A 1,153,433-nucleotide genomic window follows, 5' to 3' on the forward strand; every position below is an offset into this window, starting at 1 on the left:
AGTAGGAGGGCATAATTACCTGCACTGAGGATAGGAAAGATTTGAGCTCATGTTGCCGACATGCAGGTCTAGAGAGAGCAGACCTCCCTCTTCGTGTGCTCTACCTGCGCCCAGAGGTACCCGTCATACAGCATGAGGGGTTTCTGAAATCCCATTACAGTGCCCAAACAACGCCACGCTGTTTATCCAAAGACCATTAGCAGAGTAATTACACCGCACATATAAAGGTCTCCGAGCGCATTCGCATTGAAGGATGCGCAGCACCTGTCTAAGAGGGGAGCAGCGAGTTGCTGGCCGGATGTGTGCCGTGGGCCCCGCTGCACTCCCTGCGATGCTATGGGGACCCAAGCCAGCCTGGCTGAGGATTTGCCCCGCTGATCCTCATACAGAGAGGCAAATGGGGTGAGGAGGTCATGGATGAAGCTGCTGAAGGATAGGGTGAAAACAAAAAAAGCTACGGTGAAGCCTCAACACCCAGAATTTATTTCATGTTCAAGGCACGCTTCTTGTCAAGGGAAAAGAAAGCAGCTGGAAAGCTGTGTTTTAAATGAAGACAGGTGCAAATTTCCAGCTTTTCTCTTTTTGGGGATTTTGTTTGGATCTAGCACTAAGTTTGAAAGGTAGTTCTTAAAGCCCTCCCTTTAAATCCCTAAGCCAGCTATTTGCAGTGTTTCATTCCTCTGAAACCCTGGGAATCCTATTTTCTGCAGTGTTTCCACCAAGCTGTTATCCCTTCAGCAGGTGTACACAGGTTGTTTGGGGCACAGAGGGATCTGGTTTAGTCCTACGATTAGGTCTTTCCATGTAAGTTCATTAAATTCAGTCTGTCAAGAAGCTGTTTTGCTCACTCAGTAAACCCTAAGAGGGAGCAGGAAGGACTTGCACGTACACAGCATATTGCAGCTCTGAGAGCTGGTCTTCGGATAAAGAAATCCAATCAAAGGACTCTTTGCTGAACAAGTTAGTTTAAGACACGTTTTCACTTCCTAATGATCCTTCAATTACCGACTTCCCAACCAATAATGAGAACTGCCGAAGCAAACCAATTTGCAGTGGCACTACTTTTTTGTAATTTTGCTTTATAACCGATACTCTCACACAGAAATAACAGCGGTGATACTACAGCACAGCTCTCATCACTGTTAGTCTATACATGTATATAAGTCTTTTAAAATAATTTGTCAAAGCATTTAGTTGAAGTAAGGGTAACTTCAAACCTTTCTTTAGTCTCTGGTATTCCACTGGCTTTACTACTGCTAATATTTGTTCCAGTATTTTATTCCTGAGATGAAAATATCTATAGCAATCGGCCGGCAAACAACTTCTTCCTTGAGCATTAGCACATCTTTTGCTTCTTTTTTTTTCTCCTGCAGTGAAGATCTTTCAGAAGTGTTATAGAAAATCGGCAAATTCCCTTAATGCTCTGCAACAGATGTTCTTTGGGCCTGCCTAGCTCTGCTTTTTAAGAATTCTTTTTTTTTTTTTTTTTTTTTAATCTGTATTAACAACCTGTTTTTTACAGGGATTCCCTTGTTAATTGCTCATACTCTGTCATCATGTTGTTCAAGTTAAATTCAGGTTTCTCTCCTGTCATTCTGATCACGTTTCCTAGAGAATGTAAATTCCCTTTTGTTCTACTTGGAAGCAGACAAAAATGCATTTGAAAACTAGAAACGAGTTCAAGCAGAAAAATTCAGATCCAGGTACAAACTTTGTCGAAGTCCAGGTATGGTCCAGTTAGGGGTGATGGAGGCTCATTCCAGCAGCTTGGATGGCAGAGATATTATATTGAGCAGATGCTGCCTGAGAATTACAATGCAGCTGCAATCAGCCAGTTGGGATTTCACCAGCATTGAGGCGACGGGGAAGAGCATATGACCCTCATGGTCTTATGGCCACTTTTTATCATCCAGCTTCTTCAATCTGAGAGCTGGAGCCCTGCAGGCAATAGGGCAGGTAAAGACCTGCTGGTTAAGTTCAGAGGAAGGATGGGGTCTCTCTTGTAGCAAGGAGCCACCCCCGTCTCTCTCTTTCTGTACAGCCAAGCCCCACTAAGCCAAGTCCCCGACTCGTGCAGCCCTTCATCAAAGCAAAGGCGCAAACAAGTTTTCACGGCTGTTGACCAAAGCACAGCATTTGCCTCCGCCGGGAGCCAAGGCTCACCAGGAGCTCCAGCTCCGTTTGCAGTGAAAGAAGGGCTTTCACAATAGAAAGGCTCAATAGAAGCAGTTGCTACGTGGGAGGATATTGAAAACAGTGATTGGCACCACACTCTTTCTTCTGTCACCTCTATTGTTTGAACCCCAAGAATTGCAGGAACTTGGCTGTGGCTAAGTGTATCAGACTCTTCTCTTTCTCTTATTTCCCCACTCCAGTCATTAGTGTTTGAAGAATAACTTGAAGAAATCACACCCATGGCAGAAGGTTTGTATTTCCTAGCCCTTTACGCTATAGCAAATGTACGCCCACGTCTCGTGGGTATAAAACCTACAGCTGCGCGTATCGCATCCAGCGCTGAGGGTTGTGCACCCACTCCACTTCTGGGACAGGATGGAGGAAGGTGAGCTGTTCCTGTGCTGGGGGTGCGTGGCTGGCAGCGTGGCTACCTGAGCATGGTGCTGAGCCCTCACAACGTCCCCTGTGGGGCCACTGCCAGCCCTCCCGGGCTGGGGCTGTGCCTTTTCCAGCTGATCATACAGATGCACTCAGACATTGCCCTGTCCATAAAAGCTAGTCAATACAGTTGAGCTGGCGAAGAGGGGAAGCAAATCGTGCTTGTTATCTGAGTGGTACAGGATGGGCACCCCATTTATTTTCTAGAGGAGCTTGGGGCCGTGACCCCTCTGTCATGCCTCGGTCAAATTTTGGTTGACCCAAAACCTCCGAAGTCCTTACTTGGAGTTTAAGGCAAAGCCACAGATATTGCTCTTAGAGGCTTCCCAGGCTGAGACGTGCTCCTGTTTTATTTCACCATTATGAAAACAGAATTAGAGCCCTCGTTACAACCAACCCCTTCTGCTGGCACTTGCTGAAAGATTTGTCTAAAACTTGGCAGTGGTTAAATCTAGTTACGGCGATCGCAAGAGAAAGTACAGCTGCAAAGCTGAGAGTAATACAGTGCCTCTCTCCTCTGCCAAAGGGAGACCTGGGAATTTATTTGTGATCAACATCGTGTAGAGAATAACGTTTTCTCATGCCTTTGCAAGGGAAAGAGTTGCTAATGGATCTTGTGCTTCAGCAGCATCTCTCTCCCTGCAATGTTGCCCAAGTGTGTAGGTAGAGCAGCAAGCCTATGGAAACCTTTTGTCCTTTTGTAAATTGAAAGAGAACAACTCCTGTCTGCTCACAAAGACGAGAGCCAGAAAGTTATGAGAAAAGTACTATTAACCACTGACTTCTGAAACCCTGAAGAAAGAAATTCAATAACGAAAGCCACAGTAATCAAGGAGACAATGATACAAAGACGCTGAAGGTAGGATTTTTCTAAGCCAGGAAACTGCACTGGGTAGGACATACCTCTTGACGTATTTCTGCATGTCTGCATGTATTTACTGAGGTGAGAAGGACTTGGGATTGTGCATTGCTCTTTATTATAATTGCCAGTGCTGCAGCAGTGCCTAGCAACTCTAATGAAGTATCAGGGTCTTACTGCAGAAGTCATTGTGTGAAGGAGATATGAAAAAAAAGTGACTTACTGTTTTAGACATTTCAGGCTGAAAATCGTATGAAACAAGCGCCCAGATTGGCACTGTGTCAGCAGGTTTTAAAATATAAGTCCTGTGAGAAAGAAAGTAGGTGAAAACCAAAGGTCACCTTCCATATATTTAACCAATAAAGGGAGTCATGGGGAGATCCTAAGCACAGGGAAAGAAATGAGAGGAAACGTTAGACCAGCAGCAAGGGAAATGTCTGAGTCTATTTTAAAAAGCCTTGAAGACACCTTTCAGAAGAAATAAGGCCAGTTTTACTGGAGGGGGGGAAATTCCAGTATCAAGCTCTCAAAATATTATTTCCACCTCCATTCCTCGTGCTCATATATTTCTAGCAATCTGGTTGTGGTGTTTCCATACCATTCTCCTTCTACTTAATATCTAATTGTCACTGTAGTATTGATCTCCTGCCCAGCTGTGAGTGGTTTCTAAGCACAGCATACAAATCATCTAGGGGACTTTGCACTCTCTGCTTAGCAGTGTGGCTTCATTGTGTGTCATATTTCCTAATTTCCTGTTTTTTTCCCCAGTACTCTCACTGGTTCACCATCACTCCCCTCTCTGACTTATTTTTCCCATCTTATCGAAGAGAAGCTTCTGCTGTGAGCTGAAGCCGTTGTTGTTTTTTTTCGTGACTCTGCTGTTCCCCAGCCAGGGACAATGTTTCTGGAGATCAATACTTTTTATTTTCTGTGGCAGTATTTTCAGCCTTGTTGCTTTACAGTGTAGTTCCTTCCCCATTCAGTGCTTTGCTGAAACCTTTGTCACAAGACTAACGCCCTGATTAATCAATAAGTAGTAAGACTGAGCTAATTCCAGAGCTAAAGGGGAAATCCCAAGGGAAATACTCTGTGTGCTCCCTTTTAAAAGTCTGTAAGGCCCGCAGCCTCGTAAAAGTTCACAGGGCTAATTAAAGGGCTTTACAGAGACCAGGTATCAGAGGACTGCATTTTTGCTCTTCATCTTGACCGAAAGTAACAGACATTACTCAGTTCACAGCCCAACATGAAAATCCATTCCCTGCAGACATGGCTATGAGGTAGAGGATGTCAGTTCCAGCAACCAAATAACTGTGTGGATGAAGCACAACTTTTGCAGAAATCAAGCCCACGAAAAGGAGGAAATTCAGTTGAGTGGTGCTGTGCTCCTTTGGACAAGACATGGTAGAGAGGGAGGTGACTTAGCTGAGACCTGGAAACCAGAATTATTCATGAACCCTACTTCTCATACCAGAGGAGACCGAACAGTTATTCAACCCCTGTATGTCTGCTCTGCAAGGCCCGTGATTTTGCAGCCCTCTATTTTAGGATAACTACCAAAGCCATCTGCCTCCCATGCTGCAGATCTCCTGCCTGTCTGTAGGCCAGCTTGCGCCCATTTCCCTTGTGCCCTTGGCAGCCTTATTGAATCTTAATGCACAGGTCCCACCGTTTAATACAGATATTGCTGTCTTCGTCTGTCAGCCTAGTTGGTCTAGGTTGCAGCCCCTAGAAGAGGGGACGGTCCAAAGCCGTAGGTGGCCGTAGGTGGTGCTTTCAGTTCACGTGGTTCATTGGCTTGTCTGCTTCTAATCCTTGGCAAGGAAGAACCCACAACTGTGAAAAGCTATGCAATCATGAAGTAATCCAACACCTCATAACTGTTAAAAAGTTCAGCCCTTGCTGAACTCAAGAGACGAGCAAAAGTTTTGCTGAGTGTGTTGTGAAAGTGCCTCTCCTCACCCACCCCCACATCTGAGGCAGAAGAGCTCAGGCCGAGCTAACAACGCTGCTGTTCTCCAGTGCTGCACAGAGATTCCGTGAGCTATTTCACCGTGCCCCATGATGCAAAAGCACACGTACACAGTTGACATCCAAACACTTACTGCCTCTGTATGCAGCGCACTCCCCATAGCTCAATTCTGTACTGAACCTTCACTTTTTAAAAAGTTCATTATGTGGGAGAGAATAAAGCAGGGACAGCACAACCTTATTCAACAGCATAAATGGGTTTCTCTGGCAACCATCTTCAAGCTGCATTACATAGTAGCTAAGTGTAGAAGCAGCTATATTTAGGTTCTGGGTCTGCTATTGCCCTGTCTTTTCCACTGCAGAAAATTAACGTGTATCTGTGCATCTAGGGTTTGGATTGGGGTTTTTTGTTGTTGTTGTTTTTTGGTTGCTTTTGTTTTGGAGGGGGGGGGCAGAAATTCAGTAATGAGGTGGGGATGTGTCTTTGAAATTTGAAAAGGTCTGCCTGACCAACTTCATGTTCCTTTCCTTTTTATGTTCAGTTTTTAGTGCATTTCCATTTCTTCATAAGTTTTTAGCCTGCTCCAGACTTACCAATTCGTTTTGTTCAGCTGTGTCTGCACTGGGCAACAGATGCTATGTGTGGTGCTCCCTTGAATCCTAAATCCCAGGTGAGACCCCTAGCCACATCCCAGTTGCGTGCTGAGTCAAGAGGTGGCTGAGGGACACTCCCCCACGCACCCTGCGCTGGATTGAAGGAAGGTGCAGGTGGGCAAGCAGAGATGCAGTGTGCCGCACTGGTCTTTCCAACCTGAGCAGTTTTGGGACCTCAACCATGTGGCCTTTTGCAGGGCACAGTAAGCCTTAGAGGACCTGTGAGTCCTGGTGGACAAGAAGCTCTCCATGAGCCAGCAATGTGCCCTTGTGGCCAAGAAGGCCAATGGTATCCAGGGGGGCATTCAGAAGAATGTGGCCAGCAGGTCAAAGGAGATTATCCTCCCCTTCTGCTCTGCCCTGGTGAGGCCACATCTGGAGTTCTGTGTCCAGTTCTGGGCTCCCCAGTTCGAGAAAGACAGGGAACTAATGGAGAGAGTCCAGTGGAGGGCTACAAAGATGATGAGGGGACTGGAGCATCTCTCACAGGAGGAAAGGCTGAGAGAGCTGGGTCTGTTTAGCCTGGAGAAGAGAAGACTGAGAGGGGATCTTATCAATTTCTAAAGGGTAGATGTCTAGAGGAAGGGGCCAGGCTGTTCTCAATGGTGCCCAGTGACAGGACAAAGGACAACGGGTACAAACTGGAACACAGGAAGTTCCATCTGCATATGAGGAAAAACTTCTTCATTGTGAGGGTGACTGAGCACTGGAGCAGGCTGCCCAGAGAGGTTGTGGAGTCTCTTTCTCTGGAGATATTAAAAAATCCGCCTGGACGCCATCCTGTGCAACCTGCTCTAAGTGATCCTGCTATAGCAGGGGGGTTGGACTAGATGATCTCCAGAGGACCCTTCCAACCCCTACCAATCTGTGATTCTGTGACCCAGAACTGTTCATCCTACTCATAGAGCAGAAAGCCCAAGCACCTGAAGGCAGGCTCCTGATTCCCATTTAAATCACTCTAAATGTCTTTGAAGTTCAGAGCCTGGCTTTTTCAGTGCCTGGCAACATTTCAGCCAAAGAGAAAAGTCAGATGTGTGTTTACAGAACACCCCCAGCACCACTGTAGGGGCTTAATGCATGGAGATAGGCTAATGGACCCACTTCTGATCTCAGTAGCTGGTACTTCACCAACCAAAAGGGATATGTAACCACTATTTTCAAAACGTCCATGGAATCTGGGGGTGCAAATAGTTGCTAGAAAGTGAGAAGTATCACCTTTTGATGACCAGCTCCCAGTAAAATGTCTCAGTTTGAGCACCCAAAGCAGTGACGTTTAAAATCACGAGTCCCTTTTCTGAAAGTGGTTTTTCTGTATATAATACAAAGACATCATCAAGAGTAACATCCAAGGGAGTTAAAAATAATTGTGAAATATTCTGGAAGAAATTAGTTACGAGGAAATTTTCTTGATGGTTTTGTAATTTTTATATCTTTCCTTAGCATCACTTGATTTCTGTGGTCATCCTTTCTCCCAGCTTAACACAGAGAGATAATTACAGCAGCTACTCTTAGAAGAGGAACAGTTAAACTAATTACTACAAATGAAATCAATGGAAAAAGATCTTATGATTCCAAGAATTAAGGAATAATGCACATACACTGAAGGGACTTACCTACAAATGGTTACTGAAAACAATAACAATACTATTTATTTATTTGGCAGGTATATCTCAAATAAATAGTGATAGTTTGACATCCAGGAATTAGCTCATGGACTCATTATCTTTTGAATGACCTTAATGGTTTTTTATATTACTAGATCAAGCCTCAGTCTGACATAGGTATTATGTAAGTTTCCTTCCAATAACCAGCCTATATGAAGTGCTCTCCTTCTCACAATGTCCTTGATTTTCTGCTGGTTCTTTGACAGACCTCTGGGCAAACCATCAGCAATTTCACAATCCACAAAACAAGTTTTTGGCATAAGTTGCCACCACAATTTATGTATTTACTTATTGCTTAAGCTGATGTAAATGTTTTGTTCAGGACCCAAATGGTTATTTTTAGGTCCTAACTTATTCCATACCTTCTTCTGGAAATTGAATTTATAAAGAAATTAGTGAGACGTGGACTGAATGAGAGAACAAAAAGCTGGGTAGAAAATTATCTGAACCATCAGGCTCCAAGGGTGGTGATCATGGGTACAAAGCCCAAATGGCAGCCACTTACCTGCAGAGTCCCTCAGAGATCCATACAGGGGCCAGTGTTGTTTAGTGCATTTACTAAGGGACTGGACGAGGGGAATAAGTGTGCTTTCTGCAAGTTTTCAGATGATGTCAAAACAGGAAAGCAGTCAATACGCTAGAGAGCAGGCCAGAGAAGTGGGCCAAGATGAACCTCATGAAGTTCAACAAAGTAAAACACCAAGCCCTGCTCTGGTGAGAAATGACCCCACGCACAGGACAGGCTGCGGTCTGAGTGGCTGGAAAGCAGCTTTGCAGATAGGGCCTGGAGGTCCTGGTGGGCACCAAGTTGATCAGGAGCCAGCAATGCACCCTTGCGTCAAGGAAGGCCAACGACATCCTGGGCTGCATTGGCACAAAGAAGTGATTATTTCTCTCTACTCTGCAGTTGTGAAACCACAACTGGGATGTTATATCCAGTTTTGGCCTCTGTAGTACAAGAATGTTGACACTCCGGAGCCAGTGTAGCAGAAGGTCACCAAGAGGCTGGAGGACATGACATATTAGAAGAAGCTGACAGAGCTGGATATATTCAGCCAAAAGAAGAGGACATGAAGGCCAGACCTGCTGTCTGCAAACACTGAACCAGACTCTTCTTGGAAATGCATGCTGGAAGGGCAAAAGGCAACAGAAATTGAAACATGAGAAATTTTGACTCAATGTAAGAAGACCATTTTGTGACTCTGCAAACTATCCCTTCTGCTAGGCATCAGCCAGCTTTAATAACATGAATTGTACTTACCAGATATCTGGATTCAGAAAAAAAAGTGAAACCTCAGCACTAATCAAACAGTCATGACAAGAGCAAAATTCCTTCCCAAAGGGCTACCAGTATATTGGCCAAAAGAAAGGCATCAAACCTAAGGGCGAGAGCTCTTCATCCTATTGCAAAATGGCACCAAAAAAACAGTTTAAAATTCCAGGATTCTTTCAGAGGAAGACAGTGGCTCCTTCCAAGCCATGTTCCTTCTCTCCTGATGGTGTGGTCCAAAAGGCTTATGATACCACCATGTGTCCAACCCCGCTGCAGCCACCAAAGGCTGAACTTGCAAAGGAGGCAAGGGAACTGCTTGACAAAACCCAAAATATTCTTTTCTACTCTTTGTCCTGACAAAAATGAATCCTGATCTTTAGAGTTCTGTACCTCAAAAGACAAAGTCAAGAGTAAAAAGTAAACTTTTGGTTCCTTTAATATGACATTAACTAAATTGGAACTTTCTACCTCCAAAAAAATGCATGCAGGAAACTGATGGTTTTTTGGCTGAAAGTTCAAAATCAAACTGAAAAAAATCAGCCAGTTATGTGTTTTCCAGTTTAGGACTAGTCTGCATGACAAGCACTTAGGGATCTGATGCTAGTGGGTTAGGGATTGCTGTTACTACTGCTTACAGCAGTGGGGGTTTGTAACTCATGAGAGACCAACAAGATAACAAGCAGATGAAATGTGTGGACTGTTGCTTACACAGCACCAAAATCTTTATAAAAGATACATATCTTTTTTAGGCTTTACATAAATTCTGTCACAGACTCCAAGAATAAATAGTCCCTCCCCCTGCCTTGCTTACATCAGCCCAAGCAGCAAGATGTAGCCTTATCTCATTTAAAAATGCTGATTCCAAGTCTTATCAGTTTACCAAAACAAATATTAACAAAGAGATTAAATGAGAGGATATGTGTGCATACTTTTCAAGAACATATGCGTCTAATATTTGCCTTCATTTGGAGAGCAAAAAATAAGTCAAGAACATCTTCCCTGATTACTCTCCAAAAGCAGCCAGGTGAGGGCTAGCTAACATATCTTCTTACCTGAATCAAACCAGCCATCACACCTTTAAAAAGAATGTGCACAATGAATTACAGTGAAAAGACTAATACATGCCCTTTTCCATATCATCCCACAAATACGCTGTGAGAGACTTATATAAGACGTGGGGTTTTTTTTAATTCTGTGTAGCTTTTTTTTCTCTTTTTTTTTTTCTTTTCTTTGTCTGAGATGGATGGGTGAACCTGGCAGTGGTGCAGAGAAATTAACTACATGTTTTAAATTATCACTGTCTCTTAATCAAAGTATGGAATTTTAATAGGGTTTTAATCAAGATCTAGTCAAGAAAAGTAAGGACGTGGGAAATGCTAGTGTTAGACTTAGCTATTTTAGCAGAGAAATCACTGGAACCATTTTGCTGTTGTACCTTGCAGACCGCTGGATCAAGATCATTCAGCAATTAATACCACAATCATCATCATAAGGGGCTTAAGGTGTTAAGCCCTTTGATGCTGAGCTTACAGGGTGATTACTATGAGGAAACAGGGAGCAAAAGAATCTCCTCGTGGAAAAATTGTGGTTTGATAGCAGATAGGTAGGAATCATCCAGAGCTTTGAAGTGAAAGCAGAGAAAAGATGCAAGGCTCTTTTCTGGGCTGAGCTGAACCTACATGACTGGGATGTAACGTATTCCTGAGGAGGACTGCGGAAAGGTTTTATGCTGTCTTGTTAAGACAGGTGTACAAAAGTGCCTGGAGGGTTTTTTTCAAAGCCTGAATAACTTCTCTTAGATAGTAAACTGCTGCTTTTGATAAGTTCCAAATTCTTAAAAACGAAGCGAGAGAGGTAAAATGAAACCAGCGTGCGGTCGTGGCACCTGTCGCGGAGAGGCTGCGCCCTCGGCTTCCCCGCACGCTGCTGCACCCAGAACAGAGAGAAGGCAAAGTCGAGTCAGCCTGACTGCTCCTTGGAAAACCAGCCCAGTAAAAACCATGGCATACCCACCGTACCTACTGCTTTCCCAGGATAGAAAGGGCAGGAGTCTATGTTTTTTATTAACCCATTAACAGTAAGAAATTAATCCCCTTTTATGTTTGAACCTGCTCTGCAGCCTGCTTGTCATCCTGCATCGCTCCCCAGTCGTTTTCTGTTGTTCTTCCCTCCCTCCCAGCTGCCTTGGGGGAAACGCCGAGGAGGAGGCAAAGCCCTGGCCATTCCTGCAGGCAGGGGAGGTTATGCATGCTGTGCTAAATGACTCTTACCAGGACTGAGATTAACCACAATTAGATTCACCTCATGCATAGTTTGACTGTGCAAGGATTATTGGGTAGCTGAGAGAAGCTGTTTTCCTCAACTCTTGCCTCATCTTTAAAAAAATGCCAGGTAGGATGAGGACTGCTCAATGGTCTATACGTAATGTACTAGCAGACAGTGTGCAAACATTTTTTAAGTGGCTTGATGAAAAAAAAAAGCTGCTGTCTCTGTGCCCAGCTGCACCTTCTTTCCCCCAGGACATCTCCAGCCTAACGCAGGAGTAGCTAGCAGGGACCGGGGGCGGGTGCCAGGGGATGGGGATGCAGGGAAGGGCTGTGGGAGAGAGAGCGGGGACCCGGCGAGAGTGCAAAGACCTGGGACACCAGGCTGGGCTCTGCCTCCATGGCACACCACCACGGTAGGGCTTGCTTTGGTTGCAGCTGCCTCTAGAGGGCTCATTGCCTTGTTGGAGAGGCAGCAGCCTTTGTTCTCGCCTTACGCAGCATCGCTGCGTGAAAAATACTTCAATCTTCCCTTTATTTCCACTCAAATCTCCAGTGGCTTGACCTCAAAACCAAAGATGCGGAGTGTGAGGGGTCTGTATGCCCTCACTCTGGCGTCACTGGGGTACAGTACGCGCTCCCCGTCAGGGAGGCAATGGGGATTTGCCGCCTGCCCGCCTCCTGTGCCACTGCATCCTCTTTGCATCCTTCAACCCTCTGAAAATTTAAGGCCTTAAATGCTGCACTCCATTGCACTTAAACCCTGCTACACATCTGCTCCTACTAGCACTTCCACTACAGAGCTTTGCAAGATGGGCTGCCAGAGGCATAGAAATCTGAGACCAGTGCCACAGTCAGGTTTTGTATCTGAACAAAATTTCTGATCAGAAAAAGGTGAAACCCAGACAGAAGTTGTACTTATTAATCTTGTGCTTTCTGATGGCTTCATCAGTTAGATGGACCTATATCTCCAAACACTTCCAAAGCCTTGGAAGATATTAAAGACTGCCTTGCTTCTCCAGGACTAGTTGCTAAGTATGTACAGCATATTTTAAAGCTCTTTTTTGTGGGCAGTAGCTACACCTGTAATGAAAATTGTGAATATGCAGCTTTAACACTGTTAGCACTGTTTAGGCATGCTTGTGACTTTCCCTGTGAACTACACCATATTTGTCAGTATTAGATTTCAACTGCAGTTGTGTTGGCCATTTGTTTAGCTTTATCCTAATGCAGGATAACCAGCCAGGATTGCTTTGCAAAGCAAACAAAAGCTGAACTAGTCATTCTCTCTTGATTTTATAAGCTTCAAAAACCTCTGGAGTTCATCTGCCTTTGGTTTATGCTAGTTAAACAGGATGAGATCATCTCGCTTGCTGTACGGCACCTCCTTACCCAGACAGTTCAGCCTAGCAAGTTTACTCTTGCAGCTTTTGCCATCTCCCACCAAAGTCAATAGAAAGGCTCTTGTTGGGAAGGTTGAAACGAGGACAGACCATCAGTCCCCCAAAAGGCACACGTGATTTAGCAGTGGTGCAAGACTCCCCAGCAAGTCCAGGCCATGAGTGTCAAAAGCTAAGTCTGATAGCACGAGATTGCTAGCAAGTTCTCAGGGCAAACCGACCTTCTCCTCCTCTGAAGAGGGATCTCCACCTGCCTTCCTCCACTGCAGTAGTATGTACAGCCCTCTCCTTTGGAGACATGGCTGGTTGGGTTCATTCATCTGCCCAGGGAATGAAAAGAGCTTCTGGCAGGGAACAGCCCCTGCAGTAAGGAATGAAGCTGAGACTGGCTACCGGAGTTCAATCCTCTGGCATAAATCAGTGAACACTGTACACGACAGTATAACAAGTCTTTATTGAAGCAAGAGTGTGAGTCAAAGCAACAGGCAAAACACAAACACCAAGCATCAGAAAGGGAACAAACATCCAACTCGGCAGTGCTGTGTGCCAAATGCCCCGGCACACGACAAGAGACTGTCATGTTGTTGATGGTATTTTATCATAATTATGTGCAATTTGCTTACACATGTTGTTCAGCACAGATAAAATAATGATCAGCTTCTACTTGGCTTCTCACTGTGGAGTGACTATTTCAGTCCTGAAACAGCCCTTTTAATCTGCATTCCTTAGCGCCTCCACGGTGAGAGGGTGAATATTTGTACGGACGTAGGCAACTGGACTTCATATTTCACAGGCTGCCAGATTGATTTCATGCACTCTCGGAGGACTCAGTCTCTGGGGACTGCTCACAATTGCTTCAGTGCCCTTGATTGATAAACTTGGTCTTGTGGCTTCATGCTTTGGAAATCCAATTTGCATGTATATTGCCAATGATTATTCACTCATTATTTTTATTAGGGAATCACACAGAGGCCTTTTCTGACAAGCTGTCCTATAGGTGCTATGAAGATAAAACTTTATGACAGTTCTGCCACAAAGGTTTTCTGATGTCCAACAGGCAAACAAGAGCTTGATCACTCTCAGCATTTACAGCTGCTGCAGAGCTAAAAAGAGAAAGATCCTTTCTGCAAACAGTGCTCTTTTTTTGCACAGAGCTCACAGGCAGCCACATCTCTTGAGGGAATAGAGGGCAACATGATAAAGTCCTCATAAGCTAGACCGTGTTCCTCCTTTGGGAGCATTTGAGATCGGTCTAGATATTTATCAGATAATCTATGCTCCTCTGCATCATTACTTCTCAGCATCTGGAGACGCCGCTAATTTGTCAGGTGTTTGATATTCACTGTGATTTCAGAACAGTGTGTTGCCCTTCACTACTTAAAAAGCAAGCTCTGTTCAGTCATGCTGAGTTTACTTGTATGGTCTTTACTGATTAAAAAAAAATAAATCGAAAGAACAGAATTATTTGGAGAAAAAAAGCCTGTTTTGGCTTCCATAGACTCTTCACTATGTCCTAGGACCACTCACAGTACCTGCCTGGCACGAGGAAGGTACAAGGCCAGCTGAAGTCCTCCTGATAAAACTCCTCTGCATGTTTTGCTCTCCATTGCATTCTGCCCGCAGGCTACGAGCAGAGGTCGGGCCAGAGCGTGGCTTTCACTCTGTGATTTGGGGTCAGCCGGGACCCCGCAGAGTTCCAGCACTTTTCCAGTGGTGCGTGGAGGACCAGGAGGCGGGCTGCTCCCTTCAGCCACCCCAGGAGTTGCCTTACTCTGCACTGGTAGCCAAATGCAACAGACAAGAGGAGAGAGGGCCCTGAACTGAGAAAGTGTGTGCATCCCAGGCTGCCAAATGTGCCCAGCCAGCAGCCCATCAGCATACCTTCACCGAGGTTAAGGTTCCCTGGAGCTAGGTGCTGCAGAATCTGTCCCAGCATCTGAACCCCCCTACCAGTCTGGCTAGGGTTCCCTGAACACCCCAGTGCTTATTGACAGTCACTTCCACTTTGAATTGCTCTAAGATTCAAACGCTGGGACCACATGCCATGGGTTTTGGTGGATTTGACTGGCCTCAGTCTTCCCACCGGGCTCAGGATGAAATTTTTAACAAAGTCTTAGCAGAACTAGCCAATCCTTGAGAAACGGTTTATTGCACAACTGGCTGCTTCATTTTAAAATGAATTATGGAGCCATGAAGATAATTCATATGAGCATATTAAAATAGTCAGATGTTTCTTTGCTGTGTTTTTGATCTTAAAATTAATTGAGCATTCATCACTCTTTCCCCTTTAAATGATGTAAGGTAACTACTGTATAGCTCAAAAGAATTCCAAATGGCAATGAGACTTGTACTCTGTAACATTCCCAGTTACTAGTATGCTTTGAGACTATAACCATTAACTTCATAACCTGATAACCTTCTACTTTTTTATTGCTCTGTTTCATGATGAAAGACTTACGTATAACAATTTATTTTGTTTCATATCCTTTATCACCAGAATACATGAATCCATGAAGGATCAAAGTTTCCTATGAAGAAATGTATACTGTCTTACCCCGTACATTTCAGTCTCCTGAAATACAAGGTCTAAAAGCTTATAATCAACTACAACATGTCACTTCTTTTTATTAGCCTATCAAACCAAGTGGCAGAAGAGTGGCTTTCACAGAAACAGGTCAGTTTACATGCTTTCAGTATAATGGACTCCTTTATTAAAATATTACAGTAGTGATTGCATTCCCTCAGCCTCTGTAATTCATTGGATTAAATTTTTAAGACAATATTAAAGTCATCACTAAAACAGTGTCCTAGCTATTAACATAGCTAAAACACTTGTCCAAAACCTGTCTTTGCTAGTGCCCGATGAGTAAGCTCTATTTTATAGCCTATCTAGATAAACCTCATTTCTGTGAATATAAACTCAGAAACTAATTTAGTTTCCAAGTGGAATATAAGCCACATTGTCAGTACAATTCATAAAATGAATAGCTTCCAGTAATATACCAAAACCTCCTCCCTTCTGTTGGTCACTGAAACGTTAGAACAGTAACAGTGAGCATTTGAGAGGTTCCCTTCTGGCTCCACACTCGTTCAGGGTGATGGAGCTGAGCTTTGTTTAGTGGGCCCCGTTTCCTTTCCATGCTGGAGAGGTTGTGCTCGCGTGCAGAAAGCCCGCTTCCCTCCACTTGCAAAAGAGCTTTGGGTAATTTCATCTCAGCAACTCAATGAGACTAAGTTGGGACAAACATAATGCTGTCACAAATTCACTGATTTTTCATAGAAATATCTCAGGGCTAAACATATTCTATTGGTACCTAGGGTGACTGTGGCCAGAATTGGTTACATGTAAGTTTTGTGTGTGTGTGTATATGTTCATACTATATATATAAAAATACAATATAAATACATTTATTTCCTAGATGTTCCTTTATCACATGCTCAGCTACCACTTCTGTAGGATAAAAATGCTAGTTAATACTATACAGTAAAGAAACCAATATTCACTTGAAATTCTAGACGTCATCCTAAAGCTTATGGATATGCTATATGCAGAATGCAAAGAAGTGTTCTGCTTACATCTCGGAGACCAAAGCTTTAATTTTTAATGTTGCAGAGATGCTCTTTATCACTGTCTTCCACATCTTCAAGCATATCAGCATTTCACAAATGTTGCTAAAACAGTTGCCCAAGGTGCAGCCGAACATCTGGATCACTCTCTTTTTCCATTAGTCTGAGTATCCAGTATGGCAGGATTACGTGTGCTTATCCCCAAAACTGTTCGGTTTGATGCCAAAGTGGGAGTGAAAGTTTCCTAAATACTTCAAACCTTTGCTTTGAATTTGTATAAGAGGGCAGAAATTCAAATTGTTTCAGGCGGGGAGGCTGCTGCTCCCTCCTAAAAGCTGCTAGGTGGACTGTCTTCAGAGACCACCACATTTCTCACTGCCAAAGCAAAGTGTGAGCACCTAGGATGCAATAAATTTAACTGCTGCAAGTGGGACATTTTTAGAGAAAAGTTATTTAATTTACCTCAGGGAAGAAATATTTCATGCAAGCTCTCTGCTTAGGACAAGATTTTGTCACTGGTATTGTGTAAATCCTTCAGTGAGTCAAAGACCCGAGAATGGGTGAGAGGATCCAGATGACTTAAAGAAATGCATGAAATCACTTAAGCAAAAAAAGACCAGTAAGTGGACTGGGCTGTGTGCGCCTATTCACACAAGTATACTTTCATTAACACCATCATAAATGAAACAGTATGATCAAAAGTGTTCAACAGCTTCACTCACAGTTTGGCCTTAGCTCTGGATTTGAGAAGGTCCTGGCACCTGAAATTTCTTTTCCAAAAATGTAGCTTGCGAAAAGTATCTTCCCACTTCCCTGAGTTTCCCCATGCCTGAAAAAACAACCCTGTGTCCAGTGCACACATAAGTTATATTTAGCTCTGCATCAAAAACATGAAGCTCCTTGAAAAGAGTACGAGCAGGATACAAACCACTCTCTTCCAAGTGTCAGACCTAAGCCATCTCTATTTATGTATACAAAAGCTATCACAGACCATCTGCAAGGGTGGTTTTTTTTTTTCTAGTCTCCATAAGATTTCAAATATTATTCAGGACTGACTTGCTAAAATTTCACTTTTCCACTAATTCTTGCTGCAGACAGAAGCCAGCTGTGTCAGAGGCAAAGCCTTCTGCACGCCGGGAAGCTCCATCCACACGTTCTGCGTGGCCCGGCCCACTGGTGGCAGGCGGCGTGGCTTACCCGTAGGAGCAGGACAAAACTGCAGCGATGAGATCCATCAGGCTGAGGTGGCAGCCAAACTCTGCAGACTTCTGTCTTCGTGTTTTGTTCTCCAGCCTTTTCAGTACATCACCTAACAGTAATAACCCGCGTGTAGAATGCCTGTGGTGCAGGAGAACAGGCTTCCTTGCACAGGGAACCTTTTTATAGCACTTTAATACTTCCATCAGAAATTATTTGACTCAACACGTCAAGATGATTAACTCAGTCTTTGTAAATGATTTGACCGACAAATACTGACTAATGAAAAATGCCTGGTTTTCTCTGCATACTCTCACCCTGACCCCTGACACATATCAACAGGTAATAAATTATTTTATTCCTGTTTTCACTTCAACAAATGTCCCTTAGAGCATCAATTTAGCTCATTCATAGGAACCACTTGGAGTAGATATCTGAAAATAAATTTCTGTATGGCTATAAAAGCTTCATTAACTAAGACTGGATTGATATCAACATTTCAAAAGGGAGTCCCTTTTCACTTTCAAACGATCCTCCAGTCTATCAACCTTTACATCACTCTTAAGGGCTGGCTCTAAGTCAACAGCTTAATTTCCCAAGTCAAGTAGCAGCACACTTACTTACTTATGCTGCTGTATGTGGGCAGTTTGCCCTGGAAAGCCCTATAATTGGAGGATTTTAGACAAGAACTCGGCAATAGATTGTCCCTGAATACTGAATGTACGTACATAGAGACAGAGGAAGAAAGCACTTTGCAAATAATAGGATTGAAAGCAATAAACACTCACAGCGTTCATGCCCATTTAAATGGACAGATGGAGCTGTTTGGGCCTATCAGGTCAATAATCCACAAACTAAGAAGGATTTATGTGATAGATCGTAATGGCTTAAATCCACTTTCAAAAGGAGGGTTATAATAACTTGGAACAATGCTTGGTATATTCAGGGGGCTGATGTGGTAAATAACCTTTTTGAATTAGCAGAGTTATTTAAAAATCAAAGGTACAGGTGAAATAACAGGGTTTTCAAATGCCTCTATTCCACCGATCTTCAAACTAGCTAAGCTTTAATACCGAATGTCACAACAGTGAGTCAGAGGCAGGCTGGCAGAGCAGCCTTTCCCCGGGGAGCGGTGCAGGGCCAAACCTCCCTTCTCTCCCCGACTTGAGGAAACCAAATGTGCAACCTTGGGACGTAGTGGGAAGCTGCTTACTGCGGGTGCGGCACACCTTGATTTTTCTCTTTCCCTTAGCTGACCTCTAAGCAATCCCTAAGCTTTCAGAGGCTCCCACCTGCCCTGAAGCAGGGCAAGCCCAACCTGAATGAGGTTACCCAGGTGCGGTCAGAGCCCTATGGATTCCCCACAGGAAGGGGTAGTGGTGTCCAACTGGTCAGAGTGGGTTGCCCTGAGCTGGTTTGTTACAGGAGCAGGGCAGGTAGGGTTTCTGAAAATTTTTCTTCTTCTCTTTGCTAATCAATTTAGCAGCTTGATCTTGGGTTAGGAAAACCTGTGACAGAGATTTCATGCGTCCCTTTTCAGGAGAAGAATTTCTTGAGTGTGTCATGAAGCCGATTTAATGAGGTAGGTAACTGCTTATTTTATTGCAACACCTGGGAGTGAGCCTACAAACAGTATCAAATGTGAGTTAAAGCCCCCTTCTGCCTTGCTGGGTAGTAGTCTATTTCTGTATTGTCTTCTCCTCTAAAGAGCCTTTCCTATTTCCAGATTCTTGGCTCTGGCCTCCTTAGAGTTTCCTACACCTTCCCTCAAATTTCCTTCCTTCTCCAAATTAATTTTTTTTTCTTCCTTTTAACTATCTAAAATACTGGAAAACTTCTCTACTGCAGTCATAGCAACAGTAGTTTCCTTTCTTTTTCTGGCCATGCAATAGCTTGGAAATATTTCATTATGACTGTGTCTGTCAATATTGTTACAAGGCATTAGACCAGCTTTTCACTAGCTGTGGAAGACACGGCCTCACAACAAGTTAACAAGAGAGGTGTATTGAATGGTGTTTAGAAGCTAGGCTGGCTATGAGGAATACAGCCTGAACCTCTTACAGGGAGGCAGTTCCCTTCATGCAGAGGGGTGGGCAAACTCTCCAGTATCCCTCTGGTTGCACCAACTCATCTCAACTTTCAACCCAGAGAGCGAAGCTCATGGTACCTCTCTTCCTCCTGCTGGTGAGGAAAGTCAAATGAGTGATGTTTGGGGCACTCAGATACTCTGGATACAAGTGTCCCATTGAAACTGATAAATAAATACAGAATAAACAGAGGAGCCCCAGGGAATGCTGTGAGCTGCTCACCAGCACGTCCCTGGATGTGTGCCTATTACTCCTCTTCAAGTCACGAGCTGTTCTGCCTGCAGCCCGGGAAAGTATACGGTTAAACACATTGATCTACATTTTTTCTCTTTGTTGCTTTCAAGAAGTTCAAAAGACTTACACCCACCAGCAGCAGAAATTTGTGGGAGCTGAACAAAGGAAGGGTGCTAGGAGTTTGTTAACTTAATCGCTTGTGGTTGGTTCTGCATGCTTGTTCCCCTGATGTGTGAAATATATGTGTATGTATAAAATATAAGCAGCTTGAAATGTGTTCTTTTTTAATATATGTATATACAAATGGAGCCTAGTCTGTTCCAAAATGTGTTTGAACTACAGAAAAATGAAGAACTGGACTTCAGTGTGAATTTGGTTGCTTATTGTATTTGCACAGAGTAAGGCTGGAGGGGGAAGGGGAAATAATGGCAACTTAATTGGTCAGATGCTTTCTGTAAGAATGATATCTCTTCTCTTAAATGTTCTTTCTGTTGTTTTTTACTCAGTCTTTGTTTCTGTGTCTTTACATCAATCAATAATACCTGTTTGGGAAGATGGGAGGGGAAGAACCCTTCAGGTGCCTGAGAGAACTCTTGTTATTTCCAAACACAAGAGCTTTGTAGATCTTGCTTTATTTGCTCTCTCTGATGATCAAAAGGTCAGGAACAGCATCTTTGGAATGTATGAAGCTGCTTCTCAATTTCTAAAACACTGTCATTCTTTTTTTCCACTGAGCAATGAAGAAAAATCCTATTTAGAAAATCTGAAGAGGAAAAAGGGTTGTGGAGGCCTTGCTAATCTTAGCAATTCAGCATACCTGGCATTCATAGTCATTCAGTGAGAACCTGAACAGACACTTAACTTAGTCTCAGAATTAAGGACATGTTTAAATATTCTTTTAATTTGGGTCCAGGATTACAGCTGAATGCCAAGAGGGGTTTCATGATTTGCTGACAGCCACAGGAAAATAAGGAAGTAATTTTGATTTGAGACAATGAATATTTAAACAAAAATTCACAGAATTAAGAACTAAAAAGAATCACTTGCAGTGAAGAATTGTCTTGATTGGTCTGGAATGGAGTGGTGTTTTCAATTTGAGCTTTCTGAATAATTTTAAAATACATTTTGAAAGTCATTTCAAATGGAAGAGTTGTTTTGCGCTTGAAAAGCAAAATACATAACTATCAAAAATGTCAAAGTACAATATTTTTACTTTTTCAAGTTTGTTTGTCATGCACCACCAGCCCAATGACAGAACAAACACTTTGGTAAAAATTGACCCACATTCAAAAAAGATATTTCTCTAACTCTGTATAGAATTTTCCTAACTTGATGTTTCGGACAAAAATTGTGTCCGGCTATGATCTGGATGCTGCAGGAAACATTAATAACAATTTACCTCTAAAACCTACTGCCCTGCATAATCCTTCAAAGGTGAAGGTATATACCGGCTGAGGGAGGTTATCCCCAGCAAATGGATAACTCACAAGTGAGCAGAGCAGCAAGACAGGCAGTGTGTCAGTGTCAGCAGTAAGACAACAGTCTGTGATGGCAGAGCAAGAAAATTTTTAAATGGAGCTATTTGTCATGTACGAATGCAGTGATGAACACAGAAGTCTGGATAAAGCTGAAGGTTGAATTTCTGATATGTAGAAAGGGTACATGTTCACTGACAGCGGGAGACTGAATGTCACTATGCAGGCAAAAGTATCTTGTGACGAGGCCAGCTAGAAGCAGCAATAGCAGAAATACCAAGAGCTCCCAGGGGAAACCCTGACCCCATTGAACTGGCTGGGAACTTTGCCCTGTGATGTACTCTGCTGCCTTCCTCTTCGTTATGGGACCCAGGGTATTTCTGCGTTTGTGATTCTGAGTGTGCCTCCCAGTTGCATACCAAATAGGAACTTACCTGGGCACGTATTTAATTTTCTTCTTTGGCTGTGTCCACTCCCCCGCCCCATGCAGAGGCTGTTTCACATAGAAGACCAGCTATGACAGATGTCAAACCTCATTGTGTTCTAACAGGTCCTTTTCTGGGTGACCAGGAGGTGAAAATGTTATGATATGCCATAGTAGAACGTCATGTCCCAGAGGAATGAGGAGTCCCTCCTTCCTGCCCCTAAGCACATTTTCCCCAGGTGATCTATAGGTAAGTCTTGTATAACAATAGATCAACAGCAAGGAAATCGACTCATATTGATTATTTCAAATTGTATGAATGCATTTAAAGTTTTCATATGTGAGGTGCAGATTATTATAATCATGAAACTTTAAGCTGCTATTTATAACTAGAGCTAGCCACATCTGTTGCCTCTGAGTTCAGCCCCTTTGTGCAAGGGTTAGGGTCTTTACTCGTTGCAGAATAGTATGATCTCCACACCCTCAGAGCCAAGGGCCGTGATACCTTTGAATCCCTCATGCTTAGATTGTGGGCACCTACAATTTATCCTGAGCATGCAAAGGTCTTAAAACAATATGAGCAACAGAGAGGAAAACAAGTGGAGGAAAATTACTTTAGGTGTTTTATCTTACCAGAAGATTTTTTTTTTTTTTTAAACATGTCTTGAGTGCAGGATGATTGAAGTTCCCTTCAGCCTTTGTCAGTTGAACCTCTGTGACAACCTACTTGGCTTTTTAGCATGTTGCTTGTGGACCCTTTGCACAGTCACTGGAGCCTCCAAACAGACCAAAGAAATTCTAGCAGCTTGGTTGGAGCCCAGAAACAGCCTTTCCATAGTTGAGAACTCAGGTTTTATTGCAAACTGATCTGAGGGTGTTTATCAGTGGGTAGCTTGTATTTACCAAGCATTTCAGACTTTGCCCCTGTCTTCTGATTAAATCAAACCAACATAGTCATACAATCAACATCATAAAAAAACCAGGTCAGCATATACTACTCATAAATTATCACAAAGCATCTGTCACACGCTTAATCTGCTTTTTAAAGTGGGGGGCCGTCTTTGCTTAAGCCTGTGTCTTAAGCTACTGCTTTAGCCCCCTGTGGTTGGACAGTGCATGATTGGAGGCCAAGATTACGTGTGCTTATTGTACAACAGGCGGTGTAGAAGCAGCTGACTCGTTATCAAGCAGCATCTTTGAACAGGTTGTTTAAAGCTTTTAACGTTGGTCCTGAAAAGCTAGGATCCCTGCTAGCAGCCCTTCACATTGAATTTTTCTTCCTAAAATTGAGAGGGGGTAGAATTGTTTACTTGTTTTGAGACTGGGAAAAAGATACTTTGAGGTATGTGGAGAGAGTTAAATGAAAAAATTAAAGGTTTAAAGATAAAGCAGAGATGGGAATTAAGGAATTGCTCACTCTTTGGTCTGCAATTGTCACGTAACATTTTAGGGCATGGAATTCTGTGTGTTTACTGGATTTGGCACATCTCCCTCTACCTCTCAAAGTAAATTGCAGAATTTCCTTCTTCACTCTGTCTGCTGCAATCATGGTAAATATGAGAGGCAGGGAAAGAACTCATGCTTTATGCTGTGTGTACTGTGAAGGAGAAGAAGATGTAGTAAAAACTATGTGTCTGTTGACGTTCTACCCCCCAATCATGCCACTGTACCTGTGTGAGCTACCAAAACCTTGGAGGTAGAGAGCTGAAGAATATAGCACTCCAGTTCTTTGTCCTCCTATGTCAAGTGAGGGAATGGGATAACAAAGCAAGCTTTCACTCCAGCCTCAAACTCACCTGTTAACGTGCGTGGCTCCTGCCACGGCTGCAGAGAGGGCGTGATACCCGAGAAGGTCAGTGTTGAAAAGAATACCCTCAGTATTGCCTCTTGTTCTAAACAGTCTAGCTCAGGCTGATCAGACAGTAGAGAGTATTGCATTTCATTTTAAGGAGAAGCATGATATCTGCCTCAGGACGATCCTGGTTGGGCCTTCATCATGAGCATCTGACCAGCACCACTAACAAGTAGCCAAGAGAACATCAGTTTGACCACACCGATTTGTCTTTTGCACGTCTTCCTAAGTATAAATGGAGAATTGATTTTAATAAAGGTGTCTTTACAGGATTCTTCTATGGTGTCCTGAACAGTGTCTATCTATAGAGGATCTGTCCTTTCTGGTAAATGGCAGTATTGCTTTCACTTCTTATCACCTTAATTGCCCAGGCCTGATTCCCTTGTGGACATATGTTCTGCAGTGAAACAGGATCAAGCAAAATGCTACCAGAATTGGGAATTGCTGTGCTCGCTGTAATGCTTCTTGTACTCAAATAATATTGCACTTTATCAGTGGAAAAAGCAGGCAACTGGCTTCCATAAAGGCTGTGACAATGGACCTGTCAGTCACCTCAAAATTTAACTCTGCAAAAAGCAAATGGGTTTGTTCAAATCTTCTAGGGACTTCTTTCACTGCGATTGCATATATTTGCATAATGATTCACAGATAAGTGCATGCCAATAGCCACTTCTGTGAACAGATGTTGACAGAAGCATCAACAGAACTATCAGAGTTACGTGAAGAAGTATGTCTTTTTGCATGCACAGAGAAATGCATAATCTAGTAGTATGCTGGAAATTTCAGTTAGTTCTGCCTTTCAACATGTGTATCAAGTCACTTCATGCTAATCAGCCTTTCCACAAGTATTGATGCTTCTCAGTAATATCAAGCAAGAATTTAGAGTAAGAAGGGGAGAACCAGAAGAGTTGTGCTGCAGAGATATTGGTAATAGAGACGCTGCCTGCATATTTTATGACATCTTATTAAAAAAAAAAAAAAAGTAACATTCAATTTAAAATGGTCTGTTTGTCAAGCAGTGCAGTGATTTAATATGTTTTCAGTCATTATCATAACAATAACATAACAAATATTGAAATAATTACCTAAAACCTCTAACATTTGGTATGGGCTGTTTTAATAACAGGTTTGAAGGAATCCACCTGGCTATGTATCTCCCTTGCATGTTGGTGTTATCAAGATGAATCCTATGAAACAAGGACATCAAGTAGAGAGCTGTCACAGACCAGCATGATATAGTGGAAAAGAGAACAAATTTTGAAACAAGTCTCAGCATCCTTTATGCAGTAAAAATACTTGTAAGCTCAAGAGATAACCTACTTTGCTAGTGGCAGAAGCAAAGGAGGCTTTTATAAATGGTAATATGTTTCCAGACACTAATATATTTTTCAGACCAAAATGCAATTAAGCAGTATGTCAGGGAAGTGAAATGCATATAATTCTCTCTGGTTCTGTTCCTCCTCTGTTATTCTGAAGCAAGCCAACAGTGATACTCCAGCAACATATCAGTTTCTATAACTAAATACAAAATCTGAGATGCTCTTAGACCACGGATTTTTTTTTTTTTTTTTGAGGTTTCTATTGTGATTAACATGGACTCTATCCTCTTTTATTTTTATGTTCTCATTGCTGTTTTCTTTGAGATTGTACATAACTAGCATTCTCTGAACTTTTTGTTTCATGGGAGTACAAGATACTGGAAATCTTGTTTCTCCTTTTTAATAGTCTTCATCATGCTTTTGCTTATGATTAGTGCCCAAGAAATCAATTTTTCTGTTACTAGAAACAGTCTAGTAACACTTTCTTCTTCTCTGTAACATGGCAAATCATCTGAAGCAGACCCTTACCCATCTGGAGGTTTGCTTTTATCACAGAAAGGAAGCGAGTGGCTTGATGAGAGCATGCTAAAAATGAAGCAGAAGGGCAGAAAGAAAAACAGGGTGGGGGGAAGATACTAAATTATTGAAGATTTGTACTTAAAAAGTCAGGTTCGGAAGTCCTGTCCTGAAGGTTAATTTAACTACTCTAAATGTGTACTGAGGGTTACCAGCAAGGGCAAGCTTTTGGTAATTTTGTTAGGTATACTCTTCTTTTACTGCCAAAATGGGTTCCCACAGGACACACTGAATACTTGTCTCAAGTTTTGTCCCAATTTGCCAGTCTTGGTATTTTGGGGGTAGGAAGGAAGGAGGCATACACAGTCACATAAAATTCTCAGGTTTAAAGTCCCAGTAAGGTTTTTTTTCTCCCCTGTTACTAAAAATGGTAGGGCCCATTTACAAACGCACATGGTGCAGATGAACGACAAACTTCCCCACATGTCATAGCTAAAGCCAAGAAGTGGAGCGAATTGCTGCTTCACCAGAGTCCTCGTATGGATCTGCCTAAACAGGGGGACCAGCTCACGTGAAGGAAAATGCTGCCTACGTTCACGTAGATAATTATGTATCTGCGAGAGCCTGTATCTGAAAGGGCATGTGAATTCCCTTGCAGTTCTACTAGCTTGGGGGATCTCTTGTGTTTCCTACTTGCAGACAGAAGAATAGGGCTAAAGGTCTTCTCTCTGGTCCTTTATTATGGGCATTTTTTATGATACGGGCACATTTTGTTTTCTCCAAATCTTACTACAAACCATACTTCACATAAAGTTGATCAGCCTAATTGTTTCAAAGTGTCCTTTCCATTTCAGAAAATTTCAGCAGGAATAATTTCTGTCACTTTTTGTGCAAGAATTTCTCGCAGGTTGACATTTTTATCTTGATGACTTTGACCTGTTTCAGAGATGCAAGCTTCCCTTGACATTGCTGTTGAAATGTAACTACTAACATTAGATTCCAGCCCATGTTCTTTTTCTTAGTTACTTGGTGTTTCAATCTCTTGCCTGTATCTGAAAAGAATACAAATGAAATTAGGCACAGAGATTTTGCAAAATCCCCCTATCATCATGACGGTTCATATTGGTGAGGCTATTTTACCACCATTTAGTGCAACATGTGAACAAACCTTGAGTACCTTCATTTTCTTTGGTTGTCTCTGTGGATTACCTCCTCAGTAAGACGCTGACAGGCTTTCATACCATTCACATGCTTGCAGTTGGCACAGTCACACACACAAAAAAAAAGAAAAAAAAGAGAGGTTTCATAATTATATAGGTGCTACCTCATTATTTCCTAGGAATGTTATAGAGTGAAATGTCTTGTTCGTGAGATGCTCGGGGTGACTGTGGCATAGGCTTAAAGCAGAATCCCCCAAATTAGTGATCATCTGTGCTGCTGCCATTAGATTACTAAACCACAGTGATTCTGTTCTATAATACAATGTTTGTTCTACCAAGCTGTATAGGACTGACTATCGTACATATCGCCAAGCGCAGCGATGGAGAGAGATGCTAGGTCGATTAGTAAAATCATCGGCCAGTGCTCAGCAAATCACATTTAGACTGGTGATGAAAGCTTTTATATCTTACGTTTACAGAACTGCAATACCTGCCTTTGCCAGGGCTCTCATAGGTATTCTGTATTTTAGTGTATTCAAACTGCAGCAGCCTGCATCCTTACAGGCATTCAACTAGCTTTACTATCTCTATTTCATTTACATGTACCGAGTGCTGATTCAGTTTGGTCACTGTTCCAGTCTTTATAGTAGAGATTTGGGCAGTAGAATTGTATCTAGAGACAGAGGGCTATTTCTCTGACCCATCCACATATTAGACGAAGCGAGTTGCATTAAGAGACAGCAAAATAAGTGCCTGAGTCTCCATAATATAAGAAATAGCTAGAAGGAAAACACGACAGACCATAGAGGAAAACCTGCTTGAAGGAGAGCTTGAGCCTTCTACCATAAGCGTAGTCCTGACTTTAACAAGGATTTCTGGGAAGCACAGGGACAACTTACCTGTAGATTTCTCATCTCTGTTGTTTCTGGTTACCTTCTTTAGCAATTATCTTCTGCTGAGCAGAGGACTAAATGGTAAAGTATAGAGCAAAAGTCATGTTCAGACTTGGTGAAGATGCTAAAATCTGAAATGGATACTTTGGAGTGAGTCTGAGCTGGCTGATGTCAAGAAGTGATATTTAATAGATTCTACTAAAAATAAGTGTGTGTGCAGCTATTTAGTATTTTTAACTGATAAAAGTGCAAGTTTTTCAAAAGTCTAATCTCTGGAACTGTTTCACTAATGAACCTCCTTTCCTTTATAATAAAAATAAAATCACTTTTTGGCAGGGTTCTCTATAACTAATTCACAAGTCTATTTAAGTCTGCTTTCCAAAGTTTTATTTTTGTATCCTATTTTTCAGCAGCTAATGAGCAGTGCAAAGTATCAGTTGCTGAAGCATGTGGTTTGAGCAGCACTGGACTCGCTGGGCACTGATTACTAAACCAGAAGTTAGTTGGTAAAGCTCTGAGGAGCAGCTGAAACTTGTTTCTAAGCTTTGTTAGGATCACTTCCATGTGTTAGCCTACGAATCAAATGAGGTATCATTATTATCTCGTCAGTTGTGTTTTGAAAAAAATGTCCTCAGCCCTTTACCATTTGCTTAATGACAGCAAGAAATTAACAAGCTGATTTAAACTCTAATATTTTACGCTCTATTTATTCTGTTTTTATCAGAGCATCTACAAGCTCCAGGTATGGTTATAGGGCTGTACACACACAGGAAAAAAGGGATCCTGCCACAAAGAGTTGATAATTAAAGATAAGAAAAAAAAAAGGTGAAGATGAGAAAGCAGGAAGCACTGACAGCATCACTTAGAGGGTTTTGGTTTGTTAAGACTACTGCTAAGGTATCCAAGTTGGGTTTTTTCTTAAGAAAGCAAAAGAAAGCTTTGCAAGGATGGATGAAAAACAGGACAATGAGGTAATTGAAGATTTTTGATGGGCAGACTGGTGAAAGCAGAAAACTCCTTGCCTGATAATCTTACAGTGCAATAATGGTAGAAGTAATATGTTTGAAGGAAATAAAGTCATCAAGCATCTGTTATTCTAAGTACCTTAGTACAGTCTTAAATTCATCCTTGTTCTGCAGAGCAGTGGAAGTAGGCATGACTTTATCCTTGAGTGAGTGCTGTACTGAGTAAGAGTTACACTGAAGTTTGGAAAAGTCTGTCATCGGATTGCCACTCCACCCTATGCAGTCCTCCTGCTCAAGCCTGGGACTATTAAAGAACTCCCTTTAACGAAAAGGAATAGCTTTTTGCCTATTACAATGCAAGTAGTGCTTTAGGCTAGGTAAATACTTCCTAGTTCTTAACGTGATATTTAAGACTGTAATTCCCATTTCACACTCTATAATTTAGGTATTAATCCTTGACTCATCCTTGACATTCTACTTTACACCTACAAGTACTTTGGTGCACAGTGTGTTTTGGAATTTAACAAAATTAGATATACTGCACTTTGCCAGAGAATGACTAGAGGAAAAAAAAAAAAGTCCTTTTTCCCTAAGCTAGCTGAGTAAAAAGCACACTTCTGCAGCTTTAGCAAGTCCGTGTGTGTGTCAGGGCAGCTATTTCAGCATTTCATAGGGGGTCTCCATCCACTAGAGATGAACAAACTGTGCAGAAAGGAGAAACAGTTTTAACCTATCACCTAAATTTTACACACTTTTCTGTATGTGTGTGCATCTCTGTGTATGAATGTACTCCCTATAGAAGCTTTCTGCTACAAATATTTCAGATGGGAACAGTTCTGCTTTCTCTATTTCATGGATGATCTCTCCATCTTATCCTGTTCCTAGGGGCCACATGTTTGCAATTATTTACTCGAATCTGTATTTCAGAATCTCTCCCAATATTTCCTAGCCTTATTTAGTGACTTCTAAGACATAAATTAGACAGAATGGTCCAGTTTCTATTTTTCTTTTCCAAGTTAAATTGCATATGTGCTAGCGGAAACCTCTGAGACTTAAATGCTGTGCAGGACATCAATGGCATGTGGTTTGGGAGCCAGAAGCTGCTGATGGCTGCCTCCCAGCGATGCCTCTCAGTGCCACTGCTCCCTTTGTAGCTTCTTTTTAGATACCCTGTCTGGCACCCATGTTATAGCTGCCAACCCCTGCTCTAAAGCAGAGGGTTGATGTGTTGCAAAGATCAAGGCTTGAAAGATGTTGTCCTGCTTGTAATTAGGGTGCTGGTTTGTGTGCTGGAGCCAGAACGCTTATGTCCTGGAGGAAATAGCACACTCTGCTGTTTAGGCTACTTGCCTTTAGCTTGATTTTTTTTTTTTTTTTTTTTTTGCTCCTTGTTATCATCAAAAGTTAGTGTCCCAAATCTCATGTGGTTGGGTCTTTGTGCGTGGAAACTGAAAAATTGCAGAAAGGATGAAATGTAAAAAAAAAAAAAAAAAAAAAAAAGTAATCCCAGAAGAGCAGCAGGAACGTGCGAAGTCTTGGGGGTGGGGGGAGAATGGCACGTGGTCATCTAAGGAGGAGATACGGCATGATTAAACCTTACAGAAACGTAGGGAGCGCTTGTGTATTGTGCCTGTGAGTTAAAACAAAGGCGAGACACAGTAGGCCTGCCCTGGTGTCCCACTAATGGTAACGATCTGTCCTTTCCTCATGCTCTTTTTGTTGTTCCCCTGTTTTATTTCATTGAGCAAATAGGCCCTTCTCCCAGCAGCTTTTACTACTGATTTCAATGAGAAAATATTTAGATGGTAAATTCTTTCAGGCAGGAATTATTTCTTCATCACCTGCCACAGTGGGATTTTTGAGCTATGACTATGGGCATTAGGGACTCAGAAAGGCAAATTATGAAGAAGAATAGTAGTGGAATAACATAAATTGTAAATGATTTGTTTCCTGGAGATTGTTCAAAGCAGACATACACAGTGCTCAGCTAAATCTCTTGGCAAAATCCAGAACTGCAATGAATTGAGGAATAAAATGCAGCTGGGATGGAGCTGTCCCTTCCAATCACAGCAGAAGGAATCCATTCAGTTAATTATGTCTTGGATATATAATCTTCTCTACCCAGGTGAAAGCTGGAGTCCTTCTCGCAGCTGGCTCTAGGTTTAGGCAAGGCAGAGTTTCACAGCGAAGCGGGCTGCGGGGCAGGCAGGGAGCCTGGGTAACAGCAGTGGCTACAGAGCTCTTTGCCAGGTTGTTTGCTTTGCCAAGCAGCTATTGCTGGGGAGTTTCGGTGCCTCCCAGGAGCAGCAGTTGCTGCCCCAACCCCGCCAATTCCCCCAGTGGCAGCAGAGGTGACCAAGCCCAGCGCCCACGGGGCTCGTGGCTGCCGCCCTCAGGAGCAGCAGCATTTGCTCTTGCCTTGCAAGGGAGAGGCGGCTCAAGCCACTCATTTTTTCATTTTCCAAGTTTTAGCTTTATCCTGCTCAGAGATTTTATTTGCCAACCAATCTGAATATACATTGTGGTGGTTACTCTTGAATAAATTATCTTTTTTTTGGGGGGGTGGGGTGGGTCTTTCCACTGTGATTGCCTGTCATCTCCGAGCCCTTCTATCTTATTGCTTTGGAGTTCACTGCTGAATCTCGGATTCGTCGTTGCCCTAGCCCAGCTTCAGTTGGTGAATCTGATTTAATGGAACAAATGAAAGTGGTGGCGATAGACATAGCTCAGAGAGAGAAGATGGTGAGAAGTCTGTGACTAGATGAGAGGAATTTATTTATCACAGAAACATATATATGTTGTAAGAGTAAAGAAGTCAAGGATGTAAAAATGGAAGGACATCTTAATGGAATAGCAATGACAAATAGGTGCTTTTTTACCAATAATGACAATACCTGGCTTTGTCACAATTCTCCAGATGATTGGGAAGTCCAATGGATTATTAAATAAATTAACTAAACAGCATCCTTTTCTGAGGTGACAAAACTTAGTAAAAAAAACTTTGGAGAAGACAAAGAGGGCTTGAAGAGCAGACTGCTTGAGGGGCTAAACAAATTTATTTTAAACATCTCAAACACATTTCTTCATTAAGAAGAAAATGGTCAACTGTGTTCTTCAAAGGTTCTCACATTTCAGAATATCATGGTGGATTTCTAGTGACCTACAGAGGGCTATAATTCCCCCTTCAGCAAAGTAACTGAATACATTATTTCTACGTGAGATGTTCTAGTTACACCATCTTGCTCCGTTATTCACAATACACACCAGAGGGAAATGGGAAAAAAAAGTTCAATTTGCAGCAGAGAAATCAGGAGATTTTAAGAAAAGAAATTATAACCCTAAGGGTATTATAACACTAGAAAGGCCTACCAGGGAGGTTGTGCTGTCTTTCAAGGGAGGTTTTAAAGTGTAGGTTAGAGAAACATCAGTGAAGAATGAGCTTGGTGAGGTTAATTTTGCCTTGGTGCACAGGGATTAGGTAATTTCTTGAGGTCCCCTTCTGTCCTGTATTTTTGTGGATCTGTGCTTTTGTTGTTGGTTTGCTGTCCTTTTATTGATCTATCCCACTATGCTGTTTGTCATTTAGATTGCAACTCTTCATTAAATACTGCCTTCAAAGACTTTTTCCTTCTCCAGTAATCCTTTTCCTGGAGAGCACGCTGCATCTCTCTCTTATTAAACACACACTATTTGTGTGTTCCAGTCCTCACCTCCTCAGGCTTTTACAATTGTTTCCAGCAAATTGCATTTTCTCATAGGCTCCAGGCATTGAGAGGAAAATTACAGTCTACTAGTGAAAGTTCACGTAGCTAAAAAACGTTAATGTCTCCCAGTGTGTACTATTCACATGGGGTCAAACAGTGGGCTTGCAGAAGACGGGTGTAAAACACAGATTGATTTCAGTAGTGCCGGCAGTTGGCTAAAGGAGCCTGTCGTATACAATAGAGAGCTGCTATAGATACTGTCCAGCTAGTCCCTTTGGTCAGGGACACTTTAATTTAGTCACACACCATATCCCATTTTCAAGCTAAAGCAAGTACAGCGTGTTCTCCCTTATTTCTACAGACAACTCATTCTCATCTGTTAATGAGGCCCTTGGAAGCCTCCCTGTGAGCCGTGGATGTTGAGCCACCACAGGAACAAACGAAGAGCCCCTTTGGGCCTGAAGGGGGAAAAGGAGAATTCTCGCTGAGAGCTCATTTCTGTGAGCTCTTTATAAAAGCAGTGAGGAAAGTGAGCCAGGATTACTCCGAAATAACCTCTGGGGTAATTGGTTTTTGTTGGCTGCTGACTACGTACAGAGCCCAGGGAGAATAGCTTCCCAGCTGAAGTACCTCCTCAGGTGTGAGAACGTGGAGCAGGAGGAGGGGTGGTGGCTCAGTTCAAGCTCCAGTTGTCCCTCTGGTGCAGTCCTGATGAGAAATTTGTTGTTGGATGATTTTGTGGGAAGTTGTTTGTGGACTTCTGTGACAAAGTGTGTTTCTTACATGGCTTGCTGACAGAAGCCCTTGTTATCCTAATACTAAACCATCTTGAATACCAAATCCTTGCCACAGTCAGTGAATTTCAGTTTAGGACCTGATTTAAATAGAGACTGGTTTTATCAGAGTGCATTACACAGCTTGGATTGAGCTGCTTATGTTCCTGTACCTACACCAGCCAAAAATACAAGCCAAATAAGAAATACGTGAAATACCCCATATCACAGGGTTACAGCCAGCTGTTTTACAGCATGCTGCATTATTTACTCCATACAGCATTTGCCTCCTCCTTCCTCTAGACTCCATCCTACTCTTTTTTGGCATGTTGCTGTTTCCATCTACCCACTGCGTGTAGTTCCAGATAGACAATATTTCAGGGACAGACCTTGCAAAGGCATGGTCAGTTCATCTTGACTTTAATTTTCTGTGTGGATCCTTTGCTGGGAAGGTACCCGGTTAGACTGTCATCTCATTGAACCACATTAGGAGGCTATAGGTATGTGCCAGTGGTCTATGCCTGCTAGAGGATGAGCACAAGGAAGGTGCAAGAAAGATGATTTAGAGGAAGCAGCTGGCACTGTTTGGCTTCAGTCACCATTGTAACGGTGCTGAGCGCACTTACCTCCACTGCGGAAGCTGGGTCTCCTTTGTAAAGCCCAAATGAAACACTGTAAAAAACATTCTCCTAAGTTAGTTGGTACTTCTCCTTCTTGCCTCTGCTGGGCATCTCTAAGAGGCACAAAGTTCTGCGTAAATTTTCATGTTTTCTCTAAGCCTACTATAAAGCTGCTCAGCCTAGTTTGTAGGTGATACCTGTCCTTGCTGACTGGTGATTGTTACAAAACCTCTTGTTTGCAGAGCACCATACTCTAATAAAGAATATAAGAATTCAGGCAATAGCAGAGCTACTCTGTCTCTTGTGTTTAATGAAGTGGACCCCTTTCACGCTTAAATCCCTACTCAAGGTACCTGGGAGACATTCTGATAACCTGGGAGTTTCCGTCATTGTTGTAACAATGACAAAGGTGGTGTATTACCACACAACAAGTGTCTTCTCGCTTGTCCTATTTGTTTTTATATATATAAAAATAAAAAATATGTGGATTTATATGTTTGCATACTATAAAAATATCTTTATATGTTTCTTTAAATCTGGCCTACTTGAAACTGAGGCGTTTGACCACTTCCAAGGGGGGAACAGAAAGAAGAAGTTATTTCCTAGTATGCTTGTATTTAATAATGCTTTTTATTATATGGTACTAAGCTCTGTTTGAAACAGGTATAGATAAAAGATGTAAGGAATAGGGAACAGCAAGGCAGATGATCTGAACAGCTAAATAATAAGTGTGTGTTCTCTGATTCTGAAGCTTCATAACTGTAAGCAATGAATACTCTACATCTCTCACTTTTGAAAAGGAGGTTAAAAAAATCCATATTACTTTTATCTTTCAATTATTTTTATTTTAATATTTAAGCCCCGAGTTCAAGCTGACTTTAAGTAACTTCTACAGCTACAAGGGGCTAGGCAGAGGAAGGATTTCCAGAGACTGCTTTGTAGCTTTTAAAGTTCTTTCTATGACAGGGACCGCTAATGGCAGCCTGCAAAGATATTAAACACTGTCACTTCTATTGGTTTGATCATCAGTGCCTGATTTCTCCTCTCCACGCTTGTTTTCTGAAGACATTATTAGTTTTAATACTGGGCATTCCAAGACTACAAATATGACCGTTCAGACAAGATATTTTTGGCCTTTGCTAATTTCCTCAACTGCTTTTTCAAAATCAGTATTTTTTAATTGGTCACTTGAGCTTTTTTCGGTGACGTTGAACCTCTGATGCATGTCACTTCAGCAGCATTTTCCAAACATTGTAGGCGTCACAGAACAATTTTAGCATAAAAAGAAGAGTATAACTAGAGATGGCGGGGGAGCAAATTACATTTTGTATATATAGTATTAAATGCTTCCATTAGTTGCCATAGGGATGGGCAGAAGTTGGTCTGAAATGACAGCTTTTCTGATGCTCGATGTGTTTAAAAAGAAAACATTGGGGGGAGGGGTTTTTATTGTTATTATTACCCTGGGAATCTTTTATAGGGGAGGGGGAGATATTAAAGTCATATTTCTCAAAAAAAATGCAGTGAGGCTACGTTAACAGACCCGGCATCACCTTCACCTCTCTGCGGAGACACTGACCTCTACAAAACACGCATCTTTGTAGCTTCAGGGCTGTAATCCCACAGCTGCTCTGAGCTTCACATTTCCTTCTGCTGTGCAACACGGGGGGTATCACCGCAACCCTGAGCAGTACCTGTAAATCTGCTGTAGCAGTAACCCAAGGAAAAGCATGTCCTGCAATTACTGTTGTGCGTACCCCAATTACAACAGAACTGGTGAGACCTCATTGTCAGACCGGGCTTTTTTATTTGCTCACTTTAACGTTCACTTAGCTTGAATATTGGAAATCAACAGAAAGCAAGCCTGGGATTTACAATGACACTATGAGCTCCCACGTGATCACGTCAAAAAGCGAAGAGGTGCGAGTTGCGTATCTCAGCATGTGATCTAAGCCTGCAGCCATCCGATGTTAAAACTATCATTCGTGTCAGGTGTGACCAGGAGTAGGATGCCAGCTGTGTGGCTGGCTGGCATTCAGGTCCCTGTGGATGGTATGTGTGCTGCACAAGGGACACTTGCTGATTTTGCTAACTAAAAAATGTAAATGGTTCAGAAATGACTACTACACAATATGCAAATGAGAGTTAATCAGGAGGCTTAACAACTTTCAGTGTTTCTGAAGGTAGTCCATAAAAGAAGGATCTGCACTGTAAGGAATGAAACTGAAGCACTGTACTTACTGAGTCTAATCTAAATTCACTGGACTTTCCATTGATTTTTAGTAAGTTTTTACACAAGCACCTGTGAAATGAAATTTTTTTAAAAACATCTAATTTCTAGGCTGTGCCACAAGTGCCTTTTTTCTTCATTCTCCCAAAGACAATGTTTTATTAAAATTACTTACCAGGCTGGGAGACACTGAGCAAGCATTGAATGTTACTTTGAGAAGACCACCCATAGACTGTGAAATGTCATTTCTCAGGGCAATTATTTGCAGTCTGCCTGTACATGCTGTTCTGACAGTTCATGGGGATACACCTTGCTAATGTGACTGTAGTGTCTCTAATAATTAGTGAAACTTGGGCAACAGAATAAATGCGTTCTTTTCCTTCTCAAAGGGGTTGACTGAAAATAAGTGCAACCCACATAAAACACTGGACCTGGCCTCGACTGATGTTGCTTTTTAGAAACCACCTCCAGTCTGGTGTTCTGTTAAAAGACCTGATCTTCTGTCAAGCTGAAGAAACTGGAAAACAGGATCTGCATTAGCTGTTCCATGGTGGAATGCAAATTTGGTGTTAGTCCTGCAAATTCCTACTCAAGGTGCAAAGAGGTTTTGCTCAAAGGCAAGCAGAGATTCTTTGAAATCACGAGCAATACGAAGAGTTTGAAGTACTCTCCCGAGTCTGCAGTGTCTGGTGAAAAAGGAGGAGGACATGGGCAGAAAGCAGGCAGGTCTGAGGAGACGGGAGAACTAGTGTAGCCCCCATCATACTAATGGAAGACGTAGCTGCAATACCTATTCCTCTTTTAGGCCATATTTTGCTACCAGGCAAAAGTAGCTTGACAGCTCTACAGTCTCACTATCATTAAGAAAGAATTAGGTGGTTCTGGCTTGTTATCTTGCTCGGCATTTTTGACATTGCATAGCCCTGCGTTATCAAATCCTTTGATAAAGTACAGAAAGCGCTGCAATATGTAGTTGCATATACTTACATATTTGAAATGCACAAAAATATCCAACTTGTGCACATAAAAGAAACTGTGTCCAAATGAAGTTAAAGGTACATGCAGTGGAATAACTCCAGTAGTGAGGTACAGTAATATGTGCCCAGGAATACTCAAGGTATCTGGATGATTTTGTCAATTACAGTCAACTGTCTCATTACAAGTCCTATAAATATTCCCACTGCAAAAGATGTGGCTCCTCAGTAGCTCCAGAGCAACACAGGGTAGGAAACATAAGACAGGTGGATGGTTTTTCTCGTTGTTGATCCGTCTTCCTAGGGAACTTAATCATAAAAACCATAGGCCAAACACTTTTGAAAACTGCATCAGAGGCTGATGGAGGATAGCAGCACAGTGTAGGAACAGGAAAGAAGATTGATTTTTAATGTAAATTACTCAGAGACTGGCATTCATATGCATTATTTATCTATGCGTGCACAGTGCCCTATGAATATTAAATCTCATCATGTTATTTGAGGACTACACCTTGTAACTTCATTAATACTCCATAGTTATATCTTTGCCTTACATAAAACCAGGTGGCAAGAAGTCATTTGATTTTGTTCTAACCAGATTGCAGTTCCTAGATTTTATCAAATGTAATCGTGTTACTGTATTTATGTCCAGCTGCTCAGTTACTTCAGAATTGTTTATCCCATTTAAACCAGCAACCCACTGAAACCAGATTTAGGAATGATCCGCTATCAGTGCAACTTCTCAAAGGCCATCAGGAGACTGCAAGCTCCAGTTGCCCTGTGCTGGTTTTCCCCTTCTTCCAATGAAGGTTAAGGCTGAGATCGTTGTTACCCATGTTAAAGCAAATTTAAGGCATTGCCTATTACATCTTTGGCCAGTCGCACTGTCCTTTGCACGGGCGATAGCTCAAGCTCTGATGACTGCTCATTCCCAGGAAGGCATGGATGATTTTGCTGTCTGTCTGTCATTGTTTCCAGCTACCCCTTTAAATCCTTTTAAAGTTCCTTTGCCAGAAGTCCTTGAAAAGTGAGTAGAAAGCTGAAAGGGATGCCTCCACGTCCACGACGGCTGTGTGCTGGTGGGGCAATGGAGGAAGGCTTACCCAAGAGATCTGTTTTACTAGTTTCATCCACTTCCCCTGCCACAGATAGCTCTGTATTTCTCTGCTTCCAGTAAGTCACTTGTGGGAATGAATTGGGGAAAGTTGCTCTTTTGCATTCCTGCGTAGTTTGTTATAGAAAAAAAAATAAATCTGGTCATGTAATTGAGGAGGATGACAAAGGTCTATTTAATGCAGAAGAATTTCTGCCTGTATAAGGACTGACGGATTAGGCTTTAACATACGTGCTCTCCCAAAATCTCTCTTCTCTAATATGTTTATCATATAATTATGACTTCAACCTCTCCTCCCTCAAACGAAGGCGTATCAAACTGCCATATATCATCTTAGAATAGACTTGTTCTATGCAGGATAGCTAACCTTTGTTCTCCATGACAGTACTTTTAAGACTTTCTCAACTAGCAACTTCCCAAACTTCTTGTTCATGACACAGGATGCTGGAGCCGCTTCTCAAGATCATCTCTTCTGCATTGGAATCCATGCAGTTCTTGCTTCAGAGCTCAACAGCAAGAATGATGCTATGAAAACTCAAACCAAACCTTCCACTGATTTCAAGAGCCGGGGCTACCTTTATGCTTTCTTCAGTGTTTCTGGACATTGATAATTTTTATGGCAGAAGCATTAAAAATAAATACCTCTACACTGGGACTGCCTCTTCTTCTAGACAACTCTCTTAAAGATCCTGTTGGTTTCAGCCTGAGGACCGCAAGATGGAGTTGTACAAAATTTATAGAAACTTCTGAAGGCATTGATGTTAGTCTCTATCACTGTAAAGCATTTGTAACCCTCATTTGAGTATTTTTTGTGTTTTATTGTATGTTGTGTGCATCATAATATTTGTCTTGTATTACATATAAGAAATAGAGAACATATTTGTGTCCTAATTTTGCAAGCAATCCTCTCTTTTTAATATTTCTAAGTACAAGACTGATAATTATAATTTCAAAAAACCCCATTCTTCATAGCTTAGGGGCTTAAACTTTTATATTCTTCCTTTGTTCTGAATGTATCCCTCAGGAAACAACTCTCTGTAATAATCACCTTGCCTACACTTCTTCAGTCACACATTATATTCTCTCTCCCACTTTCTTTCAGGTTAATATTAGTGTTTGTCAGCAGCAGACTTTTTTTTTTTCCAAGGCTCTGAGTCATTACAGTAACAGTTACGTTCTCAATAGAGAGTTCAGGGTAGGAAAAAAACCCAGCCCTATGCCTACATGTATCTGACTGTTAGAAACCCAGAAGGCTACTCACTCCTTTTAAATGCCAAGTGTTCAATTACTTTCCTGTTGAGGGTTTTCTTTTGATTGGTTTTCTTTTTTTAATTTGGGAAAAAGTCAAATGTGATGCAGTAGGTTACTTAAGCTCACGATGAGGAATGCCAGCTTCAGATTTTTCCAAAGCGTGACAGGTTTTTTTCCAAGTATTTAGCAGAGGTTGGTTGGTTGGTTTTATGGTCTACACAGAGTTCAGTTTCAGTCTAGTCCTATGTTACAAAACCATCAGACCCATTATCCTGAACAGGGATCTGTGCTGATAAGAGGTCCAGTCAGAATCAGAGGTTTTGCAAGTTTGGCTTCAGGGCTTGGTAGAGCGCAGAGAAGCGTTCAGAGAGCTGGAGAGTACAGTTTCTGGTTCTGGCTACTGCTGCCGTTCCCTGTCCTGCCCCCTGAGCTGCACTGCTCTTCTTTGGAAACGATGGCACAGTACACATCTCAACGCACCGTGCATTAGCTCAAAAGCTGTGCAAAACATTCAGAGTGAGCCTAAAGAATATGTGAAGCCTGATCTGGGGATCATACTTGACTCAGAACTGTTTCACCTGAACATTTTTCGAGATATGTAGGCTTTTCAACTGAACTGGAGGTAATGGATTTCCCTTTCTGAAGGTAGAGCTCTCTCTGGACTGTGGGTCAAATCTGAGCCCCCCATTACCATCCTAAGGACTCTGTAACCAGGCAAGCAAGGATTTCCCTCATGGTGATGAATGCCACAGGCGCATATAAATATAAAGGCACTGTTATCTTTCTTGTTGCTAAGTACCCCCTAGTCAGAGAGAGCTCTTAGCAGCTGTCAGAACTGCTGCACTATAATTTAAAGTGAACTGTAAATCCCTGAGATGGATTAAGGTATCAAGATGGATGATCTTGCAATGGTCAGTAGAGAGGCTGCTGGTGATTTCAATGACTACGCTTGTCAGTCAGGGTGGGAGATGACAATGCAGATTGAAAGGGTGATGGCAAAGAGGATCAGAAGGACACACCAAAGGCTAAGGGACAAATGCTATAAAACATTTTCCAGCATTCAAGGTTGTATTTTTCTCAGCCTCCTGGGACATCCAGTTCCTGTAGAAAAAATTAGAAAAAAGTATTCCATATAGCTTGCAAACAAGCAGATATGATCCTTGGAGCGAGTGAGGTATAGTGTTCTCCTGTTTCCTACTTTTCCTTCTGCATCTCTATGTTGCCAGCTTTTCTTCTTTTTTTCTGGTTTTCTGTTGAAGAAAGTCACCTGGGCTAAACAGGCAACTGGTCCCTGGTCCATAAGATAATAGATCCAATAATTATCAGAGGACACCTTGGAAGGACCTATTGTTCAGTAGTCATCATGGCAAATACAAACTGTCCAAAATGCAAAGAAGCTGCTAGCAACTCTCCAAAATGCAAAGAAGGCAGCTTGCAATGTTCTTGCTGTTTGTTTTCACTTTAATTTGTGTTTAGGAATGAAAATGTTTGTCTTTGAAAACAGGAACACAGTTTGCATAAGCCAGATCTACCACTAAGGTGGTACTGTGAGACGCCTACTCAATCCAACCATATTTGGTGGGGTGTCAGTGTAGGAACAGCCATATCGGATTGTATCTGGAGTTCATGTAGCTCACCCTTATCTCTGATATTGTCTGGGTACTTTGAAGAAGCATGTAAGAAATCTTAGGAGTGGAAACCCACGGAGTAATCTGCTCACAGAGATTCTTGCTTTCTAACCTGCACCAAAAAAACCCTGTACTGTGAGGGTGTATTTGTCTTTGCGGTTTTTCTCTTAAAGGCCAAAAAAACCCCTATGCTACTTGATATAGAGCTTTCTGATACTGAAAGGAAAATTTAACCTTTCAGAACCTCCAGATTTGAGCACCAGTAATTTTTGGTGGCAATGGATTTCAGACGGCATTTATACCTGATCTTTCGAGCAGAATATCTGCAAATATGGGAAGATTAAACTTGCTGATTGCTTCCTGACACGTCTCTTGACCCGAACTTCTGAGTCTAAATTTATCAAAGGATCACTTTATCACTGCCTTCTTCAATAGCTGATCCACTTCCAAAATCAGACTTTGGGGAACTACACTAAGACCTGCTGGAAGAAGCAAGGTCCTGGCCCTCTTATGAGGGGTGCTCTATGCAACTTAATAGCATGGCCCTTGTTAGCCCCTAGTGCCTGGCTTCATCAGGATTGCTAACAATGTGCAGCTCCAGTAACACTAAACCAGATTAACTGGAAGCCACCAAGAGATAACTGTGCTGTATTTCAGTTTATTAACCATCCGAGCCCACTTTCAAACTCAGGAAAGGTAAATTATAATTGAAAAGATCTCGGTAGAAACGTATTCTGCTTTCACGGTCTATGGATATGCATGTTTAAACTATCATGTCATGACACTGTGCTATCTGATTTATGTTTTTACTGATGCTTTGACTGAGTAGTTTGTTGCAATGTACTGCTAAATGGAGGAAAAATCAGAAACTGCATCAGACAACCACTCTGTATTTCATTCTAGAAAATAGCTGGCAATTATAATTACTCACCATGTTTCTGGCTCAGAATAAAAGTGGCATTGCACAAAAACCACACTGAACATTCATCGTGATTAGAAAATGCTCCATACCTTGGAGTGCAGTGGAGACATAAGAATAATTTTAAATGCAAATTGAATTGTGGGGGTAGCAAAGAGAACAGATAAAAGACAGTAAAACAAAGCCTTTCACTTTCCTCAAATTAGCAGGCTAATGTAGTATAAAAAAAAAGCAGTTCTACTCAGATCTGTGCTAAGAGCTTTCATTTCATCATATAAAACAGCACATCCGTCACCTTTCTCTATTCAGTACTCTTGATTTCGAGGTTGAAGTGAAAATTAGAAGCTGTTCATTCTGGCTCACAGACTGGGTTGCATTTGCTTAGTCTTATTCCATGACAGTAGGATGGAAAGAGGTCAGTAACACTGGTAAGTACTTATCTCCTGCATCTGATTTTATTTATTTATTTTTAAAATATTTCGCAGTGCTTTGGCTTTTGATCAATGTGTATTTCCTGAAAAAAGCTACATTGTGTATTTTGTGCAAAGCTGTATCTTATGCAGAAACGCAATGATTCCTCGAGAATGCTTGTATCAGATGTTAGAGCTCCTTCAAGAAGGAATGAATAACTTAAAGTAGGAATTTTGCCATAGGAAAGGCTTCTGGATAATCTATATATTTCATAGCATCACTGGAACATTTTGTGTGTTGCTTTTTTTGTCTGCCTTGTCCAACAAGCAGTACCAGATAAGAAATGAATCTTTTCAAGATGTTATCTGCATTATATTCATAGCAAAATATTTAACAATCTCATTACCCTTGTGGTAAATGATGGAGAAAGTAGGTATTTTACTTACTGAAAGCAAATTATTAGACAAACCACAATGTTACAGTTAATCATTATGAAACACTTAAAAATATCTCAGAATATGAGATGCGATGAGGAAGATCGGAGTGAAAAACAAATTCTTAAGGAAACTTGATGTAGATTTTTTTTTTTCTTTTCCTTGGGAAAGTTTTTATCAAATCAAAACCAAGGGCTTAATTTTTCAGTATGAGGGGTGAGGGGGAGTGGGGGAGATGATCGTAGTGTCACCTCCTGTTGCTAAGTAACAACATCTCCTGGCCATTTTTATCTGATAAAGGAAGTCCAGTTGACGTTATGCATTATTCATCAGAGTTCCAATCAAACAATCAAAATTGTTTGCTTACACTGGGGACATTTAGTAAGATCAAAGAAACCCTCCTTGAAACTACTGGAGCTTACACCACTGCCAGGCAGCTCTTGATACTCTACAGTAAGTATCGTTTCTGTTTTGGGACTGCTACAGTAAAGTGAATTGCTGAGGAATTTTAAAAGTTTTCTCATTGGGATAGGCTTCTGAATTTTAGAAAGGACTGCGTGTTGATCGATGAAAATCGAATTGAAGGAAAAAGGGAAAACTTTGGAACCCTGTTTTCCTGATTTTTGCCAATATAGTTAAAGGAATTGCTTGAAGCAAGCGTCAGACTCCATGCCCTAAACCTTTCTGTTAGGTTTGCATGGAAAAGGACTGGAGGTATTTTTGTCTGTCTTAAAATAAATGTTGTGGAGAGCTGTTTGTATGCTTACGATTATCTGCCGCAGCTAACTGAGGTGTGGAGGAGAGAACTGGATTGTGTGTTTTTTGCAGATCCTGTTCTTTTATGTGAGTTGTTCAGAATAGAAGAAAATACAGAAGGTAGCAGGAACGCTGGAGGAGGGTCACGGTAATGCGCATATTCCTGGGAACTCTGTCCGGCAGAGGCAAACCTGATTCAGTGTACATCTTGAACAGCTGCAATCTAGGATCTAGACAGATCTGAGGTCCGGAGAAATGCTAAAAATATAAACCTTAGCTAAGAAGCAGTGCTAGGAGTAGCGTACCATTTCTTAATGATTGCTTTTATCACATCTTCTAAAACTGATAGTGGGATGTTCTGCTGCTACTTCTGGTCAGTAAGAGGGGAGAGGGAAGGCAAGGTTGGCTTCTGGTCATTTAGGTGGAATGAGATATCCAGAATATTGTGTCTTCCTTTCTAGTACAGAGTTTTGGCATAAGTAGCACGAATGCTATCTTTAACATAGTCTGTTACAGTAGTGCCTACTCAGAGGTGCTGGCCACGGATCTGACTAAAGGAGGTCTCTGCCCCAAGCTTTTCTGATCTTCTTTTTAAGAGCAAATGTAACAGGCAGGTGACTCTAAGTATGCAATGTAAGAAATGGAGACTGTTGCTAGAATAAAGGTGATTGTACTAGGAATCTTGCTAATACTGCAGTAGCGCTTTTCTTTTATGTCTTTAGACAAGGATTTAAACCAAACATCCTAAAATAGAAGTTCTATGAATAGTGATTTGAAAATGCTTTGACCCTAATATGCCAAATGAAGTACTTTAGTGACTGCCTACACAATTCTTTCCACAAAGAAACTCCCAGCTTTTTTCTGTCTGACATCTCTGTAATTTTTCACAGGAATCTGACTGATCATCCGTACCGGAGTATTGTACACAAACATAAAGTTCCTTCAAAATGGACTACTTTTTGGATGTCGAGTCTGCTCACAGACTGTTTTACAGTCAAGGAGCTCAAGGTAAGAAACTCTGGTACCGTCTCAGAAAATGACTGTTTTAACTGTACAGTTAAGACGTCAACAAGGGCGAGCCCTTGTGACTGACCTGCTGAAGTGTACAGAGGCCATAGGGAAAGGTCTTCAAAATGCATGGGGTGTAAAAGGGGTTACAAGAAGTGTAATGATAAGGTTGGGTCTGCCCTCTAAGACGATAAGGGAAAGTTATGAAAGCTGTGGGGTGCGTGGCCGGAGCAAAAGGAACTGCTAAGATCCAGACTCTGGTGTTGCAGAACCCAAATGGGCAAGTCAGAGGGGACAGCAATGGCTTGCTGCTTGCTATGCAAACCTGTAGTGTCCCTTCCCTTCCTCCTCACTTATTGATGCTGTCAGGATCGTAACCTGGTGTTATTCAGTGCTGCAGGAATAACTGGTTTGGGAAAGCCCTGAGGCAGTCCAGCATGCTGTATGCAAACAGCAGGCTCTCACTGGTCTGCATCCTTCCCTGCGAAATGCTGGCCTCCCTCCTGCCCCCTGAGCAGCAGCAGTGGGAGAGAGCGAAAGAGGAATGAAGCTTCTTTGCTTGAATGTAGTTGAGACTTGTTCACGACATAGACGATATTTTTGGTAAAGTCAGTTCACATTTTTCTCACCGGCTCTATTTTTGGAGAAAACTTGCAATTTCAGAGAGGAGGGGTTTTTTGTTCCTTAAACACCGTATTAAATTGAAGAAAACCATTAAAAACCAAGTAGGTCTGTCGGCCTTTTCTATTTTTACATACTGCCCGTTTTCTAAAAACACAGTCCAGTTTTTTTCCCATCATTAATTTCATCAGTTGCTAGTCAAATTCAAAGTCCAGCAGAGTTCAGAGGCCATTCCCCCAGAGCAAGACCTAATCCACCCGGGGGATGTCACCAGCCCAGGATACATGGGGGTCAGTACCACCTTTAACCTTTGGCTCAGCTGAGGTCCTGCTGCCTAACATGTGCTGTGTTGCCCAGCTGCTGCCCCAGTCATCGTGATACATTTTCATCTGTGCAAGTCACAGAAAACCTTTCTTGTCACAGCACAGCCTCCTGCATTGAACAACAGAAGCAAATGCTAAACACCTCAAAATCCGGGAAAAAATCAGCTGAGGGCAATGACTGATTTTGCCGGCTTTTTCTCCATCTCTAAAATGCAATGGACACCTAAGCACTGCTAGAGAAGTAATATTAAAACAAGTTCTTCGATATCTCTGTGAGAACAAACCCCTTTCCATTCCATAGAACTAAAATTCAGCAACTTACCGCTTTATAAGCTATACCAATTTATGACCAGCATCCCTGTGCACCGCAAGATACAGAGGGGACTATGGAAGCAGTAATATGTATTCGTGCAATGAAAGTCTATTACAGTAATGTGCACAAGGTGACTAATAAGGGTTGCACAGGCAACCTTCACTGTAAGTATTTCCAAGAAGGCAAGGGAAAAAAACCCCAGTATTTTACCCATACTTGGAGAGAACATGTTGTTAGCACATATAGAAATGCTTGTACTGATCGGTTAGATGCATAATTTTGAAATTTTAACCTTAGCACCTAGTTGATTCTTTGTTTTAATGCAATTATTTTGGTTTTTTTAAATGCAAACTGAGGAAAAAAATCCGTCATGCAGAAATGTATCCCTTGATACACAAGTCATCAGCAGGGGGTTGACCTTTGGGTCTGTCATGCAGGCTTCTAGCCCTTGGCTGAAACAAGTAGGAACCAGCACTGAGACTTGGGGGATTTTTTGTCCCCCTGCTTGTGAACATTTTATGAAAGACACCACTGGCATACTTCCACTGTGCACCACAGCATGGTACAGAGGCTTCCAACCCTAATTACCTCCACAACTGGAAACAGTACATTGATATGAGCCATGCTGCACTTACGCTCTATCCCCTTCAACTTTTCACCTTTCTCATTGTTCCTTTTACAGCATTTTTCCCCAGCTTCTGTCCTTCACATCTCTTCCTCACATGCGTGTGAGACCTCTTCCCCAAACTCTGGAATTGTCCCCTCTCTTCATCTCTTTGTGTCTGAGGTCAGCTGCCTTCCAACAGGCTGGGTGCCAGCAGGGAAATCGCTGTGAGCACAGAAGTGACAACGCTTCTGCTCTAAGTTCTCAAATGCTGCAACACAGCAGCCCCTGGCAACAGAAGAGGTGCTTGAGGAGAAGGATGGATGGACAACCCCACTAGCAACAGGTGTGAGAGATGAAATGTGGCCTGTGCAGAGAGAAGTTTCAAGAGGCTTTCACTGTTCTGAGGTAGCTCTGAGTATCTCTGAGGTGACAGGGATGGCTTCAGGGGGCCGATCGATAAACCTCTGGAAGAGTTTCATCATCAAGGTTTCCTGCAGCAAATGCCTTTATCACCATCCTTAGCCCCAAAGTCCTTGATGGCAGCATCCTCTTCCTCTGAGTTATCTTACCCCTTGTACACAACAAGGAACTCAACGCTATCGAGCGTGCATTGATGCTGCTGTACAGCTCTGATAACTCCTGTCATCCTTGTGCCAAATTCTAAGGCTGTCTTCCACAAACCAGGCATTTCTATATGAGATAATGGCATGATTTCTCCACACATGGGCAAAAAACCATATTTCTTTCCCTATCTGCCTTCTGAGAAACAGTTAAACTGTGTCAGCTATAACTGTCTGAAAAAAAAAAACCCAAAAAATACACTGACTGTGAGGCACTCACTAGCCATAAATAGCATAGCTCAAGTAGCTAGTTTGGAACTGAATAAAAGGTCTGCAAGAAAGCACTGCCACCAGATCCACCTAATGGGATTGCAAGTAACTATTTGATGTTAATATAATAACATGATGCTATTAGCAAATCATGCTATCAAAGAGCATGTGTATATGCATTAAAGCTGCATCATGACAGAATTGAGTAAAAGAAGACTACAGTATTCTGCCATTTAATTAGAATCAACATCAGAACACATTATATGTATTATTATTATTACTATAGTTATATTATTAGTTATTGCATTACAAAATGCTCTGTTTACAGACTGTAGATTGGGGGCTTATGACCCACTTACTCTTTCTGTGAGATTTGAAGATTTCTGCCTTTTAATCCTTTGATCCTCCAGATAAGCAAAAAACTCCTTTCCAATGTTTTCGTGTTAATGACACGAGAAAGTTACAAATGGCAGCTGTAAAGCACTAATTCTCATCTGTACCCACTCCTTGTGGGTGGAAGAGAAGGGAAGGAATAGGGCTGCAAAATGTTGGGAAGGACCTCAAAGAGCTACGATGGCATTACTAGCAGATGATATCAAATCCCAGCTGACCTCAGGTCTTTTGTAGTCGAATGAAGGATGCTCTGACCTCAGCGAACAGACCGAAAGAGGGTTTTAGCCCCCAGCAACTACTCGTTTCTCTATCCCATGCTGCCTGCACTAATGCCCACACCTCGTCCCTACCCCTGCAGAAAGCTGCAGAACTGCCTTTGCTGCTGTAGGGTAGGAGGAGAGAGGTGTTGTTACCTTATCAGCTGCCTTCTCTCCCGTCCCCTCCTGCAGAAGCAGCCATCACCTCGCTCCCGTGGGCTGGGCGCAGAACAGAGGATGTTTGGCCATTCGGGCTGCATCTGCTGTTCAAACAGCTGTTCCCTGTTTCCTCCAAGGAAAGTGAAGCAGGAGGGATGGAAAAAGTCACAAAAGCTGGATCTGGCAGTAGGATAATCTAGATTTAGAAAACTTGGTAAATGAAGCCAGCTGGCTGTAGTCTTCAGATACCAGCCAGAAATATCCTAAGCTCCGCAACCCTCCCTGACTGTCTCTTCTGTGTCCATATGTTGGGATCTAGGAGATGGGGGGTGTCCTTGCCAAGTGCGTAATGCCTGGTGACGCATCTGTGAATCAGAAGCAAGAAAGAAGGGACTGTGACCCCTGCATCTAGCCCCTTGCCCTAGGAAAGTCCAAATCTGAAATCTAAACATGGAGCTGGACTTTAATTTTCAAAAAAGTCTTTTCCCTTTAAAGCGTGTGGAAGATACTAGTCATTCTTGGATGTAAATGTATTCTAAATACAACTCTACCATGGCTTGTAGCCATGAGGGCTGAAAGTATATAATGGGGCCCGGAATAAGATTCAGCTCACTTGTCCTTTAGGTGTCCTCAGTGAAGATGTTTCCATCTAAGACTTCTGACTAGCCTGGCACGTATCAGTGGAGAGAAACACTCATTTTAAGAGCAGGGTTCACCTAATCTCAGACATTTTCCTTGGGATACCATAAATCATGCCTTATTCTCTCTACTGATTATGACAGCCTAGATTGCTAACTTGGGTCAAAGATGCCTCTGCTATTGGCATTTGCTTGCATAGAGGAATTGCATATCGACAGCCAAGATGATAGGACTTAATTCAGGAAAGGGAGTAACTTCCCCCAAACAGGTCAAGTTGTAATCCAAGGCTATAAATGTGCACATCCCGTCTTGGCTGTAGCCTACTTTGGAGAGACATCAGCTTTGATCTTGAAGTTCTACTTAAAAGAAGTTATTCTTTGGGGCATACAAAGAAAGACCTCATATTTGACAGAGCTGAGCAGGCTGGCGCTGAGGAGCAGCAGAAGCAGGCTGCTCCACAGGGAAAAGCGAGACGAGAAGCAGCAAGATGGGCAGAGACAGTGATCTCGCCTATGAGATGTAAAGTAGTCCAGCATACGAGTAGGGCAGGTCCCGTGACAGTCACTAGTCTCAGCCAAGAGTCCAGGTCATCAGACAAGACCGTGGCGATGAGGCAGGTATGAGGCCAAGCAGAACATCAAGTCAGCAGTTTGCATGTCGATCAGCGAGGAACATAGCCAGCCATAGACACAGTCGCAGCCTTGCTCAGCAAGTGGGCAATGGCCTCAGTGTCAACGCAGCTCCCAAAAGAAGGGAGGGAGCAGCTGTTGGGGCTTCTTGCCGCTTTCTCAAACAGCTCCAAAGCTGGTCAGGGTGTCTCAAGCTGCTCTCTCCAACAGCTGTGCCGTGTCATACAGCCTGCCTTAAGCATAGCCAACTAAACTGTGTGCAGGGGGTGCACGCAGGGCCCTGGCCATTGGTACCTAGCTCTCACCTAGGCTTGTTCAGCATTAAGAAATGAGGAAACCTTCCCTTCTCTTGTATGCAAGGGGATGGACCCCCTTGGATGAACTCTGTGAGAAGAATAACTTCTGCCCGGTACATTATAAATGAAGGCTTTAGGTTCCGTCATAAAATGAGAGTTGCCCACTGCAGACTGTGCGTAGCACTTTCCTGCAGCCATGAGTCCAATGGAAGGGGTTCTAAGACTCACCTCCTCTCTTGGTGCCTCTGGCAACCCCACACCACAACCTGATGGGACAGGCTGGGGATTGTACAGTCAGGATGCCATTCTGGGCTGGATGAGTCCACCTTTGTGCTACAGTTGGACCCTCTGGTCCCCGCTGGGAGCCCAGGTTCTGCTCTCAGGTGGCTTCTGACTCAAGGATAAAATCATTCCTAATTTCCTGGAGACCTGTGCATCCAGTCTTCCAGTCTCATCTCCTTTTGTACCAGCAGGGGGCTTAAAATTAACCGCATTAACGGAGTATTTCCAAGATGATCCTACATACCTTCAAGTTGCTTTCCAGTCCATTTGGCAGGATACACTGTGCGTATTTAAATAACTGAACAAAACTCGCTCAAAGGCTTATCTTAAACTATCATTTGTATCTAAAAATAATGTATAGATCCACTTACGTTAGGTGTGCTTTTACTGGTTGCAGCATTCCCACAATCTACTTGATGAATGTAAAGAGTCAATAAAAAATGTCAAGTAGAAAAAATATGGAAATATAGTACACAGGGCCAAGGAATAACAGATGCACAAGATTGCATAGACACATAGGGGATGATTGCTCAAAAGATTTCAGGAAATCATTCTTTTTGATCAGTTTTCCAGGTTTAATAAAATACTCCCATTTTAAATTACACATTTTCTCCTTGCACTCTGTTTCCAAAATTTATTTATTTCACTGTGCTTTGCTTTTGCTCATTTATTCTAATTCATACAGTGCTGACTCATTCTAGATGTTTGACTTTAATCACTGCTGACTACTCAGTGCTACTTCCCTTCTGCTTTTGCATATTAAATTGTCCAGTATGTTACAAAAACGTAAATGCTGCAATATCCCCAGTTCCTAATCCAGAATGGTTCCACGGTAGATGCTCCTTGTGTAAAGTAACATTGGGATAGTCCATCCACCAAAGTTCTATGGTTAATCCATCCTACAGATTAACATCTTTTCAAAGTTATGTTATTTTGCAGGTCTTTTTTTTATTCATGTGATGTCACTAGTTCTCAGACTAACAACATTAATAACAGAAGAATTACTAATAGCAAATGTGCATTCCTGATATAATTTCCCTCCCTTTAAATCCAAGGAAGTAACAGATCAACATCAACGTTTCCCTCATTCTTTTTAAACTTTTTTTTTTCCCCTCTCCCAAGTCCTGTTCTGGCCTGTCCCCATTATTGAGATTTTAGGAACAGGGAACTGAGTGCCACGATCAGAGTCTCCGGCTTGCAGAGTCAGGTAGCCTAGCTTCACCAGTTGTATAAAAATAGCTCATGATGAGTTGCAGTACCTGTACTGCAGCTACTTTTTGTTCATTTATTTCAATATCCAGTCAGTCAAATTAAAGTCAGAAGAAATAAGGATCTTCTAATTCTCAGCAGCGTATCTGAATAAAAGTAGGATGTTTGAGATTCAGTTCTCTATACCCTAAATACAGAAAACTTTAGAAAACCTATGCAAGGATCACACTTGAAAAAGAAATCTAATTTTTTTTCCTACTGAAAATTAATTTTAAATAACCAAGCCTCTATTTGCCACTATTTCATAATCATTTCATAGAATCATAGAATGGTTTGGGTTGGAAGGGACCTCAAAGATCATCTAGTTTCAACCCCCCTGCCACAGGCAGGGACACCCTCCACTAGACCAGGTTGCCCAAAGCCCCATCCAACCTGGCCTTGAACACTTCCAGGGAGGGGGCATCCACAGCCTCTCTGGGCAACCTGTTCCAGTGTCTCACCACCCTCACAGTAAAGAATTTCTTCCTAACATCTAATCTAAATCTGCTCTCTTTGAGTTTAAACCCATTACCCCTTGTCCTATCCTTACACTCCCTGATAAACAGTCCGTCTCCAGTTCAGCTGCTTTATTTATTTATAATAGTCTGTTTTCTGAAGCCTATGCCTTTGGCTGCAATGGCAGAGGAACAAGCAGATTTCCTCTAAAATGTACAAAAGTGTTAGTTAGGCATATTGTGCATGCATTTACCCAACTATCCCAAACCAGCATAATGAGCATGTGCATAGAAGTGGATGTCCTTTTGATTGTGTACTATTGTTTGCAACACTCAGGCCTGTACTCTCTTTCAGATTACTGATGTCCATCAAACCGGTGTCAAAGATCTCAACAGCTTTGCTTTAGAGTCACACAGCAATCCATATGCATGTGCTGCTGTGTTATGCAGCAGATGCAAGCCTATAAATCATTCCTTATAAATGACAAACTGTGTCCTCTCCAGTGCGTGCACACATCTTCTCTCTTCTCCTGCCAGTCATACGCCATTTTCCATCTCTAAACTTTCAAATGTTGTTTTTTTATCAGTTGCATTTAATACAAGACAAAAGCGAAGTCGCATTAGAGCAGACCAAAAGGATTTTTTCTTGGTAAACATCCATTTGAACCCATTACTTGGTCTGTCTTTAAAGAAGAATATTCACAATCTAATTTTTTTTTTTAGCACAGATGGAATATCATGTTCTAGATGCATCAAAATGTACCTGAACTAATGTTTTTAAAGCTTACAGTTAGCCAAAACCATGTTTCTGCATGCATTATCTACATGGTATGCCATGGTGAGCTGCCTTCCACAGAAACAAGAAAGAGGAGAACTGAATAAGAAGCTCATATGCTTCTCTAACAAAAAAAAAAAAAAAAAAGTAGCAAGAAAGAATCCTACTTCAGCAGCAGCAGCAGCAGCACTCCAATTAAAATATTTTCACAGGTATTCTACAAAGTTGTTCAAAATTTGCCCTGATAAAATCAGGTTTTCCTCAAAAAAGATGAAAATCTTCCTTAAAGATTTCTGATGTAAACCAGTATGCCTTTATAGCTATTACGATGTCATCTGAAGTTGCTTGTGATTATATGCATCAGAAATATACCCTTTCCTATGCACCTACATCTAGACATCTCCAGCAGAAACATTTTAGCACTTCACTTGAACTAAGATTAAAATCATCAGGTCTTAAGAATTTTTGCCATTTCGATGCAAGAATTTGCTATGCGAATTAGAGTTTCTAGATGAAGACCTTACTGAGCCAAAAATGACCAGGGTATTTGTGTCACCAATGAGATATTTTAAAAACATCTTAATAAAAGTTGATTGATAAAAGTAGATGGAAAAATCTAGATGAATATTTCACATTTTCTCTGACTAATTTTTAGGAGGATGGCTTTTCACCTCTGAAAGTTTAACAATGAAAAATGTCCAAAATTCTTCTAAAAACCACAAGTCTTAAATCGATGTTATATCTCTTCAAAACATAAAGCTAGTTCTTGGCAAACAAAAATTAGTACTATCTTTTTATTAAAATATATATTATGTTGAGACAAAAAAGGTGAGATTATATATAATCAGTTCTAAGATGTCATTACATACATTACAGCATTTCTATTTTTAAGGTATTTTCCTCCATAAACAATCTTTTCCCTTTCTAACAAGATGTTGGCGTACTGTGCCAATCATGGCATAACCCTATGAGGAACAACACAAACAGAATGAGAGAATTTAACCAAAATGACTGATTTGCCTTCCATGTGCTGTTAGAGTGGCTGCTTAAAATGAGTTTTTGGACACTTGTCTCAAATCCATTTGCAGCATAATCGGGCCCCTTAATGTGTATCATGATGTCATTTCTTTACTCCAAGACCTTTGAGAAGATGCTTTCTAATTTTCCTGAAAAAACATCTCCTAAAAATGTGTCCCAGAGACTGACCTGATTTGTGGAGAGCAGCTGAAAGTAGAGATACTGGTGGGTTATCTGTGATGGACTCAAAAGTTGCATTGGGCAAATGTTGACAGCTTTACTAAAAATATATATGGCAAGTCATTCTCGTAATAAGGAGTGTTATGGATTACAGTTTGGAAAAGAGTGTGTACAGGTATATTCATGGCATGCATACAATATTCAGCATCACTGTATGGATATCAGAATATGATCAGCTATACTTTCCAGTTCGGTTGCTGTGTAAGAATTGATCTTAGGTTTTTATTGCAAAATGTTTTAATATTTATTGGCTTCCTCTGAAAATTTTCCAATGTTTACTTAAAATTTCCAGTCATTCTTGAAAACTCCTTTTGGTAACATACACAGAGGGAAGATAATCATGGTTGTCAAAGTAATATATAATGATTACTCCAGGAAATATATTCCAGCATCCACCTACCTCTACTCGAATACAAGCCAGATCCCAATATTTTGACCCAAAAGGTAAAAATGAATTATAAACAATTACATAGAAAAGCTTACTTTTATTTTATGTTTACCATAAAGGTATATGCAATTTGGTGTTGGGTTTTTTTTGTATTTTTTTTTTTTCAAATAGATTCTTTGACCCAGCCAACCCTGAAATGCATGGGTGCCCTTTCACGGGCTTTAACTACAGCTAGATCATGCCAGTTTTAAAAGACAAATCTTTTACACAGTTGTTTTATGAGAAGATTTTTACAATGCTGACTTCATACACAGATAAATCTTCCTTAAGTGTAAATTTGATGATGTAGTACACAAAATTTTCGTAGCAGAAATTTTCCATTCTCTTTTATCTTCATTACTATACGTCCCTATTACAAAGGAGTAATAGTTTACAGTCTAGTTGCAGTGTTTACTTTAGCTTAATCTAAATAGTTGACCCCATTAAATTAATTTCAACTCTTGCCCTTTGCTTTTACTTCAAATTCAAATGCTAGGTTAGAAACGAGCAAAAACTTAAAAGAAATGTATTTAACAGCAGAATACAAGTAAGTTAGTCCAGAAATAACCGCTACCTCCAGCAGCGCAGCTTTGCTTGTTTAGTAAACTACATAATGTTGCTAATTGAAAAATAGTGTGACAGCTTTTGTTAACTCATACTAATTATATGCTATCATACCTAACACCTAAGTCAGGTTTTAGGCATCAGAAGACTTCTGATTGACAGGTATTATTTGGAACGCTCAAAAACTTTTAAAAGAAAGAATCACAGTTGGCAGGCTGCAGAGTATGCTCTTAGTCACTATCAGTCATGCTCTCCAGTCCCAGCAGGAAAATATAGTTCATTATTAGTTATTTGAAGAGTGGTGGATTACAAAAGCCCTAAGATAAAGTCTGTTATGCCAGATAATGCCCAAACAGCAAGATACATCCAGGATTTAGGCTCCTAGGCTCTTACAGGGTCCCACATGAAAGTTAATGTTAACAGTCCCATGCTATTCAAGCTGCAATTCTCTTTCCAGCTATATATGAGGGGGAGGGGAAAGAAACCCACGGAGAAGGTACTTGTGCATGGTGCTCACGCTTTCAGTGATCAGCCAGATCCCATCTAGCATTTGTGATAATCCTTATCTACTTAGAGAGAGAATTGAGGTGGATATATTTATAGAGGCTCTTCTGTTTGTGATTTGTAATTTATAGGCTCAGCATCCAAAGCATTCAACAGCCACTCATAATTACATTTCACATAAAAACTACCTACATTAAAGGGGCATTATCAAAGCTGTAAGGTCATGCGTTAAATACTTAGGCAATGCCAGAACGAAGGTTGCCTCTGCGACATTAATTCAGTCTCCTTATACATATGTATTATAGTACAGTTTCTAATTGCATGATGACAGTAATTTTTTACTATCCTACCATTTGCTTCATCAGTGCATGGAGTGGGCAGTGCTCACTTAATGAGCCAGTATTAAATATTTTGCTTTCTCCTCCTTGAAGGCATGGCCCCAAGCCATTTAAAACCTGTTCAGAAGATAGAAATCTTAATTTCCTCATGAGCTTTTCATCGGTGCTTCACTAAAGTATATGAATGCTTTACAAATATTAATGAATTTATATCTTCACAAAGTCCCTACTGAAAGAAAATAATGATTCTCCCTGTTTCACAACTAAGAAACTAAGATGTAAAGTGATCAAGAGCAAAAAGTAGCTGTTAATTTTGAGTGCCCAAATCAAGAGAACAAGAAACTGAGTTTTGGAATAGTTGCTGTAGGCGTCATGCCATGTCATGTATCCCAAGCACAGCTTCCACTGATTTCTGCAAATGTGAGGGAACGCTCAAATACTTCCATTACTCAGGCATCACAGCCTCAAAAACAGTACTCAGAAAAAGAGAGACTGCAGCTATTGAGAAGTTGTGAAAAGAGTGGTTTAAGCGGCCAAACTCGGAACTTTGAAGAAGCAATCTGTGGCAGGAACAGAGCTATAACCTGTGTCTTTGGGGCACACAACACAGCAATATTTTCTCTTCTTGGCATCGTTCGGTGCAGCCCTTAAAGTCTGCAGCAAGTGAGGCAGGGACCTTATAGCAAACAGCCTCTTCTGCCACCTGCTACAGATCCTCTTTTTGGTGGTTTGGAAAGAGTGATTTTCTTTCTCTTTTCTTCTCTCTTTTTTCTTTTTTTCCATCTTTTTCCCCCTTTCCATTTCTCCTTTCTCCTGATATTCACCTCTTCATTTGTTCTTTCTTACCAGCTCGTCGGGCAACTCTTCTCACCGTGCCCACTCTGATGACAGCGTCTTCTGAGGATGACATAGACCGGAGACCCATCAGAAGACTCCGGTCTAAGAGTGACACCCCTTACTTGGAAGAAGCTAGGATCTGCTTCAACCTTGATAATGGTAAGACCAACCCTTCCCCAAACAGCATATGATGTTAATTAAAGACTTTTTTTTGAGATGCAGATGGACCAGATGGTACCTCCTTGTTCACAAATGGTACGGTGGTTCACCAGACATCCAGGGATGTCATGGCTGTCTAACTACAAGCACCTGCATATGTATGAACAGGGATCCTTTTCAAAATTCTCCTTCAAGTGCTAACTAAAGACTTTCCCCTGTTTTAGCTAGGGTGAGCCAAGTGAGATCAGAGCGAAAGAGAATGGCTTTGCAAACAAGATATAAATATATCTTATCCACTCCAGGCATCCAGAGACATGAAAGTTCTTGTGAACTTTTATGAAGTGATTAGAGCTAACAGCAAACTTCAGCTAAACCCCACATTACAACCATGGAAGAACATACAGCATGCCTCAAAACCTCCATAGGTTTAATTGGCAAAGTGTAACAGAAAACTCTTGACTCTGCAGGAATAAGAGAGCTGTCCCCCAAAATTCAGATCAGCTAATGTAACTATTGCTGCCTTCGGTTATTGAGCCCTGGCTTTCCCTGGTCCTTTTTCTCATTGAGGTTGATCAAAAGATTTTGGAAGTACTGACAACTTATTGACTTTAAGCAGACTGGGTTTTCTTTAAAAAATCTGAATTAAATGTCATGGACTAGTACACTCCCTAGCACATATTTTAACTGTTTAACTCTCACTTTATGTAGTACTTTTGTGCTACTCAGATATTTTTTTAAAATACCATTTTTAATTATTTGTATGACACTAGCATTTAGAGGTCCCAACCAAAATTGGAGCCCTAATGCTGCGGGCAGCCTACAACCACAGGGTAAGAAATAATACCTACATCAAGAACTGATTACTAAATACGGAAGACAGAATAGGGGAGAAGCAGTGAAACGTTGTCCCCGGTTTGCAGCTGGAGTATGGAGTCACAGATTTTTGCCTACGGTCACATTTTTTTCACATTTTTGCCGAAATTACTTATGGGTCCCAAGCTTTAGGTGATGGTCAGTCTTCACCATTGAGCATAGGTTCCTCGGTCCCCTTGGCATTTTAAAGCGCTTGGCCAGGTGCACTGTTCTGGTTTACTTAATGGGTTTGCCCAAGGAAAGAGGAGAAGGAGGTGAAGGGATGAGCCCTTAAGACTCCCAATCAAGTTTTGATCCAGCCGTGCTTTGAGTTTTGGGACCCTTAGGCTAGCAGAGAGCAGCTCAGGGTGCCCAAGCCTGGGGCGGGAGGTGCCAGGCCCGCTGCGGGGTAGCACCTCGGCCAGCCAGGCCCACGGCAGCATGCCATGCCGAGGTGCTTGGGGGGAGAAGGGCGTCACCTCAGCCGGGACCCTCCCCGGAGGGCGGGAAACCACCTGAGCCAGGACCCTGCCCTGGGTGGGGGGCGGCCCGCTGGCCCAGGTCTCCCCTGGGCACGGGTGCAGGCAGGGCCGGGGGGTGTCACCGCTCCGTCTCCCCCGGGGCGAGGCGGGCGCGACCGGCGGGCGGAGGCGCTGCCGGCGGGCAGGGGCAGCGGACAGGGCCGCCGCGGCCGCTCCCGTCCGCAGATCCTTGACGGGTTTTCCCTGTCTCTCTCCCTCCCTCCCTCCCTCCGCTCCTTTCTCCCTTTCCCTCTCTCCTTCCCCGTCCTCCCCTCCCCCTCCCCGCGCCTCTCTCCCTCCCTCCCCGCCCGCCCCCTCCGCCCCCTCCTCGCCCGGCCGCCCCGCGCCGTGCCGCCGCTCGCCCTCGCCAGCTCGCCGGGCCACGCTGCTCACTGTGCCCACATTAATGGCGGCATCTTCCGAGGAGGACATCGACCGCAGACCCATCCGCCGCGTCCGCTCCAAGAGCGACACCCCCTACCTCGCCGAGGCCCGCATCTCCTTCAACCTCGAGACAGGTGAGAGGCGGCGCGGCACGGCCCGGCACGGCGCAGGGGGCCGGCCCGCCTCGCTCACGGCCTCCCGTGGACCGCCGGCGGCTGCCCCGGCGGCGGGGGAGGCAGGGAGGGAAGGGGCCGCCCCCGGCGCCGCGGCCTCCTCCCCCGCCAGCGCCGGCGGGTTCCCCGGGCGCCGCCGCCCGGCCCTGCCCTGGTCCCGCTTCTTCGCACCTCCCGGCCTCCTGGGGCCCTGGCCCGCTGACGGGCTCCCCTTACCCCCGCAACTCTTAACCGCCCCGCCGTGCGCCGGCTTCCCTTCTCTGTTCAGCCTCTCAAAGCCTGCCCTCTCCCAACACACCATCCTCTCACTCCACAGAGCGTGGTACCGCTTCCCCAGCCCACAAGACTTCTGGGCTGTCCCTCCCTGCCAGGTTCTTCTGGCATCCCTCCTGGAGACGCTGCCCTTGGTCTCTTGCAAGTCTCTCCCCCTCTCACTCTACCTTCTTCCCCAATGGGTTTGTGCCTCACAAGTGCAAAGAAACTTGTGCCTGCGTTGTCTACTTTTTCTCAGTCTCATGAGGTCCCCTGTTGTGTCAGCATTGCTTTTTGTGACTCCTGATGGGTGTACAGCCTGGCCCTTTCTACCAGCACACCTCCAGCTCCCTACATTCACCTCCTCCTGTCCATTACTGGATGAGCCTCCTTCAAGTCTCTACCTGACCTTTCCGTCCCCCTTCTCCACTGCTGCTCCTTCCTCTCTGCCACCTTTTCCTCATGGCTCCCTTGGTATTTCAGCTGTCCCCTTCAGTTCATCCTGCACATGGTGACTATCCTGTTCCTTTCCTACTAGGCCTCTGGTTTTCCCTCCTTCCCTGACCTTTTCTTTCCTTATGGGCTCTGTCAACAGTAAACTACACCAGAGGAATTTTTTTGCTCTCAAAAACAAAGGAAAAGAAAGTTCTTTCTGTTGGTTCTCTGCTCCAAACCAGACTTCCTCTCTTCAGGGAGGGAGGGGGTGAGGCGTGAGGAAGGATCTGTAGCCAGGAAGCTCTACTGCAGCCTCCCTCATGTCCCAGCAGCAGCGCAGAAGATGACCCAACTGTGTAACAGTCTTTGATGCTGAGCCAGTCAGCTCACTGCCAGCTGTAAAGGGAAAAGAGCTGCCTCAGAGTTGCTGCTTGCCATGCTGCGATCTCCCTCATCCCTCCTCCCCCCTTTCAGCTGGCAGAAAGTTGGAGATGGTGGAGATGTGTTTTCTCCTCCATTTGGGGATGGAACAGATTCCCCTCCCCCTTCTGTTATCCCAGCTGTAATTACACCTTGGTAATGGCTAATACGCAGTTTGGTTTTACCGTTGACAGAGCAGTTGGTTACATCATATGGCGGGTCATTATTTCTTTCTGATCATGACTTCTTAAAAATTACCCTGCTGTAGGTAAGTTGGGTGGAATTTCAGGGCACAGGCTGCAAGGCAGTGCCAGATGCCAGGTTTCAGCTTCTAAAGAACTGGGACTGAAAATGGAAAGAGGATTGCTGTGTGGAAGGTGTAAATAAAAAGAGGCTGTGTATGGTTACTTGACTGCTGAAATAACTCTGTGTTGACTTGTGCTGTCACAGGTAATGTTATGTCATGTAGTTATAAATAGATAAACCAGTTAAGAACAAGACACCTTCAGGTCACCTGGTGCCTCACATCTCTATGCTGAGCTAGACATGCTGTCTTTGCTACAAGTCCCAGAGGATGTGGAAGTCTCTAGGTACCTCTTTCTTGCAATCCACTGAAAAAATTGATAATTACACTTAGCTTCTTTCTGTTCCTCCCCTCTCCCCTGCGCTCTTTAATTTATGTCCTTACTTTGGAACCTGGGAATGGAATTCCTTTAAAAGAAATAGTACTGGTGTATCAAGAAATATAAATGAAAAATGTTGTAAGTAGTGCAAGTGTATGTTTTCATTAATCCATCTGGCAGTGAGTAGTTTTGAGCTTTAAAAAAATAAATTGCTTAGCAACCAGTATTGAGTGAGTGAGCCAAAAAGCAAGTAAAACGTGCCACCGGTACCCACTTCATTTCTGAGCTGTTGGCTTTACTCTTCTGTTTGCTCAGAAAGCACAAACCAAGCAGCCTGGGTCTGAGAACTCTCTATTCCAAGGAAACAGCTGCTAGAAAATTTGTTTAGCCACTTTCACTCGTGCTTGATAACGCTGCGTGGCGTGGGGTTTGCTTTTGAAACTTATTATTTATGAGGTGCAATGTTCTTGAATTTATTTTTTGGGGTATGTGTAGGGAAAAAAAACCCCCAAACCAACACCAAACCACCCTGTTTCTAAACTTACCTGTTTTTCACGTGCAGTTTTGTTGCTGGCGATGTTACTGGTGTGCCATGGGGGGTGCCAGGTGGCTCTGGGTGTCCCAGGGGGGGCTGCCCGCCCTGCGGGCAGAGGGGCTCGCCCGCCCGCCTCGCCGCCCCGCGGGGGGGGCCGGGCCCCGGGAGCCCGCGGGCGCTGTCCGCCGCCTCTGGTGCTGAAGCGCCGGCCGGGGGCTGGCAGCGGTAACTGACCGCTCCGCCGGGGCGGGGAAACGGCATGTCCCGCCTGGTCTCGTCCTTGTACACGCGTGTGCGCAAGGGTGTGTGTATTTCTTCGCCTGTGCAGGGGCAACGCGGTAGAAAGGAGGTAATGATGCTTCCTCAATCCATTGACGCAGTCGAAACTTAAAGTGACTCTTGGGGCGCAGAAAATGACCTCTTCCTTATGTGCTTATCGCTCGCTTTCCATTTAGCGCTTTCCATATCTACAGCTGCTGCTCAACCACTGCTTACAGAGCTATTTTTCCTACAGCTGCTGCAAGTTGAGCTGCGATCCCCAGTCATTGTCTTGTGTCAGGACATGGTCAGGGCTTGGATGCAGCGTGCAGCTGCTTTGCTGTATTGGAACTTAAAATCCACATTTATTAATGAAACGTAAGCAGATGCAGTGAATACTGCTCTTCTCTACTCTTAATTACAACCACTAGTTAAGAACTAGCAGGTTTTTATCTACTTCAGCTGTAAGTTATAATTATACCATTACTGCTGTTATCTGTATTGTTGAACAACTGAGAGATTGCATACACAGAGTCAATTATACCATTTGGGTATAGCATAGATTTGGTCTGGATTGTAAAAACCCCTCAATTTATAAGTGATTAACAGTGCAACTTCTACCTGCCCTTCTCTATCGATTATATTAACAGTTCTGCTTTGTTTGATTTTCTAAAATGTACTTGTTTATTATGTTTGTTTCTGAATATTGATCAATTAACTCACAATTATTACCTAGCATGAGTTAACAAATGCTGTTCAATTAGTTGTCCCTGGTATGGGTTTTTTGCTGGTGTTCCCAAACTGATTAAAATACAAAGCTGTTTTCCAAACTCAGGGTTATTCTCCATACTGTGATACATATGCAAATCCTATTAATCTGAGTTATGTGCTCATATCAAGAGGATAATGTTTCCCAAAGGGTTTAAATTACCTCTTCTGCCAAAATTAATGTAGCTACATAACATCATAAAACTATAGACAAATATTAATTTCTTTTGCATATTTGATACTGAATCAGTCTGCGTACAGAAATTAATTTTTTAATTTTCTGAAAGAATTCCTCCAATGCAACACTAGAGGAATATGGAATATGCTCTTTCAGGTGGTGATTTTTGTTTTCTTTCGTATGATTAACAATCTGTCATGGCTCCATCTCTTAACAGCTATCTTTGGCTTTTCATACATTTCTTAAAAGCACTTTTCAAATTGTCTTTCTAACTTTCTTATTCAGGCACCTAAAAGGTAATCCCAAATTGCTTCTGAAAACTTGGGTCTTCATCTGTGACAACTGTCAATAGCATAACCTCTCTCCTGGTCCTGTGCCAGCTGACAAGTTCCTGTGTTTTTTCACAGGTTTTGACCTATTTATATTCGTGTTGCAAAATATTATGCTTTTAAAATGGCAATGTATGGTAGGTAGCTTTCAAGTTTGATAAATTAGCAGAGGTGATGATTGATGAGGAAACAGACCACTTAAAAATCTCACTAAATAATCCAGGATGTGTGAGCTTTTCTTCTGCCTTCATGCGTCTGCTTGGGGAATCCCTGTCAGAATCTTTTCAATGTTTGTTAGGGGAAGGGGGAGTACCATGCTGAATTGATCTGATCAGGTTCTCTTTTAGCCCTTCAAGCGTCAGTCACTATTGAAGGTTACTACTATATACAGACAGATACTCTTACTCCTTCCTAGCCGAAAAAGAGTAAGCTTTGTACTGCAATCCTTTGCAAAGTTGATTCTAGCAGGCTGCCTTCTTTTTAAGTAGCACAAGAAGTCGTCTTTATCTCAGCTGCCATGGGACCTTCCTGCGATCGTTCAGGGAGGTCACCAAATGTAATCTTTGAACAAGGCTGATTGTCTACTTAGAATTTAACCTGGGAGCGGAGACTTGGGGAGAAAGCAAGCCAATGCCTTGGAGAAGTTATAAGGCCAGAATGACTGCAATAGCTGTACCAGGGGTGAGCAAAGAGGGGGTGTTCCTTCAGAAAGAATGTATTTAGCTTCCGTGCTGTGAAATGAGGGGAGGGCAGCTTTTGAATGTGAATATATCCCCTTCACCCCGACTTAAGAGCGTGCACTAGTGGTGCAACTGAACAGAAGCCTGTGGCCAGAGGGGTGCAGGAGCTGGGCTCTGAAGGTGGGGAGAGAAGCAGCGACAGAGCTGACCCGATAGGGATGGTGCAGCCTGTGCTAGCTATGGAGCCCAGCTGGCTCACTCGGCCCTGAAGCGCAGCACAGATTTTAAGCGTACTGAAGTCACTCAGTAATCTCACTGAAGTGGCTGGATCCTCAAGTGATGTAAATGTAAGTCATTTGTTGACTTCAGCCAGGGATCTGAGCCAGACTGTAGAAATATACGTCTCTGCTTCCCTTCGACGATGAAAGATCTGTTTTATCTCTTTGTGGTATGGAGCCACATGTTCCCCTGGGAAAACGTGCGAAAGCAAAGCTGAGAGGGAGAGGACTGAGTGGCTCTGCACAATTTTGCCATGTGTACAGAAGAAAGGTCCTTGTGTCTAGAAAGGCAAGTGAACTCAGTTTTTAAGCAGTGACAAATAACTCACATTGGGGAGGGGAAAAAAAACTCATGGCAGCCTATGTTAGTGCTGCTACAAGCAGAATTAATTCACAGGGTGTAAAGAGGGAGGGGGATCCTGGCAGAAACTGCTGAATGGCTGAGGCAAATGTTCATGAGCTGGGAAATGTTCATAGTCGGCTGTTTCTCTGATGCAGAGCTGGTAGGGGGAAAGCTAGGACACAAAGGGTGACTGTTGGTTTTATATGCGGGAACTTTCCCGGTCTGAACTGGACACAAAGTTGAAATCAAAAGCTTCTTCCATTTTCACTGTCCTGGCACCTTCCACACTCTTTTTGAGCTTTAGTGCTTCTTACAACCTTCATGACCTTACTGTTTTTATTTGTATCGCTGTATCCATTCCATTATATAGCTTTAGAGCTGTGCTGAATACTTTTCAGAAAGTCAAATGATGTATGATTTTCATTTCTAATGGAATGATAATGCTATGTGTCATAGCCTAATACATGTCGATTTGTCTAGAAGGATATGATACATTTTTCTGCAGCGATCAAGGAGGAGGTTGTGCATTTTGTTTTGTCACTGTGTAAAATAAGAGAGAATATTTATACAGCTCGCTGAGGTGAGTAAATTGCAAATAGGTGAAAATAAAGTGAAATGACTTGACTGGATTTTCTGCAGGAGATCTCATCCCATCCATTTTTAATTTTCTCTAAACCCCACCATTTGATTTAGAAATCTGTTTTGAAGTTTCTGAGTTTGCCCCTGGTCATCCTTATATAGTACACTAACCCAATTAATCATCTCTGCAGTCATTTGAAATGTTATCACATTTTGGAGTTGTGTTTTTTCTTTCCTATTTATCCAGCATATGTTTGCGTATATCCATAATAAAATATTCTGCATGGTTTCATGATTGGAATAAATAATCCCTAAAATGATATAGGAATTTAAACTACTTTGGATTTATGGAGCTCATAGATTAGAAATTTTGTTGAAGGGGTAGTCTGAAGAGCAAATTTCTATTTTAAAAAATACTTTCAAATTATGGTGCCTTTAAGATTTCAGGTAGAAAAGATTGGGCTCAGGAGAATGGAGGAGAGAGAAATATGCAGTAGTAGGCTTTCTAATATGTGTGGGAGGTTTTATTTCTTTCTGGAGAAAGATTAGTAAAAATGCATGCTTGGAAAAATTCCACTTTCTCTCTCTGCTCTAATCACTCCCTCAGATTATTGTCATGGAGATCCTCCTGTACTTAGGGAAGCCAGATCACTGGTTTTGGCAAAAAATTTCTAAATACCTGTATAAAAGGTCCTGAAGAACTGGCCTCCTTTGCCATCAGGCTTTGCGTTACCAAAACTTGTGCCTGCACTTTAATCAAATAATGTAGTCTTAATGCTGCTTGATTTGGAGTATAGCTAGAGATTGGATGCGTGCCCGTCACTCGTTTCATGGCTGCGTTCCAGCCCCAGGAGCACGAGCACACGCTCCAGGAAAACCAAGCCTCCAAACTGAACGTCACCCACCGTATGGCAAGAACACGCCATTTGAGATAACCAGCCCTTGCCAGGGCTAAGTGGAGTGGCTGAAAGTGCCTCTGTATCAACATCGTACGTGGCAGGTAAGCGTTCTGTTTTGAAGGAAGAGGTCTTAACAGCAACTGAGGTTTTAACTCTTGTACTTGGCTTTGGAGACCTTTGATTTAAGACCTTCAGTGAGGCCCAGATGGGAATAAGTTTCTAGGTTCTCCAAGTCCTGTAAAGGGGAGAGATGCCCATGTTTCACCAGCTGTTATCCAAACAGGAATTATTGATGCAGGCTTTAGTTAACAAATACAACTGCGGACAATTTGAAGGGAAAGGCATAGTTAGTCAAAATGATGGAACTGACAAGAGGAAAATGATACAAGAGCCACTTCTCTGAATGCTGAATGTGTTAGTGGTATTGGCTAAAAAAATAAAAAAGCTTTGCTATTTTAACTATTCTGGCACTGCGCATGTTCATCACCTTTCTGTGTTGGGGTGGGGGGGGCAGCTGACCTGTGCAGTCAATGGCACCGACATTGCTGGGGAAGAACCATGACAAGAGGTAGAAGGAAGGAAGGTACATGTTTGCTTTGGGATCAGGTTATGCAGACCTGATGCCTCTTACAGCTCTTTGCATTATATGTGATTTTAAGGATGCTGTAGTGCTTTGTTGCTAATCTGGTTCTTCAAGAAAACTGATGTGGAGGAATTTGCCTGAGTAAGAAGTTACCTCTATATTTGTCCTTTGCCAATCAGCTTGTTGGGTTAACACAGCCAAGTTTATTCCTGCAAGCAGGGACACTGCGAAATCCTTTTAATTTTCTTGTTTCATCAAGAACCACAGTTTTCTTCTTGGAGCCAGGCCTTAAAGGAAAACACATTTTTCCAAAACTTCAGATAAAATTGTCAGAACTGGCAACCCTGTTCAGAATTATTAGCTGTAAAATTTAGTAAAAAGAAAGGGCCTAATTCTCAGTAACAGGTATAATTAGCTTTAATGCTTAATTACTCTGAGTCAACTAATTGGTTTCATCGGGACTGCTCACAGTAATACTCACAGCTAGGCTTGTAAGTGCCTTCAGAATCAGTCTTAAAGTTTGTAAGTAAGTTTTTGCAGTATGACAAAAGTCATTAATGCAGAAAGAATGTCCTGGGCTGTCTGCTTTCAGATAACATAAAATGTCAATGCTAATGAAATATTGTTTTATTAGCAGTTGCTTCTTGCTCTTAGACTTTAGACCGTAGAATCAGTGTGGAATATTTTATTTCTGTAGCAAATAAAACTTGGCTGCACTCACGCTTTCTTGGTGACGAATATTCATGACAATATATCTCTTGTGGATAAGGTGCAAAAAAGTGTCAGTTCAAATACTTCAATTACATTAATTTAATGTACTTTACATGGTAATAAAATTTGTTGATATAGTCAACTAAAAATGTTTTCTTCATTCAGAATACTTTTAGGGTAAAATAATTTATAATCATGCAATAACCATTTATAATCATGCGATTCTGTTGCTTTCATTTAGATAGCATTGGTGGTCTTGTTTTATATTGATATGCCGAGGCTATCGGTACATGGCTGCCTTCCCTAGGTTTCGTTGGGGAACCAATGTTTCTGAATATTTGAAAGAAGGTAAGTATTGCCTTTACTGCAGACTTCATATAGGGGCATCATAATAATTTTCGTATCTTGAAATTGCAATTCACTATATAACAAACAAAATGAAGATGATGTCCGAAGAAGAACTGTAGTGAGTAGCAAATTCAGCAAGGAAATGGGGAGGCAGAGTTGAAAAGTGAAATGCCTGTGTTTCTCCTGCACTCCAGACTTGCCATGGTTTCATTCTGGTTATGAAGTAGATAAGAGAGGGGAAGTATGGCACAAGTGTTTGCATGCTGATATACTGTATGGACACATGCCATTTTAACTACGATGGATAACAACTACCGCACGTATTTCAGTTAATCAGAAAATCCTTGCTCTGCATAATTTATAGTGCAATATCATTTTTACGGTTAGTGCTTACAGTACTTGGACAGACAGACATCTGTTTAATAGTTTATAAGCAAATTAAGTACTCGATGCATTATTAAAATGGAAGAGAAATTTCATCAAGGCTTAATCTAATTCTTTGCTAGAGTGTTGGAAATAGTTAAAGCCTGCCGCAAGCTTGATGCCCCAAATTGGGGAGGACCCGTTTTGGGTGTGGCACTTGTCTGCCTGTATGTCCTTATTTCTGTTCTGTGTCTAATAGGGTAAGGAGTCTACTGATGGTTAGATTTGAGAACTGACTGGGGTCCATGTCCTTGGGAAAAATGTTCCTCTGTTCCTTCAGTCAGTCAAAACCTAAGTCAGTCAAGTGTTAGAACAGTGTTAAGCCATCAGGAACAGTCTTAAGTTAAAAGTGTACGTCTCAAGCTAGTCTCAGGTTTGCCTAAACCGCAGGAATCTCTTTCAGAACAGAAAACATGCCCCCAATTAGGATGAAATGAGAAATTAATAGTTATATTGCAGTATTCCTTGAGAAGATTTAACGGTCTTTTGTTTTCCTTACTGAGCTCATGATAGTACAGTTTTCATACGTAATTTTTTTTCTTCTGCTTAATTCTCTGTTTTCTTGCACCAGAGAAGTGCTAGAAACAAATGCAAAGACCTTGATGTGGCTATGTTTGATGCATGAGGCATCTGTAACATTTGGAAGAGAATGGCTCTTCCCCATGCTCAGCCTCAGTTGCGGGAGCACGTGGGCGTAAAGGTCATGTTGTGCAGACTGCTGGTGAAGAGGGCTGTAGTTGAATATCTCATGCGACGCCCTCGGCTTCTGCTTTCTGTGGGGTTTTGTTGTTGGCATCTCTCTTTTCCTGCCGCCTTTTCCATTCTCCCGTGTTTATCAGGGCTATGTATGCCGGCAGCAGCAATGTGTTGGCCTGCAGTGTCTTGAAGGCTGTCCCTGCTGGGTTGAGAGAGTTGCCATATATGCATGCATTTAAAGCTGTAAGTTAGGAACTAGGGCTTTGCATGATCACCCTGTACCCTTAGGACCTCTGATAAAGAGCAGTGTAATCTACACGCCCAGTTAAGGCGATCATTCCCCAGATTGATGATCGCTCCTGCTCTCTGCTTAGTGAGTGCTCTTTGGGTAGTTGTGGGTAAAGGTGGTTTATTTGAAAATACGGACGTGGAGAGTTAGGAATAAACTGCATTAAGCTGCTAATGAGTAGTCATTGTTTATATTTGAAGCAATTTGGCATGTTCATCCATTCATGAACAATTAAATTTTGTCTTATCACCTTCTTTCTTCATCATTCCTCATGACTTACACTACATGTGAAGGCTCTGTTTAGATTTCACTAATGTGATGAATGTTTTCCAGAAAACTTCGAAAGTTTGTTTTAGAATTATCACAATTACTTCCTAGGTTGAAATAGCAAAAAATAAAAGGAAAGCAATTGATCATTTTAATTTTCTCTGCGTGGAAGCACAGCAAAATCTTGAAGCATTTCAAACCTAATAATAAAAAATTAACTGGGATTAACTAAAAACCTGCAAAATAATAGCCTATAATTAAAAGGCAAAAAGAAATCAATAAGGCTTGATATATAACTTAGTCTTATCTCAAGGGTCAGAAGAAGAAACCGTTCTGTGAGATGAATTTGATAAGAGTGCTTGAAATAATAATTTTTGGGACAAATTAATCTACAAATAATGTGTATTTTTTAAAGAAAACAAGATAGGCATCACCGAATAACCTTGGGGTGTAACCTTGCAAGCCTTCCCCTCTGCAAGCAGTGAGCGTAACAGCTCTGTCAGTGTTGAAGGAGCCCCAAGGGGAGAGTGGCAAAAATATTTGGTTGGGAAGTATCATTAAACAGATGGAATACAGTTTTTTGTTAATGGGCTTCATGACCTAATAATAGGAAACCAGGGGAAAGAGTCACCAAGATTAAGGCAACGTAGGGCACGTGATGTCATTAAAAAATGGCAGGGCTTTCTAAACATAGCTGCTCACAGTTAATGCTGCCCTAGGCAGCAGCAACATGATCTTAGCAGGTACCCACCTAAGTGGCTGTATATATACCTAGAGATATGTGTCAGCAGCCTTAGGAGCGTGCAGGGACCATCTGTTAACCAGCATGAGCTTAAAAGGCTTAAAGTGGGCAGCAGAGAGATGCCTCCAAAAGATGTGCACTTGTTCTTTCAATTGCCCGAGTCAGCGGCAGGTAGACAGGTCAGGAGCAGTGATAGGTGTTCCTTCCTTCATCATAGCTGTTTCAGGTTACGTTTCTCTCCGTGGCTTTTGGCAATGCTTACATAAAGTAGTGTCTGATGTTGAGAAGGAGCAAAATGTAGGACCTGCTCGTTTATCTCTTTTCAGAGATACATCCTGCTTTTAAACTTCTTTCCCTCTGTCTGCTAAGATAAAACACCATATCAGCTATATATCAATGTGGTGAATAAGGAGTCAGCTTTCATTAAAGCTCGTAACAGAAAGAAAAAGATTACTGTCAGCAAGGGATAGTGGGATGTACTGAGGAAGTGGACAGTGAGATAGTGAAACTCTGGGATTAGGTTTATGTGTGCAATAGAGCTTTAGTGTACCATAGCCACTGGTGCATATCCGACTTCCCTTGTTGAATGGTATGTTGTGGGTGGTTTGCCTTTGGGAACAGAATGTTTTACCCCTTTTAGAATTTTACACTGAATTTAAGGCAGAGTTTTAAAGTGGATTAAGCAAGGAAATGTAGGTTGGATCTTGAAGAAGGTATTCTCAGTAGCTTAGATCAATTTTCATATTTTGGTTTAGCTAGTGTTCCTATCTTAGGAAAAGATCCAGGACTGTATATAAAGGTCCCTCTCATCTATTTGTTTTATTGGGCGGGGGGTATTATTGCTGCCACTCACAGTGTGGCCCCTTAACTAATATGTCATTCAGCGAACACAAGAACACATCTGTTGTCCTTCGTTTTCAAGCTTGCCTGAAGACTCCATGATAAGTCATCTCCAACCTCCATGTATGTCCTTTCCATGAGGAGGAAGCTCAGAAGACCTAGAAATCATACAGAAAGACAGGATTATAGTGGTGGAGAGAGGACCTGTATTGTGTCTTTCTCCAATCACAGTGGCCTTAATAAGTGAGCTTAATAATTGTATTTGCTAACAGTTTTCCCTTTGCAAATTTTGGGAGGGATCAAGACATTTTCTGGGAAGAACTGGTCAGTGTGGACTAAGGGGGAGAATGGCAAAAGTGGATTCAATGATTAAGAAACATATTTCTTTCCCTGGAAAGGTGATTGTTGGAATGAAGAAAGATGTTCCTCTGTGCTAGAATTGAATGTACTGGGATTTTTTTTCTGCTTATTGGGTTTTAGAGGACTGTATTTTTTTAACTTAATATATCTCACATTACTTCCTGTAAAATATTACCAAAACAGTTTCTATAAATCTCTATGCACAGAGTATTTTATGTGAGCCAAAGATACTTTTTCTTGCTAGATCTTTTGTACCTTGTGGCACAACTGCACAGGTATTTATGTATATCCTTAAAAGTTTATATTCTCATCTGTAAACTAAAACCTTGAGAGCAAACTTCTTTCTTCTGACAAAGTCCTCTGATGCTTTTCCCTAAGGAATCCCCTTCCTTAATTCTGTGCCATTCTGTGTGGTGAGGGGGATGCTCTCTCTGAAGGATTTGTCCTCCCTTCTGAAGTCTTCATCACAGTTACCATTATTTTGAGATAGGAGAACTAGCAGTTGTTTGTAACAGAGCTTCTCTGTATAGTTTTTCATATTGGCTAAAGAAGTGACTATAAAAGCCAAGAAAGGTTCTTTTTCAACCCTTTGTCTACTGACTCAACAGTACCCTCAAACCAGTTGGCCTCAGAGCAAAGGATTAAGCGTACATCTTGTGCAGAGAAGCTTCTTATGTCATTGCTCCTTAATCTTGTTGCTGCACTTGCATGATTTATCCTGTGAGGGTTATGGTGATGTGTTCGCTGTAACGTGCACCTCACCTTAGAAACCTTTTTTGGTAGCTTCAAAATTAAGTAAAAATGATGCCTTTGTAAATTTTTTCAGGCTTCTTTGTCCTCCCTCTCCCCTCAGAAAAAGGATACATATGAGCAAATATAAGCAAAATATGAGCGAATAAGTTTCCTTTTAATGCAGTTTTAGAGTAGTTCAGAGTGGCTTGAAAACAAATGAAAAACATTCAGATTCATTTAAATTATGTGTCTATCCAAAGGTGGTCTTATATAATATGATTTTTAGTCCCCAATGGGTAGGCAATAGTTATCTGAAGCTCTGCTTACTTTTTACGCTTTACCAGAATGAGTATCCCAAAACAACCTTTAAAGGGTTGCAGGGTAATTAAGATTCAACTGGTACAACAGTAACTAGATGGCTATATTTAATTAGTCTCTCTGTAGGGTAGAATTGCTGCATCATATTTGAAATGCCCTTTGAGGAAGACAGTGAAATGCATCTTACAGGAGCTTTAGCATCATGATCAGTGTGGTTAGTATTTAAATTTGCTGCGAAGTGAACTTCTGTTACACAGATAATGCAGCTTCTGATAGATCACCATTACAGCATCCTTCTCCAAACAAATAAATAAATACATTTTCTGTTACAGTTCTGGAATTAGCCATGGAAAAAAAAATGCTGTCTCACTGATTTCCGTAGCCATCTCCTGCTTTGGCTTGTTATGACTGTGGAAGTACCCTGTTCAGGAAAGCACTAATGCACCTAGGTTCATCATTAACAGACATCAGAAATCTGTTCCTGAATTGGTCTCTAAGTTGCAAATGAAAATCTGCTCTATGGAGATCATTATCTTCTCAGCACCTTTTTTTTTTTTTTTTTGGTGTGTGTGTGTGTTTGTTTCAGAAAAGAACTAGTAAACTAGCATCAGTCCCAAATAAAAGTGTTGGTGGGAGGCAGGGCAGATGGGATTCTTCTCATATATTCCCATTAGGACTCTTGCATTGTCTCAGGAGGCACAGGACAGACCCTGAGGTGCTGGCACACCTCTTGATAACTGTTTGCAATTCTGTGAAGTACCATGTCCAAAACCAGACTGTGCCCATGCACAGACGAGTGCAGGGAAGAGACGTTGGAGTGAAAGGGGAAGACTTCACTACATGAACTGAAATAGTGGTTCCTGCTGCTCTCACTCATAACTGTTTTTTACAGCCTTGTGCTTTCCCTGGTTGGGCACTCAGTTTCACTTGGGCCAAGTTGGGTTTGCTCGACCAGCCTCTTGGAAATCAGGACCACAGATGCATGTATCTGATGTTCGCCATAGTACGTAGCTGCTTGGGCTCCTGGTGCACAGCCTCAACGTCTCTTGTGTTGGACAGATTTATAGTTGCCATATGTGCTGGGCTGCTTGTGGTTTCTGCCCAAACACAGTTTCTGTGTGGGGAAAAAAATCCAAGTCTGCCAAACATTTGCCAGAGATTTCCAGACCTGAAGTAACCCAATCAGAGCAGTAGTATAATCCTGTCTCTGGATACTTGTAAACCTGTGTACCTTTCTCTACATTCAAAGAGCATCTCCACAGAGCACGCATGGTCAATCTGACACATCCTAGAAATGTGTGGAAAAACTATATCCCAGGGGAAGCCACCCACCCCAGCCTTACTACTGTCCTCAGGATGCCCTCTGCAAAGTAATCTGCAGCTGACCTCATGGTGCCTGCATGAGAAGGAGACTTGTCTGGGCTGATGAGTACACTGATGTGCTATATACTTCATTGTATTAGTGCAGTAGTGCACCAGCAAGGTGAAAAAACCCCAACTTTCCTGTGTTTCTCATCCTAGAGGTGCTAGCAGGTAAGTATTAATTTACTATATTGAAATGCACTGAATCAGTTCTGAGGTCTTGTTCTGAATGCCTTGAGCTCTTGTTCTCTATAGTGTCTAAAGGACAGACCGTTCAGGGGTTTGTCACTGTGGCAGTTCTTTAATTGTTGCAGAAAACACTGGTCATGCTCATCAGAAGGTAGAGAAATAATATACTTAGATGAACATAATTTCTGTTCATGGAAGTCACCGAACCCAGGCTATGAAATATGGAATATCTTCTTTCTTAAGTCTCTTCACTGTTCAAACTGTACTTTCAAAGCTTTTAGGCTCCAACTATTAATGCACTTCCAAAGCAATATTTTTTATAAAAAAAATAAAATAGAATAGTGGAAGTCAGGATTGCAGCAGGTTTCCTTTAAAATAGTAATGATTGTCAGATGATGCATTGTCTGGCGGTTAATGGAGTAGCAGAGGGCCTAGTATTAGAGTCTTAAATGCCAAGAAATGAAAAAGCCAAAAATTGTCAAAAATACTCTGCACTCTGGAAAAAAGATGAATGTGAAACTGGAGGGCCAGAAGCTTTGCCTTCCTACTCAGGAACTCCTTTTCCACAGGCAGGGAGCCTACAGTTAGCAGTGGGATGTGAAGGCTAAGGTGATATTCCATCTAAAGAAGTATGACAGATTCTAAACTTAAGTAATTATCAGTAATTAATAAATTACAAGCTTGTTTTTATTCTTTGTTTCTTTTTTGTCTACCTTTTGAAGTTTTAATGTGGTCCTGCTGTGGTGTTCATAAAACAACTTAGTTTCTAAAGATCCAATACAGTAACAAAAAGAAGAAAAAAAATCACCTTGTTATGATTAGATTTATAATATACAGTTACCTTGGTTTAATGTAACTAAAAACTTTTAAAAAAGCTAGTGGGGAGGAAGGGAGGGGAGAAAGCTCTCACCTTGAGTTGAGAACATACACTGAGGGCTTTTTGCTTGCTTCATTGCTGCATTCCCCAAAAAAAAAAAAAAGGAAAAAAGGAGGAATTTTTGTATCGCCACTGCACAGACTGGTTTGTTACATGAATCATCGCAAAAGTGGTAATCCTTAAAGTTCAAAGCTTTATGTTGAGTCCAAAGGGGACAGGTTCCGAGTAACTGCTACTTCCTTGAGCAGCCCTGTTTATTTCAGTGGGACTGCACAGGTGAGAAGGGGCTGCATCACCAAACTCCACCTTGAAACCCAACTCTGAGGTACTGCTGTCCAGGCATCAGGCAGGTGGAAGGGAAAGGCACTCAGCAACGTGCTTCCCAGAGCAGAAGGCCACCGTTTCACCTCTCTGCTTCACGGCTTGGGAAGATGTGTTTTCCCTGTGCAGTCAGTCTGGACCCCGCTGAGCAGCTGTCCTCCTGCTGGGTTGTGTCCAGCCAGGGTAGATGCGTAGCCCAAGGAGGGTTAAGGTCACTTACGTGTCTCAGCGCCAGCCGTGCTTTACTCATGTGTCAGGGAAGAAATCTGCCCTTCAGGGCTTCCCTGCTGTGATGCCGTTCTGTGCTGCTGCCAATGTGGAGTTATCCCTTGAAGACACAAGAATATTTGTCCCTCAATATTTGTCTGAAAAGCACCAATACTTCCTTTCTTGTTTAGATCTGTGTCAATGAAAAGAAACGCCTGTGAGCTAAGCTATTGTAAACCCAGTGAGAAGGAGATGTAAATAATGTAAGCTTTCTTGTTAAAATTACCTGGTTTTTTCCACCCTCTGCCTTGCTGGTCTGTAGGTAAGATTTGTTAGTGGGTGAGACGGTTGATAGATCTGGTTGGGCTTTTAGTGAGTAATCCAGAATGGGGGATAGCAATGCGTCAGTTGTACTTGAAGCTGAACGAGGATGAAGGTCATGCTTTCTGCAGCCTGGTGTAAATACTGTCCAATGCGTATCAGTGGCCTTTCTGAGCCTCACAGACTTTGGCATCAGCAAGGTCCTTCTCTGGCTTTCTTCTAAGTGCAGTTATTAACTAGTCTCCAGGGAGTTGTTTTTCCTCTTGGCAAGTAGAGTGACTGAAAATCCAGTAAGTGATCTTTATGAACATCATTTAAATTCTCTGTGTTGCATTTGAATACTAATCCCTGGCCAGCCCTGTGCTGTTCTTTCTACTTGCTAGTTCTCAGCTAGTGCATACATAGTTTCATGTTGCTCTGCCACCTTTCAGCTCCTTTGCCTGGAGGCTAAGGCATGAAAGCTGAAGCGGTGAAGACCCCAGTCGCAGCCATTTCAGGTGCCGCTCTGCTGGAAGAGGTCAGTGTGACAACAGGATCACAACAACACGTTGATTCTTCTTACTGCAGAAATCGGTGACCTTCTAGGAGATCCCCAGTGTGCATACATAGATTTAGGTTTTGATGATTTGGTCAAGGGTAATCTGAAGTGAGGAGTGAAAAACGAGAGGTTCAAACCAGTCATAGTTCATCATCTCTCAGGCCAGTAGGGTTGCCAGTTAAGAGTCCTACCTTTATCTATGTTTCAGCAGCCTTGTGAATGAAATATGAGCATTTGCCCTAAGGAGCAGCTTAAAAAAACCTTGAAGGGTTAGGGGTACGTGGCATTCATTTGTAGGTAAGGGAGTGTTGGCTTTTGGCGTTTCTTTTGGTTTTGGTGGTGTGTGGTTCAGCTAAACCAGAAACACTGTGCTGTTTCCTATGTGTCTTTATCACTTGGTAAAGTATCACCTAACCATCCTTGTACTTTATTAATTTCATGCTTTTCTTTTGATGCTGCTTCATAAGATATCTAATGTTGGATTCCACTCCATTGTCATGGGACAGTGACAAAAGAAACACAGAAATAATCTCTTAAAACTGAGATTTAATCTGCTGTTTTGCTGTACAAGTGTATTCTGAGTATATGAAGAACGATGCCCTTGTTCATATGTTCACCCCCCTAATTTATGACCCTATACTTCAAATGTCTTTTCTAGCCTTAACTGTAGTTCTTGAGAGATGCAGTCGTTCAGATATTGCTCTGGCTGGTCAGGGTTTCTTTGGAAGGGCCCTTGCTAGACAGGGGTGACTTGCAGCTCAGTGCAATGTTTCAGCCTTGAATCGTGGCAGGAGCTTGAGTTACCTGGGTGGAGTGTGGAGGGGTTTCCTCCCTTTTTCTTATTCTGGGGTTTGGTTTGTTTTACTTAGAGCACTATAAGGACATGAGCTTTCAGGAAATTCCTTTTCTTTCTGAGGGCTGGATTCTGGAAATCAGTACTAAAGCCAAGTGCCCTCTATTTCGTCATTTTGATTGTGTGGAATTAATCAGAGCTGATTGTGTCTGCAACGGAAAAGCGCGTCATTTTTGGAGAACTATTACAGAGATCTGAAGGGGAAACCTACTTTCCTTTACAAAACCTCTTTTTATAAAAGAAATACTTTCCTAAGTTACCAAATGCAAACAATTTAGGTACCACCATCTGTTGTAGGTGTAGCAAATCCAGTGTTAAGGAACGCCTGTGTGGCCATTCAAATAAGAAATTAGTCATATATTTAATGTAATTGAACATTTTGCGGTAATGTGTATTGCTGATAATTTGTACTGACAGTAAGCTCTGAAAATATCAACCTGAATATTTTCTGACAAAACTTTCCATGTGGCAAAACATAAATTTGCCTGTAGTCATTTAAAAATTGATGTGATGTCCTTGTGTGGCTTCCTGAAGCATAGTGCTATTTTATGAGCCAGTCATCTAAAGAAAAAACAGATGCATCTCTTGTGAAATGAGTGTTGAGTGCCTCAGATATACTTATATTTCTTTATATTTATTTTTTAATGCTTGTTGGACCTCCAAGGATATCTTTGAATCTATCCCTTTATTTTTTTTCCTTAATCTAAAAGAATATAGAATACAGCTGGCTTCTAAGAATCCCTCACTTTTCTCCTTTCAGGTAGTTTTTAGAGTTCAGTTTTCAAGGTAATTCAGTTTATAGGTAATCCTGAGGTAGACTACAGGTTAGATAGATAGAAGGAAAGGGGGTGATAAAGTAAATGTTCCTTAGGTATCCTGTGCCCCTTCTGCCAAAACCGTACTGTGCCATCTAAGTCATCAGCAGCGCTGCGTCTAGCTGTAGGTCACCTATGGTGAATGTCAGCTGTGATGCTGTTTCCTCACCATAGATGAGTGTGAGTTTATTGTTGTCCTTTTTTTAAGATACATGTCAGAGTTGTTTCACATGGGCCATCTGTATCACGTTTGCTCTCATTGGCGCAGTTCTCACTGAAGCTTGAAGTGGTTTTGTGCTTTTTTGAGTAACTTTGCTGTTCTTTTCCCATTTTCCTTTAACATTTCCAGTTGCTGGGTAGTGATGAATGTAGTTACGTGTTTTATACGTTTTCAGTAAAGCAACTTGTCATATTTCCTAGATGCTTCCCTGTTTGGTTACTGGAAATCTCAAAAAAAATGAACAAATTAACCCATAAACCAAAAAAAGCCCACCACCACCAAAAAAATCCCCAGCAAAAACTCACCACCCTTTCAATTCAAATTCTTTCCATGTGAAAGCTCAAGTAAAAAGCACTCAAATGCTGATAGAGCTTACATTTTGTCTGTTATTTTAATTGCTATAAATCAGTTGTGCTTTATTCATACTTGAGCCTCTTCCAATCAGATGGGTTCCTTCTTGCCTAAGAGAATACACTTAAATTGGTTTGTTCCTTCCTTCCTGAAACAATACATTTTAAAAGTATTTCATATACTATGCTGAAGATTTTAATTTAACCAGTTGGGGTTTTTTTAAATCAAGATTTTATCTTCTGAATAAACCAAGGAGGTTGGTTTGCATTTGCAAGCAAACGCAGCACACAGCTGTAATTTCAGTGCATTTCCAAGCATAAGCCAGAGAAGCAACCTTTTGGCAGATTTAATAGGATGGGCAGACATGCTATTGGCAGAAGATTTGAACTGATTCATAAACTGCTCATGGGGTTTTTTTTTCATTTTTTATTCGCACAAATTTAGGTCTAGCACTATGTGCGTTTATGTGGAATCTGTCAGGATGCAGGTTCTGGAGGGGGGGAAATGTCCCCAGGTATTGATTTCCCCCAATGTGTTCTTCAAGAAGCTTTTCTCAGTGTATGTATTTCTCCTACGGCTGCCAGCACTGTAAACACAAATCTAGATACAAATTCTTTTTTAAATGGGTAACTGTGAATAAAGTAGTGTTCCTGGTGTCTAAGGAAAAAATCCAGCAATGGAAGCTGAAAAATAATGCTGAGGCTGCCTCCATGGTCAGTGGAGAGGTCACCGTATCCCAAACGGTTCGTTGGATTTCTTCCTGCAGAGTCCCAGCCTCTGTGCAGAGAAACTCCTTAATCTCCTGTTGAAGTGGCAGGGATTTTGTGCTTTGGAAATGTACTTAATCAAAGAAATTTGCTTAGATGGTTAAAGCTGTTAAATCTCTTCAGACAACTTCTGTTTTGCAGACCTTGAGCAGCTCTGGATTCATCAAAACATCACGCTTTGCAGTCCAATGTTATCAGTTTCTGGACTTGATCTCTTCTCCCTCTGCCGACTGTCTGTCTTTCCTATTTTGAAAGCTTCTTGGTGATGCAAGCGGCTACTTTTGCAGTGTCTTTTTTCATTATGGTGTTAGACGAGTACTTTGCTGCACTCCCTCACTGGGTGTGAGACGTCTATATTTTTAGCTGACACGGAAGGCTCAAAGTTGGCTAGCTTTAAAAATTATGTTTCTATACTTTCAGAAAATTAACTTCTGTGAAGCTGGGTTCCCCATACTGCTTCTAAATCTGGGAAAACACTGCTCTGCTCTTTCACAGCCTGATTAAAATTTATGAAAATTTTAGAACCATAAGACCTTCCATTACTACATGGGGGACAAAGCAGAATAGCCAAAACAGGACGAGGCTGTAATGAAAAGCCTTTGACTTAGAGTGCCGATTAACTGAAAATGAAAGCTGTTTGTGGTTTAAGATGTACTCTGACCAAAAGCTCGTATCTGATAAAGGCTGTTACTTGAGAGAGAGCAATGGCTGTGGAATAAAGCCTTGCAGATTGTGGAAGGAAGGTTTCAGAAACACAATTGCCTTCTGTGGTCAAACACCATTTAATTGTTTCGTGCATGAAAACCTGGGAGTTAGTCTTATGTGTAAGGAAGTAGTCTCATGGCAGTTCAGGCTAATATGTGTGCCAACTGCCGTTATCTGTCCCATGCTTGGCCATGGCCACCTATTTCCTTATTTCAGCTGGAGCTAGTGCTTGTCCAGAAAACCATCTAGTGAAAGAATAGGCACCCACAAAAAAGGGTTTTGGCCAAATCAGCTGTCTGGACCAGCTCTCCACACAAGAGAGCCTCAAGGAAGGGCACAGGCATTTACAGCTAGGAGGGAAAAATCCCATATCAGCTGGGATTTAAATTGGATTGCCTTACTGTGAAACCACACCTAAAGCCACAGCAAGGGCAGCAGGGAGAAGCAGAACTGCCCTAGTCTGTCTTCATAGTGTTAGTTGTTTGTTGTTAATGTACCTTCCTATAGGAAGAAAAAGAGACAAGATTCTGGCTTTTGGGGTAGGGTGATGGTGTAGAATGATTAAAACGAAATCGGTTGAACATAATACACTTTTACGTTGGTGCAACTAATGACAGAATCAGGCCTAGAATATATGGGAAGGATGGAAAATTAACTGCTTCCTCCATAAGCTATTGTTGGCACCAGAAGTATTTAGAAATATTTATTGCTTTAATTTAACTAGGTCATATACGGAATCTTCTTCTCTTTGTCTGGCAGAATTGGATGTAGGAGCTGTATTAGGCATGTGTGGTAATTTGAATGTGTTGCAACATTACTGATTTTTTTTTTTCCTAGCTGTGTTTTACCCGATTGCCTGATGAGGATTGGGCAATAGTAGTCAAATGTGTCCTTTATGCAACAGTATTGTTTTCAAGAGAATTATGCCAAAAGGATGCAATTTGAATATACTCAACTGAGTCATGCAGGTTTAAAGTAAAACTGGAACATTAAGAAGACAGACTTAAATAAAAGTCATACCTTTAACTAATCTTAAGGGTAGTAATATAGTGGAGCAGATGAAAATAAAAGATTTCTAACGACAATGGTAAGCCACAGAGCCATGCTGTATAACTTGCACTACTAATTGTAGCCTTTGTCAATTATTGCTGATCTATGTCTTATGTCTAATAACAGAAATAGTACTCAGTGTACTGGTTTCAAATACTTGCTCTATGTTGTGGGTTTTACTCAATGAGTCTCCATCTTGTACTCTGCAAAAGAGATCTCAAACTTACTCAAGGGCCTTCTGTTTAGTTAAGCCTGTGCTTAAGATTAAACTTCGCAGTTGAGTCCAGGATGGAGTAAGCAGTTGTTGTAGTGTGGAAGCAGAAGAGGGATTGTTAAGTCTCTCATTGCTTTCTTAACGTAGTTCCTTGAGGAATGACGCAACATCTCGTACTTTCCTAGATTAAGTTACTGCCTTCTCCCCTTAATTCTCTGTGATTTTTTTGGTTATGATGACTTGCTTATTGTTAAACAGGTGAGGGAAGAAGGCAAATGCTCTTGCCCAGTCTCCCTTCCTACCATTCCAGAAGGAGGATTAACAACCTGAGGATGGCTGCTCTGACATCTGATTTCAAAAGAGTTGTCAGCATCAACAAAGTTCATGCTTGTGTGCATCAATAAAAAATTATTAAACAAGACTAGGAAGAGCTTGGAAGAAATCATTGTGTCCAACTCTCTGGTCATGTAGCTTGACTGAGGGTTGGCCTCTGCATTCTCTGCCTGGTGGAAGAGCTTTGAGCTCTTCTATACTTCAGAAGTGCTACTAGCATCATTACATTGGATAAAGGTGTATGTTTTCCTTTGTTTGTATGCATTTGTTTTGCTAAACATATGTAAAAGCATGAATCATATGGTGGGACACCGTTATTGCTGTAAAAACATTGGTTCCCAAAACTGAAACAAGCTGTACTTACAGCTTTTATGCCAGTACAGCCATATTCTCACTCAGAGAAGTTTGCTGCTTTTAACCATTGACTCTGTCTGTCCTGGTTAAAGCAACAAAACTCTTAAATGTGAGCTTAAAAACTTGTATGTACTTAAGTATTTCAGTGAACTGAGACCCAAGGAGTGCTCTTGAAATAGTCCTTCAGTTAATTGTGGCTGTTCTGTCCTGTAAAAGCAACTTGGTTAAGGATTTCAGCAGCAAGATTTCAACCATCATAACAATTTCTCCTGTGCAAGCACAAGTTAAAACAATAAGCATGCAATGGAAATCCTGAAAATTGGTGCTTAAGGCATTCATCATTTCATTTGCTCACTAAACTGTTACTTCCATATGTTTTACAGTATCCATCCAACCATAACTTTGGCTTCTGGGTATTTTTTATTATAGCAATGTGCTGTTGAATGTATACCATTACTTTTTTATATTACTTAAGGGATGGGTTTTCATATTCATGGTTTTCAATGGTAGGCATGAGCCTGCCATACAAAACTTCTATTGACTTCAGTAGTGTCAGCTAGGTCAATGATTAGTGCTTTAGAAAATCTTCAAAAGAAGATGTAATAGGAACTATTCCTCAGTAAGTCAGAGTTGTAAGGTTAGAGGATTAAAAAAAGATAAAATTCAAATTGGGGTTTTATATAAGTGGTCTAAAGTGTAGGTAAATGAGATTTTTATTCATATGCATTTGGATTTGTATAATTGGCAAGGTTGACTTGATGTTGTTTAGAAAATGTGCTGCAGACATGCTGTCCAGAATAGGAGTAATTGATCAACCTAGCTCCTCAACCAGCCAGACAAGGTATCTCCTGAAGGCAGGTCACTTACTTGCCCGAGTGAACTTTAAAGTTGTCCTGGTCTCTGTATGCATTCTCTGGTCTGCAAAGTGATTTAAGTTGAAATCCTGTAGAAAATAGCATAGTATAAACTTTTCTACCACATTTTTAATAATTACTAGCAACCTAGATATTACGCAGCTTTTTTCCCCCCAACCTTCAGGACGCTGAAGAAAAAGGGCATTTGCTATTCTGTCTTCCCAGGTGACTCGGCATGGAGAATGTAACTGGTGGTAAAGCTTCAGTACTTAAAAGATGTTGTGGGGCTTTTGTGGCTATCATGGTGTGGAGACTCAGCAGAAGACAAAAGCTTGTGCTTGTGTGTGCAGGGGGGCCTCCTACAACTCTGTGTATCTCTTCCTCTCCTCTGTTGAGGGTAAAAAGGGAAAGGATAAGAAACATCCATTCCCTTTGCTGTTGGCAGAGGTCCCTAAACTCGGTTTGCCCGGATACCGCCAGTGATGGGAGTAATGGCCTCTCGCTACACACACAGTATTCTGCAGTTTTAGAGCCACTGAAGTAGTCCTGTGAATTAATCAGTGCTCTGCTAATGATACAGGGGAACTACCAGTTTGAAAACTGCAGCTATAAACTATCCCTCTCTCCTCCTTCCTCACCTCTTGATTTTTCTTTCTCTTTCTCTGGGCACGTCTCTTCCTTCTTACACATGCACACGGATATGTTCTGACCCAGGCTTGCTAGCGTTTGAAAGTCATAATCTCCCCCCAAGTCTGTTTTTAGGTCATAAAGCCAAGCAAATGTCTGATAGTGTGTTTTTCATTGCTTGTACATGCAAGTGTTAGCCTTGCACCATTGCCCATGTTGCACTTTGTCAAATTTGTCTTTTAACACCATAGTGAAAAAAAACCCCACGAGATGATTATGGGATACTTTTCAAAGTTCTCATTGGGTAATAGGGTTAATAAATTAAAAATAGGAACCATTAGCTCCCCAGTTCCCCAAACATCACCATTGCTATTTAGATTTGAGCAGCAAGAGAAAGGAAAGATTTAGGATTACTGTGTTCTTATGACAATCTTAGCTAAGGGAAAAATCCTTGGAAAGGATAAACTGTCCATTGAAATCAATGATTGTTCATTTTTGCCTAAGAGAAGGACCGCAGGACCAAAGACAGGCACATCCTCCATCTACCCAAAGTCTCACCTTGCCAGTCTGTTTTGAAATACATCACAAAATATGCCTGATAGCATTGAAATACAGTCTGCAGTGCCAGCTCATGACCAAAACCAAACGATTCCTCAATGTTTCATTTAAATATTTGTGTGTTTGTTTTTGGAATTAGAGAAATCCTGAGTCAAGCCGTGAGATTGTAAAAGCTGAAAATTATGATTTAGTGGGGGCTGCCCAACTGGGAGTGACACCGGCTATTTGTCAGGATCTGGAAGACTCCTGCTGAGGAGCTGACAGTGGTTACTGATATCTTTGACAGATAAGCACCACTTCTGAAGATGTTGTAATGCGCTTGTATGACATATTCTCCAGGCATTGGTATGCAAGGGACAATGATCTACTTCTGTGCACTAAATAAGTTATTCACACAGAATAGTTGAGGTGGGAAGGGTCCTCTGGAGATCATCTAGCCTTGCTGAAAGGAGGATCAACTACAGCAGGTTGCTCAGGGCTGTGTCCAGTTGGGTTTTGAGTATCTCTGTGGATGGAGACTCCACAACCTCTCTGGGCAACTCATTCCAGCATTTGACTGCTCTCACTGTAAAAGAGTTTTTTCTTATGTTTAAGTGGAATTTATTTATTTCAGTTTGTTCCCATTCCCTCTTGTCTGTTCACTGAATGCTGCTGAGAAGAACTAGCTCCACCTTCTCTACACCCTGCCATAAGATATTTATATTCATTGATGAGATTCCCTCAAGCCTTCTTTGCTCCAGGCTGAATGGTCCCAGCTATGTCAACCTCTCTTTGAATTAAAGATGCTCAAAGCCGTTTTCTTTTCTGGTCTCACTTTAGCATATCCATGTCTGTCTTTAGGGTTTCCAAGCTCTGTACTCCCAGAACTGGACACACCACTTCAGATACGGTCCCTTACCTTCACCATCTGTGTGCTGACTCGAGGTCTTTGGTTTGACTGCTGTGATAATGCATGGGGTGCAGGTCACTGCCATGTCAATACTGGTTCAAGCATGCCACATTCCCTCATAACTATCTTTTCATATTGCAACCATGAGGAATCCCAGTCCCTCATGCTTCCCTTCCCCTTAAATGTAACTCCCATCATCTCCTAGAACCCCATAAGCAGACAGTTGTCATCCACTCATGTCCAGTTTCCTCTGTCACCTCTTGGTATGGTAACAGAGAAAGGTGTCCATTCCCAGGAGTCATGTACCAGGATTCAAAATTACCCTCAGAGGGAAACCAACATTAGGCCATAAATCTCTGTGCTGGAATACAGCAAGGAATAAAATGGAGTTACGATTAAGCATATGTGGGGTTGCCAAGTGCACGAATATTGGCCAGTGACCACAAAGACGCATGGAAATAGGTTTCAGGTTACTAACAGCACAAGCATCTCCTGAATGTGCATAGCTGCCCCTCCACCTAGTTCATTCACTGCTTGTTTCTGGGTGGCCACCTTGAGCCTGGCAGCCGGCTGCTCTAGCCAGCCCATCTGGGTTGATCTAAGCACCCACTCCTGCCGTTACACCGGGCACGCGTAAGAATTGCAATGCCTTGCGCTAGTGCCTTCCTCATACAGGGGTGGACGGAGGCAGAAGGATGCCTGGCTCTACCTCCCAGCTACTTTGATGCATCTTTCAGCCTCTGCTGATTAAAGCACACCTCTGCCGTCAGGGGGAGGAGTACTTAATTTGCTTATCTTGGTCTCAGGTAGGAGAAAAGACAAACCTTTGGTACATGCTGAAAGTTGGGAAGGGACTACCCTCTCCCTGATGTGGAAGCAAAGGAGCTTATTTACTCCACATATTTACTTCTTTCCCTGTTTCACTCTGAAGATATCAAACAAGAAGGCAGTACGATTTGTGAGTGGAGAGCTTACAGTGCTCCTCTGCAATATTTAAAAGTGCCCCTGCAGGGCTTAGGTTGTTGTCGGTCTCTGAAAATTGATCTCAAGCATCAGCTTTAGATTCCTTATGATGACAATGAGAAGTTTTTTGTGAGCATTTATTCAGTACTTTGACACCATCAGGTAGAAAGACTTTTTTTTTGTATGCATCCAAAGTATCTGTATTTTTCTGTAATGTTAATAGAAATTACTTTTTTTAATTACATTTTTCTCATGATGAAAACGTGTGAGCGCTAAGAAGTGCTAAGAAGAGAGATGTAATGATGCAGAAGCCAGAAAATCACAGGACTGCTGCTGGCTGTCACTCAGATGATTTTGTGTGACTTACTTAAAATTAAAGAGATGTATATCAAGTGGCAGGAGTGAGTCACCAGAATGGGGATGACTCAAGTTGTTGCTATGAATTTTGCGAGGAATGTTAAATGATGGGCTCCCACAGCGGCAGTGCTGCAAGTCTCTAGGTGACAAGAAGGGAGCTTATTAAATATTAGCAGTAAGATGAAGTGAAATTTAAGATTACATTGGGATACACTGGGAACAATAAGACTTTTGCCAGTTGTCCAGTTTCACAGCCTTGGAACATTGTATAGGAATATGTTACCAAATCTTCTCATGTAATTCTGTCAGTAAGGATAAGAGTAAGGAGGGTGATGTTTAACATAGTACTTCTGGTTTTACTCAGTTGTTTATATAAATCATTTAACTATCTTTAAACATAGGGCCAAGTATCAGCCTTGCTACGATGAAGACTAATGAATATACTTGAGAATTAGCCTGGAAGCCAGAGCCTGAAATGAGAGCAGCTCTGCAGAGTGTCATGGTTCCTGCACCCCATGGTCATTTTATGTTTTGGGAGCAGAAGGTCTGAGTGGTATCAGTGATCCCATCGTGCTTCCAAGCAACAACAGTTCAGAGCAAAAGTACAGCTGGAAAGTCTACAGGCCTATTGAGTTCTTGCAATATTTTGTTTCTTGTGGACAGGGGAATCAGTTGTTTAAATAAAGGAAAGGTGAGGACATGAAAGGGAAAGAAAACAGCCCTTGTGACTGGGCATTTTCACTAGAGCACCAGAAGGTAATTTGGACTCATGCATGAATGGAAGGCTGTAGAAAGCTGTAAACTAGTGACCCAGACAGAATGAAAAGAAAGTGAAATCCCCCCCTACTCCAGCTTTTGTCGATGCTGCCAATCTAAAATAATAATGCCCACAAAATTACTTTTCTTGTGTTCTGCTGAAATCTCTGAACAGGTGAGCAGGGTCTGTTCAGCAGTCAGCTGTATGCTATGTAGGGTCTGGGTCCCTCAATGTGATTCTTTATTCCTGGATTGTGTGAAACAGGATAACATAGAAGATGCACTTGCTTGCCTTCATGGAGGACAGATGTTGCTGTGTGACAGTCCTAAAGTGATGAAGCTTCACAAAGGTCTTCAAAGAGTAGCCATAGTATTATAACATATTTAGCTTCAAGTGCAAATTTCAGCCACAGAAAAGGACATAAGAGGAGTATAATCATTCCAGATGGAAAATTGCTGGTGTTCAAAGTTAGGGTACTGCTTTTAAAATAACACAATTTTATGGCTTTTCTAATATTATTGACTATCAAGTGATCACTCCCACTGACCTGAGAGCTATTCAAGACCACAGTCTTAATACAGGTATGTAAACTGCCCTTGCAAGCTTATTTTTTGCAGCCCTTGTACATACAAATGCCTGTTTCTTACAAAGAACAAGTGATTTCTTGGTATTTTTACTTATGCAATCGTAGTGGTCCTTATATCAAGCCTATTTGTTTGTTTGTTTTCCCCCCAAGCCCCCTGTCACCGTGGAATCCCAGCTGCCTTCAATACATCCAAAAACAAGTCTTATGCACAGGTCAGGTATCAAATGTGCTTCAAAAGAGGGTGAGGCACTAGACTGTAGTGTGACAGTCCTAGTGCCCATAGTCTTCGTGTTGGCTTGTCTTTAAAAATGCTGAGAGTACGAAGCTCTGATGTAGTTCTTTCTGGCCTACATAAATTCTTAGGGCCAGTTCTGAGATTTGCTCGCTTCAGAGTTTCATGAACAAGTTTATTGGTGGCTTTCTCATGTCAAGGATTTGGCTGGCTATGTTAATTCAGTTTCTGGAATAATGTGTATATTCCTCTGGAGAAGAGAGATTAAGGTTGAGCTGTGCCACAAGAGGTTTTGACTCTTCCCTACCATCCTTTTTTCACCTGCTTAGTAAAGGTTGAGTTTTTGGGTCTTTTGTTTGTTTTTTAATCCTTCTGTTATGCACCTCTCTAACTGTGCGTTGCTATACATGGGGAGAGAGACGCTTCCTAGGTGTCTTTTGGGCTTGGCTCTAACATGTCACTATGTCCTTTTGTTAACTTAGTTGCTCTAGCCAGAGCAATTCTCTGTCAACAAATCTAAGACAAACACTGTTCTTACTGATGTTTTGGCTATTCCACTGAATGGTGTGCAAACCAAAAATAGACATTTCCCAACTGCTTTTCAAGGCATTGAAGCTCCACTAAATATTTAACCTTCTCACATGACAGGTAGCCTGAATAAGAGCTTGTATGAAGAAATTGGCAATCAAAGCACTTCAGAAACTTTTCAGCCTTGACTACTCCTACTCGTTTGCTATTCTTAGTGCACTCTCTATTGCCGTCAAGAATCTAGCTCAAAGCTCTGAGATTCTTCTCACTTCATCAGTATCGTAAGACTCCTTTTTTGCGTCTTTTATTTTTAGGCATACAGTTTCTGGCAATTAGTGTGCAACCTCCTTTCCTGGGGAAAAGTGTGATTGTTAAGTACTGCAAAAACAGGCTGTGTTTCCCGAATGTTTGAGGGTAGAGAATGAACTTTTTCCTATTTCATTCTGCATGGGGGGCAGATGTTGCTAGTGCAATTGATTATGGTTCAGTTCTCTTGGTAGGGTTATCCATGCTCCTAAAATTCTGTCCTGCACTTGCTTAGGTGTTTTACTGGGCTAGAGCTTAGTCTGAAACAATGACTAGGAAGCCTGTTCTGAAGTAATGAAATATGCATCAATGAACAAGTGAATAAACACAGCAGATGATTGCAGATTAAGAGACACCCTGTTTAAGGAAATGAACTTTGTTCATTTAATAAATGCTGTTTGTTTTGGGTTTTTTTTATAACTCATGATTATACCCATGTAAGATACTAGCACAGAGTGATCCTGCGTAGGACAGAAAAAGGGCGGCATATATGAGCAGAAGATGGAAGAAGCAGCGAGTCGGACAAGGGAACCTCAGGGAACTTGATCCTGCCTGAATGAAAGCAGTGCTGCTGGCTGCCAAGTTCCCTTTCCTTAGCATCCGGAGCATGTCTGAAGAGGGTACAATGACATTTATTATTGGTTAGTGTACAGTTGCAAGATATAAAGAGCTTGTGATTTGAATAGTAGCCACAGAATACCACAGACCCTGAGGAAAGAATCTCTTAATATGCTTGTATATTACTTTTTGCAGCAGTGGAATGTTTGAACTCTTGAGAAGAAGTAATGGTTACTCAGGAGGACAAATCAGAGGGGAATTTTTGTATGGGGACAGAAATGGTAGTAGTACAATGCATCATGTATGGCAAGGAGCTGATTATTTCCAGAAGACATATAGTCTCTCCCTCTCTTTTTTTTTCTTCCTCCCTCCCCCTAGCAAACAGTGGTATAACTATTATGTATCAAAGAATCAGTTTATAAATACATGCTGACCTCTATGTCACTGGGTTAGTGCAGAGAAGCAGCCAATCTTTGATTGCAGTTGCTCAGTTAAAGCTTTCACCTACAGAAAACATAGTTTTGCTGTGCCGAGTCCCAGTTCGTGCATATTTTTGAAGGTATTTATGCTGATTCCCTCCCTGCAAGAGCAGAGCGGAGCTTGCTAAAATGACTTCCAGATGGAGGGTGCACCCCTGATCATATATGACTGCATACAGACCAAGTCAGGGCAGTCCTGAGGCTGCTCTTGCTTGAACCAAGTGAGGAACCATCATCTTGGAACTCAGAGTGGAGAGGAATTGGTGTCCGATTGTCAAGGAGAAAGTAAAGTGACAGTCGCCTACTTTAATTAAAAAGTAATTAGGCAACAATACCAGCAGATTGCATTGATAATTGAGAAGCCATAGAACAAGTTGTTGCCATGAATTTTGACTTTTTGCAAAGCATTACACAGAACACACCAGGTACAAGATTAATATCTGCTGTTCTTCTGACAGTCTAAGTGTTTCCTCCTGGATTGCTGTTTTACCTTAAAGTGGCAGTAAATATGATTAAAAATAGGAATGAGGAAATGTGGGTGTCATACATCTGATGCTACAGAGTAAACACAGTCTGTGAAAATGAGCTGACTGGTAGGACAATACCCCAGTTGATGCTAAAAATCTTCGGTTGTGTGGGGAGCAGAGGCCATTTGACTGGATAATCATAATCTGAGACTGTCAGTAGGAAATGAGGGAAATGCAGTGGTGGGAAGAGAGTGGATTCATCCTTTGGATTTATTCATCATACTGCTTTAGTTTGGAGGGATTATTGAAAGTTTGGGATAAGGCTCCATTCTTTTTAAAGTGGTCAAAATTGAAGACCATTGTCAAGAGCCATGGACTGTATTCTGCATGTAGGACAACCCATTTGAAAAGCATCTTTGCATCTGTCTTTAACTGATGTGCTGGGAAGCCATGCAGAAAACCATAGACTGATTAAAAAAACACTAGAATTAAGCTGAGCAGAGAAAAGCCAGACCTAACCTGCTGGAGTCCTTTGAAGATCTTACTACAAAGATACAGTGGGTGTTAATATGTTTAGTGATTTGTCTCCAGCTGCTAAAATCAAAGCGCCCAGTGCTTCGGTATAGAAACCAAATGATTACATCTGTACTGCACAAAAATTTAGCATATTCAGAGCTCAAGCCTCTATGACTACAGCCAGGCATAAAAACCTATGGGTCAGCCCATCTTCTTTTTGTTGCTATTGCAGTTATTATTATCATCATACTTTTGGCCCTTCTCACAGGGGATATGACAGTGATAGTTTACTTAAAAACACATCTGACAGCCTTCCCCCTCCATGTGTGACTCAACAAACAGACGTTGTTGAGAGAATCAGGAATACTTTTGTTGTCTGCTCTTACAGTCACCTCTGCTAGAAAATGTGTGTATAATTGTTACTTAAAATGAATATTCCAGTCATATTCTTCCCAGAAGATTTTAACATACTTAAAATGACTGCATCAGATCCCACTGGACTGCTTTTATGCCTGGAAGAAATCAGGAAGTAGCATACAGCGTGTGCTTTATTTAAAACAACAACAAAACCCCCAAAACAAAACCAGAGTGGTTGTTCAAAAACACAGACCTAGAAAAGGAAACTTTCTTTCTCAGTAGACCAGGGAAGTGGCGGTGTAATTCCTTACTGGGATGCCTCAGTTCTGACCTGAAGAAATTGCCTGTAGGGTTGTTTCATTCCTTTGCTTGTTCAGTTTCTGGCATCTCTCTTGTGATTGGTATGGATTTCATGACACAGCCATCCCTCGGGCTTGCAGGTAGGCTGTGGCCACCAACACCTTTCACGCAGGCTACTGATGAGCTGTTGCAGTCACCCTTTAATCACCACCGCCAAAGTGGCCTGTATCTGAATTGGACTCCCAGAGCTCAAAGGCTCCATACGGTGTTTCCAGGCCATTGAACAAGCTGCTTATCTCTTCCATGGAGAACCCAACTAAAGAATGCAGCTAGATTATCACTTTTAAAACAGTGAACAATGTCCTGGCTTTCTGCTCTGGGCTGGTCAGGCTTTGAGAAGACATTGAGTTTTCTCACTGCACTGAGAAAGCAGGAAGAGCTTTAGTAGGTTGGCCACATGTGTCTTGGGTTGCATTTTACCTGTGTATGTATGTACACATGTCATATATTTGTGTGTAAAATGGCACCTGTCTTAGAAATGACATCTAAGACATCAAGTGTGTGCAGGCACCTTAATGATCTAACAGTCAGAGTGCTGCCGAATCTAAATATTTGTCCTGCTTTGCTTGATGACAAGTAGAATAAGGGTACAGAATAATTCAACTCCCACTAGAAAGCATAGAGCTGCCCCAGCAACATTATTTTTGGGTTGATGATAGCTGTGTTCTCGCTGGTTTTCCAGTGCCACAGCAGCTACTGACCTACCTGTACTCCAGTCCTGCCTAAGCCGCAGGAGCTATTTCATGCAAAATTACTCTCTAATTAAGTTGCACAGTGGTAGAGCTAGCACAGGCTGTACTGAAAAGGGGATGCCACTTTCCAGTAGGTACCAGAAGCTCAGCATGACGTTAAGCAAATGGAATAAATGCCTCTTCACAACCCAGTACTCTCTATATTTGACCTTGCACTGCCAGCTATGGTATGTTGGCTAACAGTACCCTGGCTATACTATACACAGGACCACGACAGTGGCCTCAGTTACAGTAGAGTTATGCCCCAGCCATATTACAAGGTGGGTTTTGATTCAAAATGTAGATTGGGATGTACAATTGTTTCATAACCTGGTGCTGCTCTGTCAGGGTATTATTATTACCTGAGGCACCCTGAGGAGCTAGAAAGAAAATCAAGAAATAAGAAGTCCATAGGTATATGTGTTCTGTTGCCTCCACTGTTACTAGCAGGTGTTACGTGAGTAATTTCCATACAGAAAACGTACTCTTTTGCTGCTGTTCTTGACATTCTGAAATACAGATTATTCTATGTAAATTGAAAGAACATTTTATAGGAAATTGTAGATGGAGAATACATCTACATTAACATATTAAATGTTGTGTTAAATGAAGGAAAAATTATACTAGGGAGAGAGATCATCCAACTACAGAAACTACTCACCTCAAAGTGTGAAGAGATGGGAAAGTGAAAGCCATTAATCTGCTAGCATTAGAAGACTACATGAATTATCTGGGCTGGTTACTACCCAAAATGTAATTGGGTATGGCTGGTTGCCTGAGGTTACTTTAGACATCCAAGATGGGGGAAGCAGGGAGGACAGTGTTTCCTGAAGTAGGTGTGGGGAATAGCTCTATCGGAGCCAGTGCCTACGTGACCTGTGGCCTTGGCATTCTGTGACCTGTGCTGCCGGCTGCTCTATTACTTACATACGTCCATAAAAAGTCATTCCCAGCCATTTTCTGTGCACCTGGGAGCCATTTTCTCTAATGCAAACTAAAAATTTTTGAGGTCTTTCACTTTAAAAAAAAAAAGCGAGACACTCACAGAAGATGTGGAAGTAGATCCAAAAAGATTCATGCAAGTACAGAATGTGTACTTGTGGACAGTAATGGATGGCTTGGCATTTTTCTGTGGGAGGAGCTGTAGTGTTCATGAAGCTGCTGTACAACCATCCCTGGAGAATGATACCCACTTTGCTTATACAGCTCGATGCAACAAAAAAAAGAGCATCCCAGGAAAACTCTTGTTTGTTTTTTACAGCTGTGTTTCACATTTCTTTCTTAGTGGAACACTACTCGCTTGCACTGCTTCCATGAATACAGCATTGCTGCTTAGTCCTTACCCAGATGACTCTTTCTGGCAGGGTAACCCTTTTGCTATGGCCTTAGGTACTCCTCTCTTGTCTTTGCGTTTTTCACTGTAAGCTCCTTGCTAAAGCAAAATAAGTTGTTTTGAAGGCTTCACCTGCTGTAATAATTTTTGTTCCTTATTTTAACTGTTTAGGGAACTCAGTCTCCCTTAAGCAATAAAGTAGAAAATATGACCGGTGACACTAGTTTGGTCTCTGAAAATTAAGTGGCACGGCAACTTCTCACACTGCTTCAACCAAGGACAGCATCCTGCTGTGCTACATCAGGAGCAGAGTAAACTCCTCCGACCATTGTTTCACATCCTCTGCCATTTGTTCAGGGACGGGATTAAATGATGTTTGTCACATTTCATGGGAATGGCACAAAGGGTGTTACTTTAGTCAGCCAACATGGACGTGGAGTTAGGACACTGCAGTCTTCTCTTACACGTTCCTCCTCACCTGTGTACCCGTCCCTTGGGACATAGAAGGAGGGCAATGAATGCTCGCAGTTTTCCCATTCCTCTCTCATCCTATTGCCAGAGTCAGAATGTAAAAAGGGATGGGGAGGCCAGCTCCTTCATAGGATTGCCTTGTTCTAGATGGAAAATGATTTGTGCTAAGACAGTTGCAACTTTATTATAAAGATGGACCTCTTTCTTTAAAGGCCACAAGTCACAGCCCGCTATCCCTCATAGCTTTCTTGCAGGGAAGCAGAGGAATTGATAAGCTTGGTGTTCTTGCCTAGCAAAATCCATAGAGCTTGCTCAGTCTCAGGGTTTCTCTTTTTTTCTCCTTCAAACTTGAAGAGGGAGAAAGCGAGAGGGAATGTACCTGCAGCAGGTGCTCAGAGATCGGATCAAGATACAGTCTGTCATCATTGTGTTTAGGCTGCCAAATAAAATAATGATTGAAAATGAAGATTAAAAATAGAAATCTTCTTTCATATCTAATGAAAATCAGTAATCTTGGCATAACATATGGCGCTGTGTTCGACTCTTAGTGCTGTAGGAGTAGTTTGCAGCTGACAGCACATATGTCTGTACAGTATGCTTCAGGATCCCCAAATTTAGATATTTGATTGAATCAGTAATTTTTAAGCTCGAAACGTAAGCATATTCCTCTTCCCGTTTCTTCTCCTGGTCTGCCCCCCACATGCCCAAAAAACAAACCTTGAAAAACTGAGCATTTCCTAATGCTTTGGAATTGTCTCCTGTAGTAATTCAGAGTAATCCTTTTCTCTCATGCTTCCAGTATGCCTTTAAAAAAAACAAACCAAAAAACCCCAAACTTGCATTTCTGTTCAGGGGAACAAAGAACCCCAAGGAACCTCAGGTGGCATCTTAGAGCTCATATAATACCTGCCAGGAAAGCCTACTGAGTTGCTAATTTCCAATTCTAGAAAAAATTTGCTGCAACTGCCAATATGGGTTTTAGCAAAAAGGGTGTGAATTATATGTACAGTGTGATATTGTGCTTCTTCCCTGACTGACACGGTAAAACTTTCAGGATGTCTGAGCTTTCCCTTTGCAAAGGATTTATTAATCCAGTTTCCAGACTCATCTCCATACCTTCACCATGCATAAACTCTCACTAATTCATCAAAGTGTGCGGAGAATTGGATTCTCCAGGAAGAAAGAATACAGAGTTCTCCTATTAAGATCTTGGTTTGCTTGGATCCCTTCAAGGTAGAATGTCAGACATTTTTTTCTTAAGGCATTAGATTTTGTTTGTGTTACATTACCAGTAGCATTTGTATCAAAATTTTGACACAATTTATATTCTGGCATTTGGATTCCAAAGCAGAAGACCATGTGTACGTTAATTAAAATTTTTATATATATAAATATATATATAAGAAGTGGTTTAACGAACACAGAAGTAACACCTCCTTAGTCTGAATCAGAAGTTGGGGATAGCATGCCTTTGCAAATTCATGTATATTAGCCCACTCTCCTGAAGGCAAAAATCTAGTGAGTAATGGAGAAAATATAAGTGTTCAGCATGAAGTCAAGCTTAGGGATGAGCTTTCATGACTGCTAAGGTGAATTAGATACGGGGAAATATTTGAAGAAGAAATATTTGGCTGTAAATATCTGCAAGTTGAGAGAGCCTGTATCAAGATATCTGAGTGCAAACTTGAATATATTGCAAAGGCACAGCACTAGGTGCACTTTCCAACTTACTCATTTTGATACTGTAAAATTGTGTTTTTCTCTTTGAATATGCAATAAGACTTCAGGAGGTTGGGATTCATTTGCTGTATTCATTTGCCAGCATCCATCCTTTGCAGAGCGGTGGCACGGAGGCTATGGACAGTTGTGTACCAGCATGTAAGATGGCCACCTTTCAACCTGCTTTATCCTTCCTGAGGGCTCTCTTGCTCCCATCACCCTGCCCTGGGTACTTAACTCCCCTTTACCTCTAGTCTCTCACTGAACTGCAAGCTGGTTTTGCTGTCCCCACATGTACCTAGCTTAAAACCCTCTGCACCCGATTGGCAAGCCTTTTGGCAAAGGTGCTTTTACACTACTTCGTCAAACGGATCCCATCTCTCAGCTCTTCTTCCTCAGAGAGGAATCCTTGGCCATGAAAGCCAAAGCACTGCCTGCAACACCGGCTACAAAGCCAGTTGTTAATTCTGAATGTGCCTCCACTCCTATCCAGGCCTTCCCCTCCACCTGAAGGATCAAGGAGGTCATTGCCTGGGACCTCACGTCCTTCACCTTTGCTCTCCAAGCTCTGTAGTCATTCTTGAAGTGGCACCTGTCCATCTTGTTTTAGTTATTCACACTAGTCCCATCCTGTCCACCCCCCCAAAAAAAAGAGATACAAAATTATTTCAGAAGCTGTGTTTTCTTGATATTTTACAATTTCACAATGTCTGTTCTGTGAATCCTTGAAAAAGACCAAACAGACTATACCAATAATTCTACTTAATTCAAATATGTGAACAGTGTTACTGCATAAAATGTGGAGAATTCATTATTGCCTTGAATAACCCAGACATTCTGGAAATATAAGATTTGTTTCCCATCAGAGTTGGCTCTATTCATATTCACTTTTTTTTGGTGAAAAAAATAATATATGTAGAACTGTATGGACCTCTAGCAGTCAGAAAAGATTTGGGGAAACAGGGTTGAATCTAGAACAGAACATGTACAAAATCATCTTGAAAACAGGAGCCAGAACACTTTGCTGGTATTCATGAACCCTTTCATTCATTTTTCATGAGCAGTGACAGAAATGACGTTTTATCTGCAAGAATGTCTGCATAACTCCACCTCACTAGCAATTCTTTAATGAGTCTTTTCAATATGATAATAATTTATAATATAAATAAATCTTTAGATCTTCCTGCTGATTTTATAGAAAGTTTCAGCAAGGGAGCAGAGAAGTGCTACAAAAAACCAAATCACATAGCTAAGCAGCTCTCAGACAATTGATATGCTGAAAGTTGTTTGGTCAGGATATTTGAGGTACTTAAGCAAATTAGGAAAACTCAAAGTGTTTTGTAAAGTGAAAAACAAGCTAGATACTTCTTGGCAATATCTCTTCAGTTTATTTCATGCTGGGTTTATTTTTGGGGCTTAATATTTTCATCTTCTGTTCCTCTACCCCTGAGAGTTAATGTTTTTGCTACCTGCGACAAAAATTGCTTGCTCTTCATAGTGTCATGTTCTGAGAGAGCTGCCTGCTATAATCTGTCTTCCTTTCAGTGCTCATCTGCTCATCTTAGATTCTCATACCGTATCCACCATATCACGGTCTTAGTACAGTCCAGCAATATAATGGCATATTAATGAAGAAACAGTTTATATTCCTGGTGCAATCTCCAGCAAAGGTGATTAAAAACTAAATCAAGCTCAGATGATTTTTAATAACCAAGTTTTACCTTTCCCATGGCATTTTCTTGCCTGCTTTTAGGAGGATGGGTATGTGCTGCCCTCTAGCAGGATATCCTATAGCATAGCTATTGTTTCTAATTGCTTAGATGCATAGGGACACTGCTTTTTGCTACACAGAAACTGCCCCAAAAACGTGGACTTATACTTTGGAGCCCAATTGGAAAGAGGAACTATCAGTCACAGTTTCTCTACGTGTCCCCAGTATCAGTTTAGAAATACTGGTGGTCTCCACCTCTTCATTAGCGTGATGTTCTTAGATGGGTGTTGCATACAGATGAGTAGTTGAGAGGGAATTTGCATGCACCCCTTGTCCATCAGTTGGGCAATTTTCTCTGCATGCCATGACAAATATTTGCACTGCCTTTTCTGAAGAGCTCAAGAGCAGCCCCAAGGGGCTCTTGTAGTGGGAGGTTGAGCTCTTTTAAAAATACAAGCCAACCACTTTGGCCAGCAGTATATCTCTGCTGGGACCAGTCCTTTACTACCTTGAGGTCTGCTACAAGTGTGGAAGGAATCATCTACAGTATGAGAATTATCAAAAGGTAAATGATCATTTGAAGCAAAATACTGGAGTAGAAACACCATCCTGGATCTCCTCAGAGACTGAAGGATCCTCTGCATGTCTTACTGTGGTGGGCTGACCCTGGCTGGAGGCCAGGTGCCCACCAAAACCGCCCTATCACTTCCCTCCTCAGCTGGACAACAGAAAAAAAATATAACAAAAAGCTCATGGGTCTAGATAAGGACAGGGAGAGATCGCTCACCAGTTACCACCACAGGTAAAACAGACTCAACTTGGGGAAATCAGTTTAATTTTATTACCAGTCAAATCAGAGTAGTGTAATGAGAAATAAAACCTAAATCATAAAACCCCTTCTCCCCCACCCCTCCCCTCTTCCTGGGCTTAACTTTACTCCCGATCTCTCTACCTCCTCCCCTTCCCCAGCGGTGCAGGGACACAGGGAATGGGGGTTGTGGTCAGTTCATCACACGTTGTCTCTGCCGCTCCTTCCTCCTCAGGGGATCAGGGGAGGACTCCTCACACTCCTCCCTGCTCCAGCATGGAGTCCCTCTCATGGGAGACAGTCCTCCACAAACTTCTCCAACATGATTCCTTCCCATGGCTGCAGTTCTTCATGAACTGCTCAAGCGTGGGTCTCTTCCATGGGGTGCAGTCCTTCAGGAACAGACTGCTCCAGCGTGGGTCCCCCACGGGGTCACAAGTCCTGCCAGCAAACCTGCTCCGGCGTGGGCTCCTCTGTCCACGGATCCACAGGTCCTGCCAGGAGCTTGCTCCAGCATGGGCTTTCCACGGGGTCACAGTCTCCTTCAGGTGCCTCCACCTGCTCTGACATGGGGTCCTGCATGGGGTCCTCCATGGGCTGCAGGTGGATATCTGCTCCACCATCAACATCCATGGCCTGCCTCACCATGGTCTTCTCCACAGGCTGCAGGGGAATCTCTGCTCCAGCGCCTGAAGCACCTCCTCCTTCACTGACCTGAGTGTCTGCAGAGTTGTTCCTCTCACATATTCTCACTCCTCTCTCTGGCTGCAATTGCTCCTGCTTTATTTCCCCCCCACCCCTTCTTAACTATGTTATGCCAGAGGCGCTACTACTGTTGCTGATGGGCTCGGTCTTGGCCAGTGGCAGGTCCATCTTGGAGCTGGCTGGCATTGGCTCTATTGGACATGGGGAAAGCTTCTAGCAGCTTCTCATAGTAGCTCCCCCCTCCCCCCTAACCTTGCCACACAAACCCAATACACTTACATAATATGGGAGAAGTGAAAATATCATGTGAATGATGTTAAAAGTGCCAGGGAAATACATGATTGTCTGTGTCTAGATTTAAAGATGATGTAATACAGCTTTCATTAGGGAAAAGTTGGAGGCTCAAACACTTTCATATTTTTTTTTCCCATGGAAATTTGTAATTTCATGCCAAATTTTAATTTATTTCTCTCTGGCATATGAAAAAAATTGCTGTTTAATTACATCTAAATTTGATAGGGTACATCTTTGAAAATGAACCTTGACTTGCAAAAACTTGTAATTTATGCCATTTATAATTACACAGATTGAAAACTTTGTTTAAAGTATCATAGAGAGGAACCAATCACTGACTTTTTTTTTCTTTTTCTGAATTGATATTTGATTTTTAAGAGTGCTTTCAAGTAAAAGTAAAAAATCAGCCTCAAGCTGTTAGCATGAGTACCCCTCCCCTCAAATTAACATTCTTTTCAAACAGAGATGTGATAACTTTTGAAAACTAAATATTTCTCCCCTGTAATATTTTTTGTACAGTGAAACCATCTCTTATTTTCTTTGTTTTGTCTAATACCATGCAGATGGTACAGATGTTGGGAGGAAAGAGGTGAAGAGGCTAAGATGGTTCAGCCAAGAGAGATGCCAAATGACAGGTCACTCAAGTTTGTAGGCAGACGTAGGAGGACAGAAAAATCCCTTTTTCTCTTAACTGCATCTGCTGAGGAAGCTACCATCATCAGGTGCAGGGTATATAGCTAATGCTACCAGCCATCATGGGAGCAGGGGACCTTAAATGCCCTCTCTCCTAGCAGTATTTCTCTTTAGCACCAGCTGGGCCTGTTGCTGTGGATTTGGGTTTATCCCCCTATGGTATTTAGGGAGGGGGAAGAGAGAGCTTCAATCTCTGCAGTGACTGCTCTGGCACTGTCAGCATCTACAGAGGCATAATGGCTCACTAAGCCTTCAAAGGTATTGTGAAACCACTGTAAAGCATAACTGCAGTCTTTTGACAGACTCTGTTGCTGGTGGGTTGTCTTCATTTATTCCTATTACTGTGTCAGTTATTTTGGGGTTTCTTCTTGTCTTGAAGTGCTGGTTTTTGGGGTTTCTTTTTCATTCCTTTCTTCTATCTCTCATGACTTTCTGTATGAAAGGGAGGGTAAGATGCCTGTTTACCAGGTGATGCTTTTAGGATGTGATACTGGGGGGCCCTACCCAGGAAGAGTGGTGTATTCCCAGTGTCATTACTCTGTATGTATTTAGTAAGATTTGGGGAGCCAAATGAGATAAGTGCCAACTCTTTATAAAACAAGCAAAATAAAATGGGAATGTTGAATGCTGTGAAGATAGTTGGTTTGAGTAATCTTTTTTTCTTGAGAGGTAGGGGCTTAAAGGTGTATTTAGAGTGAACTTTTAGGCGAATTGCCCTGCGGCAGGACTTAATAATATTTTTCCAAGTGTCTTTCAACATACTCAGAAAAAGTTCTTTAGGAATTGTATTGCTAACATGAGTGTATCCTGTATCAGCAAGAGTCAACAGATTCATCTTTGATCCTTCTTTCTCCTCTTCATCTTAAATATCTTGCCACTGCCTTAGAGCATGGGGCAGGAGGGACAACTAGCTCAAGCTCTGGAGCAGTTCACGAGTTTAAACTCCCATGATAACCATGTATAGAGATAGAATTCAGAGTGAAACAGAGAGCATCTCGTTCAGATCTCGCAAGACTTAAAACGTGCTCCTAGATAAACTTTGGGGCCTTTAGTACAAAAGACAAAAAGTTTTATAGGTTTTGACAATGCACTGGGGGGAAGTTCATAGAAGTAAAAGAGTACAAATATGTATTAATAAAGCCAATTAGTACTGCATAGATATTGGACCTCTTGCTGATAGCTTTGCAAAGGGACGTTTCATGCAATCTGCTTTGAACAGGAGTACTAATACCTGAATCCTGATGCATGGACTCATTGTATAGTTGAGCACCCAAGAACAGGATTCACACAGAGCCACAAACTGGTTTGTAGGCAGCCTAAGCAAGGCTGCAGGAGTGCTGAGGAAAGGCTCGGGACCTCATGGTTAAATGGTTTTCTCTGCTGTCATAGTTTACAATATTTCTCCTCCGCAGTAACTGTAAAAAAAGAGCAATTCCCACTGGGAACAATACAAATGTGCATGAAATAGTAATCAGAATAATAATTTGAATAATTTTAGTCATTAATTTGATTCCAGTAGCATCTGAATTCAGTGTAGATCTCTTTAGTTCCAGATTTCAGCAGTTTCTATTCAAGTCTGAATTTTCATAGGTGACCATATTTAAACCCTAGTTTAAATCTTACATAATTCTTCCACTAAATTAGAAAAGTTGTAAGCGTCCTTATCATAAAATCCATTCATGAACAATTTGAGGAACTGTCAGTTTCTTGATAGCAATGGTGTTATCTTTGCTGGTGATCGAGACGTGTGATTGTCAGTTGCATAGTAGAGTTTGTGTGCTATTGCTATTGTTGCACACAGACCTGACTGAACTGAAGCTGAGATCAGTGGTCTCAGTTGAAATAACCGATGCTGACTTTGGCACAAAACGTTTTCCTGAAACACCATATGTACTTTAAGATTTTAGTATGTCTACATACCTTTTCCAAGATTATACTGTGAATTTACCACAGTCTCTGAGTAAGGCAATAGGAGGTGATTTGACACTAGAGTTTATTTCAGTGCTAATGCCTGAGGTGATGCACAGCAAGGAGCAAATTATCTTGCACTCAAGGTCATGTGTCAGAAGCATCCTTAGGTGTGCTGCAGTGGAAAAGGAGATGTAATTCCTCTGTTTCCTAAAAATGCATCTTCTGCCAGGAAGACCCATCATGGTGGTGCTCTTGTTCCTTTTGCTGGAGGATCCCTATGCCATGTGTAGTCAAAGTCAGAGAAAACTGTGAAGATGCAGTGTGTGGGATACAGCCAAAGGCCATCTGAAGGAAGTGTCATGCTCTCAGCATACGGTATATTTTATGCTCCAAAAAGTATGTGTCCCCTGTTCTGTCTGATATGTTAAGAAGGGAGAGAGGAAACAGTCTTCTGAGCTTCTCCCTGTGCTCCTGCCTAGCTATCCAGTAAGGTATGCTGGCCTCCTAATTTTCCCGCCAAAATAAGAAAATGGGGCATCATTTAGATCTGTAAGTCCATGTTGCAGCAATTGAATTATTCCTTTTTCGCCAAGTAGTAACTCGTATATTAGTAGTTTTATCTCTTTCCTAGGAATCTTCTACAAATGTCTTCTAGCTCAGCCTAGCAACGTCACCTGCCTGTGGTCATCAGATAGGCAGGTTCAGAAGATACAATTTGATATCTGATAGCTGCTTTTATTAATTTTTTTCCTTGTCAATGCAATAGGCTTTTTTCTTTATTTTTTATAGGAAAAAATAGAAATTAACATATTTTAGTTTGAGGAAGGTTTTATGGGTTTTTTTCTGATGTTTGGGCTCTTCCAGCTTTTTTGTGAGGAGCTACTGCTTGGGTTTCATTCTCAGCCTGCCCAAGGGAGCTGTGATGAACACTATTTTTAAATAAAAAAAGCTTGTTTCCCTTCTTTGGGAACATGTACTGTGTGTTCGGTTTTGGTTTGCTTGATGGTTTGGGGTTTTTTTGCCAATATGGATAACCAAAAAAGTGCTAAACTTAATTTATAGTGGGGAGGAAACTGGTGGGATTAGGTGTAGGACATGGCTTGGAATGGGGTTGGGTTTGTGTTACATACGTGCAAAGGTTGAGTCCTCTGCACTTTCACTTCTGAAAGCCTGGTTTTGCTCTATGAAAGTAGCTTTCTTGTTTGCTTCTAATGAGTAATTATCAACACTCTTGTACTTTAATTCCACCCCCCCACAACTCTCCAACTCATGAGTAACCTTAAATGTGCAAAATCTGAGCACACAGAGTTGTACGCCTGTTTTCTGGTGTTCATTCACAGATGCTTTTTGATTAACGCGACACCATTGCAAAAGTACTTGTTGCAGTGCTGTCACAGTGAGCGTGGCCAGGGACAGGGGCTTGGGAGGCAAGAGCAAAGCAGTTATTCTGTAGTACAAAAATTAGCGATTAGCTGTAAACCAGCTGTTACTGTTTTGAGCAAATAAAATACCATATTAGCTTCTCTTTCACAGTTTTTTTTTTCACTGCTACTTGATACTCTGTAGATGAAACTGAAGTGTGAGAGTTATATACTGAGGACCTTACCCGCCGATGACTGTATGTGTGCTGAGACCTGAGTGTGTTGGCCCAGGTTGCAGCTAGCTGTTGATGCTCTGCCTGGTTGCTCTTCTGCAGAAATGAGATCTAGTAGAGGATACAACTGAAACGTGACTGGAGTAAAGGGCCTCCACATCTGCATGGCTGTATAGTCTGACCAGAAGCAAGTAAACTGTGTTTAGATTTTTTGTGATAAGCTGCACCTGCTCTGCCCCTGACATGTTTGTGGTAGTATCAGGAATCGAATTGGATGCATTTCCCAGAGTGTTACTGATTCAAACATGCACATATATTTTATTAAATAAGGAGAAAGTATGGCAAAACTAAGCACAAAAAGAAAAAGGAGGGGGAAAAAAAGCTGCCTGATTCTTAGATATCATTGTAAAAGATGTCATAGAAATTAGATACGGATGTTGAATTTAATGTAATATAGTCCTTTGTAATCTAATTATCTAAGTATTGCTATGGGGTTTTTTGTAAATAGAACTGTGGGGGGACTTAGATACTTTAAATCAGCATAAGATATAAAAGCAATTTCCTTTTAACTGGCAAAACAAGAAACCACAGAACTGTGCATTCAGTCCACACAATAAATCATATCATATTGAATGCTCAAAGTCTGAGAGGTGACACTGAGTACTGGAGACTTTCCAGGAATCAGTGGTAGCTAAATGGTGCAAATGGGCAAGATATCAGTCTTTTGTTTCTTGTCCAGTTTAAGGGTAGTCCCTTGGAAATAAGAAAATAACAGGATTTCCCTGGCCTGTATTTGGATCTCCAGTATTCAACTAAACACAAAGGAAACAGATTTTTTCCTTTTTTCTTTTTTTTCCTTTTTTTTTTTTAGTTAAACCTCTCAAAAGGGAAAGAAAAATAGTATCTGGAAACTGTATTGCTCAAATTTTGTCGATTTTCAGTTGTAGAAGGCGGCCTGTTTTGAAGTGGTACAATGTGAATCAAAGGAATGAGCTCAGTGAACATAAGGGTATTGAGTCTGTGGTCTTTGAAGCATGTGGGTCATACTGGTGTATTCCACCTTCTAACTGGTGCTGCCTGTCCAGTTTGAATTTTGTACCTTTTATAAATGGATTGCTGTCCTGTATTCCTTTCTCCAGTGAATGAGTATGGTCCATGTGAAGCAGATGACTGCTTCTTCTTGAAGACTCACTGGAGCAAGCTCTTACCCAGGTTTGCACTGATGACTGTGTTCTTGCAAGCACAAGAGGGATGGAGTTTTGTATGGTTTTTTTACTACACTCTAGGCTGAGGTCACTGTGAGAATGTTTGGCTGATGGGAAAGTCAGCTTTCTTTGGTTTGTGTTTAAGAGTTCTTGAAGTACATCTTCGATGACATTGTCAGCACCCGGAGACAATGTTGGGCACTAAGAAGTTCATGTAATGTCAACGTGCTTTCTTTTCTTGCTTTGGTTTAGTTGTTAAATTTACATCTAAGTCATTACTTGAATGTTTAGTCATATGGACTGATTTATTTCAAAGTTTTATGTATTTTGTTAACAAACTAGATTGCTTTGATCTGGTGTAGTACAGGAGTATTTGTCTGAAGATAAAGACAAAGACACAAGCTAGTACACATATGCTACAACTGTGCACAGATGACATACTTCTATGAAATGAAAGTGAAATCAGTAATGTCATTCTAGATAATTTTGTAGTCTTTTAATGTCAGCATTAATATATGTTCAAGGACTATCTCAATTTAAAACACTACAATATCCACATAAAAGGGAGCCCCTTTGATTCAACTGTTGGTGTTTAAGGCAGAAGAGAGAAGAAAGCCTGTAGAATTTTGCAAGCTTTTCATTGAATCAAATGAGTTTAAAATAAACTTCAAATTATGTGTTTTATTTCAATATCATTGCAATGTGAATCTTTTACATAACATTAACAGGCACTTGAACTTGTTCTACAAGATAGCAGAGCAGTTGTTTACATAAAACATGAAGATAAAACAAAGGGACTTCTCTTACATTTGCTATCCTATTTTAAATTATTTCCATTTTAAGAACAAAAGCAAAATATATGTTGAGAATTGCTGTAAGTGAGAGGGGAAAAAACCTTTTTTAACACACACACACACAATCAGTTTCTCCCCTGTTAAGACTATTGATGAGAAACTATTTGGAATATGCATGAGTATTGCTGAGGAACTGCAGCAGAGACAGATTTAATAATTAATGCATGGAAAGTATTTATTTCCCCAATATATTGTAAAGCTTTGTCATTTCAGTAATGAAAAACAGTCTTGATGGTGCTGGAGCATTGAAAACACAAAGGAGGATGAAAACAGTCATTGAGACTTGTTTATCACTCGAATATGTGGTTTTAATATTTTTCAATTAAATGCTGAAGCTTTTTTAATATATATTCATACTTACATATTGTTTATTAGATTTCAGTGGGATCTTACAGAAGTATTGATCAAAATGAGATTTTTTTCTTTCATCAGGAGGTGATTCCTTTCATAAAAAGTATGTTAGAAAATACTGTCTCTGATTCAGCATGCGCTATTGTCTGTCTCGTGCTCACACATATATAAGTTTGAAATACCATTTCAAATGTCTATTGGATAGTTATTTTTCACATTTAGCCAGTTACTTCAATGTTCATGTTCTGCTTATAGTTTTCTTTCTGTAGTGTAGTAGTTTTGCTTGTCTTCACTTTGTGTTATTGATATGGGGCTGTTTCATAAATTTGTCAAGCTTATTTCTAATTCTAATCTCGTTCTCTAAACTGCTTGCTGCTCCTCCAATCCAAAGCCATCCACAAATTTTAGATGCCTTCTCTAATTCCACCAGAGTAACTGCTGAAAATACCGAATGCACCCAAGCCCTGCAAAGACTTCTCCACAGAGATCCTACTTAAAACACATTCTTGGTTTGTGCTGCATGATTAATAGCTATTTTTTTAGATAGATGTTCTCAACCAATTGATCAATCCAACAGTGATTTAAGGGAACAATGTCAACAGGCTTAATAAAACACAACACTTGACGTCACCTCTTCTGCTCCCATTCTCCTTTCTTTCTGCCCATCCCTCTAACTCATGAGGTCAAGAAGGAAATTAAATTGATTAGTCTTAACCTTGTTCTTGACAAGTCTGTGACACTTGGATGTTGGGGTGGAGGAAAGGTGGCATACAGCTATTTAATAATTTAGTATTATTCCAAGTAATCAAGTTGACTTGTCTGTAAGTATTTTTCTTCCCCCTTTTTAAAGACTAGGTGCTATTTGGTTTTTCCCCGGAAATAAGACTTGCTGTTTTTTCCAGCTTGTTTCTAAACAATACTGGAGTAAATACTATCATCCTGTTGATGTGAATAAAGCTAACTTAACTAAATGTTTCTTGACCTGTTCTTTCTGTATTTTGACCTGTATTCCTCCTCCATTGTTTGGAAATGATTAAGGGACTGGAGCACTTCTCCTATGAGGAAGGGCTGAGAGGGCTGGATCTCTTCAGCCTGGAGAAGAGAGGGCTTGGGGGGGAGATCTCATCAATGTGTTTAAATATGTGAACAGAGGGCATAAAGAGGATGAAGCCTAGCTGTTTTCAGTGGTGCCCAGTGACAAGAGGCAACAGGCATAAACTGAAACACAAAGGGTTCCCTCTGAACATCAGGAAACATTTTTTTCACTTCGCAGGTGACCAGAAGGGTTCTGGCATCTCCCTATCCTTGGAGATACTCAAAACCCAGCTTAGATATGGTCCTAGGCAACTGGCTGTAGGTGGCCCTACTTGAGAAGGGGGGTTGGACCAGATAACCTCCAGAGGTTCTTTCTAACATCAACCCTTCTGTGATGGCTTGACACTTCAAGATTTTGGCATGTTCTTATGCTCTTAAGGCAATGAGTGACAATCATAGCAAACGCTTCTGAAGTACTATGGTTTAGTATAAATAATACTTCAGAGACTAATATGTCATGAAACTACAGTGGTTTTGGAGATTAATGGGTATGTTTGGGGTAGAGATAATATGACAGGGAACACTGCTACTGTTATATGAATGGTTTTATCTGGGTTTTCTTTCATTAGACAATTTTGTTGGTGGTGGTTTGGGGTTTGGTTTTTGGGGGTTTTTTTTTGGTTATTGTTAACAAAAAAAACCTGTGTGGCTTGAGTCTGAGCTCAGCGGACCTGGTGAGACTCCTTTCAGGAACACAGGCCTGAGAGGACACTTTTGGACATTAGGTCCAACCACTATCAGACATCAAATCAAAGATCTATCCTCATAAGCAGTCATCTTCCCTCCATACCACTTCAGTTCAAGAGAGAAGCAGCAGACAACTGTTTCATTGACAACTCTTAGTGACAAAGACAGTGTCCCTGTCTTAACTGAAGTTTGGGTATTTATAGAAGATTGGAATTAGTCATTTGGAGTGGCATCAAATGTGACAGTATTGTTAGTGAGCGTTTTTGTGTAGCACCATTCCAGGACCTATTTTCTCTCCTCTTCTGCTTGCTATATATGGCGTACCAATATGTAATGATGCTTCTTGCTGATATCACTTCTAAATGTAGCATGTTGTCAAGTAAACATCCATCTTCTATCTTAGGAATCCTGGGATTCATTTGGTTTATCTTCTTTGGTTCATCCAATTGACAGTCAGTCAAAGCAACATCATTCTGAGTCCCAGAAAGCTCTTACTTGTCAGGACTTCAAGCTACCATTGCTCAGGGAACAGGTTTTTTCTGTTTTCTGATGAACTGGCACCAAATTCACTTGGAGGGGTGACGTTAGATCAGCAGTTTCCTGAATTCAGCTTCAGTTGAACGGATTTTAAGATTGATCGTGTACACTTCAGACATGGGCTTTTGTATGTAGCTTAGATGGCCTGTTGTGGTTTTGAGAGCACCACTCTAACATACAGAACTTTATAATTCTGCTCATGTGTTTGCAGAAATGAAGCTCATCTAGAACATACAAATTGTATTTAACTTTCTTTAAACCTACAAATGTTCTCTTACACAGTCCATGATGTTCTTGAAAACTTACGATGTAGGCCATCATGATGATGGAAGCTGTGCCCTATGGCACTGCAAGAACCACAGTGGTATTTATCATTAGCTTTAGTTTGGTTTGGATGAAGCAGTACAATTGCTTCCCAGCTAGAACAGCTGTATTAGACCTATGCTGCCTATAACCTGGCAGATTGACTTTTGAACTGACACTGCTTTTAAAGCATTTATTGCTGTAGGTAGCAGGCCCTGACTTTGAGACCTCCTTGGGCAATATCCTAAAGGATATGTATGTTCACATGCTATCTTCCTCCTTGGGACTGTACTGTAGTGCCTTGGGTGAGCAAGCGAGAAGGTTTTCGCTGTCATGGCCTCAGTATATCTGTGCTCTTCTCCACTCTTTCAACTGTAATTTTTGCTTGGTTTGGGTTTTTTTTAGTATGAACACCAAAGCCCACGCTTGCTACCTCTTCTATTCTGTCATCAACTGTTGTCTTTCTGTATCCAGACTTTAAATTTTTATTTTTTTGTTCAAGGTGTGAAGAAGTTGTAAGGAGAGGGTGAGAAATATCTCCTTAATGTGATGTTAAGGTAACCTGACATAAAACATAAGTTAGGAAATGGAAATGCTTCCCACTATAAAGTTGTTTCGGCAACATTAGACATGAATGTATTTAACTTTTGTCATTTCTTAGGTAAAAATCATTCAATCCTTAGGGCAGATCATGCCCTTTACTGGAAAAAATGTTGATATATTTCTATTGTGTGTATGTAAACTTCACACTGTTCACTATAGAAGAATTATTTTTTTAACAAAGTAAATAATAATACATCTGCTGTGGGGAGGGGGAATCTGCATATGTCAAGCTCTTCAAAGATCTCAGAATAGACCTGGGAGACTACATTTGATTTAGAGGACAACACTGAGGAAACACCCTCTTGCTGCTGTGTATTGCTCAGTAGTAGCATAGTAGAAAGATTTAAAAATGGATAGAGAAAGAAAGATGGCACAGGCTTGTACAGATTTTACTCAACTTAATAGCTTGAACAGTGCATGTGTTTTTGTGCTCAGTATTACCTGTGTGCATGTGCTGCTGTTGTATTATTTGCCCAAGATGTTCAAATATCAGTAGCTATGGTTGGAGGACCACGCTACAGGCCCCACCTCACCACCTTCCCAGGGTGAGCAGTTTCCTCTTACGCCCTGAAGCAGCAACTAGTTTCTTCTGTCTTCTCTTTTCATCAGTGCATTAGCTGCTGAAAGGGCTTGTTGCAGTCCTACACACAGAGCTGGGCAGATCCTGCTGGCTCTGTGGACAGGGGATGGACATCTCATCTGCTGCAGCCTGGGACAAGATCCAGGTTTCTGCAGCAGAGGGTTGAGGAATAAACTCCTTTCCTAGCATAGAGACAGGAGCACTTTCAGCTCAGCTGCACATGCTCAAAGCCAGCTCAGAAAGGAACTGGGCTGTGTTTCCTTTTCAGACATGATTGCCTGCTCCTGGTGCAAAGACAGTATGGACTGCGATGGAAGTAAGCTGCCTGCCAGATCCAGCTCCAGGGCTGTCCACTGGACTACACTAATATACAAACTTGTTGGCTTATTTTAGAAGTAAATTTGCGTATTTGGAGTTCATGCATTGTATGCATGTGTGAGTGACTTTCTTTTCTACCATAGGATACTTGAGTCACTTCTGCAGGTGGTTCCAAGCATGTAGAACATATTAGCCTGGCTAGGACCTTAGGGAACTATATTGCAATAAAGTTTTAGGTCATCCTTCTTGCTCAGAAATACCTTATTTTGGGTTTTAATCTGTATTTAAAGATTTTTCTTGTTTTCAAAGTATAAGTAACAAGGTCTACTCCTTTAGTTGTTGCATGGATGAACAGCCCACACCACATGCCACGGTAGGCGTTCTAGGCCAACAGCATATCACGTTAGCCTAAGCTGCATGGTACTGCTTGAGGATTGATTGAATTGTAAGGAAGCCTAACAAAGTCATATTTCTCAGCAATCTATCCTGAGAAAGTTTACTCTGCTATTCCTTAATAATTTTCAGACAAATAACAGGATATTTACAATTTTTTAATCTATTTGTTAAGCTTTCTACCTCTCAGTCAAAAACATGGAAGTGTCTATTCTGGAGCAGATTTTTTAAATGGCTTTAACATTTGCGAGTTGATGATTCAAGAACCAATTGATTGAATCATACTAGATGACCTCAATAACACCCTGTTATCTCTCCCATTTTTTTCTCCTTCAGGAATTTATATGTAATAGTCATTAGGGTGGTGTCTTGCCTTGTGTAGTGGCCAAATGATATTGTTCCCACTGTAGAGGGACACTGAAACAAAATTTGCTCTTAAATGAGTGAAGCCTCCCTCTAAGCTATTAGGAGAGATCCCTACTGTAAGAAAAGGATTGACTTTTTATCTAAATATTTAATGATAAAAATATCACTCACCTAGTTTCAGTGGTGAGGTAACTAAGGTCTAGAGAAGCAACATGGCTTGCCATGATGACACAGTGGGTTAATGGCACAGTGAGAAGTAAAACCAAGTCTCTGACTCACATCCTGGTTATTTGATACTTTGAACCCTATTGTCTTGAGTGACTTCTTGGAGGCCATTGAGGAAGTATTTTGCAGAGCAAGAAATAGCTTCCATTTATGCATATTCTTAAGATCATTTCCTTAGGAGTGTTTTCTTATCATCTCTTATTCTGTGGTCTCATTTGTTTTTCCACTGGTTCTAATGAGCTTAATCTTTTCCTTAAATCATGTGCTTGACTGCTGTCCTGGTCAGCTAAGATTTTTGACAACAGATTTCTTTTCTTTTTTTCCTCCTTTACCTGAAAAAGTATTGGGAGTAAAAGTTGCCTTATTTTTCTTGCTTATTAAAACTGTAAAATTGGTGAGGCTGCAAGTTACTTTCCTAGATCTATTAGCAAGTTACAATTTGTGTAATTGAAGAGGATTTCTTCAGGCTTATAATGAAAGATTTCTTCAGCCTTAAGCTTGATATAGAGAACAGAATGTGTTTTTGTCGACCCAGAGGGAAATGTATGTATCCTCTGGTGGAGTTGTAGCATTAAAAAAAAAGGGGGGGGGAACCCCTCCAAACAACACCAAGTGGAGATTGGTTTTCTGAATCTTTGTTTTTCTTATAGTAGGAAAATACTCTTATTTCCTGCAGTTTCATTTTTGAAAACTAAATGTAGGTCCAGTTCTGTAGCCCTTAATTACAAAATGCCTAGTTAACCTCAAGGAGGGGAATACACTGGTTCAATCTCTCTGAAATAGCAAAACTAATGCTCTGTTTTCACTTGGCTCCTTGACAGTGTTCAAATTCTTATCTGTTATTGATATGAGCAGAATTAACTCTGTTCTGTGGTTCGTCAGGCTTATGGTATGAGTAAAAATTTTTTTTCATGTGTCAGGCTTAGTGTTGTAGCTATTAGTATCTGATCATTCATGTTATGCAAGTAATGAGATGTTAAAAAGGTTACTTCTATGTTAAATACATCTATTTGCACCCTCCTTGGCTCTGTAACAGAAAGTGTTATCCTGTTTCTCTGTGAGGTACTTCATATTTAGTCTGTGATGAAAACAAGGTTAAGACAGCCACTAAGGTTTTCTTGGCAAATAAGTGCTTCATATAAAGGTATGAAAAATGTGCTTCATTGCTATCTGAGTTCTTAGTATTCCTAATGCTTTATTATCAGTGTCTCTGTAACTTTCTGCTTTTTTTATTTTTTTTAATAAAGTGGAAAAACTAAAATGCTCCAAGGAAAGACAGTTTGTAATGCATCCAGCTTAATCTGGGGGGCTCAAACTTGCTTCTGGATCAGAATTATGGGTTAAGTAAAGTGTTTAAGCCACTTCAGGAAAGTCTCATGCCTAAGCACAAACAGTGAACTAAGCTTTTTACCTTTAAAATGTGAAATATAGGTGGCCACTTTGAGTTTTATCTGTGTTTCTATCCATGTCTGTCACTTGTTTTAGGAAATTTTGGAAGGGGCAGAAGGGAATCTCCTGTATACAAAACAGATGCTTTCAAGTGACTTTTATCCTGTATGGAGGAGAACCTAGACTTTTACTTTTTGAGGCATTGAAGGAAACTTGCAAAGCTCTGACACCTGTCCAGTGTCAGAGTTATTTAATCTGATAAATGATTAGTACAATCAGAAAAAGGAGCTTTTGCTATTCACAAAGCTTCAAGAAAGGAAATCAAACAACTGCAGGGAAGACACCCAATTAAAACTATCTGCCAGCTGTTCCTTTTTTCTAATTTAAAAATAGCTGCATGTAAAATATAACAAGAAGTAATTCTGAGTCTGAGCACATGCAGTCCGACTGATTATTGGATTATTATCCATCAGATTTTAGTATCTTGTATAACAGTGGGTGGGAACTGCTTAACAGCTCCTTAATGGGCCAATATCTTGTTCTTGCTTATTTCTACAGTTGTCACGTACTTTCCATATTTTGTTATGGGTCTATCTGCAAGTGGCTTTCCCAGGTCAGAGAGATGTAAAACATGTATTCCTAAACAGAAGAATGAAGTTTCTCTCTTCCAATTTGTTACTTAGACCAAAACTCTCTCTTGGAGGAAGTAATGAGCAGGAGGTGATTTGGCAGTGCAAATTGTGAAACAGAGAATGTGAGTGCTAAGCTTAGTCTGTGGGGTTTTTTTTCCAAGTTCCTTTTTCAGAACAGTAAAATGATTTGTTTGATCAGAAACACAGAGAAGGGAGAAAGCACAAACAGTTTCATAGGGTGTAGAAAAATTATCTTGAACTTAAAATGTATCTATGGATTTACCACATAACCCTGCATACATGTGTATACATAATATACAAGTAAGTATTTGCACTTTTTTGTTAGCTCAGAAATAATTTTAAAAGTTGCAGTGATTAGCAGAATATACAGAAGCTCCCTGGAGCCTTCTCAGAATGTTATTGCAGTAAGAGCTATTCACTGCCAGCAAAAGGTGCACAGTGCGTACACCCACAAAAAGCCATGTCTACTCTGGCCAAGTAGTTAATCACAAATAATGATGTGAACAAGCTCAGTTAATGCATAAGCTTGTTATCCATATTCATATTTTCATCTTCTGATGGTTCTTCAGCACTGTATATTGCAATCTATTTTGGGAGATGCTGAAGATCCTTTTTGGAAAGGAAGAACACAACGATTCTACAGTGAGTGTCTCAGCTGGCAGTGTATGGGCTCATCCATAAAGGAAAAAGCCATAGAAGTGTTCTAGATCAGTGAAAATGTGGTTTGAGCTTGCAATGTTGGTGAACTCAAGGCATGTTTTCATTGTACCCCAAACTATACTAGATTCTTGGAAAAAGCAGGGCTGTGCTGCTATTGGGATGTAGTTGAAATTGGTGCTGCCTGTGATGGTGTAAGAGGCGTATTACATTGATTCCCTAAACCTGTGATTAGGGATCAAAAGAATGCTAGCTTGTATATGGATTCAAAGAAATAACGAACAAAGTCTCTAGAAGTTTATAAATCCTCACCTGATAATGTTTCTGCTGGATTTAGTGGACTCAGTAGTGATTTCATAACAAGATATTTTACACCTTTGGTTTGCATACTTGTCAACTGCTTTTGTTGTTTGCCACAAACAAGTGTTGGCCCTCCTCGAGAGGAAGGAGCCACATTACACAGCACAGAGAACAACGGAAACATAACCAACTTGTTGTCTATCGCATTAATAAATTTAGCTTGTTCATCTGGTTTCCTTATTAGTAGTTTAATCATGTCATGTAGGCTTGTTTCTGTGTCTTTGCCTACCTGTTGAAGAATGACACTAGTACCACACTTTGCAGATGAAACAACTAACTGTAGTCTCAAAACACTTTACAGACACTAATTTTCTCACATGTCCAATCCTACCTTATTACAAAGAATCAAATAGAATATATCCCTTTAAATAGATGAGACTTCTGAAATTTCAAAAAAAATCTTGGAAAAAAAGAAGTGGGGACTAAGGTCAGTGAAAATGAACCTGTCTCTAAGCATGACGCAATATAGAGGAGAGATACGTGAGCAAGCATCATGCTGCAGAGGACCAAGGTACACCAACCTGGACTGAGCTACCCAAGATCATTGGCCTTTAGTGCATCACTAGCTTATTTAGAGGTAACACTAGTATTGTTGCAATGCACTGTGTGTACTTGGGGTAGAGATACCTCAAGGATCTGGGCTTCAAACATAAGGCTGCACTTCTCCACTGTATTTATGTCACTTAGTCTACTCAGTTCCTTTGCAACATCTTTTACCTTATATTACTCTGTATCACTTATTGGAGGGGGGAAAAGAGTGTATCTGAGTACAGAGAGATCTGGTGTCTTAATCTTGGTCTGGCAGAGCAGAAATAGGTAAGGCTTTGGTATGCCACACTGTACCCTCTTTCCTGTCTTTTTTCTTTCCACTACAAAAATGCTCTTTCTTTCCCTTCCACTCCTTTCAGAACTAATAGTCCGTCTCCTTATTTATAGAAATATTTTAGCTAAATTACTGTACTTTCATAGGTTTATACAAACCCTTTTTAGATATTTGCCGTTCTCAGATGTCATTCTGTTATGCTTCTGTGGCTGTGCTGAAGTCCAGCTATTGAACTCAGCAGGACGGGATGAGCACAACATGGGCAGCTATTATAGCCTCCTGCAGGACTCTGACTGACATTGAGCATCAGTCAAGAGGAAACAGAAAAAGAGTACGACAGGGCAGCCCTGGAGATCCCTGACTGCTCTTATTAGTGTATGCAGCAATAACCTGGGAAAAAATAATTTCACACTAAGGTCAAAACTCGAAGATTTCTGTTTGCATCTAGGCTTGTTAGCAGTAACTTGGACTTTGGAAAGCATCATTAGGACAAAACTAAGCTTGATGAATTGGCAGCAAAATTGTAGATGAAGTACAAGCTGAAATACTTTTAGACTTGACAGCTAAGTATAAATCTAGCTCTGTTCACTCAGGAAAGACAGAAGACACACTGGAGAACTAGTGACAAGCAACTCTTGCTTGGTTAAACAATCTGTTTTACTGTGGCTTAGTAGGATTACTCACCTGATTGTCACCAACCAGCCTCAGGAGATGTTTCCGCTGCTATGGTAAGGTCAAGCTTAGAAACAACCAATTTTGTGGAAAACGCTGCAGGGGCACCAAGAATTTGAGCTGGCTTCCTGGAGGAACCCTGTAATCCAGCTGAAACACTGATGCCTGAGAGGATCTCTCTGCCATGGAGGGAGCCTCCTCTTGCTCATCCCTCCTCCCTTTTGCCAGTGGTGTCAAGCTGACTGACTGTGTGTGGCCTCTCTGAAGGGTGGAAATCACTTAAGGAGGAAAGAACAGGTTGAATGATGGGAAAAGAAAGTGTACTAAAAATGCAAACTTGTCTTTTAAAAATGACAACATTAATAACCCTAAATGATGAAGAAAAACATTAGCTATGACATTAACCAGGAACACTTGTCTCTTACCTCTTCTGCTAAGAAATTTGAAGGCCTATGGAAGGGTCTCCTATTACTCCAGAGGATGTAGTACTTCTCCCCAGTGATGTTAGAGACCTCCGACCAAATCTGGCTTTGACCTGAGTCTGTAACAGATCCTGAGACTACCTTTCCTAATTTCACTAACTATCATTAAGAAAATGATATCTTAACACAATGAAATTATATTTTAACACAATGACTATTTAATACCATCTTGGTAGTTAACAAACACTGCTACCCCATCACCTTTTTATTTTCTGAATGTTCACTATGCTTTTGCACCCATTACAATTAAGACCTTGAATTTTGTTTTTATTATCCCTATGGACTGCAAACTTGCATCCTACACTTAGAATTGAAGTTTTAAAATAAAATAGGATAGAATTAGCAATGTAATGTAAATCCTGCACTCTGTCCTGATGGATCCCAGCCTATATCCTGGTCATATTAGTCACTCCTATTGCTAACTATATTGCCTACCTGACTACTCTTCACATTAATATTAAACAGTCCCTTTCCCTTCTTCAAGGGATGTAACTTCTGCCTACCCTGTATTGCCACATTCTCACTTAATTGGGTCTCCTTTGTCTAGGTGATAAAAGATTCATTTATCTTGATGCTTTTTTCCCTTTTCTTTTCTCCTTCTGTCTTCTCAGCTCAAACATCTTCATTGTGAAGCTACACTAAGTCCCATACTACCAAAACAAAAAAATCATTATCTGGGTTTTTACTAACCTGAAAATTGGTCTTTGGGTTTGGTCTATATACAGCTTTGTTCAAGCCAGATATATGTAATTGTTCCATTTAGAAAAAATTGTGAATGGTAGAACAAATGGAAATTATTGTCTTATGTAACGTTTGTGGCAATGGCCTAGAACTGGCATTAGTCTAAATTTAATGATGGTGCTGTACTAGCCTGAAAAAAAAGCAATTACTATGGAGGAAATTGAAGAGGCAGGGGGAAAAAATTGCTAGCTAGTAACTTGTCTGTTGGGTTCTCAGCGCAGAAGATGAATTTCCTTAGATTAATATTTCTGTTGGGAAGAGTGAATATTCAAGTCTGCATTTTTTCAAAATCAGATGTCACTTTGTATAATAGAACTTTTGTGACAGGCATGTTTCTTAATAACATGTTTTTAGGTAACCACAATGAAACTGATACCTCTCCAAGTGCTATGTAATTTGAAGTTGTGTAATAAAAGCAATATATTTTAAACTAAATCCAGGAATCTAAACATGGCAAGGATATCTTTCCTTTTTTAATTCACAACCATGTCGAGTACGAACATGTTTTTATATCTCATGAGCATTTAAATGCTATGTTCCCATTTCCCCAAACACTACCTAGTTTCTTTAAGAGCTATTTAGCACTAGCCTGTCTTTAAGGATGATAATACGATAATATAATATAGAAATTGTTCTCACTGTTTATCCAAGGCCTCTAAGCTTTCCTGAAAGAACTGGGTTTCCCAGTGCAGTTAGGGGATGTTTTAGCCTCTTGGGGACATAAAATGAGGTATTGGAAAGCTGAGTGGGTTGCCTGGATTGGGGCACGTGTCAGTGGGGGTGGAAGTCTTCCTCTCCTGGATGGACTGTTTCAATGCACCTAATCCCCCATGTGGAAGCTGTAAATGCAAATCCAGCTCTAGACTTAAACACGTTAAATTGAGAATTAATATTGAAGAAGAAAGGATGTAAGGGGATTTTTTTTATTCATGTGAAATAAATCCTCCATGCAGTGGCTGATCCAGCTTGATACCCTTAGCAGAAGGGCTGCTGAACAAGCACACTCACTGCTGAGACATTTCTAAAGCTGTTTAATATTTTCACGGGGCCCATGAAATTAGAAGCTGGGAGACAACTGTCAGCAGCTGCTAGTCTGAGCAGGAGCATTGTCAAGAACTATATCCCACCGCAGCCTGTCTGAGCTCTAAAGATATGTCAGCTTACAGGTGAAAATAATTTTAGCCCAAACTGTATGTGTGTGTGATGATGTGGGGTCTGGGGATTTATTATTTTTTTGGTAATGCTTCAGGACTGGGAAGGGAAGAAGGACCGCTTCTTGACGGCATCAGGGCATTGACAAGCCATCACGACCAGGAACAATAGTTAGTACCTTTGCAACACTTGTCAGCGTTCAAGTGCTTTACGCACAACAGTTACTGTTATTCACTTCTCTTGATTCAGCAGCCATTAATTTTCCCCTCCTTAAGAAAGGGGAACAATTGCCTGGCATGACTGACAGTTTATTCAGAGCTAGAATTATCTGTACAAAGAGGGAGCTGTGGGTTGGGGTTACTTAACTAAACCTCTCCAATCGCGGTGGACTGAGTGGGCTGGCAGTGCCAGGGCGGCTGGCTGGCAGCTGCAACTCGCCGTGACGGTATTGCGGCAAAGGCTCAGGCAGAAGCTTATTTCTTCAAGTCTGTGCTTGCTGAAGAGAGGCTTTAATGCTTTGCCTGACTTGCAGGGTTCAAATAGAAATTGTCACTGTTTTCTTTTCTTTCTCTCATTTAGCCAATGCAATTATATTTCAAGTAGGTAATATGGGCCGGCCATGTGTCTTTACATATGGAGTTCAACTATGGGTGTGAACTCATTTTGGGCATGGCATTCCTGAAGATAATTGTGAGCTGTTGGGATTTAACTGCTGTCTGGAGGCCAAGTGTGCATACACTAATCTGTATGAGCAGTGAAAGGGGAAACTGCATGGGAGTGGAAATGTCTGATGTTCTTTGTTAGCAAAAGTCCAGGAAAATTCAGGAGAGTGAGAACATTTCCATAGGGTTGTGTTGTGCTGTCCTGGTTTTTGTTGTTTAAACCATCCAAGTGCAGAATGGTAGTCCTGCTAACAAATGGGGGAGGTTCAGAGCTGAATAAGTCTTTTTGCATTAAACTGTATGAATAAATATCTGGTTGGTTTGTTGGATTGGTTTTTTTTGGGGGGGAGGGGGTGGTTTTTTTTTTTTTAAAAGCATAAGCTGAATTTATATGAATAAATAGCAGCTATGCTATTTGACCATCTCTTAACGTTCAAGCCAGTGAATTTTTAGAGTAATTTCTGTCAATCTTCTACAGTAACTTCACCCTATTCCTCTCTTAATTTTTCCCCCATGGATCTTATCCATAAAGGTACCTGCAGGAAAAATGATCAACAGTGTGGCTACAATGTTTCTTGGCAGGATTCTTCCCCCCAAGTTTTGCAAGAGGCAGTATTTTGCTACCATGTCGTGAAGATTCAGGTCACCTGATTGATTGCATCTCTTAAAGAACTTGAACTCTGCTCGATCAGCCTGAGGAAGAAAAGATGGTGTGGCAGAACATTTACTTGTGCACGTTCAAAGCTCCTAACAGAAACAGAAGTTAACTTGATTTGACACAATTCTTTGCTTTAGTGGAAGTTTTCCTGCCTGAAGGTTTGGCTTGGCACAAAGATGGGGCTTGACTCTTGACTTTTATGGGGCCAGAGAGGAGAGAAAGGAATTCCTGTAGTATAAGGAAATATGTGTAGCAGCTATGTAACCATGCAAAATCAAATTTGCTCTCAATATTTAATATATAATTGGAAAGAAGCCTGCCTCAGACTTTGGTTCCCAAGTGGGTAAACTGAAACAATGAAGACTAATCAGTTTATTCCACTAAGAAAATCAAGGTATTTTGCAGACCCAGATGGAACATGCTTCCTGATATAGTGATAATTAATTAATATTTCACACTCTGTTTTCCCTTCACTTTAAATTTATTGCTTAGTTCCATTCATTAAAATGACTAGATACCTATCTGAACCACATAACTCACCCAGTGGGATAACTAACCTCATTTTGCAATGAGATAATTGAGGTTCTCAGGAACAGTCAGTGGCTAAGCAAAATCACAGTAACAACTCTGGTCACCCAAATGGCAACACTGTTATTTTCCTAGTTTGCTTCTTTTTCAGCCTCTTTAAACCCACTCAGTAGTGTCCTGAAAAGCAAGCAGATGTGAGTTCATTCTTTCAACAGTGTGCTGAACCTGTGAGTTTATTTGCTTTTTAAAATTTTTGCACTTAAACCGACTCATCAGAAAGCTTTTTATCAAAAGACAAAACGTCTTGCATTCCACCACTTCTGTCTCCGTTTTGAAACTAGTTTATAAAATTGTGTGCTGCTTTCCTCTGTTAATAGCAGTACGCTTGGTTCAGTTTATCTTTGTGCTTCATCATGGAGCATCTCAGAATAAAGCCAGTGAATAGTGTGCCACTAAATTAGCCATAGTGCCCATTAGTTTCAAACCCTTTATTGACAGGAGCTCCTTGAAAATGAGGGAGAGAGGAGCTTTCTCATTTCTGCTAAATGTTCTGTTTTCCAATAAGATTTAACTGCTAGGCTGAGGTTTCTCATCCCTGTGACCTCTGAAGTCTAAAGCAAGTCCTGCCCAACTCCAGCTGATGTCCCCTGTCTCCCCTCTGTCAGAACATCTGCTGACTTAGTGTCGCTTGCTCTGGCTTGTTTCCAATCTCCTTCAGCATCCCTCCTTCTCCTGGGAGCTGTCAGTCTGTGCCTGGCATCTGTCCCCTTTTCATTTCTGGAGTGTCAAAGCAAAATAAGTTGGTTTTTTTTAAATTACAATTTTGTTTTATCAGTGTCTGCCTCTTGTCAATAAATGGTCCTTACTGAATTTTAAAGACATTGCAGCCTTGAAATCATACAGTCCCCTTTTCCGAAGGAAGGGAATATTTGCTTTACAGGTCTTAGTACTGTTCAGTACAATTCACCCTACTATTCAGCAGTTGTACATCTGGGCAGGAGTGATTTTTCTCACTCTAGGAAGTGTGCCATTGCTTTCAGCAGTTGTTCATTATTGCTGTATCTCGCTGCTCTTCCTCTGTGAGCTAAATGGGAATCTTAACTTACAACCACAAACCAGAAGTGACCCTAATATGCTAATACTTAAGACAGCAGTCTGGCTTTGCCAAAAAAGTCACCTTCTGATCAGTCCAGAATTAGGGTAGAGAGAAAAAGCCTAGCAGAGAGGCCTCTTATGTTTCTTTTCATTACTACTTTGAACTCTTTGCTTAACTGGTTTTGACCTTGCAACTGTAATGCATGGCTTCCTCTCACAATGCTTGAACCTTGCCTTTCTGTTTTAATGTTTTCTTGACTCCTCATCATTTTGTAGGTTGTTCTTAACACAGTGACTTAGTTGCTTGCTGGCATGAGCATTCTCTTCTTTACGTTGCCTGTTTGCAAAATTGAAGACTGACTTTGCTCTAGTATGGCTGCTTTCCAAAGCTAGGTTCTGGTACTGCTCTGTTCCTCTCCTCCATCCCCCTGAGTCTTCTCCTGAAGACTTCCTGCAGCCAAGACCTCCCATTGTTTTATAGATGCTGAAGACATCAGTGTGCCAATGGATAAATGCATATTGCACCTGCCTTGGGAATGCTCTTTGTGGTTCTATCTGTCCTGTATCAGAAAAAATACAGTAGAATGGAAAAGGCACAGGAGTGGTGGGGATAATCAGAGGTATGGAAATAATTCTGTAGCAACAACTACTTAGGTTAGGAGTCTTCAGCCTACAAACCATACAGCTGAGAGGAGGTATGATACAGTTATATAAAAGCAGAAATGGGGTGGAAAGGTGAACTAGAGATCAGCTGTCCTGCACCCCTTCCAATACAAGGGCTAGGGGGAGTCAGTGAAGTTCAAGTGGCGAAGGTTTAAAGCGAACAAAGGGAGATAGTTCTTCATATGTTGTGCTGTTAAGCTGTGAAATTCCTCAACACAGGATGTTGATGCTAAAAATGTATATGTTTTTAAGGGAAGACTGGGGTTGTTCATGAAAGAATTCTATCAAAGGCTATAAACCACAAAAACACTTCCTTTTGGGTCAGGTAGTCCCTGAGCCACCATGTATTCAAGCCTGGGAGAACAGTCTGAGAAAGGATTGTTTCTTGCTTGCTCTATTCTTGAGCTGTCCTGTAGGCCTCTATTATTGACTACTGTCAAAGCCAGGGTAATGGGCAAGATTACTGTTTGTTCTGACCTGGTATCGTCGTTTTTATGTTCTTAAGCATGGCTGCAGTGACCCTCAGGAATTATAAAACTGAGAAAATGAGTGTGGCAGCTTCCTACAGGATAATGGCAAATGCACAGCCAGTGTGGTTAAGTTTACTGTATTATGAACCAGAGGCTGTTTCAGTATTTCAAATAAAAGTCCACTGGGTCAAATGTTGTCCTGATAGACAGGAGTTATGAGGCTAAAATCATTCAGGCTGACAAGGGGCGAAAGCCCAAATCTCTCAATGCTCTTCCCACTTCTGTGCTATGTGGAAGGTGAGCAGCACTACCCCCCCCCCCCTTTTTTTTTCCTCCAAGGGGTCCAATATTACAGGATTTGAGTAGCCTGTTCAGCAAGAACCTACCAGATGGGAGACTTCGGCACGAAGATGCTTATAATCAAGTTTTGGGTCAGTGAGAGTGGAGAACAGTGGTTTGCCTGGGTGTGCGGTTCTAACACACCAGAAAGTTAAGGTTCAAAACCAAATATAAGGTCTTGTATAGTTTAGGTGGCAGCTGTAGACTCTACTCACACTTCTTGTTTTCTTCATATCTTTCTATTTATATACTTAGTCCCTGTCTTTACTTAACTTACAGCATTTAGTTTTATTTTTTCTGGCTGTTAATTTCTCCTAACCCTGTTTTACTTATACTCTCATACATCTATCACACAATCATTTTAGCATAGTAGCAGTTCTGCAATATTTGTAAAACTGCTTTGAAATCTGATGGAACCGGTAGAAGTTTTTTTACTTATATTCAGACTATAATTTTCCTGTTAGTTTTATGTTTTGATGTTATTTCTGAATATCAAACACTGTCCTGCAAGCCTAAGAGGTCAATGTGAACTAAATATGGAAGAAAAAAAAGCAAGAAGTAATTGCCCCACAAGACAAATCTGAACCATTGAGTATTAAAAAAAACTTTGGTGTAGATGGAATCCACTTAAAATCAATTTCTGGTGATGGAAATAATGTTAGCATAGTCCTACTCATTTTACAGTGTTCTTTATGACAAGTTAAAGAAACCATTGGAGTAGTCTGAAATTATTATTTTATTGTTAGCTATTCTACTGTTCATTAATAATCTGGAACTTCCTGCCATGAAGAAATACTTTAATTTTAGAAAATGTCAAAGGAGTGAAATTTGAAGCAATTCTTCTACAGGAGTTGGCTTTCTACATGGCAGTTGACAAATGATACTTTAGGATAATTTTTCTTTTTTAATACATTGAAGTTAAAACCATTCATGAGTATCTCAGGAGACTGTTCTCATTTAAGGCATTTAATTTCTTCAGTCAAATTCAGAGCACTCTTTAAAACTGATAACTTGCTCCATAATCCAGCTGAGGTTTTAAATAGCATATGCATTTATGCACGTTATATGCACACGCTCTTCTGTGCCTTAGCATTTAAAAACTGCAGGTACAGAATGGGATTGCAAAGGTCATTTGTGTTTAATCTTGTCATAATATACCTTGCAACATGTCAGTCTGGAATCCTGCCTCCACAATTTCAGCTGACACAGTTATAAGAAGTCATTTGCCTGCCACTGTGTCGTAGGTGCTAAATTAAATTGCAGCATGATTGTGTTTGCTTCCAGTTAAGCCTAGATAATAGGAAATGAGCTCTGTCTCAAAAAAAACCCTGAAACAACCAAACTCAAACAAAAAAAATCTAACTATTATTATCATCTAAATGACCTAAGAAGCTTGTGGCTATACTAGGATAAAATCAAGACTTCTTGAATCCCCTTTTTCTCCCCTCTTTCCTCTCTGAGGTCTTTAAAGCTACCTGGTTTTGCAGAATCTCCTTTGCTGATACTGCCCTTTGGCTGCTAAATGGGATTATAGACTAGTCTGCAGTTTCTGGAGTCAGCTGCTTTCCAACAGCAATCAGTATGTTTTTTAAACAGATGAAGAGGGCGTTTTAAGATGGAAAATATGTTGGCTTAAAACAAAAGATTAAAAATGGCTTCTTTTGATGCTAATGGCAAAGCATATATTGATTTAAGTGGAGCCTTTACCAGAGATGGTTTGCAGGGTTTTTTGGTGGTGTTTAGGTTTTTCTGGTTTCTTTTAAATGGAGCTGATCAGAAGACAGCAGTTATGTTCTATGACTGTTGTAAGGCTTAAGAATTTCACTTTTTTTCTGCAACGAGAAATCCATTTGAAGTGTTCCTGCCTGTTTTGAAAATGTCAGTCACTATCCCTTCTTCCAGAAAATGTAGCTGGAGAGCTTGAACTATCCAGTATTAACATTGCTGTATCTTCACTACATGATCCAATGGCAGAATCATTTCACCTAAAGTTTCTGATGGTCTCTAGTGTCTAATTCTAAAATGCTTGCATATGAAGAAAAGGATATAATTATTACCCATTAAAAGTAATGGAAAGAGTGGCAATTTTGCTACCTGATTTTAGTATGACACTGCTAAGGTGGGCCCTTTTTTCTTCTTATAGTGTGTATTTCATTAAATTAACTCATTGCCTTCAATCACTGTAATTCATTGCTGATGGCACTGGGAAGTCTGAATGTAGGCTTTTTTTAAGCATTCTTAAGATGAGTACATAATTACTCTTGAAAATAAAGCTATGCATCTACAGAAAAGATGCAGCAGCACAGCTGTAGTTTCATACTAAAATCTTCAAGCTCTGGAACTGCACTAAAATGAAAAATAGTTAAGAATCTGTTGCACAGAATTCTAGTCATTTAGATAATTTCTGAAGATTGCTATCAATAAATCTGTTCCAGTCTTACTAAAGCTGGGTGCACAAATGTTTATTATATAAGTAGGGGATTTTTATTCTTTTTACTCAATGGATGTGTGTGAAGTTGAACGATAATGATGATGAATCATGAATTCCTTTATTTCTGCAGTACTATCCAAAATAGCCATATCTTTAATTGCCTAAGAGTGTCACTGCAGATTGTAGTTTAGGTATTTTGAAACATGAGTTGCAGGTGTCATTCTGAAAATAATTGACCTCTTTTCTACTGCTCTCTTAAACCAAAATTTACTGACACCTTCCTTTCTTTCTGCCTTGTATTGTTAAAATAAAAACTAGCAGAGTGGAGGATGAAATAGAAATCTTTTGCTGAGCAAAACACATGCATGTATTATTTTTTGTGTTCAAAGCCAAATAATGTTAGTTGGAAAATCTAAAATGTGTAGTCTCTTTATATTTGAACTAATTCCAAATAGTACATTTACAAAATGCCCGTAACTTATTTTCTGAGTTCATGTTCACAACAAAACCAAGACGTAGCAGAAGAAATCAGCTATCACATTGGTAAGAGTAGCAAACTTATACCATACTTACTCAACTAGCCAGCGCTTAATTTATCATTCTATCAGAAATTTCTCCAAGAGTATTAGTGCAGATAGCCATACAACATGAGTAGATTATTTGGGACACAGTCAAGATTTATACCAAACTGTTTCATATTTATTCTATGCCTCTAACCCATATTGATGATAACAGCTAGGACATAAAAGAGGAGTTTAGGTTTCACTGGAGGAAATAGTTGCATAATCACACAGTAGAACAGAGTTAATGCATTGTCTTTGCCATGATGGTCATTGTGCGATTTCATCGTATCAGTGCAATGAAAACAATTTACCAATTTAGTGGATAGCCCTTAAAAATGCAAAGGTTGAAACATGTTTCATGTGTTGCATTATTGTCTTTGCTCTTATAGATCAAAACTTTGTTGAAAGTTAAATTTTGACATGGGAATGAGAGAAGATGCATAGTCTTCATAGAGTTAAAGATTAATGGGGTTTCAGCTAAACACTGGAGAGTATCATGTAGGGCTAATAGTTGCCTAGCATCACTGAAGACAGCTCTGTCTGAAACAGTAGAGGAATTGCAATAACTGCAGTATTTTTTCTGAGCTTCAAGCCAAGGTAGGCTTCTATTTTACCTGTTGCTTGCCATGAGCAGAAGTGAGTATTATGCTTTCTCTTGGTTTGAAGTGCTTATGAGCAATAAGCTGGGTTACAAGCAAGATAGTCAACATCCTGGCTTAGTTCCCTTGTTTGTTTACTGCCACTGCAAAGAAATACCATAACCATGATGTCATGTCCTCTTGTGTTGTTTACAGTGAAGGTTGGTGCAATTTTTTTTGAATATTGAAAAGCAGTGTTTCTTTTGCACTTATGTTTTCATAATAAAGCATTTGAAAATAATACTGTTCTAGTTTTAAGATGTTTTAAAACATGCCAGTCTTGAAGTATGACCATCTCAAAGGGAATATATTGCTGCTGTTTATCTGGTCCAATGTGTACCAGAGCATATTCTGTCCATTCCTCATATATTTCTAAGGAGCTTTCTTCACTCACACAATTATTGTATGCTACTCATTGAGAAAGTTGCTAGGAGATCTTAAGTTTCATTTTCAAGTCTGGACAGAGAATATCTAGATGTGAGCTTGGACTTATTAATGTAGGACTGGGAAGTGAAACCTTCCCCAGTTACAGGTTGCCTTTGAAATGCTGAGGAGAAGCTGAGTGGTAGTTTACTCTTTCCTCCACCTCTTCAAAAGGTATTTGCCTGGGGAGGGGTGGGGAGGTTGGGTGGAAACTAGATACCTACGGTTTTTTTCGGGAATGAGATGGACAAAAGTTTCCTAAGCATGTGTGGTAAGCATGCTGTCTGCATTGCAGTGGTTCTGCAGAAACTCATCTTAAATATTTTTTTTTTTAAAAAAAAAAGACAATAAAAGAGTGGGGACGTATCAGTGAGACCAAAAGAAGAAAACAGCATGACAAATTGGCTTAAGTTTAATGAGTTATCGAGAAACTCCTGTGGTAGTTATCACAGAGCTTCAAAATTGCTGAAATATAAATCCTATACTGTTATTAATATTTCAGCATTCTCACAGGGAACAGGTCTTAATTTTTCAGTGGTGCATCAGTGAAATAGCAAAATCTATTAAATCCTCACTCTTGTCAAATCCTGCCTAAGAAAACCCAAAACACTTTGGAGAAATTGGCCTCTTAAATTTATAGCAAAAACCAATCACAGGAAATTGGCCTCTCTAGTGCCATACACACTAAATGTGTTATGAATCAAAGTCACTAGTAGTTTCTTTTTGAAACGTGAAAAATGCTGCTATAATATTGTGCTTAGAAAAAAAAAGTTGTAAAAATTCCTCTGTATGGGGAAGTGGTATTGGGGTGAGTCCTTTGCTGAGACAGGTTATACCAATTCTCACCAGGGCAGTAATGGGTTGGAATGAACTTCTGAGGACTCCTGGGAGTTCCTCATAAACTGCCATCAAATTTTAAAATAAATATTGGGAGTACTTCTTTCCCTGAGGTGGGTGGACTTCACTTTCCTAGCTGGAGACTGCTGGAGCATCCTCAGCAGAGGTTACATCCCTGAACTTCAGTCTTTGCAGAATGGCTGTTTGGCTTCAGTGACTTGTGCTCGGATACCGTGCGTTGCAGTGAACACCACCAGCCCAGGCAATGCATCTTCCAGCCTCGTGTCTATTGAGAGTACGCAGAGAAAGCATGATAGTCTAAGCCACTGCTTGTGCTGTGGTACTAACCCTAAAGGCTCAACCCAATTAAAAACACAAAACAAAAAGAGAAAACAGTCCCAGCCTTCTCTTTCTCCCAAAAAGTACACATTTATGCAGTCCTTCACATGCCTGGCACTTGGCCACCATCTTTGGGTGGGGTTTTTTTGTGGGTGTTTTTCCTGTGTGTGGATTTTTTGACTGCATAAACTTGGGAGGGAGAAAAGAGGGTTGCAGCAACAGGGAGGCAGAGATGAGGAGAGGTGCAATAGCATTCTCATTTCTGCTTCTATTATGAATAAGGTAGGGTATTTTTGAGACAGCCCATCAGCACTGAGGATACCTGGTTGTCTTTCTGCTGCAGGTATTAGGCAAAGAAAGTTAATAAGAAATATTTGTTTCCTGCTTGGCAATTCCTTGGCAATTACTGCAGTCCCTTACTGATGCAACCCCCTTGTTCTTAAAATATCTTTTTAGTGATGAGAACCATTTTCCAACTCCTGTTTCTCCACAATATTGTATCCCTGCATAACTTGTCCTCAAAGCAGAAATCCACAAGTGACGTAGCTTACCACCTCACTGGTGACCCATGGAGGGCCTTTTGCACACTGGGAAGGAACGGGCTGGTTCTCCCCTTCAGGGTGCCCTGTACTGCAGGTGGAGAACCTGTGCTGCAAGGACTGAAACCAAACAGGCTTGTGGGGGCTAACCATAAGGGCCAAACATTCATGCATCTAAAAGTACCTGACAAAATGTGGGGAGGCTTTCTCCTTGCTGAGAACAGCTTGAAAAGGCTTTTCCTCCTCTCAAACCAACAGACAGAAAAATCAAGTCCAGATGACATAAACCAGCATTGTTTTACCTCAAATTCTTTTTCCTTTACAGCCTGAATGTTTTCCCCCCCTTTTCTTTCTTTAACACACTGTGTTTGCAGCCCCAGGAGTTACTCCTGATTAATATTTCTGTTACAGGGAATAGGATTAAATCCTCAGGATTAAATATTTCCATTAACTAGCCTAGCAGAGATGCAGAGCTGTTGCTTCTGTTTATTAGGATTTGCATTCGATTTGCAGCAGCTCCTGGGATAACAGGGAAGGCCAGCAGAGCTAGATGCATAACAAAAGGACAATTTGGGTAGGATTCATGTCCCCTAACAAGGGGCATGTTCAAGGGAGGTATCTAAATCTCAGCTAATCCTCTTAGGCCCCATTTACAGACAAAAGAATTTAAGAGACGCTTTAAGGCTTTAAAGGAGCATTCGTTTTCCATATTGTGATGGATACTTTAGGGGGAGATGAGCTGCTGTCATATTTTTCTCCACTGACTTTAAAGGGAACTTAGAGTGACTACCTCAGATGGAAATGTTTATACTACAGTGTGTTCATGTTGTGATATAAACACATGCAAAAGAATTTATGTTGTTTTTTTAATCTTGGTAACTCTGCTTTACAACTGCTACTGCGTTGTTTGGGATTCATAGCACTTCAAGTGAGAGTGTAATGTGGTCTAGTTAAAACTCATAGTTTGAGAATGCTCTGTCCTTACTGCACATATCAAACCCAGTCTGAACCTGTGAGCCTCTGCTCCTTCAGTGGTCTAACAGTGATAACAAATAACCTTCCAAAAATCTGTCTGTGGCATATCTTCAATGTTTATTTTATTTTTTGAAATGAACAAAACCATTAAGTATTTTTTTAAATAATGCTTAAAATAGGAGACTGCAAAATTAGAGGGCTTCCTCATGTTTTAAGTTCAAACTCCTTCCAAGGAATTCTCTCTTGGATTTTCTTAGCCGTTTGTTTTGAATCAAGTGATAACATTTTATTTTAAAAGTAATAGAGTAAAAAGGTGAAAGTGTGGCTGTCAGACTTCCGGCTGCTATGAAGAGCTTGATTGAAGTATGACGTTTTCTTCAATCTGACACCCACACAGCTGCATATGTCCCTGTGATGAAAAGAGAGACTATCAGCCCTCAGCTGGATTGTGTAGGGTGCTTCTCCACCTCAGAACCTTCCCAAATCAGAAGATGGAAAACGAAAAATAAAGTTTTTCTCATGGCTTTGTTTTTCTTCTGCACTTTGGAGTGGGTCTTCAGTGAGTGTAATGATGGAAAGAATAACTAAGCTCTATGTTTCTCTTCTGTTCTTCAGTGAATGCTGCCTATGTTGCAGGCTTTATTTAACTAAAAAGTGTGTATGTTTATTTGATACCATGTTTTAAAACAATTGGCTGTTTCAAGGTAGGAAATAGTACATTGTTTAATTACATTCTTTAAAATGGGTTTCCAGAATGAAGTGTCATTTTGCTCTGACGGTCGCTAAGACTCACATTTCAGATCCTCCAGGATGGGAGCCAATGAAACACCACTGCAGTTCTTCCAAGTTGAAGCTTTCCTGAGTAAATATGTAAACAATTTTAAGATCTCTAATGGTTGTTGCAGGGATGGAGGAAGATCCAGGTTCTGAATGGCTAAACATACTATGTGGCAACATATTTTGTTCTACTAGTTGAAGAATGGTGTAGTTCACAACCTGGAGACATCTTTAGTCTCTTTAAATACCTGAAAGGCACCTTCTCATTTGAGTATTTCACTAAAGTTTGAGCACACAGAAGCAGCGGATGCTAAAGTGCAGACCTGCAGCTATTGTGTATGGATGAAGAGGTGATTTTTCTGGGTGCAAACGGAGAGTGAGAATTAAATGTATGCTGAGTTGTGCGTGTTAGAGACAAAGATGTACATCGACGATCAGCTTTAGTTAGAAATTGGTGTACCTGCTGTTTCCAGTAGAAGCTTATTTCACTTGCTTGCAGATCATGCTGGGTAGGGGTTTGTTTCGGGGCGCTATATATGCATATTTAGCCCAGAGTCTTAGCGAAGTGAGCAGATGATGATACTTGTAGGTAGATGAACATTGTTCCAATATATAATCATCTTTAAGCTATGTGGGCTAGCATAGAAGAGGTGTTGCAGTCACCTGGTAATCAATGGATTCAGTTACGGGTAGGTAGGTCCTTGCAGCCGTGTGTGCATTGGGTGCGTGCACAGCGGTTTCAGGAGAGACTCTTCAGTGTAGCTACCTTGGCACTTAAGCTGTGGATTTATTCATGTTACTATAGTGTAGCATTAAAGTCAGGCACTGTAAATGATAATTATGCCTCCCCTGCATCTCCTCCTCCTGCTCTATTTTCCACTTCATCAATACATTCCAGTAATGAAATCTCAAGTAATCATTTCTTCAGCATCTCCACCTGTTCAGTATGTCTAGGTTCAATGTCCTGCATACAAAAATTTGGTGAGAGAATCTATTGCATCTTCATCTAAAGTGTTTTATCTGCATTATTAAATGACAAGGTGCCTGCAAACTATAATTCACTGCAATGAAACTTTTAGTTATGTACTGTTCTTATAAGCAAACTACTGTCTTGGAAGATTATTTTAAACTATCTGGTTTTATTCCTGCAAAAATCTGCTTGACCTTTACTTGGAGATGTTCCTCACCATGTGACCTGATGCGGGGGTGGAGGAGTCCTTCGAGAAGTCACGCTCCTTAGAGTGTGCATCTGTGGTGATCAAATAATTCACACCCTCTTCTCAGCAACATATCAGTTGATGTTGAATGTGCCAGACCTATCCGGAGATTTTGGGTGAATTCCTAGACATATTGAAATCAAGGGCTAAGCTTCTTCCACTAACTTCTGTAGGACCAGATTTTTATCCTTGGGTGTTCTTGACAGAACACTTTTTTTAGGTACGTGACAACAGTGACATTTAAACACCCGATCTTAAGATTTCCTTGTGAGTTCTTTAGCCCAAGCAACTCCTTTTCCCAGCCAAAAAAAACCTGTCATAGAAGTTAATAAAATAAAGAATAAATGACTAGAGCAACTTATTTGTGAAGTTGTGAAGTAAGTTTCAGAGAGATGATGAATCCTAATTCATAATCTGGAATGGTGCTGTTATTTCTGATTTTTAAATGGAAGACTATTAGCTTCTGTGGTTCTTGACAGCAAGACTGAGAAATTCTGAAGTGTTTGAATGAATGAATGATGAAGAGACTAGTGAAGTATTACATGGTATTCATTACTCAGCTGTAACTCAAAAGCAACTTGATTATTTATTTTCCTACTTTCCTCAAGGAAGGGAGAATATGAAATTATTGCTTATACCTTGGAAGCCAGAAGTGGGTGGGTGATCTTGCCTTATCAGAAGATATAGACCTTCTGAGGTTCAGCTGTGCTGTTTACAGCAGGTGAACTTTTTTTGCTTCTCCTAAAATGTAGATAGAGAATAAGTGGGAAGAGGTTCTTTTAGCTGGGGGTTGGGTTGGTCTTATGATATATTGAATTTCTAATGCACCATGACATTCACATTTTTTTTCCTTGACAATAAAAAGGCTTTTGTTTTTCCTCATGATAACTACTCCTAATTTAAAATAACAAACAAAATCAATGACTGCAACATACTCCGCTCTTTTTTTTTTCCTCCTGAAATTCAAATGAAAGAATATGCAGTTGACTAAAAGGCATACTGAGCTGCAGTTTTAAGCAGTATTAAAATTATCACTCGTATTTGTGTACTTAAGCTGACATCAAACCTGGGATAACAGGAAGAGTCAGTAAGAAACCTTCCAATTATAAAGTAACCTTTGACTGTTCAGCTCAGTGAGAAATCTTACACCAGTGTAAGGCACAATCTTTCGGAAAGACTCCAATAAAAGAATCAATTCTGCTAAGAAGTTTATCTGTACTAATCAGCAAAGGCAATTTAGGATTTTTTTGTGACACACTGCTATTTACATATACATTATATGATGATTCATCGTATCCAACAAGAAGAGTTCTGCTGTTGCTGTCTAATGTAAGGTTGGTTCATTGTGATCTGAAGATAAAAGGTCAGATACATTGCTAGTTTAGATCAGTACAGCTATATTCAGCCTGATCTGCTAAACCTGAAGGTACAACTGAAGTATTTACTTGCCAAGTGATGCTTCTTTCATCAAAACCCAAATAAGTTTCTTTCAAATACTTTTCAGTTATGAATGCACAGAGTAAAATAACCATTACATGTTCTTCTGTATTCTATCTTAACTAACACTAAAAGTGACTAGAATGGTCCTGAACGGTAAATCCAAACAACACTAATGACCAAGGTGGAGACGTGAGTAGGCATTACTCAAGAGCTGATCATCTGCTGAGGAACTCTAGTCATGGGATGCCTTGGTCTGGAGTCCTCCTGATGCCAGGAGTACATAGCTTGTCCTGCAGGAACTGCTGTGATGGTAGCAGGCACGATTTATGCCAGTCTGACAGCTTGCTTTATATATCAATTAAATGTGCAGTTACTGATTTACTAACAAGGCTTGATGTCCTCCCCCTCACCCCCAGCACTCTGCCTCCATAAGCTTTGTAGATCTCATCAGAAATCATTATTTGCCAGCACAGGGGAGAGTCGGAAGGGCTAGATATAAAATCAGGAAACTTGGATCATGCTAGTTTGGGATTTTTGACATTCTTATGTTGACATTTCAATGGAGAATCTAGGGATGAAAGACATGCTGAAGACTGTTTATTGCCACTAGTGCTGCTTACTATCAAGTTGGTGAGAAGCAGGTTTTCATCTTTCTCATCTGACTTTTTGCTGTGATCAGATACAGTTAATTTCAGTGGTTTTAAATAGCTCAAATAGACTTGCTCAGGGCATTGTATTGACTGGATTTTGAAAGGTTGATTGGCACCCTACTGAGAATAAAAGGCAGCATAAATGACTGACGTGACTGCGATGTAGCCAGCTGAAATAAACTTTCAGAGGCCTGCCCATAAACTATCCTTCTGTTGCTCAAGCAAAGAAGTCACCAAAGGAGAGCACAGCTCTGTTCCTAGTAATAGAGGGGTGCTGGGCAGTTGTGGGAGCAAAAGGAGAACAGCAGCTTGAGGGAACAATCTCCATGCTGCTGCAAACTGGCATGCTTGCACTGAAGCAGCCAGGGCTGTAGTGATAGCCCATCAACGTAAGAGGGCAAGTGCACCAAAACCCATCAGGTGCTTTTTGCTGTGGCTTACTACTAAATGGTCTGTTCAAAACCTGTTGGCACGTGTCCTTGATAGCACAGAGGAGTCTCCTTCCTTAAAATGTAGTTTTCTGCAGAGCTGCTGAGGAAATAGATATGTTCTTGGAGAGCTTTTGTCTCCTGGGCCACTTTTGACCAAATGTTTAGCTTGGTTCTCTAAAGTACTGAAAAAAAAGCAACGATTCATCTCTATTTTAGTATTCTGTCTGGATACTTTGGCACTTAGTGTTCAAGAAAATAGATCATCACACTTACATGTCCCTTTCTCCTTTCCACATCATATTATTTAACACCTGGCTAACACCACTCTCAACTCTCTTCCTCACATCTCCTTCTGATTGGAAAAACTCTCACAGTGGAAGAAGAGTAATTTTTTTTCCCCCCTTTGGTTCTTGGTTGGTTGGGAGGTTCTTTTTGACTTTGAAATCTTTTTGACTGTATTTATGCTTGCTTAGCTGTGCTCTTACTTTGTGCAAATGTTGCTGCCTCCCTGTTTGTGCCCAGTGATTAGTGCAATCCTGAAATGGATTTCTTCATGCTGATGGGAAGTCACGTACATGCAGAGTGCTAGTTTGAAATACTGAAGTTAACAGCACGCATGGGAAAAAACGGTGGCACACTTGACTCTGTTTTAGTGATCATGTGCAGATGCTGTTCTAAATAATGGTAATGACTGGAAATATAAGGCTAGCAGCTTGCGTGCTCCCCAGAGTAACACTCTTCACAAACACTGTTAGTCTCATTTCTATACTGTCCCTTGAAAGAGGCAGCTTCGTGCCCCTTTGCCACAAGAAAGCCCCAGTGGTTTGTCATTGATTTTTCATCTAGCAAGCGTGCCGGCTATATTTGCCTATTTTCTTCAGCAAATGCTCTCCAGAGAGGAATGTGCTACTGTCTGCGTTGGGGTGGAGGGGCTTGGTAGCTAATGGCTGGGTCACGGTCTCAAGTGAGATTTAGGTTCTCAGCTCTTACTGAGATTTAGGTGCTCAGCTCTCATCAGAGGGTGCTGAGCACCCAGCTGGCTCTTTTGTCCTTTGCAAATATTCTCTCTTGCTAAATGATCTCCTCTCTATAGTTTTCAGTAGATCATCCTTTTTTCTGGATTTTGCTGCAGGTGATAAGCAACTGAGCAGGACAGGAGACAGGGGCAGAATTGATCCAAAGTTAATCGTCACATGTGGTCCTACAGCAGAAAAAGGGTGAAGTCAGATTTTCTGTAGACTTGCTCGCTGTCACTGAAGTCTTTGCTATTGAAGGAGGGCACAATATAAAGTGGAAACTTTCCCTGCAGCTCTTGTGCTCCTTGTGCTCTCTCTGGCTGTATCTGTATTAGTAAGTTAAATAGGACATGTTTCTGGTCCTTGGAGGGATTCCCTTGTGTGTTTTTTTTTTTTTTTTTTTGACCGTGGCCGACAAAAGCGCTCTCAATCTCTGGACCTTATTCAGGAGTTAGTGCAGAACAGGAATCATTCCCACTGGGCAATTTGCTGTGGGCACACCTTTATAAGGATAAGGGAGCTGGATAGTATAATTAGAGACTGTCCCATGCCTGCGGTCTGCCGTGCCAGAGAAGACCCAGGCATGTCTTGTGAGTGGTGCCTGTGGAGACCACTGTCTTGCCCTGGGGAGCTCGTTCATGGTGTCTCTGTACCAGAGCCAAGGCCTTGCTGGTTTCACTGGCATTGCAGGAAGTGTTCTGGCTGGGTTGGGTGAACCTCAGACACTTGGATCCGTGTTGTCCAGTAGCACAGGCGTGACAGCTGCTCATTGTGATGCCTCAAGGCCCACCAGAAGCTAAGACCAAACAAATCATCCAAATATTTTTCCTCCCCTGTAGAAGTGCTAACGCTACTAAGATTGCTACCCAGTGACAACTTTGCCCACCAGATTTTTAAGTTACTGGGAAGAACAAGGAGAAGGAAACACATACAGAGCACGTCAAGGTAAACTTAATTTCCTGAGGCCGCTGATAAAACCAGCAAAGTTGATACTGCTGATTTATCTTTTAAAAACTCCAATAACAGTTGCTGGAGAAAATGTGCTGACAACTCATGGTTTTTTTGTCTAGAATTAATTAGTGCCTAAGAACACTGTATTATTTTTGACAGTCCACTCAAGTTCTTCAATTGATATTTCTTGCAAATAGCTTCTAAACAGAAAGAATGTATTTACAGTCAGAGTTAATGGATTTGAAATTGTGATTAAAATAGATTATTTAATCAGCCAGCAGGAATCTTTTACATAAATCATTCATTTTTGTTTTCTGTTTCATTTGTACTTGCTAGTTATTTTCCCCAAAGAAGCATGCATTCTTAAGGTGCACGTGACCATGCAAAGCATGTTGATTTACAACTCAGTAAAGCTTTTGAACTGAAAGCTAGGGTTACTTCACTAAACTGGAAAATGCATGCTATATAATTGTCTACATAATTTCATTCCAAATGAATGCATACTAAGTGTTCTTAATTTTTTAGTAATTTTTTAATTGGGGTTTACTGGATGTTTTTAACCTCTGTCTTGTGTCAGACAGTCTGTGAATGGGAACTAATGAAAGCACAATTGAGATTCATGTCAGCATTTTGAATTGTTTTTATGTGAGAAACTTAATAACAGGCATACTGCCACAGACAGAAAGTCCATTTAGCTTCGTCTCTTTTTAAGACCACCTAATAGCTCATGCCTAGGAAGGAATATAATAATGAGGAAAGCGCATAGTAATACTTCCCCAGTGCACTATACTGGTCTCTGGAGATTTGTAGCTTATGGACTATATGAGCCACATAAGCTTTTCTATGTTTAATAGTCCCTGATAGATATATTTTTTTCCCTTCCATTTATTTGTCTGAATGCTTTATGAACTTGGTAAGATTTTTAGCATCTCTTCCCATAGCAAGTAGTTCCACTGCTGAACTGTGCATTGCATGAAAAAAGCCTCCTTTTGCAGTTTTTAGCCTGGCACATGCTGGTCTTACTGATTTCATTTTATTTCTATTGGAAGCAACAGTGAATAGTAATTTCCTAGTCACTTTCTGCAAGCTAATGAGGATTTTATGGATGCCTGTCATCTTTCCTGCACTCATCTCTCTAGATCCTGACGAGTCTTGATGCATTTAATTGTGCTTTATGTGGAATCTGCTCTGTGACTTCAATTGTCCTTTTGTCTTTTTCTGTACCTTTTATGATCTTGCTGCATTTGTTACCATGCAGAGGGAACCAGTTTGGCCACTGTTAAAGATGTGAATGTACTGTACGTTTATATCAAAAACATTTTCTCTTGTTCTCGACTCTTCTTTAAAGATAACTTTAATATTAGAGTGCTAGGAATTATTACAGTATTTTACAGACAAAGGGGGGAATATAAGTTTACCAAAACACATTTTGTGTTCAAAATAACTGATCCATTCAAGAAGTGTATAACTATAGTTCATGAATTGAACTAGCAGTTTCTAGTTATGTACTGCACATATTTTTAAAACGTAAAGTTCTGGAAAAGAAACTTCTGCTGTGTTCTTTTTATATGGGATTTTTTATTTCCTCAAATCCTGGTTGATTTTGTTCAAAGCATAATGAGTTAGCCTGACACCATTAAAGATGCGTATGACTTTATTATGGGGATTTGTGTCAGGATGAACTTTTTTCACCTGATCTTTCTGGGCAAACAAATGATGCCAAGTACCCTTGGAGAGAAGATGCCAGAGTAGTAAGAATCATACTATAAAATAAAATGACAGTTTTCTTACTCCTAATTTCTTACAGGCCTGTTTGCATGCATTTTTCATATAAAGGTTAATGGTACAAGAATTTATTCTAGCTCAACCCTGATGGGTCTCTATAGTCTTATTTAACAGAGCAGCATTAACATAACTTTATTAATTTTCCTCCTTTTAATTTATTCTTCATACTGTTAAAATTTGATACACATGTCTATTCATAGAATGTTACGTGTAACTATTTTTGGCTTTTTACTATTACAAAAGTCGTCACTGCCTGGACACAGTTTGAATATATTATAACAGTAGACATGTGGCATAATCTGATGCTCCCCTTGGCAATGAAGTTTGATTCATTTGTATTGCCGTAATATATTTTGCAAAGGCTTTTAGTAGGTTCAACTGTCTTGTTTTCTTAACTTTTTTTGACAATCAGTGAAATCTTGGCAATGCCATTAGTTTTGATAGGACTTCAGATTGACCGAGCTGTAGTCAATGTATGATCTGTCACTAATAACACCTGGTCTCTTGTGTGCTGAGACATCCAGTACTTACGGTTCTGGTTTGGTTCCTTAAGGCACCCTTTGCTCAAAGGGCAGTTATCAGTGATGATGTGATTGCCTCTACATCTAATGAAAGGAGAGTGCCAGCTGTATTTTTTGAAGCATTTTTTTGTGTAGCATTCCATCATATGCAGCAAACTATCCAAATCCCTGGTTTCTTAGGAGTACACTCGTTCCTCTAAACACAACACTGCAAATATGAATTTGCTACAATCAGACAGTAGAAAGCATAAAATCAACAGTCAATTTTGTTTGACTATAAGCAAGGTAAGATTTGCACAGAGAGAAAATATTTTTATTGGATGAACAAAAATAGTTGGAAGAAACAGGAAAGCTTTCAGGCCCACAAGCCTTCTCTTCTCCTTTAGCAATATAAGAACCCATTGCTCCAAAATTCTCACCCAGAAAGACATATCACAATCTATGTTACCAACAGGCATGTATAAAATTAAAAACAAACAATCAAACAGGTATTTTGTCATCTTAAAGAAAATTTTAGTGATGCATTTCTTTTCTAAGGCAAAAACTTTGTAACATCTGACTGTGAATTTTTATCCCTGGGGCAAACCTGGGCTGTACTGTATTTAACTAACAGTTTCTCTTTTAATGCTTGCCTTTCTTCCTATTTAGGCTGTGTTGTGCGTGTTAGCCTCAGCTGGGGATTTGAGCTTTGATTGTAACTGTGGAGTGAACTGGGATCTACATTTCATCAGTTCTAGGTCACCCTGTGTAATGAGGGCATTTAGCTGGAGGGTGAATAGACAAGAGAAACAATGGAAAGCGACTTCACTAACCTATTGAATCAGACCACAAATAAATATCAAATGTTTTGCGATTGTTTTCTTAAGAACTGTGATTATAAGAACATATAGCGTTTTATATCCTGATGAAAAGGTTTTAAGGACAAAGGCTGCTGCTACACGATATAACAGATGAAATATGTGATTTGGTTTCAGTCCCTTCCCATTGCTGGTCTTTGTAATTAGATCCCTGGGCATTGTGTAGAGAAGCTGCCCATATTCAAAACAAGCTGATGCATCTTTTTAAGCATATTAGAGAAGCTTGGTGTGGCATGAGAGCTAGGTATTAATAATAATATGAGCTAGATATTATTATTAATAGTTTGCTTGTTTACAGTTGTCAAGAATGACTGGCAGGCAAAGGTAAGTGAAGAAAGCTCTAACCACTTGCTGCTGAAATCTGTAGACACCTGCTTTGAAGTACCTTGCAGGAGCATCTCAGATTTGTCAGACTTGCTGTCTAAGTAATGAACCATACTTCAAGAAGACTCTGTTGAAATAAGGGTCTGATCAATAAGGAGAGTGACAGGAATCCTAGTGGCCTGCATGAAGTTAGCTTATGATATTCCCAGAGCTACCTGAAACACACATCTCTCTCTTCTCTAAATCTGTCCTTCCACCTTAGTTTTTCCCCCCATTGTCGTTCTGCTCTAGCCTTGGGACCATAAGCAGCAGGATGCTAGAGTATGGCTATATCTTTAAGATTCGAGTTAGGCTCTTTTAGTTCATGGGATCCTGCCCCATAATCAGGGTGTTGCTCTTGCCCAAGAGGTTAATCTATGTGTTATACAGTATGTGAAAAGGGGAGTGACGTGCTCCAAGCTACTCAGTAGGCCAGATTTATCCCTGCTATTCATCTGGGTTTGGAGGGAATGAATTCAGCCCCTTGCATGTAAAGTCATCAGCTGTTGCACAGGGGCTGCCAATATCTCTACTCTGAGCCATTTCAGTGGTATTTTCTTCTCCTTGCATCAGTCAAAGAATCATTGGCAAGTACTGAAGAGACAGTTGCCCACACAAAGGATGTCAATAATTAACAAGTTTGTGCCTCAAAAGTGAAAAGAGAAATGAGGGGGATGAAACACATTAATTAACTACCTGAACGATCACTGTTATTAGAAAGCTGGATACTAAGGATTTATGATTTTGGCTAGCACCTTCAAGACTTTCAAAACACAATGATGATGATAGATGAGAGGGACTGTCACAAGGTACAATTAAAGGGATGTAAAAGAATTGCATTAAGTTTGTAAGTGCAGAATATAAATTAAGAGTTGTGGTGCTGTAACAGGTCTCAGTGTGGATGTGGGTCTTTGCAGACGGAGCTCCATCTCAGTCAAGCTCTAAAGGAAAAATCTGTAACAGGAGTCCGGGCTTGCTACTGCAGTTTGCGTGTGCCATGCTGCCAGGCAGAAATCACAGCCCTGACTTAGGTGTCTTTTTTCCATCTGCTCTGCATAAGGAGCTTTTGGCACCTGAAAATGAGATGCACCAGAGTTCTTGTTTTACTAAATCTTTCACATAAAACGCTTAAAGGTTAGTTGACGAAGTCAGTGCTGTGGCTGCTGGGTGATATGCTTATTCTTCCATTTTCACAACAGGTGTCTAATGAGGCCATTGAAGTGGAACAGTTTCAACTGCAGTTCAGTAATGCTATTGTAGAATACCCTACAGTGTACTCTTTCTCCGAGACAGATCATGTGCTGTTATTTCCTGCCCATGTTTCTATCTGCCATAGGTTCATTTGAACCATTTCTTTACCTTCATTGCCATCTTCAAAAAAATTCAATTTAGTACTCTACACAATTTAATTGATAGGTGCTTTCAGTCCACTTTCCAGGCTATTATGAAAGTGATAACATGTTCCAGGTGACTTCATGCAGATGGTATCAATTGGCTAGGAAAACTGTTAGTCTGCTCATCTCAATGCAGATATATTAAATTTGGTATATAAAACCTGTAATTCCTGTTGCACAAGGTACCCTACTTAAGTCTAAATTTTGCTTTTTTCTTTTTTGTCCAGCTGAGCAGTATTAATCTACAGCAGGCAGTAAGTGATGCCAGGTTGCTGGTGCCCACTGCAAATGGGCTTCAATTAAATTGTATTTTCAGGCGTGTATGTGAAGAAAAGGAGCCACCAGAGGCCTGAATCTAAGGATACAGGTTACCAGATAACAACCTGTTGCCTGCAAGAGGGAGAATTAGTGAAATAATTGCAAGGTTATGTATACACATTTACTTACTGCAGCTTCAGTTGAGACTACAGCCTTTCTGGACCTTTCATATACTCTTGAAAAAGCAATACCACAAAGATGTAATAAACTTGCAGACTGAAGTGAAAAGATATGTACAACTTCCCACATCCTGAAAAGAACTACAAAGCTTAACATTCATGGGTTTGTGTTTTTTCCCCGAGGCATGCATTTCTCATACAGGCAAGGAGGAAAAATAGGCCACCATAAAACTTGAGAAAGTATGGGTGTAGCAGAACCAGACAAATCAAGCAAATTGCAGAGAGAAAGAATTCACCTAAGAAACCCCATCACCAGCAACTGACAGTGCCGTAGCTTAAAACTCACTCTCCGCTGACTGTAATGTTAGTTACTGAGGACAGTAGTTGTTGCTATTTGATGATCTGTCAGAAGGCCACTCTCAAAGTTAATTTATGGTCCTATGCAAGAGACCCGTGTTGTCTCCTTACAGTTTAGCATTTAATTGTCACTCTTGCTGGAAGCTTTACCGGAGAAGCTAAAAACTAAGTGAACATAGAGAGTGACTCTCCTCTCCTTCTGGGAACATTTACTCATGTTTTGGACATATGACAGCTTTAAACTTGGGGTTAAGATGTGAGCACAAGCTGGACAGATGTTTGCTTGTGAAGGATATGGCATATACAGCACATGCAATACTTGTGCATAGGTGATGCATGTTTTACCATGACTCCTTAAGCTATTGTGAGCCACACCAGATGTTGCATCAGTCACATTTCACTTGCTGTCTCTGCTTTCTGCATGGCCTCTGTGCCATGGTTAATAGTGCAAAGTCACTTTTCTGTTGGCCATATGATGAGAAGTCTAGGCTCTCCACCAACCACTGTTTGGCGAAGTTCTCTAAGTACTTAACTTCCTCCCTTTCCTTTCAAGTTTCTGAGCTACAGTGCAAATGCATGAACGTCACAAGAAAAACCCCTATTTTTGCATTACTTCACACCAAAATAAAACTAGGAAGAACTAGCAAATCTTGCTCGCACGCACACGCCCACATCCACACTTTTCCCTCTCCTCCCTGTGCGCACACTCCTCCTTCCTTCTTGCATAATGCTCTTGCACTAAGAAGAGTGGGTGAGCTGAAATAAATTGCTTGATGCTCATCTGGCCTAAAGAGCTAAGACACTCAAGATTGCCCATCCTCACTGCTTAATTCTTCCACTGTTGTCTGTACCACAGTTGATAATTGTGTATGCGTCTGTCTTTGCCAAACTGCCTGTTTCTGAATGGGTACATCAAATGACCAAGCCTTATCTGTTAAAAGAATGTCAATAATCTATTGTTCTGTTTTCTTTGTATTATGAAGCCTTTCAAATTCCTCTTAAAACTGCTGAGGTGTGGAGATTTTCTCTCTGGTTAATTTGTTTGCTCTCAGGCAATGCAGGGTGAGCAGCTGTATTAAAATTTGGCGATACAGGAAGATAAGAGGAAGTTATGAAAAGTTTTCAGAACACTTAAGAATAAGGGCTTATTTAAGACCATCAGCATAGGGCATGACCTCAAGGCTTAAGACTTTGCGAGCACTATTGTCTCTTTAGTGCTGTCATGAGGAACTAGAGCAACTATGAAACATCAAAACCTATATTCTGCAGAACAGCTGCTTTTGCAGAACTTATTCAAATAACTTATCCTTAAGTGATGGATCCCCAGATCCACCTCCTAACTACCTTCCTTCATCCCCAACCGTCCCTTACTACATGTAATCCAGTGCTGGGCTGTGGCCAGCATTGACAGGTTGTGAGGATGTGCACAGAGCACTTCAGGGTGTGTTATCAGAGATTTCACAGAATCACAGATTGGTAGGGGTTGGAAGGGTCCTCTGGAGATCATCTAGTCCAACCCCCCTGCTATAGCAGGATCACCTAGAGCAGGTTGCACAGGATGGCGTCCAGGTGGGTTTTTGAATATCTCCAGAGAAGGAGACTCCACAACCTCTCTGGGCAGCCTGCTCCAGTGCTCAGTCACCCTCACAGTGAAGAAGTTTTTTTTTTTCCCGTATTGAGATGGAACTTCCTGTGTTCCAGTTTGTGCCCATTGCCCCTTGTCCTGTCACTGGGCACCACTGAGAAGAGTCTGACCCCTTCCTCCAGACATCCACCCTTTAGATATTTATAAGCATTGATCAGATCCCCTCTCAGTCTTCTCTTCTCCAGACTAAACAGACCCATCTCTCTCAGCCTTTCCTCCTACGAGAGATGCTCCAGTCCCCTCATCATCTTTGTAGCCCTTTATTCTTCTTGTGATCATTCTTTGAGCAAGAGGAAGAAACACCACCTTGCTGTAGACTCCTAACAGAGAAGCTGCTGTGTCCTTCCGCAGTGTGTAAGTCTCCATCATACTGACTGTCACAGCAGGAACTCACTGCTTACCCTCAGCATGTTTGCCTGGCAATCTCAGGCACTTCCTATAAATATTGGTATCCAGCTGCTAGAGAATGAAATCAACTTATATATTTGTTGTATATATTTGTTGTATATATCAACTTATATGTCAAGTTGTGCTGACCAACGGAAGATATGAATGAGCAGTGCGCACATACATAAACAGCTTAGAAGGTAATATTTTCACAGAAAACATAATTTTCAGTAATTGTGTGACTTCTGTGGCCTCCTAGCTCTAAAAACCACTGTAGTGTTTCTGTTTTTTCCTCCTACTCACTCCTGGTTTTCAGTTGGAAGTCTAATTTGCATGATACCTGTAACTTCTCAGGGCTCATTTCATCTTCCTTATTACGCCCACTCTTCATCATTTATGGGGGGCTTCAATTATTCTGTTCTGTAGCTTACTACCAAATATAGTGCAAATTTAAGGATACCTAGTTAAATAAAAATAGGAAATGTAGCAGGTTTGCAGTGAGCCTTGACAAGGAAAATAGATGTGTTTCTAATAAAAAAATAAATACATATAGCCTGTACAGCACCATCAGAATGTATGGAAGGCTGTGGAACTTTCTCCTGCGTTAATGAAGGAAGATGTTTTTATCAAAAGCGTTAACCATTTTTGAGTGAACATAACATATGGAAAAGCTAGTGGCTTCCCAGCCCTGAAAATCAAAAGCCTCCCATGGAAACAGCAACACAAAATTTGGCTGTTTTTGGAGGTGCTCTAATGAAGGATTTCCTGAAGTTAAAGATGTATTCTTCCTGCTTGTTCCGAGTTTTAACTTCCCTCCAGAAACTGCTACCAAAATGTGGTAAAAATGCCTGTTGTGATGGTAGTTTGGGGGTTTTGACCCTTATGAAGAGCAGAGAGGAGTGGGAGAGACTCTGGCACTTCTACAGCAGGTACGTGAGTGATTTAGTAAGTGCATATTTGTATTTAGAAAAAAGGATGATCTGCAACCCAGAACTGAAATACTAGTAGAGAGTAAATAGGGAGTTCAGGATTACAGGCAAGGATAGAGATAAAAAAGGCGTAGTTAAGCTGATGTTGAAACCCATGACTACACATTGTCCATGCTCCTATGGTTCACAGCATGGTCACCTTGCAAGATGGTAGTATTTTATAAACTTTCCTGTTAAAACAATGTCTTTTCAACTGTGGTCTTCCTCAGTTTTGCATCTAACAAGATTATCTGGGGTTTTGTGTGTGTGAAAAACTTGATCATAAAGTTGAAAAATGTAATGATTGGATCTTGGGCATTTGAAGCCTGTTTGGTTTTCACCCCTCCCATGCCGAGTAGGGTCATTGGCCTCAGAGGAGGGCTGGGACATTCTGGGTACAGGCGTAAGTTTTTTTGGACTTACACACAAGAGTCATTCGGTTTGTTTGTTTGTTTTCTTTAAACATTACAGGGTTTTAGGAACACCAGTTTATGGAAGAAGTTGAAGTACAGTGTCTGGTTTAAGGCCAGGGACAATTGCAGAAGTCCGTCGTACCAATTCATTTTTACCACCACCACCACTCAACTTGTCTGCCGTGGTCTCCCTCCATAATGCAATAATCATGGCTCAGAAGATAGACTAACCACTGCTCTTTCTGGTTAATTGAATCAGATGTTGTCCCCCAGTTGTTGTTTTGTGGTTGTTTTTAAAGTACTTTTAATTCATTAGACCCCAGAGAACATGTTTAGTAGAGGTAGGTCCAGCTCAGACCAAATTGATATAGTCATACAGAAATTCTGCAATGTCACTGAACTGCCCATCTTAAAAAAGGTATTTTAAAGGATTAAGTTAGCTCGTGCCAGATGTAATGGTCTCTTGTGGGCTGGGACAGCCTGCCAAGCGCTGGCCGCAACAAATACCCTGGCAGGTCAACACAGTTTCATGCCACAAGTTTCAAATGCCTCAAACTTGTCTGCACTCAAGTCTCTGATTTATTCTTCTCTCTCTATTATTTTCTCTCCAATCTGGAAATGGGGAACAAACCAGCAATTTTTTATATAATTCAGTTAGTATACAGAGAGATTGCATTTTCTTGAAGGAGAAGAGAAAATATAAAAATTTCTCTATTAAAAAAAAATTCATCCCAGAGATTCTTTTTTTACAGAAGTGCAGAGAAATAATTTAATTATAAATTTCTTTGTCTGCATCATGATGCATATGACCCAAGAGTACTTCTGGGAGGCTTTTCATTTTTGCAGCAATAAAACTCTATCCTGTCTTCTCTCGTATCTTGACTACTGCATCTTCATCTTTTAAAATGCTGTCTCGCTGATTATCAAGATCACTTGTTTGGGGGCGCACGTGTACATTGGAGGAACAGGGTTTCTTCTTGGCATGAAATTTATAGTGTTTATTTTGGGCATGTTATCTGCAATTGCTTTCTGTACCTGCATGTTGCATCTCAGCTTTACAGTTGTCCTGTGAACATTTGCATGCTCAGACAGTGTTATAATGCACCTCTGCAGCGCTCGTGTCTCTAGGCACCAACATACTGTTGTACCTCTAAGAGCTAAAAATTAATACATTTTTTTCTCCCCAATAAAACAACTAGGAAAGATCTGCCATGCTTTCGTAGTCCTGTTATATTATGCAGCATAGCTAATCCCTGTGTGGTGTGGGTTGAGTTCCTTATTTGTTCTCTGCAGAGGCGAATAATTCCTCATTTTCCTGTTTTTACTACACAGCTTTTTCTTTCATTCTCCTTATTTTCTCTCTTATTTCTCCCATTTCATTCTTTGATCCTCTTTTCCCTCACTGTAGCCACCTGGGTTTGAGAGAGACACTTTCTTAGAGTAGTTGGGAAGCTCCTCTGAGATAAATTGGGGTTTGTTTATCATTTTAACTCTTCCATTCACACCAGCCCGCTGCCTGCAGGTTCACAAGTCTCCATCATCGCATTTTGGTGGTCCCTCTGTATCATCAATGGAATGGTGTCAGACTATCTATATGCTGCTCACTTCTGCCTGCACTCATTGAAGTTCTAATGGTGCTCGGCCACGCCATCACTTACATCCAGAGAAGGAGGATAACAGATTAAGCTGTTCATCCCTCACTAGCAAGGCCTTTCAAGTGTGTGTGTGTGTGGGTTGGGTTTTAAAGGCTTTATGCAAGAATTCCCCTATGTGGTTTTTTTTCCCTATCTATGAAAATCTCTTTCAAATCCCTCAATTGCTAATGAATGTATTTGCTTAGGCCATCATTCCATGCTGTTTTCGTTTTTACTAGATGCCTTCCTCAGAGTTAGTCCATGTATGTCTTTGTGATAAAAGAAACTGCTTTATATGGAATTTTGCTATTAAATCACATTTTTTGCATTTGAAACTTGATTCTATAAATGTCTTCTCTTTGTGACATCTTACAAAGATTAAGTATACGAGTCCTTCATACTTTTTTTGACAAGAGGCAGGAAAGTCCGTGATTACTCACAAATTCCTCTGGTGCAGGGTCTTTCCTAATTTCATCCCCGTTGAGTGGTGGCATCATCCGTGACTGAAGAGCTCTGCAGTCTTCAGTGTGTTGTGCTCCTCAGCTTCATCTGGTCTATAAAGTCCTGTAGTTTGCTTCTGCAATTGCAGTGCAAGAATCAGAGGCTGCTTTTTATAACTATATGGCAATATGCAATGCTAGAGATTGAGTTATCTTGCTCACAGAATACTCTAATGAAGTCTTTTTCAGAAACACCAATAGCATGAAGGACTAGATGTCAGCCTTAAAAAGTGGTTTAGTTTAAATCTTGAATGCAAATTGCCACCAGCAAGCATGATTAGGCTAAACAAAGAAGGGGCAAAATATGAATACTTTGGGGAAAAAGCATGCAATCCAGGAACACTTGCTTCAGATCACACACATGTTTATATGGCTTGACAGTGGAAGTTCACAAAGTATGTGGGCAGTAGGTATTGCAAGCCTTTTTGTATGATTGAGGTCTCTATTCTTCATTTCTCTGTATAAAAGCAATCAGTTCTTAAAGTAGATGAAATCTTGGGGGTTTGGGCTTTTCCCTAAAATCCCCCACAAAGCCAGATTTTCTCCCTCGTGCAATTTTATACCACCATAATTCTAGTGCTTTCACAGGATTTGACCCATTTTGTGGGAGAAGGGGATAAATAATAACTACATTAATTAGAATGTGTTCTTAACCAAGTGAATCTAACAAGGAATTTCAGGTGATCGAGTGAGTCTATTCTTACTGCTTAAATCCTCCTCAGCTTGCTAATATTTAATATTGGCTTTAAGGACAGCTTTATTTTTATTTTGAATGCAGTGTACAGCAATTGCCAGCATTGTTTTTTACTGGGAAATAAAACTAGGTAAAACAGGTAAAAGATTCTGTCAAAACAGGCAGATTCAGGGTTGAAGCTTCCCTCTACAAATTCTAGCTTCAGATATCCTCACAAAAGAAAAATATGAGCCCTTCCTGACACAAGGTCTTATACCAGGACTGAAATTGCAGCTTCAGGGGTAGGCAACCTATTGACAAATAGACCCAGGGCACTAGCTTAAATATAATGAGCTATGACATCTGTATCTAATAAGCACTCTGTATTTGTTATATATTGGAAGAAATAGAAAGCGAGACGGTAAAGTCTAAATAGTCAAGACTTGTTTTAGGTGCATTTCATTAGTACTAATATGTAGTCAGTGAGAGGTCACATCAAGTCACACTGTTCATCCTGTTATTGAGCTATGATAAATATTTCTGGGAGATTACAATAAATAAAAGGAGCGTTAACTTACACTACATACAAATTTGATTTGCGTATTTAAAAGTATACAGTACATCTTTATCCGATTAACTTTGAATTAAGTATTTTTCCATTAAACGATGTTGGGTTTTTTCTTGCAATGATCTGTCCTGTGAAATTAAAGCAGTATTTCTAAGAATCAAAAGCAGAAGCCAGACTTGAAAATTCTTGAAATTTGAAGACATTCAATGCTGAATGGGCACTTTCTAGCTCAGGCTCCTTACCCACCAAATTAGATTTCATGTTAATTTTGCAGCTATACAGTACTTTTTAATATTGAGAAACTTGTATACTTTTATGTTGTTTGTAAAACCTGGGCTACTGTATTTACAGTATCTGACACCCTGACGTGACTTGTAAAAATAAATTTTAAAAAAAAATCTACAAAATTATTGATGCTAACATAACTTTATAAATTGGACATAGGCATGGCTTACCCAAATGATGGCTGTTGCTGACGTGCTTTTTTTTCTGTAGTCTTTCAGTTCAGTAATGGCTCAATTCCACATCCCTTTCATCCATAACAAAATCTCTGTTGCATGAGTGTGAGCTGCTGGCCTCATCTCTCAGAGAAACACCACTTCATGCAAAATGTGAGCTGTGCCCTGGCAGGGAGATAAGCTGAATGCAAACAGACATCTCATGATTTTTAATTCTCCAGAAAACTTTTAGATTAAATGCAGCATGATTTTCATAGTCATACTTTTGGTTAAAAAAAGTTAAATTTCTCTTCTGCTTCCCTCCTCTCCTCCGCCCCCATCTTCCCTCCCCCCCTCGCCTTTTGTCTGTCTTAGCACCTGGCTCTTAAATGCAGTCAGTACATCAAACATCTTTTGAAGGGCTCAGAGATTAAAGATTGTAAGTTACAATTAGAACAGCTATAATGATGATCAACTCTTAGTTCCTGCATAATGAATAGGAAAATGAGTTCTAGAAGACTCAACTCAAAGCTTTAGCCAAGATTTAAACTGAATCTTTTAAGAATTGCTTTTATATTGTGATCTTGTTTAAAAAAGATAAAAGGGAGCGGGACAGAAAACAGCCCATGGTCCTTCTTTTTGCACAGTAGAGGTTCAGATGACGTGCAGAGTAGGCTCAGATTTTCGGGTGCTTACTCAACATGGAGGATTTTAGAGTTTTGCACTTTCTTACATGAGACTCCTTCAGACTTAAAGCCTTCTGTCAAGGCATAGCTGTGTTTTCAAGTGACTGAAATGCATTAATTAGGCATTAGATTGGGGCGGGGAGGGGGAATGTACTTTTCTTTTTCTCCCACTGAGTGATGGCTGATTCAGGCATGTCAAGTAAGGTGGTTATTGTGAAGTTTGATTGATGTGTCTCGGTCTGTGTTATTATCTGCAGCTATATGCAAAAACAGGTATTTTGCTTTAAATAGCAAAGGAGAGCCTGCATTGTCACAGTAAACACAATTTTAACAGGATGATGCAGCTGCATGAGCTTTTAAAGTCATTTTCTTCCTGAAAAAGTGAGCATGCATTGGTGTTTTAGATGTTTTCATGCAGCAGCCAACAGACTCCTTTAGTGAGAACTTCAGCTGGTGGCTGTGCTATGGTGTACCTCTTCTCACAAGGAAAGCCATAAGACAAACTTGCAAACAATTTGAGTGTAGCTCTGCGTGGCTGGTGGCAGGGCGCAGTGCTTGCCAAAGGCTTGCAGAGGGGCAGTGTCCCTGCCTGGAGGTGAGGCAGCACAGAGTGCTGAGGGAGCATCCCAGGGCCAGTTGATCTGAGTTCAAAATTGATCCTCAAAACTGAGCCAAGGCACATCCCTAATGGAAATAACCAGGGAGCTGTTGTCATCTCTCACCAGAAAAGAACGAGCACCCTTTGCTCTCCGAGGTACCATAGTGTGTATGTGTCTGAGCCACCCGAGGGTTTGGTATCTGGTTTCCAATTTGGGGAGTACTGTTTCTTTTCTAGAACTACTCAGGACTTGCGTACTTGAGCAGTGGTGCCGTAAAATGACACCCCCTCTCTGCCCCCAGGAGCTAAAATTATTTCAGAGCACTCTGAATATGCTATGTTTCTTGTGCTAGTACCTAACTCAACCCATGTTTATTGGGGAAAAAAATGCAGACTAAGTATTTAATATCAGAAACGATTGTCCTCCTTTACGACGTGCCAGCTATTTGCTCTTTATGGTTTTTTTCACCTATAGCAGGAATGAAATTATGTGAGGAAATGACTTACCAGCTTTCTGCTAGCATCTATATCGCCTGCCAGCTTAGAGAAATATTTAGAATTACAACTCAGCTGTCCCGAGAGGAAATACTGTGCGTGTCCAAAAGCAACTTTACCTGATTGTTGTGCCACTCAGTTTCACCTACAATGAGGAAAACAATTCTCTGCCCAGTTTCCAAAGCATATTGCAATTGTGGTCTGAGTTTTGATAAATGTAAGCAGGTTATTGCATGTGGAGATTTTGAAGCATGAGCAGCAGGCTTCTTATGGATCCCTGCCCTGTATTGTGTCCAACCTTCTATATTTATACATAGTAAACCAGAATAATCTTGGACTTAAAAGGTGATTGTGAACGTGTACTAGTGAAAGGCACCCTTTATGTATTGTGCGGGGGCAGTTTCCTACATCTCTGTGCTAGAAAAGGACTTTTCCTGTCCTCATGAAATTTCCTGGTCTACAGGAATCATCCACTTGGTTTCAGACCGTTCTCCGTTACTGAGACCACATTTCCACTCATGCATCCAAGTTCTTGTACATCTGAATGATGGTTAGCAGGAAGGTAAACACGTTAACATGTAAATGTAAAATATGAAGGATATCTCTGAAAAGCAGCTTGGGCTCACCTGTCAGGCAATGGATAGGTATGTGGTCCTGCATCTGCAAAAAATTGCAAACTAGATTGTTATTCTGTCTGAACATCCCATAAACAGCTTAGGGCAGTTTATGCCCATGTTATCTGGTGTGATTGTGTCCTGCGTAGCTTCAGTCTTCACTGCATATAATGCATATGATTCAGCCTGACCTCTGGGCTGAATGTAATGGGGTACTGTTAGTAACAAACAGAGATTTTTCAGATTCAGGATACTGCATTAGTACTTGTAATTGCCGAGTGCTCAAAGAGTAGGTCAGTGCCTAGGAAAGGCCTGGAAATCGTCACTTCTCAGTTCTTCATCTGTGCCAGTGGCACTAAACTGCATGGCAGGATCCTGTCACGCACAGCGTGTACCAGACTCCTGGTTCTTCCGTGCAGGATGTGGCTGGGTATTACCAGAGCCTGCGTGCCTGGATTTCCCTGTCATGGAAATACAGGGAACCAGAGCATGTCTCATCCCACCACAGAATTAGGATATGTGCAGGTGCAAACCTGACCCCAAGGAAGCACTCACAGGTTGTGTGGTTTTAGACACAGCCTTGGGAAATCACCCCACTGCATTAGAGGACCTGGGTTTTAATCTTTCTATACCTCAGTTTGCCTACCTCTTCAGTATGTGCACTAACACCTCTTTCCTACTTGTGAGGGAACCTCACAATTTAGATTGTGGGGTCCCTAGATCTCCATCTAAGAGGAAAATCTTACAATGTTTCTGAAAGAACTAAGCCACAGCACTGTGGACTGCCCCCGCTCTAACATTAAGTTTTCATCTTGTGCAAAAAGGGTACAAAAAAGGGGAAACCTATTCCCCTGCAGATCCTTTCTGTTTGTTAAAGATGCATCAGCATTCACAGCTCTGCGAGGTTGTGCATGATCGTAATCTTCATTGTGTTCAACTCCAATGCTGTGCGGGGCAGCTTGTTGACTGAATTACTCCTGAACTAGTTTGACGTTTCTAGTGCACAGATTTAAAACATTCATGAATAAGGATATATTTGCTTTTCTTGTCTACCAATTAATTATTTCAAGAATAATCATCCCCCAGAGCCAGGATGGGAGAAATGTAACTGATCACAGCTTGTTGTGTTGTATCGGTCCAGAATCCAAGGCAAGAATCAAAGGCTGCTCCTGACACAGCACTGTAGTCCTTTATTCCACCCCAAATGAAATCCCACTGCGAGATGTCAGTACAATATTTACTTTGTACTGATTGCATCCCAGGCTGCTGAGCGGGGAGCAAGGAGCTAAGAAATCCCCATGCTGATAATAACCCTTGCTTGTCAATTAGATGGTATTAGCAATGACTGCACATTGGTACAATTCTGCTCTGGTCAGATTTTAGTTTAATTTGTAAACTTCACCTCCATCTTGTGGTCAGGCTAGACATTGCATGCAAGATGGTTTGCTCACTGTCTTGGCCACTCTTAAGCCCCAATTTTTCAGGCCTTCTCACCTTACAGCTTGTATCATGGTGTAACTGTATCTATGTGTATTGTTGGGTTTGGGGTTTTTCTTCTTTTTTTTTAGGGGTGGGGTTTTGGTTTTTTTTTTTTAATCCAAAAACGTGTCCCAGTGTGATAGTGTCCTGCAGCAAAGCTGTTCTTTTCTGCAGATAAAGTGAGGCAGACCATCACAGAGAAGAGGGAGGTTTTGTGGTGCAGCAGAGCTAACCTAATGACTCTTTCCCACCCAAGCAGCATTCCTACTCTTCCTTATTGCCAGCTCTAAGACCTGAGGCCCTGCCTGCTTCCTTTGTGATACCTTGGCTATTTGTAAGCTATTCATTTTTGTTATTGCAGCACTAATTTTTGACAGATTAATGAGGCACGCAAGGGAAGCAGCACGGGTGAGCTTCCCGTGGGGAGAAGAAGGAAGAGGAGGAGGAGGGAGATGGATGCCTTGTGGCAGCAGAAAGCCATTGTATTAGTTCACCTGTTAAATGAGGTCTCTATTATCATAGCATCTCTCCTTGGGTCACCTCTGTCCCGTGTTTGTCTTCCTCCAGCACAGCTCTCCACTTGCCTACAAGCCAGTGAGCCCTCTGAGGGTTTCTGAAGGCAGAGATAAACTCACTTTTCATCACTTGGGAACATCTAGCCCTGTTCTTCAATATTTCATGACTGATGTATGGGTTAGGAAATTGCTTTTCAATAATGCGGGGGCAGTGGGGGGAAGTTAAAAATTAAATATGTCTTATGACTAGCGAGCCTTCATTTTAAAGAATTACCTACGTGGCAGCCATGAAAAGCTACAAAGAGGTATGTTTTTTCCAGTAGCAGATGAGTTAATGGGAATCTCATTTCTGCTACCATTCTATTTGGATAAAATAAAAGTGTGCCTCTCCCTATGGTAAGATGGTGTAGTCAGTAATTTGTGACTGAAGTTCAAAAAATAATTTTTTTTCTCATCAGAAGGCTTGATAATGTAGGAAAAGAAAGGATCAATTATTTTCCTGATGTTTTAATGATCCAGAAAAAAAGATTTAATCAGGTCAATTTATCTTGTCCATGGGCTCTGATCCTGCACCATTAAATTGAATGGCAGTTTTGTTACTGTCTTAAAGACGTGCAAGTTAAAACTTAATTGTGAAAGGTTGTCTTATAAAAGGATATTAGAATTGTGGACAACTCACTGAATTACTCATACCAAGTCTCATTAGTAAAATCACAATTATTGAACCTTTCTATTATGACAGTTTTCTTTCCTGCAAGATTGCAAGTCATAGCCCATTAACTCAGTTTATATCCTAGAAAATAAATTATCTTAAAGAAACAATCAGTGTGAAGATGCCTGTGAGAGGTTGTATTGAACTTGGATTTATCTCCTCAGAGTGATCTGTGAATTTATCCTTTTAGTACCATCTGCATGTGCCTTCTGCAGTACCTGTTCTGTTCTTCCACTTGTCATGGTTTTAAGTCCCTTTAGTTGTACCTTATTTTATCAAGAATTTGAGGTAATTGTCTCCCTTAAAAGAGGCAGCTGTATTTCTAAGACAACAAAGCATTTGGTTCATTCTTTGGATCTTTGTTAGTGCAAACCTGGCCTTTCTCTGTCAGCTTGGTAACATGGACAAAATAAAGGGAAAGAATCTGAAGTGGGTTGCTGAAAATTATGATGTGTAGCACACATGCCACCGGTAGTCACTTTACCAGTGCTGTTCTGCACATCATTTTGTCACAATATTTCTAACCGTCCTTAAGGAAGAAAACACTATTAAACTTAACATGCTCAGCTTTTGAATTTGGTCCGGCTTCTTCACCATATCTTACAAAAAGATTGCTCTAAAAGTGAGCTCCAGTGCCCACATTATCGTTTAATTATCCTGGAGTAACAGTTTTGTTACTAATTACATAAGAATACCATCCACCCTTTACTGCAATTAAATTTGCAGTGCCTGACTATTAGAAACTGTGTTGTCATAATAAGGGTAGTTTCCTTTATTTGCTTATGCTGAGTTGCAGAATCTCTAATTATATGCACGGATCATCAATTTTAGACTTGTTTGTATAATTATAAGTAATTGAACATGAAAGCAATTTTGGAATATAAGACTATAAAGTACTCTGTCTATTGTGGATTTGGAATAATTAGTAGATAAGAGGGATGATTATCAGTTAAGAAAGAGCTTCATAATTTTGTAGTAATTTAAATATAAACAAAAAACCCACTTCATGAGTTCAACAGTAGCTTGCCTTGCTTACAATCAGGGATAGTCAGATTTTCAAAGTTACTCAGCTATGTGTACATCCAGAATGATTTTGGGTTGGCCGAGCGTGTTGAACAATTAGCACAGTAATTTCTCCCAGTAATATATTTGTACTGTACTGTAATGTACTGTATTCATCCCTGTGAATACAGGCATTATTAATAGCATTATTAAACTTATTAACAATACATTTTATTGCTAAAAATTGAGAGCCCCATAAAATACAAAAGAAATATATATAATATCTCAATATTCATTGTGCATTGAAAAGAGCTTCTCCATGGAAGCAAACGCTTTATTTGGAAGAAATTGCTGAAAAGCTTGGTGCAGAGGAAAACAGCCATTCTTCCGCACAACAGGAACATATATCACAAAAATATAGGTGTGTGAAAGTACATATGCTTAAATGGTCTCAGATCAGACCAGTGGGCTAGATTTTCTGTCTCTCCAGAGAGGAGATGCTCTGAACTGTGAGCAGGGCCAGAAGGGCCGGAGCCAGGGTCTTGGCTGGGTGCGACAGAAAGCCGTGCCGGCGGGTCTTGCTCCCCATCAGCGCTGCCGCCCTGTCACCTCCGGGGTGCCGTGCCGCAAGCCAGCCAGGGCTAGTCCTGGCTGCAGAAGGGGGTTCACCCGGGCCTGGCTTCATCCTTCCCCAGCGCTGAAGGCAGGGGTGAGGGGGGGAGGCGGTGTCCTCTGCTGAGCTATGAAATGCAGGCAGCAGCTCTGCCAGTGTCACCCTGGGCAAATTGAGTGTTTGTTCAGATGTTTTTATGGATTTCCTTGCAAGGATGCTGCTGTTACAAGTCCTTCGGTCGTAGAGCGGTGGTTGGCTTGTTCCTCCTGATGGGGAGCAGGAAAGACACCTGCCTGCGTGCCTTGGGTGCAGGACAAAAAATAAGCTCAGCATTCAGGGACTCATATTTTTTTTTTTTTCCCTTTTCTCTTTTTATTGATATTTCTGTGGCTGGCAGTTGTGGTAGTTGGGTATTTAGACTGCTTCCCCACCAAAGGGCTGTGTTTGGAGTTTGCCAGTGCATTTGGAGTGTCCCTCATACTCAGTCAAGTTAGCTGGTTATTTTGGGCATCTCACAAATGGCTCTGATCACAGGAGACAGGTATTTGGGACCAAATTACAACACTGTATGAAGAAAGGATGGTTTCTGTAATTCCCACCTCCAGAGGGATTCCCACCTCCTTGGCTGGAAACCAAGTACTTCATAGAATTTTTTTTTCTCCTCCAAAAGGGAACCATTTTTTATAAGCTTTCATCAGCTTTATTTTGCCTATTTTTTATTTCTCTTACCTAAAATACATAAAAGCAAGAAGTGTTAAACAGATAAGCAAATTTCCATGGATCAATGTCATTTTATAGCAACGTTGAACTGAAACTTCAAAGGGGCAAAGTGAGCCAAACTCAGCAAAACCCATAAAACATGGGCAAACATAGCACCATCGCCGCAATACATGAAAGGAGATTTGCTTGCGGTGTGATCCGTGGCTATTTTTTGTGTTGATGGGGAGATTTAAAGCCTAGATAGGACATTGCCCAGCTCTGTGTGGTTTGGATCTGCCGCTATGTGCTGGTGTGCCATATAGTTTATGTAGCACTGACATCTGGTGGCAAAAGGCAATATGAACTCCAAATTGCAGTCCAGCAAACGGCTGCGACAATCCACACGCTCTTCTCATTCGTAGTGTTTTCATCTATTTTCCAGTAAACGAAGCGTATTGTAAAACTAAGCAATCACAGAGGATTTGGGACTCATTAATGCTACCACAGGATAAATATTCAGGAATAATTAAAAGCTGATAAAAACCAAGTAGCAACTGTTAGGTGGTAATTAAAGTTGAAGGGAGGGAAAAATGAAAATAAAGATGAAAATGCAAATTCAAAGCATTATATTCCTTTCACCTGTGTCATCTTTCCAAAGTAATTTTCAAGAAGAAAATGTTAGGTACGTCCTAATAATATTATTAAATGCTCACCAATACAACTTCTGGAAATGCTGCAAAGGAGAATTCTCTTCTGCTGCCTCCTTTTTCTAGTTAGGATTTAAAAATGTTAAAGGGTTGATCATCTTTCTTTCCTACTCCTCTTTTCTGCTACATTGCCTCCAGCGAGAGTCTCAGGCTTGCAGCTGGCTGTTGCCAGAGAGCTCAGATGTTTCCAGTAACAGTGCCAAAATCAAGAGCTTAAAATCATGGGACACCCCCCAAAAGACACTAAAACTTCATGAGGTATTTTTAAATTGTATTTGCAGTGCTTTCTATTTGCATTCTGGAGCTTGAGATGTGGGGGCTTACGTTTTCAGACTATCCACACAGTTCCAAGGGTTAAGAGTTTGTTTTCTGTACCTTTTTTTTTTTTTCTTCCCTTAATAAAATCTGGTCCTGCTGCGCTCACGTGGTTCCACAAGCTGGGATCTGCAGAGAGCTGCCAGCTCCTGGGAGAGTCGCAGGAGAGCTGTGGCTTGGCTGCACCAAGCGCCTGGACCTACCCCAGTCCCCGTACACCAAACCCTCTCCATGTCTGTACCGCGCATTTAACCAAAACCTCAGATTCCTCTGACAGAGTCGCGTCACGTATGGCCTTCACCTGAGATGTTAGTGACCCTTAATAGCATCTCCCTTTTCTTGAGCGTATGCATTAAGATCTTTGGAAAAAGTATTCACAGGGTAATGTTTCTTATTATTCTTCTCAGTAAGCAATAGCTTAAACTATCTGTGAACTTGCCAGATTTTTATAAGGCAAAAGCTATTTCCTAACAGGCAGAGCTTGTAATTCTTTGTTGTCTGCTAGGGGGCAACATCTGTTAAATAATGTCGTCCTTTTCTATGTGAATAATGCTAAGATCTGTAACAGTGATACAGTGAGGAGGAAAATGTAATAATTACATACAGAATTTCTGTGTTTGTAGGAGGTAAATAACACTGAGATTCTTAGAAAGTGAAAGGACAGCGATGGCCAGAGATCATCCTGGTTGTGTTTAGATGAGATGACGCTAGCTTATAGCTTCACATAGACGAGTAATTCATCTGGTAGATCTATGCACAGACAAGTGTTTAACTTCATCATACAGAGTGCAAATGGACCACGCACGTAAGTGAAATTCTGCACAAATGTAGTTTCCGTGCCACAGGCATTGCGGTAAACACCGCTGTACTGCTGCTGCTCGGCCAAGTCTGGTGACTAAATAGTAAAGCCTTTTGCAGAAATTTAGTCTCTTTGCGCTGAGTCTTGTAGTCATTTGAAGGCATAAAATCATTTGTTGTAAATGGTTCTAATGATTAAAGTAGGACACCAGAAAACACCTGCTTTGTGCAAGTAAAAAGTTGTTTCATGTTTATTGACAAAGCCATAGAGAAAAAGAGGATTTTGTGCGCAGGTTTAACACAAGTATAGGTCTGATCATAAATTCAAGATCAAAGAAATAAAAAAGACTGTAAGTCTCTTCACAATTCATAAGCTTTGTATAAAGTAGAGTGCAAAAGTATGTTAGGCAATGTACTTCGTTTTCTACCTTTGTTACTATCTTTGATCATTATGTTATGCCAAGCCTATTCTTATGTTCGGGTGATTGTAGCAACTACAATACGTCGTATTACTTTCCTACTCATGCTGAACTCCAGTGCATTCACTTAGGACAAACTTCTAGATAAAAAATTTGTTAGAAGTTGTTAGATAGCATTGCTTTTATAATATTTGATCATTTATGAAATTCAGGAACAAAGATTCATATATTTGTTCTAGGATGTGCTCACATGCTGGCAGATGGTTACTATACCCACTGGGAACGTATATTTTATGAGCACTAAACTGGGTTTGCAAGAAAGAAAGAAATTCGCCGTGGAAATAATTCAAGAGAGAAATGGTAGAAATAATTCCGTTTCTTTTATTAAAAAACATTTATCACCACCATATCCTTTTAAAACTAATATACAAGCGTGGGTGCATTTAGCAGAGTATGAATTTTATAAAAGGCAAAACAGGCACAGACATAAGCAAGTGAGTTCTTTTACTTACCCGAGTAGTCCAACTGAATTCTTTACAGCATATAGGCTCTGGGTACTGTGATGAGTGGTTTAATTAGTTTTAAACCATCATATTTGATCAAGCACTGTGCATTTTTAAACTGCTACATTCATTCTACTTCTAGGAAGGCTATTTCAGATCTCTTTATCATTAGTAGTTTATGAGACTTCGGAGCTCTAGATTCAGTGTGAAGCAAACCTCTTTGACATCACCATGCTCTAAAACTAAGTGATTATTCTCAAAGTCAAACCTTGGACTTAAACTCAGCTTACAAGAAGGAAGAGCCATTAGACATTTCTGAGCTAAAATTTTAATTGGGATATGGTTCATCTGGAAAGCAGCCAGAGTTCATTCCATTTATCCCTAGGATGAGAAGTCCAAAAGGCATACATGATAGGATGGGGGCAAAAAAAAGGGAAATATACCCATAACAATTAATTTCATTTTGCTGAACAAATTTTTGAATCAGACAGCTGAAATGTTTGGCTTACATTTTTGTAACTTCATTCACTGAGCAATTATCAAAGCAAAATAACTTAACTTCTTACTAAATAAACTTTGATCGATATAAAGGGAAGGAAAAAAAAAGGATAAGGGCTCTTGCTATGTTGTGATTTTTATTATTTTTTATTAGATGCAAAGGAAAATACATAAATTACTGCTTTCTTGACCTTTCTCACATGGAAGCAGCACACTTGCTACCAAAGACACCAGTGTGGGCCGTATTCTTTGCTGTGTTAAGCAGGTTCGGGCTGTGCTGATGCTGTAAAGCAACTGGGGCAAAGTCTGATTCTTATCTGGACACAGGGACTCTGCTAGAGGCTCCTCACCACACACCCCACAAGAGGCTAAGAGGATCCAGAGCAGGTTCTGTGTCCAAGGTTAGACTGCAAGTGTGTGGACAAATAGCTCAGACCTCCGGTAGACCTGCTAATTTCCTTCGTTAGGTGTCTTCAACCTTCCTGTGTGGCATCCCTTGGAGCAGCTCTGGAGTCCTGGAAATAACCTCTTATCGAAATGATCTAGACATGTCATACCTCTTAGTGCCACTCTTGTGCTGTTCACAGGTTCCAGAAAATGTATTGGACATTTGAGGTCGGTTTTGATATTATCCTCTGAAACTCCATTGGCAAAATGCATACTTCTTTAGCAAGCATGGAGTTGATCTTAAAAATCAACTTAATCTGGCCTTTTTCACAAAAGATTGTGTAGTGGATTTCAGGAAGACTCTTTCAGAGAAGTCTCTCCTTGTTAAACAATGACTGCCATGAAATTTTGAAGCATGAAATCTTACGGTTTTGAAAAGGTGGGGGGTTTTTATTTGATTTTATTTTATTTGATTCAGAGAGTCTGCGCTGTCTGTAAGAGAAAACAAGAGACAACTGTTTTTCATTACCTGATAGATGGCATCACCATGCCTAAGTACTTTGGAATGAGGTATGGTTATCAGCTTACAGTCTTTATTAATCACAGGGGTAATAATACGGTAAAACACAGAAGTTCTGGGAAACTGGAGCCTCTTTAAGTAGCCCTAGTGCAAGCACAGTCCTTGCCTTAAAAAAATTGCAATCTGAATAGACAAGATGGCCAAGGAGATGAAGGGAAGTGCTTGCTGAGGGAAAGGTGAAGTGACTTCCACAAAGTCACTCAACTCATTTATAATAGAGCTAAAAATGTACTTCTCGGTGCCCTCAGAACTAGGTGAAGGTTTTCTAGCTGGTGACAGATTTAAGGTTTGCTGTCTCACAGTCCTTCTGATCTAGTCTCAGGATTCACAACATCGCATTAAAATTTATAGTGATTGCTTCTACCCCTGGAAGGACTTAAGGTATCAGATCTGAAAACTGCAGGAGTCTTATATACGCGAAAGCTGTATTGGGTCACTTCTAGGTGCTCCTAAAATTGTATCAGACAATTTTCTACCTCGTACATAAAATAGGATGAGTAGTTTTTCCCCCTAAACTCTCAGGCCAGTTTGTTTTTTCTGTATATGAGAGATATCCAGCACATGATGGTATGCCTGTGGGCGAAATGGTTTACTGACTTTTGTTAAAAGAAATACAAAGTGAAAGTATCCCAGGTTCGTGACTTCACGAAAAGGTCTCCAGCAAAATTGTTTCTTTTTTCTACCTGCAAATGCAGATTCATCAGAATTACAATGTTGTTTGGAAAGAATTCAAAACCGACAAGGAAGCAAGCAGGCCTTTGCTGGAAATCTCTCTGGTTTCCTTTGCCTGGTTTCTCAGCATGCTGTGCTCTGCCTTTTAAAGGAGCTGAGAGTGCGGGGCACTGGCGGTGCTGGTTGCCCAGCTCCCAGGCAGGCACCTGCTCTGTTGGTACCACTCGCTCAGGCAACGGGTTATCCTCTCACCTTAGGGCAGGGATGAAGAGCACGCAGCAGGGGCAGAGTGGACCTCCTGGCCCGCCTGACTGGGGGAAGAAGGGTGTCGCTTGCCTATAAATGTGTCTGTAGACAAGGAAATGCAGATGTGTGCAGCAAAATTCTGGCCCATGATCCTTTTTTCTGAGTTGCCTATATTCACTAATGCAGAACACCTTTAATGCTTCTTTTTTTGTGGAGACTTGGGGTTTGGGAAAATGAAGTACTGTTTGGTTTTGCTTTTTTTTTTTTTCCTGCCATGGCACAACAAAAGCATACATAAGAAACCTCCACAAGTTGAAATTAACTTCCCCCCAACTCCATCCCCCCCGGGGCTCTGCTCAGGAATATATTTACACATTAGAAAGAGGAAGAGATGATACTCCAGTATTCTTCACTCAGATGCAATTCTGTTAAGTGTTGGCTGGTGGAAGACTTTCAGTGCAAAAGATGCTCAGCACTGGGAAGGTCTGGGACTTGCTGTCAACCACAGAGCAATGCAGACTTCCAAAAAACCCGAAGTCTCCAGGGTAAGGCCCAGATGTTTCACACTAGCTGTGGAAGGAGGCTTTCCTGAAATACTGGCGCTGTGGAGCATGGCTATAAAGCGTTATGTCCTAATAAGCCTGTCTGAAGTCCTGACCAAAAGACCACAAAAGGCTTGCTGAGACCAAGGCTACAGCCTGCAGTGCTGCAGAGATTTTAAGATAAAAGGAATCAGGTTGGTGCTGCCATGTTCTCTCCATCCCCTGCTATGGAGGTACTTTAACCTCCTTTCCTTTAACTATCCTTTAACTGGACAATCTATCCTATGCCTCTGTGAGGCACAGTGCAGAACCAGAAATCTTTTTACAGTGGTTTTCTTTGTAGTCTCTTAATTTTATTTCTCTCTGAATAAAAAGGTAGAGGCGTGTTTTTTCTTTATATATTTTTTCTCCCCCAGGTACTGTGGTATGATAATTTTCTATTTCACAGTTTTGGCAACCACCTTGGAATATGCATCACTTCTGCTGTTAAAAAAAACCAAATCTGTTTTATTAGTAACAAAGTGATCTTGTGACAATAAGAGGAGTACAGGAATTCAGAAGGCTGAAGTTTTGCTGTGAGGGAAGGGAGGTGACTCTTTGGGTTCACATGGCTGCAGAAGCGACCTCATCCAGTACAGAGCTTCAGATTCTCAGTAGTGAATATATAGAAGAGGATGGAAGTTGGGAGCTAGGGCCATAAATTGATTTGTGTTTTGCCAAAAGAACAAATATAACCCACTACTCTTTTTTGACATTTAAGTGTTCATGAGGGGCTTCTCTAAAGGATTTGAGAGTCCATTTTCCTATTGTGACTGGACATGTGAATGTGTGTCAAGGTTGTCAGGCAAGATCCTTCTCAAAGACAAGACCTCAAAGGCCAAAGTCCTTCTCTTCATGGTCAGACATGTTGCTGTTTCTTAACACAGGAATTCTTTACATCTCAAATTTTTATTGTGTTTGATTTGTCTGGTTGCTTGGTTTGCTTTGACTTCCCTCTTGCCCTTAATAATTGTGGCTTCTTTCTTTGGTCACAGGCTGGGATTTAACGTGGGAGGGTTGGTGCACAAGGAGCTTTGATCTGTTCTGTAGCACCTACTGGGGCATGACACAGTTCTGTATCGTGTGAAAACCCCCTTTAGAGCAGAATCAAATCCTGTGGAGATCCCTGCAAGGAGATTTCTACAGCATCTCCTTGCACCTCCTGTGGAGGTGTGACCTTTTCTCATTGACAATTTGGGAATTCTTCGTATGTGTTATCATTGATTTGTGGCACATTAGACATCAGCTCTGCAGCTGAATTTAGCTGAGTGGCTTTTTCAGTGTGAGTTCAATTTAGGTTTGGAATTTTTGTTTGATTTCTTTGGATAAATTTAAGAAACCAAAAACCTTAGTGTTGCCAATAAGAGAACACTTTCTTTTTTTGGAGTGTGAACATTATTTCTTTAAATTTGAGATTAGAGAAGCAAAAAGGCTCCTAATTGACAGGCTATAGAAGACAAGATGGTCTCATTGCATTGCAAAGGTAGCTTTATGGACAGATTGATGAAGTCTGAGTATTGGTCAAGTTAGTCAGCTTTGACATTTTCCCAAATGTTGTGGTAATCATGAGAGTGATCCTTGATGTGATGAGCACAGACTCGCTGATGCTGGAAGCAGTAAGTGCTTTTTGGCACAGTATTTCAAAAGAGTCACAGCACTAGGCTGTGGATTGTGCTCTGTGTGATTGTACATAGCAGATAAGGGAAGTTGTGTGGCTTTCAACACCTGAACAAGGGTCCATTGAATCATAGAATGGTTTGGGTTGGAAGGGACCTTTAAAGGTCATCTATTCCAAGCCCCTGCAATAAGCAAGGACATCTTCAACTAGATCAGGTTGCTCCGAGCCCCATCCAACCTGACCTTGAATGTTTCTGGGGATGAGGCATCTACAACCTCTCCGGGCAACTTGTTCCAGTGTTTCACCACAAAAAGTTTCTTCCTTATATCTAATCTGAATCTATCCTCTTTTAGTTTAAAACCATTACCCATTGTCACAACAGGCCCTAGTAAAAAGTATGTCCTCATCTTTCTTATAAGCCCCCTTTAAGGACTGAAAGGCTGCAATTAGATCTCCCTGGAGCCACCTTTTCTTCAGGCTGAACAATCCCAACCTGTCCTCATAGGAGAGGTGCTCCAGCCCTCTGATCAGCTTCGTGGCCCTCCTCTGGACTCGCTCCAACAGCTCTATGTCTCTCCTGTACTGGGGCCCCCAGAGCTGGATGCAGTACTCCAGGTGGGGTCTCACAAGAGCAGAGGGGCAGGATCACCTCCCTCGACCTGCTGGTCACACTTCTTTTGAGGCAGCCCAGGATATGGTTGGCTTTCTGGGGTGCAAGCGCACACTGATGGCTCATGTTGAACTTCTCAGCCACCAACACCCCCAAGTCCTTCTCTGCATGGCTGTTCTCAATCCCTTCATCCCCCAGCCTGTATCAATACCACAGGTTCGTGCAACTTAAGAGAGTGCTGCACATCTCAAAGGGCTACAGACCAAAGGAGAACATGTTAGAGCAGGACAAAAGAAGAACCTCGTCTCCCATTAGTTCAGTGGGGTTCCCGAAAACAGTACTCCTCTGTGTCCTCAGGATGGTCCACAAATACACGGAGAGAAGACATTTCTTTCTAAAGTTGATACCTCCGGCATGGATTGCATCATCTAGATTGCATTAATCTTAAGTGAGCTCTTGGTATTGTGTCAGGATTTTGTATTTACTGGGGGAAAAATTCTGTGCATTCTTTTGAACATTACTTTTGAAGTGTACAAATGGGTTTTTTCATTAACTCTGTGCAAGTACTGCAGTCTGTGCTCTCTCAAACGTTAAATAAGAGAATAAAAGCATTTATATGAAAAGTTAGAAAGCAGAGATGTATTAAAAATGCCGTAGTAGGAATTCAGTTTGGATCTTGGTTCTAAAAGATCAAAAGTTTCTTCTTCTCAGTACTGGCAGTTGCTGGTTCAGCCTCTTCTACATGTTGTCTCAAGGTTTACTCTCTTTTTAAATATTTTTTCTACCTTTTTCACAACCCATGGCACATAGCTGAACAGGAGTTTTTGAATGATTATTAGTTTTGATGTCCTTAAGGTTATTTAATGAAGTCTTAATAGTTTCCTACTCTTTCTTCTTTGCTCATATGTTAAATTATTGTGAATAGCAGTGTGATTTTTCATTACATAGATGAGTCTTTCAGGTGGCCCTTTGATGGGTGTTAGGATGAAAAGTGTCAGCTTGACGTTACACTGATATAGTGGAGATTACTTACGATCATTTTGTCGTGTTTTTGAAGCCAGCTGAGCAAGACAGCAGAGGAGCCTGCAGGCTTATTTCAGGACCCCACCTACATTCCTTCCCCTTCTGAGTACAGATTTGCACCTGGGCTTGGAATTAGTGTATATGAGTCAAACACACTTCCTGAAACTGGAGTTCAGATCCAGCCCTTTGGGTTTGTTTGTGACAAACTCAGCTAGGGCAGCACTCAATTGCATTTCCACTGGTTACATCTATTCCAAAGACACAACACTCCCACAAATTGGCTTTCCAAAATCTCCCTTTTGCAGTGCTCAGATGCCTGTTTTTCTGCAGTTAATGGTTGCTGCGTTTTGGTACCAGAAAAAAAGAAGCTTTTGTTTGTGACTCCTAGAAGGAAGAAAAAAAGATGTTTGCCCAAATATTTCTAGCCAACAATCTGGATATCCCTGGGTACTGCCCTTGTTTTAGAAGCTCAGGGTGGTTGGAGTGAGGCATCTTCTGACACTTAATCCTCTTAAACGGGGCAGAAAAGATTATTCCTTTGGTATCTTTCAGTCCTTAAAAAACCTAAAGGAATAATAATTTCTGTCATTTTACTGCTGCACCCAGCTGATTCCAGCTCTGTGAAACACTGACCCTCTCAATGCGCGCAGCTCTTTGTCAGGTCACTCAGGCCACAATTCACAAACACTTACTCTGTTGGGGGCATGAGATGTATGCAGGCACTGAATATTAAGCATTTGCCTGAGTGCCATACTGAGCACAGAACTTAAAACCTGGATTTGGAGGTGTATTTGTCTTGGCAGCTTCCTGAGCCATCAGGAACAAGCTCTTTCTCTTAACACACTAGGCTGTGTGCTTCACAGACGTGTGTTCTGTGCAGCTCTTCTCCCTGTTTTTACCTGGTATAGAAGTTGCCCTATTTGACTTCAGGGGAGCTGTGTTAGGCAAAATGTGCGCCATGCATACTTTCTGTACTCTGTATCAGCCATTTAATTTCCCATTCTCATCTGTTCCCAGAACTTTGTGTTCTGAAGTAGACCATTTTCACCTGGGTTGCCTTGCCACCATCCAAAAGTGTGAGCAGCTCTCTTCAGTTGCTTTGTTTTACCCTTGATCTTATTTAAAGCCTCCCTTGTTTAACATGCAAGTTCTAAAAAAATACACATATCTTGAAAGGATGCGAGAGATATGGCTGTTTGTGAAAGCCACCAGTACTGGCATTTGAGATGCTTCAGATGACCCCTGCATCCACCTCCACGTCAAAGCCAGATAACAGCTTTGTCGTAGTAATCCTGCTCTATCTCTTGCTCGGTCGCTACCTTGACAGCCCAAAATTCAGTGGAACTACTTTCAAGCTAAGTGAGAGAATTTAACCCAGTGTCCTGGTTTCAGCTGGGATAAAGTTAATTTTCTTACTAGCAGTGGGTATAGTGCTGTGTTTTGGATTTAGGATGAGAATAATGTTGATAGCACACAGATGGTTTAGTTGTTGCCAAGCAGTCAAGGACTTTTCAGCTTCTCATACTGCCCTGCCAACAAGAAGGCGGTGGGCGCCCAAGAAGCTGGGAGGGGACACAGCCAGGACAGCTGACCCAAACTGGCCACAGGGATATTCCATACCATATGACGTCATGTTCTGTATATAACTGAGGGAGTTAGCTGGGAGGCAGTGCAGCTCGGGAACTAGCTGAGCATTTGCTCCGGGTGGTGAGCAATTGTGCTGTGCATCACTTGTTTTGTATATTCTTTTTAAATTATATTATTAATAATAATAATTTTCTGTCCTATTAAACTGTCTTTATCTCAACCCACAAGTTTTACCTTTTTCTTTTTGATTCTCTCCCTCATCCCACTGTGTGGAGGAAGGGAGCGAGTGAACAGCTGTGTGGTTGTTTTAGCTGCCTGCTGCGTTAAACCACGACACCCAGGTTTCTGCATAGGCAGTTTCAAACTTTCAATGAAACAAGAACAAATTAGGCTGATCTATATTTAGATTCACTGTTAGGGTAATGTGGGTTTTCTTGAACTTCCTCTCATTACAAAGAGCTTTAGTAAGCAGCCCAGAGCTTTTTAACAAATTTATTCAGTAAAGACACCATCTAAGTCAGTAGATCTACAAAGGGTTACATTTGGCTCCTGTGTGCTGGACAGAATTCCTAGCCAAGGTATGGAGATACTCACAGAAAAATGAATTCTTCCCGTGGCTTGACCTGCTTTTAGATTTGACCTTGAAGCCAAGTCTCATGATGTTTGCTTCTTCCTCCTGTTCTTTCCGAATGTCGCTTGCTCAGCCTTGGTGAGTCTGCAGCCGACCTTCTTATAGCGGTCGACAGAGCTCTTGGTCACGTTTGATGCCCCTCTCTCAAAGGATACTGAGGACCAGGAATTTTCCTTCTGCTATGGCTCTGGCTACAGCATCCAGATTGATTGGACAGGGGAAACTCATAACATAGTCAAGCCAAGAAACTCTGCCTGTACTTTTGCCCTAGTAGAGCTGTCTGTATTAAAAAGGATGTCATGCGCACTTATGACTGAACCATGTATTTATCCCTCATATAGATGCATAGTTATTTCTCTTCTTCCCAAATCATGTGGCTTCATGATATAGACAGAGCTATTGCCCTCTTCATTGGGAAGGATTTGGACAAAGCTTGCATTTTTAAGAACTAGTGGAATAGGTGATAATGAAAGTATTCTGAAAATAAGACTGCTTGTGTAATGTGTGTGTGCTATACAGAATTTATGCTTCACGTGGTCAGATGCAGCACGACATCCAAATGCCTTCTGTACAGTATCACGTCTCTGAGCGGATAGCCGAAACCTTGTATGGTACAAGACTATGGAAAATTTCATTTGTCTTCATTTACACTACCCATTGCATGAAGGTCTTTGCTAAATTAGCTGTACCAAAGTACTGACAGCCAGGCGGGAATGGGGCTGCAGCATGGTAGGTGTTGCATGGAGAACCAGCGAGAAGGGACCACCACCAAAACCCATTCCCGTCACTAGACCTGTAATGGGACTTCAGTATGCACTTTTTTTAGATGGGTTATTCTTTAAGAATGATTTAAGATGTAGGTCTGGAAACACGTCAGCTGTTCAATATTCCCTTTGATATTTAGCTTTAGCTTTCTATACGGCCTAAGCCAAATAATTTTACTATCTTATCTCAGTGAGCATATCTGTACAAGGAGAATTAGTAATCTCTGAATTTCAAAGGAGTGTTGTAAGAATTAATTGCTTACTGTTTCTGCTGAATGCTTTGGAAAAAGAAAGAAGCTGTATAAGTATTACTATTGTTTCCAGCGCCTTTTTTTTTTTTTTTTTTTGTGAATTTTCTCAGAAACACAGTATTTTTATGCTAGGAATATTTATTTTAGGGGCTTTTTTTTTTTAAACATGCATTTAGGTTGCCTGTATAAAACAATACATAATATGAACTATATTAGTAAATTACTCAAAGTATTACAGACAAAAGACTGTATTCAAAAACTCTCTTGCTATCTTATAGTCCCCTGAAATGCCTCATTACTTAGTGATACTTAATCAAATTTAATCTGCAGTAAATCTGTCTGTGTCATTAAAATTCTGCTAGACATTACTTTCACATTATTTCTAGGGAGTCTGAAGTAGAAAAGATTGTGGATTTTTTTTTTTTTAATGTGCTATACTGAGGAAAGGAAAAATAATTCGATGGGCTTGTTTCACAGAAATACAGCATTAAAAATAAGTCTGTCTAGTAGAACTAGGATAATGTATTGCTGACTGTTTCACATATAACTTCTGCTTGGCACTACATTTTTTTTTGGCCATTTTCCACTTTGATCTGTCTTGAAGTTCTTTTACATTTTTGATGAAATGGGTTTTATTTTTTCATGTTTATCTGTACCATGCAAAAACAAATGACAGTTGGTTTGGACACACTGTACTGAGTTCAGTGAACCCAGTGGAGCTGCACCAAGGATGACGGCTGCCCAAGATGTTCAGCCTTTCTGTGTGGAGCACGACATGTGACATCACACTATGCTGAGGTTTTCCTTGGAACCCCAGCTTCTGGAGTCATGTGAACATGCCAGAATCACAGCTGTATGATAAGGGTTATTTTTAAAGCACAGGAAGTAAAAAAATAGACCAGCTACACATAGTGAATCAAAGTGCTGTTGCACAGAATACTCTTTTATATTTATTACTGGTTTTAAAATATTGAGATGGAAGATCTGGGTGGTGGGTTTGGGGGTTTTTTTTTTAGAGCATACGTGATGAAACTGGCAACAGGAAACATCTAACTCTTCAGTAAATGTTGATCCTCTTACTGTGAGTATGCCTCGCATTTCTAAGCAGTTGTTATAAGCAACTCGCCTGAGTCACAATGTAGATGAGGCTGGAGACTGGGCTGAGGGGAGAACTTCTCAGCTGTGAGGACCTTCTGTCCTCTTTGCTGGAGCAGACAAGCACAGGCCTCTCAAGATGAAACTGGGCAATGCTGTGTGTCAGGACACCAAAGATGTTCATGAGATGACTGTCAGGAGTTGCTTTCCTGACCGTTCAGAAAGTTCTTGGTAGCGCTAGTCCTTTGACTTGCTGCTTTGTGTTCAGCTAGTGATTTATAGGGGACAACTGTGGTACACAGTGCTGTCTTTTTCACAAGACAGGTAATAGATTTTGATTCAGATCCCCATTGTATGGACTTTACTCTGCTTCTAAGCTCCCCTTTTCTCTTCATTGTAAAGGTTTCAGTGCCAAAGCAAGATACGAAGTTAAACAAGTGCTTTGTATTCCTTCCAGAGGTCAATAATTTTAGGACAGTAAAATCACAGAAATCAGTATATTCTGTCAGCTTTCTGACTTAAGCCTTTTTATACATACCTGTTTTCATTTAAATTAGAGTCCAACACCAAATCCATTTCATCACTGATTCCCCCCCCGAGTTTGTGGACTCCCACACCCAAATTTCCAACAACCCAAGTGGATTTTCTTTTTCTTTTTTTTTTTCCTTCTTTTTCCCTTTTTTTTTTTCCAGTGGCAAGTTTTTCCATTTTTATTGTGAATGTTAATTTCCTGTATGTTTCCTTGGGTTTACTTTGCAAGGTCAAGTGGAATGGGTAAGGAAAGGGCAGCTTGCTGGAGAGACAAGAGTGTCAGGATGGTGTCATACGCAATGTGGAAAGGTTTTTGGAGAGGAAAAAGGTGAAGGAATCCCGAGAGACAGTGGGATCAGAAGGAAAGTTTCAGAGGGACAAACGGCACAGATCAGAGGAGGTGCAAGGTTCTGAGGAGCTGCCTGTTCCCGCTGTGGGTCTGTGCACCTCCATTAGCGCCTCCTCCAGCAAGATTCTGGTCTTTGGCTGGCTCTTGGATACATTTTGGCAGCATCAGTAATACCCCTGATCGTAAGGAGAATGATAAGCAAGAGCTGTGTTGTGCAGGGACTTGAATGCAGAGACAAGGCTGCTAGGAGCAGTATGTACTTGGTGTGCGGAACGGGGGAAGGGACATCCTGGGAAAAGAGAATGGACAACTACATGCAGTAATCTGTAAAGTCAGTGAATCAGTAAATACGAAACTGGCTGCCTCATTAAACAATTTAAATAGAAAACAACTAATAAGCAAAACTGTGATCAGGGAAGAAATATTATAAGGAATTTGTGAAAGAAGTTGAAAGTCAGCTAGAAATAGTCTATCAACGGAAGCAAACGTGGTCCTGGAGGGAGCAAGGGGAACCTAAGGAGTATGCCTTCACATGTGGACAGAAGGGCATGACAGCATCCACCACAGCAGCAGATCCTTTTATTGGGGCTCACATCCTAACACTACGCCTGGCCACACTGATGGGACATCCAACCCAGAGCTGCAGGAGTCCGTCATTACAGTCAGATGTGCCACAGCAATGAATCCAGATGCTCCTTAAGTTTGGGCAGGGAGGAGGAAGAAATGGCTTGCGTTAAATTTTAAACACAAACTACATGATCGATCCCACCATGACAAAGGCCAAGAGGTCTCTGTGCTATGCTTGCGTTTATAAACACCTCCAAGTTAATTTTATTGTGTCCTGCATGATAAAGACTTTACAGAGCATTATGATGGCGCTGGTCTAACCCGAAATCTCCAAGTATTTTTATCAGATTGCTTTGGACTTTATGATAACCTGAAATGTTCGCATAATTGTGAACAACTTTGAACCTAGGAGAAGGCTTGTATGGGACTTGAATTTGAATTAAAAAGTTTCAACTAATTGTATCCTATTGAAACTTCTCACCCCCCAAATCTGATAAACTCACATTCAAAGATATCCTCTTCTCCCCGGCAGCTATTCCCTTATTGGGGATGTGTTGCATCCTGTTTGCATGCTTATTTTCTACTTCATGTACTAAGGGGCTGCTTTCTAACTTAGGTGAGGTTTACGCTATGACATAACTGAGTTTTTCTGTGACAGCAAGCCCTGAGTGAGTGCAGACTGAGAGAGTTACAAGCTGCTAATTGCACAAAGATAGTGGTTCCTTATCATAATTTGGTTTTATTTCTCTCCCCATCCCATAAGATTTCCAGATCAAAACCCTGAAGACCCTTAGCAGGGTTTGAATCCTCTTAATTGTGCTGGTGCTGCCACGTGACTGCCTGGCTGAGTAATTCCCTGCAGAAGGAGACAAACTGCATGTTAAAAAGCTCAACAAATAGTGTTTAAAACACGAATGTGTGGCAGTAGTATATGATACCCATGCCACTTTGCCTGAAATCTCTCTACTAGTGTCACAGCCACCTGGAGACTTGATTTATGGTAGCGAGCTTAGTGATCTGAGGGGAAAACCATGGGTGGGGAGGGAAGGCTAGCTGGATGTTTGGCTTGTTTCCCTTCCCCGTTGACATCCCTCTGTCTCCAAAAGCAGTTTCATCTATCATTTATCAGAACAAATGGTTCCTCGGAGGTCTCAGTGAGGAGGTAGGAATCCCTGCCTCGTGGAGGTAAGGAGCAGTCGCCTTCCCCACCGCCTGGGAGCCTAAATCCATTCTTGCTGTTCTGTAAGAAAGCAGGAGAAAGAGAGAGCAGCTGGCATAAAATATGCAGGGATCTGCTAAAGACCTTCTTCATTTATAGGTAATACGTGGGAGGGGGGAAGGGGCAGATAAACCCCGATTGTTCCCATTTTACAAAAAGCCTCGCGCTGTTTTCAGGACGGTTAATTGCATTGATTGTTCTGACCTCTGTATCTTCCTTTCATACGGGAGCTGGCCATTGAATTGCAACTTGTTTTTCGGCTGGCTGAAGGCGGAGGAGAAGGGGCTGTCTGGCACCACGAGGCTGGATGGGTGTGTGTCGAGCGTGTGCGTTTTCAGAGCACAACACTTAGGAAGGCTGGTGCTCAGTTGCCGAAAGCACAGCTGTTGCAGAGCAAGGGAGGGAGCCTGGCAGCAGCCTTGTAATCTCTATCAGGTAGGCAAATGCACAAAACGTATGCTTATTCCTGCCTGATTTTATTTCTCAAAGTGGCAGTATTATTAGTGGGTAGCATTTGGGTTCACAAAGTCCCCTGTTCTGCTCGTGGCAGTCAGACAGGGTTGATGAGAGCAGCTGGGTGTGTTTGCCCAGAAGCTGGTATGTATGAATGAGGAGATCAATAGCTGTGCTAAAAATCACTGAGCCATCTGGGATTTACAGATAGAGGATTGACTTGCAATTGAGATCTGCAGTAACTGCTGAATGACAGCACATGCAATAGAGGTGGTGGTGTAGAAAGTTATCTAGAAGACCTGAAATGGCCTAGTGGCACTTTTCTCAGCCCTCAGTCGCAAAGCAGCTTAGAAAGGGTGAGAAAATGCTGAGGTAGGGGGAAATGATGTTCTGCTGCTGATTTTTTTTTTTTTTTAAAACCCTGTTGTTGACATGTGATTTTGAACGTACTGCAAGATGACAGAAAATGCAGCTGTATTTTCCCGGTACCTGGTGGCTACCAAACCCAGTCTCTTTACATCCACATGCAAACTGGGCAAGTCTGTATCCAGGAGCAGAAGGGGAGAACACAGACGGAGAGAGGAGAAAAGGCTCGTTTAGAAAGGCGGCAGAGGATGCACTTGGAAATGAAGTTTAGATTTTGAGTCAGTTTTATGCTTATTCTGTGCTGTGTGATTATGCAGAACTGTCAGGCTGCAAAGAGGAGCTAGGGACAAGCCCAGGTCTGAGCCTGGAAAGAAAAAATGCCAAAACAATCTTCTGCTGTATGTGAAGAAGGTAGTGCATTCGTAACAGAGACTGGCTGTCTCTGTAGGACCTTTCAGCATGGATAATAAGTATGGAATCAGTCTGCCGTTCTTTCTCAGTGTTAAGCGGTGATATTTGCCTGGTTTACTTCACATAAAGAAACTGAAAGTGTGCTGTGGGTTTCTGGTCAAGCTGTTCATGGCCAGGAATGGAGAGAGGGCTGGTTGCTGTCATAGGATGCCGTGGTTATAGATCTGTGTAGCAGTCAGGTAAACAGATTCATGATCGTGTTATGGAGCAAAATGGGTATTCTGATCTATGTACTTCTTGGCTGTATTTCATCATGGACAAAAACAGATGTTGAAACTCAACCATCCATAGTCACGCTGGACATCCAAGTAGGAAAATAGTTAAGATTTGAAGCCTAGAAAGACTAAGTAACTTAGCCAATGCTGAAGAAGAAGTTAGGAAAAGAACTTGAAATGCAAACCAAATCCTCCAGTGTTTTATCCACTAACCCATTCCAGTAAAGCAAAATAACAGCTTTTCTCTTGTAATTGTTTCTTTTTTTCCTGGCAGGGCATGACCCTGACCTTATGTTAGGTTGGATAGTTGCTTCTGTTCTATCCAAGCCTCTAGTTTTAAGAGGTGGTTCTAGTATTTATTTTGCAAAGTTGCTGTGTGTAAACCTACATCAGAGAGAAGATTTTGGTGGTGGGTGATGTTATCTTGGAACTATATATAAGCTAGTTTGTAAATAAATGTGGGAACACAAAATAAAATGTGGTACATGACTGTTAGTCCTCCCTAACAGTGGTATTGCTAACCGTGCTGCGTGTTCGGAGCTTTGTCAGTGTTAACAATATTTGCCAAATCTTTTCCCTGAATTTATTTCTCAGTGGCGATATTCACAGTAAAAAGGCTTCAGGTAAAACTTTGCTAAGTAGAAGGCATCCTTCATAACTGTAGTTGTCACTGCATCACACAACAGATGTACTGGTGGTGTGACCTAACTCCACTGCCCTTGCTGATGTGTTAGCTACACTTATTGCACTGGTGTTCATGAGAAGCAGAGCTGGACCTCTGTAAAGCTCATCTCTCTTATTGAGACTGCAACCCTGGTTCTTCTGCTCCCAAAATATAAACCATAGTGAGTTGAAACTGAGAAGCAGCTGGTCTTGTCTTTTGTTTTGTTTTCCTGGGGTGCAGCTACTGGAGAACACGTCTTCTCCTGTGACCTAGACCACTGAATGGCATCACTCTGCAGCGTAATCTCCCTAGGTAGACACGTAAGGTTATATTCATCACTTGTGTAATGCCATTGTTCAGTGAAATTACAGGGGGCATCTGTGCATTCAAATACGTTCACAGCTATCAAGGAAGCTCACTAGATAGTCCTATAGGTAGCTACCAGCATATCACTGTAGTATCTTTCAAAGATATTGAAGAAGAAAAAAAAATAAATTGACTATCTCCTTACAAAATCTTTCTCCGTGCTCCCCACTCCCAGGAGATCAGGAGGTGAATGATCTGAAACTTCTTTCAGCAAAGTCATGCTTACTTCCATACGTTACCTCTACTGAAGGCAGTAAGAATTAGGAGTAGATAGCTACGAAAGCACAGACCTGTTGGTTTTCGTAAGGGGTAGTCAGTCTAACTGAAGATTAGACTGTTAATCTCTGAAGGAGCCATCATGCTTTATTGGATAAATGACCTGCAAATGAGAACTTTTCCAAGAAAACTTGGATGTGATACATGAGAAGAGCAAAGAATGCTCCAACACAATCTTTCGTATGTTGATTAGAAGAAAAATTCTGGCACCATGGAGAAGTTAGGATCTGATAAATCAGATTGAGAAACAAACTAGAATTTACTCGGTTTTGCCTTGATCTTCAAGCAATAGACTGCAGTAGGTATGTGAGTAAAGTCTAGATTCCTCAAACTTTTAAATCCTACTATTATCAGATAGAGGACCAGAAGGTGTCTTCAGCGTTAACAGCCTATCAAGCTGGTAAAAGAGCAAATGTGCCTGTTAGAAAGTGTGTGGTTTAGTATTAACCTGAGAGGGGGGAAAAAAACCAACCACAAAAAACCCTAAAACAAAACAGAAAAATCTATGCAGGGTTGTATTTATGAAGTAGAACGAGTAGAGGAATCACAGAATCCAGAGGTGAAACACAGAGTAAACTGTAGCTGTAGCTGTGACTCTGACCAGCATTGCAGTATTTCTGCCTCTGAGTAATTCTTGCTTCACGCAGTCTTGGTCTGATAGAGTTACATAAAATGTCTGTGAGAAATGGCAAAATGTATCTGGTTTTCTCCAGAAAAAACCTCCGTTTGCAGGAAGAGAGGGCATTTTTTGAGACATGAGTGTTGTTAAATAGTTGTTTCCCCTCCCTCATGACAGATGCAAAGAACAAGAAAGATGAACGGAAGCCTAGGCTACAGAATAAGTAATATTCTTGCCTGAAAATAATTTTTGTCACACTTTGAGTTGTTTCAGAACAGTGAAATAGGGAAAAAAAGTCCCATGTGATTGCTCAGACTTTACTCAGTACCAGAACAAATTGGAGCATTACTCTCAATTTTTCATGCTGTTTTTCTAAACCTAGTTTTTTAGGGATCTTCAGTTTGAGTTAAACAACTTTTCCCCAAATTATTTTCCAACATACCAAAGTTCAGTGTTGAGTAAACCAACACTACTTAGCATCACAGAATAATTTAGGTCAGAAGGGACTTCAGGATGTCAGGTCACTCAGTTTAATGGTTAAATGTTAAAATGGTGCTCCATTCTGTAGCAATTCAGTGTAAAAGTAGGCAAGACTTAAGTCTTTGGAAAATTTAGATTGTGTGTCTTTAAGGCTGTAGAAGAGATTTGGGAGATTCCCTGTGAAGAGGGACTTCATACAAAAGCTTTGGGGTTTTTTCTTTTTAACTTACGCAGTGGGAAGCTCAGTTTTGTAGAGCACTGCAAGGCCAGGCGTTCCTACAGAAATGATGTATTTTCCAAAATACTCCAACTTTTCCAGGTATAATGGCAGGCTGGGCTGCACGCTGTACTTTCCATGGTGTGTTTTCCCCTCAGGCACTCAAGTCTGACTGTTCAAGTGTGAATCCAACCCAGAACGATTTGAAGCATGGAGCATTTGTCTTTTTCATTTTGATAGTTTATATACATTCAGAAATGTATTGGGAAAACACTTAAAAACCAAAGAGCAAACCCCCTTCTATGTCCCACTGGAAACTGATGATCAGGAGAAGCCCTCAGAGTCTGCATGGATTTGACATCAAGTCAGAGTCTTTCCAGGAATGAAAGGGATCCGCTTTTGGAGTCAGCACAATTACACAGGGGATGAATCCGTCTCCCCCTGTACCTTTCCCATCTTTTGCTTAATGTGGTGCAATGAACTAAAACTTGAAACTTGCAGAGCACCGTTCCCTCTAATAGAAATATCTGCAGATTAATCAGGCTATGGTACTTAACATTAAATCTTGCTTATTATAATTGACTGTTATGTCATGCTAATGAGATTTATTTCAGTTTTACTGCCTGCATGAAGCTGATCCATACAGCCAAGAGTTTTGGTATTATTTTATGCTCAACTGTGCCTTACTGGCTTTTCTGTTTTTTCTGTGTTTTTTGTTTGTTTTGGTTTGGGTTTGGGTGTTGGTTTTTGGGGTTTTTTTTGAGAGAGGAGGTACATGGGAAACAGTAGATGACTTCTCTGTTGAATATTTTATCTGCATCTGAAACAAGTGAATAGGAAAGAAAGATGTGTGTTTAAGCATATCAGGCTTCTGAGGCATCTTATTTTTAATTAACAAAACCCAAACAGCACCTGAAAGTAGTGTTGGATCTTTGTTAAATATCCAAAATAAAAAATGACCGAGAATAAGGATGGGGAGTGGAGGGGGGAAGGATCATATTTTTAGGGAAGAAAATAAAGCAGCAATGGCTATTCTCTTTTCCTTTCAGCTACCATAAGCAGTTATACAGAGTAGAGTGAAAAGATCCAAATGATGTAACTAGCCAAATGTACTTTCTCTATTTCCCAAAGGCCAAGCTAATCTACTCACTGGAGACCTGACCCAGATGAGAGTTACATCTCCTGGGGAAAACTTCAGGTCTTGAAATGAGTATTGAAGGAAGGTTGGTGGGATCATTAGCATTGAGAGGCCAGTCCACTCTCTGCTGCTGCGCCCAAGCCATGACCACCCATACTTTAAATATACTTGTTTTGCTCTAGTTTTCTGTGGACATAACTGCTCACCCCACAGCAAGAAAATGAGCAGGGGAGATTTCATCTGTACAGACACGTTTGTGCTTAGGATGAGCATAGTTCTTTCAGGGGAGCGACAGGCTTAGCATCCAGGTGACTATTATTTATTACTCCTATTTTTAAGACAGATCTCAAGTGAGAGTAAATGATTTAGCTGTGTTGAACTTGAAAGACTTATGCTATCTTACACTAGCAGTGTATTAAGCTAATTAGTATGGTGTTCTGCATATTTATCTCAGTGTGAAAGAAGCTTTGTCCCATTCGCAACCATGTAGATGCGGTAGCTCCAAGGCCTAAGCATATAGTCATGAGCAGCAGGAGTGACTAACCTCTGCTTAAGAAACCTCCTTTAGGCCTGAGGTGGTGGTTTTCCCCCTTCTGCCAAACAATAAGCCATCTGCAGACATAAATAAGTGCTGGTGTCCTTATCAGTTATTTACAGATGCCTTGAATAGCAGAAGCAATGAGAAGCGTTCAGTCCGGATGCCATGGCGTTGAATCGTGATTTGTTGGGGTTTTCAATTTAAAAAAAAAAAAAAAAAGAAGAAATTAAGACAATGAACCCACCACCACTAATCTAGAGTGGGCCCTGGAGAACTGGCAGGCTAAGGAAGGCAAGGAGAACCCATCTGACAAAAATCAAACCGGCAGTGGCAGCAGTTCTGGGGGCCGAACAGAGACATTTCTTGCAGGGACCAAACCAATTTGAAGGAGCCATGGTTGAATCTGTGCTAGCCTTTGTTGTAGGCATCGAAACTACTTGCCAAATCCACAGACTGACCCCGACTGCCCTAAGGGATGGACTGCAAACCAGGGGCAGCAAATTCACGTTTGGATGGGGCAGAGGCTGTGCTGTATGCCAGACTCTTTCCTTGTTAGATCAGGATTGTGTCCATCCCTCGTATAGGTTGCCCAGGAACTTGTTCTGTAGGAGACGTGATTAACTGGCAATCACCCCTGCATGCATTCATCTTTTTATTTCTGATGCATAAATTTTCAGGAGAACAGTGTTGTAGGTTGTGTTTTTTTTACAGCCATTAAAATTGACCTGTTGTTTTCAAGCCTTTGAGATGTCTGAGTCATTTTGGAGTGGTTTTGACCTGTTTTGTATCTGAGCTTACTTGCTTACAAGCTGCTTTTCCCTGAAGAAGTGCTGTTATAATTGCTGCACTTGCAACCCTGCTTCTGTTGCTTATGTGACTCTGTGTCTCCAGGAGTCATGCTCTGCTGAAACAGAGCTGTTTCTCTGCTGTCTGGTTGTAAAGTCCATGGTGTCGTTTCAGAAACTGTATTTAAAGATGGGATTAAAATTGGTGGGGTTTAGGCTTACTTTTTCCAAACAATTGGGGTTTGTTTGCTGATGTGGCCAGCTGGACACATCTTAAAGGGCACTGCCTTCTAGCAATTCTCACCCTTTGCTTTTAAAAATCTTTAGTGCACTTCAAGCTAGACCCCTATAGTCACTAGTCATATTTGAAAACTTGGACCTTCAGGTGACCTTTTTTATTTGTTTGCTTTTTTAAATCATCTTTGATACCTCAAGGGAGAGGCAAATAATCACAATCTGATGACATTCCATTAGGGAAACAAAATCCTTTTTTGAAGTCTGTATGCAGTTATTACAGGGAAACTTTCACTGTGTCAAAACCTCAGAGATTAAATGTGATAAGACAGTGAAAAACATGAAAAACATTTCAAGAAACGCAACAAAGTATTAAGTTTGTGCTGTGAATTGGTTTGCGATATACTTTCTTCTCCTTAAAAGAGATGAAAATGGTCTAGAATGGAGTATTGTGTCAGTAGACAAAAGGTGTGTGTCTGTTTCTGAGGCCAACTTTCTGCATTATGTGAATGTCCACGTTTGCCCAAGAACATAGCTATGGGGCCTTCCTTGTGCGCCCACCAGCTGTAGGGTGGAGAAGAATAACTCATTACAACTGAAGATGGACACCGAAACAGTAAGCTTAGGGGAGTGCGATATTGAGTTCAGGGGAGTGGGATGTCGAGTTCTGCGCTGAGTTTGGTGCTAACAGATGGCAGGGGTGTAGTGAGCACGGCTGGTGCTCAGAGTGTTTGAAGGGAGAGGACAGGTTGCTGCTGGCTTGCTTTCATCTCATTCCCCCGAGCAGGTAGTGGTACAGCTGACAGCCATCTCCAAAGGAGAGTGATAGCATGACATTACTCAGCCTTGTTTAGGGCTAGGGAGGGAGAAATGCTGTGTTTCTGACTTTCCTAATACACGCCTGTTCTTTTTCATATGCCAGCTTGTCTTTTGTTTTGAGAGACTGAGAGAATGAATATATATTCTCTGAGCAACGTGCTTGCCATTTGGGATGCCAAAATGGGGCGCTTACCTGCATCTGAATGGGGTGGCTGCTCCCTCGGTGAAGGCCTTTGCTCCAAGCAGCCTGGAAGTGGAGAGTCCAGAATGTGTGTACGCTGTTGCATTTTTATCAAAGCAGCAGTGGTTTTCTGACAGCTGTAGGCTGACCTTCTGTGTGCATCCCAGCAACGCAGATCTCTGCCTCTTGTCATGAAATGCCCGGTTGCCAGAGGAAGAAGGAACTGGGCACCAGTTGAAACTCCACAGGAGTATTTTCATTGGCTTTACTGGGCAGGATCTAGAAGTCTACAATCATTGCTTGAAACTGAAATTGCATTCTGGCAACATGTAATTGAATGCAGACCGGAGCGCTCTTGAGATGATAATGACCCATAAAGGCTCAAGTTACTAGATTATGATGCCAGCTCTTATGGTAGGCGTCAATTTATCAATTGTCTTGATATAAATGAGTATCTCGTACCATGCTAAAATTGTGTTTCTGCAGCAAATCAAAGCTAAACAGTAGAATTCATGTATAGATACATAAATTGTAGCTATGCTTAGCAGTGCTCCTCTCCATTTCTCCAAGTTTCACAGGGACAGTGAAGTCGTTAATCTTTGCTAGTAAGAAGCTTTAAATGAAGAGACAAAAAAGCTAAGGAAAGGATCAACAATCCAGTGTTCAAAGTGAAAAGTAGTTACTGATAGTAGTCGTGTCTTATTTTGAGCCACTTCAAAATGTGTTAGTTGGAGTAAGAGAGCGGTGGATGGCAGTTGTGTTGCTAGATTGCATGTGCTGTACCGCAGAGTGTGCTGTGTGGCTGCTTAGGTGAAGAGATGCACTTTGAGACTGATAAGGGCTCCAGGTCTCTTTTTGTGAGCAAAGTGTGTACCCACAAATGGGAAAGAGGCATTCTGCAGTGCCGAGCCTGCTCCGGGGGGGCTCGGCAGCCACCGGCACTGCGGGGAGGAGTGCTGCAGGGAAGTCGTGCAGGAGTCGAGCGTATGCTGCTTACCCTGGTATTGTTTCTGCTTGTCTTTTAAACGAAAGTACTGCTTTACAGTTTCTAATGTCCCCCACTACATAATGCATCCCCTGTGAAATGTAATGGAAAGTTACTGCTGTAATTAGCTCACTGATTGTTTAAAACAATTGCTAATTGTACCTGGCTGGAAAGCTGGGAGGATCTCACTGTCAGTAATGTGACTGGATAATTATAGATTTTTCTTTTCATATTTTTTTTCTGTAAAACATGTTTTCTTTGCAGGAGCTTTTCTTTCTGGCCAGCTAACTTTCAGTTCCTGTGAATGGCAGATGCAGGCTAGCCATCAGCCCTGGGGCAGCAAATGGGATGAAGATATTTCAGACCTCAATAAGTCTGCTCCTCTGGGGACACTCTAGGCAAACAATGTATTCATTTTTCTATGTAATGCATGAAGGCTACTACAAAGCTGTGAAAAACAAAGGTCTGTGAGATAGCAAAAAAGTCTGCTGGCAGCATCATCTTTGGGAGGCTTCTTCTCAGTGCTGGAATATGGTTCGGTTGTTCTTTTTTAGAAAAGGAAAGAAAGAAAGAAAACAAATATCCTGGAAAGCCACCTCTGAGATGCTGCTTCTGCATCTTGGCATAAGAGCCTGTACACAGCCTGCCACAACCTACGCACATTTGGTATTTCTTTTCAATAGGCAGTGCAGTTGCTAGCCATTACCACAAATCCCAGGGAAGCTGGCAAATGTCAGCTCTTTCATCTTCTGCTTCTCACAGCCAGTTAACGGTATGTCTGCATGGCATGACGTATTAGCACAGTACTTCTTCCAGATAATATGTTATGCTTCATGCATCCCTGTGCAGCAATGCATTGCTCTCTGTGGATATGTCTTTTAAAGCAAATGCAGGTCCTAGGCCTTGGAGTAATAGCGACTTGCAGCCACTTCTTGTGAAGATATTGGGAGACTTTTTAAGTGAATGTGTCCACAAGAACTGACTGGAGCCACCACAAAAAGCATGCTGCTCTCTTCTGATATCTATCTTGCAGCTCTATCTCGGACTCTTTCTGAGTCTTTACTGTAGCAACTAGCCCTTGTATCTTTTCTGAGGCTTCCAGGACATATTGTGGTGCAATGAAATTCAATATTCAAATTCAATCATATGAAATTGAGTAGGATCCTGCACCTAGGGAAGAACAACCCCAAGCACCAGTACAGCTTAGGGGTTGACCTGCTGGGAAGCAGCACTGTGGAGAAGGACCTGGGAGTCCTGGTGGACAACAAGCTCTCCATGAGCCCAGCAGTGTGCCCTCGTGGCCAAGAAGACCAACGGTATCCTAGGGTGCATTAAGAAGAGTGTGGCCAGCAGGTCAAGCGAGGGAGTTTATCCTCACCCTCTACTCTGCCCTGGTGAGGCCACATCTGGAATACTGTGTCTGGTTCTGGGCACCGCAGTACAAGAAAGGCAGGGAACTACTGGAGAGAGTCCAGCGGAGGGCTACAAAGATGATGAGGGACTGGAGCATCTCTCATAGGAGGAAAGGCTGAGAGAGATGGGTCTGTTTAGTCTGGAGAAGAGAAGACTGAGAGGGGATCTTTTCAATGCTTATAAATATCTAAAGGGTGGATGTCTAGGGGAGGGGCTAGGCTCTTCTCAATGGTGCCCAGTGACAGGACAAAGGGCAACTGGCACAAACTGGAAGACAGGAAGTTCCATCTGAACAGGAGGAAAACTGTCTTCACTTTGAGGGTGACCGAGCACTGGAGCAGGCTGCCCAGAGAGGTTGTGGAGTCTCCTTCTCTGGAGATATTCAAAAACCCACCTGGATGCCATCCTGTGCAACCTGCTCTAAGTGATCTTGCTATAGCAGGGGGGTTGGACTAGATGACCTCTAGAGGACCCTTCCAACCCCTACCAATCTGTGAATTATTAATAGTAATATTTTCTTCAGGAGCTCTGTGTTTGTTTATGCAGTTTAGCTACACTTTAGGAATTGGTGTATCTTGAGAGATTTTACCATTGCAGTGATGCCCTAATAATAATCACTGGAATGGGCTCATGCTACGTAAGGACTGAATTCGGCTATCCTGAGTAATGCACTTTCCTCAACCTGCATCCATAAAACAATACTAATGTCTAAAGCAAGACTTATAGGAGGCCTTCTTTACGTGATATAAACTTCAAGGGAATCAAGCATTCTTTTTGAATTGAACTTCCCATAGTGTGGCCAGAGAGGCTGCAAGTGGTTTTGTTTTTTTTTTTTTCTTTTTCTTTGAAAATTACATCTGTAGTCATGGTATCATTTGCCTCATACTGAGCAATGCAGAAGACATTATACAGCAATATTTGCATGTATTTGCATCCAGCTTAACATGTCAGGGGAGTTTAATTCCACATTACTCTGGGCATTAACTTTATAGTAGTTATTTCATAGCTTTATGGGGGAAGAGCTGACACAGATTCAGTAGGATGTTTTTCCCATGTGACAAGGGCAAAGTGAAATTTCAGTGTACACAGGAGGACAGTTATCAAGCAGAAATCAGTCTGGGACATCTGTTTTAGGAAAGGCCTCAAAGTATTGTGGTAAAGGAATACATTCTTGAGGAATGAAGTGTGCCTGGCTTGTTTGTTTGCTTTTCAGGGCGAATGGACTCAGGTCGTAGCCTCAGAGCCATTGACGTTCTCAAACCTTGAGGCTGAGAACGCAGCGGCAGACAGGGCCTGTTGGGCACAGGACAAATGTTCTTTGGCTGTGTTTTTTTCATGAGAGGAAGGGGCCAAGGGTTTGCTTGTATAATATCTTACGGCCAGAATTTGGTAATATTAGGTTTTTGCCAAGAAAGTGTATTCTCCAAAGATGCCCAGTTTGACTTAGTTGAATGCATCTATGTGTTGGGTTTGCGTGGCAAGGTTTTGGTAGCGGGGGGGCTACTGTGAGAAGCTGCTAGAAGCTTCCCCTGTGTCTGATGGAGCCAATGCCAGCTGGCTCTAAGATGGACCTGCCGCTGGCCAAGGCCAAGCCAATCAGTGCCTCTGTGATAACATATTTAAGAAGGAAAAACAGAGAGTGCTTTTGCAGCCAGAGAGAGGAGTGAGAAGATGTAAGAAACTCTGCAGACACCAAGGTCAGTGAAGAAGGAGGGGGAGGAGGTGCTCCAGGCGCCGGAGCAGAGATCCCCCTGCAGCCCATGGTGAAGACCATGGTGAAGCAGGCTGTCCCCCTGCAGCCCATGGAGGAAGGATGAGGGGGTGTAAAGATTCCACCTGCAGCCCGTGAAGGACCCCACGCTGGAGCAGGTGGAGGCACCTGAAGGAGGCTGTGGCCGGTGGGAAGCCCATGCTAGAGCAAGCTCCTGCCAGGACCTGTGGAGAGAGGAGCCCACGCCAGAGCAGGTTTGCTGGCAGGACTTGTGACCCCGTGGGGGACCCCACGCTGGAGCAGTTTGCTCCTGAAGGTCTGCACCCCGTGGGAGAGACCCACGCTGGAGCAGTTCATGAAGGACTGTAGCCTGTGGGAGAGACTCACGTTGGAGAAGGTCGTGAAGGACTGTCTCCCATGAGAGGGACCCCACGCTGGAGCGGGGGAACGATGAGTCCTCCCCCTGAGGATGAAGAAGCGGCAGAAACACCGCGTGAGGAACTGACCGTAACCCCCACTCCCCGTCCCCCTGTGCCGCTGGGGGGGGCGGAGGTTGAAGCCAGGAGTGAAGTTGAGCCCGGGAAGATGGGAGGGGTGGGGGGAGCTGTTTTAAGATTTGATTTTATTTCTCATTCCTCTACTCTGTTTTGCTTAGTAATAAATTAGACGAATTCCCTCTCTAAGTTCGGTCTGTTTTGCTCGTGACGATAATTAGTGAGTGATCTCTCCCTGTCCTTATCTCGACCCACAAGCTTTTCATTGTACCTTTTCTCCCCTGTCTAGTGAAGGAGGGGAGTGATAGAGCGGCTCTGGTGGGCACCTGGCTCCCAGCCAGGGTCAACCCACCACAAGACAAAATCTGTTGAATGCTTATTTAAATAATTCTTCACCAGCTTAGTGGGTTGGAAATACTCCTCCCATTTCCATTGCAATTCTGGTATCAGTGACTCCCTTTAAAAAGCCTGAGAAGCAATGAAGATACATTTCCTTAGCCTAGATCTGAATCTAGCCTTAAATACTGTCTTTCAATCCAGCTCTGAGTAGAAAAAAAGGAGAGGAAAGTATAAATAAATTCTAAAACGTATTGGCCATATACTAACATTTAAATTCTGTATTTTGATCAAAAAATCAGTGCTAGCGACCAGAAATTAAGATTTTAATGCTCTGCTCTGAGAAACTACCTTGAGTAGAATGAGAGAAAAAAATAATAATTTTTCTCCTGTAGTGCAGGAGATGGTTTTGCAAAATGTCATTGATCAGAACTGTAATTAAATGCCATCTTAAAGAAATGAAGAGAAGCTCAGCTTAGATTTAGTTTTTAAAGAAAGCTGGATTTACAGTGCTCCAGATGTTTTGCTTAGAATAAGCTTCATTGACCTGGAATATGAAAGTGTGCCAACGTACTCACTGGAGCATTGTTAATGCCTCTGGTTGGGTTTGTTTCAGGATCTTTGGTTTGAATTTCAATGTATTTCATTTTGTGAGCACAGTGATCTACAGAGAGTGTTTAATCTACAGAGATTAAAATTATAAAGGTATACCAAGCATCCAAACACAAAGCTTTGCATTGTGACTTTTCCCTGTTGTTTTGGTTTTAACTAAGTCATCCCAAGTGTGTAGAACCATTGTTTCCCAAAAACCTATTTTTGCAAGGCTTGCATTATCAAAAATCTCTGTTAGGACAACTGCTTGAAGAATGTTTTCACATTTTTAAAAGGCCTGTGTCTTATCTGACCTGTCATCCAGGCACATTTTGTAGTCAAAGATCAGAAGGCGATGCCTGAAACAATTGAAAAATTACCAGGAAAACTCTGTAATCATCATTAAAATGATAGTTAAACAATATTTTGTTTGTGTTCACCCTATGTACTTTTTTTACTACCCACCTTCCCAACCAGTAGACAATTGGAAGTTACTCATTTACAGGATGTTGGCAAACAGTTTTAGACCCTTAGGACTGAAAGATATTGATATTACAGTGTCTCTCATCTCAAACAGTGCTGTGCTTCTTGTCAAGAGAGGCAAATGAGTCAGGCTTGAAGAACCTCCTGTGTCTGCTGACACATGGAGGAACCACCCTAAACTTTACAAGTATGTATCATGCACAGGCAAGGTGTATTTCTGAGTTGCTTCTGTGAAGCAGTTGAGCTCTGTGTTCTAGATCTGAATGACCACACTCAACTTCAAAACTTGTAAACAAAAATAAAGGTCTTTCACATTGTCCTTCACCCTCAGGATCCTCTGGATCCTCAGGACCATGAATCTTCCTTGCTATTTGCCCAAAAGCTAGCATTCTCTTGGTAATTGTTTGTCCCTGGATGATACGTCATCTTGTCAAACCTAGCATCACCAGCTCTGAAACCGGACATCTGTAAGCCTTTGGATATCCTGAGGCTATGTATTAGAAATCTTGATGTTTGTAGAAGAAGGGTCCCAATGTCATCATTACTGTGCAGCAAAAATGCTGTGTTACATGCTCAGACTCAAATGTGTCAGGAGACAGAATGTAAAGATAATAGATTTATTCAATCCATTGGCTTTAAAAAATGGAACAAAACATCAGAAAGATAAGGTACAGAATGCAGGGGTGTATGTGAGAGTAAAGAAATTCCTTGACTGCTCTGGCATCTCGGCTAGCTCCTAATTTTTTCTCCTGAATCAAGCTGCAATCCTTCCCCCTTCCTTTGTTGTGCAACATGCCTGCTTCTCTCTGTTGCCCTGACAGGATGGGGAGAAGCAGCAGAAAGTACTGAAGGAAAAGAGATCACCTTCTACTGTGCTATCCAAAGCTAGACTCCCTTTGTGTCTCCCTACAAAACTGTGCTGCTTTCTTTCTAGCCTTGGGGACGTTTCCTTCCACCTCCTCCCTCAGATGCTTTGATTAATATTATTTGGTTGTACCTGAATTAGTCCATTGCTGCCGTGGCGACATTCACAAGTCCTGAGGACCTACTCCTAAACTCCATGCTTCAAACTTCTTATTATAATTGTAACTATTTTAACTTCGGGAGAGTTGTCACAATAAAAAAATCTGATTGTATGGACTGTGCAGCCTAGTATGGAGAACTTAAGACTGGCTAACCTCTCCCCCATTCCCCTCCACACTGTTGGTTTTGTGGTAGTCATTCTAGGGACCCAAGGAAACCCATGTTTAAAGAGTTCAAAAAGTCCAGTTATTCAGCGTGATTATACTGCTGCAAATGCTTAATGTGGTCCCATTGCATAGGCCTGAAGTGGAATGCGCAGCAGAGTAACATTGCTTTGTAGTGTGCCAGATGAAGCACTATGGTGTGTGGTATTTTAAATCCGTGCTAGGCTGGTGGCAATGACAATGGACTGCATCAGTATAACCACCCTGACAGGTCAGGTCAGTGTCTGTTGTCCTTGTTCTATTTCTTTTCTTTCTCCACGCTCAACATATTTTCCTAGCTTCCTCTTGTCCAACTTTCCTACCTCTCTTTGGCCCCTTAACTATGTCTCCATTCTCCACTACTTCTAACCTCTTCTCATGTACTTCATTTACTATTCCCAAAATGTAAAAAACTGGAGGATTCATAATTCTGAGTCATTGAAAATTTCTGGTAAGGAGCTGAACTACAAGTTGTGACTTGCAAATCCCAGTGCTTCTCTGACACTAACCCAGTAGAAGAGGCAGTTGTCCATTGTGCGAAATTAATGTTGTTTATAGCTCTTGCTAGCGAGCCAGAAGCTGACGCCATTCCTTGGTACTAACTAACTGTGGTGGGTTGACCCTGGCTGAGGGCCAGGTGCCCACCAGAGCCGCTCTATCACTCCCCTCTTTCATTAGACAGGGGAGAAAAGGTAAAACTTACGGGTCGAGATAAGGACAGGGAGAGATCATTCTCTAATTATCATCACGAGCAAAACAGACCGAACTTAGAGAGGGAATTCATCTTATTTATTACTAAGCAAAACAGAGTAGAGGAATGAGAAATAAAACCAAATCTTAAAAACACCTCCCCCCACCCCTCCCATCTTCCCGGGCCCAACTTCACTCCCGGCTTCAACCTCCGCCCCCCTCAGCGGCACAGGGGGACGGGGAGTGGGGGTTACGGTCAGTTCCTCACGCGGTGTTTCTGCCGCTTCTTCATCCTCAGGGGGAGGACTCATTGTTCCCCTGCTCCAGCGTGGGGTCCCTCTCACGGGAGACAGTCCTTCACGGCCTTCTCCAACGTGAGTCTCCTCCACGGGGTGCAGACCTTCAGGAGCAAACTGCTCCAGCGTGGGTCCCCCACGGGGTCACAAGTCCTGCCAGCAAACCTGCTCTGGCGTGGGCTCCTCTCTCCACGGATCCACAGGTCCTGCCAGGAGCTTGCTCCAGCACGGGCTTCCCACGGGGCCACAGCCTCCTTCAGGTGTCTCCACCTGCTCCGGCGTGGGGTCCTCCACGGGCTGCAGGTGGAATCTCTACACCCCCTCATCCTCCCTCCATGGGCTGCAGGGGGACAGCCTGCTTCACCATGGTCTTCACCACGGGCTGCAGGGGAATCTTGCTCCGGCGCCTGGAGCACCTCCTCCCCCTCCTTCTTCACTGACCTTGGTGTCTGCAGATGTTCTTACATCTTCTCACTCCTCTCTCTGGCTGCAAAAGCACTCTCTAACTGTTTTTGTCTTTCTTAAATATGTTATCACAGAGGCGCTGATTGGCTTGGCCTTGGCCAGCGGCGGGTCCGTCTTGGAGCCGGCTGGCATTGGCTCTGTCAGACACAGGGGAAGCTTCTAGCAGCTTCTCACAGAAGCCACCCCTGTAGCCCCCCCGCTACCAAAACCTTGCCACGCAAAACCAACACACTAACACGCCTTCTCTTTCTTACTGAGGGGATTTGTGAGAGCAGAAGCAGACTCTTGAAAGATGCTGATGAACGTGGTGGCCAGTAAAAGGGCACCTTCTGTTCTTTGCTTCTTTATATAGCCTGCAGTTGTGCCCAACATGCACTGTGCAATTTCTACATGCCCAGGCAGGAAGAACTGGCTTGTAATTGAACGTAGATTCAAATAGAGCTCTGGCACATACTTTCTATAAGGCATTGGACAAGCTATGCCGTCGTTCTGTCATATTTAAATGATACTTTTACAGTTGTATCTAGTTGAATCCTAACCTTTTCAAGGCTGGGCTGTTTGAACAGTACCTTGTATAAAGCACCTCCTCATGCAAGTTGAGGTGCTTATTACAGATAATTACTTATGAATAAGCCTTTGTCCCAAAGAGCTTACAAGAGACCAAGCTCATTCCACACAGCCTGATGAAATAAATCAGATGGCATTCACGTTCAGTTGGTACTGACTTGACCTGAATTCAACCTGTCTGATATAAAGATGAAAATCTTTCCGTATCATTATAAAACCCCTTCAACCATTCATCATCTCTAATTGCTAACTTCGTTATCCCCTAGCTAAGCACCAAGCCAACTATTCATAATAGTTTTATAATAAGCAGCTTCGTTCTCTACAACCCACGTTCTTTGTTTTGTCACCTTCTTTGCTTTTAAGTCCTGCTTTGGTCAGAAGAACAAGGAAAGAGCAAAGCAAAAGTTGATCCCCATTACTGGTCCCCGTGCTTCCTCTTGGAGGCCAGACTGGCCTCATAAAATTCCTGCTCCTCTCCCGCACGCAACCACAGCTAATGCCCTTATTGTCAGGGGCTGGAAGCCTTTCCATTTGCCTCTCTGTGTGTTTCTGTCCGGACATCAAGAGAGCAGTGCCTCAGATAGATAGCCAAAGAAACCCTTTGTGATACTTGTTGTGTTTCCCAGGATACTCGTCCTCTGGCAACCAGAGTGTGGAAGAGACACTCCTTCAGTTAGAGGCAGTTAGGAAGTGATGAAGGAACCTCTGTCAGGAAGGATTACAAGGCATAATTGCAAAATATGCATAGTTCAGGATTTCACAAAGTGGCTAGAAAAATGGCGAAATATAGCCGGGGAAAAAAAACAACCAAAAAACAGTGCCTTGATATGAAAAGTTTATTTGCAGCTGATATAGTACATGAGATCTCTCTAAAAGAGAAGCTGAAGGTCCCTTGAGGAAGAAAGCCAAAAGGCTTCCCTGGAGTAAAATGAAAAGCTGTATATATTTCCATGTGTGGAACTCACCAGCTTCTTACCAAAGGGCTGTAGCATGGTCACATCCCACTTAAATATTTGAGTGGTTGAAAGCTGTTACCCTGACAAGAAAGTGTGGTCACTTTGTAGTTGCAGAGGGCAGAAATACACTCGCAAACCCCAGTGAGCTAGTCTTTGGCCCTAGACTGCCTTTGGTTGTTAGCAGAAAGATGTACAAGTCAGAGGAAGATATTATTGATTGAATGTTTTAGAATCATAGAATAATTCAGTTTGGATGGGCTCTCCAGAGCTCAAAGCAGGTCTATTTAGATCGGATTGCTTGAGGGCTTATTAATTCCAGCTTTGAAAACCAACAGAGATGGAGATTTTACAACCTCTCTAGGCAACTTGGTCTTTTGTTTGGTTTTAAGTAATTAGTAGTCTCACCTTTAAGCCCTAACCTGTTGTGGGGAGGGGAAAATATCTTTTTATGCAGACACATCTGCTTCAGTGCAAGCATCACAAAAGAATGCTAACTATGTTCTGTCCTGAATCTTCTCTCAGTGTGGCCTTTAAATACTGCTTATGAACAGTAAGTTCTTCGATGGTGATGTAAGGAGCGTAGATGTGTTTCACCTCTTAGTATACGTTTTGTTGAAAGATGTCCAGTCATAAACCATAAAGCGATTGAAGGCTTCCATCTGCTATTGGCCTCATGATGCACTTTAGAGCCTTACCAAAGTGTTGAAGCACCAAAGTCTTGAAGCTGGCATGCTTTAAGCTCAGAGGATTACTGCACTAGAGAAAACTTGAAGGAAGATCATTAGGACAAAAAGTCTGTTAAAATGTTAGAGTGCATTGGATACTGCAGTCCTGAACTCTGCTGGGGCCCCTTTGAATTTCTGCAATACAAAGTAATAAAAAAGATCTGCAGTGGGGTTTACCACTATTTTGCTGTATTTCCTCCACTGTGAATGAATTGCACATTGTACCGCAGACTTGCTACTTCAGCCATCGGTCACATGTTCTTTAGTTCAAACCTTTGGTAAAAGCAAAATCTGGCTTTTTGTGCTACCTCCACCTTTGTCCTCTGGAGACTCTTAGCTTTTGGCAGATAGGCATTGTGGATCATGCAGGTGGAGCAGTTGGATCCATAAAACCTCGAAAGGTAACAAATGTTAAGAGTAAGTTCTTATTTCTTATGAATAATGTATACACATGATGGCTAAGATATCAGAGAGTATTATAGGTGTGTAGTTATACAGTATGACAAAGCATCATGGAGAAAGCTGAATTAGATTTTAGCTGTTAATATTTTCTTCTTTTATAAAAGGCCCTGAAAAATTACTAAAATCCAGTCTGGATCTTGAGGCTTTATAATTATCCAGTGGGCAGATGTTAAAGAGCTCAGCAAATTTCACATTAAAATATGTTCCAGGATTTCAGCAAAAACTGATTATACAGCTGTTTCTTCAGATCCTTTAGCACACTGCAGCTTCTTTTGTTGACTGCTATTCAGTGTTTTAAAGAAGCAAACAATTCTTCATATGGCCTTTTGTCAGCAAGATCTGTTGATGGCACGTGTATTGTCTGTTGGTGTTGTAGAGACTAGCCTGGTTTTGTTAAACTCTGGGGACGGAAGGGGAGCGATGACATAGGACTGATGCAAAGCCAAACTTTTCCCTCTGTGCTTTGTGCTTCATACCAGTCCACAGTGAAAAGTACAAGCAGCAACTAAGAGATAGGAGTCTGACGATGAAAAATGACTGGGCTGCAGTAAAGATAATAGGGGCTAAAAGGAGGAGAGGAAGAATCCTTTTTTGCTGCTTTTCTGTGGAGAAAGTGAAAGGCTCCTCATGCAGATTTCTGTGCTGTTCAGAGGAGCCTGTGTTTATGCTGGAGGAGGAAAAGACTGAAAAAGATGGTCATTATATTGTCAGAAGCTTCTTGTTTCATTTCAGTACTGCAAGCCTCTAGCTCACTGGGAGATATGTATAGAAACTGCATGCTTTTCCTAGGGATTTGTGTTGTCTTTTTTCTCTAATTTGAGAAAAATGTGAGTGCTTATTGAAGTGAGGAGATTGGCAGTGTGTGCTGCTGTCAGGCCCAGTGGAGGCAGATGCTTATGAAAGCTTCCCCCTAACAGCTTTGCCAGCGTAGGTACCTTAATCGTCCTTTGCAGCTGCCCTGGTACTCCTGGTTCCTGCACTGTTCATGTGTAATTACAAAGTGCTTTTCAGCGGTGGGGAAGCCCCTGAAGATTGGGAGGGTCTGTCAGTTCAAAGGCACCCTGAAAGTTTGAATGTCTATTCACAGCTCTCCTAATCTCTCTTTTCCTCCTCCTTCCCTTTATCTGCTTTCTCTTCCTACTGAATGTTACTTCCCTTCACCTGATGTTCTCTCCTGAATCTCTGCCTGCCTGCTCATTTAGACCTTGCAAACATTTAGCTTGCTCCTTCAGCTTAGCCTCTCATCCTCCATCTGAGCTTAGTCAGGGTTTGACTTGACTGGACTTGCCACCTGGTTTTCCCCACGTCTATCTTCCAAAGTTTTATGACTTTCTCAGATTGCCTCAAACACAACAGCACAGGAAACCCCAGGAACCACAGCAAGTCATTAAACTGAAATGAAAACTCGTTAGTCCTGTGTGACTGACCCTGTGGCCTACAAAAGACATGGCAAGTTCTGGGCCGTTGGCCTGGAAAGTTTGGCTAAGAGTGTAAAACCATGTTACTGCAAATAAGCTCTTTGGGGCTAAGTCTGCAAAACTTACTCTTCTTCATTTGCCTTTTTTTTTGTGTGTGTGAAAGTGTTCCCTAAATGAATGTGCTTCATGCAGAGTCATATCTCTGACCTTCAAGTAAACTGTTCTGAACTACAAGCAACAGACTTAATATGAGTCATTTGTAAAGGCAAAAAAATCCAGTCATCCCCATTGTGTGCTGATTGTAACTTTGTCCACTGTAGGCTGGTGATCTCAGTAGCCAGTAGAGAGTTTCTGAGGAAATAACTATCCATTTCATTGCTCTGAAATAAATCTTTTGGTCTGTCCAGCAATTTCAAGCCATGCTCTTACTTATTTTGGATGTACTATTTCAGCAAAGATTCCTGTAGTCAGATCCTTTCCCATAATTTCGTCTTGAGAAGCAATAATAAAAGTAAGGATTATCAGCAGGAAATGTTAGTCTGTGTATATTCTTAGGGAAGCTATGCTACTTGATATCATCAGGAATTAATTTGATTAGTCATGTAGACAGAAGTGCGGGGGCAATTTGTGCTGAGAGCAATGCTTGTGCAAGCTGATTGACTTCGTTGCAATTGCCTGTGATGGAAAGTTCAGTTTGACCTATTTTCTTAAATTTTCCTTAAAGCCAGATGACTCAGACCTTTCTGGAGACAGGGCAGACAGAGCACTGTCTATGGCTCAGTCCTTGACTGCCTGTGACAGGGAATGGAAAGTCTTAGACCTCTGGGATTTCGTGATATTCACATCTATCCCACACACTGTAAAAGGGATAGACTTTTAGGATATCCCAAGTGGCAGATCTAGAAAGAATGGGTTTTTCTCAGGTGTCTCAAGTTGATCACCGAAGGTTTTAAAGCACTAGCAATTACAAGCAGATTTTTTTCTAAGCAATGTTTCTTTTATTCCCATCTCGAGACATGTGCAATTCTTGAGAAAATAGCAAGAAAACCATAGTGGCATCCTGAAAGATGATGACCATGACCTGCTTCACTGAGCTTTCTTTGCATGCAAGAGTCTCCAGAAAAGGCTGTTCCAAGTCATCGGTTTGTCACACACAGAAAACGTGATCAGCTCCACAGAGTTTCAAGTTTCTCCATCGCGTGTTGCAAATTCAGGGCTTCTGCTGTGGTTTCCATGTTAAGTCAAACATTTGATTTTGTTTTCTTGTTATGAAACAGTTGCAATGCACATCTCTGGAACCCTCCACCTGCCGCCTTTGCTTTGCTTTTCAGATGTGTAGTTTTACTTGGAGCCAACAAAACCACAAGTGCCTAGTTTCTATATCCTTAGGAAGAGGTATAAAACTAACCCATGGTATGGGAGCAGTTCTGCCTGTTTGCCATCAGAGGTGGCTCGTACTTCTCTTTATTTACTCCAAGGCCTTGGACTGCTCCTCTGGACCTTCTCCTTCCCTTTTTCATGGCTAGGACCATTTCTGACAAGAATAAGTCACATTCAGTTTTTCCCCCAGGGGCTTGCTAGACGCACAGGCACGCACGCAGACACACTCTGCCTTCTCCCCTCACTGAGATTTTTTTAGCATGCTGTGGAGGAACATAACCTTGTGAGGAATTATAGATGCAGCCAGATACCTGACTGTGGGTTTGGTTTTGTGTTGAGGGTTTTTTTTAATATTTTTCTGCACCTGTATATAAGACAGCTCTGGTTTTGGTGGGAGGAAAGCAGACGGTACAGAGCTGTTTATGAGCAGAAAGAAAAAGATGTTTGGGAGGTGATGGGGTGTGAAAATCCACAACGTGTATCAGACCTTACTCTTTCAATGTCAAGCAGGGAGTAACTAGCCAGGAAGCTGCTGCATGTTGTGAGTCCCCAAGTCACCAGTGCTATTGTGTTTTGGTATATGTTATGATGTGCAGAACTTGATTCAGGTTCCTCCTTGATTTCAGTTTCATAATTGCACCAGGGCTTTTGGAACTGCTTTTTGTTAACTTCAAGGTTGCAACTATACCTAAACCAAGGGTGCAGGAGTGCTACTGAGTCTAAATGCATGCCTCTGCCCTAGCCTGTGTCTGTTATCAAGATAAAAATAATGTAGGCTTCCATTCCTCTGGAAAGCCAGTTAGGCAGGTTCTGCAAAGCACTCCAAACAGATCACTAAAACCCCAGGGCACGGCACATCTGAATTGAATTAAAAAATTCAGAGTGGATTTCCTAAGATGGGAGCTAATGACCTTGTTAGGACTGTAGTGGCTAGTGGCTCTGGTGCTAGGACTTGCAGTGACTTTGCTAGAGCTAAAACTTCACCTGTAATTTCAGCGTAAAGATTGTCTCTTCCTCTGAGCATCATCTAATGCTAATGGTTGCTTGTTCAGCTGTTTTACAAATCCGGAGTCCCCATTGGTTCATTGCTGGTGTTTACCCTTAGCTTCATCAGGCCTTTGTGTATTAATTACACATCATGTTTGGGCATTCAAATGGCAACTCAGAAACTTTCCGTCTGTCCTGCTGGGTAGGATGACATGTTCCTATTTATCCTTAGAAGTCCTTTACCGTCGGCTGTTCTTCACACTTCCAGCAAACAAGTGTTTCTAAGCTTATGTGTTTTTTGTGTGTAACCTTTTCTGTTCATTTTTATCACACCATATGGTATCACATTGAAATAAAGCAGGGCTTCTCCTAAATAAGGAGAGAACTCCACCATGGCAAAGCATGTGCATGGGATGTGGAGACCCCTGCAAGTAGAGCAAGAATAAGCCATGTGATGCTTCAGCAGCATTGCTGAATGTAGGAAGACCAGGAAAAGGCATTTTCTTTCCTTTCTTCAGCCTTCAGTTTGCATTTGTGTGGCAGTCATCACCTGGCTCTCTTGGGCTCGTGACTGCGAGGAGTAGCTGGGATTGTTGCTTAAGAATGTGTTTATAGCTGCAGAACTAAAAAGGTCATATTCTATTTTGGCCTGCAGTAGTCTCAGGCTGATTCTCCCTCCTCCTTGCCCTCCCAGTTTTGCTGATGTGCCGTGCAGTAAGCAGAAATACAGAGAAATACTGTCAGCCTAGCACCCTGGAGCCCCTGCCATGGACCAGAGTCCTGATGCACTAATTGCCTGGCAAACAGAAAATACTTGGGTATCCAGGTTTGAGTTGTGGTTTGCGAGTAGAAGGATTCTCCACCTGGCAACAAACTCCTTTGGCAAATGTCGGTGATCCTGAGGTGCCTTTTGGGGCATTTTTTGGCAGTGAACAGAAGATACTGCCGAAGGGGGTACTGCGTTAGTGGCTGATTCCTCTGTTGTAGTCAGTGGATCGAATCGTATCTATTTTCCTCTTCACTCCAAGTTGATCAGTTTGTTTCAGTATGTGTAATACAACATCAATGTATGCATTAATCACCAGAGCAGCTGGTAATTAGTTAATTTATTTTTTATCTCTTTTTTTATTCTCACTGGGATTCATAATACAGTGGGCAGAGGAAACAGGAAGAAGAGAAAAATATTTAGAAAAAATTGCCAAGTACAGGGGCATCCCTGCAAAAACATCACTGCCTAAATAGACTGTAGAACAAATGAATCATGGTGTTTTGGGTGGAAAGACTAAACTGCTGGGAAGTGATGCTGTCTTGTTAGACTTGCATTTGTCTAGGATTTTTACCCAGACAGGGCCATCCTGTTAGCCACAGCTTCTTCAGGGAAACACTACAGCTCTCCAAGACAACCTTTGTGTTGAAGAAACGTGGCTGAGAGGCTTCCACATGATTTCTGATGTCCACCTGTTTGTGCTGGAAGCAGGAGGGAACCTGTCCTGCCCGCACAGAAACCTCCATGTTGTTCAGCCGAGGGGCTTAGGGCAGACTTTAGGGGTGTTCTGTATGGCACTGCGCGTTTGCACAGTGCCACAGCTCAGAGAAAAAAGAGGAAATCATCTTTTCTGTGGTGTGGAGGATGCAGCCAAAAGCTCACCTGCTTTGTTCCAGCATAACTTTTTGCTTTCACAAGAGACTCTTTGAGGGCACAGTGTCCCAAAAAGACTCTCAGCCAGGTGATCTGTGACAGGGGGAGTCATGGTCTGGGGAAAAAAATGGAAAGACAGGATGGAGCCTTAAAGATTTTGATGCAGATATGAATCCATATCTCGGTAGTCATCTGTTTAAAGGGGATGCTGCTTTCTTCCCTTCTTTATGGACTATGGAAGTGGCACTGTCCTTAATGGCAAAGACTGCAGGGTGGCAGGGGGTGGAACCTGAAGGTACAAAAGGTTTCCCAAGCTTATATAAGAAGCAAATGTGGGCTGGGAATAAGATGCAAGTTTGTTGATTCACTGTCAAATAGCCAACTATCTGACATCCTCTTCCTTGATTTTGTTGTGCACTGTGCAACAAAATTATGCCAAGGTTTGTAGCCACATATTGAGGCAGTGAAAGAGTTGTTACGCTTTTTTTTTTTTCTTTTTACTTACCTTTAAAAACAAGGCAAAGCAAGTCCTTTTCTGCAAGAATACGGTAGTACGTTCATTTTACATTATTTGTCCTGGAACTGATTAGCAGCGGCAGCTTTCACCATAATTACACAGATCATAATTAAACATATTTTTGGTTTATGAGCTGTGGCAAATTCAGATCCTCTATAAGGCGGCTCTTAGGAATGAAGGCAATTTGCATGTTATAGCGAAGTGCATGTTACAAGAGACATACTAGCAGATGGCTTCAGGGCTTGTTTGCATTCAAAATACAGAGCACCTGCAAGCAAAAATGCGCTGGTCTTTCTCCATGATAAATTGGGGTTCTTATCCACATGGAATCAGTGTTACCCACTGGACCAGTTATTTAATTCCCAAATGTCCTCAAACATGTCAGAGCAGCTGGGCTTCCACAGCCTCCTGGGATCTGCTTGCAAAAACTCTGTCTGTTCCCATAATTTTTGTTGGTTCTTTCGTAATATGGAGTACACGTGAAGCTGGATGGAGTCACTAAGGAGCTTCTGACCTGACCTGACCTCTAGGAATAGTTACACAGATAGTCTCCTTCCAGCCTCTGACTGAGAAAAGGGTTACTCCTGTCCCTCTCTAAAAGTTGTTTGGGGTTGGGAGATAACAACAGAGCCACTAAAAATGCAGGGGTTTGGATACCAAGTCTATTTTCAGATCTGAGTTGAATTTCACAGTTTTAGAATAAAAAGAGTTGGAAGAAGAGGGATAAATACTGTTGAAACAAAATCCAGTGAAACAAAAAAGCTTAAGTTTGGAATGAGTGAACTGTTTGGACTAAGCCTGATGGAACATGTTTTTCCTGTTTCCCCTCTCATTTTTCTATAAATAGTAGATCTCTGTATTTGAACAGTCTGTGTAAGTGTTCCCTCTCTGTCATATACAAACACCTTCAGAGCACCTTGAAATATGGTTTCATAAAATTTGTCTGAAAAACAGAAACATCAACATCACTGTTCTTTAGCCAAGGAGCTGAGATATCAAGACATTGTAAGTAATTTATCCAAGGTCAGAGAAGGAGACTGCAAGAGACTGATGACCTGACCCAATTTTTCATGTCCAAAGTCCTACCTGATTCCTGAACTATGAGACCACTTGCCTTATAAGATGAGCTCTGCTGAATATATCACTCTAGTTTCCTTTCCTAAAACACCCCAATACTGCCCTGAGACACCAGATACAGTATTCCAGTTTTGAGCTCATTCTGCATTTCCCAAATAATGATCTCACTCATATTTCCCAAATTCGGGGAAGTTCACATTTTAACGTGCTTTGCTTTCCTGACCCATTTCTGTAATGCAGCAGCGCCAAGTACCAGGGACAGACAGCCGTGAACTCTAAGCAAGTTCAGAAGGTGAATTATGGTCATGTCTTCCACTTTCCTAATTATTTTCTGAATCACAACCAAACTGAAGGTGTTCTCAAAGGCAATGAATAAGTTAGAAGAAAATCCACTGCGAGTGTCTGAACCGCCATGGGACTGCTGGGGGATCAAACTCTTCTCAGCTTTCGCTTTCCAAATGTGTAAGGTAGCAAACAGTGTCTCAGCATCAGGCATTCAAAGGGATGGCTTTTCAGTGCATTAACTCGTAACTACACGAGACGCCTATTTGGGGAATTCACCTGCTTGTTCCCGAATAACTCTACATTCCCTGTTCTCCTACCGCTTATGTGAAATGGGTGAGAATTTTAGATGAGCAACACATGCAAAATCAAGTCCTTTGGGGCAATACTTAACCTGAGGTGACCGACTGTTCAACGTAAACCTATATACATAGCCCAGTGTGCAGGATGCTTTGCATGGCTTAGTGAGTGGCACAATTCTGCTGAGAGCATGCTTCAGCCCGTGTTTCCGTGAGATCTGATAGCACCTAGTCCGATTTGTGAACGCTGCTGAGGAAAGTAAAGCCTTGCAATTTTTGTCGTATGTGATATCTCAAGGTTTCAACTCCTGGGAGCGCCAGGTGAGAAGTCAGACCTGCATCAGAATGACGCAGAACAAGTAGGTCAGCAGTTTCATTGCGTGCATCTTCTGTGTGTCTGTGCGTGTGTGTGTGTGCGTGCATTTGAGAAAATGGAAAACCATGGCACTGAGTGCTTAAGTTTCTGCTCCGTCTTTCTTTAGGCAAAAGTCTCACTGGCTGTTTCATGTGCAGTTGAAGAGAATCAGGGTTATTTTGGCCTCTTGTTGCAGTAAAGCATGTGGCAACAATATGTGGAAGTGGTAAGGAATTGCAGAATGAGTGGATTTCTTCTAACAGCAAGCAAGGGCTTTGGCTAAAAATAAGAAGAATGGTGTTATTCTTTGCCATGTTTCGTCTGCCCCAATTGCACTCTCTCTGCTTAGTGCCTGCCAAACTGATAGCTTGCTGAAGATTTAAAGGACCAACACTCACATTCCTATAATAGCTACCAGAAGAGCTGAGGTTATCAGCTCTTCTTCAGGCTTTCCTTCTCAAAGCCTGCAAGAAGCGGGCGTCCTCACCCCTGCTCCCCCCTTTCTCTGTTTCACAGGCACTGTCCTGAACTGTTGCTTTGGCAGGTTGGGCAGCTTGGGCTGTTTACTGTGCCGTGAAAGCAGACAGCACATTTTGGGGGCAGCTGGGCAGCAAGGGATTGACAGAGCGTCTGGCCACAAATTATAATCCCCTTCAGGCTGGGGGAGCTTTGCAAGCGTGCTGCCTGGGCTGCAGGCACCCAGGGATGATAGGGCTGCTCTCTGCAGCAGCTGCATTTTGGGCAGGAGGCGAGGGAGACAAAGAAGGGGATATTCATCCCCTAGATAAGCAGTTGAAATGAATTCAGACTGTCTGCGCTTCTCCGGGAGCCTCTGGGCAGCCTTAGCCTAGGAGGAACGGTCCCGCTGCTGGGGGGCTTGGGCTGAAGTCACCGGTGCCACTGGCGATGGCTGTCCTTGTGAGCCCCGCACAGGCCAGGACGGGCACCTCCTCTGCCTTTTAAAAGAAGGAAATGGGGAGAAAAAACAAGAATGAAAAGCGCAAGGGGTTTGCAGGAGGAGAGTTAGTTTTCCTGGGGCACCCGAAGCAGAAGGGCCCTGCACCCCCAGAGCAGAAGCCGCCTGTGGAGGTAGGGGAGGAGAGAAGGGGGGCAGCCCACCGCCAGCCTGCTGGCGGACTGTCCTTTGCATATCAAATACTAATTGTGACGGGACAGGCTGCCATGCTGCCCGAGCATGAGGGTGAGGTTGCCATGTTCACCAGGCTAGAGGATTGCAGCATGTCTGGCCAGGGCATCGTGGCGCTGGCAGTGCTGGCAGCTGTGCCCGCCATCCCAGAGGGCTGCGGCCTGACACGGGGCTTCCGCGGGTGTGGGGGGCTTGCCAGAACAGAGGGGAGGCTTGGGAGAAGAGGAGGGTGCGAGAGGGGAAAGCAAAGGGAGGGAGGCTCTGTGCCTCTGGCACGCGTGCAGCCGGCAAGGTAGCCAAAACTGTACCGAGCTCCCCTTTGCCGCCAAACATGCCTAGCGCCCACGGCTGGGGGTGAGGCTCGTTGCTGGTATGGCCGGAGCGGGGACGTGCTGAGCATCCTCCAGGCGTGCCCAAGTGGATTGGTTAAGGATCGGGGTCGCGGAGGGCAGCAAGGCTCAGGCAGCGCTCCTGCCCGCTCTGCCTCCTGCCCCCCCCCTCCCCCAGCCCTCCCCTTCATCCCTGTTGTGTGTGTGGCAGCTAAACGCTGAGGCGAGAGGGAGCGGATGGCGGATTGCACGCACGCCAGGCAGCCTGGGATGCTTGCTTTTTCTTCTTCTGGCTGCGGGCAGGGCTCGGTTTCAGACATGAGTAGAGAGAAACCTAAAAAGAAAGCTTTCTATCTAGTGAGGATGAAGCCACTGAAGGAGCCCACCACCACCACCACTAACAACAATGTCTCTTTTGTGATACACTGTCACATAGGCAAGGAGATCAAACACATTTGCAGCAACTGCAGTCGCGGGGAGGAAGCCCGTGACGGTGAGTGCCGAGATCCTGTGGGTGTAGGAGAGAGGCAGGGGAGCGCGTTTGCTTGCATGGGGGGGTGCGTGTACATGTGTGCGCTCCCGTCGGAGCCTGGGATGCTCGGCTTGCTCCTTCACAGATCCCAGGGAAAGAGGAAAGGGAGCGCGGGAGGAATGCACTGGGCATCGATTCAGCCTGTCGATCAGAGAGGTGCCAAGAGGGACAAGTCCCCTCATTCGCCAGAGAAGCTTTGTGCTAACAGTTAAGGAACCAACTCTTTTTTTTTTCTTCCTCCTTTTTTCCCCTAGTTGCTATAGAAATTGCTGTGTGTATTGATTGTATTTTGTTACCATTCCCGTGAATTTTAGATCAGGGTTTTCTGCCTTCATACATCAACTTTTTCCTCATCGTGCTGCAGTAGAGTTTGCTTGACTCAACTCAGTATTTGGAAGGACTGGTTTACCTGGAATCCAGCTAGTATGATTTTCACTGTGCTGTCAAACACATGGGGGAAATTGTATTTTTATTGGAATTAGTATAGTGCTCTTCATCAGACAACTATTCTCATCCCTTCCCCCTCTCCTTTTGGGACTGAGCAAAACCTCCAGAGGGTATTCAGAGAGTGACGGTGTAATCACTTACAGGTGTTGCTACAGGTAAGTATATGCTTTTTATGTTTCTGGGAATGCAAATATTGGAAGGCAACAATGACAAATTATTTGGATTTTGCCAAAGTCAGCAATTAGGAGAAGCTGAGAACTAAAAGGAGCATAAAAGCATTCAGGCAAAAAACAGCCTCACAGATGTTACCCCGCATTCTTGTTCAATGTGGTATTACTTTGTTTTGCTGTGTGGTTTTACATGTTACTTAGGATTGAAGCCAGTTGACTTAGGGCTCTCTATTACCTAATGTAGTAGACAGATCTCATTTTCTGAAGGTCAGGAAAAGGCTTTTTTTGTGATAAATGTGAATATGAAATTGTTACCATTTTCTGAGCTGAGGTTCTCAGTAGTTGTTGGCACTTCATTTTTTAGCTTTTGTCACTGAGGCTGATGATGATGATGATTGTTGTTGTTATTATTATTGTTATTAACCAAAGCTGCCTTCATTTGCTCAATGCAAAAGAACAAAATATTATTTGGGATCTGATGGTCCTTTGTCAACCACAGGTCTGCAGTTTAATGAAGTAACTGTGGTTTTGCTAATGTCTTTTCAGAATTAGTATCCTGCTAGTGTGATTATAGTTTCCTTTGATTAAACTGCAGCTAAAGCTGAACAGAATTGCTTTCAGTGTAAAGGGGGAAGATAGCCTGAGAAGCCTGGAAGCCCACAGTGGGTTAAGCACTCTTACTGCTTATGCCACTACAGCAGAGGGAAGAATCTGATGAATGCTGTACAAAATATTGAGTGTTTTCTTTCCTCCTATGTGCTGCTGGTCAAAGCAAGCCCCACAGATATTAAATGTGTGCAGTAACAGCAGGTACTTTACACTATTAGTGTGCTTTACTTATCCTTAAAACCAAATGAAGCCATTTGTTAAAAATATGCTTTCCTAGATTAATTGAATTGACCTAAATCTCAATTGCACCAACATCTTTTTTTGGGTTTTTTTTCAACCTTGTACTTTAAATCTTAGCACAGTAGGAAAAGAACATTACTTTCCTCCCCTTTAATGCACATATGTGTATGCGTGGATGCTTATGAATGTATAACTCCAGTTACTTGTACCTCTTAACAGACTAATAGGTTAAGTACTTGGTTTCCTTTTTTATGTTTGATTATTTAGCTTCAAACCATTAGATACTCTGAGGGGAGGGTTTGCCTCTTGACAGGAGATAATCTAGTAACCCTAGAGAGGCAAAGAATAGAGCAGAGAGGCAGCAGGCTTCCAGAGCATCTCATCAGTTCATTTTCAATCCCTTGTTCTGTGGGGTAGGATTTCATTCCACCCTATGCAAATAACTGTTATGGTCATAATTTTAAAATTATTTAAACTGGTACAGCCTTAATCCTTTCTTTCTTACTAGTATGCACAGCTACAAGTTTGTTTCAGAAAGTAAAGAAACCATAGTCCCAGCTATGCTGGCTGAACACACTCACTGGCTTGACTCTGATACATTTTTCAGGACTGAACAATGCCAGTATTTCCCTGGTTAATACCAGTTCTAGACCTTTTGGGATTTGGAGGGAAAGGATGATATAATGAACTGAAACTATGATGTGAGCATAATATCAGCAGGACATCAAGTAAAAGCCTGTGACCAGCCCAGGTACAGAGAAACCTGTAGGGATCTCGAGATGTCTGTGCATCCTCATAGTTGCACAGCCTAAAGAGCAGAGAAAGTGGTCCAGAAAGGACACACCTCCCCCAGAAAGGGGACCACTTAGTACTTTTTATATGGGAAATGCACAAAACTTTGCAATGTGGACACCCCCACCCTCCTATTCAAACCTATATATAGTTTATACATGATCTTGCAGGCCTGAAACTGCACTAGTGGACCCAAAAGTACTGTGTGGGTCCTGTGACCTGAACAACTATTATATTTGTTGGAATTGTGTACAAAGACCAGGATTCAATGCTTATAGCATAGGCGAGCCAGACTTCATGCTGCAATATCCTCTAAGTCTAGTTATGAGTCCTACATTCTAGTCATCGTCTTACCCTGCGTTCTCATTGTGCTACTGCACTGGCAGAACTGGAGAAGGAAAATTCATGCTGAAACAGAGGGAAATCTTTCAAAGACCACTATCTAATCTAGCAAAGTCATGACTAGGAGAATAGCAGAACAGACAGATGTGAAACCAAAGGAAAAGATGGAGGCAGGTGCTGAGTCGTATGATATCTTGGAAGGGAGGTCATGTAATTTAGAGAGAAGTCGGTGAAGGAATTTGGACATGCAGACGGGCTCAGTGAAGTAAAGATAAAGGGAGTTGATGTGGATGCAGCATTCTGATGAGGTAAAAAAATAAGAAGTGAGAAGCTCAAAGAGAAGCAGGAGGTTACAGTAATGCAGATGGAAGTGGGAGATGCTTTAGCCCTTGGCCTGAAAGGAATGGATGTATTTAATGCTAATTTAGTTGGGAAATAGAAAACAGAGAGAGAGTGTATAAAGTACCAATACTGAGAGTCTGGGTGACAGAATAGCAGAAATAGTGTTAGAAATGGAGAGGTAGTGAAACTGTATGTGAGTGAAGAGTGAGGTGTGTGGTTTCACCCTGCGGAGTTTGAGTGGCCACGGGACATCCAGGACAGGATGCCAGAGAGGCAATCAGACATGGTAGACGGAACCGAGAGGGAGAGGTCAAGTGTAGAAAGAAATGAGTCACCTCCAGCTATAAAAGGGCTGAGCTGCCAGAGGAGTGCTGCGAGGTAGATGTTGCGAGAAGCGGGATGGTGAAGAGTTGCAAAATTCCCAAGAAAAGACAGACAAGAAGTGAGGAGACCACACAGATGGAGGGATTTTGAAAGTGCCAGAAGCATGAAGGAGAGTGAAAATACTTTCTGAACTTAAACATGGGAAAGTGACTGATAAGCTTGTAAAGCAGAACGAGCTAGAAGTACAAGAGATCCAGGTGCACTGGGTCTGTGCGATGCTAAACATCTCCTGGTATGTACAGAGCACTTCTCAATGTACTGATTTCAGTGGCCTCTGGGAGAGAGGGCTGTGGTGGTGCTGGGTCATAGCAGATGCCATGACTGATGAGCAAGGGAACTGTAGCTACAGGAACAAAAACAGGGAGAAGACATTTGGCTGGGTTTTATTTAACATGGTCATACACTTAAAACTGACTGCAAATCTCAGTCTCCTGCAGAAGTCTGAGCCTGAATCTGGAACGTGGTTTAGACGCATCTCTAGTGTGACTAGAAAAAACTGTAGAGGTTTCAAAGGTACCCAGAAATGACCCAACAGAAAGAACGAGTGAAGCAATTTAAGTGGGATACTTTTGATTTTTATGCAGAGGATCCGACAACAAAACTTAAGTGGAGAGCAGTTACCTACCAGTGCATTGGAAGAGAGGGACAGCACAGAAAAAAGCAGTTTGTATTGGAGTGACAGATGAGTTTATCAGTTCAGTTCCCACCTCTGCAGAGGATCTCTGGGTGGTTTTGGACATGTCCATCCATGTCACTCCATACCTAAGTTCCCTGTCTGTAAAACGGAGATAATAGGATTTCCTTTCACCTGCCTACTGGTCTGTAAACAGACTGAGTCCTTTAGTGGGGGGGAAAGGTCTATCTCTTGGTATTTGCATTCCTAGTGCCAAGGACTGTGGGGCTCCAGGTTTTTTGGTACAAGTGTAGTGTAAATATAAACAATACTAAGAATAATAGCCTCTAGGTACAAGTGTGGTGTAAAGATAAATAATATTAAGAATAAACATACCAAGAAAGGTTTCATTCAGAACTCAAATCCTGTCTGCTTATTGTATGCTCCTATACTTCAGGGTTTTGCTGTTTAAGCAGAAATGATTCATTATCTTATATATGCATGCAAATCAGCATGGACTGAGATACTGTTGCCGTAGGAATTCCAGCACTTGTTTTTCTGCTGCTGTCCTTTTCCTAGAGCTTCCAGATAAATATCTTTTCCGAATGGAAAGGGGGGTGAGGGGGATCCGTGTGTGTGTGTGATTCCCACCTGGAATTGAAGACTGTTATTTTTTTCAACCAGGAACTTGGAGAACGTTAACTTCATCGTCACTTAAGAAATTGTCTGTGAGGTGATTATTTTGCTTTGCACAAAAGTAATTATTAAATGAAACAGTTATCTTCTAGACAAGCCACAAGCCCTGCAAGAGCTGTGTATAAAAACAAGTTTTCCTCCACTAATTCTCACATTATTTCAAATGGTAGCTGCTCTTCCATTACCATCTCTAGAGTGAGCGCAGTATGTGGCTATGAGGCATTGCAGTCCTTTACAAGTGTACCTGTTGAAAAACCTAAAATATTTTGAAGGAAAAAAATTAGACTACACAGAATGGAAAAGTAGGCAAAAAAACAGCGTACCTGGTCCTGCTGTGAAGTTTGGGAAGCTGAAAAACATGTTTGAGATTTCAACAGCTGATACAATTGTTCAATGTGTGTCTTTAGTCTCTGAGCAATAGTTACCTTAGAGGGGTGTGAGGGGAAGGCATGGTCTTACATTGCAGAGTGAAATATGTCTCCTTGACAGCACAGATCATAAAATAATATTGGTTTATTTTTGCCAATTGAACTCTGTAGTGTTTGATTTGGGTGAATATGGTGCTATGCCAGAGACGGTTGATGAGGTCGAGCAAAGATACTCCACATCCCAACAGGCTGCTGGGGACCCTGGTGGGACACTTTGCTCCCACCAGCATCTCTTTCTGCTCGGGAAGATAAGAGCCCAGGCTGAGAATAAATGTGCCTTTTCAGGAGGAAAGTGTGACTCTTATTCATGGTATCTTACAGATGGCAAAATCCCAAGGCAGGCAGGACACAATCGTTTACCTTTCCTTTACCAGAGAGCGAGGAGGGCAGAGTCCCAGCGCCTGGCTTCCGTCAGTGTGTCTTGCACATTAGGGACTGACAGAAACTCATCAGTTACCCATGGTTTTGTCCTGAGATCAGAGAATAACAGATCTGTTCTATACTGGCGTGGCTGTGCATGGCCTGCAGGCAGGGAGGAGAGGGGCAAGGAATAGAAGAGGAAGGAGGACGTCACTTTGGGTAGGAGAGGGTGTACCTTTGACTTACATGCTAAGACCAGGAAATGCAAAAGGCTGACTGGTGACATGTGAGGCTTTCCTTACACACTAGAAATTATTTCACTTGGCTAGTCTGCAGGAAAAGGAAAGAAAAGGGATGGGGAAAGAGAGAAGAGATCACATCTACTTTTAAGTCCCAAAATAAAGCTAAAGGAAACCACCTAGCATGGGGTAAGTCATTAACTGTTCATGAGCATCTCCGTAGTGGCTAGCTGATACCCTCTTAAACTTCCTGTAGCAAAAACTGCTGGCCACAAAATAAGCCAGCTGTGTACCATTCCAGGCAAGGCTGTGCTGGCAATGGCAAGTTCACGGCCAGTCTTGCATGGGCTGTCACCCAGTAGAGCTCCGGGCTTAAAGAGCCCTGGAAGATGCCTTGTGCAAAATTGCAATATAATTTACTTTATTGACTGAAACTGTAGGAACAATATAAGTAGTATGTGAGGTCTTTACTTTGGTAAATGAGATAGTATGGGGGAAAAAGGTGTACACAAGATTGGGTCAAGCTTGTGCAAGCAGATGTCTAAATCCCTTGTTTTCCAGTGAAAACTCGTGTGTCCCTACCAGAGAAATGTTAGCCACCTTTTCCGGGAATTCTATACATCTGTCATTGATTTGAGGAGGTTTAGGAACAAAACCAACAAAAATGATGGCATTGGTCACAACGGCTCAGCACCCTCTCATTTTTTATTACGCAGTGTTGACATAAGGACACTAATAAGAGGACACACCAATTCTTTGGGTCTTTAGAGAGCAGACGATCAGCCTGTTTCAGTCCTGTCTCCTCTCATTGATTTCTCTCCTTTTCAATGATGTAACTCAATTGTCATCTTTTGATAGCATCTCACCATCCTGCTCTCTCTCTATTCTGAGAACCAAGTTTAAAGTGTTGGGATGTGTAAGCCTCAAATGCAAAGATTGGGGCAACACTGAACACGCGGTGAAAAATCAATTCCTTGTAAGGAGTTCAAAAAAGCAGAAAAAATGCCATCAAGTCTGATGAAAGCAATACAGCGTATTTCCTGTATTTAGCAATAATCCTCTGCTCTAAGTATTTGTTGTCTTCTTGAGTAGTATGCCTAGTTTTGATTCTTCTGTATTGAGCTGGATATGTCAGATATACAAAAGAGAACTATTTGATAAGCCATGAAAGGCCCCAAGTTTTCCATGTGTTAAGGGGGGAGGCAGTGCATAAAAAAAGGGACAAGATGCAGAAGATGGCATAGATCACGGAGGAGCAGGTTCTCTTCTCACTCTGCTGTCATGAGACCACTTCAAACCATCTGATATGGGCCTGACTGAACAAGCTTGGCTTTCCGTGCCTTTTTGCATCATCCCTGTGTCCTACTGTAAGCTTTGATCCCTGCCCACTTAGTTTCCATTTCTGTGTTTTGTTTTTTCTGAGTAGTTCCCTTAATTGCTTAGAGGTGTTTTTCTTAGAGGATGGTTGGCATAGTTGGCCTGTTTCTTTTTTTAAAACTTGAGATTCTTTAGAAGAAAATGAGATATATGGAAGTACTTCACTTTACATCAATTGTTGGAATTTTATTCATTAATATCATCACTGCCAGTCAGAGCTAAGCAGCAGAAAAATACTGAGTATGTAGGGAAGAAATCAGGAGAGATAATCTATTCAGTATTCTGCCACATGACATCTCTTCCTTTTGTCTCTTTTTGTTTCACTTTTTCTTTCTTTTAGTTTGTAACCCGTACTACTTATATCAGTTTGTGCTATTATAATACCTTTTGCCTCTGTTTAGAAACAAGAGTTAATATTGTACTGTTAAAAGCATCAGAGTTCATTTATGGGCTTCTTGACTGACGAGCAAAACTTGTCCTTTTGAGTATACTGTTATATATGTAACGTTATCAGTCATTGCTGGTACCTCAGCAACAGAGGTAGACATTCTATGTTAATTTTTGTATTGCGAGAGTTTATTTCAATGTCTGGTAGTAAATGTATAGCTATTCCTTTGTATCTCCTAATATTGTCTTGTGTATAATCAAACAATACTGAATTTGGCTTCCTATTGTTGTCACCTTATTCAGCCCCCGATTAGCCAGAACATAATTTCAGGAGCAACAGTGTAAGTGTATGTGGTACCACCTTGCTAACAGTCTGCCAGGGTGTCTAAGATTAATTGGAAATGTTTGTAGTCTGGTTAATCCATCATGCCAGGTCTCACGCATCTTCCCAAATCTGTTAGCCGAAACCCAGCATCAGGACACCGGGGCAGTTGAAGGGCAGCACCAGAGCGTATAGTGGTTAAGCCAGCCCTGGCTGGACATTGCAATCGCTTTCTTAGAAACTGGAGGGTACCGTGATGTTTGCCATTATCTTGATGGATGCAGCAAAGCTGCAAAGGGGTGAAGTTGGGACGTACTTGGAGGCTCCATTTTTCCTTTGTGACTTTGATTTGCACGCTTCTTGGAAAATAATGATGTTCTTGCCACCCCTATGAGCTGGAAAACTGTCGTCTTGCACTTTTTTGGCTCTTGTGAAGTGACATGAATCTTCACTGGTCTGTTGCTTTTAGTCTCCTCGTCTCAGGAAGGATTGAGCAGAGGGGAATAAAATAATGTCTGATCTTCTCCCTGTCATCTCTCCTTGACTTTCCTGGCTTTGGGTCCAGCTTACTGAAGATGAGGCAGGTCTAGTAGAGCCTCTGCCTTTGGATGAGACTCTTAGATTCAAAAGAAGATGAATTATTTCTGTTGCTCTGAAAAACAATGAACACACGGTATAATTTAAATCAAAAATAAAATCAGTCATTGTAAGACCACTTGCTGTAGCTTCTTGGAACTACTAGATGTATCATTCTGTCTTAGTTATGCCCAGGCCACCCTATCTAAAAGATACCCCCAAAATCATAGTGCCCAGCAGCCACCATGAAGATGTGCTGTTGAGAGAGATCTCATGGACAAGCAATGTTCCTTCCCAAAGGCAAGCTCCTGATCCCAAGTAGGAAAAACCACGAATAAGAGATGACCAGACCTGACTTGACAATCTCTGCAGATTTTCTCTGCACAGATAGTGGAAATTTTGAAGGTTTAAAAATATGACCCAGGAGTAAAAGCTAAACATTTCCCCAGCTTCCCCCCATGCAGGCTCTGAGACCGTGGTTTGTGTAACTGAGATTACTGTTGTACCCATTTCTTTTTGCCCATAACTGGGAGAGGTGTTCAGTCTCAGCTACTTATTGGACCTCCGAAGCCCAAGGGTTGCAATTTAAAATGTACAGCCTGTTGTGCAGGGAGGGCTCAGTATATCTTGCTTGGGACATTTTTTAAAGGATGTCAGATGTACTTCGAGTCTTCTCTTTCCTTCCTCCTGCCCTGCCCTGTGCAGCCCAAGACTAGGATGATGGGCTTAGCGCTGCCGTTCAGCAGATGCCCTCCCCTATCACCGCTTAAGAGAAGGGTCTTGCCCTCTGTCATCTTTTGTATGACATTTTTTGGGTCATTAGTCTAATGGCTTTGTGGAAGAGGAGTACAGGGAATAAAATTAAAATGGAACCAATTATTTAATTTATCTTGGGAGATTTTGGTAGCAGAGAATGATTTTTATTTCACCTTGCCTCCTAAGAGAAGTTGATTATCTGTTTGAAAAAACAGAGACTAATGGTCTTTTAAATCTTTCCTTGTAAAGGTCTGCAAGCACAGAAGTGTAATGATGGTAACACTGAGAATATCAGGTCATTTCAAGAAAGGCATGTCTAAGTTTTGTTAGAAAGAGTTGAGAACAATATTCTTCATCGGCAGCAGTGGGCTGAAGGACGTACAGTTGCAACACAAATACCGTTGTCCTGAATATTAGTTATCCTTTTAACACAGATTCAAGAATCAACAGATGGAAATGTTGGTAAGCAGAGTTGAGTGCATTGGGGATCTTGAGATAAATAATTAGAATAATCATTAACTACATCCTGACAAATGAGCCAGGCCTGGAAATGCCACTGTGGTCTACTGCATCCACAGTCCATGTATTAGCAAGCTTCTCTGAAGTATTGGTGAACCATATATTCACATCCACATGGACCATATCCACAGTCCCTCGTGTCAGCAGTCCATGTCATAAGGATTATGGCACTGGCTTTATCTCTCTTTACACATCCATTGGGTGCAGCTGCTTTGACGTTTCCAATATTAAGATACTATCTGATGCAGCGTGTGCACAGCTGCAATGGTTTTTTTTAACATGGAGAGTGTGTTGACCTTGCTTTTGGTAAAGTAAATAAATAAAATCAGTAGAAAAGTTATTTCTTCTACATCAGCTGAAATTGAATGATGTAAAGAGTATGTGTGTCATGCTGCTATTGAGCTTTATAGCATTTTATCTTTCTCATTTTACTTTCCAATCTACTTAAAATGTCAACACTGCTAAAAATTCAGCTGCTCAGACTGAAGAGTCAGCAGTGTAAATGCACAGACATGTGGATGGACGGATGGATGGACAGGGGAAACTCTCTGAACCAGAAGCTGAACCAGTATTGAAAGACCTCTTCCCTTTCCTCCTCCCATGCACCGACAAAACAAGATGCTTTCCTTACACTAGCACAGTGGTTTTATTGGATAAATATCTTTGAAATTTGGGTTCAGGCTGAAGGAAAAGCCAGGTGCAGAGAAGTGTGTGGAACTTTGGCTGTTTCAATCTGAATTGTACCCTGTTGAGCAATAGAAGAGTGAGATGACTAAAACTTTCGTTAATATTTACAGCCCCAAAGTAATTGTCAGCTGGTTTATAGCTGTAAGGGTGAGGGGTTGTCTTCTAGCGGTCTGCTGTGGCACTTAAGATGGGATTTGCTGTCTGCTCCAGCATCTGAATTGAGAAGAGCAATTTCTGTGTACTCTCGATAGCTGCCAGTCTTTGAGTCCTCTATCAGCCACCAGAATTAGACACGATACCTAAATGGGAAAGTAAGGAGGGACTCGTGAGCCTTGGTTTATGTAGCTTCCCTTCCTTCAAAGTCCCCTCCCTAAGTGGCGTGTGCAAACAAGCTAGAATTCAGGAGGTGTTTTCTTTTCTCTTTCTTATGTGTCACATTAAATTAAGGGCAGCATTTTGTCTGCAGTGTTTGACTCTAGGAAAGTACTGAAGTTTCTAATGTGGGATTGGCTTTCTATGCATTGCTGTCATCTGAATCAAACGCTGTTTTCCTTCTGAACTCAATATGCTTGTGCTGTGCGTGGAAACCCACGGGCCTAAAAGAAAATAGGGAGATCCTGTAGTTGCAGTGAACTGATCCTTCTTTCTCCAATTCATCTCCAGTTGGCAGAACAGCCAGTTCACTAAGCAGCAAGACAAGCATCAGTTCACTAATACATTTTCTGGCATTACACGGAGGCTCAAGAGAGACACTTTTTGACGATATTTTTCTTTGGGGTTGTTTTCATTAGTTTTTTCTTTTCCCTTAGCACTCTTTGGACATTGGGGCCCTGTGTGATAAATAAAAAAAAATTAAAAAAAATGTTGCAAGCCTATATGAAGATGGGTGGTAATTTTAAATATCAGCTGCTCTGAGCTAATACAGCTATTCGCTGTGTTTAGCAAACAAATGAAGGCATGTTCTTTACCTGCTATGATTCATTTATTTCAGATTTTTGTGTTGTTATTGCATTTTTTGTATAGCAGGCTCTATTTCTGTATGTTTGTTTGTAAGTACCTGCAAGCATATCTGTTTTGTTTCTTGTTTCCTCCTTTTGTAGCAAAATGCTTGAGAGATGTGTCATTCTGAGCACCATCACCAACTTTGTAAAGCTTGAGGTACTCAGCCAGATGTCGTAGTTCAGACCAGTCTCTGACTTGCAGGTTCAAACCAAATGGTGTTTAAGTAAAGAGATTTTTGAAAATTAGGTATGTGTGGCAAAGACTCCAGTTCTGTTGGAAGAGCATATGTGGAAGTTCGGCATGTGACTTGATGGAAGGGGATCCATGACACGTGTAGGATGTTGTACAAATACTTTGCCCAAAAGAGATCGGTACTTAAAATTGAGAACACTATTCCCCATAGGACAGAGGCAATTTATATTCTCAAAAATGCTCAGAAAGGCTTGTGTTGTAGTTGTTGTGTTTGGGAGTTTTTTTATGTGCTTGGTAGCAGAATCTTGACAACTTTGAGAGGAAAATTTCAGCATTTAGGGAATTCAGATTTCATCAGTTTGTTGCTTTGTCCAGTGCCAGCAGTGAACGGGTAAAAAAAGATAACTTTGTTTTAGTTGTAAGAAATGTCAGGCTTTGGTTGTATTTTATCCTACTTCTGTATTGAAATGAAATCTCATGCAGATGCCTATCACGGTTACCTTCACAATGTTGTGAAATGAACTTTACTGCCAATTTCATGGTCAAGTGGCTGTGTATAGGCACACTCCATCGCGCTGCCAGGGCGCTCTGCTCGCATTCGCAGCTCACAACGTGCCACTGGTTCCTCTCTCAAACACCGCAGAAAGGGGTCATTCCTATCAATACAGGGGAAAGCGCTCATTAAGACCACTTGCTCTAATGTCTTCTCAGGCAATTTCTTTTTCTGTAGGTGAATTTTAGCATGCTGGAAAGGTCCTGTTTACAGCTTTGGCCAATAAAGTCCTCTGACGTCTGAGGAGGCAGATTTTAGTATGCAACCAGCATATCTCAACCCCACGTGAGAAGGACCACATATAGTGGAGTTCATCTCCCCTCACTCCTCCTGCTCATCTCATTACTCATAAGCAAAGAGCAGAGGGCCATATTTTACTTTCATTTGCAAAGTGTTGATAGCCCCAAGGACAAAATACATCCCTAATTCCCAAGATGGTCATCCCATTGCTAGATGGCTTGGGTAGGGTAATCCTATTCCTTGTGACCTTTGCTGTTCACTTTGGTATGATCAGGATTTCATTTGTTTCTCTCTGCTAACGTTATTTCCATGCATAAAGCTGCTGAAACTATTTCAGTAGCTTTTTCAATGATTGTGTTTTCTTGGTTCCCTGTAGTATTTTTTTTTTCTTAGCTCTGATCTAAACACTTTCTCGTTTTCTGAGCTATTTCTGGTTGCTGAACATGGAATTATTCATGAACTTGAAGCTACGTGCATAGATCCTTCCTTTTTGACTGTAACATTTCTTAGGTAGATATAGCAATTTGATTACCTGATGGGCTCCATCTTTTTTTAAAGGCAACAGTTTTTAAAACCAGAGGCTTTGCTCTAAATCTACTGAGCAAGAGCAATATCCTGCAGAGCTCAGCATCCATAGGACACCCTAGAATGCTGAAAAAAAGTGAAACCATAGCTATGAAAAACCACACAGTAATACTCAGTGTATTTTAGCCATCAACCTGCCATGCTTTATTCATGACTTTAAAGGAGCCATGGGCATTTTTCTCCTTTCCAAATACTCAGCTCTGAAACTCAAGCCTCTACCATAAGAGCCTAAACAGAAATTTCACCACAGCCAAGGGTCTAAACTAACCATCATTTGAATCAACAAAAGAATTCCCATTGTAATGACAATCAGCAAAGACCATATGTAGCTGCACTTAGGTACTCAAAGGAGAACTATTTAGTCCTTATTTTAAATTCCTGAACATGGATACAGACTGTCTTTTTTCAGAGTCCAGTGAAACATATTTTTTTTGCTAGGCTGTTACTGATTTTTATTTTTTTTAAACTCAGATTTATGCTCATTATAAATGTGCCATTTGGTGTAATTACTCTTTTCCTCTTGGCCAACTTCCTATCAGCTTCTTTAAAGAACAGAAATAGAAGTTTCTTTTTCCCAAGAGAAGCAATATAGCGTTTACAAGGCAATGGTTTGCACTTTCTAGCTCTTAAATGAGGTACTTTGTTCCTTTTCTCTTGGCCATTAAAGTAATTAAAAACTTAATTTTTTATCTTTATCATGATAGTGGTGAGATGGTACCATTGTGTTTAGAAAATTTAATGTTTGTAATGCCATTTCATGAATGGGATTATTTTTAATAAGAGGACATGCCCCTCTTGGGTTTCGGAAAAGTCTAAAGATATGCCTTATAAAGTGCACGTTTTTAGTAAAATAAAGTAAAAATACTGGATATTCCTACTTGTGAGAACTTCAAAAGATAAAGATCAGAAATTGCTCACTCCATCAAAAGTCCCCTAAGAAATTAGAAGCATTTAAAATATTTTTTCTGGGCTTTCTCCAAATAAACAGCCAGCCTTTAGCACTAATGGTCTGGTTTTAGAAAGGCTGAATCCTTTACTTGGGGATAGCTTCCCCGATTCCCAGTGAGGGGCTGGCAGAGCAAGGTGCTCTTCAGTGTGACCGACTGTGTCTGCCTCTGTCCATATGGCAGTTAGGAAAATTGTCACCCAGTAGCAGAGGCCTATCAAAATGTGAGCAACAAGCCCATGGGCTTCCATGGACCAGATCCTTTTCTTGGGTTACTTCTATATTTTGCGGCTGAGTAGAATTTGCAATTCAGGCTGGTATGAGAGATAAATCCAGTCATGAAAATGTAATCATTACCATGTCCTTCAAGAAGACACTTTTAATTGGTAGCAAGTCCTTCACTGAAACAAAACATAGGAAAAAAGCGTTAGAAGCTATTTCTTCATCAGGTTAAATTTAGGAGTTGAAGGTACATGGGCTTCAGTTCTGTTTTTTCCTGTTGAATGGGTTAAAGACTCTCCTGGAGGAAGACAGCTTCTCTGTCATCCATAGCTTTGGCTTTCAGGAAGAACTTGAGCTGTGATGGATAAGCCTTAATGTATGACTTGATGAGTTTGCATATGACTCAAAGACATTTTGGCTTGCTTAACAACCCAAGCATCTGCACTGATACAGCCAGGACCCCTGAGCCATGGTGCTTAGTCCTATCCACATGTATTGGGGGTGTTAACTGGTGTTACCAGCGGTTGGTGCCCACTTGTAAGGCGATGGTCACAAACACCCCTGCAACTGTTTTGCCTGGTAGCATTTTGTTTGTTGGACCTAATGTTAGAGCCTTGAATTGCAAGGGGTCCTCTGGGTATAACTCGTTGCTCAGCTTTCTCCTCTGAATTTTTTGGTGGTGTGAGATTTAATCTCCTCTTGTAGGCTCTGCAAAATACCTTTTAGGGAGATTTAAAGAGTTGTATTTTTGTAATGCTGCCTGCTAGGGACACAGGTAGCTGTGAGTAGGCAGGTCAATTCCATCTTATCGACAGTTTGTTTTCAGTCTCAGAAGCTGAATGGATTGAATGTGGGTTCATCCAGCTCCCAACGTCTTTACGCTTAGAGGCTGCTCTGCTCCAGGTCGCACACAATGGGCTGGGGCTTTCCAAGAACCTGTTTCTGTCATGGTTACTTAGAAAGGGCCAGGTTTGTTCAGTAGATGAGTTTTTAGTACAGCAGTGTGATGACAGTAAGAGGAGGATGCCTTGGAGGCTATGCCCTAGATGGGAAATTCTGCTTGTAGCTGCTGTGTACCCCAGAATAGGAGAAAAATCTCTATGGCAGTCCTTCACAGGCTGAAACACGTCTCCCTCTTGCTGGGTGCCTGGCCAGCTCTGGTAATGGGGATCCATTTACCCATTTATCCTCTCCTACTTTCTGAGGAGAGGATCTAGGAGGCAGCACCTCACCTCTCTCCTCAGATAGAAGATCCCTTGCCTGAATTGAAAGAAAGGGACCATGAGAGCCAGTACCTTCACTCCCCTTTGTTCTCCTTCATGCACAACTGGACAGGATCAGGCTCTCAACAAATCACAGCTGTGACTAGCCATTTCTTTCTATCCATGAGTGAAGCGGAAGGAGGTTTGGGTTATTTAATCCAGGGTAAAGCCCAGGCGTGGCCTTTGAAAAGGGTCTTAATGCTGACAGATAAGTGCCCTAACTATCAGGAGCCATGCTTCCACTCATGCTTTTTTTAATGACCTACTACGTCTTCAATTCTTCTTTATAATAACAGTTTTTGTAGGAGAGATGGCGACTGCTCTCCCATCCATCATAGTATGAAGTGCAGTAATGTTCCCAAGGAAAATGGGAAATATGGGCTTGAAGTTTCTCAAGAAGAGGATGAAAGCAACACTGTGTCCGAAGCAAATGCTCTAGCTGATCTAGCAGAGAAGTCCTTGCATCTCATCCTACTTCCTCTGCTTAAAAGCACAGTGTGCATCTCCTCCCTCCTCGCCATTTAGGAAGGGTAAAATTTCCCTTCCTTTCAAGCTGAAGTTTCTTACCAGAGCAATTCCTGGTATGAATTGGAATTGCCTTCCTGTAGCACCAGGAAAGGTAGGATCTCTGGTTTGCTTCTGCTGGCCCCGTTTCTCTCTTGGTTAGCTTGTGTTTGTACTCCACTTGTAGTGGCTGCTCCGAGTCCTGTTTTGGAGCTGCTGAGTCTCCACAGAGTGTGTGTCACATCCAGGACAGACCTGTGGATTCTGCTCCAGTGTCCGGGCACCCAAAACTGAGGTGCTGCAGTACTGTTTATTGGATTTAGCCCCAAATCTACACGTGATAAACACTTAAGAGATGAAAAATCCAGTGAGGAGTAAGAGCAATAAGGGATAAACAACATAGCTGATCTCAGTGAAGTCTAACAATCTTTATTTTCTGTAATTGCAGTGTTCATAGGAAGAGATTATGTAGCTATTGATGCCATAACCTGATATAGTGCTTTTGTTGCAAGTAAAAATCTTGTGTACTATCTTAAAATAAAGAAAATACTTGGTGTTTTGAGATATTTCATGTCAATAAAGACATGTTGAGAGTGATGCATGTAGTGCAGTATAGTTTGCAGAGGTTAAAAAAATGGCTTTCAGATTGCAATCAGTATGAATAATTAACGTTTTACGTCAAAATGTGGGAAGTTGAAAGCAGGGTCCTAAAGGGATTGGACTTCCAAAGCTATTCTTTGCACTTCTGTTCCGACAAGAGAAATAAATACATTGAGAAAGAGAGATCCCAGCAGAGAGCAGAGCCATAACCACGGTCTGATACCCGTGCTGAAACGGGCAAGTGTGAAGGGTGAGAGATTCGGTTTACGGATACAATGCGAAGTGCTACACACCTGGGGAGCAGGAATAATTGCCAGGGGTTTGGAAAATGTGAGTGCTGCTTAGCATGCAGAGGAAAGCTACCGACAGCCTCTTCATGGCTCATAAACCCACTACGCCAACCCAGTCAGTGCCATCGCAAATGCATACATCCAGTGGGAGCTGTTGTCAACCGAAGAGGTAATCATCCCCGTTTGGCAAGACTGCGTTTAGACTGCTGCATGCCATGCCTTGTCTTTCATTGGAAAACAAACCTTTGAGAAGTTAGGAAAAGTTTAAATGGGCAATTCAAATAGTAAAGGGAGGGGCGATGAAAATTAATTCCAGGTGCAAAGGGAAATTAAAGGGAAATAACAGAACAGATGATAATAGAAGAACAGAAAATGAACCATTTTCCTGAAAGAAAAATAAGGTGCTTTTTTAATTGAAAGTATTCCCATTCAGGTAAAGAGAAGACGTAAGTGCTTGGCAATTAGAGTAGTTCTTCAGGTTTCCTGTCATTTCAAAAAGACAGACGATGTGTCTATGTCTTGTATTGAACCAAGCTGCTAGAATAAGGTCTGTGCAGTCTGAAGCGAAGGATATTCAGGGTGCAGAGTGCAAAAGAAACCTTGCAACAGGAGTTTGTTGGAAACTAATCTGCAGAATAAAGACTGATTGGATGTGGATTGGGACTAAAGAGTGTTATGTTGTTAATTTTTTTTATTTATACAAAGTTATTGTCATTAGATAAAATGCCACGTTTAGTCGATTGCATCTTTAGGGCCAAGATGATTTTCAGCCTGTTACTGCAGATTTGCACAAATGTAACAGAAAGCGCAATGTAGCCATTGGTGTTTCCTAGGAAGGCTTAAAATCTAACTTTGTGATGTAAACTGCCTGTTAAGATAATCATGTGTCTGATTATGAGCGACAAGTGTTAAGAAATGGTCTGAGAGAAAACCTAGTGTGGTTACCGGTGAGGAAGGTAGTATTAAAGATCATGGGTGGGATGGGTGGGCTTCAGCTATGAAATTGCTCTGTGTACCTAAATGCAGTAAGAGTGTTGTTTTTTTTCTCTAAAATGGCAGTTGTGTATATTATATGTCAGCAGCATTACTAGATGCTATGATTGCCAGACTGACCTGGGAATGACAGAACTGGTTGTCGTTCTCCAGGAAAACTTAGTAATACTGTCTTTGGGAGGGCCTTTGGTCTGCCTGCTACAATTCTCAAATCCAAAAAGTTGGTGACCCCTATGTTGTCTCTTACTGGACCTTCTGGAAATCCACACCCTGCTGAAAGATGCAGGAAACTAATAAGAACATACAGAACAGGTCTGAGATGGCCTGGCCTCTGTTTTCTTGGACTGGTAAATTGACTGTTTTGAAGAACTATTTTTTTAATTGCTTTTCCTCAACTTGCTGGTTTTGTCCATGTCTGGTGTCCATGCAGTACATTACAGCCCACAAACCTCAAACTGACTTTAACCAAAAAAAAATCCTCAAATCCAGGGTTAGCTTCAAAATGGAAAAAAAAAACAAAAAAGAGGGGTGGTGGAGGGGGTAAGAGAAGCAATCAGCTTCCAGACCTTCTAGTGTTTTAAGTCTTTGTAGCATATTTCAATCCTGTATGTAAAATTTCTTTTACATCACTTGGATGCAAAATATTTTGATTTGTGGGGCTTTTTCTTATTAAAACCGCAAGTCTTCCTTAAGCCCTTCAGTCTATATGAACTTCAAATGTCTTAAGGACTACAGTAAAAACTTGAGAGCTGTCTCACAGCCAACCAGCCTGTGAAAATCTTTCAGGTTTAGTTTTCCCGTTGCCATCCCAGGATGACAGCTCGGACAGAAGAAAGTCGGAGGGGAGTGCATCACTCTCTTGCCATAAGTGTAGTTCCCATTGTATCTCCCTGTCTTGGCAAGATCTCTCAGATCCTGGAAAAAAATCAGAACAAGTTCCCAAAAGCACTGTCTATCAGCAGCAACCATGACCCATAAACATCACATTTGTGGCACCAGCCTCAAGATGAGACCTCAGTGCTACAGGCACTAATGCATGTGGCAGTTCCCTCTCCCAGTTCAGCAAACTGATTGAGCTGGGACCACTGGGACTGCTTTCCTCTTGGAAGGCAAAAAAAAAAAAAAAAAAGTGCAAGGCCTGGGTTGGTTTCCATTCGTGCAAGTACCACCTTTTTTTGGGAACAGCAAGGGTGTGAAACCAGCCTACGGAGCCTGCTGTCAGCAGTGGGTGTCGCAGCCCACAGCCAGTCAATAGTCATTAGGAGCCAAAAAGGCAGAGAAACCCGGCCAACTCGAGCAAAAGATGCAGCAGCAAAAAAGAGTGCAGAAATCTGGCGTTTACTTCTCGCATCGTGGTCTGCTTTTATTCTTGCTGTATTAAAACTGTCATGGCTTTATGCTAATAGGGTTCGTTCCTAGCCAGTGATTATTATGCTTTGAATTAGCAGTGCTCTTGAGAGTATTTTTCATGAAAAAAAATGAGGTAGTCCTTCTGAGAAATAGCAGCAAGAGGGGAAAAAGAGCTGTTACTTGCATTAGCTCAGAGCCGTGTGTGTTTGGAGAGGATGAAGGAGAAGGGCCGCGTTCATGGCTCATGGAGAGCACAGCAGGACTGCTGGAGCACAGATCCGTGTGAGAGGCAATACTGAAATTCAGGCAAAAGCAGTCAAAATATGGAAATGGTTTTGACGCCGTGTTTGGCTTTTAGTGAACCCACACTTTGGGTAAATTCCTTTTGACTCCACTGTTAGTTTTGCCTGAGTGTGAATCCATACTTGTTTACCCAGAGTGGGAAAAGCTTCCTGGGGCAGTGAGAGCACAGCTGGTGTGGAAGGGAGGGGGTGTGCGTTACAAAAGGAGAGGATTTTTAAGGGATGGTGGTTCTCCGGGGAATGGCCTCAGCAGTGCCAGTTAGGACCAGCTCTCAAAGAAGAATTGTTGTAACTCTGAGATTTAGTAACTAAGGCACCTGGGTAACAGAAATGGTGGCTCAGTGATGGGGAAAAAAGAGAGAGGTTGAGCAGCAAGAGGAGTTTCATTATATTTCAGCTGTGGGTTTATGCAGCAGGAAGCCTAATTCAGGAGCAGTAGCGTGTCATTCCCAGTTTTCTCAGTGCTCCTACACCCAAGTAAGGTAACAAGGACAATACCAACCAATTACTTTTAGCAGCATCTCTAAAAACTCACAGCAGTGGAACACAGTGGGATCTTACATGCTTTAACTAGACACACCCTAAAAATGGAGGAGGGGGAAAAGGCATGGTGTCTCTGGACCTGCATGTAGAGTGGGGTGGTCTGGACCCATACTGGTCTTCAAAGCTCAGCGGGTTCCAGTGAAATCAGAAAGTGTAAGGAAATTTCTGATTTCCTCTTCTTTTTACCCTCACGGTTTGTTCAGCATAACCAGGCAGTTTCCAGCCTTGATGCAACATGTCCCAGCCCCTGTACAGGACAGAGCCGGGTTCTCTCAATAAGAAGGTATTTCTGTAGGCGGTCAGGCACAAAGAGCTGGAACAGAATGAAATGCTTTGGCCAGACTACCTTTTTTTTCCTCTGCTTTAAATGGAAAGAAGCTCTCAGAAATATCTGTCTCTACATTATCCCAAAGAATAGTTGTTTCTAACCATTTCCACTGGAAGAGTTGGGCTCTCTGTATCTTGCTGGCTAGCTTTTTTTTCCTCTGGAATGTTACAGGCAGCTGTATCTGGCAGTGATGTTTTACAGGAAAAAGGATTGTGTTGCCAATATTAACAAACAAACAAACAAAAACCAGCAATAACAAAATAACCAACCTTCTTGCAAAAATCTGTGGGGCTCAAATAGCATTTCAGTTTGGGGTTCTAATAATGGAACTTCCTTTGTGTTAGAGATGTATCTCTGGCTGTTCCCATGAAAACCCACCTAAATTTGGAAACACTTAGAGCCTCAGAAAAATTTCCATTGAGACACATAAGAATTTGCCAGCCAAAATCTCTGGTGATCCTGTCAGTGTGGAGTAGGTGTGCTCATCCCTTCAGAGCGATGTTCTTGCTGAGGTTCCCAAGCCTGTGCTTGCGGCCGAGGTTAATACTTAATACAGGTGAAATAGAAACCCTGGGCTGCTGTCTTCAGAGCGGGAGAGGTGACGATCTGTGTCCTGTCTTTGTGAATCCAGACTCTGTGTGTGCAAACCACTCAAATTGGTTTTACTGGCAGTGTCACATTACAACACAAGTCTGGGAAATTGTATCCCTTAAAAAACCAACAACTTAAAAAAACCCCAAACAACAAACCAAAAACAAAACCCCAAAACCCCTCCTGTATGCTGCCTGAATTGTGCAGATTTTGCTTTTTTTAGGGAGAGAGAATGCACGCTTCAGCCCAGGGCTGGCAGTGCTTATTGCAGCCCTGGCAGCCGTGACATGGAGAGCCCCTCTCTTCTGGGCTACTGGTACCTTCCCACTGCCGGTGATTTCCTTTCTGCTCCTGGCTCACCTTTCTCAGTGCCTCTGATCACAGGGATGTTATTTCTCAAAACTATCAGCACACATTTTCCCTGCAAATGGGGGTGGCGTGGGGGGGTGGACTATGCAATGTAAATGCACCACCCCCAGACTTCTCTTGCTCTCATCGGGGAGGAAGGGTAATTTAAATTCTTAGGAGTTTTTTTTAAGTATTGAGACTATCATGATGTATTATAGCGTAAAGGTTGCAGAAAGCTGAATTTTTTAACAACAGAAGCTCAGTGAAAATGTGTAACGCCCTCTAGGGAATTCAGCCCTAAGTGTGGACTCTATTAAAATTCTCCAAGTCCCTGTGTTAAAAGACAAGTATGAGAATAGGAGGGGAATGAGTGGGCAGAAAAGTGGGACTGGAAGGAACCTTCAGAATTTTTTAGCACCCTTTCTGTCACTAGGAAATTCCTAATGCAGCCCCTTTTGTAACCCAGGCAGTTTTAATGGACACGGTAATGATGCCAGAAGGTCATTATTTCTCAGGGTCCTTGCTCCTGATAAAGACTAGTTCATGGAAATTTCTCTTTCCATTGCAAAAAAGACTTGCAATATTTCTTTTAAGCAGTATTGCAGCATTTTTTTGGAGCTTTCTCTTTTCCAGTCTCTGTCATGCTTCCTCAGGAATGGCTGACGGATGGACTGCCAGCTGTCTAGAGTGATGCAGAACGATCTGTTAAAGATTATAACTTTGCTATTGTAATAATCCATATCGAATGGATATTCGACCAATCCTGTCGAACCTGATTGTTAATGCTGATCTTTACAGCAGACCGTGGATTCCACTGAAAGAAGAGAAAATAATGCTAAAATAATGAAGACTACATTTTTTTGCTTTTTTTTCTCTTTTCTGCAACCATAGAAAATTTTGACCATCTGTGTAGTTCTCTGATAATTTATTAAAACATTTATTTCACTCCCCCTCCCCCTTTTTTTTTTCTCCTTTTCTTGCTGAAACTACAGCTGAGGAAGTGGAAAGACTGGCTGCGATGCGTTCAGATTCTCTAGTACCTGGGACTCACACGCCTCCAATCAGAAGACGAAGCAAATTTGCCACTCTCGGAAGGCTTTTTAAGCCATGGAAATGGAGGAAGAAGAAGAGTGAAAAATTTAAGCACACTTCTGCAGGTAATAGTTGCCGTCGGGTTGATTTGTTAATCTGAAACTGTTTGCTCAACAAGGCTAAAAATTTGTAATGCGGCCCCAATTTATATGTTTTTAAGGTTGTTGAAGCATGGATGGGAGAGATTTCTCAGATTCTAAAAGATCTTTAAGTTTGTTACCAGCTTTTTCTTTAAAAAACCCACCCAAACATGTTGGGTACACTACGATTAAAGCAGCAGCTCGCCAAAGCTGCATATTCAGGTTCTGCTACTGGAGCTAGAGGGTAACCCAGAAGAAATCTTGTTACATTGATTTAGCAGATTATGGGTAAAGGAAATGGCAGTATGAAAAGACAATGCTAGTGGAGGATTTAGCCACATTCAAGCTCATGTAAGTGCTAATAGAGGAGCAAGAAAAATACATGACAAAGGAGTTGACATTGTGTTGAGCAACTTGCATAACCATAAACTATTAGATCCATTGGGTGGGAAAGATGTGTCACATGTTTTCTGAGAAAAACAAATCTCTCATCCTGCCACACCCTTCTTCTGCCATCACTTTCTAACATTCCTGGTTTAAGACTCTTTTTAATTAAAAAATAAGTATGGAAAACTGCAAAAATGTGTTTTGTAAATTGTAAACTGGTCTGAGCAAGAATCCCAGATCCTGGCACTGATGCACATGGGGGAAGATTGTACCTGGTGTGTTTGTTTTCTAGCTTCTGTTTAGAAGGTTTCTTTTCTTTATTCTTCTATGATGACTAATAATTACTACGTGTGGTTTTGCAAGTCTTGAGCCTGGATTATCTGTGAGAAAATTTGAATTTCTTTTCTGATTTCTTATTGTTCTCACTAGAACTAGAAAGCAAGCAGTGAGGATATTGCTCCCTTAAGTGCCAGAAGAGGCTTGAGTTACAGCCCAGTTGCTCTCTGACCTGTTTATTGCACAGTGGAAGCATTCAGGCAGGACTTGACTGTACCTTCTGGCACGCTGAAGCCTGTACTCCTGAAAATGGCCCATATTTGCACGAGAAGTCTCATTTAGCTAAGTGCGAATTCTTGCATGAGATTAAACACAGAATGAGAGTTTTCAGGGTTTGTACCTGAAGATGCTCTTTACTGGGTGGTGTTTAAGCTGCTCTCTGATTTGTCAGGCGAAGAGTAATGAACTGGAATAGATGGCTGTATTACTCTGAGTGATGATCGTATTTTTTTGACTTGACAGCTGAGAAGCTATTGTCACCAAAAATGACATGTTTATGCAAAACAAAAGGCTTGTCTTTCACGTTCTGTATCAGTCGTAACCATAGTGCAGTCTAACAGGAATTCCACGAAAACTGTATAGCATTTAGGAATACATGGATGCTGTGGTGACAACTACTTTGAAGCTAGTTCCAGCATGCTGGGTTAGTTGGTCACAACTAGGAGGATAACCACAGCAGTTCAGGACGTACCATGGGTTGCAAAAGCCTGACTACTATTTATTTGTATTGTTTATCCAGCTCTGGGAGCTGGGGCTGAGCTGCATACTGCTGTGGTTAGACTGATTAGTTTGAAGCTGGCTTGAATCCGCCTGCATAGTCTGCTCTGGGCATTACAAGAAGTGTTATATAGATTTGCCCCATTTACCAAAACATTTGGAAAGTACGCAGTGATTAAAACCAGAGCAAAACCATGTATTTCCTTTTCTCAGAGGAGAAGGAAGCTTTACAAGACATGCCAGCAGATCTCCTCCCCTGCTAAGAGGGACTTCAGAGTCTGAAGAACTAATTTAAAAGCTGAGTTTCCAGGTTGTGGGGAATGTTTGTCAATGCAGTACTGGGTTTGATCTCAGCTGAATCCAAAATTTTTTTTATTTTTTTTTTTTAAATTTCATTTCTAGTAAGCTAACAGTATCCTGCAGCTGCTCTGCCAAATTGGTATTCTCATCAGCTCCCCTGCTACTAACTGCAGCAAAATTCACAAGGATATCAAATTTGCTGAGCACCCTGCAGGAGGCACTGGGAGAGATTTACTTCTGGACTGTACCAGAGCTTGGGGACCCCACAGTTTCCATCATCCCCAATGCTGGGGAATGGGAATCCACCAGGACCCTACCAGTCCCTGCCATGCAATTCAGCAGTGTTGGTTGAACCTCGCATGTGTAATGCAAAAGATTTCGCACCGGAAAACTAACATTTTTCTGCCAACATTTTCATGACCTCTTGTCTAATACCTCTGATCTCACTGAGAAAATATATTTAATTTTTATAATAAATCAAAGGACAAGCTTATGAGATGGCATAATGAGAGCCAGCATGAAACTTCCTAATACAGGCTTGTTTTCTTCTAGTGCACTGATAAATGTGACGCCTGGAAGAAAAAATATTTCCCATTAGTGTCCTACAGGCATGCAACAAGCTTTCCCACCTGCATAGAACATCAGTAATTATCAAAAAATAAATACTAATACAAGTATTTTATTAGGCTCTTAACTTGCTGCAACAATAGATTCAATTATTTTAAATGTCGAAAGTGGTAAGGGTCAAAACACATGACCTTATCTGTTGAAACTGCCTTTGAAATTAATGGGAGTTTTTTTCTGGGAGAGGACTGGAAGAAAAAGAGAGTCAGGCTGATATTTAAGGGTGAAAGGTTGCCTTTTTTTGAGATTTCCAAGTGCTAACATTTCGTATCCATATCTGTATCAGAGTAAAAGCTCTGATTATTTATTCAGAGATTAATGCTTTAGTTCAGTGGTCAGTAGGCAATAAACCCTTTTAGGTAGTAGGAAAAGTTATTTTCTGACACCTGATAATTGCACAAGATGAGATAGAAAGTCCATAATTTGATTGATGGAGGACCTTCATGTTATGCTTATTGCCTTGCAGTTGGTCTGTCCGTGAGCAGCATCATGAGGTATTTTGTAGAGTGAACAGAGCAAGTAGAAAAAAAGACCATGCTGTGGGGTGGTGTGTTGTTGCAGATGGTAAGCGCCAGATGAGCCCTCATCTGGGGTTTGATTTGAGCGATCCCTTCTCCTTGAAGGTGGAGTATTAAAGAGGTTGTTCGGGACACGCACCATGAGTGACGGATGGGCTCCGTCTGTGGACAGGCTTGCTGTCAGAGCAAACGGGAAGGGAGGTTATACTGGGTGAGGGACACCAGTGTACCACAGCGGGGCGAGAAATGAGTTAATTCTCACTGCAGTCCTCCCCCTGGACGGAAGTGTAGTCTCTGCCCCCAGCACAGCTCATTTTTCAGTGTCAGGATTGCAAATCGTTTTAGCACAGAAGGTCCTAATGAAAGTTTTGATGGACACTGAGACTCCCACAGTACAATATAAACGTTCCTGACAGTGAAGTTATATACACAGGGAGATAGACAAAGAAATTAAACTCAGCCACAATGTTATTCATGCTATAGTCAAAAGTGTGGTGGTTGTTTTTTTTTTTAAACTCGCCTAAAATTTCATCTTGCACAGAAACTGTGGAAACTTTTATTACCATGGAGGGCTGAGGGCCTCTCACAGCAATGAGCAGTATGATAAAGCTGACAACTCTAGCTTTGGGAGCACAGGCAAACTTCTAAATGGCAAGATTATATCAGTTGATGGGACAGTTTCTTATAACTGATAAGGAGCAGTCTCATTTACGGCAGAAGAAGTCAGGAAGAAGCAGAGGATTTTCTTTGCCCGACCACATTTCCTCAGCTGGATGCAGCTGGGATGGCTCCAGCAGGATGCACAAGGTTTTTAAAGCCACACTGGGTGCTCTGGGAATCAGCAGAGCAGATAGCGAGAGGGAAAGCTGACTATCTTTTCAGCCAGACCTTTGCCATTAATACCTTGATCTTGTTCTGCTCACCTTGATGTGAATTTGAAAACAGTTCCTGGGTGTGCTGCTGTTTCATAACGCTGCCATACACGTGCTGGTGAAATGTCATTTCCTGGCAATGTTTTGGAGAAGGAAATGCTTCTGAAATAAAGCAGCCTGAGAGGAGATAGATTCTGGCCTTACTTGAAATATTATTGAAGTTTTTTATCGCTGTGTTCATCAAGAGCCAACTGCTTGCAGCTTTTCAGAAAGAAAAGTATTTCAACCACTTGCAGGAGCCTGAATAGGTTTGCCATTTCACATTTTTGGTGACCTTCATTTTAAAGAAATGGTGCATCCATCTTCCCCTTGCTCCCTGAGTTGCAGTGCTCAGGCAGAGGGAAGGAGGAAGCATATAGTTTATACCTGGAGAAAATGGTTAGACTGAGAAGAGGAAAGCAGGAGATGATGGGAAATTAAGGGGTCCAGAGAAAGTTCAGTAGTAAGTAGGAGAGGCAAGGGATTCAGCAGTGTCTGGTTTAGGTACATAGGCACCCTGTACAACAAGCAGAGAAAGTCCGGTGTCAGAAGAAAGCTCCGCAGCAGCGCTATTGCTGAGTAGAGGGTTGTCTGAGACAGTAATACTAAAGAGAGAAAAGCAAATCTGTTAAACTCAGCCTTCCTACTCCTCCTAGGTACTTTGAAACCTGCCTTCATTTGTATCCCAGATCTCCCTCCTAAAAATACTTACAACTTCTTCCACAGGGCAGTGAGGATGGATCAGTCCTCCGGTGCACCAGCTCCCATCCCCAAAACATGTGGTTGAGCTAGCAAGCTGAGTTCTGTTCTGTGGCCACAGACAGACATGGCAGTGACTTCCTAGCCTTGTGCTTTGGGGTGCCCTCCTGAGAAGAGGGAAGTCCTGCTTCTGCCTCATTTAAAGCTCTGTTTGCTTAGTGTAAAATTGTACGGGTTGGTGTTCAGGAACCTGTCTCAAGGTGTCGGACTGGGGAGTTTGAAGGGATAAAGCCTGGGGCTGAACAGAGTAGACCAGGTTATCAGAAGAGCCAAGCGGCAAATTGGTCTGAGCCAGGCATCTTCAATTGGGTTGGGGAAGGTTGGGGACTAGGACTTTCAGGGCAGGTTCATGGGTTGGTCTACTGCCCAAGGACTCTGGGACTCTTTTAAGATAGTTGTCTGTACAGAGGATGACAATTTTCTCTTGCTAGCAGTTACTCCATTAAACTGGAATAGCTGAGGTCTGTGCGCTGGATTTAAGGATTGCAGCCCAATACTATAGTCAGTGCCACAAAAGGGAGCATCTGAGTTTTTTCAGTTTGCTCTTTAGGGAAGGCATATGTGCTCTTCCATTTACTGTGACTCTCGCTCAAACCATTTAAAGAAAGTTAAGTGTGCCAAAACTAAATCCACTCATGCAACCTTTAGCTGCCCCACTTCCAGACTCTGCATTGAAACAGCCATTCATTTTATGCTCAAATGCTGGTTTTTTTCATTTGCGAAGCCTTGGTGCTTTGTTTTTCCAACCAGAGTTTTTAGAAAAGTGCTCTATAAAAATTCATATGTCAGTGTGTTTATATAAGTTAAGTCTCCCAGTCAGCAGAGGGATTGTTCAAATTTGGCAACACTTACAAGCAAGGACTTTCAATGTTTCTGATGAATAACAAGAAGAAAACAAAATGTGGTAAATCGTGCAATTAGAGGAGCTGCTATTCATAAACCATCCCCAGTTCATTTCATTCCTACTGCCGATTATTTCTAACTACAATAGGTAAATATTTTGAACTTTGCTTTCCAGAATATTCCAATGGGTAGAAATTCAATCATGTGTTGCCAGTGCTGCTCTTCAACCTTCCTACTCCCTTCCGCTTTGCCAACAATTGCCTCTCGTGTTTTCCTGTGTAAAACTCTAGGGCTGTTAAACTAGTCATGCTGTTTGGGTGAGACCTTTGCCTGGGGAAGCGAAGGAGAAGCACAGCCTGCAGACATGCCTGCCCTTGTCTCTGCCTGTACTTTTGGGGAGGTGGTCTAGGGGGAAGAGATTTTGGGAGGTTTTTCCAAGTGCCTACTAGGTTATTGAAATCTATCCGCAAAGGTCCTGTTTTCAGCCTGTACTTTGAAAGCAGTGGTTTTGTCTGGATCATTGGCTAACAAGGATAACTGTGTTTTAAAGCACTTTATGGTCCCATTCTGTTCTGCTGAATTTTATTTAATAACTACTGTGATCCCATGTGAAAGGTATTAATATTTCAGTTACAATTCCTCTTATACTTTCAGGCCAGACCATCTCTAGATTTAGGCACGGTACTGAGGTAATTATGGTTTTTTATTCATTTACTCTCTTATTCTGATGACATGGAAATGTAATTCTGAATCACCATTGAGAAGGAGAGTGGGGTCTCCCCTGCAGTGTAGCTGGGTCTGTAGTTACCCTGAAGTCTGAAATGCCCCAAAGTCCTGTTCTCCCCCTTGATGAAGCCTCTTAATAAGACTGCGTAAAACCCCCAATGGCCCTTTCGATGTGAGACAATGAGCAGGTGATACGGACACTGGTCCCAGCCAGGGATTTTTGCTGTGCTGGGGCAGCTCGTTGAGCATTAATGCCTTGATGAAAATCACTGATTGTTCCCAAGATTTTGGGAGAAGAGAAAGAAATGGCACTGATGTAAAAATTAGTCCAGACTTCCAAAAAGGAGCCCTGCTTTTGTGAAAACCCAGCAATATGACCACTTTTCAGAGTTACTTAGTACTACTTTGTTCATTGTTTTGTGGATTTTTTTGAGGGATGTGCAAATTGTCATTCTCTGAAGAAATGCACCATTTTGCAGGAACTTGGGCAGTTCATGAATGCACATTGACTTAAGCAAATCTTTTTATCTGGAGGAAATTCCAGAAAATAAGCACATTATATTTCAGTATATTCTAGATTAATTTTAGAAGATTTTTTTATACAAATATACCTTTCAATTTCAAAATTTAATTAGATATTAACAAGTATAGCTAAAAAAATTGAATTCCAAATATAAAATGACCTGACAGACAGGAAAACATTAAGTCTCCTGAAATATTACACTACTTGAGCTCAAGGACTGAATAAACAATTAAAATCCATTTTCCGTTTTACTTTTTGCATCAATGCAAATTTGTGCACTTTGATGTATTCTTAATTTTGGAAGTTAAAAAAATTGTATTCTAGGTCTAAATGCAGGTTTCCCATAGCTTCTCTTTGCATGCACTAACATTTTCTTAATGTCTTTTGAGAAGCTGGCCAGAAATTGCACCAGAATTCATGCAAAACTCTAGGCAACTTTTAAAAAACTCAACCTTTTGCCTTTCTATTGAGGGAGCAAAACTAGCCTGTGTGTCTGCCTACTGCTGTGGAATCAAAGATCCACAGAGATTTTTAAACCCAGCGGTCATTTGCAACCAAGGAATCAGATAAACAGCCCAAAGCTTATGGTGGCAGAAGGCACTTCATAGCAAGGGAAAGCAGTGGGCGATGTTTGCTTCTTTATTGCTGGAATTATAAATTACCGGTGGTTTTAAAAGAATTGAAACGTGTTCAGGCATTGCAGATCTGATTCGTACACAGAAGGCAGTTAAAGCAGTTGTCTATTTTTATACCTGACTTGCCAAATGGAAGCTCCTGGTTCAAACATGGGGGGTATAATCACTCCCCCGGGAACGTGTATTCCCCTGCAGAGCAGCATCGTTGTGTCTTCCTGAGATCTGCCGCAGAACATTTCCAGGGTTTAAGAAGTGGACTTTGCTTAGCTGGACTGAAAAATGCGTTTGGGATTGTTCCAGCCCCGTGCCAGCTCTAATGGAACATGTGAGACGAGGCAGTTAAATGTGTCCCTTCTTACAGGAAAGGGATGTTTAATGAGGCTGTTTGGTTTTTATGCTAATTACATTTCCAGCTGCTGTGAAGATTGTATGAGGCCGCCCAAACTGTAATACTGCGACATATTTCTACAAGAATGCATTCCTGTTAAAATAATAATACAATTAATGCGTTAGAGAATTTACAGCAAATTTTGAGGGTTGAAAAATAGATGCTGGCAATAGCATGAGCTTCTGCATGGTATATGGATTAGAGAATGACATTTGTTGGAGATGTTTTAAGAAGTGTTTTACCAACAAATCAGCAATAATGGAATATATGGTTGAATATATGGTTGAGGGGAGAGAGAACGAGCGTGTTTGGAAGACGCTTATTCTTGTGTAAAAAATTGTTGTATATCCTCAGCTGCTGTTGCCATGACTCATGAATGTACAGTCTTCATCAGACTGGGTCCTTACAGATTATTTTAGAATGCTTTCATTTAACAACAAAATGCGTTGAAGCTGCTTTTATTTTTAGGTTGCATTTGAAGCAGTGAAATTAGTTAGTATTTCTCAGACTGTTGGCTTTCATTCTTCAGTGTTTCGCTGCCCTTTTTAAAGATGCGGGGCAGAAAAAAACAACATTTCAGTGACACAGAGCCACGAGGCATCTGGTCTGTGATGTGAACAAAGCCTGAGCAATAGTGGGCAGCTGTAGCACCAGGTTATCCCAGTGACCCAAAAAAGCCACAGGACCTTTCTGACGGGATGCTGGCTGGTCACAGGATCCTGTTTTTAAGCAACTCATGAGCCCGGTTATTTTTGTTATTCCATCAAAGCAACAGCCATTGGATCTTGCCCTGCAAATTTGCCATTGGTTAGTAATCTACGTAGTGCAAGAGTCCATCGGTGGCACCACAGAGGCCGGGTGCTTCAGCTGGGGAAATCTGCTCGGTGACTTCACCAGTTCCCCCCGCGCTTTGGTCAGAGGTGAGTGTGGTCCTCTCAATCCCAGAGCAACGGAGAGGAAAACCTCCCCTGCTTTTCAGAGACTCCTGCTGGTAGAAAGGAAAATTTGTTAGATGCCTTCACTCTGAAACTCTGTTGAGGAAGTTTTATTCCTAGAATACCGTTTTGCTCTCGCTCGGTGTTTCCCACAGAGGTGAAATGAAGCAGGAATCCCCGAGGCCAGCGTGGCGGTACCTCGCGTGAGCCCGGCCGTATCTCTGATCTGACTGATGTCTGACCCGTGTGGTGATTGGGAAATGGGTTGGTACGCTAATGTGAACATGCAGCCCAATGACTCTAACATGATAGGAGTTTTTAATCACGGTAGCTGCCCTTTATTTCCCTGTCTGTGAGCTGCATTCAAAGGGCACATGCAGCTAGATGTATAGGGTACTGGTGGCAAGGGTGAGAATACCAGGTCCACAGGGATCTGAAACATGGATGGCAGTCGCCCAGGCAAAACGATTAGCTTTATGAGCTCTTCCCAGGCCTGCTGGGGCTAATATGTTGAGGAATAATAAATAGTTGCTAGAAAGAGAAACTTAATTGCCCTGTGTACAGAGGTTTATTAGGAAAAATCAGATTAGGAATTGGGAATCAAAGATTGTTTGGTGAAGAACAGTTTCTTAGAAATCTTGGTCTAAGTCTTGTTTATACTAGGGCTTGTTTATACAGTGTAACTTGAATTATTTAAACCATAAACATGAAACAAATTAGTTACATCACCATAAACCCTTGGGTGGATGTTTATTCAGTTCATAAACTCATTCATTTTATTTTAATTCATTAAGGCCATTTCAGTTCTGAATTAAAATGTCCACACAAGTGTTTAATGTGGCATTGGTGACCCTTCTTGAATTACTTAATTCAGATTGCTTTTCCTGAGTGCCCATGTAAGTAGCCACAGGAGCTAGTGCGCAGGAAAGAGTCGATCCAATAACTACCTGAGCTGCCACAAGAGATGGGATTTGGGGGCTCTGTACACCTGGTTACTTGGACTGACCCGAGGGACAAGGCAGAAGAAGCCCAAGGTGGTGATTAGAGCATTTAATGAAGAGAGAAAGCTGTTGTGCTCTCTTCCAAATTCTGCTGCTAACCCATCCCATGTTGCAAACGATGCCTATAGGTTATTACACTCCAAGTATTGCAGAACTTAATTGCAATTTCACCAGGTCTCCTCTTTTTTTTTTTTTTTTTTTGGTCAATCTATCCATGTGTAGGGTTTCTTCCTTCAGAACTGCAGCTCACTAAGTCAGGTCATTCAGAGAGAATCTTGGAGTCCAGTAATAAAAAGGATTATTAAAAAACCCATGTGACTGTAGAAGAAAGTCTTGGAAACCAAAAGCATTGGAAAAAAGTCTCAAGTTCTTGTTAGAAGTTAAACTCACTATTTTGAAGAAACTTAAGGATTTTCTGAATATTTATAATTTGCTTTATTGATACCAATTACACTTTCAGATTAATGTTTCAGTTCCTTAGTACGGTGTCTGTATAAAGAAGATTGGAGTAGTTAAAAATAAGACATATTTTGGTTTCCATTTATTTGTATAGGCTGAAGATATAATGCTATCTGTTGTTAACAGCATCTAAGATGTCCCACACTTTTAGATAAAGAGAACCATTAGATAAAAGTAATAGTAGAATAGATCCATGACACCAAACATCACTTGTTCTTTCTGTTCTTGCTGGAGTAGCAGGTATATGTTTCTAGGCTGAAAAAATTGAGTATTTCAGTCTCTTATTTTGCAGCTGAATGTGTACATGTAGATTTCTGAAGGAAGAGATCTTAGTTCCTCTTAAAAAGGTTTTAATTTGATAATTAACATTCTTGGTCCTTTATATCTTCAGAGCTCTATATGCATCTCTCCAAGTTAATCAGGCAATCACAAACAATTCTGTTTATGAAAACAGGCTGTAAAAATCATCCTTTTGCTGTGGTGAATCATACTTTTTCAACTTAACGAGCAGCATTATTTGCCTATTTTAAAAGAGAATGGAATTTATGTTTGCCACTAGCTACTGTTTGAGTCTGGAAACACCAATCCCTCACCTCCCTACGTTTTGCAGGAAGCTTGTGGTCTCCATGTGTTCATCATTAATTCCTTAGCTAAAAGTAGCATGGGGCTGACAGCTGAATGAGCACAGATAAGCAGTACTCTGAGGAAGGTCCAAAGAGTGCCCAGATACGCTTCTGCCTGAAGGCGATGACATGTCTTTGTGTTGAAAATGGTTGACAGTGGGTTTGATTTTCTTCCTGCTGAAGCTGATGAATTCTCCCCCTGTCTGCACTGGGGGCAGGGTGCCTGGCAGGCAGTTGCTGAATACCAAACCCTTTGCTCATACGGACAGGCCACAAAGGCTTCTGCCAGCTGCACAACCTCCTTTCTGAGGTGCTTTGTTCCCAAAAGATGACCATGGGACTTGGTGGGTGCTCAGCCCTTTGCAGTGGTAAGCAATGTGTCTGCAGGCCAAAACATTTCCAGGATGTGCACATGTACTCAAAATGCACCCTTGCAGCCTTTTGTATTTAAGTTCTGCCTCAAGACACTTTGAAGCCCATGAATTTTCTATCACCGTCATCAAGAATCAATACTGCATTTACACTTCTGTGCTGGCACTTACATTTTCAAAACTGTACACGTACCTCTCATAGCCTGTGTGCTTTATGGGCCTGATCGAAAGCCCCATAAAAATGATCGTTGGATTCTCTCTGGTTTTCATGGGCATAGGATCAAGCCTGTATTAAGTAGTCATAGTAGCATTCCTCCCAATTTCGTGTCTAATGAGAAAATATGCTATAGGTAGATTAAACATCGGTTTTAAAAAGGTGTAGTTGGCTGTGAGTGAAATATTCAGACAGCATTTGGACTAAAGTTTGCATATGCCTGAGTGGTGGTGCTTTTTACTGGCTTCTCATACATTATCTCTGTGGAGGATTTTAGTTTATAGTTGCGGGGAAGAACAACTCGATAATTCCATGAGCAACAAAACTTATGAAACCCAATTTTGTATGGGTTGCTCCTTCCTGGATCTTTTGCTGTTTAATCATGAGGCTAGGAATGGCAGTTTGGATCAATTTTCTCTAACCAGCCTCCCAGTTTATCTGAACTTCAGAAACAACAAATTTATGGTCTTTTGCCCTGCCACCAAAGTTGGCCAAAGTTGGAAACAGGTAGAGAAATTGTCAACTAGGGCAAAGAAAGACAAAAAAGCCACTACTGCTGCTAGAAATACGTGGAAAGGGATGGGAAAAAATGGGCATTGGCTGGCTGGTACGGAAAAGGGTACCTTGGCTTTTCTGGTTTTAGACTGGGCGATGAGTTTGGAAGAGTGGCAACACACCTGGCATCCGTTTGCAACCTCAATCTTGACTCCAAAAGATGTGGAACACCTCTCATCAAATGTACTTTTGAGAGGAAGGCAAGGATCAGGACAGGGAACTTCTGAGTAATTGTTTGTGGAAATAATTTGGGGTTTTGTAATCGGTGGAGAATCCTTGTGTGTCCTCACCCTTCCATTTGCTTTGAAAAGAGGGAAGTAGGAAGGAAAAGGTATTATTGACATGGCGTTATGTGAAGGACAGGAATTAGACATTAGTAAAATTTAACAAAGATTATATTTGCCTGTAACTAACTATATCATAGTTGCAGTCGTTTCATAAGGACAGCTGAGAACGCAAGAAGCTTTTCCTCCCTTTTTTAAAATTGGAAAACCTTTGTTAGCTGCACTCCAAAGAGAAGCCTGTGCTACAGTGGGTGTAGGGGAGGGCAACAAGTCAAAACAAGGAAGGAAAAGAAATGGCAGAGTCATGGCAGCCACTTCTGGAGGTGCAGTGGCAATCCCGAGTGCATTAGCACTGTCCTGTTGAGCTCTTTGGTGCTCCTTGCAGCGTGATGGAGCTCTGCACCACCTCTTTGCACCACTTGGGTCATAAATGAGATGGGACATGGCTTCCCAAGCCCTTTGGTGTTAGCAAGGGCATGAATGGTGCTCTGCAGACATTTCAGGTTTGGATCAGACCCCTGAGAGAAAGGAGGTTTCTCTGCAGACAGATGAATGCAGAACTGTTGCGGGAGTTTCATGTGTTCCCTGTGAAGCACGGCAAGAGGGCAGGTGCTGGGCAGGGTGGAACAGAGGCACGGCAACTTACTCATCTCTTCTGGTTTTCCAGTTGTTCTTGAGATTTGTACAGAGGCTGTGCAACAGCATCTGGAACTGTTTGTGTGATACCCCTTGCTTACTAATAAGTGAAAATGTGTTTCTTCAGTCTTCTCAGTAGCTTTCAAAAGGGGTCAGGCTTTGGCCGTGCTCATCCAGGTTACTTGGGACAATATCTCAGAAAATATTTTCTGATTTGGTTATATTTTTATGGCTCTATGGTTTATTTTCAAGAATTTATAGCCTGTCTCATTAGCTAGGAAGAGCACAAAATCAGTCAAGATCTAAGATTCTGAATTCTACAAATAGATGACATTTCACAATATTTGATCCTAGTAGGTCACGAACCTCAGTAATTACTTTTTGGATCATATCTCATTCAGCCCTTGAATTAATAGTATTGGAAATTTCATTTGGTGCCCTAATTAGCTTGGAATGAACAATGTCAAAGGCAAGGGGTATCTTGATTGTAGAATAAATAACTGGTCAGTAGACCATTTTTTTCACAAAACAGGTGAATGCCCACCATAAGCTCTGCCAGTTGTAAATCCCCTACTGCTGCACAGATGTTGTGTTCTCTGGTGATGGTCTGAAAATTGAAGGACTTTGTAAATCTTTTCTGGCTTTTATTTACTTATTAACTAGAGGATAATTATAATTATTTATCTCTATAATCTCATTCAGCTTTTGCTACAGCTGCATTTCTCCTCTGACTGGGAATAATTCATGTATGAAGAACTCTCAGACCACCACCATAGCCAGGAATAGGTGTAATGGCCTCAGTCCCTCCTAGAAGGAGAGCTCAATGCTATGGAGAGTGGTTTCCTTCCACCATATCAGGATAATTCACTGTAGTACGCACTGGCCTCTGCCAGGATCTAGTCCTCGTTGTGTCTATCTCTCTGCAGAGAGACAGGGTAGGATTAGAGCCTCTACTACATGTGCTTACAGTATTTCTTGGAGTACATGTGCACCAGTATACAGCATGTGTCTTGATGGTTCACAGAACATCACTGCAATTTCCTGTTCAGAGCAAAAGTGAAGATGATTACAGAAAATTCATGTATTTTGGTTTATAAAATAGGAGAATGCAATCAATGACAGCTTCTCCTCTTAATTAGCGATGGATCTAAACTGGCCCTACAGTCAGTCAGGCATCCATTGTTGATCTCCATAACATGGGAGTCTATCATGTTGGCAATACTGATGCAGGAGCTCTAGCACATATACCCATCTCTTGTAGTAACAAGGTCCATACACTATCTTTTATTTAGATGTGATGTTTACGCCCCAGAAAGCTTGTAGCTTGGAATGGCTACCTCTAAATATTGATGTTGACTTTTTGCATCTGAATCTGCAAAGGCATTGTGCTGAAAGGAGAGGCCAGTGACGCTGTGGTATTTCTGGCATTAATGTGCAGACAACATTCCTGCAGGCTAAAATGCACTGCAAACAGCTGACAAAACCAATCAAAACCCCCCCATTTGTTAGTCTAGCAGGTTAGCCCACTTTTTGTGATTTCACCGCAAGGGTCTTGAGACTGGCTTAACTCAACTGCCCTCGTTTGAGTGACTGCATGTGGATCAAGGCCAATCTCAGCTGTCATAGTGTCGTACCTTCTGAACTCACACAGCTGAGGTTTAATTGGTACCATTGAATTAACAAATTTAAAGCTATTTCACATTTTGGTCTAGATGTTTTAGTTAGGATCCTTGCATCTTTTGAGAGGGGGTTAGCTGAGCTCCTTTTGCAGAAGGTCATGAGCCAGCCACCCACCGCTACCTCCCACCAGTTGGGAACCGTTGACAGCATCCCATGGGCTATCCCATGTGCTGAGACCTGAACCTTGGTTTCCAGAGAACCAGAGTCCCTGCTGCCAGTGAAGAGGTAGCAATTTTACGATTTCTTCCTTGTCTTCTGGCCCTGGTTCATTTGCTGATTTGAGCTGGCTCTGAGCTCTTCAGCATAGTCATGACATCTTCCTCCTGGGGTCCTGATCATCAAAATTGGAAAAAGAAGTTGTGTTTGACCAGGATCTTCAGGATTTATCACTGGAATTATGCGCCCTAAGGGAGAGAATGGCTTTTGTGCATGGTATCTGTTGTCTTGGTAACATGGTTTCATCGAGCAAATACAGTGTGTATTTGAGCACCCTTGATACCCTGCGCTGCAATATGAGTTATATTGGTCTGTTTTCTTTCCTCACATCCCTAGAAGAGGGGACCATAGAAGTGAACACTGCAAATGCACACAGGATAGAAAAGCCACAGGGGAAGAGAGCTGAGACGCTCCCCTTCTGTGCTAATTGAAAATATGCCAAATCATAGTTCATTGCACAGATAAATGAGAGAAACAGAAGAAGGGCTTTGAGGATTGTGCTATCTAATAAAACCCAGCAGTATCTCCAGAAGAGCAGAGCTTTCTCTAAGCCAGTGTTAGAGCAAACATGGTACCGGTATGCATATTATGAATAAATTGGTGTGCATACTTGGTCTGAAACTCCCTGTAGATTAAGATGAACAAAGCGATAGCTATTGCAAGCACATGTGACAAGGTATGGGCTAAGCGAACTACTGCTGCTGGTGGTCTAATAATGTCTCTTGTGTTGCAGAGAAGCTGGATAAAAAGAGGGTTAATAGTCAGGAGCCCTAGATCCATATTATAGTTGATTTGTAGCAAGTAGGGTAAAGAGTCTCCCTATTCACGTAACACCTGCTGGTTCTGTACAACCTTTATGTATATATGCTTATGTCCTACTTTTTTCCCTAGAATCTATAAATGTGTTTGAGCGCTATCCCTCACTACATTGCTTCCCCACAGCGAATGATGTAGGGCACTTTGTTGTCTGTTAAACTCAGTGGTAGAATCGCATCGCCTTCAGTGACAACAGGCCTGACCCTATGTAACAATGCGGTGAAGGCAGGAGGCTTTCTTCTGCATATCTAGGGCACTCTAGTTAGTGAGAAGCACATTTTATATAATGCTCTCAAGGAAAGAACACCACAAAAAACACACGCACTTTTACTAGAGGAGATAACTGTGGAACAAAATTATGTTGTTGAATAACAAAGTGGAAATTGTTTACAAAATGCTGATTTCTGGGTCATCATTTGCTTAATTTTTCCTCTTTCGCTTTGCTTGAATAATGAAAATGCGTTGGTCCCATTAGTCTCTAGACGATCTTTAGTCATTTCCATTTGTTAGTTGCTCACGTGAGTATTTCCCAAAGTCTTTTGAAGTGGGACTACCTCTGTGTAGGAAGAGAGTCTCAAGAGCCACCTCTTATCCTGTTCCTGACTCCATGGCATCCCGGTGGTAATTGAACCAACTGCTTATGTGGAAAAGTAATATGAGGAAACCACTAAGGCAATTTGAGCTGTCTCTTAATGAAATGCAACAGCTGGAAATCAGGAAGAGCATGAGCATCATGGGACCAATCAGCCCTCTGTGGAGAAGCAGCAAGTGCTGTGTAAACCACAATCAGTATGTCTCTGATGAGAGCAGCGCTGTACCGAGTGGATAGCTAATACTATGGTGGAATGCTTAAATCCAAACACCGCTTTAATTAAATTTCACTAAGTATCAGGCCTAGGAAAAATAAATTAAGCAGTCGACAAGATTTTAAAAAATTGGAACCAATCCTGAACTGACTTGAGCACACTGACCTGCATCTTCTTGCCATCTGCCTGAGAACATTTTCATGCCTTAGGATATCCTTTCCAGCCAGTGGTCCACTGTATTTTACTAAAACCTGGGCTGTTTTCCATTCCTTCAGTACTGTCTGCTTTGAGATTTCTCAAAGTGTACCCCTGGAGGATGTTGTTTTGGTTTTTTCCATACTCCACATCATGGGAAAATCCTTAAGTCAGATAGCAGCTTCCTCAACACAATGCAAGTTGGGTCACCAGTTCTTCCTGCCAGAGATACCCCAGACAGATGTCCATAGTATTGTGTTCACTGCAGGAATAGACAGCAGGAGAAGACCTTACCTATGGCAGGAACAGAGCACGCACAAGAGACATGGGATGGTTCATCACTCACATTTCAGCCCTTTTACATCAGGAAAAATGCCTACAGAAGTCCTGGATCTGCCCAGAGAATAACTCCCATGGTGAAGAAACTGTAAGAGACAAGCAGCAGGGCCTCGTCCAAAGCTGTGCTTGCAAATGCTTGCCTTTGGGTATCTATCTCAGGCAGGCAGCCAGGCCAGGGCCTTGGCTCACAGCATTTTCTCAGCTTGTCTTCTGTCCTGCAGCCCAGTGGGCAGGCTAGGAGAGGATAAAGAAGGCACAGAGTGCCTTAAACTCATGCACAGAGCAGTGCTATGCTAAGATTTCACTTCACTTTGTTTTGCAACATCCTTTGTGAAAGCCATGTGTGATCTTTCCCATTTTTTTTAAATAATTAGCACCAGTACCATCTGGATAACACAAAGCAGCAAATAACAATTGACTTTTGCTTACGTAAGGTCAAGTTGTACTTTGCTTTACACCTTTATTCCAAATATCTCAGGTCAAATTTCGCTTGCAGTTATGTCTAGATATTTCCTGTTAAATCCATCAGAGTGGGTAACACTGGCATTGTAAATAAAAGCATAAATTTTGCCCCAAACTCTATTGTTCTTCCAGTCCATTTTAGTCCGTTCAGCCTGGGAAATGTGAATCCTGATAAAACTATTATAGTGCATCTCGGATGTTTTGTTGACGTATGTGTGTTTACGTGTCCCGCTTCTGCTGGCTGCTGTGTGCTGTTTACAGCAGTGGGCCGGTTTGAAGCAATTCTGTTTGTAGTGAAGTTGTGGCTATCTAAACCTGGTCCTGATGACTGCAAGGAGGGGAATGAATTAACTGTCTGCCATTGCTTCAGTAAGCACAAAGGTGGACAGGATTTGAGGAGCTGCCATCCCTTTGGCGATTTTAACATTTGGACTGCCCTCCTGTTTGAGAATAGCAGGTCTTTAAAAATATACCCCTAGGTGTGGTTTTGTGGCATTAGTTTCTAGAGGCATATAATATCAGTATAATTAATTAGATCACTTTGTTAATGAAGAGCTTTTGAAATTCTTGGAGAGGTTCTCCTCTGACAGTTGTGGTTAAAGTTATACATGTACCGGGTGTGCCTGAACCTCAGTCAAATGTATTAAGATAAGAATAGGTAAATTTGATGCTTCATCAAAAAATTCATTATGATTTTTCTGACTTGGGTTTATCACAGTGCTAGCAAAACACTTTCAGGGTTTCAAACGTTTTAACAGGGATCTTGTATTTGTCATGTCCTTTCCTTTCTCTGTTCCACTTAATTACAGAAGAGTGAAGTGGAAATACTGTCTTTGTTTATATCTCCGTGTCCCGCTTGAAAATAAAGGGATTGCTTTGGTGTACTGAGAGCAGTATCTGACCGACAATGGCTGTAATACTATCTGCTAATTAGAGGATTTGGGAAAATAATTGCAATTTTCTACTTGAATTAGAAAAGACCTCTTAGTAGAATCTGTGATGCTTCTTCAGCTTGGGGGATATACAGAAGGCTGCATCAGGCCAGGCAAAAACCATTTGTTAACAAAACAGGCTGGCTTCAGAAAGACAAGCTACAGCTCTTTGTAAGGAAAAAACTCAGCACCTTTCTCACCTGGGACACATGGTTCTCTCCACCTCTCTCTCTACACCTGTGTATACACACATGCCACAACTCTTGCCTCTTAACTGTGCTAGTTTAATATTAGTCAATAGTATTCCACAGGACAGCAGCAGTAGGGTTGTTTGAGAAAAGGACAAAATATAGTATTACAGCAGATTACAAACCACTTCAGTTTCCATGCTACAGAAATATGATTATGTATTTATAAAGATTAATCTTTAATAATGCTATTAGCTACAAATGTGCCTAGATCACATGTTTGGGTACAAATATTCCTTGAACTCTGGCGAAGTTCACATCTAAATTCAGAACAATGAAATATGTACAATATTTCAGCTAGGTCTGGAATGTACAAAAATGCTGGATGTTCACTTAGTGTGAAGTTTTCATACCTGATTGAATATTACTGGAACTTCTGGTGCTTGTGTTACAACTATGTCCATCGTTCATTTCTTTTGATGTATAATCAGGATAATGCTGATCTTGCAAAGAAAATTGCCGGCCTGTCATTTTCTTTAAGTGTGTAACTCATGACAGTGCACAAGCGGTATTGAACAAACCAGAAAAACAAATACTCATAAATTCATATATTGAGTATTATCCACCTAAGCATATTTTCAGATAAAAGCAGCATAATCTGGGGACTGAAAACATAGCAGCGGTACCAGGATTGGACTTTGTAATATCTTCATCTAAGCTTCTGGAAGCTGATGTGCATTTGCATATTAAAACTGCTCTGAATCTTATGTGGAGAAACCTCCATGAAATTCGGAGCCAGGAGCACCAGCCTTGCAGAACTTATTTTTCTCAAAGAATACATTAACTGGGAAAACTGTCACAATCCGTGGATACTGGTCCCTCTTGCTGTTAATTTTTAAGTGAAAGTCATCTGTGGGGACTTTTCATCAAAGGAGTCTTAGGCTTCAGATGTCTTTTCTCCACAGAAGTTTGTATTGGGTTTGCATGGCAAGGGGGTTACAGGAGTGACTTCTGCGAGAAGCTGCTAGAACCTTCCCCCATGTCCAATAGAGCCAATGCCAGCTGGCTCTAAGATGGACCTGCCGCTGGCCAAGGCCGAGCCCATCAGCATATTTAAGAAGGGAAGAAAAAACCCCAAGACCTGCAGCGCAATAGCAGTTGGGAGAGAGGAGTGAGAACATGTGAAAGGAACAACTCTGCAGACACACAGGTCAGTGAAGGAGGAGGGGGAGGAGGTGCTCCAGGCGCCGGAGCAGAGATTCCCCTGCAGCCCCTGGAGAAGACCATGGTGAGGCAGGCTGTCCCCCTGCAGCCCATGGAGGTTAGTGGTGAAGCAGATATCCACGTGCAGCCTGTGGAGGACCCCATGCCAGAACAGGTGGAGGCACCTGAAGGAGGCTGTGGCCCCGTGGGAAGCCCACATTGGAGCAGGCTCCTGGCAGGACCTGTAGCCCCATGGAGAGAGGAGCCCACGCCAGAGCAGGTTTGCTGGCAGGACTTGTGACCCCGTGGGGGACCCACGCTGGAGCAGTCTGCTCCTGAAGGTCTGCACCCCGTGGAAGAGACCCACGCTGGAGCAGTTCATGAAGAACTGCAGCCATGGGAAGGACTCACGTTGGAGAAGTTTATGGAGGACTGTCTCCCATGGGAGGGACCCCACACTGGAGCAGGGGAAGATTGTGAGGAGTCCTCCCCTGAGGAGGAAGGAGCGGCAGAGACAACGTGTGGTGAACTGACGGCAGCCCCAATTCCCCGTCCCCCTGTGCCGCTGTGGACAAGGAGGTAGAGAAATCAGGAGTGAAGTTGACCCCAGGAAGAAGGGAGGGGTGAGGAGAGGTGTTTTAAGATTTGGTTTTATTTCTCATTACCCTACTTTGATTTGATCGGTAATAAATTAAATTAATTTTCCCCAAGTTGAATCTGTTTCGCCCATGACAGTAATTGGTGAGTGATCTCTCCCTGTCCTTATCTAGACCCATGAGCTTTTTGTTATATTTTCTTGCCATTTTCCAGCTGAGGAGGGGGAGTGATAGAGCAGCTTTGGTGGGCACCTGGCCTCCAGCCAGGGTCAACCCACCACAAAATTGTTGGTTTGGGGTGGGCAGCCCAGCTCAAGTCACTGGGTTTTTTCAGAGACTCTTGGTGGGACCCTGGAAAAGCCACATTCAGTAGCAGCTGTCCCGCACACAGCTGCTATGGTTGAAGCCATGAAGATGGCTGTTAACATGTTCTCTGTTTGTATATGGGATATCTTTTTGTAGGTACAAAGGATATACTGTGTAATATTAGTCATTTCTCAACAAGATACTTCAGAGCAAAGTTACTAGGAGAGCTCCGAGGCATAAGTGGAGCAGAGATGGAGAGTGGGGGAGAAGCGTTTCTGCAGCAAGGAAAGACTTTTGATCCAGTCTTAGCAATGGGTTCTGACATTATTTTGGTGTTACAAATGGCATAGGAACTTACTTGACACTAAGTTATATGTGACTGACACAGACAGCGTAGGCTGTAACTTCAGAGAGAGGAGTTCTGCGCAGAACATGCTATCAGTTGGCTGCCATTTCCCAGACTATGTAGTAAGTTCTGTAAGATGGGCAGAACTAATACCAATATGAGGATAAAGAGGCTTGAGATGTTCTGATGTAAGATCCTCCCTGGTTTTGCCAGATTTGTATATGGTAGGTGCCTCAGTTGAGCAAACAATGTCAGTCTCTGTGTTATAAAGAGAGACTTGCTTTTAGTGTTTTATTTTAGCTTTAATAATCATACTGTGATTTATCAGAAATGATGTGGCTGGTCATATCAGAATATATAATTTCATATATATTTTTGGAATAAATTTGGTATCTGCAGTCATTTTGCTGGACACAGTAAATCCAGTAGCAGTAAGGTGAATTTAAAGTAAAGCGAGTACTTCAGAAAATGCTTACTGCTCTTTAGTGTTGTTTCCAAAACTTCTGCCTCTGCTCTGCCGCTTCCTTAGCACAGCTGGCTGGGTTCCCTGGCTCTGCCCACCTGTATCATTACGTTCTGCAATATAAAAGCACTGAAAAACTCAACTTCAGGTGCCTCCATTCTGATTCCTCGGAGCAAGCTGGAGTGTTGAACTGCTTATCGTGAGTACCATCCAAGCCTACCATGGTCAACTCCCCTGTATCTTTAAGTAATTTATAATGAGCAGAAAATAAAGAGCACCTCATGTCATAGACTGCCTATCCTTTAGCATATTTTTCATATTTTTCTACTAGTATATTTTTCCAAAGCAGAAGCATAGATATGTTACTTTAGCATTAAAACTTAGCATACCTAACTTACATAAATATTAGTCTGGAAAAACATCTCTGAATTTAATTTTGAATTTATGTCAGTTGCCTGTTGGCGTTTTCTTTTCATAAATATTTGCACAGTCAAGTTTCACTCACATGATTACCCATAAAAAGCATAGTCAACTGGCTGGCTGGCTGGATGTGTCCGTACTTTTATATGGGAAGAGATGTTTGAAGTAACATAAATGGAGAGGGTTAATCAAATCTTGTCACCAGAGCCTTAGCCTGTTTGAACAAAGATCTGATCTTCACCTGATATAATGCAGGCCATTTGAAACAAAATTAAGTCTCAACTGTATAGTACCAATATAATTCATAGCTCAGCCTCATTTTTGTAACAGCCCCTTTGCTAATGATTATGTGACTCAACAGCGTTTGGCTGGTGGGACCAGTCACAGCTGACTGCAGCAGCACAGACTGTCCAACACACGTGCGAGCTGCTCTGGGTCAGCTCTGCCGTGATTTGCCTGAATAGAGAATGAAAACAGTGGTGGAACGGGGAAGGTTGGTTGAGCTCCAGTCACACCAGTTCAAGAATGTTAGACTGCTTCTGTAAATTTATTTTTAAAAAAGTGTGCATATTATGTTTACTGTGTTTGAATATATAGGAAATATATGGAAGCTGTAGAAATAACTCTTAACAGTGACAATCAAGACTTCCTAAATCACTGGAGATACTGCATTGCCATTTTCCTGATACATTTTCTTCTGCAGATGTTAGCTAGGCAGTACATGATAAGTGTACAGCTTTCTGTATTTAACAAGTGCTCAGCACAGAATATAGCTCTTGAGAAACCATTTATCTTAACCAGATTTATTTCATGTAGGTGAGATTCAGCAAGGAAATCTCCCTCAGCTGGCTATGCTAGTCATTAACATTGCAAGTTCGTAAGGGAGCCCAGGAGAGCCGTAGATGAGAAGAGTGGTCAAAGCCAGAGCTTGGACCCCGCTAGTGGCAAACGGAGGGTGGTCAGGATACTGCATGCCTGCTCCTATGTTGTCTGAAAGCTTTCGTTCCTTTTAAGCTGAGCTCAGTTAACTCATGCATAAGAAAGGGGTGGTGGTGTAAAGAGTATTTGTTTGCTCCCAGGCAGGGCTCTGGTCAGCAGAGGCTCTCCACACCCACACCAAGCAGTGAGAGGGTTCTCTCACCTCTCTTTCTGCAGGGCTTTCACTGTCTACTCTAAAGGCTTTTTCTCACAGTTGCACAACTACTTAGATTTGTGGCTGAAGTTCAGTTTTGGCAGAAGTTGCAGCAAGGGATAGGACTTATTTCTAGATTTTTTGCACCATTGTACTTTGAAGTTGATTAAAATTGGAATGATGACTAAGCAGCTGGGCTGGGAATCAGAAAACTCCATTATGCTCTGAGCTATGCTGCCAATCTGCTGTGCAATGCAGAGGGCCCCTTCGTTTCTGCAGACATCCGCGTACGCGGCCTGCCTGGCTTAGGCAGCGGCTTTACCGTATTGATTATCAGTGGGTTATCATCCTGGGACTGCACGCTTACTGCTTCCAATGTCATGCGCTGTATCTTGTTGCAGATAGCTGTGCCTCTCTGCAAAGCAAGTTCCTCATGCCCAGCCTTCACCTTATCAGGCCTTTCAGAACTTGTTAAGTAAACTTTGCTCCTCGGCCTTCCTGCCCTGAACGTTACTGTAAGCCTTCACCCAGTGATTTCAACCTGCCCTACAACTGAAACCAGCTAGGTAACCTCTCCTGCCAAAACTGCAAAACCTGGTCAGGCTCTGGGGAAGCTCTCCCTGGTTAAGTTGCTCGGTCACTGAGCATCTCACTGAAGACCCAAGGGCTTCTCCGCGCTGGAACTACTATTGGTAAAGAAACCAGCTATCGGCAGCTGGCTATAAAAAATGTACAGAACATGCCCATTAAATCAAAAGTTATTCCTGCTTGGTCCCATTTGTAACTGATTTAAATAGAGATTTTTTGAACTGATAATTTATGTCAAAATATGAGTATAAAATTAGTTAAGACTAAAATATTTGGCATGACAATATTCAGCGCTTGAGCTCCAGACAGAAAGAGAGGAGAAACACACAGACTCTGGGAACCTTGTCAACAAAAACCTCAGTTAGCTTCCCCCATCCCAGTTTTATGAGGAAGGCATATGAAAGGTCAGGCAGATTTCTTGTAACAGCCTAGTTATGTTATTTATTCTAAGGGGTCCATTCTCTATCATTAAAGTAGCTTTAATGCAATTAAGTGCCGACAGTTATCTGCCGCCCACTTCTATCTTTTCATAAGCCTGCTAAGTCTTACAAAGAGAGGACCTTTATTTGCTATGATCCCATAACAGCAAAATAAACTGACAGAGTGTTCTCAGGTAGTCACAAAAGATAAATTAAAAACTGTGATAAAATAAAGCCCACTGTTCAATATGTTCATCACATAAAATAGACTTGACTTTCAAATTCAGATTTTCAGGCTCTATTCTTGTCTAGCATCTAACAAGAATCAGACTCCAATTTTGTTTCGACTTCAAATTCAAGCCAGGCAATTGCCTCCCCCATCTCGAGGTTGGCAACAAGAGATAGCCATAAAGAAAATGACCAGGTGGAAAAGTAAAAGCACAAAAAGAAATTGAAACTTTTTTTTAAAGTATTGATCTTAAATAGAGGAGTTATGTTATTGTAGCTTGAGACTTTCCTTTCTCTAAAAATAACATTAATATTATAGGCATTGGTTGTGACAGCAGGGACCAGAACACCTACAAGGATGTGACTTGTAGAAATACATGGTAAAAAAATATAATGTTTTGAAATGCCTTGCTTCTTCCACCGTAACGGCTGAGATTCCTTAGCTGCCTGACTGGAGAACCAGGAAGGCATGTGAGTGATTTTCCTGAGGCACCTCACCAATTTCCATTGCTTTATTCATTGCTTCTTCAGGAAATCCACAACATGGCAGAGATGTGTGCTCGTCATTAATGTAAAATGCAGGCATATTAGGAGTAGAAATTTATACACAAAAAAACCTGATCATGTTACTGAAACTAACCTGAGAAAGCCTTTTCTTCATTTCATACTTAACCTTGCTGGGCTTAAAACATTACATGAAAAGCCTGTGCAAGCTTAGAGGTTTCCTGTGGAGCCTTTGTCTGAGCTTAGAGCAGAATAGCGTGTTGGACAGGGTCTTGTGCCAGCGAGTGAGTTAACTGCACATTGCCTCACCATTTCAAACTGGGCCATGAATTTTCCTTTGGCTCTTGCTCTTGCTTGCTTTCTCCTCTCTTGTTTCCTCCCATGCACGCTTCCTCCTGCAGTTTCTCCCTTTCCTCCTTTGTCCACAAAAATCCCTGCAAACCCTCCCCTCTCCTGCGCCGTGGAAAGCATTAAACCAGCAGCAGCAGGGGATTGCCGGCATGGATCAGGGCGTGCAGCTGGGTCGTCCTGCTGTGCCTTTGCCTTGGGGGCACATCCCAAGTTGGTGAGTCTCACAGCTGAGCCCTGAGTGCCCACAAGCGTGGGTTAATACGAACATGATAACCTCCGTGTGAGTTTAGAGAGCGGGAAACTTGACTGCTTTGGACATGCTCTTAGCAGGTAGTTTTTGCCCTGCATCAGTAGAAGGGCAAAGTGAATTCAGGATGATGGGTTTGTGCTCATACAGCACTTTTTCCCCTTACATGCAGTAACTCTTATAGTTTGAATTCAAAGGGCTGGACACAGCCCCTGCAGCTACTTTTCTGGGCAGTAATGCACTCGCCAAAATGGACAATAAAAATAGGCAAATATCTCCCCCTTATCCCCTGCGGCAGCCTTTCTGAACCTCTTTTGATAGATCCGTATCTCCAACTGTGACTGTCATTCACAGGATAATAACATCCAGTTCAAGTTTCCTCTACATTTTTTTTTTTAAACTCATGTTTAGTTTATAATTTATAATTGGTATACCAAAAGAGAAATAATACATCTCCTGATTCAGTCTCACTGGTTCTCTTCTGGCCTTGGTCTTCTGACCACACCGTTGCAGCAGAAGAGCTGGGTCTTCCTGAGCTCCCTGAGACATCTGTAGTGGACTGAAGTGTTCCCTTGACAGTTACAGTAATTCTGTCACTCTTACCAAAATTACTGTCTCTGCAGCACCCCACTGGGAGATTGTCGTGTTGAGACTTGGCCTTGGATGTAATTCCATGACATTTTTCTTCACTTCCTAAAAATAAAACAGAAATGTATTTTCTCTGGAGTGTTATGAGTTAGGTTTTTTAAAAATAGTGATTTTGAGCACTCATATTTTGTGAGTTGGCTAATCAGAGACCTTTATAAGACTCTGTGTAGACATTTAGTACTTTTCTGAAAGTTAAAGACCTTTTAAGTTGAACACTAGAACCAAGAAGCACAGGATACGTGTTACATCGCTGTATTTTAATGTACTGAACAGCAGTGAAGTGAGCCTGGCTTTTAGGTGATAGCATTTAAAGTGCAAGCAGACAGTGACAGTACTACAATAGCAAATATTAAAATGAGAGATTTCTCTGAGGGAATGCTTAGTTGTAGCTTATATATGGAAAACTATTAGCTAAAAATAAACCTTAAAAATAATTCTTAAATAGACCCACAAGGACATTGTATATATTTTTCTCTCATTAAAATGAAACCTTTCCTGTTGTCTAGAATTATCTTTAATTAGGATTGCATAACCTAACAACAAAACTGCTGAGGATTAGAACCAGCAGACACATTCAGCTCATGGCTTTAATTAGATTAAGCTCTTCATTGCCAGAAGTAAGAGATGGAGCATTAGACCTCTTTAACATTTAATCTGGTGAATGCTTTATAATTGTATTTAATATTGTGAGGCAAAAGTTTACAGGTGGGGGGGAATAAGCAATCTGCCAACATCTTTTTACGTAATGCTTGCTTAGCTGTTTGTCACATTTTAACGACAGATTGTTTCTGGAAGGCATACCAAGATGGTGGGGGGGTCTCACGTGTATGCACAGTCTCGTAAAAGTCCAGATTGCCTCTAAAGTAGCTTTGTCAGTAGCTACCTCCCTTTCATCCCTATTTAATCCTGTTTTCCTCAAGACCCGTGGAAAACATTTGAAAAAGAGTAAGTGTAGTAATGTTTCTAGTAAGTCCTCAAATCCCTGATCAGTCAACCCAATGGATGGGATCACTAGTGCAGTGTGCTTTATGTTCAAATGCATTTCTACTCAGTATATGATGTTAGGTTGCTAATAAGCAAATTTATTAGCCTTGTCAGGGCCGCAAACTGCAAATTCTCAGTGCGTGCATTGGAGACTCAAAATTACAGCTCCTCTGTCTGCAGTGGGTACTACACCATCATGATCCAGTAACAGAGTCAAGAGTATTTTACTTGCTTTTGCTGTAACCGGCACTGTTGACCTTTCAACTACTTCTGTGAGACCCTTGAGAGCATGGGATGGAGCTCTTCTCCACTTTCATAACAGCAGATTCCTGATGTGAACCGTGGAGAAGATTATTAAGGTTTATTTGCTTCGCCAACACAACTGTGCAAGATTTAGCTACTTCTTTCCTCTCTGAGTCTGTATCACAACAAAGCCCTGGAGAGAAATCAGGTCTGTGACCCCCCTCCTGTGGATGGTGCACACACTGTTTCTTTTCTTTTCACCCATAAAGCATAAATGTCTAGAGGAGAGGATGCAGCTGAACAGATGTGCTTTAGCAGTCACCAGTTAGCAGGGAAAAGGCAAAAGAAGCATCTTCGTATAAAGGCGGTCTTCAAACTTTGCTGCTTAGGACAGGCTCGACCTGGCTGACAAACTTTCAAGTTCTTACTCTCTTCAGGGGCTTCTCCCCGTTTTCCAAAATTTAGTTCTGAGCTACACAGCTCAGTCCAGAAGATAAACGCTATGGTGTGTAACCAAAAGATGTCATGTATAATTAAAATGTGAAACCAAGCTCCTGAGCCTTTAAATTCCTCTGTCCCAAAGATGTTTTGTTAAGATTTTGGGAAATGTTCTCTCTGGAATTTCAAAACATTCTGTTTTCCTGAATTCCTTTATGTCAGCGGAATAGAGGGATTGCAACAATTGTGTTGATGTGAACTGTGTGACTCCACTCTATCAGGAAGGATAACAATAAAGTAATTCAAGATAGAATGGGGTTTAAGTTGAGAAGCTCAACGTGAGCCGGCAGCGTGCGCTTGCAGCCCAGAAAGCCAACCGTGTCCTGGGCTGCATCAAAAGAGGCGTGACCAACAGGTCGAGGGAGGTGATCCTGTCCCTCTACTCTGCTCTTGTGAGACCACACCTGGAGTACTGCGTCCAGCTCTGGGGGGCCCAGTACAGGAGAGACATCGAGCTGTTGGAGCGAGTCCAGAGGAGGGCCAGGAAGCTGATCAGAGGGCTGGAGCACCTCTCCTATGAGGACAGGTTGGGATTGTTCAGCCTGAAGAAAAGGCAGCTCTGGGGAGATCTAATTGCAGCTTAGCAGTACCTGAAGGGGGCCTACAGGAAAGATGGTGAGGGACTGTTTATGAGGGAGTGTAGTGACAGGACAAGGGGTAATGGGTTTAAGCTGAAGGAAGATCGATTTAGATTAGATGTTAGAAATTCTTTACTGTGAGAGTGGTGAGGCACTGGAAGAGGTTGCCCAGAGAGGTTGTAGAGGCCCCATCCCTGGAAGTGTTCAAGGCCAGGTTGGATGGGGCTTTGGGCAACGTGGTCTAGTGGAAGGTGTCCCTGCCTGCAGCAGGGGGGTTGGAACTAGATGATCTTTGAGGTCACTTCCAACCCAAACCATTCTATGATTCTATGAATAAGTTCAAGATATTTTTACTGATAGGTACTAAAGTAAGGCTAGGGACTACATCTAATAATCAGCAAGTTCTGCTGTTTCTAAGTGAACAAAATCTTAGGTGAAGTGAGCTGGAAGCTGGGCTTGGTTTTTTTTGTCTTGGTGTACTTGGATCCTGGTCTAGTTGAACTTGGTTGTAATGCCAAAGAGTATTTCAGTTAACAACCCTGGTAATACCCCTGCAGACAAGGAAATAATCAATGCTTTCTTCCCAGTGAAATGAGTTTGCCTTTAAGGAGTTTGACCTTCTACCACTTCACAAAATGTCCTTGATGAACAGAGTTCAGATAACTAAACCTGTCTAAAGGTTGTTCTGCTGGACTAATAAAATCTGTCGTTATTCAGTTCCTTAAATTCAGTAGTAAATTACACTGTGGGAGCATTTACCCTGAGCATTCATACTCAGAGATACGTGACATGGTCTTTTTAAATAAAGATGTTATATGAAGGCAGTGTGATCTTAAGGGAAAGCAATTCCTATTAAGACAATACTCTACCTTATCTCTTGTCTCATTTAAACTGGGTTCCTCTTAACTGAACCTCTCATTACAAACCTATCTGAGGGAATCACTATGATATGCGTCCTTATTTCCAGGCAGAAAGGTTAATATTTCTAATTAGGAAGAGGCTTGCTAAGATATTTTTAAATCAACTGGCTTTGATCATAAGGGCTTCTTAGACATTTTAAACTTTTTATTTATTTATGTTGAAACCATTCGTTCCTCATTTAAATTCTACTGGAGAAAGCAGAGGCATCACAAATGTTAGAGTATGTAGGAAAGATGGTAGTTTTCAGCTAGCTGAACCAGAACTTAGCTGAAACAGAACTTATTAGGGTTACTTGCTTATTTTCCTCCCTTAAATGAGTATTCATGTGAAAAACATGATGTTTTGGTTTTCCCAGCAAGCTTTGTGTTTTACTTGTACATTTAGAGATGGCACTTGTCATGTTTTCAGAGTGATCCTGATGTTTTTACTTACCAAAGTTGGATTAATTTCAAAGGAAACAATGCTTTCATTTCAAAAGAGTTAATCTTGCAATCCCTAAGTTTCTGGGATATGTGTGGAACTCATTTTGCTGGAGATGCAAGTGCTATTGCTTTTTTAATTATTGGCCAGCTTTATGGATACAACCAGCCAAGTGAACCAGATAATGATGGTAACCATTCAACCGATCAGTTCCTTCTTCCACAGGAAATTATGGGAGTCGCAACTAAAGTTAAATTATCAGCTGGGAGTAGCAGTAAAAATGTGAGTTGTGTTCCCACTTTCTAAGCGATGGAGTGCTTTCTGGGGAGCAAACGTATTGCACAGTGATCCTGTTGCATATTGCTACAGGCATGACAGGGCAGAAGGGCGCTGATGCTCCGTCCTAAAGGATCTATAGGCAGAAAGGCAGTCGTGCTTCATCCTCCAGCAGTAGCTGCCCAAGGGTGGTGAGGGAGCCTATCTGCGGATCGAGCACCAAGCACAGATGTGGAGTTTGCCTTAGATTTCCAACAGGAATAGTACCTGAGAGAGAGGATGTTAAGACACTACTCTAATATTTGAGCTCTTTGATCTTCTTTGACAGAAGCTGCTGTTGAAATGCAAATGATTTATTAATTACAGCACAGCACCTCATGGGGTAAGAGAATTAGGTTGTGCTGTGATTTATGAGTCCAGCAAAACAACCTCAGGAAACTTTACAAAAACGGGGCAGCCTGGGAAAAAAAAGTGAATACTCAAGCCCAGATTTAGCAAAGCAATTAAGCACGCACTTTATCAGCCTGGCAAAGCAATTGCCTCCCCTCTTCTCCAGTCGCCCTCTGTGTAGTTATTGCGTGTTTCCAGGGACTGAAGGAGAGGAAAAGAATCAAAGAATGAGAAAGGAAAATCATCCTGAAAAAAAGGTACAAGTTCAGCAAAGAGAGAAGAAACAATGATTCTTCTTGGGTATGGTTGTCTCTTCTGGTAGGAAGATGCTGGCTCACCTCAGATTTGATAATTTTGTTTGGATACAATTAGCCTTTGAGCCAGACTCATCCCCTTGTCAGGTTCCAAAGCTGCAGGATTTTACAGTTTAAAGGAAATATTTCATTGCATTCATAAAAACTGGCTTGAGGAAGTATTTTTTAGCAGTGAAAGAATTGTATTTTTTTTAAAAAGCCCACAAAACTATTGTGATTGGAAAACATCACCTCTCCACTCTAGGAAGCGTAGTTCAAAAGGCTGCCAGTGTTGGTGGTATAAGGAAGGCTGGCCCTACACCATACCTTTGTGGTTAAGTTAATGTGAAGTGAACAACTCTTTCATATTCTTTTTGCACCAGCTTGTCACTTCTGAGAAATAAGCAGACACCTGTTTCTCTTTTATAACAAAACTTGAGTTACCAGTAGTCCACAGTCAATGAACACCCCCCGATGAAGGTGCTCTTCATTCTTTACTTCTAATAAAGCTGCAGCACACAATTCCATGTGAATATTGGATATATTTAGGGGACTATAGCAGTGCCAAAAGCAAAATATTGCTATTAGCAAAATTGGCCAGAAGGAAAATTTCCATATTTATATATTTATTTATTCATAGTTTCTAGAAAGCTGAATTCTATCAAATTTTCCTACACATACTGGGAAATCAAGGAAAACTTTCTTACATTATCAAGCTATTTGCTTTGCAAACATGGTAAGCTAATGAATTCCATCAAGGGCAAAGTCATAAATAATCAAGATTTCACCAAGCAGGCTTAGCTTGTCTCTTTTCTCCCTGAAAATTCATACACAGCTTTTATTTTAGAAAGCTCTTAAAATATCTAAGCCAGAACTGGTCTTTTTTTCTCAAATTCAGGTATCTCTTCTGTGTACTTACCTTTACACGTCATGAGAGTTGCTATGAAAATTTCCCTTGCAGCTGCTGACAATGTACATGCCCAGTCCTAGAGCGGTTTTGTTCAGGGCCAAGCCGTAGGGAAGAGGAGCGTGATCACCTACTTAGGCGCAACGATATTATGATGCAGGGTCTGCGCTTCTCTGAAGGAACATCTGGGTTTTGCTATTATTGTGCAGTGAAGGTTAGGTTCTTCATATTTGTTTGTCCCTTTTGGTTTACATCCTTTCTAGGGAAACCAGCAGAGCTGTGGAAAGTACTACTAATTGGCTACAGAATCCACTGTATTCTTTAAACTATAGCTTTACTACATCGCTAAGTCAAGTCATACTGCTAAGGACTATGTTTCAGAGGAAGGCAGGCATTAACAACTACCTGCAGTCAGTGAAGATACCTTAGTAATTTTCACAAGAACAAGGACACTAACTTAGCCTTTGGATCAAGTTCCATCTTGGGCAATTATTTCAGCCTTCCCCTTTCATGCTTTGCCTGTGCAATTTCAACTGATGATGGTTTTTTTGCATTCCCTCAAGACTCACTGTGCTGTGTTGCCAGCACACCGCAATTGCTGCTTCCCACCCCAGTACTGACTGCACTTCAGGAGTGGTTGAGTAATCTATTTATGTAGGCTCAGGATGTATTACCATCATCCTGATGAAAGATGTAATACCAAAAGCAATTTTAATGTGACAATTGATTTTTTTTTAAGTTTGATTTGGTTGTCAGAGCTTGTACCTAATGCTGGTGTTACTGTGATTGCTCTTCTTACAGCACGCCAGGCCAAAATAAAGAGAGAGAGCAGAACACAATCAAAAAGACACTTGAAAAAAAAATTGCCTCTTCTTTATAAAGAATGTGAGAAATCAGATGCATCATAGATTTTCCTTTGAGCTCTGGTGTCTGATCTTTGGTAAAAGTAACCTACAAGGGGAGGAGGACTTCTATTTCCATTTTCTTCCATTTACAAGGAAGATGGAGATTATTGCGCATTTGTATTTGCATTTTCTCCTGTATTAAAAATGCAGATTTTATCTGCCCTGAAGACACTTATCCTGAGTAGTTCAACTTATGTCCTCTCAAGAACAGAGTGGCAAAAAATGTTTACCAAATCTGTTCAAAAGTTTGTTCTTTGTAGCATCAGTTAAACATGTATGATTAATTCTTTGGGGAAAGAGAAGTGTTTTACAAAATCCAATAGATTATGTAACAAATATAATTTCAGTCCCTCAAAAGTTCATGAACAAAACCAGAGACAGCCAAGCATTTCTTTACCTGGTATTTCTGGTATGATGAAATGAAGACAACAGTATGGAAATATTGATCACCTCTGTCTCTTTTCAGGCCTTTTAATGTACCAGTAAAAAAAAAAAAAAATCAGGTAGAGCAAGCAACAGTAACTGTTTTAAAAATAGATTCTCCCCCTTTAAATTATTTTTGAACTGTCAACTTACACCATTGTTTACAGTAATTTAAGTAATGCAAAAATATGTGCACTCTGCTGCATCAATTTGTATCTGCAATAAGCACATGAACTCTAATGAAATTTCATCTAAGATTTAAAAAGGTATAATGAGAGCAGGATTTGGTTCTGTGATTGTAGTAATTAGTTACCTAAATTGGACCTTTATTTTTACTCTTGAAAAAAAGTCAGAACTCACTATATTATGTTGATGTGGAGGGAAGCCAGCTGGCATGTCCATATCTATCCATTGACTAAATAAATACAGTGTCATTAAATAATTTTCTGCAAATATAAAATCATAATTATTTAATTATCTTCTGTTCTTTGCCAAGGCAGGAAGCCTGTTGTGAATATGCTTCATACCCCTCCATATATAATGCTGACTGAATGTTTTCCTACAGTGATACTTAACAGGCACACCTGCCTTACTCCCCCTTGATGTCTAAAAGACAAGATAAAAGGCTTTCTGAGGTCCAAAATATTCAACATAATGCTAAGCAGATTTTAAGTCCTGCAGGGTTTTACTTCTTAAGCATTACACCAGAGATGCTTGTAAGAAGAACCCACCCAGTAACTGCTCAGTGGTTTTCATACATTCGTCATCTCCACCATGTTTTGCCCTTGGCTTTTGCTCAGATACAACCTTCAAAACCCTAATATGTTGTCTGAATCCCAGGGGAAAAAAAAAAAAAAATCTTTTTTTTTTATTTTCTACTTTTCCCTGTATTTTAGTATTTTTTTTGGTAACTTCATTCTGCATTGCTTTATTTCTTGCCTTTGTGGATAATCACATATTTCTGAGGTTGGTGTCAGTCTACATAGTTATTATTAAACATATTATGCATAGTTATTATTATGTCAGATACCTCAAAGCACTCTGGAAATCCTGCCCATATTCATGGGCACACCGGGACTGTTTGACCAAGCTAGTACCTTTGAAGCTTAGAAATACTGCGGCATTGACATCTCATTTATTTTCAGCCAGTATCGATTAAGTCAAAGACAAAACAGGAAAAAGAAAGGCAACTACCTGCTGCTGTTCAGCAAATAAATCCCATCCCAAAGGCAAGAGACACTCCCTAAAAGTCTGATGCTCTTGAGCTTTTCTTAGTTTCTTAAAGTATTTCTTAAAGACAGCAATTATATCTGAAGGGGTTTGGGGAACAGAAAAAAGAGTTAGTTTACTCAGTCTCAGGAGCTGAACTTTCAGCTTTCTGGGCTTTCAAAGCTTCAATAGATGTCAATGGGAGAGGCGTCTGAAGAAGTATTTCAGGACTGAGAGCCAAGTTCATAGTCAGTTCCTGTTAATCCACATGGTTTACAATAGAACAGGTGTACTCATTCCAATAAAACACAGATTTCCTGAACCTTTCCTAAACTTAAAGCCCAACAAACCTTTGCATTTCATTTAAAGGAGGTAAAATAATATATGCTTTTGGTTGTTTTCTGTTCAGAAAGTCTCTGTGCTTCCTGGTCCCATTTCCTGGTGCCTAAAATCTTAGGAGGGACTGAAATCTTCTCCTTTTTAAGTTCTAACCTCAGTCAGTTATCAGCTGTGTTAATCACTGTATCTGTAATTGGGAGAGGAATTGCCTAAACTTCTGAGTTCATGACTTGCAAAATATGTGGTCATCTCCATTGACCTAGAAGTATCTAGACCATTGATTCTCAAGCAATTGGGCTTCAGATTGACAATGACGACCATTCTGAGCCTTAACATCAAAATGCAGCTGCACTCTACAGCCGCATAATGCAAATATGTTTTTATATGGTAGTGGCTGTGAGAATTGCTGGGGTAGATAATATCACAAATTAGTTAAAATGAGAAACTGAAGAAAGCATGTATTGATACACAAACGAAATCCAGTGGAAAACTGCAGGGCAAAGGAGAAGGCAGTGTGGGACAACTCGCTGCAGAGGTCCATACAGCTGTTAAAGGATGCATGTCTCTTATGACAAAGAAATAGCTCACATGTAAGAATAAGTGACATGATCCTAATTAACTATTTACAGTATCAGGCCTGTATAGATACTGAGATTTCAGTGCAGAAGGTGTTACTCCTTCATTGCTGCAGAAAGAAGTTCAGGTAACCGCTACCTGAGTCAATGAAAACTGTGCAGCTGTATCACCCCACAGATTAGATCAATGCGTCGTGACAGGGGTATCCATTTTCAGGAGCCAGTTGATAACTGCAGATAAAAGATCCTTAAAGGAGTTGTTTCCTATCCCAAGCCATACTAAGCATTTGTTGCTCACACCGTGCATTTGTCAGTGTTGGTCCTGAAAGCTTTCACTGATGATTTCATAACTCCCTTATCAAATTGCTTATTCTGCTGCATGACTTCATTTATTGTTAAAATAGTAGCTTGAATCTCATACTCGTGAACTGGGCTTAAACCTAGCTTAATTAAAATTTGCAGTGACTGGGGTTAAAGATGTTTTCATTTCTAAACATTATGTATATTCTGCTCTAATAGTTATTAACTTGGACTTTTTATAAAATGGAGTGCCACCGGATTGTCACTACGGTGTTCAACTGGGCTGCTGAAAGGACAGAAGTGCTGTGGTGTGGTGCCTTCAGGAGGCACACGGTATGCTGCAGTATCGCTACAGTGCAAGGAAAGGCTCAAACGTAACTTGAGTTGATTTCGGTTGGGATGAAGTAGTGCGCTTTTGTTTGTAAACAAAGAAACATAAGGTTAGCCGTGTGGCTTTTAAGGCTTTTGCTATTTCAGTGCAAGAGCAGTGGAACCTGTTGGCTGTCATAATATATACAACAGCAGTTAGTGGAATCGGCATGATCCATCGGTGCAGTGTGTCCCTGCATGCTCCAGCACTTTTGTTAAATAGAAATCATGGACTAATATAGACTGGAAGATATCTGGAGGATATCTGGTCCAACCTTTGCTCAAAGCAGGGCCGTCTCTGGAGAAACAGACTAGGTTTCCCAGTCAACTTTTAAATATTGCAAGGGACGGAGATGGAGACTCTGGGAAACCATTTCCAACACTTGACTATGTTCATCGTGAGGACTTTTTTGCTTGTATCTGATCAGAATTTCCCTTTCTGCAACTTGTCCATTGCCTCTCGTCCTTTTGCCATGGAGCTCCAGCGACAGACTGGCTCTGCCTCTGCTGTACGCACACATTGGTTAGTGACGGCTTACCATCAGATCCTTCCTCAGCCTTCGCTTCTCAAGGCTACATAAACCCAGCTCCCTTGGGCCCCTCGTGCGCATCATGTTCAGCCATGGTGATGGGTCACCGCTGCACTCGCTCCAGTTAGTCGGGGTCTTTATGGTACCAGGGAGCCCCAAACTGGACACAGAACTGTACTAGTATTTATCTATTGATATGTAACAGTAGGAGGCCTGCCATTTCTAATGGAATTGGAGGTATAAAAAGTTCTCAGTAAAACTTGATCTTTACTCAGTGTTATTAGAGCATCTCTCAGACCCGTATTCATGCATAGTGCTGCTGTTTGCAGCTGTGCCTCATGGTTTTATTTAGCATGCAGAAGTAAATGTCCTGCTGCATGTCCTGCTCAGCCTTTATGAGAGGTTGGGAGATGTGCAGCCTCTAGTTTGACCGACACAGAGAAGAAAATTTCCAAACCGGATGCATTTTCATTTTTATATGTATTTGTTTAATTGCCTGCTAAGCAAAGTGCTTTAATACATACAAACAAATCCGTTTAAAAGCAAGAGGGTTCAGATCAAATTAGCCTATTTATCAGGCTTTGAAAGGTACAGTAAGTGGATAAGACAGCAGGTGAGCATATTTTGCTTTTTGCCTTGTTAAGCGGCTGATGCGAACTCCTCTCTGAACATCGGGGTGGCTCAGAATGGGGTGTTCTAGTTCATCTTCACACAAACAAGAGATCTTTCCATTCCAGTGTTTTTGAACTCAGAAGGTTTGTTGATACTAAAAACACTCATGGTTGCTCAATCGGCATAAATCCATTGATATTCTGAGGCTCTACCATCCATAGGTCAGTCCACTGAAATTATCACCCTAATCAGATGCCAGGATGCTTGTTCAGTGTTTAAAAAGCTATCCAAATAACGGCATGAGATTCTTGGGAATGTAATTCTGATATCAGTCACTCAGCTACCCTCAGAGAGGGGAAGAAATCTTGTTTTACAAGCAGCTGCTTCTCACTTTCCCTTAATGCTTCTCACTTTCCCTTCACGTTTCAGAATACAGCAACTTAGCTCTAAACAGCAATACATAAGAGAGTATTTAACTCAGTATTTAGCTCAGTCAAGCTTTAAAAAGTTTGTTTCTTCATAAAAGCATAATTTGGGAAATCTTTCTTTTTTTTCTTTTTAATGCAGACCAGTTGCTTCATGCTACTGAGGCAGAAAAGGCAAAGATTGGCTAATGCTGTCATTTTGGAAGTGCACAGAGTGGCTGTATGAAGGCAGCGTCATTACACACAACCAGTTATGCAGTTCTCATGACACAGTTGAGGCGCAGATGGGGAGTGCCAGCCAGCCCTAAAGCAAAATACAACATAATGCAAAGGAGATCTCTTCTAAAATAATACATGAGGATTTTTATTTTTGTCTATTTTGTCCTTCCTCCCTCCGAGAGGTTCATTAGTCTCCAGTGAAAGATGCAGTTTGATTCTTGCCTTTCAAAGAACTATGTCAAGGGGATAATTCTAGCCACTTTTCATGCAGACACTTGAACACCTGTTTCTCCTTCATTTATCTGCCAAAGAATATTAGTTCAGAATAACACCTACTGATTTTATGTACTACTGCTGTGGCGTTTTTTACCTCAAAGTAATAAAAGTGAATACCATAAGTGGCTTTTCTACAGGCCTTAAGCAAAATTATATGTAACAAAATCATAAGATGCATAGGTTGTATGATAATTTTACTTTAACGTTAAGCTAAATTGAAGATGCCATCACGTAACTGTCGTGTTTCTTCACAGTGTATTCATCTGAAATGTACACCACCCCCGTATTCTGTGAGCCTGCTCTTTACTGTGGCAAATTCAAATATCTTGTACTTAACTAGTTTCAAGTAACCTTGCAATATTTGCAGATTATCAATGTCATCTTTTCCTGCTGCTTATTCTTCATTTGCAATTATAATCCATGATATTTCAGCCATCTCCACAGCAATTAATTATGATGGCAGAAATAGACTGACATCTATTGCTATCATGCAACAGAAATAAGTGAACTTTCACAAAAATAAATCATCCAAATCTTAATGATGTTAAAAAAGGCCAGGATAAAGTTGGAACAGAAGAATATTTGGGTAGACTTAATAATTAAATTGTATTATTTCTTCACTTAGATCTGAATTCTGAAGCTACTTCATGAATATTTTAATTAATGTATTTATAACAACATAATGACAGTTTGATCATCTTCAGAAAAGCATTTCAAGGTAGTATCAACTTTCATCAAACTTGTAATTGTACATGGAGCAGTGATTTGCAGCCTCTCTGTGAAGCATTAGTCAAAATCTGCATTCTCTTCGTTATATATATATTCTCTTCATTAAAAAAATGTCTACAGGCAGGTCATTACCTGACACCAAGCAGAATTTCAGATTTCAGGTTCACATTCCTTTGGCATTTCACATACTGCGCTGTCAGAAAGCAATCAATAATAATTAAGATTTGTCCAATGTGAAATATAGCACACACTCTTGTATTTTCTAGATCTGAAAGAAAAAAAAGTTTTTTTAAAATGTCTTAGCTTTCTCTGGAGTTAATGAATGAAAAATCCTGAAGCCCATGATGAAGAAGGGTTCTAAGCCTGGATGCCACACTAGCTAGTAAGCCACTTTTGCAAACAGCCCTACACAGGCAATGAAACCTCAACTCATTTTTGTAATTCTAGATGCCAATATGCTGAACTCTGTATTACTTAACAGGTCTGATTTAATCACGCAGGAAAAATCCCCTGATGTGCATGGTAAGGGGATAAAATTCAAGTTTCTTTCAAAGGCAAATTAGATTCCTTTGCATATTTCCCAAGAATTAGATAATTGAATACAGTGTATAGTTTTGTGTGCTGGGATCGAGGGTGTTTCCTCCTGATTCATTAAACACATCCTTTAAAGATAAATGCACTCAAGGACAGACATAGTAGATCAAACCAAAGTCTGTGTAGCCCAGTATCTTTTCTTGCAGTTATGCTTAGTAAAAGCATATGCAAGAGGCAGAGTAAGTATGGAGTTACCTGTCCCCTCACATAGCAAATCAGATTCCAGCACTCAGAAATTCATAAACCAAAATCTGCATCCAGATTAAGGAGTCATGTGTGGATTTATCCTCCCTTGCTTTGTGTCATTTGAACCCAATTGGTCCTGATGAATATCTCTTGCAGTCAATTCCACAATGATAAAAGACATTGTACACAAAAGCACCCATTTTTTCAGGCACACCCTGATCATTTTGTTGGGTACTCTTTATTTTTTGCATTTTATAGATGAGTGAATGACTATTCATGCTATTATAGACCTCTGTTGTATTCCCCGTTGGCTGCCCATTTCCCAGGGTGAAGACTTCTGTTCTGTGTTTGCTCTAGCATGGCCCGTGGTCCCGAGGACAGGTGATGCAGACTGACTCGCAGCTCGCTCTCTTGTTATGGCCCCAGATCTGGAGCAGTGGGTTATGACTGTGCTGCATGAGAGCAGGAGCTCACGCTGCTGCCAAAGGCCACCCCATGCATTCAGAAGGCAAAAGGCCTGCTGGCATGAGCTTCCTCTCATCACTAGGTCAGGAAGAGTGCAAGGGCTGTGGGAATGCGTTGAAAGGCTAAGGAAAGCCAAGGGAGCCCTGTCTGGTGCAGCTCCCACCAGAGGGTATGTGCAATATGTGTACTGATGTTGGCTATCCTGTTTTGTGACTTGATTTTTCTTCAAGGGAACTATCTTGTTCATGCAGAGCACAGCCTGGGTCACAGTTACCATGTATTCTTGTGAATATCAGGGGACCAGGAGCTTGGTATAAAAGAAACAATGACAAAAAAATTAGTTTTGCTATAACTCTTTGCTCCTGTACAAGATGCGTCGTTCCTTTAATCATTCTTTTTCCATTTTTCCATAACTTTTTGAGTTCTGCTATATCTTTTTGGAGGTGGATAACCAGACTTGCGTTAGCTGTAGACTAGTACACTAGCACAAAGGTACTGTATTTATTTCTGAATAACACCTAATTTCTCTTTCCTTTTTTACTGCCCCAAGCATTAAGACGATGTTTTCAGAGAATTCTCTGCAGAGTTTCCAAGCACTGTCTTCTGAGTGGGAATGACTAATTTAGCTGTTATTACGTGTGTATAGTTAGGGCTGCTGTTTCCCAAATGCCTCTTTTTGCTCTTATCAATGTTGAATTTTGTCACACGTCATTCAGTATCATAAGATCTTGTGTAGCCCTTTGCAGTCACCCTTAGTTTTGACTGCAGTCAGCAGTTTTTGTTGTCTCCCTATTGCTAGCCTTTCTAGAATATCTTTGTGAAGAAGAGAGCAGGTCCTACTTCATCCTTCTGTTTTATGTATGGGACATTCCTCCTCACTTTCTACATGTTATTAATCTACTAGAGGATGTTCACTCTTTTCTCATGCAATCTAATTGTTTCAATGGCCTTAACAAGGTGGTCAAACCCTGAAACAGGCTTCCTAGAGAGGTAGTTGATGCCCCATGCCTGTCAGTGTTTAAGAGGCATTTGGACAATGACCTCAATACCATGCTTTAACTTGGTCAGCCCTGAATTGGTCAGGCAGTTGGACTGCATGATCGTTGTAGGTGCCTTCCAACTGAAATAGTTCTGTTCTGTTCTATTCTATTCCATTCTATACTAAAACTCCAAGGGCACTAACATGGAACAGGGCATCTTCATTTGTTGACTTCTATGAACTTCCCACCTCAAACCCAGGATGATCCTTCTCCCATCTCTCTTCTGTTCTAGGTCTCCTATTTCTCTCTCTATTCTATATAGCTTTTCCTAGACTGGTGGTATGGAAACCAGGCTTACTGGTCTGTAATTCCAAGGCAACTTTCGGACTCTTAAAAATAGAAACCTTGTATTTGCCACTGTCGTGGTTTAGGCCCAGCCGGCAGCTGAGCGCCACGCGGCCGCTCACTCACTCCTTCCCCAGAATGGTGGGGAGGAGAAGTTAACAAAAGGCTCGGGTCGAGATAAGGACAGGGAGAGCTAATTATCATCACGAGCAAAACAAACTGAACTTAGAAAGAGGGATTCATCTAATTTATTACTAAACAGAATAGAGCAAAAAACAACAAAAACCAAGTAACATCAAGCCTTAAAACACCTCCCCCACCCCTCCCCCCTTCCCGGGCTCAACTTCACTCCCGGCTTCAACCTCCTCCCCCCCCTCAGTGGCGGGGGGGGGGGAAGGGAATGGGGGGAGGGGGATGGGGGTTGCAGTCAGTGCAGCGCACGTTGTTTCTGCCGCTTCGTTGTCCTCGGGGGGAGGACTCCTCTCATCCTTCCCCTGCTCCAAAATGGAGTCTCTCCCACGGGCTACAGTCCTTCCCGAACTGCTCCGGCGTGGTCTCTTCCATGGGGTGCAGACCTTTAGGAGAAAACTGTTCCAGCGTGGGTCTCCCACGGGGTCACAAGTCCTGCCACCAAAACCTGCCCTGGCGTGGGCTCCCCTCTTCACGGGTCTACCGGTCCGGCCAGGGACTTGCTTCAGCCCAGGCTTCCCACAGGCCACAGCCTCCCTCGGGTACCTCCACCTGCTCCAGCGTAGGGTCCTCCACGGGCTGCAGGTGGAATCCCTACACCCCCTCATCGGTCCTCCATGGGCTGCAGGGGAACAGCCTGCTTCCCCATGGTTTTCACCACGGGCTGCAGGGGGATCTCTGCTCCGGCGTCTGGAGCACCTCCACCTCCCCCCTCCCCCCTCCTCCTGCACTGACCTTGATGTTACATCCCCGCACTTCCCCCTCCGGATGTAAAAAAAAATTCCCACCTTCTTAAATATGTTATCACAGAGGCGCTGATTGGCTTGGCCTTGGCCAGGGGCGGGCCCATCTTGGGGCTGGCTGGCATTGGCTCTATCAGACACTGTGGAAGCTTCTAGAAGCTCCTCACAGGAGCCACCCCTATAGCCCATGCCCCCACCCACTACCAAAACCTTGCCACACAAACCCAACACAGCCACCTCCCACTTTTCTATCTTATCTAGGTTATATGCCACACTTAATAGTTCATATATGATTTCCTGAGGAACTCTGGGAAGAAAACTGCCTGATCTTGGCAGTTCACTACTCTTCATTTTATTGATTTCTTTTAGCAGTTCTCTAAGTGACAATTCACTTAGAAAGACCTCCACAGTTCCTCATAAAGAAGAGTTTCATTCTGTGATTCTGCTAAAGCTCTTCAGGATTAACACTGCTGTGAAAAATATTTGACTTGTTTTACCATCGCCCTTATCCTTCTGGACCGTTGCTTTTAACCTTAGATCATCTATGAATCTACCAGTTTTCTGTTTGGTTTTCGACACATTTAACTGATAAACTTCATTAAGTTCTGAACAGTAGAGACACTTACACTGGAATACTGAGGTATCAGACTGCCATTACAATTTTATTTTATACAATATTGTTAACATTTATAACATGATTACACTGTGAAAAATGTGTCAGGCTATTATATCTCCTTCACTTCACTGTCCTTCCTGCCTATCCTTTTCTGAATGTGCTTTTTATATCAGTACTTCAATTCAAAACAGTTATTGTCTGAAGGTGTTTGGTGTCTTCAACTCTGTCTCTCCATCCCAGATAAGAATCGTGACTATGTTTCTGCACACACAAAAAAAGCACTAGAATAATATATAATACTAAGGGTAAAAATGCCTTATTTTCTCAGATAACTTCAGCACCGTATTTCCTGGAGGGGAAGATAAAAACATTTTGTCATTGTTCAATTTAAAAAAAAAAATCTCCTGGTGAAATAATGGAACAATTCATACTATAAGGCAGGATGGTGCATGCCAAATTCTCATGAAGCTATTCTGCAGTCATGTTACTGTAACTGAGACCCCATTCTCATCCTTTTTTGGTCTTTTAATTCCAGAGGACTGCCACACATAGTGGAAAGTTTCCCTCCCTCTGGGAAATTTATCCTTTCAGCCAAAAAAAAAAGCAAAAAATCACACCAAGACTCTAAACACGTAAAACACACTGAAATTGCACACATGTGGCTTTACTGTAGCTGGAACTATTATCAGCTTCCAAACCAGAAAGTAGACTGCACTGTTTTGGGTGATGAGGCAATGGTGTTAAAGACACTTCGGGGTTTTTTTCAGCATTAAGTCTAATATGTACCAACCAGCTACTGCCATTGCACAAGCTGGAAATATCATCCAAAGATAATTGCTGGATGATGTGACAGCTGCAATTCAGGAATCGTCTTATTTTGAAGGAAGTGTCTGTTGCTTTGTGATTTAGTCATTTCTATAATCAAGTATTAAATGAATGATTTCCTGTTTGGCTCCTAACAGAGGTCTGTGTTGAAGGGTTGATGCCAGTTCATTCTGATAACAAATGCATTTTTAATTTGAGTGTGCTTATGTTGTGGATTAACCTGGCAGGCAGCTAAAACAACCACACAGCCGTTCATTCACTCCCCTCCCACCACCAGTGGGATGGGGGGAGAGAATCAAAAAGAAAAAAGGTAAAACTCGTAGGTTGAGATAAGGACAGTTTAATAGGACAGAAAAGGAATAATAGCAGTAGTAGTAGTAATAATTATAAAATAATTATAATAAAATAATGTAAATTTTTATTATTATTATTATTACTACTACTACTGCTTGTCTTACTGAGTACAGCTCTCTTTTCTATCAGCAAAGTGATCCTTCCAGCTGGCAAAGAAGGGGACCAAATACTGGCCAGTAGTTTGGTTGTCATCTCCTGGTGGTCTGTCCAAGCATTCCTCTTCCCTTATCATCAGCCTGCCATTGTTTTGGTTCTATCTTAGCATTTTTCCCCCTTTTTCTGTCTCAGGAAAACTGACTCCTTCACCCTTTAGAAGTTACACTGGAGAATCCAGTTTCCTGACATCTGCTAGACTTGTTTCTGTAAACCGTGCTCTGTATTTTGCCATCTGGATGCGTTGTCTGATGAGGAGCATATCCAAAAGCAGCAGCTTGCCCGGTTATTTATATCCCATGTGTAAACTCTGTTCTGGAGAGAATTCTGTTCAACTGCAGAGAGTCACAGGAGTCGTTATCTTATTCTAGCGATGCCCACCATGCAGATACTTTGGTTTTTGCTTTGAGGAAGGTCCTTTGAACTATTATGTAGCAGAACATTGCAAATAGACATTTCTGACATTACAGATGACACTGCAGATCCCTTCTGCAGTATCGCCTGTCTGTGTACCGTCTTCTTAGGGTAAGAGAAACACACTGAAGTTATCTAACCCAGCTCTTCAGTAATTTGTTTTTAGCATAGTTTTCGTTTGTTGTACAAACAGAAATCTGAGATGGCAAGGTGCCTAAAGCAAGTTGAGTCACTTGTAAAAAGCAACCATTCTTTGGGATATGCAGCTGCTGATGATGTTCCTACGTATTTCTTTCTTTATAGTAATTTCAGATGACATCACTTGTCTTGCCTGGTTGCAAAGGCTTGATGAGTAGAACACATATTCTTACCGTTTCTTTGACACTACAACTTCTGCACGTTGTAATGCAGAAGCCTGTAGGAGAAACCATCGTTTCATCAGCTATTGGTTCATGTGAAAACATGAATGGATCTCCTATCATGAGGATTGTGTCAGCTACCTTCTGCTGGTGCTTAGGACAATAGCTTCATTGCAGTAAGAACGGTGGTGGTAATAGCTATGCTCAATTTATCTTTAATCTAGCTACTTAGGGTGCTGGTAGCAGTATGGACTTCAGCATGGGCTGTTCAAGCCTGCCAGGTTTCTTACTTGGATGAAAGCCTTCATATAAGTCAGTGCCACCCACTCATTACTCTTTTTGATGCCTAAATTATATATATTCAGAATGCCCAGGGTATGGCTTTCTGTGCTGCAATCACACTGTAATTGCAGAGCAGATGTACTCTTAAGATATGCTATATTACCTTGTTGCAAATTTCTTTAATTAAGCTACAGAGCCTCATTTTTCATTAAGTTGTGGAAAGCAATACCTGTTGGTGGCTCAGCTTTCCAGTTCTTGACCTAGCATTACCTAGGAATTCATGAAAATGCTATGCTGCAGTTCAGAGGGGAGAACAGGAGGAATGTATTTTCTTCATTTTTTCAATGATCTGGTTAGCTTTCTGAATTTCTCCCTAACCTCTGTGCAATACTTCTTAAGTGTGGCAAGAAAAACAATTATGTAGAAAGGGAATGAAAGTGTGAGGCTTTCCAAAATACTATGGATAGACTCTCACAGTTCATTGACACAGTGGAGTTCCACTTTGCTGTTTATTAGCTGGGCAGTTGAGGGTGGTAACATTTTTCTTTAGGGTATCTACAGTCTCGTTTTCTTTTCACGTCCATTTTCTTAGGGTTTTTTCTGAACACACACCTTTTGTTGTATTTGTCAAGATTTCTTGTTTTATCTCTTGTTTCCATGTATTCACCTTTTGCCAGGCTTGCTCTGCTTGGCCTGTGAAATCCATTATGTTGGGTTTCTTTGGATCTAGTTTGAAATTTAGTTCTTTCCCTTGGAAGGCAGCTTCTTTGATTTTTTCAGTCCTTCTGTATGAAAAAATTACAGACCATCTGCTCTTGGATTAGATTTCTGATTTCCTTAGTTCAGTTCATTCTGTTAATTATGGTAGAGTTGTTCAGATTTTATTTCTATGCCTTTCCTTGTGAATTCTAAATTCTTGATTGTATGCTGTGTTTCTGCGTTGTGTTACTGTATTGTGATCTTCTTTGCTTAATGTGGTTTGCAGTATTTTGATTAGCTCCTGCAATTCTATGTTTGAAGATGTGACTTTGCATCCCTTTTCTTCCTGAGTCTGTCCTCTGGCAATTTGCATGTAGTAATGATCAGTGCAAATCTAGAGTTTTCTTAAGGCTGATTTCAGCTTCTTCTCCAGTTTTACTTTCTTTCACCATTGGTAAGGAAGAGAGAATTCAATTTTTGTCTGTAGTTAGCAGGCATGGCAACGGTTATACCTCATAAACTCTTTTCGTTAGTAATTAGGGATTTGAGGTTTGATCCTGAATTCCTAAAGGAATGCGTCTATTTTTACTGTGTGATGTCAAAGGCTTGCGTTCACAAATGAAGGTTTACCTTGTTCCTAGTCCAGTGCTTCTGACTGGAGATGGACCGGTGTCCTGAGTTGATCTGAATTTGTCTGGAAGCAAGATGCCCTAATAGCATCTTCTCTGTGTTTTGAGTAATCATAGTCTAAAATAAATCCAGTTGTACTTACAAGACTGGAAATAAAATAAAATTAATAGAGTTTGGCCTCTTTTGGCCTCTTTTTCCTATTATTTTATTTCTCTTAATTATGGATTAACAAATTTTAAGTCTAGAAGGATCATTTCTTAGCCTAGCGTGTTGGCCACTGGCCACAGAACAGCTACTGTTAATGCTTTACTACTGATGTAGGAGGTGACGAGCCAAGCTGCTTCAACTTGTCTGTACCTCACTTTTCCACCTCTGTAATGATACTGGTTTGCTTCTAGAGTGTTTTGAGTTACTCCTCCAGTGTGACATCAATGCTGCGTATTGATCTTGTTTTATTAGTTTGTCTTGTAGCACATGCCAGAGAAGTTTTCCAAATGATTCATATACTGAAAGGGATTTATTTGGTCAGCTACCGGAGTGGTACCTGATTTGGAGAGATATTGCAATATTTTTCTTTTAAATCAAGCTTAACTTTTAATACCCTCATATCTTTTCCCTGCTGATGTTCACTTATTTTGTAATCTCATAGAATAGAAAAGCTAGGCTACAGTCAGAACAAGAAATGTCATGTGTGAACATCACAGACAAAAAGGGGCTCCTAATCCATTCTAGGCAGTAATCTGAGTCGGATTTTGTAGATGCTACTGTCACAGGAAAACCCAGGCTGAGATTAGAGAGACCCAAAACTTCTTTAAGGAATTTTAAATCTCAAAGATTCAAAAAACCTTTTGGAGTATTTTTTCTTCCCTGAGGCTTCAAGAGACTTATCAGTGTTTGAAGCCAAGCAAAATTCATATTTAGCACTGAGCAAAGCAAACCAGTTATTTCAGCCAAGCTATGTTTTGGCATTGGTCAAACCCCAAGCTCACGGCAGCGATGCTGGGTGACATGCCACAGCTAGTGAAACAATCCCAAAATTAATGGAGCTCTGTGTGAGCTGACATACCTACGTTTTCCTCAGCTCTGAGATTTTCATCTACAGCAGCATTTCGTTTCTTGAAACTATCCTCTTCCATCAATTTTGACTTCAGGAGTGGATTCAGCCCTAATTTTGTGCATCTTTATCATAGCTACCAACCTTTCCCTTCCTTTACAGTCAGGAAAGACTAACAGGCACTTCCGAGGTGCAGTTCAGACTGCGTTAGATGCTTTCATTAGGCTGAGGTCAATCATGCCCAAGAATTGCTCTTAGTATATAAGGAGGCCAACTCAGAGGCAGAAGCCCACACTGTAAAAATTTGTATCAGATGAATCCTGCTCCGTTTGATTGTCAAGAAATTCTACATATTTGGAAGAATTTCAAGATGATGTAACATGTTTTGATGCATAATCCTTCACATCTGAAAATCTCTCCTTCCTTACAAGTCTAAAGGCAATGTTGATTGTTGTTTATCTTAACACTGTGCAAAGCAATTGGTTTACTTGTTTCTCATTATTCAGCTCCAAATTATTAGCAAAGCAAATATCTGCCTATTGAATCCAAATATATTTGATACACCAGAAACCTCCTGCTCTAAGCTCCACTCCTATAATGACCTTTGCTTCCTAAAATCATCATGAAAATTATAGTGGCCCTTGAAAGGAAGAATTCATGCAAAGCAGCCCCCAGTGCTTTTTAAGATGAAGAGTAAGGGCAACCTCAGAAGAAAATGAGGTTAAGATTCAACTGGCTAGCAGAGACTGGGGTTTAGTTTCGGTTGTCAGATGAGAAGAAAGGGCAGGACTTGTTTATTTAGTCCACCCCTTGGTTTAAGCAGCAACGTGACAAGTTATGCAAAGGGGACCAGTTTATTCTCATATAGATGCAGTTTGGAAGAGTTCCTCTGAGATGTTTTGGTGTTGGAAGGAAGGGTGGGAGGGGCAGAAAGGTCTCTCTACAGACTACGTCCTGACTACATAAACACCTCTTTGGCTGGTTAATGGAGCAGCAGAAGCGCTTGGCACAGCAGCAGTGGCGAGCTTCACCTTCTCAGCTGGAGGAGCAGCCCACAATCGCTGCCATCACAGAGCGCAATGGCTTATTAAAGGAATAAAGACAAAACTGTACTTGATTTCCAGAACGGAGGGGCAGGAAATCCTCCTGACCCTGTCAAGGCTTTACTGATCTTAATGGGTCTGCCATAGAGAAAAGCTCTGCTTGAACAGCGGAGGGGTGCTGCTCCAGAGGGATGAGTTCAAAAACACCAGCTCAGAAACATTAATAAAAACAGTTCCCACTGTTTCTTCATCAGAGCTTAAAAGAAACAGCGTACCGCGGAGCACGCTGGCAAAATCTGTACGCATATACCGTAAAATACACGTAGGCTCATTTCTATGAACTAGTAACTGACAGTTTCTTGGACAATGGGTGAATGTGTTAAGATAACCAGTTTCTGGCATAAGTAGACCCCATAAAGAGGGCTTAATGGTTATTTCTAATCTCCTGGAAGATTGTACAAATGAAAAAAATGAAGTTAATCACCAAGGAAAATCACCAATGAAGTAATACATCTTTTGTTAAATATTAATTATATTTAATTTTTCCCCATCACAGAATTTGCAAGGTTCTCATGAATCAAGGATTAATTCGGAGGTTTTTAGTTATCCTCTGCTGTGAATGGATCCCTTCTCAGTGGAGAGTGAATGAATTTATTTTGTATCAGCTCTCTGCTTGAAAAGAAAATCCTTCGTAAAAGAACTGGCAATCTTTGCCAAAGAAATCCAGACCGAGTGAAACATTTCATTGTTCAGGCTGTTACATCCTAATGAGTTCTGCATCTAAGCGCTTCTGATTTTTTTTCCATCCGATCCAGCAGTAGCATAGCAGTTTATGCACTTAAATGTATGAGACTTGTTTGGAAGGAAGATTTGTATTAAAGGCAGGCAGCATGTTCCACAGTTTTAGTATAACATCTGTTATTATCATTCAGTGCTGCTCTTAGCCCAGCATGCCCTTCCTTTAAATATCTTATTAATTAAACTGGCTTAGTAGGAAAATAATTAATACTTTAAGTCCTGTACCTACTTAGAAAGGATTTAGAAACTGAAAAAAAATAATTGTTTTAGTCTGAGCTTCAAAGTTGGGGGTTTTTTTCATTCTTGAGCAGAAGGAGATTATAACCAAAAGGGAGTATCTGAAAAGCCTGTGTATATATAATCTTCCAAAAATTTATAGCCTATCTTCGAAATTCTGCTAGAGTACAAAACCAGTCCATGGATTTGAGAAGTCTTGGTCAATACTTGAGTGTCTTCCCCAGCAACAGTTTTAGGAGAGGTGCTCCTGCACTTCCTCAAAATGTCCTACTAACCTTGTTTAGCACTTAATCCTGCAGAAGTCTTATCTCCAATCCACAAAATTACTGTGTTTCTTACCACTGCTTTAATAATGTGATGGGACTTCCTAGCCGTGAAGTCGGTAGTCACACTACTACCTTGTGTAGCCAGCTGTTGACTAGGCAGGAGGGTGAGATGGTGAACTCAGGTGAGTGCCAGTGATTTTGTATGTAATACGGGAATCTGTTACTTAGCTATATCTAAAGTAAAGTACAGAAATAGCAGTATTTGCCCCTGTCTTTGTTTTGTGGACAGTGCTGCTGTCTATATGCAAAAACTGCTGCTTTGCTGCTGTTTCACCCAATTTGATATCCCACTGAAGAACAAGCTCGGACAGACTGGGTGCTGTTCCCTGCTCACACTAAAAGAAAATTACACTTGGAAAAGGTGTTGGGTGCCGCCAAATTGCTCTTTAAAGTCAACCAGGGTTTTAACAATTTATTTGATGGGAGAAAGCTTGGGAGTTAGCTGTAGCTTGTTTTGGCCTTTTTTTTTTTTTTTTTTTTTGGAGGGAGTGGGGGCAGCTGTTAAGGAGGAAGGGGGGAAAGCTTTAAATACCCTACCAGAACAGGGCCCTTTCAGTGCAGGGAAAAGGCAGATTGGGAAGCAGTCTGCAATGTGACTCCAGAGTCTGATTGTTGGGTATTTCTTTTCAAAAGCCTATCAGAAACTTAGAAATTGAAGTTTCCTTGAAAGTCGGTGAGGTGCATAAAGCACTTCTTCAAATGGGGCTAAGGCACTCTGGAAAATGCTGTGGCTGTTATGTTAACAGCCTCAAAAATAAAACTATACTCTGTGGCTGGCTAACGGGTATGGGGTTTTGTGCCTCAGCAAAGGGACCTGCCATTAATTCTGGTCAATGCTGAAATTCAGAGAGTGTGTTTAGGGGAGACCAGGGGTTTTATTAGCTACTGACTGTACCTACTGATGATCTTTGTCCTCAAGAACACATGTTCAAAACTGATTTTAAAAATGGGGAAGCCTAAATTTATCTTATGGAAAAGAGTGAAGCAGGGCTGGCCTTGTTCGTACTAAGCTGTACATATCTCACAGCAAGTTAAGTTGCAATGAGTGCAGTATGTCTGCATAAGCATAGCTAATTCACCAAGTATACTGTGCCCCTGCGGGAGCTGCAGCATGCAGGTTACACCCACATGTTTTCAGGGATGAAGAGGGGGTTTTGAAGCCTCTTTTGCTTTAAATCCGCCTCGGGCAGACTGGAGATGCTAAGTCCCGGTTCATTTGTGTGTGCGTGCATCTGCGCTGGGTCTGATAGGGGAGCATATGGCAGAAGCGATTCGCCCTTGACTGTGCCTCTTTTTTGGCAGGCGCAGGCATGTTTCTTGCAGAGCGCACGCAGTCGCAGCCACTCCTGCACATCACTTCTTGCGCCCCTTGCTTGCTGGCTTTCAGCTCTTTGCCTGAATGCATGTCCTTTGTGGTGTTTTGGTTAATTGGACATTGTTTTAATTACTGCTGAACTAAACAAACATGAAATTTCTAGCTGTCTTTTTGCCGCCCCAGTGACCACGGTCTCCAAGCAGCCAGTACAGGACTCGAGCTGTTCAGACCTGGTGTAAATTATAGTGGCTCTCATGGAGTTTCCCGCATTTACACCTTTTTTGGGGAAAACACCCACTCTGCCAGGGAGGAGAAGGCTCCATTAAACAGGTCTTTTTCTGCACTGTCCTAAACGCCTTGCTCTGCCCTCACTGGAGTTAGTGGGAAACAAGCCTTGGCTTCAACGCAGCAGAGGTGCCAGTCCTCTACCGTGGCACTGGGGATCTTTCATTGGCGTGATCCTTCACGTTGCCTCCTTTCTTACTTTCCCTCTCCAGCTTCTGTGCTAATTGCCTTTTTCTCCCTTTGCCGTCTCTAATTCTCCACAACAAAGCTTGGGGCATGTGTCAAAATTAAGCAGTGGGAATGGAGAGATGCCCTCAGATAGGTCAGTCTATAGCCATTTCTGTCAGTAACGGCCGCACTGTAGCAGCAGGCAGATTCTCTGGACTGCCAGTAGCCTTTATTTTGAGATGCTAATTTGCCACTGACTTGAAGAGGAGAAAAAGCATTTTTAAATGCCTTAAAAGGCATAGAGCCTTTTAAAACAATCATTTTTCTTCTTTTCTATTTATATTGACGCTTCTCCTTTGCTTACAGCTTTGGAAAGAAAAATATCAATGAGACAAAGCAGAGAGGAGCTTATAAAACGAGGAGTGCTGAAAGAAATTTTTGATAAAGGTAAGTGTTCTTCTTTTCACAACATTAAATTGACATCCCATATAGTTTTATGGCCAGATATTATATTATTGTAACACTAGGAACGGGGAATACAGTCCTGAATTGCAGGACTGTGCAGAATAAGGTCTTCAACCATGTCTTGATTTCACCGTGGGCTGGCCCTCTCCGTTGGATACATGTGAGAGTTACCTAGCAAATAAAACTGAAAACTAATCAGAAATGTAAAGCAGTAGAAATATAAATCACAGCAATGTGCGGTAGTCACTTGCTGCAAAACAGCGAGGCATCCAGGCTGCGGGGAGATGGAGTGAGTCTGTGCCTGTATGCGTTATCATTGTCTGGTTGAGTCACTCTGGGATTAACTATTGTGGAAAAGGAAAACGTTTAAAGGTTTTGGATCCTGATGAGCACAGAACAGTGCACATTCCCTTGAAACAGCTTGGAAGACATAATAATAATAATTCCTTGTTCAGGATAATTAATTTGTTGAGTTAGTAATGTATTAATTATGCAAAATGCCATTGTTTGCCAAACACCATTGTTTTACACTGGTAATGCAACGCATATTTGACAACTATTACATATGTGTCAATCTTTAACCGCAGCTTTTATTTGTTTTGCTGCTTCCTTTGTCAATAACTAAGGCAATTAATTCAGCAAATTGTGTAAAGACATGCCAAAGTTGCCTCTTAATTTCAACAGAACTTATGCATGTACTTTAAAGCCTTGTTAATTCAAACTCCAAAAGTCTTTAACAATACCAGTGCAAAACCTGTTGGAAGTGAGTAGACGTTTTACATTTTCACAGATAGTAGAAGTAGGTTCTACTTCACAAAGGCTAGAGCATGTACATCTGCTACCTATTTTTTCAGTCTAGCTTACTGGGAATTTGAAAATTTACTAAGCCAAACTGTTCATTAAGTGAAAAAAATAAAAAACATTGCAAAACCAAAGAAATACGCTGCTAGTCATTACATTTTACAGTTTTTACCCGTTATCTATTTTAGCTGTTTCTAATCCTTTAGAACTAACACAGCCTGTGCTCTCAGTATGACCTGCTGGAAGTCATCCTAGATGTAACTTCAGGGTAGAAACAACTCCTAGTAGAAGGTTTGCCCTTCTCACTACTTTGGGCTGTCAACCTTTTGGAGTGTGACTCAGATGGGATGCACGGCCATGAGGCAGGCATCCCCGCAGCCAGCGAGGCACAGCCCAGGCTGTTACGCCAAGCGTGGCACAGCCCAGGGCGTAGCTCCGCGTTCAGCACCCTGGCCGGCTCAGAAGTCAGCCTTCGGTCACACCACCACCCAGGGTGTGTGCTCCTTCATCCCTGCCTCGCATCCCACACGTCATAGCTGGTTTCTGACCCATCCCTACACATACCTAAAGGCATCCCCAGGAAAAATCTTTCCTGTGCAGCCTGATCCTGCCCTCCATGTCGCTACCAAAGTGTTGCAGCTTTCTCCATTCATCATATAATGGTTTAGTTTGCAATCTTCTGTGTCATCTTGTGAAGCAGATGCTAAGCTGTCTGGAGGTCTTCATCTGAAAAAAAGAAATTAATTCCTCTCTATAGTCATTTTTCAGCTTTTCTTATCAGAAGAAGCCAGTATGAAACACATGCTGCTTCTTCCTATTTCCAGTGCAAAAAACAAAGGCATCAGACTTTTTCACTGCCAGGTGCCACTAAAAGGGAAACTACAATGCAAAACAGCTATCCTACATTATTTCCTGATGGAAATATTTCCTGACAGGAAGCTAAGAACTGGTATCCCTCCTTGAAAGAAAGAGGTAGGGCAGAGAAGAAAGTGGTAATACGCAAGAATAGTAGAAGTGATCAAGTAGCTTTGATGATACAAGGACATGGGTAAGGCTAGAAGTCTGGAGCAAAAGAGGTATTTCCTTCAGTGGCATATTAATCCAAGAGTGACTCTAATAAAGGATATTATATCTCACTGTGAACCTTAAGTGGAAGTAACATTTTCCTTGTAATTCCTGTTAGGAAACCTCTAGTTCTTCAAGAAAGCACAGCAGACTTTAGCATTTCATAGCAGAAGGCTTTATTTGATGATGGTAACACCTTCTGTGCCAAGAGGCATCTTGCACAGACAGTAGGTGTAGCCATAATGTTAAATCTCTTTGTCTCCCTTTCTGAAGAGGTGGCCAAAACAGACAGAATCAGCCTGTGAGTAATTTTGCCTTTTTCTTTCTTCAAAAAATCCATACAGATCAAAGGAAACTTAGTATGGACAGACTGACCCAAGAACAAAAATTCTGGAGCTTGCAATGTGCTTATTATTGGGTTTGTCCTATTTTCTATGTTGAAAAAACCGGAATTAGCTAGTTTGTTTGCCTGCTGTTTAAAATGACACTCTGACCTGTTTGCTTCAGGATTTGTTGGCTTTTCAGAGGACTTTGTGTCATCCAGCAGGTGAAAGTTAGCAGAGTGCAGTAAGACACAGTGTTCACACATGGGAAAGTCACTGCAGTCCAGCTGCTATATTTGGGAAACAAGAAATGCTTTTATCACTTCAGTGACCCCCATGCTTAAACTAGTCAAGTGAAACCACTCCAGACTGAGCTGCAGAGAGCTCTTTTCTTGGCAAGGGCCAGGCTCATGACTGAATCAGTTTCTGTCATCTTCCATTTCCAGGGTTCTGTGACTCGAGCCTTCTGAAAATGTAAGCAGAGGTTGTAATTTTTTCAAATAATTGTACTTCTGGAAAAACAGTAAGTTGAAGAAGTAGCTGATGAGGCACCTGCTGTTCTAATAGTTTGTGGGCAGGCTTTTTAACTGAGAGGTTAGAAATACACCTTCTACCCGCGACGCAGAACATACCACAGTATTTAGAACAACTCACATTTTTGCTATACTACTGTTGCTACAGATAGATAAACAGCTTTGATTTTCACATGAAGGTGTAACCATCTCAAAAGCTTCTGTCTTTAGAATTGCCCACTGATCCATGGTGACGGTCAAGGAATTAAATCTGCTTGTAGTATTTTGATACTTTTTCTTTTATCTGAACATAGATAAGGTTGCCTATAGTGAGAAATTTCTGAATATGAATGTGTACTTATTGCTTGCTTCAGAGGCAATGATTCTTCCGAGAAGCATGGGCAGTTTTCATCTTTTGTACTTTTATATTTTTATACTCTCTACCTAATCAAAATGATGGAACCTAAATTTCAGGTTACCTGAATCCTGGCAGGATTTGGACATGTTGCACTTACGTGCTCAGACAGGTTTTGTGGCAGTATGAGAGCAAAAGTTTGAAGAAGTGGCTTTGGTAATGCAGCAAGGAGGAAGGCATGGCAGCCACCGGAGAGCTGCAGTGAAATCATATGTTGAAAAGTTCTGAACTCCTCCAGAAGCAAGGAGGACATCCGTATGTCAACCTGTCTCAAACTCCATAGGATCCCACAAAATCAGGGATCTGCTTAGGGACTGAAGTTAAGGGGATCCTAGCCACTGTGCTAAGGTAGCCACCAAGGCTAGGAAACAGGCTCAGGGACAGATCTTGACCACATACAAGAACAAACACTCAGTTTTCCATCCCCTAGCCCATAGATGCCATGGAACAGAAGGACTTGAATTTTTCTCTGCCCTTGCTAGCCTTTGCCATCGAGAATGCTTGCCTGGATAGTCTTGCTTGAGAGCAGGCAAGTACTGAAGGAGACAACCCATAGTGGAAAATAACCCATTTCAAACTCTCCTCATCATTTTGACTTCCATAGCCATTTGTCGGTGGAAGGAGCGCAGGAGCGCAGGTGTTCAGAGTGGAAGGACACGGTGAGAGGGTAGGCAGAGCTCCAACATAAAGAACATCAAAAGGACTGGCCTGTGTCAGTCAGCATGATGCACTGTGGGCTGCTTCGCACCAGGCAATTTTTAAAAAGTACCTGAAAGTGCAAATAGCAGGTGAGTTCAGGAGTACAAACCATGCTTAGGGGCCACATGTTTTGAACATATCATCTATGCATTTCTGGGCCTTCACCCTATGCTGTTATTTTCACATGCTAAGGTGAATCAAAGTGTCTGGGTAGAGTCCTCTGCATCAGAGAGCTTCCTCTGAGGTCATGTTTCTTCAGTGACTTCAGGTATGGGGAGCCTCCGGAGTAACAGAAGAGCAGCCTTCAGGTGCCCCTGTTGCTGCAGAGGTCAAGCTATTCTCTCTGGTCCCGTGCAGATTCACACTCAGCCACCATTATCAAAGCCCATGCATTTAGAGGGAGTCATTCTCCACTAAGTAGCAGCAGGCTCTGGGAAGACACAGCAAAAGATATAACAAGTGTGAGAACAAAAGATTATATATGTTATCACTGTGCAAAATTAACTTTAAACTCATAGCCGGTTTCTGTAGACTAATCAATTCATCCATGTATATGTAATAATTGCATCACCAGCATTCTTTTCATTTGTGTGTCAACTAACCAGAGTAGCTTTTAGTACTTTAAAAATAATAACTAATTTGCCTTTTATATCTGGTTGTCAAGCATGTCTCTGATCCAGGATTAATTCACACTAAGATATTCTTCACTCTACAAATCACTTTATCCGCATCTTTAATCTGTTTGCTGTACTTGAGCTGCTCCCCAAGTAGCTCTCCTTTAAGCAAGATCAGATTTAGGGTGTATATTTCAGTCATGATTCTCTGTCATGTCTGGTGATTTCCGTCAAATCCAAGGACAAGTTTTAGAGTCTAAATGAAGACTGGAGGTATTCAGAGGGAAGATTAAAAGAGGTTATGCTGTCCATACAGAAAGCTGTCCTGCTTGTTGTTGTGACAAAAAGCAAAAGCCAAAATTTTATCTCACGTTCTACTTTTTTTGCAATCATAAACCTTCAGCAGGTCATTTGAATACTATCTTCTTAAATCATGCTGAATATACCTTGGGAAGTGCAAGGTGCACTTAAGACAGCAAGGTTTCAAGGTGGTCAGAATGTTACGATAGGCATCCCGCTTCATTAAAAATGTGCAGACATCCCTCCAAAACCTAAATGTTACTGGTTTTCCCATGCATACTTTTTGTCTGCTCACAGTTACGGTCAAATTTAGTCCTGCACTGAATTAATGAATATTGCTGGACACAATCACTGCCTTTCATTCAAGAAGGAGTTGCTCTGCATAAGAAACAGTTACACTCTTTCATGAAACCAGGTAACTGAGACAACAGCAGCCCCTATCCCAAACGTGTGTACAGGTGTGTGTTTATCAAAGGGAGACAGAGCAAGCTCAGAATACACAGCATTTCCACCCAAATAGCTAAGTCAAAAAACATTGAGCTTAAATACTGGCTGAACTGTTGTTTGATTTTTGCTGCCTAGGGAAATAAACGGGTTTGTATTCAATGACCACAGCAGTTAGGAGGAGACTGTGCTGCGAACAATTGGCCAAAACCTTCAGGTTTGATTAATGTTGCCACCTTTTATCCAGCTCAGTTGATTGCTCTGAAAGCCGTAGGTCGGGTTTCAGTCTAGTATGATGTGGCTGTGTACTATAATAGCTCTTGAGGTCTTCAGAAAGCCTCCAACAAAACCAAGAAAGTCAAGACCTTGGTATTTCTAATAATTCCAAAGTAAGCAGGAGACCATCTTTACTCACTGTAGAGAAGCTTTAAAAGGCAGAAGTATAATTCTGAATACTTAACAGTTAATGTACTTACAGACTTGTTAGTTGCTGTGTCCTGATGCTTAAGTGAGACTTTATTTTTTTTCTCTTCGGTATTGTTTTCAAAAGTGTTTTGCATATCTTAGCCCTGTGAGGGGAGAATGTGCACTGACTTGAACAATCTCTGCTCGGCTAATCAGAGGTGCCCAAAAATCAAGAACCAGATCCTGAAATCCTGAGTTTGACTTAAAAAAAAATAATTTAAATGCATAGTAAAATTAGGCTCTATTTATTTGCCTGCTGGTTTTTAACCTTACAGGTCACATTCCGGTTATATTTTCAGGCTTCCCCTCATAACTGTAGAGGCTGAACACTTTCCTTTATAAAATTGTAATTGAGATATCTATGTAGTCATTGCCTCCAGGTACCGGAGTGCTGTGCGTAACAAGTTCTGAGATAAAAATCATGCAGGTTGGCACCAGAGGGAATGATCTGATCCCTCACTTCTGTTCTTTATTATTTCTAATGTGAAGTCATGTTTGATAGGAAAGAAACTACCAGCTGCTGTTACAGAAATTTTGCTCAGATAGAGGCCATAGTATTAATAATTTTAAAAACAGGCTTTATAAATGGATTCTGTCATATCCCAGTATCAAGACCTTACACCAGGTGACTCTCAAAATTATTCCCTCCCTTACTTAAAACTTGATGCTGGGAGCTGTAACATTTTTATTTGTGTGTAAAATAGGGACATACTTCTGTGATTTGGCTTGTCTCCCTTATAGCATAAAAATTGGTGTATGGGAGGAGAATAATTCTTCTTATTAAAATATTATAAATTATATACTGTATGTTAGTATTCTTTAAGAAAATTCTGTATCTTCAGTTCCAGCCCATTCTCATTCCTGACTTCCTGGCTTTAACAGAGACAGGAGGAAAACAGATTTTGTGGCCCTGGATGGGGCTGCATGGCCCCATGGGTGGAGGATGGTCAGGAACCATCCATCTTAGACCAAGGATCACAGTGACCATCCTAGGGTAAGCAAAGGATCAACGCAGATATTTGACAGATCTTTTCCAAATCTTAATAACCCTGTAAGGCAAGTGGAATGCCGTCAGACTTCTGTGAAACTGTTGTGGACAGAACATCACAGTCAGACATCTCCAAAAGTTGCTCTACACAAGTTGTATTTTTGAGGTACAAACCATATTGTTTTGATCCTTATCCCTGTGTCTTCTGTGCACATACAAGATCTCAGTTCAGCTTCCTCATTTGCAAGCAAGCTAATGGAGATATCAGATTTCATTTTAAATTCTTTCTGTATCTTATTTATGTGTCTTCCGTTGTCATTCTGCTTTCCTCCAACTATGAACAGATGGGGAACTTTCCATACCAAATGAAGAAGGAGCTTTGGAGAATGGGCAGCCTCTGGGCTCCGGGCAAGTGCTGAGCTCCAGCCAGGTATCCCTGCCAGCCCTAGCAGAACTGGAGTCAGGTCCAGCATCTGGGGAACCCTGCTCATACGAGGTGCTCCCAACCACAGAGATCATGGACGGGACAGGTAACATCTTGTTTACATTACGATGTAGATACTCAAAGCTGTTTGAAACAAGTTTTTGACTTCTAACATTTGGTACCTATCCCTGAGAAATCCTTGTCGAAGACAAAGGTCTTCTGGTGGAGGTGGCAGCATACAGATAGTCACTGGATGCTCATGAGAAATTTTGACTGACTTGGCGTAGAAGTAACCTCTACTTCTACACAAGTAACCTCTTTGTGAGTAAGGCAAAGTCCTTGAACTTTGTGAACATTTAAGAGTAGTTTTCTGACTCTCTGGCTACATCTTAGCTGTGCCAATGAGCTCTAGAGCAGAGAGCTGACCACATTTTTAAACCCTAGGGTACAACGTCATGCCCTTTAGCTGCCGCGTGGTGTTGGGTGACGTTCACACCACGTAGCTCTCGGTAGCTGACACGGCCAGCTGCCCTACCGCAGGTGAGGCTCTCTGCACTTCTTCCCCAGCCCACGCAGGGAGACGGCAACGCTGTATGTCTGGGTTAGCTCCTCTTACTGCTTCACTTAATGCTGCGGGTTGTGGACAAAGGTCGAGTGAGGAAAAGTGACTGGTAGAAGTGTTCATCCGTGATCCTGCACAGCCTCTTTGAAATGGAGTAGGCCCCGTGAAGTGCTTTTACATTCATCGGACAAGTTTAGAGACCACCTGCTAACATTTCTGGTCCTGAGCAAGCTGTGGTGACAGACCGTCTGAGATGTGACATTTTAAGGCACTTGATTTGTGTTCAAGATGTGGGAATACGTCCCAGCCTGGCATAAGGGAGCTGGCTTCTGTCAGAGGTAATGGGAAATTCGGCTGTTGTGTAGATGTGTGTTACTCCTTCTCTTTCTCTTTTTCTCTCCTTTCTCTCCTCCTTTCTATGTTATATGATGTTTGAGTGAAATCTATTAGTCGTTCTTAATCTGCATTGCTGTGCTGCTTTTCTTGTCTTACTGCGGCTGTATCCGCTGCTGCTTTGCTCGTAACATTGTTGCGTCTATGATGTGGTTGTGTCCTCCAGTGTCTGAAGAGAGCCCCACATCCAATGAATCCGGCGTCCTCCTGTCCCAAGATCCTACAGCTAAGCCAGTCCTGCTACTTCCCCCCAAAAAATCTGCTGCTTTCCCTGGAGACCATGAGGACACCCCAGTGAAACAGTTGTCCCTCCTCAAACAGCCCCCTGCCCTGCCTCCTAAACCTATTGCCAGGATTGCCAGCCACTTAACTGGTAAGTAGGTGTTCCTGGACCCTCTCCACCACCGTTTCCCTTATAGGAAAAGCTTGCCCTGACAGCAGAGTTCTCAGTGTCCTTCCTCCTTGTGTAACGCTGTTTGCACGTGTTGTTGTGTGTACTGGTAATGTATCTGTGTTTTACCCAGGGCAGGGATCACGAATCATTTTCAGGCTGTAACTTCATCAAGGTTGCTTCAGGGCACTTCCCCTCTCAGCTGTAATTACCTAAGACCGCCGCTGCGTTTCCTAACCCTCCTCACTCTTACTCATCAAGACTTACCATCACCACAAAAATTGCAGGATGTGCTTTGATGGGAAAGGAAGTATTAGGAAAATACTAGGATATCTTTGAATGCCTTTAATGAGAAAAGGAGTGAGGTTTGAGGGGAGAGTTTTGCTTTCTCCTTTTGCTCTTTGTTGCTTTTCCCCTCAGCTGCCATCTGGGAAGGTCCCCCTACACACACCCTCTATCTTTCAATGTGTTTGTCTTGTCCCCACGATCCTTATACAGGCTGTTCTGTCCCATGGCTTCTTGCCATTTTGCTTCCCTGCTCACACTGCCTGCCTCACCACTCCCCCTTTCCACCCCTGCTCTGACGACTCCCCTCCCACTGGTGAGTCCTGCTCATGATGGGCAGCTCCCAGGATTTTGATGTCCTGCAGCTTATGCTGCTGTTTATCTCTCACTGCATGGCAGCTAGCAACAGTAGACAATGCAGGCTCCTTTTTTGTGTTCCAGATGTTTTCCAAGTGTCCAGGCTCTTTGGGATTCAAAACTCTAGGTACATGTGGAAGGAGGATTGGTGGGTCTCCCCGCCCCAGCCTCGCAAAGCAAAGGATGGCTTCATTTACACAGACGAAAAAAGGCTCCCTAAATCCTTGCCTGCACCTGTTGAACAGGCTGCTCATAATTGCAGCTGCTGCCCAGGAGGCAGCACCTCAAAATCCTGAGGTTAAGATGAGGTGTGGTGCATCTCTGTGCTGGGGCAGCTACCGGTCTTCTCACTGGGTCGATCTTCTTGTGTTAATGCTGCCCTGATCTTTTCAGGGCTGATGTGAGAAATGCTCGGCCCACGTTAATAGATTCTAGATGGGGTTTTTTTCCTGATAGTTAATACCTGGTTTATTCAGGTTAAGATATATATCAGGGAAGAGCTCATTAGGAAAGAGCACGTTCTGGTTTTCTCTCATCTCTCTACGTAGTCTCTTCATGTTTCTGTTTGGATGGCCACACATTTTTGTTCTGTATAGTTTTGTTCATTTTATGTGAAATCTCTTTACTTTCTTGCCTGCCAAAATCTAGACATAATGGTTAATATTTTACCTTATGCTACAAACTGAATGGGCAGTTCTGCAGCCTGCAAAGCCAGGCTGCAGTGTTAATGGCTTCAGGTGAGGACAAAACCAGCTTCCTATGATCTCCCATAATACTCTGTCCCAATTACAAGAAGCTGCTCAGAAAAGAGGCCAACATGGAAGAAATAAAAAGAAATAGGAATAGCATAGGAAAATACTCAGGTACTAAATGTCCTTCATTCATAAGCCTTTCTTTGTAAGAGATAGCAGAAGAATTAAAGGATGAGGGCTTCTGGTGTCATTTTTTTGCAGCTGGAAATTTTGTGTGAAGTAGAAGCAGACTCAAGCTGTCAGCATAAGACAATTGCTTGATGGTGATGACTTTCCAATGAAAGTGAAACAGAACTGTGATTTCTCTTACTTTGTGGTGGCCTTTAGTGGTCTCTCATCCAGTGCTAAATAAACTCTTGTATGTGCATATAGAAAGCCTCTTGTACATGCATATACAGAACCCTCAAGGAAAAGGAACAGGGATTCAGATCCCTCATGGGGCCCTAATTTAACTGACAGTTATTCCTAGTGGAACTGAAAGCCTCATTTATACATACCTTATAAATAAAAGTATTAAACTTATTCTTAAGGGTCTGTTTACTTTGGTGGTCTAAAAGATATACATGTTGTTGAGTGCCTTGTGTTCTCCACTGGTAATTATTTTAGCTGTGTATAATCTTTGGAAATGAGCAATCAATCCTAATGAAGCACCCTCATCAGTGAGAAGCAGAATTAATGCTATTCTTTTACTAATTACTCCAGAGACATCCTCAGCTTGTGTGTGAGAAAACAAGAAAAATCTGAATTCTGGTCTTTGAGGTGAAGACTTTTCTGCTCTTGTTGCATATCTATTTTTCTACTAAAGATTTTGTTAGAAGGTTGAAGGACAAATTAAAACACTGGGCTTGGCTAATGGAGAGTGACAGTGGGTTAATGGTCTGGTAGCTCTGTTCGAGAAGACTGTGAGGGAAGAAGTGATCTTGTGAAGGGTTCAGGTACACATCTGAAAATGCAGAAGTGCCTCAACTTCTGTCTTAAAATATATCTATATGTGTACGTGTACCTATGTATATGTATTTAATAGAAACATGTTTTATACAAACATATATTATAAAATCTCTACAGGCATGGTCAACAGCAAAAAAAAAAAAAAAAAAAGAGAAATATTTAAATACAAAACTTGAGGAAAGAAGAGCTTCCTTTGAGTCCGACCACCTTCTTGCTGTGAACTTATCCCAAAGTTCTTCAATAAAAGCATGAAGACTGACTTGCAGGTTTGGCAAAGGACTTAATACAGGTTTTAGAAATGGAAAAGAAACATTCCTCACCTCTGAAAGCATTTGTGAACCAGCTCAAACATCTATCTGCCTGTGCCAAGACAAAGATTGGCCTTCCCCTCGATAAGAAATGCACATGAAAGAGCAGGCCTAAAATAAACATGTAAGAGCACATTAAATTTGGGGGAGAATGAAAAGAAAAAATCCTTTTTAAAGGTGACAGGAAGAGAGAATTGCCTCTAGCAAATACAAATCACACAACCTTGGCATGCTTCTTCTCAAGGCTGAGGTACTGTGCGGCCGGGACAGAGCCAAGAGCAGACTGCAGAGCAGACACTGGGAGTGGTGCCACCGCCGCTGCAGAAGATGCTCCGTGCTTTGCCTCACGCCATCGCCCATGCTCTTGATGATGCTGCCTCCACAGGGAGCGTCCCTATCACAGCACTGGGTGTGGAAATGCCCGCACAGCCCTAGAAGATAGGCAACCCTAGGAGAAGAACATGATCCTTAACTCTTTTGATACCATTGTTTCACTGCTCTGCATTTGCTGTTGGCCTGTCACCTCCTGTTGAATCTCCTACTGGTTTTCAGATATGATTATTATTAGGCAACGTTCATGGACAGAATTTCTTTCATCATTTTAATTCTCCATTATCCGCATGCAGAACCCAGGCGTTTACGGACAACACTTGCAGCCCCCTTTGTTGAAAATGTAGGAGGAGCTGAAATAATCACCTGGGACCAAATTTAATTGGACTGCTGGGGTAAAGTCCCTGGATTATCATAAAATCTTTAATGGCCAAAAGTGACAAGAAGACTGGTCATAGCTAATTTGATAGACAACATACCCCAGTGGTGTAAAGCTCCTTTTGATCTTGATTCATTAAGCTGTTACTTCTCACCAGCATGGATAATGTTTTCTGAAATTAATTAGATATTTTCCATTCAAACAACTGAATCACCAGTAACAAATAAAGTCCCTTAAAACATCAGAGAACAAAATATATGCCACTAAGCTGGTATCTCAGCAACACCTGCGTGTATTTGAGCCCAAAGTTAGCCTAGTATTACAGTAGGGTGTAACCTTGGTTGTATCTGGCTGCTCAGCTATTGTATTTAAGCTTTGAAAAACCTTTTGCATTCTCTTGCTTTCTTCATTGAAGATTTGAGGAGAGGCATAGCATATTTTTAGTTCTGAGATTGTGCTTTCTAGTTATGTCTCAGTACAGTAAGAACTAATTCATAGTTAGAAGGAAACATGTAACAGGGTAGGAAATGTTACAAGTCCCCAAAAGTTACTTCGCATAATGCAGACAAGCCAAGGATGAGGTTTGAGAACACGGATGCCTGGTGTCCTGCTGCATGGCCACAACACAGCTGGTTGCTAGTTACGGCATTGTAAAAGTATTTACAACTACAATTTATCCAATAAATATTCTCTGCAGTATTTTGTAACACAACAGTCACATGTGTCTCAGAAGGCTCCTCTGTAGATGAGCCCAAGACGTTATCCATAAGCTTCCTTCTCTGTGACATTACCTCCTGCTGCCTGCTCTGGCAGGCTACATTCATGAAGACAGGCTACCTTCTCGTGGGGGCTATGGACAATTCTCTTTTCACTATGCGCTTGAGGGAGAAGCAGCAGAGCAAAAGCAGCTCTCCTTCACCAGCACTCCCAGGCTCTCCTGAGAAAGTGGACCTTGATGCAGTTGCTCTGTCCACACTTCCTCTGCCTGCCGCTACCTGGAGGGGAGTACCTAGCACGTATGGGCAGCAGGAAATCTTCTGGTCTTTTAAACCTTCTTCAGGGTGCTGCACGGGATTTCATGCAGAGCTGTACTTTTCAAACTTTAGACTAAGCATGCTTTGCTTGTGTTCTCCAAATTCAACTTGAACCTTGGATGCATACATAGCGCAGAAGAACAAAGCAAAGAATTTCAGTCTCAAATTTTCCCTGAAGACATGGCTGCAGATCTTGCTGTAGTCAGCAGGAGATGCATGGCAGATCTTTCAGAATAGTTTTTAACTTTTCTTTATGAATCTGCTCAAAAAACTCACTGAAAGAAGAAAAGAGACTCCCATGGTTCAGACTCAAGTGATTCCCAGAACGAAGACCTGAAAAAGTGAAAGCTCCTTGTCCAGATGCTACCAGCAAATATCAAGCACATCACCTCATTTCCACTATGGAGTTCCCTCAACAGGCCATGCTGGTTTTTTCACCTTTTTTTTTTTGTACATTACTTTAAAGAATTAATTACTTGGATGGAATTTAAAGAGTAACTTGTTTACTTTATGACGAGTTGTATTACTTCTAGTTGTATATAGTACAACAAAGGTCATGGTATAAGGTCATTCAGGTGGGAAGGAACCTCAGGAAGTCTCTAGTCCAACCTCCTGTTCAAAGCAGGGCCGGCTACGGGATCAGACCTCGTTGCTCAGGGCTTTGTCCAGCCAGGTCTTGAAAACCTCAAAGGATGCTAACTGCACAACCTGTCGGGGCAAACCTGTTCCACTGTTGGGCTCTTCTCATGGGGGAAAATGTTTTCCATATAGTCCAGTCCAGAACCTCTTTTGTCTCCTCCTCCCACCATGGAACAGCTATGAGGTGTGACTGCACCTTGTTAATAACCTCCTCACAGGTACTGGAGCGCTGCTGTTAGGTTCCCCCCTGCCCTGCAACCTATTTTTTCTCCAGGCTGAACAAGCCCCTGGTCCCTCAGATTCTCCTCACAGGTCAGGTGCTCCAGCCCTAAACCATCACAGTGGCCCTCTGCTCAACTCATTATAGGTTTTTGATGTCTTTTCCTGTCTTTGACACAGTAATGTAGATACAGTCCAAGAAGTGCTGAGTAGAAGCTGAATAATCCCTTGATCTCCTGGCTGTGCTTCTACTCATACAACCCAGGTGGCTGTTGGCCTTCCTTGCTGTCAGGGTACATTGCTGGCTCCTGTTTGGCATCACAAGGAGTCAAGAAAGAGCTTTTCCCCCACTGGCAGGATAGCAAACACAGCCAGCTCTGCCACAAGCCCAGGATTCCCAGGCATGCCCTCTTACTCTATGCAGTAGTTGTGCTGGGGGAGGATTTTAGTGAGCTTTTCTAGCAGCCATGCTGGAGCACTATTTGCTGCCATACATCCAGAACTTCCTAGCACTCCATGTGCAACAGGTGTATCTGCAACATGTGCTGACCAACACCAACTCTCCAGCCTTGTTCAGTAGCTGGGAAGCATCAGACTTGGTGTAGTTAGTGCACAGCTTCAGTGTACCACAAACACATCAGAAGAACCATACATGGACAGACCTTTTGGGCAGTGAATAAAAGTATATTCATCTCCTGAAAACCCCAAGAGGAAATGCAGCAACTACAGGTATTAGCAAAGTGATCTATATGGAAGGGGTAAGGGCCGACCTGTTTGTCATAGCTCTGATGTGCAACGAATATTGTGGCATTGACAACTGTCTTTGAAGTAATTTATTGTCATCAGCAGTGGGAAAGTTTCTATGTCTAACATCTCTTTCATTAATTCTGGCACAGTTATTACTTAACAATGCACAGTGCTGAGTGGTCACAACCCCGTTGGGAACCAACATCTTGCAAAATTGCTCATTATTCTCTTGAGCATGAAGAACCTGAGCCAAAAGAGATTAATCAGACTTGCACACCTGGCTTCACGCAGTTTGCTTCTCTTCTGTCACGTGAGTGCTTTGCGCAATGATTTAAGGCATTGGTAATGTTCCACTGAGAAGACACTTCTCACAGACTCCTTGTTCATATTATTTCCACTGTCAAGTTCCTTGTTCATCTACAGATGTCCACGTCTGATGGATATTCCATGCTGGAGACAATAACTGTTTCCACCCCTGGTTCATACATCACCTGCCTTGTGAAATTAAAACAAACAGAGGAATGAACTGTAAAATGCAGTCATCTCACTCTTATACGCAGGGACTCCAGTTCTCTCGTTTACTCCAGATGATGGTAGCGCAGCTTCCAACAGTGTGCCTGGAGCCCATGGATTTGAGCAAGGCCTCATTTGTTCAGCACACTCACTGATCTGACCACACAGTAAAACTTGCAGTACAAGGTCTCCGTTACTGATGTCGGTGAAGATATACTGCTAGGTTTCTGAGCAAATGGATTGAACTCTCCTCCCATTGCAGTCATTCTCCTTTTAGCCATTTTTTTTTTTTAACAGACAAGTAGAAGTCTCACAAAGGTGAAGGCCAGACAGGTAGATTTAATGCCTCTGGTTCATTTTCAAGGTTCTATTTAGGTATTATGGTCATATTGAGACAGGCTCAAGAACTTGGGTGAAACACAGGCAGTCTGAATAAAGCCTTATGTTAAAAATGATGGACAAGATTTTTGATATGTGTCCAGATACCACTGAAAACATGTTGATGTGAAGGATTTATTTAAATTTAAGTGGAAACTAAAGGTCCATACCTTTGTTGTGAAGAGTGGAAACCAGAGTATGCAGATCTGATTCATGATGGAGTATGTGGTTACTTGGGATAATGAAACTAGACTTGTTCTCTCATGCAACTCCAAAGTTGCAGTGCCTCTGTACAACTCTACAAGATGAATGCCTGCATGAGAAAGGAAAATAAATTTTCACTATATTTTAGAACAAAGATGGAAGGATTCCAGTTTGCTGTATACCTGAACCATTTGGCACTCACTCCCAACATACAATATTGCTCTAATCTTCAGGATCACAGAAGGCAGCAAATCCAATTGATACTTCCAGTTGTTCTTTTGTCGGAAGCAAGAGATGCCTGCATTTGGGATGTCTCTGAATTCACCATTAAGGATCATCGCATCATACACAGAGTGGTGGGGCACAGGCACTGCGAGATGAAGACATTAATTGAGATACAGCAGAAAAGGATCTAAAATCAATAATCAAGCCTGCACTTTTCAAAATGGAAGGCAGATCTCAGTGTAGTCTTTGTAATTCAGGACCAGGTCCAGAAGTGAAATTGCGTGGAGCCCAAATGTATGAAAACACTTTGTTACTACAAATCCCATAGGAACCTTATTGTCAGGGCTCTATATAATTTAGTCTTTACTCTTTATTATTTACCTTTTATTGAAGATGGTGTGTTCTTTTATGCAGGATACAAAGAAGAAATATATACAAATAACATGTATGTAAGAAAAACACAGTAACTTGGAGACCTTTGTGTGCTTGAATAGAAAATCCTAAAAGTATTTTTTTTTCTACTGTACAGAAGCCAGTCTACTTTAGAGGAGAGGACAGTGCCCTGTAGTTTGGCAATCCCATGAGTTAGATTTCAGCTTTGGTGGAGCCCTCAGAAAAATTTTTGCTTTCCAGAGACATGTCAAGTGGATATGATATTGCATTAAAAGCCAAAAGACTTGAGTTCTTCTCTCTCCATGCCTCTATTTCATCTTTGCGCACTCTTTGCCTCTCCTATGTCTTTAACCTATAAGCTCTTTGAAGAACGGGAAGACTTGCTGTCAGTGTGTTGTTCCTAGCATAGTAAAAAACACTAGTATCAAGTGGATACTGTGGATGCAATGAAGCTACGACTAGCACTAAAAAAAGCCTAATGTTATATCTGAGCTTGACCCAATGCATACTCTTTTTCCACATTACTGTCCTTAATCATTTTCAAGAAGTTTTAGTGCTTGGAAGTCCTAGTATCGACCTCGTGCACCCTGGCTAGTAGATATGGATACTAATACAGGCAATACCCAGAATAGGCCAGGAGGGAGGAGGGAATAAAGGGGGGCAAGGAGAAGGATAGTTAATGCTAAAAAGAACCATCTGGAAAAGGACTTCAGAAATCTGATATCGCTGAGGAGGGTGATGACCTTTGAAACCTGGAGGGCAACATCTCACTCCCAAGCTTTCTCAGGTCAAAAGAAGATTCTAAACCTTCAGTTCCTTTACCATGTTACAGCAAGAAGAGTGAGCTGAAGCAACAGAAGGTCAAAGAGCATGCAAGCCTTACCCACAGAGCTGCATTGCAGAGCCAAATGTCTGTTTTATTCCAGGCTGGAAAGGGCATGGCCTTCCTTCTGAACACAAACTCACAGTTGCAGCTCACAGCATATATATTTGCTTTCGTTTTTGCTCTTAGCATATGTGGTGGCCATTTCCTACACCCATCTTGGGAACTACAAGCCTTCCCATTAACTTCTTCTCCCTTCTGAAAACATTTCATGGTGCAACTCCAAAAATCTGCATCGTGCAGTTGAGTCCGGGCAGAGATTTGCTTGTGGACCTTTCATTGATTTCCCAGTCTTTGCCTGGCAGGTCAACTGTGTGATTCAAGGAACATGCCTAGAGTTAAAAAGGTTAAAATTCAGTGCATAAGCCCAGAGACAAGTGCCTGCCTAGTCTTCTGTAAAAGAATACATTAATCCTAACAATCTTCTGCCCTTTATCATTTTCTCCTCCCATACCCTTCGTTTTTCCAGACCACTCCTGTTTAGTATTCAAGCCCTATTTCTTTTCTCTCTTGCCCTGTAATGTAATTTTTAACACCAGATGTTTTGCACATTACAAAGCTGTAAGAAATGTGACTTGTAGTAATTGCACTGCAGTGGCTGAGAAGGATCAGGAGTCCCTGAGCTTTTGCTCCAGCAGTGATGGTGGTGAGTCATCTTGTAACTTCAGACACCGAATCGCTCTCCCCCTCTTTGCGTGCCTGTTGAGCGGGAGACATCGCGCTTACCTCACAGGGCTGTGTTGGAGGATTAAGGCTATTTAAAGCATCAAAATGCACCACAAGCCTTGTTAAGCGTTGCTTAACATGTTTATTAAGGGGCATGCACAGCCCTGGGATGTTTTTTTGTGACACTCGGAAATGCTGCAAAACAACAGTATTTTTTCTGAAGACAGTGCTGAGCGCACGCTATGCAGGATTGGCTGTCGCAGCAGGGAAGGGGTGCACACTCCCATGTTGACTAGCAACCTCAGTACCTGCTCGCTGCATGCAGATACTCTGAGCTCCATCTTACTGACATGAGAATTAACACTAGGGCCTCTCTTTCTTCTGTTTTAGATCCTGGCGCTCCTGTGAAACTGCCTTGTATGCCAGTTAAACTGTCACCTCCACTACCTCCAAAGAAAGTCATGATTTGCATGCCTTTAGGGGGGCCAGACCTCTCTCTCTCATCCTATTCCACGCAGAAGAGCTCCCAGCAGCCTTTGACCCAGCACCATCACACTGTCCTGCCATCCCAGTTAGCAGCTCACCAGCACCAGCTCCAGTACGGCAGCCACAGCCAGCACCTGCCTTCTGGGTCCAGCACGTTGCCCATTCACCCTTCAGGGTGCCGGATGATAGAGGAACTGAACAAAACGCTAGCCATGACCATGCAAAGGCTAGAAAGGTAATTAAAATTACATGTTGATGTGGATTGTTTCCTGCTAACCTCAGTATCCATATCACCACTTGAGTTATGTTGCTAGTACTTGAATGAGGTCTCCCCTCTGGGGGTTTGACAACTTCAGGGCAGTCACTGCTGGAGAAAGAGAGATGGGGAAAGAGCCTTTCCAGGCTTGTTTGACAAGTTTGTGGCAAAAAGGAGAAAAAGACCAAATTTCCTGAACCCTGTTGTCCTGTGCAAGGAGCTAAATAATACAGCCAGTGGAGAAGATGTTAATAGGACATGTCTGGATTGCAGTATATACTGCAGAGTGCATAACTCTAAAGCTCTGGTTATATGGAGGATTAAAAAAAAAAAAGAGAGGAAGTGGAAGATTAAAAAACGACCAATAAAAGCCAAATGTGCCACTCAGCCAGGACATCTGATTAGTATTACCAGTTAGCTCAAAATAACCAGAGGACATCCTAGAAGTCACTCAAAGGCATTTTAATAGAGTATTTCAAATAATTTAAATTAAATTATACATTTGATCTTAAAATAAGTATTTAACCCATTCCACAGCAGCTACCTTAGCCATTTGCATCTAGAGGAAGGTGGTACCATTGATCAGAAGAGTCTTACCAACCTTGGGGCTGTTTTTTATTACTGTCACTTGTGGCTATCTCTGAACGCTGCTTCAAATAGTCCAAGTGAAGCATGTTGTATAAATGCAAGCTGTCCTCATAGACTGCAAGATCAGCAAGCTTTGGAATATTTATTTCGTCTTGTAGAGGAAAATTGAGCAAGTCCCAGAATAGGGAAGGTAGTCCAAAAAATGACATGTTCTATTTAGTACCAAGGGCAGCTTTGCAGCCAGCTTGTTCTAGGAGCATCAGATCATCCTTCTCTTAGACAGGAAGTCAAAATATTTGGTCTAATAGACAAAATGCCTAATGATTTGCCCCAACACCTCTTTGTGATAATGTTACCTTCATTATAGTGCATAGTTAAAAATAATTTGATTAGGGATGGCAGATTCTCCTTACTGCATGGAAAACAGTCAGGCGACCAGAGGCTGTCCCACACTGCCTGCTTATTTTAGCACCAGGATAGCAAGACCTCTGTGATTATATCAGATGTTTCTGCAGCATAGGATAAATCTCTGCTGGGGGAAAACTGTTAGGGCTATGAGGGAGGTTCCTCTTCCCATCAGTAAAAGGGCTGTAGCAATAGCATTGGAAAAAACATCCACATTCTCCTTTGTGCCCAGTGACTACCCAGTTACCTCTCACACTGCCAGCAGAGCTGGTCAAATGCATCTGCACCACTCCAAAGGTTGGTGCACTGAGCGCGGAGGGCAGCTGGTGTCTCCCAAAGGCTCCTTTGGGGCTGCACTGCCCATGCTGTCCCCAGCAAAGGTCGGATGTCTTACTGTCTGGCTCACACTGCGTGCAGAAGGCGCTTTGTTATCCTGAGCCCGGTGACATCTCTCAGAGTGTGACCATTGTAGCATTTGTTGCCCCACAGCAACGAATGCTCCAATTTCTAGGCATCCATCGTGTTTATGTCTACAAATACGTTTAACTGATTTAAAGAAGGTGATGCTCTTTGGTTTTAACTATTAGTTTGAAGCTGAAGCTCTGCTGCTTGTTAAAAACTGAGTAAGCAAGGATTCCTTTCCCGATATGAAGCAAATGCTTTGTAGAAGAAAATAAGAAAAGGTCGTGGCCCTGATATTTCCTATTTTAAATTAAAATGAATCCTAGTTCATGATATTGCAGCCGGTTGATTTTTCATCACCTTTTTGTGTTGATTAACTATTATTTCAATGGTGACATAAAGTATTGAGTACTTCAGTTATTCTCCTCAACAAAACAAATCAATAACGGTTGTAATCACAAGAGAGAAAATAGGTGATGACTGGTTCCTCTGCAACAGCAATTATTATTTTCATTGTATTTATGGGTAAAAGGGTCTGTGGAGCTGACACTTGCTGTTAAGTTCTTAAAGTGCTTTTTCATGCCACATTGGGATCTTAGTAAATTTGCTAACTTTTCTTGAAAATTTGTGCAGATTTTTAAAGTATATGTTTTTAACTGAGGAGAGGATTATTTGCACCAAATATTGCTATTTTCTAGTATTTTCTGCAGTAATTCTTTTCCCATAATTGTATAAAACCTGGATTAAACCCAGCGGAAATCATACCGCAGCATTTGTCAGTGGACACTTCAGCCCAGAAGTCTTGAAGGCTTTTTCAGGCTGCACAGATCCTAGATCTGCTTTCCTCTATTTAAAATTTGGTAGTGTGCTCACATCCGTTGCACGCATAGGATATGCAGTGAGATCCTGAGCTTTACTGTCCCTTCCAGGATAACATGCTACTGCGTCACTGTTGTTGGGTCAATAATCTTGCAGAGATGAGAGAGCCTGACAAGTCTCTGAGGCACCTTCAGGGGAAGTTAATTGGCAGCATTTATTTTTGCTGATCTCAGTCTTTAGCTTGAAAGAATCCTACAACATTATAGAATAATTCCCAGGATGTTGCAGTAATGATGCTGCCAAGTCTGGTAATTTGGGGGATTAGTTAGAGTAGTATTTTGTTGTTAATAGGGGAGGATCACGTAGACAAGTGCAGATCAGTATTCTGCTCTAAATTTTGTCGTCTTTTTCCTTTAGGAGATTTTTTTTTCTTCCCTGTGTCTAGTTTCTTTGCCTCTAGTGCAGTGGAAGCTCCTCAGGTCTGTTAAACTCCATTGATACTCACTGAATCTGTAACCAGTTGGTATCAATTCCACATTTTGCCCAGTAAACTTTTCTTAGACCTCACAACTCTTCTCTCCACCAGGACTGTGAGTGTGGACAGGAACAAAGAATGAAAGACTAAAACATCCCCTTCCTCTAGCAATCTGGATTTTTTGCTTTCAGAGATGAGGTCTCTAGAGCGCAGATAGTCTAACAGTATCTGAAGACTGATACTCAAAATCAGTGCTTTGCCAGTGAGCCAGAAGCTTGCCAGAGAAAAATGAGCAGTCCCTCTGTACCAGCCTGAAAGCCAGAAGTTATTTTGCTGTCATTGACCTTGAGAAAGCTACAAAGCTGCTCCACCTCTATTTTCCCCTCTGCAGGAGTGGTTGCGAGTTACTGCCTCACCTAGACCTAGTGCATATTAATAAGTCGATGTCTTAAGGTACATTAAAAGCGTGTAATAGCTATTCAAGTCCCAGTTGTTCCTATGACTTAAAATGGCAGTTAATTCCTGGATTTTTTTTATTCAGTTTTATTACAGACATCATAGAACATTAAGTTCATTTGCACACTTAACGCTTTTGATTGCAAACATTTTCTGGTACTCGTAACATCTATTCATAACCTATTCTCAGAAGGGCAATCTGTCCCATGTCATAGTATGACTATTATGACATGTCATTTGTGCTGCCAGTTTGCCTCTATTTTCCCTGATAAATTACCAGCTTTATGATAGATTAAGTTGAAACAGAGAAGAGTGTAATTTCCATGTAACCTTTTTTCTGCAACCTCTGTTGCCATTTTGTGCCCTACTGCAAACAACTTTCCCCTTCAGCCCAAAGGGTATGTGTCAAGCATAAGTAAAACTCTAGATTCGGGCATCATTTGTTACCGTTTCAGAATGCATTTTAGGAGTTGGTGAAAATCTGATAACCCCTGCCACCAAAATCCACAGAAGGTTTCATCCTCCTGACTGAATTGAATTCAAAAGACCTTGCACAAAAAGCAGCGTGTCACGAACAGCAGCAAAGAAAGCTTTAGAAACCCGTCTGTGCCACTGGAGTGTATCTTTAATTTTGACTTAGAGAGGCAGCTTCTTGATCTGAAATGGCCTTATTTTCTGCCTTGCCCATATAGTTCTCGGTCTGTCTGGAAAGACGACAATTAATTTCAATTACTCTGTGGGCTCCTGTACACTTGCAACTGAATCAAGGCCTCAGTTTGTTCAACCTATGTACTAAAGAGCTGTTAAGTGGCAATATCTCACCCTGAGCTAGAATTGCATCTGTGGCAGAGCAGTGACAAATTGCTGTGTCCAAAAAGACAGTATGTGAGACCAGTTCCTCGGGGACACCCAGTTCAGCTTCAGACTGTAGATTTATGAAATGAAATGCATTCGGCATTCTTGCCAGTGTCTTGTAAATCTTAAAAAACATATTTGAGTCAGAAAACATTTATCTTCCATAAAACTTGTCAAGAGAATTGCTTTTTGTCTAAACTCTAGCATTGCCTAAGGATAGAACACTTAATATTTATAGCTCTGCCTTCTCTCTCTGTCTCTCACACATATGCCTGTATTGTAGAAATGTATATACAATGGTTTGAAGTTTTGGCAGGTTTTTGTTTTAACTGATAAGTACAGAAGAGTGTACTGTGGATCTGAAAACATGCTGATGAAAAAGTAACTCTTTATTCCAAAATCAAAGAGCCTGGGATGACAGATGAGAAGTGTGTGGTTTTTTTCCCCACCAGATTTTACAGGAGGGATTTCACTTTTTTTTTTTTTTTTTTTATTTTGTCTGTACCATGAGTCACTCATATGCTTATATTCTAATTTTTCATTAAAATATTTTATCACTAGAAACATGGTAGGCTATAATGGTGTAACTGTTTTGCTGTTTTGATTACGTAAAGATAATGCAACAGCAATTGCAAGTGCTTGTACTAGTCGGCTATGAATTATTCAAATCTATGTGTTAAGATACATTTATCTTCTTAAAACAAGTACTTGCTTAGCTGTAGCTTTGTTCTCTAATTTTGTTGCAAAACACGAAGCTGATTTAAAATGGACTGTTTGAAACAATAGTGTGCTTTTTGGTAAATAATGCTAAAAAATTTTGTGGTGTAGACCACCTGACCATTTGGGGGTTTTGCTAATGACCCAGAGGAATTTATACACAATGGAAATATCCAGTGACCTTGACTTGTCTTTCTTAAGTATACTGCAATACTGCATGTATTTCACAAGTGCTTTGCTGAGACAGCTGACTTAGTCAACACGCCGTGGAAAAGGCTGATTTTAATCAAGAAGAACACAAAACACCAAGATAAATGAGGGGCTTAAAATAGGAAGTAGTATTATCAAGAAAGTGGATGATTCAGAAAAACTACAATGAGATGAGAAGCCGCCTATTTCTAGATCAGTAGTTCAAGTAAAGGTCTGGCATGGTAATTTGTAAATCTTGTTGCCATCCGATACCTGCTTGGTAACCTAAACTGGTGAACCACTTCTTTGATATCTGCTACCCTATGGGCACGCCTGTGAGGATGCGTCTGTAACCTACATACATCCTTCACAGAGCAGGGAAGCATCAAATGGTCCTCGATGCTGAACTACTTTGTGCTCCTTTCATTTGTACTTCCAGAAGGGACTTAGTGAACTTGTACTTACTCTCGGAGTATGTATTGTTTTAAAATTAAATAATGGTCCAGTGACTGTGTTCACCATTGGAGGTTTTTTTTTTTTTTTTTTTTTTAAGCAATGTTAACAGAATTTCACAGCATTTTAGTTTCTCTTGGAAATTTAATTCCAGGTTTTTTAATTTCCTAGCTTTCCTCTTAAAAAGAGTTACACAAAAAACAGGTTACAGAGAAAACAGATTTTAAAAATGAACTTAATATAATTAAGATTATTAAAGCTTATCAAGAAATTAAAAGTTAGTTGAAAGTTTTTAAATACTGCAGTGCATTTATGTGTTATTAGGAGAATTCAGCTGGTGAATTCTAAAACTACTTCCAGGATAAAAAAAAATTTGCGTCAAACTCATTGAAGTCTAATACAAAAATTCACAAGCCAGTTCTTCATGAATCTTTCACACTTTGTGGTCCAAAACATAAACTACACTAAGGAAATGGAGTGCCTCTCTTCAAGGCATCTCATTGTTGGTTAGTCTGCAATAGTAAATGTTGCAATTAACAAAATTATTTCCTTGAAGAAGGAGAAATGTTTCAAGTTGACTGAGTAGAAAATCATTTAAAGAGAAGAATACAACATTTTTTCAAGATGGAGAATGCATCTGGTATTCTGAACAGGCTAAAATATTCAAGGGAATTGAGGTTACTCAGCACTCAGTAAGGTCAGACTCAAATTTGCGTGCATCAAGTACAACTTGGCCAGCACATCTGGTTTCACACTTATGTTCTTGTGGAAAGTAAAATGGGAGTTTGGCATAGAAAGAGTGTCGGACAGAAAAATGTTTCCCACCTTTTACTCAGCTGTTGCCTCTGCTGGACCTTAAGAGAGAGCGGGTGCTGCTGACTCAAAAATAAACCTAAGCAGCCATCATTTTTGCCTGCCAGTCTCTCATTTCATATTGGAAAAGCAACGTGAGCTATTAGATAAAAATGGGTTGAGAAACTTGGTTCTGTTCCTGACTTTTCCTTTCACCTTTTGTTTGACTTTGATCTTCACCTTCTGATGTTCCTGTTTCCCTATTTGTATTGGATATTACGTAAAATTTCTTCACCAAAAGGGTTGTGAAGCACTGGAACAGACTGCCCAGGGGAGTGGTTGAGTCACCATCCCTGGAGGTATTTAAAAGACCTGTAGACATGGTGCTTAGGGACATGGTTAAGGGTGGACTTGGCAGTGTTAGGTTAACGGTGGGACTCGATCTTAAAGGTCTTTTCCACCCTAAACGATTCTATGATTCTGCGGTTGATATGTTTCTTGGTAAAGGGCTTTGAAATCAACACATAAACAGAGCTAGATGGTAGCAGTACTGATGACAGGTCTGAACCTAGTGAGCTGCGGGAAATGTTCAATCATGATTTCTGTGACAAAAGAAATATGATGTTAGCTCCAATTCAGATTGATCTCCAGCACCTGGCTGGAGTGAGGACCCAGGCCAGGAGAAGAGATATTGTCACTGCAGCACCCACAACACATATCTGTGCCATTAACAAACAAACCACCTGGGCTTTAGCTCCCTCCCTCGTTACTCTCACCAGCTCCCAAAGTCTCTTTTCTCCAAGCCCAGCTTCACATGCTCAGTCTCCCGCGCTTCAGACAGTCGTGGCCTTCCTTCCCCTCAAGTCAATCAACACTTTGCCCTAGGAGTGCAAGTCATGGTTTCCCTCTGCCTTTCTACAATCCTCTTCGATCCATATCTTGCCTTCCACCCACTCTCTTACTCCACCTTTTGCATTCAGGTGACACATTTTCTCCGTACTGCCTGCACGCCACTGGAGAGGTGACACAGACACCGGGCTGAAGACATGCTTATCACTCTTGAGTAGCTGGTCCAATTCCCACTAAGCTTGAGACTGTATTTGCTTTCGTTCTCAGTCCTGGCTGCCAATATTTCTGCCTGTGTGCTGTCCTACCTCTCCTTAACAAGTGTTGTACCTTAAATCTAATGTATACTCAGTTTATAGCCATTAGATATCTTGCTGGTCACGAAGATCTTTCTGTCCTTGTTTCTTCTCAAAAAGGGATGAAAAACCGCTACTTCCCAAAGTACAGTGAGAGAAGCAAGTCAGTCTTCCATTGAGCTATTTCCTTTAGTTTATTTATTTGTTTTTCTTTCCCAACAGCTCTGGTTTACACACAGGTGACAGTGTTACAAAAACAGGACCTGTGGGCCTTCCAGACATGAGACAAGTGCCAACTGTTGTGATCGAATGCGATGACAATAAAGAAAATGTGCCTCATGAAACTGACTATGAAGATTCTTCCTGCCTCTACACAAGACAGGAAGAGGAGGAAGAGGAAGATGAAGATGAGGATAACTCATTATTTACAAGTAAGACTCATTCCATTTTTTTCCTTCTAGTTCATTTATTTTTCCCTCTGAACTCTCAGTACACAAGGGAAACACAAGGCCTGTGGATTTTCTTTCTTTTCCGTGGCTTTTGCATCTTTCAGGGCTTGCCTACATGGGGACGCTTGGTAAATTAATCCAAAGTAACAAGTAGTATAAATTTATAGAGATTTCCCTAGTCCACACAAAACCCTGTCTGGGTAGCTCTCAGCTAGAATTCAAATGACTGGGTTTTGGCTTATATTAGTTCACTTCCAAATTGACTTTTGGATTCACTTTCCCAAGTGTCTGAGGTGTAGAGAAGCCCTGTCTTTGGCTTAATTCAAGATCAGCTCAATAGAGTTACTTCAGGAGGATGAAATAAGTGCCACTGAGAGAGAATCAGAGCTTTTATATGTAGTAAGTATTAAATCATGTCAGAATCGTAAGTCTGCACATACTTTGAAAGGGGTCATGATCAGAGAATCGGGCTCAGATAAGAAAAGAAGAGGTTAATTGATAGCCATATTGCAATTACAGTCTGGAAAGGGACCTGTGGCCCCTTCCTGACCTGTCTGAGAAACCCATCTCCTGCCTCAGTGTGGCATCACCGGACTCTCCCATGAAGACAAGATACCTTACTTTGTGTATGACAACTGCTTGTCATCCTGCAACTCGAGCTGAAGTTCCAGGCCTTTGGATTTCTTTTCTTCAGAAAACTGGGAGCAGAACAAACAAATGACACCCTTTTTAAAATACACACAAAAAAAGATTCTAAACCAGGCGTAATTCATCTCCTCAGAATCCTCCCTTACCCTGCAAGTGAAATTAAGCAGTCTTCGCTCGTAAATTAAGAAACAGAGCAGAACTGCACTATCTTGCACTCCCCTGCCAAAGCCCAAAACCTCTCATGGGTTCGCGTCTCTCTGTCTGCTTGCGTTTGTCTTGCCTGCTGAAACTGCTTTGGATGCAAACCTGGGAAAGCAAGCTTGAGCCGTGAAAGGCCACTGGTTTTCACCGTGTCTTTGCCACTGTCAGTGCCTGAGAAGCGGTGTCAATTAATGTACATAGAGATCTGTGCTGCTTCTGATTGACTTTTGATTCCTTCTAGTGCTAGCTTGGATGTCTTGATATTACATTGCAAGAGAGAGAAATACCTCTCTCTTTCCACATGCTGTAGCTCTGCTGCCTGCCCAGATTCTGAGGTTGAATTATTCATTCCATTACGTGGTTCAGAAACACTGTGCTAGAGAAAGCTACAGATGCTACTAGCAATTCTGAAACAACCCCTACTTCTCCACTCCCCTCTATGGAGCAGAATTTTAATTTCTTTTTCCTGTATACCTACCAAATTCAGCTTTTCCTTATTATGATATGAATTGAAGTTAATTGAGCACATGAAGTTAATTGACACCCCTTTTCCCACAGTCCATACCGGTGTAAATGACACCCTAGTATCCTCTCTTGGCTAGTACTTCTTTGCCTGCTGCATGCTGTAATGAAATGATGACACCTCCTTTGGCAGAGCCTCTCCTCTCTCCCACAGGCTCCCTGGCAATGAAAGTCTGCAGGAAGGACTCTTTAGCAATCAAACTAAGCAACAGGCCTTCCAAGCGAGAACTGGAGGAAAAGAATATCCTCCCCATGCAGACTGATGAAGAGAGGCTCGAACTTAGGCAGCAGATTGGGACAAAGTTAACAAGGTAGGAGAGAAACATTTTTCTAACTCTTGCTTTCGGAAATATGTGGTGGGATGTAGGTTTTTATCCTTAGTCAGTAAACATTTGAGATCTGTTTGTTCACAATGGTCAAGAGGAAAAACCATGGGGGGGAAAAAAAAGACTAAACATTATTTCTGCTCCCATATAATTTCCCATACAATGCCCCATTTCATTTTCCTGGTGTATCCTATGGGATCTTTGGTTGTGTTAACTATCAGCATGAACTATGTGGATTTGGTGCTTTCAGTGCACCACTAGGAAAAGTTTAGCTTTGGTAACATTTTGAAATGTAGCTGCAGGTGCCATTCAGTAAGCTATTAGTTTGGCCAAAGGGCAGAGGCGTATCTTTCTCTTCTGACTGTCTCCCGTGAGTAGCCGAGTCTTTCCCTGATCAGAATACTCACGTCCTTCAGTATCTGCTTTTCCTGGGTCAGGTTGGACAGATTCACCCTGTCTAGACTCTTCCTTCTTCATAAGAGTGTTACTCACCAGCTGTTCTGGTTTTCTGTATTGCGTGGGGGTAGAGAGGGGTGGCCATTAAATGTGGAACATTTCTGTCAAGAATTAGTAAACTGAGGTCAGGTGGAAAGGTCTCCTATGCTCCAGCTATGATTTCTGTAATCAATTTAAGACCAGCCACTTGTTGAGAATTTTCTTGTGGGTTTTCTTGGTTTTTTTTTTTTTGTCAGGGAGGGATAAGGGGAAAATACAGCTACCATGTTGTGGGGACAGGCAAAATAGGAGCTCCTGGTAAACACCTCTTTCAGCATTTTATCTACTTTTTTTTTCATGGCCTCGTTTATCACATCTTTGGAATAAACTGACCACATCTTTCTAGTTTGTCTTTGAAAGTCTTTGGGCTGGGTCATGCTTAGACTACTCCAAGACTGGTCTAATTCTTCAGCATGCTTGTTGAAGGGCCTCATCAGTAATGCTCAAAGTATGCGAGCTGGCTGCAGTGTTGCTGGTGCTGTGATTTTTCAGTCCAGTCTTTATTCAGCCTAATACCTTGTTAGACTGCAGCCGCCCATGGTGCTCTAGGTCCCAAAGAGCCGTGCATGATAGCAGGATCCCAGAGCTTATATGATTTATTTTGAACCCTTTTGAAGCATGCAAACAGTTGAAATTTTTGCCTCTTAGAAGTATCTTGCTGTACGCTGCTTGACCTTGCAATGACACTGAACAGCTTTTCCACTGTGTTGCCCATTTGCCTAAATTACTTAGGTCTCTCAGAAGTTTTACAGCTCTGTCTGATTAAGGTAAATAGTGTCATTTGCAAACATTGACTCTGCACAGCTCACTGTGCCCCAGGTGTTTTTTGTTATAAATATTTTATATCTCACCTCTCCAAAACCTGCTTTTTTCCCCATTAAAGAATGTTTCTTCAGCATATCTCTTTTTAACAATGGAAACTAATTTTGGCAATACACAGAACCCTTCCTGTGTAAGCTCCATATTCTCACAATGACGGTTTTAGTTTGGTTTTTTTTGTTTCCCCAATTGTATCTCTGCTTATTCAGTCTGAGGTATAATGCTTGATCTTGTCTTCTAATATAGCTAGGACTTAGGGGCAATCACAAATAGTTCAAATAATTAAAATTGTGTATATATGAGCTCAAAAAATAGCTGAGCCACTGCTGTTCCAGTCCCGTTTTACACCAGTGCAACATCACTGGAACTGGTAGAACTTCACAAGCCTTATCTGGAATAATATAGTTGCCAGTCTGACCTTTTAATTACTAGTATTTACAACTTAGTATCTTATCCTTTTGAGTAGGTAAAAACAATCAAGAAATATGGGGAGAAAATAACTTTCTTCATCTCTAATATGCAAAAAGCCACAGACATTTCAGCAGCAAAAAGGAAGGTAGCTGTCTTACCAGTGCTTTGTATCTAAATGTCATGTATCTGTGTGCACAGACTGATGAATATTAGATTGAAACAGACAGAATATTTCAATTTGGACAGTATTTCTTTACTGTCCAGGCTTCATTACTGAATCCATCCTTTGCCATTGCTCAATAATTGTCACACAGTGATGCAAATGCCAAGCAAAATTAAAGTAGCAAAGCATTTATAGTCCTTAGAGAAAATGCTAGATGCAGACTATAATTGCAGCTGGCAATTTTGGACTTCAGAGGGATTTGTACTGTTCCACCAATGGTCCTCTATGGTTTAAAATAGCCAGCCAATGAAATCAGATCTGCTGCTTACACAAGTGAAAAATGCAGAATAAAAACTTCAGCAAATAGTTATTGTCTGTAATGGATCAATTAATTTTCACCAAGAGGCTGATTAGGATACTTCAGTATTTATGCATAATCCTCACAGTATTTAGTTTGGAAGAGCTCATTGGCTGCCACACTTGGCAGGTTAGAATTTAGTACTATAAAGAGAACATCCTTTTTAAAGATGCTTATAGCCAGGCATATTGAGAGATTGACCATTGACATATTGTGTGGGACCAAAATCATCCCAGGTGTAGTTCCTCCAGCCTTATTAGAGTTGCACGAGGAATCAATTTGGCTCAGAACTGTTTGTTCAGATCCTGTTTAAATGTAGCTTGGAACCTCTGAACCTCCAGTTAGTCCCAGAAAATTGTTATGACTTTATTATTGCATCCGCCAACTGGTAGAGAGCCTCCGGAGCAGACTTCACCATGTTGTCTGTTTCCCGCGCTGGGAGAGTAGCGCCTTGATTTACACCAGACCAGTCGTAAGGGTGAGACTGCGAAGACTCTATCTTATAGCAGGATCTGGCCCACTACATGCCTGAATATTAGCTCAGCCACCAGTCAAGTTAACACTTGTGCCTGTGATAGAAACACTTCACATGCATGTAGTGCTTCGCTGGTGCGTATCCTGTATCATGGCTCAGCACGTGTAGATCCAAGCAAAAATGGAGCTTTTTGCCCAAGATGGTAAAATAGATCCTAGCAAAGGCAGAAGAGCCCACATCTTGTGAATTCCAGCCACGTGAATAGGCCACTGCACCATAGGCTATTTCTAGGCAGTCTTTACTCAGCAGTTACAGCAACTAATTAGAAGACCTCCTCCTCTAACCAAACCAGAATGGACTACTCCAAAACATGATACCTACTATGAAGCAAGGATCAAAAATCATGGAATCATAGAATCATAGAATGGTTTGGGTTGGAAGGGACTTTAAATATCATCTAGTTCCAACCCCCCCTGCTGCGGGCAGGGACACCCTCCACTAGACCATGTTGCCCAAAGCCCCATCCAACCCGGTCTTAAACACTTCCAGGGAGGTGGCATCCACAACCTCTCTGGGCAATCTGTTCCAGTACCTCACCACTCTCACAGTAAAGAATTTCTTTGTGACATCTAACCTAAATCGACCCTCCTTCAGCTTGAACCCATTACCCCTTGTCCTGTCACTACGCTCCCTGATAAACAGTCCGTCACCATCTTTCCTGTAGGCCGCTTCAGGTACTGGTAAGCTGCAATTAGATCTCCCTGGAGCCTTCTTTTCTCCAGGCTGAACAGCCCCAACTCTCTCAGCCTGTCCTCATAGGAGAGGTGCTCCATCCCAAAATAATGAATTAAGATTCAGAACTTCCAGCTCATAACCACATGTGACTTGGGATTAGGAAATGGATGTTGGAGGCCATGTTCTTGGCTGCTACAACTCCATTAACTTCTACTCTGAAATGCAGACCTTCGTGCTAAGTAAATCTTTTAAGTGGGTATGGTTTGCTTTTTTTTTTCCCTGCCTGCTCAGCTTCTCCCAAACTCCTCCTCCATTTTATCACTCTGGTGCCTGCACAACTTCACAACTGCTCAAGAAGTGTGTATAAGTGACTATAAGAAAGAGAGAAGAAAACAGCAGGAAAAATAGGACTCTGAAAGTTAACAGGCAGAAGGAAAAGACAGACTTCTGCCTGTCTCTCTGGCTGTGTTGGACCTGCTGGGAAGCACTGGTCAGGTTATTAAGGTTACAACAGGGGGTGGGAGGACCTGGATTTAGCTTTCAGTGGCTATCAGGGTGAGAGGAGTGGGGCATATCTGGGCTATGACTGTGAAGCAAGGACTCCGACAGTCTCTGGATCTGAGCTTGGAGGTTCTCCCAGGGGCAATGGTAAAGGCATGGCCTGTCAGGAGCCCCTGGTGAGGAGAAGGGCCAGCACTGATGGGTGACACACAGCAGAGCCGCACCTCTCCCAGAGACTGCGGGACTATCCCCTGGTACTGAGATGGGTCATTCAGTGCCGGTCCTTGCACTTCTTTTTCACCAAGGAACCGTAATGGTGGTCATAAGAGACCACACAGACTTCCTCAACCAACATATTATTTAGTAAGCACAAAAGCCCTTTAGAGAAAATGTATCTATAGATTTCTGTATAGCTAGCTATATACTACACTAGGCTTTGCTGAGGGCTTTGCACTCTCTTGAACTGGGAAGACCTGTTTTCTTTGCGTGTCTTTCACAGTGTCTCCCTCATACCTTGAGACAGACTAGGACTGATCTGCCACACATCCTATGAGAGAGGCTTTCTAAAGCACTCAAGTCTTTTCTGAGTCTCTTAACCCCCCAACTCTAGCGGAGGTGCTCGTTAACAATTAGATACAGGAGTATTAAAGCCGAGAGTTTGGTCCTCTGCTTTTCAAGAATGCATGGCAGTGTCCTTATCTGTTTTCCCTGAATTGCTTCCATCCTGGCTTTTCCCACCTGCTGGAATAGGATGATCTAATCATACAAAAAAATCTGGTAATCCAGTATTATTATCATCATCATATTGCTAATAATGAATATTAAGGGAACTTCTTCATATTCACAATAGTATTACTGGTCAGCATCATGTCTATCTCATCAGGACACTCCTACCCACCTCAGGGCACAGGGCAGGCTGGCTGCAGGTCACACCAAGGCTGTCCCACAGGCGAGCAGTGCATGTCAGGGGACTGCTGCCCGTCACTGGCAGGTGCCACAGGTAACTGGATAAGATTTTGCAGCCCAATAGGATTTTGTGCTGTGCTGCTGCCAAAAGCTGTCAGTTGTAGGAGTCACGTTTAACCCAAGACCATGCCCGGTGTGAAAGCAAAAAAGAGAGGAGGTGGGGGAGCAGCCCTCTGCACATTAACTAAATAATTAAGCAGAAAATAATTAAATTAGAAATAAATATGGAAGAAAGTAACTTCTTGCAGCATCCGCACACTACTTTTTGCCTCTTTTGTGACTTTGAGTGATGAACGTCCCATTGCTCAACTGAATCCTGTGAGTGTGTCACTGCCTATGTTCTGCTGGCTTTAAAGCAGTGAATCAATGGCAAGCTCCTCTGTCAGATATACTGTAGTGCTCTGCATTTTTTTTTATAGCCCTAGATTTATTCACTACAGTACCTTATGGGGTGCTGTCCTTACACCGGCAAGTGGAAAATCTTGATTTGAAGCAAGATAAATAATTTATTACAAGTATCACGAAGCAAAGGATAGGAAGTTTGAAAATACATCACAGAGACACTGTCTGTGTGCGTATGGCTGTAAATATGTACACCTGAGATACGGACATGCACATCTGCTAGATGTGTTTATAGTCCCATTGATGCTTTGGAAATAGTACAGAGATGTCTGTGACTGAGAAATGTAGCAGGAAAAGTCATAAATCTTTGTTAGGGAGCAGCAGGTTTGACAGATGATGGTCACCTACTACCTCGATCAGAAAGGTAATCTACACTACGCATTCCCTGATCAATACTACCTCTTCCTCAGCCGTACTGAAAAATACTGCCTAGAAGCAGAAATCCTGTGATGAAATGAACTTGGTGAATTCCCACAAGTATAAAAAATTGCCATTGATTTTTATTGATTGTCATAAGGCTGCTGTGAGGTTTTTGGACTTGTTTACATCAGGTGCTAGTTGTCCATCTGTCCCTCTGAATGAGGGAGAGTGCTCAGGAGAAAGAGCAATCGAGTATGTTTGTAAACAGAAGGAGAGACATGAACCAGAAAGAAGAGTAGAAATCTGGACAATTTGGGAAAAGGATTGCATCTTCGGCATCGCCGTGAAGGTGACAGGGATATCACCAGTGCTGAGGAAGGGTCGGTCTGCAAGGCTTGCACAGTCATTAAAATGCACAGCAGTTCCTTCAGAGGCCTGAGGGGACTGAATGGTCCGAAGTGATTGTTTTCATTTACTAAAAAATTAGGCTGTAAGGAGATTCAGCTTTCAAAAACGGTTCATTATTTAAACAGTGTTGTGGTCCCATTGAGGGGAAGGTTCATTCACCCAGAGGACAGCAGCAAGATGGCCCCCGCCGAGCATGGCTGAATCTCCTCGTGGCTGTTCTCCATCCGGCGCTGTGGAGAGCATTTTGTGCTCTCACCATCTCCGAGTCATTTAGGGATAAAAAGAATGGCCAGACAGCAGTTTTAGGCTTTATTCACAGACCTCATTTTGTTGGGTAACGTGAAATAATTTCTTCCTAATTACCTCTGACGTCTGCAATTCTCGCACTTATTGTTAGCTTCCACTAATGAGAGAAAAGCAAGTGCCTAAAGCAAGAGCTCATCCCCAGCGGCAGCGCGCACGCACGCGCGCATGTGTGTGGAGCTTGCCTCTTTGCATGTCGGGTGCTGGGGATAAATCACACGGAAAATGGGATTGTGGTAAACAAGCTCATCTAAATCCTGGATTAGAGGGGGACGATGCGACAGCACTAGATGCATGAATGGGGGCGACTGAAAAAAAAAACGCAAAGGGCTGAGCCTGGGTTTTAGCTGCGATAGTAGCTAGGAAAAAGAGCATTTTTTTCCCTTTTAGTTTAGCTTGGTGAGGAAGCTGTACATTTGTGAGAAACCCCAAGGGAGCCATCTAAATTGCCCTTTGCATCAGGAGGAAGGCAGCAAAAGCAGGTGATTATCTATGGGCAACAAGCTGAAAACAAGTTATAATTACACATCTGGGCTCAACCACCAGGAATAAATACTCTGAGCAGAACTGATCTGGGTTCTGTGCAGGGGTAGAGATGGGAGATGGACTCTCAAGGCCCTTGTCAGCCCTCTTTTCTGTGATTGATGTCCTGGCAAGCTCTGTTGCGCTGAAAGGAAACGTGGCTTTGTAATTAAAATACTCTGGGAAGGCTGCATCTTCCACAGGCTTTCTGACCTCAGGCAAGCCACTGAAAGAAACATATGTGCACATATATGTGTATATATATGTTTAAGGTATGTTGGGGTCTCCAAATGTACATATGCGCTTATGAACTTTGGAAAATTCCACTAGTTGACAAACTCTCATTGACAGCAAAGTTTGTGTGCTTTTGAAAAACCATGCAAATACCAGGATCTCTTTAGACATCTAACTCTGTGTTTCAGTAGGACAAGGATCTTAATTTTTGAGCACGACTTGGACTTGTCTCCTTACGTTAGGAATTTTCATAGCTAACATCATTGTTCATCACAGTAAAAGACAAGCCCAACATCACGATTGATGCTATTACTATTGTTTTGATATGAGTTTCCACAACTAACAGCATGAATTTGCTTCATCTGAGTAATTTGCCATGGCAAAAGGTCAATGGAGCAGTCAAGGGAAATGGGAGGTGACAGTGGGTAATGTCACCGCAAAACACGTCACCTCTACATGCTCCCTCGTTTGTGGACAGTGTCCTTAACCTGTGATCTGGAGGGGCCCTGGCAGCGCGATCTCTCCTCTGTCACAGCTGCACCTTGGGATGGGATGAACCCCTGCCGCCACCAGTTTCACTCCACCGAGGCCAGCAGATGTTCTGCTGTGTATGAAAGCAAAGCCTCGCAGAGTGGATAGAGTCAGTCCTTGGGCAGATATCTCTCTCCATGTTAGAAGGTGGGGCTCCAAATGTGCAGAGACAATTTATTTATGTTACTATAAGGGAGGAGGAACATTGTGCTGAGGGGAGGAATGCTCTTAATGGTAGACAACAGGCAACAGGAAGCAGCATTTGAGGCCAAGGTCTCCCCAGAGGCACCCATGTGGGCACTGATGAAACGGAAAGTGTTTTGTCCATGTCAAAAGTTCATTTCAATTAGAGATGTCGCCAGCCCAGGAAGGTATTTGTTATTCCTGGGGTCTGTCACTGCTCCCATTGCCTGCTCTCATGCAAGCAGCGCAAGTCACTCCGCGCTGTCGTCGCAACATCTGTCTGTTTCTCCCATCCTTTCTCTGCAGAAGCCAAGGCGGAATACATTATGGGGTTACAATTTCCCCTTCGCACTTCCCATCCTCTTCAGCCCCCCTGACATAGTTGGTATTTGAGGTCTAACTCAGGCTGTCAACACAGCCCAGACAAATATATTTAGTCTACCTTAGTTTCCTTTGCCATTTCAGCGGGGTGTGGTATCCTTCCTTTTCTGCCCCAAATTGATTGCAGTGTTGCTTTTAGTTGTCAAACCACTGTCAGCTTTTACCTCGGAGGAAGCCACATTTCTCTGCTGGGCAAAATAGATCGTGGTGATATAATGCAAGCTTGTGGCAGTAATGAAATAACATATGTCGGTAATAGAAAGTGTCTTTTATTTCTCCAGTAAACAAGAGGCCGCGTGGAGTCCAGGCAGTACTCTCTTTTGAGTGAAAGAATGACAAATATTGGTAAAAACAGGTGAAACAAACACAAGCAAGGAAGTAGCTGATTCAAAATATTATATTCTGTCTTTAAAAGAAGAAAACAAAAGTGGTTTGTTTGGTTTTTTCTTTTGCTGGTTAATGCTGACAAATTTAAGGCAGCTCCATTAAGAACTAGCTCATAAATTTCCACCTTGAAAAAAATCTAACCATAAATCTTCAGGTTTTGTGTCTGCTGATTGTGGGGAGTTAAGCACAAGCACAACAGTTGCTCAGCTGGGATGACCTTGTAATTTCCGTAAAGGAAACAAATCAGAAGGCAGTACAAGTAGATAAAAGAAGCAGACTGGCAGGAATAAATTTCACTTTATAGGCTGATGATTGTAAAATGGAGAAATTGCTTTTTGAGCAAAATATTTAACTTCTCTCAGAAGTTACAGTTTGCATTTTCGCCCCCCCCCCCCCCTTTGGTGTATTATGACCTGTTTGGCAACACACGTGCAGGAGATTAACATAGGTAATCCTTGTAAAGGAGTCAAACACATAAAACCAATTTTTTATCCTGACTCCAATCAGCTTTTAAATATATGTGCTCTATATGTGCGCTGTGACTATTACTGAGAGCGCAAGCAGGACCGCTAGAGAAGTAAGTCTAACTTGTGTGCATGGTCATCTATCTATGTCTAGAAATGCAGGAGTTTCATATGCAGGTTATTGTATGTGAGTAAATAGAGGTGACTTTTTCAAGAGTTGGCCCTGTAGTAAATAGGATTTAATGTTTTCTATATTTGTTTTATATAGGATTAAGTGTCTTCTGGACAAACGTACTAAGAAAGCAAATATACTTACCATTACACCTGATACAATATGTAAGGAAATGTGGAATTTTGCATGTTTTCTCTAAGACATAGTGTTAATACGAGGATCACTTAGAGATGAACAGGGACTTTTTTACCTACATGCAGAAAAGTTACAACCGGTCTTTTAGAGGCAAGCGTGGATGAGAATTATGCTCATATTTCAGTGCACTGGGATTCATAAGCACTGTGCAGACCACATGTGGGGATTAAACTAAGTCCTTAGCCTCAGACCTCACCATGTAAAATGACCATTTACGTTAATAACATTAGTGAAGAGGAAGTGCAGTAGACCACATCAATGTGTCTCTTAAGTATGCAGCCTGTAATATTCATTGCTGGCTTTTCTGATGATAAATAATTTTCAAACCAGCAAACTACAGAGAAAGCACGTTAACACCAAGGTAAATTCAGTAACCTGGTTCTTCACTGACATCCCTGAATTCAGGAGGCAGCAACACTAATGGTTAATGACTAATTAATAAAATAAGCATTCAATATATTGTATTTGCTAAATGAGCAAGCATCTGTAACATCAGGCTGGACTATTTATCCTGCAGAATAGCTGAGTTTTTCAGCATGCTGGGAAAGTCTTCACGATTTCCTTTGTTGCAGTAATCAAGACAGAAACGGTCTTCCTGCCTCCCTGCAATCAGCTGGCTTTGATTTAAAAGCTAGCCTTGCAAGCAGGAGACCCTAATCTCAAACAGCGGGGGCTGAAAAGCCTTCAGTGGGGAACAGGAACACTGCCTGGACCAGGGCCCCTTCTCTTGCACATGCACAGGGACCTCAGTCACCTGGTGGGATGATGGATGGCAGCATTTAAGGGACCTCAGTCACCTGGTGGAATGGCAGGTGGCAGCTCGGTTGCACCCAGGCCCTGTGGGGGAGCGTGCAGGGAGGTGTAAACTGCAAGTAAATGCTATCCTCAGGAGGCCCTCACAGAAGCTACAGGGAAAGGTCCCTGGCCACATGCCATGAAGGTCTTTTCACGGCCCCGTCAGCTGGCCCACCCCCAGCTAAGCCTGCGAGCAGCGTGAACAACGAGCCTCTTTGGACTGCTTGGCTGCACTGGGAGTTGGAGCACCCGAACTGTGATCCCTGGTGTTTCTAGAGCACACTCTGCCTCAGTGCAAGGCCTTCCCTGCCCCAATATCCAGGTTTCAGCTGCAAAAGAAAGAGCGCAGGCAGCGCGTCTGACAGGAATCAGTTTGTCTGGAGTCAGGTTTACGGACACACTGCAGCTGCACATCAATCTCAAAGTGGGGAGCAACGTCCCTGATGGGAGTTTGGTGACTTCTTGAATCTCCCCATCAGGGCATTCTCCAGCTGATCCCAAAACCTCCCTCTGCTCCTTTCAGGAGAAGGAGTGGCTGATGTCCCAGGGCCAGAACATCCCCAGAGACTCCTTCCCTTTTCCTAGGTAACAACTGAGTGTAAATGCATGGTGTCCTTCACCCTTGGGTTGGGCCAGAACCATTAGCCCTTCCCTTGTTTGGGCAGACATATATGCTGAGATAGAGAGACCTGGGCAATTGCAGGAATCATAGAGCTATGTGATTCTCCACCATCCATTTCATCTTCCCCCTCGGACTAGCAAAGAAAATCTAATGCTCTACTGCAGTTTGAAGAGCTGCCAACATTTTGCACTGCACTGTTTAATTCAAGCTAGTTAAGGGCTCCATCATGTTTTCTAATGTAACACGACCGATGAGAAAAGGCTCTGCAGCAGTGAAAAGATACGATTTTTGCCTCTGAAACCCATCACGTGCAATACATTTTTGGGAGATAGATACTTTTATTTTTTGTCTTGACTGATTCTTCCCTTCAGAGTCTTTATCCTGTCTTGTTTCTCCTTCTATTTCAATCGTGCTAGTAGTCCCCCTCCACCCCACCCCAGTTCAAGATACTGTACAGCACTTGGCCTCAGTCTGAAAGATTTTGGAGCAGATATGAAGACAGTGACAGGGAAATGCAAGGCATCAGTGGGGGAATGAATACTAGGCATCACAGCTCACTTGTCTCAGCGTCCTCTCTGATTGTTGCGCACTTGGCTGCCTCAGATTTGATTCTCCCACCTGCCCATCACTGTACCTCGCCTTTGTCTCAGTTCTGTGCACTTGTCACTAGACATGTCATGTTTTAACAATTAAGGCATGTGTTAAAATCTTGAAGAGAGAACAATGCTGCCTCACTATTCAGTGTAAAAGTATATCTGAAAGGATGAATTTGACCCAGCAGTACTAAAGATTTAGTGCCACCTTTATATTATTTAATGTTTCTTTGATCGATCATGACAACTGGGAGAAGTGCCCAAGGACTGGAGGAAAGCAAATGTCATTCCTATATTCAGGAAGGACAACTCAGGGAACTGTAGGCCAGTCAACCTCACCTTGATCAGTGGGAAGATGATGGAGGAGCTAATCATGGAAACCATATCCAGGCACATAAAGGACAAGAAAGTCATCAGGAGTAGTCAAAATGGATTCACAAGTGGAAGTCATGCTTGATGAAGATGAACTTCTACAATGAAATGAGAGGCCTGGTAGACAAGGGGGGAGCAGCAGATAGCGTCTATGTAGACTTTCAACATTGCCTCCCATAAGATCTTCACAGTGAAGTTGTTGAAGTATGTGTTGAAGTATGTGATGGATTGAAAACTGTCTGAATGGCAGACATTCACACAGATTCACACAGCCCAGAGGCTGGTGATCAGTGGCATGAAGTCTAGTTGGAGGCCAGTAATTACCAGTACACTCCAGCCGATCAATACTGGGTCCAGTTCTCTTTGACATCATTCATTAATGATCTGGATGATGGACAGAGTATACCCTCAACAAACTTGCTGATCACCCAAAACTGTGAGGAGTGACTGATGCACTGGAGGGTCACGCTGCCGTCCAGAGGGACCTTGACAAGCTGGAGAAGTGGGCTGACAGAAATCCCACAGAGTTCAACAAAGGCAAATACCAAGTCCTGCACCTGGAGAGGAACAACCCCATGCACCAGTATATGCTGGGGCCCAATCAGCTGGACAGCAACTTGACAGAAAAGAATGTGGGGGTCCTGATGGACACCAAGTTGGATGTGAGCCAGCAACACACCCTGGCAGGGAAAAAAAGGCTAATGGTATCCTGGGCTGCATTAGAAAGAGTATTGCCAGCAGGTCAAGGGAGCTGATCCTTCTCTCTGCTCAGCACTGCTGAGGCCACACCTGGAGAGCTGTGTCCAGTTCTGGGCTCCTCTGTACAAGAGAGATATGGACATACGGGAGATAGTCCAACGAAGGGCCATGAAGATGAATAAGGGACTGCAGCAACTCCTGTATGAGGAAAGGTTGAGAGAGCTGGGACTGTTCAGCCTGGAGGAGAGAAGGCTCGGGGGATCTTGTCAATGTATATAAATACCTGAAGGGACGGTGCAAAGGGGATGGCACCAGGCTCTTTTCAGTGGTGCGTGATGACAGGACCAGAGGCAACGGGCACAAAATGAAGCACAGGAGGTGCTATCTGAACACCAGGAAACATTTTTTTCATTGTGTGAGTGACCAGGCACTGGCACAGGTTGTCTAGGGAGGTTGTGGAGTCTCCCTCCTTGGAGATATTCAGAAGCCATTTGGACACAGTCCTAGCTCTAGGCAGCCCTGCTCAAGCAGGGGCGTTGGACCAGATGCCCTCCAGAGGTCCCTGCCGACCTCACCCATTCTGTGGTAGCACAAGGCATCAAAAGAGCTGACAAAGTCTTTGTATATTAGCAACATCTTTGCCTTTTGACGTGCATGATATTTGTTGGCTTATTTTTTGTGTGCCTTTGGCAGTGCAGAGTGGCCAAGTTCTGTCTCAGACTTTCCCAAATCCTGACTCCTTTCACTTCCACCAGTTGAAGGTTACTGTGCATGTGTGCCATAAAGCTTTTCTGATCCAATCCTTTACAAATTTCTCCTGCTTTGGGTTATTGCACAATGGCTGTGCCGGCATAGACAATTTAGCCAGGTCACAAGCTCTGACAAATGCTTGTCTATGACATGAAGACCATAACAGTGTCTGGCTCACTTCAGTTCCAAGAGACTATGGGGTTAGCCCTTGAGACTAAAGTCCTCCTACTCCACTCCATGGAAAAAATTACCAGTACTCAGTTTCTAAACAAGAACATCTCACAGGCATGCTGTATTCACATGGAAATCAACTCCGGACGCCCCACTTCTGTCAACAAACATTTCTCTCAGCCCTGCACCTCCACGTCCCCTCAGTCTACCTCTGCCATACCAAAAAACCCCCGGAGTCCCAGTTTCACTTCCAAGAGTTTTTCAAATTCTTTGTGCCCTTGTATAGCTCTTTTCTCTGTTTCTAGCTATCCGAAGCAGAACCTTAAGATCTGCCTTCAAAACTTTCTGTCTCAAAACTGACAACAAATGACAATTTATTGTTCTTTCTCAGTTTGGGGAATTGGGAGCTTGCTCGTCTCAGAAACATCCCAGCCGGCCTGCAAAGGGTGCTCTCTGGTATCTGTACAACAGCACTCATCTCTAATAGTGCAGACTACAGCAATGTTCTAACGGCTTTAGTAAGAAATAGGATGGAAGCAAGTATTTGATGGACATTTTGCCAAAAACACTGCTCACAGGATTTTGAAAAGCTGACAGTGTAGTAGTTGTGAGACATTTTTTCCCCCTCTTCCTTAGCAGCTGGTGACCATTAGCTGGGCTCAGCAGCTCACCACTGCTGTCAAGCAGGAGCAAAGTTGTTACTAGCACGAGGTAATCTCCAGTCATGAGAGTGGGCTTAACACCCAGTAAACTATAAGGTACAGATGTAAATTCAGTATGCTTGTAAAGCAAAACACAAGTCCACATGGCTGTGGCCGGTGGGGGCTGGAGGGAGGGACTGAGAGAGTGTGTTCTTTTGCTTCAGCTCAGTGCTGATGCATGAGAAATTGCATGTTTTTAATCATGAGGTTGAGAAAAGCTAGGAAGCAGGCACTGTATCTGTTCCCCCAGACCATCCCTGCCAGCGTGTTTTAGTGCCAGTCTGCAGCCTCTCATAGCAGTTTTACCAACACTTCGTGCCTCATTGACACACGTTCAGAAGAGATTTTGTCAGGGTGACTGTGCTGATTCCCTTTGCTACCTATCTCCAAGCCCCCTCTCCTTGCCTTCTGCAGCTGGATACGCAGAAAACAAGTGGATGCCACAAAATCAGGGCACTGAAAGCCCGGGACAGAGGTATTTCAGTCCTGGCATTTCCCTGAGTGTGCTCTGCAGGGAAATCCAGGCTTCTCCTGTGACATGTCAGCAGCCATGAGCAAACAAACTTTGCTCCACTTGCATACCCAATATTTTAAATATTAACTCTCTTCAGCCTCTCTGCCTGAATGCCAGCTATATAAACTATTCAGACAAGTAAGGAGCTCAAAAAACAATCACCAGTTTAAGGCAGTCCTTTTTTAGAGGACAGACAATTGCAAAAATGTGGGTTTTAATAGCACCCTCCTTTGAAATGTCACAGCGAAGACATTTACAATACTGTCCCAATGGGGTTTGAGAAGTGTCTGAAGTGTAAAGGAGTAATGACTCTTCAGGTCAGCTGGGCCAGGAACAGATTTATCTCTCATTTTGTATAAGGGAGATGGAAGATGTTGTCAGGCATTCCCTCCCCCTCCTTAGTTCAACATCAGCTCTAATTAAGGAAAAAAAAAAGAAAAAGCTACTGGTCTCCCTCATCACTGATTGTGATAATGAAGCAGGTTTTTACATTGATAAAGTGTCAGGGGGAGCTGGGGAATGTGCAGGCAGGAGTACAGGCACCTGATATTAGCTGGATAACAAAGAGTGGAGAAACTTCAGTAGGTGTTGAACCGAGCCCTCAAAAGGGGGAAGATGTAAAAAGCTGATGTCACACTATGCAGACGACAAAAACCAACACTGCACCCTGTTCAGTGTATCACGTAGGGTTTGTATGTCTCTCTGGAAGGGTTTTGTTTCATGGGGGTTTTTTGTTTATTTTGAAGTTAAGAGTGCTTGCGTGGAAATAGGATCTTTGTTACTTTGGAGATTATTGATTCCTGCTGCTAATTCCTTATTCAATGTAATAAGCCTCTTTGTAACATTCCATTTGTTTTGCTGTGGAAATACTTATGAAGCAACAAAAAAAAAAAAAAAATTATCACTTTATGGTCCAGATTTAACCTCTGGGTAATTATGTGCATCTCAGTAACTACAAGAGAAGAAAATGCAGATGGGACAAGAATTCTCCTGAGGAAAAAAATACCTTGTCATGCTTTTAGGCCAGTAGATTTAAACCTAAAGATGATGATATAACTGAGCAAATTGTGTCTAATATCTTGTCAAAATAACAACTGTGTGGTTTCCTAAGGCATGGGGTTTTTTAATTGTAACCAGGTGACTAATTTCTTTTTCTTTTTTTTTTTTTTTTTTTGCCATTTTTGGTATTTTCTGTCTCTTGATGTTGCATGAGATGCTACAATTTAAAAAAAAATATTTCTAGGCTTTGCTAATGCTTAGAGGCAGTGTCAGTGTTAAATACACACCAGGTGGAAGGGGACAGGTTGTGTTCTTGAACGAGGTAGGAATTTATACAATAGAAAAATCTCTGGGTAGGGTGGTGAAACATGAAATTCTCTAGAAAGGTGAGAACTGACTTTGCAAACAGTGATGCAGATAGAAAAGAATCAATATTGTAAAACATATGCAGAGACCCAGTCTGATCAGCAGGTATCACAGATCCAGATGTGACCATTAAATGGCCAGGAATGACCCAGACATCTGCACTGCAGCTGGCAATGTGGCTACTGGAGAGAGCTCTCCTTGTAGCCTGCTGCAGTAGATTTGTGCTTGTAATTACTGTAGCAGTTACTGCAAGAAGAGTTGTGTCTACTACAGTTGATTGAATAAGGGAGTTTTTGCATTCGGTATTCAAATGGAACAAAATAATTAACAAGTGGGATAGGGAAAACTGAATAAAAATAGCAAATTGAGGCATTAATTTTTTATTACAAACTGAAAACTAGCATTTCAAGTCAGAACTAAGTATTTTGTCAAATGCATTTTTTTTTTTTTGTGAAACCCAACCCTAATTCTTAATCTTCAAGTGAACATTTTAGGCCATAGCCCTTTGCAGTAATTCACTGGAATTTATCACCTGCCTTTCATGCAATCTGGGGGTCTGAAATCCCTCTGGCACAAAATAGTTAATTACTCTTAAAGTTCTCAAATTTGTTAATTTCCAGGAATCTTCCACTTCAGTAACAAGACAAAGTGTGGGCACCATGCTATTTCCTGTACATCTTTTTCTCCTAGAAGGTGAATTATCGTGGATTTGAAATGCTGACACTGCCAACTTCTGTTATCAAAGCATTTATTTGGAATTCTTGTATTGTGGTTGCTCCGAGTCACTAAGTATTTTAAGTTTTGATTCATTTCTCAGAAAGTGGATAAGATGCTTTTTTTTGACATTAGCAATGTAAAGTGCCTGTTTGGAGATGAATTTGATTTCTGCAGTATTGTTCATTTACCTTTCTTCATGCTGGCATGGGTAAAATGGTCTATAACAAACTAACACAGTTAGGGCATATACCTAATTCTCTCTCCGTTCTTTGAGTGGTCTGTAGTTGTTGCAGTAACAGAGGAGGGTTTTTCAAGTTGGCCATACAAGTGTTGAGCTTGCCGTCTGCAAGCTGGTGAAGCTCCCCACCCAAGTTTCCCTCATAAAAAACACCACCTTTTTGCATCTTTGACTGAAATTTGTCATGATAGTCACAGATTATTTGGACTGCCAACCAAAATTGTTTTGTTTGTGTACATGTTTAAATGTCCCTGGCTTGATATTTTAGGATTACAGTTGTGTTAGTGCATATGTGAATAAGAAGATAGGATGTTGTTGTTCATATATTATCACCATGTAGTCACTGTGGTCCACAGAGACCCATCAGGAGGTCTGATCTTCATGTTAGCTAAAGATAGGGAAGACGGTTCCTCCATTACATGCTTCAGCCCTTAACCCTTCCTCAGAGCCAGCAGCTGTTTCTCAGAGGAGGCAAAGTTTATGACAGCAAATTTCTCAGAAGAGGACACCTAGAGGAGAGGGGCGCTGGGAAAGATCAGTGGGGTTTTAGAGGGTTGTAGGAGCTTTGGGGAGTGGGGCTGTGTTCCCGTGTCATCCCTCAGCCTCCCTCCGTAGTTTCTTCCCTGGCCCCACAGACTTTTTTCCTGCCTAAAGCATTGCTTCCTCGCTCCATCCCAAGGCCACCACACATGCACAGGAATAAACGCTTTATTTCTGTTTCAAACCATGCTCAACCATGCAAGGAGCCCTGAGCACCAGGAGCTGGCATGGTGGAATATGCCAAGAGGGGAGGGGGGTCCACTGTTCTGGCTCTTGCTTGGAGATGCCTCTGCTTTTAGGAGTGTAACTTCTATGGTAAGAAGCAGCCATGTGCTGGAAACTAGAGGGGTATCCCAAATTTGTTTAATCCAAGTTGCTAAAAACACCAGGGAGTGGTGTCACCACTCCAGTCACAGCTGGCTTGGTTGGGTGACAGAGAGCTGAAGGGGTCTGGGCCCCTGCCTCAGGTCTGTTGTTTGGCAGAACGGTCATAGGATAATCCAGGAAGCCCTGCAGCAGCAGAAGACTGGGGACATCTTTGCAAATATATTAATGGCGATCTGGTCTCCTACAGATCTTCCAAATACAAGGTTACACCTCAATACTGAGTTAGTGCAGAAGATGGCAGGAGAAGCCTCTGAAGACTAGTGTTTGGAGGAAAAGGATATTGTATTTAACCAGAAAAAAGTAACTCTGTGAGGAGTAAGGCAAATAATGTTTCTAAGGTTTAGCATCTAGATCTTTCCTTCAAAAATGCACCTTTAAAGACTCATTGCTCTATGTTTGTTCACAGACACAAAACCACTTTATTATAGAGAGAAGAGATTTTAAAGCAAACCAGACACAATAATGCCTATACATAGCAAGCATATCTGTTCGGCTCAGATTGATTTTTGTGGTGCCATTTTATTCAAGTCTTTCATGGATTGACCTTGAACTGTGAATTATGATCTCTTTAGCTTTGTACAATCAGCTTTTGGTTCAATATTATTACTTTCAGAGAAGTAAGTGTCTTCTCACAAAGCTGTACAGACAACAGAAGGACAATCACTAACATTTTAGAACATTTTTTTCTTTATTACAATGGGTCCTAACATCCATCTGTTTTTTCTGGCATGCTTTAGATTTTCAACCAGCATTTAGTACATTTTTCCCTCTGGATTTCTAGTACTCAAAAATATCCCATTTTTATTGTTCCAAAAATACATTCTTCAATTAGATACATAGTAAATTCCATCCTCTAAAAAAGATTGCTCTTTGTTTCCTAGTGCAGTTGTTGGATATTTTGTTCTTGGGATTAGGGATAACAGATTTGAGAATTAATGCTGCAAAGCTCATGTGGTGTTACTATCTTAATTCCACCATGCCCTTTTTTTTTTAAAATCATTTAAACTTGCATGATCATATTTTATGTGAACATTTGGCTAAAAGATTTGATGTTAATGAAAACAGTACGCTAATGAAACAGAGGAGGCTCCATTTTAGAGCTTGAGGTGTGAGACATGAGCTTGCATCATCTTGCAGTGTTCCACATGTCAGTAGGCATTCTGCAGTTAGTAGTATTGAAAAGGGGGCTGAAAGCTGAATTTGTGTGTCTAGCACTTTATCTTCAGAAAAGAATAAGAAATTAAGTAATTCCTTGGGAAAATGCAGGTGTCTGCATTGTGGTACTGTTGTCTAATGAAACACTGATGACTTGGGTGTGTCATTATTCACACAGCTATAAAACTGTTTCTACTCAGAGTCATAGGACTATCTAGTCATTCCTTTATTTCTTTTAACAAAATACAGAGTTCATGGCCCAAGATGTCTCTGCTTTATTGGGGCATTTTAAAGAAATGTGTTCTGTATATGATAGAAAAGATTTTAACTTTATGCAGACATAATGAATTGTCAAAATCTACATTTTGAATACGCTTTTCTTTCCCAGGAGACCTAATCTGGGCAGCCTGTTCTTTCTCGGGGAGCTTGTAACTTTCCCAAGAGTAAATCAAAATCATAATAAATCAATCCCTCAGTCAGCTGAAACAGAAAAGACTGCATTATTTGAGCTATGAGTCAAGAATGGATTCACATGGGCTAAAGAATGAGAAAATAAATTGGTCAGGTTTAGAGTTTTAAACAAAGGGCCAGCTTGGTTATATTTTTCACTATCCGCAGATGCTTGAGCAAGCAGAAAATTTGCTGATTAGTTTTCTTAAAAATCCTCACCGCAATCTAGACTAGGCGGTGCTTTAAAGTTTATATTGAAGCTGTTTCACAACACAAAACCAAGTCTGGGATACGCATAATTTTGGGGGGTAGTAAAAGACTGCTTAAAGCCTAAATTAAAATCTGAATAATTTTAGTTGAAAATCTGATTTTCCTGCAGAGCCCAGCTGGATACATGACTGCAGATGTGTTGTGGGAATTGTTATTCGGTTGGTTCGCGTGCCAAACAGCTCTGTATTTCTTGGGGTGCACTAGGAAGAACTGCTGAGCAAAAGCATTGCCTCTCTCCTCCAGGACATGAGACGGTTGTAGCTATGCTGGTCCAGCCCAGGGAACAAACTGGGATGCTGAGGCAGCAGAAGTGCTGTGCCACTAAGGCACCATCAGAAAGTACTTAGTTCTTCAGCTAATACTTACTATTTTTTTAAATCTTTACCAAAAGCAAGCACTTCCTACTGAAACTGATTAACTAGTTCTCATCTAAACTCTGTCTCAATGGTGCTTCACCCTTTTTCCCCAGGATGAACAGGGTCTCTGCCCACTTTAGTCTTCTCTAGTCATTGCCACAGGCTTCTTTATAGCTGCAGAAGCAGAAACACTACCCTCTCCCCGGGGTTGAGTGTTTAAAATCAACAGAGAAGTGGAGAGCAGTCATTATATGGTAACTGAATTGTGTGGTTTTATTGCCTTAATTTCTCAGGAAAATGAGTTATAAGGTGTGTTACCACGACTGATACCAGGAGACTTGTCACACAGGAAAGAGAGCTTAAAAGAAGAGATAATGTATCCTACAAATTAGCCAACATCTTAATGGAGTCTAGTACTGGAATTTTAATGGTGTAAAACTCTTACATTTTCTTCTTTGGGTAGGGATTTTCTATTTAATACGCCTTCAGTTTATTCACTCATTGATAAAACTGTATTTAATCCCATTTTATAAATTCTGTTAGGAGAAAGACAGTTCTCTGTAGACCCTATAGTCTAGCTGGCAATATCTGGGCTGATACTTCAGAGAAAGTGAATCTCCAGGCTTACAAATATTTTTTCCTCATTGTGCAATACGTAAGGAAAGGAGGTAGTTCATTCCTGCCCTCTGCTAACAGTTAACTAGCAGAAACAAATACAAGATTTTCTTCTCCTCCATTTTTCTCTTCCTATTTTCTGGACCTGGCATGGGAGTGCAAAGAGCCCCTGGTAGCCTATACTTCATCCATATTGCTTTGCTATCAGCATTATTACAGGGCAAGGCAAGCTAAATTAAGCAACAGTAAGACTCTTTACTCCCATTGAATTTTCCTCATGTCGAATTATATAGCTGATGTAAATCAGCGCAGTTCTACTGGCTTTGGTCATGCTCATTTATGATGTCAACTAAAGAGCAATGTGACAAGTAATTCTTTGTAGCAGCTGGCTTCTCATGTGCCCAGGTCAGATTTACTCCTCTCTTAGAGCAAGCTCTAGGGTGGTATGAACACACTTGCAACTGAGTAAAAACATTTGCATCTACAGAATAAATTCAGGAGTTGCTCCAGAGGTTATACCCCGCTGTGCTCAGCAGTTATTTTACATCAGGGTGACTTAAGTCATTAGGAATAGCTGTGTGAGCGTGCCTGTGCTCAGACATGTTTTGGTGATGTTCTGGACACCTCACCATACTGCTGCGTGGCCTGTTGTGACCACCCGTGACCTGTTTGCCCATCAGTCCTGCTCTTGGGTCACGTGTACCAGATGTCACCATTGAAGCACTGGAGAGCTGCTGGGTTCTGCCTCTTGTATCTGCAAACACTGAGAGTTAATAAGCCTGGCAAGTATACGGGGCATCATTTTCCAACAAGCCCTGTACTATATACAGCCATTATACTTACGGATGACCCCATACTAAGCTCTTAAATTTTATTGTCCTCTGGGCAGAGGCAAAGATGAATTCCTGGTACCCAGAAAGCATATCCAGCACCATCCTGTTCATGTAACAATGTTATGTATTGACCTGCTCTTTCTCAGAGCTCATCCACAACAAAACAAGAGATGAAGGAGAGAAAACCCATAACTCCTAGGACAGGACAGCCTAGGCAGCCAGGAGCACCTTGCTTCAAAGGTGGTACCAGCCAGAAGGGCTGCAACAATCTGACCCTCAGCCCCACAGCTAGTTGGCCACTGTCCTGAGAGTCCTCTGGGTATGGCCACACTACACAGCAGGGTAAGCATCACTGTGTAGGCTCTTCATTTAAGTGTTTTATATTGCCTGGGAAGATGTACAGCCAGTTTTTCCTTTTATTGCTCCTGCAGGATGCTGCCACATGGAGCAGAAACTTCCCATTCTGAGTTCTCAGTTTGCTGGGCAGGCACCAAGCAGTAGCATCCATCAGTGAAAATGCAGCCTTTCTTTCCTCTGGGTCCCTGAAGAGATTACACCCCCCACCAGCCAATATTTTATGTCTACAGCAATTGATTTTGCATGATTGTCCCTCCTGCCCCCAAACTCCTTCTCATCCGCCATGATGTGCCTAGCCCAGAGCAAATTAAAAAAAAAAAACAAAACCAAAACCATAAAAACCCAAAACCCAAACAAAAACCCCCACCACATAATGTCCTTACGAAGAGCTGCTCAGGTCTTGTATAGTTCTAGCACAAGGACTGTGGTGCATTTTGATCATGCAGGGAATTAATTCAGAAAATTGGTTTGCTGTCAAGTTTATCTTTGTAAATGTGAGCAAACTGTTTTATTTTTCACTGGCAATCTCATTTGGATATTATTTTTTCAGTGAAATCCTAGCAAGGCTTCCTTAATGTCACCATAAATCTTAGTAAGGTTTCTTTGTAGTAAAACCTTTGTCAGTGTATTAACAAAACCACTATTAACAATATTGCAAAAACATACGAAGTATAAACCAGGCAATACATTGCAAAGCACAAATTACAAAAAATAAACTTCCCTATCCCCTTGAATGCCTGAAGCTTATTGCAAAACTGCATGAATGGCACAGTGGAAGTCAAGCATGTTCACACAAGAGATTTTAGACACAGAAAGTGCTGTTAAAGGTTTGTACTTTTTAAAGCCTGCCATGCCTGTTCCTTGGCTAGACACCCATCCATGCTCGTACAGCTCCATGAAACAGCCGGAGTTACCTTTCTGATCAACAGTAGCGCCGCACATCCCACTCAATTCTCACAGTTTTCAGAAGCAGGTCTGTTCTTTGCTGTTGCACCACGTTCCTTCCTCATCTCCATTTTCTCCTGTTTATTCTGATTGTGCTGCTAATGAGACAGTTGTTTCCTGACCTCCGGCCTCTTGACAGCCTCATGCAGCCCCTGTGATGTTAAATGCGATAAGGCACAGCAGCAATCCAGCAATCAAACCACTGAAATCAACCTCTGCAAGCTAGGTGGGCTTCATTAATATTTTCTTATTCTGGGCAGCACAGGAGGGAAGGTAGAAGGGGGGAGGTATCATGCCCAGTGTTTGCCAAGATCAGAGCACACAGGAGATGGTATACTGAAATTTGGTGTGAAAAAAACCTGTATCTTTGCAGCCATGGTAACAAAGCAATAACTGCTTACATTTCTTGATTTACAAGATCTGTAACTAGTATCAAGATTTCGAAAAATGGTAACGTTAACAGCTGTTCAACATCTGGCAAACCTAGAAGTTAAGAGGCAAGAAAAAGGAACTAAAATAATGCTCTTCTGAGGAGCTGCTGGAGTTGTTAGTAAAGCCCAAAGATAGTTTGGGGGCAGAAGTCATTGTAGCAGGAAGAGAAGAAATGAAATTAAAAGAACAAGAGACCAAGAAACAAGATAATTGTGAGGTCTTGGAAGGGAAGGACTGGGGAAGGGGCTGGGTTTTTTGAAGAGCTCATCAAGGAGGGACTCACAACAAGGGAGCAGGAGCAGGCTCAGGGAGTCCAAGAGGATGATGGAAATGGGGATTAACAGCAGTTCATGGAGATGAAAGCAGACACTGGTACTAGAGGCCAGGAACCTCCACAGCTCCTATTCATTACCTTCTTCATCCTCCAGCTGTGCTTCACTGCTTGCACTGTAAGGACTAGGCATGATTTTGTTCCACTACAAGGGTACCTTATCTTTTCCTACTGCCTAAGTCTTGCTATTAAAAATTCTGAGGTTTGTAAGAGTCCAGAAGCAATCAACAACCCATGAATGCAGATAGCTTGAGATCTCCAGACTGAATCTAACAAAAGTGTCATGGCTTTTTCTGCCATGTAAGTTCATCGCTTGAAAATGGTGGTCATCATTTAGGCAGGAGCACTCTGCACCTATGTAGATAGATATAACTTCTGCCTTTTGTTAGAAATGCTCCAGTGTGAACTGTTCTTGACAGAACTGTTAGCTGAGTTCTTCAATCCCCGTTTTCTTGGAAAGAGGAGGACCTTTTGGGGAGCATTCTCTTCACACTAATTTCTCCTTTTATGTGTTGTGTGATGCTTGTTTCTATAGAAGCAGCCACACACTGGATGGCTGGAGTCTGTCCTTAACATCCCTCTGATGCATCCTCTTGAAAAGCATCACAGCGCAGTGGATTGAAAACATTTTATAACTCAATTCCTGCAGACACACACGGTGGGGCTAAGAGTGGCAGCTTTTTCTCTTTGATTCTCATGCACTGCTAGAAATAAAGTAGTTTTAATTGCTTCATAGTCTTAAGGTGAAGTCTTCCATTAGCAACAGCTACTGTATCTTAAAGATGGTAATAGCAAGCACTTGAATAGCACTTTCTGTCTTCAAAGTACTTTGCAGACATTCTTTACTTCTGAATTAAGGATGAGTTTCTGTCCCTTTCAACACTTTTCCAATGAGATAAGTGTTCAATCTGCCATGGCAAAGAGACAAAGCTAATGACTTCAGATTCTCCACTGGAACAGGGCTGTGTTCTGCTGTTTTATTTTTGTGGTGTAAAGTGGCCCCACAGGACGTATGGCTGCTCTCACCTCTGCTGGTGGAAATCTTCAGGCTATATGAAATCAGATGCCTGTAGCGCTTCTGCCTTCATACAGGTAGTGTAGCAGGTGGGCTCCTACCCACCCCATGCGCTTCAGCCCTGTGCACCGTGCACGATATGAGGGACAGGGGTATTGAACGGGTGCACAGGTGGACCCCTGGCTCTGGAGAAGGCTGGGGATGTGTGTGCATCAGCCCGTGTTGTGAGGAGCCGTTGTCAGACATCCCTCATCCAGCCTTCCAGAGACAGCCCCATTTCAGTGAGCTTCTGTGCCCCGGGTCAGGGGAAAGGTTCATTGCAGAAGATGAAGCCATGCAGACAGCGTTCATATCATGTTTCTTACCGGTACCCGGAACCTCACGTGGGAACTGATGAGCCAAGTGGCAGAGACTGGGGCCCCCAAGTTGGGAACGGCTCTGAATGACCACGTCTGAAGGAAGAGGAGGTTCTGTCCTGTCACTGGCATCGTTGACAAAACTCCCATTGACTCAGAGGACAGCATGAGGAGGCCCAACAGTGTTGATATCTGATGTCATCTCCCTGGTTTACTTTGTTTTCCAAAGACCCCTTTGTGCTTCTCTCCCTTGCTTTGTATTCTGAATATTCAGACCATTTCCACGCTCAGGGCCCCCATTTTTAATTAGATTGCGTTTGTTGTGACCCTATTACGTACAGGTTGACTAGCAAGTCACACTGATCCTTCAATATAAGATTTAATAAAAGCCACAAGAGGAGGAGGGACGTGAGTGTGTGGAGGAGGAGGGCTGCTATTGTTCTGCCCTCGGCACTGCCAAACCGTCCCTTGTTTTTTCTGTGGACTGTCTGTGTGTTCAAATGCTGTTTGAACCCACGGGGCGCAGTCGGGAGGCTGGCGAGAGGGCAGCGAGAGGGTTAGCTGGGTCTTAGCTAGAAATACTTGCACGAGTCAGGAAGCAGGCATGGGAGGAAGGAAATTAAGTGGAGACATCTGTGTAGCTTAGCTTTCAGCAGCTCTGCCTGGGGTAGGGGTGGGAGAGTCATGCCTAAGATGACATAACGTATTTTGTCTTTCGTGAGTTGAAAACAGAGGAAACTGCGAAAGCGAAGCATGGTCTGTGTCACGCATGGTCCGGGTGTACCGAGTACATAATGGAGCAGTGTCAGTGCTTTCTGCTCTGCCTTTCACACCCCAAAATAACTCTTCAAGACAGACAACTGAGGAGAATGTGATATGGTCCAAAAACTGATCTTGGACTTTTTTCGCAGACGACTGAGCCAGAGGCCGACTGCTGAAGAATTGGAGCAGAGGAACATTCTGAAACGTAAGTCCCGATACTGCTGACGTTTAACCTGAAGCCAGCTAGTTTGGGTTAGTTTAGATATATATTGGGTGTGTTTTTTATAAACCATAAACTGTTCTGTGCTCGTATCATTAATAACGATAAAGTGCATCATAAATGCAAAGAAGTGTGCAAGTCTGTAGCAACATCTAGAGCTGCAGAAACAGTTCTTTAAAATCAGAGTCAGTAACTTCACAAGAATGAACGGTCTGTGGGGGAAAAAAAACCCAGATGTTGAATCTCTTTTGCAAGTCCTGTTCCAAACAGCGGTTCAGTCGTTCTGAAAAGCCTTTAAGCATCTTTTACATAGATGAGCATCCCGTTATAAGTTAGTAAAGGCATTAGGGCATGGCTTGATTAGTTTTCCTAAAAATCTTTACAGCAACCTAGACTAGGTGGAGCCTTTATTCAATTAAAAAAAGAAACCAATGTGACTTGGGATTATTTCCCTGAAATGTTCCCCTGAAACTCTTCCTTTATATCAGCCGAAAACTACCTGGTAGAACTTCAGAATGTGAAATGATATTTTAAAGGGACAAAATACTATTTAGAGACCCTGATCTGAGTTAAGTTAGTAGATACATTGCCACCAGTTTCAAGGGAAGCAGGATTGGGTCTAGCATGAATCCCATAATCTCATGAATGAATAGGAAAAAAAATGAAAGTTTCTTTACTCACATTGAAGTGGTTTGAATATTAAAAAAAACCCTGTTTATCTAATTGTTGTTACTTTGGAAACAGAATATGAAAGAAACAAGTTCTTCTCTTTTTAAGTTAGTAAATCCATCATTCCAGGGAAATTTAAAAAAAAAGACTGCAGAAAAAAATATTCCTAAATGCTACCTTAAAATACCATAGTGTCTTCTTAGCCAGGTCCATAATTTACTTTCTCTTGTTGTTCAAATAACTGCATTGTACAGAACCATAAAAATGTGGTATCAGAAGATCAATTCTCTGAAAATTAGCAGAATTGATTGATTAAATATTTCAAAATCAAATTCCTAGCAAGTTAATGATAGTGTTAACGCTCAGCGGGGTTTTTTCATCTATTCATGTTATTATGTGTGGCAGACAAAGAGAAGGAGAGAGCCTCCACTGTCAATGCAAAGAGGAGGAAAGACCGGACAGCAGAGCAGTGTGGTTGAGTCCGAGGCTGCCAGGAAAGCCATTTTTGGGGGGTAAGCCCCCTTTGGATGGCTGTGCTCCTACCGTCTACTCCTAACTCACATACCTGGCAGCTGGAGAAAGGGGCAGAAACTGGGGAAATAGCTGGCAGATCCAGATGTGATTGTCTCACGGAGTGGGTAGCAGAACAGCTGGAGGAGGGGGAACCTGCAACGTGACTGATGCCAGGCTCAGGCGAGGAGGGACAGAGGCCAATTCTCTGACCAGCTCATGTTGTCATCCCGGGACTTGCCACCAGCATGACCCAACATGTATCATGCACCACCTGGCACTGGTGCGTGACCAGTAAACACTGGTGAGGGTGGCTGGAGGGAGGTGGGAGTCTCGGGCAGCTGCTTTGGCAGCAGTGTTTGCACCAGCATCAGCAGAGAGGCAGCATCTCCAACGCTGGGTGCCTTGCAGAGATTCTTAAAGGTCGCACTGCCAAGCGCAGCAGTCACGTAGCGACCTGAAGATGTCTAACATTTCAGAGGAATTATCCCCCAAGTCACATTAGTTTCTTTTTGAATTGAATAAAGGCTCTTAAATGACATGGATGTGTTTGAAAATATTACCCTGAATACAGAACTATATTGTAGTTCCTAAATGGAATTTTTGTAGCTTGGTTCCTAAGCACAGATCTGCCCCAAAACATGTGTGTCTTGGTAGACAAACAACTTCATAGTTACAGGAAAAAGTAATGTGGTATTTCCAAGGCATCCCAACTTTTGGTGAAGCACAGTGGGAAAGGAACAAACAATTAAAACAGTGACATAATTAAAAAAAAAAGAAAGCATAAAAATGCTCCACCCTTAAACAAGTAAAAATAAATAGTGTCTGGGTTGTACATCACTGTTTCCTTTCCCTAGATTTCTGGGAAGGAGAATTATAATAAATCTAATGGCGCCTAGAGAAAAGGAGACATAGAAAGCAATAATGAAAAGAGTGTTAATTCTCTGCATAAGAAGGTCAAGCGATTTGCAAAAGCCCAGTTCAGAGCGCAAACACACACAAAAAAAGAAAACTCATCAAGCTCCCAAGTATACTAAATAGGTTTTCCTCTGCAGTTAAAGCTGAAATCTCCTTGATGCAAATGTCATGTCTGGTACCATGATGTTCCTGTTACATGGGTAACTGCATTATTGCCTGTTCTGACGGGGAGAAATGAGGCAAAATGTGGTTGGGCAGCCAGTCTTTATACATGAAGGGATCACTTCCTAGCACCATGCTGCTGCAATAATTATGAGATGGTCATCTTTATTGAATTACAACAACAAAGCATCCATTGCACAAGTTCCACTACTTGCTGGTAGCAACAGTAAAATTACAGCAGCCACAACAAAGAAATGGAGAATGAGGACGCTGGTGCTTGAAGGGTGCTTCAGTGAAATATAACCAATTCACTGACTCTTATTTAAGTCAGAGGCATGTTGTGAGAGGAGTTCAGACCTGCAGGGTTAGTGTGAAGACTAAAGACCACTTTCTGCAGTTAGTACTTGCTGGCCAAGTTTATGAAGAAGGATGCCTCAGTCCCCCTCATGCACCACCCCCATGCTACTTACTTACACAAGTAGTTCAGTTGTCAACTGGGCACATTCCGTGTTGCATAAATTCCTCACAAAAATGATGGTTTGGTAGGCTCTGAGGGTCTCCAACTGTGCTGGGGGACATTTCGCACTGGCACAGAAATCAGGCTTGAAAATCGCACCCACACCCACCCACCCTCACACACACAGGTCTAGAGAAACAGAGCATCTCCCAAGCACATAAAATAAAATACAGCAACAGTTCTGTAGCTTCACAAGATTGGCATGACTTAATTAACTTTAAAGAAATAGCTAAAACAAAGTCACTTTCTAGTTCCGGAGGAGAATGTATGCCTAATTCCCAGCTTTTACCTGACCGAGGTCTTCAGCCCACCTGGCTGTCTCTGAAGGTGGGTGGCTGGGCTAAGAGGTGAGGAGAAAAGAAAGCATCATATGCCAAGTACCAAAATGAATGGCCGTAACTAAGTTTTATACATAACTCCTCAGCTGCTTGCAGTTCTACCCTGACTCTGTGTGGGCTCTGATTAACGCCGTGTCTCTCTGGCTTAATTTTAACAAGGATTTATTAGTGGCTGTGTTTCTGAGAGTAGGCATTTGCAGGACCAGCTCCTCCAAATTTGAGACACAAAGAAAAGAACAAAATTGCTAGAGGACAATTGCTAGAAAAGAATCCAGCCCAGTAGAGACAGGAACCACTGAAAGAGGAAAAAAATATATTTATCAGTGTAGGTATTCCCGTTATCATTTAAAACGCCATTTGTGACTCCCTGCTGTCTTCTCTTCTTTTTACTCCAGTATCAGTTTCCTTCCTCTGGAAAATGTAAGCGGTATTTTTTGTGAAATGGCATTTAAAGATCAGAAGCGTATTGTAAAACATCGTAACATTGATGGGCTCTTTCTCCACTTTGGAGATTTCCCAGTCCTGCCTAAGTCAGTGAGCAGTCATGGTAGACCTGTCAGCTCTACTGTCCTGAGCAGCAAGACACCAGCCTTCCAGCCGAGCCCTCCTCACCTGCTCAGAGACTTCTGTGATCTCTGAACCTTAGGTCTTATTTCTCCGTGGTAAAAGCACCAATTTTGAATCTGTTAGTTTGAAACTTTGCATCTCCTCCACTATGTGCAGACTTCCACTGGGTTAGGATCTCCTTGTGTTATTTTTCGCTTGCCCCAGTTGGTTAGTGGGAGTGCTTCCTTGTGCTCACTTGGCTGAAGAAGTTAGGGCTGGCGGTTTGTTACTGCCACTGCCAGGGATGCCTGCTTCTCCCATAGGATCAGCAGAGAGGAACGTGAGATTCCCCCTTGGGTTAAATTCCGTCCAAAGTTGGACAATTTAAATCAAGCCACCTTTCCCAAACTGGCCTTCGAGGTCCATAATCTCCCCTGAATTGAGTTATTCCTGCCTGAGCTAGTCCTATCTGAGTGAAAACTGGATCACATCAGGGGCACACAGGGTACTTGGAGGAAAAGCTGATCAGTTGTATTGCTCTTGCCTGTTATGCATGTAAGAAGCAATTCAGTCATCAACAAAGCAGTGGAAACAGATCCTAATGGATTGAGGAGCTGAGGACCAAGAAACCTGGGCTTTTAGTGACTTTTAGTAAAGTTCAATGCAAAGACATGCATGACAGCCTGCTCCTAAGCTGAAGAAGAGTTAGTGTTGTTGTCCTCTTGAAGGATAATGATTGAGACTTGGCCTGGTAAGAGCTCGTAACGTGATTTTTTGGCTTAATGTTGAAAGTGGATTGCCCTAGGACATGCTTTTATGCTCTAGTGCGATGCTGTGAAAGCTCATGATAGAAGGACACTGTCTCCTTCCTCTGCTCAGGTCATGGGAAGTTAGAGATTTTGCCTGGCATCCCTACTCTGAGTTTTCCTTCCATTCTCTCTAAAGAGTAGCTGCAGAGAAATTATTATGTAGATCGGGGGGGAAGCCTGTGTTTCTTTTCCAACCATTGACCTTGCAGCCTTGCAGAATCCAGCCGTATCATAGCTGAACCCCGTGAGGCCACCAGGCCTGTGGGCAGGAAGAGAACAGTTTCTGAAGAGCTGGCTCGCTGCCTGGCCCTTGGAGAAAATGACACACATGAAGAGGTGCCAGCACAGGGAAAGGAAGGAGGCTGTAGATGTTTTATGAAGTGTATGAAGAAGTGCAGTAGCTACGGATTGAGGAGGTTCACCAGGCCCAGAGGGACATGCTGTGCATCAGAGATGTCCTGAAACATTAATATACTGATGGAGAGGCTTATTTTGTTGCATACTGTGCATGCTTGATGAGTCCACAGCCTGAGATCCTTGTGAATCTTTTACAGCCCGGAATGAGCAAGAGGAGCAGGAGGAAAAGCGAGAGATAAAGAGAAGATTAACACGTAAGGTGAGAAGCAACTTTGATCCTATTATGACACTACTGTAACTTTCTCCCTCAGCACCATTTTCAAAAGTAGAGTGTGAACCAGTCTTAAAAGAAATCACCAATGTTCTGGGGTGTAAGTCCATAGACAGGGAAGGGAACCGCTTTGCAGGCTATTGCCAGTAACATTTTGAAGCTGGACAAAAGAAGATCTAGTTTTTATAGCAAGAGGAGCTTTGAACAGTGAAGGATACAGAGCCTAGCATTGGTCTAACCATGCTCCCTGTAAAAGTAATGGCTTCTGCAGCCATTACGAAGGGAGAACAAAGTTAAAGCAATGCTGATTGCATTTGAAAATTCCACCTAAAAAAGCGTTAAATTGGGAAATAAGCTTTTGCTGGACAGGGAGATTGTCACTTGGGGCTTTTGAACTAACTAGAGACAAGCACTCGCAAAATGGCATATAGTACAAAAACAATCTTGCATTGGCAGGGAAGGACAAACAGAACAGCATAGTTTGGATTTGGTTTTCCACCCATTTGAAAGTCATTTACTCTTAAAATTGAAGGAGAGTCATTTCAGATACACACGTTCAGTTTCGCAGCTGGCGTAAATGTCTACAGATGCCCCAAAATGTCTACAGATGCCCCAATATACATAGCCAACAATCCATCCAGATAGACTTCATTTCACCACTGACGCATTTCTTATCTCCAGAGGTGCAGAGAGCCTCCTTAAAATTCACATGCTTGTTAAGCAGCACCGCCCCCTTCCTGTATGTTTTTAGGTGGCTTAGTCTTTTTGACCTGTGTAATCACAAGCTTTCATGGTATAAATAATGACAAGGAAAGCACCGTAAATATGCATGCAAAGGTTACATTCGGAAAGCTGGGTTGTTTTCTTTCATGATTTAAAGTGTCACACCTTGTTCTCAGCTCACGTAAATCAGTAGAGTTCTCCATCACCAACGGGGCAATACTGCTGTTGTCTGCAGGAGCTAAGAATGGGGCCAAGAGAGCTGTAATATTATTTTTAAAACCCTTAAATTCCTCGCATCCCCTTGTAGCACTGCCTGAAAGAAAAGATCCTAACTGCATTGCAGATGTTTCATGGGACTCAAGCTCTGCGCAAAGGCTGGAAATACCGTTTTACCAGGCTTTCGATTTCACAGTACGCTGAAGGGTAAACACGTACAGGAATCCAATCCAAAGCTTCATGCCGTTTGATGAACAGCTGTAATAGATAAAAAGCAAAGCTACCCATACCCAATCTGATGCCTAAGAAACGGAGGCTTGCTAACCCAGACGGCATTATCGCCGTACGGTTCCCATCCTCTGCTATTTGGTAGGAAAGGTACAAAGCACACAAATTGTCTGTTGCAGGTAGAGGCCACAGCTACTAGCTAAAATAAAACAGCCAGGCTGCTATAGCATTGCAGCAGTGCCTGCTCCCTGAAATCTCAGCAGTCTTCTGTGAGATTTCTTTCTTCATCTCGGTTGCACTTCTAAAAGTAGGAACTACAGCATGAGGCCAAGTCCCTGGCAGTCAGCTCTTTAATGTTCATACCCCCTCATTCCCGGTCATACTCCTTTTAGCCTGTTTTGGCTTCTTCCCTAGTAAAGATTTTTCTCCTTCACATTTGTGAGGTTGATAGCAACGTGACTTAGCATTGTTTGATTTTGATCATCTGTTTAAACTGTTGTAAATTGTTCTGGTGACACACTGCAATTTTAATGAAAGAACCACAGGCCTGGTCGAATGACACATTTTGCTCTCACCTACTAAATATACTGTCATAAAAGCTCAGAAATCACTAGAGGAAAGACGTAAATAAAGTGTGTGAGTGGATAGATAACAACTAGAAATGCCAACCACCTAGTGAATCTTGCAAAAACTGTTGTTAGTCCCCAGCTTTGTCTTTCATGAGCATGTCCCAGATGCATCGCTGCATCTACAGCAGAGTGGCAGGCTCCTTCTGTTGGTTTGTACTGAAGTCTTATTACCAAAGGATTTGAAATCTCAGATCAAGCAGAAGTTTAATTGAGCACGGCAAGTGTTTTGCCCAGCAGACCTTTCTGTTTGCACTGAGTTTTAATGCACACACATGCCCACGGGGTAAATTCAACGTAAGAAAAGTACGCCGCGTTGCCTCCTTGTAGCCACATGCAGTTGGTAATAAGAAGGGAAGGGGGTTCTGCAGAAGCCGCTGAAAAGACTTTTGACCTTGCGCTATAGAAACTGCTGCTGTCCCCAACTTTTTTTGGTGGCGGCACTCCAACTCCAAGGGAACAACTCACTTCATCCATTAAAAAGCTGTTCTTAAAATTCCTTCAGCACTGACATTTTGTTACAGTATTATGATGATAAGTTGTAACACGACATGCTGTAATAAGTAAGATTACCTTGCTAGGTCTAGATGCCTTATTAAAGTCAGCAATAAATATCCAGTTGAATTCATCATCTGGACAGGCAATTTCTAAAAAAAAATTTTTTAAAAATCAGGTGACCTATAGCGAGCTACCCCTTTAAGCACTTTTCATCCCCTCAGACTCATCTAACTCCAAATTAACTGGGGATAGGGAATAGCTGCCATTCAAAGAACAAAAAGGAGGCAAATGCTGCTTGGTACAGTTTCTCTGTTAGCTCGTGTCCCTCCTGCCCGAGGAGGGAGAGGTGAAGTGCATTCACCTGTCACCTGAGATGCCCATGGGTGGGTTCTGCACACCCAGCTACCTCTGCGCTCCCTCTCCCTGCCCCACGGCGCCCACCGAGCAGCTTGCTTTGAGTGGAGGGACGCGTGGATTAGGAGGGAAGATTTCTCTGAGCAATGGTCTTGGCCCGCAATCCCATTCCAGGAATATTAACGTGCAGAGGCCCTCTGGGAGAAGTGTTGCAGGAGGGTCCCCTCCACGAGGAGGTAATTCTGGGCCCCCAGGAATTACTACTAAACATTTATCCTCTCTGGACGGCAGTGAATTTGGCTGAGCAGCAAAGCAATTAACACAAGCCTGAACTCCCCTGAGGAGTTCGATTACAGAGAGAGAGTCGTAGCCTGGATTGACAGAACACATTACAAATCACTTGCAAGGAGGAATAAAACTCTTTTTTTCCTACCTTCCCATCTCTCAAATAGCATCATGCTCCCTGTTCCCCTGAGCTGTTTACTGCTTCCTATCCCCCACTGTCAATAGCTAATTTTTCCCGGCAGTCTAGCTCCAAAACTAAAACATCTTGTAGCAGTAATAAGGACAACCAAAGTGATGAGGTGTGGCTCTTTCTTAAAATCCATGCAATAATCTGAAATCTTTGCTCCCATTAAATTCCTGCCCCAGTACAAGTTAAACTCCCTGTTCATTGGAGAGCAAGCTGGTGCCTCACTGGGAAATGTCTTGCTGATCAATCTTTTCTTTAATTGACCTCCACTGGCTTGCATCAGCACAGGCTGTTCAAAATAATGAACTCTTGAGAGAGGTGCGACTCATCAGAGGGAGGTGAGAGGAAGGTGGGGGGGAAAAAGGTCAGAAAAGAAAAAAAGGTTACTGGCTAATTTTGATAAACTGCATTTATAGTCAGAGGGAAAGGTCTTCGGGGCATTTCCATCACATCCTGCTCCTATGTCTTACCACAAAGGTTGCGGAGCAAAGGAGAAAGGGGGTTGTGTGCACTGCTAGTTAAGATCTGTAATTTTTCACTATGCTTTCTTCCCTAAATAATGACCATAACAAAAGTAACAAAGCAGGCAACAATGAAGTGACAAGACTACAAGCTTCACTGTGACTGAAGCGGAGCAAAGTCAGCATTTTCCAAGACCAGACTGGCAAGAGTACGTCCCCTTCCACTTTACCTGGTGGCAGTGCTTGGGTTTGCTTCGTTTCCCATGCCAAGAACAAAGGGGGTTGTGTTAAACCTTCCCTTGCAAATCAGCTTAGTATCAAAGCTTGAAACATGCCCATTTTTATCTCCAGTGATCCAGAATATACAGAGGAAAACTTGACAAGACATGGGAGGTCCTGTCCTCTGCTTTTCCATTAGTACAAATACATTTACTTCAAAAGGGGTTTTTGGTTTGGTTCACACTCAATTAATGAGGTCACTTACCATAAAGTTGTCCTTCTCCCTCAGCTCAGAAATCTTCACCAATAAAGAAATAGAAATGTCTATGCCCAGGAGGTACACCCAGAAAAAGTCCAGACCCACACACGCACATCCCTCTGACATTAGCAGAAGTAAGTAAAAAAGAGTCCAGCTCAGTGAGTGAGGTCCCTTTCTCCCCACATAGAGCACCACTGCTTTGTGCAAGCAATTGCGTCATGTCCTCGACCATGTCCTTTTACTGTAACTTTTGAACGCACTCTATTCTCTCTGCCTGTTAGAAGAAGCAGAGCTCGTTCTTAGGTATTGCCCAGGAAGGACTGTGTAACATTAAGTAATCTTGAACCAAGAGACCGCACCTTGCAGGTCATAAAAATAAACTCCAAGGTGAGATCTCAGGTGAGCTGTGCTCTTACCGTGAACAGACGTTGAACTGACACCTGCAGTGGAGTCACTCAGAGTCTGTTAGCAAAGCTATTTTCCCAGCTCTTTAAGAGTTAAGGGTGCTCGGAGTAGACCAGACATGCTGAGAGACCCTCATGCTTTGCAGCTCACAAGAAATCCCTGCAGTGGCCTAAGAAAGAGGCAGGGCAGTTTGTTAACCATTCAATTTTAATTAATTGCTTGTAGAAAACCACTCAGTGTGGTTGTCCCTCTCTCTTCATTTAGTGTGATCAGATTGGCACTTGGGTTTAATGTACTGAATATATTTTGTGTGTGCATTTATATATGTAAATATATGTAGATTTATGGCTATACATGAACTATGTGGATTTCAGGACTCTCTTTCACAGCCGGAGCACTGGCATACGAGACTCAGTGCATCTTTTTTGTGTTCATAGCTCTGCTCCGGGCCTCCTGGGTCACCTTGAGCTGGTTGCTCGGTGTCTGTGGTTCACTTGCTCCAACTGCTCTGTGGGTTTGGAGACATTGCCCACCGCTCTGGTGGGGTGTATCAGTACCTGAAATTGCACTGGTTCTAGGTTTCTGAAGCAAAGGCAGGGCATCTGAAAATAATATGCAGTAATAGTTGTATGACTTCAGAGGAAGAGAAGCAACACCTTTTAGTCTGTCTTACGTTCAGGTGTCACCTGAGAATGAAAAATGCACGTTAACACCAAAGTTCCATATGTGCTTATGCCCTTGACATTTTTCATGTCTAACTCAGTGCACTGTTCTTCACACCCACCAAAGGGTTACAGTGAGTTTCAGCGCTGTAACATGTGCGGGTGATGTACCTAATTTGGTTTTTGTGCACTTGCAAACATGCGAACTTACCTCAGATTTGTCTCATTTCATCATGTGGCCCTTAACATTTACTGTTGTTTGATTTTAACCGGCACCCAGCGCACCGAGGAAGCCAAATTAACTGTTTAAGACCCAGCGCAGCATTGAGGTAAATACCAGCAGTGAATTCACATTGCTGGCAAAAGTGCCGCTGCCTCTGTGGCTTTCGGTGCTCTTGTGCTCTTGACACCACCTAGACATCAGCCTGGCAGAGCACGTTTCCGTCTATCAACAGGCACCTGCCTTCTCCTGTGTACAAACTTGCTAATCACTTAGATTAGCACCAACGTAAAAGCCGGCTAATGGCAAGAGCTGACAGAAGCTGTGACATAGAGCCAGTCATTTTGTGAAAGTCCTCTTCCAGCTTGGAAAGCTTGTAGGAGCTCCTGCTTCCCTTGTAGCCATTTAGAAACACAGATTTTAATTCACAGGATTTCAGATTTTGTTGGTGTCGTCATAGTCCATGTAATAAGACATTTTATTTTTTAAAAAAACTCCATCCTAATTTGAAACAACATCTAGGCTACATCCTAAAATGATAAAAGCTGAGAAATGTATAGATAGTATTGGTGGTTCCTCCTTAATTCACGCTGTCGTGAGAAAAAAATCAGTTGATGCAAGTAAAGATGGAGTCTCACCCTTATCTTTGACATTTTGGGGTGTAGTCGTAATATTATTTCAGCATAAAGATTCTTTATTCCCATAGTCAGGGCTTAGATTTTTAAATAACCGGAAGCAAAATTCTGCTGTGCTATCTAAGTAATAATGCATCAGTGCTAACAAACCTGCAGCTCCTAGCGCTAAGGCTGCTAGAAAAACCTAGCAATTTGAAATCACGTTCAAGATGAGCTGTAGGACAGAGAGAAGCCTCACTCATAGCGTAACTGTGATCCAAGCATGGTATAGTAGTTTGGTTTGCTTGCTTTTGGTAAAAGCCCGTGTATTTGGCTTGCAGGTCACTTAGGCAGAGGTATCAGGGCTGCAGGCTGAAGAGGCAATTCTGTTCTGCTGGAGTGAAAAATAACATTTTTAAATCTATATGTTTCAATCTACCTTATTGTGCTCTCTGGCTTTTCTGACATGGTACTCAAGCTCACAGATAGGTTTGTCCTGTTGTCTAAAAGAAAAGAGGGAAAAAAAAAAGGTTATGCCTACTATGCATGCATTCCAGTTTTTAAAAAAGGATCCCCAAAACCTGTAGTCTGAGTTCAGAAAGTCATGCTGCTTGCTAACCTCACTGCATACATGCTCTTTGGCTGATGTGAGCATGGCTGGCCTGAAAGTGGGTATATAAAATGGGATTTTTCTTGGGAAACTCTTGGAAGAAACAAGAGGAAGCTTATAAATGTTGTGTGACAAACAGACGCAGAGAAGCTCGCCCCAGGAGACTTCATGCCTCCCATAGAAGAAGGTGGGTGTGAGAAAACTGTCTAGTTTTAAGATCTTTGCAATATTCAGAAGTTTCAGAGTTGCTCTTTTTCAAACCAGCAAAGAGTTTTTCCCCTATTAAATGTTGTAATTTACCCTAAAATGGCTATGGGGACAACACGTGAACTGCCAAGCTGCGACTTGACTGATGCCAGCTGTCCTAGGCAAGGGCATTACATGGCAGTGTACTGGTTCTAATTTGAACGGAGAGTTTTGACTGTGGCTGCCTGTTCTGCTGTGGAATTTGAAAGAAATGCTTTGGAACAATGAAGATGTTTCCTCGACATGATACAATCCATCCTTGCAGTTATTTTTTTCTTGGCCTGTAGCATGCGATGTAAACTGTTAAAAGTCAAATACGCTGTGACACAAACTTAAGCTGCAGCACACAGTGAGAAGTTCAATGAGCAATAGTCATCATCACCCTGCCTGCCTTTTCTGGAGGTAAGGACAAGTCTGCAGAATATCAGAATGGTAAGGAAAGTCCCTTTTGCACATAATTTAGGGCAGGAGCCACTCAGTGCCTTTGCCAGCCTCTTTCCAGGCACACACCGCAGCTCGAGGCTGGGGAGCGTACAGCCCGTGCAGGTAGTTTTAAAGTTGTGCTGTGGTCTTCGTCTCTTCCCCAGACATGGGTGCACTAGGAGACTTTCTTGCATTACATCTCATTTCTGCCAGGGGCGATCAACCTCAGCCAGGGATTGGGGTCTCCAGCCACAGCTGCGTCCCAAACAACAGTGTGCTGCTCTGGTGGCAAGTGGGATGATATTCAAGGGGCTGTAACAAAAGGTTATCTCCCAAGTAGCAATTCCATGAAAGGTTGATAAAAGCAATGGTGCTGGGAACATCTGAACCCTCTTATTATTATAACGATGGTTGTAGAAAATAAATCCCCAACCAGCACTCTGCAGGGAAAAAAGTGAAGTCCTCATGTCTTTTTCCACTCCTTCCTCAAACCTGCAGCTCAGTCAAAGGCCCACAGTAGAAGAGCTACGTGAGAGGAAGATCCTCATCCGCTTCAGTGACTACGTAGAAGTGGCAGATGCGCAGGATTACGACAGGAGGGCGGACAAACCCTGGACACGGCTCACAGCCGCCGACAAAGTAAGTGCAGCAACTTTGGGAGAGCCATGATCTGAATAGCTGGAGCATGTCGTGGCTAACGGCATCCCTCGGGTCCCTCAAAACCCTGTTACTTGTTTCTTGCCACATAATGCTGCCAGCTGAGAGCTCCTGCATGACCTCGCAGAGCAGCGTGACAGCAGCACTTGCCAGAATTGCTGTGCCAGGACGGAGCAGGCTTAGGTGCAAAAATGGCAGCAGGTAGATCAAATAACTGGCAAAAGCACCTCCCACTGAACCAGGTAACTCCTCTCTAGTGTGTTACGACAGGGGTGTTTACTCAGGATTTCTGCCCCGTTCCACAGAGTATTTTAAGCCCTAAACTGAAATCGCATGAGCCCTGCAGATGAAGAAAAGCTGTATATTTGGTATCGAGTGCACTGTCCTCTTGAGCACCCGTGGGGCCTTCACTAAGTGGTGTCTTTGGTGGCAGAGGAGTTAAATTGCTGGCAAATGATAACAGTCATTATCCTGAGGGTCTTAATGGTGCCTCAGCAAGAAGACTTCAATGTTTTATGGCCACTGTAAGAAAAGAGGACTATGAGGCTGATCAGTGACTCCCGTGCTTTCGTCACTCCATGATGCCCATGTAAGTTTAAAGACTTTCAAGTACCCAACTTTCTTTGATGGAGACGATTGTGTCCAGTGTTTAGAGCAGGAGCAGGATTCCTGGCCATGCTGCTCATTCATGGTGCTCTTGGTTTTATTCACAGAGGTGAAGGGCAGCCCATTCTACTTGTATAATTTCACCAAAGGATTTGTATGGTTTTATGACCACTGGTTTTCTCCTTGACAGAGGGCTTTTTCAGTTTAGCTTTGGATAAGTTAATGTAGCATAAAATGATCTGGAAAAAAAAAAAAAAAAAAAGAAAAACTTCCTCTGGACTGTCCACAGACCATAATATACTGGCTCAGATTAGATTTTCCCATTTTACCTCACCATGTTGGACAAGATTTTATTCAACTGGCTTAGTTATATTCTCCAAGTTGGTAGATGAGGGAAGGAATAAAGCCACGACTGGTTCTGCAGCCTTTGAGAGATCCCTGTCTGGGATGAAAGACTTCAGATTTGCTGTCCAAGGAGGTCCTTCCTCATCCTGTGTCTGTGAAAATAACAAGTAGTAAATACCACTATTAAATGTAGCCCGGTAAAGAACTTGGTATTAAGGCAAAATACTTTGAGGTCACTTTTTTCTTTTTTATAATGCATGTGCAAAGTCAATACACAGAGCAAAGGGTTTAGGTTCTCCAAGTGAACCTTTTCTAAGCAAAGCAGGAGAAAACAAAATGTTTAGTCATTCTAATATTAATGCCCCCTATGGCATAAGGAAGCAGATGATACATTATTTTTTGGGTTTGGCTCATACGGGCAGTATTCTGATTTCTGCCATTCAGGTGACCGGCTTTTCCCCACCACTGTGTCCACTGTTGGAAAAAATAGCCAGACAAATAGGAAACAGCTCTAAAATGTCTGACAAAGTTGCAACATCCTATAAAAGATTATTTTCTTCCAGAGCTTTGATTCAATAACCGTCTTCATTGGTTAAATCAGGCTAGATTTATTGCAAAAATAGATTTTAGTAACGGACTTCTCTGTTTGTCAGTAAATCTTGTTTTGTGTGCTGGATGTAGGGAACTCCATTCAGTCTTACTTCACCTTTACACGGTCTGACTGTTACAGGAATAAAAAGGGCACTCTTAAAGCTCTCCAACAGATGAGGGATGCAGGGAGGAACAGATTTCAGACCTTGTGGGAGTCGGCAGCCCGCGTGGCTCCTTCACAGTCACTTAAGCAGCAAATTGGTCTGCTGAAGGTAGGCCCTTGAGTTGCTGCACAGCCATCGCTCTGTCCTGATAGCTGGAGGCAGAGCCTGACAGTTCCAAGGTAAATAAAAAAACCAAAGCTGGGCAGAAAGAGCACAAGGGGCCTGTTCTGTAGATCACACTCGCAAAGTGTCATTTAGGGCTTGTCAAGGCAAAGGGAGTTGGTGACTGGATCAGCGGCTGTTGCAAAAGCCCTGTTCCAGGCTCGTGCTGTTCCTACTAGTTTAGATTTCCTTCATGGAGAAGAATTCCTGGCAGACACGGGTACCACTGACTGGAGCAGCCGCTGGTGCTGATTCCAGCATCAGAGGGAAAGGCAGCGGCACGCACCTTGGACTCGCGGGACTGTTGGGCTGCAGCAGCCGCCTTGCACATCTCTGTATGCTCACAGCGAAACCCACTTGTGAGCTACAAATATCACAGGGCTGTCAGAAGTCTTGACTTTGGGGCTTGGGACTTGAGCCAGCTCTGCTGAGCCCCCTCTCCAACATGAAGCTGAGTCCCTCCAAGTCACCCCTTCTTTTTTTTTTTTTTTAATTCTTCAATATTTCTCTTCCTGCCTCATTTTCTTTTCCCTCATGGAGAAACCACAGAGGCTGTAGGTCAGTAGGTCTCCTGTGGCTAGTTCCCTGCTGGACTAGTGCCTTGAATCGGTTCAGTAAATGGCACAGCCGGGTCAGAAGGGAGGAGGAGGGCAGAGGGGCACAGCCCGAGGCAGAGAAGAGGGCAGGGAGCCAGGCATCCCTCTTTCCCTCCCAAGTCAGCTCAGCCACTTTAGATAACTTTGTCCAGGGAAATTCAGGACTGGTAAAGGCGGGAGACATCTCAAACATGAGTCTGGCAGGATCTGGGCCCAGTTTACTCGCAGTCCAGCTCTGAAACAGATCGCAGTGTTTGAGAAACTCTGGTGCACTTTTTTTTACTCATGCTTATGCTAATTTGGATTTTGTAGATGAAAGTGTTTACATAATAAGCCAGAATTGGGTTCCGTATCTGCATTGTCTACAATGTTTTCAAATTGAGCCATTCCAACACAGCATTTATCTCTTCCTTTTATGTGATTTAGAACATGTTTATCTCTGCTCCTTTTCACATTTTAAAGTCTTTTTTATGATTTTGTCTCTCTGATAATGTTATCTATATCTGCTTCACTTTTAATATACTGTTTTGAGAACAAAGTGAACTTATTTTGATCTCTCTCATTTATACGTTTATGAGTTTATTTGTCCTTTGCAGGCAGCCATTCGAAAAGAGCTTAATGAATTTAAAAGCACTGAAATGGAAGTTCATGAATTAAGTAGACATCTAACAAGGTAAGCTGAGATTAATTTTTTAAGACTATCAATGAATACTGTTGCTTTAAAAAAAAAAAAAACCACAACCCAGCAGCTGTTTCTCCGATACCCACTGAACACACCATGAGGTCTAAACAACATTTAGAATTACAGGCTGTAAAAGAAACTCGCACAGACGAACTCATGCTGCCTTATTACATGGCGGTATGCAGGCATGTGCCATCTGTTTAATAAAGTGTAACCTCCTTTCATTTTATTTTTTAAATCCTCATGCTGTAGCTGCATGTCTGTTCTTCTGATATCAAAAGTAAGTAGTGTTGGTGTCTGAAGGAGGACAGGTAGCTCTTGCAGAGCCAGTGCATAGCAAGGTATGAATGAGTGCACGCTCAAACCCCGCTGAGTGTACAGCTGTTCCACGCCACGCTCGTCCCACGCACAGATCTCTCAGTCCTGCCCTCCACATCCTGCCGTAGGCGATGCAGTGGGGAAATAGCAAGATCGGCGTTATAAGACTGGCACTATTTTTTTACACTGTTAGGCTTTTTTTTTTTTTTTTTTTTTTACTTAAAAAGCTAGAGACTGAATGAATTATCCATGACCCCAAACTCACAACCCTCCTCTCTGGCAGGCTACGGTCGAGGCACGCTGGGAGGTCAGGGCACGTCCCCTCACACAGCCTGTGCTGAGTCTGCTTGGGCTTTGATGCTGAGCTGAGCTGAACTCCAGGCATTTCAGCTGAAGTCAGGCCTTTGCAAATCAACATTAACCCACACTCGTTGTCAGCCATTAAAGACAAGCGTTAGGTATTGAAGACAAGCGAGAGTGGGATCTGGTGCAAAACTGGAGCTGTCCTTGTATTAATACATTCATCAGCTAGGTGCTCATGAAAAATGCAGTTAATACTTTTAAGAAAGATACAGAAAAGCTTAAGGCAAAATTAATTTTGTATTAGGGGATTTTTATGTGTATAAATTAATAATTATATTAAAATTCACCACATGTATTATGCATATACTTCCTTGCAGAAACGATCTCCCTTCTACTTCCAAGCATGCGCTAGGATGGTTGCACTGGGGTTTGTAGTAACAAAGTGCTGCTGGAGACAAGCCAGCTGCCTTTGAGCCACGAGGTCTGGAAGAAGCTGGAGGGTGTGCAGTTGGCCTAGATCTGTTGGCCCCGGTGACTGAGCCTTTGAGGGACATTTGGCTTACTCCTCCAGGAGAGCAATGACAAATTTAGAAAGGATGAGGCTGTTTTAAAGGGGGGTGTTGCTACAAGGAGTGGAGCTCCATCGAAAGCTCCCTTGATTTCCATGAGGCCTTTAAGCATCACACCAACACAGGTGTGTTTCTTTCGCAGGTTTCTGGGCAGTATTTTGCTTCTCTTCCAGTGTTGGGGTGAGCAGTGACCCTCTTGAGGTGACTCAGTTTGGTTTTGAAAGCCACCGAGTGGCTTTGACTCAGTAAGTCTGGGCCAGGCATGCTCAGAGGTATAGCTAAGGGTTTGTCTGACGTTCAGCAGGACTTACTGGTTACACAAGTGGCTTCAGGAAATGTGCACTTGAAGGAAGTGGCATGCACAAAAATAGAGTAATTCCCTTAAACTAACTTAGATAAATCACCATTATAAAATCATTAGCAAGGTAATGAGCTATTCATGTCATTAAGCAGTGGCAAGAGCTGAGCAAAGAATGTGTGTTGCTTTACTAGTGGGACACATTAATTAATTCATGATAGAGTGAAAAATCAAAGCTTAAAAAAAAACCAAACCTTTGCAGAACTGACAAACCCAGGCCTCCTGACGCAGAGTGTACTTGCAGAAAGGGTGGACATTTTAACTCTACTTGTCTTTTTAGCCTCAGACATTAAGGAATAATCATACTTGAACTGTATGTAAATCTTCCTGGCTGAAGAGCATAAGGTTTGCCTAAACCAGACAATTTTTGTGAAATCAGGCATGGTGTGGCTTGAAAGAGCAGACTAGCTGATCCAAAATAACTCTCTCAGGGAGGATGGTAGATTTTGGTGCAAACAGCTTATGCCTGTGAACTGTGAGTCTGGCCAGGACCAAGAAAGTGTGGGTGCCTGTTGTGGGTCCGCAGTGCCAGCGTGGCTGATGTCAATGCTGCAGGAATCGAGCTGCCTAATTGTGTCACTGTAGCAATTAGTCCTCCAAATTTTTTATGTACAATGTGTAATAGAGGATATTATCTTACTATTTCTCTTTTTTCTTTTCCCCTTGGGTTTTAGGTTTCATAGACCGTAGCAGTTCAATTCTACCTGACTACTATGCCGTCTTCAAAACATAACTAAAAGGAACCATAAGTGCTGGTATTATTCACTTCCCTGATACGTACAATGTAAATCTTCTGAACTGCCTTTTTAAAAAAAAAAAAAGTGTAGAAAAATAAATATAACAAAAGGAAAATTGTATTTACATGTGATGGGTACTGCAGCAGCATCAGACCTGCTGGTTCAAGCTTCAATAACAGAAAATACCCCTGGTGGGAATCGTGCCAAGACTTGGCATCTATGTATAAGACTTTGCTGGCATGTGGATTTGCCATACATGTTCAAGTCCAGCTGGTGGTGCATCTATTTTGTCTTCAGGCACCCTGCATCCTGACAAGCCTCTGTCATCAATTCGAGAGCCCTGAGATGGTGTTCAGGGAATCACTGGCCTGGGTGAAGCCTCCAAAAGACCGGCGCCTACGGCACTCAAGCACTTATACCAAACACTCCTTTCAGGCTGCGAGCACCTTATGAGGATGGTGAAGGAGCAAAACTCCTCTCCGGGCCAGTCCATCCGTGAATATCATCTGACTGGAAAGGTATTTCTTTCCCTGGAGAAGTTTATGGCCAGTTGCTAGGCATTGTTCGGCTCCCAAGCAGAAAAAAGGCATCACCTGTAAAGAACAGGACTCCCTACTGAAAGCTGGTTCAGTTCTAGCAACTGTTTATTTTTCATCTCTTTCTAAACCCAGTTGTGAACCCATCAGCAGTAAGCGACAAGAATGTTGAGGACAAGCAAGCAAAACCCCATCTCTTCATGGTCATTGCATGGCATTCGCTCAGCTTGCGGTTTGTTTTTACACCCAAGCTTCGTGATTGTGTGAGAGCCGACGCGCGCCCGGCAGTGAGAAAGGCTGGGATTCCCACCCGCTCTGCAGAGGGACACACGGCAAGAGGGACGGGGTGGGGAGAGGGGGTCGATGAGGGGTATCTAGCATCTCTGTATCGGGCGTTTCAAGAACTGATCCTAAACTCATTCTGAGAAAAGCATGACAGACTGTGTTCCCTGGCCTAACAAAAGAAGTCTGGTGCATCGGTTTGGATGGTGGGACTTGTCACCGGTACCCAAAGCTGAGGCGTAAGGACAGCAATCCAGGGGTGTTCTGGTTTGGTTTTAATTTATTTTTATTATAGTGGTTTAACACACAAACTGACCAAGTAGAGCTCAGAGAGCTGGTCACTCTGGGCCTGGTTTACCTGCCAACTTGAGCGTGTGCTTAACACTAAGTAAACGTGCAAAACAGCCTCACTGCATTCAGGAACACGTCTGACAAGCTTAATGGAAGCTGAACACATGTAAGTGCTTTTCTGAACTTTGGCCAGCACCTCCCAGAATCAAGCCCTTAACTAGCATAACGCCAGCAAGCTGGGGCAAACATTGTCTAGGATTCCCTTCCAGCTCTAACAAGAAACTATTATGCCATGTTTTGGGCCACTGGCCCAAAGCACTGTAGCAAACTTACTGTAAGAAGTTCCAGATTATTACTTCAGGACACCTTTTTTCTTCCACAATAGCTATTTTGCTTTGACAGTTGGAACAGAGAGGCCAAAGTTTTTTTACTACAGTGTTGTTATTTCTGTTATTATTTTTTTTCCTTTCTTGCTGTCTTCCTCGTACCTACCTACTCTTCTGTGCTCCCTCTCTACCTCCCCCGATGCCATGCTTAACATTGCCCTTTACTGATCGTGGGTCGCGAAGCTTCTCGCACACGAGCGTTTAATGGCCAATGCTGCACAGTGCCAACACTCCTGCCTCTTCTCAGGCCTCCGCCGCAATCCTCTGGTCGCAGGAGTAAAGGAAGAGGACTGTGGGGTTCTTCTAGCATCCAGCCTGCCAAACAACACTGGCAGTGAGGTTAACACACTCCATTTACACTTAGCGGTGGTACTCAATACCTCACGGATTTGCTCTCCATCAGAGACAAGCGGAAGCGTTTCATTCTCATCTGCGGCCATCCTTGCAGTGCTATGGATTATTAGCTATTAAATAAGAATTGGCTGTTGTAGGATGGAAGATGCTACAAAGGAAGGTAAAAAACCAGCTGGTTTCTGGTGCCTCATTTTTGAGGCAGCATGCCTCTGATGTGATACGCTTCCTGACCAGGTAATGATTGCCAAAGAAATACAGACAGTGAGCCCTGTATCACGGTTGCTTTAGATGCAAGTTCATCAGTAGTGGAAGCCTTTAATGTGCCACGTTACCAGCTCAGCGCAGCAAAGCCAGAGCACTTACGTACTAGCTGGGAATACACTGCTTTGGGGCTATTTTCATGAAAACCTGAGGTTCGTGTCGTTTAGTTCACTCGCATACGCACGCACCCTAACAACACTGCATCGCAGCTTTAAAAAGGGAAAAACAAAACTCTAGGCTTTTCACTACAGCCACTTTGCATTAGGAACGGGCTCTGCAGCATAGCTGTTTTGAAGAGCAAGCACCCCCTCCCGTTCCCAGCACGGATCCCACACCTGCCCTGGCAGCGTTAGCTCAGAGGTTCAGCATGGAAGGGAAGGCGGCCGTTGAAGCAGCAGCATTTATGATTAAAATGAAGAGGAAAGAGCTGGAAGTAGCAGACTGCTGTTGTCAATCTGGTGTCAGTGCTAGAGTCCCCAGAGGAACAGGTAGTACGTGGGCAATGTCACGCTGGGTATTGCCACCGTGCCTCGTGGGCACGGGCCCCGGCAGCGCCCACGCCTGCCAGCCTGGTAGCCTCAGTAAGCCCTTGGGCATGTAACAGCAGACATTTGGGTGACAGCCAGACGTTCCCCAACCACCCTGCCTTCATCTGCATGAGCCACGGCAGGTCCCCGCTGGCCACTTAGCAAGTTGTCACGCTCTGCCTGCCTCAGGATTTACGCTGTCCCCAGGGCAGCTACACATGGCAATGCTTTTTTCTTGGTTTTTTTCTTTTTTTTTTTTTTTTTTAAATTATGTTAACTCCTGGCTGAGCAGACACCAGGACACAGTGGAAGAACTGCCATATTTCTCCCAAATTGCAAGTAGAGGTCATTACTGTAAAGAGGGGGAGGAAGAGGAGAAAGAAGCCATATAAAGTGTTTGGCACCGTAGTAAGCATCACAGAACTGGCGCTTCATCTGGTCTTGGCTTCAGTGGGTCCGGGTATTTTGCAAAGCTGCCCTTTGGCGAGGCATTCTTCAACAACCTTTCAGCGCCGGAACGCTGCAGCGCGTCCTCAGTTTGCACGCCCACCTCTGCAATCCATGGGAAGGTGCGAGCAGACTGAGGAACAGCCAGTCCTTTTTTAAAAATCTGTTGAGCACTTGTTTTCTCATCTGTGAAAGCCATCTCTATCATGGCAAAGTAGTTGTGATTCTGTTGGGAGTGAAAAAAAACAAAACCCAGAAAAAACACAAGCAGTCATGAGTTCCTCCCCTTCAACCTAGATTACGTGTAGGACACAAAGATGATGGCATTCCTGCTAAGACTCTGTTAACATTGCAGTTAACAGCAGTCATCCTCATTCGTATTAGGAGGAGATTAATAATAGTAATAAAGAAATTACATCGGGTTTAGGGAATAGAAAAATCAACACAGAACAAAAATGGCTATTCTAATCATCCATCACCAGGGCTCATAATTGAGATAATATTCTAGAGTCAAGGAAGAAAAACATTTTGGTTATAATCTACTGAATGCTGATGGTTGATTCATACTTAAAATGTGCAAGCAATGTAACATCTGTTCTACAGCCTATGGAAAGATGAGGTGGAAAATGCTGAGGCTGGGGAGGTGGCGGGGATTAGAAAAGCAACTCCAAAATATCTCGACAAAAGTTTTGATTGTTTGAAAGAAAAAAGTGACAGGAAATACGATGATGGCATCGTACCCCCACCCACAGCCTCGCCAGCAGCGGGCTACAGGGACCTGGTGATGTATTTATGACTGACAGGGAACATCAGCGCTGTGGCCTTTCCCCACCCTACACCCTACGGGTTACTTGCAAACTGAAGAAGTTTCAGGCTGCGGGGCTCGCTGGGATGGGGCTCAGGTCAGCTCTGGTGTCTAGACAATTCCTTGTGTGCGCTTGTCAGAAGAGAAGCAGGGGGAGAGAATATCATAGACTTTTAACTATTTTACGTTAACTGAAACTATTTAGTGAGTCCAGTACACAAATATATTTCGGCCTAACACTTAACACGTAACCACAGCACTTTGTCATCACTGCAACTAGTTACCAAACTCACCCTTCGGTATTTCTACAGCGCCGACCATACATTGGAAACACTATAAACCAACAGAGGGGGAGCACTCCAACATGCCTAGTGAAAGCTTGCACTCAAAAATAGATGGGCAAGATGGGAACGCGTAGTTGTACATGAACGGGGGCTCCCTAATGTGCCTGCAAATAAAATCATGTTGTATAAATAGCCATGGGAGAGGACTAGGCTAATAAAAAAAAAAAAAATCAGGAAAGAAAAAGGGGGACAAATGATTTTTCCCAGGTGTTCAGTCTGCTCGAGCTTGGAACAACTTCTGTAAACAAAGAGGAGGTGACGGGCACATTGTTTGCTTTCCCGTGTGTCCCAGTTACTCCTGCACCAGTTGCATTTTCCAGTTGATATCCAAGTGTATGTATATAGTTTGTCTTTGTATAGGAGTGAGTGTGGTGGCTGTCAATCATGTGCTCTTCCAGTATTGTAATTTAACAGATTATGGCTGTATGAAAATGATGTAAATAACTAGAAAAGAATTAAACTGGATCTCTATGTCCTAGTTTTTGTACATACTGAAACTGCATGGTATTTAAATTATTGTTTGTCTCTGATGTATGCAGTTTCTTAAAAAAAATAATTTAAAAAAAAAAAGCGCATTCCTGTGCCTGTGTGTTTTATCACCCTCTGCCCCAGTGACTGACTGTAACAAACGGACGCAGTTGAGGATAGCGGCCCTCCCGCTGCCAGCCAGGCTCAGCACTGCAGCCTGGCAGCTGCAGCGACGCGGTGCGTGCCCACGGCCTGCCCGCACCTCAGCGGGGAGCAAAGCAGAAGAGCAAGGCTCGCCAGAGCAGATCGACAGGGCGTTGCATCGGCCGAGCCACGAGCGCCGTCTCTGCAAGCGGGTTCAGCGAAGGTGCGCAAAGGAAGACGACTGGTACCGCAGCTGCTAAAGTTGTACCCAGCACCAGGCCAGTAAAGAACAAAATCAACCGTCTGCAGCAGACACGCATCCACAAACGCAACCAAACCCCACCTCTCGCTGCAACGCTGTCGGTACAGGGTACGCTCTGTCGAGTGCTTGCAGCCAGAGTCACCGTGCAGCATTTGCCAACTCTACTCTCCCGTCCCTGTTCACGAGTCTTTGCCCAATGTGGAACACCCTGTGGTTAGACAAAACGCCACTGAGTAGTACCAGCAAGTGCTACTGCTGTTCAGCAGAGCAGCCACACCTGCACAGCCAGCTACTTTCATGTCACCTTTTCATCTTTTTTTTTTTTTCCTCCCCCGAGTAGTTTCAGTGGTTGCAGAGCATTTCAAGTTGTGACAAGTTGCACCCTCTGCGTAGTGAAAAAGGGAGGAAGAACCTTCACAAGAATAAGCACGTACCTTCAAATAGTCTCGCTAGCCACCTGCAGTAAGTACATAAGGTAATAGTTGTGCTTAGGCTGTTCAGTTTTCATAATTGATGGTGCAAAAATTCTGACCCCCAAAGACACAAGCGGCACCCCGCACCCTCACTGGAACTGGCAGGAGGGCGCAGCTCCCCTGCCCTGATGCACGCAGAGGCTTCCAATTACACAAAAATGACAGGTCCATATACTTCAGCTGACCAAATCCTGCTCCTTTCCATTGGTGATGCAGAGATACAACGCGATCAAAACTCTCGTACTGGGCTTACTTCTTTGTTTCCCTCTGGGTAAGTTTTCACTGACCTCCTTACAATCCTTGTTTGTGCTTTGTATGTGTTTCCATTCTGGCGGCCAACAAGTTGGTAGCTATACAGTAAGGTTTGGATAAATAAGTAAAAAAAAATTTTTTTTAAAAATCCTAATTTTGAACTAAATATCCCCTTCCCCCATAACTAGCTATGGCTTCCATAGCAGCATTATACAGTGCTTTGGTTACATACGGTAATTTCTATCCTTTAAAAAGAAAAACATTGGTGAAGATACACTGTACAGAGAATGTGAGAAGACAGCCTGATCTCTTGTACTGAGACCTCTACACAAGGGCTGTGTTTTTAACTGAAGCATTTTATAAAACTGGTCTAAGGAAAGACGTGTGTGTCTTCAGTGAAGTCCATGTAATTACTAGCAATCAAATTGCAATCTAATGCCATTTTTAGGCAGGAAACAGAGGGGGGGGATCAATTCTCCATTAAACAGCCAGCCCCTGGTGAGCAGCTCAGCAACAGCCTTTGTGCTACCTTTACCGGCTGCTTCAAACCACCTCAAACAAACTTGGGAGAGCGGGCCCACAGAAACAACCGGCAGCCAGGTGCACCCTGCAATATTCCCTGTTAATGGGACATAAGATACAACAATCTATATTTCAACATTTATTTGCTGAGTGTCTGTTTTACATACATGGACACATTAACCCTGACAGGTAGGAGACAGACATACCTCTTTAGCAACCCATTTAGAATGTAAAAGTTAGATCCATACATACATCCATGTCCACACATACCCAAGAACTGATCTTCAGTCCAAAATAACAGCCACTAGGCACCTGAAGTATTTTTTTGTGAGGGGTAGAGGGGGTGGAAGGAAGAGGGAAACACACTGAGCCCACTGTGCAAATCCCCCAAAGGCACTGGAAGCTCCATGCTGCCAGACACGAGCCCAGCAGAGCCCCCGCTGAGCGGTGTGCGTGCACACACGTGCAGCCACGCATGCACACATGTGTGTGCACACACAGACACACCTCTGCTGCTTGGCAGTGCCTGGCTAAGAGCTCAGTTCCCTGAGCACAGGAATTGGGTAAGATTCCTCCACCATCATCTTCCTCACCCCCATTCCTCGCCCCTTGGACCACGGCTTCCAGGTACCCAAGGCCTAAACAACACTGCGGCTGTGCCCTGGTCGCACAGTCGAACTGGTCTGCATGGGACAAAGCAGCCGCCCTGCTCCTGAGCAGCGTGAGCTAGTAGCTTCTGATGTGGGAAGCGACATCACCAGCATCCGTTAAGCACCTGTCAGGGCAAGATGCAGGTGATGCAACATCACCCTATGCCCACAGCGGCAAGTGTTGCCTACAAATTGTACAAAATTGCTTACAAAATTCTCCCAAGTGGCAGAATGAAGGAAAGCTTTTCCATAAATTTGTGCCATGTGGTCAGGAGCTCTGGTGTTCAGAAAGACGCCATCTTCAACTGAGTTGTCCCATGGGGTGATGAAAGTTATCTCCTACCCACAGAAACCTGCTCTGTATCACTGTTACAGTAATTCAGGGGCTGAAAAAGTTTTTCAGCCACTTTTGTCTCCGTATTTTCCTGCTTTTCTTTCCATACTCTCAGGCCCCTTACTAGAATTCAAATCACTCATCATTTTTCAAGCATCATCCTCTGACATCTGCCATTACTTTTCTTATCTGGAGTTTCCATCACAGCATGGAAAGACATCAGCTGGAAGAGAACTAGTGCATGCAACATGGGAGAGCACAGACATGTGGCATTGCTCTAAACCTCTCTGGAGGGAAAGTACTGCTCGAGGGGAGAACTGGACCAAATTAAGCTTATTTTTCTTGTTTGCAAAGCCCATAAAGATATTTGGCAGAGTAAGGTTTAAGAGGGGAGCTTTCACTGTCCAAAGCGAATGTTTCAGTGTTGTTTCTATTATCTCCAGGGGAAAAAAAAAACAAACAAAAAAACCAAAAAACAAACCCAAACCTCACTCTTAGCAGCTAGTTCTATAGGAACAAACAAGCATGCAGCAAGCAGTTAGATACTCAGCCAGTCAAGGAGAAATAACATAAAGACAAAATATCTTATTTTCAAGCTTCTCACAAAAAACGATGATCAGATGACTTGTTACCACACTCCTCCTGCAATGACACAGAGCCATCAGAAAACAAATGGCAAAGATAACCCCTTGCCTACATTACCTAGCCAGGGATTTCAGTGGGATGCTCAACTATGTGGAACTTCAAAACAATCTGTGTAAGGAACTAGTAGTCCATAGTAGATAAATGACCAAACTTGGACTGCCCACGAAAAGCGCCTAGCTGGACACTAAAAATATCAGTGTTTTGGTTCAAGAGGTCAAAGAGCAGCCCTTAGCCACATATGCCAAACTCCAGGCTGATGACAACCGCTGGAGGCACAGACCAAGGCTTCCCCAGCGGCTGGGACTTTAAAGGTACCTTGCCTCAACCTCACCCTGATCATCACATGCTGGGGACACTGAAAGCTCACATTTTACTGTTCTCTCTGGGGAAGCAGGTCTCTGAGCTAAAGCGTTATGTTCAACTGAGCAGACATCACCAAAAATTAACGGAGCGTAAGTTAGCCAGTTTCATACTTTCAGCCTTTTGGGAATTCAGTTAAGTTTTCCGCATAAACTGCATCCCTCATAAATCCACAGTGAAAGCTTGGAAATGGATCCATTAAGATAGACATAAATGTCTCTTACCAGATCAGTGAAGGCAGTGTGGTGTTAAACCACTATCTACTCTCTAGAGAGCTCCCCTCCTTCAGCATAGCCCAGAATAAACAATGCACTCCCCTAAAGAAACATTCCTGTTCTTTGTTTGTACATGAAACTGAAAAAGCCGCACACAAACTTCAGCTGACATTAAAGTGGAGCAGCATTTGACCATCCCACATACACTGAAATGTTTAAGTTAAATTGCTGTTGCTCACGTGGAAACACAGAGATTTTCACTGAGAGGGTGACTGAGCACTGGCACAAGTTGCCCAGAGACGCGGTGGAATCTCCATCCTTGAAGACATTCAAAACCCATCTGGACATGGTCCTGGGCAACCATCTGTAGGTGGCCACGCTTGAGCAGGGGGTTGGTTGGACCAGATGCCTCCCCCAGAGGTCCCTGCCAACCTCAATCACTCTGTGATTCTGTGAAAGCAGATCTCCATCTCTTGTCCATGCAACTCTAGGGCCTGTCTACTGATGGAGAAAGGCTTTTTTAAATTAAAAACTAAACTGAACAAAACAAGTTTGGAGCCTTCAGGCAAATAGTGATTGGAGGAACACTCAGTGGCAAGTCTGGAAGCAATAACACTAACGGGTACTTCTAATCCTGATGCAGTGCATCTCTCTTCACAGAATATGAGTTATTGATTACCTTTCGGTACTGAAACTGCTAAACACCTTCAGTGTCATCAGTGCTTGTTTTTTCAATGACTAGCTAATCTGCACTGTAAAGGCCTGAATAATGCATCTGTAACTTTGGGGGTTTTGTGAATAAGCTGTGCAGCCTGAGGGAAAAACGTTCAAATGCGTAACCTCTCAGATGGTACCCCCAGCCATTATTTGAGAAACTTGTGCACTGCGTGTTACAGAATGCAGTGCTGTTACTCACAGAACGTATATGCTCCTCCCTATCCACGTTACCCAGCTCTCATGCCTACACTAGGAAAACAAGCTCCTATCTGAAGTGAACGAAATGGATTACACTACAATGCAGACACAGCAATGGCTTTCAAAGCAGACACAAACAAGCTTTTTCTGATTTGGATAAGCTCAGGCATTTTAGGAACACTAACAGCAGCATCTCAGAATCCAGCACAGATAACCTACCAAGGTTGTTAGGTGTAACCTGAACTGAGCTCCATGCTTCCCCAGCTGATGTGTTGGAAGGTAAACCTGACCTAGTTTAAAACAAAAGTAAAGTTTCTAAAGCATTTCAAGTCTGTGCTACACTGAGTGCAAACTAAGCACCGTCTTTCAAGTGCGATAAGCATACTTGGCACTTGGTATATTAAGCATCAATTTCAGTCAAATAACAGCTAAGCAACACATTTTTATATACAATTCCTTGGTCTATGCAAGACATAGAAATAGAATTTTACACTTTTACAAGAAAAAGATCAGTTATCCAGCAAATCTCTATGGCTAATCACTCTACTTATAAATTATACTTCTGTAATAAACTTTATTTTGAAATCTAAATCAAACAAGAATCAAATCAAAACAACTTTGAGCCAAGCATTCAACAGAGGAATTGTTTATTACCAGCCTGTAATTCTGAATTATATTGACTCATCCCACTGATTTTCTCCGTATCTGTCCAAAGTTACATTCTAGGATAGGTGAGATCCACCTTTCTAGAGCATCTTCCATGAAGAACAAAGAAGGAGTTCCAGCCATTGAGAGCTGGTTGACAGATGAAAAGAAAGTATTTTAAGACACTTCAGAAAAGCATGTCACCCCTGGTCATTGTGATGTCCTCTGCTTCAAACTTGTGATGCCTCTGCTAGGCATTTACCTGAAAATTTACAGTATTAATAAGAGTACATTCCTAGAAAAGGCATGCTTGTTCACCAAAGAGTTCCAGCAGACTAACATTTAATAAATTCACCTTAAAAACACCTCCAAACAGTAACTAGTTATAAGCTGGCATACAAAAACCATTTTTGAATTACAATTACATTTAAATTAAGTTTACCTTGCTTCAAGAATTAGATTTACTTCCCCAAAAGCCAGAGAGCACACTGTGCAATCAGAACACACTGTAGCTGGCTGGCCAAGAAACACTCTGGACATGATCACACCACCACTAGGTATCTTCCTTCCATCCGTATTTATTGAAAAATATTTACATATTGATCACTATGCTATTAGCTGCTTTAATAGCATCTTGACATAGAAGAGGTAATGATGGGGAAAGAGTGGTAAAATGTCTTTCCAAATGTCTTTTCTTCCCCAAGCTGTCGTAAGCAAAGAAAGTTCTCAGACTGAGTGTGCTGGAGTCCCGCAGTGCGTGCGCCACAGATCAACAGCTTTGCTGACAATGGCGTCAGTGTTATCTTGAGGAATCTACAAAAGATCAGGGCAAGATGCATTGTCAGAGTACTTTATTTGATTGTTTTGTTTAAAATAAAGTTTTAAAATTTCCAGTTCAGATTTTATCTCTTTATAAAGAAGAAAACAAAACTAGAATCCTACCTCCCTGCCCTACCATCCCACCATCCCTCACTCTACATGCACCATATTACCTCCAGGTTTTAGACAAAAAGCTTTTATTTACAAAACAGTAAGATGAGCACTCAGGCACCTCAGACTTCACACATCCCTAACCTGACATCAGACAGAACTTATGCTGGCCATCCACGACCACAAATGTATCTAATGTCACTAACCCAGGTTACACTGCAGTCCTACAACCCTGCTATGATGCTCGTTACCATTCATAGACGGAAAGTTCAGGGCCAGGTTCATGATCCCATCCTTACGTCAACAGTAAACATCCCTTGAGTCTACAGATTCACGCTCGGGCAAGGAGCAAAAAAGCTGCCAGAAACCAACCCTGTAAGGAGCTTCCAGAAAAATTAATCTAACCTCACCTGCACTTACTTTCACAGAAAAACCCTTTAGTATCACAAGGAATATTGTCAAATCTGTACAAACATAGATAACACATTCCCCAAAGCCTAAAAATCATTTCATTCTACGAAAACCTTACCTCCTGATAGAGAAAAATATTATTCTCGTTCCTGCACATTCTCTCTTCACCTTGGTACTACACTACACTATTATCAGTAAGTAATGTAATAGTATCTTACGGCATGTTTGCAACAGGCAAATGACTTTAAGGCTGAAACACACTTTCATAAACCATAAAAGGTAATGCAAAGCACCATAGAGTACTTACATTTTCCAAAAACTGTGTGATCTTTTCTGCAGTATTCAGTGCTATAATCTTCATTTTAAAGGTTAATAATATCTCCACAGCAACAAAAACAAGTATCTTGCAGGACCCACTAATAACTTTGTCCCAAACTCTACAAAAAAAATGAAAAGCAATCACTAAACATTATTGTAGTGCTTATCTGCTTATTTATCTGCTAGAACAGTCTTTGTACAATCACTTTTTTTCTAGATTATTTTCCTGCACAACAGCAATGTACTGAATTATTCAGGGCAGAGTAAATAAAAGACATTTTATTAACTCCTAAATCTCTACAGAGCAGAGCGATGGCAAGCAGTAATGTATTGATACAGTCTGTTCTTGTTTAGAAATTGAACTGTTTACAAGCTCAAATACAAAAAGCAAATCTTTTTTTAATAGCCTGAACTGTGACAACTATTCTACAGTGTACAGCAAAGGTGAGAATTTTTTCTAGTGCAAAAAAAGAAACAAACTTTATTAGCATGCCTAATAAAGACACTCTTCAAACAGTCAAGCAGCTGAAAATTAAAAAGGATGTAATATTGAACTACTACATCTCAAGAAGCTAAATATTCCAGGTCATTGTATGAGATAAAAATACGATATATCAGCAGGATATAATCCATAATGTTTAAATTAGACACAAGGAACAACTACTAAGTCTTTCAATCCATCCCACTGTGCAAAGACTCTCTCAGAATTACCTAAGTACTCCTACCACTTGGATGATACTGTACCTGGACCTCACAATTTTAACAAAATCTGAAGGGCAGGCCTCCAAAGTACTTTAGCAACAGAACTTCGATTATTATTAAAAGGGATTCAACCTACTAAAACAGCCTGCAACAATTTGAAATCATCCTTTGGCCAGCAGCTCTATGTCAGGCCCAACTCAATAGACTCGGGATGAAAGATTATCCAAAACCAGTGTGAAACCATCTGTCAGATGGCAGCTTTTATGGGCTTGCATTATTTTCAGTTCTTGAATTTTAAGAGCTGTGTCAGAAAGACTTTCTGAGGATTATTGTTCTTGCTCCTTCTGGGCACTTGTTAAAAGTGTTTCTCCTTCCAAATAAAAACACGAGGGACAAAGATCACATACTATCCTCCGTCATCTCTGAATACACTTAACACTAACTGGGAAACATCTTCTGCAGCCCATCTATAAACTTGGGTCTATGGGTGTGCTGCTTCCACAGACAACTCAATTTTCATATGACCACCTCTCTCAGAAGAACTTGCCCTTCAGCCTGCAGTGCCAGGAGAACACAACGCAGGCATAAAAAGAACTTTGACAGCTGAAAGAAGAGTAGGTATTGCACCTTTAAACAAGAAGGAATTAAGAAGTGAATCTCCGACAAAGAGCCAGGAAGATGATTAAGGGACTGGAGCATCTCTCTTATGAGGAAAGGCTGAGAGAGCTGGGGTTGGTCAGACTGGAGAAGCCAAGGCTTGGAGGGGGGATCTCATCAATGTATATAAATCCCTGAAGGGAGGGTGCAAAGAGGATGGAGCCAGGCTCTTTTAGTGGTGCCCAGTGACAGGACCAGAGGCAACGGGCACAAACTGGAACACAAGAGGTTCCCTCTGCTGAACATCAGGAAAAACTTTTTCACTGTGAGTGTGACTGAGCACTGGCACAGGTTGGCCAGAGAGGTGGTGGAGTCTCCATCCTTGGAGACATTCAAAACCCGTCTGGACGTGGTCCTGGGCAACCAGCTTGAGCAGGGGGTTGGTGGGACCAGATGACCTCCAAAGGCCCCTGTGAACCTTAACCTTTCTGTGATTCTTTGTGAAAAGCTTTTATAACTCCTAATGTGGAATGAGTTTCTGCTGTTACACAGTGCTGATTTTTCACATTGTGACTCAAGTCAATTCTTTGTCAATTTCTTAACCTTCTATTCACCTAACTCTTTTGATGCTATTTTCACAACCTCTCCATTCATCAAAAAATTTACACTAGAATTTAACTTATAATGAAGAAATGAGGAAAAGAATATATAAAATCCTCAGGACTATTCTTAAAAAAAGAAGGAAACAAACAACAAATGCACATGGGCAGATGGAAAAAAAAGGCACTGCCAATTTCTTTCCCCTTTGCAATTTAGTTTTAATTCCCTGTCTCGCTATGATTAAAAATGGATATAATTCGTATATGGGCAGGAACAATAAATAATGCAAGCTGAAAACCTTACTGCTTCCTTTGTGGTTCAAGCATCCCAGGACAAGTGATCACTAAGTATCACACCAATGTTGAAGTTGGGTCTAGAAGACTTAAGCAAGCCTAGAGAAAACTAAGACTGTCTCTGTTCCACAATGTACAGGTCACCCCTGTTTACTTCTAATACATTTTCCTTCATGAACATATCTGTTTAGAACCAAAGAACAGCTCCCCATGTGTTTTATAGTCATCAGAACTGTAATTATGAATGACAATATAGAGTGTAGCAGACCTCAAAAACAGGAAAGGATTTTTAAAGTTCATATTAAAGCTCATGTTTATTCAAATACAAACTTACTAATCAGAATATAAAATACCCAGCCTCCTTTCATTACTTTGCTTCCAAGTCTCCTGCCTTCAGTCTCCACAATTACATTACAGTAGGTTACATTTCAGGCTCAGAAAACACCCTAATGTTTTCCTGCATTATTTAGTCTGATTCCAGAACAAATGTTTTAACAATAGCAAAACAGATGCAGTATCGAAATCACCAGTGTCTAACAAATTTTGGAAGAGGGCACATAGCAAAGTGGATGAGATGTCAGCAGTAACCAGCTGTGTCTGCTGCAGTATTTTTCCCCTTAACATTTGCAGCTATTGTTACTCTCAATACAACTCCACCAGCGACAGCAATAGGGGAATGTGACCCTCTGATAAAACAGACCAGCAGTCAGCACCTTGGGTGCACCAGTAGAGCCAGGAATAGCAACATAAACTGTGTCAGAAAAGCCTTTACTCAGAATGGAAAAAGAGACACACCAGTTTCAAGGAAACACCTATTTTGATGAGTCTATTCTAATATAGCAGCCTTTATACATTGTATCTCTATTGATAAGGTAAGTATTCTACTTTCACTTTTTAAATAACAGCAAACACTTAAGATCAAGTATACTGTCAGAGATTGCAACTTTTTACCCATTTTGATACTCTTAGAGATGGGAAAATTGTAACAGAAATGTCACGCAACTGTGCCTATAGCCCTACTCAGGAATGCTGAAAAAGAAAGCATACACTAAATTCATTATGCTTTTTGTGACTATCATCCTCTGTGAAATGTAACTGTATTCAATTAACCACAGGAGCACTCTTGTATGTATTTCTTGAACGGTGAAACAGTAGTAACAACCACGAGGAAAAATAAGGCTATGGAAGTAAAGAGCATCCCAAGGATTATGCAAATTAAGTTATTTACTTTCCACTGAGCTTTTTCTGTAGACAAGATACAACTTACTTTGTGTGTGCACGTGTGTGAAGGCATGGCATTCTCAAGGCAGTTTCTCAGGTTCCTCAACCACTACAGTGCAGTAGTATACAAAAAGCATCACAGCATTGCTGCTCGCTCTTTTTCTGAAATATTATCATTACTCTCACAGCTTTTCCCCCTAGGCTGCAGGGTAAGCACGTTCAACCTTATTCCTTGGTTCTGGTCCTCCAGTCATCCGGGCCAGAGATGTTTAAAGAGAACCAGTGCCTGCTCCTCTGCCTGCACTTCTGGGTGTCCTTCCAATGGTAACTGGGCATGCAGGGACAAGATGAGGCTCACAAATGTCTCATATTGATGTCATGTCATGATCTTGTGTCCCATCTGTTTCCAGAGCAGGGAAGCCGCTGAATTATTTAGACAAAGGCAACTTAAGTTCCTCTATAGCAGCAGCCCACATGCACGTTCTTATGCCCTCCCACTCCGTAGTAAATTTAAGGCATTTTTCTTATTTCTGTTGTTTCTACTAACAAATGACTTATATTTTCACAACTAGATGTAATTTATGCAGGACATGGAGATCGCAGATGTAAAACTACAGAAGGTAGTACTACATGAGGTAGTGCCAGTCTGAAAAGCAGTCACAAGATTTCAGGAGAACTACCAAATACTTTGCCACAAACAAGTTACCAGAGGCTAATAACCTAACACCATCCCATCAGCTATTACAGTCCTGCTAACGCCAAGTCTTCACCAGAGAATGCAAACAACATTAGTCAGGGGCATGATACGTGATTGGCGACATCAGGCCATAAAAAATGCCTGGTTATTCACAATTATATCTGCAAAGCTGCACTACTTCTGTTCTAGCTGGATCACTGGGGGTGACAGTGCTGGAATAAACTGGCAGCCAAAGTGCCATTTTGCCTGCAGAGCTGAAGCCACAACCAGGACACCATGCTCTAACAGCAGGGCTCTCCGGCTGAGGGCCCACACAGCACCATTTGAAAGCTCTCCACGCATGGGGCTTACTGAACAGATGACCAGATACGCTGTTGCAGAAATCGGGCAAATAGGGCAATGGTGAGTATAAAAACAAGGGTTATAAGATCCAGTTCTCTCCCTGTTTCAGAGACAAGTAAGCCTTTCTGTCCCTCTCGAGTCTGTGCTACACGCTGGTTCATGCTCCAGGAAGCATCCTGTCTATATTCCAGGAGGGATACAGAAGCCCTGAGGATACAGTGCCTTTGAAACAGCCAGTCTGCTCCTCTCTTTTACCAGCGTGGCACCTTTAAGAAGTTTGTTAAGAAGCTTGACACATAATACGTCAACTGTATTAGGGCAAAGACACTACATAAACTCAAAGGCAAAGGTTCTACGTGAAACCTGTCTATACAGGTTTTCCAAGCCCATTTAAATTAAACTGATGCATAAAATTTACCTATGGTATAACTAGAAGTGTGCTATAAAACAGTAGTTATACTAAACGATACTGCCTGTCAGGAGTAAAGCTGGTATTATGCAACTTCACCTCACCATTATTGGATAAAATTTCTGCATAGCATATACAAATCTTGTACGCCTTAGAGAAAAAAAGAAAATCATGAAATTTAGATTCAGCTGCCTGACAGAGAAGACTGCAATTTATAGAAAGCAAGCAACCTCTCTAAGAAATACAGTACTAAATCATAAGTTAAATTAAATCATAAAAGACTGAGCTCAGATCATCTCTCACTTGACAAAAAAGTAAGTAAAACTCATAGGAGAATTGGAGATCTGTTTTCAATTCTTGGCAGTTCCAACACTGCCATTTGGATACATTTCAGATAAGCATTCGGGCCTCTAGATTCTAATCCAAACTGAATCTCCAAGCATTAATTAAGTTCATCTGTCACATGCTACCCATGAAGTATGTTATTTCCTTAGCAAATGAGGCCATTATGCAACTGAATAATTCAGAAATCGAAACTGGCAAGAAAAAGTATGCTTCTATCATGTTCCCAAAAGAACCGTTGGGAAAACGGACTGCTGTGCCATCAGAAGTACTAACACTGAAATTTGTTTTTACTTCAGAGCGATACAAAAAGCCAATATTTTGACCTTTTCCATTGAAAAAAAAAAATTAAAAATTTCAGGTCATCAAAATAATCTTTTTCAGGAAGGTAAAACAGTGTATAAGAATGATAAACAGTACACTAACGATAAAATATTTTATATAAATGAACAGATTCCAAATAGTAGAAGTTTGAAACTAAAAATTCTGACAAGATGAAAGAGGAAATAAAAATTCTTCATCTAGTTTTTTTTATTCTACACTATCAAGACAACACAGCTCCATAAAATGTTCAATTTTCAACAGAAATTTAAAAAAAAAACCAGCAAAACACCACTGAATCTTCCAAAATGCTCAGATGCAAAGTCCTCTTTCAGCTCTAGTTCTCAGCCAGAAGACCTAGTAGCAAAATTAAATCACGAGCTCTAAATAAAACTATCTCCTAGAAGACATGCAAAGAGGTTCCTAATGCAGTAGTTTGCAAAGTCTATTTCAGATCACAGAAGCCTATGGAAAAAAAGGACTGAAGAGACTGGCAAGTCCCAGATATAGCAGTCACTTCTACTGACAAACTGCACTGAGTTTCACACAGAGAAAGCACAATGAAACAAGGTCAATCATTTTCCGCTGAAAATAACCTACAAATGCAAATGTGAAATAGAGATGCAGGCAAGTCATACGTGTTCAGTTGCTTTTAAGGATGTAACAAACATTTTATACATGCTTACATAATTTCTGTAGCCATAAAATTAGTAAAAGCTTTTAACCACCACATCACGCACAACCACTACACAGAGATGACAATTTTGGGGGCTTGATGAGGAGAATTTGCCAAGTAACAATTACCATGCTGCCCACAGCATAACACCTAAAGATCTACCACCAAATCCTTTAGTTCTGGTTCAAAAAAATTGTTTTATCCCAGATGTATTCCTTGCCAACAGTAAAACATACAGAACCTCAAAGACCATGGTACAACAAGACTAGAGAGCATAATTTCTAATCTTACAGCTTGTTCCCTAAAACAGCGGTTTCCTCCTTTCCTTTATGGAACGTGAAGTACCAGATAAACAAGAAAGATTGCATTCACTGTTCAGATCACAACCAACTTTACCACCATAAAGCATTTTGTACAGAGCATTTTACAAAGCGCTCTGTTTCCACGCTAGGTTCCTATAGTAGCCACTGAAGTCCTGGAGGTGCTGGAGTAAAACTTCCCTTGAACTCTGTTACTTCTCAAAGTTTTCAGGTAGCTGAAAATTAAACCATTGTTTTCTTTGTGCCACCTCCTGCTCAGCTATTAGCAACTCTTGTTAATGCAGAAAGGATACGCTTCTCTACATCTAGCTTGAATTTTCCACCTTCCAAGAGTTCTCAGGCAGCAGAACTAGAAAAATCATACAAGCTTCACTTCCAAAGGCCCTTCACTGAAATGCCATGCACAAGGATTTATCACAGAATCACAGAACGGTTTGGGTTGGAAGGGACCTCTAAAGGTCATCTAGTTCCAACCCCCCTGCCATGGGCAGGGACACCCTCCACTAGACCACGTTGTCCAAAGCCCCATCCAACCTGGTTTTAAACACTTCCAGGGAGGGGGCATCCACAACCTCTCTGGGAAATCTGTTCCAGCACCTCATCACTCTCACAGTAAAAGATTTCCCTCTTTTAAAAGCTGGACAACCTATTTATAACTGTAGAATTCTGATATAATGCACTATTTCATTAACTTTATAATACACAACCTGCCCTAGTACTTTTTAAAATAAACATTCTGTCGTGGTTTAACCCCAGCCAGCAACTAGGCACCACACAGCCGCTCACTCACTCCCCCCTCAGTGGAACAGGGAAAGAATTGGAAGGGTAAAAGTGGGAAAGAAACTCGTGGGTTGAGATAAAAACAGTTTAATAATGAAAAAAAAAAATAATAATTTTTAAAAATTGTAAGGAAAAGAGGAAAAAAATAACAAAGAGATAGGAAAATAAAACCCGAGAAAGACAAAGTGATGCAAATGAAAACAATTGCTCACCACCAACTGACCGATGCCCAGCTAGTCCCCAAGTAGCGGCCCCCCTGCCAACCTCCATTCCAGTTTTATTGCTGAGCATGATATCATATGGTATGGAATATCCTTTTGGTCAGATGGGGTCAGCTGTCCTAACTGTCTCCCCTTACAACCTTTTGTGCACCTCCAACCTCCTTGCTGCTGGGGCAGTCTGAAGAGCAGCACAGGCCTTGGCTCTGTGTGAGCACTGCTCAGCAGTAACACAAACATCCCTGTGTTATCAACAAAGCACAAATCCAAACCATAGCCCCACACCAGCTACTATGAAGAAAAGTAACTCTATCCCAGCCAAAACCAGTACACATTCCCAAAACCTTTTTCATCTAATGATAATACAGTATTATAATCATTCCCTAAGCAAGTATTTTGGTTAAAAAGCCTGAAAACTGACTACCGTCTAGCTATCTATCGCTAAGAGGGAATTTGGAGTTTAAAATCCTAGGAGGCATTAAGTGTCTAATGGAATCAGCTGCTATATTTAACTCCATCCCTTTGTAATTTCAGTGCGAGAAATGATCACACAGAGATTATCTTGCATCAGTAAGAAAGGGAATCAAATCCAATTTTATCATTTCCAAGTCAACAATAAAGTTAACTCCACAATCTTACAAAGAAAGCAAAGAAAGTTCTTTGCCTGCTAGTGATGAGAAAAAGCTAAAATTACTATGTAATTACAAACAGAAAGATAAAAGAAAACTTGCCTCTGTAAACTGGACTCAGGTAAACAGCCTGCAAAACACTTTTTAAACCAAAGATCATAAGGGAGTTTGCTCATTGCAGCACATGCTTTCAGATGCATCAGGAGTCTGTTATCTTCAATGTTCAAATACTGCTCCAGAATTTTTGGCTGAGAAAGGAATTGAAAAATTTTAGCTAACTCACATCAGAGTACCCTCCATAGCTAACGCATACTGTAAGACAAGAAGTGTCTTAAAAAAAAATATAAAAAATATAAAAATCAATTTTATGATAATGTTAAAATAATGAATTTGCATTATTTTAACTAAAACATCATGTTCCAAAATACAAGTGTTGCTGGTTTTTGCAATTAGCTAATTAAGTACTTTACTAAACAAACAACCCCAGGTTCCTTAAATTGCTGACCACTAGCAGAACCCACAATATATACAATATTCCCTAATGCACGGGGGTGTTTGAGAGCTTAAGGCAATGCAGAGATTAAACCTGCACTAATTACTGCAACCTTCACAAGTAAAATTGAGTATCATTCACCTCAAATCTAATCACCTTAGCACACATCAAAAAAAAAAAAAAATCTACACACAATGCAGCAAAACCCAGAAAATAAATTCTGAGAGCAAATCCCTGTACAATATATTAAAAGCTGGACATTGATTTCTTGTTTAAAAATCCAAAGTATTTAGAAAAGCCAACAGAACAGCATAAGGTAGAGCTTAAAATGTAGATAATTCTCCTTTTGTTTAAATTCTAATGTAACACAATCCACATTTTCATAAATTCAGGAGTGCCTTTATGTTTTTTGTCATAATTAGGTAAGCGTCTAATGACTTCAGCTGTCAAAGGAAAAAAAAAGCCTCTTCCTTTGTCCACATTCTAAAATCCAGAGTCTTGGTACAATGTTTATATTAAAACAAAAAATTAGGAAGGGAGACAGCTGGCACACCCTATGCAGTGAGAGCACATACTTTCTTTAAAATTTCTCCTCTATCCTTTGACAGGAATTACAGAAATTGGTATAATTTAATGTAGTGTTTCCAGCAATAGGAGGAAAGTTTTAAAAGTATTTCTTAGTTCCAAAAGAATAACAAAGGATATGCGTAATTTTCTGCAATGAATTTTCATTCAGTGATCGCTAGTGCACAGGCACTCAGATACTTTCATCTCAGTAGATATTGTTAACTAAAAGGTTTCTTATCTGTTCAGACTATTTGAAGAATTACAAGAGCTTTTGTATAATGAAGCAAACTTCTGTAAGTATGCATTTTCTTTACAATCAAATTTTAGTTTTATAAACCAGTAAGATATTCAAAATTAATATGTGAGCATTTAAAAGATTAGTGCCAAAAGAACTCTATTCCACTTTTTATTATAATTTAACTTGCAACATACTGTTTTTCTGAAGATGTAGTACCCTGCTCCATTTATAAAGCAAAACAATTGCACTTTGACTATCATCCAATGAGCAGCATATGGAAGCCAGAGATGCAGCCTAAAAAGTAGCAGACATACATCAAGATGTTCTTAACTTTGTGACATATTTAATTTTTAAAATAAAGAAAATTCTTAAGTGACCAATTTGTGAGAAAAAGAATTCAACTAGAGACAATGTAAGCATTAGCTAACCTAAAAAGAAAATAAGATGTAATTGAAAACTACAGTATAGCGAACAAAATCAATTTCTAACGTTATGTTAGATAAAGTGTCCTGGGGGACAACACAATCGCAAGGCAAAAAGCACTCCCCTCATTTTCTCAGAACAGTTGGTGGAACAGAATCCAAGGATGTCACCTCTGACACTCCAGTTGTCTCCATACATGGTGACTTCCAAAGCGCTCAGCATACCTGCTTTTTATGATTTCCTCCTCTCTCGTTCTGAGGTCTCCTCACACACACACACACACACACACACACACTCAAAAGTATTTTTTCCTTACCAGTTGCTGTAATGAATCTTTGTGCTTTCCATTTAGCTGATTCACAAAGCAACTGACAAGCCAATAGCATTCTATAGGATCCTCCACCATCTCCTCCATTGCTTTAGCAATAGCAAGAAACACTTCATCTTCAGGTTCCTGGAAAACAAAGTCCAAAAAGTGAACTAACTACACAGAAGTATTAGACTATCTGATTTAAATTATTCTTATATTCCCTTTCCTTGCCATTTGGGAAAATAAACTCAAATCAACATAAACAAAGAGCTGTTCTGACATTCATAAATAAAACATTGGACAGCAGCTGCATTATGGTGACAGATACCTATTAAAGCAGAACAAATAAGGCTCGTCTTGCTTTCAAAACCAAAACATACAACAGGAGTTTGGAACAACTCTAATTTAAAGTTCTCAAATATTCTCAAATGAGATAATATTACATCCTAACAAGGTAGCAATATTCCTACTTCTATGCCCCACATTTTTATACTGCACAGCAGCAGAATTTTTCATCCTATTTCTTGCTAAGGGCCAAAAAGGCCCCTCAAACACCTTTGTCATGGACGTTACAGTTACTGAAAAAAATAACGCAGCCATGAGCTGTATGCCTACCTAATTTTGTTTGCGATAAGCATCTTCCTACAGACAAATAAATACATTTTCCAGGTGATAAGCATCTTATTCCCCACAACACATGACCAGAAACATGCGATGGGCACGCCATCTTCTTTTCCCCAGAGGATATACTATCCTAACAGAAGTATCAGCATGCCTTGCTTAGAAAGTGATATTGCTCCAGAAGGGATGAATCTTCAACCCACTGTGTCACATGCCAAGATCAAAGAAATTTCTCTATAGGAAACTTGCAGGGTAGGATGGCCACATTCCTAGGCAATGATGGTGAGACAAAAATACTCTCCCTCCTCCGACAAGAGAATGCTGTATGCAATCCTCCAGTCCAAAATATTACTGGATTTTCCACATTAACTTTATGTTTAACTTTTTTTAAAAAAAAAAAATTAACTTTTTTTTAAGTTCTTATATCAAATTTTGTTACTACCGATGAAAATTAACCAAATAAGCTGGGCTAGAGTGAACACAGATCAATATTAAATACAGGATAAAATCCACTTCAGAAAGTCCCATGGTTCCTTTCGTCACCTCCTCTTTCATATAAGCTCTTTCAGGCTTATATGTAACACCCACACACTGTGTTTCATCATCACACCATAGGCTTATTATCAGAACATAGACCCGTTGACCCACATGTGAGCACACTGTAAACTACAGAGTACATGCATTACCTGACAGAAGCCTGGATTGGTTCAGACTAACAGAAAAAGGAGGTCAGCACATTAAAGTCCAGATTTAAAAACAAATAATTTAAAAATATGATGTAATTTGCAATAAATCACTGCTTGTACTGACTCTGAATTATCCTCATTCCAGGACATTTAAGGATCTATGAGCTCCAATGAAATTATGTCATTTTGATTTCAGTGCTATAAAGAAACTAAAGTGTACTAGAGTACAAAAGGCTTGAAGCCTAGCAGGCAAAATACACAAAAGAGATTTTAAGGCATAAAATCTTACATAAGTACTTATGGGGGAAAAAGAGAAAAGCACTTTGTTTTCCATTCACCTTACTCTGTCTATCTACATGCAGTTGTGGGGCTACTTGCAGCTCAGTTTCTCACAGGTTTATAGTTTGAAGTTCAAAAAAAATACTGTATTTACAAGACTGTTAAAATGACAACTGACCAATGGAAAAGCCAAGTTTCGAGGCAATTTTCCTGATTCCAGTTGATGTATGCGGAGGAAAACATCTACCTGTGGGGTAGAATCATTGATAAAACGAATTACACGAAGAGCACGGTGTATATCCCAGTACTGCTCCTTCCGGTACTTCATCACCAAAGTATGAGATTCATGGTGAGGAGGAATAATTCCTTGGAGGGGGGAAAGAAGAAAAAAAAAATATAAGCAACTGTAAAGAGAAAAAACAGAGCACTCAAACTCCCTTTTCAAGAGATCTGTCTAAATTCAATCCCTACTACAACTCTAGCCTACAGAAATGTAGGATCTGGCACTACAGTTTGTTTATAAACTTGGTCAAGGAATACAGAGAGAAAATTCTAAAAAATTGGAGGTCAATGGACCAACAAAGCACTTTAGCATTAGATTTATGAAAACAAATTTAATATGTTAACTGAGCATAAACAAAAATCTACCCTTAGACTATTGCTCCTCAAGTTCTACAGGGTTTTCAGCAAATGAATGCTAACTCTTTTGTAGGGTGTGCTGATAAGAAATGTCATTGTTGGGATAGATGAAAAATAATTTAAATGGTTTACTCTCCCTCTCCAACAACCCTTCTTTATTTTTAAATTGTGCATCTTATTTATTACTTGTTTATACCTACATGTAGTTTTTAATATAGTACTAGTTGAGTATTTATGCCCAGCTTCCATTTATTTTGAAAACAAAGTGGATACAGAATTATTTTTATATACATTAGCTGTTCAAGTTCTCCAATTCTACACTTTGAGATGACCAGAGAATATATACATGCAATTAACTAATGCAAAGATTCTGTACATTCCAGTATTATTTAATTTACTGTTAGATCTCTGCCAGAAAATTCTTTACTCACCGTATCACAGAGATTAATCCTCTCTAAAACAACATTCAGAAGCAAAATCAATCACATAGGTTGAATCAGTTACAGATTAAAACTTAAGAATACCACCCAAATACTTTGCAATTTAATGTTTTTTACTTTCTTAGCACAACACAAAGACTTTTTTCTAGTTTCCTAGGAGGAAAAATAAAAAAGGGGAAAAAGTATCTAAGTAGAAAGGCAGAGAAAATTAAACTGTTCACAATCTCCAGAAGAGATGCTCAACATTTCACTCAATCCTTCCCCTCATTCAAGACTCAATCTTGCCATGCACTGATGTTCACAACAAAACTGTCAAGGCTTTAACAGAAATAAGTTCTTACATACACCAAAGGAAAAATAATTACAACTTTTATATCACTGTGGAGCAGAATTCTTCCTGTTGTAGAAACCTGTGAGAACAAAGTATTCCTCAAAATTCAGTTCTGAAACAGACTACCTGCTGCTTTTATCTCTCATTGAAAGAAAAAAAATTCCTGCCAACTGTTAAACCATGAAATGGCTGAGTTCTAGTAGCAAGCACAACAGACAGAAAATTAAGTTTTCTAACTGCAAACCTGTCTGCATTTCAAAAGCCAGGGCATTTTTCAGCCAGGACAGAGCAAGACATTTTTCACGTTATGCAAAAACAGAGTCAACATCGTGACTTTCTGTGTACATACTGCCAACTGCTTTCCTCAAATACAGAAGACTACCTTAGGCAGACAGAAAAGAAGCTTAAACAACACAGGGATGTCTAGAAACCATCATGAGTCACACTCAAACAGGAAGTTAACAGACACATCACTGACATACCATGTAACCCAGGACAGCATCAAGCCTTGGTATGTGTCTGAGATAATTTTGCTGACAGGATAGAATCCCTTTTGTTAAACTATTAGCATTATTTACAGGAGACGTAACACCTCCCACCAGAAATGGATTGGGCTGTTGTTCCAGTCATTTAGGGAGAGATATTTTGCATTTCCATTCCAAATACCAGCTTTTCTAATGAGTGCTAACATTGAGATTCAGCACAAGAAAGGTCGCTGTACCTCTGTTCAACCAAGGAGCATACAGAATGACTGTATGCGTACTTGAAATAAAACACTTTGGGTTTAAAATACAAAGTCCTTTAAAAAAATATCAATGTAATTTTCCATACAGTCAACTCAGAAAATGTTTTGTGTTATCATATGATTCACAAATCATCTTATCTAAAACAGTCAAACATATACCACTGGCTCTGCAGTAAGCTACTAGTTTGCCAACAGACTGTATTTTGCTATTACAATTATGGCTGAAGAATCTTGTACTAAGTCACTTGTCCAAACATCCTACACTATATTTCCTACTACTACTATTTTAAAGGATGCTGACTACTTCACTAGGGCACAGGGTACAAGAATCTTTTTCATCCTAAAATTAGTGAATGCTTTTATCAAGTAGTATTACTCTGCTAGTTCAATGATCCACACCAAGAACTTCAAGTTCTGTAATTAGATCTTGCACCTTCCATGCACTGTTCATTTACTACCTCTCCCCAAAAAAAAAAAGGCTTACAAATCCAAATAATCAGGAGTATGAAGCCACACTTTTTAAACTGTAGAAAATTGGAGGGGGGGGAAAAGAAGAAAAAAAAAAATTAAAAGATTGTTTAAAACTCAGCTACAACTCTCTGATACATTATTTCAAACTCCAGATACCCTAGTGGAACATGGAGACCAAGAAGGGAAACAGATGACATTTACTTGAACATTGTTCAAGATGATGGCACAGCCTAAGATAAACAATCATCCTAAAACAGAGAATTTTTTTTAAATACTCAGTCTGATGTAGGAGTCATCAATCTTCCTGACTCTGAATCACATGCCAAAATCTTCATGTAAGAGAGATATATGGGATCTGCATCCCATATTCTGGAGAGCCAAAGGACAAAGAAGTAGTAGGATAGCTGGCAGACAGCAAAAGGCAGCAGCTTCCAAGCCAACGTGCAGACTGACGCTGCCGGTCTCTCTCTGAGGAAAGATTTCAGATATCAGCACCCCTGCTGCCAGCACAGCCCCAGTAACACAAGGCTCGGCACGGGAGCCACACTCGAGCTTTTCAAAAGTGGCACAACGCTCCACCACCTACAGTATGGTAAATCACATTTCTCTTCCAGAGATTCAGTCAGACAACGTACCTTCACACTCAATCTGGCAGTGTTTCTTTACACACAGCAACCCTAACAGAAACTCTCCAGAGACCTTGTTAGACTCAGAACCCCTAGTCCCTTCACAACGCCTCATATCTCCAAGTAACACAACCTCACATCTATTAAACCCAAAGCACTTGACCAGTTACTGCAAAGTCATTAGTACTCTTTAATTAGTCATGTGACTAATGCACTTCAAGGAAAACAGAATTTATTTCTGGTTTTTTATGGTTTTTAGGGTTACCATAATTTGTGTCTGGCCTCATAACTTTTTCAATGGCAAATACCATTTATAGCCAGAAGCAAAACCAGAAGAAAACAAGATTTTCTACAACTCAAAAGCTTCTCTTTAGAATAAACATGCATTCCGTACCTTGCCCATTTTTTTTTTTAAGTTTAATCACAGCTTTACTTCAACTTAATTTTCTGTTACTTTAGGAACAGAACTGAATATCTTATTAGGTATCAGTGACCTACTTATTATAATCCACCTTTCAAATCCATTTTATAAATTGACTTGGATAGTGTTACAAAGTGAAATATAGAAATACACTCTTCTAGGTACACTTCAGCAAAAGTTCTCAAACACTATGCATGGAATATTGCTTTATAATTGCCATTGTGCATCCTAGGTGGATACAAACATAGGCTAAACATGTATCAGTGCGCAAAGTAATATAGAATAATCCATGTCATTAACTCTCTAAAGAAAAAAAGAAAAAAAAAAAACCTATACACTTTCCCTACATACTCATTTCTACAGAGGATTGCAGATGTTATGTTTCATACCTAAAAGCACCTTCCACACCAGTATACGATACATGGATGGGAGAGGAAATCTTTGACTAAATGTGCAAAGCTTCTCAATATCTGTAGAGAAATACAGAGGAGGGAAAATTAAGGTAAGTTTAAATATAATTATCAATAGTTTTGAGTCTCTGATCTACCTAAGTATGACAAATCCTTAGTGCAGATTGAAATCCCCGCTTTCATCATCATCTTGAAAACAAACGTTTTCACTGCTTCAATTGAGAACCGAATGTGTTCTATAACCTGCAACAGTATTTCCTCTGAAAAATACATATGTTGGCTTGATTTACAATAAAACTATAGCTACCCTAGGTTTCACCAGGAAGAAACTGTACTATTTTTATAGACATTTTGTAAATTGTGTTGCTGTGTCAAAACAATTAAGGGCTTTGCTAAAGGAACATTTATCTTTCTGTTCTGCTGGAGATGTGACACTCCTGAGGGACGAACAGCAATAACCAAATCTTCACTGTTTTGAGGTTAAATGGAATTAACATCATGATACAATACATTTTCAGATGAAAATTGTTTTAATTTAAAAACTTTTAGTTTCTTGGGCACACAGAATGATGGAAGAAAAAAAGAAACAAACAAGGAGACAAATCTTTGATAGTTTTTAAAAGTCAGATTTTCAAATCTCCGAAACTTAAAGGACTGCTAGTAATAACTGAGAAATTAGTGGTAAAAGATGCAAAATTTAAATCAGTAATAAGCACAGTAGCTACACACCTTCTGTTATTCCCAACCCCCAATCACCAAAGTAATAGAGGAAACAGTGAAATCAACTTGCCCAACCGGTCATCTTTTAACAGAATTTCCAGTGACTTCTTTTCTTCAACTCCACGAAATCCCACTTTTTCATAATACACTGAGCGAAAGTTTCTCTGAGAGTCATCAGCCATGATTGATTCCTTTTGGAGAAACAGTATTTCCCCTTTAGACTTTCACGAATACATTCCTATTGTGCTAAGGTCAAGTACTTTTGCACTCTGATAAAAGTTGACTGTCTATGTATTACTAAACTCTACAGAATATGAAAATTCCAAGATTTTTTTCATTATATACAAACATAGATGACCATAAAAGTAACTGAATCTAAACAAGGTCTAAATACACCCAATTTCCAAATGAAACACAGGGATTATTAAGGGGTTTTTTATTCCTGTAGCAAATTATACTACTTTTCAAAAGATTTTAAAAAAAAATGCTGGAGAGACACTTAGTCTTTTATGTGATATCATGTATTTCAAAACCAATATAAAAAATACAGTTAAAAGTCTGACAAAATTTTGGCTACGGAAACTCTAATCAAGTACAACTGTTACCCAGGTAAGTAACATCATCAGGTTTCATACTCACCAGACAAGGTAACCAGCAGCAGGGGCAAGCCAATGTTGGCCCAAGTAGGACACGGGTGACAGGAAAGAGTAAGGCTAGGTAGGTAGGTTTGTTCTGAAGTTGCAGATTTGAATTAAAAGTTCAGGTTGTTATCAGGTGCTGTAACAGCCACACTCTTGAGCTTGTCATTCCAGTACCAAAAAGACATAAATGTCTCATCCCTATACTGGAAATAATGGTAAATTGCAGTGAGTATTCTGTGTTTCATAACAAATGTAACTGACATTTCAAATCAGTTCAACCTTCTAAACACCGTATCTCTTTTGCAGACTTGCAGATATGAGAAAGTTCTGTTTTGTAACTCAAAGGACTAAAAACAATCTTCACTTTTAAGCCCAGTGACAGCAGCAAAATATGGAGAAAAAATTATTTGAGTGAGGAGCAATGGGTGAAAGCTTTTCTAGTCAAATTCTTTTCCTTCCTGAAGCACACATCAGGAGCAAAGTAAGTGCAGATATAAAAAAAGGCCACAATTTTGCAAAGAATGTACATATTTAAATTTGTATATCTACTAGGCCTATTCGCATTTCAAATTAAGTCCATTTTTAGCCCTTTGTAGGATGAGGGCCAAGATTAGTCAGAAAAGCATAAAGCAGCAAAGTACTGAATTCATAGAATCATAGAAGGGTTAGGGTTGGAAGGGACCTCAAAAATCATTTAGTTCCAACCCCCCTGCTGCAGGCAGGGACACCCTCTACTAGACCACATTGCCCAAAGCCCCATCCAACCTGGCCCTGAACACTTCCAGGGAGGGGGCATCCACAGCCTCTCTGGGCAACCTGTTCCAGTGCCTCACCACCCTCACAGGAAGGAATTTCTTCCTAACATCTAATCTAAATGGACCCTCCTTCAGCTTAAACCCATTACCCCTTGTCCTGTCACTACACTCCCTGATAAACAGTCCCTCACCATCTTTCCTGTAGGCCCCTTCAGAAACTGGTAAGCCGCAATTAGATCTCCCTGGAGCCTTCTCTTCTCCAGGCTGAACAACCCCAACTCTCTCAGCCTGTCCTCATAGGAGAGGTGCTCCAGCCCTCTGATCAGCTTCGTGGCCCTCCTCTGGACTCGCTCCAACAGCTCCATGTCTCTCCTGTACTGGGGCCCCCCGAGCTGGACGCAGTACAGTTCTGAGCTCAGTCAACTGTCTCAAAACTGGAGAAAAAAATATTTATGTTACCTGCAAGACATTCTAGTTGTACGCTAGCCTTACCAAAGTGACTGTGATATTAATGTATTGTGCATTTAAGGGTCCAGTTATCAGTGTTTACTACTTACATTGCAGCTATGTCCAAAAAGGAGACTCAGGATGCTACAATCAACTACATTTCAAATATCTGAATTTTTTTTTAAATCTGAATTTAATATGTGCTATTTTGAAAACAATTAGCCCATACACTTGTGGAAAGCTGACAGTAGGGTCACAGAACAGAAACAATAATTTGAAAAATAACAACATGATCCACACGAAAGGAATGCTATTTTAATAACGTTAAACTATCACTATACCAGCAGTACATTTGATTTACTCAGTGGAAAAAAGGAGGAACACAATTTCCTCCCTCTCTCCAGATTTAGGATATATATTTTCATGTTAGGCAAACAATCAACATTCCAATCTTTACATGTATTGTGGATAAACTGGAAAAAGGAACGGGGAAAAGAAATCCCTAGCCAACTCATTGGAAGTATCCTGTATGAAGGAGTACAGTTAATTAACGCATCCTGTCTTCAGAGATTAACACGTTTTTGGCCTTAAAAAGGCATTTTTTAATCACTTTTCACCATATTATTGAATTTCAGACCTAGCCAGAGATGATGCCAACACCCTCCCAAGCCCTCCCTTGCACAGACTGAGCCAAGCTTTGGGCGCAGCCTCCGCAGGCCCAGCAGCACCGCTGGCACGGCACGGCCTCGCCACCGTTCCGGGCCTTGGGGCTGCAATACTCGGTATTCGCGGCTGCAATACCAGCTCCTCGTTACATTTCCACAGGAAAACACGGATACTTTGGGGCACAGGATCATTTACCACCCCCACCACCCCCCCGCCCGAAAAATCAAACCGCAAGCTGACGGCCACCCCTCTCCTCACACACACGCATCCCCCGCCGGTGGGCAAGGCCGGGCACAGAGGAGGCACCCCCTCACAGCCTTCCTCCCGTACACACACGCTCGGGAGCAGAGGGCCTCCATCGGAGCCCCCGCGGGGGGCGGCCAGGGCGGCGGGATGGGCTGAGGGCTTGCGGAGGCCCAGCGGCGGAGAGGCGCGGGGCCGTGTTACCCGCCACCCCGGGGCAGACCCGCGCCGGGAGCTAAAGCGACCGCGAAGAACTGGAGACGAGCTCGGGAAAGGGGATGAGAGCGGGGCCGGTGACAGACACCACACACGCACCCCCCCCCCCGCGAGCACCGGGACCCACCGCCGCCCCCCAGCACCTACAGCAGGCGGGCACAGCTCGCGGACGCGACCCTACGGCGGGGGCGCAGCGCGGAACGGGCGCGGGCTCAGGCGCATGCGCAGGCCCCGCCCAGCCACGGCGGTGGCGGCGCGGGGGGGCGGAGCGCTCGGCGGCCCTGTTCCTGCCGGGGGGTGGGGCTGCCGCCCAACGGCAGGGCCACGTGTTCAACGGCCGGGGCAGGCGGCTGCCCCTCAGGGGGGTTTGGATTGCCGTGGCGAGTGTTGCTGCCTCTCAGCCTTCCCCGGTCTTTCCCATGCTTCGGTTGTTCTCCCCTCCACGCGTTAGATCAAGCCAGCTGCCCCTCAGCTCCTCCCCGTGTTTCATGGGGCAGCTTCGGGTGCGGCGAGGGCCGAATATGCAGAGGAAAACAACGGCATCTCTCATACGCTTGGCTCAAAGTGGCACCGGAGGTCTGGGTGTTTTGACAGACCAGGCTGTGCCCAGTATGGAGTTATGCAGGGCAGCGATCCACACAGTGCTGCACAAGACCCGCCAATAACGCTCATCGATAAGGGAAAAGAGTCAATGCTGAGGCCGCGAACAATGACACTCCCTGCACTGCATTATTTACTATAACTGGTATTACACTTAGCATTATGGCCCATCCACTGTGACAGCTAGGCACATTTTACTTACAATAATCTTTAGGAAGCTAAATGAGTTTTCCAAAACCAAGATTTACTCCAGCACATGTGAGCAAAGTACTTGATGCTAAAACTCCCACCCCTCAAAACAGACGAAGGACCTAGATGTCACTGTTGGATGCCAACACTCAAAAATCACCTGTGCTGTCAAAACCACAGGACATCCAACTTAGAGTGTGTTTTTACTTGGGTGTTTTGGCGGGTTTTTTGTAGTTATTTGCGACGTTTTTATTCAGATCTTTGAGATCTTACCAGCCTTTAACTGTACGATTGCAAGGACCAGGCAGCTGCTTTTAATAGGAGCTGAGTTTTCAGTCCCTTTCCAGGAGCAGAAACTTGAACAAGACCATCAAACACCTGATATAGCAACACCAAGATTTCCAGATATGAGAACCCACCGAGACAGCTTCCTAGGTTAAGTGGCGTATTTTCAAATGCTCAGAACATCCCATTATTTTTATCTTATCCAACACTTTTGAAATGGCAGGGGGAAAGCAAGCTGTTGCAGAATGGACAGGCTTTTGAGGAACCCAGTTCATGCAGGCGTGTTTCTGTTGAGGTAGTGCAAGGCCTAGCAAACATGTTGCTTGAAGTAATTCTGTGCAGCAGCAGGTGGCAGGCTGGTGCCATTTTTTGTAATTTGTGGCTTCTTCACCTCCAATACGTCTTTTATCGATAGATGGCACTTGTCTCTGGGTGAGATCTGTTTGGTGCTGTTGGGAGCTAACCAGTATCACAAGGTTCAGAAAACAGCTACTGAAATTCAATCAAATCTCTATAATTTTTAATTATGAAGTTTTGGCCTTGCCAAGATGTATTACAGAGCTATTGTGGTGCTCTAAAAAAAGGCTGAAGCTAGCACAATTTATTTTAGCATTAATTTATTGTACAGCAGATACAGAAATATTTTAAGCAGCTATCAGACACTGCTATGGATTTGCATTATATTGATGTTAATACTTGTGTCATTGCTAAAAGTTCCTAATCAAAATTAAGGTCTGAAAGATTTAGCTGCATAAAAATATAGCATAAAAATAATACCTGCCCTGAAAAACAATAAAATTAACACACTCCCCCTAATAAAGTTTCTAAACCCCACATATAGAAAGCTTCTTAATCGTGTTACTTATACATATAGATTTTCTTAATGGTGTCTGTAAACAGTTTCTAACATATATATAATAGGTTATATTTACAACAAAGTCAGTTGTAAATATAACTACCAGCATTATATTTAAGTCATCTGGAAATGAATTAAAGAATTTAGTCTGAGACTTTTCAAACTGCAAATGAAATTAAAAGCATAGGTTGAGCATGAACTGCTAATGATTATTATGTGGTGACACATACACAGTTGAACAAAGATGGCTAACCTAATTTTTTTAGAAAGACAGCCATGCACAGAATTGGACTTTCTTACTTTAACAGCCTTATTTCTTTTAACTGCCCTTATACATCCACCTCCACTGAAAATAGCTAAATGAATCTATACGCTGTAAATCAGTGGTGTAAAGCACACAGGTGACTCATTACTTAAATATTTCATTTAAGAAATTTTACATTTTCATAAATCAAATAATGACCTTATTTTCCTTTGCCTAGGGACATAAAGTATCTTCATTCCTATTGACAGAATCTCTTTTTTGCCACTGTAAATGAAAGCAGAATATCATCATTAATAGCTTCAGGTGTCAATCAGCCAAGTGGAGGACCGTGTTTATAATAAAATTGATTCATTAATGCATCATTAATAATACCTTCCTAGGCATCTGTCCAAACCATGATAACCTAAACATTAAATTTTTTAAACTGTAATAACATCAGAAAAGTTAGCATACATAAAAGATAAAAGGGAAACATGTTTGGAATTGGCTTGGGATTATCTGAGATAGCAGAGCCAAACTAATTAGTACCCTGCTAGCATACTGCATCTCTCATTTTTATCTGTGACTTTGAGTATGACTGTGTTTGTATTTTGTAGTGATATATTTATATTGCAGAAGTGAATTACTCACTGAACTACAAAGACACATGAGAAGGAAGCCAAACAGGCATTGCTACTGGTTTTTATTGCAAAATATGATCTGTATTGTGTCCATGGTTCTTCATGAAAAGCAATGCTTTTGCTGTTAAAGCTGGAATAATTTTATGGGATCGATGTGCTGCTGTACAGCTCTTGGAAAGTCGTTAGGGTTTTGGTCTCTCCTATATGTCTGATCTATCAGTGGAATTACAGATGATTATCAGAAGCACATCTTGTTACATGAATTTATCAAAGGAAGTTGAAAATGGAAAACAATGGAATGTCGATTTCATAGAATCATAGAATGGTTTGGGTTGGAAGGGACCTTTAAAGGTCATCTAGTTCCAACCCCCCTGCCATGGGCAGGGACACCCTCCACTAGACCACGTTGCCCAAAGCCCCATCCAACCTGGCCTTGAACACTTCCAGGGATGGGACCATCCACAACTTCTCTGGGCAACCTGTTCCAGTGCCTCACCACCCTCACAGTGAAGAATTTCATCCTAAAATCTAATGTAAATCTACCCTCCTTCAGTTTAGAGCCATTACCCCTTGTCCTGTCCATGCCTTTGTAAACAGTCCCTCTCCAGCTTTCTTGTAGACCCCCTTCAGGTACTGGAGGGCTGCTATAGGTTGCTATAGACTGGAAGGTCTCCCCAGAGCCTTCTCTTCTCCAGGCTGAACAACCCCAACTCTCTCAGCCTGTCCTCACAGGAGAGGTGCTCCAGCCCTCTGATCAGCTTCGTGGCCCTCCTCTGGACTCGCTCCAACAGCTCCATGTCTCTCCTGTACTGGGGCCCCCAGAGCTGGACCCAGTACTCCAGGTGGGGTCTCACAAGAGCCGAGTAGAGGGGCAGGATCACCTCCCTCGACCTGCTGGTCACACCTCTTTTGATGCAGCCCAGGACACGGTTGGCTTTCTGGGCTGCAAGCGCACAATGGCAGGTCATGTTGAGCTTCTCCTCCACCAACACCCCCAAGTCCTTCTCCTCAGGGCTGCTCTCGATCCATTCCTTGACCAGCCTATATTTGTGCTTTGGATTGCCCCGACCCATGTGCAGGACCTTGCACTTGGCCTTGTTGAACTTCATGCGGTTCACACGGGCCCACGTCTCCAGCCTGTCAAGGTCCCTCTGGATGGCATCCCTTCCCTCCAGCATGTCAACCACACCACACAGTTTGGTGTCATTGGCAAACTTGCTGAGGGTGCACTGGATCCCACTGTCCGTGTCACCAACAAAGATGTTAAATGGTGCTGGTCCCCATACCGACCCCTGAGGAATGCTACTCATCACTGGTCTCCACTTGGACATTGAGCTGTTGACCACAACTCTTTGAGTGCAACCATCCAGCCAATTCCTTATCCACTGGGTGGTCCATCCATCAAATCCATGTCTCTCCAATTTAGAGACAAGGATGTCATGCGGGACAGTGTCAAATGCTTTGCACAAGTCCAGGTAGATGACATCACTTGCTCTTCCCTTATCCACCAACGCTGTAACCCCATCACAGAAGGCCACCAAGTTTGTCAGGCACAATTTGCCCTTAGTGATGCCATGATTTTACGCAGCATGGAGGTCCATATTTGCATGGTGTTATAACACATGTTGTAACATACAAAAAATAAGTACAGTTTTCAGGTGGGTTTCATTTCCTCTGAACTGACTGAAGATGCTTTTTTTTTTTTTTTAAAGACACTCATCTGATGATATCTTCATAGTGTATCAAAACCAGTGTATCCTTTCAGCCTTGTAATGCACCATCCTTTGTTTCTATCACAATAGGAAATGATTGATGTTCAGGAAAAGAGTTACATTTCATCTTTTCTAAGATATTATCTCTGGTTTCTTCAGAAGCATGAATAGTTCCAATAGGGCTGTGTTAATGGAAAGGACAATCTACTTATACATTCACATAACCTTTTCATTATGAACATCGGCAGATCTAGAAAAGCTTGGCCCCATTTCCTGGCCAAAACAGCGTCACTCTGCTGTTTACATTCTACCTGAGAGAAGAATGCAAATGTTGGAGCTATAAATGTTCACGACTTAATCCCTTGTTGAAGTGAGATGGAAAAAAATAACACTCTAGGGTAATAAAAATATCATAAAACTGTTTGGCAGCAAAAGGGAATTCAGCCTTTCATTTTAGTGTGGCAGCACAACAGGCAGGTCTGTCTCCAAGCAGACCAAACACCGTCTCTGTAATCATGAATTCACATCCCCAAATGACAGCAAGGAAAAGGCTCACGTGGCTGAAAACAGCATAAGGAGTGGCTGAACTTGGTTCAGATGTGTCCTACTTCCCTGTTTTCTCATCTCATTCAATGAGAGCGCTTCAGAGGTGACATGCTTTTGTCTGCAGAGATATACAGAAACTGCAAGACAATTACAAAGAAAATAACAAATTGCAGTTGCTTGCTCCAAATGCAAAGGAAATAGGATTTGTTTTAAAATTATGTCAGTGATTTTTTAGGATAATGTCTTCTGGATTCTACTCATAACTTTGATGCCTGCCCTAATTATTCTTCTACCAACCTGATTAGTTTCTGTGTTAAGCATAAGATTGATGCATTTTTCTGATAAAGGGTTGCAAGTTTTTAAATAGCACCAAAACCACACTTTGTGCTGTCAGTGAGCATGGCACATTTGGGGCACTACACAACAATTAATAAATAGTCCCAAATAATCTTATCTCAGTTTTGTTACTCTTTAATAGAGAAGTGACATCAAGGTGACAAAGAGACAAAGATTGGTCAGTTTAGGGACGGTGGGGAAATTAAATTATATACCTCGAGAATCCTAATCAAAAGATTTGGTATATGGATGAGGTATAGTTTTTATGATTACTATATATGGTTAGACATGGAGCAAAAAGTGTGGCAATATGCAGGTATCTGCCACAAAATGAGAAAGCAAGTAGGAATTAGGAACAGGTTTCAGTCTTTGCAGTATTTCTCCTTGTATCAGAGCCACAAATGTGCCCAGAAGCTAATTCAAGGTCACAAGCTGGATATGGTAGGTAGATTCTGTATTCCTCACTCAACCAAGTGTCCCCAAAACTTGAGGGCCTGGGCGAGCTGCACAGTGCAGTGGACTGAAGGAGGACTTGCAAAGGACTTTACTCCCCTAGAGTCCTGTGACCCAGGATGGAGACGGGGATACTTCATTTCAGCCCCTGGGCATATTTGAACCAGACATTCTCTAAAGTGAGCCTAGCCAAGCCAGAGTTTCAAGGCAACATTTCAATAGCCAGGATTGCAGAAGCTGATCAGGCATTGCTCACCAATGCCACCCTCCTCGGCCAGGACCTGTGCTGGGAACGGCACCCACCTAGCTGCTTGCACATTTGGCCATGGAAACGAGTTCATAGCTCCGTGCTGCTCCCCAGGCTCAAAGGCAAGAGCCTAACCCAGTGGCTTCACTGGAACCTCTAATATAAGGGTGAAAGGATCGGATCCAACCAAAGCAACACAGCAGACACAGCACTCGTATGTCCAAAGAATAATTTGTCACCTAATCACCTTCTTTCAGAAAAGACTGCTTACCAAGGGGGAGGGGAGCCTTGTACCCAAGCAGGCTTTTGATCTCGGTGGAGCTCAGAGGGCTTTCCTGGTGCATTCATTTGAAGGATTGAGCAGCAACTAATTAATTGCTCTAAATTATATCCATCATGGTTTAGAAGCTTGTTTTAATATATGAAGACGAGCTGTTAAACTGGGATGGCGGACTGATGTTTATTTTGTGATAGGACAAAGTAGTCTCACCTCTCTCCTGATCATTATTTTCTATGTCAGCTTTCTAGGTCTGCATTTCTATAGTCATTACAGGTGCTGCCAATGTCCTGCTTTCTGGTTGTGGTTGTACAGAATAATGGCAGGCTGTAAAAATCACAGAACAATTTACCTCATAAATTTCCGAATTACACCAGGATGATCATCAGCTGCCTCTCCAGGTAATGATTTGCAGCCATTACCATAGAGAACTTGTCAGTGGGAACTGAAAGGAGTGTTCTCTGAAGGGTTTTGGACCAGACATCCTTCCCAAACTGAGCAGCGTGAACTCTAGAGTGCAGGCAAATACAGTCCTCTAACATCCTTACTTGAAACACACAACAGAACTGCAGTTTTGTGCTGACTTGGACTTTTGCAAGCTGATATTGATTATTTTAGTGATTTTCTGGTCAGCATATATATCTGATGCTAATTTTATCAGCTTGGTTTTAAAATCAATGCATGGAGAGTGCAGTTCCCCTCCACAGATGGAACTACACAACATGTATTCACTTAGATAAAGCTGTTGGTATTGGCTTTGGTGTTGCTAGCGTTTTCTAAACTGGTAAGTTTGAACTTAGACTGTGCAGACACCACTAGCCTATTTGGCATTCACAAACCGCAGCAGCATATTAAGCATTAATTATATATGACTAATTATATTAATTACTATGAATGAGAATTATATTAGGTTTAAGAACTGTTTAAAGGGAACTAGAAATTAAAGCAGCAGGATTTAGTATCTAACTGTCATGGCCTTGCTCTGCGTGGCCTTGGACAGCATGGTTTGCCGTTCTGTCTCTAATTTTCCAAAAGACAAGGTGAAGGCAATGGCAATGGTATGTACCTCCCTTGTAAAGCCAATGAGATCCTGTTATAAACACAAATATCACTATATATATGTTAAAATAACAGCATGTAATTTCAAATACTCCAGCACTACAGTTCTAAAATCCTTTTTTAAAGTTAAATAGTTCAGACCACTTAGTCCATAAAAGGAGGGAAATCCTACCAAAAACTGCCTTTAAAAAAAAAAAAAGTTAGGAACTACAAGTAAATCAAACATAAAAAAATATTATTATTTGTAAGAGTATTTCGAAGTAAGCTGCAATTCCATAAAGACCTGAGCTTGTACCTGGTCTGGAATGAGACATTTCTATCATCTTAGACATCTGGAGGGCCCTCTGACAGTGACATTTTGAGTGACGGGTTCCACGTCAGGGAGAGGGCAAACCTAATAATCCAAGTAGGAAATTCAAAGAAAAGAGAACTTTATTAATAGAGGGTGATCTCACCAACTTCCCCTCTGTCTCTACCTTGCCAGCTACAAAATGGGAATAATCACAAGAGCTCATTTTGTGGGGATTTGTTAATCTTTACAAGGCACTTCATATGTGTGAAGCAGTACAGACAAAGTTTGCCAGAGGTGGGTGGATAGCTGCGAGCTTTGTCTAATCAGCAAGGGACTCAGTCCCTTCTCCATAGAGGCCCTGTTCCTCCTGTAGGCCTGAACAAAGGGAATTACTCCCAGCTAGTAAGGTCTGTGGCCGAAGGGCAGAGCGTCTCCCAAGAAGTTGTTCCTGCTGTCATGGAACTGCAAGCAAAACACATGGAAAAGTGAATGGGAAAATAGTCCATTTTAACAAAAAATGTTGTGCTGAAACAGCTTGGCACAAATTATACCTGAATTTCCTCTCACTGGGACAGAGATAGACTCATTTTTTAACACAGTAGTTTTGTAATAGCAACACCCTTCCATTCTGCCAAGCAGTTCTCAACTCTCGGCTATATCCATAGTAGCAGATGAAGTGCTCAGGACTACCCTCGGTGGCACTGAGGCCAGTGGGCACAGAATGGCCATGGCCCTATTATTAATTTCATTATGTCCAAAAGAGGGAGGTTACAAGCAGCTTGCTTAGTGGGAATAGTCTCTGCTGCACTAGTGCTGCTAACTTCCTAACTGTGCCATAGAATTTATATAGAAGAATATAAGTTGATCTAAGCCAAAAACCATTCTTGGGATGTTTCTATCAACTTAACAGGATAGAGAATCAATTGTCAACACCCAGGGACATTCTCGTTTCTTGTGAATCTGCTTTTTATCCTGGTCCTGACTTTCACTCTCTTTCTGATTACCTTCCTTCTTGAGCTGGAAAGCTTGTACGTTAGTAGTGTAAGGCCTCCTTTCATCACAAATACTTCCAGAAGATACTAGCACCACTGACAAGAAATATTAAAAAAAAATAAAGTCTAGCAATTTAGGGACAGCAGTGGGAAAAAAAAGCCACCAAAGAAAATGCATTATGCTACAAGTCAAGCTCCATTTCCAATGATTTCTGCATTCTCCAAGTCTGAAATGCCCATCTGAGCTTTTTCAGGGTTGGCTGAAACCTTGTGTTAAACTTTCTTGCACAAGCGACAAAGCCACTTGCATTCAGAGGCTGTTGCCATTGCCTGGATGATGATCATTTCAGTAAAAGTCTTTAGCCTGCAAGATGTGATTAACTGCGAAAGGCAAAGTTATTACAGCAGATTGGAGCAGAGTCTGAAAGGCTTCTCTAAGAATCTCTCTATATATATATCATTTCCATGTCTGGAGGAGGGGGCCTACAGTTTCTTAAGAAACATTTGCTTACATGTATATGCTTTTGTATGGAAATATAGAACTTAACATTGTTTTCCTCTATCCATTCCCTTTTCTTTTGGTCCTGTTAATTATTCTGCAGTTACTCTACCGACTCTTTGATCTGATGAAAAAAGCACATTTCTGGCAGTCAACAGACCTGGTTTCTATTTACATTCTGCTATTAAAGTGATCTGGCATAAATTGCTGTCGACAATGACTCAGATCAAGGAACTGATCTGCCTGAAAACTAACCCAGTAAAAACCTCACGTTGTTAGTTTTCAGCTAAATCCATGATCACCTTAAACAGGGGGCTGCACACAGGCTCCCCAGTGCCAGGATGTGGGGAAGGCAGGAACAAGCAGTTGGGAACAAGATTCAGGACTTGTGCCCTGCGCTCATCAGCAGTCCTGCCTCATCCCTCAGGAACAGCTCATGGAGGTGCAGCTGCAAGTAAATTGCCACAATTACTCATTTTACAGCAAAGATGCGATGCCACAGCAAGGTTTGTGGTGCTAAATTCACAAGTCGGAGCATTCCCAAGTGGAAAACATACTACAGAAGGCAACATATGCAGGAGATGAGTATTAACTGGTACTAGAGCTACTAGAGCTAGGACAGGTGACAGGTCTGGTGACTCCAAGGGCTGCCTGCTGGGGACGCCTGATGGACATTTCCTCCTTCCATGCTGAGCGTGATGGCCGCAGCAGTGTCCAGCACAGGCACGTGGGCCTGAGCAGGCCAAGCAAGAGGCACCTGGGTGCTCCTGGGCTGCAGCGGCCATCGCCCCAGCCTCCAGCCCCAGGAAAGGCTGCTTGAGAAGAGCTGCGCTGCCTCACCCCCAGTTGTGCCGCGCCGGAGTATTACATGGGGCAAAAAGCCCTGTTGTTCTGCGCATCACGTACATCCACTCTGAAATGTGAGATTTCCACTGGCACTGCAGTGACACAAAGAGCTCCGCAGCTTTCCACTGCCCAACAGGAATCAGTAGCAAAGGCATCAAGTGCGTCTTCTCTTTGGCACAGCAGCACTTTTTAATAACCCCTGCCCCAGCAAACTCTTTATTCCCGAAGAGAACAATGCAATGCATTTAACATTCTTCTGATTAATATTTATGGCTACAAGCCACGCATTGTTTTTACTACATAGCTGCTAATCAATAGGGGCTCCAGAAAACAGCAGAACAAGCCAGGGGAGCGGTGGAAGCCTTGGTTCTTCAAAAGTGATGGAAACTGGCAAGAGGCTTTCCCCCCTCACCCGCATTTTTGCAGTTTGTTTTAAAAGTAGAACTCTTACTTGGGTCCATAAATCTACACTTAAGCATCTCACTATGCTGACCCATGTTTGAAAATGTTTACCTTAGCATTTATGTAGCCTCATTAGTGTGGAATGTTTATACTCGCTCTTGCATTTGCACTTACCTATGCAGTTATATATTGTGTGCTGTAACTGTGTACTAATAATCCCACTGTATCTCTGACGCTCTTTCACAGTAATTGCTCCCCTAGGTGCTGTTTTCCAAAGATTTTTATGTTTTAACCTTTGAAATGGAAGTAGGCCATGTTTTACTATGAAGTTGATGGGAAAGGATATACCATAAAATTTGGCCCTATTTTACTTCAGTGCCTAATCGATTAGTTGGAGACAGTGATCTGGAAACCTGAGCAAGCTTATACATTTGCTCATCAGGGCAAGACTAATATTAAAATATAATTCCTGAAGACCTGGGCACTGATTCTTCCTTGCCTTGTGCTTTTCTCTTCTTCCGCCTAAGAAAATAATGTGTATTAAAACTCATAAAAGTGTATTTTATGTGTATATAAACATCGGTGCCTCTTTAAAATATGATAGCTGCAATGGTAGTAGTAGAAATTGCTAACATGCTGCATTTCTGGGATGAAGTAAATGCTATATCCACTCTGTAAATTTTTATATATAAAAAAAATATACAGTTCACAAGATCATGTGATCTGAGGGGAGTATGCATTGGAAGTGATGATTTCCCATTTCTTCACAGATTTGTGCCTCAGATTTGCTGTACTTTTGTAGTGCCTGAGAGATGAGTGAGCACTGACACCAGTAGAATCCAACATCTTTCTGTGTGCTCTGCTGTAAAACATGAAAAGCAACATAGGAAATGTGCTATTCTATTTACAAATCGATCACAGACGCAACAAAACTTTCCTCAGAGCCTAGAATTTCCCACTGCTTCATATTATCTTCTGCTTTGTACTCAAGTGAGGTTTTCTCCAGCATTAGAGGGGTTGGAGTAACAAGCTCCTTACTAGGCTGACGAGACACCCCCACGCAAGGGAGAAACGGAGCACCGGGCTAAGCGGGAAAGGCTTGACAGCTCCATGGCGGATGGGAGCGAGGGGCGGGTAGGTGTGGGGACGTCACTGGAGGGAGCTGAGGACTGGGAAGGCAAAGGCATCCCAGGATGCTGGTGGGGAGGCAGGGAGGAGGGCCCTGAAAGGATCTCCGGGCTGTGCTCAGCAGGGATGTCCGATGCCCCCATTTTGCTATGCCACTGGACATACTGGCGTGCATTGGCAACAAAACCATCTGTCTCCTGAGAACACACCACTCCAGCAGGAGCTAGTTCAGGCCTTGCCGTAACGTTAAACCTTCAAATAGCTTAGTGTTAAACCTCCTTCCCTCTCTCCCTCCATCACAATCCCCAGCCCCAAGCACAAAGCCCACAGATTTTACTCCAATGTGTTGAACTTAGGCAGGCAGGCCAGAAACCAGGCAAAGGTGATGGTTGTTTCCCTCCCCAAATGCAAGTGTGGGGAAAACCAACAGACAGCTGAGATCACATCCTTTTAAGTCTTTATTTGCCAGTTCAGATCCTTTTATTCCATCAATGCAAATATGCAGAACAGCAGGAAACCATGTTTTAAGCAGCACATACCAGTTGGCTGAGAATAAACTAACTACATTCCCCAAGCAATGTAAAAGTAACAATGCACATCATCTTCCAGAAGAAGAAACAAACAGATATTGCAGCCGAGAGGCACAGCAGGCAGCTTCTGTACAAAGTAGTTTGGCTATTTAAAATGCTAGAACCAGTCCTTGCCCATTTCTCCAACCCCACCCCCAAAAGTCCTACTATAATTTAACCACTTTTTGTTTGCTATCTACATAATATATAAAATATAAACTCTGTTTACTTATAACACTTACTTTTCTTGATAAATAGCTCTTTAAAATATCTACTGTACATATGTCCATGCGTTGACATTATATATATATAGCATTTATATATATGTATGTATGTCTGAAAAACAATAAATATATACTTATTATTGACACAGCAACAAACTGAACATATTCTCATTTTCAAAATCAAATAAAAGAAAACCAGTACAGCGAGAAACAGTGAGTGTCGCTTGTGAAGCACAGCATAGCAGGGAGCTCCGATTCCTGCCCTGGTTGGGCATTCGGTATGCCACGTACTTGGGTAGTTGTGGCGTTAATGTAATTTTTTTAATCAATCTGTGTTAAAAGTTACTTCAAGTCGTAGGTTAGCCCCCCCTGTATGCCACGCATAACACAGACTGAGCACAGGCTCACCCGCCTTGTGGCTTGCAATGGAATGAGACACAGAAAGGGGAGGGAGGCGAGTCTGACGGCTGGTGTAAAAAGCAAAGAAGTAATGGACAGCGCACGGCTGGAAGGTCATAAATAACCACGGTAAACAAGTTAATAGAGTTAAGTGCTTTTAACGACAATGGCTGGCACTGCTGCAAAAAGAATCTTGATTACTTGTAGCCAACTCCATGTAATGAACCAGTTTTCCCACTGCCACAAGAAGACTCAAATGAAACCCAGATGGCCAAATTCAGATGCTAGAAATGAGGTCACTGCATGACACTGTGAGGCTGCAGGTTCAGAGCCAAACCTGCCCGAGCGCAGCTGAATTCACTGAATGTCCTTAATGGATGTTCACTGAACCTAATGGATGGGATTTTTTTTAAACTATGAACTTAAAACAAAAAAAAACCCCAAAATCCCATACCCAACCCCAAACAGTTAATTTCACACATGCCAAAACAGAATAAAAGATGGATTTTTTAAAAAGTTTTCATTTCAAAACAGCATTCTTTAAAAATGGAACTTAATCCCAAAAGAAAAAATGTAAATGATCTTCTACAAACATGTTTTGTGTTCGCTTTTGGATTGACCATAGCCATTCTGTTTATTCATTTAACTGAAAATGCTGAATAAAAGCTATTTCAGTTTGACCTAAGCTGATACCCTTCATTCCCCAACCCAAAGGCTTCAATTTGGCAGCTTCCAAAAAGTCACTGCTTGCCTGGTCTCTGGCCTCAGTAAGTCATGAGGTTATGACATCAGTTCATGAATGCAGCATTATGTATAATCCCATTTACTTAAAATTTCGTCTTTTCATGAGCTAATGGAAGTGGGCAATGATTGTTAAGGGGAAAATATTTTTATTGGACAGACTTCATCCAGCAGCTCAAAAGAGAGGAAATTTTAAAGCAGGTAAAACTGCCAATTATTATGCAGTCATACACCATCTCTAAAATTTACAAACTTTGCTTCCCACAAGTAACAACTTCAACAACAACAACAACAATAACGACAAGAAACTGCTGTCCTGAATAATCCTGCAATTTCACAACTAGTCCTAGACACCCAGAGAGCACTGCAGAGCTCAAAGAGTCCAGTGCTGAGTTTCATACATACTTAGGGGTACATCACTGCGCCACTGGAACATCACACCAGTGTTGAGTATCTGCACAAAGCCAAAGGTCTGCTGGGTACTTTTAAACCCCGGTAAATACAGATCTTCTTAACACTGAAGAGACTTCAAAATTTGTGATATTTTATATTGAAGGCTATAGATAAAAGTCAGATATAAAATATAATTCCCAGCAACAAGAAATTCCATCTTCAGTAATTTCTGAATCTCTGCAAAGACACCATCAAGATACTATGTTTATCTTTACCCATTAAATAAAATCTGGTTTTTTGTTGTTTTGGTAGAGAAATGAGTCATTTTAAATTGTCTGGGTCTTTTCCACATTTCTATGGACACAGAAATAAATACAGTAACAGAGAAATTGAATTGTCCTTGCGCTGTGACCACATGCAGCAGAAAAGCCTCCTTTTTTGAATAGCTGAACTTCCAGGACAGCTGTTTGCTTGTACAGTCACTGATTTGAAAGTTATCTGAAAGAAGGAAACACTAACTACAAAGTGGAGAGTGCCTCCGATTGCCCTATGCTGGCTGGGCAGGAATTTCTCATGCTTTCAGCCAAAGCAAAAGATGAACTCCGCAGCAACCCATCCTGAGCCTGAACTCATCTATGCCTGCCCTGATCCTCTGCCATATTGGCTGCACACGTAAGGATGTATCATCTCTACTTGGTATTTCTAACTACACAGCTAAAGTACTAATTTAACACATGCGTGATATTAGATATAGGAAACCCCAAGCTCTTGCAGAGTCGTTATGCCTCCATGTAGGACTTCACTGAGTTCAGCACTGAGGACGTGCAGGGATCTGGCAGGAGCATAGGACGGATACTGCTTCCTTCTCGGGCTCCCAAACACAGAGGTGGAGCAAGGCTGCCACTACCACCCTCCGGAGGTGCAGCCCTCACGCTCCACGCAACCAGCACGTTCTCCCTGTTGGCGCAGGCATACAGGTACCAGACTGCAGATACACCTTCCTGTCGCTCCCTGCTGCAGTCACCGCTCTCCCTTTGGGCACACGGAAGGACTCCAATTGTGCCCTGCTGTCACACCGCGTAGGGTTGCCTACCCCTGGTGTGGAACCCAATGCAATTCCCATGGCAAATAAGACTTCATCTCTCAGCTGACCATCCCAGCATTGGAACAGACCCCTGCAGAGCAGCAGAGCATTTCACCTGGGCTCTCCCCTTTGGCTCTTTTTGTCTTTGGCAACAGACTGTAATGTTCAGTAACCTATGTGCACAGGTTGATGGCAAAGGAAAGAGCCTCTCCAACAGCAGCCCTGGGAAAGAGGAATGAATGTTGCTTACCTAGTATATGAACAAGCTCATTTGGGGGCTACTGTAAATTCCAGCAGTAGCCACAGTTTGGCTATTAGGCCTGCATTCATCTCAAACCTTGTGGCACAGCATTAAAGAACGGCATTAAAAGTGCAGTTCCAAATATATGTTTCCTGGGGTGGTACCGTTTTTGAGTTCAATCAAGTACATCTCTGCTATCTGCTGCCCAAATTCTTAAACCCAGCGTGAACTCCAGAGGCTACTTAGGGCAATTCAATGTACTTTTAACTGTACCAAAAGAGCAGAGGGCTTGATGCTGCCAAGAAAGATCCCAGACTTTAAAGTGACAATTTATCAAAATAGTAATACAAATTCTATAAATAAACCAAATTCCTTCCTCCTCTAAGCAAGATGGAAGTTAAGTATCTTTACACTTGACACTACAGCACCTTCACCTCCTAGAGAATGGAAAAACTGTCATACAATCCTGAACGTATGCAGTTACTGCTGCCGTCCCAGTTAGGTAACAACTTCACCTAAATCTAGTGCAAGATCTCCGTTGCCGTCAGAAGAGGAGGTCCCACCCTGCCTCTCCTCATTCTGCCTGCCTCTCTGGGGCCAGCACTGTGGTTGCACAACAAGCTGTACAGGATTCAAACCCATTTGCAAGCCGGTACTAATACTAGCATCAGATGGCTACGTAACCAAAGCATTAGATTTTCCTTCTGCTAAGCAGCACTACCTGCATCAGTAAGTCTGCAAAGAGGATGGATGATGCCTGTCACCTAAACCTTTGGATCTGGGACAGAAGCACAGTAGTACTTTCCCTACACACTGTGTCTCGCCTGGGGACTGTTCACTGCAGGGGCAGGGGCAGCATATCTTCTTCCACTCAGAAAGACACAGGAAAAAAAAAAAGAAAATACAGACAAGAAAAACTGTCAACATTCGTGAACCAAAACAAGGTGCAAAGACATGAACAGCAATTCCAGTGCAATGACCAAACCACTAAGCAGCAAGAGTCACAAACACTGTGGTCCATGTTTGGTTCCAGTTTTGGATGATATTTAACTAGACACTGTTAATTATCCACCAGGCTTGCATTCATGACTTGAACTAGCCACTATTTTCAATAAATGGGTTTTGCCTTACTATATGAAAACTCTCCTGATCCCCCTGGGGCTAATTCCATTTTTCAGGAGAGAGAGAGGATTTCTTGATCAAATTTTCTCTTCTGTATTTCTCTGTGTATTTTTCAGGGCAGAAACTGGATAGCATGGCATACTGTGACAATTATAATGGGAAATTCCTGTTGGCACAGATACTACCTCAGGAATTCTCAGAGAAATCCATTTTTAGGAAAAACATCCAAACTTGTCAAGGGCTGCTTCCAAGAAGGAATGATGAAAGCTTGCTCAAGGTCTTAGCAGAAGCAGTCAGCCCCAGAGACAGTTGTTAGAACTGGCAGAACAACATGGATAGAAACAATTCTCTGTTAGGGCGTGGTTTTGCAGTATTACATTATTCCTTCATCAGTCACACTATTACACTTTGGGGAATATTTCATGAAAGGTCACACATACGCTTTTCAAAAATGAGGCACACATTAATAATTTTGGGGTGGGAGTCAAGTTTCCTAACTTTAGCCACCTAAAATTTAGAAGCCAAGATTCTCTGCAAAGGAGGAGGACAGGAATCTCCAATGGGCACGTCCTATATTAATCTGAGGATTCACTGAGTCAGCCTTTGGAAAGCTCTCTCTGTATTGACTACCGTGTCCTCGCACAGCTGATCAGGACAAGACACCCGACTTTCATCTGGCTAAAGCCAGATGAGATGAACCACTCTATTGATGCCCTTCTGTTCAAAAAGCTCTAAAACCGAGCATAGGACAGGCAGGAGCATACAGCAGTCAGATGGAGTAATTTGCAGAAGAAGCCCTAGAGAAGCCCTTAGCGCTCCTAAAAATAGCAAAAAAACATAAGTGCTTTTTTAAAAATCTAAATTATTCTGACAGTTCTCTTTCTAACCTAAAATGGCAACACTAATGTGATAGCCTTGAGAAAGAGGGTCATATTTTTCTCTTTTAATTTACCGCTCATCCAAATGTTCTCTTCTTCCCCCCAGTCAAAATTAACAAAAAAGCCTGAAAAGGTTTTTCTCAAGTTTAATACAACTTAGTGCTATATGCTCGTGTTCTACTTTTTTCCTATCTGAGGACCTAGCACTGTAAACACATAAGCACTGGAGCAGCTTTATGCAGAAAAGCAGTATCCCTGTTTACTGGGATAATTCATGTGCCTTTCACTATATTCTTTCAAGAATATATTCTCGAAAGAATATATTATTTCAAGACTGCAATCTAAAGAAGATCATAACACACATATCAAAAGAGTTTGTCCACCCCTGCACAGATGACAGGGAATGATCACTACAGTATCAGTAGCTGGCCACTTTAAGGAGGCAAAGAGGTGTGGGGGGGTCTCATCTAATTTTTTTTCCCTGGAAATGGAAGGAAATTTTCTCATCCCTTTTGTTTTACACTCACACTCACCACTTGGTGGAGGTGAAAGCTTCTGGGTTGAGCTATATGAAATTAATTGTCGGTGTGCATCTCTCGAGTGCGAGTTCACAAAGGTTTAAAAGGACACCACCCATCTAAGTATCATACAGTTTCGGGTTGGATTTCTACTGTTTTCCACCTAAAAGGAAAATGAATGATGAATTCACTCAAAAGTCAGTCCCAGACACAGGAAATTCTGTGTAAACCTTCATAAGACTAGCCTGAGTTCAGCTGTATAATAAAACCCACTATCACTACTGTGTCATGCTACTTGTTATCCATGAAGGTTTTGCACAACCCATTTTAATCAGCAAATCCGTGCAGTTAACACTGAAGCTTACCAGGAGGTCACAGAAGACCCTCCCTCCCCCATCATCAGGGCATATGCACTGTGGTTGAGGACTGCTTTGTTTTAAAAGCCACACATTTTCCTACTTAATTGCGCTTTAAATAAAAAAACAAAACAAAACAAAAACCAACTAGCTAAACCAACACAGAGAAGTTCCTAACAAGCTATATGAAAAGTGAGCTGCCGAGATTTTCCATCTCACAATGACACTTTCTCACCAAGTCCTATTATTCTGTGTGTTGGTTAGAGGTGTAGTACAACAGTACGGTGGTGTCAGGTGTCATGGTAGGAACCATTCATGTCAGACACTACAGAAAATTTAATGACATGACAGTACCTTCACAGCCCTCTGGTAGGTAAGGAAAATCTAAAAGGATCTTCCCAACCTTTCACAGTAAACACAATTGGATAATCTAAAGCACCTGCAAGCAGGAGATGAGTCCATGATATATCGTTCCAATCAGCCAGCTAATACTGTTACTAAAACAGTTATGTCAGCTCTTAAGTCTCCTATCTGTTTTGGGCATTTCCAAGGACCCTATCACTTTGGCATTTAGCCACCACCAGATTTAGTTGATCCAAACACTGTATTTCCTTCTCTTGTATCCTCAGCTGTTTCTAAGATGCCCAAGCCCTTGGCAGGGTCTAATTACCATTTCCTTTAAGAGCTGTCTGGTTCCTATTCTTTCCTGGGAGCCGAGAGGAGCTAGCAGTACAGAGACATTCTGCTCTTCCGCATGGCTTCGCTGATTAAGTATGCCGGGCTCAGTTCTGGCTCCTCAGTCATGATTGAAATGTTCTGCCATTCCCCCAACTGGTTTGACTTTTTAATGGTGTCCACCACACACAGAGCATACAGACAGTCGTCAAAAGTGGCAGCCATCGTGAGGGGCCTCCCGTCCCAGGTCCTCCTGTCGTCCTGGTCCTCAAATGCCTGCCGGACAGCTTGAACCATCTTAATGGTGCCCCGGAGGTAGGGGGATGGGATGTCACTGAAGGCCTTCTCTGGAAGTAAGGAATTGCTGACTGGCGTGGAGTCTTTTAGCAGGAGCTCCCGCTGAGGAGAGCTGTTGCTCTGTCCATAGAGATCAGTGCCTATTACAATCAGCCGTCCTGCCGAACCCACTACAATAATGTCTTGTTTAAACTCCCCCGGGACGTTGAAGTTGAGTGTCACTGTGCAGCACACGCCGCCTTCCAGGACCATCTGAAATGTACAGAAGTCGTCGCTGGTGATCTGCCGTATGCCCTTGATGTGGTCTGTCTGCTTCACGAAGGTCTTGAGCAACCCGTGCACTTTGACGGCCTTCTGGCTGGTGAGGAAGGTCAGGAGGTCGATGATGTAGGTGCCAACCGAGTGCAAGCCCCCACCTCCCATCAGGTCATCACAGCTCCAGTTGTACTTCTTGCCTAGCAGGCTTCCACTATGAACCTGCACCTCGCACACCAGCAGCTCCCCTACGTAACCCTCCTGGATCAGCTGCTTCATCTTCACGAAAGCGGGCAGGAAACGCAAAACGTTCCCCATGATGCTCATGAGCTTTGGGTAATAATGAGCCGCAGTCATCATCCTAAAGGCATCTAGGGGAGTCGCCGTTCGGTCACAGATAACATTTTTTCCAATGCCTGAAAAACATTTAAAAAAAACAAACCATCAACAAAAATATATTGATTGAGTAAGCTGAAAGCCTTGATGCTACTCTTAAAGACTAAGCCAAGGAGAAAGATCCTTGAAAGAAGAAAACATTGCAATATGGTGTTAAAGGCACAAAGATCCCCTCTGGCATGTTTCCAAAATGCATGTAAGAATTTCTAGAGCGCCACAGTGAAAATTCATCCCTTTTTATTTTCAAAATGCACTCATGCCTAAAAATAGCATGAAGGTGACGGCCTGGACAGATAAGTAAGCAAGCTAAGGTAAGGTGGACTGCTACCCCATATTTGCCACCTCCTGGGAGCAGGTACGAAACCAACCACCCACATTCAGCCATCTCACAGGCGTCTCTTTTGTGACAGATAACCTGCCTGCGTGTGGGCTTCTGAGAGCTGAATCTGAGCTTCAGATTCAAATCCCTGAAGCATATATAAGTGACACGACCGCACGTACACAGTAACTTAAATGTAAGTACACTGAAAAGTCTGGGCTTGTCTTCTCAATGGTCTTGTCCCTTCATCTTCCCCATTCAGACTGTTTAAGAGGCTCTGACTGGAGAGAGGGAGAAGTACTGGGCTTGTTGCTTGATTTAGAATGTAAAAATCACTTCTCGCTCATAAAATGCCACACTATTCTGACAACGGCACTCTTTTTTTTTTTTTTGAAGCAGCTCTGCTGAAATGTCAACAGCGCATCCACGGTGCCAAGGGAGAGCCACGATTGCTCTAAAACAGGTCAAACGTAGCTGTGACAATCTGTTCCCTCACAGAATTGCCCATATGGGCACACTGTTTACTGAAGCTTGCATGACAGTCCTGTTTTATCTGGCCATCAAGGTGTGCAACTGAATGCAGTGCAGGTTGAGATGCCTGAATAATGGTTTTATTATTGATTTCTCCTCGTCAAATACTTTCATTCTGTACCCATACACACATATAGCAACAGAATCTCTAGTTTCCTTTTTAGTTGCATACCAAGGGTTTTTTATGCTTAATGAGCAGTATTAGGTGAGCTATACAACACCTTAGCACTAAATATGATCTTTGCCTCGAGAGCCTCGGGCTATAGCTGGGCCTGACACTGGAATTTGGATCCTGTCTGCTGGAGTCCAGATGAATGAATCTGGTACTCACTAAATCACTTTGTGTTTTGATTCCTTTTCCCTTCAGATAGGTGAGAAATCCCTTTTTCTTTAAAGAGCTGTTGTGGGGATAAAATTTTACATGTTTTGGAGCTGTTTGGATGAAGTCACATAAATACAGACAGATGGCAGGGATCTGTCTGAGCCCACTTACATGAATATTTAACAGCCTGACTGGAAGAAGAAGGAGGTCACAGTCCAAACATTCAATAACCCGCTTATCCACATTGGCTGTTCCCAGTCTTTGTCTGCTGCTATTTGAGTAGCTGAAACTGGAGGGAGGGCTGTCACCACTGAAGTGGCAGTCACATCTAGTTAATAGCCAAGAAGGGAAAGATCTTCCTTCAACTTGCTCCTATTTACCTTCTACTTAATCAGATAAGTAGAGATGTACTCATTTTCATCTTATATTGGACAGGAATCCTCTAGTCAATGGTCACAGTCTTCCTTTCTCACTTTTCTCTCTCATCTTTACAGACTGCTACTGGTGACTGAGTTGACATCTTCAACCTTATAGCATTTCTTTTCCTGCTCCTGAATAATTTTTTTTTCTGCATCTGTTTGATATTGGAGAAAGCGTTCATCCACCTGCCCTATATTCCTCTAACCGGTAGCTCCAGCTATGCCACTTGACCCAGATCACTAATATAATAGTCCTTGAGTTACACAGACTCTTTGCAGAGAGGTTTTCATCTAGCAAATCAGTTATCAAAATAAGGGAAATCTTAGACAAAACTTGCCTACAGTCAAGCCTTCCTGAAACAGTCATTTTCCCCCCAAAGAACCCATATGTACTACGTCATCATCTGACCTGTTCACCACCGATCCACAAGCGTCACTTTCTGCTCCAGTTAAGCTTGCATCATTCTGCCTCACAGATGCCTGCCGCATTTTATCTGGGGTCTGTGCAAGCACTAATCTCTCAGGATAGGCAGCTTTACACGTGTGCTCATGAGGAAAAGGATGTGCTTTTCATGAGGAACTGCAGCCTGGGGACAATCTTTTTGCTCTGTGTTCAGTGCTGTGCACTGTGGGGGTCAGTCCTTCACCATGTGGGGCTGGGAACACTTGGGACCGTCACAATCTGAGTACCAAATGATGATGATAAATATGAAAGAGAAGCCTATGGGGTTTTACATCCCTTACATTCAAGAAAAATTGCCATTAGGATCAATGTAAGTCAGGCACACATGCAGAGAAAAGGGGAGAGCCCTAAATATTTGTATGGAGATGGAGAAAAGGTGGAGTCTCATATTTAGTCCTTCCACCATTTCAACCTTTTTGGAAAGGTTGAAACCTTTTAATTATAGCAAATCCAAAATGCAAATATTTCAAGAGCCTTCCCGTCTCTGTGCATATGCTGATAATACATGCTGTGCTCTCATCTCCGTCAGGGATTTAAACAGATTTTTGCTTGCCCAGAAAGCTTTTATACTCTATTAAACCTTGTGCAGGTTCTTTCAGCATGACACTGCTCAGCGCTTGAGTCTGTGCACACTACAGATCTTTGTCTTCTCGGTAGCTGCAAATCTGCAAGCAGCCACATTAACGTTCTTGAAGCAGGGAGAGAACATGAAAGGTTTGCTTAATTTAATTTAGAGAAATACTCTGGTGTGTTTATGCAACTAGAATAAGAAACAGGCAGATCAAAACACCGTTGTTCTCTGCTCTCCTCTCTCTGCTCTCTTCTCAAAAGGAGAAAGAAAAAATGTACCTTCCCTTTGAGCCATTCCCTAAAGCAGTGAGAGGCAGAGCAGAGGGCAGTGTGCAAGGAAAACCTCTCTTCTCAACGCTGACAGTCTCAGGCAGAGGCATGCTCTGACTGCAGGTGCTGCAGGGGAGACTCTAGGAACTGACCCCGGTCTCCTGGCCTGGGGTTAAGGTCCAAGCCTGTCCACTTTTGGACAAGACTCCCTAAGAAAGGATCAACTGTTACCACTTGTTATTCTATCCATGCGTTTTGCCGCTTCACACATCTTTGAAAATCACACGACAGCAGACAGCAAGAACTTCATTAATTACATAAAAGCAAGGCAGTACAGCCAGCTTGTTTCAGCAAGAAAGTGCAATATATTTGCCTGTGGTGATAAGCAATGGAGTCGAATACATCTCATTGTATGAAAGGATACACACCCCTTCCACACGCATCAAGAAATCTAGTCTACAATGCTACAGTTCTCAATCAGGCAACTTAGAATCATAGAATGGTTTGGGTTGGAAGGGATCTTTAAAGGTCATCTAGTTCCAATCCCCCTGCCATGGGCAGGGACACCCTCCACTAGACCACGTTGCCCAAAGCCCCATCCAGCCTGGCCTTGAACACTTCCAGGGAAGGGGCATCCACAACTTCTCTGGGCAACCTGTTCCAATGTCTCACCACCCTCACAGAAAAGAATTTCTTCCTAATATCTAATCTAAATCGACCCTCCTTCAGTTTAAACCCATTACCCCTTGTCCTGTCACTCCATGCCCTTGTAAACAGCCCCTCTCCAGCTTTCCTGTAGGCCCCTTTTAGGTACTGGAAGGTTGCTCTAAGGTCTCCCCAGAGCCTTCTCTTCTCCAGGCTGAACAACCCCAACTCTCTCAGCCTGTCCTCCTTCTGAGTATTGATTTCTTGAGTTCTTAGGTAAAGTGAAGAAGAAAAATAAGTACCTGTCATTCTTTCTGAGGGTTCCACACAGCCTTCACCTCAGTTTCCCTGCTTGGCTTCAAAATGAGAGACAGAGTAGAGCCAGCCAGGTAAGTGACATGAAGTAGGATTTCTCTGACGTGGCACGGAATAGGGGAGGGCTCACTCCTGGACAGCCCAAATCCAAAGCTGAAGCTGGGCAACACGTCTCCTAGCAAAGCTCCCAGCAGTGCAGGTTGACTCTCTGAAGTCCACCCACAGCATGCCATGCCATGTTCAGCCTCAGACCCACTCCGTGACCCACTGCTCCAGGCACAGACAGCCAGAAATGCAAAGAACCTGCATTAACAGGCACCATGCCGTGGGGCCAGTGAGCCACCTGTGCTTACAGACTTGGAGCCACGAGGTGGCAACCACGTTAGACCCAACAGGTCTGCTTTCCTGAACACCTCTGTCTTCTCCCTCCAGCAGAAAAACAGGAAGAAACAAATAATGGTGGAGCTGGAAGATGTCCATCCATGAGATATACCCAATCCCTAAGCCAATGACGTAGGTATAACTTGCTCTAGCAGTCCTTAAAAATGTGAAAGGACATGAGTTTGAGCAAAATGACACATGAGAATTTGACTTCTAGGTTTGGTTGCTAAAGATTGAAAGATGGCCAACATCTGACAACTGCTTGGTTCCTCTTTAAAATGAACCAAAGTTTCTAGAGCAGGGTCCACATCACAAAACCACTAACACTAGTGCCTTCTTGCTTCTCGGTGTCTCACAAGGAAGGTTAAGGGCTGAATGGTCCACCTTGACTATTCTTTATCTCCCACGGTATATATATCCCCCAAGCCAAACTTCAACAACTTAGATACCAATTTGCATTTTTTTTAAGAAGGTTATTTAATAACACTGATCTCTGAAGAAGTACATGTCCAACTAACTCTCTAGAAGCAGCTGAGGAAATAGAAAATAGTTGTCTATGCTATCATTGGTGCTACCATTTTGAGTGAAGATTTCTCTAGCACCTTATACTGGAAAGTCAAATTGTAACCCTGATCTAATGGCTTGTCACCCACCTCACAGTAATTATTGTTGTCAGGAAGTCATGTGATTTATTTGCAAACCTAAGTCTTCGTTTTAGAAGGAAGAAGCCCTTGTGATCGGGATAATGGAGGTAATTTTGAAAGCCTAACAACCCAGAAGTGAGCGGCAAGTAGATACACTACAGGTTAGTAGCATTTAATTTTTTTTCGATGTAAACGTGGGGGGAAAAGTAAGGAACTAGATTAAGAATTTAACTCCCAATTTTGAAATGCCTGGCATTGGCAGCTCTTTATTTTAGAGAAGGCTCCTCAGCTACCAGCAGCCCAGGTTACTTTGTCCCTGTAACGTCACTGTGCTGCACAGCCTAAAACCGAGCAGAACTCCAGGGCCCACAGCGCAGGAAGGGTACAGCGGCTGTAACAGGCACGGGCTTCACCAATTCTGAAACCTGCAATGTCAGCAGGTTTCTCATCTGCTCTGATTGTTTCAAATAAGGACAGAAACATTTTCACAGGAAAAAAAAATAATAAAAAGTGTCTGTCATTGACCCGGAACAAGACTAGTCCTCTATATATTCAGCTCAGGACGTGGGATCTCAATACGATATATTCTCTTCCTCCTATTTACAAGAAAATCAAAAAGGCCTCTATTTGGAGTCTAGGCATATAATCAAAACCTTCACTGGCATCAGAAAGATTCATTAGTTAGCAGTCGCTACCTATTGCTCTTGGTCAGGAGGGGGATGAGAGAAAGGGGAAAACAAGGTTTTGGTGCACAAAGCTAAATTAGTCAACAAAAAAATACATTTCTAAAGAGGAACTGTCAACACTCAAGGAATGGTCTGAGAGTTTCAGCAAAGGAGGGGTGGAAGAGCATGCTTGCCAGGTTATTTCAAATGAATTATTTTAAACATTTATATAAGATTATAATATCATCTTTAAAAAGTTTTATTTTTTTTAAAAGAAGCTAATACAAAATTACATTCCAAATAGTGACAATCCACATTATCATTAATATAGTTACAATAAATACATATGGACAACTTTTTATTCTCAGATTTTGACCACTGAAGCTGCTGTTGTTGCCTTTGGATCCTACGCAGAATCGGGGGGGAAATCATCTCTGGCGTTCAGTTCTGTTCACGGCTTGTGAGACATGTTGCAATGCTATGTGCTGTATTATTAGTACCTATATTACTAGTTGTAATCAGATCATGGTTTCCATCCTAATGCAGTTTGACATGGTTTGCAAATACAGCATAGTATCATCTAACACATGAATGAGGAGTGTCTCGTTCATATTTTTCCAGCATTATAACACTGAAAAATTAAGCTGAGATATACAGCTGCTTTTATAAATGTGCCCAAATCAACAAAAAGTAGCAAGTTTAGTTAAAAAGCTGACTTTTTTTCTGCAAATCAGTTGTTTTGGCTATATATATATCAAAAACCATAGTCAAATGTCTTAAATTGAAAGTCACTACCTCTAATTTAAATATTTGATTTACAGCAATTTGTTCTTCTGCACATATGTACACATTGTTAACTCTGTGGTTTTGCACAGAAACCACCTCAGAAACTACGTTAGGCACCAGGAGCCCACGCATGGTTCCCTACAGATAAATTGATGTTTGATAGAAGCTGAGTATCAGTAGAACTGTGTATTTTGTGCATTCCCATACTGGGCAGAGATCTGTTTGCAATACTAATCATGTTAGTGGACGGTAATACAGCAACCCCACTGGATATTCAGAAAATGTCTTTCCATTTCTATGAATTCTGGTGTATACCTATATGGAAAAACATACAGAATTGTTTTTTCCCTCAGTAATGACGACTTCAGAAATCCTCACAGCTATTTGAACCATTCCTTTCTATCACTTTCTTTTGAATTTGCAAAAGATACAACATTTGGAGGCTGCAATGTAGCCACGACCTCAAAAAAATCTTGACAGTTATCTCACTGACTCGTTAGAATACTTAAACACTCTGAACGTAATCAGGGATTGGTAATGAAATTCTCTTTCCTTTCCAGATACATCATTCCCTAAGAAAAGCAGAAGAAAATACAAGTGACCTGAGTTGTATCTATGCTGAACCACTGACTGCAGAGACGACCCACAGGTCTAAAAGCAGGTGACTATTTTTGCTGTTTCAGAACCAGCTTCGTTGTAGCCTCACAGTCAGGGTCCCTTTTGCACGAAGCTGGAAACAAACCAGTTCAGTACTATTCCATATTTCTAGCGCATGCTTACTAAGGAGAGACACACAGTTTTGAGAACGCCTCTCGGAAATTGTATGCAAATACAGAATTCGAAGGCATAAGCGGCTCATACAGCCACTGGTCATTTATTTTGATAGCAGGGGTTGCTCTCCAGTCTCTCAGAGATACAGCAATCATAGTCAGTTTAGCCTGCTACGTGTGTGATAAGCCATAAATGTTCAGCACCATAAATTATGATTTTTCTGATCTGCTCTTCAATCAGTGCAATATTACTTGGTGAGCAGTACCCCCTCTTAATTACAGCTCCGCAAATGGCTCCTTCCCCACTCAGCTCCAGATGATGTCTACACAGATACTTTGGCCCCTTGCTTTTAGCAGCAGGCAACGCCTCGGCCCCCAGGCATGGTTTCCAAACAGTTGTCTCAACAAAAAGCGCTTCTCTCATTTGGCTGTTGTGCCAAGATGCTGCTGCAAGGCCTAGAGGGATGTCGTGCTCATTAATACGAAGCTCATCTGGGTTATAGGAGCAGCGGGAAGGGACCGGCAACCCGGGTGTCGGGAGGAACCAGGCAAAACCCATAGTCCCGCTCCCCCCGCGGGGCTCCCAGGGGGATGCAAGGCGGCCGGGGGGGTTTCTGGAGTCAATTCTGATGAGCAAGCAGTGGCAGGGGCTGCGGCAGAGGAAAGCGGGAAGGTGTCTGCGGGAACGGCGAAGGGGAGAGGAGAGGGAAAGGGAAGGAAGAACGCTACAAGGCAGAAAGGAGGACACTGGAAGGGGCTGGTGCAAACAGTCCAGAGGAGCTCCTGCCGCTCCAGGAGCTGCACAGCAAGCCCCTGTGGTATCAGCAACATCCCCGGTCCTCAGAGGCCCATCCTAAAAGGCTCTCCTTCAGTCCAATATTCCTGTGAGCACTGCTAGCATCTTTTCTACAGGGAAGAAAAAAAAAACAAACAAAAAACCCAACAAACCAACAATGGAGGAGAAAGAAATACATTTCAGAGAAAACAAGCATCCTTCTGTACCCAGAGACTGGACAGGAGGGAGGGATGATGGAAAAAAAGCATCTACATTAAAATGGTGGTATGTGTGTGTGAATTAAGCTATTGCCCAATATGTCTATCAAGACTGAGAAATACAGTGCTGGGACAGGCCATTCTATGGGGCTGATATTATTTTCTGATGCGTTACATGTGGAGATTCACGCATCCCATACTGCATAGTGATGAAAAGCTTTTGAATCCCTAAGAAAATGGTCTAAATAAATATGGATATGTACATTTCTAGCAGGAGGAGTGGAAAACCTGATAGAATGCTGCTCTGCTCTGGAAAATGAGGAGCTATTTCTGTTTATCTCACAAAAACAACCACTCGGGTGATTGGAAAAACCTTTTCACACAGGATGAGGATTTCTTACTAGTACATAGCGGTGTCTCTGCTATTATTAGATGCTGCTGCCATCAATATTGTGATACAGTAATAATTATAGTAACAATAAGAACAATAGTTGTATTTATTGTATTCAGCGCACGATCTGTCACTCAATTCCTTGAGTGGCATGAAAAATGCATTTATTTCAATCAATACATCTGCCAGGGGAAAATTGATGGCAAGACAATGTTTCTTTGAGGAAACCTTATTTAACAAAACTTTTGACAAGGAGATAAATCTGGATGATGAATGCCTAACAAGATTGGCATTAGTCACAGCTCTAACATTGGCCCAGGCAATCTTTGTTAATCGCAGATATGTATAGCTGTTGCAAAAAATCGAGTTACTATAGCATAATGAGTCATAGCTCACGAACTGATTCATATTAACAGGGCATGTGTGTATTCCTAGTCTGCTGTAAGTGTGAAGGAAAATAACAGTGACTGAAAGAACATATTTTCCTTCGCAGCTGAAACAGACGGCGAACGCACACAGGGAGTAATACACCACCCTGCTGACAAGCAACAGCTCATTTGGCCATAGCAAATCAATGGCTGATACAGATTTTATAAACCCTGCATCTTTTCCTCTGCATCAAAATATTATGAAGTAGAACAACACATGCACTGTTACATTTTATAGCCAAGTGAGATGAGATGCACTTCACAAATATTAGATGAAAAATTCTATACAGTAAGCACACACGTTCCCAAACCATACACACCACCACCGCAGCGAGGGTCTCATTTCACACACCTGCTTCTGGCCCTGGTGCATCTCACCGTGACTCCAGGCTGGTTTATCCTCACTGATGTAACCTCTTTTCCACACAACTGCTTTGAAAAGGAAAACAAATACACGGGAAAAAAGCTGTTTGTCACTGTCTCTGCCTTGGCTGCTCTGTAACCATAGGCTAAACCAAAGTTCACTCAAGTGAATACATGCACGATGAAAAGAAATCCTGCAAAGACATCCTGCTGCTAGTGACACACGAGCAGCATCTCCATCAACAGTTTAGGTGTCACCCAGCAAACGAGACACGCGCAGCTCATGCAAACAGTGTGAGAACTACAAGTGGTCTCAATGAGAAGAAGGTTAATATGAGCTGTGAGCTTACAGAAATTATGTCAGCTGGGTTAGCGGTCTGTAAAATCATTCTAGGAAACTGAAAGGCAGGGAACGGGTTTGTCTTGAAACAAAAAAAAGAGCTGATCAGTTCTTTGTAGATAGCTGCTGAGGTGTGGTGCCTAGGCTGGGAAAATACCCCTGCTGACTCCAAGAGATTGTAACAATGCCTGTAGGTAAATAAGTGCCGTCTAAGCAGAACCAGGACAGTTCACCAGGATGGAAGAAAATTGTAATGATGATATCAATTTTCATCATGCATTAATATTGGCGCTTTTATTTGCATGGAGGTAGTCATTAGGGTTAGGGACTGGCACCGTGTCTGCCATACATTACTATTGCTGCAGGTATAAATGCTGCTGTTGCAGTATTCAAGGCACACTGAAATAGATGCAGTCCTTTTGTGCTTGATGTTGGAGTCAGGGTTGCTTCATAAAGCTTTAGGTAGTCCTGTGAGGAGAAGGGAGTTGGACTTGATGATCCTTCCCACTTGAGATACTCTATGCTTCTATAATGTATGACACCTTCTGCGAAGACCATATGCATCCATATGATTTTGACAACATGCTGACTTGAAGATAAATTTTCTAGTAAGTCCATATGAATTTTTGATTGCTTATTCTGTTAGTCTGGCTAGTTGTGGCTTTTGATTTGGGAGTATAATGCATCTGCATCACTGAATCCATAGGCAATGTGCTGGAGAGCAAGGAAAGCAACCAAGTCTTGTGCTATTATGTATGCCAGCACACCTTGCAAGGCAAAGCAAAATTCTCTAGGGCCTTCCTAACATGGGCAGAGTTTGATGCTTGGTTTATAGCCCACCTTGGCATGTCATTCTGATCACTCCTCTGCAAGCGCTTATGCAAATAACAACACTGGAGACTGAAATAAATGAAGTGCTTAGTATATTTTTAACTATATAAAAAAATCTCTAAGTGCTGGGAAATTGAGAGAAGGTGCAAATACACTCTGACAAACCAGCTACTTGCACACCACAAGGAAATGCTTCAGGGGTCCCTGCTTGAGATTATCTGTTCAGGCATCTGAAACATGCTCAGACTTACATTCCCTGAGCCCTACTTGGATGCTTTCCATGCTCTCATATGCACTTGGGAAAAAGTATATGGGACACTATGCTGGCTTTCTCAAATTTCTGTTCAATTTTTTAATCTTCAAATCCCCATCATAACTTCAGGGTCACATCCCTGCTGAGTACTTCCTTGTGCAAGGGAGAAAAAAAAAAAATCAAGAGACTCCCACTACGTACTCAAATAAACTGAGAAAAGAAAACCATTCTAATTAGACCTTATTCAAGCAAACCCTCATTAATTTCAATGGAATTTTAATTGTTTTAGGACTAAATAAAAAGCTCAGTGAAAACCTCTGTATTTGGTCCTTTATTTGTTCCAATTATTCTCAATCCCGCTATTCAATTTCTAGAGCAAAATGCACACCATCAGTCTAGTATATTATAATACCTTTCTCTTCCACAGTAATGAAATCATGGGGCAATCACAACGTATGGTCGATCTCTATTCTCCTGGGGCATTATTATCTGTATTTAAATATGTTTCTTTTTGTGTTAGCTGACAACAACTAAATGGCCAGCTGTTGTAAAGGCTTTGGGAGGATTAGGAAATCAGGCAGTTCAATTTTCTTTCAACTTGCCTTTCCATTACAGAATTGTTTACGCTTACTGAGTCAGATAAATTTATGGCAGATAATTAGAGCTAATTTTCTTTATGTTTCTCTTCCCTACCCTTTCTACTCCCATTAAAACTAGCAAGTTGTAATCGAGTACTAAATAAAAAACTGACAAAAGATAAACATCAGAGTAATGCTGGTAAGTAGTTAATGTAGCCATTATTTTGGCAGATTTGTACAGGATTCATGAAGGTTTATGAACATTGAAAAATTACATCGCCAGCCAAGTGACAGGAAATCCAAGTCTTAAAAAAACCCCCTAACCCTACAAGTTGCAGTGTCAGATCCCTATCTGTATCTCACATGGCATCACTATGCAGAGCAGCAAACCCTGTACTCTCCCTGCACTTTATATTTCAGGATCGTTTTTCTTCAACAAAGATTCAGCGATACTATCTGTTTGCGTGAGATGCACTCCAGTTTCTAGTGTGATCCTTGCCATGAGATGATTACACGAAGCATCAGGCTTCGCTACCTACTTAACCCAGACTCTGCTCCAAACATTTTTCCTAACCTTATTTCTCTGCAATATTTGCAGCTGGAGTATTTCTACTTCTTTTCCTGCCCAATGAAGTTTGAAGGATCTCTGTGCTGAAGAAAATGTGTGTCAGCCCTGCAGTGCTGGATGAATGGAGCACATATTTGACCTAATTTCCTGATCTGAGTGGTTAAAATGAATTCTAAAATCACTACTCACCTTCCCAAATAGTGTACTGACTACGGACACCAAAGCACTCAACTATGGACTGGGATGCACTAATATAACTGGATGCATTTGAAAACTACACCCCACACACATTTTTGACTTTAGTTTGTAAGCACATAGAGACACGCACACGTGCAGAGAAAGGAAGGTGAGAGAGTCCCTTTCACATACCTAAATACAAGTACTTGGCAGGTGGAGGTGGGCGGTGACATTTCTTTCATTTGACACACTCTCTGTGTCCCCATGTGCATCTGCATGTACACGCTTACACTGTAAATCAGGTCTTCTCTTTCAAATATACACCTGCAGAAATTGGAAATGTCAGTTTATAATTACTGGGCAAACCCTACTAGAGCCCATGAGACTGGTGGAACCAGATTTTCCGGAGTGATGTGAAGTTATGCAGGGATGGATGAACGCCAGGTTGAACAACGTGTCTTAGGGAGGAGAACGTTCTCTCAGTGGTTGCCTACTCATTTTGTCAGTAGGTCCCCCTTCTACTCAATGCACTTCTACTGCATCAGCAGCAGGACTGGAGAGGCTGGCACGACTGTTCCACTCTCAGGAAAGGCCGCAGAGAGGAAGAGAAAAATTGGGAAGCAAAAGGTGTCAAGATGAAACGGGTCAGCTGGACCAATCTCCCAACTTCATCCAAGGGGCTCAAGGGTGCCTTTTCTATCTGCTTGTTTCTGGTGTGCCATTTCACTAGGATCTAGGAGACTACAAAAGCATATACACAACAGTCAGTCTGAAAGACGGTATTTTTCCACCTACCTAGGTCATCAAAGTTTGCCTAAGACTATGTATGGATGAGACCATGGCTTGATCCTTCAGGGCTTCTCATTCCTGCTTCACAGTCTAAGTCCTCTGCTTGTAGAAGACCTCACCTCTCCGAGTTGATGTTAAGTAGCACAGCTCTACCCTAGCCATTCCTGAGTCCAGTTCCTTCAGTCCAGTCCTACTCCCATTTTGAGGTTAACAAGAATTTTGAAAATGGAGTTTTCAAGGGAGTTGGCACCATGCCTCAGCAAGCTTCAGGTCAAATTTACCTCAGCCCTAATCCCATTAAAGTAGTCACACTGGCCATTGGTTTGGCTCTTCGAGCAACATGGTCAATGGAACAAAGGTGAATAGATGACAAGCAAACTGTGGTTTAAACTAACTGCACTTTTGATAACTTTTCAGCCAACACTTCTTCCTAATTCTCAGGTTATCTGAGAAACTTCTAAATAAATGTAAAGCCCTCCTCAAAAAGGTAGTAGCCTTGGAATTGGTATACTTTCCCAGTTAATATTTTATTCCTGTCAGAGCAAGCTAAATGCTGCTAACAAGGAGCCATAAACCGATTCTGAAAAGCAACAGTGAGGATGGATCAAAGTGAATCAGCAATTCTAACTATGTGAGACGCTGACATCGTGTTTCCCTGGCTCCAAACCTGGGTCCATAAGAAAGATGGATGCTTGATTAATTACTCCCCAGACTGCAGAGCTTACACAAGAGCCAAGGACTCAGCAGCAGCCCAACCAGCTGACTCAGATAGCTATAACTCATCAGGTGCAATCTGCCTGGATGCCAGATTGCCCTGTCTGCAGTCAATCCCCAGACTAATCCTCCTGAACGGGTTTCTTGGAAAATGCCATTCACGCTCATGCTCGCTAAACGTGCACTGGACAAGACACAGCTATGCTACAGTAGCAGCTGAAGCCGTATTTCATTACGCTTTTCCACAGCTTGCTCTAATGGAGACTGGGAACTCTTCCCCACCATTGAAAATCTGCGGGAAAACACATCAGCACTGGAACGTTTCCCCATTATGTTCAGTAGGCTGGATCTAGTCAATTATGGTAGCCCAACCTGATGTGTTCTTCATCAACCTCAGTGCTTGTTTTTGATGCATTTGTGTTGTAATCCCAGGACCCTCTTGTGCTAGATGCTCCACAAACACACAATGGAAAACGAGCCCCTATTTGCAACAGGCTTTGTTTTACTACATACATGCTGGATACCTGGACCGGAAAGATGGGTCAACATGGGTACTTCCTCTCACTGCACCACCTTCAGACAGACCTTCTGCTACGGGAGAAACGGAGCCCAGGTTGCCGTACCTTACGCTGCTCTGAGCTCACTGCAAGGCTATGTTTGGACACCATCCCTCTGAAGCCCCAGGAGAACTTGAAGTAATATCCCAGGGGGGGAAACATAAATGGGAGAGCTCTCCTGTACTTGACCTGTGCCGTGGTAGGTGAAAGAAATGTAATTTTTATCCACCTACATTCTTGCAGGTACATATCTGATTCAATGAAGAATAAAATACCTGTAAAATAGGTCAGTAATTCTCAGAAAGCACTTGGACTTACGTTTCCTTTCAGAAGCTGCATTGCACACTGATCTGCAAGGAAAAGGAGGGCAGAAAGGACAGGGCATTTTCAAGCGAATAAGAATTGCTTTATTTCTGAACAGCAATATGCAGCTAGAAGCCTAAAGCCCTTCAACTACTACATTTTTCATAGATTTGTCTCAGATTCCTATGCAAAACAGCCCTAGAAAGATTTTTTTCAACCTAATAACACTGTTTTCCCCAAATACATGCTATTTTATACCTGTAGCCCCTACAGAAGAATAATAAGCAAGAACTCCAAGGAGAAATCTCACAGTGGGCACAGACAGTTTTCACTGTAAGTCCTATTGAGATGCTAACTCTGATTGATCTTCTCACAGAGCACCTCTCCACTCAAACACAGCAGCTCAGGAGGCCCAGGGTTGGGATGCTAGAAAGAAGCTTGGGCTAATTAATTGCATTTCTTTTTCTGACTGCAGTGTTTTTCTGCCCTGCTGGATACTCAGAGGCCAGCATTGATTCCTCTGATTAACCGTACCTCATCATGAAATCAAAAGAAAAGCTGCAGGCTAAAGAAAACTAGATTTTTGTTAGCAAGGGCTTGCTCTTGGCAAATAATTATAATTGCCAATGTTAAAAGGAGATTGTGAATTAACCACAGCAGACATAAAAAATAAATTTGGGGAAAAAAGCTTTCAATAATTACAATGCATATGTCAAATGGAAATTACTCCAATTTGCATAGTTCTGCAGTCACACTGTACAATATCTCAAGTGGCTTCATAACAACAAGCTTCTATCTTTAAAATCATTTCATATAGCCCAGGGTTTTAATAACCCAAAAGACATTTTAGTAAGTACAGATGGAAAGCTAGCCTGAGATCCTTCTTTTTTTAGGCCATGTCTACACACAGTTCATTATTATTTCATAATGATGCATTAAAAAACATACCATGCCCACCCCCAAGCACACATATGGTTTTACTGATAAAAAGTACTTTATAGTGGTTTGGCTCATTTCTACAGGTCATCTTTATTCCAGCAGAACCAGTCACATTAGAAGCAACACCACTGCAACTCTGTATGTAAAACATCACGTCCCACATCTTACACCAGGACTAATTTCCATGCAGGTCAGACAGACAGTTCCTTGGGAGGTCTGTATTATTTGCAGTGTGCTTCAGTCTGGATGAAGTTTCCAGTTAGAAACCCAAATGTGACTGCATGTGGGTGGATTTAGACAAGAGTTTTTGCTCTGCACTCCAGCCGAGGATCACAAGCTTGTGGGCCACCAGAGGCACAAGGGTGCCACTCAGGTCTTGTGTGTCAAGGGGCCGATTCCAAATTCATATGCTTGCTGCTGCTTAGGAATGAGGGAAACTTATTAAAACCATCCTCTTATTTTCCCCTCCATCTATGACTCCAGCCTGTTTAAACCTGAACTGGGAATCCCCATATGCCAAACAGAAGGCTCCCTAGGACACGTCAGAGTTGAGCTTTTTGAACCTTTGGTGCCATCACCTACTTCCACCCTAACTGTGAGTTTGTACCTGCCACTTTCCACAGCTGAAATTGGGAGTCAGATCATCCCTTTGCAGGAACAAGGATAACCAACAGGTAACCACAGTCAGGGGTCAGTTACAGACAACGGTTCACTCGCAGATCTCAAAGCACTTGACGAAGCCAAGCAGGTACCATCCTCCCATTGCAAAGACAGAGGAAAGAAGATTCAAGAAGTTTGATGATTTCTCCTGGTATGGATATTGTGAAAGTGGCAAAAGCAGCAATAATATCTAACCTCTTCATCCCCTAGTAACCTTTCTGCACCTGCAAGAATCACACTATACTTTCAGCTTTTGCATCCAATTTGCTGTCATTTACACTTTTCTTTAAAAAAATGCAGTATCTGCACTTAGCAGATTATTAGAATATCTCAACTTTCTGTGTTAAAAGTGATTGCCATTTAGCTGGAAGTGAAAGACCAAACCTCAGTGATAGGAGTACTGGCCTACCTACCTATGGGCAGAGATTTCCCAGAGACTTTGCATGCAGCAAAACCACCAGGCTCTTGTTCTCCTGCCTTCACACACTTGACTGCGGATGCCATGCAGGCAGGAGAAAATACCAGCTTTAGGCGAGATTAGTCCCTGGCTATTTTTCTGTATACCAACACGCAGAGAGAAGTAGGGAGGGTCCTGAGACAAAAACTCCCTAAAAACGTGGCAGGAACACCACTTGGCCGTGGTCATACCCATCAGCAGCAACAGACTTGTGTGGGAGAGACGCCAGTCAGTTGTGCAAGCCCTCCAGAGAGGTAGGCAGTGGGTGCAAGGGATTATTTGCAATATACCTTTTATTCTTCTGTTTCCAGCTAAGGGTTAATATTTACCCCACCTAAATAGAAATGAACAAGCACGGGAGAGGCCAATTCCTCTGCAGACAACTCGCTGCCAGCAGAAGCTCACCTCCCTGACTCAGTGCACCAAGAAGGAGATGCCACAACAACTACTTGCGGTTTCTTGTGAGGCAAGCCTGGTCTGAAGGCAGCACTGCAGGGCACTCGGCTGCTCAGGAGAACTGCTGTGGTAATGCCTTTCCCTTCCAAGCTCAAATTCAGCTCAGTAATGGTCAACTGTGTGTTGTTAGCCTGCCAAAAGTGTGGTGGCATGGATGAAGAGAGAGGCTTGCCCTGCCTCCAGAAACCAGCTGCAAGGCATCATCATCATCAAAACCACTCTTGACAAGACCAGTGACTCCCCTCAGGGCCCTCCCAGCAGGATGGCTGAGGCAAAAGCTGAGCCCAGCAGCCGGCCCCAGGCACACGCTGGATGCTCACGCTGCTGTGCCCTGCACCACATTGGTGTTCCAACCACAAGCATTTTAGTTTCCCAGGCTTATCAGCCTACAAGCAAACTTTTTACAAGCAGCAGCATGCACTGAAGAGGTGTTTCTATTGCAGCAGTAAGCACATCCTAAAAACCACTGCATTGCCCCGCAAACCTACGTGCTTCTGTCAGGGACATTACAATAGCTGGCTTTCCCCCTAAGGTAGAAGTCAATGGAAGCACCCAAACACATCAAAGTTAGTTTTCCACGACATAGACAACCTGAGCTCTTCTACTGAACATGACCTTACCTTCCAAGGGCACATCAATGCGAAACAGTATGCACGTGTTCCTTCCCTCCCCTTATTTGACCAAGTATCTGCACATAGATCTCCATCTTCTTGCAGATGATCAGAGAACACATGGGCAAGGTCAGATACAGTAGACGGATGATCCTTTGCCACGTGAAAATACAGCCAGTGTACCTTTGCACAGAGCTATCTGTGTATTGAGTGCTGCTTCCATCATCTGCACTGCTACTTTGGAAAAGATGTCATAGAATCACAGAATGGTTTGGGTTGGAAGGGACCTCAAAGATAATCTAGTTCCAACCCCCCTGCCATGGGCAGGGACACCCTCCACTAGACCAGGTTGCCCAAAGCCTCATATGACTTAGAGGATCTGAATAGAGACACTGTCCTGCTGCCAGGGTGGGTAGGTGCTACAGTGGAGGCTTTAGCAAGCTGCACGCATCTCCAGAAGCTCAGAATACCAGGAGACAACAGGCTGCTTGATCTTTAGGGATTTCATACATGTCCTGCCAAACTACTGCATGCATTTTTTATGCTGACTGGATATTTAGAATCCTCAAGTGATTTTTTTGTTACTGCAAATGTGTTTTATTTCAAAAATGCTTTTTCTAAACTGTGCAGCCAGTATCTGTCCTTGAGGCCTGACAGGACATAAAATACAGCAACATGCCAGAACAGCCTCCCTGCTGCAAGCTCCGTTTTGCACTACAGCAGCACATTTACCTGAGGACTTTTCCATTTCTATAGGATATCATCACAGCAATGCAAATTTCTTTAGCTTGGACAAGCCTTTGCTTTACTGTTATGCTATAGGTGTGGTTTCCCTTTAATAAAACTATTTTTAACACTACAATACTTGAGGGTGAACAAAGCACATGCCTGTGCTGATGCCAGTATTTTTACAATACAACAGGTTTCAGTTGGCTCTGTGACACTGAAAAGAAGCCGGGCTTCACAGAAGTTTGGATGGCTCCCTTCTGAGTCACATCCAGTTGGGCTATCCTTTGGAAAAAAAAAATTGTGGTGTTTGTTCTCAGCAAAACCGGCCTTCCTAAGTCTACAGAGAATATTTTGTTCTCCAACTGTATGGTTCGGGGCTTCTGTTGTTGTCATTGTTGGTTTGGCTTATGTAAAATTGTCCCTTCCACAGTGAGAACTGACAAAACACAGGAACCTGGTCACCTGGTCACAATATTCTGCTGAGGGGAAACGATGCCAATTCCAGCTCATCTCTTGCTCTTCTGCTTCTATTTCAGAAAAGACTCTAATACATCCCTTCATTTACAGAAAGCAAACCTTCCCAGTGTGCATGTTCACTACATTACTGAAGAGTTCTCGTTGCCATGCAAATAACCCTCCAAAGCACAACAAGCAATGAACATATCCAGACGAAATATCAGGCTGCAACATGTCTTCATTCATCCACATCTGATCCCTAGTTGAGTCAGTTGCTCAGGAAAGTTTGAGGGTAGGCAGCGAAACATGAGTTTCAGTGAAGGCAAGAAAGAAGCTGATTCTCTGACTTCCGGCATTATTGTACAAAGCCAAGAAAAAGGTGACAATATTACACTGAATATAGAAGATGGAGAAAGGATCTACTGGAGTAAAAGAAAAGTTTAATTTAATACCATCTGTAACTTAAGCAGGATTTTTTTTCTTCCAAAAAGCCTCCAACAATTTCACTAATCACTGAAAAAAGCTAAAAGGAGGCAAGCAAGACCCATCATTCACAGCAAGTATCTCCCACAGGCTTGGCCTTCCAGCACATCCTTTCCCAATGACAAGGACAGAGCAGCACACCTCCAGCTCTCCTATGGAGAATTGTTTGTGTGAAAACAGCCCTGCCTAGGAGGAAACAAATGAACCTCATGCACCCTCTGATTAATGACTACTCCCATGCAGATATGTTAACAGCCACATTGTTGCTACCTTAGGTTAGCAAAATTTTAACATTACGTGATCTTTATTCACTTGTTTATGCTGTTCTGCCAAGCACTGGGTTTTTGGAGGGGATCCCATTTAGAGAACAGAGATGGCTGCAGAAACAAAGAGCATGGAGCTCCGCTGTCCAGTTCTCCCCATCTAACTCTATGAAAACACAGTCATCTTTCAGGTTTCTTTTCTACTTGCTAGCTGTAACTGGTTTATTCCCTCTAGCCCAAATACTATCTAAAAAGAATGTTACTGCTTTCTCTCCAGTGAATCTACCAGGCACTGTTGGTGGCTTCAGCCTCAGCATATCCCAAACACACTTAGAAAAAAAATCATATTTTATCAACTATGGTTACAGGAGAGATCTCTGCAAGCACCGTGTCCTGCTCGTTCTTGGCCAGCTACATAGAGATGCTCTCATGCGCAGGTGGAGGCACTGCAATTTGTGCTCCCCAGAAGTACAACAGGAAAAGCCGCCTGATCCAGAACCTAATAGGTGGGAACTGAGTACAATTCACTATTCCTAGGAGGATGTCAAAACTTCAGAGTGTGGAGCATCCCTTAGATTGTCCAAGGGGGCAGCTATAGGTACTTCCATGGCATACTGTAAGGAGTTTTCATCCCAGCTCTCTCCCCCTCCTTCAAGAAAAGCTATTCACTCAAGTGTAGGAATGTGTGGTGGGACATATGGCCAGTGACAGTGGTTACAGTCTCAACTTCACTTTCCCTCGAGCCAGAACAGCAAAGGCATCAGACCATCCTCCAACACCCTTCCCCGAAGCTCCTCCACAGGACACACAGCTTCTCCCTCCAGCCAGAACTGTCTGGAAAAAGACCTTGGCAAATACAAGCGGAGGAGCATGGGATACACCCGTGTTACAAAAGGGTGACCGCGTTAGTGAGTCAGGCACAAGCAGCCTGGCATGGCTTTGCTGCGGGAATGCTTCCATGCAGGCTGACGCCATGGCTTGAGGTTGAGTGCCAGATATCTGTGCCAGCTGCAGAACACCGACACAACCTCACTGCCAGGCTGCAAGTACAGGAGCCCCTGATGCTGGTTATGAAAGGGAGGGGAGAGGAATACCATATTCAATTAAAACTGAAATGACTTTGACTGTCTCCCTGATGACCAGAGACAACTTCCCACCGATTCAGTTTGGCTAAGGCGTCTCAGCCATTAATCTGCAGTCCCTTGAGGGGACCGGATCTGCGTTGGAAGCACTTTTTATTTCCCCTGAAGGAATTAGGCAATTAAGTCTTGTCTTCAGCGCTGGGCTTTGTCTCCCTATAAAACATTTCAATAGGATTGGGCAGGTTTAGCACAGAGGCTGGGCAGCCCCTATCTCGTCTGTGGCTATTCATTTGTCACAAACAGCCATTGCAATTTATCTGACGTTTCCACTGAAGCTCACAAGGGATACCACCTCTGCATAACACACTCAAAATGTTCTCCCCAAGGACATGAGTCCCAGTGGAGCAGGAGGGACTGGCTTTCCCTCTTGGGCAAGGCCCTGCTCCAGTTGCCTCACTAAGGTTTAAATTAATTTTCCACACAAAATCACCCACAGCTTCTTCTCTTCACTTCTCTCTGCAAGAGCTGCTTGTCCCCATTTGCCCCTCTCCACTGTCACTTCACAGTGGGATCAAAAGTAGTGACAACAAGGAGAAATCTGATGCAGGCAAACATAAATTTTGGCTGTGCAGGGCTTCTGTGCAGCCAGTTGAGACAGGCTCCGCTTCGGTGAGTACAAATGCACGTGCGTGTAAAATGGGGACAAAGCTTTTCCCCTGCGTTAGCGAGCAGTGCGCAGGAAGACTGCAGCTGTCTCTGCCACCTGAATGCCTCTGAGAGGGCCGGAGGAGAAGCACCTGGGCTCCTGAGGAACACCTAGGTGTGCCTTGCCCACCACGAGAAGGTGCTTCAAACACTGGTTTGTCTTGGAAGCCGGATCCTATCAACGCATACAAGCTCCTTGGCATTCAATTAAATATCACTGATATAATGCTGGGCTTCTAGGCACATTTTAACTACATGAAACCCAGATCTCATAATAAATCATTACACTGGGCCATTGTCCATTTTGGAGCATTAGGATCAGTGAAGTTTGCCTGCTCCACTGCTGAAGCTGTGTTCCATCTGTAGCTGCAGCTGGAGACAGGACATAGCATCTTGAACCTGCACATGTCTACAACTGCAACGCTTCATCCTAGAAATGTTTTCAAGCTTACAGAGAAATGAACTTTACATTATCTGGAATAATGGGGGGGAGGGTGTGTGTGTGTGTGTGTTTTGTTGGGGCACTATGGGTGTTGGTTTTTTAGGTTTGATTTTCAGAGGTTTTTTTAACTTACCAATTCTCTTTGGAACACTTGGGATAAAATATTTCTGTTAGAGTTACACGCTAGATTTTTTAATAAAGTTTTATTCATTCAAATCCTTAACATTTAGCCAGTGAAGATATGAAACAGAGACTAAATAAACTAACAGAACAGCATAGGAGAGGGAATGAAGCTCTCTTAACAGCTTGCAAACAACCTGCAAACTAGCTTAACCATGAGAAAACTTCAGAGGTTCAATTCTCCACATTTTTTCTAAGACAGACTGAGATATGACTGGCCATAGAATCATTTTTAGGTTTATTTCATAAGGAAACAAAGCTCATGGGATCACACTTCACGTACATTTGATTATCTGACTCCTGATGACTTTTTTACGTGTTCAGTAATTCCACATAGGGAAAAAAAAAGTGAAAATCAGGTTTCATAAGTTCTGCTTTTCACACAACTGTTTGAATCCAGCTCAAGGATATATCAAAACTGCCCATGACTTAAAAGCTATGACTGTTCAGTGACACGTACATTTACCCTTTGCAAGTACAACGTATTGCAAACACGATGTGCCGTGATGATAAAGTGGACATCTCGGCACAAAAAAATAAAGCATGCATGCTCATGTTAGATTCACCTCTACAAAATGCAGTTGTTCTGATCAGGAAGGGATTTAGATTCAACTTGCAGAGGTGCCGGTCCATACGCAGGGTGCCGAGCAGAGAAGAGATAAGCCCTATAAGCAGGAAACTGAAAACTACACTAACGTATGGCCTTTCCTTGACCCATGTTGAATAACACAAGAAGGGCTTAACAGCATCCCAGCCAGCAAAGAAAAAACTTGCTAGAGGAAGTCAGTGAGCAGTGTCTAGCAGTGGGGAGCTGGACTATCATCTGGATATGATACTCAAACACTGCTTACAGACATGGTGAAAAGCCAAGCCAGGTAAGACGAAAGGAAACAATTGGCAACCTCTGTATGCTGGCAAGGGAACCCACAGAATCAGCCAACATGAGACACTGACCCTTGAGTTAAAGAGGAAAAAGTGTCACTAAATATTTAAAGAAGGACTTCAAAAAGAGTCCTAGTTATATAAAGCAAAATCAATGACATTTAATAGCAATTTCTTTCAGCTTGACCTAAATCCTCTTTCAGAAACGCTTGTCTCCTTATACATCACTGCATTAGGAATACAACAAACAATAAAACAAAAAATGACAATCAGAAGCCAAATTCTAGGGCTGATTTATGCAGTTACATGGTCACAGCAGGTCACAGAGTGTTTCAATCTGTGGCCAAAGGCCAAAATGTGAGATCCTGTGAGCTCTGAGTCCAGTGAAGTCAGAGAAATGGGAGGAAGTCTCAGGGCTCAGAGTTCACATTCACCAGCTCCCTGCCCCAGACAAACACCCAGCACTGTTGTAACAAAATACAGATAAATGTAGTTGTGTTACAGGTATGCTATCTGAGATCAGACCAGGTCATAATCTACAACTTAAATGAATAAAGGAGTTGAAGGTGTCCCTTAATAATGTCCGTTAGTACGTGTCTACAAGTGAGATGCAAAGGGGAACGAGTTAAAAACCATAGGGCTTTCTTCAACACACACCAGATCGCTTCCTTACATGGGGTTTTGTTTTGAAGAGGGAGTTCTCTAGAGGAAAATGAAGTGCAAAACATCTAACGGTAAGACACCTGGAGAAGGTCTTACATGCACTACAGGCAGTTTCAAAACAACCCCAGCTGTGCAAGTGCCATAACATCTGCAGCCTCCTTAAAGGCAGCTCTTGTGGCACAAGCATAACGTGCACCTACGAGGGAAAACGTGCTTCCCTTCTCATCACATTGCTATGGTGGAGATGTACCACCAGGAACGTACTTGGAGTAAATGAGAAGCGTCACATCTCCCATTCATGGTGAGGAAGGCAGTACTGCTGAGGGGATCAAGGACAGCACAACGTGCAGACTGCCTGCTGGGAAGTGACATATTTGTATCAGAACTGAAAGCCAGCCTAGCAGGTTTCTGTGGAAAAGCACTTGAAATCTTAACTACATTCCCCAGTTTCCGCAATAAGCGCAGACACAAAGGAGTGGGAAAATGTTTCCAGCCGTTCCTATTACCCATGAGTCACACCCCGCTAGGGTTAGAGCTGTGCAAATACACCACTGAGTCCTTGGGTGGCTTTTACAACCAACCAGAAAATTTTTAACAAAATAATTTTTGTGATGAAAGTAAAGCAGGATAGGGCAAGCAAAAAACCATTCATCTCTCCATACCAGATCTCACATTAAAAGAGACAGACCGTTTTTCTCCGGAGGTGAGGTTGTTCTCAAATGGCGCCTCAGAGGTGTGAGTGAATATAGCATCTGGCGCTGGTGGGTCAGTTTCTGCTAAACCAACGTGAATCTGATCTAGAAGGAAAAACCAACTAATTGTGACTAAGCAGGTCTTATCTGGCACGCCAGGCATCATGCATTGCAACTTCCTTGAAGCCTTTCCAGGTTGTTAAGTGGCACAAAGCACATAGCCAAAACCCATCAGGCAATGCTGTAAATGCCTTCATGCTCCTTTCAGCAGCAGGTACTGAGCTAAACCACCCGATGGTGTGTCTTCATCACTACCTTACTGGGCTGAATGAGACCAAACATGAGCCTCACGACTCCCACCACTGTGCAGGACACACCAAGAGCTCAGGGTCCCAGGGTGATTTGCCCTCTGCTCACGTGGTCACCTCCGGCCAAGGAGATGCCCAGCTCCCTGACATCTGGACCCAATGAACTTGGCCACGCTTCCCAAAGACAGAAAGACATCAGTGTCTTTTTCACACACCCCAAAAGACCAGGGTGTGAGATCCTCTCACAAGAAAAATTATTACGATCCCAAAAGAGTTGGAAGCATACTGCACTTTTGCCTAACAGTCTATTCTATTAATATACAATGACTGCTCTAACCATAAAAGCAATTGCTACTCTCTTTCTGCCTGGAAAATGACCCAAAGGCCAAAAAAGCAGCCAGAAGTCCTGGGTAAAGCAACCCAATGATGTGCACAGAGCTCCTCGGAGCCTCCCATGTGACTGTAGGGAGGAATGGAAAAAAAAAAAAATAAAAAATCAAAGGAACTGGTAGCTAGAGTCCATCTGCACCTACATCGCCCATCAGAGAGTCAAGAGACTATCTCTGCTGTAATTTATCCTCTTAGACCTCAAAGACAGCACTCAAATCAGAGAAGGGAAAGAAAGAAAGAAAAAAAAAAAAGAGGGAATTCCTTCACTTCCAAAACTTGGGTGGGGATGATTTGTGATCAGACAGTGCACATACAGAAATGTGTATGTACATCTGTGAAAGACTTCAACTGTAGGGAAGCAGAAAGTGGAGCTAAGATTGCCACAAAAGCTGCTTATGCTTTTGGCTTTATAAATTTTATAAAGCTAGCTGCTTGAGATAAAAGTTACATTTTTTCTTTTTTTTTTTTTTTCATTTCCCACTCAAAAGAAGCCACTGTCACTTCATTTGGGTCACAGGGGCAGACTTCCCTTCTGCATGACTTAGTTACTTATAAAATCTCTGGGCACTTTCATCATTACCAACCACAACATCCTGCGAAACACCAGATAATCATTAATGATTTGTACAGCCTGTGAAAAGAGGTATAGAGAGACTACAAACCCTGGATTCATTTTTGCCATCACAAAGTTAAGCATCTAAACTAGACTAAACTAATAATCTGGGATTTCTCTGGACTCAACGGAAATACACACTGCCAGAAGACTATTTACCATATCTAATTTAGGCATACTTTTTAGGATGGTGCCTGTCTTTGCACCATCTACGAAGAGTCTTGGTAACCAGTCAAGACTAAATAAATGACTTTTAGACCAGATGCCTAAACAGAGACAGTCTAAAGATAATCAAGACAGGCCTCCACTATAAAGGAGGCAGAACATCAGTAGCAGGACAGAAAAGTTAAGTCACACCTCTCAAATCTCAGGCTAATGGGCAAACAGAACAACCCTTCCTACACTGCATTGTTTCATAACACTTCATTTAGCACATTTGTGCTGGGTAACAGAGGACACCTGTAAGAAGCACTGTTGAAAGTCACTCACGCTGGGGCTGGTTACAGAAACACAGGTTTTTCACTTGGGCTAAACAGCCTACAAGACGCCTGCATCCCAAAGAACGCAGCATTAGTGCCAGTCCCTCATGCCCTGTGGGGGTCACCGCGGGGCTCAGTAGTGTTGGGGTGCTACAAACCGGACAGCTCAGATTTGCAGTGGTTCTGTAGGATGCTCACTTGGACAGCTAAGAGGCAGATATCTGGCAAGTCTAATAATAAACAGAGATTATCAGTTCAAGCTCAAGCCTGAAAAGAGAATTTAGAAATCCTAATCCATGTGAAACAGTCAATTCCCGTATCTTTGCCAGCGTTTTAATTTGAGTTGGCCAAGCTAAGCTAAAAACACATCTCAGTAGGCACAGAAAGATGCTCACTGTAAGTAGAGGCCACGAAAAAGGCATCTGGTCTGGGCTACTGCATGACTTGCCTCTCTGGCTGGAGACAGTTCAAGAAGAAATCTGAAGGGTGGATCAGGCAGAAAGAGCAACGAGGATTTCATTAACCGGGGAGATGATGTACTGGCAGAGAGAGCTGAAGGCAACGATAGCACTGCAGTCAGGCTCTGCTGTTCTCTGTGACATCCCCACATCTGACTTATTATCAATGGGCAGCTGCTGCAGAAATTGAAGCAATGCTGAAATGACAACTCTATTAAAGGGGCAGATGGTCCTATGAGCAAATGTTTCACCAAGGACTGGGTAGATATCATCAAACTCATTTCTCAATGACTTAAAAAAGACAGCTGATGTCCCATGAGATGAAATTTCAGAGTGTTACTGTACCATGTTGCCAGAGGCCAGGAATGCTCTTGAGTATGACCCGACTTAAAAATATAATGAAGCTGGTCCAAACACAAGTCTATCAGTATGGTTAGAATCCTTGGTAGCAGCTTTTATGACAGTCATGGTTAAAATGTGCCATTTTGGGAAGGCAGCCAAACTGCTTATACATGAAGTGCAGCTGCACAGTAAAGCCATTGCAGATTTTTTGGATGGATTATCATTCATAATGAAGTGGGAAAAGGCAGAAAAATGAATGAAAGAGGTGACAAAGTGAACCATATTTATCCTAGAAAATGCTCTGCTCTTTTTAAAACACTATAAATCAGATTCATAACACAAAGTTTACTGGGCAAAACATTGACTCTAAATAAGTTCCCCTGTTACCCTGATAGAAGATTTTGAAATTCAAACTAAATATTGATGTACACTATCACTTCTCCATACAAAGGATTGAGAACGCCGACAAGTAATGTGATGCCTTTCACATGTAATGCTTCTTTAAGTTTTCTCCTTGACAATTAACAAATCAAACTTGATGCATTCAATTATTTATAACTTCCAATAAAAAAAACACAGATATCCTTGGAGCATAGGTCAATAGGGTAAAACTTCACAGCTGATCTCTGGCAAGAGCTGTGGCCTCTAAGGCTTTCAAGAAACCATCTATCAAAACCAGGACACAACTAAGCGGATTCAAAGCATGCAAACAACATTCAGAGGATGTAGGGGTTAAAAATCACACGAAGCTGATCACATAACAAGAATATGGGATATTCCTTCACTGTTCCCGTGGGCAATGCCAAAAAAGTAGCAGACCTTACTATGCAAAGTCACCCCTTCAGGGTTAACCCTCCACCTGCAGGGAACAACAGCACAACAAAGCTTGGCAAAAATAAGTCTCATTACAAAATGGATCACCAGATTTAAAAATCCTTACCCATGTGGTCAAGTTTAGGAACCTTCAAATCCATTTCTCATCTTAAACTGCATAAAACATTATCTCAGTCTAGCCATCAATTTTATACACAAAGGGGAAATTCCTGCAGTCTTGCCACGCAATTAAGCCAGCCTTCACTCTGCCTTTTTAGGGCACTGACATTTATATTGGCAGAATATAACAAGCCTTAAAAAAAAGCCCTTACCTGTGTATGCGTGTATGTATGTACACATCTAAGCATAGTGGGTTCAGAGGCAGCAGTACTGCTTATTACCATGAACAGTCCCTGCAAGCTCATGTGATTGTTCTTGGCAACACTACAGCTGGAAACGCTTGCAGGGTTGGGACCACGTGTTAAACCATTTTGTTCACAAAGCATGAGGTAGTGCTATGTTATTTCGACCCGCCCTATGTGTTTCTCTGTAATGTGCCATTCATATTTACAGTATGAAATATCAAATATATTACAAACTGCTGTTATTACTTTAGTGTTTTACAAATTTTTTCCATCTCTATGCCCAGTGAATATTTGAATTGGCAGCTGTAATGGTTCTTCTGTGTGGTAAATTCTGCAGGGCTTTGATTCCACCTTCAAGTTCAATCTCCATGAAGCCTACAAGCCTCCAAAGTACTGCATTTTAAAAAAAAGAACAAAGACGAAACAAAAAAGGTACATAGGCAACTGCAACGATTAAGGGGACAGAGGAGCTGTTTTACCAGAGCAGACTGAAAAGGCTGAAGGTCTTCAGCTTAAAAAGTCAGAAGGGAGTACGATCAAGATTTACAAAATTATGAAGACAGTGGATAAGGTACTCGTAAAACTGTATTTCACTAAATTCAGTATTATTAGATGTGGGAGGCATTCATTGAAAGTAGCAAGAAGTCATTTAAGATGTATAAAAGAAGGTACATTTCTACTGAGACTATAGTGAATTTCTGGAATTTGTTGCCACAGTGACGACCTGTAATGTCTGCCACAGGCAGACAGTATCAGCAGGTTCAAAAAGGGATCAGACAAATCCGAGGACAACAGGCCCATAAACAAACAGTGCAAGGATGCTCCTCCTAACATCCCCAATACAGGAGTGGTGGACGCAGGAGAGGGCAAGGGAGCAGACTGCAGGCAGGGGCCAGGCTCCCATGCTCTCCCTGATCAGCATGGTGCCTTTGGGCACCTGTGGAGAAGAATCCAGGGCCAGATATGAATGTTGGTGTGACCCAGTCAGGCATTTACCTTTTTATACCTGATTCCTAGGTGACGGCTAGTTTAGGGCATTTAATTTGGGATTGATTGCCACAGTGTCCGTTACCTTACTTGCAGCTGTGGGTGCTCTAAAAGTCTCTGGTAATGGGCATCCAAAAAAAGGCAGCAGTCAATATTCATGAAGCCTACTGAAAAGGAAGGCTATAAACATTTTCTCCCTTTACCCGGTCCCAGAAGAATGAAAGCCCCAGCAGTTGAGCACTCTTTTATACAATCATATACTTGTAGTTATTTCACTTTTATAGCATTAAAAAGCCTGCTAAACTCCCTTTGTGGGGGTCCCCTTGACAGGCTGATGCCCTTCCCTCTTCAAATTTGCTTTTATCCTAAGAACCCCAGCTCACTCGCTTCTCTACCAAGGCTTGCTTTTATTACTTTGTGCAGAAACTGGCTTATAACGTAGTAGCTTGATGAAAGTTCAGCACTACCCCTGAGCAGTCCTCACGACAGCTCAGCTTCATGGGAACACATGTTCTCCGTGGTGTAGCAACCAGCATCAGGATGACGTTGGAAACATTAATTACAAACATGCCTGGCAGGCGTAGAGCTCACAGGCTCTGAACAATGAAGGTAGAAGGACATCGAGAAGGGACTTCAACAGATGTCAGAGGATGTGGAGAAGTTCCCCTGCTAACTCCATCACTGTTGGTTTTTTTATCATAATACTTATCTGGCACGCAAAGCCTTTGTACATGCACGGTATGAACCTAACATTTGCCATCCTATAAAGGATCTGCTTTATGTTTAGTGGCCATCTAGTGATGACTGACATCACTGACAGGAAGAATTTAGTTTGGCTCTTCTCACTCTTGTTTTAGCTATCTTTCACCTGTACCTCATCTTTTGGTACAATGTTAGGGGCACAGAAATAGGTCAGGGGGAGTCTATTTGTAAAAGTCAAAGTGAACTTCAGCTTAAATATTAGGAAAAAAAAATCACCTTTAAGCCTTACTTTTTCCATATGTTATAAGTAGATATTAAAACTTCAGCTCCACGTGTCACTTGGTCATATGAACGCTCATGTGAACCTGATTGTTCATCCTGGTGAACTTTACTGTCAAATCCAGTAAGATCGCAAGCCTCAGCAAAGGAAGAGACTGGCTTCTGAGTCACTGGTGAGAAGAGTATGACCTACAAAACTTGAAAACTCTCATTCATCCTAGTTTGGGGCATCTTAAACCTTCATGGATTACTGGCTTGTACTTGTTTTCATGTGTTATGGTAAGAATGAATAAAGAAATACCTTATTGTTTTGGGCAATAGAGAAGGTTATTTAAGATGGAACCAGCAGCCTTGTGCTGTTGTGTGGGAACCTTCCCAAAACCAGGACCTGAAGTTAGGAAAGTTTGTAACTTACTACGTAGCTAAAACACCCCTCAGTGAGCCTAAATCTACTTGCAAAGCCAATAAGATTTTTTTTTTTTTTTTATAAAGCAACTGATGTTTGAAGAAGTTTGGCACTTGCAGTACCCAAACCAAGGTCAAATCCCTTTCTTTTATTGTCTCCATAGTTACACCACCGTACCTTCCTTGGCATCACACTCGCAAAGATGACAAGAATGAGGACACTCCCTCCAAGAGGAAATTAAAATACATTACACCTTTTGTGATTAGCCCCTTAGGCTGCCAAAGCTCCTTGGACATCAGGGAAATATCAATGACTACCTTGGGATTAGTCCTGATTTACACTAAAGAGTCAAGGCCTACTGTAGCTTTGTATTGTCAGTAAGAAAATTAGCCAACTATTACAAGAGAATAAAGTGAAAAGAAGGGACTGGCCGTATGTTTACATTTGAAAGTTTTACTTTGCTCTAGGCAGAGAAACATCAGGGTTTCCAAAATATATCCACAGGATTTTTTTTTGCAAGAAACATAGTTGTTTTTAAGTTAGTTTTATCCTACCTAGTAAGCGAGGCAGAACAGCAAAGACTTTCCACTGCCTCTCCAATTACTACTGCCATAGCTTCTCTCTACCACCACCACACCTGCAGCCTTCTGGACAGGCACCATCTCTTGGTGCATCTACACAGCACACAAAAGTGCAACTGGATTTCATGCTGCCACCTCCACGCAGGCTTTGAACTTGACAGTTGAAGAAGTCATAGCAGACTTCATCACAGGTAGTAGCGCGAGTTCAAGCCTACTAGGTGCCCAGGCACACGCTGCCTGCTACTCACTGTGGGCTGAATGAAGCCCACGCTACCTCGTCCTTATCGATGTTACTACCTGCACTGACTACATCAGGGCTGGCACGGATGCGCCCACCAGTCACGCAGCATCAGCACACCCTGTTCAGCAAGCCAGCACGTGCTGGGGCTTGCCTACAAAGTCCTGCCCCAACTGGCAGCTTCCCACACCAGAGGACTGTCCTTCCCGGGCAGGGCTGCTGCAAGAGGCTGGCTTTTAGAAATTCTGTCATACAGAAAGTTACCACTTCTGCCTGAAGAAGTGGTGAGCCACTGCTGTCATCATCATCATCAATAGCTGAAACCTTCTGTGCTATACGTGTGGGGGAAAGCAAAACTCCCATTTGCTGTGTCTGCATCTGAGGCCACTGCATGTATTATCAGCTTGCCTCCCAAAACCTTCTGCAGGGTTTTCACATGGCAACATGGGCCATCTTAACAACACAGAAATGTGACAAAAGATTGTGAGCAGTCTGAGGAAGGAGCTGCTTTCTTGCTCCATGTTTACAGGGTACATCGAGTTCACAGTGTGCTAACACAGAAAAAGTATAATAGTTGCTAACCCAAAAACACCAGTGAAGGGCAAGCCTTTTGTGTTTTTTTCCAACTTGACTCACTTCCAAGGAGATCATGGCCCCTCAGTAACATGATGAGACCCTTCTCCTTCCCACCGGCACGCTGTCAGCGTGTAAAGAGAGCCACCACCCTCTCACACCATGTAAAGGTTGTCACCAACCACTCTTCCCATCTCACAGCTCCTCAAGTCACTCATTTCTGTTCCCAGAATATATCCTCCAGACAGAATCAAAAGTGATTTACATCTCAGCAGGGAGCCCGCGTCCTTCCAGGCACTACTGGCTCAGTTCCTTTTATTTAAACAAAAGATTTTCCCCAAAAGCTGCATGGAGAAAGGGTCTCTTTAGCTGTTTTGTTCTGTGGTTTGCTCGCAGAATTCTCTTGCTGGAAGCATGCAGGGCTCATGCTGAGGTTGCTCTCGTTGGAAATACAGACAGAAGATATCTCCTGATGATTTAGCACGTATTGTCTGCATGGATATGAGGTGATAAGTAATTTAGTTCTGCTTTGCTTCACAGACTCTTCCAAATGCACTGCCCCCAAAACGCTCTAATGATAAAACTATGCCACAAGAATGGTTGGAAAGTTTCCTGCTCTTTCTTTCAGCATCAAGATATGTGTTTCTGTACTAAAAGTTAACCGATTTTGTTTAACTTACAATTTCCTCCTGGTTTCTCTTTATGCCCAATAAGGTCATAAGCTCTCAGAGAAAGGAATATATATATACACACCTATCTCCACACTTCAAATACAGTTGTTTTGGCTTTGAAAGGAGCCTATGGATGCTATGAGAAAATAACTAATAAACTTTTTTAGATCACTGGCCTTCTGAATCTGGTCTGTGACAAACCTCCCTGCTCCTTAGAGCCAGAGGAGGCAAGAGAATGAATGCTACTCCAGGCTAAAACACTACGAAAGATACCATAGTCCAGGACTGACCACATCATATGCTTCTGCACCCTGCCAGTCTGTTTCCTACAAAAGCTTCCAAAGAATAAACAAACACCGAAAGAAACAGGGCTAACTATGAGAGTCCTAAATATTCCATGTTCCCTGAGCTCATGCCAGATGCTGTCTCCTTTTACAAGTGATGTCTTGGAAATAGAGAAGGTACATACCAGAGGGAACACCACACACTAGAACATCAAAGCTATAAGCGCAGCCTGATTTAGTTTAACAAGATAGAAGAAACAAGCACCGACCCCCCCGAAACCCTTCTGGACACAGATCAGACATCAGCGTAAAGCAGCCAGTCGGTTACAGCGTTACCCAGGTCAGAGGGCAGGGCACTGGCAAGGAAACAATAAAAATTTCTTCCCTGCAAAACATGCTGAATTTACACCAACATTAATTTCCCTGATTAGATGCTATAGCAGAGGATTTCTTGGCAATTCACAAGAAGCTTTTGTTGATGTTTTCCAGTCTCTCTGCATGGGAAGTGCTAAGCCAATGCCTCACACACAGAGTAGATCTTTTCAGACAGCACAGACTGGTCACTGCTAGGGACAGGGTAACCTGAAGGCTGAGGAGGACTGTTTCACTTCAACACCTGGATAACACACAAACACCAGTAAGGATTCTGCAAGTGAGAAGCGGGAACTGCAGGCAAAGACACTGCTGTGTTTGCTTTTTCCCCAATTTGTTTCCTGCTGGATCTCAGAGAGAACAAATCACTACGCCCGATAACAACTCTACAGTCTTTTTATTCAAGGGAAAGAAAAAATTAGTTTTAGCATGCCAAATTCTGGTTTGCAAAATTACCATTTACCTATCCACGAACTTCCCCATAAGGACAGCAAGCGTACAACTCCCTCCCTTGGCTCAGCTAGCATGGGCAGCACTTCTTTGTGCTGCTTGACAAGTGGCACCTTTCAGTACTGAAAAGCCAGCATTTCAGAAATTGGTGAATGAGCTCCCACTGTCTGTGGAAAAAAAAAAATAATCTGAGATCAGAAGTGCCCTCATAAATCAAAATATGCTTTACAAAATACGTATTTGCCAGATCAAAATGAATTATGAGAAGGATTCATACTGAATGCAATTCACCAAAGTGTGAATTGTAACAGCAGGATGCATTCTGTTCTTGCTGGAAAGACTTAAGCATCACCTGCCAGTTGTTTTTCCCCACAAATAGTTGTCCTTACATCTGCAAGCTAAGGTGCAAAACTTCAGGAGCAGCCATCCATTTCTGTACATCCAGAATGTCTGACCACGTAATTAGATGAATACAACCCTCCGGTATAGAGAAAAACCTTAGGGCAGTGGATTTCTCTAATTCTTCTGATTAGAAGACTTGCTTTCGGCTGTATTCCCCACTCTGCCCAGCTTGCTATCCCAAAGGCCGCTGATGGGCTAGACTCCCAGCACCCCTCCTCCCATGCACCACTTGTTTGGGGCCTCTGCTTTCATTTGGGATCCACTGCCTGAGGGGACTACAAGGCATGCTGGAAGGAAAAGTTGCTGTCTTTGAGGCTGACAGGTGCATTGAGAGATACGTATTTCCCCCCCCCCCCCCCCCCCAAGTTTTCTTCTTGAAGCTTCAGACTTTTTTGGAACTTTTTTTAAAGGGAGATTTATTCTCTCAAAATACCAGCTAAAAATCTTGTAGTTAAGTACTATTTAGAAATCTGTGGAAGCCAGATACAAAGAGAGGTCATGCTATTCCTATTTGGAAAGCATAGGACAAGGAAACACGCTCTCTGGTCACCTACTGTGCTCCCCCCCCCCCCCAATGGCTCTAACACCAGTATTTGTGAAAAGGCAGACTAGAAAAGTATTCTAGGCATCAACAGGCAAGCGAGCATGCCCATTAGTTTAGTCTGATGATTTTGTGCCAGAACTGGAAATTCTTTTTTACCTTCTCCTCCTTTTACAAGTACAAAAAATTGTCTTCACAACCTTCCTTGACTATAAGTCCAATGTGGAGCAAGGCATTCCTTCCTCCCCAGGTTTTGGCAGTAGTGCTGTCAGCATTGCAGAACTCTGATCTCTCCAGATTATCAGCTCCCCTGGCCATCTGGCAAATGACAGGCTGAAACAGCTATTTTCTTTCTGTATTTCTACATCCAAAGATTGGAAGGGAATCATCCCTTCAGTTTGAAGTGATGTCTATGTACAGTGGTTATTGTTTGCCTTCTGAGATTGAACTGCACTATAAGAACAGCTAACAAGACTCCACCATGGTCAGTAACGACAGAATTAGGGTAGGGGAATGAGCAGTTACAGCCATGGAAGGGTTAGGTGTTAGGAGGATTGCTCATTGGCACGAGCCTTCATTAGTTCTTTTGATCTAGTGAATGCTACTGACTTTTGTACAGGGCTCAAACACTCAACGATATCTTCTTTTATTCTATCAATAATACCACTTGTACCCAATGCTTTTTTTTAAATTCATGGGAAACTGTAACATTAGAGGTCAACACTTTTCAGGAGTGGCCACTGATTTTTGGATGATTCTGAATTTGAGACCCTACCATGGAAGCCTGCAGCGCAGTTGCTTCAGGAGTTGAGTGGTGAAATGAGTGCACATGTTCAGCAATCATTGAAATCAGGCCCAAAGGATCCCTCTTCTTCCTCACTATTCCCTTCAAAAGGGAATGCTACTGCCAGTGGAGCTTAGCTTGTAAAAGTGGAAGTTACCAGAAATGCCATGAAGCTGCCTGGGGACTCCGCAACTTCCTCCATGTGGAGGGTACCCAGATGTCCCAGTGATGGGCAGCATTTTGTAAGTCTAAAGATCAGAGTCATCTGTGCAAGGCCAGTCTGTACATAACGGGAACTACTGACCTCCAAACTTACACTTTAACTTCAAGACCATACCCCCCTTCCTGTGTTACTGTCAGTGATGTGTGTGTGATACAGCATATCCTCTCCGATTCTCCACGGTCTTAAATGACTCAACTGCTTTAGTTTATAAGCGCAGAGACACTTTCTATGACTATATTTAGTTTTAGAGAGGGTCTGGAAAAGTGATATCACCACTGGAATGAGGAAGTATTTATCCCCCGACTGGAAACACATGATGATGATGTAAAGGTACTATTTGGAGACCTCTATTTATATGGTTGTTTCCTGAATCTTAACGTGACTCAGAGAATCTCAGGACTTAACGCGGTGCCACCACCAAAGTCTGTGGGAATCACTGCCAAAGTTTTGCAAAAGCTTGACTAACAGCAAGTTACCATGGGACTGTGAAGCAAGGCTGAGCAAACGGATCCTGAAATTTAATGACTTGACCAGTTTGTTACAAATGGATTTAAAACTGCATTATTAATGGTAGGCCAGTGACAGAATTACATGGGAAATGAACAACAACTGCAGTATAATAAATATGCAAGGGCCGTTAGTGCAGAGTGAAATTTGATTTCACTAATTACTGTTTGTTGCAATTATTCTGCTTTTACAGATCAATAACTGCTTTCCCGAAGCCAATTGCTCCTGCTTCTTGACCAGGCAGGAATTTCTGTGATAATCAGTTGTTTAGGAGTACTTTACGTAAGGTTTACAAAGGCAGAGAAGATCCAGCTGCTGAACAAGCTCCCAGGAGCAAATCTTGTGAACTGAGTCTGAATGTTTCCCAAAAGGACTGCAAATCTTTTCGCTCAGACAAGAACACATCTCCAGTAGAGAGAATGGCATTCAACCACTTCCCTTTCTTTTTACCTTTAGAAAATAAATGCTCAGAGTACAGAGAATTGTGTTCTAGAAAACAGCCAGAAGCCCTATGACTGTGACAAGTCTGTTTGATGTAGCAGGCTCAGGAAGAACATGGCAAAGGTTATTAGAAAGAGGACGGAAAATAAGAAACAAAATATCACACCTATGAGTGCCAGTGATCGTACTGAATTACACCAAGCTCGTTAGAAATGGCAGTAACCTGACATTAGCATTCCTAGTTTGGTATTAATACACCTAATAGATCTTGATCACTCTTGCAAAGTCAAGGCAAAATCCACCACAAATACAGGATCATCTAAAATAATAGATTCCTTGTCCAAATCATCATCTAATAACTTTGAAGTGTTATATGGATCTCTAAATATGACCGTCTGTTTCTGCTCCAGCCTTGTTTGCGGAACTCATCCATACCAGTCTTTAACACCTGGATTATATTATATACCATACTGGTCAGTGTACCAGCACAGGGATCAAGCAGAGCACAAACTACTATCCCGTCAAAGTGGCACCAGCTTTACACCTGCTTTGCACAAAACAGACAAGCAGCATAGTGAATCAAGCTGTGCTTATAGTTTATATTTGACTAACAGATTATTCACTTCTTCAAAAGTTTAATATTTAATGAAATCACAGGGTAACGAAGTGATACTACATTGCTCACTTCTTAAGGGCAGAAACTCCTGCTGATAACAGGAGCAGGCGGGATGCCTCAATACAAGATAGCAGAATACACAGGGGAAGAGAGGCCCAGAAAGGAGGGGATCATAGCAATTATTTCCTTGAGAAGGGTTTGTGGGGTTTTTTTCCCCTTCAGTCGTTCCAGCAGGAGGTGAATTTCCTTCCAACAAGAGAAGGAGATCTAGGGTAAAAACACTACAGACAGTGCCCAAAAATTGTTTAAACTTCAGGACAAATGGGAAATAGGGACCACCTACCAAAAAAATCCTCAAGTTGCCATCCCAGAGAGGAGTCCTCAGTGATCACACAGCTAACCAAGCCACATGGCTCTGGGTTCTCCACAGACACCATGAATATTAAGGGTTCCCCATCACACCCCAGAATGGTCTTACAATTCTGCTGCCACACAACAGCTGCCAGACTGGCCCCCTCAATTCTTTGCTGGGCCACCTGTGCTCTTTTGTATCTCTCATAGTCCTCAGCCTCCAAGAAAATCCCAGGATAAGTCTTGCTGTTGCACCCTGTTCAGTCTCCCATATGAAGATGCAAGCCCCACCTGCAGACAGTATCACAGACACCACCAGCACCGTACTACTTAGCTTGAAAAGACAAATAGAGCCAAGCTTATCCTTTAACTGCATGTAGGCCGATTGAAAAAATCATATTTCAAAACATCTGCTTATTTACTTCTTCAGTATGAAATATGGCTTTTACACTAAAATTGCATTTCCTCAGCAAAAGTCTGCTATTGGTAAAAATGTTCAAAGTTTTACACTGTGAAAAAGGCATATATGTTTCAGTCTTCAGCAAGTAAATTTCCTTGCTCCTACCCCCCATTCTCATCTTTTCAAGTTTCAGCAATCAAAAACTTCAGCTAGTTGCAGGACATCTGCAACATAATCAGAACCAAAAGCACCCCATTAGCCATGGTTTGGTTGCTGAACCTCCTCCCCAAAGTATTTAGTTTAGGAGGCCAGAAAAAAATAAATCTACAATATCAAACCCATTTTTGTTGAAATCTTTCACAGAATTAAAAACAAAACACTGCACTCTTCCATAACTGAGCAGCAGTGCTGGCACTGAGCAATTAATCATCATATAAGGTTCTTGTCTCAGTACTATCACACATGATGTTAATTCAATTGTTTGCCAAAATTAGAATGATAATATAACCACTGATTGCTTATATTTCTGATTGCACAAACACTGTAACAGTATGAATCATATAGCATCCAGCATCACTAATGGAACCTTACAATACTACAAGAGTATTAATGCAATTGTTCAGGTTGTCTCTTCTGTCTCTGTTTCTCCTGCTTTACTCGCACCCTCCCTAGCACTCTCTTCCATGTTCTGTGGTCCTGTTACATACAATAATCTGATCAGCTTTTCTTCCCCCTCTGGATCTTACCTCTGGCTAAGTTAATCAGCAGTTTCAACTGTATGTGAACTGATGATAGACAGATGTATGACTATTTCCAGGCTTCTCACTTTCAGCACTTGGTAAATTCTTGGCCTGTCTTTTGGACAGCACATCCACAACATCTAGCCTTCAGCTCAATCAAATGTTTCATTTCCTCTTGCTTTTCATTCTGGTGACAACACAGCTCAGGTCCATATCACTAGCTGTCACCTTGGATATATTCTTCTTTTAGGTCTACAAATCTGGATTATGCTGAAGGTCTTGCTGAGACAGAGCTTATCCTAAACAGTTTCTCCTGATTTCCTCAACTCTGCAGGAGGACACTTTTCTTCCAGACCAGAAACATGCCTCTCTGCAGTTTCACTTGAAAAGAGTTAAGCTAAACAGAAAAATCGGTCTGTTGCTCCCAAACAGAGCTACCTGCAAGCAGAGTAGTTCTTAACAGAAAATGCACTTTGAATTCACAACTTATTTTAGCCTGTGTTAACGTGGGGTAGACAGGACATCCTGCACATACTTTTTACACGACATCTGTGCATTTCTTCCTTTCTCAGGCATCCAGCACTGAACATCCCAGTGACTCTGGCAGTTTCCTCCAGTCCTGATAAAGAGAAGCCTGTTCTCTCCCACCCAGAAGGCTTCAAAGATCACAGTCCAAGCCTGTCACTATCACCTCACTCGCCACTGTCTTCACCAGCTCTCTCCACACATTCTTGCATCAAACTTATCTTTGGTTTCAAGGCTTTCAGCATGAGCTTATCTTTGGTTTCAAGGCTTTCCATCCCTTGCCCTCACCTTATCTATCATTCCTCACTTGCTACTTAGGCATCGATTCCTGCTTCTGATTGTCCTGTGAAGCCTTCTGCTATCACCCAGCTGCCAGATTTTCCAACAAGTGTTTTTGTGCTTTCCTTCATATGGCCTTTCCTACCGCTACTGCTCATCTCCTCCAACTTCTTCTGTGCCAGCTTTCAGTGCGACCTATATCAGAACTAACGTCTGACTTGTGAAAAATATTATGCCCTTGTCTTCTCTGCACTCCCCATGTACCATCTATATCCATCTGTTATATATTGATTTCTATTAATAAGAAAAGCTCATCACACAGAATCAGCTTTCTGCTCTGTGCTGATACAGTGCCTAGCACAACAGAGCCCTGTTCATGTACCAGATATGGCCTATGGTATAACATGTAATATAACGTGTGTTGTATGTATGTACCATGTAATGCATGGTAACACAGTGCAGATGTAATATATGGTCACATGCATCTGTTCTGGACAAGTGTAGTCTGTGTAACAAAAGAGCCAAGAGGTAGAACCGAGTGAACAAAATATACCACTACTTCTGCTATTTTTAAAATTTCAGATTTACATTCAAATAGCAAAGAGAACTATTTTAGAAAACAAGTATTCTAATGTAGTTTATTAGCAGCTACCCACAGAAATGGGAAACAATCATAGTCTAAACTCTGGAGTCATTCTTAAAACCTTTCCCCAAGCACTCACAGATTCCCCAATCCATCTGTTGTGAAAACAATTATATCTGTATCATACTTTATTTTAGCATAGCTTATTCCACTCTTCTTACAGGAAGAAACTACACTGGTGTAAACCATCCTTATAACTACACAGCTGCACCAGTATTGTTTCTGATAATGTAACTATTTCAGGTTTCATAATAGCTTAACAAGTGAAGCCTGAGTTTAGCCCATTGAGTCATAAACTCATATGTGACATCATCATACGGAATCACCACCCTGAATGAGAATAATCAAGAAAGCCTGCACGGGGATTCCCACCTTTAATCTACCTTATTTTAAGTTTTGTCCCCATTTTAAAGGTGAGCAGTTGCAACACATTCTGGAGTCATGCTTGATGTTTCTCTCATACCTGTGGAGACAGCACCTTACCACTGTTCTCTGAGGTCACGTCTACACTGCAAGCAGAATATGACTGCTGCACATGCTGACACACTCGAGTGAGTTTTACTCTAGCAGCAACAGCAACAAAATTGCAGTGGTGTGGACTGTCACAGACCAAAAGATGCCTGGTGACATTGCACAGGGTGTGCTGATCTCTGTGCTACTCCAGCTTCATTGCTGCTGATCACCTACCTGGCTAGGTTAGGGCATGCAGGGTACCAACTAGACATCTCTGTGTTTGGGGACAGTTTTGAGCTGGCAGGGCAGAAAACTGAGTCTCGCCCTGCTTTCGTTCCTGTTCTTGTAGTCCCACCTTCTGTACTGGAGAGCCTGGGCTCTCTGCTGCTATTGATACCTGTGAATATTGAAATATTAAGGTCAATTCAAGCAATTAGAGCCATTGCTCAGTAGATGTAACCAAACAAAAGGGAAACCATTGTAACTTAGAAAATCATTAGTTGTAAGATAAGCAGCTCTGGAACAATGTCATTTTAAACAGCTCGGCCTTGGAAGAACAGATGCGCAAAGATAAGAAAGTTACAAGGTGATCACAAAACCAGCCTTGAGGAATCAGGTATATGTGATACCAGGACTGAGTCTGAAGACCCCTGACGACCACCTGGAGGTGCCAATGAACATGCGTGAAAGACATTAGCATATGCTAACGAGTTCCCAGAAAATCCATGAATGTGATAAGCACTACTCAGAAATATAATGAATATGTATATTAACACAGTATAAATACTTGCTAGTTTTGTCTTTTGGGTGTGCACGTTAGGTGGAGTTATCCCCCGTGCACCCAGCGCTGCAATAAAAAAAAGCCTGCTTTCTAAAACTTCAAAATAAGTCTTAGAGAGTGAATTATTTTGCCGCTTTCCGGTAACACTATGGACCAGAATGCTTGCTACGTGAGCACCATTCCTCCTTTCTGAAGTACAGAGAAAGTCGTCTTTGATGCTGCACATGTCGAAAGGATGAAAGCACATTCAAATGTGGTCAAATCTATGGTACAAGGTGGTCCTAAAACAAGGTAACGGCACACATGTCAAAAGCCTAACCGATCATCAGTGACAACTTTTTGCTTTTCCAGACCTATAAACCAAGCACAGATTAACCAGTTCTGACTGTGCAAGATATTTTTAATCCAGCCTTTTAGGTGACTTTGCAGCATTGGCAAAAGCCTGAATGGCAAAAAAGGGTCAGAAGGGAATTTTACTGCAGTGTCTGCTCAAAACTACATAAGCTCTCAGTTACACTTTTCCGGCGTGCATCAATGAAGTGGAAAGAGCTTTAGCATGGTTCACTGCCCAGAATACAAAATAAAACTAAAGAACAGAAAGTCTGGTGAAGTTTCAGTGTGTCTGTCTCACTCATTAAGGCTCCTGTAACAGTCAAATAATAAAGGCTTGTGTACTTGAAAGCCTGGGGGTTTTGCCCAACTTCATCAGTTGATCAAATAGAAGACATTGTATCTTTCTATAGACCTTAGACCTCCTTCAACCACCATAACTGCACACTGCAAATAAACCAAAGCATTTGCAGTAAAAGTTTAAAATATACTCAATTTATACTGTAGTTCTCAAAGGGTGATACTTTTTGTATGCAAATACACATGCATATTTGTACTTTCTAGAGAGATATCACAAAGTTACTGCTTTTATAAAATGTTTTTTTTGTCAACCAAATTATCCATATTTTAGTTTAGAATCACTCCTTTGATTCAGCATGAGGCCCTTAGGAACTTATGTGTGAAATGAAACTGCTAATATACATATTACTAAACATCTACTTCTTGTGTTTAACCAGGAAAGAATAAGCATTTGTTTGCTGAAGTTCGTTAGCACATGGGAGACACCACACGCGTGACAGAAGTCCATCCACTGTAGGAAGACAAGCCGGATTGCATAATTCCAGTTGAAGTAAGCAATAGCAGAAAGGGCAATAAATGCTGAAATACTCTAAAATTGAACTACCAAAAAAAAAAGCAATCTCGGCTCTGCTAAAAAGTCTTTCATGTGTCTCCTGGAGGGCAAAGACAGCAGCAGAAGTGGGGAGGCTTCACTCATTCAGGCTACAAGCACTGTATGACCACCCCGTCCCTATACCAAAAGTTCACCCAGCTAACAGAGTTAAGCTTGCAATGCTAACTGAATAACAGATTCCCTATAAATCAGAACACATTATCGGATACTGATAGAAGAATCCCCTTCAGAGATATCAAGTATGAGCCTGATTCTTAAGAGCCCAGAGGCCACTTCACTCCATTCACGTAAGTCTAAAACAGCTTTAAAGCATTTATATACTTACTACAGGAGCATTTTAAAGTATTTTACAGTAGCAAAATGAGATTCATATCCTCTTATTCTACCAGTAAAACCATTGACCACTTTATGCAGAAGCTGTTAACAAGCAAAGAGTCCAAGAACAAAATACCTGATCACAAGGTACGTGACAGAGCTCAATATTGGCACTGACAGAGACTTCAGCTTCAAAACAGCAATCACAAATTTCACGTTTTATCATTGCTAGGGTTTGTGTACTCTAGTAGTGGCCCAACACAAGGCAACGATAGCATGTCTGTCTGTCTGACAAGAAACACATCTGGGATTCTCCATGGGGAAAAAAACATGCATGGGCAAGAGGAAGATGCGTGGGCATCAAAAGGCAAGCTTGGGGTTTCATAAGATGAAAAAGGCTTAAACTTGCAAACTTAAAGTGCCAAAGCCAAAAGTATAGCCACCCCATTTTATCAAATGCACATAAAACCTGGATTACTCTGATTACATCCATTTTTGTGGTGCTTTCATGTAAGGCTTTTGACAAGTCACTTGCCTACAAAGAATCGTCTTGGGTTTTTTCCCAGTTCTGATCTTCCTGTGTGATTTGTCTGCTTGCCATTGCATAGTTTGTTATTAGTATTTCTTCATTAGGTTCACATGCAGCTGTTAGTGATTATTTCACAGCAACCATCATGAACAGCAGCAGGATCCTGTCATCCAAAGTCTCTGCCATGCACATCTGTACCTCTGGTAAGCACCCTGTCAGGACCTCTTCTGAAAGGCCAAACGCTTTCTTCATCTGAGTTTGCAGTGGCATTTACTCTCGGTCTTGAAGTCTGGAGTGAATCTCAGATTACACCCTGAGAAATAAATCCATATAAATGCCAAAATTGCTTACAACAACAGAGCAGTAGTTACTGTCTCAGCCCAGGCTGTGGATACTATACAGATCTTTCATGCTCTAGAGGCACATAGGCTGGAAGGACTATCAGGAGAATTGAGACAGGAAGGGGAATAATTCTGCTACACCACCACCACCTCCAGTTTATAACTCAACCCAGCTCACACAGCAAGTCCAGCAGCATTCCCTATTTTTCAAGAATACCCTCTCCATTATCCTTGCCTACATCAGTTGCAGCACATTTGAACTACACACTAACCTAAGTGGACACATCATCACTGGAAGTGTTCAAGGTCAGGTTGGATGAGGCTTTGGGCAACCTGGTCTAGTGAAAGATGTCCCTGCCCATGGCAGGAGGGTTGAACTAGGTGATCTTTGAGGTCCCTTCCAACCCAAACCATTCTATGATTCTATGAAACAGGAGTAGTTTTCCTACATACTGATGAATATCTGGTAAAATCCTACTGCAAAGAGAGCAAAGCTATATGTTTAGCATAGGCAAGGTGATCACAGGAAAACCTAGCAAGCTGTCAGGTAAGCCTGAGAACTTGTAATCATGATAAGGCTTTAAATATTTTTTTATTCTGTGCTCATTACTTTAAATGCTAGTATTGTTTTCTAGCCTGACATTTCCATGCTTGGGGTCACCTCAGTCCTCGAGATAGAAAAAAAAAATCATTGTGATTTATTTCAGAACAAAAGGTCATTTTTTACCATCTCATGAAGATAATGTACGCACTTCCATCCCAAACCCAGCTAGTTTGCTCCAAGGCAAATGCACTTCTGAAAATTAGGTCATTTTTTGTGGTTCATCAAGTCCATTGTTTCCAAAAGTAAATAGCCATTATCCTTAATGATTGAGTAATCACTCCCCTTCCTTAAATCAAGGGCTTTGAAGGTGATGGGGGAAAGGCTGCTTGGTTCAGATAGCCTCAGTGGGAAAGAGCAGCCAGCTTTTGTGCTGTTGTATTTGCAGGAAGACTTGCTCTTGTTTTTATTATAGATAGGTTTTGTTTTGTTTCCCCAATGAGAGGAATTATAGGAATTCAAGAGAGAATAAAGAACTACCATGAAACCCAGGACAGGGAATGAAGGCTGCCACCCAACTTCCACTGGCTGTTGAAATGGGATAAATGGCAGCCTGAATACAGCAGTAGAAACCAGAGCTCAGGAAAAGGAGTAGAGTTTAAGAAGATGTGCACTAGGAGGGCTTCCTGATGTTAAAATCTCTTGCTCTATCTCCATTCTCATAGACAGCCATTAAATTTCCCCAAGACAGCTACAAGCTCCAGCCAAAAAGCTGTGCTCAGCAATGCACTCACCTTTCACTGCCCCTGGTTTGGCACATCCGCGTGCAGAAAAGTAATTCACACTGGCCATGTGGTAAAGAGAGCTTTATAGCTGAGTTTAAGTCACTTGTAAAACCAGCTCCTGAGAGAATATATGCTGTATCTGACTTCGAAATGCAGATTGTTTTTCCTTCCCTCAGTGCTTTTAAAGCACTCGAAGACGGTGTTAAATCCAGCAGGCCAGAAAAGCTCAGCCCTGTGTTCTCCGCTCCCACTGGAGTTAGCGTCAATGGAGTAGAGCACTGCTGACTGCTTCTGAAAATCTCATCCAAGGACCTAGTCCAAAGCAAGCTGAATTCACTGGACAACTCCTTTAGACTTCTACAGACTTTGGCTCCAGCCCAGGCTACATTAGCATCCCACGGACCAGTGTGTTTTAGCAATTTACCACCCAACAGCTCTCAAAGTTCTCAGGCATCTGACTGAGGTAGAGTAAAACTTGTTGTTATTTAACATTATTTTCATAATGCCTATGGTAGATTCGGGACTTGATTTTTTCCGAGTAGCAGTGACTGAACTGAGTTGCTGTCTACCCACTACTTAAAAGACCAACGCTGTCACTTAAAGGAGTGCTTGCAAGCACCAAACACACAAGATCATGCACCCTCACAAGCTTAATGTAAGCGCAGCTCAATTTGTCCACAGAATATAGGCAATTCAGTTAATGAAAAGTAGACATGCATCATACCAGTCACCAAGACCCTTGTAACATGGCACATTTCTGTGCCTTGCATAGCCTCACATATTACCAAGTGACTCCTATTCAGAAGCCTGCAAGTAAGCTAAAGTCTTAAGGAGAATATCATACATATTAAACTACAAATAAATGTCTGAAAGAACCATCAGACTGCTAACAACTTCAGTCCACCAACATCAAGAAATATTATGTAATGTGTTGCAGGGAAGGATAACCAAAGCTTGTTGCTGGTGTACACACCTAGATGTAATTCTGCTCTACTAAAAAAGAGTAAAGGGTTTCTCCATCATAACCATGATGAAGATTTAAAACTGTACAAGACAATGAAGGACTTAAAAATGGCTTTGATTGTAAGAATTATTTTTTTTTTCTGACTTCAAAACTCGTTGTTATTCTGTAACGTTCAGAGTTCAGCACCATTTGTCACACAAATCAGTGTACAGTTTCAGAAGCTGTCAGGTCTGACTAACCCAAGGGAGGCAGAGCCTTGCTGATAGGTGCCAGAGAAGCATTAAGCTGACATATTTACAAAGACTGTGAATTAAACATGAGTTTCTGTATGAACCAGACTGGTTTAAATGCGCCACACATTCTTCATGTATTACATTTGGGTATCATAATACAACAATTGCATTTTACTGCTCTGTGAATTTAAGGCCAGTGGAAGCATGAGACTGATGTCCCCAAAGACTCATGTCCTGCTCCTGAACAGAATAGCAGCTATGATTTCTTCCATAGCACTTACATCAGTGCATCTGGTCCAGAAGGGGTCAAATACCCAAAAGTATGGGGGTTCCAATTTCCATACTCATGCAGCCCTCAGCCACCCTTCTGAGAGGAAGGCAGTTGCCAGCTGAGGTCCCTGACATGGGATGGGTAACCCAACTTTGTCAAGTTTGAGATCTGTCTCTGTAAGGTGCTGTGGGAGACCAAAGAGACTGGGCCACAAAGCTCAGCAGAGCATCCAAGGCGGGGTTCTTCTGATGGAACCTCTCCCCTCCATCAGATAGCACCTCAGCTACAATTTTACATATATTTTATAATGTGTTGATACAACCTGGGGAATACATCTATACATCCTCAGGGTCTAATACTACCATACTAACGTTTGACGTAATCCCATCCACTCTGGTTGTATTTCTGTAACGCTCTCAACATGTTCACTAACAAGACCTCTACGTTCAAAAGGCCATGCCCACCCCTGGGTTTCTTGTCATAGCAAAATCCTTGAGTTTCTTAATACAGAGCTTACATGCCCTCTTAGTGCATCTAATATTTAAGCAAGCTCTCCAAAAGGCCGTGAGGCTGTTCTGCCTTGATGCTGTGAAATTTCAGCTTCAGCTCAGGATACAGAACAAATGTTCCTGTAAAGCATATGCTAGTTTTTAACTGGCTGCATCTGATCATCACCCTTTTTCGCCAGCTCTCAAATACTGCTAGAACATCACCCACTTGAATGGCAAGAGTTGCTGGCAGGCTTGCAATGAATAGACTGAGCTGCTCACTGAAGAGCTGAAAAAGAAAAATCACAGCTACTGTCTACCTATCTGACATGGCTGTGATCAATGGGCATGCCAGATCCGGTATCATCATGCAGACTGCCTTCATACAGCGCAGCGTGAAAGCACATCACATCCTGCAGACCGGTTGTAGTGGCACGGAGTAAAAACACAACCCCTTGGTAACACAGTTGTTCCAAAAGGTGCAAGAAAACACATTACAATTTTCTTGTGCGTGCTTCTCTCTAATCCATCCAGCTCTACAATAGTGACTGCTGACACATTCAGCATTGTCTTTGCAGGCTTTAAATGGTTTAGACCCTCTGATGGGTCATCTGACCACACACTAGAAGATCGACTGCAACTACAGCATCATGAAAGCAGCTTTTCTGCTTTTTACTACACCATTTGGATATGACTTAAATTGGAAGCCAATTTGGAGATTATCCAACTCTAAGCTTTTCTATCCCAATGGTCTAACCCTCCAACCCATTTTAATGACATCTGAATGCAGTTCTAAAGATTGAGTCATTAGTAAACTGAGATAATTTCAATCACACTGAAAGACAGGTATGACACACCAATGCAGAAGTGTGCAAGAGAGGTAGATGTGAATCTGAAGAACGAGACATGAAGGATTGAAGGTAACTCATTAACGTATTAAAAGCTGGAGTTACATGGAAATATTGTGATTGAATTAAGAAAGGACAATATAACCTGACTACAAAGGTACCTCTTCCAGCATAGAGATAAATGTAAACTACAGCCTTCTGAGGAAGGTAGTAGAAACCTCATCAGGGAAAATATTTAATATTAGATATATCACAAAAATACACTGTAGAAAAAAACTCTGCTCTGTGCAGGAGATTGACAAACTCTCTTATTGTGTCATATGTTCATAGCCATTTAAGACAAAGCTGTTGAGGCCACCTAGGCAGAGACAAACCCAAACCTGAATGGTTGTTTTCATGATGAATCCACAGCAGCTTATTCCAAAGATGTAATATGACCAGTTCTTCTAGTATGCCATGATTATGCCAGCTCTCTCTGAACACTCTTATTTCTTTGTAATGAACTGTGACTAGTACAAGAAAGGGCAGTCCTGGGATTAAGAACATCATTGCACATCTGTGCCAGCTAAAATATCCACCCCTACACACGTAACACTAAATAAAACTTGGTAGAATACATTCAAGTGACAACATTAATCTCCTCTCTGTCTGATCATAGTATTTTTAGTAGGTTTCACTCACGGTACATTAACATTACAACTGTTGTAGCCTCAGTGCTTAGATGGTAAAGCAAGCAGTGGAGGATGGGAAAGGAAGAACATGTCATTTTAGCATTGCTGCTGGATTAAAATTAGAGAGGAGAGCAGCTACAAAGGAAGTAGTCAGAAGTGGAACTTGCAGGAACAGGAACATGAGGGAAATGGCAATGGCCACCAACCAGTATCTTTTTTTGTGGCCACCTCGACTGCTCCAAGTCCATGTTTCTGTCTCTAACTTGTGACAAGATGTTTCAAGAAGAAACCACGCACAACACCCAGTTCTCCCAGAAACACGCCCCACGTGAACGTCATAGCTATGGGTACAAGCAAGGACAGCCCTCTGCTCTCGGGCCAGGTTACGGTCAGCTGAGCCGAAACATCTCACACCAGATCCAGCGTCATAAGCCTGTTACTGGATTTGCTGAATTCCTGCTGGGTGAGGTATGCTTTCTACAAGGTTATGATTCAGAAATACACTGAAAGAGGCCATGATATACAGCTTCTAATGAAAAATTACTGTTATTTTTATTTTCTGCAAGTGAGATAGAGGAGGCACAAGGATGGGATGCATTTGAGCTCGGGTTTACACACAGGTACACTTGTGCCTAGGCAGTCTTTCCCTTCTTGCACTGCTTTTGTGTGCCTCAGACTTTTGAGCAGACTGCCATCTGACAAACACAGCATTAACAAGTCATAACTGAATTCATATGAGTTTCCCATAACTGCTCATAAGTCACAGTGCAAATCAGCCCAATTATACCAGCAGCCTTCCCTGCTCTCCACTCCACTCCGCAAAGTGTGGACCCTCCCCAGAGGACCAGTCAAGCAGGTGAAGCAAGCAAGCCCATTTCTGCATGTCCCAGTCCACTGGCGGGGGCAAATGCTCAGCTAGCTCATGACTAATGCACTGTCCATTTATGCAACTCTGGGGACCCACTTCAAATCAACTTGTGGTCTCCAAAATTATTTTCTGTATAGTTGGCCAGTCTCTTTGGTAGGCAAATCAAAAAGCTGATTTTGAAATTCTCTCGCCTCACTTGAGGCTTTCACTCCTCTCTGCTATACATAATCCAGAAGAAAGGAGACATGATTTTCTGGTCACTCCAGTTTCACGCTGGTACTACTTGACTGGCTTCAGTAGATTTACTCCTCATGTACACTGCTGTGACACAGTGAGGTTCAAAGATGGCTTAACAGCATACAGGGATGCACCAGCAATTCAGAAATTAGTCAGGAGGAGATCAAGCTGCATGTAGCATCATCAATGCCTTCTAAGCAGATGGTTAAGCACGAAGTATCACAATAAGGGCTAGAACAGCCTTTTCTTCCATGTTGTAGAGGTGGAATCTGAAATAGCGAACAAGCAGCACGAGAGAGAGGGTGAACTCATAGGGGGTGAAATTACAAAATATTCCTCCACCCTGCAAAAAAATCTTTTTAAATACTGGCTCTCAGCCCAGAGGTTTGACCCCAGGGGATGTGATGTCAGTAAGCCAATGCAATAGCAGAAGCAAACCTTGAAATGTAACGTCAACTCCTCCTTGTAAATCTCATCTAATCCAAAGTATTTCACATGAGAAAGACTTGCATAAAAAGAAGCCAGGAGAAGAAAAACATAGCTCAAGTGTACAAAGTCATGCAAACTCTCAAAATAGCCATGTTAGGAAAAGGCTAAGCTGTTTGTTGGGACAAGTCAAGCAAGTCACAGTGACAGCTCCCTTAGCTCTCCTTTTCAAGCCCAGTGTTCAGTGCGGGCTCTGAACCAGGTGAGAGATGGACAGCAATTAGCTATAACTTACAAGCAAAAGGTTCTCAACAATTTTTAATCCAAGGACCACCAAGCTCTTCTGGAGGAGAAAGAAAAAAGAAAAAAGCTGTCTTTGTCCTCAATTTGTCTCACTTGCAACCATATAAACACTAAGTTAAGCCTGAAATACTAATTTTCCCTCCTGTAGATTGACTGCCTGCACTTAGAAGAAGGTATATATCTGCAGACTCTGTTATCTCACAGACCTCACGTTGAGTAACACTGCCGTACTGTACCTTTAAACCCTCTTAAGATGAAGCATCACTCACATCCTCACAGCTGCGTTTCTGTTGCTATTTTTTGGTTCAAGCCATACCCTTTAATTCACAGAGTAGAAATATTGCCCCAAGAAAATAGAAAGCAGAGGATTTCTGTCATGCATTCCCACTCTGGAGACTGATAATAAAGAGCTTCAAGAAGGATTCATTAGGACCTAAACATCCTTCTTCCTGCCCTCTCCTCCCCCTCCAGACACGAAGCCCTGCTCATGTAGCCAAGGAATAATCTTAAGCCTTGCCTGACCCAGAAGAAACAATGCTGAGCGGGCAAAGCGGCACTTAGTTTACTCTCCCTCTCTACCTGGGCCTGGCAGAGCCGCAGAACACTCTGAAGATGCCCACCTGCAATTTGTTGCCTACAAGCCACTGGCTGGGGACTCCTGGGACTGCAGGAGTATGTTCAGGTACAGCATGCATTAGGAAAGTTCAGCCTGTCTCTCAACAATAAAGAAGGATACAGGGATGCTGTTAACAGCATCTTTTTACCACTGGGACATTTAACTCCACTCAGACAGGACAGCAAATAAGTTTGTGCCCACCTAATCATAATGCTTGCTGCACAACTGAAATACACTGCAGGTGAACCACTGCCAAAGCCAGGCAGTGTCACAGCGCAGGTTGGGGTATTTAACACATACCTATTTTTACAGGCTGTCGCCAGCAGGAGTTGGGTAGCAGTGGCAAAACAAGGCAGATGGCAGGGCAGCAAGACAGAGCTGAGTGCAACAACCAAGAGCAAGCCCTGACAGAGCTCTGACCAGCACTGTCTCCTTCCCAGAGCACGGGAGGAAAGCTTTGTCCTGGAGGCCCTCCCCAAAAACATCAAAGTCCAGATTTTTAAACAGACTTTTACTCATTATCTACACACGGGTTGAATTTGGGCTAGGTGACGCTGGCTGTCTACAGTGCATTTCAGCAACCAACTTGGGAAAATGACAGCTCATATACTTGAAAGTACATGAGGCTATGCCACACGCAGACACATCAGAGGTCACTTCAGACCTTACTGCGTTTGGCAAAAACTTCTGAAGTTACTTAACAAGGCTCTTACCAAATGTCTCATGGCTTATTGGTGCTGAAACAGCTATTCGCCACCTCTATTTAATAAACAAAAACCTGTAACTGCGCTTACTTTCTCTTTGCCTTCCTTATCTTTTAACTTTCCATCCTTCACCAGCACAGTGATGTTCTCAGTAAGCTGCTGCATTTGGTGCCCAAAGCACTTTCTGCCTGACCAGAATATGGCTTGGTAAGTCAGTGAGGAGTCAGCGGTGCCAGACAGGTTGCTTTACTTCACTGCTCAGAGTCTTGAGCCATGAAGTTCACCTCCACAGGGAGACCGTCTTGACAGCATCTTTTTCTGGGAAGTTCAAGCTAGAAAAGACAGTAAAGGGAACACACTTCTTTGTTTAACCTTTTTCACCACCAAAGTGTATGGCTAGCACTTTCGCTTCCAAGGAGAGTTCATTAATTCACTGCATCTTAATGTTCGAGATGTTACAGCTCCCACTGAAGTCAATGATGTCTTCTCCCAACATTTCTCCCAGTTTGCCCTTTCCCAGTGCAATGCAAACCTCACTCCAGGTCCTGCCTCAGCCCTCTCCCCCCAGCTGCTGCTCACTGCCAGGGACCCCACCACCACCACCCCAACAGCCCTCGCAGCACATCTGGGGCAAGCGCTGCTCAGTCCTTTCCAGGGAAGCAGAATACAGCCCGGCAGCGGGAGGGAGATGGGCAATGCAGCCCACGGCTGGCAAGAGGGAGAGCGGGCAGGGTGTTTGAGAGTCACAGCCACAACTACCCAGCTACACCCTCTTTCCCCTTCCGTTTTTTGCCAGCACAGCCACAGCAGCGCAGCCTGCTGTGTTAAACACTCACTGCCTCCTGCTCTGGCTCTCTCCCATCCCACCCCTTCCCCTGCCAGCCTTTATTCAACTGGTTTCCTCAGGCCAAATTTGTCAGCGTCATGGGTGCTTTTCCACTTTCTGTATTCATCTGTTTTTCCCCGTTCCTAACAAGGGAGGTGTCTCATACTCAGGGCCCCCCCCCTCAAGAGCAGTCTCTCCCCGCTTATCATTTCACTGAAACACACCCTCCTCTTCAAGACAAACGTTATCTGATGTTTTTGAGTGTGTGTTTTCAGAGACAAGAAATACCAAAGAACACCAGGCCTTTTCAACATGAGGCTTCGCGCAAAGCTGGGCATGGCTTGCCACATGGCCGTTACATTCAAGGAACCTGCAGCGAGCGTCTGGCTCCTGCAAAGGGGAGCAGAGGGAAGGCTCGGTGCTTTCTACTCCTAATCCGGGACTTCAACCATGGAACAGCACGTGCACTCCTCCCCTCATAAGTCTCCTTTTTTGGCACCGCTTCCAAATGAAGGTAACAAGCCAAACACGAGCCACCCAACATAAGAAAATCAGCCACGTGGAAAGCAATACTATAGTCTCCAATTTGCCTAAAGCTTGCTGCTGTGCAGACAGCAGTGGCAGCACAGCTATGGCACGCTGCACACTTCCACCACAAATTCCACTTGCTTTATCCCACTCCCAGTATTTACAGCTCAACCATAAGAACTGCTCCAAGATGAAACCTGGCAGCAAGGCATCAGCCATAAAGCAAACACTATACTGCAAAAAAAAAAAAAGTACGCTTAAAACACCCAAAAGCTTGGCCTGGCCACTTTTTTCAATCTCATGTCAAGACAACGCAAGCGAATGGGTTTGGCTTTCCATTTCTTGTAATGCTGCGTTCAGTAGAAGACCAGTTTCTTTGGGAATTTTGGACAATAACTGATGGACAGAAAACAACTTAAACCAGCTGACTTTCTGCAAGTAGCAAATCAAAGGGCCTTCAATTCTTCAGGTTTTAGGCACATGGAAGTTCATTCAGGGTCACGGCTGTGAGCCCTGACACACTCCTAATACCAATCAAATTCCTGTGGGCCAAATTAGAAGATTTTGAATGACCAAAAATTTCAGAGACAGCGAATTCTTCGGGGCTGTGGATCTTTTAGCACTTGACCTTGAAAGCAAATCTGCTCAAGTCTTCCCAGGTACCTCCCACCAAGTAAAAGTCACCTCTGCACTGATGGCTAATGAACTGACTGCCTGCAGGACCACTGCTTTTCACCCACAGAAAACAGGACAAGCTGCCCAGGCAGATCTCCTTCCTACACTTGACATGAAACTCCCATTGCTGTACCAAGGCAGTCCGCAAGGACCACAGCGTGCAACACACCTGAGGTGAGGACTGGCGAGACTTTACAACACATCCACCTCCCTTCTCCTCCCCTAATCCAAACGACATCTCATTTTCTGGAAGAGCCCTGCATCCTAACACTGCCTCCGATCATTCACCACCGTTGATGTGCTTCAAATCAATGGGCTCCAACACCTGCAGCTATCAATGGGGACTCCTGTCCCCACCTGCCCAAAGTGTTCTCCACCTGCTCCACCTCTGCGTAACTTAATCCCAAAGAGGAATGAAGATGACCAACTGCATCTATATTTTTGTGGGAAAGGGTTTGAGTTGCATGAGCACACAGGGAGATCCCGTCATGAGCACAAGAGATTAAATTATTCTAGGAAATCTAGAGGTAAATCTCAGACTACACCACACAGGTCTTTTTTCTGGCTTGCATGTCCAAAAAGCAACAGGCCAGTTTAAAGTAGTTTAATCCTACCAAAATTAACATTTGACTATAAATACCTTGTTTTGACTTAGGGCCCTGAATTTCCACTATTTTGCACCCCATGAAGCAATTTACAATTGCTTGAACATTCAAAAGAAGAAACAAGGCCCAAGATTGACAACTCATGGCATTTTGAATTAATTATTCTCCAGTTCCTTTAAATAAAGCATGTAAGGCATATTGTTCCCCACATCATGCATGGTATTTTAATTAATATCCTAACTACTGTCCACATCAATCCATCTCTCAGTCTTGTAATTACAGGTTTAGAGACTGGGCCAGCACAGCTGCATTAAATCAGAACAGAGGTTCCTAGTACACAGTTCTCTAATCAGAGCTACAGAGTCTTAGTCTGAAGCTAATTTTCTGACTTCCTTCTCTGTGGCCCTTTTTTTCCCCCCTCCCAAGAAACTACACCAACTGTTTGCTGCAAGCAAATTGAAGTAGCACAATTACCCACACTTTTAATTTCTCTAATATTATAGTTTCAGGCCCTAACAGGCTTTACAGTGCCAGGTGAGCCCGGGAATAAAAGAATAGATCAAGAGACTGAAAGGAGAGACTGAAAACAATCTTATTACTAGAGATATGTGTTCTGTGAGCAATACTCAATTCCAAATTCATATTTTTTATTTGCTGGCAGGACTTGAAGAATACAATACTTTCAGGTTTTCCTGCATTAACAGTTGTAGCAACTTCACAAGCCTATTGCTGCAGCACCAGCCCATTCGAAGTTTGTTCTAGAGATTTTTGATACACAGACAAAGAATATATACATACATTTACACTCATTACAATCATGGAAGTATAATCCATATGATCTGCTTGGTTTGTACACTCAGAGTTCCCAGTTTTAAACGCCACATAATCCACACAGAATTTAGGCTAGCATATTTAGACCAGACAGACAGTTATAAAAACCTAGAAATAATCTGTCATCTTTGCCCTGGTCCTGAGCCTGCAGTGCAAACATCTGACACTTGTGGCCAGGAAACTTTATCAGCATAGGTACTATCTCCTGGCAAGACTCTGAAAACACATAGTCCTCTCAGACGGTCAAAGCCATGTCCTATCAGTGCCGTGGTAAAATATATATTCTTTAGGAGTAAAAAACCAGTTTTGTTACTTCTATGCTATTAAGTTAACCTTCAAGCAGAGGCATCTCGTGTGCTGTTAATTCTTTGATGTGTCCTTTTCAGTGAAAGGAGATGTGAGAGTAATTCCTCCCCAAAGTGAGCAAAAGCCTCAAAATCCATACCTTGTTCATTATACCGAAGAGCTCACAAGGCCAGTTAATATCATACTTGTTGCATTACATTTAAGACTCTAAGAGAATCTTTAATGATTTGCCAAAATCCAGTTCAGGGGTTAGAGCATCACCCCACAGTTTTATTTTGAGCACCAAGCGAAGGAAATGTTTTCAAATACCCCACCTAATTACCGACTCTGTGAAACGCACTGATATGCGGATGAAGGCAGAAAGAAAAGACATCACACAAGGCCCCGTACAGTGCAATTCCATCTAGCACAAATTCCCTGTAAGCGCAATTACACCAAGATGGTACCTGACAGCTCCAGCAACTACCAGCACCCTACTTGCTTTCACCCATCGCTCTCGGATGATTCTGCCCGATGCAGGAGGCCCTAGGCAAGCACTCTGTAGGGCTAAAAAAAAAGGCCCAGACTTGAAAATTAAGTATCTTTTTACATCTGAGCACCTCCTAACAGCAGCTGCAAATCTGAACTTGCTCACATTGGCTTAAGCTAATGCTCAAGGTTGTATTTGCAAGCAACATTACAGATGTGTATCATATTGCCTGTCTTCATTAAAAATAAATACACAAGTCTCCCAGCTGCTGAACCATCACTGCTCATAGCAAGCTGGCTTAATAATATTTTTTTTTTGTAGCATCTGTTAAATAAAGCTCCATCGCTGGAAAGACGATTACTGGCATTAATAACCCACAAAATATTCAGTGCCAGATACAATCCTCAAACTCGACACAGCCACGGATCACTCAATCCCAGCCATGAATCTTCCCCAGAGAAGGGAGTCCCTCCAACAGTCCCTGCAATTCCCTGACAAGCTGTCCCGTACACATTAAAAAGGGACACCAACAAGAACGTAGAGGTTTTTGCAACTGGGAATCAGATTTCCCTGCACTGTCCCCACTCCTCTATTCCCACCCTGGTTTTAGACCTGTACAACCACCCAGGGGAAGCCCTGACCAGAGTGACAAAGACTGGTCCTCTCCCCGCAGCTCAGAGGCATTTGTCATGATCACCATCCGCTCAACGGCGTTCAGCCACAGCAGGTCCCACAGTGGAAGAGGAGAGCAGGCATCAGAGGACCCAGCTTCTGTCCTCACTTTCCCACACAAACTTCAGCAAGTCCTAGTCCCTCTGTGCTTCCTCATCCCCAATCTCTAGTTTCAGGAATCCTGACAGATGAAACCAGCTTCAGGAGGGCAGGTAAGTGCCATCTAATTAAAATACACCATCTACATTACAGAGATTGAAAGCTCAGGACAGAAGTCCTCAAGCGTATTCTCACCATGCCACTCTTGCTTAGAGCAGATAGGAGTCTCATCAAACACACGCCAAGGGTATAATGCAACAATTTTGTCCCCACCTGACACATGAGGGGTCAGGTCTCTCCGCACACAGATGGCAGCAGGTATGGTCTCAGCAGCTGCCAAAACATCCGTGCACATCAAGTCTCGTGAAGCATCACCTTCGCCTATGCGAATAAATCTGTAATTTCAAACAATGACAACCACAGTACCAACACAATTAAATTTATATGAAGAGCTGCGAGACAGCATTATAATCAAAGGCATAATTAAGTCTCCTAGCTAGCATCGAATCTCACAAACAAACAGATCAGCATTTATGAGACAGAAGTAAGATGGCTCGTGAACATAGACTTTCCTCATTTTAGGCATACGATGTGTCAAAGTATTTTTTCCATAATGGTTAATATTTTTTTCATAATGGTTAGACAGTGAAGTCCAGTTATAGCCAGAATTACATTTCAGGTCCGTGGCGCTCTCAAGCTCTCACGCCAGCAGTCATTGACCACGTCCAAAAGTACTTCAGCTAGTTTAGCAAAGATGTTACCCCTGCAAACCAAGCATCTCATGACACAGATTTTTAAGTAGAATTCGTCAGCAACATAAATAACGAGTCACACCTGTTAATCAAGGATAGAAAATTCAGGACTTCTTTTCATGTATTTGGCTAATGCTGTATCCACAAACTAGTCTCAGGGAGTGCTGCTTAGCCCTCTGCCCGAGAAACAAGTCTTTATCAGAGCATCTCATACTGTTTAACCACGAAGCATCTTTCACAACACAAAGTTGTCAAGTTCCTTCAAAGCAGGCAGCAAGTCACAAAAGAGTTCTGCAAGCTTGTTTAGTGATAGACTTTCACAGGCTGTGGATAACATTTCTAAGCACCTGTCCTCCAAATACTTTCCATCTTATTCTTTATTCCTGCAAACACACTGCTGTAACATGTTACAGAAGCACAACTGTATTGAGCTGTGGAATTGCACAGATGTAGCTATATCTTTGGATTTTTTTTTTATGAACAGGTACAAAAGCAGATTGCAAGCAAATTCCTGCTTACCTGAATTATTGCAACTGACAAATATTCCCTGTAAGGAATTAGGGATTTTGTCTTCAAGGAGACTACTGAAGTAAGCAAAGGTTTGCAGAACTGTGTCCCAAGACTCTCACCAATCATTTCCTATATTGACAGGGATGCCTTTGCTGAGAGGACAGAGATCTGCAAGGCCAGGCTCCTCTCCCAGCGGTGGGGGGAGTTTTTGTTTCAGGCCACAATGTGTTTTCAGTAACATCACCATAAATGTCAACTATTTCCTTTGATCCAGTAAAGCTTTACTTGAATTTACAGTGGAGCAAGCAGGATCAGAACCCAAGCTTTTACAGGCATCATTCAGGCACGTTTCTGGAATTTATTTTAATGCGCACAAGCTTGGCTACAACTGTTCCAGATGTTCTCAGAGCTATTCTCTCTCCCCTTTCCTATCCCCACACAAAACAGTAATGGTTGCATTGTCTTTTATGGGCTGAGGAAGTGAAGGAAGGGGAGGGACTTCCAGGAATTTTTAATTTATATATTTTTCAATCTCAACGTTGGGTTTTTTTAATTTTTATATATATATGCACACGTATAGAACTATATATAATGCATATGTATAGACACCAAGAGAAAGAATTCTGAGTGCTCAGTCTAGCCTTTGGTTTCACATTTTTAAGCAACATAACTCCAGCCCAGAAAGGATAGCTACTATTTTATAGTTCTCTCTCTCCTTGCTTGACTCTATTTGGATTTTGAAAAGCTCTCTATATTAAGGCTTCTCATTAGCCATGTGAAGCCCAGTACCCTAGAGACAGTATTTAATTCAACCATGACCTCCCTTCTGGGCATTTCCTGGCAAAAAATGGCCAGATGGAAGAGCTGAAGACTGCCAAACATTCACTGCAAGGAAGTGCCAAAACAAGGGTCTTTATTGCTGATAAAAGCCATGGAAACATCAGAATGCAAAACAAAGTTGCTACCTTTTTTTCACCCCCATCTGCTTCACTAAAGCTGTGACTGCTGCTGTGATGGAATTGAAGGCACCAGTTTTCACCCTGAGGTTAAACTCTGGCACAGCAGCAAATGATGAAAGTAATTTCACTCCCTGTGTTAAATCATTGTGTTTATTCTTATATTACTACCAAGTTCCTTACACCGTGTTCTCATTTTCTGTGCTCTTCACCACACTCATACTTCAGAGTTAGGTCTGATAAATAACAACTTTCATCATTAGCCCTGGCTGTGCTAAAACAAAGGATGCTATAATCTCTTTCCAAAGGAGAAGAGGGGGTAAATCTCATCCTCCAGAGTTCCCTAAAATTCTTGTTACACTGCGGGTCAGGTTGCAGACCTGTGTATTAATAAAGATCTGGTGTTTACGCTATCCTGGATGCCAGTTCCACCATCTGGAAGTACAGCTATAAAGGTATCAGCGGTGCTCAAGGATAATTACACTCACACTTGCCAGGTGCATGAGTCTTGTCGACATTGGCATTCAGCAGTGCAGCAAGGCCCTGTCTCCTCTGCTCTTCCCCAGCATGTTTTTAGCATAGCCAGCTCCCGAACACACACAGAAAAATTCTTCACACCCTTTGGGCACTTTTGCTCAAAGGCCTCTAAATTCACAGTGACCCAAAAGCCCGATTGTATTCCTCCCAGTGCCCACAGCAATAAACCACCTAAATTAATACATCAACCAGCTTTATACAGATTACAGCTGTACCAATACATCTAGAGCTGGACCACACTGGTAACATGGATGCATTTATACCAGCTGAAAGCCCTAAATGTATATGCAACAAACAATTTATGCCTGCGCAAGAGTGGGAATAACCTGTGCCAAATACAGATGCCATTACGCTGGCAGAATAGCATTCACGCCAGGAGTCACACCAGCTGGACTTCTAATGGCCATGCAGCAATTATTACATTAAAGAAATCATACCCCTTGCAGTCATAATTATATCGGTACAAAAATCTATGTGCAGACCAGGCCTTAAATCAATTTAGGGAACCTACGCAAGGGATTGTTCCTGTTTAATTACATAGCCATTTAAATCAATTTGTTTAAATCAAGACTTAAGACCTGAAATCATTTGTTGTAAGGAGTGTAGTTTTGTTACCTGCATGCACGCTGACCTTGTAAATTAAGTCCCCGACTTCGACAGCTCACTCTTACAAGCTAAGAGTTTATTATATGAATAATAAACAAAAAGCAGCACACTGAATGCTTCTGCTTTGGTAGTTTGAGGAAACCAGAACAATTTGTAGCAACTCCGGATAACGCTGTGGCAAACTGATATTAACAGTGAAGGGTGTTGTTGCATTGCAGCAGCCTGTGAAAAACACTGGTCTTGGCCATCCAAATTTAACTCTATTTTCATCCTCGGTACTTTGTCACCACTATTGCTAAATGGGCAAGATCTATGGCATGTAGAAAAAAAAAAAAAGACAGTAAGTTGTAATATGCTTCAACACAATTTACCTAGTTCTCAAACATAAGTGGACAGAACAACGAATTTAGCACTTGCAGAATTTTTAACCTGCCTCCATCAGGGGCTGTGCTCAACTCCCCATGTCTGGGGTCATACAGCAACTCTCCGTCATGTAGTGTCAATCCTGGGCATGAGAGGGCTTTCAGAAAAAAAGAAATAGAGAAAAGAGGCTACAGTGGGAAGCTTGAAAATCTACTCATTTTATTTGCCCAACATATTTTCCTTTCTCCGCATTTATTTACACATTCTTCCTTAATTCCCCTGTTATTTAATATTCTTCCAAAACCTGGAAGAACAGAAGCAGGATGCAAGTCCTTCCTTGACCTACACCACTGAGCACTCAGCAACACAAGTCCCCGAAAACGAGCGACAAGACAGAAAGTGACGGAGGGGAGGTCTGTTGGAGAGGAATCAGGCAGCTCAGTACCACAGCACCTGTCACGGTGGCCACCGCCCGTCAGAACGAAGGCACAAAGCTACGCAAGAAAGAAGAAGAATAAAAGGTCTGTTATCTGCTGTTCCCCATGTTATAGGGATGCAATAATTTACTCTAGAAGGTAAATAGTTACAATATTTAGCCTGGGCACAGCTCTAACAGTATAAACACACCTTTTATCAGGACCTTCTCCATCCTCTCCTAGAAGAAAGCTATGCTATGCATTTTCTGTTTGTGTAACAGCATCCACAGCACAGTTGTGCCATTTTAACAAAAAAATAGTTGCACAAGATACTTACTGTCTACGTGATATCCACTAAGTTATGTCAGCAAGAGAAATACAAAAGGTGATCCCCACTAACACAGCCACGAGGCTAGACACACATGCCTGCACCTTTAGCAGTAATGCCTGCTTTGCTTATAGGAGATTACCATTTCCAGCCCTTTTCCAGTTAATACCACATCAGTCAAATCTTTGTCAGCCACGCCAGAAGCCACGCCTACAAGTGCTATTCACTTCTTTCAGCTATTTTCAACACCAAATCAAGACATTACGGTATTGCTAATGTGTCGCTGTTAACACTGACAAGGACGCCCTGAGAGGACCTGTGCACTAGTGTGCACTAGTCTTTGAACAGCTGAGTTTTTCCAGTACCACAGACCATAGGAAAAATAGCTGTCTTCACCACCATTGCTAATACCAAGGTTAGACCAGAATAGTGCAAGAAAAGTGTTAAAAGTGCAGTGAAACAGAAAAAGGCCATAAGGACTTGCCTATACAAAGATTTAAACAAAAAAAAAAAAAAGACAAAAGTGCTCCTGACACATGTATTTAAAAGAAAATCAGATTTCTCAAAGTATCACCACCCTGACTATGGGCTCTGCCTAACAAAGCGTGACAGATCAAACATCGGCAGCAGCAGAGGCCAGCGCCGCCCTCGCTGCCTTCGCTGCTCCTGTGCCAAAGGAGCAAGCCCCCGGCAGCTGAGCAGATGGAAGGAGGGCATCCATGCTCCGGCATCATGTTTTGCCATTTAAATCACAGGGAAAAGCAGGGCAGCTGAGGGCTTGGGCACACGTTTGTTTCAGCCAGCTCACGTACAGGGCACAGTAACCTCTGACAGAGAATAGTGAACTTCTACACATTAGAGATGCTGCTTTCCACATCTCTACAGCCTCCGGTTGAGTGGGCACAAGACTAGACCTGCAGCAGCCCTCAAGAGGTCCAGCCCATCCTGCTTCAGCTGCCCATGGTGGTCCAGAGACATCAAACACAGCAACTTGTCTTTGCAGCTTTTTGGGATCCCCAAGGCCAAGTCCTTTTAAAACAGAAAGGAGGACGCTGCACAACACAAACTGACCCAAGTGCATACAGAATTGCAATGGTGATCTTCATGCCTAACACGGTTTAATCAACCACTTCAATCCCACCTGACTGTTCCTTAGTCTAGGCAAATTTGGGTGCGTCATCACAGCATGAGCTCAGTGCCCCAGTATCCCAACTCTGGTCCATAGTGGGCTCCCAACCTACCCTACCACTACAACAACAGAACTGGTGGCTACCTTCAGGAAGAGGAGGACAATTGAGAAAAATTAAAACATGCCTTTGATTTGAAGGCCAGAAAGGAAACAATGGGGGTTGCTGCTAGTGGTTTGTCTTTAATTTTATTTGTTTGGTTTTTAGACAGTACCTGAGCATCACTCTTCACATTAACTGTCTCGAAAGCCCAATCCCACAGTATCTCTGTAGGAGTTTTACAGGAATAACATTGGAATTAAAGGTCTGCAGTACTGAGAGAAAAAGGCTGATGGAAGAGCTAGGTTTTCTGTGGTATAAGTCATCACTCAAGCAGGAAGAAGACTTGCAGCCAATTGCCAGCAGGCTCTTTAGACTGACTTTCTCATACATGCAAAAAAGGCATCATAGCCTTTGCTAGCTCTGCTGATTAAAGACAGACAGCACTTCATCTGACTTTTTCTTTTGCAATAAGATGACCATAATTCACATTTAATATGCTGCAAAGTCATCTGTCTTTCAAGTACAAGAGAGTGTTCTGCTGAAAGTCACTGCTGTTAGGTCAAATTTAAACTCAATATTGCACGACAGATATTACATTGCTATTAATAATAAATAATGATGATAGTGTTTTCCCTTAATAGAGCATCTCATCCCAAAGGATCCTAACCACTTCACAAACTCTGGACCAAGTTCTATCCACTGCTACAACCCTGTAACCTCTGCCTGATTTGCAAGGGTACAGATGAATGTAGAAATTAAAGACTGCATCAGATCTGTGAATTACTTCACTGCAGCTGATGTTCCTCCCACTTCAGGGGTAGATCCAGTGATAATATTGCCAGTTCTTTAGCAAGGAGTTCTCACATACTCCAGGCAGCGGGTCTGTACTGCCTGTGTTATGCCAATGCTTCTTGGGAAGGGGTGGGAAGGTAATGATGTGAGCAGTACTATTTATGTTTCTCTCTAAATAAAGATGCTCCCTCATGACCACAATCAAGTATAGAAGAAGCACCAGTCAGCAAACAAATTTAAGTGCTGCTTAAGAGGAGCAACTTCTGGAGGACTGGGAAAGTCATACTCTGTATAGTCCCCAGGCATAACGGACTCCTACCACGCGCTACTACAAATTTAAACATTTTAAAAAGTAATATTACTTAGACATGGCTGCAAACATGTGCAGTGAATATTCAGCATACAACTCGGTGTTCCTGTCCTTAACTTAAGATGAAAGAGTAAACAAAGCCACTGTAAATAGAATTAAGGGTAACATGTCCAGAGACATGCTTTAAAAACATCTGGTACGTGATTCTTCCCAAAAATAAAACATTTGCTCCCCAGAAACACTTATGTGAACGTCAGGAATAAGGTCTCTTTAGTGGGGTTGACTTGACTCAAGCACCAACAGGACCAGGCACGTGGAGGTATCCGTGCCCTCCCCTTCAACTTCGAGATGAAATGTCATCAAGGACTTCTCAGCACTGCGTGCAGTAAATCACTTCACCTGGTGCGGCAGCTATTTAGTGACACAGGGCAACCATTTCAGTCAGGATCTGAAGAATGTCATATTTAATTGAAGAAGGGGGAGGGATTACATTGTGAGAAGTCAGGCATTGACGGTTTTGAACTAGGTGGAGGGTCATATCATATTGTCTGCACCGACAACTCTCATGACGCTGAGCACAAACAGGTGCTCTGGTGACATATTTTCCTCCCTGTATGCAAACACATCTCCCATGCCTGATCAGGCTTGGGATACAACTGTATTGCCAACACACATGGGCAGGAGAAAGCAGACCGCTTCTAGCAAACATGCCCAATTTTTCAGCTCGGTGAGAAGGGAAAACACCCTTATTCAACACTAGGACTGCTTTCTATGTTTACCCAAACATTCGACCATTGATCCTTCTTGACCACCAAGCAGCAAATCAGTCAGGACATTAGTTTTGCATTATGCAAGTGCCCAGCAGCCACAACTACAGGGAACAAGTACAAACAGCAATAAACAAAAGAGCTCCTAAGTGAGTGGGATGGACCGGGAGCAGGAAAGGGTAGATCCAGCCCTGTTTTGTAGAAGCAAACAGGGACTTTTATTCCTTTCACACAGAAGTGACAGAGGCCATCAGTGTATTTCACATAAAACGCCACGTGTTTCATTCGTGCTTTTAGTCATCACCCAAACCAGCCTCTTGGTCTGTTCCAGAGACTTGCCCAACATTGGTGTAGCTCCTAAGACGACTGCCGTACTGAGTCAGACCCAGCTCAGAATCCTGTTTCTAACAGAGATGACCAGCAGAGGCTTAGAGGAAAAAGTTAACATGACAAGTTTAAAGCCATATTTCTCCCATTTTCTCAACCCCCCCTAGCTTCCAGGAAGCCACAGTTTGGGGACTTCCTCAGCTGGGGCGTGTATTCACACATTTGTGTTTTAATAGCAGTTGACAGGCCACCGTGCCAAAACCATGCTTAAAGCAGCACTACATCTACATGTCAACTGTACCAGTGAAAACAAAGCTACCAAATTTTTCCCATTGCATGGTCTGAGTTAAACACAGCTGCAGGCACACCTGTTTCACCCCACCTTCACCTCTGGAGTCCACATCAGAAATAGGCCAGAATGGATTTAAACGCACTGCAAATTCATAAACACAGCTCTAGACGGGCGACGGAAACACAGCCAAGTGCTTCGCTTCCCCAGGCTTTTACTTTTCAATAATGAAACCTCCCCAAATGAAAACACAGCTTTGGGCAACAAGCCAATTTAAAATAAAACACAGGTACAAACCAAAAGTTGGTCCCTGTCTCTTCCCAGGCCAGATATGCCTCCCCTCATATGGAAGCCAGACCTGGGTGCATTAGCAGATAATCCATGTCTTTCTCAACCTTTACAGCAGTAATGCAAGGCATCATGTTTAGTCCTCCTGAAGCCTCCATCTACGAGTAAAACCTCTGGTATCCCTGCCTATGTCCTATCACTAGCTGCCACATAATGTTTTTTGTGTGAAATCTCAAGAGGAAAACATCTCAAAAAAGATAAAGTCAGTCCTGGGGAGGCTAAAACCCATATCCTTTCCTTATCATAGTAAGGAATGTTTTTCCAGCTTCTGCTTTCTTCAGCGTATACAACATTCCTTCTGCTTACCAGAGGATTTTGAAACCCCTACTCAATGAATGTGATTGCACTCCTCCCCTCAAAGCAGAAAATCCAGTGATTACAGCAAAATAATCTCTCCCTGGCACAGCAGTTCCCAAGTCACGAAGCACAAGCAGGACCAGGAGAAGGAGCTGCCAGCAGGAAGGTATTCCTCTCGGCACTTTGGGAACCTCTGCTCTAGCCCCCTGCTTGCACCTGTATGAACACTCAAGAACTTTCATTGTTACAGATCCAATGCTTGAATTTAAAAAAATAAATAAATAATTGAATAGTAAAAATGTAACTCTGAAATAACTGGGGGAAGAGTTATTTATAGCCCAAGAGATATTCCTGTGAATAATAATCCTTTAAGTAATACACTCAAAAAAAAAAAAAATTATGTTGCACGTTATCACCTTGTAACATGTTTAATCACTATTTAATGACCATTCCATGCATTTTCACACACATCTTACTAACACGGCAGCAAGCAAATAACTAACACTGTGGAATGGAAGGAAACCAAATTAACTAGAGGTGAAAGGGAACTGAGAATGGTACAGTACCAGTGAACAGGGAGAAAGCACCTTTTTTTTTCTTCCAGTCTGTTGCTAGCAGATTGCATCAGCAAGTTATCAGTAGCATCTCAGCTACACCAATTGTCAGCATCATTCATAAAATTCAGCACATGTTCAGGAACAGACTTTTTTTTTTTTTCTTCTTTAGCTACAAATATTCAGAGAGGGACAAAACATAATATGACTGTAAGCTCCCTAGAAGAAAAAAAAAAAAAATCACACCAATTGTGTTTCTTTATTATTTCAGAAATTTTATTCTTGTACCAAATGCCTCGTGTCTGCCTGAAACCTCGTGGGACTCTTACCTCCAAGAGCACTTCCATGAGCAACACCTGCAGGAAAGAGTGTCACAGGAAAACTGACACAATTGTTGCTAAATTAATGTGTGTCAAACGTGAAACCTTGTTACCTTGATACTGTCTTTTAGCTATGTTTTGTGGGGTAGGTATTTCTACATTACAAATCTATTTGCGTGTCATTCTGGCAAGCAAGTCAGGCTTCTACTACAAGTGGTGTATCTTGGGGGAAAAAGTCAAAAGTGCATTATAATAAGACAAGCAAATGCTCCAGCTCAAAAACAAGCATTTCCAAGTACAGACAGTAACACTGAGCAAGGCTTCCAGACAAATGCCTATGCTGTACTTAAGGTTTTTTTAGGTACTGCCTTAATTCCCTTAATTGCTTAATTTTAAAGGTTGAAAACACTAGCTGGCTGCGATATTAGCCGCGTTTGAATGGTAACTAATTCTAATGAGTACACTAGTAGCAATGTAACACTACGACATGCCACACACACTTATGAGGCTGAAAGCGATAGCAATCAGCCTACATAGCTGTGGCCCCAGAGCCAAACCAGCCACCCTGACTTGTTAACCTGCAATAAGGATGACTCACAGCACTTTCCCCTGGGACTTTTACCTCTTCCCACCTGTATTTGTAGGGACAAATTAAGACTTCCTCACTCTGGAGGGTACTCCCACTAAAAAAAAAAAAAAAAAAATTAAAAAATGATCCATCAGAAAATTAGCATTTAAGGACCAGAGATCACGAAGCTGAACGAGCAAAGCCCAGACTTATGCTCACACAAGAGAAAGCGAGATGCGGCCCGTTTTCGCACGCCTGAAACCAGAGGAGCTTACAACAGTGCATGCCTAGTTTGTCAGTCCCTCCTTCCCTTTGTACGTGAGCTTAATTAAGGCTCGGGTGTAAAAACGTTTCCTCTGCTGTCACCGTTTCCTGCCTCCCTCTCTGGTTTGTAGCGGGGGGCCGGGGGCCGATCCGGCACCCCCAAGCCCCCCGAGCAGCCCGGGCGTCCCCCAACGCGGGAGCGATGCTCAGCTCCCCCGCTCCCCTGGCAGGCGCGTATGGAAACCGCCGGCCAAACGCAGGCAGGATGATTATTTTCTCCTTTTTACCCTGACTTTCTCCTTTTTACCGCGACACGGATGACACCTGCTCCCTCCTTCCACTGCTTCCCCCGCTGCGTGGGCTGGGTGTCAGGCCCGGCCCTGCCCAGGCTTGCCCGAGCATCCCGGAGGGGCGGGTGCCTGCTGCCAGGGACCACGCCGGCGGGGACCGGCCGGAGACCGGGGATGCGGGATGTCACACCGGGCTGCCGCAGCGCCGTGTCCCCCCCCCCCGCCCCCGCCGCCCCTCGGCCTGATACAGAGGGGAGCGCCGGGCACCCGAGGCTCGGCCAGTCCCCCTCCAAATGAACGGGGAAAAGGGGGGTGGGGGAAGAAGGGAAAGAAAAGAAAAAAAGCAAAGCAGAGGAGAAACTCCGCACTGAGGTGGGGCTTCATTTCCTTCGGTCTGAGGCGAGCGCCGAGCCCGGAGAGGGGTCGCCCCCGCTGCCCCCCCGCCCCCAGCCCCCACTCACCCAGGGTCTTGACGGCGACCTGCCGGGTGAGCGGCGGCGGCAAGTTGACGCAGACCAAGTCGACGTCCTGGTGCAGCAGCACCTCGTCGATGCGGCTGGTGTAGAAGGGGACGCTCATCTCCTTGGCCAGCTCCTCTGCCTCCTCGGGCGTGCGGCCCCACAGCGCCTTCACGGCGAAGCCCTCCGCCTTCAGCAGCGGCACGATCACCCGCGCCGTCAGGCCGGTGCCGAACACCCCCACCCCGGGCAGCATGGCGGCGGCGAGGGGCGAGGCGAGGCGGGCGGCACGGCACGGCACACCGAGGCGCTCCCTCCTTCCCTCAGCGGCGGCCGGGGCGGAGGGAGGCGGCCGCCGGGCGGGCGGGAGAGGGAGGCAGCCCTCGCTGGGTGCTGCTGCTGCCGCCGCCGCCGGGGCCGGGACCAGCCGCCCCCCGCCTCAGCAGCGCCGCGGCCACCGGCTGCCCCGCCATGCCCGCACCATCACACACGCCTCCGCGGAGGCGCCGGGGCTGCCCTCCCTTAACAGACGCGGGGCGGGCAAGAATAACCGCCCTCCCCCGGCGGAGGCGGCCAACAAGTGCGGGAGGAGGCGGCGGCGCGGAGCTCAGCGCCGCTCCTCTGCCATGTTCGCCGCGGGCGCCCGCTCGCCGCGGGGAGGGCGGGGCCTCGCTGTCACCTCCCGGGTGTTCCTGCACGGCCCGCCCCGCCCCCGCCGCACTATTGGCCACCGCCCGCCCCGGCCCCGCCCCGGCCCCGGCACCGGCGGGCGGCGCTGCGCTGCGGGGCGCCCCCTGGGAGCCGACGGGTGCCGCCCCGCCCGCCGGGCGCCCCGTGTTCCCCGGGGTGGGGGGGTTAGCGGGCGGGCGGCTCCCGCGGCAGCCGGCACCCTGCAAGTGCTGTCCGAGGGCCCGCGGGGTTTTCCCGTCCGCCTGGCGGATGGGTTTCGGGGTACCTCCCCCCCCGCGCCGCCCGGCACGGGAGACCACCCGCCTCTTCCCCCACGGGAGGGCCGCGGAGGGGCCGTGGTGATGGGGCACCGTGGGGGTCACGGCCCGTAAAGGCACAGGAGAGCTCGAGAGCCACAGCAACTGGCGTCGGCTGGTCGCGTCCGTTGGCCTTCAGTCCGTCTCCTCCCGTGACAGTTCTCCAGAAATCTGATGTCCGAAAGCAGGAGGGGAACCCCCTGGACCCCGGCACCTGCCCTGCGCGGTGTCAGACGCTGGCTGGTGCCCCCCGGGTGGCTCCCCCACCACGCACGCCGGCCGGGATGCCCGGCCAAGGTCCTCACCACCCATCCCGTACCGGACAGTCGCTCATTTGCGCCGTTAACAAACGTCGTGTCTCTTCGGCGTTACCGGGACATTGGTTCACATGGGAAGGACTGACCAGCGAAATCCGGCACTGCAGGAGAGCAGGCCCTCTGCAGATCCAGTGCCCCGTGCCAGCTCCTGCTCATTCCGCCTTTGCCCCCGGCCTGGCTGAATGATGGACCTCCAGGGCCACGCTCCTACGGGCCCGGGGGCTGCCAGGTGGGCCCAGGAGCAGCCGAGGACCACAGCGCCCTTTGGCCCCGCACGGATCCACGCAGAGCTCGTTCTTGCGGAGGCGAGTCTCTGCCCGGGCTCTGCATGGATCAGCTGGTCTGAAAGCAGAGTAGCTCCGGTGAGTGCCGCGCAGTTGCACCGCTGTCTATATCTCACTCCTTAAAAAAAAAAATTAAAAAATTACGAAACTTCCTGATTCTAACTGAAGGATAAGAATAAAGATGATGTTTTTCCACATATTGTCTTTTTTACCAGTTCCTAGGAGAAAGGAAGAGAAGAGTAAGGAAGGAAAGGGAGGAAGGAATGAGAAGAGAGGAAAGGGGAGAGGAAAGGGAAAAGGAAAGGGAAATAAAAGACAAAAGAAATGAAAAACCTTCTTCTATGTTAGACCCATGGAAATGTGCCAGGGACAATGTTGCAAACGTAATCCACCAATGTTTGAAAAATCAGGCTTGGAAGCCAGCACTGCTTTCCCATACTCTGTAAAGAGGTGCTTGGTTTGGTTTTTTTTCCTGCCACCATCTCACAGCAAACACTTCTTTATTACAAAAAGCACAGATGCTGAAAGGATCGCCACAAGTTAAACATGTTTTGCTTTCCATGCACTATTAGCACTGAAGCAAAGGAGATGGATACTCTTTGGCTTCTGACAATTGAAACACGATCCAGATCCATTTGTCAAATAACCACAGCGGTATTACCTTTCTTTGCAATACAAAGATTGCGTTGAGGCTCTCCATCAGACATTTCAACCTGTTCATAGGTGATGTTGCCAGGATGAGCAATTTAGAACATCTTTCTTGTCTTATTTGTTTGTCTGCTAATAAACCCCAAGAAAGTAGCCAGGTTACGGGAACAGGGTAAATATGTGACGGTCAAAGAGAAATAGATGCTGTATGCCTATTTAGTCATTACATAGCTTTTATTATTTTAGTAGGCACAAGCCACTTTATGAAGATCTATGTAAGGTCATTGTTTTGAGAAATTTTCAGTAAGGCATAGAAAATGGGAATTAAGGGCCAGGGAATGAAATTTTTACACTCTGCTAAGTCCATTGTTTTCCTAGAGAGAATTTTTCCTTGCTTTACTTTTTAAAATGCATTTTTTTCTCCGGCTCGGTTAACATAGCTTTGCAGAGCTAAGCTGAGCAAATGGCACCTAGCTCTGAGCACTCGTTAGCCAAGTCAACCTCCAAACGCATTACAACGCCAAATCTGAATTACCGCATCTGCAGAGGCGCTGCGTTCCCCCTCATTTGTTGCAGGGACTTTTGGGGACATACCCCGTAACCATTTGTACTGGAGTAGGGTGCAATTCTTTCTCAATTAATTGCGTGAAATAGGGCCACCACGCTATGCTTCCCTGTCCTTGTGAGCATCCAGAAAGACAAGGGAAGCCGATGGAGGACAACCGGCCTTTTAGTAATGCAGCCCGTGTCCTCACCGTGATGTAGGCGACTGCAAATGTGAGCGAAAACAGAATCTGTGCTCAAATCCACATCACTACTGCTGCTGACTTCAAGTACTACCAAATCTGGGCAAGAGTTTTTTGTGCAAAGCAAAAAAAGGTTAAGGCAGCAGCAAAATGCTTCACTTTGAAGACGTCTCTAACCAGGACCGTGGTTCCCCAGGCTGCGCGTGTTGAACTACGAAGCCTCCGGTGTTCCGTATATGAGATCTTTCCACTTCTAAGCCTGCCAGCCTTGTCAAGAGAGGTTGCATTTTGTTCTTAAGGTTGCCAAAGCTTCCTTCAAGGAAGACACACACAGAGACAGATTTCTCTTACAGAGACAATAATTTTGTTCTTTCTTGATGTTTTTTTCTTAGCCTGAAATAAGTTATTAGCATAAAGTTGCACATAGAAAAAAAACTCATACATCCATTTTCTGTTTCTAAATTCTGTAAATGAAAGCAACCCGCGGGAAACTAATAAAAGTCTTACAGTCACAATTCTGTTCCTTTTACATATTTCAGTTGAGTTTTGCAGTTCCGGGTCATTATACTGTACTTCATATGAGAAATCCTAACTTGATAGCTCTTCTACAGAATTTTGATACGGTTGTTTGCAGAGGTTTGAAACTGTCTTCTCAGTTAGATTTCATATATTGTATTAAGTTCTTTCTGCAGAACTATGTCAGCTTCTTCTTAAATAAATATTGAGATCATAACAGTCAGAAATCCTTGATTTTTTTACTTTTTATTTAATTATTTTCAATTAACTTTTATTTAGCTTTGTATTTAGTTTTATTATTATTAAAGTAGCCAGCAAGTTAAAAGCAGGAGATAAAAAAGGATGCCTAACAGGTATAAAAGGATCAATCCAGCATACATGATGTGCAAATGCTTGTTATCTGTTGGCATAAGTAAAATGCAGAAAGTCGGTGGTCTTCCAGATACAGATAACACTTAGCAGATAAAAGTCCTCAATTTACTTTCGCAATGTGTGAAGGTGTCTTCCCACATATTGCAGAGGTTTCTATCTAGAGCTTGCTGAACTCAACAGAAAGATGGAGATCCGCCTGATCGAGTACCAGGATCCCACACTGTTTCTTTCTTACTTCTCTGCACTTAAAAGAAAATCTGGTCTTTTCCAGACTTTCTTAACATTTATCCTGTCAGACTCCACAGCTGCGTTTCTCAAACCTCTCATACATCAGTCTGAACAACAATGGAACGAGCTGAATAATACATAGCTTCAGTGAAATCCTGAAATGGAGCTTACTGTCTCTCCAAATACTTCTCAAGTTCCAGGATTTTAAGATTAATTAGCTAATTTCCTTTTACATAAATCAGTGTCTTCAAACATGAAGCAGCTGTGAATTTTCATTAACCAGTTGGCTCCTTCTGGGGTATGAGGTTTGCGATCACCACTACTGGGCTTCTTCTATGCCTTTGAGACTTTAAATTATTTGTATGGAAATAATAGTGCTTCAGAGATGAGGAAAAAGTGGTGATTCAGACCTGTCTGGTTCTCCCACTCAGCCGTACTGACTCATCCACAGCTTTAGTATGCAGCACGAGAAAGGATGTGTGAGCCGAGTTGCTCACGTCCTTTTTCTACATCTAATGCCACACAATTGGCAGTTTCTCAGGCCAACAGGAATTTGTTCTTGCGAAGAGCCATACGCTTCATTTTAGTGTCTCTCTGAATGCATTTCCATTGAGACAACCCACAGAAGTTCTTGCCCTGGGATCTAAAGGCACGAACTGCCTGGTCCAAAGTGCCACAGAGAGAACTAGAGAGAAGTAGACCACACGTGCTAGCAAAGGCTTCATAATACATTCAGCCGTTCTTCATTCTGGTCAATGGGAATTGTGCCTGTACCTGGACTCTGAGCCTGTTCAGTACATTCTCTGAGTTTACTCTTTCCTGGTTTCCAGAGCCTTTCTTTAGAAGATGTGTATGCCAAGCGTGGATGGGCTGAAAGGAAGCCAGCGAGGCTTCAAGAAACTACATCACTAACAAGGTACTTCTGCAGGCATTGGTGCTCTGTTCACTGAGGCATGGAGGAGGACCTAAATAAGTACAATTTCCGCTCTTTGACAGCACGGACATCCTACGAAGGAAGACAAGTGCATGTATTCCCACATCACAAATGGAGAAATGAATCTCAGTGAAAACAGGTGCAATGTTCTCTGTTGGGTCTGCATTTCTGGGCTGCTTGAGAGCAACTAGGCACCTGAAACGGGGCACTCAGCTAGTAGACACAACTTTGGGCTGGCTGGCTTTGCCTCCTATCAGTCGAGGTTCAGTAAGGTAAGAAAGTGGGTGGACAACATGCTAGCAAAGACGGAGATGTGATCCCTTAATGAAAGGAAGGAATGGGCACATATTTGCATGGGTACAACCATGCCCCGTGAAGGTGAAATACACTCTTAAAGCTCACATCGGTCATTCCCTCCCAACAGAAACATGGACGGCACCGGGCAGCACATACCGGCACTGAATCACCAGATGTGTTGCATGCTGTGCACCCTCAGCTGAAATCCCTGACATGCCTTCAGCAAATCAGACAAACCTGAGGCATACTTAGAGCACAACACTGAGCATTGGATCTGCACAGGAGGCAGGATTCCTACCCACAATAAATTTAGCTTTCGGTACCTGTGCCTTGGTCATTTGCTGCTCTGCCTGAGCTCCTGCCAGGCATCCAGAGACCCTGGACAAATGCAATGGACTGGGCAGAAATAGCTAAAGCTTACTAAGCCAACTTAGCAAATCCACGGTTGCTGAAATATGTAAGTAGACCCATGGAGAAGGGGATTCTCATATTGGTACTTTGCTGGGAAAAAAAAAATAACAGGCTGAATGAGTCATATAGAAATTCTTAATTCTGAAAAATGGTTTTTAGTCTAAGCAGTAGTTTGTGTCATATCACACTCGTTAAGTGCTGTGCAAATAGCTGTAATACGCTGCCGAAGTGATTATTATTTTAGCAATATAACATTGCACATTGCTTGCAGGGCAGCTGAGATGTTACTTTAGGATGAAAATAGCAGAGAATCGTCACGCAGGAGTGCATGAAAGCAAGCTCGTGTGATTTCCAGACTTCTAAGCCTGCCCGTGCAGCGTGTTTTGAAAGGGTTCAGTTTGGTAGAAACCCCCTTTTATATACAAATGTAGCACAAGACTGCTCCATGCTGGAGTCAGTCACTCTCCTCCTCAAGTGTCCTCTCTCTGAAAGCAGCTGGGACTTCAACACGACTTGCAAGAAGTCTTAATGGAGGCAGTTGTGGAATAGGTTTTAAAGGAAAATATATCTATTGCATGAATAATTTTTAAATGTCAGGTATGTTAAATAGTGCAGATTTGGACAGCCTTGCAGGATACTACAAATCAGTTACGTTTCACAGTGGAAAACCTGCTGCTGTTTGACAAAGGCTCAGTGATTCAGGCAGGGTAAGCGGGAATTTCTGTCTACCTGTTGCAACAAGCCCGTGTCCTGTGTGCGGTAAGAAGATACCGAATCTCAGGAGTATCTGTTTCCTGGGAATAGATGAACCCAGCTAATTGCCTCTGGAGAGGGCTCTCTTCTAATGCAGGCTTGTGTCCTGCTGCTGGTCTTTACACATACTCTTTTTTTTGTGATACTCAGTACAGAGACTTGCACTTTTCCTATGATCTGTCTGAAACCAGATTTGTTAGCTTCCTGGACACACTGAAATGCCACCCTTCTCTTTCCTCTGCTAGGCTGTTGAAGGGAAAGGTACTGAGGCAGTGGTATTTACTGCATTACATATTGAGGTCCTTGCCAGCCTGAAGTATGATCCTAGGCAGCCTTCCTCATTTGTTTCCACTTCAGTTTTGAATTTATGGCGCATGCATTTGGTGCTCTGGATTGGTACTGGGATTGTTTTTAATCTGAACAAATAAGTGCAAGTCAACAAGTCTTCCTTTTTCATGCATTGAGAAAAAAACCCCAAAAACACGAAGAGAAAAAACATTACTACACCAGTAGCACAAGCAGGGTTAGTGCAGTTTGCTTTCAGACATTGGCATCCCTCTGCTCAGCTATTGCTCCCTTAAAATCATGCTTTTTAAGACTGTAACGCTGTTAAATCTCAGGCTTTAGATTTGCCAACTGTACTGAAGCGATTGTGTTGAAGCCTGGCCTGCATTACCTGCTCTGTGACCTTGCTTCATCAAATCAATAATGGTCAACCATGTGTTCTTTATTTGCACAAAGGGTAAACTCAGTCCAGTCCAGTTTCTAGGCTACCGGCTCTTCGCAAATTCTCCTTTATCTGCAATAGTAAAACCATTATTTTTGGTTCTTTCTGGAGGTTCTTTCTTCAATCCAGGCTAATATTGAACCTGTATAACACCCGTAGTGAGGAAGTGAGCGTTGTCGTCCTCAGGAAGGCAGTAGCATCTCCTGGTCAGAGCAGGGAGGCCAGTCTGTCCCTGGGGTCCCTCGGGTCCCCGTCCACGTGGAGCGAGGAGAGTACGCTGTCAAGCACTTCAGGGGATCGGAAACTTGCAGCGCTGGTTTCCTTCTAACAAAGAAACAGTCAGATGGTTTTTTAATTCTCTCCCTCCTAAGAGCCAAAGGTATTTGTTGGCTTTGTCAAAGCTGGAGACGTCCTTCTTGAAATCAGGTTTTATTGCTTCCCCTTCCTCTTCTGCCTTGCCCCATGCCTGCCGTCATTCAGAACAGGTCCTCCCCTGGTATGCCTGAAGGAATATGGTAAAAGTCAATGATTTCTGGTATCCAGGCCTGGATCGTCACCATCGAAATAAACAGGAGAGAGCGGCACTCTCATGAAATCTGCAAACTGAGGCAGGCAACCAGGCACCAGTTTTAATGAGGTTACATTTTTGAGATGTTCTTTGAAATCATAACAGCTAGAGACCAACTCCCAACTCAAGATAAACAGATAATTTCCACACCAGAAATTCCTGTTAATATTTAAGCAAGGCTTAATCTTCCTCTTGAAGCAAAAATACGCTCTTTCAAAGGAACTTTATTTAAGAGGAGAATGTTTCTTCAAAAGTATTTTAACAGCTCAGATGATAGCTAAATATATCATCATCAGGCTTCAGGCATTAATCATTAGGAATAACACAGATACCTTGTATTTTAGGAACTGGTGCAGCAACTGCGGTTTATTAAATAAATCCTCGTGGAAGGACTCCATGATTTCTCATCAGAGTGAGGGATGGCAGCAGGGAGCTTCCAGTTGCCACATACCTCACCTATAATGCCGAGGACTGTGTACCAGCTGCATACGTGCCTTTCCAATGTTTAAGGACACGGCACCTTTCAGTGTAGGACAAATGACCAAAAGTGGATGAATGAGGATCGCTTAGTAAGAGTCTTTTTTTTTTTTTTTTTTTTTTTAAATATTAATAAGGCTATGCTATAACACTCAGCACTTCTAATATTAGAAAAGCGTAGCAACAAAGAAAGTAGGGCAGCTTTATTAAGGACATTATGGAACCACAAATCTAATGCAGTACACATTGGGCAGTGTCCCACATAGAGTATATGTGGGACACTGTAAAACGTATGACTGTGCTCCTATTGTTCTAACAAGAGACAAGACAAAGGAGGGTGCTGAACACAGCGATGCAATCACTGGCAATGTTCAGCTAAATATCTCTGTCAGATGCATAATTTTTATTATTTACCATGAAAAGCTAGGCTGGCTTTAATCACATTTACAAACCATTTTATAAATCCAGGGTTAGAGCGTTTACCCTCAGACTTTAGACTTAACCGGATTTGATTCCACAGAGAAATAGTTTTAAATGTAGTGAACGTTGTGATTGGGCAAGGCTCAAAGGCAAATCAAAAATAAGCATGAAGCACTTGCCATGAAATCATGCACATCTTGAAAGGAGAAATGCTTGCATTTCCTTTCATTCATTTCACACTTGAAAAAATGCAGGCATTTCAGATCCCCATCGAGGGAAGGAACAGCTCTGTGATTTGAGTGTTGGAATTTGATGTTCTCATTTTTGCATTGTTTTCATCATTTTAGATATCTGAGCAAAGAATCACCGTGCCGTTCATCTGGCATAGAAAATGGCCCAGAATTAAATTGTGACTCATTTTCCTGACAATAAAGGAGGAGGAAATATTAACTCTTTTCCCACAGCAATTGCCCTAAGCCTAGATTCAAAGCAGTCTCATGTGGATGCAAATTCTGCTTTTCTCTATGTTAAACTCAGCAAATAATCACAGTCACAAGGCTTTACAATCCTGCAGTTATGCCTTTCATTCAAGGCAGACAAACCTGCCTGGAGTCAGTTCTCCCGCATCAGACTTGCAGTAGAGCTAACCAGGAGCTAACAAGTTTTAGTGGCCCCCAATGTCATCTCCTGTTTCTCTTTTTTACCTTGGGCAGCGCATCATGCAGTGGTACTTGATCTGAATATTGTGGGCTGCCAGCATGCTGCACTCAGCATGTTTATTTTGAAAAAAGAAACAACAAACACACACCCCAAAAGCAGTTCTAAACAGTCTTGCAATAATTTAGAGGGATCAGGAAGTTTGGTAACCTGCACGCACAGCAGCATCCTGGCAGAAGGACTGGGCTGCCCTTGGAAACGCCGCAGAGCCCGAGTCCTTCCTGTTCCTGGAAGAAGATGTAATTGCAGTGAGCGGTGCGGTGGGATTTTGAAAGTCTCCCACAGGCATCTAGGGGAGTTACGCTGCTGCTGCTGCTCCTACTGCTGCTGCGTTTGGGCTGGGCTGGTTTACTACAAAACGTGGGCAGGATATGTAATGCTGGAGGGAGTCTGAGACAGACAGAAAGGAGGGAAGGAGCGGACGAGTCCCAGGTAACAAGCACTGTGGTAAATAGCATCGCTTTCCCTGGGCTGAACCGATGCATCAAGGCTGCTTCGTTTTTCTTTTCATCTCCTGACTTCCCAGGATGCCAAAATCCAGCTCTCTGGTTTTCTCCCTTCAGATGCCGTAGGTCCCTGTTCCCTGCACGCCCTAGGAACCTCACGGGTTGCACCTTGCCGCGCCACGGAAGTCTCGGGCTCTTCTTTCTGGTCAGACCTACTTGATGGTTTCAGAGGTATCTATCTCTCCATCACGAGAGATCTGTGGGGAACATAAATGGGACTACAGAAGGGTAGAGAGATGGGTGTTTGGAGAGGGGAAAGGCCAGGCAGAAAACACAAGTGCCTTGCTCCTCAGAAAGGCAGTACAAAGAAACGGGAGGCAAAAAGTACATTTTCTGGAAGCCCTTTGCGAGCGAGGGCTGGGAGCGAACAGAGGTGAACCACAACAGCAGCAAGCAGCGACAGGGTTAGCAGCGTGCCTCCTTCCTCCTCTCTTTTGTGGCCACAGAGGCACGTAAACTTGCTCCCTCCTGTTGTGAAAAATCAGTTGGGTGGAGCGATTTATATCCATGGGACTTAAACAATCTATTTTAATTGACACTTAAAGGAGAAAGCAAGTAACCTTAAATAAAGTTACCAGGTATTATTCCTGTTTTGCATTTCTATTCACTCATTTTTCCAAAGAACGGTTGGTTCCTAGTAGTTGGTAAGCACTGAGGTTTCTTCCGTAGCACCTGAAGCCTTTTGCTGTATTTCATACTTTCTTCTTTTGCTAACTTAGAATCTGATACGTATATATTGAAATACTTAAACAACTGAAATTTTTATTCAAACCCTTAATGTTTACCTTTTATTATATTAGAAAATGGCAAATGATATTTTGCATTTACTAGGTAATTCAATCTTTTTCTTAGGAGTAATGTTGAATTGCCTTTGGATAGAAATTAGGTTATAATAACATACAAAAAGGGAACATCATTGTTTTTCGTTATTAGATAAAGTCATACTAAATTATTTGAATGTGAAAGAAGAGGGTTTCAAAACACATTTTGCATTTAACATTAACTGAATTATTAAATGAAGAAAATTGTCGTTCATGAAATAAACTGTTAACCAGTGCTTAAACAGCCTAGAACGAGTAGATCTCAGGCCTGGTGTCTCGATTTATTCATAGGATGGTGGGTAGGAAAAAGAAATTTCCAGCTTTTTTAACCTGTAATTAATTTCTCATTTCTAATGAACAAGTCATTGATGAAGCTAAACAGAAGAAACTTAAATAAAGGCAATACACTTTCCTTACTTGCAATAAAAGCTCCAAGTGAAAAAAGCTTGTTGCTCACTTCAAATAAGCAGTTGTCCCAGAAGTTTACCTACTGCCTTGGCTCCCCATTTCAGTGCTCTGCCTTTCTTTAAAACTTTGTTAGCAAACGTGTTACTAAAATACCGAGTTTTTAATTTGAGCAAGGACAGGACCTCAGGTCTCCCCTCCTCCTCAGCAGCCAGTGCCCTCTCTTGTGAGCTGCGAGGTCATAGTACGCTTAGGAAAGATGGAAATTCTCCACAGGGAGTGGAAGGGCTCGGCTGGGAGGGAGAGGCTGAGAGCTGCTGGGAGCCTGAATGCCAGATCAACCTCCCAAAAGGTGGGAGATGAGATTTCACATTCCCTCGGGGCAGATGGAGGGGGCTGAATTTGATTATTCTATAGCTTGAACTAATGCCTTAACTGCAAAATTTGTGCATAAGAGAGAAACTAGCAGTCACTTCCAGATTTGCTGGGGGGAAGGTGAGATGAACTTTGACTCCAGATGCAGAACGGGTTGGAATGCACCAGTTTGGGTACCGCGGTGGCATTTAAATGCAAGACGTGCAGCTCAGCCTTGTCAAAGATGTGTGTGTTTGGCTGCATGGACAGCAACAAAAAGCCATGCATTGAAAGTGATGCTTCTCAAATCCAGAGCAACCTGCATCTTTTGGGAAACAAATCAAAGGGCTATTTTGTGTAATCACCACAGAAGCTTTTATTTGCAACCAAATACAATTAGGGATGTTCAGTATTTGTATTTTCCCCATTCTGTCTGTTCATGCTGTCATTGGTGATAATTTCATTTTGTTTTTAAATTGTGGTGCTTCCACAGATCAACTTCTGATATTTTACAGACCGTTAGTAGTTTCCAGACTGGAAACTACTTTGACCCTGGGGATTCAACCATTGGAAAGCTAAGTGTGCGGAAAGGTTGGGAGCAGAGAAGGATAAAACTGGATTTTGTGACTGCCAAAAATATTAAACTCTCCTAAATCTAGCACAGAGTATTTTCCCATGTCACAATCAGCACATCCCGGAACAGAAACCAGATCTTCTGAGTTCCAGCCCAAAACCTCTCCACTGGGCCATGGTTATTGCATCTGCATTAGTTTTGCATTCCCACGTCTGGTAGAAAAGCACAGTTTTAAAGTCTTAAACTCCCGATGAAACCTTCATTAACACCAAGAAGCTTCCAAGGTATCCTCAACACTGCTGACTGACTCCAAGTTTACTCCTCTTGAATTAGACTTGTTGCACAGCCGGCTTACGTTGATCATTTGCAGGAAAGAGGTTTCTCTGTTTTTGTGTGATGCATTGATTAGAACCACCACCCCGTTTCTACCAGGGGAAGTAGATGATTCATGCCATGAGACCTACTTTCCCACATAGTTCAGACACATTGGCTACTTCTCTCTGCTCGAGGGAACCAAGATTTATTCTGGACAGACAGTCCAACCTAGTGAGAGATCCCTCTGAGGTCAAGGAGACTTCCAGAGGTGCTGGTCAGGCCACATTCAGCACTGTGGAGTCTTTCTAAATTAGATCTCAGGAGTGGACAAAGTGAGATACATAAGTGTGGATTTGGACTATGCAAACCAAGATGCTGAGATCAAGATTTCCAGAAACCAAGATTTCTGGTCTATTGTCACGTGAAGATTGAGCCCTGCTGCCCCTGGAAAATGTTTTCAGCGTTTGTGCTGTGCTTGCTTTCTTGATTAAATACAGAAGTTGCCTGCATGCTCATAAACCTCCAGGGAAGGAGAAGTACCGCTGAGTTTTAAAGAGCTTTAAAAGCATAAGATGGCCTAATTTCCTCTCATGATTCTCTAAACTCTCTCCTAATTTCCCGTCAAACAGCTGCCACATTAATCAAATTGCAGCTTGCATGGCAAACCCGTGATGTGGCCAGTTTCTGTGCTGTAACTGTTTAGTGCTCCTTCAACTGACTTCTGAAAGCCTGGTTCAAATGGATAATTTTTTTCCATTCGGTTCATCTTCAAAGTTGGGAGAACTTTGTCTTTCCCAATATACTGGTATAGAAAAATCTTTTCAGTAGGAGAAGAGATATATATACACCATGAACAGGCATTACCTTTTTATCATGCAAGCCTACTGGATTCCCTGAAACAAAACAGAAATTACTGGCACAGGAATGTCTGATCAATATGTGGAGGAAATTTCTGTGTTCTACACAGAAGATGCAAGGGAAGGGGAGAGACAAGAGAGAAGAGAGAAGCAGAATTTGCTGCCTTAGAAAAGGAAGATGAAGATGTTCAAAAGAAATGTCAGGTAAGACAGGGAAAGTAGGGAACTTGAAAAAAATTCTGTTTACAAGAGGTCCCCAAAAGAGACAGCATAAAATGAGCGCTGAACTGTAGAGCAACGTGGATGACCAGTCTGGCATTTGCTCACTTTTTGTTTGCAGGGAGCAAAACTCAGAACAGCTTTTGGCAGAAACAAAGTGTTTGGGGCATCTCATCTCTCTCCGGGAATTTGCTTCAGAGTTTCACAAGTAGCTCTTCCAGTTACCCGAATAGTCATGGAAAAATGCTAAAAGAGTCTACCCCCCACCCCCCGCCTCTTTTTAATTGCTTGCTGGAAACTTTTCACACTATCCATTACACAAGGCCTGTCAAACCTCCCTTCCAAACAAGCTGGACTCCTTGCGATTCCCCAAGGGAAGAGGTGAGTTTAATGTTTGCTGCCAGTAGGTTGGGCTGCAGAGCACTTTGGTAACCTCCCCTCCCTGAAGTATTCCTCTTCCTTTGACCTGCAACAAGCTCAGCACTTGTGTGTGGGGAAGAGCAAAGGAGCTGGAGATAACCTTGCGCCTGGCGACCACTCTTGTCCCTTCCCTTTTGAAATCAAAACCCAGCTCTTTGCAACAGCAGAGGCTCTTGAGAGGCAAAGAGGGGACTGGGGTTCATGCCCCTTCACAAACGGGTCGGGGAGCCGCGGCGATGGCCTGGCAGCAGTGCACAAGGGCCGTGGGAGGGCTGCATCACCTCCCTAGGGGCAACCATGAGCCCCCGCGGCCATGGCCCTGCCCCAATGAGGCCGCCTTTCAGCCCTGCCGACTGAGGAAAAGCTCCTGAAGCCCAGAAGTCTCCCAAACCCCCAGCAGAGGTTTAGCGATGCAGCAAAACCCCTTCCCTTGGCTATGAAGCCCAAAATAGTGTGTTTTCCAGGTGGGCAGCTCGTACACACATAACCAACCTTCTCTTGGAGAGAAGTGAGCCCAGAGGATACCAACATCCAAATAAGTGCAGGAGAAAAAAGAGGAACCACAGCCGAGGCACAGGTAAGGGGTCTGGATGTCTCCTGTTGCCTTTGTATGGACACCGTGCCAAATCAACATTTGAGGGAGGTTTTTACTTTTATCCTTTATACTTTTTATATCATCTTGCTGGGTCATCTGGCAGACCAGTTGGTGTTTCCGCATGGGAGCCATGTCTGGAAATTTTGGGGTTCCCTGGAGAGTGGAAGCTCACCAGGCATGCACTGGGTGCTCAGTAAGCGCAGCCTTTCCATGTGTGGGTATGGCATTGTCATGCAGCCACACCATAGGTCCGACGCTTGCTGGTGGCACTGCACTTACCCAGCACACAAATACCATCAGTACAACACATGCACAACACGATCATGGCTATCCAGAAACCTAGGGGCTACTAAGGAGGCATTATGTCACACACGTGGACATCTTTGTACCCAAAATCTCCTAGGGGCCCTCAACATGGATCTTCTTCTTTCATCTGCAGAAAGGCTTAGCCATCCTTGTTGAATGGCCCCTGTGCAAGTCCCCGTATCCGTAATTCATCTGGTGTGCAGGCTCTGCTCCAACAGGCTGCATGTGATGCCTCTTTTCAGCCAAGCTAGTGGGAGCTGTGTTGATCTTTACTTATCTCCAACTGCTTCTTCACCCATTTGTTACATATATATCAGTGCCTTTTCACGTCACAGAAATAATTTTTAATATGGCCATAGAGCTGTCTGTGTAAGATGCCACATTACGACAAATAAGGCATTTTGTGTTCACATAATGCCTACTCCTTTTCAGCAGCAGGTCCCAAAGCACTTTATAAATGAGTCTGGCATCTTTATCTCCAATTCTAACACGGGGACATTGAGGCGCAGGAAGGTGGGTAATCTACGGTCAGTCTCAGCTCAGCAGTGAGTCCAGGGATAGAAACAATTTCTACTCCACTCGAGTTCAATATTGTATGAACAGGGAACCCTGGGTTTGGTTATTGGGGATTTAAGCCTCAGTTTACCACTTAGTTTCAGATACCTTGCATATCTTACACCTTTTCTCTCCCCAGTTGCAGAAACCCAGTGTTGTGCACCTCACCCTTCTCTCCACGGCAGAACAGATGGGAGCCAGCTGACAGCAATCCACTTCTTTTTAGCACACATGTGATTTCTGATCGAAAGCCAGCAGCTTGGTTGGCAGGAAAAGACTGAAAAATATCATTGCAATTAATGTGGAGAAACTTGAATCTACAACACTATCAGCAATTCTGCAGAATGAAACAGAAGTGCAAAAAGACTAAGCAATGCTTTGCAAGCCATATGGATGGGTTTTTTCAGGGAATGCTGGACAATTTTTAATAGACCAGTTGGATGGGCAAATTCCTGTGATTTTAGGGCAGGGCACAGGATGACAGAAAGTCTGTGTGCTGGTTTTGGCTAGGGTTAAACCACGACAGTCTGCTAGATTGGCATCTCTGGTGGACAAAGGAAAAGGAAAGGCATTTCAGAAGGTGGATATCAGAACCACAGAGGGCTTAATACTGCTGCGTTAATGCAGACAAAAACTCTTTAATGGCAATCTGCCTGGGTTGGGGTTGCAGAACCTCTGTCAAATTAAGAAGCAGAAGAGTGAGATCGATACAGAGCAGAGTACCAATTAACATCCCTGGTTTTCAAGAGCATCCTTCATTTGTCCTCTAAAATTTCCTTTGTTTCTGTCACAGTTCAATAGAAAGCACTGAAATTTCCCTTAGAAGTTATGAAGCAGGTTGCAGCTAGCAGGAGAAGCGACACCATATACATTAGAAATCTGTGTTAATCATACATAGAAAAACAACTTCCAAGTTTAAATATGTATGGTTCCTTGCCTTAGATCAGAGATTTACTTGAGAAACAGACATGATTTGTTAAGTAAATGCTTTTTTTATTCTCCTCAGAGATATGTTTCCTTAATATAGTGTATATCCTTGTATATATAATACAGCGACATTAGGGAAAATACAAACAAACTGCAGTGAGGACAGAAAATGCTTAGATCAGTGTCTCCCTCTGAGACCCAGGCAGCTGCAGCTCCAGCATCTCTCTTTGTTCCCATTCTCCCTAAGCCCCCCAGCAAACATTTAAAAAGCAGAGTTTCAGCCTGGAGGTAGAATTTCAGGACTTCAGTTGGTTGGGTGCAGCTGCTTACATTACCTTGTTTCTTTTTCAGGACAGGTCTCCACTGCAGGGCTGAACCAGCCAGCCAGGGTGAGTTTTATCCCTTGCTTTTTTACCTCCCTCCCTTCCTTTTTTATGAAATCTTCTGCATTTTTGCTTCTTATGGTGAATGCTGGAGAAACACTTCAAAGCCAACAGGCAGAGACGGCAGCGACTGGCCGCAAGCAGAGCAGGAAGCCCGGCTGCACCACAAACAGGCGCTGCACGTTTGCGGTCGCTGAGGTCCACTTGCCATTTTGTCACGGGGTGAGTCTTGCTTGGCAGCTGTACCCACAAGCCTGGAGAGTGTGACATCATCAGCCTGAGCCTTGAGTAAGCCACCAGCACCTTCCTACGTCTGCAAAACGCTCTCCTGCCTCACTGGGCTGCTGAGGGGCTGCATTTTGCATAGTGGTGTTTTTTATCTCCCATCTTACAATCACAGAATGGTTTGGGTTGGAAGGGACCTCAAAGATCATCTAGTTCCAACCCCCCTGCTGCGGGCAGGGACACCCTCCACTAGACCACGTTGCCCAAAGCCTCATCCATCCTGGCCTTGAACACTTCCAGGGAGGGGGCATCCACAACTTCTCTGGGCAACCTGTTCCAGTGCCTCACCACCCTCATAGAAAAGAATTTATTCCTAACTTCTGATCTAAATCGACCCTCCTTCAGCTTAAACCCATTACCCCTTGTCCTGTCACTCCATGCCCTTGTAAACAGTCTGTCTCCAGCTTTCCTGTAGGCCCCTTCAGGTACTGGAAGGTTGCTCTAAGGTGTCCCCAGAGCTTTCTCTTCTCCAGGCTGAACAATCCCAACTCTCTCAGCCTGTCCTCATAGGAGAGGTGCTCCAGCCCTCCGATCGGTTTCATGGCCCTCCTCTGGACTCTCTCCCACAGCTCCATGTCTTGTACTGACAGTACAAGTACAAGTACATCCCCAGAGCTGGACGCAGTACTGCATGTGGGGTGTCACGAGAGCCGAGTAGAGGGGCAGGATCACCTCCCTCGACCTGCTGGTCACACCTCTTTTGATGCAGCCCAGGACAGGGTTGCCTTTCTGGGCTGCAAGTGCACACTGCTGGCTCACGTCCAATATTTCATCCACCAATATCCCCAAGTCCTTCTTCACAGGGCTGCTCTCAGTCCATCTTGAGTATCAGAGCACTTTGGAGGAGCAAAGCCTGACTACCTTGAATTGCACAGGTATTCAAAATGACAGCAAAAATAATGAGGAATAACAGCTGGGAGTTTTTCACAACCTGCTCACTGTCAGAAGCACTGCAGGAAATTCGCATTGCTTCAGGATGGAATGCTTTAGGGTCTTTATGTAGCCTACCAGAGTGTTTTCACCTAAGCACTGGCCTCCTCCCTCTTTCCCTTCCTCTCCCCTAAGGAGCACATCAGTTCAGATCCCTCTGGCAGGGGCAATGCACTACCAGACACTATTTTCCCAAGGGAAGTAAGGGACATCCCAGCCACGGACAGGTCACATAACAGAAGGCTTCAGGAAGGTGGCAACTTTAATTGCTCTGTATTAACTTAATTAATTTTAGTTAATTGCTCTGGTGAGAGCAGCCTGCTGTTAGCTGTACCTCCTCCCTGTGAGGGGCTGAATCCACTGGATTTGTTCTGAGTAGGGAACAAAAAAATCGATTGACCTGAGCAGGGGTGGCCGAGGTGACGAGGGTGACACCAGGGATGGTGGCATACCCCAGGAAGCAGCATAGTGCAGCCGGATGGGGGTATGCATCCATCCAGCCCCTGTGTATCGCTGCCCTGGGAAGGTTTTAGGGCTGACACTTTGTCCAGGGGAGCAACTCCCCGTAGTTGAGGGTTTTGAGTCGCAGTGTGCAGGAGCCAATGCATGACACACGACACTTGCATTCAGGGAGCGAGCTCTGCCTCTGCTCCTCTTCCTCCCCATCACTCCGTGCTCTGCACCACGCTGAGAGGTTTGGCCGTAAGCTCACCTGGCCACCTCCCGCGTTTCAGTGAGGGAGGGTCCTTTGCTTGGCTATTTAATTGGCAGGGCCCCAGCTGTGCACAGCCTTACACACACGTGTAGTCCTACTTACACCTCTGGCCAGTCAAACTAAGTCACCAGACTACAGACATAAGACTACGTAAGAAAAGCATAAATGTTCAAAGAGCATGAGACTGATGTCCCTGCAAGCTGTCACTTTGCTGCTTCTTTGGGAAAGAGGCCTGTCTACATAAACAAGGGCAACAATTAATTAAAGAAATTAAGGGAATGGGGAGAGGTGATTTACAATCTCCATGTCCAAATTCAGCCCATTCTGTCCCACAGCCAGATTCCACTTTAGCTACATCGGGTTAATGTTTGGGATCAGCATTGGTAGCAATGTGTATATAGCAATTCAGCTGGAAATCTAAAATGTGATCAGACCTGGTAAAAGCAAGCTTATTGGTATTTATTTTTCATAACTCGAACAAAGCCATCTTTCGTCCCCACATTGCCTTTTGTTTAAGTTTGTATTGTGTTACAGTGGCTCCACCATGCTGCACCCATCATATCGTCTTATGATTCTGAAGAAACAAATCATATTTGATTTTGTCACCTGAATTTCATTTATTGCCAGAGACAGATTGCTGGCACTCGTGCAGTTCATTTTAGGTTTATATGAGAAAGGCTTTTGAGATGAGGAACAATGAGGGGTCAGGATTTCCATCTAGAGCTGTATTTCTAGACCATTTTACCATTTATAAAAATTCACTCCAGCTGAAAAGTAGATTATTTTTACTTATTGATACAATTGGTAATTCTTGTATTTCAGAAGTGTAAAGGAAAACATCGTAGATATTTTCTGCTCACACGCATTGCAAGGGCATGGATCAGTGAGTAGGGAAACAGGGAAACAGATGAAGGATTTGGACACGTAAAGCAACAGGAGGGATATTTTCTCTGTGCCCACTGCTCTGGGTGAGCAAGAGACACAGATTTTGTTTTGGAGCCTGCCTGCTGCACAACTGAGACACAGGCATTTTGGCCCAGTATCCAAAGGTGAGGAGCCGCAGCGCCCTGCTGGTATCCTCCAGCAGGGTCAGCGGGGTTTAGTTCGGGATTGCCGGATCCGGCAGCCCGAGAGAGGTGAGGCTGCTGCAGCTCCACTCCCCCAGGTCCAACCCATAGCACAGCCGAGAATATATTCCCAGTAGGCACACACAAACACGGGTATATGCCATGTACATGTATATACATAGACACACAGAGCTGGCCACACAGATCAATACAGAAACACTCAGCATTTACACAGCACCAACAGCCTTGTTCCTCTATTAGTGGTACAAAAATAGATGTATCAGAGAATCATAGAATCATAGAATTATAGAAACATAGAATAGTTTGGGTTGGAAGGGCCCTTTAAAGGACATCTAGTCCAACCCCCCTGCAATAAACAGGGACATCTTCAGCTAGATCAGATTGCTCAGAGCCCTGTCCAACCTGGCCTTGCATGTGTCCAGGGATGGGGCATCTACCACCTCTCTGGGCAACCTGTTCCAGTGTTTTACCACCCTCATTGTAAAAAATGTCTTCCTTATATCTAATCTAAATCTGCCATCTTTTAGTTTAAAGCCATTACACCTTGTACCATCTCTCCATGCCCTTGTAAACAGTCCGTCTCCAGCTTTCCTGTAGGCCCCTTCAGGTACTGGAAGGCTGTCCTGATATCTCCCCGGAGCCTTCTCTTCTCCAGGCTGAACAATCCCAACTCTCTCAGCCAGTCCTCATAGGAGAGGTGCTCCAGCCCTCTCATCATCTTCATGGCCCTCCTCTGGACTCTCTCCAACAGCTCCATGTCTTTCTTGTACTGGGGACCCAAGATCTGGATGCAGTACTCCAGGTGGGGTCTCACAAGAGTGGAGTAGAAAGGGAGAATCACCTCCCTTATACATACATACATACATACATACATATATGTATATATATGTATTAATACAATGTGGATCCCTCTGGTAGCCTGCCCAGCAGCTGGCACTGGATCCTCTCACCTCCAGTTGCCTCCTATGCTCATGCACATACAGAGGTCTCCCAGCAGACCCCAGTTGGCCAGGACCTCTCAGATCACCAGCACCTCCATGTTCCCAATGCACAGGACACATGCACACCCAGCCCAGACTTATGGCTACTTCCATACCCAGCTCCCTGGGCACTTACCCTTCCTGCTAGCTAGACCAGTTCAATACTTGCTTTCCATCACATGCCAACATACACACCCAGACTGGGTCCAGTTGCTGGTACCATGGATGCCCAGATGCCTGTGACCCCCAGTCCCAATGCAGGTGGCACTCACACCCCATACCACTTGCACACATAGATAGGGAGTCTCTCACCCAGGAAAAGAGTTTAACAAGGAGGAGACAAGACAGACCGTGTTGGTCAGGAGCACACAAGTGCCCTGGCCAGCCCCTGCTTACCCGTGATCTGTGCCTTTTACACCCTTATCCCTCTATTTTCCCATGCTTGTTCCTCCCCAGGCCACCTTGATCCCTCCCTGTCCCCACCTTTGGTTCTTCCCCAAAACCTCCTGCAATAAGTTTTGTGTGATCCCCAGATACTCATCCCCTGCATCCCACGATGCATCTCCTACCCTGGGCAGGGACCCTCTCAGTCTTTGAGATGTCCTAGAGACCCCCCTGGGAGAAGCCAGGGCAGGGAGATTTTCAGGTTGCCCCACCTGCATGTGTGGAGATGAGCCTTTTGCCACCTAACCTAATGGGTCAGAGAGACCAAAGGGTCAAAAATATGAGGGGAGAGGGAAAGGGATAAGATATTCTGGAGATGACACCAATAAAACAGGGAAGAGCCCTCCAGGCCGTGGTGATGAAGGTTTCGGCCTCAGAACCTCCTCCAGTAGCTAAGAGGAGTCAATGCAGGCTGTAGTTATAACATCACAACTGCAGAATTCACAGTGAGCCAGGGAATGTACCTCACAGCACCGCACCATTGTCCCTTTGGTCCCCAGCCAGGACTCTCTCCATTCATCAGACTAGAAATGTTCCCTTCCTCCAGCATTCAGTATCTCAGCATTTTGCCAGCCTCTCACCCAAAAGCATCCCTGACAAACACTTGCAGAAATGAACATCAGAGCATTATAAACAAATGCTGTATAGCCCTATTCCCTCCTCTGAGACTGCCTTAGAGGAAAGGTTAGGCTTGCACAAAAAAGGCATCTTTCCCCAACACACCATGATCACAGCAATTCCCTTTCCAAAGACCAATTCTTTCAGCTCAGGTCTTCTCAGGTATCCCCTTGGACACACTCAGGCTCAAAATTGTGCTTCATCCTTCCCAGATCTGGAAATAAATAAACACATTAACAACAATTTCAAAATCAGTCAGTAAAAATTTGAACTCCAGGCTGAGGTTTCCATCCCCAGGGTCTCTTCAGGGTGAAACACCTCTGGGCGAGGATTCATAAAGCACCAAGCACATTGGCACTTCCATCTCCACTAGGAACTGTAGGCCCTACTGTGGTTTGACAACAGTAACACTAGAACAACAGAAGATTATATCCTAGCACTATAAAGTCGCTTTTCTTGATATAAATGTGTTGATAATCCTCAAAGTCTATCTACAGTCTTTTTTCTAGTTCTCCATCATCAGCAGGACTAACAAAGTCTAGTTCCTTGCGTTCCCTGTGCCTCTTTGTGCAGTATCTTCCTGTGCCCTTGTGCCCCTCTCTAGATGCTTCCAAAATGTTCTGCTCCTTCTCTGTCTCTACCCTCCCACCAGGAGACTACACATGGTGTGAGTGGTCAAGGACCATTCGAATGATGCTTGGGTGGTCGGCAGATGTCAAACAGACTCTGCTGAATTTTCCCTCTGCTCCTCTATTCAGCTCCTCTATTCATGATTCTCACAAATCTTAAAGAACTGAAGCTGCTGGAACTTCTACCTCTGTGGGAAATTCAGCTGAAGGTGACAGGAAGGTCAAAACCTTTGGCAGAAAGGGGACTGGCTGGGTGGGCATCGCACGACTATATGAACCTCAATTCTTTGGGAAACCAGATAAAAAAAAATACTGACTTTCCAGAAGAGGCCATGAGAACATTCCTCCAAGAAGATGCCTTTTTAAAAAAAATAATTTGGTCCAACCCCTCTGTAGGAGACAGACTGTACAAAGGGAAAGGAGAGCTCCTCTGGCATAGTAAAGACCACACCTGGTGCGTAAGAGATATGAGGGGCTGGAGAAGGTGTAACTAACGCATGATGGCACTTGTGTTATTCTCGGCTGGCCCCCCAGTTCTGGCAAGCTGTGACTAGCCAACATGACTTAAGGCAGCTTCGCTTTAACTGTATGGAGGGGAACAGCCACGTTGCCCCCTCTCCTGGCTGGCTGTCACACAGACAGCTCTGCCATGGGTGCAGATAACAGGGTAGTTGGGAACTTCACCCTAAAATTACTGATGACATATCCAGTCAGTCTTGCTCATAAGCCAAAGCCATGCAGAACTTCATTTCCCATGCAGAGGGAACTCCCCAGGAATAGGAAACTTTCCTGATGGAGAGGAAAAGGGACATTGACTCTGAGATCTTGAGATCCCAGCCTGCTCCAGTTCGAACTCCTTCACTCAGGGCAGTTGGGTGGAGAGTGCCTCGGACTCCCTTGTCTTCAGGGAGAGGATCCTGTAAGTGTATCTCCTTTAAAAAACAATTTTGAGTGGATTAGTGAATATTAGTTTACTCAGGCATGGTGATTAAACTAAGCCTGAATCAGTATTGCCTCCAGAGGCACCTAAAGGAAAGCTTATTGCTTCAGCTTTCCCCTCTTCCATAAATTTCAGAGCAACCTCAGGAGAAATTAACACAAAAATACCTTCTCCTTACGTTCTCCTCTGCAGGGAAATATTTGGATTTTTGAGAGGTTTTTGGGAAGATCTGCAAAGAGATTTACTGATGACCACAGTCAGATCTCTCTGTTGAAAAGCAAAATACTAAAGACGGAAGGACAGAAACTCAGGTGGGTCAGATGGCACAGGATGCCTTAGGTCAGCAATGCTTAGCCCTGCTGCACCTCAGGATAATCTTCTCAGAAACCTTCATCCAAAGCAACATCTTCATAGCACTTCAGATGTTTCGCTCTTCCTTTTTTTTTTAGTTAACCACCTGTCTTTTAATTTTTTCCCTTGCTCCCAAGGATGCCGCACAATCCTATTTCCTCTCAGAACTGATGGAAACAGTGGCATAAGCCATTCTCACATTTTCTGGATGAAATGGAAGTGCAGGACTCAGCACTAGTCTGGGCATGGCAATACAAGAGTCACTCTATCTCCGGGCAATACCTCAGCTGAATGTAAATGTTCAGCTGCATGTGAAATACATGTTTGATAAAGAATGAGAGACTAATGAAGACAGCAGGACTCTGAGTGAGCACAAATCTTGCATGGTGTTGCCATCTTGGATTTTAAACCAAGATGTCAATTAAAGATTTGAATGAGGTCAACTGCAGTGACCCAGCTAAACAAGATGCAATTAATAGTAGGTTGACCTCTCTTACCCTTCTTCCCCCAAACCTCCTCTTCTTCTGTGTACACTTACTGCTCCTGGGGCAAAAAAGAAAAACAGAGATTAGCACTAATTAGATCTTACTTAACATGGTTGTTTAGATAGTTAACTCTTCTCTTTCCTGCTGGATTTTTAACATATGTGGCACACCCTGTTTATGGTTGATAGGGAAGGATTTGAATGCTTTTAACATGCTCTTTTAGGAGGTCTTTTGCTCCATGGTTACAGAGATTGCTGTCTAAAGCAAGCTGAGTGTCTATAGGTGACACCCTACGGTTAACACTCACATGCAAGGAATACTCTTGAGGAAAGTCCTGATCCTGAAGGGCATCCTGTGGGATATATTCTATAAATTAAGTATGTCTAACAAAATCTATGGCTATTTTCTGCCTTCGTGCAATACACCGTTCCCTACAGAAGCTGGTACTCTGATGGCTGACAGCTAAGGGGAACAGGAATAATTGCAGGCTGCTGCCACCTCTGTCTCAGAAAGTCTGTAGCCTTTTACCATTGACTATCGGGAATATTTGCTTGCTTGACAGTATAGGAATGGGATATACAGAAACAAATGTTATATCCACTGATAAATACCAACAACATAAATAAGCAAACAAAACGCTTAAAAAAAGTGTGAATAAAACTCCTGTGCATTCATGGCACAGTCTGTTGCTGTGCACGTGCATGAGTGCATGCATTGGATGCACACCAGGCTATGAGAAGGATGTAGCCGAAATTGGGTTTGTGTTGAACAGGGACTCTCTGTGCTGCCCGAGGAAGTTGCTGTTAAACTACCTATCTGACTTTCACATAAATAAATAAATTTATATAACAATAAAATTATATAGACAATATTTATAAGAGTAAGTTGAACAGAGAGTCCTTATTGTTTGGCAGGGATGAGGCAGCAGAGGCACATGGAGGAGAAAACCTGGTGACAGCCCCTCAGCCGATGTAAATGCTGCAGGGATGGCAGGTGAGGTAGCATCTGGGAATTAAAGGTGTTGCTGGGTATAGGATAAATGCATTGCAGAGTGGAGCATCTAGTGCACTGCTAAACACCAGGGATATGTAACTATCCAGAGAACCAGAAAGATCATTTTCACAATGGCTTTATGGATTAGGATACTTTCAGAGGATTTTAGGGTTGTCACTCTGTGCCCATTGTTGTGATTCTTGAGTTCTTCAAATCACAAAAAATTTCCCCTACCTCCTAGTTTAGGCTTCATTTTTGTTTTCAGAACAGAACTTGGGGAAGTGGACCAACCTCACTATCACCTCAGAATATTTTAGGTCTTGTCATGACCCCACAGACCAGCAGGAATCTCAGCGGAGAGAAATTTCTGTCCTGAGTTTTAAAGCGTTTACTTTGCTCCTGCTGCTTTTCATCTATTTTCTCTCCTCCTGGTGTGTATTTTTCTGCCCTGCTTGCTGTGGTGCTGCATACTAATAGAGCAATACTTGGCCATCCCTAGAGGAAGTTGCGCGCAGGTTTATTGGGGGACAGAGGAGCGAAAAGGAATTTCAGAGCATCTAATAACTCTCCTACAGAAGGGATGCCTTCAGGTAACAGCAGATAATTTGATCCTGGCCATTTCCTATTGTTATACCACTGCTGAAAGAGCATTGCCTCCAAAGAAATGTATCCAACATCCTCTCCCTGATTATATATCTATATCTCTATATCTACTGCAACAGCTTACAAAACTATAACGTTTATGTGTTTCTTAAAAGTGCCTAGAGAAGGAGGCCTGTCTTGCTAAATCCCCTCTGCTTATGACTCAGGCTGACCGAACCTGCAGATTTTGTTCCTTGCTGTAAATACACGCGTGAGAAAGGCTGGGCTGATCTTCCAATACAGATAGGAAGCATTTTCCCTCAGGGGGTGTAGGAAGAATGGCAGGAGGTTTTTATTGTCATTCTTCACGCGATTATTACCAGCTCCTTAGCAGCACTACTTTGGGATTGTGCTGTATGCTTGGCGAGAGAAGCTTTTTCTTTTTTGTCCCTCAATCATTTTTCATTCCTCAGGCCAGTGCAAAGGTAATAAAGAAGCGGACGCTCCTATTCGGCTGAGTGAGCAAAAGGAACGTATCTGTTGTTCCAGGTCAGATATAACTACAGGTGGGTAACCCCCAAACCAGAAGCAGGTAAGCGCTGTTTGTTGTCATTTACCCCCGCCTGCATGCCTCGGGGGGGGCGTCCCCCTCTGCCGGCTGCCGGCTTGTGCCGGAGCAGCACTGCCGGCCCCTCCGGGCTCTGCCCGCCGCCCGGCCCCTCCGCGCCCCCCGCGCTTCCAGCACCGCCGGCCGCTACCTAACAAACCAACCAGGGGGAAAAAAAAAAAAAAAAGACACCTCCCTCAAAAAACAGCATCAACAACAACAACAACAAAACGAAAAAGAGGGAAAAGAGCAAACTGAAAAAGGAGAAAGAGAGGGAAAGAGAGGGAAAGAGAGGGAGAGGGAAAGAGAGGGAAAGAGAGGGAAAGAGAGAAAAGGAGAGAAAGAGAGAGAAAGAGAGAAAGAAAAAGAGAAAAAGAGGAAAAGAAAGAAAGAAAGAAAGGAGAGAGAGAAAAAGAGAAGGAAAGAAAAAGAAAAGGAGAGAAAGGAGAGAAAAGGAGAGCAAAAGAGCAGAAAGAGGAAAAAGAAAAATGAGAAAAGAGAGGAAGAGAGAAAAGAGAAACAGAAAAAAAGAGAAAAAGATAAAAAAGACAAAATAAAAAAGGAAAGATTAAAAAAAAAAAAGGAGAGTGTGTTCTTTACTGAGGGGGTGGTCAAGCACTGGAACAAGCTGCCAGAGAAGCGGTCATGGCCCCAAGCCTACTGGTGTCGAATAAGCATTTGTACAATGCTCTGAGATACATGGTTTCACTGTTAAGTTGCCCTGTGCGGAGTCAGGAGTTGGACTCAATGATCCCTGTGGGTCCTTTCCAACTCAGCATATTCTATGATTCTAAGTACTAAAACTCAGTTTAACTTAGTTATAGTACATGCAGGACAGGACCTCAAACTACTATGCAAATGCTGACATTTAATTAAATGAAAGAAGGGAAATACAGACATTTGTCCTACCATAATTTTCCTCATTGGGTATTTTTTTAAAGAGTATTAAATTAAAACAAGGACAGAGTGTATTAACTGTCAGCAATAAAACAGTATCAGACCTACCAATTCTTGCTTCTGGGGTGCGGAACATGTTATGCCACGCCCTGTATGAGATAGCAATGTAGAAGACAAGGGAATGGATACAGAAAACATTATCTCCGTTTCACAGGTTCAGAAAAGAAGCACAAGACTAAAAAGAACAGCCAAAGTCACTTGTGCGCTGAACTGAATTGGGGATACGGCACAAAACCAACCGTAAGCATTTTGACATGCTCCAGCATGGCGTTTCAAAGAAGCGGGAGAGGAGATGTGTCCAGATGTCTCTGTGCCATTATTGACACAACATTTTGCCATTTTTACTTGTAGGGATTCTGGAGGAACAAAGACTTTCCTCCTCCTGTCATAACTGCCTGGAGGTTCTTCTGACCTTTTTTCCCCCCTCCCATTTTTCCAGGTGATTAAACTGTGCAGTCAGAAAGCATGACCATAATGCCAAGAAGCCAGCAATTTTAACACCACAAAAGGATAATTGTGTAATACTTCAGGCCATATTAGTTTCGGCACGGACTGACCCTCAGCCGGGGATGACAGAGTGCCAACAGCTCCCAGCACAATGAATGACAGAACTGGGACATGGCAAATTGCACTTTCAGAGCCTGCAGCAGAATGAGAGCTAGGGGATACGCTTTGCATTAAAAAACAGTCATGTACTATATTCTTAGAAGAAGGAATAAAGTAGGACAGCACATGACTACTTCCCTTCTAAACCGTTTCACTTGAAACATTTTCCATCCTCATTCTCCTTTGCTAGTCCGTATAAGACAGTTGTCTATACTACTAGTGTACTTACAGTCTTACGTTATACCACAGATTTGCAGTAAATTAAAGAGACTCTGCTACCTGCAAATGTCACATTAATTGAAAGAACAGCTTAGGGTGTGACATCTATCACTGGGTGAGTAGAAAGACTGCTTTTCCTCTCCTCAACACTGCAATTGAGCCACAGTACATTATTGCTGTATTAGATGTCTCAGTGTGGTACCTGTAAAAACTAAGGCACCATCAAGGCACTCAAGCGTACAAGATTTTCACCTCCTCCAAATCTTTGCTCACATCTCCACTAACTGGGTGGGTTGTAACATTCCCAGCCTGTATGTGCCCGGTGCTGCCCCAGGGTGAGCAACTGGGAGGCCACAAGTAAGATCCTGAATGGGCAAGAACCTGGGGGTAGCCAGAAGTGAACATAGAGCATAGGTGAAATTGAGGTTGTGCTATGCGTTTTCTACCTGGGCAGAGGAGCCCGAGTTCCATTTCTCAGCTGCAGGATGTTTCTGTATTTTTACCAGTTACTATTTAGCTTTAAAAGATGACTAAAAAGAATAGTTGTCCCTGTTCTCACAGGTCCCAGGCACTTTGCACTCTCTGCTGCAGTGTGGCTTCCCCAGGCAACCAACCACCCCCCCCCCCCCCCCCCCCCCCCCCATGGGATATCCACAGCCTGAGGGAAGCTTGAACCCCCCCCAGAGTGGGAGCTGAAGGGAACATAACACCCCCTGCTTTCCAGGACTCTTGGTAACCAACTGCTATTACCAAGATGGGTATGCTTATACATCCCCTTCACAAAGTCTAGGGAAAGCTCCTACTTTCAAGAGATTGTTTATCTACCAAAATTAATAGGAAATTCCCTTCTCTAGTCTTGAGTGAGCCTCTCGGAGAGGGGTGAAATACTTGACATTTCCTGCAGCCACCCAGCTTCCACGAGGCACTGAAGATTTGACAACAACATGTGGAATAGAGGGCCTGTGTCTTCACTCTGGGAAATGAGGATTTGATAACCCAAACCCTCTCCTTCTCTCATTATTATACTGGCTTTGAGTTCTGGAGGCATGATTAAACTCCAAGTTGTTGAATCCTGGTGACCCAGTCTGTGTACTGTAAAACAGGTTTCCTGTTCCCATGCCTTGTTAAAAAAATCAGTACTCATTTCAGCTCATGCTGACAGCTGATACTATGTGTAATATTAAACTAACATTTTTATTTTCAGAGTAATTTGAATAGAGTAGCCTTAATTTAAGAATTATTTCAACAGTTCATTTCCTAAAAATAAATAACAATCTCTCTTTCCAAACCTTACATTCATACACAACCTGACTCTCGGCATGAAGTTTCACTGAAACCACAACATGGCCACAGCAAATTCAATGCAAAAGTAATCATCTCAATTTACATGGAAACCACCGTCAGTGGAAAAAATCCAGCCAAACCTACACAATAAAAACAGGAAAGAAAACTTACAGGATTGTCCAACAATCAGCCTAAAAGCACAGGCAGTCTGGAGAAGGATATTAATCTCTTTAAATCTTGAATAGCTCTAGAAAATTCTATAGCAGGGATGGAATTTTCTATTCAGTTACACGGGGTGATTTAAAACATGTAACGGTAATTACAAACCTTCTGTTGGATTTTGCTTACAGCATGGTCAAAGAGACTATGATTTAACTGAGACTAGAATTTCAGACATGCTTTTACACGTTTTTAGTGTTGCTCCCTGCAGATCCATCCTGTACAGATGAGGTTATTTACAGATTAACTGCCTGGAAACAAGAGATGTTACAATATGAAATATGTTCAAAAACCTGGAATTATTTTTATAATTTTTGCAAAGAGAATTAGTAACACACAGCACAATTGGCCCAACATCTATAGATCCGCTTGTAATTACTACTTTCTACTACGGCAACCTTCAATCTACTACTGCATGGGTTTCCATTGATCCACAAGGGAAATGTGACTCTGTCTCAATACTGTTAAATGCCATTTTCAGAGTAGGAAATACAAGCTTTGAAGTGACCACTGAAATGGAGCAATTACATAGTTTAGTATTTGCTTTACGCAGTTTGAGAGAATTGTTACAAATTCCTTTAAGCACTACAAAATGGGAAGTACTGTGCATAACATGTAAATTAATTTAAACCTGCTTGGCCACAATTATGTTATGCAGTTGACAAAGTTTTGATATAACCAGTGGCATAGAGGTCCCAAAGTAAAATCTTAGGTAGTCACTATGTAAAATACCACTTTAAAATATGAGTTACACACTGTAAGAATCCTAGTTTATCAATAATCATATATCACTAACGAGTAAGTTGATAAAGGATTTTTTTTTTTCCCCCACACATTTCTTGCCTCTCTCTTCCATCCTAGTGCTAAGTCCATGTTAACTGTGCCTGCACAAATAGAGCTGGGAAGACTGAGCGCAGGAGAAGTAATCAAGATTGGTGTGTCAACAAAGGCACCAGATGCTACCGATGCCTCTTCCACGCTACAGTCCTCAGGCACCACAGCCAAGCCAGGAACTCTTCCAGCTCCAACGTTGCCTAGTAAAGACAGATTTGAAGAGGCACAGCCACTTCCCTAAGTGATAAAAATAAAATGCTGATACATTCTATTGTCAAATAAGCCTGTATGATCAGAATTACATAGTGTTAGACTATTTTATTCTGGTTATACAGTCCTTTGGACAGATCACATTCAACTGTTCATTTGGCCTAGCACAGATCTTGTTTAATTAATCCACAGAGCAAGTTCCTTTCCAACAACTGTTTTAATGCAGTGTTAATGAAGGCCCCTAATTTAATCTTCTGCCCCTCCATTTAAAAAGCAATTTTTAAATATCATCAAAAGACAGCACTTGGATAACAGTTCACTGCAAAGACTTCCACTAAGAAAACAAGGTAAAAAACCCCAACCCCTACCCCCATACACACAGAAAGAATAAAAACCCATGCCAAATAATGGTTTATAACAGATTTTACTTGTAGAAAAGCAACATTTTAGCATCATTTCACAATAAAAAGGTAAGATCTGTTTGGTGTTATACAGACATGGTGTATCAACTCAGAATGCAACAGGTAAAGCATACTGTAATACTCAGTATGAAAGACATGTTCAAACACTGTTTTATTTAGCCAATTACTCACGGTACCTCTTTGTGGATACTTTCTTAACTACAGGTCCTCTTTGCTTCATACATGTCAGCAGTATATTTTGGAATATGAAAACTGGAAGTGTTAATATGCACTGAAATGTGTCTTGAAAAATCAAACTCAGGACCAGGTTCTCACTACACAGTAATAGCTCTACCAGAACATTGAAACAAATGACACCTTGTATGTAAACAATCTGTCTCATCATTCTACTCCCCTTTATATAAAAAAGGCAAAAAAAAATGTCTTGATATAGAAAATTATTCCATCTTCTTGTTTCTGCATTCAAGCAACTTCATTATCAGGTTTCCTTATCCAGATATTAAACTGTAAAATGAACAGTTATTTATCATGGGACTTTTCCGTCATCTTCAGTGCTAATCTTCCAACCATTAGCAAACTGTATACAGGGAAAAACACAGAATTAAACAATAATAATAATTTGCCAATTAATTTTCAAATACTTCCCATGTAACTGGTACATAGAAACAAAAAAGCTACAGAAAATACGATTTGCTCCATCTCAGTTTAATTAAGCAAATAAGAAATCACACATAGGAGGTTTAAAAAAAAAAGTATATTATGTTGTACCTGACACCAGCAATTAGCCCTGCAGGCATGAATTTTCCAGAGTTGTAAAATCTTGTTCCCATGATGGCAGTCAGTGTTCCAGATGTAACTTAAACGAGAGATTATACAGTCCAGTCAGCAGAGATGCACGCATGTGAGAGAGACACTACAATTCAAAACTAACGGAACAGACAAGACTAGTAGCATCAAGGACAAAGTGAAACAGGATGTGAGGGACTAAGAGAGCCAATAAACTGTGTAAACTTTGGAATGCCTCAGTATGTGAAGAATAAATATTATAAATCAAGTTCTAGCAGACAGTGCACTCCATATGCTTCCGCACACACTCCTCAAATTTCTTTGTCAAAGTGTGCTGCTTTGGAGACTGCAAACAATCTATGCTATGCTGCTCTGGAACTGACTTGTTCCCTGTGCACAGGAAAAGTACTGAACCTGTGTACGTAATTCCCCTACTTTTCATAAAAGGGAGATAGCATTTTCTTGTCCAACTTGCAGTAATGTTCTGAGAAATAACTAGTTTATGTTTGCAAAAGACTTTGAAAGGGAAATGTGCTATGTAAATGCTAAGCATTATCAACCCATTTCAGCCCTGGACACCACCTATTAAATTCAGAGAGTTAAAGCTACCCCCGACCGCTTGACACAGAGACAAGAACCAGTTAGTTTCACTGAGCCAGTAAAATGGCAATCCCTGAAACACCTTATCTCAAAGACAGACAGAACACCAAGAAAACTATACTGAAAACATACTGATTAAATCCTTAGCAGGCATCTGCTACCCAGTGGTAACAGCTACATATTAACATGTTGTTCCAACCACTCTTACCTTCTACCAGGGCTTCTGCATGATAGCTGGTCCTGCAGGACCCAGCTCATCTTCAATACTAGCCTCCTTAACACCACTCTAAATATTGTCCTTGACATCTAACAGTCTTATATCAGTGGATATGTAAAAGACTGGGACCACAGTATAATACACAAGAAAGAACTAAAATACTTCAGTATGCAAATACCTCAAGCTCTAATCAGCAGCCAGTCTTCAAAATATGCACACCTCACTAAATGTAATTTTGTCTAAGACAGCAGTACAACACACCTTCTCCAAAAGCTTTATAAAGCATGAAAAGGAGGAGGAAAAGACTCTATATGCTACTGAATTATAGAAATGTATCTGTATCTCACATTTGGGAAATTACTTTGTCTCACTCCTGTAAAGCCTACTGTATTTGCACTTTATTCCAGTTATTTAGGCTTGACCATGCACAGCTTTTGGCCTGTCTAGCAGATGTGAAAGTGCACTGCACTGTAGACAATGCTGAAGTAGAGAGAAATGCTGAGCCTTCCCCTTTCACTTCTTTCACATATCAAAGAGCTAGATGCTATGTCACCACTTCAGTGAACAAATGCTGTAGTCAGTGGCAGCTCTTTAAGCACTGACTAAGCAGTGACTCTCCATGGTTATCTTCTCAAAGTCAGGGAGAAGGGAAGCTCCAGTTCTGAGAAGAAGGAAGAAGAAACTACATTACTGAAGCTTACTTCCCCGTTAAAACTCCCCAGGTTTGCAACACCTTTGTAATTCCACATATCTGTCATACACATAAATAAGCCAATCACAGTCTCTGCCATTTTCAGTGATAATAAAATAATCTGCTGACAGTATGGGCAATCTGCAGGGGAATCACTCTTCCTGAAGTGCTCCAGTCTCATGCAGGATGCTGAAAGTGGGATCCAGCCAAAAAGAGGACACAGAGGTCAGACATCAATTTACTAGCACTTCCCTTGCACTACAATCCTTCGAACACACTAATACGAGACATGTGCTTGGTGGTAGCCACCAATTCAGCTAAGCCTGGGGACTGAAACATAGCTAGTGCTAGAGGACTGTCATGCACTGATGTCTTCTATAGATCAGGAGAGGAGAGCATACTAACACAGACACTGGCCAAAGAATTACACAAAACACGTGCTCACAAGTATCTGAGATACAGCAGCCTAACAAGTGTCAGGCATCAGCTGAGCTGCAGGAATTACGTACACATATTTTCTCGGCCCCCTTCAACTGCAAGCTACCCTAACTTATTAGTGAATGCGAAAAGTTCAAGTAATGTTATCTTGCGACTGGCACAGGTTAAAGCGATAGGTGATAATCGTCCTAACTTGATCACAACCCTGAGCTCTCTGAGCTCTCTGTGGTAAAGGGCAGAAAGACAGAAGTTGCATTTTGGAGATTCACACCATGCTACGTACAAGTTTTTAAACAGAAAATGCTTGTCTGTTTTATTTTTTTTCTGAAGGACATGAAAGAATGGTATTTGATTATTTTTTTAAACCACCTAAGTTTCACTTTATCCTAGCACACGTTTTTCCTTCACAACCTATAGGTTTTTTGATATTCGGAAGACAAACTCTAATGATAAATAACAGATATTTTCCTCTCCTGTTGTAGAAAAGAAACAAAAATGTAAGTTTGAACTATGACCCAAAGCACTTTATACTTCTTGCAAAAAGGATGCAGGAACATAGTGAGAAATCACTGAACAAGACATACCAAGACAAGCAGGTTTTAATATGCATTCTCAATACTTTCTTTTTAAAAAAACAATTAAGTAATGCTAACAGTTCACATTCCAGGAAGAGCAGTGGAGTTTGGCCACTAACGGAGATTTTTCACTAAAACGCAAGTTTGAAGATTGGATTGAAACTACATTTATAACATCATCAGTTTAACTCTTCTGCAAAGACTTTTAGGCACTTGTTTTAAGTATCCAGTTATTTTAGGGTAAATATAAACTTTAGGTTACTTACTCAGAGAAATCCAAACATTATTTGGATTCTGTGAGAGCTGATAGGCACCCAGTCCAGCCAAACTCCCAAAGAACAGGCCAGCAGCTAATGACGGGACACTACCTGAATAAGTAAAACACAAAGCATTTATTAGAAGCTCAGAAATAAACTGGCTCATCAGCTTCTGTGTTTTGTAAAACACCAACAGTAATAAAAAAAGTATGGGCATTCATTGTTATAAAGCAGATTAGAGAGGGTTTTTTTAAGATATTAAGACCATGCTGATCTGCATCAAGAAACACGTTCAAATACTCTTGCATAAGGTACAAACAGCATTAGTATTTAATTCTTTAGCAAAAAAAGCCATTAATGTATTTATGATGGAAAAAATAGCAAGAAAAGTAAAAGAATAGGTGTTTTCTTTGTGCAAACTGAAGCATGTTGTTTCAACACAGTAATGTCAGAATTTCTTGAGAGGCAGTAGGTGGATTAAATAATAAGGATTTAATATCAGAAAGGACACATGGACTGAACTGGGCAGGAGGGCATGCAGACAAAGAAAAAAGTTGCCAAAGAAGAGAGCGGAGTTGAATAAGAGAGGTCATATCTCTTAAGTACAGCTGAGAGGTGATCCAAAGGAAACTGTAGACTTTGGAAGAAGGTTCCCTGGACTCACCTAAACTTTGGATCAAGTCCTCAGTATAAATGATAATCCCAAGCTACCAGAAGATGAAGGATACCACACCCAAATTGTTGATTTATAGATTACATCAAGTAATGAAGTGGCATAAACGCTGTGAGTGGTGAATGCCCTCAATAAGGTTAATGGAGAATTTAGGACTTAATGCTACTTAGGGTGGTTCTTTATATATTCTATTTTTCAGGTAATTTTTAAAGGACTCAAGATTGCAAGGCTAAGCTGATAAAGATCTCCTCTCAGTGTTACAGAAGGATCACATATTGCTACCAGAAAGTGATCATTTTTCAATCAACAAGGTACCTATAACATTGCTTCGGATCCTGCTTTTGGTATCAAAAGCAAGAGATAAAGATGACAGAAAGCACCAGATATTCTTGTACATGTGCAAGGAAAAGATACATACTCTAATAAGTGGCTGCTCTGCACAGAATACAGTTTAGCAACCAACGTGTGGTAGCTACAATTCTTTCCACAAGCCTGAGAGCTCACAAATGGCCATCATATTATTGAATTTTACCTCGAGGCATTGTTTAAGCAGCTATGGCACATAGACTTAGTAGGACAACCACAATGCTTCTGGCTCAGGAAGTTCCTAAGTCGCAGAACACTGGGACCCAGAGAACTTACTGAACAAAGAGATAAAATCAATCAACCAATCACTCTTTGCTTGCCCTGTTCTCATATTCTTCCCAAGGCACCTACTGCTGAGCACTGTCTGTACAGGTAAATAGACCTGGTTGTAAAAGAACAGATCACCATCTTAGCTCTAGGGATGAAAGTTCCATTTTATGTTTCTCCAAGTTATTAGTAGGGACATGATAGTTTCTCTCTCCCCGCCCCCCTCCCCAAGTGACCATACAAGTTCCTGTTCCCCAGGAATTAGTTAGTTAGGTTCTCAGTATTGTCCCTCCTGCCCTAAACTCCACTCACAGCCCAAAGGACAAATCAAGCCAATAGAAACAGACTGGAATAGGTATTAGCATCTATGTAGCCAAAAGCAGTGGTAAGATTCTTACTGACTTCAGCAATGCACCTTCATATCACTAAGATGGCTTAGGGATTTTCAAAGCTGAAAGAGACAGTATTGCAGCAGGGATTAACCCACAGTTCTGTCCAGAAGAGGGCAAACTCAGAAAAAGGTCAGGAAATGAAAGCAGTAGGTCAGAGGGTAAGCTTATGATGCAGAGCCCAGAAAAGGAACAAGCTTATGTACTGATTTGCACTTTTCAGCTCTACTTGGGGAAAGGATCCTTCTGAAAACTCTCTGCAGCTTACAGCATACTGTTAGCATCAAACATTAAAATGAGATTAAATCTCTAAGGACAAAAAACTGATGATTCATGTCATTTGAAGATACAGAACATTTATAGAATGTTTATATTTAAAATAGCAGGGGAAAAGCCTTTCTGAAGCAAACTTATGCCAGTTCACCCAAAGAGCACAAAGCAGAGGCAGGATACCAGCATCCACATGCACCAGAAAGCAGATTGTGGGTTTATCAGCCCAAAGCACCAGCTCAACCCAAAAAGCACCACACCCCAACAGCAACAAGTTATCAGCACATGGCACAAACTGATAAACTTTACATCTGCGTGAACTTCGAGATAGGAGGCTTTCGTGAAAAGCCGCCCAGCTCACAGAGTTATCAGGGGGCGGGAGTGAAGGAGACACAAGCACCTTTCCGCGCCGTACCTGCTTTTGCATAGCCAATGAGCCCTCCTGATGCCACCAGAGCGGCGTAGCCAAAGCCCAGCCAGTCCACGGCCATACTGAAAACTGGAAAAGAAACTGCGGTGAGGGTCACTATCAATTTTTTAGAGGAAAAAAAAAAAAAAACCCAAACCCAAAACTTTTTGCCACAGGGGGCTTTTGCACGAGCAAGGCTTTCCCAAAGCCTAAGGCCTAAGATAAAAACCGATTTGCTGGGAATGCAGCCTGGGGACGGCGGAGGGAACTTCGGGGTCAGCCCCACCAGGGAGGGTACGCGACCAAGGCTCACCTACCCGGCGGCCCCGCTCCACAGCAACCCGGGGCGGAGCAGACTGCGGAAGGGGAGGCGAGGGAGCAACGCACCGCCCCAAACTTTCCTTTTCCGGCTGTTTTGGGGGAAGGGAAAAATCAAACCTCAACCAAAAAAAAAAACCAAACAAAAAAACCCAAAAAAAACCCAACCCCACCCCCCCCCCAACACCAACAAACCCCCCCCCCCCCCCCCCACAAAAACACCAACCCAAACAAAAAAAAAAACCACAACAACCCACAAACGAGCAGGCAGGGTAGCCTGGGGCTACCGAGGAGTTGGTGCCTTCCTACGTACCTGCAGAGCTGCGGGTAACTCCCCCGGCAGGAGATACCCGGGGGGGGGGTATCGATGCCCGAGCAAGCCCGGGTGCCTGCAAATGAGGAGAGACTTCAGTGCAGACGAGGTTTTCGTGTGCTTGTTCAGTGCGGGGCAAAGCTCCCTTATAACTGCATTCGTGTGTACCCAATCCTAGTCCTGTACCAGAAGTGGAGGTATGGGGTAGAGCTGACAAATTGGGGTTGGATTTTTTTTGTGGCATGAGCTACGACCCTGGGCAGCCTACAGGCTGCTGCTAGCTTTGATCAGTAATTTCAGTATAGCCCTTCTATGGAAGATGTAGAGGATTTCTATGTACTTCAAATTAGAAGTACAACTAGTGCAACAGAAAAAGGAGTCTTCCACTGTAGAAGTTCTGCAACAGTGGGAGATGGAAAATATCTTGTAAATAAAATATTTTGCATTTTTTTAATCTGAAAAAATGTAGAGAGGTCTGTCTACAAACTCTTTTTTTTTTTCAAGTGCTGAAACTGGTTTTCTTCACGTATATAGTGCTACATGGTTTATTCCAGTTGGCTATGCACTTATCTCCCATTGACATTTAACCATATAGAAAGAAAGAACGCTCCTCCAGCCAGGTCCCTGAGCTGAAGGGCTTCAGTTCCTCTTTGTAACAGAAGGCACGAAATATCAGAGGCCTGTGCTTTCTGCAAAATGCAACTTTCTCTAGCTGCATTTCACATTTTCCCATCTTTATGAATTAGCCCAATGGTCAGAAAATAGAGAGCAGTTTAATTCCCTTGTTGGACCAAGTGGTTTAGAGATCTCCTCTATCCCTGAAAAGTGTCACAACTCACACAAATCTAAGCTATACTGGATGGGGTTCCCTTTTCTGTTGAAGCTGTGTAATGGCTGTGAGGCTCCAGTTTCACTGGGCTCTGCTTTCTAACCCAGTACTGGGGTTCCCCAAGAGGAAAGCAGGAAAACTGGAAGAAATCCACAGATGCTGGAGCTGCTGAACTCACCTGGGCTCAGCTGAGACACTGCTGGCCAGGCTGGCTGTTGTCTCTTGCAGCCATGGCTCCATCTACCAGTGTCATGCTCGCTCACCCTTTCTGACACAGGAAGAGCTTTCTCACCGCTGTCATCTCCTCTTTCTCTGCGCTGCTGCCTCCTCTCTATCATTCTAAGCAGTTTCCAGGAAACTAGACCAGAAAATGTTCTGAAAAGGCAGATGTGCACAAGAAAACAACAACAAATTGCCAAGTACTGGTTGGTAGCTGAGCATTCTCTCAAGGTATAGAAAATTAGAGTTCTCCTCTCAGGACTATTTCTGTATTTCACCTTAAAAACTGTTAGGACTTTCCTTCTCGGTCTCCTGTTCACAAATTGTTCCGAGTCTCGTGAGATGCATAATTCTTTGTTACTACAGAGAGAGTCTGGATTTTTACAAATGCCTAATATTTACATGTAAATCAAAACCTTAGAACCAAAATTCTGGGGAATTTTTGCTTTTTTAATTCTTAAAATTCTGTGCAAACTGGATTCTTCCTGGTACTCATGAGAGCTTGCTTCTGTAATTGTGATGTCCGTGGCCATGAGCTCATGTATTTAAAAACTGAAGCAATAAAACCTGTTTTAGTAGGGGCGACCATTATGTCAAGAACAGACATAAGATAAGCACTATAAAATAGACACAACACCTTTACAAGTGAAAACACTTTACACAATTCTCTTATTTAAGCTTATACTTTTTAAGTCCTGTGTTTACTACAGGAGTCTTGTTATCAATTAAAAATCTGATTTGGTACCTTTCCTGCCAAGTCTACAAACCATTTTAAGTTCTCTATTATTTGCCCGTGTTTGTGTGCACACACATTCAGGGTATTATTAAAGTTAAAAGCTGTGTAAGCTCAAACTAACGTACAGCTGAAATCCCTTTAGTGTCAAATTAAACTGAGGTCATATAAATCAACTATACTGCATATTCAGACAAGGGGTTGTGATCATCTATCTATGGGAAATAGTTACAGAAGATAAATACAGACACCCACTTCCAAGGGAATACTGCCATTGCCACGTGAACAATGTTGTAACAGCACCGATGATGCTCGCTTTGTTTCATTGTCAGAGCACACACAGAGAGGAGCTGGAGTTACATCCTATTTTACATCCCCAAGACAGACTGCATTCCTGCCATTTGGCTCAATCTTTTCTCTGATTTTCTCCACCTTTTTTCTTGCTACACAAATAAGGAGGAACAGATTATTACTAAAGTGAATCAGAATAAAGCATAATTCCAATTACTCTTTGAAAACAGAAGAAATAATGACTACTCCAGTAGTGCAGAAAACAACATTAAAATGCCTTACTTCAAAAGAAAGAAACAGAACATTTAGCACAGCTATTTGACCTTGTTCTCTCCAGCTCAACTTTGTTTTTCCCACTGTATATTTGTAATAAGACTTAGGATAAAATCCTGTTCCCACTGAATGAGAAGGTCAGGAATTCATTTTCTGTTTAAGTGCAAAACAGATGGGTGACATTTTATCAGCATGACAAACATTTCAAAAGCTTTTTTTTTTAACAATGCAGCTCAGATCAAGGACTTGAAAAACTACTATGGGAAGGGGGAAGAGAAGGTAAGACCTTATTGATATGAACTCTTCCACCTAAAAATATGTATCATGTTCTGAACAAAAGATTTCAATCATGTGAACCATGGGTGCAAAGAATTTAAAAAAAAAAAAAAAAGCATGAAGTATGGACATGGTAAGAAATGCAAACATTTTACTTATAAACTCAATGTATAACTCCATGTCAAGAACTAGAAAGTATGATTTTCTGTGAATGTATGAATGGAATGTGATCATCATATTTTAAGTAATTTTAACATGTTCCTTCTTACAGTAGGAAAAGTAATGTATCATATTTTGAGTCAAAGGAACAGTAACTTTTCCAACACTAAACCAAAAAAGTTTATGTATTTTTAATATGCATTTAAGTGAGACAAAAATGTAACTGAGACAGATGCAGCTATTTTTATCATTTTAGCTGGCTTTTCCAGAGCCAGTTAAAAAGTGTATGCTGTTGTTAATAGAAAAATATAAACATTACATATTATGGATTTATTTTTGCTTTGTTCACTTAAGAAAAGTTGCCATATCTTTTGCTACTTCCACAATGATCAATCGATTTATTAGGGTAAAAATGTTCATTACTTTTAAACAACAGATCAGTTCAGAGGTATATGTCCCATCAGAGGTTTACATCCTTATAAAAACTACAGCAACACCAGTATTAACTTTTAATTCAGGAAAGAAAGTAGCTGCCTTCATGCTGAGCTATTCCGTTTCTTTTTCTTCTTTTGCAGTGGAGCTTCCAATGTTTGCTTCTCTGGAGTAATTTTTTGCTTTCTTTTTTCTGTTTTATCAATATTATCAATCCAACAAACTTTGCTTTTCCTGACTATTGATGATTTTTTATCTTCATTTGCTGAAAAAAAGCAAGAAATTATTCACACTGATATTTATGTCCAGTCTTTATAGCCTAAAATGGCATAAAGACTTATTTGAATCTCATTTTAAACATGGGGTTATAAATTATTTTTTATTTACAGTGGAATGTGCCATTTATACTAGTTTTGCCTGTGAGACGAAAATATCTAAAGATCAAGTATGTAAATAGATTACAGTACAGGAAAACAACAGCAAAAAAAAAAAAAAAAGTACTGAGCCAGACTTCCTAAGTTTGCCTAACTACACTGGTCTGAGACCTAATTTTGTTTATAGGAAAACAAGACACGCAGTTCTATCAAACTGTTTAGTCTTTTCTTATCTGTCTCAAAAGCTTCACAGTGGCTTCTTCAGTATGTTACTCCAGTAAAGGGAAACAAAACTTTCATATAATAAAAGTGAAAAGAGGCTTATGTCCTCATACATACATGCAGACTTGAGACACTATCAGATTGGTAAGGATATCTATGTCACTTGCCAGCATCATATCCCCAATTCTTCAAGATACCAAAACTAGTTTCAATGCATATAGTAAAAACCTCCTACTTAGTATATTCCACTTCACAGTCCCATTAACAATCGAAAATACACACAGTTCTGTTACCTTGAGATGATGTTGCAGCTTTATCAGAATTTTCTTTTGTTTCTGAAGCTTGGTCAAGCCATACTGCAAGACATGTCAGCCTAGCTTTGGTATTGACTTCACACAGTAAAGACGGCACATCTTTAATCTGAAGATAATAACAGAAAAAGATTAATTAAACATGTATCTTACTGACCACCTTCCATTGATTTCTGGTGCCTAACAATGTTTAGAACTAGAGGTTGCACACTGGCTAATAGTCACATTGTTACAGTCCTGTTCCTGATACTGTTCCTCAGTGGTGGTTTTACAAAAAACTCCCAATGGCTTTAAGAACATACCTTGATAAGAAAGATCAGTCGGTCTCAGGCACATAGGGGTAAGTTTAACAGGAGGAATAACTAGATGAGTCATAGACCCACCAAAAAAAATTGTTAATGGTTTCAGAAGTTGCTCCAGAGTAATAGGTATTTTTTTGGTATAGCTAAAATAATTTGAATGAAGTGATTGCATCAGATTCCTTTTCTCCCTCACAAAGACAAGGATGCTGATTAAAAGTAATCTCTTTAGAGTGTGTTTCAAATTGCTTAACTGCAATTACATCAGTCAGCTCTAGAAGTGAGTGAGTAAATATCCTATTACAGGTATCAGGGGATAAAGTGTCACAAACACACGTGCAGCTTAACAGCATCAACCCCTCAGAAACTACTTGTATTAGGATATTCTACCTTATAGAGCTGGACAGAGCAGCCCACACAGTTACACAAAGTTTTACAAAATTTGCCTGCATGGGAAGAAAATCACACATTTGGTCAAAATAAAGACAATGTTACAGAGAAAGGTAAAGAGTTCTCTGACCTCTGTGTCAATTATGTACAAAGGGAACAGAAATCTGAGGTGAATGGAATAAAGGGATTTTTACTACTGAATAAAAATAATCGGGGGGTAAAATTAAAAATGCACAAATTCAGATGAGATACATAAAATGTATAAATGTTGAAAGATATTTGAACTATTCAAGATACTTATAGTGGAATATAGTAGATCCTTCATTACTAAGCATTAAATTAAAAAATTATGATTTTAAAAGACAAACCCCAGAGCAAACAAGAAACATGGGAAACTTTAAAGGTAAAACATGATTCATTGTTGAACCATGCTATTCAGAACTGTTTGAAAGTACAGTAAATAAAAGTACTCAGTACATTAATGTGTTTGAATTTTTCAAAAGGACAACTTCTTCCCTGTACATGAACAGCCACCAGCACCCCAAACCCTAGAGTTTGTGGTTTTTTTTGAAAGAGTAGTGACAGTCATCAACAATTAAAAAAATTCACCGCAGTCCTTAGAAGATATATAATTGATTAGATAGTCTGGCCAGGTAGATCTGAAGGGAAGCATGACTTTATGTAGAGAGGAGATGAGATCTCCATAATATCATCAGATTTTATAGTTTGTTTAAAAAAATTACAAAGATACAAAAATATACAAGTGCATAAAAATATGTGCATAGACATGCACATCTCTACTGAACATAACATGGAGGAAGATCAAGACGTTCAGATTTTAAGTAAAAATTCCTCAGTGATTTAAAATTAATCTTTATAACAGAACTGTCTGCAATTGTGGTTGTCTGATATTTTTCCATAAATGTAACATGCAATTTAATAGACCAACCTTATTAAGATCCAGATTCCACATTTTAATGTAACCATCACTAGATGCTGTAACAATAACATGTTGTCCTTCTCTTTCGAAACTATAGATATCTTTTATTCTGTGAAGAAAATATAAAGAAAAATATAAAGAAAATATGAAGAAAATAATACTTCGTTACTTTATAGCATGGCAGTTCATTTCAGAACAGTAAGCTGACAGAAATTAAAGATGAATACACAACAATCTAAAAATCAGTTTGAACAGAAGACCCACAAATGACAGGCAGGAACTTGGAATGGTAATCTGTTTTGAGTGCTGTCATTTACAGTAGGAACACTTGCCTTCCCTAGGCTTGTTAGGATTCAATTCAGAACACTAATACTTTTAAGCACACATTATTAATCACATCAATGACATTTTGGCTAATGCTTTTGTGTTTTGATGAATTAAAATCAACATTTGGACAAAAATTTGGTATTTGACAACATGTATGTGTGTATATTTTTACACACACATATATAAATTAAAAAACCCCATACATGTGCATTCTATATAAAACTAAGTACTTTAGCAGAACATTTTCTGGTTTTGTCTCCTTATCTTACCACCTCTCCAAAGCTTTGATATACCAGGGTGACCAACCTATGGTTCTAGAGTCACCACTGGCCTCTGAGCAATTCCACATCAGCGAGGGGTGGGGGCTCTATTTCAGGGCTTGCAACAGGGATGAGCCTGCTGGGTAATTCAGACTCAGAACTGCCAAGAGGGCAACTGTCACAAGGACTGACCAAGATAAGACAGGAGAACATTGCCAGATGTCTCACTACCAAATCTGCCTGTCCAGTACAGTCCAGTTTTGTAGTGAAGCACTGGGAACCCTGTACAGCCATTTTCATCTCCTACCTGAGAAGCAGTACAGACCCTACTACAGTTCTGATATAGCAAAACTTTGGGGAGGGAAAGAGGGATAGACGACCTTCCTCCTGAAAAAAAGATTAACATAAACCCATGCCAGTATATTGAGATCTTATATTTAAGACATATATTTAGATATGATGTATCTTGGTCTTACATTTAGACCTAAATATTTTATACTGTACTTAGACCATAAATTTAGAACTGTAGTATTTCTAATTCTATACCCTGTCATTTTTGTAATGTGCATGGACAGCACAGTACTTATGCTCACACCAAAAGCAATCAAGTCTGGCCCAAATTCGGAGTTTAGCACATAAGTAAACTTACTTTCTGTACTAAACAAAAATAGCAGTAAAATACGCTGAACATTAGAAGTCATTGAACTTTACTAAGTAGTCAGCATTGCCATAAGTATTTTAATAGTAAACACATATAAAATACCTGTTTTCATGAGCTTTAAATTCACACAGGCATTTTTGAGAGTCACAGCTGTAGAATCTTATAATTTCATCATCTCCAGCTATGGCAAGGATAGAATCCTTGGAATGGGAAAAAAGAAATGCAAGTGTGATTAATTTCATGTGTTTCAAGCTAGTGAATTTCCCAGCACCTTTCTTTTTTGTACTTACTGTAATAAATCTAAGTGAAGAAATTCTCTTCTCTGTTGTGATAGTGCCAATGATTGAAGCTGTGTCAAGTTTGTAGATATCCACTTTATTTGTTATCACGGTCACGTATCTCTCTCCATCAGGGGACCATTTAATTATGTGGGCATCTGTACACATTGATACATTTGTATACACAGGTACACTTTTTTTTTTGCATTCTATATTGCATGAAAATCTAAAAGTAAGAATCTTTAGGAGCTGCTAGACACTATTTTCTACCTAAACCTGAGAAAAATTCAGGAAAAAAATCAAGTAACCTAGAATAAACAAGTAACCTATGCCCTTAAATGTTTATTTCTGATTATCAGAAATGTATAAAGCAAAGTAAAACCAAAGCACATTTATTTAAATGTCCTGACACCAAATTTCAAGGAAAAAAAATTACTTTAGTGTTACTATGTTTCCTTTTGCTAAATGATTATTATTAAGCACATATGCTTACATATGCTTGCCTGCATGTGTAAAAAAGATGTGAAAGTTGCTTGCAACTAACTGACTTGTTAATTAATCCAGTCTACTTTTCTTTACACAAACAATGACACCACATAATTTCACTTTGTAGTGGATTTAGACTGATAAACTCACTTTGCTTCAGGTTTTTGATAAAGGCTGATCGTCCTTCTACAAGATTCCAAGTTCTGAAAGACAATAGATAATGTGCATTCTGGTTAAAAACAGCACAGTGAAACTGAAGTCCTGTCTGCTGACATGAGGCATCCAAAGGAAGCTTTTAAGCATCTCTATGCATTTTGCTGCCGCCTTAGTGGAAAAGAAAGTGATGACTTGTTATATTGCTCGCGTGCTATAAGGCTGAATTAGTGACATTTGTTTTATAAACCACCGTTTCCCACGTAGAGCCTGAAAGGAGCCCAATGCAAATTTGTCCTGTTAAATAGCATTTATGTATTTAAAACATATATACAGCAACATGTACACACTCCAAGTGAAAAATTACTTTTCTCACACTGAACAAAACCTGACAGCTTTCAGAAGTTTAAAGAAATTGTGTTCCAAAATGCAAATGTATTTATACATCTGCAAGTGACTATAAAGAGTCAGAACATAACAAGAGGCTAGGTACAGCAAGGGCTATTTTTAAAAGACTTTAAAATACCACTGGTACCCAGAATTTAGAAAGACAAACCAATGGATCTTTGAACCATTTGATCTCCAAATATGTTTCACTGGTGTTGCACAGCCAGTGCCAATAGGGAATTGTTGCTTGTAACAATTTACTAAGAGTTACTGAACTATGGTTTTCAGCATTTCTTTCTCAGTTTTAGACTCACCTTAATGTCTTATCTGTTCCTACTGACAAAGCTAACTTCCCAGAAGGATGAATAGAAAGAGATGTCACATGCCCCCTGATAAAAACAAAACAATGTATTAGCCACATATATTATTTACAAGGAAAATAAACATGAAAACTCATGTGAATATGTAGACTTAAGAAACTCACTTATGTGCCCTAATGGATTTCAGGCATTCCCATCTCTTTGTGTTCCAGATACAAATTAGTCCATCTTCAGCCCCACTCAGTAGATGTGCAGTACCATAGAATTCCAAACAAGTTATTGTGCCTACAAAATCCAAATGAGAGCTATTAACAATATTTTACATACTGAACATTTTCTCACAGAGAATGTATTAATTAACAGAGAAGCTTCTACCACCAAAATATACCAGCTACTACCCTACCCCTGGGCAAATCTGAACTATTTCCTAAGTATCTCTTCACAAGCCCCCCATGAACTTTCTTGTTATATTCAATCACCGATGTGCTCTATCAGCCTCCCTGTTGCCATACACGTCTTAACTCCATCTGTCCTGTTCCCTGAAAAGAGCAGTATGCAACCACTGTGGCGCACGTGACAGAGCTTCTGTCAGTGATAAGGAATGCTCCTATGTCAAAGCCCTGCTCTTGACGCACAGCTGAATTTACTGCACATGCTGCTTCCCACAAGCACCAAATTTATCATACATGGGTTGAAGACAGGTACCAAATTCAGTCTAGGGCCATGTACTTCTTGGTTATCGAGAGAAAAACGACAATCGGGATTGAGCTAAAAATGACCCAGAGTGGGTCTCACACAGAAACTCTCTCTTTTGTGTGGCTCATGTATGTCTGTGACAGAAGGAGATGGCTGTTGGGAGTAGCTATGGTCTAGATAAACTGTCCTGGTAGAATAAAAATGGCTGATGAGTCATATGTGGGCAATAACTTCTTAAAGAGTTAAAACTAAAAATAATTGAAAGCAGCAGCTGTATTTGTGGGCTAATACGCAAAATGATTTTTGGATTTTTATGCTCAAAAACTTACCTTGCTTGTATCATCAGACCGTCATGGCCACAACACCATCATTATTAAAAATTTACTAAAAAAACTTTCAATTTTCTTCCACTGGCAAAGGCCAGTTTTTAATCTATAAGTTTCTATCACTAATGCTATTGATGAAGAACCCTTACCATTGTGCTGCAGCAGTGCTCCATGTTCTATCTTCTTTTTCATGTCATAGATTTGGATTGTTTCATCTCTGCTGCCAGTGACCACATATCTGTTATTCACTGATACCGCTGACAATGAGGCAGAGTGGGCATGATGTGTAAAATCAGGGACAATTGTCCAGGACTGTAAATGAAATATAAACAGGTCTTTCTGAAGCTTACCATAGCAATCTTCAACTTCATTACCCTGTAAGTTTTCTTTTTTTTTTTTAAGCAAAACTTTAAAAAGTATATGTGTAAAATACAAAGGAATTACACTTAGCTATAAGTATAATGGGATCTTGTTGAGTTAATGTGCTGTTAGGAGATTAGTCCGAATGATACTTGTGCAAACCATCTCTTGTAATCGGTGCTGGGCTTAGATGAAGCTGTATGTGAAAAAGTATCTGCACAGAGATAAATCTCATGGACAAAACAGGCAGATTCTCCCTTTTTCCAGGCTGGAGACACGCCTTCCACCTGGCACCGGCCCCCCAGACAATGTGGCATCCTTTCCCTGCGCAGCTGTTTATTCTCAGCTCCGCGCCGAAAGGCTGAGAGGAACGACCTTGCACCACAGGCCCCCTGCACCCACGCGGCCGTTCGCCTCCCGGAGCTCCCAAGGGATCCGGGGCTCCCGGGAGCCCTTCGCGCCTTCCGGGTCGGGCAGCGGGGTGTCCGTAGGCCGTTCCCACACCCCACGCCAGCGGCGAGGGGCCGAGCCTGCGGCTGTGGGAGGCTGCCCCGCCCCCGCGGCGCTTTAAAAGCCCACCCGCCGCCCGGCCCAGCGGCCGCGGAGAGACGAGTCGGTAAGTGGTGGGGCGTGCTGCGCTTTCGCGTTACCTTTCCCTCACGGCAGTTGGCGGGCGGCCGTTAGGGCGCAGCTAACGGCCGCCGCGCGCGCGCGTTCCCTTCCTTCCCCTCCCCCCGTTACCTCGGCGGGCCGTGCGGCGAACCCGAGGAGGACCTGCTCGTAGCAGCCCGCTACCAGCTCCATCCGCCCCGCCACGCACGGCGCCAGCTCGGGGCCTTGTCTCCCTCAACCGCGGTCCGTCTTCCGCTCTGCCTGCGTCGGCGGCTGAGCACGCCGCGCCGGGCTGGACCTGCGGCTGGCAGCCGGTAGCGCTCCCTCGGGAAAGAGCCTGCGGCCTCCGGCAGCCGCTGGGGAGGGGGAAGCGCCGAGGGGGCGGCGAGGGCGCCGGGTCCGCGAGTCAGGCTCCGCGCGGGGCAGCCCGCGCGGGAGGGCCTCGCGGGGCGGAAGCGGGAGTCGCGGCGCTGCTTATGGCGACGCGGAGGATGAGAGACGTTAGTGCCGGGATCGGGGCGGGGGGGGAAAGGGGCATCGCAGTTATAGAGGCCGGGGTCTGGGGGCCGCCAGCGGGGAAGGGGGCGCGAACCGATCTACTGCGCAACGGGACGGGGACGGGGGGGGGGGGGCCGGCCCCTTCCTTCCCCCGGGGCCTCAGAGCCGCCGCCTCACTGGCGGCTGGGCCCCGGGCCTGCGCGCGCGGGGCAGGGAGGCCCGGCGGCCGTTGGGCCGAAGCGCCCCCGCGCCCGGTGAACCGACCCGCCCTGGGCGCTGCCGGGGGAGCGCCGCGACCTTCAGGGCCCCTCGGGCTTTTTTATTGTTGTTATTTCATCAGTGGGTTGGGTTTTTGGTGGGTTGTGGGTTTTTTTTTTTTTTCCTTATCGCGTAGCACAATAAACGGGAAGCGCGGCCTCGGCGCCAGTGTGGCCGCTGCGGAGGGCCGCTGCCGGGCGGGGCGCACTTCTTGCTGGGCGCCCTGGTTCTTCCCGTCGTGCCGAGTGGCTTATAAAAATGCGTCACGGCACGGTGCGGCTCGGCCGGGGTCACCGCGCCGACCTGAGGCGCTCTGGAAGGTTCCCCCAGCTCGTTGCCCCAACCCAGCTCCTCGTGTAGGTGAAATAAATGCGGAAGAGGGAGGGTTGTCCTCCGAGCATGGCTGAGCTGTGTTTGCACAGGCGATTTTATTTGTCAATAGCTTCATCCACTTTTTTGCTAGTGCAAACATCATAATAAAAACGTGGAATACGTAGGTTGGTAAAATCCATGTGTAATCCATTTAAGGAAGTGTTTGAATTCTAGAGGTTAAAGCTGCCCTACTGGTTAAATGATAAGCTAGCTGTGACTGTAATTAGAGCTAAGGCAAATATTAAAACAGCATGTATTAACATCATTTTTTAACCACTTTTTAAATATTTTTGTTTTCTAGTGAAAAGATCAAGAGGCGACAGTCAAGATCACACGGGGAAAGAGCACAGAAACGCAGTTTTGCAAAAAGTCTGTGATAACTGATCAAGAAACAATTGCATCACTTGCCTTCTGTTAGTCTTTTGCAATAAAACTGCTTTGTAGTGCGTGCCATCTTCTGTTAAATCCACACGAACAGACAACGGTAAGTTAAAGTATTACACAGCTGTGAATTCAAAAATTAGTATTTCAGTGTTTAGAACATAGAGACGTCCATGGTTCCTTTTAATAAATTGCTTGAATTAGAGGAACATCATTATGTGGATATTTTTATTAATAATGACCTTCTTTAACAGAAAGAAATTGCTGCTGATAACTCCTTATAATGAGCCCAGTTAGATTCAGTAAGAGGGCATATGCTAACCTTGCTGGTATATGTCAGTATTTATGGGCTTGTTTGTACTTGACTATTTTCATGGCTTCAGGATGGGTGTGGGGATGAAGTGCATAGTTAGCCCAAATAATACCATGCATGGGTGCTCTAATTATGGTATATGGCTATCCTACGTCAGGTTAGCCTAATCCATGAAGTAGTGCTCTGAACTTTTGCCCTGTGTGGGCAAGCCTTTAAGGCATTACAAACGTTTTGTATTTATTGTATGATGTGAATGTGGATTTGACCAGCCAGTGCGTAAAACATTACGAAACTTCTTGCATGGAAATGGGAATTAAAACTTCAGCAATCAATTATCTGCATAGAAGGAACAACTCTGGATGTAAAAAGAAAAATTAGCAGTGGTGAATGAACAGCTCTGTGTGAAAGTAGATCCAAAATATTTTGCAAATGAACTTGGTTTCTGCACTGACTTACATTGGTTGGATGACTAGGGGAAAAAAGCTTAAAGAAAGGGTATCAGAATTAACAAAGAGGTACATTACTTTTCAGAAAAATGTATCCACTGGTTTAGTGATAGCAGTAAAATGCCATTTGTTGTTGCTGACTCACTGGTAGCGAGTGACATTCATATATGGAAGAGACAAAAGAGAGAAGACATACCTAAGAAAAGGTGTGGAGAAAGATAAGATTTACCTGTACCGTGCTGCTCTCCTTTTATTTTTCTTGTTCTTTAGCACATAGGAAGTACCACTGCTTGTTTTCAGCTGTATGGTTTGTGGTACAAGTAAATCAACTTATAATTTGGCTAAAAGGGGAAAAAAAGAGGGGTTGTGCAAACATTGAAGCCTCTGTCTTTGCCTTGTTTTTAACTATTTTAGAACATGGATATTCTGAATTACTATGTTATTATATGTAGGTATTTAAAATATAAGGGTAAGGTATAGGTGACTTAAAAGCTCTCTAATTCTCTAGTGCTTTGGACAGTGGGAAAACTTTGTGGACTACTACAATTTAAGAAAGTGAAGATGATTTCGAATCATAGTCTCACTGGCCATATATCTTTATCTCCACTGCTTTAGCAGTGGCAAGTCAGAGCTTAAATTTCTAAGTTCTGAATTGGTAACATTAAAAATGTAAGGCAGGGTGAACATCTTTGAAAGTAATTAATCTCAAGGTTAAGATTCTTGTTCTTCCTGCACATCTTTTCCAGCTGAAGGAGTGCAATAAACTGAACCTGTACAGCTGTATTTGTCGAGAAAGGCTGAAGACAGTTTGAGCCATGGCAAGCCAGGTAAGATCATTTGGTCAGAAATTCAGGCTTGCAGTGCCTAAATGGATTCCAGAACCATACTCAGAATTCCTAGTAAATGTAAAGCTGAAATAGCTAGCTTGGTCTGAGTTGGGTGTTCTTTTAGTCCTACGATTTCTTCTGGTAATTGGTGGCTGTCCTCTGGACACTTAATCATATCAACTGAAGCAGGTTGGGGACATAACATTAAGTTTTGCAGTTTGGATTATTTGAGCATGAGTTCTTCTGAAGGACCTTGCACACAACATTCTCTATATAAGATATGTGTAGAGGTGTTGTAGAGGAAGAACATTAAAGCCTGCGTAAGTAAAAAAAAAAATGCTGCGAAACACCATTCTTAGTTTTGGAAATCCTTGTTCTTCAGAATCTTAAGCGAGGGAGGCAACCTGTGTTAACATGGCTGTTGTTTCCCTCCTCTTTTGTGTAGTTGCCCCACTTACTTCTTAAACTGTGGTTTTTGGGGTTTTGGCTTTTTCTTTTTTTTTTTTTCCCAAGAGGCAATTTTTATGCCTCTTTCTTCCTGGCCTTGCGTCTGGGTTTGAGTTTTCCATCAGCCAAGCTAGTGCCTGTTCCTGGTCTGCTTTCTCCTTACATTCCATTAATCGGCCTCCTGTCGTGGTTCCTGGCCTGGGAGAGACTCACAGCTGGGTAGTGAGGAGAGGCGTCTCACCGAAGAAGAATTCCTTGGTGAAGGGAGATAGGGACAGCTGAGGTCCCTTCTAGGCAAGAGTGATGATTTCCCTGCCTCTTCATCACTCAGACTGTTCTATTGCAGGGTTTTTTTGAGTCCTGGAGCTCAAGTGGAACACAGTCCAGTCCTGAAGCTAATTAACATTTAGGATTGGCCAACATCAAAGGGCTATCTGCTTTTTCCCTAATTCCAAGAGGAAGCTGTCAATCCTTTAGCCAGCTTGACAAGTCAGGGGAATATGGCTGTTCATACAATCCTTTGGCTCTGTTATTTTTGCCAGGCGTTTTCCCCAGAGGCTGCTTTCCCTCATGGGAGGCGGAGGGAGAAATGGGACCCCAGGCTTCTTTCAAGGGCAAGGTGAATATGGGGAAATCACCTGTGGTGATGGGGAGTGGGAGGGAGGAATGTAAATGAGGCTAAATACTATAAAGGTGATTTTTTTCTCCCAACAGGACTTAATGGCGAAAAAAAGAGAATGTCTCCAGGCCTACAGCTGGTGGAGAACACCACAGAAGAAACGGAAGAAAAAGAACAAAATAAAACCAGGAAGAATAGAGTTTGTCCCTAGTAGTACTTCAGGGACAAGGTAAAGACCTTTTGAAATGAGAAGCTCTGATCCCTTGTCTGTTTAAATTGATAAGTGATGGCATTCACTAGTCACTATTTTTTAAAATCCTGAAATGGCACATCTGGTGCATATGCACTAAGTATTGCTTATGGAACTATATTGCCAATAGAATAATGAAGTTTGTAGTTCATCTCATAATCTCTGAGAAGTGGTGGCAAAATAGTCATTGCTTGCTTGAATGTAACTGTAACTTGAGTAAATAGTTTTTCTTGGTATTTTTGTGCCTCCTTTCCCCTTCCTCACCTCAGACAGTAAATACTTATTTTTAAAACCAACTTCTAAAGGTTTCTTATAAAATGGGTCTTTATTGAAATGCTCTTTTTTTTTTTTGCAAAAGCAGTAGAATCGACCCAGAGAAATTGAGAACTTTCTACTGGAGCGATGGCATTGCAGTTCTGTACATTAGTCAGCAGGGTTTTGCAGTTAATACTATGCTCAGATTTTTTCTCCTTATTTGGCTAGTGATAACTACCTGCTTATATGTTAGGTACTGTGATACTGCAATCAGCTACCTTAGTCTCAAATTTGACAATTGCTCTCTTTTACCCTTTTAAAGACCAGATTATTCAATATTTGTTGGGGAGCTTACTCCAGAAGTGGATGATTTCCAGCTCTATGACTATTTCCTAAAGAGGTACCCCTCATGTATTGACTGCAAAATAGCAACAGACCTGCTGGGATATTCCAGGTAATGCCTGTGAAAACTTGTAATGCTGTCAGTATGTTTGCTGTATAAGAACTTGTGTCAGAACTGTGTGTGCATTTTCTTCAGAGGCAGGAAGAGAGATTAGTCTCTAGCATTACTTTTTTTAAACAGCATAGATCCTTGGGTTTCTAAAACTTTCTGGCTGGTTTAAGCAGCTAATGTGATAAGCTTCAATTTAGCCATGTGCATATCTGCATGAAAGAAATTAGGTGGTGGGAGAAGGGAGAGCTGTGTGCTGAAATACATGCTGCTGTGCTTACATACAGCAGCGTGTCCACTTAGTCATCTGCAGTGTGGAAGACAAAATTATTCCTTTCTTACATATGGGAGAAAGCGTAAGGGAGGGTTTGGGAGACTTGAACCTATTAATACTAGTAAATAAAGCCTAGCAGAAGTTACATTGGCCAGGCAGTGAGTCAAGCAGGGATGAGTGAGTTTGCTGTTCAGACAGTGTGCTGGCTGTAGTAGACTAATTCAAGAAACTTGAGGAAGCAAATACAAAAAGGATATTAGTGCTGTGCAGTGGTAGGAGTGGGTTAATACTAACTGATAAATTAACTGCTGTAAATGCAGAAATATAGGCTCTGATTACTTATAGCAATTAAAATGTATTGTTTCTCTGGCTCTCAGCAAGTTGCATCTTAATGCTATCAAATGAGTTTTTTGCTTCTGGCCCAAGTTTTTAATTTGATGAAAGCATCTTCTGTGCATGTGCACATGCCAGAGAGGTTGCTTAGGTAATAGAAGCTATAGTAGCTACTATCTTCTGTTTTTGTAGGAGACAGAAATTGAATTCATTAGCTTTATAACTGTTATGCATACTAGAATTTGTTTTCTCCCTTTTGAAAATTGTAGAGGGTATGCCTTTGTCAGATTTGGTGAGCAAGGTGATCAGATGAGGGCACTGCAAGACTGCCAGAATGCACCAGGTCTGGGGGGAAAACGAATCCGGCTGAGCATAGGAATTTCTAAAAGGTAACAAATGAGTTGTGCATTAATAACAGTAATTCTAAATAATCAGATTCTTGTAGCTCTGCTTTTGTAAAGTATGTGGCCCTTGCTATAATGGCTGTACACATGATGCAGTCTACAAAACTAAAAATACAGAAGCATTATTTTTGACTCTTGGATTTATCAAACTTTCAGGATTGCTGGGCAAATCCAACTTGTAAGTCTAGCCAGACTGTGTAATTTGGGCTTAGCTGTTGTTGTAACGAGCCTTAATTCCTATAGTAGCAAAGCTGAATGCATTCATAAATATTTTCCAGGTTTGGGCCTGAAGAAGGTAGAAGGGACAACCACTGGTTTTGTATGCTAGGGAGCTTTTCTTTTAGAACTTTCCCTCTATTTTAGACAAGGTAGCATGTTGCTGGTTTTACAAAAGGCTGGCAGAGGAAGGAACTCTTATGTGGAAAAATACAGAATATGCAGGGGGAGGGGGGGAAGCCAAAGGAGGTGTTACTGGAGCAGTTTTAGAATACTATTCTTTGCTTTTCAAGAGATTAAAGCAGCAGGGAACTTAGAAGTTGATTGGTTTTGAGAGGGGTTTTTTACTCTGCCAGCTCAGTTCTCTTATCAGTTACTTAAGACAATACTAGTCTCTGAACAGGTAGAGAATTGATACCAAATTTGATAAACTTTGATCCAGGATACAGACAAAAATAAATTTTATATAAAAACAATTACAGTCTAGTCATGAGGTTAGCTTGTGCATTCTGTTAAATAGTAAAAATAACAGCTTTTGTTTCTCTTCACCCTGAATAATTTTGCAAATGTTGCCTCTTTGCTTTAGAATGGAAATGCTCTTGCCCGAGAGAGCACTGTCCAGAATTGTTCTAAATTACTTGAAAACAAGAAGAGATAAAAGAAACAGGTTTCTTCTCTTCTGCTATCCAGAAGAATGTCAGCAGTGTTTTCGTATTTTTCCTTCCTACAGAGATTTATGTAGGAGAGAAGTTGGAAGCAGGTGGCCTTGAGACACAAGTAATTTGTATACCTCAGTAGGAAGACAATAGAATACCTATTTATTAGGATGTATGTGTAGCTTTACAGTAATGAAACAAATTAGGTATTAAAATACACATCACTAGATCTGTTTCTGAATAGCTGAGTACAGTGCTCTCCTGGCATTACAATATCCAGCCATCAGACTAGTTTGTCACTAAATTACTTATATTGGAATCAGTATTTCTGAGTTCCTTCAGTCTGTAATCTACACAAAAATCCTGGATCTGACTTCTCTGTAGTGAAGCAGAGATGCAGAGAAATAAGACTCTGCAAACACAGGGGGTCTGCCTGTACCTAATCAGTGAAGAAATGTCTAAGCATAGAGGATTTTTTTGAATGTGCAGCTGGATTATCTGAATGTGTTTCATGTAGTGTGTCTCTGTTTTAGTACAGGCAACACTTGTGCATTGAGTCTTGTAATTAGTGTGAAGTTCCATGAGAAAAATCTACTCAGGAGAGGGAAGGTAGTGAAAACTAGTCAGCTGGCCCTTTGGTCTTAAGAACCAATGAGTTCTGTCATTTTCCTACTGATTTAGCTTCATGCTGGATAATGGGCAGTGCTGACTTCACCTGACAGCTATACTTAACTGTTGAATGCTTGCAGGTGGAGGTAGATACGGCAAACTAGCAGGCAGTGTCAGATGCTCATCTAAAACAGGTGATCTGACTTCACCTGCTTGTTTCTGGAAATAAGATTTAGTATTAACCAGACAAGAGGTAGAAGAGCTAGTTAAGACTGAATGCATCTTAAAAGCAGCTGTGCTTGATAAATGTCTCTGGTCTTAATAAATTAGTTTTTAGCAGAGCACAAAGATTTATCAGCAGCTTGCCTATACAGAAACTAAAAGTACTCAACATTAATATTGATGTGTCATGGCTTGAGTTAATCCATGAAAATAATTGCTTTTGGTATTGGCAAAGGTGAGAGCACTTGCTTCTGTATAAACACAATATCTTGTTCTGTTACTTACACTGTTGCTTAGGCAACTATTCAGAAAAGCTTCCTTTCAAACTTTGAAATGCATAAGCTGGCAAATTGTTTAACTTAAGAACTGGCTTTACAGTTTATTGTTCTCAAACTCTGACTGCATATAACTTCTCATGTTTCAGACTGAAAGCAGAATTCCAGCGGTACCAGTCGTACAACTATAATGATTATTACCAAGATTATCAGAACTACTACTCACAGTGGGGTTATGATCCTTATGCTGAATACAACTACAGCTCCTATACTCCCTATGATAGCATGCAAGCTGTTGGAGACTGCTCTTTAGGAGATGCTGTTATGACTCCAGCTGTTTTTGAGGTAAAGATACTACACACTTGCTTTAAAGAAAAAAATTCACAAATACTAAGATGTAAGAATTTGTAAGTCTGAGCAAAAAATCTTTAAGACTGAAATCATGCTTTCTGCTTAGTGTAGAGGTTAGAATAGCAGGCTTTGTTCAGAGGTATCTTTAAGTGCTTAAGTAATGCATCTTTAGAGTTAGAGATTCATCCACCATTATTTGTTTGTGTATGCCAAATAACAATTCTGACAGCGTGATCATGTAGGCTGCTTCTGTTCCTGTTTTTCTGATGTACTTAAAGCAAATTAAAGGATCAATGTAAGATGGTCTTGTCTTAGGTCAGCCAATTTATCAATTACAGTTTCCAGAAGTCTCTTCCAACCTGAACTTTACTATGTTTTTCTTTAAAAAAAAACAAAAACAAAATGATCCCAACAAACCCAGACAGCAAAACAAAAAACCAAAACCAACCAACAAAAACCCTTCCCAGCAAACACAAAAAAACCCTGTCTATTCTTGTAGCTGTGAGAAGGTTTGGGAGTACAAAATCATTTTGGATTTGTGATGTTTTCTGAAATGGATTATGATTAAACTCAGGAGTTTTTTCTTCTTTTCCTTTTTTTAGGAAACTTCAGCTATGACTGAAATCAATGATGATCTAATAACTGAAGGTAATAATGATTTTATCACTGCAACTTGAATTAGCCATACTTGTGCCGTTTAAAAATACAAGCCAATGACTATTGGATGAAGAATGTCTTGAAAAGTCAGCTGATGTAGTGGGGTCCTCTATGAGTTATAGCTGAGATGAGGTAGGATTGCAATGCTGGTAGTATACACCATGTCAAGCAGAATGGGACATTGTTGACAACATGTCACAGTAGGTTTCTTGTAACTTTGCCTTCATTCTCCTTCCAAAATGGTCTAATACGGAATTTGTCATATCTCTGTATTGATTCTGCAAAGCATAACCTATGTTAAACTTACTAGTAGGCAAAAGCTTTGTTTTCTAAACCCTGAGGTGAAAGCTTATGTTGCAGGTCATAAAAGGAGGCTTCAGCTTGCACTTGAAGATTTGGTACAAAACTTAATTGTTTGGCCTGGAAGGCTTGCAGATAGTTCCTCACATAGAAACATCTTGTGTTAGTGTACAGAAAATTTATCATGCATAATGTATATTGTAGTAGAAATGAGTTTTGGGAGAGTTTCATGGTTAATTATCTGTAAATCCACTCTTTATCTTGAAATAGAAATAGAGTCCTAGTATTCTAATACACAAACTCTGAAAGAAGTTGACCTGCTAGGTTTGTTAAAAAATTCTAGGTGAATAAACATCTTGTTAAATTTAATATTATTAAATTACTAACTTTAGCTAAAACACGTTTTATTAAGCATTTGTGCAACCTGCTCTAGGTGAACCTGCTTTAGCAGGGAGGTTGGACTAGATGATCTCCAGAGGTCCCATCCTTCCAACCCCTACCATTCTGTGATTGTTTAGTGTGCATGCCTCCCAAGATCTGACACTTGTACTTACCAGGCTTTTATTTTCAGATCCACAGCTTTACTTGGATGTTGATGAAATGAACAGACAATTTATGGAGACAAGTGAAGAACTCTATGATTCCCTCATGAATTGTCACTGGCAACCTCTGGATACGGTCACTTCTGACATCCCCCCTGCTATTTAAGTGTCTTATATAGCATGACCGTTATGACCAAGGTGCTAAAATTACATTTCTTCTACATTACTCTAGATCATAAGTTTTAAAGCACAATGATAGGTTGGGTTTTTTGCTATGCTTTTGACAGTTTCTGTAATCTTTTTTTTTGTTCATCACCCTACTCTTGGAGCATCTTGAAATCATGTAAATATTCTAGAAATGTAAAGAGTTCAATGGGGTCTAAAGATAGACTTGCCTGTGTAAATAAAATTTTTGTTTCTGCAAACCCGCCAGCAAGGGATTTTACTTACATGTGTGAAGCACATTCTCTTCTGGCTTGTGGAATTTAGCTGGAGGCAGTAGGAGTATTTCACCTGTCTTTGGTATGGGCATCAGCAAAAACTTGCAAAATTAGCTCTCATGTATTTCCAAGTTACCTAGGCAATCTTAGAAGCTCTTAACATGCTTGCTTAAATTATATGTGTATTTGGGAGCCACTCCCAGGGTTTGCTGTGGGAACACATGGGTCCACTCTCTTCTGCGATCTGCTGGTGCTAACTGTAGTACTATTCATCTGCTAGGTCAGTTAGAATTGCTTTATCAATACAGTATTTTAAACACACAAGAAGGGCAAACTTTCAGCTGCAATAGCTGCAAACATTGCAAAGACTAAGGATGATTCTTACTAAGGATGATTCCTACTGACAGCTTTATTCCTGCCCTTCTTCTTAGCCTTCTCAAATGACACCTTACAGCAAAGAAACTGGTGTAACAATACATGTTCTTAAACCTAAAAATCCTTGGAGAATATAACTTTCTGGTTTAAAGAAGGAAAAATAACCCATTGGGAACAAAAACCTATCCTACTAACAACTTCAGCTAAGTTGCACCCTATCCTAAACATCTGTAATTTGTTCAGTCTTCATGTTTAGGAGTTTCGTAGTGATGAGGTTATAAAATTTTAGTAGGATGACAGTTTTCAGTGTTCAAGTCAAAGGAGATAGGGGAGATAGCAATGAGGAAAGTTGCTTTCAGCTAGCAACTTCTGAGTGGCATTCTCTAATCTGTTCTCATCTTGGAGGGTATAAAGTATTCCCAGTCATAGGGACTACTTAAGCCTGTGTGTATGCAAAAGTATTTACTAATTAACGTATATAATGATAAAATAAGTTAGGCTGGAAACAGAAGAATACTCTTTCAAGAAAAAAGGTAGCAGAAATTACCATAGCTGATAGCTGTAGAAGCCACTAAAGCTAGTCAAGATGCTTTGGTACTGCCATGTATGTTTTTGGGACAATCTAAACCATAATTGCTGTGATGGCAGATAGGAATAAAGTTCTCTGGCTTTTTTTATGGCTTAATGTAATTAAAGTGATGGTCATAACCTATATGCTGTTCTTTAAATTTAAAACAAATACTGTATTGCGGAGTGATGACTTGGGGCTGGCAGGTCATTTCTAGCTGCTGACCAGAATATCCTGCCTTTCACATTTTAATTTCAGCTAGGGATATTTTCAAAGTCCTGCCCATGAAATGCAGATGCTTTAAAACAGAAGAGACTTTTGGAGTACTGTAGGAAGTTCATTCTTCCTGGATTTTGTGCAAATGTGCATGTAGGAAGAGACAAAGCCAAAAACATCATCTAGGCAAGGGGGAGTAGCATCACAGTTTCAGCAACTCTTTCTGTGCTTTGGGGAGAGCTAGTTGCAAGGTAGCTGGGAACATAGATTTCTTGGGTGAACGTTTCCCTTAGGTGAACTGGTGAGTCTTTGGAGGGTAACGGTAGGGAGATTATTAAGGATAATGTGACAGAAAGTGGAATAAATGAAGCAAAGAGAATCTGGGTGGGAAAAGGGGTGCTTCTGTGCATGTATGGAATTTTCAGGCGACTGTATTAGAGAGGAAACTCAACATAGTGGATGCAGGCCCCTTGAATTTGGATAGGAGTGTTAAAGCTTCAAAACTGTACAGGGTTTGGTGCCCCTTCAGTTGTAGTGCATGGCTGTGGTGCTTGAACTTGGTGGTACAAACTGATCTGCTAAGCAAAGGGTTTTGTATCTAGCCAGTACCATCACCACAAGCAGCACGACAGCTTCCGGGTCTTGCCTGGGTTATATCCTGCTTTGAAGTGGCTTGCGTAGCATCACCTAATGCTGTACTTAAGTTACAGCAAGTAATTTGTGGAAACCTTTTATTGTATCAGTTAAAAATGGGATGCTAAGGATGTGTGTTGGCTCAGCAGAAATACTATGGAGTATCTATGCTGATTTTGGCATTTGGGAGGTTGATCTATGTGTGAACTGTGTAGTGAGGGACCCACGTAGCTATGTGATTTCACTTAGTCTGACACTGTATCACCACAGTACATAAACCTCAAAAAGTCAGTCTGTAGCCACCCCCTTTATGCAGATTTTTTTACCTGTTAACAAGGTCTCTATGCTCTGCGTTAGAGACTGTTTTCAGACATGCATGCACCTTCTATTCCAGACTCTGAAGTACCCACATAGTGAAAGTACTGTTTATGGAATGCAGTGGAAGAGGTTGGTTGGGCCATTAGTTCTCCAAAGCTGGGAAATGTTGGGGGTGTATTTTCTTGCAGTCCAGAAAAATGAGGTGAGGAAGAGAGCGTGTTAGTTGCAGCCCATGTGACATCATTCTAAAATAGCTCTCTGACCTCCTTTTTTGTCTCCTGAGCCTTACTAGCCTGTTCCTCTTTTCAGCCAGGAGTGCATGTGTGCGATCAAGATGGTGTATGCAGTGTACATTCTTTACTGTAAAGGCGTACTGAATGCCAATTTCTTCCTGTATTGGTGTGTTACCTGCAAACCCCAAATACAGGAGAGAGCGAGTGTGTCAGAACTGTTAGAATGCATTGCTGAAGCTTTTTACTGAGTAAACTTAGAACTTTACAGCTACCAGCCTATGTTAGCTAGCTTATGCAAAAACCTGAAGACATCATACAGGTGCTTGCTATCAGTTCTACAAAGATCTGATTGCAGTGGGAACATTTAAAAAAAAAAAAAGTCTTAGAAACAACTTTTTTTGACACCATATCTCACTTGTAGTTGTGTTTTTTCTCTGTTTGACCCAGCTGAGATGTAGTTTTGGTGGGGTTTTTTTAAGCCTGAAGGTGGTTTTTTTTAATTGCAAGAATATCTAGTCATGGTTTTATAAACTCTTCATTGCACGTGCAACAGATAGTGCCTTTACTCAAAGCCCATTAATTTCTTCAAGAAGAGTGTTTTTGTTGCCTATCACCTCTCTGAACAGAAAGGCTTTAGTAGATGGTTTGAGGGGCTACTAATTCTAGAGACAGTGAACAGGGAGAAAGAAACAGGCCAAAAAGGGTAAAGAAGTACTTAAAAGGGTACAGAAAGGTTAAATGGTACTTAAGCCATGAATGTTTCTTTTTGCAGGGATGCTTTTGGACCAACAGCTTCTTTCTAGCGCTACCTCAAAGTAACTTGCAGATATAACTCACAGGGAAGATTGATCAAATGGTGATGATCCCTATCGTTCTGCTGGATATATATATATATATATTTGCCTTTTGTTTTGTTTCATTTTTAATAACATTTATTTAACTTCAGTGACTCATGTCAATAGACATTGTTTGACGACATCAATGAGTATTTCTGAGTCATGAGTGTCATTAAAGGCATGTCACCATATGGAAATTGTTCTAAATAAGAAAAATGGAAGTAAAATAAGTAAATAAAGCAGCACTTGAATTTACAGAGCAAATATAGTGTAGCTGCCTTTGACACATGCATGGAAGAGAAAATTGTGTTTACAGGTTACCTTAATATACTTAAGCGTGCATCAGAAAGAGGGAATCTTGTTTTAAATTTGCCCGTCTCTTACGTGTCCGGTGCAGGAGAGAGTTTAGTCAGTTCCCCATGCAGGTACTGTTTTAGAAGTCAACATTATTCCTGACCAGTGTCTGTTACCAAAGCTCACTGTTTATATCCCTTTGTAAATCTTGCTCTTCCCGTAATGGAAATACATAATGATATCTTTCCTTCCCTTCCCCTGAGTTGGAATTTAGCATGATAATTATTTCCTGGACGAAGGGAGTTACAAATCCAGGATAAAATACTATTTTTCTTGTATTTTGATGATTATATTGATGTAGATCTTTTTTCACAAGAGCTTTGTAGAAGTAGAGCCTCATCCTAAAATCGGTGTGCAGATGTAACGTGCCAGCAGTTTACGCAAGATGACATGGTCACTTCAAAACCCCTGTGTTCCATGTCCTGGATGGGATTACTTCTCATTGCAAGTGATTCTGCCGCACATAAAATTGTTTTTACAGTGGTAGGGTATGAGAGGAGGAGACTCGAGTTCTGAAGGTGCAGTTCACGAGGGAAAATACCTGGAAAGCCATTCCATTCTGCTGGGATTTTGGAAATTGTTACCTCCTTTAGATAACCATGAAAGCAGGACTAAGAAATTGAGAAGCAGCTTGATGTGTAGCAGAGCTGGGAAGTTACCAATGACGTTAAAAAAAGCCAGCATGGAAGAAGCAGCAAAGATTAGGTGGTACAAAACTCCCCAGTACCGTTCCTCCTGAAAGCAGTTCCTTTGCTGCTGTTCCTGCTTGTTCGCGTTTCTTCAGGCTTTTGGAATCAGCCTTGCTGGTTGAGTTCCCCTAAACCCTCAGGTTTGATACGCTCTTCAGGTGCGTGCTGATACACATGCTTTTATTTTTGGTGGGAGGGGTATGCACTATGGCACAGCTGTTTTTCACGGTTCAGTACCTGTGTCTCGTTCTATGTCAGTAATTTTTTAGGACGTTCTGGGGTTCTTAGGGCAAATAACTTTACTAACTTCTCCATAGGGAAGGTGGTTGTTATTTTCTGCTCTGGTCCATCATTCTCAGGGCAGATCAATGCTCTAAGTAAGATGTAGAGCCATAGATTTTTCTCAACTTCACTTTTAATGGAGTAAAAAAATCAACAGAAATACTTTACATTTTTAAAAATTGTAATTGAAATGCATTCTTCCTCGTTTTGAGGACGAACAGGCTCAGTTGAAGCCTTTTTTCCCCCACCTGCTTCCAAAAAGCGGCGATAAGCCCGCAGGTTGTCATTCCTATGGCTTAGGCAGCCGCTCCGCAGCGGGGTCCCGCGGGAAGGCCGCCTGCCTCCCCGTGCCGTCGTGCAAGCTGTCCTGCCGCCTGCCCCGCGCTGCCCTTGGCAGGCCCGAGGGGAGCCCTGGGGGGAGGCTGCTGTTACATCGGGCGCAGGGAAGGTAAGTCGCGTCCCTGGGGACAGAACACCGCCAGAACCGGCGGAGCGCCGCGGGAAGACGGGAGAAGGCGGAGGAGCGTGTCCCCGCCAGCGCCGCCGGGGCTTGCCCCGGAGCGACCCTCCGGCTGCCGGCGCGGCCCAAGCCCGTCACGAACCTCTGCCCTCTGCTCCCAGCCTTGGAGCCCGCCCCGAGCCGCGCTCGTTTGACGGACCGGGGGTGGGTTTGTTTCCCCGCTGCCCTTTGCGGGTCCCGGCAGCCCAGCGACCGGTTTCCCCGCGCGGCCGGCCCGGCCCTGCCCGCGGGGAGGGGGGGGCGGCCGCAACGCACCTCCATGTCCGTCCCCCCCCCCCCGGCCCTCCCGCCTCCCTTGAGCGGGCGGTGCCCGTGCGCGCGGGTGTTGCCGGGTAGTCCAGCTCTTGTGACGCAACCCGCGCAGTTCAGTGACGCGCGGCCGCCCGGGCGGGTGCTGTGTGGTTGGTCGGCCGGAGGGGGGAGGGGTGCAGCGGCTCGGCCGCGAGCGAGCAGGCGGGCGGGCAGGACGGGGCCGGCCGGCGCCGGAGAGCGCGAGAGAGAAGCGGGCGAAGGGTGCGCGCGGGAGCGCAGAGCGACGTGAGAAGGAGCGCGCGCGCCCGCCCGCCCCGTAAGAGAGCACGAAGGAAGGAGCGAGCGCGCGCGCGGGAGGTGGCGCGGCGGGGAGGGGCAGGCCGCGGAGTCCCCGCGTCAGGCCGCGCGGCGCGTGGCGGGCGGGAGCGGTGAGGAGGCCGGCCCGGGCCCATCCCTGTGGAGACGGTGACAGCACAGCGCGGGGGAGCGCGGCCGGGCCGCAGCGGAGGAGCGCGGCCGCACGAGGCGGCCGGCGGCGGGGGCCGGGCCCGGCTCACGAGCGGCGGGGCCGGGGCAGAGGTGGGGGGGGAAGGGGAGCGGCAGAGGGGCCGGATCCCATCATGGCCTCGGGCGGCGGCGGCGGCGGGGTCGGCGGCGGCGGCAAGATCCGGACCCGGCGGTACCACCTGGGCGCCGCGAAGCCTCCCTACGCGAGGAGCAAGCAGGTGAGGCGCGGCGGCGGGAGGCTGCGGGTCACCCCGGGCGGGCGGGCGGGAGCGAGGCCCCTTTCCCTCTGCCTCCCTCCTCTCCCCCGGCGCCCCCTCAGCGGCGGGAGGCGGCCTCGCGCGGCGGAGCCGCCCCTTTCCTTCTTCCCCCCCCCCCCCCCCCCACGTGCGAGACTTTGGGCCGGGGTTTCCCGGTGGAACGACCCGGGGGGGTGGGGGAGCAGGGTTTCCCGCCGGGGCCGCGGGGATTGTGGGATTTCCGGGCGCTCGCCCCGCTCCGCCGGCAGCCCCGGCCCGCGGGGGGATCCTCGCCTCCCTTTTGTCTCCCGCCGGGCTGGGGGAGATGCCCCCGCTCGGCAGGGAGTAAAGGCGGGAGAAGGAGGCGGCTGGGAAGGGGTAGGTGCTCCGTCCCCCGCCCTGCGCCTCGCAGCCCCGCGGCTGGGGTGGGCTAGGCCCCCCCTCCGCGGGGTGGTCGTTTTGTCTCCGGGCCGTCCGATTCCTTAACGACCCTGGGGCGAACACCAGAAAGAATAATCTGGGCTTGCTGTCTGCAGGCACCCGTCTCAGAATGAGCCCCCCCCCCCCGTTAAAATGATGCTGAGTTACCAAGCGTAGTTACTTTTCAGATTTACACGCATTGCTTCTAATATTTGCCTTTCTTGACAAGTTCCAAATTGCAAATGAGTTTGTGAGGGTGCTATGCAGTTAGGCAGCTTTGGTTTTTTTGTAGGATGCTGCATGCAGAACTCTCAGGTCTGCGTCTGGTAGTTTCTTCAGTCTCTTGCCTGTGCCTAAATGTGCTGATGCAGTGCAAGTGAAACGTAATTCATAAGGCATTTGTTCTCCTTTGTATTATAGGATAGAGTAGATGGATAACAAAAAACAGTTTGTAAACTGCGACACAAAAATCCCGTGCCATTTAGAGTGGCTGGAGGGAAAGAAGCAGAGATCTTTTCCAATTACTGCTTGCTAAGAAATTTCAAGATGCCCAGAGACAGTGCTCTGGAAATACACGTGGAAGGCATATATGAACCTGAAGTTGACTGTTCGGTTAAAACCTTTACGTTATTAAATCGGTAACGTAAACTAGGGGATTGAATATTATATGCAAAATTGTGGGAGTATTATGCAAGAGTTGTTGCACAATTTGTTTTTATTATTTGAGAAGTGCTATATATGCTTAGTCTTTTATATAGTACACTGATCAGCAGCGTTGTCCTTGCAAAGCAAGCATGGTAACGCTTCATACAAAGGATCACTGCACTTAGAGAACAAATATTGAAAGCTCTTATGTGAATGATAGAATAATGTTGAAATTGCCGTGTTGCATGTGTTGATACTATGCAGATAACTGAAACCTTACACCTTCATTTAAAATAATTAGCGTAGATGGTTTTCTGATTCTTCTATTGTCTGTTATCTCTGTGCATTTTCCAGTAGGTTTATTTAAACAATGTGCCAAAGCAAACACGTGCTTGGGGATATCTGTGGGATTCTGCCCAGAGAATGGATGCTGCAAATTAAATACATAGATCAGATTAACAGTAATATATTGGGGAAAAAAATTGTAATGATTAAGTAAATAGGCAAACTGATAGATGTCAGACATGCATTTGTTATAATGGATAGCTTTTTAACCCTATGCAGCTTGCTAACTTGCATTACATAAAAAGATGAGCTCTGGGTAGATAGCTAGCTTAAACTGGAATGAATTGACAAGTATTCCTATTTTCAATATAATGTCCACTCCGCAGAAGTATTCTGTGTTTTAGTGTTAATTGTGTCTCAGTAACGAGTTTGGGAAGACATCGAAGTACTCAGTGCAACCTTGACATGAGGTTATGCCTCTGATTCTGATCCCCCTCTCCCCTAACTATTATCAGTAAGTAAGTTCATAGAAATACTTTAACAGAACTGTTCTAGGTGCTCGTGGTCAAAACTGCGGTCCTGAAAACTCGCACTCTCTTACTGTCAAGCTCCGAAGGTGCCTAAGCACTGTATGCAGTATAGCTAATAGCTTTAAAGTTCCTAAGATATCTGAATTTTTTTCCACTCGTATGAGGATGATTAGTCTGATGCCTTGCTCATGATTGTCTGCTTTCTGGATGTTGTTATTTTACCATAGTCTCCTGGGGAGTTCAGTCAGGTGAGAATTCTCCGATCATGCCCAACATGAGCTGCAGAGTCAGTCTTCTATAAAGTACAGCGTCAGCTTTAGAAGACAGTTGGAAGAGGAGGTGCTGCTGCTGCTGCTTTTTAACGACTATTAGCTAAAGCATTTGTTCAGAGTGTGATAGACCCTGCTTCAGATTCCTTTTTTTGCCTGGAGGGATCAACCTACATCTTCCACTTTTGGGCAAATATCCCAGTTGCCAAGCTGCGTGTTGTCTTCAGTTCTCCTGGCTGAAGCCATGTTACTATCCAGAAAAAGAATGCATGATTCACTGAGCCAGAAAGAGGATGTATAAGAAGATGTTGCCCTCCAAGACTGAAGACATGTAGGCTCTAATCCTTGATTTCAGAAGTTATGTGTTTTACATTCCTTGGAACAAACAAGCAAAGTTTAATATTTCCTGCCCTTTTCTCCCCAAGTGCCTGATCATTAAACTTCAGAGCCGTACTTCATTATGTTTGTGTGTGTGATTTTTTTTTTTTTTTTTTTTTTTTTTTTTTAGATCTAGAGCCTTTTTTTAAAACCAGCCTCAAATAGGAGAGGTGAACAGATGCTGCCTGGAAGACTCCTGCTTGCAGTTTGTGTATTGGCCTGGAAGATGGGGATATGGGTATAGATTGCCCTACTAGTGAAGGAACTAAACTGTGGTATTTTCCCTTCTGAGCTACCATCCTGCATTATAAAAAGTGCACTGTCAGCAGCTCTATTATTAAACAAACCAAGAAACAAAAAGTAGCAGCACTGCTAAGTAAAGATGGTATGGAATCACCCACCCCAAGGTTTGTGGGGTAGGAATCACATCTCAGAAAGAGAAGTTTTTTGAAGGTTGGGGGTTCTGGCAGTAGAATTGAGAAGTCCCTCCCCATTGACTCTGCTTTCCTAGTGACAAAATGTTGATGGCTCCATGCTGAATGCGTTGACTTTAGATTATGCTGTGCTTAGTGTGCTACCTGTTTACTCAGCCATCTCATGCTGAAGTATTCAGCCTCCTTCTGTACGGCGTAAGGAGCTTAGGTGCTTGGGTTAAAATTACGGCTTCTTTGAGAGCTGAACACAGGCAGACAAGGGAGCTGTTGTGCCCAACATCTGGGTTTCATCTTCCGGATGTGGCCCCAGTGCTTCTAAATGCTGGTTTGTCCTAGTCATTTAGGTAATGACTTGAATTATTAGTCTGGATGTGTTAATGGGATGACTGTTTACATTGTTGACTTACTAAATATCTTCTACTATAGTATCTGTATGTTCCTATTCTTAATTTCATGTTTAGTTTTGCACTTTTGTGCGTAGGTGTGTGTGTGCACTGGTTTACCTTGGAATAGTGCCATTCTCATCCAGGTAACGTAGATTTCAAAGATTCTAAATGTGACTTACAGGAGAAGAGAGTAACATAACTTTTTTCGTTATTTTTTATTTGATAATTAACTGTTCAAATCAAAGTCTCAGACCTTTAACTCTCCTGAACTTTTAAACTCACAAGCAGTTTTAAGCATGAGAAAAACCAATTATCTGAAAAGTCTGTATAACCTTTCCATAAACCTGTATGTTTATGTTGAGCTTCAGCTTAGAGCTGTTTGATATTAGAGATAATATTTGTAGATTGAAACTTCTGCTGGGGAACAACATGTTTTTTGTTTTTTTCTTACATGTGTACATGTCAGTGCATATTTATAATGTAGATGTGCTACACTGATATACAAGAAAACAGTTCAAAGATGTTCTCCTTGATGAAACCAGCATAAGTTTCTGCATGCTTGTAGTTGGGTTTGTGCTGATGTAGTTAGGATGTTACTTGAAAGAGGGGACCAGGCAGCCACTGAAAGGCACATTTGCTAGTCCTGGTCATGAAAGCCCCCCTGGATTGGCGAGTTTCACAGAGTCATTTGAGACATCATGTAAGATCCTTCCCAGACAGAATAGCTACAGGATGGGGAACTTAAACTATATGCAGCAATGTCTAAATCATTACATTATCACCTGCTACTGCCTTGAAGGTAGGCCAATTGTAAACTATTGTTTGATGTATGCATGGGATTTTCTTGGTGGGCAGTGACTGCAGGCAACGGGCAGAAGGAATCTTATAAACCTCCAGGTTTCTTTTGGGAGGAAATTTTGAAACCGTCATGCTAAAGATGTCCTAGAGTATCATATTGAGTAATGTAAACTAGGTAATGTTTTGTAAATCTGAAGCAGGAAAGTATTAATTAAAAAAAAATCAACTTTATTAAGAATGGCCATAGGGACCTACACAAGTATAATTGTATTGGTTTAACTCCTATCAATAGGATTGCACCTTGAAACATGCTTAGGTGGTTGTATTTATGTTTGTATGCATCTCTCTGCTTGTTTTGATTTAGTAGTGGGCTAGCACATTGACCTAAAATGAATAGATTTGAAGAAACATTGAATGTTTATTTGAAGATTTGTTTTAAAAGAATGGGCTAGTAGTTAACATCAGAGGTTTTTGTCTCTGTCCCAGCAATATCAACTTGTATTAGCAAAACAGATGTTTAAACGTGGTACTTGGCTTTCCACTGCTACTGTAAATAAAAATGTATCCTAATTGGGAAGAACTTTTTAAACTGAGATATTGACAGTTTTCTCTCATTTGGGCTAACAGTATTGTCAGTCGTACAACAAATTGTAGACTATGATTGCTATAGCATTTTATTAATATTTTGGGGTTTGCCTTTCAAAGTGTTGTCATGACAGCCTTGGAGGCAGTGAAGTATTGGAGAAAAACAGTATTAGTGAACAGTATCTTAGGAGGAAAAAAAACCCAGATGAAATAATTGACCGTGTTAGCTGGGACACTGCAAATTGCCTTTGGTTGCTGGCAACACATCACTTCCTCTGAGTTATTTATTCCTCCAGTCAGTAATTAGAACCGGTTCTTGCTCCCCTGCTATGGAGGAACTGAGCTGCTGATGATTCTAAGGACTGTGAGAGGACAGAGTTCAAAATCTCTTTTACATGCCTAAAAAAGTTTGGGCAGAGCTATTTTGGGTCGGTGCAGATGTGGGCTACCATAGCATCATGTAACAAATTCATAACGCAGTGGGATGACTGGTTCAGTGGACATGGGGTGAGCAGTGGATGCTGTTTCCCTGGACTTTACCAAGGCCCTTAGCATGGTCACCCATGCTAACCCTGTGTCTGGTTGATGAAATATGGACTTGTCAGGTGGACTGTCAAGTGGTTGGAAAATCAGCGAGACCTCAGATGGTTTTGATCAGCAGTACAAAGTTCCGGTGGCAGCCAGTTGCCAACAGAGGCTCTCAGGGCTTGATATTGGGGCTGATACTGTTAGATGTCTTTATTAACAACCAGGGATGAAGGAATGCCATGCATCCTCAACAGGTTCCCAGATGATACCAAACCTGGGGGAACATCAGCCGTATCATATGATGAAGGATAGGGCTGCCATTGAGGGATCTCGACAGAAATGGGCTGCCAGGAACCTCACGACTTTTGATAAAGGGTAAAGTCCCTCATCTGGGACAACAACCCCACCCGCCTGCTGGACAGCACATTGAACCTGCGTCAATAGCATGCCCTTGAGGTGAAGAAGGCCAAACTGTATACTGGACAGTATTAGTAAGAATGTGGAAGGATGTTGAGGGAGGTGGTTTTTCCCCCTCTATTGAGCACTTCTAGGACTGCATCAGGAGTGCTGCATCCAGTTTTGGCCTTTACAGTACAAAAAAACCATGGTGACTTACTGGAGTCTAATTGAGGGCCACCAAAATGATTAGGAGGCTGAAGCACATGGCTGAGAGAGCTGGGTGTGTTCAGCTTAAAAAGAGCAAATACCTAATGAGAGTATAGAGAAGGTGTAGCAAGGCTCTTCTCGGAGGTTCAGAGCAATAGGAAAAAGACAACGGACTCAAGTTGCAAAAATGGAAATTCTGATTTTGTATCAGGAAATATCTTTTAACTGAGGATAGCCAACATTATTGGAAGAACTGGCCGGAGAGGTCTCCATCCCTGGAGATGCTCAAAACCCAGGTGGACACAGTCATGGGCGACCTGTTGTTCTTGACTGTTCTCTGAGCAGGAGGTTGGAGTAGGTGACCTCTGGGGTGCCGTACAGGCTCTGTGCACACAATTCTGTCAGTGCTGCTGTTGGACCACAGAGCATGCACAGACGTGATTTCAGCGTAAATGTCAGTGTTACTCTAGGTTGGTAATCCTTTTGTTGGTCCATCCTCTAATTCTGTCTTCAGGGCTATGCTGCTTTTTGAGGGTAGAAATAATGCCTTCATCTCACTGTTGTGTTTTATCTAGAGTAAATTGCGAGGTTGCCCTCAAAAAGAGAATAGCTAAGAGGCTTTTCTGTAGGGTTGCTGTTTTCTAGACCATTTTTTAAAAATGTCTTCTGGTTTTTTAGTGGCAGGTCATGTGATATGCTTTTCCATTTTTCTGCTGTTAAATTGCAAAAGCTCTGGGTTATTTTGCTGTCTTTTTAATGTTCTGCGTACTCCAGTGATGAGTGGCATTCCTCAGGGGTCGGTATGGGGACCAGTGCTGTTTAACGTCTTTGGTGATATGGACAGTGGGATCAAGTGCACCCTCAGCGACTTTGCCAATGACACCAAGCGGTGCAGTGCAGTCAACATGCTGGAGGGAAGGGATGCCATCCAGAGGGACCTTGACAGGCTGGAGAGGTGGGCCTGTGCAAACCGGGTGAAGTTCAACAAGGCCAAGTGCAAGGTCCTGCACTTGGGTTGGGGCAATCTAAAGCACAAATCCAGGCTGGGTGGGGAATGGATTGAAAGCAGCCCTGAGGAGAAGGACGTGGGAGTATTGATTGATGAGAAGCTCAACATGAGCCAGCAATGTGCGCTTGCAGCCCAGAAAGCCAGCCGTGTCCTGGGCTGCATCAAGAGAGGCGTGACCAGCAGGTCGAGGGAGGTGATCCTGCCCCCCTACTCTGCTCTTGTGAGACCCCACCTGGAGTACTGCGTCCAGCTCTGGGGGCCCCAGTACAGGAGAGACATGGAGCTGTTGGAGCGAGTCCAGAGGAGGGCCACGAAGCTGATCAGAGGGCTGGAGCACCTCTCCTATGAGGACAGGCTGAGAGAGTTGGGGTTGTTCAGCCTGGAGAAGAGAAGGCTCTGGGGAGACCTTCCAGTCTATAGCAACCTATAGCAGCCCTCCAGTACCTGAAAGGGGTCTACACAAAAGCTGAAGAGAGACAAGGGCATGTAGCGATAGAAGGGGTAATGGCCTTAAGCTGAAGGAGTGTAGATCTAGAGGAGATATTAGGAAGAAATTCTTTCCTGTTAAAGTGGTGAGGCACTGGCACAGGTTGCCCAGAGAGGTTGTGGAGGCCCCATCCCTGGAAGTGTTCAAGGCCAGGCTGGATGGGGCTTTGGGCAACCTGGTCTAGTGGAGGGTGTCCCTGCCTATGGCAGGGGGGTTGGAACTAGGTGATCTTTGAGGTCCCTTCAAACCCAAACCATTCTATGATTCTGATAATCAATCCAGTATTTATTGTATAGCTATTGTACATCTACAATATGTTGAATAGCGATATTTATACAGCCATGAGAGAAGGGGGAGGATGTGTTCCTCGGTGTACGTTTCTTGTTATGTACTACTAAGACCATATAATGAAAACTCTCCTCTCTGCTTTTTGTAATGTACAGTATGTCCTCAATGCTGAAGAATTATTAAATGCCCACAATATTTTTTTAATGAAGAATTCTAGCCATTAGGCAGATTTTTTTTATTACTTTTCAGGGTATTAAATTACTTACCTCTACAGTTTCATGAAGAACTGCCCTAAATTTGGACTTATTTCTTATTTTCCCTTGTACAGATCTCTCGTGCCAGGTATCTTCCCTTCTTGCTACCACATTCCATGTTTTATTTTATTTATATTTATAGTGCTGCTTAAAAGTCTTGACTTGCTTTCTCCTTATGCTTAAACAGCTCTTATCTGCCTGTAATAACTGTCTAATTGAAGGTACAATTTAAATACACCTTTTAAGCCAAAGAGACGTTAGTTTTGCTAACAGTTGAGCCACTTGAAGGTAGTGTTATTCGCAGTTACTTATCACCACCTCTGGTGGGAGATTGCTATACCCCCAACCTCGTTGGTGGAAGGACAGGGTAAGTACTCTCTAAACCCCTTTAAGCCAAATCAATTGGGCCATCTTAAAGTTGAGCGAAGGCAAGTGTGAACTAGCTTGTTTGACTTTGCCTGAAGCATAAGTCTGATACAGTATTTGTCATTGTGGTATTCTAGATTATTGTACAAAAACACTTATTAATTAAAAGATCTTCTCTTAACGATGAGATTTGGGGGTTTTTGGGTTTTTTTGCAGTTTACAAATGCATTCCCCTTCTTTTGACAAGAAGAGATTTTAAATGTTTTTTCTCCTCTTTGTCTAGGAAATGCGACAGCACTAATATTTCCGAGGGGGGAGTTTCCTTTGAGTTTCTATAACTCATCTCATAATTGCATGTTGCATGTAATTACAGTGCCTTTGTGTGTGTTTGGCTTGGTTGTTACCACCGTATTTTTTAAAATAAGCGTAAGTTCATCTTTACATTCACCTTTGCTGAGAAGAAATGTGTATGCCAACACATGGACACTAACATGCACTGAAGTCCTACAGCTGCCGTTTTAGTACACACGTTAGCTTTGAGAATACCGGTGCCAGTAGAAAATTGTCTTCTTGCTGAGGTTGTTTATTATTGTCTCCACAGCTCTGCTGTTGGAAAGAGTTGTGTGAGAGTGTCCTGGAAAGCTGGCTGACTTTGCTTTTATTTATGATTGTGTTTTGAATCAAACTCTTTTTTGAAGCAGATGAGTCTCACGACTGCTTCTCTTACTAGAGCTCAAGGTCTGGTCACCTCCAAGACTAAAGTAAACCAAGCAAAGAGTTAAGCTATTCAACTGATGTTTTCTTTGATACTGGATTACAGGTCTAGTGAGGCACTGAAATATTTACAATAGCAAAATATTAAATTAGCAATGAAAAACTATACCAGTATGTGCAAACTTGTAAAACAGGTGCATTTGTAGTTAAGTCATCCTGAGCTAAGCAGATGTAAACAAGGTTTAAACTGGTTTAAATGTAGTTGTATTAGGGAATTACCATGGTGCAACTAGATGCATGTTAAATTTAGCTATAACAGTACACCTGTTCTAATGTTAGCCCCTAGTATTTATTAAGCTTACTTTACAAAGTTGTAGAATATATACAGATTTGTAGATGCCATTACCTTCAATCACTAAAAATATAATCTCTATGTGCAGTGGCAATTTTTCCTGTTACTGGTAAGAGAACAGTGTTTGGAGATATCGGTTATGTATTTGTGAGATGCTCTTGGTTCTGTCAGTTGAGCTGTGATGAAAAATTACAGCCGGAAAGACGCTGCTGGCCCTTATGACTGAAGATTACTGCCCTGCAGCAGAGGTGAGCCTACCTTGGCTTTACAGTTTCAGAATACTACCTTAAAATGTCAAAGAATATAACAATAGCCACTGCTGCAACTAAACCAGTCAGTGTTTTAGTTTCTCCTAGGCACCAATTCTTATATTTTAAAATCTAGTCAGGAAATGTATGCAGCAGGGTTAAATGTGCCCTGTTTAGAGTAATTATAGGTTCTGCTGGTTTAGGTGAATTGTGAGGTTTAACCTTTATATGCTAGACAATGTCTGTGTATGTCACTTAAAAAGTAGGAAGGCTTTGAGTTTGCTAAAATAGTCAGATGATCACAGAGAATAACTAGAGATGATTCTTTGGTTACTTCATTTTAACTTACGTGTTCAAGTTTGTGAATGAGATAACATATCGAATGTGCAACAGGATCGATGTGTTATATTTTGCAAAACCACTAGCCTGTCGTATTGTCGGCTCAATTTCTAGATCAGCATGGATAGAAAAGGTATTTCAGAGAGAGCATGAGAGTACTTTGCTATCTTTTGCTAACCCCACATTTAATTTAAAAATGTAATTCCAGTCTTCTTGTTTGAAGATTGTGATTTACTTTGGAGCAGGAACTTTGGAGTTCCTGCTTTTGGAGTTCCACTCCAAAGTGGCAGGAATTAAATTTTGTACCAGTAAGTACTTCATTTTGTGAAATATGCTTCAAGTTACCTATAAAGCTGTGTCCGCACTAGAAAGCGTTGGACACAGGGATGGGCATTGGCAAGCCATGAGTTGCCCTTGAATGGCATTTAACCATTGTTTCAGGAATTGTTGCAGGTTTTGGCCTGCCCTTGCTTGCGTTTTACATCCATAACGAGTTCTCGCTGCTATGTGCCACAGATTATCCTGTGATACCATGTTTGTGAGTGCTTTTAGGCAAAGTGGCACTGAAAATGTTTAACTTGTTGCTGAGAGTCTAGTATATTAGAGGAGGAAGCAAATTTTTGGTATGAGGTATGATACCTTGAAAGTCTTTGTGCATAAACTTATTTACTGTAAATGCAGGAAGGAGGAAGAGTTTGCCGTTTCTATTATCAGTTACGTTTGGTGATGCTGAAATACTGTAATGAATTGGGTCTTAGTGTAGAGAGAATACCTGCAAGATAAACAATTTTATGCCTAAAACATGTATTTAAATCCTAAATATAAAATATGTGTTATGGTACTGTGCCAAACTGATAACTTGTACTAATGGCCTTGTAAAGACCATCTGGTGCTATGGGAAAGGTATTTCTTGATCATGCTAATTTTGAAAACTTTAAACTTCTTGTCTGTGCGGTTATGTCAGTTTGTTATCCTGATGCCATGGGTTTTTTAGCTATTGTTTTACTTGTTAGGTAAAGATGATAGGTTTAGACTACAGGATTCCCTTACAGGAAAAGAAAAAGAGTCCAAGCAGCACTTCAATTAATGTAATTCTACATACTGTCTATGAAACTTAGCTGCAGGCACACTGCATAAGTGTGGCAGTCTTTCAATAAAAAAAAATATTAATTGTACTTGGAGTCCCTAGATTAAGAATTAACTCCTTTAAAACTGCTTGCAAAGCTGTAAGTGAAAGTAGCCTCCTTAGTCTTACATTTTTTTGGTTTTGATGCTTATAGACTTCTGTCTCAAAGCATAACATAGTACGTATACTCAGTGATTTACAGCTCCCATTGCTGATCGCTGCGGAGGATTAACTAGTGCCGAATGTAGCGCTCCTACAAGGAAGGAAGGTGCCTTGTACTTCGTGCCCTCTTTTGTAATGTTGTCACTGTTTCACCTAAAAGTGTGGACAAAATCTGAGATGAAACCATTCAGCATTGCAAGGATTTAACATAGTGGGGTAGACGCTGATTCGTCTATCAGTGCATACGCTGGCTTTTTGCACTCAGATGGAAGTGATAATGATGGGTACAGATGTGCAAGCAGTGCTAAAATGTAAATCGGCACCTGAATTTCCCTGGAATGTTTATTCTAAAGCTAACTAGACTCAGGAAAGTAAGGCTCACTTCAAGCAATAAGAAGGAAATACACTGGCATATGGAATCATAATCCCTTCATGATTTTTAGAAATAAATCTGAACTAGACCACTTGCCTTAAACAAAATTGTTGTTTTTCAAATGTTACATAATTAATGACATTCCTGTAACATATTGTTCGTATTAAGTCATAAGTTTTATTGTCTTTTTTTTTTCTAAATGAAATACCAAACTCTGCTGTCCTACGTCCAAATTGAAACCACTCCCAAAATAGCAAAAGCAGAGTTAGTTTAAGCCAGTCTGAGTCTGTGCCGCTGCAAGAGGCAATCATGTCATGTTTCCATTTCTATTCCTGCTTTTGCATCAGCACCCATACAGCCGTGCGGTGAGCCGGACTAGCGACCTGATGCCCCTGAGGGTTAGTCCTCACCGTCACAGTCTGTAGACGAATTTTTGCCTGGATCTATTTGATAGAGCCCTGATGGAATTTGTCACTTGGCTGCATGTGTGTATGTGCTAGCAGCAGCACAAGGGAAGGGTGAGGAGAAAGGGACAATGCAGTGGCAGTGCGGGCACGGGATGGTTAAAAGAATGGAGTTTTGTTTCTTCTTCCTCTCGTTCTGGCAGCCTGATCTTGCTCGCTCTCTTGGGCCAGTTCTGGTGCACTGAGCCAGTTGAACTCATTAGTCCAGCAGAGAAATGTGTACTTTTTGCCAGATTAATGAATTCAACTAGTACGGAGAGTAGCCTGCTATGCGCCAGAGCTGGCATGAAGTAACTGTGGGGGATGGAGAGAGCACAAAAATGCCTTTTTCATGGTTGGAATTGGTTAGATGGATCTGCTCTATCTCGGTGAACTTCACCATTAGGTGCAGGTTTTCTTTTTGAGGACTTACTGATTTGTATGTTTTAATAACTTGAACTTTGAAATGGGAAACAAAGAAATCTCTGACAGGCTTGGAGGTAAAATCATGATGCTTTTCAGAGGTGTGCATGCAGTGAAGTGGAAATTAGCTCTTTTATCCAGTTGTGTAATTTGCATCTCTGACAAATTCATGTTAGTGTATGACCTTTATAGAATTTTATGTAATTTTTTTTAGTACATCCTGTGTTGTATAGTGGGATTTACTTAATCGTCTCAGACTGAAATAAACTCAATTACAAAAATAGATGTTTTTCAGTAATGCATGATTGCTGAGTACTCCTGCCAGCATTTACACCCCCCTATGCTATGCGAAAGACCCTTACAAGCTGGGAAAACTGTCCAATTCCATAAATATTTTTGGCAAAGAAATAGCCTGCTTTTAAGTTTGGAAGTCGAACTGTGACCATAACCTATTAATTTTTTCTTTCTTTATATAAATCCTTTGAAGAAATGGTATTTTAAAGCAGTAAATTATGACACCTCTTTGTTTACTGGTTAGTATTTCCATCTACGTATCTTTCGCTTAGAGTTGCCTCTCAAGGCAATATGCCTGAGTAACTGTAACTGTAGTTACTGTTGCTGTGGTGTTTGTATACATAGACTTGGATATATCTAGTGGAGCTGCAGACACTTAGGATGATGCACAGAATTAGAAAAACTGTTGTAAATATCTATTCCTAAGCTACTGGATCTTTTCAGTGGATTTTTTTGTTTCGTTTTGTTCTGCTTTCCTGCTGATATTTTAGGATGAGACTAGAGCATTAGTGCATTTAGGATGAGCAGACAGCTGTTGGTGCCAACAGCAGCTCTCAAACTGCTGAAATCAGTCAGTGAAGGGCTGAAACACATTCACTGAAATGCCGCTACGCACAGTCAGGATTGCCCCGTGGTGGCATCTGCTCCTTCACAATACTAAGTTTGGTGCCTCAGACCTGTAGAAATGAGGAGTTACGAGCATTAAAGCTGCATGCCAGCACCGCTTCCTCCACTCCCAACCTGGGGTTGGGAACTAGAAGATTTTTTGTGCAGTAGCGTGTTTGGTGTAGCTATAGCGAACGAAGGTGTTTAGGATAGGGACTAGTGTGTCATCATGGCACGAGGAGATTTGGATCTGAGCAGTCCACTCTGATTTTACTGGAGGAATAAGGCTGTTAGAGTTGTCTCGAGCCGTGTCTTTTTGTATTTCACTTCTGAAGATCTGTTTGCATCAAGGAGATGTGTGGTATCCTTGTCAGCCTTCTAGAAGGATTAATGGTGCCTGTGGGGAGATGGTAGCGCCAGGGAACCTGGGCTGGACAGAGTACAGAGCTGGTGGCAGAGGAGCCGCAGAGGGAGAGTGCTCTGCTGCTGACAGGGTGGGCTTGCGTGGCATGTGCACAGAAAGGGTGTCCAAAGACATGTGCTGAAGTTGAAGAATACGAAACTAAAGGTTAGGGTAAGATTAAAATAAGAATAAGAAAACTGAAAGGGTAAGACTAAAATGACAGCTTTAAAGACAGTGTAAGGCATGAGACTGCTGAAATATCTTCGCAAGAATACGGAGTGTACATGTTTAAAAGTGTAGTTGGTCAGTGGTACCTTAACTGCCTGACTTGCACAGGAATCCAACCATGGTGCTTTATTGATTGGCTTTTAGCTGTGATGCCATAAGGAAATGTCTTTTTTTTTTCTTTTTTTTTTTTTTCTTTTTCTCTGTGTATGTGTGAATGGGCATACCTGGGGTGTGTGGCTTACTTTTAGGGGGGAGGTGGGGTTTTTTTTAGCAAGATCTGTGTCTGATGATGGCTCATAATGTCTGCATAGTTCTTTCACAGTGCCTTTAATCAATATTTTCATTTTGCAGACAGAAAATGGAGGTGCATTTCTGTGTATTTTGCTTTTCCTTGCTTTGTCACTAAGCCAGCAGTATTCTGGAGCATAAAACTATGCTTCTTATCTTCCCCTGTGCCTAAGCCAGATGGAGCAGGCTATTTAGTACTTGCCTACGGTACGGCTGTGCTGAAGCGAGTTCCAGCTCCTGGATTGGTTTGGGAAGTTACCCCATGTTACCCAGCTTAGTCTTAAAGTGCTGATGATGTGGAGAATGCTAGCCAGGCTGCCATATGCAAGAAAGGGTCAAACCAGTCTGGTTTTAGATATGGATGGTAAAATGTCATCTTGGTTAATTATTAGTCTAGCTAGATTCTCCAGTTACTCATTTGGATTACTAATGATTGGGCGTTTACTCTTCTGGATGCCTGTGACTTCTTCCGTCTTGAGTCTCAGGTGGCTTTTGGTCCTGGGAGGATTTCTTCAGCAAGAGAATCATACAGGCCTATTTTATGGCCAATAATATCTGTTCTCTGATGAGAAACTCTAGCAATACTGAATGCAGTAGCGCTTAGCTTTTTGGAAAGAGCGTTGCCTTGGATGCATTTTGTGTCCTGACCATTTGCTCATTTTGGCAAATTTTAACTCCTTTGTGTTCCTGATACGCTTCTATTCATAGCAGCAAAATATTTGCCCCCCAAAAAATGGGAGAGTGTGTCACAGGGAAAGGTGGAAATGAGGGGCTGGGGATAGAGTAGGGACAGCCTCATTGCTGGTACCGTGCACTGAACCGTTTGGCAAGTCTGGTATTACATGCAGTTAGTAGTTTTTGTTGGAAAGTTGAGGCTTAGTATTTTTGTAGAATAGCAGCAACATCCTGAGCGTGGCATATTTGTGTGCATCTTAGTGTGGTAATTGTGATGGATGTGTTTATTACGCTGTATTCTGACTGGTTTAAACTGTCCCTAGATACTCTGTCTTTGTGCAAGCACAAGATTAAATTACAGATCATTATGAAAAATGTCAAATTGTAAATTAAGACAACTTTCTGTGAAAAGCTTTTTGTTTTCTACCTTCTCCTCCTCCTCTTTCCCAACCCCATCTTAACTCCAGATTTAAGGGTATCTAATTTGTTTATAACTCCTGTAAGTTGATATTTGCATTATTGTGTGTAAAAGGCTTGAATAAGTGATATGTGCTTCTTTTTTCGTTTGTGTGCTAAATTTTTATGAAAGTTGAATTCGGCAGAGGTCTTGTTTCAGAATTGTTTACTAGACTGTAACTATTACATGTTCAAAGAATATTCAGTTTTCTACACTTGAATAATAATTTTGACTAGAAAATTGTGTTGCCTAAACCTGGAAAAATATCAGAGTACCTTGCCAGAGCCTTTGGTACATGTGTTAGCAGCTGACAGTGGAGTTCAGCAAAAACTGTTTAACTCTTGTTACTTTTCAGTTTCCAAAGTGTTGAAATTGCTGAGTTAGCTTTCACGTTTGCTTGCAGCTCGCAGAGTTTTTAGCAGCTGGTTCTGTGGCTGCAGTCAGTGTAAGAGGGAGGGAGCTCCATGCTGCAAGCGATCTGCTGCGCGGGGTTGAGATTTGACAGGAAAGTGTGTTGAAATTTTGAGGGCTTGATGGGGAACAAGTGACTGCCTGAACCAAAATGGTAAAAAATATTTCTTGAATGTAAAATGTAAGCATTGCAAAAAATTGGTAAATATAAAAATGGAAATGGCTTTTATGTATTCAGTAATTGTAGTATGTTAAGGTTTGGAGATGCAAAACTTTAACATACCATGAAATGAAATTTGATCAAGATGTATTTAATTTTATTTAACTATTTAACAGTCCTGTAGCGAGACATCTGTTATTCAACTACAGGTGTTTCTTTCAGGATTTCTTTCAGGATACCCTGACTGTTCAGAGCATACCAGTGTTTTTTTTGATACACATTGTTACTGCAGTTCAGCATTAGAAAAATTAGAAATATTTAAGTTCAGTGATTTTAGCAGCTATTGTGGTCATCACTATCACTGTAGATAATTGCCGAGCTTCTGTTTTTAATGGTTTTTCAAGTGAAGGCATTAAGAGGAGGAGTCCTCAAAAAAAGCATGTACATCAGGATTTAGAAGTAGAATTTTCTGATGACTGTGTGACTTGGCAAGCCTCTGGTGAACTTGGGCTGCAATTTCAGAATTTTGAACGTTGCCAGGATCACTGGTTAAGTGCAGAAACTGATAGGTTAGTAGTAAATCAGTATTAGGTGAATTTTCATTATGCATGTCCCAGCAGTATAGAGATCCTATGTCAAGGATCAACCCCCTCTATCTTATTCTTGTCCTGAATATTTGCTTTCTGATGTCTGCCTCCAAGGTCTGTGCAAGGTTGCATCCCAGCGTATGCTGTTCGCTGTGGTTCTGTAATTAACAAGTGTTTGTTCTTTTAAGCAGGGAATCATTAGCAGAGTGACAGAATCGGTGAAAAACATTGTACCAGGATGGTTACAGAAGTATTTCAATAAAAGTGAAGATGAATGTGTAGATACAAATGAATCTACAAACCAGGAAGAGAATCCAGTAAACTATCACCATGATTATGCAAATGAAGATACCATAATGATTGATGGGAGAGTCACGCCTGAATCAGCAAGAATTAATTTAGAAGGTATGTAAAAAATGATTGAGTATTCTGGCCATCTGTATTTATTCACAGATTTCTAGTTTTGAATCTAAATTTCTAAGGGAAGCTGGGAGGAGCGTTTTGACAGAATTAAAAAAAAAAAACACAACAACAAAACACAACCAAAAAAACCCCCACACAAAACAAACCTAAAAAACCAAACACACACCACCACACACCCCCAACAACTGTCTAAACTGTAAACGTAATTGCAAAGCATACAGGAGGTTGTCTTACAGCTCTTGGAAGTCATCAGTTAACTTCAGGTAGTCAATTAGCCAGGTGCAAAATATTGATAATATTCATTTGCAAGTGTACTGGGTTACATTTTCTTTTTAAAAGGTCTGGAATGAAAGTCTATCTAATTGCCTAAGGTAATAAAAACATTAATTTGTTTTGTTGTCCTCAAAACACAAGACCAGATGCTAGAATGCCAGAGGAAAATTCCTTCTCATGTCCTTTTTTTTTTTTTTTTTTTCCCTGCCTTGGGCTTCTTCAGTCAATTTAGGAAGTTCCTTGTTAGTTTAATGGAGAACTGGGGAACTTGGTTTATGACATTATTCTTTTTGAAATATGTGGTAAGATTTAAGGTGTGTGCATGGCTAGTGTGGGGTCTTTGAAAACCTATTTGGACCCTTGACAAAGGGGTTTGCAAACCCTTTACAATATAAAAGATTAATCTGTGTTTTATATTGATGCCTCTCACTGTTTCTGTAGTTGTCCTTTGTAAATTTGCCTGTGCTTTCATTGAGCTTCTCTTAAATTAGCAGTTTTGTGGAACTTAATTTTTAATAAGGAGGGAAGTTTTGTCTGAGTGCATGTACATAACCATCTGTGTGGAAAGTCAGTTGCTTCTGTTGTTGGCAGAATGAAAAATAATGAGGAAATACCTTTGTCACCAATGTAATCTAATTGTAAATAAGGACCTTTATTGCTTTCTGCGTAGCTGTAGCTTGAGAACAAGTTTGGATAAAGGAATAGAGAGAGTCTTCATGAATGAGGAACACATGTGGGCTTTCCTGAAGAACTGTGTGAAAGGACCTTTCAGTAAGAACAGCTGCACAGCAAACTTTCTAGCTCCAAGAAATCAGCAGATGGACACCCTAGAACTTTTAGTAGCTTGCATTGCAGTCTGTGTTGTTGTAGACCAATCTTTCTTGCTGTAGTTATTAATAAGATTTTAAAAATTATTATTACTATTATAATTTTAGAAAGCCTGTTTCTTCAGCCCTGAGGCACCAATGTGCTAGAGCCTGTATTCCTTTGCTTGGCCAGCCTTCAGCCTGATAACGCTTTTTTATCTCAAACTAGACAGTCATAAAAATCTGTAAGTGCTTTGGAGAACTAATTACTAGTAGTGCAGTGGTTACGAAGCTTGAACTAGCTAGTTTAAGCTTCAGTGCAAACATCAAGAGGATAGTGACTCAAAATCATGTTCATACCCAGAAATCCCAGGAGAGACTGTGGACTTACGTGGATATCAGGCAAGATAGCCATTAATAGCTATTCCGTTCATGTGGCAAGTGGGAGCTGTGAGACCACCTCTTGCAGGACACTGGCAGTGTTTACAGACCCTTTGGTTCATGAGGAAAAAATGCCCATCTTGCAACTGTGGCCATGATGCTTGTCCTTTGTGCCAAAATCTCAAAAGTTAATGGATAGGAGATAATGTTCTGCCTGTAGCATGACCTGATATGGTAGAATTTGGGAGGGGAGGTGATGACACCAAAACAGACAAAACCCCCTAAAATCTCTGCAAATACACATTTTCATGTTATGTATTCAGATTAACATCATCTTTGTTACAAGATTATATAAATTGTAGAGTTGTCTGTAATTTGCCATGTAATCTCAACTTTTGGAAAGCTCATTGCAAGCTTTATCTGCAGAAGGAATTTGTATGTTTGATTTAGTGAAAGACCCAGTGTTAGAGCACTTGAACATGGGGTCAGAATTTGGCGTTGTAAAACCTCATTGTTAACTACTTCTTAACGCAACATTAATACTTAGTATTGCAAGCAGTGTTGTTGTAATCAGACAGATGAAACCCTATCTGGGTGAGGAAGAAGTTAAATTTGGCTTATCTATTTTTGTGTGTAGAACTTGGCAATTGCATGACTGTTGATAGAGAACAGGTTTTGGCTTCTGTGAGCTTGCCTATAGGAAAGCTAATAGTCTCCCTGTTCTTGTTTAGAACCATCCACAAGTAGATCTGCATTGAACTTCTCAGATGTGTTAACAAGGCCCTCTCTTCATCGGAGCCATTTGAACTGTACCATGTTGGATTCCACAGTGCCGCATTGCCAGCCCTCTACATCTTCTTCACTTGGCATCGGCAGTCCTGGACTGTCTCTTGTAAAAGAAATAAAAGATTCTACCTCTCAGCATGATGATGATAACATCTCAACAACCAGTGGCTTCTCCTCTAGAGCATCTGATAAAGGTAACTTTCATGTTCTCTAATCGATGTTTTGGTAACATGAAGTACTTTGCATTCTTCAGTATCACCTTAGTAAATTAAAGTAAGTGAATGTCAGCTTTGGATGTTAGAATTAAATTTAATTTTTAGTGGTTTAGATGTATATAATCCTGTCACCTTTTTAATCTAATGATGCTTTGGAATACATTTATGAGACTCTGATGTTACAAAGAATCACTGCTGATAAACACACTTTTAGCTAGGTTACCTGTAAATCTCGAGTTGGGATAGTAAGAACTGAAGATGACTTGCTGTAGCTTGACAGCTAGGTTGATTGCCTGGAAGGAAGAGTGACTCAGAATATCTAACTGACAGCTAGTTAAATGTGGTTAAATACAGGTGACAAATAGCAACACAAAATTTTGTTGTTTTGTTTTGGTCCCCCGTCCCCCCCGTGTTTTCACCAGGAGTCAATAAAGGAACTATTCTGAGTGAACAGGTTTTGGATTGTTTTTTTGGCCTTTCTTGGTGGAAAGTATCGATTGTCAATACTGCCATGTCTTTTGCTGAACTCTTAAGGAATGTACACCATTTTAAAGTAAAAAAAATAAATATTGTATTGATGTAGATGGGGACCTAGGTGATCTCACTGAGAAAGGGGAAACAGCAGGTTTGCAGCTTTTTCTAGTCCCCCATATAAATGGTGATTGAGGCATGCTCAGCAAGTTCTCTGGAGAACATATTTTTACAATTCAGAGTAGATGTTGCCAGGCCTTAGCAATGTAACCTGAATTTACTAGAGCTTTCTGATGTATCTCCATAAAACATACATGGCAAATAGGTCGTTAACTGTTAGTTCAGCCTTTGGGGAATTTTTCAGGTATAAAACCTGTGGCAATTCTGACCTATGCTGACCTCCAACCCTTTCCCACCAGAGGAAAAACTTGGTGTCATTATAGATGCACCAGTGTTTATGCAGTTCCCTTTTATTTTACCATGAAAGCAGAAAAAAAAAAGCTCTGCATTGGAAGTATACTATTAACTTGTTGTGCATGCTTTTGAAAAGTTACTGACAGGTATCGTATTTGCAGTTCTGTGAACAGATTTCAAGTCCAGAGTTGATGCTTGGTTTTCATGCCATATGTGAAATTGATTTGTTTGAAGAACTCTGAAGGTTAGAGTGCTGGAAAAATGAGTGTTAAGGGACTTTTCCATTCTGTAAGACTTATTTTTCTGCATTAAAGAACTGTGGAGTTAGTGTGATCTTTAATATTAAAAATTCTCTATGTACACAAGGCATTTACATACAGCATGTATCATTTTGGCAGATATCACAGTTTCAAAAAATACTTCAGCACCACTGCTTTGGTCCACAGAGGCTGAAAGATCTCATTCCCTCTCACAGCAACCTGCAGCTAGCTCTAAAAAACCTGCATTCAATTTATCTGCTTTTGGATCTCCCTCTCCTGTAAGTACTGCACAGTATTGAATTTAATAATTTTGAATGTGTAGCCATTTTACTAACCACTCATCAAAATCTTTCTGTAGTCACTTGGAAACACTTCTGTCTTTAAGACAAGCCAGTTTGGGGATTCTCCATTTTACCCTGGAAAGACTACTTACGGTGGTGCAGCTGCAGCAGCAAGGGAGACACAAGCACGAATCGCTCCTTATCAGGTATGAGAATAGTAGTGCAGTGTGAGAGAAAATGTAACTGAAATATAGAAGGGGTGGTGCTGCCCAAAGAACTGTGAGCAGGGAGCTGAAAATGTGGCAACAGTTCCTATTCTGCCCTCTCAACTTACAGGAGTAGAAAAGAACAATTTCTGTTTAAATTCTTTTTTTAACAGTTTGTGTAGAAATACTTGTCATAATGCACAAGAATGACAGCAGCATGTCGGGTTCTGGCTAGTTGTTTGTAGTTGGGAATTCCTCTGTTAAGTCTTTCAGAAAATTCCATTGAAGTGCCATTGTCTGCCTCTGACTGTATTATGTTAAAATAACATGTAAATAAAAATGGTGGCATAACTTGGAAAACTTGTGTTTATAGTAGCAAAAGTCACCTGCCTGATACTTGTCTGTAGGTCTCACACAAGCATGCCTACACTCATGCTGTAAATATATTGTATAAAACTCTCCACTCTTTACTATAGTAGTATCTAAAAGGCAACTTTGCTGATCCTTTGCTCTTATGTTGCCTAGAGGGAGGCATACATTCCTAAATGCAATCTCAAGATAAACAATTAAATGCTGTCTATTTTAATATCATTCAAATAGTTCATGAAAAGAGTTACTTGCCCCTAAGAGTTCTTAGTGCTCTAAAATGAACCAGCAAATCATAACTGCTGACAGCTCTCAGTAGCTACAGTTGAATCTAAAAGGAAGTTAATAAATCTGGTTCAGTTGGAATGTGTTTAAATCAAAATGACCGTTATTTAAAAAAAAAAAAATCCAAAGTCAAAAGGAACTTTATTTAAGGAACTGGAAATAAGAGTTTGCTGGACCTATTCTGGCAGTCCCTTTCTACCCTGGAACAAGGAGACCTACAAGTTCCTGACTTGGGGGAAACCTTGAAAACTTGTGGTTTGTTCTGACTTGGTGTTAAGTCAAACTTCAGAACACTCAAAACTTCCTGTAAGTTAGGAGCCCTTTTCAGTCAGCTATTTTTATTTTTTACAAAATAAATGTGGATTATGCTAAAAAGAGGAACAAAAATACCAGGCTTTTAAAGGAGAGACTAGCTTGTTTGTTTTTGCATGCTGTGGATGACAGGGAGTCTTGCTTGTGTTTTTTACATGCCGTATGGTCTGCTTCCTGTCTTCACAGAGCAGTGTGGTAAACATGATGTGGTTACATGAGGGGTTTAACATAATTTAAAAAAAAGAGTGCCACCGAAAGAGGTTTTTTTGAATTATATTCAAAGTTCCATGGTGCAAATAAAACAGTTTACGTTTTCGATGAAATACTTTTAGAACTGTTACAGTTAAAATCAGATCTTTATCTTTTTAAACAGAGTAAAAAGATCTGCAGCCAACTGTAATCTTGGGGGAAGGGAGGAGACAAGAGAAGTAAAACTAGAAATGCCTGATGATGATTGTATACATTGGTTTTAAGACGGTACTCTTACACCATCATGAAACTCTGAGATCTGTTTTGTTACTGAAAGTACTTTCTGCAGCACAAGCCTTTGCTTCAGTTTGGTTTTCTTGGTTACGGCTTCAGAAATCCTACAGGCCTAACATCTTCCTTTTTATGACCTTTTACATTTAAGTATTTCCTTTGTTGCTTTATCCCATGTGCAACATGTATGGGGGCCTACTTAAACTTCCGTAAAGTCTGTGGAGTGTATTTTCTTCTTTGTGACTTGAATGCCCAGTGAGTACGTTTTTCTCTGTCACCATGAGAGTATTGGTTATATTATCAGTATAGCCACTGGGTATAATATACATGCGTGTTTAATTCAAAACCAAGGATTGTAACATTTGCAATGCTAATTTTTCAGCCACCAGTAAGAAGACAAATGAAAGCTAAACAAGCAAGTGCGCAGTCCTATGGCGTGACAAGTTCCACAGCACGGCGCATCTTGCAGTCATTGGAGAAGATGTCAAGTCCTTTGGCGGTAAATGGCACTCCTGTTAATCTGTTTTATTTCATGTATTTGAAAAACATAGTAAATGTGCCAGTATAGGATGAAGATCTTCCTTACGTAATGCCCAGTTTAATTTTTTCCCCTGTTTTTTTCAACAGGATGCTAAAAGGATTCCGTCTTCTGTTTCTAGTCCACTGTCTTCTGTAAGTTGATCACAAAACCCCTACATTTTTGTTGGATGGAACCCTCTCTTAGGAAAAAAGTCATCCTCTAATATTGATGCTTTTTTTTTTTTCCCCTTAGCCTGTGGACAGGACTGTGCTGAATATTACCAGCTTCCAGTCCAAACGAAAACAGGTAAGAACCAGTAACATCTTAAGTTTAGATAGATAACTCTCTGTGCTTTATAGCTATTAGAAGAAATGTCACAAACCTCAATGACAGCATACACATGACTTCAAGTTATTATTAGCATTATGTGAATTATAGCTGTCTTGACTGTGTGGAAATTGCCAAAAATGTCTTTCTACCTGCACTAGATGAAGGACTGTGAAGATTACTCAGGTTAAGAATTATGTTATCTTTATGTGGTGGTGTCCTGATACGTCAATCAAGAACAATTTCTCTAGAACGCACAAAGTAGTTTTATCTTGTTTTGCAACTTGGGGTTAAGTTGCATGTTAATCTTTCTGTTTAGGAAAGCTTTCTCTTACAGAAATGATCAGAAACAGAACAATATTGATTGACCGATCATACAGACCTTGTGCAGATTTCCATATTCATTTTGAGCAGAAAAATACTAATATTTTTTATTACTGCTCAAAGTAAGGAGAAGGAAAATTGTTAAATGTTGTCACTTCTGTAACCATACCTATTTGGAGGTAGCAGTGAATTGGTGATAATGCTGTGGTTAATCATGGTTTCCTTCATTTTTGTTAAAAAACTTAAAACTACTGATGTTTTTTAATCACTTTAATTTGGGGTATCGAGTTTATTAAATTGTAAAACCCATAAAAGGCCACTTTAAGATCAGGCAACCAAAGGAACAAAAGTGTGGTTCTTTTCTTCCATGCAAACTTTTTATCTGCTTTTTTTAGTGTGAAAATGGACAGAATGTCTGAAGAAGTTTCTATGCTAATCCCTTGATTAGAAGTATAATTAATTTTCCAGTCACTGCAGAGTTTATAGACATCTTGGATTTCCTGTACCATCTTTCACCATATGCAAAATTACAAGAACATTGAAAAATAGAGCATATAATTTCTTTACCCTAAATATTATCTAAATAATTGAAAACAACGCTGGTATGGACTCTCAGTTAAATTGTAGAACCACACCTGTGATGAGGCGTTAAGAAAGATCTACTAGATTTGCAGCAGAGCCTGACGTCAGTCAGCGAATGTTGCACACAGCTGTCACTGGGTAAAAGTAGAGAAATTGTCTATTCATAATACTAGAATTCATAAAGTTTGGCAGAGGAAGGGTAGCCCTTGAAGGGGAGGAGGGGGGGAGGAGAGGGTTATGTGTTTTCCTGTTAAGCAAACGTGTGGTTGACAGAACACTTGAGCACTCGGCAAAACTTTTGCAGGTATTTTTGGTGGTATTTTTCTTATTTTGAGGATCTGCAGCAGACAGAATAGCTGTTAATGTATTAAACATCTAACTGGGTGACACTTATTTTTGCATTATACATTCCTGTCTAACTAATTTGATATCCTTCACCTGCCTAGTGGATGAAGGGAAGGTGGGGGATGTAGTTTTTCTGGATTTTTAGTAAGGTTTTTGATGCTGTCGCTCACAGCATCCTTCTGGACAAGTTGTCCAGCTGTGGTAGACAGCATGCTGAGTGAAGAACTGGCTGAAGGGCAGGGTTGTAGCGAATGGGGCTGCATCTGGCTGGTGACTGATCACCAGCGGTGTTCCTCAGGGCTCAGTTCTAGCGCCAGTCCTGTTCAATATTTTTATCAATGATCTGGAGGCAGGAGTTGAATGCACTGTTAGCAGGTTTTCTGATGATACCAAACTGGAAGCTGCTGTTGACTCTCGAGGGATCTAAATAGATGGGAGCATTGGGCAATCAGCAATAGCATGACATTGAACAAGAACAAGTGCCATATTCTGCACCTGGGATGGAGTAACACTGAACACAAGTATAAATTGGGAGAGGAGTGGCTGGAGAGCAGCCCTGCAGAAAGGGGTGTGGGGGTGCTGATCAGCAGCAGCTCAGTATGAGCCAGCAGTGTGCCCTGGCAGCCAGGAGGGCAAACCCCATCCTGGGGTGCATCAAACACAGCGTAACCAGCTGGTCAAAAGAGGTGATTGTCTCGCTGTATTCAGCCTTGGTGTGGCCTCACCTGGAGAACTGTGTGAAGTTCTGGGCCCCACCATTTAAGAATGGGAATGTGTCCAGAGGAGGGCAACAAAGCTGGTGACAGGGCTGGAAGGCATGGCCTCTGAGGATGCTGGGTTTGTCTAGTTTGGAGAGAAGGAGGCTGGGGGGCAACCTCGTTGCTCTCTCCAGCTTCCTGAGGAGGGGGAATGCAGAGGGAGGTGCTGAGCTCTTCTCCCTGGGATCCAGTGACAGGACACGTAGCTTAAAGCTGCGTCCCTCAGGGGAGGTTCAGACTTGCCATGAGGAAACGTTTCTTTACTGGGGGGGGTGGGGTAGTCAAACCCTGGAACAGGCTTCCTAGAGAGGTGGTCAATGCCTCAAGCGTGTCAGTGTTTAAGAGGCATTTGGACAATGACCTTAATACCATGCTTTATCTTTTGGTCAGCCCTGAAGTGGTCAGGTAGTTGGACTAGATGATCGTTGTAGGTCCCTTCCACCTCAGCTATTCTATTCCAATTCTATTCTATTTACATTTAAAACCAATAATGGACCATCCTTGACTCAAAATGGATTTGTTAACTTAAAACACATTTTACTCAAGGTTTCAAAATTAGTATAATATTTTTTAGAAAGATACACTTTTATTCACTTTATACAGCATGAATTTTATACAGCATAAATTTATACAACATGAATTTTATTACCAAGAGTTGGGACATATTGTGAAATTAAAGTTGCATTGTAAACACAGTTTTCTGTTGATACTAATTTAAATAGTAGCATGCATCCTCAGTCTGATTCTTCTGATTCTTAAGACTGCAGATGAAGCCTTTGGTAAATCTTGTAGCCTTTTGGGGTCTTTCTTGTTTCACAAATCAGTTAAGTCAGTTTTGCAGAACGCACAGTGCTTTCTATTAAAATTTAACTCTTGTCTGTGGAAACGCTTTGACAAGGAAAGTCAAACCAGTACTTGTAAGTGCATCTAATGCAAATGTAAAACATTGGAAGACATTTTAATGAATGAGACTATTTTTAAATTATTTTACAACTTTTTTGTTTTTGAAAGTGTAACTTCAAAGGAGGAAAATGTAGGAAAAATTAAACCCAGAAGCCTGTATAATTAACTGCTTAACACTTTGAATGTTACATTAATGGATTAAGCCAGTTAAAAAAAAATCACAATGTGGGCAGAGGAGAGGAAAAGATGTAAGCATATTATAGTAACATGAGTTATTTTGTCTGTGAAATTTTGAAATAGGATTCAATCAGACTTTACCTACTTGTTTAGCTTTTGTGATTTCATGACTGGTTTTCTAGTGATTTTCCTCTGCAAGCTACATACTTTCAACACTTCCAAATAATTTTCACTGGGTGCTGAGAGAGATTTATAGTTCTGTAACTTTTTTCATCAGTAAATGCTGCCGTAGTTTGAGTGGGTGGGCAAGGATAAACTGATTGTGCTTCCCTTTCAAAGATGGAATCACAGCATCCACCTGTCCAGAAACTCGTGACACCAAAGGCAATCTCTCTGTCAGCGACTCGGACCCAGTATTTTAAACCATCTCTGAGTCCAGCTACTGATTCCAGCAAAATTCACCAGAGGGTAGATACAAAGCACAAAGTAAGTAAAGTTTCTGGTCCTTATCTGCCCGCTTTATAGAAGCTTGGAATGTTTCTAACCAGTTATCCTACTAAGGTGCTCTTTCTTGGCACAGAGTACCAATAGTATGTTTGAGGTAAGCATTAAGACGGTGGGAGCCATTGTGGAGGAGATACTTTGAGGTTTTATGGATTTAATTGTATTTTTGGAACACTAAGTGGCTGGTGGTTATTTTCAGAATGTGATGATGTGCTATTGGGTCAGGCTGTTCTCAGGGGAAGAATGTTAAAATACAGAAACAACATTTTCCTTTTTGTATGCTCCTGTACACAAAGCTGTCACTGATGAAACATGCTGATGTTGTGTATAAACTCTTTCAGGTGAGCTACGGGTTCTGAGTGAGATTTCTGACAAGAAGCTTAATTACCCATTGTGATCACTTTAATGTAGATGGAGTGCCTGACAAACTTTTCTTAAAACAAGATTGGCATCTCTTTCAGAAAAAAAACCACCCACGGTTCCTGTATCGATCTGAATGTAAAAATGACCAGGTGTTAAATCTATGGGCTTTTTAGGCCAGAGATCAAAGTGGATAGTCATAGTGGTTAGGGAACAAGCTTAAATAGACAAGGTATATTTAGTGGTATAAATAAAAAAACCCCAACACAAAACATGAGTGTTTGTCTTTGCTTTGTAAATGGTATATAAATACATTCAGATAAATCTTGAAATAAATCAAACTTACCTTGCAGGGCATGAGAGAGAAGAGCTCTCCTGCAGAACAACGAGTAAAACCATCTGAAAGGTACGATAAATCTCTCAATTTAAAACACTTGAAAGAAGAAAGCTCTTTCCTTCATCACTACAGTCTGCATGTTTGTCTTCTTTTGGATGGGCAGTAACAGTTCTCAGTAAAGGGAATGGAAAATACAGTGAAAAAGTTGTATTACGTAAGTGTTTAACCATTTGTGCATATTGATGCTCATGAGAGGGGCAGCTATTAGTTTCAGCTGTTTATTTGATTGCTTGGAATCTGACAGCTTTGGCCTAAAGGAATTTTTCTTTCTGAAAGATTCTTTGTAAGGTGAAGTGACTTACAGTTCAGGAGTATATTTAGTTGTTTTTTGGGTTTGTTTTGTTTTAAAGCAAAAACCTGGAGGAAGATAGGGGTTTTTTTAAATGCTCCTTTCATGGAGGAGTCACTTGTCTGCTCTGTGAGTTTGCATGAAAAACAGGAGCCCTTTAGAATCATCAGAGGCCAAATGCTAGCTTGTCTCTAAAACACAAAATTCCAGGACAGTTAATAATTGTATTACTTTTTACAAGGGCATGCAGTGATAGGACAAGGGGTAATGGCTTTAAACTGAAAGAGGGTAGATTTAGAGGAGATATTAGGAAGAAATTCTTCTCTCTGAGGGTGGTGAGGCACTGGAACAGGTTGCCCAGAGAGGTTGTGGATGCCCCCTCCCTGGAAGTGTTCAAGGCCAGGTTGGATGGGGCTTTGGGCAATGGGGTCTAGTGGAGGGTGTCCCTGCCCATGGCAGGGGGGTTGGAACTAGATGATCTTTGAGGTCCCTTCCAACCCGAACTATTCTATGATTCTTGAAGAGATTGTCTTGCATTACACTGCTTGCTTTGGTTAGGTAGAATGACTTCACCTGCAGATAATATTGATGGCTCTGGTAATGCTTGAATTAAGACACCTTGCATTCAAAGGATACCTTTTTTGGAGGATTCCTCCTTTTCAAAGAACAGTAGCAGGGAATCATTTTATTTTATTGTCTGTGTTCACCTTCCAAGCAATTCTTATGTTGCCTTGGGCATTCTTTGGCTTGCAAAACCACCCCAAAACCAACCCTTTGTTTTGGCATCTAATAGTTTAACTTCACAGTAACCACCTTTTCAGGGGTGTAAGAGATTGGCTCTAAGGTTTTGGCATAGATGCAAACAGATGTTAGGTTTTAATTGTGGGTTTTCAAACTGTTCTAAATTTTTTTTGGTAGAACTCCTTTCATCTCCTCCATGTAGAAAAAACATCCAAAAAACTGATTTTTATTTGGTTCACAAGTTTTACTGCTACATTGTCTGTAGAGTAGACGGTCCTTTTTTAAAAATTCTTTTATAAAGCCAGTCTCTGTTGGATGCCATGTTCTGGAGCGGGAACACAATGCTGATAAGGGGCAGCTGCCCAGAGTCCCTTCTTCATACAGTTAACCTGCAGTATTGTGGGCCATCTCTGTTCAGCCTACCAAAGGCTATTTAGTTTTCAAACCTGGGTAGTAACTGTAGATTGGGCTTACTTGCTTGAGGACAGAAAACTGTCTTTCCCCCTTAGAAGCTGACAGGTGTTAACAGAAAAGAGGAATATGGGCTATTATAGGCAGTCTATAATTGTTTGACTAAAGCTCTATTTTGACCTAGGATGATTTTTTTCACAATTCAAATTGATTGTCACTTTGGATTAGAGAATAGTTTGAGCATATGGCCTTAAGGATCTGGCTTTCTATCCGTGGTTACAGTGCTAAGCAGACTGTTTGCAAGTTTCTGACAAGTTCAGACTAATTCTCTTCCTCAGTCTTCTGGAAACTTGACCTGGTGTCTTCCAGTGTGATCAAATGTACTTTTATAATGACTGACTGCTTGGCTGCGGGATAAGCTTTGATATGGTAATTTTTTCCAGGGATACTTTGTTTGGGTGCCATACTGTTTTTTATTGTTGTTATTCCCTAGTTCACTTCTGGTTTGGGGTGCGGTGTGGCTTTTGGGGGGATTTTGTTTGTTTGTTTTGAGGGTTTTTTTGTTGGTTTTTCTTCTTCTTTTTGCTTCCCACTTGGATTAGGAAATCTTTCTGGTTTGGATCTAGCCTTTTGTAATGAACAGAGAAATGCCTTTGTATGCCTTACAAAAGGGATCTGTATTCATGTCTGAAAAGACTTCTGGAATGTTGGCACACCCAAACACCTCTGCAGCTTCTGCTGATGGCTCCAGGAAAGCCAGAGCTGCTTCTGAAGCTTTTGCCGTATTATCTTGCCACACAAGTTTAAGCCTCTCTGCTCCATAAGAGCTGTTGGCAGCATTTCATGTGTGCGCACACACATGCGCTCTCTTTCTCTCTCTCCATATATATTTTTAGTTGTTCTTTTATATCCCTGTAAAGATAAATTCTCATCACAGAATCAGACAACTGGCAGTCGAAATTTCTGCTGTCTGGACTATTAAAAGGAAACCTTTAAAAACCCAATCTAAATCAGTTCTATTTCAGGTCTTCTGGCTTAGTCATCATTCCTTTATGGATGTTGTGACGGTTTCTTATGTATGTCCTTCTCATTGCTGCTCTTATTAATGCAGCTTTTGCTGTTTAGAACATCAGACGTTTACCAGCATTTAGCAACTTGTGAAACAGTTTTTTTCTATTTCCGATTAGTAGGTGTCAGTTCTAGGACTAATAGTGGCTATAAATAGCTTGAAACAATCAACTAAGTTGATTATTTTTCCTTCCTTTTTTTTTTTTTCCTTTCCTTTCTCCTTCCTTAACCTACGTATTGTTATTCTCTGTCAGCAATTTGACCTACCCTAAATTCAGTACTCCTGCATCCAACGGTCTGTCTTCAGGAGGAGGAGTGGTTGGTGGTGGCAAGATGAGAAGGGAAAGAGGAGTACACTATATATCAAAACCTGGACAAGAACAACAGGTAAGGGGCTCTGAGGTAAATTGCTCTCACTGAGATTACTGAAGTAACTAGCTAAGTATGCCAGTTTTATTGCCTTGTAGTAATATATAATAATGCCACTTCAGTTTTGTGGGGTTTTTGCTGTGGGTTTTGGGGCAGGCTCTGATTTATTTATCTGTTTAAGTGCCTCAACTTTGGTTTTATAGTTCTGAAATCTTTAGTCATATGATCTTGAAGATGCTTCATACTGTAAGGTTTCTCATTAGCAGTTGAATGAACGAATGTTGGTGAAGGTTTGTAGATTTTTTTTTTATATATATTTATATATATTTGAAACAAGTGCCAAGTAAGTAAACAAAATTTTATTTAATTTGTTACTTCATATTTAAGTCATGGAGAAAGATACAGGCTGAGAGTCTGAAGCAGAAGGCAGTGTTCTACGTGTCTGCTAATGATCATTCACAATTTTTGGCACTTAATCAAACTCATTGTGAGAGGTTTTTTCCTTGTTTTAATGGGAAAAGTCCCTTTAATAAAACTATGGTCATGACTATCCCAAAGATTATTTTTCTGATTGGATATTATGTAAGCTGCCTACTACTGGATCTTAAATATAGAAATTTTAAATCAGTCTTTTGGCTGATGCAAAATGAAGAAATAGTAAACACTGGAGAATGTTTCTATGATAAAAATGGTCTGAATATCAAGGTCCAATAGACTCTTCAAATCAAAACTGTGAAATAGATGTAAGCTGTAGGATACATTAAATTTCTGTAGTAGTAGATTACATCTTTGCTTAGTCATTTCTGGGTAGATCTTTGTACTACTGTGCAAATCGTCATTAGATTGCCTGTTACTATTTAAACCCTAACTAATCTAATCTTGGTAATCAAATAGTTTAAAAAGGAAAGGCTAAGACCAGAAGTTTTTAAGGTACACTGGTTTCTGAGTTTTAAATTTGAATCCTGATACATGATATAGACTAGATTTACCAGAGTATGGTCTTCTATGCTGCTAGTCAGGCTTTCTTTTTTGGCATTTTGTGCTTTGGTTTGGAGTTCTTGATACTCTAAGGAACCCACATACTTCTCTAAACATTATCTTTTTCCAAGTTCACCGCAGTGGTGACTTAGAAACTTTGAGAGCTGTCCTGCCTAATTTTGCAAGAGGAACACTTTCCCATTTGTCTTGAGAGTGTACTCTGGATTGAAGGGATGAGAGGGTAAATGGAAATGATGTTTCTCTAGATCTTTAATGACTAAAGTACAGAAAACAAAAATAAATCTGATCTGTGCCCCTGCACAGGTAACAATTTTGAGCTAGTTTTCAGTATTCTTACTGGGCAGTGGTGGATGTAGTATCACATGGAAACAGGCCTGCTATACACGAAAATAACCTGGCAGACTGAGGTGGGGAGGTTAAGATTGCTTTTGAAAACTTGCTTTGTTTTAATCTGTAGATCTCTGTGTTATATTTTAAGAAATTAAGGATGGGAGAGGGTAGGAAAGCAGTATGTCTTGTAAAAAAGAATTAAAATTTATGACATTTTTAAAGAAAGGGGAAAAAATTAAAATTTACAACAAAGAAAATTTACACCTAGGAAGTGGAGGAACCAGTACTACCGAAAGTACCCCTACCCATCAGTACTGCATCGCTGCCTTCATTCAACTTTAGTTTTCTTGCCAGTAGTACTGCCTCATCGTCACCAAGCACTGTTTCGACAGCAGTGATGAACAAGGTAAATCATTGTTGTGTGTTGTGAATGATGAGTATACATCTGCTTTGTTGCATGTTAACTTCTTCCAGGGTGCTCATGAAACTAACCAACATTAGTTTATATCCTATTGAATAAATCAGGGTTGTACTCCAATTTGGAGGGGAGGCATAAAGTTTTTGATTTGGCTTCTGTCTGTCTTATACTTTGCAGATTTCTGGTTAACATAATTGTATAACTGCTTCAAATGCTATGGAAATTTTGTTGGGCTTTTATGCCAAGTTATTAAATTAGGGATAGCATTTATGGTCATATAAGCCCAGTGTAGAATATGAGCCTAGGGTGCAATAACTGGAATATTATTGCAATAAAACAAACATTCATCTGTTCCAGAGTACTTGAAATATTTTTGTATGTTTTGAAGCAGATATCTGCTTTAACATGTTGAGGTATTTGCTGAAGCTCTGATCACAGTTGAGCTGAGTTGTTTAAGGTTCTTAAGCTGCCTGGTCTGTTATTTCCATATATTTAATGTATTTAGATCTAAGTAGCATCTCAGGTTTTTTTATTTGGTTTATGGAATTTGGTTTTGATGATACTGTACTATATGCTCACTTGCAAGCTTTGTTTTCTTTTATTATAACTCTTGTCTATGTATTAGAAATATCAAACATCTGGTAGGTACTGAATTCAGGTAGCTGCTTTTGTTTCACCAGGGTGTTTTTCTTGTAGATATAAACCCTAATTGTTTTGAAAATGCAGGTACAACCAGCAAGTAATGTTGGCAGTCCTGTGTTCAGATTTTCATCTCCAATTGTGAAATCTACTGAGGCAGAAGTGCTACCTCCGTTGCCTGTAAGTAAAACAAATAAAGCTCAACTTTTTCTCAAGCCTTTGTGGAATATTGCAGAATAAAGCAGAACTGGCCCTGATAACGAGGAAAACAAATCTATAGGTTTCTGGCATATAATTTGTCATCCAGCATGTATACCAAAAGTTCGAAGACTGGATTTCAGATTTTTATTTGTGTGTGAAATTTGATTAAAGTTTCTTTAGTTTCAGAATCTGAAAAATCTCTCTTTTTCGTAGCAGATTGGGTTTACATTTAGTGTTCCTGTGGTAAAATCAGCAGAGCTTTCTGGATCCAGTGATACACCAGTGACGTCCTTACTTACTCTAGGTAACAGAAATTTTAGCATTTCAGATATGAAGTGATGATTTTCTTTTTTGTATATTGAATAGTAAATCTGTCCTTTCTGAGCATATTAGCAATTCCAGGCGAAGTGTGTTTTCGGTGACAGATCTGCTTTTAACCAAATTGTAATTGCAAACTGTTGTAAGCAAGGTAGAATTTTGAAGATTCTTATATAAGAAGCTTGAAAGTAGGAAATTCTTTTTTCTAGCAAGTGTGAACATATTTTAAGTGGATTTCTTTGTGAAAGGTGTGTTTTGGTTTGCTTTTAAAGATACTGCCACTGTAAACAGCACCAGCAATAGGAAGGAAGAAAAAGAAGAATACCATGGCCCCTCCAAACCTGCGAAGATCTTAAAGGAAGGAAGTGTGTTAGACATTCTAAAGAGCCCCGGTGAGATAGTGTACTCCTTCTAAAAAGATACTGCAAAAAACACACTAGCATGTAACTGTGTTGGTTTTAAAAAAAAACAAAACAACCGAAAAACACCATGACAACAACAAAAACTCACTTTGTCCCAGTTAATGCAGTATTAGCTATAAATACATACATAGATACAGCATTGAACGTAATGCTCTCCTGTTAGGGTGGATCTCTCCTTCTATTCTAAGTGGCTTTTATTGCCGAAAGGAAAATGGCAACTTCAAACCAGATACATTGCTTCTCCTTTATGTGTTAGGATGTAATTGTAAATGAAGTATAAAGAGAATTAATCAGTGTTTCGTTTTAAATAAATATAATTTATGGAATTGGAAAGGAAATGTTTGTAAAACATTTGTAAAAAAAAAAATTTGTAAAACTGTTTCACTTTAAAACCCCTTTTCTAATTTTTATTTTTAAGCCATTGCAGTTGTTTTCAACTGTTTAATAAAGTGTGTGTAGATGATGTTTTTTGTTTTAAGAAAAAGGACTTTATTGGATTTTGTCTTCTCCCAGAAGCCTTCAGTTGCATCAGGACTTTTTTTATAAAGTGACAAATCTCTATACTTCTTAAGACGACAATGCCTTTTTATATTGCAAAGAGCTAAGTGAGAGAAAATGCACTGTGCATTTTATTTAAGGAAACACCTATGAGTGAAGTGACATTAATTTTCTTTATCAGTTTAAGAGAAGCAGGTTCTAAATCCACACTGTTCAAAGACTCCACTTCTGCTGTAAAAAAACCCAACCCCAAAACAACAACATAATAATAAGAAATAAACTCTTCATTTTATCTTTACAGGCAGTTTGTGCTGCTATTTGAGATGCATTGCTGTAGCATTTTCTTTAGTATTTCCATATTGGTGGTTCTTGTTTTCGGTTAAAATTGGCATCTTTACGTAAGGAGCTGCCCTGTGTCCAGTGCATTTTGCACAAAGATAATAGACAACACTTGTTCTGTTGTCTTCATTTTTATTGCTTAATTAATACTCAGTATCTGTGGGGAAGTACCATGTGGATCGTTGCTCCAAGTACCAACTGCCGTACAGCTACTAAAGTAAATGTGAGTCATCTACTATGGCAGAAATAGCTTTAGAAATTTGATTCAATTGGGCATGGTGTCTTAAAATGAAATTGGATTATTTCTAGTCAGTGACGGACAGTCAGCTTTCAGTACCGTTTGTTCACACTTGTATCTAGCAGTGAAGATTTGTATTTAAAATTTTCTTGGAAATTAAGAGTTAAATCAAGCTTTAAATAAATGTTCTGTTGTGTCCCAGTGCAGCATATGAAATTTCATCCCTTTAGATAAGATTTCCACGGACTTCCTCTTGCAGTTAGTCAGAATGTATAGTTGTAACTATCAGCACTTGGTTTAAATTTATGCTGTCTAGTATTATAAGTAATTTACACATAGTGAGGGTACTGCTTTATCAGTAACATCTCTTCCTGTTTATTATTTTTCTAGGCTTTGCATCTGTGAAAACACACTCCTCTACATCTGCACAGCCTGTTACAAGCACAGTGGTCTATACAAGGCCTGCAATAAGTAGTTTTTCTGCAGGTAAAGACACCTCTAAACAAGCACCCTCATTTGGGCAGTCTGACACACATGACCCATGTCTGCAAAACAAAACCACAAATCGCAAATGTGTAATATGTCAAGCTGCTGAAGTATCAACAGTTGAGAGTACGAAACAGACTATAAGCTCAAGTCAATGTGTTGCCTCCAAGGCAGCAGTCCCTACAGCAGGGACACTGGGTTTTGAAGACAAATTTAAAACAGCACCCAACACATGGGATTGTGATACCTGTCTGGTCCAGAACAAACCTGAAGCTACAAAATGTATAGCATGTGAGACACCAAAGCCTGGAACAGGAGTAATGCCTGCTCTGACATTGCCAGTGGTCACAGACAACTCAGTGACAGTGACATCCTCCTCCAGCAGCACTGACACAACAGTCACTATGGGGTTTGGAGACAAATTTAAGAAGCCAAAAGGCTCTTGGGACTGTGCGGTGTGCCTTGTGTTAAATAAGGCAGAAGACAGCAAATGTGTAGCTTGTCAGTCTGATAAACCAGGTGTGTTGTTCTCTTTTCTGTTGTTTCAATCTCAGCCTCTGTGCATTCTTTACAGAATAAAATATGTTGCATATAAAAAATATTTTCAGCAGCATGGCTGTACGCCAGGCAGGATGTATTAGTGCCTGTCTGCAGGAATGGTTACAGGCACTTTTGAGGTCTCAGCCCAGATTCCAGCCTGTAACATGAATTGAACTGATTGTGAAATGTATTTAGTGCAGAGCTGAATTGAAGCAAATATACCCTGCTTTGCAGCATCTTTTCCTCTGGTGAGGAAAGATGACTGAACTGGATGCATTAATTAACTTAAAACTAATTTACTCATTTTCCTTTGGGAAAAATGTGAACTCCGTAGAAAGAGTTAAAATTTCTGAGTTTTTTCTGTTTTGAAACAAGTAGAAACGGTATTTACAGAACATGGTCAATAATGTCTCAGCATTTGTGTGTAATTGAGCAGAGGTATGAAGCCAGATTTCAAGACAGTAATCTTTAACTGGTCATCTTAAGCTAAAACAAAACTGGTCAGTGGTAGCCTTCCAGAACATGGGTGACCTTGTTCTGGAAGGTTAAGGTTCTTCCAGAACTTGGGGAGATGGGGGCCTTCTTCAATGCAGCGCTGGGTTGTTTCCCATTATACGTGATAGTAATTGATTTTGAGTATGGTGACTATTGTTTTTAAAGCACAAATAATTATTTTAGTGTTAATTTTCATTGGCTCTTAACATCATTTAATATACTGTTATGTCAAGAAACACATTCACAAATATGTCCTGGGGGAAAAACAATCCAAGATGGACTAGATTGGGCTTTGGTAATCATCCTGTACAGTAAGAGTGAAATTTCTTCAGATAAGATAATGCATTTCAGAGAGAGCTTATTGTCATGGACTTTGGGCCTCAGAGTGATCAGCTGGCACTTTTATCTGAGTCTCTAGCCATTGCAAGGAGGAATTTTGGAAATGTGAGGGCTTTGCCATGATCATCGTGGTACAGAGAATTGCACAGTTATATTACATCTGTTGAGGGGAAGAATGAGGCAAACGGGAGGACAAAAATTCTCTGGATGTGCTGTGGAAGAGAAGACCCATTCCTGTCTTTACTGTTTGGAATTTGAGACATTCTCTTCTGCCTCTCTCTTAAATGCCACCCTCAGTGGTTTAAAACCGTAGGTGAAGATGACAATTATGTGATGATTTTGTGCTTTCTGGATGTCCACTTCAGTTGTCATGCTTATGAAGCTAAAGTTTTTTGTTGGGATGCAGTATCAAGTGACATCCCTTCCTTTACAGGGGAGAAACATCCGAAGGCAAGTGTTGTCTTTTGGGCCTCTTTATGGAGGTTTCTGCTGCTGTTGAAGACAGTGTAGCTTGTGCAGGGAACACAGAGTTGTGGAGTTTGGAAGATTTGAGTTCCTCTCTGTTGTTGTTGTGGGTTTTTTTTTTTTTTTGTCACGATGTAGTTTTGAATGTGTCTGTCTTTGGGTTTTATTTGGTGATGAATCATTCTGGTAAATTCTCAGCCTCGCGTCACTTGACAGTGATCATTAACTTGAGTGGTGCTAACTTTGACTATGGGTTACTCATGTCACCAGAAATTCTTTTAGTAGTTTTATGTGGGTACAATACCTTTAATTTACATCTGAAATAAGCTGTGTTGCTGTATTGTATGAACTGCAGTTGCTGTTTAAACATCATTGGTTCAATTTGTACTTAAAATCATGTATGGATTGTAAAGAAGAATCTAGATGTTTCTATTGTTTATATTCTTGGATTGAGTTTGACTGAAATTAACTTGTAGTTTGATTTTTTTTTTTTTTTTACTGTTACGCTTCTCCGCTTTGTAATTGAGTGAGCATTTAAGAGTTTCTTAAAAAGTTCACGTTCACTTTATCATTTAAGCAGGATGATTAACTGTCTTGCTTATTTCTCAGGGAGTTCAGTGCCTGTGACCAGTAGCAGTGTTTCTGCATTTTCTACTACTTCTGGAGGATTCCTGGATTTAGACAAATTCAAGAAGCCCGAAGGAAGCTGGGATTGTGAGGTCTGCTTGGTCCAAAACAAAGCGGAAGCCACAAAATGTGTAGCCTGTGAAAGTGCAAAGCCAGGCACCAAAGCAGAGCTCAAAGGTAATACTTAATGAGAAAAAGAAGGGTGTGCGTTCTGCTTTTTTTTTAAAAAGTATAATTATTTTTTCTTTGAGGTATGGCAAAATTGTTCATTTTTTCTCTAGGAATATTGCTTAAGTAAGGTAACATGCCTATGTTTCCACACCCTTTCCCCAGAGAAAGATTATGCTTTTTAGAGAAAAGCTTGTATTACTGACATAGTTGTTCTTTACAAGCCTTAGGTGTTGTTCATTTGGAGTTTAGACTAAAACCACGATCTTGCAAAGAAGCTAGGAGTATACTTTTCAAAGCCAGGTGGTGGATAGAAGAATACCGTTGTAAAAAGGTGTATGTAGAGAGGAAATGGGGAGTTTTCTTAATTGTTTTGTGGTTTGGTTGGAGTTTTTTAAGCAGTTTTGTGTAGATGTGGTGTTTAGGGACATGGTTTAGCGGTGGACTTCACAGTGCTAGGTTAACAGTTGGACTTGATCTTAAAGGTCTTTTCCAGCCTAGATGATTTTACGATTCTATGACTCTGTGAGGTTCAGATCTAGAATCCCAGCCATGTAGCTAAAGCCTGTATGTATTACATCATATATTCCAAACTTAACATTATTACTTATTTCTGCAGGTCTTGGTACTGCTATTGTATCCACAAATGCTGCAATGCCATCATTTACATTTGGTGTCCAGTCATCCTCCTCTGAATCTTCTCATACGTTAGGTAGCACAGGAAATTTTAAATTTGGAGAACAAGGGAGCTTCAAGTTTGGCCTTGCATCTGAATCTGCATCTTCCAGTGCTGTGACTGAGGGATTTAAGTTTCCTACTTGTTCCGGGGACTTCAAATTTGGAGTTTCTTCCTCAGACTCTAAATCAGAAGACAGTAAAAAAGAAGGTAAAAGTAACAGTTTTACCTTTGGACTTCCATCTACAAGCAGTCAGGCTCCTTCAACATTTCAGTTTGGGACAGCAAGCCTGGGACAGCCGGAAAAGAAAGAGGAACCAGTTTTGGGAGGCTTTGGTTTTGGCACAAGTTCTACTTCTACTTCCATAGTTACCAATGAGAATAAAACTGGAGTCAGTGGCTTCACTTTTGGAACTGTGACAGAAAAGGAGGCAGCATCAACTGCTCTTGCATTTAAGAAGTCGGATGAGAAAAAGGATGAAACCCTTTCAACAAAGGGAGGCTTCTCCTTTGGCACTGTGGAGTCTGCACCTGCCTCTCAGTTTGTTTTGGGAAGGACAGAAGAGAAGCAGGACTCTGTCACTTCTGCTGCTCCACTAGCATTTGGAAAGAAAGCTGAAAATGAAGAGTTAAAGGCACCACCTATCTTTTCAGGTGGGGCGGCTGAGCATACCAAAGAGGAGAGCACAGCAAAACCTATATTCAATTTTAGTTTCCTTAAACCATCAGAGAAGGAAACTGAACAGGCAAAGCCATCTTTTGCATTTGGGGCACAAACCAGTACTTCAGGTAAGCAGAACATCTTGTGTCTTCACTTGTCTGCTTGTGTCCATCAAATTATACCTCTGAGGCCATACTGGAGGAAATCCATGGGATTTGATACATTCATGTGTTAGAGCTTTAGAAAGGGCTTGATTACTACCTGCAGCCTGTCTTTAGTCCTAGTTGTTGGTGTGTAGACAATATGTAGCATTGTCCTTTCTATGTTTCAATGAGTTTTAACACTAGGTTTAGACAAAAAAATCGCCACACCTTGAGGAACCTGTATCACTTCTTGTATGGACACAGAAGTTGTATTGTCTCAGTAGCAGCTGCACAGCTGGTGGTAAAACCTGTAATATGGTAGTAGAGAGGCTTCATACTAGTGTTGTTTTTCATAGTGAAAGGGGATGAGAGAGGGAATATCTTATTCCCATGTACTCACAGCTATGCTGCGAGGTTTACCACTGTTTCTCTAATCCTACAAAGGTATAAAAATCACTTCATAGATATTGCAGATATTACACGGTTTTGTATTCCTTTAATTTGTTGAAAGTCTGCAGTGGAGGATTAAAGTTCTTCAGTGGTGATCACTGCGTGGAAAAATTCTGGTTGTTAAAACTCCCATTTGTATGAGTTAGCAACTGTGTTTTAGAGAACAGAATTAGTGTCTAATTTCTGAAGTGATACGGAAAAGGACATCTGTAAGTAACCCTGAATAAAAGCAATACATAGGGTTATACTGGTTTTAATCATGGTATTCTTAGGTTGAACTGCTACTGAACAGACAGGTTTTTGGAGGATTGTGGGCTTTGGGGTAGGGGAGATGGGTGAGTGGGTGGGTGGTTTTGAGGTTGGCTTTGGAGGAGGTTTTGTGGGTTTTTTGTTTGGTTGGTTTTTGGTGTTTGGTTGTGGGGGTTTTTTACCTGCCAGATAAAGTTCTGGAGTTTAGTTTAGTCATGGAAATTTGATGAAGCACCTTGTGCAAAAAGGAAATTTTAACAAGTGTTCTGAAGAACGGTAAAATGGCAGAGATGAAAAGGGGCCATAACTCCTGGGAAAAAGATGGTGGGAAATTAAAAACAAGATCACAAATTAATAACAAGAATCAGACCAGCAGTTTAGGGAAAGCTGAAGAATGACTTGAAAAGACAGCTCTGTTCTAAGTGGGTAAAAATGCTCTCAGTATTTGATAACAATGGTCTTAATGGAGGGTCGTTATCTCTTGTTCCTAAAGGCAAGTCTTGCAGGTGCTTAATTAAGTACAGTGAACTTAAGCTTGGAAGGGTTAGGCTGGAGGATGGTAAGCTTTGCTTACTTACAGCTGTAGGCACAGGGCTATATTTTTGAACAAGCTACAAATGCAACTGTGTCACTGTGTTTTTCAATACTGCATTGAACAAAGCCATAAAACTGTTCCAGGCGATTGATACTGTTCTTCTAAGAACATCTGAAATATATTTTTGTTGGACTCCAGTGGTGTCCTTGTTCTTCACAATTCTGTTTCTTTTAATTGTGGGTGGCAGCAATCAGCACATTAAATCTGGATCTTATGTAAGCGACAGTAGCTGGGATAGTAGTTGAGGTGTCATTCAGGACTGCTCTTTGTACAGTGATTGAGGAGTCTGCTTGCTGTACATCGTTTGGCATTTCTGTGGTGGTTTACGTACCGTTCTTCCTTTCAGATCAAGGAGCAGCAAAGCCAACCTTCAGCTTCTTGAGCTCAAGTTCCTCCAGCGCAGTTGTGCCCACCACTTCAGCCAACAGCAGCAGTGTGTTTGGCAGTGCCATCTCTTCCTCAAATCCTCAGCCAGTTCCCGCTCCCTTCGTGTTTGGACAACCCAGCAACACTGTGAGCAGCTCTGTTTTTGGCAATTCTGCAGAATCTGCAGCGTCTCAGTCATTTGGCTTCTCTCAAGAAAACAAACCAGCAACCACAACTTCCAGCACCGGCACGGCTCTTACTTCATTTCTCTTTGGTTCCGGAGCCAGCAGTACCAATGCAGCAAATTCAGGCTTTACCTTCGGAGCCACAACCACATCAAGTTCAACAGGTACATTTTAAATGTTCTTGGGTTTGCCATTACATAATGGACCAAGGAAATACTGTTTCATGAATAATTTATTTTGGAGTTTAGGCTAAACAGATGGGAGTAGAGAAAAATACTGAGTATTCAACAGTATAAATTGAGGCTCAGTTTTTCACAGACAGCCGGGGAAATACAATTTAGGAGTGAACTGGCAGCAACATTGTTTTATGCAAAGGACAACCTTTTACTGGATTTCAATTTGTATAGGAACTTTCCACCATGAGAAGGATAGTTTCTTTCTTCTCCTCACTATCAGTCCAGTGCTTACGATTAGAAGTCAGTGAATTACAACCTTTCTGATTTTTGTCTCCCATACCTAAAACTCTCAAGTCTTGTAAATAATGTTAAGATTTGCAAAATCCTTCCTTCACAAGTGTATATATTTATATAAACACAGTACCTCTACATGCGATTGCTGCTGCTTAAGGATTGCTTTCTAATAAGCATTGTGGCCAGTGTTTGTTAATTTTGTAGCAATTTAAAGAAGACGGAGATAAGAATCTAAAGTTTCTCCACGTTTTATGTTCACTACCCCACTGCATGAATTTAGCAGTATGACACAAGACTAAATCAACCAAATCATCTCTATTCCTGCTAGCCTAGCAGCATGTTGGAAATAAAATTGAACCTGTGAGGAAGAGACTTCATCTAGTTTGATCTGATTGTTTAACCTTGTCATTCACCGAAATGAAATTTGCACACTTTTTTGGGCAAAATTTCAGAAACGGAGAGAAAACAGTCCTAAATTATAACAACCAGCAGATCAACTTAACCTGCTTACAAATCTGTAACTTTCCGTCTTGTTTCATTAGTAGGCGATGCATATTGCAAATGTCATCAGAAAGGATTTTTTTTTTTTTTTTTTTTAAATGCAGAAGCCTGTCTTTTAGTGTCTATCTGTTCATCTTTTTGGAAAGAAAAACAGTCAGTCATTTCAAGTTATGGTGGAATAAGGGTATTTTCTGTTGCATGAAGGCTGCTTAAATTGCACTAACAGTGCTGTTTAAAACATCCCCTTTTGCCTGGCAGACCTGCTGTGTATGTTCAGAGTCACTGTTCAGTCAACATATTTTTGTTTCGTTATTTCTGCTGGTTGTGCAGAATGGCAGCAGCTAAACAAATGAGCCTGTTGTCTGTTGATGTGACGTAGAGAACTCTGCTAAAGGGAGTTTTTGAGTACAGAGAGATCACTGCAAGCTTGATTTGGTAGTTGATAATGGTCAACACTTGACTGACAAGAAAGATTCATGTTCTCCTGACCCTAACAAATTGGGAGCTGTATTTTGCACGTTTGAAACCTACAATTTGAAGGAATATTCTCTGTGTGCGATATAAACATCTTTTAGTAACTACAGATTAAAACGTGGTATTTGTGGGAATCTGCTTCTAGAACATGAATGTTAACACAGCAATCTGAGTCTCGACAACCAACATATTTGAGATTTAATTTTGTCTGACTTTCGTAAACTTGGTGTTTCACAAGAAAAGGTGCAATTCCTGTAGTTGCTGGCGTCATATTTGTATATACTCACACAATTAGTTTGAAATTAAGATGAGTATTTGGCTGCCAGACTTGGGAAACATTAAGTTTTAGAACCTTTGTTTCTAGATTCGTTCTTGTTTGGAGGGGAAAAAAATAATCCTGTGTACGCTGACGTTTCTCTTCCGTTCCCCAAGGGTCGTCCTCTTCATTTCTGTTTGGCTCGGGGCCTTCAGCGCCTGCTGCTGGCCCAGCATTTGGCACCAGTCAGCCACCAGCATTTGGCCAGAGCCAAGGGTCCAGCCAGCCAAGCGCTCCGAGTTTTGGATCGCTGGCGACAACGCTGTTTTCAGCTGGTGCTCAGCCTGCTCCTCCCGCCTTTGGCTCGGTGACGAGCAGTACTCAGCCCTCTGTGTTCGGACAGCAAGCGACCCAACAGCCAGGGTTTGGCTCTGGGACCCCCAGTGCTGGTGAGTGCCGACCATCCTCTTCCCTTTTCATCTCAAAGATTGTTATTTTATTTTATTTTATTTTGCACACCTTAAATCGTATGGAGGAAGACGACCTCTGCCTTGTGCCCATATTTAAGTGTAGGAATCGCCCTCCATAGAAATAGTGGGTACAGAGTTAAGTCATTGGTGTCTTGCTCCTGACTGCAGAGGACGTGCCATAGGTGTGCCAGCTCCACAGTAAGCCTTCGCCCCAAGAGACTTGGCAGGTGGGGAGGTTGCAACCCTACCACTAAATGTTGGGGTTTATTTTCTTGAGAAATACAGTGATTAAACGGAAGTGTCGGAACCCACGGAGTAGTCACTGGTAAGGTCGTATGAACCAGAATGGCAGAAGCACTGCAAAATGATGATTTGGGGATTTGTGAGAATAGTTCGTAGTTATTTGACTTCGTTAACAGGCTTTGGCAATTTATTTGGATTGGGGGCTTTGTGGTGTAAGAATATGGTCAGAATTATTTTTAAGCGTTTATGGGTTAAGAATTTATTTGAAGTTCTTTTTACTAATGAAGTATAAAATACTACGGGAAGGGGGCAGAGAACGATCCTTGTAATTGAAGTGTAAGACAGACTTGTTCCACGCTAGTCATTATTAACAAAGAAAAACACACTGCCAGAATGTATGTGTGTCGTGTCAAATACTTAAGGGAAAAGCCTCCTTTTTTTCTTCTCAGAAGTTCTGCCTCCAGAAGTTTAGCCTCCATTAAAAGTAACTGACATTTTTGTACAATCAGTAGATTAGTGGGCACACCACGTTACTCAGTCTTTCATGACTCAGGTTTAAAGATAAAACTCTCCCTGGATTGTCTGTGTTGCTTATCTGTGTTAAGAATTTTTTTTTTTTTTTTTTTTTTTTTTTTACAATGAGGTGCTCTGTTAGCACACTAAATGAAAGGGAGTCCCCGGATCGACTGCATGAACACAAAAAAGTTGACTTAAATATCAATCTACATGATTTGATAACATAATTTAAGATTTTATTAATAAACTTCAGTATGCAGAGGTGTAAACTTAATGGTTGTACAGAAATTAGCAAACAATTCATTATCAGTGTGCCAGCAGTGTTACTTTAAGAATCCCTTTATGATTCTCTACCAAAGTGAATGAATTCTTTGTACCGTTCTTGTAGTAATCTTGCACTTCTGGTGCACCCCCCTCCCCCAACTTTGTTGTCTTGAGCGACCTGTAAAACAAATTCATTCAAGATAGTGGGAGCAACACGAGGATTTTGCAGGAAACGATGAACTCAAATTTCAACTTTCTCACTCCCTTCTGCTTCCACCCCATCTTCCCAGGTTCTGTATTCCAGTTTGGAAGTAACACTTCTAATTTCAACTTCCCAAGTAACCCAGGAGTATTTACTTTTGGTGCAAATCCTCCTGCACCAGCAGCGCCCGCGCAGCCTTCTGGCTCTTCAGGATTTTCATTCAGCCAGCCTCCGGCGTTTACAGTGGGGTAAGAGACCATATCAGAATTTCACTTCAGCTTCGGGTAGTATCAGTGGACGGTGTTCAGCCTCTACTGCTGTTAAATTGCGAGGTGTTCAGATGAGCCTCGGAGTGTGAAACTGAATTGGGCATCCTTCCTTGTACGAGCCTGACTGGCTCACTAAGCAATGGTATCTGTAAAGGAGCCCAGCTGGCAGAAATATCACCCATCAACATATGCAAAATTGTCTTGTTTTTGAAAAGTAAAATCCGTATCTAGCTGTTCCGCTGCTACTTACCTTCTGAATGAGAGAGATTTAATTGCTTTTGGTTTCTGGAACTCTCTTCCTCCTGCTCATCATATGCCATTTGTTGCCAGCTGGTAACTAACGAGACAAGACTGTGAAACAGTTGTTGTGGAATATCCGCTTGGTGCTGCTACTGAATTTTTGGCTACACTGTCCTAAACTCTGAACTACTAATTTCTTTTGATAGGACTAATGGGAAAAACGTTTTCTCTGCATCTGGATCTTCAGTTTCTGGTCGGAAGATAAAGACTGCAGTTAGACGTAGAAAATAATCACCCGATCAGTAAAGCGACTTTCGAAGCAGCTCCTACCCCGCATTGTTCAGTTGTTGGGATCGTACCTCATGCTGGGTTAGCTGAAGTCGAATCTGCCTAAAGGAAAATAAAAGTCTGCTGCCCTTTACTTCCCTTCCCTCTCCCCAGTTAGATTTATTTTTTTTTTTTTTTTTGGTAACGAATAGAGTTGGCACCAGGGCCGTTCTCAAGCAAAACTATTTTAGACTCCGGCAAGTTCCTTCTTTCACTGACTCGGCATGGTCTGGCTATAGCCGTGAGTAGAGCCTGCACAGTGAATGGCTTGTACAATACCTCTTCATCTGCACCACTATGTGCGCTCATCTGCGTTTACTGACGCCTCGGAATTGTAATTATATCAGCGAGGGATGCTGTATAGAGTAGAGAATGTTGATAACGAATGATTTCTATGCTGAGTTTGTGCTGGTGTATGTGTGAAGTGAGTGAGTTTGGGTGTATCGTGCACTAAAATTTTCTGATAGAGGAAGACTGATTAAAGGATGATCCATGCTAAGGACTTGTTAGATCTGTAGTTCTTCATTTAATAATTATATGCTATTTCTATATTTTCATTCTTACAGCCCTTTATCACCTGTCTCGCCTTTGTTATTTTATTATGAAACATGTGTAAATACAATTTTGTTTCTCTATGTACTTTTTTGGCATAACAAATCTGTGAAATTGAAATTTTAATTTTGTGTGTTACGGCCATTTTTGTTTAGTATTGTCTCAGATTTTATGTAAATCCCATTATTCAAAGTTGCCTAAATCCATTTAGAAAATCTTTAAAATTGGGAATTCTTAAAGTAAGTTTATTGGCTTTTCTGATCCATTTTTGTTTGGACCAAAAACCAGTATTGTACAAAGTATTAAGTATATATTTTTATATTTACTGAAATGGACTGTGGTGACTTTGGATAATAAGGAAAAGTTTAATATTAAAGCCATGTTTATTACAGTATAATTAACATGTTAAACCATGGGATAAATGCCATCAATAAAAACTATGAAATATTGTCTGGCAGTTTTAACTCTCCATGAAGGCAGCTCTAACTGTACAGGATGATGCACTCAACCAGAGTGATGTTACATGCTTTCTCCAACCTCTGCTTTTTGACAGTGACACCAATGCTGATTTTAGGAGGACCTTAAATAAGGCAGAGGTTCCCTGGTGGGAAGGAGAGTTTCATTGTAGACTTAAGCTTGGAGTCATATGTCAGTGTCTAGCTGCACTGGTTGCAATTAATTTTTATAGAGCTATTAAAAAAAAAAAAAGCCGAAGAAGAAAAAGTATACCCAATTGTAAATGGGTAATTTGGGTTTTCCCCACTTCTGTAGCCATTGGAGGAGGCTCTTAGAGAACAGACACTATTTTAGTAAAATGAGGGGAAACGTTCTTGTTTGTTTGCTTGGGGACCACAGCTGAACTTTTACTAAGCCACAGCACTCTGTTGAGGGTTGAGATCCAGTGGCTTGCTACAGCTAGAACTGAAAGGACGTGCCTGTAGCTGTTGTCAGCTGTGTTGCTGGGGGTTTTCTGCTAGCACGCCTGCCCTTCACCCTGATGCTGCTCACTACGTGTACAGCTCCAGCTGCCAGTACTAGGAAATGAGATACTAACCACAAACTAGACTGAACAGGAGGACAAAGGCTAACTTTTGTTTTCATGGGAGTCTTACATGGATAGAGCTCCCATTGCTATTTCTATAAATAGAAAATATTCAGTAACTAGGCTTTAAAACCACACACATAAGCTGCTATTCAGTCACATCCTGCCACTGTAGCTGTGGAAGGATTATATGCAATTATTTATTTCCAGATGTCTAAATCTGAAATGTGCCACAAATTTCACTAGTTTTCCTTGGCTCTGTCACCTGCCAAGTATCTGTCCTACAAACAGAAAAAAGCTGCATCTTTTATGTAAGGTGCATTGGAGTCAAACCAAAAGCTAGTGTTTACAACAACATAACATATAAATATTTCTGTGGACAGGCTCTGTGTTCTTGAATTTTAATTTTTTTATTTAGCTGCTGTGGAAAGGGTGGGATTTTTCTACTGGGTAAGAGATACTTACTTCCCCTTATACCTGAACTGGTAACAAAGTTTTAGCCAATTGTACTGCTTTTCCCTTCATCCCCCATCTTGAATCCTAGTTTCTAGGTCACTGCTACAGTAAATAGAAAAAGTTCTTTTTGTATTCAGACTGAAATTGTAAATGGGCAAAACTCACCCTAGAAGGACCTTTAGTTACTTCTGACAGCTGTAGCTTCTGTCTGGCTGATTGCCATGCAGCAACTTTTAACTTTAATCCTCAAGTCAAGTTACCAGTGCAATTCTTTGAAAGAACAGTTAAGTGCTACCTCTGACATCTTCACTCCAAGTGGTCTAACAACCTCCAAGGCCTGCTTAGCACCAGTTATTGCTTAGGTATTTTTATTTCTAATGCTAATATTTAAGATACTAAATTCTTCTTGTTTGGTAATAAGTCATTAGCATAAAGCAACAGTAACTCAAAATGAGGAGGTATTTTGATACAGATACACTTTCTGATTATGCAAAAACTTTAAAATCAGGTTTCTAGCCGAGTGATTTTTTTTTTTTACTTTAGAAATATCTAAATGTCATTATCTAAAATGAGGTAGCAGCTTCATTCTGGAGAAGCAAGTGATATGCAAATGTCATTCTCCTGTTTAATTAAGCAGTGGATGTGGTCCTGAAACATTGTAAATGAAGATCAGAACACACACACAGAGCATTATGTTTATAAACAGAACACCACCACTTGTCAGACTAAAATATTGCAGAATATGAACACATTACTGATTAAGAGAGAACCAAGCTCTCAACCACCATTTCCACTGTCAACCAAACCCTTGCCCCAAACTGAAGGTAGGGGCAAGAACTTTAGCCCCTGAGGGGTAAGTTACGCTTAAGGGAGGAACACACAAAAACTGGGCTTTACAAGAATTCCAAACTCACTCAGGTTTTAATAAAACATGAACATTGTTGCTTATATTCCTTTCCCAAGATACTAATAACATGAAAATAAACAAATTACAAAGCTATGTAATCATGCAAAATATTAGGCTTCTTTATTCGGTATTAAGTTACTCTGAATATACAAACAATTAGCCAGAATTATAAAGTGAAAATCACCAGTATCTGTACTGCTGTAGATTTACACCCATAACACATTTCAGTTAATGTTTTCTGCATGCTCCTGAAATGCATTCAGTTGTTCTGCTTGGTATTTTATGCAAGAGACAAGTGCTTTCACTCCAAACAGAAGCAAACAAGTTACCTTTCATTAGCATCATCTGTACTGTTCATAGCTCCAGAGTTATTTACACACGCCAATTCACTAAAACACTGCAGTGTAACATACCCTCCCCAGAGAAAAGGCAGCTATTATTTCACCTCTCTATTAGCTTTGATACATGAAATAAGTGACAATGCTTGAGACAATCATGCAAAAAAACTTTTCACATCAATGTTCTGATAAAATAAAGAGGTGAGGTAATACGATCTGTGAAGCAATAATAAGGGACATGATGACCGCTGCTCATCTCTCTTTCTATGCCCATGGCAATTTAATTAACATGATTTGCCTTACTGGCTAATACTGCAGTCCTCTTCCCCTCAGAGTTTAGAATATGACTTGGGCAACTGCCTGGAAAACAACTTGATTTTCTAGTTACCTGCCAACATCCAAAACTGTAGGAGCAACGTTTCTTTCAAGGTGGAATATTTCTAGGTATCTGCTTTGCACAGACTGATGAGCAGAACAGCTCCTTTCTGCAGTTAATACAGCCACTTTCTTTCTCATCAATCAGAGGTTAATACTTCTGGATTTAATATGTATTGTTTCTCCCAAACTTCTTTGGCATTTATGAAAAAAAAAAAAAAATGTGCTGCTGGCATCATACTGGAGCAAAACACTTTCTTTAGCTTCTGAATCAGTTCCCGTTTAATTTGGGCAAAAGATTCTGATAGACACCTCACAGTTTCAGTTTTGGGGTAGGTCTTTGCTCACCGGGGGTGGGAAGGGTTGTTCAAAACCAGTCTGGAAATCTCATCTTTTGGTATCATCTGACTCCATTTCTTCTTACCACAATAGTCCCTGCTACAATATCATAGGCTGTTCTGTTATGCTGGAAAAACAGCAGTGTAATAAATGCAGGGAAAAATGAAGCAATAGAAAAATTCTTGATCAAAGCTCGTATTGTGGACCTGAAATGAGAGTAAAACATTCAGTGCCTTATTTTCCCTTTTCTGCTTATATCAGTAGATAGTTTACTTTCAAGTTTAGTTGAAAGTAAAAACTTGCTGTGCAAGTTTTTGCACAGCATGAAAATCAATCTCCAAAGTTCAAAGGAGATCATTTACTACCTAACCTGAAACATATTCACAATTGAACAATTGCTATTTCATTCTTGGATCACAGAATCTAACAGTAGCTCTTGCGATCTAATTATTGCAAAGGCCAATAACAAAGAAAAGGTGTATTTCCTTCCAAATCACATGCTTCCCACACTATAATCCAAAAGCAGCGTGATTGAGCTGAGAGCACTTACGTTGTCATACTGACATTAGAAGATGGAATGACTAACACACGGCTCGGCGCAATAAGTACAGATGTATCACATGTCACAACTCGCAGTCCAAGCAAGAATTTCCCTGGGGTCGCTCCACCTGCTCCCCAAATACAGATTATCTGTAAAAGAAAAGTTATTTCAATTCCATACAACACCATGTTGTCAGTTGGTTTAGCAAACTTGGTTTTCATCAAAACTATGTGAACCTCAGAAGCTTCAATATAATCCAAAACACTGTAAAGAGGATTTACTTTATAGGCTAATGGTTATAGACTGGTTTAAAACATTCATTCAACAACTGACAGTTCATGTTTAGGAGTAGTTACCTCATAGAAGCAGACTAATAGCCTGTAGATGAGAGCTACTATCATCATTTTCTGCAAATCTTCCATGGACGTATCTTCATCTATTTCTTCTATGATGTAATGCATGGCAAATTTAGAGATGTCCCTGTACAAAATAAGACTGAACTTTAAAACCATCTTAATACTGATGTTACCCCTTTAATACTAGAATTCACTCCTTCAGTTCTGGTATTAGTACAAGAACAAAAATTCCTTGGCTTCTCTGGTACTAAACAAGCCATTAAAATTCAGAACACCAGGTTTCTTTGTGAGTTGCTGCCTAGTTTGCTTTGTCTTTTCCATTAAGAAAAGATCATTCCTTATTAGCACTTTGGCACAATGGTGTTCCTGGGTAGCGAGCTGCAGAATTGTTCTGAAAATTCTCACACTTCTTGGGAGATAAATAAGAGATTCTGCATCTGATCATCTAACTCTGTGTAAATGGAAGGCATCCAAGTGTCGTCTTACGGGAACTCTCAAGGAAAAAAAAAAAAAGGCACTCTTCACTCTGGATGCAATGGAGAAGTTGCAAGTCTCCCTAAGCAAGCAAGGCAGACCGATCCTCCACTGCATGATCAAGGATTCTCAGTAGTCCTTACTGCTCGCCCTCTTCTTCTCCAGGCAGGCACCTTGGCATGCAAGAGGAAGTTCTTAACTTAAAGCAATTGAAACCTTCAGTTGTTTACCCTAACAAAGCCACACAAAGCATCAATTTGGACTCAATTGCATATTTTCACAAGATAAACTGCAGATTTAACATTCTTATCTGATACCTGGAACGGACATATTTGCAGTGTGCATTCAGGCAAGGACGTTTTGCTCACGCACCTAAGTAAGAATTACTACTCACATAGAAACGTGCATTCCCACTCCAAAACAGTCCATCCACATTTGTACTACTTGCCCTCCTCTTTATTCAGACTTAATGATCGAATGAGGTAAGGAAATAGGAAACCAGTGTGGCACAACCCACGTTTCCCTTCAATACAACCTTGGCCTGAAGTCTCTGCCCTGAGCCTGCGAGGACATATTTTTTTCATGACAACCCCTCAGAACCTCAAGCGCACCACATCTCACAAGCAAAAAAAACCAAAACCAAACCAACAACCCAAAATGTTTCTCTGAAGTTACATGTGAGAAACTTACTGGCTCTTGCAAAAGTAGTAGTATTGAATATGTTGTAAATTAACTGAAAAAAGATTCCCTCTCTTTCCTTCACCTTCACTACTTTACAGAAGCAAGATACACATAGTTGTTCCCCATGTCTCCAGTACTTCATTTTGTATCACTCTCAGCCTACTAAAAACCAAGATGGAAATACAAGCTGTCAGGTCAGAGTTAGAGGTTTTGGCAACTAAACAGAACTGAGAGTTTGGCATTTCAATTGCATGCTTATGCAAAAAACACTGATCATTTACATTGACACATTTATCGGTTTAGATGTGACCCTCTTTGACACACCTTTCAAGCAACAGTTTAAGGTGTCTGAAAGATATTATCTGTATAGTATCAGTTTACAGTCGGTCAACATTTGGAAGGTTCTTTAGCAGAAAACTTGGATTGTGAAATGTGTTTGTTCAGTAGTGGAATTACTGAATAGACCAAGCTCTCATTTCCTAATCAGACCAAAATATTTGATTACACCGACCCAAAGCAGAGGAACTAAATGTGCTACAGAATAAGATATCTACAGTTAAAGAAGCACATAAAAAAGAACAAGTCTTTGAAACAAATGATTACATCTGAGTATAAGAACGTGAAACGAAGACTCTTTCAGTCTAGTGTATAGTTGATACACACAACACTTAATCATACTTTTTTAGAAACCCAACTTATGGCCAGTAAAGACTGCAGCATGGCAACATTCCTAACCATCAGGCTGTAATTTAAAAGTACATACATATCTGACATGCGAGATCTGATTTTTTTGTTGTGGGTTAGTGTTGTTTTGGTCACAAATCTAAGCCACAGCACCTTAGGAGACATTATGAAGAAAATTAACTCCATCCCAGCCAGATCCAGTACATTTTTAAAGGCTGTTTAAACAACAAATTTATTTGTTGATGTTTTTTCTTTGATATTTTTAGAGGACCTTTTACAAATCTTGCTATTGTTTCCCAAAAATAAGACTGCAAGTCTAATCCATCCTTAGTAAGGAGTTTGTGAGCCTATGAAGACACCTGTACAAATTCTTTCTTTCCATCAGCTGACCCAAAACCAGAAAGTATTTAAAAGGAGGTTAACCTAGTGGTGCTTCTTCATCAACTTTTGACAGTTACTAAGTGCCATCATTGCATAAGCATACCACATATACGTCATGACATCTCAAAAAACATGAAAAGCTTAAAGCTGTACATAATAAAGCTTTAAATTGTTTGACTTACTTTATTCCACTGAGGTGCATAATACTTAAAACAATGGTTGCCTTTATAAAGAACAGAATAAAAAAATCCACCATCTCTGCTATGAACCTGTGTGCCAGCGAAGGGATAATGAACTCCCGACCTGTAACAGAAAGAGTTAACGTTACCCAGATGTTACTGCACTAACACAAAGTTAACACTACCATCTAAAGAACGTTTCACATTAATCTCACTGCAAGAACATGACCAGGATCTTGACCTCAGCTCGCATCTTCCAGAAAACTTCTAAAAGCGTATGACTAAAAGTGATCTGAATTACTTAAATCAAGGTATAAGAACCTTCTTAAATCAAACTCTTTCAGAACTCCGAGTCCCCTCGTAATTAGGATTACAGGCAAAAATCCCACCCCGTTAAAGAACCAAAGTACATTAACGATGCATCAATTTTTGTGTTTGTTTAGAATAGCTTCAGAGACAGATTTCAGTAAATCTGAGAGTTCAGATAAAAGGAAAATTAGAACTTAGATCTGTTGCTCAGCAGCAAGGCTTCCATATGTACCAAATACCAGCTCTCTAAAAGTGAAACACGGCCTATTTTGTTTCAAGTCAGAACCAGATGAAAATACTAGTCATGCCTGACATAATCATTCCTATGGACATCTTATAATAAGATGCAGCCATGCTGCCCTACCACAAGGCAGAAAGTGTCACACATTTCTGCTATTTAATTGGCCAAGTGCAAATGGGGGCAAAAAAAAGTAATCACAGTTACAAGCTTTTGTTGCTAACACTACCTCAGATGATTAAAGTGACAAAAATATTGAAGAGTATCTCTGAACATTTCCAAGGAATAGCATTGCAAAATAATTTCATCTTAAGTTATCTACCCCCCTGTATTTCCCAAACAACAAACATGACTACTCACATAAAAGCAGCAAGGACTCGCATCAAACCTTCATTTAGAAATACACAAGTACTACTAGGCATAACTCACGGAAAATAGTGACTGTGTCTGTTAGTGTTTCTGAGAATGCCCACCCCCACACACACAGGGAAAGGAGAAAAGCAGAGAGGAAAGACAATCATTCCTCTTTCCAATCTCAAAAAATATCATCAAATTTCACTTAGAATAAGCCTCCACAGTTCAACTGCCAAGACTGATGATGTCTCACAACCTATGCAAGCAAAGCTGAAAGCCCACAGCCCTTGGGCACTTTTTAAATGGGCTACATATAATCAAGCAGTCATTAGGTAAGAGCAAGTTCTTACTTAACATACATAAACTGAGGCATCTCTATTTCATATCTGTTTCACTGATAACTCTACATCAATAGTGTAGCATGACTGTTACGTAAATAATACTTAAACAGATTTTATTCTTATTGGCAAAGCATGCCCAAGTTGTCAACTAAGATTCTTCAGCTAAGGCAGAAGGGAGCACAGCCAGTCTCCCCAATCCTGGCTTGAGCATACAGCGCCAGATAAAAGCGTTCATTTGCTCTGTTAAAAGGAACACTATCGCTGAAGTTAATGGCACAGTTTCATTGGAATATATGGGACTCAATGACTGAATAAGAAAGAAGCTAAGTGGGCCTAAGAAAATAAGCATTCAAATTACGTTAAACTCCGTTACAGTAAGAAACTGTGGCAACCCTCAGACTCTGGCAGACTTCCACTGCAGTGATTTGTGATGTTCCTCCTGTCACAAATCCACTATTTTGCCAGGGGTTAGTTACTGTTTGTATGGCAGGGACAGCCAAATGCCACACTCATCCATCTCAGCTCAAAGTCTAGGACCTTACATTAAATTAGCAATAACGATGGGTTTGCACTAGTCAGCCAGGCAAAGCAGGTGAGGCTTGAGCACACTTTGTGCTCTACTGTTCCCAGCAGAAGAGCAGTAACCTCCTGCAGCAAGGCAGGGAGGGGTGAGGGGAAGAAGCATCTTAAATCATTATGACTGTTCATAAAGAGCCTGCTACTGCCCAGAGTGCTGTTAATATTGGTGCTCTGACACACACCTGCAGGCAGATTGAACTGGAAGAGGCAGTTACCAATTCCACGTTTTGACATCTCAGTGTAAAATCTGAAACGTTAACATAAGCTGTCACTTATTTCAGCTTACATAAGCACACTGGGCTGTAAACTGCAGCGGTGTAGGGACGGATACATGACCCGCCCTGCCAAGCCTGCTGTGTGGGCAATAATCTGCAGCAGAAAAGGAGTCGTAATCGCCTTAGCTGTTCCAAATACATCCATTTGCAATCTGGAGCCAAAGTACCGGCATGACAGTCTCTGTTTATAATTGTATCACTATATCACATAGAGTTCCCTTAAGAAGGCCAGGCGTTGCAACAGTATTTAGCATTCAGAATAACCACGTTCAAGTGGTATTTGTGCCATAAATTACGTTTAACATACTGAATTAGTTCCTGGAGAACTAGGCAAAAATTGAAGAATCATTTCAGTCTAGCCTTTGTCCACATCCTCTTTTTCAATGACTGGCAATAGCTGTTTATGAGCAATCTGTAACTCAGAATCAGGGCACAATTAAAGAAAACACTACTTTGTGTTAGAACTTTGTTTAAACAACATCTGCTCCAAACCACAAGAAAGAAGCAAGTTCATAAGCTAGATTCCCCTCGAAAGAAAAAGCAACTAAAAATGTTCTCCCCTGACACCCAGCCACTGAGCTTGTAAAAAAAGTTACAGATCTGGAATGCTGTACTTTGCCCCGCAGAAAAGACATCTGGCTTTTCTCCAAAGCCCTTTAGCAGAGTTCTGCTCCACGGTTTTCTACTATTACTCAAAGCGATACCAAACATTCAGGGAATGTCACATAGGTGCTCCTCCACTCGTTAAGAAATGTTTGTGCTCCAGGTTTTATCTTGGATGTGATCAGAGCGAGTTTGTCTTAGTCTCAAACAAATATAAACAGAAGCACTGCTATGCTTGGTCTTCAATATTTATAGTTGTAACAGACTTTTGTTTATCTCGGGTCCTGCTGCTTTCTTGTTGAATGTAAGCATGTTTCTATTTCTCTGCTTCAGTTGCATTACCTGATTTTGAGTACCAAAAGCCCACTAAAACTCATATAGTTAGTTTAGATTTCATCACCCAAACAGGCTACTTATAAAGCTACATGTATTACAAGCCTCTGACCACAAGAATAAGTCTCACTGGAAAAATTAAACTTCATACCCATGAAAACATCTTACAAGCACGAAAGTTATAAGCCGTACACACCAGTCAACCCTCACAAACCTACTTATGGATTAAGTTCCGGATTTACAAACTGGGTGTTTGGGCTGTCACCTTTGACAAGGAATGGCCACACGCCCGGCGCCGCAGCCCACAGAGCCGCAGCGACCCCCAACGTTGCAAAACCCCCAGCTTCCTTCTCCAGATACCGTTTCCTAGAACCGCGGCGGACGGCCCCGTGGAAACCGAAGGCGCCGCGGGCAGCAAGCCAGCGGCACCGGTGGGGGCGACGCCTCCGCTCCCAGCCCCTTGCCCACCCCGCACGGCAGGCGGCGGCTAACCAGGGACTCGGGCACTACCAGCCGCTTCCCCACGGGTGCCAAGGGCCAGGCCGGCCGACCCCTTTCGCCCGCCCCCCCCCCGCGAAGCGACCTAGACAAGGCCCCCGACCCCCGCCTGTCCCCACTCACCTGCCGGCCGCCCCGTCTCCCTGGGGGCGCCGCTGCCGCTGGTGCCGGTGGCGCTGCTGGAAGCCGCCCTTGGTAGGGGGGTCAACCTGCCCGCCGCTCCCGGCCAAGCGGGGGCAGCGGCTGCGGCGGCTGCGGAGCGGGGCCCCGGCCCGGCGGTGGCCGTGTGAGCTGGCGCCGGAGCGAAGAGGTAAAAGGGACTGTAGTAGGCGGCGGCGGCCGCCCCCGGCGGCGGGGAAGGAGCAGGCGGCGGCGCGGCGACGCGAGGGGGGCCGGCGGCGCAGGCTGGCGCAGCGGAGGCGGCGGCGGAGGCGGCGAGGAGGGCGGGCAGGCAGCCCTGCCAGCTGAGGTACCCGCAGTACGAGTCCCAGAGCCACTGGTGCACGCGCCGCGCGTACTCCGCCGCGCTCAGCGGCTTCGCCCCACCGCCCTCGCCCCCAACGGCCGCCGGAGGGGAGCACGGCGGTGACGACGCAGCGGCGGCCTCCCCTCCTGCGACGCTGTCGTTCCTCTCGCTGTCGCTCCTCTCGCTGACGCTCTCCGCCATCGCTGCCGCCCCAGCGCCGGTCCGACCCGCGTCCGGCTCCGCGCCGGGTTCCGCCATCTCCTCCATCCCCTCTGACACTGACCGTATGCGCTCACCGCGCATGCGCTGGGGAGACGCCTCGCCTCTCCCACTTACGGGGGGGGGGGGAGCAAAGAGAGTGGACAAACACTGGGCGGAATCCTGCAGCCGCCCAGCCTGACGCGGAGCGTACCACTCTCCTTAAAACCCCCTTCTGCCGTTGCGCCAGGAAAGAACCAGGCTTCCTCCTCTTCCCCTCCTCTGCCCCCCCCTCCCCCCCGCTCCGTGAGATGGTACCGCCTAGCGCGGAGGCACGGACGCGGTCTGCCCCGGGCGGTTCCAAGCGCTCTCGAGGTGAAAAGCAAGCCCCCAAGGTGCGAAGGAGCTAACGCCCTCAGCGCCGTGCAGCCCGCGCTCCTGAGGGGTCCACCGGCACCAGTGTACGCATAGAAGGCACGTAATTTTTCCTTAGCATAAACACCAGCGTTCCCCCGCCCTCGGTTCCTCCCGCAGGCCCCGCGGCGGTGTCGCGCCGCCCGGAGGCAGCGCGGGGAGCGGCGATCCCCTCAGCGGGAGCGGCAGCGCTCGGTTCGGCCCGAGCCCGGGCCCCTCCCGGCCGGTGGCCAGCCGCCTCCTGAGGTGAGAGTGAGTCGTTCTTCTCCTCAGCCAAAGCCCCAGCCCTGGTTTCGTAGCCGGACAGCAGCTGTGAAAGCTGTCCTCGGACGGTGGGGTTAGTTGCTGCAGCACGCTGTGCTGTAGTGTGGAAAGGGAGTCTCCATCTTCTGTGCGAGTCTTCCTTTCCATAACGTGCTTTGCAAGGCACGGTGGAGGGCCAGAGCAGGAACTTCCATCTCTCAGACACTGTCTTTTCAACTGACTTCTGAATTTGGCCCAGGTCACAGACATATTACACTTCATAGGCTGTGGTAGATGAGCCCATAAACCCAAGTGAGGAATAAGGCATAGCCTTGCTTCTGAGCAGGTGCAGCTGGACAAAGTTGTCTGTCCTTCTGCTTACAGCTGTTGTTTCTGACTTCTAGCAACTTTCTAAGCACTTTCTCTTTGCTAATAGGAATTGAGATGAAATTGTTCAGAGAGAGAAAAGGTTTTAAACTGCTATTTCTATTGTGTACTTCTACAATTTGATTTTGGTGTCTAAATGCTGCTTTCTTTTCCATCTCCCCTTTTTCTTCTTTTCCCCTGTCATATTCATGTTCTTCCTGTGCAAAAAAACCAAAAAAAACCCCCGCTGAACAAAGAGCCAGGAGCCCTACAGCAGTTTAAACACAGTTCTCCAAATTAATTTTTAGTATTTAAGGTTCCTGTGTACTATTAAGCATCTCAACCAGGCCACAAATTCCATATAACAGTTGTTAACATAGTTCCATACTGAATGAACTAGTAATATATACTGTTTAAAAATAGTGTTTCCCACTTTTAACACAGCAAATAGCACAGCTAAAAAAAACCCCAGAAGTTTCTCCCTCTCTCTGTTAGATGAAAACAAATACATTGTTTTCCCGTGTAACCCTAACTCATTTAAAAATGGAAGTAGTTTCTGCAGAGTGAGTCTCTCATACAGACAAGCTGAGGTGAACTGACAAAGTGCTTAGCAAATAACCCATATCATTTTAATTAAATGCAGTTATGTTAGGTGCTGGCACTCATGTAGATATGGTTCTAATTACACTGGTATGTGTTTTGAAACATAGACCTAGGTGAAATCAATGTGGGTAAATGATTTGGGAAACATAGCAAGTTTTAGCATGATTAGGAAGGACAATAAAGAATCAAAGAAAGGAAGGAAGAAAGGTAGATAGACAACTGTGTAGAAGAAAATGTGGTCTTAAACCAGTTATTGACTCCTAATAGAAAAACTAGCTTGGAAAACTGACCGTAAAAGTAGCATAACAGAGCTTCCTCCTTTATAATAATTCACTTCATCATCAGCTACAGTCTGTTTCATTTTCTTTTAATTGGATTTTCACCACAAACCCTTCAGGACCAAACAGTGTTAGGCCTTACCTTTTTGTGTATGTGTGCGTGTGCATGTGGCCACAGGTTTTACAAGCTGGATCAGATCTTAAGGTACGATTACAAGATCTCACAAGCTTTGTATAGTGCTACCAGTCACATGTGAATGTTAGGGTCACCAGCGGCATTACACAGGCATAACCAGTTAGAACTCACTATACGATTATGCCGGGTATGCAAGTGAAACTGAATCACTGACAGCAGAGAGAATGGGAGTAACAGGTAATGGAGACAGTGTAATATTTCTTCATTTCCAAATTTTTCAATCATTAGTTTTTCATTTTTCTACCTTAAAAAAATAACCCACAAAAGACCCACGATTCTGCAGGCATTCAGATCATTCTATTCTGGGATGCATATGATAAAGATGCTGTAATGACAGGGTTTGCCAGTGGTGGGGAACTCACAGCTTGGGCTTTTTGTGACAAAGGGTCTTGTTTCATTGCTGTGTCAGATTGCCATACGTGTTATGGGATTGCTTACAGTTTTCTGCAGCACTGATTTCTCCCTACTTTAGTTTGCTTTCTATTAAGAGAGCAGAATCAGAAAGGCAGATAATCTTGGGTAGTTCATTGTACCAGTTGATGTAGATAAGTGGTTGAATGCCTTGGCAGTTAAATATCCTCTTTTCTAGATGTGAGATTTAGACAAGAGGAAATGTTTTGAACTAGGTCAGAAGAAGGAGGTAGGCACCTAAAAGCTGATATTGCAATAGTTTAAGGGGAATCTGGAATCCTATCTTAAGCTCTTTAAGTATAGGTAATGCTGAAAAGCCCGATCTGTCACTTTTGAGTGGGGAATCTTTTATAGTCAACAGCAAGTAGTAGATCATTGGTCTGCTGTAAATCTAGTTGTTTTTCAGAGCTACAGAGATATATCTTTGCTCATTTTAATATGTATTCTAGCGTCTTGTTTTCAAGGCAGGATTTTAAACAATTTTTGTAACCAATGAATTGCTGAAGCATTCATCTGGCTGTATGAAACTGAAGTTCAATTCCTTCCTTTGCTTGGGGGATTCAGATCACATCTCCTGCATCACGCTGAAGTGTTCTAATAATAGGAGCTCTTTTAAAGAGTTCTTGGATGAGAGTTGTTGGACATTAATCAACAGCAACCTCTTGTCATTCCAAAGTAGTTAATTATTGTTGTGCCCAGCAGCCTATGTTTAGATATTTGTATCAAGTATGTATGTTTGTGTACATAGTGAAATTAAATGCAAATGCTGGTTAAAGAGATTCTCCATTACTGAAACATACAGACTGAGTCACTAAAGAGTGAGAACTTTACCCCTCGTTGGGGCAAGCAGCCAGGTACAGAACATGAAACTCAAGTCAAAAAGACAAATGTATGTGTTTACATAAATGTAAAGTAAAACATTATATATTTCAATGTAGAAAAATGGCACAACTGTCTCCCAAATTAAATCAATTTAGCCTTTCACTGTGAAACTGATCTGTCTCATACATCTGATGATTTTGAAGGAGAGATTGGCTCTAAAAGGTATCATGGTCCACCAAGAGGTATTTTCTTTCTAATAGATGCAAGTTCAGGTGTAATACAGACAGAAAACAGAATCCTAGTGGTCACAGTTGATAAAAAGGCCATAGCAAATCAGCTGGAGAAAAAAAGGAACTTTTCCACTTTTGTCTTAGGGTGCATAAGTCTTTAGTATGGTTGCCTGTCTATCAGTGCTGTCTGTTTTGGGAGTTGAGTGTAAAAACCTTTATTTGCCTTTTACCTTGACCTGGTTTGAATGAAGAGTTACCAGAAAAGAGCTTTACTCTGGAGTGTGGCACTCAGAAGCCTTACCAGTTACCTAATTCCCTATCACATTCTTCAGTGTTCCCAGAGAAGAAACACGAGTGTGCCTCTATTGAAGCAGCACTGGAACTAGGGGTTTGGAAAAGAGTCTTTGATGGTCAGTGGTGATCAGGTAAGGTCCTTGGCATGCAGCAAGACTTAGGGAAGCAGGGTTAAGCCCAGAAGATCTCCACTGAGTTTTGGATGGTGGAGTAGAGAATGTTCTCTGTTCTTCTACAAAAATTTGGCACCCAAAAAGATTTTTCAGGATTATTTCAACCATAAAGAGGGAGCAGGTTCTTGTGTTCTGGTAGTCAGAACATTCCTTGGGGAGTGTTATTTATGATTTTTATATCATAATTGCTTCATATGTCAGGGGCTTGTTTATAGGCACCTTCTGAGGGCAGTAGCTACTTCTGGGCAATATTTTCACAGCAGTGGGCCCAGATCACCTCCAGCAAGGGAACTGAATCTGTCTTGTATATTCTTGTATAATTGCTCTTGCTTGCTAGCATATTGTGTAATCAAGTGAACATTACCTCCATTTGTCTGTGAAAAAAGTGGCAGCTGCTTCCACATTTTAGGGGGAGCCCAGTCAAATAGCTTGTCAGGAGAGTGCACTAAGGGTGCATACTGAGTTGAACCCCCGGAGGATTTCAAATGGACAAATCTTGATCTCTGGTAAAAAAATGTGATGCACAGGTTTATGAACATGCATATAGTACAGTAACATTGAAGGAACTTGTGCAGATCCAGATACATTGAGGACTCAGAAAATAATAGGAACAAGTTTGTCTGGATTATAACTATGGCAATGGGAAGCCTTAGCAAGTGCCTAATTCCCTAGGATATTGAAAGGATTTTTGGTTTTCAAATGCAGACTTGAAATTACTTACCCCTTTATCTTCAATAGCTCTGTTAAATATTAATTTTAAGTTCAATCAGGTATTTTTTTTAATGTGCTTTTAATAGAGATATGCTTAGTGGTGTTCAAAAAAACCAAAGGATCAAGTTGATCATTGGTAACAAGTAGTTGTTTTTTCTTCTTCCTTGTTCATCCTTCTCCTTTTACCAAGATGATAATTTCAAAATCAAAGCAATCTTAATGTTTTTACAGTGACTTTTAGAGAGTAGAGTTTCCCAGTTCTTTGACAAACGGTACGCACGTCCTTTGTGACTACTGTTGCCCAGCATTTTTTCCTTAACAGTAAGCTTGCTGGGCCTCAGCTGGGTTCTGCCATCTGGTGGATACATGAAGTCACTACCTCAATGCTTCCCATTTCCACTAATTCTTAGTAACTAATATTCTAAATAACTAAGCAAGTATCACAGAATCATAACAAGTTTAATATTCTAAATAACTAAGCAAGTATCACAGAATCATAGACGGGTTAAGGTTGGCAGGGACCTCTGGAGGTCATCTGGTCCAACCCCCTGCTCAAGCAGGGCCTCCTACAGCTGGTTGCCCAGGATGATGTCCATGCAGATTTTGAATGTCTCCAAGGATGGAGACTCCACTGCCTCTCTAGGCAACCTGTGCCAGTGCTCAGTTACTTGCACAGTGAAAAAGTGTTTCCTGATGTTCAGAGAGACCCTCCTGTGTTTCAGTTCGTGCCTGTTGCCACTTGTCATGTTACTGGGTGCCACTGAGGAGAGCTTGGCTCCTTCCTCTTTGTACCCACCCTTTGGGTATTTATAGACATTAACAGATCTCCCCTGAGCCTTCTTCAGGCTGAACAGTCCCAGCTCTCTCAGCCTTTCCTCCTGGGAGGATTGCTCTAGTCTCTTCATCATCTTTGTGGCCCTTCGCTGGAGTCTCTCCAGTATGTCCATGTCTCTGTTGCACTGAGGAGCCCAGAACTGGACTCAGCACTCTGGTTTGGCCTCACTGGTGCTGAGTAGAGGGGAAAGATCACCTCCCTCGACCTGCTGGCAATGGTCCTCCTTATGTAGTCCACAATACCATCAGCCTTCTTTGTCACAGAGGCACATCACTGGCTCATGTTCAACTTGGTGTCCACCAGGACCCCCAGGTCCTTTTCTGCCAAGCTGCTTTCCAGCTGGGCAGCCCCCAGCATATACGGGTGCATGGGGCGGTTGTTCCCCAGGTGCAGGACTTTGCAGTTCCCCTTGTTGAACTTCATGAGGTACTTGTACAGAGTACTTCATGAGTACTTTTACAGAGGTTCTGGGTATGAAAGTATGAGATCCGTTGAAGCTTTTCATAGGAAAAAAAGCTTTTTACATTTGGATACTTAGTAAAAAATCTCCTTTTTACCTGTATTTTATTGGCTGATTGACAGCTCCTATACTGCTGAATATTTGACCCTAGCAGGTTTATAAAAATGAACTGGCTAATTTAACCATACACATTTGTTCCATATCAATATATGCACTGTTTTGACAGCTGCACTGATTTAGAGCATAACCACAATTTTAGTGCAGTGTAGAGCTGAAATCAAGGGGCATATTTTGTGTGATAGCATGCAGTAAAAAGAAATGATCAACAGGACCTTAGGGATGCTCAGCATGTAGCAGTTCATTCCTTGCTGGAGTCAACCGTTAAACACAGATCAAACTTGCTGCTGAAGACTTGGTGGACACAACTGATGATGGTTGAGATGATTCATCAAATCATCATTCTGCAGTGTGTTGACTATGTCTACCTCAAGATATACTTGATTTTTTCAGAAAATGAGTTTTTAACCTGTAATTGTACACAAAATCATATAGAGTAGAATCAGAACCTTGGATTTATTTTGTTTATTTAGCACTCCTTTTGAAGTTAAAGACAGGTTGTAGGGAAAAGAACATACTGGAAATGTATGACAATATTTTTTATGAGGACCAGAACTGACAAAAGCCGGTTATAGATTTTTTTGTCATGTGGCTGACTAAGAGTACTGGATAAAAGCTGTTTCCATATTTAAAAAGTCTCTCTCCTGTTCTATTTTTCTGGCGTCCGATAATGCATGGATTCATTAGCCTTTTCTCCAGTTGAAGCAAATACCTTGGCTCTGTCCATGCAAGACCTTTTTCCTTATCTTTTAAACTTCTGCCAAAGTTCTCGGGTGTGTTCAGACTGTCAGGCACACACCGTTACTGCGTAAGACTTCTTCCTGTTAAGAAGGCAGTCAAAAAAATGTACTTGGGCCTTGCATGTTGCCGGAACATGAGCGTTAGGGAGAAGGTCTAGCCACAAGGGAGTTTGCTTTCAAATGTTTAAAAGAATAATCAGACCAGCCTTCACACAGTTTGTTTTCGAGGGGGGCGTTAAATCCCTAGGAGGAACTAAAATGATTTGTCTGTGTAGTGATTCAGAGCTGTCTCGCTGCTTTCTGTTTATCATCAAGCATTTGATGCTTGCTTTGTATCATACCTTCAAAGGATTAAGTGGCTTCCTGTTGCTGCATAATGACTTGATCCCTGTTTGATGCTGGATGAAAACAAGAGTCAGTATTTCAGGTCAGAATGCTCCAGAATGAGATTTTTTTTATGGAACAAATGATGATTATGATTTACAGATTAAACAATCCTTCAACAATCTTTTTATCATGACAAATATGTGATGCCCATTTTTTAGATATGAAGCACATCCAAGTGAAATACGGAGTGGACTGCTTGTGGAGTTTGTTAACACAGGAGGGACACATCCAAAGCTATATAGGGGAACAATGGGAAAAGCTAAAAATAGAAGGCAAACCTTACAAACTTGCACCAGGTCATGATCATTTCCCTAGACATAATCTCTGGAAGATACAGGTGCACCTAGAGGTGAAAATCATGAAAAGCTCAATTCTCTGGCTGTCACCAAGGTTATATGCATGAAACTTGAGGTTCATCTGCTGGCATGCAGAATACCCACTATTCACTGTCAGGTGGATTATGGCAGCAAAAGTGATAAAGTATAATGAAATAGGAGGAGGAGCTACTGTTTCCTCAATCGAGCTTTTGAAACAGTATTTAAGAAGGAGAAAGCATATAGGACAAACACTTCAATAGAGCAAGCTCTGAACAACTTTGTATTTAAACAAGTACATTTTCCTTTTTATTTCATAAGAAGTTTACTGTTGAAAAAATGGTATGTATTAAAGCAAACACATTATACAACTAGATTAAACATCAGATAGCAAAACCTTACGGAATAAGCACTACTGGTTGTATTGTATAGGGTTTACAATCAAAGATATACTTAAAAACCCTCAAGAATGAATGTACTTCAAGGTAAATTAGGCACAAAATTTAGCTTGTAACTAGCTCTGCAAGCATCTCACTGTTACAAAGTATTACAAGTGATCAAAAACATAAGCTGACTTTAAATTTTTAAAATGTTATTCGTACTATATGTGCTGAAATAGTACAAATTATACAACACTCCACCTTTGTTAAAAAAGCATGTACAATAGGGACTATAAAGTAGAATCAAAGGGCTAAACAGGAAATCACCCCTTTATTTGGGCTCAGAATTAGTATGACATAAATCTATGGCTTTGCTTTGTGGACACATTTGAAATTGAGTAAGTCCTACAAATGTGGGGAAGAAACAGGAAGATATTTTTAATGAATATGAGGTACGATAGCGATATTTTAAAGGAACATTATTAGTAAGGAAACTAGCTGGTATCTGACATCTATGCCTCGCTCAGTTTTCTGAATAGGATGCAAGATACAATGTGAAATTTTAAAGAATGAGAGATTATCTCACACACACACAAAAAAAAAGAAATCCAAGAAGCAAAAAGCCTTCAAAATTTGCTGAAATTTTTTAGCTTAAATGAAGCTTTAATTTAGAAAGAATTACTGATTTACAAGAAATGAGAGGGCAACAGCTAGTCTGTGGACCATAATAAAATCTTACCTCACAGAAAACATAGGCATCTTCTAAATATACATATTAGAAAAGTGATTAAAATACCAGATTTTTTTTTATCTTCCGTTAGCAAAGTGTATTGCTGAAAGTTGTCCTTTTTCACTTGTTTAAAACAAAACCCTTTCTGATTGCCACAGAACTACAAGGAACTGCATACTTTCTCGGGGTACATTTTTTCTGCATCATACAGGAATTGCTTAATAGATAAAAATAAAGATCTTGAAGTCTTGATGCTGTTTTTGATTAGCAGAAACATAAAAAGGAATGCACTGAAGCAAGATGATAACAAAGTGTATCATGCAGTATTTTGGCTTAATGTATACAGTATTTCAAACCAAGGATGTGACTGAAGGATGGGGGGTTTTAATCCATTACATTCACATGACTTCATTTAGAATTAAAATTGTATGTGAAGGCAAACTGTGTGGAACCGTGAAAAATACTGGGATGCCTAACAAAAGCGTGCCAGATGTGTTATTGTTTCTAGCATGCAGAGCTAATGTTTGAAGGCCTATCACAGCAGTATGAACTACTGCTACTTCTAGTTCTTTACATTACTGCTTTGTTTATGCTGGCTGCGGTCTGGTCATGGTCAGCAAGTGCTGTATGGCATTAGGAAGTTAACCCACAATCTCTGCAGGTTCAGTGACCAACTTGGATCCATCCCATGCTGTCTTGAACTGTTCAGGAACCGGAAATTCTTTCTGGTAAGAAACAAAAGCAACAATGATGGTTAAATAAACAGCGGATACCTCATGAAAACTGGTGGAATACTATTAGTGCTACATGACTGAGAAAGCATTGATAGCTCAGACATGCCAGGATTAGAGAGAAGCCTTCTTCATTACCCTAGGAAGCTATTTTACAATGCCACACAGGAAAAAGCCTTATTGCTACCCAGTTTCAAATAGCCTTGGTATGTACTACTTTGCAATAATCCCTCTCACACCATTATTTGGAACAACTAAGTAAATAAGCCTTATGTCAGAAATGACTTCAGATTCCATGAGTGTCTGGGTTGGAAGACAGTAGAAAGAATTTGATGTGGATATTTAGTGAGGAGACTAATTTTAAGGACGAAATCAGTATTACAATATGGAAGAATATAAAAAAACCCAACCACTCCATCATTTTAAGTGTGATACACTTCAAAAGACTCAGTATCCCTTGTGGGGTACACAAAACAAAGCAGAACATCAAAGAAAGTCTCCTTCCATTCCATGTATTTGGTGAAAGGATGGGAGACATCATTGGGTCTTTCTCTGTTCCCAGTAAACAAAAAAAGATGTAAAGAGAAGGGTTTTTTCATTCATACCATTCATATTACCATTCATATTACCATTCATACCATTTCATTTCCATTCATTCATTCATATTCACATTAAGGTGTTTTGATAGCCAGTAAGTTCAGATGATACGGTGATTTGAGGTGAGACTGATCAAAAGGACTTTTTTTTTTTTCTTTTTTTAAGAAATAAGTGAATATGCACCCACTGAAAATCATTCCCTTTTTAGTTATCTGAAGCTATCTGAAACTAGGCATCCAGCAGTCACTTTTGGAAATGTGGAGCATAAGAATTGTCTTGTTACATATTTTCTTTTATAAAGCCTAAACTCCTTTGCCATACAAAATACCAGCCCAAAAGATTAGTCAGAAATTTAAGTTCTATGGCCATTCAGTGCAATTTCAACACTGCTCTGTTGAGGAAACTAGGAAACTATTATTTTGCCTGCATGATTCCTTCTAATGTGTGAAGTGACAGAGCATAACTTTACTAGAAATGTTGGTGGACATCGCATGAAAATCTTACTACAACAGAAAAGGAGCTGGGAAAATGCATACGTTTAAGTTGTTTTTAAGGACATATGTTGAAAATACTAGACAGTACTACAGATGCTACCCATGTATCAACAGCTTTAGAACAAGTATATTGTACTGTATTATTTCATCTGTAGTAGTATTATATTTATCTTAGTTTTAGTATCATCATCTTCAGGCTTGAGTGCTCTTGTGTCAAGTGAGTTTCTTTGGGAGATTATGTTTAGATATCAAAAAAGAAAATTAAATGGACAGGAGATGAAGCCATTACCTATCAAAATGGAAGAAATAACGTCGTGTCTGATCTTTGAAATTACTTTGTGCCTCAGAAAATAAGTTCTTCCTGCACTGATAGCTGAGATATTGATACACAGAAATTCAATTGCTTTGGATCATTTTTTGGTGACATAATATGCGTGGTATGTTAGTTTCTTTCCTAGCAGTTTAAATGCTATTACCTACCAAGACTAGTGGGGAAGGGGGAGGAAAGCTTTAAAAATATCTCACTCACATAATCACCATCCTGGGGGATGAGGATGTTCATCTCGGATGACTTGGCACTCACAATCTCACAATCTAATGACTCCTCACTGAGGTAGATGTGGCAGCCTTCTGTTTTGTTAATAGAAATGGTTGGCACTTTCCCCATCACCTGCAAAATAAAATCTACTTAATATCAAATCTACTTAATATCAAATCTTAAAATGCACACAAAGATACTGTTAATGAAATCCTCATTGCCTGCCAGGTCTAATTTTGGCCACCAACATCTGATCTGTGTGTCAGCTGCCTGCATGATGCTTATATTTGATTTAGGCACTGAAAATTCTTGGTGGTGGTAACAAAGATCTATATACAACAGCAAACTTATACAGCAAGCTTTTATAGACAGTTTGATGAAGGTGCTTCCCTCATTCTCTCTAATTTCAGTGACACTTTAGCACCGATATTTAGGCGGTGTTCACCTTGTTCATCAGTGAGAACTGGTTAAGAAATCAAACATGTCAACTCCAACCCAGTAAGGGCAAATGGAAAGATCCCAGCGTACAGTACCACTCAACAAGTGTTTTGTAATACGTTCTGAAGACTTCAAAGCTCTTCCAGATTTTACAGCATGCAATAGGAAAGGGGTTTTATCCTCTTCAGGCAAGGTACAGTTCTAAAAAGGTACTGAGATCAATTTAATTAAATCTCTAAAGGTATTTCTTATGTCGCTTTAAAAGCAAGCACAAGATTTACTTGGGAAGAAAGGGAAATCTCTTGTTTACATTTCTACAGATTAAAAGCTTTCTTCATGGCTAACTGGCTGACTCGCTGGTTGTCAGTAAAAATTCCTCCTTCTCCTGCTGCACTCTTTAGCAGGGACAGCAATATACTCTGGACAATGCATCGAAAGGGCAGAGGTTATTCTGAGCCATAAAAGAGTAACAGCATGTGATAGATATGTACTTGTTAATGAAAGAGTGTCTCACGTCATTCAAGTGAAGAATATATTTTCAGCTTCAGTTCCTTAAGTGTAACAGCAAACAAAGAACAAGTCTGTCTGCCCTCTTGCATCCCACTGTGATCCTGAAGTCTGACCTATGTAGTGAGCAATGCATCTTAAACTGATCTTTCTCTAATGGGTTCTCATGCGATAGAGGACAAAAGGAGGGTGTGTTTAATAAATTTTGAAAACATCTGGCAAGAAAAAAAACCTCACACTGGAAGGAAGGAGAGCCAAGCAATATGGCACTGAAGTAACTAGTTATAGCAAAATCTGTAGCATGAATTTACTGACATTTGTTCCATTAACATATCATGTATTTGCAAATTATAAGCTCAGGTCTTCAAAATACTGAGAAAATTGAGGTGCTCAGCACTTGGCATACTCAAACCCTGTGGAAGCTGCCTGATTCAAGCAGTACATAGCATATAGCCAGACTCTACCTTGTTAAGTGGGAACTCCACTCTGCTCCATGGCATAGAAGCCTTATGCAATATTCATAGAACCTGCTTAATCAAAAGAATTTTGATGCTTAGAAAAGATATTTCCCCTTTATTTGAGTATTAACAAGCTGTGGATTCACTGTTCATTTTGTATGAATTTCTCAGCTCTCACGAATAGTTCTAGAGGTAATGATAAAAATCATCTAGTTACTTAAAAAAACACTCAAATAAATGCCTGGGATCTTTTTCTTTAGCTAACTGCCTCTGCCATCAGAAGACATGTAGTGATCATGAATAAAACTGCTTGCTACAGTTCAGAAGATGATGCATAGCTGGTGGCAATGTCAGTCACTTGCATGAGGTTCAAAATATAAAAAAAAAAATCTTGCTATTATTCCCTGTGGTGGCTGTGACCAGTATTTCTGAAGCACGGAGCAGCACTGTCTACGTTTAATGTCATACAGCAGGCACAGCCTTTTAAGCAAAAGACCTCACCTTGCTTGAAGACTGACAATTTGGCATAATTAATTAACAGTTCATTTCTTTTTTGTTTAAAATAATACATCCTTGAGACTAGGTCGTGTATGTTGGACACAACCAAGTACGAGAGCATGTGTAGTTAGACCTGGGATGAATGAAGTGCTGTAAATGTCAGGCAGACTGTCTGTATTTTGAACAGGGCAGGTATCCCCAGTAGAGAGGGCAATATATGGATTTAAAATACATCTATTTTCTTTTCACAAGAACCACAAGGAAGGTGATTTCTGATGAAGCCTTGCTTACTGTTTATCAAAGACAGAACCAGTACCAGCTCATAGCCCATTCATAGGCAAGTCACTACATTCCTTACTCATGTAATGTGTCATGTTGCTGGCAGGGGAGATTTTTGAAATCCCAGTGCCCACTTTCACTTTATGTTATTTAGTTGTCCTTTGGTAGTCTATTTGAACATTTCCATTGAGAGAATAGGAAAAAAAAGAAATAACCATATTCTGGGCTTAGAAATCAATTAGCTAACTGCCAGAATTTGTCCCATGAGCACTGCTGAACTTTCAAGTGCTAGGAGCTGTTTAAAGCAAGAAAATAAGGTCTAGAAGTAATAGTTCTTACAGTGTATAGATCTCTCAGCTTCACTGGAACCTGAAGGGACTGGAGTAAGTGAAGTTTGTTCAGCAATGCTCAGTAGTTTTCACAGGCATTTTCTAAATACATCAGCAGAATTTAGTGCATATAAAGATACATTTGGATGCAATCTCTTATTTTTATTGTGCCCCTGTGAGTGTTTACAATCTCTTGTAGCTGCACCTTGGGCTTTTTGTTTTTTGCTTGTTCTCTATCTTTCTTTTTCAAATAGATAGTTACCTGAATCTGAATATCCCTGGAATTGATCACTTCCACGATTCCCACAACGTTGTCAAACACAAGGCCAAACTTTTTACAGTTGTCTAAAATAAAAGCAATCATAAATAAGAAAGATGAGATAAAAGCAAATATATGCACATCTGCTACATTAACTATGAAAATTCCCAGCCTTGCACTGCATAGCTGAGTGGCTTTACTCAAGTGATCAATCCATTAAAGGGAATGGAATGATTCACATGCATTATTAATCACATAAGTCAGTTTTTTCAAGATTGGCATTTAAAGCTCAGCTGAGCTATCCACTCACCAATAGTAATTGAATTGATTTTTCCTTTTATCTGAAGTGTAGATTTGTTACACTTAAAAATGTAGGCCACTTGCTTGAGTTCAGTGTTGTTAATGACCAGGTCATTCTTATCCTCTTGATATTCCTATTTCAAAAGAAAGTTTATTTAATTGGTTTTCTTTAGCTAACAGTCAGACAGAGTTTAGCACAACTTATCCTCGAGTCATTGCATCTTCAGTTACAACAGAGCAATATCCTTCCTGTGGCTTAAAAATCTAATCTGCTTGGTGATCGGATATTTCTCCTAAGTCACCTTTGGGTAACACATGTATATTTTAGAGCTGCAGAACTGAACAACTTAGCACAGACCATGACAAACCCCATTAATTTTGTAGCAAAGATGTTATGCTCACAACAATTTAAAAATGCCCTCAAAAAACTGTTGCTTGGCTTCCATCCAATTTAGACCGGCACCTTGAAGAACGGAGCAAGTTTTTGTTCCCCCAGATGTTTTATAACGGTCTATTCAGTGTGTTATGAACAGGTGCAGGCATTACCATACACAATAAGGAGTAATAGGTGAAGGAATTTCCTTTCATTGTGAAGCATGAGGGGACATTATACTCCATGGATGTCAAGGAAAGACAGGGATCCACAAGCAAAGTTCCAGGTACTGTACCCCTAAGGCAACATAACACAGGCAAATTGTGACTGCACCTTCTGCAAACTCAATTCCACATTCCACATGTGTATATAACCTTCTGCATGACTAAACTGCATATTGTTTCTTCCCTCTTTTAACCAACAGAGTCATGTGAATTTTCACTCATAGATTCTTTGGTATATGCCTACATAAATTAACTCCCAAACTTGAAACAAATCTATCTTTTCTATCTGTAGATTGAGCAAAAGGAAAACACTTCTCTACTTTTAAGCATGGGAGAGATGCTCGCATGAAATGATGAAAAAATAAATGTGTAATTCCATTGGTTGACAAAGCTGGACAAAGCGCTTTGTGATAATCTGTTATCTCTCACGTGCATGAATGGCCTGCAAGGAGGGATTTTAATTGGATTTCTCCACTGGACTTGTTTCTGGGGGATTGTCTGATTTTGCAAGGAATCAATATGCTGGTTCTGACATCCTGGGGTTCAGATGAATTAGTTTTTGATTATCAGAGACAAATTAATTAAATTTAGATGCTACAGAATAGTAAAAAGTAAACTGCAGCAAGGCAGAGCAATGCAAGAATCAGCCCACTTTAGTTGCAACTTTGATTTATTGCACCTTGATCATGGACAGCCTTTTACTAGATGTTTGGTGCTCAACCTGGTTTGCAATGTGCAGGGTGCAATTCAGAGGTGTGACTGGAACTCACCACTCTCCACTTCTTTCCCTCTAGCTCCAAGACAGGGGCATGGCTCTGCTGCGGGGAATTCTTGGGAGAGGTGGGACTCGGAGTATGGCTTTTTGTCGGAGAACGAACAGATGGACATTGGGCACGGAGGCTGGGGTTCTTGTGAGTCTTCTGGTCATCAGAGACATGTCGAAGCCCTAAGAAAAAAAAAAAGGTATTTATGAAAGAGAGTCTGTTTTCCAGTACTAAGGGTCTTCATATTTAAGCAGGAAAGGTTCATTTGTGTTAAAATATTGTTTGAATTTACATTTTTTATTTCCTCAAGGATTGCCTGGGTAACCACCTAAAGTGTAAATGCCTACATGTTTTTAGCAGTTCATACAAAACCTCTTTGACTGTGGATGGGCTATCTTAGTATCTTTAACAGGAAATGCTGCAATGTCTTCTAGTCCCTCTGTCCGCAGTGAGCTCTGAGAGCTTGTTATATTGTATTTTTCCATCTATAAAAATGAGATTTTCTGATTTATGACAATATTTGACCTACCCCTGCAGCATTAAAGGCAGATACATCAATCATATACTACACTTTAATTACAATGTCCAGTATTGATACAAAAAGCTTTATTACTGTACTCCACACTGATCTGTGAGCCATACCTTTTCACCTCACATGTAATACATTTTGACACAGGTTGGTACACTGAATATCAACCAGAAAGCAGGATAAATTTTTATTGCAATTGCGACTTAAGAGGTTCACCAGCTACTGGGGACTGAAGGTGTCCAGCTTGGCTGCCTTAAAATTAAAAGGATACCTCTAAATAAATGGTGTGGATTTCAGGTATGCTGAACATACTGGGTGCTGATGCTTCTAAAGGAGGTTTTGGTATGCAGTCTCATCCATCAGACTCACTGCAAGCCTCAGAAAGATCTGAGTTGCTTAAATGTAACTTAAAAATGTGGTGGAAGTTAGGTTAATACATATAGCAGCTCTTGATGTAGTTTGACTCATGGACCAAAATTTGATTTCTTTTCTCCTGACCTTTGGTAATTGCCTCTCCCTGGTTAAGCTGTGCAAATAGGGCTGAGCGAGATGCAGTTCCTTCATCCTTTACGGTTTCCGTATCAAAGATGGGGGGAGGTCCAGGCGGCGGTGGTGGTGGTGGCAGTGGTGGGGAGGCACATGACCCACTTGTTAGAACAGATCGCATAGACATGGGTGATGCAACAGGACCCTGTTTGAGATAGATAGGTGGAAATTATTTTACATGCAGTGTTTCAAGGAACATTGTCTTTTGATAACTCTTATTTATTAACATCCCTGAATGCTGTGAGTTTGAGTGGCTATAGGCAGCCACAGGCTCAGAAGAATTTCTGGCACCATATTCGAATGTGATATTATGAACTGTTCCCTGCATCAAAGCAGGCAAGGCTGGACAGACGGACAGTCCTCACTGCTACCTTACTGCAGAACTACTCCACCTAAAATACTTCTACCAAATGCTTGTCAAGACTGATGTTAAAAATCTTTAATAGTAGATTCCCTATTTTATTCCAGTGTTTACTTAAATAAAAAGGAAAATGTCTCCTTTTGTCAGATACCAAATTCAATTAGCCATATATTAGTGTGCATTCAGAAACATACAGAAAATGTTTTGATCTAACACAAATAACTGGGAGGGTCACGAATTGTCAGTTATACATATGCACCATGCTAAATTGTATGCAAGATGTAAAATGCTATTCTTCGGTCTGTTGAAGTAATCTGTAAAGATGCAAATTACATCAGAATGTAAAACTATGGTGATTCAAGTATTTTATTTCTGAAATTCTGAAATTCTGAAATTTGAGTTTTTAGTTCAATTTCTCAAATTCTTTTTTCATTTTTTCAATTGAGGAGATCACAGCACACAAGTTATAAGTGAGTTATAAGTGAGGGGGGACTAGGTAAAGTAAGCAATACCATCTTTCTTTCAGTTTGCATAATCAAAAGTACATCTTTTGGTCTAAATTATAATTCTTACACAGAATATTATCAGACAGAAAATACTAATAATGATCCAATTAAAATATTATGCGTCCTAATAATAGAATCTGAGAAACTGAGAAACTGAGAATGACTTTTTCTGTCTTGCCACTGAGTGTCACTCTGATGCCACCTCTATGCAGCAGAGCCGAGGCTGTTAAAAGAACCATTGTGAAAAATTAAGATTGGTTCTGATGAATTTAGCTAGCTAGCTATACAGCCATTGTGCATTGCACCAGGACATATTTATTAGGTGGGTAGATACAATGGGAAAATGACAGGTACTTACAGAGTTGTAGCTCCTCTAATTAGCTACCTTTGTTAAGAGATACAGGTTGTTAAAAATGCACCCTTGGTAATCAATACTGAAAATAGATATTGCTTAGCTGGACTCAGAGGATATTTTTAACCACTTATGATGCCATCCCTTTCTGTTTTCCTCTAAACTGAAACAGCAAAGTATCCATCAGCTTCATGCATCTCACCTGAGTGAAAACTGTAGCTATTTTTTAAAAAGTAAACTTGTTCTGGCCTATAATCCCAAACTGATAATGAGAAAGGGGCTGTGGTGCACGTGCTCTTTTTTTTTTTTTTTTTCACTCTTCAGACATACTTTTTTTTTTAAAAAAAAAAGAAGCCTGGCACATTTGAGTAAGTAACTGCATTGAAACCTCGTAGTCATTATGACCCTAATTAGAGTAGCATGGAAAGGTAATAATATTAGTTAACCTCTTAATGTACACCCTCTATTGCCACATGTGTCTTCAGCATATAAGTGCTTTTGCATTTGAATGAGCTGTTTATGGAATATGTTAGCGATGAATAGGTAGCAAGATTCTTTGTCACATTAGTGACATTAAAATTGCATTGCACAAAAAGACTGGTTGAATCTCTTGTACTCAGGTGAGTAATAAAACTGATGTAGTGGTACAGTTTGATTGTTTCTGAAAAGATCCAAGATCTCTTAAGGGAATGAGCTCTTTTCTATGCTATTAAAGCTTTTTGATCAAATGTAAACAAATGAGAAGAATCCCCTTTTGAAATTGATTGTCATTTATTGTCAAGATATACCGGAACTGATGTGGACTGCTTTTAGGACATTTCATTGTTGCATGGATACATTTAACTTGGACCATTTCTGCTTACATACTTAGTAGTTATAAGTTATTGTTTTAGGCTGGGGACTTCTTCACTGGGCCGTCAATTTACATTGCCTGTCTTCCTGCTTCTGCTAATGCCAGTAATGTTACCTGCAGCAGAGTCAGCACAACTGTGAATTATTATAATAAAAAAAATGAATGTAAGTGGATTTAGTGGCACAATCAGTTGTTGCTGCCTGAGGTGCAATAGAGATCTTCCCTATCTGTTGCCTGCAACCATAGCAACTGAATCCACTATGTCCTGGTTATCCAGAACTGTGAACATTGCATTTGCAGGGCTTTTTAAAATACTCAGATACCCAGAAATGACACACACCATTCACAGTGCAGTGTGAGCATGCAGTTATGAATTATGTATGCTTTATGGGAGGAGATTAATAGTAGTAATGGTAGTGGTTAATAATTTGTAGTCTGAGAGAAAAATTTGGTTTATTAAATTCCAGATTGACATCTGATTTCCCAAACATACCTTATTGCTTCCACCTGCATAAATACAGTGCTGTGATTTTACAGAAACTTGTACGTGAAAGACTCACATGTTCATTTGGAATTAGCACCAATTAAATTCTGCAAAGGCTGCAAAGATGCATTAGAGAAAAAAAGATGTAGAAGTTATCTAGGTATTCTGCATACAACAGAGAGTGATGGGTCACTCTGCCAGTCTCTTTGCCTAAAGTGTCAAACTGAAGGCCATCACAGATCATGCAGGAGACTCCAGGCTCAAATGATGCTGCTGAGCAGTGTATCAAAGGCAGTTTCCCAAATAGCAACAAAAGTATGGGAATGCCTATGTAACCAAGGTGGAAGCAAAACTCAGAGGGATTTATCTGTGGAAGTGGATGATACCTCTCCCAGAGCTCTGAAAGAACTATCTTGTGAAAACAGAGACAAAAAGGAAGGATTTTAAATACATCAATCAAATTTGGACATGGTTTTGTAAGAGTGGAGAATGTCTTATTCACTTTTCAAGAAAGAGCAGAGGTAGGAAAGGATGTGGGAAACTAGGAGCATCTCTCCCTGCTAGAGCAATACTGATGAAAAGACAAGTCTAGTCAAAAATCTCAAATCTTGACCTGACGAGTGAAGACATTCTAGTCTTTTGAGAGGGTTTCAAGAGTAGAAAAAAAGCATTATCCCTTGCACTCATGCTGTCCATCTGCCTCCTCTTTTCTTTACAAGCCTGGTCCCTCCACCAAAGTCAGCGGCTATCTCCACTGAGCTCAAAAGGTTACGAGTTAGATTTAATTAAGAACACAGGAGCTGTCACAAGATCTTGGAAGACACCTAGGGCTCAGTCACCCCTCCCACTCTTTCTCTTAATTTTGTGCAGTTACAGAAATAAGAGATGGACTGAACCTTTGTTGTTAACTTTTCTCCTATGTGAGAAATTCTTGTCTAGTTTATGACCTGCGTTACAGCTACACAAGCTAACAGAGCATCGTGTTATTTTCAATTATGCCTGAATATCTATGGCCATTCTGGAAACTGCAAACAATTTCAATCATAAATTAGGGCAGGCAAAAATTGAAGGACAAATTAAAGAAAAAAAGGTTGCTAAATTACAGGGAGGGACTAACTGCTCCGTCTTACAGCATGGACCTATCCAGTAGGACAATCCCCCATTGAAATAGGACAATATGGAAAAGACAGACAAGTCTCACTAATGAGGAGGCATACAGAGACTTGCTGTAAAGAGGGGTTCAGTCTCATTCTGGCTTTTGTCTTCTTTTCTTTGACATTTTGATTTACCTGAAATCAAACAAACGTTCAAGTGAGGTGAAATTCTTTGGGGGAAGAGTGGCTCATGGAAATACTAACAAGGGGACAGAATGCATAAAACTGAACTGGAACTGCAGAAAACACGTTGCACTTCTTGCATTCCCTGCATGCCAGGAAGATGGGAACTGTGCTGCACTCAAACATGCTGATGCAATTCTTTTTTGATTAGTTTTGACTGCTATTTAATACATAGACCTCCAAGATACCAACCTAAGTCACTGGCAATTGGTTTGCTTTCCTTAGTCACCCAAGACCACTTAGACCTTTGGGCTCTAAAGTATTTCTGAACCAGACTCTTAAACTGTTCTGATATCTGGCAATACTTGTGTATAGTCCTATCCAGTTTCAACTAAAGTGCCCTTCACAAAGTCCATTCATTGCTGTTCTGTATAGGGTGGTGTTTGTGAGAGCTGCTGGGAATAAAATAGCATGTTATACGCTCGCAAAAGTTCATCTATCCTAAAGCAGCAGGTGCTTACCAGCTTTGCTATTTGCAAACAACTCTTCAGATTAACTTCAAGCAGATGTTAACAACAGTGTATCTTTACACAAAGAGTATTAAGAGCCATGTGGACTAGCAAAGGCGGTTATTTGCAAGCCGTCTTTCTTCCTCTTTTATTTCAGCTGTTTGCCTCGGTAACAGCTGCTGTTCTCAGTGCTGTGGTGTCTATAGCCACCACGTCAAGTTACGCTGATAGCTGACTGTTCCCATTAACATGTTGGTGCGGTCATTTTTCCATCATTTGCAAATAAACCTCTTGTAAGAATTATCAGGGGAATAGATAGCTTCAGCCTTACTTTGTGAAAATGTAACACAAACATTTAACTTTTAACGTGCTAGCTTTGTATCCCAGTGAACTTGATGTGCTTTAAACCTTGTTCCTGGAGCTTTCTGAAATATGGGGGCAAATGTAATTCTCTCAAGAACAGGAGATATTCTCTGAGTAAGATCCTATCAAGAACAGGAGATGTGGGCCCTGCGGCCATTTAGTAACAGCTCTGTAGGGGATGGAATATTCCAGAAATTTCCTCCCAGGGAAAAAATTGTTTTCAACCTCTGACTAAACCATACTCTGAATGGGGTGACAGGAACTGGTCAGGGTTTGCTCCTTGCTGGATAGCCCAGAGCCATCTGCAGAGAGGCCCAAGGGCCTCCCATTGACTGCAGCTCAGCAGCTTCCTCTAGTCAGGGTGTCTGAAGCTGCTCACGGAGCTGGGTCTGATAAATCTGTATTATCATTGGGCAAGGGCTTGCAGGATTGCAGTACAGCCTCAGAGTATGTTGTATTTCTACCTTTATCTTGTATGACTGGCAGAAGGGTGAGGTATGCCTTTTTTTTTTTTTTCTTTTCCTCCTTGCTGACTACCTAGCTGGCTCACTGGAAGAAAGAAATGACTGTTTATGTTGAGGCAGCTGGCTGGTTAAAATTCATCTGTGTTGAATCTCATTTAATTCTCTTGAAATTACAGTAGAGTTGAGTGAAGCCCTCTGCTTCTGAGAAGCTGGGCCTTGTTACAGCATATTTCTCCTAAAGGCTTCCCTGGAGCACGGGGCAGCAGCCAGTCTTGTTAGAGAAATAAAATGCTGTTCATGCATAACACAAGTGCTCCGGATGCCATACTGTCAGTAATTTTTGGTGGCCATATGTAGCTTGACATGTCTTTAGGTTAAACCCAGCTACTGAGAGACAGTAAGAATTTCTTTTTATGTCTTATCACAGATGTTACTATTTCCTGAGCCGTTCTTGCTGAACACTTCCCTGGGTTAGCCTTCCATGTCACTGTTACTATATTTGTAGTTCTGTAGCAGCAAGGAGCCCTTTTCAGAGGCTCGTATCTCTGGGGAGACGAGGGGCTTATGTGCCAGGCCCTGTACAAACACACCCGTGATGTTCCTCTCTGTTTATCCAGCTTTAGGTTGACACAGTGCAGCACAGAAACTGGGGGGAACAAAGTTCTTATGGTGGCAACTTGCTGTGGAGCATTTGAATGGACAAACATTTCTTGTGTGCAATGGTCATTTTTAGTCAGGACAAACAGATTATAAACATCTATATAATGCATATAAATAAATTCTATATGCATGTGTATAATATATAGTACCTATTTTATTAGTCATTCATATTAAGAGGGAAGTATCTATTTGTGGCTGAGGCAACAGGTGGCTTAGATAGAGGCATAAAATCCCTTCCTTAATTTATTGAAAAGCCTTCTTTTCATGGCACCAGATAAAGAGGAATCCTAATGGGGACTACATTCTTCTCAAAAAAAAAAAAAAAAAAAAGGGTATCTCTATTTTCTCCCTCTCCCCCTTTATAGTAATCATAGTTTTGCACCTAAAATTATTTCAGCGTTCTGTATTGTTCTTTCCATACATATGCACAGCCAAAGACAAGAATCATGAAGCTCAAAATATCATATATCAACCTCTGGGAACAGGTGGACTGTGACTCAGGGTCACAGAGCTCTTGTTAAGGTGTTTTTGTGTAAAAGTAGCTTAGCACAACAGTTCTATTACCTACCCTATTTAAGCCACCTGTCTGCAAGGGGTTATGCTGCCCTGAGATCTGCAATTTACTAGATGGAACGGCTGACTTACAGGGTCTGTAGTCTTTGTGAGTTAAAACACAAAACAGCAAAAACCAGGCCACTTTTCTTGTTACTGGGTCTCAGCAGAATTATTTATCTGTTGAGTTTTCAAACTTTGAAGACGCTTTTAATACACTTCTGCCATTTATCACCTATTCAGGATTTAAAATGGTGCTTACATCTTCACAGTTACCCAACCAGAAATGTTTTACACAGCCAAGGTCTTCTAAATCATTTGAGAACTATATGCTAATGTAATTGTCAACAAGTAACACGCTCCCACAGGCACATTAAGCCATCTTTTACTTCTATAAACATTCAGTTAAAAAGAAGACCAATCCCTTTAGCAGTACAGTAAAGTTTTAACTGATGTGCCTTTTCCTTTTCTTTCTATTTTACATACTTTCAATTTCCTTTTTCCTTTCCCTTTTCCACTGGAACTAAGTTGCATTATGCTACAGGTCAGGTTGTGTGTGACAGCTGTGGTCAAACAAGCCTTCCCCCCAGGTCCTCCCTTAACATGTCTGAATGGTGTTTGGATGCTGATGTTAAAAGGACACCGTTGATACCCAGTAAAGGCAAATATTGTCAGTCATTTTTGGAATAAGGGAGTAGAACTACTTTCTTTCAAAGGGAGGTGGATGTAATTGAGGCAGTCTTCAGCAAAGAGGCAACTATTGTAGAGTTGCCAGGATGGCCAGTTTCTAAATTGACAGTGTACCAAAACCTGAACATTGCCTGTTCTCTGACAATGAAACAGTTGAGATTAAAGGATGCAAATTTTTCAACCAAAAAAGTATAAGGAAATAGGGAAAAGAAAGGGAAGAGAAATGAATGGAAAGGGACACAAAAGGAGAGGAAAGGCTATGACTGAGGAAAATTCTGCACTCTGAAAACTTCTATATCTTATTCAGGATGCAGGCATTTAGATCAGTATATCTATGCTGTCCTTACCACTATCTGAAAGAGGCCTCTGGGATTGCAGTTGTGGCTGTGGCTGGAATTTGGCACTACAGTTTTGACCTTTAGCTTTAGTGAAGTGGCTCAGACGATGGCTGCTTGATAAGTGGGTCAAACTAAACACAGCACAGAAGAGATACTGGAAGGATAATAGGAGGCTTTTGCCTGCTGAAGTTGGTCTTTTGCAGCTTGTTCACCTCCATATGTAGAGAGACAATATATTACAGGAAAATGTTTTGATAATACAGGAGAGAGGCAGGGCCATTTTAGAAGAAAATGTCTCAAAGTGATTATTTTAGGCAAGAATTAAATGGCTGAAGTCTGTACTGAGACTAGTATAATTGCGCTCAGTCAGGCTAATGTAGGAATTCAGATGCTTCTTCTCGGTGTGGAGCCTGTGGAGAATTTCAACTTTTAAAGAGTGCTTTTTAGAGTACTATCATCTAATGAATTATAAATATTTTTAAAATTATATTTCAGGAAAAAAAGACTTGAAGATGCTACATTGTCTTCACTGGGAACAGGATATAAATAAATCTCAACTGCTTGTAAAGATGCAGACTTCCTCCAAAGAATTTGTTTTGATGTGTAAATGGGGGGGGGGAACATTCATCACTTGAGTGAAATTTGGTAATCTGAAACTAAACACTGTAATGAAATTCATTACTTTGTAACTATTTCCTGTTTGTAAATAATCCCGCTGGCAAAATTTCTCCTAAATGACTATGGTATACAAAGAACAAAAACTTAACTGCAGATCCACCTGCAAATGAGCAAAACATTCAAGACAATTATCCTTCAGCAGGATTTGTTTCTTAACACTTATTGGATGTACAGATCTCATTATTACTGGTTGTTTTCTTGCTGCAAAGTTAACCTGCAGAAATAGGAGCAGGAGTTTCACTTCCCCCAGCTTACTCATGCAGTCCTTGTAGCAAACAAACTTTTATTAGGCATTCTTGTGAGCTTATATTACAGCTGTTCATTTCTTCACACCACCAAAAAAAAAAAAAATTAGAGAGGGAATAAAGACCCATGCTTCAATTGAATCACTTCTTTAGGGGAAAAAAAAAAAAGAATTAAAAAAGGGTACTTTCCATTTATCAGTAAGAACTGAGAAAAGACATAAGTTACTGTTACAGCTGTAGATTTCATGTTAAAGTCAGAAAGTTGTAGCAAGCAAAAGTGACAGTTGCTGCATGTGTAAAATGCTACATCTAAAACATGTGATTGTAATAACAGCTTTTGTGTAAGACTCATTGACAGTCCTATCTGGTAGCAAATTAAAACTTGCAGTCTCCATTAGGTTGGTAATTGCTATTGTTCCCTTTGTCAAGATGGATAAATTGAGATGTAGTGAGTATAGTGAACTGTTACTCACCACAGAGTATGTGTGGTAGAAGGCAGCTCTCACTTTACATTGAAAATAATGAACTACAAAATTATTCTTTTAAGGAAATACTGTAGATCCATCTGACTTCCACTGACAGGCATATTTTCTGTGACATATGCACAATCAATTAATGAAAATCAGTACTTCAGTTCACAATGAAAATATAGAGTGGAACATTTTACTCTCTGGGAGAATCCTGCTTGCAAACATACATACTTTAAATATGTAGTTTTTTTCTGTAAGCACAGTACCAACAAATATCCTAACTGTATCCTTCATGTCTTGAAATGCCTGTGATTCACTTAGGGTCCAGTTTTGTACCACCACTCCCCATGGGTAGCAAAACAGGTTCAGATACATAAAGGTCTCAAGGTCCTTAACTCTGCTGATTTCTTGGCTTTCTCCTCACACAGTCCAATGCATTTCAATAGGATGCCCTCAAGGAGTAAAATATTGTCACACATCTTGGCAGAAACAGAGCCAAAATGAATAAGGAGAGAGAATTGTCTCAGATCCAAAAATCTATAAGCATCTGGTTTTATCACCAATTTATTATAAAGCTGACAGAGATACCTGTTATTGTCAGAGCCAGCTGCTTAGCCATTATTTCAACCTTTTGCACCTGTTTTAGTATCTGTCTTGTAATTTATTAAGACATTTCTTTCTCTTTCCTCCAAAGTGTCTCCCTGCATGCTTACTGCCAGAGCCAGGAACACTTTACTGTATGCACTAGTGATCTGTTCCAAGGCGGGCTGCAGCTGCCCTGTGCAGCTTCATGGAAGGGTACGTGGCAGCTGGAAATGGCACGGCTTTGTGATACTGCCATGGAGCATGGCCAGAAACGTGCACCACAGTATACAGCACCTATAAGTAAAGGGACCAACTGCCCACTCAAAAATCCTTTCCCCTCCTTTTTGGAAACCCAAGTATAGTCTGATCTAGGCTGATGCTCTTGGAGTTTTGTTGCAGTTCAAGCTATGAGAATAGAGCTCTGAGTAGCTAATGTTCTCCCTGACTCTTTAGTCTCTAGAAATACCCAAATGAGTTACTTAATAGCTTTTTATATAAAGTTTCAAGCATTGCTTTGTTGACTTTTGCAGATATGAAGGGTAAAGTATCAGTATAATGTACTTTTAAATGTGTACTTACAGAGGCCAAAAACTTTCTTTCTCTCTCTTATTATAATAAACCAGCATTTCTGTATCGATGTCTCCCATGTGCCACTTTCTTAATGCCTTGCCAAACTACTTCTTTTTCCTTTTTTCCTTTTATGCATATAAGTGGAAGCTGCTGTATGCAATGATTAACAATGGTGTCTGGAATATATCTACAGCTTTAGTATTTACCGTATTTCTGTCTGGGCCCTGATTCTGCAGACCTTTATGCTTAACTTCACACAGCATGAATCTATGACTTCCATTCTCACTTTAAAATGTATAATAAAAATCAAATTACCATTTGAGTAACTCATTGCTTTCTTGAATGTATTTGTTACCAAGCTTCACAGAAATATTTAAACCACATTTAAACAACAAGTTATTTAAACAACCTGCTAACTTCCTGGATTCTAATTTCCTTACACTCACATGAAGTAAAACTTTAAAAAATTATACATCCATAAAAATGCATTTTTAATTTAATCTTTCTGACACACATTACATGAATGATAATTTAAATGAGCCATATTTCCAAGACAGCTTTCAGATCTGAGTGATATCCAAAGTGAGTGAAATCAGTACTTCAGGTGCAGTAATGGGCTCATCACTCCTGATGGAATGACCACTGTTGGCAGAAAACTATGCTTAATGTGAATAAGTAAGTCACACCTAGATTTGTATTCAGCAAATTCCTGCACAACTAAAGAAAGGGAAATAGAAAGATGTGATGGCTGAGATGCTGATTTAAGACCATTCAAATATAATCTGCAATAGCTACACTTCTGCATAAGATTACCAGGACTCCTAGTATTGAGAGTTCTTCCTCTTTGATCAAATGGCTCTAACAAATCTTTATAACACTATTCCCATACTTGTAAAGTTCCACTAAAGGTGAAGATGATTCTTTCTCTGTATTAACAAAACTAAATGTGTCCTAGATTCTCAGGCTAATTCTGCTAACAAGGTACTACAATTTCTTTTCCTTATCTAATGATCATTTTAAAATCATTAGCTCTTCTCACATTCACTGATTGTAATAGAGTAGGATGTAGCAAGTGTGAAATTTTGTACTAAATTAAGGCAGAGAATCATGTTTAATATTTTAAATTTTTACTACAGAAACCTGCAAAGCAGCAGATAATTCCAGTCTTCTAATTTATCATATTTAAACATTTTTGCATTGCTTCACAGTAAGAATTACACACAGATCATGGTCTCTCATGTGTTTGAACTTGCACTTGGATTCTTGAGTATGGTAAGGCCTTGTACAATGTCTAATGGAGGGCGTGAAGAGAAAGTTGTATAGTCTGTTGCTGAGTACAAGTAACATAAATTCTCTTACATGGTTATCACCTCCATACAGGGGGAGATAAAGTAACTTTTCCAGGTACTATAGCATCATAGACTGGTTTGGGTTGGAAGGGACCTTTAAAGATCATCTAGTTCCAACCCCGCTGCTGTGGGCAGGGACCCCTCCACTAGACCACGTTGCCCAAAGCCCCATCCAACCTGGCCTTGAACACTTCCAGGGAGGGGGCATCCACAACTTCTCTGGGCAACCTGTTCCAGTGTCTCACCAGCCTCATCATAAAAAGTTTCTTCCTTATATCCAATCTAAATCTAGCCTCTTTCAGTTTAAAACTGTTGTCCCTTGTCCTGTCACTATACTCCCTGATGAACAGTCCCTCACCATCTTTTCTGTAGGCCCCCTTCAGAAACTGGTAAGCTGCAATTAGATCTCCCCGGAGCCTTCTCTTCTCCAGGCTGAACAATCCCAACTCTCTCAGCCTGTCCTCATAGGAGATGTGCTCCAGCCCTCTGATCAGCTTCGTGGCCCTCCTCTGGACTCGCTCCAACAGCTCCATGTCTCTCCTGTACTGGGGCCCCCAGAGCTGGATGCAGTACTCCAGGTGGGGTCTCACAAGAGCCGAGTAGAGGGGCAGAATCACCTCCCTCAACCTGCTGGTCACGCCTCTCTTGATGCAGCCCAGGACATGGTTAGCTTTATGGGCTGCAAGCACACACTGCCGCCTCATGTTGAGCTTCTCATCAATCAATACCCCCAAGTCCTTCTCCTCAGGGCTGCTTTCAATCCATTCCTTGACCATTGCCTCAACCCACGTGCAGGACCTTGCACTTGGCCTTGTTGAACTTCATGCGGTTCACACAGGCCCACCTCTCCAGCCTGTCAAGGTCCCTCTGGATGGCATCCCTTCCCTCCAGTGTGTCGACCACACCACACAGCTTGGTGCACTCTCGGCAAACTTGCCGAGAGTGCACTCGATCCCACTGTCCATGTCGCCAACAAAGATGTTGAACAGTGCCGGTCCCAGTACCGACCCCTGAGGAACGCCACTCGTCACTGGTCTCCACTTGGACATTCAGCCGTTGACCACAACTCTTTGAGTGCGACCATCCAGCCAATTCCTTATCCACTGCGTGGTCCATCCATCAAATCCATGTCTCTCCAATTTAGAGACAAGGACGTCATGCGGGACAGTGTCAAATGCCTTCCACAAGTCCAGGTAGATGACATCACTTGCCCTTCCTTTATCCACCGATGCTGTAACCCCATCATAGAAGGCCACCAAGTTTGTCAGGCACAATTTGCCCCTAGTGAAGCCGTGTTGGCTGTCACCAATCACCTCCTTATTTTCCATGCGCCTGAGCATAGTCTCCAGGAGGGTCTGCTCCATAATCTTGCCAGGCACGGAGGTGAGACTGACCAGCCTGTAGTTGTTCCCTGGGTCTTCCTTTTTACCCTTCTTAAAAATGGGGGTTATGTTCCCCCTCTTCTAGTGGGCGGGAACTTCGCCGGACTGCCAGGACTTCTCAAATATGATGGAGAGTGGCCTGCCCGCTTCATCCACCAGTTCCCTCAAGACCCGCGGACGCAACTCATCAGGTCCCATGGACTTGTGCACCTTCAGGTTCCTTAGATATTCTCGAACCTGATCTTCTCCTACAGCGGGCAGTTCTGCATTCTCCCAGCCCCTGCCTTCTGCGACCTGGGCAGTGTGGCTCAAGGATCTGCCAGTGAAGACTGAGGCAAAGAAGTCATTGAGTACCTCAGCCTTCTCCATATCCTGGGTAACCAGGTCACCCATTTCATTCTGGAGGGGACCCACATTTTCCCTCGTCCTCCTCTTACCACTGACATACCTATAGAAGCTTTTCTTGTTGTCCTTGACATCCCTGGCCAGACTAATTTCTGTCAGTCAGGGCTTTGGCTTTCCTAACCTGCTCCCTAGCTGTTCGGACAGTTTCTCTGTATTCTTCCCAGGCTACCTGCCCTTGCTTCCACCCTCTGTAGGCTTCCTTTTTTTTGTTTGACTTTGCCCAGGAGCTCCTTGTTCATCCATGGGGGCCTCTTGGTGTTTTTGCTTGACTTCCTCTTTGTTGGAATGCATGTCAAGATACATTCCATCTGAAAGCTCTACTTCACTTCTCTTTCTTCCTGAGTTCTTACAATGGTTTGGTCTGGGAATTAAATTCTCTGGTGGCCTACATCAGTCCTCTGAATAGTCATTCATTTTTTAAAAAAAATTTGCCTATACAGAACAAATTATAAACTTGGTGTGAAAGACTGCCCGTGCAAGTATGTGAGTGCACTGGTAAGTTTAGGAGATGATAACAGCAGAGAGCTGGCTGATTATATTTTTAATATACTTAAGCAATTCTCCTAAACTGATAATAAACATGAGCACATTATTAGAATAATATAGAGCACTGCATCAATATAGACAGTAGATATAAACTCTTACATTTATACCCAACAGAAAATGAATTCTTCATGTTTATATCTCTCTTAGAGAACAATATTAATTGCCAACATCTTGCTGTGCAGCTCAGATGTAACACACAAAGACATTTATATAAATATAGAGAGAGAGTATAAATAGTTATGCATACAGTTATATTTACTCTATGTATTTCAGAAATTATTTCCGTATGTATAAAATAACAGTTTTATAAAGATAGCTATCTATGAAGTAATAAATTGGTACGTATTCCATGTTTCTTTTTTCTGTTATTAAATATCTCTCTTTGTTCAGATTCTTTCCACCATTCTTCTCTTTCCCCATCATGTTCCCCCAATTTTCCTTTAGTCTGACATGTCCTTTAAATTTTTGGGGTTTGTTTTTGTTCCTACCTTCTACTGCAGCAGGCTTGGAGAACTGTGTCTGCCTCTCCTCACCATCTGCAACTGCCAGTAATGGCTATAATCATCCCAAATAGTTCTTCTGTCTTCCTCAAAACCTGTACCACAATGGCATGACACATCTTCTCCACCTGCCTTTCAGACTTTTATCAGCTTGGTTGGGAAGTCCATGGACCATGACTTGTGTTCCTGGCCTAGATATTTATTTTTCCTAAGCTAATGACCTGCATTAAAAGTCAGATTGGCTACTGGCATTTTATGGTTCTTCATGAAGAAGGAAAGAGTACTTACAGTTTTACTCCAGGTGAGACCTGTGGTATGATGCTCTTTGATATAAGCTTGAAGCTCAGACCAGATGTTCAGGTATGACTTCACCCAATCAACATGGCGTGCATCGCTGTAAAAACAGAGACAATTTTTCTATGTATGAATGTTTGTACTTAAAAACAAAGCACTGCTACTCTTGCTGAAAGCAGGTAAACCCCAATGTCTGCCTTAAAGCCATGGACAAATCAGCAGGCAGCCAGCCAGCCCAGTGCTGAAAATACCGAGGCCTACTACACTAGAAAACTTTCAGATCCTTCCAGAGAACAAAGAAGGGCAAAGGATGTCTCTAGCACAGAGTGCTTCCTGCTGGAAGGGTGTGTCATCATCCTGTTCAGGCTCAAAGTCAACTGAAGAAGCACTAAAGGTATGCAGAGCTGTGCAGCAGACTCAGTGTCAGGGTGCTGAATTTTAGAAAATCAAATATCCGTGGGTTCTGTAAGATATTCTAGCTGCCAAGTTCAAATGCAGCCAGGGTAATACTGGATCATGTTATAGTCATCAGACTAAAATATTTATACATCAAGGAATTTTTAAAGAACAAGTCACAAGTTGGCTCTGGAAGGCTTAGTCTTTCAATGGGACAGTACGTGAAAACAAGAAATATGTAGAGAGAGAGAAACTGCTTGTAAGATGAAGTCCTTACTTCTGAAGATCCAGAAAAGAATTATTACTGAATAGTGATGGCTGTGGACTGGATGTTCACAAGGATTTGGGTGTCTACCTCCGATTGATTTCCTTTGGAATTTGATGCTTAACACTGCTGAGGGTCTGGGACGACAGGTTTAATCCAAAGCCTACTGAAGGCAAGGGAGAGCCTTTCTACTAATTTGGAAGACATTGTGATCTGATTCAGTGAAAAACAGTAAAGAATTTCTTACTAGGGGAAGAACTAAATACCTAACTAATGTACCCTGTCTGTACTGTTATGTGAGATATTTTCTTCCCCAGAATAAGTACTTCTAAAGCTACATTGTAAAAATCTTCAGTTACCCCAGCAGGTGCTACCTACTATGGGTAAACTAAGGCTTCAGGAATAATACATTATATTTATACATATACCATAAATAGAAAGATATACAAAAGTTTTTTATATATAAAAAGTTTTCCTCACTAAAGAGGAAAAACTCAACTGCAAAGACTGTTCTTCACTGGGATATAAAAATCGAAGAGCCAAAGTCTGGCCTCCAGAAGTACCAAATCAACAGGATTTATACATGACATTTTTAAGAGGGCAAAGGAAGGACCTGTATTTTTTCTCTTTCCCTGTCAGCTCACAGATCCCATTCATGAAACTTTACTGTGAATTCCTTGTGCTCTTTAAGAACAAAGCAATGGTACAGAAAAAAATCAATTTGGGAGCTATGGAATTAGATGCTCAGTTGTATACATTGACCACCTAAACGCGCATTTTCAAACAAAGAGCGAGAACAGCAACCATATGAGTGCACAAGTGAGACAAGGACACATAGCAGCTAGCTAGCAACACACTGATATGGAAATAGGCATTTGCATATAAGCTTATGATGCTGGAATGCCAGAAAATTAAATATAATCCTATAATTTGCAGAGAGTGAAAACTAGCACTGCTAGTGCTGCTGCCATTCTCACTGCAACATGCTGGAGGTCAAAGATGAGGAGGGGGAAATATACTACTGCAAGCAGATTTTATCAAATGCTTTTTAGTTTACAAAATGCTTTCTGTGATGGCATTGTGAGCCCTGTTGGTATGGTTAATGCTCCATTCTCTGGCTAGTAGATACTGGGGCTTGGCAACATACCTGTGCTTGTAGTCCTTTAATACCCTGTTAGTATAAAAGGTAGCAGCATCATTCATCTCCTTGACATAAGGGCCTGGTTTAGGAGACTAGGACCATCAGCCCATGGTAGCAGGAAACAACAGAAGGAGAAAGGAAGTAAAACATTAGTCAGACACCTTCCCTGATGTATTAGGTATATTATAAAACACCTTCTTGGGTGTAGTAGACTGAAGAACTATGCAGATGAGACTGCAGAGTTCTGCAAGATTTGGAACTATTGTGGGCAAGGCCAGGTTGGATGGGACTTTGGGCAACCTGGTCTAGTGGAGGGTGTCCCTGCCCATGGCAGGGGGATTGGAACTAGATGATCTTTAAGGTCCCTTCCAACCCAAACCATTTGATGATTCTATGATCCAGAAGCACATTTACAGCCCTCCCAACCATCCTGTGTGTCACTCACCACTGCTATCCAGCCAAGGGCAGGTATGCTTTCACTGACGGCCGAGAGGTGGTTGAACATTTTACTTCCTCTGTTCCTTTCTCTGAAGTTCTGGATTTCCTGAATCTTCTCTGATATTGGCTTGAGAAGCATTGCCACCTCATTCTGAAAAGAAAAGAAAAGAAAAGAAAAGAAAAGAAAAGAAAAGAAAAGAAAAGAAAAGAAAAGAAAAGAAAAGAAAAGAAAAGAAAAGAAAAGAAAAGAAAAGAAAAGAAAAGAAAAGAAAAGAAAAGAAAAGAAAAGAAAAGAAAAGAAAAGAAAAGAAAAGAAAAGAAAAGAAAAAAGAAAAGAAAAGAAAAGAAAAGAAAGAAGAGAAGAAAAGGAAAAAAGAAAAGAGAAGAAAAGAAAAAAGAAAAGAAAAGAAAAGAAAAGAAAAGAAAAGAAAAGAAAAGAAAAGAAAAGAAAAGAAAAGAAAAGAAAAGAAAAGAAAAGAAAAGAAAAGAAAAGAAAAGAAAAAAGAAAAGAAAAAAGAAAAGATGCTGCTGTTAAAATGGGGACTCCAAAAGCACCCTGTGGTTTAACATTGTCCTCCCTGCTCATTGATTTAACAGTTGGAAAGAAAAGTCAGCATATTCTCTACACTAAAGTAACAATTTAATTACCCTGCTCTGGTTGCAGCAGCAAAATGTACAGACATTAAGTATTAATAATGTGTTGCAGCAAAAATTGTTCTCAGCACTTGCAGCATTTTTACATGCTGCCCAGTTTAAGACCCAGAGAGACCCCCATATCTCAGTCAGCAGAATGCTTATGTTTTTCATATGATATCCATGGGACTTTTTGAGAGTCTTTACACTGGCTTGAGTTTTTCATGTTATTAACCAAGTTCTTCTTTAAGAATCACCAACTACTTGTTAGGTTAGTGGCCTCTTGTCATCTGGCAACAAGACTGAGAAAGTAATACACTGAAGGCAATATCAATTTTAGCTTTCCCTATTGGTAAGTTTTAATGTTTTAATTTCCTTTGGCTGCAAGTAATGTGGGAGGATTTCATGGGAAACAGACTGCCTGCAAGCCATAGTTTGGGGAAGTTCTCCTGTGTTAATCAGAAACGAATGGTATCCAGGGGAATGAATATTGAGCGGAAGGAATAGTGTCTGAAGTGAGGAGAAAAGCAGAATGAATGTAGAAGCTAGCTATCTAAGCTTTTTCCTGTGCTAAGTGAATACTAATCACACTGGCCCAGTGTCTCAGAAAAACTAATTCAGAGCACTAACTTACTGGGAAAAATTCTTCCACTCAGAAACAGCACATTGAGTGACAAGGAGTCATTAGTTTACAACCAAAACTGCTGTACTTTGCTACCCTATAAAATGTTTCCATAAAACCAGTCCAATTCTTTACTGTAAAAGTATGCCTGCAGAACCCATACTATGTCCCACCAAAGACAGTGCACCATTCTGATTTTCCCTGGCACTTCACTCATAAATCACTCAGGATGTGGCAGAAGTCTGTATTTTTTTCTCCTCTTTTCTCAGGGCTACTTGTTTAATGGAATTAAGTGCTTGTTGGAGACAGCTAATCCTTATACTCTTGAGGACTGATGCTGTCATGACACACATAAGATGATGTGTGCATATGCACTACCCGATCTCTGTAATCTGTAATACATTTCTTTTCACCTTTCTGCAAGACCTCAGCTTTACAGAATTTTATGTCACGTTAAAATAAGCCTGTTTGCTATGGATCAACATAGGTCAAAAGACACTTCCAAAAACATGACAAAAAGAGGTTTTGCATTTTTAAAAGAATTTTGATCCAACTATGGAGCCTTAATATTTCAGTGATAATGTAATTTTGAGAAAGGCCTATGCATCTGAAATGCACAGGGATATTTGGTCTTCTCCAAAAAAGTGGGTTGGAAGAAAGCAAATATTTACAATATTACTGGCAGATGAAATGCTTTTTTGTTGATGGCTTAATGACGAGCATAAGTCATTAAGTCTGAAAAAGCCCTGAAACCTCCATGATTTGTAGAAACTGATTTTGTTGCCATGACATGATAAAGTCTGGAGGGTTTCTTCTTTCTAATTTTTGCTTGTTTACAACATGCTGCAGCTGGTTGGTTCTTTCTTATTTTGCAGGGAAATCTTTCAAGTATGACAGTAGTTAACAAAACTGAAATTTAAGAAAGTGCTTGTTCTGCTTTGATACTATGCCAGTTTTCCTCCCATAAAGTTTAAGGGATATTTACAGTCCTCAGCTTACTGTGGATCTTCATGGTCCAGTTCCAGCTAAAGAGAATATCAGGGCTAAAAATACAGCTCCACAGATGCCTGGTATATCGAGGCAGCGCTGGGAGGCAGCACGTTTCTGTTGATAGGGCACAGAAGTGGGAGTCCGTAAATGGGGGTTCTCTTTGCAGCTCTCCCACCAAGTTATAATCAGGTTTCAGGAAAGCTGCGTTACCCTTCTGTGCTTCAACTTCCTATATATGAAATAATGCTAATATAGCTGCTTTATTTGGTAGAACACTGCGATATCTACAGATAAGAAGGCAAAATTAGGGCCAAGCATTTTCCTGAATGGTACCGACAGACCCACACCTCCTTCTACTCCTACTAGAAAAACTCCCAACTGCTTTTGTGAGGGTTTTCTATCTGTGGTACAGACAGCATTTCTGTCCCTCAGAACACAGGACTTAACCTGTCCAGTGAATCGACTGTTTTTAAAAATGTAGTGGATTTATGTAATTTCACAGAAAAAGTGCCCTCTGGGAGTTTTAAAGGTGAAATATATATTGATAAGGAAAGTAGCTCAAGGTAAGCATTCACTTGGCACTGTAGTGACCCCAGAAAGAGCCACAAAGGGCTTGAGGCTTTCCTCAGCTCCGTCCCACATGAGATGTACTGGGAGAAGAGTACAGCCTGCCTTCCCTTCTCTGTGCACTTGTCCTGTTCTGCAATGGCTGCTGGCTGGCTGTACAAGATGTGTGTGCGCGCGCGCGCGCGAGCTTCTTGTGATCCATGTTTCTCTGCAAGGGCTGGACACAAAGGAATACCGACCTGCAAGGAATCACTTAATTGAGGCCTGTCTCCCTGCAGTCAGTTCTAAATTTTTAGTTAGTGATTAAACTGCAGATGAATTATAGTGTATATGGCATACGGGTATAGAAAGGCTCATTAATTCTGGCAGTAATCAGTCTTGTTTGGGTCTACAATGCAGAACCAGTTGTGCTGAGGGTTCTAGAAGAATAATCTCTTTATTGCAATGAATATTAAAACAGCTGGTTGTTAATAAAATGATTGTCTATACTGTATCTCTAAGAAAAAAATTAATTCAAGGAGATGAATCAGAGCTGTTGGAAAAATCTTCAGCATGCCTTTGGCATGTGCTAGATAAAATTTCTTGTCATTTAAGACACAGCACAGTTGTTTAACAGAAATTTAAGAGTCTTTGTATAAACACCATTCCTATTATAATATCAGTTTTGCTGAAATGTTTAAAAATGCAACAATGGCACAACTTAAAAATATCAAAAGTAATTCCCAGTATGCCTTTGTCTTTTTAAAATAATTATTAAAACCCGACGGTCTTTTGAAGTATTAACACCTAAACAACCAGCCAGCTTTGATCCATGTCTTATAATTGTTATTAGAAAATCAAGAGTAGTAAGACTACTGCAGTGACTAGCCAAAATAATCCCAAAAAGTTACAGCATGCAACAAGAACTGCCTTAGGCTTTGGCTTCAGAGACTTCATGGTCTCAGCCCAGTCTCATAAAATGGCCTGGCATACCAGAATTCCTACAGACTGCACCAAACAGACTTTCGTCTCCTTCACATTTGTGTAATACTCACAGGAGAAGTTCCCCATATGACAAGTTTAACAGGACTAGGGCACATGGATTTAATTCAGGAGTATGGCCAAACTTTTGGATTTTGTGATTTTTGTGATTTGCCTGTGAAGTCACACTAAACTGAGTGGCTTGCTGAAACTCTGGCTGCTTGAGCCAGTGATTACTTGAAACTCTTAGCTTTCATTGGAGAAAACTGGTATTTTCTAAGGACCTTTGTTGTCCAGAAATCACAAAGGCGCAAAACCCAGCAGGTAAATCAAAATACAGTTTTTTAAGATCTTCTGTATTTTTAAGCTAATCTTACATGGTTTTGAGGGGTGAGATTGTTTACTGCAGAATTTTTATGTTGATGGGTGGCACCGCAATTCAGACTGCACTATTATAGTGTTTAAATCAACCTGACCTATTATGAAAAAAACATGGCAAGGGAACAAATACCCTTTTAAGTTACGCTAACTGAGGGGGTGGCAACCTTTGGCGTAGGAGCAGTAAAAGAAAGCTGAGAGCATTTGGGATCAGCAGCCCCTTCATTTTACCCAGCTGCAACCAGAGCAGCATGACTACAACCTTTCTTCCATGGTCTGCAGTTCTGTTATTTGCTTCTGTCAGTTCAAAATCTCCACCATACTTAACGTTGTATTTTTCACAGGCAAGTTTGAAACATGGAGTTGATTTGAATCAGCTGTCTCTGTGTATGTTGGCAAGTAGTGCAGCCTAATAGGAATGGTTCTGTAGAGCAAAACAGTTGGTGCTGAGGGCCTGACATTCACATCATATGCATTTGGGGGGGGGTCTGTTTTGGAGTAGCTGTAAATCGTAGTTTAGGTGCTCTCTGGGTGTGTATCTTCCATTTAACTTCATCAGAAAGATACCCATTTTGTACAACCTAGGACTGCTCTACAGTGTGAATCGCAGCATAGTGAAATGGGGCTGATTTGAAGGACAAATGTAGTCCCACTGTGAACTAAAACACTAATGTAGACACAGCCGTTATCTCTGCAAACAGCCTAGCACAGTCCCATCCCACATTTCATCCTTTCAAGGGATGAAAGATGTCATAGATGGCGTCCGCCACACTCAGTTCTAACAATTTAAAAGGTAAGCATCTGCTGCCAGCTGAGACTTGATTCCCTCTCTTGTAAATGAAGAAAGAGATGCCCCTGAGGAATTCTTTCCACCTATTAATAGATGTTAGAAGACTATATATTAGAGGACATTAATAGATGTGAAGACTGCACTCTAGAGGTGCTGCCATGTACTGTAAAGAGAGGCTAGAAAGACACCTTACACAACATGCCTACCTTGACAGTTAAAGCTGATGAGCAGAATCCCATCCTGTGTCTATAGGAATAAGATACTGGTAGCTTCAGTGATCACCAGTGAGATGCATTTCTGCTGTGGGTGGCTATGATTTTAGAACTAAAATAGTTTTCTATTAACTGTACTTTCCCATATTTTATCTTTCGTAAAAGGCAATCTGTAAAGACGACTTTAAAATTTAAAGTCTTTTTTGTCTATATGTGGTTTAAGAAAGGCCTGTCTTTTTTGTTGTAGCTGTGTATCAACAGTCTGAATGGAATTAGTGTTCAGATTAGGCTGAGGAATAACCTCTTTCTTTAAGCATATAGAAAATACTTTTTTTTTTCCCCCAGAGGTGAATCTAAGCTAGCTGGTAACTTTGAGCATCCCAGTGCGACATCCAGATTCTTCAAATGCTTACCTTTTGTCTTTTTTTCTTTTCCTTATTATTTCCATAGTGAAATACCACCAGCTTTTGTTGGCGGCTGTCAAACTGTTCTTTTAGCACCACCTATCTCCGTCTCTCCTTGCAGAAAGTGTTTCACATTTGGTACCACAGTTTTGCTCTTAAAATTGCAGTATAACCTACTGCACCTTAATCCAATGCTTTCTCTGCAAGCATTTTCTGATTGACAGTACAGACTATCAGTGAGATCTTTCTCTATGATCACTACATTCATGTCCCTCTAGTATTCTGGTATTTTCAGGGTTCAAAGGTCTCCTCCTAACTAACTACATTAGGGGGACATTAGTTTATTCTGGTCTCGTTTTCTTGGACTGTAAATCTTCAACATAGTGATGTAACAAGTGTTCAATTTGTTTGTCAATAGGACAGGTTTTGCCACTTCAACTCAGTTTGTACAACAGCAGGACTATGACACAGGGAGACAAATCTGCAGAAATGTCTGGTCAGCTTCATCAGCACAGAAGCTTAGACACATTTGTGTGCTTCCAAAGTGACTTAATTGGTATTTGGCTTTTATTCCTCTTAGATAGCACATAAATTCTCGATCTAACAGCCAATATTAGCTGTAGCAATTTTGTGCTTTGTGAGGAAAAAAAGGGAAGACCAAACCATAACCTCACATGACAAATTACTAGTTTAGTCATTTGTGGGTTTATTTTGAAATGTAAACTCTGAGGGAGAGCAAATGGAGAGGAACGTGAAAGACAAACAGCTTCTAACCAGTGCAGACATCCAGGGCCTGATACAAACTGCATGCATCAGTTTACAGCAGTGCGGAATCACACCCAAAGCTTTTACTGAGGACTCTGGCTGGTTTTTAAATGGACTAGAATGCTCTGGATACTGTTTTCCCATCCACTACAGCTCTCCACGAGCAGTACATTCAACAAGGAAGGGTCCTCCTGCTTTAAGCACACAGCCAACATCCCACACCTAATCAACCAGAACAATAACACAAATGAACTGTTGTCGACTTTTTTGATTTACTATTCAAGCTTTGCTGCTGTGATCATAGTCCATGTCACTGGGGCCCAGGGCATTCCAGGTAGCAAAGTTTTGCCAGAAAATGGTGTTCTCGTAGGCCACAATTGTTTTTGGTAGGCCACAACATCTGAGATCTGACGAGTCATTGCTAGGGCTAATTAGGTTTCATATGGGGTATGTCCCAGGACAGGGATGTTAGATGGCACAGGCTTCCAGCCTTGGACATTCATGTGATTTACCTGAGATCTCCCCAGAGACAAACTGTAAGACTGCCAGGTTCAATAAGCAGTCCTGGAGTCTGTGTAACTTTCAGAATTCAAAAATCATTGGTTGTGGTCTGATTTAGACCAAAGTAAAATAAGAAAAAAATGTAAATAACCCATGAACCGAAAAGCCCTGCTTTTCAGTCAGCTGCATCCCCAATGTTTTCCCTTTTAGAAGATCATGTGCAGTCCAGAAATCCTGGGGAACAATTGGATAGCACAGAGAAAGGAGTGTACTGGTTTGGATTTGTGTCATACTTAATGGGGAATGGATTGTCCCATCAGCATAGCTCAGTGGGATCTCAAATGACGCCGTTTGAATATGAACATTGCTACAGGGATTGAAAACTAGCCTGGTGATTTTAGGACACAGCAGAATTCCAATAAGAGTCTGTAGGATCCCCAGAATTGCTTAGCAGGTAGGTCAGATGAGGAACTAGACAATATACAGAGTATCATCATCGATAACGTGTTCATTACAGGGCGATGCTGTTCTTAGTCCAAGCATAAGCGTACTGGAGCAAACAAGGGCAAGGAGCCTTTGCTTACTGGAGCCTGGTTCTTGCACAGAACGTGAACTGCTGAAGAGTCTGTGCCTGGTGGTGTTGACGTGAACCAGTCTAGAGGTGTGCAATAACATGCATCTCTGGCTCTGCTTCTCTTCGTACAGGCTGGGAGATGTAGCACGGATCATGGCCCTTCTGTATTCCCTGCATCCCTAGGTGTCTCTGGCCCTTCTTATGGCTGAGCGCACTGCCCCTAGGGCAGGACTAAATCTCCAATGCATCCATCTTTTCATTGCAGGGGCTATTGGCCTGGGAGTTTTGGCAAACACAAGGGAGGAAAGAGAAATGGTACAAGGATACCTACAGGAGTTAACTACATGAGCAGGAAATATAATGAGCTTGAGGTTGGTTAAATGCAGTCGAGCGCCTTTGAGACAAAATTAGGAGATAACAGGTGTCAGGAGGCTATCTGGAGACTGGCAATATGTTATAATGAAGCAATAATCAAGAATTAAAGTGGACCTGAATATCCAAAAATGAGCCTGTGAACACTGTAAGGCAGCAGGCTAGACACTGAAAACTGTCAGTTGGTCCATCACTGCGGTTTTGACCACATGTCGCATGCAGTTGTAGACTTGCTGATAACAGAAATATGTCAACAGTTTGGCAAGCAGCGAACAGGAGGGGGGGAAGGGGTTCCCTTTGGATCTCAGGACTCTCAGGCTCTGTCCATGTCACTCTTGGCACCTTCTGTAAGTTTGGGACCTGAGGACCTTAAAAGGACTGAACAAAATTCTTCCTTAAGCTGTTTCTAGATACAGAGGTGCAGGTTTGCAGCAGTCAAGCAACTGAGTAGAATGGCAGCAAAACTTGGCTCAAAGTCTTCTGCATAAGTAAGTAATAAATTAACAAGGTGAGGAGTATCCTGCTCTTCATATTTTTGGAAAACAGTTAGGGTGATCCCAGTAAGTATGAGGAAAAGTTGTGGGAAATGTAATGACATAAGCAAGTCAAGGTAATTGGAAAACAAATCCTGTTAGGACACAGAATAAGAAGTCCCAGGAGTCCTGTTATTGAAGTACTTTAAAAATAGAAGAAAGAAAAGAATGAGCAATCCTGCACTGATGGAGAGTAGGGAACTGTAAATCTCCATCTTTGATTTCTACATTAAAATTCTGAGAATGAGTCCTTTATTCAAAGAAAATGCCACAACTATTCTGTTCCTACAACAGATTTTTTGCTTGACTGTAGAAAATTAAAAACTTCAGGATTTGTTCTCATGGCTCTAAGTCAAACTTCAAATACAGTTTCTTGGGTTCCAGGGTTTTTTTCCCCTTCTCTAGGAAAAAAAGGAAAAGCCCTCCTTCTCACTTTCTTCCACCCCTCTCCTCCCACCTGTGTGTAGAATCTGGATATTTAAGCTAGGTACTTAATTGGAATGTTTGTCTGCACAATGTTAGTAATTAAATCCATGAGCTCTGGCAGTCATATGAACTCAGCATTTTTTTAAATGAGAAATACCATCATCATTTCTAGTCTGGACTGCATCTGCCATTTAAATCTGTAGTACTTCTTACCGTGACTCTGCTCATCCTGCACATGTTTATATTGATTCACAGAAAAACTCATCTCATTAACTAGTTCCCAGTATGGGAACAATGGATTATTCATGCCCTCAAAGCCACTCTTAAAATTGTTTGAACTCTTAAAGTGAAATGAAACAACTCCTAAAGAGAAGACAGTATATAAGTTACCATTCACAAAGAATTCAGTGCAGTGACTTTGAGCAGTGATCTCATACGTTAGTATTCATGATCATAAATTTAAAAAACCTGTTAAACAGATAAACTTGCTCAGGAACACTAACAACTTTTAAAACTATTATACAATAAAATAATAATGTTTCAATCAGAATTGTATTTGGCTTAAACTACGGGAAATAGAAAATTCAGATCCAAACTATTTCATAATGTTTTGTGAAGGTTTATGTTAAAATGTGTCTTCTGAATTGCCCAAGCAACATGTAAAGTATGGTAAATAGCTTCTTAAACAACTTCTCACAGAATATAGCAATATTCTGATTTATTTTCCCTTCTCCATCTTCTCTTTACTACCTCATATATAGTAAACAATTTAAAATAGACTTTTTTTGCTTTAATGTTTGAAGTTTGGCGTCAGAAAATAATTTCTAGTAAGTGGATGAGCTGAAGAATCCCATCTTGCTGAATGAGCCTGTATCCAGCAGTCATTAGCTGGGACATACACAAACAGGAATATCAACTAGTGGTTTTGCCATGTGATCTCTTCCACTGCACATACAAATATAGAACATGACCATAAAAAGTAACAGAACATGCTCTCTGCGAAGTAATTTATTGCAGTTGATGCTAGATTGGTATGCCAGCTGGAATTACCTTCTCGGCTCCTACTATTTTCACATATACAGATAATAAAGGCTGTGCACTGCAACAGATTCCAAATGAAAAAAACATCAATATTATTAACAAGAAGCAAAACTCTGCAAAAGCAACTTCTGCAAGCTTAACTGTTTGAAAATGTTTGCTAGTGACTCATAGCAGGAGTTAAAGAGCTAAATGAATACTAGGGCTTCAACATTTTCATAGAGGGGAAAAATACTGCTTTTTGTACAATATACATTTCTCTCTTTGCTGAGCACAAAAAAATCCAAGGATTATTATACATGTAGGAGCTTTCTTTTTGTTTTAATTCCTTATTCATTAGTTTGTAAGCTGCAAGAGCTGAGCTAATTTATTTTTCCAGGGCATTTTCCCCTCCCTCTTTTTTTTTTTAAAGGCACCATGTATGACATCCCAACATGACAGGAACTCAGTAAATCCCCTCAGTCTCCACACCGCTGTCTCTGAATGTCTACAAAGCTACTATGCCATAATCGCAACTCGCTGGCTCATTCACAGCTTTACATTATAAAGCAAACAGTCTAGACAGCTGAATGACAGAATTACTCTCTTTTCTCTTGCATTTATAGATATGCTGTCATCTTCATTTGCTTTTCTCTGCTCTCTGCATTCTGATACACTAACGATTAGCTTTCCTGTTTGGATTCCACACTGACTCCATGGCTCTAGGCTATAAATACAACCAGGGCCCAGATGACATCACATCAGTAAGGTGCTGGGGGGTGGGGGACAGGACCCCTGCTTCTTTCCTTCTCCTGGGTTAGCTGCTGATAACCAGCTTTTTCAAAATGGTTAACCAATGTGGCTGTACAATAGCATTTTTTTCCCCATTGAGATGGAGATACAAAAAGCCTACTGCCTGGAACTGTCACTCTCTGCAGTGGAAAATACTGTTCACGTTGCAACAGAATAGGCAGCCTTAAATTCTTTTCAGGTAGTCAACAGTACAGTTGAATCTGTGCAAAACATATGTGCAAAAAAGAGAAAAAGAATGAACAACAATATGGATGCCTATACAAATGTGTATTTAACAGTCATTATGTTAAAAAAACTTAAGTAACTGGACTGGCTTTGTTCTCACTGAGAAAGGAACTTTAGTCTGTAATATTCCTGGTATTTTAACTTTGGAATGATGTGTACACACATATCGTGCAGCATTTCCTTGGTGCTAAAAGATAGTTAAATGATAAAAGTATACTTTCTTGCCTTCAACAAGTTGCAGAAATCTATGCAAGCCTGATAACATGCAACTAAGACATATGGATACACATGGCCAGCTCTGGTGATGTTTACAGCAAGGTTTTATTATTTGTTGCTTTTCTTAATACTTCTGTAACTGTCATTCTGGATTGCTGGAGAATCTCCTTTTACATCTGGGTTGGGGTTTTTTTGTTGTTTTTGGGGTTTTTTGCTTGCTTTGTTACTATTTTTTAAATGAAAGTTTCTAAGCTTTACAGTTGAAAAAAAATCTCAAAGCCTGGACTTGAGGTCAGAGAGTTGGAAGGGTAAAAGTGAGAAGCCATTGCCATTCTCACCTGAAAAGCAGAGAAAATCATACCACTAGCACATCAGCACAGGAGGCCAAACAGTGAGCCACAGCTTTTACTCTTACCAGAGCTGGGACAATACCAACACTTCAGAACAGTGCATTACATTATGGGCCATCGGAAACTATTCATCGGGGAATATTTTACCTATGAGCATCAAGAGTTTTGTGGGTCACTGGGTGCAATTGTATTCACAGCCAGTATAAATGACTGCTTGAGGCCTGTACCAATGGGAATTTTGCCTGCTCGCTATGAGTCATGACCCACTTTTACTCTCTGAGATCAGGGACAGCTGGAAAAACAACTGATCCCTTCTAGCTTGGAACTCTATAAATCTAAATTCTCGCCTGGAATATCTGTGGGTTTTTTTTTTTTTTTTTCCTTGAGTACCCTTGCCATTAAAACATACTGACTAGAAAAACTTTTAATTTGTGTCTCTAAGAACAATAGTGACAGCAAAATTTCAATAATTTATACCAGTAGCAGAGAGTTCTGATTTGAAAATATGGAGTTTAATGAACTATGGAGCAGAGAGCTAGTGGAAAAAGACAGAACCGAAGGCCGTGGAGACTCTGCAAGTGAAGTCTTCATTCTCTGCACACTCCAAGAAGGAAGGTTCAAGGGTGCTCCCACAGAAGGGCTCCATGATGGCTATTCCCAGGAACGATACAGTGCTATTAGCCAAAACCTTGTGCCCTCCAGAAACTACAGATAAGACTTCATAAGAACTCCACAGCTTCCCCAAGCTTTCTAGTTGTGAGGGGAGGATTTAAATAGTTGCCACTAAAATAAGTATATAAATCAACGTGATATAAATTGTTTTTGTCATTTTCTTGACAAAATGCTTTGCCTTCCTCCCAGAATTCGCCTAACCTGTACTTCAGCTTGGAGAATACTGAATCTAGGGACTAACATTGATTTTTTGCTCAATAACTTATCCCCTGACTTCAAAGTCTGTCACAGAGCATCCCTGTGGGGCTAGCAAAAAGCCATTCTATTCCATGGCATTTCCAGCTTTCCAGAGAAACAGTGATTCCACTCACAGCCGTAAAGTGGAAATCTCCTTTGGTTTCTTCAGTGATCTTATATGTATCGATACAGAAAAGGTTCTTAACTCTGAACCGTGCCTTTCAGATTATTACAGTGCCATACTAATAACACTGAAAGCAAGCCTCTAAGTGCACTGTATATTTAAAGTAACAAATAAAAGCAAATGCAGGGATTGATATTAAACATACAGGAACACAGCCTTTTTAATACACTGCCTCTTGAAATGCTAGGTCACTTTTCTTACCTCTTGAGGCTCTTGACATTGAGATGCTAACACCAGGAAAGACCTCTGCGCTTGGAAAGCAGCACGTACCATCTCTGCCTGTAACAAAGGGAGGAATATAAATTAAACCTTAGCCTGTAATCTCCAATACCTCTTCTTGGCAGCTCAAAGTCAAGTGTGACAGCTCAAATCTTTCTTGCTGCTTCTCATCTAAATCACAACAACGCTGACTGGAGGAAATGTATTACAGTACTGGCTTAGCTATAAACTTTTGAAATCTAAGGTTAAGTTGCCTATCTTCTTCAGGCAGGAAACCAAATGAGTTGATATGCAGTCTCTTTGTTATAATTTATAAGATTAGTCACAGGAGGACTTAATTTTAACACTTCAGAGAACATCTAGGCGTTCTAACAGCGATGTTTATACTCGAGTGCACGGTAACAACATGACTGCAGAGAACCGCAACCCGCAAACTCTTTTCTTTCCTGTTGAACTGTAACAGGCTGTAGTGCTGTTTAGTAAGAGTTGAGCTTGGCATATTTCCTGAGGGACTATGCTGTAATTCATTCCTTGCGTGTCCTCTGTGAGCAGATCCTAAGATCAATGGCTATGAGGGATGGTGGCTGAAGATTTCTGGGCCATTCTGCCCCACAGAACTCTGGAATTTGGGTTAAAGCTGCATCTGACAGCATGTTTACATGCTACCAGTGTGGATGAGAGGTAAATCTCTATGCTCCCCAGTGTTCCCCACTGTTCAAATTTCTGGTCTTTTGGGGGGTTTTTTGGGCACTACACATTTTCTGTACATTATGAATGATGTACATCATTGATTAGAATCTAATCACCATTTCAGTATTACCTATACCTCATTCAAGTGGATGAGTAGTGACTACGAGAAAGCATTATTGGTATAGAAAAGAACTATTCATAACTAGTGTATATTGCTAAATAAAACCCAAGCCAAACCAAATGCTGTTAAGTTAATCTAATATGAATAGGTACATTTATAATCACTTTGTGAAAGGGTGGGGAAGCTTATGCTGTTTTGCCTTGGGGTTTCTTCAATCTAAAAAGAAAACAAGGAAATTTTATATACAGACCTATGTGGATGCAACTTAAAATACATAAAAGTCAGGAAATTTGAAGTTGTAGCAAACAGCCAAATTGTGTTTATTCATCTTAAAATGTGATGGCATGAATAAAACATAATCTGTTAGGATGAAAATCACTGCAAGGAAGATGGTAAAAGAGGCCCACGTTGGACAGTGTTTGGGGAGAGGAGGATATTATGGTCTGACAGGCTGAGATTTGGAAGAGGGTCATCATCTCTATAAATAGATAAAGAAATAAATAATAAGGGAAATTGTATGAGCATAGGCGACTTAAATTTTCCAGACATAGACATAAATACCATCAATAATAGCAAGGTTTAGATATTCTTAGATGTTTTAGAAGACTGACTTTTTGGTACAGAAATTCATAAAACAACAAAGTGTGTCCTATTTTAAGCTTAGGTTTTTTGTGTGAAGAGGATCTTGCAGAACAGCTGACCAAAAACTAATGTTCTAGGAGGAAATGATTATGAATGGATTCGGTTCTTCTTAAATTGCAAGATGGACAAAAATAAATCTATAACTAACGCTTGGTATTTTAGAATGGCAAGCTTTTAGAAAATAGAAGAATCAGTGAATGAAGATGATTGGCCTAAGGAACTTAATGATTTGAATGCAGGAAAGGATGTATTTACATTAAGAATGTAAATAATCTATGAGTGCTGGGCAGAAGGGAGAAATTGTAGGAATGGGCTAGAGTCTCTGAATGAATAACTAACCAAAGCAAGATACTAAGAATAGGTACAAAACCCCCAAAGAGTGAGAAGATGCCTTGATTATCAAGAAGAACTTTTTTTTAAGGCATTATAAAATACAGAAGCAAAGGAATGATGGAAAAGGGCCTTGTTGAACTGTACCTTGCACAGAAAAGTAAAACAAAGCCACATTTTTTTTAGCTACTAGAACAATAAAGAAATAAAGTGATGAAGTGAGGCCATGGCAGTGACCTGAAGGATAAGTTGGGCATGCCTACATTATTCTTGATGTATAGCTTACCTGTTGGTTAATAAATGCTTTTCCTCAATTTCAAGGAAGTTGATGTACATGAATATATTGAAAGGATAGCTAAGGAGAATGATGATAAATCAATGGGAATTACATAATTTGAAAGGGAAGTCAACTATATGTAGCTTCCTGTGACAAAATTCTTGGGTCCATATTCATTCTAGAGTACTGAAGGCACTCAAAGATGGAAGCACAAGTAGAAAAGATTTTACATATGTATCATTTGGAGATAGTACCAGATGACAGAAGTATGCAATGACAGATTGGCCAAATATGCCCAAGAAGATGGGGGAAAAGTATGTCAAGTGATTTCATGGCTGTACATTCAGTACAATGCACATTTAGAACAGATTTGAAATGAGTGATTAAAACATGTATGAAAATTAAAAATGGGAGAAATTAAAATGGGATTATCTGTGGTTAAAATCATTACTTTTGGAGACTGTTTAGAGTTTTCATTTTGTTAGAACAGGATAATGTGTCAGTCTAGTATATTTAGATATTATATAAAATGATTATTGCGAGTCCTTATAGGAAACACATACTTTAAGTGGAAATGATGCAAATTAGTATAAAAATTCTTAAGTTGGATAAGAAGCTGGATACATAGAGATAGCAATAGGGTATATTACAAGTGATGTTATTTGAGAGGAGGAAAGTTGCTAGTTGTGTTTTTTCAGGGATTAGTTTTAGGAACCATCAATATGTTTATTAGTGTCCTAAGAGCAAGAATTAGGTGTGCACTCATAAAATACATGGGTAACACAAACTTAGGAGGTTTTAATATTGTCAAGAAGGACTCACTCGTCACTTGAAAATAGTAAGACAACTTTGTTGCCACAGGTAATATGGATAGGATAAAACTTAGCAGTCGTCCCCCCCAGCCGCTTTAAAACAATGCATAATTTTGGGTGTAAACATGGAACTGATTAACTGGAAATGCTGAAGACTGGAAACTGCAAGTATAAAAGCCAGGAAGGTGGCTTTGTGAAAAGAGCGTATGGATGTGGCAAAATATTTATAGCAGAGCTGCAGAAGTGTTAGCACCATTAGAGAGGACCTCTTCTGGAATTCTGTGTAAAGCACTCGTCATCTGTGTTAAATAAAGATGAGATAAAATCAGAATTGATGCTGAGAAAACTTGTTTGGATGTTTAGAGCAATGAGTATCTGTCATACAAAGATAAATTTAAAAAGTTTCACTTGTTTTGCTTAGCAACACAGTGGCTGAGGAATCTAATGATTCTTTCTCATACAGAATGTAAATAACAGAGAAGGAAGAAAATGGTAGTGTCAGCACATGATCACAGTCTGTAAACTGGGTCATGAGTAATCATAGTCTCAAATTTAGAAGATTTACAACTATCCAAAAAGTGAAGTTCAGAAGGGATCTTCCAAATTCCTACAAAGAACCAGCATTATTTTAAGATTGAGCTTTAAATGCTGATCAAACAGATCATAGAACATGAGCATAGTGCTCTTTAGATATAGAAAATTAAGATTGCTTTGTGAGTTCTTGAGCATATACTGAGCTGGTAGCATCAATGAAGTTTGAAAAGTGAGTCTGTTTGGCACTTTCTTTACACTGCATTAAATCCATGCTTTTGGGTTCCCACTGGTCACTCTTTGAGGCTGAGGAGGACTTTTTTTTGCACTCAGAGTAGAAAGTAACAACTGGTTTCTTGTCTGATTTTTTACCTCTTTCTGCTGAAGCACTGGAATTTGGTCAGAGCTAGATACAGACTGTTGGATGATGTACAGTGATGTTCCTAGAAGACTGACATTGCCTCATACATGTGTCTTGCCCATCTGACTGATGTTAAAACTATTGTTGGATGTGGAATCAGGACGTACTTCCAGACATGTATTACTCTTTTATGTTTATTACTCCTCCTCCTCTACTGCAGAGCATGGGCAAGGCCACTTTCTCAAAATGTCTGGGAGCTGCCTTTAAGAAATCTTCTGCTATTGAGGGCACCCAAGCCATTGATAACACTCCTTTCAGTTACCTCTGGTGCATTAAAAGTGTGGGGTTTTGCATTTTCTTATTATCCTAAATTTATTATAGGATGTTGGAAATGATCAGTGGACTAGATATTGATTGCAAGGCTTGTGCTGTATGCCCAAAATTCATCCAGCCCCAAAAGCTTTTAGTTGTGTAAGGATCAGAGCACTCATATCTCTCACCTTTGAATTTAAATTTTAATCAAAGGACCGTGCTAACACAATTTTTGCATTTTACAAGCAGGATTTTATAAGACTTCTGCCAGTTACCTCCTTCTTTCTCCAATACCATTAACAATGACTTTCTGAGTTTCACTGTTTCTGAGCATGCGGTACTTCTTTCCGTGCATCCCATCAAAGTAATAGAAGAGCTTCTTCTCATTAAGAATGCATTAGTTCTGTCTATCACCATTCCAGTTCTTTCTTGTAGTCTTTGATATGTGACACTTCATTGCTACCCCCTTCTATTTAGCAGGCAGGCTGTGTAACTAAGCAGACAGCACTATTTTTTATAGGGAGATGATGCCTCTTTCATTAGACTTCCATATCCAGTGAAGACTAATGAGTGAAAATGGACTGGGGGGAATTTTTCTCAACAACTTATGCGGCTCAGCCAAAAGATTGCCACAGAACAAATCAGCTGAAACTCTTTCAGTTATAACGAATGACAGTAATGAAGCCTGAGTGTCAAAAATGCATGGGAATCATGAGTAAATTTATCAGAGTAGACTAGACCACAAACTTGCAGACATCTATCTGCAGATAGAAATGGGCATATTTTGGAGCAACAGATAATTGACATCTAAAAACTCTGAGTAATCCTTTTGGCATTCTTGGGATTACGCACGGACACAGCAATCATCAGACAGATTCTTCAGCTGAGGTGAGTATTTTGAAGGAAGCAAGGTCCTCAAAGCTTTTCCTACTTTGCTTTTAGCAGTTTCTTCTAGAGTCTGGAGAAAATGGCTGTGACTGTGGACCTGAATGCCAGGACCATGTGGCGTTCCATTCATGACCTCAGTTTCCCCATCAGTAAAGTGTGCAATAAGGTGTCTAAATCCTCTACCTGTAGTGTATTTGATAGCTGACTTGGGTGATTGATACAGCTGGAAGAGCCCAAGTCTGACATGTATGCAATGCCAGCCCAATTCCATGCCTGTTGAAACCTGTGGCTGACTACAGTGGGTGACCTCTCTCTTGCCATCGCAGTAACAGCATAGACAGGCCTCTTTACAGTTAAGCCTGCAGAAGTTAGTGGAGGAATCATACATATCTAGAAATCATCTTTTAGGTAGCAACTGGTTTATCCTTCTCTGTTGGAAATGCCAACTTTTGATATTTCCCAGAAGCCACTGCTTGTAAAATTGCCAGAGGCTCTGTGAGAGATGTCTAATGGTGGCGATGCTTCTGACCTGTTTGAAGTAGTGCAAGTATGGATTCCACCCAAACTTGCACTGTTTCAGACTGAATAGACATAGATGCACTGAACCTGAAGCTTAAACTACCAGTTTGTTTTGGCAAAGTTCAGTTCTCCAGAGCAGATGTGGTTCTCTTGCTCATTTTAAATATTTTATTCAATCAAAGTTGCCCATCACTCTGGTATCCAAGCAGTAATAAATATAAATATTATTTATGTGACAACAGTTTGGCAAACTACAAGAAGAAACAAACACATGCATTCAGATCTCAAGTTACAAGTAAATTCAGTCTTCGAAAAAAATAATAAAACTAAGTAGAAGTAAGCGAAACAAACAAAGGATTTCCTAATGAAATTTAGTCAAGAAGATTACCCTATTGACCTGATAATATTAAATTTATCAAATGTTATTATATTTAATAACATATTTCCTCAGAGTCACAGCACGGAAAAGCATAACGTAAATATCAGAATCCACTGGACTTCTGTTGTTGGAGAATAATACACATCTGCACATATGTGTGTGTATATATATACACTTGCTAACATTAACAGTGATAATTTGCAAATCAAAATACAGATCTATATACATTTTGGATTTCTAAAATATACTTAATGATTTTATTCTGAAACAAAATAGTGAAGAGGACATGAGGGAAAAGAATTGGGATTTAGTGGTCCAGAGTTCTAATCATAGTTTCTGCAGAAATAATTTTGTGTCCTTTGGGTCTAGGAAAAGACACAATGACTGACAGCAAGTAGCAACTACAGATGGAGCTTCGCTGTTATGAGCAAAGACTCCGGCCTTTCTCTAAAAGGGACAGTACTGCCAGAGGAAGAGAAACAGTTTGTCTGTCTTTTACATTCTGCTTTCACAAGCCTCTTCAAAGTGAAGTGGTGAAGTGGCTGGTGGCTTGAAGGAAGAAGCAAGAAATGGAAAAAGAATGGAGTTTAGATTAAGTATGGCGCTGCCATAGAAACTATTCAGGCCAGTTGAAGAGACAGTATTTATTTTGTACAGCTAATTGGCTGATAGAGATTTTTCTAAAACTGGGCCAAATGCTGAAGAGTCAGTGGCAGTTCTCAAAACAGAGCACTTTTTATACTGGAAAAGGAAAAGGAAAGAAAGAAAAAAACTGTCACCTTTCTCTTACTGGTCCACGCAGAAAACAGGGTTGAAATTCTAGTCAAAATTGCAGTCAATGGGAGATCTGCCATTGATTTTGATGGAGCCAGACACCACTCCAGATATTTTCTTTTCTATTTTCAGGCAGATACTTTTGACTACCACCAATCAGCTGTCCTCTATTAGTGGTTTTTTTTAGTGTTTTTCAGCCTCCATGGCTATGTCTATATTAGGGAATTTTTGCTAAAATTTCTCAGCATTGCTACTGCCTGTCCTGTACCAATCTAAGCTTATATCAGTGCTGGTCTCACTAGCTGTTTATATCTGCCAGTGTATTAAACACTGTGTCATGTAAGTGTACACAACACTGGGCAATCTTATTTGTTGTTTCAGAGTAGCATCTGTATGTAGGTTCATTACCTTTTAGTAAGCTTGACTATGACTTAAATGACTCAGAGCTTTTACCTCTGGTGGGGCTCAAACCATATTGGTCTTAAAGATCTTTCAGTGCTAATGACATAAAACAGATGGATAGAATTGTTTGGGGTAAATCCTTTCTGCCATTTTATTTCTCTGTATGAAACACAAACTGTACAGATATACTGGAGTAAAGGGGTATTTAAAGCCACAACAGTTGTTTTTAAATTAATTACAAAATTATTGCCTTGGATAAAGAATATACAGGTTCTGCATCTTTTGCACCAACAAAATTTGCCCCAATGTTCCAGAATTTCCTCTAAGCCCTCCCAGTTTTGAGTGACAGAAATTGTTCTGATTGATCTCAAGGGATTGTTAACTTTAAAACCTAATGAATATTATTTTTCAGCTTTGTTAAAAAATTAATTATTAATCTTGGTAGCAGAAGCAGTCAGTTATGTTGTTTGTCTGTCACTGTTTCAAACAGATATAAATATTTGGCTGCAGGGCCATTGCAGCTACTGATGACTGCCAAGTGAAGCAGTAGGAGATCATATTCTCCCAAAACATCTCTAATAACCTCCACCCACCAGAGAAGAAGAACAAGTCCAGACTAAAGCTCTTGACTAGCTGATGCTCTCCTAAAGCTCAGGCTGCTTTTGTGTCTTCCAAATTCTCAATTTCTTCATGAATCTCTTTTACAACAGCCAAAAATCAGCAACTCTCTTGGCCTCTGTTCATTTCAACTTTTACGTGGAAGTTCCAAAACTAGATGTCGTCTATTGACGATTAGGGATTCCAGAAGATTCAGAGAATTGTGTGCAAAAATAAATAGTCCACACATTACTGAAGATGTGGTCTATTTGCAGACTAAAGAGTTTTTTGTTTTCAATACCTTTCTTTTCTGAACAGTTTTGAAAATGTTCAAGAATTCAAGTTTGCCATTAACATTGCAGACTGCTGCCTTCTGCAAAGAGTCAGTCATCTACTGGACATTTCAAAGCCATCTCATTGCAGAGCATACAGTCATGGATCTACATTTAAAGGCCTCCGCATCAGTAGAAGTAAAAGATGTTATTGGCACATTATGACACCTGATCTTCTAGTCCCTGGTGCTTATAGACTGGACATCCCCAAAACTGATTGTCAGCTGTGCGGAATCTGTGCTGTCATGTTCTGCCTTTATAATATATAATGAGTGATAATCATAGAAACAAACAGCTGATAAAAAGAGCCAAACATTTTAGGAACTAACATAAAAACATCATGAGAACAAATGGCTTCTCTACGGTGCAGAGGATGCATCACTAAAATCTATACTAGGCCAGCATTGTTGGCTGGAGCTTCTAATACCTAGACGAAGGTATCTAAACCAAAGACTGTCACTGTATTTTATGAGCTTTAGGGTATGAGTAACAGCAAATAGTGATCAGCTGTTTTTGACCTGCCTCCAATTTGTCCCCAGGACTCCTGAGGTGAAGGCAAATGCTGTAAAAGAATGACAACTCCGAAAAGTATGCAGTTATCCAGGGGGAATTAATTTAACTAATGACGTTACAGCAATATCCTTTGCATCACATGTCAAAGGTTATGCCGTGACAAAGCTGTAAATTTTTATGAATCATTACTTGGGAGACTAGATAGAAAGCAACCCAACCTGCACAGGCATTTCTGGAAGTTAGCCACAATCGCCTTGAGTGAGAGCTCTTACAGCTCTTCATCCTGACTAGCCTGCAAAAGCAAGCAGGTTTCTCAAAGGGAGATGGGAAAGGAAAACCAGCCCACTTCAGGATTTCATTAAAGAACAGAAACTGTAGTACATTAAAGTTTCACAGACTTCTAAAGCTTCTAGTTTCTAATATTACTTGGAGCTATATTCTGTATCTCTGAAAGTGTGCATTATTTCCTTAAATAAATAGGAACCACATACAATGTACCGAATAGATGAAGTCCAAACTTGGGCTATTTTTTAAATTCAGGTTCTTTTTTTTTTTTTTTCCCCATGGACATCTGAGTTCAGAATTCTTTGGAGGGCCTGGTTGCCTGTGTCAAGGAATTATTTGTGGAGAGACCTTATTTCCCTGAGGAAAGGCAAAGCCACATTTCCTACATGGAACAGACACTGTAAACCAGCACATCAGACAACCACAGAGATCTTGAGGACCTAGAGGTTTCAATCTCATCTGTACAAACGTGCTTTTGCCTGCACTGGCTGCAGGCACCCCAGTTATTTCTCTGATGGGCTGTTTTGCCCCTGAGGTCTGCTGCTAAGCAGTCCCACTTTCTATCCCCAGCTATTCCCTCAGAAGTCCTTCTCAGTGAAGGTCCAAATCCATGCCGAGGAAATTTCAGAAAAGGCTTTAGGATTTCACAGGCTTTAGGATGCCATTCACATGTCCTTGATTTAACAAATACAAGTTCTAGGAACTTCAGATGCTTATCTCTGTAAATTAAAAAGCTTACAGCACTTGTTGCGGTATCACTTCATAAGTATTCTTTTAGCATTTAGTGTTCACTGGGTACTCTACTAAGGAGCTGATTTCTTGACTTTCTGTGTCTGACAAATACCAAAGTCCCTGACGTAAAGCCTGGAGAACCATCCATTTCTAAGAAATTGCACTGTCTTTAGAGACAGAGCTTGGATAAATAGGTTCTTGAAATGGCTTTGTGTATGTTCTGCCTCTCACACACTTCAGGACAACTGGTGACATTGCCCACCTCATTCTGCAAGTAGTCCCATGGAGCTCCCTGAAAGCAACTCAAAGGCTAAAAGTGCCAGAATCTGTCTCCTTGTAACTTCACTTCCACTTTTAGCACCTTGGAAGAATCCCAGACCCCAACCAAATTGTGCTAACATGGAAGGAAGTTCAAAGCTTAAAGCTGACACATCTATAATGATATTTAAGGTTTCATCCCACCTGAACTATGCTTTCCTTTCCAGAGGTGCTAAATACCAAAAGCCCATGTTTACTTGGAGAGGGGGCCTCAGCCTCTCTCAAAGGCAAGGCAGTTATCTGCATTCACCGTGATGTGATTGAAAAGCAGATTGGCCCTAAGGTGGTTTTTTACACAGAATATGTATTAAAACAAGAAGAAAGAAATATTTCAGCCTCAAAGATCTACTTCAAGATCCTAAACCAATCTTTTTATTATAGCTCTGGGATTTCGAATAACACATACAATTCAACTTATGAAACAAAATAGCAAAAATTAAACTGCATTGTAGTTCAGATTAGTTATGGAAATATATAGTTCTGTTTATGGATGTCAGTAGCCTAACAGAGACATGGTTTAATCTATCCTAATGGACTCTTCAATATTCAGAAATCTGGCCATATTGATCATGCAATTCATACTGGATAAAAAGAGGCAATACACATTTGTGGCCACATTCTACCCTCATCACTCCTGACAGCATTCCCAGCTTATTTAAAACAACATTCAAACCGTGCATTGGTTTCCCTTGTGGCTTAATTCTCATTATTCAATGAACTCCTTTTTACTAGAAACTGACTGAAGAGCCAGATTCTGAGCTCATTGTTTGGTTTTTTGCTGACTACAATGAACAGCCTTCTCAGTTTCCAAGCCCAGCATTTCTATACACTCAAAACAGTTGCAACCACCAACTACCAAAATAAACGCAGGCCAGGGATGGGGAGGCAGGACAAGTGAAAAGAGTGTACATGTGCTTTTCAGAAAGAACGAGACTGAAAATTAGTGAAAGACTTGCTAATAGCCTACAACAACCAATGACATCAATCAAGCATGGGAGAAAAAGACAACATTCATGGATGTATATTTCTCAGCTTGAAATAAATGAGCTTAAATAGTGTTACTACCTCAACATGAAACATGATAATTCTTCACGAGAGAAGTAAGAACCATGAGCACTGATGCCAGTAGAGTTTTCAGTCACAAGAGGCTCATGCTGATGACAAAAGCAGGGATACTGCCTCTCTACTCCTCTGTCTTGGTTTTCCTGATGGATCAGGATAGTTTAATTTGCTAGTGGTTCACTGGAAATTACTATTGTAAGAACCACAGACCTCACTGTTCCGAGGCTGAGTGCCTGAGATGACTGCCACCTATGCTTTGAATCAGAAAGAAAAGTGAAAGTCTGATTACCTCATCAAGACTTCCTCATGGACCTTGGATCTGCACCAGCTCCATGTCTCCAGTCCTCCCTAATAAGCTTCTCCCTGCCTTACACTGGCAAGTATCCTATGCCACGACTTTGCAACAGGCTCATTGAGACACTCTTAGACTGTATTTGTGGCTGTGAGTGCGGCTGGTCCACACACTGAAGCAACCTGTCATTTAGCTAGCTAATTTAGCCGTGTAATTTTATCACCTTATGATTTTGGGTTAAGCTGACACAGTGGTTTTCAACCCGTGGGGCCCTTATGCCTCTAGGTCTATGCACTACTTCTGGCAAACCACCAAGAAAAACAGGTTTCCTGTCAGTAGACTCAAATTTGCTCTTAAAGGGCTTCAATGAAATATTTGTAGAGGACAGCAAAATTAGCATGAGCTATAGTATATGATCAGTTCTGATTTAGACTTCAAATAGCTGAAAATGTAATGTATGCCTTGATTAATTGTTCCAATCATTAATTAAATTAATTTGTAAAACATGGACCTTAAATCAAGTCTGAACACTGGGCATTATTTGGAATTCATCCAGTCGATTAAAGAACCTGTTGCTATTGGAATTTTTTTCATATGAGCAAGTTATCTTTTAACATTTTCTTGGGCAGACATGATGGAGTTTTCTTTGGTTTCCCATTGCATATAAGGTTTCCCACTCAAATCATTCTGATACCTTTTTCCTGGCATCCTTTGGAATTCAGAAAAATCCCATTGTACTGGGTAACACATACAGATATAATCCGTGCTTGTAGGGGCCAATGGTTTTAGACCCTTACCCAAAAAATGGTCCCCGATCAACTGCACTACTTTGAAATCAACATACTTATGGGGTTAGCCAGGAACTACTCCATATGCAAAAAAGCTCCATAAATACAGATTATGAACAACTACTGACAGTCTTGACTGTTTGTGTTTCTGATTTCTTATGTTTCTGACTGAGGGAATGCCATATGGAACGTCCTCATTATATATTCCCACCACCTCCACCCTAAATTTACAGGTGCACGTTTCTCGTGCCAACAATACACAACTAAATGCCCAGTACTGGCCACCATGGCATGTTTTTTTTTCCAATAGTGTCTGTTTGGATTTTGTCTCTTCCTTGTCTTTTTAAGTAAGAAGAAAAGCAAGTGGTATTTACTGCAATGTCAGTGTCAAGAAACTAACAGCCTGATCCAGCTCCCATCAAAATTAATGGAAAAATTCCCACTGTTTCGGGGGGGTGTTGGTCTAGACTTGCAATGGACAGGTTCTTCATGCTCAGGAGCCATCTTTATTTCCAACCAAGTGTCTTAGAGTCAGACAGGCGCAACCACCTCTGCGCAACCACCGCACCTGACCCAACGCATCCTGCTTGTTTTGAAAGCCAGATCTAATCCCTAGGCCACAAGTGAAGTCGTCCTTTGGAACAGAGCAATCAAAAGTTGTAAAGCTCCTAAAAATGATACTTTTTCTGGATTAGCCGCTTGGCTACATTGTGTATATTACATTTCCATCTTTCTTGTCATATTAAAGTGAACATTCTTTATTGCCTATGTTATGAAGTATCTTGTAGTACACATACAGGGTGAGAAATATAGCTGAATTAGCCTTACAAAATCAACTTTAATATTGACAGATTTCCAAGGTTGCTTTTTTGGTTGATGACTATTTGGTTTTTTCATTTTTGGTGGATAGAGTACTGTTTTCTACACCTAGTCTCTTTTTTTCAGCTGAGTGCATTTTGTATGCTGTAAAAAATGTTTGTCTTTTTATTCTTTTTCATGTATTCTGTTTTCTCCCAGTCCTGCAGTAGCTACTTGGTTTGGTGTTTATTTCATGTAGCAGAAAATACCTATCACAGAAATGCAAAGGCAGCCTGACAGCAAGCTTCTCTTTGGGCATGTTGACATCATCCTCTTCTCTGAGCTCTAATTCAACTTTCAACACAATGCCTAAAACCGCACTGCCTCTGGGCACAAAAGATGAACACGAGAGTACACTTGTGCATTCTGTTGCCCTGTAAGCAAATTGCCTTGTTAATGAGGAATCAGCCAAATAATGGGTTTGATAGTCTGTGTTTAGATTAGGTAAGGTAATGTACAAAACTGGTTTTTGGTGTATCACAGACAGCAGCACATCCTGTTCAAAGTTCAGGGCTATGAAAGTCATTGACTAATTCTTCAACATCACTCACAAGAAAAGACAAGATACAGCTATTTCATGTGTAATAACTAGTCTTTGGAAAAAATGAGGAAGCTAGGATTTTTTAACTTCACTGACAGGCCAAACTGGAGCTGCACTTTGCAAAGTGTATATATACCTCATAAAAGATAACTCCTCCTTTCCATTGTCTGTCTATATTTACATGGACTATGCCTGGAAAGAGGCGAGGAGAATGCCATTGCTTTCATGTAATAGTTAAGGAAAAGAAACTCTATTGGTATGTGCAAACGATGTTTGTGGGGCAAACGTTGCTTCCCCTGCTCAGGATAACAAATCAGTGCATGCACACAGAGAACCCCGGCAGATTGGGTAACATGCTCTGCATCGCTGCTTCGTGCTATCTTGTTCGAGTAGTCATACATGTAATGAATTTTATCTAAACTCTCTTCCAGTAAGTTGCAAGCTAACCAACAGCCTTTTTACTTCTGAATGCTCCAAACCCACAATGTAGTTGGTTGTGTGCCTGAGCTCTGCATTTCAGCAGCTGGAACCTGATGGAAGAGAGGAGGGAAAAAGCATCCATATTTCTATAGTTTTCCTTTCCAAGCTAAATAGCTTGGATGAGAGAAGAGGCAAGATAACGGAATCACTCGGACAATCTGTTCTTGCAAATGATGGGGTTGAGAGGTTAAAAGATTTTTACAAATAAACAATAAAGAAACCCCAAGTATTAGTTTATGTGTTTGACAGGAAGGCTGTAATTCTGTTGTGCTCTGTACCACATAAAATATTAAAATACGGAAATTTTATGTTATCTGTCCTTCTCTTGTAGAACTAGTACATTCTCTTCTTATCATTATGTCTCATCTGGTACATTATTCAAACTCAAGCCAAAGTATGGTTCCACCACTTGAGATATCACATAAACAAAAACAATGTGAAGAAGCTCATAATAAATACATCACAGAAAACTGTTTCTTGGCCTTCTAAAATTTTGCTTGCTTTGCTTTGACAGGTCAAAGAGCCCAGCAAACCTGCTTGACCGGCTTCCTCAGTGGGACACAATCTGTCTCCTGCAGGCAGCCCTTTGTCATCCTCAGCACATTTTCTGTAGTGGTGGATGCATCTGGGCAGTGATGGGACTCGTGTCTTTGTAATCCAGAAATCAATCAATCAGCACTATCCTATCTGCTGGGCATAAGAGACCTGCCTATGCTGTGGACCCACAGTCTGTTGCATACTGCTTTTGAATTTCCCTCGTTCTGACAGAAGAATGATTCGGTGTTGGCACACATGGTGAGTCAGCTTCAGGGCTGTTATAACCTGTAATAGTTGGTGACAGCTTCCAAGACACTGGTATGTCAGGCCAAAGACAGCTGGTTGGCGGCAGTCCTGGCCATACTTGCTCTTCTACTGACTTCACATGCTCTATAGTTATGACATGGACAGCGGAAAGTGGTTTCATAAAATCTGTGCCTGTAGGGAACTTTGTATTTCACAGAAATACCCATACAATCACCAGATTTTTATTTCACAGTGAAAGGACAGGAAAAGGATCTCATCTTAGCCGTTTAGGATAATTTGTTTTAAATAGACTAAGTAAAAACCCTAGCCATTCTCTCTAACAGTCTTTTTAAAAGTGGTTATTTTCTTTAATGCAGTTGCCCTCAGAGACTCATCACTGCATGTACTGTAGTTTGAATGAGAAATATGCTGCTCTCAAGACTGAGTCTAAGCAGAACTGTTCTTTGATAAACTAATCTTTGTAAAATCCACCGTGCTGCTGTGTTTAACAGAGCCAGGAGCTAGCTATTAGTTCTCTTTTTCATTTTGTTCTCTTTCAATAGACTATTTAGAGTACAGCATGCTGAAAAAATAGGAATGGGGCTCCCCAAGAGATATTAGTTATAGCTGTATTCTTCCTCTTGCCAGAAACGCAAACCACACAATCCTTACAGCAATCAGCATGAAACACAACATGTTAAATCCCTCATTTCTTTAGCATAATATGAAGTCTCTCTTTCTCTCATATTACCATTCTGGTCAGTCAGGTATGTGAGGTTTTTCTAGGCAACAGGTGTTTTTTGAAATAAAATACAACCTTCCCTTCAGCTCATTATGTGAAAGAGACAGCAGCTGCAAGTATAATGCTGAGGACACATGGTCTGTAAGACACCCAGAAGAAAAATACTCCTTGTTCCACTTGTTAAGGTAAAGCACAGATGTTGCTTCAGTGATAAGCACGAGCATAAGGCAACCACAGTCTGCTTCATGTTGTAAATTCAGAATCTAAGATTTCAGAATATTTAATAGGCTGCAATCAGAATCACTGGTTTCTTTATGTAAGGGAAAGTTGCTTATGTCTAATCTCATAGTCCTAACAAATACTCCTTATCACAGTTTGCATTACACTATCATCAACAACATGCTAGGGACTATCCACAGACTTGGCAGATAAATTATTAATAATCTTTCATATGGACTCAATGATGAGTATCAAATAGTGACAAATGCATAAATTAATACACTTACTGATTTAAACATTTACAGATAGTGTATATTAAAAAGGTTTTAGTAATTTAGAATGTTAAATGCCATTCTTTTCCCTGCTTCGTGTTGAAACAAAGGCTATTTCTGTATCACTCACATCTAGACTGTTGAGAAATCAACTGCAAAATAATGGTTTCTAATGAATGTAATGACCAAAGCTAGAACAGATCCTTTCCAGGGAGCAATTCTCTGTTCAGTTAGGTCGATAATTCCCCCTCCCCCTGCCCCCAGTTTATTAATTTTTCCTTAATTTCTTTTAAGAACAAAGTCCATATATAGGAGCTTATAGTATAACTGTTAAGGTGAAAAGGCTTTTTCAAATAAAAAGGAAGCGCAGCATTTCCTTAGAAACACCAAGTCCTCTAGAATTGCCCGATCTCCTTACTCCCTCCAGTTTTCTAGGCCTAACTAGGTCAGAAACTCTACCGTACCAACAAGAACATATAACACCACAGAGAAAGCCCAGTTCACAGAATAATCCCAGAGCTTTTGCTCTGGGAGTAGCCTGGTTACATTGGCTGTCTTGCAAAATGCTTATGCTGGCCTTGCAGGATAAATCCCAGTAGCTTGTAGGACTGCATGTTTTTCTGGCGACAGTGTTTGTTACGTAGAGCAACGGCTGCAATGAATTGGGAAGTGTACACATGGAAAAAGGCCTGATGGCACGGATCTACTAGGAAAAGTCAAAAGCTTCACATTCCTTCAGATCCAGCTCAAACTGACCCAGGCTCTTTTGTGTGTGTATTGTGGCGGTTTCTCCCCCCAAAATCTATATTGGTAAGCTGTTGGTGAGTCCATCCTTTGTCATTCTATCACTACCAGTTTTAGAGAAGACAGGCTTAAAAAATAAAATGAAACAAACAAGATTTGATCATAAGATATTACAAGGTTACAAAGTAATTTCATAATGAAAATGATAGCATAGTACTTCCTTGCAATGACATATGTGGTAAAAAAGGGTCATTTAAATGGCTGACATCATACTCATTTTTTAGTATGCTGTGCTGTTCCAAATGAAAGAGATGTGAGTAATAAAAACAAACAATCAAAAGTACAAAATCTCTACATTAATTGGAATGATGATACATGCGCTTAGAAGACAACCACAAGAAGTTGTCACTGCTCGGACCCACCTATTGTTTGCTACTCATTTCTTGACTCTTGTTCTTAATTGTGTTCCTCTTGTGCAAAGGGCTTACTTTCCAATTCAAATTGCTTGTGACTAAGAATATTTATGTATTTTGCATACTATGGGCTTCAACCTTTGATGCTGCAGAAGAGGAGCAGTCTCTTCTTAGGAATCCATATAGCCTTTTGCCCTTCCTGAACCAACTGTCCTCAGTGCGTTATGCCAGGTTATTACTACTACATGAACTAATAATTCAGAGTACTGCTATTAAGATTCTCCTCTACTCAGCAATCAAGGCTGATGGCACAGATTCCAAGACTTTTACGCTTATATCAGGGGGAGACAATTTAAGTAAATACTCACATGTGTCTTCACGTCACCTTCAAGAATCTTGCTGTACCTGAGAAACTCGGCAACACTTCCATTCAGCAGCCTATCAAAGGCTTCAACATACGGTGCTATGCCTATAGAAGAAGAGCATTCCATTATAGTGGGTTCATAAAATACATAATGCATAAGACATTCCTTTGTAGCAGATGGAGGAGAAATACCATAGAAACGGGAAATCGCTGTAACTTAACTTCTGCCATACTCATTGATTTGTGAAATTAGTGAAAAATGATGTATAATTATTTTTTTCTAGCTAGAAAGAAAAAACCCTCCTCTTGGTAGAACTTTGCTGGGAACATGAAGAGAATTTACTCCATGGCGGGAAGCCTCTTTTGTCTTAAAATAACAGGTGCTCAAATAAACAGTTCTCAGCCCTTCAGAGGCCTAGTGGTCTTATAAGCATGATTGTCTCAACAAAATTCTACTGTTGCACATAAACCAAATATTATCCCCTAAAAAGAATCTGCACTATACTGAACAACTGTTTTTATACCACCCACCCATTCCTGAGGATCTTTGTATTGTTTGGTGGCTTTTAATACCAAGCAACTCAATTTCCAGTAAGATAGAATCTTTAGAATGGGTCGACAGTGGATTTATGCAGTGAGATGTGGCTTTGTCATCTCCTTATTTTGTTGTCTGACCTTGCAAAACTGTCACTGAATAAAGAAAGCTCTAACGAGTCTTCTAGATGACACATCCCACGATTATATATATGCTATACATTCTAATGGTGGAATACAAATGCTATGTTCTATAAGCTATACAGAGCAGTTTCCTGATAAAGTGGATTATCAGAAAATGCAGATGAGACTCAGTTTCTTACTCACCTGGCTTCTAAATGGCTTTATGGGTACCTTTTAAGACAGCAAAAGTAATCTTTCCTTGGATGCTTTCCAGCCCTCCCTTTACTCCCTGACATTTCCTCATGTCTTGTCTATGCCTCAGAACCTTTGCCAGGTCCAACATGAGCGATGCACGTGTGAATTTATGGCATCTGTAGGATCTGAGAGACCAAGGTTAAAATTCTTCCCAGCCTCTCTCCCTCATTAATGAAGCCTGAAGATTGCTCTGAAGAGGTACCAGGCTTTCCCCACAGAGTTCACTTTAACCTTTTGGCACTATATGACAATTGTGTCCAAATTCATAATCTTGAAAGCTCTCTTTATTCCACAAGAGTCATCTGGCTCTTTGACAGAATAAAGAAAGGCTCTGGCAATTGGAGTTTGCAATGGCCTGTGTGAAAAAATAATGTAGTTAGTCAGCTAGGCGGGATTTCAAGGCTCCTTTTGTTCTCTTGATGTCACTCACCTTTAATTCTGAGGAATTTCTGGGCTTTCTTCCATATTAAGTGTTTGTGTGTAAACCCCTCAAATGACTGAGCATACAAAAGGTTTTAGTTGTGGAGATGCTTTCCAAAGCCCATTTATGTCCTTTGTCAAAATCTATGTATGTCTCCAAGAGAATCATTGTAACCTTTTCCTTTAGAGCAGAGTTTTAAATAGCAGTTCACCAAATGGCAATTGTCCTGTGCAAAGCTAGAATCAGCTATGCTGGTTTTTTACTATTCTATACAGCTAACTCCCAGGGCATTTACTAGAATTTGCTGTGGGCCATGCAGAGCAATTGAATGATTTGTTTGCAATCCTGCCATTGTAATGCCATTTAGGAAAAGGTACAGTTCTCCCATCCTCATTATTTTGTTCTTTCTGAAAAAGTATTAATTGAAAAGTGAAGGTTATTTTTTGTAATAATTCTAATTATGGAATGGTCTTTTAGGGGAGGGGGTCATGGTAGAAGAAAGCAATATATCTCCATTTCCACGAGACTTAAAAAAGGTCACACTCTGGCTGAGTGTCAGTTTTAAAGGAGAAAAAGCAAGAGAGACCTGTTCTGTAAGACTGTCGACCCTGCAGCTGCTGTGGAGGTTATGTGAACCTCTGCAGAAGCACAGTAACACAGGCAAACACAACGATGTTTGTGGCACTATATGCGCATCAGTCGCCCAAACTGAAGAACCGGTACGGTCTTTCCTAACTGCATCAGCAAAAGCTAATTCCCGAGTCTCCGCGTGAGGCAGCTCTGCCTGGGGACATGGTGCAGGCTGGCAAGTGCCCGTGGTGCTGCTCATGTCAGCTTCTTACCGCAGTCTCCCAGTGGGTGTGCTTTATAATCTCCCTCCAACAAGGTTTCTCAGCTGGTTTCTTCTACGGATCTGTTGGGGTTTTAAGGCTCTGCTTCCCTGGGGGGTGGGGGGGTGGGGTGTGCGGATCTTTGAATCTTTTTACCTGACTAAGCTCTTAGGTTAGGCTAAGGATACAGCAATTTTCATGGAAGTACCTCACATGGTGAGTTCATCTCCTGTTCTGAAAGCAGCCCTGGTTCTGCAGTACTGAGGTCTGGATTAATACAGAGATTCACCTAAATGGATTCATTATAGGATTGACGCCTGTATTTTTAAAAAATGTGGATTTCCTAGAGTGATTGATTTATTTGCCAGTTTGTACAGGGATTGTGTTTCTCCGTGAATTTGCCACGATTTACTAGCTGTCTAGGTTTTCTCTGGACTGTAAGCATTTTATTACTGAAGCTTACTGTGACTGCTACCTCATCTGCTATGGAAGCCTGCTGGAAGACGCTCCCTTCCTGCCATAGAAACACGCTGCTTTCAGGCAGCTGCTCCGCAGCAGCTGCCAGCATGTAGGTCCACGGCACCGGGGAAGGTCTCCCGCATGTGTTGTTGGGTAAGGGCTGGCATACAGGGACAATAAAGCAGCTGACATATACACTGATTCGCTTCTGTGTAAGGAAAGGAAGCTGCCTGCAACGTTCTGCTTGTTCTGCAGCTTCTGTACAGTGAGTCCGTGCTGGGATGTGCTCTTCTCTGGAGAACGCGGGAAAGGGGCAAGGCACACAGAAAGCAAAGGACGTAAAGCTAAAAAAGGGATACTTGTCAGGGTTCTGGGTGAAAAAACAAGCTCTGGAGAAAGGAAAGGGCACCTCTATTCAATCAACATCAAGACTGCCACATTTATAAGGTTATTTACCCTGTAAATTTCAGGAACAACAAAAAAATTTAGGAGTGAAAAAATATGATTTGGTGATATGCTGTAAATAAATGAAGATAAGATTTTTTTAGTGTATTCTCTAATGTAGTGCTTTGGAGATCCACTTGAGAAGGGAGAGCTCAAGTGATAACAACATGAGGCCATGGATATGTGGCAGGCCTTAGTGAGCAAATGCCTATAACAAACTCATATTGGATTAAGGTTATTAACAATTAAATGAAGTACGTCCGCACTGCGAAATTCAGAGATCAGGCAAATAAACTCAATGTTCATATTGCTGACTTCTACAAGAATATTTATGCTGTAAATTTTGGGGATGTCTCATTTCTTCTGCTAATTGGGCTCGAGCAGACATTTTCATCTGAGGAGTTATCTAAAACAATATAAATGCTCAAATGGAAAGAGAGATACAGCTTGAAATATGGACAGTGTATTTAAGAGACTAGTCAAATCTAGTCTTGACTAGGCTATATTAATTTAGAATTGTGAATCCGACTAAGCTTGTCACATGACATTTCTAAATTAATTTTTAAAAATACTACTTTATTTTGATACAGAATTCGTAAGGGGTGGAAGTGCACCCCCTCTTAGAAGACAAACACATGCGCTACTTGCAATTTTTTAATAACAGAGATGGTACTTCAAAAAAACAGACTTACTTCCATTTACTCCGTTGATGGCATCACACTCCATTCCGCCAGATCCATGTGAATCTGAAAACAATGATTCAAGTCGAGTCACTGCTTTCTCCAGTCTCTCCATCAAACCATGAGTCTCTGCCATTCTGGAAAAATCATTAAGGACAGAAACACTGTTATACCCCTCTGAGTAAAGCCCATGCTTTACTTCATGTTACAGTTCTGTTCATCCTGTAGCCTTATCTTTTCTCAGCTTTTATGGTAAAACTTGTATTTTTTAAGTATTGTCTCTTTCTGGCATATAAGCAGTTGCAGAGAAGCAGCTGACATACAGTAACTTGCTGCTTTGTCAACAAGGAATATGATCAGTACTCAGCCCTGGTTTTTCATTGTAAACAGCAGATTCAAACCACTGCTAGCATAGCTTTGGACAGTCTATATGTAGACAATTTATGACAAATATATGTGTATGCTCCCAATCAGATACCGAGATGACTGAAATATTGGTAAATATAATTGGTAAAAACTTCTGCCCAGAATGATTTGCATCAGCCATTTACAGAGGCAAAATTACAGACCCAATTAATACTTCACTGAAAGCCAGACTTTAAATGTATATCTCCTGATTTTTGTAAAAGGCACAAATTTGCCTCAGTCTTTTATGTTTTGTAGTAAGCCTCAGCCACTTTATTGAAGACTACACAAGAAGTCAAGAAGGTCTTCTGTTTATTCTTCTGATATGATTTTCCATCACTTAATTTTTTTCTTGTGAAAGTACCTGACGTGAATCAGTGTTTCCCAAGCTTTTTAAATCAAGCACTAATTAACCTTTGGAAAGGAAAAAAAAATAAAATCCAGGGGCCTGCTTGTGCAGTACTGCTACAGTGCTTTTGATTTAAAATTAAATAGAAATTAGGTTAAATTTTTAACAACTTTCCCCACAATGTGATTATCTGCTTTCTTACATGTGAGGAAGTGTAGGCATTGACATCTTTGAATACCGGCCAATGTCTCAGGGAACAGAGTGCTATATACACCGCAGACCGAGAAACAGTTATATAAGCAAAGACAAAGCTATGTTTAAATCCCCCATCATTTAATGTAACAAGTTTAATGTACATGTTCCTCACTTAAGATTGTGAGTGTTCTATTCCTCTAAGTGACATACAGCAAGATGCGGGGGGGTAGGGGGTGATGTACGGTTCTTGATTAACACGATCCTTGCCAACAGTTCCAGCTCCGCTCCCGCACGAGGGCTATCATCTCCCCCGCCCAGCACTGGGGTGTGCAGAAGTAGGGGCAACTGGGGGATTCACATCCCCAGCTGGGGGAAGCAGGTAGCCACCGGCTCTCGGGGGTCCCTACCCTCTGGCGCTCTGCCACAAGACATTCGTTGCTGTATGGCTTATAGACTGGAAAGGTTAGGTGTACCTGGAATGTATGTGTAAATGTATTAGTTCCTAATGAACAACCTGCTAAAAGTGCTAGTATTTTAGATACCAAAGCATAAGCAGAGTCCAATAAACTGTGCAATACTATGCAAGACTAGCAACCAAAACAATGTTGCTTCAGCGTCCCCATACCCAGGGGAGAATGCCTAAATGTTATAATTTAAAGTAACATGAAAAAAAGGGGGTTGATTACAAATTAGTATCAAAAATTCTTACAGATAAAAATAATAATAGTATTTTTATTTTTAAAATTTAAGTGCAAGAAAAGATTAGCTACTAGGACTATGGAAACACATGCAGAGATCTTGTGCTGAGTCATGTTGCCTGTCAAACAAGGTGGGACCTTCAGACTTTACCCTATAAATATAATGAGGTTTGTGTTTGACCTAAAAGTGAAGCATAAGATTTTACAGTGAGAAACCCTTGGGAGAACCATTCTCATGAGAAAGTTTTGTCTGGAGTTTATGGGTTTTTCCTATTTACATTAAATAAAACAGCAAACCCCTAAAAGAGTTTGATATTAGATAGTGTGCATATAAACACTGTCAAAATTCAAAGGGGGTCTCTTTGCTTATACTGAAAATGCACACTATTCTGTTTGAAAAATCACTTAATTTTTCAAAAAAAAACTCCGTAACTTTTTGTAATGTTACAAGTATCTTGGCAGGAATGAGATTAAGATATCAGGAGAGCCTCTGAAATGTTCAAACTTTTGTGAGACTATTGATCCTTCTCCTAAAGCAAAGCAATGTTGATCCTCAAAAATATTATGGACATATTCTTTTCACATTTTACACTGCTACATAAGAGCCTAAACTGGTGTCTGTTTTAAAAGTTATATTTTAAACCAGTCTAAAGTCAGGCTGGTCTAACATAGCATATTAACAGTCAATTCATCAGTATTTTAAAGTATATTTCCAGTATATATTTCCTGTTTGTCTTTATTTGAAGATACAGTCTGGTAGCGGGTTTTTTTTAATCATCTGCCTCAAAATTTTCCTTGATAACACGTACAAATTTCTTTGGAGGACCTGTTACTTTTGGCCTTTTCTGCCTGATTTTGCCTGTGGAAGGGCCCAATTGACTGCAAACCCAACATGTTTGCACACACTTAGAGGTCTGAGCAATCTCTCAAATGAACAGAGGTGGATCAGACTTGTAATGTTCTAACCAACAAACTGCCCTCTATAAGATGCTAAGAATATGGATTAGTGTCAGAAGCTCAAGTGAATAACCTGACTCAATAACCCTATGGGCATTTTTATGCAACACTTTCCAACTGCAACATAGTGTTTTGCTCACTATATTCTTCACAGCTTTATTCTATTCCCATTAGCTGGAGAACTACAGTGTTCTTCCTCCAAAATCAGGTATCACCAGCATGGCAATTACAGAATAATATATTGTTATAGTCTTTTTAGACAGAAGTAGGAAATAATTTTTACCATAAAATTAGGGATGCCAGGTTTTCATTGTTTTTATAAGGAATTTTACACTTAAGAACTCCTCAACCATTATGTTTACACTGCACCGCCTTTTTATCTGTGTACTTACATACTCAGGACTACATGGTATTTGTATCTATACTTGCATATACGTGTGTACATAAGTATACACACAGGTATCCCTGTCATGTATGAATAAAGTGCAAGTATACTTTTGCTATTATTGTATATAACACTACAAGAGCAAATCAATTGTACATATAATAACCTTACATTTACACTTTGCTTGACTAGGTCTCTATCTTACAAACAAGACTCTTCTGAAGACCCCACTGAGCAATAGCATGACAACTCTCTTCATCCGTTCTCAGTCTAAACATTAACATCTTTGCCTATATTTAGGGATTCACGTATTTGGCTCATATTATGACAACCTTCGGCATTTTCTTGGCCTATAGTTCATCTGGTTACTTATCATTCCACACTGCACCCTGCATGGTCAAACCGACACTGCAAAGCCACACCTCAAAAGGAGTCAGAAAGCAAACAGTACAGGTTGACTTTGTGAAGATACTGTCTGTGCAATCAGGGCTTATATTATAAATAAGTAATAAGACTCGTCTACTTACAGTGACAAATAAAAGCTTTGCACGTTAATGAAAAGTAAAGAAAGAGGTAAATACGTCTATGGGATGCTTCCACTCCCATAAAGCACATTTTTACATCAAGACAGATTCTCTATCTCATCTCTACTAGGATTTTAATTAAAGCTTTGATCTTGGAGTGGATTATTGGGGTTAATGATGTAACTTTTTCTGGAGTTGATGCTGACCACCTATAAGGAGTTAAAACCAACACGGCTTCAACTCTCATGTAATCCTGTATCCAGTTGCTCTCTTGGTGGAGAAGTACAGTGTCTGTCGTTAAAAATAAGGCCAAGTAGGAGCCAGGAAAGGTGTTAACCCACATCTACTGACAGTCACTTAAATGTTGACGTTGTTAACTTTCTCTTGTGCACAAAAAAATAAGAGGGAGGATCCACAGATCTGCCCTGTTTACTGTTAGTGATATCTTTTTTGGGGAGTGCTAAAGGCATGTGGTAATACTACCATCTGTCATTTCTTTCCCAAAAGAAGTGAAGCCAAAACCAGGTAGAACAAAGCATGCTGAGGACCAAAAAGCAGACCTCTTTTTATAGACAGGCCTTGGGAGAATATCACTGCTTTTCTCCCCAATTTGACAGCTGCCTGAAAGCACCATTTATCTATTATCAAGGGAAAAAAACTTGTCTGTAGACTAAAATTCCCTGACATTCTCATCCCAAATAGCAGTCAAACTGGAAGCCAAAACACACAGGTACTATTCCTCTTATCATTGTATATGACTTACAACAGAAGACCATATTGCTCTATCTCAAGAAGAAACAAAATATAATAGGCCCACAGGGAAAAGCAGCATAGTAGCGTAAGAGGAAAAAATAAATATATGATGACTTATCAGGCATGTAAAAATGGCAGTTCTGAGCACAGGAATGGTGCCACCCTGTAAAGTATGATATTATTCTGACAAACATCAGCAAGAGATAGTATAAAGTTTGTTTTACTTTCTAGCACTCTTAATTTAGAAGAAAAAGAAGTGACTTGCTCATTTGTTTGGGTTTGTTTTTTCCCTAAGTACCAGTCCTTCCAAATCCCCTTAGCATCAGAAAAATTAAGCCAAGTCTCACTCATGCTCATCATCTGAGATGCTACAGGCCAGATTTTGCTTTTCCTCTCTATGCCAAAAAAGGGCAGTTGCCTAAAACAGAATACAGGCAGCAATGTGGCATTTCAATCGTATCTAACTGTCCTGGCTTCCTACACTGCTTGGAAAATCACAATCTTATTGAAAGTATAGCAGCCTGCACATGTGCTTTCTCTTGTAGTCTTTTAATAAATTGCTCCTGAGATACGAAATAAAATATACAAAAAACCTAGATTGTCAGCTGGTACTATCAGAGAGCTAGTTATAAACGTTTTATAGAGTTCTTCTGTACAATACATATCAATACATATCAAGGGAGGGAAATGCGTATGTGTTTCCGAACACCCCCTCAAATTACAAAAAGCATCTTATGGCACTTCATTTCTGGGGAGAAAAAAAAAAAAAAGCCAAAACCAAACCAGTCAGCTTGAGCCTGAAATGGCTAGTTTTCCTACACCACCATTCAAACCTATGTACCAACTCCAAGCTGTGTTGAGTGGGCAGTCTTTTTGCCACCTTTGGCATCAGACCCAAATTCCTGCTGCAGCCCATTCTGGTCCAGACAATGAAAACCCACTGGCTTGGGGCCTCCGTGGTTGCTCATTCCCAGGCAGAGCTCAGAAGCAGCCTGATACCAGCTGAGTGGCTAAGGAGGAGCCCCTGAAGCTATTTGGGTTACGACCATAAAAGATTTTGGGTGGAGAATGCAAAGCAAGAGAGTATTGGTTAGAAGAAAGCAGCATGTTGGTAGACAGAGAGAACATTACCTTGTATGGTTTGTGGTTTGTTTCCCATTAGCTGTATGGGAGGAATGTAAACAGAGGCTTGTCAAACTGATGTCAAGTTGGATTAAACCAGAAGTCCTCTCAGTAAAGCCCTGTGTGAGGAGAATGATTCAGGGTTCAAATCAGAGCTTTTGGTGACCTTTTTTTTTTTCTTTTGCCCCTAGACCTGCTACAAGCTCCTTTGGAAGCAATGCTCTTTTAAGTATAGAGAAAAAACACCTTTTTTTTTTTTTTTTTAATCCTAGTAAAAGATACAGTCTATATCTAACAGTATTCGAATTTTTACAATGTCATTGTTGTTAAAATGGGCAAGTGTTATACCTGGAATAGCAGAAAATTGGTTTGAAGTCTTGGCTGGCTCCAGTATACTCATCATAAAATATTTCTGTCTGTAAGACCATGTGTGTGTGTTAAAACCACCAATATGCCACAAATGAGTCCTCTGTTGCTGTGCATAAGAGTGTGGTACCTAAATTATCTTGTCAGTGGACTTCTCTCTTTGGCATACCCTCTGTGTTTGTAATGTTTGTATGCAAAAAAGATTTTTGTTTAGAGGAGGAAAAAGTAAGTTCATGTTGCACGTCTTCCATTTAACCTAAGTTTTTTCCTTTGTCTGGCTCTATGCTGTTGGTAACACAAAGCATACTTCTCTGTTTGCGTTCTGGCTCTTCTGCTTCTCTCCCTCTCCCAGTGATCAGGCTGCTGTCTACAAAAAACATGCAGGAAAGGAATGGAGGGATTTTTGTATCCTACTATTTAAAAAATATTACAAAACTGCTTTGTAAAACAATCCCTATTTTGACAAGTACCCCTAAGACTGTTGATACATTTTAGATTTCTCATCACATCCCAGTTTAGTCCCATAATTATGGGTAAGCAACTGCACACATCAAGCTGTGTGTTTACAAGTCAATGTAATAATAGCATGAACTGTGGTTAGGCCTCTGATAATTGAATATGAATTCTTTAAAATATGTCATGTGTTCATGTATGTGCTTAGTGTCTCCTGGAATATCAGTTCACTTTCTAATTATATGTAAGTTCTGTGAAGAGCTCCTATCCTTCGCTGAATAATTTTGACTGTCGTCTTATAAATTTTGTGATCACAAAGAACGAGTTCATTATTTAATGATATACTGAAGCAGTCAAGACTTGACAGTCTGTGTAAGCATGATTGACTTAAAATAACCAAGGCAACCCAGTTTCTAAGTACATTCTCCTCTTCTTTTTATGCTCCCTTTTTATGTCACCACTGCTCATAGTCTTTTGTTCTTGGTTTTATTTTCTTCTTTCTCTCCAATGAAGTGTAAGAGTTTTAGTATCTCTCCAATCAACAGAAACACAATGTTCCTAGCCACCTCATTTCCTATGTATTAGTGCGGTGCTTTGCATGTAATCAAGCATCCTAAAGGCCTTACAAGCCATTTAATTACCTGTCACAAGTCCAATTACTGTATGTAAGCAGGCTGCTTTGCGGAACGGAGAAAATACTGCATGCAGGCATTGATTTTATTAAAGTGCTTCAGTTCAGTTCATAATAACTGAACAGTAAGATTTTTTACGCTACAGTTACAGCCAAACTGAATTTGCACTGTCCAAAAGGGTAAACGCTACAAAGAACAAACCCTTATGGAGTGTTTCAGTACTTCTGGGATGTAAAAGAAGAAAAGCAAAGGGGGAAGGTTAAACAGATGATAGTGTCGCAAGCTCCAAAAACACAAACTATGACATGACTTCTGGACAACAGATGAGACTGTAGAGTTATTCAGTACCAAGGTTAGTAACGGTTTTGTTTGCTGAGAGTGGCCTTTCACAACACTTCCACACCCTACTTCTCATGCATACGCAGATTATGCCAAAGCCTGAATGGTTGGGCTTGATTTCAGCCAAGTTAGCTATAGCATTCTTGCTCTTAGCAGAATTATGATCTCAGCAACCTGTGTCTGACGGTGTCAGGCTCATCGTGGCTGCCCCACTCAGCCTGCAGCCTGTGGCCCTTCTTTCCAGCATGGCAGTAGCCAGGAGGGCTGGAGCAAACTTTTTGCTATTTGAGTACTCCCTTTGCTCTGCAGCTCATTTGTGATCTTTATCGATCACAGAAACTCAAGCCTTGGCCCATCTCCCATTCTAAAATTCAGCCCACTGATTCTACAATACTGCTAGCATTGCCATGGGTTGTGCCTTTGCTTCTGATTCAGGATGAAATGGGCCACCTGCTACTAAAAAAGACCTTTCTATTTCCTGCTATAACCTGGTTACTACTTAGAGGTCCTGAGTTTTAATGATAACCCATTGCAACCTCGCTCACTGACAAGATCTGAGACATTTGGCTATTTATCCCTCCTCTGTTTCAGTGTGAGGTATCATGAAGCACAGAAAGATCAAACTGGACCCATTTTAGAAGCTTGTAAAGTTAGCCTTTTCTTCAAAGGTTGTTTTAGAGGACCCAGAGCTGTTAGGTGAATTAGTCTGCTGCTTCTTCTCTCTAAACAATGACGTATGTAAATAATTCTTTGCATTCCTTCCAAAAAGCAATTAAGTATTTAAACCAACACAAAACATAAATTTAATGCATAGGATCTGAGCATGTCTTCTTGGAAAAATATGATACTATTCAATTATGTACTTGAGCATTTACTTGTTTGTGGTTTGGGGGTTTTTTTAATATACGCTACAGCAGCATTAAGCCTTTGATTCCCAGCCTACTACTACTACTACTGGTATTTTGGATTTTACAAGCAATTTCTTTAGCCTGCTGTTCTCTGAAAAGTTGTGAGTCAGACACAGCAATTGCCATTAGTATATACTCAGGGAAGTGGTCTCAATGGGACCTTTTTTTGGTAACAAAAAGTCATGGAAATTTGACATATTCAGAATACCTTACATACACAGGTGAAATGAAGACAATAGTGGCCAGTACGTGTATGGACTAAGGCCATGTCTACACCATAAAGTCTGGCTAAAATGGTGACAAAGATCACCAAGGTTTAAGAAACCCCAAAACCCATACCCTTGCTGAACTAGCTGAATCAGCAGAATCTCTGCCTTAGCTGCAGCTGTGCTTACATGTGCTTTTGTCATTTCAATGCACACTGCTTAGTAAAGGTGTTGATATTCTGGTATAGTTCTAACGTTGACATTCTCGAAGAATAGCTGAGCCTTTAAAGTTCAAAGCAGTTCTTATTTGAAGAGTCAGTAAACCATATCTGCCAAAATAACACGTTTTTCAAAAATATGCGAGCAACTGGAGCTGACTCTGTACCTCAGGAAAATGACAAGTTCCCAATTGCTCCCCCTATTGCAAAAGATGCACTTAAAACTTTGGAGAAAGGAATTAGAATTATTTCTATATCTTAGGGGTGCTTAATCAAGCAAAACCTTTTAACTAGTTCATAATAAAACAGCTGTCTAAATAACTGCAATAATTTATACCTGATTTATTGTAGGTTATTCTTTGGTTTTGCCCCAATAAGCATGATAAGTAAAGAATGTTCTCTTTCATGGTCAGATGTTCTAAGCATAGGCAGCAACTGCAACTACTGAGTTTGATGCTGTTGCACATGATGTTAAAACTCGTGCGGAACCACAAAGAATATTTCTTTAACATATTTGGCAGTTCACCGTTTTACCCTCTAGAGTTCAAACCTCTTGCAATGTTATTGTCGCTGACAAGCCACAGATTAAAACATAGAAAAATTATCTGACTTGCTCCAGGTAACATTGCAAGTCAATACCAAGGCTGGGAGCTGAATACAATTCATTTGGTTTCCAGCCCTCCCTGCTGCATTCTACTATTTTTCCAATACCTGCTAATTCAGATTCCCATGAATTTTAGTCCTGGGGGGAAATTTAAATTTTTTTTTTTCCCCCCGAACTTAGGGTCTCCAGTGTATTTTAAATTGTTAATAAAAATTATACACTGAGATTAGAAAATCTAATTGGGGGGGAGTGTTTAATACGTGCAATCTTAGCACACTTGCTCCTTATGATATTTCAAGAAGCATTTTCTCCACCGAAGTGAGTGCCATAACTGACAATAATGAAAACACGTCATAGGTCAGTTCTACTGTAATAGTAAATAACGCACATCCTCTTCATTTTTATTTAATTGAGAAAACATGTTTTATTCATTACATTTGGTGTTGTGCCTGTCCACCTTCCACATCTGAGCAGCATTCGCTTGAGAGGGAAGATGCAAATGAATCATAAGAACACGCATTTTTGTTATGCCCAAGACCTAACAGGGTCGCATTGTTTTATGTGCCTGGCTTTGCTACAGAAGGTGAGTTGCCTTTGTTCTTGTGCAAACTTGCTCAAAATAGAATCAGTGTTATGAAATCCTGGTGTTGAAAACATACAGAATCAGAAAAAAAGTTTATTATAATTTGCATAGTAAGTAATTAAAAGGAAATGCTAGGATACAATTTTAATAAAATTAGGATATCCGACTCACAGTAATGTCTTAAAAGGCCAGCTTTGAGAGTAATGTATTGAGTTTCAACTCATTCTATCTACCACTTCGCTATTCTAAATAATTTTTAAAGTTACATTTCTGAAGTAGGACTAGTTTCCTGACTACAGTTTCACAGAACAATGAAACAGGGTAGTCCATGAACCATTGCCACTTTTGCCTGGCTTAGAAATAAATTAATAACAATTTGCAGTACTGATCCTGCCCAGCCCCCCTGCTAAACAGACTCCTTCCAACTATTTCCTAATGGACTGGCCTTGGTGTAGGGTTTTTTCTGAAAACATTTTCCATCATTGGAAAACAGCCACATTTAGATAATGCATATAAAGCAAGCTTTCTTCCCCAGATGGTCTTTGTTTTTAAGACTGCACCTACACGTCATGAAATCTGAATTTTACTTGATAAAAATCCTCAGTGTTGATCCTGTAATGCTAAGATACAGATCTATGGCATTCCTCGAAGCAAAGGACAGATTTCACGTTTTTAGGTGGGGTCATGACAAGTTCTCGGCTTTGTGCTGGCTGCATCTCAGGGGGAGCACATCTTTTAGATGTCAAGTTATTGCAAAATGCAGCATCTCAGCTTCACAGTTCTTCATTTCTGCCTTTCTCCTGTCCTCTCCGAGCATCATCTTGTATTTGCAGTATCCCTTATATATTTTTATATAAAGGTATATATTCCGTCTTCAGGTCTCTTACCCTAAGATGCTGTTTAACCCTTTTCTCGGGGCTACACCCGTAGGCTATTCAGTCACCCCCACCACATACATACCGACCTACCTACCTCTGGCTCCGAGCGCAGGAGGCACCAGGGACTCGGAGCCCCGCTACCCACCAGCACTACAGCTGCCTCCCTCAAAATTAGATCATCTTAACGCTGATTAAGAGAGTTCAAGACTGGCATCGCTTGACAGAGTCAGGGCTGCGTAAACAAGCGGAGGGCATTTTTAATAATAACCTGTCGGAAAGCTGGGCTACCGGTGATCCGGGGAGGGGGGGGGAGCTGGGGCACAGCCGAAAGCACCCCCCGGAACTCAGTCGCAGCTGCCGCCGGCGCTGACCGCTGGCTTGGGCAGAGGAGGTCCGGGTTCAGCCCCAAAGAAGATCCCTCATCTGCTGTGGTATTTTGCTCGGGTTCCCCCCCCCACCCCGGCTCCGATTACTTCCCACCCCCGCGGCTCTTTGCACTTATCACCCGAGGGGGAGGGGGAGGCCTGCCGTGCGCAACCCGGCGCAGGTGCCGGGAGGGAAGTTGAGGGGCAAACCGGGGTACGGGCCGTCAGTACGGCCGCGCCCGCGGGGCCCTGACCCAGATAGCGCCCAGGACACTGCCCGCTCAACGAATTACGCCGCCGCCCTGCAGCCCCCGGCCCGAGCCCGAAGATGTCTCCTTATCACTACCCCCCTCCCCAAGATGTCCGCTGCCGTCGCCGCGGCCGGGCCCCTCCGCGCCACCGCCGGTGGGAGCGCACCCACGGACCCGGCCGCGCCGGGCCGGGCCCGCCCCAGCCTGCCCGGGGCTGGGGCGGGGGGGGGGGGTAGGGGGGGTGTCGGGCCGCTCCCCGCATCCCGCCCCTCCCGCTGCTGCCTGCTCTTGAGTTACCTGTTTTGATGACCCGTGTAGCCTTTTTTTTCCCCTCCTCTCTGCAATGAAAATCCGTGGCCGGTCACTCGCTCCCCCCCTCCCTCGCCTCGCCTTGCCTCGCCGCTGCTCTCCCTCCTCCTCCTCCTCCTTCTCCTCCTCCTCCTCAGCGGGAGCCGGTGTCAGTCAGTCACATCAGCTGCCCGGGCAGGCAGGGAGAGAAATGCCCAGCAGCTTCCGGGAGTGCCAAATAAAGACAAGTCCAGAAAGAGAGAGAGACGGTGGCAGAGATGGAGAAAGAAAGCAAAAAGTGGGTGGAGTGTGAAAATGGAGGGAGAGGGAGAGGTGTATCTCGGCGGCGGTGCAGCGGCTCAGCGCCTGAGAGGGAACGGCAGTGGTGGAGCATCATGGAGGAGCAGGGGAGAGCGCAGGCACCCAGGGTAGGGGCACCCACGGCCGCAGGCCTGGTGGCCCCACTTGCCCATCGGGCACTGCTCGGGTGAGTGGGAACCGAGCACCGCACACCATGCAGGCCCAGCCCACAGTGGGCAAGGAGAGCGGGGCCAGTGTGGAAACCGGCAGACCCCTTGCGTAGCAGGGGAGGCTGAGGGCAGCCTCACGCACACCAAGATAGTTCATTGTCTACTCCGAGACAGACTAAGCTATACTAGCCCAACCGCTGCTACAGCTGGGCTCACAGTGAGGTTACTGCCTTCATTCAGTACGGCCACGAAATCAGGACTTCTCTCCCAGTAGGCAAACCCTCGTGCCTAAGCCTCGTTTGTCAGGCTCTGTGGGCTTCGTGCTAGTCCGTAACCCCTGGCCAAATGGGAGCACATGCATTTTGCAGTTATTCAGTGCTCATCACCGCGTGGTCCCAAGGGGCATCTGATCATCCACCTGAAATCCGCTTCACTTCCCAAGTATCAAATGAGCTGGCTTTCTGCATGGAAGTTTTGGGAGAAGACCATGAGTTCACAGCCTTTAAAGGAACAGTTTGCTCTTCAATGGAAAAATAATTCATTAGTTAGTGGTAATAAAAAAGACCACATATATTTTTCAAGTCAACCATGTGGTCATGCAAAAATCGGTAGCAGTTTCCTATCAAATATATAGCTTATTTTAGAAGACTTTGTGATTCATTTCTGATGGTTTGACAACAACACTATAAAATATGGAACATACATACATGCATAATTGTGCAGCAGTTAAATGGGGACTGAGGAAAGTCATATTTTCACAAGGATGCCATGGTTAACAGCAGCTCACAGACCTCACATGCCTAAAGCCAATATTAAGCAAAAGCAAGCTGACTGCAAGGATCTGTCTGGGATCCAAACTCACTGGTCCAGAAAATGTAATTGGCATCGGAAATTGCAAAAAATCAGTGCTACAGCTTCCTGTATGCAGTGAAAAGAACTACTTCTCCTTGGCATGTATAAACAGCCAGATGAAATCAACAGAACAGCACAGGTTTTAAACCAGAGAGTCTTGCCAGACTTTCCAAAAGGGAAAAGGGTGGTATGGAATTGAAGACCTGATTGCAAAAATGCCCAGAACACAGAAACTGCTTAACAGAAGCAAGAAACGGGCCCAGAAGATCTCTTTCTGGAAAGAAAACCCAAAAGGATTAAGAAACTCTGAAACTACTGCATTTAGATTAAAGCTCAAGGTCTATATTCCATACAACTCAGAGAGAAAAAAAATCCCAACACCTGTGCAGTGTCAACGTGATAAGTGGAAAGTTTAGGATGATAAATGCAATTGAATTTCTGTAGAATGTCAATTTGAGAAAAATGCAATGTGGTTAACTGATGAAAAGTTTTACAAGCTCTTACTGTAAAAGCACAGTCATGCACTCCACATTGCACTCCTTTTACATCACAGGCATGTGGAAAAGAGGGAAAAACCATTGGGCTTTTCCTTTCCATGGAAAGTCTTATGAGGCTACCAAGCTGGAGGATGCCCTACATGTCTAAAACAAGTTCCCTACGACACATCTTTGCTCCCGACTTCTAATGCTTTCTTCACAAAACAAGTAAGTTCTTTTTTCTCTTCCCTACGAGAATGTTGGCAAACTTAAAAGGCTAAGACTAAGGTAAAGGGAACAACAAGAAGTAATAAATTTAGCAAGAAGGGAAAAAAGGGAGATTCAGCCGTTGTAAAGTGACCTCATAATACAGAGGAAGCCCACTGGCAAGCAAAGATGTAAGATGTAGTGCCTGAAAACATTAGAGAAGAGAGCCTTGCAGTTTCTATATAAATGAAGGTAATCTTAAAAAGCAATTACATAAAGAACTTTGTAGTTATTAACTCAGGCTGAGCAACAGCCCCCTAAAGAGAAGAAGGGAATGAAAGATGTGCAAATTTTGGACTTTGCAAAATGTTATATGTACAAAAATATTGACTAGATTACATGCTGTTGTTTCATCCCATCAAGGAAAAAAAGGGCTTGCACAGCAATAAAGTGTGTGTTTTGAGACCGCTTGGCATTGACATCAAGTGAAACACGGAGTGAGAAATGACTGGAAGATCAGACTTCAGGGCTGAGTACTTTGCCCTCAGTCTAACAATGCATTCATATATTGACTTAGATTTATATGCAGGAAGTACATTGATGCCAGTAATTGCAACATTAAAATTAAAAGTTTTTATTTGTGTACTTTTTATAGTGGGGAGAGGGTCACCAACTTCAGGATCAAAACATTCAAAAACCCCTTACAATTCTAATTTATGCTATAGTCCTCCTGAAATTATGAGGAGCTCCTCTTATGCAAGAAGTGCAGTAGTAGCCCTGTTGCTGGAAGTGACCCCATTAAAATGCAGTAGCTCATGGAGCATAGTGTATGGCATTTGATATAACTTTATGATTTTTTTTTTCCTTTTACTTTTTGACTTTGCTGCTGCAGACAATATGTGCCAAGGCTGGCATATTGTATTCCCTTTTATAGAAGAATGTATTTCTAAAGTTGTGCAGGGATCCCAAAGTACATGTCAGAGGCTGTAGATAGGCTATCAAAATCTCTATAGAATGACAGCATTGTAACCTACTTAGAAGAAAATACTCTGGTGCATCTTTTATTTGCATAGATGTTATTTCACTGAAGAAAACCTGGAAATGTTAATGCTTACCTTCCCAGTAATTGTTGAAAATGGACTTTCAATGTATATGATTGTAAAATTTCCCTATTGGTATAAGTTGCATCTAATGATTCTTAGGTGAGTTTGGAGAAAACCACAAATATTGTTGCTCATTTCCTTGATTTCATGAAGTCTGTCTTTGCTGGGGCAATGCAGAAAATATTAATATGAATTAAAATTGCACAAGCACGTACTGATGTGAAAATAAATTGGAATATCATGTGAAAATCTTCGTAGCTAGATCTGCTTAAATAATATTGGAGTGCATTCAGGACCTGTCAAGGTGCCTTTTGCTTACCAAATATGCTGTTTAGTCTACAGAATTTGAAAAACGGCATATAGCTAATTAACTAAATGGATCTGTGAAGAGCACTTTGTGGGTATTCTGTACAACTCAAATGTCAAAAAACACACAGGAAAAAAAGGGAAGATTCTGCAAAGTGGACTATTTCTCCTCTTGCAAACTAGTGTGAATTAAGGCTGAATCTGTCATTATTCAATCTGATCACCTGTAACATAAGATTAAGGCAGATCCAAATTATATTTAGTTTCACAGATGTCACTCTACTGCTTTTTTATCTCTTCTCTGTGCTCTTTTCTCTTTTATGCAGTAAGCTCTGGGGGTGTGGACTCTCATTTCATAATTGTGCATTAATTAGTTGTATGCTTCTCTTTAGGCATGGCAACATAAAAAGTTAAATAATAAGCACGTGCTTATCATTAAGTATGTGAGTAATGGCATCCCTGTGTAGCAGAGCACTTAGGCATTCCAGTTGTATTTAAGCAGCTTGTCTCACAGGGATGGAATTATTCACTTGTTTATAATTCAGTATATGTTTAACGGCTTTGCTGAATCCAAGGGGAAAATGTCCTGATCTCACAAATACTAATCTTTGTGATGACTTTTACTAGTAGTTTTGCCATTTAATTCAGTTCTGTGGAGCTGTTCTTTTAGGAAAGCTACTCAGTGAATCTTGTAGGCTTGGGCCCCAGTTCTGCTAAGTTTTTATATTGCCCTATCTATTTATTATCATGAGATACTGGCTTCTGTTGTATTTTTGCTAAATATCCTGTTTTATAAACTACTGGGGTTTGGTATGGATTTCAAATGAAGTTTCATGTTTTTCATTTAATTATGGGCAGAAAATTGCAAGGAATTTTTAGTGAGGATGATTTACCTGAGAATCAGAGGAAGGAAAGCAAAATTTTCAAGTGTGCGAGTGCAGTGTTAGCATGTCACCTTGAACTACTCTTTCGCTATGTATGAAACCTATGGAAGCAGTGGTCAAAAAGAATGACGAAGTCTTACTCGTTGGTCAATGTTAGTTTTCCTATTTTAGAAGCGTTAACATTTCCGTTTGAGCTGCTTAGTTCTGTTTTCATCTTTCTTTCAATCTAGGCTGCAGGCGATCCATTAAGGCTAGCAATGTCCTCGAGTTATGGATCGGTGCCACTAAACAAAGGTTAAACAAAGAAGATACTGCTTCCAGCTTAGTAGTTGAATATACAGTTCTGATTTGAGAGAGTTTCAGGACAGCTTTACCATGATGCTGGGCCACCGTTCCAGCCCTGGATGTGAGCTGTGAAACATCTTAGTAGGATAATTGCACCTGGTTAAATGCCTGTGCTCTTGACCTTGTCATTGTTCGTGCTTTGTAATCTAGCTGTGTCTGAGGAAAATGCAAGCGTACCCAAATACTTCCAAACGTCAAGATCTACTAAAAATGTTTTGTGGTCTTCTTCATGCCACAGCTTCTCTGACTCGTTCAAAATGTCCCAGCATCCTTAGGAGATCCAGTCACCTTCAGAATGCACAAATTGGTCAGGCATGAAAGTCTGGTGGTTTAAGCTGTGTTTTCTTGCTGTTGCAGTTTTCTCTTACTAGATGACATTCTTCTCATTGTTGCCTGCTGCTATGTTTGTTTCATCACCATCAATGTCATGATCAGAGCTAGTCAAGACTTGCTGCATCTGCATCATCAATAAAGTGCATCAGTCCTCCCTCATCTAGTGCTCAGTAAGAGCCATTTCTGCTTATGGCTGAGGAGGTTCTGCCATAGCTTACTTTTTTGCCTCGTAAATCCAGATTGCAAATCTTTTTTTCAGCCCCTTGCAGCTCTAAACTTTTTCCTGGGATGACTTACTAATGATTCCCTGAGGTTAATGTTCTTGTTGTGTAGGAAAGCCCAGACAGTTGATGCAGCCGAAGTACAAAAAATCCATAAACACAGAAAAGATTATTTTTTTTTCTAAAAAGCTGAGGATATTTGAGATTCTTTTTCTTGCTATTTCTGAGATGTTGGGGTGTAGTCAAGTAATGAATTCCAGGTTTACTGTACAACCCATTGGGCTAGAAACTTAATTTTTGTTTGAAATAATTACACAATCATCCAATTCTAGGAAATTATGCTTTCAGGGAAACACCAAATTGTGCAAAATTTGTGGTAAAATCACATGAATTGATAACTTAGTGACATAATTTTTTACAGAGAGAACACTTTGTAGGATATAATCAAATAGCAATGTAGGCAGATAACCAATGTGTATTCTGACATTTATATATTTAGTTTTAATCCAAGCATTTGACTAGACTGTGCCCTTATTCACCGTGGTTCATGAGTAGCATAACCCCAATTGCAGTCATTGCAGGCCAAGAAAGTCAACAAAACCCTCTCAGAGACAGAATTCCTCTGTTCTTCCGCAACAGTTAATTAGCTACTGGGTGACATTTGCTACCCCCTTCTGCCAATGCTGTGCCTAGCTTTTTTTTTCTTCTCCATCTTCAAGCTCCTTTGTGCTGGGTGGGTGAGGGGAAAGCAAGATAAGCATTCAGTCTCTGTTAGATCAGTCACTCAGGCAAAAAATAAAGACCTTTACCTTGCCATATTCACCATGTTTGGGCTCGTCCTGTAAGGACCTGTTTAGATATTGACAGATATCTTCTGTAAATACACTTAGTACCCTAATATAGAATAGAGCAGGAAAGACCATGAGTTTTGAATGTGAGTCTTTGAAATCTTTTACTTAGTTCTTGCAAGATACTGAGGTGAGTTATGCTTTTCCAATACAGAACTGGAATGCCAGGGGTGACAGCAGTGGGAATTTTCTTCTGCTCCTTCAACCTCTCCCTCAACCGAGGACTTGAAGAGTGAGGATATCCCAGTTTTATATCCTCCTGCAAAATGAGACTTCTGGCAAGGATCCCTAGGTACAGTACATTACTTATATTAATATGCAGTTTTGTCAGCCTAAATTATTATTTTACAAATGATGACTACCTAGATTAGGTACAAGGAGCTGATCAGGCACAGCAGCACAGAGCCTAGCACAATAATTTACTCTACCTTTCATATTTTTCAAAGCAAATGGAGCGGCATCTTTTTATTTCATAGTATTCTGAGAGGTTTTTAAGACTGGCCCCCTTTGCTGAAATCTATCCTTCTCAATACATATTTTTCCTATACAGTTGTGGCAGAAAGATTTCCTCTGTTGAGTAAAGAAGGGTTTGTTCTTTTATAAGAACCTTGTAAGTATAAAGCCAAAAAAAGTTTTAGGATAAATCAAGCCAAGTACTAGAGTAGCCAGATTATATTCCTATCTTCCTTTTTTTTTTTTCCCAAAAAGGGAAGGAGGAGCAAAGAAAAGGGACAAAATGTATTTAAATGTAATACCTGAAATGGATTAGAAGGAACTATAAATATTTCACACTGATGGGATGAAATCTTGGTTCCCCTCAAATCAATGAGTGTTTGTGTCACTGACTAATAGGGTCAGCACTTCACCCTACATTTCTGGATTAATGTTTCACTTGAATAAATGTATGCCAGTGATTTACGTACCAGAAATAATGTTTTTGTTTCAAAACTAGTCATTTATTTCATTCTTATTTTCTTGCTTTCCTATATTTACACAGGCTCTGTACATACTGCACTGTATTTCTAAAAGCTGTCATTTTCTTTAGAAAAGAATATTGTTTGCTCTCCTGAATAATTCATCTCGGAGTTCTCTTTTAATCCCCCATCAAATGTGCCATTCTTGTATCTTCATAAAGGAAAAGAAGGGAAAACAACACTCTAAGGCTGATTTATGAATTAGACCATGAACATTAGAAAGATATAAAGTGTTAGTATAAATAAGAACTTCAGTGTAGATTCTAGTTCAGTTATATCAGTACCTCGGAAACAACACAATTGGTTATATACAGATTTGCACTAATGTAACTAACTGATTTACCACGGAGTATGAAAAAAGGAGCGTAAGAGAGAAATATGATGAAGATTTGATATTTAGCCTTGAGCTAATAAGGCTGACAATATATGTAGGATTTGAAGGAAAACAGAAATGCTTAGAGTACACTATAAATTCCACAGTAAATACAATGCAATTCATAATATTTGTGAAACAACCAACTAATAGTTGCTAAAAGAGCTTTTTATCCAAATTCCTGTATATCCTATTAGGTTAAAACATAAATATTTTAGATGGAAAGGAAAGAACCTGGAAGCACCTTCATAGAGAATCTGTGGCCCACAAGTACTTGATACACATTTGATGTACATGTCAAATTAGCGAGAGACCTTTCATCATCCCAGTGATGTTCAGCTCCATTTTGTTTCTCTGATCTGTGGGAGGTCATCTGCCTCTGCAGCCCAGCTGCTGAGCTGGGATGTCTCCAAATCTTTGTTGTGAACAGCTCCAACTCATTTTCCCAGTATGAGACAGAATCAAACATTGCAGCTCCTATACAGTGTTGTTTCAAAGCTGTCTATCTTGTAGGGTTTATAAAACATTAAATGGTAATAACCAAAACAGTCATGTATCGTCATGAAAAATGTATTTACAAAGTCAAACCTGTATGCCACAGCATATAAAAGGTTGTTGTGTGTATCTGAGCTGACCAATCCTGAAATGACAGCCTCTTTGAGCCACTAGCTTCATTCAGGCTGTAATAATCAGCCAAATCTGTTTTGTTTACCTGTGTTTGGTTGCCTCAGCATGGTTGAGTGGTTTGTCTATGGCTTCTGTGACCTCCTGTATATGTACTTCAGTGAGAAGCAAAGTTAGGGGCTACCTCGGGGGACCTCAGGAATTGCATTTCAGCAGCAGCAAGGAATGAATTGTTGAGAGTTCTTTTATGTAGCACTTAATAAAAGGAAAATAAAATGTGTTAGAGGAACGATGGAGTGAAATCTTTTGGGGAAACAAAAGAGAAAAGGGTCCCTACATTGACCTTCTTGGAACCACAGGCTGACCTACATCATCGGTTGTGGTGAGCAACACATATAATCCCCTCTTCCTGAGTCATCCATCAGTATTTATGGTTCACCAGTGTTAATGTGATAATGTTTAAGAAGTTGAAATATTTCTGAAGTATAGCTTTCCCAGGAATCCTCATAGTATTCATAGCAGGTCTTCCTTGAACCCCCTTTTTTTAGTGTTAGTGAACAAATTTGGTAGAGAACCTGATGTGCTCCACATATGAGAGTTGGTTGAGGTTGGTTTGTTCATTGGTTGTCCTGATTTTTGTGTGATACAGGTCCCCAGCCAAAAAGTAGTATGTCTTGTATGGTCATTTAGTGTTCAATTAATAAAAGCAGAACAGAAGGGACTATTATTAGTGTGCTTTTACTAGTTATTTTGATATTTGTTACTACCTTTTTCCACTCTCCTGTTGTAATTTTGGGTGTCAGTTCTAGGACATTAGTCACAACCTTTTTAATGTCTTCAGTTTCTGAAATGGAAGTGTTCATTTGCAGGAGTACAACCAAAACCTAGATTCAAAATTACTATGTCACATTTCTGACTGTTGGCTGGATGCCAACAAAGCACAAGCATTAGAACAATTAGTTTCATGTATAAGGAAAAATACATGTATATATTCTTGTTTCCTAATTCGCATCAGGAAGAGGATGATGAGCGAAGGCTCAGATCCTCGGAGGTGTTTACATCTCTTACAAAACCACATTTCAGTACAGACACTAAATAGGAGATGGGCAGTGCCAATATGCATCTGTATGTGTCCTGGGGCTGTTTTTAGCAATTGGAAGTTCATACAGGAGCCTTTCTGTGCAAAACACCTGCTGATTTTAGCCCAGTTTTGTTTGAGGGAGAGCCTCAGGTTTAAAGGTCTGTTTGTTCCAGTATGACTGAAGTCAGCACAAGTTTAGCCATTGATTTGAAAGAGCAGGTGGCAGTCCCTAGGGGTGCACTCCTGTTCCAGCTGAAGTCAAAACTAAATCACTACCTTTATTTAATAGGAGATAGCTGTAATTCAGCAAATAATTAGCAAAAATGTCAGTAAAAATGTCCTTAAACCTTTGCGCAACTGAATCGGCTCACCTTTGAAGAAAGCTTGTCCCCTTCAGATGTTGGGGCTATTGACAAGCAGCAGCAGTAGCAGCTGCTGCGTGGGTGTGTGTGTGTCTTGCCCTGCAACCTCATTCACTGACTGTGGATTTCACCTCCCACGCTCCACCCGCACAGGGCATGATTACTCACTTTCTGTACAGCAGCAGTAGATTCTGCCTGCTGTTAATAATCGGTTGAAAAGCGATCACAGTCTTTCTTTTTTTAAATCTTTGGATGCTAGGAATGCACTTCCAGCCCCCTTTATGCAGTATTCATGAACTTCAGAGTAGCTGGAAAGGTGTGATTGCATGCAGAATGATAAGTCCAAATTAATCAGTATTGTATTAGGACGGGTTTGTTGTGTGTATGTGTATGTATATGTATATACACGTGCAAGTGATCTGTTTTGTATAAGGAATTCCAGTACTACTGGTCGTAATAGTTCCTTCTGTGTTGTTGTTATACACATTGAATTGGAGACCGTGCCATTAAAATATCTGATCAAGAACATAAACATATCCTTTTTTCTCTCTTACTGTTTTTCTTTGCTAATACTCTTTTAGTTTGTAACTTTATTTAAAGAAAATAATCAGATTAGCTTTTCTTTACATTTCTTTTATTTACATGATATGTAGAATATGTAATGTACAATGTATAATAATTATATAATGTGTAGTATATAGTTAATATGTGGTATATATCACATGATATGTAATATATAACATATTTTATATATATATATGAATATCTATCAGAGAATCACAGAATTGTTCATGTTGGAAGGGACCTCTTGAGATCATCTAGTCCACCCCCCTACGTTGTTTTTTTTTCTGAAATTATTTTGCATTTCAGCAAGAGGATCTTTCCATTAAGTTTCTTCTGCCTTATTTAAACCATTTATATTATTTAACTTAAAAAATTAAACCAAAGATAAATATATAAACTATATAAAAGAAATGCACTTTTTAGAAAATTTTAAATCATTTCATCCAAAAGAATGATCACAAAGTTCAACAGCATAAGCAGTTATCACTTTTTGGAATTAATAATGTTATGATGATTTATAGTATCTACAGCTCTGTATCTGAGTTATGCTATGATTCTTTAAAATCGTCACTCTAATGGCTTTTTTACCTCTTTAAAAACTGGTTTGATCATTCCATGCGTGAACCACACCCTGAAAAACTGAAAGGATTTGCACACCTAATTTAAGATTTAACCTAGTGTTAAACCTGTTTCAGTCTGTCATTCTCTTGCTTAAAATTCTGTGGAACCCAAGGGTTCTATTTGCTTGTTTAGCAAATCAATTTATTATAATCTGCTGTGGCTTAGAACTTGATTCCTGCAGTCCAAGGTGTATAGTGCACTTTTCTTCCACTAAAAGTAATTGGGGAAAAAAAAATCACTGACTGCTTTTTCTTTCCAAGTGAATTGAACGGAACAAAAAGAACCAGCTTGATAGCACTGTAAGCTAAAATCTCATAATTGTGCTCAGAGCAGACAACAGACAATCAGACCTCCTCATGTAAACCCAGAAACCATTAGCCTTTCACTTCAGTGCAGCTGGTTTTACGTGCTCTTGCTGAGGTTTTCAGCAATGGTCACAGTCGCTGATCACCAAGAACTGGACTGATACCACCCCTGATTGCTCCTAGACTTCTGAAAAGGTTTTGTGGGAATTAAAAAAAAAAAAAAAAGCTTATGAATTCATGTTGCTTTAGGCTATCATGATGCCACAGTCTAAAGGATCCCTAGCTTTAAAACAGTAGAATCCCTGGGAAGTTCAGGAACCTGACTCCGCAGTGACCTTTTCTGAAAAAAAGGTCAGCATGCCACAGACAGACTTGCCAAGTCAACTGCTTTTCCCTGTAGACTAAAGCTTTGCGGTCTTATCCGCAGATCTGGTAGGAAACTTGGCCAGCCTAATGCTTTTTGTTGTTTCAGGCACAATTTGTGTGTCGAATGAAGTTTCATACTAAGTGAGAGTGATTTCAGTACAATGGAAGTCAACTTAGCATTGAAAGTGCTTAAAATTCATCCTGTGTTTCCCTCTACATTATCTCCAAATTTTTGTGATTTTAGTGCAGATTTCCTAGATTCATTCATAGGATTTGGTTCCGTACAACTCACTCTCTCATTTTCATGCTTGTTCTTCTTTTGTTCTCTCAAAGTTGAGGGGAGGTGGGACTTATTTGGTACGTTAGGGAATTATCTTCCAATGGTTTGAATTAGCTTTGGATTAAAAAATAATCTCATCAGTGCCACCTCATTATCTCCTATGCCAATGAGCTTTTAAGCACAGGGTTTTATTTCCTTTATTTTAGGAGAGCATTTTTGGGGTACGAAATCTGGATAGGCCATTAGCAGTTATTTTAAACACAGACATAGAAATGTTTTGACAGTCGGGGGTGGCTTGGGATGGCAGTTTTGCTTTGACAGTGGTTTGGGGCTTTTTGGTTTTAACTGGATCACATTTGGGTCAGAACAAATATGTGCTCTTCCCATCCTCTTTCTTCAAACTTCTCTTTGTGAGATAAATAGACATTAATACTGAAAAGGCTGCAGAAGCTGAAGATTTTATTGTATTTAACCTCTCTGATATCACATTTTCCCCTGCTTTCCTTTATGTTTCCTTTCTGTTCATTTGCATCTTAGATTAGGGTACCTGTTTAGGGCAAGAACTGTGTCTTTGGGTAGTATTAATCAGCTAATGTATCTTTGGAGACAATTATGTGAATTTTCTGTTAATATTTTAGAAGATGACTCTTATGTGTAACAGTTACTTTTACCTATTAAATGTTTCAGGTCAGATTCTCAGTTCTTCTAGGTCTCCAGACCTGTACGGAAAGCTGCAGAGATCTGCTGATTTATAGCCATTGCACGTCTGACCCAGCATTCATGCAGTTATTTCACTGAAATATAATCTGAAACTAGGAATGTGTATGCTGCTAATGACTTAAACCTTTACTTATGTGACTACAGTAGCAAAAATATATCCTAATCGACAGTGGCTTCTGTATTGAATATTGTCAGGTCATTGTCCAGTTGTGCTTGCATAGAATCCCTAATAGACATAGAATTCAGACGCTGGACACAGATATGGCATTGGAAAGTGGGAGCTCTAAGGTTGCACTGACAGAGATAGATGAATCATGGACTGATCCGAGTAAAAGATGTTTCTCTTAATTTTTTATTACCCTCAGAAGCCTCAATCAAGGTACTTACAGCAGAGTAAATTATGAATATGTCAAATTCCTATGTGAGTCACAGACCAAATCCTGTGGATCAAAAGCTTAGTGGCAGAACTTTGCACTGGGCTTTATAAGAATAATTTGCACTTGAGAGTCCCAGTGATACCTGTCACTGCTGTGGGTTCTGTGTTCAGATAGCTCTGCAGTGTTGCAGCTTAGCACAAATATATTCGCCTAGAATATATTTGTTATGTGCCTTAAGGAATAACTTGTCATCAAACCTGTATATCAGTAGTTATATATGTAGTGAATAAAGATAGACTGTTCTCATCCATGGCAAAAAGCAAGGGACTATATGTCAGTTGGCTCTTTAGTTGTTTTATGATTCACTTGGCTCTTTTGACTCAAATCAAGTTTTAGGATACAACTGGCTCTTTGGTGTTTTATGATACTTTCCCCATCAAGTTCCATCTGTTTCAAAAGGATGACAGATCTGAATTTGTGGGACTCTTGTCCTTTGGTATTATCAAAAGGACACAGAGATATTTTAAGTCTGGAAGCACCACTGGCTGTTTTGGCTGGTGTTGTGCAGGATGAAATGGGATTAGCCGTTACCAGCTCCATGTGTGTGTTGTAGCAGCAAACATTTGGTTGTCTCCATGGGTTGTTTCTACTGACAGTACACTTGTGGTGCTGTCCATAAAAGAGGAGGAAGACTAGTGGTGATGCATAACATAATGCTCGAATTTATACAATTGCTGTGTTTCAGTATTTGAGGGAATGTTGGATTTTACAGCATGATCCCTGATCAGCAGCTTTATGAAGAACTGAAACTTTCTAGCAACCATTTTGCGTATATGCCACAACTTCTTACACTTTTCCACAACTTCTTAAATAACCCAGAAATTGTGGATTTGCTATAACTACTCATTCATAAAAAGCCTGCTACCTTATTTTGTCTGAAAAGAAATCGTTTAACAAACAGGCATTCTGTATTGATCCACTGTCCTGGCCAGGTAAAAATGGCCTTTAAAACTGCAATAATTCCAGCTCAAGTATTTTGAAAGAACTCGTATAATCTGCTCCTCTCTGTTTAATGTGAAAAAAATGTCTATTTTTCTGGCAGTTGTTTTTTGGGGGTTTGTTTTTTGGGTTTTTTTTGAAGAAGAGCCACAACATGTCACAGGACAGACTCACTGAAAGCTACACAAGGATAAAACCTGGCCTACTGACATGGAGTTTATTTGAAACTCCTCTCCTGCACCCAGTCATCTGAGGCATTTGGGTTTGCAGCTTTGCGCTACCACACCTGTGTTAGTTACCTGGCAAGCACATCTTTTACATTCCACATGGCGTCTGGCTCTCAATCCACACACAGATGAGTGCACGTATATTCACACTGCAGCGAGCAAAAGTGATCAAACAGAACTGACATACTGTGCAACAAACCACGGTAGAAATGTTGAGGAAAAGGCTATGTAGCAAAGACTTTTAGACAACTGTGTTCATCTACGCATGTGTAAGTGAAAAAAGGCAACTTTGTCTCAACACTAAAAGAGTTCGTTGATTAAAAGAAGATAACCAATATGCAAAAAATATGTGTTGTATGCATAAAATGAATGTGTTACATACATGCTTGGTATTCCATAGCATATGTGAGATAAAATTCAATATGCAGTTATGTGAAATTGTTTGCTATATTTGGTTAATTCTTCCCATTCTTTCCTACCTTAGTGTTGGATGATAGAGATTCAAGTCTGTGACATCTGTTACAGCCTATGGCTTTTAGAGAGTTACAAGTGTTCATTTGCAAAAGCTACGTGGAAATATGTATCACATGTAATATAAACATTGTACAGTGTCCACACTGTGTCAGCTCTGTTAATGAGATGCTGACACTAGATTTATTGGAAGATGAGACTTGAAAATTAATCAAAACAAAAATATAGTCCTTCTCTCCAAGCACTTAGAGGTCCTTGTGCACCTCCGTTCACCCTCATAAAAGAACATTTAAATGGACTATGTACTTATGGAATTTTGGTATAATGATTTTTTCCAGAGAAAACTTTGTTTAAAATAATGAAAAATGTAGTGGATTCAGTTCCTTCCATTTTTCATTTCATCTTAGACAATCTTTTCTTCTTTAATGAACTATTTGTTGGAGATGCCACTTTTTACAATAGGCATTTCGATAATTTCAAATATAAATGTTCACAAAATCATCTTGATTTTTCTGAAATGGAACCTAGTTGAACTATATCATGAACATTTCCCTCCAATGGTTTCAAATGGTCTGTCTAAACACAGGCTATGCTTACTATTGGTCCTTACTGACAATATTTGATATCATAGTTAGGGCTGTATCTTTCAAGCTGATAGTGGTTGTCCTGTGAGTTAGCAGCAGAGTATCATTGCTGTTGATACAATACATTCATAATTTATTGTGCTGCTATATTGCTTTTATGATCATCTCTATGATCTATCTTCAGGAATTTTTCAGTTTTAATCAGAGAGGCAAAACTAAGCAATCTCTGTCTTATATTTCTATTGAAAACCAAAAAAATCAGCAGAAAACCTGTTACACAGAAGAAAATAAAACTGGGTGAAGAATCTACAGAAGCAAGCTTTACCTTGCATCTTTTACAAGCAGCAGAAAGAGGCTCCTTCAAACAGTAATTCAGACATGTATGTAGCTCGACCACAGAGTAAGACTAGGGAGATTAATTTTCCTAGAGTAAAGTTAGGCCTGTGGAAATTACTTTCAATTTTCTCGATTAGGAGCAAGTTCTGCTTTGCACCAGACTACAGTATTCAGCACTGGTAAAACGCAAGATAGAGAATTATAGTGTTTGGCATCATCAGATAGTGCTTGTCTAATTCATTGTAGGAAGGTGAGGTCATATATCTGATTGTCTTTTTTTAATTTATTTTTTTTTAAAGAGGGAAAATATTTGAACTCATTCTTGCCATTTAACTTGATGCAACCCTAGATATAGAAAGTGATTCTGTATTTTGTATACTGAATATATAATCCCGTTCTCATTTCTCACTGTCAAAGTTATCTGGTGATCTCATGTGGAAAGTTCAGAGTGCTGTGTCATGGTCAACATATTTGATTTCTTTGGAACTAGGCAACCCCAGCTTAATCTATTCCAAATAACAACATTTCTTATTAATAGTGTTCTTTTTAGAGTATTGATAGTGCTTGGCAGGTATGGAGAACTGCATGTGCTAGATGATGGCCTAGTTAACTGTGGAATTTGCTTCTCCTTTATTTCATGAGCTGACTTTCAAATTCTTTCTCTTTTTATCAGAAAAGCTTTTTGGAAGCACCAGAAGCCAAACTGGGGATTTTTGATCTCAGGTTGGGTAACAATTGCAAAGATCCCACAGCTGTCCTGACTTTAGGAGTGTTTGAAAACATCTGTTAGTGCACTTCAGTAAAACTGTCTAGTCTGAAGACAAGACCACAAGACCTGATCCAAAGTTCTCTGAAGGTATCTGGAGAGCTTTCAATGATTTCACTGTGCTGTAGAGAAGGCCACTAGACCCTTTGTGAAGGAAACAGTTTTCAGTCAGTATGAAAATGTCTGTGATTCTGTTTAAAACCCTTCTCCCAGCCTCTCTTCTACTTTATCTTGCCAGTTCTATGCTTGCTTCTCTCCTGACCGCTGTAGTGACTAAACTGGTTCTTACACTCAAACTGCAAGCTCCTCATGGTGTCTTTTGAAACCTCGGGATACAGTTCTGTTCTTCTTCTAACAATTTTAGAATGAGCAGGCAGATGCAGAAGTCCTTTCCTCTCCCTGTGCCAGGAGTTTCAGTGAGAAAAGGATGAGCAGACAAGCCTTCCTCCACACTGCTACAGGAGGGTTCCTTTCTCAGGCACTTCGAAACATGTGTTCCGTTTTGCAGCCTGGCATGACATCTATAAATGGATTTTCTGAGTTCCTGACCTGTTTCAAAGCAAGTGCGGGATGCCAACATGTTTTGTCATGGCTCGTCTGTGGACAGTGGGCACCTGTTGCACAGAAGGTTCTTCACCCAGGCCTCTCTAGTGGTTAAATCTAAGCTTCTATCTGGATTAAAAAAAAAAGGGTCTTGAACAAAAAGGAACATCCCATAGTGAATCAAATAGGAACTTAGATGATGATATGCAGATAAGATCTTTGGTGGTTTTAAATTATTATCTTTTCTGAACCTTCAAGTGTGTTTATTCAAGTGACCTTGTTAAAAAGGAGCTTGTAGAAAACTCAGTTAGGATTCCGTAACTTCTAAGTGCCTCACAGGGCCAGATTTCATTTTACTTTTGCCAAAATATGGAGAAAAGGAAGGTCAATAGCTTTGAAATTTATTTTTGAGTACATTTAATTAGATGGCAATCAGATTTTCCTGTAACCATATGGGTGCAGGGCAAAATTTTACAAAGCCAACATAACATGAAAGCACTTCTTAAAGTGCAAACGAATGAATGAGAATAACCACCAGGTGTGTGTCTAAACTGTCACTTCCACAGTTAAGAGGAATCTGTATATAAAGTTTTTTTCTTGACCATGAGAGTCAAAGGATTCACATGTACCAATGTTTCTTAAACATACCTAGAGCCCTTTCGATGTCATTTCCAGAGGCTGCCATCTGCAACAGTAATGTAAGGATTGGGGATGCTGCTGGGCTAGTGATTCCAAATTGTAAGCTGAAATTAGCTGAAATTTCTTCTAAAATTCAGAGGTTTTGCACACAGTGTGGGAGATTGGTCAGTGCTTAAGAGAACTGAGAACAAGATACAGGAGATCTATGAAACAGTAAGAGGTGAGATTCGATTATCTGATCATGGATCACTGTATTTTTACCACCTTGGTGATTTAGCACCATGCTCTGCTCCTCCTCACAGCTTCCCAGAATTCACCAATAGCCAAAAGAAATTTTCAGTTTGGTGCATGAAAATCTTGAAAGGACTTGGATGAGATTCCTATTAGGGCAGAAAGAGGCTTTGGAAATCAACTGTCATCCCATCAGCCCACAGAAACACTCCAAAATACCATATTCTGGGGGAGAGAATGGAAAGTATCTAGAGCACCAAATGTGGCAGCTGGAAACAATTTAAAAAAATACGCAAGATGGGTAGGCTGGTAATGTTATGAGGGGTAAGAGAGGCAGCTGGGAGATTTAAAAAGGAAGGCCTGAGAGCAGCTGAAAGATGCCAGCAGTCTGTGAGCAAGAGTGTCTGAGAGCTGAGTGGCTGTGTGTGATGAAAAAACATGCCAAAATGATAAGAAAAACAGCTGGAGAAAAACAAAATTTCAAAGGCTCTGAAACAGGGATGGATATGCAAATTCTGCTAACACCATTGAATGAGTAAATTAATTACTTTTTTTTTTTTTCTCTGCTTTCATAAGTTCCTCTTGTTTTCACAAATGACCTCTTTTCCACAGAATCTGAAAGAGTCCTTTTCTGCTGCCTCCTCCTCCTCTTAATCTTTTGGGCTTTGGTTGTTTCCTTCACAGAAAATAGGTATCTCTGAACAATACTGTTCACTTGTTAATAGTCTCTTAAGCCATTGTTTTAATTGTTTATTTTTCTATTTCCTGACCTTATCAAGACTTTATCATTCAGAATGTGAAAATCCCTCGGTGGAATACCATTCTGTGTAAAGAGAATGCACTGGTAGCAATTGATTTTAATAATTCCAAATCTCATTCTGGGTAGGACCTAGAAGGTTTAGAGTCATAAAATCGTAGAATGGTTTGGAAGGGACCATTAAGGTCATCTAGTCCAGCCCCCCTGCCATGGGCAGGGACACACTCTACTAGACCAGGTTGCCCAGAGCCTCATCCAACCTGGCCTTGAACACTTCCAGGGATGGGGCATTGACAGCTTCTCTGGGAAACCTGTTCCAGTGCCTCACCACCCTCACAGGAAAGAATTTCTTCCTAAAATCTAATGTAAATCTATCGTCTTTTAGTTTAAAGCCATTATCCCTCGTCCCACTGCACTCCCTGATAAACAGTCCATCACCATCTTTCCTGTAGGCCCCTTTTAGGTACTGGAAGGCTGCAATAAGGTCTCCCTGGAGCCTTCTCTTCTCCAGGCTGAACAACCCCAACTCTCTCAGCCTGTCCTCCTCATAGGAGAGGTGCTCCAGCCCTCTGATCAGCTTCGTGGCCCTCCTCTGGACTCTCTCCAACAGCTCCATGTCTCTCCTGTACTGAGGCCCCCAGAGCTGGACGCAGTACTCCAGGTGGGGTCTCACAAGAGCCAAGTAGAGGGGCAGGATCACCTCCCTCGACCTGTTGTTCATGCTTCTTTTGATGCAGCCTGGGATACAGTTAGCTTTCTGGGTTGCAAGCACACACTGCCAGCTCATGTTGAGCTTCTCATCAATCAATACCCCCAAGTCCTTCTCCTCAGGGCTGCTTTCAATCCATTCCTTGACCAGCCTGTAGTTGTGCTTGGGATTGCCTCAACTCACGTGCAGGACCTTGCACTTGGCCTTGTTGAACTTCATGCGGTTCACACGGGCCCACCTCTCCAGCCTGTCAAGGTCTCTCTGGATGGCATCCCTTCCCTCCAGCGTGTCGACCTCAGCACACACAGCTTGGTGTCATTGGCAAACTTGCTGAGGGTGCCCTCGATCCCACTGTCCATGTCGCCAACAAAAATGTTGAACAGTGCCAGTCCCAGTACCGACCCCTGAGGAATGCCACTCGTCACTGGTCTCCACTTGGACATTCAGCCGTTGATCACAACTCTTTGAGTGCGACCATCCAGCCAATTCCTTATCCACTGGGTGGTCCCTCCATCAAATCCCTGTCTCTCCAATTTAGAGACAAGGACGTTGTGCGGGACAGCGTCAAATGCCTTGCACAAGTCCAGGTAGATGACGTCACTTGTCCTTCCCTTATCCACCAATGCTGTAACCCCATCATAGAAGGCCACCAAATTTGTTAGGCACGATTTGCCCCTAGTGAAGCCATGTTGGCTGTCACTAATCACCTCCTTATGTTTCATGTGGCTTAGCATAGTTTCCAGGAGGATCTGCTCCATGATCTCGCTAGGCACAGAGGTGAGACTGACTGGTCTATAGTTCCCTGGGTCTTCATTTTTTCCCTTTTTAAAAATGGAGGTTATATTTCCCCTTTTCCAGTCAGTGGGAACGTCACAGGACTGCCAGTACTTCTCAAATATGATGGAGAGTGGCTTAGCCACTTCATCCACCAGTTCCTTCAGGACCTGTGGATGCATTGCATCAGGTCCCATGGACTTGTGCACCTTCAGGTTCCTTAGATATTCTCGAACCTGATCTTCTCCTACAGTGGGCGGTTCTGCATTCTCCCAATCCCTGCCTTTGCCTTCCATGATTTGGGCAGTGTGGCTAGAGCACTTGCTGGTGAAGACTAAGGCAAAAATGTCATTGACTGCCTCAGCCTTCTCCATATCCTGGGTAACCAGTTCACCCATTTCATTCCAGATGGGGCCCACATTTTCTCTCATCTTCCTTTTATCACTGACATACCTATAGAAACTTTTCTTGTTGTCCTTGATGTCCGTGGCCAGATTTGATTCTATCAGGGCTTTAGCTTTCCTAACCTGATCCCTGGCTGCTCAGAAAATTTCTCTGTATTCCTCCCAGGCTACCTGCCCTTCCTTCCAGCCTCTGTAGGCTTCCTTTTTGCATTTGAGCTTGCCCAGGAGCTCCTTGTTCATCCATGCAGGCCTCCGGGCCCTTTTGCCTCACTTTCTCTTGTGGGGATGCATCGATCCTGAGCTTGGAGGAGGTGATCCTTGAGTACTAGCCAGGGCCCCTCTTCCTTCCAGGGCTTTGTCCCATGGTTGTCTACCAAGCAGATCCCTGAGGAGGCCAAAGTCTGCTCTCCTGAAGTCCAGGCTAGTGAGTTTGCTGTGCGCCCTCCTCGCTGCACTGAGGATGGCTTTGTATTCCAGAGGGCTAGCTGGAGGAGTTGGCAGGTTTGAATGGTCTGATGAACAGTCTCTAGAATTTGGCAGGGTCTAAAACAAGTTTATAATAAGAATGTGGTGACTTTGGAAAGTAAACTTTAAACATGCGCACTGGGGCAGATTTTCAAGACATCATGCATTACAATTGCACCTGTATTTTTGCATGTATTTTATTGTACATACAGCTTATAATTTACTTGCATCTGATCACATATTTGAATGTAGTCTGGGTGCATGCATCAGTGACGTAAAGACATATGCCAATATCTGTATACAGTAGCATGTTCTTTACCTTTGAAATTGTGGCTCTGTGGTTTTTCAGCTGTGAAAGCAACAGACAGTATGTATGTACTTTTTTTTTCCATAGATCATAAGGAACAAAGAGCTTATGTGAAAAGAAGAGTACAGGAGAAGATCTTAATAGGTTTTGTCCCATCAAAAACTGAAATACAGCAACATGAAAAGAGCAAACAGGCTGTCTAGCTTCTCTGAAGCTGTTTGCTAATGACCTCCAATGAACTAGAAAATGTTAGAGAGCATAGTCTCAGCTTGAAGCCTGAGAGAAGAAAAAATAGCAGGCAGAGAGAAGGATGCAAAGAAAGTGAAAGACAGAATGGAGATAGTCCATGATTATTTTCCAACAACAAGAAAACACTAATCAGGCAGCAAATTTTTGATACCTGACCTACAGTCTTATGTCCACACCAACACGAAAAAGACCAGCAGCAGCAATTTTGGAGGGCATGAAAGTAGACTCACAGAATAATAAAATAATAGAGCAAATTGAAAGGGGGAGAGAGTACGAAATGCAAATTAAAATATATTAGACTGAGTATTTTATGAAAGACATCTGAATGATTACCACTTATTATTGGTGAAATATAACTCATTATGTAGCATATACTAAATATTTTAAATAAAGAAAAGGTCAGGTTAAAAGATTTACAATCCAGTCTGATAAAATACCAAACGAGACAGAGAGAGCTAGAACATTTGCCAGGGAAACTTACGCATGTCTGGCATAGGGGAAAATACTTGGAATGCATGAGAAGAAATGTTCATGGTGCAAATTAATTGTTTTTAAAGAAAGCATTTAAATTAACTTTTCAGATACCTGAAAGCCTTTGACTACTGTGTATTTTAAAAGAAGATCTTTTGTTTTGGAAACCCTTGACAGTATATTCCCCTAAGAGGATCAATTAATCAAAAGCGTAAACTTACAGGAAATTTTGCACTTTCTATGCTTAAGTAAATTTCTTGGAATAGGAAATTTCAGCTTCCCTTCCTCATTTTCTCCATGATTAGCTGCAGACTAGGCAATTTATTATTCTACATTCTGTTGTAAATATATATGACCTCTGTTGTTTTTTTTAAAAAAACAGTTTATGAGAAATGAGTGCAGGTGCACTTATCTGAAAAGAAGTGAGATAGCGGATTTGAGAAATAATGGGGGAGGCACTGTCCAATGCATTTTCAATGCATTGCTTTTGATGGTTGAAACAGCTCTGCCTTCTACATGTCCTGCTTTCCAGCCTGTAGGTTAAGAAGATTTTTGCCAGTGGCTTTGCACCACCTTGTGACTTAGGAGAATTTCCTCCCAGGAAGGCTGTCCAGGTTCATGTAGCTGTAGCCTGTGAGAAAGAAGGAGGATTTCAGTTGCAGAAGGAGGAACGGTTTGATCAGCTCTATTTTGAATTAAGATGAGGCAGTGGTGGAGAGACTGAATTTGCAGGACCTCCTAAAGCAGGAACATGAGCCTGTAAATCCTGACAAGCTGCTATGAAGTCTAAAAACTAGAGATGCACCTAGGTGGCTCCATTTAAATGGAGTGCAGTACTTCGGTTTTGTAGTTGGCATGATTCCCCCATGTGCTGCTCTTTGAGTGATCTTACTCCGTATTGTTTCGCAAAAAATCCCAAGATGAGGTACTTCCTACCACTTCTCAAGAATGAGAACAGCATGAGACATTTCACCACTGATAATTTTTTCAGACTCTAGGGAATAAGCTGAGCATCACTTTAATATTTCTTTTTCCCTTCCTCTCCTCTCCACCAGGTCATTATCAGAAGAGGACCCAAAGTTCATCACAAACATGAACATGTACCTACCCTTTCTTCTTTCTAGCACATCACATTGAACAGCAGAATTATCCTTCCACTAAACACATACACAGGTGTTAGAGTGTGTTCCCATACTACAAATTTTGGAGCAAGTCAATGCCCAGTAGAGCAAAGTGCTGTTTGGAGAGTTTACATGTAGCCTGGTCTGCTTAACAACAAGGCCGTCATGAGTTGTTCTCTGGGGTAGCCAAATAGTCTTGCAAACACAGGTAATCCTCTAAATACCAGGATCTATGAATAGTGCAGTAAAATAATTATTTTCTTGAGATCGTTGCTGGTTTAGGAATTAAAAGCCAGTTAGTATCATTGAGTCTTTCACCTGTTTGACTGACAGAACCTGAGACTTTGCAGGTAACCCTGCCTAAATTTAATAACATCCCACTGAGAAACAGTTTGTTTTCTTGTTGGCATAGTTATGTCTTTGTCCTCAGGAGTCACCAAATGGGCAATAACTACCCTCATTCTCAGTCAGTTAAGACCTGGAAGATTTGCTCTTAGTTTTTAAACTCCAGACAATTGTACCATCCTCATAAGCACATTAAATACCACAGTAAATGTTAAGAATCCATGAAAATCTTTTGATGTTTGCAAGTAATAGCAGTTTCATCACCACCATGGAGCAGACTGTACTTCTGACCCCTTTAGAGCAAACCTCTCTGGCCTCCAGCAATTCTCTCAGGGTATGTTCAGGCAGTTCTTCTGTTTTCAGTCTGGGCCCTGGCTCCAGTCCTGGCTATCGAGCCCATCTTGATCGCGCGCAAAGCTTGCTGTTCTGTTCTGTCTGCAGCAACAGCTGTAGCAGTTAGCAACCAAGCCGTCCTGCTGAAACAAAATATCATTAATACGGTGCAGCCGCATTTCAAATAAACCATATCTTAAATGCAATAGAAGACAGAGTAGAGACAGTGCCTGCTTCTCCCTAATATTGCCGTTCCCTGAGTTTAGGAAAGCCAGATTCCTTGAGGCTCCTCCACACACACAGTTTGTATCTCTGCCAACCTGTATTCTTAGGGAACTGCTGGCAAGCACCACTGCCATTGTCGGGATCAGACCAAGGCGCTGCATAAGGTTTGCATTATATATGAAGACAAGATACAAGATCTTTGAAGCCAAATTCATTCTTTGAAGTTCCTGCAGTCACCAAGACTTTCTTCCTCAGAAAGTCACTACAGTGCTGCTTTGTTCGCCCTTTGCCTAGCCTTTATTAAGCTAAACCAATGTATTCACAGAATCACAGAAGGGAAGGGACCTCTGGAGATCGTCTAGTCCAACCCCCTGCTACAACAGGATCACCTAGAGCAGGTTGCACAGGATGGTGTCCAGGTGGGTTTGAATATATCATATATTTCACACAAGAAAGCCTTTCAACCGTGGTGTGCCCTTCTCAGGCGCTCACTCAGCTGAGCTACCACAGCCATGTCAGGGGCAGCTCCCTTCTGACAGAAGCCCTCTGAAGGCTGATGGGCACACTTCTGTTTTCACACTCAGCTGCTGCTCTCGGAGCTTTACGTTAGATTCTGATTTCTTTTGGCCAGATTCCAGGCGTTGTTAGAATAGACAGGAAAATTGCTGTTCTTGATAAGGTCAGAGGAAAACCAGTTTTGAGATACAGTGGTGGAAGTGGAACTGGTGACATTTACAGAAGAATAAAGCCTGGAGATCTTTGTACTCTCTTTTACATGAAGAACAGTATAAATTATGATGGCACTCAGGTTAGTGAAAGGATGCACTTTACAGAAAATGAGAAAAGAGTTTATTTGATAAAGTGGTTCACTACTGGAAAAAAAGGCAGTGCTGATGAAAATCAGAAAAGAATAATGCATAAACATGCATACCGTGATACTTAAGACTTAGTTTAAGAAGACCACATTTTCCTTAAATAGTGTTCGTAACATATATTCATGCCAAGGAATGCGCACTACTCTATAACCGTATATTGAAAAAGAAACTGTGGACATTCCTTATTGCACTAATGTGCTACTTACCATCTTCCAAGGCTAGGAAGAGAGCATACTGGACAAGGAGAGCAGCCCACTTTTAAGGTCCTTCATTACTAGTGTGATGAAGAAATTACATTCTAACTGAGACTGACTATCACTTAAAAAAACTTTGGACATACTTTGAAAAAAACTTCTGCTTCAATTTGATATGCTTGCCCATATTTACTTACCTGCATAAAACATTCCCAAATTGTCCGACTGTCCTCAGTGAAAACAAGATTTTCCTCTAGACTTTCATTATTTCTATCTTCATTCAGAAATATTACTAATGAACAAACTAGGAGATGAATTCCAGCGGTTTGAATAAATAGCCAGGGAGTTCCAATTTTTGGCAACGGTATGGCATCCACAGCCTTGAGCAAGTAATCAGTCTGTCCTTTGAAGCAGTTGGAAAATACACTCATGTGTTTCTGTTGAAAACTATTCAATTGTAGTGGTTCTTGTCAGGAAAAAATCAGAATATTCTACTCCAGTACTTTCTAAGTACAGGGATATTTTGTTTTTAAACAATTTATGATTTTTTAAAATAGTTTTTTTAAATATTCAAAACACAAAATGTTTAAAAAATTACCTGATTTTTTTTCTGGGAGGGCATTTTGTTTACTGCAGTGTTTTAAGCTTTAGCTTATTTTTGTCATCACTACAAATCTAGACAGAAAAACCCTAACAGTAGATGTTTTTCACAGGGTAGCAAAATCCCTTATCTGCTATGCCAGATAAAAACATGTCCTGTTCTTCAAGTGTGTGGTAAAGATTGATTTGTGTCCTTTTGCAAGTGCAGTGTCAAAACTCTTTTAACAGCTGAATGATTGATGATGGATTCACTGAGCTTTGCTTATAATCTACCTCTGTCAGTTTTGGTATTTTGACATCTTTTTCTCTGGTTCAAATGGAATTGGCAAATTTAGAAGAAGGTAAGTTGTGGATAGGAAGAGCTATTTTGTAAAGATTTTTCCACTGTTCATAAAGTTTGAGGTGAAAGACTGTGGGGTGGTCTTAATGTAACTGCAACATTTTGCCCAGTTTAAGTAGGAAGTGAGTGGGCACCTGCAAGAGCCCTTGTCCTGTATAGAAGTGGTGAGGACATCACCCCACATAGCCACATCTAGAGAGGGGAGAAGAAGCAAGAGGAACACCTATGGTCTGGTTGAAAGAATAACATGAGGATACTGAGCTAAAGAGTACATGTATCTCAGAGACCTCCCACCAACTCATTTGGATATCTGTATCTTTTGACTTTTAGATGCTTGGTGATGAAACAGGCTTTGGTGGGTTCCTCCCTAATCCCAGACTGCTTACGTCAAAAATAATGATTGTGTAAACTAGCCCATCTCAGCAAAGTTGGCACATGGAACTGCGAAATGTTCCAGAGCTAATTTTCTTTATGTTGAGAAAAGCTGATAATTGTTCTATGTGCACATCTGCATGTTTGAACACAGTAAGTTTTCTCCTTACTCTTTGACACTAGGTCAAGCTTATTTTTTCTCATAATTTTAGACTGGGCTTTGGAGGAAAAAAAAGAATCTGTAAACAACCCCCCAAAGCCCAATCATTGGTAATAGTAAGCCTTTTGTAAATTTACACATAACCGTGCTATTTTCAAAGTCCTTAAAAATCTTTAGTTGCTGCTATTGTAAGGTGTTTTCTTGGTTTTGCTAAATGTAGTGTATAACAATATAATGAAGGTGTTCCTTGGGATCCTTATGCCTGATAATATGGTGACATGAATGTAGTAAACTAGCTTAAAAGAGGATTTCCCCATTGTTTTCAGTGATATACAAAGAACAACTGGATGTAAACTTCTAGCATGCATCTTGTAATATAGTCTTACTAATCAATAGGCTATAATATGTACTCCTTATGGTAATATTAAATGTAGGGTAAGGCTGAGTGGTTTTCCTTTCCTTGTATTATCCTATTCTTCCTACTGTACTCACAGCATTGTATATTTTGGTGATTATTACAAGGCCAAATTCCATCATAATCCTCAGGGTTTACTGCTCATAAATTTTTCATAAAAAATTTTCTATGGGCCATGAGCTTTTTACAGTTCGACTTTGCCCAGAGCCTGTTTTATTGCTAGTTTGAGGAAGTATAACCTAATGGTTTGAAGTTCAAGCACACAGAAAAACACAAAACAGAAGTTACATGCTTTGCAACCTGAATACACTACTTACATGTTTGTTTATACCAAAAACCTGGAAAATAAATTGAAATTGAACTGAAGACAATTCAAACCATATGTGCAAACTATTTAAAACTGAAGCATAGGTTCAGAACAGAATGCTTTTTCTCACCAAGCTTTGAGCATCACTAGGCAATCGCTCAGTTTGAAATGGCTCAGCATCTGATGAACAAGACTAAGAGGGGCTCTGAATGGTTGCATCATGTTTTAATCCTAATACAGTCCTTTCCAATGTTTGGAAAATCCAATAAAAATTAGATACAATGAACGCTAGTAATGCCAAGTTACGCTCACTAGTTAATAGGAAAATACAAAAATTAGGAAAAATTACAATTCTAGCTGTCAGCTTATCAGTGTAACCTTTCAAGGCATTACACCTTTTTAAATCTACACATTCCTTAACGATGGTGTTCTTAGTTTCAACTTCTCCCTGCTTTCCTTCCTCTGCAAGGAACACGGCACTGGTCACTTTTTACTGTAAAATCTCTTTCAAAGGTTTTCAAACACAACTGGAAATTGTATTGTGTGCAATTTCTCACTGCTTACATATTTGCCATCTTTCAAGTAAAATGCTAACATTTCTGCTGAGTATTCACATATTTCACAATTAAGGGCTGCTATTTCTTGATTATTTTATTTTGGTCCTGGTAATATGAACTATTTGCGTTTCAAGCATGTGAGGTGTTATTGAGGTATTTTATGTTCAGCTACTCATTTAGCAAAACTGAGTTAGGGTTCATGTTATACATCCAAACCCAGGTTTGCTAGAGTGGAACATGCACATTTACATTTTTGCTGAGGTTATTTAATCTGTCAAGTTACAGAGCCAGCATGCAATTGACCTTTATAAACTGAATCATAAACTTTTGTTCTGTTCCTGTTGTGGCTTACCACAACACAGTCCCCCTCCAGGGCAGCAAACATTCCCCTTTATGCTCTACCCTGGGGTGTCTGTCACCTCCGGATGGAGGCAGGGGAAGGTCCCGGGATGCTGACAGCGGTGTATATATGTAGGGCAAAGGTGCTTTCTTCACCCTATATCAAATAATATATTACTGTGCCACATGGTTTCCTGAGCCATCTGTATCCTCTGTCTTCCACTCAGAGGGACTTCTGGTTTTAATTTCTACTTGATACCGTGTCCTGTAGGCAGACCCACTCTGGGGCAGGGAAATGGGAGAAGAGAGTAGAAAATGGCATTTATTAAGTGTTTCCTACTCACCTCCCTGCTGGGTGTTTACATGCATCTTAGCAGAAAGAACACTACATTGCACTCCGCAAGGTCACAGATCATAGAATCATAGAATCATTTATGTTGGAAATGACCTTTAAGATTATCAAGTCCAACCATTAACCTAGCACTGCCAAGTCCACCACTAAACCATATCCCTAAGTACCACATCTACACGTCTTTTAAATACCTCCAGGGACGGTGACTCAGCCACTTCCCTGGGCAGCCTGGTCCAATGCTTGATGACCCTTTCGGTGAAAATTTTTTTCCAAGTATCCAATCTAAACGTCCCCTGGCACAACTTCCTCTTGTCCTATCACTTGTTTAGTTGAGAGAAGATACCGACATCCACCTGGCTACAACCTCCTTTCAGGGAGCTGTAGAGAGCACTAAGGTCTCTCCTCAGCCTCCTTTTCTCCAGGCTAAACAATCCCAGTTCCCTCAGCCGCTCCTCATAAGACCCTTCACCAGTTTCATTGCCCTTCTCTGGACATGCTTCAGCACCTCAATGTCCTTCTTGTAGTGAAGGGCCCAAAACTGAACACAGCACTTGAGGTGCGGCCTCACCAGTGCTGAGTACAGGGGGACGATCACTCCCCTAGTCCTGCTGGCCACACCATTTCTGATACAAGCCAGGATGCTGTTGGCCGCCTTGGCCACCTGGGCACACGACTGGCTCATATTCAGCCAGCTGTCGACCGACACCCCCAGGTCCTTTTCCTCCAGGCAGCTTTCCAGCCACTCTGCCCCAAGCCTGTAGCATTGCACGGGGTTGTGGTGACCCAAGTGTAGGACCTGGCACTGAGCCTTGTTGAACCTCATACAGTTGACCTCGGCCCATCGATCCAGCCTGTCCAGATCCCTCTGTAGAGCTTCCTACCCTCAAGCAAATCAACACTCCCACCCAACTTGCTGTCGTCTGCGAACTTACTGAGGGTGCACTTGATCTCCTCTTCCAGATCATTGACAAGATGTTAAACAGAACTGGCCCCAGTACTGAGCCCTGGGGAACACCACTTGTGCCTGTCCACCAACTGGACTTAACTCCATTCACCACAATTCTTTGGGCCCAGGCATCCAGCCAGTTTTTTAGATCTTGAGGTCAGATTGCCAAAGGCAGTTGGGCAACACTTCTCAGCAGCCAGGCTATAAGCGCTCATTAAGAACAGAAAATTACAGCATCAGCCCAGAATGTTAGTGAGTGTACCAGTCCTGGACAACTGAGTCTTATAATCCTCCATGGTGAAATGAAGTCTGACCCCAAGACCAGGAAAAGTCTTTTCTATCACTTCAATTTCACTCTGCCCTCTTTTGCAGATGAAAAAGACTACTTTTGTGGATGAATGAACAGCTCAGATTCTGCAGTCAAGCCTGTGCTTCTGTTGAATTCACTGTAAGAGTGACAGCTGCACTAATGAATTTCAATATGAAGATTATATGAACATCCTCCCCAGCCCCTCATTCCCCAGAGAATTGGCCAAGACTGTCATCCATTTCACACAGGCTTCTTTCAGGCATCAGGTAATGCTTTCGGTCATTAGTGGCTTGGACTGATATTGAACTGTTGAACTGTTGAGTATTCTTAAAGATTACAAATCCATCAGATGCTTCTCAGTTCAAATACTACATGCAAAAAGGTGCCTGGCCTTTAGGTTTTTAATAACACCACTTTATACTTTCAGGAGGGGTTCAAGAACAAAAGAAACTGACAGGTGTGGAAGGGGATTGATCCAGGGACCTCCTGAGGAATCTCAATACACGTAAGTCCATGGGACCAGATGGGCTGCACCCAAGGGTACTAAGAGCTGGCTGTTGTCATTGTGAGGCTGCTCACTATCATCTTTGAAAGGTCATGGAGATTGGGGAGGTCTTCCATGACTGGAGAAAGGCAGATGATGCACCCGTCTTCAGAAAGGGCAAGAAGGACAATCTAGGGAACTACAGAACAATCATAAAGTGAGCAATCTTGGAATTTCTAGACACATGAAGGAGAAAGTGGTGATCCAGAACAGCCAGCATGGATTTACAAGGGTAAATCATGCCAGACCAACCTAATTGCCTCCTGTGATGAGATGACTTCATTTGTGGATGAGGGGAAAGCAGAGGATGTTTTCTACCTTGAGTTTAGCAAGGCCTCCCATGTGGTCTCCCACAGAATCTTTGTATCCAATTTCAGATGGTCCAGTCTAGACAGGCAAAAAACCAACTGGATCATTGGTCAAAAGGGCTCATGCTCTGTCGGGAGGCTGGTTACAGTGGAGTTCCTCGGGGGTCTGTCCTGTCTGATATCTTTATCAGTGACCTGGAGGAAGAGACAGGATGCAGTACTATCAGGTCTGAGGACTAATGATACTAAATGGAGCGTGTAGTTGTAGTTATAGAATCATAGAATCATTTAGGTTGGAAAAGACCCTTAAGATCAAGTCCAGCTGTTCACCTAACACTGCCAAGTCCAGCACTAAACCATGTCGCTAAGCGCCACCTCTACACATCTCTTAAATACCTCCAGGGATGGCGATTCAACCATCTATACAGTTGATATGCTTGAGATCAGATCTGCTATTTAGAAGGATTTGCACTTACTAGAGGACTAGAACAACGGGAACCTCACAAAATTCTGAAGACAAATAGAGTCCTTTATCTCAGATGGACTAACCTCCTGCATAGGCCAGGGCATGACTGGCTTGGTAGCAGCTCTGATGAAAAGGACATGGGAGGCTTGGGGTAGGCAGCCGTGAAAGTGCATCAGACTGTATCAACAGGAGCACAGATGGCAAATCAAGGTAATTATTTCCTTTTACTCAGCACTCATTAGACCACAGCTGGCATAGTCGGTCCAGTCTTGACTCTCCCAGTACATGAAAAGCTGTTGATAAACTTGTACGACTCCATTGGAGGGCCAACAGGATGGCTGGGGGTTGAAGCATGAGATTTGTGAGGAGAGGCTGAGGCACTGGGGTTTGTTCAGCCTAAGGAAGAAAACAGCAACTGTCCAGTTTCTAGGAGGAGGTTACTGAGAAAATAGGGCTGGGCTGTCTGCCAAAGAACGAGACCAAGGTTATAAACGAATGAGGGAGGCTCTGGCTAGATAAAAGGAAAAAAAAATTGACACTATGGGGATAATTAGGTAGTGGAATAGATTACACAGAGGGCTTGTGCAGTCTCTATGTGGAGGACATTAAGACCTGACTGGACAAAGCCATAAGCAACTTGGGACCTCCTAAAGTCCCTTCCACAGTAACTCTCAGGATGGATCTTCTCCATCTTCTCTGTAGAATTTCCTCCACATAATACAGTTCGTATCACTCTATGTATATAAAGTCTGTGCATATGCTGCTATTCGCCCCACAGAGCAGGAAAATTACATAAAAGGTTGCCCACCTAGTTTTAACTAAACAAGATCTAAGACAATGTGAGCAAAAACATCACTAGACAGGATGCGACAACATGTTTTTATTGTTTTAATACGAGTGAATAGATTAAGAGATCTGAAATGTTGTAAAGCAATATACGTACTGAATAAATAATATGCACAGGAGAGTCATGTCTGCATTATAACACTGGCTAATATTCAGAATATGTAAAATAAATCCAGTGACATTGGATAAAGTCCATAAAAATGCTATCCTGTCTTCCCTTGTATGAAATTGTTCAAGTATAAAAAAATCCAATACAGTGTAAAATATCAAATTCCATTTCGGTCAAGAATAAAAATTGCAAGTATTGTAGTTTCACAGGACAATGTAAAGCAGCATTTTCTAGCAAAGGGAAAAATAGTCAGTCTACATACAGATGAGAAAACGGCACTAACGTATTTGAGAAGTCTACATGAAAAACTAGTAGAGGGAAAAGAATGAACTAGCAATATTTTATGTAAAACTCTAAAAAAGTGTTAATTTAAGAGTACCCTCATACAGTGCACGTACTGAATTTAAATAAATCCAAGTCAACATCCTTACTTAATTAGGTTAATATTTAATATGCTACATCTAAGCCTACTAAATAATTTATGCCATGAGATGAATACATAATTTTACAGTGTCACATCTAAAGTTACTTTCTTTAGAGTGCAGCATAGTAAAACTTTCAAAATAAATATTTTCTTTTTAAATAGCATAACAATTAAGGCACAGTATAAATCACATACCATTAACCCTTCAAGAACAGCAGTTTTGGTAACAAAAGTTGCCTTGTGTACTGTATGTTTGCTAATAAATATTTTAAATATAATCCTGAAATAGATATTAAAATTGTACAAATCATTTCAGAAAAGGAAATTCCCTTAAAACAGTTCTTAAAGGTTTTAATTCATTAAGTTTCTTCCTGCCTTTATTCAAAAGTTATGAATAGATGCAATAAATAGAAAGGGAAGGCTGTTGTAGTAAAGGGCTGATCCTATTTTAGAATCAGAATAGCTGACACCAGCAGTTAAAGTTTCCCAAAAGTGAAACAGGATGGGGCGAGGGATTAGGATGTGACAAGCTCATCACATGAGCACGAGTGATGTGTTCTGTCCAGAACTGTCTGTGTTATTGATTGTCTCTACAGCTGTTGCACCCCTTACTTCCACATCACTTGCTCCATAGTTCCACTCATCCAGAGGACAGAGAAGAAAATAACTTTGGTGCCTGTCCGCCATCTTACTAGCCGGCCATCTTCCTTGGGTTGTTCGATGCCCGTTAGTGAGACAGTGAGAAGGTACTATCTCACGAAGACAACTTCTGAAAGCTAGAAAGGACAATCAGTGCTTTAAGCTTGTTTCCTCTTAAAATGGATAAAGATTACATATTGCTGACTGAGTTTTTTCCCTGGTTCAAACTTTTCAAACACCATTTTCTTACTTCTAAAAGGCAGTTTTGCTTCCCTGATACTGTAAAAAGTACACCTTTGCTTTTTTTGGTTCTTGTTTGTCTGTTTGAAAATATGAAGTCCCATTGCTACTCCTGCCACTCTTTCATGACAGTACAGTATTTTTTTTCCCATTTTCTTCTGGCTTGATACTTGAAACTAGACATGCCGCACTACCCCTCCCCTCTAACAACACGATTTGGATGCATACTGTATGAAGACAGTGGAATAAAAATCTTTAGTTTCGCAATAGCATCGCTTTCCTTAAAGCTCCTTAGTTAATATCAATTGTCTCTGATTAACTACTTATACTGGAAGGCTGAAAAGAGGAAGAGAAAGAAAGAGCTTCCTTCAGGAGTCCATCTGCTATTGCATACGGTCTGTCTGCAGCTGTTGGGGCTGGTACTGGCCAAAAGCAGCAGCAGCCGCAGCGGCTGTCCCAGGCGCTGCTGCGGTGATGGGCTGCTGCACCGCGTAGCCGTAGCCCCCCGCTGCCACGTACCCGGCAGCGGCAGCCGGCGAGGCGGCGTAAGGGTACTGCTCGTAGGCGGCAGCGGCGGCGGCCGAGTACTGGGCGTACGCAGCTCCGGTGTAATCGATGTAGGGTGTAGTGGAAGCAGCAGCTGCTGCGGGCTGAACGTGGGGAATTACCACTCCAGGCTGCACAAAAGCCTGTGGATAGACATAGTGAGCAGGTATCCTGTTGAAAGATGGGAGAGGGAGTTAGAGTTGGTACGCAAGTCAGCGCCTAAGCGTCATATCCATACTCCGAACTAAAACAAACTCAATTTAGTTGTTGTTATGTGCATAGGGTTGCCACAATAACTAGACTCAATGGACCAATTATCAGTTCACTGGCCTGAAGAGATGCATCGCTCCAAAGCACAGCATTACAGCTGAGTTTTAAACAGGAGTGTTTAATGTTGCTTGAGGATATTATGTTTAATACTATCAAAATCTTTAGAAGGACCAGGATTACTGATGTCAGTTTTAAGACAACTCCAAAGGAGTAAGCTTGATTATTCCATCTGGAAAATTGCGATATTTGTTTTTGAAATCACCTGGAAGTAATTTTTATTACCCTGCTTCTCACTTAACTACTTGACTCTTAGTAAAATTATTTCCTGCATTACTTTATTATTAGTAACTGAGCAGTTTGACAGCATTGCTATAATGAGTTTGAAAACAGCCAATAAGGCAACAAAATGGTTGAACCCTGACTTTACGTAGTCTTCTCAGGGAATGGCGGGGAGAGCGTATTGTGGCAACCCTACTTAAGTTGCTATGCAGACTCAGCACACATTAATTCCTCTGCAACCTCAGTCACCCTTATTAAAAATAAGAAAAAAACCAACACAGGCGACAAAGGAGTTTAAATAAAGTTCACAAGTGTGGTAAACACAGCAAGAATCACACTTTCCAAACGAACGATAGTGCAGCTCACTCCGTCACAAGAGGCCATTGAGGGGAAGCTACATAGATGCTATTAAAATCCATAACAGTGACTCCTAAGTACATGTGCATCACACTTTTATAAAAGTTTGTAAGGACACAAGGGTCAAACCTGTTTGATTATCAGGCCACTGATGTCCTGTTTTGTGCCAGCTTGTTTATTTCTATGCAAGACATACAGCATAGAGTTTTTTGGGAGGTGGGCATAGGATTAAGTCTAAATAGATCTGGTGCTTAACAAAAGCAAAAAAACAAATTGATAGCTTAAGAAATAACCATTCTGAACAGATCAGTACACACACTTTCCCATCGTCTCCAAGTCACAAAACTTGCTTCCTTGGCTTGCTCACTCAGCCCTTCAGTTTTGAAAATTGATCGTATTGTCTTAGCACACAAGTGTACATACACGTTCATCTCATAGTTGTATTTTATCATATAATATGATTTAAAAGAATAATATACTCAATATAATTCTCATTTTACATTCGTAACCCTGTCTTGCATCTGGATTTTCACAGAGAAGTCCTTCGTATATGCAACTCCTTTCCAGCCAGTGAATCTTTATAAATCCATGAAAAACTGCTTGTGGAGATTTACTATTATTTCATACTGAACTTTACCATTACAGACAATGCTAATGACTGCACCAACCTTTTAGTGCACTGTAAGCACAGATGCAAATTGCAATGGTAAAAACTGTCCTCTTTTCTCAAAATACAAGATTTAATGGAAAGGGTATTTTTGTTTGTTTCATTTTTAAAATAACTTCAAGATTTACTTAAGTGGTCAACAAGGAAACATTTCAATCAGAAGGGACATTGTCAACTAGAGTCATAGTAAAACATAGTTTAAAATAAGTGATAGTCAGGCTTTAGAACAGCCTAGTTTCCTTTTTAAGAAAAAAAGAGCTCAGTTGATTGAATAGGAATGTTAGCAGAGAGAAATGTTCAGTTGCCATGTAAAAGACAGGAACACCACAATCATAAAAACCCAACATGTCAATCGAATTCATTTCCTAGTGTGTGAAGGGAGAAATGGAAAAAAAAAAAAAGTGACAAATAGGGATTGGGAAAGGAAAGGAAACATAAAACAAAACCATAAGTTGGGTTTTTAACACTCACCTAATTTATGAAGTGATTAGCCAGAAGTGCATTTGAAGCATACTTAAGCTGGCTCTGTGCATTTAAATACACATCATTACCTGAGCTCTCCATACGAAATGGACGAGCATAAACAAGCATTTTATGTTGGTCACCCATCGAGTACAATCCTAATAAATATAACACCATGTTGTTTAAGTCTTAAGGAAAGAGGTATAAAACCAAATCTGAAGTCACCGAGAGCCTCTACTGCATCATTAAGAGTCCATTTAGCACCACGTGAAAGGAATCTTTACATACAGCATTTATGAAAGAGACTGATTCTAACAGAAGAGACAGTCAGCAATCTTATCTAGCTGCTTGTGTTGACTTGCACTGATGTTACAAAGATTTTCTGAAGACATTAGGACACTTGGCCATATCCTTGAACAAGACAGAAAGATACATGTGCTCCCACTTAAAACTCTTGTGACTTGTTTTATTTAAGCCAAGAAACTAACAGGTGGTGAAGTTATGAAACATTATCTGTTTGCCACATCTTACCGTACAATAAACATAAACCCTGTGCAGGCTCCTCACCACCATGCCATTTCACACGTGATGATTGACAGCATAAGCTGCAGTGGGGCTATTTTTGATCATCTGTCATGCTACAACTGTTTTGAGTCGAGTAAAATGGCTTTATATGGCCAAAGTAAATTTCTACCTACTGCAGAGGCCAGCACATGTAGATCTCAGCCGTTCAGAAGCCAACTGCTGTTAATGCTCTGCCAGGTCAAAAGCTGAACAAGCAATTCCCAGTTATGCTGGATATCCATAGTATCTTTAATTTTAAATAAAAGCTGCTGCACTACGTTTGAGAGTAAGACTGTGAGAATTAGATACGGTTTAAGCTTTCTTTCCTGGCAGTAGTTTTTATTTTTGGAACGTAGATTTATTGTTTTATGCTTTTGCAATAAAGGAAGAAGGAAGCCACATTAAATTTTAGCAGTAACTGTAGCTTTGGGATATTAAACATTGAATGACATACACTCCTGCCATGTGCCTTAAGACCTTCATTGTTGTTAGAACAGAAGATTTGTGTTTAACTAAGACCTCAAAAATAATCCTATAAGCAATAATAAAGTGACAGCTAATTGTTTCAAAGGAAAGAAGGGACTTTCTAGACTACTGCAGAGAGCTGTGGCACATAGAAAACCAGCAGCAGTAGCACATCATTGAGTCTCGACATGAAATTCTTGTGAAAGTAGATATTTAGTTTTCAACTAAATGTTTTGCTTTGGCCCTTGCATGGCATCATCTGGTTTCATAAGCGTAAGTGAAGAGTAGATTTTCACCAATGCAGTTTTCCTTATGGCAGAAATAGCTTACGTAAACATCAAGACATACAAGACCCTTAATATGCTTCCTTTTAAATTTGTGTCTGATCCCATTAAGAGGACATTTAGCATTCTGCAGTTTAACTTCTGACTGTTCTGGCTTCATTCCCTCTTTCCAGATTATCTGTAGTCTAGTCTTATACAGGTCTTTTGATCAAAAACTCGAGAGGGCTTTTCCTTCTCTCTTAAGAAAGGCAGAATTGCTTAACTCTTGGAAGATAATACCAAGCAGGTAGTATCAGCTAACCATTTGATAATGAACTTAGTAACTTTCGATTTGACTCTGCTCTTACTAAAAACAGTGGGAATGTTCTCATTTTGATTGAGATACAAGTTTTAGACAGAAAATACAGGGGAAAAAAATATCTCCAACAGAACAAGTCGTATCCTACACCAGTACCTCTGTATAACCCCATATTTTCTCACCAACATTAAAGTAAAAATTACATAAGCAAAATGAGAAAAGCTATCTTAGGAGACAAAGTCCTCTTGCCCCTCCATAAATTCCTATTGAATTCAGAGATAATATTCTAATAAACAATCCTGAAAACAGAGCTGTATAGATAACCAGTCCTGTGATCAAACAGCTTTCTACGAAACACACCAACTCTAAGATAGATGCTGATTGTAAAGAGCAAGGAGAAATGTTATTTGGTGGATGAATTGATCTCTGCAGCACTGAATAAAGAAAAATTCCCAGCATTTTAAATGCTTCATGCATTGAAGCTAATCTAGTTGCTGGCTCCCTCCACCACAATAATGTTGTACTTAATTCAAAATATTGTACTTCTGCATCTTCTCAGTAAAAGTAATGTAACATAATCCAATTATTTTCAGTTTCTTATTTGATAGGTGGGGAACCATATCAAAACACTGCTGACCATATCAGAATATGGCAGCACCTCGCTAATTTGCACTCTGGTAGGGAAAAAAAAAAACACAACAAAATATTTGGAGCTTTTTTGTATGGATTAGTAGAGTATTCGTAGTGAATCACCACTACGACCTGTTTTACACAGCGTATTAGTAAAGTGTACTTTTAAAAAGTGCAACTGCACAGGAGGAAGAAAGGCTTTAAGGTGACCATGTATTTCAGTGCAATCCATGTAAGATCCTCTAAGAGAGAACTCTTCAGTAAAAGTAGATCCAAGTAAGCACTGAAACAACTCCTCTTATTGTCAAGGAATATAGTGAATGAAGATGGTCATTCATCCTAATGAATGCTGTTGTTCTTAATCTGAACTACATTCTTTAGAAAAGGTGCAAGTCATTGGAAATTTTGAGGAGGAAGTGGGATGAGTAATCTCCTTTTTTGCACAAGGTAAAAAAAAAGGCAAAAGCCAAGGATTAAAAATGACCAATTTCATATATACGTGACCCTGCAACGAACATTCCTTTTCTTTAGATTTCTTTACATTGCATTAGAAATAAAACCTTATTCAGCCTGTTGGAAGAACTTCCCTGACCTAAACATGATTTACATGATCTATTGTTCGCTCTGGGTAAGGAAAGCAAGAGAGTCCTACACTTGCACAGTCCTTTAAGCAAGGGATTGCCACAGGTTCTCCTTTTCTCTTGTGCTCAGCAAATACTCAGTGTCTCCATGGCTGATCCCCAAGCAGTTCTCTTTGCAAGAAGTGCTTTAACAACTTTGGACACAACGCACTTCCCCTCCTGCCTACTGTAGCGCAGGCATCATAAACTGATCATGGTATATACACTGCCATCTCCTCACACTTGAAAGAAGTCAAACAAAATACAATAGAGGATAATCATACGGAAAAAAAAAAAAAAAAGACAAAAAGTTTTCCACAACCTCCCCATGTGTCTCAGAAGAATCAACATTCTCTTTTACAAAGTATCTGAAGTTTCTAGGGAAACTTTTTCCTACAGTTTTGAGGACAAGAACTGTTTCCTACCGGTTTTACAAATCAAACTACCAAGAACCTACCATTGCTTAATAACAGCTAGGTACAATATTCTAAAGCTATTCTAGTCAAATAAATAAAATAAATTTGTGACGCATTTTCCCTACTTTATTGTTAGCTTACTCATTAATTAGCAAAATGCATTACTTTGCAATGAGTTTCTCAGTCGGTGTGCATTAGTGAAGTGACACTGTATGGAAAGTTTAAAGCAGACTTCACCTCCTAATTATATGCCTATAAGAAGCAAGAGTTAGATCTACTTAGGAATAGTATACTCAAGTAAAGGAGAAATGCGCTACATATTAAAGACAGATTGAAGAAAAAAAATCTCAAATTAGAAAGCCTAAATGGACGTACATTGTTAATAAGGAGCTCCACACCCCTCCCAAGAACAAACCCCCCCCAAAAAATTATGAACATGCAAGCAATACGTTGATTTACTTAAAAATCAAAAAGTCACACAATTTAGCACTCACTACAAAATATGGTTAAAAAAGTCACAGGCTACAGCTTGAAAGCAAGGAAAAAAAAAAAAGGCCCTTTGCTCCCCATGGCAAAGTCACTCCTCAATAACAAAAACAAAATTAAAAAGACCCCCCCAAAAAACTTTCACTACAGCTCTTTCAATTAAATAAAAGCACACAGTTTAGCTATCAACACCACTTCATTACTGTAATAAATAAATAAAAAAGCACACGGAGGTCTATTGACTATATGAAAAAAAACATACATGCATCGTTAATCACCATTTTAGCTTGTTTGTGTTTGAGTCTACTGGTTACAGAGTTTAATTCCAAACAGAACTATTCCACCTCTTATCATCATATCCTTCTGATCAGTTATCTTAACTGTAAACGATCCCTGTCAGATTAGAAAGAGATAAATAACATTGAGTCAAGCTGAAAAAAGAGAAATGGGGCACAGCAATCTTGCATTAAGTCATACCTCCTTGTTTTATCATAGGGTCATACGGGACTGGACTGCTTAGGTGGAAGGGACACGTCCCACACAACTTGACTCAGCTGCGGCATTTAGAACATGACCGACAAGGTGAGTGCATTTATGGGTATACATTTATAAGTCTGAGAACTTTAGCACTGCTGGTGAGATTATAAGGCTGCTACTGCAAGAGGCCTTCAAGGATCATACTTTTTCTTTCCTTCTTTAAAAAAAAAAAAGAAAAAAGATTTTTCCTCCCCTGTTTGAGGTCCCATTGACCAGACTTACCCAAAAGGCCTTTGTATGAGAGCTGGATGAAGCTGCTGGACACCAAAGGCAAAACCTACCAATGAAAACACATCACATTCTCTGTAGGGGTGTTATTTTGGCTACTTATTTATGCTATATATACACATGCACACAAACGCAGAGTAACAGCCTTCACTAACAACCTCCAATGATGATGTTTGAAAGGCTGCAGAAGCACAAATTAGGAAGTAAAATGTATCAGTCCGTATATACACACCCCCCCCATACATCCATACAGAACTTAAGTGCACGCTTTCCTAGAGATGTTTAGCAGAACGGCTTTTTCTAAACAACAAGCACGAAGTTTTAATTCGCATTTTATTTTGTGCTCCATTCTGGTCCCTAACTTTAGCCTCTGAAGGATTATATGGTACTTTCTACAGCCTTAAATTCGAGCCATCTCTACTCATGAGGACTTAGCGTGGGGGTCAAATCCTGACTTCATTTCTGTTCTTCAAGTGCTCAAGCATAAACTCCTCCTTTCCTTGATAGACATTTAATTACTGACACAGGTGTTCCTCAGGCTGAGCACATGGGGATTCAGAGCAGCCTCCTTTAGAGCACAAACGTGTGCACACTCTGCGCTCCTGCCTCTCTTGCTGCAAAGCAGCAGCTTGGGAAGTGCCGAGGACATCAGATTGGCTCAGATGTGGTCTTAGGAAGAGCCATTTCATTTTAAGGTCTGCATAATAGCTCCCATCTGTTTGAGGAGTTTGCATTAAGATATTGTTTGCATTAATAAGACACACATTGGAAGTGATTAATTCCTAGGCCAATCCCTGCAATGATACTGTAAATGGTCAGCGCCACCACATTCTCAGCAGTAGGAATAACCAATGAAGTGTCTGAGCTGCGGAAGTCTTCCTGGGGAACTGCAGATATTTTATTCCTGATTGATTTTGGTTTTTAAATAAGGCACATGTAGTACAAAATAGCCAGAAAGTTACTACACGCTGCATTTACAAATCAAAACCAAAGCACACCCAAACAGTGAGCGTACTTCAGGAAAGTGCAGGGCAGCACTACCTTTTTTTAAAAGTTTTACTCTCTTCGGAAACCTGAAGTACAGAGAGAAAAGCCGTTCAGGGCCGCTTCCTCACCTGGCTGCATTATCCGCGGCTTGGCACCCAGGTACGCCAGGTTCACGTTGGCTTTCCTGCCATCGATGATGGGGTTGGGGTCTTTACAAGCCCTTTCAGCAGCAGCTCTGTCAGCCATGGTGACCTTAACGGGCGATGCTGCGCATTAGATCCCTTTCCGCGGGGAAGCTGAAGCCTCTCGCCCGTGGCAGAGACCCAGCTGCCTGCCCTCCCCCCCCCCCCCCCCCCCCCCGCCCCGGGCGGCGCTGGGGGACAGCCGGGGTGCCGAGGGGCCCCCGACCCGACCCCCGTCCGCCTGCCGAGCGGAGCGCAGCGCCCCGGCGGCCGCGCCGGGAGCGGGAAACGGGCCGCCAGTAGCCGCGGCCGGCGCAGGGCGGAGGGCGCGGGCCGAGCTCCGCCGCCGGCAGATAACCCCCGGCACGGCCGTATCAGGGAGCAACAGGCGCGCTGGCATTGCTGCGAGAAATTAGGCAATTGCCTCCTCAATCTCCTTTTTCAGTAATTCCCCCCCTTTGCTTCCCTCTAAACTCACCAGCAGGGAGGGGAGAGGAGAAAACAAAACAAAACAAAACGGAGAGAAAGCCAAACTGCCCGACGCTCCCTCCCGTCCCCCGAGCCCGGGGCTGCCCGGCTCCTTACAGGGACGCCCGCAAAGTTTATCCGCGATGCCCACGCAGCCGTCCACCTGCCCCCTCCCCAGCCGCCTTCCCCGGCCCCCGGCCGCTCCTCGGCACTTACAAAGCCGTATCCCCGGGACTTGCCCGTCTGCCGGTCGGTGATGACCACCGCCTCCTCGATGTCGCCGAAGACCTCGAAGTACTTGCGCAGGCTGGAGTCGGTGGTGTGGTAGGGCAAGCCCCCGACAAAGATCTTGGTGTAAGTGGTGTCCTTCTGCGTCGTGTGCATTTTCCGCCCGGCCCTGCGCGCCGCGCCGCCGCTCTACACCCACGCGTGGCCGCCGGGGCGTGCGGGTCCTGGGCGGCGAGACCCGCTTCCAGAGTCAGCCCCGCTCTTTTTTTCTTTTTTTTTTTTTTTTTCTCCTCTCTGCCCCCCCGCTTTTCCCCCGTCACCCAGTTACAACGCAATTCCCTTTTGCTTTTGCAAACCCAGCTTCCTCCTCCTTCAAAAGCGGAGCCTCGCAGCCTCCGGAGGTTTTGAGGTAGGTACCGGCAAAAGGAGGAGAGGAGGCCGGGCAGCAGCCAGCCTGGTGGCCGTAGCGCTGGAAAAGAGCACAAGCAGCAGCTGGAAGAACAGCGCAGGGCCTGGGCGCTAACAACTGAGTGGCCTCTCCCCCCTAAAAGCCACCGGGTCGGCACTCGGTTCCTCCTCCCCCTCCACCTCCTCGCAGGGGCGGGGACGGGCGGCGGGGCGGACACCGCGCTCGGCCGCGGCCCAGCCGGGGCTGACACACAGCTGTTGGAAACGGCTGGATGCCCCTCCGTGCGGCGAGTGCCGGCCCTTGGAGCCGTCAGGCGAAGGGGCTGCTTCAGAAGTGCCCCGCGGGGAGGCTCGGTGCCCTCCGAGGCGGGTTTGCCCCGGGCTTGTGCAAATCGGAAGAGGCGGGAGGCAGGGTCTTGTGGGGCACCGCTGCCCGCGGGCAGGGCCGGCTCACTGGGAGCTGGAGGTCCTCAAATGTTTCATTCCCTCTCTGAAGGCTTGTGGTGAAACCCCTGCCACCCTCACCTACCTCCTTCCCAAGGGTAGCAAAGCTATGGTGCCACAGCACTTCCATTGTTGTTATTATTATTATTGTGGTGGTGGTGGTTGTGGTTCTTGTTACTGGCTTGGACAGAGGATGAAAAAAAATGGTAAAGTTGCTTCCCTTGTTTTTCTCTTCTCTTGCTGCCTTTGCTCTGTGCTGGGACTGGGAAGGACACAGAGGAACAACAAGAAAGGAATGTCTGTGTGCAATGGAGAGGCAGAGGACTGTGGGAGTTGGGGGGAAGGGAGACTCACAGGGAGACAGGAAGGATGGGAGGAAGGTTAAAGATTGGGGAAAACAGATGTGCACATGTGTATAGACTTCTAAACCACTCCCTTGTGGTCCCAAAATCTTGATAAGTAGTGGTGTCTCTTTTTCCTCTTTCTCCTACTTCCTCTGTCTGTTAGACATTTTCCTGTGAAGTCCCTTTCTCCCTTAGAAAAAAAGAGCAATGCATCAGTTGCAGGAGGGACTTTCACAAAGCTCTTCAGCCCCTGCAGTACCAAATGTTAACCATGACAACACTTAGCCCTAAGCTTAGGCCCTGCTTGCCCCGTATCTAACCCTGGCCCCATTTGATTTTTTCAGCAGTCATTGTCCTAGTTCTAATGGCCTGTACAATACTAGGCCATGCTGTCACTAAACCTTACTTGATCCTTCAGACTCTCTAGATCAAATCGTTTGGTTTAATACATTAGGACTAACTCAGGCTGAAGCCTAGCAACCCTAGCAGGATCCAGGTGCAAATGTTACTTTTCAGCTCAAGCTATGACAAGCCCTTAACCTTGGCCTGAATCCAGTTAAACCAGCTAACTCTGCCCCAAAATTTCTCGCAGCATCGCTCTCATATTGGTCTGGAACATTGTGTTAAACCTGACACTCCAACCATTTCTGTTCCAAGGGCTAATTGTAACCTTAAACTCTGGCCCAGTGACCTGAACTTTAATACTAGCCCAACTAAAGGTGTCAGCGCTCACTAGAGCACTACGGCACATACACCGCTTAAGAGTACATTTAATTTCTCAGCCCCTTGTGGACCTGAAAGATGAACTTCACCTATACCCAAACATAGCCCAGCCCAGCCCATTCCCTTTCCCTTGCTGTGCCCACCACTTCAGCATGTCTTGTGGCATCTGCAGGAATGGTGAATTAGCCTAGTTTTTCAGTCATTGCACAAACTCCTGTGTTAAAGCCAGAAAAGCAACACTTGGCTGTCCCAGAACTAATTGCAGCTGTATTTAGGAATTTGCCTCTTTAATCTCAGACACATAGCCCAACAGAAAATTGAGCCCAAGTGGAAGACTGGTGACCTTGACAGACTCAAACCCAAAACCTAGCCTTTTGATCTAACAGCAACAGCAGGTCTTCCAGGATCCAGAAGCAAAACCTAACTTTCCACATCTATATCGCAACAAAGGACACACTTCTTGCATTCTGGTAGACTTCATCAGGCAGCCCTTGCTCTAGCCTGAGTCATTCTGTCACAAGTCCAAACACAACCACAATACCATCATTAAATTGAGGTGTTTTAAGAGATGTCTTAACAAAACCCCCACAGCTTATTTTCCTCAAATGTCCATAATCTGCTTACTGTTTTTGCAGCCTTTACAGGTTCCCGTAATGAACAAGCCTTTTCTGGTCCTTCTCTCCCAATGCACAAACCTGATTCCAACCAAATGTAGCCTTAAACTAAGAAAGCTACCTCCCGCAGCACTACAACACTACCTTCATGCTACAGGCCTACAGATCCTACAAGTACTGAAAATATATCTTCAGCCCAAATTGTTGTCCATTAGATTTTTCTGTGTGCCAAACCTCATCCTATTTCAGTGGTGCCTACAGGATTCACATATAATATCAGCAGTCCTTGCCCTTCTTTTCCTAACCTTAAACTGAACTATAATTGTCATTGGTACCACAGTCATTACAAAACCCAGTGGTTCTGGAACCACAATTCTGTAATCTCGTTTCTCTCACACCCTAATCCCAATCTTCAGCCTAACCATAGTTTAAAATTAAAAAAGGTGATGCAGCTGTCCTGTGGGTATCCTGCGCAATCTCACTAGTACTGTCCTCCTTCTTTGATATTTCCTAGGGGATTAAGATAATCACACAATTCTCCATCCAGTTCTCTCTCAGACCTTAGCTCTGTCCCTCAATCAAACACTAACTGTAGCCTTAACACAAGAACTGTTCCTGCTATGATCCAAAACATGTACAGTCCATTTTCCATTTTACTCTGGCAGGCTAACACATCCTCTTTTCAAAAACCAGCAGGAGTGACCCTGGCCATTAAAAGATCGAAATATGTCCTGTAAGCTATGCTACAACCATTCTACTACTGTATTAGCATCCTCAATTTAAGATGGCAATCCCAATAAAATTCAGGAATAATTACAGTTCTCCAGCTCATTCTTTCCTCTAACCAAACCGTATCACTAATGCTAACACTATCACAAGAAGAGAACCCCTATTATTGAGGACTAACCCCTCAAAACTGAGTTTTACCCTTTTATCCCTGCCAGCATCAGACCTCTTCCTACTTTGGTGGACCTGACAGAATCTAGGGTGCAATTTTCCAGCCTTTGGATTCCTAAGGAATTCAAACATAAATCCCAGAGAGGTGATACCTTGCCATTCTGCAATTAACTCTAGTCCATTCAGTCCACTGTCAACACAAGCCTTTATTTGCTCATGGCATACCCTATGAAAAGTAAACACAGGGCTCCTTTAACTCTTAGATGGATGACCTTTACTATCTTCTGACCAAATTGAGGCTGATTTGGTGCTACCAGCACCAGTCTATATCTTACTTCAGCAGCCCTCAGAAATAACAGTATTTCCCAACTGTTTCTCTGTCTTAATCATCACTTTAACTCTAGGTTTATCCAAAGAGAGGTGATCCCTGTCACCTGGAAATGAATTAAAGACAATTTGAACACTGTAGTGTTCAGGAATATATTGTATACTTCTCTCCTAAACCGTATGTTAACCCCAAATTTTAGGCTAGTCTTAACTCAAAGGAGGGCACCACAAACACCCCAGAAGAGTAGTTCATTCAGACTACACCCATTTGGGATATGTTCTGGCCTGATTAGGGCTTGTGTCCTTGTGCTAGGGTCAGGGGTCAGTACAGTGAAGCTTGAAGAGCAAGCGGAACCTGTAGGTACCACGGGAAATTGATGAAGCTGGATGAATTTTGAGATGAGGATGAGTCTAGAGTTAGCTGTTGGTTGGCTGGTGTTTACCTGGCTATGCTGGATGTCTGACTAAGTTTGCAGTCAGACTAATGGGTTTGAAGACTTAATGGCATGGACTGTACCACATCTATTGTGCTGCAGGGAGGTCGGTGGGCAACTTCGCCAATGTCATTATCTGAGTTACTTGAGAGAATGTGTATTTTGTGTTTTGGGATGGGCCACCAGGATGACTTACTGCTGGGGATCTGGTTGTGACTTTGGAATGCAAGTGTGGAAGAAAGAAATTTATTCCTATATCCTGCAAATTTTGCAGTAGAAGCCACTGGTGAAAGTGTGACAGTTGAGGTAAGCAGTGAGAACATGTGGAAATAGGGGTGTATAGGTAGGGCATCCCTGGGAGAGATGTGAAACAGGGGTTCCTAAACCCATAAAGAGAATTGGAAATTTAACTTGGGTCAACCCATGTTCTGATGAGTGCCACAAACAGTAGACCACTGTAAAGCCTGAGAGAAGTATTGGTCTCATAGGTGGCTATTTTGGCATTTTTAGGATCTCAGTTTTGATTCAAAGTAGTCCTGCTTCACTCTTATATCGCTGTGAGTCTCTCCCAAGTGTGTTGATAGTGTTGCTGAAGGCTGTTGTACTTGACAATTACCTTCTATGTGATTTTAATGGTTTTAAAAAATATATCTGAAGCTATACATTAAATAGTGGTCTAATGTTTCTTTTGGAACCTGGTAGCATGACTTAACTGGAGGAAGCCCCAAAAGCTATCAGTTACAATTAATTGTTTTTATTGAGAGATTTTGTGGGTTTGCTGTCAAGGTAAGATAGAATAGACAACTTGCCAGCTTACCAAATGTTACCACTCACTGGTATCAGCGTAACTGTATCATCATGCTTTTTATTTATTTATGAGCACCATATGCCTGTCATGTCAGAAACCAGTGGATGTCATGTGTTCATTCATTAGGTTTCTGAAAACAACAAAGACCCCTGATTATATTGCACACCAGTCATTCTTGCTAGTGCTTTATTTTAGTAAATAATAGTGGTCTTCAGAACATTCAGTACACCATCAATTAAATGCAGTTGGAATTTCTCTATGTGTTTATATATACATATACATGCATGCACATTTTATTTGCTGACACTATATTAGAATGCCTAAGGCCTAAAACTCTATGATTTTTAGGTAGGGCTGAAAATAAAAGTAATTATTTTTCTGTTAACCTAGTAAAACCATCAGATTGGTCAGTGAGACTTACATTTCTCCTGAAGTTCCATAATGCCATAGCTCCATGAAAGCATTTGGCTGATAACATTAGTCACGACTTTGTTAATCCGTGCACTTCCACCATCCACATCCTGTTACAGAGAGGAGCAGAATGTCTAACCTTTGCTCTGCTCAGTGTATGTTACATTAACAATAGTTTGACTTTGTCTGGGGAAGCATAAAGTGTGGTAGTATGTAGTACATTCATGGTCTTAAACAGATCACAGTGCAAGAAACTTAGAAACCTCATCGTCTTCTCACTCTTCTTGCTGATGTACAATCTTTATCTATGATTAGTTCTTGAATTGTCAATTTCTTCTAAAAATTTCCTAACTGGGGAAGCTTCCACCACCTCTCTTCTGATAGTGTCCCCCCTTTATAACAGATTTCCTCAAAGGATTTTTTTTATCCTGAAGCCTATTAAGCTTACTGTTTTCCAAACTCCCTTTTGCCATAGTATCTGAGTACTAATCCACGTGATCTTTGACTACCGTAACCTCCCTATTCCCAGTTAAATCAACAAATGTAGACCACCAAGGGTCATATCTATCTGATGGGAATATTCTTCCCTTTAAAGGGCAGTGGAGGAGGTGACACAGAATTTCAGTGATTCAGCAAACAAAATTCAAAGCTTATGAAACTGTGGATGCAAGACATATTGCCTATATATAGGAAAGTAAAAGGCATGTCAGGTGAAGCAGAGGTGAATGATAAGTGTACCCAGAAGGTTGAGTGCAGTCATAAAGATTACAACGAGCACATGCTGTTGGCAGGGGAACACATGGAAACAAGTGGTAGGAAAAAAAAAGGGAAAGGGTTTATGAATACCAAATCATGAGTGCTATACTGAATAGTGCTTCCCAGTGCTAGAACAGGTCAGAAGGTAGAATGAGGCTAGTGCCTGGCATGAACTGAAGTTGTCCTATGATGCTGTCACAGAGGGAGTGCTGACACCAGAGGCTGAACCTGCAAAATCACAAAGCTCCCACACCCGCTATGGAACACGGAGAGAGTCAGGAGTACAATGATTTTTAATGTTGACAACAAGCAAGGCGGTTGTTCAGGTGAAGGAATAAATGTGGATTTGCAGATGAGCTGAAGCTTAGAAATTGGAATGTGAAACCCCAGACTCTCATACTTACCTGTCCTGGTCACAGGCAACTAAGAGACAGACAGCTAACAAATCTGCAAAATCCCATTGATGTCTATTTGTGTGGCGTAATAGCTGGATGACTATGCTAAGCACACTCTTGCGCATCTTTAAAACGTTGTACACCCACCCCCATCGTGATACCTGATGGGAAAACCAGCGCTCAGAGCTGCCTGCTGAGACATATACACATAGCCTGGACTGATACAACCACATAACACATCGCTTGCTTGTATTTTGTATGCAAAACAAGAAGTCCTGATATAAAGAATATTGTTGCGAAAAAATTCTCAGCCACTCTAAATTGATGGAGCGCTGCTAAAAGCAAAGAAACTAAACCAAATTACATCAGGTTACCTCTGGCCTTCAATCAATATAAGCAGGAAAAAAAGAAACCGAAATACAGGGATGCTGGTGAAAGACAGAGCCACTAAACCCTCGTCAGTTATTATTACAAGGGATTAAACTGACAGTCGACAAGCTGTATGCTAGACATTAGCCTCATAGAACACTGCAGATCTGTTAGTAGAAGTAGGTTGGTAGAAAAGAAAAAATATGTGGATAGATGGATAGAAACGCAAAGAGAACTCATTCAAACACACTTCAGCCCCTCTAGTCCTTAAGCCGTGTTGGAGGAATGCTACTAGGGAAAGTCCTTAGTGAGCAACTAATTACCTGTCACATAAATATCCTAGTACTGCAGCTTTGGATTCAGGAATTGCCTTCTCTATGCCCTCCTGCACTTTTAGCCCTCCAGAGGAGTGACTTGCACTTTCCTGTCAAAGACCCAAAAGGCCCTAGTTTACAGAGTTTACGGCCAGGAGATATTACATCCTCATTTGCCAAGTTCAACCCAACACTTTTTTTTTTTTTTTTAAAGGACTTCTTGTATTACTTGTAATGGGGAAACTGAGTTTGCAAGCAACTTGTCTTTCATCTAACTGCGGACGCAATTAAAACAGAGTCAAAAATGTTCCCTTGCCTACTTTTCATTAAGAGAAAAAGGGAGGTTTCAGTGTCCATCAGTCCTCACCCAAGGACATGTATGCTAATCCCAGCATAAACAGAAAAAGAGAGGGAGAACCGCTCCACAGAACTGTCCTCTCCTTTCCCGTGAAGGTATCTGGGGCGTGGAGGCACATAGAGGAAGAGAGGATGGATTAAATTTGTGCTCTGTCTTCTTCACCCAGCGTCTTTTGCTAGGGCCATGGAGGAGTCCTTCCTGTTGTGACTCAGACACTCAGATGAAAGCTGGAGCACTTTGCAAGTGCTGGAAGAGAGCATTTGGGAGAGAAGATGGACTTTAGCCAGAGGTCATCCCAGTTACATGGTGTCCTCTCTCAGGATAGAGAGTATATTGCCAGTGTCACCCCTAATATGCTGGTGAGTTGTGTGGTAGGAATACGTAGCTTGTTTACTCGTTCAACCATGTTTTCTGATCCAAAGATATCGTATGTTGCTGTCAAGTATTTTTAGTCTGAGCTTCTTAATATCCAGTTTGCTTTGCAGTCTTGGTTTCTTCAGCTAACAATAGCTCCAAGACAACAATAGCTTTTAGGTGGTTCCACTTTTTGGATTAGACATGATTTGTTAAAAAAAGCAGCAACATGTGATGGTAGTTTGGTGCCTTAATTCCAGAAGGATCTGAGAGAGATTTACTAGCCTGCGCTGAGTCTCACCACCTGCTGCTGTGGTACAGCTAGCTCTCCACTGTGACACAGCATTCCTCTTCTTCAAGGACTGTCAGAGCAGATTATCTTTTCTGGTTCAGAGATTTTTTTTTTTTCTGGCTGGGATTTTTTTCTTTTTTTGGTAGGTAGAACGAGCTACGTTAGAATCTGGCTTGAACACTGAACTGAAACAAACTTCCAGGTGAGAAAGATCATGGAGGCTTCCTTCGCACCCCTCCAAAAGGTCAGGATTTCTGTAGTACGTTCTTTTGGTAAGGTGACACCTGCAGGTGTACAGCGCTTCTCCCTTCTTCCTGTGATGTCTGAACAGAAGTGACTCAGAAGGGAGGAGCTCTGCCTGCACTGAATCACCATTGCTTTCTATATTTATTCTACCAATTTAAAAGTCAAATTCTGTCAAAAATTCTGTTAAACATCTAAGATCCTGGCCTTGAGGGCTACAGCTTCAATACAATGCAGCAGGTTGGGGGGATGTTGTTTGTTTTGCGGTGCAAGTAGAAATTTGAGCATGATACTGCTTGAGCAGTGGGAGTTTCATCAATGTAGCATCTACATACTCATTGCTGCAACCCAGTAAGGTAATGTGAGGTTTTTTAAGCATTCTTATAGCCTTTATTGTCCTTGATTGGAAAAAACATGGCTTTTGCCTTTAAAAAGAAGTAAAAAAATCCCCCAAACCCAAAACCCTTCTGACTTCGTTATGAGAATAAAAATAGTACTGTTTGGCTGGTTTGTCTTAAGTTTCACAGTTCATCTAAGGTGTGAGGTTATGAAGTAGGACACAGAAAACATGTCATGCTCTAATGCCTCCATTTTCACCTCTGGAAAGGACCTTTGCTAAGACACTACAGCTGTGAGTATGTTAACAGTTAGTGCTGCAGAAAAGGTATCACACTGCCCTTTGCTTAGCCATGTGCAAGGATCAAATCAGATTTAATTCTACCGAAGAATTCTCCTAGCTTTGAAGAACAGACCCTGTCAACATGAAATGATTAAAATTTCATATTAATTGCATATAAGGCTCAGGTATAGTGCTTAGATTTTCTAAGGTAGAAAATCACAGGTAGACTGACTGTTCAGTTCTAAGATAAGCATCCTGCCTACCCAATTAGCATTTGCCAAGGTCTGTTAATTTTCATTGATGTTTACCAATTCATTACTTTTCAAAATTAGAGTCTGAGCAATAATTTTTCTGACATTTGATCATTTTACCAAGATCTGTTAAGGGGTTTAGCAAGGGTAAAGCAACGATCAGTCCACTTGCTGACCTGATCTTGCACATTGCCTTCGCACTGGGAACTGCAAGTATGTGGCAGTGCACTGTCTCCCTCGGGAATTTGGAAAAAGGTGAGAAATAGTGGATCTGCTGCAGGAGTGTGTCTGGGACTTTGGTGAGGTCTGTGCAAAACTGACTTGCTGTCTAATGTGTACATATTCTGGAATAAGCCTGGACTAGGCAGGACTGCCTCACTTCAAAGCACAATAGTAATTTAGGGGCTTAGAATGCAATATCATTAAATCAGAATTACGAGAAGAAATTGGATTCCTGCACATTGATAAATGGGATTTTGCTATACTGGCTTGCTAGCTACTGTCATACACAGACTGTCATGCATTCCATATTGAAAGTAGGTGTATTAAATGAAACGAGACAACAAAAACTTTCTGTTAAAGTATAATTTTTTTTAACCTCCCTGGGAAAAACCTTGGTCATTTCAGCCTATCAGCTATTTCCTTGGTATTTATTTTTCTCTGTTCATCTTTGAAACTCAGTAAGGAAATAAAATACCAACATAAATAAATGAAGGAGAAGGTTTCTCAACACCAATAAGCTAGACAAAAGAAACAGAACACTCGAGAATGTTTACTTATTCATGATATCTTCATGAATACCATACTTTGGAGGGAATGGGAGATTTTTGTTCATGTTTGACTCTCAAGTGTGTTAATCAGGTTTTATTAAAATGGGAGTGGGGGATGGTTAGCTTGAAAAAACTAGAGAAGCTAAATGCAACCAGATTAGTAGTTCATGTGAAATACTAGTGAGTAAGAGGAATTGTTTGAAGTTGATATTATATGCAGGGGGGTGGGAAAAATATTTTCATAATCTTGTTTAAGGCAAGGAAATCTTTGTGAAAGGATGCACAGTTGTGTGGTGGAAGTACAGAGTTTGTTCTGGGAGGTTTGTTCTGTTTTCTTCCCTGTCCTACAAAAGTGTCCTGTGTAAAGTTTAGTAGTTTTGTCTGTGCTGTCATCCTGTCTAAAAGGCACCTTCTTAAACATGTGAGAAGGCCCCTTGAAAATAATGAAATTCCTTATTATGAGTTCAGTACATGCATAAGTGTTTTCAAGATTGCAGAGTATCTCTGTGGTTCAGATCCGTACTGCCCGTCTCTCTCTGTGACTGTTTTGCATCTAGCAAAGGTAGTTCAGGCTTGGGGTTTCTCTGTACTGCCGTGACCCTGGAAGTGTCAGGAAAACAGTCCTAAAAATGAAATCTAGGTATTACACATCAGTTTTCTCATCTAGCTAATTGAGAATTTGCAGCAAAGTATGAGAAGATAGAAGCAGGGAAAAACAACTCCCTGTACTGGCAAGGGTATAAACTAAAATGTCAGATCAGTCCTCGTCATGTGAAATTTCTCCGAGCTCCATCTTTGCAATTTGCTGCGTAACTTCCCTTACTGCAGAAGTTTAGGGACTCAGGTCGTGTCTAGCCATCTTAAAGTCTCTGCTTAGCAAAACCACGCTGCGCCTCGTTGGATTGGATTCAAGAATACAGTCACTAAAGCCTGCTTGCTGTTTGTATGGTCTGTCTAATGTCATTTCAAGCTATCTGATAGCAGTTCTTAAAATGCTGGCAGTTTCCATGCTGTTAGGCAAATGAGGCTTAGAAGAACTAACATATATATGTGGTCAGTGACACAATACGGAGCAGTATATGTGGTTTTCATTAAGTGGTTTCTTCGCAGATCTTTTTCTATCCCCAGGATTCCTTTGCATTTTCATTATTCTTTTTTCAAGCAGCATATGCATTAGAAATCAAACGTCAGATAACCCTACATTGCAGTTGTCACCCCATTAACAAACAGCCACATTGGGGCTGGGGGTACCCTCTCAATCCAGCCATAAAGGATTTTAGGTTTTTATGAACTACTTACTCATGGGAGGGGAAGTGAGCTTATTCTTTAACACGGGACAAGTCTGGTAGCATTTAGTTTTACTAGAAATACTTGCTTTTAAAAAACTGTATTAATAAATAAGATAAAATAATGCCAAAAGTCCAGCCGTAAAGCTCCCAGGGCAGCCTGGGCTAATGTGCCAGTACTGCTGCTGCCGGTGCCGATGTGGATGAGAGGTCTTTAGTTTCCTTTGCACTCTCTGCTGTTCCCAGAAGGTGACTTCTGTCAGGAGGGGCTTGAAAGCTAAAGATTAGAGGGAGAGTAGTCATGACAGCTCCAGCATTTTGTTACTGATTTTCTAAATACCTTATTTCAACTATAGCTGTTTTGCTAGCTTGGGTTTTTTTCCATCAATGCAAAAAAAAAACCCAAACCAAAGTTGCAAATGAGAGGCTAACCATGCATTTCCTGTGCTCCGGCATCTCTGCCAGGCTCTGCTGCAGTTTTGGTTGTGTGGATGGGGTGGTTTGACGTTTACAAACCTAATGCCTCTCTTGCATAAACAGATTTCTCTCCTATGCTCCAAAATATCACATGATAATTACAATAAATAAATAAATAAATCCGCATTGGAGTGGGATCTCAGTCTGAAACCACACATCTGAATAGACAGAGGTAACTGTGAAGAGACACTTAAGATCAGTATTAACTATGGAATTGTTCATGTAAGACTGGCAAGGTCGGGCGCGCTGGGAGTTACAAAGACTGGTTTCATACAGAGCCCTGATTGATATCAGTGTCTAAAACAGGTGTCAGCTCCCATTGAAGCTTCTGCCATGACGGGGGGAATCACAAGCATGTGTACTTTTTTGCCTCTTTGCCCCAGTGCTAATGTGGATTCTTGCACAGGTAACAAGAAAGTGAACTAACTTTTCTAACCATCAGGGCATAGAAAAGATCTCTTTTTTTCTACCAGAGAACTGTTTTCATGAAACTTGTACAAACTTAACTGTCTCTGAGAACAGACCTCCTTTGCTGTATTTGGTTGACACTGCTAATGGATTTGTTAGAGACTAACGGGAGGGAAAGAAATACCTGGACAGACAGACACTGTGACCAGGGAAGTAAAACAGTGGGGAAATGTAGACCTGTCCTGGAAATGCCCTCTCATTTGGCAATGGGCAAGATTGGTGTTTGTTTGAAACCATTTTTAAAGTGTTGGTTTACCTACTGAAGAAAAAAAAAAAGAAAAAGAGAAAAGAAAGTTCAGACAACCCCTTGGTATCTTTCAGCTCCAGCAAAGTGCAGACAAGGTCATGAAACCCTCTGAGATATCTACAACCCACCAAAGACTCAATCCACATAGCATGGCATTTGTAAAACTCCGAGGAGATTGTGGCCATGTTTAGCGAGTTCAGAGATTATGCACAGACATGACTTGGACATTTCTAGCATGTACTGCATGGAGGGCCTCATTTTTGTGATTGACATGGACAGGACCATATTTTGCAGATGGGATCTGGCACAGTGTCAGCACCTTTTATTTTCTATTTTTGCCTAGTGTGGGCACAGGGGTCAGCCAAGACAGTCTGCTGAAAACAACAGGTTGTTTTGTGCCATCATTTTTCTAGCCTTGCTTGCAGTTGATCTCAGTGATGAAGGGGTCAGTTTAATATCTGAATTCAGAGTCGGAGCCCATGGAATTTCTCAGTGTAGCAGAGGCTTGCACTGTACCGGGGAGGCAGGAGGGTGGTAAGAAGAAGGGATAACAATGGATCCCAGTTTCAAGTTCTTAATAATTTTAAAACTAGTGTACAATACTACTGAAAAAGAACCTTTGTCTAAAATACTTGGACGTTATATTATTACTCTGTAGGAACACATTTAATACAAAGAAAAAAAGCCCAACAACTTTCGCCATTGTTAGGAACAAGGGTAGGCCATTGCTGATTAGAAGCAAAACTACATCCAGGAAATATTTGTTGCCATAGTGACCATATTTAGTTGATTCCTTTTTCTGCTGTACAGATCTGATTTAATTAATTCAGATATTTATAAATAGCTTCCCGTGGGGCCAAAACTTATGGCTGCAAAGTGAAGTTGCAAAGACTTTGGATGTGCAGCTCTGTAGGGACAGATGGAGACCCCACTTCAGCAAAGCAGTGAACGTGAGCACGCAGTTTTAAGCATTACATCTCATTCAACAGAAGGGCGCGTGTGCTTAAACTCATACATGTGCTGAAATAGTCTGCTGTGGTTGACAGCAGATAGTGAGCATTTCTATTTTAAACTGTGTGGTTTGTTTTGATCTAATTTTCATAAACTCCAGTGGAAATAACTCCTTAAGTAGTTAACACCATTAGTCATATTAGGAGTGGCCAGTTAAGCAACTAGGCAGTTGCTGTGAGCATTACAGAAAATACTGGCATATACATCTTTCATGGTTTCACGTTCCTTTCACTAATCCCCAGGCTCTGTGAGTAGTTATCTGCAGCCCTTTTCTCCTTAGTTTTGTTTCTACTAGAGGAATGGTTGAAACACATGCGTTTTACAATTGCCTAACAGGGGATTTTTCTGGAAGGGTGCAAATTGAGCATGCAGTACGCGTAATCTCCAGTAGTTCAGGTCGCTTCAGTAGGAAATTCTCTTGAAAGCTTCATCATAGTCAGGTGCCAAAAGTCTTGCGGCTACTCTGCATCACTTGCTTAGAATATGACTTCCACATCCATTGACTTTGTGTTGTCCCAGGTGTTAATTCTCTCTTGTGCACACAGTCAGTTTGGGAGAGAGAGAGGCAAGAGGAAAAGGTTAAAAGATTCACCATTCCTGCTGCTTTTCAGAGGTTTTATCCCCTCTGGTGAAGCATGGCATATGCAAACAGTTCTCTCCACATTTGGCATATCAGGGCGTATTAGCATGTTGTCCAACATCAGGATAGCAACGGACAGCTGAAACTGGGGGAACAGAAAGGGAAAAGTCCAGAAGCAACTTAAAAATTACAAATTAAATTTTTTACAAATTAAAAACACAAATTGCCATCTGCAAAGACAAATAATCAGAAAACTGGTTAATACCTCTAGCATCATCTTTATCCATACTCTTTTCATGGATTTTCAGACCATAGTTTGTATCAGACATTTGACACCTTTCCTAGCCTTCTGCACTCAGTCTTTTCTAAAATCTGGCTTTTATATTGCAAATCTGCTCTTGTCTAAAAGTCAGAATCCAGGTGGCATCTCTACCAAAAAAGTTGGGGTTTTTTAATTCACTCACTTTCTCCACCCAGAAATTACATGGTCTTTGCTCTTTTCTTAGACTTATGGAGACCCAGACTCCAGGTCCCTCAAACTATATAGAAAGAGAGGACAAGTGAACTGAACTTCAGAATTCACTCTTTCACCAGCACTTGGAATCCACAGGAAACATACTGAGGTTGCATCTGCAAATGTCCCATGGCAAAATCTATGCCATGGAAGGCATGGAAGGCCATGGAAGCCTTTCTTCCTTTCTACCTAGGCAACACCTGGTCAGGTAGGTTTGTGGAGCAGAACTTCCTTCTTGAAGCTGTGCTGCTGGACAGGAGCAAGGTCTCTTCCTGAAGCGTTTGTTTTGGAATGTCCATCAGCTTTGGAGGCCTTGTATCTACTTTCCTTACTTTACCATGTGTGTTTGTGGGCAGCTTGCCCTCCATTTACTCTGGTGAAGTGTTCTGGGGTGGGTTGCAATGGTCCTCTTCCACGGAGGGGCTTTTCAGAGAGGAACAGCTGTCTGCCCAGAGCTGGGGTGAAGGCTGGGCAAGGAGGGGTGCCAAAGCTGTCTGTGCCCTGGTCCTTCTCCTGTCTCATAGGAACAGGGGCAACAGTCTCTCCCACAACATGAGACTTTCTGTGATAATTATTTGATAATTGTGAGCTTTTATGTTCTGCAGTCCTCACTGTAGTTTCCTCTCAGTACAGTTGCATTGAACTTGGCAGATTTTTCAAACATATAAGTGTCTCAGTTTTTAACCCAGTAAGTTCACATCTTAGAGCAGTGATGTCATGACAACCAGACGCTTTTGTTCCCAATCTGGTATTTATCAAAGATTTGGAACTTTTACACCCCAAAACAATAGCGTGGAAAGGAAAAGTCCTCTTCTACACATCTCATCACACCTCTGGGTGAGGAGGGCTGTTCTGTGTCAGAAGCTGAAACAGGCAAAATCAAATGAAGGAGGCAGGGACAGACATTCCTCTGCCTTGGCAAAGCCAGAAAAGGAAATGCTGGAGAACCCCTCAGAGGAGGACCCAGACAATCCCAGAAGGATTAAGCTGTGATATACTGTACATGGTAACCAGAGCTGAACCTGGCAACATGTATCCCCATGAAGCATGGCTCCAGCAAGAGCCTCTGTGTGCAAGAGGCTGTGTCCATCAGCTCCAGCGTGACCCTGTGCACGCTGTTACGACAGCTGTTGGAAACTGTTATGTCAGTGTACCCTTTCGGTCTCTTCAGGAATAGAAGATGCTGTGCTTTTTTGGATTTTTTTAATGTCCTGCTTAGACTGCATCACAAGTTAGTGAGACATTGATAATTTTAACCGTGTACTTCCCAGGCTCATTTGTTTATATTGCTGGGATGTGCGCTATGTTTCTGGCAAAACACTTCCAGAGGAAGCCTATGCAGAAAGTGGCTGGAATAACTTCTCCTTCCTTACACCTTTATCTTCTCTCCTTCTTCTGCAGAACATTGCTATGTTATCACTGTATTCTTTTAAAAGAAACTTCTCTGTCTGAAGTTTCCTTTTGGCACTATGTTATTTCTTTTCCAGTAATTTTGTAAGGGACAGTGTCAGTTCGGGTTTTACCTTCGTAACAAATGCATTAGAATTTGTTTCTGCTGTCAAACTTGTACAAGTTCACTGTAATGCCAATCTTACAATTGCATTCCCTGCTTTTCTACCCCTACTGCTGTTTGATTTTCAGAAAGAAAGGGAGAAGCTAAATATTTATACAAGGGAAACTGCATTTACATAATAAATAAACAGAAAAAGCAAAGAAATAATCCCCCTCTCTGCTCTTTAAGTTTCAGTAACACTGCATGTAGGCTGTTTCAGAGAGAAGTGTGCCTCCTACCCTTGTCCCAGCTTCATCAGACATCCCTTTAACTGCTCGTACTGCTTTTTAACTCCTTTGCATAAAAGAAAATCTCCCATTGTGTCTCAGAAATTCAATATGATATGGAAACCAGATAGGTTGTTTGTTTGTTTGTTTTTTTAAAAAAGAAATGTCTCCTGCCCAAGTTTAGTATGGCAAGGAAATTTGATTATCACTTGTTGACAGGCATGCAGGTCATGTCAAGTGTTTCTGATGTGTCTATTTTAAGTTAAGATAGAATTTGTATTTTGATTATGACAGAGTAAAAATACTTGGACAATAGATAGTCTTTGCCTGTGAATGAAAATTGGAATATGCAAGTTGTGGTCAGACAGATTTCTATTAGGGAGATGAGGCTTTGGTTGGCCCACTGCCCAGATGTCCTAATTTAAAAAAAAAAAAAAAGAAACAACCCCCCCATACCACCCTCAGTCCTGTTCCTTTGAAAAGAAAAACATGATCACAGCAACCCAAGAGAAGTAACATGAAGTTACTTGTGAAAGACAACTGGAGATTTTCCTCTTGGCCATTTTAGTCAAGTGATAGAGTATCCACCTCCTTCTGCTTAACCGTCTGTTTTATTCCACAAGCCTGCATTTCTGCAGCATCGCAAGACGTTTTAAATGTTAAATACCCTGCGGGTCTTGGCTCCTTTGGCTCGCAGCAGTAACTAACTGAATCAGAGTCAACAGCTGAGACCCAGAATGAACCTGGTGTGTGGTGAGGAGCAGGGCTCTTAGCTGGCTTGCCGGCATTCTGAAATCACTTGGCCCTCTTCATGCCTGGGGGGGTCAGCAGAGGCAGCATCACTGCGCAGCCCTCTGCAAGCCCCCAGCAGCTGGCTGAAGCAAGCCCAAGTACTCCCCATCCGTAAGTCTGAAACCAGGGGTTGTGCCTCTGTGTGGGGTCTGTAACGTTAGGAGCAAAGTATGGAGCCCAGTTAGAGGCCAATTATCCGTGCCAGTATTTGGTGTCAGGGGCTCACCAGAAGTGGAGTCCCAATTTGCAATGGGGTTATGACCACAAAACATTTGAAAATGGCTAACAAGGACACTAGGTTTGAGAGTAGTCCTCAGTAGAACAAACTTTAAGTGTTGCTTTCCAAGCAGTTGTCACGTGAAGTCTGGAAGCAAGGACCATGTTGGTCAGTATTCAGCTCGCTCCTTTTGGAAGCAGACTTGTTCTTGGAAGAAAAAAAGTCAGAGGATGTGAATGTTTCTGAAAAGGGGGATGCTGAAATTTTGCTGGATTCGGTGTCTGTTTGGTCTTTATCCAGCTCTGAGCTCAAAGGCAGCACTTGTGATAATACATTTTCTTCACCATAGAGACAAATGCACCTCCTGAGGGAAAAACAGTTGCTTTGACATTTCAGGCTGGGAAACCTGTCCTTGACACATACATAGGCCCTGATACATGGTGTCTTGGCTTTGCATACTTACGGCTGTCTGGGAGGCTGGCACCGTCCCTGTTCAAAGGCAGCAGCATGCCAGCGCCGCAGTGCTGCGGTCCCCAGCGGAGGTGTTTGCACTGGGAAGGCAGCAGAGCACGGCAAATACCATCTCTGTCATAGGAGATGATGTTCTCTGCATTAGCCGTGGCGTTGTGCACTTGCTTACACGTGGTAATGTATTTATGTTAGCAAAAGTCCTGATGGGACAGAGGAAAAAAAGAAACGGAGCTTATGTTATGTTGTGGCTGCCAGCAGTCACAAGCTGCACTGTGGCAGGAAGCTGAGTGTAAGAATCAACTGTGTTTTCAGACTTCTTTTAGGAGCTGCAGTCTTGATTTGCAGAGCTGCCAAAGCCCCGCAGTGCTCCTAGTTTCAGCTGGATGGGGGAGCAGCCATTCTGGAAATCTGTCCAAGGGGTTTAAAATCAAGCCCCTGGCTAGTAACAGTACTGTACGACTAAATATCGGTGCCCGAAGGAGTAGATGGCAAAAAGCCAGAAAAAGTGACTCGGCAGACAGGTGACTATGCTGGAACATTAATCATTAATATGATTGATAAGGCGAAGCACAAATAAGGGAACATTCCTATTCTACAGTATTACTACTGTGGTTCTGCATCCATAGTCACTGTTTCATAACACCGGCTGGCCAAGACTACGTAAAAACTCGACCCTAACAAATGTACTCTTGGCTCAGTGAAGGTGATGAGGCTCTGATAGCTACAGAGAATTCAATACAGCCAGTTTAACTGCCTGTTTGTGCTTCTTCACCGTTATAAATCTCCTTCAGCAAAATAAGTGCTTACTGACTAGCTGAGAGGTTATAGGCCCATAAAACTAGAGGACGCTAAGAGATGATCTGTACATGTGACAGTAAGATGAGCAATCACATCCAAACACAAACTATGCCATTAGTATTACTTACTTTTAAAGCGCCATTATCCCTGCATTGTTCTCTCTCATTAACAATTAGTCATTCAGGCCCTTGAGAACTTTAATACAATAATCCCTACAAGCTCATCAAGCAAATCTCACACAGTCGCAATGTTGCATACAAGATTTATAAGATGGAACTGGCTGGATGTGAATGTGGGAGTAATGGTCCATAAGCAAATGTGACATAAAAAGAAGTCAGCCAGGAAAGCAGCCTACTGAACTCAGAAAGCCTAGCTGTAGTGGGAGATGCTGTTATTCCAAAACGGCTTTCATCTTTTGGGGTGGAAGGGAGTCATTTTGTCATAGGAGAAGAAGCAACTGCATAATGTCCATGGCATTTACGTACTGGTCAATGAACATTTACGTACCAGGTCAGACCCTGGTTTTGAAATCATGTAGCTGTATGCATTTTCCGTTTGAATGCTGTATTAGGAGAGCCTGTGCTCCTCCTTTCCCTCCCCCTTCTTTCCCTTCTCCTTTTCAGCAAAAAGAGACCTCACCAACAAAGAGAAAATAGATTGAGAGCTCTTGCATCCAGAGTCTTTCAAGCAAAGCTTGAGAGAGACTTTGGCACATAATGTCTCTAACATTATGTTCACTGCCCTTAGAAAGCTATAACCAAATACATTCTGCTGGCAGTTAGCAAGTGCAGTGATTTCAACACAGATGAGAGAAGAGAGGACAAAGAAAGAATATGCTTAGAGCATCCCTTTCACTGTGAACCTATGGGCCAGCTGGAGTGTTTACAAAGCTCTAAGGCCAGCCAGCAGGGAGTTGCAATAATCTAATTTTAATTATGTGACAAAAGCATGAAGAATCATTTCAAGGGCTAACCGAGGAAAATGGTTGCAGCCTGCCAATATTCCTTAGATGGTAAAAGAAGACAAGTTAACCCACAGAATTTAGTTGTTTCTCACAAGACTAAATGGGATCTATCACAACTCCCAGCCTGTTCTTGTTAGAGAACAAATTGGTTACCAGAAAAAGGCTTTAGATGTTAAAGAAAGTTCCCAAGAGGCATCTAGGCAGAGTAACAATACCTATGCTCCTCTTCTTAAATAAAAGATATACTCTACTGGTGAGAAAATAAAGTCCCATAATCATATTAAACTGGCTAATATGAAATGCAGAGTATATACATGCTGCTTAGGTATAAATGGACAGAGCTTCAGTCTGCGTTCTCCAGCATCACAGCCTTCTGGCAGGATCACAGTAATGAAACAGCTGGTTTGCTGTCCCAAAGCAAAGCACAGTTAATAGAAGGGAAAAAGGGAAGGGAAGGGAAAAAGGGAAGGGAAGCTCAAATCCTTCTGCTTTACACATATCCCAGCTGTTTGGCACACAAGGGGTGTTGTCTCCTGACCATAACAGAACAGAGCTCATAGCAGTGAGCCAAATCATTTTGACTCCATTGAGTAGATGGCTATAGTGAAAACATGGGGAAATAAGTTACATTTCATGCTACTAGAAGATGAATCCATAGATTATTTTAGGATTTTCTTCTTCTTTTGGATGCACTGAGTCCAAACTTTTAATACAAGATTATCCTTAATTTTATTGTTCAGTAATACTTTATACTTTCATGGCTCTCTCTAATCTGCCGTTGCACAGGGACTTTGTGCTTTGGTTTTATTATTGCTTGAGACATCCTAGTAGTGAACAAAACTTCAGTCTTTTGCAAAGGCATTATGGAAATACTGCATTTTCAAGCAATTCACATTCAATAATTTAACAGTCACTAGGGCTTTGTGGGAACTTTCACATAATGGCACAGCTTTCAGACCTTGGTGATGCGCTTGAGCTATTCTCCTTGCCACAGCATCACTTTGATGACAATGTTACATAGGCTGCCAAAAAGTGCAGGTACACTGGTTTTGCTTGTACTCTTCATTATTCCATTAAGTGAAATAACACACTGCTAAATAAGTGCATGGCTTTCAAGTTCAAGAAATGTTAACCTTGCTCTCCATATATAAAATCTTTAGTTAAAGTACCTTATCATAATTCAGAGCAATTGTAATTTGAAATAGGAGCACACTACAATAGTATGTGCATGTTAAGCAAGCCCAGAGTATGGTGTGTGTAGTCACTGTGTTAGCATAGTCCTCTTTACATCTGGGTCTGCAATTTTGCAGAGATGGTGTATTATGGAAATAGGATTTGTCTCCTATATAGCCAACAGAAAAGCATGTGAAAGTGGTGTAATATTTATTGTGCATGTCCTCAAAATTAGTGTTGTACTTCTCCATAGAATCAATTAGGTCTTTCTGTAGAGAGATTTTTTACTGAAAGCCTCCACACAAGTGCAAATGATTATTAATAAGGTATTATACAAATCATTATTAATAAAGTAACAAACTTAAAACTTTTCTCTGCTAACATCCTATACTCCTCTCTTCTTTAGCATGGTCTCAGTGATAATCATTACTAAACTGAACCTCAGAGTAATTACTCTCAATAATACTGTCAGCAGATATTGCCACCTGCAAGTTACTTTTCGCCATTACGTGACAGTGATCAACACTGTCATTCAGATTTGCGTGACTTGAGGTCTTTTTCTGTGAATTCTGTGAATTTAGCCACTCTCGCATGGGATTTCCTTCCAACACCAAGTTGGAAGTGCTTTTGGCTGAGGTTAAAATGCCTTTTTGCATTTCCCTGGAGTAGGATTTAAGGTGTGATGTTAGCATTCCTTTGCATATTTTCAAACTTTCCCTGGCCCAGGTTTTAACGCAGACATTTTGCATACACTTTGAAAATGTGTCTGCCATCAGACGTTAACATGTACTGCCATCACACCTTGAATCAGGGCCAGCTTCAGACACAGATAAAGGCGGTATGTGTCCTGTGTCCGGTAGTCCGTCCTCCTCAGTGACCACCTATGGTACCTGTGCTGGAGGAGGTGAGAATGAGCTATTTGACCACTATATGCTGCCTGAGCATCGATTCTCCTTACCGCTGACTGAAGGTGTCAAAGCAAGAAGGGGAACAAGGTGAATGAAGCAATGGTTACTGTTGTGAGGGCTGGGAATGGTTCTTCCTTGCAGCCAAAGTCACTGATGCGTCTCTTGAGAGATGCTAATGGGGCTATCCAGAGATGTAGCATGATGCTACATTGGGTCTTAAAATGTAAAATAAATTGTTTTTGCAGCTAGACAACAGCCATTAGCCTGCTGATGCTTGAATTCAGCTAACAGTTTTACGTGGGTAAATGAAACTTTTTTTTTTTAGTCCTTCTAAGCAAGCTGTAAGCTGTTCCTGCCTCTTTGGAGTATTTGTCAGGTGTAAAGTCAGACTCATGAATTCTGGGCAAATCACTGGATGAATTTAGGAAGCACATTAGAAAAAGGGAGAGTGGTGAAAAAAATTAACAGAAGAATTTGGGGGTACCATCAGCTTTCTGATGATATAGATGTTTGTATAAACATTTGTGCTTACCTGCTAACATGAATAATTCTTCAAATAGCTCTCGAGTAATTGTTTTATACTCTACTGTTATTTTCTTAGTAATCTGGTGAGGGACATCTGCAGTTTCTGGAAAACTGTGGCCATTTGCCATGAAATTGGCAAAGTAGGATAGATTTTGATAAACAGTCCAGAGGCAAAAAAAACCAAGGAAGGGTGAGGCCTTAGAACAAGTATCATTTTTTAAACAATCCAGTTTAAGTTTTCATTTGAAAAACAACCTTCTTTCATTTTTACAATGAGGTTTAAAATTTGGGTCTTGAAGCTAGATTGAATAACTCCATATCCAACCCACAGGATTTTTTTTTTTTTTTCATTTATTCAATGCAGAGCCTGAAGTGAAAAGTCCATTATTCAATCAGCTCCAAAGGGTGTGAGTTTCAGAAGCCAGAACAGGGAACTGAGATGGGAGAGCAGGGCAGAGTGGAGGGAGTGATAAGCTCAGCACTAGCTGTTGGTTGACATTACAAAGATTGTTTTTGTCAAGGGAAGAGGTAGAAATATCGTCTCTCCTACTTTTTTGTTCTTTAAAGAAAGCTGAAGTTCATAATGGCATTCTCACGTGCTTAAAAGCTGTATACATCAGTGCCCTCCCTCTCCCTCCAAGTTACCTTAAGAATCATGAAGCTGTTTTCTGACAATATGCTTCCCCCCCCCCCCCCCCCCCCAACAAGATAATTTGGGGAAACGCCTGGAACCCAAAGCAGATGCCTTAAGAAAACTTCTCCCCTTCTGTACACATTTTGAGTTTTCTAAAGTCAAGGATGCTTCACATTGGAAATCTTCAAACACCCAGGAAGCCCAGAGTCTTTGTGGACTGCTAGCTATAACAAAGCTGTGGTATTTCTGTAAGGCAGACAAGGTGTCATGCACCATCCATTGTTAAATAAAAAGGTCTTCTTTTGTTTTATGTTGACTGAAGCACTCAGCAGTCTGATGTCTAGTGGGATACTGTGGAATTACAGATCCTTAGTGAAAATCTTCAAAAAGTATATATTGCTTAAAACTGTTAGACAAAGAAGTATGTACAAACATCTAAGAATATATCTAAGAATGTGGCCACAAGTTATACATCAGCATTAATTGTACTGAATCCAAAATGTTGTGTAATATAGCCTGTTTCAGTCCTACACCAGGCACGCCTGCGTCTTTACAAAGTACTGACCTGGCATCAGCCTCCCAGCTCCGATTCCAAGTGGGCTATCTGGTAACTTCATGGATTAAATATAAGCAGGGAAAGAGTCCAGAAGTTTGCCCGCTGCTCCATCTAGTGCTCATGTTCAGTATCCTATAGGATCATGAAGTATCTTTTTCTTCTGAACGCTGATATCCTAGGAGAGGCATGGATACGCCAAGGAGTAGCTTAATTGTTGGAGAGCATTTGTAGTCCACTGACTTCCTAGCTCATGAGGGTTATCCATTAGAAAGTCTTCTCTTGCACTGGCCTCTCTTTTTTTTTGCCTGTCAACCTGCTGAAAAAGTGAAAAAGTGTTCCCCAAGAATGACTGAACTGCCTTTGCAAAGGGGTGATCTTCCAGGAGCTCTTACAGGAAAAGGAATAGGTACAGCATGAGACTTGTTGATCACTACAGCCATTGTGGTAAAAACGCCTTATTTGTGTCAAGCAGACTGGGTCCAGTTTATTGAATTTTGTACTTAGTATGACTGTTTATGAACTAAAATAGCTCTTTTCTACCAAGTAAGTATCAAATAATGGGGTAAGTAAGTATTTTGGCAGCATACTCAAAGGCCCATAATACAGAGGATAGAAGATGGACTATCACACTGGTCAGAAAAGTTGGGAAAACAGTGTTTCAGACAGACTGTGCCCACTCTAGTAATTTAAACAGTGTCAAGGAAGATTTTTGAATATAAACTAAATTGTGCTAAGTTCACTTGTCAGAAAAGTCTTTGGCAGTTGTTACATTGGCCAGCTAGCACTTTCCCTGGCATCTTCCAGGCACAATTCATAAGATACTCTGGATCAAGGACCATTTAATAGGATGGATGTTGGCATTCCACACGACTTGACCCCAGGCATGTTTAATTTCCCAGTGTAGATGAAGTCACAGTGTAACACTGTATTGCTGAGAATTTTGATCCCTTGTAGTCCTAGCCTGAGCACATTGGCTCTGTAACTCCAAGTATCATAGCTCATGTTTCTAGCTCTAGGCATCCAGGGAGTGTAACAGGAACGTATGGTGCTCACAGCTAGGTGAGAGTACAACTTCAGAAGGAAGTTTTTAGTGTCTAGCAGGGCTTTCTACAGTTTGCAATTCTGCATCTAGACCTTACTCATTTGATTTTTAAGGAAGACTCTACTCTAAGCAGCTCTCAGAGATGCCATTGACAATAATCATCAGCTTCCATATTGCTACCTGGCTTTAGTATCTTCTGGAATATAAATAGACTCAAAATATCATATCAGCATACTATAGTAGCCAAGCACTACATATTGCCACAGCACACTGAATACTCTCATGTGGAAGAGAGAAAATTTTCCCTGCACTGTCTTTGTAAATCTTTTTCTGAATTTGTTTATGTTTACCTTATTCATTTTCCTTCTCCCACTTTCCTCTCCTCCAAAACAAAACACTTCTTATGCTAAAAGTGCCAGAGAGGAAGAATGAATCTAGCACCTGCCAGAGATGTCCAAATATTAAAAATAAGAGATGGCCTTTTAAGGACAAAACCCAGAAGGAAAAAGAGAAAACAGTATCAATGGGCTGGGAAGGGGCTGGTAGAGAGCAAGTCTATTCTGCTGTTTATATATTAGTCAGGTCTTTATTTCTGAACAAATCACTCCACAGAATAAAATCTCGGGCAGAAGGGTTAATGGGGTAGCTCTGAGCGAGGGCAGGCAGGGGTCACACACCCGAGTAGGACGTTCTAACTCTGCTCTGTCCTCACCCTCCCCGAGATAGCGTCTATCTGCTGGAAACACAACTCCAGAGCTGGCTGCTTCATGGTAAGGAGAGGCTGGGACCAGAGCTTATGTACCATATCTCGATATCTTGGCAGGAGAGCTACGTTAATATCCCTGACAAGATCTCTTTATCCTATGCCTTCCTAATCTGCAAGATGACAGGAAAAGAGAGGGAATTCACTGTGCTAAATTGAGTCCCCGCTGTGTGTGATTGGTGCTGGGTTTACTTTATAAAAGTTGCCTCTCTATCAAACGCTTCGTGGATTTTATTTTTTTTTTCAAAAGGAGGAAGGAAATATTTTTGTTATTCCCATTCTGAGAGAGGCTGCACAGCAGAGACTTTTCTATCCTAAACCATCTCGTTATCCAGCCCTCTCTCCTCATTAATCCTGCCCTCTCCCTATGCCCTTTGCTCCCAAACTTTCCCTTGCGCATTAAGACATAGGTGTCTTCTGCCAACCGGGATTTCTTCAGTAGTTGCTTATACAATCACCGAAGTCTCTTTTCAGTACTTGCTGATCCTGTGCTGGGAAGAAAAATGATGGTTTCTCTTGATGTGCTGCCTGAAATAAGAATTTATTGGCTCCTCAAAGAAAACCAGCATTTCTAACAGCACTTTAAAAAGCAGCCGAATTATTTTGAAATGTAAAATTAACATAGAAAAACAAAGGGAGGTTGAAGGCCCCTGATTCAGTTTTTTCATTTAAGATCCCTCTGTACTCTTAGTACTACACTCTATAATTAAGCATAACATTCTGTATTATATAGGAGGTCAGATGACATTATTTAATGGCCCTTCCTTGCATTAAGCTTCCTGAATTCATACCAAAGCATCACATTGTGTGGCACAATTGTACCCCGCCATTTAGTAATTTGGCTTGGTCTGAGGTACATTGACAGAGGCAGGCAGCTAAAGCAAAGCTTAAATAAAGCTCTAAGGACTGTATTTAGTTTCATCATTCCAGATAATATTAAAAGTGTGCACACAGCAAATTAGGAAACAACGTAGCTTCACTATAGAGAGCTCCCCAGAGCTGCTGGGGCACACTGGCTCAGCACTACAGGCTGTTTATAAAACAGAGACTTGGGCAAGTTATAGCCATTTGGATGTCAAATTCAAACGCATCAAAATCAGAGACATCTCAGTTCCTGCCAGCTACTCCTGTCTATTGAGTATCAGGGGCTTATTTGAGAATGCTTCTCTTGGTCTAGGTGTGTATTTCGTTTCTCCCTGGAGATGTAGGGCATAGTGGTCAGCCTTGTCTTGCTTTTTCTGAGAAAGCTGTTTGTCCCAGGTATTCACACACTGCTGTGAAATGGGAGACATTTGGTGGTCCGGCGGCAAGGACTGATATTTTAAATGGAACATTCTTCTACGGCATATAGAGAACTGCAGTGCAGCGAGGACAGGAAAAAGACTAGTGACTCCCCTGCATGCTGGAGAGAAGGCGAACTGGGTCAGAAAGAACAATGTCAGAGGAACAGATGAACAAAATGAGGAAGGCAAGAGAAAGATACAAAATCAGATGTGAGGGGAGAGGAAACACTGACTCATGAAGGGAGCAGCTCTGACCATGTCTCACCTGGAGCTCCAGCAGCACCCTTGCCTGCCCGAGAACGAGCTCGACACACAAACACGGGTGTCAGCCTCAGGCAAAGGACTTGACCCTGCACACTCACACCAGCACACACGCTACTGCTTTTCCTTCAGATGCAAACCCCCATCAGAGCAAAACCTGGCCCTGATCCATTGATTATTTCGAGTATTTCTTTCCCTTCCTTTGAACTCTTCATCTCACCATCACATGGAGCATTGTCCTTCAATGTACAGGAAAAAGCTGGTAGGGACATTGGCTGATATTGCTTCAGGTGGTAGACCTGTCTTTGTAGTAAGAGAAAAAGCAAACTGATAGTATATGTATAGTTTTACTTCCCTTTAACTTGTCTTTCTGTATTCTTGGAACGCTATTTTTTCCCCCTTGTTCTTCTTCCTAGTGACAGCGTGAACGAATAGTTATTCATATCTTTCTTTTAGCTAAGTATCTTAGGAAACAGTGACTGAAAGGGACGGTACCATAAATATTATGCACGCGATATATTCTCCCTTCTTGTTCAAAAACTCGTGGGGAAGAACCGGTCAGCAGTAACCACCTAACCTCTCCGCTGGCGGTGTCAGAGCAGGCGGTCAGGAGCCCGCGGGCGGACCCCGGGGGCCTGGAGCGGCTGCCCCCCCCCCCCCCCCGCCACCACGGCCGGGCCAGCCGGGCTGGGCACCGCCTCCTCCCGGGCTCCTTTTCCCCTTGTTCCCTCAGCTTTGCGCTCCGGCTGAACTGCCGCCCAGAAGAGGCAGGGAGGGGGGGAAGGACAAGAAGCCCGGGGGAGGGAAGGGGAGCGGTGCCGGTGCCGGTGCGGGCCCCGGGAGTTTCGCGGGGCAGGGTGACACCTGCTGGGGCCGGAGGGGGAAGGGGCCAGCCCGTCGCCTCCAAGGGGAGAGCCCAGCCGGAGCTCGCTGCTCCTCCCCAGCTGCGCCGCCGGGCTCTGCCCCTGGGTCCAGCGCCAGGTCGGGGCGGGGGGGGGGGAAGGGGGATGTGTGTGTGTCTGTCTGTCCGTCTGTCTGGGGACTGCCGTCCTGCCGTGAGTTACACCCAAGACGAGGTGTCCCGCAGGACCGGGAGGAGCGTGAGGCTGTCCGGGGAGTGAAGACGCGGAAGCCTTGCCTGGGAACAGCTGGATGAATTACACTCGAGAGGGATGGGGAGATACCAAGGGCCCTGGTGAGGCCAGCAACCTGCACGTAATGGCTGGCCACTGGTGAGCTACTCCCTGTGCTTCCTCCGGCAAGCAGCACACAAGCCTGGCACGTTTTGTGCTGGAACTCCAGTAAAACCCTGGGGAAAATCCCAGTGACAGGGTGAGGAGCAGCAGGCGTGTTGCACAAAGCCCTGCATGCAGAAGAGTTTGACTAGGTGTTATGTACTCTGATCATTTCTTCATCATGTGAGCAGGAGGATCCAAAAAGACATCTGAATGGGTTTAGAGCAGAGACTGAGAAGAAGTCCTGGAATGCCAAGGTTAGGAATCATTTAGGTTGCACGTAACCTGAGCATTAGTAATCCCAATGCTTGTCATGCTCAGATGTCCATAGCTCTGCCTCTCTTCACCCAATTGCTCAGCCAGTTTGAGTTCAATTTCAAGAAGTGGCTGCCCTCTGGCAAAGCTCAAGGGAGCAAATTCAGGCAAACCACTCCTATGGAAATAGGTCCGTGGTCATTGTAAGTGTCTGAGGAAAGCAAGCCCTGGCTGGTCTGGCCTACTGAGATGCTCCTGCCTTCCCTCCTCTCTCTGCCTGTAGCATGGCAGAAAAGGTATCTTTGCTCAGGTCACCCTTGCTCAGGCATGTGTGTCTCCCTCCCTCCATTCATGGCTAGCAGAGAGATCAGTGCCGAGAGGGAAACTAGTGCTCTCTTGCACAGTTGCTATGGTGCTGTGGGCGCCTACTGCCTACCTGTTGCCTTTTCCAGATCTGTCAAGGGACAGGGATTAATGCAAATGTGGCTGTGACACAAGTCAGTGGTGCTTGGTCATGGGCACTGCTCAGCTGGGCACCAAAGTCTTTGGTAAGAGACCTACCAGTCAAACAGGAGAACGTTAAACACTTGAAGCCATTTTAAAAGCAGACACCTGGCACCTAGTTGCTGCCCTGCTTTTTTTTTTTTTTTGGTGCAAGCAGTTAGCCATGGCTAGGAGCCCTGCAGTTGTCAGCTATATCTCAGTGCAATTTTATACAGAGGCATATTCACAACATCCTGTTCCTTTGAACTCAGCTGAAACAGCAGGCTGTTCCTTTGCTCAGAAATGTAGCTTTGTTCTCCCTGCTTAGCTATTCTCTTATGTATCAAGAGACAAGTCCAACATCCACTAAAGGCAATGGAAAGACATGGTTGGTTTTCAATGGGCATTAGATCAGCATTCAGATAAATACACAATCCAGTAAGGCAAGCTTTAACTGCTTCTCTTATTAGTAATCCAAACATTAGTTTACTCAACAGAGAGATTTGATCTTTATTTTTACATTATTTCCAAGTTCAGAAAAGGTTTAAACTCTGTGCCCAACCAAGAGTTTGTATTTTCTATTGCAGGAGAAGGCTCAGAAACCTACTGTGCCATAAAGTATGAAATTGTGGGTTTCAGCAGATCCTCCTAATAGATGCAATAATTAAAGTTGTTGTGAACATGGTATAAGGAGAAATCCATGCATTTTTTTCCTGAGATTGCCTTCCGCTGCTTGTACACAGTGTTCAGCTTCTTCCAACAAGCACCCTAGAAAGACTCAGAATGTTACTTTCATTGGTCGAAGGGCATCAGTCAGACAACACAACCACCTCTTGACAAAGCATGTACCAGGCTACCTACCTTTCCTACCCACCCTGCCCGTGAGGTGGACATGAGAAAGGTGCCTCTTCTAGCCTTAAACTCTTGGATGTGCTCAGAAGGAACAATTGAGTGCTTTATTTCTGAAACAAGTCTGTGCCCTGCCCAAGCTGACAAGCTAGACAGCATCACTTCTCAGCCCATCAGTTGAACTACACTGTGCCATAGCTTCATCTCGATTCTTTGATTCTAGGAAGTTTTTTTCTAAGCAGACTGCTATTAGTAATGACACCTGCAAAGGCTCTCTCCTTTCTTGTTACTTTTTTCAGGGTATCTTTGCTGCATAGTTGATTTGAGAGACTAGCCATCACATCTGACACACAGATGAGCCAGGCAGGAGCACATGAGTTATCCTACTACAAAAAAGGCACCTTTCCTGATGCCATGCTTCTCTCTCTGTATCACAGGGTCTTTGTGCTGCAGGGAGCTAAGATCCTCACCCAGGAAACAGTGGAAGAAATGCCACCGGCTGCAGACAGACCATCATTTGTCCTTCTGAAACTATGGGAAGGCACTGGGAGACTATTAGCACTTGAGTAACTTCACTGCAGGGGAACTGAAATTACTCTAACTTGGTGGAACAGTCTGTATGGATATATATATGTCTACACAGTTTTTATTCCAAGCCTGGCCAGGTAGCCTTAGCTTAAAATACCTAAGAGACAAAATTTAGTGAACAGCCTGGGTTAACTGCATGGTGAGAATGTACCCTGAGATCTCTTACTTCTCCTATTTGTCAGGTTGTTGGGTAATTTTGAACTAGCTGAGTAAAATTTCTCTGTTTCCTTAGGGTTTTTTTTCTCCTTTATTTCTGTTTTTCTACTGTTCTTTCTGGGCAACACAGAGTGATTTTCAGATTTTCTTCTCTATTGCCAAAATAATTTTTTCACAAAACCTGCCACTTTGGTCAGGCCTGGAGCTGGGCTGAAAGAATAGGCTGTTTCTGATGGGCTGCCTTACTCAGCTCCTCAGGTGGGATCCCAGCTGCTCAGGAAACGAGATGAGCTCTTGCTCCTCCCCTTAGTGATTTAGTACAAGTCTGGCAAGAGAAGAGGAAGCAGAAAAGCTTTTTTCTTCCTGAGAGCAATAGTGAAAACTACCATGAGACTGTAAAAAAATAGGGTCTACCTTTTTGTTTGTTCTGCAGTGCCTGATCTGTGGTTTAAGAGTGGTCCTGTGCTGCAGCTGAATTTCCTTGGTTTGGAAGGTGGAAAGGAAGAATGTGTCACCTGTAGCTGGAGGTAAGAAAGTAAAAATCCAGGGTAGGAGCAGAGGTGAGCATGGTGTGGGACTGATGGGGGAGGGAGGTGGGTAGAGCCTGTGGCCCGAGTGGAAGTGGGGATGGGCGCGTTTAGCTCACCAGAATGGGGTGGCAGGGCTGATAGCACGAAGAGTGCGAATGGCACAATTGCTTTAACTTAATGCTTTTGGAAGAGCTGGCTGTAGTAAATGTTGTGTGCACATTGAAGGTAGAGGCATAGGGGATTCCAAATTCAAAAGACTGACCAAACATATCAGTCTGTTATGGAAACAGTCATCTCCTTCCATGTGGACAACCCACCTGTGCTTTGTATATCTTAGCCCATTAGTTGTTTTTTTTCCATTGTAATTTTAGTACTTGTTTTGTCCTTCCCTTGTATGCTCAATGCTTGTCAAATAGATGTTCTTGGGACCTGTACTATCTGAAGATCTCTCCTCTTTGCTGGTTGCTCTGCGCAGTAAGTTAAAAGCATTTGTTCTTATGCTTAGGGTCCCACCATTTTCTACTGTCCCAAATCCCTGCTGGTCACAGCTTTTTCCCTGTATGCTCCTGCTTTTCTGCCTTCCTGTGTGTATACAATGCCTTTCCAACCTCCTGTTTCTTAGGGAAAAGGAATCTTTCCATGGAGCCATCCAAGATGTGAGCTAAAATTAATAATATAATAATAAAAAAGTAAACTTGATAGAATCATGATAATGTGCATGTGCTCAAACTTAGTGACTGGCTGGTTACTAATTTGCCTCTTCCTGGATCTTCTCGTTTGTTTTATTACTTTCAATTAGTGTGTAACAATTAAGATTAGATAATGTTTTCCCAGGAGAGATAGGTAGTAGCAGGAGTCAGCTCAGCTGTGCCCCATGATAAATCATTTACTTATGCCCTAACAAAAAGACAGCTGTGGGGAGCAGAGGAGTCTTTAATTTTTGCAAGACAGCTTAGATCCAGATTGTTTCATTGATGCAGTTGTAAGTTATTGGGCTCAATGACAGAGTCCTCAGTATAACTGTTTGTGGCTTCTACTGCGGGTTATTTCCTTCAGCAGTACCCCTGGCTCACCATCTAAAGGTGAGGGGTGCCTGTACCTCCTTGATTTTCAAAACTTGGGCAGTCCTTTTCAGTCTGTTTACCTGTAGGTTGGTGGGCAATTGCTGGAAAAAACATGATGATGTGGCATTTTGTTCAGTTCCTCTTCCCTAACCTAGAACAAAATCGGCAATGCTTTGTAACGAGGGATGGAAGTAGATATGGAAGCAGTTCTTTCTACCCAAATGTGATCAGAATGTTACTCCAGTTAGTACTGAATTTAGCCAATTTATTCTGGTGTCCATGGATGATGCATCTTTTGCTGTAGGAGAAGGGAGAAAAACCCAACAAACCTGCTCCAGAAGTTTCTTCTCCTATGCATGTTTGTAGAATAATCTTCCAGGTTTCAGCAAAAATAAACCTGGACTTCCAACATCTGAGATGAGTGTAGGACCCACTGCACTGCCATTAATCAGGTTTTGATAGTAGGTTGTACACAAACTGTGTGTATTAGTTTGACTTATTAAAAACTAGAGGGGTTAGATAATAAAGCAGGCACTGGAAAAATACACAGTTGAATTAGATGACCTGTTTTTTTCTCTTCAGCAGACATCTTCATGTCCTTCACTGTAAAATCACCCACCTCCTTGTTTCAAAATGGATTTTTGTAATTTTTTTTTTTTAATCCAGCCTAGCTGGTCATTTCTTCAGTGTCTTTTCCAGGGCATCTCTCTGTAGAGACATTAAACCTTTCAGCAGAGTATATTTTGATGTTGGGGTGACACTTTGCTGTTTGCCTTCTGCGCCTTCCCCCCCCCCCCATGTATGGAGATGATGGACTCTAATACCAATGAAAGCCTAGAAATAATGATCTGCTAATAACCTCAGTGCTCACTCATGAGTGAGTGTTATCTGCAGTGAGAATTCCCCTTTTCTGCTGAGTGATGTGTCTGTGAAGCTTGTGATGCTGCTGTACAGCCAGCATATGTGGGGATTTGGTAATGAGGCCCTAAGTATTTAGGGAAGTTACTTTATTACTGCTGAAGAGATTTAAGAATGGTTTTGTTAAGCTTTATAATCATGATACTGCTGGCTTCTGCTGCATACAAATGAGCAGCCCAATCCTAGAGCTCTGCTGCTGAGGGTTGTACTTACTCCTGGAAAGATGCGGTGATTATTTGATTAGTCAGGAGGCTGAATTCTACTGTTTTCTGTATGATAAGCAGTTTTAGCAATGTTAAACCCAAACCAAGGACCTATGGTTGAAACACTATCCTGTTACATGTTTCAGAGTTATCTGCTCCCCAGACTTTTATTGCCATAAATAACTCTAGAAGTCAGGCCTCACTGCCAGAAGTGTTAAGTGCTGCAAATAGTATAGAGGATGACTCATTTAGTGAGATAAAGGTGGAGCATGATTCAGTAGGAAGAAAACTGATATACAAAGGAGACGTTTTTGAATGTAGATGACACACAAAAAATCTGAACAAAGCAATGTTCAATCATCATAAAAATGAAACAAAAGACTCTTTTTTTTCTTCCCAAGAGGGAGAAAAAAAAAAAGGAAACTCTTATTTCTAATGACAAAGGCCATTCTAGCAAAAGCCCAAAGTGGGAAGATGTAACTGTGTCATTCCTTACCCAAGATGAACTGTGGACTGAATAGGAAGAGATGAATGGAAAATTCTTCCCAATATGTCCAAACTAAACAGATTATTCAGCAAGCAGGTTGCTTTCCAGATTGTTCTGTGTCTATATAAGCTGAGAAAGGAACTTGGCTTTGAGCTAAACAGTCTTGGGAGACCACGAGTCCTTAAAGCTTCAAGAAACTCACAAGGATATCTCTATCTCCAATATTATTGCAAAAATAATCTCAAATGTGGTTGTCTTTCATAGTGGTGAAGTCCGTGAGCTCATTTCTTCATTGAAGGTAGTGCTGGGCTGAAATTCAGCTTAAAGCCATTCATGCTTATTCCTGGTCCATACAAAAATTTCAGGTGTGGTTTTACCTGTGTGTTAATGCTCAAAATCCAGAGCAGCATGTTGTAATTTGGAATCTGTCTGGGGAATAAACCTTTTGTACTGTGTCTGTAAAGTTCAGTGCATTCAGTCTCTCTGTTCATAGGTAAACTGCTGGATTTGAGCTCTAATGGAATAAATTATTTTTACAGGAGGTAGCACAGGCCAAATTTTCTATTGCTACTAAGGGAGAGCTAATAGTTAATAGCTAGTGACAGATTTATGTTTTACCCTGTAGGTTGCCCAGCTCAAATGTAAAATATCACTTGAAGTTGGCTTTGTTAGTGAAAAGTATGAGGTTCATTTTTTTAAAAGCTGTACTGAATTTTTTCTTCTTGGGGGAGGGAGGGGAGGAGAGTGCCTTCCTCCTGTTGGGAGGATAGAAACTCTCTAAGGAGAAATAGCACAGACTGAGTGTCAATAACAGAGTATGTGCAATTTAATACCAGACAGCTTTTTAATACAGGAGGAAAAAAAGAACAGACACTCGCCTATTTTATGAAGGGGAAAAATACAAAAACCTGCCTGCAGTATGTTACCTAAATTTAGCCACAGAGGCTAAATAATCCTCTCAGATATTCAAAAAATCTGAGGGAAGTAAAGGCTATGGAGATGCTCTAGCCCCATTTTCCAAAGTGCTGGCAATAGAAATGTTAGGCAGGACTAGTGGCCAGGCTGCATGGTGGCACTTGCTTGTTTAGTCCCTCTTATGAAAGTTTCTGTTTGATCTTCAATAATGTAAGTGACCAGGGTTAGAGATGTGTGAATGGCTTGCCTCAAATGACAGAACTACTCGGAATCATCCTTGGTTTGAGCTTGAATTGTTCCTGTGATCAAGCAGTGGTGGGATTGTGCTTTGGATGACGCACATCCACGAATGTGTTAAACTTCTTGCAAACTCCCTGAAGACCTTCTTCTTCCTCACGTCTGTACTTGAAACCGTATCTGGAAGAGGCATCTGATCCTTAACACAATGCTCGACAACAAAGAAGAAGCTCGAATTCAGAAGCCAAAATAAACCTCAAGTTATCATTCAGAATGAAAAGAAAATGAACACTAGCTGCTTAGTCAAATATCAGTTCCAGAATTTTTTTAAAAAAATCTGTTTTGTAATGGTTTCTTAGCCTGAGATCAAATGTGAATTGTAGATTTCTCAGAAGTGTGAATATTTAGGATTTCTGAGGCCTTAATTTAAGTGTAATTATAAGCCCTGACAACAGTATTTCTTCTAGTTTTGTGGACTTAAGAAACAAATTTGTGGCATGTAACTTCCAGTGAGTTTTTCAAAGAGCGAGTTCTTAGTACTGTTGCTGTCTCCTTTGTCCCCATTTGAAATGGGCCCAGAAGCCATAAACAACTGAAAACTGCTGCCTGCTTCTGTTTGTATTAACATCTCCATAATACAGTTCTCTGTTGAACAACTTGCTTCTAAAGTCTTAGAGGAGATATGCCTGCATGCTTTACTTGTGCGGAAACTGAATCTCAGGGTGATCACGGCAGGGTCAGAGCTGTAGCAGGGGTCCTGTCTCGTCTAATGAGGCTTATCTTGTTTTCATACACTTTTCCCAGTCCTGGCAGTGGTACTTTGGCTCTTGATTATTCTCTGTATCCTCAACTCCTCAAGAATGTCTGATGATTTTTGCCTCTGTTTCCTGTAAGGGCCATGATTCGTCTTCAAAAGATGAAACCATTAAAACTTGTAGAGCACTTGGCATTCAAATAAAACTTCGTGATGTATTTCTAATGCCAGAGTTTTCATTTAAGAAGCTACATACTGAGAACATCCAGTGAAGAATGCCTGCTTGAGGCTCTCTTCATTGCTTAAACTCTGCAGTAAACTTTTTAGTGGCTTGAAAAACGGTGCAGGCACCTAGTTCAGTTCCTCACTGTAGTCAGTTACACCCAGAGAGGCACATTCAGGAAAGCATGTGGCAAAGGCCTGTGAAGCCAATTTTTGAGCATCTTCCCAAAGAGGGTCCATAGAGGAGCTCTTTACAGTTCAAGTTCTCAAGGGTCCTGTGAGCTGGTCAGAGAAAGCCAGGGTAGGATGCGATAGTACTAACCTACTAATAGGCTGTCTTGTAAAGAACACTGTGCTCTTTGGTTAAATGAACCCAAACTTTCATATGCTTTTATGGTCTGTGATTTTTTTGTTGTAACAGCATTTGAGTCTGATCATAAGCATTCCAACACTTAATTATATATTTTTAAACAGCAATTAAGAATAAAACCAAATTACTTTGATAACCCTTCTGAGTGGCTGCTTAGTTTCCACATGTTAGACATGAATAAACAACGAACAACTTTATTGCCAAGACCTGTCAGGTTTTTCAACTCTCGGTTGATAGTTCTGCCATCTGCCCAACCTCTATTGGCAGAAGCTAGAGCTTTTGTATGAAGAATGCTTGGACCAAATCAAAATCACAGTCATTTGACATCTGCCAGTCTTTATAAGCAGAGTGGGTATGACAATGTTGTCTTATTTTTTTAGTTGTAAACAAAAATACAGAACATCTACCATCTTGTAGGAGCTGACTCCATACCTTTCCTGAAATAACTGAACCAGTCACCCAAAAAGCACTGGGGTTCAGCTGCCAGTCAGCATACATAAATGTCAGAAGCCAGTATACAGCAAAACATATCTTGGCAAAAAATAAAAGCATGATGAGTGGGCAACGTTGACAAGTGATGTGAATTTGTATTGGTTTTACTAATCTATTCATTCAGGAGAAAAATGTAGTTGAAATATCTTGGTATGGTATGTTTGGGGTTTTTTTTGGTCTTGAAACAGAAGATTGAAGCATGATTTCAAAAGCTTTCTGTTCAGAAGTTCCCTGTGAAGTTATCTTTTAGCAAGTGGGAGGAAAAGGAGCTTGAAATTAAATGAAACACTTTATTTCAGAGCAAGCAAATCACTTTGTTCAATCTGAAATGAAATCCTTTCATCATGTTCTTCTGTGGCTTTGGGAGTTAAGTCCTCTTTAATGAACAGTAAACACCAGTAATTACTCCTTTTGTGTTCAATTTGTAATATTTTATTACAACACTTGTTTATTACAAAGACTAAACAACCGCTGTAGATTTTCTATTTAGTGTGTTTGTAAAAAGTAAGCTGTTCATGGCACTTGAAAAATACAAGAGTTAAACTACAAAATTAGGGGGTTTAAATGCGCCAAAGATGGCGCTGCTTTTCCATTGGTGACTCTTACTACAAGGGTATCCTAAGATTATAGAAAAGTTTAGGTTTAAGTGTTCACTTGTACTTAAAATGTTTTTAGCAGGCCTTTGCTTATTGTAATGATGATTTCTAGAATTTTTAGACTTTTCTCTATATGTAATTCGCCCTGCAACTTTTGGTTGCAAACTTATGGAATAACATGGTATTTACTATTCAAGGGTCACCTCCTCCAAGCTCAGGAGTGATGCATCCCAACAAAGAGGAAGTCAAGCAAAAACACCAAGAGGCCCCCATGGATGAACAAGGAGCTCCTGGGCAAAGTCAAACAAAAAAAAGGAAGCCTACAGAGGGTGGAAGCAAGGACAGGTAGCCTGGGAAGAATACAGAGAAACTGTCCGAACAGCTAGGGAGCAGGTTAGGAAAGCCAAAGCCCTGACTGACAGAAATTAGTCTGGCCAGGGATGTCAAGGACAACAAGAAAAGCTTCTATAGGTATGTCAGTGGTAAGAGGAGGACGAGGGAAAATGTGGGACCCTCCAGAATGAAATGGGTGACCTGGTTACCCAGGATATGGAGAAGGCTGAGGTACTCAATGACTTCTTTGCCTCAGTCTTCACTGGCAGATCCTTGAGCCACACTGCCCAGGTCGCAGAAGGCAGGGACTGGGAGAATGCAGAACTGCCCGCTGTAGGAGAAGATCAGGTTCGAGAATATCTAAGGAACCTGAAGGTGCACAAGTCCATGGGACCTGATCAGTTGCGTCCGCGGGTCTTGAGGGAACTGGTGGATGAAGCGACCAGGCCACTCTCCATCATATTTGAGAAGTCCTGGCAGTCCGGCGAAGTTCCTGCCCACTAGAAGAGGGGGAACATAACCCCCATTTTTAAGAAGGGTAAAAAGGAAGACCCAGGGAACAACTACAGGCTGGTCAGTCTCACCTCCGTGCCTGGCAAGATTATGGAGCAGACCCTCCTGGAGACTATGCTCAGGCGCATGGAAAATAAGGAGGTGATTGGTGACAGCCAACACGGCTTCACTAGGGGCAAATTGTGCCTGACAAACTTGGTGGCCTTCTATGATGGGGTTACAGCATCGGTGGATAAAGGAAGGGCAAGTGATGTCATCTACCTGGACTTGTGCAAAGCATTTGACGCTGTCCCACACGACGTCCTTGTCTCTAAATTGGAGAGACATGGATTTGATGGATGGACCACGCGGTGGATAAGGAATTGGCTGGATGGTTGCACTCAAAGAGTTGTGATCAACGGCTGAATGTCCAAGCGGAGACCAGTGACGAGTGGTGTTCCTCAGGGGTCGGTACTGGGACCGGCACTGTTCAACATCTTTGTTGGCGACATGGACAGTGGGATCGAGTGCACTCTCGGCAAGTTTGCCGATGACACCAAGCTGTGTGGTGTGGTCGACACACTGGAGGGAAGGGATGCCATCCAGAGGGACCTTGACAGGCTGGAGAGGTGGGCCTGTGTGAACCGCATGAAGTTCAACAAGGCCAAGTGCAAGGTCCTGCACGTGGGTCAAGGCAATCCCAAGCACAGCTATAGGCTGGTCAAGGAATGGATTGAGAGCAGCCCTGAGGAGAAGGACTTGGGGGTATTGATTGATGAGAAGCTCAACATGAGCCAGCAGTGTGCGCTTGCAGCCCAGAAAGCCAACTGTGTCCTGGGCTGCATCAAAAGAGGTGTGACCAGCAGGTTGAGGGAGGTGATCCTGCCCCTCTACTCAGCTCTTGTGAGACCCCACCTGGAGTACTGCATCCAGCTCTGGGGGCCCCAGTACAGGAGAGACATGGAGCTGTTGGAGCGAGTCCAGAGGAGGGCCACGAAGCTGATCAGAGGGCTGGAGCACCTCTCCTATGAGGACAGGCTGAGAGAGTTGGGGTTGTTCAGCCTGGAGAAGAGAAGGCTCTGGGGAGATCTAATTGCAGCCTTCCAGTACCTGAAGGGGCCTACAGGAAAGATGGTGAGGGACTGTTTATCAGGGAGTGTAGTGACAGGACAAGGGGTAATGGGTTTAAGCTGAAGGAGGGTCGATTTAGGTTAGATGTTAGAAAGAAATTCCTTCCTGTGAGGGTGGTGAGGCACTGGAACAGGTTGCCCAGAGAGGCTGTGGATGCCCCCTCCCTGGAAGTGTTCAAGGCCAGGTTGGATGGGGCTTTGGGCAACGTGGTCTAGTGGAGGGTGTCCCTGCCTGTAGCAGGGGGGTTGGAACTAGATGATCTTTAAAGGTCCTTTCCAACCCAAACCATTCTATGATTCTACTTACTGTCTCTACCTGATGCTAGTCAGGGGCATTGTATTGACCGTTCTGTTGTAAAAACTGACTCATTGTAACAGCAGACTGACAGCCCTTGCGTGGGCAATGCATCTTCCTGGTGTGCTGTAATCCCAGTTAGAGAGGGCTGCCCCTGGGGACAAGGCTGAGTTTGTTCTCTTGGTCTGTTCCAGGCATCTGCCAAGATAAGTATCTACCCTGCTGCCTGTTCTGGTATTGAGGGTTGAGTCATGCTGCAGAACATAATCACCAGCTAGGAAATACTTTCTGCTACTATTGCATGGTTTTAAACCAGCGCTAAGAGCTCATTCCTTGCGGTGTCGCAGCATGAATGTTTCTGGGTATAGAAGTTGGCTGTAGCAATGGAGTCTCAAGATTATTTGCTCCTAGGGGTGTTTTTTTTGTGTGTGGAGCTGGTATGAACTTCAGTTACTGTTTACCTGTGCTTTGTGCATTGCTGCTTTTCTGGGAAGATGTAAATCTTTCTAGTAGTTCCTCAGGGGAGTCTCCCTCACTGGTCTTGCATTTGAATTTGGCTTCATCCTTTGAAGTGCCCGTGGGCCAAGCTGCCCCTTCCTGTGAGGGGGCAGCCTCTGTTGCAGCAATGCTGTGATTTTTAGTCTACAAGAAAATGAAGAAACAAATGAGAAAAGCTCCTTGGGCTTCTAAACATTTAAGGTGGTATCTAGAATAGTCACATAGAATTGGCAGGCTCGGAGTGGAAGACAGAGGCATTCCTGATGTTTATCCATATTCTGTCACAGGTGGATGTTGATGGTGAGGAAAGGTCTGTTGGAGCACTGCATCCAGTGTTGGATCTCCATCCAGTTGGAGTACTGTGTGAAGCTCTGGGGGCCCCGGTACAGGAGAGACATGGAGCTGTTGGAGTGAGTCCAGAGGAGGGCCACGAAGCTGATCAGAGGGCTGGAGCACCTCTCCTATGAGGACAGGCTGAGAGAGTTGGGGTTGTTCAGCCTGGAGAAAAGGCGGCTCTGGGGAGATCTAACTGCGGCTTACCAGTTTCTGAAGGGGCCTACAGGAAAGATGGTGAGGGACTGTTTATCAGGGAGTGTAGTGACAGGACAAGGGGTAATGGGTTTAAGCTGAAGGAGGGTCGATTTAGATTAGATGTTAGGAAGAAATTCCTTCCTGTGAGGGTGGTGAGGCACTGGAACAGGTTGCCCAGAGAGGCTGTGGATGCCCCCTCCCTGGAAGTGTTCAGGGCCAGGGTGGATGAGGCTTTGGGCAACGTGGTCTAGTGGAGGGTGTCCCTGCCTGTAGCAGGGGGGTTGGAACTAGATGATCTTTAAAGGTCCCTTCCAACCCAAACCATTCTGTGATTTTGGAAAGGAAGCAATGACCTTAAGCCTAAATGTGTGCATAATCCAGTTGACTATACTGGAGTATTGTTTCAGTACTTTGAGTGCCTTCTGTATGTGGATCATTGGTTAGAAACCTAAAACTGAGTTTTAAACTATCATTTGTTAAGGTGTCAGCCTGTGCACCTTCTAAACAATAGCTTTGAACTGTCGTAGAATGCAGGATTAGAGCCTAGATGTATTCCTGTCTCTGTACGTTTGGGCTTGAGCCAACTCAACTCTGCAAACTTTACAAAGTGGCTATGCACATGTATTTCGTAATATATGTGTGTGTATATATATAAGCCCCTTGCCTCATAATAACTTTTTGAGGCAAAACCCACCTTCTTGCAGTGTTGTAATTTATCACTTGTGTGGGAGATAAGTGCCTCTAATTGTATCTTTAATGAGGCAAGTGAGACAGACTGTGAAAAGCCACTTTTCAGGTGCTGTAAAATCAGGTCATGCATGTGGCTTCCTCTGTAGCGTAAGGGTTGTATTAAGCTGAGTAAGTGATAGCCCTTCTCTTAAAGAGCTCCCTGACAGATTCAGAGCTACTGTTAACATCGGCAAAACCACTTCTCTGTATGCATATGTCCTTGTACACTTGCATGCTAAGACATCTCCTAACATGCTTTATACAGAGTCTGTCTGGAAGAAGTCACTCCCTGGCTTTTGGCTTCCTGGGGGTTCTGTAGCTCCTCAGAAGACAGCTGTGCAACAGTGACCCTGTTAGAAGTACTGCAGACCATGGTGAAACTGTGACCATCTGCTTCCCCTTACAGTAAAGTCCAGAGAGTAGGAATGCTCTAGTCTCTTCTCAGGAGCTTGGTTAGTTGTTATCACCATGGAATTCAACTGTTGCCAGGGCCTGTTGCTATAATAAATAACACCACAGAAGGCTTTCTTCTTATGTCCTGGCATACAGACATAATCATCTTTGTCCAGGCACCCTCATCTGAAGTTGAGAGGGAATGTGTTTCTTCTGTGCAGCTGTAATGTTGGTCTGAGCACAGCAAATCTCTACAGATCATTCGGGGGTTAGTGAACCTCCCGTGGGAACGCAACTGAAGACACTTGATATTTCCAGCCTTTTTATTTTTCTATTTTTTCTAGCTGAACAAGATACTGCTATGTAAAATACACACACATTTCAGTGTCTGGTTGGATTTCATGAGTATTCTTCAGCACCATTAGCAATTAGAAAAGATCAGTCCTGAATCTGGAATTCCAAGCAGGCAGGCAAGCTTTTAAATGGGAGGAAATGTAGTCAGGAGATAGGGGCAGGCCAGGAGTAGGGAAAATGTTTGAAGTGTCCTTTGAGATTACTGTACAATTTCTTGATAACTGTTTTGAGTCTGTTCACATACTTAGAATTAGATGTCTGTAGGAGATTTAAAAAACCAAAAAAGCAGCCATGGTTTATACTTCCAAGAGGTTGCTATAAAAGATAGGAGAGAAATGTTAAGGCAGTGCTGTCAGTTGAAGATTATGTCTTGGGTCACTTGTGCTGAGATCATCAGCTGTTAGAAATACATTTTTTTTTTCAAATATTCACATGAAAGACTCTTATATGAAACTGAAAGATTCAAAAAGCCCAAGTAACTATTAATACCTATGAGGAATTATTATTATTTCTTATCTTCCTGAGACCCTAGTAACAAATGAATGTCAGCTTGTGACCTTACCCTGATTCATAGTGGGAAAACTTTCTGCAAAACTTGCCAAATTTCTTTTCCATATATGTGAAAGAGATGTTTACATGACTAATGAGTCTTTCAAGTAATAAGGCTGGTAAACTTCTAGAATCAAATGAACCTCAACACCGGCTGGAGTCACTCTGTGTCAAAGAGACTGCTCTGGATGGATGGCTGCAGGCAGCCCTATGTGTTCCTCTTGTCTCCACTCCAAACCATCAGCTAGTCTGGTGGCAAAGCTGAATAAACTCATTTGCATGGCAGTGAGCCTCAAGTGGTCTTCCCTGCCTCTGTGTGCCTTATTTGACTGTGCAAAGTGTGGCAGTAAGGTTGCTGTATGGCTTCCAGGTTGTAGCGAATGTCACTCGGAATGCATGTGACTGTACCTACCTGTGCTGGCATCCTAGAGCTGCAAGGAACTATCAAATGTGCATCTACTGTCTCTTGAAAAACAAGTGTCTTCCAAGAAATTTTGGGGTTTTTTCCATCCCTAACAAACAGGGACCCGATTCTTGTGTCCATTTTGAATTTGAACAGAATGCAAGTCAAATAACCTTTTGGTGTGGGGGTTTGTTGTTGTTGCTGTTCTATTTTTTTCTCTCTTTAGTAGATGTTTGCAGGTTGTATATGATAACGCTAAAATACAGTTGCTGCTTAACGTATGGCAGAACATGATGTACAGGCTGAGCTTCTTGTTTGCATTTCTGCTTAACCACTTGCTGAGATGATGCAGTTCTAAAACTTGTTTATAAGTAAGTAACAAGTGACATTTTAATCCCTCCAATAGGTGATTTTTTAATTTGTTCCTTCCAACACAAATGACATGATAAATGGAAATGGAATATCAGTTATCAAAGTCAGAAAATTGATTAAATGTAAAATCATAGGCTGTAGTGTAATCAAAACCCAGGTAAACTTTGATTTATGCTTTACAAATTGATTATTGGCACATAAGAAGAAAGACAAGTGATAGTTTGAAGAAATAAGAGTACGTGGGATGTAACAAGTGGCATGAAACTGGCCCTCATATTTATGAAAGAAACTTTCTCAGATCTCAACAGAATTTGTACACTTAGAGCCTGCTCTTTTAATATTTGCACATGATTAAATTGACATGGTGAACAGTATGTTTTTGAACAATCAGAGCTACAGGCTTTCAAGAGCAGACTGCTCTCATGCTGATGCTGACTGATGATAGAAAATCTTCCTCTCATTTTAGCAGCTTTTCATCAATCTGTAAAATTAAGAATGAGCAAGTTTCTGTACAGTCAAGGCACCAGGATGTGTGGTGTTGGTTGAAAAATAGAGGATATTCTTCATAAATACAAATATAGGATATTTCTCTTTAAGAAACCCCATGGAACAGAGCCTATGTGAAGCACAACATTGAAACTGGGGAGAAAGAGGAGCTGTGAGAAGGCTAGTAACAGTGGGAAGGGGGAGAAAAGTGCAGGTCTCTTTATTCCTTGTCTTGTGAGAATGGAAACAAAAGCCAGTCACAGGGATGTGTGTGCTGGGGAAAAATCACTACAAAATCAGAAACAGCTGCTTCTATAATTACTGGTGTCATGTAGAAGAAATCAAAATGTACGTATATTTTAAAATGAGGAGAGTTGTTTTCAAAACTCAATCTGAAGCTGTTGCTTGGCTTGCAGGATGATTAGGAAAACTGAATGGGAGGCAGGACTTCTGCTGTCTACAGCATTATCAGCTCTCTCTGATTTATGCTCCTAAATTAGTGAGCTACTGCAGAACTTGAGAAAAGGACTATCCATGGAATGCCATTCCTCATACACAGCGACACTTTGCTGGTCTTGGTTAAGTGAAAGATTCCCACGTAGTATCACTAGCCTGACACATATGCAGATAAAAAGCACTCTCCTAAGGCTTGACAGCTGGCTGAGGTTATTAACAAAATAAAGCTTGGCTGATTTGAAGGAGAGAGGCACATTTCTGACACTCTTAGTCTGACAACATTCCTACTGACTTCAGACCACAGAAAGCGACAGGATGGATTTTTCAGGGACTCTGAGCAGCCATATTTTTCTTTGAAAATAGGACTGAATAGTTGGGTGGCTACAGAGGAAGTGCCCTGACTATTAGGGAGCACAAATAGCTCACTATTAGGAGAGATGGGGGCAGCAGCTGGGGCTGAGTCTGGAGGCTGGTGGGGATGGAGGTAAAAAAAAAAAAAAAAAGGGGGTTGTGGAGTGAGCAGAGGGAAGGGATAGAGAGAGAGAGGAGGAGGTATGCTTGGCTGCAAAAGGTGACTGGAAACCAGTGATGTTGGACATGGACCAAAACAGAATTTTTTGCAACTGAAGTCAAAGGCTCTGCAGACCATGCAAGAACTGCTGCACTTCAAAGACTGGCTGCTTAGCTAAATCCAAGTAGACTTTCACAGACAGGCACTATGTGATGATTCTTTCCCTGGAGTTTTCTTCTATTCACAATTTGAAATCTTACCTGGGTGGGAATGAATACATTTATCAGGGCTGCCATCTCGGGCTCATTCATGTCAGGCTTTAGGTACCTCCCAGGCAGGCTAAACAGCTTGCGGAGCTGGCCTTTAATGTGGAGCCTGAGCTTTGACATATAGCTTAATATTTGCAAGACTGAGAAGAGGAAGACGGCTACAAGGGGAGCCGCTGTCTGGGTGGCTGTAGTCAATGGAGGACTGACTATTGGTTGTGTGTTGCTAAACCAGCTCTGTGGCTGGCTCTTTTGAGTGTGTGTGTGTATTGTATTTTGGTTCTGCATGTGATACAAATACTGTACGTAATCTCTCCATGGTGACTGCACAGCATTTGTCTCTGTTTGAGGAGCAAAAGAGGTTTGGGTTTTCTGCCAGAATTCCCACTCAGGTAATTATGCTTCTGCTGGCAGAATTTTCCCGTAGCTTCAATTGTAGTAGTCGTTCTTCACTCCCACTCCTAAAAAAGTGCAAATGCAGACCCGCTGCTGTGTTTTAGGAATGCAGCAGTGGTTGCTCTGCTGAGGCAAGTGAAGCGACCCTGCCGTGCATCATGTACGCTAGATTCGTCCCTAGTAAAGATTGCTGGATGCAATCACGCTACTCTGCAGCTCTCGTCTTTCTGTGCGTGACTTTGGCATAACAAGTTGGTCTTGCTAGTGATACTGCTAGATGATAGTGAGACAGCCTGCTGGAAGCCAGTGAAAAGATGATTAAGAGCCAAGAGAAAACCATATGGAGAGAGAAGGATTTCTCTTTACAGAGTTTTAAGTAAAAGTGTTTATGTCTTTGGATCCCACTAGCTGTTTTTTCCCTTCTTTGCATCAGTTTTATGGGTGGGAAGTGGTTGCAGTTGATTAGCAAATTCTGTCAAATCTCTCTAGCTAGAACAAATGTTGTAAACAGTAGATGTTTTGGGCAGCTCTGTCAGTACTAAAAATCAACAGGCCTACACTGTAATAACAAATATTTAATAGTTATTACTCATGTTAACTACAATATTATATAGGTTACCAACATTATGTAAATAGTATCGTTTTGCAAAATATGAAATATAGTAAATGAAGGGTCTCCTGTCTCAAATTTAGATGATGTGATGATTTTTTTTTCTGAACTTATGGCATCAAAGCTAGTAAGTCCAACTGGTCTGGAAAACACTTCTGCAGATGCTTAATTCTCTATGAAGTCTAAGTAAGCACAGGCCTTGTTCACTCAGAGATTTGAAGCACAGGATGTCCAACATCAAGTTAAGACTCATCAAACATAGTGTAGATAGTAAACAGAACCAAGACAATTGAAACAAATTATTGATTCATGGAATTTAGTCTTTCTCTTCACAGAATGTTCACATACAGATTGTGTTGCTATTGAACACAGTTCTTACTCAGATTTACTAAATGAATGTTATGGTGAGTGTGTGGGTTTAAAAAAAAAATCTGTTAACTAATTCCGTATAGTTCACATCCTCAAGACTCAAGCTGTTTCACATATGTTATTGTTTCACTCTCCCTGACTGAATGCTATTCAAGTGAATAGCACTCAATCCCTGCTTGCATTGGTATTAGGAATAGGGGTGCTTAAAGTATCTTTGGGGTTGCAAGTTTCTTATGAACGTGGGGTAGTTTTAAGGAAAGTCTGACAAGTAGGAAATGAGAATTTTTGACAAAACTCAGTGTCTTCCTTGCTCTCCAGTAAGAGCAAGTTAATTCTACCAGTTACTATTCCTAGAGGAGTCAGGTAGTTTGCTACTTAGTTGAGAGCAGGGTGTGCTAGTATATTTTCCTCTTACTGCAATATTCAAAGCAGCTTTTGCACAGTGCTCTCTTGAACAAGGATTAAGGCTGATCTTTCATTGTGTTAGTTGCAATATGGTGAAATACTAAGTGTGTAGGTGGGGGGCACTGTTTTCTGACTCCAAGTCTGCCCTGATGGTTTTGAAGGCCAGATACTCATGGTGTTCAGAACCTCTGTGTTGTGGCCTACCTCTGCATCCAATTCTGTGCAGAACACAGCTTGCCTGAGAGACGCAAGAGCTTTTTCCTTCTCTATCTCTACCCAACTGGAAAAAACTTCACAAAGTTGGAGGGTGGTGTTTATCTGAAATACGTCTTTTGCCTGTAGCCCTCTCTGTTCTTTATCCCCTCCCAAGCAACAGCAAAACTTCCTGCTCCTTTGTTAAATTGATTGTTATGAAAGTTACTCATGTCTCCATATTAGATGCTTTTGCTGTCAGCCCAAACATACCAGTCTTTACTGAAATAGCCTATGAGTGTTGTATCTGTTGGTCTCAATGGTATCTGTGTTGTCATGCTGATTTGAATTGGTGGATCTTTTGGTCTTCTGAGAAAGCTGATGTTTCTGTGCCAGGTTTGGCATCAAATTTGAAGCCAATGACACTAATGAGTCATACATACAGTGGAAATTGCTGAGGGTTCTCCTTCTAAGCTTTTGGGATAAGCCAAAATACACTTTCCTAAGGGAATACAGGAACCTGGTAGGGCAAACCAAAACTCTGTAAGAATAGAGGAACTCATGTGTGTGGTAGGGAGGTTATGCATAAACCAGGGTCTCTTGGCAATAGCTCTTCATCCCTGGGAACAAGCTATGTGAGATGCTGTGCTAACAGAGAAGGAAGTGTGGATGTACACACAGCCCCACCTTGAGCTTCTGCTCACCACTGGGATAAGCCAGCAGTAAGGGACAAATTACCCCACAGGGGATGAAATAGGCCTGTGATCCCATGCACCTGTAGTTGCTGGAGCAGGCTGGGAATATTCCAGCCATCAGCCTCACTTTGTTGTGAAGTGATGCCAGAGCTCCTTTTGTGGGACAGGACAGCCCTGCTTCTTGGAAGATCGCAGTCCCTGTTGGGCACCACGTGGCTCCTAAGTGACCTCAGAGGGCCAGCAGCCTTCCAGCCTGATGTCCTCGCTTGTTCCCGACTGCAGCTTGGGCTTTATGGAAGGGCTCAGCAGAAACACCATTGTCTGAAATTTAGATGTCTGACAGAAACGCAGAGACTCTGCCTGACTCAACCACAAGTTTTCCAAGCCTAGAGGTGAGGTAGATCTGTGAAGTTAATTAGACTTCAGATTTGAACTTTCCTCACGGGTGTCTGACATTTTCCTTTCAGCTTATCTGCATGTAGAGCTGCTACTCATTGGACTTCGGATGCTCCTGGAACGAGAAATGGAGCGTATAATATAGCTGCTTTCCAGGGACTGCCTTGTCAGAGTCTGCGATTCAGCTCTTTGCCTTATGGATTAAACTTGGAGTATTCATGTGCTTTTAAATTTCTTTTAAAACAGTTTGTGAGATGAAGTCTGTGCTGTTAATTAGAGCTCTGCTGCTGTTCACAGAATGCTGGCTGTGCTGAGCAAAGCTCTTCAAACACTGTTTTCCTGAATTTGAACAGGTACTGTTCAAAGCACTGCCCTCTCACGTTCCCTTAGCAGGTAGTAGAGGTGAGGAGCTACTTGTTCCTGGTGGCATTTCTGTGCTACTGGGAGACCGGCCATGCAATGAGGTGGAGCCAGCACTGCTCTTCTCCTGCGTCTCTTAGGCGTGTGGGGCAGGGAGGTGCTTACTGCATGGCCAAACACAGTCCATCATTACCGTGAGCAGCACATCATAAACGTGCTTTTTGCACAGTGACCAAATACCATTTTAGCAGATGTTTAATGCAGAATTATCAGACCTTCTAAGGAAGCTGTGCCACAACTTTGCTCCTCTGCTCATCAGCAACTTCTTTCAGATTCCCAGCCTCTTTTATCTGTAACTGGTTTGTAGTTATATATTTAATGTTTTGTGATCACTTCTTCCATCCCTTGATTCCCTGGGTCCCTTCCCTTTGTCAGGGAGCATCCCTCCACATTCTGCCCCCTTCAGAGTGAGGGAGCTTCGTGCTTTGCCTATCCTTGCCCAGGGCCAGTTCCGTTTCATGTGTTGTCTTGGTCTGCTGTGGGACAGAGGCTCTAACTTTCTTTCTTTGCATAAGCCTGCATAGAATTGAGGCTTTCCTGCTAAGAGTTTTAGATATTCTTGTGGTATAATGTAGTATGTGGGAACAAATTTTGTGTATATGTAGTCTAAGGATCAGCTAAATATTCCCTTGTATTTAGCTGTTGTTCACACTCCATTCCCGAAGTCCTCTGCTATATTCTTAGCAGAGACTGTTTTCAGCCCTAATGCAAAAGCTGTTCAGAAATAAATTGATTCCATTTTTCTGTCTAAATGGGGAATGGTCCAGATTTGTATGTAAGAGCTGAGATCAAAAACTTGTTGTTTGCTTCTATTTAAACAAAATATGTTTAAAAAAAAAAAAAACAAACCCCACAACAAAAACCTCCAAAGAGGTTCCAAAATTTTTCCTGAAACATTTTTCATTTTCTTATATTTCAAAAAAGATTAGCAGAAACATGGAGCTGCTTCAGCGGTTGTGGAGATAGGATTAAAAAAGTGTGAGTTAAAATACAACTGTTCAAGCTGGGGGGTGGCGGGAGGCTGAACAGTGTTTACTAGAAGCATACTAGCTGTATGGCTGGGATAGCTTTTAGGGGAAAGATTACAAATCTATTCACTTTACATATAGAGAAGCGGTGATATACCAGAGTGCTGTGTATTATGTATATCCCAGAGTAGAGAAATGCCTTGTTCTCAGAAAGCCTCCATCTCTGGAGTGGAAGGCAGCAGCTATTTTTAGTAGTGTCTGCAACATTACACAGGAGAGCACAGGAAGATGCCATTTTCCCAGCTCACTTCATGGATGGTTTTTCTAATTTACTAAGGAAGGATGACAAACCAATACAACCAGATGAGCATGGACACAGCTTCATGCTTTTTTTCAAAGAAGTCAGCAAGGCTGTGTGAGGGAACAGTCTAAAAAAAAAAAAATAATGCATTGGAGCAGAGCTTCTTAAGCTATGCCTTGGAATTGTAAGTGCTTGAAATACCAGCTTTAGAAATAAGCGCTACAATGCAGAGCCTGGATAGTTTCTGTTGGGTACCCAGAACAGCGGATACTGAGATGGAAGAAGCTGATTGGTCTTGTGTCAGGATGGAAAATGTTCCTTGTGTAAAGGGACTGCAGGAGACTTGTGTCTTACTTAACTCCTGTTCTATCCTCATCCCTGAAGATTTAACTGAGTCTTAGACTAGGTACCACCCTCTATGTATGCATGAGACTTATCCTGCATTCCGAAGAAATAACAGCAATCTTATACTTTTATGATACGTGATCAGTCTGAGTGAAATCCTACAATAAAAGTTTGCAGTACTGCTGTGGGCTTGTGGAGCCTTTGGTGAGCCCTGCCAGATTGCTGGAGTTTTTAAGTCAACATTTCACTTGGGCAAGGATAACAGGACCATCACATTTACTCTTCTGTTGACAGCTGCTCTGCTGATTTCCCTCTGCAAATGACTTTGGGTTTTGCAAGTGTAACTGGTGAAGAGCCGTGTGAGTGTGACAGAACAGTCTGTTCTTGCAGTAAATGGAAAAAGCAAAATGCAAGCACACAGTCGCAATCTTGCCTCTTATATTCTAATTGCTCACTTTTAAAACTGGTATAGCTGATGTTTGGTGGAGTTATTTTATCCTGTCTCTTTCCTAGTGAGCATTTTTGTGTTTTCCCCACCTCAGATTAGCTTAATTTTTACATAAAAGAAGTTATGTGCCCAAGAGCCTGCTGTGGTTGAGGGTGGTAATGTGTGGAATTTGGTGAGGCAGTTTAATAAAGGATGTTATTTCAGCAGTCATTGGAGAACAGATATGTGAAATGTAAAACTGTAGAACTGCGTAAATCAGCAAGGGCACCCAGGATCTGCATTTTCCTGATTAGCAGAACTGCTAGAGTTACTGTGATAGCAAAGCATAATTGCAGGTTACTCTGTTTAGATGGTTTTCTCCAAGAAAACTGAAATACACATGCAAAAACATGTTTTAAAATTAGGTATTTCAAGCACAGTTCAAAGACCTGTGCAGATCTAGCCTTTATGGCTTTTATAAAGCCTTGCAGGAATGTTTCAGTAGTTTGTCCTGGTGCATTTATAACAAAGCATGGTGGTGATATTGGGAGGGGAAATGAGGTTTTGTTGTGCATGTGTGAGCAAGGACCTTCAGTTGTAATCACAATATAAAAAAAAAAAATTGATAAAACCATTCAGTCATGATTTACTTGCATTGCTGTAAAGGAAAAGCCTGCAAAGAGATTTCAGATCCACTTGGGACTGTGATTTGGTTTGTATACCTGTCACCATAGATCTTTTAATGCTGTACATAGTTTAACATATGACCAACGTAATTGTGCTAGTAATGTTTCTCTTTAGAGTAAATTAAGCAAATGTTCAGCCTTTAAATATCCATGATAATTTCTCCAGTTGTTTACAAGGGACTCCCATTGTGGCCATTAAAGAACAACATATGGCTTGTTGATATAATGTCAGCTTCTCCAAGTATTTCACGCTGTGCCTGTTCTAGAACTGATGGGTATCTGACATGCACTCTAGAGCACTGATGAAGAAAAATATCTTTAGATGTCAAAAACAGTTCCGAGGTGAGAGCCTCACAGCCAGGAGAAGTAAAAAGTGTCCTCTGGCCTTCAACCATCAATTACCTCTTCTGCCCCCATGCTCTTCCAACATATATCGACTTATATTTAGCTTCCTGTGAGAGGCACTTCAAGTTTTTAATGCAGCTTGTCGTTTTATGCAAACCTTTACAACACAATTTGCCATAAGCTGCCTGTGAAGACTATGTACAAGAACAGTATTTTGCCATTCCTGTTATAGGAGCAGTAACCTCTGGCTGAAAGCAAGGTGGAGAAGGAAGGGTGGCAATTTACATTTACTGTGGCTAAATTCAGCAGTGCCTGTTCGAGGGTTTAAGCTTCTTGTTGGGTCATGTGGATTAAATTTTTATTTATTTCTGTAATAGTTGCTGTTTGCAAATTCTCAGCATAATTCTGCTTTTGCTTACCTAAAGCAGAGTCTTGCTTCTGAAGCCTGCAAAGTTGTTGCAGTCTGACTGGTCTGAGACTGGAAGCCATATTGGCATATATAGTGGAAAATATCCCAGAGCTTTAATTATTTAGCTGTAAAGATCTTCTTTCCTTGTTACTCACCCTAACTTCAAAAAAACCAAACACCCCCCCCCCCCCAACCCAAAACAAACAAAAAACCCCAAGAAGCTGGGAAGGTTATATTGTATTTTATTTACATGGGTATTCCAGTGTCGAAGCTGCTGCTTCATGCAATGAAGGACGTCTGTTGTATAGCTAGTTCAAACGCTAAAAACTAGGCTCGCCTGCTGGGGTGCAAGCATTCTGGCACAGGCAATACAAACTAGATGAAACGGCAACTTCAACTCCAGCTTAACCACAGAACTAAAATCAAATCAGTGTCAACCACCTGTTTGTCAAAAGGCACAAGACGTGGTGTGGTCTTGGCAAAGGGCTGCTTCTTGTGTTGGAGGGTCCCCATCGCGTAAGGTGCTTGGCAGGCCACTGGTGTGGGGGTAACCTTGCTTTTCCTTTTGGACAAAATGTTCAATGAAATCAGCCCTAAGACAGGGCTCAGATGATTCACTGAAAAGAAGATTTTTTGCCAGCGGAGGGGGAAGGGGGGGGGGGAAGAACTGCTTGCTTCTGGAAAGCTCTGCTTACAGCCCCACTGAACATCAGTTCAAAGTGCATTTTCATGCTTAGTGTGTTTCGCTCCTGCCTCTTCAGAGATCATGTAAATATTATCACCTCTCATCAAACATTAATCTGTACATCATTTGCTAATTGAAGCATGAGTAGGTTGCACGGTTTTATTCAGCAAGCAACAATTGCTGCCTAGACTCTGTGGCCTAGTTGTAACAGCTGGCTGTTTGGGTTGTGTTTTTGTTAAGTGGAGAGCCTATTTATAGGTGGCAGAACACATGCACGTCCTTGTCTGTGCTACTGCAGATCCTGGTTAATCTCTTCTGGTACAAAAGCCTAGCCTACCAGCTAGCATACTGTGTATTAGAACTAGTGTGGGAGAGCCTTGGAGGGTTTTTTTCCTCCCTTTCCATCACTATCTTCAAGCTTTGGAGCACAGTGATAGCACAGAGACAGGCTGCTTGCCTAAAAACTGGGGGTAAAAGTTTCCCTCGTAACTGGTCTCTTCCAGGATACAGAGGAACTGAGCTGTGGTGGTGATGTCCAACACAAAATATTGTTAAGAAGCATTCTTGTGGCAAAGGATCTGATTTCAAACAAGGTATTTAATGTGTGTATTGCACCCCATTCTTCACCCAGAGGAGGGCAGAGTTAGATTTTGTTTGCTTCTTGAAAATTGGATGGCAGGCAAAGCTATCTGTGACCATAAGAGGCTGGGAGCTCTCTCATTCCTGCACAAGGGCTGGGGGAGAAAAGGGTGTTGGCCAACACCCAGCAGAGGAAAACCTGTCTGTCTGCACACTTGACGCCACCAGCAAGAGTATGGGGAGTATGGCCCAGTGCCTCTGAACGCCCAAGGAGCTTTTCTACGGCACTCTGCTATTTAAAGGTACCGCTTCCCTGCATTGCTCTTAACACGTTCATGCTTAAAATGAAAACGCTGTAGTTCTAGCATAGCACACAATGAATTGCTTAGTTACAAAATTGAAAACAAAGTTAAAGAGAAAAATGAGTACAGCACCATTTCAGATTATGTGAAATAGCAGACAACTTTTCTCTTAGTTGCTTTAGTGTCCTGCTATTTTAGGGATTACGAGGGGCCATGGAGGAATGTGGGGCACCCCCACTTGCTTCTTCCAAGGTTCATGCACTTCTGGGCTGATTTTCTCTCCTCTTGTTTAAGAAGGAATTCCCCTGATCTCGCACATCTTTCTTCGCTGCTGTCTTCCTGAGTTATGCTGTTACTTGTTTTGCGTGTAGGAAGTGGTATCTCCTATTGCTCCTGGCCCTGGGACCTTCTCTGCTTTTATAGTCACACCATATTCCTTTTTCAGGACTTTCTACACTGCTGGTCACAATATTTTCAGGGACTAGTGCAGCACTTTAGGAATCCCAGGCCAAAGGAAGCATTTGGTGACTATAAATCTTACTGAATGCTGAGGCTGTGGCCTCTATAAATCTGTTTCTAGGCTGTAAGGATTGTCCTCTGATGCATGGCCTCCAGCTAAGATGAGCATGGTTTCTCTCCCACCTGTGCACAAGAGTTTTAAACCTGAGAAATGAAGTGTGGGTGTATGGGAGGGTTGGAATATGTCTGGATCTTAGCCTATCGTGACTAGCATACATGCACAGACCCAACAGCTGAGCGTCAGTCCAGGCTGCGCTACAGATGTAGTCATGGGGTGTTAGCTGAAGAAATTGTAATGCAGGCTGAATATTTGGCATTTAGAGAGCTCTTATTATGTCTTCTGCCAGTTTTACAGGTTCTTTCTATTACCTGATTAGCACTTGGTAAACAGGGAGCACTGTGTTTAGTTGCGTTGCCCTATATTGGTAAATCTTCAGGGCCCAGGTTCTGAATAGAGAAACCAGGGAGACTGAAAGATTTCCTCAGTGCAGCCTTGAAGTCTCTGCGGATGCTGGGGGCAGGTTTCTGAGGGATCTTTCTTTCATCAAGTGACAGAGTTTGTGATTTGTGGTCCTGAAATAGCAGGTTATATCTCTTGTGTATTCATCTCTAAATGCATGAGAGAGATTCCTGTAGTGAGAGAGCTAGTTTTGTTTGTGAACAAGGTACAAATTAGCTGGGTCATTAGTAAATGTGCAAGTGTACTTTGCCTAACTTGAAATGACTTAATCCTCACTTAACATGACCAACCAAACAAAGTTGGCAGTAGTTCACTGTGTGCTTCAGAAAATGTGACTTGTTGCTTCATGGGTTGTCAGGGGTATTTCTCAGGGCCTTTTTCCAATCTCCCAGCTGAGCTGTGTGTACGGGGCACATGTGGGTGTGAAGTCTCTGCTCCAGTGTGTTGTCCAGGAACTGCCTTCCCTTTAGGAAGAGTGGCTGTCTTTTCCCACAAGAAGACTCTAGTTCTGTCTGCAGCAGCAACACATCCAGTTCCTGCACAGATTTTACATTTTGGTATTATCCTGCTGAACAGGTAGGAGCTGAGATATAACAGATGTGAACTTTTTCAAGGAAGAAGTATTTTCAAACTATTAGCCAAGTTTTACATAAATCAGTGTTTGGCTGCAAGGCTGCTGTTTTCAGCCAAGGGATATTGCTGAGTAACGTGCCCTAATAAAGGGAAGGAGAAATATGTTCTGTCTGGCTGTGCTCTTTGTGAGAAGAGTGCTGCGAGGTGCTTAGACGGAAAGCACACTGGTGCTTTGGGAATACCAAGAGGGGGAACAATGCTGTCATGAGAGGGCAAAGGAAAGTAGCAGACTGCAGAGCCTGGTGTCCCGAGAAATCCAGTTATCCAGCCTTCAAGGGACTGGCTACTATGAACAGGACATTGTTACAGTAGTAGAATCACTTTTTTTTTTTGTTTGAAATGTTGTTACTTCTGAGATATGCCTTATGCATCTTGTAACCTAAGGAAAACAGTAACAGTTCACATTGTTTGACGTTCATGGGTATGTCTTTATTTTAATTCCATCATGGAATAATTTCTATGTGTCTGGGGGGAAAAAGGACAGCTGCTGTTCTGTATTGTGCAGAACATATAACAACCTGGTTTGTCCCTTCCTTCTCACCCAGTCTCTTGTCACACAAATCCTTGCAATGCAGAGTTTGGAAATACCTTTAATATGTGCCCGTGGAGCAGGAGATTGAGGAAGTTCTGCAGGGCACTGAGGTGAGCACAAGTACCAACTGGACTCCAGCTAGAGTAATGAGGGCATACGCTTTGGTCTGCGTAACCGCTTCTCACAGCGTGGTCCTTAAGTGAAATTGAACAGCCTGAGAGATGGGCATAAACTTTAAATTGTTTCAGTCACTTATCTGTTTATATCTCTCCTAAAGCAATATGTGCTTTGGTAAGTATTATATACATCTGCATTTCACATTTGGACATACAGGCATAAATATTGATATACTAATTCAAATATAAATGAGTAGCATCCATGACATCACAAGGATTCATGTATAGAATCATAGCACAACACCCTCTGAGCATCACCTGTGAAGATCACATTAATACATCTGGGGTATATTCTGCACTGACTGGCAACCTACTGCTAGCAAAGGACGCAAACCAACATAGGCTGTGGCGCTTTCTGCAGGGCACTGTGCCAGCATGATACAGATGATGGGGAAGAGCTGAGCAGATACTTAACATCTCTATGTAAATCCTCTCTATTCTGTCGCAAGAGTGCCTCGTATAAATAAATAAAAGGATGCAGTTAAATCATGCCAGTCACACAAAAAAAAAAAGTCCAAAGACTGACTCTGGCTGCCTGCCCGGTTATGCTAGGTTTTCCAGGCTATGAAGCATATACTCATGTCTGGGAAAGTATTTAACTTGTGGGCCATGGGCTTCTAAAGGCCTGGGATGATTTCTGAAGGATCTGCTAAATGTAAGTAAGAGAAGCAAGACATTTATCATGGGACTTAAATCTACTCTGCAGGAGTCAGCACCTCTGTTAGCAAATGCTGAGGTCTGTAAGTTGTGAAAAGTTGACAGCTACATGGCTGGAGTCTTCTCATTTATTGAAAATTTGAAGGTGAAGAAATGTTGCAGGGTGTCTGGCACCGAGTGCCAAGACAGCTCTGCCTTCTCTATGTCAAAGTGACATCGGTGGGACTTTGGTTAGTAAAAGGAGATCTGTTGGTGTTTTGTGTTATCGCTTGTTTTTTCCCCTCCAAGTCCTGATGGAGTTCCTCCTGCCTAGGTGTTGATCAAGCTGCTATCATTGTTTCATGTATCGTGCCACCGTATTTTTTTAACTTCCCACATCTGAGCAGACTGCAGGTCTAGTTTGTCCCTGGATGGATAGTTCTTTAGGCTTTTTAGGCTCCCAGTAGCTGTGCTGATGTAGTGAGGATCTCCTAGTTGCTTAAGTGTAACTTCCTTCAAAGCTACAAGGAGGTAACCACTCTATATTTACAGCTCTTCATAGAGGAATGGTGGTGAAAGCAAGTAAACCCACAGGCTCTGAGACTTTCAGAACTGGTCTCTTGGAAGCGTAAGAATTGCACAGATCCAGGCTATGTGATACAACATCTGGATGTTTTTCTTCCTCTTGGCTTACTTGCCACTCAAGTGCTCCTTAGAGTGAGAGACTGCGAGCAAACTCCAAAATGAAGGATGTATCTTCTTGCCCAGATCAGTTTGTCTGTAAACAACCTTTGGTTGGCTCTGCGCTTAGGGAGGACCCTTTATTATGGTAGGCATGTGGGCGGCACTCGGCAGAGAGCGTGCAAAGTGAATCAGAGTTGGGAAACAACAGGGTACAGGTATTCTTAAATAGGCTAAATCAAATGCTGATTTTTAAGTTGTTCATAGGCAGATTCTCAAACACATGATCTTTGGGAAGACCTTGAGAGTAGGAGATGAGGTGGGCTTGTTGCAAAGTGTTTGTGAGAAGTAAAGTTCCAAAATGGGGGTGCAACTGCAGTGCTGAAAGCATGAAATGCAGACTGGAATCTCTCACCTCATAGCTGAAAAAAAGCTCCCCAGTTCTCATGTGACCCTCATGGGGTGAAACAAGACACACACACCCTCCCCCCCCCCCCCCCCGTACTCCTTTAGAACATGTTAATAGGGGTTATATAGGCAGCTTAGCTTGATATGGTCATGACCATGAAAAAGGAGTGTTTTAAGTAGAAAAATTAAACTGGAAACATGAGCTGTTTTGAAGAATCTGTCCTTCTAAACTAAATAAATACTGTCAGATATTCCAGATATGTTTTCTCGGACCTATGGGAGTGTGGATGGGAGCAGGGGGGAGAGAGGAACATGATGATCAGGCTTGCTGAAACTATTAGGTGCTTGCAGTTCCCTCTGCCAGTTGGAATGGACTTCTGGGGTTTGTTTTGTGTGTGTGTTTCCCTCCATGTACAGCTGGTAACAAGTAACTTTTTCCTCAGTTAAGTGACCTCCTGTGGGTTGGAACTTGGAAATCAATAGAGCTTTCTGTATTGCTTTGTTCTGCTGTCCTTGAATCTCTTTTAGGAAGTTGGTATCACTGAACCATCTCTAGAGTAATCAGAGGACAAGCATTCTGTGAGGTTTGGACTTGTTTAAACAGCTAAATTAAAAAGTTATACTCTCTCATGTAATGGGATGATGATCATGTTCAAATTTTACTGGGAGACTCGTGCCTCCAACCCCATAGGAGTCATTAACAGAAAACAACTAGCTGCAAGATCACAGACCAGCACGCAATGTTACCTGGGGCGGGAGGAACACCTTCAGCACCAAACTGACCAAACCTCCTCCTCTCCCACATGCGGGCAGTTCAACATAGCGGGTTTCAATGAAGAAACCAAGCAGTGATAGTTCTTGCTGAGGAGAAAGCACAGGCAGATGTGGGAATATTTCCAGAGCAGAAGCAAGCACCTGATGGCTTTCAAGTGTGGGTAAATTTTCAATGAAAATGAAAAACCAGCCTGGGCAGAATTTCAATTATCAGAACATATCAATTAAAAGTAGAGCTGAAACTTCAGATTGAAATGCTCATTTTGACTACCTGGTTTTAACTTTGTTAAATGAGTTTTCCTAGTGTTTTGATATTGTCAAAATCACTTTACAGCAACAGCTCCCAGCAGATTATAACATCTTGTAATATGTAATCTGTTAAAGTAAAGCTTTATGGTAGCAGGATGTGGTTTGAAAACCATTCTTCCAGGAGTCTGCGAGTAGAGAGGAGGAACCAGGCTGCTGGTTTTTAATGGGAAAGGACAGGCAGGTAACTACGGGCTGGCAGGGGAGGGGGCAGAGGACGGGAGTTGTGGTGTGCCTTAGCGTTAGGCTCTCTGTGAGTCTTTGACTCGGAGCTGCAGCAGAAGTGCAAGACGGCGAAGTCTTGCTGCTGCACCTTCAAGGAAGAAATGAATCCCCCTTCCCTGGCTGTGCGAGTTGAAGCTGTCCCAAGTTTGCCTCCATGCGTTCCTCCGCAGCATCTTTCCCTGATAATCCCTTCTGTGCTCCTCTGCGCCCGCAGCCCGTTCTGCTTGGCTTCCCTCCTCTCCAGCCCTGCCTGGTCTCCCTCGCCCCTGTTCGCTGCTGCCAGGGTTTGGACTCGGGGAAGAGCCCAGCTAGCAGGAGGTTCTCCTTCCCCTCTGCCGGGGTTTTGGGAGGGGGTCGATGACTACCTCCTCCCCACGGATCTCGCTGCGGCGTGCCCGCTTTCTGCCTGCTACCGCCTGCCTACGTGTTGAGTTTTCTTTAGTGCCGAGAGTCGGCTCAGGCCTTCACACACCCCCCCACACCCCCCCACACCCCCCCCGCCCTTACGCCCGTTCACCCCCGCGTTCGCGGTTCCCACTCGCCGGGGACGAAGCTGCGGCTGTGCCCGCCCGCAGGGGCCGCGCGCCGGGATCGCTCCCGCCGCCGCCAGGGGGCGCCCTGCCGCCGCCGCCCGCGCCGCGCGCCGCAGGGGGTTTTGGGGCGGCGTGCCTGCACCGCCGCTGGGCCCACGGGGCTTGGCTTTGGGCTTCCCCCACAGAAACGGCACATCCCGGGCAGTAACGTCCTGCGATTAATTCTAGCTAAGGGTAACTCCTCTTTTTAAAAAATTTTGTAATTTCTTATAGTATTTTTTAACCTTTTTTTTTTTTTTTTTTAATGCATTCGATTGGGTAGGTTTGTGCAGCACGACGTGCGCAGCACCCAGGGCACCGTACCTGAGCTGCTGTTCAACATGGCGCTGCCCATCTTCCCCCGGCTCACTGGCCCCAAGGTCTGCCTCGTGCCAAGCTGGCCCCACAACGCTCTTCACGGTCCCAGCGTCAGTGTCCGCAGAAGGGCCGGCGGGCGGTTGGCACGGGTGGGCTCCTACCTACAGGTTACGCTCGTGTCACTTAGACTACAGCAGATTTAAAAACGACTGCGTTCAGTAACGTAGCTTTTTGTGTGAAATGGGTTTGGTTTATACTGACGCTTGGGCTCTGAGAGCGTCACCTGCTAATGTAGCTGAAATGCTCGAGAGGCCAGCTCTCTAAATAGGAGAAACAAGGACCTGGATGATAATTGCCAATTTGACATCTATCCAAGTTATGAAGCACCGCTGAAACGCAAGACCGGAGCGCCCTTCAGGAAGTCATCTTGTACGTCACCCAGCTTTTAGACAGGATCTGTATTTAAACTCTCCTGACGGATGAATTTCTAACTTAAAACCCTCTGCTGAGAAGGATACCGTGACCCCCTGAGTAGCTGAGTCTACTGTCTAATTATACCTACAGTTAGAAAGGTTCTCCCCCTAATATTTAACTAAATCCTCTTCACTGAAAATTACGTTCAAGGTAGTACATGAACAAAGGGTCATGTAAAGTCTTTCCTTGTTTAAAACAACCTTTTACATCTTGGAAACATAGTATCATCTCTCAACACTTCTCTCTTTCTGTGACTAAACAAGCAATTGTTTTAACCTTTCCTTTTCATTAATGTTTTCCAAACCCTCTCAGTCTTACTGCCCCTTTCTGTTTTCCTTCTAATTTATCTACACATTTCATAGTTTCCTGCACCAAAGTGGATGCAAGTACCACATAGTTGCCAGCGTGACATGTAGTGATTATATCTACTCTGAATGTCAGCAGTATGCACTTACAAAATCATTGGGAGCATTTCTGCATTTATTATAGTGTATTTTTTTCAGGCTGGCATCCTTACAGCGACATTTCATACTGGAGGAAAAAATAGCTGAGCTTTTATCTCTAGATAAAACCTCTTCCTCAATCACCTTATTTCAAGTAACTGCCTAATAAAATTAAAGTGAATCTGTGTCCCTCATGTGCCATAAAGTGTTGCTTAGGGCTTGAACAAAGCTGTCTCTGTTCAATTAATCTCTAGCATGTTAAAAAGAAAATCCTGAGTTTTTTTTTTCTTTTGCATTTATGTAACTTTCAACAAGATTTCTCACAGCAAAGTTTACAACATGTACCTTTTATGTGCCACGTTCTTTGGAATTTGCTTCTCTTGTAAGCAATGTGAGCCTCAGGTCTGGGGGGATTATGCTCCAGGTTGTGCTAGTGCCTAGCTGTCCAGGCTGAGCATTCAGACGTTGCTTACAGAGCCTTTAGTCGATACAATCGATTCCGTGTCTCTTGTGAAACAGAAGCATCCATGGTTGGTGAGGGGAAGTAAGTTCCCTTGCTCGGAGTCAGCGGATGTCAAGTTGGTGTGTCTGCCGTGAAGGTCTGCCTCGCCTTGCACGGGGGCAGTGATGGGGATGTTAATTAGGTTGTAATTGGACTTCAGGGTGTTCTGACGAGTTACTGCTCTTCTTGGACAGAACAGCCAGTCTGTGTAAATCTGTTACACACCAGTGCAGAGAAGGGAAGGCTGACAGCTAAGAATGATAATCTGTCACTTCTCAGTTCGTCCTGCTCCTGGCTGCCCTGCAGTGCTCGCTCTCTGTGGGAAGGTGGACCTCGTTTGCCAGTGCTCCCAGCAGCTCAGGCAGAGCCCCTTGATCCCTGGGGAGCTCTTAAGGATGCATGGTGCGGAAGAACATTGGCAATAGACTGTTGCTGAAGCTAGAGGAGATGCGAAGACAGTAAGCAGCCCAACCTACAATTCCCAGGCTGAGTTAAATGTTTCATGGGATAATTTAAAATGTGCTTTTGGGTCTGACCCTTCAATGTATAATTGCTTTTTTTTTTTTTTTTTTTTGCCCGGTTCTGTGGCTGCAAGAGGATTACAGCAGATGCAGTACAAAATGGTGTGCACAATTGACCCTGTGTTGTCTCCACGCGCATGTAAGAGATCACAGAGGAACATGCACATATACCATAGCTAAAGCACTATTATGGGTCTTCTGCTGGCATTTTATGCTGCTTTGGTCACCTTAGCCATCACTGTTCCAGTCTGCAGAGCAGGACTGCAGAATGGCAGCCATGGGCATGAGCTCGGTCTTACCCAAGAGAGCACAGACAGCATCTCTGATTGCTCTTTACTCAGAGGGCCAAAGATCCTCTTTAAACTGCAAGCTGTTTGTATACAGAATTCAGATACTTTTTCTCTAAAGTAGATTTGATGTATTTATATACATCTTTCTGGGAATTTTGTTTAGCTTGTCCTCTTGCCACATGCGAAGCTCCGTGTTGATGTTTGTAGCATCCTGGCCATTTGGATGATGATTTCTTTTTCCTGTTGGCATATTGCTGTGTAACCCACCAGGCACAATGCTTCCTCTTTAATTTTATCTACAGCTTAAAAAAATCTTCTGTGTCCGCATAGACGTTTAGAGTAGCAACACATCTGCCTGTTACGTTCTCACAGCGTAACTGCTTTTACCTGTGCTTCATTCTGGGTTTTAGTAATTTATTTTAGCAAATGCCTATGCTGCAATGAGGAAGTGGCTTGTTTTGCCTTTGGATTTTATTCAGACACTGCAACTGGAGGTTTTTTGTCCTTAATCTTGAGGAAAAAGGCTGGAACTTGCCCTGTAAAGATACCACTTCAGAGCAACAGTGCTGTGCAGGGGAAGAGTGGGGAAGAGGAAGGACAAAAAGAAATGGGTGCTTGATAGTTCCCACGTAAAACTATTTCCTCGTAACATCAGGCTTACTTTTTATCTGATCATATTCCTGAACCACAAAGTCTTAGTAATCAAGAGGGATAAGGAAGATGCAAATTTTTATACGAGCGTGTGTATAAATCTGTTGTTGTGATACAAAGAAGAGGGTGCTTTCTCTTTTTCCCCTGCTACTCCTTGAGGTTTCTTTTATCCTCTGCAAACTCATACGTGGATGGGCACACACGGACACACGCAGACGCGCCACTGTCTGGTGGGGCAGGTTGTCCTCTGTCCCTGATACTGAGCTTTGGCCAACCTGACGGTTGCTGACATGACACGGGCAGCCCTGCTACCCGCGGGTTGTGGACGTGAATGATTTATATAGGAGAGCTGTAGAAGAACAGGGAGCTGTCTCAAGTATCAAACCAGTGTCCTGGGCACTTGTCGTCCTTTCTTTTAATCAGTAATATTTTAATCAGTTGTTATAATCAGTGTGAACAACCTGTGAACACTTTCGTTCTGAAAAAGGGAGCATTCCCTTCTGAAAAGAATGAAAAGCGATGCTGGAGGGTGGGTGGGATGCTTGGTGGGGGTGTTTTTAATGCTGCTTAGTTTGGCTTTATTTTCCTCTCCATGTATATTCCTGTGAGAATTCTCCCAGTAGTCTGGCTTTGGTCTTGACATGGACCCTCATGGCTTTCACATTAAATTTATTTTAAACTGCTTTGGTTTTGCAGGGTCTTAGTTGGAGATAGGACAATAAATTTGGCAGAACTCTGAACAACTTCGTTTATAGCTTCAAATGCAGTTTCCAGTTTAAAAAGATTATTTCTTTCATCTCTTTCTGTTTTCCACTTCTGAATAATAGCAGGTTTACTAGTTGCTCGTTGTATACTTAACCCTGTTAAACACTGACGTGCTATGGGACTACCTACACAGGGCAGATGTTTCCATCTTGAGCTGAATGCCTTTCAGCACTGTGGTTATATGGTCCTTTGGTGTTCTGCCCCTAAAGGTGAGCCTGAAGGGAATCTCATCGGCTGTCAAATTTGTGCTTCAGCTTTAGGCTTAGTGGGCTTCAATTCTGCAGCCAATGCAGTTGAATATGCTGAACTTCCTTCTGTAAGCATGAACATTTTTAGTGATATTTCCATTTAGGGACACTTTAGAATTAAAAGAATAGTAATAATTGTCCCTCCTGACACTTTTCCCTGTTTGCCAGAATTTTTGAAGAGAAACATTACCAGTTTGTTACCAGTTTCTAAGTGTTTTGATGGAAGCTTTGAATACAATAGACAACTATTTGCCTTAAAGAATGGTTTTGCTATGTCTCTATTTTCTTTTTTTATACCATCCCTGTATAAGACCACAGACACTGGAGATGGTAACAGCAGAGCTTTCCTACTTAGTTTTGGGCATTTGTGAAGGAGAAAAAAAAAAAGTATTTTTCTTCTGAGGCTCTAATTTTCCAGTTTTTCTGTTAGCTCTCTAAAGCATATACTCCAAAACTCAGTTCATTGAAATTCATGGAAATCTGCAATCCATGTTGGATGTGAGACTTTGTACACCTATTAAACCAAGCAATTCTAGAAAATATGGGGTTGAAGTCAGTATGGTGTGAATAGAGGAACAAAATCTCCTTGAATTGTTTCAGAGAAAATCCTCAACCTTAATTCACAGCTTCTTGGTGTACGTAATTAACAGCTTAGAACACTTTCAAAATAACTGAATGAAATGTGGCGTGTTTCTTTTCTTTAACTTGCAAAGGTGCAACTTTTCCCTCTGATCTGTCCGAAAGATTGTGTGAACCACATCACAGAATAAAGGCAGCGCCTTACACAATCTCCTAGTTCAAAATGACGGTGAAAAGCAGAAATATAATTTCTGCTTATTTCACCAAAGTAAGCATTTGAAGTACAGTGCTGCTTAGTAAATGAGAGGCTGAAAGATGTCTGTTGAAGAGAAATTGTTTGTGTGTATGTCTGTTCATTACCAATTTTGAGATAAAGCTGCTGGGGTTGCTGTGATGATGAATGATTATGTGCTCAGCTTATGATTTTTGTACACAAATATGGACAGTGCATGAAATGTATCTATTGTTATTTATTTTTAAAAGGTAATTTCTAATTAGCAGCCTTAATTACTTGATGCTTCTATTGAAAGCAACAGCAAGGCTTCCAATGTATTGCCTTTTTTTTTTTAGTACTCATTACAATGTTTCCTGGCATTCATCAACGCTTTCAAATTACTAGGAAGAATGTGATTAATCATTCACTTCCTTATGCTTCCTACCAGACATACACAGATTATTGCAGGCAAGTTGAAATAAGCCATTTCAAATTTTCAAAACATGCTGCAGCTAGTGGAAAATTGGGGTAAGCATCAGTTTAATCTATCAACAAATTACACTACAAAAGGTAACTCAGTATCTGACTGTAACTGAGGACCTGATGACTAGCAGTTGATGAGTTATCTTTGAGGAAGGATTTCTGTGTCACTAAGTCAATAGAAATCCAGGGAAGGAGTTTATGGAATTCATTTTGAGTCCAGCCCAAATGTATCTCAAAGCAACTTTTGAGAAACCAGAGTTCAAATGTCAGAAGCTCCAAATTCTGAGCCAAACCTTGAGAGCTGACAGTCCTGTGTTTGCATTGGGATTTATGTGGGTTTTCTGGATTAAATCAGAATTCGTATATATAAAAGCTCTGTTCAGGCCAAAAAGGAATAGTAAACCAAATAGACAAGTTCAGACTACAAAGATCAGAGTTTTCATCTTTATTCTGCAAATATGGAACATTTGGAAACCCTTGCGCAAACTGAACTTCTGCCAAGTTTTCTGAAACGGTTACCATCTAATTTGTCTGCATTATATTTACTTGGTAAAAACGCATATTGCTCTGGTTTTGGTAGTGAGAGCTTACCTATGAACGGCACCCTGTAGGGACAGAAAATATCTTCTCAAATTGTTTGTCAGCAAAAGTTTGAGTTTGCTCCTGTCCCTGTCCACCCATGCTACTTTGCAAACCTGCATCACCAGTGAAAGGAAAGAACGCCCTGCAGTCAAAGAACAGCAGCCAAATGCATTTAATGTGCTGCCCCACGAGGAGGAGAGGGAACAATCTGGCCAAGAACTGAGTGCAAGTACGTAGCCCGATTTCTTCAGAAAGAACAAAACAATCCTTTTGTGTCCTCCTAGGAAAGTAACAGCTTTCTAGTCTCCCTCTGCAACCTCCCTTTCTAGAAAACTGTTCTTCAAAAGAGCACAGTGCAGCATCGTGCTTCAGCCTCCAAGATTCACACCTGTAGCTGTAGGAAATATGAGTATTTGAGTTATTGCTTAGATGAGCAATAACAATAAAAGCCCACTAGCTTAAAAAAAAGGCACCTTCAGGCATTGTCACTTAAATATAACCACTGTTATTAATAGTTATCTCACCAGTTTTAATGTGGTAATCAACTACCACGTTTCACCCTAGATTCTGGGCTGTAAGAAACCCATGCTAAAATGAACATAAGCTTGCCTCAGCAAAGGCTTCTGACTGAATGTAAACAATAAAGTGTTTCTTTTAAGTTGGATATGAGCTTCTCCCCTCCCCTTTCCTCTGAAGGAGAGGAAACAAGTTCTGGAAGCCTGATTGCTGGTTTGAAAAATCAATAAGGGTGAGGGCTCTTCAATGTTTCTGTGTTAAATGCTATTTTTGAGCCACTACTACTTAAATGAAGGGATATAGTTGCTGAATACTTACTGAAGACTGGTTTTCTTAATTGTGTGAGTTGACCTTAACACATATGGACCAACTATAGCAACAGCTTTTTTTTTTTTTTTGTCTGACTAGTCTGTTCTTTTTATTAATGCCTGATTATACAATGTCATTAGATCTTGGAAGGGTAAAACCTGCTATTGTAATGGAAGTAGAAGCAACTAGATGAGGGAGAGTGTCTGTCCTCACCTTGTAACTGACTGGTGTGGGAAGTATTTGAGCTTGCTTCAGGCTATGAAGCTTAGACTGAACTTGTTGAAGGTGTTTGGCCAAAGATAGTCTCACACCTGCGCTGCGAAGGCCAGCTGCAGAGGCTCGCCAGGAGAATGACAGGACGCGTAGATTCCTCATTTAGTCCTGTTATAGCCCAAGTACTTTATTTTTCTTAGCCTGCACCCTTCAGAGTTAAATCTTGTTCGTTTATATACCTGGTAATAAAGAAAGTAAGTACTGCAAGAGTCCTAGAAATAGAGCCAAGTGAATCTCCATATGGGGGAATTCCAGGGAATTGGGTCTCATGGGTTTTTATAAAAGGAAGGAAAAAAAAAAAAAAAGAGAGGGAATGTAGTTGCCATGTTGGCCGTGATTCCTGTCCGTGGAGGAGTGGCTATCACGGGAGGGCTGCCTATCAGACGGAGACAACTTGTAATCTATTTGTAGTGGCAAAGGCAAAATAAACCGTGGCAGATTCCATGTTTGGCTCATTGCAATACCTCAGTCTAGGTTAATTATTGTTTGAGGAAAAAAGACAGGAATGAAAGCATCTCTCAGAAAACCTAATTCAAAGGAAAGCAGAGTGCGATTCAGTACCCTTTCTTCTGTCTGACGCTTCAGCTGTTGAAAGCACTGCACCCTTATTCACGCAGACAGTACAGGCTGTGGATGGTCCTGCTGTTAAGGATCACATGAAGCAGCCTATTGGTGGGTGCAGTTCTGTGTTAGGTACACTTCGGGGTTGTAAATGCTACAGAGATATTCCAGCATTACTTATTCTCAGATCACTCTGATATTGATGCATTCCCTTGCATGTTCTCTGTGACCTATTTTTGATGAATTTCACATCTGCTTTAGCAGCTCTTTGACAACCAGAAAACAGAGCTGTTTACCGAGTTCACAGCTGCTGCTAATATTGATGCCACTAGCCAGAAATGACTGCTTTCTTGGTTAGCTCATCCTGTTGAATGAAACTCTCCACAGGGTTTGTTACAAGTTTGTTTCAACTGGAATGCTATCAAAAGTTCCCACATCTGTGAAATTCTCATACCTCAGCCTTCCTAGAAACCCAGAAACATATGCACCCTCACTAATTCCAGTAACTTCCTTATATTTCCCATGGCTTAACTGCATCAGCTTTTCACAGATAGTGAAAACATGACAGCCTGTTACAAATGGGACAAAATTCCTACTGTCATTAGTTAATACTAATGCAACTGACAGCTTTGCACTTGAACAGAGTCTTTAAGGAAATGAGTCTTCTAGTCTAGTTTAAGGACTCTGTTACCTAACACTTCATATTGTAGTGTTTCATCATGGTAATTGAATTACCTTATTTTTCACATTACTTTTTGTATAGAGATGAGCTTTGAATGGGTGGGAATGTAAATTAATCATGCAGCGATATGTGTTTCCTTGCATTGCCTTTAGTGCTGTCTGGGACTGGCTTGCTCATGGTGCATCACTTCTTGGTGAGGCTGCGTCCTTTAAGGCTGAATTACTACCCCCGCGGTCCTCCGAGTGTTTGTGGGCAGTTTGGTTGTCTTGTGCTTTATTCCTCTATGGATTAGTTACTCGTGGAATGCTTGTTCCTACCGATCAAAGAAGTTGTTGGACCTTTGTGGTTTAAGTGGAAGAAGTTGCAGCCGTGTGAAGTCTGGACACAGGGTTTTTTTGTTTTGCACTTAAGCATTGATTAGTAGCACAATATTGCAGGGAGTCTGTGTGCGGTGCTGGAGGCAAACTGAGGTCCCAGGCTCTGTGAAGGAATTAGCCTGGGGATACACTGCTTCGGTTCTAGCTGTAAGGGCCCGTGCCTGGAGACTGCCCTTCTGGATTTTAAAATACTGTTCAGAGGTGTTATTGATCATCTTACAAGTGCTCACATTTTTAATAATTGTATTTCTTAAGCTGTGTCTTGGATCTCAACCTTCAAGCATTCCTGTATCCTTGCAGGGTAAACGTTGCAGGTTAACTGTGATCTGAATTGCAGATGCAGAAACAAAGGCACAAAGAAAGGGTCTAAAAGATTTGCTGGAGTCATTTCAGTGCATCAGAGACAAAATCAGGCAAAAAGATTTCTAACTCCCACCTGTGTCCTAATCTGCCAGCAATTTTCATGCTTCATTCAATTTGGGAACTTCTGCTGTCATGATATCTCACAGGTAGCTTTCATTTCTTACTGGTTTTGAAGATTTCTGTTCCCCCCACTCCCCCTTCTCTTTCAGTTGTTAATGAAGCATATCTTGAATTTTCTTTGGTCCACAGTGAAGCTTGTGATGGTGGCTCCAAAGTACCTTCTGATCCCTGCTTACTTAAGAATGGTATGAAATGTAGTGACCGGCCTTTGCTCTCATTTTGTGAGCTACAGCGAACAGGAGATACCAGAACACTTGTTTGGGCTCTTCTTGGAGGGACTAAGATATTTAATTGCTAATATGTTTTTCAGTTTGCATTATTTCAGTCCAGATAAACACTGTTGTGTGTTAGCTTAAAAGCATTCATTATGACAGATAACTAAACTTGTAATACCATGCTTCTTTATACTGTGACTGACAAGGTGAGTCCCCATTGTAGGAAGTGCTGTTCCATAAAACCTATAATCTTACCAAAATGCCTCTTAGCCAATTTTTGGTACCTGGTTGTGCATCTAGGTTTCCCATAGCGTCAGTGTAGAACAACCCTCTCTGGAACTGTACTTCTTTTTTTTTTTTTCCCCATCTGTCTCAGACACTTGTCCTGGGAAGTGAAGTCCTGTTCTTATAAGATGTCTGCTGCTTTCAATTTGTTGTAAAGGGGAGCGTGGATGAGTAACTGATACTAAACCTCTAAATTTGAGATGGCTAAATCTGTCCAACACAGATCCCACCTGAGTTTAAGGCAAAACATAGCTGTGGTAGAACAAATGGATTGCAAGCAAGTGGTGCAGAGTTGAAAGTGGGCAACAAAGTGCCTTAATGTTGTTCTTACACAAGGCACAGTATTGTCTTGCCTTACTGAGAGGTATGAAGAACTAGAAATGAGTCCAGTCAAGACAGCTGTTTGCGGAGGTCATAGTATGACACAAACGCAGCTCCCTGACCCATAAATTCCTTGCCAGCACGTCACTGCTCCTACATCTGCAAACCTTCTCTAATCTTTCTGCACCAAAACTCATCTTTGTTCCTTTAGCTTTCTTCCTCTCTGTGAACTCTTTCGGGCTGCAGAGACAGCAGGTATTCATCAAGGCAGCTCTCTGACTCCCACCCAGATAGTTCTGATAACTCCTGTCTATATGGAAGGGTGCTAAGAGTTTGGGTTTTTCTGTGGTTTCGTAGGGCTTTGCTGCTGTACCATTTTCCAGCTGCATTAGAGTAAAGATTCATAAGCCGACACCTGTGGACCTGACCTGTATGTGCTAATTAAGTCCCTGCATGGTTGCTGGAGGGGTCTGTGGAATGGTGCAGGAAGAACAAGTGCTGCAATACAGCAAATATCTCCATCCGTGGAGAAATTAACACAGTTACAGACTGGCTGAGGTGGGAAGAGATCACTGGGAATAGTTTAGCCTGGACCCACAGCTTAAAGGTGGGGTTACTTGAGCAGGCCGCCCAGCACCTCGTCCCGCTGCGTTCTGAGTATCTGCAAGGACAGAGATTCTTCACCTCTCTGGGCAACCTGTGCCAGTGCCTGGTCACCCTTATGGTAAGTTTTCTCTTATGTTTAATTGGAGTCCTGTATTTCAGTTTGTGCCCGCTGCAATTGGAGAGGAAGGGGCAGCTGGATAGATGAGTTCTAGCAGTGTTGGAAGAAAGGAAACAAAGCATTAGACGGCAATAAAACAGGGAATTCGGTAGCAAAAATGATGAATTTCTGTGGCACAGTACAAATCAGCAGATTCTACAGACTGGAAGAGGGGAATCCTTCCAGCCCAGACTGAGATCGATGAGGTAGTTCACACCTTTCAGAACTGCAGTTTAAGGCAGCCTGAAAAATGATGGGGAGTGAGCTACGTCAGCATATGCTCAGTGTATGTTCTCAACTTTATCTGTACATGTGAGCGCAAGAAAATTCTCTTTGTTTTTCAGAGGCGTGCTGGGTTTTTCCAGCACAATTCTGTGGCGATGGGTGAATTCCACAGGAAAGCTTTACAGCCACAGAACATATAAAGTCTGGAACATGGATAAACTGGTTAGAATAAAATAGAAACCAGCAAAACCCTTTGCCAAAATCTGAAGTGAAATGAATAGAGGTTCAATAAAAGTTCATTCAGTATGCTTGGCTCCTTGTTTCTGTCATTTAGGAATAATTACATTTTTGTCACTAACATTGTTTTTAAATGTCAATAGAAACCAGACAAGTAGATTTGTAAACCCGGCCCTGTCATATTGAACATATTAGGTTTTCCAATAACAGTCCCTTTTAAGTAAGGGTGAGGAAGCACTAAAAGCTCAGTAACTCTTGAGTGTGAGGAAGCTATTGAAATAGCTCATTAGGCTTTATGACAAGCAGGCCGAAATATAATAGGCCTAGAGCTTTGTGAAGGAGCCGGCAAGCCGTGCTTGGAGAGAGGACAGTACCCGAGAGTCGGAAGGCCAGATGATTTGTGCAAAGGGGATGTTGGAAGGTTCAAGGCAAAATAAACAGATGGGGCTACCCACAGGGACAGCTGAGACCAAAATGCTTCCTTAGCTTGGTTTCTAAACATAGTTAGCCTGTCTAACCAAAGAAGGCATTTTCAGTCAGTGTTTCTTCCTCTCCATACTCGGGCCAAGGAGCCATTTTCTGTTACTTAATTCACCACACTTGTTCTGACCCAAACTTTCCTTAGCCTGTTGCCTAGTGAGACCGCGGTCTGCCTGCTACCCCAGAGCAGCATGTGATTCTCCTCTCACAGCCCTTGATGGGGTTTGTTAACTTTGTCCTTCCCTGCTGGCTCTGTTCTTATCCCTCTGCTTTGGTATTCTGCTGAAATAAGCCTCCTCCTTTGCACCTATCATTCATTTTCTGTTAGAAATCAGAAAATTTTTGGTTCTGATGTCTTCTACTAAACCAGCTTGGGTACCTGGGGAATGTAAACTACCTTCTGGCAATGCAGATCCTACTAACAAAACAGACAGTTTTTCATGTTCTTGGGTCAACTACCAGGGCTTGAGCAACAAGATAAATAAATGAATAAAAGGTTGTTCCTAGAATTTATAGCTTTGAATGCAAATTTGAAGGTGTGAGCTGAACATTACCAGATGCAGTGATAACTTATGTGACTTTTGCAGGCCTCCTCAAACTATAGCTTAAAGGTGTGTGCCTAGTCTCGTTCACATCAGCAGGGGATTGAGAGCTCCCCAGGAATTTTCCTTTTAAAAAAGCCTTTGGTCTTCAATGGAGATGCATTGTAAAGAAAACGTAACCCTGCAGGGACAGCTTGGACTTGTATTAATCACTGTATTCAGTTACTGGGGTTTAATTGTATGTAATTCATAGACCTGTCAAAATGCAACAGAGCTTAAGATATGTGCCACTTAAAAACTACATTCTAGAGGCCCTGAGCATAGGTATTGTCATTAGAATATGTCAGCTCAAGAAAGCGTCCCTCGAAAAGTAGATCAGGAAGCTGTTACAGCTAAGCAGTTGTTATAGCTGTTGACGGCTAGCTAGAGAATATTACGTTACGCTAACTCAATTCTTCCCAAAGGATAGGAATTTTTTACGCTTATTTCCTGTTTTACAGCTATGACAGATCTGGGATATGTAAAACAGAAGAGAATAGGGAAGCAGGAACATTTTAAAAAACAGTGGTTTGAAATCCTAACTTTCTAATACCTTCTTGAATTATATATGTTCTCTCTCTTTTACATGACACAGCTGGCTGCAAAAGAGACATCTTTCCTATTAAGGTTGTAAATTACCAGTGTCCGTTACTGAACTTTCCAGATCATCCCCTATCGACATAAGATTACTTTCCCTAATTGCTGCTGCACCTTAAGCACTCCACCAGGCATTCGCCAGAGAAAGGTTAGTCCCAACTCTCTCTGCAAGCACAACATCTCTGAGTCACTGCAGACATTCTTCATGTAATCCCGCGGTCCCTGAGCAGTTCAGAATAGGCCGACTCATTCCAGTCCTACCAACATATTCCTAGCTGAGTCAGGGAGGACACAGAGGCTTTGTGAAACCCCGCTATCACGCAGAAATGTCACTGTCTATGAACAATACCAAATGGCAGTCAACAGATCTTCATGCAGGAAACTTACAATAAGATGGAAAAGAAGCTTTGTCTCCAGCCTGTATGGAAACTGGTTTGATCTGCCTGCTTTATTACACCAGCTAAAGTCCAGTTTGAAGAATGAAAGGAATTCCATCATTAAAAAACAGAACAAAACTAAATGGTAACATGCTCTATCCAGAACACAGATAACCTGACAGATATCTGCTGTGTAAGCCTACATTTGTCCAAAATCACATACTTTGGGGTGTAAGGAACCATTCTGCACAGCAGTGCATGACCACACCACAAAACAGGGGCAAATTTATTTATTCCATGTTTATATATACCATGTTTCTTTGGATGCTATCCTCTTACTGAGTGCATTAGCTAGAGCCTTGTTGTGCTGCTTCATTATACGCCAACGGACCAGGTGAAAGTCCCAACTTTAGATACCAGCACTGCTGAACTTGAAAAACATCTTCTATCTCATGGCTCAGGAATTCATACTCTGCTACTGACCTACTCCCTGACTTTTCTGTAACTGCAGTTCTGTTATGGTAAGTTGAAGAATTCTGTGAAAATCTAGAACTACTTTCTCTCTTCTTTTTATATTTCCTAGGGCTTCTTTGAGAATTGTACTGGGGGGATAACGAAGTAATCTCAGAAGAGCATCTTATTTTCTGATTGTGTTGTAATCATTATATACCCATCACAAATGTATATTCCTCATCTTAATAATATTCCTCTGAAACAGAGGTTGGAATCAGGGAAAACTCCTGCGTAGCTAACCTTGGCAGTATCCAATGTGTCTAGCAGATGCCAAGTGGAATGTTCTGTAATAAATCATTTCTAGCTAAATCTTTGCTAATATGGCAAGTAAAATATATGAATGTTATTTTAGCAAATGCATACTGTCAGAACCTGATTCTGGTTTTCTAGCCTCTAAAAAATGCAGGTGGTGTGTATTAGTGCTGAAGTGAATGGTTTGAGGAGGAAGGAATTTAAACTGAAAGTATCCTAAATTCAGGTTATTTTGTATAGATACTTGAAACACTGCTATCCATGGGAAAATATCTTTTTTTTTTCCTAACCCACTCAACTGCAGACATATTTCTTCCTCTTTTTGCTGCCACTTGTTTGTGGGGAGCATGAGGTTTTGAAAAACTGAGAAAGCAACTTGTAGTTGTGTAGAACTTTCACTAGCTCTGTTTAGGGTATAATTTGCAGCCTTAAAGACATAGATAAATAGAGAACATTTCCAGAAGATAATGTGGCTTAGATTAAGCAATGTTGCTGAGCATGTTCAAATCAATTACTCGGAGGAAATCCAAAATTTTTAACTGTTCATAGTACCTAAATACAGTATAAATGAAGCACTGATCTCTAAACTTGGAAAAGTATTTATCTTAGCAGGATTAAGTGAGTTCATTTCTTTAAAGGAAACAAACCTAGTATTCTGGCCCTTTTCTAACATTTTTCAAGTTGGAATTTGTTCTTCATAAAAAGAAAGAAAATGAATGCACACAGTTGATACTAAAGATTAAAGTAACTTTCTACGTTTGCTGGGCAACGATTTGTTTATTTTTCACACTGATAAATTTTGAGGTAAAATGATTTATCTGTGTCCAGTTTCTCTTTTGAGGGATATTGAACAGTAAAAAATGAATCAGAAGAGACTTAAGGAAAGCTGGGGCGGGGGTGGGAGATGGGAGAGAAAATTAAGTGAACTTTAAGGTCAGTGTCATAAAGATACCAACCTAACCTCATTATTGCCTGCCCTCTGGGGAGGGGAAAATCTTACACAACTGCATTAAAGTTGAGAAAAATGAGAAGCTGCAAAGAAGAGGAAATTGTATTACTCTTTGAGGTAGATCATGTTGTACAGTTAACAAATGATGGTCACTTACATTCCTTTAAAAAAAAAAAATCGTTGAAGTGATGTAACTGAACAAGAAAAGGCAACTATAAAAAAAAAATCTTGCACTATATCCAAGAAAGTAAGGTGGAATATCACTTTAATATACAACTGGTTTCTCTTTCATAGGAAACCAAATACTCTCCACTAAGAGGAATGCAATATTTACAGGCTTGGAAAGATCTGTTCTGTATCCTAACAATTACTTGGTAATCTTTTTATGTTGATGGCATTGTAAAAGCTAAATAGTGTCCTACTGACTGTCCAGCTTCACTTTCTTGAGCTGACATGCAGTTCAGCAAAGAGAAATTCATAGGGAACTGAAAAGCAAGTGTATATCTGCCACGCTATATATTCTGTATCATTCATCTGAGCCACAGGGCTGCGTCATCCGGGGCAGAAAAGCACAGAGGACAGGCACTGCTTTGATGCAAAGTTTGAGTCTGTCGTGTCCTGGCTGCTCAGTCTGTGTCTTCCCTGGTGTTAGGCAGTACCTGGATGTTTCCTCTGGGAGGATGGGGGTTAGTCGTGCTGAGCCAGGGTTGGAAAATGGAAGAGTCAAGGGAGCGTGCCTTCACCTGATCTTTGTCATGGTGGCCAAATACAAAAGGACCTTGCTTTTTGACTTTGTTGTTGTTGTTGTTGTTTTCCTGTGTGAAATGGGCTTTTTTCGCTTGAGTAGCCCAGCTTTATGTGGAGCGTCTATCCTCTTGCTTTATTCAGAAAGCAAAAGATGGGTTTTTTGATTGATTCACACTGAAAGTGCTCACACTGAAAACACTTGCAGAGTTACACAGCATGGAAGAAGCACAAAATTAAAGTATTTCAGTGTAAAAGTATACATGAAATTAAGGATATTTCTGCAATTTTGGATAACCAGGTTGTCCTTCAACTACTTCTACTTCAAATCTATTCCGGGAAACTTGTTCAGTAAATGAACACTGTTAGATCCTTCAGTCTCTTTGGGAAGAATGGCCAGCAACATTTTTTACAAGTTACTACCTCACGGTTGAAATGCGCTTACCAACAGCACTTAAATTACTTGTCTGTTGCAAAGTAAAATAGGTGCATTTAAATGATCAATTGCTCATGCACTAAAGAGATTATTTTGTCGTTCACCTATGTTTGGACTTGAAATGCAGAACTGTAAAAGATGCTAATTTTGTCACATTTATTTGTGAAGTAGTGTGTACGTTTCTGGTATTTACCTTAAATTCATAATGTTTAGCGTACCTGTTTGCCTTAATGTTATTAGAAGAGCAGGGCAAGAGGTATACTGGACTTGGTGGCATGGTTGCAAACTGCTTTGATTGGGTGCACTGACGGGATGATAATAGTGTTGGATTTCTTGAAAGTGTTTTTGGTGCAGAACGCTTGAAAATGATTAAATAGAAATGTTACTGTACGAGACACCATCATCTTTTAGCTAAGGCTGATGTGAAAAGAAATGAGTTATTTGCTGCTGCACTGCTTTGAAATGCAAGGACTTAAAATACAGGCATTGGTTGACTTTGCCTTTTGTTAGACTGAGAGCTTTAGAAATGTGCAGAGCAGAGAACACAGACTTTTTTTTTTTTTTTTTCTTTTAACAACTGAGGGTTTAGAGTGGCTGCCGACGCAGGAGGAAATACCATTAGATAGATACAAGAAAAGCCAATATTCCACGTTATTCATGCAGACAACTAACGTTTGAAACTTGCACGAACTGCTTCTACTTAAAAGCTGTCAGTCACATTGGTTATAAAAAGCCCAGAGCACTTGGGGACTGTCAATCACTTCCTAGAAGAGAGAGCTGACATCTTAACATTTACTTTGCCAGTATTTACCAAATGCAGAAAACCAAAGGGTGAAAATGCAAATGAAAACACACATTCTCACTGATCATGTAATACAAGGGAAACATTTGGATCAGTTTCTGTAGCTGCTCACCTAGGAGCCTCCAATCCTGAGAAGATTTCTCTCTCTTGCTCTATGAATAGAACTGTTGCAGGCTGGCTCTGCCGTTTTGCAGGGAAAAGGCTTTTGCAGACAGCATCTGCCGCGGAGGGCTGTCGTGGAGTCATCAGGTGAGCACATAGGTTAGCGCTGGCCTGTTATGGCTAGGGGAGCAGCAAGAAAGGTGCACAGGACTTCCGAAGGTCACAATAAAGGGCATCTACCTTGCTTTTTTCTTATGGTAATAGGGATGTGGGTGTTGTAATTATCAGACTGATGACATCTTCTTGTGTAAGAAGGGGATTGGCAGGGAAAGGAATGGGAGGAACCAGTTAATTCAAATACATCTTTTGCTCTTTTTCTGTATATTTCTAGATCTAGTTATCCCTGGGTTGCTCTGAGAATTGGTGCTTTAGACATTGGTCCTGGTGCTTCAGTGGGACTGCAGCTCTGGGCAGCGCTATGCTAGAATTTGGCAGCTGGGACCTCCAGTCAGGGCCCACCATTACTGTCACAGAGCAGGAGGTCTAGGTGCAGCAGTGAGCAAGGGGCAGCAGAGCTGGTGTGTTCACATGTCACAGGCCCATACATGTTGTGCTGCTCTGCTGCCAAGCCCCGTCTCACAGGATGCCCTTTTGGGGTGTATTGTTGTGAAGGTAAAAGTGATGTTGTTCTTGAGGTTGCCTCCAGCAGTTCAATGAACCTGAGTGCCAAGTGTCACGTTCCCACAACCGCATGCACCTGAAGGGATCCACTTGACTGTCGGTCCTTTTTCTGACCAGACTGTCAGTCTGTAAGTCAGCACAGCTAAATATAGCAACTAAGGAAATGTGACAGAACTCTGTTTTAAATAAAGTCACTCGTGGGTCTGTCTTTACCAGAGTCTTCTGGAAGGTCCAATCCGACAGTGAGCAGCTTCCAACATCTGCAGCACACCGTTCCCCAGTGAACACAGAGGTTTTGTTCCCTGTGCGCATCCAAGAGTTAAGTCTCATAATCCTAACGCAGCCTTTGGCTCCACAAGTCCTCTTCCTTGCAGGGTTCCTCCTGCCATTTGAGTGGAATTTGGCCCAGGATTAAACCCCCTAAATGAGGTTTCTAGAGACCCAGAGTAACTGTAGATACTTGTGTATGAATTCATAGAATCACTCATATTTCCATTCCACTCCCATTATAGTCAATGGCAGTCACATCAATGCAGTTAATGAAACCAAATTATTTAGTTTACTTTGGAGTAGACACCTCTCAGATGTCAGCAGAATGGTTCTGTAGCCTTTATGGACTATATTGAGTAGGTTTCCCTTGGCTGTAATAGGATTTCAGACACTTACTGCATATTAAGTGCCTTAATCTTGAACCAAATCCCACCCTTGCAGTCAGCCACTTAAGTGACTGACCATTTGGGGGACTTCCTCACTGGGATTACCTTCCTCCTGGTCTTGAAACACGGAGCTACCATGTTTTCATTCATGGTAGGGCTGTCTGACATGGTGTATGCATACTTTAACCTTCCTGGATCTTTAGCTTGGATACAGGTAGTCCTGCAGCTGTGGCAACCCAGAGCTCAGTGGATAAGTAGACCAAGTATTTACCACTTATTTCTGACCTTTCTTGCTCTCTCTTTGATTTGTGTATTAACCAGTGGTATGAAGAATACCAATTTAGGTTATGGGATATGGATAAACTAATTATGTGTCAGCCAAGAAGGTCTTGCTGCTGAGTGTGTATAAGTGTGTGCATCTGTGCTTAAGGAAACTATGTTATGTGTCACAAGCAGATTACACTAGGGTTCAGGTAAAATCATGGAATTATTTAGGTTGGAAAAGACCCTTAATGTAGAGTCCAACCATAAACCTAACACTGCCAAGTCCACCACTAACCCATGTCCCGAAGCACCGTATCTATCTGTCTTTTAAATACCTCCAGGGATGGTGACTCAACCACTTCCCTGGGCAGCCTGGTCCAATGCTTGAGAACCCCTTTTCAGTGAAGAAATTTTTCCTAATCCCCAATCTGAACCTCCCGTGGCACAACTTGAGGCCATTTCCTCTTGTCCTATCATTTCTTACTTGGGAGAAGATACTGATGCCCACCTGGCTACAGCCTCCTTTCAGGGAGGTTGTAGAGAGCAATAAGGTCTCTCCTCAGCCTCCTTTTCTCCAGGCTAAACAATCCCAGTTCCCTCAGCCACTCCTCATAAGACCCTTCACCAGTTTCATTGCCCTTCTCTGGACACGCTCCAGCACCTCAATGTCCTTCTTGTAGTGAGGGGCCCAAAACTGAACACAGCACTCGAGGTGTGGCCTCACCAGTGCCGAGTACAGGGGGACAATCACTTCCCTAGTCCTGCTGGCCACACCATTTCTGATACAAGCCAGGATGCTGTTGGCCGCCTTGGCCACCTGGGCACACTGCTGGCTCATATTCAGGCGGCTGTCGACCGACACCCCCAGGTCCTTTTCCTCCAGGCAGCTTTCCAGCCACTCTGCCCCAAGCCTGTAGCATTGCATGGGGTTGTTGTGACCCAAGTGTAGGACCCAGCACTGAGCCTTGTTGAACCTCATACAGTTGACCTCGGCCCATCGATCCAGCCTGTCCAGATCCCTCTGTAGAGCTTCCTACCCTCAAGTAGATCAACACTCCCACCTAACTTGCTGTCGTCTGCAAACTTACTGAGGGTGCACTTGATCCCTTTGTCCAGATCACTGATAAAGATATTAAACAGGACTGGCCCCAGTACTGAACCTTGTGAGGTAGTACAATAAGTTCAAAGGATGGATATGTTTGGGGACTTCACTGGAGGTATAAGCTTCCCCTGTTTTCCACTTGGAATGGAGTAGTAGGTTTCACTGTTCATGACCTTTACTTACCAAGGAAAAAGCATTTTCCTATTGTTTCTTACATGCCATCTATTTATAAATGGGCTAGGCCTGTATTCTCTAGTACTTTATTTTTGTATTAGGAAGTTCTTTCTTCCCTTAGGGAGATTCTTCATCCTCCTTTCAATGGTAAAAAAGAATGCTCTTCATCATAACAATGAGTCTAGAAAGAGGAACAAAACCCCAAAATGTGCCCGTATACATCTGGAATAGCTGGAAGTTGATTACATCAATGCTCTGCTAATCATCCTCTGATTTTAATGCCAAAACCCAAAAGGCTGTGTTTAGTATGGACCAGAGGGTGGGGCTAAGAGGAAGTTTAATACTTTAATGTAAGAAAATGTAGACTGAATATATATTGAGTAATTTCCTAATAGAGGTATCCACTGGTATGCAGAATAGACTTCTGTGGTCCACAGAGGATGTTAAATAAAGTGGATAATTTTTATTTTTTCTCAAAATACTAGGGAAGTTATATGGGAAGAATTTTTTTATCGGAGATGTGGGGATTAATTAATCGTACCTTAATTTTTAAAAATCCAGTCTGAGACAGTTTAAAGCAATCTAACATTTAAATAAAATCATAGTCCCTATCACCTCAGATTTGGTGTTTCGGGTATCGTGTCATCAGTTCCCTTGGAAAAGTAAATTATTCCAAATTGTTGGAACAGCTCCCCTATTTTCATCTGATGATTGTAACCATAATACAAGAACAACTCTACCAAAATTATCCAGAGGAGGAAGAGAAACTGACCTAAAATACTGACTTCATTCCTGGAAAATCATCAGCTAACAATGGTAGCATATACTTAAGACTGTTTCTCTCTTTGAACAACATCTAAACTTCTGGACATGATCTTAAAGATATTGAAATGACTTCTGAAATGGTCATTTTATTTGATGTTTCCTGAGAATTAACAGAGTTTTATAATACACTCTTTAGAAGTCCTTTTTATTTAAAGCAACTGTGACTGTCAGTCATAAGTAATACTCATGATGTTTTAGGAAAACTTATTACAATTTTTATGTGTGCAGATATTAAAAAGAGGCAAACTTTTCTCCAATCTACCATAAAAACCTAATTTTGTCTTAAAATGACAAACAGTATGGAATTCTAATATATGTGGGAATTTGAGAAAACCAAACATTGAATGTATTATAAAAAAACCCCTGCCTTGGAGCAAGACACAAGGCAAGTGTAGGTTTTCCTTTTGCAAATTACTACTTAGACTATTACAGTAAGACAGAATTGAGTTTTGCTAGTGTCAAGCTCTGAAATGAGTTTGGCTTTAAAAAAAAAGCTGCAGTAATTTCTCGTTTACTTTTATTTTGTCTCTCCTCTTAATTTCTGGACTTCACACCTTAAAGTTTTTTCCACCACAGCAAGACATATATATGTAGTAATTATTTTATATATGTATTTAGTAAAAGCCAAGATTACTATAAAACTAAATGACTTTAGAAAAAGGGCCTTCAGGAGATAGATCAAATGCTATGAGATTCACCATAAAGTCTTAGGAATTGACAGCATAAAAGGAGGGAGTATTTGCAAAGATTCTCTAGACTGCAGTGAATAGAGAGAGGGCCACCAGAAGAGTTAAGTCAGGTTTCTGTTCTGGATCACCTTGTTCTCCATTGGAGTCGCTTCTCCACTGACTATAGAAAGAAACGTGGTCTCGCCAGGCTGAAGTTAGCTTTTGTGAATGGCTCTTCAAGTGAACATGAAGAGAGGCTTTTAATGTCAGGAGCTGCACTTCTAATCCCACGTGACTGTTGTGATCTCAAAATACACAAGGGCTGTAATTCTGCCCTGAATTAGATGCAGTGGTTCAGCCTACTAGAGAGCTAATGCTTACGTGTGCATATATCCATGCTGAATGGTTGCTGCTGGATACCTGCCTGAATTTGGGAAAGGGGTGATAAACAGGTTTGTGACAGACCGTTTGATACGCTATGACGCTAACAGCTTGAAAGAACGCTCAGCAGGTAGAGAACCGCTGTGCAGAATTACTCAGTCACCAATATGCTCACAGCGCCATACTAGTAGTGGGCTGCAAATTTGAGCCAGACGGTTGGTGCACTCTCCTGTAGGCATCCAGACAAGCCTGTTCTGAGATGACATTTGCTTCACTACAGATATGTCATGGATCATTTTTCACAGCCCTGTTGAAGTGGCTTATTTATTATCATCTGTTCTGGTGTTATATCCTGGACATGGAAGAACTGTTTACTGTACCGCAGTGCCAGGAATTCCTTGTTACTGTGCAACCTGACTCCACGAGAAGGCTTAGGATAAGGCTCGACGCTTTCCTCGAGGCTGCTGCTGCTAGAGCAGAGCGCTCCGGATTGAAGCTTATGAGGCAAATCCCAGGAGTTACAGCAGAAGTTAGTAGTTTGATATTTAAGTGACCTATAAGTGAAGAGGTACTGGATTCGTCACCATTCTACTTGTCCCAGCTTTAGAAATCAAATGCAAAATTATAGCCAGCAGAACAACTTGACCTTGGATGTAGGCAGCGCTGTTGTTAGTCCACTCAAGATTCGTTGAAGTCGCATTGTCAAGAGCAGTGATTCCCAGCTTCGCTCTGCAGATCGCTAGCAGCCTGCAAAGCCACGCTGCTTTAAAAGGTTGGCGTTACACGGCAGTGTGTAGTAGCCCAGATTTGCTGCCATTACTGCCCTAGAGCGTGAGGAGTTTTCGGTGTTACTTTTCACGGGGAAAAGAGCTAATGAGTTTAAGGACTTGGCCATTGTGTTTTCTAAACTTCCTGTATCATTCTTACAATTTTCTTTCCCTGCCCTGTATCAAAATAACATTCACAGCCCTTGAATACTGTAAAACCATGTTTCTGGGAAAGTCATTCACCTTTTTCTGGGTCTGCTTGTCCGATTTGATTTGTGTTGGTAGGCTAGAATAATATTTCCCAAAATCTCTTATCAGTATGATCAATTAAGTTAGTGGCTAAAATCTGTCATCCCAGATGACTCTCTGTTGTTACTAGGAAGGAATCAGATTGATCTTCATTGTAACCAGGCTAGTGCAAATGTCAATTACCATGGGTAACAGCACACTGCTGTATACGCTGCAGAAAATGAAGCTGAATCCACTGGAGAATGCTTACATTCAGTGCATAGGTTTCAAAGTGATCCAGCATAAGAATACCTTTGCTTCTAGTCGTAATTGTTGTTGTTGTCTATATGAGGGTAGGACTGGGAGACTCCAAACAATAGCATGGCCCCGTTTTGCCAGGTCTTGTGCAAACACACTCTGACCGTTGAAAGAGTCCGTGGTTGAAACAGTAGATAAAGGAGTCATCTTTTCTCTAGTCTGCAGCTGTGAGGTAGGACGGATGGATTGCCTGAGATTATGTGGAAGGGAGGCGATCTATGTTTTCCTTAGGCCCAGAATTTTAGCTGTTTCCTTCTTCTGCTTTCCCCCACTGTGCCCAGTACAGCTCGGTTTAGGAACTGGGATGACACGGGCTGGGACCTGTTGGAGAAGCCTCCTGTGACTTACCTGCTGCCTTTCAGCTGGTGAAACAAAAGGCCAGCAATCCACCTGATTAAGGGCAGAAGGTAGGCAGGCTGCCTGGGGGAATTTTGGTTTGGTAGGTGCCCTTGCAGACAGGTAGGTGCCCTCCTGCAGACAGGAGAGGGTGCTGGTATGCCCTGCCTGGCCGAGGGTACCTGCTGGGGTGGCAGCAGCACGAGTACTCCCAGTTCAAAGTTAGGAGAGGCTGTGTGTCTGGGGCTGGCTTCCCTGCTTTCCACGGGAGTCATCAACACTGCCCTGACCAGCAAGGTGGCTTTCAGGGCAAGTGGAGATGCAGTCTGACAGGTGAGGAGAATGCCTGTAAGGTGGTTTTGTGGGGGTTCCCCCCCCCCCCCCTTTTTTTTTTGCTTTTGTTAAACATAAAGCCATGTCTTGTTCTTCCATTGGCAATGGCGGAGGTTTTCCTGTCAGAGCAGTCAATGATGGAGTAAGAGCAAGAATTCAGCTCACTAGCCAGCTAGAATAAATGATCTGGGGCTTGAAGCAATGAAGTGGTATAAAGTGTTAAAAAATGAGCTGAAGACAACTATCTGAAGAAGTGTTGTCACTTACCGAGAAATTTGCTTTGCCAGCTAGTCTAAGTCTAAATATTAAAGTTGTTAATTTTTTTTTAAGCAACTGTAGCATGAATGGAAAATTTATGGAAGATGTTGAGACTTTGTTCTTTTTTAAAAAAATAGAGCCTTGTTACTGAGCCAGGACATGAAAAGTGGCTAGAAAGAAAACTAAAACAAATTAATCTGTTCTAATCCAATAGAATGCAAAAGTAGGCATAAGACAATGATAGGAAAAAATGAACCCAGATTTATAATTCTTTTACTATAATGTAGCAGTAGTCAGTAACAAAGGAAGCTCATTTTGCTTTGTTTATTTTGTGATGTTTGGATTAGCAACATCCTGTGAAAATACTATTCCTCAGGCAATGGAATACAGTTTTTTTTACAGAATCTTTTAAAATAGTCTTATTTCTTGTGTGCTACTAAAAAGGGAAAATTAAAATATGCCATACAGTACTCTGAATTCTAACCTGCTATTTCAGATGTTTTAATTTGCCAAACATAAGCGAGGAGTTGTTCAAAGATTTAATATGTGCCGCCCCCATCATTTTTCATAAACAGTAGTTAGGTGGTATGTATATGTCGGTCCAGTTAAGTACTTCAGGTTATCCTCCACTGTCACTGAAGTTAGCTGGTGAATCAGAGTAATTCTGGGTTTATAGCTGTATAAACAAGAGCAAAAGTTGGCCTGTAAGTGGTTGTTAATAAAGCAGGAACGTGTTTCTCTCTTTTTGTTAGGCATGCTTCCTAAAGAAATAGTCATTATGCCTTAGGACAGATTGTGTTAATTATTAATCTCTCCTTCCACATGACGTGACCAATCTTTTATGAACTCATGGTCTGTTTGAACCGAATTTGACAGTGGCCTGCGATGTGTGAATTGTCTGTGAAGTTCTCAAAAGCAGGTGGCCAGGTAGAAGCGAGAAGGCAGCGAGGTTTGCAGGCTGCAGGATCCAGAACTCGGTGCCTATCGGACATCAGAGTGTCTGTGGCAGAAGGAAGCCCTGAGACGCTCATGGAAATACTGCTCTGTAAGGAAGACAAAAAATACTTACCGGTCCAGATGCCTTCTGCTCACTGTTCTAAATAATTTTGCATTTTAAAAATATGTACTGCTTTCTGTTTGAGAGAAAGAGAGAAAAACCCTAGAATTTTGCACACGTCAGTGCTAGGCCTAGGAATGGGAAGCAGAAACAACCTATTTGGGCTGTAGTAGGGCCTGGTTCTGCAGCCCTGTCTCACGGTTAGTTTGAACAGAATCCAAATGAGCAGGAGCTCTGAGAGTGTTTTCTTCTCTACCTGCTCATAATTTTACAATCACTAGAGCTTGCCATGCTGTAGGAAACGAGGTAGAATCTCAGTTGGTAGAAAACAATCAGCTCCTCCACTGGCCTCAGAAATGTTACGGGTATTAACTGAGGTACTCACTGCAGAAATGGTTATGTTACCATCAGAAACAGAAGCAGTAAGAGGCACAGAAAAAGTGATCTGGGTTTCCATGTGCTCTGTGCCTCATGGCTTAAAAAGCATCTCAACGCTGGTTATAAGATGCTAAAGTAAGTAACAGTGCTATCCGCCGTGACCCTGCAGTGGTTCTTGATTGATCCAACCAAACCCAAATGTACACGTTGTGATGTTTGTGTGCGTGGCAGTCATCTTGGCAAACCAGAGAACGCTTTGCTTAAACGTTACTAGCGGATTCACTGGTTTTTACTAATTTCCTTTGTGCAGTAAATTGCAGTACCTTTCTCTTGTATTCAGGGAGCAATATACTGCTTGTGGCTAATTTTAACATCTGTGTTCCTGTACGTAGAAAGCTAAAAGATTCTGCTTTCTTGGCAGAAAACAGCAGTGAGTTCAAATCCCATTAAACTTGGTCAGTAGGGTGACTTCTATTGCCATGGGAGAAGCGTTCAGAAGAAACAATTGTACCAAGCCCTCACCTAAGGCAAAGAAAAAGATTATCTACTAAAAGATCCTGACTAACTGAGAGACCGTGGTCTTGTTTTCAAAAGTGCAAACCTTGGATGCCTACAAGTGATGTCTCATCGTGCAGAGCTCATTAAGGCTTTGGGATGGGATGAAGCCTAGAGCTGCCATTCAGCCCTTCAGCCCTATATATAGGGATACCAAATCCATGGTCCAGGTGCCAAATCTGCTGTCTGTACCCTACTGCTGTCTTGAGGGTCCCATGGGTCTATCAGTGTCACCTGATGGGGAACTCTCTCGGTTCTGGTGGTCCAGCTACAGCAAGTGGCTTGTCCTGCAGCACGTGTCTTACCACCCAGTTTCGTACCCATCCTGCCGTCTTTCCAAGAGGGTGCCCACCACGTAGCTCACTGACAAAAAAGCTGCGCTATGAAGCGTGAGAACATTTTGAGTGAACGCCTGGCTTCACTAAGGCAGATTTTGGACGAGGTACACTGACAGTGCCAAGACCAGCCACCATAGCTCAAGCTCGTGTAATTTGTCTTGTGTCTTTTTCTGATATTAGTTGTAAGCAAGGTTGTTCTCACAGTCCTGCCTCAAAGCTTGTGTTTACTTCATAGGGCATGGAAATATGTCACAAATTAACATTGATGGAAATGGTGGGGTGGAGGTACAAGTTCTCATGTCATATCTGTTTGCTCTGGCACTATGCTAATTGAGTCTCACTTTCCCCTGTTTCTATTCTGTAATGGTATTCCCTGTCCTCTTACTCTGTTTTTTCTAGTTGGTCCACCTTTGCTAAACATCCATACTAATTCAATCAACAAGTAAACCATTAAATGAGGAATCCTGCAGTTTAAATATGAAACTCTGATTCATACGGGAAGTGGTTTTTTCTTTGTTTTAATGAAAACAGTCTCAGCAGCTCACAGACACACAAAGAAAAAAACCACACATGGAAAATGTGTGTAAGCTGTTTGTGCTTCAGCTTTGAGGAAAAAGTTTGTTGTGCCATGGTTAACACAAATTAGATTATTGTTAAATCCCCAAATGATTTTTTTTTGTTGTTTGAAAATGGGATAGGCCCATGCCTGCCTTTATTTGTAGAAACAAGCAGAAAACAGAAAATGATCTTACTGAAATGATTTGTTGTTTTGGTTTACAACCATGAAAGGGAATGGCATTTTCAGGGCTGTATCTGTGCGTGGCTGTGGGCAGCTCACATTTCTATGGTTAGGATATAAGATTATTCTTAGAAAAAAGTGAGTTATCTTCTTATCACACTTTAAATACTCATCAGAAGTTTGCTCCCAGCGCTAACCAGTCAGGCTTTGCTGTCATGCGTGTATGAAAGTAGGTGACTAAAGCATGTATGCTATAAACTTCACTCTTCCAAAACCTGATCATTATAAGCATACTTCAGCACATTTCTGCTCTCTTTTCCCTAAAGTTTCTAAAATTTACAGTGAATTTCTGAATGAATAGAATATGAATGATACACAATTTAGTTTAAGTACAGCCTACCTATATTGCTTCCAAAACTAGTAGATTTGCTTAAAAGAATAGCAGTTTTCACATTTAAAACATCGACAGAGGTTAGAACATTAATGTACCATTTTTTCCCTTTTGCTTTGTGAACCCTTGTCATGGTTTAACCCCAGCAGGTAACTGAGCACCACGCAGCCATTTGCTTACCACTTCTTCCCCCAAGGGGATGGGGAGAAGAATGGAAAAAAAAACCCTCATGGGTTGAAATAAAGACAGTCTAACAGGTTAACAAAGGAAGAGAATAATAATAATAATAAATAAACCAAGTGATACAAAAATGCAATTGCTCACCACATGCAGGGGAAAAAACCAACAACCCCGATGCCCAGTCTTTTTCTGAGCAGCAATCCCACCTGCGGGCTAGCTTCCCCAGTTCTATATGGAGCATGATGCTATATGGCAGGCAATATCCCTTTGGATGGCCTGGGTCAGCTGTCCTGGCTGTGCTCTCCCAGCTTCTTGGGCACCCCGCAGGGTGTGGGAAGCTGAAAAGTCCTTGACTTAGTGTAAACACTATAACTACCTAGCAACAACTAAAAAACACTGGTGTGTTATCAGTATTATTCTCATACTAAATCCAAAACATGGTTCTGTACCAACTACTAACGAGAAAATTATCTCAGCCAAAACCAGGACAATCCCAAATTCAATTCTGATTTCTGTGAGGCTGAGTAAAGTTACATTTTAAATTCAAAAGTTCAAGTACAATTTTTTTGGGGGCTGACTGGTTTCTGATCAGGAGAGATGGATACCATTTCCAAGTGTTATTTTCATCATCTTCTTTGTAGCTATTAGGTTTACCTGTGGCTTTGGAAAGAAAATTTTAACAGCAGTATCAATATAACAAATTGAGGAAATACCATTCTTGAGAACAGATAATCTGGTCTCTTCTTCCTACCTCTACTGTCCATCTGCAGTGGGCTAGAAGAAATTATTGGTGATGAGGAAAATTATACTAAGAGAAATGAAAGTGCTTTTTTCATTTATAGGGCATATAGAGGCCAAGCTGAGGGTTCAGGTCACCTCTAGATAAATTAAAGAAAGAATGAAAACAGGAAGAACTATGGCTCTGTAGAAAACCATACAGTACTTAAACAAAGGTAAAAGCAAGCCATGCCACTATCCTTACTTCTTGCCAGAGACCTTTAAATATCTATGAGTCATGGCAAATAGGTAAGCTTTGTAGCATGACCTGTAGGGTCTTTGGGACCAGTGTAGAATATTAATTCTAAAATCATGAAAACTTCTTCATTCTTCATTTTGTAGCAGTTTGCCAATCAAAAGCGCAAAAATCATGAGCCTTTCCTCTCTCTACTAAAATTCTCAGATTTTTTTTTTTTTTTATAAACTTTACTTGGTTTTTGTTCATTACTTCTGGCTCTCAGTTTTTCTCTGCAGGCACAAACAATCAAAATTTCCTTTTCAATAAGGTCACTGAAATTTTCCCATGAGTGCGGTAACTTAAGAAAATTTTGGACTTGTTCAAAATTTGGATTTCACAAGAAACAGACTCCTTAAGCTTTGGGTTTTATTGTCGTGAAAAAAAATCTAAGATTCAGTTAATGTTTGGGAAATATGTCCTGTAGTAATTGAGATTTAAAACAAATATTGTTATGAAAAAAAGCTATAGCTTTCTGAGCATACAGGATTTTATAGTGTAATAACTTGAGAAATTAACTTAATCTTCATTGCAATGAGGAGAAGTTTAAAATCAGTAACTATGGGATGAGCATACAGACTAAACAACACCATGGAAAATAAGGAAGGCTTACAATTTCAGTTCTATATTAGCTGCTGTACACTGTACGTGTGGAACTAGGAGACTGTAGATCACAAGGGGTGTGAATCCAATCCTTGATTCTAAAGAGGACTTCTGATTCTCAAAAAAGATGTCCTTTTGTCTGAGAGAAGCCTTGGCATCTGCATGATGTACTGGAATGTATTGCCTTACTTGCAAAGCTGGAACTGTGTGTTGTGTTCAAGATTTTCTTTCATAATTTTTTTTCCATTCTAGTTTTCTGCAGGTTTCAAATTTGCCTTTACATGTTTACTTAGAGATGCATTGAAAATAGCCCTGTATACCTTTTTACTCATGTATCATTTCCTTTAGCATTTTAAAGGCAAACTTCAGTGTTCCTGCTGGGTGTGATTTTTTTTTTTTTTTTTTTTTTTTCTCCTTCTTTTTCTGGACTCGGGTAGTCTTTGCTTAAATGAGAAGGTTGTTTTGATTTCTTTTCTTTTCTTCCTTTCTCTCTGTCTATACTCTGCCGTGGAATTTGACTAGCAAAACCAAGATTTTTGTCTCTATAATCATACATTGTCAACAGTTACAAGAGGTGTAATTAGCTTCATAACCAGATAATATCGTGAATCAGTCTCTCAAATGTTTAATTTCATTGGCTGTGAGTCCAGACAGCTACCCGTAATTGCCAAGTACATAGATGTTTGCAGGTCTATTACTGGCTTCCATAAACTCAAGTAAGACTGATTTGTAAAAAAAAGTGTTAGTCTCCTATTTGGGTTTTAAATAGCCATCTTTCTATAGCAAGGATTCAGTCACTCTAAAATCATCACATCTGCAAGTATCAGGCTCAGATTTCAATAGGGAAGGATTTTTATTTTTTTAAACTTGTTTGGGGTAAATTCTTACTCTGTGCAAAGTTGAAAGTGTTGCCACTTAGAAGGCAAGGCAGCATGAGAGAACACAGCTCACTGGATTCGTCTGAACAAGGCAGAGTGGATGAGCCTAATGAATTAAACAGGCTTGTGAAAAATCACTGGTATTTTGAATAGCAACTTTGGACTTGGTTATTCGCTCCAGAGACTTAAAGTGGTGCGGTAGGCCACTGTTGGAGGCCCTAGCTGTTAAGAATAAGGGTCAAATCTTGGTGCCATGGAAATGAACAACAAAAGTCCCACAGATCTCAGAAAGGGGCCACGATTTAACCCAGCATCCAGCTTCTTCCCCTTGCCAAAGCAGACACTGAAATGCAAAGCAATTGCAGGGGAGAGCAAAAGAGAGGAGAGAATTTTCCATGCAAACAGGCATTAATCAAACAAGCCATTTTATAAAAGAAGACATAATAATGAGTGCTTACTCACAGTTAAGGGAATTTTTATGTCCCAGGGTTTTTCCAGTTTTGCCAGATGCTAAGTCAAAAACAAGGCAGGAGGAGGAAGGAGAAGGCCATAGAAAGAAATATCTTGGCTACTCTTAAGCTGTGCAGAGAATCAAGCCTCTCAAGTTCTTGAGCTAGTATTTAAGTATTATATGTCCAAAGGGGAACAGGAGAAAGAACAACAGAATTGTAATGAAAGTGTAAGCAGACACAGATCAACGGGAAGCTCTCTGTGGTTCTGACAAGCTTTAATTTGCCAAAACCTTGCTTGTGCCACAGTAGTTTCCCTGTATCCCCACAGTGCAGATGTCTTTAGGAGTAGGAGGGATGCTCCTCCCATTCCAGTTTCCTAGAAATGGATGAAAGCTTAAAGATTTCTACATGCAGCATTTTATGCTTTTTCCCCTTGCCAGCAGACCTACTTCTCAGTTGGAAATTTTCATTTCCCCTCTCTTTGCAAAAATCTTTTACAATTCCTTGCCGCTGGGGGCGATCTAATACAGATATTGAGGTGGCCAGCGCTGCTTCTGCTTTGCAACCACAGTCCCGTGGAGTTCGTTATAGTTCAACCATCTAACTTGAAAGAAATTATACAGTAAGGCCAGATAAAAAAACACATCTACTGTATTTCACTAGAAAATGAGGAGATATTTATCTCTGAGTAAGAAGGAAAGATGATAGCAACTTTAAGATTTAAATTGATCCAAGTGTATGATGCTAAAGATCCTAAATGGTTTCAAATTGCAGAAGATTATCTTGTAATTTGTATATATTGCTTCTGTAGGCTGCTGAGGAAGCTAATTGCGATACATCCTGTGGTTAAGTTATCATCTTTCTCAATGACTGAAGACCATAATTTTATCTTTAGGTGAGTTTAATGCTACCCGTCTGTTACGTTCATTTGTATGCTGGAGCAGTGCTGACAAGCCTCCTGTTGTTCCCTGTACAATTTGTATCAGCCAACCAGGTTAGAGGAAGATTCACCTCTAAGAAATTACTATATAGGAAACAAGCTCAGCCCCCAGAGAGAAGCTTTTTCTTTTTCTTTCCTCCCTGCCCCCCCGCAGTGTGCCAGTGAGTAGCAGCTGAGGCTGGAAACAGGCTCTTGGGCTGCGTTCACGTAGGTTCTGACCAACCCGACTGCGCGTTTACAAATAACAAAGTATGTGATATCAAAGCAAGTGCTTATTAACTGCGCAGCTGTAGTGGAAATGAGATATCCCCGTGGTGCTGGGGAAAGCTGGTTGTTTTCTTGAACAGCGTTTGCCTGGCTGCACAGCGACTCCATGATAAGAGCAGCCTACACAGAAGGACTGGTCTAGTGGAGGGTGTCCCTGCCCGTGGCAGGGGGGTTGGAACTAGATGATCTTCAAGGTCCCTTCCAACCCAAACCATTTTATGATTCTGTGACTGCCAAGAAAATGGGATTGCTGCTCGCCTCCGTTGGCCCTCACCTTGGCCACAGGAGTACTGGCACCTGGAGGAGCAGTCGCACACACTGGCGCTTCATTCTAGTGTTGTATTTTATTCTTTTAACTGGCATGCTAAATACAGATTAGAGAGACTGCTAGGGAAACTTTTGCTTCCTTAAGCAGAAGGGTAAATGAAACAGTGGAAGGATTTCTTAGTTGCCAAATGAATGTTTGTTGTTTGGGGTTTTTTTGTGGGTTTTTTTTGTTTTGGTTTGGTTTGGTTTTTTTTTTAAAACAGTGTGAAAAAGGAGGGCCCTGTGAAAGACTATGCCAATTCTCCATCCGGTTGGATGGTTGGGGACTGATGGTAGAAGGCAATAGGTTCTTCTGCTACCTTGTCCTCTTTTCCTTCTGAAATGCTCTCATAGCTTTTTTCTAGCACAAGTTTGGATCTCCTGCATATAAGACTATTTTCTTAGCTTGCTAAAGTGAAAAGTATGTTGAGAATGACAAAAGGAAGATGCATGTAACTACAAAGAAAGGGCAGGAGCAGATGAATTCCAACTGTGTTAAAAAGTCATGTAGGTTTGCAGAAAAAGAAAAACAAAACCCAAAACACTAAAAACCAACAACCACCAAACCCCAACACAAATAAAAGAATAATCTAGAGGTGTATGTTTGGTTTTTTAAGTACTCACACTTCAGTGTTGTATTTCTGAGTAGACCAAATGAGACAACAAGGCAGTTCTGGGAAGGGTGCTCTGTAATGAGTGAAGTCTGAGGAAAAAATGCTAAGATAAAAAGAAGAAAATATCTTAACAGTCTTGTGTGCAAAATCAGTTCACAGGGGAAGTGAAACCAAACTCCTGCATCTAAGTACAGCCTCCAAAAATGTGGAGGAGTATTTAGTTTGGGTTCAGGCCTAACTTCAGATTGGATGACGCTCCAGGTTGTCTCCCGAAGTTTGCCATTATTTGTGCTAATTAAAGGATAGATGTCAGGACTTGTTGTCTGTATTCAGTAACAGAAGATGAAGTGAAAGAATTAGGCTAGATAAGAGGCAGTTTCCAGTGGAGGTAGCCAGCTGTTTGGGCTGCTGCGTGATGAGGTGTGGGCTGGAGATGGATGTGGGGAAAAAAAAGAGGGGAGATGACCAAGAGACATTAATTCTTGGCACAGAATCTGACTGGGCATGGCACCGCTGTTGGACAATTTGTTGATGGGAGTCATGAACCATTTTGGGAGAAAAGATATCAGGTAAAAAAAACAAAACAAAAAACAAAACTGAAAACCCCCCACACACCTGCCCACACATTTCTGAGTCTCTGAATAGTTTGGAGGTTGATGGTGACTTGGCTGTACAACACTTCTTGCTTTTTGGACCTTGAAATGTAAGACTATGTCATGTTCTGCTAATATGCTTCATGTTAAGTAACCTTTAAAAGTAACTAACCTTTACAAATAAATAAGTACGCTAACATCTGTGTGAATGGCAACTTCCCACACTGACAGATCTCCAGGCGCAGGGAGGGAAGCATGGGAGAGACTGTCAGTCCTCACAGATGGGATTCGATTAATGTATATGGGTGACCCTGACAGAGGTACATTAGTTTGGCTAAGACTTTGGAAGCTACCTCTGAAATCCAAATGTCAAAGTTAATCCTGTAAAATGTGAGGTATTATCTGTAAAAATAGAAGTGAGCTATTTCTCAGATGTGTCCTAGCAGCGTTCGAATCCTGGGCTGGATGAAATGGCTGGAGACAGATTTCCAACCAGTTGGAAAGGCTGGATGAGCTTGTGCGTGCCAGCTCTGCTTGGCCTAGTAAGCTGTACAGAGTTTTCCTACACACACAGCATGGTGACTGCTTCAAGAAGTGACTGGAAACTCCTGTGTTGATTAAAGCAAAGGGTCCGAGCACTTCCCCAACATCGGAGATCAGGCAATAAAATGGCGGGTATATCTCCAAAGCCGTTTATGACTAGTGCTTGCAAAGGCTTGAGCGAAGCCTTGCTGTATGGCGTAGCGGGGTGGCAGGAACTTGCAGTCTTTCAGCTTCAGAATGAAAACGCACTTGACGTGGCCTTCTTGCTTGCTCACCGTAGCGAGGAGTGGGTTATTAGCTGCCCTTTTGGCTGTGCTCTGCCGTTTGGGTTGCGACATGCCTGGGCGGTGGTGGTTGGAGGGGAAGGAAACAGAGTGCCGTGTCTCTGACTTTGCACCACATGTTTCAGAGCGCGGTCGTTCACTCTCACATTTTACAAAATCAATTTCCATTCTGTCATGGTATTTCACACATTCGCATTCTGAATAAGTTAGAGAATATTCTACAACTTACAAAAATAACTTTAGTTTTAATTTTTCCTGTTACATGAAGAAACCTATCCATACTTTATCTGTTACAGATGGAAAAACTACATATGGAGAAGTCAGATCTATTAATTAGTTTATAGGCACAAAGTCCCCTAAAGAGTGCCACGGATCCATGTGTTATTCTCAAGAGCTGTCTGAAGTACTTGCACTGAATAATTTATTTCAATTTAGCCCTGTTTCTGCTGTTAATTATCCAAGATCAGACTGCTTTTTGGGATTTTTTTGTTGTTTTTTTTACCATTCTCCCCATTTACCTAACTTCACTGAAATGCTTTCTGAATATATTTCAGCCTACTGAGGTATTCAAACCATCAACACTCATTGACTGTGCTCTGTTGTCTTTAAGGCGTGATAGGATGATTACTGACTTCTGTTGTTTTTAATCCTTCAGTCATTTAAATCCTTGAAGAACGAAGAAAGGGGGAGGAAAGTAGGAGAATCGGAAAATCAGCCACACTGATTTGGGGAACCCCGAACAGTATTACTTTTTCTTTCATCTATGAGGACTGTTTTAGGACCCTACCTAAGAATCCGGCTCTGTTGTGCTGGGAAGAGGGCCAAACAGCATCTTCCCAGTGCTGTGTAGCTCTTTTGTGCTGGAGAGGGTTAGTGTCAGCCAGGCAGAGGCACGTGGTGGGACCTGGGGGCACTGATTTCCATGCTTGGTCCTGGTGACGTTCCCTGGGCTGAGCAACTTCAGACTTGACTGCGGGATACTTTCAGCAGGTGAGACAAGAAGGGCCAGGGAAATAGGTTGGGAAAGAGTTGGGCAAACAGGGGTGAGGTAGAAGAGTGACAGTAGTCAAGAGTTGTATTTTTGGTTGTGGATCATTTTATGTGTGAGGTTTTAGTTGGCCTGTTTATAAAATAAAACCAGCAAAATGTATGGCCTGTTTAAACCTTTGTACAGTAATGCAGCAGGGTAATGTAATCTACACTCTCGTTGAATTACTGTAAATTTTGCCTGCTAAATTAGAATTACTCACCTTCTCTATGCAAAAGTGCTTTTTCAGCATTTTGGATGCATCTGCTATTGTGTGGTGTAGCTGTAGTAGTACTTGTGGAACAGCTATCCAGAAAAACTAAATTAAACTCTACTGAAATCTGTGGCTCTTTACCACTGTGTATTTTATTCTTCTGACATTGCCCTGTGAAATACCGCCACTCCTGCATTAGGGCACTCACCACCCCAGAGCGTAGGGCCAGATCTGGCGAGGATCTGCAGGCACTTGGGGATAGGAGATATTTGTTGTCATGCTCAAGGGCAAAGTGAAGTGACCGATGGCATTGTCAAGAGCACTGGTTGCAACTTTAGCTATCAGAATACCTTTTAAAATCTGTCCCTGATCCTAGGTAGAAAAGTAAAGCAAAGGGGAGTGGATAAGAATGTCCATAAGTGTGTCTTTCGCAGAGGGTCTCAAAGGAGAGAGTGACTTTCCCAGAATTAGGCAGAGAATCTGAAGCAGCACTGGACTTTGAACCCAAATCTCCCAGTATGTTGCCGTAAACACAGAACATAGAAATGCTTTTGGACAATGACTGGGAAAAAGGGTCAAAAATTCAAAGTAATTCACAGTTGTGTGTGAGAAAATATTTGCAGATGCATCCTCTTACTCATTCCTCTCTGTCAGTTAGTACTGTCTGTTGCATTTGGGACTCTGTAATAGCTGAAAGATTTATTTAGCTATATACGATTTATTTATTTATTTAGGTAACTCCCTCTGGTACTATTTATGTAGTTGTGCATTTTCATATTCCAGTAAGTCAGTGAAATGCAGCGTGTTGATGCACAGCTTGAATGGAAGCAAATAAACATTGTCTTGGGCCTCCCTTCTGTTGATTAGATCATGCTTTAGTTAAGTTTTCTGTATGTCTTCGTATCTCTTGCAGGACATTATGGCAGGTAGCAGGCTTTTAATACTGCCACAATTTGGCACTGGGACTTCTGGGTTACTGCCAGTCCTTGTACACAAAGACTGTGTTGATAGAATTGTGATAAGGGCTCAGGGGGAGATAAGGGCGATGTTTTGGCCCAACGGCTTGACCTTGCTCTTGTTGAGCCAACAGCAAGAGTCCTATCGATTTCAAAGCGATTGGGACACGTTAATACATTTTCATTCTTGCGAGCTGCCTACAGGCAGATGGAAGGGACTGCTTGTGGTAATGCTGAGTGCAGTTTGTTGATACACAGGTGCCTGTTCTTGCGAGAATCAGTCCTTCTTTTGGCACGGCAGCTTTATGTATCCGTGTTTTGTGTGTGAACGCAATGTTTGTCAGGCACTTGTTCGGCAATCCTGGATGCAGAAGTTCCCTGTGCACTGAGTGTCTGTCTTGGTGGTGCTAATTTACAAGCTACGTTGCAATGCTTGCCTGTGTGTCAGAAGGCAGGTCCAAGACACTGGTGAGCGTTCATCAAGCCTGTTAGTCCTGTCAGGCTGTAGCCACACAGTTGAGTTTGGTATTCTCATCACCTAAATTCCTAAGTGTACTTCTAAGGCACATTCCCTTCTAACGCAAGCTGCCCAAACATCTGTGGCGAGACTAAGGAAAACATGGAGAAAAAGACCCGAAGATGAATATTTCAGCAGAAACGTGGGAAGGAATGCAATGTAGCTCACGCAAAACCTTCTGTAGTGTATGCCATAAATTAACACAATATAAATTTATACATATTTACACCACATAGACTAAAATATATAAATCCTCAATACTCAGCCTTCTGTAGTAGGTGTAAGCAAGAGTCCATATGTTTAGCTGATTTCTGGGGAGCTCTAGGGAACAAAATGTATCTTTGCGGAACTTTTGCTATTAAGGAGATTATAAACTGGGGTAATCAGTGCGGTTCTCAGAATGGGTTGTCTTTTCTGCAGGCTGAGAACAAGCAGCAATCTCCTGATTTGCTATCTGAGGCTCTAACTCAGCCAGGTGCTAAAATACACATGTAATGCTTAAGCGCATGAATAGTCCTATTGATGTTGAAGGCCTAAAGATCAATCCATCGCTCTTTGGATTTTCCTGGCTTCAGGCTGCATGAGTCTATTTTGCTCTTGAATTTGTGTACTTTCATCGCAAATACAAGCTTGTAACATCTCATTAGGTACCAGGTGTTTCCTTTTCCACCATTTTATACTGACTATCCTGGACTGGTGACATGTTAGCCCCCTTATGTACAGCTGTGCAGTAGAGAACTGGATCTCTAACATTTGTTCTGCCTCTGCTCTTTTAAATAAGGAGAGAATTTTTTTTTTATATGTTTAAGGCATGGGACCTGGAGTCCAAATGTCAGGATTCTCTTCCCAGCTCTGCTGTAATTTCCAGGGATTAAGGGGAATTGTATGATTCATGAGCAATCTTTTGTGACTTCTACGTCTGAAATGTTGGGAAAACTTCCATTTCACAGAGGTGCTAAGGGAAGGAAAATGAAGCAGAATGAAGAAAAATGGGAAGAAGAAAACGGAGGAGTTTTAAGTTTTATGACAAACTGTCCTGCCACATGCTCTTTGGCATGGGGACACCGGGGTTATTTGCAGCCTCTGATTTTGGCCACCTCCTCTTACAGGCACCTGTGATAGCCTAGATAGTCTCTGGAGAGGGAAAGAAGCCCTTCCAAAGTGCTGTAGAGTTTTCTGGTGCTGTTGTATCAGCACACTCTCCACCTCACCCCAAGGTCTTACTTCCCCAGCCATTAAAAAATGCCTCCAGAAGTATCTCATCAGGCCCGACATCTCCAAGCCACACCACCGAGGTGATGCTCTAGAAAGATATGCTTAGTGTGCAAGGTATCAGCACGGAGGGGTGCAGCCAAGGCTTAATGGGGACCAAGGTCTTCATGTATTTGTGATGACTGTGTCCTGCTCTGTGGCTCTACTCCTGGGAGAAACTCCTAGTGGAAATATAAGCAGATACCAGCAAAGCTAGAAGAGGCTGGCTTTATGCCAGCCACTGTATGGTGCTAGTTCAAATTTTTAAAAATATCAAAAGCTGCGTACATTAAGGAAAGAGACAGAACCTGAGCTCTGCTGTGTCATCTTGAAAGGCATGCCAGTGTTTACTGCAGCTGCATGACTCCTTTGGCAGGATGGCAAACAGCAAGCTTCTCATCATCTGTGACTCTCTGCAGTCAGGGATGATGATCCAAGAGCCAGATGTCCCCCTCAGTCACTTCAGTGATAGAGGTAACAAGGACCCAATGGAGGGGATCCTCTTCCTAGGTCAGAGCATCCTGCCCTGCCTTTCCTTCCAGGCCATAGAGAAGCCACAAAATGAGTGACCAACAAAGACTGCCTTTCCAGCATACCACAGGAGTGCAGTCCTAGTGGGTGTCCTGAGGTGTCATCTCATCTTGGTGGAGGGTAGGGTAACTGGAAAGAAGCAAAGGCAAATGGACTTTGACACGGATGATATTGTGAGGAGAACCTGCCAGCCAGAAGTTGATTAAATTCTGGGCCTTTGGGGAGAGAAATAGTTGTGGAAGCTCCCCATTTCCACCATTGCAGAAGGCGAACAATGGCCAGCATGCTGGAGAGAGTGATGAGCCTTTTTGTTTGCAAAGCACTAGGAGCCAGTGTCACTTCACGTTACAACTAATCCAATTGTCTGGGTCACTGATGGCCAATCATAGCATATGTGATTGTGGCACTGAGCACTGCCACATCACTTCTCAAAGTGTTGCTTTTTTTTTTTTTTCCTTTCCTCCTCTGTTCCTACATCAGAACATACTTAGTCCCATCCCTTGGCACAAGTACATTCTTAGACCAATTATTGTGGCTGCACTGTCCACACAAGCCGAGATGACAAAACATACTCTCACGACTTAGAGGATTTGTACCTCATTGGGACGAGGCTGGTGATGCAGCAGAAGTGAAAAAACTCCTTTTGCACAGACCTCTCCCCTCTTCCTTGCTTATACCCATTAGCTCAGTAAAGCACAAAACATTTCAACAGGGCTGGAAGAAGTAAGACTTCCAGTTGCTCCTTCCCTTGGTCAGTTGTTTGCTCTTTCATGAAATATATGGGCACAGGACCTTTAACTGATCATTTTGGTTTTCCTGACTCTTTCTGTAGATGTAAGTGCTTTGCTTTAACTGGGAAGGAATCAGCTGGAGAGGTCAGGAGACAGTTCAGTGTGATCTTTTGTTTACTTTAATTCTTCATATCTGCAAATTTATATTGGGCCAGCCTTGTGCTATCTGAACAGTCCTAGTTTGGTGTCATCAACCTTTGACCTCCAGTGGAACTGCTAGCAAAGATGCTCACAGGCTTGGAAATTATTGTGAGGCAGAGATTTTATCCCTGGCAGCTGGACTAACAAGCTTGCTTTAATGTCAGCTCTTGAATGAGGTGTGTATGGTAACCCATTTTGGTAAGAGACTGACCAGTAGAGATCAACAAAGAATGCTTCTTTGCACGGCATCTTACACAATCAGTGATAGCAGTGGTTTGACTTGACATATTGTGTCTAACTGGATGCAACCTCCTCGAAGAAAAGGAAGCACCACCCAATGAAAATACAAAAGAGAAGGCTAACGCAATCTATTTTTTAAGTATATTACAGCAAACTAGTTATTTCTTATTAAAAGAAAAAAAAAGCTTCATCTTTGATGTCACTCCAGGGATGCTAATGGAGTCCCAGAGGAATGAATTTCAACCCTGCAGTCTCAGAGTTGGACTTCTAGCTGGCTACATACAGAGGTACTTGGTCTAAGTGTTCTTCTTACTGGAACAACCTCCCCTTGGAGTCATTCCCATCCGGCCCATAGGGAGAACCCGACATGCGAGTGCGTTTCCATAAATGACCCAGCATTAAGTGTCAAAGGATAAGATCCAGCAAAATTTAGAAACCCTCCCCCCACATGCACTTTCCTTCCGCTTCCCATCCCTTGGCAAAACCCAGTCACAACCACTTCAGCATGACGTCTCTGTTACCTGGGTTTTGTTACGATTTGCTGTTCTGTCCTGAGGGAAGTTGGTAAGCAGCATGAGTTCGCGTGGAAAAACTGTTTTTTCACATTTTTTTCCTTTAGTTGAGTTCCTCCCCTTTGTTTTGCTCTGTACGATTATTACCATATCGTTTAATTACTTTGCCCTTTTTTATCCATCAGTGCAGACCAAGCATGCTGAAAATGAAAGGCAGCTTGTAACCGTCTGAAGTCACTAATTGTAGTACTGCAGGTGAGTTGAATAACAGACTATTGTAAGTTTTGGTCTGAAGTTCTTTGCTGTTTAAATTGGACAACAGCAGGAGAGAGAACAAAAGCTATTTCCTACCTGATATTCTTGGAAACCCATTCCCAGTTCTTCGTGGAGGACTGCTGCTGTACTTGAATATATTAAAATAGGGACACGTGAATGACATTGATACTCTGCAGTGGAAATAGCTGAGCCTTTTGTATTCTCTTTACCATTGCATGAGAGTTATGATAATCTGCTTCTTTCTCTAAATGGAAACCCTCCAGGGAAGTTTTGTGTACTCTAAATAGCATCTCTGTATGATCAGAGACTTGGCTTCATGTGCATGTAATGCATAATAGATAAAGATACAAGAATATAAATGCAGATTAGAGGTTATTCAGTTGAGGCAAGCACGTTTAGTGGGGGCACATTATAAAAATGCCAAATAATGCAGCATTGCTGCTACCCTTTCTGGCAAATCTCCATATTTTGCCAAAATGTTGTGATAATTCTGTGCAGCAAACAGGATCTGTCTCATAAGTACCTATGTCTAAACCATTTGTTCTCCTTATATGTATACTCAGTAGATAATCACATTACTTTTCTCCAGCTTTGTTGAATTTCATATAACTATTTTGAAGTGTTCTCAGTGCTGAAAATAGTCTGCCAACAGAGATGGATACAGACTTTCAGAAGAATATTTACATCCTCAAAACAATGAATGAACATTAATTGATCAAAACCATTAGCAGCACTGGGATACAAATAAGTAGTGTAAATCTGTTTTCTGTAGTCGCTTTGATAGAGAAAAGGCTCAGCCTCAGCCAAAAGATACGTCTCAGCTTTAACTTTAGCAGGGCTAGTGGCTTCTTAGTTGGATGAATAAACTCCTTTTTAGTTGTTCAAGAGGTGATCAGAGAATTGTCTTTGCATTGGGGTTGTCTACGTAGAAAAGCATGTGCATGATGCTCAGATGAAAGCTGATAATACATTAACCATGTGGACTAATTCTTCATGTAAATTATCTGACAATTCTCTTTTTAGTGGCAAGAAGATGACCCCAAACTGATGCTCTGACAGCAGCATCTCTTGTCATCTTACTGCTGCTTCTCTCTTTTTGTGAAAGGGAGTTTTCTTTCTGTTTCTGTAAACTCTGTGACAGAAGAACTAATGACATACTTTCTGTATGGCCAGGAACATACTGTAATGAGTATGGAGGAATAAAGGTCATTTCCTCTGCTTAGGTGAAAATGATGGTACAGTTATTCAAGAAAAAGATGAGGGGGGAAGAGGCTTGCTTGTTACTATCCTTAAACACTTCTCTCCTGACCTGGTTGGCGTTTTGGAGTGAACCAGCAGTTACAGCAAGGGACCACTTCCTATGTCGGGATGAGAGGCTCTGTCTGTAACAGGAAAAAAAAAAAATTATGACCAATTGCAGGGGAACACATGTCCATTCCTGCAGTAACGGCAGATGGACTTGAGTACAAGATACAGATACAGGCAAGTAGTGAACTTGAAAGCATTGTCTGGGGATACCTCACACTGAGCTCCTGTTGTGAAATCCTAAGCCTGGAAAAGTGCAAGTCCCGGCATTAAGCGTAACCAAGGACCTGCCTGTGTGTGCACAGTGGGCTGGTTGTGGAGAGGTACATAAGTTGCTTTGAGTTTTCTCTGTTTAGAAACTTTCTGTAGTTTATAATCCAAAAAAATCTGCCTTTTTTCAGTTGAAATGCTTTTTGGTTTTGCTGGGGAGCTTGCTGCAGGAGAAGTCCTAAGCACACCCACCTCAAAGCTTTGTCCAAATCAGGATTTCATCGCAGAGACTGAATTTCAGATTTTCTTCCATTCTGTAAGAGGCTTTGAATTCCTATTTTTTACCAGTGTTATCAAGCTATTAGGCATTGCTGGGTGAAGGGGTACACTTGGTATCCTGGGGTACATTAAGAGGAGTGTGGCCAGCAGGTCAAGGGAGGATATCGTCCCCCTCTACTCTGCCCTGGTGAGGCCACATCTGGAATATTGTGTCCAGTTCTGGGCTCCCCAGTTCAAGAAAGATGAGGAACTACTGGAGAGAGTCCAACGGAGGGCTACAAGGATGATGAGGGACTGGAGCATCTCTCATAGGAGGAAAGGCTGAGAGAGATGGGTCTGTTTAGTCTGGAGAAGAGAAGACTGAGAGGGGATCTGATCAACGCTTATAACTATCTAAAGGGCAGATGTCAAGAGGATGGGGCCAGACTCTTCTCAGTGGTGCCGAGTGACAGGACAAGGGACAACGGGCACAAACTGGAACACAGGAAGTTCCATCTGAACAGGAGGAAAAACGTCTTCACTTTGAGGGTGACTGAGCACTGGAGCAGGCTGCCCAGAGAGGTTGTGGAGTCTCTTTCTCTGGAGATATTCTAAACCCACCTGGATGCCATCCTGTGCAACCTGCTCTAGATGATCTTGCTATAGCAGGGGGGTTGGAGTGGATGATCTCCAGAGGACCCTTCCAACCCCTACCAATCTGTGATTCTATGATTTGTTATCTTTTCCAAATTTGCATAAATAGCCTTTGGTGGAGCAAGAAGAGAAACTTAAGCACGCATCCCCTGGCACCTGAGCCACTGGCTAAGCTGTCATTCTCAGTCTGTCCTCTGCTCCAATAAGCAGTTAAATGTTTATAAGTAGCTAAAACAAGAGGCTTCAGGAGAGCTCCAGATTCTGCTATACAGAGCAGAGGCAGAGAATTGAACTGGTGAGAGACTTAAGAAAACCAAGCAACCTGATGGTTAGGGCTCTTCCCTGCAAGGGGAAGCACCTCGGTTCCTCTGCTAGTGAATGCTTGTTTGTGCAAAGTATAGAGGAGAGTCTGAGGGCACGCCAACACAGTGGGAACAGCTGGTAGGCTAGTGGCAAAGGGATGCTCCCTAACATGGAATCTGTTGTCCGTAGCCAGAGAAATGAATTATCCTTATTGCTTGGGTAGTTTATAAATATGGTAATTATGAGAAACAGTTTTGTGAAGAGTTTACTGAAATAGGATACCCATTGCTCATACCCATAACTAGTGAGCTCAACATACATTTCCAAATACTTTGGAATAATGCAAGGTGCTTTCATTGGTGAATTTATTTGCTGAATTCTCTGCCTGATTCAGGTCCCATCTCACTTTATGGTAATTTTGTGCATGGTAATATTTTGCCCTTCTCTGTGAAAGCAGTTTAGAAATGAAGGCAAGAATTCAGAATAGCCTTTAAAGCCCTTCTTGCATGCAGAGCCCATTGCCAATGCATCTGGGAGGTCAAGTTCTGCCTCCAACCACAGTTCTTTCTGGCCTCTGTAGGAGTCTAGGACTTGTATCTTGGAGAAGAATTTACTGGTGAATAACCACCTCAGTCACACCTCCTGAGGTTACAACAGATGTAGGTGCCACAAATTATGTCTTCATAGAAAACCAGAAGGGACAGATGAATGCTAGCTGGATTTGCCACCCAGAGAGGCAGGAAAAGAGTAGGGTAAATTCCAGTTAAGTGGCTCTTAGCACCAGCACAGTCTTGAATGATGAAGTCAATTACGGAAGCGGAGTTTATTCATGCGGGTGTAATCACTGTGTGCTTAAATCAGTTTTGGAGGTGGAACTTTAGCCTCTAGGTCTTGTCGGAAATTTTCAAAAGAACCTACCTCTCTGAGCTACTGCCAGTTTTCCTATTGTGTGCATATACAAAAATCTCATTTTGAATCTCGATAAGCTCTTGGCTTTAATAATGTCTTAAGACTGCAGGTTTCATAGCTTATTTATCATGCACTGAATAAAAAAAAAATCCTTTTGTTGTTGGTAAATTCACTGCCTTTCAGTTTCCTTGAGTATCAGCTTGCTTTGTATTGTCTGAGGAGATAAAGGGGAACACCCCACTTAACCTCTCAACATCGTTCTCTACTCCCTTTTCAAGTAATTTTCATATGCCTGTAATACTGTATAACTTGTATAAATGCTACCTTTTAAGAGAAAATAATGCAATCTCTCAGTATCCATATAATGAACTATCTCTGATACATTCCCCTGCCTGATAGCGTTGTGGTTTTTTCCATTGAGGGATGCCTTATTCGATCGTTCTGACAAACTGCTGTTTTCTTGTAGCAAAATTGTTCAACATAGTGTTTTTACTGTTTTGTCAATAAGCAAAGGAAATAAAAACCTTATGGGATTTGAACAAGAACATTCACACTCCGTATGTGAGCAGCGTTTGAATTGGAGTGTGGTGGGGAAGCAGAGTGTAGTATGCAACCTGTTTACTGAAGCGCATGCCAGCAAGTGCGATTTCATTCCCATTTGCTAGGATCTCACTTTGGGCCCACTTTCTCTCTCCTTTTCCTTTTCCTTCTTCCTTCTTCCTTCTTCCTTCTTCCTTCTTCCTTCTTCCTTCTTCCTTCTTCCTTCTTCCTTTTCCTTTTCCTTTTCCTTTTCCTTTTCCTTTTCCTTTTCCTTTTCCTTTTCCTTCTTCCTTTTCCTTTTCCTTTTCCTTCTTCCTTTTCCTTTTCCTTCTTCCTTTTCCTCTTCCTTCTTCCTTTTCCTCTTCCTTCTTCCTTTTCCTTTTCCTTCTTCCTTTTCCTTTTCCTTCTTCCTTTTCCTTCTTCCTTTTCCTTTGTTCCCTCACAATATCTGATACTATCAGCTTTTTTGCTTTAATTGCTGGTTTGGAACCGAACCCTTTTATTTATTTATTTTTTAAGTGCTCATCCTGACAGTGGACTTACAAGACGAAATTATGCAGTACCTACTGCAGCAAAATGTTTCTAGTAGGACCTGCTGTTTCCTTGGGGCATTATCAGGCAAGTGGGAGCTCAGTAGAAGGGAAGAAGTGGATCTGTTGATGACCAGAATACTTGGGATCTCTCTGAATTTAGGCTGTGTCTACAACTAAATTTCAGCTTTTTGATGATCAGTTAACAAATGGTATAAAAGCGTGAATTGAATGGAGCTATTCTTTTTTTTGTAATCACACGAAGAAAAGATTGAATGCAGGAAACTTGAAGTTGATTCAAGTGACGCAGTCTTATATAATACGTATTAAGCCTGTGGAAGGCATTGCCACAAGCTATCTACAGATGCTTCTGAGGATAAAAAGATCATCCAGAACTGCTTTAGATAAGATTCAGACTGTTTCAGAGGACTGTGAGTTCAAAATGGAATAAGCCTTTCATTGATTAGCTGCTGTTTCTATGCACTAATTGTTCATTAACTGACCACTTCAGGTAATATTACATACTTACTGCTGGCTACTTGTTGGGAGCACACTGAATTAAATAAATTTTATGCCAGTTCTCTGATAGGATGCCGCAGTTTCTGTGTTTGCTATCAATTCTGAGTTTAGACAGGTTCAAATTATGTTGATTAGTCTATTTTGATGTCAGTGCTCCCTATCTGTTGAGACTGACACAGCTCCACCCATCCATTAATGAATATGTTAATTAACTCCTATTAGGCACCCAAATATGGCTCCGGAGCCAGGGAAATAGTGACAGCTGATGGCCCTTTGGGGCATAAATGGCTCCTCGCTATGGTCAATATTCTCCACTGCTGAAAACGCTTCTTACTTTTTTGGACTTCCACTCACTTAACTCTCCCTCCGGCGGTTGTTTACAGTACTGAAGTGCAACCGAGAGTTCAAACAGGGTAGCCTTAAAAGCTGCCTTAATGACATCTATAGAAAAATCATCTAACTCAGCTTTCATCTTCAGACAGAAGGTCAGAGTTCACAGATTTTGTTGTTAGGCAGCTTCCATTTCGACCCCTTTCCTTGCCTGCCCTATCTAGCCAGTGGGTTAAAAGGCTGCTTAAAATATCCAGTTTCTTTCTTGATGCATCAGAAGTCCCAGATACTCTGGGGATCAAGAAAAGTACAAAAACAGTGTTTCAGTGCTCTCGGTTCCAGATGGACCTGTTTTCTAATGCTGTTTATTTCAACTCCACGGCAGAACAAGCCCTGTTTGGAAGCGGTATTTGTGCTTGGCTCGGCAAGGGACGGGTAGGCTTTGGGGTTAACATGGTTCCATCGAGAGACTTCTGGGTGGGCTTTGGATTAGCACACCACAAGCGCACTCACAGCCAGCAGAAGGTGGGTTATGCTTTGGGTTGCTGCCTCTCCAGGTGCGCGGTCTTATATCTGCTGGGCACAGCAGTGTTCCCTCTGGCTGGAAGAAACATGCAAATGGAGAAAGGTGCAGGGAAAGGAGGTCGAAGCACTCATTGTTTTCCCCTTTCACCTAAGTCACAAAAACAAAGGCCGATATAGCCAGGGCAGGGTGGGCATCGTTCTGACCAGAAGCTGTGTGTTGTATCTTAGATCATTGCACGTCTTTGGTGATCTCATGTTTTCCAACATATTCACATGACTTGGACTCAGAATTTCTATTTTCAGAGAAGTTTTAGGCACGCTGGAGCTGAAGGCCCACTGACAGAGAGATGTAGACTAAATTATTCCTGTTAAAACAGATCTGATTTTTCAAGAATACTGCACGGACAATAATAGCTCCGGTAACTTCAGCTCTAGGGATCCCTATGTAAAGACACACACGCCATGTGTAGCAAACCAGCTGTAGCTCACCCACCTCTGGGTCCCAGAATCCTTCTCTCTGCTTTACGCATCCTTCATGCAGTCAGGTTTTAATATCTATTAAGACTCTAAATTCAGCTGCCCTTTATATAGCTGTGAAAAAGTCTATGGAGCTTTCTCATGCTTTTTTGCTGTATGACTGGGATATTCTGCCATAACTGAGATACATACTTTCAAAATGGTATTTGTAGGAGGTATAAATAGTTTTTCTGGATGATCCTGTATAGGAAAGTTATAGGACTGACAACACTGCAGTTATTTACTCATTACAAGCTACACTACTTGACTGTGTTTGGTGTTGGTCAGTATTAGCCTGAAGCAACCACTCTGTCATGGGAGAAGAGGTGTTAATTCCCTTCCTGTGCCACAGCAGCCCAGGCTTTAACAAAGATACTGTGTACAGTGAACTGTGGAAACATACAGGCTTGTAGGTAGATGTTATACTATTGCCAGTGATTTTGGGTTTGGGTTTTTTTTATTATCTGGTTCAGATGAGACAGACTTGTAATGCAAAAGTTAATTGGTGACTGAGAAAAGGACCCAGATACGTGAGTTTTTAAAGTGTTTTAGTGGACCTGATGGACACAGGAGTTTTGGTCATTGTTTTCAGAGCTGAGCTTATCTCTGAACTGACAGCTAAAGGTGAAGGAGCTGCAGATCCATAACTACTCAGATGTGAAATAAAAAAGATGATTAATTCAGGACACTTGGAAGCCAAGGAGTGCCAGTAAAAGGAGCCAGGCTTTTTTGGCTGCTATAGGTGCATTAATTGAGGAAGATGTGTTTGCTTTAGGGCATAGCTAGTCAAACTTCAAGCAACACATTATTTCTCATTTGGAGGAGGGAAGGGATAGCAGTAAATGTCTTCACAGAGGACAATGGAAGCCCTTGTACCTCTGTCAGACCGCTGCGGTATTGTTTAGAGCAGGGAAACATAAAGACCTCATTATATCTATATACTCTTGATGTTAATCTCTGGGGTGTTCCGTGTGAGAAAGACCTTTAGTGCCAATGAGCAGGCAGTGACTTCAAGAATTTGGCTGAATAGACTTATCTGGGCAAAGAGACTGAAAAAGGACATAGCATGAGATGGTTGCAGTACTAGGAGGAAGAGGGAGCCTGGGAGTCCTGCGTGGATTACAGCAGAGGTAGGGCTTTAATAATCCAGCAAACATGTGGGCTGAGTATTTCCAGCAGCAGTTGTTTCTCCTTTGGTCCTTCCAACAAAAATTGTGATTCTCTGTGGTTAAAACAGCAAAATAGAATGGAAGAAAACTGTGTGTTGCTCTTTGGAGAAATTGATGGGATGGCATTGTTTCTTTACGTGTACTGATCGGCTCTTGTGCAGGTTCAGTTTTTGCCTTAAGATGCCAGCACTTAAAGCAAAAGGCATCAGTCAGGCTGCAGCATTAAGTCAAGAAAGATGCACCAGCCTGAATACCCAAATAAGGACATTAATGTTTGACCTTTTCTTCAGGAGAAGAAGAGTGAATGAATATAGATCAGGTGGCCAGCAGCAGCCAAGAATTGCCAAAGCCAAATGATACACAGTGAGGATCTACCTGATAGAGAAAGACTGTAGAGCACTATTGTACGTAGCAGAGAATCTTGCCAAGGCAAATGTTCATTCACTTGGTTACTTTTTTTTTTTAAAGACTAAGAAGTTCCAGATCAGCTGATGGCTTTGTTCACAAAGAGAGTTTTACAATACCTCTGACCACATTTAAAGTTTTTTAAAAGAATGCACACAAAATCCTAGAGACGTGTCCAGTCATTACACTATTCATGTGGGGTATGTTGTAAAGCCAGAAGAGGGTGAAATTCTGAAGACATTCCAAACTGAATAATGAGCCTAGATATAAAAATATTCTGAAAAAAAAAAAATCTGTATTAACTGAGAATGTGAGAACTTTCATTTCCATCTAGAAGCATGTGTGTGTTATTCTCGATATCCAGTTCTGTATGTCCTGTTGAATCAGCTGTGTAGGCAGTTATATCTTGGAGAAGTTCTTTGTAACGTGTTTCTCTTTGCAGCTGATCTTATATCCTTAATGAAATCTTTTAAAGGGGAAAGAAGAATTTGCGCTGAAGTCAAAAGGCTGCTCAGACTGGAAGTATATAACAGCCCTTTCTGAATAAAATAAATATATAACATAATCTCTGTGTGTGGCTCATCCTGTAAAATGGGACTGTTGTAAAAACTGTGTTTGCATCAGATATAATCCACCTATTCTGAAAAGAGTCACTGTGAGATTTTTAACAGAGATATTGATATGAGTCTTGAATACAAAATTCAGGCAAAAGGTTATCAGATGCTAAGGGTGCTTGTGTTGAAAACAAAACCTGTATTGTGTATTTCTCTTTTTTAGATTTGACCAAAAATTTGGATGCATGCAAAACTGAAGATTTTTTGTAAGTTTATCATCTTGAGTCTCGGAGCTTTGTTCAGCAAAAAGCCAGATCTAGACAGGTGCAGAGGTAGGACAGAATAATTTTTGTGACTTCTTTGGAGTGTGTTTGGGAATCAGGGTGGTGAGACTCTCCAAAGCCCTTCAAGAAGTATTTATTAGTAAGGAAAGCAACATTTCCTAGCGGAATGAGTTATGCTCCATTTTTCCTAGTCTCCAGAAACCATTTCCTTTCCTGAAAGCATCAAAACAGCCAAAAGGCACTAGTGACCAAACAACATGATTACAAGTAGAAATAATTACACAAATTAGCCTTTTGGGACCTATTGTAGACATGGAGGATACATTTGAAGTTAAGATCTATATTCCCAGAGTTCAGATGTGTTTGAGTTTCTAGTTTTGGCATAGGCTTGTCCTACTTTCAACTAACTAGTTTGCTAGTGTTTTCTTTGGCTATTTTTCCTGAGTGGGCTTTTTCACTGTGACTCATGCAGGATAAAGCAAACTAGTTCGGAGTGTGTGAAAGCAGACTTCCGGAAGAGTACCAAGGCAAACTATATAAATCCTAGACATCCTAAAGGCCTGTTGCCTTTGAAAACCCATAAAGCCATTCTCTGGATGGAGCAATGCCTACAACTTACAATTGATTCCTTTTTTTTTGTAGTCTAGTTAGTGACTAGATTGTGTACATGGCAGAGAAGTGCTGGTTGGAACAGAGCTGGTAGAAATGCAGTTCAGTGGTTAAACAAAAAATGAATTGGGAAGGTGGAAAAACTGATTTTTTTTTTTTTTTAAATCCCGTTGAAGCGATTTTTAGATTGTTTTGGGTTGGTTTGGGTTTTTTTCAGTTAGCAGGAGAAATTTATGGTGGTATGCAGAATGACCCTCTAAATGAACATTTTAATGCTGGGCAAAATGGAGAATTAAGTTATTCCATTAGCTTCTGATGCCCTGGCCTGATTTTGTGTTATTCTAAATGCTGAATGCCATACTAAAACTTTTTTCAGGCATTTTCATTGTTAGGTAGGGATCAGATATGCCTCTCAGTTGTTTCATCAAGAAAATATTACTGAAGTTTTAAATTTTCATTTGCGACCAAAGTAGCTGCTAGGCTCCAATCTGCTATAAGCATCTCTTAAATTCACTAATGAGATGTTAAAACACAAAATCAAGTTACATTTAGGTAATGGGTTTTGGGGGACGAAAAATGTACTTTTATTCATTTTATTATTAATACTGATGTATTGTAGCTAAGCAGAGGCTGTAGAAAACATTGGTGATTTTATCCTACTCTACCTTCAAAGCCACCAATGACATAGCTATTAGGCTGTGAAATTTCCCCTTTATTTTGAAAAGACATCATCCCCCTCTCTCTGTGCATGGGATAATCAGGAGTGTCATGGCTTCTGCATTTGTTGGTATTGTCATCATTTTGGGAAGCCCCCTCCTAGTGACTTGAATGCTTTCTAGCAGTGCACGTCCTCGAAACTCGAAAACTCGAAACTCAAAAAAAGCCCCAAACTTCTGCTTTAAACCAGTCTTCGTTATTTGAGGGAGGGTTTAACTCATCCTTGTTGAGTGCTTCAGATTAGTGGTTCTGAGGTTTTCTAGGTTGTATTTTTTGGTTGTATTTATGCAACAAATTATTTTATAGCTTCTTGGGGTTTTTGGAGGTGGGAGGGTTGTGTTGTTTACATGCTGTGGATTGATTGCGAACAGTTTCCCAGAGAATATTCAGTATCTGAAATTTCAGCTGGGTTGATTAGCTGTGAATGCTTGCATATGCTGCGTGGCATTGTTCCAGTTCCTGGATTCAATGAGCATAACAACTTTGGCAGTCCGGATTTGGTAAAGTAACGATGGAGTCTGGGAGGCACCAGGTCCCTTCAGCTCCTATTGGCAAAGAGAGAGGGGTAGGTCCCGTTGAGGGACCTGGACAGAACAGGATGTAAGGAAACCAATGAGACTTCCCTCTTCTTTCTTGGGTAGCTGTACAAGCTCTCCCAAATACAGGTTCTTTTATGGCCTGGGGAATACCTTGAGCAAGGTATTGCACCCCTTTTGGTGCTGCCACTCACTGCTTTTTTTCCAGGGCTTACTCAGCTGGCAGAGGTGAAGCTCTAAGAGTGAATTTAAGCAGGAGCAACACTGGGAAGGGGTGGAACTAGGGAGAAATGCTTTAATGAACACAATATGTTTCTGCAGATAAAGATTATACTCAAACCCTTTAAGTACGTGTTATTCTTTGAACATAGAGGGCTGCATTTGTTTCATTTTTTTACTGTCACACTTTGGTGTGATTGGCAGCGTATCTGTTGAGAAGAGTCAGAATAACAGCCAGGGAGAGGTTTGGCGGGTCAGAAGAGTAGGCAAGCAAAGCTGTCCGGCATATGGATGTCTGCAGTGTCGCAGCACACAGCCTGGGACTGGCGCTGCTCTCTCAACTTCCCAGAAATCAAAAAATCAGTGGCATTCCTTCAGTCCAACTGAACAGACGTTTGGCCCAAACGGATGGGACCTAACCATTGTAAGCAGGCTATTTTTGGATGTATTTGCTTTTCGAGGGTTACAAGCATATGTGTTGAGACAGGGTCTGAATGGCAAGTAAACGTGCTCTAAGAGGGAGCAACCAAGAGCTTCTTATTAGAAGCAGGAATGTTGTCCTTATTTCAGTGCAGAGCTAGTTGCATTTTCTTTTGTTCTTTCAACAGGTTAGTAATTACTGTTGCAGTAATTAGGCTTGATGGAGAGTATATAAGACGATAAATGGTTATTCTGTGCAGTAGTGGGGGATATTTGGTGCCAAGCTTATTATTTTCAGTCAAAGCTAATTATCTCTATTATAATACATGACTCTCTTTCTTGAATTATGAGTGGGAAACTGCTGAATAGATTTTTTTTTTTTTTCAAAGTGCCCTGAACCATGGAGAGAAATGAAAATTAAAAACAATGAAAAGCTTGTTAGACAATGAGAAGACTCATCTGTAAAGCTATTTCTGACAGATTTTTTTCTCTCTCTCATCTCCGGTTATATAAATATCAAATGCTTATCACGAAATAAATTGTTGCATTACATATGATATGGGTATAAAAGTTTAGTTCTGACATCAGAGAAATCGCTTGGGATTCAGTGGATCACGAGCAGGGAGCTGCACGGCCAGTCGATTAGGTGCGATGGTGCTGGCTTAAGGAAGCGGCGAGGTTGCTCTTGCCATGCAGCTGTGCTGCCCGCAGCCTGGCTGACCTCCAAAATACTGAGGTGATCAAGGGATTTACAGATGTTCCTATCGAGCGCCTTTGAAAAATACTGGCTGCCCAGAATAGGCATCTGTGTTGTTTGTATTTAGGGCCTGCCCTGGAAATCGGGACAGGGAAGCTGTGAGCAATGTCAGAAGGGATTATACCCTCTGGCTGGCTTACCTCGAGTGATAAGGTCAGCGGAGAGAGCGCGACTTTGATTAGCAGGGTTTGTCTACTCTGCAGATGCTACCCTGTCATTTATTAATAATGCTGTCATCCCCTCCTCCGCTTACATCACGGTTTCAATTTGTATCAGTGACAGGGCTGATCACCTTTCAAGTCTTAACCAGCTTACGACATACCCTGGGTTTGCTTTGCCCCACACATCCGAATCATGCTGTAACTCGACTCTCTGACTGGTGAAACGCGTAGTAGAGCTGGCAGGTCGATGCCAGCCGCAATGGCCGCAGCTCAGCTGGGCTCCAGGTACCCCTTGCCCTGGCCCTTCTGACCTCACGCCTGAATTTCCTTCCCACGGGAATCAGGGAGCGAGGCCGGGTGGGAGGAGGTGATGTACCACCACGCTCCGTCATAACGCGCCGACAGCCGCTGCTAGCCAGGAGAGCTGAACCCAAGAGCTGGGAAGCGCTCCTGGGCTCCGTGCTGGCGAAGCAGTCGCTGAAATACCTTCGTCAGGCCGTGTAGGGTGATTGATGGGGCAGTGGAAAAGGCAGCTGTTAGCTGTTGAATGTAAATACTCCTGTATTAAGAAGGCACGGGACGGCGGGGAGCTTCTGCTGTTTCCTGCTTTCCATACACACTTTGCCTAATTTTTAAAAGTTGTGATTTTTAGTTGAATTTATTTCCCTACAGAAGAGAATCAGTGAAGCTTTCTTGCGTATTTACAAGGCAGCTTTCCTTAGAAATTCTGTAGCGTGCTTTTCCATGTGCTACACAACAGATGTTTGAAGCTGATTGGTGTCATGTGTTGCGTTTTGCGGTACTTTAATACGTGCTTTTAAGAAACAAGCAGTACAAAGAGAAAACGAGTTACTAAGATGGATAAAATTTTCACAGCGCTAGTATTTGCCTGTCTTTGGTTGCTGCCAGTAAAACCACATCAAACTGTAACTGTGCTGCTCATCTGCAGTTTATGCTAAAAGCTGCTTGACTCTCGTTGGAAATTCCATCCTTTACCTTCATGCTAATTTTTCCAGCAGTCCCTTGCGCCACACAGAAGTTCTGTTTATTGACCTTGCAGATTTTATACCTCTCATAAACTCCAAATCAGACTTTCTCAGCTTTCTCTGGTAGTGCCATCCTTATACAGAGGTGATGTAAGTGGACTGCTGTTCTGATGACATATTTATTTAAATTTATGGTGCAATATAAATTATCTTTCTTAAATTAAGCCTAATCTTATGAACTCTGTACAGGGAACTTATCCTAGAGATTTCTATGTCTGATGTTGAGTTCATCATTGTACTGTCCCAAATCTTAGTTCAGGTTAGTGATGGCGTTTCAAGAGCTATGTCTTAGGGGTGACTGAGCAGAGCCATAGCAAAGATACCTGGCTAATTCAAATTCCTAGTGTCATTGAAAGTCCAATTTGATGAAAATGAAAGGTGCTTTCCACCAATCTGCTTATATATCCTATTAGGCAGTAGCAATATATTCAATAAGGGTGGCAGAGAATGAAAAAAAAATAATAAAAGCAGACACTATTCAAAGACGTTGTTTCAGATTTTTTCGTAATGTCATTATCAATTAAGGTAATCACTAGGTGAAAAAGAATTCACATTTATTAGTATTTGATAACGGTTATTTGCATGAGAGAGGGTTGTAAGATAGGGCCCTGGATTACCTATAGGGTGATAGAAGCTGTGTAAGGGCAGCAATAATATGTAAAGTTAAGACAACAGAGTCAGCTATGCTTCAAATTGCATCTAAATAGGGATATTAAAATATTTATCTGAGATGCAGGAAAAGCGTAAGCCTCTTGACTTTCACAAGGCAAATATATCTATAGCACAAACAGATGAAAATAGAGACAGTTTTCACATAATCAAATCAAATGTGTAGCACTCACTCCTTCATTCCTTGGTCTGAGAATCCAAAATTTAGTAGCTAACCAGAAAATATTCTAAAACATAGTATTACCTGATTAGATCTGGCAAGAAGCAAAACTCCAGACTAGGAACTTGCAGTACCAGAGAACAGGAAAATCCATTAAACATACACAACAGTAACTCATAACTATAATCTTGTATAGATGTGTCTGCAAACTATAACTCAAAAAGCCAAACTAACCCATTTACAGCTGCAGACATCTCAACAGAATAGTTTTAGATGCTGTTAGCCTATTTTTGTTTTATGTCTCTTTTCGTAGCTGCAACTTAACTGTTTTAAAGTGTATCTCTGTGGGAATTGATGGGTTTTATTATGTACATTTCTGTACTATAGGAACGAGAATGATCGATTTTTGTTTATGCTGGTTGTTGTTTGTTTGGCTGCATGACAAGGTTGCTATCAACAGAAGGGATGAAGCATGAGGTAATGACTACAACTTAAATGAGAACACTTGTCATACCTGCTTTTTGCTTGGACTGATCAGCAAGCAAAGTATCAGGGCATAGTTAAATGCCATGTGTTTTCTTTCACGTTTACAAGCTGGCAAGCTTAATGGAAGGTAATCTTTGACATTTCTTAACAGTTTCCTTCGCCCTTGAAATCAAAGCTACTAGTATTGTGCTAAACTACTTAGGATCTAATGAGCGTTTGAGAAAAATGCTCTGTGAACTAAGCATAGAGACCATTTCTTACAACAGAATTTTAGGTTGTTGGGTTTTTTTACGTATTTTATTATCTGGAAGAAATTTAAAGTTCAGCCTTCTACATATCCCCCTTGGTGAAGCCATGCTGACTACTCCTGATGATTTTCTTGTCCTTAATGTGCCTGGAAATGGTTTCCAGGATTAGCTGCTGCTTCACCTTCCCAGGCTCAGGTAGTTCCCTGGGTCCTCCTCCTTGAAGACAAGAGTGACATTTGCTTTCTTCCAGTCTTTGGACACTTCTCTCACTCACTGTGATTGATCAAAGATTATTATTGAAAGTGACCTTGCAATAGCATCTGCCAGCTCTCTCAGCACTCGTATGTGTATCCTTATCATGGCCCGTGGACTAGTTTATATGTCCCAGTTGCTTAAGTATTCCCTGACCTGATCCTCTTCCACATCTTCCGTGTTCCAGCCTTTCTCCTTGGTCTCTGGGACTTGGGATTGCTGAAGGCCTGTTGTGCTGTGAGGCAAAGAAGGCATTCAGTACTTCAGCCTTTTTCATGTCTTGTGTCACCAGGTCTCCCGTCTTGTTGAACAATAGGCCTACATTTTCTCTAGTCTTCCTTTTGTCACCTGTGTACTTATAGAAGCCCTTCTTGTCATCTTTGATGTCCCTCACCAGATCTAATTTCATTTGGGCTTTGGCTTTCCTAACTTTGTCCCTAGGTGCTTGGAAAATGCCTCCATATTCCTCTCAGGTTGCCCATCCTTGCGTCCCCCTCTGTATGCTTCCTTTTTGTGTTTGAGTTTGGCTAGTAGCTATTTGTTCATCCACACAGGCCTCCTGGCATTTTTTTGAATCATAGGGATGGACTACTGTTGAGCTTGGAGGAGATGATCCTTGAATATTAACCAGCTTTCTTGGGCCTCCCTTCTCTCCAGGCCCTTACCCCATGGGACTCTTCTGAGCAGATCTTTGAGGAGGCCAAAGTCTGCTCTCCTGAAGTCCAGTGTTGTGAGCTTGCTTTTCACCCTCCTCCCTGCCTTCAGGATCCTGAACGCCACCATCTCATTGTCTTTTCAGCCAAGGCTGACTTTGATCTTCACATCCCAAATGGGACCCTCTCGTTGGCATGCATGAGGTCCAGCAGAATACCTCTTCTCATTGGCTTCTCTGTCACTTGGAGAAGGAACTTGTCCAGCTTCCTGGATGATCTCCAGGAACCTCCTGGATTGCTTATTGTCCTGCTGTGTTGTCCCTCCAGCAGATATTGGGATGGATGAAATCTCCCATGAGGACCAGGGCCTGCAAATGTGATGATACTGTATAAAGTTGCTTATACTGCTAGGGCGATCCCATGCGGGTGTCCTGGTTTCAGCTGGGATAGAGTTAATTTTCTTCCTAGTAGCTGGTATAGTGCTCTGTTTTAGATTTAGGATGAGAGTAATATTGATAACACACTGATATTGTGGTTCCTCCTAGGCAATGTTTACACCAAGTCAAGGACTTTTCAGTTCCTCATACTGCCCGGCCAGTGAGGAGGCTGGCGGCGCACAGGAAGCTGGGAGGGGACTTGGTCAGGACAGCTGACCCAGAGTGGCCAAAGGGATATTCCATACCATATGATGTCATGCTCAGCATGTAACTAGGGGGAAGCTGCCCGGGGGTGGGACTGTGGCTTGGGAACTAGCTGGGTGTTAGTTAGTGGGTAGTGAGCAATTGTGCTGTGCATCACTTGTTTTGTATATTCTTTTAGCATTATTATTGTTGTTGCTATTGTTATTATTCTTTTCCTTTTCTATCCTATTAAACTATCTTTATTTCAGCCCACAAGTTTTACCTCCCCCCTCCCCCGATTCTCTCCCCCATCCCGTTGCAGGGGAGTGAGCAAATGGCTGCATGGTTGTTTTAGTTGCCTGCTGGGTTAAGCCACAACAGAGGGAAAAGAAGGAACTATACCGATGATAGAGAATATTTATGTTAGTCCAGGACTATGGAAGCATATTCTCTCTTGCACACTGCCTTGCCAGCTGAAAAGGTTACTCCTAATAGCCCTCTCCTATCTGGAGACTTATTACCCACACTAGAGATTACTGTCCCCTCTGACCCGTGTCTCAGCATCATGAGGGCCACTCATCAACCTGCTGAAGTCTCATAAACCTGTTCAAGTCAGGGTAAACTGAGTGAACAAAGACTCAATACTTAAGCATCTTAAGTCAACTTCACTCATTTTGCCTGAAGCACACTCACTTACTAGCAGGTCAGCTTGCTGTAACCTCTGGCAAGGGTGAAAGGCAGCTGGAAAGATCATCTTCTTCAACTGGCATAGCTAGATCTGAAAAAGAACTTCTATCTTTGGCTTTGTTCCACTCTGGACATACTCTGCGTATGACTAATTTGGTTTTTAAAAGAAACCCACAGAATGCTTACCCAAAGAATTCTGCTGCCACAGCATTCCTGCTAAGAGGAAGAATGAGCTACAGTCTTGTCTTGGTCTGGAAGGTGAGAAATCTGATGGTATTTGCAATTATTGGTCTAACCTGGAGAGGAGTGGCCGGTCAAGAGCTGTACAAAACATGAGAGAAATGCTGCTCGGAGATGAGGGCTGCAACATCCACTGGGCATTAACTTGTACTCCTGAACCTGCCTGAGTGTTGAGCAGTGGAATCATGTGGAAGAGAGACCATTTGAAGAAGGCAGAAAATAAAAAAGAGAGAAGAGGTACTGAATAAACTGGAGTCTGTCAAAGGAAACATCAGAGAACAAATGCTTTATGAAAAGGTCTTAAGCTGTTGCTCTTTTCGTTGTCTGACAAGAGATTTTAATAAGGTGTCATCATGACTTAAAAACTTTATTCCTGGACCCACATGGACCGTAAGTGCTTGTTTCTTCTTTTTTCTTGACTAGCTGCAATTTGCTGTCGGTTGCCTGAAGTTCTTATAAAGTTTATGTAAGTTTTAATTCAGGAAAGACTTGGACTCCCTTGGTGGGACCACATCACAAGCAAGGTTGGTGGAACTAGACTCAGCTGCAGGAGAACTCCTCCTCATGTCAAGGCAGCACCTGGCACTGCTGTACCAATGGCTGGATGGATAGGGGATACCAGAGGAGTCTCTGCAAAATCTGGGATAAGGAGCCGGACTCCTCTGGCAGAAATCCATGACAAATTGCAAGTGGTCTTACTGCCAGAGATGAGCAGAAAACCACCTAGGTATGCTTAAGTTCTCCACTCTGGGCAACTGAGCACTTCCAAAGGGCTTGCACTTCCAAAATGTACTGTTGTGTGGAAACAAACCCTTCAGCCTCCAATGTCTGTGATAACCTGGGCACAATCTGACATCCCAGTAGCCATACTCACCACCTTTGCTCTTCTGCTCCTTTTCCTGAATTGTGAATTCCATAGGTCTCAGAAGTTCACTTTCGGGTTTACCATTGCGCTCCCACCACTGTCACCCTCACGTTTCACAAGGCTGAGTGTTTTTTCATGTTTTCCTGAAATTCTGTACTCTAAGTCAGATAATGGTCTGCTTGTTTCATAACGAACCAACTGGGTCTTCATTCCACAGAGTAACTCAAATATGCAGAATGGTAACAGCAAGTGAAGAGGTGCCTTAGCACATGCATTAGATGCAGAAATTAGATATTTCAGAGTTTGAAGTTACTTTTTAATAGGTTCATGTCATAGTACTAATGACAGATGTTATTGCAGCTATTAAAAACACACGTTCTATAATAATTGAAAGTAAGCATAAAGGGGTCTCATGTGAACTCGAGAGCCAATGCTTATATAAAAGTAAGAAATAGAGGGAGAAGCAGTAAGTATTAAAAACTCCTAATAATTCAAGCAACTGAGTTGTGCATTTCTGGATGTGTTGGAGATTTTCCACAGATATTTCCTATGGAAAGAATTTATGAATCAAAGTATAAGAGTTGTCTGGGGAAGATTGGTCCCACATGGATACTGTTGCTGTTCTAACTCATCCAAATCTTCAAAACTATTCACTATGAACAGATTGTATTCATAAGTACAGGAAGCATTTGCATTTTGTATAGCTAAATTAGCTGAAGCAGAAATTAACACACTCCATGTAATGTTTAACCAGAAAATAGAATAGTTGTATGGTCAGGAGACATTTAGAGGGAAAAGATACAAGACAAATTTTGTTCTTGGTTAGGGTTACATAGGAGTGCAGCGGAATAGTTCAGAGCAAAACACGGCCAATTAATTTGCTTTCGACTTGCATTGGCCTTCTTGTGAGTTATTATTTCCTATTTACGAAGAAGGAAGAGCTGAAACCTACATATTTTAGCATCATGGAAAATGGCCAAGACTATTTACCGTGTAGAGACTTATCCTGTATACATTTGAGGGAGGAGGTAGATGCCATTTATCATATTTTATTTTAAATAATGCTACCTGGGTATCAGTATATTTCCCTTCTCCCTTTCCTCTGCAGAATGTCCAAAGCGATACCATCCTCAGAACAACTTTTGACCTGAGACTGTGACGTTACAACTAACCTCAACTCTTCTAGAAGTAAATAGGATCAGAAGAGTTTGGGGATACCTTTGCTTTCTCAGACACATTTAGCAATTCACATCACTGAAATTCCAGATTAAAACAAAACACAAACATGGAGTTCTCTTTTAATTATTTTCCCTGGCTTAAAAATTTTGCAATCAGCTTATCTGTATTAGAAAGGTTGTACTTGTTTAAATTTGTTAGATAACACACCTACACTTGCAAGAAGATTAAGGATGGGCAGAAATGCTACCAAGGTTTCATAATGCTCATGCAAATACTTTTTGTCCAGGAATATCCTGAGTATTAGGATTCTTATTGCTTCCCAGCTTCATCCTGGACAAGTTCAGTGAAGCACATCATATTTATGACCAAAACTTTGGAAAAGTAAATATACCTCAGGTTAGAGTTTTAGGAGTTAAACTATTTATTTGTTTCAACTGGTGTTCCCATCATTACAAAGTATACTGTTTGGAGTTGTCAAGTGATGCAGAGAATCATGCTGAAGGATTCAAGAGAAAGAGTGCTGGGATGGGTTGAAGTTGCCTTGCCCTTGCTGAAGCGGGGGAATTCAACTCTGCTGAACTTTGGTTCCTCATACGCCATGGAGCTGATCCCGAACGGCCTTTTCACTGATCTTCTCAGTGAAGTGGCTTTTTATCTGTTGCCTGAAGGGCTCATCCTTTTATATCAAGGGGATATTCATGAACTTTTGTGGGGGCAGGAATGGTTGCCGAAGCCTGAAGAACTTTTCCATTGAGTTCACGTGGGAATACTCAGCAGAGGCTGTGTATTGATATCTCTAATTTGAACCTTTCCCGGGGTAGCAGCAAATGCATTTCTCTGAGGCTGCCTAGCTCTGGTGAGTGTGTCAAATTTTTAATACACTGTTTGTCCAACACTGGGCATTTTCACTCAGGACTGACTATGCCACAGACTTTTACTTTAGATCTAAACTGGGACATCTAGAACACTCTGGAGCTATATGGATTCAGGTATATGCTAACTTCCCATTAAGGGCAGTCAAGGGGTATATCCCCCCCGGGTTCCTCCCTTCCTGTGTCCCCTCTCGCACTTTGATTTTCACGCTCACCACGTGAGCTAGCAGAGAGTGGCAGTGCCCAGTTTCCCCTAATCTTGAAAACAAGGTGACTGGGACTGAAAGGACCACTGCAGCGTGTGCTCCCACGATCCCCCACCTCACATTCAGTATGTCTTTTCAAAACAAGGTTCTTGCATACCGGCACAGCGTTATGAAGAAGTGTTTACTGCTGTTGCAGTATGTTCTCTGGGACATGGGATGTCCTTCAATTCTTCGGGTTTCTCACTCCAGCATCTCTTCAAGAGGAAAAAGTGAAAGCCTGATACGGCAGTATTTAATTATTCTTACTGCACAAGGTGCAAGCAAAATATCTACCATTAACCATGGATGTTTTAAAACCGTAAACCCATTGTCCATATTTGCTAACAGTTGGGGAAGAAAGTTGATCTTTCCTGAAAATACTGAAGCAGATGGGAGCGGTGTGAATGCCAGAATATCCCTACAAATTCTCCTAACATGAAACAGTTTTGGACAGTTCAGAACATCTGGAGTGAATATGGCAGAGGGAAATGAAAAATTTCTTGAATGTACTTAAAGGCTGAAATAGAATCACAGTGTCGTAGACATGCAGAAACCCTGAATGAAATACACACATGGATATGGCAGAATGCTTAAAAGGAAGTCAGCCTGCTAGGAGCAGAACTATTTTTAGTCTTCTAATGAAGAAAGCAGCTGTATTTGAGAAAGCCAGTCACTCACTGCTTGGAAAATCAGCTGGAACTCTTTCTGGGTCCTGGTGTTTTTGGTTGCGAGAGGAAAATCTTATGTGTAAGCTCTTTCAGTCCTTGAGAACCTTAAATGGCAGTCATCTTGGGTTTTGAAGCACAGTTGGGAGCTTCTTGGGAACAGATTCACAGACTTCTGTTGGAGCCCATGGTCACTCTGCAGTGTTCAACCACTCTTGGAATGAGTGTTTCTTTAGGAGACAGCGAGGATCTGGCAAAGTCCTCTGAGATGTGCATTGAACATAACATGAATTCTGCCTTTTTTTTTTGTTTGTTTGTTCTGTGGTGTGCTGCTTGTTATTCAATGTTTATTTCTGTTCTTAATGTCCCCAGAGCTTTGATAGGGTGCAGCAGTCTGTCCAGTTCATCGTAAAACCTGTTTTCTTATCTTTGTAGTGTTAGGTATGGGCATGGAGGAGAGCCACTTCATTTTGCTGCTCTAGTGAAACAATTGTGAAAATTTGCTGCTCTTTAGGTACTATCTTTGTACAGAATAAGCCCTTTTGTGAGGTTGTTTGGGATTTTTATGAGACACAGATGTCTTTTTCTGTCATATTGCTGAGTTAAATAAATGATCAAAGTAAATTATGTGTATCCTAGCTGTGACAAGAATGGACAGTAGTTATCACAAGGTCAAAACCACTGAATGTGCTTGCTGGAAGTAAAGAAGACAGCTTAATTTTTCCACTGATTTAAGAAACCATTTCTGAATTACTTAAATTAGATGCATCATAAGAGGCTGAATTGAAAGAAAAGGGATTTTAGCTTAAAGCCAGTGTCAGGGAAGCCTGGCCAAAGCCATCTGCCTCGGATGGCCCGGCATTTTTCAATGAGAGGATGAGATCAGTGAGAAGTAGGGCTTGGTTTTGAAAACTTACTTCTGCGGGTGATGATCTATCGATTTCCATTGATGGCCACCTGCCCAAACCGTCAGGAATTGAACAAGATCTTAAAGGTAAGAGGAAGGCAGGGTATTCAGGAAGAAATGCCATGGAGAGGGAACTGGGACCCGGGCTCCGTGGGTATCCCTGCGGCTGGGCAGCTTTTGCAGGCTCCTTCAGTCAGTTCCAGCTCCCACCCTTGCGTTTGGTCTGTTTAGAAATAGGTTCTTTTATTGCCTGTCACATGCTTTAATACATGAAGTGACTTATACAGTGGGGAACCATCTTGTATGTAGCTACTTAAATGCCCAAAAGTTGAAAGGGAGGAAGGGGTTGTAAGCTCCAAGAAGAATATCCTGATCTCTCCCTTTTTAGTAAGACTGTGGCCTGGGGAAGAAGTTGATGCTCTCAGCCTCTTCCCATTTGCTTGTCACCCACCACGTGCCTGCAAAGGGCTATCCCTCTTTGCACCTCCTGGCACATTTTCTTGTATAATCAGGTCCCTAAATCTGTTTCTGCTTGCGCAATGTAGTTTGAAAAAGTAACCTCTGTTACAAGTATCGAAGAGAGGGAAGATCGTTCTGACTGAATTGCATAAGGGGCAATTACATGAGTATTTACTCTGGCGTAAGTCAGGCAGCCTGGGGACAGTGACCAGCAGCTGGAGGGGGCTCGGGGAGCAGGAGCCTCTTTGCCCGACTCGAGGGCAGCCAGGGCAGCAGGTCCGACCGCAGCCTTTTGCTTTCCACCACAAATACCTGAAGCTTTTAGCTGGTTTCAGTAGAGCCTGCTTTGCATAAACCATTTCTATTTTTTCCATTACTCATGTGTCCCTTTGTTAATAACATAATGTAAATAATTCTGTGCTGAATTTGGCATTCATTTGAACAGGTGTAATACTAAAGCAGTCGTAATTGGTTTCAGTGTTCCCAGCCTTCTCTCTGGCTGCACTTTGCAAAGGAGTTTACTTGGTTTTGCTTTTGAATGCTCGTTATTATCATAATTCACCCATCAGTCTGCTGCTTTTAATGTTAATTCACTTTTATAACTTGGTAGGAGGCAAGATTTCAGGCTGCATCCTAAGAGTATTCTTCCTTTGAGTGGCCGGTGTTTTAAATGGATGTGATGGGCATTGGCAAGAAGAGGTTTGTGATATTTATAGTCTTCAGGAATCTGTGTAAAAGTGAAAAAATACTTATTCTGATTCTGTATAAATACCACATCCAAAGCACACCTGTCTTCTGCCATGTGGGCCAGCTAATTGGTTTTTGATCTATTTTTACTGTTCTTAGCTGAAAGGCAATTTTTTTGTTAAGTTTCACAGAAGGCTCTAGAGCTGTTTTAGGGGTTTGTAGCTGTGAAAAATAGCCGTGGTTCTGTTTTTTAAAAAGCATTCTCAAGGAATAATTACAATGATTGAGAATGCTGCTTAAAAAAACAGAAGCGTGTACATTTTTCATAGCTACACGACTCTAAAATGGCTTTGCGGGTTTCTTCACATATTCAGGAAACTTTTAAAAATAAAAAGGAGCAAATCTATCTCTGAGCTTGGCAACAGCTGAAGTTTATATTTCACAAGTATCTGAAAATGGGTTCCTCCCCATTTGCAGATGCAGATGCCAAAGTTTTAAACTGACAGTGCAAAGTTTATATTGCAAGCTTTGTAAAGGAGCAAAGCAGCATTTTTCTGCTCTATGCCAGTCCTGCACTTATGTGTGGCTAGGGTGAAGCCTTGCTGGACAGTTATTATTATTATTGTTGTTGTTTATGAATTCCTTGCCTTGCGGTCGTGCAGAACAGCAAGTCGGCATTGTTGAATCGGGAACTGTAGACATGAAAATAGCAAAAAGGTTGCTCCCACTGCTAAACTTTTGGCAGGATTTTGTATTCCATTCTTGTCTGTATTAAAACACAAAATGTAGTGAATGGGCCAAACCCTGAAATCCTTATTTGGGTATTATGAGAAGAGAGAGAAAAGGCTGTGATTCATTAGGAGGGGGGATGAATAAGAGGCTGCGGAGGAGGTCTATGCAAGGTAGCCGGGGAGCTTCTGATACCTTCTCTGATAACCCAGCAACGCAGGGGTCATCTGAGCACAGCCAACGGTGGCTCTGTCAAGGTGATGCATGAAATAGTCCTCATGCTGGGGGAAACGGGAACAATGTAAGATGTCTGCCACTGATGTGGTATGTCTAAGCATGTCTACGCAGGGTTAATGAGAAAGGGAGGCCATTGAGACCTCTGGGTAAATGCATGCCCCTGCAAAGGTGACTGGGGTGGGAATCATTGCATGGGATGCTCCTGAAACCAACTATTTCAAAAGATTAATTGAGAGATTTCATTTTTTAATGGGAGCACAAAATACCTGGGGTTACCTATTATCTCAAACAAAAGGGTACAGGAAAGGGCACAAAACCTGTCGTTTCAGCATCAGAGCAGTCTCTAAGTGGCAGGTCACTAATCCCACTTCAGTATTCTGCCTGGAGCAACAGGAGTTACAGATATTTGCTCGCATCGTTACCGTATAGTCTCTGATGGTGGTGGTTTGTGGTGTTGTAATCCCACAGAAATTATGTTTTGGCTTCAATACTTTGGCCTGTCTGGGCATGACTGATCGTTATCTGCTCTTTAAGATTAGCTGAAAGTGCCTAGCTAAATGCTCTGAATTTTGTGGTAGAAGAGGATGAGTTTGGGGGCTGGGTCTGTGAAAACGTTGCATAAAAAAAAGCTGTTGTATTTATTTTTCTGTGCTCCCTGGCGTAAATGAAAGAAGAGAAGAGCAGCACAGAGCTGGGCCTGTTTGCTCGGGATATATTCAGTTACTTTTAACTCATTGCACAGGCCACTGCAACCCTAGTAGGCAGCATTTCAGCGAAGGCCAGCGAGTGTTGTAAATAACATCGCCAGGAGAGGGGTTTTTGTTCCTTTCTCCCCACTTTTTACGTTAGATGCTGAATGAGTCGCACACGCGTGTTTGCGAGGGGGGGTTATTCAGCTGATCTGCCTCGTGCTCCCCAGACCTCCCTGATCTCGTGTCCCGGAGGATCTTGAAGATAATTTTAGTAAGAGGCTGTTCTGAGTGTCATTTGGCTCGTCTGTTTACCAAGTCACAAAGTCTCTTCTCATTATTTTTCAGGGATCAGAGGGGACAAAAGTTTAAATATTAGCTCAACTATTTAAACCCTGTGGCAATGCCAGTCTGCTTGGCATGTAGTGTTGAATCTAGTGATAAGGTCGACTGATGACCCTCCGCAGCATTGTAAGAAATACGCTGATAAATTCTCTGTGAGGGATAGGAGGGATGAAGCGGGCCTTACGTTTTAGGACAATTGCTAATCAAAAAACATGCTAAAAACCTGGGCTTAGAGATCTGTGCTGTTGCCCTCCAGTAAACTCCGATTTCCCGGAAACTTCTAGAGTATTCCTAGATAAGCAGTATTGCAGATGAATAACAAAATTTAAAAAAGAGTTCTCCAGTAAAGGCTTTGTGCCTGAAAATATTTTCTGGTATCTAATTACATTTTTGTCCACTAGATGGCTTTTCTCTCCCCTACCTGCAACCTGATACAGCTATCTGAATCAAGCAAATGTAACCTATCTAAAATGATATTACCTACAGCTTAATTCCGACATTGGTAACGCTTTGGTCAAAAATTTCTAATTACATACAGCATACAGAACTTATATGTCCTATGATGTAAATTTTCCTACATGGACCAAATCTTGAGTATGTTGGCACAGAGAAAAATTCAAGTTAAGATGTTCTAGCAAATTGTTTGCCAGCAAACAACGTTTGCTTATGATATGAAATTATTAAAGACCACAGAGCACATTCTGTGGTTATTAAGTCTTCAGCACTGACACTGAAAAATAATGTAAAAATCTTCCAAACCTTGTTTTGGTTTGGCTGGGGTTTTTTTAGGAATCGGAAACAGAGGAGTTCCTCCCCATACCCACCCAGCCTATAGTATAATATTAATTAATGATGTTTGGAAGCAAATTTAGGCTCTGCAATTATTATAATTAAGTGGGACAGGAGAGTCAGAACTCTGCATTATGTGGCTTAAGCCAAATCAAATGAAGTGCCAAAAAAAAAAAAAAAATCACATTATTTATATTGAGGAAAGTCTCAGTTTTAGTCCCAACAAACATTTTGTTGTTATTTTACAATATTTACTCCCATCAAAAAAAACATAGCATGGTAGAATTAAAAATAATCACCAGACTGATGTTCACCATTTCACTGGAGAAAATGTAAGGGAATTGGTACAATTTTTAATCAGTAAAATGTTCTTAATAAATGCACTTAAACCAACAAGGCTGATGTGGGTACACACCCTAGAGCAAGATGAGAGAACCTCCATCACAAGCTGCTGTTGGTGTCTTCCTGAGAAGCTCAGTCCCTTGCTCCTACCAGCACTTGGGATTTGGGGATTTCTGCAAGGAAGTTGCTGCAGGAGCCTGCCTGGAGATGCAGTTCCTCAGTTCATTTTATAGCTAGTAAGTGTTTGTTCAGTGTGAAACTCCCATTTCTAGCTGTTAAACCAGAGCAGGTCTTTCTTTTCCTTGCAACTTCCTGATAGCCACAGGAGAAAAAAAAAAAAAAGAAGTGTGTTCTCATTTCAGCATCCCTCACCTTCCTCCTTGCTTCTCTGGAAGAGGAAGTAAACAAGCTATTTCTGTTACTCGTCCTTTCCTTCAGCCTCCTTCCTTCAGGATCTTTAGCTCTTGAGGATCATTCCAGTGCTCGTTCTTGGCCCTAATTCTAGCTTTTGCAAGCTTCAGCATGGAATTAGGGGGATTGTTGGGTTTCCCTGCACAGGATTGGGTCCCGCTGGAGAACAGGTTGAGATCTTGGTAATCTCCATCAGCAGGTGCTGGCTGGCAGCGCCGGGATGGAGGCGCAGCACAAGCGCTGGAGCTCTTTCCCTGCAGATTCAGGAAACCAACGTTGCATTGGTTTGCACTCAGTTTGAGTTTGGAAAGGTGTTTTTTGCTGCTGTAAGGCTTAAATTTTTTATATTTCTTTTTCTTAACAAAAGTTTAGATTCTATGGGAATTCACAACTCAGACCAGTGTCCACACTTGCCAGGGAAATCTTGCAACTGCAAAGCATCTGAGTGGATTTTTAAACCCCGTTTGACTAATAGCAGAAGGATTAGCATGTTATTTCGTTTGATGCCAACATGCATTTACCTGGGTGGTGCTAAGCTCAGGTGGTGAGAATCATGGTGTAAAAATCCCCAGGTACACTCATGGCCCTGGGGCATGGAGTACTTCAGGCTGAGCCAGCTATTGTGCTACCTGTCATGGTATGAATGGGATGGGGGAGCAGGCTCTTTCTGCTCACAACTGAGCTGACATGATTTGACATTTTGAGTGTAGGAGGTGTGAAACACTAAACTAAGACTGCTAATCCAATGGTGGTCAGCTAAGCAGTTTGCTCAGAAACGTCAGGGGTAATACACAAGCACAGATCTTTGAGCCTCTTAGCTACCTTCTGCTTTCAGTTACATCAGTATAAATCCATTGACTTCCCCAGAGTTCCCACATCAGGCTTATTCCAGTGCTCCCAAGAGCAGAGTTTGAGGGGACAGAAGGGAGGAGAAAGAGGTGAACGGAATAAAAATGCAGTCTGCAATTTTACTATGCACATGGTATATTCCCTTTCATGTGTTTCAACCATTTGGCCTAGTAGAGGATGTTCTTTCTGGCTAACAAGAACTGTGAAGCCACGATGAACAACCAGTAGCACCTAAGACTTCTGCAGTAGCATCTGTGCAATAGAGATGCTGTTATGGAAAACCACCTCTAGTATGCAAGTACGTGCATGCTACTGAACATGCAGCAGTAACAATCCCATTTTTTATCTCCACCCTACTCCTGTCTAGCTCTCTGCTGATCAGAGGCAGAAGAGACCATATGAAGTCCTCCAAGCCTAATTAGAGTATTCCAGAAACTATAGCACCAAAACCAAAATTGAATTTTTAAACAGGAGAAAAGCCTTAGCTCAGTTTAAAAATTGTCTGGGAGGTGATGTGTGGGGTTCCTGTCCCTGACGCAACAGTATCTGTAAGCCAGAGCTTTTTCGAAGCGCAAAGGTAGTTGGGAAGAGCCAGGTCATGCTGCTCTTCAAACTCACTGCAGCAGCAGATCCAAAAGGCAATAAATAATAGCTTAGCACTCAGTCCTTACCTGTGCTGATCTTGGGGAACTTGGGATAAGGAAGCAGAGGTTCACCTAAGCCACCTTTAATCCATCTTCAATCTCGGCATTGGCCAAAGATCTCCTTTAACCAGCACCAGTTTATTGAAGTACTGCAGCACTTGTTCCAAAAAATCCCAAACTTGCTCAGCTGGAGGTGGGCAGGTCATGTACAAGCCAGCTGTGGTTCGTTCACAGTTCTTCTGTGCTGCCATGCACCTCTGTAAAAGGCCGTGCTGAGGTCCTTTGCACTTCTTCACTGGGCCTTTTAGCTCTGCCAGCACTGAGCATTCCCTTCTCCGGGTTAAAGAAAAATGATGTTTTACCACCGAGGAAATCTGCCAGAGAGATGTTACTAACCCAAACACCTCCACTCTGTGAAGGAAATGTAGATTCAATTCCTTTTGTGCACCTGAAATGCTGCTGCCAAACCTGCGCTATGAAAGGTCAGGGAAAACATAGTAAGCTAACAAAAAATATTCAGTAACACCAGAGCAAGATGTGCATGTCCCAGAAAATAAATTGGCTCTGGACTGAACGTAAAAGGATTTGCCAGCATCTTTGTCTTTTCCACTGAGATGCAGGTTTACCATGTTGAAATTGGCCATCCGGGTTTGATCTCGGGTTGGCCCGGGTGAGGAGCTGACTCTGCTGGCCTGCCCAGGCATGGGAGCTCGGCCAGGCCTCAGGACTGATCTTTCTCTCTCTGAGTAACCCCAGAGACCCCCCAGCCTCGACGCCAGGATGTCAGACGCGCAAGGCTTGCTGTGGCTGCCCTTGCATCAGATCAGCTTCATCAACGCAGGATCACCTTGCTGTTGTCTCTCTCCTTTTAACCCTGCGGAGAGATTACAGCATTTCTTCTCTGGGTTTAGTGGGATCTGGTTTTGTTTACACCCTAATGATCAATCATGAAAAAAATGAGTGACACATACCTGTTATGAATTAGTATATGCTGTTAGTTAAGCCTTTGAACGTGTGTTTAATTTTCAGGTGGATGTGTAATTACTCTGTGACCTGTTTAGCATTTCAGACTCATTCCTTTCAAAGACTGGAGAAAAAAAGAGGTTACATCCAAGCTGGGATGAAAAACACAAAAGATTTTTTTTTTTCCTGTATCGTTTTAAAAAGGTTTCTGAACAAATTTGTTTTCGAAGTAGTTTGCTCTCAATCCTGAGATGACAACTGCCAGCAGCTGGCTGGGAAAAAAGCAAAAGTTAGCCTGAAAAGTAATAAAACTCACATGACCTGAAACTGTACAATACTGAGCCTATCCATAACCACAGCTACATTTCTTTGTCATTCTGGAAAAAAAATAGTGAAGTGTCTGGGGGTTTTCTTTGTTACAATTTTTCTTAAAGGGATTTTCTTTTGGGAGGCAGCAGCAGAAGGGATTTTTGTTGGTTACTTTTCTTTCAAAGCTTAGTGATAACAGGCAAGCAATATGATTTTGGCAGGAAAGTATCACATCCTGTGTTAGAGAATAAATTGTTCTCTTGATGATGTACTGAGTGATAACCCTTTCTGGACTTATGGATTTTTCTGTATATTTGCATAGAAAGTCATTACAGGACCCTTTTAGCTGATAAAAGTAGCACATTGTTGCATGTTTCTGCATGTCTTACAACTCCCCGGACAAGCTATTGATCAGGCAGGTCGCTCCCAAGGAAGCAGAAAGTCATTCTGTGCGCTCTTTCTTGGACAAGAGATAAGCCTTGGTGCTAGTCTACAACATGCCGTCTCCCCTCTCTCTTTGCATAGAGCGTGATAACTTCAGAAATCGCTCCTTTCTGTGTAAGATTTCTAGCCTGACGCATCACAGGGAAAGAAAGAAAAGAAGGAAAAAGCACAACTTTTCAAATGGAGGAAAGTCAGTCCTTTTCCTTGCGAGATTCAAGAAAAGCAATGCTTGCTCAGCTTTGCTGTTTCTGTGTTGATTTTAGTGCTAAAAATGATGCACACCCATTATATTAGAGTGGATTTCTTCAGAGCGTGTATTTTCATTCAGATTCATGTAACTATTGACCAGAAGCAAGGTTAAATTGAGCCTGTTTAAAAATTAACTTTTTTTTTTTAAATTGCATAACGCAGTAGCACTCTTCAGGCAATCCTTCAGCTTTCTAGCATCAAGTCATCTCTGATGATGTGCAGGCTGTGTTTAAAGGCAACGCATTCCTAACAGCTCCTCTGCCTGCGAAGTTTCATGCTGTTGCTTTTAACCGGTAATTCTCTGATGGTCTTTATATTGTTGTCGTGTGGAAACAAGTATGCTCACTCATTCTGCACTTATTTTCCTGGACACCACCTTTCAAAAATATATGTTTAAAAGTGCCTGTTTCTAATTCCATGCCCCTAAACCAGCTCAAGCAAGGGATACAGGAAAATGCAGAAAACTTCAAGTGCTTTAGGAATGCTTTCTATCAAAAACACATCTATCTTCAACCCTGTGTTTTGTCTCTCAGAGCAGGGGCAGGTGAGGGAAGTATGTTAGGAAGCAATAATCCGAAGCCCCTAGTAAATTTAAATCCCATAATTCAGAATTAGCCGTGATTCCTGCTGTCAGGAACACAGAGCTAAGTAAAGGTTAGATTTCTTCTCCTACTGTATTTTCATTCAGATTAATATTTAAGCCGTGCTGGTGGTTGTGTCCAGGAGAACAGTTGGTCCTTTTACAGCTATAAATGGTAAGAGGCTGGGTCTGTTAGAGCTCGCCTGTCAGCTGTTTGAGCAAGGCTGGCCCCAGACCGAGCATTTTCATAGCGCTCAGGCTCTCCGCTTGCACCAGCTCGCTCATTGGTTGTAGCTATCGCCCTCCTTGCAGCGACTGCCGCTGACAGTGTATCTCTCCTCAGCTGAGATTACTGCGTATGACCTACTTTGAAAATGGTGTGAAGCAAGGTTCACAAATTGTCTTGGAAGGATGCCACGAGGTTGGTGTGCAAACATGCGCGGTCTCGGAGGCTTCTGGCGGAGCAGAACTGGCTGTCTCCATGTCCTTCCAGATGCAGCGCGCATTCTTTCGCCAGCCCCAGCTTCACAATCCATCTTTGTGTTCTTGAGTGCGGCATATTGATTTCCCAGACGGGCCTGCTAGGTTAGAGAGCCTCTGGCCAATAAGTCCTCCATGCCTTTTTGCTCTCAGAACAGCTGAAGTAGTAATAAAGATGAATAAAGGGTTTCAAGCTGAGCTGTCAGCTGAAGCCTAGCAGTAGTAGTAGTAGTTGTAGTAAAAGCAGTAGTAGTGGTATCAGAATACAAGTCACAAAGGAGAGCTAAGCGGTGATATTTTATTTACACAGTTCATCTGTTTACTATAATCTGCTCGTTTATAGTGTAATGTAAACTTGCAATTACTAAAGCTGCTTTCCATGCCAGCTGAACGGTTTAACCTGTATGTCATTCCAAAATACTGATAGAGGAGAAAATTCAACAGAAAGGAACAGCCTGGAGAATTGCAGCCTGAAAGTTGTAGGGGTTTGGGGTTTTTTTTCTTTCTTTCTTTCTTTTTTTTTTCCTCTTTTTTCTCTTCCTTATATAAGCACTAGTGCTGCAGAGGAAAGTTTCCACAGACTCAGAAAGATCATATGCAGTTTCAAATCTACTTGAAAGATAAGGCTTTTTTTTTTTCCCCCCAAGGCTAATATATTACTTACCTGCTCAGCGCAGGGCTGCCTGTTATCTGATAAGATAATTAGCATCAGACACTAGGAGAAGCACACGTACTTTTAAAAAGGAGCATTACTGAACGTTCACAGAGAGAGTTAAAGAGCATGCTTATCAGAGCTTTTCCATGCAGAAGGCTTGCGCTAGTATTTGACTTTGGGTCAAGAAGTCCTTTATTAAATTAGCAATGCAAATGTGTTTTACTTTATACATGTGGAATTTAAGTGTGTCGGACAGCCTCCCTCTAGAGCACTTTGGGGCTTTTTACAGATTTAGCATGGGCCAAGAGTTCTAACTCGGACTCTGAGTATTTCTTTTTGTTTGTTTTATCCTCTGCAAAGACATCTGTTCTACATGGCTCTCCACCTTGGCTGCAGTTCAATTTCCACTGACTTCCATGAACTCCATTATGAAACCCAAGTGCAAGCCTCTCTTTGCACCAGGACCAGCCCGTGACTCCTGAGCACAGACCTGCAGCTTACAGATGCCCTCAGCCACCTCTCCCGAAGCACATGGCTATGGGGAGCAGCCACCACCTTGAGGAAAGTACACCTCATCCTCCAGCTTGTCCGTCTCCTGTTGATTGACAGTCACAAGCCCCTGAAGCCATACTATAGTAGTTTAAAAATAGGGAAAGCTGAGACAAAGACCTTTATCAGCTCTAAAAGCGGGACAACACTGATGCTTGCTCTGCCTGATGTGGTCTTTGCTGGTTGCTAAATGGCTAAAATGATCCATGGTGGTCAAAGGGGGAAGAGGGCAGGACCTGAAACAAGAACTTGACATCTGACATTGGCCAGTCCTGTTCGTGAAGCGGCTGGCCCGTAGGCAGGAGCTCCTGTCTGAGCACGCCGGCTGGATCCTCTGCAGCAAACCCTTCTGGCCTGACAGTTGTAATAATAAACACCGTAACTGGGATGACATTTTGGCCTGGCAGGGTCTTTCGTAAGTCTCAGCTGGGAGTGATTGTTTTAATGAAAAATGTTAATAGATAAATAGTTTGCCCATGAGTTGTTACTTCTAGCGTAGAAGGCACCAAGTTGTTTTTAGTGGTGGTGGTTTTCTTTTAATAGAATACGTGGAGCTTTCTGGGGAATGTGGCAGTGCTCCTCGCCTAAAAGGTGGGAGCAGGACTCTGAAAAATGTGTGGTGTCCTTGTGACTTGCATCGTTCTGTGTGACCGTGCGAGGTGTGATAGCATCCAGGGGAAACTGGAGCCAAAGTTCAGTTCTGGTCCCTGTTCGGGGGCTGCTGGTGAAGGACAAGAGTTCTCAGCCTACCCCAAAGGGGACCAGGGTGTGCTTATGCAGAGCCAGGTTATTGCAGACGGGAGCATCAACTGCACAGGAAATATTTCTCCTCAAGATGTTTTTCCAATTGATTGCAAAGGAAGAAATGGTCACTGATGCAGGGAGGAGGCAAATCCTTCCCACCCCTGCTAAGTCCCGTTAGTCTGAATTAAAGATAGGATGCATCAGCTTGCGGGACTTTGTTCTGTAGGCAATCAGCCAGTCTGTTGAATGAACAGATTGCAAAAAGGGAACATGGTTGGAGCAGTACAAAGCAGGCCAACCCAACATTTCTTTTGTCTTTTGAGTTGCCTATGGTTTTAGAAAACATTTTGGAGTAACAGAACAGATCAGTGAGACAGAGATGTAACTACAGCCAGGCATGCTCAGCCTTCAGCCTCCAGAAATGAGGGAGGACTGAGCAGAAGAACTGAAAGACAGCCCGTGACTACCAGTGGCAGAAATGTTGCCTGACACAGACGTGGACCCAAAGTACTGCAGCATACCTTGCCACTGTGAGATGTCTACCTCTCTGGCGTTACAGAAGGAGCCTGACGTTGCTTTATAAACCTCGGTTGACACTACTCACCTCGTCACGTTTCTTGTATGAGGCATCTTATTTCATAGCCTCTACTGAAACTTCCCAGGTACTCAAGCTAAATCAGCAGAAGAAACGTAACAGGGTCTTTCCAGGTTTGAGCAAATTGGTATGGAAGCAGGGTATTTGGGGCAGAAGGAAATGGAGGTTATCATCTCCCTCTTTGACGTGACTCTTCCGTAGCCGCTAATGTGTGGTCTGGTAAGATTCATTCATGGATCTGTCTTTCAAAGAGCGAGATCCTACAAGCTACCACCCAAACCTTAACTGTCCTCTGCTAATCAGGTTGACAAAAATTAATCTCTAACATCAGCTGTGAAGCAGCCAGTAACTTGATCCCTGTCACTGAGGTTTCAGGGTAGCACAGGGTACTGAGACTGTCCTTGTAACTTTGGACACTGAAAAACGGTAGTGTGTAATTATTTGTCAGATCACTCTTGACACTGTTGATCATCGAACGCTGCTAACTTGTGTGCAGAAGCTGTGCATGTCAGTGGAAGCTCCATGAAATCATTCTGTTCCTTCTCCTAAGGTGGAGCCACAGGAGTCACAAGCAGCAGCTGTTTTCCTGTGTCTCTGGAAGCTGACACAAGGTTTCTTCCATACACATGTGAAACCATTGGAGACCTGGGGAGATAACATGGTAAGCTAAAGTGTCTGCTTTTCTGTAGGCGTTATCTAGGTTTTCATATTCTTTACTGCAAGCCTAATTACTGCCTTCCCCTAATTATCTTAGCGCCTACCTGAAGTTGGCATTGCACTGCACAGCAAATGGCCAGAAGTGAACCAGACAAGTCTTAAGATCTCAGTGCGATTAAATAACTGCATCAGTGTTGCATATGTAAACCAAATTGACTGTGCTAGCTTAAGACCCTGTTATTTGCAAATACCAAATCAGCTCCTAAATAGATTTAAGCTTAAACCAGAACAGACATGGTTTAACACTGAGATATGAGAATGTCCACTCTGTCTTCTACATTAGTTTAACTAAAATGGATTTGAAATTATACCTTTAGAGAAACTAATATAAATTTTCCTAGCAGTTTAGACCTAGATGATGACTGTAGAAGCAGAGGAGTACTTTGAAATTCTTCCTTCCATAACTGTTGTAGGTGCTGAGGGCCTTTGCCGTTTGTTGCACCTCTGTGAGCTTTGGGGCTTTAGTACTTGCCCACAGAATACGCACACAAATAGGAAAGCTCCATCCCCATTTCACAGCGACCAGACTGTTGTCTTCACTCTGTTGGGGGCAGTGCAGCCGCGACAGTCCACATAAAATGATAACTGCTTTTGAAATCTCATGCTCAGAAAACTGGAACAAACGGGAGCAGTCTGTCAGTTTACCACACACACATTGCCACAGGCCTGATGTTCATATATGTCTCCCCGTTTTTTTCTCTCTGCTGTGCATGGAAGTTCTGCTTCATTGCATGGAGTCCTGGGTAGGTTTTCATATTTGATCCTGGAAGGCTTCCAGGAAAACGGCCTTCACCGTTTCTGAGATGGGGCCTTCCTTTACGATCACGATTGTGCGCGAGTACATTTCACAGCAGCAATGAAACTGTCAAGTCATAGAAGGAAGCTTCTGGACACTGGACTTTCCCAGAAGCTGTATCTAGACTGAGAAAATGTATTTCTGCAATGAATAAGATGTCTGTAGATATCACTGCTTTCAGAAAATGTCAAACTCCCTCTGTAAGTTAGAGAAACACACGAGTGCGTGTGTAACCCCTACAGGATTAATCAAGCTCTTTCTCCTATGGGGTGCTAAGGAAGGAAAAGTGGGAGAGATTATTGTTGCTATTTTTACGTGCTTGGGAGCTGCTAAACGATTATAATAATGGGAGTCATAAATTACTTCACCAATGCATTTGGAGATGAGACAGTGAACTGACTCCTTGGAGAAATACAGGATAGGTATTCTGAATGGTAGATGCTGCAGAGGAGAGGGCTCGGGCAGTGGGAAAGGGAGACTGTATGGATGAAACTGGATTTCTGTTCTGCTCCCCCACTTTAATTCGTTTGTGGTATGACCAAAACAGGCACTGCATTTGCAATCTGCAAGTTTGGTGAAAGCATTTGCACCTGCTACCTGAAGGATGGTTCAGCAAAAGAAATTAAAAAGTTTATTCAGTGGATTCTTTTTTTCTGTTGCTGTTCCCAAAAAAGAAGCTCATTCATATGCACTTGACAGTGAGAGGTAAATTTTCAGTGCAGTGCAAGGTGACTTAACCACATGATTCCCAGGAACAGGAGTGGGAATGCTGCAGCAAAATCCTTATGCCAAGGCATGTGAAAATGTCTGTGGATGATTTCACTGCCCTGTGGCAATGGAATCCTGGTCAATGAATTTTGTGCTGAGTGCTGAAACAAATATAATCCATGCCACAAATCTCCTGTCTGCAGCGCTGTGATACTCTCTCTTTGAGATTCTGTGCAGACTTCTTCCTGGTGCATTGCATTAATATTAAATTAACAACACACTACTCACATGGAACTTACATTCTAAAAAAAGCTCACATTATGCTGTAAGCCTTTTATTACAAAATAATAGCAGTCGTGAGGTTAAAGTTTGTTCATACAGTTTTCTATAGAACATCTGTACATTTTTTATGGGGGATAAAAGCTACGTTCCATGTGTAGCTTAGTCATATGAATATAGATAATGAGTAGTTTATTGAATTTCCTTTTTGATTTTACCATTTGCTTATATTCATATAAAGCCTTTCCATGCAAAACATACCAGATTTTTCTAAGTGGTGCTTTCTCATCAGAAACCCAATTTCTCTGTCAGTGTTCTGCAGAGGATGTGACCTGATATGAAAAGGACCTATTCCTCTAGGATTTAGCTTGTAGCTAGAGGCATAACTCAGAGATTCTCTGAAGTGGATTGTAATCCACACTGGAGAGAATAAAGAGAAATCACTAGGTCCATACGGAGCAGGACCTTGAGAAGCTTTATGAGGACCACATTCACTGGAATAGTTACCTAGCATCCAAGCCATGGAAGCCCACACAGGCTTCAAAACCAAAACATTTCAGGGCTTTTGTGGCCTTCCATGATGCAGAAGCTGGGCAGAACTTTTATTGAATCTGGCCCTAAATAAGCAAAAGAATTTTGTAATCAGTGCGTGGTTTAACAGGAAGCCAGAAAAATTCTTTTAATATTGGAGTGATATGGTGGGAAAGCTTAGCCCTAGATACAGTCCTGGCTGCTGAGCTCAAAAGAAATGTGCCTGCAAGCGAAACTAGCTGGGAGTACAGACAACTCCTAATTAACCTGAATGAGAAACAGGTATGTATCAGAATCCCAGTTTTTCACTGCGTATATATAAGCCATACCTTACTTTTCAAATGCTGACCCTTCACCCCACAAAAATGTTTTCAGTACCTTAAATAGACTCAGTCCTTGAATGCCGATCCCCCTCCTCTTCTTCCCGTCTTGCAGAAGCACTTTCAATTATTGGTAGAGAACTCTGGATGCAGTGCCAGAGCTCCTTAATGCCATTCTAGGCGTCAAACAGCAGGGACTATTAGAAAGCAATATGTAGCAATCCTCAGCCCTGATGGTATTTCAGCATTAAGCCTAGATCCTGGAACAATCGCTTGCTGTATCGCTGAAAGCCTTAAAGATTAAAGCTTTGGTAGCTTTGATATGAAACGGGCAAATAAGTGACCGCTGCATGATGGTCTAGATTCAAAAGGGACTACGTTATGTTTTGCCATGAACTTGAAATCATCCCAGTGCTCTCCAGGGAGCCTTGTGCTATGGCAGTCAGCAGAATTACCAGGAGGGCAGGTATTTGAACTGCAATTGCGTTTTCTCAACTTGAAAATTTATTTTCCTGTTTTAGATGCAGAGATTTGGGTAGTGTTAAAAAAACTCCAAAGGGGGCATTAACCAACATCTGAGAGCACTGTGGAGATCCAGATAAGCGGACAGGGCTCACTTGGGGTCCAGATAAGTGGATCTGAGCTCATTCCTTTAGCTTCATCACACCTGTAAGTGATGATGATTTCACCCGGAGCAGCATGTAAGCATTTCAATAAACAGGGTGTGCATTGTGTAGCAAAATCAAAGCTATGCAGTAATAACTACCCTGCAGCTAAATGGATGCTTTTTCCACAGCTGAATCCTCAGAGGAATGATGTAGGTTTTAGTCATTCATTGACATGTGACTTATTAAAACAATTAACAGGCAAAAAAAGTGGTTCTTTTGAGTGGCTTGGCAAAGGCTATACAGAGTGAGGTTCAAGCAGAGTGAGTTTCTACCTCCATTGGAAGCAAAGTGTGTGAAGTGGCCAGGGCTGCGGTTCTTTTCTTAGCTCCCCTTCTAGCTCACTGTTTAACCTTGGAAAAGTCCCCCCAGCCACTTCGGGTTTGCGATTCATTATGAACTTGAAACTTGGATCAGCTTCTCTAAAAAATTCAGAGGCTCCCTGGGCAAACCTGGGTCCAGCTCTGGGGTTGAGCCTGATGGGTTTATAATTTGAGCCCTGTGTACACGAGGTTTGAGGTTTTGACATGTAACCAGATGAAACATAATAGTTTCAGCTGAGTTTTGCTTTGAATTTTTGGGTTCAGCTGCACTCCTCACTTAAAGGGAAGGTCTGAAGGTGGTGAAGCTAACTGAAGAAACTGTCCACTGAGGGCTTTTAGGGGAAAACCAGATAGTTTCACTCAGTCTAATTTAAAATTAAAGCCCTAGGTGTATGGTTTACTGTGGTTTTTATATTCAGTGCAGTTGCCTGTACCCTGTTCCAGGAGGAGAATATAAGAGAGGTAGGTGTGTAACACTAAAAACCTGCAAGATGCCTTGGATGGAAGATCTCTGCAGACAAGCCTGCAAGCATTGTGAGTGACAACGCAGATTTTCCCTTTCTGAATTTCCTTGCGTTGCCCCCACTTCCTCCTTCCCAACCATCCAAACAGTACAGCACTACCAAAACTTGTAGTGATTTTAACCATGAGCTATCCCAACACTTGCAGGGCTGGCCTTTTAGATCTCCTGCTGGGTGGCAAATAGATACATCATTAGTCTGGTCACGGCCTTAGTCAAAATGCACCTGGCGTCCGTTGTCCAGCTTGCTGTTCTTGGGTCCTACTTTGCTAGACCTACGTGTCTCTGTCTGGCCTTGTAGCTAGGCTCAGGACCTGCAGATCTTTTTGAGGTCTGAAAAAGCCAGTGAAGCCTGAAATCAGCTCTAGTTTGTCAGTGATTTAAATTCATTTCCGTGCTTTAGTCCTGTGGACACTCCAGCTTATAGCCCGTGCCTTGACACACAACGTAGCTAGCTAAATAACGCAGGCTTAGCGGAAGAGGTTTCCGCAAACAGTTGTTATTTTCTTAGGCAACAGATTTCAAGGGCATGAAGGCTGGGTGAGCTCTGGGCCACGGTTTGCTCAGGCTGTATCTGCACCGCAAGTGTGGAAGCACTTGCCAGTGCTGGATTTAGCTGGCTGCCATGGACTGCGTCTCAGCTTGGGTGAGACCTGGGCACTGCCCCTCTGCTCCCATGCTGGAGGGACCCTTGGGGGCTGGGCTGCCTCAGGCCAGTGTCGTCGTCCCGATTCACACAGCGGTTGCGCAGGGGAAAGGAGCCGTGGGGTCTTCAGGGCTGGCCGGCTCATGGGGATGTAGCCGGCTGCTCCCCAAGCCCTCAGGGGGGAACTTCAGAGGGCAGAGTCTGGCACCGCATTGTGTAACTTTATTTTAAAGAACTAACTGTGATTTTTATATGGAGCGTTCGTGTGCCAAAAATACAGCTCTTTTTATTTAGTGAAATATCCTTTGGAAAACTGTAAAATCATGACAGGTTTTCATATTTATTTTACATTCAGTTCAGGATTATACACGATCAGCTTTAGGGCCTTGTAGGAGCCAAGAGAATATAAAGGTTGTCAGAAAATTGGAGGCTTTATACCAGGCTGTTCTGATTTAACTGGCAGACCGTTTAAAGTTACTGAGATTTGGGGAGAAGCAGAGCTTTTCAGAAATGTCAGTCTTCTGAGGAGAGTGCTGCAGTTTCTGACTGGCACCCACTCTCCAAAGTACTGACCTCAGCACCGGCAGGAGAACGGCAGCAGCATCTTTAAGCTATATTTTGTTATTATTGTTCAGAAGTTTCCCCCTTTCTGAATAGATAAGTTTCCCCCAGAGATGTAGTAGCATCTGGGCTTTCTTGCAGCTGAGTTAAAAGCCGCCTGGTTCCCAGAAATGAAGTGACAGCTTTTAGTCTTCCACAGGAACGTGTGAATGTATTCAGGTTCATTTATAACACACAGAGAAGAAAATCGATATTAGGAGGGGGAAAAAAAAAAAAAGAGGCAAGAGAAAAAAATCTTTGAGGGCTTCATCTGCCCAGGCCGGGAAGTAGTATAATGCATCCACACACTTCAGTCCACGTGAGCAGAGTAGTAATGGGATACACACGCATGCACGCACACAAGCTGGGATCCTTTTCAACCAGTCAAATTATTCCTTCGGTTGAAGGTATTTTTCTTAGTTCTAATAATAAACGCTGAAATCTGGGGTTAGTGCAACATACAAAGATAGCCTTTAAAATACACAACGTGGGTTACGTCGAACCGTATCCAGTATACAATGACCACATTGTTTCTCTTCTTTTTTTTGTTTCCCCAAAAGTATAAAAGAGCATCATGCTACAGACAGCACATTTTAGTCTGAAGTGGAACTGGCAGAGGGTTTCAATGGAAAGTTGATTTATTTCAAGGGATTATGGGAGTCCAGGGATAAAGCTGGCACCCGGCCACAGGGAGAGCCCTTGACCTAGAAGCAGGAACAGTTTTCAAAGCTGTACATGTACATAACTGAGCAGAACACTTTAATTTAGTGCAGAGCATAACCTGAATTCCTTCTCTGAGGGAAGATGAAAGAAAGAAATTTTACTTCTTAGCAGGACGTTGGAAGCTGTATCCAAAGTTCTTTGCCTATTTTACATCTTATTCTGCAGCATCGCAGGAAGCAATTGTTTGTGACAAAAGGCCACTTTCTTCCCTGCTTAACTGGGAAAGCAAATTGAGCTGCCACTCATAAAACCAACTGGATACAGAATTAATTTGCTTTTCCTGATAGATGAAATAAGTTAACAGGCCACTGCAGGTTACTCTCTGAATCAACATATGAAATATAATTTCATTGTCTTTCCTCCCCCCCTTCCTCTAGGCCTTCAGCGGTAATTAAAAAGACTTCAAATCTCCCTAGTGACATCAGCTGGTTAAAAAAATTTGGATTACAGGAATAATGTAACCCAGAGCCTGCTTTCAGCAGCATTGTTCACACTCCAGAGAAGGTAATTCTATACAAAATACTCTTCTGTAACTATGCTCTATTAATTTTAGTGGTAGTTTTCAGTAAGCTTCACATCGGCATTCACATCATCTGGCTGATTCCTTAGTCAGAAAGTACAAAGCGTAACACCAACAGAACGAGTCTTTAAAACGATATTTTGGAGCATTTCATGAAGACCATGTATTATATCAAACATGCCATACTAATTACATTTACTAAAACTTCCTAAGCAGTAATAGGCTTCTAGCTCGGCTGGCCTTCAAATCAATCATAAACTTCAGTTGCCTAATTAAGTGCTTTATTCTGCAGCTCTTGGTCCAGCCAAACATCCGCAGGCATCTGTAGGTATCTGACCTGAATCAAGGACTCTGGGTTTGAGCCCTGTGTTTCCAGACAGTGCGTCTGACTGATACTGCAAAACCGCAAAATGCCAGATGGTTTCAACATATTACATAGCTCCCTGTATGGGCATCCACCGCCAGTGTGTGCCTTCCTGTAAAATTTCACATGCTGAAACAACTTCTTGCAGTGTGGAGACAACACTGCGCCTGAAAACAAAGATTTAATGACATTGGCGTTGCTCAGCTTCTTGTCAACTTCTAGTCTGGGAAAAATTTTCAGCTGTTCTAAAATTAGAAGATAACGTCACGCTGGCTAGGGCATAGTCTGGGTAGGCTTCTTCATTATCAGCTTCCTTGTTGAACTTTAATCCTTGCTTTATGACCCTTCCGCTGTTTTGAGTTTAGCTTGCATCACAGGCACAAACTGCCCAATGTGGCAGATTTGCATGGTGATTTTGCCATGTGCATTAAAAGAAGACTAATGATATAATAACTATAATGAGTAGGGACTAAGGGGCCTTTTCCACCACTGGACCTGTGGCTGGCTTGGATCTCAGGTAGGAGGCTTGTGCCCCGGGGGGGCCGGGCCAGGGAAAGCCGTCCTTTTACTGCGTTACTTCCAGCAATCTCGGCTGAGACCACCAGGTCCCCTTGCCTGCTAACTGGTCTGCTGATTTCCTCCTAACTCGCACACAAATACCCTGGATCCCTAGGGAAATTGGAAGGAGCCACGGAGCCAGCTCTGTGCAAAGGAGGGAGCCTCTTTCCGCAGTGTATGCATACACCCTTTTGTCAGGCTCTGGAGGGCAGGCCCTGACCCTTGGCATCCTCAGCTAAGTCTTTCAATGCTGTGAAGTTCTTTGAGCACCCAAACTATGCCTCTGGGCATGCCCTGTACTAGCCTTGGCAAAGCTGATGAGGTTGGTGCCTGCTTCATTACTTAATCTGAGAAGGAGGAAGGAGGTACATTCGGCTCTCAGAGGAGAGCCATTCCATTAGTCAAGCTTCCTTAATGCAAGCAGTCAAGGCCTAGGTCAGGCAGCTTTGCCTGTGTGTACCTTCGTTTAACTCCAGCACTTGGGATCCAGCGCCAGATACTGTAGGGGGTGCAGGCAGTGCACACGCATGGGATAAAACCTGGCTGCATTTGCCATGCCAAAGAGTTTGAGACTCCTGCCCAGGAGCCCCTTGAAATGCAAGGGTATTAAATCCTGCCTGCAGACAGCTGCCCGAGCCTTTTCTTGAGCATACCTGTTTCTTCCGAAGCCATAAGAGTCAGGCCTTGCAAGCCTGATCCTGAACTGGGTGGTGCAGGAATGTCTCCCAGTGCATGCAGAAGAAAAGGATGAACTGCTAACTCATTTTACCCCTCATGCAGCTGCATGGGCAGTTGGCATTTAATGAGGCCAGCTTTGTGCTCACCATTCCTGCCATGATTCCTGAGAAGCTGCTTTTATGGGGCAGAAACCACTGTGCTATGACACACAGTGTACTTCCTTTACCCGTGCTGCCCCCAACTCCTCCATGTCCTTTCTGAAGAATTTTTAGATTTGAGATGTCACAAGAACTCCAGGTGTTGCTGCAGAGCTTGTCGTCTAGGGGATTTGTCCAGAGCACATCCTTATGAAGAACTTTGCGTTGGGATTTCATGAAGAGATAGGGAGGACAGAAGGAATGCATTTTGTTTAAAGGTTAAAAAAAAGAAAAATTGTCTTTGTGTGTTGAATGCTTTTTTGCAGCCAGGTTACCAGGGCCATTCTGTGCTGAAAACTATGCTTGAACTCATTTTCAGCTTACCTTGTAACTCCCCTCCTTGACATTAGTACTGGTAAGTTTGTAATCAAATACATGGCAGCTGCACCAGAGGGCCAACAAGGTCACTTTTAATTCACGGCCCAGCCTGTGGTTTGGTGGGGAAAACATAATTATGAAATCCCTTGGGAAAGGGCTGTCTTGATGTGGCCAGGCATCTTACCAGTGGTAAGTATTTATATAGCATCTTTTCTACTGATAGAAATGAATAAAAAGGAAGAATAGAAACACTTTCTGTTGCTTTTACATAGCAAGGAAACACATAACTGATTTTACCATGTGTTGCTTATAATTACTTTCGTATCTACTAATTATGGCAAAGGACAGGAGAGCTCTAATGACAGTAGTGTTAACTGAATAAAATTTTACTTACTTCAGCTTTAGTGAATAATCTGTCTTCCTCAACTTGATTTACTAATATCTTAGTTGACAAGACTGCCCATTCTGTGTATTCATTTTGTAGTTAGAGAGGGATTGTTTATAATTTACAGTTGAAGTCTGAGTGCTATTATTTTGCGCTGTCAGAGAGCATCTGTTACAGTAGATAGCTCTTCATATGTTAGCACCACAAAAAATAAAAGCACACCAGCCAAGTTAGCAGCCAGTTTATGAGCACCCTGCAATGTTCAACTGTGTAAAGGTGAATTTCTTTGGAAAGGGCAAAAAATGGAATTGCATAAGTGAACTCTGTGGGGTCATCTACAGTGAGATAAGCTTGTGTTGCCTGTGTAGGACTGATTCACACCAGCTGAGATTCAACACTGTGGTTCTCTGGGTGTGGTAAAATCCAGGATAAAATTTGTTTCTAGGCAATCAGTTGTCACCTGATTATCACTACAGTCATCCCAGGGTTTTAACCACAAGCTTTCCAGAAGACAGCCTATGTACTAAAGAAGTTCCAGAAGATAGCCTATGTACTAAAGCAGTCGTTTATGAGGCTCCTTTTCACTGTACCTTGGTGGAGAAGGCAAGGAAGGGCTTTCGACAGCGCAGCTGGCACCAGGTAGCTCTCGTCTCAGTTTCCCAAATGGTACTGTACAAGGTTTTACCACTACTGGCAAGACCATCACCCTTGTTCAGTTGTGCTACAGCTTTGAACTCATAGATCGTACTATCACTATGAGTATTATGCCTCTTTCTACAGAAATACTAGTCACGTCCTCATAAATCAAACCAAATCATATACCAATTATAGGCACATAACTGTTCAGCGTGGGCTTCCTGTGCAGCTAAAATTGTAGCCTAGCTAGCCTTTTCTCAGAGTAAAGCTGATCCTTGAAAGCCCAGAACACTAGTAGCTCACGTTGATCTCAGCTGTGGTTGTGGATGCTCATAATTTTAAGAAATCAGGGCTTCTGTTACCTGTTAGAGACCACACAGCTAGTCGGTGACGAGTGTTGTACTTTTTCCAGCTACTCATAGACTCGCAAAAGTAGGAGGTTTAAAAGAACATGAAAAAACGTCTTAAATGTAATAAAGTTTAATAACAAAGAATTGCACGTTGCTAGTTACATCAAGCATGTATTGTTCCATTCTACCTCATGTTTCCTTTGATCTATTTTTAAGTCATTGCAAACTTTGTTAAAATCCAAATTCCATGACCCCCCCAAAAACATGTCCTTTTGCCTTGGACTTGCATTTTGAGAAGCCTATTTCTTTTGTGTTACTAAAATGCCAAGATTTTAATGGAATGCTTTATTAGGTTTCCAAATGCTTCTGGCCAGTAACAAGCAAAGTTCAGCTCAGTAGTTTTAATCTCAGAAACATCAAATCTGTTTTCCCCGCATGTGAGAAGAGCCATGCAGCTCTTAAGAAGATTAAAGCTATAAATTCTAACATTACAGGGGCCAATGCTTTCACAGTCCAGATCAGGCTGCCTTATTTTATGCAAGTTTTTCCTCATGTGAATTTCCAAGACTATTGATAGCCCTCAGTTTTGCCTGGGCTTTCCCCCCCCCGGCCCCCGTACTCAGGTACGCTATTTGTAGAAGGTGAATACATTGCTTTTTCTTTTGTTCTGTCTGCTTTATTTTAATGTTAAGAGGGAAATTGTATCATTTTCATTATCAGCGCAGCTCACAAAGCCATCTGTTACTCAAAGACATCAGGTTCAGCAGTCAGCCACCCTCAAAATAAGCAGCTGTAAATCTAGAGTGCCTATACTTTCTAAATGCAGAGAGGCTTTTACATTAATCTCCTGGACTTGCTGAGTAGCTGGTACGGTGCCCAAACACAAGTAAGTAAACTCAATTAGTAAAAATAGACATGATGTGGCAGTTCAATATATGGCATTTAAGCATGTGTGCTACAAACCAGAAGTGCTCGGTTCAAGTCCCAGATACTCTGTTTTGTACATATGATTCAGTTATTTTCCTGGTTGCCTTGTAAAAAACAACAGTAGTATTTTATTTTCACAAAGATGTAGTACTGCTGTCATTTACACAGGTGTAAATCTGGAGAAACTCAGCTGACTTGTCAGAACTCTAGATGTTCAGCAACTCTGAAAAATTACATTTTTCAACTGATGCTTGAAAGCTAGTACGCAAACTAGCTTGAATGTTCGTGTGTTTTATATATGCAGAATTACATGGAATGTACTGTTATAGGCAGATAAGAAACATTTGCGAGAAATAGCTACTTTTTGGAGCTTTGTTCTGCATAGCAGGGCAAGTCTGGGTACATTCATTTGCAGCTTAAGACTTAAGGGAAAGTCTCCTTCTTTAACCCCTTTAGCAATGTAGCAGACTACACCTCTTTTTTTATGGCAAGCTGATCAAAGTCAAATTATTCAAGCGCAAGTTCTCTAAGATCCCTGTGCTCCGCTGCGTAACAGAAGGGCTTAGGTCTGGGTGTGGTGTTCTTGACCTTCCAGTCTTTTGTCTTTTTGGCCTGTTTTACTTCCTCTGTCTGCCCGGTTTTAGCCAGGAGAGCAATCTAAAGAGACCCTGTTTGTTTTCTGTGCACATTATGATAGGCTGCCATTGTGTAACGACATACAGTATGCAGGATAAAACACCCTGCTTATTATAGCGTAGTTAAAAGGCCTGCCACTATTTCCATTTCAAATTCCTATTTTCAGGAGTTTACTACTGAGCCGTAACAAATTGCAGGCAGGAAACTTGGCAGTCACATTCCCAGCCTAAGAGCAAATTCTTTTACCAACTTTAAATAAATAAATTAATTAATATTAATGGCATGTGCTCCCAGCATGCAAAATAAAGGAGGTTTTGTTATTGTTTTGTTTTGTTTTATCCTTGAAACAAAAGATGAAGATTAAGGAGAGTATTTACATACCAAGCGTCCCTATGCAAGAGTTATACAACAGACTGAGAGCAGTGTTACCAAGTGATGGTGATGATTATCCGGTGGGCATTCCCGAAGAGAGTGAGCTAATTCTCCTAACAGGAATATCAATATAGAAGGGCTGTTAATCAACATATACAAGAAAAAGCTGTTAAGAGCAGAACAGAGTTGTATATCACAAATACTTACAATGCTGGCAAACTACATCTTGATAACCATGTTGGGTGAGAGTGAAATTCTCTGGGGTTAGCTTAAAAGGAATAAACACCAAAACAAAATAGAAACACTACAGAGTTGAAGAGTTTGAAGTGGAATAACTAATAGGTGAAACATTTTCATGGCACATGTATTTTCAGTACATTTTAACAATCCGGATTTTATATTGAGTTTGAAGTCCTGAAATAAGTAAAAACCACTTTTTGCCCTGTTGTCCTGATAGCAGAGATTTCAAGCTGGTAAATGCTCCTAGCTTATTTTTCTGTTCACTGAAGATTTTAGCACTGTAAGGAATCTAGGAACCGGTGGCTGTAAACGACTGAATTCAACATGTTATTAAGGGAAAGTGCTACTACAAGAGTAGCAGATTCAGAGGAAGCAGCAGACCGGAACTTAAGAAACCCAATGAACATTTTGCCTAGTAAGAGGCATTAAAAATGCTAACATGTAAGAAGATAGGTGAATCTCAGGAAGTAGGGAATATCAGCTTACTGTTCTCCAGGAGAAGACTAAAAGGGGGTTGGTGGTTATTGGAATTTCTTCTTTCATTTTGTTTTCAGGAAATTATAAATTTTGTAGGTTGAAATAAGAAAACATTGTTATTTTACTTTTGGAGAAAACTACCTTTTTGCCCCACTGATCATTTGCTATTTCTGAAAAATCAGCTGGTCTCAAAAATGCAGCCTTTTCTCAGGAGATAACTGTTCCGAGAGATATGTCAAATAACAGAGTATTTGACTGCGTCATTTACTGCAGACAACATAACCTCTCTGCCTATGTTGTAAACTGCCCAGGGAGGAAACTTGGCCTCATATAACTGACTTGAGCATATAGTTGAAATAGGAAAGGGGTGTTGATCCTCATTTAAGGATCTGAGGGATTATTAGAATATAAAAAAAGATTTTAGGAAATCACCAAAGGAATAACTTTCACGAGAAAGCTTTCATTTCAAGCTACATCATGCAGATTTTGTGATCTCATTGGAGAGACCTTAAATATGTGCAAGGTTGAGATAAATGTGTCTTGGTTCAGATGAATGTTTTTGGAGGCCAGACCATGACTCCTGTACAAGTTGCTTGCAGAGCCTGCAAGCTCCTCTTCTGCAGTTTTCAGGATGGTCGCTGCAAGGGACTCGATGAAACCGTTCAACTTGGCAGTGACTTGCGCTGAGCTAAAAGCTTCTGGGAGCATTCCTGGGAACCTCTGATATTCTGAAGAGACTCTAGCGAGAGACAACACTGGGGCTGGGATGCTTGCCCAGATTATAAACTATGCAGGAATTTCTGCACAGCTGATAAACTCTGCACAGGACCCTGCAAAGTATATACATTTTGTAACAACACCTACAGGCTCTCAGAAGTATCTTTGGGGCAGCAGCCACTGGTATACAGTACTCGCAAGCTCTGTCCCCTCTGTCTCTCCGTTGCCCGCTTCCCCCCCGCCCCCCATAGTTTGAGAATTATTTGAAGAATTGCTTGCTGTTTCCCACCCTCCCTGCTCCCCCCGCTATACATTTTTAACCAGCAGAGGGAAACGGAGGGGCTCAAGAATTAGAAGACTCATGTACGCTAAACGATGAAGACTTTGCAAAGAATATATCCTACTATATAAACTTTAAAAAAGGGCTGAAGCCATAATGCAGTGAGGGAGACAAAGTCTCTCACACATGGCTTCAGTTTGCAAGATTATAGGGGTATATTAAAAAAAGCATGTGATTTGTACTGTCTTTGGAAGTGGATCACTTTGGACTCGAGGGAGGGTGGTAATGCCTCTATATGCATCTATCACGTTTGCTTCTGGGCATAGTGTTACTGCTGGGAGGAGTACTCACAAAAGGAGCAGTATTCAGAGAATAGCAGCAAAAGCGATTGTGGGATGGCAGAGGTGATCTTGGTGGGGACTCTTTCTGGGATAACCCACTTCGCACTTGCCAGCAGGCGCAGGGTGTTCATCCATGCTGTTATTGCAGAGTAGCTGGTGTCCTGTAAATCCACACCCTTGACTGCCTCACCGTAACATGTTCACAAAAACACACCCTCAAGCGCATAGCTAACTTTAAATATATGATTCAGAATCATTAAGACAACAGGACAACTTGTAAACTTAAATCAGACACCAAGTTTACACACTTAGCTGAAGACGGGCCAAATATGGCAGAGAAATGACTTAATATTTATGTCCTAAGAAATGAGATGTATCATGGAAAAGGGAGAGACAGATTAAATGGCAGGAAAACCATCTGGTAATCCCACTTTTGTAGCATGTCATATTTTTCAGACCTGTTATGCCTGGAAGTGTGTGAAATAATTTCATGAGGTTGGTGGGAGATGTCCCATCACTTCAGATTTTTAACACCAAAGTAGGTTGGTTGACAGAGATAGTTTATGAAATGGGAAGGCTTTTAGATAGTCTATGTTCCTAAACAAGTATGAAAAAAATGTAGATAGAATCATGGGGTTATTCTTGTTTATATTAATACTGTTTTCTTTTGTCCTTGATATGTGGAATTGTTGCTTTTCTGAGTCCTTGGCTAAGCCTTGGGAAACGAGAGTGTTCTGTATTGCTTTAATAGTAATAATACTTGTAGTTCACTGTGTCACCACTGTTCCATGAGGTATTTTTACTATCCCTATTCTACAGGCAGAACAATGGAGGGAATGAGGATGTCACAGGACTAAGACCAAGACAGAGGGACTCAAAACCAGGTAAGAATTATGTCAGAAGCTGTGAAGTCTCCAACTTGGAGACTCCAGCTTGGAAGAAGGATAATTTAGCAGGACTATGATAGATGTCTGCAAAGTGCTGGGTAGCATGGAGAGTTTGGTTAGGGACTGGCCATTTTCTGTCTCAGTACAAGAGCTGGGAGCATTGAATGAAGCAGGCAGGATGAGGTGATTCTTCTTGCATCAGGGACTCGACCTGTGCAATGTGACATAGGAGACTGTAGATGCTTACAGTTTACATGTGCTGAGGGGGAGACTGTGCAAGTCTTGGGAGATAAACCCACTGAGGGTTACTAAATAGGCTGAAACCACATCCTGCTCAGGAAGTCCCTTGAGCTGAAAATAGTGGGAGGCTGGAGAGTAAGTGGAGGAAGTAGTATATAATGCTCATGTCTCCTTAAAGCATCTGCTTATGACTGCTGTTGTCCTATGGCTACTGCATGGCCATTCTTATGTCTTTTAGTGCAAAGAAAATGAGAATATAAACCATGAAAATTCTGTAGTGATGAACCATGTCAGAACTAGTATCTCTAGAGTAGGAACAGCTTGCCATCAGATGGTCTACTCCACTCGGCTGTACTCGAGTCCACGGCAGAACAATCTATGCAAGACCAGTCTATCCCTGTGACAGAACCTACACTTCACAAGGGTTTGAAGTTTATGATTTTTGGAGGGGCCCTGTGGCAAAAAACACACGCTTTGGGAGAAGGCTGAAGATGCGCTTTCAGCAGGCAGGTGTTTCTGGTGTACCTGGATGTCCAGCTAAGTTCCTTTTAAGAAAACTGCTTTCACACTGATGTGTTTTTCTTGTAATTGCTATGTGCCAGGGTTTCTAGAGCTTTTAACAGGTATTTTTCATTACCTTAAGTATAAATAAATGAATCATATCATATGAGGATGATATGAGAGCAGATCCAAAGTAGGAAGACAGGTATAAATGGGAGCTCTGCCGTGGAAAAAGTGGGCAGGATGAAAGAGAGAGACATGGTACGACATTTCAGCCAATACGGGAACGATTATTGCCTTTAGTAGAAAGGCCTCTGCCGAAGGGTAAAGAGAGAACATGAGGATCTGGAAAATCTCTGAGGGAAAGATGCTGTCTCTGTACAGTAAGAAGTCAAAGCGGTCTCAGTCTAGTTATGAAATGGTCTGCACCAGCAGAAATAACTCTGATTTAAAGTAATATTCTACCTCAGGCTTCCTGTCACTTTTCCCAGGACTTTTTTTTTAAACTATGGAGTTTCAGGGTTCCTTGTGACCTTGCAGAAGAAACAGGAAAAATACCCCCTCAGCGTGTAATTGGATGGAAGGTAAATGTTTACTATGCTCACCTAGGTTGTTGGTCAAAGCCTTGCAGGCTGAGGACTTCTTACCCTCCAGGCAACTCAGTGTCATGCCTGCAGTCCATCTCTGCTCGAGGATTTTCCAATTGACCATGACTATGGATCAAATCTAAGAGGAAACAGCAATTCCTGCATACCAATATTATCCTGCTTTAATTTTGGTTTGATGTTTATGCACTGTTCAGAGTTGCCATTCCTGTGCTGTAGGTGACTGCAGTTTTGTGGCATACGATACCTTTTGAAAACAAAGAAATACAGCTGTTTTCTGTGACTACCGTGATACTATTGCTGTATTTCTGGTTAATACTGTATTAGTTATTAGTTTTCTTTTTGACAATTTAGTGAAAATATAGATACGAAATAACTCTGGTCTTGGACATAAAGCAACTTGCACTTATCCCTGTCTTGAAACCAAAGCATAAGCCCAGATTTACCAATATTGGCTGAATTTGGTAAACTTCAGTTCTGAATTTCCATGAGAGCTTTGGGGCCAAGGCCCATGTGTATCATATTTTGTGAAGAGATAGAGACAGTGATGGTAGAAAATAGCTGTTATTCATATGTTGCACCTTTTCTCAACAAAAGATAGAGATTTTTAGCACATGAACAAAACATGCAGCCTTGGCAGCAGGACTGAGGACATTGGTTATGAAGGTCTGGTAGGTCAATGATCCATGAGGTAGGAAGGATTTGTTCAATAGACCAGAACAGTTCAGCTGGGGCCATTAAAGGACTTAGGAGTCAAAAATCCATGTTTTCAGTTCCTAGGTCTGTTCAAACAGGTAAGTAGCCCATTCTAGCCCATTCCCCTCCTTGCCTAAAAACTCATTGCACTTATCAAAATATGTATAGCATTGATCACAGAGACGGCAACAGGCTTTAGAAACCACACTGCCTTCTACGCAGGTAAGACGCTTTAAGAAAGGTCAAGAGTTATTTCCCAACCCTAAGTATTTACATGATAGATGGTAATCTAATCTGTCTAGACCAATAATGCCCTTAACAGACAGAAAAAAACCCTGGCAAGTGGACTCCCAGATATGTCTCTGTACCAGGTATGATTTAAAGGGACAACACGTGTCTCTTACAAGGGCTTGTCGCCTCCGACTGCTCCCCGTTAGCAGCCAAGAGCCCTCTCCCAGAAAGTGGCTGGTGAATTCTCCTCAGGTCTGCACCATCACTTTGGTTGAATGTTAATCCTTGTTAACAGCACTGCCTTGACATCCGTGGAAACCAAGCATTTCCCACAGAGTAGAGCTTCCCCTCTGTGCCCTGCAGGTGTACTTTGACCCCAACTTGAAGCTATCACTTCTAGGAATAAGACGGCCGTTTAGTTTCCATTTGCGCTTGGCCCTTCTGCTCGCACCAGCCGTAGGGGTAACTGCAGTGTCAGAGGAGATACCTGGAGACCAGGACGTGGACGGAGACCTCAGACAGCTTAAGACCACAGGACATAAAACACCTAACAGGTCATAATAGTTATTACTGGAGAGGTGCCTAGGCCAGTTAAGCACCTCCAGAGAAGGGCTTAGCACTTTTATTTTCCACTGGTCACTGCTGGAACAGCTTATGGGGCTAACTGCGGCTGTGGTCCATCCTGGTGTGGTCACTGGTAGGTTAGCTGGTCTTCCTTCCAGATCAATGACCTGTAACTGCCTGACAACTTATTCAAAAGAGTAAATCAGTCTTGGTTTTAAGACTGCAGAGAATTCATCAGTTTTCTTAATCCCTTGATGAATTGCTTTCCCTGTTTAAAAAAAAGCAACAACAACAACAAAGCATCTTATTTCAGATCTGCATCTAAGGATCTATTGTTATTTTGAAGCTATTGAAGCTATTGTTATTTAAAGAGGAACTCGATTGCTTCTTTTAAAAAAAATCAAGACAATGATAAGGTAAACCTTTTTTTTTTTACCTAAATATCTCATTACCTATACGATAAGGCATGACAAATAATGATTTGTTCAGCAACCCTACAACCCATACCTAGCCACAATGTGGTAAAATAAAGAAATTAACAGCAGCCTTTGAATTCACTTGCAAAGGACCTCCACATTTTAGACCATAAGATTTTTCTCTTTGAGTCACAGTGTAGTACTACATACTTGCTTAGTCTTCATGAATGCTTTGCTCTTATTTCACTAAATGTTAATTTGCATGAGATACTTGTGGCTTTAAAGAGACAGCATTGGCTCTCTGTGTCTATCAATCTAATTTCCTTCCATCTGAAAACAATCACATAATTCTGGGGAACATCATCAACATCCTTCTTCTGACAGGAGATACGCTCATTTCTAAGTGAATACACAAAAAATAAAGATGTTAGTCATATTTTATTATGTTCATAGAAGTGGCAGTTCAAGTTAAAGAATACATTCCAAATACATTATTGTTCAGATCGTGTACATTTTTAACTTCCCTGAAGAAAGCGTACCTTAATTAGCCAGCTGTAATCCAAATTATAGTTTCTCATTTGTCAAAGCTGTTAAAATACCTTAAATCAGCTGTGTATGTCTGAAATAATAATGAAAATAACTGCATTAGCAAAAATTATCTGAATGCGAGAGGGCTATAAATAGATAGGAGGTGGATTGGACAGTCGGCGGATTCTGAGTTGGAATAAAAACATCTTACTTAAGCCAAAAACATGGCAACCAATATTTTCTGTTATAAAAATATTTGAGATGAATTTAGTTTTTATGAAAGCTGTCTGAAACTGAAATGAATAGCAGAAGTTCTCTGTTTATTTACAAGTCAGTGTTAATACCTGAAGCGTAAAGCAAGGCACCTTACTAGCAATGACAACAAACCTTTGATTGTATTCAAAAATCCTTTTTGCCAGGGGATAAGAATGACCGTACGTTCATGCTCTCTCGGAGTAACCTCCTCCTTGGTAACGTTTGTCACTTCAGCAAACTGTATGACAGGTCTGTGAAGTGGATTACTACTGTCCACTAGAGGCTGTAATGAGACCAACAATGTCATTTTATGACAAATTAAAGACTTAGACTGTAATGATCAATAATTGTGAAATTATGTTTCACACTCAATGCGTTGTCAATCACTGGATTTCCCTGAATGTTTAAAAAAAAAATAAATCCAACTTCTTATGCTTCTTATGCTGGTTTGTTTTTGGTTTTTTTTTTTTGGTGGATACTATTAATTGTATAAAACATACAGTGTAGATGACACAGTACAACTAGTGGATTGGAAGTCAGTTTCTTCTAGACAGTGGGCGTCTTACATGTCAAATTGATTAATATCTTTTGATCAAGACCATATTCAGCTGGGAGTCGTATCAGTTTCAGCACATCACCAGCAGTAAATAAAAAAGCTTGAGTCAATGCGAGTTCTTGTGTCCCATGCACCACCGTGGTGTCGGAGCCCCTATCTGTTCTGCACTCAGCCACCTGACTAGCATCTGTCACGTATCTCTGCTCTCTTTCCCTCCCCAGGGGCAGGAAGGTCTGCAATGGAAGAGTTTTGTTTTGGAAGTTTGCTGCTACTTTTGTGTACGTAGCCCTTGCTATATGCCCTCCTCAGAGGGGGCAAGCTGATGGGGTTTAGGGGTGGCTCTGAGCTGCTGTGAGCGTGCACTCAGGTGTCTGGGGTAGTCCTTGAGTGGGACATGACAGCTTTGCTGCTGAGTTGCCTCTCACCACTCCTGTTGACTGATTTATCCTGGTGGCAGGTAAAATCATGTCTACTTTTCACAGCAAATGACCTTCTTGTCTGGCTTAGTTCTGCGCTTTGGGGTCAACAGGCTGCACTGCCTTAATAGGTACTAAGGGACCTTTGTCCCGGCCATTTAGCAAAGGTCACGTTCAGGTGCTGTTTCCCACCCACTCTGCCTTCACCAGCACTTCCATAATTTGTGATATTCTCCATGGAGGGAATATATTGAGCCTCAGCGTCAGCCCTCAACGGGGGAGCTGCAGAGGCACAAAGACATCTTGGGACGTGGTAGTATGTCCTGTGTGTCAGGCAGTGTCCATGGAGGCATAATCCCCTCATCTCTCATCTTTTAATGCAACCAACGTTTATCAAGTCAAAACAGAGGCAAGGAATGGCTTATGAGCCTGACGTGGCTGGAGGCAGTTGTGGCACTTCCCAGAGCCATGGGTTAAGGCTGCCTGCAGGCTCAGGAAAACAATATTGCTTTGACTGACAGTGCACTCACGTTTTAGGGGTCTCTTTTCAAAACTGAAGCAGAAACGCAGACAAAGATTTAAAAGCCTAGACCCTGGAGTGTGGCAAAAAATGCGGGTCCTGTGGCAAACACCACAGCCACAGAGTGGAGGAATACACAAGCCTCTCACACGAGCCTGCTGCAGAAGGGAAAGTTGCCCAAAGCTTGCTTCAGCATGAATGTGGCTTCTCTTTCTCCGCGTGTGCCACACCTCTTGGCAAGGTGAACGTTTGAGAAGGAAAGATTCCTTTCTCCTGAGGTAACACTCTCTACAACTGGAATAAAAAAGGTGGCAGACAGGAGAATGCCGCGTACTCAGAATTGAACCCCAACGATGGGGTTGCAGCTTCTCTGGGGCTTTCACTTGATTTTCAGTAATCTTCAGTCTCTGTCTCTCTCCCTTGGTTCCTTTTATTAAATCAAGGAACCTTGCATTAGCTGGGTGAAGATAATTTTGCTGTCTGCTTTGCCGCTGTAGATTCACTGTCTCGTAGCGCTGAGTGGCACATTTGTTCGGACATCTTGGCCTGTTGCTGCTTCTGTCCCCAGACCACTGCTAAAACGGAAAATGATGTTGGATTTCATAGTGAACCTGAACTAAAGATGCAGAAGGTGCTGTGGTAAAAGATCCTTATCTTTCCAAAAGCTAGTCTAAATTACAGTATCAACCCTAAATCAAGAGCACTGAGGCTTACAATGTTGTTATTACGTCCTTTAGCAATTACAGTGAACTAGTACAGTCATTTATAGAAGGGACTACTTGGCTGATCTGCATAACGACAGGCTGAGTCCTAGGGTACTTTGCATCTAGACTCTAATGCTAGACTTAATGCTAAATTTTAATGCTGATATATAACGGCCACATAGGAGATATACCTGCACTAGAGACCTGGTACCTTGGAGCTTACTGTAGTGGCGAATTGGTACAAGCTGCAGTAAGCAGCCTGGTCTGGATGGCCATGCAGGGAGAGCACATCTGAGGCCTTTCTGAGGCCTGTGACCTCACAGCGTCCAGTTCCATGGAGCTGGTACATAACGGCCTTTGGTATTTATGCAATATTTTTTGCAATGTCCTTGGGGTGTGGAGAGGCTTTCTCTGCGCTGTACCTCCCTTCCTGATGCCAAAGCAGAGAGTGAATGACTCGTTACGGACCACTGTCAGGTTGCATGTAAGCATAGCAGCCCACTGTCCTTTGGCTGTATTCCTCCCATTCATTTTTTCCATAATTTATTTCCCTAAGTTGTACCTGGCTTGGTAATTTGGTGTTTTGTCTTTTCTTTTAAGACTTGAAGATCAGACTGAGGCAGTCCAGAAATAAGGTATTTTCTCCGGTTTCTGGTTTGCATCCGTGCTTGTTATTTGCCCGTCGCTGCAGTTTATGGCACTGCAGAGACCCGTGTTGAGAGAAGTAAGAGAGTAACGAGCTGACGCTGGAGCGCCGGGGAAGCGTAAGTTGCCTTAGTTGGGGGGGGAGTTTGGGAGAGGCTCACAGCGGTCTGCGTACAGCTGGGAGAGATGCGAGGGGATCTTTGATGAAATGCGTGCCAAGGAATCCAGAGGGAGTTAGTACCCAAACATGCGTGGTTCAGCCCTGCCTGTCTTGTAGTTCAGTGACGGTATGAGTCAGAGCCTCTTTGGTCTGAATGAAGTGGAAGGTACTTTCTACAAAGCAACTCAAGCATATGCCAAGGATCCGGATAAATAAAACTAATTCAGAAAAAGGGAGTGGGTTGCAGGCTCTTGCTCTACATCACTTCACAGTTCTCCACAGCGAAATGCAATATGGCATCTTAAATAAAATCACCCTCTTCTGACTCTCGCAGAGGCTGCTTCAGAGCATTCCCTGGCTTCCAGCACAGTTTTATTTCCTCCCTTAGAGAGACAGACTAGCCTTGACTGAGCAACTGATTTTCATGCATCCTTTAAACCAGCATTCCCTGCCATCTCTGAAGGACAGCACGCTTCGCTGTCTCTTCCTCCTCCCTTAAACAATATAGGTTTGGGGTTGGGGTTGCTTCTTTTTTTCCCCCCTCCCCAGCTCATTTCTTTCTGCCTGCAAAGTGCTTTGAGATCCCCACGACGCAGCCTGCCACAGGAGCGGGGACTTCTGTGGAACAGCGGCGTGCGCAGGGATTAAATCCCGCCGTAGCGTACCAGCCCGGCCTTTGAAGTGTTACAAGGGGAAGGAGGAGGTAAGTGACTAGGCGAGCCCCCCCCCTTCCCCTCCCCGCCCGCGCCCCGGGCCCGTCGCCGCCAGCCCCGGGCAGCGTGCGGCGGCCCCGCAAAGGGTTAAGGCCGCCTTGGCCCGGCGGTGCTGTGCGTATGCAATAATCTGTGTGGCTCTCTTGGCCGCCTGCCAGAGTGTTGCCTTGCCTCCTCCTCCTCCTCCTCCCTTCTCTCTCTCCCCCCCCCCCCCCTTTTTTGCATGAAGTAGGATCCTTGAGCTGTTGCAGAGGCAGCCAACTGCTCCATATTTGGCTTCTATTACCCATTTACATGCTGGAGAGAGGAGAGGGAGCGAGCTCTGTACCGCAGACATCATTTCTACTACAGTGGTGGAGACATCCCGGACCTGTGTCACTGCAGGGGGAAGGAAAAAAACCAAACAAACAAAAAAGCAGACCCAAGCCCCGTGATCAGCTAGGAAGACATTTATGTGCGAGTCTCTCTCTGACCCCCCCCGCCAACCCCACCTCCACTGACACTTTACAGTAAGTGGCTTTTTCTTCCTCCTCTGCTTTTTGCCTCCCCCCAACCCCGGCTTCTTCCCTTGTTTAGACTGCAAACCGCCGGCGATTTCCAGCTGGAAAAACACGGGGCCGGGGGGGGGGGGGGAGGGGAGCGCACTGCCCACCCCGCCGTGGGGCTACAGCCCGCCTCGCTGCGGCCGCCCCCGGCCCGCCACGGCCCGCAGGCGCTGCCGCCGCGGGCTCGGCCCCGGGGGAGGAAGGGGGGGGCAGCCGCGAAATGGCCGAGGGCGCCGGCGGAGGGAGCGGAGCGGGGGTGCGGGGGCACGGCGCGCCCCGCCGCAGGAGCTGGGGGCAGCAGCCGGGCGGTGGGGTCGGGGCGGCCCTGCGGAGGGAGCCGCTCGTACAGCCCTGCCCCCCCTGCCCAGCTCCTTCCTCCTTCCTCCCCCCCCCCTCCCCGGCCCGGGCGGGGTGTGGGTGGCCGCGGGGACGGTGGACATTTTGCAAGCCGCGGCTGCCCCCGATGCGGCGGCCTCGGTGTGTGTGTGTGAGACTGCGCGTGTGTGCGGGGGGTGCGGTGTGTGTGTGTGCTGTGTGCCGTGCGTGTGGCGACACGGGGCGTGTGTGTGCGTGTGTGGCTGCGCGGTGCGGGGGGGGGGGGGGGGCGTGCGGTGCGTGTGCGCCGGGCGGGCCCGGCGGGGCGCAGCGCGGGGCCGGGTGCCGGCAGGGTCGGTCGCCGCCGCACGGCGTATGTAGTACGGGGCTGGGCGGCTGCCGGAGGGTGAATGAAGCGAGGAGGAGGCGGCGGCGGCGGAGGAGGCGGCGCTGGGGCTGGGATGTGCCCGGCAGCAGCCCCGCTCCGCTTCACTCAGGGCCCAGGCCGGCTGCAGACGCCACCCGGTACTGCCGGCCGGGGGAGCGGGGGCGGGAGGGGCAGCGCCGGCGGAGGGACGGGGCGGGAGGGCCCGGGGAGAGGGGGGGGAGGAAGCGGGGGGCCGCCGCCCCCGCCCCGCTGCCTGCCCGCGGCCGCGGGGTCCGGCCGGCGGCGTCCCGAGGCTCCCGCGGGGAGCGGGGCCGGGGTTCCCTGCCGCCGCCCCGGGGCTCCGCTCGCCGCCGCCGGCGGCCGCAGCCCTCCTGCCGCTCACCTACCCCCTTCCCCCCTCGCCGCGGGGTTTGCTTGGGTCGGGCTGGTGCTTGGGTTGTAGGGATTGGGGTTGTTTGCTTTTTGGTTTTTTTGGGTTTTTTTTATTTTGCCTAAGGCATCGCGATTTACCGGCAGAAAACAAATAAATGACCCCTTGTATGTTTTGTGGGTGCTGAATCCGTCAATGTAATTCCTAAGAATATTAAAGTCTAAATTAAAGCATGCTGGAAAATGTTAGCTCCTACTGTAATAGTAATAGCGATAATAATAAAATGACAGAATTGGGAGCGATTTACATGTTATTGAAGAGGAGGAATTACTGAAGAGTAATAATAGAAAAGAAAACAAGTCGGAAGCCCGTTATATAATGCACTGTGTAGATAAGGAGAGCGACAGGCTATTTTTATTTTGTTTACCGTATGCTGTGTAATAGGGACTCCTCCGAGCAGCATCCCTCCCCCGTGAGCCCGAACTCCAGATAGAATTGGGGAAAAATTTTAAGCATTCCTTTTACGCCCAGATGAAGAAATCCGGGTTTGTAAAACCTTCCTCCGTACAAATGTTTTCTGTGTACGAATCGGCAAGGGTGCGGGTAGATGACCTTTGCTGGAGACCTTTTCCCTTTCATATGGTAAAGAAATTCATATTTTGTAATGCAGGTTACACTTTAACCTTTTACGCTCATGGTTATGTATTTTATGCAGCAATGGTTACTTTACGTGTCAGATGTGGTCAGGCATAGTGAGTTACTCTGCTGACACACTGAGAAGTCAAGGACTTTTAATTTCAGTTTCAAACGAAGCCTTCCCCTAAAGGAAAATCCCGGCTTCGTGTTAATCTATTTCTGTTCGGGTGATGGAGACGGTTCAGTTTTATGATACGGAGCAAGGGTTATGAATGAGGGAGAGGGAAATTGAGAATGGCCGGGGAAAATATTACGCCGTAGTTATTTTTGTGATGCTGCGAGATAATAGTAAGTTGTAATTGCACGTTATTGCACCTAATTTGTTGGTAAAACCGACCCGGTGTTTTACGGGCAGCAGTTTTTTGGTTTTGGTTTTTTGTTTTTTTAAAGGGTGGCTGTAATCTCCTCACTTTTTACATAAGGCAGAGGTCGATAGATTTTCCTCCGCGCTCGCCTGCCTGCCTGTCTCTCCCATCATGTAGCGACATGTCAGCGGTGTAGGCTTTCAGCGCGCTTACTCTAGCCCTGATCAGTCATGTAATTAGATCAGGCTGCCATGGTAACAGACGGTATTCACCGTCCAGTCAGGTGTGCGTGCGGCTGGCTGGCTGGCGACCCACCGGGCTACCGTTAGCCCTGCCTGTGCCGCGTCGGTACCGTATGGCCGGCACGGCCACTGCCTCAGGCTTGCCGAAAATTGTGGGATGCCGGTGGTGGTTTCCTAATAGCTGAACTTCTTGGGAAGGGTCGTGTTTGCCTTGCTGGAGTGTCGGGCAGATGGGACGGTACGTGGCACGCTTAGCAGGTTAGCCAATTCCACGGTTCCACTTGCATTTCTTATTAGCAAATTAACAAAGGTGTGGTACTTTTTTAAAAATGCTTTTGGCTTATAAAAGCTTGCATAAAAGTTTCTTTGGAGTTTCCTCCCCCCCCCCCCCCCCCCCCGCCCCCAGCTGCTTTAACTGTTTGGTGGCTGTAACAGTGTTTGTGAGTTGGTAACAGTTCCCGTTCCAGCATTCATATTTTAGGCCACAGGCTTGTTATTCTCCACTCACGTACTGTATTTTACACCTTGCAGTAAAATTAAAGTCAGTGATACCTGATACCACTATTGTCACTTAGGTTTGTTAAGCCTCTTCGTAGTTCCTAGCAAGGTCTAGACCATTTTGTGTTATAGGTTGTTCATTTTCTTCTGATAAAAAACCATGAGTATATACTATTCAAACCAATTTTCTCATCAGTAAATAACTTGTTTCCAATATTGGGGGGGGGGGGGGGGTTGCCTTTTTTTTTAATCTATGCTCATCAAAATATTACAGCCATAGAGCAAGAGACTTTCTGCCACAAAGTCAGCACTACCTTGAGAAAATATGCACTCTGATTAGCTTTGAACTGCATACTGCTCTTAAAAATATATTTAACCAAGGAATGTATATTTGTCTGCATTCCCAGTGTTTGGACACCACTCTTTTGAGCCACTTTTTCCCAAACGTAGGTATAATTTTTTAAAGGCACCAAATTTGGCACTCTGTTCTAATGTCATAAATCTGGAGTGACTCCAGGGGACAGGATTGTGAGCCACTTACATGGGTGTATATCTAGAATAACTCCATTTATTGGACTTAATCCAGGCATGTAGTAGAGTAACAGAGCTCAGAAAGTGATCTGCTGCATATCACCATTATTTTCTCTATATCTTTTTTACGGCAAAAAACACTGTGGGCTTAAGTAGGATTTTTGCCTGATTAAGGAGCTGTGTTAACCACTTCTGCAGACACTTAACACCCCTATTCCAGTCACTAGTCTTGCGTGCACTTACACTGATATTGAACTTGGCCCAGAGGATTTCACGTCTCAGCAATGAGAAATCACCAGCACCCACAGCTCCTGAGCGTTTGTAGTACCAGGCTGGAACATAATGCAATCCAGAAATATCTCAGTAAAATAGATATTTTAATCACTCTGATGGTAAAGCACCAGAGCTGGAGGAGGTAATGAGAAATGCCTGTCGGTGGTTCAGCTCTTGCGGTGCCAGGCAGCCGGCGGTCTCAGGTTTGGTGTGACGAGTTTGCAGGTCTCAGCCCGCCTGCTGAGCAGAGGCGTTTCTCCTCGGAGGGGTGAAGGGACGGGGAGTTGGCGGGCAGTTTCCTGCACCTGAAGTGCAGCTTTTCAGTGCCTCGACTAATTCGCCTTTCTCGTTAGGAGAGAATATCCTCTGCTCGGCAGGACCACCTCTGTTTTGGGCCTCCGTACTGAGGAGGTGGCTTGAAATAGAAGAGCCTGTTAGGAGGACTGGCTGGAGAGAGTGGAATAATCGCGCGCAGGATGACTCCTGTAGAGCGAGCCTTTGTGTGCTGCATGCTGCTTATACATATTTTATTGTAGGACAAATTACCTGTGTGGCTGAGAGCATTAGAAAGTAATTATTTTCAAAAAGGCCATATATACGTAGTTAAAAAGACTTTTTGAAAATAAACAGTGCAACTTTTTTCCCTTGCCCTTCTGGCCTGATTGAATTTATTTAGAAAGGTAGGAAAAACTAGTCTTGTTTTAAAAGACATTTACAAGAGACCTGGAATTTCACTTAACAAAAATCTTTATGTAATAGATCTAGTGGCCTAGTTTCCTGTTAATTAAGAAAATGGACACTTAAATGCAGTCACCTGAAAGGCAACTAAGGATTTAAACGTTAGAACTGAAAAATAATTGTTTTAGTGATGTAGCTAGTAAACCAAAATCAAGGCCTAATTTTCCCCTTGCTGAAGTTTAGCAGCGCATCTTAGCAGGCGGCAGTCAGGATTGTCATTGTCATTGTTCATCGAGTGTGCTGCTTTTGTTGTGGTGCACTAATTGAAGGGGAAGCGCAATAAAGAGGTATGGCAGGCTCTAAAGGAAATGCGTGTCAGAATTGCATAGATGGTCTGAGAGCACTGGCTGGCTGCAAACGTACTCCAGCGTGCGAGGCAGCTCACGCTGATGCCACTCGAGAGGAGTCAGGCTGTGTGACAGCCTCGGCTGAGCATACGGCTTGTGAATGATTTGGCCGCTTTGGAGGACCGTGCAGGTACAGCGTGTACAATTCACAGGGTGCAGATAACAGATTTAGTTGTAGGTCTCTTCTGAGACTGCTGTAGCCAACTCTGCTTTAACAAATAAAAATATAATTAGCATGAGAAACAGAAGTACGACAGGCTTGGCACAGGTAAAGATTTCATTGCAAAGAAATGACGTGTTATATTCCAGTGACTTCAATAGCCTAAGCTGTGCAAACTGAAAATCCTGACCTCATCCTTTCATTTTACTTTTGTGCAAGACTCTAAGTGCGATAAATAAGCAAATAGGTATTTGGACAAAGGCAATATATTTTGGGGTCTTGTTCAGTGGTTCACATTCTTTATATAGAGGAGTTGAAGATTTTTACTTGGTTTTGGCTGAGCTGCTGAATGACTAATGTTTTAAAATGTAAGAAACTTTGCACACTCCTGACTTTTGCAAAAAGACAAAAAACGGGTCAATGACCATAATTCCATTTTGATCTCAGTGCATGTGTTGAGAATGTAACGCTTTTTTTTTTTTTTTTCCCCCACAAAGCTGTAGTCTGAGGTGGTTGTACAACACATGCAAATCTGTGTGTGTGCGTTGGTCCCAGTCTGCAAAGTTACTTTAGTATGTGTCCCAGTGAGGGTTTTGCTGAATGAGGATTGATTAAAGAACCTATCTAGAGTTAAGTATGTGTGTAAATCCTTCCATAAATAGGAACCAGTAAGTGTGCTCATAAACTGAAACAACAAAAATGCTTCTCAGTGAGGGAGAAATGGTCCCACTAAGTCCTTTTATTGTCCCAAGAGTGATAAAAATATTTGGTGAGATTCCAAGTGAAAAAAACAAAATGTATTTTGTTTTATATGTGATGTCAGCAGAAATTCAATGCTGGCTCTTTGTAATTTTACTAAGCAAAAATACAGTAATAGAAAAAAATTTCACATTGGTAGTTTTCCTTTGTTTATGTTATTTGGAAATTTGCAGTAATATGCATGGACTCTAGCATGCCATCGTTAGTGACAAAATAACATACAAGGTAATGTCATATTCCCAAAGCTGATTATTTTTCACCTAATAGTAGTAGTTGCAGCAGTTATGTTTTCTGGATGATGCCCCTCCTCAAATCAAACATATTCTCTTCGCAGTGAAGACAGTCATCTCAACTCGCTTACGATTCTTCACCTCATTAAGATCACATTTAAGGAAAGAGCACTCAGTTTGAATAAATGGGCTCTGCTCTCTACTGTATGTGCTCTGTCTGCAGGATTAAATCTAGTTTATTTGTGCTTGAGTAATAGCAAAAGCAGTCTCTCTCAGTCTTCATTGGGATGTCATAGCATGTTGTAAATTGACTCTTAACGCTGTTTTTGTTTCTTTTTGTTTTGGTTTCCCTCCCCTCAACTTCTGGATCAACAGTCATATCGCAGGCCAAACCAGATGGGCAAGCAGTACAAGCTGTGAATTTATTCTTGACCCCTGTAGGACAGTGACCACCTTCATTTTTGTCCTCACCGTACAGACATGCACTGCCAATAAGGTGAGAATATAATGCTTTTTATTTCCTCTAACAAGCGTAAGCTGTCTGCTCTGGGCTTTAATCAGCGTGGACACCTTACTGGTGTCTGTGCGATTACCTACCCGTGATGTGTTTGTACTTCCCTCGCCTGGCAGTAGAGGTCCTTGAGAAACTCTCTTTAGAAAAATTCCATTAACTCTGGTGACTCAGTTCGGTGACTTACAGGACAGTGGGTTCCAGATGAGTGGTTTTATGCTCACCTCAGGTCAGAGCATATTCAGTTACTAAAAGATGATAGCGTGAATGGAAAAGTTTACAGGCTTTGATTTTTGTTGTAAAGTGCCATGCGTAAAATTGTATAAATCCTTTCTGCACTTTTATGACCATTTTCAGTGGTTCTTGTTGCTTGCAGCCTGCTTGACTTTTCCGGTGTCCTGAGTTCCTCCCGTGCATTAGACTTTGTCTGGCATAAGGATACTTCCCCAGGATACCTAGTTACTGCTGATGTGCCTGGGTGTCTTTTACTCTGGTTTGAGGAAGGTTTTCAATTTTCTGATTTTTTTTTTTTTTTCCTTGAAATGCTGTGGCCAGTCAGGACATAACAGTGCACATATATTGGTCTGCTCTCCCTCTTTTCTCTCTCTCCTTCTCTTATGGTTGTGGAGAATACCTTGAAAAAACCAAGTCTCAAGACTCAATGATCATACTGCCAATAAAAAGAACATAAATTTTTGTTTTATTTCTTTAATCTGATTGTCATTAAGCCAGCCTGGTTTTTTGGACCAGTTATATGATTTTTTGAGTGCTTGGGATTGGCAATAATGCTAATGCTTAAAAAAAAAAAAAAAGAAAAAGATAAAGGATCATAAGAAAATTACCTGTGTCTTTAAGTAAAAGAAAATGAAATGTACTGGTTGCTTGCAGAAAATCCAGGGATTTTTTTTTTTCCTGTTTACAGCCAGAAAACTTAATTACTATAGCATCGTATTTATGAGGGGCTGATCAGAAAGTCTCCATTGCAGAATAACTTTTTAATGTTATAGAAAAGTATGCAGCACATAATTTACATTTTATTGTGGCTGCAGGGAAGGGTGCTGTGCTTTAAAGGGAGGTTGTCTGAGCAAGTAGTTACATGCAAAGACATGCCTGTTACGGTTTGCAAATGAGCTGGAGTGGTGGGGGTGGATTGTAACCACTATATCTCTTTGGAGCAATAAGAATTTCCTGAGAGTGAAAAACCAGACAAAGTGCCCGTGCGCTGACACATTTCATCTTTCCGTTTTGGAAAAAAACTGACTTGGTAGCAGCTATTGACTTGGGAGATCGAATAGAAGGAAACATTTTGTTACGACGTTATCATTTCCACAAAGTGTTCCATTTTTTTCAGCATTAGCTTGGGTTGTATGAAACTGTATTTATTTGCAGAAGTGATTACTAGGGGCAAGGCTTATATCCATTAATTAGAAGAAGTAATTGTTTATAGTGTGTTGGTCAAATCCTATGAATAATCAGATTGTGTTATGCACAATGTATTGCTAAGTCACCTCGAATATTTTAGCATCTGGCATTTCCTGCGATTGCATGAGAAAGAATATATTAAGTGTTAGGCAAACATTTTGGATAAAAAATATAACCTAGTTAAGTCTGATGCAGAGGCATGACAGGAATACAGTACTATACTGCTTTTTTCTGTGCCAGTGCAGCTTGAAGTATAGTGCTGTATTTGGGGACCTTAGATTAGATTTGTTTCAACTTCTTTTCTTGTTGTTGGACATTTTAGTACCTGAGTCTGGGGTACCTCTGTTGACCTCATTAGTTAGTTCTCATTTTCTCTAGGGAATGATCAAAATCAGGGCCACCGTATGACTAAATAAGTGAAATAAATGTTACTGGGGTTGAGACTGCCTTGCTTACAAACGTTCTCTCTGTCGCTGGATGTAACAGGCAGGAGCTCACAGTAGTAACACATGAAGGAAACGTGACCCGGCGCCGCGCAGCGAGCAGCCGCAGGTAGGTTTCACAGCTCGAGACTGAGCATCGTGTGCTACGACCCATCGTCTTTCTGGCTTTCGCATTTGTTTCAGGGTGAAGGTGGCAGCAGCCCTGCTCTGTTTTAGGCAGACCTAGCTTGTTACCACGGAGTCTGTCAGAGGGACCGAACATCGGACGCGTTTGAACGCATCCAAAATCAGATCTTGGAAACCTTACTTTAGGCCAGATGGCCCTGTGCGCGCGTTTGTGGCTTTACTCGCGTGAGGAATGTGCGTGGCTTCAGGGAGTAACATCGCCGCTGTGTGCGAGCTCCAGGCGTGCTTACCCTTCTGATTCAAGCAGCATTCTTGCAGAGCTTGCTAAGCATCTTGGCTGAATAAGGACAGGGGGCTTAGTAAAAATAAAATAAAAGTAAATAAATAAACATACAGCTTTTTTTTTTTTAGTCATGACTTCAGTGAGTTTTAGCCTGCTCTAAAAAACATAGACATTCTTATTTGTTCAGAGCGTGCATTGCCTCCTTCCACGTAGGCAAATGACTCAATGCTTTCCTTTAAACAGTTGTGTCGAGAGGACTTTGCATGAGATACTGGACGTTTTAACAACTAAAAACTTCTTTTTAATCTTTTCCACGGTCAAGTCACTTGCTATCTATTAATCATATTACAGTATCAGGTTGCATTCACAGCCGCAGCCCATTTGTAAGAACTTTTTGCTGAATTTTCCATAAGTATGTCTCTACACTACCTAATGTGGCTTATTTTTTACATAAGACATAATTTCTGGTTTATGCAGACTTCTGGCTACTGCTCTCTGTAAATGGACAACAATCTGCCCTTTTAAAATACTTGTAGTGAACATAAAAAGAGCTAATTCATCTATACATTAGTGTGTCCAATGGTGGCTTTTTGATTGCCCTATTGGTGTCCTTTTATCATAGCTGGTTTTATTTCTTCCCTCTCATGCTGTTTATGAAAGCCTACAGTGGCTGCAGGGCTAAAAAAAAGGAGGCAATGGAGATTTTGAATGTGTTAAGAGCACAAGTGAAATGGAGATGTGAGCTAGGTATAATTGGATAGTAATTAGAAATAATTTAAATTTTTTTAAATTGTTTGTTTTGCATGTAAGTGAATAACTCTAAGATAAATTAAATGCAGTGACACGAGTGCAGACTGACGCCTTCGAACTGAGGCTTTGCGGTCCCCTCAGCCCTACCCCTCGCCTCAGCCCTGACCTTTCACGTTTTTTGCTCTGTTGTTCCTTCAGCAGATACTGAAGGTCTGATATCTGATTGAAAGTTCTGTAACAGGGTCTAAAGTGTAAATGGGTTTGGGTGTAGTGATCTGTATAACATAAAAACACAAGGCTCGTGTTCATAAAGAGATATAAGCCAAGACCTCAGGTTTTATTCAACTTCTATTTTGGAATGGTTTATCTGCAGATGGCATAAGAGACTTGCTGTCCCCAACGCTGTGACTTGTTAGTGTTAAAGTGTGGGCTTTCAGATGTTAGAGTAAGTTTTAGAGAGATGGAGAACTTCTACGTGCTGAGAGCCGAAAGCAGTGAGATGACTAGAAGTGATGTGCAGTTGTGTATGTGCCTCGGCACCTCGGCGTGCCCTCCTCTTGCCCTCTCTCTCAGCTGTGTGTGTTGGGCAGGGGCGTGCCGATGGGGCTTGCCGCGCCTCCGTACCAGGGGTGTGCTTTTGGGTGAAAGTTAGCCCTTGATACCAGGGGTATAGTTTTGGTTGAAAGTTAGCCCAGGTGGCAGCATCTGCTTTTGAGTGTGTTGGCTGAGGGGCTTCTGGTAGTGTGAGGTACTGCGATGGAGGCAATCCCCAAATTTGGTAATTCCTTCTTTATTTTCTGATGCGTTCCTTAGCAGTGATCAACGCATTTTGGGACTAGCTGAAAACCTGACTTAAGGATGTATTGAGTCACTCTTCAGTCTATAAAAAGTACAAATGTTGAAGTGTTTCTCACTCGTATTGGAGTGTGGTTGTGACTGTTACCACATTTTTGTTTGTCAGGTACCCACGCGTGAAGGCCCTTGTAGTTTTGTAAATTTAACGTTCTGTGAGGCCAGCTACTTGAAAGGCAGTCGGGCTTTAGTAGAGAAGGATAATTGCAAAAAGCAGGCTTAATCCCTCTTTACGGTGCTCAGAAATTTTGCGCTAGTGAGTATTTTCTCATTGGTGCGGTTCCTTTTCAGTGCCACATGTAGTAGCTGAGTAGGGAGTGATTTTTTTCAAATTAACATGATAGTAAATGCATTTCTCCTCTTCCTTAGCTTCTGAGCACATCCGCTCCCTGGTACTGTGCTGTGTTCATAGCTTTCCCCAGATAGTCTGGTGGCAAGTAGCTCTAGAATGGTTTAAATATTCACTGTATGCCAGAGGAAAAAAAAATCCTAGTGGATTATTGCACTAGAAGAAGTTGTAAGTTTATTCTCCATGTACCACTAGCAGTTAAAAACCCATAGCACTAATCATATGTAATGCATTTTTATTTACAGATTAGTAGGCTCTACTCTGACATATGACTAACAGGGAAGCCCCTCCCTTTAACAGTTGTATGTCATCTGCTTCAGAGAACTAATTACTTGGCAATTCCCATTTGATAATTCCCTCTTTATTTTCTGATGAGTTACTTAACAGTGATGAGCTTGTTGAGCAGAATACCGTGCTTAATCTGTGCTTCAGAAACTACACTGCGGGCCTGGGGATATCATTGTTTTTGTTTTCTAAATGCTGTTTAGCCTTGCCATAGGAACATTGAAACCACACTAAGACATGTTAAGTTTGCAGTTAACGGTAAGCTTAACATGAGTGATGTGCAGCATTTGCCAAAAAAAAGATAAAATAGGGGTTTAGATTACTGTTGCACTGCAAACAGGATGTTAAATACGTAATTTCTCCAAAAATCAGAACATAACACAGTTTAGACATTAGGAAGTAGAAGCTTATGTCAGAGGTATCTTTTGTGCATCATTTCTCCCGTCCACTGAAATAATCCACTTTAAAGGAAATTTTATTCTTTAAAAAAAAATTTCACTATTTTCTTGTAATATATATTTGACAGTTCAGCTGATACTGGTGATGGTTCTGATGTTTTAATATGAGATACTTAAATTACCACTGTGTTTTCTCTACTGTTACCTGCCTGTCTGTATTCTTCCCCAATCCCTTTTCACAATCTTTTACTCTAGTGGCCACAGCAACCCTTGTTTCTGGCTGGGGAATGCATTACAAGTCTCACTGCTAATTACAACATCGCAGTGTTCCTAGAGGGTACCTGAGTTCAGCAGCGCATAGCTACAGCGCCAGGCGAGGGGATTTATGGGGTGAAGTGACATCAGCCTGCTCAGGGCAGTCCCGCTAAGGTCAAAGTGAGTCTCTCCTGCAGATCAAGGGTCAGATGGGTCCCATTCAGACCCGGTGGCTCTGAAATTCAACCGTGTGAAACCATGCTATTGAATTTCATTAAAATTTTGTTGTTGACTTCAGTAGAGGAAAGTTTGTGGATCAGCTATGGTCACTTTGAGTAGCTGGCGGTGTTATCCCACAGATATTGATACCTGAAGAATTGCATTTTAGCTGATCCAGTGCTATAAGCTGAGAGTTGGGCTATTTTTCCTTTTACTTGCATAAGAAGTGTAGTATTTTGTGTATTAGCTCACATGACATTGCATCATCAGGCTTGCTGATTTATTAGATATTCACAATGGTATCTCTTGGCCAGTACTGGAAGCTACGTCACAGGCTTGTTTTATCAATGAGAAAAATGCATTTGTACATAGTTACATGTGGTTTTTGTAAAATTAATCAGAGGAACAGTAATTTTATGAAACATGGTATTCAGAACAGATTAATCTACTTTAATTGTGTTCATGAAGTACACCAGCTATAAAATCTTTTGAAAGGAATATTAATCAAGTTGATCAAAGTTGGCTTGAAGCACAGAATTCAAATACGAACACAATTACTTTCTATCTCTGTGTTTGCTGAAGCTTGGGTGATTATTTTTAAAATTTATTTAATACAAAAATAAGTTCCATTTTGCTTTTTGGATAATTTTTTTCTACAGAATGTCATGTTTTAAAAGCGAAGATGCAAGAGGGTAAGATGGAAAAAAATTTGCATTTTCAAAAACGCAGTAAGTAGGGACCATAATAAAATAAGCAATTAAAACCCAACAGAAGGTCATTGAACCATTTTTTCTTTTTTTTTAAATTATTTTTTTCCTATTTACATTTTTTTAATGACTTAAGGTATCTCAGGTAGTGCTGTATAGCCATTGCCAAGACCAGAAGTCCTCCATAAGAATCAGAAAAGAAAACTATGACCATGAGCAGAATGCCCCACCTGTGCTCTGAAAGGTTCACTTATACACCTGGGAGTTGTGCCTTGGCAGATCCTTTTACAAACCATTATAGCTGTTGCGGTGGGACCTGCATCCCGAGCCCCGCTTTCAGATTCATTTTACAGAGGCAACCAAAGAGTTATTAGACGGTGATTTGGGCTGGTCTTCAACTGCCTGCTCAGAGGCGAAAGGTTGCAGTGGCAGTCGTCCAGCTGTGAATTGTCTGAACCACCCTCTGTTCGCCTTCCTCTTTGAGCTTAGCAGCTTTTCCCCAAAGACCGAGATGCTGCTCGGGCAGCGTTGCCTATGATTTCAGGAGACATTGTGCCTAAGGACTACAGGCTTGACCCAGGGTATTTTCTTCGCTCGGCCAGGGTTGGCAATATTGCTTGTCCTTAAGATTGAACTTTTGAGTAAAATGTTTGGCCCCAGACACACTGATACTGTTTTTTTTTCTATCAATATTTATGCAAGTAAAAGACTACCATCTGAATGTCGTGAACATGATCTTCCAGCTAATATGAGTTTTTAATTGCATGCTAATGTCTTGAGCATCTGGTTTAAAACAAACAAAACCCAGCTCATTAACATACAGTGGACATTTCTCTGCTAACTGCTGTTGTCTCCCTGACACCCAAATGAAATGGTACCTTCCCCCCTACCTTATTGCAAATGAGAGAACTAATACATCCTAGATTTTGTATTTTTCTCCCTTTTCGCCCACCAACTACCCTGGCCTATGTTAGCATGACTCCTCTGTGAGCAACACGTGCTGATGGAATAGCCAAAGACGAACTGGTGGATCTGGGCAAACGCTTTGCCTTTGCATTTCCTAGTCTGCAGAACTGAGAAGCTGCTTCCGCTCTCTGCTTAGGTCTTGTCTGTGAGTTTCAGATTTCCTATTTATCAGTCTTGCTAAATTTTCTCGGATCTCTGCTGTGATCTGGCCCAATATTTTTGTTGTTGCTGATACTGTCTTGGAAATCACTTGTGATTTCCTTTGTGAACTTGACAGTTGATTAATTAAATTGTGGGGAGATAAGTGACATGGCATTGCTGTCTCTGTAATGTGTTTTGAGGTCTGCGTTCTGTTTTATGGGGAAAGAGGATGATGATGGATCTTATGGACCAATAATCTATAGTTTAATATTGCACTGTGTGCTTGTTTGGATAGCACACAAGTATATTGTGTATTGACTTAAAAATATATGTGATACTACAATACTGTAGGAAGGACTGAAGAAGGAGTAAAAATCTGCATTTTGTTCCATATTTGCACTAGCTGACAGAATAACTCGCTCCCGGTGCCTGGTCGTCAGCTACGAGAATGATGTAAACCGGCACGGGTACGTCCTACCAGTTATCGGTCACCTCCAGTTTATTTTGATTGCAGCTCAGTGGCAGATTCAGGGGCAATACAGTGTGTAGTGACTGAGTGAATTAAAGTAATTCCTGAGTGGAAGTGTGACATTTGTTACATGCCACTACTATCCAGATGTTGTTATCTGTTAGAGTACAGCCAGAAAGGGCCCTAAGGAAAATCGAGCTGGGTAGAAAGTTTATAGTAAGCATCTGAAATACATTAAACAGCAGCAGTCAAGTACGCCCCTGTTACCTAAGGAGTCAAACTTGTTGAATGTCACGTTGGCTGTATGGAATGGAAGAAATGCAAACTAAGACACACTTCTGCTACGTGTGCAGCTCTGCTATGAAGTGCGTTCATCTGAGCTGTCAGCTGGCTGGCTGCAGTGTTTGGTGCTGTTTATACGGTTCAGCCGGAGTGTCTCTATGTCGTGCTGCACAGCCTGTGCTGCAGCAACCGGGTTTTCATGCTCCTGATCTTGTTTCACGTGAAGCGTGCGGGCTGTGCGTTGCACCGAGCCGCTCAGCCAGAGGCGGCGGTGGAATAAGGGTCTGGTTCCCACCTCCTTACTTACTTGGGTGGTATAGATGGAGCCACGGGTGTGTAAATGTAGTGTGACAGAGCATGGGATCCGGCCTGAGGTCTCTGGGGGTTGTTGGGGCCCTCTGGGCTTGGACTTGTTGCCGGCACCTTGGCACGGCTGATCAGACGCTGCTTGGTTGGTGCTGTGGCAGTTGAGCGTTGGCTGTTCCTCCAAGTGAAAAGGGAATGAAAACTGTTCCTCAAAGCGTCATTGGTCGTCTTCCCATGCTTCAGGAGGATGTGTTGGTGAATTAGACTAATCCAAGCAGTATTTTGCTCTTTCATCCTTCTGTCCCTTTTTAACCTTTTCCAGACTTTATTCTTTTATTGCTGGCCAATTAATTTTTCTCCTCACCCCCTTCTCTACTGAGATTCTCCTGTGCTCAGCAGTTCTCGCTGCTGCGTATCTGACCTACTTGTACGGCTCCCTCGCCGGGTTTGTTACCTGCACGATACTTTGATTGTGTGTTGGCCCTTTCTTCGGCTTGATTTTTTTTGTGTGTGTTTCTGCGCGTCTAAAATTTCTGCTCAGAGGGTTTCAATACCTCAGTAATTTTCTGCAGAACTGCAAATTTGAATGTTGTTTCATCTACCTCTCTTCCTTCCTCGTTAGTCATAGCTGGATTCTGAGCTTTGCAACCCCGATGATCTGCCTGGACAAGCCTTTCACTCCATGCAGCCTTCCCCTTCTCCTCATGGGGAAAAAACCCCTTTATTTCTTCTCTGCAGCTTCACTGTGGGTGCTCGTTTCCCTGGCTGAACATTGGATTTTCAGTCCCTGCCAGTCTTCCCTGGCTTCCAGCTGCAGCGTCTCTTCAGCAGGCATCTTGCTTTACAGGCTTGTCAGCTGGTCTTTAACAAACCAGTTGCATGTATCTGTTAGTAGAATATTACATGCTGGCAGTGTTAAAAATAAAAATTCAGTTGTTTTCTCTATACCTGAACACCAGCTGGGAGCCACTCCCTTTGGGTCATTTGTTCATAAGATAATGGGGTCACTGTTACTTTATTATCATATCATGGTCTGCTGATCAAAGGGTTCTTTTACAGTGTTAATAGCAGCACTTCAAATTGTTAACATTAGTAAGCTTTAAAAATGTAATATAGTTTTCACATGTTGTACTGGTGGGACAAAAGTAGCAGCTTGGGCAGTTTTCCTTGGGTTTCCAGTTGTTTTCATACTGGGACTCTGCTCCAGTGGCAAAGTTCTGTAGTAGCAGGTTGCAAAACTTTCAAGATAAAATGTAAACTAAACCAAAAAAGAATGTTTGAAAAGCACTTCATTCAGAAAAAGAAAAAAAATTGAACATGGTATGCATTTTGAGTGAGGCTCTTCAGTGAAGGAAAAATTCCTGGCCTGCTACGGAGAAGTACAGGAATAAAGCACCATACCACTGAATGAGTGAAGTTCACAGAAGGTATGAAGTGAAAACATGGGAGTGTGTTTTTGTGGTGTGGTGGGGGTTTTTTGTGCGTGTATCACACTGTTTTTGCCAAGAACTGACTATTGGCATGATAATGTGGTTATAGTAGATTTAAAAAACAACAATTTAGTAAGTATTTTGGTTGATAATTTTGGAGATGATACATTTTCATAAAAAACTAGGCTTTTGGCCGAAAGGAAAACTGTCAAAAAGAATGCTTTTATCTGAAAATTGATACCCCTTCTTGTTATAGGTAACACCAAAATAGATACAAACTAAAGGATGTTAGAGGGAAAATACACATTTTCCAAATGGATTTACTCAGCATATTTAACAATAGCTTGAGTATAGTTAGTTTCACTTTTCCTCTATGTAGACAGTTTCCCAAGGTGAGAGAAGCATCTGAAAAAAAAAAACCCCATCACATGTGTGTAAGATTATAAGAACTGGTGCAGGGAGCTGGGAGGTATGAGCTACTACTTTTTAAATCCTCCATTAAAACCAAGACTAGACTCCATATTGATGGAGTCCTTTTAAAGGCAATGCCCTTTTAATCAGCAAACAGGTCCTCTGTGCATCAAATAATTAAAAATAGAGCAAAGTTTCTGAACAAGGCGTCTGGCAGAAGCGTCTGTACTTCCATCTGTGCATGATTAGCAGAATGTTTCATGATATTTAAATAGCACAAGCTTTGCTCTCTTTTTTATTATTTGTTGTGCTGAAGACCTGTTTGCTTGTTAAGTGGTCTTTTTTGAATAGTTACTGGCAAGGAATCAGGAAAGTGTATGAAGACATCTTGTACACACTGCAAATGCCAAATTGTCCCTTTTTTCAGAGAGACACTGCCCTTACTAATTTTTTTTGATGGGAGTTTTACCATATCCTTCATTTGTTGTTTTGTTTTGTTTTGTTTTTAAATTTCTTACAAACCAGTTAATTTCGGATGGAGTTTAGCACGTATTGTGCTCACTGCCTGTGGACTACAGTTTCACCGATACAGCCATTAAATTTTATGACCGGGGAGGTTCATAAAAGGTTCTCAGAGGCACGTTACAGCGCGAGTATGCGCCACGGTGTCTTCGCAGAGTACGGGTGGCGGTTCAGCTCTGCAGCTTCTGCCGGCTGTGCACGGGAGCCGTGCTTCCAGTCTGCTGCGCGCGCTGCTCTGAAGCCTTACCCTTTCAGCAGGGATGTCATCAGCCAGGCAACAGCTTTCCAAGTGGTTTTTGAGGCCTTAAAACTGGGGCTCCTCCTTGCTGGCAGTCATTCAGCATCGGATTGTGCGCTCTTCGTCTCTGGCTAGCAACGCGGCGCTTTGCAGTTGTGGCCACTGATTTCTCTTCCGACTAGTAAAGTTTTCATGTGTATTTTTTAGAGAGACCTGAACAAGTATGCAATGAAAAGAAGTTGACGTTTGGATGCTAAGTGTGTTGCTGTAGCGAGTTGAGGGCAGTTTTGTTACATGCAAGTGCCCGGTTGTTCAGAGCCAGCGGGGAGCTGGGACACTCCGACAGGCTCAGAGGTCCTTTGTGGAGAGCTGGTATTCAGTCTTTGGACAATTTGTGTTCTTGGATGGGCATGGAAAATAAGAGCTTTTGTGGTGTAAGTGGAGTTTACTCTGTAGCTGGGCTTTTTATTGGGGTTTTTTGTTTGTTTTTTTTCCTTGTGTTTGAGGGGGGCTGTGGTGTGTGATGTGTGAATACTGACCTGGGTCATCTCTTAGCTTTGGTTCAGGACTTCAAAAGAAACTGTGGTTACTACTGAGAGCAAAGCTGCTCACCTGTCAAACGTAAGTGTGTGAAGTCTGTGTGTTCGTGCCTCAGGGAAAACACTGAGAAGCTTCTGCCCTAGAGAAAGAGCCTGCTACGAGCCTCCACATAGGGTTCACCTCACCTAGCTAGTGCTGTGTTACTGGTGTCCGTCGTGCTGTTTCTGGCCCAGCTTCTGCAGAGCAGGGTGCTCCGGGGTCTCAGAGCAAGTTTTCCTCAGCAGGATTATATTTCACTTTCGGGGGGTGGGGGTAGAACCATTTTGCGAATGCCTGTCCATCGCGTGGTTCAGCTTCCAGGTGCCCAGGGAGGCCTGAAGATGAATGAGCAGATGCAGAGTACTCCTGGAAGGTCAAGAGAAGGAATGATCATATTTTACTGTAAAAGCTGGGGGCAACATGTATGCCCTGTTCCTTCCGCTAGACCTCTCAACTAGGCCACGAAGCAGTTTGACTCATTCTTTACCTGCGTTGCTGCTGAAAGCTGTGAGTATTGACTCTCTTAACAACTGATTTCTGCAGAAAGGAGGAGAATTATTTCTAGAGCTGATTCTTGATCAAGCAATTTGGTGGGCCTAATACTGGCATCTCTCCAGGAGCAGGAAGGAGAAGGAAGTCTCGGGCTCATTTTAGAAAGATGTATAAACTTGGTTAAACTAAGCCAAGTTCTGTGTTTTGCTCCTAGTACTTGTTTCCAGAATATACCATAATGGGTTTTTTTGAACAGCTTCAGCTTATGTTGTCAATGTGAATTAATTAACATTGGTATGAACTGCATATCGTCGAGTGGAATTTGGTTTTCTATGTCTTCTTTCATGCTCAAGGTAGTTCAAACACTTTGAAAATGATCAGTTCAGCTGTAATAGTGTGGTGGCTCTGTAGACCAACGTAGCCGTCCTTCTGGGTGCAACAGGAGATCAAATTCAAGGATAGTTTTGCTGATCAGAGTGGGAAGAATACTGGTTGTGATGTTAGTATTACTCTTGCTATTTTTTAAAAAGCATTTGTGACAGGCTCCTTATTTTGGCAGGCTGGATTTTGCCGTTTATTACTTCATTTATAACTCTCAATGCAGTGTAAACAGAATGATGAAGAATTGCAGGGCACGTTATTCACAAGCTGTTGTTTAAACCTCATTGTTGCATATCTAGCCCTGATTATTTCACATCATGACATGCTACATGAAAAGGCTGGTAGCCCTCGATTTCCTGAAACAAAACCAAAGCTTCCTTTTATGACCCTGCAAAAGCACATTGTAGCAAAGCAGATAAACCGGATTTCAGCCTAAGATGGTAGAATCCTGTTGATTTGTGTGAAAAATGAGGGTTCCGTTAGTTGTCTGCAGGTCTCCGGAGGAGAGGGAGGTGCCATGTATCACTCAAAAACAATTCCTTTCAGCTGGCTGGAGAGAAGTATGGATAGCATCCAACATACAGACGTCCCCAAGTACAAGGATTATAATGGAAATGTTGATGACCGGTCAGTATAGAGATATTAGCAAGTATTTGTATAACTCAAGAGTTGTTGACTACTGTAGACATGTTGTTTTAGGCCCAGTTCCCACTGGCGTTCCTTCTGTTGACTTTCGGAGGGTTAGGATCAGACCCCTTTGGCTCAAATTTGGAAGTTGATTAAGACTGAAAGATGCATGCACGTTCTGAAGTCAGCCTCCAGTTTCAGAGGGGAGAACTGTGGAAATAACTGACCTGTACAATGATACTGAAGTACTTCATTGCATGATCAAGCCATACACTGAAAATAAAGCTTTTCTTGAGTTATTTGGGCTGTTTCATTTTTGAACTGTAGCTTGTAGTGTTGTCTGTTAATGGAAGGCTCGACATGCTTTTTGTGCATTCCTTGTAAAGCTGTTCTTTGACAAAGAGAAAAATCTATCTACCTGATTAACATGCACCTTTCTGTATACAGGAATAGGCATTCATTATTTTCAGTTTGAGCTACTACGTGGAAGCTTCTCCAAAACTTTGGCAGCTTGGTAGGCAACATACATTCTCAGCTCTGTAGCTCTAATGTATGTTGCTTTTAAAGACACCTACATGTTGTAATAAAAATACCCCTTATAGCCAAAGATATGTAACCACAGTCTAGATAATTACAAAAGAGAGAGAGACTCAACTAAGTACTGAAACAGGAAAAAAAAAAAAAAAAAGCAAAAATGAAAGATTGTTGTGTTTTTTTAAGAGGAGTAGAAATGATAAAGGAAAGAATTACTATTCCATAAAAATATATATATAAAAGCTCAGTGGTTCACTATATGTTAAAGTTGTTATCAGTTAGGGAATATACGTGGAACAAAAGTCTGAAACACTAAATACTATAAATTCAATTGATATTCAGGGCTCAGTTGCACTCCAGAAAGAAAATAAATGTGTAGCTGTGCTAAAAACAACAGAAGCCAATTTGGGGAAATGTGTGAGTACTGCTAGAAAAGCTGAACAATACATCTCTATGTAAAATTGCATGTGACTGGTGTACGTGCTGTTCTGTCCCAGCTAGGGCTGCTGAAATTGTAAGCAGGTAGCAAAAATTTACTGTTTAATATTTCACGGATAATGATTGTTCTGAATGCTTTAAATAGCACAGGAAATGTAGTGTCACAAACTTGACATTTGAATATTAATATTGATATTGATACTGAAACAGTCTCACCACAAAGAATGCCAGGACTGCAGGAGGAGGGACAGCATTTTGATCAGATAAAGACAGAAAAGTTTCAAAGTCCTTCAGATAAGTTGAAAAAATGCCCCATGAAAACTGGGGCAAAATTACCTTTCAGGATTGGACATTTTATATCCAGTTTTGGGAATATCCCCATACAGGTAAAGTTGGAAGCAGAGAGCTGTTTTTCTGTCTATTTCTGTCCTCCCCCGCTCCTCCCCCATCTGCTGTTTGATGAAGACTGTCTCAAAAAGGTTAACAGTACAGGGCTGCAAAGAGGTTTGGATTCACTTGTACAACTATGTGAGTGTATGCGGGTTCAAGAAAAGGTGCATGGGGATGTATAGTCTTTACTGTCCATTCTCAAACTTGCTTGAGATGTATGGTAGGTTATCTTCTGTAACACGAAGTTTGGGCTATGGGTTACTTTACAACAGAGACCTTTCTTTTCTAAGCACAAAGTAGGTCTGACTGTCCCTTTTTTTTAACAAGCAAGCTTGCTCTCCCCATGTCTCTGTGCTGATGAGTGAGTGCACAGTCCCGTACTGTAAGTTCATTATGGCTTGCCTGGTTCTTACAAAAATGTGTGGTGACATCAGAAGGAGAACACAGCACTTCACATACAAATAGACAGTGAGTTGCAGCCTACCTACGTGATGGAGCCCAAGGACTGTTCCCTCTTTGCATTCACAGTATAACAAACTTCCCCCCAAAAGGTTGCAAAATAAAGATGGAGACTGGTGAAAATCACTAATGATACTGTCATTTGCTAACAGAAGAGGCCAGCCAAAGCCAAGCCCATGTGAGGAACAGGAATATTTCTGTTTGTTGCTCGGCATAGTGCAGTGTTGTTGTGGATGGTACCCTGCTGTTGATAAATCTCTTCTTGATAGCTTTTTGGCAATTATGTTGTTATGTAGATGATTTGGTAAGTCACTTAGCTGGTGATAGTGCTGATGGGTACATGGCTTTACAAAATTCCTTATCACAGAGTATGTAGAGCACATTTTTGGCTTTGTACTGCCGGTGTAGTTTGTGCTAGTTTGATTCTAACTGTTTAGCTATGTGCAAACTAGTTAAAGGAGTTTTCTTTTTTTGGGGACAGGAAGGAAAAGTTTGTCAGCCTCCTTTCTGAAAGTGTTTTGGTACTTGTGACTTCTTTTTCCCTTCAAAAATACATCTTGCACTTTCAGACTCTCTTATTTTCTGATGTGATTAATGGTAACTTTTATCTTTAAAATGCAAATGCAATTTTAGCATACTTTTGCACTGTATAATACTCTTCTCTGCACAAGCTGCTTAGACAATTTAAAAAGAGAGGTGTGTATTTAAAAACCAAACAAAACTAAAGCACAGTTTCCCTTCTGAAATACTTATATACTCACAGTCATAGGTGCTGCAACACGTTTGTGCCAAAGTTGCACCATTCTGCTTTGCCAAGTGTAAGCAGCTCCCTTCAGCCGTGTGTTATCCACTGTAAGCAGGAGGAGGAGGAATTGGGCAGGTTGCTAGAACCCCTGCGATGCCTTTGTGTCTCAGCAGCGGTAACCTATGCAGAAACAACCCCTCTGAGGTACCTTTTGCAGGGGGATGTTGGGGAATCCTGGATCCCTGGCAATTGTCAGCATTCCTGTCCGAACGGTGAAATAACAGCACTTTTATTAAGAAATGCAAATGCTCCCTGCTGCTGCTGTGCATGTACAAACCGGGCAGACTCCTGACCCCCCCGGTGATGCCAGTGGTGGTGTAGTCTGCGCGAGTTGTTGAATTCATTAGGGACAATCTCGTTGTCACTAAGGAGACCTGGACAAGATAGTAACACGTGAAGATCTTACTCTCCAGGGCTGTGAGGTTTGTAAGTGATTCACAGCATGTACAGAGTGGATGGAAAATGTTGTCCTGGAAGCATTCCAGTTTGTTATTACTTTGAGGTCATTTTGCCCAGGCACAAATGCTGATGATTGTACGGGGAGCCTCTAGAGCGACAAAGATTGGAGGGTGAATCTCCCACACCTTAGGTTAGGTTGTAACTAGTGAATGACATTTTGTTTTGTGGCCAGCTATTCACCTGAACTATCCAGACCTCTGTTCTAAATAAAAACCAAGAAAATAAAATAGGAGACTTTGGCCTGTTACAAGATGGGTTGCTGTTGCAGATGATTACACAGATTTATTTTACTGCCTGTTCCTACCGCCAAGATTTAGAAAAGCATCTTAATTTTGAACTAGCCAGAAACACAGCCCAAACTGGGAGTAATCATAATGAAACGATCTACTTTTTTTTCTTTTTTACATCCTATATTTGCTCTATTCAGCTGTTTCCCAAAGTATCAGCTACATCTACTGTCAGTGATAGGATAATAGGTTAAATGAATCTTTCTCTCTCTTTTTTTTTTTTTTTTAAATGCTGTAGTATAGCTGCTCTTAGGGACACAGGAGTAGATTGTTAAGATAACATTAATCTTCTGATTTAGTGCCTGAACCTGCTCCCTTGATGGTAGTGCAAGTCAATGGAATTAGGATCAGACCTTTAAAGAATAAGATTAATAAAAAAATCCTCCCAAACCCCAACAGTAGTATCTTAGAGCTGACCAAGTTAAAAATATGAATGAAAAATTGTGACATATGCCTAATCCTCAGCTAATTTTCATGGTGAATGGAATAATCTTCCGTGGAGCTCTGAGTGGCCAATGTGTTATTGTACATCAGGGCCTTATTAATCCATAGATTATTGACTGCATATGGTAACTGCTCCAAAATGTGTCATATACACAACATGCTTTTATCTTTGTGTTATTGTTTAAAACTACATTCTAATGTGTCACTGGGGATATATGTAGTCTTGGAAAAACTGTTTGCACTGTGGTATTTGCTAGCAATATGGTATGTGACCAGGATGTACACTAGATATTCAAATTATGTATGCTGCAGAATTTGCAGAATTTGTGAATTTGCATTTTAAAATACTTGTCATTTTTGGAAATACCCAGAGGTGTAACTGTCCACAACTTCCCTCTACTAAGTAATTATTAAATGTTTGCTTTTAAAGCTGAATCGTTAGCCAGCTGGGGAGTGGGTTTCCCAGCTAGTGATTTTAAAACCTTAAAGTTAGGACTGTGACCCACAAATTTTTCTTAACATTATTGCTGTCTGTTGATTAATACGCGTGAAATACTGAAGCCTGGTAGCTGAATGCCCTGCCTCCCTGAGCGCAGTTTATTACCCTGCCTTTTAGAAAAAGTGATAGCATGCAAAATCACAGCCTAATTTAATCTAATCTGGAGATATGTCACCTGGCATCAGTTGCCCAAGGAGAAAAAAGTTGTTTACGTCTCTAGTCAAAGCCACCTATTGCAGATGTGAACCCTTGGGAGTAGGTAGGGGTTCAAACCCTGCAAGAGTAGGTTGACGTCTGTCCTTCCCGGGGGGGACATTTCAGAAACCAGGGGGTGGGGTATGGGAGTGCCCTGGGGGTCTTCTGCCTGAAATGGTGAAAGCTGGGACCTCGCCTGCCTGTGTGCTGTTGAGGGATCAGGAACTGCCTGGAGGCGGGCAACCAGATTCTCATTTCTGCCGTCTGCCCCTGCCCGCCCTTTGCTGTTGTGTGTCAGTGAGGCTGATTAGTTTTTTGTGGTACTTGTGGGATTTCAGTGTGATGAAGAGCACTAAGTAGAAATGCATTCATTATACCTGTAGCTTACTCCAGTAGGCATCCCACTGACTTCAGAGATGACTCCATCCAGCAAGTCCTCCACATTTTGGGCATTTCACTTCCCCAGGGGGCTGTGGGGCAGGGGGATTTCCTGCCCCCCCTCCATCCTTGAGCAAACTGTCCTGTGTTTGCAGTGAGTGCCTGCTAGCCCTCAGATAATATCTGTGGCTTTTCCATGAAGTCCCTCTTTCCCAGGTGGGGGAGATGCTGGTGGCAGGGCCTGCTGAGCCTCTCCTGAAGCCCCTGGTGTCAGGGAGGGGCTTGGGCTTGCCCCTGGCCGCACGGCTCCCGGACTAACACCACCATCCCACGTCTCCTGAGCATCAAGGCTGGCTGCATCCCCAGCCTCACCGCGTTTCCTGGAGCGATGGTGTGCGATGAGGCGCTCCCCGCTCACAGGACCACGCTGTGCTCAGCTCTCCCGCTGTACCGGGGCAGCGGCTGCTCCTCACAGGGTTTTTTCCTGCTGCTCCTTGCTGCTTCGGGGTCAGGTTTATCCCAAGTGGGTGCCCAATGCCAGTGGCGCAGCTGGGGCATGAGGTAGAAAGAGGGATCGGGCGTGTGTGGGGCTGCCTGCCAGCCCGCGTGCCTTCCGTAAAGTTTCAGGATAGCTGGAAAATGTTAAGGCAACTAATTGCTAAGCTTGGAGATTGTTTAAATACACCCCAAATGTTGCATAAGGTCTATAACCCAAATTTTCCCATCCTTTAGGAACGTTGGCCCTTTTGGGGTAATTGGATACAACGTGGTATCGTGGATACAACAGTGCCACCCGCACCAGGCATGCGTAGCTGCGGGGAAAGTACACACCATTGCAGTCTTCACTGGAGGTCGCGTACTGTGAAGCGCTGTCGGTTAATTGTTTTGCAGTGTGATGGTGGTTTTTAGTTTGTACTCTGTGGTGGCAGTAGTGACCAGTGACTGTGGTCTGTGAACCAGCTGAGGAGAGGCTGCCTCTGAAGAGCAGTCCCTCGGGAAAGCAAGCTGGCTGTCAGCTGGCGCCCGGTCACTCTGTGAAGGGATTCACTTTTACCGGGAAAAACTTAGGGAGCTTGGAAATGGAAAAAGATTGAAAGCCTGCTCAGCTTTTCCACAGGTGAAGTGAGATCGTGAAGTTATCTTTTTGGTGTGCTGATTGTTTGGTAGACTATGAATTATATTTTTTCATTTTCACATTATTTCTCCTGTGTCTTTCCTGTACATTTTCAGTTGATTGATACCTCTGTCTTTCTCTTTGAATATACGTGCATTTTTTTGATATCCAAAATTCTTTATTGATCTAATAAAGTAATTAAATTGGGTGGCTTTGAACACACGGTAAGATAGCTTAATGAATTTATTTAAAAAGTAATGCTTGACACACAACATCTGTAAAGTCACCAAATGTTCTGTAAGCAGTGTTGTAGTTATGGCTGTTTTCAGAGAACTTAAGAGTTTGCTGGAAGAGTCATCCTTCGGAGTAAAATATTTTCTGCTTGTTTTCATTATGAAAGGGAATAAACTGTTACTGTCAGTGTTTGTGGGAATCCATCCGTTCATCAGACCTTGTAGTAAATGATAATACTCCCCTGGCCATTTTTGAGATACTGAAGCGTGGAAGTGAAAAAGCCCTCATTTCATTATTTAGGTGTTATGCAAATAATCCTTTTTTTCCTTTTTTGCACTATCTGTGTCAGGTTTTTAAAAATTCCAATGCACTCCCAGTAGATGGGCCTGAACCAGGAGAAACCAGTCCTGAAAGTTCAGCCTGGTTCGTGTCTGAGCGTGCCGCTTCTCTTCCTTTGTCACGAATTCACAGCAACCCACTGACATGATAACGTGGAGTGAGCTGCGGAGTCATCCGCAGCTTTGCTTAGTCTTGAACAGCCAGGCTGGCAAGAGAGTGGAAAATGCTCTTCAGCGGGAGGTTTGATGCTTGGAAAAGTCTGAGATGGAGCACAATTGTGACATGTATGGGAGAGGATTCTTGCTCGGATGGGGACGGCCTTGCTCCTGTCCCGTGCCCGTGGGTTGCGCGGTGCAGGGCGCTGGAGGAGGAGCAGCAGGTTGTGCCTGTGGGGCAGGCGGGAAAGCTGCCTGCCCTTCCTAGCTGTGTTCCTCTGGTGCCATGGTGGGCCTTGCCCACGCGTGGTGGCAGGGCAGTCTTCTTCGTGCTAGCACAGCCAGGACTGACGGAGCCTTGCTGGAGTTTGTGAACTGTGTAATTATTATCCTTTTAGCTTCCAGTCAGCTGTAATAGTACCAGGAGGCTGTTTCTACTTTGCATAACCTACTAGAAAAGGTATTTGTACTTTCCTATGTGTACGCTTTATAGAGAAGAACATGCAGCGTGGCTTTTTGTCAGGAGACAGCACGAACTGTATTTTCCAGCGTCGTGATCAGCAAATGTGAAATCTGCATCAAAATGCTTTTCCCAAGCATCCTTTAGGCCGACTAAGGTGAAGTGCTGCTGGGTGTGCAGGATGCTCACACCCGAGCTCAGGGCAAGTGCCTACTCTGATCCCCACTGGTGTCAAGGGAGTTTTTCCACTGAGTTTATTAGTAGTTGAACCAGGAAAGTGATCTGAGAAATCTTCCACCCTCAAGGATGTGAAGTAGGAACGAATGGGAGGAACCCTAAGTGATATGAGGGAAGCAGTAGGCCAGGAGAAGGAGGGTCCAATAAAATCGGATGATAACACACACCCATAAAACTGCAGGACCTTATGTTTGAAAGAGTAGCTCCATGCTTATATGCTTGGCACAAGTTCCATTTTTAATTTGCTTCCGGCTTCCTCCTGCCAGAGGGGTGGTCTGTGTGCCTGCCCTCTGCAGCTGGAGAGTCCCTGGTCAGGTCATGTCAGTGGTGGCAGAGGGCCATAGCCAAGGGAGATAACAGAGTCTTCCCTGTAGCACTCGTTGCTCTTGGGTGGGTGTGCTTGGCTGGCTTTCCAGATCACAGACTTCAGGCAGTAGGGCATTAGAAGTATTATAGGCTATTAAATATATTGTTGGAGCATTTGGCTGTGCTAAATGCTGCTTTTTAATAGAGTTCAGATTCGACATTTTTGGGACTGAGAGGGTTTGGACGTAAATTTTGTTAATTTGGTTTTGAAAAAGGAAGTTTTTTCATGCTTTGAAGGAAAAAAAATACGAAGACAGAACTGCAAGTATCTTCCTTAAATCAAAGTTTTCTGCCTGAAATGGGAACAACTCAGCAGAACAGTTTAAGTAAACATGGCCATAACTGCTTATCTGAGACACTGGCATCCTTTCTTCTTACTGCGTTACTTTTTTGTGGTATCCTGGCGTCTCTCAGTCACCGAAGTGTTTGTTCTTGCAGCACATGCTTCACAGGCATGTACTTTTACGTCCTTTTGATAGTTGCTACCAAGATTTGAGGCTTCATCTGAAGAGCTCACTCCAGGAGTGGAGGTTTTCTGCACCTCTGTAGATGAGATTTTTGAATTGCTGTCTGAAAAGGTCTTTCATCCTCCAGCTCCCACTTTCTGTCTACCTCGGTTGTGTGTTCTTCATTTATTATGGGGGGGGAAAATAGAGGCAGCTGTTCCTGAGTCATATCAAGTTAGTGTTCAGCACAGAACAGGATAAAATCCAGGCCAGAGACTGCAAGTGACTGATGATGTCCAGTTGTAGCCTATGTGGGGGGTCAGTGAGTGTAGTATAAACACTGGGAGAATTGCTGAAAATCACAAGAGGGCAGGGAGTTAGGTACTGTCCTCTAAAGCTGGTGCCTGAGCACGGAATCATGTTTCTTCTACTAGGTAGAAAAAATGCGCCGTACTGTGGGAATGGCTTATTGATACCTAATAGTACAGCTGGGGTAGTTTTGCCTGTGTGTGTTAAAATACTGTAGACTCACACTGGGTGTCTTATCCAGGGGTCACTGCCAGGATGTAAATAACTTTTGTGCACTTTAGTGCTTCCACTGTACTGTTGCTTGAAACTTCATTATTAAAAATAATTTCTATTTAAGTTAATATTTTTGCTCTTACGACTAGCTTCTAAAGGACCAATTTGTTTTAATTAGTACATGAACAACGAAAAAATGTTTTAGTCACAGAGTGTAGGATAATAATTTATTTGATAGGTCTAGTAAAGTAAAAAATTCTGTGATACTTGGTAAGTACTTCTGTATGTTCTGTAGCATATTCTGTAAAGTAATGGAAGAATAAGAAATAAAAAGTGAGAGGAGGTGGGGGTTTTTTCATAGGAATTGGTGTGTCTATACATTTGTGAGGGTCTAGTATATGTTTTTTCTCTTTTTGGCTGTGTTACGAGGAATAAAATCAAGTAAAGAAAGAGCGAAAAAGACGACTGTGCCTCTCTCTGCCCGTTCTGTTATGCTTCAGACTATTGCATCAGGACATGGGAAGTGATCTCAGCCGTATTTGTAGTCATGTTTTAAAAAAATGATACTTCTTGGTGAAATAGTCTCCAAAATTATAAAGCTAGTACACATGCAAATGTAAGCATGTTGCACTGCCAATGTCAATCTAGTACATAAAGAGCTTCACAACTGTTTGGATCTGCTCTTCTTTCATAATGGGCTGCAACTTGTTTACTAATGCTTGAAAGCATGTACACATCAAATAAATCTCTGGTATTTGGGCCATAGTGTACCAGCATTATGCAAAGGGAAGATTAACCACACTCTATATTAAGCTACGATCCACTTTACTCTTGATTCCTAGCTATACTAAATCAACCAAACCATCAAAGAACAAAATTAGTGGAAGGGTTCCTCAGACAATAGATTTATTTCCATGTTTATTTGAGTTATTGTTAAGAAAAGGGCAATCAGAAGAGCAAATCTCCTTCAGCTCAGGGCATTATAAATTAATCATAAGACATGAAGTGAGCTTTTGGGTGTGGAAAACTAGCAACAGATGCAAATGCTACATAGCCGCATCGTATGGTGCGTACAGTGTTGCTCCAACAGCTGATAGACAATACGCTCACTTGGACTGCTGGTGCTGTTAATAGATAGTCTTTAGCAAGCATTATATTGGCAAATGTGACACAGAATGAATTTGCAACAGTGACTCAAAACACTTTCCTGACTTGAAGCATCTTTATTGCATATCATTTTAGCTCTTTCCTGTTTTTACTCTGTTCTCTTTCAGTGAAAAGGTCAAGAACAGCAGTAGCTCAGTGGCTGAATTTTTCAGAAGTGCTTTACAGCAGGGAAAGTGGGGAAACCTCTTAAAGTGGTGTCTTATTCAGTAAGTTAAGCCTTTTGTTCTTCAGTTAATTTATTTTCCCTGGTGGTTTTTTTTTTTTTTTTTTTTTTTTGTTGAATCTTATGTATCAGATTAATTAAAGTGACATTGTGAGGATGATGAACTCCTCATCCCCACCTCAGCTTTCCCCCTTCCCCAGGGGTAGCCTTTGCTGTATGAAACCTGTCAGTCCACCTTGCTAGACATGGTAGCGTTGAGTCAACTGTGTATTTTCCTAACATGACTGTCCATCTGCACTGAATGCGGTTTGTTGCCATATTCAGGTTCGGAGAAGTACAATCTAGAGCATGTGCCTCTTTCTCCTTTGCTTCCCTGCACACGTGTGTGCACACATCTGCACACTTGAATAATCCTCTCCCTTTGTCATTGTGCTCTGAAAGCTACCAGCTGCATTAATGGGACATTTTCAAAGCCCCAAACATGAGCTTTTGGGTTTTCCTTAGAGCAGTAACATAGGTATATTTGATACTTCTATTGCTATAAGGAATTAAAAAAAAAAAAAAAAGAGATCTGTATCATTTATGGTAACAGATAGAAATGGAGGCACACAGAAAGATTATCCTGATGTAGCTAGAGCTTCAGCTAGTGCTGGTGCTTTACTGTTGATTTAGATGGAAGGTCAGAGCCTTAAAAAGTGCTGAATATTCAAATCTAATTTATAACATTAAATTAGGATGGCTTATAAGTTTAACTAGCCTTAAGGGTGCTAAGTATTTCCAGCTGAGGCCAAAAGAACTTTCAGCTGGTCAGCAGTTCTTGTGATTGGGCCCGATACTACTTACTGTAATTTTCTTGCACACCTGATATTGCTACATTTTTTGCAGGTATGAGTTTCTTTGCTCGCGTCTTTTCATGCCTCATTTGCTAACTCTTCTGTTCTGCAAAATTGGCAGGATGACAGCAGGCAACTCCCTCATCCTTTTGTGTTAGGACTAATCCTCAGGGTTCTTTCTGATGTGTCTCCAGAAATATGTATTCAGCTTAGGCTGAATGCTGATTTGATTTGTAATACTAAAATGTGGACAGTGCAGATCGCTTTCTAAGTATTTTCTGTCTCTTTTAAAAAGAAATCATTGTAGAGGTGTACATGAACACTTCCAGAGTTTTAAGCTTTCTGTCACATAAAAAATGTTTTTAAAAGGCATGTGTCAAAGTACATCTGTGTAAGTACTTTGCTGAATCTCTACATTTGGCTTCGTTTAGCATACTTGGAATGTTATGAATAACAATTAGATGACCCATCATTTAACAGGTTGTGATATTTTAGTGCTCTGAATTGTATTTTTCTGCTTTGGCATGATAGACAGACTTTTAGTTTGATTTCAGATTATATGGCTTGTTTTTACTTCAGTCTTTATTTAACGTATGATTTAATTAAAATTTTGTTGCAGTGATTGATAGTTGCTTTATTTGATACCTGTTTATAGGCATTTATTCATTACATTTTCAGTGTACTGATATTTGTCAGAAGAGAATGATATTATTTCTTATGTCAATGCAAATGAGGCTATGAATTACTGTAATTTTGGGATACATTTCTGGTATGAGCCAACAGTATTCCCTTGGTGAGTTTTCCGCTATGGAAAACTGGGTTATGCGTAATATATTTTAGAAAAGACCTGTATCCCTCTGAAGGAATGGCATTGTGCAGCTCCTGGAAACCCTAAGAATCTAAGTGTATGTATATTTGTATTCAAAGTATGCCTCAGCACCTGGTTCACGTAGGGCACTGGAAATGGTTGGTTGCAGGTTCTGTTCCTGATTTTTAAATTTTTTTTAAATTTTTTCTACCCCAGTTCTGTAGAACATGAAGTGGATGGTTCCACTCTGTGCACCTTGGTGTGCAGTGACCTGTCAGGCTCTTTCCAGAGCTGCCCTGTGTCTGCTGCTGGTGTGGCCACGTCGGGTCCTGAGGTGATGATACCCACGGTCACTGGAGATCAAAATGAAAGTCACACAGATTTGTGACTTTGTATTTTACTGACAAGTACAAAAGGCTTTAGCAAAATTACTACTCAAGAGTAGGCTGTGGGAGGATGGAGGATATGATATATTCTTCTCTGCTAAAATCATAGCATTAACATTTTTGGCAATGTCGCTGAGCTCCACAGTAACTTCTGGTTTACATTTTAAAAATGCACCAAATAGCATATATTGTTTAATTCCGGGTTGCATTACGCAACAGAACACGATTGCCTCAGTGAAGCACATCTGCATTGCGAGAGTAAACTCTCCTGGGAAGCAAGCGCATCTTCCACAGCAGTCGGAGTGAGGCGTGGGCAGGGCATTGCTATTTTAGCAAGCAGAGGGAGCCAGCGTTGGAAAGCTGCCTCACCTTTCACTTTCCATGGAACTTACCCTTTCTCCCTGTTTCAGGCATCAGCCACTGCCACTTGCTTCTCCTAGTGCTGGTGTGGGGCTGGGGATGCTTTCAGTGGTCGATTAAAGCATTCACTGGGTTTTGGGAGCCATGGTCTTTGCTGGCTGGCTTGCTTGTGATCCCTGAGCAGCGTAGGCTATTAGGGAGCAGTAAGGAATGCAATTCAAAAAACATCTGGAAGAGCTAAGAAAATGTTTTGGTTTTACTAAACCGCCCCCCCCCCCCCCCCCCAAAACCAAAACCACACCTCAGTGATAGTATCTCTTTAACTGATGAGTTGGCAGCAGTTGATGGCAGGTACAAAATTCTTGTCGTTTTTATACTGTGTTTCAGTTTGCATCTTCCAAGCGCCTCTCTTGCTGGAAGCAAAGTCAGGCTCCTGCTGTCTCAGTTCAGCTGAAGTTCTTCCTGTCATCCTACAGCTTGGTTATCAATCCTCCTGTTCCTTTTATCAGCACACATTACATTTTTATGGCAGTGTTTAGCAAAGACTTTCCAACAGCGCCTATGACAATGTAATTGGACCTCTCTGATAGAAATTACTCCCTCTTTAATGGGGGGCTCTGGATGCTTTCTAACGTAGCTTGCTTTGAAGCAGGCTGGGTGTCTGGTCGGCTGGTCTGTAATGTGGGTGCGCAGAATTTCACCAGGCACTATTCGAAGTAGTTATTCATGGTTTGCTGTTAAACTGCAAGACTGGAGTGAGTGAGATTCCCCAGGGGTCTGTCCTGGCTTTGGTAATACTCATTGTTTTGATTATTGAAATGATTGATGGAACAGAGAGGGCAGTTATTAAATTTATATAGGATAAGAAGCGTGGAGGGGGGGCTGCAGGCTCCTTGCAGGGCAGGATTAAAGTTCAGAGCTGCCCTGGCTAACGGGAGGAATGGTTTGGGGAAAAAAGCCCCAGGATACAAACCTAGAAGCACTGTACAGGGATAGAAATACCCAGTTGCATGACACGGGATGGGGAATGGCTGACTCAATAGTGGTCCTACAGCAGAAGTCTGTGAGCTGGAGTTGGGCTGTGCTAGAGGCAGTTTGGCCTGGTTTAGTTGAATAGGGTGTTAAAAATCACAGCTGGTTCCCAGACCACCAGAGAAAACCAGCCTGCAGCATGTCCTGCTCTCCTGTCCCCTGGGAACTGGGCTGCCAGTGTTGTGCTGAGCGGGCAGCTTTTCCTTCCCTCCCCTGCCTGCTTCGGCACTGACCCTGGAGCTCGGCCACCCTGCAGCTCCGTCATGAGCGCCTGCGGGGAAGAGCCCCAGCTCAGCTCCTCCCGGGCCTGATCTCCGTGCGCAGGACAGTGCATCGGAGAGTGAAGGGGATGGTAGACCTCACACCAGGGGTGTCATACAGTCACACAAGGAACAAAGTTTCCGCGTTCCTGCCCCTCGAAAAAACACTGGTTTGGGGTGGGTAAAGAAAAGGCCCGAAATAACCCATCCACTCCACTCAGTGTTGGAAATGGCTCAACATCTAGTTTGGGGCACAACGCAGTGGAGAGCCAGTTGGACAGCGTCCAAGGAGAAGGCTGTGAAAATGATCAAAGATTTGGAAAACATGACCTGGGAAAGAAGATGAAAGAATTGGGATTGTTTAGTCTACAGGGGAGAAGGCCAGTAACAGACGTGATAGCAGTGTTCAAGTATGTGGAAGGTTCCTACAGGGAGGAAGGGAATAAACTGTACTACGCGACTGCTGGGGTTAAGACAAGAAGAAATGGGCTTAATGTGAAAGTGGCAAGCCTTAGGTAAACATTTAAGAAAGCTTTCAAGTGATAAGGGTATTTTGGTGCTGCAGTCATTTGCCTTTGAGAAAGCTGTGGAAGCATCACCACTGGAAGTTCTTATAAAACAGACAAACCTCCTCCAGGAATATTTTGGGCATTGCTTTGGGGAAGGAGGTGGAATACATGCTTCTGAAGGTCATTCCCCAGGGAATAATGAAGATGCGGGTTTTTTGGGTTTTGGTGGGGTTTTTTTTGGTGATGCTGTGAACTTAGGTAATCTCTAATAATCCTATCAGAAGATAGTGGCAATTCATTATTGCAACACATCAGTGGTAAATAGACAGCTGATTTATGCACAAAAAACGATGATGATGTTATCCTTCTGCTCTCTGTTCTAGTTTAAAAAAAAAAATCTGTGAGTAAGCTAATTTTACTGGAATGTTTCAAAAGGCTGTTCCTGTAAATATATTACTCTATACAGAAATAGAGGAAGTAATGTTGGTTGGCTTTGTTTACTGAAATATTGTGCAAACACAATCAGTACGCACTGATATGTAGCGTGGCCGTAGTAAAGCCATCAGTACTCCATGAGGCACGGGAGTTTTACACTAGAGCGGGAGGATGTATTTTCAATCTAGATGTTTGTGCACTTACCTACTTCCATGTGGAGTCAGGGAGCAGGCTGAGAAGAGCTAGGCTTTAATTACCTCATTGCTATCTATATACATGAGTTATTCTTCTCCAATGTCTTGTTACATTAAGTGCATGAGACAGCAATTGAAGAGCAAACCTCAAACTCGTCCTTTGTGTCTTAAGCCAAAAAGCACCTTGGCAGCTCCTGCAGCCACTGTGATAGCATCTTCCCATACGTTTGCCGCTCAGCGTATGGGGGCGGCACGGGGGAAGAGGAGACGTTCTTCCCCATAGCGTAACCTCCTGCCTTGGGGAGAAATGGCTTGCGGTGTCCCCATTACATGTTTTCCTCCTCCTTTTGTTCTCACTGGAGGATCACCTCCATGACTTCGCAAGTTTCTGCTGGTCCCCTGAAGCCATCTAACTCAGTTTCTGCTACAGAACAAAAAAGTATTTTTCTTTTTGAAACCCAGCTTCCCCTATCCTCACTGCTGTGCAGGGAAGGGAGGAGGAGGTGCTGCTATAGCCTGTGGGAACAACCTGAGTGGTGGAGGTGCTCCAGGACACCTGTAGGAGAGACTCCCCAGTAGGTAGGGCCAGGCAGTTTGGGTCCCGTGAGAGCAGCCAGGCTCCTTGTCTCCTGCTCAGCGCAGCTCCGGGCTTGACAGCCCTGAGGGATGTTTTGTCACTGTCATCCTTGCACTGGCAGAGTATGGTGCAGAGTCACTATGTGCCCAGCACAGATTTAGCAAGGCTTATCGTAATCCTGGCAGGATCCACGCTAACTCCAAGTGGTCAGACATCACCACGCATTCATGTCCCCGGCCCTGCAGCTCTGGCCACGCGGTGCTGTGCTTATGCCAAGAAACCTGCTGCTGAGCCAGTCCTGGTGCTTCTGCATCTGGAAGAACTGCCCTGAGCACTCAAGAGTTGCTGGCCATTACCCCTTTGCAAAAGCTTCCTCCTTCTGGTCTGCTGCTGTGCAGGTCTGTGACCTGATTTAGCATGATAACAAAATGAGGGCATGCTTTCACACGTGCACATATTTTAGCTTCTTGCCTTTTTTTAATTTGGAATACTAGCGTGCATTTGTCTCTGTCCCAGTGTATCTGCCGTGCATAAGCAAACTAACGTTCTTCTTCATGAGCTTGAGCGTCCCATCTCACGAGAAATGAATTGGCACTGCTCCTCCTGTGGAGGGTTCTTCAGGGGGATTTAAAGCCCTGATTTCAATTGTGACTAAAATCAGCAAGCAGGAAAACTTCATTAAAATAATCAGCTTCTAAATCTTATTTTGCATTTACTCTTTTTAGTTATTGTCCTTAAAGAAGGGAATGCTTTCAGTACTTGAAATAATTTTATGTATCTTTTTTTAAACTTAGACTACATTATATTTCTACAGCTGTTCCACCAGTAATCTGGTCCAACATAGATTTCTGTGAGCCTCTAATTTTTCTATTTTTTATTTTAATCAGTGATGCGTTTTCTGTTCACTGTTTACTAGATTATGTTTTTGCATGTGACTTGGATCAGGCTACATTCACATGAAAATAAGTGTTCAGCAAAAACGCACAAAAAAGAGATTTTGAAACATTTCTGTCATGTAACTAAATGCTTCCTTAAAAAAGGAGCTGTGAGATAAGAGGGAAAAAAGAAAAAAAAAAACAACACTTGTTTTGCATTAAAATTAAGCCATTTTTAAACGGAACAGTTAATTGTAGTTGTTAAGTAAATTTTTTTTGGTCACAGTATCTTAGATCAGGATCTATGATTCCCAAAATTCTTAACTCTTGCACATCACTTCCTTTAAGAAATTATTTGAATTCCTATTTTCTTACTAAGTATTTAACTCAGCCTGCACTGAAATGAGGAAGATACCCTCTCTGGCCTGGCAGAAGGGACTGCTACTGCAAGCTAGTGTAGGATGTCAGTCAGTCAGTCCTGGTTTAAGATGTGTAGTCAGTAACTGCCTTCAGTTCCAAGGTTTGATTTTCTTTGAGACTTCAGCAGCAAACATATCCTTCTCAAAATGTTACTTAAAAAAAACACCTACAGCTGAATTCAAACAGTTTCGATAGAGTATTTGAATGTAATATGGATCATCACAACCTAGTTTAAAATATGTCTTAATTTACATACATAAATGCACTTATACATTAGTCTGTATGCGGAAGGTGGTGACCTAGCTCCACTGTGCCCAGAGGGAGAGAAGAGGGTTGCGTAGCAGACGGAGGAGAGGAACAGGGTTTGGGGCTTTGCCGTTGTGTTCCCAGTCACGTTTTTGGATCTTGCAAAAGTGACTCTGTCTTTCAAATTCATCCAGTTGTAAATGAGGAAGTGAGACTGCACACTGGTGAGAGATTTTAGGAATAAAGATAGTAATTTTGTTTTCTGACGTGCTACGTAATCTGTCCCAGGAAAAGGCAAGCAAAACGCTGCTTTACCACTGTCCCTTCAGGACTGCAGCGATGGCTCTTGGCCCCATGGGGGGCAGCGAGCTCAAGGCACGTATGGATCAAGTGTGATAACACTGATCACTTATGGAGTCTTGCAAACCTCCCTGAGAAGAAAACTGCCAACATGGGCTGGAAGTAAAGATACTAGACAAACGTAATTGTTTTTCTCTAGTGGGTGTATGAGAGGCCAGTTCTTGGAAACTGGGGAAGGAATTAAGGATGTGATGCTGAGATAAATCTTCAGAGATGTGCACGGGTGGAGGATCAGGTGATTGCCCCTCTTCCATCTCTCTTAGCCATGACTTCTTTTGCTGCACACACTTGCTGGCATTGCTCCTGGTGACAGTTCACGCAAGGGGAGAAGTTACTGCTCCTGGCACGTACTGCGCTGGTTAACTCTTAGCAACATGAGCTCTGCGCTCTATCGCTTACACCTTTCCCTTCTGCTCTCCTAGCTTGACACCCATCCTCTGCCACCTTTGATGCAGGGTGTCACCCTTGCCTAGCTGTGTCTTGCATCTCGGGTTAGATGGATGAGTGCATCTGATGGCTCCTTTTGAAAGCAGATGTACAGAAGTGTGTGTATTGCCGGGGGCTGTGGCCGAGAGATGTAGGAACCTTTTTGCAGAACTATCAGTAATGGTTTGTCATCCATTTGTCACTGTTTAGCAGCCTCTGTGCTGAGAGTCCCTTGGTGGAAGTAACGTAGGTGCAGCACTTTCTCCAGTCTGAGGACAAGGGAGTCTTCAGTAAGCCTGCGTCTGAGTTGCAATCACAATCTGCCACTAATTGTCTTCGGGTTAGTTGGCACTCTATGTCCACATGCAAATTGTGCAGTGCATTTCAGGAATCGCCTGCAGAATATATAGAAATATTTGCATCATGAGTTCAAAGAAAATCAAAGAGCCCACGGAGTGTGAAAACCGGCACTAAAAGGGGTATGAGTGTTTCTGCATGGCCAGACTGTTCAAGGGGTAATGGAAAGATTAGACTGGGGGGAAAAAAACAAAAGTTGTGCATCAGCTTCCTGTGCATTCCCCCCCCCCCCCCTTTTTTTTTTTTTAAAGCAGATTGCCAGTGGAAGCTGTAATCAGGAGCATGTTTATAGAGCTACAAGGGGGAGGCCAACGCGGTGATTTGTGGTTGCAGACTGATTCAGTGCTGCTGCAGCCAGCGAATGGTGGGCAGGGTGGGGTGGATTTCAGGAGCACAAGAGACACTAACTGCAGGCATCTAAGAGGGACCTTCTGCGAATGAGTAAAGAAAGCGGTTCCTCTGCAGGCAGGCCAGAAAATGGAAGTAGCAGCTAGCTAAGCCTCTAGACAAGATTAAAACCGACAGGAAATGAAAACTAACTTCACTGTTTTACTTACAGGCTGACCGCCCTCCCCCTTTGCTAATGCTCACGATGTCCATAGGAGAGCGCGGGTCCTCTACCTACTTCTTGGAAGGCGCACGCTGGGGTTAGAAAAGTGCGTGACCAAAGTGCAGAGCCAAGCTCTGCTGTCAGTGGGGCTGCATGAGCCCTGGCTCTCGGCCCGGCTTTATTGTAGACATGCAGTTACTGTCATTATCTCCGTAAAGCTGCATTTGAAAGCAAGGACGTGTGTAAAGAAGGAAAGTACGGCTCTTTCCTGTCTCTCTTGCTCTCTCTGCCTGTTAATCTGTTACAACAGATCTGTTGTTGTGCAGAGTGTGTTAGGCTCAGCAACTGCTCTTCCTCGGTGTACCTGCCAACTTTTGAAATCTATAAATAAGGATGTTTGGAGCGAGGGGAATAGACACACCTTCTAACTCCATTGAAATACTTGGACACAACATGCTTATTTTGGCAGGACAGATTGGGGAAAAAAAATTAAAAATATATATATTGCTAGAATATAGGGACTATCTCTCCCAAATAGAACAGCTGGCACGTATATACGGCTAAAGCAGATTTGCTTAGATTTATGCTAGTCATGCTATGAGCTGCACTAAAAGAAAATGAAACAAGTCATCTTTCACCCCTCTCAAATGCAGACCTTTGCCAAGGTTTGTTTCTTAGAAATTAGATGAACCTGATGAAGCAGGATCTTGTGTCTAAAAATAGAGCATTTTACTTTCCATCTTGCCCCTTGCAGGCAGGGTATAATTTTACCTCAGCCAAGAAGTGAGATGAAAGGTGATTTGAGCTTTGCCTTATGTCTCTGTCCTCTTTTGAGCTTGTGACAGAGGGCCCTCGTCTTTCCTGACCAGGTTCAAAAGTGCAGCGAGTGGGGATCCTGACAGCGAAGAACCACCATTGCAGGTCGTTTATGTGGTCAGGGCAGCAGCTGCATTTTGCAGGTAAGGTGGCCTCTGCTACTCAAGAACGCGGTGCTTTGTCTTTTGGGGCTAAATGTTCTGCTCTTGCAACAAAACAGGGTTTGCAATCTTGAATGAAAAGATGGAGCTTTAAACCCGAATTTTGCAAAGCCACCTGAGCTGCAGGTATAGTGGAGCATAGCTCTGCAAATACCCCCCGCTGCCCTTTTGGCTTCTTGAGGCGCGTATGAGCTGTGCAGCTGCAGCTGCCTCCCGGCTCTGCAGGTACATGCTGGGGAGGCAGAAAGGGGCCGGGGGGGGCTGCAACGCTGCAGCCTCCTGCCCTCAGCGCCCACCAGGAAGGCAGAGTCTGAGTAGCAGGAACAGAAAAGCTGGCTGTCGGCCAGGTTGAATGCCATGATCCTGGTGACAGCTTCCTTCCCCCCCTGCTCTTCCTCTCCACCCTGCTGCCTGAGCGGTTTGGAGGCTGGTGTCCCAGGGCACTTGTCAGGGGGTGTGTGTGTTGGGGGGTGCTGTTGCTTTGCTTTTCTGTGCTTTTTTTGCATGAGGATCTGTCTGCACCTGCTTGCCTGCTGCTTTTCTAACCTCTGTGCGCGGTGTTCTTTGATTCACGGGATTGCAAGCGTACGAGCCAGCACGTGGCAGCTTGGCACGACCATTTCATTAGAGCAAAGGAGGCCTGTGTCCTGCAGGGTTGTTTTAGTAAAGACGTGTCCCATCTGCTGCTGCTTATCACCCTTTTTATCTGTGCTGCTGACTCATGCAGTGTGGTCTGCTCAGCTCTCCATCACACTTTGAGTTACCTTTACTATGACTCATGCTTGTTTTTTTCACTTGGCAAGTGTCAAGCCAAAAACAACCCAGCCTTGTCCTGCTCTCATGTGTTCTGTCCTGTCCTACCCTTTACCTCCAAGTCTTGTCCTTCCCCTCATGTAGACCACCTGTAACTAAGTTTTAAGCTGTGTAATTTCATCCTTCATAGCATCTCTGCACTGTACAGTTGAGGCTAGTGAGATTGCCGGGCTTGTCCTGAAATATGTTAGTTCCTCATACTTGCCTTCACAGATATTTTTGGTGGAGACTATTGTTTCCTCTGTTTAAAGAAAAAGCATGTTTATTAATTTTTTGGTGTGAAATTTTGCATTGGGACAACATGTGCATCTTTCATATCTTCATATGTAGTATATGCACACAGATACAAAGCCTCTTGACTTCAAATTTACCTACGTGTTGGGCTAAGGAGACCACAGCTTCAGACAACTTGTGCTGAGGTTTCCCTTGCCTGCTCTTGGCCTGTTACTTCCAGAATCAGCTCATAGACCAAGGCGTGCATCCTGCGTTGGCAATATTTAACTCGGTACACCAAGCTTGAAATCCCCACGTGAAGTGCTAGTGTATTGTTTCCAGGTTGAAGAGGATGATTGAGTTGTGCTACTGAAGGCTTAGTGTTTCTTTGCTTCAGGTGAGGGCAATTTTGCCAGCGATTTCTTTGTGGACGGGTTTGTGTCCCTTTGGTCCTTTTCAGTGCTGTGATCCCTAAATCCTTTTCAAAGGAGAGCCTGCTGTATGCTCCACTGGGGACAGGTGATGGGCAAAGGTTGCTGTACAGTTAAACTGATGCCAAGTTCTGTATCTTGCTGTCCTGAGCCCTTGATCACGTCAAACTTCTGCTAAAACTGGCAGTCTAGTGGAAATCTGTTTGCCTTGAATGAACCTTGCAGAATTGAGCTTGAATATTGTTGTTGTGGTAACTACTTTGATATCAAGAAATTGGTCTAAAAACAAAGGACAGAAATTCTAGGAAAATGTTTTAGAACAGGAAGGGGGGATAATGCCAGATATTTTTTTTTTTTATTTAAAAAAAAAAAATTTACCTCTTATTCTTTAGCAAAACACTAGGCAGGTTTAGATTACTGTGTCAGTTTTCTAGGAACAAAATTAGACTTTTTTTTATCGAGGTGCACACAAATGATGAGAACACACAGCTATCTCTTTTAGACTTGTGTGTAGAAAATGCTTTTCAGTGTTAAATGTGTAACATCATTTAAGATCAAGCTGCTTAAAACTTTTTCCAAAGGCTAAGTGCATTGTAGATTTATCAGTGCCCTTGGAGGCAGCCTGTTGAAGCAGCACCACCTGATCAAGGAGACTCTCCACTCCTGTCTCTGCTCTGGGATGGAGGAAGGTCCTCTCTGTACCCAATCTGCAGGGGATCATGTTGGTTAGAGACTTGGTAGCTCCTTCCTGTGGAAGGCACCAGCCCATGTTTCAGCATTTCCCACATGGAGTGAACAATGCCTTGGATGGATCGGGCCCTTTGCTGCTAGCAGTTTGGTCTGAAAATGTCAGGGTATATGTGATAAGTGCAGAAGCTTTACCCTTCCAAGCTTGTGGGACTGGCTGGCCGTCGGCTTGGTCTCTGGGCAGGAGTGTCATGTCCTCTCCTGGTCCCATCTCTCCTTCCTATTTAGCTTGAAAACTTCATGGTTCTGTGAATTTGCTGTTGCTGGATGTCCCTGGCAGTGTGCTGCTAAGCTTTCTTGGTCCCTCGTGTAAATAAATGGGGCTAATCATGATCGTAAGCAAAATATTCCATTGTTTCTGAGAAGCATTTTGTTTTCTTCTAAGCCTAAATACGCTCCCTAACTGCAAACCACAAATGTACGGCCCTCCTGCCCAATGTGTGGCATCTGGGTAGGAAATGGGGGTTGCTCATTCGACTCCTCAGCCCTTGGAGGTTTTGCCTTTGTGAGAACATGACCGTGGATGGTGTATATACATGGTGCCGTCCCTCACTTGCTGTAAATGGCGCTGAGGTATGTCACAGGCATATGCACCACATGATGTGGTGCAAAGGAGATCGATGCTTGTCGATGGAGGTCCATGTGCCTCGCAGTCACACGCCGTGGCTGCACCCTTGGGAAGACGGTGGTGTGTGGAGACTTCTCCATTTTCTGGTTTCACTCGGGGCGCGAGGGAGGAAGTGTGGGTGTGCAGGCGGCCGGTGCCGTGCCCTCCTGCCGCTTACTGCTGGGCGGCTCTCGCCTCAGCAAGAGCGAGGTACTGCATCTCCTGCCTCGTCACACTGGGCGAGATCGGTACAGGCTTAGGTTTACTCTGCGGCTCGTTTTACCCGTATGCAAAATAGATGCGTAATGATACCTGCCTTTGTTGTGGAATTGAGGCTTAATTAATTAATTAATTGATGTTCGCTAAATGCCTTGAGATCCAAGAATCACTGCCTATGCCCCAGAGCAGCAGCAACACTTTGAGGTTGGAGAACCATCTCCTCTCCCATGATGAGGTTTCCCAAAAGGAGAGGCTTCGACCCCTCCTTCCCTCCCTGGCTCCTCTTACGTTTTTTTGGATGAAGCAGTGCCGTGCTGCGTGTTAATTGTATGGCTTGCTCCCTCCGATTTCTGCCTAAATAAATAAATAAGTAAACTGATGTGCTTAATGCAGTCAGCACGTAGGGCACTTGCCAAAAGAATTTCACAAAGCAGCAGAGCTGGGTTGCCAAATGTCATGTCTTTTATATAAAGCATTCTTCAGGAAGCAAAGTTGCACAGGGGGAAAAAAAAAAAAAAGAAGAAAATGTTATAAAAACTCTCACTGCAGTAAGAAACATTTTCTTCCCCCACAGGGAGAATGTCTGGGCCATGTCATGGTGGGATCAAGGGAGTCTATTTTTATTTCATCTTAAAGGCCCCTCTCTCATTCCTTTTCTGCACTCCCCCTCCCAAAGAGTAACTCTTTACTGTGCTGGCTTGGAGAACTCAGTTTAGATTAGCATCCAAAAGCAGGGTTGTGGGATGGTCATCTTATATGTGAAAATATTTGCCAGTGGATTTTGGGTGGAGAGAAGGCTGTTTAAACAGTGTCAGTGCCAGAATGTTTATTAGTTTAATATGATTAATGATTGAGGAAAGCCAACGGAGATTTTCTTTTTTTTTTCTCATTTTTTTTTTTTTACAGGGAGTGTGGGGGAGGCAACAGAACTACAACATCAAAAAATAAGACTGTGTGTTGTAAATGCACGTGAATGTGTTTTTACTGAGAGAGCTTATATGTACAGTTTACATGTTGAGGTGTGTCTGTGTTTAGGTATGGACTGTGTCACCTCGCAGTGGTTTGACCCTGGCTCTCCTCTGATGGGTGGAGTTTGCTGCGGGATCTGCTGTGTTCAGAGAGGCTCGGTATCAAACCTGGCCTGAACTGCACCCCATGACTTGCCGTGGGCTTGCAGGAGCTGAGGCAGAGGGGCCCTGGGGTGAGGTGGCCCCTGCTGCCTTTCCCCAGGGGCGAAGGATGCTGGAGTATGGGTGCGTGCGAGTGGGCAGCAGGCTGGATTGGGCATTTTGGGGGTCAGCGTTGTGGTCTGCAGGCTGTAGGCTGAGCATGGGTGTCCTGGGTAGCTGGGCTGAGCAGCAAACAGGGTTTCGCTCAGTTTCAGGACCCTGCAGGGGTCTCCGATGGCAACTGTCTGCTGCTGCTCGACTCACCCAGCTGCTTTTTGGTAAAGCTGTGGGAGGATGAGTTTTGGAAATCACTCTGTGTAGACTCATACTGAAGCGTTGCTTCTGTTTACCCATGTATTCCCAGTTCTTATCTCGGGGCGGCTCTTACAGCCAGAATTTTTTCCTCTAAATTAAAGCTTTGTTTTGGCAGTGTGTTGTCTGTAAGTGTCTACCCTCCCTATGGCACCGTCAGCACTGTGCACTAACCAGTTGACTTTCTAAGGCTGGTGTGGGCTTACAATGTAAAGGTGGTTCATTGAATTGGTATCAATAATAGACAATTGGAGCTATACTCAAGTTTACAAAAGAGCGTTTAAATTGATTTTCTGAACTTTACCCCTCTACAGTGTTTTAGCCTATGGGAATATTTAATCTAATAGCATAACGTGAGGTGATTTTAGGCAGTAACACAATCTCACAACACAGTCCTCACATGCTATAGCTGCAAACTTGACGAAATACCAATTTAACCTATATAGAATACTGTTTCTCTCTGTATCTGTCACAATTCGTTTGAACTTCCATCAGGGTTACTACATGGCACTGCGGAATAATTAACACAGTGTGCATTAGCAGTATGTTCATTTGTCCTATATTTTGTCAGGTAGAAATCACCACCAGTAATCTGAAGGGCAGCAAGAGCTTCTCCTTTTGGATTCTTAATGCCTGTATTGGAACAACCCAGTCACTTATTGGCAATGAGTATTTTTTAAGTTAGCAGAGTTAAATTATTTGAAAATGTTTTGAAAAAAGACTTCTTTCCTCCTTCTCCTTCATTTTCCCAGGAGGGAAATTTGAATTCTTTATGGTGAAAAGCCAACATCTCTGGGTATGGTATTGCTGGGGAAGTCATAGAATCACAGAATGGTTTGGGTTGGAAGGGACCTCAAAGATCATCTAGTTCCAACCCCCCCTGCCATGGGCAGGGACACCCTCCACTAGACCACGTTGCCCAAAGCCTCATCCAACCTGGCCTTGAACACTTCCAGGGATGGGGCATCCACAGCTTCTCTGGGCAACCTGTTCCAGTGCCTCACTACCCTCACAGTGAAGAATTTCTTCCTAATATCACATCTAAATCTCTTTCAGTTCAAGGCCATTACCCCTTGTCCTGTCACTACACTGCCTGATAAACAGTCCCTCACCATCTTTCCTTTAGGCCCCTTCAGGTACTGGAAGGCTGCAATAAGGTCTCCCTGGAGCCTTCTCCAGGCTGAACAACCCCAACTCTCTCAGCCTGTCCTCCTCATAGGAGAGGTGCTCCAGCCCTCTGATCAGCTTCGTGGCCCTCCTCTGGACTCGCTCCAACAGCTCCATGTCTCTCCTGTACTGGGGACCCCAGAGCTGGATGCAGTACTCCAGGTGGGGTCTCACAAGAGTGGAGTAGAGGGGCAGGATCACCTCCCTCGACCTGCTGGTCACACCTCTTTTGATGCAGCCCAGGACACGGTTGGCTTTCTGGGCTGCAAGCACACGTTGCTGGCTCATGTCCAATTTTTCATCCACCAACACCCCCAAGTCCTTCTCCTCAGGGCTGCTTTCAATCCGTTCCTTGACCAGCCTATAGCTGTGCTTGGGATTGCCCTGACCCACGTTCAGGACCTTGCACTTGGCTTTGTTCCAACTTCATGTGGTTCGCACAGGCCCACCTCTCCAGCCTGTCAAGGTCCCTCTGGATGGCATCCCTTCCCTCCAGCGTGTCAACCACACCACAAGCGTGGTGTCGTCAGCAAACCTGCTGAGGGTGCCCTCAATCCCACTGTCCATGTTGCTGATGAAGATGTGAAAAAAAGATGTGTCCTCGCCACACCGTTTGTTGTGACAAGTTCTGGTGTTTCTTCCGAGTTGTGCTGTGTCACAAATAGGGATTCTTGACTCATACATTTTCTTCCTTCTTGTAATTACACTGTTCTGAGGTCCTGCTCCCCTTCTTGGGTTGCAAGCACTGAAATTTTCACTGCTGCTGGTGTGACTCCTCACCCATGTGTCTTGTGTGTTGAGCTAATGAGCAAGGAAGGAAAACCGATTAACAGGCTAGTGCTCAGACTTTGGTGTGCACGATGTCTTTAAATTTAGAGTGCAAGTATTGTTACCTAATTCCCAGATTGGAAGAAAAGCATTCTGAACAACAATTTCCAGGATTTTTTTGTGTGACCAGTGCAATGAGCTTGTGAATCAATATGGTTTATATTATATAAGCATCATTTTAGATGAATTTCTGAATCAATAAGTCACATAGTCCTCAGAATGTATGAATGTGAATATGATACTTGCACAAAGAAAGAAAACGTGATAGAGAACCCTTCCATTTATACTTAAGCACAGATGGTGCGATGATGGGCATGGGAGGAGCCTGAATTGGTGAGAGTTGCACTAATGTGAGTTCACCACATGCCCTTTCCCTCTCATGTTCCCTCTGACTTATTTCTAGAGGTTTTTTCCTTCTTTCTTTTTCATTGCAGATTTATTTATCTTCTCAGCATTTTGCTTACATTGTCAATATAGCAGTGTTTGTTCAGCTCAGACCAGGAGAGGTATTCGATTTTGCAGCTGACATTTATTTACAGGGTCACCTTTTAGTCTCTGTGTTAGATTGCCATTCCTTATGAACAATATCTCATGAGCAATATAACCTACTAGCTAAGAAATCTCAGAGAAAACCATCTCTTTCTCAGAGTCCCTAGTAAAAGGCAGATGGAGGCATATGTTGGGCATTAAGTTACCGCTTTTTCTGGAGCTTACATCAGTTATTTGAGACATAAGAATCTCCAAGACTGCATTTGATTGGAGGTTTTCTAGTAGTGTACTACTGTTGCTGAAGTGTGTAGCTTAGCTTGTGTGGATGGTTTTGAATGGATGGGGCTCTGAGCAACCTGATCTAGTGAAAGGTGTCCCTGCCCGTGGCAGGGGAGGGCTTGGAATAGACGATCTTTAAATGTCCCTTCCAACCACTATTCTGTGATTCTGTGGATCTCGAAGAAGTTTTTACTGGTATTTTTCTCCAGTGCAAGGATCTCCTTTGCATATTCTCAATAGTTAATCCTTTACTACTAGGAGCAGAGGGTACTGTGTCTTTGAATGTTTTGACACTCATTGCTTTAGTTCTTGAGTCATGACTTATGTAAGGCTGTTGAGTAGGTTTCAGGTTGCTATTTAGAGGTGATGATATGCTTCTTGTGGAGATACCATGGAGGCAAGGAGCTTTAGGTGTTGATTGTCTTGCTTTCTCTGTCCTTTTCTCATGGTTTTGATACTTTTTTTTGTTTGTATGAGTAGTCACGAAACAAAAGGGGAGAAAACAGGTTCTCGGAAAATGTGCGTCCTTAAATGCAGATGTAGGCACATAAATAGTTATATTCAGATTTTAAATCTTGCTGGTTATCAGACTGATTAAAAGAGAACAGAAAAATAACTAGGTATCTCCAGGTGAGCAGCCCCTTGAATATGACACTGTTAAGGCACTCAAATATGAATGTAGGAAACATAAGTCCAGGTATTCAGATTTGAACACTTCGTGTAACATTACAAAAAGGGGAAGTGGAAAGAGGAAGAATTGGGAGGTAAGGAACAAACAATATGGTGCCCTGTGGGGAAGCATCAGATGTTCAAAACCAGTTACTCTAGGCTTAAACATTTTCAGCTTTTAAAATTATCAACTTCCTGCACCATTTGATTTGACTTATTGTCACAACCTTCAGGCTTCCCCTTCTTTACTTTTCTTTACAGCTCTGTAAACTAGAAACCTAAGGGGGGAGAGCAAGAGAGAGTGAGCGTGACTTAAAGTCTGACATTCTCAAGAATGTGGTGGGAGGGAGCGGGGGGAAGATAAATTTGTGAATAATACCATGCAAAAAAGTTCAGAACCTGGAACCACTCCAGGCCATGGGTGATCCTGTAGAGTTTTGTGCCTTGTTTGTGTAAGATGGTCAGAAAGTTATTTTCTTCTTGTCTCTGCAAGAAAACTGGCTCCAGACCTACTTGACATCTTGTGGGATTTGCTAAAAATCATGGGACTTGGTAACAAAAGTCCAGGGTGAATAGCAGTTAACTCTAGATAGATGATTGTTTTGGCTGCCTTCATACTTCTAGACTTATTTCCATTAAAATGCTTGTCGTTAGACTTGTAAAATGTCTTTAGAGTCTTAATAAGATTTGTTGAAATTGTCTGCAGGAAAAATGTCAGGACCATGTTCTTAATGAAAATGTTTTAGATCGTTTACAGTGTGTAAACTGTGTGTATATATATATATATATAGTCATCGTAGGGACAAAACACTTCTCCTTGTCAGCATTTTGCTTTGTTCAGTAGCTTTCTTGTCAAATAGGGATGCAGATTTGGGACATACTGTGACTTTCTCCTGATATTTTATGCTTGTCCTTGTGCACCTGTAGGATACTTGTTTGACTTGTGAGTGAAATACCGTGTGTGGTTGTAGGAAGAGTTATATTCAGCATTTTCAGGACTCTGTAATCATAGAATCATTTTGGTTGGAAAAGGCCTTTAATGTACAAACCTGATCATTAACATGTAGTTTCTTTCTGTTTACTATGATGGGGGCATCGCTCTGTGGTACTGGAACAACTTTCAGTTTTTTGATAGTAGTAGTGATCTTTGCTTGCCTTGGCTGCAAATATGCTGAGTGGGCTTTTCAGGAGTGAGATTTACTGCTTAATTTAGCAAGTTCTGCAAACAATATCTGACTTAATAATTTTGCTTTCTGCTTGTAATTACACGTTACTTCTTTTTGGTAGTGCCTTTAGAACTTCTCAGTTCATTATCAACTCTCAGAACATAATTTTAGGAATAATGCGTATCCTGACTGGTCATAACGAGGCTGAAATTTCATCTTGGGCTTCTGGTGTCATCATAGAACCGGGATGGAATTACAGCTTTAATTTATGTACTATGGGGGATACATTATTTATTACTGTGCATTAGAAAATGATTAATCTCTGCTTGTGTTGCAAGGCTATCCTACTGCTCTGAGTCCCCAGGAAGTGCTGAGACATTGTAGAACTTCTTGTGTGGATTACAGCTTTATGAAGCTGCCAAAAAGACCATTGCGTTATTCAAAAACTGCTAGAGGTGATGAAAATTTACAAAGCCACTATGAGGTTTTTCCTATCTAGTAGAATTCCTACAAGGCTTTTGTTTGCTAAACCTGAGCATTTCCTTACCTTTAGTCCCTTTCAAGTGTTTCATTTTTCCTCAAGCCGTTATCAGATAAACAGGCTGAGGAGCACTGTGCTTTGAGGACCCTGATTCAGCAAAGCACTTTAACCATAGTCAAGCTCCACTGAAGATAATGGCAATTAATCATGTGCTTAATTGGTTTGCTGAATCAGTTCTTTACTTTCTACTCCCTTGGTTGTGCATAAACCCTCTTAGTCCTCCACTTCCCAAAATTGTGTGTGCGTACGTGTGCATGCATGCACATGCATGCATCCATGAATACAGTGAAGCTGCAGTGGAGCAATATGAGCTAATGGAAAACTGCTATAAAATTAACTGATTCTTCCAGTTTTCATTCCAGTGACTTTTTTTAATGTGTTTTTCTCTGATAACATTCCATTTTTATGAGCATTTTCAATACTAGGAAAGTCAATAATCAAGTTCTGGTATGTAATTACTAGTACTGTGTAACTAGTTGTAGTGTCCACAATTATGACTGTGATGAATTTGAGTCACAGCATTCCTTCAGAGCCAGTTTTCAGTGGGGTTTAGCCTTTGTACAGGAACTGAGAATTAGTCCGTTTTTGTTTTACAGCCTGTGGACATGTGTTTGTACAGATACCTAGTACAGCTACTACACCATGCAGCTGTTACCAAGCAACATAACTAATCCATCCCTCTTCATAAAAAGAACTTGGTATTTGGGGGTGAGAGGGTTACAATTTTGCATTTGCAATGCTGTGGCCTGGTTTGGAAGAAAAGAAAAAAAACCCCCAAACCCTAAAGGTTTGTAGGAATTCTAATTAATAAGCCTAACAAAATGTCTTCAAACTACTCAGTACTATTAGATCTGAAGAAAAGAACTAGGTATTTGTAAAAGATCAAACAGATACAAATACTTTAAGAAAAGAAGTCACTGATGTAAATTAAGTGAATGCTTTATACTAGTACAAAAGTATTATAAAAAATTAAATACTCCCACTTTCTAAGGTGGCATTTTTATCTGAGGCTCTGATGACATGTATAAACCACTCAAGTTTCAGTCTTGTGGGTTATGTTGTCACCAGAAGCTCTGACTAATAATACAGTAAAGTCTTACAAATGACAGTTGGATATAGTATGACTCTAAATGACTTTTTTTGTTGTTGTTTTATTATTGTCATATGGTTAAGAAAAAAAAGAGAGAAAGTTGCAGTGCCTACTGTCTAATTGGAACTAGTGGGGAAGTGTTATCCTGGATTTAATTTGGGTGGCCATATTATAAATCACAGATGTGGAATCTAAAACCCACTGACAAATCTGATAATTCTTGAGGTGTAAGAATCTTGAAGCTGGTGTAGAGAAAGACGTACAAAACACGCCGGCAGCTCTCCCCCACGCAGTATTAAAATGATTGTCATTTTTGCAGGGAACACCATGGGAATCAGAATTAGAGACATCCACCCCTCTTCATTTTGAGAGCTGAAGAGATGGCTGCAGTTTCTATGCAGTTTCAGCCCGCTAGAGCTGTATAAATAGATCGCTGGCGCCGTGCAGATCTGTGCGGGACCAATCGCTGTTCCCTCCTACATCACAAGGAGATGCAGAAGAGCAGTCCTCTGCAGCTACCTGTCTCGTGCCACTCATACTGACCAGTTAGGCTGGGACTTGCGAGGGCAGAAAGGCTTGCTCAGATGATGCTCTCTGCTCTGAAGGAGTCAGGCATGAGGCTTCTGCAGATTTAGACTAACGTTTTAAAGCCTTGTTTGGGTCTTAAATTGGACATGGCATTTGTGCTTAGCTTTCTGAATGAGTTGCAGCCTTGGGCAAATCCAGTATCATGTGAATCAAGATAGTGTATCACATCAACAGGGAGGAAACCGGCTGTTTAGCACTGGGGGAATTGTTTAATTGTGTTATGATAGATACATGAGACTGGAAAGAAATACTGAGCAGCGTGCATTTTATACATACACCGTAATTTCTTACTTTTCTGCTTGTGGGTTCGCTACGAGTACTATTGCCAGTTTTGTGTAGGGAGGGGCTTTCCTCTAAGTGTGATAGGAGAGGTGGAAATGAGGATGGATGTAAAAGTTTAAGGGTAGGTTTCTCAAGGTCCTTAAGCTGCCTGTCTCTCCCAGAGGTTGTAGGGCAAATAATGTTGAACCATTGCAGTCCAAAAGAGCTGGATCCTGCTCCTGGCAGCCAAGGGTGACACCTTGGATGTACATTTCTGCACGTATGTGAAGGACCGAATCCTCAGTGCTCCTCTGTGTGAGGAGCGTAAGCTCAGAAGCAAACTGGAGGAGAAGGCAGAGAAAGAATGACAGTAGGGTTTAACATAGGATTGGGGTCCAATAACTTCTTGGCATAAATGCCAAACTCTGGGAAACAAGTCTTAAGGTTACACACCTAGGAAAGTGATCCAGCCACTCCTTCCTCTGCAAGAGCTTCCCTCTCGCCTTACCTGCAGAGATAAACTGGAGAGATGTAGCTCTGCTCCCTCTGGCGCAGGGTTAGAGCCGGTCCAAGCTTTGCTATTCAGAGTGTGAGCTCATTTATTGCGTGAGTTTTCTTTTAAGGTCAGTAAAGATCAGGTAGTCTCATTGTGCTGTGCTGACACTTGGGGCTGGGTTGTGCCTGCCTTGGTGCGCCACTTGCAGAGTTGTGTAATTGCAAGTTTACTGTCATACAACGAATGACTGATGGCATAATTTGTATTTTCAAAATACATAAGCAGCTCAACCTAATCAGGTGATGTGGTAAATATTTCCAGGAGATAAAAACAAAGTATGAGGGCAGGGAATGGAGTTATAAACTTCCTTTAATGAGCTGCATTTTGTTTGATCATTTTTTTTCATATACATGAGCTTCTGCATGCCAAAATCTAGTAATAATTGGCAGCTACTTCACAGTCCTGGAGAAATAATACTATAAATACCGGAAACAGTAAAAATGAGTGGATGTGTCAATTTGCCTTTCAGACTCCTATGACTAACAGGTGATTAGTACAAATAGTACAAGGCCCATTTATCCTCCTTCTTGCTCCTGGAAATACAGAGAGAGGGAGAGCTGGGGGAGAAGAGGGGACACGTTCAGCTCCCCCACAGACAGTTAACAGCGATACCGCTGACTGGTTTGGACTACAGTTCTGGCTGTGCCGGTGTTTAACTTGCAAACCTGAGCAGTCCTGCTCACTTTCTGAAGCCCCTGAAGTTAAGCACATAAATGGTTTGGGGCCTAAAAAAGCCTTGTTGGTTCGTTCAGGAAAGTTTGCAGCAAAACCTTATGATGCAGGAAAACCCTGAAATTACATTTTTTTTCCCACTTCCAGTGAGTGGCTCATGATGTCAATGGAATATGAAATGGAGGGAATCCATGTCTGTTTGTTCATGTATTCCAGTAATCTTCAGTGCTCCAAAAAGACGCAACAATTTTAAGTATCTCATGGGTTTGTGTGCAGATCAGCTGCTGTTATTTGTCAAAGACACAAATTTTAAATAGCAAATGTTAGTTTAAGGAAGTTTTAAAGATATGTGGAAAGCATTCTGAAAAAATACTCAAATGAGAGTGAAGGATTTTATTTTATTTTTTTAATTAAGCATTTTTCTCTAGTACAAATGTGTCAATGCTTGGTGAAAAGCTCACTCACTGGAACTTGGGAGAGCAGGGGGGAACAGTTCAGTCTTTCACAATGAAGAACAGTTTGTTTTTAATGATAATGAGAAGATCCTGGTAGTAACTGTGAAAAGGCCTAGGAAAGTAGTACATTCACGGGTGGATGAAATCTTTCTATAGAATTTGGATGTCTTTCTGAAAATGCTATGCTGCAAATTATTGAGCTTGATGCTGCTCACTTGTATGCAATGTAAGGATGATTCCCACTATGGAGGGCATGCTAGGCTGAAATGGTATGGCCTGCCATATGGATTAGCGTAAGTCTAAAGGAGCATAATGGTCCTTGCCGACTTTTAAAATCTCTTACTCTTTGCATAGAGCTTTAAATGGATTAATCTAGTTTATATTACATTTTAATATATACCTGTATGTTGAGGCACATGCATTTTAGCATAAAATATGAGTCCAGGGACTAGTACAAGGAGGTGTGTTTGTAGCTTTTTAGACATTGCTCTACTTCTTTTAAAGTAATTATGTAATTATCATTGGCACTTTTTAGTAATATACAATGTTACTTAATGCAGAATGTTGTCTGTTTTGCCCATTTGAAAGAAAGCTGTGCAGCTGGTTTCCTTGCAAACCTCGGTCATCCTGCAGAGGCTGGTTGAAGGGTTACTTTTGTTTTCTGCAGGACAGTGGTGATAGGAAAGTTATGTGGTGTTCCAGTCACAAGCTGTAGACACCGAAGAGGAACCCTAGGTGTATGATCAAGGAATGTTGGAAAAGACAGTATAATATTAAAATTGGCACTGGTTGGTGCTGGAAGATGAAACTGTTGAGTGCTAGCTTTGTCATGACAAATATTTGCGGGTTGAAAGCATTTTCTTCTTAGGTCTGAACAAATGCTGGAGAAATTAGACCATGCTGCAGCCCACATTAGTATATGCATGTGTATGGAAAGAGGTACAATATCTTAAATAAAGTAGAGGTTTGGGTTTTTTTTCTGTTTACAAACTCTTTTCACCAAAATTAATAAGACATATGTAGCCATATGCAACACTGTGAATGTTCCACAAACTTAGCTTTGTTCCTGACGTGGTCTATCTATCTTATGTTATGAATCACATTGAGGATATTTATCTATCTTATGTTATGAATCACATTAAGGAAAAATACCTTGTTTCGATCCTCCAGGGGAAAAACCCTTTCTCTATCTCACCTCTCCCCAAAAACCCCAGACACCTATTTGTCCTGTGTCATCTGAAGCAGATTCAAATCTGTTATCTGTACTTAAATCTACAGATGCACTTTTCCTGTCTTGCAAAGGAACAAAATGTTGTCCCACTTTCTGTAGTTGCAATTTAGTAATAGCACAAACAAGTCACCGTAGTAAACTGAATGTGTTAAAAGAAATGGAACAGAGGAAAGAGTACAATTTAATTCCCCAGAAATTATACCTAATATTATTCATAAGCAGAATGCAATTCACAGTAAGTAAAAGTAAAGCTGTGTTTCAAATCAGCATAAGTAAAATAAACCTCCCTGGGCAAGACTATGCTTGGATTTGATACTAATGAATCTTGCAGAACTGGCACTGCAGTTCTGAGTTGTAACATCAGATCTGTTTGTTTACCTTTCTTGCCAGTTTAACATCATTTTTCATGGGCTGAGACGGGTATTTTAGTTTTCTTTCTGGAGCACGCTATCTCTCTCTCAGTATCCCTGCAGTAACGTTGGAATCCACTGGCCAGCTGCAGCTGAATTTAACAGATGGGTTGAGATCCTGAAGTCTTTGAACTCCTAGCAGTTTTGTGAAATAGGTGGTTGGATATAGGACAATGACAGAAATTAGTGACCTTTCTGGAGGAAAGGCTTGCCCGTGTTATCACAGATGTGAGAGCGTGCTGGGGTGCAAGCTGTTGCGAGTGTTCCCAGCACAGGGCTAGCTTTGCTCAGAGCATGCATCTTACTGTGTGTGGAGTCACCTACCTGCGAGAGGCAAAGCCACAAGAAACCAGCCTCTGTGGACTCCACCGCTTATAAGACTACTTGGTCTTTTAAGTAGGGAAAATATCGTAACTCCCTTTACTTCTCCCACACTTTCCTAATAAATGTAGCATTTTTAGGTTTCCAGCTTTCCTCTGTTCTAAACCAACAGGACCTTCACTCTTGTCTCCCATTTTCTGCAGGAGGTAAATGGAGCCCAATACAGACAAAGTGATGTGACCAGGGCTATATGGGATACGTAACATGGCGCTGGCCTGTGCGGCTGAGCTGGGAGGTTAGAGCCCAACCACTTGCCTTTTCTGTCCTGTGCGTAGAGTCACTAGTGAATGTGGTTTAAACGCACAGATCAGTTATTAAAGGTCCCGGACCTTCTCAGATGGCTCTCGAAAATGCAACATAAGGAGTTAGACACAAAGCTGCGCTGTCTTAAAAATTAACGGCATTAGAAACCATATCTCTGGCTGGTTTAATACTTAGAAACAGTTATCGTTGAAGGAAATGAACACAGATCCACAATGCTTTGAAAAGAGAGGACAAATGGCATGGTAGCAGTCGTGACAGGGCCCAGCTTCCCCTACTGACTTTGCCCTTTTCATTCATGAAAATGGACAGTGGTGATGAAGTGAGACATTGGATTTTACACATACTTCCTCCACCCTTGCGCTTCCTGCTTGCAGTGAGCTCAGAGTCATCTCCTGTGTGGAGGGCCAGTGGAAGGCATGTGAAAGAAGAGAGCTTTTAAGAAGTACTCAAGTACTAGGAAAGCATTTCACTTGGCCTCGGCCAAGTCCTCAGCACACTGGTCAGTGTCACTCTTGCTCATGAATTTGCTGCCAGGTCCAGAACTGTTTAACAAAAGTTGAACAGATGGAGCAACGAGGTTTCTTGCACTGGGAATGCAAGGAGGTTTCCATCACAAGGTATTTCTGAGCAACTTCCAGTGAAACTCTTGAGTGTTACACTCTTATTACTGCTAGGAACAAACAGCTTAGGAGGAAAAGATCCTTCTCCCCTTCCTGATGATGTTTTCAACAAATGTAGTGAATTGTGTAGACAGGTGGCTTCTAGCCAGTGGCCTGCAGACCTCCATGTGGCCTGCAAACCTACATAGGCTCAGCAGGTACTTCTTAATAGGTGGCAAAAGGTAACTGAGAAAGTTAGATGTCATGTCATAGGATTCTTAGCCTTTCATGCACTGAAAAAAGGTGGGATGACCATCTTATTACTTTAATTAGCTATGAGAAATTTCAAGATTTTAGGGGTCTCTTTAATGACATTTGGGAAAAGAACATAAGATTCACCGTGAGAAAAAAATACTAGCAGATATTTGACATAAGCTTAGATGACAACATAGTCACCTTAAAAAAAACGCTACTGCCTAAAATTTTCTGCTGGCTGTTTTTACACCTAATGTCTAAAGTTTATTATTTTTCGTGGGGTTTAGTGGGGCAAAGGTAGTACTTTTTTCAGTCTTGTTATCCAGTTTGTTTTACTTTTTCCCTTCTGTAACCATTCTTTACTATTTTGGTGCAAGATGAAGGGAAAATAAAGAGTAGAAGAACTCATTGTAAAACTACAGAAATTAGGTTAGTTATTGTAGCTGAAACTACTTTGATCTATTCTCTCTTCTCTATGTTCACTTCAAGATGCTGTTGCTGCTGTCACTATTACACTGTTGCAATATTACAGTAGATACAATAATATCACCTTATTTGGTGATAAAGATGAATGACAGCAGAATATTTGGTTTCTGTGATTATGCCTACATTAACAAGTAGTATGGACCAATTGGAGACTATCTGTATATGTGAAAAACTTGATGCTGGGATCCTGAGGTTCACACCAGGCACATTTCGGGGTTGCTTTTACTACTTTCTGGAGTAGTCTGGTGCCGCTAACTGCCCACTCTGGGGAACATGATGCTTCTACTTTAGTTCCTCCCAAGAGGGATCCAGTTCACGTGCTCCAGGGCCACCTCACAATGCAACCGAAGCCCAGGCAGGACAGATTATCTGGAGACTTGCTTCAAAAGCTACATGCCTGATCTGAACAAAAGCAGTGAGCTGTAGGGACCTTGTGGGATGAAGGGATAGAAAGAAAGATTTATTTCAGTGATCTGATCTTGTAGTTGTACCAGTTAGTAAAACACATTTCATAATTTTTCGTAATGTTCTTTCTTCCCTTTTCTTTGTAGTTATTGTGGAAAGGGGAAGGTTGGTGTGAGTAGGCCTTGGAGAAGGAAGGCTGTTTTGAGAAGTTAGAAAGAAGAAATCTTCTACCAAAAGAAGGATTGTATGTTCTTTAAAGAGCTTATACAATGCCAAGCGCACATTAGATGCTTAACCAGTAATGACCCATGTCTAGCAGTTTGTGCTTGACTTGCGGGCTTGCTTGGGCCACTGGAGAGTGCTCATGCCCTTAAATTTAAGAGGGTGGTCAGATGCTGCACTGAACTGAGGCTATTGATCGTTGTAAGACGTTGGCTGGGCATCCCTTATTTAAAGGTCTGTAAGCTCTTTTTGATGTATTTCCTGAGGCAGAGAAGGAACATATGGTGTGGTGAGATGTAATGTCATATTATTGCTAGCATGACTTGGAAAAATACATGATGTTACCTTAGAGAGTAGGTGTGAGAGCCAGTCTGGCAGATGTGACGTTCCTGCTTTCTGGATCTGACAGTTGGCAGCCCAGAGAGCCTACTGCCAAACCTGGTATTTGCTGAAATGCTCATGTTATGATTTGTGCTAAAGAAAAGGAAGTGGAAGTAGAGATGACAGAAGCAGTAGTACAATGTTGGGGGTTTTTTTTGTGTTTGTTTGTTTGTTGGGTTTTTTTTTAAAAAAAAGAAAAGTCCGGACAAGTAAACTTACACAAAAGCTTCGTCTTAGTGTCCTGTCTCTCCTTGTTTGAAAGAGCAGATTTTGTAGCCAACCAACTCACTGAATCCAGGCAGAGGACAACATTTCTTCCTCTGCCTGGAAGATTTTAGTTTCTGGCCAAGCTGCTGGCATAGTCCTGCTGATCTCAGAAAGTAAGACCAAACTACAGTGGTGCCGAGCTGGTTGTGGCTTAGTCAAATTTCTGTTCTAAAAAAAGCTTATGGTCAGGCCTCCAAAGTGTACCGCAACAAAGATCACCACAGGTTTCTGCTAGAGTGTCCTGTACTCTGTGGCACTGGAGGTACGTAAATGTATAAGGAATATTGATTGTTCAATCTTTCTATATAGTAGCAAACTACTACATCTCAAAATCCAACCTCATATGGAGGTATACTAGAAAGTAGGTGAGCTGAGTAAGTAAAGTAGAATATAATAGGAAAAAAAAAACCCAAACTCATCTGTCCCAGAGAACATGAAATTTCTTCTTTTTTCTAGAGCCCTTCATTTGAAGAACCCAGAATGTATCTAGACATTGAAAATCATGCCTGTGGTGGACTGAGTCTGGCTGGAGGCCAGGTGCCCACCAAAGCTGCTCTATCACTCCCCTCCTCAGCTGGACTAGGGAGAGAAGATATAACGAAAGGCTCATGGGTTGAGATAAGAAGAGGGAGAGATCACTCACTGATTACCATCATGGGCAAAACAGACTCAACTTAGGAAAATTAATTTAATTTATTGCCAATCAAATTAGGGTAGGATAATGAGAAATAAAATGAAATCTTAAAAACACCTTGCTCCTACCCCTCCCTTCTTCCCAGGCTTAACTTTATTCCAGGTTTTCTCTAACTCCCCTCCAGCTGCACAGGGGAATGGAGGCTGCCATCAGTTCATCACAGGTTGTGTCTGCTGCTCCTTCCTCCTCAGGGGAGGGACTCCTCACGCTCTTCCCTTGCTCCCAGTGTGGGGTCCGTCCCACAGGAGACAGTCTTCCATTAATTTCTCCAACCTGAGTCCTTCCCACAGGCTGCAGTTCTTCATGAACTGCTCCAGCATGGGTCCCTTCCATGGGGTGCAGTCCTTCAGGAACAGACTGCTCCAGCATGGGTCCCCCACGGGGTCACAAGTCCTGCCAGCAAGCCTGCTCCAGCGTAGGCTTCCCACAGGGTCACAGCCTCCTTCAGGTGCATCCACCTGCTCTGGTGTGGGGTCTTCCAGGGGCTGCAGGTGGATATCTGCTTCCCATCATCCTCCATGGGCTGCAGAGAGACAGCCTGCCTCACCATGGTTTTCTCCAGGGGCTGCAGGGGAATCTCTGCTCTCGCGCCTGGATCACCTCCTCTCTCTCCTTCACTGACTTGGGTGTCTGTAGGGCTGTTCCTCTCACGTATTCTCACTCTTCTCTTCAGGCTGCTGTGCACAGTTTCTTTTTTCCCCTTCTTAACAATGTTATCCTAGAGGTGCTACCACTGTCACTGATGGGCTCGGCCTTGGCCAGCAGCAGGTTCATCTTGGAGCCGGCTGGCATTGGCTCTGTCAGACACAGGGGAAGCTTCTAGCAGCTTCTCGCAGAAGCCACTCCTGTAGCCCCCTCGCTACCAAAACCTTGCCACGCAAACCCAATGCAATGCCATGCTTCATTTTCTTAACATCTCTTCCTAAACTGTATGTGCCCTTTAGCAGAGAGACACACTCACCTGCTGCTTTTCATGGGCAACACACTGAAGTTTTACAAAAGGGTATTACTGTCCAGGGCAGCTCGGGCAGTGAGAGAGTAGGTGTACGGTGCTCAGCTCTGCATCCATTGGCACTCCTGGTTTCAGAAGCTGGGTTTCAGAAACAGGGTTCTGCCCTGTGGTATGGCAGGGCCTCCTGCCACAGGACGAGGCTGCTGACCTGTTGTGCAGTTGGTCTCTCAGGCCTTTGTGCCGTGCTCAGACGCTGGGATAAGGAGGCACTTAAGAGGGTGCTAGGGAGAGCCTGAGGTCAGTGCCTAGTGAGGCTGGGGTGATTACAACTTGGAAAGACCTAAGTGAGTGGAAGAGTGTGGCTCTGCGTTGCCTTTTAATGATAAACAGGCTGTGTAAAGGCAGGGGGGCAGTGAGTGCGGGCCGACTGGCCTTGCTCCAAAAATCATGTGATAAAGTCACTCTTGGCTGTTAAGAGGGGAGTTCATGGTGTTCGTGCTTACAAGCAGAAAGCAAGAGAAAGAGTAAATACCAAGTGGGAACATGGGCCTGAGCCTGCCAGATCCTGGGCAGAGGCAAGGGAGCGCAGCAGGCCTGTTGCAGTGAGGTTTGGGGAAAAGAGTCCCTGTCCCCGTGACAGGAGGCGCACAAAGAGCCTGGTGCCACCATTTCTCCATCCTTCGTAGCCAGTCCCAAAATGAGATCGTATTTTAGCAATCCACTTTGATCTGGCCTTGGCTCTGTCATGCGTGATAATACCATGGTGGTTTTGTCCAGGCCTACAAAAAAACCACTTGCCCTGGGGATGGTGAGGGAGACTGGCACTCCCCTCTGTCACCCAGGCTTGGAGGTGGATGAGCTTGCCCAAATCCAAAAATACGAGCCAAGTCTCTGTAGTTTGTCCTGGGGTTTTATTTCTTTCTTTACTTGATTCTTTGTTTCCACTGCCGTGGTTTTTCATTGGTTTTGATCTGAGTCAAGTCGTGCTAACATAGCAAACATACAAGTTGACTAGAGTGGAAAATCAGCTCAGTCCGTTCAGCTCCATTGGCCTTTTGAGAGAGACGCCACTATGAAATGAAGGAAGGCTGGGGAAAAGAGGGGTCCCACTGGTGGCATTTTATCAGGCTGCTACTCTTGTGATATTTGAGGTTTTCTTAAGGTCCCAGCCTGCCAAAGCAAGGGGTATTGTCTGTCTTGGCTTTAGTTGAAAAGCAAAATATTTCTGCCTTCTGAGTGCAGACCAGCACAGCACCTGTTGTGTTCCTGTGGCTATGAAGCCAGAGAAAAAGACTCTGTAATTTTTTTCCAGTCTCACAGCTTTTGAGCGAAGTACCCCCTTTTGGGGATGTGTGTGCTGATCTACCATCTTTTAATTTTTGGGAGTTAGCAGTGCATCACACTGCAGGTGTGATATGCTGCTGTTTTCAGGGGACCCTGACTGAATTCAGCTTCTTTGCAGCTGGCAGGGTTAATGCTGTGTCCTGGTTTTGACAGGGATAGAGTTAATTTTCTTCATAGGAGCTGGTATGGAGCTATGTCTTGGATTTGTGCTGAAAACAGTGTTGATAACACAGGGATGTTTTCATTATTGTTGAGCAGTGCTTACACAGAGTCAAGGCCTTTTCTGCTTCTCATACTGCCCTGCCAGTGAGCAGGCGGAAGGGTGCACAAGGATTTGGGAGGGGACACAGCCGGGACAGCTGACCCCAACTGACCAAAGGGATATTCCATACTATGTGATGTCATGCTGACCAAAAAAACCTGGGGGGAGTTGGCTGGGGGGCAGTGGCCACAGCTTGGGGACTGGCTGGCCATTGGTCAGTGGATGGCGAGCAATTGCATTTGGCATCACTTGTTTTGCATATTCTTTTATTATTATTTTCCCTTCCTTTTCTGTCCTATTAAACTGTCTTTATCTCAACCCATGAGTTTTACCTTTTTCCCCCTGATTCTCCCCCCTATCCCACTGGTGAGGGAGTGAGTGAAGCGGCTGTGTGGTATTTAGCTGTCTGCCGAGTTAAATCACAACAGTCCTTTTTGGTGCCCAATGTGGGGTGCCAAAAAGGACTGCTGTGATTTAACCCCAGCCAGCAACTAAGGCCCACACAGCTGCTCACTGACTCCCCCCTCAGTGGGATGAGGGAGAGAATCAGAAAGGTGAAAGAGAGAACTCCTGAGCTGCACGCAAGCAAAGCAAAACAAAACAAGAAATTCCTTCACTACTTCCCATCAGGAACAGGTGTACTGCCATCTCCAGGAAAGCAGGGCTCCATCATGCATAATGGTTACTTGGGAAAACAAATGCCGTAGCTCCAAACATGCCCCCCTTCCTTCTTCTTTCCCCAGCTTTATATGCTGGGCATGACGTCATATGGTATAGGATATCCTTTTGGTCAGTTGGGGTCAGCTGTCCTGGCTGGGTCCCTTCCCAGCTCCTTGTGCACCCCCAGCCTGCTCACTGGTGGGGTGGTGTGAGAAGCAGAAAAGGCCTTGGCTCTGTGTGAGCACTGCTCAGCAGTAATGAAAACATCCCTGTGTTATCAACACTCTTTTCAGCACAAATCCAAACCATAGCCCCATTCCCAGCCAAAACCAGCACCACTGTGTGTATGGGAGGAGGAAGGGGGATGTGTGCTTTAGAGTGAGCCTTCATTTGGTTCTGCTGTGGGGTAGAGAAGCCAAGCACCACCTCATTTATTGCACTGGGAGGAATGAAAGAGCTGACAAAATACTCCTTTAATTTGTTTGAAGCTACATTCATTTCTCCAGAAGGGGGAGAGTGGAGTAGTTGAATGCTGGGAGGAATGTGCCTAATTCAGGACTGTCCTTCCTCCCTGTCTCAACAGACACGACAGAGAAAAATCAAGACATTTAGAAAGGGGCTGTCAAATCTACTCACATGTGGTTTTGCTAAGTCCAGCATTATCTGACTGTCGAGTGAGGCTTCGTACTCACTACTGAATAGTTCGGTATTAAGAGTTCACAGTTGTTTTTAATACCAGTCAGGTTACTGAGCGAATATCATAAACGAACAGAGGTGCAAGCCATGAGTGGACAGTGACCGCAGGAAGAGCACAGGTGCATGGCAGGCCTGCTGCTCCTTTCTGATCATGAAATTTGGCTCACAGTATCACAATGTAGCAAAAAAAAAAAAAGGGGGGGGGGTAGAACCAGTTTAAAGTATTTCTGTTACACTGAATTTTTAGTGTTTATTCTCTGCTGTATAAATTGTTACTTTTTTTTTTTTAAGAAAACCAGAAAATTTCCTCCATCACAGTTAAATCTCTTTTCATTTGACAAACCCTGATTTGCTGCTCCTGTTTCTGTAAGGATCAGATGGGTAATGGAAGCTGTACAGCAAATTAATGTATGCTACTCGATATAGTAAAACGCAGGGCAACAATAAGCCTTTTTTCAGCAGCTGTAAAGCTGTTGTGTGACTACAGTGAATCCATTCAGTCTCCCCCACGCTTGCTGGGAGCACCCAGGAGGAGAGAGTCATACTAGTGAAACGGTTTCAGAGGGACAGGCTGATGACTCGCTCCTCATTTTGGATTACAAGGTCTTTTTCTGTGGACGTGAAGTTTCAGCCTCATGTGAGTTAAGAGATCTATAACCTTGTCCACGGTACGAGCTTATCCACTAAATCAGCAATGGGTGTTGTGTCCCTCGAATCGGCCCTCTGAGATGGAGGAATATTGTTACCTTTGCTGTAGAGGAAGGGGAAACTGAGGCACGGGAAAATTTGGGTTAAGTGATAATGTGCATTAGGAGCCAAACTCTCATACTTTTGTTGTACTATAGAGGCTCAAGTGTTATTCAGAGCTGTTTCAGCCCTTCAGGAAGTGTCACATAGCATTTGCCCATAGGTCATGCAAAAAGCCTGGAGGGTAGATAGCTGGGAATCTGTCCCTCAAACAATATTATTTGTCTCTTTAAACAGAGCATCAAAAATGTAAGTGTGTAAGTAAGAACGGGAGGATTTTATGCTGATTTTGATCTTAAAATAGAATCCCCGGCTACCTTGTGTTTGAGTCAGGGGAAAAAAATGACAGGCAGAACCTAGTTGATTCAGCAGGGTGACACTCCGTAAAATAATCCCTTTAACACTTTTTCTTAAATTAAGAATGGTTTCTAGGTGGCATGAGTCACGGACAGAATGTCCTCATTTCACTTTGAACTTCCAGCCTTCTCTGGATTTGTGTCACAGCTTTAGAGGGCTTTGTCATCTTCCTGCAAGTCTGTAGGCTTGGCTATTGCAATCTTTACTCATGTTGAGCGAGAGCAGGCTCCTTGAAGCAAGCAGCAACACCACGTAAGCAAGAACAAACACGGTGGAGTTGGGCAGCTGGGTAATTTTAAATAGAGTATTTTGGATTTGTTTGTACCATAAGCAGCTTCGGGGAGTGGTGACGTAGGCGCAGGCTCTGTGCAGGTGTCAAGGGAAGCCTGCTTTTCCCCTTCTTTATGTGGTGGTCTTTGCTCTGAGTTTTTGGGTTGTTTTCTCCAGGGGTGTGTGTGGAAATAAACTGTGATGTAGAAAGCTGTACTTTTTAAATTTCTGACTGCTTTTGGAAAAGTTGTATTTTCTGAAGTATGTACAGCCACAGAAAGCTGTGGATTACGTCTCCGTTTCTTAATTAAAAGCAATGGAAAATATTATTCAGAGCTGTCTGTCTGTCCTAGCTGAGGAAGAAAACCAAACCGGTCTGGTTTATGTGCACACAAGGTCAAATCCTCCTCTTTGCTGTGTTGTGAAAGTTTGTGGGCTTGAATGGGGCTAGTCACAGGTGTGGCCTTGGGAATGGTTTGTCTTTCAGGCCTTTTACAGAGCAAGAATGAATATAGTTGTCGGTCCTAAAAATTGCTTGTAGAGAAATAACTGGGATGCCTGTAATCCGGAGGGGCCGTGCACACGCAAGACCGTGCTCTCAGAGGGAAAGTGAACTCTGCGCTGGCTGGCAGCATTTGCTTCTCGTAGCCAGGGTATTTTCCTGCTGACAGAGCCTGGTTTAGAGCCTTACGTACCCAGCCAGCTCCTGGCCTGCCTTGCTGCAGGTACGGGAGAGGGAGGAGGGTGAAACGGGGGGCGGCGAGAATGCATTCTAGTAGCAGCATTTGCTGAAAATTCAAAACCCTCCAGGCCTTTTTTGGTGATGGTGGAGAATGTCAAAATTGATTGTATTAGAGACCTGCCAGTTTCTCTTACTCATTTGCTTCATTGCTCCTCCTCCCTTCCTTCCTCTCTCGTCAGCTGGGCTGGGTTTTGTAGTGCTAATGCTGCATTGCCTCTCTAGCACAGCTACTACTTCCCCCACGCCGCTACTACAGAGCCGCTACTACAGAAATACTACAGTAACTCAGTGAAGATTTAGGGAGTTGGCCCTATATGTATTATTAGTGGTAATAACAGTAGTAGTAGTAGTAATAATAAATAATAATAATAGTAATAATAAAACCAATGACTGCTCTCATTTACATAATGATTTTTCTTCTGATTTGTATCTCTGGGCTTCCTTCCCTTTTTACCTTCATAGATTTGTGGAGTCTGGTATATACTGATTGTGCTTTAAATGAATACTTGGTAGTGTACTGTCTTGCAGATTTTAAAAATAACATGGTTTTGAGTGGTCTAAAATAGCGTGGTTTTGGTATTTTTTGGTTTTGTTTTAAAGTACAACCCACAGAAGAGCATTCATGCTGCTTCTGTTGGGGGGAGTTATCACACTTGTTTTAGATAATGAAATATACATTGGAGAAAGGTCAGAGATTTCCCCTGAGCCACCCACCAATCGCTTGAAATGACAAGAGTGTTTCTTGTTTTGTTTTTGTTCAAGATCCTGGAGCACAGGGAAGGAGTTTTAATGCAGAACACCAGAAGCAAAAGGCTGGAGCATCTCCTGTGAGAGACACGGAAAAAGGAGATTTACAATTGCATCTTGAAACACTCATATGATTTGAGGTAAGTGATTGGAGGGTCTTGTCATAAGTTACAGTTAGTTTGTAATTAAATTAATCATTATTTACCTCAGAGTGTCGTGATATTTCTGTTGAAGGCAATAAAACCAGATGGCAGAGAGAAGGAGAGAACTTTAATGGCAAACTCAGAAACAGTAGTTAAAATATGTAATGCACTTATCTTTTTGAAAATGGGCCCCATGAGGTCCAATCCCGCAAACAAGCAATCGTTCTAACATTTATAAGGGTTAAACCCTGTTTAAATCAATGAGGCTATTCTCACTGAAAGTTAGCCATGTGCCTAAATATTTCCAAGTTTGGAATCTAGATCATATGGAAACTGCAGAAGAAAGCTATTGAAGAACACACAATGTACAGCCAGAAAAATGCCTATACAATTATTGTACTGTTGGTGATAATGTCATGAGTAATCTGATTTTACAGCATTCTGAAGTGATATTTTTGTATTAAATACATAGTTCTCATTTTTATGTTTAAACACCTCATTGAAATACCCAACTTCTTAACAGAGCCTGTAGATTCTATACCAGCTTTAATAATATATCTGCCTTAATTGCTTCATCAGTGTGTCTTTGAACAAGTAGAGTTAAAAGTATAAAGAAAATAATGTCCCCTTTCATAACTAGAGTTGCAAATTGCACTTGGATATTTGAATAGCAGCTGAGGCTGAATTGTGTCGTCTTGAGTTAATAATTATTTTTTTTTATTAAAGGCAATCATGAGTCGCAGGGAAAAGCTCACCTTTTCCCTCTAGTCTTCATTTTTTTTGTTTTCATTTCTCTCATTAGAAAAGGATGACCTCTGAGTCTTTTTTTAATTTAGTAAAGATAAAATGTTACAGTTGTAAAACTCTTAACCACTGAAAGTGCTGCATAAATGAAAACTAAAAACAACTGGCCTCTTCCTTAAATAAAATTTTCGAATTATTTATTCCTTTTTGCCCCCTGAGTGTGCTGAAGGAGACAAAATTACTATAAGAAACCTGAAGAATCAAAAGGGCCCAGGTAACATGGAAGAAGCAGGGCATACAGTCCCACAAATGTGCAGAATATCAAGCCCCTTTGGCTGGTGGCATTTGCAGACATTTGTTGCTTACCAGGTTTCAGAAGAGAGGAGAGCATAGCTGGCCCCTGGTGATCGCTCTGTTTTTGCTTTGTAGGAATAGAGCTATTAAGTTTCTTTTGAAATCAACAGGCTCGCTGCAGGGAGCTAAATATTTCCTTTCTGTTCAGTGGACAAGAGCCATTGCTTGGGAAATAGTAATAGTCCCGAAGGCATTCATACTGATTTATCCAAAATTTTTTATCGAAAATTGTAGCCAACTCCTTTTTACATGCAGGTCTTGGGACCAGGGACTGTGAGCCCAGACAGGAATACGAGACTCTTTCAGTAGGAGTCTGAGGTAATTTTTGTAGTTGTGAAATGAGGTATTAATGCAAATGTGTTTGAAACCGCTACTGTACGGCCTTTAGGGGCTCCTACTCTCCCCTCTCTCCTCCGCATCCCAGCGGCTCAGGTGGGGAAATGCCTTACTGCCTGGAGCGAGACCTGTTTGAGGCATAGGGTGACAATCCTGGCCAAACTGGTGAGAGAGGGAGAAGTGCACCACAGTGACCTACATGTGATCGCTCTCAGCCCACCTTTGCTTTCTCTCTGTCCCACTCTCCTGGTGGCAAGCATTCCTCCTCAACTTTGCAGAGCGTAAATCAAAATACTTTTATTCCTGTCTTTTTTCATTGACGTCAGACCAGGATAACGTGCATGATTTTCCTTTCACAGCTGCCGCCTCGTTCCTCTCTGAGGCAGCGCATGTTGAAGTTCAAGGGAAGGTATCTTTGTAGCATCTCCGTGGCCTTTATAATAATACGATCAGCTCTCTGTTGCAGTCACAAAATTGTTGAATCTTGTTTAGTTTTCTTTGTATTGGAGAGTGCAAGAGTTCACTGGCAGAGTATTAAAGAAAGGGAAGTTCTTTGGTGGCGAGAGACACATTTTAAGATATATTAAATTATACTGCTACTCCTGCCCTTTCTTGATTATTTTTTTAGCACGTGAAGAAATAATGCCTCCTTTTATGTGCCCAGAGAAGGTCCTGTGGTGTGTGCCAGGGAGTTATGTGGGTGCTGAGCTGAGCAGGAAGAGGGACCAACTTTCGCCTGCCTTGTATTTTTCACTGGGAGTGAATACAGGGGACTGAGCCTGCCCGGATTAAACACATGCCTGTTTTGTTTTGCCTTTCTCTGCTCTTCTTTCAGCTGTCAGCATGCCATGTTCAGATGGCAGTGATCAGTCACAAATTGTCCCCCATCCATGCTTCTCAGCTCTCCTAAACCATTAGTTTCGTGGAGCTCTTCAACAAAGATGGCACCGGTTCGATCTTTTTTTTTTTCCTTTTTTTTTTTCTTTCTCCTAGCTAATGGAAAAAGAGGTTGGTTGTTTGTGTGTGTTTTCCCCTCAAGTCAGCTGCATTAGTTCCCAAAGCAACTTGTGTTAAGTGGAAATGAGGCTTTGATAATACATGTGCTTGCTGGACACTCGCTTAGATTTTAATTTTTTTCCCCTGTATATGGATCTTTTCAATGGGGCGCCTCTGTTGTGACTCAGAAAGAACTGAGGCTGCCAGGCACATAATGGAATTGTTCATTTGTTTCTGTAAGTGTGTGTGAGCCTTTGTAAAGAGGAGGTGGTGGGGACAGAGAATGGAGACCTTCACTGCAGGGAGCTGGGAGAATGCGGTGGCACGGGGCACCGTTGCGATGGGATGTGGCTGTGCCCGCTCTGCTCAGCCCTGGCGGGCGTTACTTGCAGCTCGCACCGCTTAGCTTGTTGTGTGAAAATGGGTGAAGCTTACACGGCCGTTGACTGTGCTGGCAGTAAACCACATAAGGCAAAATATTCAAAAGCTGTAATATTTCCAACGCTTTGCTTAAACCATGTGCATTGGCTTTCGAAAGTGATGTAAATATGAACCATGCCAATACTGTGCTTTCTTACTGTGAGGCTATTTATTATAAAGGATGTATGGTATAAGTCATTTTAGTACAGAATAGATAAGAGCTTGAACTAAAGCCTTGGATCCAAGCCCACCAGCAGCTTTGCAAAAGACAGGATCCAGATCTGAAGTCAGTGGTTCACACAGTTTCTAGTAGAGAGTGGTTTTAACTTACTCCATAAAATGGGAGTAGCCAGAAGTTTTAAACTGAGGCTTTTAAACAAGTTCTTGCCTTTACTCACCCACCGTTCTCCTCTGCCTTAGAAAGTTACTGTGAAAGCACACCAGCCATTTTCTCTGAGCCACTGAGGCCAGGACACACCAACTCAGGGAGTGGAGACAGGCCTCTCCCCCGTTAAACAGCCATATGCTTTTTTTTCCAGAGGAGTTTTTCTTCCAAGTTAGACCTCCCTTCTGGAAAAAGGTCTTTGCAGTTACGGTGGAGGCTTTGGAGGTAGGACCTTAAAGTTTCACAGACACCAAGAAACAGTTGATCAGCCTGGCATATGGAGCAAATGAGGCCACAGTGGCTGGACTCCCCACCTCCTAAAAAGCCCTCTTTCGTGATACCATAGCTGAATTACAGACATGAAAAAGTACAGCATTTTAAACAAGAAGTTCATAAAGCCTAAATTTTTCTTTCCTTTCTAGGTACGGGACTCTGTTCTTATTCTTCCCATTCTCCTTTGCCCTTGGGCACAACATTTTTAGGGCTTTTCAGTCTCTAGCTGTGTAATTACTAGAGAGGCATCTGGTTACGTGTCATCTGGTACACATGTCAGAGAGTCAAATCCAGCACCCAGAGACTTTTACGTGGATTTGCAGCACCCCCAGTGGGACTTTGAATCTATAAGCCAATGAATGGCTTACGAGGATACAAAAATGCAGTATTTGGATCTACTGCACATATTACTGCAGTTTATTGCATATATATTACATATATATATATACTACAGTCCCCTTTGTGTTTGGCAGAGAAAAGCTGGTATGGGGAAGGTGAGAGCTGGTGAGCTCAGAAGTATTTAGGTATGGCAGTTAATTTGTTCCCTCCTAAAACCAGCATCTTTCTGGTATGAAAAACAGTTTTCATGGTGATTTGAACATCTCTAAAAGGTACTGCATAAACACCTGATGTGTATTTTGAACTTAACTTCAGAGTTGTCAGACTGTGGGGAGATGCCAAATACCTGAGGCAGCATTGATAGCTGAGGCAAAGCTCAGGCTTTGCAGTTTCATCAGGACAACCTGTACTGTTTGCAGCCTGTATAGGAAGTGTGAGTTAGAAATAATTATCTTTGATTTGAACAGCATTTCCTTTTCCACTAACCTGGCTGTTCAGGATTCTGCATTTCTTTTCTTCTGGTTGCTAATTCTGCAAGTGCATAAAGTTTGGAGAAAACATGTGGCTCCTTAGCTGGTCTTTTTCCATGATCCATGTAGGAACCAAATGTGATAGATGTTATTTCTACAAATGATGAACTAGGACTCTTGATTTGTGTGCTGTACATGCCAGTAAGCAGACAAACTTAATTGTAATTTTTCATGTTTTTCTGTTTGCCCTGGTGGGACTGTGCTCATGGACCTTGGGTAGAGTGGTTGAGAGGAGCATTGCCGATAAAGATGTGTGCACGCTGTCTCCTGTTTTGCTGATACATAGTGGAGCAACTGCTTGCCATCTAGGGAGGCAAATGATAGCCATCATAAGAGCAGCATATGTCAACCAATGCTTGGGAGCCTCTAGCTAGCCCACTGTTAAAACCTGTTGACAGAGTGTAAGAGGAGGCTGGGTAACACAGAGGTTAGCGCAGAGGAGCTGGAATGGGGAAGATCTTGTTGAATACTAGAGACCGTGAAAATGCTGTAGCATACCTTCTGCCAAATTTGCAAGAGCTTGAACTCAGAGACTCGGCAGCTGGAGCCCACGTGGAGCTCTTTGCTGCCCAGCAGCGGCCCTTCGTGCCCTGGCAGGGGGAGCCGTGGGTGTGAGGAGAAGCCATCCTGAGGGTTCACAGACCTCACGGCCCACCTGCCCTCTGCAGCGAGGAGACCTTCAGCAGCCAGCCATCCTCTCCTTCCCTGACTCTATGCGACGTGATTACTGTGGGCAGGGTGCTGCAGCTGCTTTGTTTGAAATGATAATATTTTACGCTGTTACTGTGGAATACTGCGGTATTTTTTGTAATTATGGGCTGCATGCCAGTAATGTACAATAACATTTTGCTCTTCCTGTGCTGTTGCTACTGTAGGCATTCGTTCCAATTTGGGCTGCATTTGCAGTACATGTGGGTTTTTTTTTTTTTTTCCTAGACTCTGCTCATTATCTATTGTGGATATTTTTGGGTTATTCATTTCTACCCACGTCTGTCCGTACAAATCTATCTCAGAAAGCACTTCAGAGAGTGGCAGTCTCTGTTGAACAAGCAATTGTTGTAGCTTTCACAGAATTATGTTCTTGTGAAAGTATGAGGCAAGAATGAGATGAAAATGAAGATGAAAATTGCTTTGTAAGTTTAAAAACAGCTATGGTGTTAAAAATGTTTGAGGCAGATACGAGGCTAAGCCTTTCTTTGACTGATGGTAAGCGTATTTAGTGCTAAAATCCCAGTCTGCACCAAGCTGTAGGTGGCTGAAACCTCTGGGATGGCAGAATCTGGGAGGCACTTAACCGTTGTCAGAGCTTGTAATGATTCTCTGCAGTTTTGGTTTTAACTATTTTTTCTTTTTAAATTAAATTTCCAGAGGAAAGTAATCATAACTTGGAAGATGCTCAATAGCATTCATGCCAACAATTGTTTATTAATATTGTCATGGTCTGGAGATGAAACTTTTGTGAAAGGGAAATTAAAGTCCTAGACATCAGAGTTTGCAGCTAGCCAGCCTGCATGCAGTTTGTTTCTGGAAGGTAGAGGTCGAGTCCAAAAGGGGACGAAGGAAGCACAAAGGAGACAATTAATTTGTTTCCTGGTAAATTTTGGATAAAATATGGTGTGTTATACAAAAACGATTGCACTTTTCTCGCATGTAATTTTAGTGTCCTTTTACTGTGCTGACTCACCAAACTACTTCAGTTTCAGTCTGCATTTGGTTTAAATTACCTCAGAGGCCTGTATTTGCACGCTGCTCTGTAAAGTACTTCTCATCTGCAATCCAGACTTCTTTTTTTTTTTTTTTTTCACCATTTCAACTGACTTTTTTCATTTTCCAGGTCTCTGTTTTACTAACATTTGAAACGAATCACCCTGCTTGCCTGCTTGGGTCCTGCGATAGACAAAAGCCACGTTGCAGCAGCAGATAGAACAAGGAGTGAATCACTGCTTTCTGCCTTTCCATTACATTACCCAAACCGATACACATAAATATTGCTTTATGTATGATACAGCAGCACGATTATCTCACTGCATTGACAGAACAGTGCAGCGAATGTAATTCTTCTACTACATCTTTAATGAGCTACAATTAAAAATAGTGTGTTGGCGTGCCAGAGTAGATGTGTTATCCTCAGAACTTTATTGAAGCCATTTTGGCTGTTAGACTGAGTTGACATCGTGTTGTTCTGGAAACCTTAAGCATTAAACAGCAGAAAAATCTGCTTTGCTAGGTGAAAGTTAACTGGATGGTAAATTCCATCGACTAAAAAGATTCAGGTCTGTACTGAGTGTGAAAGCTTGCTTTTTGTCTGTCTTTGAGGGTGAGTTTTTTACTACATAGTGAAAAAAATAAATCACAAAGTGGCAGGTTTCTGCAGAGCTCCAGTTAGGTCCCAGGTCTCTTGACACCTGTGGCAGCAAGTCTGAGTCACAGATAGCACAAAGCTGTGAAGCCTAATACTCTCAATATTCAAAAGCACACCTATGTAGGAGTTTAATTTCAAGTGCCTCTTTTAGCTCTGTTTCCCCCCCCCAACCTAACAAAATTTAAGTCATTCTTAGAATTTTGCAGAGAAAAATTTTCTCAGCACTTGTGGCTTTCTGAAGGATTGACATCACTTAGAGATCAGAAAATAGCACTGTCAGTTTTACCTTGACGGCATTCCATTCTCTGCTCCAAAAACCTGATGAATAACAATGGATGAGTCAAAGATTTCTTGGAATTTTCTCCCCCCCCCTCCCCCCAACCGTTGTGCAATTCCATTGCCATTTTTAGCATGGCGGGCAGTTCTCCAAAGAATGTCTGTGTGCTTGAACTGTGATTTCTTGAAAATTCAGAACAAAATTGAGTGTCAGATGACAAAAATCGTATGTTTCTATGCATTTTGGTAACATTACGTGAGCTTTATTGAAGAATCCACAGTAAAAGGCAGGAAGCATTTTGATAGAGAGGTGCTGCATCTTTGCTTCAGCAGCATGGAGATCTCCCTATCATGCTGCTTCATTGTCTTGTGATGAGTTTTTGCTTAATTATTTTCTGTGTTTTATCAGCTGTGCTCAGGGAAGTTGCCTGACAAAACAAATTATCAGTGGATTTGGGAGACTTGGACCAGCTTGAAGCACTTGTTGAACCACAGCATCCTTCTGTCTTTGCCTCAGTTTTTGGTGTGAAAAAGGAGGATTATGTCTGTTCTGTATTTTAGCAGGATGTTGAAAGTAGAAATACTAAGGACAGAGAATTGTGTGGATACTACTGTTACCTAAGTGATGTGGTATGTTTAAGATAAGCAGTGTTGTCAGCTGTTCTTGGCAAAAATCACTGGGGGTGCCATGAGTGAAATTTTTAACTCTGAGTATTGGTTTTTTTAAATTGCATAAGTGGCCTGATTCAGGCATATTCTGACATGTCAGAATGAAATGTGTGAAGTATGAAAAATTAAGCTGCTGAAAAGAAATGTGAGGGGAAAACAGGTTAAAGTGATCATAAAGGGAGAATCTGTACAGTCTTCTGCAATAGATAGCTTCTATTTTACATAAAAATTGGCAAAAAAAAAAAAACCCAAAAAATGCAAGTGTCCCCTTAAGAGCTGCTGTGTCAAATTTGAAGAATTATTTGAATTCAGTCATTAAAGTGTGAAATGGAGGGATTTTAGTTCTGCTTTAAATTATGCATCTCAAATTAACCTTAGCTGCAGAGTCTCTGCTGACGCCCCCGTAATGACACATTATTGGTACTAATGGCTTCTTTGTGACTTGAGATACAAACAGACATTCTAGACAGAAACATTTCAGCTTTGAACTAAGACACACGGCGTGCATTTCCGCCTTGTGTTTCTAGTGACAAAGCCTTGCTCTTCTGGTGGCCGGTGCTCATGAGCTCTTCTTTCCAGCTTCCATGCGCTCCTCCTTGTCCTGGCAGGCGAGGGCAGCTGAGACCTGCTTTGCAAGCTTGGAAGGGCAGGAGAGCAATAAATTTGGAGTGAGCGTGGAGCCTGTCCAGATACGGAGCGTTGCAGGGAGCCAGGACAAAGAGTGGGATGTGGGCAGTGGACGGGGAGAGGAAACTTCCAGTAGATGATAATCTTGGGTGGAAAAGGACCCAAAATAGTGAGGGGAAAAGGGGAAGAGATGCCAGGACTTAAGGAGGAAGTTGCTAAATAAGGGAGGGATAAGATTAATAAATAATACAAACAGTAGTTGTTTGTTAACCATTGATGTATCCTGCTGACATGAAAAGCGGCCGTATTTGTGGAACTCAATGCACTTAAGTCTCCCTTCTGAAGCTGACCATCATCATTTGAAAAACTCCACCTCTACCCACAACTTCACTCATGGGTTTTGCAGCTTGCTTTGTGCTAATGGTGTCTCTCCTGGGACAAGAATGATAGTTACTACTTGCATGTAGCTACCGGGTGGGCAGCCTGAACATGGCTGTGAATGAGTGAGAATGGCATAGCCTGGGAAGCTGTGTACAGAAGATGCACAGAGTTTTACGTGTTGATGAAAAAGGAGGAGTGGCTCAGCAAGGCAGACCCAGAATTTAGACCCTGGCTTCTCTTCCCAAAGATATTCATTATCTCATTGTTTTATCCTCATTTGCCCAGTGGGGTGTCAAGATATAGGATATTGGCTGCCTCCCCTTTCAAGCTGCACCTCTGGGAATTTGCTTGTTGATTATGGCAGGAGTGATGGAGAGGTGCTCCTGCCCCATGGTTCTGTCGTGTGGTCTGTTACAGGCTGCGTGACTCTGTATGGGTCTGCTCTCAGCAGAGAGTGCTGGGGAGTAGATAATCTTGCGGTATTCTGGATCCAAAGTAGGACGGCATTTGAGTATGTAGAATCAAACACAAAAAAGTACTCAGATGCCTCCGTTGTATTCATCAAAGGAACCACATTTCTGAACTGGGACCCAAGACTTTAAAAAAAATAAAAAGATATACTATAGGTCACATTTACTAATGCATTAGAGATATTGGTATGAATAATTAAAACACCATTTAGCATTGCTACAGTAATAGAACAGAATGCATGTTGTCATGTTTCTTTTCTGCTCCTTTTTGTTGATTGATGAATTTATTGATTTCTTCAATTAATTTAGAGTAGGTATCCTAAGCATTGCAAATTAGCAAGGCTCTGCTTTACATTAATAAGCTGTTGAGAACACTAATGGAATGAAGTCAGAATTTAACGATAAAGGTCTGAGAAATTGAGGCGTAGAACACATATCTAGTATTTTGCATCAACTAGATTTGTAAAATATTAGAGCCTTTGTTTGTCCTAATTGTTAATTCAAAAAAATATTCATTTGATATTCACTATGAATAGCCTAATAGCACATCGGAAAAAATGGAGAATAAAGGCAACAAGCTACCTCAGATTTTCCATTGTATTTGTAGTTAAACTTAAGCTGGTTGGAATCAGTGGGAATATATTGTGTGAATTGGAGGGCAGAACTTCACTGTTAAAGAGACAGCAGTCCTTCTGAAACTGTGCATGAAAAAAATAATAAACTTCTGAAACTGAGGTCTGAAAAACACAGACAGGTGTGATCCAAGAGACCTGAAGTAGGAATTGTATTAAATTGCACATATGTGTGCACACAAAATCTTCTTCTATTTCTTAGCTCAAATTTTTTCTGATTTATGTCTTTGATTTTTGCTTATTATTTACATTTATTTCATTAACCTGTTTTCTCATTTTTTCCCTACCTTCAGAAATACCTGCTTTATGAATGTATGATAATTTATGTTAAATACGAACACTTCACAATTGTTAGGTCAGTGTTGTTATGATCCTTTTTCAGGGCTGTGTTTCTCTGTTTTCCAGCTACAATGGACAATTTGTCGTAACACTTGAATTAGTATCACATGTTTTGTTTGGTACTATTGTTTTAGCCATGCTTGGAATATGTGTTTTCATATGTGTTTTTGGGCCCTGTTTTGGATGCAATCATATGATGACTGATACGGAATGACACTTAATGCATTGAGTTGTGTTATATTCTGTTTGTGACATGTCGTGTCTGATGGTATGGATTGACCTTCTCCTCCCTGTGCGTCTTGCTGCATACTCTGAGTCTGTCTGGGTGAGTGGTGTTCCTCACGGGTCAGTACTGGGACCAGCACCATTTAACATTTTTGTTACCGATGCGGACAGCAGGATCGAGTGCACCCTCAGCAACTTTGCTGATGACACCAAGCTGTGTGGTGTGGTCGACACACTGGAGGGAAGGGATGCCATCCAGAGGGACCTTGACAGGCTGGAGAGGTGGGCCCGTGTGAACCGCATGCAGTTCAACAAGGCCAAGTGCAAGGTCCTGCACGTGGGTCAGCGCAATCCCAAGCATAACTACAGGCTGGGCAGAGAATGGATTGAGAGCAGCCCTGAGGAGAAGGACTTGGGGGTATTGATTGATGAGAAGCTCAGTGTGAGCCAGCAGTGTGCGCTTGCAGCACAGAAAGCCAACCGTGTCCTGGGCTGCATCAAAAGAGTTGTGACCAGCAGGTCGAGGGAGGTGATCCTGCCCCTCTACTCCGCTCTGGTGAGACCCCACCTGGAGTACTGCGTCCAGCTCTGGGGGCCCCAGTACAGGAGAGACATGGAGCTGTTGGAGCGAGTCCAGAGGAGGGCCACGAAGCTGATCAGAGGGCTGGAGCACCTCTCCTATGAGGACAGGCTGAGAGAGTTGGGATTGTTCAGCCTGGAGAAGAGAAGGCTCTGGGGAGATCTAATTGCAGCCTTCCAGTACCTGAAGGGGCCTACAGGAAAGATGGTGAGGGACTGTTTATCAGGGAGTGTAGTGACAGGACAAGGGGTAATGGGTTCAAGCTGAAGGAGGGTCGATTTAGATTAGATGTTAGAAAGAAATTCTTTCCTGTGAGGGTGGTGAGGCACTGGAACAGGTTGCCCAGAGAGGCTGTGGATGCCCCCTCCCTGGAAGTGTTCAAGGCCAGGTTGGATGGGGCTTTGGGGAACGTGGTCTAGTGGAGGGTGTCCCTGCCCGCAGCAGGGGGGTTGGAACTAGATGATCTTTGAGGTCCCTTCCAACCCTAACCATTCTATGATTCTGTGATTCTATGAACATAAAGTATAGTGGGTGCTCGGGATGCATTTATTTTTTTCTTTTATTGTTTGGTTTGGATATGGTGTGAGTTGGGTGTGTTTCATGGGGTTTTTTCAGCTGTTTTTTCTTTATTGATGAGCAATGGGAGCAGAGCAGTGCTGTCACTCTAAGCCTCTCTGTTCATCCCCACCAGCTTTGTGCTAATAGTAATACATACTTCTTACCTAGCATTTTTCCAAGACTTTTCAAACAGGAGCTCATCCCTTGTAGTGTCCAGCAGCGCTCCTGCACGTGTGCCATCCCAGAGTGACGTTTTGTTTGGGGCAGGGACTGGCCCCATGCATTACTCGTGCTGTTGGCTGCCTCTCTTGGGAGGCAAGAGTTGTGCCACCAGAGGCATGTGCTTCTGCCTGCCAGCTGCTGGCCATGTCCAGGCTTTACTGGGGAGGAAGAGTTGGTCTGGCTATAGACATTACTACTCATTAGTCTAAGTTTTAGCCCTGGTTCTAGGGAATGGTTACTGCTGTGGCCTTTGAGGCCTTTTGAGGTGCGTTACTCTGTTGCCATAATACAAAGTGAGCTATAGAAACTGACTGCTGCACAGGGGGATGTAGAATAGCTGTCTCAATATGGAAAGTGCTGTATGAAATTGTTCCACTCACTGTTGTTCCATGTAACACCTACAGTGACTATAAATGAAGGATATTAGAGGGGGGGGGAAAAATCGTATTATTTCAGTTAGTTTACTTTGTGCATATTTGACAGCCCTCTGTGTACAGTCAGTTACATAATTTCCTGGGATAGTCAGATTTCTCTTTATTTGTGTGGCCCTTTCAGCAATAGGGGAAAGAAAATACATTAAGGATCAGAAAATGTGGCTATAAAGCCAGGAAAAATTGTTGGCAACCTCAAGAAGAGATCTAAGTACGTGGAACTGCTTTTGACTCATCTTTGAAAAGCAACTCAGTTCCGGAATAACAGTGCCCTTTTGGGCTACATTTCAAAATGGTATGATTGTACTCAGACAGGAATTACAAGGATCGATAGCAAACCCAACACATCCTTTCTTTTCGTGACAGATTTGCTGATTGCTACCAGAGCAATAATAGCGCACTGGCCAGCATAAACACCGGAAGCAGTAATCATGGATTTTTGTCTCCATCATAGCATGTGTTTAGGGTTACGCTGTTTGTTGTGGTGGGTTTGCACCCATAGTCCGTGGGGAAGGAGAGCTGTTTTTCCCGTTCACCTTGCCCTCTCTCTTGCTTTTACGCTTCCACCTTGAGTTGGAGCTGGGCTGTTTGGTGTCTTTCCAGAGACAGAGCAGGGCAGGGAGAGCATGCATAGCCAAAAAGATAAGAGAATAGGTCATTTTGAGATACTAGTGTTTTGCAAGGTACCTTTTTTTTCTGCATATCCTGCTTAGGAACTAGTAAGGAGCAAGATTTTCCATGAGTGTGTCTCAGGAGCCCTCCTGCATAGGGGCTGCGGTGGAGCTGAGCACAGGGTTTCTTTTTCTCAAGGGCAGGCCCCATGCTTTTGCTGTGTTTTGGCAGCCTGACATGGCAGTGAGTTGGTAACCTCTCTGTGTGTTGTTGGGTTTTTTTCATCTACCTTCCTCAGTTAACTGAGGCTCTGTGACTTTTTAACCTGCTGTTCATAGGCTGTTGTTTTACAAGCTCATTAAGGTGGCCAGGATGGTGACAGCAGCAGTCTTGCCCCCTCCTTGGGTGCTCATTAGATGGCTTCCTTGTGCTGACATAAGCGTTGTGTAGTCATGCTCTGAGCCAGGTCTGGGAAAGGATCCAAGTCAAAAATAATCCCTCAGAAAAAAAAGAAAAAAAGAAAAGGTATGTTTTCAGCAGGATCTGTTCCCGGATCTAGCTCACCATCATTCTCACACTGGCCTGGAAAGCGTGAGGCTTGGTACTGGCACGGGGGGAGATGGGGATAAACAGCTTGGGCAAGGTGGTCGGGGTGCTACTGGCAGCAGGGACGCTGCCTGCTCGCGTAGCATTGGCCCAAGGAAATGGGGCTCTCGTGAGCGTGCTGCCTGTCTCTCCTCGAGTCCGTTGGCCCAGCTGCACTTCCAGTAACTTACAAAGCTGTGAGGCAGTTTTGGCCAAATGTGTCTGAAAAGTAGTGTTTGAAGGTGTGAAGACCCCCTGAGCTCAGCGATGCATGGTGGCTGGTTGACAGACCCAAATCAACTCTCCCAGTGATAAAAAGTTGTCAGCAAGGGCTCAGCTGCTGACCTTGTCAGGCCTAGTCTTGAGGCACAGTCCTGCTGTCCCAGTTTGGGTTGAATCGTGCCCATTTTGCAGGGGGTCGACTGTTGAACAGCTGATGGGAGAAGAGTGCAAAGTGTTCTCTGTGAGCGACTGTTTGTTTTAAGGGGCAGGAACAGTTCACCTCCTGGGCCCTGACTTCCAGTTGTGGGGTAGTTTTTTGTTTGTTTTCTGTGGCGGGTTTTTTTTTTTTAATTCCCTCTAGGAATTTAAATTTCTGGAAGCTGGGAAAGTTGGGAGATGAGACTCCCTTCAGTTTTTGTTTGGGTGGCCATCTATTTAACCCTGAAGGTCTTTGTAGCCCCACCTCTACATAGCTTCCTTTGAACACCCGGTGACATCTTTGTGCCCTGCTGGGTCCAGCTTCCAACCCCATGGGGCTGTGCTCCTCTTTGGCTGATGTGCCTGGTTTTCACCTGCCCAGCCCGCCCTGCAACACGCATAGCCCTGCACTGCACCACCACCGAGGAGCTAACATGAAGATACACATTGTGGTTTCCTGCTGTTTTGCTTTGTAACCAGTCCACTGGTAAATATAGCTTGTGTGTGGTTATAAATTCATTCTCTCATTATGGGCAGTTGTTGTGCAATAATTATGTAGAAATTACGACTGAGGATTGTTGTGGATGGGGTTTTTTTGTTTGTTTATTTTTATTTTTGTGCTTGACGTGCCCTGCAGTGGGAAGAGCAGGCTTTGGTATCTACCCTAAGACAGGGCCACAGGCAGGTGTCGGTATTCGGCGTGGGCACAGGCACCATCTCGTAGGCTGCTGACTTTTATGTGGCTCCCTTTGCATGGCTATGGGCACTGCAAGGCAAATCGGGACCTGTGCTGTTCAGCCACATTTTTATTCTTGTTTTACTCTGTGGGCAGACATGCTGTCCCTCCCTGCAGGTTTAGTACTGTACACGTGTTTATTCTGAAATAAACCCCTCCCGTCTCTTCGGAGGTGGTGGTGGTATACTTCCTGAAGCCATTGTATCTCTTGCTACTTCCAGTCCTGCTCTTTGGGCAGAGTCCTCCGGGTCCTGTTGCCTGGCTGAGGCCATGGGCTTGGGATCTCTGCCCCAACTCCTCACCACCCTCCCTCCGAGGTCTTCCCTTCAGATGGGGTCCCTCCCACTATCACTCCCTCTGTTTGGATGTGGAATTAAAAGAAGGGTGGGGGTTTTGTTGATTTTTTTTCTCCCCTATTCCTTTATTTAAAATTCCAGTCAAGCAGATCCAGAACATTGCTTGTCCCTGCTGCGTTCTCATTTTCCTCCCATCCTTCCTTTAATTTTACATTATCCCCTGCACTGTGTTTGCAGGCCATATGTGTCCTTTGAACTCTGAAGAAGCTGTGCCAAAAGGAAGCCTTCCTCTCCTCCCCTCCTCCCATCGTGGAGCTGCACTTAGATAATTGCAATTAGTATACAATGCGGAGCAAACCCAGAAGTGAAGTTCATGGGTGAGTGTCTGCAGATTTCCCGAGGGCTTCAGAAACGCTTGTGCTTCGTCTTTGCTTTTACTTTAAAAAAACCTGCAGCAGTTCCTGGAGTCTGAAACAGCCGCTCCTGCTCTGGAAGGTGTTTGTAACCCAAATTCGCCTACCCCACCCCGGCGAGGCACAGGGCCGGCTGAAGCTGCTGGCAGGGTGCCATGGCTCCGCCAGGGCCTCTATGCAGAGGAAGGTGGAGCTGCCTGTCACTGTGTTACGGCACTTGGCGGGAGCCAGAAGGGGAATAAGCAGCTTCAGGAGTATGCTGTAGTAGGACAAACCCTTCAGCTGTGTTCCTGGGGAGAGGCGGGCGGCCTGCCTGCCAAAAGGTGACAGAGTGGGAGAAGTGAAACTCGTCCCGTTGAACAAAAAGTGGGAGATGCACTTCTTGTCATTCACGAGCAGTGGAGAAGAGGGGCACGCTGCTGGGCCAGCATGCCCCTGAGGCTGCCGTGCAGGGGGCTGGCATCAGCTGCTGGTTTAGCGCAGGGATCACTGTTGTGTTAGGCTTGGGTTTTCAAGGGGGATATCCTCCATGGAGAAGGGTGACACGTGCCTTTTGGGTACCTTCCCCTTCAGCCTCCAAGAAGTGTCTTGTGTGTTAAACCAGGTTTCTGACCTCATTTCTCAAAGGAGTTTTAAATGGGGAGAAATAGAAGTATTAATTAGCGCCTCATTAAGTACTTGTAGTCAAGTATGATAATTTTCTTGAAAGGATAATGTATTAGATGAATAAAAATACTCTCCATTAAAAAATGAATACAAAGTCATTTTAAACCACAAAGATTATTGTACATTTCTGAAAAATTAATGTGATTAAAGCAAAATATAATAAATTAAAAAGACCCTGTTAGGCTGTTTAACTTGTTGATCTCTAATTAATTATTCTCAAATCTAGTGCTTCAGGACTTCAACCTTACCTGCAGGGACAGGAACTAATTTTCCCCACCTTCATTTTTTGGTTTGTAATTATTTGGTTTGAGTTGTGGGTGTGGTAGTTTTCAGGGTTTTTGTCTCTTTTTTCTTTTTTTTCTTGTCTGATGTCTTTCTCAGAGATTGGTCACAATGAAAGATGAGACTCTAGACAGGATAGAGTTGTCATTAGAAATGATAGGGAGATTTCTTTCATGGGTTTGATTGATGTGACCTACCCATATGCTGATTTCTAGATTTGGAGCTGAGACGAAATATTTTCAAGGATATTTTCTCCTGTGTCTTTTGTCTGTGATATGGTGTAGGTCGTGTTTGCTAGGATCACACAGGCTTCCTTCAGTTACTTCATATGACTTCACACAAGTTAAATTAATTTTTTCCACACATGGTTTGCTCCTTAGATTAGCTTTGGATTAGACGTTTCCTTAACTCTCTATTGAGCTGCTTCTCATTCAACTGCTTAATGAAAATTGCTCTGTATGTTGTGGAAAGCAATAAAGTAAATGGTTTGGAGCTGGAGACGTAACCCAGATCTGTGGGTTTGCCATAGTCACTGATGAACTTCATGTATTTATTTAGGGAGGACATAACCAACAATAAGAAAGCTCCATAAAATGGAGCCAGAACTGGATTTACAGCAGCCTATTTAAAAAACTTTGGGTTTTGTGGCATTAGGAATGAAGGCACTTCCTCATCAGCCTCATCATAAACTTTGCAAGTGTTTTATCCCCTCTTGCCTGGCATGTTCCCTTGGTAGGGATATCTGCAGGGTAGGTATCTGGTACTTGAGTCCCCCCAAACACTTGTTTCTCATAACAGGTCTGCGGTACAGATTCAGAGAACGCTAGCAGTCAGTTCTCAAGGTTTACTAGTTTACTGTTTGTTATGGTTTAGGTACCTGAGATCCATATCACCTTTTGAAAATATTATTAAAAGTTGTCCAACAGGCTAAAATGTACTATCTGGGAATTTGGGTATCTTACCATGCTCTCTCAGGTGCCTTCTGAACTCTCAGGTTGTTTGACAATGATGACTGCCAGTTTTCTTTTGTCACAAGACATGTCTTTAAGTATTCTCCACGTCTAAGCAGACAGCCTTTGCAGCTGATTCTCCACCCTTGTATTTTCCTTTCAGCTTTGCTGCTCTTGTCCTATTGCAGCTTTGCCAAGCTTAGGGAATTGGGGTGATAGCTGTTGCCTTCTGGTGGTAGCGGCCTGGATTTCTGTTGTATCTAAGGCTGCTTTTCTCAGCAGAGCCGTTACAGACACTGCCCCTATCAGCCATCTCATTCAGGCAGTGCAGGTGTGAGAGACATTTTTCTTGTCTTTGGGATGCTTGCAGAGCCTGCAATGGCCGGATAATTGTCTATTGAAGGCTTTGAGGCATCTATCCTTTTGTTTGAGACCACGGTGGTGGCCAGGGCTTCTCGGTGGTGTATGAAAATAGCTACAGTAGATAGCTCCAGAGTTCGAGGAGCCTGTCGTCTGTGTGGAGTGGTGCTCCCGGACATTTATGTGAGCTGTGTTGTTATTATACAAAGTGCCTCCCAAGATGAATGATCTGTGCTGCCATAATGTTCCAATGTATGATTGATAGTCTTTTCTGGTCTTAAATGAGACCAAATCTATCCGTTCACTTACCTTGAAAATCCTCTTAGTGCAAATGATCTCATTTTCAAAACCACCTTCTAAGGTTACAACTCTAATGTAAGCACCCAACTGGCTGCACTTGTGCCTGCACCACAGCTGCTGTAATGACACCCCCAGGTGTAGCCATGTAGATGTACTTCTGCAAAATCCCTTTTGCATGGCTTCCAGTGGGCTAGATACCTTCCCTTGCTGTTTGTGATATTCCCCACCTCTCACAGAGGAAATGATCAGGCTATTTTAGTTTTGTGTTTTTCTTTTTTTTTTTTTTTTTTAATTGTAACATTGCAGCTATAAATCAGTAAAAATGGCAAGGATATAACAAATAGTAGATCTGACCAATGGTGCTGCTAACTTTTTCTTAGCATTTCCCTCTAATTCTAGCTGACATCTTCCCTTAATACAAATACATTATTTGCAAGGAGCACTGTTTAAGCTAGCAAATTATTGTGGCAATGTGTGAGACTAACCATATTGGAGAATAAAGAGCGGTGCAGCATTTATGATGATAAAATAATTTCAGGTCATGTCTTTTTTTCTTTGTGTAGTTTTTCTTTTATTACTGGCTCTAAAATGGCTCTTGCAGTGCAAGTGAGAAAACCAGACTGAACCTCCTGTTTTTTTGTTGGGCTCCCAGCTGGAAACTCCTCCCTCGATTTTCCATTGATAAAAGTGTCACAAAGGGAATCTAGAGCAAAGGAATAGGCGGAAATAGAACAATATGAAGTCTTGGACTTGAATCACAAAAATAGTTAACTAATGTAGATATGGTACTGGACGAGCTGCTGCTCCTTTCACGACCAGGTTCATTTAACTGTGGTCTTAGCGTTTGTGGCTGCCCTCAAAGCCATGTAACAAATCAGCTATTTATTGTCTTTTTATTGCGGAGGCTCTGCAAAAGGATATTGCAGAGCATTTTCTTCTCTCCCTTTCTACAGACTGCTTTATCTGACCTTCAAGAATTCAGAGTCACAACAGGGGCCAAAAAACCTCGCATACAAGAATGCTTTTATTGTTAATTTATAAAATACGTCTTTCACTAGTAAAATAAAGGTGTGACATTTATAGAGCTCTGATAAGGAGCACAGCAGTGGAAAAGGCCCAGGTCTCCTAGTGTTCAAATTAAGGGCAGCTGATTTCAATGAGAGAAGAAGCAGGCTTGTTAGGTGTGCAGGTTAACACATGCACTCAGGTGTGCCCATGATGCTCAAAAATCTCTCAGGAATATTTTGCGAGTATGGAGAAGTACCTTGGCAGAGGTTTTGTTTCAGATAAGTTACTGAGGGTACTTAGTGATCCTTCAGAGTGTTTGGAGGGGGAGATTACTTGGTTGCCCAGAGAGGTTGTGGATGCCCCCTCCCTGGAAGTGTTGAAGGCCAGGTTGGATGGGGCTTTGGGCAACGTGGTCTAGTGGAGGGTGTCCCTGCCCATGGCAGGGGGGGTTGGAACTAGATGATCTTTGAGGTCCCTTCCAAGCCAAACCATTCTATGATTCTGTGATTGGGTTTAGTTCCATTAGGTGATACATTTATACTTTATGACTTCCTTAGCATTTAATCATTATAACAATGGCTTCTCTATTGCTGCTGTGTTTGACCTCTGTGTCAGGGTAGAAGAGCTGACTGATACTTGCCACAGTGTCTGTGTGGTCACCTCCCCATCACACAGTGCAGGTGAGTGTCTCCATGTGACCGTGGTGAGGAAGGGGCTTGGAAGTGCCTGTGGATGACAACTGGTGGATCTCTCATTGTGCTGGGTGCTGCAGGGAACACGATGCTCTGTGACCCAGAAAGCTGGATCCTGAGTGAGGCAGCGATCTGGTTTCTGTAGCTGCAGTGGGAACAGCGGGTGATCAGGACCCCGGATCGGTGCACAGCACCCTGCTTGTTGCAGACCTTTTAGATCTCTTGAGCTTTACTGTGGTTGTCCTCTTGGCATAGCTTCCCATGCGAAAGGGTAAGTGCTGCTCTTCTCTTTCCCGCCTGTTCTCTTCCTCTCTTCCGCTCTTTCCGCTCTTTCTCTTTTCCTGTCTTTCTTAAACTTGCCAAAATGCAACAGAGCCGCACACCAAAGTCTATTTCCTTGTTCTGACAGTTTATTGTGATGGGGTAAGAAGAACGCATGCAACCATTGAAGTATGGGATGATAGTATAGCAGTAATCTGTTATGTAAAGAGCAAGTAAGTGTGATATGATTGGCCTATCCATATGTTATTGCAAAGGTATAAAGAAAAATATGCAAAATGGTAAATGATCAAGAAGGAAGACTGGAAGTAGTGTTTGGATTTAATGGACGTTTCCAATCTCTTCACCTGACCCTATAAATCAGAGCTGCTATATTTCGTGCTGTTTTTTCCTCATTAAATTTTAATTGGGCCATTCTTCCTTTAACCAAAAAAAGGAAATGCAAGAGGCAAAAATACTTTTAGCTGAAAAACAAGTAAGAATAAATCATGGCATGCTACCTTAATAATGCCATTAAAAAGTTGCTTTCCAGGGAAACTGACTGAAACCTAGGAGGAGTAACTGATTGCTTTAAATTATATAATTTGTCTAGCATTTTGACTCTGCAGGAGTTTTTTCTTGTCAGTATAGGGAGATAAGAATCGGTAAAGTTGGGTTTATTATTGCCACTGCTCTGCCCAACATGCTGTTTCCATGCAGTGGGATGGACTCTTCATGCCTTATTTGTCATAATGAAAATACATGAGAGGCAAAATGCGCCCTTGCCTAAGATATGTGCTCTGTGTATGAGTAAATATGACAACACAGGCCATTTATTTTGATTACTATTTTGTATAATACGCAGTAACCTCATGCAAATACTGTATACAGCAGCGGAAAATGCTAAAAGTCAATTCTTACTCGATACTAAACGGAGTACTAGTTGGTGAATGATCACAAATAAAGCTACCCAACATTGTCCTTAAGAGACTCAGATTTGGAAAAGGCATGTTAACCTGTAATAGGGGGCAGAACATCCACTGAATCAGTGTTTCAGTTTAAGAAAGGGCTGCCAGACACCGAAGGCAGGGGAAGCAGTATTGCTTTTTAATGTTCTCAGTGCCAAAGAAGCAGAATAAGGTAACAGAGGAAAGGGTAACATTCTGAAGGTGGTTTTTTATGTTAAATAAAAAATAGATGTTTATCAGAAATTACAGCAATTGAGTGTTATGGTTTGGACAATTGTAACACTATGTCCTGGTTTTGGCTGGGATAGAATTAATTTTCTTCCTAGCAACGGGTATAGTGCTGTGTTTTGGATTTAGGATGAGAATAATGTTGATAACAGACTGATGGTTTAGTTGTTGCCAAGCAGTCAAAGGACTTTTCAGCTTCTCATACTGCCCTGTCCACAGCCAGGACAGCTGACCCAAAGTGGCCAAAGGGATATTCCATACCATGTGATGTCATGCTCCCCATGTAACTGGGAGTTGGCTGGAAAGTGGCGCAGCTCAGGAGCTAGCTGAGCGTTGGTTCCGGGTGGTGAGCAATTGTGCTGTGCATCGCTTGTATATTCTATTATTATTATCATCATCATCATTATCATCATCATCATCTTCCTTTTCTGTCCTATTAAACTGTCTTTATCTCAACTCATGAGTTCTACCTTTTTTTTTTTTTTCCGATTCTCTCCCCCATCCCACTATGGGGAGGAGTGACTGAATGGCTGTGTGGTTGTTTTAGCTGCCTGCTGGGTTAAACCACGACACACTAATAGGATGGAAGCAGTATAAGCAGTAGCTGCAACTATAGCTGCAGTTACTAAAGTAAATCCATGTTCTGTTACTTGAATGCAGCATTCACTGTCTGCCTGAAAGGCAGCAGTATCTTAAAGAGGCAGGCAGGGGAGGAAAGTTGGCCTTTTTTATTTTATTGTCCACATGCTTTTTTTGAGAAAGCTGGCACGTGTGATTCATCCAAGATGTCAAATCCAGTCTCTCCTTTGCACCCAAAGCAGTTTAAAGAGTTAAAAAAAGAGAGTAAGTATGCAATAAAAAAAAGTGTATATATATAAAATTAAAGTATCATTATGAGAGCAAAATGGAACTGTTGAGTTTGTATTCCTTGTAGCCCACTAAAACTTACCGGTCATGCACAAATTATTGAAAGGGTAATTTCCCTTGTATTTGTCATCAAGTTTCTTAGACTTGTGAGCTATTTTTTGTTTCCTTTCAGTGATGTGTCAACAAACAGATTACTTTTCTTTGTAGATGTGATTGAATTTTATTCATTAGAGAGATGACAACACACAAACAGTTGTGTCTTTAAAGTATTGGCATTTAAGCTGTTTATAAAGAATGTGTTTATGCTTTGGATAGATATCAGTTGATGCTGGTGTTAGTCACATTAGGGCTGAAGTCATGGAAATCTTGACTTTTCGCTCACTTCATGTATTCTGGCAATTTAGCAGGTATGGTGGGCACCTCACTCATTGCAGCTTCCAAATGTAAACAGATGGTGTGCTCAGGAACACCAGGACATAAAAGGTATTATTAATACTGGTTTTGTCTCCTGTATCTTATAAACGAAGAGGGCGGGTGTATGGCTGGTATAAATTGGCATATTCCCATCAAGTAAAGTTACACCAACAAAGGCATAATGGGAATCTGTCTTCCTGGCCGCTATTTTTAAAGAAAATGCTGGAAACTGCTTGTGTAGTTGGCTCTGTATGTATATTTCTTCCATTCTCTTATACTGTCTCTGTGGCAAAAGGTGTTCTCTAGTCATCCTTTGGGTTTTTTTCCAGGTGACCATACACACTTTTCCAGCAGGTCTCACTCTCTTCCTCTTCTCTAAACTCTTGTTATTTCCATTTTTCCTATTTTCCAGTTTTGAATAGGAAAGTAACTTCTCCCATCCCTATGTTTCCAGTTACAGCAGCAGGAGAGGATGTCTTTAATCCTTTCCTGCCCTTCCATACCCGTTGCTCTGGATTCACACAACCTGAGGAACTGCTTGAACTCAAGCTCAAATTATGTCTTCATCCACACAATGCAAAAAGCCCAGCAAAATAGGACGACTGTGTGAGTTCAAAAGTGTTAGTTCCATTTCTGTAGTGCAGAGCGAGGGAAGAAATTGGTGCAGGTTGTGCTAGGTTTTGCCGTGTGACTGGATAGATGCTTTGCAAATCCTGCTGTGCAGGCTCACAGCGTATTTCTCTCTGGACTTCCCAGTGGGTAACATTGCACCAAATTGGATGAGCCGTGCCCATTCAAAATGTCAAATTTGTGTTGCTTAATTTCCAATGAGGATGTAATGTGATAGTAAAATTGTTCTGTAAAGGGTCATATGCTGTTTTACTGTCAGTTTGTGAGGCTCAGACAGAAGGAAATGATCAAAACCACTCGATGCTCATTATTTATTAATTGAGTTCTGGCAGAGCTTTACTACATTCTGGATTTTTGTTTGTTTCTTTGTTTACAAACAAAAAAGGAAAGCACAGTGCACAAAAAAACGAGAAGGGAAATTTGTTAACAAAGATTTCTGACAAGAAGGAAATGTCATTTGGGGGCATTTGAGTGGAGGTGCCTTGGAGTACGGGGAGGGCAACTTGGCATTGCAGTGTCACCCTCTCTGAGTGTTGCTCCTGAAAGAGAAGAATACTTTAGAGAACAGCAGACCATGAAGCTTTGATACAGGGATGCTGGCTTACCAGAAAATATTTACCCTGGTAAGTTCTGTGGTGGGGATATTTGAAGTGCTTGTATTTGCTGCTCGTATGGATTTACTTTCTTTAAAAAAAAAAAAAATCAAACTAACAATAAGCTCCAGGTGTTTCTTCACTTTTCTGTATCTCTTCCTTGTTTCTGTACATATTCAGGTAAAGAACAGTACATTGAAATAATGGTATCTTTTTTTACTAACTGTGGTTTCTTGATTTCAAAAGTCACAAAGCTGCTTAGAGCTCAGTCTTTTGTTTTGCAGTGAACCTGGTGAGGACAGACCCTTTCATAGATGCCATGGCCTGTATGGAGCTGTGTCAAAGCCTGAGGCCTGAAGTTTACACTGATGAAAGGTCTGAAGACTTTAGCTGCTGATTTTCTTTTTTTCCCCCCAGGGACTTAAAATTAACCAAATATAAATGATTTTTCACAGGAATAGCTAAAAACACATCTCTGATCAGCATAATCCTTTTGGCCAAATTTTCAGGCTTGCTCCAGAGCCTAAAGCCATTTATGCATCTCAATAAATTAGTGACAACAACAGCAGCAGCAGAAGTAAATTTAACAGTCAAATCTACACATTTATTTGCCTACTCTCTTTCTCCAAAACGGCTGAAATTTTTTTGCTGAAACTTTCCCACAAAAGATGAGTCTGAGGCAGATGTTAGCATGGAAGATTTTAATTAAAATATTTGCCAGAGTTGTAAAAAGCTAAAAACAAGGCTTTTGAGGGAGATGTTTGAATAGTTTTAAGTGTCATTGTTGCTATGAGAACTATCTTCTTTGGGCTACAGGTCTAAAGATGTTGTCTTCAGGGGGAAGCAGCTGCAGCACAATGTACCCTGTCCTCGAGATACACATTTCTCTGCCTTTCACTTTCCTCTGCTGCTGGAGGAGGAGTGGTAGAAAAAATTGGTCCAGGAGATCGTTCTTCTCAGGTCACTTAGATCCGCATTGTTTCAGCTTTGCTTTCCTTGTCTGCTTCTTTGACTTAACAAATGTTTCTTTCCTCCCTTTGGATTGGAGGTGGAACTTAAAAGGCAAAATACAAGCAAGGCCCATTGGACTTCATCATGCCGTGGCCCTGTCCTCATCAGTTGAGTCCCAGGGGTTCTTCAGCATTGTCCTTCCTCAAAAAACAAGAAGCCATTGGCAGCTGCCCAAGCTCCTGCTGCTTTGCTCTGCTTTTATGCCATCAGTGCTTTTTGGACGATTGTGGAAGTAGCGATACCCAACGGGGGTTTGTTTGCAGTTCCTCTTGCCCAGCTAAATGGCTGTGGTGGCTTTTCTTGGACCATGTCAAAAACAGGGAGCCTCTTGCTTCCCAGGTTGTGAGTCAAGGTCCTGTCTTTGGTTGTCTTCAGGCTGCCCCCTGCTTCAGGGCAAAACCGGTGTGCTCGGCTCTCACCACTGGGTTTCCTTGCAGAGGAAGCTCCAGCGTGGAGATGGTGAAGGAACAGCAGTACGTCCCAGCTAGGCCACTTGGTTGGGACACCCAGGAGGTGGGAGGTGCCATGGGGTGCACCCATGTCTGCAGACCGCCTTGTTGATTTTGGCAGCGTAACCAGTCGGGATACAGAAAATGTTTGCTCATCTGGGTCTCCTGAAGTGAAAAAGTAAGGCTTCATTTTCAGGCTCTGACTTACAGCATGTCTAGAAAGTCGGTCAGGGCAGCACTATCGAAAACACTTGTAGACATACAAGATCCCAGCTTTCCCTGGCTGTGAGCTTCCTGAAGCATTGCTGAAAATCCCTCTCGCCCTTCCTCTGTGCTCAGTCTTCTCCAGTTGAGGCTGGGAGTAATATTTGCATACACCATTGGTTGGTCAGGCTAAATTAATATTTGTAGAGCACACTGTGTTCCCCATATTGAAAGGACTACATGAACACCACTGTTTCTAGGCAGTTACATCCTATTCTTGAATATTGTAAATGTACTTAGGACAGACAGGACTCATTGCATTTGTTTAGAACAGTCCTGTCAGTCCCTCAGTATATGTGTGAATGCATTTTTTTACATAGGTGTTGTGTTTATAGTAAAACGGAAACTCTCTTCTGTTGAAAGAGTCCTACTTGAAAGGTTGGTTTTGTGTTCGTTTGTCATTTGTTACTGTGGTTGCCACTGCATTGTATGCTGGGGAGGAGTATTTGTAGTTTTTTCAGGGTCCTTCTTGCTTGTAGAAACGTTCCAATGCATGCATAAATCTCTAGCAATGCTTTTTCTTAAGCTGAGAACATAAATAGAGTAGATAATTGTCTGGTAAAGCTGATTGGTATTCCTTCAATCTTGATCTCATCCCTTGCTTATTCACACATCATCTGCACGGAAGATATTTCTGCTGTCTTCTGAACTCTGTTTCACACAGTCCAGTGAGATGTTAAAAAATAATAATTTTATAAATCTTTGCAAAACCAAATTAGAGCATTAAATAAAATCAGGAAAAAAAAATCTGAAAAAAATAATTAATTCAAGCTATTAAACGTTCTTCTGCTCATAGATTGTCAAAATTCTTCTCCTGAAGTGTGTTAAAGAGGGTGATTTCTCCAAAGGTCCTGCTTGCAGAGCATCTGCTGGAGATGACAGCATTGGGAGAATAGAACTAACTGTGGCATCCATGCTATCGCATGGTTAGCATCACAGCCTGCAAGAGCAGAGCGGTACGGTCTCCTGCAGGAAAACCTGGGCTTGTAGCTCTTAACGGCCAGGATTCTGCTTGTTGTGTCACACTGCCGTAAATCCTGAGCAGCTCCATTGAAACGGAGGGAATTACTCCAGATTTATGCCAGTTTCGATGAAAAGAGGCTTTCTGCTGAATGGATCTGGGCAGCCACTCGCCAGGTGGAAGGGAAAGTAGTGACTCAGCGCTCGGCAGTTGTTGCTGATTGCTGGCTTTTGCCAAGCGCAGAGTCACAGAGTTCCCTTTTTTTTTCTTTTTTTCTGTTTTTTTTTCTTCTTCTTCTCCCTGCCCCTTTTTTCCCTGGGTGACTGGCTGCTTTGTGCCCTCCACAGAAAAGAGGACTTAATTTCTCATGGAAGAAGGGATGCAGGGGAAAACGGACCAGCCTGAGTCCTTGGAGGACTTATGGAGGGACAGCACTCTTGCTAAGAGCATTTGGCCCTTCATTTCAGAGCGTGCAATATTGACTGCTTACTCCTGGGAGATGAACGTTTCTAAGAGGGAGTCAGTTGCGTAGCTGGCCTTGTATTTCTGTCTGTGCGGTAATAACCTGGCTAATGCCAGTGACGGCAGCTTCTCCCGCGGGTGCACACAACGGAGCAAAGTGTGCAGCAGAGCTGAGTGAGGTGCAGACAAGTGCCGCCTGAGCAGCCTCTTGCTTTCCCCCCCATCTGCTGCCCCCCTGCTCTGCCTCCCCAGCAAGCTCACCTTCCCAAAGCCAGTGGTGATGGCCTTTATCTGCACCTGAAAAAAGGCAAAGGAAGAGGGAGAAGAAACCCCGTAGCTACATTCTAGGACTATGCACCAGTTGAGTAAATATTGGGGTTTATTTTGGACTACCCAACAAAGGGACTCCAAGTTTAGAAATGGTGTTAAATTACTGCAATGAAAAACAGGATTTAAAAACTCTAAATGGGGAAGACAATAGCTTACTGTAGATCTTTGAAAAACATGGGCTGAACTGAAGCTCCCTGAATGTTTCAGCCCATCTGTCTTGTTAGTTTCTGTGTCTTAATCACGGATTTCATGAAGTGTCTAATTTTCTTTTTTTAGCTTTCTGTCTTCCTCTGGTACAAAAGTTAAGGCAGGGAAGTCATCTGAGCTGGATTTACTTTTGCATCCGAGAGGAAAGTAGTCTATAAAAAGAAGCGAGTGGTGTGTGTGTGCTGGGAAACCAAGTTTGTCTGCTTTGGGTTTGGGGGGCAAGATTTTCCCACCCTCACTTCTGCTGCTGTGGCGGTTATCAGGACAGCTGGGGAGTGCAAGTAGAGGCGCATACCCGGTAGCTGACAGTGTGTTTAATTGTCTGGCTCTGGTCCATGGTTGTCTAAACAGCGTGGACTGAAATGCAGGCTCTGCTGAAGTTACCAGCAAAATTCCCTTGCTGTCCCTCCCGCTGCTGCCACTGTTCCTGGCAGCTGTTGAGATGTACTGGCAAGTCCCTGTGTCCCTGCTCCCTCTTGCACCTTGGGAAGTCTGCAACAACTCTTCCGAACCAGAGAATTACTTCCTATTCATATCGGGGGGGTGGGGAGAAGGCACAAACCAACCAGCAGAAAAGTCCCTCCAAAAGTCAGAGCATTTTAATGACCCCTCAGGAGGGTCGTGTGTCTCCAGGTTCTTGCTGCGTGAATGTATCGTGCAGAGCCCAGTCAGTTTTTAGCAACGGTGGAAATTTTTGCCAAGCCCCCAGCACAGATAAGGCCATGTATATTTGCAGTGTGTACTATGCAGAAGACACTGATTGACACTAATTAGGAGTGGGTGGTGTGAAAGTGTAAAAATAAAATTTATTTCTGCCGGGTTTACTATTAGAAGTGAGGTACACGGTGTGACACTGAGTGTGCCTGTGTGTGCACATGTGCGTGTGAGTGTGTGTGGAGTGGAGAGTGTCTATTCAGCATTTAGAACAATAGTGGGAGTGAAGCATTACAGGTATAAACGTCTATAAAGTCTGGGATTGCAACCTTTTTCTTGTGAGCTGCTCAGTGAAATGTGCTTCAAAATTGTTTCTTTTGGGTTCTGAGTTCAAAACGCCGTACTAAAAACTGTACAGTGCTGCAGATTGCAACTTGTGTCAGTTCAGCTGCCTCAGCCTGCTTTGTGCTGTTATGTGGACTGTTTTGAGAAGTGATCAGGAGGAACAACGCTTCTGGTGAATTTTAGCAGGAGTAGCATTTTGAAATTAAATGGATCACCATTTAGCAAGCTGGTATTGCTCCGGTTGATATTTATCAATTCCTTCTCTGTGTGTATACTGAGAATAAGAAGCAATAAATGAATTCCACTGGTTCATGAAGTGTGTTGTTGGATGTGGCTGGCCTTCTCTTATGAAATAAATAGACAATCATCTGTGCTGCTTTAAAAACATATTCTTTGGATCTTAACTGCATTATGGAATCTGAGCTCCAGGACTATTGTTTGTGACGTTTCTTCAGTATCTGTGTTTTATGTGGGTGACACTGCCAGAGGGTTATCTATTGAGCTTATAACAGCTGTCTGTCTGTCTGCTCTACGTGACTCTTTATACAAGAAAGTTCAAAACACGGACACCTCCTCAGCCTAATTCACTGATCACTGAACTGAGCGATGCTGACTGAAGACCTCTTCCCCAGTAGTTGAGGCCTTTCCGTGCCAAACTGCAAGTTTGTGTTGGATCTTCGTTGATTATAGCTAAAGGACAAATCTCCACTTTCTGTAACACCCCTGAAATTATGTGTGTTCCTCTAATTTGTGCTTACTTAAGTGAGCTCTGAATCTTGACCTCCTGTATGGGACCTCTTTTTATTATTGCTCAGTGATTTGATGGAAATGAATTGTTAGTCTCTTCATTTCCTAGCAGAATATTGCTGTTAACAAACTGAACATTTGCTGGGGGAGAGAGTGGGAGCAACACCTCAGCTCTCCTCTCCAAGCCTGCAAGGTGCTGGTAATACATGCTACGGGCACCATGAGCTGTGGCTGCTTGTGCTGTGCCTGTGATCGAGATACAGAGCTGTTACTTAGGCCTTCTTGTTAAGTATCATTTTCTAGTACATTACTTAAAGGAGATTTAATATATTGGATATTGAGTTAAAGGATTCTCTTCCTCCTAGAAGGAGAATGTCAAAGCTGACACACTGGCTTGCTTTGGACTCACTAACATCAGCGGTGTTGCTTTAGCATCGTTGTATGTCAGAACTGGCTTTAAAAAAAAAACCAAAAAACCCAAACAAAAAAACCCCCAAACCCCCGCCTTGCTGATGCTGATCCTTCCCCTTACTGGCTGATATTTTGAGTGATGCATCACGTGTTGCTGAGAAGGAGCACGTGACTTCAGCTACGACAGGTTGCTGACCATGGGAACGTGGAGCTAAGGGTAGTGCTGGCAGCTATTTTCCAGCCAGCTTTGGTGTCAAGTGTACAGAGTACGTGTGATAAAGCACATCACGGAGACAGGAATTCAGAGGTTTCTCCAAATGTGTACCAAAGGCCCCTCTTAATTAACCAAACTGCACGTGGTTTGTGTAGGGGCGCATAGGCTTGTAGACAAGATGCTTGCTATGCTGTCCCTGGGTGAGCCATTGGCACACGTGATCCATGGCAGCATGATTGATGTGGATGGGGAAAATGTTTGAATTAACTGCAGAAGCGTAAAAAGCAATTCACAGGTACGCAAAGACTGAGGTTTCCCCTGCATGGGGCAAGATGCTGTAGTTTAGTTAAGGAAACCACAAGGAGGTTGATTTCTGGGTTTTGGTTTTGTTTTATTTGTTAGTATAGCAGCTTGCTTGGGTTAAGCAGAGATAAGTTCATGGTTGAGGCTGCAGCGGTGTGCACAAGAGCGCATGGCATATCTGGTGTCAAAGTCGTCGCTTGTAATCACATGTGTAGATAAAAATATACTGAGTTTTAAGCAGTGTTTTTTTCCTGGCTATAATTGCAAGGTTACTACCAGTTAATTACAATTGAGTTTCATGACTGTTTTCTTGCTGTAAACCTCAATTCAGTGAATTGAGCAAAGCTACGTGAACTGTGAAGGAAAAAGAAAGAAAAAAAAGAAGGGTGGGGGCAGGGCTCAAAGACCATGTTTGAGGTCATCCTCAGGTTGTTTCTGTGTTTGAGGCCCAATTAAGTAGTGTTCTTGGGATATTCAGGGCTTAAAGGGTTCAGTGAATATTCAGTGTCTTCTAGAATGAGACACCTAGTACGTGAAGAACCTTGTGGCCTTTGGGACCATATCTATATCTATAATTATAGACGTAGATGCATTCCTTCTTTGGGACTGTAACCACTGAAGTCAAACCCACCAGTATAGCACAGGGTTTTCCCACCAGCAGTATAAAACATACGAATCCCAGGTCTTGATCTTCATACACATAAAGGCCACTTTACACTCTTGAGGCAAGTAAAAAGATCTTGAACCAGGTATAAATCATCTTATTAATTTAGCCTTCTTGCCCTTTTCACACTGATTAATATATTAGACTGTCTAAACATAAAATACACAAGTAAAATGTGTGTGGGAAAACACTGTGGAGGTACATATCCTTCAATGATTGGGTAGCTATTTGTAAGCTTGAATTAATTAGTTGGGCTGACATGTGCAATCCGTTCAGTTTTGTGGGGGCTGGACAGTTTGTGGGTAAGCAGGAGGGAAATCCTTTGAGGGAAGTTTCACTGTAGGACATTCTCATACTAAAATTTGTGGGGGGAAAAAAGGGAAGGTACTATTAGAAAATCTACTTGTGATCCTCCACACCACAAACATCTTTTACAACCAGAGCCTGTGTTTCATATGGTTCTTCAGTTGTCATCGTGTTTTTCAGTTCCCTGTTATAAAACAGAGCATTACATTATTTTTAACACAATGTATAGAGACACGGCTTGAAATAGTTTGTAATCAGCTAGACCGAGTCATGGCTGCATTGGTAGGTGCTTTCCTACTAGTGTTTATAGAAGAAAATAGTGTTTGCACAGTTCAGATGCTTTTCATGTCAGCGCTGATCACATTTGTTTGCAGCCTAAGAAAACAGAACATCAGATTTCACCTCAAAACTATTTTAACAAAACTTACTAGTAATCATTGATTGTATTTCAGAAACACAGTGGTACTGAAAATGTCACCATAACTATAGCCATAAAGTTAGAACAGAGCTGCTATTATTTTTGGAGTGTGACTAAACCAGTGATTTTTGAAGTGAAAATGTTGGCAGAATTTCATTGTGTATGTTAAATTCAAAGTTACTCGCTTCCTTCTTCCATCCTCTCCAGTTCTAGTTGTCTGTTTGGTAAAGAACAGAATACAGGAATGTAGGATTCACTTTCCAGGGACCATCTAGGGAGTCTGTGTGTGGCATGTCAATAAACACCTGAGCATCTCGGTCATCCCTGTGTCTGTCCCTGCAGCGCTCCCTTCACATGGGGAAGCTGTGGTGCCTCCATCGCTCGGATGGCTGAATCAAACACAGAGGTGGGCTGGTGCCCTGGCCCGAAGGGTGGCGCAGCAGGGAACTGAGTTTGCATCTCCCGTGTCCCACCGCAGGGCTCTCAGCATCGTCCTTTCTCCATTCTATAAAGACCTGGGATGGATTTAATACTGAGCGACGGTTGTAGACCTGCTCTTCAATGCCGTTGACTTGCACGACTGAAATTCGTTCCATTGTGAGAGGATGTTGCGGAGCTGCTGACACAACTTGTCCGGGAAGCTTTCTTTGCTGGAGAGTGTTAAAGCAGTGATAATGTCTCCCCTTTGCTGGGATGATATTTTGCTATGTGCATCAGTGATGCTGTGGTGGGTGTGTTGCTTTTTTCAGACTGGGATTCAGAGCTGTGCTTTTCATTTTTCACTTGCACTTAAATAGTAAACCAATGTTTTGTAACACCAACGTTTTCAAATCCTGTGATCGCTGAAGTTGCCAAATGATTATTTATTGGGAGTAGAGGTTTTCCATTGTATAATCTCTGTGCTAAATCAGAAAGAATAGTGCTTCAGGAATTTTTTTTTAATAGAAAAAAACGATAATAACTTGACATTCCACAGCGCACATAAATTGTTGAAAGTCAAAAGACCATTTGCTTCGAGGCTGCGCATAATGATCTCATTTGTTATTATGTGGTCTGCACAGGCTACTCTCAAGACATGTAGGATTTCTTCCTCTCTAATGTTTCTGCATCAGTGTAATAGATCTGAATACTCCATAGATATTTGGCCATCTGGTTCTCTTAATTCCGCTGAATTTACCAGAAGAAAAAGTAACATATTATGCCTTTCTAAATATAGTTCTTTTTCCATGATTAAAAACTGAATGGCTTATTCTGTGGAAGACTCTCATATTCTGTAGTTTTCCTTTCTTGTAATTTGAATATTCTTAGGAAAAGTAAACCCTTGATTTCTTGGTACAGGTACTGTGTTGTTTGGTTGTGGTTTTTTTTTAATTTCTCTTCTTTTGTTGTCATTTTGGGATCCAGATGTTCTCCAGCTCTACAAACCAAGTAAAGGTGTTAGTGACCTCTTTTATTCTCCAGATTACAGTAAAAATAAGGATCTTAGATTGCCATAGAAGGAAAGGAAGGCACTGTAAAAAGAAAGCTAGCCTGCTGGGAGGAATAATTTCAAACAGAAATTTGAGGCACTGCTGTAATAAATCCCAAACATAATAAAACTCTGTGCGATTAGGGTTTGATCTTGAAATTGAATTTCTAGTTTGGAGCCTTCCACCTGCACGATGTCTTATGAGAGGGTTTGGGATGTGTTTCGGAGTTAGTATGAGCGGTTTCAGTTGCCAAATCAGAATTGCAGGAGGCATGCTTGAAGCCAGGCTTTGCCGTGAATCTGTACAGCAATTTCACCAAGTGAATATGAATGTGATGATCTCCTCAGTGCCACTAGGAAAAAGAGTGGTATTAGTAACAACAAGAAGAGGGACCAGCGCTTGATGCGATGACAGTTTCTGTTTGCCAGCCAAGTAAATGTGTCAGGAGGTGACCGAGGAGTATCTATGGCAACCGAGGGACGGAGGATGGCTCTGCTGGGCCAGTGTTGCTTGCTGGGCAGGACCCCAGGCAGTGAACTGTGATATGACCCGATTAGGACTAAGCTACTAACTGAAATTGATAGTATTTATCAGCCACAGTCTTTAAAAATCAGTGGAAAGCAGAAAAAAAAAAACAGAAAAAAAAAAAAACAGTGGAAAGCAGAAAAAGAAAAAGGACCAAGGAGGTTCATCTGATATCTTTCCAATTAAAAATAAAAAATAAAAATTCAGGACATGGTAAAGTGTGGTAAGCCTGATCTCTGGAGAGAGGAAAGGTATTTCCTATTTCTGCTAGGAATGCTTTTACTCCTGTGTTGCCTTAATTTTTCTTTAATTTTATTTTTTTAAAGAAGTCAGGCTGGTCAGGAATCTTAAAAACCAACCCCAGACTTGCCATTGGGCCAGCCATAAATTTTGTAAAGTGACATTTCTTCTGTAGTTATTAAAAAGAAGGGGGAAAAAAAAAAAAAAAGAAAAAGCACCAAGTCTTTCAAACCTTTGATTGAAAAGCCAGCAGCTTAAATATTGTTGAAATCCAGTCTGCGGGGCTGGGTTAACTGAATTCCCAGTGTAATGCTATTAAAGCAACCGTCTTAGGTAATAAATGGCATCATGTTGTACAACTCACTTGAGGGGTCATTATTTTTGGTCGGTCTGAAAGCCGATGCAGTTTGCTGGGCTGCAGCGAGGAAGGTGTCCGTCTGTGCCGTGTGTGCAATCGAAGTAGCATAGCGGATGAGTGAGGGCAAATCTCCTTGGTGACGACTCTGGATGCAGGTTGGGGAGGGGAGACGAATTGCCAACTGTCTCTTTGGCCTGTAACCCAGTGTATTAAAATCTGCTATGAAAGTACTGTATGTTCCTTTCCCTTCGCCACCTCCCATTTTGTACTGCTACGTGGAAGCCCAAAAAGTAGTGCTGTAGTGTGGTGCTTTAGGGTTCGAAGGTTTATGGCATTACACTATGTTATTGAGGGGATTAATAATCTCCTGGACACACTGTAATTTGCTTTATATTAATGAACACACACATAAATAATATGGTAAAAATCTGAAGTGCCTGAGCATCCTTCTTTCTGGGACCCTGCTGCACTCTTTATAACCCAAAGTTTTGCATCTGACACACTTCTTACTGCTGAGATGGTCTTCTCTAGTGTGACCCCACGCTCTGATTCTTAGTTTGCTCAAGCCAGCCTCAGACCAGCAGCCTCGTGAGTGTTGCGTGTTTCTCTCAAACCCTCATTTTGATTTTTCACATTCCTTACGTTTTGTCAGGTGCCAGCCAGTGCCGCAGCCCCGTGGATTGCACGCAGAGGAGCCCAGGGTCACCGCAAGCTCAGCTGCAGGGGTGGCACCTTCAACCATAGGGGAGCCGGGAGGGGTTATGTCGTGTTGCTCTTGAGATGCTTCCTCTGCATACACATGGAGCAACGCGAATAGACTTCTAGGTCTTCTGTATCTCTGCCAAGCGGAACGTTACTACAGTGTGCTGTCATTCAGTGGGAATAAAGGGAAATAAAAGGTGAAAATGTTTGTAGGATTGCAAAACTGTTGATTCTTTCAAACCCCTACAAAAGTAAATGATTGAAGAAGTGTACAGCTGGTTCAGTAGGGATGTGCAGCTCAAGCTGTAAATTTCTATTCGGAAAAATCTGGTTATTGTTTAATGAAATAGAAAGTCAAGGCTTTAAACTGCAAACAATTCAGATGTTTTTCTTCCACAAGATTGTGTGGCATTTTTTGTTTTGTTTTCTGTCTTCTTGTGTCAGTATATAAAGTTTACAGCGGTAAGTCCAAGTTGACAGAGAACTTGGTTTGTTCCGGCACAAGGAGGCACAGCCGGGCAGTGTTTCTCTAGGTTCAGAAAGCCAGGAGGGAGGAAAGAAGTCAGTCAAACTTGTTCCCGCAAAACGTTGCTGGAAAATTACTTGATAAAGCCTTTCCCAAGTGCCCATGAACCTGAAAAGCTTTTCTGTGCTACTGAATTTACTGTGCTACTGAATTTGCTGTGCTACAGTTGTGTGCGTTGTGACAGTGCTGGAACGGCGTGCTTGTCCGTGACTGTAAAATGACCTTGTTCATACAGTAAGGTCCAACTTGCTTTATAAACCTGTCATGACATTGCTGTATTATGATATGATACTGTCTGTAGTGGGGGCAGGAGCTGAAGCAGAACCTTACTGAAAAAATCTCCCGTCTGGGAGATGATGAGTTTGAAATAATTCCTGACTGATGGTTGAGGTGCTGTTTGCATCCATACTTTTGATGTCTGTGAAACGTGTTACAATGGTGATTCTTAAAAACCCCAACAAATTCTGTTCCTCATAGTACACAGAAACTGCCCTAGAATTTTCCTTGTTATCTGTTTTTGGATCCTGTTTTGTTGGCAGTATGGTACAAGCTATAGCTGGCACCCACATCATACAGTGCTAGGCTTTGTGTAAAAATACACGAGAGTGAATGTGGGCAGGGCTGTAGCCTCTGCAGTTGCTCTATTTGTAGCACAGTTCCTTCATCTTTTGTATGTGATGTTTGGACAGATTTTAACAAACCTGGCTTAGGGTCTGAAGTGGCAACCAGCATCGTATCAAAGCGCTTAGTATATTATGAAAGGAACATGCTTATACACCACAAGTTATGTGTAGCAAGGTGTTTTGTTTGTCTGACATAAGGAAAAGGTATTTGGGAAGTATTTTAAAAATCTACAGATTTTTATTCTGTGTCAAAATGCAGTGTTTAGAAATCTCACCATGAAAACATATATAGATAAAAGCAGTTCCCCCCTTGGTTTTAGGGGATACCCGTGACCTGAAAGTCAGTATGATCAGTTCCTTTCACTCTGTGTTGATGTTGGAGTACAAAGGACAGTCCATGGTCTGTTCACCCAGATTTGGTGCAGAGTCCATCCTTAGTAATGGGATGGAGTTCTTTAGGGAAGACAGATTAAGTGTTTCAGCAGATGAGATTTGATGGGTGAAACCCATGCAGTGTCACCAACCCCATCTCCTGCTAAATTGGACAAAAATATTTTAAGAAATAACCTGGGTTTTCTCATACTAAGCACTTGACTTGAAATATTAGAGAAATTAAAAGTGGATTTTCTCCCTCCTAAATGCAAAAGAACCATTGGAAATGTTTAAAAAACAGGCAAATTACAGATTCAAAAATACATATAGTTAATTTATCACAAACAAGGCATACTTATTTCCTCACTTCTTTGCTTCAGAGACACTGTTAACTAGTTTGTTTTCTGAGACTGTAACATGCAGACATTAAACAGAACAGTAGAAAGTAGAGGACTAATAGCAGTGATGGCAGAAACACCACTTAGCTTCTTATTACATATAAACTGGTTTGCTTCCAAATTCTTAAGTTGCTATAGTTATTTAATCTAGTTTGCCCATCCTCTCTGTTTAGACATTTGTTCCGCCCAAAGATGCAAAGAAATTTATTTCTTTTTGCCAGAACACTTTGTTGGTTTAGATAATAGCCTTTTTTTGATCATTTTTGTTCAACATATAACAGTTTCCGATTGAGGCTTGGCCCTCATTAATTGGAATTTCAGGAAGCAGAAAAAGGGAGTGCTAAGAGAGCGCCTTCAAATAAATCATGTTTAATTGCGTGTAGAAATGCCCTGACTTCATTTGAATATGCTTAACAAACCTTTACTACTACCAGTTTCTGCTGTTGGAGAGTAAAACTGAGAGTACGTAGCATCACTACCTATTTGAATATACGCCTGGTCCTGCTTTCACTGCTAGAAAGCACAAGCAGTAGTTCTGCTGTGGTCTGCTGTTGGCAGCGTGAAAGAGCTGTCAGTGAGAGCAAACTGGATATCTTGTGTGTACAACACGGGTACAGCTCTTCTTCCCAGCAACAGTGAGCATCGAAGTCTGTTTTGAAAGAGGAGTCTGCTTTGTTCACCTTCATTTCCCTGCTGAGTGCGCTTTTACCTGCTCTCTCTTTTATAAAAGACCTTTTCCAGTCCCCTACCTATTGCACCAAAGGCTTTCACAGTGCTATTTGGCGATATTTGAGTTTTCCTTTGCCATTAGAGCAGCCTGCATGATACGCCTTTCTGTGGTGTTGAACACGTTTGTAGTGTTTCTGACTGTGCCACGTTAGACTTGGGCCTTGGGGGGCCTGCCTGTTTTGCAAAGCAAATTCCTTCTTGCTCATGGCTGCCATCGTGCAGGTCTGCTTTCTCCAGGGTCCTTCCCCCCAAAAGTCACTCTAGTTACATTGGCAAGTAGAAGGTGCTCATTTGGGGGGGGGGGGGTGTTAAATGGTGAAAAGAGTAATTTTCATGCTCTAAGTTGCTCTCACTGAAGTAATACAACACATTTGCTGTATCGGCCATCAGTTAAGCTGTTACACCACTTTACTGTTCATCATCTTCATCGGTGTGTTCAGCATTTGATGATAAAGGTTAACTTGGGAGAGGAGACTGCAATTTGTTGAGATGGACTAGGGCGAAACCCTCATTAAAAAGTGGCAGCCAGAGGAGCCCAGCTCCCCAACCTCAGTAGACAATGCGTCCCCAGAGGACAGTTCCTCTGGCTTTGGTGTGCTATGTACCGTGTTTCTTTAACCGAAGTCTGCAGTTAAGTCAGAAAGGACAGCCACCTTGTGCAGCTTTGTCATGCTTCACAACTAAGGAAAGAGAAAAGCTTTCCTCTTGGCAGCTTGATGTTGCCAAGATCCAAGAAGCCCCCAAATTCTCTGTAGTTGGGGACATTATGCTTAATTGCTCTCTGCCTCTTTCTCTCTTTTTCCTTATACTGTGCGATTTAAATCCCCTCCCGTTATACATTGGAAAGCTTCTTGCAGAGTCAGATGGGTGGCATTTTCCATGCTCCATTCTGAGTAGCGCAGCCTGAAGATCTCCTGGCTTTATGCTGATGAAGGTGCCTTCTTTCTGAAATCATGTAATAGCGAGGTGCTGTGAGCCCAACACTTATCCAGACAAAAAGGAGTGTCAAGCCATCTGTCCTGAAAACTGATTCCAGTTAGCTTTCATAAATTTGATGAATTTGATTTGTCCTGTGAGGACAGGCTGAGAGAGTTAGGATTGTTCAGCCTGGAGAAAAGAAGGTTCCAGGGAGATCTAATTGCGGCTTAGCAGTACCTGAAGGGGCCTACAGGAAAGATGGTGAGGGACTGTTTATCAGGGAGTGTAGTGACAGGACAAGGGGTAATGGGTTTAAGCTGAAGGAGGGTCGATTTAGATTAGATGTTAGAAAGAAATTCTTTCCTGTGAGGCTGGTGAGGCACTGGCACAGGTTGCTCCGAGAGGCTGTGGATGCCCCCTCCCTGGAAGTGTTCAAGGCCAGGTTGGATGGGGCTTTGGGCGACGTGGTCTAGTGGAGGGTGTCCCTGCCCACAGCAGGGGGGTTGGAACTAGGTGATCTTTGAGGTCCCTTCCAACCCAAACCATTCTATGATTCTGTGATCTGTGCCTTTGATGATTTTTTTCATGTCCTGCTTTCTGAAGGAAGTAAAGGCAAAGGCAATGCTTTTTAATCTGTTACCAGCTCCATAGATTGTTACTTTTTTGTGTGTGTTTGGTGTTAGTAAAAAAAAACAGGGCTTGTTATTAAAAAACAGATTATCAGCAGGGAGAAGGAGCAGCAGGATGATAATCAGTGTCTGGAAGAGATATGGAAAAGCCAGGTAACATGGGAGGGGGCTACAGGTTGGCAGTTTGGGTTGGGAAGATATAGGAGATGGGAGCTAAAGCATCAGTAAAATGGGTATGGCATAGCTGAAAATGGTGGCTAGGAAGGAGTGAGAGAGGAGAGAGTGGAAAGCAAGAGTATCAGAAGGCCCTGGCAGTGGATTGAAGAGTAGGAGGTTCCTTAGTTGTATATAATAGTTTAGCAGTTTAAAAGGCTGGAGTTTATCCTTGTTGGTGGGCTAATAAGAGCTCAGGCTTTTATATCTTACCTCTCTGGGAGCATAGTGACTGCAAAGAGAAGAGATCTGCCACAGCAGACATAAACCAGTTGTTGGAAAGGTCTCATCTTCCATTCCTCTTACGCAGTCAGCGGAGGTGTACGCAATTCCTGTCCTAACCCTTGTCCCACCCCATCCTTTTGAGTTTTCTTAACCTTAGCTAGCTAATGCTCCAGCGGCAAAAAACAAGTACTATCATCCTTGGTGCTAAGAAAAGTGATGGTATTTTGAAGTGTGTTTTAAAGGAATCCAGTGGTGAGGTGCTTCAGGGTAAAGGTTTAATTTTTCATTTGGTTGTTTAGATTTCCAGTTTATTCCTCTTCCTCCTCAGTTGTGCTTGTGCAGATTGTCTTTCAGATAACGCAGAAGAAATAATGTCTAGTTCTTTTGCTCTTTCCTTCTTTTTTTTTCTTAAATTAACATACTGACTTAATAGAAACGCATTTGGAGAGGAAAAGCTTATTTTTCTTGGAATTTTTGGGATATCTGAAACTAAGGTATCTCACTAGAAATTAAGAAATAGCTTTAGTTTTCATAACCATATTGTACTTCTTTTTGTGCCATACATCTCCTTCCAACCTTTCTCATCTAGCAACTGTTCATGAAATCCAGGTTAATTTAATTTTAGTTGCAAGTTTTTGCATTGTTATTCTTAGTTCTTTCCAAAAGAAAGGCAAATTACAGAAACAACTCTTGTGAGATGCAAACTCCTAGATGATGATATCAATTTGCTTTTCACAGTTAGGCACAATAAATTACTTTTCATCGCAGGTGAAATTTGCTGCACTGACATGTTTCCTCCTCCACAGAACACAGGTGGGTTCTGAGACAGGGATAAAGAGCTAGCAGTCATGAAACTGAAGCAGCATTTAACTTTTTATTTCACTTTATATTTATCTGCTCGATAAGCTACATGGTAAGTTGTATGGACGGGTTATTTTCCTGTTGTATTTTCATTTCCTGTTACCTGTGAGGAATTTGCATTTAACTTTGTGATGAGCTTCCCCAGGGAGCATAACAACATAATCAAAAAAAAAAAAAAGCACCCAGAATCCTACAGGCCTTGCTTTTTCAAAATTTCTCATGTGAAAAAAATAGAAGAGCTTTTCTGCGTAGGGAGTGAGGAAGGAAATCTCTCGAGTCAACTACATTTTTGACAAAGCAGATTTTATTTTTTATGGCCGATTCAGTATTAGATTACTGCAGTCTCATTCCATCTTAATTTCATCAGTCAGTGGAGTTATTTCAGCATAAACCTAGCACAGGGGATGGCAGAGTTAGCCTCTCTGTGTGTAATTATTCTCTAGTCTGCAAGGGGAAAAGGTACCTTTCGGAGGCCAGCAGCACTGCCCTATTAAATCTGCCGCAAATGTGATCTGAGGCACTGAACATTTTGAACTTTAAGTTCTTTAAACAAAACTTTGAAAGTAATTTTTTGTTATTGCAAGTACACCAAGGATTTATTACAAGAAACAGGGACTAATGCCCTTACCCTGTAATGAGCCCCACAGAGGTAAACCTTGCCGCACTGTTTACTCTGAAGGCAGTGAGTTTGCCTGCCTCTTGGTGAGAGGTATACAGGAGCGGGCCCTACCAGAAAAACACAGTTGTTATTAACTACTTTGACCTAACCCAAAATAAAAACCCTCTTCTCTGAGATGAGTTCATTGCAGTCTCTTCTCCAATGCCATGCTTTTACTGTCTTTGCACGTTAAAAGACACCCACTCCATGCCTGTGTGTATATAGGGAGAAGATACACAGTAAATACCCGCTGTGTGTGTCTGACAGTAGAGTTGTGCTTAAACTGCGAAGGTTGCCTTTCCTTCACGTTATGCAGTTACACCCTGCAAAATCAAGTGTTTTAAAATCCAGCATTTTAAATGGCCATATCAGTTCTTGCCCATAGAGGCATTTCAGGACATGCAGCTGCAGTTTACATATTTCTAAGATTCAACATTTAATTTATGCTTTAGAAACCTCATGTAATTCCCGTGCTGGTGCTGGAGTCTTCTCTGCATTTCACAACCATATCTGTTAAGGTCAGAGCTATCAAATCTGGTTAGTCCTGGCCTGATTTCCAGAGCAGGCAAGTCGCCTGCAACCCTCCACTTCACTTTAATGGGCCTCTGGGTGCACACAGCAGTACTATGAAGGAGGCCAGTTATGTAGGTCCCGAAGTATGGATTGGTACCTAATTTAGTGTATCCAGGGGTGAAAATGTCAGCTTAGTATTATCTCTCCCTGGGACTCCTATTCCATGTATTGCTTTTCAGTTTCGAGACAGGAGCTGCTGTTGAATGTGTGCCTGTACAAAAGCCAAGTAGGTCAGTGCATCTAGGTACTACCGTATGTGATATATCCCCCCATGGGTGAGTTATCACCCTCTATTGAATCTTCCCTTAGATGTTTTTGCCGAAACATTTTAGTGGGGCTCTGCTTGGGTTACCCTAGTCCTGAGGGCTGCTTGAGCCCTGGATGAGCAAAGGTGGGCAGAGCAAGCTCTATCTCCTTAACAGGGTCCCGTAAGGGGGAGCGAGGGCGTTCCCGCTTCCCTGAAGACTTGAGCCAGAAAAGGCATAATTGCAAAAGCAACCAGAAGACAGACTCTGGGCCTAAACTGCACATAGATCTCCTCTACCCTCAGCCGATTTGTTGTTTGGTCCAGCTTTCTCCTCTTCACTGGGCCTCTTTTGCTCAGCTTCACTCTTAACCAGCTCATCTTTATCCTCTTTTATTTGGACCTCCACTCACTCTCCTTCCATTCAGCTGATCTCTTCGTTACTGAATGCAGAGTCTTATGTTTCACTCCCAAACCAGCTGCAGGGGAGCAGAAGACCCAAAGGCTATCCATTCACGCATCTTCCACTGAGACACAGTAGCTTGCTGCCTGCTTGCTCCAGGTCTGTTTCAAGGCAGAGGAAACTAAAAAAGCTTAAAACACTGCTGTTAAACGTGAACATGTGACTGTTCCTCAAACTGCACTGCCACCAAAAGCTTACAGAAATAACATGTGGTCTGCTGCCATCTGCTTACACCTCTTTCCTCCACCCTCCGTTGGTCTTGTCACTTCAGGCTGCTGTGAGCTCTTCAAAGCAAAGACCATCTTCTCTGGCTTTTCAAAAGGCGTGCCACTGTGGCACCTTCTCCACCCCATCTTTGCTTAGCTCTCAGTTTGCACTGTAATAGTAATAGAGTTGATAGTTTTCTAATGTAGTCTTAATGAGGATGTGGGTTGAACCAAACAGGAGTTTCATTTTGTGGTATCTGCCCGCTTGTAACTCATCTGTAACGTGAATTTGTTGATAACACTCAGATCTCAGGTATTGATCAATGATGTAATTGTCATCCTATAGTAGAATAGATGATGTAATTCTTACCCAGTTACTGAAGACAGTGACCTTGAGACAGATCAGATGGTTGAGCAGCATAGATGGGTCACTGATTATAAAATGTCCTTTTTAAAAATTAAACTGTCATCTGTTAGTTACTGGGGAGGAATAACTATAACAAAATGCTAGCACATTGCAAAAGATACAGCATTTATTGACTTTTACCAGCAATTACATACCCTTGTTTTGACAGGTGACTTTTGATGGTTTTGCTGCTTTGTTGCTTTGGCCATCATTTCAATTTACATTGAGGTAGCATAAAAGCCGACTTTTGTGAGGCCAAGGAAAACGTGTTTCTGATAACAAGTCACTCATTAAAAAAAAAAAAAAAGTGAAGTAGAGGTAGATGTGATATGAGAAATTCTGGTAGATGGGAGGAAAATATATGGCACAGTTTTGCCAATGGGAAAGCCTATTTCTTCCCCCTCCCCCCCAACTAGAGATGGCTGAATACACATTTGTGTAAGACTTAACATCACTTTTCATTTGGATGCTTAACAAAAGAAAAAAGCGGTAAGCATCGACCAGCTTTTGCTTTCAGATAAACAGTAGGCAGAACTCTAGAGAGGTCATGGAGAAAAAAAGAAGTAGAACCACTTGCTATGATTGCTAATAACATGGTTGAGAAAAAGACACATTTTTATCTCAGTGGAAAGAGGCTCAGAGAGACCCCAGTGCAAGCATAAGAAACATTCAGTTATGAGAAGCATGGATCTTGAAAAGAAAAAACAGATAGGTTTGAAAAGACAAATGGTTGAAGAGCTATTTTTGGTTCTACTGTTGGTATTTTCTTCTTAACTGCTAATGCATTTCTGGCCTAACATTTGCTGTTTCATGTCAGAAGTTTTTGGATTTTTTGTTCCTCTCTCCTTAGTAAACTGGCACGTTTGCAAGATAAGTATTAAACTGAGGAACTTGCCAAAGACTTCTCTTCAAGCAGATCCTTACTGAAAGTAGTGAAAGAAGTTAATAATTTGCATGAATTTGTGACCTAATAAAGATGACTACCAAAAATTGATCTAACTAATTAATTACTGCATTTAATTGATCTTAGGAAATTGTAGAGACTGCTCTGTAGGATTCTGTATTTTTCACTTTCTTTGATGCTTTTCTTTCTATGGTAGCTTGTGTTTGAAACTAATTAATATTTTGGGCAATGATTTATTTTTCTGAGTTCTATGAGTATGTGCCTTGTATTGTTGGAATATATTTCCCTATTTCGTGGACTTTTCAGGTCTTCTGTTTTCCTACAGTGTTTGCTTATGGATAATGTTACCTGATGTCTAGGGGACATCTTATAATCTGTTAAAAACAGTTAAGATATTAAAGTTTGACCAGTTCTTTACGTGTAAAGGTCCTTGTGCTTGGATATCCTTCATGTCATGTCTTAGTGAGAACTTCAGGTTTCAGGGGGATGAAATAAGAACTTTGATGGATGTGGTCTCTTCAACAATATTTCTTTTCTAAGTGTCCAATAAATCTAGATGTGGATAATTGAAATTGTGAGAAAATAAGGAAAACAAGGAAATGACTTTAATCATGTAGTGCCAAAGGAAACAGAAAATCTCTCACATGCACTTTCTGGGCCAAGGATTAAGCATGTGTCTTCATTTTTAGGCAAGCTTCTGTAGCGTGGTTTGACCACTTCAAAAATTTTCTTTGAGAGGCAGAGGCTCTGGTTGCATGGGGAACCGTTCTTCTTTGAGCTGTGAGCCCAATGTCTGAGTGCTCCACTCTCCTTTATGGTTTCATTCCCACAGCTTTGTATGAGTTAGGCAACCGCTGTTAATCCCTGTTTTGCAGATGAGGTGCAGAAAGGCTGAAGGACAAGTTTAGAAATACATGAGAGCTTGGCGATGTTGAGGTTTGATTTCAGTTTCCCAAATCCTGGGCAACTATTCTATCCTCTAGGTCACTCTTCTGCTTGAATTCTTCCTCCATACTTTTGTTTGGTACTGGCGTCATTCATTTGCTCTCTCTGCTTCGGTTTTTCCAGCATGGTCACAGCACAGTTACCTCAGCTAACGCACATCCTTGACTAGGAGTATTTATGCACTCAAAGACAGTGGCACATCACTCAACAGTTTCTGCCTCTAAAGTACTGCTTCAGAGAGTGAAATTTGCCCCGGGGCTGTGGAGCAGACTTTGGTCTGTGTATCAACTCCTAAAGTCCGGTCCTCTAACTTGCAGCACACTCCCTGCATTTTGCTTCTGCACTTGGTTCAATTGCTTTGTTATTTCAAAACAAAATGGATCAACAGTGCTTCTCCATGAAGCTTCCACTTATGCAAATTCCTTTTTATTTTCTCCTTCTTCCTCTGTCAGCTACTGCCTCGCCTTCCAAGTTTAGATAGCAGTTGTCAGGAGACTTAGACCTTTGGATGACGCTTTACATTAACTATTTCTTTCTGTCTCTTTGCTTGCTGGGATGTCATACAGAAAACCAAACCTGTAGCAAAAATATATATAACAAATCAGAGTATTCATCCCAAATTTTGCTCCTCTCTCTACAGCTTTTCAAAGCTATTTCATACAGTGGAGGTGGAGGATAAACCCTGGGCTTTTTTCTCTGACTAGAGAGTTGCACATGGCTCTTCTCACCTGTGTTTCACATGTGAAAGCTGACCTCGTTATCCTTCTTCAAACCTCCTCTGAGTTAGCTGGGAAAGGGGAGAAGAACGTAGACCTATCCTGTACCACAACCAGCACGATCTCAAACTCAAGGATGCTTTTCCCAGATGCTCACTTTCAACCCTTTTCTTCAGAGCCCATTGCTCTCCTGCCCTATGCCTGTCTCAGATCAGCTGTGTAAGCTATCCCTTGAGACTTCCCGTTCCAAATTTACTGGTGTTTTAGGGTATCTGTTGTGGAAAGTCCATAACCATCTGAACCTTAAATAATTGTGTTTCATAAGATACAGGGAGGCACTTACTCTTCTGATGTAAGTTGCTGTAGCTCCTCAACCTAGAAAAATTCATGTGGGTTTGTACCAAAGCACTATCTGGTGAATTATGGTGATGGAAATCTTCCTCACATCCCAAGGTAGTCCACTTCATGTTTCTTTTATGCTGCACTTAAGAGCCTGGGTCTCTAAAATCAAAACGTGTGTCCCCTGCTTTCTAACATTCTTCTTCACAAAGCTGTGAAGAGGCCTGGATACAGTCCAGGTAATTATGAGTTATTTTCTTGCCCTGAATTTCTTCAGTAGTGAATTTTTTTTCACATCTGTTCACTGCTCTGCTAGCCACAGTGGAACATTACAGGGACTTGCTGTGTAGTCTAGAGACTGATAAATTGCCAGAATGAGGGATCTGTATATCTGATTTTCCTGGAAGACTCAAAGGAAAATCAGGATGATATTAAGGACATGGAGAGTGAGTTGTTATTCCTTACCTGCCTCAAGTATTGATTTAAGTGCCTGACACTGAGGGATGTAGAAGTTATTAGGTAGGGTATCCAAAACTCATGTGAATCAGAATTAATTCCAGTATGCCCCATGAAATAAAAGTCAGGCCATACACATCTATGTCCTGTCTTGTGATCTGAACAGGTACTCTTTTTTAGAAAATAAGCATAACTCTGTACTTTGTTTGTTCTTCCTTGCAGCAGTTCAGCTTGGAAACAAAAGGATTTGGGTGAACCTGTTGCTCAGCCTGGCACTGGTACTAGGTTACAGCTACGTTCCCTTGTTCTTCATTACTCTGTCTAATCAAGATCCTTCACCAGGTGGAAGAATGGAGCTCTGCAGCCAGGGACCCCAGCATGAGACTGGTCACTCTTGGTTTGACTTAGTTTCACTTGATTTCCAGTTGGAGGAAGGTTTCCTTTTTCCTTGCTGCTTCTTTCATCTTGTCTTACTCTTTAGGGTTACCAGGATAGCGTGGTAATGTGCACTGCATGCATTTTAGTTCTTCCCATGTATATTTACCTGTCCAGTGGAGGAAAAAGTTCAGGTTGGTCCACGTAATAGACCCATATAATGGGTGAATGCAGAAGACAAGACATTATTATTTGTAGAGCTTGCTTGTTTGATTCAGATCGTTGAGAGCCAGGAAGTCCAACTTAATACAGTAGTCAGCAACTTAGAGCTGTGTCTAGATGGGATAAAAAATGCACAGGCTTTCCTTATATTACAGGTGACATCATAGTTACACAGATGTGGCAGTAATGCTTCATACTCGCCCAGTGTAGATGTAGTCTATTATGGCCAGTAAAAGTCAGGTATTTCTATACATACTGCTAGAAATAGGCAAATTTTGTGATGTCTGAAAACACGTGAAGAAGATAGAAGCATGTGTCATACAGTACAATCAGGCTTAGATCCTTGACTTTTAAGAGGCTTTTGAAAAGTCTCAGCAGTGCTTAAGTCCTTTCGAAGACCTGTTCCCAGCTCCCCGGTTTCCAGTGGAGGGCCTGAGAGATCAGCCATCTGTAGCTCCCCTCCACCACTGTGTTTGGAGGCTGCCTGCCTGCTGCTTTTTATGACTTTTCTGGTTTCCGAATCACTCCTGCCAACTCATGCTTTGCATCATGTTGCAGGGAAGAGAATATGTGGCAAGCACCAAGGCCCATGAGTGAAGTTTATCCCGATAGGAAGGTCCCATCCAGCATGGCACATGTTTTGGATCTGCCTTCCTTCGTCTGTTTGTACATCTTCCTTATAGTCCAAGAGGTCTAGTATCAGTCTTGAAAGGATGCTCTGCAAAGCACAAATTTGGAATGATCCATGGGAAAATCTGCCTGCCTACCTCTCTTTTAATACAATGAGAAAGTTAGGCTTTTTGCCTCTGTTTCAGAGCTGTTATGAGAAGAGAAAGCGACTTTACAGCTCCTCTCTATGTCATGCCAGATAAGTGGATGGCAGCCACCTTTGGGGAAAAAATGTTTCATACCCCATTGCTCTCTTCTTCTGAGGCTGAGCACCAGTGGTGGTGGTGCCCTCTGCAGAGGGTTCAGGAGTGCAACTGACACCCTAGAAAATGAAAAACACTTAAGTCATTTGCATAGTGGATCAGAATGCAGCCCGCCTGGCTGCCAGAGCAAAGACCACAGTCTTTCACATTTGAGTCATCTGCTGAAAAGCTATGTATTTTTATGAAGAAAGAACTAAATGTTTGTTTTAAAGTAATTTTATTTGCTTTCTTGCAGCTGAATCATCTGAGATTGTGAAGGTTATACATGAACATATATATGCTGTCTTTCTGTGTCTGCTGAACTACAATGATCAGAGTTTGATCATTCCAGTCATAAGAACAATTGTTTGATTTGAGTGTGAATATCAATGTTTGTGTCTATAGAAACCAGTCAACACTTCCTCCTAATTTTTGTAAATAGGCTATGACTGTGACACTTGGATTTCCTGTCTCTTGCATATCTGAATCAAAAAATCTCTGCACACAATGATGTCTTGTCTTCCGCATTCACCATCTATTGCCTCGTTAATAGGCATCATCTTTATTACAGTCTGTATTTGTCCTGTTGAGATATGTCCAGACATCACCAGAGCCTATAATCTTCTTTCATTTTTATTCTACATCATGGATTTGTTTAAGGGACTTTCTCAGTAATAACTGTAGGAAATAGCAAGTAATGTAAGAAAAGCTGGTTGAACTGCCTACAATCAGCATTGTACAACATTTAGTATTTTTCCAGGATAACCTTTTAAAGTGACATTTTTCCAAACTCAGTGGCAGTTTTGTGTTGATTTTTTTTTCTTTTTACATTTCAGCATGAATGATTTAGGTTGTCTTGAGAACAAGATACAAACCCCTGTATTTTTGTACCTTTTTTAAAAACAGGCCAGCTGTTTCACTGAGTAGCTGTGTAGCACCTTCACATTTGGGGGTGGGTATTTGAAATTTGGCTGTAGAGTTGCCCTGGTGTTAGGAATCTGCCTTGTTATTTGCAGGAATATTTGTCCATAATCAGTCAGGTTATAAACTCTGAAATGTCTCATTTTGTACCTACACAGCAGGAGCTCGTTAGGTAGTGCTGCACTGAGTATACTGTATTTTAAAGCTGAAGGACTTGCTTTAATATTGCTACATCTGTCTTCTGGGAGTGCTGGGTCCTAGGCATAGGAAGCAAGAGGAAGGAGATTGCCCTCCCATGTTTTCAGCAAAGCTGTTGGTTGCCCAGGCAGGGTGGAGCAGAAGGAAGGGATGGAGAGAGAACACAAGCTATGGGAGACATGTTCAGGAGAAGGGGAACATGGGACTCTCTGAACAAGGAGATGAGGGAGGTTATGGCTGCAAGCACCAAGTGTGGGGACAGCATTTTGGAGCTGGTGTGACTGTCAGGGGTGAATTGTGTGATGGGATTGGGATTAAGATGAGGAACTAGGAATAAACTCCAGAGGTAAAGAGTCTGAGGAGGGAAGGAAGCAGCAGGACTGAAACCACAGAAGAGAATGTCAGAGGAAAATCTCTGTTCTGTACATTGGGATGTAGTTTGTGATTCCTGAGGCTGCAGTTGGATCATGCTTGTCCTGTCTGGTGAGAAGATACAAGACCATTCCATCTCTGGTTGGTCGTTATTGTCTGGATGCTTGATACAGCCCCGTAGCCCTACTGAGATAGCAGACTGAATTACGTTAAGCACTGTCCCTCTGCATCTGTGTAAAACCCCTGATGTGAAAACACACAGTTTAGCTTAAACTGCTGCTAAATCTGTTCGAAGTGTCTAACTCTGGACTGAAGTGGATGAGGAGTGTTCATCCAGTTTGGTGAAGCAGTTCTGTGATGGAGAAGCAATCTCCAACAAGAGGGTGCAACAAGTATCTTGCTGGCAGTAGTACTTCCTGTGAACTACCCCTTAGTCTTGCTGTCCCTGTGCTGTCAGAATGTGAATGCAAATTGTGTGTCTTAACTTAATTGTGTGTCCCTGTCCCTGTGAATGCAAATTGTGTGTCTTAACCCTGCGGTTTTGGTTCACGTGAGGTCCAATCCTCTGTTCCCCCTTTGCAGTTATCTCGGTGCCTCCAACAGAAGAGGTCTGTTTGTTTGCATTTAAAAGTTTCAGCCCTAGTAATGATTTTGACCTGTAGCTACATGCAGATGTCCTCTTTTGGGGTCTGCCTGTGTCAGCACAAGCTTCCATGTGCTCACTGCACCTCCCCTTGGAAATGACCCTCTTCAGCCTCCTCTGGGGTGGAGCGGGTGATCCCCAGCTGGTCAGAGGCAAAACTGGGTTAGCAGAAGAGAGCGTAAAGAGTAGTTTGTAGCCACTCCAGTTTATTTTCACCATAATGGATTACAAAACGCTTTTACACCAGACTGCTAGCACTTCTGAAGGGAGACAGTCATCACAGGAAGAGGGGCAGCTGGTGCCAAGCATGCGTGTGGGAGGAAGACCTCATCAAGCGGCATAGCTGGGTTTGGAAGGGACCTTTGTACGATCTCAGTTCTCAGAGAACTCTCTGAGTCTCCGTTCTGTCTGTGCGATGGGGAGAAAACCTTCTCACAGGGGTGTTGCAAACATGCGCTAATTTTAGTATATCAGGCGGTTAGGTAATATGGTGACAGCCAGAAAATAACCTATAAGGAAATAGCTTGTTCTGTCTTTGAAGCATGGTTTTAGGATCATTTTTAATAGTGAGAATGAAGCAAACTACTGAGTGTTGCTTATTCAGTAACACCAGCTCTACTATACCATGAATGGCACCATTTCCTGTGGAAAAAAACCCTGTGTGATTGTAAAATTAAGAAAGAAGATGAAATGTTGCACAATTGGCCATATTTCTGATATTTCCTTGTCTTTTAGTTCTTGACTTAACATTTTTGACATGTCTGTATATGTTTGTGTGTAATGAACTGTTTGTGGCCAAGTTTGCAGTTGCTCAGTACTTTCTATCCAAAGATGTTGCGTGCTTTAAAGAGAGCTTAAAGGACATTAAAGCATCTTATGCTTCTGCCAGTATGCTTCTTTAAGCACATTTCTGTCTCCAAAAATGCTTACCCCTGGTTGTTAAAAATGACTGCAACTTTAACTGAAGGAGATAAAAGGGGAAATGTTTTTTTCTAACTTACCATCTTCTAAATCTGATAGAAAATCATGTCTAGTCATTTTTTGCAGGTCTCCCTGATAAATAATTTCCCTGTATTTGTAAGTCCTTGCGTAGCAACAGGTGAATGAGAGATACAAAAAAAATATGGCTATGAAACCACAGATGTTGTCAGCAAGGAAATAGAGCCGGGTTAACTCTCATAGCTAGGCTTAAATCATTTCGAAAATGACACTATTTGAAATTATCTATGTCTCTTACTTGCACGGTGTTCAAGGAGTTGGTTGTCTTACTGTGTAACAGAGGAAACAGGTACACTGATAAGTGAAAAATAAAATTATCAGAACACTTGTTGGTGACTTCCCGGGGTGCTGAGTATGCATCGCTCCAGCTGATTTCATTTGGAGTTAAGAGGATTCAGCAAATCTGAAAAGCAAACACGCAGAGTCTGAGGCGTAGAAATAAGTCGACACGTGAGAAAATGTTGATCTTAGCAAGTTTGTTTGCTACAGAGTAAACGGCGTGTGAACTCCCTGTATAAAAGCAACCCCTTAGTAACTGCCCTTGTGTGCCCTCTTAGGCCAAGATGCCTTGTGGTAAATGAGGAGGTTCACCACCCGGCCTGGAAGGAGTTGCCCTTCTGCGTTTACTCAGATCTGGTATCTGGGCAGCTCCTGCAGAGCCCATCAGCGTACTGCTGCCATACGCCCTTCCGTGCACCCGCTGCCTTGTTTGTCAGCCCGTCTCACAAGTCTTGCTCTGGCTTCGCGATATCATTTCTGTCTGTAGTATAGTGAGAATAAGCAAGGGATGGGAAATGGCTTTGGATTTTTTTTTGTTCTTGAGGAGGTAAAGATGTGGTGCCCTGTCCAGGCAGTCTGATGTTTGAACATTGGGGCTTTTGTTGCTGGGGATGGGGTGTTTAGTAGTTTGACTTTGCTGCTATTCTGTTTCTTTTGTTCAGTCAGGGGCATATCAGAGATCTATTTTTTGATCAGACGGCATTCCTGTACTACAATACTTCAGAAGCAGCATTTGCACACTAGTTGTGTGAAATGCCTGTTGCTCACTTTGTACATGTGCTTCTTGCCCTTGCCATCCTTAGGTACAGCTTACTCGGTGCAAGTAAACTCCATGGAGCAGGTGCCATCTCCTAATGTGTGTTTGTACAGTGCGTAGCACAGCAGGACCCAGGTTTTGTGGTGGTTTCTGGACATTTTGTAACGTAAGTAAGGGTACTCTGTCTTGCTGAGTAATTAGAATAGTTCACACTAGCTGAACTTGCAGAGTTTCCTGCGTGCAGGCTGGTGAGGAAAGGGATTTTTTGTATCCAGGCTGAGAGGGGGCTTTGCGAATATTCTCCAAATTGCAGTGGCAGCTGGCTGTTTGGGTGCCAGACAGAGACATAATTTGGAAATAGCTTCAAAGTTTAGAGATGGCCCTTCATATACTAATGCTCCCAGATGAGTTAAGTGGGGGAAGTTCACACCTCCCTCGGTGCCGTTGTTTCAGTCTGCCAGGCTGCAGACTCAGCAAGAGTGCAGCATGCAGGTTTTCATAGTGAGAGCTTTTGTTGCTCCCAGAAGTGCTAGAAACTTAATTGCTTTCAAAGGCAAGCCTGGAATCTGGAGGACCCAGTACAACCTGCTGAGAGAACATAAATCGTGAGATACTATCAGGTTTCTGTGCTTGGGCTTGTGTAGAGTGAGTTTGCTTTGTGAGTGACTGCCTTTGGAATACACTGGTATGTGGTTTTCTTGTTGATTCTTAGACATAGCAGTAATTGTTGTTGGCTTTGTTAATAGGCATCTATGTTCTGCTCTGTAGTTACTGTTCATGTTTTCTAAAAAGTCCTCAGACAAAAAGAAATACTTGTTCTGCCTTGAAATTATGAAAGCATTTCTGATTTAAATGGCTTGACAACCTTGATCCAGGTGGTTCCCAGCCATTGTCCCTTCAGATAGGCATGGAGAGAGAGCTGGCCGGTTGTCGTTTGACCATTGCTGTTTATCTTCACTTAGAGACAGTGCTCAAAATGCCAGTATTTAGTTGTTCCTTTTTCCACACTAGTTTGCCAGCCGCTTTTGTCCCTAGCCAAATGAACCATGATGGCAACTGAGAAGAAACTGCCTTTTGTAGATAAGGAATAGCATTTTCCAATATCCTAGTATAGCATGGGTCCCTAAGTTTCATTTTCCAAAGTAGTTCTTGTGAAAATCTGTGGAGCTGGTCCTTAAGTGGGTCTGGGGAATTTCTGGCATTTTTATGCACAACCTAGTTTTAAATGTAGTTTTCCCCATCTCCTTAAATGCTTAGTTTATAGGCTCTCCATTGATAGGAATACTCCCTTGATATATTTTGCATGGAAACTAAAGCAGGAAAAGGTTTTAAGGTAAGCCAGCCAAATAATCTAGGGTCTTTTGGTGAGTTTCCATTAGTATTAAACCAGTAATCTGCCCTATTAGATGTTGTTTGAAAGGAAGTTCAGTGTTTAAAGAAGATATACTAGTTGACATTCAATATATCTTCTCAAGTCACCAGCAGAAATCTCATTGAACCTTGTTGGCAGAAGGGCCTTCTGCACAGGGCTCCTAAAAACATCTCCCCGGCTATTGGAGTAGTTTCTGAAATGCTCTGGCACTGCAGTGGGTCTGGTGCCAGCAGTGGACACTTGGTCCAGCTCCAGTTGGAGCTGAAGAAGGTCTGAGTTTTAAGACCTCTAGGATGCCTTTGTGTCCAGAAGAAACTGAGCACTGAAATTGTGTGTCATCCAAACTGTGGTGTATTCCTAGAAATTTATGAATATGCTATTTTAATTTGGGGAGCTTATTGAGCTTATTGAGCTGAAGTTATTGAGACATTAGCGCTTAGAAGTGAGATCTGCAGTGCTTAAGATTGCCTGGTGCACAGACAAGTGAAGATCTAAATTGCTTTCAGGTGCTGACAGTTATCACAGCTTTGTGCAGACACACCTTTGCCAGTACTGACAAAACACAAATACCAGTTTCACATCACTGTGCTCTCTTTGGCTGGTGTACAGCTTAAAACCCTACTATACATTCACAACTTTGGCACAGAAAATGGAAACCAGGGGTCAAGAGCAACAGCGGCCTCTGAGCGAACAGTTGGTTTTAAATGCTTTGAGTAGACAGTATTTTAAAAAGAAATTTGATCAGTTATTTGAAAATTGGACATTTAGTGCATTACATCACTCTCAGTTGCACCTCAGACCACTCTGCTGAAGTCGCACTGGATGCGAGAACAGACTTTGGTCCATCATGAAGGATAGTAGCAAATGAAGGAAAAATACTTTCCTTCTGCAACAGTGAGTTCCTCCAAACATCATAGATAGCTGAAAAGTCTGTTTTCAAAACAGCTCTGACCCTACATGCAAATAAAATTTCTGTGATTTCAGCTTTTGCTAGAAATCATATCTATTATGCATCCGTGTGACAAAGCACTGGTGTAAGCGCTTCCTAAAGAAACGTTTGAAATCCAGGGTAGGCCACCCGTGAAAAGGTGATTGAGACTCCCCTAATCCACATCATGGACCACCATCCATGTATTTCAGTACAGCTGTCAGTAATAGTCTGCGTGCCTATGAAAGTTTCACATTAGGATAGAGAATGTATTGACAGATTTAAATGTATTTGGTCTCCTCAGACTGCAGAACCAGGTCACAGTTGTTGCTGGCCAGTTCTGTGAGCCCCTGCCTGCAACTATGGAGTTAGAAATGAACAGGCAAACTCTGGCTGATACCATTGGCATTGCAATGTGGGTATATTAACTTTACTAATTTGTCAGAAAAAAAAGTGTCACAATTTGGCACTCCAGTGGCAAAACTGTAGGTGTTCTCAGCTGCTGTTAGCACTGGATTTAATCTCAATACTTTTGCCACTTCCTGTTAAAGCGCTGCAGACGACTAGAGGAGTGGGAGATTGCACTGGCTTTGGGTAGCTTTCAGAAGAGCCAAGCAAATTCTTTGATATGCCATGATCAAACATCCCGATTGCCACAGGAAAACTCAAGTTCCCTTTTTTGACTCAGTGACTGAAGTCTGTCGTGAATTTTTCTAATGAAGTGGCATGCAACTTCTTGAATTAAAAATTACAGTGTCTCTGCTTCCTGAGTGCCGCAGCGGTGGCACAACAGCAACACTGACTGAAGTCTCTGCTGTGGGTGCGTGTCTGCTACCTTTATCTGTTCTGCTGGACGTTACCCCTACATCTGCTCCAAGGGCAGCAAGGCAACTCCCACAGCAGGCATGAAGCACAACCAAGGCTTTTGTCAGCTGGAATATTTTTTCCTCCGACTCCTCTTACATTTCTGTTGTAATGTGTAAGATGCTGTGATGATTCAGGTGACTTTTTTTTTTAGCCTATGACCTGCATTTTTACCATTCTAGGCTTTGAACAGGCATTGCTCAGTAAATAACTTCAGTGAAAGGTAACCTTGCCTTGCTGCTGTTACAATTCTCAGTCTTCTGAAAAGCCAGTAGATGGGGTGTGTGCAATTCCTGTGCAAAATCACTGCATTTCTCATCCCAAAGATCCAGCTTTAATTTTTACTTTTTTTTGCAGAGTCTTTTTTTTTTCCTGTTAGAGATGGCCCTCTCCATGAATCACAAATTTAAGCACCCCTGAGCGGAAGCACCCAAAATTCTCGATTGATGATTATGCATTAAATACTCTGAGCTTGATCTACTGTGCACCTTGCAACACAGTTAACTCTCTGAAATCAGGGTATGAATTTTTATCATAAGCTTTTTTTTTTTTCTTTTTTAAATTAAACTAGTCATGAACTGGAAAGGTGCTAGATGACTGAAAATGGACTGGGTCACTACAGAGTTCTGCTTAACTTGAGGTTGCAGTATGGGACCAACTATGAAATACACTTCCTCTTTTGTGTCTCTAAGCCCAGCATGAAAGAGTGAATGTCTATTTGTATGCGTAATTCTGTTGATTATAGATGTGAAAATTGACTTTGCTAGTAGTGTAAATGAAAATATTTTGCTGCTGTTAATAATGGTCGTGTAAATAATAATAATACTACTACAGACTGTAGAAAGAATCCCTAGTCACATCCCAGGGTGGATTTCATGCCTATAGGTCAGTTATGGTAGACTTGAAATAGGAAGGAGTCTAAAACAGGAGACAAGTGGGTTTGGGACAAGTGGGTCCCTGAGTTGTCTTCCTCAGGGGAGGTCACAGCAGGGCAGAGCATGAACCAACATGGAAATAAGCTGGCCCAAGGTCATTTATGCCATTCAAAATGAAACTGTCGAGAGATGAAGTCCTGTTAGGTAGCTCCTAGCTGCTTACACCTGATTTGTGATGGAGAAACCTTCAAACAATTTGGTAATAATTAACCAAGGGAACTTTGCTAAAACACAACCCATCTGACATGTATGCACGTAAGGAGGGAGTATCTTGCCGAGAAATAAGTTAAAATCAGAATTCTGTATCAGAATTCAGTTACCTTCTGAGAAGAAGCGTGCATGCTGGTGGCCAAGATCTGCAGCTGAAGTTTCCTGAGAGATTTTGGGAAGAAATGATGTGCATACACACATACACTCTCCTCCAAGCTATTAATGCAATTGCGGGATTGTAAAAATCTTCAAGTAGCAGAGTAGCCTCAGTTAATTCAAAAGTAGAGCTTAATAGTGGAGTATGACAGAGTCCTGAAGGCACTGGTTTTGCTCGTGCCTGTGATGGAAGGGGCAACACGAACTTGTTATGTAGTGCCACCTTTCAGATGAGAACCACAATAGATATGTTTTAATCTGGTATGGTGAAGTGTGCCCAAAATACTCTGAGCATTTAACAGTTGCACAAATGATTCACTTGCCTAGCAGTCTGATTTTGTATTATATCATAATCTGTTTCCCCTCTGTCTTTAATGTGCAGTTCTGCTGAGCGTGCAGTTCACATTGGCTGCCTCAGGCGGACTGCAGGTCAGCTTTTGAATGTTGGAGAATTCATGAAATTTAAGTATTTTGCATACAGTTAATGGCAGTTGTGCAAGTACAAAGACTTTGCTCTATCAGCAGATGCGGCCTAGGTTTACATTTATGTCCACATTCAATTCTTATGCTTACTGCAGTCGAGGGGAAAAAATCAGGGCCTCGGTGCAGCCTTTAACAATCTGCTTTGGTAGCTGGCCAGTCCACTTACCCTTGCGTGAAGCACGTGCTAGGGTGGTTCTTTCTTCCATTAACTCTTTGATGCTGGGAAACAGGGATGATTCACATGATGGGGAGGGGGAGGGGGGATTAAAATAAATGCAAGACTAGCAAAAAATTTATACTCACCTTGTGCCAAGCCAGGAAGGGATTTGTGTACTGTGGGAACGATTAGATGGTAATGTTTGCTGGACTGCTGTGGCGGACGAGGGATATTTGAGAACGTGATCCAGCTCTGCCAGAGTCTGCAGAGGGAGCGGAGGGCAGCCTTTCAACTTGGAAACTAGACTTGGGTTGGGCACTTTCTGGTTAGTCAAAAGGGTTGCTGGCTGTTGTTTGCGATGGCTCAGCTGTTTCCCATGTGACATGGCTGCGTTTCCTCAGTTCTTGCCCAAGCTGGTGCTGGAATTCGGAGTAGAAGGCACTTTGCCAGCATCCCTCCTGTCTGGTTAAGGCTTTTTTTGTTGGACTGGGAAGAGATGGGGAGGAATCACATCCATGCATGGCAAAATGATGATGAGAGGAGTGCAGAGGCCACATCTCCTTGCTTCCCGAGTGCAGAAATAACCAATGCCAACGTGAGTGCTTGTTTGTAGCACCTCAGCTTGGCCCAGCCAAGCACCCATCGTGTGGTAAGCAAAGAGAGGGGTGGGACTTCTTTGCAAGGTGATTAATGTGATCTTCAGATGCTACCAGGGGAAGTAATTTGCAAGCAATGGTAGGAGCTTTTTTCCCAGGGTTAAGTACTGTGCTCTCCTCCTTTAAACCAGAGAGATGAGAGTCCGGGAGGATATGAAAAATAGATTAGCTTAAATTGAAACCTGGCATCTGGAACACCTCGAACTTTGGCAGACCTCGAGATAATACTTCAAAGTTGTTCAGCCCCACAAGGTACAGTATAATTTTCTGTTTGGTGAAAGTATTACTCAGGAACTGGAGTCAGTCTTGGGGCTTCCTTGTGCTGGGCACTGTCACACTAGCTAGAAGGCAGCTCCTGGCTGAACTGACTCTGAGCCTGTGTACCACTGAGCTGCTTACATGCCTGTTCTCCATCTCCCCAAATATTTAGCAGTAAACATTTACCCTGAATTAGTTTTACCACATTGAGCAACAAAGTGTAAATATACCCAAGCCTTACTGAATCTAACTGTCTTTACTTTCCTGAAATGATCTTCTGTATTTTAAAATCATTAAAGCCAAAGCAACGTAACTATTCTTGGTTTCGTGACAGCATGAAAGGAACGTGGCCTCCTAATTACCCTGAAATACAAATGTATGCAGGGGCACGTGGAAAGCGCTGGGCTCCCTCAGCTCCCTGCATTTTGGTAGGTATCTATGTCCTTACTCGACTGGGTCTGGGCACTGAAGAGAAATTTAGCACATTGGCTTATCTATGAATTTACCATTCTGGCATTGATGGGGTGATTCCCGGAACTGAGGGCTCAGAGGCAGAGAACATCTTTCCCAGGGCAGTGAGTGCCTGTAAGTCTCACTGTAGTATGTGGACATGCTTTTTCTTTTGGTGGTGTACAAGGCAGAAAGCAAGTCAGCCTAGTTCATCTTTTTAGCCACGTGTGTCTGGAGCTTATTCTGAATTACGATTAATATGTGCTTGCACATAGGTACGATTTTAGGTTGTAAGATTACTAATTGGTTTCAATGTTGTTTGCTGCTTGAATGTTGGGGGTTTTTTAATCTAAGGTAAAAAGAACATCATTATTTTTAACTTACAACAAAGAAAAACACACTTTCTCTTAAATGTCTTGATATGAAGTAATTTAAACTAAATTTCTGCACAAATAATTTCCAAGAGATTGGCTGTCAAGTACAATAAAAAAAATCTGCACTTTTGCAGGGATCCAATGAGACTTTGCAAATTTAGATTTATTCTCAGCGTTAAATGTGGTTGAGGATGTCATTTTTTAAACAGCACTTTTAGAAGTAGTTAGCTTAAAAGTATAGCAATTCAAAGCACAGAGGGAATGATTTTGAAGTCTTGGAGCACAATGCAGAGGTTGACAGTTTCACTACAATTAGAAGCAAGGCAGGCACAACTCCCACTTCTGAAAACTTTCCTATCGCACTACTTCCTCTCTTGGCCTAGAAAATCTCAAAAAAACCCCTTTGAGTAGCTTTGCTTATTGACTTAACATAGTTATATTCAATAGCGTTAGGAGACAGAGCAGAAAGGGCTGCCAAATCTGTCTGTAAAGAATAATCTTTATAGAAAGCTTCACAGAGGTATTTTTTTCACATGCTTTCAGTCTCCTGAGAATGCTGCTTTTTGGAAGAAAGCAAGTTTTAGGGTGGTTTTTTTTTATTTTTTCTTTTTTTTTTTTCAACAAGGCTTGTTTTGTTAGGAAACCACTCCCTTCTGCTTCTGCATTTAGACTCGCTGCTAATTGCCTTTTGGTCGATGACATTTTCCGTGAATTGCCACATTCTCCCACACTGTTACAACTTCACACTGATTATGTTATGTTATGTGGCACTTCTGCCTGCTGCCTTTGGGAGGAGTGGCTGAGAGAACGGTACAGTGTACCTGGGAAACTGCGATTCATTGCTGAGAGAAGTTTGTTTTGTAGCTGCTCAGACATGGCAGAGGCTGTTCCTCCCAGATTAAGATAGATGGCTAGGGTAGGTGGGATCAGGAAGGCATCCTATTACTATGTCGGTTTAAGCACTGCCTTGCTGTGTGCCGCTGCTGAGGATTTTGCCTAAGAAGTCAGGCAAGACTGTGTGTGGTGTGTCAGGCTGATATTTTTGATCCTAGTGGCAAACTGTGGTGGAAAGCCAACCCCAAACCCTGGTGCCGGAGAGGGTGCGGGAGAGGGCAGTCTTCGTGGACACTTCTGGCTCACTGAGCCCCTTGGGATGCCCACCAAGCCCATCTTTCTCCCAGGGCCTGGGGACAGCTCAGGTTTGTCCTTAGCCCAGCTCTGTCCTCTGCAGCAAAACCTCGCAGAGCAGCTGAATATAAGATCATTGCTGATTGAAGCTCAAGTGCTGCCGACATGAGAACTGGATGTAGCAGAGTTGTTCAGCACAGCTAATCCACTTAAACTGTGGAGCTCATCTGCTGATCTGCAGGGGTGTCAGCGCTCTTAGGTGGGATAGCTAAAGAGGCTTTGGCTTGAGCTAGCGCTTCAGGGCAATCAAAACCTGCAGCTAGGGCTGAGGATCTGGTTACACTTAAGTTGGCCCTGACCCAACCAAACGTGGTTAAAAGTGAGAGGTTAGGTGAGATAACCCCCTCTACTTAAGCCTTGTCTTAGCTCGGGAGCTGATCAACACGTTCAAGTGTTTTTCCAGTCTAACTGCTTTGATCAAAGGTAGGGCCTACTTGATCTGTGAACTGGGATGAGCTTTGCCAGTAAAAGCCCCTTTTTTTTAACTGGGGTAATTACATCCACAATGCTAGCAATATGGTTTGTGCTTTAATCATGTCACTGCACATAAGGGTACAAATCTTTTACAGGTAGAAAAACTGTGATTTCTGACGTAGTAAGCGCGGTTGGGTCCCGCCTACGCTGTGGCTATTGGCGGCAGTGCAGGATGAACAGCTGGTGTTGTAACAGGATCTCTGACTACAGTACTCTGTAGTAATGTAGTCACAGCCTGTGACATGAGGGTTTTCACCTCAAAGAGGTGGTTAAAAAATTCAGGTCCATCTGACATGCCAGCAGCCGCACCAGCTGCAGGCAAACCCAGCGTGGCCTTTTCTGCCACGCAACGGTTGGCAGGGGTGGCTGCAGCCCGCAAGAGGAGGCAGTGGGCACTGCTGCAGCCCTGCCACTGTTTATCCTGGGTAAAACCTTTATTTGTTCAGTCCTACCCTTTTTTGTGGTTGAGGGGAAGGGAGGGGAGTTTGAGGAGCAGTTTGCGGTATATGTACACTGCTGAGTCCTCTACTGTCCTCCCTGTGGTACTAGAAGGCATCTGCAGAGACTAAAACTTGGTTGGTCTTTTGTGAAAAGGGTTCATAATGTTCCTGCAGACCAAATTCTTCACTGCGGCTAATCCTCGTTTGCCACAGGGGGTGGAAACGGGGTGCCACGGGTCCAGTCGATTCTGGTCCCACCACAAGCCGATGCAACCAGGGACCGCTCTCACACCACCCACATACCACTCGTACCCCTGGGTACAGATACCTGCTCCCTGCTTTTCTTCAGCAGCAGAAAGAGGCAGAAAGGCAGGCAGGACTCTAATGCACTCTGAATTTCAGGAAAGGCTCAAACTGGTTTGTTGGAATAAGGAGAGAACCAGGAAACAGGAGCACCTGTGTTGCGTAGCTTTGGGCAGGTCAATTATCCTTTCTCCAGTGAAATTCCCCTTTGCATAAGGTATGAATAATAATACTCAGCTTACCTTCCAGGGGTGTTACGGAGTGTGCAGTTAAATTTTTAATTTTTTTACAGTGTTTGTAATATGTAAAACCCTAAATGAGTGCAAAGTATTATTGCGATTTAATTTTATTGAGGGTTAAACATTGGTGACGTGCCCAGCTGAGCATTTGCTGGCAGCAAGCTAGGCAAGTGACCAGCAGCAAGCATGTTTGGCAGCAAGCAATGGACAAAAAAGGAAAACAGGGCTAACTTGTTCCAGTCCTATGTATTTTTTTTTCTCTCTTACCACCGCACATTTCCCATGAAGCAGATGGAGGTGATCAAAATATCAAATTGGAACTCTATATTTTAATAGACTTAAATTTTACTGTATAAAAGGCAAATAAAGGTTAATGGTATGAAAATTTGTCTTGCAGGAGGGTGAGAGAGTGGAAGTGCCTCCAAGCGTACCCTGAATGGTCCTTAAATAATAGCTTTCGGAAACAGATCGTACCTGAGTAGTTAGGTGGCTGATTTTTCACTGGGGGAGGGAGGGCTGGATGCCAAGGGTGCTGGTTCCTGCACGTTTCATGCCATTGCTGATGAGGGTTTTGCATTGGATTAAGAACACGGAGGGAAATCACTTGGACAAAGTTGGTACCCCGTGGCAGCAGCATGAGACAGGGGATGTGCAGAGGGTGTGTGTGGCAGGGGTTTGTGTGCCGGCACACGTGTTGGGGGGTGCTCCTGAGTTTGAAACATGAGTCAGTGCCAGACTCCGATGTGTTTCTGTGTTAGAGCTGCTGAGTGTAAGAGAGGGAGAGACAGCGCCTGTGATTTCTCCAGCTTGCTCTAATTTCGCGTGAAATGAGGGCTTTCCAGTGATGGGGTTACTCCAAGTGCGATCGCACCAGCAGGTTTCACGTTGCACCTCGGCGTGTGTGTGCCTCCCATGCGTTTTGTTACTGCCTGCTCATTCTTGTTAATTTTTATTAGGTGTGAAATGCAAAGGCTTGTCCTAATTACCACTGGTAGATGATAGCACAACTGAATAACAATCTTCCGATAATCAGGGCTAAGTTCAGCCCTCAGATAATTACACACCAGGCTCACTGGAGCCAGTGTATTCCTGGTAAGGAAGAAGGATTTGGCCCACACTTTCTCTGTATGCATTGATTCATCGTCTTTGCTGTGTGACAGTGTCCTGAGGGACAGGTCCAGAGGTCAGCAAAGAGGAGAATGATCTTTCCGGTGTCTTTTTTTAAGCTTTGGGCCAAAGTCTGTGTCGTACCCTTGTTCTCATTGCATTTGAAAGCATCGCTTGGTCCTGGATTTTCTCAAGGTTTGCTTTCTTCCCCAGGTCTAAAACCTGTCGTGGTCACTTACCCAAACATAGTAACAGCATCAACTCCACAGTTAAGTTCCCATTTAGTGGCGTTTCTGAAATTATCAATTGCTGCTAGAAAACAAATGGTAGAGATGCAGCATATGTTGCACATAATGACAATTTATTGCCTTTTTTAAAAAATTGCTGTATAAAATTTAGGGGGCAAATCTGAAATTCTGTGAAATTCATGGCACGATGCCAGTTTATTTGAAAGAACCTTACATTTGTCCCTAAATCTTACAAGTCCTTAACTACAATTTCCTTTCTTGCATGCCACTCACCTTTAAGATGATACTCCTTTTTTGGCATTATTAATTATCATTATTATTATTGTTGCTGTTATTATTCCAGGAGATCTGTAGGGGAGGAGTGCTGAAATCTGGATTAAAAATAGCATTTTCATGTCCTCCCACTCACTGTACTTCGTGCACAGAATGCCTTTTATAAATGCCGACTTGCTGCTTGGCTAGATAAAAGAAGCTGTCACTTCATTTCCATAACGAAGTCGTTCCCAGGAGAATTTCATTGTTTTAGCAATAAAATTTTTCTAAAAGGCCTTTTATTTTGCTTGAGAAAGGTAACAGAAATGAACTTCTGAGTGGTTATTCCACAAAACAATTACAGAAAGCAAGACTGTCTTGAATTGATCTAAGGAGATTTGTATGTGTATGAATTCCCTTTCATGTAATACATTCCTAACTGAAAATCGAGTTAGACACCCCCCCCCCCAACCTTACACAAAATCACATTTTTTTTCCTTGCTCGCAGAGACATCACGCATCTTTATCGGCACTCTCCTGAATAAATTTGGCCATATCCTTAAGTTCAACCCTGTTTCAAAAGGCACTTGCATGACTTCTGATTCAGATGTTTTCCTGAATTAAAGGCCGTTGTGGATAATCATTACCAATTATTACAGTGCATGAATTTTGTTACCAGGTTTGTTCTTATTCTCGGAGAGTAACGATCGCTATATGTTATATTGAGGCTGAGCTGCATTGAAGCAGGGACCGTGGTTCTGCTGTGTGTACACAGGCTATTGAGCATGGTGGCAGGCCCAGTCCCTCCCTGCCTGCGTGCAACATGTTGCCGTGGCCTCTCTCGCCACTTCTCCAGCATTTCTCACCCCTTTTCTCAGCCGGTCTGTGTCCCATGCCAGCGTGACGTTCCTTTCCTCTGAATGCTGAACATGCTAAAGCATGTCAGAATTTGAGCGTCAAAGACATGGTGATACAGAAAGCATATATAGGAAGCAAAATGTTCTATGGCTTGAGTTTAGTTCTCTCCTTCTTTTTCTTTTTTTTGGGGGTATCTCTCATTTGTCACACATTTTGAGCCATGCTTGGGTTTTGCTAAGTATGAATTGACACAATTACCACTTCAGTCACCGTAGACAGCCTACTACTGTAGGTAGGTACATGTAATCAGGAACAAAAGGGAAGGGGAGAAAAACATTTTCTTCATAGTCAGGAAAGCCTTTATAGATTCAGCATCACACTTAATATTGTATTAAAGAAATGCAACAATTTTGGAAATTATTATTTGTAGGAAGGTTTGTGAATTCAGGATGTGATATTCTGACTTGCCCAACAGCAAACATGTTTGCGCTCCAGCTTGTATGACTCATGCTGGCATTTGTCTTAAGTGTGGCAATTGTTTTAGCCCTCTGCTTGGTGCAGGATGAATGAAACGGCTGAGGTCCCCTGTTGCAGATTTACTACGTGCAGCTACGCTGGTAAATCGCAGGCTCAGCTGTAGAGTATTTCCTGTAACACACACATGCGTGCACATGCACATACACACACGTACGCGTGCGCACCCACCCCCCCCCCCCCCCCCCAGTAATACTTTACTTTTAAATACTAGATTCATAGAAAGGAAATGCATAATTACAGTGCTGGCTTTTGCACCACATAAAGCAGCCCACATCAAAAGGTGTTTGCCATTAATGTTTCAACAGGTAATCTCTGGATTTATTGCCAAGCCGTGTTCCTGTTACTTAGCGCTCAGTGTTGAAATCATTGAAATCTTTGTTGTAAGCTAGCATAGTCATCTTAATCCTGAAAAAAAAAAAGTTAGTCAATAGTGCCTTTGTTTTCCAGCACTGTGTTTCACATTGCATCAGCAGCAGAGAAGACGTGGCTGTGCTGGAAGCAGGGAGAAGGTTAAGGGTGGGTTCTGGGCTGGTTTCCTAAGGAAGCGAGGCTCACGTGGTGGCATTGTTTGTGCCTGCGCCCGTGTGTGTGTCCCTGGCATGTGTGTCCCCGGCCTGGCGGCTCGTGTTACTCGGGTCCTCCTCAACCCAACTGGCAGCATGGTCTGCACCTGCAGACAAAGAGCTGTGGGAACCTGTGGCTGAGCCCGGTGAAGCAAAGGCCACAACCACAGCCCAAATCTTAGCGGCACCGGGGAATTGCTAGGGTGGGCATCTGCTGGGATTTCTGCTGTTGCCAAAGCTCAAGCGTTTCTGCTGTATTTGTTAATGCTACGACCCACAGAACTGTCTTCTTCAGGTGATTTACCTTCGGCTTGTTAAAATATTGCAAATAAACTGAACCTCAGCTGTTGGTTTTCATGCTGCTACGCTTTGGGACTCTCAGCATTTGGATTCCCCTTCACCACCATCTGTTTGCAGGAGAGCTGTCGCCGTCATCTGTGAGGTGTCTGTATGTTTGAAGAAGGCCTAGCCCTTGAGCTTGTTCTCTTCTTTAACAAGTTGTAAGGGTGCTGCAGTTCTTCAGATATGCAGGAGACTCATTGTCTCAACTCAGGGCTGAGCTGCGTTTTTTGCATAATAGCTTCCACAAAAGAAAAGGAAAAATATTTGTCATGTAACAGAAGCATCCAGAGTGGTTATTTTTATTGCTTGTATCTGTTCAACATTACTGGCTGTGAGCCTGAGTTATTATGGACCATTTGTGTTCTTTTTCCAGTTTCTTCTGCCCAGAAGACCTGTAGGAATGACTGTGTTACAAACACACAGGCAATGGAGTTGTTTTTACTTAAAACCTCTGTGTGAGAATGAAGAAAGTTGATATGCTAAGAGAAATGTAAATCAGTGTTGAAATCCCTCCTCCTCTCTCCTGGTATTCCTGCTTTGTTACCCATTATAAAGTGGCAAATAGGGGGTGCTGATGGTAATGGATATTTAAAAATATGTTATTGTATTCTTGACATCTGATAGGAGATACTTGCAAGGTATTTTTCTTCTTCCAGTTCTGTACTACTGCTTCTTAGATGAAACAACCTAGATATGCTCCTGTTAGTTTTCTTTTCACCCAGTGGCATTGTGTGTTGTGCCCACTGCCCACCTCTTTACTTGCTCTTTTAATACCTTACGCTGCACTCTCTTTGTGGGGAAAATCTAATAGGGCTTTGAAACTAGCACAGTAAGTGAAGCACAGGGCTAAGGACAGTTTAACCTCAAGTCTTGTTGAATAAACTGGGTGTAACTGAAGTACAAATAACAAGTACGGTTGTGATTGCTGTTACTTGTGCAAAGGTGTTGTCTCAGAGCGGCTAGTCAGATTTGGGTTTGTTCTGTTAATAGGCATTGTGTAAACGGAGAGTGTGAGTTTGAGTTGACGTGTATGTTTTTGTATTTACATCTGCCCCCATGGTGGTGAACCTTCATCTATTTTCTGATTGCTTGTTCGAAGGTGTTGGGTGAGGGAAAGGGTAATGAGAGCAATGGGGAATGCTCTGGGAGCAAAGTTGCTTCCTTGGTTTCCAGGTAAGAGGTTTTGAAAGACCAATGTCCAGTGGCTAGGGCTGAGAAAGCCCATTCCTGGACCACTTGCATATGTTGATGCTAAAACCAGCAGCTGGGAAAAATACCTGCTGTGGATGAACTAATGATGAATAATGTATTTTTTAGATGAAATCTTAGGACACTGATTTCTAGATGACTAACAGTTAACGTTAGTTGTGCAGAGTCAGTGGTCATCTTCAGTAGTGGCTCCTGCGCTGGAGGGTGTGAGCTGCAGCCTTACCCCTTCAGCTCCACATAATGGTCCTGTCTGTCTGCTGTTTGCAGACAGATGTTCCCATCCTGCAGCACTTCATTTTCCTGGTGAGTAAGCATTCGCACTGGAAGTGCCATTCACACAGGAAAGATGTACATGGCTGGGGCGGACCATGGATGTGTTCACAGAGCTGGGGAAAGTAACATAAATCTTCTTCCCCCTGCTACAAATTGCAGGGCAGGATGGATTGCTTCTTTGTCTGACCCCCATAATCTGCATGCTGTTTTTCTGGTTTAGGACCTGCAGGATATGCAAAGTGCTGACAAATTGATTTACTATTCCCTTACACCCAGATACAGTTATTCACCCTGCATAAAGTGGGTGTAACGCCTTGTGCATTTCACTATGGACCACATGCAAAGCCACGGGAAGTGCTTGTTTATGTGACACAGCTGTGGAGAAGCAAGCTTCAGATGAGGAATGGATGCTAAACAGAAATCAGAGTGATGCCTGCCTGTTTTATGCAGACGAAACCTCTTTTGTGCTAAGGTGATATTCCTTCACCATAGCCTTGAAATAGGCATAATTGTGATTTAAGTCTTTTTTACACTAGCAGAACAATTAATGTAAAGATGACTCAGCCCCATCAGGAGCAGCCTTTGCGTACTAGACAAAATGTCAGGAGATTTTCAGATGGCTAAATTTTGGCATGGCTGGTGTAGAGAAGCTTTTATTAACTTGAAATCTAAAGGATAGTTAATTCTTGGTTGGTTTGTAGGTTGTTTGGGGTTTTTTTCATTTCCATTAGATTCTTTTCTATATGTGTAAAATCACCTAAATCTGTTGAAAATAATGTAGAAGGTTTTTTTTCCTTGACATGATAGATGATATAAACATTAGGTAATTGAAATAGAACATGCTCCAGGAAGATACAACCTCGCCTTTCCCATTTGCGGTGGGGCAGGATTGAACCTGTCTGAAACTATTTCAAGCAGAGGGAGAATAAAGGAGGAAATGAATTATGGTTTTATTTGAGTTGAAGGATTAGTTATGGGATAATAGTGAACAACGGAACAACTTGGGAACAATGCTGCCGTCTCTTAAACAGTTTTATTAGCTTATGCTGATTTGTGAATTAGGAAAACCAAATTATGTGATGCAAGACAGCAAGGAATGGTAATTAAAAACCTGCAGGAAAGGACTGGAAAAACGGTGATCTCTCACTGCCTGCTCTTCAAAGCAAGATGGAGAGCATGACCTGTTCTTGGAATAAATACAGGGTATTGCACAGAGCCGACTTCTGGTTTTCAGTTTTGCCAATTTGCAGTTGCTTGCTTGTGCTGTGGTTCTTATTTGTTGATTGCCCTGGGGTCCAATTTTAGTATCTAAATACTCGCAAGAAGTACTTCCATGTTCTTTGATTTGAGGTCTGTTCACGTCTCAATTACGTTTCTAATTTGTCAACTGAATGTCGTTTTTAGCACTCAAAGGCAGGACTATGCTGTGATATTTGAATAGCCATAATATTGTAGGACCATGAAAAACAGCTTCCTTGCGTAGATGTGATGGGTAACTGTGTATGGGATAATGATTCATTGATCATGTTGAAACTTCAGTTGCAAAGCCTGGTTAAAACCTAGTTGTACTGCAAACTGGCCTTCCTTGATGGTCCTTCCAAGTTAGGGCTCTTTTGCATGTTCCAAGAAGAGCATGTCATCACAGCCTGTCAGATCTGCATAGCAAAAAGATCGTCCCAATTAGGGAATGAGCGCTCTGCTCTTCAGGCAAGGATTGTGCTTCAAGAAGCAGGGAATCTCCCTGTGTGTCCTGATGTTTGTGCCATGCTGTCTTTAAATCTTAAGCATAAAAATGTCTGGGAACATTTGCAGGCAGACATGCCTTGCCCCTCACAGAAAGAAATGCCTACGGGTAAGGTCAAATGAGCAAGTTGTAGCAGATTAAACTAGCTTGTGAATTTATAGTGCATCATCCGCTCCATAATAACTGACTGTGTGTGTGGTGCAAAGGCACGCCATGGTAAATACAAGGTCCCTCACCCTTTTTCCCCTGAAGGGTAGGCTACCTTGCTTCATGTCATCTTTCCTGTGAAATAAAAGTGCATGGAGAAGGCTATCTGCCAAAATTCACCACTGCACTGTGCACTGCACAGACACTTCTTGTGACTTGTTCCTGTGTCCACATGCTGGCATGGGTCTGCAGGACGAATTCCAGACTGATAGCAAGACAACGCAATGCTTGCTCCTGTTTCAGAGATGGGAGCCCCGGTATAGGCAGTCAGAGCCTTGTTTAACTTGAACAGAATCAAAATCCTAATCCCACTGGTTTAGTTAGTGGAAAGACTTTTACTGAGTGTGGTGGGTTTCAGCCCAGTGTTACATGTGGGAGGCTCAGAGGAGTCTGTGCAAGCAGGAGCTGCAAAATCTGGTACGGGAGACAAGGTGCACATGGAGTAAACTTCCCTGCTCTTAATAAAAATAACTGGAAGCCATCTAATTTTGGCAGAAATGTTAAATATTTTGTTGTAGTCTTTTGGAGTACATTTTCAGGTTCCTCTGAGTGTTGAATGACAAGAGAGAAGTGTTGGGTGAATTTTTGGGGGAAGTCTTGAAGATTAAAAATGGAAATTTTACTGGAAAAAAGAAGTGGTAATTTTGAAAATGCCGAAATGTTTCATTTTAACATCTAGAAACAAAATATTTTGAGACTTTTTTTTTTTCAATCTTGAGTTTCACCTAATTTAAAGAAATAAACATCTTGAAAATAAATTGGTTTGGGTTAAACAAAATGTTGAGGGTTGACTTAGATACGATTTGGGGTGGTTCTCCTTTTGGTCTGCTTTCTAAAGTTAAAAAGCCTGTGAGATGGTGTCTGAGGGTATGCTTCTCTGTCAGATAAGCAGAAGAGTCCCATTTTAGTAGAGGAGAGAAGCTGTTGACCAAAATCCTGAAAGTTTAAACGGGGCCTGGGTATCTGAAGGAGCTTGAGGTTGCAGTGCCTGTGTCACACAGAAGCTGTACTTCCAGCTCAGAGTTTCTTAAGCTGGGAAGGCTTTTGTAACAGGTATCTTGCAATGCTGCAATCCATCTGGGAGAGGACAAAGACGCATACAACTGAGGCTGATCATCATCGTCATCATTGCTAGCGCACCGTGGAGAGTCCCGGCCAGCTGGAGGAGATGGCAAATGTTCACGGATGCTGCTTTGTGAGGGCTTAGCCTCAGCCAGTAAATCCCGTAGTCATTTACACAAAAGCTGGAGCAGCTGGGTGAATACTGGTTTGGGCTTTGGAGGGTTTTGTAGTTGTTGCTTTGTGTGTTCAACTAAAACAGACTGTCTCAGGGCTGTAAACTTTTTTGAGTGTTTTCCTGTGCCTATTGTCATTGCATTGCCTTCCCCCTGCTCTTCACCCGTGAACTGCTCTTGTCCATCTGACTTGTTTCCTACCTTCACATAGGGTGAGATTCATCTGCATTCGTCTGTAGCCATCTAGTCTGAGCTCAGTGTCTAGACTCACTTTATGGCGGGAGAGAAGCAGACCTTTCTAGGGAGTGATTCATTCTGTCCTAAAGAGGATGTTTAAGATAGGTCAAATTAATCATTTTCTAGAGTGCCTAGTTTCCTCCACTGAAAGTAAAGAGAGCTTGCACTGTCTCAGGTGTAGACTTTTATCCTGTACATGTTTTCAGTTCAGGGACATGGATTCCACCATAGTGCTGATAAGATGGGATCCGTGTGCACGAATCCTGAAATTACATGTGAAATGTTTGAGGAGCCTTACGTCAAGGAGGTAGGAAAGATTTGTGGCATAAAGTGAAACTAAGAATTTAGGAAGCACGAGTAGATCATGGGAACCTGGCTGAAGGGAAAAAATATACAATTTGGGCCCTGTGGAAATACACACTCTATTTTAAGTATTCTGTTTGGGGTTCACATAAAAATGTAGCACAGCAGTTTTCCTAGACCCCAGTAAAAACACTGAGGATAGTCTGATACCTTGTACAGTAGGTCAAAAAAATAAAGAGTTGGTCCACAAAGAAATTCTGTCAAAAATAAGTATGAAAGAACTGCACGATATTAAAAATCTCAGATGTGAAAAATACTTCCTACTGAGGAATAGCAAGCGTGTGTGTATTTTTGGTTTCAGTACTCCTCTGTTGCAATATTACAGATAAACACAGAAATAGATAGGTGTTTGTGTCCCCTTAGAGGAGTTCATTGAGAAAAAAATTTTCCTGCGTGGATCTCTCTGCACACCGTGGGCTTTGTTTACAGACCCTTTTCAAAACAACAACCCCAAGTAGTTTTTTCTTCCTCTTGTTATGGCAACAGAAATATCCAAGAACTATTTTAATTATGTATCTGCCTCAGCAACTTTAAACTGGGTTTTAATTGTTGGTAATAAGAAGTACAGAGCAGATAACTTTTCCTATCCAAGATCAGTGTTTGACGTACACTCACTCTGTACTGAAATCTCCATCCTGGGAGCTCATTAAAAATGCATTTGCTTCAAGGAGCTGTAGGAATCAATTGTTCATTTGCTAAACAGCTGTATGGATTTTTATGCCTTGCTTTCCTTTCTTACTTTGTTTTGCTTTTCTTTTACAGCTCTATCTTACTTCATTTGAAAGAGGAAAGCCACTGAGGATCTGTGAGCAATCCAACAGTTTCTGAAAAATCTTCATGCTAAAGGATAATCCAGAATTCCCTGGAGAAGAACATAGTGAATGTTGTGAGTTCCTAACAGTGATGATGTGTACTTGCACTTGTGTCTTTGGGGGGGCGGTATCTGCACTGTAGAGTTTGCTCCTTCCCATCCCTGTGATGTACTGAGCGTCTTTTTGCTCTGCTGAAACCAAAGGCAAGTGTGTTTGGGTTGGGCTGCAAAGCCAGAGTTTAATTTATCTCCCTCTCTCTTCTTTCGTTCTTTTAATGTCTTCAAGGGCAGAATAGTGTTATTGAAGGAAAGATGCTGGGTTTCTTTTCCTGGGACTGCTACAATTATTTAACATATTACTATGACTTTTTAGTTAAATATGTAAGCTTGCATTTGAAGGCCCTGTGGCTGTGTAGCCTAACAAGAATGAAAAATATGAGTAACAGTTCAGCAATCTAGATGTCAGATTCAGGAGTTTTATACATGCTCATACAATGGTTGAAAGTATTTGGCCACTTTCAAATTAGAGGAATGCGAATGTGGTTATTTGTGCCTGGTATTCCAAACTCCTATTGCTTTGATGAGTTTGTTATATTAGTTTGAGTATTTTCAATACAAATGCTCCTCTTGGAGGTTTGTGTTCATGGGAATTGGAGTAGCATACCTTTCAGAGGGAAAGATGGTTACCTAACTAAGACCCTGATCCAGCTGTGGCATTTAATGAAAGAAACTGTTCCCATGAAGGATGGCTAAAGAGAAGGCATAGATATTTTTATGTTCATTGTTTTTCTCCTGAAGCCCACTGCTTTTCTGCGTTGAAATGGGCAAATGTGCAGATCAAATGTAAACATCCTCACAAACAGAGGAAAACAAGAATTCTCTGCCTGCCAGGTTTGAGAATAGTCCTTATTTTTGTCTGAAGAAGGAACCTCGGGAATTTCAAAATTAGGTAAGTTAATATTTAAATCTTTATGCCCAAAGTATGCAGTGGTCCTTCAAGACGTTAGTAGTGATAGAACAGCTGCGTGTTCTTACAGTTTGAGCAAATGAGGTTTGGCATAAATGTACTAAATATAAATCTATTTTCTGACTGCTGGACATGCTTTTTAGCTCCCTGAAAGTTGGATGCCCTCCTTTGCTCTGCTTTTCCCTTTGGGTTCAGGCTTTGGGAAGCAGATTGAGACAGAGTCTAAGCGGTGCTGCTCTCCCAAGAGCCACTTGCAAGAGAAATGTTAGACATTGAAAAATCATCATTTCTCCCCTTTCCTGCCTGCTTTGATCTATAGTGAAATAGTTAACAAAGCTGACATTTTGAGTTGTTAGTTACTAGTACCACTAAGCTGCCAAGTTAGTAACTCATTAAGATGAATAAGGGGCCTCTGAGACCTGGAGCTTCTCACTATGTATCCAAGAAGACGGGGCGGTATCAGCTTATTCCCACACTTTGAAAGGCTTCTTTGAAACCACAGGGGCTTACTTTGCACACTGACATCCTAGAGCAGAAGAGGGCAGCCTTAAATAATAATAATACTAAAAAACTGTTCTAGCATGCAAAGCTGTTGAGATAACAGGAGATGTTTGTTCAAGATGTTGCAATCACCTCCACTGATTGCAACAGCAGCACCACCTCATGCCGAGGAGTGCGTTCCCGGGTCCTCTAAGGTATGTGGTGTGCCAGATGAGCCAGATAAACTGCATGAGAGTAGGAGGCAATCATCAGCCATTACAGGGGATGGAGTATCTGTCAAAGATGCTGTCGGTGTGATTATCACATTGTACCCTATCCTAAATGGTTTGAAAATAAGCCCACTTGAAAGTGCACCGTGGTGGTCTGCTATTGCAGTGCCAAAACCCCAAATTACACTCATGAGGTCTGGGTTTGTGCAGAAAAAGCAGCAGTCTTCCCACCAGGTATGGATGGAAAGAAAGCGCTCTTGAGAACAGCTTTCACCCTGGCATCCAGGACTGCTTTCTTTTGGGGAGTCATTCGTAGATGATGGAGACCTCTTTAGAAGTTCCTTGAGAGTGTATTTTGTCACCTGGTTTCTCCTTGGAGGACAGTACTGCAAGAAGGAGATGGTTGGCCAGGCTCCTCCTCTCCTCTCCCCTCTTTCCTTTATCCTCTTGGGGAGACAAGAATACCAGAGATGAGGAGGGACAGTGTTTCTACTGAAAGGAAATGCTGGCATACAGTGATTTCACTGAAAAATATTGTGTTCTCTTCCCCAAGAGTTTGCAGGGTGTTGTCACGTTAAGATGTGCGGAAAGCCATCAGACCTTTTCCCGCTGTGAACCATAGCTGTTCTCATCCCTTCCGACGCCTCCTCCTGCCACCCAGGCAAATTTCAGAGGAAGGGGGGTGTGAGGAGGGAGGGGGGCAGTAAATTGGGACCAGTGTCTTGTATCCACCTAGAAACTGCCTGTTTACTAAACAGTACAAATTTCTCGCTTCCTTTCTCCTGCTCTCCTCATTCGGATGAAGCACATTTCTGGAATAGCAGAGCTTGTACAAATCAAGTCCATATTCCTCTTTTGCAGATAGAAAAAGGGATGTCAGAAGGATTCGTTAAGGAGGAACGTTTATTTCCCTTAGTGAGGGATAAAAACGAAGCAAGGCGAGGCTCCTTTGCTCTCGCAGGAGGGTACCGTGTGAATTCCAGCATACGGTTTTGTAATTTTCTGGTAGGATTTAGGTATCCTGAGGTTTTTTTTCCATCCTGAAAACATATGCCGCAGCTTTTTTGGAGTGCTAGCCACACAAGCACAAACACATTCTGACAGGAGCAATGAATAAACTCTTCGTGTTCCTCACTCACAGGCATTTCTTCACTTTTTTTTTTTTTTTTGCGCTTATGCGAAAACCTCTGGCATGGTTTGTGGGAAATGGAAAATAAATCTCTAAATCCAGTATGTGTCAATAACTGAAACGTCTTCAGTTGATCTCATATCTATAGCTGTTATTTTGGGCAAACTGCAGATGGCAGGATAGTAAACATCCCTGCTCCTTGCTCTGACAGGCTTTCCGTGCCCGCCTTCGGTGGGAACCTGCCGCTGCAAGGGCTCACCCCGGAGAGGGTCTTGGGGACTGCAGCCATGCAAGGCTTAGCCCCGGTCCCATCCCATTTTTGAGCTGCAGCTTCATTTCTCCACTCCTTGGCCCTCCTTGCTCCCTTCACCCTGGTCCTATCTCATCCGTACTCCTCCTCTGGCTGCCGGCTGTTTTTCCTGGCACCTGGACCTGCGGCGGGGCTGGGAGCGACAGCTCCTGGAGCTGATGTCAGTGCCGCTTCCTGAGCCGCCTGGCCAGGCTGGCGGCCGCCCGAGCACACCCTCTCCCCAGAGCATCACCTTCTCTGCCTGCCCACACTGCTGCTGTGGCAGCTCCTCAGAGGCATACACAAGTAGTGAAAATTGAACGTTACTGAGCCTTTTACAGTGGTTTTCTGTGAGTGTCCGTCTCCCGTGCCTTGAGCCTCAACACCTGGTTTCTGGCGTGGTTAGAAGTGATGCCTGGTGTCCGTTCAAACAGTGATGAGCTGTGCACACCTTGGAAGAGCGAGAAGTTTTGACACATGCAGCCTTAATGTTTCTGAACATCTTTGCTTTTGAATTGCTTTGATATCTGTATGCTAAACCACTTCATGTTTTTCTATGGAAATTACTAGGCTGCCGACAAAAGAGAGAGCTGCGTGTGTCCATTCTTCCAGACAACTGCCCAGTACATACACTTGGTATTAATAGGGAGAGGGAAAAAGGGAAGGATCTCTGTCATTTGAGAAATGTCTCTCAGAAACAGCAGTGATTTATTCCCAGGCATTATTCTTCATTAAGAGCTACAGGCAGCTGCAGCTTCCCTTTAAATAGAAATTGCGCTCTGTAGGCATGCTATACATAAGGCTTCAGGTTTCTGACATTTCTCTGCCAAAAATCAGAAGTATTTCTCACCAAATAAATGTTTATTCAGAAAGTCTTATTTCCTGGCTTCTATTTCACGTCACATGCTTCCGCCGGCCAGACAAGAATGGCTCAAGGCTGACATTTGGGAAAGGAAGCTGAAACAGTTTGGGTCTCTTGTATGGCTTCAAAAAAAAGTCTCTGACCATAACTCTGGGCCTTTGATTCTGCAGTTTATTTTAACTGAGGAACATTGGATTAAAATGGACATTGCAGAAATACAGCAGAGCCACTGTGTCTGTGCAGAAGCGAGGCAGGCGGTGGTAGAAGTTTCTGTGCGTCAGGTTGGCTCACCGCCTCTCCTGGCCCCACAGCCGCCATCCTTTGAGTGCATTGGCGGCAAGCAGCAGCCAAGCTGTTTCAGCGGTGGGGGATCCCCCGTACAGTGCATGGGCACCTACAGACAGCGCATGAGAGCTGCTCTGTCTCTGCTTGCCCCTGCCACCCAGCAGAAGGGTGGCCAGGGTGGCTTTGAGTTCTGCAGAGGGATGTGCAGCGATGAGGCTGTAAGCCACACACGCTGGACTGCCCCAGGGCCAAACACCTTTTTAGTCACATCTGTGCAGCTTCCTTGGATTTACTTCTCTCTTCTCCACATTCCTGCTGGATGGCTCTTTGACTCACAACTTACTAACCTGTCTTTTCCCTGCTGTCTTTTCCAGCCTGGACTGCTGAGCTTCCTCCTTGTTTGTCTCCAGGATCCATACTTTTCTATTTGGTGTGCCAGCCCCTACTACTCCAGGAGATGACTTTGCTGTCATAGCAGCCCCAGTTGGTTGCTTTTGTAATCTGCAGCTATTCCATTCCTGTCAAATACAAGATGTCTTCCTCCTCCCCATCTTCCCCCAGTAGTTCCTGCACCACAGGCACCCCTAAGTTTACGGCTTGCAGTACGCAATCCGTGTATTAAAATAATTTTTAGTTAGGTCATTCATTACTCTTTTGCTTTCTTCTTGGCCAATATAGCTTTCAGAGAACTGAGAAGTTGTAATTTCTCCAGGGCTAAAATCCAAATCTTTGATAGGCAGGCATGATGCCTGGGGCCACTACATGTTGCTACCGGTTGTCAGCTTTGTAAAACTTACCCTGCAGAGCAAAGAAATCTGGGCACAAAGATCGTTCTCTTACCGTGGCAAGCTGTAGTTTCCCAGTCTGTTCTGCCTTCCCTTCATTGTCTTCCAAGCAAATGGCTGTAAGATTATGACTCCCATGTTTGGACTGAAAACAGCTTTTGCCTGAGCAAACAGATTTCTCTTTGGCAGTCACTTTAACTGCTGCCCCAGCTTTTCGCTGTCAGCTTTGTTTCATGATTTGCCATTAAGAGAAGTCCAGGCAGTACTAGTGCATTGGAGCGAGTAAATGCAGCAAGGAAGGCAGGTGGATGCATTTGTTAATGATTACAGTACCAGGGTGGTTGCAGTGTGGTCCACGAGAGTAAAGCATCTCCTGTAGTTTGACAGTGTAGCTTATGGTTGCTCTTATTTTTAAATTGGTGGTGTCGACTGGAGAAACTTCAGGTCCTTGTGTGGTGCACTCCTTGGTCCAAGAGATTTACAGTGACACCAAGAAGAAGCATTGGAAACCAAGCCCAGCCTCCACATATTGATAGCATGGTGTGAAAGCCGCTCTAGTATTTGCAAGTTGTGTGGGAGGTGAAGCTGACCAAAGCACAGGCATTCCGTTGCTTGTGAGGATATTTCTTCTGCTGCTCTTCTGCCTCTCCTCTGTTCCACTGCTGCTTTGTGCTGCTGTGTTAGTGAGCATCACTGGTGAGCTGGTTTGCTGCACCTGCGATGACCCTAACAGTATCTAGTAGCCTGCTGATGCTTCTCTCAGAGCTGACAATGTTGGTGGCAGCAGCAGCAGGAAGAGAATATAACTTAAGCTCTCCTAGAGGGGAGGGTTTTTTACATTTTCCATTTGGAGCGTGCATTCAAAAGGAAAGGCTGCTGCTACTGGTAGGTTAGTTAAAAGGGATCACAAGCCCTTTGTAGCAGAACACTATTCTGAACAACTTATCCATTCATATTTATTCCAGGTTTGTTTGCAGCCTGCCAGGCATGTTGACCCTGGATGCGTACGCTGGGAGGGAACGTTACTCTTAGACAAACTGGCAGTATTGATGCTATCAGTTCCTTCTCAGTGAGTTTTATGTTTCTGGTTGTTAATCAGCATTTGTGTTTCCAGCTGCAGACACTGATGAGTGTTTCAGAGGCACCTGATGGCACAAAGGTCAAGAGGAAGAAGATAAAGACGCAAGTTGCCAGGATTGCTCTTAGCTTCTTTCCTTGTTGAGGTGTCAGAACTAGAGACAGGCTACGGAAACCTGAGATGCTGTAGTCTTTCATTTATTTCTAATGAGTTTTCCTGGCAGGTCTTTAAATAATAGAAAGCCTCTCCCCACTATGGCAAATCAAGTTTATTGCAGTAGTGCAAGTTATTACCAAGTTATTGCACTAGTAATAGAAGAAATCTGCTTGGGGAGCGAGGGTTGCATTAGATAACGAGAGGAAGGTTATTCGTGGGTTTCTGTGCTAAGCAACCTTCAGTACAAATTGGAGCGGTGATTTATAAATTCCCTTTGTCTCGCTTCCAACATTTGGACTGCAATGAATCCTGCTAAAGCCTTGCAAAAGCTGTGCCAGTTGAAAGAAGCTGGGCAAAATGTGGTTTGGCTTTCCTGGTGGGTGGACGTTTGTAACCAGAGTTATGGAAATTCCTTGCAATGGAGAAGTGTCCGCAGTGGAGGTAGCAGGCAAATTGTGTTTTAAGCCTTCAGCTGCCAGGAGTTTGTCTCTCTGGCAAATAAAACCTCTCTTCTCAACAGTTTGATTTAGCATTTCTGATGTAAATAGTTCACAAGAAGAAACCTCAGGTAACATCTACCTCTGGTAAAGTAAAAATTAGTTGGACACTCAGTGTGGAGCAACAGGAAGAGCACTGGAGGAGCTAACACGGTTTCAGTTCACGGTTAAGGTGTTCTGACTTTCTTTTACATTTTTCAAAACTGTTGTTTGTTTTCTTGTGAAACCATGCACTGCAAGCAACTTTGTTAAAGAATCAGCTTCTTATGGGGGAAAAAAGCAAAATAACGTCTGTCATTCAGTTTGTGTCATGTACTGCTGCTGTTTGAGGGGGGAACGTCCTTGTAACTCATTTCTGAGTTGACACGTCCGTTAGATCCACAGTGAGAACCACCAGGATTCTTTTTTTTACTTTTACTAGATCCATCAAAATGTTTGTATAACTATAGTTATTCAACCTGAGGGATAGCCTGCAGAGTGATCAAGGAGATAGAAGTACAAGCACTTCCTTCTTGTTATCACTGACCAGTCAAACCAGTTTGACTGAAGGGGTTTGGTGTAGTAAGCAGTCCTACTGCTCTCGATGACATTCGTAGAAAGGGTGAGTGAACTGCAGAGCTTTATATGTCTTCATTATAGGGTGAAGTCTCTTCTTAAATTAAATGAAGCAGGCAGTCTTCATTAGCTCTGGGTTTTCTTGTTGTTGTTATTATTCTAATGTAATTATCACTTTTCTTCAGTCAGCCTTCTGCTTGCCTACTTACAAATAAACTCTTTCCATCTGGAGAGTATTTTGAGATGGGGAAGGTAGTGAAGTAGTGAAACTATTGTTAGCACTGTGTTTTTCTTCTCCTTCTCTTCAACTACCTAGAATGCTATACAAGGAAATAGAAAAAACAAAGACATGACAAACATAATAGGATCCTCCTCTCTCAAAAAAGATTATGCAAAGGAAGAGTGTTGAGTTATCCGCCTAAGCACATGCGATGGGAGAAAGCATCATACATCAATCTGTAAGACCCCTGCAGTTCTTTGCTTCCAAAAAGCAGCATTAAGAACTGAGGAATCACCCCGCTCTGCTCTCAGATGACATGTTGCTTCAGCAGTGAGTTCTTGGGCATAATGAAATACCTGCTGACTGCCGGGAGTAAGAAAGGCTCAGTCACAATGGCTACATCTATTTGTGCATCTCAGCCCTGTGCAGAGATTCCCAAGCTGACAAGGTGCTTTGCTCAGGCTAATTAGCCCTGCTTCTCCCTTTACATCTTCTCTAATTATGCTAATTAGACTGAGCAGGGTGCCGTTTGACACTGGTGACAGTCAAACAAGTGTGTCTGTACAGCCTTGCCCTGCAGTTTACCCTAGAAACATCTGAGCCTGGTCAGCACAAGCCCACGAGTCTGTGCCGTGGGGCTGCGCAGCACAGGTATTTCCTGGAGTTTTATTATATGTGCTATCAAGTATCGCTCAGCTTTGGGTGGCTTGCTGGGACTGCTGTAATGGTACTGTTAGGGAAGATCCTGAACAAGTAACTGCCTGTAACCTCCTTCCTCTCAGGAAAACACATGTCACTAGGTGTCTTCTCTCCAGTTCATTTTGTGCATGCCAATGACTTCCCTGGTTCTGGAGGTGGTAGTCTGGAGCTCCAAGGCAGAGGGGTGGATGTGGTGAGGGAACAGAAGTACCCTCAGTGGGACTGAGAAATAAAAGTGTGAAGAACTTGGACTTTATGCTTTTCATCACATTTATGTGTGCAGGACTGGCAGAAAAATGGGTTGGCAGGTTGAATTAGATTGTGAAACCTTGCTAATTAGCTGTGCATTCCCCACTCCACCTCTCCCTTCTTCTTCCTTCCCAAGTGGGATTCTTGCAGAATGAAATGAGCACAGGGGTAGGTGCCTTTCATAATTTAGTGTTTCAACATTGCAATTCCAACTGTAGCTATTGCAATATAGGTAAGTTTGCTATCAAATATTATTTAAAAGACATTGACTGAGCTTACAGAAGACAGGCTTTAGAAGAAACAATCAAAAAGTCCCGACAACCCCAAAATGACAACAAATAAAACTATTTTTGCTCATTATAGCAGAAATGGCTTTTTACACTTCTGACTGCTTCCTCTGACTGGCACCTTCCTGAGAAATGCAGCTGAGAATGAATGCATATGTATACACACATACACACATGCCTATCTATATATGCATTGATCTTAGTGAGCCTGGGAATGTAAAAGCAAGTGCAAAAACGTATGCTGGTTTTGGCAAGTTGTTTGTTTTAGTTGCACAGTTTCCTGATTTTCTTCGTTTAAAAGGTGCGTTAATGTTCTATGTGTGTGAAGCCTGGAGTGTGATAGTTAGATCTCTTGTCAAAAGATGATGTCCATGTTTCATTCCATATTGTGAAATGGTAGTCCTCAAAATATCACATCAAGCCACTACCATGAATAAATAGCTGTGCTGTATTATTTTTGGGAGTAGAAGTTTCCAAGACAGTCAGTACGATCGCAGCCATTAAGTGAGTAGAAAGTGTTTTGAAAGAGTAGAAAGAGCTTTGTTGACTGAAATGGCTGGGTCAGAGCTGAAAAGGAAGAGTGTTCTGTTTTAAAACATAGCAGACATTTTAGACATTCTTATCGGGATGCTTCAGTAACGCAGTTGTGTGAAAGACTGATAAGGGAATGTGCGATAGCAGCCCTCATAATTTAAAGTGCCCAAACTTGGCATGTTCTATGGTAATGTAAAATACTAATAAATATAAATCTCATGTTCTGGAATTCCCGGGTCTGCTTATTAGCAGATCAGCGAGTAAACACTGGCTCAGTGCATCTAATACTAGAAGGATGTGTTTTGTTCTTGCAAAGGGATATGTGCTGGCTCTGCGCCCCCGGAGCGTGCATAAGACGGGCTAGATTCAGACTGAGCTGTACTCCACAAGTCTGTTTTGTATAAACCATATATGAAAACAACGTGTAGATAATTTTTCACTGTAATGCAGGTATTTCGCCAGTTTTAAATCACGGCTAGTAGTTACTGGTTTCATTTGACCTGCCTAATAAGATCTTGCCAGGAACGTCTTCACAGGACAACTCAATCAGAATTGCAGATTTAATGTTGCTCCTTGGTCAGATTGGGACTGGCAGGTTCCAGTTCACTCCCAGATCTGCACCCGTTAAGTGCATAAAAATGGTTGGAAAGAGCAGGAAAAGCTTTGTTTGCTGAAACAACTACATTGGGATTGCAGAGATGCAGCAGAAGAGCAAGCACTGGACCGCTAGTGGCAGGGGACAAATCCCAGCGTTTGCACCCCGTGGCCCCCGTAGGCCTATAGTAGCTGTTTTTTCTGTTGCAGACTTGAGCCCTGAGCCTGCTTGTTGACCTGTGCATGCTCATAAGGCTGTCTGGCGTGTCAGGGCTGGAGCCTCGAAGCAGTAGAGAATGGTGTTTATCCATGGTCAAAGAGGGTAACCACCATGCCAACACAAAACCTGTTGGCTGATGAGACCAGTGCTAAAGGTAACATGTAAAGCAGTGGTGATTGCTTCTTCAGGAAAGCAAATGGATGCAGGATAAATGGTCCTTAATTGAGTTATGGTTGGTGTTCTAAGGCTTATGGCATAATGCATTTAAGCTCAGTGAAGGCATTTCTTTTTTAAACACTCCTTCAGGACTTCAAAATGTTGCAAAGAGCAAAAGCAAACTGTCTGTGGTTATGCAAAGCTGGTATAGTATCAGTGTAGCTGAAACTGAAATTGCACTCACGTGACTTCAGTCTCAGTGCCTGTATTATGCTGGAAAACTCAAATGATTGGGTGTAGAAGATTTGTTATATTAAAGCATCTCTCTTTCGTTGTTTTTTTGTCTTTCCATTTTTGTTTTGGCGGAGATGGTGTGGGGGATGAGGAGTTGCATATTGATGATTGTTTGTCTGTAAACTGTCTTACTGGAACGGAGAATGTAGGAGGCTTTCTCATGGCTCTTAGTCAGACCAGTGCCATCTCTAAACAGTATTTGACCCTTGAAGATGCTACACGTGGCTCTCACCCAGCCTACCTGCCTGATCAGAGCAGACAGTATGGTCATGCTTGCAGCAGAGTGAGGAGAGCGCTCATTTGGGGAACCATTCCCATGCTTCAAACCACTGCATTCTTGAAAGTCTTTCCTTTCTGATAGGATCCTTTTGCTTGATTTATTTTAATGTGGTTCAAAGGTGTACCAGGAAGGACAATTTGATACCTTGATGAAGGAAGTCAGAAAATGAGGGCAATGCTGTGTCCCAACATCACTATGTGGTACTTTTTCTGACATTGCATTAATATGCAATAATTTGTAGTGGTAACTATGCAGCAGCTCCAAACAAACACTGAAAAAAAATTTATCTCAGGCAGTGTTTGTCATTACAAATGTAATTATCTGTGTGGACCATCAGTCTTAAGACTAGTAATAACAGCAGTGTGGGAGTGCTTGTGGTATCCAGTCTGAGGCATTTCTACCCTGCTGATGTCAAAGAGGCTGACAGCAGGTAGGAGACTGATGGCAGAGGTTGAGTCTTACTGGGCTCATTACTTGCCTTCTGTTTTATGGGGGAGCAGGGGAGAAATTCTATCCTTGATCTTTACCTGAAAAACTGTAAGAAAGGAGGAGATGGAGAGGAAGAGTATGCGATTAGAGAAATAAAATGGCAATTCATCCTACTCTTTCATATCCTTTCTTGCATTAAAAAGCAGATTCAATAATTCCTGTCTTCTTATTTTTTAATTTTTGTAGATTCAACTTAATGACAGGAACATTCTTCCCTTGATAAGAAGTAATTCTGATATGCAAAATTTGAAACCTAAGGGATAAGACAATGGAAATTGCATTGTCTTAATCAATAAGGAATCATTTAAATGATTCCTGACTGATTACCAATTACTTTACCCTTTCACATGCACAGGGAACAAAGGAGAATGGTAAAAATTTAGCCATGGTAAGATTTGGCCAAATAGTGCTAAGCATGGCTAGATTTGAAGGGCAGTGGAATTATTATGGGTTTCTTAGAGTGGGTTCCCCTGGAGTTTGAGAAGACACCCAGTCCGAAAGCTGGAGTTCAGATCTCACCTTCTCCCTAACTCAGATTTCTTCAGGTTTCTGTTTTGGTTCTGGCTTGTTTCTTAATTTAAGTAATCACTGCTGTGGTGTATGCTGGTTGCAGTCAGTCTTACCCTATGCTGCCTTTTCATGAAATGCATCTGCATCGCCTAGTGCACTGAACCTGGTAGAGGCAGGTGTCGCCTTTTGGAAGGAGAATTGCATTTCTTGGTGTCTATTGTACCTTTAAAACTCTTCCCTTTCCCTCCTGTCTGCAAAGAGACTACCCGGTGTTTAGATACTCACTTACTAACTCCTGCAGCCCTTTCCTCTCATGCAGCGTCTGCGGTTTGCGATGACTCCATTGGTAAGGCACTGACTTGCAATCAGGAGACATAGTGGCAGAGCCAGAAGGAAAAACTATCTGATGGGTGACTTGAGGCATGTCATGACCAGTCAGTGCTGCAGCCATAAAATGGAGATAATGATACTGATATCACTCCTTGGTAAAGCATTATGAAATGTTTTCAGAGTATTTCTACTCCAGAGCCTGGGTGGTTTTAGCCTGGATTCCAAGGAAGTGAGATGTTTGTGGTGGTGGTGATGATGTCTGTCTGTCTGCTTGTCCTTCCCCATTTTCCCCCTCCCATAATACTGAGTGTCTTGGCTGATTCCCACCAAATCCGGCAGGAAGTAGAAATCTCAAAGACAACAAAATTCCTACGATTTTTTTTGTTGCTGCTAAAGTCAGCAGGCAGGGGAGGTGAGAGGCATGAGTTAGTGCTGACACGGAGGGGGAAGAGACAGCCAGTCTCTGCCCTTGCAAAGTCTCTTTGGCAGTAGCCAGCAGCGAGCCCCACTGCTGCATCCAGCGGGCCGTGGCAGCCCTTGCCCAGGTGCCAGGCCAGCACAGCGGGATGTGGAGCAAGGCTGGGCTGTTGGAGGATGCCAGAGGAAAGATGGTGCAAAGACGGGTGAATGCGGAGGGGTGGCAGAAAAGTGGAGCATGAATCCTGCTGTCTCTGTTCTTCGGTAGAATGGGATATGTCACTAGAAGGGCTCCATCTGAATTTGCCGTTCGAAATCCTGAAGGGGGTTTTGTTTCTGGCTGCTCTGAACATGCCTTCCTCACGTTGCTGGGATATTTTCACTCCTGTTCTGCGCAGAGCTGAGTTCCTCTGCCACAAGGAGCTCTGAATCTCTCCTGGTACCTTCGGCAAAGCTCTTATGCTCCTTCCCCTCCATGCTGCTCACATTTTACTTCTGCAGTAAATACAAATTTAGAGCTGCCTTCTTTCCCTGTAACTGTCGGGCTTCTCCTTATGTTTCCCAAGTGGAAGAGCCTTCCCATTCTCATGAAGAAATTCTCTCTTTGTCCTCATTACACACATTTGATGTCTGGCAGGCCCTGTTCTTGGTGACTACTGAATTTTCTCCCTTGCACAACTCTGTGCCTCCAGAGCGCTGGCCTTTTTCTGCACAGGGCCTCTCACTTACTTGGCACAGCTCTCTGGTTTTGTATTGCTCTGTACATTGAAGGCAGCTACACAGTAGTAGTAATAATCACAGGGATGCAAATTTATTCTCTCGTGTTTAGTAACTCAGTGGGGGCACATGTTTATCTTGCACACTTGAGTGCTGTTTTTAAATAGTATTGTATATACAATAGATGTATTTAAAGTTGACTAACCAGGAAAACATCCTCAAGGCTGAAAGAATAAGCTTGAAAGATAGGCAAGAATTGCACCCTGGGTTTTAGCGCTACTTTGTGTCTGGCGTGCTGACATGCATGGCTGTAGCAGTTAGATGTCTCATTTGCGCACACAGATAAAGTCAAGATAGTTTAAAGCAATCTGATTCATCTTGTGCCTTGGAAGAACAAGTTTATACTTTGCAAGAGAGAAGAGATTTACAATTATTTTTTTTGTTAAAAAGGAATATTTACATAAGCATCCTTTCACTGGGAAGAAGGGACAGGTAAACAAGTAGCCAGCTGACCACAGGCTCTGTGGCTTCTGCAAAGATAATTATTTGGAGACCAAGACTCTTGAACTACCTTCAGGTCAGTTGTTTTCAACCATGTTAGTTTAGGTAGGTTTAAAGTTCAGTTGCTTTGAAATGGAGAAGCCATGACCAGGAAGGAACATGACTGGAAGGCGTCAGTCATGGAAAAATACTGTAGCCTAAAGTCAGCTTTGAAGTCTCAGAGTCTTTTTATTGACTTCATAGACTTCAGGTTAGGCCTTCACTACAGAAAGTCAAGATCAGACATGTCACTGAAATTATTTTTCAGAGATTATTTATATGTGTGATGTGTACTTCTCTGCCATTTTAATAACAATCTCTCATATTGAACTTATTATTACTATTACGACATTAGGTTTGTAGGCCTCAGTCAAAGCCCATTTTGGCTAGGCATTTGAATACATAAGTGGTAATAAAAAGACTTTCCAAACCAAAGAGGTCATAATGTGCCTGTGTATGTATGTGTGGAGGAGACTGGAGGTTTTGGAGAGTGTGTACCTTGGCTCCCAAATCAACCTACCTTTGCAGTCATTTTGTGGATGGTAGCCTGGGCTGTTGTGCAGTGAATGGACTAACTAGTCCAGGAAGATCACCTCTAACTTCTGGCTGAAAATCCCGTCTTTGAATCAAAGAGAATTTGAGTAGAATAGTTACAGATCTTTGTCTATTAGCTTGTACTTTATTATTCTTTTTGTTTTATTTTCATGTACCTCCTGTTTGCAGTGAAGAAAGAGGTGCAGAAGACTTACTTACGTAGATCATACCATGTCAGTTTACCTGACAAGACAGGACAGTTCCCTGCAATGCATTTGTAAGTGTTTTGCTCTATTAAGTTCCCAGTGTGCAGACCTTGTGGCTTCCTCCACTTCCCTGAAGGAATTGTTAGTAAGTCTTATATCATATTCAGCCTGATTTTCACTTTTAAAAATTTCCCATTAGTCTTAAGTTGCCCAAGACACCATCTGGCATAATTCTTACTCATTTATGATGTTGGACACATCAGCAGGGGTGGAAGCAGCAGTAAGGGGGTACTGCAAATCGTCTGTTCCTTCAGTACATGCTGGGAGATGCTCCTGAGAAGCTGTCCACGTATGTCAAACCCCAAAGGAGAAGGAATGTGCTCTGAGCAGGCACTGAAATTTTGAGATGTTTAGATTTATCTGAAGCAAAGTGGCTGAGCCTTTTTTGTACTGGCTGATTGAAGTGGTGTTGCTGCACATCAAAATTTCTGAAGGCCTCATTTCATCACTCTGCCTTTAATTTCCTTCTACTGTTCTCAGTTCTTTCTTATTTTCCTGTCAGTCCTATATGCTCTCTCAGCACTAAGTTTTCATTTCTTCCTTTTTATTTCCACAGTAGATAGTGGAGTCACATCCCACATGGCTCTGCCATCTGGAACAGCTTCCCTGCCTCATATTCCTTTTGAGTTTCAACTTTATCCTTGGCCTCGATGTATTAATCTACTTTCTAATAAAACAATCACATCTTATGCCCAGAGGCTTCCAGTTCTTTTCTGCTCAGTCTTTCTCCTCAAGACATGTAGCTTTTGCTGCCCTTTGATACTTGAGGTATATTGTGATCTTTGCTTATTATTAGACAAGGAAGACCTATTTTAGAGACACCTAATCATATACTTAAGTCTAGTTCCAGTTCAGGACAACACTTCAGGGCACACTTACCTTTTTAACACGCCCTTATCCCTTTGATTTCAGTCAGCTTCACTGCTTTAAAGTTAGGTACATGTTTAAGTACTGTGAACATGATAAAGCCTCAACTGTGAAACATGTTTTTTATATTTAAAAAAAAAAAATCAAACTAAAGCATATTGCACAGTCTGAAAATAATGAAAGATTCAACAGAGAAGTAAGATTTCAAATCTGATACTACATCTCCTTAAGTCTCATCTTGAAAACGTCAAACATGCTGTAAAATCAAACAAAAATCCAGCAGCCTTGCTTTTCAGTCTGTTGACTCAAAACATTTTCTGCTGTACACTGAGATTTTCAGTAGTTGTCATAGTATGCAGTTGTTCTTGCTAAATTAAGAATGTCTCATGCTTTCTGGGATCCCATAGTAGAATTGCTGAGTTGCAATACTTGCATAAAAAAATTGAGGTTAGTTTATTGAGTGATTGGACACAACTTGCAATGCTACTGCTTTTCTTCTAGTGACTCCCTTAAAGCTTTCATGAGATGGGGGGAAAATACAGCTAATAGCAAGCTGTGCCTGGGCACCACACAGTCCCGGCTTTGTGCAGAGCACAGCTTTGGCATCTGGAGTGGGAGCTCAGTGCATATTAGCAGCGGTACATTCATTGACATAAATTGCTGTCAGAGCAATGCAGGAACGCAGCTGTAAATTTTGTGAGTGCTGGATGCGGTCTATCTTAGACTCACCGTGGTGAGATCATGGAAGATCTGCTTAAACTTGTGTCTCAAACTGTAAGTCCTGGGTGTGGGGCACTGCATTTGGATTACCACTCACCAACTCTTGAAATAAGTGCAAGCCCAGTTGCAGTGCTCCTACCCATTTTTCCCCATCCTTACCCCTTTCTTACCATTTCCTTCTTCCTTCCAGGCAGAAGGTATGTCCAGAGAGGACACACAGGAACACACATCCTTCCTAATTCATAAAAAGTGAGGAGAAGGGAGCAATGCCTGGTTTAGAGCAGCCCTTTAAAGGAGGCCCATTCAGAGTCCAGCCAGTATTGAAATCAGCTGTCCTTGGAGACAGCGTGTCACCTTCAGTGCGTCTCCCACCAAAACCAAGAAGGGGAAATGTATTCCCATTCGTCCCCAGGAGCAAAGCTGCCTTGATGTGTCTAAGCCTTTAGAAGTTACAGTGCTGCTGAGGAAAAGAGGCAGGGAAGGTACAGTCAAAGCAAAGTGGCTTAGACTGCTCTTGCAGCCCACAAAAGCAAAGCTGTCGATTAATTTGTTATGGAAACCTGCGTGGTGCTGCTGTGGCCCAACTGTGGGCAAATCAGTACAAAGAAGAGAATAATACTATAGGTTACAGAGTGTTTTCATAGGTTTCTCATGGGTTTTTGTTTGTTCTTGCAGTCACGAACCATCCTCTCCTTGCCCCAGATCACTGGGGAGTGATGCAGTGACTTCTCGTTTGCTTCTGGACTGATGACGCAGGCAGCGTTGTAGCATGAGAATATTTTTGAAGCCTCAGTGTGGGCGTACGATTGTCAAAGTTGAGATGGTTTTGGTATAGAATTTGAACCACAGTGCTTCGTTAATGAGGGGTTTGCCTTTGTCCACCTTAAAATGAGGAAAGTAACTGAAGACTGTATAATGCTTGGTTCCTTGTGAATCATGGGGATTGCATAGCTAAAAGTGTATTTGCTAAAGGCCTTTTCAAATACATTGCTTTCTGCCTCTCACATAGTTCCCTGTCCAGACTCCCGTGAATCTCTACTTTTTAACCTCTCTTAAATGCTCAGTGGACGTGAAAAACCTTCCTATATGTGGAAGTGGAGATCCTAATGCAAGTAGAAAGGATTTGTGTTCCTTTGCCATTCATCACAGTTCTTGGAGATTTTTGTGGAAAATTCACCACCCGAGGACCAAACTGAGCTGCCTCCTTCACAACCTACCATGATTAGACTGTGGCATTAAGCCAACCTGAAGCAGTGTTTTGGGGAATTTCTGAGGAGTTCGTTGTCCCCAGTGAAATCTCTTTTTACTCTGCTTCCCGTTCTGCAGAAGGCACATTCCTCACACCAGCGCTGCCATGCTCGTCAGTTTAGCAAATGTTTCCTTGGCATTGCACTTGCTGTTTTTGAATCACGAAATGCTTTTAGGTAAAGTTATCATAATATAAACTGAAAATTGACAGGCTGAATAGTTGTGGTTAGTATGTGCTATAGTGGTGATGACATGGGAAAATATGTTGTTTTTCTCCAGATGACTGTTTGAGGTTAGTTCTAGACCATTTTGTTCATGATGTGCCAACTAAAATTATGAGAGCATGACTTTGAAGTAAGCAGGTTAGTTTGATTTTATTTTTTTTAAACCTGATAAAGGCCTGCTGTCTAAGAATGGATGTTGTTATTCTGGGATTTAAAAAGAATGGAGCCAACCATGAGGAGTAGTAAAAGGTTAAAAGGCCTAAATTCCCCCTTCCAAGAAGTTCATCTCACTGCATGATCTCACCAAAGGTGTCTCACTCATGGGACTAGCATGGGCAAAGCATGGCCCGCAGGGCAAAAGCCGGCAGAGTCAGGTGCCTCTTCTTCCACAGAAGATGGTAGTGTGAAAGGAGGATGGGTAGCAGCAAGCAAAGCTGGTGCTTTCTGCTGGCAGCAGAAGCAGCATTTCATAGGCCTGTTCCTTATGTACTTTTCTGGTATTCAAGACCAGAGTGGTACTGCACCCTGCAGAGCTATGGGTGGCATCTTACCCACTCCATCAGTTATGGGACGATCTGCACGCACCAAAAGATGTCACGATGCTGAGTCAAGCAGGCAGTACTCTAAAGGAGCACAGAAACCTGTGCCCTGTTCATAAGATAGAAGCAAGAAAATGAAGCATTAGGCAGGGAGGTGATGTTTGATGTCTTCATATCTAATGATAAAAACAAAAGTGACTCAAATGTCACTTTCTTCCCAAACAGAAGTCTTTTTGGTGTGGGCTGCCAGCTCGTGTTAGGAGCGATATGCGAAATATACAGAATTTATGTGTGGCTAAATGATGGTTTCTTTTTCTTTTATGTGTCTCTTTCGCTTTGTGCGGCAAGGTTGCAGCTGCGTGTAAAAGGCTCGACATATTTAATGGAACCTTGAAACAGCTCCAGTGAACTGCAGCAGAAAGACAAACAGATGAAAGTAGAAGGATAGCAGAAGATGCATTAAGCAAACTTACATTTTGAAATAAAACCCTGCAGTTCTGGAAAAGTCCTAACTCCACCTGCTACACCAGTGTGTGAGTTTGAGGTTTAAATCTGCTCCAAGGTCTTTGTAGTGTTTGGGCACAGAGAGGCAAGTTAGCTGTAGAGGAGCAGTCTAAAAGGTGAGTTTGCCTGCCTTCACCCCTCCTGAAATGCTGTACTGAAATAAGGTTGTTAGCCCACTCAAGTGAATATTTTTCCAGTATTTCCATTTTTTCTCTGCTTGTATGAGCTAATCGTGTCTCTTCTTGTGGTGTGGGGAAGATCAGGGAGTAGAGCATATTGCTAACATCTCCCCTGCCCATGAGCTGAGGAGCCTCTGAAGTTTCTTGAAAGTTAGACCACATGACTTTTGCATGGTGCTCTTTATAGCCCCAGCAACTACACAGAACATAAGGTGTGGGTGGCTCGTTTCTAAAACACCGTTGGAGAGCCATAGGAAGAGACAGTCTTGTAATCCTAATATCCTCCTAATTCTGACAGTATTCTACTGACTCCTGGAGGCACCATTCCCTTTCTCAGCAATTCCTTCTTCACTCTTGTGTCAATACAGCCAGTACTCTGAGGAGTTGAATTTTCAGGGCCTAACTCAGAAAAGCTCCCATTTTCTCTACTTCTGATTAAATATTGTAAAATGTTTGAATCCATTTCAGTTAAAATAATAATAGCATATTGATTAATATGATAATATTGATAATATTGTCTGACCAATACAGATGTTAAGCATACTTGGATATAAATAAAAAGGCCAGCTTATTCAAGGATGATGAGTGGTTGTGATTGTCCAAATGGTGACCTTTCAGGGTTGCTGTTTGAATGTCCAGAAATGAAGGCAGGTAGAACAGCTAGCTACTTTTCTCAGGCAAATGTCCTTCAAAGTTCCCTGCAAGGAAAAAAAAATTTTGTTGTTACACATTGTGCATCTAAAAGAAAAGGTGAGATTCTGACCATTTCCCAATTCAGTTACTCACACGTATCTTCTCTTTTCTGGGGCCTTTCACTCCACAGGTGGGTTTTTTTCATTCACTGGATGATGGTCTCATTTATAAGATAGAAGCAAGAAAAGGCAGCAGTAGATGGGAGGGGATGTTCGTGTCTACGTTTTTAATGGTAAAACCAAAAGTGACTCAACTGTCACTTTCTTCCAAAATAAGAGCCTTTTTGGGGTGGGCTGCCAGTGCATGGTAGGATGTGGTGGCTTAATGTACCTGCTTCACTTCAGCAAGACTAATGTGCTTGTAAGTTCCGCAGCCTCGCTCCCAGTCTTTGGGGCAAGCACTTGTGTAACAGTTTGCAGGGACGGGGCCTTTGCCTCAAAATTATGCTGGGAGGACGTTCATGCACATGCAGTGGGATGCTGAGCACAGTGGGATCCTGATCCTGATTGGAGCCTCTGGGCACAGTGCTGTCATAAATTTTAAATAATAATAATAATAATACTGTAAAAAGTTAAATAAATGTGTCAAGTTAATTTTATGCTCCCCTCCCCTCAGGCAAATTAGCATAAATTGAATTTTCTAATAATTAGCACAGGCAATTATCACTGAATAGATATACCTCATTTCTGTGAGTTGTGGTAGTACATGGAGGACTGATCCTGCAAGGAGCAGAGATGTTCCCAGGCTGACCTGGCATGATCAGGTCCATTTGTCCAGTAGTTGCACAGATACCATATGAAAGCATGTGCTGTTTGTTGGGTTAGTTATAGGTTATGTGTGTAATACCTTACAGTTCAGATTTTGGTCACTTAACATTTACAGTCTTAGAAAATAATGCACTGAAGCATGTTCTGCACTGGGCTTATTAAACTGTCGTAATAAACCATTTTACAATTCCAGGCGGCCCTTCCCAAACGTATTGTAGAGCCTATTAACAAACACCTGTCAAGTTCAATTGAAATGTCTAAGTGGCCTGATCTACAGCGTCTGCTGCGGTGCCAGAGAAAGCAGGGCTCACACAGCACGCCAGCCACGTCAAGTAAATGCACTCAGAGATGAGGTATTTGGGAGCAGGGGGGGGCTTCAAGGAGCTCTTGGCTTGCCTTTCAACCTGATGGATTTTGGCAGTAAGCAGTGAGGAAGAAAGAAGGAAAAAATAGGTTTGTGTAAGGCAAACGGCGTTTCCGTTCCCTGTTACCTGGCTGTGTATTTCAAGCTTTTCTTTCTTTTTTCTCTCTTTTTTTTTTTTTTTTTTTTCCAAGTTGAGATACGGAAGTTTAAACAGATCTGTTCCTTTGTTGCTAACTTGAATGAGGGCTGGCCCCTGGTACGTGTGTGAAAATTGCTTGGCTAGGAAGGATCTAATGTTCGTTGTATCGTAGCTTTGGAGATAAAGTCCAAACTCCCTAGCTGCTTGTCTTGACAGAGAGTGCTACTTGTATGTGTTTGCTTCCAGAGACTGAGCTTACAAAAGAGAAGAGGGGGAAAATTAGCCCAGTAGCATCTCAGAAATGTTTGTGGAGGGGTTTTTGTTTTGTGTTCAGGGATTTTTTTTTTCTCCTTTTTTTAAATCATGAACTCCGAATCCAAGGAGGCTCAGCAATCAGCGTGTTTGAACGCCAGCCAAGACACTAAACTGGCAGCCGTCCATTCTGATATCAATGTGAGTGAAATGTGTACTCAGTAACTGGATTCAGGCCCTTCATAGTTTGCAAGCAAATATTTCTGCCTTTGCAGATCAGATAAAAAACAGGAAAAGCTGTGCAGTTCTCGAACATGTGAGAGGGGTCTGCACCTTTGCAAAGGGGCATTAACATTTCTGTGTCCCAAAGTCCTGCACCTTATGTTGTTATGTTGAAGGCTATGTTCCATTTCCAAAAGGCATTTAATTATGTCTTTTAATGTTTTAACTACTAACTCTGCCTTGCGTAAAAGCTGTATGTACCTCACACTGGTAATAAGCTGTAGGAAAGTGAAGTAAATTGGCATTTTGTTAAAAGGTTGTACAAAACCAATGGAAAGCTATGCAAATCAGCTATGATACAGCCAAATTTGCATTTTGTCTTGGGTTTAGTGATGATATGCACAGCATGACTTTGGCAGGCTTGCCTCTTGGGATGATGTATGCACTGGTGGTATGGCTCTGTAGGGTCAATTTAACAAGCGTAACATTGTGATTTTCCATGCAGTTTCTCAGAACCGCTGAGCAACATGCACCAATAAGTAGTGACAGAGGAAATCGATTTTTAAGAGTAAATACATTTAGTAGGAGGAAAAAGTGTTACACAAATCTTTTGCCTTGCCAAAAGAGGGTTAGCAGTTTTGTTTGGTGCTGCTCAACTTTCCAAAGTGACTCCCTTCTGCTGTCTTACTTTTTTCTTTGATACTCTTTGGTTTAGAAAACGTCAGGACGAGAAGGTGATGTGGAGTTCTTGCGAGCTGGGTGCTCAGATCATTAGAGCAATATACAGGGGAGGGTGACATGTTACAAGCAGCTGCCGGTGAGGTTTCACAGCCTTTGAGTTCATTGAACCAATGGCAGCTCTTAAGACCTGTTGTTTTGCCCAGCTGAGAAGGAAGATGGGAACGTACTTCAGGTTTCTGGTGATAATAACGCTATTCTAGGGAGGATGATGTGCAAACAGACTCTCAGAGCCCTTTGCAGTCTGTTTTATATTGGAAAGACATGTATGCTTTTTAAGTCTTGCTGGAAAGTACCTCTGAAATGACCCTACCTGCTTTTTTCCTCATATAGGTTTTGTTTCATTTCAGGAATTGAATCTTTAAATTGAAAAAAAATCAAAAATAAGTTAATAGGAATTTTTTTGCATTGGCCTTCACATGCTGCTTGTTCTCTCCAGCCAGCTATTTGAACACAAATTTGTTACCTTTTCTGTTGTGAAAATGGACCAAGTAAAGATTTCTGTATATGCTTACTTGTCAGAAGGGCGAATTTAGTCCAGCATCCCTTCCCAGCTCATGGGGGCTGCAGGACACTGGGCACCTGAAAGAAGCACGGGGTGTTTTCATTTCCCATGCCGTGATCCTGCATCCCTTGGAAGTGAATGAAATGTCAACTGCTAACCTGCAGTAGGCTTTGGGCTGGAGTCCTACAAGGGCTGCTCAAGAGCAGCCTGAGGGAAGCATATCTCCTTAAGGCAGGGCTTAAGCAGGAGTTCAGTAGGTTTTGGACAAAGCACCTGGTACAATGCTGTCCCAGATTTAAGCACAAGCTTAGTAAGTACTCTCTTCCTGTGACCTCAGCACACCCAGTTCTCTGTTAGTGTGCCTTACAGAAGCAGAAGGGAGTTTGGCTGCTTTCAAATGAAGTCTGCCAAAAAAAAAAAAAAAAAAAAAACCCTCACCAACAGCCCAGCAAGCACTTTTTTTTTTTTTTTTTTTTCCCTTGGCTTCTCTATAAATAGTCAAATGTTTTAGTTAATGTTTTGCGGTGGAGAGTGAACACTGTGATGCTCCGATATATTTTGTGCTCCTGAATCTTGTTGTAAGATGCTTGAGTGTAATTTAATTTGGGTTTTTAAATGAGAGGAAGAAAGAGTGCTATGAAGTCTCATCTGAATTTTGTCATTGACTTCATGAGAAGCCCTTTGAGTGCATTTGGGAACAGTTTGGCTTCTCATTTTAGCTGTATCATTGGATACATGTTGAACGGTTTTCCTTCTTATCCTTACCACACAGACAATCGCGTCATTCTTGAAATGAATGCTCCTTTTGCTCTCCATATGCAAGAAATTATGCGAACATCTGTGTAAGTCGCAACATACAAGAAGGCAAATTCTTGGTGGCACGCTGCAGAGACCGTCTTTCAAACCCCTGTGTGCAGAGGGTCTGTGCGCAGCCATCAGCTTTGTTCTTGCACCGCACACTGACTGTCTGTTTCATGTTCTGCTGCTTCGCTACTAATAACAATGAGTAGGGTTTTGTCTTTTTTTTTTTCACCTTTTTTTTTTTTCAAGCACCAAATATATAGTTTCATTTTGGCAGCTGGTTTTATCAAGAAAATGGTATCAGAATCGTGTGGGATTTTGTGAGTCATTACCAGAAATACTGCAGTGGGTGGATTAGCCCCTTCAAAGCGGCTGCTCTGCGTGTTTTCGGGGTAGTAAGGTGCAGGGAAAATAGGGTCACGCCCGCGATTTTTTGCATGCACCCTTGGGAATACCCTTGGTGAGGGCAATGTCCTTGTTCTGTCAGCAGCTCTCTGCTGTTTCCTGTTGGCACCAGCGGGAAGACAAGTGATGCTCCTCAGTTTCCCTGCAAACAGAGTGTTTCTCGTGGCTGTCCCTGCGTGACAGGATACTGTAGCACAAAACACCCGCGTTTTGGTCGCGAGGCTGTGCGACACAAGCCTGTGGCATGAGAAGCTGGAGCAGCAGCGCTTGAAACCCCCAAAAGAGCATGCTTAGGTGTCTGTGCTAGACTTTTTAAAGAGCCCTGCTGCCTCCCAGACAACATTAACCAGTCTTTGGAGGCCAGTGCTAGGAACTGCCTTTCTGAGCCTGCAGTCCCCTGCTCCCTGGTACACTGCCGGGACCCAGAGCACGTGGGTTTGCATTAGCACATCCCACCACTGATGTGTTACCTCCTCAGTCCCACGTCAGAGAGAAATTGTATGCATTTGGTCTCATGTGCTTCATCTGAGCATTCAGCAGCAAAGAGTTTCTCACGTTTGTTTTGGCTAGAGGCTTTCCTGTTAGGTCCTAAAGTATCATACTGTCCTGTGCACCAAAAAAAAAATATTTCCCCTTCCAAGAGATAGCGAAAGCAATGTGAGGAGAATGTTTTGATGAAATCGATATTGGGGTGGAGAGGAGGAGCAGCAGAGACCCATCTCCTGCCCGTGTCCAGTTAATGCTTAATGAAGTGTAGTGCAGTGCTCTGACACACAGCAGAAACCTGCTCCAATGCGTGATGGCTTGTTGCGCCTGATGCTCTCCCAAGCATAATTTACAACAAATAAATATGCAACATCCTTCCCTGCTTCTTCCTACTGCTCCGCACTTGGGGGTTTTGTTGCTCAGTTTGGAAATGTCAAAGAGAAACAAAGTGCTGTCGTTTCTGGCCAGCTCCTGGAGCCTGGGGGAGCCATGGTGGGAGCAGGGTGCAAGTAGGTGGCTGCTCTCCAGCCTTCCTATGTGAATCCAGAGCACAGCTATCTCCCCAAAAGTCACCTGAGTGGCAACTGCTGGCCCCTTGTCTGGTCTCTCCAGACAGAGCTGCACTGGAGGCTGCAGAGCTGTGTGTAAGGAGGAGCGACCTGGCTCTCCATGGCGGAGACAAGCCAGGGCAGAGCAGCTGGCTGGCATCTCAGCCGCCTCCTCCCGAGTGAGGTGGGCAATCTGCAGCACTCGTTGCTTTGTCCGGTGGGTTTGCAAGCCCATAAAGTGGTTATTTGATAAGGCTGTAGAGTATCTGATTGTGCTGTACTGCAGTCCCCATGAAGCGTAAGAGTGAGCTGTAGCCATAGGTCCAAACTGATCCATCTCCTGGTGGTGAGATGGATCCCCTGCCTCCACGCTTGGGCAGACATCCTCCCACACACAATCCTCGCACACGCTTGGTGTAGCAAGGAAAGACCAGCCTCTCTTCCCCTAAACCATCCCCATAGCCGCTTTATGCTTCAGGCAGGTTACTCGTGCTGTGGGAGAGGCAGGGTGGGTGCACAAGAGATCCTGTTGCAACGAGCAGAGGGAGCGTGGTAGCTACCCTTTGTACCTGGCTCCCGTTCCCGTGCGCACCACGAGAGGCACCGAGAGGCGGTGTGAGGAGGAGTGGAAGGAGCGTCTGCTCCGTACGCTGCTGGGGCATGACGGCTTTGGCGCTTCACCAGGTCAGGTTTCCCTCTGGCTGCACCCAGTGGTGATGGCTGGGCAGCAGCTCTGGCACTTCTTCCCTGCCTTGACATGAGCAGCAGCAAGATGTGGCTGCTGATGATGAGTGGGTGGACAACTGCCTGTCTGCAAAGATTATAAACTCGTTGTCAACGTGCCTCTGGAGCAGGTGCAGGGATTAGCCTGCAAAGGGAGGCTCAGTTGCAGCCCGCTGGGGCAACTGTGAGGGGGGAGGTGGTGGTGGTCCCCTGCGTGCCCGTGAGTGGGCTGTGCGTGAGAGTTGCAACACGGCATTTGCACACTGAAGAGTGATGGGACGAGTCCTCTGGTGCTGCCCCAGCTGCAGAGAACTCGCATGTCGAAACCTGGGGCAGCACCGACTCTGGGGACGTGGCGCAGCGGGGAAGTGGTGGCCCATGTGGTCACTGTGCCAGCAGGGCTTGCGGTGGGAGAAGTTTTGAAGTGACAGCAAGGGTAACAGCTCACTCAGTGAAGCAAACTGCAGCTTCCTTGGGATGCTGCAGGCAGGGCAGGGCCAGGCACAGTCCTGGTCCGGTAGAACCAGACCATTGTGGAGGACTGTCCTGTCACTTGTTGTTACATGAGCCTTATGTAGAACTGCTGTATATATATTTCTGGATTTTCCCCAGGCATTTTTTTTTCTTTTCTTGCCTGGAGATTTGGCCTGCTTGGAGACTGAGGTTTTTTTTTTTTTTTTTAAGAAAACAAAATAATAACTAATAATATTTTTGCCCCCTTTGTTCTGAGGTTTTTGTGTCTCTAGTGGTGCAGTTGGAGCCATAATACAGTGTCTGAAACTGTGTGGATTTAGGTGTGGCAATACCAGCCTTTCCCCCGCACAGGTACAAACTAACTGCGTGTTGTGTGTGTACTGTAGGCCTTGTTTGTGCAGGTTTTTTTAATCCAAAACATGAACTTACCTGCTAAGTCCCAGTTAGAAATTGGGTAGTCCCAGATCAATGAGTCTCTCGATTGACTCCAGTGGGCAGCGCTCCTTTTCAGAGCCGGGAGCTTCTCTGGTCAGCCCTGGGGAGAGCAGCATGGCATCCCTCGTCCCTGATGCAGGACAGCATTTTATGTACATGCAGATGTGTGTTGTCATGTTGCCTTTTGAGTTGATGCCCTGTTGTAGGGTGGAGTATTGCTGCTGTGTTTGAGTATCGTTCTTTTCAGGGTACTCAGTTGCATTGTGCTCAGAAGCACAAATGCACATGCAAAAGATTTGCAGAGGCAGGTGGTAGCCTGTATTTTTCTTCCGTTTGCAGTTTTTAAACAAAAAAAAAATCTTTTCAAGTTCTACGCTGTCAAGAATGTGGGTGTCTGGCTGAATGAAAGAAAAATAAAATAAGCTTGCATAATAAATACACTAGTAAATTTGCAATTTCCCTAAACTCTTAGCAAACCAACCCCCCAAAATGGTTGTATTTATGCTTGATGGCTTATCCAAGGAAGAGGAGCAACTTTTGAAGACAGTTTCCCTGAATGCCTTTCCTTATTTTAATTATGTTAATTATTAGCAATGTACATACTCTAGTTTCAGCATGAAATGCTACTTTCCAACAAAATCAGATCTGCTTTCTTTTACATCACGTCATATGTCAAGTATGGAACAAGAATCCAAAAGCCTTGGGTATATCTGCATGTGGTTTTTATATATATTTATTTATTTAATAATGCTATTTTTTCTTTTTTCAGCATTTTAAAAGTTGACTGCCTAGAGGTAGGCACCTGGATTTATATTTAGGAACTGAAGTAAGTGGGATTGCTTTCAAAGGTCCTGCGTACCTGCAGTTCTCAGTAAATTAATTAAAAGCAGATGTTCTTTTTGGCAAGTTTGACAGAAACAAGTAGGAGATGCTGGGTGCCCAGCACCTTTGAAACACTAGCAGCTTATTCAGATGCCTAAAGATGGAGTTAAGCATTTAAATTTAGGCACCCAAGTTGGAAGAGTTTTTGCCCTGTAATCATAACAATCAGTGTCCCCTCTGTCCCAAAGTGCCGTAGCAGAGATTCATCCGAGAAGCTGGAGGTTCGTATGTGGGAGTGAGCAGGGATAGAGGATGTCTCACTGCGATGGAAGCGAGCTCGGCTGCCTGCCTTATAGCAAATGCAAATGAGGGTCAGATGGCTTGACAGTTGGTTATGAAACTAAATAGAAATTATGCAAAATGGGATTGATTTTGCACATATTTTTAGGTTTTGTCTTTTAGGAGCTTGAATCTTTAATTAAAATACCAAAGAGGAAAAAAAAGTACAGGCGGCAACTGTTATGTTTCACATATATACTAGATGTAAAGTAATAGCCTGCTATGCTCTTTTTAGGGATCATTTTTATCCCATTGCAACTGAGAATATAAAGCCATCTTACAACTTGCCAGAAGTGACACCTGCTTTCATACTTCCTAATAATTACTTTAGCTTTGACAGAAAATACTTGGCAGGGTGCATACAAATTATGACTTGCTTCAGGATACAAGTAATGTCATAATGACTTTAAGAGTTTCTCTTTGTGCTCAGGATATTTGCATGTACATGTTTTGTTGGTATGAAACAAGCGAGTAACAAAAAGTTGTGGGTGACTTGAACTTCTGAATAAAAATGTACATTGGATAGTGTAAGCATACAAACAGGCTAGAAAAGGGAAATAAATAGTCAGGTTTTCAGTGGCTATTTGAGCATGTTTATGTTTTTTTGCAACTCACTGTTGCTGTGAAAAAGCCCTAGACATTTGCAAGGAATAAAATGATTTCTAATGCTAGATACTCACAGTTGTCTCGCTAGAGGAGAGAACTTGCCTACGGGTACGTGGCATCAACCTGCAAGGACTTTTCTCCCTTTACCCTGCCTTGCAGTGAATGAGTGTTCAGTTTAAAGTGCATTTGGATGTCGCATGTGCTCTTTTCCCCTGTTTGGTTTTTTTTTTATTCTTGCTGCAGTTAAGTACAACTTTAAGTCACACATACTTATCTGTCTGCAAAGTCAAGATCTTTATTATATATTTGACTCCAAACTATAGCTTGGAAATTAATCTTCCGCAAGGATCGGTATTTACTGAATAGCCTTTAAAGTATACAAGGTTAAATGCATCAAAGTATGTATTATATATAAAAGCCCATTTGGGGAGAAGGTAGCAGCAGCACAGAGATCAGTGATATACTTGCCCAAGATCACCCCAGAGTTTCTGGTGGAGCAAAGATGCATTTCCACATCAGGGTGACAGGAGTTTTACCCTGGGCCCCAAAGGAGATTTCCCCTTCTCTGTGTTATTTTATCTCATCAGCAATGTGAAGTTCTAAAATCCTACGGAAGGGGAATGTCAAATTGGGTTTCCCTGTTCATATCTGCGCCCTGTCTCTCTGCCCAGTTTTTATAGCAAAAAGGAGGCAAGGGAGAGGACGAGGGGCAGGTATAAGGTCGAGTCGAACAATTTGTAAAAACCAGAACATGAAGTTTCCATGTGAGCTAGCTTAGAGAGCTGGAAGAGGAAGGCATCAATAAATACACTGCTTTTGCAAGGCAGAATGAGCAATTGTGGAAAACAGTTGGGAGTCACGCAGTTTCTTATCTGAAAAAAAGTACAGTGTGTTGCTTTTCCACCTCTGTTAGGGGACTTAAAAAGACAAATGCCTCTTGCTTCCTGCCTGAAAGAAGCTAAGCTCTTTCTGTAAAAAGAATGAATTTGGAAAACATCTAGTGTGTTTCTGTGTGTGTGCGTGTTAGTCCGTGTCTTTCATCAGCCGGAGCTTTAGGAGATACAAAGTTCATATGTGCAGGGGTCTTTCATTACCAGAAGGACTGTGGCAAATTGCTGGGAATTCAGACAGCTGCAACAAAAGTGATTAATGGACTAGAGAAGAGAAGAAAGATTAAGAATTAAATACGTACGGTTTGTCTGAATGGGAGAGAAAGAGGGTGAAGGAACAGGGCAATGTTAAAGCTACCAGTCTTGCACTCAAGGGGTATAAATATTCAAAGTTGGAGAAGAATTGTGCTGGGTGGTCTAAGCAGTATGACGAGGAGTAATGGCATAAAATTCAGTGCCGAAAATGTAGGCTGAAATCCAGAAACACTTCCAGCTAAGTAAGATCTATTAGACTGTGGATTAATCCCCGTCGGGAAGGGGTGGAAGCCATGTCGCCTGAGGCATTTGAACTAGACCGAACAAAGGCAGAGCTCCTGAATATGGCACGGGAAAGGTTGTGCGTTGGCGAGAGGTCCGAGCTTCACCTTCGAGGCATCCCCGCCTCCTCCCTGCGTTATCTGTAGGTACCAACACTGACAATGGCTGAAAATCGCACGGGGATTTCTAAGAGCACTCTGTTTTAGCATATATTTGAATAGGGATTTCCTTGCAGAAACACAAAAATCCCTCTCTGTTCAGCTTGCTGCCCTGTAACTGTCTCTGCTTGTTGTACTTGTTAAAAAAAACAAAAAAACAAAACTAATGAAAGAGAGCAGAAGTTGCCTTACTGTAAAACTACCTAGTAATAAACTTTTTTATACTTCACTTGGAACAGGCTCATCGGGCTGTTCTCAAAGGCTGAGGAAGAGCTGTTGGCAAGCTGCGTACAGACTTACAAGTGAGAATGACTGAGCAGAACGGGCCTGTTTTACTCATTCACTTTTCCGCTCTATCCAAGCAAGTCATAAGCTCTTAAATTCCACTTTACATGTAGAGCTTGGTCTCCACAGTTATGTCTTTTGTTTGTTTGTTTGGACATAAAGCTAATTTTCCAGTATGTGGCTAGAAAGCTACAATGTGTATGAGGAAAACTAGGGAATTTTTTTTTTATAAGTCTATAAGGTTTTTTTTATGTTACTTATGTTCGCAGCACCATATCCACTATAGTTTTTCCTTACTGCTAGGTCCTCTTTGAAAGAATAGCACAGAAAGGAAATATTTACCTTCCCTGCCCCACACTGCTGTGGCTGCAGAGCTTTGGACTGCTGTATTCTCTTTCTGCTCCGTGGATAAACTGCGATAAAGCTATCACCACCTTCCTTTTGCTTCCTTCAGGCCAAGTCCATGCTATGAATTTTTAGACAGAGAGAAAAGTGTGGCACTGAGATGGCTGTTCACCTGAAGCTTGCAGGGATTGTATCCTCAGATGATTTGTGTTGAGAAGGTAGGGGAGCGGGCACATGGTGTTCCTGATGCAGAGCTGCGCTGTGGTGTGCGGACCAGGCTGGCAGCATCCTGCATCTGTATCTGCCTGGTGTTTCAGCACTGTGTTTTCTCTCTCTGAGAGCCCCCTGAGTGGGGAAGAGGATTTATGTCACTTCATACAGGCTTAGATGTCACAGCTGGGTTTTGTACCGTTTTCAGAGTCTCTGAAAAGCAAGGTTAATGATTTCCCGCTACCATCTAAGTACCAGAACACAGATGGGGTACTGGAGAGAAATATATGTCAAGGTGTTGTCGAAACATTTATTTCCCTAGCAGTCAGTATTGATCCTGCAAACTATATTCTATTACAATGGCTTTATTTCTCCTATATTAAATGACTGATGCAGACTATATTTAATCAATTTGTGTGATGGATGTTGGTGAACCAACGTAGCAGTTGGTCACCATGCACATCTTAGTCTGCTGCTGGCTGGTTGGCTGCTTTCAACAACCCAAAAATAGGGTTTGGCCTGAAAATCAAGGTTTTAAAGGTTTATTTTGTCACTTAGTAATACATGGGGCTTTGGTTGCCTGATTTACTCATTTCTTTATCGGTGTCTATCGACATTGAGTAATGCCTGCAAATAACAAACCGTGCTTCTGCTTGTTAATGTGCTTTTGTTGTTTTCACTCTTTTGAGTTTCAGAGGAGAAGTTGGGTCATCTCTCAGACAACATTGTATCTTCCTAAGTGTATGCTTGTAGAAAACAAAAACAGTTCAAAAATGGTTGAGAACCTTTTGAATTAAAGTCCATGTTGCAGATCTGGGAGCAAAGTAGTGATTTTTTTCAGCCATGTTTATGAGGTCATCTTTGCTTTTTATTTGCTGTTAAATTCATAATACAGTCAAGAAGCAGTTGAATTGCAGCAATGGTAAAGAAGGATAGAAACAAGAGCTGTGATTCTGCTAAGTCCTGTACAATTCAACGGAAAATATGATCCTCCTTGTATTTTCTTGAGCTTTTCTGTATGTAGACCTGCTAGGCTCAAATGCTGAGATGATAGATTTTAAATGGTCCCGTCTGTCATTACACTAAAATGTCAAAAGAATAATCTATGAAATGCCTGTTTCCCCCATCCTTTGGTGAACTAATTTTAACCTAATGAATCAATTGCAGTGCTGCCTTCCTCGGCAGCCGTTGCAGAGGGCATGGCACGACATTTCTGTGGCAGACACTTAACTTTGTCTTCAGAAGCCAACCTGTTCGTCTCTGAACAAGTGAATGTTTTAGGGTATGGCAAAACTTTTGTTTGCTCAGCGAAACTAGTTTCTCAGGTGGAGAAATCATTTAACTGGCAACCTGGTTTTGGAGGGTTTCTGGGTGGTAGCTTTCCATTACTGCTGCTCTTCTTGGTCCTTTAGTGCCACCTTCTTCTCCCTAAGGAACTAGAGGAGGATTTTGGCAGTCGGCGCCGCTGACAGCAGAACTGTGGGCACAATTCAGCCAGGGACCTTCTGCTGGTGTGACTGGTTGGACTGATGGCTGGGAAGGCTTCACCCGGCCCTGGCCAGCAGCAGAGGATTTTGTATTTCCAGGTTCTGTGTGGCTCTCTGCCGAAGCCCTCCTGCACAGGCCCATTGCCTGGGACTGTCTCTGTTCGTGGCCCGTGGAGGTATGGGACTGCATAGAAGTGGAGAACAGCCACTTCACCAGTATAACTCATCCCTCTCGGTCATGTATTTGAATACCAGTCCTTCAAAGGGATTTGTGTGGGCAGGTTTGGTTTTGTACCTGCCCAGCACATCAGTTTGGTGAACAGGGACTTTTCAGTGACTAAGGCAGACTGAAAGAGGATGCAGTTTCTTACAGTACCACAAAGAGGATAGAGAGCTCGCCCTTTAGCTTTTGATACAGGAAGGGAGTTGTGCTTGGCTCCTCTCCTTGAAATACCTTGGTCTCTAGAGCTGTCAGTCTGACATTATTCTCAGCTGAAAGTTGCTTAAAATAGAGAGGAATAGAGAAGCGAGGAAGATGCTCGGAGAAAAATTGCCTATGTTTCACTAACAAACCATAATGTGCAAAGTGCTGTTTTGCAGATCGGGGTAAGCACACAAAAATTAAGAAGCATCAGAAAAGTTGCAGTGGGTCAGCAAAATATTCTCTTAGAGATTCCTTTGCAGATTTAAGAGGCAGAGGAAGTGAGCAAAAGACAACTTAGAGCTCGGCCTGACATTTGCGGATGGCGTATCAGTGAGTCTGGGTTGTAACTGTAAAGGTAAATGGGACGCTGATACGGATGAGGTGGCACTAAGTGTAGAGCAAATCAGCCTCACGTGGCAGCAGCTCCCTTTAGGACTCATCAGCTGTGCCAAGTGTGAGACAAGCATCTTGGATGAGATATAAATGGTTCAGCAGTAATTGTATTTCAAGAGTAAAGAGCAGGCACCTAAAGGTTATGGGAGAAGCAGGCAGAAATGTAAGAAGTCGAGGCATGATTGCAAGGGGTGGAATTATTCAGCAGAGGGAAAACCCCTCACACCACTCTTATGATGAATAAAAATACATGTTTCAGTGTATCATAAACAGTCGTTGCCTTTTACACGCACACGCATTAACACATCTGTAATTACCAGCAGACTCACCTCAAAGAAGATGGTGTTACTCTTACTTTCCCATATATTTAAATATTCAGATTCGTGAGAAGAGCTGAGGAGTTCTATGTTTCCCGGCACAGCTGTATACTGAAGGCTGCTTTAGCCGGTCTCTCCATCCTTCCACCTTCCAGTAGTGTGACTAGGATTTCCGTGCACACCTGCAGACAAGCTTCTTTCCCTGTATGTATGACTTTGCTAATAAAAAAGTTTGTGCATGTGTGCTTATATAAGGGTGTATGTGTACGGAAAGAGTTGTAAAACCTCAAAATTACCTTTTTTTGTTTTTTTTTTTTTTCTTTTTCAGTGAGTTTCAGAGTTAATTTTTAAAGCTTCAGTGCACATTGGGAAGATGTTAGAAAAGTGTAAAAATTCTGGATTTCACATGTGGATTTTTTTTTCTTTTGCCTTAACCCAAGGAAAAAAACACTGCATCTTATTTTTCTGTAGGAAAAAGAATAATTCAGTTCCTGTATTTATTTCCAGAAAAGAAACAAATGCTTCTGAACATGGCATGTGCAGTTCCTTTTTTCATTGTGAGAAGGGGCTTTTTGAAGCATTTAAAAAGCTGGAGGTGAAATGATTAATATAGGCACCATCTCATAGCTCTGGCATCAGCGGATCTCCGCTCCCTTTTTAGTATCACTGGGAGCTTGCTTGACGTGGTATGAAGAGGAGAGTAGCATTGTGCAAGTGATTTTCGCATGAGAGGAGATGATCATTGTAATTCACCCTGGCTCTGTCCTGCCTGAGTTCAGCAGCAGCAGAAATAAGCAGAGTTTGATGTTCATTTTCTTTCTAGGCTTGATCCTGGGTCTGTTGCTGGATGGTTCATACAGAGTTGAGTGTTACTGGAGTTGTTCCCCGATAGGGAAGGGGGAGAGTGAGGAGCGTGCCCACCCTCATATGCACTGCCAAAGTGGGCAGAAACGTCAGTCTCTTCGTATGTTGTGATAAACTGAACCAAACCAGCATCTCTCTGGCTCCCCACCCATGACAGCGCAATGAAAAGGGGTAATAAAAAAATCAGTCCCGATCTAGTCTCTCACAAGAGCACAGTCCACAGCCGTCCTGATAGGAAAGGGGAAAAAGAAAATCACCTGATTGAGCAGAGCTAGTGCCAGCATGACCTATCCACATGGTTGGGAAAAGCTTCTTGGGATTGAGAGGAGGGAGCATGTGTTGCCCCTGATTGGGGTTTAAAATCTTTTATCTTTGGCTCAAAAGTAAACCGAGTAATCCTCATGGTTTGGCCATCCGTCCTGCAGCCGGGGTGTGTGTGTGCGTTGGGGCAGGGAAGGCAGAAATTTGCTCGCTCTTTTTCCATTTAATGATGCGTCTTGGGAGATTGGTGCTTGCTGCCAACCTCGTGGGGCAGGACAAGTGTTAGGGCCTGGTGCTGTGTGGGCAGCCCTGGCTGGTGTGCTGGGCTGGCCCCACTGCCCTACGCGCCCCTCTGCTGCACAGCTTTTTGTGGTAGACCGGGGAAGGGAGTGGGGAGCCAGAGGTGTGCAAATCCCGCGGCTGTTTCAAAGCAAAACTCAGTATTTGATTGCGTTTCCTGACATGCTCTATCTTGGGCAGTTTCGTATATCATAGTTGCATGCTGTGGAGATAGTGTACCCTTCAGGCGTGTTGGACTGAGTTGCACTCTTCCCCTTTGTGCAGAGTTGCTGGTTTGTTAGCTGCAGATTAGAGACAAAAGCTTTTACAATTAGTATTTTAATGGGAGAGAAGAGGAGTAACATTGTGACCTGCTTACGAATGTGCCTGAGATCGTCTGGATTTCAGCCCACATTGGGGAGAGTGAAGTCCTGTTTCCTGGGGATTAGTCCAGAAAATCACCCCTTGTTATTGGTTCTCACCATTTCACAAGCCTAAGTGAGCATATTCTGGTGTTTCCAGGTATTCAAAAAGCGTACGCCTTCCAGTTGTCTGATTAAAGAAATTCCAGATAGCACGGGGATCATTTCAGAGTCTGATGAAGCTGAGATTTCCCAAGCGCAGTCTTTACAAGCCCTCTTGCTAGAGAAGTGGAAGAAGGAGCTTCTTTCCAAGGAAAATGTAGGCTGGGTAATCTGACATCATTCAGAGTCACATCACCCTACACCCACCAGAATTCAAAGATAGAATGGAAATGGCATAATCTGTTCTCACGGTAACACTAATAGTACTGCTCCCGCAGTTCATTGTGCGTCGTCCCCACCCCGCCATCGCCACAATTAACATTTCTTGCAGTGACTTTGAAAAGTGTTGCCATAACAAGGTTGCTGATCAGCAACTACAAAAATCTTAACGAGGTACCTAATGGAGCTTTTTGTTTCCATTATTTCTGCTTAATATATTCTGAAAAAGTCAGGAGGTTTTAACCTTGCCTTCAACTGCAGTACCCCTGGCATGTTTAATAGAATACCACTTCATTTGAGCTGAAGCTAGTGTATGCTAAAAGGGCTTGGAGACCCCTCTAATGTAGTCAATCAAATTGGTGCCTGAAGCCAAAAAAAACTTATATCCGAACACATGTTTTTGGTCTTGAGCTGAAAAAATGCACTTCATGTTGAATAGCCTCCTCCAAGTGCCGCAGTTAATAAGCCATGTTGTGTTTTTACTGGAAAAGTATGCTTCTAGCCAAGCATTCTTTGCATTTTTCCCAGGATTTAGTCATAAAATCACTTTAGACATATTGCAAGTATGAAATGTGTGCACATCAGATAAAGGGCAGCAATTTTTGTTTTGCTGTAAAGCTCCATGGAAACACTTTTATCACCGTCAAATGCATTATCCCGAGAAGTCTGGCCCCTTTCTTCCCTGTTAACATCTAGCTGGATAAGAAAACACTGAACGACAGAGACCGCGCTAACAAACCGTAGGGGATGGTGGTTTGGTGAACGAACGCACAGCACCGTCTCTATGAGTTTGGTGGCATCAGAATCCGACTTCATTTTGTGTACGGTCTCAGACACAGGTAACGGGCACAAATATCCAGCCGGTGTGCAGCTGTACATGTTCACTCCTGGCTGCCTAATTCTGCATGCAGAAAAAAGTGAGAAACCTGGAGACTTGCTGAACTATTTTAAGCATTATTATTTCAAGAAATGATTTACGCAAGCGAGAAAAGCCTCTAGCACAGTCGGCAAGCTCAGCCCTTCGAGGTGGTTGCATCTCACAACACACTCTCGCAGCCCCCTCTGGCTGATGCTCGCAGCATCGTTGCTCTGCTCTGGAGCCAGCTGCAAAGTCCTGCTGATGGCTGGAGGAAAACCTTCCCGGGGGCCAGAGGGGCAGAGAGGAGTGAGATTCCTGGAGGGAACCTCTGCTAAAGTCAGCAGCAGCAAGATTTTAAAAGAACAAGCATATATGTGGTTTTATGTATTGGAATAGAGCGATCTAGCTATCAAACATATGTTCACACATACACAGTATACAGAGTAATGTGTATATACCACCTCGCCGAGCCAATCTGTGTCCTGAAGAAGAGAGATATTTAAAGCAGCTCGGCAAACTTTATAGCACTGGGAGAGACTAGCTGGGCTCGTCTCTGCGGGGACTTGCAGCAAAGCTGGTCCGATCGGCATTTCTTTGTGTATACAATTTGAGCATGTATTCATGCGTAGCTACGTAAATGCTAAGAAACAGGCAAATGGATTAGGAATACAGATGAAGGGGGAAAGTCCAAGGAACAAAGAGGGGTTACCCAGCCCAAAAATCTAATTAGAACCCCGCGAAGGTGGGATGGGGTGATGGAGTGTGGAAGGAGGTCATTTAAAAGCCATGCCCATGGGCTAAGGGAGCACTGGGAGCATTGAATCACCACCACTTCTTTTTCAGGACCAGAGTCCTCCTCATTTTCTGTGGCAGACAGCTACCTGCCTGGTTTGACGAGCAGGCAGGAGCCAGGAGAAAGCCAGAACGGACTGTGCCATGCTTGGGCTTTGCACAGAGAGGCAGAGTGGAGGTAGCAGGGTGATAGCTACTTGTTTGTCAGCTTGGCCCAAAGGAGTCAGGAAGCCCTGCTGTGCACCAGTCGTGGTACAGGGTGCTCACCACCTGCCCGTGGCGAGTCATACATTTTGACAGATGAGTAAAACATCAGTGCTATGATGTTCATTCTTAATCATCTTGGGAAAAGATTAGCTAATAGGTTTGGAGCCTTTTGCAACCAGCACATCTGTTGGTGAAATTTTTGCTGTGGCGTAATATGTTGGGGTAAATTTTACAGATGTGCGTGGATCCAGGTTTGATGTTCAGTGCAGTTCTCACCTGGTGCAGAAGTCTATGATGGGAAAGTCAACAAAGTGGTTTTGAGTATTCCCATACACAGCATACAACAGAAATATTGGGTCTAATCCGTTCCTTCCACTGTGGGAGCACCCTATGAAGGAGCTGCCTCTGTGGTGTTCAGCTGGCCAGCAGGACTGTTGCCCTCCACCCCTGTCTTCCCGGGAAAAAGCCAGCTTCTAAGCCTAGATCCCCTGAAACAGCCCCAGAGGGGAAGAGGTGGAACATGGGATCATCGGAGAGGGGGCTGGTTCATTGCAGCCATTTCTCTACTCCCTGGCATCCTGGCAGGGATGTGTATGCTGGAGCTTCCTGAAGGAGGGCAGCTCTCCAGGGAAAATCTCTCTCTTTTACTGGCCAGCCTCCACCAACAGGAGCAAAGTACCAGCAGAAGTCAGACTAAGATCTCGAGGGTAAACGTCACAACAATAGTGAGAGTAGTTGGGTTTGCCATTGCAGGGTCGTACACTGGAGATACAGTTGCAGGTTTGTGTGTGGTTCACCAGAGAGATCACACTGCACTCGTTCTGGATCAGATGGGACTGAGGTTTCTCCTATGATAAACAAATCTCTGAATCTCTTTACTAGTTTACCACCTGAAATATTTGAGCACTTTGCTTTTTTTTTTTTTTTTTTTTGACAACTTGGCATTTTTCACTTGCGTGCACTGTAGCAGCTTTCATAGAGGAGGAACTTTATTCTGCTGCTGTCTTTCTAAACGCCTTTTTTTTTTATTGTACCTAATCAATCTTGCCGTGTTACTAAGAGCAACATCCCCGTCGGCCAGTCAAAAAGCTGGAAGTCTTACATGGCCTGGTGTGTAGCTGGGCACAAAGCTCCCTTTCATGGCTTCGACTGGCTGCATTACCAGCCGTGCCGAGATCACAGTCCCGATAAAATGGTGTTGAAAGCACTGAGTTTCAGGCTTCGTGCTCTCTGCCGAAGGGATAATTTTAGAATGTTCTTCCCCTTGATAATAGTAATTTTACAGCAATGTAACTGTTGGATTTAAGAGTTAGATCAGTGTAAATGAAGGCAGAATCAGATAATTTCTTCTGAGGCAAAGAACAAAACTCTTGATATCAGCAGTTATAAATGTATAAAAAATCCAAATGTGCATGCGCACACAAAAATCTACATCCTCTTAAGGCAAGACTGTAAATAATTAATGGAATAACCTGCTTACAAATTCAATCTAGGTGTATTAGGTTAGTCAAGACATTTCAGATTAGTCCTTTTTTATCTTGTTTTGCTTCCTATATCCCCACGAATGCAGGTAGCTTCCACCTGCATGAAGAGCAAGCAAGCGTTTTTCCTTCTGGTTTGAGAGCTGCATTTTCAAAAGGATCTTATACCTCTCTTCCAGGTTTCCAAGCCTGTTTTTCCGGGGCTTTTTTGTGTTGGTGTTGTTTTTCTATTCAGATTTTTCTGTGTTTCCAAAAAATAAAATGCGACACATTGTATCCACATGCCCAGGGGCAATTTTTGCAGCTCTCTGCAAATAAAGCGCTTAAAGACTTCTTGCAAGGTGATTGTACTAAACAAATGTAGTAAATAATCCTGAAATTGCAATGTGTCTCATTTACATTTGAATGGAATTACTTAGATGTGGGATGTCGTGGTACAAGTGGCTCCAAGTATGCTGTTTCGGGTTTTGTGTTCACTAATACAGGCAGCTTTATCACTTGCATGTATAAAAAGCGTGACACTTTGAAAAGGATACAGATCTCACTTGACTTTGCTCTTCTACGGGTGACTGAAGTTAGAGAACTAAATAAAGCTGGTCTGATACTCAAAGGTGCCAAACAACTGTGTCTTCTGTATGAGTAACAAGGAGATGCAGCTGCTCGGCCCATCGAAAAATCAAGCATTTTTTTAAGTTCCTAAAAATGGATTTAGAAGTCCAAGTTAACAATGGGAGGTTCAAAATACTGGTCCACACAAAGTCCATTTTCAGCGATGAACTGAGCAGGGATGTAGATGTACTCTGATGTTTGTGCAGAGCTACACATCGTAGTTATAGTAAGCCCTTCTTGGAGCAGTGCAGGACAGAAAAGGCTTTCCTAGAAATACCGTATTCATAGAGTTGCAGAAGTTCATGAGGGGATTCGAGGACCTGCAGTACCCAAAATCATTTTGCTTCTTGCAAACAGAGGTTGTGAGGTAGAAGCCCTGAGTTCTGCTCTTTGAGGACTTAAAAAAAGCACTTTTGATTCTCCAGAGCATAATGGTCTCCTCTTACAGCACCCTTTTGCATCTCAGCTTCGCTGCGGTAGCATGGGTCATCTTAACAGGGGTGTAGAGGTAGAACATAGCTCCTTCTAGCCATAGTTCAGGTGAAGAAACCAGGTTGAATTTGGCCTCCAGTACCATGACCTGGATGCAGGATCTAAAAAATCCTTGCCACAGTTTACTCTGTCTGCAAAGGCTTATTTGCAGATAGTTGATTTTTAAAAATTTTCTTAGGTTTTTTGCAGTAGATGAAGGAACAGTGATACAGTACCCTAAAATTTTCCTCATGTGGGCAATTCAATGACTGTCTCAGAAGGCACTATATGTATTTGCATATGAATTGTGGAAGTAATACGTTTGCTAGAGTCAAGGTGAGCCAGCTGTCTGACCATCTAGCAGTGGGTTAGATGAGCTGGTAGTGCAGTGGCAAAACCTTCCGCTGTGTTGGTGATGTCCACCTAGTTCCCTGCTACTGCCAGAGGCTTGCCCTGGGCTGGGGACTGTTCCATATGCATGAAGGCAAGAGCGCTGAGTCCTCCAAAAAGTAAGTTTGCTAGACACCATTTACATTTAAAGGGAGAACAGTGATTCCTGCTCGCAGCTACTTGTCAGCTAAACCTCTGAACTTGTGTTAGATTTATCTCACTTATCTAAGCTGTGAGCAGACCCTATGCATGAGTAACAGCAGCATTTATATGCCATTTGCACAGCAGTGAAGTATGAGACAACACGACACTTAGCGTTCTGCTCATTGATAGGTAAGGACAGATGCTGTAGCATGTAGTAAATCCTTCCTGCATCTGCCGCTTTGTAGGATCCTGTGTGCAGCGTTGTGATATAGCTAAGTGACATGTAAACTCATACTGGATAAATGTGATTAATAGCTTTGGCTTAGCCCACCGTTCCTTTGGGCGTGTGTCATGTTAGACAGTATTTCCAGAAGGAGTCGGCAGGTTTAGACCCAGTGGGTGCAGAAATGGACTTTGGGGATGGGTGTACGCCACTGATTGATTTCAGGAAAAAAGTCCTCTGGGGATTATACAGACACCATGCGCTTAAGAGATCACTGCTGTGGCCTGTGCTTTTCTGAACAATGGAAGAGATGTGCTCTTGGTCACACAGCTAGGCAGGTTCTGGGGCACCTGCTGCTCTTGCATTGACACAAGTAAGTTACTCTGCCTGGGTTGGCATTGACTTATGAGCTTGTATTATGGCTGGAGTCTTCTTGCCTCAGTGTTACTAGAGAGTGTGCATACCTCCCTTGCTTTCTTGCCCTTATTGTGTCCTTTTTTGAAATTTGTGCCTGCTCACGCAGCTGGATTTAGATAGGGTGAAATGTCCTCAGATCATAGTTAGCTTACAAGGAAGAAATAAACACAAAGTTGCCTGCACAGCTTTGTTTTATTTTAGGAGAAGCGTTTAGAAGATCTGAGAGTAAAATTTTGCCCAGAATGTTTAGATTAAAAATATATATATTTTCTTCGCCTGACTTGCCTTTGAGCATTTTCTTAAAAGTACTAAAAGAACTCTTTTAATGAAGCATTAAAATTGATTGTTTCTTGCCAGAAGGGCTCGTCGTCAATCTTCAGATACTAAAGACTTCATGAGAACCACAAGAAGAATATCTTCTTGAATCATTTACATTTTTCCCCTTTTGCAGGCTTATGTAACCATGCAGAAAATCTAATAATAAGTGCGCTATTAGTATCCAGTGTGGCACCTCCTGCAAGCTGAGGTGTCATATTATTACAAATAATGGTGCAGAGATGTTGTAGATGTGGAGAGCTTCTGTACGTGGCTTATTTGAGTAACCTTTATCACAAAAGATCTTGGGCTAATTGAATCCGTCTTTGCTTCTGTTTTACTATTCTATTTTATTGTTTGAGGGAGGAAGAGCCTGGCTGCTTGCTTTTGTTTCTGTGAAGTCTGGCATGCTATTAATGGAAGGAATAGGCTAGTAGCAGTACTCAGAACCAGGTGTCTTGTGGTCTCATATTTTTACATACACGCCCACCCCTTCTTTGTTCACCCACCCCACAGGCTCTTGAGGATTAAACCTGACCTACAAGCATCCCTTTCAGTTCTGGTCTCAAGTTCCTTGAGCAGGGACTGTCAGCCTTGTGACAAATACTCGCACAGGCAAGGCTACCAGGCTGATCTGCTCGTACAACCTTACTGCTGGTGAGTTCAAACTTGGCTCAGTTCCACAGTCCTCACTGATGGGATTGCAGGCTTAGCTTGAAAATGGGCAGCCTACTGAGCAGCAGCAAGCAATCTGCAGGGTCTTTTCTTCCCTAACTCTTGCAAGTGACTCCATCTTTCTATTGCAAGCAACTCCTCTTTTCTTTTTTTTTTTTTTTTTTTTCTGGTTGTTCCTGTCATCTCTGTACCCCACCAGCAGTGATACTCACACCCAGAGCATCACCTCCCTTTGCAGGTGACCACAACATGCTTGCTCTTCAGACAGTTCCCTTCCTCCTGGCATCTCTTCCCCTAGTTTTGTGCAAGTTGTGCACTCAGTTGTTTCTCTAGGTGAATATTTAGAGCATAAATCCTCTCCTCTGTGATTGTTTACTGTGTGCTTTGAAAACATCATAAAAACCAACAGTAATGAAAAGTGTGATGCTACTTTTTTTAACTTACCTCTCTAAGCTGACCCCTGAAAGAAGGGAGCACATGAAAATGCCATTGATGGCATCTCCCTGCTCCCAGAGTGCCAGTGTTCTTTTCTTACCAAAAATGGTTTAGAAATTGTCCTAGTCACCAAAAGAAACTCCTGAAACCCCTAGGTATGTCAAATGTCAGCTGCCTGTGGATGCTTAACTTCAATCCCTCCTTTGCTCTCACAGGGATGCGGTCTCTCTTGAGCATCCATCCTGGGTTCGCTCAGCGGTGCTGCCTGGTGCAGCGCAGTACCAACCCCTTCCTGGCTGCAGCCTCCTTGTGCTGAGGCACTGCTGGGGGGCCGTGTCATTCCCCCTGGTTGAGTCTTGTCAGCGAACAAGGCAGTACCTTGGGAGCCATGCCGTGGTCGCCCCACAGCCTGTCTCACCTGGTGCCAAGCCTTTACTCTTAAGAAGCTGGCAGTCTCAGGTTTGGAGTAACTGGTGCTTTGGACTTGCAGGCTTTGCAAAGTGGTGATCAAGAGAGATGGTTTGGGGTAGGAGGTAACCTAACTGTTGCCATCAATAACCGTTCCTTGCTTTTATAAGCAATGTCACTGGAAAAAAGGGTAATCCCCCACCCCAAAACTCACAGGAAAGAGCCTTGTTATTTGCTATAAGCCTGCATGAAGCAGCTATGGAAAATGGTGCATTTTTCAAAAGTGTACCAATTCCACTTTGGGGTATTGGACATGTTAATTATTGTACCGGCTGATAGCGTTCAGTGATATGTAAAAGATTGTGCATAGTGTAACTCTCCAGGGTTGTTTTACTGTTGTTTCGTCCTGTGTGTTTTCCTAGACAATTTAGCGCTTTGTGGTAGGGACCAAATCCTGCAAGTTACTGAGCACCATGAAATCCCATTAAAGCCAGTGCATTCAGCTTCTTGGCGGATTGTAAGTTTATTTGATGCAGGTTGTGGTGGTGCTTTGGCAATAGAAATGAAGCTATTTTTAAAGGTCGTTTTGTTGTAAGCTTTTATAAAGCTGTACTCACACAATAGATCTCTCTTAAATCTGTACTTCTCCCTGCTAATCCCGGAGACTTATTTATTTCCCCTTTGGTGTTTCTGCTTTTTTTCTTTTTCCTTAATAATGTATTTCCTTTCATGGCTTCCCCCCAGTTCCTCAGCTTTACAGCCCTTCTCCTACTTGGGTGGGTCTTTTTACGTCTTTGTTAGCTGGGGATGGTTTCCCAGCAGTGGCAGCTATGGGATTCCTGAGGTCTCTGCCACTTGAAGTGCTCATTCAGAACCATATTGGATAATTTCTTGGCCCATTTCCCTTCTGTTTTACTTTTAAACATGTGATAAGTTTCTTCACAGAAGCTAGGGTGGTTGATGCCAACCTAAAGGAGGGCTGCATTCACCGGCTAGTAACACAGGGGGAGGGCTGAACTGAGTGACCGTGATGCTCTCATGCTCGCAGTAACGAAGAGGGAAGCCTTTACACGCTTCAGATCTAGAGCCCAGTCCAGTCTTGAACCCATCCTGGGAAAGCTCGGGTTTTGCTGCTTAGGAGTCGTTTAGCTTACAGTATTTGTACCGTCATCATATGTATCTTTTCAATTTGTTCTTATCAGAAGGATAGCAATGTAACCTCAAAACTATCCTTCAAGTGTCATTTAGAGGCTTTTCCAGGCCGCTTTTTTGAGAACAAAACTGATTGTGAAACCTAGGCAATAGAAATTGCTTTGCTGAACTGGTGAAAGCTGTTCTCCAGTGCCCAGTCCTTGTAAAACCATCCTTTGTAGGGAAACCTCTAGGGACAGCAGTTCAACTTTTTCCCATAGTTGTGAGGTACAGACCTTTATATTGCAGATGCATAGCTGTGCATCTGTTTGTGCCGTGGAGAGCTTGGTGCTGGAGGTGCATGGTAGCACTTCTTCAGGGGAAGAGCCAGCCCCTCGCATGCTGGAGGGAGAAGATTGCATTCCATCGTATTTCTTCTGTGCTTGAGTTTTTGTCCCTTTTGCTCCCTGGTTAGGCTTTATTGGCAAGAGGAGTGTGAGGTCAAGACTGTGCTGTTTATTTTGCTTCTCAGCTAGCTGAAAAATACAGCCTTGCTTCGCTGCAGCCTGCCAGTGACCAAACTTAATGGCCAGTGCTTTAATTTAATGATGCCAGGCATTAGGTGAATGGCGTAAAGGGTAGAGTCGGTCAGCCCTTCCTTCCAGTGGTTTGCTGTACATCCAAGGCTATAGACCCCATGCTCACAGATGGCACGTGGTCAGCCAGCGGAGGGGAGCTGCCATGACAGGAGACCTGGGACTTAGCTGTGCACCCATGCCTGCTGCAGAAACCTCCCATCGTGGGAGAGGAGCTGCTCTGTGGTGCTACCCTACAGTGTTCCCTGAAGGTCCTTCTTCTCCGCGAGGTGCAGGGACTGTGTTTTGTGTTTTCTGAGAACCTGAAGGCTTGTCCACGTGGCTCTGGGAAAGGCTGACAGCACTGGTTTAGGTTCAAGGCTGCTTTTCAGAAAACAGAAACATAAGGGCTTTGGTCATATATCCAGAAATAGAACAGACTATGAGAAAGCATTTGTCTTTTTACCCAGTTGTGTTTCTGCATCATGAAGATGATGTGAGACTGCCGTGAGATGACATGATGAGAGACACTGTGCTGGGAGATCGCGATCGCTGCTGGGAAGCTGAGGGGAGGAGCGGCACGCTCCTTCCTTTCACAGGTTTCACAAACGGGAGCTTTTCTGGTACTTGGTGATCATCACATTCCCTCTCCCGTGACAGGCAAGGAGGCTGCTCCCCTTTCAGCCTCTCCCACTCGTAAGCTGTTTATTCACATTAAGTGGTGAGGAGGCTGGATCAGCCGTACTTCTCTGGTGTCCTTAGTTAACACAAGGATCTGGCAATTGTATCTCTGATTATTCTCGCACCATCCCTACCTTTTAAAAATATTTCTCTTTAATTGCTGCTTTGTCAGCTGTGTAATATTGTACTGGGATCCAAAGGTGCTTGTTAAATAAGGGATCTGAGGCTGCAGGGGATTGAGCTGATCATTATGAGTCTGAGAATGGGACCTGTGAAGCATGTTATCTAAGGCCTCTGTGGATAGTTAAATTAAATGAATGCTTTTGTGATAAACAGTTTTTTCAAACTAATCAATTGTGTAAAAGCAGGGAGTAAGCCTTAGCAAGCTGGATGGTAAGGGCTGGAGAGCCACAGCTGCTACCTGTTTCCATCGCAATGCCATTAATGAACAGTTAAAGACTATATCCCAATACAGTGTATCAAGATCCTTTCCTTTTTTTTCATTGCCCTTGCTTAAAGGTGGCCCAGAAAAGAGGCCAGTAGGCAGAAGGCGTCAGGAAGATGGAGCAGGGAAGCAACATCCCAACATGTCGTGGGGCTGTCATCAGCCTTCCTGAGTTCGTTCCTCAGTGGAGGTGGTCTGTGAGGGAAAGGAGCTGCAGGAGAGGGGTGGAGAGTGACAAGGCTGCAGTATGAACCACAGCTCCTGCCAAAAAGCAGTGTAACAGCTGTTGTGCCTGCAAAAGATGATTTGCTTTGAGCATCTTTTCTTTCCTCTGTGTAGGGGATGGGTCAATTAATAGACAATGATACCATGCTCCAGCGTATTGTGTGGGACCATCTGGTTTGTGCCTTACCTGCCTATTACACTGTGAATCTTCTCGTGGGGAGCAGGTACGGCCCCTGGTTGCGATTCAATGTGCTGCTGGATGCCACACAGAGTCGAATGGTAACTCTGGGGCCTGTTGACCACACTGCTTCTGTGGGAGACCCTGGCAAGAAGGCCAGGGGGAGAGCAAGGCAGGCTGCCTGCTGAGGGAGAGGCAGGAAGCCCTGCCCCAGCAACTTCAAGTTCTTGCCACCTTTGCTCTAATAGTTATTTTTCCAAAGACTGTAAAAGTAGAGTTCTCTTTTATTTTTGCTTGATTGTTACCTGTGCTTTAGGAAAAAAAAAAGGTTTAGTGCCCCCTCGGATGAGGATCAGCTTGGGCTGCACTCTCCCAGGCTCACCTTGGCCTGCACAGCCACGTCGAGAGGGACAGTGTTAGGCAATTGCAGCTCCATGCAGCAGGGTGGGCACATCCATAGATCTGGTTTTACCTGGGCTTTGGGAAATAAGTTTTGGATGGGGAACAAGTGAAAGGGAGGCAAATCTGGAAAGAGGTCTTGTGCAGCAGAAGACGGCAGAGGTTTTTCCTGATCTGCATAGGCATCAGATGCAGTCTCCCTTACAGTCCTGACTGGCCAGCGGGAGCAGTGCGAGCCAAGAGAAAAGGACCTGGCTAGGGGACACAAAAGGTGAGACGGGATATATGGGACTACCCTGAGAGTACAAAGATGATCTCATCAGCCAAGGGGCAATTGGCTGCACAGAGATCTAATTTCATTGACTCCTTGCATCAGGGCCAACAGCGTTTGTATTGCGTCTCTAGAGGGAGGTTATGATCAAGGCTGATTCTTGCCTTGTTTACCTAAAGCACAATGAACTATCCCTTTGCAAAGGGAGGGGGAGGAACCGGCAGGGGTGTGGGAACACCCTCTTCACCAAGGCACTTCGCAGAAAGAAATGTTACCTCTGTGTGAGGTCTGGACTCCTTGGTGGCTGCAAAGGATGTCATGGGTGGTAACACTTCCTACATGTATTCACTGTTGCTAATGGCCATGGTTTCACCATGCACAAGCACGACCCCTTTGGGGCAATAAAAAGCTAGTCTTCCTGCCCTTAAGCAGTCAACAATGTTGTGGGGTTTTGGTGTTTTTTTTTGCTTTATCATTGTTTTCTCCGTGAATGTAGAGAATACACAGAGTATACTGGTCCCTGTATACTCTGTGTGTGTGTGGTGTATATATTTCTTCCGGCCATCTCTCTCTTGCATCAGTAATTTAGAGAAGGTACAGGTTTGTAGCACAGCTGTGTGAATTCAGGAGGAAAAAAATAGTGCTACCTGCCTCATGTTTTCTGTTTTCATTCTGCATTGCTCAGCCAAAGCTTTCATGTGGCAGGAGTGGTGGAGTCTGATCAATGAAAACATGGGTTGATAAGATCACAGGGAAGTTTGAATCAACAACTTTCTCACCTTCTAGAGATCTTCCAGCCATGAGGGAGAGGTTTCAGTGGCACCATTTCCTCTATCTTTACACAAACCTGGGAGGTCCTGAGATAAATGAGCGTAGAGTGCTTTGCTTTCATCATCTCCCCTTTTCTCATCTGGTGTGGCCTGGAAATGGCAGCTGTGGTCAGGCTTAGAGCTCGAAAGGAGTGAGGTTTCATGCCTTCTGCAGGTAACCTAATTTCTGTCCATGAGTTCATGATCTGTGCTCCTTTTTGCTTGCTACAAAAGTAGACCTTATTTTTCTGCTGTGCGTGACTCCAGAGCTATCCAGAGGAAAAATACAGTTGTTGGGATATGTCACCCCACTGCTGTTAGCCCTGTGGGTTATGTCTTTGCTACGGTGAACACAGACCTGATGCTCAGTAGAGGGACTGTTTGACTGTACTTTTCTTCTTTTCACTTCCCAGGAAATGAATTTGACTTGCCATTTTGAATTCTTAAATCTGAAACAATAAACAGCTCATGCCTTGTACTTAATAGTGTGGGGAGCAAGCAGCTTGTCCACACAGCAGCGCAGGAGGCTATCGATGGAGGGATTGCTTCAGCCAAGCAGTCTGGAGGCAGCATGATTAATTTATTTTATTCCCTGATCTGTGAACCCTCCCGGTCACCTGAGCATTGAGACCTTCAGCTGTTCAGTGTGCTGGGTCTGCCCTTGCACACCTCCCCATGACTGCCTGACCCTGGGGCTTCACTCCTCACTTAGCCCAATTGCCTGTGATCCCATGCCTAGGCTGTCTCCAGAAATGGCTCTGTAGCTGCAAAAGGTGACGACTGCAAACCTGGGAACTCCGTAATTTATGCTCCCCACGCAAACAAACATGCATATGCCATTCACACTCCTAGTGTATTAATAGTGACAGAGCAACATGTGTTTTCCGCAAGAGCAATGCACCTGTTGAGGTTGTTTAGGGTCATGAAACACTGCAGTGATGCTTTATTGCTTTCTGCAGGCTCCAGCATGTGTTGAGGAGGGAGGGAAGGGTTTTATTGGGCCAAGAGGGGCTGTGAGTGGAGAGCCATCCAGACATTTCAAGTCCACTCGCTGGATTCATATGCTCAGCCCAAGAAGGAGGGCAAGTCGAGGGGCTGACATTGTTAGCTGTTTTGGTCTAAATCTGGCATTGGTGATAAGGTAAATGGAAGTCTTCTAGCAACTGAGGTAAGCATTTGTCCTGTGATGTGTATGGCGCTCCCCTGTGAGATGCACCGATAAATAGGTTTTTTTTCCACAGTTCCATATATCTGCAAGTCTGAAACCACTTGCAATCACTCTCACCCATTTTCTAGGCCAGAAATGGGTTTTAATTAAGCTCCTCTGAGATTGTTTAAAAATTATCAGATCAGTCACTGGGCAAGTAGCTCAAGGGCATGAAGGCTGCCCTTGTGTGCATCATGCGAAACAACACATGCCAAACTTTGCCCAACATTAAGAGGCACTGAAAGCAACTCCTAGTACATCTAAGCAGTGACTTCTCCTCCTTTGGTGGCATTTGGGCATTATACTGTCCCTTGGGTCTCAGATGTTCTTAGAGATTTCACACATATGATCTTTCATGGATTTCCTTTTGCAGAGCAGAGTCTAGAGCCACTGTGCTTTATACCTTAGAGAAACTGCTATGGGTTGACCTTACAGAAAAGAAGAGAAGCAGTGTTCTAGCTGTTTAATCTGGGCACCTTAGAAAAACAATAGCTTTAAATTGGAAAGCCATTTCTATCTGAAACATGTTAACTGGGGAGGAACCTCATATGTGTCTCCTGGGTGTGATCTGCACCCTAAGGGGACCAGAGCAGTTTAAGTGGGTAGGTAGGAAAGGGAGAGCAGGATATGCAACCAACTCCTTCCCACAGGACAGCAATGTTTGGAGCTCTGTCTGTTAGGATACTGGATCAGGTAAGATGTGAAGAAGCTGGGAGAAAGTTGTTTGGTGTGCTCCACCTGCTAATGCGTACAGAATTTTGGAGAACTTTACACAGAAATTAATGATGATTCTCTTAGCATTGCCATTGGCAGCACCCTGGTCCTTGCAGGTGTGCACAGATCCTGAGGGAAAGGCATGGGCAGTGGAGGGCAGGCAACAGGCTGGCAGGAAAATTGTCTCCAGGATATACAAATTGCCTGAGGCCCGCACTTCCACTGGTAATTAGGGGCTTCTGCTGAAGGGCTGAGAGCTTTTTGTACCCTCCCAGGTCCCTGAATAGGCTCTCTTATAAGTTATCTCTTATTCTTTAGCCTTTCTGGTTTGGTTTTCCTTAATTTTACTTTACTGTGAGGGGAAGGATTTGACCTACAGAAATTCCATTGTTTCAAGGTAATCATCCAGGTCCTGCAGAAGATTTTGATGATAGTGTTCAGCAGTTTATAAATGCAGGCCATCTTTTAGTTCTCCACAGACCAAATTATACAAATTAAAACTATACTGCTAAACAAAAGGGGTACTAACCATGTGAAACCAAGAGGAAGCATTAAGAAACCAGATTAAGAGAATTACATTCTATGTCATTTCTGTTCTTAACTCATTAGAATGGGCACAAAATACCTCCTTTATATCCTCGAATGTTCAGCCTAGAGTTACTTAGAAAGAACAGCTGTGCACACAACATACACCCTCTATTCCTCATTGTAGTTTCCATTGTGGCAATCCCTGTCGGTGTTTTCTATTCCCGAGTTTTATCAATCTGAGCAAGTCTGTTCCTGAGGCTCTGCTGAAAGGCAAAAGGGTGAAAGAACGTTATGTCCATGGAAATGTCAGAAGAAATGCTTTCCAGCATGCTGTGGATCATTAATTTGGCTTCAAAGAAATGTTTTATACTTTGGGATTTTACAGAGCACCTGCATGGAGGATTTTTTACTATTGGACAGGGCATGTTCCCCACAAGGTAACCTTGTAAGGCATTTTCTCCACTAACGGGATTGCAGACAAATAGTTTCTTGCCTTTATCCTCCTGTTTTATCTCTGCTTTCCCCAAGAAGCCTTCTTCATTCCTTGGTTGCTCTTCAGGGTGACATAAGGACAGTGTACCCGAAGTAGAAGAGAGAAACGCAGTGTTAAAACAAACTGAAGCTGGGATGATTTACCAGGACTGGGGAGATAACCCATGTGATCAGGGTCATTTCACAAACATCAGGGGACAAGGTTCAGGAGTAAAATCTGTTGTTAACAAATTCGAAAGATAGCATTGCCCTGAAAGTACTGAGTCGATCAGAAACTGCTAGAGTTTTCTACTGAGTTTTCAGTGACATCATCATCAATACTATTATGAGAAAACAGAGTATCAGCAATTATTTTTCCATTTAAGGGGTTTAAAATACCTCACTTCTCTGTTAAAGTCAATTGAATGATGACATTAAATGATGTGCAAAGTAACACTTTTTTAAAAAATAAATGATGATTTTTTTGATGATGGATGAAACTTAACTCTTTCTGTTACTTTGCATGAAAGGTGTGTTTTGGTTTTTTGTGGTTTGGTGGTTGGTTTTTTTTTCTGGATGGCTCATACCAGTGCACTGAAAAGCTTGCAAGAACATAAAATAGACTAGTGATGAGGGTATTGACTGAAATTCAGTGCTGATAACTTAACTGGCAGCAGCTTCCAGCTGTCCACACCCCACCTTCCTCCTCTCCCCTCAGCCCATTTTGCTGGTGTTTCAACAAGGATGTGTGCCTTTTCCTCAACACCGCAGTTTTCAGCACGACCTTTTAATGCAACCTGCTGCCAGTGCCAGTTTGCAGCATCCCCTGGAGAACTCAACGTGTTTGTTCCCATCTGTGAAGTGGAAGTAATAAGAAGAGTTCTCACTCTGCTGGGATGCAATGAGGTTACATCATTAAAATTTGGAATAGATTCCTTGTGGTTTAAAGCTATGTATATTGTTACTGTGTGAACAAATGGAGAGTTGGAAAGAGGATCTGAGAGTCCAGAGTCTAACCACTGAGCCATTCCTTCCAGAGAGAAAGCATTTTAAGTGCAGGGATTAAATATAAAAAAAACCAACACATGCGTGACCAGATAAATATAAATAGCAAATACCAGTAAATAAAGCAAAAACTATCCCCTAGAGCTGTCAAGGTTCTGTAAACATTTTTTTCCTCTGGAAAGACTGGTCTTCTCTGGAAACCCAATCTGCAGTGCTACATCATATGAAATAGTGCTAAGGAAAAGATGTATTTGTTGCGTATGTTTGTTCACTTAAACAAAACAACCAAAGCATGTTCTTTCCAGCAAGTTTACAACATGCATCAGTCACAACTTCACTTGCTTCCCAGGAAACAGGTCTGTCACTTTGGTGTTGTACTAATGTACACCACACGTAACTTGGGCTCAAGCTCTGACAAAGTTGGTTGGTTGCATGAAGATCAGTTACGTAGGGCAGTCAACACTGCATTGCATTGAACCTACTCACTGTGCCAAGCAGTGGATTCACAGCCTCCATCCACTTAAATGACATTTTTGCCTCCACCCTCCCTGAGATAACCCTGCCCGGCACAGTGGCAAGCACATGTAGAGTCTCGGTGGTCCAGTTCAGCAGAGAACTTAAGCCTTCCAGCTAAGTCACTAAATGTTCTCAGTGATGGGACTTCAAGCAGGCTGGTTCCCCATGGTTTCAAGTTAATAGGCACTCAAGTGGTTTGCTAGGTCTGGACCTAGAGAAACACTGGCTTTGATCTCTACTCAAATGAGTTAAAGTCACTCAAGCAGCTCTTTGGTGCTCACAGATATCCAATGACTGTATCTATATTAGAAACATTGTGTTTGGGTATGGGCAGAGGTTTCTACTAGGGAAAAAATATCATTACTAGATAAGGAAAAGATCTCAAAATTAAAAATGAGAATCATTTTGTTTATACTCCAAGGGCTGCTATTTACTTTTATAGATTTGTTTATACAAGTTTTGAGGACAACTGCATTTTTATCATATGAATCTACCCGACTCCCGGCAAACTCCCCTAGAAAAATTCCTGAGAGTTTTCCTTAGGGCTGTTAAAAAAAGAAAGGGGAAAAAAAAAAAAAAAAAAAGGACAGGATGGAGCAGTTTAAGAGGCGGTATGGCTGTGCAAAAGGGTGTTTGCTTTTCCACCAAAACTTAAGTAGTTGTAAAGTATGCATATACATGGAACAAGCATAAACAGTGCTGGGAAACAGAGATATAACCATATTTCAAACACTTTCAAAACTGCATAGAAATTACAGTCCCCTGCATGTACTATTAACACCCTGACTTTCTTCCTCATATAGTTGTTTCCCACACAGATATCTAAGATACTTTCTATAAGATACTGTATTCCATGCAGTCTTATATTGGACACTGGGTTTCCATCTGTTATTTTGTTCTTAGGACCAACATAAATGGTATCCTCATCATAAAATACAGAGATGTAGTTTATGTGTAAAACTAGTATGCTCTTCTGGAGAACCGTGTTAGTGGCCAGGCAGCCAGCAGTGTCTTGATGCTGTGCCTGAAAAAAATTTTTGGGGAAAACCTCCCAAGGTATCATCAGACAACTCCTATTTGCATAGCAATGTTGACAACAGTAGGCCAGATGGCATGTGGCAAAATCCTGAACCTCACAAATTTCACAGAGGTTTTACCTTTCATTCCACTGGGGCCAGGATTTTATCCATGTTTCTAAATCCCACAAAGCTGCACAACCCTGGGGAGGATAGGAGCTTGCTTACTGGAGGTATCTCTGCACTTTCTGGTCTCCCAGTGTATGTCAGCTCTTGGCTACAAACAGGGATAACTGGAAGAAGAGTCTGAACTGGGGTCTCCATCCCACCGCTCACAAGTGTTATGCATTCAGTGGGGCAAAGCAAGCGATTCCCCAAAAATGACAGACGTAAAAAGAAGGTTATAAGCAGGAATGAGTTCCCTTCTCTTACGAAGAGTTGTACATACATAATGCACCACACCCCCGTTGTGTTTGTGCCCAGATCTTCAGTAGTGCGCATGCTGGAGCAGCTGCCACTCATGTCAGCAATGCAATTCAGTGGTCAAGAGCAGAAACTGCAAAGGTTAAATGAATTCTGTTTTTCTGTTGCTTTACACTGTTTATGTCTGCGTAGTCACATTATTATTATTATTATTATTATTATTATTATTACTTTCATAGTTTTTGCCTTTCTGTGAGGTATTGGGTGTTGCTCACTGCCGGCAGCCTGGGAGGCCAGATGTGCTATCGCTGTGGGAGCACTTATGAACTGACCAAGAATGCGTTTGCTTTGTTTCACTGGAGACGTTGCGCAGAACGAGTGCCAGATCATCTCTTCACCAAACGCTTATGGTCTAAATGAGTAGAATAATAAAAGGAAGCCAAAACTGATACAGCATAAAGTTGCAGGGAAAATGTGCTAGGTTCGTAAACTTACAGCTCAGTGTCTCCTTCGGTCTTCAAAGCAAGCTCCTTAGAGAATCAGTAAAAAAGTTGTTTGTTTCAGTAGTTCTTCATTTAAAATCAGAAAATGGAAATAGATACATGAAAGGATTTCTTTTTCATTGCATTCATTCATATACCTTCATTCATTCACTTCTTATTGCATCTCTTCATGTTTTAAAATTTAGACAAACAATGCTGAGGATAGGTCATGCTACTAGCTCATCATTGTAACAAGTACTTTATCATGTCTCTGCCATTGCTGAAAAACTGAATTAATCATCTCTTCAAAGTAGTTTTGGAAAAAAAATGATGGTCAATGGCATGCTGTCAAGGCTGTGTTTAAACAGTAACCTGCCATGAGATTATGATGATCTAAGAAGAAATATCCTCAGGAATCCAAATGCACCATCTAAATAAAATGTAAGTAGAATTAGCAAGAAAAGATGGAACTGGCTTAATCTAATTATATTGTTTCTGAGCTGATGCTCTCCTAACTCATGAGAGATAGAGGGCAGCATAAACATGAGTGCGTTATGCACAGCCAGCTGTGGTGAGAGGACATCATAAAGCCTGGAGGCCCAGGGCAAGGCCAGTGCGAGTTCATTTTTTCTAGACCAGACTTTGATCTTGGCTGCCTTGGAAGAAGACGCATCCCTTGAGGAGGACAGTGAGACTTCTGCAGCGCCCACAGTCAGTCTTAGTGAAGGCCTAGGGAGCTTTTAACACAACAAAATAAATGACCTTTTATCATAAAAGGCTGTTTTGAAACAGTTTTATAGTGGATGTGTTCAGCCCATTAAAATGGCCAGGTGGCCACGGTGGGCGGGAGGATGGCTTCTTTTCTGGCATTAATTAGATGAGGAAGTTTGTGGTGGGATATATGTTACATCTGTAGAAGGTAACTATAATTTTTTACCGTAATGGTTTAGCCTTCCAGTTCCCAGTGGCATGTGTCCAGGGTCTGATGGCTGGGAAGCGCAGCTGTAGCCAAGGGCTCCTCTTGGGCGTGTCGGAAGGGCAGGCTGTTTGCTTTGCTCTCTGTTTCTCCAAACTAGATGGAGGGCTGTAGTGCCCATCTGTCCCTCTAGGGAGGTATGTGAGTGAGCAGTGTGTGTAAAGCAGTGGTGGAAGTAAGGAGAGGACTTGATGAAGGTGGTGCTAGAGGGATGCTGAGTATCAGCATTGCTTGGAGATACAAGATTGTTCCCACGTAGGGTAAGGAGCTAGGTTAACATCCCAATGTTGTGTTTAGGTCACTCAGGCTTCAGGCCCTGGGCAGGAAGACCAACTCCAGCCGGAGGTCATTGTACTTGGCTGCAGTTAAATCTTTGTGATGTTAAAAGCAGTCCTGGAAAGCATTGGGGTAACATCTGGTCAACAGGAGACAATGAAAATTGAAAAGACTGTGGTTAGACTGGACCTCCTCTAGCTTCCTGACACAGGAGCGCAGTCTGCGTGTCCGCACTGTGAGGTCCCTGTGTGCTTATCAGCATCCACCACTCGTACGTGAAAGAAGGAAGCGAGAAGTGATTCAGTTTGCATCCGGGCCCTGCAAGTGGCGCATGCAACTGCGTGGTCTCCCCTCCTCCCGATTCCTGCGTCGCCCCTGCTCTGCCTGCCACGGTCATCCCCCGTGTTTTATAAGCACTTCTGCAGAGACACTCGGTCTTCATTTTGTTCTGCAAAATGTTTAGTCCAATGCAGGAAATGGAGCACATTTAAGAAAAATCAAATTGCACTCCCCTCCAGCAGTCTTTCCCTGCCTGCCTGCCAGGCAGGAGAAAGAGGCACTGATGGGGTGCGGGCAGAGCCATGGGTACCGGCAGCCCACGCCGGTGGGCAGCCCGGGATTGGGGGGACACCGGGTAAGGGACCGCTCCAGTTTCACAGCATGTGGATGAGCAAGGACCGTCGACTCCATCTCGCCAGCTGGCTCGCTCAGCAGTTTTCGCAGGAAGTGTGAAGAGAACACATTTTATGGGAGATATTTATCATTACCCAGTAGTGCTTAAATATAGCCTATGTAGCAGGTTAGAGCTTGTTAGGCTTTTATCTTCTCAAGTTGGAGGATGATGTATTAATCCATGCGTGTTGCAGCCTCAAGTGAATTACAGAAAGTCATCCCCAGTTAGTAAAGATAAATGACATTTGGAAATTAACCCATTACATAGTCTCTTCCAATAAAGTGCTTACTAAAATATTAAATTGTAAATGAAGATGCTTCAGGTCTCATTTGAAAGTCAGAAAGACACTTATTTGTAATTTCTGTACTGGTTTTCTTTTGGTTTTTGGTTTGTTTTTTTCCTCTCAGAGATTTCATTTCTCCTGAAAGATTTGGGACTGACAGCCCCAGAGGACGAAGTCTCTATTAATCCACCGAGCAGGCACAGCAGCTACAATGCAAGCTGCTCAGCCCTGTTAATGTGCTGCAGCCTTTGCTGAGAAAGGGGCAGTCCCAAGGAATGTGGTGTTAGCTTAGACTTTGCAGCGTCCAACCTCAAAAAAAAAAAAAGAGTTGTTCAGCTCTTTATCGACCTGCACCTGCATTAATTCAACTGGGTTTAACTGTTCATTTAGCTGGATTTAAGGTGACCTACCAGTCAACACGGACCCACTATAAACTTTTCTGCCAGAGGAGTTTTTCCAGATTCAGCCCACCTTAGGATGCACCTTGAAGCTGAGCAATGCTCAGGTACTTTAAGAATAAGAGTAATAATAATGCTGAGATGCACATTCAGCCGTCAGTGTTAACCAAAGGCTTGGCAGTCCTGGTGGTCTCTAGGTTTGCCACTCTACACCAAAGTAACGGTGTTCATCTTGCCTCTGTTATTCCAAGGCAAGTCATTCTAGTTTTAAACCAGTATAAGGTGCATGCAAGTTTCATACAGTCACCGTTGGTGAGATTTGCTTTGGAGTAAATATCTCTGTATAAATATCCTTGTTCCAGGCTAAGATCTATTTGTATGCTAACAAAAAGCTAGAGACAAAAGTGTTTCCAAGAATTCCCATCTCCAGCACACCCCATTGCTGTGGTGATGGTTTTTATTCTCTGAATGTGAAACGGGACTGAGCCTGACAACATCAGCTCACTTCAGTGAGGCTGCCCGGCAGGAGTGACTTTCCCTTCCAACCTGAGCTGGCTCCAAACCAAGGACCCAGAGGGCAGAGCCTCTCCTTCCCATTATCTGTCCTGTAAGGCATCGCAGCCAATTTCCCATTTTCTTTTAGTGCTAGCAGCTTGATGATAACAGAGAATTATTAAAGCCATATAATATTAAATATGATGGTAATTAGATAATCTCCTGTAACTGCCAAACTGTGATTTTTAAAGACTGTTGTTCATCATTGGCTTTTTCTTTTCTGATGGCAAAGGACGGACTTTGTCTTCTCTGTTTTGCAAGCACTGCCACTGCATGAATATAGCCTATGCTCATGGACGGAATTTGATTCTGCTTTTACTGCAAGGCTCTCAGTCACCCTCATGTGTAGGGTATTGGGAAGAGGATATATGACCCGTAGAGGCTTGGTGTAGCACAGCACCACTTGGGGTGGTGGAGCTTCTAGGAAGAGAGAGACTGCTCTACAGTGAGGACACAGGTTTGATTTGGACTGGCTCAGGTTGTCCTTTTAAATGAGCACGGAAACAACTGATACAATAGTATAACCAAATAATTTTGGACTTGAGGTTCTTGGATGTTTTAGAGGTGTTGTGGAGGCAAAATTAGGCCTGAGCTTACTGAAATCTTTGGCATATTGTTTTACAAGGAAAAATCTCTAAAACTCTGGTTTGAACTTATAGCTGTTTTCATAGGCATATCACTTGTGTGCTACCACTGTGATTTGGCTTACTAATAAATTCCGCGTATAAGGAAGGCCTGATGTTGTTCCCATTGCAGTAAGTAACTTCTAGCAGTAAAGGAGTAAAACTTCAGGTAGTAACTCTCAACAAATGTTTTATTAGTTTTATTATCTGACCAGAATCATCCTGGTTGCATTAGCTCCTCTGCATTCCAGTATCTTCCTGGTCACATTCTGCAGGTAGGAAATGAAGAAGAAGGAGAGGTTGTCTTGCATCAGCTCTTCTCTTTAAAGATTATAAATACTATTAAATCCAAAACAAATGGCAATTCACATACATATTTAACATTGTTTAATCCCTGTTTGAGATCAGCAGTTTGAGTTTTTACAGAAATTTTTTACTCACTTGCCTATGAAGTGTGGATTCTCTGCAAAAAACGTTAACAGAATAACCCCCCCTTGCAAGAAAGCCCTCTCAGGAAGGCTCTTTCACCACTGGTGTCTGTGGATAAAACAGGAGTAATGCAAAAACAATCAATCAACCTTAAGAACATGTTGAAGATAGGAATTAATGCCCACATGAACCTTCCAGCCTCCTCTGTAGGCTTAAAGTTGGGGGTTGGAAACAGACAGGACAGAGCAAAACATTTTTATAGAGAGTGACAGAATAAACACTTCATAGCAATCATATACATTTTTAATGAAAGACTGTACTAGTGCAATTCTGCGATTCTGGGCATCGGTGAGAGAGTACGTAATCCACAGTACTTTTTTTAGCTTTTAGTAATTTTTTCCTCGAGTCAGAAACGAGTGAGTGCGCAGTCTCAGTTCTGACTCAGTGTCATGCTGTTAGTGATAGTGGCATTTTAACTGATATTGAAGCAAGGACAGAAACTAACATTTAAGAGCAAGCAAGAATGACAGAAATGCTAAGATGAGGAGAATAAAGAAGAAAAATGCTAAAACAGTAGTTCAGAAAAGAACAGAGGGGGGGGAATAATTTTAGACCAGAACTGTAGAAACAGTACTTGACCACAGACTGAAAATTGGGAAAGCTGCTGTTTCTTGCCAGATCAGCTTGATTATGAGTCTAAGCTGCTGAGTGACAATTTTCCTCTAGTCTGATCCTGTGTCTTTTAATTAACCAGAGTTGTCATCCACATCTTTGAGATTTTGATGTGAGCGGGAGCTCGTCTCTCTTGATTTGCTCAACACTCTGCATACAGAAGGCAGCAGCTGCTGTTGGTGATCCCAGGGCTGATTTGTCTGCATCTTCCACGGGAAATGTTTCTGTAAATGAAGCAAGCTGTGCAAGGAGGCACCTAGTCTAATTGGAGCATTAGGTCTGTGCTGTAGGTGGTACGCAGGTGGTTTTTGTTGGTTTTCTGTCAGCTCGTAGTTTATCTGTGACATGTATAAGGTTTTGATGGATGGAGGTAGTGCAACTGCATGGAAGAGTCATTATGTGCTGGTGCAGTGTGGCCATGCTGTGGCTTACAGTGTTTTCAGAGTGCTTTGCTCCCCTTGGGCTTTCACATGTCGTACACTTTGGGTAGCAGCTACCATGGACCTCAGCGGGGGTCCTGGGCAAGATCTTGACCTAGGTGATTACAGATGAGTCACTAGCTGTGTTACCCCCACTTTCGTAGCTCCTCACTAGAGTGGTTTCAGCACAGTTGCACTGAGTGGTGTCACAGAGCATAGCTGTCAAAATCACCTGCTAAAATCTTACCATTTTTGAGAGTCTTCCAACATTTCCAGTAGATAGGTGTAACAAGCATATTCCCATCCTTGCCAGCAGGCCACTAGTGAACTGAAATTCTACAAGGTTCTGCTGATAAAGCTGTAGCAATGCAGCCCATGTGAGAAATGCAGTTTGGACCACCAGAAGATCTCCTCATTAACCCACTTCTCTAAACACCAAAAAGCCAAGGTTGCCTCACCCTGACAGCCAAGAAATTTTGTATTGCCACTTCTGTTAGCCGTGCCAGCAACTTTCAGCAACATCTCGGGCAACATATGTACAGGAGATGTGTTTTCTCTCCCTTCTTCCCCACTGAATGGGATGAACCAGTGCTATGGCTTCTGCTGAGATGCTGCAGCTCCTTCAACCCCAACTCATCAGACAGGTCAGCAGCTCCCTTCCCTCTCTTTCTCCTTTTCCCTCTCACTAAACCAGTGTGGTACCTGTCATCTAAACCTGGTTGTACATCAGAGAAGAAACTGTTTTGGCAGCAATCTGAGCCAAAAGGAAAGATTTTGCAGGCAGAATTGGACCCTTGGGGAGATGAGTTGAATGATGCCGTCACAGAAGAGGAAAGACTTTTTCCAGTGCAGTGCATGGTTTTTGCCAGCCAAGAGCAAGGATGTGAATTTTCATATACATGGGTAATCAACCTGGCAAAGTTTCAGAATGCTTGGATAGGTCTTGCCCCAGCTAGGAAAGATTTAAATCTAATTAGAAATCAGAGTTAGGAGGAAATTAGATTTCTGCCCTTGAGAATTTCCAAGATCTCAAAAAAATGTCTCGTGCTGTAATGGAAGGAAAACTTGAAAAACTGAAATACAGTGAAAATCACATAACAGGTAAAAATGTTTTCTAAAACTGTACAACAAAGTCTATAGCTCTGTATTCTAGCTAGAAGATAGCTTCATTTCAACCCAAATTTCTCTTGCAGTTGCAGCATTTTTTAATTATACTTTCATTAAATGTTTAAAACAAATCTTTGTTTTGGGCCCAGCAAATGGATATTTTTCTTTTTTTTTTTTTTTTTTAATATTACTGGGAAAATACTTGCAAAGACATTCCAGCAGTTTTGCCCAGCTGTAAACGTATTAAAACATCTTTCCCTCCAACAGATGCACGTTTAAAAACAAGCATGTGCTAATGTAAATTTTCCTTGAAAAATTCCTGCCACTTCTATTAGAAACCATTAGTTCTTACTTAATTTTGACCCCAGGGCAATGGTGACCGTGTAGCTTATTTTGGTTTTTGTTTCACTAGCCTCATAGCAGAGAATTAACAACATTTTTCCTCCTCAAGAGTTGAATAAGTTGTGACCGATGAAGTTGTTGTTTTAGTCACCCTGGTGGTATGATCTCATGGTTATTCCATATTTTTCTAGCTTGTCCATTGTACCAAAGAGATTATGTGTCATCATTGCAGTAGTTACTTCACATTTCAAAGAAAATGTAACATTCATTTGTAAACACAAGGAGAACAAAATACAGAAGAAACAGCATTATATTCCATATCTACCATAAGGAGTCTACAAGTCGAAAAACACATATGGAAAAGAAACCAAACCAGATTAACAGATGTAAAATCATTATGCATTCAGAAGAAAAAATCAAAGTAGGCAGAGAGTGGTAAACAGATCAGATGCTGGAGATCGCTCAGTCCAGGACTAAACAAGTGTAAATAAACCAGGAAAAAAAAAATCCCTTTTCCTTTTTGCCATAGGAATGGCGATGGCAGGTAATGTCACTGCGGCTGCAGGGGAAGCTGTGGAGCGGTGGGATGCATCACAGCTATCACACAGCTGTCACTTCCAAAGTTCACGCGTTAGACACAGGGTGCCTCTGCAAGCAGACTTGGCCGTCTGGCGGTGTTGCCTGTTCGTCCTGGTTGGAGCGGACGTCTTGGTGAGATGGGGCAGTTTTTGCAAGGGACTCCCCCGAGAGCTTTCTTCTCCCAAGAAAGTCTCCCCATTGGGTTCTGCTTTGCAATGGGAGGATCTGAGCCTATTTTAACTATGTTCTTCTCGGGGAGAACAGCACTTAAATGCTGGTTTGAAGAGGAACACACAAAGGTTTTGAGCACTCAGACCCCCAGCTGAATCTCTTTCCCTTCGCTTAATTTAGTTAGAGTGCTTCTGAAAGGTCCTTAGCCGACGCAGAAACTGAAATCCTGTCATTAGCAAGGTATCACTGGTTAGAGAACAAGCTTTCACACTAGGTCCTATCTTGGCCCCCGTCTGGAGGGAGTAGCTCAAAGCCCTCTAGGTAGTACACACCAAAATGCACTGGCAAACTGCAATCGGACATGTCTGTCGCTACAAAAGGGCTAACGCAATTTCGCTGGGCACTGTGCAAAAGGCTGCCTTAGCTGGTAGGAGAGCTTTTGTCAGTAGAAGATGCAGAGTCGTGAGCTGGATTCACTGTTGTGGGTTCAAGGAGTGCCAATAAAATCTGGAACCGCACTGTTATGTATTTGTGTATGAAAGGAGCTGTACAGCAAGTCATACCTGCCATGTATAATGTGATACAATGAATTTAAAAGGTCGACATCACAGTCCACAAGTGTTAAAAATAAAACTCAAGAAAGGTGAATTTTTGTGCTTAGAAAGTTGTGAAGTCCCACTTTCTAGCTGAATTGCAAGATAATAGATTTGAAATGAACCCCTAGCTTCTGATTGCCTCTGCTCCACTTTCTAGTTCAGACCAGTGGATACAGCTAAAGGCACCAGCTTTGATGAAGAAGGGAATCAAAATTTCTGTTTCAGACTGTGTTTGTATAAGCAGGCAGCTGTTTGAATATGCTGAAGTGTGAAGAATGTGAGCAGAGAAACAGCAAAAGCGAGTTGAAATCTCTAAGAAATACCACTGAATACATTGGACTGCAGTTCAGCATTTTGTTATGGGCATCATTTGTATTTATACTGTCAACATGAGGTGGATGAATGGAGGTACAATAAACGATACGTACAATTTGAATTTTTCAGTGTGTGCTCGAGTCGTGACTGTTTCTCCAGCAAAAATGATGATTTTTTTTCTGCTGTTTCAGGGATTAGGTAAATCCCATGAGTGATGACAACAGACAGAACTGGGGCTTGCAGAGATACAGAAGGGAAAATATACTTGACACTTGTGAGAAGTGAACTCTGAGCTGGCGGTGTGGTTAGATGCGCAAGCCTCATTTCACAGTGCTGAAATACTGCCTTCTCATTCTCCTACCTTGAATCATGAAACTCCACGTTCTTCTAATGATTCTTTCAGAGGGAGAAGTGAAATGATTCATATAAAGAACCAGAATTGCTCAAACCACATCTCTTTTATTTATCTAGACCAAACTAGAACCTCTGCCGAAGTTCGGATCATTTGGGATAAAATACTCAGTGTTCCTGGGTTGGTTTTCTTCTGCTCCATTATGTTCCCGTCCTTCTTCTGATGACCTGCTCTAAAATTCACGTAGCTACTTCTTGTGTCAGAAATCACACCTTGCTGGATGCTCCTGGGTATGGAGAAGAGGCTCAGAAGATGGAATCTCATGGTGGTTTGTTGCCTTGATGCAAAGAAAGGAGATTGCTGCTGCAAAGAAGACTTGAGCAGCTGTTTAAGCAGGAGAGGGGAGCTACGACTGGTGGCATGGGCAGAGGAGGAAGGATTCGCATTGTGTCTTGAATGAAGTAGGGCTTTCAGGGATGCAGGAGAAGGGAGGTGAAGTGAAAAGAACAGGAGGAACCTCCAAGCTTCAGACCCCATTTAGAGAAGGGTTAGGGGTTGGGATGAAGGTAATGAAAGAGACACAGTGCTTAAGTGCTTCTATAATTTAAAGGCCCTTAGCTCGTGTTGTGGTTTTACCCCAGCCAGCAGCTGAGCACCACACAGCCGCTCGCTCACTCTTCCCCAGTCCTGATGGGGGAGAGAATTGGAAGAGTTAAAGTGAGAAAACTCGTGGGCTGAGATAAAGACAGTTTAATAGGTAAAGCAAAAGCTGCGTGCACAAGCAAAGCAAAGCAAGGAATTCATTCACCACTTCCCATGGGCAGGCAGGTGTTCAGCCATCCCCAGGAATGCAGGGCTCCATCATGCGTAATGGTTACTTGGGAAGACAAACACCATCACTCTGAACGCCACTGCAACCCCTCTTCCTCTTCCCCAAGCTCCTTATATGCATGACATCATGTGTTATGGAATATCCCTTTGGTCAGTTTGGGTCAGCTGTCCTGGCTGTGTCCCCTCCCAGCTTCTTATGCACCCCCAGCCATCCTGCTGACAGGGCAGTGCAAGAAGCAGCAAAGGCCTTGACTCTGTGTAAGCACTGTTCAACAACAACAGGTCCGTGTAACAAAAACATCTCTGTATGATTAACACTGTTTCCAGCACAAATCCAAAACATAGCCCCATACTAGCTACTATGGAGAAAATTAACCCTCTCAGCTGAAACCAGGACAGCTCAACATTGAACTTCTGGTGAAGGAGGCTGACTTGAGTGTAGAGTACTGTGAGGCTGCCTGGCTGATAGCCTACACACTTTGGAGTGCAGAAGGCCAAGTACTAAGAAACGTGTTGCCTTGGGACACCTTTTCATCTCTTTCTCTTTTTTAATTCTGTTAATGCAGTAAAACCATCTTGAGTAGTTTTTGTTTTCTAGTCAGCAAATCCTACGTGCTGTCATGTAGCAGTCGAAGAAGCAATGTTCAGCCACACTTCACTGTTCACTCACTGATGAGCTGCGATACCTAACGTTCACTTGTAGCCCTTACATGTATCAACAGAAGCTATGTGTTTGCTTGTCTACTAGGTACTTAGGTGCTCTTCAGTACCTCCACCTACAGAGAAATTCAAGGAGAGATCCAGGAGTTAACCGTGGGAAGAGTCAGGGTCAGAGTAACAGATGTAGGTTTGGGGTCTTTTATGTGCTTTTGCTAAGTGCATCTGAACTACAGACCTTTAGCTAAATGTTGTCCGTAACATTAATAGCCCTTTTTGAAAGTCTTTGTCTGATTTGCCATTTGTATCGTGTTTTGTGGCAATGGCCATAGAAGATCTGGGTTGGGGCTTTTTTTGTCTGAAGAGAAATAATGACTTGGAGGCTAGCTAGAGAAGAGGTGGTTTAAGTTCCTACAGGGAAGATTTGTGCTCTCCCTGGTAACAGAAGATGGAGGGTTGTGAGGTTTGATTTGCGTCACTGGAGGAAGGTGGGGAGTGTGGATGCTCTTGGGGCATGTCAGCCAGGTCTGTGGCTGAGGGTTTGCACTAGGGTGTGTAATTTTCAGTACACAACCATAAACAGTCACAGTGCTTTGTATTTCTATGTTACTTTCATGGACTTGCTCAGAGTAACCTGCCATCCGGAATTTTTTCGCAGAGGGAAGAATGAGATAAGGGGGAGAGATGCTGACTGCTTTCAGGCTGTTGCTCAGCTTCTGCTGTGGGAAATGTAACAGCTCTCCCCTGTCCTTAATGCCCGGCCTGGCTCACTGCATGAAACTCTTCACAGTAGAGTCAGAGCTGACTCTCAAGGCCTGCTTTTTGGAACAGCCATAAAGCAGCTCTCTTGTAGCTCGCTGGGAAAAAAATGTCATTCTGATGACAGCTAGAGTGAAGAAATAACGTTCTTTGCAAACTTACGTGTAAAGACTAAGAAAAACAAGTGCAAGAGCTGTGCAAGGGAGGGGACTCTTTGTTTGATGCTTGAATGCTACAGGCCTCTGGGAAGTCTTATGTTTACAGATACGGGAGTCAGAGATTTCCATTACCAATTGCTCTTAACATTAGTTGTGTGGTAGTTCCCCTCTTTTATCTTTTTTTTTTTTCTTTTCTTTCTGTTCTGCTTTATTCCCTTCTGTCTGGATTAAGCTGTGCAACATATGTGGTATGTGCAAAAGAAAGGATAGGAAACTTGCAGCAAAATGAGTTGAGTTCATCCTGCCACAATTCCTTTTTTTCCCCTAAATAATCTAATTAATTAATTAGTCCGTTGCTCTGGGGCTTGCTTGCCCACTGCTTGCTGGCTGCGCTGACTTACAGGACTATTCTCAATTCCACGATCTCTAGAGCTGGTGTCTGCCCCCACTGCAGTTCCCGAGCCCTCTGTACTTTTGGGCAGGGTGTGGCAAACGTGCGTGTGCGCCCGGGATGTGTGCAAAACTAATGCCCCTCTCAAAGCGTGAGGGTTGTTAGATTGCCCTTTTTCTTCCAGCCCCGGTGGCTGATGTGAGCATGCTCCTTGCATGCATGGCACTGGCTATTTGCCAGGCTTAGTGTAATTTTTTTTTTTTTTTTTGAATGAGTGAGTGAATGAATGAATGAATACCTGATTAAGTTAATGAAGCTGAGCCAATGGTGGGAGGGAGCGAGTTGGCTGCTGCCTGCTCTAAGAGATCTGGCAGCACATTAGACTTGCATAACGCTTCACAGCTCCATGCTGCGCTCCATATGAGCCACAGGAGAGGGCTGCAATAATTACTCGGCTTTTCGATTGAAACCAGCTGCAGGTAGCTAGTCATCCTTTTGTCCATTTCACTGGTGTTGGGGAGTCACTTGTCTCTGCGCCGTGGATTTACAGTGGCAGATGGGTAAGATGCTTTCACAGAAGTGATCGCAGCGGTGAGAAAGCATGTTCGTGGCTCAGTGGCTTTTACAAAAGATCCATTTGGATTTCCAAGCTGTGATTCACTGGACCCACATGTCCAATGGAGGAATGTTTTTAGTTCCTGAGTTCAAAATTCCTATATAAATAACCTTTATGGGAGCTGCGTGATTTTTATTTTCTCGTTCCTTCTTCAGTTGGCTGGGCGAAGGGGAGCAAAAGGTTTTCTTGTATCTGTTTTTTGTAAGAAAAGACACTTTTAAACCCTTCCAGTTCTTTCTGGTTGCTGTTTAAAGCGAGTTCTTTCTGGCAGTCCTGGATGGTACATACCTTTGTTTCTCACATACTTAAATTAAGAGTACTGGCACTGCCTGTTACCACACCGCCTTCATTTGTCAACGTTCCCTGCTTGAGAGCAACCCTGATGATTTGCATTCTTAGTTGGAACGGGTGTTTTTTTTTAATTGCAACTGGAGCCTGTGACTGTGGAGCCTGCTATGTTGTTATAAACCTGCATTATTTCATTTTCTTTTAAATGTTTTCTGCGTTGCCTTGTCAAATAGAACAGTCGGGGCAATCTTACCCTCGCTGCGCTGGCCTCAGTCAAATGATGCTGATGATGGATTTGGCCTCTGTGCCCATTTTATCTGCCTGCCACACTCCCCATGAAGCCGGAGGGAGGCTCCCTACAACACTCAGTCAGGAAGAGTAACTGGTCATTGGTTTTTCCAGGGCAGATGTTTTATGGGGAGAGAGGGTGCAGAAGAGTTGGTCTGGCTTTTTTTTTTTTTTTGCCCAGGTGCGTTCATACATGACCCCTAGGACATTGCCTGTGTTGAGATTGCCAGTCTCAGATTAAGGGTCTGTGCAGGTTGAGCGGGCAGTGCTGCAGGGCACACCAAAACACAGCTGACCCTGAATGAAGAAGAAAAAAATGAATGAAAGAAAGACCGGAGAGGTGGCGGGGCGGGAGGGGGTATTGAACTCACTCTCAGCCTTCTGCAGCGCTATGGCCAGAGTGAGCTGCTGGCGTTTCGGTTTTGTCAGCGGTGACAGTCAGTGATCCTGATTCGGGAGGGCAGCGAGTGTGCGCTGGGGCTATGAGCAAGGGCTCGTGCAAAATTGCTTCAAGTTTAAGCTTTGCTGAATGAAGCCTGAAAGAAGGAGAGGAGCTGGAATCCATTTCAAGGGGAATTTAACATCAGTTCACGTTTGGCACTTTACAGGTGGACTAATTATAGACTAATTTGCTAGCACATGAAATCCACCAGAGAAGTAGTCTGCAGGGAGGACTTCCAAGGAAAGACAAGGAGCGTGCAGCTGACCTTTCCAAATCTGCTGTGTTCTCACACTATCCCCTTATCAGCGAGGCTTAAAGTTGCATTCCTCCCCATGAGCGCCTGTGCTTATCTGTAAAATGGCTGCTCCAAGTTGGCTCCTGTTTGCTGGTGTTACTGGCTGGCTCTTCAAAGGGGTGAAACACCCCCAGTTTCAGTAATTTTTCATGGGGATCTTATTCATCTCTCCTGGCAGTGAAGCCAGGCGTCTCTCTAATTTGCTTTGCTGAAGAAGGAGAGAACGCTAGCGAGCATTTTCAGACACATGGAAGGAGACCTGTGTGACATATCTGCGGTGCAAATGTGTTCATACAGGCATGACAGTTTCTGTCACAAGTTAAAATGAGCGGTGAGTGGGTGTTGCTACGTTTATAGTCACTCATGTGAAATTTTCAATGGAAAATTGTGTAGGCAGCTCCCATTGTAGCTGGGCACATTTTAGATAAATGAAAAACATCAACAAAGTAATTTCAGTATTATACTTGTTTATAAATGAACTCTATTCACTCATTTAAGCTGCGGAAGTGCCTCTAGGGGATGGGTGCAAGAGTAAAGGATGTCGCTGTGCAGTATCAGACAAGCTGGTCCTGTAAATCTGCTGTCCTGCGGATGGCAGCAGTCGGTGCGGAGCAGGAAATAAAAGGTTAGATGCTGCATCTGCCCCCTTGCAGAGTGGCATGGGTGGGATCCACCTTTCTGTCCTACTGTTCAAAGGAGCACTTTGAAAGGTGTGGCATCCGCGCTGCCACCGAAGGCACTGGGCATGTGTGACAGGGGACGCTGCCTTCTCGAGCATCTTGGATTGGTGATCCTGATGCTCCTGGGAGAAGGACCTCTGAGGGTTTGGGAGCAGGGCTTTGGAGGGGTTTGGCAGACCTCTCTCACATTGCAAAGGCTTCAGCGCAGCATGGTGGTAAAAGTATATGCTGCTGGAACGTGCTGCAGCGTCACACCTGGATGGGCTCTGCCTGCGGGACCGTGCAGCTCACAGTCAGCCTGAGCTGAAACCCCAGGCCCAAGCAGCCACAGGTCTTTCCTTTGTGGCTGCGGACAGAAGTGCTTCTCATAGGGTCAGCTGCTGTGTGCTTTCTGCTGGGCAGCTGAGAGAAAAAGCCATGCGTGAAGTTGTTCACACTCACATGGCTTTGCCCCAGGGCTTAGGCTCTTGCTTAGCAGTTAAAGCCTTCTCCTCCTTCTTCTGTAGAGACACAGGGCTCTGGAGTCCAGCACTTCACCCTCAAAAAAATTTCACTGTAATCAGCATTGTCAGCTCTTGCATTTTTATCGCTAGTCTCTAGATATCTGATTCTGTTTCACAAAACTCCAGTTCCCGGTGTCAAATGATGAGATGGGAAATTCCACTTTTAGCTAAAATAGTAAGTTTCTGGTTTTGTGGGTTGCAGGGAAAAGCTAGAGACCTTGAGTCTGAAAGGCCTCACGTAGCGGAAGGGCAAGTTAAAAGAAAAAATAATAAAAGAGCAAATAACCCCTGCTGTTATCATTTTAAGTAATCTTTTCTTTGTAAACCAGTACCATGTGTTTCAGGGGCAAGAAGTGGGACCTGACTTGTGATATTTGAGAACCCAGATTTGGCACTGCAAAGCAGGGGATTTCTGTGTCAGGGTGCGAGGGTGCTGCCCGCAGGGTGGGCTGGGAGGGTGGTGGGACAGCCAAGGCACCCAGCCCTCCGACAGCAGCTCTGCCACGGGGTCGGCTTGTGACTATCGGAACAAATGCTTCCTTGCTTCCAGCCTGCCTGCCTGCCTGGCGTCCTGTGCTGCGCTCTGTGGTACCACGTCTCCGCAAAGCGTGATGGAAGAGGAGGGATCACCTTTGCTAATAACTTTTTTTGTAAAAAAAAAATGGAATAAATTATGAGGCAGCTGTGAGCCTACTCATATCACCCATGATATTCACAGTCCCACAAGGCCTACGTATAGCTGCATCGCTGTATGTGTGCACAGAAAGGTATGCTGCACATCCAGAGACTTTTACAGATGCTGAAAATACAGGCATCTTTCCTGCTGCAGAACCAGATGATGGCACCCAGATGAACTGACAGCAGAAACCTGCAAACTTCTCAAAGTTAATTCTAACTCTTAATTTAGCAGTTAGCTCTTAACTAAAACTGAAGCTAATACTAGCACCATATTCTTGTGCAGCTCACCAGCACTTAACACACAAAATAACTGTGTACCTAACCACAGCATAACTGCAGTAAAACAGGACTACAGGAGACATGTGCCCTGCTTAGAACATGCAGCTCTCCCCTTATCCTCAAAATTCAGGAGCTAAGTAGCAGAAATGGATAGTTAACCGCTGGAGTAGCTTTCTAATGATCAATTTGTAGCACCTACGTTCATGAATGTCATTGAGTGAATGGCTGTCCTGGTACTCCATCATCTGTCCATTGTTTTGGGAATGTATCTTCCACCATTTTTTCTTCCTAAATCTTCCTCTCTCAACTCTGGTACCTACATACTTGCATCATAAAATTTCATTGGAATGTCGAGCCATCGGGCATCTCAAATCCAGTGATGTGTTCACTGAGGTTTGCTCGTATCACTTGCTTTTTATACCGCGTAGAGGCTGTCTGATCTGACCGGGGAGAGGAGGGATGTGCAGAGTAGCTGCTCGCTCTGCAGAAACCTGTAGCAATTTGCTGTTGCAGACTCCCAGAAGCATAATAAGAGCTAACACTGCAGTGGACAATCTGTCTCGCAGATGCGGTGTGGATCAGGAGTCCTTTAGTTTTGGTAGGAGAATTTCAAATTTTATTAGAGGTTTTCATGTTTCTTATTAATGGATCTCTGCAGTTGGCCCTCCTGGGAAATCTGCCAGAGAGCTGTGAAATTGGTCGGATTGGACAATAAACTCCTATAGCTATTGTTGGCGTGCGCTGAGCTGCACATGGCAAGGCTAATGAAATCTGTAGCAGTTACAACTATGAATATGTAGCTGGCAGCGGGCAGGGCGTAGAGTGGGGGGTAAAGCTGGCATATAGATCTGAGAGCCAGAATGCAGCTGCGGAGCCCTCTACAATGTGTCCGTCTTTTAATCTCTCTGAATCTGATCCTGCAAGATGCCAGCCTCTTTGGAGGGGAGGGGAGAGGTGGGACAATGTGCCCTCCCTTCCCACTGATTTCCAGCCCTGGCGAAGTTACTCACTCATCCTATCATGATGGGATGGGTGGGTGATTTGAGGTGGGGGCATCAGACTGCGGTGCTGCTTCTTCTGCCCAGTAACACACCAGTCATAAAGAGCTGTGTGTCAAGCTCGATTCAAAGGATTATTTTTTTGGTATACTCTTTGAATATTGCATTGATGTCTACTTGCCAGGCAGGGTAATGGTGTCTGACAGGGGGGAGACCCAGGTTTTTTATTGCACAGATAAATGTGAGAATTTACTGGTCATACCTGGAGTCAGAAGGTGAAAGTTGAAAAGTTGCAATAATCTGTCTGTTATTAGGATTTGGGATCAAAGGAACCTTTTGACAGTAAGCAACTGGTTTGAATTGAATATCCCTAAAGTTGGAGGTTGATGGCTGCCCCTCTTGGGTGATTGCTCCACACAATAAGGCAAACAAGCAGGTGGTCCCAGCCCTTGTTCCTGGTGGCACATGTCGGTGTGAGCTTGTTAGCAACTGCGGAAAGGTCAGGGACCAGAGAGGATGAGGGACCAGATTTCTGAAGGTGTTTTAGAGACCTAAAAGTGACGTTCACTACATCATGGGGCTGCAAAAAGGGCCTGATTTCTGAAGGCAAAGTCCCACCGTTTGCATAGCTAGGTGCTGCTGTGGTTTGCGAGTCTGGCCCCAACTTCTCTGCACCCCAAGACTTAGTCCTGGGTGGTGGGATGCAGCGTATGATCACGGTGTGTTTGGAGGCTTGCGTTGCTGGTTTTACCTTTGCTGCAGTGAACTCCAGATAAATAAAGGAGGTCGGCCCCTCAAGCTATAAACCAGTATCCTCTCATGAGTTTTAAATTTATTAGATGAAATAAATAGAAAAATACTGTTTTGGGAGACATAGTGAGATTTAAAGTGCCTTGTAGAGAGACGCTGGAGTTTTGCATGAAAAATGCACATCCTGAGCTCCAGTGAGCAATCCCTCTGGGAGCAGAGCAAGCCCAGATGGTGACTCCTCCAAGTGATTATTTTTCTGCCTTAAGCCTTTCCAGGAATTTGAGTGTGGGCAGGCTGCCAGCGGACACTGGCTGTCCAGACACTTTAGCAATGTTCCATGTGTACTCACTGCCAGAGATACCAAAGTCCAGCTGCTGTCCCTGATCTCTTTGTCCCCTTTACCTTCCCAGCCATAATTACACATGCGTACACGCACGCACGCACTCGTGTGACACACACATACAAAGCGGGAGCAAAAAATCACCTGGTGGTTGCTGCTCATTTGCATATCTCGCAAATCGTGATCGACAGCTCTGAAGTTAATCTCCAGAGTCAGAAAAATGACTTGGATCCAAATAAAAAAAGCGTACAAATAACAAACTCTGCAGCACACCGCAGAAGGCAGACATTTGTCCTAGGACAGCCAGCAAAGAACAGTTTAACCAGGTCTTGTACCTCTTGCCCTTGATATACTCTGTTTGGGTTGTCTACCTTTCTTTGCTTCCCAAGCAAAATCAGTCCTGTCTTACCTTTGCTGTTGCTTTGAATTATGCTGAAAACTTACCATTTTACTTTTAAGTCTTGAAGTAGAAGTAGGCTGTTTTATGCTGCACATTTGCATTTCTGCAAATCCAGTCCTGTGTCTGTTAGAGTTCAAAGTCTCGCCGGGAAGTACTTGAGCTTGGAAAAGTGGGGCAGTCTTCACCGCTCTACGGCTGTCTCATCCCTTGTCTCCGTTAAGCTGGTTCATTCCTCCTGTGCTCTCCAGGAGATTTTGGGCAGCCCTTTTGTTACTGGTGATGATGAAGTCAGCCATATGAAAGATTTACACACACACAAAAAAACCCCGTGAAAGATTTAGTAATTGGTATTTTTGAAGGATGTTAGCTTCGACTTTGGAGGCTACCAAAACCTCAATGATTCAACGCTATTTAACGGAAGAAAACCTTTGCTTCAGCTCCTGCAGAGTGAAACTTCACCAGGTTTCATACAGCTTCGTAGTAGTACTTTTCATGCAGAGAAGCTGAACCCAGACACCTTGGGCTTTTGGAACAACTAGTTTGGGGGAGCCTGATTTGTCCATCACAGCAAAAGACTGGCCCTATTCAGTCCCATGTACAAGCTCCCTGCTCTGTTGCAGGCAGAGGGGCCAGCCCCTCCTTTTCCCCATGGGAGTGTATTTAAATTCTGGACTTGCAGCTCATGTCCACCTCTATGAGAGATCGAAGGACGGTCCGAGCCCAGTGTGTCCCCGCACAGTGTCCCTGAGCAGCCGCCTTGGCCAGGAGCTGCTGACTTACCTGCCAAAGCTGACTGCCCGGGGCAGAAGGCTACAGTGAGCTAAAGTTAACCAAGGATGACTGCGCAAATGTGAGCTCGGCGATTTTATTTTTAGTCGAACTTAAAAATAAAAATCTGTAAGTCATGTGTAATATAATAATTTTAGCTGTTGCCAAGACACGCTGAGCAACTGTTAAGAGGAGGGGGAAGACCTGTGCTGATACAGTGGGGACCCTGTCTCCTGGCTGCCCTCATCCGGCCACGGTCGCACCACTGAGGCAGTGGTGCCGGCGGGTCGGGGCAGGTCGGGGTCGCGGTGCTGAGCCACTGCTTGGCCGGTGCTGTTGCCCCTGAGCCGCCGTGCCCAACGCGTCGCTGGCCCTTGCTCTTTTGAAGCTGCCCTGAGTCCTTTCATCCTCTCTCTTGCCTCAAAGCCAGAGAATCTGCCCTGAAATGTTAGTGCTTTATCCCCCCTCCCCTTGGCTTGGTGGCTATTGCTGTTTCATTACTGTTTAGCAATATTTAAACAATGGAATAATTAACTTAAGACTGATTGTATCAAACCATTAGAAGGTTTAGACTTTTCCTGCAGGCTTACAGCAGCTTGGAGGACCATAAATGTAAAGAGTGCTCTTAAAGATAGGTTTAATCTTAGTCTAGTATGTCTTCAAAGTACTGCATACGCATATAAACATCAGGCTTATTGTTCATTAGAAGCGAGGCAGCAGGGAAAGAAATCCCCCAAAGGAATATTACTTGCCATAAGATAAGTATCATTACTGCTGCTCAGCATTCACTTTAAAGTGGGCTATATCCTATTTCCAACTTCTTTCAGATCCACTCTTAATTCTTTCTCTCTCCATTTTCCTTCATAGAATGCATGCTTTTTTTTGTTAGGATGCCGGTCATGCGAGGTGCATGCTTTCTCAGCACCCATTCTTGCATATCTTTCAAAACAGCCAGAAATGCAGATGACAAGCGGTCGCTGGACTGGGGCTGGGGAAGAGTTTCACTCTCCATAAAGTTTGTTATGGGACAAGGCAAGGCAGGTTTCAGGAAGGTAGGAGGAAACTGTCAGCTCCTTTTGCTTTTTTTAAAAGCATGATGTGTTTTAGTTACCATATTTTCTTTAGCAGATAATGAAAGAGTTAGAAAGACTTTGTTGACTTTGTTGCCTTTGGGTGGCTGAAGTCACAGAATTAAGTGATGCAGAGCAGAGAAAGCAACTGTTTTGCTCCAATACCAAAATTAGCCCAATATAAAATTATGAGCTTTTACAGTGGTAGGGGCTCCTGGTTTGGATCAGGAAACCCAAACATGCTTTTCCAAGTGGTTCTGGTGAGGCATCCCCAGGGCCGAGTTTGCTCAGCGTTTGGACATGTGGCCATGGCCATTAGTGTGGTACCCACAGCCTCCCTGGTCCAGCAGTCACTAAGAAACAGGGGGATCAGATCCTGATGGAGAAGGAGATGGTGCTGGCACCTGGCTCTGCCCAATCTGCACACAACGGGGAGCATCTCCCAGCACGGAGTCCTGCACGGACACCTGGGCATGAGGTGTCAGTAACAGAGGGAGTTCATAGCACTAGTGGGGGGAAAAAACCCCACACATCATTAAAAAACTGCCTCAGAGCCATCTCTGGCTCTGGGCTGCTGCTGTAAATAGATCACGTGGCCGAGGTTCGTTGCCAGACTGGTAGATGAAGGGCACAGGTGCCCATAAGGAGCCGTGGTGTGGAGGGGGGACAGGGGGCAGCTGCTGCCTCTGCAGCCCTGCCCGGTGTGACATGAAGTCACCCTGTGGGTGACTTTGGAGTTCGAGGATTCAGGAGTGACCCACCACCTTCCCTTTATACCACTTACAGCTAGTTGTTGCTAATGTAAATATTTTGCGCATGCGTGTTCCTCGGAGCTCCCTGCTGCACTCCCGTGCTTTTTTGGACACAGCAGGGTGAAGGCAACGTCGTCTTTGCAGGGGAAGGAGAGGCTGGAAGAGTGAACCAGGCACCTTAGAGACACAGAACGTTTTCCCAGAGGAAGGAGAAAGTGAGCCTTGGGAAATAAGTGACCGCTGCTAAATGTGGCAAGTCATGATCAGAGAGTTTCTGATCTGCCTAAAGTTTTAATTGCTTTCCTGATGCATTAGCAGACATGCCCAGGATTTTTGCTGCTGTTTACAGTGCAGCTGTGAACTGCTCCTTTACACAAGAGTGGCAATGCCTGAACTTCTTTTTTTCCCAGAGGTTTTTCTTTTCCTTGTGTGCTGTTTTGGGGTATTTGCTCATTTGTTCTCATTTCTCAGCGCTGATGATGTGACTCCCCATCCCTTGCCCACCCTCTCGTTGCAGAATCCAGAGGAGCTGTCAGACGATCGTGCTCACGGGGAGATGATTCCTCATGAAGTCACTGGATCCCTTGCAGAAATCAAATGTGACTTTCCATTTATCAGACTGAAATCAGAGCCAGCCAGACAGTGAAGCAAGCACAGTGGAGGGGGGACGGCGAAAGATGAAATCCAACCAAGAGCGGAGCAATGAATGCCTGCCACCTAAGAAGCGAGAAATCCCTGCCACCAGCCTGCCTTCAGAGGTGAAGCCGGTCCTGCCAAACGAAAACCACCGTGCAGATAACCTAGCATGGCTCCCCAGCACACCCAGCGGCCAGGGCGGCCTGGGGGGCCGGCACCGGCCCGGGGGGACGTCGTCGGTGGAGACAGGCTTGCAGCAGGGTTTGCACAAGTCGCTGTCTACAGGGCTGGACTATTCCCCGCCGAGCGCGCCCAGGTCCGTTCCAGCCTCCACCACTCTTCCCACGGTGTACTCACCTGCCCTCTCCCAGTCAGGGACCCCCGTTTCCCCCGTGCAGTACACGCATCTGCAACACACCTTCCAGTTCGTCGGGCCCCAGTACAGCGGATCGTACACCGGATTCATCCCCTCACAGCTGATTTCCCCAACAGCCAATTCCGCGACTGGCGCCGTGGCGGCGGCCACGGCCGTTGCGACCACTCCATCCCAGCGCTCCCAGCTGGAGGCTTATTCCACTTTGCTGGCCAGCATGAGCGGCTTAAGCCAGCAGGGGCACAAGGTTGAGCCACACCTGGTCAGGACGCCTGGACTGATCGCCGCTGGGTCTCCTCCACCCACCCAGCAGAACCAGTACGTCCACATTTCCAGCTCTTCCCAGAGCACCGTCAGAAATGTCTCTCCTCCAACCATCCCGGTCCCCTTGCACCCCCATCAGACCGTGATCCCGCACACCCTCACCCTCGGCCCTTCCTCCCAAGTGGTGGTGCAGTACACCGACTCGGGGGGCCACTTCGTCAGCAGGGATCCCCCCAAGAAGCCCGAGAGCAGCCGGCTGCAGGCGATGCAAGCCAAGGAGGTACTGAACGGCGAGATAGAGAAGAGCCGGAGGTATGGCATTTCGCCCTCTGCTGACATGGGTCTAGTCAAAGCAGGCAATAAACCAGCTCCCCATCATTACGAGACCAGGCATGTGGTGGTCCACTCGAGCCCCGCTGAGTATGGCGCGCGGGATTCCTCAGGTGTCCGAGCCTCCGTCATGGTGGTCCCCAACAGCAGCACACCCACAGCAGACATGGAGGTGCAGCAGGCCACCAACCGCGAGACCTCTCCCTCAACCCTCAACGACAAGGGAAGCTTGCACTTAGGAAAGCCAGCCCACCGGTCCTACGCTTTGTCTCCGCAGCAGGCTCTGGGCCATGAGGGGGTGAAGGCGGTGGCCACGCTGTCCCCTCACACTGTCATTCAGACCACCCACAGCGCCTCTGAGCAACTGCCCGTTGGGCTGCCAGCGACGGCCTTCTACGCCGGGACCCAGCCGCCAGTGATCGGCTACCTGAGCGGTCAGCAGCAAGCCATCGGGTACCCCGGCAGCCTGCCACAGCACCTGGTGATCCCTGGCACCCAGTCCCTGCTGATACCGGTCGGGGGCGCGGACGTCGAGCCGTCAGGAGTGGCGCCTGCCATCGTGACGTCGTCTCCTCAGTTTGCAGCAGTGCCTCACACGTTCGTCACCACCGCCGTCCCCAAGAGCGAGAACTTCAGTGCGGAGCCCCTCACCACCCAGCCTGCCTACCAGGCCACCATGGTGCAAGCGCAGATCCACCTGCCCGTGGTGCAGTCCATCGCTTCCCCTGCCTCAGCGCCTCCCACGCTGCCCCCCTACTTCATGAAGGGGTCGATCATTCAGCTGGCCAACGGGGAGCTGAAGAAAGTAGAGGACTTGAAAACAGAAGACTTCATACAGAGCGCGGAAATTAGCAACGACCTGAAAATAGACTCCAGCACTGTGGAGAGGATTGAAGACAGCCATAGCCCAGGCATTGCCGTGATACAGTTTGCGGTTGGGGAGCATCGAGCACAGGTAAGGGCAGCGCATGGTGGGGTGAGGGGTTGGACTGGGGTTCAGACTTTGGCCCCCCGGGTGCAACTTTCCTCAGCACATTTCCGTCACTTTTGATCTGCGCGGGCTTGGTTCTTCATCGTTCACATCCATCTGTGAGACCAACTCTGGTCCAAAAAGCATCCCCCTTGCTGTGCCAGGGGAGCCATCAGGGTCACGTCAATGACAAATGTAGTCTCTTGGGCACAAAACGGGTCTTTCTTATAGCTGGAGAACCCACAGAAAGAGTTATGTGATCTTCATGGTTTTTGATTAAAATAAAAAATTATGTAAGCAGTACAGGATGATTTTGCATTTTGATAGGTGATTTTTACCTTCCACAACAGAAAGCTCAGGTTAGATTCAGCTCAAATCCTACCCTTGAGAGATAGGTGGGGCACAAGGCAGCGAATTTCCACGGCTTGAAAACTTCGAGCTGCCTGGGAATGTCTCCATCACACACGTAAGTTACTGAAACGCACTACGGAGTTTTATTGAGGTGTTGCTTGCAGGTGGTTTAAACACTGCACAGCTCACATAAGGGAAATTTGGAAAGAAAAAACATCTAGGTGGCCGGGCAGGCTGTGCTTCTCACCTTTGTTTCTTGTTGGTTCGCAATGTAGGAAGAAAGCCTGCAACTTTCCAAAGGTATCTTTAGGTTGAGAATGAGCACATATTGATCATAAAGCGCTATCCTGATGCTGTCCATTTTCTGAGCAACTTAGATTTTGCTGTGTTGAGGCTGGAACAGTTCAGATATACTGGATAGCATTTTGCTTCCTAGAGGTATTCATTGTAAATAATCTTGTTGCAAATCTTTTTGGTGTGGTTTGAGTGCAGCCCTGATGCTGCACCCTCAGTGCTGAAGAATCAGAACGAGAGAGGAGAGAGGAGCTGGATGTGGAGGCATGTAGTAAAGCACCTCAAGCTGACAGTTTGGAGAAGAAAAACAAACAGTGACAGTAGCGAGGCACAAATCACATGCGAAATTTCTTACAGTTGCAGCAGTCTGTAGCCTGTCCTTCCTCAATTGTTTATACATGGTGAATCGCTACCTATGACATGCCTCCTTTCTCATGTCAAACGTGCACGTTCCTTGTGTGATTTTGTTCATGTATGTGCGTGCATCTGCACAGCTGATAGAAGTTGGGCCTTGGGTGCTTTCAGTATAAAGACATGATTTTTTTCCTACTGCTCAACTGTATCTTGGTGCATGTCAGGCTTTGTGACGAGAGGAACCGTCCTTGGATCAGGACCAGTTACTATAGTTTGCCCCAGTGCCTTGAATAATGAGATTTTAAAAGTAGCAATCTTCCATCTGCAATTTTCATCTTGCTCTCATTTCTCTCCCTGCAGCCAGGCCACCGGTCTCTGCACCAACAGAAGAGGTACAAATTAGCAGGTAGCATTTGTGTCATGTCTCGTTCGCGGATCTGTCAACACAGGCGATATGTTGTGGTCCTGGGCGCCGGGAAGAGCGCCTTTGCAGGGGGTGGAGTGCCATCCTCTGGCAGAAAGCAAGCCGAGTCTGAGGCTGTAAAAATCCAGGACCAGACACGGGTCTCACCCAGCAAAGTGTCACCTTACAGAGAAGCCTATCAGGAGCGGGCTGACATCATCGCAGCCAAAATACTCCCCAGCTGTGTTTCCCACCGGGGATGCTTCCAGAATGGAGGGCGAGTCACGTAGAGATATGATTAGAAATGGGGGTTTAATTTAGGTTTCCTGCAGATTCCAGGACTTGGGTCTGTTCCCAGATCAGCTGTGTCCCTGCATAGCAGGGACGGCTCTGCTGGTTTTTCCTTGCCTGGGTTGAGAGAGAGGGAGAGAGAGATGGTTTCTACGTGCTTGAAGTCTCCAGTGACCTCACCCTCAGCCCGATGTGGCTATATGAAAGCATTTAGCCTTATTAGCAGGCATGCGGCAGTCATTACTCGTTAGAAGATTGCCTGTGTGAAGAGGGCTTAGTCTTCTTGTTGAAAGAACAGTATTCAGTCGCGCCGCTTTGAGCAGTGGCACTGTGGTGCTGCTGCACTTAAATATATCTTGACTCTGGAGCGCAATGGGGATATATCTGCGTGTGTAGTGTGGCTTCGCAAAGTATTTTATTACAATTAAGTTTCAGTTGCGTACATACTTCTGGAAGGAGGGAGCTTTTCAAATGGTGTTATCAAGGGGAGTGTAAGTTGTAAAGAGTAAGTGCCATACAAAAATAGCGTTGTTATCGTTAGCTTTGGCTCACTTATGTACTCCTCCCAGGGATCTCTGGGAAGTCATTATAATATTGATGAATTTGTATTTTCAGACTCTGTGCAAACATGAGCTGTTTTCTCACCAATTGAGGGACAAAGGTAGGAGATTATTTTTAGCTGAGCATATACAACTGTAATGTAAATAGGAAGGCATCATGCAGCTGCTATTGTATCATATCACTGCAAGCCCATAGCTGCCCCTCCCCGGCACAGCGCATAGGCAGAAAGAGGTCATTCTCCCTCCTTTCCCTGTCTTTCAGTCACCTGGCAAATCCAACCCTCTTCCAGGTATGGAAGTCTAGAGGAAAATTAACTCACCTCAAGCTACGTGCCTTTTCAGGGAGCTTAGCCCAGGAGGGATGCTGGGTTTCCATGTCACAGCATCCCTGCTCTGGATTAGGAAGAAGATGAGTAAGTATCAACTGGACCAGAAGCCAAAGGCCAGCTGTTACTCCTCTGCATTCAAGTTGCCTAAAAGAAAAGACTTACGGATCTGCCTCTCTTTGCAATTCCACATATTATTCTTGTAATAACACTTTCATCGTTATTACCTGTCCTTTCTTTTGCTGCCAGGAACAAGCAGAAGCCAGTTGTTCACCTCCATTGATGTTAAGGTCAAAACACACAGGAGATGCAAAATAAGTTCTCTGAAATGCCTGCTTTCATCCTTGGGTTTCAGTTCCTAATCACTCCTAAAGTATAGCTTAAAAAGAAAAGATGAACATGCAGTTCTTAATTTTCCTTTTTTTTAAAAAAAACAGAATCATATGCACCAGAGATGGAAAAGTCACATTAGAGCATCTATTTAGTAGCCCTAACTAGTTTAGTTTAGTGTGTATTTTTTTGAGACCATCATCTAGTTTAGTTTTCCCCTTATACTCTGCACGCACACAAACCAGTTATTTTTTCTTTTAGTCCACGCTCTCCTTTTCATTATCTTTGGCACTGTAACACACAGAGAGATGTTGACTTGGTTCGCTGCTGCAGATGGGAGCACCTCTCCCAGCCTTCCCCTCATGAGGTCTCCGTGGGGCGGTAAGCCCTTGTTCGTCCAAGTGATGAAGTGACTGTGGTCTGTCTTTGGATGCGTGTTACTGAATTCTGGGAGTGCAGCAGATAAGAGCTCATGTGATAAACTCAGCAGCTGGTGGTCTGGTGGACAGAGGTGGCTTCTCTTGAGACATGGTGGGACCACATGGCTGTGGAGAGCAGCAGGCCCTAACCTTCAAGCCCTGGGTGCATTTGTTATAGTAACGGTGCACTGAAGCTGGGCTAGGTGCAGCCCTGGGGGTTCCCACCCCCGACCACGTGTCGTGATGGGTAGTCCCCGTGGCACGAGCTGCCGCCTACAGCCCCGTAAATCTCACAAAGGAAATCCGCTCTTGTGAAGGCAGGTGTTGTTCGGGGTGGTGGGAACATTAGGATTCCCAAAGTCTCTGAGTAGGGGAGGCCATGTGGGAGCACGGCACTGCAGAGGGGGAGAGCTTCTATTCCACAAATCCACCCAGTTGATTTTTGGACCCAAGGAATCTCTCAGCACCCGCAGCAAGGCCTTCAGCAGAGAGCTCCACCACTTCATTGCACATTGTTTCCAGAACCGCTTCTTTCTCTTTGTTTCCAGCCTGCCACTCCTAGTTTCATCACCTTTTAATAATATCAGGGAGAAAACCACTTAATTGGAAAATGTATGTTTACATTTATTAAAATACAGTTCACATGAACCACTTTTATTAGGCACCCTTTGCTGTAGTGCTTGTTACGTTGGTGGCAGCAGCGAGCCCTAAGACTAAAGTTGCTGTGTTTCTGAATGATGGGTATTTTCTGGGCATCGGATCTTCCAGCACCTATCGCCTGTGTTCCAGCTCCAGCCAGGGTTTTCTGAGCAGTCTGAATTGCCTGCCTTACCTACCAAGTTTGACTGAGAAATAAAATTGTAAAAGGCTATAGAAAATTGCAGATAAGCAGCAGCTGCTTTGAAGAGTTTTGGGTGTTTTCACTAGTCAGTCTTAAAAAATAGAAATATAAATGTAGCTTGCAGTAGAGCCTAGGTGTGCTTGAAGAGAGACCAACACTTTGGTTTCTTGCTTTATTGTCTTAGTAGTTGGAAAACAAGTTCCAAATTTCTTTCTCTCCTACAATAATCATGGGAAGATATTGGGGGAGGGAGCTTTTGAAATGAATTGTTTGTGTTTTAATATAGTTGTCAAAAAAAAAAATTATGCGGGGATGTTTTTACCAAACTTTCACACTTAAAAGGTTTTTGACTGCTATTGCTTGTAGAGAAAGGTTATCTTAAAGCCCAAGTTAGCTGAATCCAGAAGCAGCCAGCTAAAACAGGGCTTGATAATCCATGAGGGAACCCATTTCAAATCGATAGTGGTACACGCACACTGTGACCGGATTGTGGAAATTCTGGCATTTCACCATCTTTATTATTTGGTGTTATTCATGATCACCACCACCGATTCTGGGATTTGTTTCAGTGACTGACAGTTCAGGCAAGTGTTTTGGATGCCGCCTTAAAAAAAAAAGTATAACGTGCAGTGGAAGCATGTTCATATCAAGAGGAACTTATGTGTCGGTGAGGATGATGCACACAAGCTTGTATGATTCCCACAGATACAAATAGCTTTTGACAAGGATGGGAAAGTAGAAGAAGAAAAAAAATACAGCAGGCAGGAAGGAAGAAAGAGGAGAGACGTAGCAATATAAAGGAGAAAGCTGTGTCCACCAGATGATCCATGCCTGGACATAAGCCTATAGCTCTGTGTAGACAGGAGTTCCTGTTTAAGTCCATGGGAGGTACTGGATATTCACCACTTCTCCCAGTCAGACCCCTTACTGAGATGCATATGTTTGGAATAGGATCCCAAAATCTGGGCAAATACTTCTGCAGGTCCTGGCACTGGAGTGTTTCTATCCAACGACATGGAGGGATGGGACTTCCATGGTTACCTCGCTCCTCTTTCTCCATAGTTCAGAGCATAAACCAGGCCTGGGACTCAGGTCCCTTGCCACTGTTGCCACATGTGTAGTTGGCTGTTGGCAGACAGTTCTGGTCGGAAAAGGTTCAGTATGACAGAAATTGATGTCGGGGGGGGGGTATCTTGTGCCTCTAAACTGCTCCTTTTGAAATTCCTTGTACAGTGACTTACTATGTTGGGCAGGAGGAGTGGCAGGATAATACATGCAGTGTTATTCATTGGCCTAGTTGCAGAAGTATGTAGCATATATTTATAGATTTTATACATTTTTTTCCAACAGAATCAACTGTCTCATAAACCGCAGTTGACTGCTAGTGCATGGCATGGGATTAACCAGTCAGAGGCATGGTCAACATCGGATGGGAATCCTTGGTTTCCTCGTTCTGGAGCCTCTGTCTTTGAGCTGTGGGACATTCCTGGTCAAATCTTCCTGCCCCAAAGGGATGTGGAGCTGGTGGGGTGCGAGGGGAGGTACCTCGGGCCCTGCTTGCAGGGAGGGCGCCTCTGAGGGCAAGCAGTGCTGGCAGGGAAGTGGCAAGGCTGCTGGGTGCTGTACTGTCATGGAATCCAACCTCTTCTATGAGACAGGCCATGCGACTTCATCCCAAGGTTTACACTTAATACTGTGAACAAGGGTGTTTGAACACTGGAGTGCAATGTGTATCTCAAACTGCTTCAACTCCTTAACGTCGAAATGTATTTTTAACGATACAAAGCCATGCTTAGTATGACAGCGTTACTCGCTCCCAAGGGTGAGAGGTGGTTTCGCAAGCCTGCTGTGATGTTCCTTTCAAGTGAGTCCGTGTTCCTGGAGAGGGATGGCTCTCGAGGCAGCTGGTATGCTCCGTGCCTGCTGAATGGCTCAGAAATGAGATGAGCAAGTGTATTCAGGTGTTCTCCTGCCCTTTAGCCCCTACCAAATAGGGGTTACACCTTCAGAGGGGTTCTACCCGCCCCTCCCATGCCTGCGAAGAGCACCAGAGGACACGGGGACCTCTTGGCAGCAGATTAATGGATATCTGACTTCAGCATAAGCCACCCTTTTAGAGTTGCAGACCTCATTGGGGTTACACACAGCAAGTTAAAAACACGTGCCAAATTTTTAAGACATATTAGTCAGAATTTCCTGCCCTCATTGTGGTGTGCTGGGGGGGGGGGCGGGGGCTCGGCCCCGTGGGCTGTGAATGGCATGAGGCCACATCAAGTGTTTGAGCCTGCAGATGCAGCACTGCGCAGTGAGTGCTGGACTGCTGACACGTGCACAGATAAGCGAGTATGTAGGTGCTTTGTCATGTTGGGACTTCAAGGCCCAGCGTTTGCAAGGTCAAGGAGCAGTTGGCACCTGTTGCTGGTCTGTTCTCCTGGCCATAGCAGCTCCTGGTAAGATGGTTACATAGGATTAGATGTTTTTAAAGTGGGGTGAAGTGGGGGCAAAGCAGACACAGTGTGGAAGCGGAGACCCAGTGCAGGAACTGCAGGGGGAGGAGGAGGAGAAAGAGGAGAGATGATCCTCTCCCTTAGGGAGTGCAGGAGGTGAACTCAGCCGCAGCTTGGGGGATCAGGTGTGAGAAGGGAAGAAACTGGACAGGTAACCCGACTGCTGGGGGAAGGCAGGTTCACGCTCTTATGGCTACAACTCTGTATGTACTCATGGCCTTCCCCTGGAAATCAGCATGCCTTCAACCATTTCACACTGGTAAGTATACACTTGTTTGGGCAGAGGTGAGGATGACATTCCCATGGTCATTTAGGAAGTCGTGTGTTGTCAGAACTGAGAGCTTCCCTGGTTGGAAAGTGTCTTTAGATGTGGATGACAGGCTCAAGGGGATGATGGGGAAGCTGTTTTGCCTCTTACGCCTCTCTGAGCAGCTGGATAGAGGTAAAGCTGGATTCCCGCTGAGGTCTTGTGCTGAGAAATACGGAGCTCAGAGAAACCGTTAACACTCGTGTGACAAGGACAGGCGTGAAGTCTGGTGGTCGATGTACTGATTTCACGGAAACAAACGGCGCTTTTGCAATTTCAGCCTTACCGCTCTCCCCCGCGGCAAGCGTCGCCTGCCGTGCACGTGTGTGAGGGCACACGGGTGATCTCACGCTCTCCCCTCTCTCTCCCTCTGTCTCTCTCTCTGTTGTCCCCTCTCTTTCTGCAGGTCAGCGTGGAAGTCTTGGTAGAATACCCTTTTTTTGTATTTGGACAAGGCTGGTCATCCTGCTGCCCCGAGAGAACCAGTCAGCTCTTTGATTTGCCATGCTCCAAACTCTCAGTGGGGGACGTCTGCATATCGCTCACGCTCAAGAACCTGAAGAACGGCTCTATTAAAAAGGGCCAGCCCATGGACTCAGCTAGTATCTTGCTGAAGCATTCAAAGAATGACAGTCTAGCTGGAAGTAGACACAGGTATGCGGAGCAGGAAAACGGGATTAATCAGGGAAGCGCACAGATGTTAGCTGAGAACGGTGAACTGAAGTTTCCGGACAAAATAGGATTGCCTGCAGCACCTTTGCTCACCAAAACAGAACCCAGCAAGCCCCCGGCAACGAGGAAGAGGAGGTGGTCAGCCCCCGAAACACGAAAACTAGAGAAATCAGAAGAGGAGCCACCTTTGACTCTTCCCAAGCCTTCTTTTATTCCTCAGGAGGTTAAGATTTGCATTGAAGGTCGATCCAACGTAGGAAAGTAAAAGTTGTTTGGGGAAAGGAAATTAGGCTATCCCTTGTCATTTTTATCCAGATTACTGTACTGTAGACTAAATAACCCAGTATTTACATGTTATCATCTTATTTTAGGTTTATGTTATAACCTTGTTGTTATAGTTGCAGCTGGTATTATGCAGGAGACTGGTGCATATGTTTTTCCACAAGTGTTTGTCAGTGACTAGGTTTATCGAGAGCTATGGAAGGGGCAGTATCTGCTTCACACACCCTTGGTGGAAATGAATGTGTTGTCATGGCTCCTGTTTTCTAACACCTCGTGTAGGACAGGGTCCAGCTGTGATTTTGTTTTCTTTTTGTCGTTTTTTTTTTCTGTTTTGTTTTTGTTTTGTTGTTTTGGTTCCTGTTCTAGTTTTTCGGGGGGAGGTGAGGAGAAGGGAACTGTAGCAGAGGTGTGGGTCACGCGTGGGGTGCGTGTGTGTGCGTGTGTGCATGTGTGTGTGTGCGCATGTGTGTGTGTGCGCACCCGTCCCGAGGAGGGACTGCGGCTCTGTGGCGGGTTGGTGGAGAGGTTTCCTCACCCCAGGTGGATGCTGAGGACACAACCCATGGGTGTTCCTGAAAAGGATCGGACAGTCTCTGACGTTTTCAACAACAAGCCAACTCTTACTCAAGGCTCTACAGTATATATATATATATATGTATGTGTGTGTGTATATATATATATATATACATTTTTGTGTGTGTATATGTATATATATATTTTTCCCCCCATGGGGTCTGACTGCACTGATTTTTATTCCTAAAGCAACTGCCACACCAACATTTCCTTTCTGCTTGCTAGTGCAGTTCCATTGCCCGGAGTCAGCAGACGGGGAGGCTGTACGGACTCTTGCACCGGTCGCCCTGCAAGGTTTTCCTTCACGGCAGTGGGGTGGGCGAGTGGGTGCGTGCGTGTGGCGTGGGTGTGCGTGGGTGTGCGCGAGAGGAGGCCTCCGGCTCCGTGGATGTGCCTGGCTCAGGCTCACTCCTGTTTCTGTGCAGTGTTAGACAAATCGACCGGGTTACGCCATTGACATTTGCTTCCACAAGGTAGACGCATACTGCCCCTTTGAGATCACAGGCATCCATTGTTTGCAGTTAGGTTGCAAATCTCTGTCTTTAACTCTAGTACTGTTTTTAGTTCATGATTATGGACAACTGGTGCCACTTTTTTCAAATTTCGGTGTGACACAGGAATCCGCTGTTGAAGATGAACCTAGAATGTCTTTAAGCACTTAAAATGCTGTTCACACTTTATTGCTGAGCATCCTGGTCTAACACTCAGTACGTACTGTATCTCACTTAAATCTGCTTGGAAAGCAACAACAACAAACAAACAAACAAATCTCTTCAACACTGTAACTACATGCAACTATGTAAAGTTTTCTCACAGGCAAGATGCTGAAAGTTTTAATGTGGTTTCAAAGGGATGAATGTGAATTATTGAACTAGTATGTGACAGTCATTGTCCACAAAGGACTACTTAATAGGAGGCACTTTTTAAACTTTAATGCTTGAGAAAGAGTTAAAGGCATATGCGAGCTGACAGATAATTAAAAAAAAAAAAGAGAAAGGAAGAAGGAAAGAGGAAAAAAAAAAATCATTGTCCAGTGTTTCTGAAAAAGATGGACTTTAAAGAATCTTGCAATTTGCACATCTTGAGTTTATCATTTGTGTGGTATTCCTGCAGTTTTTACCTAATAATGTTGTGGGTTGGGGGGGGTCTGAAAGAGCATAAACAAATGTAGCAATTACTCACTAACCTGCCTACGCTCTAGGCCATTTCATAGGGTTGAGTTCCTTTCAAAGTTCATTTTTGGTCTTTCTACCGTATCTGCCACACAGAACCAGGTCCTACCGGGACAGCTCTGAGAATTTTTCTTCAGACTTGCTGAGAGTTTTCCACAAGAAATGTTTCTATACGTGAGCAAGGTGTTTGTTTGTTTTGAAAACAAACCTATTGTTATTTTATTATTATTATTTGTTATTTTAATTGCATCGTTTTCCATTGGAAAGGCGAGATTTCAAGAGTTTGGTACAAACCAAGTAGGATTGGGGGGGGAGGGGGGACTCACGCTGTTCAGTCTTTTCTTTCCCCAGGTAGGGCCGGATCCTTTGAGGTGCTGTGCACCCCAGCCTCCTGCACAAACCTCGGGGAGGTGCAAGTATGAAGTACTTCGGGGCTGAGCGCTAAAGCCTGTTGCTGCCACTAGAAAGATCCCGTTGATTTCAGTGGGATTGCGCTTGGGCCTTCACGTGATCAAGCGTTCGTGTCGTTGTTTTTGGTTGGCGAGTTCGCATCCTTCAGGTAGTTTTGAAGAAGCTGTACTGATAGGGAGAAAAGGAGATAAAAGTCCGTCATTAGAAACGCAGTAACCTAAAGTGAACAAATTTATTTAAAAATCTTGTTTTCCCTCTCCCCTAAAATACAGTGCTTTTATTTAAGAGAAGAAATGTTAACCCCAAACCCCAGCTTTGACTCTGTTATTTGTTACTTGAAATTTAGCTCACACCAGAACTAATTGTTTTTATACCATATTCTGGGGTGCACCAAAAAGTTGAAATACGTTTAAAATAGCTTGAAACTTTTCTTCAATTTCCTTGAATTTTATTAACCTCTCGGCAGGCTACCAAATAGCTGAGTGGGTTTCTTCTCACAGTCACACTGCTTAGTTAGTGCTTATTTGTTAATATTTCTGCTCAGAGAAGTTGCTTAATCTTCCATATACTCTGCTCAGGGCACTTGCAATTTATTATTTCGTTTTGTTTCCTGTTTTGTTTTTAAGCTTTGATGGTAAAGGAATAGAAAGAATTACAGATTTTAGTTCACAGTCGTACCACTATTTCCGTACTTCACGCATACTTGGGAAAAAAAAGAAAATCTCAAGTAAAACCATATGCATATACATTTGTGGTTAATAAGGAAGCAGGGGCTATTAAACTGACTGGATCTATTCAACTAACACTAAAAAAAAAAAAAAATAATAATAATAAAAAAATACATTTGGAGCAATAGGAATGTATTAGTTCTGTGCTTGTATTTCAGACTGAGGAATTCTGAAATAACTGGTTCTTTCCAAACAATTGTCCCTTTCCATGCTTTGGCTTTTGTAGGACGTGCAATACTTTACGTGCCAACTTAGACTCACCCGTGCGGTGTTAGCTAGATCTCATACCCACTTCTGATTTCCCCGGTTTTGTCCTTTTTTGAATAGTTTCTTTCTCTCCTTTTTTTTACCTATTAATAACTCCCTCCCTATCCCCTCCCCCCCCCCCCCCCCAAAAAAAAAAGGGTCAATCATCCCTTGCCCCGGGAAACACCAACCGTTTTTGTATTCGATGTTAAAAAAAGATCCAGGAAGGAAAAAAAAAAAAAAAAAGTATTAATATCTGCATGTCGTCCGCCTGGACGACACACAGCCGAGACCTGGCTCCCACTGCGGAGAGAAAAATCCCCCTGGGGACCAAATCCTTTGCAGAAGCGGGGGGAGCTTTGCCTCTCCTCCCGGTGCCAAGCATCCCTTGCAGCGAGCCCCCGCACCTGGGGAAGTGCCATCCATCCCCGGGCGCATGCGAAAATACCACTCGCGGGCATAAGAGATGCTGAGGCGAAGCCAAAGGAGGAGGTTTAGCCGCTGCTTCTGCACGGCACCCGCCTTGCAATAGTAACTGACAGTAGTTTTCTTTTTATTTTTTTTTTTTCTTTCTTTTTTGTAACAGGCCTGTTTAGTTTACAACGAAACGCATACAATCACCAAGAAATTAGTCAGGGCAAAGAAAAATAAAACAAGAACCTCTTTATAGGGATTTCTAAAAAAAAAAAATTATCTATCTATCTATCTGTCTATCTATCTATCTAATCTATCTATATATCTATATATATAAAATGACTGTTCCTTATAGTGTTTAACTTAGGCATTGTTTCAGTTTGTCTGGGCCACATCATGGGGAATTTGAGTTTGATGTCACTTACCTCGAGTCCTCTGGTCAAGAGCCAAACTGGAGTCGCTCTTGACCTATTTTATCATTTCGTACGTTGCCCTTGGGCTCGCTTTCCCTGGAAGATGCGGACCTCGGGAGGAGGGGGGGGACACACGTGTTCCTTTTTTTATTCCTTTTAATTCCTTTGTCCCGCTGTCGTTTTGTTCGACCTGTCGTTCCCGTCATTTTCTCGGCGTGGGGAAGTGACATCACTACTCTCGTTTCCCTTAAATCAAGGAACATTTAGAAACCTTTCACACCTTTTACTCAGGGATGGGGCTGGCATATGTGTGGTACACTGATGTGACCAGAAGCAGCACTTTTACTGCTCCGGAGTAGGGATGTACAATGTTACAGACGAGTTTGGATTTCCTGCATCTCATGGTATAAAACTTTGTAGATCTCACTTAGATTGCAATACAAAAGCAGCAGGCTCAGCGCGAACTGTAGCTGTTGGTTATCATGAAAATTCACTCTCTGCAGAGATTTATTGTACTTTCAAGTGTATTGCCAATAGTAAAAAGGAAACGGTGAAATTCTTTAATACTTGCAACTGCTTAAAAAAAAAAAAAAAAAAAAAGGCCTGTATCAAGGAGAGGGCATCCTCAATATTTTTAAACACTAATAGTGTTATTTCAAAGAGGTGGGCTCTTGGCACAGTGCTCTGCGTGCCCTGGGACCCAGTTCTGCCAACAGTTACACCCGTGCTTATGGGAGGTCCGGGCTGGCCGGCGAAGGCCGCTCGCTCGGGAGCTCGCTGTGAAGCACACGTGTAAATCTTTGTGAAATTGAAGCTTGGTTCAGTCAGGGCCAGATCCTGACCTCGATCAGGCAGCTGGAAAAATCCTGGGGTTTGTCCAGGTTTGCCAGGGCGGAAGCCCCGGGCGAGTGTGGGGGGAGGAATTTGGCCTGTTGAAACACTTCTGCTGTCCCAGGAACTCCACAAATGGCAAAACGGGACACGCGCTTGTACAAACAATTTACATTTCTTCCCTCCCCATCATCACAGGTAACAGCAGAGTCTGCTCTGGGCTCTGGCCAGTGCTGATGTGAAAAGCAAGGGGAAAGAACAAAGACCAGAGTGCTGGCAGTAATTCCCTTTCCTCTGGTTTCTCCAACCCTCCCACCCCCGCAAATCCCGAAATACATCGCAAAACGAGAATTTGTTGATGCAGATACGCATACGTGCGCGCACACCCCCAGACAGAAGTGTCTGTTTGCACACGAATAAATACGTGTGAATTTTTTTTTTCTGCGTATGCCCACACGTCCACTTGATTCCCTGTCCTGGGGACAGCCTTGCTTTGTCTCGATAGGGAAATTCCAAACGCGTTGCACACCTCTACTCCAGAGTTCAATTTCTTTTACATAGACGACCTCGCTTCAGATGTGTTACCTTTACTGATAGGATCTTTTCTTGTAGCACTATACCTTGTGGGAATATTTTTTGATGTAAACCTAATTTGAGAAGCTTATTAAAAAATAGAAACTTTTTTTGAAGCACTCACATTGAGGAGTACAGGTAATGTTTTAAAAAAATTGCACAAAAGAAAAATGAATGTTGGAATGATTCATTCAGTGTTTGAAAAAGAGATGGCTCTGTTTGAACAGTGAGTTTCATACCTTGTTTGTAAAAAAAAAAAGTTTTTAAATACAAAAGCAGAGAAAGGTTGAAAGTTACATGTTTTTTGTATATAGAAAATGTCACGTCTAGATGATCTGATTTGTATTGGCTTTGGCCAGGAAGAATTATTACTTAAAAGGCTCTTAAAGAACAACTGTGCTTAATTTTCTGTTCGTATTACATGGGTCCCATTTTTGGGGAATGGAGTCATGCTTCACACTGTTTATTCCTGTGCTGAAAATACACCTTGGAGCAGCAAATCTCGAGTGCAGCTACCGGGCACTTCAAAGGGTGGCTACTGTGCAAACCTAGAGTCTCACCTCCAGCTCTGTTTTGGCTTTAAGTCTCCCCTGCCTGCGCCGAGGGAGCCCCTGGCAGCCCACAGGGCAAGGCCCGATTTGAGGGGACCTCCGCCGCGCTCTTCCCAGGCCGTGCCGGGCTGTGCCGGCCGCGGTGTCGGGGCCCTGCGGGGGCCGGGCCCGGCAGCGCCGCAGCTGCCCTCGGGTGACCGAGCCGCTGCCAGCTGAGCGCGACCTTAGTTCCCGCCTGAAGCCTTTCGGTCCCGTTTTTGGTTGGTTTTTGTTTTTCCTCTCTCTGGGATGCTGTTCCACATTTTTTCAGCACTTCCTGTTGCAGACAAAACCCAAAGAGTATAACCCTGAGCAAGAAGTGCTTATGACAAGGGATCCTACCCAGCGCTCGCAGCAGAGGGATACCCAAGGCGACCCGGCCTTCCAGCCCCTGCCACTGCCCCCTCTCCCCCACCTCTGCTTTCAGAGCCATCGGGAGCAGTTGGTCACACAGAGCACGTTCCCAGTGATGGTCTTGACCGATGGCGAGACCAGTGTTTTTCAGAAGCCAAAAAGGAGAGGATCCTGAAGCAGTTTCTGAGGAGAGGGTCCTTTTCCTGTCCAAAGATTGAGCTGGGCAGCTGGGAGCGGCGGCAGGGAGGAGCGGGGGAAGTGTCAGGCTGCTCCTGTCCCCCTTCCCCCGGGGTAACCCAGGCTTTGGCTCCCGCAGGCACACGGGGCAGAAACACTCGCCCTGTCCAAGTGACTCCCAGCCGCTCGGAAAACCGGCCCCAGTTGTGTTACAACGAAGTGCATTCAGCCAACTGGTAGTATTTATACAATAACAGTCTCTAAGGTTTCTGTAGTTTTTTTCTTGTCGTTAGCTGAAAGGACTCTAGTCTTCCACTGAGGATTTTATGGAGGCTTCATCCAAGGTTGTTGGGATTTTTTTGTTAGTTTCTATTTTGAGCGGTCAAAGCTCCTGCCCCTTTCCCTCGACCGCGCAGTAGGTATGCATTGGAAGTGTTTGCAGCGAGCGTTAGTCACTCGTTGAAGCTGTCGTGGCTGTACTACGGGATTGCTGACGAGCAGAAACTTCAGGGCCCAGATCCTCGGCCGGTGCGGTGCTGGTGTGGGACCACCGGCTCCCCGAGCAGCGCTGCTCTGCCCCTTCACACCAGCCGGCGAGGGGATCCTGCCCTGGTGTTTGCTTTAAAAAAAAATCCAGGACCCACGTACTCTCCCTTTGAAGACGCTCTGCAGAACTCCTGTCCAAGTCAGTTGGGTTTGGATCCGTGTAGCCGAGGGCAAAAACGGGCCGGGGGCAGCTGCGGGTGGCTCGGTCCGTGTCTTCTGCCTGGCCACCGGGCGGCCTCTTAGCGAAGTTACTAATCTCTTAAGGCATAGTAGATACAACTCTTCACGACAGTCAGCTAATGTTGAAACTCACTAATGTATGTATTTGCTCTTTTTTTTTTTTGTTGTTGTTGTTGTTGGAATAATATATTAACTTGTTGAACACTGCTCTTTTTGCAGTGTTACAAAGGGGGGGGGCGGGGGGGGGGAGGGATTTCCCAACCTTTTTCAGTTTGGGTGAGCTACTGAAAATCATTTTGTACTAGCTATGTCACCGCTCCCGGCAGCCGGCGGCGGCGCTTGGCATGGGGCCGTGCCCGGGTAAGGTTTAGCCATTCTACAGCGGTAATTTTTAAGGTCTTTTTTTTTTTTTGGTTTTGGTTTTTTTGGGGGTTTGTTTTGTTTTGTTTTGTTTAAATCGTCTGGTATTACTAATGAGGGTTGTTGCAAATCACACTTCCAGTGTAGTTCCTAGTGTAGGCCCAGTAAAAGGGATATCGCAGCTTTGTGTTGGGGAGAAATCGAGCTGACATGGCCAGTACAAAGGAGAAATAGGGAGGGAATAACGTTTTGCACCTTATTGAAAAGAGGAGATTTTAAGTGCATACAGACATAGTTAAGAGCTTTTATTGTGACAGGAGAACTTTTTTCCATATGCGTGCATACTCTCTGTAATTCCAGTGTAAAATATTGTACTTGCACTAGCTTTTTTAAAACAAATATTAAAAAAAATGGAAGAATTCATATTCTATTTTCTAATGGTGGTGTGTCTATTTGTAGGATACACTCGCGTCTGTTTATTGAATTTTATGGTCCCTTTCTTTGATGGTGCTTGCAGGTTTTCTAGGTAGAAATTATTTCATTATTATAATAAAACAATGTTTGATTCAAAATTTGAACAAAATTGTTTTAAAGAAATTGTCTGTATACCAGTACAAGTTTATTGTTTCAGTATACTCGTACTAATAAAATAACAGTGCCAATTGCAAACGCGTGTTTTGTCTTTATGAGGTACAACTGAATGGGAGGGAGCTTTCCTAGGGAAGTCGTTTGCCTAATTTAACCCCCACCTCACCCTGGCAACGCATTTGAGAGCGTTTGCTTTTATTCGTGACCACGCAGAAACACGCGTGTGCCCATAAAACCCTTCTCCAGGCCATTAGAGTGAAGCGCTTTATTGCATAACCAAACCTTTCCATTTACAACTTTTGAACACTGCAAATGCTCGTGCCACGGGCACTGAGGCGCTGCGACGCACATGCGGTCGCTGCAGGTGAGGGGAGGCAGCGCCCGGCATCGCCATCGCAGCAGGGCCGAGCCGGGCAGGGAAACGGCGAACGCTCATCGGCTCTTTTTGGCCGATTACACAGAAGCGTTTCACGGTTATCGCAGGCAACACCGAGGAGCTTTGGACTCTCAATTATTTATTTATGCGTGAAAACTTCAATCAGTAAACACTGTGACAAGTAAATGCTGGGGAGGGCTCACTGAAACACCTGAATGACCACAAGCCAAGCGAAGGCTGCAGGGGGGTGGTCCGTGCTGTGGTTAGGGGCGCGGAGCTGTGCCAGCAGCTAACCCAAACACGCTTCGGCAGCTCCCAGCCCTCAGGGAAGGGCCCTGCCCGCTCCTGCCCGCTGGCTGGGCTGCTGCAGAAGGCAAACTGCTCTTCTTGGGCCTTGGCTTTTTTAAAATTTTTTTTCTCTCCTCTACACAACCAAGGCCAAAGCTGGCACCCATTGCAAAAGCCCCCCTGGCTCCAACCAAGAACTTTTGGTATAAAACTGGTATTAGCAACTAAAAAGCAACATCCCATGGGGCGGAGGGGTGGGAGGAGGTGATGGACAGACACTGTACGTACACTGGCAGAAAGCTGTAGCAGCAAGTCTGTTCAAGACAGCAGAGCTGGATGGGTATAAACTAGGGAGTGCTTGGTTCAGAAAAGGCTTCAAACTCTCCACATGTCTGTGACTGGAAAACACCAGCCCCTGTCCCAGCATGGTGGGGCTTGGCTAATTGCTGCTGTGTTTCTTGCTCACCCCAATCCTTTCTCCTCCCGCTATTGCCCAGCTGAAAGGAAGATGCAGGCACATTTTGTATGCGAAAAGCTCCTCCAAATGTAAGCAGAGGCTCCTCCTGCCCCTGCTGACAACTCTTCATATTTACAGAGTGGTCCCATCCTACATTCAAACCCCCCCCGCCCCCATGCCCTCAGGTAAGCTGCCCAGAAGGGCACAGCCCAAGCCCCTGCTCCATGGGTGAAGAGGCCAGCTGGCGGTGCCAATAGGCAGAGGGGTGGAGGCGCGCACCCCCTTGTTTCTTTCAGAGAAAGAAGACCTGCGGGGGCTTGTTTTGTATCTGGCAGGATGCCGGCTCAAGGCCCACCCCAACAGGCTGGCCTCACCCCTACGAGGGGGGTCTTCACTCCTCGCAGCACCACACGGTCACTCAGGCATGAGCGAGGCTGCTGCCATGCCGAGACCTTCCTCCCCAAGGAGAGTTCAGGTAAGCCAGGCTGGGTGCGTAAGCTGCGACACATGCTGCAGCAAGGCGACTCCAGAATATGATTTGGAGCAGCGGTGCTGGTTTAGGTGTCCTTATGTTTCAAGACGCCAGAGATGGACACGCAGGGATTGCTTTAATGAAAGCCAATGGGCTGAACCTCAGCATTGCGCTTGGGTGCTCAACCATAACCTGGCTGGGGGAAGCCGGCATGAACTTGGCCTACAGCACACGTTATCACACTCACAGTGTGTTCCTCCAGGCAGGAGGGGACTGGGGTGGAAAGGTTAAAGAGGACCCGGTTACGCAGAATCACTTAACGCTAAGTGCTTACAAATGTCATTTCCCACAGAAGGACACCAAGTAACAGCGAACCCAGTTAAATGTGCAGGTGAGGTAGATCCACAAAATGGCACATGGCATTTGTCAGTGGTTGTGGTTGCTGCTCGGCCCATCCTGCTGGGTGTAAGGCGCCCTTGGCTCCCTCTGCACGCCGGTTCCTTGTGAGAGTGGCAGCGGGCTTGAGCAGGGCACAGGACCTGAGGCTAAGTGAGAAGATGAGGACAACCACAACAGCACAAGACTGGGTATGAAAGGAGTGCTCCAGATCATCTTTTTTCAATTTGCCAGCCTGTATTGAGAGCTGGGCATGTGCAGTGTCAATGGTGAGCGCTGACACAGTTGAGGGTTGTCCCTGAACAAAACTCACACATAACTTTGGGTGAGATGCAGACATGCCACCACTTCAGCTTTTCTGCAGCCGATTTCTCTCTCCTGCTCATTTCAGAGAGAGGAGAAAAATGCAGTAGAAAGAAAACATGCTGCTTATCACAATGATGGTACGAGCTATTTAGAAAACCAAATACCCTAAATCAAAGCTTTATCGGTAACTATTCTCAGCGTAAATGTCATTCATAGCCTGGAGAATTCGGGGGACAACTAAAGATTAGCCTATCCCCATCCTTGCCTATTAGTCACGGGTCAGTGAGAGGCATGTGCAAGAGCGGGAGGAAAGCGGGGGTAAAAGTGGCCTGAGGCCAGGCTGGCCAAGTGAGCAGCCTGCCTGGGAGGAGGCTCCATGCTCGCCACACCTGTGGAGGGGCAGCCCCTGCCTTGCACCCAGCGTCTGCCCTTTGGAAAAGGAAACTGTTCCAAAGACACGCCACCAAGCTGCTCTGTTCAGTGTGCATATGATCTTTTTAAAAAATGTTTACAAATATATATTTTTTTATATGTATATGTAGTTCTCAAATTCCATTTAGAAATGTAGCTAAAAAAAAGTAGAAAAGCGCTAGAAGAGAAGGCGTGAGACCAGCAGACTGCTGCACTTCCCACGTATGAAGGCACGAGTGTGGAGACACACCTGTGGTCAGGCCTGCCATGATGGTCTCACCCCACTCCTGACGGAGGTGTTTATCTGCCTTTGTACCCCGACCCTTCACACCACCTAAATAAAGGAGTGGTGACCTCCTACAGCCGTACCGATGCAGAGTAGTAATCCTGCCTGTACTCTGGGCTTAGTGCAGGCAAGAGCAGGACGTGGCCCACGGTAGGGTTTGCGGTAAAGAAGCCTGGCATCTTCTTAATGCAGTGTTCTCAGGCTGGAGGGAACAGAGATCAGGTCCGTTGTTCACAGGGCCTGCTCCTCTTCTTGTTCAGGTTCCTTCATGACATGTGGGCAGGACAAATGGGCCTTAAAGCCAGCACAAGTATAACCTGTGCTCACATTAAGGCCCTTAATTCACCTCCAAAGCAGGGGTCATACCACAATTAAGAATTATGTCCTACATGTGAAATGGAAGACATTTAAAATACATACTATTTAGATGACATTCGGTGCTTTTTCTAATGTGCACAACACACTTCTAAATAACCACAGGGATCAGCTCATGGCTTAGATTTGCTCCTCAGCATGGTCAATTGTACCACTCCTTGTGCATGGCTTTTTGAGCAGTACAGCACATGAGTTTAATTCTAGAGTTTCACTCTTCCTACAGATCACTCTTTGGCTTTTCAAAGGAAGCCTGCCTCTTTCCACAGATACCTAGGAGAGGAAAGTAAGACTCTGAAGTACTGAAGTAACACCAGCTGTATTACGATCTCAAGCAGCACTTTAAAGTAAGTGGCCAAGCATTATTAATTCATCGGTGCTCATTTTTACATCATTTACCATAACGAGCTACTGTGGTATTCATGTGGAGGCAATGTGTATTTCCAAGGAAGTTTCATTGTGACTTATCAATTAATTAGCGGGCCATTACACTTTATTAAAGTGTTACCCAGAGTCTTAAACATTCATTACTACCTTTAGAACAACTGCTTTAACTCCATCTCAGTCTACTAGTGTCTCTCATCACGCTATTCTGCTGAAAGCTCTCTTTTGGTTTTCAGGGTGTCAAGGACTGCAGAGGAGTAGTACCAAAGAACCAAAAGTGAACTTGATCCCCCCAGCCTCATTTACCTGGCCACAGACAACGCACAGCACTTGCGCATCTTTGCTAAAGGATACGAACAGGCAAGGGAACAGGGAGGGCTGCAGAGAAACACCCCCCCTTGGTGAGGTTACTGTTGCTGAGTTTCAACGTCTTAAAAATCTGTTCAGAGAGAGCAGGTAAAAGCAGGAACCCAGGTAATTCAGTAACTGGGTGCACAAAAAAAGCAGGCAAGCTCTGAGACATTTTCTCCTGAATGATCTCCACAGGTGGGGGCAGGGGGGACAGCACGGATTTGCTACATTTCAGTGCCAGCTTCCCTGAAGAGGCAAGTCCATTGAATAGGGAAGATTTAAGTAAGAACAGCAGTAGCAGCCCTGTGAAGTGAGTGAGAGAGATCTGACATTTTTGCCATCACAGTAAGAAACGACTGGTAGCTAGGCCTCATCTGCCATCCACCTCTGACATTCTGCAGGCTGGCAGCCATGCCACAAACATCCATTCTTTTGCCAGAACAGAAGATTAAGATAATTTGATTTTTGTTTTCTCCATGCAATTCCTTGCATCTTTTCCTCTCCCAGCCTGCAATTTCTGGAAGGTGCACTGCCAGAAGCTGTGGCAGCTGACAGGTCAGTCTTAAAAACACGAATGTGTGTATGTGTGCAGGCGTAACAGCCGTGTCTGTACAAGCCAATTCCTTGTCAGTTGAGGTTTCAGCAGCTATTTATCAGAGGGGGGGGGGAACAGGTGAAGAAATGTTGATTAAAAAATAAAATAGGCACAACAATAAAAGATGATGCTATTGCATTTTGAACCAATGGCACTGTGTCAATAGCACAACCTTCGCCTTCCAAATCCCAGCCATAGCCCCTCTGACGGCTATGACACTGCCATTCTGAGAGAGAGGAGAGTTTGCCCCTAACACAACACGGAGGAGAAGGCAAAACTAAACAGCAGCCCTTCCTGCTCACCTCCCCCGCCCCTCTCTCTCCAGCCCCCCAGTCCTGGGCTAAGAGAAGACCTGGCTGTGCTGCTGGGTGACCCGGATAAATGTTGTTCTCCTGCTCAGTTCCTTGAGTTTGGCAGCTCCCACGTAGGTGCAGGTGGAGCGCAGGCCCCCGAGGATGTCCAGGATGGTGAGTTCCACATCCCCTCTGTATGGTACCTCCACAGTTCTGCCCTCCGAAGCCCTGGAGAAGAGAGCGGTTACCGCATTTATGTCTAGATGCAAAATGTAATAATGTGTTTACGGGAGCAACGTGGAGCTTAATATGCTGCATGCTCTGATTTACAAAGGTTCCCCCAGCTTTATTGCTTGCTTGTCTGTTGCTGCTTGGTGCTCTCAAGCACTGAAATGCCTCAACTCCAGTCACCACCAATACTGGGAACCAGAAGCAGACAAATCTTGTAGATGCCCCAATACTCCATGAGTGTATTTACCGATCTGCCCCTATCTCCCCTCCACCATCTGCCTACATGCAAGTGAAGCTTCCAGCTTTATTGAAAGGTACATTTGACCTTGAGAGTTGCAAGCTTTAAAGTATAAGGAATGGACAGGCTCAGGCAACTTACAGAAGCTGGCTCTCAGCAGGCACCACTCAGCACAGCTCTACGGAGGCTTCACAGCCCCGGGGCTCTGTCCCACTGTCATCACTGACCAGATGCAGATGGAAACGTTCCGGCTGTCTCCTACCGGCCTGATTCTCCAGAGCCCACAGAGATGGAATGGGAAACCTGTTACTGAAATCCACTGCAGAGCTGTCCCCTGAAGCTAAAAGGTGAGCTAGCATAGTTCAGAGCCAGGCAAAAAGGCCAGAAAAAAAATAGCAGTGATGTGACTACTGTCAAGTATGGGCACATACCAGCACAGGCTGCACTGCTCCCAAAAGCACATCTGAACAGTTACACGGTGGAAGAACCCAGGCAAATATCTTTCATTCCTTCCCCTTCAGCTTTCTCCAGCCTCCTGCTTAGCAATTCCTCCTGCAGCAGAGTTCCCTGATCACCAGGTGATCTCACTAGGCTGTAGAGCAAGCTTGTTCTGCACAGCATGCTAGCTCCTTTGGAAAGGCAGGCCTTGGGGGGGGCTAAGAGAAATGCGGAGGGGAGAGAGGCTTGCTCTCCTTCTTCCCTACAAAATGGAGGCAAAAATCCCAGTGGGGATCTGTCATTGTTGTAAATGTGGCTTTATTTACTTCTCCCTTAAACAAGTTGTTTAGGGGACAGTGCAAGTAAGAAAGGGCGTGCCTGTTTGGAGGCGCCATTTGCAAATCATTAACAACAGCCACAGCAGCTATGTGGAGGTACTTCAGTGAGAGCCTGGCTATATTTCATTCTGTTAGTTTAAATGTGAGGTCGAAGCCCTAGGGAGACAATAAAGGAGAAGTGTTAATATGCCATGTGAATAAGGAACCATGATTAATCTCCCTACATCTGATGAGTAATTGACTCTTTCTTGAAACTCTTAAACAAACACTGTGATAAGAGGCCAATGGAAAATGTATGTGCCACTGCCACCTAGCAGACTACGTGGTGCTCAGTGGCGTGTTGTAGCGCTTGTGCTGCTGGGAGTTCACAGGCTTTTATTTTCAGCTCCAGTGCCAGCAGGAAGAGAAGGCCTGGCCCACAAAAGGACACAAAAATAGTCATGCTGCCATTTTGTAGCTTGGGTTTCAGCCATGCCCACCTCCTCCAAAGTCGGGAGGTTCAGCTCGGCCTCCAGGGAGCTTCCCGCGAGGCTGTGACAGACACTGCATGTCTGGGATTTGGGGAAACCAGTGTGAATTTTACCTACCAGATCCTGCCATCTGAAGAGCCCTGCATGCTGCATTGGACAAGAAATGCAGGCTTCACTGCATTCATGCATGACTGCCCATTCAGTTCATGCATGAGTGGCCAATTACTTTATGCATGAATCCCCCATCAGTTCTAAGATGAGTGCCCTGTTAATTCATGCCTGAGCATCATGTGGGGCATGATTTGCAGGGTTTTGATAGCAGAGAGCTGATTGCAAACAAAGGCAGCCCCACTTTCAGTGGTTTAACAGATCTGCAGAGATGGAAACACTGCTCCTGAGAGCTTGAACACTTGGTGGTCCTTTTTTTTTTCAAGAGCAAAATCAGAGAAATCTGAGACACACCCAGCCACTGCCCCTGGGAGATGCCCCTGCAGTGGCTATGATGGTGTTAGGAAGCTGGAGCTTGTGGGAGGCCACTTTTGGCATTGGAGAGCCAAACCTACAAAAGTGGTGAACACCTAACGTCACAGCCCCAAAGCTCTGAGAGCTAGACAGCTGCTACTGCTCCTCTGGTATCAGCTGATAAGCTGGTGGGATGTCAAGGAGTAACCTACGGATACCATACTGGGAGAAGCATGCTGGAAGAGAGGTGTGAGACTAGCTCCACAGAAAATACCCAAAGCCCAGTTTTATGTTTATCCTTGAAAATAAGCGTCAAAAAGGGCTGAAAATTCTCCATGCTCCCCATCCCTACATGCTGGGAACAATGGCTGTTCCAGAAGGAAAATAGGACGGAAGTGGGACAGAAATCTAGAGCTGTGAGTTCAGCAACTGCAAGCACAGCAAAAAGGTCAGAGTTCAGTTATGTTGTTACAGATGTCAAAAAAGCCCCAAGAGACTGAATCTGTTTGGTGTGTCATCCCCCAAACAGGGAAATGCCCATGCTGCTGCATGTGAACACTGTTCCCCCACACACCCTCTTTTTGGATATAAATGAAGCCCTACAGCTACTGAACTCATGACCCTACTGGTACCTTCAACAGTGGTGTTAATTTTTGCTTGTACGATTTTCATCATATGCTTTCATGCTAAAGCACAGTGAGTAACTTGAACTGCCGTTACATTCTTCATTGTATGTTTTGAAGGGACAAGTCCTAAAATTTGTAGCAAGTTAACTCTGCTAGGGGTTCATAGAGGCAAGAGGTGGAGTTTGTAATGGGTAATTCAAACTGTTGGGGCTTTCTAGGTTATGTGTTTTGCAGAAACAAAGTGTGAAGCTTGTAATAAGCATGTGCTGAGACTGTTGTAATATTAACCTCCGTATTCTTGTCCACAGGGATGAGGGGGTGAAGTTTGTGATGAGTATATATTCAGGCTGTGTTAACATTAACCCCAGTCCCCATGGGAAAGGGCTAGAGTTTATAACAGATAACATGTTGCCCAGACCGTGCTGATGAGTCCTGTCATCCGGTTCCCGGGGGAGAGTGGGTGGAATTTTAGTCAGCGTATGCACATGTTGGTGCACTATTAACTGCTGTAGTCTGGGCCAGGGTGGGGTCTGTGATGGGTATGTAACCCAACTGTGATGTTAACCCCTTTAACATAGTGCTCAGGATGGAGGCGTGACATTTAAGTAAGTGTACTGCTACAGCATTAATCCCTACTGTCTGGTCCAAAGGGAGGAAGAGGGGAGTTTATAACTGATGTACATTAAGATTGTGATGATGTTGAAAGAGTTCATAATGGATTAACATTCAAAGAGTTCTTTGATATGCACCTTGCAGAGGTGAGGAGATGCCGTGACATGCCTGAGGAGCCATGCAGCTGGAGATGCACTCTCAAAAGGAGGTAGTCCATGCCAAAGGTGTGCACTCCCAAAGGGACTGTAGTCCTTGGGTGACCCATGCCAGAGCAGGGACAGATGCAGAGGGACTGTGGCCTGTGGACAACCCACAATGGAGCAGGCACAGTAAGACACAGAAGTGGCAGACAGAAACCATCACCACAACGTCCTGTGCCACCCCTTTCCCCACTGAAGGAGTTGAGACGACTGAGTGTGACCTGTGGTGAAAGTAAGGGGAGCTGTGACATAGCGAGGCGAGAAGAGGTGTCTGGCTTAAATGGAGTCTGGAAAAGGGGCAGGAAAGGTGTTTACTTATGTGTCTGTTTAATTACCCAACAGTGATTAGAAGTTTGTGTTAGTTGGCAATAAATTAAACTAAGTAAAAAGTCCCCAAGTTGAGACTGTTTTGCCAGCAACGAATGCCTGCACGCAGGCCATGCATGGTTTACAAGAGGAGTGACAAAAGCTGGCACACTTGGCAGAGAGCTGCATAAGCAAGTCAGCAGGAACTGCTGAGGGATTTGCATCTTTGACATCTCTCCCAGAGTTATGACCCAAAACTAACCCTTTCTCAGAAAAGAAAGGTGAAGACGGAGCAAATGGGACTCCCAACAGCTGGGAAAGGTATGCTTAGATGCTCTCAGCAGAGACTCTAAGTCTCTCGCTAGCCACCGAACGTGAATAGAAAGGGTGAACTATTTGCTTCAGACTTTTTGCACAGGGTTCAATCTGTGCTGTGCCCTGCAACTCCTGGCCAGCTCAAGGCTGCTGCTGCCATGGAGGGATGCGCACAGTGCGTGGGAATCCTGGCAGGGTGGATGAATGCTCTGTCAGCCCAGCAAAATGTGGGTCAGGATAAAGGGGTGAGGCTGCCCTGGCATGAGGCAACCTGAGGAGTGGAGCATTTAAGAAATAGCAGGAATTGGGGGCAGGTCTTCCAGGCTGTCATTTGGGATACAGAAAAAGACAGTAAGTAGCAGCCAGCTGCTGGTGCTATTCTGTCTCTGTGGCACAAATTCCACCCTACAGTCAGTATAAAGTGCCAACACCCAGCTTAGTAGCAGCTGTGAATTGCTGAGTGATCACAGTAGAACTGCAGCGTTCACACAAAACCTGTGAAATCTCAAAAGGGTTAACAAAAGCAAATTGGCTCTAACTGAACAATACTGCGTGGGGTTTCTGTTCCTGCTTGCCTTATTTCTCTTCTCCCATAAAAGAAACTTAATAATTGCCTTTCAGAAATTCCCAGCTCTCATCCATGTGCCTTGTGGAAAGAGGTAAAAAATGTAAAAGAAAACCAATATATAAACGACATAAAAGTTATGAAACATGGTACACAGATTTCATACAAAATTAAATGGGATCAACTTGACATACTCATTACAAAAACAATCACTCTCATGACTTTATTCCCTGCTACAGCCATCTCACCTTACCTGTCAATTTTAATTTAACTGTTTGCTGGAGGCTCAGGTTCTCCAGCCAAAATGTCTAATTTTGAGAAGATGAAGTTAAGTGACAAGTAGTCTGATTCTGCAGGGAGCTGAGCACACTGAGCTCCCCACCGTGTGACTAAAACATTGTGAGTGCTCAGGCTCTTTTAAAGACAAAACAGCTTACTGGGCTGACTGATACAGACTTACAGCTGGGCTTTTTAAATGCATATAAAGAAGTCCCACTGACTTGACCTGTTTGGGGTATCCAGTATTTAAGATGCTGACTTAGAACCCTTTTGGTTCAAGTTTGCCATAAGCTAAACTAGCAAGTGACTAAACTTCCTGTAACTTTTCCTGTAAGAGCAATTTAGAGCAAAGCCTCACCCTGTTTGCAATCATCCCTTCACTATAAATGTGCTGGGCAACTAACAGTTGCTATTTTTAAACCATGGTGACACTCATGTGGGACAGGCCAAGCAAGATAAAGACCAAGGTTGGTATGGGTAGCCAGCTCTGCGTCGTGGCTGCAACCTGGCTGCAACGTGAACAAGATGAGAATCAGCTCCTTCACAGTTAACAGCCAAGGCTTACAGATTTAATATTTGGAGCTGTTGTAGCTAGCAATAGACTGGGGAACTCCTTCTATGTTATCTGTTAGTGGCACAAAAAGGCAGTACTTCAACAGGAACCAAAAATTTCAGATTGTGCTTCCACTCCCTTGTTGCTGAGGTTTCAGAACTTGATCCCCAGGGGACTGTAAAATCAGGATATAAAGCAAAATACAGCTATGGATCAAGCAGAATTTGTATAGTATTGTCCATAAGGAATTGAAACGGTCTGTCTAGACTGAGCCAAATTTTTATCTAAGGGGGACCAGTGTCAATTAATTCTCCTGCTGGCAATAAATTTTGTTGCCAGATCACAAGCACACCTAACTAGGTGGAGCAGAATTTAACAGCTGCCTTAGTCCTTGGCCCACTGGTACAGCTAGCTTTCTCAAACTTTTCCTGCAACTTCCACCAGCTCTGTGGTGACCAGACCCTAAATGACTATGCTGCACTGAGATCCACACTGCATGCTTGGGCTGCTCTGTGATCTCTCAGGGAGCTGCCATTAACTACATGCCTGACCAGCATCAGGCCTTTTCCACACTCCAGCTGACACAAGCACAGGGTAGCAAAGGACAGTAAGTTCAGATAAAAGGTTGCCAGTATCTCTGTGTAACTGGCAGCTGCCACTTTTAAATTATGAGATAATTACTAGTGGTGTTCACTCAGACCATTTGTTCAGAGGCTTTGATGATAAGCAGATTCGCTGGGGGACAAAAAAACCCGTACACTGCTTCTGTGAACTGGCAAATGAACTCAGACTGAATCAAAGCTCAGAGGTGCGCAGCACATCTTTCTGGTGCATCATTTCAGCTTGTCTCAGCTGCAGATGTACTTGTGCAGCTCTTTCTTCTGCAAATAAACAGTTGTGCTTGAAAGCAAAAGCACACTGAACCTGCAGTGCCAAAAGAGCCTTGCAGGTCAACCAGGTGGAAAGCCAGTCACGTGCGTTGCTCCCCTAAGCAATCCACTGGCTGTCCTCAGTGGAACCAGATGGCCTGCAGATAGTGGTGCTTTTAACTGGTACAGATGCAGCCCCATATGAGATTTAAAAAAAAATCCCTTGCATATTGTTCACTAGCTTCTGATCTGAGTCCCAGAAAGAGGTACATGGGCTCAGGTAAAATACACTCAAGACAGACATGTACATCCTTCTCAGGCAGAAAGTAAACATATCCCTGCCCCCTCCTCATCCTAGTAGATGCAGAAAAATCCTGGCTTTAAAAATCTGCCAGGATATACATGTTCTCCTCAAACTACAGTATCCACTGTATATTTTTGCTTGTTAAGAAATCTTTTTTCCTACATAAACAAATGCCCTTGGAAGTTGTGAAAACTCATCACAAGCTTTTTTGCCCTTGAAAAGCTCTTTACTATCATCTCTCCTATGTCCAACTGATTTTCTACTCTTCAGAAGTCTTCCTCAGAAAGTAGTACTAAACTAGACTGTGTCTAATAGGCACAGACTATCAGATAAGTGCAGTGTCCACAAGCTCTCTGTTTCTGCATTTTCACGTAGGCTTCTCTTTTAATGAGCCTGGGTTTTCTGCCAGACCAGGAAAGCGAATGACTTTGTCTCCAGATTTCTCCTGCACAACGTTTACCGCTAGCATTCCTTCATCTCCATAATTATTGCAGTCTTGGAGCTCATAATAGCAGGATTGAGTGCACCCTCAGCAAGTTAGCACTCGACACCAAGCCGAGTGGTGTGGTTGACAAACCTGAGGGACAGTATGCCATCCAGAGGGATCTGGACAAGCTCGAAATGTGGACCCATGTGAGCCTCATGAGGTTCAACAAGGCCAAGTGCAAGGCCCTGCACATGGCCTGGGGCAACCTCCAGTATCAGTACCGGCTGGAGGATTAAAGGATTGAGAGCAGCCCTGGGAGGACTTGGGGATGTTGGTGGACGAGAAGCTCAACATGACCTGGCAATGTGCACTTGCAGCCCAGAAAGCGAACTGTATCCTGGGCTGCATCAAAAGACGCATGACCAGCAGATCGAGGGAGGTGATCCTGCCCCTCTACTCGGCTCTTGTGAGACCCCACCTGGAGTACTGCGTCCAGCTCTGGGGGCCCCAGTACAGGAGAGACATGGAGCTGTTGGAGTGAGTCCAGAGGAGGAACACAAAGATGATCAGAGGGCTGGAGCACCCCTCTTATGAAGATAGGTTGAGAGAGTTGGAGTTGTTCAGCCTGGACTAGTGAAGGCTCCAGGGAGACCTTATAGCAGCCTTCCAGTACCTAAAGGGGCTTATAAGAAAGATGGGGACAAGCTTTTCAGCAGGGCCTGTAGTGACAGGGCAAGTGGTAATGGTTTTAAGCTAAAAGAGGGTAGATTCAGACTAGATAGAAGAAGACATTTTTTACAATGAGGGTGGTGAAACACTGGAATAGGTTGCCCAGAGAGGTGGTAGATGCCCCATCCCTGGATACATTCAAGGCTCTGAGCAACCTCATCTAGCTGAAGATGTCCCTGCTCACTGCAGCGGGGGTTGGACTAGATGACCTCTTCCAATCCAAACTATTTTATGATCCTACGATTCTACGATTCAGGCCCAAGGAGACAGGTGTAAATGCTCTGAAGTACACTGTGTCTTACCACTTTGTGAAGCGCTAGGTGAACTAGTGCACATTTTCATGGTGCATTTTAGCTCTTCAGAAGTGGCAGACAAAAGCTTCCATAAAGGCCAGTGTCGGAGTGGAGGACAGGAGGTGGGATCAAAGATGCTTTCAGTCTAGCATGATGTTTGGGATTGTCGTGGTCCTATCAGGATGCCTCTGTGTCGAAGTGTGAATTCCGTTTTGTTTTGTGGATCCCATTCTGCTTTACATTCTGCATTGTCACCGTCACAGCACTGCAACTCTTACCCATGGTAGCAGCTGGACACATTGGGAAAAACCCACATGCTGGAGTAGTTGTAGCAGACGAGGCCAACAGAACCCATCAGTCCTGAATGTCTGGAACAGTAGGTAAGGTCATTGGCTCTGAGACTCTTACAAACAGCAGTTCACCAGATGGGACCAGAGCCTGAGTCTACCCCAACAGAGGAGAAGAATCAAAAGGGACCCCTAAATAAACCAGTGTATACTGTCAGACAGGAAACATTCTCTAACAAAGTATACAAAACATGTTGTCTAAGGGGAGTGACTATACCTGCCACTCAAAAGAGAAAAGACACAGAGGTTTTCTGGAGTCATCTGCTTTTTCAAAAAGTCAAAATTCTCAGCACTTTCCAGAGTAAAATAGCAATGGACAAGAGATTCCTTTGCAAAGCCTGTCCTTTCCTCTGCCCTGAGGATTTTAGCTCAAAACCCAAGCTCCTGCATACTGCATGATTTGGGGCTACTCTGGTGCTCTGCTATCCAAAAAGGGATGGGAAATATGCAGAATTCTGCTGTCTAAAAAGGCTGCCCAACAAATGCAGGAGTGAGTCCTGGGGCTACCGCCTGTGACTGAGAGTGCTTGATTAATGAGGTCCTGGGCCTTCATTAGCGTTACAGCTGTAACTCAACTCTATACTGGGGAAACTCCAGCTGAACTTTGCTGATTCACCAGGTGCCCACTTTTTGCAAACACAAGGGAACATGTGGGCCAGCTGGGAACCCATACACCAACAAGACACCCAACCTGGACAAGCACACTGCACTGGCTGCAATCGAGTGAACACAGTTGCTCTCAGCTAGCCACCCCCAGCTCCTTCTCCCTCTCTCCCCCTTGATGTCATCCCTCCCTCAGATCTGCTGCCGTAAGTGTTGGTAACAGCTTCCTAAACGGGAATAGAGGCATGGGCCTGTTTCCAACAGATGCCTTTTGCACAATTCCGCTCCAGAAGTTACTGGATGGATGGCTCACTGCAATTGCTCCTGTGTGGAATTCATACCTGTATTCAGCAACCCCTCCTGCATGCTTCTTCATGGCTGTATCAGAGCTCATTCCATAGAAGAGTTTCACCTTCTTGCCATTCTTTTCCATAATCTCTCCAGCACACTGGTCATGGCCTGCAAACATTCCTCCAAGCATGACAAAATCAGCACCAGCTCCTGTAATCAGCAAAATGACAAGTAAGAAAGCAGGGGAGGGAAAAGAGGGTGAAAGACAAAGCAAGAACACAGTGGCCTCCAAAAACAATAGCTAACCCTAAATAGTTTGATCCAGAGAGTCCCCTCCTGTAACAGATGCAGCAAACTTGGAAGAAATGCTTTACTGAAGAACTGACACATGCAGAATTGTATTTCTCTGGTATTTAAAATGGAAAGAATGGTTTTCTGTTGTGATGACAAAGATATAGATTATTCTACTCCACCCCACACTATTTTCAAATTCAGTTTTAACCCTTTACTTCATAATCTGAGCACAGTTCCTTATTAACTACTATTGTGACTACCGTACTTGGAAGCCCTAATCACAGGGCTGGGACCTGTTGAGCTCAATGCTGTACAGAGGAGAGAACAACTCCTACTTCAAGACCTTTCTAGGCTACCAGCTGTGAGTGGAAATGTACCCTGCAGGAAGGCATAGTCATGAATGTAATATACTCCTCCCAACGTTGACATAAAACAAGCAGATTTTTTACTGAAATGATGCATTTTTCAAGTCTATCAGCCATATGTGTTCAGTGTAGGCCTGGGTGATCCCCTGTCAAAGAGATCTGGATGGATCTGCATTTGGTTCCTGTTTAAAAACTCTGGGCAAAGGACCACCACTCCTAGGTTCTGTTGTTCTCAGCATGCACCACAAAGGAGGTCTAAGCATTAGCTACAACTCCTAAATATGTTCCAGATACTGAATAACAACACTGAATACTCAATCATGCCTATTCTGTCTGTCCATCTCCCCTGGCTTTGCAAATCATGAAATCAATTCCACTGGGAGTAAGATCAGGAAGAAGGTTTTTGGAATCACTCTTGATTTTCTACTGTGATTTCCAATATTTCCAGCTGGGCTGGAACTATTCCACCAGCAGCTCCTCCTGTGATATTTTGGCATATCTAGTCTTGCTTGGAAAAGTTTGGCTTTTACTCTTTTATGAGCCTGTGGTGACCCATCCCTGAACCAAAGCATCTTCCTCTCTGCTTCTTCAGTGTGTATGTGTCAGAACAGGTCTCCCCTCTGCCCAGCTTCTTCCCAGAACTGGCAAAAGAACAGGGCTATAAACCTCACTTCATAGAAAGCAGATGAGCCTGAACTAACCCAACCCCGTTATGAACATGTCCGAACTCTGGGGAGATCCCAGGCTAGGTAAGTCTGGCATTAGGAGTTGTTCTGATCTCTGTCACTATCCAAACAATAGCACTGGACCTTGAAATCTGAAGACTAAGTGAAATCATTATCAAATCTACTCAGCTTTGGCCATCTGTTTAAAAGCTCTGTAGACAAACCTGAATTTGGGAGTATTTTGATCTTAGAATACATGACAACTGTGGAGTGCGCACTGGTTTATAAAAGTCAGTTCCCTCCCTCCACCCCTTTGCCAAAGAGCAGACCTAGCAGCAATGTCTGGGAGCAGAGCACCCAGCTGCTCTGCTGACCTCACCTCCCTTTGCCTGGTTGTTGTTTGAAAGGAACAGTATGTCCGTGGTAAAGGGATGTTAAAAATGAGGCTTGTGCAAAACTGCTGAGCACATCACAAGCAATATTTATAGCCAGGCACCCATTCAGGTGTCCTATCATGCCAACTACCTGGCAGATTTTTCCTGAGCTCTCTTGTTTCAGATGGCTGAGTTTTAAAGCCTCAGTTTGACTCAGGTCTGATACTACTATTAACCTGCCAAAAACAAAGGGAATGCTCATCCTTTAAGACATTCTCAGTTACTGGTGGGGAACTCCTGTTGTTACCTGGCACAATCTTGCTCCACCTTTGCAAAAAATAAGTACCCTGGGAAATTGAGTTGATGTCTGCTTCATGGGTAGAAGCAAACAACATGAGGAAGGAGGGACAGATTTACGGCCAAGGTTTCAGAAAGGGCATTTAAACAAGCCAAAGGCCTGCCAAAGGACACTCTGGACAATTTGCCTTGTCAATATTATCCCCTGATCTCCAATTCTAGTCCTGTCTCTGGTTGTGGGTTTCACAGCCTCCAAATTATTAATGCAAAACAGTCACATGAAATCTATGCTACAGAATCACAGAATTTTGGTTCCTGTGCACTTAAGTATCTATTTATTCTTTTTCTTTTGACTGCATATTTTGGGAGGAAAGCAAATATGTTTGAATTACAGAATTGAAACTCATCCAACTTGAATAACTTTTGCAAACTACAACATAATTCATCAAGCTCTTCCAGAAGAGGAGCTATCTTACAGCAGACGCAGCACGTCTAAACATTGGAATGACACATGCTTACTGCCCTGCAGCTCCAGAAATGACAAGCCCATATTAAATATACTTTTCCAGTGCTCTCCAGAACTTTCCACCCTGCTTCAGTGTTGCAAAGATATCTGAAAGTTTCAAGTCTGTTCCACTACTTTTCTACCAGTTAACATCCAACCAGGAGGCTGCAGTTTTTAGCATGGTCTTTCTTTACTTACACATGGTTTTCTGTACGACCAGAAGCACTGGTGATGTTTGCAACACCCAGCTGCAGCCTTTCATTTTCAAGTACAGATAGACAGCGTGCCATTATTTTAGGTTGTGGGGGACCAGGAACACCTGGCAACAACCCCTAAGATAATACAGGCTAAGATGAGGTACGTTGCATACAAGCATCCCAGTAGCTCACCCAGAGTTTGCTAGACTCATCCTGTTTCTACACAATGCTACTTCAATGCACTGACTTCCCCCTTGAGGTCTACCCTGTATCTGGGCTGATTTTGCTCATTCACATTTCACAGTGCCTTCTCTTTCAAGCCATTACAGGATACATGTGCTGATGCCAGCCCAATCTTGCAGCACTCAGAGAGTTCTGCTGGATCTGGATGGAGTCCCTCAGATGTCTTTTGTATGCCTGATAATACAAGTTACTGATAACCAGATTGGCTCTGCACAAATTCAGCTAGAGTCAGCCTGGATTTGTAGCCTGGGCAGACCTCCAGGCAGATGAAGAGTAAGTTTGCCCAGATCACAGCTGGCTCTGGAATCAACGTTCACCTGTGCTCCAGCTGAGCCAGTGAGCCTTTGGGACAGCAGGTGTACACGCACAGCTATTGAAAACAGGAAAAAAAAAAAAGCCAGCACGATCTGTCAGGTATATTTTGGAACCAGTATATGTCCCCAGTTGACTTTTCCACATGATTTTTCCTTCTCTTTCCTTCCCTGCTCCTGTATCTCTTCTCACCACTGCTGTAAGGAACAGCAGTATTGTGTTAAAGATGCTGGCGTAGGATTCAAAAGGCACATTCTGTTCCTGGCTGTGTCACAAAAATATATGTGACCCCAGGCAACTGAAGTTAGATTTCTGTGCTTTGACTTCTCATCTTTAAAAAAGGAGACAGTAGTGCCTCCCTGGGGCATTCTGAGAAATGTGTTCATGTTACCAGCCTTTCCAAGGGTGTAGTTATGTGAACCATCTAAGAGCCCAACACAAAGTTCTTTCATGCTTTCTGTCATTCCTACATCAAAACACCTCTTTTCTTCCTGATCAACCTACATCTTTTCCATTATCATCTCCAATACTCAGATGGCAGTGACATGTTCAGTTTACCAAATCCATACCAGGTTCCCATCCAGCTGTTCCAGAATTCCAGCAGTCTCTCCCAAAGTTTCTGTCACTCACGGCATTTTTGTCCCTCACCTTCAGTGCTTCTCTGTTCCTTGCCTTTTTAAATAGGTTTCTATCTTGTTTCCCCTCCATCAAAACGCCCAACCTGCCTCTGACTCCTGACACCAGTCAATGGTGTCACCCTCCACTTGTAAAGCTTCTCAGTATCTTCACCATGGTTCTTTACAATTCTTCACTTGCGCTCAACTCTACTCCTCCTGTTCCCATGAACCTGCCTCCTCCAGTCACATCTTCAGCCATTTGTCGATGCTAGTCTTCACATCTGGGACTCCCTCACACTTTTTATGATTCAAATGACTGCTTTGTCACTGCTTTATAAAGAACACCTCAACATCCCTTTCATGAAAACTTTACAATGATCCACCAAAAAGAGACAGTATAATCACTTTAACCAGAAGTTCTCTTTGGGTCTCTTGTCCATGCTTTGTCCAGGCCTCTATCCCCAGGTGAAATTGTACACCTGGTCTCTGCTATCCGATATATTTACGTAACTCCTCCCTGCCAAGAGGCTCTCAGCAAGCACAGAGGTCTGTGCTAGACAATCCATTATCAGTATTGAGGCTTTGGCTTGTAAATGCTGGGCATGGAGGCTATCTTCTACGTGGCTCACATAGCAAATCACCTCAACAGCATTCAACAAACAGTGATAGTAATAACGTTATCTAGAAGCTTATATTGCCACCCACCTTTGACAAACGTGCGCCTAGCTCCAGCTAGTCAGATGTCCACAGTGTGTCTACCTCAATTATACACAGCCAGATATGGTAAGTTTATTGCCTCAGGGTAATCTCTATCAGTTCCAGGCCTGCACCTGTGACACACAGGTCAGACTGATCTGTCTGGCCTACTGTCAGAGTAGAACTACTGCCTGTATAATCTCAGTTTTCTGATGCTCTTCTGTCCCAGGACAACCCACGACAGCCTTCGAATACCTACCACTGTGAATCCCAGCACCTCCTGACAATCAGCCAGAATCTGCCATTTCACAGGTTTCAATCAAGTTTTTGTTCAGTCAGCCCAGAAACACTACAAGGACCCTTCAGACTTGCTATAAACATCAAAAAGGAAAACATTTTAAACACTTTGAAGTTGCTTCCTGTTCTTCTAACTTCTGGAAATGCTCTTGTTGAAGAAAGACCTTTTCCACGGGCCAGGTTTCTGTGCAGCCATCTGGGAATGCAGTGAGGTTGCAATCTCAGTTCACAAGCTCCCAAGGACAACAACGCCAGCAAGAACTGGGTGAGCGGTGGAGCCAAAGTCAGGCAGAACAAAGGCCTCACTGCAGGCGGTATGATGTCAGGGTGGGCTGGGCTGAGAGGTTGGGTGGTTTTTTAATACAATCTTGTTGTCAAAGAGGGTGGATGCTGCTGTTCAGCTATGTCAGAATCACCCAACTGGAAGTATCTATTCCCCACGTCACATCACTTGCTGGGTAACACAAGGGAGATGTGAAATCCTGTGACTGAGCAGATTCCTTGTTGGTAGCAATCACTCCATGGCTGTGCTTAAAATTCTCTAATTAAGCCTTCCTTGTCATCTGACCTGTCTAAAAAGAGGAACTGTCTGCAAACTTAGAAGACAGATTCTGGTTTCAACCTTTCCTGGGGGCCCTGAGTTTTTCTTGGCAGGTCTGTAATCTGAGTTTAGGTCTGCCCCTGCTTTCCATACGTCCAAAGCTTCCTGCCAAGCAGACATGCTGTATCATAATGTGCTATCTCTTGTATCATACCACCCTGAAATCCCAATGAGAGACTGTGCTGTTCCACTGTATTCTGAGTATTACCCCACTGTGACATCTCCAAAAGGTCCTGAATTTTGGTGGGTGGGGGGAGTGTCTTTAAATGTCCTCTTAGCCCAGGGTGCATTTAGCACCTGGTTCACATACGCTGCTGCAAAAAGATTATGGCTCAACGACAATCCTGACCTTGACACACACCCCCCCCCCCCCCCATGTAACTTTCATGCCCAACAGAAAATACTCACAGATTAAATTATCTGTTGTATCAGCAAGAGCTGGTGCAATTCACTGAAGCTATTGGCATGAGAGCAAAATCTGTTAATTATTAACTTAGATGTTTTAGACATCTGCTCACCTCTAGGGGATACAGTATAAATAAAATCTCATCTCTTCAAGTGGACAGCTGATCCCAAGAACATCTCCAGGGATCTGGCCTGCCTTTTTGTTTTGTTCTTCTGTCCAACACACATTCCACCATCTCTTAGTCCATTCCAGGCCCAGGTCAGCCAGCTCTGGCAATGTTACAGGCATCTTTGAACCCTACTCAGAAGAAACCCTTATCAGTTTTCTTTGTATTACTGTCCCAGTGGCTGTATCCCATGCACACCTGGCAGATAGTTTCTAAATAGGACTTCGACCACTGTATGTTTTGCGCTGCAGAATTTGGACTGTCTGGTCCAAAGAGCAAATTCACGTCTGGTGTATTAATTTCACTGGAGTCACCCATGGGGATGAATGCAACCTATTGCTGATTACACATTCAGGGTCAAATTGACTTCTACATCACTGCTGACAGTGCTGGAGATATGCAGGGTGTAACGGGTGGCACCACATGCTGTCCTTACCAAACGCTTTGGCGACATCTCCTGGGCAGCTGCATCCTCCATCCTGTGTAAAGAAAAGATGACAGTGAGTGGCAGTGAGCTCACTCAGGGACCCAGTGAGCACTGGTGTTCTGCGACCTGCAGCAGAATGGCCCCTGCTCAGGAACAGTGTGTCAAGAGCTGCCTGTGCATCATTGGTATGCATAATCTTGGCTGAGTTCTTAGGGAATCCATATTATCCTTTCTATTGCTTTCCTTCTTTAGGCTCATTTACTCTACCGTATAGTCTACTGATAATACCACCGGTAACAGCAGCAATGCAAATTCCTGACTGCAATTTCCTGAATCCCAGAAACTGCACAACAAAACCTCTGATGATCTGAATCATTCCCTACCATTTTAATGTAAGGCTGTGTGATGCAGAGGTACCACAAACCCCTACCTTAAACCACGAAAGACATTTAAAATAACTTTCTCAGCAGTTTACAATACATTAAAAGGTCACAGTGGGAGGGGTGAGGAAATATGCCATCAGCTATGTTGGATTTTGATCTGATAATCTCTACGCAAATTGGGTAATCTAATCTTTGGTAAGTGAAAATGAATCTCTCATCGTACTCCTCACGGTTTGCTATGGGTTTGGTAAAGAAACAACAGCACTTTGAGATCTTTAGCATTTTAGACCTATGATGTGTTTCGGTTTCAGTGCAGAGCAAAGAAGTGGCTGATGAGGGGGTTTCAGTTGAGGGGAGCAAAGTTATGCATGTGTGATAGGGCTGTAAAAAAGGAATGGCACTTACATAGCAGAGCTCATAATATGCTATGGTTCTTTAGGTTTTTGTAAAGGTCTGAGCATCAGATGAAAGATCCTTCTACTCCACACAGTCATCGTACCAAGAAGGCTCCCCATTGCTTTGACGATCAGGGTCCCTTGCAGACTGCTGACAGCTTTCCTCTTTTGAAGCTGCTCCCCAGACTATATGGTTACTTCATTTTGTTTCACCTCCCTACTGGCAGAAATGCACGCCTGTGTGTGACCTGTGGCTGAGCACAGCCAGACACCCCCACCATCAGCCATTTTAGAGCTGGCATTCGCAAGTAGCTGGCAGTGGGGCTGTGTGTTAGAACCTTTCTGTGCGCAGAAAAGGATTCAGACACAAACTGAGCAGGTGGATCCAAAAGCCAGTGGCTTTTCAAAGGGCAAACAGCACCTGGTAGAACTTTAAAGGCTTTTACTCCATTTGCTGATAACCTCTAGTACATTATGCCTTTTGTTGAGCTAGACACTCTTGCTGTCAGCTCCAGAAAGGAGTGCTGGGCTAACAGCCGAATCTCTCTCTCCTCTTAAGGGCTCTGCTTGTGCAATTTTTTCCCCTCTGACAAGTTTGTGAGAGTCTGGAGGAGGGTGTGAGTGTATGTGCATGTGTCAGGAGAGGAAGAGCCAAGGTAGAAAGAGGGGTCTAATAATCTTCAAAGAGTAGTATCAGGAATTTGCCTGACTTACTGTCTGACTGAGACAGGCTGGCTATGAATGCTCTCGGGTACATGGGTTTCAGTCTGTTCTTGTTGGGTGGCTCAGTGTCTGACCTTTATAATTAACCCAGTAGTGGCAGTGATGGAGGCTTTATGCTTTCGGAAGTACCATGGGGATGGGGGCCTTAGTGTGTAATCATTAATCACTGGCTTCAAAAAATATCACTTTGAATGTCACCAAATTACAAAATGCTGAGCAGATAAAAGACTTTCCCAAAAGCTCATGAGTTACCATTTAAGATAAAAGGAACTGATGATGATTCACAGCACTTCTTTATCTGTAGATCTCTCCACTTACTTCACATAAGCAGGTAAATTTAATGATTCACAGAAAGGGAAACAAAAAGGGGATGTACTGAGCAGTTATGCCAGAAGATGCTATATAATAAAGCTATATGCATTAAACCACTTAATTCCATGTGAAAAATCAAGTGCTCTGTTTAGAAAATAAGACTGTGCTTCTGCAACTTTGTCTGGGAAGCTTCCCCTTGCAGTTCAGCTGTCCCAACAGGGGCCTCGCTCTGGACTCAGAATGACTTGTAGAACTAATGGGCTTCAGTCACGGAGCTCGTTGCAGGCTCAGCCTCTACCTCAGAGCCCTGGGGAAATGTATCTGTACAAATCCCCCTGTGAATTCAGGAGAACTGGCATTATTCTGAAGTAAGCCTACTGGAAAGGGTGGCCATGGTGCCTGTAGAGGGCATGATTCTGAGACAACTGGGTGCTAAGCTGAAGGAGAGGGGAAAACAGCTTTCCAGTCAACAGAATTATTTTAACATGGCTAAAATAATGTTATTTTGCCCAGTCTTGTTCTCTGAACAGATAAACCATTTTACAATAACAAAATTTAGCCTGAGGAAAAGAAATACAGTATGGAAAACTAGTATGAACTGGTTGAATATTTAATATTATTAATGCAACTTATAATAAGTTTGTAACTATGATTTATATGTTTCAAGCAACCTTTATAATAAACTGAAGAACCAGCCCTTCCTACAGTATCAACAAACAGATAGCTATTTATTATGCACAAGATACATAAAGTATGTAGCATATACAGCAGTAGAAACAATACATATGGTGCTTTATTCTGCACTACATATGCTGGGCATATTTATGTATGGAAAGTGTTCTGTGTGGAGGAAGAGATGGTATGGCAGTAGTAGTAGAACCCCTTAGTCATCCTTTTCACTGAATGTTGGTGGCCCATCACCCAGGCAGGGTGAAGGGGAAATAGGGATCTCTATCAAATGATAGCCAAATGAGACAGGACACATGCAAGGCTGCTTTCCATTCCCCACATTGCTGGCTTACTAGATTATGTGACTGCCTCTCTATCCAGCAGAGTAGTTCTCTGACCTACAAGAAACAGAAACTTTATCTCAAGTGGGGCGTTTCTGAAGGAGCTCTCCTGCTAAATGCCCCCTTTGCTGTAATTCACTGCTGCACTTTCTCAAGGCCAATGGATTAGCAAGAATGAAAATTGAGACTACTGGCTCCCAGACAAATAGCACGGGACAGGAACAGTGCCTGATCTTAGACAGGGTTTCCTCTCTTCTTTCAGTGAGTCATGAAAGATTCATTTCTGAGGTGAGCTTTGAGTCTTAAAGATAATTTAGCATGAGGAAAAGTAACTGGTGCAATTTCACCTCCCCTTTCTCTGTGTAAGTGACTCTAGAGAGACACCAGGCGTTCACTTGGACTACCATGTTTGCCTAAAAATCGTCACCTTCTTTGTCAATGTTATCAGCTCCAAAAATCAAACATGATCACTTCAGTAATACAAACATTTAAAATCCCAGTTTGTGCTGCCATCCTAGCAGAGCTACTGCAGAATGGGCTTCAAGTGTGCTGTGTTCCTTGCAGTGCCTGTACTGTGCTCAGTACTGTCACTTTCTCGTTCTGTGAGTGGGACTTCTTTCCCTTCATACATAAGCTGAGCCAACGTAACAAGAAAGAGGAGCAATTCGATGAAGATATTGAAGTACATCCACAAGACAGAAGTGGATGCAAGAAAGCACCCCAAGGGACTAACCCATATCACACTATCAGCTATAATCTACATGAAGATAGCTGGTAGGCTTTGAATCTTTTCACATCCTTCCTGCTACTTCTGTATCAATATAACAAAAAAATGCTGGATATATTTTCTCCTGCTTAATTGACGTAGACAGTTGTCGTAATACTCTGCCTTTAGAAGTCTCCTTTGGCTCAGGGAGGGTGTGCCCCTTCCTGAATCTGCATAATGACAGTGGTGAGACATTTTGAGGGATGCCATGTACACTTGTTGCCACTAGACCCACTTATATACTTGGGCCCCATATGGTGTTTTTCCCTCAGGAGGATACCTCTCTTCTGTGATACTAGTGCCAGAGCTCTGGCAATGACCATGCAGTCCAGCCGTTTCTTTCCCTAATAAACACACCAATACGTATCGGAATGCTGCAGAATTCAGGCATAATAGCCTCGCCCTAGCTTTAGTCTCCCTAGCTTGGGTGACAGAGTTGAGTTGCAGTGGTGTTAGAGACCCCAGCTATAGCTGAAGTTAATTCTCTTGGCCCAGATGTTGTGGCAGACAGGTATTAAACTACCCTCCTATATTCACCCTGTAATGGTGAGGGGTTAATAGGTGTGGGCTTACTGAAGCCAACATGACCTAAGCAGGTCAGGAACTGATCCATCCCCAAAGCAGGAAAGGAGGGGACGAATACTACAGAACCACCTCATTTTTCAACACTGTAAATACACACTCCCTGTGTTCTGGTAAAATCAGGATAATAACGTTCTTCTGAGGGTTGCTAGCAGAAAATGATTATTGTAAAACTAGGATGGGTCTCTGAGCACCACTGCTAGGATGAGACCTATGGTTATCCAGCCTTCATATTAACGAGTCAAGTCTTTCATGCTCTATTGCACACATGTTCTGCTGTCTACTATAAACATTTGTAATACTGCCGAAGTCATAAAATCACACTCTGCTTTTCTTTTTTTCTGCAAAATTAATATAGGGGAGCCATGGAGAGGAGGGAATGCATATGCGTTAACCATAAAGAGCAAGAGAGATCCGACTGTAACTCATACTTGGTTTCCTGCTCCATTATACACATAGCTCCAAGAAACATAGTCAAACCCTTTGCCCATCTGCAGTTCCGTTTGTCCTCCTCTCTCTTCCTTACTCAACAACACAACACACCCATTTCCTCACATTCCACTTCCACACTAGTCACAACTGGGTCAGATAAATCAGGGCCTTCCAGTGATTCCACTTGGCAGTAGATCTAAAATTCAGTTTGTGGTCTGTTGCAGGAGACTCCTGGCTGTGAGGGTACCTGTGAGTACAGCAGGGTGGCTAGCCCGTACGCCTTCCTGATTACCAGCTGCCTCACAGAGAGTCTGCAGAGACTGTGCAACCCTGACAGTCAGGGGCACGCTGACTGGCTGGACGTGCCGAAGCACATGGGACCTTTGCGTGCTATAGGCTGCAGTCTAGCTCAGTCTGAGGCCATGCTTACAGAGTTACTTTTTTCTATGTGAGGTAAATCTGGTCTGGCTGGTGGAGTGGAAGCTGCCATTAGCAGGCAATACAGATACATGCTCTTTTTTCTCCACAGGCTCATTATTTCCCCAGAGTTTTGTGAGAACACGTGCCAGCTTTGCTCAACAGAGCCACCTCTGGAACACTCCTGCCCCTGCACAGAGAGCTCTGTGAGGATGCTATCTGAATCAATCCAGCTACTAGGGCACAGATAGGCTTACATTGCTTTACCTTGTACTCCCCTCTAACTGTGTGCCTGTCCCTCAGTCCCACTCTCTGGGGAAAGCCATGTTTACAATTTCACTCACTTTTCAGAAATCTTTTGTAGGAATTACTGTTCACTTCAATGTGAAAACACTATCAAGCTTCCTATTCTGTTCATGTAAGAGCTTATTGCATTCAGGGAGCAAGAACCAGCTTTACAAAGGCACCAACAGGAGTGAGGTGCCCAAGTGTTTTTAACCACTACAGGGAGTTGGTTTCTTTATATTTAAATCTCTGCTGACTACCCTAGGAGCTAGTATAGGGGTCAACTGGAGATGACAGAAGATAGCCTTTAACATGCAGCAGATTGGACTGTTTGCTTCTCCTATTCCACAACAATTTGCACAGTGGGAATCTTAGAGTAGATGACATTTACTTACAGAGATGATATGTCCTTTCAAGCCATGTGCTGAGTCTGCACACTCGATAACAGCACTTAGCTGTGGATAGCCCACCCCAGTCTTAATCCGAGTGGTACACACAGAACCTAAATGAGAGAGGAAAAATCATAGCCCATTAGGCTGACAGAAAAGATACAGCTTGTTTTCTTTTTCTTGTGGAAAAAATGTGTTTCTATCTGTATTATTCTTTCCCTCAAGAAGTCTCTATTGTCAATACTGGCTTCTCATGGATAAAAGGAACACAGAGGTACTTAAGTTTTGAAATGCTATCACACCATTTCATGGGAGCTGTAATTGAGGTGACTAATATCCCCCCTTTCTTCTTCATGGCAAAAATTCCCAGTTTAGGTCTCATCAATAATGCTTCCCAGTGAGGGAACTACTGCATCACGAGAAAGCAAATCTGACTGAAGTGCCTGAAGGGAAGGGGAACAAAAGGACCAGAGTCACAACCCGTGAGAGTCAGCAGCAGCATTTAACACCTGAATATTTCTTCCAATAAATATTTCTATCTCTTTTCTACTTATGTTTTTAAAAATAATTCTCAGAGGAAACCTGTGCTTTATTTTTTTTGTGGTGATTTCCCACAAAAAGATTCCATCTTTTGCCTAATACTTAAAGCAGAAATATTTGGTTGATCACAATAGTTGGGAATATAGGAAAATCAGCACACAGCATTTAAAAAGTGAGAGAAGTAATCATCAGAAAGCCGTATAGTGTAATATTACAGGAAATATACTAATTATATCTGATTATTAAACTATATTATTTATACACATGCATGGTGCATGTATATATGCATATATAAAAATAAAGGTATATACATATATATATATAAAACCCCCACTTCAATGATAGTTCAACATGGTAACATGGCTATGGATCTTTTGGAATGCCTTCTCTATTTTTCTCCTCAAGAGTCAAAATGAGGACTGCTTTTTGCCTGTCCAGGTCTTATAATTTAGGATACAGACCGTAAAGGTCTGCATGATAACAAGAATTTCAAAACAGATTCTAAACCAAATACAGTGAAATCTGGATCTCTTCACCCAGCTGATATCCAGGCATACTCGAGCTACCAGTAAAGTAATAGTTTCCAAAGATCTTTCAAAGAACTGACAAGGTGAAAAGGTATTTCTGCAAAATAGGAAGAGAATTAGTTTTGAAATAATCTCCACAAGGTATGTACTTATATATATAATGCTTTATAATAAATCACAGCAATTTTTCACAAGATGGACCATTGTCTGGAAAAAAGCCTCAAGATCTGATCTTCTGTGACGAACATTTGTTTTTTGTGGTTTTGGGAGGTCAACTTGGACAGATCTGTTCAGGAAGATCTCCAAGGAGGGCTACACAACATTTACTCCTAACTATTTCCACTTTGAGGCTACAAACTATAATAATTCTTCTTTTATATATGAACTTGCCTGTGACAATTGCACAACGACATCTCTGTTGTTTATTCTCCGTGTATTTTGCAGTATTTATTGTTGTTTGCTGTCTTCCCGGGCACAACTGCAACCTTTATTACATCATTTGCTCTGCTCAAATTATCCATTCATGGGCCATAACTATTTGGCATTGTAAACAACCTGCCTGCACTGCAGTGGCTGATCACAGCTATACTGTCAGTGGCACTTGTATTAGCTAGTTTAAAATCTAGCCCACGTACGGTGACCCCAGCTGCAGTCTAAGAAAATCGCACATGAAGAAACGCACAAGGGAGACAAAGAAAAAAGGGAAGACAATATGACAGCATGTGCCAGACAACAGTATTAGGGAAGGGAAGGTAGGAAAACCACTGTAAGAAGTTTAGGGTTCTCCCATTTATCCATGGGAATGTTACAGTGATAGTAACGTAGAAGTGCAGCAATGTAAATTTTAACTCACAGGCAATAGTAACAGGTAGAGGCAATGTTGTCCATACTTGACACTTAATGCCATTTCATCTTTGAAGACATTGACAAGATGGACAACCATAGCTTAATAGAACACAAATCATAAAGCTATTTAGAAACCTATCGTTCCTTGATAGAAGTGGATACCTGAACACAGTATCCTTTGAACTTTAGTTGGGATGACTCAGCCTCTTTTCAACAGGCTAGAAAAAGTGTTCCTTAACACAACACATATTATCAGTGATAATGTCAGCAACTCAGTGCTTCCAATAATAGGCATCTTCACTGCCAGATGATGCAATATGCAACACTTTGCAGTATGAAACACCTTGCCCATGTATTTCTTAAATACACTATGTGCGAGGGCATTGTTACTTTATTGACCTGAGTGGGTCTAGGTATCCTAATGGGTAAGCAAACAGCATTATATACTGGTTCCATCTGGACGACCCCTCCACGTTACCGTAAGTCACCCTTATTTGACTGGATTCGACTTACCTGGTCCGATACCCACTTTAATAATATCTGCTCCGGAAAGAATAAGTTCTTCTACCATCTCTCCTGTCACCACATTGCCTGCCTAGACAGAAGGAAAAATATCACATATATGGGAGATTTCAAGACTACTGTGGTAAAGACTAATGATGATAACATAGAGTTTTATCCAGAGCTTTTACGAGTTGAACTATACAGATTCAGGAAGAATATAGTTCACCATATTGTTCATTGTGCATGTCACAGAGATTAAACAAATCATACAGGTATATTCTCAAGTCAAACAAATTTCATGATTGGTCCAGTAAACCTGATCCTTAAGATCCCATCAGGATATCTGTTTTGTCTTCCATCCCCCTAATCCTCATCCAGAGGGTCTCAACCACATCATTCCTAACCGTAAGGGCTACACAGTCAAACTTCTCCCTTACATACAGTGCAACTCCTTGACCTCTCCTGTCCTGCCTATCTCTCCCGAACAACCTATAGCCCTCCATCCCATTTGCCTACCTCACTTTGTGGGAAGATGTTCAAATCTTATTTAAAATGCTGGCAAGTCCCTTTTTCCTTTATGATTTAGTATTTTGAGTACTGAAAGAGTAAGGAAGGTACTACTCTTGTCATTTCATACATCGGTGACAAAATTGGTATGCACATTCAGACTATGTAAATGAGGGCATTTATACTATATACATTCATTTGGTTATGGTGAAGCCAGAAGTGAAAGAAAGGGGTTTGGTCCCTCTGCATGAACTTTGCAGAGATGTAGACAGCATGCTGTTTATGATGACCTCTTCTTCTCGGAAAGAAGTCCTAAGTCATTTTGTGTTCTTGATCATCTTTTGACTTGCACTTGAAGAGTTCTTCTCCTCCTCTGGCCTACATCCTTGGTATCTTTCTTTAAAGTGATGGCAGCCCTCTCAGCCTCTTGCTCCTTCTAGTCATCTTCTTCTACCGTAGGCCCTCCATGCCCCTAATCAACTGCTTAGTCTTTGTTTGCCTTCATTTCAGATGGAATTTATCTTTCTTGAACCTCAGGAATGAGAACTGTCCACAGTGGTACAGGTGAGTTCTCACCAGGGCTTAGCACAATGCTTGCCTCTCCTACAGAAATATCTTGCCTGACACACAAGAAGATATTTGCCTGTATCACATTTGCGGCTCATAGTTACCCTGTGATCTGCTCAAGCCTCCAGGAACATTTGCCTGCTCCCATGTTTCCAAACTGTAGCAGAAAGTCATGGCACTCCACCTGATGTGTTACCTATTTCTACTCTGCAGTTCTTCACGCATGGTTTATTGAGGTAGGGGCTATCTATCTTTTCTGTCAGAGCTTCAGCTGGTAGGGAGTATGGGGCTGTAGAAATACACCACAAGGTACAGCTTTTTCTGATTCTGGATGCCATGAAATCCAGAATATAATGTGGACAGGAAAATCTACATTTCTTGAACAACGGTTTTCTGCAATCTAAATTCAAAAGACCTGACCATGAACACCACTGTTTCATACATTTGATGACATCAAAGCATGAAGGATGTAGCCTGAGAGATGTATTAATGAGGCTTTCACCCATCAGTAGCCTGCTGGAGTCCAGCACCACACAGTCATGACTGGCAGATTCAACCCTCCACCAGCCAAGCTAGCGACAGACAGGCTGTGTGGGTGGGCTTTAAGCATGAGGCTGGTGGTGTCAGTCCAGTCACTTTCAAAATGGATGTCTCCTCCTAGGAAAGGAAAGAACCACAGATGGCATTAACTGAGCTTCCATTTTCAAAGTTTCCTTGGAGAAAATACCAAATCAGTCCAGACAATGAAAAAGCCACAAGAGATGAAACACTGGCGGGCCAGTGTGATGCAGTTCATGGCACTGCTGCCTGTGGGAATCAGCTTTAACCTCCAGGAGTGTGAATGCAGGTCACCAAGCTTTTAAATTAATTCTGCAGGCATTTAGTGAAGAGGAAGGTTATTGCTGATCAGGCTGGTGTGGGTAAGGAGTTGGCTGGCCAGGTGGCCATCCAACACTACAAGGCAATTGCTTGTGGCAATATCACGCTTTACCTTTTGGTCAACCCTGAAGTAGTCAGGCAGTTAGAATGGATGATCGTTGTAGGTGCCTTCCAACTCAACTTCTTTTCTTCTCTTTTCTTCTTTTCTCCTTTCCTTTCCTTTTTCCTTTCCTTCCTCCTCCCTCCTCCTTTACCTAGCAGTACATGCTGAGGAAACCTCTGATGACATTGCTTCCCAGCCCTGCCCTAGCAGAAGGGATGCAATGGGTAATCATGTCCCATCCTAGGCATTGGCTCTTTCACTTTCTGGGAAGGAGGCAGGTACCTTCTGATGGGGGTGAGAGCTGTGCATCGTCTCGAGATCATGTGACCACTTGAATAAAGCTGCAAAAAAGCATGTGTGAACAGCATTTTTTCGAAGTCTTCTATGTTCACCCAGTGTAGCTAGGTTTCCACAGGATGGCAAACCCCAACATCTCTGACACTAGTGAGGCTCAAAGATCAAGCCCTCAGTCAGAAGAAGGAAGTGCTCCGTAACTCAACAATTGCAAATCTTTTTGAGGTGACCAATACCTGTTCATTTCCCCATGGATTTGTTTTTTCTCCTTGTACTCTATTTTAGAAATGCCTGAGCTGTTTCCCTTGGAAAAACATGCTACACCAAAAGAGCCAGAGAACAAGAGTACGCCATCAGAGCCAAGGTCCATCTGGCCCAATGCTCCGTCTCCACAGTGGCCAACCATCAATATCTAAAGGAGAGCAAATAAGCAGTGCAGCTCTGCTTCTGCCAGGGGCCTGGGGGTGCTAATAGGCCTCAATGGCTGGGACCGGCCTCCCCTGGGACCCCCACTCAGACCGTCTCCTGCCAAGGGCCCAGGGAACAGGGTGTCTCAGCTCAGCCTGGGGCCTTCAGGCCCTGCCTCAGCCATGTTGTAGGTGTGCCCATCTCTGACCCTCTCCCCTCCTCCTGGATGGGCCTGGGATGTGCACTTCAAGAGTTGCTCCCCTGGGTGGACCCCTCAGACCTAGGGCAGAGCTTGTCAGGCTCAACTCGATGCATAACCTAGCATAACTAGTCTAGTCTAGTCTATTCAATTGCCTGTGCTCACCAGGAGTTGAAAAATGAGACTGTTATTTGCTGGAAATGTCAGGGGGGTTTCCGCTCCAAAACAATTTTCAAGGACACAAATCAGAAAGGTTACAAGTGGAAACATGATTTTATTTGCTCTTATTTTAGGTGATTGTACGGGATTTGCCTGAATCCCGTCCAGAGCCAAGGCTCACAGGCATTAACACAACACACCATGTGTAGCCAGCAGCAGGCTGATGCCTTCTTCAGTTTAGCTTAAAAAACCAGCCCTTGCAGCCCGGCAAAGACAAGTCACAGAGCTGCAGAAAGCAGCAGCAGGAGTACAGGCCAAGCAGGCCCTGTTTCCTCAAGAGTGAGAACTTGAAGCATGAGGATCACGACCAACCACACACAAAAGTGGAGGAAGAAGAAGAAGAATAGGAAGACGATGACAATGACGATGACGACAACAATGACGATGATGACGAAGACGAGGTGTGTGGAACCATAGGCTATCTTCCATAGTATGATGCCTATCAATGAGAAGCATCCTTTTTGCCCTGTCAAACTTGCTGCGCTGTGCTTCTTGGCCAGTGATGCAGGAAAAGCGCTCTCGTGCCTGCCCCACGCTTGTTTTGCATGCAGGCAGAGCTGAAAAGTGGCAGCTCCTGGTGGTGCAGCAAGCCCAGAGCCCTTCCAAGCACCAGCTGTTCTGCACAAGCAAGAAGCCCTGGGGAAACGGAGCCAAGGGAAGAGCAGAGCTCGCTCCCACTGCAAAGTTGCCCTGGGAAGGAGAGCCCCAGGGAGCCAGGGCACAAGTAGCGCCTTGGAGGCGCAAGAGCAGCCGGCAAGAACCTCCCCGAAATGGCCCCAAGGAGCCCTGACAAGGGGCTGTGCTCGATGCGACAGAGGACAAGACGCAACCCGTGGGGGCCACCCTGGCTGGGGGCCCGCCCTGGGAGTCTAGCAAGCTTCCTCCCCCCGGATGCGGGGCACGAGTGCCCCCTTCGTGGAGCATGAGCAGCAGGCACCTGGCCAAAAGGGCCCAAAGGAGCCCTGGCAAAGCAAAGGGCCATGCTCAGTGCTGCAGAGGAAGGCAAAAAACCCCCTGGCGACGCTTGCTAGCCCACCGTGGGGGGGGGAAAAAGCCTCCTCTCCCTAGCTGCAGGGCACGAGGGGCCATCTTCGCGGTGCATGAGCAGCAGCAGGCAGTGACCGAGCCAAAATGGAGCAGAGGAGCCCTGACAACAAGTGGTCCTGCTCAATGCTGCAGAGGAAGGCAAAAAACCCCCGGGGACCAGTGCCAATCTGCCCCAGGGGAAAATTCCTTCCTGACCCCAGCCAGCGCTGGCGATCGGCTACTCCCTGAGCATGTGAGCAAGACCGGCCTCCTTGTCCCAGTGGCTGGTCACGCCTCCCAGGAGCTACACGCCCAAGCCCTATGCTCCCTCAAGCCACAGCCATCTCAGGGGCTTCCCAGAGTGGCCAAACGCCCCCGGCCTGATCGACATTGGGGGCAAGAATCCTTCCCGTGCCTGGCAGGACACCACAGCCTGCTCCAAAGCACTGACACCCCTGGCAACATCTCTGCACCCCACTGCTTACGGCTGCTGCCGCTGGCTCCCCGCAGGGGATGAGGATGGCAAGCTCTGCAGCGCTCCTCCAGAAGGCATTCCCTTGCTCTGGCTACTGCTCTCCAGCTGAAAAGGCCCAATAGCCTCGGGCATCTCCGGGTGTTGCTGGTTCTTCTCATCTCCAGCAGCCTCATCCAGCCTCCGGTCGGTCTTCCTCAACTCCCTCCAAGAAATTCTGCCAGCTCCTCAAGGACTTCCTCTCGCATGTCTGCAGGCTGCCCTGGGGCCAGCTCTGATGCCTCCTTTTATCCTCCTCGGGGCATTGTGACTGTTGCCTTGCCGGGTGGCAGCACTGTGACATGGGGGTGATGGGAGCTCCTGTGCGTGGCCCCGCCCACCCAGCATCCTTTGGAGGAAGGAAGGCCTTTGGGGTGCTGGCCCCAAGGACGTTCCTGTGCCCAGGAGGCCCAGGGGGTTCTCCCTGCCCTTGGTGGCCGTGCGCTGGGCACAGCTGCTGGGCGTCCCTGATGCATCCTCTGCCATTCAGCTCCCACAGACAAACATAGTTACTTTTCTCTCAGGTCATGGCAGAAACCAACCCTGCAGCCCAGAGACCACCTCTGTTAGCCATCCCCTCTGCACCAGAGCTAATATCCATGAGGCCACACAGAGAGGAGGACCAGGGACTTGACCTGGCTGGACACAAACCTTTTTCCAGGGGGGTGGGTGGGGATGACTTCAGCAGACACAGCGTGGAGGAAAGCCAAAGTGTAACCAGAGCCATAGGTTGGGATGGATGGTGCCAATAGATTGCCATGGAAATAACACAGCCTTTGAAAAACAAGTGAGCAGAGGGTACACTGGTGTGGCGGAAAGGTTGGTCATTTTCAGACTTACAACATTTGAATCCATGCCCAAAGCACAGCAAGGCAAACGACTAAAACTGTAAAAATAGGCCATTGTTGCTGTCGCTGTCACACCCCCTTTTCCCACTGAAACCAAGCTGTGTGGCTCCTCTATTAAACATAGAGGCCATATTTATATGGGATAAAAAACACATTTCCAGCCATGGGGTAAAACTTTCACAGCTCATTTGTGACTTTAACCTTTCGAGGAGAGGAGAGGAGAGGAGAGGAGAAGAGAGGAGAGGAGAGGAGAGGAGAGGAGAAAGGGACCTACAACAATCATCTACTCCAACTGCCTGATCACTTCAGGGCTGACCAAAAGATAAAGCATGGTATTAAGGTCATTGTTCCAAATGCCTCTTAAACACTGATAGGCATGGGTCATCAACCACCTCTCTAGGAAGCCTGTTCCAGGGTTTGACCACCCCCTTGGTAAAGAAATGTTTCCTCATGGCAAGTCTGAATCTCCCTTGCAGGACTTTGAACCATTAACACACATCCTGTCACTGGATCCCAGGGAGAAGAGCTCATCACCTCCCTCTCCACTTCCCCTCCTCAGGAAGCTGGAGAGAGCAACGAGGCCACCCCTCAGTCTCCTTCTCTCCAGGCTAGACAAACCCAATGTCCTCAGCCACTCCTCAGAGGCCATGCTTTTCAGCCCCTTCACCAGCTTTGTTGCCCTCCTCTGGACACATGCAAGGACCTTCACATCCTTCTTAAGTTCTGGGGCTCAGAACTGCACACAGTTCTCCAGGTGATGCCCCACCAGTGCTGGCAGGACAGCGAGACAATCACCTCTTTTGACCGGCTGGTTACGCTGTGTTTGATGCACCCCAGGACGGGGTTTGCCCTCCTGGCTGCCAGGGCACACTGCTGGCTCATACTGAGCTGCTGCTGATCAGCACCCCCACACCCCTTTCTGCAGGGCTGCTCTCCAGCCACTCCTCTCCCAATTTATACTTGTGTCCAGTGTTACTCCATCCCAGGTGCAGAATATGGCACTTGTTCAATGTCATGCTATTGCTGATTGCCCAATGCTCCCATCTATTTAGATCCCTCTGCAAGGCCTCGTGTCCCTCGAGAGTCAACAGCAGCTTCCAGTTTGGTATCATCAGAAAACCTGCTAACAGTGCATTCAACTCCTGCCTCCAGATCATTGATAAAAATATTGAACAGGACTGGCACTAGAACTGAGCCCTGAGGAACACCGCTGGTGATCAGTCACCAGCCAGATGCAGCCCCATTCGCTACAACCCTGCCCTTCAGCCAGTTCTTCACTCAGCATGCTGTCTACCACAGCTGGACAACTTGTCCAGAAGGATGCTGTGAGCGACAGTATCAAAAACCTTACTAAAATCCAGAAAAACTACATCCACCGCCTTCCTTTCATCCACTAGGTGGGTGATCTTATCGTAGAAGGATATTAAATGAGCCAGGACTTTCCCTTTGTGAACCTATGTTGACAGATACCAAGTATGATCTTCCTCATAATTTTGCCAGCTACTGAGGTTAGACTAACCATTCTGTAGTTTCCTGGGTCTTTCCTCACTCCCTTCTTGTAAATTGGAATAACATTGGCCAGCATTCTGTCAGCAGGGACCTCCCTGGACTCCCAAGACCTTTGGTAGATGACTGAGAGGGGTCCTGCCATAACATCCGCTAGCTCCTTCAGTACTCTGGGATGAATCCCATCAGGCCCATCATCCCATCAGACATTTGAAAATCAGTTGTGGTTTGGACTTCAGCTCTGTGGCTTGTCTCACATCTACGGCATGTTTCTAACTAGAAAAATTGCACAAAATAAACCTGCATGAAACACAAGTCCAGTTGTCCACATCACTCATTTTATGCTTGTACTGAGATGGGCTATTCATTTGTGGAGATGTGAATTTAGGATCTAGAGATGATCATAAAACGTCTTACGTGATGATATTCCAGGACTTATCAAGTGTTTGTAGCAGTACTGATATAGGCAGAGCAGGAGGCAAACCCTAAAATCCTTAATATTTTCTTAGTTTTTATTGAAACAAAGCTCCTGGTGAAGTCCACAGGAGCTACCCAGGGAATGCTGGGCAAGGCCTATTCTCCACTTACTGATTTTTGGCTCCTATTTCACCATGTATTTATTTTTAATGAATTTTACTTCACCCTTTTATAAGCCTGAAACAGCTGACAAGCCACAACCTGAGGCACTTACAAAAACAATGATACTGTTAGGCAGCAATTTGTGGTCTATGACACAGGACCACTTCACTTTGCTCAAAACTGCATGATATTGATTAAAAATAAACTAAACTAAAGCAGTCAGAAAATAAAGAATATGTAATAGGCACAGTGTTTCCAGCTAAGTGCTCCTTCCTTTCTGCTCAGTGGTAATTTGTTATACTAAGTGTTGTATGCTCCAAGGTGGGGAGATGAAGAGCATGCTACTTATAACGTTAAGAAAGCAGTTTACATTTGGAAGGTAGATGACTACCTGTGCAGTATGACATGCAGCACATTACAGCTTGGTGAAATACTGCAGTACACACAACAGATTCATGAACAGGAAAGAAAGGGTATTAAAGTCAGTGGCTCCACAAGATTTGGGATCAAATAAGTATTTAACTTAAACAGCAGTGTCTTCTTATTAGCAGAGCATAGCGGGTTGTCAAACTGTCTCTTCAGAAATGCTAACCAGACGTTTAATGTTAAGTTACTGCTAGAGAATGTTGGAACTGCATATGTTGATTCAAAATGCTCATCCTAGCAGGGAAAAGCACTTATGTCCCCAGCATACATTTTTTTCCTGGAATGCATGTACACACATCAGCGGTTTCTGTCTTTCTGAATCTGCAGATCCTTAAGAAATTTTCAGGGAAGACATGGAGCTCTGCATAGCAGACTTCAACCTGCCAGTGACAGGCTTGCTTCCTGTAGGTACTTTCTGTAGACCTCAGAGAGCACAAAAAAAGACACTACGAGAGAGGCACAGCTATCTGTTATGTGAAGAGACCCTAGTATCACAGCTGAAGAGCAGGGAAAGCTGTTTTCTCACATTCAGCTGAACTTTTACTTGCTTGCTTTACCATTGATGTCACTATGACAGCTGAATAGAGGCAAAAGGGCTTTTGAAAGCCCCACCTGTAAGGTAAAGCCAGAATACTTCAACTAAAAAAGAAAAAAATCTGAAAAGGTGAATATAGAAAGACTGAGACTACAGAGATGAAACCCCCTTAAAATTAACTAAGAATATAAAGCAAGTAAAGTAATTGGAACTTGTATAAAGAAGCCACTACAGACAACACATTTTGTAGTGTATTTGGGCAAGTAGTCAGGGAACATAGTAATTGGTGGAAGTATTGTATTAGTGAAAACCATGCTCATCTTAATGATGAGCCCATGTACCAATGCATTTCTAATCTGCTGCAGAACTGGCCTTCTTGAAAGAGATATAGCCCAGTAATTACCTTACTGCTAATCTAACGTTGCTACCCCGGCAGTAAAATAACAGCATCTTTAACACCTGATAGGTAAACTACCGTGCTTTCAGTGTGATCAGTTATTAGGGACTACAACAAAGTACACTGGCTGTGGGCCTGGCCTTACACACTCAGGGAGACATTCGTCCATGCCATCACTCAATGTGAGGTTTCAAGTGAGTGTCACCCTGACTCATTCCAGCACTGTCCAGGATGACTGAACTGTGGGTCAGTCCTGAGGGAAATCCTGGCCTCAGAAAAGTCAAAGGGAGTTTCACTACGGACTTTAATGGGATCAAGATTTCACCTAACAGGATTATACAGGCTACAACTTCTTTGACAGAGATACAAAATTAGTGAACACAGTAGGGCAGTGCCTCTGAATTTCAGTCAGGCATTTGATACTGTGCCTCATAAAAGCCTGCTATAAATATCGACTCACACTAAGACAGGAACACTGCTGCACTGATTGAAAGCTGCTGGCAAATGGCAATGGATCAAGCTGGGGAGAAGTGTCTGTGACAACAGTTCTCAAACTTTCTTCTTGTATCCTAGAGGAAAGCACAGTCTGTGCCTCCACACTATCAGGAACACTGCCAAAGGACACTTCCCACCCACCAAAGCAATGGGTGCTTTACCATAAGATAGAGAGATGATGCCCTTTGCGAGGCTGAGCTATACCAGGTAGGTGTTTGCACTCAGAACTGTGACTGAGCCAAGACAGCCTCAGTAGCATCCCTGTCTCCCACCCTGGAATCCCAGCTGGCCCCCACTCTGAGATCCCAGCCTTCATGGACATGCTATGACTGGATTGACTCTGCTGCTTGTTCCAAAGATGAACTGGGAGCAGTATGCATGGCTTTCTCTGAGTGAATTCTAACTCCACTAAGGCCCTGAGAAGTTCTATTACTGACTCTAAGGGGAGCAACTGTTTCTGGCCTCTGCAGTTTCCCTCGGCTCCTGCTTTGCAATTCCACCTGCCTCCTCCTCTGGTCCACATCTTGTGAGTGCTACTGCATCTGCAAGTGTGCTCCTGCCGCAGTCTTCTCCTTCCTGCCACACTCCCTGCTGCCCTCCCTAGGGTTTCTTCTGTATAATGAACAGAGAACACTACAAAAAGAAAAATTCAGGATAAAAACTTGGCAAAGCTTGCTGGAAAAGATACCTTAGCTTGCTAAACAGACTTACAGTGAAATGGAAGAACCCTAACATCTACAATTACACTAATAAACAAGGAGTACATTTACTGTAATATAAAGGCTCTGGCCCTCCATCATGAATGTCAGCTGAAGTTTTGTTTTAGACTTTAGTGAGTAGGGAAAACCCAAGCACATGATGCTATACAAAACACCCCACTGGACCATTACTCTTGATTCCAGAGGGCAGTGCTGCATTTGTGAGACACTTAGGAGACTTGAATACTGCTTTTTCCTCCATCCGCCATCTAATGAGTGATTTAAGGCAAGTCATGTTGTACCTTTGTGCCCCTGTTTGTCTTCCCTATCCTTTGTGCTCCATGGAGAAATTGACCTTCTTTGTAAATTACTATGAAAGGCAGGAGTTAAAAGATCTTCTGTCAGAGCGAGGCAGAAGAAAATAAGGTAATGCGATTATAAAAGCAAGTATTTAAAAAGGCAAAAACATGCATTTGAAAGGTTGTTACACAAGAGACATCCTCCATCTGCACTGGAGTATCAGCCACAGAGAGTACTATGTTAAGCACGGTTGCTTTGCACATCACCTTTCAGTCTCAGAGCTGAACCCATTACACAGCCCCTGGGAACATAAATTCCCTGGGACCTGGGGTTGGGTTATTGTTATGTACTGCACTGCAGCTGACTGTGGAATGAATGGTCATGCTGAGGAAAGCAAACAAGACAGCCTGCAAGGTCCTGGAGATCACTTTCAGCTATGAGAAAGCTTCTTTATTTTTATACCTTCTATTTAACTGCTAACCCTTTTGTTTGAAAGCCACAACAGCAGAGAGCATACTGCAGGCATAACACAGAGACATCAAAGCAGACAGAACAGGTAGCAGCAGGACATGTCTTCCAGAGTATCATAAAAAGGAGCCTAGACGAGCTCCTGCATTACAGCCAGGAATAGCTTCAAAAGGCCATTTTGGCACAAAGTGTAAAGTAAACTAATTTGGAAGTGGGGTAGACGTGTGTGTCCCTAGTTGAATCAGAGATTTTCAGAGACTGCACAGACTCTGGAGGCTTTGGAAAACAGAAGGTTTTTGAATATCCCAAGTTTGTTAGCATGCTTTTAGGAATGGAAATTGCCCCTGTGCAGGAGATGAAAAACATGAGCCATACTAAACCATGTTCAGAGAAAAGAGCCACAATCAGAGAAGACAAATGAACAGGCCAGGGCTGTACATGTGCTTGAGCAGGTCGTGCTGTCAGGATAATGAAACCTGAAGGAACAATAACCTTAGAGAAACTAAGCAGGTAGCTTAACAGATGTGGGAGGTTGATGAGACTGGCTTAAGGACCTTCGACTAAAATCTGGGCTTGATACCTGACTTTGACATTGACCTCCTGTACCTTCTGGGCAATTCATCTTGGTTGAGTTCCCTCCTCAGTCAGCAAAGTCAGTAGTCTGTGGGGAGGTGGAGGAGGGAATGACACACAATTTTATTTTGACTCCTGATAGTTAAAAAAAAAAAAAAAAATCTTCCCTATGTGATTTAAGCTCCCTCCCACAACTCTTCAAGCCAAAGACACTAGAGTAATCACATCACTAGGGACAATACTTCATATTCAAAGCAAGGAAACAGCTCCTTCTCTCACTGCAGAGAACACAGAGCAGGAAGCTCAGAAAGCCCACGTCTATCATTTCATTCTTCCAAAAGCTCTCCCCAAAGCCATGGGAAATATGGCCATACCAAAAAGGTTCCCACATCTGCTGGTAGCTGTTGAAAGATCCCTATTCATTAGCCTATGGTAAGCCAGAACCCCACAGGCATTCAAGCCCACTTCCATTTTCCAATGCCACCATCATCCAGAGGCAAGAACACTGCCTTTCTCCAACATGGGAGGAAGGAATGTAGTCTCCCCTGAGCTGCTTGAATGTGCAGTTCCCTAGTGAACCAACGCAGAGTGTGCATTTATGACCGTTTTTACTCCACATTTACTTTGCACGTGTGAAGCTTTGTGTCTGGCATGAAAAAGTGAGAAAGTGTTGCCTAAACACATGATTTTTTGCTGCATTGGCTTGAAGAAAGGCTGGTAGCCTCATTAAGAATCTGTTGCTGGTTTGAGAATTTCTGCTATTCTCATGGAAACAAATTCAGATCCATTTGTTCAAGGGCCCTGGGAAACAAGCAACAGCATTAGGGCTCTGCTGCAAGGTGTCCTGTGTTGATGCAAACACCCTACTCACAGTGCAAAAGGGCTGGAGGAAGCATGGCATTAGAGCTCTGACACGGGATAGTAACATCACAGAAGGCACATGAAAAGCCCCAGCATTGACTATTTTGCTCCCTGATGACTCCATTCACAACTGCACAACACCCCTATGATTCTTAGCATAGGCAAGGATTAGTCTACATTCAGCTATCTTCATAGTGATCTAATAAACGAAAACAGCCATTGGCCTCAGTTGGCCAGAAACACTGGCACATTCCCACAGCAAACCTCAGCTTGGAATCACCAAAATAAACCTACACACTTTATGATTAGAGGTCACATCTGGCGTGGGAAGGAGGATATGAGTGGGAAAAGAATTGGATTCACCCAGCCTGCCATGCCAACATCAAACTGCTGTATCAGATCACACATTGAACATTCCCACAGAAATTATCAGGAATGGAAGACTGACAATACCACGATGTTATTAAACAGTCATCATTTGGCTCAGAGTCAACATCTTGCTGAATTGAAAGGGCAGATGAATAGAGCTGCCCTTTATATTCTCAGAAGGGTATCTGTCCACATGTATTTGTCTGAAAGACCAAAGGTTTGAGTCAGACTTCTTCCTTTCTTCCTTTCCTTCCTTTCTTTTTTTACATGAGGACTCAGAAATTGACAGAGCTACCACAGAGCTTCTGATGCCTACCAACCAAACTCTGGGCCCTGCTCCTGGACAGAATTCCCACACACTCCCTCCACCCTTTCTACACACTTACCATAATGGTGTGATGTGGGAACAGGGCACGGACGGACTTCACAAACTCCACAAAGTGCTCTGAATAGCCATTTGCCACATCCAGGCAGATGTATCTGATAAGTGGAATGGCCTCTAGAATGCTTGTTAACTTGTCCAAATCAGCTTTTCCACTACCTGAGCTTGCTGCTACATGCTAGAAAGACAAGAAGAACAAAATGGATTAGTAGTTTGTAAAAACTGGGATAAACACACACTTCATATGTCTTTTTCTGGGTAGTCTTGGGAGGACTTGTGCTGGAAACTACTGAAAATCATACTATGTAATATGAAATAATTACCTTCCTGGAAATATCAATGTGTTACTTCCATTTTGTTTAAAGGCTCTAAAATAAAGCAAAATTAGCATTTTATCAGCTCTTCATTCACAAGTGGATTCCCACAGGCAAATATAATCACCTGAGATGGATGAGGACTCACAAACAGATGAAGTCGTAACTTGGTATATTTCCAGGAAGGCAGAGTGGTAAAATTTGGGGCGCTGTCAGAGAGTGGAATCTGGATCTTTAAGTTCACCAAACACTCCCTTGATCTACAGAATAGTTGAGTACAGAAGGGACCTCTGGAGACTGTGTAGTCCAACCCCCTTGCTCAAGCAGGGTCAGCTACCATTGAAAACAAACAGATTGCTTCCTCCTTTGTCTTCCTATGAGTTCTTTCCAACAGGAAAATAGTTTCCACAGCTGTTGGCCCACAAAACCTCTGCAGAGTTCCAAGGTCACAGAGCAAGTCAGTATTTAATCACTGGGAGATCCTACTCCAGTGATTATGAACCACAAATGAGCTAAGTGGCAAAGTGTTCAGACACAGGATATCCCTGGGACCACTTTCTACCCTATAGTGGCATATAAGCAACCCTGATGAATGTAAGTGATAGGCTGGCTTTCAGACAATCCTGTAATCAGTAGTCTTTATAATATAATTCTAAAATGTGCCACAGGTAAAGATACAATACAGCTGTGTGGTATTCTTTCCTATACAGAGAGTTTCAAAACTGCACTGAACTCCAAGGAGGAGGGGAGACAGCCAGGCACGCTCTTATAGTGCCTCTCCTGGTGCAGGGGCCTGCCAGAAGAACACAGAAGAAATCTGGATATGAAAAAATTGAAACTTAAGTCAATGTTTAAATTTATTAAATGGTGTTTCTCTGTAATGGCTCAGGCTAGGACCCCGCGAACAAGTGGGGCAGCATAGTGAGTAGTAGCACAGTGTGAGCTCTAGTGCAAGGAGGTAAATGGAGGACACATGTGCTCTGACAGCTTTCAATGCTCATCCCTGCTTGGGCCCAGCACCTGGGCCCCTCCAGCCCGCAGGCTCTGGGTCCACTTGCACACCTGATAGCAAAGACTCTGCCTACCACAAGGGCATGCAGAGCCAGCTTGTGGTTGGTTTACTCAAGGCTATTGACATTTGTGGTCTTGGGCTCCTCCCTCAACAGCACTACCGCAGCTCCCAACAGCAACAGAAGCACAGCAGTTAGACCTATTCCCAAGTATTTATTTCCTCTTTGTTCAGGATACTACTCTGTCTCCATTCCAGACATATATAAACTTTGCTTTTTTGCATCTTAATATAAGCACTTTCATAACGGACTCACATAGTTATTCTTTTTAAACCAGGACAAGTCACTTCCCTTGATCCATTTAAGAACAGCAAATATCTTCATTCCCCAAAACCTCACTTGACAACAGTATTCCCAAGAGACTCCAGTGTATGTGAGTTCAGAACAAAGCAATAAACCATAATCATTTACAGTACGAAAATGTACCTCAAGGCATTCTGGGTGATTGGCAGCAAACAGTTTCCATTCTTCCAGAGAATAATGCTTGTGAATTGCAGTGAACATTGCATGCTAGCAAAAATAAGAAAACTGATATTAATGTCCAAGTTAGTCATCTTTCCCTCAGCTGCAGAATAACAAGATATCAGAAATTCCCATTTTAAGTATATGCTCATCCTACTTCAAAGAAACAGTAACAGTGAATAACAGACCAGGCAACTCCAAATGGCTCTTCAAAGGTAACTTAACATACGTAGCTGACCTTTCAGGATCATGTTTCTGATGTGTTTCGTGAAGTTACGATCAATATTTTGAGTGTGCTTAAGCACTGCAAAAAATTAAAGTGAGCCTTGAGGCCAGAGGCTAATTAACTAGTGACTCTCGACTGCTGCAGCTTTATCCAGTAACCTACCCTTTCAAAACTGTTGCCAGTTGGTTTTTTTGTTTTTGTTTGTTTGTTTCTGGAAGGGAGCACAATATAGACTTCAAAAACTAAACTCTAGAAGCTCCACTTGAAGCTCAGTCACACCCAAGATGGAAGCTTCCCAGCAAGCATCTCCACTGCAACTATCTTCTATCTGGAGCCCTGTTGCTGGTATTGCTGTAAAAGCACAGCTGCTTTGCAGTGAAACCACCCCTTCTTGTTCTGGATTTTTTTAACTCATGCCTCCCTGTTCTCCACCAAACATAGCTAAAAATTAACAAAGGCTGCTCACTGTCACCCAATGACTTCCCAATTGTTGCAGAAACGAGAATCAAGACTTACTTTTGCCATAACCACGGCCATTTCAAATGTCCCCACAGTGTCCATGTTTGCCACTATAATGGGAATTCCTGTGTATGTCTGCTTGGAGTTGCGGAAGGTGAAGGTGCGTGTGAGGTCGACCTGCAACGAATAGGCACACATTCATTTAAGTAACTGATTGCAATCTAACAAGAGTTTTGCCACTGACTTCAGATACAGCAAGTCTGGACATTGCTTCTTAATTTTCCTCACATTTCCTATTCTTCCTCCCTTCATCCCACTATTACCTCACTTACTTTATTTGTTACAACTTCTGCCTTCCAAATAAGAAAGAAAATATAAAAGTAAAATAATGTTTTCTGTGTTAAAGAGAGGTCTTGCTGAAGAAAAAGAGAATCAACATTAAAAAAAACCCCCACAAAAACCAAACAAGTCAGAAGGGGTTGGAAATAGTATCAGAACCACTGCCTTACAGTTTTACAGAGGAAAAACATCTCTTTCAAATGAACTTAAGAAGTAGAGAAGAATAGTATGTTTAAGAAAAGACTGAGGCAAGATGCAAAGGTATGCAAGCAACACAAGGCTATTACTCTTTCAGTAATTCTCACCTCAACTTACTTTAACTTCTCACATGTGACTTCCTTTAGCTAGCCAGCCGGCCAGATGGATCTCATGCAATTATCCACACAACTGATAATACTGTAAGGGCAGGCATTTATGAGGGATAATTGTGGGGCTTCCCCTAATGAGGTTTTTGTTCTATAAGAACTGGAAAAATGCCACAGTGGGTTGGAGATGTTCATGTGGTGCCTCAGTTCTCCAAACAGCCAGTACCAGATGTCTGGGAAGGGAACGTAAGAAGAGGCAAGTTTTGAAAGACTCTTTCCCTAGCCTACCTTCCCAGGTCCCAAGAAGCTGAAGGTTAGAGACCTTCAAAGACAAAGACCTCCTCCAATCCATTGTGCTAAATAGCCACTCATGGACAAAGAACTTGCCTTGTAATTTTTTTAATCCTTCACATGTTTAGCCTCTCCAGTATCCCATAGCAATAAATGCCAAAGATTAATTATACGTTGCATAAAAACTATGACCTTTGCCTGATAATTACATTCAGTGCTTCCTACTTCTTGTTTTGGAGAGACAATCAACAGCCACTTCTCAGTTTCACCTTTTCCATTCCACCCCTCACTTCATAGACTTCCAGCATATCCTCCACAGCTGCTTCTTCTACATACTGAATAGTATGTTTAGTTTTTTCCTCATGTGGAAACCAGACAATATTGCTGATATTCTCTGTACCTATTTTAGCATATTACACTGCTCTTGTGATTACCAGAACTGTGTACTCAAGATGAACATACTGAGCAGCATCGCAAGCTAACTGGTTTTCCTTGGTTCCTCTAGTAGCACTTCTGACCATCTCTTTGTCTCTTTCCTGAGTGGTAACAGCTAATTTATAGCTTACTGTTCTATGCATGATGAGAAAGTAACTTCTGACTCTAGGATTGCTCACCATCACTAAACAACAGTAAAAGTTTCTTTAGAAAGAAAATAATGAAATGTATTTTACAACTCCTACCTAGACCTTTGACCTGTGAAAGTACTAAGACATTGGCTGTTCTGTTAGAGCTCCCTGAACTTATTTGAATTTACAAATTTAAATTACTGACTAGACTTCCTACAGAACACTTGTTTGGTGAACTTAAAATGGACAGCCTGCAGAGGCAAGAATAGCAGGTTACGTGAGTACCAGGACCCCACAGACAGATAATGCTGCTACCACTCTAATCACAGCTTTAACCAATTTTGACACTTAAATTCAAGCTTCAAATTTTCTGGTATCTTTTCAAAAAGAGAAAGCAATCATGGAAAATGAAGACAGTGCAAGGAATCAAAAACAAGTACCAACATATAAGATGTACAAGAAGAGCTGCAAACACCCCAAACTGCCTCTCTAAGAAGCTGACTTAATCCTAGCTACTGCATAAAAAGCTATCCTTGCACAAAATGAGGCATTCACACCAGAGAAACAGACGCTTGCTGATATAAGCTTCAAAGCAGCAGCTTGCTGGGTAACAGGCACTGTAGTATGCTGCCTCTGTTCCTCTGCCAGAACTATTTATTTATATTCTTGTTTTGAAGCAGACTGGGGCTGTCCATTTCAGATCTGGCTCTCATAGACACTGTTTATTCCTGTTGCTACAGCCTCAGTGATGGTGTCCAATTTCTTAACCTTCATCGGTTTTCACTGACCCCCCTCATGACATGCACTTTTTCTCATGTGAAATGTTTTTAACAGTTCATCACAGCCACCCGTTACAACCCTGTCGTATCAGCTCATGTTCCTCCTATCATTTTCCCTTCCCAGCAGCCCTTCTTTCCATGGCCTGCATGCAGCTAAATATACAAAACACTGCACTTGAAGGAGCCATGTGTCACTCAGTGGAGCACAGCTCCACCTGTTTGCCAGGCCAGCATAGTGAAAATAAAGAGACCGTAAGTCCCCAAGCAAATGGCCAGAAAGGGCCTACGGGCCTTATAGGTAGTAATTGCACACGATGAGGAGTTACTCAGCTGGGACACCATTCTTTGTAAATTAAAAACTACTAGCCTGACATTACCTTTCTATTGAGAGGGCCTCTCCAATCTTACACCTTCATAATGGGAAAAAAGTTTTGCTTAGGTGTTGCCCTCAGAATCCCTGGCCACAGGCCCATAATAAACATGGCCACCCCGCTTTCCTTTTCAGTCTTGTCTTTCTACCTCACTTGATTTGTTTCAGTCTCTCTCTCTTACAACTTTGCTTCCTCTGGAAGCTTAATCCTCTTTCCACCCTCAACACAACGTAATTCCTTCATTAGTCAAACTAAATCCTTTGTTAACCTTGGGGTTACGTGAGGTAAACGAGAAGGCACCTTCAATCTTGAGGCAGCCATCTTTTTTTGTAGAGGCAATCCTCATGGGATTTCCTGGGGTCTTTCCTGATCCCTGCTGAGAAAGAACTACAGCACTATCCTGGCTAACAGTGGCCCTGGACAGCTGGGCTCTGCCCACATGGATCACACAGCAGCAGGAGGCAGGTCACAGAGGTTAACATAAGCGAGGGTGAAATGCACCCCACAGTCCCAGGTTTCCACCTGATGGGATCCCAGCCCGGGGCACCCTGTGCCGTGTGAAGCGCTCCCCAGCATCTTCGCTGGTTGATTTTTATTACTACTGTTTTTTAAATAGAGCATGTCAGTTACTCGGTAACAGCACTGCCTATAACCCCCGAGGCTGAGGGCCAAGATGCCTGCTGGCCCACACCCCCGGCTTCTCCCGGCCCAAGATGCGGGGCGCTTAACCGGACACCCCCCTACCCCGGACAGGGGCCGGCAGAGCTGTCGGTTCAGGCTGCCCCTACGGCAGGCAGCCCCCACCGAAACGGGAGGCCACCCCGCCGCTCAGCTCGGCAGAAATCTGCAGAGGCACCTGTTAGGAGCAAACAATCCTCCCCACCACCACCACCCCCCTTTTTATTTTTGCTGAGGAGCGGGGGAGGACAGCGCGGCACCGGCTTGCAGCGCCCGCCGCCTCCTGCTCCGCCGGGGCTCGCCTCGCCAAGGAGCGGGGGACACACGCCGCGGGCTCCGTAACCCCGGCCCCGTCCTCCCCTCCTCCCAGGAGGTAGCGCCCCCCCCAGCCACCTAAAGGGCGTTTCGATCGGGGAGGGCATTGCTACGTTAGACTGGGGAATAAAAATAAAACAGGGAGGGAAGGAGGGTTAAGGAAGTTAGGCGCTGAGAACGAAGAAAAAGCATGCTGGGTTTGAATGCCCCCACCTCTGATCTGCTTTTGAGGCTGCTTCTTTTAGGTCTGAGCAGGACATCTTTAAAGTCCAGTTTGAGGTCTGCGTCTACCCGGGGCATCTTGTTGGGGTGGCGGGGTGCGGGGGCCCGGGCTTTCCTGGCGGCGGCGGTGACGGCAGTGGCGGCCCCGCTGACGCTCGCTCCGCTCCGCTGCACCGCGCCGCCTGCAGAGCCGCGCCGGCCAAAGCCCGCGGGCCGCGCACGGAGCGTATTTATAGGGCGCGGGGAGAGCAGCGCCGCAGCCTGGGCCCCATCGCTTTATTAGGAGAGGGTTGTTTTTAGATGAGTAGCCGGTCGCCCCCTACCCTGTTTAGCTACCCCTGTTTCTCCGCCGGGCTGGGCGCTCTGTGTGTGGCGGGGGACAGACGGGGACGCGGCGCCCGCCCGTAGCCGCCCGTACGGGGTGAGGCAAGGCGCGGGCACCGCCGCCGGCACTGCAGCGTTAAGGGCAAAGCAAGGGCAGAGGAAATGGCGCCTCCATGTGACCGAGCGGGCGGCCGCCGAGCCCGCCGCCGCTGCCGGGCGGCCGCTGAGGAGCTGAGCTGACATCTTCCACCTCCCTGCACCCTCTCCTCCCCACCCCACTCCCCCCCCAACTACCACTATCACTTCCACCCCCCCGGGCGACGGTTGCGGACCAACCGCCGCCCGGCGCGGGGGCGGCCCTGAGGCAACTGCACTGACCGGGCTGGCGACGTTCCCTGAGGTTTTACGGCCCAAAACTCTGTGCCTCCAACCTTATAAAAGGCCAGCCTTTGGTCTCCCTGGGCTCTGGTGGAAATCCGAATTTCCAGGGTGCTCTGCTCTAAGCCCAAACCTGGCTCCCACCCTGCCCGTCATTCCCTGGTAAAACTGAGCGTTGTCCAGCTCCTGGGACCCTCCGAGCTGGTTCCCCATCTGACTGTAGAGCAAAGGGCTGATGTGTGTTTTTGGCGTTAGAAACGTTGAGAAATGTGCAGCTGGTTGGTCATAGGAGAGCAGTCACTGCAGCAGCCACCTGGAGCTGATCTGCACTATAATTTCCTATTTTAGTACATGTACAGAAGCAACAGAGAACTTCTTTTTTGCCCTTCATAGCAGAGAGGAGCCCGATTTGTGACTTTATATGATCCATCTTCGATGGCTAGCCATGTGCAGTCTCAAAACCCCAATAGCAACAGAATTACACATGCTGGGTCCATCTACATCCGCTGGCATCAGGGATCAATACAGGGTTACCAGGTGTCATATGAGATGACTTTCACAAGAGCTTTGATCCTTAAAGTCTATCTAATAATGAAGTCAGTGGGTTGTAAGATTTGGACTTCTTTGGAAGACACATGAGCTAAGCCTTGTCAGTGACTGGAAACTGAAGCACGGGAGGTTCATGGCTGGCTTCCCTTCCTCAGACACATAGCAGGATGAGGTAGTGCTCTCTTTATCTGCAACTTGCACACATCTGGTCAACACCCTGCCTCCAGCAGAACTCTTTTACATCTCTTTGCCCAAGTGTCCCAGATAATTCAATATGACTGAGCACGTGGCCCGGGCTCTACACAGCAGGCAGTGCATTTGAGACCTTGCTGGTTTGAATGTCCAGATTGAAAGGCCTTGAATCTGTTTCCAGGAAGCCTCAAGGCTTCAGAACTTCAGGTGATGTTCCAGGAGAGCCTTGTCACTGTGGGCATTTCCCACAGAAATATTCAGGTGAAACAGGCCCCCTTATAATTAGTCTTATCTGCATAACAAAGGCCATTCACTTGGTGGTTTCTCCACTGAATTCAACAATATAACAGGACTGCTCAAATATATCCTTCAGACAGATAGCCACATCTCCCACCACTTACTGTTCAGTCATAAATTAACATTTTGTTCAGGAGCAGAGAGTACGATGAGAATGGGTTCTGTGAAAGTGGCACGCCTGTAGCAGAGGATTGAGAATGGAGAAAAAAACAAATGCCTTCTGTCTGTGCCTGGCACCATGTCTTCTATTTGCCTTCATGGCAGGCATGTGATGCTGAGAAGAAAGAAAGAAGCCACTGCGCTGTGCTGTGAATGCAAAAGGTCAGCACTGTTGTGGGGAACAGGAGGTGGAGGCTAGCAGTGATACTTGTAAGCCCCAGAAAATCATGCCTGAGCTGTTTCTCATTTCCCATATTTTAATTTTAGTTTCCACTCCTAGAATTCACCATGCTATTTTTCTGCAGATTACAATATCTGCTAATATCCAATATTTTCCCCATGTACACATACCAACAGACTAGTTGGGTCTCTCAGGTCAGCTCTGGTCATGAAAATTTACAAAATCCTCCCATTTCTTACTTCAAGATATATTTTCTGTAACTAAAATTATGGTTTTGTGCTGAACCATCTCTGCCTTTTTCAGTGTCCTTTCTGAAGTATGGACACCAGAAAGGACATGATCAGTAATCCCGTTAATATCATAGCCAAAAATGAAGATCACTTTGTTACGTATTTTCCTCTTTACACCTGCGGTGATCCCATATTACTTCTTTGCGATAGGGAAGAAAGAGCTGTTCAGCCAGGCTGTATGCAGCTTTGGTATTTATCCTGTAAGTGCAAATGAGTTATCAATGATTTCAGAAATTAGCATATGAAAATTATGCCAGCTACTTTCTTTCAGAGCTGTTCTTTTCTCTACTTCATTGTTTTATATTTATACTTAAAAACAGATTGAACAATGCACTCAGAAGAGAACTTATTAGCCACTGTACCTGAAAAGACCAATGCCATTATAGCTTCATAGGTCTTCTGACAGTTTCCTGAACTTGGTGGCTTTGAGAAGAGGGAGAAGTGGTTGTAATAATGCAAATAGTTATTACCATGTCTCAAGAAGTATCTATCTGACTTCAGCCTATGATTATCTAAGAGTTATTGTTGTCCTTGTGATTTTTCATGCTGTTAATGTAATTGTAAATGCTGTTGTATTTCATAATAGAAATGAGTTCACAAATGGCATCTGGTGACAAAGAATGTGGAAGAGGCAGAGGTACTCATTGGCATCTTCACCTTGGTCTTCCCTGGTAAGATTTGCCTCAGGAATCCCAGGCCTCTGAGACCCATGGGAAAGTCAGGAGCAGTGAAGACTCAGAAGAGCAGGATCAGGTTGCAGGGGGAGAGGAGAAGTCTTCCTGAGGACTAGAAAAAGCAAATGTCAGTCCTGTCTTTGAGCAGAGCAACAAGAAAGAAGGATCTGGGGTACTACAGGCTGATCAGCCTCACTTTGATGCCTGGGAAGTTGACGGAGCAAATAATCCTGGAAACCATTTTCAAATGCATGAAGGACAAGAAGGAAGTAGTTGGCATGAATTTATGAAGACAAAATCATGCTCAGCTAACCTGATTACCTTCTATGATGAAATGTCTAGTTTGGTGGATGAGGGGACAGCAATGGATGTTGTTTGACTTTGGCAAGGCTTTTGACAGACTCCCATAACATCTTCATAGAGGAACTGAAGTGTGGACTAGCTAAAAGGACAATGAAGTGGATTGAAAACTGACTGAACTTCTGGGCTTAAAGGGTTGTGATCAGTGATGTAAAGTCCAGCTGGAGGTCAGCCATTTGTGGTGTACCAGGTTAATTGTATATGGCATTAAAACCACCACTTTTTATCCATGTTGTTTTCTTCTAATTTAAATAAGAACACTTTCTCCACCAACTCCTTGGTGCTGAAAAAGGCATTAAGCGATAGCCTTAAAGTATGAGCACTTCTGAGCACCAGAAACACCTCTAGGGTGAATGCTTAATGAAGTTGTCATTATTTATCAACAGAACCTCTGGTCATAGCAGATGCGTAGCTGACACAACTGAAGGCACATGCTGACTTCTTCGCTGTGATTCCTGGGAAAATACTAAAGACTCATATAGCTCCATACAGACAGCCTGTAACATAAATAGCACGCGTGTTTAAGGAGTGTGGTGAGCAGTAGTGAAAGCATTGCTCAGTTGGCAAGTGCTCCCACAAACTGTGTGTCACAACTTCCCAGCAAAATCCCATATCTGGAAAGAACAACATGCTGCAGGACATGTGTGATAAAGATCTTTCACTATTAAGGAGAAGCAGTACGTTTGGGAAAAGAGCCTTGTTTTTCTTATGAGAAATTTAAATCACACTTATTCTGTTTGAATTTGGGCCTTGTCTACACTGAATAGCATTTCCCAGTAGATGGATCAAGAGACCTAACTTGGCAAACCCTGCAAATTCAAGCAGAAGATTTCTTTTGGTTGTGTAGATAAAGGGGGTTCTCTGAACTATCACTAGTATTACAGCATCTACACTAGGGCTTTTGCTGGCCTTGATAGCCACCAGAGATGGGAGGAGTGGGGCTGACACCCCTGACTTACACAGCTGTGTCAAGCAGACTTCAGCCACATGCATGAAGATCACTTGTTATGAAGTGAAGAGACTCGTATGCCACAAGTATTTTCATCAAATTCAAAGGTCTTAGGGCAGACCACTAATCATAAGCTGAATCCCAGGCCCACACTGAATTCAGTAGGACAACCTCTCATTCAAGGTACAGTTTCCTGAGGAGTAACTGACATTATCGATTCCCACTTGATTTCAGCAGGTTTCAAATACTAATTATAAGTAATCACCACAATTAATAATTAATGAGACTCTGACATTCCTTGGCTTATGAAATACATTTAGAGTCTGTCTGTGCTGATAAATAAAATGGACTGAGCCCAATCTCTGTCCCTGCAAGGCAAGGGACAGAGTGTTGCTCACAGGTAGCATCCGTTTGTATGCCATATGTGACCTTCAAGGGGTTTCACTCATACTGCATGTTGGAAACAGTCTGCTGCTGTTCCCTGAACTGTCCTCAGACTAACTGGTGGAGTGCTAGCTGGCCAGGTTGTCCAAGGGAGTGTGATACTAATTAAAGAGCATGGATCCTTGCATGGCAGAGCTTGTGGCCATGTGCTAGTCTGGTTTGGTTTACTATAGGGCTTTACTCTTACGAAAAAGGTCTGTAGATTTTATTTAAATGGGACAAAACCTGTTGCACACAATCCACTGTGACCTGATATTTCTGTAAATTACATCCAAGGCCCACATACTGTAAAAGTGAGATTCTCTCCATGGAAATTTTAAGCTGTCTCACAAGACAGAACAGGTATTCTGTTGCTGCTATAGAGCTTTGTGTGCAGAGCCAGCCTCTCTGCAGTGGTGCCCACTGGCAGAATGAGAAGCAGTGGGTGCAAACTGAAACACATGAAATCCCATCTGAAGATAAGAAAACACTTTTTTTCCTGTGAGGGTGGTGGAACACTGGCACAGGTTGCCCAGAGAAGTTATGGAGTCTCTGTCCTTGGGGACATTCAAAACCTGACTGGACATGGTCCTGGACAACCTGCCCTGGCTGACCCTGCTTGAGCAGGGGTTGGACTACATGATCTCAAGAGGTCCCTACCAACCTCAGCCACTCTGTGATTCAGTGGTTCTGTACATTACTTTGTCATTGCAGAATATCTTCCCTTGCAAGATCTCAAAAGGCTTTAAAAATTCTGGTAATTAAATACTTTATTTGATGGTAATAAGCATTGTTAAGGCTTGTCTATGTAAGAGAAAGTAATGAAAAGACAAATTCAGGGATGAAGCAAAATCCTATCATCTGAGCTATACATTCAGAACTCTGATTATGATCTCACACTGGCTTTATAGCAGTAAACCACTACTGACTTGAATGGAGTCGTCCCTACTTAATACCACTACAGTGAGAAGTAGGCTGTGGAGTAAACTCATCAGAGACAAGTGGCAAAGTGCCATAGCCTACATCGATTTGGCATTTATGGCAAGTTGACTTCAGACAGCAAATACAATGGACTCACTCCCATTAGCATCATTAGGATTTGTTACCACCAAACATGGTGAAATTTGGCCTTGAGTTGTAAGCCCTCATGGCCGAAGTCATACAGAGGGTCATTTTTAGGGCTGGTACTGAAACAAAAAAGGAATTCTCAAGTCTCATCTCAGGGCATGTTCACCCTGGCAGAGCTCTGTGTCACGCTCTATGTTCAAGCTCCTCCTCTGCTCTCATGGGATTTTGTCTGTGTGTTGTATACACATTGCCTGCAGGCCCACAAAGTCACTTCTTCATCAGCCTCCTCCTAGCTGCACCCAGTGTGGTTATCCACACCACCACAAAGCTCAGTAGGGAAGGGGCTCTCTGACAATGGACCCTATCCTTTTTCCTTACATCTCTAAAAAAGTTCCTTGGTGTGGCATTCATGGCTCCTTGGATGTCTTTTGGGAGGGGTGGGCATTTCTAGGGCCTCTCCCGTGTTTTCCTCCTTCTGAATCTTGCTTTGGCCCTGGAGCCTCATGCATGCCCATGTTTTTTCATCTGCTGTCCTCTAAAATCATTAGACAGCCTGCCTACTTGGCCTCCCCACCTCATATTGAGGAGATGGAGGTCTTTTGTCTTGACTGGACATAAGCCGATTTACCAGGATTTTCCAAAAGATACTGGAACAAACAGGAACACAAGTGAGGTAGCAAAACTGCCTTAGTAAATAAGGAATTATATTTCCAAATAAATAAATAAAAGCAATAGTGTACAATTGCTGAAGGCTTTGGACTGAGAAGAACTCAGCAAACATGAACTGCTGGTGTTGCCTGTGTACCAGCTGATGATTTTTTGTCATCAAATCACCCACCGTCATGACAATACATGAGAATTTCATTGTGTTACAAACCAGACTCTACTGGGTCTGGCTGTACCCCCTCTTCCCCCCAGTGTTTGCATTCAAATGGGGTGCAAGCTTGCACCTGAAATTCATCCACCATTCCTAGCCTAGAAATTCCCAAGAATCCATTGTCAATTCAACCTGCTCATGTAAAGTGAGGGTAATACAGGATTCAAGAAGCAATTTTGCACGAGTGTTTTTCTTGCCAGCAGCTGATTTTACAGCATGCAGTAGAGAAGTCACAGCACTGCTGGGGCAGCACAAATACTAATATTGCTGTTTGCCTCTTATTTTTTTAATTTTTACTTTAATTTGCCTGTGTCAACATGCTGCTTTCTTCATATTAGCCTATTTCTTGTGGAATTAATGAGTTGTGGTTTTATCCTTGAGTTTGTAATCAAGGTGGTTAACACAGAAAAGAAAAAAAAAACAGTTCTCATGTGCTTAACACTACTGATTTGGTCAGTCCCTTGGGAGTAAGACAGACAGACTGTGGTCCTGAAAGTCCATTTCCTGCTTATGGAGAAGGGTCAGGACATTGTCTCTTTTAACCCTGGTAACTGTTTTGGTTTTTGTTTTGTTTTTTGATTTGGTGCCCAAAGCCTGTTTGAATAAGCACACTGCCATCACTATATGAAAGACATGAAAAGCACATCATTAATTTAAAAACCCCATTATATAACCAAATAGCATTTTCTTTATTTTCTGGGCTTTCCTTGACATTTTTGTGTTGGGTGGAAATCTTGCTACAAATTTCAAACTGGAAAAATGTTTCCCAACTATGAACATCTGGTAATGACTAGCTTTCAAACCCAATTTAATCTTTATTTAAAGAAAAACTTAATAACTTTGCTGCCCAACTGCACCATCTACAGGCAAAAAAGTCCCATGTTGTTGATACTACAACCTGTATTAAGCACTTTCTTTAATCATTGCAATTAATAAATAGAAGTGGAATTTTCCAGTTTTAATCTCAATAAGTATGAAGTTTTTATGCCTTTTGTGTTTAAAATTACATTTCCCACAACTTTAAATACTTTGTATGCTTTGGCCAGGGATTTTTGCTTCTGCAGAACTTGTGTTAATTTGCATCTTATCATGGGGAAATAGAAAACAAGATTGGCTTGGACCTTTATTGCATTCTAAGAGTTTCATGGGATGTAGATAAAAGCTGCTGCATTTATCAGCTGTCACACACTTTTTCATAAAGACACCTACATAGGGATTATGATTAACATCAACTCAGTTGTCACCACTATGCCTTTTTTACCCATAATTCCTCACTGCCTAAAGTTAAAGATATTCTTAAAATGACCTAGAAAATGCTGCCTCTCTTTCCCACAGCAAATAAACCCTTGCTAAATATTCTCGTATATCATTATGATAAAATGGGAAGGGAAAATTTAATGCCTGAGCTTGTAAAATATGCACTAGTTTTGCAAGGCTGTTTAAAAAGTGAAGATTATTAGCATGTGAGGCCACAGTAGTGGCACATCTGTAGCTATTGGCTTATATCTAACATGCAGTTTGGGTGTCCATGAGATTTCAGTAATTGAATAGGAGAAATAGAACGTGAAACTGGTGGATCAAATCTCATTAATTGCTCTCCTTTTTAGGAGGAAAGCAGATCTTCTTTAGCTGTTCTCTCCTTCCTGTGAACACATGTGTTTAAAGAAATATATCCAGGGGTAAACTAAAATGAAATACCTTAAAAATGGTAGCTAGATATATGCATTCTGTCTAAGAAAATTCAAAGGAATTTAAGTGATTTTGTTGTGGTAGGAAAACAAGAGGCTAAATTCAAGATCACTTCTTGACTTGGGTTTTAGTCTAATATGTAGTGCCTTAGCTGGGAAACTCTGTGGAACAACAACGTTATTTGTCACAGTGTGTATGCAGCACCCAGAGTCAGTAAGGCATGGATCCTGATTACAGTCTTTTTGCATTAGTATAATGGATGCTTCTGAAAATGCTGCATATTTTCGGTCCGTTATTCCAAATCCTTGCCTAGCAAATTCTTATTTTGCATTTGGATTTGCGCCCACCTGTCTCTCCCTTTTTCCTGAGCTGCTGTGCAGCAGTGCTGCTTTCTGATGTTGAAAGACTTGGCATGTTTCACCCCTGTCGTCCATATTTCAGCAAAGGCCAAAGTCACTTCCATACGTGGTTTGTGGAGTGCTTTGGGATCCTTCAGAATGAAAGGTGTGATATAAATAAAAGATACCATTCATTTCCTTTTTTCCGCAGTGCACACAGTGCACACTTTTGCTTTCATCTTGAGCTCCCCTGACTAAATTGTCAAACATCTCAGTAATACCATGAACGTTTGCTTCAGGCACAGTCATAAGCCCTGTTCTGTTAGCTCCATCTTTACAAAAGGATGGCTATTCTCCAGGCACACAATTGACTCTCCTACTACCAAATGCTTCTTTATTCTTATTGTCCTCAATAGCTTCTCTGACATTTTCCCTTGAGTTTCCCTTGCTTTGGTCTAATCCTCTGGATCTCACTCAGGTCTCATTTCCCATTCGCTGTGTCAGTTCACCTGCAGTACATTGTAAAGTTTGTGCTGATCCTGTATCCTGAGCAAAAAGGACTAACGTAAGGGTATTTCTTTGGATTTCTGAGTCCTGTGTCTGTCTTTATGCCTTTCACTGTGTTTAGATGGCAAAGGCTCTTCCTCTTTAGGCAAAGCGCCGTAAGGAAAGCAATAATCAGCTTCTCCAGGCTACCTAAGCAGCACCTCATTCTCTTCCGAAAAAGAAAGAGGCAAAACACAATTGCTTTTCTGAGCCCTTCTGCCCAGCTCTGTGGGAAAGGGAATAATTAGCCTCATTAAGCTACGGGGCCAGCAGCCCCTTGCCTTCCCTGCAATCCCCTTACTTGACCCCACTGTATTAGAGCTGCAGCCAGTCCCACAGTAAGTAGAGCTGAGCAGGCGAGTCGCTCCCAGCTGTGCCCATGTCACCGCTCCCTGCTCTTTCTCATGCGCTGCCGTGGCACCCACCCAAGGCCACACAATTGGCCCTTAGAGAGCTCAGATGGTAAATGCAGAACATGGTGGGGCATTTCCTCACACTCCCCCTTTTTCATTCCTCATTATTTTAACTCAATTATTTTTGCTCCAATGTTCCTGGACCCTCTTATTCAACTGCAGGCTACTTCTTTTCACCCTGACACGCTGCTGTCAGGTGGTAATATATCGCTCACCCGAACAAGAGCTTGTCAAGAAAATCAATGAGCTGCAGAGTCCCTTTGGGCCCAGGCAAACAAGTCTTGTGGAATTTGTTAAATGAGATGTTTGGGGCTACACTCTCATGTGGGGAAAAAGATAGGAATAAATAAATGAACATTTGATTTCCTGATCTTTGAAATTGATCCAGTTGAATCACTGTGTCTGGTGCCCAATTTGGCAAAAAGACATCTTTCTTTACTCCTGATTACTTTCCTAAGCCTAATTCAGGCTATGGTGTAGCAGACTGGTATATTCCATGGAGCAGAATCTACCTTACCTCACTTATGTAAGTGTAAACTGGGACTACGTTTATAGGAGGCAGTGATTGTGTCATCACGTAAAACGCATGTGTATTATCAAAGGAGTCCTTGGTTTTCTTTTCCACAACTCAGAACAGAGCTCAAGAAATGCAGAACCATTTTGATATTTACAAACCATTTGATATTTAATCAGAACAGAAATGTGGCATGTGAAGAGAACTTGGGCATATATCTGAGCTGAGCTTTGGGAGACATTAATAGTGAATTACACTGATAAAGAACAGCCATATTCTTACATCAGAAACATGGGGACAAATATTAATTTGCCTTCATTAATTTCCCAATTCTTTCCTGGCAAAAAGTCCAGAAATGCCTAGACTACAGATCTAATTGCCATGACAAGAGTGTATGAATTAAGAGATTGTGTCAATTATTGGCCCATCAGATGTTATTATGAAACCTGATTTCTGCTTCTGCAGTGTTAAGATCCCCCCTCCCTTGCCCTG

General features: G+C 42.4%; 13 protein-coding genes and 4 long non-coding RNA genes across 75 annotated transcripts; 6 read left to right on the forward strand and 11 right to left on the reverse strand.

Moving 5' to 3' along the window:
* Positions 1 to 41,697: 41,697 nt before the first annotated feature.
* On the forward strand, positions 41,698 to 350,525 carry PHACTR1 (phosphatase and actin regulator 1). 9 transcript variants are annotated; one of them, XR_012833947.1, is made up of 17 exons: positions 42,754 to 42,895; positions 44,089 to 44,206; positions 55,973 to 56,119; positions 57,864 to 58,010; positions 221,481 to 221,645; positions 273,338 to 273,418; positions 280,407 to 280,592; positions 281,608 to 281,814; positions 291,483 to 291,813; positions 299,350 to 299,558; positions 301,102 to 301,258; positions 327,229 to 327,284; positions 332,323 to 332,384; positions 340,131 to 340,271; positions 343,350 to 343,426; positions 345,658 to 346,238; positions 346,392 to 350,525. XR_012833947.1 is itself a non-coding variant. In XM_075745034.1 (16 exons), exons 2-16 carry the CDS (start codon positions 44,146 to 44,148, stop codon positions 345,671 to 345,673), a joined length of 2,043 nt encoding a protein of 680 aa, XP_075601149.1. In that variant the 5' UTR covers positions 41,726 to 42,025; positions 44,089 to 44,145; the 3' UTR covers positions 345,674 to 350,525. The 9 variants fall into 9 exon arrangements, 8 of the variants coding, with proteins under 8 accessions (XP_075601153.1, XP_075601149.1, XP_075601148.1 ...); XM_075745034.1 differs by lacking the exon at positions 42,754 to 42,895 and adding an exon at positions 41,726 to 42,025 and having other exon boundaries at positions 345,658 to 350,525; XM_075745033.1 differs by having other exon boundaries at positions 345,658 to 350,525.
* A 5,222-nt stretch (positions 350,526 to 355,747) lies between these two features.
* On the reverse strand, positions 355,748 to 614,593 carry TBC1D7 (TBC1 domain family member 7). Of its 7 annotated transcripts, none has more exons than XM_075745083.1 (9): positions 614,577 to 614,593; positions 374,704 to 374,908; positions 374,135 to 374,255; positions 373,324 to 373,404; positions 369,440 to 369,627; positions 367,682 to 367,819; positions 365,747 to 365,892; positions 357,487 to 357,616; positions 355,748 to 356,651 (listed from the first exon to the last, which is right to left on the reverse strand). In XM_075745083.1, the coding sequence occupies exons 3-9, from the start codon at positions 374,244 to 374,246 to the stop codon at positions 356,565 to 356,567; spliced, it is 882 nt and encodes a 293-aa protein (XP_075601198.1). In that variant the 5' UTR covers positions 374,247 to 374,255; positions 374,704 to 374,908; positions 614,577 to 614,593; the 3' UTR covers positions 355,748 to 356,564. The 7 variants fall into 7 exon arrangements, with proteins under 7 accessions (XP_075601198.1, XP_075601201.1, XP_075601200.1 ...); XM_075745086.1 differs by lacking the exon at positions 614,577 to 614,593 and adding an exon at positions 377,180 to 377,289 and having other exon boundaries at positions 374,140 to 374,255; XM_075745085.1 differs by lacking the exon at positions 614,577 to 614,593 and adding an exon at positions 377,180 to 377,289 and having other exon boundaries at positions 369,509 to 369,627.
* Positions 389,082 to 465,204, reverse strand: GFOD1 (Gfo/Idh/MocA-like oxidoreductase domain containing 1). 5 transcript variants are annotated; one of them, XM_075745074.1, is made up of 2 exons: positions 464,545 to 465,204; positions 389,082 to 396,804 (listed from the first exon to the last, which is right to left on the reverse strand). In XM_075745074.1, exons 1-2 carry the CDS (start codon positions 464,795 to 464,797, stop codon positions 395,885 to 395,887), a joined length of 1,173 nt encoding a protein of 390 aa, XP_075601189.1. In that variant the 5' UTR covers positions 464,798 to 465,204; the 3' UTR covers positions 389,082 to 395,884. The 5 variants fall into 5 exon arrangements, with proteins under 5 accessions (XP_075601189.1, XP_075601192.1, XP_075601193.1 ...); XM_075745077.1 differs by lacking the exon at positions 464,545 to 465,204 and adding an exon at positions 464,081 to 464,210; XM_075745078.1 differs by lacking the exon at positions 464,545 to 465,204 and adding an exon at positions 440,152 to 440,171.
* LOC142600456 (uncharacterized) lies at positions 484,904 to 495,495 on the reverse strand. 2 transcript variants are annotated; one of them, XR_012833945.1, is made up of 3 exons: positions 494,220 to 495,495; positions 488,657 to 488,702; positions 484,904 to 486,453 (listed from the first exon to the last, which is right to left on the reverse strand). It is a non-coding gene; the product is annotated as an uncharacterized LOC142600456 (long non-coding RNA). The 2 variants fall into 2 exon arrangements; XR_012833946.1 differs by lacking the exon at positions 494,220 to 495,495 and adding an exon at positions 490,458 to 490,770.
* LOC104635025 (transmembrane protein 14C) lies at positions 495,561 to 502,429 on the reverse strand. 2 transcript variants are annotated; one of them, XM_075745105.1, is made up of 6 exons: positions 502,147 to 502,429; positions 501,833 to 501,925; positions 501,522 to 501,605; positions 499,151 to 499,252; positions 496,346 to 496,433; positions 495,561 to 496,154 (listed from the first exon to the last, which is right to left on the reverse strand). In XM_075745105.1, the coding sequence occupies exons 1-6, from the start codon at positions 502,388 to 502,390 to the stop codon at positions 496,097 to 496,099; spliced, it is 669 nt and encodes a 222-aa protein (XP_075601220.1). In that variant the 5' UTR covers positions 502,391 to 502,429; the 3' UTR covers positions 495,561 to 496,096. The 2 variants fall into 2 exon arrangements, with proteins under 2 accessions (XP_075601220.1, XP_075601221.1); XM_075745106.1 differs by lacking the exon at positions 502,147 to 502,429 and having other exon boundaries at positions 501,802 to 501,865.
* PAK1IP1 (PAK1 interacting protein 1) lies at positions 505,242 to 513,013 on the reverse strand. The gene is made up of 10 exons (XM_075745079.1): positions 512,890 to 513,013; positions 511,938 to 512,100; positions 510,931 to 511,051; positions 510,761 to 510,835; positions 510,057 to 510,109; positions 509,433 to 509,578; positions 509,245 to 509,342; positions 507,904 to 508,003; positions 506,248 to 506,374; positions 505,242 to 505,623 (listed from the first exon to the last, which is right to left on the reverse strand). The coding sequence occupies exons 1-10, from the start codon at positions 512,950 to 512,952 to the stop codon at positions 505,463 to 505,465; spliced, it is 1,107 nt and encodes a 368-aa protein (XP_075601194.1). The 5' UTR covers positions 512,953 to 513,013; the 3' UTR covers positions 505,242 to 505,462.
* Positions 512,046 to 526,599, forward strand: LOC104631489 (tRNA selenocysteine 1-associated protein 1). 9 transcript variants are annotated; one of them, XM_075745096.1, is made up of 11 exons: positions 512,046 to 512,165; positions 512,416 to 512,764; positions 514,190 to 514,372; positions 515,775 to 515,855; positions 516,845 to 516,921; positions 517,017 to 517,150; positions 517,749 to 517,880; positions 518,754 to 518,873; positions 521,016 to 521,211; positions 521,820 to 521,865; positions 522,746 to 524,243. In XM_075745096.1, exons 5-11 carry the CDS (start codon positions 516,892 to 516,894, stop codon positions 522,880 to 522,882), a joined length of 795 nt encoding a protein of 264 aa, XP_075601211.1. In that variant the 5' UTR covers positions 512,046 to 512,165; positions 512,416 to 512,764; positions 514,190 to 514,372; positions 515,775 to 515,855; positions 516,845 to 516,891; the 3' UTR covers positions 522,883 to 524,243. The 9 variants fall into 9 exon arrangements, with proteins under 9 accessions (XP_075601211.1, XP_075601216.1, XP_075601212.1 ...); XM_075745099.1 differs by lacking the exons at positions 512,046 to 512,165; positions 512,416 to 512,764 and adding exons at positions 513,132 to 513,260; positions 526,272 to 526,599 and having other exon boundaries at positions 522,746 to 522,914; XM_075745097.1 differs by lacking the exons at positions 512,046 to 512,165; positions 512,416 to 512,764 and adding an exon at positions 512,934 to 513,074.
* Positions 528,589 to 575,846, forward strand: NUP153 (nucleoporin 153). Of its 6 annotated transcripts, XM_075745046.1 has the most exons (23): positions 528,589 to 529,157; positions 545,921 to 546,137; positions 548,347 to 548,595; positions 549,900 to 550,039; positions 550,120 to 550,248; positions 552,074 to 552,190; positions 552,319 to 552,363; positions 552,464 to 552,517; positions 555,967 to 556,113; positions 556,845 to 556,897; positions 559,652 to 559,784; positions 561,364 to 561,501; positions 562,240 to 562,332; positions 562,567 to 562,657; positions 562,944 to 563,063; positions 564,559 to 565,173; positions 567,103 to 567,297; positions 567,908 to 568,174; positions 568,619 to 568,753; positions 570,409 to 570,777; positions 572,491 to 572,763; positions 574,098 to 574,257; positions 574,725 to 575,846. In XM_075745046.1, exons 1-23 carry the CDS (start codon positions 529,053 to 529,055, stop codon positions 574,807 to 574,809), a joined length of 3,930 nt encoding a protein of 1,309 aa, XP_075601161.1. In that variant the 5' UTR covers positions 528,589 to 529,052; the 3' UTR covers positions 574,810 to 575,846. The 6 variants fall into 6 exon arrangements, with proteins under 6 accessions (XP_075601161.1, XP_075601157.1, XP_075601163.1 ...); XM_075745042.1 differs by having other exon boundaries at positions 567,908 to 568,753; XM_075745048.1 differs by lacking the exon at positions 567,908 to 568,174.
* FAM8A1 (family with sequence similarity 8 member A1) lies at positions 577,898 to 586,464 on the reverse strand. Of its 2 annotated transcripts, none has more exons than XM_075745031.1 (5): positions 585,804 to 586,464; positions 582,154 to 582,274; positions 579,752 to 579,875; positions 579,405 to 579,544; positions 577,898 to 579,060 (listed from the first exon to the last, which is right to left on the reverse strand). In XM_075745031.1, the coding sequence occupies exons 1-5, from the start codon at positions 586,447 to 586,449 to the stop codon at positions 578,916 to 578,918; spliced, it is 1,176 nt and encodes a 391-aa protein (XP_075601146.1). In that variant the 5' UTR covers positions 586,450 to 586,464; the 3' UTR covers positions 577,898 to 578,915. The 2 variants fall into 2 exon arrangements, with proteins under 2 accessions (XP_075601146.1, XP_075601147.1); XM_075745032.1 differs by having other exon boundaries at positions 577,898 to 578,981; positions 585,804 to 586,459.
* Positions 594,236 to 665,157, reverse strand: CAP2 (cyclase associated actin cytoskeleton regulatory protein 2). 2 transcript variants are annotated; one of them, XM_075745069.1, is made up of 14 exons: positions 664,853 to 665,157; positions 658,762 to 658,871; positions 653,377 to 653,501; positions 649,623 to 649,723; positions 632,228 to 632,305; positions 619,593 to 619,736; positions 619,154 to 619,239; positions 617,340 to 617,445; positions 602,865 to 603,057; positions 601,844 to 602,019; positions 600,487 to 600,610; positions 600,180 to 600,262; positions 597,400 to 597,540; positions 594,236 to 595,773 (listed from the first exon to the last, which is right to left on the reverse strand). In XM_075745069.1, the coding sequence occupies exons 3-14, from the start codon at positions 653,498 to 653,500 to the stop codon at positions 595,690 to 595,692; spliced, it is 1,440 nt and encodes a 479-aa protein (XP_075601184.1). In that variant the 5' UTR covers position 653,501; positions 658,762 to 658,871; positions 664,853 to 665,157; the 3' UTR covers positions 594,236 to 595,689. The 2 variants fall into 2 exon arrangements, with proteins under 2 accessions (XP_075601184.1, XP_075601183.1); XM_075745068.1 differs by lacking the exon at positions 658,762 to 658,871.
* LOC142600459 (uncharacterized) lies at positions 664,283 to 694,456 on the forward strand. The gene is made up of 3 exons (XR_012833950.1): positions 664,283 to 664,370; positions 671,043 to 671,180; positions 694,321 to 694,456. It is a non-coding gene; the product is annotated as an uncharacterized LOC142600459 (long non-coding RNA).
* On the reverse strand, positions 686,843 to 707,381 carry RBM24 (RNA binding motif protein 24). 6 transcript variants are annotated; one of them, XM_075745090.1, is made up of 6 exons: positions 706,797 to 707,381; positions 706,059 to 706,182; positions 704,938 to 704,992; positions 699,416 to 699,467; positions 698,354 to 698,551; positions 686,843 to 695,305 (listed from the first exon to the last, which is right to left on the reverse strand). In XM_075745090.1, the coding sequence occupies exons 1-6, from the start codon at positions 706,962 to 706,964 to the stop codon at positions 695,222 to 695,224; spliced, it is 681 nt and encodes a 226-aa protein (XP_075601205.1). In that variant the 5' UTR covers positions 706,965 to 707,381; the 3' UTR covers positions 686,843 to 695,221. The 6 variants fall into 6 exon arrangements, with proteins under 6 accessions (XP_075601205.1, XP_075601208.1, XP_075601207.1 ...); XM_075745092.1 differs by lacking the exon at positions 686,843 to 695,305 and adding an exon at positions 696,442 to 697,731 and having other exon boundaries at positions 706,797 to 707,379; XM_075745093.1 differs by lacking the exon at positions 699,416 to 699,467 and having other exon boundaries at positions 706,797 to 707,378.
* LOC142600458 (uncharacterized) lies at positions 686,843 to 786,050 on the reverse strand. Its single transcript, XR_012833949.1, has 2 exons — positions 785,552 to 786,050; positions 686,843 to 693,355 (listed from the first exon to the last, which is right to left on the reverse strand). It is a non-coding gene; the product is annotated as an uncharacterized LOC142600458 (long non-coding RNA).
* On the forward strand, positions 704,672 to 841,175 carry LOC142600457 (uncharacterized). Its single transcript, XR_012833948.1, has 5 exons — positions 704,672 to 704,760; positions 737,688 to 737,781; positions 815,970 to 816,078; positions 839,465 to 840,068; positions 840,737 to 841,175. It is a non-coding gene; the product is annotated as an uncharacterized LOC142600457 (long non-coding RNA).
* STMND1 (stathmin domain containing 1) lies at positions 738,737 to 748,423 on the reverse strand. Its single transcript, XM_075747197.1, is given in 10 exon segments — positions 738,737 to 738,779; positions 738,781 to 738,824; positions 738,826 to 738,869; positions 738,872 to 738,957; positions 738,959 to 738,999; positions 742,402 to 742,489; positions 742,491 to 742,539; positions 743,362 to 743,364; positions 746,754 to 746,934; positions 748,337 to 748,423. Coding segments are annotated over 10 exon segments (666 nt in total).
* A 23,486-nt stretch (positions 841,176 to 864,661) lies between the features above and the next one.
* Positions 864,662 to 1,098,880, forward strand: ATXN1 (ataxin 1). Of its 17 annotated transcripts, XM_075745053.1 has the most exons (8): positions 864,662 to 864,962; positions 871,226 to 871,346; positions 894,330 to 894,428; positions 929,650 to 929,774; positions 931,131 to 931,193; positions 1,000,750 to 1,000,873; positions 1,075,969 to 1,078,009; positions 1,085,414 to 1,098,880. In XM_075745053.1, exons 7-8 carry the CDS (start codon positions 1,076,129 to 1,076,131, stop codon positions 1,085,942 to 1,085,944), a joined length of 2,412 nt encoding a protein of 803 aa, XP_075601168.1. In that variant the 5' UTR covers positions 864,662 to 864,962; positions 871,226 to 871,346; positions 894,330 to 894,428; positions 929,650 to 929,774; positions 931,131 to 931,193; positions 1,000,750 to 1,000,873; positions 1,075,969 to 1,076,128; the 3' UTR covers positions 1,085,945 to 1,098,880. The 17 variants fall into 17 exon arrangements, with proteins under 17 accessions (XP_075601168.1, XP_075601172.1, XP_075601164.1 ...); XM_075745057.1 differs by lacking the exons at positions 894,330 to 894,428; positions 931,131 to 931,193 and adding an exon at positions 873,270 to 873,335; XM_075745049.1 differs by lacking the exon at positions 931,131 to 931,193.
* On the reverse strand, positions 1,092,139 to 1,143,630 carry GMPR (guanosine monophosphate reductase). 3 transcript variants are annotated; one of them, XM_075745070.1, is made up of 10 exons: positions 1,142,712 to 1,143,090; positions 1,138,912 to 1,139,031; positions 1,138,134 to 1,138,217; positions 1,136,328 to 1,136,501; positions 1,123,183 to 1,123,264; positions 1,120,763 to 1,120,869; positions 1,115,072 to 1,115,114; positions 1,108,651 to 1,108,810; positions 1,099,164 to 1,099,332; positions 1,092,139 to 1,097,754 (listed from the first exon to the last, which is right to left on the reverse strand). In XM_075745070.1, exons 1-10 carry the CDS (start codon positions 1,142,796 to 1,142,798, stop codon positions 1,097,605 to 1,097,607), a joined length of 1,176 nt encoding a protein of 391 aa, XP_075601185.1. In that variant the 5' UTR covers positions 1,142,799 to 1,143,090; the 3' UTR covers positions 1,092,139 to 1,097,604. The 3 variants fall into 3 exon arrangements, with proteins under 3 accessions (XP_075601185.1, XP_075601187.1, XP_075601188.1); XM_075745073.1 differs by lacking the exon at positions 1,142,712 to 1,143,090 and adding an exon at positions 1,143,476 to 1,143,630 and having other exon boundaries at positions 1,096,950 to 1,097,754; XM_075745072.1 differs by having other exon boundaries at positions 1,092,139 to 1,099,332; positions 1,142,712 to 1,143,065.
* Positions 1,143,631 to 1,153,433: the final 9,803 nt, after the last annotated feature.

The sequence above is a fragment of the Balearica regulorum genome, chromosome 2, assembly GCF_011004875.1.
Source record: "Balearica regulorum gibbericeps isolate bBalReg1 chromosome 2, bBalReg1.pri, whole genome shotgun sequence".
NCBI classification, from domain to species: Eukaryota; Metazoa; Chordata; class Aves; order Gruiformes; family Gruidae; genus Balearica; species Balearica regulorum.

Coding starts and splice junctions, on each gene's coding strand:
- PHACTR1 (XM_075745034.1), top strand. CDS start 44,146: ATGGACTACTTTTTGGATGTCGAGTCTGCTCACAGACTGTTTTACAGT. Junction 58,011..221,480: donor CTCCTTCAACCTCGAGACAG/GTGAGAGGCGGC, acceptor CTGAAACTACAG/CTGAGGAAGTGGAAAGACTG. Junction 280,593..281,607: donor AGAGATCATGGACGGGACAG/GTAACATCTTGT, acceptor TGTGTCCTCCAG/TGTCTGAAGAGAGCCCCACA.
- TBC1D7 (XM_075745083.1), bottom strand. CDS start 374,246: ATGGCTGATGACTCTCAGAGAAACTTTCGCTCAGTGTATTATGAAAAA. Junction 365,893..367,681: donor AAGATTCATTACAGCAACTG/GTAAGGAAAAAA, acceptor TTCCTTTCTCAG/CCAAAAATTCTGGAGCAGTA. Junction 357,617..365,746: donor CCTGAGTCCAGTTTACAGAG/GCAAGTTTTCTT, acceptor TTTTTTTTGTAG/AGTTTGGGACAAAGTTATTA.
- GFOD1 (XM_075745074.1), bottom strand. CDS start 464,797: ATGCTGCCCGGGGTGGGGGTGTTCGGCACCGGCCTGACGGCGCGGGTG. Junction 396,805..464,544: donor GGTCGCCGTCAAGACCCTGG/GTGAGTGGGGGC, acceptor AATGTTTTTCAG/GCATTGGAAAAAATGTTATC.
- LOC104635025 (XM_075745105.1), bottom strand. CDS start 502,390: ATGCCACAAAAAAAATCCAACCCCAATTTGTCAGCTCTACCCCATACC. Junction 501,606..501,832: donor CTGTGGAGCGGGGCCGCCGG/GTAGGTGAGCCT, acceptor TTTCTTTTCCAG/TTTTCAGTATGGCCGTGGAC. Junction 496,434..499,150: donor TAATGTTTGGATTTCTCTGA/GTAAGTAACCTA, acceptor CTCTCGTTTAAG/TTACATCTGGAACACTGACT.
- PAK1IP1 (XM_075745079.1), bottom strand. CDS start 512,952: ATGGAGCTGGTAGCGGGCTGCTACGAGCAGGTCCTCCTCGGGTTCGCC. Junction 510,110..510,760: donor GGAACAGATAAGACATTAAG/GTGAGTCTAAAA, acceptor ATTGTCTTTCAG/AACTTGGAATCTTGTAGAAG. Junction 505,624..506,247: donor AGCTGCAACATCATCTCAAG/GTAACAGAACTG, acceptor GCTTTTTTTCAG/CAAATGAAGATAAAAAATCA.
- LOC104631489 (XM_075745096.1), top strand. CDS start 516,892: ATGGGACCCCAGGCTTCTTTCAAGGGCAAG. Junction 517,151..517,748: donor AGTAGTACTTCAGGGACAAG/GTAAAGACCTTT, acceptor ACCCTTTTAAAG/ACCAGATTATTCAATATTTG. Junction 521,866..522,745: donor TGATGATCTAATAACTGAAG/GTAATAATGATT, acceptor TTTTATTTTCAG/ATCCACAGCTTTACTTGGAT.
- NUP153 (XM_075745042.1), top strand. CDS start 529,053: ATGGCCTCGGGCGGCGGCGGCGGCGGGGTCGGCGGCGGCGGCAAGATC. Junction 559,785..561,363: donor AACCTGGACAAGAACAACAG/GTAAGGGGCTCT, acceptor ATTTACACCTAG/GAAGTGGAGGAACCAGTACT. Junction 562,333..562,566: donor AAGTGCTACCTCCGTTGCCT/GTAAGTAAAACA, acceptor TCTTTTTCGTAG/CAGATTGGGTTTACATTTAG.
- FAM8A1 (XM_075745031.1), bottom strand. CDS start 586,449: ATGCGCGGTGAGCGCATACGGTCAGTGTCAGAGGGGATGGAGGAGATG. Junction 582,275..585,803: donor GGAGACGGGGCGGCCGGCAG/GTGAGTGGGGAC, acceptor TTTCTGTTACAG/GTCGGGAGTTCATTATCCCT. Junction 579,061..579,404: donor TCTAATGTCAGTATGACAAC/GTAAGTGCTCTC, acceptor CTCTCATTTCAG/GTCCACAATACGAGCTTTGA.
- CAP2 (XM_075745068.1), bottom strand. CDS start 653,500: ATGGCAGAGACTCATGGTTTGATGGAGAGACTGGAGAAAGCAGTGACT. Junction 649,724..653,376: donor CATCAACGGAGTAAATGGAA/GTAAGTCTGTTT, acceptor CTTCTTCTATAG/GCATAGCACCGTATGTTGAA. Junction 603,058..617,339: donor GTCTCACCTGGAGTAAAACT/GTAAGTACTCTT, acceptor TATCTCAAACAG/GGTCCTGTTGCATCACCCAT.
- RBM24 (XM_075745088.1), bottom strand. CDS start 706,964: ATGCACACGACGCAGAAGGACACCACTTACACCAAGATCTTTGTCGGG. Junction 704,993..706,058: donor GCCGCGGATAATGCAGCCAG/GTGAGGAAGCGG, acceptor TTTCATTGGTAG/GTTTTGCCTTTGGTGTCCAG. Junction 699,468..704,937: donor CTCATACAAAGGCCTTTTGG/GTAAGTCTGGTC, acceptor TGTCTTGCATAG/AAATAAACAAGCTGGCACAA.
- ATXN1 (XM_075745057.1), top strand. CDS start 1,076,129: ATGAAATCCAACCAAGAGCGGAGCAATGAATGCCTGCCACCTAAGAAG. Junction 1,078,010..1,085,413: donor TTGGGGAGCATCGAGCACAG/GTAAGGGCAGCG, acceptor CTCTTTCTGCAG/GTCAGCGTGGAAGTCTTGGT.
- GMPR (XM_075745070.1), bottom strand. CDS start 1,142,798: ATGCCCCGGGTAGACGCAGACCTCAAACTGGACTTTAAAGATGTCCTG. Junction 1,138,218..1,138,911: donor TGGCCGTGGTTATGGCAAAA/GTAAGTCTTGAT, acceptor TATTTTTGCTAG/CATGCAATGTTCACTGCAAT. Junction 1,136,502..1,138,133: donor ATCACCCAGAATGCCTTGAG/GTACATTTTCGT, acceptor TTGTCTTTCTAG/CATGTAGCAGCAAGCTCAGG.